Source organism: Triturus cristatus, chromosome 9, assembly GCF_964204655.1.
Source record: "Triturus cristatus chromosome 9, aTriCri1.1, whole genome shotgun sequence".
NCBI lineage: Eukaryota > Metazoa > Chordata > Amphibia > Caudata > Salamandridae > Triturus > Triturus cristatus.
Window position 1 is genome coordinate 1,038,781,803 of NC_140592.1, and position 906,139 is coordinate 1,039,687,941.

At 45.5% G+C, this 906,139-nt stretch overlaps 4 protein-coding genes and 1 pseudogene across 10 annotated transcripts in view; 1 reads left to right on the forward strand and 4 right to left on the reverse strand.

Moving 5' to 3' along the window:
- The window catches only part of FERMT2 (FERM domain containing kindlin 2), a 601,536-nt gene extending 577,666 nt beyond the window's left edge, over nucleotides 1–23,870 (reverse strand). For 2 of the 4 annotated variants that reach the window (XM_085626843.1, XM_085626841.1), the window contains exons 1-2: nucleotides 23,474–23,870; nucleotides 22,405–22,570 (exon numbers count right to left, since the gene is read on the reverse strand). In XM_085626843.1, coding sequence (XP_085482969.1) covers nucleotides 22,405–22,561 — 157 coding nt within the window. In that variant the 5' untranslated portion in view covers nucleotides 22,562–22,570; nucleotides 23,474–23,870. The other 2 variants (XM_085626844.1, XM_085626842.1) reach the window with 1 other exon arrangement.
- A 327,530-nt stretch (nucleotides 23,871–351,400) lies between these two features.
- SPINT1 (serine peptidase inhibitor, Kunitz type 1) lies at nucleotides 351,401–574,978 on the reverse strand. Its single transcript, XM_085626845.1, has 10 exons — nucleotides 573,931–574,978; nucleotides 464,015–464,166; nucleotides 456,801–456,936; nucleotides 439,832–440,002; nucleotides 428,054–428,089; nucleotides 427,328–427,453; nucleotides 409,631–409,681; nucleotides 401,044–401,214; nucleotides 375,503–375,562; nucleotides 351,401–354,484 (listed from the first exon to the last, which is right to left on the reverse strand). The coding sequence occupies exons 1-10, from the start codon at nucleotides 574,361–574,363 to the stop codon at nucleotides 354,294–354,296; spliced, it is 1,527 nt and encodes a 508-aa protein (XP_085482971.1). The 5' UTR covers nucleotides 574,364–574,978; the 3' UTR covers nucleotides 351,401–354,293.
- An 8,032-nt stretch (nucleotides 574,979–583,010) lies between these two features.
- On the forward strand, nucleotides 583,011–864,734 carry RMDN3 (regulator of microtubule dynamics 3). Of its 4 annotated transcripts, none has more exons than XM_085626847.1 (6): nucleotides 583,011–583,460; nucleotides 739,938–740,163; nucleotides 783,264–783,438; nucleotides 786,973–787,116; nucleotides 801,627–801,901; nucleotides 861,615–864,734. In XM_085626847.1, exons 1-5 carry the CDS (start codon nucleotides 583,386–583,388, stop codon nucleotides 801,880–801,882), a joined length of 876 nt encoding a protein of 291 aa, XP_085482973.1. In that variant the 5' UTR covers nucleotides 583,011–583,385; the 3' UTR covers nucleotides 801,883–801,901; nucleotides 861,615–864,734. The 4 variants fall into 4 exon arrangements, with proteins under 4 accessions (XP_085482973.1, XP_085482972.1, XP_085482974.1 ...); XM_085626846.1 differs by having other exon boundaries at nucleotides 583,014–583,460; nucleotides 801,627–801,878; nucleotides 861,615–864,730; XM_085626848.1 differs by lacking the exon at nucleotides 583,011–583,460 and adding an exon at nucleotides 699,504–699,798 and having other exon boundaries at nucleotides 801,627–801,878; nucleotides 861,615–863,324.
- Nucleotides 602,142–699,510, reverse strand: GCHFR (GTP cyclohydrolase I feedback regulator). The gene is made up of 3 exons (XM_085626850.1): nucleotides 699,325–699,510; nucleotides 641,981–642,075; nucleotides 602,142–603,442 (listed from the first exon to the last, which is right to left on the reverse strand). Exons 1-3 carry the CDS (start codon nucleotides 699,358–699,360, stop codon nucleotides 603,316–603,318), a joined length of 258 nt encoding a protein of 85 aa, XP_085482976.1. The 5' UTR covers nucleotides 699,361–699,510; the 3' UTR covers nucleotides 602,142–603,315.
- Nucleotides 657,215–657,638, reverse strand: LOC146799308 (membrane protein BRI3-like; annotated as a pseudogene).
- Nucleotides 864,735–906,139: the final 41,405 nt, after the last annotated feature.

Here is a 906,139-nt window from a genome sequence, read left to right on the forward strand (position 1 = left end):
CCCCGCGCCCACGATACATGCCCATGTGGGAAGACATGATACAGCGTCCCATTTCTGAAGAGGAGTAGATGCACTTATGGTCTGATATTACACGTTTTGATCACTCGCCGGAACTTAGGTAGGCACACTTGAAAACCATGATGGATTGGTACCTGCACCCCGCCAAGTTACGTCGAATCTTTCCTGCCTCTTCTGATAGGTGTTGGAGGGGTTGCGGGCTGCTAGGAGACTTTCAACACATATGGTGGGATTGCCCATCCATCCGCCCCCTTTGGGAGGAAATTCTGGCACACAAAAGATATACTGGGATATCCCATCCCCACTACCATGGCAAACATACTTCTGGGGCTTCGTGACCCCTCACTGGAACACCAGACCCGAGCCGACAAAATGATCATGTGGCTATGTATTGGAGCAGCTAAGATTACCTTGGCGGCCGCTTGGAAGAGAAAGGAGGCACCGGCTATTTCCCTTTGGCACTCCCGCCTTTGGAAACTGCTCAGTTTGGAGCGTATGTCTGACCTTTTTCGAGATAACTACAAGAACTTTGAGTTTAAATGGGGCCCCCTGGTCGCCTTCCTTTCACAAGGCCTTCCATCCGCTGTCTGTCCTGCCTCCATAAGAGCTCTTCACCTCTTTCAATTTTGATCAAAGTTCCAATGTCATGTGACTTTTTCACTGAATGATTGTTGCCGCCACCACGGGGAGGGTGGGGGGGTGGGATTAAGGGAGGGGTGTTTGTCTTTTTTCTTCTCAGTTTTTCTTTTTACATCGGAGGGACAGTGTTAAAGGCCTAATACTCATTACGTGTTATTGATATGATGAGTTGTTGTAGTAAAGAGTAGATGACAAATGCTGGCTCTCGATTTGAATCAGAAAGGACTACTTTCAAGCTCCACAATGTTTACAATCTGTACCCTTGATTTGGGTCACTTCATTAGGATGGAGCTTGATTTATACTGGTCACTGTACTTCTTTCGGCCTTTATCCTGTTACTGCACTACTTGACCCCCTGCGTGGGATGCGACACCGATACTATCTCAGATGTATGTTGTAAAACTTTAATAAAAATATCTTTGACAAATATCTTTGACAAAAAAAAAAAAGAAGAACTGGACAGTAACCTGTTGCAGCGGGCATAGAGAGTAAATGCTTAGTGTCAAGTCAAACAAACTGGACAGGGGTGAGAGTGCCGCCAGATATGGATTATTACTCAAAGGAACAGCTGGACAACAAACTGAGGCCTAATTTTGGGGGCTAGATTTGCACAACTCCCTCTGTGAGATGGAGATCCCACTTTCTACTCCACTATGTCTAAGAAGCATAATCAACACATACTGATAATTTGTGCCATGAAAACTATCAAATACAAAAAGTCATGCATCACGAGTAAACACTATTTGTATTCCAAACATGAAATATTAATGCCCGCTTCAATATTTTTGGCCTAGTTTCATGATGCAGATGAACAAATTGGACTGAAGCAGTAAAAATCTAAAAGTTATTGAAAGTCTTTAACCAAAAACCAAGTTCATTTTCGACTTCAACATGATACAGAAGTAGGAGGTACCACTTACCTGAACCCAAAATTCTTACTGGCTGTTTTACAACGAACACAACTGTGTAAGGTACATACAAATTTTGAAAATGGTGTTTAAGTGGTTTAGTAGGTTTGTAAATTGGCAGAATAATAATACAGATTCTTTGAAGTAGAAGTTATATGTGCTAACTTCATTAAACCAGCTGGCATGACCAACTATCTTTAAAGATTTAAGAGAGCTATAGAAACAGCGCACATTTTCAATGCGTCTGCTCCCATCCGTGACCCAACCGCGACCAGCGCCAGGGACCCTGGGTCTCCCTCTATACATCGCTACGAGCCAGCCACTCTTCACACTCAACCCCGGAAGAAACAACAACTGCCAGCAGGCCACACCCAACACGACCCACGGCCAGTTCTCCTGCCGCCAGACCTTCACCACCGCTCCGGCCGCCAACACACACGACGCCCTAAGATGCATCCTCCTCAGCGTGTGCTCCTTGCACTGACATGCCGTGGAAATCTGGAACCTCCTACACTCGCTCTCACCCATCGCCTTCTTCACGGAAACCTGGACCAGCGCATCCTTGGCCACTGACATCACCATCGCCATTCGGGTCGGGTACAAGATCCAGACGAAGGACTGCCTCAACCACCCAGGAGGAGGCATCGCCATAGCGCACAAAAACTCCCTCCGCCTCACCACCTCCAGCGAAAACTTCCACGCCGCCGTGCACCTGCACTTCCAGCTCCAGCCCAGCCCAGCCCTAACTTCACATTCCGCAGCACCCTCGCCTACAAATCCCACGGCCCCCGATCACTCTTCGCCGACACCATCACCGACCTAATCGCCCTGCACGCCATCGCGGACTACATCTCATCGGAGGCCTGAACTTCCACCTCGACAACCTTAAAGACCCCAACACCGCCTCCCTCCACGACAACCTTGCCAACATCGGACCAAAACAACTCGTCACCATACCGACCCACAAGGCAGGACACACTCTCGCCCCCATCTTCGCTGGAGGCAACAGCGTCCACTTCAGCCACACCACACCACACAGCCCCCCTGGACCGACCACCACTGCGTACACTTCCTCTTCAACAAACCCAAGCCACCCCAACCTGCTCCGCGCATCTACGTAGGAACCTATGCGACAAACTTGGATCCTACTTCCACCTGAACATAAAGAACTTCTACGACAACTTCAACTACCACACGCCTGACCCTGCGATCAGCCCGCCCATCGACAACGCCGGCCAAACAACCATCTCCGCCTGGAAACCAATCACGACAGAGGAGACCACTGCAACCATGAAAGGCACCCACTCCGGGGTCCCCACAGACCCCTGCCCACCCCACATATATCACAGAGTCGCCACCACCACTGCACCCGTGTTGTTGATGGTGCGTCACACCACCTTCCAGACCGGCTCCTTCCCCGACAACTGGAAGCCCTCAGCAGACCCGACTGACCTCAGAACTCAAGAACTACCGGCCCATCTTGCACCTCCCTTTTGCAGCTAAAGTTGCCGAGAAGACAGTCAACGCAGAACTAACAAGGTTCATTGAAGACAACGCCATCCTCGACCCCTCTCAATCCGGATTCCGAAGCAACCACAGCATCGAGACCGTCCTACTCGCCGCCACAGGCGACATTCGCACCCTCCTCAACCAAGGCTACACCGCAGCCCTGATTATACTCGACCTATCAGCAGCTTTCGACACCATCTCCCACCGCACACTCACAGCTAGACTACATGACGCTGGCATACAAGGCACTGCCCTCGACTGGATCAGATCGTTCCTCACGGGCAGGAGCCAAAGGATCAGACTGCCACCCTTCCTCTCCGAACCCACAGAAATCAACTGCAGAGTCCCACCAGTTTCAACATCTACAATCCCCTTGCCGCGATTGTCTGACAGCACAGCCTCAGCATAGTCTCCTACGCAGACGACACCCAGCTCATCCTCTCCCTCATCAAGGACCCCACCACCACCAGACTCAACTTCCAGGAAGGAATGCAGGAAGTCACAGCCCGGATGAGAAACAGTTGCCTAAAACTCAACTCAGACAAGACGAAGTCCTCGGAACCACAACAGCATGGAACAACTCCTGGTGGCCCACCCCACCCCCACGGACCACACCAAGAACCTTGGCATCATACTCGACTCCTGCCTCTCCATGAATCGACAGATCAACGCCGTCACCTCCATCTGTTTCAACATCCTCCACATCCTCCGTAAGACCTTCAAATGTATCCCCCCCCCACCCTGAGGCAAAGAAAACAGTCACCCATGCACTTATCACCAGCAGGCTGGACTACGGAAATGCCCTCTATGCCAGCATCAACAAGTCTCTACTCCAGAAGCTCCAGACAATACAGAACACCACCGCCAGACTCGCCCTCGGGGTCCTGCGACACAAACACATCAGCCAACACCTACGCAAGCTCCACAGGCTGCCCGTCGAAAAGAGTCACCTTCAAGGTACTCACCTACGCAACACCGGACCTCAACGACAGAGTCACCCTCCATGTACCCAAACAAAACCTCCGCTCCACCAACCTCCTCGACGAAATCCAGCGCATCCTCAGAGCCAGAAAGGGGGGGGGGGGGGGGGGGGGAAGATCCATCTCCTACATAGCAGCCAAGACCTGGAACGAGCTACCCACCGACATCAGACGTGCCCCCTCCCTGAACACTTTCAGGAAGGCTCTGAATACCTGGTTCTTAGACTGATAGAGTTGCTGACACACAAATTTACCACCATTTTTCCAAGGGCAGTCCATTTTTCCTATTTTTGAGGTTTCAACCCACTTACTGTTTGCGGTGGAAACCGGTTTGAATCTCAAGGGTAAACCTAGAAAGATATACATTTCAGAAAACTAAACAAATTCTGCATTCAGTAATGGGTGATTCATATAAAATCACAAATGGTTTTCTCCAAAGAAACTTATCATTGAAGTACAAAATATCATATATAAAAAAAAAAAGCATTGAAATAGCTGAGAAAGTTCTCATCTGTAATTTTTGTCTCAACGGCACCTTTAGAAAGTAATGTATCATTAGATCTATCAGAACCTTCGAGTTGCAGGGATATATAGAGTTTGCTGGTTTTTCCAAAAAACAATGCCCAGAGCCATCCATTGAGCTGCAAATTAGGATTTTTCAGTGTACAGTCCATGCAGCAATTCATGTGGTGAAACCTTATGAATGAAAAAAGGGTACGAAGGAAACCTCTATTTTTAAAGTGTGAGTAATTTACAGAGTTTTGGACTAGTTATACTCTGAATATGGTGTTACCCATACCATCATGTGTTTGAGGGCATTTTGCAACACATGCTCTTTCTTGCACATTGGCTTTCATTTGGAAATCGAAAATGGAAAGACATCCAATTGATAATAGCAAATGTTCTACTACCAAGTTTCCATACTTCTTCCGATTAACAGTATCCCCACTCATGCAGCTGATGACAGGCAAGGCACCAAAATGCAAAGTGAAGACTCCACATCCTGGTCATGAAAAATGACCATTTTTGCAATGTGGGTAGCTGAGAAATTTGAACAAGAGCTTGGTAACTAACATGGGAAACCTACCAAACACAGACAGTTCTAAAAACCAGAAACAGAGGAGTGAAAGTTAGAGTGACTTATGTATGTCCCACTAAGTTTTTAGGCAAAATCCCCTGCAATTGAGCAACCCTTCGTAAAGTTTCTCATGTTTGTGAGGAAAAGGTTTCCGAAGGTGAGTGGTGGGATTACCAAATTCTTTCCACCCAGCCTTCTCTTGATAAAAAGGTAGCCCACTTGTTTGGCTTGACTTTGCGACCGAAACTGAACAATATAATATAATATAAATATATATATTACCTACTGGCGGTCGCCAGTAGGTAGTTATAGTTAGGACCCTGTTTCCGTAGGAAAACCGCAACATTCTATTTGGAATAACTTTGGCGCCGGTCAACGAATCCTCGCGAAATTTTCAAAACTAATGGGGCGCTACGCTCCGCTCCTACCCTGAAAGTCTCAGGGGGATTCGTCAAGCGGGGGCTGAGATAAAAGGGGGGTCCCAAAACGCGTTTTTCCCATGCATTTTTCCATAGGACCTTTAGACACAGCTACAGCCCGAACGGCTGAACAGAGTTCCTTGAAATTTGGCAGAGAGGTAGTCTACAGGTCAAGGAAGTGCCTTTTGTAGGTTTGGTGTAAATCTGTTCAGTAGATTCTGAGAAAATAGCCTTTAAATCAATATATATATATCTGAGCCAGCTTACGGTGCGCTTACGGGGCGCTTACCGTACGCGCACGCCGCCGTGCGCGAGCGCGATTCTGATTGGCTGTTAGATCTTAGTAAACATTCGAATCGGTCGAAACCAGGAAGCGGCGGCCGCCATTTTCTCTCTCGCAGTCTGAGAGGGGGTAAAAAAACAAAGGCCTAAAACATGTAAAGGGGCTGTTTAGACAGCTCCTAAGCACCTAGCCATGTTGAGGGAGTCCTCAAAGATCCCCCAAGGCCAAAAAAGGAATTTTAATTTTTTCGATAATTTCGCCGATTACGCTTACCGTACGCGTACGGTAAAAAATAATAAAAACAAAAAAAATATCCACACTCTCCCCACCCCATGTGCAAATGGTGCCCGAAGGGCACCATTTTTGCATGGCATATTAAAATATTGAAAAATTCAAATATTACCTTTCACAACGAAGCGCATCATAGGTCGTCCATGTGCGCACGGTGCGCCAAGCGCATCGTGCGTACATGGCCCATCTAGCGTAACGTGAGCACGCGGTGCGCGTAGCGCACCGCGTGCCCACCGTGCGTGCACGGCACTAACTGCGTAAAGTGGGCGCGCGGTGCGCGAAGCGCACCGTGCGCGCACGGAACGAACTGCGTTAAGTGGGCGCGCACGCCACGAATGGCGTAAAGTAACTTAGCATTTAAAAAACCGTACAAATTGACTGAAAAAAACCATAGGTTTCACACATGTTATAGTTAGCTGGACATTTCACTCGTAAAAAACCAATGAAATTCCCCGTTATAGTTAGTGCAGGCAACTATAACTCACGCGACCGCAATCTTCTGCTGATGCTAATACTGTATTTAGACACTTATTTGCCCATGTCTTCTTCCATTAAATTTTAGCTATACATATATTACAAATATTTTTTTTTCATAAAGACACATATGTCATCAGCAGAGGATTGCGGTCGCGTGAGTTATAGTTGCCTGCACTAACTATAACGGGGGAATTTCATTTGTTTTTTTACGAGTGAAATGTCCAGCTAACTGTAACATGTGTGAAACCTATGGTTTTTTCAGTGAAAATATATATCTTTTTTTTTCTTTTTTTTTTTTTTTTTTTTAAAGAGTTTTATATAGCGCAAACTAGACCCGAAGAATCGGGTATCAGAGCGCTTTACATGATCACCAATTTCGTTACAGATGAACACATTAATTTGTTAGGCATGGGGAGATTAAGTGATTTTTCCAGAATCACAGGATGTGTAGCGTTGTTGCAGAGACTCCAACCCAGTTCCCCAGGTCCGAGGTCGACCGCTCAAGCCGCAAGACTACATCCTCTCCCCAGTCTTGAGGCTCTTACGGTCGTTGATGGCTGCAAGTTCTGCGTGCAGGGCTGGGATCAGAAACTTTAATCTGGCTGGTAGTGCAGATGCTGGTGCTTAATAGCACGATGGGTGGATCTTCCATCCTTGAGCTGTTAGCTTGCTCTATCTGGGGGGGGGGGGGGGGGGGGGGCACTCGAGCTATCATTTGACATTTCACCTTTCCGGGCTGCTTGCCAAGGAAAGACTGATCAGGAGTTGTTATACCCGTCTCTTACATGCCACTCTGGGTAGTGGGAGGGTGTTGAGTTGAGGGGCCCTCAATGCCCCGCACTGCTACTAATGCAGTCTAAGTAGCTCCTTCCATTGTTCTCTTATTGTGGGTTATAGTATGGGCTATGGTGTGCTCCGATGCTCCTCTTTTCCATGCTTGCTGCTGTTTCTCTAATAACTATGTACTCTGGAGTGGAAAATGTAGAGGAAGGAGTGCACAGCCCAAAATCCCCTCCATAGAGAAGTCAATAACTTCAGGAGGTAGAGCTGATGGAAGGCCTTTCATCCCGTTGCTGCTAGAATATATCTCTGAGCCGGCATCCTTTAAAAAAACGAAAGATGTGGGGGCGTGGTTTGGACGCCGGGGAAGATGGCGGCTTAGTGCGCTGCTCCTCCCGTGGTCGTGTAATCCGAAGCAGCTGACGGAGTCAAATGCGAGTCATGCGAGCGGAAAACGACTGATATGGCGATCGGAGTGCGAGGCCCGACTCTGGTCCAAATTTGAGACGCCTGGGCAGTCGCGTTGGAGAGGTATCGCCGAATCCCCTGGAGGCGGATGCCGAGCGAGATATGAGGCAGTGAGACCTTGTCGAGCGGAAAGCGGAGGCCAGCGTTAAAGATATCATCGCAACGAGTAACGGTCCGCCGTGGAAGGTCGTGAGATACACATGATGTAATACGTGTATGTGGACACTTCCAGGTTGGACCGCGGTGGCGTTCCCCGTCAGGAGAGAAAACGCGGACGCGCAAGATGGCGGCGGTGGGGGTCCCTGAATCCCGGTCTCGGTGAGCGACTTGACGGTTATATGAGGAAGGTCAGTGGGGGATACGCTACTGGATCGAGGCTGGCGCTTACGCACACGAACGGGGAGTGCTTTTGGAGATGTGGCTCTCACCGCCATGGGCTGGGTCAGCAGTGAATTACTGAGGCTCGGATACACACAAAATGGCGGCGGCGGTGACGGCTAAGTTCCCCGGAGCGCCAGCGAATTCCTGAAACAGATGGAGTATTGTATTCGAGCGAGGTCACTGGGGGCCGCTGATGCAATTTGGATGCAAACTGGATGGAAACTGGATGGTGGCTCACGGCGACCTGGATGGAGGAAGTAAGGCTGCGCGTTGCGCATACGAGTGCATAGAAGTGCAAGTGCATCAGAAGTGCATAAGAAATGCGAGTCAGCCGCGTTGGGTGTGTGAATGGCCATAAATGATCACAATGAAGCTTAGGATCCCTAACGAAGGCAATGAACCTGAATGAGACGGTGGGCAGAGGATCTGTAGATGTATGCCGACTTCAGAAGTACGGAAAATAATGCTAAACTCTAATGAAGGACGTGAGTACTGAGGATGCTGGGGGCTTCCTGTTTACATTACATGTACACCAACAGTGTAGCTGATGTCTGAGTGACGCATGGAAGACGAAGTCAGCTAAACAACAGTGAGTTTGTCCTGGAGCTGTGACAACATTGAGGTGCCCTTGCTGGGGTGACTGTCTTGAGATTTGTGATTGTGCCTGATAGCCTCTGAGTGCGTTTCCAAGATGGGGGACAAAGAGGCAAATAAAGATACCAAGAATTTAAAAAGACTCAAGGCAGAGCCACCCACTCCGATCTCACCGGTCAAGGGTAAGAAGGATGTAACGGACACAATGGACATAATATTAAATAGATTAGAAGAGGTCAGAGAGATTGCGAAATCTACAAAAGAAGAAATCGTAGCAATTCGCAAAGATATCAGGGACACCAATGCCAGATTGACGGAGTCGGAATCAAGAATTAGCCGCCTGGAGGATATGGAATCCAAAACATGTAGCTCGTTGAAACAACTGCATATTTCCACTGAGCAAATGTCGCGGAAGCTGTCGGAATTGGAAGACAGAAATCGGAGGGGGAACCTACGCATTTTTGGGATTCCGGAGGGGTCAGAAGAAACGTATGGGTCCTGTGTCTCATTTCTAGAAACATGGTTTTCGCAGGCGACTAATCTTAGCTTCCATCACCCACTGGAATTTGACAGAGCGCATAGAGTTCCAGGCAGGATCTTGCCGGGTCAAAGAGGGCCGCGACCAATTGTCTGCAAACCATTGCGATACCAGCATGTGGAACAGATACTATCATTTGTACGCAAAAATAACCATGTGCTATGGAAATCTAGTAAGGTGTTTATATCACAGGACTACAGTAAGGAGACTGTTGACACGAGGAAGGCTTTTCTTGCTTTGCGACCACAGTTGAAGTCGCTGGGTTACCAGTTTGGTTTTGTAGGACCAGCAAAGTTCCGCGTCTTCATCAAAGGATCCCCGCAGGTTTTCACGGACCCGGTGAAACTTAGGCAATGTATGGAGGGAGGTGATGAGCTACATATGGACACGTCAACGGTGGCTTCCACTTCATCATCTAAGTAGAACTCCCTGAATCCATAGCAGACTATCATTCCACGGGTCATATGGGGCTATATAATGCTGGTCTCTGATGTTCTGGTCTGTTGTTCCGCTGTAGTGGTGGATTATTTCCAAGGAATAGAGAGGGGGGGAATCTTCTCCTTTGTGTTCTAGGATGACTTGTGCTCTACTCGAGTGTTGGTTACTAACCATGCCTTGCTATATATATCTATTACTTGCTCATTGTTATGACCGAAAGTGCCTTTTGTTAGTATGGTTAAGGTCAGGGAAAGTGAGTATTGCAGATTATTACGGTTACTGGTTACTGATAACTTAGGATTTAGTGTTGCCTAAATAGGCTCGGTTATCTAATTGTGGTGTTTGGAGGTTGGGTCAATCTCCGGTTTGCCTGCACGACTACGTTTTGTGACCATGGGAGGAACACTAGTCTTTCCGTGTCACCATGCCTACTAGTTTAAATCGGGGTGGAGGGGTGGGAGAGGGTGTTTGGGTGGGTGAGGGGGAGGTGGGAGGATGGGAGAGGGAGAGTGGGGGGGATGTGTATTTCTTTTTTGTGTTATTTTGTATTTATGTTATTGCTTATGTTACCATCTACGTCATGTTCCAGCACGCGCCAGGTCCATTTTATTGCCAATGCCTATGTCGATTACACTATCACGATCCTACCTATGCCTATGTCATTTCCAAATGTACCCCAAAATCAGTCTCTTCATATTGCCAGCATCCACGTCGGGGTGGTTGTCACGATCTTGATACTGCGTGTGTCCAGTCGCTATACACTCCTGTTCTAGGATGGTTCCCTTGGTGTTGCCCTTGTAGAATGTACAGGCTGTTTTCAATCCACCATGTTGGCCTTGAGTAGTCATGTCATTATCTGCTATTGATACTCCTATAGGCGTGACGAGAGTGAATAAATTGAAATTGCTTTCTTTCAATGTCAAGGGCCTGAACCAGCCAGTCAAGCGCCAAAAGATTCTAGAATATTTACGTAGGCAAAAGGGTGACATTGTGATGCTGCAGGAAACTAAGCTTGGGGCCTCACAATTTCATACCCTTAGGAATAAATTTTTTGTCGAGGTCGCAGGGTCGGAGGCGATAGGGAAGAAAAATGGGGTCCTGACACTGATCGCGAAAAAGTCTAACGTGGACTTACTCTCCTTTGAGTCGGACTCAAAGGGGCGGTGGGTTACGTCCAAGTTGTCGAAGGACGACACTGAATTCTATGTGACAAATGTTTATGCCCCTAATACCTGTGATCTCACGTTCTGGTCGGATCTGGCTAAACAACTAGAGAATATCCCGGATTCAGCCATTCACATTATGGCAGGGGACTTTAATCTCCCATTTGACCCGGTGTTAGACAGGGATTCTAGATGCTCCTTTCGTAGCAATAAATCTCATAAGGCCTTCACTAACCTGTGCACTCGATTCCAACTGGTAGATACATGGAGGTTACAGAACCCGGATGGGAGGGATTATACCTTTTACTCTCCACCACATGACTCATTCTCCAGGATAGATTATATATTTATAACAAAGAATGGCATTCCTAGAATGGAGGAAACATCTATAGAGCCCAAGGTCTTATCCGACCACTCATGTATCTCCCTGTCCATTTCCAATGTTAAATCTTCCGTCAGACAATCAATCTGGAGGTTTAATGAGGAGGTCCTTGATAAAGAACAATATAGGGTGGAGATAGAGTCCGCGATTAGTGACTACCTAGAGCATAATGGTAGGGGGGACACTTCGGATCTGATTCGGTGGGAGGCGCTAAAGAGTACGATAAGGGGAGTAGTTATTAAAATAAAATCGGTTATCAATAAGGAACACAATAAAGCTCTGGAGGCCTTGGAAAGAGAAATAGCAGCGTTGGAAAGGAAACACCTGTCAGACAGGAAAGAGGACACACTGAATAAACTAGCTAATAAAAAGTATGAATATAACAAAATTGTCAGCGAGAGAGCAGGAACTTGGTTGACTAAGAGGAAACAATTCAAGCTCTGTGCGTCAAACAAGGCAGGGAAAAGCCTCGCGGCATACCTCAAGTTTAAAGTCCAAAAGAATACGATAATTTCCATCAAAGACCAAGGGGGGACGACACACTCTGACCCAGTGGAGATAGCGGAAGTATTCAAGCAATTTTATGAGCAACTTTATGCCAAGAACAAGGAGGTAGTTGATTCCAAAATAGACGGCTACTTGGAGGGCTGCAAACTCCCATCCCTGTCCAATATAGATCGTGATGGCCTTAACGAACCCATCACTCTTCAGGAAGTAGAGACAGTCATTAAAGCGCTAAAATGTGGTAAGGCACCCGGTCCAGATGGGTTCACCGCTAGGTTTTACAAGAGCTTTTCCGCACTTCTATCACAACCACTTTTACATCTATTCCAAGAAATCAGTGATGAGGGAGAGGTGAGGGGAACGTTATCGGAAGCCATCATTGCAGTACTGCCGAAAGAAGGGAAAGATCCGGCACTGCCAAAGAACTATAGGCCTATCTCCCTCATTAATCTCGATTGTAAACTTCTAGCCATGATTTTGGCCAATCGGCTTCAAAAGGTCCTACCCAAATTGATACACGCCTCACAGGCGGGATTTTTGAAACATAGATTGTCGAGCGACAATACTAGAATATTGGCGCATGTCCTTGAAAGGGCAAGACTGTTACCTACACCCACGGTTGCTATCACGCTTGACGCAGAGAAGGCGTTCGATAGGGTGGATTGGAACTATCTGCAGGCAGTCCTAAATAAATTCAATTTGGGTCAAACTTTTACAAAGATGGTGATGTCTTTGTACTCTTGTCCCTCGGCGAGAGTTAGGGCTGGCGGATCATTTTCCTCCTCGTTTGATTTACACCAAGGTACTAGACAGGGTTGTCCTCTCTCGCCATCTCTGTTCCTATTGGCCATTGAACCCTTTCTCTATCGATTGAGAAATAACGATGGTATTGCTGGTATCCCATTTGAAGAATGTACAATAAAGTTGACGGCATATGCGGATGATGTCTTAATAGTTTCGGAAAGAGCGGAAGAGGCTATACCGGCTCTTCTTTCTACCATTGACGATTTCTCCAAGGTATCAGGATACAAGTTAAATAAGGATAAAACAGAGGTGAAATTGTTAAATAATTTTGGTAATAAGGAGATCATGGGGGACTCAGGATTGACGTGGCAGCCAGGCTGCTTTAAATACTTGGGACTGGAATTTGAGAAAGATCTAGTCACAACGTTAGGGGTGAACGAAACCTTGATTCTGAAGAAAATTTCTAAATTACTGGAAGGATGGTCTCCAAAATTCCTTTCATGGTGGGGTAGGGTGGAAACCCTAAAAATGATGGTGACACCACTGGTAAATTATCTGGCGTCCATGTTACCAATGACGTTCTCGGAAGCCTTCTTGACAAAGGTTGATGGGTTGTTTGGTGGGTTCCTGTGGCAGGGGAAGAAACCCAGGATATCTATGAAGAAGCTACAGCTATCAAAAGAGAAGGGCGGCCTGGGCCTTCCTAGCTTTAGGAATTACCAGACGGCATTTCTGTGTAAACAGGGTGCACAGTGGTTGTGTGGAGATGCGGAATATACCCCCTTGTGGATTGAGATTGAAAAATCTCTGGCTGGTGATGCCCCCCTAACAACATTCCTTTCAATGGATTTGGCACATCTGCCCCATTCCAAGTATATATTACTGAATACGAGAAGAGCGCTTCTGAGACTAGATCAGACTCATAAAACAGGTTTGTTATGGAGGAAGTCTACTATGGGATCGTTATGGCATAATCCGTTGTTTAAAATGGAAGGGAGGCCTTTGCAGTGGGAAGAATGGTCTAGGAAAGGCATTAATCTGGTTAAGGACTTGTTTGAGGATAAACAACCACTACCGTTCTCCTCGCTTCAGGCTCGTCACAACCTGTCTCCAATGGATTTTTATGACTTTTTGAAACTTAAGGTTGTTTTGTCTAATCGCTCTCTAAACCCTAGTGACCCTTGGCTTCTGACCCAGGTTCCACGATTCTTGAGGGCAGGTCACTTTGTCTCTAAAATCTATAAATTACTCCTTCCCATCCCAAGGAAGGCATACAAGAAGAATGAATCCAGATGGGAATCTGAGTCTAACTCTACTGGTTTGGTATTTGATTGGGACTTGATCCATACTGCTGCTCTGACGAATAAGATCTCCCCGATTCTGGCCCAAACCAAATACATGCTCCTTAACAGGACATATTGGACGCCCGAGAAACTCCATCGATTGCATCTGAGGGACAGCCCCCTATGTTGGAACTGTAATATAGCGGTTGGTGACTTGGCCCATATGCTTTTTGGATGTTCTGCACTAGGTCTGTTTTGGGGGAAAGTGTTCGACTGCATTGACCATACTTTTAAGATCAAATCTAAGAGGGAGTTTGTATATGTTCTGTTGGGGGTGTTGGATAATGACCTTCCTAATAACAATGACCGTCAGCTGTTAGACATCATGCTTACTTTAGCATGCAAAGTGGTGTTATGTAAATGGAAGAGCGCCTCTGAGGTCTCATTCAGGGTGTGGCAGGACTGGCTTTCGTTCCTGAGAGGGGCTGACAATCCAGCGCTACACTCCTCCCCGTGGCGCGCTCCCAATAGGAGGCTCTGGAAATCCCTGGACAGCTCATCGTTCTCGTTTGACCCGCCCTGAGGGGAAGAGACGTGTTATGCCCTTTAGATCATGGAGTACAGGGTGTGGCGGCTGTTGTGGTACACGTATGATATAAGGCATGGGCTGATAAGATGCTTCCTCACCATAAGGCAAGCGGAGTGTTTGGTGCGGGTTGGAGTTCGTGACGTCCTTCGACTACTTATTTATTTCATTTCATTTCGTTCAATTTCACTTAGGGGTTTTATTTAATTCATTTAATTTAATTTAATTAAATTACTTCATGTAATTAACTGATGTAATTCATCTCATCTAACTCGTATACTTCATTCAATTCATCTAGCCCCAGTTTCAGTATCTCCAAATTCAGTTTCATCACTAGCCTCACTATAGGACTACTCATGTTATTCGGATGCAAGTTTAGAACTATAGTCCTGATGAGAATTTTGTGTACTGTTTTTATTGCTATGTATTCAGGACTATAATCCATGTTAGTCTGTGAAGGGGCGAGTCCCCTAGCGATTCACCAGTTCGATTTGTCAGTGCTCTGGGGCTCTGGATTGCATATGTCATTATTGTCATTTATAGTTTTTATTGTCATTATTGTTTTTATTGTATGTCCTTGATTTCTTTCTCAATAAAAAAGATTTGAAATTAAAAAAAAAAACGAAAGATGTGTATATTTTTGATTGGTAATTGCATGGCCTTTCCTTAGCTGTGTTCCCTTCTGTGCTGGTTGAGCCTACTCTTCTTTGTGCCTCTAACTCCTGTATGGTTACAACGAGGGGATCTTCCCCTTTTGGGGCCTCTTTGCGCTGGTGCTCTGTTCACTTCTTTTCCTTTTACTGGTTGCAGTGGAGATTGGAACGCTCTCCTTGCCCGACCTCAGGACTAGGTTATATCAGAGTTTCTGAGCTTTCTGGTCCCCTGCTCGGTGGAGAACTGCCATCACTGTGTTTTGACTGTGACGTAGCTGGTTCAATCAGCCAAGGAAATGCAGGAGCAGCAGACCACCAACCGACAAGCAAGTCGGCTACTTCTGCTGAGTAGCTAGCCCTCTAACGGCGTCCGATATCTAGTGCGCCGGCTGGTGTCTGCAGTGCACAAGCAGGTTGCCTAATATCGGTTATCTGTTGTGAACACTGGCAGAAGGCCTAGTGGGGCACAAGCACGCATGTCTTAGCAGTCAGAGAGAGGGAGTGAGAGCTTCAGTAGTCGAACCAGGAGGGTGCGGGGACTGCAGACAGCACCAAGCCTTAGCTTGCGTCATCACCAACGACTTGTACTGTCAACTATAGAGCAAGCTCCATTCCAGAACAGGATGTCCATCAATGAAGAATGACACCAACTTGGCGGGCCCCTAGAGGAAGAATTAGTAATAAGACACACTCACCAGAGACTCTACCTCTAGCTTCCCCCAACAACTGCCCAGATGTGGTCGCTGGCTGACTTACACACAATGGCATTCACACCAAGAAGACCTACCATTGACTGCACAGGCTGAAGATGTTCACCCATCAACAGCAACTCACAGACCCACTGGGATATGCAGTTCATCCATTTACATACACTTGATTCACCATGGAAGAAGCACCACAGATCCATGGGCAATCTGCCACGAAGTTACAAGTTGACATTTTAACCATTCCTGCTAAAGTTTGCAACTTGCATCTAATCTAGGACTTTACTACCATGGGTCTCATCCAGTGAACGAGTCCTGTCATCAACTTTATACAAATTCAGACATCTGTGGCATGAAATGGAGACAACACAATCCGCTCAGTTAATCCCAGGAATTAATCAATACTATAGCACCAACAGCAACTCACAATTTAAATACCGCCAATACCACACCAAAGGCCTAGAATAGTCTGTGACAGTCTGAAGCAACAGCTAAATATCAGCTTTGATTAGACCATGATTTGACCATAACGCACCTCTCCCAAAGTGTGATCCAGAAGACTTGGCAGTGGCTCATTGGTGGGCCACATATGGCCCATACATGCAAACCCAACACAGCTCCATCGTAACATGTCCAAGGCACCTCCATGAGTAAGCGTTGGACTCGGCATTGCCCAACTCAAGTTGGAATTGGCATGGAACCCTCAAAAGCAGACACTGACGAGTCAAGCAATACAGGTACTGGAAAGCAAGCTTCACATTTGACTCATTAATCCTGAAGTGCTCATTCCCCGATGCACCATTTGCATTTTTGGACAACAGCCACAGACTCTCTAAAGTGGCTGCAGGGAGGACCAACTCCAGACTCTTCAAGCATCATCCTGCCATGTATGACATCAAAGGTCATGGATCCATCTACATCAGTGTTCATGCCAGTGGCCCTCGCCCTGGTTCAATGAGACTCGATTGAGGTAAGCCCCATACCAAGCATTCGAAATACCTGGTAGTTTCCATGGCCTCGGTATCCTTTATCTAACGCCCTATTCCGTCTCCACAGCTCCATATACACCAACAGCCATTGTCTGCTGTTAAACTGTCCTTGTAATCTCCTGCGGACGTCCTGCCCAGCCGTACACCAGGAATTGATCCTTTTTCCTCAGACAACGGCCAAACACCCTTTTCCAAGGTACCCCGCCTCCTGCATCCTCTTTCCCTTGACGCTTCCTACGCAACGGCTCACACTTCTCGTTCCGTTTCTCCCAGGTATTTTAACGCAATTCTACAGGCCACCTCCCTGGTTCTGGCACACCATGATCCAATCATAAGGTTAGCTACTACCGGCAGTGAATACTCCTACAACACCTTCACCACGACGCTCTGCAACCTATTGATCCACAACCCTTAATCACTACAACTAGATCGCTTATTTCCTAAACAATTGCGCCGCCACCCGCGTTAACACATGAGATCGTGAGTCTTCCTCACTCGCTGTTTTATCGTTTAAGCCTCTTAAGACATGTTTTCACTTGATACGAGGACCTATTCAACAACGTATCCTCAATGCTTGACCATTCCGCTTCGTGCACACTAAACGCGATAGCTGGATGTTGCCATTTTTCACCCTGTTGTCTGTCACTGTTAACCCGTCACCATGGCCTAGCCCGTTGCTAGAGCTGTGGTTTTTGGTCACTCACGTGCTTAAGGCTCTTCACCTTGCTTGTTCACCGATGCATTTTATGCACTTAATTGCCACTACATGTGCTACTGAGCCTTGTTCTTATTCTCATTCACAGATAATACACATGTTGCTTACAAGTTCTCATGTTGCGGATACATTACCACGATGATATTAATGGTGGACCTTATTTTTTTTCTTTTTTCCCCGTTTTAAAACCCACAGGCGTCATTAATTTAATCAGGCAATAGTTTATTGTGTAGTCCCGAGGATGATCTCATTGCATTAGGAGCTAGGGATCAAAACGTCGACTTTTCAAACAGTACCGCGATTTATCCACTGTGAAAATTGTATTGTGGTTACTGCTGGTTAGAGCTTACGAGTTTTTACTGTATTGTAAGCCACCACTTGCTCCCTAAGTTTTTGCCTGCTATTCTTGCTTTCTTTTCATTTCTCTTCTGTTAAAGCTCGGTACAGGATTATGCCCTTGTTTTATTTTCCCCGTGGTTTTCATTCTGTTATATTCCTTGTGTATTGTTCGAAATAAAGGTTCCTCTATCCAGCTGGACATTGCAAGACTGTCCATAGTTCTCATTAAAGTCTATGTCGAAGTGTCTCTATTATCTATCATTAAGCTAAGGACCTTTGTTCTTTAAAATTTAGTGGCGATGTTCTTAGCATGGTCAATATACGGGGTCCATTTCATATAGCTTACGAAGCAACACTGATAATATAATAAATAAAGAGGTCTAAGCTTACATCGCCTTGCTAGGATCACAACAACTGATCACGGGAACTATCCAGTTTGTTTAAAACATGCTCGGGTTTTCCGACACGTCCAACACACAACACTATAGCTTCCGGTAACCTAAAAACACACCACGCCTAGATGGAGGTGCCATCTGGACCCGTAGGGGAGGTCCTCTAACAGTCCGCTTTCTATAACAATCAGCAACGCCTAGTTAACAGCTCTTCCAGATACACTGCGATCGAGCACTGCGCACACGACCAGGGAGAACACCACGGACAACAATCGTGCCAGTAAGGAGAATTTTGACGACATGTGGGGCTTAATAGCAATCTGGACAAACAGAGAGGGCTACTACAGGGAATATTATTCTCCTTTTATTCAAGGATGGGGCATCAGAGTGCAGCACTAACAACTGTATACGAACAGAACAGGAGAGAACTTCTATATTAATGACCACACTCTTGGCATTAAACGGAATATAAAAATAGCAAGCAGAAACCTTTTCGGGTTGGAAGTATCATCGAAAATAAGGTAGGAAATAAACGCAGACATTTCCCCAGACACTATAGCGCTTACAAGTCACTAAGTAAATATGCTGACACTAAACTTTCCTTGCACCTAGAAACCTTGAGATAAAGACCATAGGTATCGTATTTTATTTTACTAGAATGGAATGTCCTTACAATGGAAATACATCCCCTATTCACATATCAGCACATGGTCTTGACAACATGAGGGTCCACTTGAAGGACTCTTAACAAGCACAATTAGGATATACGCATGACGACAAATGCACCTTGTTCACCCAAAGCGACCTTTGGCGATAAAATAGGAAAGTAATTATGATTGTAAGCAATATCTTGATGATTAAAGAGCAGAGAAATATAAATGGGGCATTTCCCCATGGCTAAAATGTTTGACACCAAATAGAAATTATTATCACTCGCTCTATGACAATCTTTGCATGGGTTTCCACAAACAAACACCTTAGTGATCCAAGGCCTGCTCATGGCACCTGACTCACTATGTTAATGTACCGAAAAAATTAACAAATTACCTATGTACATAACCAACAAGCGTTCTTGTATATTTCCTTAGCCCTGAAGAAGTTATGGGTAATCCCATGTAAAATCGACGAAACACATGTTGGCTAGGAACCAGAAAAAGTTTAGTGCAAAATGGACTTCGCTTACAGAACATCATAAACAACCTTGGAATGCAAAAGAAACACGAATTGTGATTTATAAATATACCATTTATGCCTGTAATTATCATACATGTGCAGAGGATTAGCATTTACTATACAGAAGAACTGTCTAAAGAACTACCAATACAAACAAAAGCAGTGTTTAAAGCGTGGAGGGATTTGTACAAAACCCTGGGATGAAAGGGAGACCTGATGTAGGAAACGCTACTTTGGGACAGTGATGCATTAGTAAAGGTGAGAATGTTGTCAGGGTTCCGAAGTGGGATCACATAAGAATAAGTCAATTAGGCTACCTCTGGAAGAGTGGAGAACCCATTCTGTTTTCACATCAGCCAGCTGGCAGAACCGGAAGATTATAGGTAAATTCAAGTCAGGTATGAGCTAACCTCTCACAACATGATGGGTTCGGTCATAGAGGACTCTTCCCATTGGAAGTCAGTGGCCTCTCTGAACCTCTTCCACAAAAGGCTTTCTCACTGATCTACAAGAGATAGTCAACAACACCCTGAACCCTTTGAAGAAGTTGAAAAGTAACTGGTAGAGAGATCTAGATGAATTGGAGGAGGAAGAAAGGATGAAGCTTTGAGAGCTCAGAGGGAGGTGACAATCAGAGCAGCATTCTGACTCGTACACTTGCAGATCCTGCATAGATCATATTAAACAGGGGAAACTATTGAAAATAGGGAAGGTGGCACAGATAGATGCACAAGAGGTTGCAGCCACAGAGGCACCTTCTCTCTCACACACACACATTATGGTCTTGTCCTCTGGTAAAGCACTTCTGGAAGGGGGTATATGAAAGCTTGAGGCGAGAGTCACTGGTGTGCAAGTAGATGGAGCAGGTAAGTTATTACTACTCAATGTACGGGGTCCAACCAAAACAAACCAGACCACTATGCAGCCTTGGATTAATCGTGGCAAGAAGAAACATGGTCATAAAGTGATGCGCAAGTGATCCGCAAGAGCTGGGTAGCTGGAAGCAAGATATGGAGCGGTGTATGCTGGTTGAAAAGTAAGTATGAAAGTAGGGGGGGGGGGGGGTCACCAAAAATAAATAATATGGTAATTATGGTAGCACTACAGAAGGAGGTTATTATTCATGGTGTAAGAGGATACTTCCCAACACTGGTGAGGTCTGAGTTTGTGCCGTTATATTTTTGAGCAGGGGCTAGGGAAGACAGCTAAAATATGTACAAACCGGAATAAGATTTGTCACTTGCCCCCAGTGATAGTCAATAGGTGATCAAATGGTGAATGTGTTGCTTTTTCAATTTAAAATTTACATTAAAAAAATGCATTCTTTGCAAGTCCATTGTACTTTGAGTTCTCCTGTAGGTGGTATAACACTTAATACAGTGGAGCAAACCATCCTCTTGACCGAGTTTACAAAACTACACTAGTCATTACACTTAAGCCATACATTTTCTAATTTTCAAAAGCTTGAATTGACAACTCCAATTTGTTATGGTAAAGGAATGCCATAACCATGCTGGTATAAATATCAATCAAATGGTATAGACACCATTCAGCTCTTTGACACACTGTATCCAGACAGGTTTGGTAACATGGTGGGGAAAAAAAATCCCATTCGCTGAACCGTTTTAATCACCTCTAAACTTCATTTTCCAGATGTGTGTTAGTTCCATTTTTTAATGATAAATTCTTAAATGATTCCCTTCATATATATATATTTTTCTCTTTCACACCTCTAGCTTTTCTGGGTTTTTTTCTCAAAATGTCTAATTGGTTTCCTTTACATTAAGATTTCAGCAAACCGCTCTGGATTTCTCCGAGTAGTCTTCACAAACTAAACTGGGAGTGTATTTGTCAAGATAATCCACCAACCTACCAACTAACAAAGTTGTAGTTCACCAAGACAGCCAAAACGTTTTTAGTACTTTGGACACTAGGAACTCCTGCCATCTCCTGAAATTGTATTAGACCGTTTATTGAGACTTTACATGCAAATGCTCTCAAGCAGTGCTAGCAGCTGTTGGGTCCAACCCGTTCCTCCCCTTTAATCCGCAACCAAGAAGAAGCACAAAACAGCTTAGAAACTTATCAATCATCTGTTTTCACAAACAAGACTCCTATATTACACTATCGCAAACTAAAATTTGGAAATAACATTGAAAAACAATATTTGTACCAATTTAAAGCACATTAGCCCTACTGCACTACTTTACAAAGACTAACACCACATGGGACATAGCAGTGGCTGGGCGACTATGAAAACAAAGCAATGACAACTAACTTCTTCTAATCAGCTCTAGAGCTAAAGCAGTATAACCCGCGTGTCCACCCTTTTTAACACTAGTGTTTGGCTCTTAATGACCATACAAGAGTGTTTCCTATTAATGAAAGTAGTTTCCTCAGACATAAATGTTCAGTTCAAGGACAGCATGTTGCACGGTTTGAATAGGACAGTCACATTTTACTTGTCACCCAACATTACCAGGCTATAGTTTTCCAACAACCTTAGATGTTCACTCGCCATCCCTAAAAGGAACTATAATTCTGCCTCTGGGATATATACCATGGGGCGTTACACACCCAACATTTTTCAATCAAAAATAATTAAACCTATTGTGCGATGTAAGGTTTAAATGCATCTTAGAAGACAAACCACTTCTCAAACGAAAAATGCTTAAATATTTCAGGGGGAAAAAATCTTTTACTAAAGGTATGCCGAGAAAAAAAAATCATAACGCAACATATATCAAAACTTGAGAAATTAAAGGTATATTTCGCGCCATTTACTGCATGGAGAAAATGTTCACACAGACGACGGCCCGATGCCATAAAGAAAGGCAAATAAACACGTTAACACAAGTCACACGTGCGCTGAGCGAAAGGGGCTTTAACTCAAACTCGTTGCACAGAAGGTTTTTAAAAACGAAAACAACATTAAGAGACTTGGCAAGGACCACGCCCTAACCAAATGAAACTTACCAAGTTTTTCCACCAGCTTCAGCATCACTCCCCCGATGTGCACCTCCCCCGTGACCCTGAGGGTGACATCCCGATTGAGGTCCGTCACCAGGACACTTAACTCCCACGTCCCATCCGCATAGCAGCCATCTGGCATCCTTATGCCGTCCAGGGCCATGATTCCTTCCTGTCAGTGGGGCAGAGGAAATGGCATTAGCTGCAGCGCATGCTCCGCTCCAGGACTGTACAGACACACACAGAGGCCCCCTCAAGCACAGTATTTACAACTCCCGAGCCTAGATCCCAGCACGTTCAGATGTAATCGATGCCTGTTCCGTTATACGAAGCACGCAGATGCGGCTGGCCCAAACAGACGCAACATGCAGCGCTCAGCAAAATCAGCCGATTGCAATCGAGCAAATGGCATTAATGCAGTGCAGGCTGGAGGGAGAGTCGCGTGGGCTTAATTTATGTAAGGGGCGTGTCCCTGTGATGGCTGATGTCATAATTACTCAAGTGCAAACAGGATTTGGGGCAGGTCGTTAAACTTGCTAGGGATTTTGTTAAACTATATGTGCTTTTCAATTACAATAAAAGTAGTTGAGCAAATACCGCTGTGCGCAAATATTTTAAAACTAGCCAAGTGGGTGGGGAAAGTGTGACCAAATAATCATGGGCTTGATTAAACACAGCACACACTATGCAATTATTTACTATACCAAAAGAGCAACTTTTTGCCCAAATAAAATGCAGGTCTAGGACACGTGTCCTGACAGCACCGCTCCTCGCGTCCTGCCACTAAGGACACCCGAAGCTGATTGGCAGGGTACAGGGAGGAGAAACCGCCCTTTAGCGGCAACCTTCACTTTCGTTAAATAAAAACCGTTGTTCACCTGTTCCAGTGCCAAACAAAGCCGCCCGACAGGTTTTACTCAGAGAAAACGAGACCTGGAATTAAAGGAAAACTTCCCAGCTGGAGCAAGTGCGCACTCTCGGGGCTAGCAGCTGGAAACCCCCCCCAAACCCCCCCAGCCTGAGCGGACCCCAAGGGACGCCCGGCCTCTGGCGCCGGCCCCAGCCTTGGACTCACCTTCAGCGGGGCGAGTCCGTCAGCGACAAGCGGACCCCAATATGGAACCGTCCGTCAAGGGGGGGAGAAAGGGATCAACTGCCTCAACGCTCCGCACTTGAAGCCGCCCGGCCCGGCTCGCACACCCCTCAGAGGTGACTCTTTCCTTCGGCTGGCGTTAATGGAGTCCCGGGCACCCCTTCTCACAGGCGATAACGTCACGCTCTCGGCTCGCTCAATCTGGCTTCCCTTTCATGGACAGTCGAGTCACCACTCCCCCTCTCCTCCTCCCCCCGTGCTTCCCAACTCTCCCTGGCTGCCTCCCTCCCTCTCCCTGCGTCCGCAGGGCCCAAGGCGGCAGCAGGAGAGAGAGCGAAAAAAACACAGAACTACTGCTGCCGAGCGGAGTTACAAATCCGCTAGGCCGCGGGACGGGGTGGGCGTTCGGGGACCCGAGGGGTTAGGAAGAGCGCTGGCAACAATAAAAAGCCCCGAGGAGCCGCCAAGTGCCCTTTTATGGAAGTGAATAAGAGTGAGGATTGCATCCAACATCCGGGGCCTGGAGCAGCGCGAGGGATAACGCAGGACAGGGGAGATGCAGAGCAGGCGGGATGCCTGACAGGCCAGAGCCGTCCCGTTACTTTTTGGCACAGTTAAGAAAAACAGCACGATTTGTCAGCCATGGTATGGAAAAAAACGTATTATACGTGACAGCTGCGCATTAACTCTCCTTTGTAACTAAGACCCGCTGAGCGGTAAAACCAATAAGAACTTTTTGGGGAGAGATGAGGGAGGCGTGGCTGTTAAAGAATGCGAAGTGATTGCTTCAGATTTACTGCCCTGAAGTGTACGTGGACAAATTCAAGTGAGGTAGCAATCGAGTCAAGCGTTTCCTTGATCTGTTTTGTGCAGGCGGGAGCCCCCTCCCCTCCCAAACCATCGGTCTCTGTTTTTTTCCCAAGATTTTTGAGGGAGACTGCAAATTATAGCCTCAATATTTTATTTCGCAACATTTTGTTTATTAGGCAATATTTACTTTCCCCTGATGAAAGATCACTCCCTCCAGCGTAAATTAGTTGGAAAAATAACACCCCCTTCCAAATGCCATAAAAAGTCCTTGTGCTTAAGACTTTGGTGTTTACTAATAATAAAACGCCCTTTAAATCTGATTCGTTACTCTTACAGGCATTTATGACTTCTTTCAGCTTCTCTTAATAATGACGAGTGGCGTTTCAAGCAATGCAACATTTCTAATGTTTCCCTTAGTAAACAGATTATTTGTAGCATTTTACTGCAGTGTTTAGGACACACCCTTTTGTGTTAATCTAAATTGTGGAAGAATTGCACTCCACGGTTCAACGTTGTAAAGGAGCCATATCGCGCTGTTTCTTTTTATTTTTTAATGTAGGGTAGAGATTGTGGTAAGTTGTAAAAGTTGTAAAAAGAAACCTATTTTAATATTAATACTGCAGACCGTATACAGCTCTTTTACAGGTGTAAACCGTCCGGAAAAGTAAACCAGAACTGTGCCTCCAGCTATCAGAGTCTCTTCAGTGTGCTGGGTCCAAAGGCCCCTTTGCAAATCCATACAGGATTGGCGAGGAGGAGCTGTATGGAGCCTGGATCCACTAGAGTTTTGTGAAATAGGAAATTATGTTGTCAAGATTTATATAGCGCACTTCTATCCCGCGCCTACACACCGTAGGCGCTCTGAGAGAACCCGCTAAGTCTATTTTTATGGCTAGAATGAGGCATGTGCCAGCAGGACCGAGCAGGATTGAGAGTAATTTGTATGGTCCCCATAAGAGTTCTAATGTGTGTGATCCCCATAAGAGTTCTAATTGTTATGTGGGACTCTGCAGCCCTGATAGCTATGGTCAGTCCCATTTATCTAAGTCTATTGATTTCTCTGTAGTCAGTGACAACCTGTTGTGTGTCCGGACTGTACCAAGGGTACATCCCATAAGAGAGTAAAGAGTAGGATATAATAAACTGTGTGTAAGTTTTTGTTCTGTACCCATTTGCCATTCCTAGACAAAGTGCCAGAGAGAGACACAAACATAGTAAGTTATGTACTTTTGTGACTGAACCTTAACACACACGCCCCACACACTCTGGGTTGGGGTCCATGTATCATAAATAAAGGGCTACAGTGCCATTCAGATACCTGCTGCATGGGAATAAATGAATATGCAACAGTCATGAACTATGCGCATGCATATCATAACTTACTCATTGCGCAATTTACACATCCAATTATATATATTTGTGTCATCCTCCAAATTCCTAAGCAATGGATGTATGACACCAAACTTTGGAGAACAGTCTCAGCCCCAGGGTAGGTCGCTCCCCTGCCCTCGCGGCGCCACCAGATCCTCTGTGCCTGCCTTCTGCTCTGTTGTTGTGCCGACTGTCCCCCAGAGTGTCTGCCTTTTTCCCCTGTGTATTGTGGTAAATATTTCGTTACCGGTACTATTTTTTATGCGGTAAAGTCTATTAAGAATAACTCAGTAAAATGAGAGGCAGAATCCGTGGTATTAGAGGTTTAAAACGGCTTTATTCCTATACAAAGGAATACAATTCGAATTGTAGGCGTTCTATTCCATCACCACGAAAGTTCAGGAAGGAAGGGCATATATTATTGACAGGTAATCATTTTTATAGAAAAGGCATTACAGTAAAACAAATGCAGTAGGCGTAACAACTGATAAGACAAAATAAAATATGCATGCGTAACTAGAATAGGCGTAACTAGAAAACGTCATTATACATGATGTCACAAGTGGGTGGATCCATAAGAGAATCCTGCAATGTCAGCAGAAATATTTGGCAGAGATGCGTGCGCAGCCGCATGACGTGTGATTGACGTGCAACTAGAGGGAGAAAGGGACTTGACATTTAGCTCTACATGTGGAGACAGAAGTCTGGGGTTATGTCAACCTAATCCCAAATCATATCTAATATCCTATGTGTAAAGAACTGTGTTATCCAAAAAGAGAGGTCTCTTAGGATAGAATCTTATTCTATACTGACTATACTGACTGTTAGTGCGTGTACAAGCGTCTAAGTGTCTACACTAGATGCGAGGGGGTAGGAATATTCCATGGTAACAGGGCTATGAATTACTTGCATGAGGACAGCGAGGCCTGGCCCTTTGCACGGTAGCTGGAGGAATGTTTACCTAAACTGCTAGACAGGAATGCATCGGATGAGGGGCGGAGGAGATAATCTTGAAGGTGAAATACAGTTTTTGGCAGGCGACGGGCTGGATCAGGCACCGTTAGCCGCGCAGGGAGTAAGACAAAGTTCATGGTCACAGATGCAGGCTCAGACTGGAGCTTTCAGAGGCAGAAGGCAGGAAAAGGCTTGATGACAGAATTCGGGCCTATTCGCCTGAATCTGCAAAATGTGGAAAGTGAACCACATAAAGTCGGTGGCCTTTCATACTTAGGAATGGAATATCTGACCCATTCATGACGGATCTGAAAGAGGACATGTTGACGGTGGACGCACATATATTTGCGTCTTCAAAACTGGAGCAGGAGGGAACATACATGTACTTATAGCATGTACATGGAGCCGTTGGGGTCTACGATAGGGGACATAACTGATCACAAAATTCATATTTCCTCATTCCCTCCTTGTCCCCTTCGGACCCTTAGGAGATATCGATCTTCATCAATCCATCGATCTGTTCATATAGCATCATTTGCTCTTCTTTCTTCTTCCGGGATCTCGAACGAAAACTTGGATGTGGGATACACGAGGTGGCACACAGACCACAAATCGCTGGCCCACATTGTAAACATAAGCAGCAACTGAATAGTAAGAGAAAGCCAATACCTAGGAAGGAGAGCATTCTCCATCCCCAGGCTGACAACACGCCCCAGAACCAACCGGACCAAGTCCAGGTGCCTGGACTCTGGTGTATCTGGCTTACAATCTTATGAAGGCGAGTTATGGCTTTATATACTGACGGCGAATTTTCTGGTATGAAAATGCAGCAACTTGATCCGATGACCCTACAAGCTCCGCCCCTATCGGCCAGGATGACGTCAAGGACAAGACGATTTTGAAGCACAACAATCCGCATAGCAGACTGCTCTTCTGTTAAATTGCCTAAGGCGGAAATAGTTTCATTCACTACTGCTTCAAGGGTTCTGGTTAATCTACGTATCAGTTTACTATTAGTGACTGTACCTATATAGGGAAAGAAACCTTTATTGAAATCTGTGTATTTTTCCCATGCTGTTTCAGTGTAATCGACAATTGGGAGATCTCTCTGCTGTCTATTGTGTACTAAATGAGTATTTCTATGATAATCAGGAGGAGCTAGGAAAACAGGTGGTAGAAGGAAAGCTATGTAACAGGTACCATCCCAATCTAAAGGTAGGCGTATATATGCGGTCTGGCCACATATAAAGTAGGAATGACGAGAAGCTCTAAATGTAGACTTGCCTTGATCACTGAATTTTATTACAGTGGTACATTTACTATGGCCCATGTGTATGGAGCCATTCTTTCTTATACATAGTTCCCCTTTTACTGGGAATACGGACATGGCGGGCAAGATTGGTGTAGCCTTTGATTCAACGTTCAGGATCATAAGGTTAAGTGTAAAATTACCTAATCCATATACTTCATTTTCTAAATCAGTTCCTGTTCTTTTGGGAAGTCCCTCCTTGTTAGGGTAGCAGACTTTAAGCAAAACTAAGTTCAGGTTTCCCCATACCCAGTTGTCTTGATAAACTGCGGAATTCGAATCTAGGGAATTAATCAAACTAAACCATGCTCCACAGGAGCCATTGTGTGTGAACGGATAGGGAAAGAGGGGCAAAACTCCCTTATAGTTCTGATAGGGAGGGAGTCGGCCACATATCCAACAATTTGTGGCATTGCTGGTTTGATGGGAATGATGTAGCATACTAATGAAAGTGTTATTGCGCAGCGCAAATCTATAGGACAATTCATGTGGAGGTAATTCACTAAAAGAATGTTCTGCAGTTATATTATAAGCACGCTTAGGAATAGGATAATACATGTGCAATAGGATGCTGACAATGATGATCAGAAGACTTAGAAAAAACAAAATTAATAATGTTACTGTGCAGTGACTACGAAATGATTTACAATACGCATGCTTCTTGAGCAGCATTTGATTATTTCTTTCTCTATTCCGGTCCAGAGGATACATGTCAGAGACAAATTCAACCGATTCACCTTGGAGAGGACTTAAACAATCAAATTGTCTGACTTACTGGACCTCAAGTTTAGTTTATACAGTTCTGGTTTTGTTAATTCAGCCAAGGGGAGCTTTGAGTCTGTTTGTGAGGGAATACAGGGTTGAGTCTCTACGCTGGATGGTAGTCCATAAAATTTCTTGATATGACTCGAGTGCAACCACCCTTTCCTTCCCTCGATCTTCACAGCTGTCCTTGTGGTGAGTAGAACCAACTTCGGTGACTTCCACCTAGGATCCAGTTGGGTCTTCCGGTCAAAATTCCTGACCAACACCAAGTCCCCAGGAACCACGTCATGGGGTTTTACCTCAGTATTGTCGGGAAAAGCTGCGGATACCTGTGAACGACAAGATTGTAGTGCAGACATCAAGGAAGCCAGGTAATCTGTCAGCATATTACAGTCAACATCAGTGATTTTACGAGGTATAGGCGTCCCCCACATATTTGGTGGTCTACCGAAGATCACCTCATACGGGGATAGCCCTGTTCGAGAATGTGCTACCATTCTCATGTAAAAGAGCGCAACTGGTAAGGCTACTATCCAATCGACTCCTTTCTCTCTACATATTTTGGACAATCTAATTTTCAGAGTTTGATTATGGCGTTACACGAGACCTGCCGCCTCGGGATGTCGGACACAGTGGAATTTCCATTGGTATCCTAATAGAAGTTAAACGTGTTTCATTAGTTCGGATGAGAACGGCTGGCCGTTCTCTGAGTAGACAACACGTGGTAAACCGTACCGTGGGAAGAATTCTCGAACTAACTGTTTGGCAGTAGTCGGGGCAGTGTAATCTGAAACCGGGTAGGCTTCGGTCCAACGGGAAAGAGCACAGACAACTACGAGAACATATTTGAATCCTCGACATCGTTCCATCTGGATATAATCCATCTGGAGGACTTCAAAAGCATGATCGGGAGTTTGAAATCCACCCTGCTCTACGGGGATGCTTTTACCTGGATTAAACTGACAACATATCATACAGGTACGAACTTTTTGTTTAGCTGCGGCTCGCAAGTGTTTGTTGAACCAAATGTGTTGAATGCTGTCTAGCATAGCTTTTTCTCCTAGGTGTGCTGGACTATGTATTGTGTTAATGATGACTTGGACCATTGAGTCGGGAAGAAACCATATAGATTTTTCCTTCGTCATCCATCCTTGATCTGTTTGGATCCCTCCTAATTCAGTCCATTTCTTTATTTCGTCTGGTGTAGCATGTGTCTGTATGTCAATTACATCAAGGGCGGGATCCTTAACTGTCATGCAATGTGTTGGTGTCAGGACTATTGTCTTTGTCATGTCAGTTGTGAGAGTCTGATTCTGAGCAGTCTGTTTAGCTGTTCTGTCAGCTAGGTCATTACCCTGAGAAATGATATCGGTAACCTTTGTGTGGGCTTTGCATTTCATAATCGATATTGCAGTAGGTAGATGAATCGCGTCTAGTAGGGCTTGAATGAGGGGTCCGTGTTGGATGTGGGCACCGTGAGAAGTTAAATAACCTCTCTCTCGCCACAGTACGCCGAAGTCATGGACGACTCCGAATGCATAACGTGAATCTGTGTATATGTTGACTTTTTTATTTGTGGCTTGAATACAGGCTTGTGTCAGAGCGGTGAGCTCTGCTGCTTGAGCTGACAAAGTGTTAATACAATTTGTTTCAATGACTTCAGTGTCTGTTGTGACTGCGTAAGCGGCCACTAACTCTCCTGTACTTGTTCTCATACATGACCCATCTACATACAATGTCAAGTCTGGATCTGACAAAGGGATATCTGTCAAGTCTTGTCTGGGTTTCGTCGTGATAGTAATGACTTCGACACAATCATGTGCCAATGGATCTGTTCCGCCTACTGGTAACAGTGTGGCAGGATTTAACGTATTACAACGTCTGATTTCTATGTGTGGCTGAAACAATGTCAATTCGTAACCGGTGAGTCTCGCTATAGTCAAATGTTGTGTTTGTGTGCGGTTCAAGAGAACCTCTACTGCGTGTGGTACTTGTACTGTCAATTGATGTCCTAGCACTATGGCATCGCTTTGTCTGATTGCTAAAGCTGTTGCTGCCACCGATTTCAGGCACGCTGGAAGTGCCTGAGCTACTGGATCTAATGTACTAGAGAAATAAGCACATGGTTTGTGTGATCCTGCTTGTTCCTGAGTGAGTACTGACAAAGCAGTACCTTCGCGTTCTGTAACAAAGAGAGTAAACTGTTTACTGTAACATGGTGTTGCTAGGACAGGTGCTTGGCATAAAGCTTTCTTTAAGCTTTCAAAGGCATGTGTATGTTCTGGAGTCCAAGGGAGGACAGTCGATGTGGCTGCCTCCTGTGTTGTCAACTGGATGAGTGGTTTTGCTAGAAATGCATATTGAGGGATCCACTGCCTACAGTATGAAGTGAGGCCTATAAAAGCCCGCACCTCCTTTTGTGTCTTGGGTGGTGGCATGTTAGCAATTAACTGGATGCGATCGGGTGTAAGCTGCCTTCCCTCCTTGGACAGCGAGTGCCCAAGGTAAACAACTCGCGGGACACAGAATTGCAGCTTGGAAGGGGACACCTTGTGCCCCTTGTCGGCCAGAAATTTTAAAACCGTCAGTGACGCTTTTTCACATTCAGGTTCGCTTCGGGCGGTGATCAGCAGATCATCGACATATTGAAGCAAGGCAGTGTTAACTGGCATGTGGATACTGTCAAGTTCTCGTTTCAGTGCTTGGCTATAGATGCTGGGGCTTTCTGTAAATCCTTGAGGTGCGCGTGTGAATTTAAAACTTCGTCCATTTAAACTAAAACCGAAAAGATATTGACTTTCCGGATCAATTGGGACACTAAAAAAAGCATTCTTGAGATCAATTACAGTGAAAAACGTTGCTTCTGAGTCAATGGCTGTCAATAATGAAGAGATGTCTGGGACCACAGGGTATTGTGGTACAATGCATTTATTTAATTCGCGCAGATCAATAACTAATCGATATACTGGTGGTGCTTTTGGATCCGTTCTTTTAAGGATCGGAATTATCGGGGAATTACATACATTGGAGTCGGTTTCGACAACCACTCCTTGTGCAATGAGCTCGTCAATGATTTGCAGTAAAGCCACTACAGCATCTGGTGGTAACTTGTATTGTCGCATTCGTGGTAGTACCACTCCTGTCTTTAGTGTGACTCGATATGGTGTAATGTTCATGCAACCAACGTCAGTGGGGCCTTGTGCCCATAAATGTGTAGGTAAATTCTGCAGTCGATAATCCATGTCTCTGGATACGTAGTGACCTTTAAAGTCACGTAAAAATAGTCGTACTCCTTCCGGAGAACAACATATTATGGCTCCTAGAGCTTTCAATGTTTTTATACCTAACAAGTTTTCTGGACATGATTTAGTAAGCAATAAATCTGTAGTACGTGTTAATGGACCGACTGTAAGTGGAAGAGGTTGTGTTACGTCATTTATTATAGGTTTTCCTGAGAATCCAAGGGAAATATTTTGTGAGCCTGAGAGGGGTGCCCCTGGAACTTCACTGCGTCTTATAGTTGTTCTGCTTGCCCCTGTATCAAGTAAAAACTTTCTGTCTTCCCCTAATAGTTCACTATGTACATAAGGTCCCTCTTGGTCTACAGGAACCTCTATAAGGGGTAAGCCAACTTCCCTCTCTAGGCTATCTCATGAGTATCGTTGATAATCGGGATAATCTGTTTGTGCGTACTGATACATCTGTTGTGTTGTTGCTTGAGTTGCAGCGACAGGCTGCGCTTGTGGTGGTGCTACGATCTGTTGTGGAGCTGCCTGTTGTGGAGCTAATTGTTGCGGAGCTAACCTAGGTTGTGCCTGCTGAGGCAGTTGCTGTTGATTCTGATCCTGTCTAGGTGGACGTGGTGTCTCATGTGTTCTACCTGTGGCAATATTATGTTTCAGGACTGGACAATCGTGTATATAATGACCTTGTTGTTTACAATAGTTGCATGTCCCTTTCGTAGGACCTGCGGAATCACCCTTTTGATGACTATCGGCTGGAACTGACTGTGCAACAAGCATTTTCATTTTTGTATCTTTCATACGTCTTTGTTCGTGTTCTTGTTCTTCTCTAATTCTATTGTGGTGATATTGTAACATCTGTAGCATCTGTGATGGGGTATTACCTTGCCAGGTACTTTCGAATTTCAATACTCTATTCTTGACTTGTAGCAGAGAATTTTCAACTAATTTTGTCACAAACAGATGTGGATATGACTCACTACTGGCTTTTATGCCACTATTTATACTAAAACATTTTTCAAATCGGGAATAGAAATCACTAGTGTCTTCGTCTGGCTTTTGTTTACAGGCTGAGATTGCACCCCAGTCTTCCTTTTTCGTAGTTAATAAACGTGGCAATACCTGGATAAGTAATCCTGCTAGTGCTGTAGTCTTTTCCCCAAGCCCTGCTCCTGCAGCTCGGGCCTTCTCTTCGTTTTCTAATGCTGTCCAATCTATCTTTTGGTCTCCCACCTCCCATTCCTTTTCTTTGAGTTTCTCATAAACACCGGCGGGTAATAGGACTTTCAATATTTTCATAATGTCGGGGTAGGTATACTCTCCCATGAGTAACATGTCTTTTATCTCACGGTGGAAACCTGCTGGGTCCTTGTCATGGCTTGGTACTACTTTCTTCATTTCTAATAATTCTAGTTTAGTTATAGGCGTGTATACAAACACGCGTGTAAAATTATCACCGGCACCTCTGATTGGGTGCACTTCGCGTAACGGATTCTGTCTATCTATGTGATACATTTTTCTTCCCATAATGGGAACTGGAACGTGTTCTGGGCATACGAAATTTAAATATTGGTTTCGGGATTCTAGAATTTCCTTAATCAAATCAGTACCTGACCCTCTCCATATATTCGTGAGTAGTTCTGTCAATATGTCAGGTAAGGGTCCTGGATCGGAGTGTTGGCCTTTATATAATATAAGGAGGTGTTGAATCATGTATATACTAGCTAAACGCTGTTCATATGGGTCTAGATTCAAAAACGTGTGTGCAAGTACATCATCATTGTATTCGCCGGGACTGTCAGCCCATTGTACTGCGGACCTGGCTAATTCTTGTTCATCCATGGAATCAAGCACGTGGTATCCCCTTCGATCTCGGAGTAATTTATCAGCGGCTTGGAATAAGTGTTCAGGGGATTTCGTTTTTAGCATAGGGTTTGGAAGATGTCTATTACATTCTGGACGTATTGGACGTATTGGGTCGTTAAAACCTCTGGTATTATTATGGGATCTTCCTCTACCTACATAAGCTATTGTATCTAATTGCTCTGGTTCTTGCTCCTCCTCCTCTCTGTTTAGGTCAGCGGCGTCTATCTCTAATCTTTCTTCGTGTATTCGTTCTACTTCTTTGCGGATCTTTCGGTACATAGCTACTATACATAACTGTTTATCATGTCTCCCTTCTGATATATTCTGGCCCCAAGTGACAAGTTTTTGCATTTCTTCCGGATTTACCCCAGGCCGGTCTTGATTTCTGATTACACAGTTTATAAGGAAACGTAACAGTTGTCCCTGTACCTCCGCTTTCTGGTACTCCATGGCTCTGCTAATACTTTCAGGACCTCGTCCTGACTGGACAAAGTGATATATATTTTCTAAATGTGTAGCCATTCCTGGTAGCTTCGTTAAATATATTGCAGCTCGTCGAATACGTAATGATGACAGCAGCATTTCGTCCCGTTTACCGGGTACAGGATCATATCTACAATCTACTAGAAGTTCCTTGAGCATGTCGGGAGTTGCTAGTTTGGGCGTACGTTGGTGTGCTAATTCTCTAAGGGAAAAATTTATTTCCTCTGGGTGGCGTAGAAAAAATGTCTGTCGTACCTCCTGTAGCACCGTCTGGGGTGCTGGACGTGAAGGGATTTGTTGAAGGTGAGACAGCAACCGTCGTTGCGGGAAAAGCGGTAGAAACAGATGTGCTTGTCGGAATGTGTGTCGGAGCTTGTTGTTGTGGAGGTACAGACGGAGAATCTTGACGATGAGCATCATCGGCAAGCGGTCTAGGTGGTGCGGTATTTGCATACTCGGGAGCTGCGTCATCTAAATAAGAGGAAAGGAAAACATCTTCTGCGGTTCTAGGATGCCCCTTGGGATGTGCTTTTATCGGAAACAATGGAGGTGGCAAGTCTTTTGGTATTTCCGGAGTAGCCTTAGGTAACCCTTCGGCCAGGAGTGGATACATACCATTCATAAGGGCGTTTCTTTGTCTGTCTACTTGTTCTGATTTTACTCGGGTACCTTCCTCAAGTAATAGATTTTCTCGGGTTTTATTTGAATTCTCTCTACCTTTCTCTTCCTGTCTGAGTGCTTTTTCTGTACGTCTATATGATTCTTTACGCCATAATTCAATGGCATCTTTCTGTGACTGTCTGGCTTTCTTTTTCCATAATTCTTCTTCTACTCTCATGATGCAATCTGCATCCCAGGTCCCCGCTGCGGGCCATCTCTGACTCTCTGGTAATTCTTTGGTGTAGTCCACCCATAAATCAAGAAATAATACGGCATCTAGGCCATGCTTATGATACATAAAGTACCCTGGAGTGTCCCTAGGTGGGATGGGAACAGCTTCTTCGAGTACACCTTTTCTAGTTTTGATCTGTCTTAGTTTCGAAAAGAGTGGCATTTTTAGACCTTATTACTAGAACACACTTTATAAAAACACAATAATGAACAGTCATTCACACCACAGTATATAGAACGTATGTCAAAACATTTAACACTTAACAGTTTTACGAACAATAATAACTAATAGAAAACTAGTTACTGACATAATACTGACACTAGATAATACTTATTTATATTTATTTATATGCAAAACATACTTTATATACTGCTAAACAGTACAGATACACTGCTAAAACAGTGCAGACCGGATTTGTGTACCCAAACCCGTCTTGACCGGCACAGACTATGTGCACGTTAAATGCCTCCCCGGTAATGGTACTCACCGGGTAGCTCGGAACGGAAGGCCTCGGAACGGAACTGAAACTGGACTGGACCGGACTGGACTCGGAACTTCGGAACCTGGCGGGTCTCTGTATACCTCGGATCTTGCTCTCTCAGCTAGGCTCTGGTCGGGATACTTCGCACTTCTCACCGCCTCGTCTGGGTGTTGATCGCAGCCTCAGTCGTCCCCGCTTGGCCGGAGGGAGATACAGGAAATCCTGCAGATACGCGTTTTTGTCCGTTCAGCTGTGGCAGGAGACCGGGCCTGCAACGCACCGCCGGCGCGTGAGATGAGAAAGTGTCCCTGTTCGGGCGCCAATTTATGTGGTAAATATTTCGTTACCGGTACTATTTTTTATGCGGTAAAGTCTATTAAGAATAACTCAGTAAAATGAGAGGCAGAATCCGTGGTATTAGAGGTTTAAAAAGGCTTTATTCCTATACAAAGGAATACAATTCGAATTGTAGGCGTTCTATTCCATCACCACGAAAGTTCAGGAAGGAAGGGCATATATTATTGACAGGTAATCATTTTTATAGAAAAGGCATTACAGTAAAACAAATGCAGTAGGCGTAACAACTGATAAGACAAAATAAAATATGCATGCGTAACTAGAATAGGCGTAACTAGAAAACGTCATTATACATGATGTCACAAGTGGGTGGATCCATAAGAGAATCCTGCAATGTCAGCAGAAATATTTGGCAGAGATGCGTGCGCAGCCGCATGACGTGTGATTGACGTGCAACTAGAGGGAGAAAGGGACTTGACATTTAGCTCTACATGTGGAGACAGAAGTCTGGGGTTATGTCAACCTAATCCCAAATCATATCTAATATCCTATGTTTAAAGAACTGTGTTATCCAAAAAGAGAGGTCTCTTAGGATAGAATCTTATTCTATACTGACTATACTAACTGTTAGTGCGTGTACAAGCGTCTAAGTGTCTACACTAGATGCGAGGGGGTAGGAATATTCCATGGTAACAGGGCTATGAATTACTTGCATGAGGACAGCGAGGCCTGGCCCTTTGCACGGTAGCTGGAGGAATGTTTACCTAAACTGCTAGACAGGAATGCATCGGATGAGGGGCGGAGGAGATAATCTTGAAGGTGAAATACAGTTTTTGGCAGGCGACGGGCTGGATCAGGCACCGTTAGCCGCGCAGGGAGTAAGACAAAGTTCATGGTCACAGATGCAGGCTCAGACTGGAGCTTTCAGAGGCAGAAGGCAGGAAAAGGCTTGATGACAGAATTCGGGCCTACTCGCCTGAATCTGCAAAATGTGGAAAGTGAACCACATAAAGTCGGTGGCCTTTCATACTTAGGAATGGAATATCTGACCCATTCATGACGGATCTGAAAGAGGACATGTTGACGGTGGACGCACATATATTTGCGTCTTCAAAACTGGAGCAGGAGGGAACATACATGTACTTATAGCATGTACATGGAGCCGTTGGGGTCTACGATAGGGGACATAACTGATCACAAAATTCATATTTCCTCAGTATGATCGCGTCCCCTTTTGCTTTTTTGTATCCCAGAGTGCCTGCTTTCCCCGTGTGATCGCGCTCCCCTTGCTTTCTGTATCCCTGAGTGCCTGCTTTCCCCGTTGTGATCGCGCTCCCCTTGCTTTTTGTATCCCTGAGTGCCTGCTGCCCCTCGTGCCCCCGCCGCCCCCCTCCGTCCTTCCGCCGCTTTTTGTCGTTTTTTTCTCGCTTTTCCGGCTTTTTTACCCCTTCTAGGTACTTTTCCGCTTTTTCGGGCCTCCTCACCTCCCCGAGGCCCTTCGCTGCTTTTCCCGCTCTTTTTCCCCCCACCCGCCCTCCTCCCGCCTCCCAGCTGTCCCCGCCTCCCCGGCTACCCCTTATATGGCGGCCGCTGTGAGGCCGCGCAGCGGACGCGCGCAGCGGGCGCGCCGAAGGCGCGCAGCGGGCGCGCCTAAGGCAAGCCCGTCTGCGCCCGTCTGCGCCCGTCTGCGCCTGGACCGCGCCCAGCACCCGAACCTCTGGCCCCCGCCTGACCTACGACTCCGCCTTCCTCGCCAACCTCAACCCCAGCCGCACGCCGTGCTGCTACTGCGCCACCCCGAAACGTACCCACGGACCCTTCACCTGCAGCAACTGCCGCTTCACCTGCCTCCGAACCCACTCCGCTCCCGCCAAGAACTACTCCCCCGGAAACAACCTCCACTGCATCCTGGTCAACACCCGATCCATCCACAGGCATGCCATCGAACTGTGGAACCTCATCAACTCTACGAACCCGGACATCGCCTTCCTCACCGAGACCTGGATGAACCCCTCCTCGGCACCCAACATCGCCATAGCCATCCCCGACGGCTACAAAATCATCCGGAAAGACCGCACCAACCGCATCGGAGGAGGCATCGCCATCGCACACAAAAACTCCATCCGCATCTCGACCGACACCGACAACTCACTCCCCGACGCCGAACACCTCCACTTCATGATCCACAGCGACCCCAAAACCACCCTCAGAGGCACCCTCATGTACAGACCACCAGGACCTCGCACCAAGTTCAGCGAAGACATCGCAGACTTCGTCAACCCTCACGCACTCTCATCCACCGACTACATCCTCCTAGGAGACCTCAACTTTCACCTGGAGAACCTCACCGACAACAACACCACCGCCTTACTGGACAACCTCGCCAACCTGGGACTGAATCAGCTAGTCAACACCCCCACCCACGACGCCGGACACACGCTCGACCCCATCTTCTCCTCCAGCAAACACATCACCTTCAGCCACACCACCGAACTCACCTGGTCGGACCACAGCTGCGTCCACTTCATCTTCAAGAAGACCACCGTGCCCCACCACACCCAGCAACCACCAAGAAGACACTGGAATCGTATCACCACGGAACAGCTCGCATCAACCCTCTCCCAGAACCAACCCACTAGCACCACCGACCCCAACGTAGCCGCCAACAACCTCACAAACTGGATCTCCGACTGCGCCAACCTCCTGGCCCCCCTGAAGACTCAAGCCAGCACCAACAACCACAAGGAAAACTCCTGGTTCACCCCCGACCTCAAGAACTCCAAGAAAGAATGCCGCGCCCGCGAGAAGACGTGGCGCCTTAACCAGACCGAAGAGAACATGTCAGCTCTCAAGGACGCCACCCGCCAACACCACCAACACCTCCGCGCCGCACGAAAAACAGCCTACCGGAACAGACTTGACAACAACGCCCACAACAGCAAGGAACTATTTGGCATCGTCAAAGAGCTCTCCAACCCGGAAGCAGAAAACAACTCCATCCCTCCCTCACAGGACCTCTGCGACTCCCTCGCAACCTTCTTCCACCACAAGATCACCGACATATACAACAGCTTCCCGACCGCCGACGCGAGCCCCCCTCCGGAACCCGCCACCGACACCACCACCATCCTCACCTGGAACCCTACCACCACCGAGGAGACCACCCGCATAATGAACTCGATCCACTCCGGATCCCCATCGGACCCCTGCCCGCACCACATCTACAACAAGGCCGACGACATCATCGCACCGCACCTCCGAGACGTCATCAACGCCTCCCTCACCGCCGCCACCTTCCCGGAGAGCTGGAAACACGCAGAGCTCAACGCCCTCTTAAAGAAATCTACAGCAGACCCCACCGAACTCAAAAACTTCCGGCCCATCTCTCTCCTGTCGTTCCCCGCCAAAGTGATTGAGAAAATCGTCAACGCTCAACTCACCAACGCCCTGGAAACCAACGACTCCCTCGACCCCACACAGTTCGGTTTCAGGGCCAACCACAGCACCGAAACCGCCCTGATCGCAGCAACGGACGACATCAGAGCCCTGACCGACAAGGGAGAGACCGTGGCCCTCATACTCCTGGACCTCTCTGAAGCCTTCGACACGGTCTGCCACCGCACCCTGATACGCCGCCTCAGCAACGCCGGCATCAGAAGCAAGGCCCTGGAATGGATCGTCTCCTTCCTCTCCGGAAGGACTCAGAGAGTCCGCCTTCCCCCCTTCAGATCCACAGCCACGGAGATCATCTGCGGCGTACCTCAAGGATCCTCCCTCAGCCCCACTCTCTTCAACGTCTACATGACCCCCCTGGCGAACCTCGCACGCAAACACGGACTCGACCTTATATCATACGCCGACGACACCCAGCTCATCTTATCCCTCACTAACAACCCCACATCAGCTAGGACCAGACTACATGAAGGAATGAAGGAAGTGGCGAACTGGATGACAGACAGCCGTCTGAAACTGAACACAGACATAACGGAGGTCCTCATCCTCGGCCCCACTCCCACCGCATGGGATGACTCCTGGTGCCCCCCGCCCTAGGCAGCACTCCCCAACCCACCGACCACGCGCGCAACCTCGGCTTCATGCTGGACTCTTCCCTCACCATGACCAGACAGGTGAACTCGGTGACCTCGGCATGTTTCAACACCCTCCGCATGCTCCGCAAGATCTTCCGCTGGATCCCCACCGACACCAGGAAGACTGTCACCCACGCCCTCGTCACCAGCCGATTGGACTACGGGAACACCCTGTACGCCGGCATCACCACCAAGCTGCAGAGGAAACTCCAACGGATCCAGAACGCTGCCGCAAGACTCATCCTGGACATCCCTCGCCACCACCACATCTCCGGACACCTGAAAAAACTCCATTGGCTACCCGTCAACAAGCGGATCACCTTCCGACTACTCACCCACGCACACAAAGCCCTTCACAACCTCGGACCCAAACTCATCAACAACCGCGTCTCCTTCTACACTCCCCCGCGCACTCTGCGCTCCACCGGACAGGCCCTGGCAGCCGTACCCCGCATCCGCAAAGCCACCGCCGGAGGAAGATCCTTCTCTTTTCTAGCAGCGAAGACCTGGAACTCTCTGCCCAGCCACCTTCGCGCCATACCTGACCACCTCTCCTTCAGAAGGCAGCTCAAGACCTGGCTCTTCGAGCACTGACCCCCCCCCCCCCTCCCAGCGCCTTGAGACCCTTGATGGGTGAGTAGCGCGCTTTATAAATGCGATTGATTGATTGATTGAGTTTTGAGAAGGCTGGCTGTCTCGTATCACAGGAAGCCCACAGTTCTACAATGCTGTACCAATGATAGATGATTGATTTATTGCTACTGATTTATTGGTTGATATGTTTTTACAGCACATGTATGCCACGCCAGTAATTTAATGGCACTAACAGTGCCCAGTCAAAAGTCGAAAATCAATAGAGAAAAGGCACCATTTAACCTGATGCAGATACAGAGATTAGCAGAAAATGAGCTTTCACAGCATTCCTAAAAGTACGAACGCCCGGCAGTTGCTGAAGATAACCAAAAAGATCGTCCCAGTCCTTGAGGCTTAAGTTCTGCCAGCGCAGTGGGGGTGTTTAACTTGAAAGGTGGGGCTGGGGGAATTAAGTAAGAGCCAGGAGTTAGAAAGAAGAGACTCATGCATTCTTTATTCATCATCTTCAAATAATCTTTATTTAGTCAAAAGGACCATAAAGCACAAGATAAAAACAAGATACAAACAGATCACACACAATAAAATCACAAAGGTATTCTTTATTCAGAAAACATTTTGCCAGAAAGGAATGCCTCTGATTATAGAATGCTCCATAAATCATAGTCATTTAAACCCAACTCGTTGAATAGGGAGGAAGGGCAAGGATCTTCGGGCATCCAACAGACTCAAATCTCTTGAGCTATATTTATGGAGAGAACATAACATAAATGTTGATTATCACACATGCACTTCAAAGTTTTCCAATGAAACTGTTGATTGTTTGGCAGAAAAAACAATATATTGGGTGAGGTCTAGGCACAAAGAGTGAACACTTATAGAAGTTTAACTCCGAGCTCCCTGGATTTTGTCTTTATTTCCGAAATGAGCCATAAGACCACATATTTCAACTTGGAGGGATGACCTCTCCTTTGGCAGTGTATCACTTGTTCACAAAGGGACACCCTTCGATTGTGTACCCTAACAGGCTACTTTACATACTCAAAAGCCAGCCTTGAACCCAGTGTGACATGTTGCACAATATTAATTTTCACTAATTTCAAAAAAATACAGAATAATTATGCCCAGCCTAATTTCAAAGAGGATTGGCTAAATCAGTTAATTCAATTACAACGTTAAATGAAGACTTTAGCATCTTCATTGCATAGAAAAGTTCTTAGGAGGTTCTGAATTCGTAAGTTCTTGGTTCCCCCCAAGGCTATTTTGGGTATCCAATACCTTTTTCTGTGAAAATCAATCTTATTCCGTTGGGAGAATTTTATCCATGTTGGAAATTGACTTCTATGCATTTCGGCTGTAGGCATTGCTCTTAAGCTTTTTTGTTTTTGCTCTTTTTGAGTTGATTCAAACACATCAAGCAATCAACAACACTGTGGTGTATATTTCACTGCTCATAGCATAGACGTTTATCCATATAGTACAGGCCAATAGCCGGGAGGACAAGGCAGCACTGACACCAAGAACAATAGCAAGACTTAAATAAATGCAGGTGCAATCCCCTGGAGGGACTGCTATACGGTCATGATCATATCATAATGGTGTAATCTACTCAGCAGGGATTCTGTATGTGTGACTTAGAAGCAAGACAGGGTGGAATGGTTGATGCATGATATCATGTTATGTGTTAGCATACAGATTTGTACCCTGGGTATTTTTATGGTGGTATGTAATCAGATTTGGGTGTGAGCTGCAGCAGAATAGTGTCCTAATCCGACACAGCATTGGTTCTCCCAGCCTTAAATCTAATGTGGTGCCATCCTGAGCCTGTTCCCATTTGTATATTTCTGACTTCTATGCCTCGGTCGACAAAAGGAAGGGGAATTTGGAGATTTCAATATGATTGCGATGGCTCTTTACACGAGGTCCATCTCTAAATCTATAATTTTACTGTTAGATTTGTTGGTATTAGGCCTAGATATCAACCTCTGGATATAGGTTTTCATGGTTCGAATGTGTTGCTTGTGGGTAAGTATCATTACCTGACCACATACTCTATCTCAGAAAGTCTAGATCACAGTGCAGGCCTAGGTTATGAGTTCGAAGTCATCGTTGTCGATGTTACATATGAAGAACCCTTGTGAAACATCAGGAAAGACTGAGTGTAGTGTAGCAGGGGTAAAGGTATGCATTATGCACACATTTTAATTACAGTAACTTGAGGTTGTGTGTTCCAGGATATCTTTGAGACATTACAGAGAATCACTGACCAATCACCATCAGCAAGTTCCAGTTCAAACTCCCTTCACCATTTATTTCTAAAGGGTGTTATATCTGCCTTTAGTTTTTCCCTAAATGCCTTGTATATGTGTGTTTTGTGTATGGCAGTGGGTGCCCCATGTCAGCAATATCTGTACAGCTATTTCAGTTTTGAGTTTGCTATTGGAGTTGTTTAATGTAGTGAGCACGACTTTGTAAAGGGCTTTGTGTGTTAGGAACTGCCCAGTAGGCAAATTGTTTTGCACCCTAATTTCTGCAAACTTCCTACACTCTCAAAACCACTTACCAGTGAGCGGAGATACTTTTAACGGGCCTTCGTGCTAATAGGCAAATATGACCATATCTATAACAAAATGTGTTGAAATGTGACATCAATACACACATGTCACCAGAACATGGGTGTTGTACCTACCCCTAGGAGGTGCTTTATTGATACTTGTTTTATGATATGGACAGAGACCACACAAAGACTGTAGGAATTTTGTGATTATGTCAACAAAAATAATTCAAGCATCCGATTCACACATCAATATAGCAGGGAGAACATTGTCTTTTTGGACGTAGAATTGTTTATTCAGGACAACACCATACATAGCAGATTATACCGCAAACCGACATTATGTAATTCCATTTTAGATGCATCCAGTGCGCACTCTAAGCACCAAATCAGAGCAATCCATTATGAAGAGATGATGGTGCAAGACGCAATTGCAGTTATGAATTGGACTTTCAGGAATGCATACGTGACATGGAGTTGCACTTCACACAAAGAGGATATGGAACACAGACCATTAGACCAGCACGAAATAAGATTCTCAAGGTGATTTAAAAGTGACACATTGAGATGGATGACACAAAAGAAAGACAAACCGGAAGAGGTCCGATTAGTCACAGACTTTATCTGGATGTCAAATCTGTCACGAAAAAGCATGCAAAAACACGGCTACATTTTACGTGTTGATAGGATACTGGATGACTTTACCTCGCTTAGACCTGACATCACTTTTCGTAGGGGTAGATCTCTGAGTGCCTTACGGAGCCCCAGCTATCCCATATCAAAACCATAATATTATTGGATGAATCATCACACTCTAGGTTTCTTCAAATGTGGCCATTGTGGGATGTGTAAATGGGAATGTGATAAGACAAAGAGGCTTGTAAAGGAAAAAATAAATTAAAGGTGATGAAATTCGTTCCAATATCAATTGCAACACAATGTTTGTAATGTATTTCATTGTGCGCAAATGCAATCACATTTACGGAGGAAGTACCATTAGAGTAGTAAAAGAGAGGGTGAGCAAACGCATGAGGGCACTGAAACAAGGGAATAAGAGATAGCCTATACCAGTTCACGCCATGGATTGTACCTCATAGGGGCAACATAAAAGTTTTAGATTTTATGAGATTGATTGAGTGTTGAGAGACACTTAGGGGGAAATAGAGGTTGAAGGCTATGTGGATTATGCGATTGAGTGCGGTTGAAGAGGGTATAAATATTGACCACTTTTAGAACTGGGGGTCACTAGTTGGCTGAGGTAGGTACCTTAGTCCAAATAGGGACCCTTGCTTCTAGTCAGGGAAAGGAGGGACACACTCTCAGATAACCCCTGCTCATTCCCCGGTAGCTTGGCACGAGCAGCCAGGCTTCCCTCCAAGGCAATGTGTAAAGTATTTGCAACCACACTCCCAGTAACACAGTGATAACACCACCAATGGACACCACACTGGTTTTATAAAAATAGGGGTATCTTTATCAAAAGGAATACGATGAGACCAAACAATAGAAATCCAACATATGCATATTCGTAATATTTCACTTTGCGGGTTATTAGGCCAGCAATCATTTGTAGGTTCTTGCGATATGAATGAGCAGTTCACGATGATCTAATGCAGTCCCAATGCAATGCTATGCAGTTCGTAATGTAGTAATCAGACAGTCCTTAATGCACGTACTAATGCAGTTCGTAATGCAGGAATAATGCAGATCGTAATGCAAGAATAAGGCAGTTCATAATGCAAGAATAAGGCAGTTCGTAATGCAAGAATAATGCGGTTCGTAATGCAAGAATCAGGCAGTTCGTGATGCAAAAATAATGCGGTTCATAATGCAAGAATAAGGCAGTTCGTAATGCAAGAATAAGGCAGTTTGTAATGCAAGGAATAATGCTATAAGCCAATCTGCGCAGTGAACTCGGGCACCACTAGGCCCCAAAAACAGAGACACCGGTCGTAAGCTTAAAGGGGCAGCCCAGGTACTGCTACCGGGCAGGTACGGGCCGCTCGGGAGAGAGATCGGAGCACTCCTGTACTCCTCCTGCACGCCCCCCCAGGCCACACACGCTTGCGGCTCCCGACCGGAGTCCAAGCGTTACCTGGGGGGTGCGCTGCCTCACTCTCTCTCTCTCTCCCTGCTCGTCGGACGTCCTGCTGGGCTGCCCCGATGACGTTGCAGCTCCGTTGTTAGGCGACGCTGTAGCCGGAAGGGTTACGGCGCTGCCTTCACCTTCGTTGACGTTCTTGGGCAGATTCCTCTTTGCGAACAAAGATCACGATCCCTTTCACCTTGCAGCTTCCTTAGCTTCAAGAAATCCTTTAGCACCTTGCGGCTCAGGCCGGCGGCGGCGATCCTTACTACCAGCCTCAGTTACGATGACGGCTTGGGCCACAAACAGCAATGCAGCAACGTGGATGATGTTTCACGCTGCGGTGGCAATGCGGTCACGGGGCACCTCATTGACAGCACCACAGACCACACAGCAGTCTCAGGCGTGCAAAAGCACACGCACCAAGCGTTGCTGAGACACGGTTGGAAACTTTGATGTTCCTGAGTTTCCACAATAGGAGACCAGCTCTCCTCGGGCCCTGGGAGACAAGTTACTTCAGGACACAGCACAGCAAAGTCCTCTCAAGCAGGGGGACACAGCACACAGCAAAGTCCCTTGTCCTCTCCTTAGTCAAATTAGCAAACTGCAGGCCAGCCCCAGAAAACACAGCAAGGGCAGTCCTTCTCTTCAGTCTCTTCAGCTGTTCTTCTTTGGCAGAGGTTCCTCTTGATCACAAAGTAGTTTCAATCCTTTTTCAGTCTGGACTTCAGTCTCGAGTTCAGGGGTTTCAGCTCTCACATTTATACCCCTAAATGCCTTTGAAGTCTTTGTGTCCAGGGGGCTCTGAAACCAGTCCAAACCAGACCTGGGTGTCTTCCTGCCAGTGCATACCCTCTTCCTTTGATAGTTAGGGTTCAGGCCCCAGACGCTACGCAGGAGGTGGAGCCATTCTTTGGTGGCAGCAACACAGCCCTCTTCAGATCCAGGGGGCTACTCCTCCCCCCCACATCAAATGCAGGCCAGCCTGTTGCTGTCTCACCTACTCCTCCCTGGTGTCAGGACACTTCCCAGACCCTGTCACATTCAAACCCAGACAGTCAATTCACAACCAGGCAGAGGCACGCAGGATGGTTAGGACAAGAAACCAGCCACTTCTAAAAGTCAGGGGTAACCACGCCAAGAAATGCCAGGTCTAACACGTTTCCCCCCCCAGCTGAAAAGTGGGGAGAACTACCCACCCTCATGGGAGTTCGCATCACTAAGGCGGATAAATCTAATTTATTTACAAATGTGAAATTAAATTAACATAGGTATGTGATTCGTGTAGAAAGTAGAAGTACATTGCATGTATTTCGTTTGTAGTAAAATTATATTGTGGCAAAGACTGCAGATGGTAAGTAAAATGGCTTTAAATGTCGCTTATGCAAGGTAACACCTAAAATGGGTCATTACAATGGTGGGTGGTAAACAGAAGGGCTTATTTTCTATGTCTAATTTCTGCTATGTTGTTTTCTTATTAGTTCCGTTCGGGCCTGCTAGGCCTCGCCTGAAAATGGCTACTGTAGAGAGACGTGATTGTGTACGCAGAATAAAGATGGCCTCCGCGCATGAGCAGAGTGGAAGTTCCAGTCACGAGTGTGTGGCCTATGCCCGGAGTAAGAGACGTCCAGGCCAGTCTGACCTAAAAACAAGAGTTGTGCCAAGAGTTCAGCATGAATGCATGGGAACGGATGGGAGACTCGAACTCCAGAAGATGAACTAATTCATGACTGTCGAATAATGTTGCAAATATATTAGCAAAGTTAAAATACATTTGGACTTGATGAATCACGAGAACTATTGAATGTATTGATTGTTTGCAGAACCGGTTCGAGCAAGGAGGATAATGAGGTGACCATCACCACCCCTCCAATTGACCAAGCAGAATGAATGTAGCCCCTAAAAAGGTTTCAATTTAGGTATAGCAAGTTAGTGTAAAGGGTATAAAAGGGCTTGTGCTTACAATGATGTGTTTGTGCGCTCTCATTCTACATCGATCTATTCAACACGACACGCTGTCTGTTGAGACGATTTTCCCTTCTGATGCGGAAAAAGACTTTGTTAATTATGGACTTTGATGGGGGATTCTATCTCGGGAGGGAATACGTCCAAGGAGGTTAGAGGGACAGTCAGTCAGTATTGGGAACCTATCCTGTAATCTTCGGTTCATGTTCTGATGAACCATTTCCGTCATCGCCCTAAGGCCAAGGGTAATGAGTATTTTCCGTTTCTATTTCAATCTTTACTTAAATGCTTATGTAATAATGTCTAGAATATTTGTCTAATAAAACTTTATTCATTCAATTTATTTTAATGACTAGATAAAATGTCATGCTAACTCAAAACTGAGTCTGTGGTTATTAGAATTAAAGTTATGATTGATCAATAATTGTTAAAAGGTTTTAAATTGTGATTGAGCTGGACTTAATGGCCATCAACTTATTCCTACTAGTTGGTCCATCGACCGAAATAGCGGAGTACCTTGATATTTAGAACCAACAATTCCAAAATCAAATGTATATAATGTGTATAGTTATTATTTAGGTAAAAGTATTAACAGGGTACCCCGTATGCCTTACAGCTCGTCTACTTATCGCTGATCCAGAAAACTGAGTGAATGTGTGTTTTCGGTGTCATGGGCCCCACCGATGAACAAATGGCTTAAGGGTTTTTCTGGGTTGGTGTCGTAAGGAAAGGTTTTTTATAATAGCCGCGCTGCATCAGTTTTCTTGGTAGCAGAGTTATGGTTTCTATAGGTCAGTTAAGGGGATTATTGATTATTAATTTCTAAGTTTAACACTCCATGTTGAGTTTTTGTTACATTATATGTAGTCGGAATTTTGAAGCTTCCGGGAAGTAGGAAGTGGATATGTGTGACAAGAGAAGTCACATGGAATTGTGCATTGTCTGATTTCAATTTGGTGATAACACAGGCCTGTTTTATGTTAGGGAAATTCATGTGTGAATTTCGTTGAGTGAAATAGCAACAGGTTTTCTTGTGAAACTTTGGCCTTAATTCTCAGGAGCAGTATAGTCTCCACATGTGTTTATCCCCAGAGAAACGGGTTTACCTGTTGCTTGAGAGAAGGGTAAGGTAGAGGGAAGTGCTACACTTATCGAACGAAACAGTATTCTTGAATGTTTGAATAAACTATCTCTTTTGTTTAGAGAAACAGACAATGTCGTAATTAACCGATTTTGTCAAATCAACGAGTTATAAAGCAGTGCCGATAATTTTGTAAAGGAGGAGTCAGCAGAAGCAGGAGTACGGCTGACGTTAACAAGAACCTCCCTGAGATTGGTCAGTTGCGGAAGTACGAAGAGCTTTTTGATTGGTACATTGGTGTGAGTCGCGCTGGGATTGGTCAGTTGCGGAAGTACAAGGAGCTTTCTGATTGGTGCGTTAGTGTAATTTGCGCTGGAATAGGTCAGTGTGAGAGTAACCTAAAGCTTTCCGATTGGTGTGTTAGTGTGATTCGCGCTGGGATAAGACAGAATAGTCAAGCAGATTAAATGAGAGTTGTGTGAATTAGCTTCGGCAAATAATTGTGAAATATGGCTTATTACGATGGACGAGTGATAGAGAAACCTTCATGGTTTACGAAATTCAAGAATCTTTTTAAGAAAGATAAAAGGATTGTAACGAGAGAGGGAGAAGTGCTTCCTCCACCGAAAACACCAGCATCTTACATGCTAACGAAATATGGTTATCATACTTGTATTTGGTTGGAAAATTGGGCAAAATATACTCAAAATGATGGAGTATTGGCTTTTCCAGAAACCGGTTTGTTTAGCACAGCTATACTACGAAATTTTAGAAACAAAATGATGAAACTTGAACCGAGACCTAGACTGACTCAGTTTGAAGCCCTAGGTGAATGGGAAGATGAGATTATGAAAGAGAGAGACACAGAGGTATAAGGGATGATAGTTATGTTCATGGAAGAGTATGGGGTTTGAGTCATGAAGACAGGATGAGACGATGGACGTACGCTAATATGACGGATGGTATGTTTCCTGCTAGAACAACTGAAGAAGTAGTAAGGGAAAAGTGTACAGAGAAAAAGAAGCATCCAGTACCAGAAAGATGTGGGTATGGAACCAGTGATACAGATGATGAGTTGCTGGACGACATATTAAATAGAAGATCCCCTCCATATCAACAGGCTTCTGTGGTGGTGACACCAAATGCACCGCCAATGGAAACTGTGATGAATCAAAACCCAGAACGATTTTCTGAAATAAATAGTCCATTTAATAGACAGAAAATACCACAGACTGTAGAACCTGATATTCATAATACGTCTGAACTTGCAAGAACAACAAAAGAATTGGCTGAAAAGATAAAAGAATTTAAAGAGAATGTAGAAGCTGTAACTGTGCCAGTAACTATAGGTCCAGTGATACCAGTATTTGAAATCAAAAGATAGATACACATTCCTTAACGATTCCCTTAAATTTTAGTATGCAAAAAGTACTAGAAAAAAATTATCCTGAAGTTAGGGAGATGAAAGATTTGGTCAGATTAACTCCACCTATGGATTTGACAATAAATCAGAGTCTAATAAATAAAATTCCTATGGGAGCTGAATCAGCAACTGAAACACCAGAGAAAAGTGTGAATAGAGTAGATTTAAATACGACCCCTGTGGGTCCAACTGCGGAAGAATTAAATGAGTGGGTCAAGAATTTGCAGAAGAGAGATACAGAGAAGAGAGATACAGAACCACAACCTTTGGATGTGATTAGATTAAAAATAGACATGGAAGAACTGATTCTAGGGACTATTGGTACAGATCGGTTGAAAACATATCAGGATGATGAATTAATATTTATGTGTAAAAGTATTACTTAGAGAGCTAAGAATTTGCATGAAAAATTGGAAGAAACAGCAAATGAATTGGGAGTAGATTTTGCAAAAGTTAGAGGATTACAGAAACCTTACAGAGTAGATTTTAGTGAGAAAGATATAGGAAATCTGAACACTTCAGGACGGTTAACACAGATAAAAGAACTAATTGTGTTACTGAGAAAATGGGGAGATGTAGATAGATGGAGAAGTAGGTGGATAAGGAGAAAAGAAGGTACGGCTGAAAAAGCAACATTAGCTTTCCCAGTAAAAGAAAAGGAACCAACAATAGTAGAATGTCCGATGAGAGAAATTCCAGGAGGAGGTTATGTACATGTCCCATGGTCCAGACAGGATATGTTGTCATTTACAAATGATTTTCCAAGATTGAGAGAAAAGCCTGTAGAATGGTATAGACAAGTGGAAAGGTTCATAAAGGTTTCAAAGGTATTGTGGGAAGATTTGGATGGATTGTTTGAGATTGTTGTACCTGCTGATTTATGGACAGAATGTAAAATCACAATTGATTGGCCAAAGGAAGAATATCCTAGAGACACAAAAACAGAAGCCCCAGGTCCAGAAGTAATGAAAAAATATGAGCAGGAAATCACATTTTTGAAAAATAAGATTTCTCCGAAAAAAACAGATTGGGTAAAGATCGATAGAACAACTCAGGAACCTAAAGAGCCTGTGCACGCTTATTATGAAAGGTTGCTTCTAGTTTTTAAGCAGTACAGTGGATATGAGAATCTGAGTGAAAAAGACATGAGTCACTTTGTATATCGATTTGTGTATGGTTTGAGACCTGAGATAAGTGAAATGATTAAGCAGCATATGTTGTGTTGGCAGTCTAGTACAGTGGATGAGGTACTAAGATATGCAAAATGTTGTAGTGATGACATTGAGGCCAGACAACGTAAGCTCAAAGAAAAGGCAATGTGGGCACAGGTGAAGGTTGCAGAACAACAAGAAGCCCAGATAATTAACCAGATTAACCCTTTCGCTGCGGCGGGAATTCCGCCGCTGCGCTGGGGGGGTTTGGGGGCAGCGCGGTGGCGCGGTGCTCATGACGGAACCACTCCGTCATGAGCCGCGGTTGAGCTGTGCTCATGACGGAGTGGTTCCGTCATGACTCCGCCCACTGCGCTAATCGCCCGCACAGGCGGGGAATTAGCGCCGCATGGGCGGCGCGGCCGCCAACGGCCGCAGCATGACGGAACCACTCCGTCATGAGCACACGGCGACCGTGGCTCATGACAGAGTGGTTCCGTCATGAGTGGGGAAGGGGTTAATGAAGCAGGTCAGACCAAAATGAAAACAAACATTGGTAAAGGAAAAGGTCAGATAAATATAGAAGAAGCCAAAAAGAAATGGCCATGTCATAATTGTGGAAAATTAGGGCATTGGAAAAACGAGTGTAAATTACCTCCAAAAGGTAATAACGAGAATAAATCATTAAATCCACAGGTGCAGAATGAGGTGGGTTATCAACAACCGCCACAGCAACAGGTAGTTACTCAGCAGAGTCAGGTGCCGCAGCCACCTCTCCCAAAGAGTGTAAATCTTCAAAGATATAGTGTAGAGGCAGGATTCTACGGCGGAGAGCAGGTAATGAAATTGCCGCGCACAGCTGCTTTTTCACAGTATTGGCTACAGCCGGATGGAAATGAATCGGATGAAAGCTTATGACGGTGCCTAGGAGAGGAAGAGGAGTGCATGCTTGGCGCAACTCTAGAGGTAGATCAGTTCGGTCCATTTGTGGATGGAAAGGTGAATGGTGTAAATGTTACTTTCCTTGTGGACACTGGTGCTACCCGTTCTACTGTAAGATCAGTTGAAATTCCAAACATTCCTCTCTTAGGAGAATTCATCCAAGTCGTAGGTGTCTCCAACAGACAAATTAAAACCCCTCTTACAAAACCAGTAGAGGTGGAAATTGGTCCCTTTAAAGATATTCACCATTTGTATTGTAGTGTGCGATTGCAGTCCCGTAAATTTATTTGGACTCGATATACTTTGTAAAATGAACTGTACCATCTACTGTACCCCCGATGGTATTGCTTTTCAGACATCAGATGATGATGTTCTGTATAAAATGACTATGACAGCACTTGAACCAGAAAAATGTGATAAGTTCCCTGTGTTTGATGCAGAGAAAATCCCTACTGAATTGAAAGGAATAGTGAAGACTGATGTATGGGATTTCACAGGTGAAGATATAGGTCTAATGAAAGGAATTGATCCTGTAAAAATTACTGTAAAAGAAGAAGCAATTTACACAAATACTTCACAGTACAAATTAACGCCAGAAATTATTGAAGGAATAATACCAGTGCTTGATAAGATGATTGAACAAGGGATTCTGAGAGAAATAATGAGTAGCCCATGTAATTCACCTATAATGGGATTGAAAAAGCCTAATGGAACCTATAGGATAGTACAGGATTTGAGAAAGGTGAATAAAATTGTTGTTCCCTGTTGTCCAATTGTACTAAACCCTGCTGTAATATTGTATCAAATTCCTCATGATGCAGAATGGTACACAGTTATTGATTTGTGCCATGCATTCTTTTCCATTCCATTACACCCTGACAGCCAGCCATTATTTGCCTTCCGGTTTGGTGAGCGTATTTTGGCATGGTGCCGACTTCCTCAAGGGTATACTGAAAGCTCTTCCATTTTTAATCAGATTCTGACGAAATCTCTAGAAAGTTTGAAAATGCCTGAGAAATCTGTTATGGTCCAGTATATTGATGACCTATTGGTGGCATCAAGGACAAAAGAGGCATGTATTACTGACACAATCGCATTATTGAATCATTTGGCTGAAGGAGGACATAAGGTGTCCCCATCTAAGCTGCAGTTCTGTCAACAAGAAGTACAGGTCATAAGATTGAAAAAAGTAACTGAAAAAAGTAATTGAGAAAAGTAACAACAGAAAGAATAAGGATTATTAAAGGAATGAGAGCCCCAATGACCCAGAGAGAGGTGAGAATGTTTCTCGGAATGGTTGGTTATTGCCGACAGTGGAAAAAGGGATTTTCATTGATTGCAAAATCTTTACAGCGATTAACAAAAAGTGATGTAAAAGATCCAATTGCGTTGAATGAGGCAGAAGCTTTCGAGCAACTGAGAAACAGATTGTGTGCAGCCCCAGCATTGGGAATGCCAGATTATGAGAAAGAATTTGAGTTATACTGTAGTGAAAGAGACGGATGTGCACTTTCAGTACTCGTACAAAGGCATGGAAGAATGAGACGGCCAATAGCATATTTTTCAGCTGTTTTGGACCCAGTAGCAAAAGCACTACCTGGATGTCTAAAAGCAGTAGCAGCTACTTGTGTGAGTCTGGAACAGAGTGAAGGCATTGTGATGGGATATCCTTTAAAGGTATATGTCCCACATTCAATTCAAATCCTTCTGACCAGAACAAAGACCCAATTCATGACACATAGTCAATTAACCAGATATGAGAAGGTGATTTTGGGTGCCGACAATGTAACGATTGTGAGATGCATAAGTGTGAATCCTTCCACTTTATTGCCTGATGCAGTAAATGCATAGGTCAAAGATGACGTTGATCACAATTGCTTGGATGTACTTGAATTTTGCACAAAGCCCCGCCCTGACATCATAGATGAACCTCTAGAAGAGTCAGATTATGGGATGTTTGTGGATGGATCGTGCTTGAGAACGAAAGAAGGAATTTTAAGTGCTGCGTATGGTGTATGTACAGTGGCAGACATAATGGAAGCATCTTGTTTCAGAGGAATACGTTCAGCCCAAGTTGCTGAGCTGATTGCTCTGATTCGAGCTTGCAAACTGGGAAGAAATTTACGAACCACTGTGATCACGAATAGCCAGTATGGCTTCGGACTGGTACGTGATTTCGGACAGATCTGGTCCCAAAGGGGATTCATGACTTCTTCGGGATCTCCAATTAGAAATGGTGAGTTTGTGAAAATGTTGCTTGAAGCAATACAGCTGTCTAAACAGATTGCGGTAGTAAAATGTGCTGCACACAAGAATGGAGATGACTACATTACAGAGGGCAACACATTTGCTGATGAAATAGCTCACTATTATGCCAGACATATGATGTCAATGAATTGGAGGAAGGAAAAAGAACATGTTTCATGTCCTTTGATGTTTACTGACACAATTGAAACGTGGGAAGAGGTGAGACAATTGCAGGAAGAAGCAAGTAATGAGGAAAAAGACATATGGATAAAATCAGGCTGTAGACGAAGAGAGGAAGATGAAGATTGGGTTTACAGGGATGAAAGACCAGTTATGCCTGATAGCATGATCTCTAACATGGCACGGATGTACCATGGACAGGCACACATAGGTAGAGATGCAATGATCAGACTTTTTAAACAGACTTGATACCATCCAAAATTTAGGGCTATAGCTGAAAGCCTTTGTCAAAGATGTCTTATATTTCAACAGTTGAATCCTGGAAGGAAAACAGTAGTGAGTTTGGGAACAATAGGACGAGAAGGAGGTCCTTTTACCAGAATGCAACTAGATTTCATTGAAATGCCCCCAAGTAAAAGACTGAGGTATGTCCTGGTGGTTGTCTGTTTGTTTTCTCGTTGGCTGGAAGCATATCCGACAAGAAGGAATGATGGAGTTACTGTAGCAAAACTTCTACTGAGAGAATTCATTCCTAGATATGGCTTTCCGGTAACAATAGAAAAAGATAGAGGAAGTCATTTAAAAAATGAAGTTATCCAGCTGATATGTGATGCATTAGACATTCAACAAAAGCTACATTGTGCCTACAGACCAGATGCTTCTGGGGTGGTTGAGCAAGTACATGGCACAATCAAAAATAGGCTAGGAAAAATGTGTCTAGCCACAGGACTCAAATGACCAGATGCCCTACCACTTGTGCTCATGAGCATAAGGAGCGTACAAGACAGAATAACAGGTTTGAGTCCTCATGAAATAATAATGGGACGAGTATTGAGACAAGCATTCGTACCTGTCAACAAACTGCTGACTATAACTGATGATCTTATTCTGGACTATTGAAAAGGATTGGCTGATGTGGTGCATTCTGTGTTTCATCAGGTTGGACCGGATGCGATCATTCTTGAGAGAAACCCAGCTCATGATCTGAGTCCGGGAGACTGGGTTCGCATAAAAGTCCACAGAAGAAGAAATTGGCTGGTTCCTCGCTGGGATAAACCACGTCAGGTGATCTTGGTGACTACCACAGCAGTAAAGTGTGCAGGTGTGAAAAATTGGATTCATGTCAGTTATACAATCAAAGTTCCAGATCCTGAAGATCGACCTGTAAGTCGACATCTGGAAATATCAGACACCAGTTTGACATCTAAAGCAGAACAATCTGAATCTGGTGAAAGACAAACAGAGTACATTGAAAAGCAAACAGAAGATTTTGAAAGACAGACAATTGATATTGAGACAGGAGAGACAGAAATAATTCACAGTGATGTTGAACAACCAAGTACAAGTTTTGAGGAAATCCCTTCAGAAGTAATTGAAACAACAGAAGAAAATTTAAAATCAGATGGCGAATCAGAGATCATAAAGGTCAAAGTTAAAGAAGGTGAAGTGAGATCTGAAACAGAATCGGAAGAAAGTGAAGAAGAAATAAGACAAAGGAGAGGACCAGAAAAGAGAGCTTGGAAAGTGGAACGAAAAGAAACAGAAACTGAACTAAAAAGGCCAAGAAAAGGAGACTATTGGCCCGACGAGAGTAAAAGACTGAGATATAAAATAATACATTTGAACAAAAACCAGGAAGAACAAGTGAATGAAATAACTAGTCAATCAATCAATCAATCAACAAAGCTTTATTCGATTAAAAAATAATCATAAAAGCACAAATTCAGTTAATTACAATCAAAAATAAAAAGCATAAAAATCTAAAAAGATAAGGAAGACTAGCCCCAAAGATCTGAGTAGATTTTTACAATACAGTTACTTAGCCATGAGCACCGCGTCATCCGCATACATTAACACGGGACGAGGGCTATTCCCTACCCCCGGCAGGTCCTTGCACTCCTTTTGCAGAGTCAAATTTAAGTTATTAATATATAAAATAAAAAGGAGGGGTGCCAGGACGCAACCCTGCCTCACTCCTTTCCCCACAGTAAAAGGATCAGAGCACTCTCCCTCAGTACCAAAGCGCACCCTGGCAGTCGCCTCAATATAAAATTCACGCATTAGGAAGATCAAAGGTAATTCTAATCCTAACTTCTCTAAAATCAACCATAACTGGTTGTCAATGACACAATCAAAAGCCGTGGACAAGTCCACGAAAGCTAAATAAAGAGCACCCCTTTTGGCCTTACTATATTTGTTAATAATTAATTCCAAATTTAGGCACTGGTCTATTGTACCCAGGCCCTGCCGAAAGCCATATTGAATATTGCTAATAATGGAATGCTCATCTGCCCACAGCTGTATTCTGGATAAGATTACTCTCCCGATTATTTTAACCGTGGAGTCCAAGAGCGAGATAGGACGGTAACATGCAGGTTTATGTCTGTCCCCCTTTTTAAAAATCGGGACCAAGATCGATTCTCTCCAAGTAGCAATAAGGCCCGACGATATGCACACATTGATGACATGGGTTAACATAGGTCCCCAGAAGGCTATGTTATATTTAAAAAGATCCACGGGGATGCCGTCTGGCCCTGGGGCTTTGTCGCTCTTGCTAGAACTGATTGCCGCCTCAATCTCTTTCAGTTCCAGTTTAAGCTGTGAATGGAGATTAGCAGTCTGAAATTCTATCCTGTCACCCTCCAAGTCGCTAATACTTGATTCAGGGAAAGGAGTAGAATATAATTTAGAATAATGATCCACCCATTTCTTTCCAGTAACAGCTATCTCTATACTTGCTCTCCCTGTATCTGCTAAAAACGGGGCATTAACTGCTTTCCAGAAAGCTGAAGAATCTTTCAGTTCGGATGCGGTTCTAAGATTGTTCCATGCCTCCTCCCTAAGACTATTTTTTCTTGCTTTCAGGGTATTTCGGTATGCCCTTCTTGCTTCTTTTATTCTATCATTATTAGGAGGCCTACTGTGAAGGGCAAGTTTAAGATTAGAATGTGCTTTACTACAGCTGTGGTCAAACCATCCATTCTTTACAGTAGGTTTCCTGTTGGAGTTTACATATAAATAGTTTCCTATAGATTTAGATAGGTCAAGAAACCCCTCCACTATCTCAGAAGCTATGTGACCATCCCCAGTGCATTTATTAATGGATTCACTACAGTTACATAAAATCATATTCATAAGTGAGTCTGGATCGATTTTTTTTCCAGCTCAGTGAATAGCCATTTTGTCTCGTCAGGGTGATATCATTTACACGATGAGTGGAAGAATCCTTGCCTGTGACTAATTTATGACTTAACTTGAATCTAATACTTTGTGAGAAATGATCACTGATGGCGATGCCATGGGTTTGAAAATTAGTAAATCTAGAGGCATGTCTTGCTGAGATTAAAATAAAATCAATGGTAGAAGAAAGCCCACGACCGTTAAAAGTTGGGCTGAAAGGGGCAGGGAAGGTACATAAAGTGTTTGCAAATCCCAAGTCGCCAGTGAGCATAATATCGTTTAGGGTCTCGCCTGTACCAGAATGGTTAAAATGGGGGTGGCTAGACTCATCATTATAACCAAGGCCGCAAACTCTGGTATCCCAATGCTGACAGAGACTAATATTAAAGTCTCCACCCCAAATTATAAGGAGATCTTTACACGAGGCCTCCTGGAACTTATTGACGTGTAAGGATATTACCCTCAGCAATTCAGCCTGATCTTTACGCAAAGCGTTATTATAAAAATTCACAATCAATATGCTAGTAGAACTATCCAGGTCGGCCCCTATAATTAAACAGTGACAATCAGTAACCAGTGTTGCTATATTTGACAGGTTTGCATGGTAGGCTATATGGATGGAGAGACCTCCCATTGCTCTTCCACGCGTAGATGCGACTGCGGGAGAATAAAATGTCTTAAACCCATTTAGGTGAATCGTGTCTTCGGACCATGTTTCCTGAAAACATAGTATGTCATACCTAAATACAAAATCTATCCACTGAGGATTCGCAATCTTAGGCTTCCAGCCTGCAATGTTCCAAAATAATATGTTGCAGATATAATCTACAGGTTTCTCCTTTGCCATGCTTTTACTTGGTTCTGCTGTAATAACATGACCCATAATAGGGGATACTATTAAACCATTTTCCGAACTAGGAACAGGGTTAATCACCATACTAGGGTCATTATCAACTGAATCCAAGGCTAATTTAATTAGGGCTGAAGGGGGTACTTCATTGACATTCTTCTGAATAGCTAACTCTGTGATTATATATGTATTCGCCATGTCATTAATGGAACCTAAAGCATTTTGTCCCTGTGCAAACGGGCTCATGTCTGTGGTAATTACGAAGTTCTGCAGATTCAACCTCTCTCTTTTCTTAGGGCGTCAATCCACCTGGTCCAGGTGAGAAAAAAGGTCATAGCGATTCTGGACTGGAATGTTATAGGATGTATGCCTTATAGGATATTCCCTTTCCTGTCTATATGAATGTGCAAAATTCAAAGGCTGGTAAAAAAAGCCCAACGGGACCACATTAATATCGTGCAAAGAAGTAGTGAGCGGGCCCGCCCTTGACAAAATGTAATGGACCAAATCTATTGATTTGAAAGTTAGAATAACGCAGTCCCCTGGCATAGACTTCTTTCCATTCCCTAGCCAGCTAACTCTTCTAACCATTTTAAAATTACAAAACAAATTATCTGAGGAGCCGATTTTAGAACCTAGCCAAAACAGTGATTTGTTCCTTAATGTGTCCCAATGTTCTGTGGTCCCAGCACATAATTGCGGGACATTAGTCAGGATCACGGTATATGGAGCCACCGCCGGAGGGAGGTCCAAGACTGTCTTAGATTCTACACAGACGTTGTAATTGGGTACTGAGACATTTGACACAGGACGGTTGTATGTTCCTGGATGATATTTCTGTTGCTGGTCTGGCCTAGGGGCGACATCAGGGCAGAAGAGGGTGCCAGTGTTTATTAGATTTGGCGCTTGAATTAAAGACCTCTCTGAAGAATCTGTGGAGGGGACCATTGGGTTAATACCAACCTCGGTGCCAGCCTCAGTATTAGTAATTGGCTGGAATTGTCTTCTTGGAATAACACTAGTGCTAGGTGTGCAAGTTACGTTTACCAACGTATTGTTTTTTTGTCCCCCCAAAGCAGGCACCACGCCAAGAGATACTTTAGGTCTCAGAATAGTCGACTGGCAAACCTCGGGATGACTTAAAAGTATAGCTTCCATAGTGCCTACTCTTTTGGCCAGGTCTGATAATGTTTCTCTCAAATAGGAATCCAAAGTGTCAAATTTGTTATTTAAGGTCACCAATTCCTTTGAAGTGTTATGCGGTGGACCTTTATTGGTGTTGTTCCTACGATTCCGCAAATCTGTTACTGATTTTGTCTTTTTAAAATTTCTGATCCCCGTATTACTAGAAGGATTGTAGTTAGCGGCAGCTCTATCATCTTGTTGTTTGTGGGGGGAATTAGTTAAGTTGGTTTCATGATTGTTGGTGTTTCGCATTCGTTTAGTTGGAGGTTGGGAACCACTGTCTAATTCTGAGTCATGTATAGTAATGTGCTCAGAGGAGTTAGCGATGCACCCATTGATGGTTACACTAGGTTCCAGGGTTTCAGGAATAACTAATGGAGGGATGGAGGACTCCTCCCCCGTACCTCCCGCCACAGCCGGCTCAGATCTTTCGATGTTTATGGCCTCCTCTACAGATGATATTTGCTGTTCTATGGCCCCCATCGCTCCGGACAGATATTTTAAGAGAGTCTGGTGGCTCCCCCCCCCCTCCGCCTTCCTTATGGGGGTTTTTGGGGCACATGGTTTTCCTCTTCCCCATATCTCAAAATATACAGCCAAAGGGATCAGTACCAGTCAGGTTGTTGCAAGTTTAGGTGGACTAAAGGCCAGATGATTCAAAACTTACCCACTCCCTTTTATAAGGTGCAATACCTTTATAAGTCTCAGCGCTCCTCCGCGATACGACCAAGAGCTATGGCCCAGCCCAGCCTACGTCGGCCTATGACGGGCTAAGACGGGCCCGTCTTGGCCCGGTCTTCGCCCGGGCCGCGCCAGGGCGCACCCCGCGCGCATCCCGCGCTGCGGGACCTCTCCCCGGTTTTTCTCATCCCTCCAGAGACTAACTGTAAAGTGCGGTGCATCGTGGGAGCCAGGGGCCGTGTGCAAATGGCAAGAGCAGCAAGGTCGTTCTCCCGCGCTGCGGGACCTCTCCCCGGTTTTTCTCGTCCCTCCACGGACTAACTGTAAAGTGCGGTGCGTCGTGGGGGCCAGGGGCCGTGTGCAAATGGCAAGAGCAGCAAGGTCGTTCTCCCACGCTGCGGGACCCCTCCCCGGTTTTTCTCGTCCCTCCAGGGACTAACTGTAAAGTGCGGTGCGTCGTGGGGGCCAGGGGCCGTGTGCAAATGGCAGGAGCAGCAAGGTCGTTCTCCCGCGCTGCGGGACCTCTCCCCGGTTTTTCTCGTCCCTCCACGGACTAACTGTAAAGTGCGGTGCGTCGTGGGGGCCAGGGGCCGTGTGCAAATGGCAAGAGCAGCAAGGTCGTTCTCCCGCGCTGCCGGACCTCTCCCCGGTTTTTCTCGTCCCTCCAGGGACTAACTGTAAATAACTATTCAAATAAATCAAATAAATCTGAATAAAGGACAATTGCAAAGACCGAAAAGAGTAAAAAGACCTAATCTGAAATACAAATCACCTGAATGGACTTACATAGCACTGCCTGACATCGAAGAGGTGGATAGCAGTCAAGAGAATCCAAACGAAAATTGTGAGCAGGAGGGTGAAAGTGAACTGTGCCCATCCTGAAGAGACTGAAGAAACCAGAATAAAGACAAACTGACAAAATCAAGGACAAATTTGAAGGACCAAACAGTACGCTAAGGGCAGTTGGTTCGAAGGCCATATTTTCGAGTGTGGAGAGATACATTTTTCTGTACACATCTTAAGATTATAGTTTACCATGGCAGAGAATGAAAATAGAAGATCTAGGTGTAGGTTTCTACACAGATGGTGGAGAATGTGTTTTTACTGTACAGGTTTACTGATGCTTATTTGGTTCATTCTAGCAATAATTATTACACTTAGATTAACTGCAGAAAATACATCTGGGATGAACGATAAAACAAATAGTGATAAGGCACATAACACAAAGGATACTGCAACACTGACAGATAATACTGAGTCTCATAGAGATAGGTCCATAAATGATTTTTCAAAGAATGTTTTTACAAATCTTTTATATGAATATGAGGAGACAATGGATGTTAGGGATTGTTATGTCTGTATGCAGTTACCTGCGTCTGTGCAGAGGGTGTAACATATCATCACCGTCCTTTGAAGTATGGAATAACTTGCAGTGAGTTGGCTAGCTTATTTTATAAGACAGGCAAATTAGAATATTATTATACTGATATGGATGCTATTTTTGCTAAAGTTTCTGTAGTTTCTGAACGAAACAAGGTGAAGCCTGGTAAAGTTCTTGGAGAATTTTTCTTAGAAACACAAGAATTAACATTAGACTACGCATTTAGACACAATCTTACTTGTAGATTAAGGAAAGAAGAAAAAGTATTTTTAGACATGGTAGAGGATAGAAGAGTTAAGTATCAAAGAAAAGTAACAGGAGAAAAGATGAAAACACCGCCTTGGGGTTTTGAGGAAGGAAGTTCTGATAAGAGTGAAACTAATGTAGCAATAGGGTTAGATTTGCCACAACAAGGAAAATTGTGCATTCGTAGAGATAACACTATGTATGACAACTATTTTGTGGGTGCTGGTGAATGCCGAGAAACGTACAGAATTATAGGGGGATGGGGATTCAAAGGAGGAAAAGATCCAGTATTCCCAGGGATCTATTTTATTTGTGGGAACAAAGCTTATAATAGGTTGCCGGACCATTGTTACGGAACATGTTATCTAGGCCTGGTCTTTCCAAAGATATTTCATGTAGATAGGGGAACTAAAGGAACTCACGAGATAGGTAAACCACAGACATGTAGAAGAAGGCAGAGTTTCTCAGAGATAATAGGTGACATTTTTGGAGCATTGATACCAGCAGTGGGTATATCTTTTAATACATATAAGATTCGGAAATTGTCAACAATAGTAGACCGTTTATCAACGAATACTGCTGGAGGGTTCTTAATGGTGAATACCGAGATGGTTGCCATGAGAGCTATGGTGATGCAAAATCGACTTGCCCTTGATATTCTTTTGGCAAAAGAGGGAGGAGTCTGTGGAATGCTGAAGGTACAACATTGTTGCACTTACATTCCTGATAAGTCAGAATATACAAAGATATATAAAGAATATTACTGAATTGCACAAAGAAATTATCCCACTGGAGGTTGATGGTGCTTTGGAGAAACTTGGTAAGAGTTCTTCCTCAGTAAAGAAATGGTTTGCAGAAATAGGTAGTTCATTAGTTGGTAAAATACTAATACCAGTGACAATAGTAATATTAATGATATTGATGTTGAGATTAGCATGTGTATGTATTAGAAAAAGAAAAGAAGAAAATAAAGTAAAAAGACAAAATGAGCAAAATAAACAAAGAGAACGAGAAATGGGAGGGATTGAATTAGAAGAATTTAAAGAGAAAATGTACAACAAGTCTAAGAGACAGAATGTGAAGAATACAATTGTTTGAGCTAACAAATGAAAAAGGACAAGAAACATGCTTTCTGATAAATTGGTAGATATGTTTTTTGTAGTGATATTGAAAATCACCAAAGGGGGGAATTGATGGAGCAGGAGAAATACAAACATTGTTGTACCCCTTTCGAAATTAATGACCTCATAACTTTAAAAATACTAACTGTTTGAATGCATGTATTAATCAACAAATGCACCTTTAATTAGACACTACACGCGGGAAACTAACCGACATTACAAAAATCTAATTTATTCACAAATGTGAAATTAAATTAACATAGGTATGTGATTCGTGTAGAAAGTAGAAGTAAATTGCATGTATTTGGTTTGTAGTAAAATTATATTGTGGCAAAGAATGCAGATTGTAAGTAAAATGGCTTTAAATGTCGCTTATGCTAGGTAACACCTAAAACGGGTCATTAGAATGGTGGGTGGTAAACCGAAGGGCTTATTTTCTATGTCTAATTTCTGCTATGTTGTTTTCACATTAGTTCCGTTCGGGCCTGCTAGGCCTCGCCTGAAAATGGCTGCTGTAGAGAGACGTGATTACGTGCACAGAATAAAGATGGCCTCCGCGCATGGGCAGAGTGAAAGTTCCAGTCACGAGTGTGTGGCCTATGCCCCGGAGTAAGAGATGTCAAGGCCAGGCTGACCTTAAAACAAGAGTTGTGCCAAGAGTTCAGCATGAGTGCATGGGAACGGATGGGAGACTCGAACTCCAAAAGATGAACTAATTCATGTCCCACTTGATCCTTTTCACTTTAACACCAAGCTTGTATACCAGTACGATCTCATTGGTCCATACCTATACTATTAGAATTGCATTTTAAATGTTATTAACTCTGAATACTTATTGGCGTAATATGACCAGAACACCATCAATGTATTGACTGTCGCCACCGTGATGTTAAGTTGACAATGTACATATACTCAGATGATTTTTTTTTTTTTTTAAAGAAACCTTTATTGGACTTCAATGAGTTACAAACATGGGCCTACAACCCTTTGGGCCGGCCGCTAGGTAGCATGAAACTTATCATTCACCGTTATACAAATTGATCAATCCGGGTAGCCCGTCGGTCCATCATCTCACCCAATGAAGGCGAAAGCAACAGTTGAGTGACAGTATTAAATACGGTTTCAGTTTTCAATTTAAAATTAAGAAACATTACACACAAACAAGGCAATAGACAGTGTAAATAGCAGGACGCGCTCCCCGGGGTAGGGAACCAATGATCAGCAGCAGAGAAGGGAGGGGGGCACGGGAGCAGAGGAAAAAACAAACTGTAACACACTCATAACTGAACAGACGAGGAATGCTCGGCTAGGGGGACGAAGAGGCATCCAGCCCAACAGCCAGTGGAGGGGCACAGATGTCTCCGCGATAGGCGTTCCACGGACCCCACACCCCAGTCCATTTCTGCGGCTTGCCTCTCGCTACATACACCGTCTTTTCTCTAAACATGCACCAATCCATATTCTCCTTCCACACCGAGACCGTGGGCGGCCTCTGGGAACCCCATAACTGGGCGATGTTACGTTTGGCCACCATATTTCCCATATTTCCCAAAGTCGCCCACCGCGTCTGTGCCACATTATAATCGTTTGGCTCCCACACGTTCAGCAGGCACCTCCTAGCTTCTGGAAGCAGCGCAACATGAGTGACCTCCTCCATTACCGCATGCACCCGACGCCAAAAGAACGCAATCTCAGGGCATTCCCATATAATGTGAAGGAAAGTACCCAGCGAACCACACCCACGCTTACACATCCCATCCACGGAGAAACATATACGCATCAGGTGGGGACCAGTAACGTACACTCTATGGAGTATCTTTAGTTGTACGAACCGAAGGCGGGCCGGAATTGCCACCTCCCGCGGGGAGGCTATTGCCGAGACCCAGTCCTCGTCATCTAATTCCAAACCGTCAGCCACCCAGATCTCCCTCAAGCGGGTCAACAGATCCGCCCGATCGTTGATAAGCTTTTTATAGATCAAGGAGATTGTGCTGTCAGGCACGTAGCCATCAAGCACCCTATCCTCCAGCGGGGAATTTTCCGGGATAGCGGTGGCATCAGGGAAAACCGAGCGCAACGCATGACGGACCTGGGCATATTGGAAATACTCTCTATCGTTTAGCTTATATTCCGCTTTCAACATTTCAAACGTTTTAAACTCCCCTTTCACCCAGAGGTCACTCACCTTACATATGCCAATCATATCCCATTTCTCAAACCCTTTGGTTTTCCACAAACAGCCCAGCCTATCCGAAGCATACAGTGGAGTCGCTCGAGTCAGGCGGCCCTTCCAACCCATCGCAGCATTAGCAGCATGCCACACACGTACCGCTATCTTTGTTGGGCCTGTCAACTGCACACCAGGAGACCTCGAATACAGTGCTCTATTATAATCCCCCCCCAGGCAATAGCATTTTATCCATCTCGAACGCCGGGTTCAGGGCCGGCCCGTACATCCCGTGGTTCACCGCCGCCAATTGGGACGCCCAATAATATCGCTTGATATCGGGGAGTGCAATACCCCCGTCATACCAAGGGAGTGTCAATTTTGTGAGAGCGATTCGGGATCGCCCGTCCCAAAACAACCGCCTCTGCAAACTCTCAACCTCACGGAAATAGCGGGCCGGTATGACGTCGAGTGTATTTTGCAGTGCATACAGGAATCGTGGCAGCGACATCATTTTAAACAACGCTGCGCGTCCGAGCGGCGAAAGCGGAAGCTGTCGCCACCTCGAGACGTCGGCCCTCAGTCGTTGGAGTGGGGGGAGTAGGTTCCGTTCATAACGGGCCACAGGGTCCAAAGTTATGTACACTCCCAGGTATTTGAACCCTGACAGCGCAATCTGAATAGGGCAGCCACGCGGAAGGAGAGGAGCGTCCCCAGAGAGAACATAGACGCATGACTTGGCCCAGTTAATGACCAAGCCGGAGTTGCGACCAAATGAGTTGAGAACATCGACCAGTACTATCAAAGACTGCCGGGGAGATGTGAGGTACAGGAGAATGTCGTCCGCATAAAGAGAAATGCGGTCCTCAAATTCAGGCGTCCATCTAATGCCGCGCAATGAGGGCTCCCATCGTAACCAGGCAGCCAGAGGTTCCAAGGCAAGCGCAAAAAGGAGAGGTGACAGCGGGCAACCCTGCCGCGTGCCTCTTCCCAACCCGAAGGGAGCCGACACTCTGCCATTCACAACTACCTGGGCCAACGGTTCCTCATACAGCAACCTCACCCAACCGATAAACCCGGGGCCAAAACCAAATTTCGCAAGCGCCGCCCAAAGATATGGCCATTCTAGGGTATCGAACGCCATAGTGGCATCCAGGGACGCCAAAACGGCCGGTTCACGTATGTACTCCGCTCTGGCGAGCACTCCATGAAGACGCCTCAGGTTCAGGGCCGTATTACGGTGAGGAATGAAACCGGACTGATCCGGATGGATCAAGTCGCCGACGACCCCAACCAGACGGTTAGCTAAAACCTTAGCAAGAATTTAAGGCTCAGCATTTAATAAGGAGATGGGCCTGTAAGAAATACACCGATCCCGCGGCTTCCCCTCCTTGTGAATCACAACTATCGTAGCGAGACGCTGATCATAGGGGAGGGAGCCCACGTCACGTGCCTCAAGAAACATGTCGCGGAGATGAGGCGCCATCTTGTCCGGGCGCAATTTATACAGTTCAATGGGAAGGCCATTGGGACCCATGGCCTTGCCGGAAGCGATCGAGCGAATGGCCAAAGCAATCTCGTCAGGCGACAACGTCGCATCCATCAGTGCCCTATCCGCCTCAGACAAAGACGGCAACACTATATCTCTCAGCAACAGATGAGAGTCATCCTCAAGACCATTCGAGACTGGAGAATAGACGTCACGGAAATAAGTCGCGAAACATTCAACAATTTCCACAGGGTCAGTCACACGCACGCCATCCGCTCTCTCAATAACCGGCACCACTCGACTCGCTCTCTCCTTCTTGTCCAACCATGCAATCAATTTACCAGCCTTGTCCCCCACATCGTATAAGCGCCCCTGTTGCTCTCTACTCATCACTTTGGCTGCGTCAGTAACCAACGCTCTATAGTCGAGCTGCTTAAGACTGAGAACATGCAACGCCTCTTTCGTAACACCCAGTTCCAGGTCCCCCTCCAACTTGGCTATGTCGTTTTCAAGGCAAACCACCTCTTCATTCTTGCTTTTCTTGGAGTGGGAAATGAGAGAAAGAGCCTGCCCACGGAGCACTGTTTTGAAGGCTTCCCGAGACAGCAGAGGATACTGACCCCACGTTTTCAGTGAAATAGCGGTCAATAGACTTGACCAGGTCCGCCCGGATTTTAGGATCACGCAGGTACCAGGGGTTTATCGGTGCCACCCTCCCTTCAGCCCCGTGTGTGACCTCAAGGTGCAACAGTAGTGGGGAGTGATCGGAAATACCCCGGGCCAGATGTCTTACTTCTCTAATCATCCCAGCTTGGGCCGCCGGCATAAGGACATAATCAAGTCTCGACAAACTCCCATGGGCTCCTGAGTGAAAAGTGTATTGCGCCTGCCCTGGGTGCATTAGTCTCCAGCAGTCTATCAGTCCGAGGGTATCTATAAATTCACTCAGCCAGGCCTGTGCCCCCGGGAGATCCCTGGGAGGGTGACGATCCGCCCCGCCAGATACGACAGAGTTAAAATCGCCCCCCACCACCAGAACCCCCCCCCGGGAGTCCCAGGACCATGCGCCCCAAATCAGCGAAAGTTACGGTCTGTAATCCTGGCGGGACATAGACAGAAACAAGCGAGATGGTTCTGCCCTCCCATCGGCCTACAAGTGCAGCATACCGCCCCCTATCATCAAGGATCACATCGTCCACCTCCAACGGGAGAGAGGCTCTGATCAGGATGCCCGCCCCGCGTGAGCCAGAAGTGAAACCAGAGTGCGCAACAAGACGATATCCCCTCCTATTCATAGCATGGCAAGAATTCCCAATTAGATGCGTTTCCTGCAGAAAGACAATATCTGGCGACAGTCGTTTCAAAAACTGCAGCACTACTCCGCGTTTAATCCTATCTCCCAAGCCATTCACATTCCACGAGAGTATCCTCACTCCCCTTCCCCTACCCCCATCCCATCCCAGCGCACAATCCCCCCCCCAGAGAACACGATCCCGACCACCAATAGTATAGCGTGAAGTTGCCTTGTAGAACATTCAAACATTCCCCAACTCCCCCCCTCCCCCCCAACCTTCCTGTTACAACTCCCCCCACCCTGCACCCCTGCGTGAGCCCATGTAGCCCCCCCAACTTGCAGTGTGCCTGTCGCCCTAACATAAACTACGCTACAAAAAGAGACCCCAGAGGAGGAAAGAGCCCCACTGAGCACCCCACAACCCCCGGGCATTGAATAGAAACACCAAACCAAAATATGGAAGTGTCATCACAGTAGTCAGTCACCGGGAACCAAAAGTCTAATCCTGTCCATCCAAGCCCGCTCCGTTCCCTTCGGTCTGTCCCTCTCGACGTCGGTGCTGAGGCAGGGTATCAAGCCAATCTCCAGCCTCCTCCGGCCGATCAAAGAAGTGCGTCCGATCCTCAAACTCAACACGCAACCTGGCCGGAAAGAGCATCGCATATTTCAGGTCCATGTCTCTCAGCCGCCGTTTAATGCCCATGAACTCCTGTCGCTGCTTTTGGACCAATTGTGTAAAGTCCGGGTAGAAGCTGATATGAGTGTTCTCGAACTTCGTCGGCCCACTCACCCTCGAGGCCTGCAGTATAGCATCCCTGTCCCTGAAATGAAAAATTCTGGCGATGATGGGCCGTGGGGGAGCGCCCGGTTTGGGCTTACCACCCGGAACTCTATGGGCCCGCTCAACTGCAAAGAATTTACTCAAGCCTTTGGGTGCGAGATGGTTGATCACAAGGTCTTCCACGAAGAGGTCAGCCGCAGGGGCCTCCGATTTCTCCGGTAGCCCGATTATGCGCACATTATTCCGCCGAGCCCTACTTTCAAAATCCTCCAGTCGACGGACAGACAAAGCGGTGGACGCCCGCAGATTACGGACCTCCGCTTGCAGGTCAGAAACGTCTGTTACCAGACTCGACGTCGTCAGGCCCAAGGATTTGACCTTTTCATTTGTTTGTGAAAGGTCCGCTCTGACTAGTTTAACGTCGATCAAGACCGCGTACAATTTATGGGCCAATGTGTCGAATTGCTGACCGACCGCCACTTTCATCTCATCGATGGCACCCATGACGTCCTGCAATATTAACTCCGTCGACGATCCCGGGCCATCCTTGCGTCTCTCCGGTGACTTATGAGAGCCACCAGGGGAACCTCTCGACTGGGTATAGCGATCCATGCTGTTAGCTTGAGTATGAGCTCCCCGCCTAGTCGTCTTGGATTTTTGCTTATCCCCGTCCAGTCTAGCCGCCATTGTCAGATGGTCGCCAAGGGTGTCGGCCACCAACACGATGAGCAATCCCCAGAGAGCCAATCTAGGGAGCCTCAGTGATCCCGAAAGGTAGCCCAGGCTAGTGTCCAAGAGCAGGCAGGATACTCAGTCGTCTCACTATAAATCTGTGCTGACAATCCAGGGCCCCTCAGTTTCAGCGAGGAGACCCGAAACCGAAAGTGAAAGTAGGGGGTGCGCACCGGTCCAAGTCCCGCATGCCGTTGTTGTTCACTTTCTGCCCGGGCACCATGCCAACTCGAGTCCGGGGCAAGGTCCAGAGTAGGCCGCCAACTTGGAATCGATGCTATTCCGGTTCCCGATGTCCGATTCAAATTTGGACAACAAGTATCACCTCCGCGTAGGTTCGCCCGTAGAAGCCCGTCGATGGAATCAGGATAAATTCAGGATAGACGTGGGAAGTTGTGGAGGCCCGCGGGAGCCCTGTGCCTACGCGGCCATCTTGGTTGCGCGCTAGGCTCCTCCCCTACTCAGATGATTTTAATTTAATTTTGTGATGGTTTGTTATTGCACTGTCATATCTTGCACCGGGTTTATGGTGTCACAACCCAGGTTGCACTATCCTTAAATAGGTTCTTTTTTCATCTTTTTCTAATTTTTTTCCATGGGACCGATTTCTACATCTCATGGGTGATACAGTGTGTGCTTTCACAGTCACAGTGTCCTATGTTTGCACATTGTGAACTAATATTGAAGGTTTACAGTATGTATCTCTACACTGTATCCTTATATGTCTTTGTAGCCCTGAAGAAGTCGTGGGTTCACACCCGGACGAAACACGTGTTAGCTGGGCAACGGATCTATATTAAAACAAGAAAGATACACCTAATTGTACTCATTAAGTGTTGTTTTTTGAAGTCTTGTTCTCTCTAATACTGTCTGTATTTATACAGTGATATTTGCTTACGTGTGCATAGGCATCCTATGTTTAACTGTTTGAGACCTCGGTCTACGTGGGGGGTTTAGGGTTTGTTTTTCCTCCCGTCCTATTTGCACCGTTTGATTTCCATCCTTAGACTCCTACGTACACAATAGTGGGCGCCATCGCATATCGCAAATCTTAAAAACCCTTCACAAGTATTTCTCCATGAACTAATTCATGACTGTCGAATAATGTTGCGAATATATTAACAAAGTTAAAGTACATTTGGACTTGATGAATCTCGAGAACTATTGAATGTATTGATTGTTTGCGGAACCGGTTCGAGCAAGGAAGACAATGAGGTGACCATCACCACCCTTCCAATGGACCAATCAGAATGAATGTAGCCCCTAAAAAGGTTTCAATTTGGGTATAGCAAGTTAGTGTAAAGGGTATAAAAGGACTTGTGCTTACAATGATGTGTTCGTACGCGCTCATTCTACATCGATCTATTCAACATGACACTCTGTCTGTTGAGATGATTTTTCCTTCTGATGCTGAAAAAGAGTTTGTTAATTATGGACTTCGAACGTTGATGGGGAAAAGTAACGAGACCGTCGCGGGATTCTATCTCAGGAGGAAATACGTCAGAGGAGGTTAGAGGGGCAGTCAGTCAGTATTGGGAACCTATCCTATGATCTTCGGTTCATGTTCTGGTGAACCTTTTTCGTCATCGCCCTAAGGCCAAGGGTAATGAGTTTTTTCTGTTTCTATTTCAATCTTTACTTTAATGCTTATGTAATAATGTCTAGAATATTTGTCTAATAAAACTTTATTCATTCAATTTATTCAATGAACAGATAAAATGTCATGCTAACTCAAAACTGAGTCTGTGGTTATTAGAATTAAAGTTATGATCAATAATTGTTAAAAGGTTTTAAATTGTGATTGAGCTGGACTTAATCGCCATCAACTGATTCCTACTAGTTGGTCCATCGACTGAAATAGCGGAGTACCTTGATGTTTAGAACCGACAATTCCAAAATCAAATGTATATAATGTGTATAGTTATTATTTAGGTAAAAATATTAACAAGGTACCCCATATGTCTTGCAACTGGTCTACTTATCACTGATCCAGAAAACTGATTGAATGTGTGTTTTCGGTGTCATGGGCCCCACCGATGAACAAATAGTGTAAGGGTTTTTCTGGGTTGGTGCGAGGAGGTGCGAAGGTGAGAGGTGCAAGGGGGGAAAACTGTGAACACGGGTTGTGGCCCCTGACGCTTGGTGCCAACTCCTCTTTGCTTCTTGCTTCTCTTGCTTTGCCCGGTCTGGACTGGACTGGACTGACTGAGTCTGAGTCGAAGATACAAGCCCGAGGGTTGACCCGTGTACGCTTGTCCTGGGTTGTGTTGTGCTGTGCTGTGCTCTGTGCCCTGCGTTGCGTCCTCTGTGAGAGCTGTGCTGAGTCGCGACCAACAGCTGAGCCAGACAGAGCTGTCGTTCTAAAGGGACTCAGAGGCAGCAATGCACCGAGGACTGAGGCATTGAGGTATTGAGTAACAGCGGAAACACAGAGGAGGGGGTTGACTAGAGCCCTTCAACGCCTTGCCTTGCTGGACTTACACAATCTTCCGTTGCTGGTTTGATGGTTTTATGCTGCATCGACGGTAGCAGCCAACGCAAAGAAGGCAGAGGAACTTGATGAATCCTCTCTACCTGTACGGTCTCTAAAAACACTACACTCTAAAACCACTACGGAGTAAAATCAACAGCAACAAGAAATAACAAAGACCAAGGACTTAGGACCAAGGACCAATGACTAAGGACTAAGGACCGAGGAACGGTCTGGGGCAGGGAAGCAAGGGTACTAAAACCAAGTTAAAAACGAGAAGCACAGCCACCACTAGGGCACACAGAGAGATCCCTGTAGCTCTAAGAAGCATCCCCTTGATAACATCTGTTTAACACCGCAAAGCTTCGCTCAACACACATTCAAATTCATAAAGAAGAGCAATAAAGAACAGCAAAGAATGAGGTCAGGGAGCGAAAGGCGGTCACTCTCCACTGTCATCTCGAATAGGAAAATAAAGAGCGAAATTCTGGTTGAGTCTGGTAAAGGATTAACCTTGGCAGGACCTCATACCCCTCATACCTCTCTGGCACACAACACACTGGTGGCAATTAAAGGAGTTCTCACCAGGAAAGATACCCAATACCAGCTTCCAGCCCAAAATATATACGAAATTCTCATTCTTAAAAGACGTGGGGGCATATTAAACAGCAACAACTGTGAATCAAAAGGGCTTCCTTCGCCATTGCACCCAGTGGTCTTACCCCTGACAGACATAGTACTACCACCACTACCATCACCACCACCATCACCACCTGCTCTGTCGAACAAAGCTCAACATCCAAAGCAAGCCAAGGACAGAAGAGCAGGAGACGTAAGAGACATAAGAGACGCAGAGCGCTATAAAGCTGTTGTAACCCAAGAACAACTAGCACAAGAACAAGAACATGTAAAAGATAATAGGGCTGAACAGCAACAGGAGGAAAGAAAGGAGGCCCATAAGCAGGAGCTGGCGACAAGCACTGACAATGGGGGCGGACCTAAAGGAATAAAAGTATGGAGCCCATGGGCAAGCATGCTAACACTACCACTCATTAGCGATCAGGAAGGCGACCACCTAAAAATCAAATCCCCCAGCAACCAGGACAAGTGGAACATTCCATTAGAGCCAAATATCCTGATTGCTCCGAACCCAAACTCAAGTCTGAACTCATATTGGCTAGAGGATCTACAGAATTTGCAGAGTCAAAAGGTTAGCAAAAAGGGTGATCACCACCCGCCCACTCGCTCTACGCAAAAATCTTTCCAAATGAACAATGAAACAGCAGGGCATCAGTCGAAGTGCACGGAGGAAGGAAAGCCAAGAAAAATGTTTAATCCCACTGGGTCACCAGTAACAGGGGCTCATCGACCAAATACGCGAGAAGAACAGGCCAATAGTCTGGAGAATAACCCAGACCCAGGAAGTCACAAAGATGACAAAAACGAAACGCCCTACCTCACTGCTGAGGAATGGGCAAAGCTGGTAGCCTCTTACCTACCCGACGTACCTCAGGCCGAACCAATCATAACCCAGACAGATTCCCCAACTGAGGAACACTCAACGAGTCCAAAGAATCTATGGGGATCACTCCTCAACACAATGCAGCTCTCACTTAAGGCCATGCAATATCTCTCAGACAAAATGGACATTCAGCTATCTCTCCTAAATTTCCTGGTGGTCCATGTCTCAAACGTTGACAACAGATTGACAGAAATGAGCAATCTCATCAAGAGAGTACAAGATGACACCCAAATTGCACACTCAAGCTGCTCTTGCCCCGCCATTATAGACAAACTTGAAACCTTACCGACCCTTATGGGGGAGCTCCTTAGCGACCTAAAGGAGACAAAAAGAACTGCAGTCCTAACAAATACCACAACTCACGTTGACATTATGGAGAGATATAACCCAGCAATATCATTGCAGCAAGAATTACCGCAAGGAGCCATGAGCTCCTTGCACAAAATGCAAGGGCCCCAGACACAAATCAACTCGAGGGAGGCGAAGCCTGACATACATGGAGAAAAGGGGGCCGAACAGTACTATGGGACAAGTTCGTAAACCTCTCATGACGTTGGACGGGGAATGGACCCCTCTCATAACGAGTTAATAAACTCCCAACATCGAGAAATAATGATGGCGCAAGAAGGCACCGCTGACCATGCTAGTGTTTGCCTGGAGGGTTGTGTTCAATACCCTCCAGGTGCGTGTGTGAGCTGATCGCTGTGTGACTGGCTGGTGGTGAAGTTCACGGTAATTTTTAAAACTGTCAGAACTTTAGCTTGCTATTTTGCACATTGCTAATCGGCCTCATTTTAACCATTTTAATCAGTTTCATTTGGATATTGTATTGCAAAGATCTTACCCCTGAGCTTGCTGCAGAAGCCGGGTTCATCTGTTCGTACCGCCAACGGACCCGGTGAGCGGCGGCCATTACAGAGTCAGCGCTCTAGTGGCTGCATGGTATTTAAACACGCCCTGACGCGACCGTGCAGCAGTGTTTGCCTGGAGGGTTGTGTTCAATGCCCTCCAGGTGGGTGTGTAAGCTGATCGCTGTGTGACTGGCTGGTGGTGAAGTTCACGGTAATTTTTAAAACTGTCAGAACTTTAGCTTGCTATTTTGCACATTGCTAATCGGCCTCATTTTAACCATTTTAATCAGTTTAATTTGGATATTGTATTGCAAAGATCTTACCCCTGAGCTTGCTGCAGAAGCCAGGTTCGTCTGTTCGTACCGCCAACGGACGCGGTGAGCGGCGGCCATTACAGAGTCAGCGCTCTAGTGGCTGCATGGTATTTAAACACGCCCTGACGCGACCGCGCAGTAGTGTTTGCCTGGAGGGTTGTGTTCAGTACCCTCCAGGTGCGTGTGTGAGCTGATCGCTGTGTGACTGGCTGGTGGTGAAGTTCACGGTAATTTTTTAAAACTGTCAGAACTTTAGCTTGCTATTTTGCACATTGGCAATCGGCCTCATTTTAACCATTTTAATCAGTTTCATTTGGATATTGTATTGCAAAGATCTTACCCCTGAGCTTGCTGCAGAAGCCGGGTTCGTCTGTTCGTACCGCCAACGGACCCGGTGAGCGGCGGCCATTACAGAGTCAGCGCTCTAGTGGCTGCATAGTATTTAAACACGCCCTGACGCGACCGCGCAGTGGGCGCGGCCAAGGCAAGCCCGTCCGCGCTCCGGCCGGGCTCAGGGCGATGAACTCTGCCTCTCCATTAGGAATCTACAGATCTTACGCTAGGGAGACCCTCCTGCTACTCAATCCTGCTGCCGACATTCCACCCTGCCCTAGATTTCACCCTTCTATACCACCCAATACTATGCCCGCATTTTGCGGAGGCTGCTCGGGCCCACTCCCTTTAATACTGGCCGCTCCAATCAAAACTCTGTCACCAGGCTGCATGAGAGCCGAGTCACCTAAGATGGCGTCTCCATTCAAATGCCTCTTGGTCAACGCTCTGTCGCTAGTGAAGCATAGACAAGAATGCTCCCTCCTGATTGAAGATGAAGACATTAAGATGGCCTTTATTACCGAATCGTGGACAGACAATGCTTCTGGACCAGATTTGGTTAAGGCCGCCCCCCCGACTTTCTTAGTTACAGCCTAGACCGCCCACTAAGGAGAGGCGGGGGTCTGGCAGTGATTTATCACAAAAGCCTCAGTCCCATTTTTGAGGACGCTTCTAATAGCTCATGTGAAGCACTATCTATCAATGTGCGGTTCGGCCCTCATGACACACTTAAGGTGATGCTTATCTATTGTCCCCCAGGCCCTAAAATGGGTTTTCTCGACTCAATTTGTCTACTACTAGAAGATGGTCTTAGTGCTAAATCTTTTACTGCCTTAGGCGATTTTAACTTTCATTTAAATGACATCTCAGACCCCGAAACTGCCCGATTGATTGACATTATGAGTGCCGTTGATCTTCGGCAACAGGTAGCTGGACCTACTCATAGGGCCGGCCGTACCCTGGATGGGATTTTTACCAACTCTCCCTCCCTGTCAATCGTGGGCAATATACCTTTACCATGGACAGACCATTCGGCAATACTCTTTGAGATTGCCCACTCAGCCTCTTCTCCAGTCCACTTAAATAAAAGGGACGGGTTATCCACCCGGGCCTGGAAAAATATTAATTCATTCAACCTTAGCAAAGCATTGACTATCTCAGTCCCTGACTTACCTCCTAACATAGAGGAAGCCTCTGCAGCCTATGATGACTGGATTAATTCGGCCTGTTGCACACTCGCCCCTGTCAAATGGTGCTTCCCCAAACGTAGAACTCCCTCTGCCCCTTGGTTTTCGCAGGTTCTCCAAGAGTTGAAATCAGAATGTAAGCGTTTGGAGCGGTTATGGAGGAACAGCTATAGCGCTATCAACAAAGATAGGTACAGATCCCGCCTCCTAGATTATAAGAACTTGCTGCTAACCGAGAAAAAGGCCTACTTTAAAAAAAAATCATTGAAGCTAAATCGTCTGCTAAAGAACTTTTTAAAACGGTTACTGCCCTTCTTACCCCCCCCAAACCCACCCCGCACAGCAGCTCTGAGTTCTGCAACACTCTTGCACATTTTTTTCTGTCTAAACTAGATGCCATTTTCTCATCCTTTATCAACGTCTCAGGACCCCCCTCTGATACAAGTTCTGACCTGATGCCTTCCAACAACTTCCCCACCTTTGATAGTTTCTCGCTTTGTCCTCTCAATTGGTGGCCAACCTTCTGCTGGGCTGCAATTCTGGTTCTCCGAAAGACCCTTGTCCGGCCTCAATAATCAAACTGTCCCCTGATATCATCACTAATACCCTTACTCCTCTTCTCAATCAGATAATGGTATCAGGGCACTACCCCATGTCCGGGAAAACCGCCTCGATCCTACCTCTCTTAAAAAAAGCCAACCTCGATCCTAAAGATCCCAACAGTTATAGGCCCATCTCCCGTCTTCCCTTACCGGCCAAAATCCTGGAGAAGGCGATGAATTCGCAACTCAGCCTTTTTCTGCATACAAACACTCTGTTGGACCAATCTCAATATGGGTTCCGGGCCGGGCACAGCACCGAATCGGCCCTGTTGAAAGCCACGGAAGAGATCAGGGAAGCCGTCGACCAGGGAGGCTCAGCTATCCTGATTCTGCTGGACCTGTCGACGGCCTTTGATACTGTACATCACAATATTCTTACAGAACGACTATCAAAGGCCGGGATACAGGGCTCTGCCTTGGCCCTCCTTAAGTCCTTCTTGACCAACAGATCCCAAAACGTGGACATGGGATCTTTTTCCTCCAAGTCATTTGTTCTTCCCTGTGGAGTGCCGCAGGGGTCCTCTTTGAGCCCTACGCTTTTTAATGTCTACGTTAAACCTCTTGCTCCCCTTATACGATCTTATGGCCTTAGGTTAACTTCTTATGCCGACGATACACAGATCGTTATTTCCCTAAACAAAGGGTCTGAAGCAACCGAAGCCTCTACCTGCCAGGAATGTATGGCCGCCATCACTAGCTGGATGGCAGCCAACTGTTTGAAATTAAACGCTGGCAAAACAGAGGTTATTCTGTTCGGGAATAATCCCTGCCTTTGGTCCCCAGCCTGGTGGCCCAGCGATCTGGGCTCCCCCTCACCCCCCGCTATGAAAGTAAAAGACTTGGGGGTGATTATGGACAACAGGCTCTCTTTTGAGAATCAGGTTAATAAAGTGGTATCCACTTGCTTTTTAACCATTAGGACATTGAGGAAAATAAAGCCTTACTTAACGACTGACAGCTTCAGGTCTGTTGTGTCCGCCCTAGTTCTGACCCATCTGGACTATTGCAATAGCCTTTACCTCACGGTTCATAATAAACATCTAAGCAGACCCCAGATGGCTCAGAATGCAGCTGCTAGGCTGCTAACAAATACTCCCAAATTTGTGTCCGTTAGCAAAGAACTTCGTGATTTGCACTGGTTACCCATGAAACATAGGGTTCTTTTTAAAGCCCTTTGTATAGCCCACAAATCTCTACACGGAGCTGGACCGCAAGACCTCAGAGATCGCTTCCAGTGGTATCTTCCGGGGAGGGCGCTTCGCTCTAGTGATGCCAAACTGGCTGCTATCACCTGAGCAAAAAAGGCTAACTGGGGTGGCAAGAGTTTTGTGCGCAAGGCCTCCTATGCCTGGAATAATCTTCCTTTTCCTCTCAGGTCCACCTCTGATCTCCTCTCCTTTAGAAGAGGTCTGAAGACCTGGTTGTTCTCAGTCTAGGCACTCACTTCGCCCCTGTTTTTGAGTTGTTGCTCATTGCCTCTTCAGACACTCTGCTATAGCGCCAGGACACCTTCGGGTAATAGAGCGCTCTATTAACTGATATAACATAACATAACATAACACCAGGACAAGTCCATGGCACTGAGATGACAGAAAAAACAAGGTCCGGGCAGAAAAACCGCCAGAAGCAGAAAAGAAAGGGGAGAAATAAGTTAATCACCACCAAAAACCCATTAAATCGTACTTTCTGGCACCAGCCAGAACCCAAAGAGGAGACCAATCTTTGCCAAGCTCAAACAGGGCATTGGCATCCCCACAGTCCACCCAAGGAAATGGCTCGAATGAGGAGAATACACTGAAACCAAGCATGGAGGAAGTGCCGATACCACAGACAATGACCTCCTCAGCTACTCACACAGACCTGTTGCGTAACAAGAACGCAAGGAGTTTCAATCCAAGCACTATGACGGATAACCAGCCCACTGTTAGCAGTGGATCCTCTGTATCATTTAATATATTAAATGCCGCTGCTAGGCCAATGACGGAGGAATCGGCACTAATGGCTCTGACAAATCCTGGGACCACCGAAGAGCCGCAAGAAGCAGGGACTGCCCACAGGTACCTACGACAGGAGGAGTCAAAGATAATTTTGTTCATTCCGGAATATAAATGAAAAGGTAGAGGGGATATCCTGAACAGAGGAAATATTCTGCGACTACTAACTAGCATTAGCAACTTAACGGGAGTAACCTCAAGCGACCTGGCATCCGTAGAATTTGTCTGCCAAAAACATCTGGCACACCAAGAAATATCTAAAACAACCTGGGCAACACATGTCGTAGCAGAAAGAATAATGAGGGAAGAACAACAACTACATGCTAGGGGGATTAGATTGAAACATCAGAAAGAAATAGGTTACCCAGAACCTCTGCTACATGAGCTGCAGCCATGTGCCAGCCTCAAGTCTGAGAATATGGGCGCCACGAGACAAGCTCACTCAGTACTTAAAGATGCTCGTAGCGCAGAAACAAACACCTGGAACCCTAGTTTAATAGGTGACAAGAAAGTGCATCAATTAAGGCTCTGCTCATGGAATGTTAATGGACTGGGGTCCAAAGCCACGGATAAAGACGTTCTACTTTATTTTCAAGACTTCGACCTCATCTTACTGCAAGAGACCTGGCTGGGTGAGCCTCTCCAAATCCAAGGGTACAAGTCCTGTCGCCTTCCGGCATGCAAGGAAGCTACGTTTGGTCACCCAAAGGGTGGTCTCGTAATCTTCACTTCCATTAAAACAATATCTACTGCTAGGGAACTACCTAACACGGCAACAACAAGTTACGGCATACAAGCAATCAAGCTGGAACTAACATGTCTCGCAGACAATCAGCAGCTAATACTCGGCAATACTTACCTTCACCCATGGGACAAAATAAACTAGTGCCAAACTGCTGGTTTCTGACTTATCAAGACTACTTGAAGAAGAAACTACCCCAAATTTTTAGTATCAGGAGACTTCAACATGCTTCTAACAGGGCCCTACGAAAGAGACGAAATAGTTGAAGAGCAGTCCTCGATCTGGGGGATCCCACACCAAGAAGCAAGTAAGTGGGGCAAGCAAACCAGCACAGCTAAGACGCTTCTCAGGGACCTGGAAAATTTGAGTCTGGTTGCGCTGAATGGGCGCTTCTGGGGAGATCGCCCGCCGGCAGCTAAGTACTACAGGGCCCTTGCAAATACAACAATTGACTATACCTTCACGTCATACTCCCTTTTTAATAAAATAATCGACTTTTAGGATAGGAAGCTCAGACTACAGCGACCACCTACCAAAAGACATTACTCTGGATGCTTACGGCACCGCATCTACTGAGTACACGACAAACCTGAGAAGAAATAAATGCATAATTTCTAACTTGGAGAACTTCCTGCTCGAGGCAAAGACTCTCTGGGAGGACAAAAAGAAGGGTAACATGAATGTAACTGCATCTTGGGGTACATTTATTGAAACACTTGGCACATTACACACAAATGAAGAAGGGAGGGACGTAACTAGAGCGGTTGCGGCCTGACAAAGGTCCCACTCTCCACCACTGAGCATGCAAGACTGTCTCCTGAGAGGAAAGCAATCAAAGGAATTAAAACAAATGAAGAAAGGAATAAATAAAACAACACGAGAACTTCACCGGGCAGGGCCAGATGCTAACCTCTTAGCTAAGCTCAGATCACTAAAAACAGCAAGAAAAAACTTATCTGGGAAGCTCGCCGCGAAAGCATAGAAACAGCATGGGCCAAAATCCTCTAAGATACGAAAGCAAAAAACAGCGCTAGGTTTTGGCACACACTGAAGAGATTACAGAACCCAAGGGCACTTGAAACAAACTCTCACATTAAAGAAAAGGACTGGTTTAAATACCTTTGGGATCACTTCAATAGCGGCCCATCAACTAACACACAAGAACCCATGGAGCACAGCAGGGCCGGCTCAGACCCGTGTATGCAAGAAGAAGAGCCCAAACAGGTCTTTACATTAAAACAAATTAAGAGCAGAATTGCAAAGGGCAGAACCGAGGGCGCACCAGGCCCGAACGGTATACCACCGATCCTATATAAACGAGACCCAGACTACTGGGCATCTGAACTCCTACCACTCTACTTGCATATCATGGAAACCGAGAAAATAACGGAATCATGGAAAGGATCCATTATCTCTCCGATACATAAGAAAGGCAGCAAAAACATCGCAGAAAACTATAGACTGGTTGCACTAATAGATAATGATGTCAAATACTACAGAGGGTTGCTGCTGGAAGAACTCACAGAATGGGCATCGGAAACGGCATCTATTCCTATCAATCAATCAGTCTTTCAGAAAAGCATGGGCACATCGACAAATATATTGGCATTATCGCTCCTAATAGACGATACCAAACTTATCAAAAAAACGTTATATCTGTGCTTTATAGATTACTCTGCTACCTTCGACAGCATTGCTAGGAATAAACTCTGGGCAAAACTCTCCAAAATGAAAATTAAGAGCAAACTTCTGAACCAGTTGATTCTACTACATAGTGATACCTGGATTCAAATCAAGTTGGGGGCTAGAGAAAGTATATCATGGAGAATCCCGACAACTAAGGGTCTGAAGCAGGGGTGCGTGCTGGCGCCAATCCTGTTCAACCTGTTCTTGGCAGATCTCTCGCCAGAACTGTATAAGTGCAACCATCACGCCCCGAACTTCGGTGGCTTCCCTCTATCGAACTTACTCTACGCAGACGACCTGGTTCTGATTAGCTGCACCCCAATTGGCTTACAACACCTGTTAAATACCACGAGCAACTTCTCCAACAGAAATGGACTACGAATAAACCTGAGCAAAACTAAAGTGATGGTTATTAATTGGAAAAATAAACCACACCACTTCCAATGGGTTCAGGGAGGGAAGAAACTCGACATTGTCAGTGAATTTAAATACTTGGGCATAATTTTGGACACTAAAGGCACGTTCCTCCCGCAAAAAGCATCTATAAAAGGCAAAGGAATCCTGTTGGCAGTCGCACTAAAAAACAATAAACAAAAAATAAGCGGTCCAAGTTTCACCCCCTTGCTACAGGTAATTCAAGCAAAACTCCTCCCAACCATCACTTACAGAAGCGAGGGCCTCAAAGGGAGAGATGCCGACACCCTAGACAGGACAGTAACAAAGGCAATGAGAATCATTTTTAACCTCCCACGCTATACGTCACCAGCCCAAATCAGGCTAGAGTTCGGCCTTTCTAAACAACTGACTGCATGAAAGGAAGCCTATTTGAAATGCTGGCACAAAATAAAAGGAGCAGAATCAGGCTCACTAAATGAATTTTTATGGAATTAACTTAATTGGAAAAAAGACTGTGCAGCTCTGAGTTACTTAAAAGACTCCTTGGCCAGCTTGGCTTTAGAATCTCACTGGGGCACAATTGGGGTCCATAAAACCTTCAAGGAGCTTGTCAACAAAACAGTAAAAATTGTATCCAATCTCGAGGACAAAGCCTCCCTTTCTGAAAGAGCACATGGATGGTTCGCTATTCAGAGCTATAGCAGCTGCTCCTCACAAGCCTATCTAGGGACTGGATTCACCAGGACCAAAAAATAAAAATTTCTGCACTTCAGGATGGGTATTCTACCAATACTGCCGCATTTACCGCTATGGAAACGGCCACAATCTAAAACACCATGCAGACTGTGTGCCGAGGCAAAGGAAGATAATCTACACATTGTCTGCACATGCAAACATTTAGACAGGGTAAGTAGATCCATATTAAAACCTGCCTTGAACAGACTATGCATTAGAACCTGCAGACAGGCAGTTAAGGCCTGCTTTGACGGAGAGGACATCCGGCTGGCCTGCTGTCTAGTTCGCTTCCTGGATGTGGCGAGAAAGAAACTAAAGGCGACAGCAAAGGAATATAACATCGAAATAAAGGGCAGCAACTTATAACCTCCTGTGCACTTTTATATATATTTTAAAAATGGTTTTAACTGAAAAGTGCTAACTGATTGTTTTAATATTTTAACCTGACGGTCATAAGTGCAAAGTCCTTCGCCCACTGTAAATTTGAATTGAAACAAATTGTGCACAAGATAAAAATAATGCCACCAGAGACTGTGATTATAGATACACAGAACTGTTATAAGAGACTTGACTTTATAGATCCGGAATGAAGACAATTTACAGACGCCCTCAGTATCTTACGTGAACGATATAATGATGTGACAACGCTGTCTGTTTTATTTAGTTATATACACATTTTTTGCTCTATTTTTAATGTTCTTTTTTATACAATGGTTTTTATTAACTAAGCATATAATAAAATATTCCTATTAATTCCAATCTGGCACTTACTTGCCTTGATAGTGAGGCCTGCCCTCTGCAGGGCCTTCAACACTTTGCAGAGGTGTGGCAAATGTTCCTCCCAACTGTAGCTGAACACAGCAATGTCATCCAGGTAGGCGGCCCTGAATTCCTCCAGCCCACACAGCACCTGGTTAACCAGTCTCTGGAAGGTGGCAGGGGCGTTCTTCAACCCATAGGGCATAACCCTGATTTGGTAGTGCCCATCTGGCATTGAGAACGCTGACCTCTCTTTGGCCCCCTTGGTCAAGGCAATCTGCCAGTACCCATACGTCAAGTCAAACGTACTGAGGTACCGTGCAGCGCCCAGCCGATCCACGAGCTCATCAGCTCTGGGGATGGGGTGGGCGTCAGTCTTGGTGACCGCATTGAGCCCACGGTAATCCACACAGAAGCGTAGTTCTGGGGTGGCACCAGGCGCAGCAGCTTTTGGCACAAGGACCACTGGGTTACCCCGGGGCTGCTGGATGGCTCAATTACCCCTAGCGCCAGCATCTTGGAAACTTCCTCCTTGATGCTGGCTCCGACCTTATCAGCTACTCTGTAAAATGTTTGTTTTACATGCAGGCTGTCTCCAGTGTCCACATCATGGACACACTAATGGGTGACTCCTTGGGTCAGGGAAAACAGGGAGGCAAACTGACTCAACACCTGGCGACAGTCCCTCTGCTGTTCTGGGGTCAGGGTAGGCGAGAGGTTCACCCCATCCACTGACCCATCCTTTTCTCTGGCTGACAGGAGGTCAGGAAGAGGTTCAGTCTTCTCTTCTGCCCCATCATCTGTAGCCAAGAGAATGGTCACATCAGACCTCTCAAAGTGGGGTTTGAGACGGTTCACATGGAGGACCCTCAGAGGGTTCCTAGGAGACTGTGAGTCAACCAGGTAGGTCACTTCGCTCTTGCGCTCCACCACCTCATAAGGCCCAGTCCACTTATCCTGGAGCGCGCAAGGCTCCACTGGTACCATCACCCACACTTTTTGCCCAGGTTGAAACTCGACCAGAGTGGCATTCTGGTCGTACCACCATTTCACTTCTTCCTGGCTGGCTTCCAGATTAGCCTGAGCGAGTTGCCTGAAACGCCTAGTTTGGTTCCTGAAGGCCAGCATGTAGCTATATACATCCTGGGGGGTTTACTAGGAGCCTTCTCCTAGCCCTCTTTCACCAAACTCAATGTTCCTCTTACATGGTGTCCATACAGGAGCTCAAAGGGACTGAACCCTAGGCACTTCTGTGGCACCTCTCTGTAAGCAAACAATAGGCATGGTAAGATAACGTCCATATTATGCCTCATGGGTTCCTCAAGACCCATAATCATGCCCTTTAGGGTCCGGTTAAATCTCTCAACCAGCCCGTTACCTTGGGGGTGGTAAGGCGTGGTGAACTTTTAGGTTACACCGCACTCCTTCCACAGAGATTTCATATACCTAGATATAAAATTAGTACCAGGGTCAGACACCACATCTCTGCGGAACCCCACGTGGGTGCAAATCCCCATCAGTTCACGGCCCACCACGGGCGCTGTCACCATACGGAGAGGGATGGCTTCCGGGTACCGGGTGGCATGGTCCACCAAGACCAGGATGAACCTGTTGCCCATGGCTGTCTTGGGATCCAGAGGCCCCACGATATCAATGCCCACCCTCTTAAAGGGGATGCTGACTACAGGGAAAGGTTGGAGGGGAGCCATGTGCTTCCTCCCACTCTTACCACTTGCCTGGCAAGTCTGACAGGTCCTGCAATGAGTATCAGAACTATTGCGCATTTGAGGCCAGTAGAAGTGGGTCACAAGCCTCTCAAAGGTCTTGTCCTGCCCCGAATGTCCTGCTAAAGGTACATCATGAGCCAACCCCAGTAGGTAGGTTCTGAAGCGCTGGGGTACCACCAGCACACGGGCTGACCCAGGCTCAGCAACCTTAGGCTCGCTATATAGGAGATCATTCTCCTAGTAAATCAAAAGTGACCCGGACTGATCATCTGCTGCCTGGTTTGCTGCCTGTTGCCGGAAACCTACAAGAGATTGGCACTTTTTCTGCTCCTCACAGAATTCCTCCCTGGGGGGCCCTCCCTCCTGCTGCCATTGGGTCAGCTCAGGTAGGTCCCCCAGTTCAGCTACTTGCTCCCCCGTAGGCTCCAGGGCATCTCCCTCAAAGTTTGCCTCCTCCTGGGCTGTGGGAACTTTGGGGGCTGGTTTCCCGCGTCCCCTGCCTCCTCTCTTTAAGGCAGGCACCAGGTCCACTGTTTCAGGCTGCAGGTCCTGTTGAACACCTTTACTGGCTGCCATAGACCGAGTGGCAGACCCAACATCTCCAAATGTGCCTGGCGCTCCACCTCCTTCCAGGGAGAACTCTCCAGGTCATTCCCTAGCAGACAGTCTACAGGCATGGAAGGACTTACAACGACCTTCACGGAACCTGAGACTCCCCCTCTCAAAGGGAACTAGCGCCACCTTGCTGAGGCGCACAGAGTTGTCTGCTGCAACTACAGGGAGAAGTACATTGGGAATTACCTGCTCCTCAGACACCCACTGACACCTGACAGATGTCACACTGGCTCCTGTGTCTCTCAGAGCCTCTACCCTCCTTCCATTGATGGTCACCCACTGCCTGTACTTCCTAGTGTTCTCAGGCAGAGAGGCTTCTTGGACCATCTCTCGATCTCCTAATGAGACCAGGGTCATAACTGCTTGCTCCTCCCCATTCCAAGGACTCAATTCCTCCCCCGATGCTACACTCACTAAGCCCGTTGTTGGAGCACCTGTAGGTGCAGGTGGTTTCTGTGGGCATTTAGGGGCAATGCGACCCACCTCTTTACAGAAATAACAAGTAGGAGGACATCTGTGGTCCCGCTTGCCCTTAGGAGGCCAGGACCTCTTAGCCTTCGGGGACTGGGACCCTTCTACCTGGAAACTACTTTGGGGCCCTTTAGAGAACTCCTTGTGGTTACCCTTGTCCTCCCCCATCTACTGCTGAAGACCCTGTACACCTTTGGCAGTGGTACCCCCAATCCCCCTGTGGACCCTGGTGCTGGCCCAGCGGTCCGCCTCCTCAGCAAGCTTACCGGGATCAGTCTGCTTACTGTCTAAAAGATGCTGGCGCAGCTCTGGAACACACAGACTACTCAAGTGCTCCCAACTAATCAAATTGCATAAGCCCTTAATATCGGTTACCTTGCTGCCCGTCATCCAACCATCCAGTGCACGAGCGTACGTATTCACACATTCCACTCAAGTACTGGATTCCAGTTTCTTGAAGTTCCTGAATTTCTGCCTGTACTGTTCAGGAGTGAGCCCATACCTGAGGCATAAAGCCTCCTTCATGTTGGCGTAGGTCAGGGCTCCCGCCCTCTCTAAAGGTGGTAAAACATTCCTCCCAGAAGCCTCAAAGTGTTTCCATTGGACCGCCCCCCCAATGCTTCTCAGGCACCTCATTCATCCTCAGTGCGATCTCATATGCCGTGAACCATGCATAAATATCATCAACCCTTTGGTAATCTTGCACTAAGTCTTTGGAAATGTACACCTTACCATCTGGCACTGGCTGTGCGCTGCCACCATTCGAACTGGACTCCACCTGTTTAGCCTTAATGTCCAGTTCCCTCATGTTTAACACATGAGCTAAGAGAATCTTCTTCTCTTCCAAGGCGAGAGCGTTCTTGCTCTCCTCTGCTCGCTTTTCACTTTCAATGAGCAGCTTTTTCTCCTCTGCTTGAGCCTTAAGATTTAAAACCTACAACTCATGCTCTCTGACCCTTTGGTTTTCCTCCAGCTCCTTTGGGGAAAAGCTCCTCCCTGAATGGTTACTACCAGCCCCTGAGGCTGGTCCTCCCACCGGCAAATCCTGTGGACCAAATCCATTCCCTGGGTCCTCCTCATCCTCCTCAGCATCACCTGTCTCCTGAGCCCGTTTGGCTTCCCACCAGGCCCTCAAGGCCTTTTATAGCACCTTCTTCTTGGCACTACTTTTCATGGGGCATCCCAAAGCTCTGCAGAATTGCCTCAATTGATCAACTTTGTAGGTAAGCAATGCCTCAATGTCGAATTCCAATTCTGCAACCTCACTGACTACTTGACTCCTTTGAGACATGATGTGTGGCTTAAAGGTCACTCAAAAATAGAACCAAAAATCGAAAAAACACATATGTGGTTGCGTTGTGGTCTGCGCTAAAACTAGTGATGTACACCAATCACTGTGAGTCAGTTGCAAATACAACTTCAAATCCCACTGCTGCCACCAATGTTAGAACTGGGGGTCTCTAGTTGGCTGAGGTAGGTACCTTAGTCCAAATAGAGACTCTTGCTTCTAGTCAGGGAAAGGAGGGACACACTCTGAGATAACCCCTGCTCACTCCCCGTAGATTGGCACGAGCAGCCAGGCTTTGCTCTAAGGCAATATGTAAAGTATTTGCAGCCACACTCCCAGTAACACAGTGATAACACCAAAAATGGACACCACACTGGTTTTGTAAAAATATCAGTATTTTTATCAAAAGGAATACGATGAGACCAAACAATAGATATCCAATATATGCGTATTCGTAATATTTCTCTTTGCCGGTTATTAGGCCAGCAATCACCTGTAGGTTCTTGTGGTATTAATGAGCAGTTCACGATGATCTAATGCAGTCCTGATGCAATGCTATGCAGTTCGTAATGCAGTTCGTAATGTAGTTCGTAATGTAGTAATCAGACAGTCCTTAATGCACGTACTAATGCAGTTCGTAACGCAGGAATAATGCAGGTCGTAATGCAAGAATAATGCGGTTCGTAATGCAAGAATAAGCCAGTTCGTAATGCAAGATTAATGCGGTTCGTAATGCAAGAATTAGGCAGTTCGTAATGCAAGAATAATGCGGTTCATCATGCAAGAATAAGGCAGTTTGTAATGCAAGAATAAGGCAGTTTGTAATGCAAGAATAATGCGGTTCGTAATGCAAGAATCAGGCAGTTCGTAATGCAAGGAATAATGCTATAAGCCAATCTGTGCGGTCAACTCGGGCACACTAGGCTCCAACAGCAGAGACAACGGTCGTAAGCTTAAAGGGGCGACCCCGGTACTGCTGGGCAGGTACGGGCCGCTCAGGGACTAAGCGCGTCTAACGCGGGGCAGCGGGAGAGTGATCGGAGCACTCCTGTACTCCTCCTGCACGCCTCCCCAGGCCACACACGCTTGTGGCTCCCGACTGGAGTCCAAGCCTTACCTGGGGGCTGCGCTGCCTTGCTCTCTCTCTCTCCTCACTTGTCGGACGTCCTGCTGGGCAGATGACGTTGCAGCTCAGTTGTTAGGCGACGCTGTAGCCAGACGGGTTACGGCACTGCCTTCTCCTTCGTTGACGATCTTGGGCAGACTCCTTTTCACGATACCTTTCACCTTGCAGCTTCCTTAGCTTCAAGAAGTCTTTTAGCATGTTGCGGCTCGGGCCGGCGATCCTTACTCACAGCCTCAGTTACGATGACGGCTCGGGCCACAAACAGCAATGCAGCAGCGTGGTCAATGTTTCACACTGTTGGGACAATGCGGTCATGGGGCACCTCGTAAACAGCACCACAGACCGCACTCCAGTCTCAGACGTGCAAAAGCACACGCACCAAGCGTCGCTGAGACACGGTTGGAAACTTTGATGTTCCTGAGTTTCCACAACAGGGGACCAGCTCTCCTCGGGCCCTTGGAGACAAGTTACTTCAGGACACAGCACACAGCAGTCCATTCAAGCAGGGGGACACAGCACACAGCAAAGTCCCATATCCTCTCCTTAGTCAAATCAGCAAACTGCAGGCCAGCCCCAGAACACACAGCAAGGGCAGTACTTCTCTTCAGTCTCTTCAGCTGTTCTTCTTTGGCAGAGGTTCCTCTTGATCACAAAGTAGTTTCAATCCTTTTTTAGTCTGGACTTCAGTCTGGACTTCAGGGGTTTCAGCTCTCACATTTATACCCCTAAATGCCTTTGAAGTCTTTGTGTTCAGGGGGGCTCTGAGCCTCTAAACTGTCTTCCTTTGAATTTAAAAACAAACCAATGATAACCAAGAAGATCTATGGTTTCTCCACCACAGCCTTCAGGGTGAATGTCAGGTTCCAATAACTGATCACCAACTTTTTGTATAAAAGAAGATTTCCAAAGTTCCTCATTGATAATAGTGTAAAGTGAACCAGAATCTGCATACAATCTGACTTCTACACCCCCAATATCCATTAAGCAAATTGGTTTGTTTACACATGTTTCATCACGAATAATTAACACCAATTTATCATGTAAATTCATTACTAAACCAACATCATCCCCCGTATTATCATCAGTATCATCAGTACTTTGAACATTTTCCTCCACATTGTTCACAAATCTAACACTATTCCTTCGTCTCCTACAAGCTTTGGCAAAATGACCTTTGAGTCCACAATTGGTACATTTGAACTTAAGTGCTGGACAACTTTTACTATCGGCTAAGCGCTCTAAACTTTTACATTTGTAGCATTTAGGTTTAGATCCTGTAGTAGGCCAATATTTGGTATAAGTGGTTTTAGCATTAGCACTATCTTTAAATTACATTGGTGCTTTCTTTTTGTCATTTACATTCACCTTACTCACAACTTCACTAGTAATGTTGTCCTGTTTAAGAATACTGGCACATCTGCCTGAAATTTCTGCCTTACGCACGATAGCAAGGATGTCATCCAGAGGGGCACTGCCATTTATCCATAGTCTGTCTTGTATGGCGGGGTTGTAGGAATGCATAACTATTTGGTCTCTTATCAGATCATCTTGTAGAACACCAAATTTGCAATCTAACACCAACTTTTTGAGATCAGCAAGGTAATGGTCAATACTTTCATCCTTGTTTTGTTTCCTAGAAAATAATTTATACCTTGTTACCCCAATACAAACTTTGGGTGCAAAATATGTATCAAGATGAAGTAAGGCCAATGCATATACATTTAGGTCCCCTTGGAAACATGGTTTTGTCATGCCTTCATACACTTTTAACCCCACCGGACCTAACGCATGCAAAAGCAACCTTTTCTTTTGTGCATGTGACGTTTTTCCATCTTCGTCTAAAGCATCTATATTATTAGAGAAATAAGGTTTCCATTCCAACCATTTCAATGGAGGTTCCGTTCCAGAAATCCAAAAAGCTTGGGGTGGATTGATGTTGTAACTTTGTTGGCTCATAATGTACACAAATATTTATATCCAGCAGTATAGGTCCACCTTGAATTTGCTCAAGTAAAAGTAAAAGTTGAACGTACCTAGAAGAACTTTAAGTACCTGAATAACCTTTAAGTAAGAATAAACGCGGTAGAATAAAACCCAAAATTCTACCTCTTTGTGAATAACGTGAGAATAAGTAAGGGATAGTACATACGCTGTTTCATGCCGGTGGAAAGGTTAACGATTCCCAGTGGTTCCGCTAAATTTAATTCGAAATTCTCCTTAAATCCAACGAGTTATGCAAAGATGAAATTGTCCGATAACTAAGTGGGATCGTAAAGTTATTAAAAAAATAAAAATATGGCCGCTACGTCGGGTCACGCAACGTGACCTACGTGTGTACGTACGCGTATCACTTGCGTAATCAACAAGCAAGCAGGACGCCCAAGGAATGGTTGCCAAGCAGCCGTAGAATTTGATCTCGTGTGCAGTCGTTGGCAGGAGCGCTCAAGCAAGCAACTGGTAGCGCGAGGGCAAATGAAGGTAGGATCGTTTTAATTACAAAACGATAAAATCACCCCAAAAATTGCTTCCCAGTACTCACTTGAAGAGTCTAGTCTCCTACATCAAATCCAATATCGTCGAAGCACTTCTATTAAAGCGCGTCTCCCGATTAGAAGTAGATTCCATTTAATTGTTTCCGCTGAAATCATAAATGCTGATAAGCGTAGCTTTGTGTGGGTTGTTCCGCTCTTCGACAGCCCGTCGCCTGTGTAATAAAGGATACTCGATCATCAGTATATAAGTTCTCATTTAATGAAGTCGAAGAGCAGAACCGGCATTCGTTCAGCTTCAGTCCCAAACAGTAACTGCCCAACTTACAAAAAATACATTCTATAATGACACTATAACATTCCAACGTGACATATAAAAATTCTGTATAAACTTACATCATAGGGAATGTTCAGAAGAATGAGAACACAACAACCTATAGAGTGAGATACGAGGTTCGGGGGTACCAGCTGTAATATGGATAATATATGTTTACTTTATAGGGAGGACTTTCCCATTACCCACAGAGAATCGGCATTGGAATGATAACATTAAGGTGGACCGAAGAGTCAATTGCATACTAAGTCGACACATTTTTTCAGTTATTAGATGGATGGATACAATGGGAATAAGGCATACAACATGGGACCTAATTGCGATTATTTGTATTTATCCAAGTTAGGACTGTGGATATTGACATAAATTACTACGGGTCAAAAGTACAACCGGAAGTTGAGGTAGGGAGGTGACTGGGCGGCGATGTTAGATATGTGATAGACACTTGACTGGGCGGCGATGTTAGATATGTGATAGACACTTTGACCTAATATGGGGACTAATTATTTTCTCCTTACAGGAGAAACCTAGGAAACACACAGGTACCGTTATGTTGGTTTCTTGGTTGACGACACGGGTTGTTAATTGCACGTCCAAATGCTATGAATGCACTTGTTAGGTTTTTGGGCCACGCTTCACAAGGGTTCGATGTGGGGTATCTTTAAAATGATTATTTTTGCCACACAACTATGATGGATTAATTTGTGCATGATAGTTTGTGCTAAAGTGTTTTACTTTGCACTTGTAATATTGGTTGACTTGTGAATTGGAACATTATGTTTTTGACATTGGTACAATGTACTGTGAACAACATTTGGGTATTATAACAGTGTTTAATTGAGCCAACTGACTGATTATAAATTGTACCATCATTTAAATTGCTGATGGTGCTCTAGGCTTTATAATTATTCCTTCAATCATTTAATTGATTCTGGGGGAGTGGGGTGAATCTTCCCCCCCCTTTTAAAGCACCGCAGTTGAGAGACAAAACTGGTTTTGATTTTTTTTAGGGCTTGGGCAGGGGGGAAACAGGATAGTTTTTAGTGCTTAGGGGAGGGTGGGGTCATTTTTAGGGCTTGTGGGGCAGGAAGGTTTTTAGGGCTCGAGGGGAGAGAGGGCAGGGTTTGGTGGGGCAGAACTTACCTGAAAAGTCCTAATCACGCATATGTCTTTACCAGACATGCCTTAACAAGGCATATTTCATTGTGAAGGCATACCTGATAAAGGAATATGCGTGGTTAAGACTTGCGTGTTTCAGACCACTTGGAACCAGCATGCATGGTACACACATGCAGGGTTCTGTTACACAACGAGCCAGTATATGCAGACACACATACTTACTGGGGCATGCTGTGTGTGGACCCTCACCTAGAGTTATTGTTTGTAGTTCTTTTTGTTCACCTGCCAACCTGCATGTGGGGCTGTGAAAAGAGGAAATATTGTGAAACATCACATTGTGAGAGGCCTTCAGTTTGCTCTGAGGAGTTTGAGACTTGAATCGTAACCTTTGATAGCCACGGTATCCACCAATTTGTCGCACTCCCATATGGATGTCAGCCTATACAGGTCATGAGCGTTTCCTGGGCAGTCATTGCCCCCTACAGATCCAACCTGCTTTACGCCCTGCCTCATCATAGCAGAATGGATATGCCTTTCTCCTCCCTTTTATTGTGTTTTTGCTCCCGCAGGCTCCAGTCCAGTAACTCCCAGACCTGCACTCTCTAGCCTTCAGAACATCCTATAGCCTTTTTCTGTCAAGTGAACTCCATCATTTCTATTTTTACCCTCCATGTCAAAGCGTAAGTTGTTGTTATAGATAGAGCCCATGTTGTGGTTTCTGAGGAATGCAGAAACTGTTTTATTGACATGTTTCCTGGCTTTGTCTATCTGTGGACTGAATCGTTTGACCACTTCCATTTCTGCCTTTGGCAAATGTTAGAGAACACTAAGGCAGTGTGAGGAAAAAGTGCCAATAATTAACAAAATGTATCCTTCATTAGGATTTCCAGCCCTATCCCAGTAAGTGTACCTAGGTCATTGCCACCACAGTGCACAATCATGAGGTCTGGATGTCCACAATGCCTTCAACGATAGGCAGCAATTGATGTCACTTTAACCCTCTCTGGTCAACCCAAGTAATGTCCCCATTAGGCAAACTCAAGTCCCTGTCAATGCCACTCTGTCTAGCATACTCTGTAGCCCAAAACACAAAGCTATGACCCACAATCCACACTCTAACCAATTCGAAGGAAAAGAGGAGTAGCGCACAGGAGAAGGCTGGTGCTGAATGAGAAAGTTTTCAAAATGAAAGGCAATTAAAATGGAGGATAGCACCTAATAAAAAAACAAATCTGATTGGATGGTGTAAATATGTAGGTAGCTAAAATTAGGCAGTGATTTTGAGAAAAAAGTGACTAGATTTGTGATTGGTTCTGGAAAAATTTAAATAAATATTATGCTATTTGGGATATGCTTATATTTCCAACAGTCAACCACTCCTACTATAGTTGAATTTGATGCTAGTATGCTGCTGACAGAAAGTGTTGTAAACTTTTGACCTACTGGTATAAGAGAGTGTTCCAAGGGCAGTTGCTATATAAAGTGAGCTAAAGCAGAAGCAGTGTGGAGGAAGGGTTCTGAATACACTGCACTTTCAAATGTAAAAGTAGAGTGGTTTAGACACATTCCTTACTATGGAGGAGTTATTTTCTAAATAAGCACTATCTTATAAAGTTATATGTAGATGCAAATTTATAGTAGATTAATATTAAATGGTTTAACAGACTCCCGCATAGATTTGCGAATCCACTGCGAAGTTACACTGGGAGGATGGCGTGTTTGGCGTCGCAGAAGATTCAGGGGAAAAAAACAATAAAAAAACAATCAAATTGGGCTTCTTCGCAGGAAACATGGAAAGGGTTAACAAACATCTGGCCATTTAGAAGTGGTAAAACAAAAAAGAAAGATGAAAGGAAGTCTGTGATTTGTTAACTAGAGCAGCATGAGTTATAGCACATGGTGATGGGTAGCCATTCTACCTGCTTTTCTACTGGGATAGGAGGTAGTTTACACGAGTTCTGACTGGAGATTTCAGATGAAAACAGATGTTACCAGACATAGAAATACAACTGATAGAACAGCAAATAACTTTTACAGGTATGTAACGTTTGTTGTAGAATATACAAGTATATTTAGAACAAAAATAAAGAGTGTATGTAAGGTGAAAAAAATGTGTAGCATCTTGACACTATACTAAAAGGGAAAATAGAAGGGTGTTTACAAGAGAACATTAACTAAAAATACAGTGAGCAGGAAAAGAGAAAGAGGAGTTGGTATACTGAATGAATATTAATTGTGTTAGGCCAGTGTAAATGAATGTATTTGAAATTAGATGTAGGTGCTCGCTAATATCATACAATTTTAATAGTATCTAATTTGCATATGCTCATACAGTGAGGCATGCACTTACAGACCCAGTTACACTCCTACAAAAGCACTTATGTATCCATCACACATATAGCCAGAGAGTGACTGCCACACTCACTCACACACCCATAAGACCCTTCACACACCATTTACTCACTTGTACGTCCAAGCTTGAGTACTAGTTTCCCCTTAGAGCCTGGAAGAATATCTGCAGAACGCAATCTGAACCACAGGAAGAGTTTTAAGAGGAGTACTTCAGCCCTCTTGAGAAGAGAGAATCCTGTTTGTAGTTGACCTTAGATTCGGGGCCCTGAGGGTAGTGACGCAGAAAAATGACTGGCAAAGGCTCCACAGGAGAGAGGGGACCCCCCACAGAGAGAGAGTTACATATTGGATTCAATACAGGAAGTAGTGTCTCCTCCCAAACTCAGTCCCCTGAGGAGCTCAAGGACAGACAGGCTTAGAGGGACCTATGGCTGCAGCTGGCCCAGGCTACAGAGGAGAGAAAAGCTGAGGCTGAGAGAGCCTTGGAGAAGAAAAGGGTCTTGTTGGCTCATGAAGTGACTGTCAAAAAAATGCTCCCACAGAGGATATTTTTATGGTGACAAGCATGTGGCATTTCACACAGTTTGTAAGCATTTCACTTAAATCTTTGAAGGTAGGTGGTTTTAAAATGACTGCAGCTGATGGTGGTTCTCCCAAGGGTGCTGTACAGGTGGTCTGTTTTTAAGTGCTTCCTCATGGAAGTTGTCCCATGTAAAGAATGTTTTCTAGTGCCCCTGGACAACTGCTTGCTACAAGTATTGCAGGACAGATATTTATCTGTAACCTTCTTTTCCCTTGACGGTATTGTAAGATGCTTCAAAACATCATTTTGTTTTGTGCTTCCTGAAGCACTTGTGCACATTTGTAAATAGTTAATTAAGTTATGTTTTGTGTATTTGTTAATTGTTTGGTTTAAATAGTTTTGTAATGTGTTCATAAAATGCATTTGTAAAATTAGAAAAATGTATATTACTAATTTAACTTATGGGTCACAAACACACCCATACAGGTACTTATACATTAACTCACCCACCTATAAAGTTATGTACACAGGTACTCACACACCCACACATACACTCATACAATCATACAATCACTAAAGATGCTATACAGTCAGTCACACACCCATTTACACATGCAAACAGCTACTTGCATAGACCGATACATCCTACTTGCATAGAACTCATACAACCAGTTATTCACTGATACACCCACTCACAAACATACACCAATATAGCTATTCACATGCCCAGCCATACACTGATAAAACTACACAGAGACTGACACATGCACGCACAGACCAATGCAGCACTGACACACCCAAACACTCACTGATACAGCTACTGACAAACCCAGGCTCACACTAATACAACTTCTGACACACCCAGGGACACACTAATACAGCTACTGACATACCCAGACATACACTGATACAACTACTGATATACCCAGCCGCACTCTGATACAGAAACTGACAAACCCAGGCACAGGCTGTCACATATTTCTACAGCCACCTAGACATTCAGCCAAACACTGATACAGCGTCTCAAACACCCATATACATACTGATGCAGCCAGTTACACACCCAACCATACACTAATACAGACAATCACACAGCCAGCCAAATACTCATGCATCCAGTAATACACACATGCACACAGTTATGCATACATTGACACACTCAGGCATACACCAAAGCAGACACTGACACAGCCAGCCAAACATTAATGCATCCAACAATACACCCCGGCACATACTAATACAGACACTGAGACAGCCAGGCACACATTAATGCATATGATCACACACCCAGGAGTGGCGATGGAGGCATGCTTCTCTTCCAGCTACGAGTGTCTCCACGTTGGCTGGTGGGAGGAGCATGTCCTCAAAAACCACCACAAAAACATCTTTGATGCACATGTCCTCCACTGGTGGAGGTTCATAGATGATGTTTGTGTGATATGGAAAGGGTCTGCAGAAACTGCTGCAACATTTGTCAATGCGATCAATAACAATGTGTTAAATCTGAATTTGACTGCAGAGATCAGTAATAAATGTGTGCAATTTTTAGATGTGGAATTATATATTGAAGGTAATTCAGCATGCACTAAACTACATAGGAAGAGTACTGCCGGCAATTTTATCTTGCACGCAAGTAGCTCTCCTCCTGGTCATCTAATCCGGAGCATCCCCTACGGAGAATTTTTGAGGATCCGGCGAATATGTAGTTCAGAAAAAGATTTAAATGAATGTCAGACTTAATCTATGCAGTGTTTCACAAAACGGGGTTACAAAATCAAAGAGTTGCAATCAGCCTGGGATAAGGCAAATAGCCTCAGCAGGGAATCTTGCCTTCAACAAAAAACTACTAGCATGAGTTCCACATCTGATACTTCCACTCAAAATACCATTTCACTAGAGGCCGTTCGGCTAATAACGACCTACAGTCATCAAGAGAAACAGATTAGGAATATTCTAAACTCCAACTGGCCTATAGTTTTGACAGCTATAACTCTGTCTCAACACTTGCCCCAATTTCCTGCCCTGACTTTCAGGCGTGCACCTTCAATGCGGGACGCTTTGGTTAAAAGCAGTCCAGAAGTCAGTTCCACATCTACGTGGTTATCTTCCAAGACAGGTTTTTTCAAATGCTCTTTCTGTCGAGCGTGTAAATTTGGGGTGAACACCACAGAATATACCACAGCTTTTAACCCTATTCCTGTTAAGATCCAGAGTTTTGTTCACCTGTAGGACTGATTATGCAGTCTATATTTGGGAATGTACCTGTAAATTGAGGTATGTTGGGAGCACTAAGCTCCAAGTGTACAACAGGATTCTCCATCATTTTACAAGCTGTGTTTAATTTGGACCCAAATTACCCTGTGGCACGCTATTTGAAACTTGTCCACCACAAAAATTTGAATGATCTCAGATATTATGTGATCGGTTCAGTGAACAAATCTATCTGTGGTGGTAACAGGGAGAAACAACTGTGTCAACTCGAATCCCTGTTCATCCTTCAATTGGATACTAGAATACCAAATGGTTTAAACAATTTTGTATACGTCAGGCAATTTTGGGGTATACATGACTGAGAGTGTCTAAAGTTTTTTAGTATTCTCCTTTTGCATTCTGTTTAGCCAACTGAAAACTGTTTTCTTGTATAGTGTTAGTTTTTTGCGTCTTTTGCACACAGTCATATGTTTACATAATATTGCATCAGCAATATATTGTAGAAAGGGCTTTTCCGCTAGCCTCAAATCATGGACATATTTAAAAAGATTTTTTTTTTGTTGTTTGCACATTTTTTGCGCTTGTATTTTATCGTATGACACTGGTTTAGGATACATGCAGTAAGGATATTAGAGTGTTGGAGATACTCTCTGAGAATAGAACACGAGTAGCATAAACGGATATAACTGTTTTTTTACCAAGGTAAAGGCATATTTTATCACTATGATTAAATTGATTGAATACATTTTGTACCAATATGCCTTTTTATCTAGAGTTACAGTTTTACAGTGATTTTACATTCATGTATTTATACTAAATATACTAGTTATTTATTTATTTATTTATTTACATATGCTCGTATTTATTATATTCATTAAGCAGAGTTTATTCACTGACAAGTCTTTCTTCTCTTTTTACTGCAAGGAGGTGTGGTTGAGCATTATCAACTATGAGTGTGGTTACTATTTAAACGGATGTTACTGATCCAGCGCATCATGTGATCAAGACCGTGGAAACGCGGTCGAAATGAGTCATGCTGGGCACTTGCTTTTCATTATATTGGATGCTATGAAATTCTTGAGTTCCTGCAAATAAAGCATGAAGATTTCACCATTCACGTTGTGGTCCGTACCTGTTCTTTGCCGTGCTGTTGCTGGAGGTGAACCAGGATTGTGTGTCTCTTTCTCTCTCTCTCTCTCTCTCTCTCTCTCTATATATATATATATATATATATAGGTTTTTTAAATGCTAATTCCTAACTATAACGTGTGTGAAACCTATGGTTTTTTCGGTGAATTTGTACGGTTTTTTAAATGCTAAGTTATGTATTTATCAAGGCTCGTTGGGGTGACCAAAGGGCAAGCAGCACTCGAACACGACACTCTTTTCCCCAGTAAAAGCATTTATTTGGTATGCTCAGCTTCGCTTCTCAGTCTATTAGCATACGACTGCCACCTGACGCGTTTCGTAATTCACTTCCTCAGAGGCACCGCAGTCGAAGGAAGCAAGCCGGGCCACATCCTCCTTTTTAATCCAATCGTCCGCTGATGTCGTATGCTAATAGACTGAGAAGCGAAGCTGAGCATACCAAATAAATGCTTTTACTGGGGAAAAGAGGGTCGTGTTCGAGTGCTGCTTGCCCTTTGGTCACCCCAACGAGCCTTGATGTAAAAAGCGGCAGACCAGCCGCTGAGCGAGCACCACCCCATGTGAAGGGGGCCACGAGTTCCGAAGCACGGGGCTCAATGTGGAGCACGGCGCATGGATTGAGCGCGGCTTCACTCCTTGGGGCTCAATGTAGAGCTATGAACTTGGCAATTATTAAGGAAGCAACCATCTATGGATAAGTAATTACGGACTACATCTCCCATTAATCATTGCGTTTTGTCTCATCCAGAGCAGCTGCATATCAGCGGACGATTGGATTAAAAAGGAGGATGTGGCCCGGCTTGCTTCCTTCGACTGCGGTGCCTCTGAGGAAGTGAACTACGAAACGCGTCAGGTGGCAGTCGTATGCTAATAGACTGAGAAGCGAAGCTGAGCATACCAAATAAATGCTTTTACTGGGGAAAAGAGTGTCGTGTTCGAGTGCTGCTTGCCCTTTGGTCACCCCAACGAGCCTTGATATATATATATATATATATCTACGCTCCACTCGCACCGTGCCAGAGTCACTCGCGGTCGGGTGCTTTTGTTACGGCGGTGCTGTCCGCAATTATTAAAGCTCAAATATTCCTTACATTAAAGAAAATATAAGCACTCACAGGTAATGTGTTGACGGGTCTTTTATTGCCAGAACAAACACGTTTCGGCGGTCTGCCTTCTTCGGTGTTACCGACACACCACAAGCAGCCGTCATTTAAACACACCCATGTGAATGAACATAAACAATGGACAACTACAACAATACAAAAGCGATAGCGCCATCTTGTAATGTGTAAACTTTGTTACTCGTATGCTAACTCATTAAAAACAAAGAAATGCAAATGCATATTTTTTCAGTTCATTAACTAGCAGTGAAAGCATACATTAAACAATTTTCAATAATTCTCCATGATTTCATGCCCCATTTTCGGTAGAATTTCTACCTACTATTATCTTGGCATCATATTCATAACATCTCGCCGTGAATCGGCAACTTTCCATTACACATTACCTAATTGTGTGAAAAAATGAACAAGGACCATTTCCTAGCACAGCAGTACCATTTCATACACAAAACATTGTTACATACAAGTGAATCCATTATTGTAACCATGTACTCATAAAAATTCATAAAAATTCAAGTACCCAAGTGTGACGCTAACTCCTCATTACTGTTCAAACCTTTGGGGAACTTAGTTTGTAAATCAATTATATATCGTGATTCCAACCTCCGCAATTTCTTAAGGCGATCTCCCCCTCTGATGTTTTCTGGAACATGATCAAGGCCAAAATATTGTAGCACATTTCTATTGCCAGAAAGTTTTTCATCATAGTGCCTTGCTACAGGATATGATGCATCACTTTTTGCAATTGCCCTCCTATGTTCAAGTATCCTGATTTTCAAAGGATGAATAGTGCTGCCTATATGGTAAAGGCCACAAGGGCATACCAAGCAGTAAACAGCATAAGAAGTGCTGCAAGTCAGAAATTTCTTAATTGGTCTTTTTAGATTAATATCTGGTACTAAATACGTCAAAACTCTTTTGCTATTTGAGCAGGCTTTGCACTTACCACATGGGTCAAAGCCTTGCATATCTTTCAGGGTTCCCATCGCTAGAGGTTCCTTAGTCAAATGATTGCTTACTAACCTATCTTTTAAGGATCTCGCCTTCTTAAAAGTTACCAGCGGATAAGTTGGAATGTCCTCACTTATGACATTGTCCGTTCTCAAAATGTGCCAATTCTTTCTAAGCATATGTTTCAGAAAGTTGGCTTCTGCAGAGTATGTTGTAATCATCCTGAACTTGCCTCCATGTGGGTCATCTGAATCTTGCCTTACTTTTTTGCTATCTTCTAACAGGTGTTGTCTGGGGATCCCCCTAACCTTCTGCAGTGTTTTCTCTAATTGGACCGGTTCACATCCCCTTACTTGAAATCTAGCTACACAATCCTTGGCAGCTGCTTCGAAATCACATGCTCTAGAGCTGTTCCTTTTTAATCTTAAGAGTTCCCCATAAGGAATACTTTGTATCAATTTAGGCGGATGATTACTGGTCGCAAACAGAGTTGAATTACCAGCAGTACTTTTGCGGTAAAGGGCTGTTTCTAACCTGCCTTCTGATACAAACACTTTCAGGTCAAGATAGTCCACTGCCACTGGACTTACTGTGCCCGAAAAGTGCAGATTCAGATTGTTCTTATTTAGGTCCTCAATATAACCCATTGCAGACTCAGACGTTTCCTCCCACACAATGAAAAGGTCGTCGATATATCGATGCCATGTTGCCACTCTACCTTTAGTGGCACCCTTTTCATAGGTTCTGGACACCTGCTCCTCCCACCAGCCAATAAATACATTTGCATAGCTGGGAGCGAAGCAGGTGCCCATCGCTGTACCTGAAATCTGTTTGAAATACTTATCCTCAAAAACAAAGATATTGTTTGTGAGGCAAAATCTTGTGAATTCAATCAGCATCGAATTATGTTCTGCAAAACGCAATTGCCTTTTGTTCAAATAGAACTGTACAGCTTTCACACCATCATCATGATTAATGCAGGTGTACAGACTAGTAATATCCAATACTACTAGTCGGTACGCAGGATCCCAAGTCAAACTCGTAATCTTACTCAAAAAATCTTTAGTGTCTTTCACATACGATTCGAGTTCAATCCCAAATGGAGACAGATAATAATCAATGAACATGGACATGTGCTCAGTTAAGCTGCCCTGTGAGGACACTATTGGCCTGCCTGGCGGTCGTAAGTTGTCCTTGTGAAGTTTTGGGATATGGTAAAAAGTTGCCACAACTGGAGTAGTATTTCATAAAAATAGATGTTCTTCCGTCCCCAACATTGATCTATTGTACCATTTCTTAATTAAGATCTCATAACTATACACGCTTTCTTGATAAATCACTCGTGTAGTCTTCAAATAATATTTGCTGTCTGCAGGGGCGGCTGGTGCTAAGGGGCGAGATGGGCGTCGCCCTGCCACTCTGGGGGCTTAAAAAAATTGAAGATGGAACACCGAGCAGCTAACAATAAATTGTGCTGGCTCCTCGGTGAATAAATATGTGTAAATCCGGGTATTTTCTTCGAGCAGGCGGGGGAGGATGGCCCTTGGCTCTGCTGTGCATGCTTTTCTGGCTGGGCGAAGATTACTTCGACCTTCAGCCGGAAAGCATGCCAGTGACGACACACAGGTGGGCGCGCTCTATTTTTCGCTGCCAAAATAGGGTTTAATTTTGGGCGTTATTCACACGGCCCAGGGAGGAGTCAGAAGCCCTCCATTTATTTCAATGGCCGGGGGCGGGGCAGTCCGGTTAAGAAATGTAGACGTGGGGGAGTGTCAGTCACTTCTGTCTCTTCCAGTTGCTAATGTTTTTAAATGATTGGTGGGCTGGAGTCTGGGGAGGAGTCCAAATCCAGCATTTTCCAGTTCCGGGCCCGGCTTGCAGACACGAGGAGCCCAGGCGCGAGAACGTTCCATCGGTGAGTTAGTTATAATACTTTTATTTAAAATCGTCTTTCTGATTTTTATTATAAGCCTTCGAGAGTAATAATGACTGAGCACTCTCAAAAGGCTTTTATTCTCCAACTGCTCTTTATGTTTTCGGAGCGGAGGCCGGAGGGGAAGGTAATTTCGATTTTGTTAAGACGAGTGTGTGTGAGCGTGTGTGTGTGTGTGTGTGTGTGTGTGTGTGTGTGTGTCTGTCTGTGTGTGTAATTCCTTTTGCTCGCAGTGCGGGTGTATTATTACAAAGATTGTGGCTGGTTACCTTGGGCGGACACTGTGGCCTCTGTAATTACTTAGCTCGCAGTCATTTTGAAGATGGAGTTATATTAGATAAGAAACGTTTGATGTTTGTTTATATCATAATAGCAGTGCTGAATAATTGGTATGATAAATTATTCTTTTAGATGGCCGTGTATATTAAATTCCTTCTTGGAAAGTGGTGCCTTATTTGCATGCTGTTGTTACGTCTAAAGAGGGTGACGTCACATCGTGCATAGCCAGCGACTCTTCTGCCTCGCCCGTGCGCTGCAATTGAGCGAAAGAATAGTACAGCCTTGCAATGTTCCCTTGAGACGTCTTATAAAAGAATTCCCTGTTGTTCTATGCTACATAACATAGCTATCTGAAAAGCCATTCTAACTGGCCCAGATTGAAACACGGCTGATGACTATTATGGATCCCCACTACATCCTCAAACGCTGGAGCAAAGGGAGCTGAAGGAAGATTTTGCATTTGCTCATTAACAATACTTTCCAAGGCATGTTAATGCTTATAATAATTAATTATTTTAAGAACACACATGATTTTTCAATTTTATCTTATGTTTCTTCACAGTTCAAAGAATAAAGCTTGATATCTCTTTGATAATATTGGCTATCAAATAATGTTGGCTTTATTTATGTTAAGCAAAAATTACAAAGTAGAACAAGCGTTTGCAATGCAATAGGTGTCGCATTTTCGAGAGTTTAAGCCATTGGCATTGTCAATGACAATGCCTTTTATTAATCTTTTTAGAAAACTAACACATAAATAAAAGACATTGTTATTTAGAATGCCAATAGCTTAGACTCTCGACCTCGGAGGGATGGGGGGGGAAAGTGGGAATGGGTGAGATTGTGTTGGGCACGGTCCGGAAGATCCGGGAGTACGGCGTATTAGCCAATGAAGGCCGCACGTCTTTATGTGCAAAATGTGCGCCTTCCCACTCTTGTTGTGTGTCCGCCATTGGCTAGATGACTGAAATATTTAAACACCTTCTTGCCGTTCCATCAAAACGTAATTACGTAATTAAAAATGTGCCAGAATTTGGGCTAAAATGCCTTGTGTCGATATTACCTTAACCATTTGATGCACTGCACCTTAAACAACTGCTGACGGTAGTTAGGACATTGTAATATTTATTTTAATTTTCTGTCTTTTTTGTGTGGGCATAATTATATGTATGTAGTGTTGTGTTATTTATGAGCATGTAGGAGATAGACGTGTTACGTCACTTTTATGCATTATAAATGAAATAAATACAAGTAAGGGTGGCTGTCACGGAATACTGATACGTCACCCTGCAGAACTCAGTCACAGCCCAGTTTTATTTTTGACATAACGCACTGCAATTGTACAATAGCTCTGATGGTGTTTACTCGCACCGAAGTGAATAGCGCAGAGACTCGAGGGCTGGCTTTATAAATCCGGTTTACCAACACCGCCATCTCGAGACTCTAATACTCAGCTTAGCATGAAACGGGCAAACCCACAGGTAGCGAATGTGGTTTGAAATGAACATGAAATGTCAGCATGCAAGTGAACTTGTGGTTCCTATCTCTATTGTAATCCAGCTCTTTGATCTGTTTTAATACCTTTTAGTCAAAGACGCTTGTTTGCCAAGCAATTTCAAAGTTCACAACTTTTCGAATCATAGTGCATGCCTGAATTTATTTACAAAGGTCAGCAATACTTTGAAGTCTCATGCTGTGCTGCAAGGCGTATTGTTTGCGATTCAGTGGGCTGTAAGAAGCATTGCTAAGTATGCACTTCGCCGTGCACCTTACACTGTAATGACCATGTTGTTTATGCAAAGGAGTAAAGCCCCGAAGAACTTTGATCAGGACTGGGGCCTGGAATGGCTTTTTTCTTTTTATTATACCTGAGATATTACCTCTGTCCTGGCTGGATAGAACTCATACTTCCTTCATGTTACATGTGGAAGGAGTTTTCTCTAGTGGAACTGTTGACTCATGGAAAGGTAGCGCAGAAGGTTAATGTGCCTGCTGCAAGGAACAAAAGGATCTCTGACAAAAGCAGGGTCTCACTTTAGATCATGTGCATTTTGTGATCATCATCAGGTACATGTTCTTTGCAGCAGGCACATTAACCTGTTTTGTTACTTGCAGTTTGTAAGTTAAAATCCTAACATACAACAGTGAGCTATTAACTGTCATCTAAGAGCTGCATGCAAACTGCATTAATGTAATAACTGCACTTTCACAATTGCTTTAACATTCCTTTTTTCTCAAATTTGCTTGAAAATGCACCATTTTTCCACTCTTTTTTCAAAATGTTCTCCCCCCCCCCCCGAAACCCCCTTAGGTTATTCGAGCTCGGTCGGGTACAGTATGACCAGCATTTTACGCCCCGCCACTTTCAAATGGCACGATCCGCCACTGGCTGTCTGACAACTGTCTCAAAGCTTCTTCACAGTATTGTTCCCTGGTTTGCAACACTATGTTTCCGCCTTTGTCTGAAGGCTTGATTATAATTGATGTGTCGTGAAGTAAATCATCGAGAGCTTGCTTCTCATCCTTCATCAAATTATTGCAGTTATGACTCCTCTGGTTGTTACATCTGAATTTCAATAAATCACTGACCATCGCATCAGAAAAAACATCAATGGCATCGAAAGGCATTTGTGGTACAAACGTTGATTTTGGTTTAAATGGACTTTCATCAAATTCTTGGTCAATGCCCACATCTCTGACTCTCTGGACCATATCGTCCATGATGTTTGATTGAGCATCCACATCCCTATGTCGGTTATGTAGGAGTTCCACTCCTGGTAAATCATTACAGGTGAGTAGATCTGTTACTGTCATTCTTACCCCTGACATTTTAGTTCTGTTTATTGTAGGTCTTAGTTTAAAGTACTTGTGTAGCTTTAATTTCCGTATGAAATTGTAAAGGTCAATCCTAGTCTGTGTGAACTCTAGTTGACTTGTTGGACAAAAGGTTAGTCCCAGAGTAAGTACTTTGACTTCATTGACAGACAGCTGTTTGGAAGTGAGATTGACCACTGTTAAATTTGTATCATCTATTGGCGCTTGTTGTTTCTCTTCTTGCTTGACAACCACGCGGGTGCTTTTCCTCTGCTTCTTCCGGCCCCACCCTGATTGGCGTGTTCTCCGGATGGTTGTTCGGGTGGTTTGTTCTTGCCGCCCGTAGCCATGATTGTCTTATTATTTGGAACTCGTCATCAAAAGGGGTCATCGTTCTTACTCCTCCCAATGTCGCCACAGCATGTTCATCTCCTGACTCATTTTCAGGTAAATCAGATTCTGATGTTTCTACTCGTAAACTTGCTGTTTTTGTTATTCTTTGCGTTAATTCCTTCCTTGGACCATCAAACCTCCGTGCAAATGTAAGCACTCTCCCTTGTAAGTAGTCCTTCTCATCGCGCTCAAATTTTTCTTGTTTTCTTAACTTTATTTTGTTTTCATACTTCAACAACTGTACTTTCATCTGTCCCAATAATTCATCTACTTTATTCTTATCCTCTTCTTTGGATAATAACTCCTCCAAGTCCTTGATTTCCACTAATGCCTTCTCTCGGTCACTCCAAGCATATTTAACTAAAATGCCTAGAGTGCCCTGACAATACTGTGCAGTATGATCTGCCCATTCTGATAAGAAGTTGGGATCCGGATTGTCATACGATGGAACAGTGTATACCCTCAGGCCCCTGGGAACCCTGTTTGTTTTCACATAATTTTGAAGGGAAGTGGCTTCCCACCACTTTCTTGTCTCACGTTCATATAATCTTTCCAGTTTGATTAAAGTAGTGTTGAGATTGCTGGTAGGTTGCAATAATTCTGCTGCTGTGATGCGTTCAGTCCCTTTTTGCTTTTTAAACATATCGTTAGCCGCTTCGCGATTCACTGAACATGATGTTTCAGCTCTGTTCAGTGAGTAATCCTGGAAACTGACCCGCAACACGTAACCCTCGACCTGCCGCTTCCTGCAATGCTCGCACTGATATTCACGTGTGCTTCCCCAACAAGGTTACCTCAAGTCGCGCCTTTCATCCGCTTAGCGGAAACTTGGTCAAACCCTGCCAGTGTAATGCTTCTTTACTTCGTATGCATGCGGCGGTGCCTCCTGGTTTATCACATCTACGCTCCACTCACACCGTGCCAGAGTCACTCAGGGTCGGGTGCTTTTGTTACGGCGGTGCTGTCCGCAATTATTAAAGCTCAAATATTCCTCACATTAAAGGAAATATAAGCACTCACGGGTAACGTGTTGACGGGTCTTTTATTGCAACAACAAACGCGTTTCGGCGGTCTGCCTTCTTGGGTGTTACCGACACACCGCAAGCAGCCGCCATTTAAACACACCCATGTGTAATGAACATAAACAATGGACAACTACAACAATACAAAAGCGATAGCGCCATATGGTAATGTGTAAACATTGTTACTCGTATGCTAACGCATTAAAAACAAAGCAATGCAAATGCATATTGTTTCAGTTCAATAACTAGCAGTGAAAGCATACATTCAACAATTTTCAATAATTCTCCATATGCCTTTTGCATAAATGGTGTAAATCCGTTCAGTAGTTCCTGAGAAAATCAAAATCAAAATCACATATATATCTGGGCGGAGCCTAACCTCACATCTCATCGTGAGATCTGATTGGCTGTCAGCACTTCATCCAAGAAGTGTTGGCAGCCATCTTGGGACCAATATACATGATAGCACCTCATTAAAAAGCATTGCAGTTCATAGAAGGTTTTAAGACTTTAGTTATATTATAAATCATTTGTTGATGGTACCATACTCATTTTAGGAATTGTGGTGTGTTCTAAGGTGATTTTACCATGTGAAAAAGCCTTTTTCTGTGATATCATGAATCATGTTTGAGAGAAAACCATTTTCTCATTCTTTTCCCACAGAGGTTTGGAAAGTGATCTATAAGCTAAACTGAGAGCATATTTTCTGTAAATTCACATTATCTTTCTCAGTCATGTGAGAATGAAGTCTGACATTCTCAGTAAAACATGTACATCCAACAAGGGCAGAGACTGTCAGTTGATTCCTTTGTGTTCTACTGCAGCTTCCCAGAGTGTTCTAAAGAACAACTAGAGCGCTAACAGTCCTACTTATGACAAACGTATTGCACACCTGAAGCCATCTTGAATGGAATAAAGTGGTAACTCTTAAAATATTTAATTTAAAAAGGAACACAATGAGGGGGTTCATTTTACCATAGAAAGTATGATTAGTGCTGCAGAAAGAAAAATTAGGGCACATTTTGAGTGACTTCTCAAATCCTCTTCTATTTCATAAAAAAATTCTGACATGCAGACTGAAACATGCACTTTCAATACCAGCAGCAGACTTCCCTGGTGAGCAGTAGCTTTACAATAGTGATCTAATAAGCAACTAGAGTGCTAACATTCTGAATTTATGGCAAATGTGTGACACATCTGAATGCCTTCTTGATGGCATCAATGTAAAAAACTGAAAGTATTTCCTACTGAGGAGACTGTAGTAAACGAGGAAATTAGGAAACTTCATAACAAATAAGTCTCCCAAAATGGCCACCAGAGACAAAACAGCCCAAATGTAGCCCAAATATCACCCAGATGTAGCCCAATTATAGCCCAATGACAGAATGTCCCAGAGTGTTCTAACGAACAACTAGAGCGCTAACAGTCTTACTTATGACAAAAGTATGGCACATCTGACGCCATCTTGATTGGAATAAAGTGGTAACACTTAAAACATTTAATTTACAAAGGAACAAAATGAGGGGGTTCATTTGGCCATAGAAATTATGATTAGTGCTGCAGAAAGAAAAATTAGGGCACATTTTGACTTCTCAAATTCTCTTCCATTTCATAAAAAAATTCTGATATGCAGACTGAAACACGCACTTTTAATACCAGCAGCAGACTTCCGTGGTGAGCAGTAGCTTTACTACAGTGATCTAATGAGCAACTAGAGTGCTAACATTTAGAATTTATGGCAAATGTGTGACATATCTGAATACCTTCTTGATGGAATCAAAGTAAAAAACTGAAAGCATTTCCTACTGAGGAGACTGCAGTAAATGAGGAAATTAGGAAACTTCATAACAAATAAATCTCCCAAGATGGCCACCAGAGACAAAAGAGCCCAAATGCAGCACAGATATCACCCAGATGTAGCCCACGTGTAGCCCAATGACAGAAGTGTGCAAAACACTTATTTTTTGTGTATTTGCAGTTTTTTATAGTGCAGACTTGTCAGGTATTGGAGTGCTTTACATGAGCATTGGTTACATCACACAAGATCAAATTAATTTTGGTTGTAGACATGGGGAGATTAAGTGATTTGACCAGAATCACAGAATGTTGAGCTGAAGCAGAAACTCCAACCTGGTTCCCCAGTTGCAAAGTCTGCAGCTCTGGAAGTAACACCACATCCTCTCCCCTAGGTGCAACATTTAATCAAGTGGTCAACCGGATAAAAAAAATAAAGATTACAAATAATTTAAAAGTTCTTTGTCGCTATTTGAAAACTCAGAAAATATGTCCTCATTTTAGTTTTTTAGAGCACTAACCATAATTTTGATGCAAAAAAGACCCTCTCATATATGTAATTTCTAAAGGAAATGCTCTAGGTATTACAGTTTTGATTACATCAAGATGACGTCAGGCGTTCCACACTTTTGTAATAAATATAGAATGTTAGCAATCTAGTTGTTCATTGGGATACTGTTGAGAGGCAGAGGCCAGGGGCACGGACTCTGAAAATTGAAGGCAGGTAGGAGAGTGCAGAGGCAACAATTTGACCACACTGGGCAGGCAGGAAGGGCAGTGGCAGCACAACAGACTATGGAGGGCAGTGGAAAGGGGGGCAGGGGCAACAAATCAACAATAAAGGACTGGCAAGAGAGGCAGTGGCAATATAATAGACCATTGTGGGCAGAAGGAAGAGGCAGTGGTAGTACAACCATACATGCCAACAGACCCGTTTCAGCCAGGAAACGTCCAATGTTTTTAAGCTCAAATGGGCTTTATTTGATCTGTCTCCTGTCTACAATCTCCTCTTTTTCAATGTAACTCAAAGGGGAAAATCAATACCTCAGTTTTTTTTCAAAATCTCCCTTTTACCAAGTTCAAAATGTTCGCAAGTATGGTACATTGGATCATGGTAGGCAGGAGGAATTGGGGTAGGGACATGGACTCGGATAACAGAGGACAGGAGGGACATGGAGAGGTGCACCAAACTGACCCTACAGGGCAGGCATCAGGGTTTGCAGCAGCACAATACACCACAACGGGCATGCGGGACGGGAGTGCAGCACAACACTCCATAGAAAGCAATAGGGAGGGGACACGACCATGCACATGGACAACAGAGAACAGAGGGGAAAGAGGCAATGGTAGCTAGCTGACCATAATGGACAGACAGGAGAGAAAGCTGCAGTATAACAGACCATAAAGGGCAGGAGGGATAGATCAGGGGCATTACAATGGAACAGACAAGCCAGGAGGGAGGGAATAGGGGTCTGCACATGGAAACAGAGGGCTGGGGGCAAGGGGGCAGGGCAGGAGCAGCAAGATGACCATGGAGGTCAGGCAGGACGGGCACTAGAAACAAGACACACCATGGAGAGCAACAATGAGACTATGATGGCAGACACACAGACCATGGAGGGAAGGTGGGAGGGGGTCAGGGGCAGCTAGCTGACCACACAGGGAAGGTGGGAGGGGCCATGGCAGCACAGAAGGCCATGCATGGCAAGCGGGAGGGTTAGTGGCAGCACAATGGCTATGATGGGCAAGAAGGAGAGCGCAGGGGCATGCAAAAAGGACCATGGAGGATAGAATGGAGGGTCAGGACCTGGGCACAGACAAGAGAGTTCAGGGGAAGGGGCCTCACAACAGACCGCGCGGGGCAGGCAGGAGGAGCAGTTGCAGCACAACAGACCAGGGAGGGCAGAAGGGTGTGGCAGTAAAATGGACCATGGAGGACAGGAGGAAGGGGATAGGGGCATGGCATGTGGACAGGCAGGGTGGAGGTGGCAGGGACAGGTTGCAGTCATCTGACAATGCTAGGCAGGTGGAAGGGGAGTGGCAGCTCAACAGAACACTCAGAGTAGATAGGAGTGGCAAGTCCATGGAACATGGTGGGCAAAAAGGATGGAGCAGGAGCATGCACAAAAACATTGGAGGGCAGGGGGAAGGACAATAGGGGCAGCAAGCTAAGCAAAGAGGCTAAGCAGGAGGTCAATGATGGGCCATAGAATTTGGCAATGGAGGGCAGGAGGAGTGGACTGGTACATCATGCTAAATGGAGGGCAGTGGCAGCACATCAGACCATGCATGGCAGGAGGGAGGAGGCTAGTCCATGGATTCAGGCAAAAGAGGATAGGGAGGAGGTGGATGGGGCAGCAAGCTAACTGTTCAGAGAAGGTGGGTAGTAGGAACTTTATTGTTTTTAAAATGTGTGTCTGTGCGAACTACTTAAAATATGAACAAGTATGCAGCATAATCTCACTTTTATTCAGGAAGAAGAGGATGTTTTTGACTGTGACTCTGGGCTCACTTGGCAGAAACACCCCCTGACCCTCCACCCCCCATCGCAAAATGTAATGCCCGTGAAAAGGGTAGGTGGACGCAGTGTTATATAGAACATAGACCTGAGAGCACGATTGAAAATGAAAACTAGATATAGTATATGGTATAAACTATGCACCAAAAAGTGTGATATAAAATGAACCGGGGTGTGAAATATAATATGCAATACATTGTGCGCAATGACAGATTAATTGGAGAGCGCAAGATAGCACGGGCACTAGCGTGTGCTATGCGTTATGCGCCTTGGAGTGTAATATGCACAGGGCAGTGTAGTGTAACCTAATTAGTCTCTAAAGTTGTAATATAGAATAGGTGCTGGGGAGTGTAACATTGCATATGGACTGTGACAAAGATATGGATCCCAGATTGTAATGTGTATGACATAGCGCTGTGCGTTATAACATAGGCATCGAGGAAGGCACGTTAGATGGGGCAATATAACCCGTGAGAAGGCAAGTGTTGCATGACATATTCACGGGGTGGTGTTACAGTGCACATGGGCTAGAGAGTGTCATAGCATACGCACTAGCTGGTGGAATACAACACAGAGGTGTGTGGCACTCGGCGGGCACTGGTGGGTGTAACACAGCATTGGGCTCAGCCAGGAGCACGCTGTGACTCTCAAGTGAGGTTTGTCTCCTTTCCAGAGAGTAAAATAAAAAGTATTACACAATCGGCAGTGGATGTGTGTTTTATTAACCGTGAGGGTTTTTTTTTGCATAGTTTGGTCGAATTTTTGTCGAATCCCCTTTGAATGGCTTGGTGTGCGTGTGTATTAAATGTGCCCGTCAATAGCTACCCATGTTTGTATAAATAAACGACAAGGGTGTCTACTTGGAGAGTACCCATCGGCGGGGGTGCCGGGATAAGGCACGGTAGGGCGTCAGACACGTCAGAGCTTCACTAGCGGTGTAATTACATTCCACGTGGATTCATTGTATGCATAGCCGCCTTTTAATGAATATCACTCAAATCGTCATGGTGATAGGTACATACGGTTTGTCCAGCAGATCCTAGGTGTTTCTATAAATATATTTTAAAAAATTAAAATAAAAAACAAAGGCCGGCCCCAGGGGATGGGGTCCCCGGGGCCATAAGTGGCCTGAGGAGGGGGGCAACGCAGCCCCCCTCCTAAAGATTTTTTTTTAAAAAGGCCATGACCCGGGGGTTGGGGTCCCCGGGGCCGATTAAGGCCTTGGGAGGGCCAAATGTATTTTTTTCAACAAAAAAAATTAGGGTGCAGGCCCTGGGGGATGGGGTCCCCAGGGCCAATAAATTAGAAAAAGAAGGGGGGCCACACAGCCCTCCTTCTTAAAAAAATAAAATAAATAAAAGACCGGCATCGCGCCGGAGGCCACGCCCCCTCCTTGCAGCACTCTGCAAACGCGCCCCCTGACCAGTTGTAAGTTGGGGAATTAATTCCCCTTCAATATTGAGGGTCCCTGAGGGCCAACTAGCCCAACAGGTATCTCCAGTATGCGCCAGGGAGCTGCGTTGCAGACAGGTGTTCTGAGGCCATGCCCCTTTTTACACCTCTATGCAACGCAGCTCTGTGGCGCTTGCTGGAGGTACCTAGTGGGCTAGTTTGACCCTAGGGACCCTTAGGACTCAAGGGGACTTAATCTCTCAACTTAGAACGGCCACAGGGCGCGTTTACACAGTGGTGAAGGGAGGGGACGGGGCCTGAGGTGACGTGTGCAAACACGCCCTGTGGCGCGTTTTAAGTTGGGGAAATAATTCCCTTTCAATCCTGAGGGACCCTGGGGGCCAACTAGCCCACCAGGTGCTTCCAGTAAGCGCCACTGCTCTGCGTTGCAGAGAGGTGGTGCAGGCCGTGCCCCTTTTTACACCTCTCTGCAATGGCGCTTACTGGACGTACCTAGTGGGCTATTTTGCCCCTAGGGACCCTCAGGATTCAAGGGGACTTAATCTCCCAACTTAAAAAACGGCCACAGGGCGTGTTTACACAGTGGGGAAGGGAGGGGACGGGGCCAGAGGTGACGTGTGGAAACACGCCCTATGGCGCGTTTTAAGTTGGGGAAATAATTCCCCCTCAATCCTGAGGGCCCCTGGGGGCTAACTAGCCCACCAGGGGCTTCCAGTAAGCGCCACTGAGCTGCGTTGCAGAGAGGTGGTGCAGGCCGTGCCACTTTTTACACCTCTCTGCAATGGTGCTTACTGGACGTACCTAGTGGGCTATTTTGCCCCTAGGGACCCTCAGGATTCAAGGGGACTTAATCTCCCAACTTACAAAAACGGCCACAGGGCGTGTTTACACAGTGGGGAAGGGAGGGGACGGGGCCTGAGTTAATGTGTGCAAACAAGCCCTGTGGCGCGTTTTAAGTTGGGGAAATAATTCCCCTTCAATCCTGAGGGAGCCTGGGGGCCAACTAGCCCACCAGGTGCTTCCAGTAAGCGCCGCTGCTTTGCAGAGAGATGGTCTAGGCCGTGCCCCTTTTTACATCTCTCTGCAACGCAGCTCTGTGGCGCTTGCTGGAGGTACCTAGTGGTCTAGTTGGACCCTAGGGACCCTCAGGATTCAAGGGGACTTAATCTCCCAACTTAAAATGGCCATAGGGCGTGTTTACACAGTGGGGAAGGGAGGGGACGGGGCCTGAGGTGACGTGTGCAAACACGCCCTGTGGCGCGTTTTAAGAGGTAGTTTTAATCCCCTGCCCTATTATATACTAGGGGCTTACAGAGGAGGTCTTGCTAATCACAGGGGGACCCCAACGCATAGTGTTCTCTTGTGTATGTAGATGTTTTCACTGTATTCTGAGTGTCTTTTAACATAGCACTGGCTCTAGGACTGGTTAGTCAGACTCAGTTACCACCAGTATCCGTCTGAAAAAGTTGAGGGTACAGGATGATTTTGCAACAAGGCTTCTTTCTGCTCTTCTGTTTGTTCTTTCTGCATGTTATCCTTCTTCCTGCACTTTTTCGTCTTTGAGGACTTCTGTTGCTTCTTTCTGAATTTCTTTTTTTTATTTCTGTGCGTTTTTTCTTCTTTCTTCACATGTCCTATCTCTGTAGGCATAGTTTGAAATTAGCATTTAAAAAACCTTTGAAATTCACTGAAAAACCATAGGTTTCAGGCACGGTATAGTTAGGAATTAGCATTTAAAAAACCTTAGAAATTCACTGAAAAAACCATAGGTTTCAGGGGCGTTATAGTTAGCTGGACTTTTCACTCGTACAAAACCATTGAAATTCCCCCGTTATAGTTAGTTCAGCTAACTATAACTCGCGCGCCCGCAATGCAATGCTGATGACGTCACATATTACATCACTCATGACATAGTCAGTGACATCACTGATGACATCACTGATGACATCTCAAATGACATCACTGATGACATCGCTGATGACATCATCCAGTGAATTTGTGTTTTTCTGAAAATTACATATGTTTTATACACTGATGACATCATCAAAACCAACTAATAACCTATATAGACACTCATGTAGGTACTCACCAACCCATGCAGCCACTTATACACAAAGTGAGAGACTGATACAGATATTTACATATTTAAACATTACTCACTAAGCCATGTATTCACTAAGATACACTTAATAAGTCAGTTATACAATCAATTTTTCAAAAACAAATCATCCATTTAGACACTTATATACCCATTTATTCTTCCATCGACCTTGAGATATACATATATAAAACATATGTAATTTTCAGAAAAACACACATTCACTGGATGATGTCATCAGCGATGTCATCAGTGATGTCATTTGAGATGTCATGAGTGATGTCATGAGTGATGTCACTGACCATGTCATGAGTGATGTAATATGTGACGTCATCAGCAGTGCATTGCGGGCGCGCGAGTTATAGTTAGCTGAACTAACTATAACGGGGGAATTTCAATGGTTTTGTACGAGTGAAAAGTCCAGCTAACTATAACGCCCCTGAAACCTATGGTTTTTTCAGTGAATTTCTAAGGTTTTTTAAATGCTAATTCCTAACTATACCGTGCCTGAAACCTATGGTTTTTTCAGTGAATATATATATATATATAGGTATATATATGTATATATATATATATATATATATATATATATATACATATATTCTGCTCCAAAGTTGTCCTCCTGTAAGTAGCACTCGACCAGCAGCTTGATTTATGTGTAGGTAGGGACGGGGATCCGCTTGTAGGAGCCGCTCCGTAGTGGATTTGCCTGACGCGTTTCGAAGCTCCATATGCTTCTCTTCAGAGGCTTTAACGGAAACATTGTGCATAACCGCTAACCCACTTCGCCATTTAATAAATGACACACCCACCAATGGGAGGCTCAAATGAGACTGTGCATTATGGGAAGTGTAGTGCGGAAAGCACATAATCAAGTCCTATATGGACCCTGCAAGTGGGCCTGTCCTCGATCCTATGTACGGCTGCTGTTCCACTTTCGTGGCCCCCAAGACTTCCGGGGTGGTGCATACTACGCGGCTGGACGGCCGCGTGTTATATTCTGCTCCAAAGTTGTCCACCTGTAAGTAGCACTCGACCAGCAGCTTGATTTATGTGTAGGTAGGGACGGGGATCCGCTTGTAGGAGCCGCTCCGTAGTGGATTTGCCTGACGCGTTTCGAAGCTCCATATGCTTCTCTTCAGAGGCTTTAACGGAAACGGTGTGCATAACCGCTAACCCACTTCGCCATTTAATATATGACACACCCACCAATGGGAGGCTCAAATGAGACTGTGCATTATGGGAAGTGTAGTGCGGAAAGCACATAATCAAGTCCTATATGGACCCTGCAAGTGGGCCCGTCCTCGATCCTATGTACGGCTGCTGTTCCACTTTCGTGGCCCCCAAGGCTTCCGGGGTGGTGCATACTCCGCGGCTGGACGGCCGCGTGTTATATTCTGCTCCAAACTTGTCCACCTGTAAGTAGCACTCGACCAGCAGCTTGATTTATGTGTAGGTAGGGACGGGGATCCGCTTGTAGGACCCGCTCCGTAGTGGATTTGCCTGACGCGTTTCGAAGCTCCATATGCTTCTCTTCAGAGGCTTTAACGGAAACGGTGTGCATAACCGCTAACCCACTTCGCCATTTAATATATGACACACCCACCAATGGGAGGCTCAAATGAGACTGTGCATTATGGGAAGTGTAGTGCGGAAAGCACATAATCAAGTCCTATATGGACCCTGCAAGTGGGCCCGTCCTCGATCCTATGTACGGCTGCTGTTCCACTTTCGTGGCCCCCAAGACTTCCGGGGTGGTGCATACTCCGCGGCTGGACGGCCGCGTGTTATATTCTGCTCCAAAGTTGTCCACCTGTAAGTAGCACTCGACCAGCAGCTTGATTTATGTGTAGGTAGGGACGGGGATCCGCTTGTAGGAGCCGCTCCGTAGTGGATTTGCCTGACGCGTTTCGAAGCTCCATATGCTTCTCTTCAGAGGCTTTAACGGAAACGGTGTGCATAACCGCTAACCCACTTCGCCATTTAATATATGACACACCCACCAATGGGAGGCTCAAATGAGACTGTGCATTATGGGAAGTGTAGTGCGGAAAGCACATAATCAAGTCCTATATGGACCCTGCAAGTGGGCCCGTCCTCGATCCTATGTACGGCTGCTGTTCCACTTTCGTGGCCCCCAAGACTTCCGGGGTGGTGCATACTCCGCGGCTGGGGGCCATGAAAGTGGAACAGCAGCCGTACATAGGATCGAGGACGGGCCCACTTGCAGGGTCCATATAGGACTTGATTATGTGCTTTCCGCACTACACTTCCCATAATGCACAGTCTCATTTGAGCCTCCCATTGGTGGGTGTGTCATATATTAAATGGCGAAGTGGGTTAGCGGTTATGCACACCGTTTCCGTTAAAACCTCTGAAGAGAAGCATATGGAGCTTCGAAACGCGTCAGGCAAATCCACTACGGAGCGCCTCCTACAAGCGGATCCCCGTCCCTACCTACACATAAATCAAGCTGCTGGTCGAGTGCTACTTACAGGTGGACAACTTTGGAGCAGAATACAACACGCGGCCGTCCAGCCGCGGAGTATGCACCACCCCGGAAGTCTTGGGGGCCACGAAAGTGGAATAGCAGCCGTACATAGGATCGAGGACGGGCCCACTTGCAGGGTCCATATAGGACTTGATTATGTGCTTTCCGCACTACACTTCCCATAATGCACAGTCTCATTTGAGCCTCCCATTGGTGGGTGTGTCATATATTAAATGGCGAAGTGGGTTAGCGGTTATGCACACCGTTTCCGTTAAAGCCTCTGAAGAGAAGCATATGGAGCTTCGAAACGCGTCAGGCAAATCCACTACGGAGCGGCTCCTACAAGCGGATCCCCGTCCCTACCTACACATAAATCAAGCTGCTGGTCGAGTGCTACTTACGGGTGGACAACTATGGAGCAGAATATAACACGCGGCCGTCCAGCCGCGGAGTATGCACCACCCCGGAAGTCTTGGGGGCCACGAAAGTGGAACAGCAGCCGTACATAGGATCGAGGACGGGCCCACTTGCAGGGTCCATATAGGACTTGATTATGTGCTTTCCGCACTACACTTCCCATAATGCACAGTCTCATTTGAGCCTCCCATTGGTGGGTGTGTCATATATTAAATGGCGAAGTGGGTTAGCGGTTATGCACACCGTTTCCGTTAAAGCCTCTGAAGAGAAGCATATGGAGCTTCGAAACGCGTCAGGCAAATCCACTACGGAGCGGCTCCTACAAGCGGATCCCCGTCCCTACCTACACATAAATCAAGCTGCTGGTCGATTGCTACTTACAGGTGGACTACTTTGGAGCAGAATATAACACGCGGCCGTCCAGCTGCGGAGTATGCACCACCCCGGAAGTCTTGGGGGCCACGAAAGTGGAACAGCAGCCGTACATAGGATCGAGGACGGGCCCACTTGCAGGGTCCATATAGGACTTGTGTAACGCCCTGAACGTCTCAGGATCGTTTAACAGACACGACAATGAGGACGCAACCACTTGTGAAGGGTTAGTTCTTTTAATGAAGGCAAATAAAATACAAAGAACAAACAAAAGTTATAGTCACTGGAATCCTCCAGGCTAAGTACGTTACCAGCCCACAGCACGGATGGTCCTAACCGTCCTCTGCATATACGCCGATCCCGGCGTATGCCAACAGAGGGCAGAAATGAAATGGCCGACAATGCCAATCGGTAGGCTGTGAGGGGCACGAAGAGTGTTGGGGAGAATCGAGGAGTCAGGGAAACACCAAGCCGGGGTCTCTACCTGAAGGGAGCAGCCGCTCAACCTCTTCCTCAGACTGCACCGGGACGCGGAGTCACCTCCTGGTGATGCGTCACCGATACCCCAATCACAAGCAAGAAGACTGAACCGAGAGCAGCCGCTCGATCGATCCTGTGGACTTCCGAGTCTGTAACGCGGCAAACACCTCCTGGTGTGCGTTACAGCTGGCAGTCTCTGGTCGGGCTGGGAGTTACGACTCCAACCAGCAAAAGCGCCACTGCGCTTGGACTCAGCCGAGTCAAAAAGCGAAGCTCAATGGTTGACCGGTAGAGCTTCCGGGTCCTTCACAGGTGACGATGGGGCAAGACACGGCCCAGGGAGTAACGACTCGACCTACCTCCGTTCTTGCCTTACTGGAGCACCACTCCGGAACACTGCTCTTCACGAAGCAGGTACGTCGGTGTAAACACAATATCCGACAGCCTTGTACCTCCCGGTTCCTCCCTTTATAGGGCGTGTTTTCCTTGAGTTATGTAACAGCTCTCCTGTTTACATAAGGGCGTGTTTCCCTTGAGTTATGTAACAGCTCTCCTGTTTACATAAGGGCGTGTTTCCCTTGAGTTATGTAACAGCTCTCCTGTTTACATAAGGGCGTGTTTCCCTTGAGTTATGTAACAGCTCTCCTGTTTACATAAGGGCGTGTTTCCCTTGAGTTATGTAACAGCTCTCCTGTTTACATAAGGGCGTGTTTCCCTTGTATGACAGGAATTCTTGACAGTACATCCTCCCTCTCAGCGGCTCCCCACGGGTCCAGCGCTGGCAGGAAAACTGTCTATGTGGTGGTAGCACTTCCGCCTTCACCTCATCAAATACATCCTCAAAACTGTGATAAGCCTGGGGGAGAGCCACATCTTTTTCTGCCGCTGTAGCCACCGTCTGACTCCCGCTCTCATCTGCGTCAAGGGATTCCGTTCTTATTCCACAATGCAGGATGCAATACGGTGACGTCATTTCGATGCGATGTGTTGGCCAATCCACAAAGGGGTTGTGTTTCTGTAGCCACGGCAATCCCAATATGACGCCATATTGGGGCGCTCGGATGATGTTAAAATCGATTTGTTCCAAATGGTTCCTCCCATATCTCATCGGAAGGACCCCCGTGTGCTGTCCGATGGGCCCCGTCACCAATCGCCTTCCGTCTACCGCATAGACGTCTTCGGGTACTGCTTTGGGAAGAAGCACTAGCCCTAGCCTGCATGCCTCGTTGTGGTCCATAAACATGCCAGTGGCCCCTGAATCCACCATGGCCACAACGGGTATCCACTGGTCATGCACTCCCACGTGTACCGTGATAAACAGGTGTCGTTGTCCCTTAGTGACCGAGTTGGAAAGTGAAGGGATAGATGAGTGACTCCGAGATGCCCCTTCTCTGGTCTTGGAGTCCTCTAGTTTTCCGCCGGTATGTCCACCACGGCTGTTACCGACCGGTTGGCCCGATAACGTGACGTCTTCGGTTTGGCAGGGCATTCACGTACGTAGTGGCCTTTTTTGCCACAATATAGGCACAATCCTTGTTTACGGCGTGACTCTTTCTCCGTGGCTGTGAGGCTCGCTCGTATTGCGCTGATGTCCATGGGTTCTCCCTTGGATGCGGTGGAAGTTTCAGGACTTCCCACCGTCACATAGGATGGAAGGGATTTTCCTTTTCTCCCATGATCCCCCTTTCTTTCACTTAGCCTATGTTCCAGCCGTAATACCAGGTTGATAAGGCCCTCACATGTCTTGGGTTGAGGGTCAATATGAGCCACGGCGTCCTTGAGCTCATCGCACAGCCCTTGATGGAAGAGCGCCGTCTGTTTAGCAACAGGCCACTTGGTTTCCGCAACCAGCCTTCGGAACGCGTTGAGATACTGCACCAGGTCGTTGGATCCCTGTCTCAACTCAAGCATTTCACGGTCCGCCATGTACGAGTCAGCCCTTCTGTCGAATACCTTCAGGAATTCCTCGCGAAAAGCACCCCAATCACATAAGAGGGGGTCGTCCCTGCTCACCAAAGGTACGGCCCATTGTGCCGCGTTTCCAGCCAAATAGGATATAAGGAAAGCCACACGAGCCTGACTCGTGGGGAACGCCTTTGGTTTGCACGATAAATGTAGCGCCACTTGTGTGAGGAATACCTGCACTGTGTTAGGATCCCCACTGTACCTCTCTGGTGTTGCCAAGGGGATGGCTACCGGCATTTCCACTACTACCGCAGGGGTCTGGTTCGTGAGGGAGGTGCTGGGCGTGAGCGGGTCCAATTGGATAGCATCCAGTCTGGCTTTTACATCGGCTGTTTCTTGCCTAGAGGCAGCCACTTCAACTTGCATGGCCGCTAAAGCAGCCAGCACATCATCAAGTGTTGCCATGTCTGTTATCGACCGGGAGACAGTTAGTGTTATTAAGGTCGGATATTTTGTAACGCCCTGAACGTCTCAGGATCGTTTAACAGACACGACAATGAGGACGCAACCACTTGTGAAGGGTTAGTTCTTTTAATGAAGGCAAATAAAATACAAAGAACAAACAAAAGTTATAGTCACTGGAATCCTCCAGGCTAAGTACGTTACCAGCCCACAGCACGGATGGTCCTAACCGTCCTCTGCATATACGCCGATCCCGGCGTATGCCAACAGAGGGCAGAAATGAAATGGCCGACAATGCCAATCGGTAGGCTGTGAGGGGCACGAAGAGTGTTGGGGAGAATCGAGGAGTCAGGGAAACACCAAGCCGGGGTCTCTACCTGAAGGGAGCAGCCGCTCAACCTCTTCCTCAGACTGCACCGGGACGCGGAGTCACCTCCTGGTGATGCGTCACCGATACCCCAATCACAAGCAAGAAGACTGAACCGAGAGCAGCCGCTCGATCGATCCTGTGGACTTCCGAGTCTGTAACGCGGCAAACACCTCCTGGTGTGCGTTACAGCTGGCAGTCCCTGTGTCTCTGGTCGGGCTGGGAGTTACGACTCCAACCAGCAAAAGCGCCACTGCGCTTGGACTCAGCCGAGTCAAAAAGCGAAGCTCAATGGTTGACCGGTAGAGCTTCCGGGTCCTTCACAGGTGACGATGGGGCAAGACACGGCCCAGGGAGTAACGACTCGACCTACCTCCGTTCTTGCCTTACTGGAGCACCACTCCGGAACACTGCTCTTCACGAAGCAGGTACGTCGGTGTAAACACAATATCCGACAGCCTTGTACCTCCCGGTTCCTCCCTTTATAGGGCGTGTTTTCCTTGAGTTATGTAACAGCTCTCCTGTTTACATAAGGGCGTGTTTCCCTTGAGTTATGTAACAGCTCTCCTGTTTACATAAGGGCGTGTTTCCCTTGAGTTATGTAACAGCTCTCCTGTTTACATAAGGGCGTGTTTCCCTTGAGTTATGTAACAGCTCTCCTGTTTACATAAGGGCGTGTTTCCCTTGTATGACAGGAATTCTTGACAACTTGATTATGTGCTTTCCGCACTACACTTCCCATAATGCACAGTCTCATTTGAGCCTCCCATTGGTGGGTGTGTCATATATTAAATGGCGAAGTGGGTTAGCGGTTATGCACACCGTTTCCGTTAAAGCCTCTGAAGAGAAGCATATGGAGCTTCGAAACGCGTCAGGCAAATCCACTACGGAGCGGCTCCTACAAGCGGATCCCCGTCCCTACCTACACATAAATCAAGCTGCTGGTCGAGTGCTACTTACAGGTGGACAACTTTGGAGCAGAATATATATATATATATATATATATATATATATATATATATATATATATATATAATATTTTTTTCATCAAAGAAAGGATTACTTGCACTCCAGGAGGTTGGTTTACCAGGCTTATTTAATCCAGTGTGTTACAGCCAACACCATCAAGTTCTCACAAACCAACCCGTTTCAACCAGATTGGTCTTGATCACGGTTAGCGGTGATCCACCTTTTGTGTCTATTTATACTCAATTACCCAATAAACCATTCTGATGCATTATGGGAAATGTGGTTTACATTAACAAGTGATATAATGCACAGTGCATGTCATTCCATATACAATACTTCTTGTGACCCCTTTCGTCATTGTTCTCTCTTTTGCATTAGTATATTGTTTATATCTTTAGAACAATTGGCACAAGGTCTCTTTCAGACGATTGATTGCATAAAGGCTAAGTGCCTTGGAATCAGTAAATTTGACCCCATCTTGACGATTCTTACGCTCTTACAATTGGGTAATTGGGAATAAATAGACACAAAAGGTGGATCACCACTAACCATGATCAAGACCAATCTGGTCGAAACGCGTTGGTTTGTGAGAACTTGATGGTGTTGGCTGTTAAACACTGGATTAAATAAGCCTGGTAAATCAACCTCCTGGAGTGCGAGTAATCTTTTCTTTGATGAAAATACGTAATGCGGATCTCTATTTACTGTTCTTCACTACTCGCACCGATCGTTAGCGCGCTAATTCAGAGGAATCGTTTGGTGAAATATATATATATATGCGCAGGCAATCCGTCGCAGTACTTCACTTCCCAGGCGCTGCATAAAAGATGGTACGGACACAGATTTAAGTGCTCGTTATTTTATTTTCTGTAAACCGGCACTGTCGCCATGACGCGTTTCGGCTTCAAAGAAGCCTTGATCACATGACGCCCAGAGGAGTGACCATAGAATTTAAAGTGCCAGTGCAACAACCATGTGATTATGGGTCCATGGAAATCGACAAAGTACTTCACAGTTTAACACATGTGCAAAATACTAATATTCTTTGTTCAAAATTGCATACATTGTCATAAGATGCCTACAGATCTAAATTATACGTCTATAGACATAAACAATATAAATTGCTAGTGCATATATTGTTTTGTAAATGTGCAAAATGCTGCTCTTTTTTATGTGCAAATTCGCAATGGTTAAAAATACATGTCTATTAACATCATAAACACGTTAAAACCAGAACATCAGAAGCCTAATCTTATACATATTGCTGTTATTTGTCCTGAATAAGCTAGATATACGTGCAAAATGACTGCGAGTAATGAGGAAAGTTGCAAAAAATTAATTAAAACAATGTCTATTAAAATTCATAAACACGTTAATCTCAGTTCTTTGTCGTCATTGAAAGTTAAGATTACGTCCACATTGCTAAATCAATCATCCATGGGATGCATATAAAACCATAAATGCATAATACCATACAAAAAATATATCAATCATGTCGATTCATACTGTATTGTATCACCATGGCTGATAGGTAAGTTAATCTTTGTGGACAATCCGGTGAAGTGGACACCTCCAAATTTGTGAAGATGCCTGAATTTGATATTACTACATTTGGCCCATGTGGGCTGTCATACAATTCGCACGTGCCCAATATCCATGTATTGGGAAATGCCTTTCACCTGGACGTCCCTATTCTAATGCAACATATATGTGGTACCCGTATATTCTATACAGTGGTACTGAATAGAATATGTGTTTTCATATTATTCAGAAATTGTGATATAAAATTAAGCTCTTCATTTAATAGCTCGTTGTCGATGGACCCATAATTTCAAAAAAGAAAAAATTTGCAAAAAGTCTAATAATGAAGATTTTTAAAAAAAGAGAATTTTTTATGCGATAGCTCATTTTCTACATGGAAAACATACTGTTAAAAATTTGAATTGCAGAGGAGGTGGTTGAAACTCAGCTAGAAAATTATTATTGTTCAATCCAACAACCAAATTACACAGAAAGCATGTGTGTTTCCTTTATAAGCAAGTGTAGAAATCATCACTGGAATTGAGCCCATTGGGCACTTTAGAATCCACCTCCAGGATGTATTTGGTCTCCAGTTTTCTAAGTAATGCTTCTCGGTTGCCCCCTCGTCTGAGTGATGGCACCGTATCAATCACATAATAACTGAGATGATCAAGACAGTTATTGTGGCATTCTTTGAAATGGCGCGCAACAGGATATGCCGCGTCATTGTTGTTAATAGCCCTTATGTGCTGGAGTATCCGTTTGTGAACCTGCAACTTGGTACTACCCACATATTGCAGGCCACATGGACACTCCAGCACATAGACGGCATATTCTGTTTTACAGGTTTTTCTCTTCAAAATGGTGGTAGGTGTCTCACTAAATGGGTTAGAAAAAGTAGTCTTGTTTTGGCCATATTTACAAGCTTTGCATGAGGCACACTTACGAAAGCCTTTTATATCCTGTAGCCATGTTTTAGAAGTTATTATTTCAGGGCTACTCTTAACCAACATGTTGCTCATAGAGCGTGCCTTGCTAAATGTGATGGCCGGTTTTTTAGGACATAATTCACCTATAATTGGGTCATTGCGTACAACACCCCAGATCTTGTTGATTAACCTACGCAAGCCAAATGTTGCCTATTGTAGGTCAAAATCAACCTAGGTGAATCATTGTTGGTCTTGCAACTGTCATTGGGTTGATTAGGTATTTTGGGCGCAAGGGCTTCTGTTCTGGAAATTGATTTTGTCTTGTTCATTGCCCTATCAAGAATATTTCTAGAATATCCCCTGATCAGGAATCTTTTCCTGCTCTCTATTTGAGCCAGTGTACATTCTGATTCAACACTACAAATCCTTCTGATTCGCAGCATTTCCCCATATGGAATGCTGCGAATCAAATGTTCAGGGTGATGACTGGATGCATGTAGTATTGTGTTGCCTGCTGTTGGCTTGCGATGTAGAGTAGTCTCCAAATTACCATGTTTGATATATACCTCTACGTCAAGGAAGTTGACTCTTTCCTTGCTCACATGTGCAACAAAATGCAGATTAAGCTCATTGTCATTGATACCATCTATAAAGGTCAAGGCATCTTGTGTGTTGCCATTCCAAACACGGAACAAATCTCATCAATGTAACGGATCCATCTAATTACATTGTTGGCCATAACATTTGCAAATTTGTTGCCGAGGACTTGCTCCTCCCAGAGGCCCATATGCAAACAGGCATAGCTTGGGGAGAAGCAAGCCCCCATCGCAACTCCTCTCATTTGTTGGTAAAAGCTGATTATTGAATAAGAAATAATTGTTAGTCAGACAAAATAAAATCATGTTCAATAACATCTTGTTGTGATTAAGCATGCATAATGGTCTCTTGCTTAGGAAAAAGTCAACTGCCTTAATGCCATCACGGTGGTGAATTCTGGAATACAACGAGCTGACATCCAGAGTGATAAGAAGATAGTTGTCCTGCCATACAATGTCATGAACCTTACGCAAGAAATCACTTGTATCTTGTACATATGATGCCAAATGTTTGACATGCTCTTGCAGGAAAAAATCGACATATCTGGATGTGTTCTCTAGGATGCTGTTACGGGCTGAAATTATCGGCCGCCCAGGTGGTTTGTTGACATCCTTGTGTATCTTGGGGATGAAGTAGATGACCGGGATCACTGGATAATCATTTTTTAAGAACTTAAATTCATCCCCACTGAGTAGACCAGCACTTTTCCATCCTACCAGTTTGATATAAAATTCACTCCAAGCCAGCTTGACTGTTTTCATGTCACTGATTCTGTAGCAGTCTCTGTCTCTTAGTTGGCAATAGGCTTCCTCCATGTACATCTCGCGTGGCCATAGGACCACATTGCCTCCTTTATCAGCCTGTCTGACAATTATGTTGTCTTTAGATTGTAATTTTCTTACCAATTGACCATAACAATTATTGCCTCTTGATATTATGCGTCGTGATTTCAGCGTAGAGATATGCAGTTTTTTTAATTGATTGGTCAATAATTCATTAAAGACATCTAAATTATCATGTAACATAATTGGATTGAATGTCGACTTGGCCTTAAAGTGTGTTAAACCTGCAATGCCAGTATTTGATGTCATGGGGTTGCCACTGGCTTGGGAACACTGTGAACTGCTGCCTTCTTCACGTAGTTCCTGCAAGTCTCGTAAGAGCTCCATATCCTTGCCTGTGAGCATTGATGGACTAATTGCTTCAAAGGCCATCGTAGTTTGTTTATTTGGTTGACCCTTCTTTTGCAAAAGATGAAATTTGCGTAATTTTAATTTCCTTGTAAATTTATAAATGTCAATGCGCGTCTGCACATAGTTAAAATCGCTGGCAGGGCTATGAGACAGACCTAATGCTAGGATATTCCGTTCATTGTCATTCAATTTCATGTCAGTTAGATTGATTACTGACAATTGGTTATTTTCCATGGTTGCATTTACTTGCGGTTCAATTTTTTGTAGGGTTTTCTGTTGTTTGATTTCACTCCATTTGCTGCTTCTGTGGCTTTGTCGTCGTTCTTTGCATTTGTGGTTGCGTCTTTGCCGTCTTTGTATATTTTCCGCAATCTTGGTCTCAGGGTCTGCCTTCTGTCCTGGCACAGGCAATCCACTTCCTGTGCCAAGGACCGCTTTGTAAACCCCAAATTAGCTGATGTTGTTGCCTGTTCTCCCTCAGATTCACTCCCAGGGACAGAGCTAAGATCGGATATGGAAGTAGACGATTGAGTCTGGTCAGTGGCTCTGCTAGTACTGCCCAATTGTCCCTTTGCCACCTTAAATGATTGAAATTTTTTCGCAAAGGTAAAGACCTGCCCGTTCTGATAGTCAAGCTTGTCCCTGTGGAATTTGAAGGCCTTCCGTTTTTTGATTATGTCTTCTTCCTTCTTTAAACGGATTATCATTTCATCACCCAGTTTCTTTTCAATATCCGAAGGTCCTAAGCTGTTTATTTCGACATTGAGATCGTCTATTTTACCTTGTAGGACCAAACGGTCTCTCTCCGCATATTTAACTAGAATTTTGACAAGTTTGCATGAGGATTCCAAATTGCATTACGCCCACTCGGATAACATCCTGGGGTCTGGATTTTCGAAGCTAGGGGCCAGCATAATGCGCAGCCCCCGCGGAATACGCCCAACCTCCAAGTATCGAGACAAAGATCGGTGCTCCCACCACTTTGACTGTTCACTGCGCATAGCCTTTTCAAGTTTCTTAAATGTTTCCCGGAGATTATTGCTTTCTGCGGGTTGATTGATTGGATTTACTGATGTTAAAGTCTCGCTTTATATGGTTATGCACTGAGAAAACACAAACTTTGCATCTTAAGTGTCCATGCAAATTCTTTATTTTGTCCGTCCTTATTTGGACACTTGAAACAGGTTATCTTCAACTTGAGTAGAGATCACATTCGAAGTACATCATATGCTTGATTACAAAGTTTTCTTTACAAAGTAGTAGTATAGACAGTCCAGCCAAGCCAACACACGTTTTGCGAAATTGTTTCGCTTATTCAGGGTTTAAGAGATTCAGTTCCTTAAAGCTAAAAATTCTTCCCACACTCTTGACAAAGGGATCCCAATGGTCATCATGGCAATGTGTTGTATCTAGTATAGACTTCAAATAGCAGAAATACGGCTGTAGCCTCCCATCATTACAAGCACCATCATGTCACTGAATCTGTGTGTGTTTTCTCAGTGTATAACCCGATGTAAGGAAAACAGGGAACTGGGAATTAGCTCCGGGCATTTCTCAAAATTTCCTTTGTTGTTTATTTTATATATATATATATTCACTGAAAAAAACATAGGTTTCACACATGTTATAGTTAGCGGAAATTTTACTGATAAAAAACCAATGAAATTCCCCCGTTATAGTTAGTGCAGGCAACTATAACTCACGCGACCGCAATCCTCTGCTGATGCTAATACTGTATTTAGACACTTATTTGCCCATGTCTTCTTCCATACATTTTTAGCTATACATATTTAACAAATATTTTTTTTTCATAAAGACACATATGTCATCAGCAGAAGATTGCGGTCGCGTGAGTTATAGTTGCCTGCACTAACTATAACGGGGGAATTTCATTGGTTTTTTATCAGTAAAATTTCCGCTAACTATAACATGTGTGAAACCTATGGTTTTTTCAGTGAATTTGCAAGGTTTTTTAAATGCTAATTCCTAACTATAACGTGTGTGAAACCTATGGTTTTTTCAGTGAATTTGTACGGTTTTTTAAATGCTAAGTTACTTTACGCCATTCGTGGCGTGCGCGCCCACTTAACGCAGTTCGTTCCGTGCGCGCACAGGGAGCACGCGGTGCGCTTCGCGCACCGCGCGCCCACTTTACGCAGTTAGTGCCGTACACGCACGGTAGGCACGCGGTGCGCGTAGCGCACCGCGTGCCCACGTTACGCTAGATGGGCCATGTACGCACGATGCGCTTCGCGCACCGTGCGCACATGGAGGACATATGATGCACTTCGTTTTGAAAGGTAATATTGTAATTTTTCGTATATTTTATAAGCCATGCACAAATGGTGCCCTTCGGGCACCATTTGCACACGGGGTGGAGAGAGTGTGGATAATTTATTTTTTAATTATTTTTTTTTAAATATTTTAGTTTATCTCATGTGTAATAAGCCATGCACAATTGGTGCCCTTCGGGAACCAATTGCACACGGGGTGGAGAGAGTGTGGATAATTTTTTTTTTTTTAAATTTTTTACCGTACGCGTACGGTAAGCGTAATCGGTGAAATTACCGAAAAAATAAAAATTCCGTTTTTGGCCTTGGGGGATCTTTGGGGACTCCCTCAATAATAATAATAATAATATAATATGAAATTTGTAATGCGCTCAGCTTACCCAGGGGCGTCCCGGCGCAACAGACCAGAAGGGGAGACTCAGCTAGTCACTACTGAGGAAACAGGTAGGTCTTAAGAAGTTTCCTAAATGGTAGGATCTTGGGCTCTGAGCGAATCCTGATGGGCAGAGAGTTCCAAAGAGAAGCCACCTGCACCGAGAAACGCCTACCCCCAGAACGAGCTTTTCTTACTCTGGCTGACTGCAGAAGGTGTTTTTGGTCCGAGCGCAGCAGACGTGGAGGTTTATAGGGACGGGCCATATGCGCAAGGATAGGGGGGCCTTTGCCATGTAGAATTTTGTGGGCAGTACATAGCGCCTTAAATTTCACCCGCTCCTTCACGGGGAGCCAGTGAAGCGCTCTGAGAGCAGGAGCAGCAGACTGCCTTCTGGAAACATCCATAAGGATTCTCGCAGCTGCGTTTTGCACCTGTTGGAGAGTTTTAAAGGTCGCTTCGGGGGCACCGAGAAACAGCGCATTCCCATAATCGAGCCTCGATAGAATTAGGCCACGTATCAACAGCTTCCTTGCTGGATCAGGAAGCAAAGGTAGCACCTTTCGGGCTGATTTCAGTAAGCCAAAGCAAACCCCTGCGGTCTTCCTGGCATGAGTCCGGAAGGACAGATCTTCTTCCAACCATACTCCCAAGGACTTGATCTCCTTCTTGGGGGATGGTGGGTCACCAAGAGACCGGGGCCAACAGGTCGCAATAATGGAGGGACTGGTATTGCCCAGGAGCATCAGCTCGGTTTTACCTCCATTGAGCTTTAAGGCAGAGATGGACATCCAACGATAAACATTGGCGAGGCAGTCGTGTAAAACCTCAGGTTGTTCCGCCAGCTGAGTGAGGCCGACCACCAGCTGAGTATCATCAGCATAGCTGATGATCTTCACCCCCGAGGGGGCGACCACTCTTTCAAGTGGAGTCATATATATATTAAATAAAGTAGGGCTCAGCGATGAGCCCTGCGGGACTCCACATTGAAGAGGGATTAGGGCAGATTGCTCTGACCCCTCCCAGACTTGGTAGAAACGGTCAGATAAAAAAGATCCCAACCATTTCAGGGCCGACCCTGAGACACCTACCTCTGACAGACGTTGGAGGAGCACTTGATGACTCACAGTGTCAAAGGCAGCACTCAAGTCCAGGAGGATCACTGCCACTGACCCTCCTGTATCTAGAGTGCTCCTTGCCTCCTCCACTACTGCCAGCAAGGCAGTGTCTGTTCCATGGCCGGGACGGAAACCAGTCTGGGAGTCTCCTAGCAGGTGGTTAGACTCAAGATGGTGAGAGAGCTGACGGTTAACCAGCTTCTCTGCAATTTTTGAGAAACCAGGCAAAAGTGAAATTGGCCTAAAGTTGGTCAAGTTGGATGAGTCCATTCCTGGCTTTTTTAATAAGGCCTTCACCACGGCCTTTTTCCATCTCTGGGGCACTATGCCCTGCGTGAGTGAAAGGTTCAAGAGGTCAGTCAGAGGAGTTGACAAGGTGTTAGCCACGAGTTTGAGATGTTTTATGGGGACTGGGTCACTCGGGGAGCCACTCTTCATCTCTAACAGGACTTTTATGACCTCCTCTTCCGAAAAGGGGCCAAAAGATGCTAGCTCAATCAGGCAACTTGTAGGACTAGCAACCGATTCATCGCTTTGAGGGATAGTAGGTAAGGAGGATAATATTTTCTCTATTTTAGAGTGGAAGAAGCTGGCCAGTTCCTCACATTTTTCTTTGGGATTATCATGCAACACTGGAGGGACCGGAGCTTTCAGAAGTTCCTTGAAGATTTTAAACGATTCTCCTGAAGAATTGCTTGCTCTCTCAATCCGGTCGCTAAAGAAAGTCTTTTTAGCGTCCTTCAGTGCGCTTTTATATTTCCTAAGTTCCCTTTTATAATTGGCCCGGCTATCTTCCGTCCACTCTCTCCTCCAGGCACGTTCAAGCCTTTTACAAGAGGTTCTGATGCACCCCAGTTCGGGGGTATACCAGGGGGCAGAGCCAATCCTTCTCTCCCTGACAAGCCTTCTTTTATTAGGGATCAGTAAGTCCAGAGAGTTGGTAAGCCATTTGCCCAAGAGCTGGTCAGCAGTGTTGGGGTCATCTGTGAAGTGAGGACAGGTTCTAGATAGCTCTTCCGCCCAACTGTCCACCGGGAGCTTCGACCAAAGTCGATCCACAGTATGTTGTCTAGGAGCGGGGTCTCTGCGGTTCCCCAGCAGCCAGCTAAACGGAACAAGATGGTGATCAGTCCAGGGGAGAGCCAACATATGAAGAGCCTGCAAGTTCACGGAGTTAGCAAAAACTGCATCAAGCTGATGGCCTCTGTTATGGGTAACTCCCATATTAACAAGATGAAGGTCCAGTGCACCAAGCGAGCTTACAAGCTCCCTTGCCACTACATCATTGGGGTCGTCAAAATGAAAATTGAAGTCCCCAAGGGTGACGAAGTGGGACGAGGCAGCAGCCAATGGGATGACAGCCTCCATGAAGGAATCCACGAAATTCCCTAGAGTAGCGGGCGGCCGATACACAAGGAGGCCAGAGATAGAGACAGTTGAGGAGATGCAAAGGGTAAACTGACAACTTTCAGCGTTGTTAATGCCACAGTCGACTGCTTTGCATACAAATGTGTCTCTGTAAACAATGGCCACTCCACCCCCTCTCCCATCCGGCCTATCAAGATGGAACATAAGATACCCCGAGGGAAGAGCGTTGACGATGTCGGGGTCGGAACCTGTAGTCAGCCACGTTTCCGTCAGAAATAAAACATCCAGACCATGGTCCAGAAGGAGGGAATGAACTTCGGTAGTATGACAAGGCAATGATCTACAGTTGAGCAGTGCCATAGTAAGAGAGTTAGGGTGCTTACAAGTATTGTACGGGCGACAGTCAAGACAATGATTGAAAACGGAGCCCTCAGCCCAATAATAGCAGCAGCTGGGGTGTCTGGGCGTGCGTAAAGCAAGCAGTGTGTCCCGTGAGTACCTGTAACAGGGGATCTGAGGGCAAGAGGTGTTTAGCAGAGTGGTGTGCCCTGGGCCCGTCTGGGCCCGGACGGGCACAGACGGGCTTGACTCTGGCGAAACTCCGGCGATAGTCCGGCGATGACGCTGCGTGATGACGCTGCACGTCAGCATGGGTAGCTTTATGCACACCGAGCGCGGGACACTAGAGACACTAGCGCGCTACCTGCGCCTCCTGCAATGTCCCCCCTCCCAAGATGGCCACCAGCACGAGACAGTGGGCAGGGACCCGCTAAAACGCGGTGCTTTGACCAAATTAAGGTGAGAGTAAGGTGGCAGCAATGCAGGTATGCGAGTGGATTTAATTTAAAAACAGGGGAAAAACGAATAACTAAAATTAAAATAAAACACAAAAACGGGACGTTTTAAAAATGAATTACAGCAGCAGCCAGCAGCAGAATAGCGGTGAGTGCGAGGCTATCCTAACGCTAGTGGTCAAGATGTTAAGGGTGCTCACCTGAGATTTGCCTGGCTTTATGCACACCGAGCGCGGGACACTAGAGACACTAGCGCGCTACCTGCGCCTCCTGCAATGTCCCCCCTCCCAAGATGGCCACCAGCACGAGACAGTGGGCAGGGACCCGCTAAAACGCGGTGCTTTGACCAAATTAAGGTGAGAGTAAGGTGGCAGCAATGCAGGTATGCGAGTGGATTTAATTTAAAAACAGGGGAAAAACGAATAACTAAAATTAAAATAAAACACAAAAACGGGACGTTTTAAAAATGAATTACAGCAGCAGCCAGCAGCAGAATAGCGGTGAGTGCGAGGCTATCCTAACGCTAGTGGTCAAGATGTTAAGGGTGCTCACCTGAGATTTGCCTGGCTTTATGCACACCGAGCGCGGGACACTAGAGACACTAGCGCGCTACCTGCGCCTCCTGCAATGTCCCCCCTCCCAAGATGGCCACCAGCACGAGACAGTGGGCAGGGACCCGCTAAAACGCGGTGCTTTGACCAAATTAAGGTGAGAGTAAGGTGGCAGCAATGCAGGTATGCGAGTGGATTTAATTTAAAAACAGGGGAAAAACGAATAACTAAAATTAAAATAAAACACAAAAACGGGACGTTTTAAAAATGAATTACAGCAGCAGCCAGCAGCAGAATAGCGGTGAGTGCGAGGCTATCCTAACGCTAGTGGTCAAGATGTTAAGGGTGCTCACCTGAGATTTGCCTGGCTTTATGCACACCGAGCGCGGGACACTAGAGACACTAGCGCGCTACCTGCGCCTCCTGCAATGTCCCCCCTCCCAAGATGGCCACCAGCACGAGACAGTGGGCAGGGACCCGCTAAAACGCGGTGCTTTGACCAAATTAAGGTGAGAGTAAGGTGGCAGCAATGCAGGTATGCGAGTGGATTTAATTTAAAAACAGGGGAAAAACGAATAACTCAACTCAACATGGCTATGTGTGTGGGAGCTGTCTAAACAGCCCCTTTACATGTTTTTGGGCTTTATATTTTAAAAATCACTCTCAGTGCGAGAGAGAAATGGCGGCCGCCGCTTCCTGGTTTCGGCCGATTCGAATGTTTACTTAGATCTAAGAGCCAATCAGAATCGCGCTCGCGCACGCCACCGTACGCGTACGGTAAGCGTACCGTAAGCGCACCGTAAGCTGGCTCAGATATATATATTGATTTAAAGGCTATTTTCTCAGAATCTACTGAACAGATTTACACCAAACCTACAAAAGGCACTTCCTTGACCTGAGGACTACCTCTCTGCCAAATTTCTAGTAATTCTGTTCAGCCGTTCGGGCTGTAGCCCTGTCTAAAGGTCCTATGGAAAAATGCATGGGAAAAACGCGTTTTGGGACCCCCCTTTTATCTCAGCCCCCGCTTGACGAATCCCCCCGAGACTTTCAGGGTAGGAGCAGAGCGTAGCGCCCCACCTATTTTGAAAAATTCGCGAGGATTCGTCGACCGGCGCCAAAGTTATTCAAAATAGAATGTTGCGGATTTCCTATGGAAACGTGGTCCTAACTATAACTACCTACTGGCGACCGCCAGTAGGTGATATATATATATATATAGAAACACACCTGGTCCTTAGTAGACTTACAGCTTGCTTTTTCGCCGACCCAGTCACCAAGGAATCACGAACCACGGATTTAAAGCAGCAATAAGTTTATTTAAGCTGTAGAATCCTTTGAAGACGCGTTTCGGGCGTCACTCGCCCTTGATCACATCAACCAAAAGAGGTAAACTTGCCATTTTTAAATTGTGATGCTACACCCATGTGACCACACATCGTGAATAAACATAAACAAAATACTTTACACATTTAGATGTCAGGTATATATCTAAAAGGATATCATGGTCTTTTTGCAATGTTAATATTGATTTACATTTCAAAAACATGTCCCTTAATTCAATACTATTGCTGTATTGAATTAACCTCTTATTCTAGTTGGGGTGAAAACCAAATTGATGCATGTAAAATATAATATGCAAAACAAAGTCCTTAAGAGATCATATTGGATTTCCTCAAATGACCGGAAACATCAGATCCTGAGATAAATCTCATGGTGTGCAGTAGTGAGGATGGTACATTGCAATCATTCAAAATTAATTTCATCTGAAAAAATGGAAATATAAAATATATAAATATATAAATATATTAAGAATATTAAAATATTATACAATAATATTATTAATAATATTTGTGTGCAAAATCGCCATCCTTTCAATCTGCAACTCTTAGATAAGGATCCTAAAATGCTAATAATACTGCATAAATGCCAGTATATGACCATCATATGATAGCCATGCCAATTACTGTACTTCTAGACCCAAAGTACGGGCAAAACTTGCTTTTCTAATTAAAAGGCCATATCCTCAGCATAAAACACCTAAAATGTAACTGTAATGTGCAAAGTATAGTAAAAGTGTAACTGTGTAAATTACAGTGGTGTAATACCCATGGTACATGTATCCCTAAAAACATTTCAGCCACAAATAACAATAAAATATATTTCAATTTAATTATATTTCACTAGGCAAATATGTATGTGGCAATAGTAAATATACATGTATCATATCTAAAAATATATATATAGACATAAGGATAAGATACATAAAAAGAACCAGACTTAAAACAGATTTGAAAGATCTAATTTAATGATGCTAGTTTATAAGAAGTTATAAAGTTATATATATCTCTCACACCCCCGCAATGCACTGCTTCTGTCCTCGCATATTACAACACTCATAACATGGTCATTGACATCTCTGAACTCCATGGGCCACAAAGTATAGTCTGTGGTGTGACCAAGGGCCACACTGATGCCAGCAGGGTGGCGGTGGAGGGGTCTGGATGATTCAGGGATTGTGTAAGGAGATTTAAAAAAAGTTAAATAAACTGACAAGCATTTATTGGCAGTTTAACTAAAGTTAAGTAATGCAGGACACCACCGTAGTTACTTCAGAACTTAATTTAACCTGCAAATAAATGGTTTCCTGTTTCTTTAACATTTTTTCTAAATAGTAGTGCTCAGCAAGTGAACAGCAGCTTGTGGGGGGGCCGCATGTAAAGGTCAAGAGACCTGCAAGCACCTCCTGGACCATACTTTGACTATCACTGCTGACCTTTGGATTTTCCAGTGACTTTCTAAGGTTTTTTAATTTCTATTTCCTAACTTTAATCTGCAATCTTTCAGAGTGGGTGTGTGAATGACTGTATAGGTCAGAGAGAGGGTGTGTGAGTGGCTGTATGGGTCTGTGAGTAGTTTTGAGGGTTTGTGAGTGGCTGTATGGATCTGTGAGTGGGTGTGTGAGTGGCTATATGGGTCTGTGAGTGGGTGTGTGAGTGGCTGTATGGATCTGAAAGAGGGTGTGTGTGAGTGACTGAGTCTGTGTGTGGTTTTGTGGGTGTATGAGTCTAAGTTGATGTGTGAGGGGATATGTGGGTGTGTGAGTAACTGTATGGGTCTAGGAGTGGGTGTGTGAGTGGTTTTATGGGTGTGGGAGTAGCTGTATGGGTGTGCAAGTGGATGTGTGGGTCTCGGAGTAGCAGTGAGAATGGCAGAATGGGTGTGTGAGTGTGTGTCTGAGTGTCTGTGTGGGTATGTCAATAGCAATGCAAGTGACTGGACCATAACAGAAACTCAACTGCCCCTTTATCCAACAAGAGTTCACAGTTTTGCACAAAATATTGACCTAACTGGCGTGCTTTCTAGCCTTTAATTATTAAGTTATAATTTGTTGGGTAAATGTCCAGTGTGTATTCTACACTACATCTGCATTATGAACTATGAGGAAATGTCTCCAGTGACATTGTGTACGTTTCGGCAATGTGATTGTTCCTTGTGTGTCTTTATCCAGAAATCTGTGATAACATGACTCATGCTAGAGAGAAGACAACAAAACTACAAAGAGGTAAATCTCCACCAAACAAGATTACTTCCTCTTACCTATACGAAGTAAGAGCTACTTTGTTTGGTGGAGATATCCTCATATTCTTCAGTATCAAGAATGCGTCACCAAAATCGGCAAGAAAAGCGCTGAGGGGCCTTTTGGTAACCCGTTCATCAACGTGAGAAAAGGCAGGAAGACCTTTACATGCTACTAAGGAGAAAAGGGTGGGGCCAAATGGGCAGACGTTGCGGATGATTTTGGGCATTTGCATACTCAGTGTAATTAAAAGGTAGAACAATGGACTCTACCCTCAAGACAAGAAAGAAACCACTCATCACAGTCACTACATATCAGATTGTGCCCTAATAGATTCACGATGCATTCATCTCCATTAAGGATTTCAGAATGTTTTTCAACGTGGAATACGAGAGGAATCACTCCTGCTTTGCCTTTGCCAAGCCCCAGAAGTTAGGATCATTTGTGTTTTACAGAAGTAGAGCTTCAACTGGAGCACCTGCAGTGTTTATATTTGTAAGTGCTTCCCGTTTAGGTTTCATTTCTGTGAAATGAGCATCAGGGCAGTAATGGAACCTAATTTTTCCAAGAAGTGTCCACAGTTTTTCCAAAAATGTCTACCCAACTGGAGTACCTTCTACTGGTTAATTAGTAAGTGCTACCTCGTTGGATTAATGTCTTGTGCATATTTTACACTACAACTGCTTAAAGGATTACAAGGTAATGTCTCCAGTGACCTTGTGTGCATGTAATCACGGCAATGTGATTGTTCCTTGGGTGTCTTCACCTACAAATCTGTGATAATATGAATTCTCATCAAGAGAAAGCGATAAGACTACAAAGAGGTGAATCTCCACCAAAGATGGGTACCTCCTCTTAAATATATAAATTTAAGGGAAAGGGGTCCACGCAGCCCCCTTCCCGGGCTGATTTTTGCCTCGGGAACCCCATCCCCCAGGACCCCACCTCTTGATACAGGGTACCCAGAAAACACACCTAGGGCACCCAGTGTGCAATCTGTTTTCCTGCCCGCTTGACAGTGGGCATGAAAACATATAAAAAGTTCACTCCCAAGGAGCGGGAGTAGTTTTCCTGCTTACAGTTTACTCTCGCTTGTCGGGAGCTGTCAAAGCACACTGCTATTTCCCAAGGATGGGCACCTCGAGAGATAGGGAGACAGCCATGGGGTCCCCTCTCCCTATATTTAGATTTGTTATTTCAGGGAGGTGGTGGTCCCGGGTGCTACAGGGAGGAGTGGGTCCCGCATAGCCCCCCTCCAATTTAGTTTCTAAGTCAGAGGAGCGGGATCCATGCAGCCCCCATCCAAAATATTTGTTAATGCCTAGAGAGGTGGTGGTCTCCAGGGCTCTAAGGAGCACAAGGAGGAGGGTCCACGCTGCCTCTCACTTTTTTAAATAAAGCCCCAGGGAAGTGGGGGTCCCCAGAGTTTAAACGAGCCTTAGGAGGGGGGCCGCATGCGCCCCCTCCCACTTCCTATTAAACTTAATGCACTCAGGACCTGGCCCACCCGAGGGCTAATCTTTAAACAATATTTTGTGGGGATTTGCAAATTTTCAAGATTTTCCCTGCATAAATACATTTAAAAAACGTTTTGGCCCTGACGGGGTCCCTGGGAGACCCCACCACCAGGCCTAGGGGGTCAGGGTATTCCTACCCTGTCCCCTTCTCTTATTCATTTTACATTTTTCTTTGGGACTTGGCTTAAACTGAGATCTAAGATGGATGCCAACACTTTCTGGTTGAAGTGCTGGCAGCCAATCAGAGCTCTGCATTACCCTGCACAAGCTCGTCTGTTTTCACGAAGTGACGGCCACAGATATCACTAACTTTTTTTTTAAAATTTCTCAACAACTACTGAATGGATTTACACCAAATAACTGAAAGCGTGATCTGCGTAATCAAATCTATCTTTTTGCCAAATTAACTGTAATTCCGCCCAGTGCTTCGGGCTGCAGATTTACTCGGCCCCCATTTGAGGGATCACCCTGAAACTTTCCATGCGCAACAAGAATAACGGGTGCACTTTTTTGGGGCAAAATTCGTCCTTTGGAAAAAGCAATCTTGGGTCTCGGCTTCAGCCAAGTCACAAAAAACAAATGTAAAAAAAAAAGGAAAGCAGGCATGGTAGGAATACCCTGACCCCATAAAGTTGGTCCTGGGATTCCAGAGGGACCCCAACAGGCAAAATAAGCATTTAAAAAAGCATACCGCAAAATCACGGTAAAAATTTAAAAAACAAGCGCGCGCTCCTGCGCTTGTTTTGAATTAACTCTGAGGTGGGTCAGGTCCTGGGGGCATACCGTAAAAATAGAAGGGGATGCACGGAGTCCCCCCCCTAGGGCTTATCAAAGCCCCCAGGACCACCACCTCCCTGAGGCATTAATTTTTATGTATGCAGGGGTCTTCCACGTGGGCCACCCCCCACATCCCCAGGGACCGCCATCTCCCCGGGACACTTAACAATATGTATGTGGGTGGGCTCAGCCCGCACTCCAGGGACTGCCACCTCACCGGGGCTAATGTTTATTAAGAAATGTGGCCCTTGTGGCCCCCCGCAGTCCCGGGGACCACCAGCTCCCCAGTGCTAAACGTAACATTAATGCGGGGGCTGTACGGCCTTCCCTGCAACCCCGGGGAATGCCATCTCTCAAGGGCTAATTATTAAATGAATGGCGACCCCGCGCAGCACCCGCAGTCCCAGGGACCATCCTCTCCCCGGAGCAATTTATCAAAATTTAGGGAGGCCATGCGCCCCCCCAGACCCAGGGAATGCCACCTCTGTGTGGCTGACATTCATTAATGTAGGGGGTCCGCTGCTTATCCCTGGCCCCAGGGACCACCACCTCCCCGGGGCTTTCTTGTATCTTGGAGGGGGGCCACCATGAGCCCCCCCGTGGAGTCATGGATGGCCCTGGGGACCATCACCCAGGAATGGCTCATCCTACCTCCCGAGGTGCTTGCTTTTGCTTCGAGGGAGCTGACAGCACCCACCAAGCAAAAGCAAACATAACTCCGCTTTCTGCAAGCAGGAGCTGTCAAACAGCTCCAGCTTGCAGAAAGCAGAGCATTCACCTGCTTCTCTGCATGGAAATATGTGTACAGAGAAACAGATAAAAACATTGCTCTGACAAACAGATTTCTGCATTTCAGCAGCCCCCTGTCTGTCACCGCAATCCCAGCTCCTGCAGGAGGTGGGTTGTCATCAGAGACCACGGGGACCTTGAGGCTCCCCTCTGGTCCCCAACATAGGTCAGTGGGTTACCTAGGAGCACCCAGAATAGAGAGGCCAGGCCCCGGGGCTTGGACTCTCCGGGGCTGAAAACAGCCAGGGGAGTAGGGAGCCCACAGCTCACCTCCTCATAGTGTAATGGCAAGCCCGTAGGAATGAGATCCCCGGGACCAAAATTGGCCCAGGTAGGGGGCTGTGTGGCCCCTCCTCCAATTAAAATAAATAAATATATATATAAAAATAAAGCTGGTCCCCGGGGCCGAAATCAGCCCAGGTAGGGGGTTTGTGCGTTCCCCTGCCCCATCAATCCTTATTTTATGAAAAAGGCCAGGCCTCTGGGGATGGGGTCCCCTGGGCCAAAATCAGTCAAGGGATGGGGCCACTCAGCTCCCTCCCTCAATACAAAAATTATTTCAAATTTTTAAAAAAAAAACACTGCCCATGTGAAGTTGCCATCAAGCCCTCCTGTTACCTCTAGTAAGTCCCTCACAGCAGAATTGCTGAGAGCTCATCCAAGGCCCTGCTCCCTTTCTTCACCACTCTGCACACACGCCTCCTGGAGCACTACTAATTGAGGGATGAAGTCCCCTTGGATGCTGAGGGTCCTTGGGGGCTGAGAACACCTCATGTTACCTCCTGTAAGTCCCACACAAAGGGATTGCTGAGAGTACATTGGAGGCCCCGCCCCCGTTTTCCACTAATTAGTAAATAGAATTCTTTAGAAATTCATTGAAAAAAACAAAGGTTACAGGAATGTTATGGTTAGGAAATAGAATTAAAAAACCTTAGAAATACACTGAAAAAAACAAAGGTTACAGGGACGATATAGTTAGGCTCACATTTCACTCGAATAAAACCAGAGAAATTCAGCAGTTATAGTTAGCTGAGCTAACTATAACTTACGTCGCCTCAATGCACTGCTTATGACCTCACATATTACATCACTCATTGCATGGTCAGTGACATCACTCATGACATCACTGATGACATCTGAAATGACATCACTGTTGACAAAGTGAAAAAAAAGAAAAGGGGGCAGAGTAGGAATACCCTGACCCCCCTAGCTCTGATCTTGGGGTCCCAGAGGGACCCCATCAGGGCAAAGAAGCACTTTTAAAAAACTATTTTGCCGCAAGATCGTAGCAAAGTTGAGACTCCCCAGCTAAAAAAACCTAATCAAGTGGGGGCTCTCATTCTTGGTTTGAAAAGATCCCCCGGGTGGGCCAGGTCCCAAGGACATTTTTTTTTAAAAAGGAAAGGGGCACCCGGGGTCCCCCTTCTAAGGCCCTTTGAGCCCAGGGGACCACCACCACCCCGGGGCTTTATGTAAATATTAGAGGGGGGCCCCCGTGGACTCCACTCCATGGGCTTATTGAAGCCCTGGCACCCACCTCCTCCCTGGGGCTTTATTGTTAACAGTGGAACTAAAAGTAGGACCCTGCACTAGAAGAGAAAAGGTGTCACCTGCTTATGTTTATAGCTGAGCACAAAGTGTCTCTAAATTACTAAAGGCAAATATTTCAAAGGAGGAGCAGAATCGATGATAAAGCCAGCACCTGAGAATGCACCTATATGAAGAAACATCCATAATAGATAATATAAAAATATTTTATTCAAAATGATACAATTTCTTTTTAATATACATATGTACTGGAACAAAACAATTGACATAATAATATAAATATATCCTATCCAAATATATCCACACGAAAAAATATAATAATGTGGCCCGTGGCGTGTCCCCCAAAATGAATCAATCATGGCAGAAAAACCATAAAAACATTCTCATATCAGATGTATCCTAACACAATCTTGACAGTCAAGCATATCGTGTTCACATCCACGCTTCTATCTCACTAACACAACGGCACATTAAAAAAATTGCATATACATAGACAGGAGCATCAAATGAAAAGAGCATTGGTATCATGCACAATCTTGAAGCTGAGTCAAAAGAGAGCAACACATTAAGATAATGAGAAATCAAGTGTTAGCTAGGATATCATAATCAGAGAACTAATACCCAGAGAATGTCGTATACATTTATCATTGGTTCAAAGGCATTGATTTTGCTATGTCCATATAGTAGTGAAAAAAAGGCACATTAGAACACAATGTCCTCTTTAACTCTTTTACATATACCACTGTGTTTACTGTCAAGCACGGTGCCAACGCGCTTTTCGGTGAAGGGCTAAAGTCTAGCCGTCACCTTCTTCAGGGCACAAACAAGATGCAATCCAAGGTGTATGCTGCAGTGGTATGGGGGGGGGGAGATAGTGTATCTAGTAAGAAATAAGATCCAGGGCACCGTTCTATAAAGCAAAACACAGATATATCAGAGAAATAGCACATTGACCCTCCCCGCAGCGAGACTCAAGTACATCAAAGATAAAAACTGATGAACATCTCCAGTACCTGGACCTGTGCCTTGGAAACGTGAAAAATAAGAAAAAGGATAAAAGGAAACTGTTGCAAAAGAAGCAACCACAGTAGAAATTGGGAAATATAAAATACCCGAAAGAATGTGATAGGGTATATAGAAAGATTACTACCTTCACCGTGTTCCAAAAGATTCTGTAGAAAGCTGAAAAGACGTGCTAGGAAAGTAAATGTGTCGAAAGGCAAGCCACTTACAAGAGATAGCGTAGATACTTAGGTCCCCATTACAATTAGGATGCGACCACCACCCTGGCAGTCGCATCCCGCATCTTCAACATTGTGGCGGGCGGTGCTGTAAGCAGCACCCGCCGCAATGTTGAATTTGCATGCAGTGCCTGCTACCTTGTGCGTGGCAATGAAGGGGGTACCATAGGTACTCCCCAAGTGCACCCACCCAAATCGGGGGTCCGCAACGGGCCCCCAAAGTCATTTACCGTATGCCTTACCATGGCGGAGTCTCTGCCATGGAAAGGCATACCCACGCAGGCATACTAATATCACCGCCACCATATTGTGGGCCTTTTCTGCCCGCAATCCGGCCGGCGTAAAAGCGGCGGACGGAATTTCCATCCGCGGCGGTACCCCTCACCATAGTAGTATGGCGGGGGGTAAATTGTGTTGTGATGGCATGCGGATCGCGGCCGGACGGTGGCGATCCGCACGACATCATAATGGCCCCCTTAGTCCGTACTGACTCCAATTGTCAGCGTCTGGTATGAATTCACGTCAATGAATAAACTGATGAGGAAAAGAAACAACATCACGATAATGAGAAAAAGCAACAAGCTATTCTGTGGTTAACAGGATGCCAGATGAGGCAAGCATCATCAAATAATATATTTCCTCCTAGGCAATTCCTCAAAGAAAGAATGAGGTCCCCGCATCAAAGTCAGGGGAAGATAACCCTACGGCAGGGCTTACGAGAATTCAGCTCAGGGCCAGGAGAATGTTTGACCCGGCAAAAATAAGTCACAGGGGTCCAGAAGCAGAATGCAAGGCCTTAAAGAAGAAAAATAAATAAATAAATGATGCTGGGTCAAACTCCCGACAGGCTTGATTGAACTAACAAACAAAGGGAGACCCCTCCTTGGGCTGCTTCACGCCCCAGGGACTGCCATCTCCCCAGAGCAAAAAAAAACAACATTTATAGGGGGGCCACGTGGATCCCTCGGTCCCCAGGGACCACCATCTCCCGGGCCCAAATTAAGTTTTTGAAATGGGAGGGGCATCGGGGCATCGGGGTCCCCCAGGCCATATATGGCCCCGGGGACCACCACCTCCCTGAGGCCAGCCCAGCACAAAAAAGCGCCCCCTCCCCTCCTGGAATCACTAATGCCCCGGGGACTGCCACCCTCCAGGGCAGGCTCCTGATATCTCCTAAGGTGCTCACCCTCAGGAGATAGCTGTTTACTCTGACAAGGCAGAAGCTTCAACAGCTCCCCACAAGTCAGAGCTTGCTGTGAGCGGAGCTTTTGTCTGTTTTCCTGACCGCTGTGAAGTATGCAGGGAACAGGGAGCTGCATGTTTATACAGCTATCTGTGTGTGAAAGCAATGCTGGCTCCCGCTGGAGGTGGGGAGCCAACAGGGTCCGTGAGGCATTCAGGCTCCCCCATGTGCCCCAACGGTGCTGACTGGGTGCCATGTGTGGGGTCCAGGCAAGACTTCATGGGATGGGGTCTTCAGGCTGAAATTAGCCAGTCAAGTGGGAGCCACGCAGCCCCCTCCCCATTGATTTGTGGCCAGGCCCCAAGGGATGGGGTCCCTGGGGCTGAAAAAGGCCCGGGAAGGGGGCCCGCACTGCCACCCTTCCCCATTGAATTGGCAGGGCCACTGTGGATGGTTCCTGTCATGTCCCAGGTGAGGAGAAGCGCTAGAGGGGGCACAGAGTAGCGTGTGAATGCGGTAGTGGGACTCTGAACTACATCTCCCATGTCGCGGAGGAAAAGAACTACCGCTCCCACAATCCCAGAGCAAGACGCGAGTGGCTTACTTAAGCTCCGCCCACCAGGAACGCGGGGCTTGCCACTCGGAACTCTTCCGGGTTTCCCCGCGGAACGAATCTTGCCAACGACGAGTACGTTACTCGTGTAAGCGGACCGTCAGCAGTCGACGGAATTCCCACCGGGTGCCTGGCCCATTCTTAAATAAACCTTTGCTGCGGAAGCGCGTTGCGCTACAGGGACCCCTGTGGACGCCTGCGCCCTTGCCGCTCCGGTTCCAAATGCCGGGCGCGTGGCCCGTGTTCCATCGCCTTTCTCTGGGGTAGCGCGTTGCTCTACGTGAGCTGCGTTGGGCGCCTGCACCCTGGACCAACAAAAACGAGGACTGGAAGCTAGTCAGCGGCTCACCGTAATCGTTACTCGCAGCGCGTCGTTTGACGCGAAGACTCGACCCTGCTGAGAGCGCGCCGGCTCTCTGTCTACCTGAACCATAGCACGTTTCCTGGCGCTTGCAGTCTAGAGCAAGGGTGACTTCAGTGCCTGCTCCCCACGGACAACCGGGAGAGGCCTGAAGCTGCGGTTACAGGGCCTCTCCGAACCTGTTCCTTGGTGAGGTAACCAAGTGAGGACAACAGGCGTGGATCCAGTCCCTGCCCTCTAGACTCTACAACCTTGGAGATAAGCACTTTCTCGATACTACTACAGACTATATTAAACCTATTGACTCTTTGTTATGTTTTATAACATGCCTGCTGGACAGAGGAGGATAAGCCTGTTTCTGTAAGTGTGCGATTCTGAGGAGCGCGGGGAGAGGGGAGGTGTGTGCTGAGGGCGCACCTGATGCATTGTGTGTTTATGTCTCACTTACAGGGCCTCTGGGGTGGAGCCTAGCGAGAGACTGTCTATCTAGTGAGGACTTCCCGTGCCAGAGTATACCAGCAGTAGATTATTTCGTTTTGGTTTCTTTGTCCCTTTTTTCCCTTTCCCCTAGAGGGGTGGTATACGTGTTCTGTTTATTGAGCACGCATGGGTGTCACCCTTAGGGGGAGAGGGTCATTTAGCTGCGCATTGTTCCCGCTGTACCCGGCTGCAAGGTGAGTCCTGTCTCCCTCTACGTGATAGAGTGGCAAGCCCACGGTGACATACAGCCTGAACGATGGACACCAACACTGTGCTTAGTTCGGTGTTGGAAACGCTAACAGCCTTACGAATAGAAGTAGAAACCTTTTGTGGCGAGAACTTAGAGCTCCACAATGAAATGAGTACGATGAGACGGGAGGTTGCAGGGTTATCCCGCCCGGGGTCTAGCGAGGTGCGGGGAGCCCAATATATAAAACCTTGGACGCTACCACCGCCCAACCATCAGGGGGTAGGAGGAGGACAGGTAGCGCAGGCGACAGGGGGTGGTTCGAGCCCCTCAACCATCCAGGTTATCCAACCCCCACACCTGCCTTTAGCGCCACCCGAAAGGTATTACGGCGACCCAAAGAAGTTCGGTATATTCTTGGGGCAGTGCAAGCTGCACTTCATGTGTAAGCCCGAAGTATTCCATAACGATCAGACAAAGACAGCATTTGTCATGTCCTATCTGGGTGGGAATGCGGCTAGTTGGTCCTTTCCCCTCATTGAAAGGGATGATCCAACCCTGCGAGATTTCGACACTTTCTGTGACGAGATGCGCAAATTATTCGATAGGAAGGCGCACCTCCTTTCCTTGGACAGGGAACTGCTCACCTTGAAACAAGGTAGTCAGGACTTACTTACATATATAACTACCTTCAATAGACTCGTTTCCGAAAAAGATTGGCCCATGGAAAAAAGATCCTCCCTGTACTACCAAGGATTGAGAAGCGAGCTTAAAGACGTCTTGGCCCAAGTGGTACATCTGCATCAGCCTGTGATGAGCTAATAGATCTCACGGTCCAACTCGATAATAGACTACAGGAGAGGAAAGGAGATAAACCTCGTACTGAAGTTCGATACACTCTGCCTCGCTCCCGAACGGCCAACGAGAGCTCTACCCCTAGCGCAGAAGGAAGCGAACCCATGCAGATAGGGGGTATCAGAGGACCTTTGACCCCAGAGGAGAGAGAGAAAAGAAGAAAACAACGTCTGTGTTTATATTATGGGAAGTCTGGTCACTTCATTAAGGAATGCAAAGCAAAAACCCGACTTCCGTATCGAGACAGCAAGGGAGAGCAGAAAGTACCTGCGATGGGATACTCCCCCAAAGTATCGGAAAACTAGATTGCCCAAACACGATTCAGACCCCTTGTTTGAGGCCACGAGAGGATGAGGTCTGCCATGCAGCGGTTAACACCGTCCAGCACGCTGTTGCCCATCTCAACGTCTACGTTACCTTGGATGTACCGGAAGTAGGCCTGAGATCGGTGCATGCGTTATTGGACTCTGGAGCAACAGGCAATTTTATCGATCAAACATATGCACGAGACATCGGCTTGCAAAGCGTTAAGAAGAAAATACCAGAGATGGTTAAAGCTGTGGACGGCTCAGAGTTAACAACAGGGACCATAAGATATCATACTCTCGTGGTTCAGATGAGAATAGGAGCACACCACAGGGAATTCATACAATTCGATTTAAATGACGCCACCCAGTTTATACTGATATTAGGCATGCCATAGCTCACGCTCCACGACCCTTTAGTGCAGTGGACAGCAAGGACAGTTACGTTGAACTCTCCCTATTGTATGGAGCATTGTAATTCCGAGACAGTACAGACACAGCCAAAGACTACCAACCCCGCGGGGTTTCTAGCCAACAGTAATGTACCCGCCAGCGTGAATTGTACCACGATTCTACCTAACGAATACCTGAAATACCAGAATGTGTTCAATGAACAGGAGGCTAGCAATCTACCCCCTCATCGGGAATATGACTGTGTCATTGACATCGAACCTGGAGCCAGTATCCCGTGCAGTCGCATATACGCCCTCACCGAAGCAGAAACGAAGTATCTGCAACAATATCTGAGTACACTCTTGGCCAATGGATTCATACGTCACTCTACCTCTCCAGCGTCATCCCCTCTTTTTTTCATTCCGAAGCGAGAGGGAGGCTTAAGGGCATGTATAGATTATAGAGCCCTCAACCGCATTACAAAGAAGAACAGGTATCCTCTCCCCTTAATTCCCGTACTATTAGACCAATTAAAAGGGGCCACGGTGTTTACGAAATTGGATCTCAGGGGAGCTTATCATTTAGTACGAGTGTGGCGGGGGGATGAATGGAAGACGGCCTTCAGAACCAAGTTTGGCCTCTATGAATATCAGGTAATGCCGTTTGGTCTCTGCAACGCCCCCGCCGCCTTCCAGTATTTTATGGATGAGGTGCTGAGAGGCTTATTGGATGTCTCCTGTATCGTCTATATTGACAACATTCTAGTGTATTCCTCCTCCATGGCCGACCACGTTAGGCATGTCTCTGCTGTATTGGAAAGGCTCCAAAGGCATTTTCTCTATGCGAAACTCGAAAAATGCCTTTTTCATAACCCTGAAGTGGAATTCCTGGGGTATGTCATAGGTCCAAAGGGACTCTGTATGGATACGAAAAAGACATTGGCCATTCGGGAGTGGGTATCTCCTTCCTGTGTAAAGGCCCTGCAAAGCTTCCTGGGGTTTGCGAATTTTTATCGAAGATTTATTCAAGACTTCTCGAAAATCATTCAGCCCATGACGCAGCTCTTGAGAAAAGGGGCGGTTTTCCACTGGTCACCACTAGCCGAAGACGCCTTTCAAAACCTCAAACAGCGTTTTGTGTGCGCCCCTATCTTACGACATCCGGATGCATCACAACCCTTTATCCTAGAGACGGATGCTTCATATTATACAGTGGGAGGAATACTGTCACAACGCCACCCAAAGACCGGTCAACTACATCCGGTCGCCTTCTATTCAAAAAAGTTAACCCCTTGTGAAATTAACTATACTATTTCCGACAAGGAGCTGTTGGCCATCAAAAGAGCCTGCGAGGAATGGCGACACCATTTGTTGGGAGCCAAGCACACCGTAGAGATATATGCTGACCACTGAAACCTGTTATTTTTGAAAAGTGCCCGAGCCCTGACACCTCGACAACTTCGATGGTCGCTATTTTTTGCGGACTTTGATTTCGTCATCAAGTACAGACCAGGCCCCCAGAATGGAAAGGCAGATGCGCTGTCTCGACCCCCTTCTGCCGGAACCATGGTGCCCAAGGAAGAAGAACCTCCCGTGATCATGCCGAGGGCGTCCTTTCCGATAGAGACGGTGGCAATACTTTCCTCTCACGACTTTCGTACTGAAATAAAAGAACACTCCTCCTTAGTCAATCAGACATCCTGGATACAGGAAGCCCCCCAACAACGACATGAGAAAGATGGATTCCTATACCATGAAAACAAACTCCTTCTGCCTACAAGGACTCTCCAACAACAGGCCTTACAATGGATTCATGACTCCACCTTGGGGGGACATCCCGAAATTCATAAAACGGGACTTGCCCTATCCCGATATTTTTGGTGGGAATCTCTACATAAGGATGTGGCCACATATGTGTCGGGATGTTCCATTTGTTCCCAAGCCAAGGCACAACATCAACGACCTAGTGGGTTACTCAGACCAATTCCCACACCACCAGCCCCGTGGCACACAGTCTCAATGGACTTTATAGTAGAAATGCTGCGGAGCCATGGGTATGACACCATTCTAGTGGTAATCGACCATCTAACCAAGATGGGGCACTTCCTAGCCCTTACCAAGTTACCCACTTCCAGTTCCACAGCCTCTGTCTTTCTACAAAACATCGTTAAATTACACGGAGTGCCATCAGTCATCATCACCGATAGGGGAACCCAGTTCACGTCCAAGTTTTGGAAAGACCTGTGTGACATCATGAAAATCGACGCCCGTCTCTCTACCAGCTATCATCCCCAAACTGATGGGAAAACCGAAAGGCTTAACCAGCCTCTCGAGCAATACCTTCGTTGTATCACACTTCAACACCAGGAAGAATGGAGCGGATTACTATGGTCCGCTGAATTTGCGTACAATAACACTTCCCATTCATCCCTGGGATGTTCACCGTTCTATTGCCTCCAAGGGTTTCATCCCAACATGCTACCTTTTGAACATCCTGTAGTCTCCACGCATCCTTCTATACAGGAACACCATGCACACCTCAAACAGACATTAGACACGGCCAAAAGACACTTAGAAGAGGCTCATGCTAGAGACAAGAAACAGGCAGATAGAAAGAGAACGCCTGAACCAGCTTATCAAGTAGGAGATCGGTGTGGCTTAGTACCAAACATTTAAAACTCAAAGGGAATACTCGCTTACAGCCCAAATACATAGGACCCTACCTAATCGCCAAAGCCATCAATCCTGTTGCCATGAAACGAACACTGCCACTACAGTGGCGACTCCACCCGGTATTCCATGTCTCCCTACTCAAACCATGTCACCCAGGGACACGGGTACCAATCCGACCCTCAGTCATAGAGGTAGAAGGAAAAGAGGAGTACGAAGTGCAGAGCATCCTAGATTCCAAGGTTGTCAGAGGACGAGTACATTACCTAGTTGATTGGAAGGGGTACTGTCCGGAGGACCGGTCATGGGAACCCAAAACCAATCTCCATTGTCCCCTATTGGTACGGCGTTTTCATTCCCGTTACCCCATGAAACCAGGCAATCCGTCGAGACGCCAGACATGGAGAGGGGGTACTGTCATGTCCCAGGTGAGGAGAAGCGCTAGAGGGGGCACAGAGTAGCGTGTGAATGCGGTAGTGGGACTCTAAACTACATCTCCCATGTCGCGGAGGAAAAGAACTACCGCTCCCACAATCCCAGAGCAAGACGCGAGTGGCTTACTTAAGCTCCGCCCACCAGGAACTCGGGGCTTGCCACTCGGAACTCTTCTGGGTTTCCCCGCGGAACGAATCTTGCCAACGACGAGTACGTTACTCGTGTAAGCGGACCGTCAGCAGTCGACGGAATTCCCACCGGGCGCCTGGCCCGTTCTTAAATAAACCTTTGCTGCGGAAGCGCGTTGCGCTACAGGGACCCCTGTGGACGCCTGCGCCCTTGCCGCTCCGGTTCCAAACGCCGGGCGCGTGGCCCGTGTTCCATCGCCTTTCTCTGGGGTAGCGCGTTGCTCTACGTGAGCTGTGTTCGGCGCCTGCACCCTGGACCAACAAAAACGAGGACTGGAAGCTAGTCAGCGGCTCCCCGTAATCGTTACTCGCAGCGCGTCGTTTGATGCGAAGACTCGACCCTGCTGAGAGCGCGCCGGCTCTCTGTCTACCTGAACCATAGCACGTTTCCTGGCGCTTGCAGTCTAGAGCGAGGGTGACTTCAGTGCCTGCTCCCCACGGACACCCGGGAGAGGCCTAAAGCTGCGGTTACAGGGCCTTGCCGAACCTGTTCCTTGGTGAGGTAACCAAGTGAGGACAACAGGCGTGGATCCAGTCCCTGCCCTCTAGACTCTACAACCTTGGAGATAAGTACTTTCTCGATACTACTACAGACTATATTAAACCTATTGACTCTCTGTTATGTTTTATAACATGCCTGCTGGACAGAGGAGGATAAGCCTGTTTCTGTAAGTGTGCGATTCTGAGGAGCGCGGGGAGAGGGGAGGTGTGTGCTGAGGGCGCGCCTGATGCATTGTGTGTTTATGTCTCACTTACAGGGCCTCTGGGGTGGAGCCTATTGAGAGACTGTCTATCTAGCGAGGATTTCCCGTGCCAGAGTATACCAGCAGTAGATTATTTTGTTTTGGTTCCTTTGTCCCTTTTTTCCCTTTCCCCTAGAGGGGTGGTATACGTGTTGTGTTTATTGAGCACGCATGGGTGTCACCCTTAGGGGGAGAGGGTCATTTAGCTGTGCATCATTCCCGCTGTACCCGGCTGCAAGGTGAGTCCTGTCTCCCTCTACGTAATAGTTCCCCAGGGCATAAATCAGCTGGGGTAGGGGGCCATCCCCCTCTCCCATTACGTTTTGGCAGGTCGTTTTGGCCTTAAAGCTCATTTCACAAAAATTAAACCTCAACAGAAGTCACTTACAAATATAAACATAGCAGGAGCCCCAATTAAAACTCCACTTCTGTAAATGGCAAATGATCCTAACTCCTTGGCTTGGCAAAGGCAAAGCAAGTGTGCTTTCTTGGCTATTCCATATTGAAAAACAGTATAAAATGCTTCGTGGATGTGAATGCTTCATTGATCTATTTCAAGCGCAATCTGTAGTGACTGTGACAAGTGAGTTTATTCTTTTCTTTCCTGGTTCTCCCTTTATATTACTATGAGTTTGCAAATTGCAAATCCTTTCGAAACTTTGCCTGTGTGGCCCGCCCACCTTAGTAGTATGCAAAGGTCTTACTGCTTTTTGCCAGGATGATGGACAGCTTAACAAGCGCCCCCCCAGCACGTTTCTCACCGGTTTTAGTGAGGAGTTCTTGATGCTGAGGAATATGAGGACATCTTCACCAAACAGAGAAGCACTTACTTCATATAGTTAAGAGGAAAGAACCTTGTTTGATGGACATTTACCTCTTTGTAGTCTTGTTGTCTTCTCTATAGGAGGATTCATGTTAGCACATATTTCTGGATGAAGACGCACCAGGAACAATCATATTGCCTAAACACACACAAGGCTACTGGTGACATTTCCTCTTGCTCCATTACCCCGCTGTAGTGAAGAATACGTACTGGACATTTACTTAAGGAGGTAGTACTTAGTATTTCACCAGTAGAAAGTACTCCACTTGGGTAAATATTTTTAGCAAAACTATGGACTCTTGTTAGAAGAAAGGGCAGGTACAGTTCCTTTCTGGCTGAGTCACTCACACAGCTATTGACATACCCACACAAACACTTAAACACCCATTCACACACTCAGGCACTCACACACCCACTAACAGACCCACTCTGTCACTGATGTACCCACTTGAAGACCCTTTCAGACACTCACACACCCACTCAGACACTCATGCAACCACTCACAGACACATGCAGGCACTCACAGAACCACTCAGAGACACAGACCCACTCAGAAACTAACAACCCCCTTACAGACCCACTCAGACACTCATTCACTCACTCACAGACTGACTCACACATTCACAGATCCACTGAGACACTCTCTCAGACACCCATGCAGAAACTCATGCACCCACTCACAGACCCACTCGGACACTCATACACACCCACAGACACCCAGTGAGACACTTATGCTGCCAATTCCATACCGATATAGACATCACACACCCACTCACATAGGGACACTCACTCACTCACACACCCACTGAGACATTCAGGCACTGACTCACACACTCACTCTCAAAGGTTAGAGGTTACAGTTAGGAAATAAAATTTAAAAAACCTTAGAAATACACTTTAAGAAGCGAAGGTTACAGGAACAGTATAGTTAGGAACCATGATTAAAAAAACCTTTGAAATTCATTGAAAAAAATGAAGGTTACAGGAACATTATAGTTAGGCTCAAATTTCACTTGTACAAAACAGTGAAATACCCCCCCGCAATGCACTGCTTATGACCTCACATTTCACATCACTGATGACAGGGTCGGTGACATCACTGATGACATAACTGATGATATCTCAAATGACAGCACTGATGACTTCATTCACAGAACCACTCACACACCCCTTACACCCATACACAACCTCTCATATACCCACAAACCTACCTATGCAACCACTCACACATCTACTTGCTCATACACAAAGCCACTATAACACACACACAGCCACTCACAGAGCCACTCAGTTTACAATACACCTAACCACACAGCCACCCATTCACCCCTACACAGCCACTCACTCACCTATACAGCTACTCCCACTTATTCACCCATACAGCCACTCACACACCCAGTCACTCACCCATACCGCCTCTCAACAGAGCCACTCACATACCCACAGAACCACTTACATACCCATTCACACATCCATACAATCACTCAGACATCTACTCACTCACCCATACAGCCACTCATACAGCCACTTTCCAATACAGTCACTCCCACACCCACTCAGTTAACCAAACACCCACTGAAACAGGTACTCACTCACCCATACAGCCATTTACACGTCCAGTCACTCACCTATACAGTCACTCACACAGCCACTCAGGCACCCATACAGCTACTGACAAACCCACTTATTCACCCATACAGTCACTCACACACTCACTCACACACCCATTCACACATTGATACAATCACACAACCACTCAGATGACATATGTTACAAATGTTATGTTATGTTAATTTGCTCTTGTATAGCGCGTGTACACCGTCAGGTCTCTTAGCTCTTTGGAAGAAGTAAAACACAGTCAAAGGCGGGAATTGTCTCAATGGTACTGAAAGGTCTCAGGCTGTATCTAATGCTTCCCTAAAAAGAATAGTTTTTAGCTGTTTCCGAAAGGGGAGAAGACCGGGTTCTTTACGGAGAGTAACAGGCAACTGGTTCCAAAGTTGTGGCAGAAGGACCGAGAACGCTCGTCCCTCGTTGGATGTGGTGTTACATCGTGGGCAGGTCAGCCGGCCGGCTTCTGCTGAACGCAGCGCGCACCCTGGCACATATTTGAATAGGCGTTCTTTTATGTACCATGGAGCGTGACCGTGTAGAGCAAATAGTATCTTAGTATATATCATTAAGTCACAGAAACATTTACAAAACACATACTTACTGGATGATGTCATCAATGATGTCCTTTGAGATGCCATCAGCGATTTCCTCAGTGATGTCACTGACCATGGCATGAGTGATGTAATATGTGAGGTCATAAGCAGTGCATTGCAGGGCGTAAGTTATAGATAGCTCAGGTAACTATAACTGAAGAAGTTCATTCGATTTGTACGAGTGAAATTTGAGCCTAACCATAACGTCCTTGTAACCTTTGTTTTTCTCAGTGAAAAAAAAAATATATATATCTAAATTAATTTGTGTATATATATATTGCACTATCACTTTAAAAGGCTATGCATGCCCCCTTAATGTGTCATGTGATCAAGGCCCCACGCGGGCTGAAACGCGTTATGGCTGGGTGCACGGGACGAAAATAAATTAATTGCACCATACCTGGGTTCGCTTTGTCTTTTCCTGACCGAGAAGGTTTATATATATATATATATATATATATATATATATATAAGAAGCCGCAAGTACCGGTAAAGGGATCCTTCTGTCACGGGCGGTCCGAGTCAGGAAACCGGAATTCCTAATATTTGAGAACCACCACTCTCGTAATCACGAAAATAGACTCGGACTCCGATGCTGCATGCAAATATTTAATATCCAAGTGCAAGAACGACGCGTTTCACCAATACGGCTTGTTCACGCTCGAAAATGCAAACCAACCACCATGTTTAAATACACAGGTTCATTGAATGACGGGTTTACACGTGGTATCAGAAAGAATGTGAATTGGGCGGCCATCTTGTAACGGTGTATAATACATTGTATACCTATTACTGTTAGCATAATTATTTGCAAAATACAGATAAGTGCATATTAACACCAATAAAATATTCATTGTATTTGATAATTATACAAAGGCAAACATTACATAACTCAAATAGATGTAAATGCGTGATGATAACGCAATTGAAACTCGTTACATAATGCGTAATTGAATATCCACAATGATATTGTTGTATCTACCAACACCATATTACTGTGATTTGGGCATGCTAATGTGATGTACGACCCCCAAACCGGTACATTCTATTACGTGAATAACGATGTCACTCGCGTACCAAGCGCCCAAGTGGGCGGAACCAAAAAAAGTCAGCCAATCAGTAAATGTAAATGAACTGGTTGCTGAATGTACCCAATCAGGTCGTACACCAAGCAAACAGCACTCCCCAAATAGTAAATGGCTATGTAAAGACTGTGTCCAGTGACAATACATTATCATTAGCGTCCAATCGCCCAAGTGGGCAGGACTGAAAGTCATCTTAAAAGGTATAGAGATCAAGCCAACTATGCAATCTTTATGCCAATGAATATAAGATGGTACACATACCTCACTGTGTGAATGCGATATAATTATATACATTGTTCTTCCCCAAGTGGGGTTAAGGCAAAGAATAGTCCGCCAAGAATACAAAATGATAAGGTCCCTGATAGCAACTAATAAAAGTACGACTAAGTGCATATCATCATTACAATAAGTATGACCACCTTCCTCAATGTTCCTGACACACCGTCTGACAAATAAACAGATATGAATATAAAATATTAAAATGAGTCTACAACAGCTTAGGATAAACTTTCATTGATGCTTATTCATGCAGATGAACAGATAATTCTTCGCTCATATTTAATCCTTTAGGAGCGAGACTTTCAAAATCCACAATATAACGGGATTCTAATTTCCTCAACAGTAGTTCTCGGTTACCACCTCTCATTCCCAGATCCACAGAATCAATAACAACCATGCGTAACCTGGTCTCGTCTTGGAAATGTTGATCAAAAAAGTGTCTGGCTATAGGATATGCTCGGTTGTTATTTCGTATAGCCCGTAAGTGCTCTAACACACGTTTCTTTGCTGCATGTTTGGTACTGCCGATGTACCATTTGGCACATGGGCAGATCAACACATACACGCAATGGTTGGAATTGCATGTGAGTTTCTTTTTTATAATAAATTCTCTTTTGGAATTAGGTATCTGTAACTTGGCACAATCAGTGCTGTTTTTGCACGCTTTACATTTCTGACAACATTTGAAACCCCCTTCCCTGTTCCTGGGATCATTTTCATTGCTTGTGATGTAACTGCAACTTAATTCATCCGCCAGACAACGACTCTTTCTGAATGTGATCTGTGGATTGCTACTCAGATCTTGTTTAAGATGTTCATCCGTGAGTAGCACATGCCAATGTTTATTAAAAACTCTGCGTATTTCAGCAGCTTGGCCTGAGAAAGTGGTGATAAATCTAATTTTATCTTCTTTGGTTTCTTTCTGTTTGGGATAAATAAGTTCATCCCGTGTTTTCGTTTCTACCCTAGAAATTGCATCTTTCACAGTTCTGGCACTGTAGCCTCTTTCCCTGAATCTCTGGCACATAATGTCCCTCTCTTTTTCATATGCCACTTTCGTACTACAATTTCTTTTGGCCCGGAGCAGTTCCCCATAGGGGATGCTCCGTATCAAATTGCCTGGATGGCTGCTCTTGGCATTCAAGATGCTGTTACCCGCCGTATCCTTGCGGAATAATTTTGAAGTCAACTGATTGTTAGTGACTTCCAGGCGGACATCCAGAAATTCCATTGAGTTTTTGCTGATGTTTTCAGTGAACTGTAGATTGCAAGTGTTCTGATTTAATTTGTCAATAAAGATTCGAGCAGAATCTTCATCACCACACCAGATGAAAAAAATGTCGACAATGTAACGCAGCCACAGGGCAACGTTGTTAAATTCCAGCATATTGGCGACCACCTGCTCCTCCCACCAGCCCATGAACAAATTCGCATAGCTGGGGGCGAAGCAGGTTCCCATCGCTGTGCCCTGTGACTGCTTGTAGATAACATCATTGAAAATGAAAAAATTATTTTTGAGACAAATCTCAATCATTTCCAATAACATCTGAGAGTGATGTAATAAAGAGATGGATCTGGTTTTAAAGAAGTGTTGGATAGCCAATAAGCCTTGTTCATGTTGGATGCTAGTGTATAAGCTGCTAACATCCAAAGAAACCAGAGTGTACTCTGCCTCCCAATGTATGCCCTCAATGATGGTTAGAAAATGCGTTGTATCCCTAAGATATGAGGGCAGGGCAACCACATATGGCCTCAAGAAGTAGTCGATAAACCTAGAGGTATTCTCATACAATGACCCAATGGAAGACACTATGGGTCGACCCGGAGGATTTTGCAAATCCTTATGTATCTTTGGCAGTAGATACAGGATTGGTATTCTAGGATGTGCACAATACAGGTAACTGAATTCTTCCTGTTCTAACAGACCCCTGTCTTTCCATCCCACCAGGATCTCTCTATATGTGATCTTAGATTTGAGTACCTCAGCCATATCTGTTTTGCAATAACAGTTAACATCCTCCAACTGTCTCAATCCTTCAGATAGATATTTGTGCTTGTCCAAGACAACCACGTTGCCACCCTTATCTGACTGGCGGATCACAATATTGTGATCCGCTTTCAGCTCATCGATGGATGTGATTTGTCTAGCTGACAGATTTTTCCGTCTCCCTGATATTTTGTTATATCTCATTTTCTGTAGGTCATACAACACACCCTTTTCAAAGATGTCAATTGCTTCACATTGTACATTAGGGAGAAATACAGATTTGGGTTTAAATTTACTCCCTGGATTGTTATCCAAATTCTCGCCCCATGTATCCCATTCAGGTATGGACTGACCAACATCAACGTTCTCTGTCATCTCATATAATGCATGCATAAGTTCAACATCCAAAACATTCAGATTACTCTCTCTTTGATTGACACTTACAGTTTCTTGTTGTTGGGGTTTTGTGTTAAACCATTTCTTGAGTTTAAGTTTTCTTGAAAACAGGAATAGATCAATACGAGTCTGAGTGTAGTTCATATTTGAAGTGGGGCAGAAGGTGAGTCCAAGTGACAAAGTCTCAATTTCCTCACAGGAAAGAGACCGCTGAGATAGGTTCACAACTGTCATATTTGTTGCTGTTTCTTGCCCCTTGTTTCCATTCCCATCGGGCTTCTTTCTGCGTTGTTTCCTCCTCTTCTTTGCCAGTTGGTTCCTCTTGTTCTTCCTCTGTTTCCTCGTCCTCGTCCTCGTCCCCTCTGTGACCCACTGTCCTGTTGATGTTCCGTCCTGTTTTGATTTAACAACTGGAACTGTAATAAAAAATTGCTGCCTTTTCTCTGTGTGTCATTGTTGGCTTCTTGATTCATGCCAGAAGCGGACACATCAGAGACATTGCCATCAGAAACATCACTTTCGACCAATTCCTCCGTTGTACCTGCAGGCCTAGGAGGAACTATCATCATGCCTGTCTTCTTTTCAAAAAGATGGTCATATTTCCTCTGGAAGGTTAGTGTTCTACCAGCCTGGTAATCCTTGTAGTCCCGAAGAAATTTACGCTGTTTTTTAGCTGTTATTTCTTCTTCTAATTTGTCCATCTTTTTGTGTAAGTTTTCCATGTGGTCGTCTAGCGCTTCTTTGGTCATGATTTTACTAATTTCAGTGAGTAATTTCTCGATTTCCGATAGCAATTTGGCACGATCCTTTAGAGCATATTTGACTAATATGCGCATCATGGTCATTGAACATACCGCCGAATTGTTGGTCCATTCCTCTAGCATGTCAGTGTCTGGATCCTCATAGGTCGGAACGGTGAAAATCCTCAGTCCTCTAGGGACTCTTTTTACCTCAATGTACCGTTGTAAGGACTCCGCTTCCCACCACTTTGCCAGTTCTTTCCTGTGTAATTTTTCTAGATTACTTAATAATGTTTGTAAGTTGATTTCTTCAAGGATGTTAGTGGAAGGATTCACTCCACTGTTTACAGAGCCAGTTTGTGTAAAGAAAAGCCTATCCGCTGTTTGTTTCCTCCGAGCCTCCAAAGCACTTGCCATGATGTTTTCTTAATTATCAACATGCAGCTCCTGCGTGTCTTACCGGCAACGTAGTCTGTAGCCTAAACACGCTCCCTTGCCCTTCAAAATTTGTATTCTCAGTTGGTGGCACTCCAGTGCTGAACACAATCCTCTGTTACGGAATGAGCCCGCACACAACCGTGCACGAGCACCGCCTTCCCAGAAGATCTTCAATCCAAGCACCTGTGCGTCTAAATGCTGGCTGTTTACACCGTTCCGTGTGATAAAAAACTCCCCAGCCACCGAAATCAGACTGTGGATCCGATGGCGTCAGGTCATTGAAGGGGTCAGATCGTTCCCATTAAAGTCAATAAGAAGCCGCAAGTACCGGTAAAGGGATCCTTCTGTCACGGGCGGTCCGAGTCAGGAAACCGGAATTCCTAATATTTGAGAACCACCACTCTCGTAATCACGAAAATAGACTCGGACTCCGATGCTGCATGCAAATATTTAATATCCAAGTGCAAGAACGACGCGTTTCACATTCTTTCTGATACCACGTGTAAACCCGTCATTCAATGAACCTGTGTATTTAAACATGGTGGTTGGTTTGCATTTTCGAGCGTGAACAAGCCGTATTGGTGAAACGCGTCGTTCTTGCACTTGGATATTAAATATTTGCATGCAGCATTCATATATATATATATATATATATATATATATATATATATATATATATATATATTCACTGAAAAAACCATAGGTTTCACACATGTTATAGTTAGCGGAAATTTTACTGATAAAAAACCAGTGAAATTGCCCCGTTATAGTTACTGCTGGCAACTATAACTCACGCGACCGCAATCCTCTACTGATGCTAATACTGTATTTAGACACTTATTTGCCCATGTCTTCTTCCATACATTTTTAGCTATACATATATTACAAATATTTTTTTTTCATAAAGACACATATGTCATCAGCAGAGGATTGCGGTCGCGTGAGTTATAGTTGCCAGCAGTAACTATAACGGGGCAATTTCACTGGTTTTTTATCAGTAAAATTTCCGCTAACTATAACATGTGTGAAACCTATGGTTTTTTCAGTGAATTTGCAAGGTTTTTTAAATGCTAATTCCTAACTATAACGTGTGTGAAACCTATGGTTTTTTCAGTGAATTTGCAAGGTTTTTTAAATGCTAATTCCTAACTATAATATGTTTGATACCTATGGTTTTTCCAGTGTCTTTGCAAGATTTTTAAATTTCTAACTATAATGTGTGTGATTCCCAAATTCAGTGAATTTGTATTGTTTTTTAAATGCAAATTTTTTTTCTGTCATTTTTTGTAAGCCTTTTTATATAATAATATATGTACTATATCCTGCATTATGGAAAGGTTTTTTTTTTTAATGCATTTTTTTCCGTGCGCGTACGGTAAGCTGACGCTACGCGCTTGTAGGATACGCGTACGGTAAGCTGACGCTACGCGCTCTGGACGTCATTAGTGCTGCGCGCCTACGTGATACGTGCGTGCCGTACGCGTATACCCGGAAGCAACGTCGCGGTTACGCTGGGGCGTGTAATGCGCATGCGCGATACGTGATACGTGCGTGCCGTACGCGTATACCCGGAAGCAACGTCGCGGTTACGCAGGGGCGTGTAATGCGCATGCGCGAAAGTGACGTAAGCGCTGCGTAAGCGCACCGTAAGCGTCACGTGCGCGCACGGCAGGTCATGTGACTTACAAAGATCACTTTTTATTGGTTGAAATTACTTTCACTTCCAGAAACTTCCCACACCACACCCATTCCCCTCATTACTGCTTGAAAGAACACTTTTCATTGGTTGAAACTACTTTCAGTTCCAGATTCTTCCCACACCACACCCATTCCCCTCATTTCTGCTTGTGATTCTCTAGGAGCAGGAGCTGGATTGACATTGGGATACAATGGCAGAACAGCAGACCTCTTCTGAGAGTGAGGCCAGCAGCACCACCATGATCCAGAGAAGGAGGAAACAAAAGACTTCTTTTGTATGGGAGTATTTCACTTTTCCAGAGGGGGAGAAAAAGGTGAATGCTCAATTGGTCACTTGCACACTTTGTGGTCGTGTTTTATCAAGAGGAAATCCAAGGAGGAAATATTCCTTTGGAAATCACTCTATGATGAGACACCTCCAGGACAGACACCCAAGGACCTTTGCTCGACATACTGGAGAAAACTCTTCAGTAAGTCACCAGAGCCCAGCCTCAGATGCTCAGCCGAGTACATCACCGGCAGCTCAGCTGAGCCCTTCCTCTGTTGTTGGAGCATCACCTTCTTCTTTTCCTTTGGACATCAACCCTCGATTTGGGAGTGTTGAAATGAGGTGTACAAAATGTGGTGGTCTTATTGTTTTTGGGGAGGTCAGTCTTCCCCTTATTAACAATAAGATAGACCAGCATGTTTGTAGACGCTCATAATACTCCCATTCTTTCTTTCCTCCATCCCTGTATGAACCCAACGGCTCTTATAAGAGCCAACCTTACCTCACAATTTTTTTTTTTTTTTTAAGCTTTCCTTTTTGCACATTTTTTTTCGCCGTGCGCGCACGGTACGCGTAATTCCGCGAATTTCGCGGAATTCCGCAGGTCACCGTGCGCGTACGCTACGCGCATACGGCGATTTTTCGAAAAAATTTTTTTTTTTATTTTTGCCCTTGAGGGTCCTTCTGGGACCCCCTGACCAAGGCTAGGGGGTCAGGAACTGTCGAGCCTGCCCCCTTTTCACATTATCCACCTTTTTTATTCACCCCCCTGACAGTTCGAGAGAGAAAATGGCGGCCGCCGCTTCCTGGTTTCGACCGATTCGAATGTTTACTATGATCTAACAGCCAATCAGAATCGCGCTCGCGCACGCCACCGTACGCGTACCGTAAGCTTACCGTAAGCTTACCGTAAGCGCACGGTAAGCGCACCGTAAGCTGCCACAGATATATATATTGATTTAAAGGCTATTTTCTCAGGATCTACTGAACAGATTTACACCAAACCTACAAAAGGCACTTCCTTGACCTGAGGACTACCTCTCTGCCAAATTTCTAGTAATTCTGTTCAGCCGTTCGGGCTGTAGCCCTGTCTAAAGGTCCTATGGAAAAATGCATGGGAAAAACGTGTTTTGGGACCCCCCTTTTATCTCAGCCCCCGCTTGACGAATCCCCCCGAGACTTTCAGGGTAGGAGCGGAGCGTAGCGCCCCACCTGTTTTGAGAAATTCGCGAGGATTCGTCGACCGGCGCCAAAGTTATTCAAAATAGAATGTTGAGGTTTTCCTATGGAAAAGGGGTCCTAACTATAACTACCTACTGGCGACCGCCAGTAGGTAATATATATATATATATATATATATATATATATATATATATATATATATTATCTACTGGCGGTCGCCTGTAGATAGTTATAGTTACAACCTAGTTTCCATAGGAAATCTCAAAATTCTATTTTGAATAACTTTGGCGCCGGTTGACGAATCCTCGCGAAATTTTCAAAACTAATGGGGCGCTCCGCTCAGCTCCTACCCTGAAAGTCTCGGGGTGATTCGTCAAGCGGGGGCCGAGAAAAAGGGGGGGTCCCAAAACGCGTTTTCCCCATGCATTTTTCCATAGGACCTTTAGTCGCAGCTACAGCTCGAACGGCGAACAGAATTACGTGAAATTTGGCAGAGAGGTAGCCATAAGGTCAAAGAAGTGCCTTTTGCAGGTCTGGTGTAAATCTGTTCAGTATTTCTTGAGGAAATAGCATTTAAAAGCATATCAATATCTATTCGCGCGCACCGTGCGCGCACTGTGCGCGCACTGTGCGCGCACCCTGCCGTGCGCGAGCGCAATTCTGATTGGTTGTTAGATGTCGGTAAACATTCGAATCGGTCGAAACCAGGAAGTATCGGCCGCCATTTTGTCTCTCGCAGTCTGAGGGGGTGAAAAAAAAAGGTGGAGAACGTGAAAAGGGGGCAGAGTGGACAGTTCCTGACCCCCTAGCCTTGGTCAGGGGGTCACAGAAGGACCCCCAAGGGAGAAAAAAACAAAAAAAAAATTCTTTAAAAAAGTCGCGTGGTGCGCGCACGGCACGCACTGCGAACCGCGCGCGAAGCGCACCGTGCGCGCACGGTGCGTGCACCTCGCAATTTTACAAAAAAAATAAAAATTCACGGTGCGCGCACGGTGAAAAACCTGGAAAAAAAATAATTAATAAATACATAACTTAGCATTTAAAAAACCGTACAAATTCACTGAAAAAACCATAGGTTTCACACACGTTATAGTTACGAATTAGCATTTAAAAAACCTTGCAAATTCACTTAAAAAACCATAGGTTTCACACATGTTATAGTTAGCTGGACATTTCACTCGTAAAAAAACAATGAAATTCCCCCGTTATAGTTAGTGCAGGCAACTATAACTCACGCGACCGCAATCCTCTGCTGATGACGTCAGATATTACATCACTGATGACATATGTGTCTTTATGAAAAATAAATATTTGTAATATATGTATAGCTAAAGATTAATGGAAGAAGACATGGGTAAATAAGTGTCTAAATACAGTGATGTAATATCTGACGTCATCAGCAGAGGATTGCGGTCGCGTGAGTTATAGTTGCCTGCACTAACTATAACGGGGGAATTTCATTGGTTTTTTACGAGTGAAATGTCCAGCTAACTATAACATGTGTGAAACCTATGGTTTTTTAAGTGAATATATATATGTATATATATGTGCGTGTGTGTGTGTGTGTACCAGGTTCCACCTAGATCCCCGAACTCAGGACAAGTGCCTCCATCATGTGGGGGTGGAACCACTATACATCATAAGAATTCCCAAAGGGCAAGGATGGAGCAGTTACAGAGTTGATTATATCCTTTTTTATTGCAAGTTGGACGTGTTTCGGCTTTCTGCATTTTTCAATACTTGAAATAATGAAATTACACGATGATGGTAACAATTTAAATGCAACTGGTGTGCTCTGGTGCGCTCTCATAGAGGGAATAATGGTGAAGAGCGAAAAAGGACTGCTGCCATTCTGGTTCGAATACAATGACTCCGGCACCCATGTCACAATGGTTAACATCAGTATGTTCACAGATAATTGCACCCTCAATCTGCCACTCCTTTCATTGTGCAGTCCAGATTTCCAAATACACGATCTAACCTTATATAGGCACAGCAGCATTGGGGTGCTTGTTATCCATTTACCACAGGCATGACAGTAATTAGCGCAGCTTTTTCCTCCAAGATATTTCCACCATTATCTTCATAGTCTGTCATTTCAAAATCCCCTCACCCTATATAAATATAGTGGGGAGTGGTCACAGAATGTTTTAAAGATCTCCTTGTGCAATTGAACCTTACCTATGACTCCGGCACTGATGAAAGCCGTCATGGCCAGAAACGTGTCTGCCTCAGCGATTCATGGACATCCTGTGTGTGCATCAACTGCTTCAATAAAGCCACTTTTTAATCCCTGGAGCTGTGTCCTGCCTACTTCGTACAAGGGAGTGAGCATTTGGAGGTGTATGCTTAGCCGGTACTGTCGACACCGGCAAAGGACACGCCCTCTCGTTCTGGCGCTCTGCTGGAGTCGACAACTTTTGTTTGGCGCAATGACATTGCATCGCAGAGCCCCGCCCAAGCGGGTAATTGCCATTCAGGTATTACTTTTCTGCATGGGGAGAGAGGAGGAGTAATCTTACTGCCTGAGAAAGGGGACACGAGTGGAATGAACCGGACAATCCCACCTCGGCAAGCTGCAGCGGAATATGGTGCATTTCGCCAAGTTTGGGGGCAACATTGTTTGCTTTGGATTCGCTTCATCACTTGATGAGATTTCCACGGAAAAACAACATGTTCCAGCATGCAACCTGCCAGGAAACGCTGTGTGAGGAGGTACTCACCTGGTACATAAGGAGGAGCCAAGTAACTGCTACACTGGGAGTGGTCACAGAATGTTTTAAAGATCTCCTTGTGCAATTGAACCTTACCTATGACTCCGGCACTGATGAAAGCCGTCATGGCCAGAAACGCGTCTGCCTCAGCAATTCATGGACATCCTGTGTGTGCATCAACTGCTTCAATAAAGCCACTTTTTAATCCCTGGAGCTGTGTCCTGCCTACTTCGTACAAGGGAGTGAGCATTTGGAGGTGTATGTTTAGCCGGTACTGTCGACACCGGCAAAGGACACGCCCTCTCGTTCTGGCATTCTGCTGGAGTCGACAACTTTTGTTTGGCGCAATGACATTGCATCGCAGAGCCCCGCCCAAGCGGGTAATTGCCATTCAGGTATTACTTTTCTGCATGGGGGAGAGAGGAGGAGTAATCTTACTGCCTGAGAAAGGGGACACGAGTGGAATGAACCGGACAATCCCACCTCGGCAAGCTGCGGCGGAATATGGTGCATTTCGCCAAGTTTGGGGGCAACATTGTTTGCTTTGGATTCGCTTCATCACTTGATGAGATTTCCACGGAAAAACAACATGTTCCAGCATGCAACCTGCCAGGAAACGCTGCGTGAGGAGGTACTCACCTGGTACATAAGGAGGAGCCAAGTAACTGCTACACTGGGAGTGGTCACAGAATGTTTTAAAGATCTCCTTGTGCAATTGAACCTTACCTATGACTCCGGCACTGATGAAAGCCGTCATGGCCAGAAACGCGTCTTCCTCAGCGATTCATGGACATCCTGTGTGTGCATCAACTGCTTCAATAAAGCCACTTTTTAATCCCTGGAGCTGTGTCCTGCCTACTTCGTACAAGGGAGTGAGCATTTGGAGGTGTATGTTTAGCCGGTACTGTCGACACCGGCAAAGGACACGCCCTCTCGTTCTGGCGCTCTGCTGGAGTCGACAACTTTTGTTTGGCGCAATGACATTGCATCGCAGAGCCCCACCCAAGCGGGTAATTGCCATTCAGGTATTACTTTTCTGCATGGGGGAGAGAGGAGGAGTAATCTTACTGCCTGAGAAAGGGGACACGAGTGGAATGAACCGGACAATCCCACCTCGGCAAGCTGCGGCGGAATATGGTGCATTTCACCAAGTTTGGGGGCAACATTGTTTGCTTTGGATTCGCTTCATCACTTGATGAGATTTCCACGGAAAAACAACATGTTCCAGCATGCAACCTGCCAGGAAACGCTGCGTGAGGAGGTACTCACCTGGTACATAAGGAGGAGCCAAGTAACTGCTACACTGGGTGTGGTCACAGAATGTTTTAAAGATCTCCTTGTGCAATTGAACCTTACCTATGACTCCGGCACTGATGAAAGCCGTCATGGCCAGAAACGCGTCTGCCTCAGCGATTCATGGACATCCTGTGTGTGCATCAACTGCTTCAATAAAGCCACTTTTTAATCCCTGGAGCTGTGTCCTGCCTACTTCGTACAAGGGAGTGAGCATTTGGAGGTGTATGTTTAGCCGGTACTGTCGACACCGGCAAAGGACACGCCCTCTCGTTCTGGCGCTCTGCTGGAGTCGACAACTTTTGTTTGGCGCAATGACATTGCATCGCAGAGCCCCGCCCAAGCGGGTAATTGCCATTCAGGTATTACTTTTCTGCATGGGGGAGAGAGGAGGAGTAATCTTACTGCCTGAGAAAGGGGACACGAGTGGAATGAACCGGACAATCCCACCTCGGCAAGCTGCGGCGGAATATGGTGCATTTCGCCAAGTTTGGGGGCAACATTGTTTGCTTTGGATTCGCTTCATCACTTGATGAGATTTCCACGGAAAAACAACATGTTCCAGCATGCAACCTGCCAGGAAACGCTGCGTGAGGAGGTACTCACCTGGTACATAAGGAGGAGCCAAGTAACTGCTACACTGGGAGTGGTCACAGAATGTTTTAAAGATCTCCTTGTGCAATTGAACCTTACCTATGACTCCGGCACTGATGAAAGCCGTCATGGCCAGAAACGCGTCTGCCTCAGCGATTCATGGACATCCTGTGTGTGCATCAACTGCTTCAATAAAGCCACTTTTTAATCCCTGGAGCTGTGTCCTGCCTACTTCGTACAAGGGAGTGAGCATTTGGAGGTGTATGTTTAGCCGGTACTGTCGACACCGGCAAAGGACACGCCCTCTCGTTCTGGCGCTCTGCTGGAGTCGACAACTTTTGTTTGGCGCAATGACATTGCATCGCAGAGCCCCGCCCAAGCGGGTAATTGCCATTCAGGTATTACTTTTCTGCATGGGGAGAGAGGAGGAGTAATCTTACTGCCTGAGAAAGGGGACACGAGTGGAATGAACCGGACAATCCCACCTCGGCAAGCTGCAGCGGAATATGGTGCATTTCGCCAAGTTTGGGGGCAACATTGTTTGCTTTGGATTCGCTTCATCACTTGATGAGATTTCCACGGAAAAACAACATGTTCCAGCATGCAACCTGCCAGGAAACGCTGCGTGAGGAGGTACTCACCTGGTACATAAGGAGGAGCCAAGTAACTGCTACACTGGGAGTGGTCACAGAATGTTTTAAAGATCTCCTTGTGCAATTGAACCTTACCTATGACTCCGGCACTGATGAAAGCCGTCATGGCCAGAAACGCGTCTGCCTCAGCGATTCATGGACATCCTGTGTGTGCATCAACTGCTTCAATAAAGCCACTTTTTAATCCCTGGAGCTGTGTCCTGCCTACTTCGTACAAGGGAGTGAGCATTTGGAGGTGTATATATATATATATATATATATATATATATATATATATATATATATATATATATATATAATCTACTGGCGTCGCCAGTAGATAGTTATAGTTAGGACCTATTTTCCAAAGGAAATCCGCAACATTCTATTCCCAATAAGTCTGGCGCCGGTTGATGAATCCTCGCGAAAATTTCCAAACTTTTGGAGAGCTCCGCTCCGCTCCCACCCTGAAAGTTTCACGGTGATCCGTCAAGCGGGGGCCGAGAAAAAGGGGGGTCCCAAAACGCGTTTTCCCCATGCAATTTTCCATAGGATCTGTTGTCGCAGCTACAGCCCGAACCGCTGAACGGAATGACACCAAATTTGGCAAAGAGGTAGTCCTCAGTTCAGACTCGTGCCTTTTGCATAAATGGTGTGAATCCGTTCAGTAGTTCCTGAGAAAATTAGAGTTAAAAGTACATATATATCTATGGCCGGGGAGGATCCGCGCACCCTACCCGCACCATAAGCGCACCCTCCTCGAACCGAGCGCGCACCCTCCCGATCGCGCGCTGAATGCTAATTGGCTGTCGAGTGTCTGTCTGGATTCGAAACCAGGAACTGTTGGCTGCCATTTTCTGCCTCGGTAGAAGCGAGGCTGAAGAAGCAAGGGGAATAAGTGTGTAAAACATATAAAGGGGGCAGAGTGGGGCCCCTTTTTTTTTTATACGGCGAAATGCACGCACGGTGCGCGCATCCTATCGCTTTGGGTGCACGGATTCTCTCGCATTGGGTGCGCGGATCCAAGGGAAAAAAAATTGAAAAAAGACAAGAAATCATTGGTTGTATGACAACTTTCTACACTGAAAGGTAGGGTGTATATTTCTGTTTTTTAAAGGCATGATTCTTATTGGTTAACAAAAACTGATTATAAGGAACATTATATATGATAAGCTGATATGTTGAAAAGTCAAGCACACTTGCTGTCTTGTTTAGCAACATTGTGTGCTGAACTTGTGACCTGTGTGCTCAGTGTAGTGTTCCATGACCTGTTTCTATGGTAACAGGCAGAAAGAAGATTGGGGGAAGGGTTGAAATGTATTTAATTTGGAAAGGGTTGAAATGTTTAACCAATAGAAATGTGTGTTTGCTTTTGAATTTATGTGTGAAGGATTGTGATTTGATGTTTACATGTATATGTGTGGAAAATGAAAGGGAAACTTTTCCATTCTTTGTTTTTGCTGAGAGTTGCACAGTGCAGAGATTCTGTAAAAGAAAATCTGGTGTGTGACTGGTATACTTCTTAATCTACAAAACAACTTGAAAGGTGAGTTACTTAATTGTGAGGGGATGTATGTAGACTATTTTGATCTTAATCAGACTAATGTATTTCTCCTGCTTAAGTGTAGGGAGTACTTTTTTTCTCTACAATCTTATTGACAGTGTGTGTGCATGTAGAAACCATTCTGTGATAAGCATTTGTGTTTTTCATGTGTTTGCAGACAGATAACTGTGCTGTTTTTATATTTTGGTAGAATTAGAAACCAGTCATTGTTTATGAATTTGTGAAATGAGTTATGTTTCTATACTAAAATGTAGTACTCCTTCTGGATGAAGAAATGTGTTTTGGTAAGCTACTAGGGATAGTGTTGCTTGTCTAGAATCACACTGTGAGTCTGTGTGCATTTGGGAACCACTGTGAGAGAAGCATTTGGTAACATCGTGTATTTGCTGACAGATAACTGTTTTGAAATCTGTCTTGTTGTCAAGTTTTAGTAGCATTAGAAGGCAGTTTTTGCTTATGCTTTGATTAAATGAGTCAGGGTTTGACACAAAAGTGCAGTCCTGAAATATGTAGATTGTGTGCAGTTCCCTTACCACTTCCACTGTAGTGAATGAGTTTTGGTTAACTCCTAGGGATAGTGGTGCTTGTCTAGAATCACACTGTGAGTCTGTGTGCATTTGGGAACCACTGTGAGAGAAGCATTTGGTAACATTGTGTATTTAGTGACAGATAACTGTTTTAAAACCTGTCATGTTGTCAAGTTTTAGTAGCATTAGAAGCCAGTCTTTGCTTATGCATTGATAAAATGATTCATGCTTTGACACTAATGTGCTGTACTTTAATATGTAGATTGTGTGTAGTCTCCTTACCCCTTGCACAGTAGTGAATGAGTTTTGGTAAGCTGCTAGGGATAGTGTTGCTTGTCTAGAATCACACTGTGAGTCTGTGTGCATTTGGGAACCACTGTGAGAGAAGCATTTGGTAACATCGTGTATTTGTTGACAGATAATTGTTTTAAAACCTGTCTTGTTGTCAAGTTTTAGTAGCATTAGAAGCCAGTTTTCTTACTTATGCTTTGATGAAATGAGTCAGGCTTTGACACAAAAGTGCAGTCCTGAAATATGTAGATTGTGTGCAGTTCCCTTATCACTTCCACAGTAGTGAATGATTTTTGGTAAACTCCTAGGTAGAGTGGTTGTTGTCTAGAATCACACTGTGAGTCTGTGTGCATTTGGGAACCACTGTGAGAGAAGCATTTGGTAACATCGTGTATTTTCTGGTAGATAACTCTTTTAAAACCTGTCATGTTGTCAAGTTTTAGTAGCGTTAGATGCCAGTCTTTGCTTATGCTTTGATTAAATGAGTCATGCTTTGACACTAATCTGCTGTACTTAAATATGTAGATTGTGTGCAGTACCCTTACCTCTTCTAGACTAGTGAATGAGTTTTGGTAAACTCCTAGGATAGTGTTGCTTGTCTAAAATCACACTGTGAGTCTGTGTGCATTTGGGTAAGGATTGTGAGAGAAGCATTTGCTAACATCGTGTATTTGCTGACAGATAACTGTTTTAAAACCTGTCATGTTGTCAAGTTTTAGTAGCTTTAGAAGCTATTCTTTGCTTATGCATTGATAAAATGAGTCAGGATTTGACACTAAAGTGCAGTACCATGTACTATTATCTTCACTGTGCCAGAACTGAAAATTTAAAAGTTTTACCCAGGCACTGTCCTAGCAGTAGTCTGATGATTTAGTCAGTTTCCAAGTACTCATGTTGTGAACCATACATTACCACATAGACTGCTTCAAATGTCTATGCAGTATGCATGCAGTTTTCTAACATACTATACACTTGTCTTTCACATCTTCAATTCCCTAGTCAGTATCCATACAGTCCAGCAAACATCCTGTCACTCCCTTTGCACTCCTTTAGTGACCCATTCAGTACCAAGTACTAATCCATTCACTGTGTCAAAAGCCAACCACTTATAACTTCACCCAGGCACTCTCTTTGCTGTACTGTAATCATTCCGTCAGTTCCCAAGTACTCATGCAGTGAGCCAGGCCTTAGCACATAGACTGCTTCAAATGCCTATTCACTATGCATGCAGGCCTCTAACCACCTATACAGTTGTCTTTCACACCTTCAATTCCCAAGTCAGTATTCATACACTTCTAGCAAACACCCTGTTACTCACCCAGTGTCTCTCTTTATAGTAGTGTATTATTCAGTCAGTTATCATGTAGTCTTTTAGTGAGGTAGGCTTTAGGGCATGAACTGCTTCAAGGTAGTCTGCACTATGCATGTAGTGTTTTAACCATCGTCACACTTGTGGTTCAGGGTTATAGTTTCTTAGTCAGTTTTTATATAAAATGTGTTTGTACAGTAATGGAATAGTATAAATTTGAAAGTTATTAAAATACGTTTATTTGTGATTCTTTTTTACAGATACAGAATAGGAGTGTTTCTCATCCGTTTGCACTCTTCTCGTGCAAGATTGTTTGGATGAAGGGTCCTTCGGTGTTTCATAATACTTGCCGTGCCGTACGAGTATTTCTTGTTAGGATCCCCTCGCAACAGAGCTCTTTTGCAAATCTTGCAAGTGACCAAGGTGGCATTGATCTTTGTTTGCCCCTCGGGAAAAGCAAAAAATTTCCACAGCACTGAAGAAAAACGTTGTGGGCGTGGTGCCTCCTCCAAAAATTCATCCTTAGATTCGGTGAATATTTTAAAGCGACAACATTTACAGTTTTTGTGAGTTAAACTCATAAAATTTTGTTAGCCGTAAGCATTTTATATATCTGTGATTTGTAACTTGTAGTATTTTGGTAAGAATAGCATGTTGGTTTTTTTTTAACAATCTTTCTGATTGTTTTTTTTTGCCCGCTGTTAAGTGATGAGTATGATTGAAATCACTATTTTTAGTGAAATTCAATATATTCTGAGAACAGCAAAAAAGGCAAACAAATTACTTTGTGGAAATTATGCTGTGTTGTAAAAAATGTATTATTACGTTATACTTTTTTTTCCCTTTTCTTTCACAGATCCAAATTTAAAAATAAGCAATTGATATGAATTTTGATTGCAATGAAAATCTGAATAAAATGTATACCATTTTTTATTCCTATTACTGTGAAGGTAAGTTTAACTAAGTCTCAATATGCAGAATGAGGAGGTCTGCAAGAAGCTACAAAGTTGAAACATGTTTCTAAAAACACTCTGTTTATACCTATGTAGTTTTTAAATCTGACAATAATCAGATATCATGTGAACTTCAAAAAAAGAGATTTGAGTGGTTCATAATATTTCCCATTGTAGCTATTGAAGGATCGCAATCATTTCAATCATTCTTCTTTGAATATCTTTGCAGACAAAACTCTGTGCTTACCTTCTATCATTCGCAAAAGAATTTTAAAACTGGAAATATGTAACTTTTTGTAACATAGTTATTGCGCAAGACACTCTTTCATATTTACAAAGAGAGGACACTGGGCATCAGTATGGGAGCCGCTTGTGCTCCTAATGTGGCCAACCTGTATATGGGGGTTTTTGAGAATAGGTTTATATATAATGAGGTAGCACCTTTCTCTGAGAATATCACCCATTATTATAGGTTTATTGATGACATCTTTATTTGGAGAGGGCTGGAGGAACAACTCTCTGAATTTATTCTTTGGATTAATCTTTGCGATTCGCATTTGAAATTCACCTCCAAAACGAGCAAAAAAAAATTGAGTTTCTGGATATTTGGATAGAGGCCATTGTAGATCATATTGAAGTATCATTATACACTAAACCGACGGCCCGCAATACCCTCCTCCAATACCATAGCTTCCACCCACGCAGTCAAAAAGACAGCATCCCCTTTAGTCAGTTCCTGCGTCTCCGCAGGAACTGCACTTGTATACAATCCTTTGAAGATCATGCTGAGACCCTCAAAAGCAAGTTGCGGAATAGAGGGTACCCTAATAGGATAATTAAGGATTCATACAAAAGTGCCAAATATTACAATCGAGATACCCTGCTGACCCCCAAAAGTAGAAATACACAGGAGAAACTGGTTTGTGTTACTAAGCACTCCATTTTTAACAATAAACTTCGCCAAGCGATCAATTCCTCATGGCATATCTTGAATTCTGGTAACCAACAGAAAGACCTGCCCAAACCTATTTTTGCCTTCCGCAGAAATAGAAATTTGAGAAATGTTTTGGTTAAATCTATTATGCCAAGTGAAAACCTTATGGTCCAGCGCTCCATCACGGGTGCCTTACCTATCTTCGGCACACATAAGTGCGGCGGATGCCAGGCATGTGCTTTTGTGAAAACCTCTCCGACCCTTAAATGGGGTAAAAAGACCTTTTCTTTTACTGAAATGTCGAACTGCAGGACGACAAATGTGATTTATTTAATCTTGTGCCCTTGTGGCAAAGGCTATGTGGGTGAGACTAGCAGAGAGATGCGTGTTCGTTTTTGCGAACATAAATCTTCCATTAATAACAAATGTTCAGGAGCTCCTCTAGTCAAACATTGGCTTGAGAAACAGCACTTGATTAAAGATCTTGAATGGCTAATTTTGGAACGCGTAAAAATACCCAAAGATCATAATACTGAAGCCTTCAGAAAAAAAAGAGAAGTTTTCTGGATATTTACTCTTCAGACCTTTGATAATGGACTTAATGAATCCCTCCCCTGGGAAAACGCGATTTGCTGATATCCAGATGTTTATTAGTACCTTATTCAAACTATTTTCTGATCTAACCTTCATATCTTCTGTAGACATGTAACTCCAACTTTGGTCGTTACCCTCTATTTTTTTGGGGAAGCGCACCATCCGTGCGTATCTGTAATTCATCTATGTTGATTGATTGTTATTTTATGACGATCTATGCATGCTCATATATACATCCGCTTTGGCTATTAACTGCCCTGATATCGGGTTCTTATTTAGGCTTTGTTTACCTATTGCCGGTACCTAGTCATGATACTCTTCCCGTTATAAGATGGCGCCTTTGTTCTATTTCGGACCATCCTGATCCTCTTAATGCCCCACGGGAGTCTGGGTGATTTTCATCTATCCCCTCCTTAGTTTCGCGGCTCTTATTTCGATCACCCGCTTTAAGATGGCGGCCGTTTTTGCACGTTGTTACGAGGCAGGAAAATTAATTATCCCGGAGTCTTGTAATCTTTATCAGGTGAGACTTGCTAGTTTTCCCCTCCCCCACGATCTCACTCATCAGTACTTAAGCAGTACGCACACTAGTGACTCGCTAACCCAGCGGTGGGGAGACCGAGAGGCCATTACATTAGAACCCAGTATATGCGATTGGACTTCATGTTGTGAAGTAAGTTTTTGTGAGTATCCCTGCTGTTCCTTAGCCTGTGAATTTTACGAGCTGACAGCTAGCGTAGGCTTTATTTAGGAGTACTTGTTATTCTATATTCCCCCATTTTATGAGCTGTTGCAAGCATAAATCAAGATAGGTACAATGTAGGCTGTTCCTATTTTTGGATTGCCGATTTGGCCCTAGATTCTATTTAGCATATAAAAGGATTCTTGTTCTGAGTTCCTATCTTAGTAATATGGTGGGCTGTAACTCTTTGGCCATAGCGATATACATCCTGTATAAACTGGATGTACTATAGGCCTCCCTATCGCATTGGGGTCCTTTATGCATGAGCTGCCCAGTTCTTTATGGTGTTAGTCTGTTGATATTACTAGGTGAAACGTAATTTTTGCTTGCGTAAATAACTCGCCCTCCGTTTTAGTTTTGGGTTATTAGTTCTTTCTGTCCCTTTAAGGAGTACTGTCTCGTTTTTTCTATAGATCTTTTTGAATACAGATTGACCTCTGGTTAGACTTACAGCGAGACGGCTTTTGCTTATGCCACAAGAATTTTGACTCTGGGAGCATGAGTCTTTACCGTCACTAGAACTACATCAGTGAACCATGTAAGTTTTATGTATCTGTTTAAATTTTATCATATGTTTTGCACTAATAGGCTAGTTTGACTGGGTTATACCTTTAGTTTTAGTTTTAATTATTTACTAATGGCTTCCTAGGCTTATTGATGTTTCTTCTTCACAGCCTCTTGAGACACATTGTTGAACAGGAACTAGATCTGGGATATCAAAGCTTCTTATTTTGTACTTGAGTGTACTCTGATTTCGGGAATTTCTTCGCCTGCTCCCCATCCCTCGGTCATTTTGATCGTGAGACTTCTTTTGACGATAACAAGTGTGTATTATGCCTACATAATTCACTTTCTTTTAGGGGGCACACTTTAAGGTGTTTTATTTTTATTTTTATTTTCTCTTTTACTTTTTCTTAATTTTTTCACTAATGGTTTATGAGTCTTCAATTTTTTCCATTTACCCGCCATCACCTCTTATTCTCATTTTCATTTTATTTTTATTTCTCTTGTTCTCCAACTCTCCTTATATTTCAGCACCCCTGAAGTACTATGTCTTTATTTTATTATGTATTCTATAATTAGATAACCTAGTTATCTCTTTTTCCACAGATAAGACTGACGAGGCATAAAAGTTAACTTATGTTAGTCATTGTTGATCTATTTGTTGGTTTATCGTATCACATTGTACCTTGTTTCTCCGCCTTTTGAAATGCCATCAACGCCCTGAGGAAGGAAGACTCAGAAACGCGCGTCGGCGCATTTGTGTGTTTTTTATGTCTTTGTATTGTATTGTTTACATATCTGTATGTGATTATTTTGTATACACTGCATTGATTGTTATTGTTTATATGTTATTTTGTTTTTGTAATTTGTATTGCTTCGTCGATTCTAGCCTGATGAATAGCTGGCTATTTGTGAATACTTTTGAACAAAAAATGAAATGATTTATTCGAAAAAAGAAAAATTGATTAATAATTCTATATTTTTATAATAAAAAACAAAAGAATGTTATAAATTACTGTTTCTTTTCTGTGGTCTTGAGAGGTTATCTTTCTAATAGGGGTTCTTCTCTTGTATTTTGAATTGTGTATTCCCTGCTACTTTACCCCGCTATTCTTTAGTACAGGGACCCTCTGATGTTCTCATTGCACATGGGATCCGCGCACCCTGCGCTTACGCAGCACGCACCCAGTGCGCATCCGCAAATTTAAATTAAAACAAATTATAGGATTAGATGTAAAGATATATTAGTTTTAAGACTAGTTTAGAGTTTGTCTTCAATTAATATTCACATGAAATACATATATATATGTTTTTTTAAATGTTAAATATTTCGCGGGAGTCATAGATGCAGATGACGCATCGCGGAAGCGCGTAAACGTCGTGTTACGTACATCGAACGTGTCGCGTATAGGCTGGGAGTCGCGTACCAGTCGCATTGCAATCGCGCACTAAACACGTACCCAACGCATACCGTACGCGGATGCTTCCGCGTAGGGATCGAGAACGGTGCGCAAAGGGTGCGCGGATCCAAAAACATTGAAAAAATATATATAAAATAAAGTTTTGAACATATAGTTAAAGAAATATTTTTAAAAATATAAAAAATATGTTTGAAAAACCCAATAAAAACAAATAATATTTTTTATTTTTTAATAGAATTACTTAAATAAATAAATTTTAAAAATGGTGATAAAAAAGAATTTCAAAATAACATAATTAATGAAATTGACACACTGAAATTGAAAAATATAGGAATCCAATGAAAATCATTAAACATGATATCTTTAGAGATAAGTTATAGTTAGGAATTAGCATTTAAATAACCTTTGAAATTCATTGAAAAAACAATAGGTTTCATGCACGTTATAGTTAGGAATTGGCATTTAAAAAACCTTTGAAATTCACTGAAAAAACCAAAGGTTTCAGGGGCGTTATAGTTAGGAACTGGCATTTAAAAAACCTTAGAAATTCACAAAAAAAAACATAGGTTTCAGGGGCGTTATAGTTAGCTGGACATTTCCCTCGTACAAAACCCTAGAAATTCCCCTGTTATAGTTAGTTCAGCTAACTATAACTCGCGCCCCCGCAATGCACTGCTGAGGACGTCACATATTACATCACTCATGACATGGTCAGTGACATCACTGATGACATCACTGATGACATCTCAAATGACATCACTGATAACATCACTGATGACGTCATCCATGTGATAAATTAGTGCATCTTGTCACACCCTAAAATAACCTTTGATACACCGACTCAAAATTTCAGACGGCCATTTTGAAAACCATAGATACTCCAATACCAATAACTACATACCCACTCATTGACTCTTAGGTCTACATACACCTCCACTCACTCACCTGTACAGTCACTCATACTTACAGTCACTCAGTACAGGACAATCATATGCATTTATACACCAATATAAACACTCACACACCGCCAATCATCCATTGAGGTACTGACACACCTAGTCAGTCATGCAAATAATTTATTACAGTCCAATTTACTCACCTATACAGTTAAATACACTCAAGTTCACTTACTCATAAAAATACTAACAAATGATGACGCTCTTATACAATTACTGATACAAGCACACACTCATCCATACAGCCACTCCCAAAATCACACACTCTCACATATAAATAGTTATATACTCTTACACACATATACACTGTGTTTCACATATGTAGTTACTGACACATGTACAACTGAGATATACATTCAATCACTAACACACCCTTACATACAGTCACCCAACCATACAGTCCATCACACATGCACTCTTAAAACCATGCACCCACTGAATCACCCACTCAGACATCTATGCACAGAGTCACACACACCCTACCCACACAAATACTCAGGCACCCATACAGATACTCAGACAACCAATCAATAACCCATATAGACACTCATATAGCTATTCACAAAACCATGCAGCCACTTATAAACCAACACACAGACACATACAGCCATTCACACAGTTTAGTCACTAGTCTGCAGTAAGATACATTTAATGACTCACTTATAGAGTCAGTTACGCACCTAGAAAATCACCCATTCACACACTTATACACCCACTCTTTCTTCCATAGGCCTTTCACTATAAATAAATAAAACGTATTTAAACTCTTCAGAAAAACACACATTCACTGGATGATGTCATCAGTGATGTCATCAGTGATTTCATTTGAGATGTCATCAGTGATGTCATCAGTGATGTCACTGACCATGTCATGAGTGATGTAATATGTGACGTCATCAGCAGTGCATTGCGGGGGCGCGAGTTATAGTTAGCTGAACTAACTATAACAGGGGAATTTCTAGGGTTTTGTACGAGGGAAATGTCCAGCTAACTATAACGCCCCTGAAACCTATGTTTTTTTTAGTGAATATATATATATATATATATATTCCTCTCTAAAGTCACACACTCTCAGAACTCTCACATTTGACTAAGGCTGCCGCGCAGCCGGAACGCGTAATGAAAAAATAAATTGATTCTTGCATCTATCTTGCCTGGTTCTGCGAGTGTGTGATTTACGTCTTTGGAGGGGAATACTGTTACTGTTGGTGCGCGCTGCCGGCATGCGCACCACTTCCCACGGGTCCTTCGGTTCTGGAAGGAGCTTTCTCTGTGGGATATATATATATCCCAGCCGGAAGGATGCACCACCATTTGAATGAAATTAATGGGTCCTAGTGGTGTGCATTGGAGCTGCCACAAAAAGGAAGATTCAGTGATGCAGAAAAATACTTGCAAGCCCAGTATGTTTGTTTAGGCTGACCCACTGAAGGGTGAAAAGTGTATTGTGCAGAAGTATTTGTCCTAGGATGCACGATAAATATAAAACCCATTTGGGAGGCCCACCAGAGGGCACAACAAATTGGTATGCTTAGGGGAAAAAATATGCAACAATGTTTCAGCCTGCCGAACATTTCTCCTGCTTGAATCCTGTGAACAAGAACTTCGTTTAGTTCGAAACGTGTAAAGAAAAGTATGAATAAATTCCTGAATCAGGAGTGCTCCTCTTTCTTGGGACAAAATATATATATCTCTTTAGGAACTGACCTCTCCTGAAGCAGTGATCCCTAAGGTGATTTCCTCTCAGGAATTCTGTGATACATTTAAATTATTGTTTATTGAAAAAATACAAATGATTAAAGATAGCATTTCCTCTGCCTACTTGAGTTTTGGGGAACCATATAGTGAAAAAAACATTTGATGAAAAAAACAACAAATGGATGTTCTCCTTACCAAAGTTAAATCAGGTTCCCCAAAGGACCCCTGTTCTCCATTCTTTTTGGAAGAATTCATGGCTGTAATTCCTTCCCTGTTACTGACATTACCTAACAATTAATAGTGCCTCCCACATTTAACCATGCAGAAGTTACCCCCTTGTTGAAAAAACAAGGGGCCGATCCAATGGTCTTAAACATTATAGACCAATTTCACAGCTTCCTTTTATTGCAAAATTGTTTGAGGCCCATGTAGCCCAAGAACTGTGTAGTCATCTACAGTACACATCCTTCCTTCATCCAGCTCAAGCTGGTTTTCACACCCAACACAGCACAGAGTCGGTAATTGTGACCGAGTTGGATAAATTTAAAGGGAAATAAAATGATCTGGGGTAAGATGTTTTAACGGTCCTGCTGGACTTGTCTGCGGGCCTTTGACAAGGTTGATCACAAAATCCTGAGTGACCCTGTAGAGGCGGTGGACTGCATGGTATAGCTCTGCAATGGATCATACCCTTCCTAGAAGTCGAACGCAGTCCATTATACTTAAAAGCAGTTTTCATCGAAACCTAAGAAGTTATGATGCGGGGTCCCTCAGGTATTCCTGCATCTTTTTAACCTTTACACTGGACCTCGTCTACTGGAGCTAGCCGCTAGGTGCTATGGTGTGTAAAATTACACCGATGACTCTTATTGTTCCATCTAGATGCCACTCAAATCTTCTTACGAATATTTTCAAAACACAATGAGAAATGTTACCAGTTGGCTAGTAATTAGCCAACTGAAATTGAACACAGACAAAAGGGAGCTAGTTCTGCTGAACAACAGGAACTATGTCTGGAACCATCTTTATCGGCCAAATGAATTGAGCCCACCTTTGACTTCATCTACCTCGGCTAAAAGTTTAGGGATGGTGTTTGATGGAAATATTTCAATATTCCTTTTGCCTAGATATAAACACGCGACTCGTCTTTTACAGAAATGTCATTGGCTTGTTGTATGATGTTTAAAAACATGAACAGACAAGCTCCCGCTTTTATGACTGACAGGATTAAGACATGTATTCCTGCACGTAACTTGAGATCCTTTTATGCTAATCAGTTAGTAGAACCTAGATTTCGTTAGAGAATATATGGGAGATGGAGCTTTTTGGTAATAGCTCCTACCATGTGGAACTCAATTCCAGTGATGGTTCATCAGGCGACGGACTTTTCGGAAATGTCTAAAGACCTGGCTCTTTAAACAGGCATACAGGAATTAGATGGTTAAATAATGACCCCATCAGGCATATATTTACTAGCTCCAAGAGACTGTTGGTGAACATGTGCTTTTTAAGTATACTTTAAAATAACATGACATAAAAAAATACATATATATATATTTACTTTTAATTTCACTTATTAAAACCAATTATTTAAAATATACTATTATTTAGTACTTTAATATTTTAAATACATTAGTTATGCCATACATAATATTAAATCGATATTCTTATATTTGTTTGATTATATTCTGTCCCTCAATTTATCTGACAATATTTTGATAGTTTACATACAAAATAAGTGAACTCAATATTTTTGTAAACTATTTTTTGAAGCAACATCTGTGTCATTCGATATTATTCTCGTTATTTTATCATACAACCTTGTCTATAGTGGAATATATTTAGAAGCTTAACAGGACAATAAAAATCACCATAAACATGCTACACTTACTATGGGACATATAGAGACTACACAAAACATGCAATCCTCTCAAGGGCAATTGTTAGTTTCACAAAGGTGTCCTTAGCCTCCCCTTTGGCCTCTTTATTTGTGGTTCAGAAGCCTTTCCTAAATTCTAATGAGGTTTATTGTTTATCTTGTGGGTTTTTGACTACAGTGTCTCCAGGCTGTGTTTTGATATCTTGGCCCGTGCGACTGAGATTATGAATATTGTGTGACTCACTCATCCGTGTCAGATGTGAGTGCACTATATATTAACAGCAGTCTAGACCAGTGAGGGCTGCTGTCCATACCACATGTGTTAGGTGGCAGCAGAACCACACACTCTAGTCTCTGCCCTTGTGAGTGCTGGAGAGACTGGGCTTCGGAGACCAAAGCACGCTGGAAGGACATCTTTAGCAGCATCAGCGCCATACATGATCTGAAGTTTATCTTCTGGTTGTTTTACCTGAGTTTGTATTGTAAGAAATCTGTTTCCATCCCATGTATTGCCCGATGTGCAATCCAAAGGACTTTAAAAGATATTATTCTTGTGACTGGTAACCACTAAACATCTTTGTGAGCTGGAGTAATGTGGTGCCATCTATTTAAATTAAGAGCTTGCCTGGCAGTCACATTCTGGATTTTTGGTAGCTTGCCTATTATTTTTCTAGGGAGTCCAATGAAGAGTCCATTTTGCATAGTCCAGGCAGAATATCACTAGGGCCAAAGATGCTTATATCTTGAGCAAGACGCCTGGGCATGGAAAGATTCCATGGCCACGCCAAACTTTTTTACTGTACTTCACGTCGTCATCGGCTGTCCCATTTTAAGGGGCCAGAAGGGTGTAGGGTTATCGTCCTGCCAGGATTCACAGGTGAGCATTTCTGTTTTTGGGCAGTTAAGTTTGAGGTGATTCTTCAGCATACGTTTTTAACTGTTTGCTGAGTCATGTTTACAGTGTCTAGGCAAAGCAAGCCGAACACTTGCTCTATCTCCAGAGTGTGCCACACAACGTTAGGTTATGTGTGGTTCATTATCTGTGGGTAGAGAGTTTAGATTGAGAGGAGCAGGCCAGTTGAGTCCTTTCTGAAAGATATTTGCATTCCTGCCATCTCCCAATATGGCATGATGGTCGTATTAGATCATACAAGAGGCAAGGTTGGATGCCTTCGGATTTGGGGTGCAGTCGGTAAAAGGTGCCATAGTAGTACCATTGCCTTCTACATTAAAGATACATGGACGGCTGTATGAAAGCAGCTAATGTGACTCCTAAATCGACTTTTAGGAAGTTGTATGTTGAACTGGTGGTAAACATGACTTTGTTGACTATTAATAAGCAAAAACCCTTGCCTTCAACCCTGACATGGAATAAGAAATTTCCTAGTTGTCGTCATGGCCGGCTTTAGCGCTGGTGGCGCCCGGTGCAACAATGTTTGTTGGTGCCCCCCAATGACCACCTCGGCCACGGATTCCCTCACTACCACCCTTTGACAGTGCCCCTCAAGTCTCCATAACCACTCTCTATCAGATGCATTTTATTCGTTTTATAGCACCACTCATACCAGTGTGGGATGTCGGAGCACTTTAAATCACACACACATTACACAGAGACAATCAATTATATGTGTGTGTAAATCAGTGTATAGGAAATGTTACATAAGATAGAGGACTACAAAGTGGAGGAGTCACATGTCATCAATACTGGTAGGCAGTATAGTTTAAGTGTGGCTGATCTGGAGAAGCACAAACTCAGAATTGAAAATGTAACACCATGGTTGTGGGTTTTATTTAATACTTGATGTTTACCCAAATTAGGATAATGAAAGACTGGGGAAAAATCATAACACTTTATACCTTACAGTTTGCATGCAGCCCTTTGAGGGCAGTTTTTTTTATTTAAACAAACTTTATTGGTTTCCACAAGATTACAACTTCCGTCATCATTAGTATACTGCATAACATAGCAATATCGACAGATGCATCAAAGAGGCTCCAACATAGAAAGCCGTGAGACAGATATCTATAAGTTACCAATGGACAAATCTAACACGTGTCACCTGGAAGTGTTCCGGTTATTGCATCATCCATAATCCTGTTATTAGGTCGTTATCAATCTTGCCTCACACCTCTCAACCAGCAGTTCCATAGGTAGTCCACCTCTGCGGAGGCGAGGAACCGCACAGTACTAATATTGAAGAACAACAATGTGTAAGTTCAACACCTTGGAGAGTCCATTATCTTCAATGCTTTACAATCGATGTCTCAGTGAATTCGCTTCCCTTTGAGGACAGTTAATAGCTCACTGTTCTGTATTATGATTTTATCTTATAAACTGCAAGTAACAAAAAGCTCTCTCTGACAAAAGCAGTATGCCACTGACCTATTTACATTATATGCACTTTGTGGTCAGCCTTGTACACGTTCTTTGCAGCAGGCATATTAACCCTCTGTGCTACCATACCATGAGTCAAAACTTCCACTAGACAAAACTCCAATTTCTCTCCAGGAAGAACATTAATCAACAGAGTTATCTTGACATTTTTATTGTTGCCTGAAAATTGCTGGAGACAAGCAACGTGGCAGCAGGTGATTTGAAAACCTTAATATACTTGCAAACACAGCACCCCCACCTGATGTCAGTGCTCAGTGCGGTGGCACCGGTCACACCACCCTAGAGCCAGCCCTGGCTGTCCTATAGGAACGTTTCATGAAAGAAACGGAGGCAAAGATCATACCGCTCGGATGTAGTGAACAGTTTTGAGGTCATACACTAGTGAATACGGCTATCCTATACAAGTAGGCTACATATATTTGTAAATGTAAGAGTTGAAATATGGGGCCAGATGTACATAGAGGAACCCTGTGATTTACACAATCTCAGGGTTTGCGATCTCAAGATGCCTTTTAGGTATGTATTAAATATGTTTTGAAAGTTGAAAAGCCTTTTCAACTCATAAAATGGGTTTAGGGGTGGGAAATGAGCGTCCCCTCCTAATTGCATTTCAGTTTGGCATGTATCAGTGGTTTGCGACTGTAATTGCAGTTGCAGTAAATGAATCTGTTACTGACCTCTGAGGTGTGGTGTTAACTGATTCATGAAGGAGAAGGTGCCCCTTGGTACACCTTGCCCCATGTGAAGGGACATATTCACGTTTGTGAATAGTCAGGTGACGGGGGGGGGGGTATGACTTTTTTCAATAACACATTTTATTGGGTTTTTCGACCAAACATAGGTCATGTATGAACTCATGTGGGCTAAAGGCCTTACATTCAAAAGCTCAGTAGTCAGCACCAACAATACAGTGTTGCTTACATAAATAGTAATGCCATCAGGACAAAGATCATCTCTCTCCACTACCATTATATTTGCCATCAGAGCTGGCTCACTGCAAAATGGCTCCATGGTGTCCATATCTTCGCATATTTCTGGGGTATTCCACAGGCATTATATACCAATTTTTCCATTGCTGCACACTGGTCCATGCCCCTGATCCACTCATGCAGTAAGGTGCCCGCTTCCACCTCCAGTGCCTTAGCCCCCAGGGAGGCAATTCTATAAACAAGCAAGAGGTTTGAGATCCCTCGCCCTCCGGTATCCATAATACCCAATAGTGTTGGCTTGGGGTCCAGGATTATCGCCTTCCCAACAAGTTTATTTACCTCACCCCAGTATGCCAGCGAGGCTGGACACTCTCAGATCACGTGATGGAAGGAGCCCGGGCCTAAGCCGCACTTGAAACACTCGGGCCCTGGGCTCTTCCCATGCACCACAACTGAGCAGAAGAGTAATACATTAGATGGAGGTACTTGAATTGTATTAGGCGAAAGTGCATGGTGATAGCCAATTGTCTGGACGCCATCTTAGCCTCAAACCTCTACTTATCGTTGAAAAAGTCCACATCTGCCTCCCACCTTGTCCTAAGGCTCGTCAGGGGATAAGGGGTGTTGGTGACTAGTGATTTGTATAATCGCGATATACCTCCCCGTCTCACTGCATTTGTTATCAATTTGCATTATAACGGATTATAATCAGGGAGTGATCATAACTGCTCCTTTTTACCTTCCATGGTGCGCCTAAGTTGGAGATAGCAATAGAACTGGGAGGAATGAAGGTTGAACTCAGTCCCCAGCTTCTGGAAGGACTTCATATGCCTATCTCCCTAGATGTCCCCCAGAGTGGCAATTCCAATGAGGTCACAACTGCGGAACCTCCCTAAACATGTCATCTTAGACAGCCATCCCCCCTGCCATGGGGGAGGGGGGGGGGCGTTCTGGTGACTGTGCCAAACCACTTTTTTTTTAAACATATTTTTATTGACATTTTATATTTAAGACATGTGTACATACCAATTATTCAGGTAGTAACTGTACCGTCCATAATTAGTGCTGAAGCATTACCCAAACATGACAGTCATGGATTACACCGCTGCACCCACCGTTATCATTCCAGGTGTGTTCCACCCCCTCAGACTCATTTCTACCCGTCAGTGTTTATTGCATCCAGTTTTCCCATAACAATTATCTACCGCAATTGTACGGTCCCATCTCAGTAGGTGGCTCCAGCCACAGACGGCGCTTGGCCACGTCGTCATCATCAACAACTCTTATTTTGAAACATTCAAACAAATAACAAAACTGTGTGCAGAGGCGGGTCTTGAAGCATTTCATTCCAGGGAAGTCATTGGTCAATAACAACGTCGAGCTACAAACTTCAAAATGTACCTACTTCCCCCATTGACCTCCAACTGGTTCCATTTTCGCCACTCAACCAGGGGTCTATATATACTCTCTTTGGCATGTATATGTGCGTGTCTGTCCCTACCGGGGTGGGGGCCTGCTCATTAAAGTACAGCATGGGTCACACACTGTCCTCCTCAGTGTCCCCTCCGATATCCTGCTCATGCTCTGGGTTGTCCCAGATGGTCAGGGCCTCCCTCCAAAAGGTTCGCTATGGGTCGCTTACGAATGTTTCTTGATTCCTCCCAGCTTAAGGCTCTAACCTCTGCTCCGGCCCACCCAATGACTTCCCGATTCCAGCTGGCCAGGTGCGGCCCAGAGGCGGATTTCCACTCTAGAGCTATTCTGCGTTTGGCCAATCCCAGTGCCAGATCAATTAATTTATTCCCCACCTTCTTTTTAGCCGGTTACGGTAAAAGGCCAAGTAAGCAGACTTCTATCGTGGGGGCTAAGTCCCTCCCCAGCACCACCTTAATCTTGGCTAGTATCCCCTCCCAATAGGCACGAAGGATATCGCAGCTCCAAGTCATGTGCAAAAATCCCTCATCTGCCTGCTTACACCTCGGGCAGCCCCTCACCTCTCCCGCATAAATAACGTTGAGTCAGTGTGAAGTCATATAGACCATGTGTATGTAATTAAATTGTGTATACTTGAGCCTAGTGTTCATAGATATCTTCTTGGGGGACCGAAGAACCTTACCCCATTCTGCGTCAGAAAACTCTCTGTCCATCACCCTCTCCCACCCCCATGAGCTCTCCCAATGGAGCAATGGACGCAGAGACCAAGGCCTCATAATGCCACTTTACCTGGTGCCTCGAAGTACCCAAGGTAATCAGCGCATGCAGCACCGGGTGGCTCTCGGGCTCATCCCTACCCTTGCCCCACAGCTGTTCAAAGGTACAAACCAATGCCTCATAATTCAGTAACTGTCCCGGGGGAAGACCGCAATTGTCCATCAGGTCAGCAAACGGGACCAGGGAGCTGTCTTGATAGCAGTCGCCCACTGTGTCCAGTCCTGCCTCCATCAAAGGTGTCAGTTGCTCAGCTGTGAACGTCGTCACAGGAGTCCCATGTGGGAGCCCAACCAAGGGAAGTGAGGGAGTGTATCAAGGGGACCCCCCCCCAGTCTACGCACGCAGCGCTTCCAAGTTTGCAGGGCCGTAAGCTGTAACACAGACCGGTAGGGAGCGACCACTGCCGGTCTCAGCAACTTTGCCATCAATACGTCAGATTTATTGTTTTGTTCCATCAACCATGTGCCCTCAGCATTCACCCCCTCCACCCACTGTGCCAGCCATTGTAACTGGGCAGCTAGCATATACAGCTCAAAACCAGGCACTCCCAGTCTACCTTCTGTCATGGGACGCTATAACGTCCTAATAGAGACTCTTCGTCTATCATCCCCCCATATTAGATCTCGCAGCAGTGCATTCACTGGACCAAACCATCCTCGGGGCATCAAGATTGGCAAATTCACAAAGAAATACAATAATCTTGGCAACATGATCATCTTGGTTAAGGAGATCCATGCCATAATGGGCAGCTGTAGGGTGCGCCAGAAAGACACGCCAGCCCGGAGGGACCTCAGCGCCCTTCCCAAATTCCCTTCTTTCAGGTCCTCTATAGAATGGAAGACATGTATTCCTAGATATTTAAATGAATATGGGGCCCAATTAATATCTGCCAATAGCCCTGCCGGATGAGGGGTCTGCCCCACCAATGGAAAAAGATAAGTCTTCTTCTTATTGACTCGCAGGCCTGATAGAGTCTCAAACTGCTCCAACAGTGAAAGGGCAGTTACAGTGCCCGTTACCTCCTTCCCCAAATAAACCAACAAATCATCAGCATACAAGGAGATGGTGTGCCACCGTCCCCCCAGTCGGAGACCAATCCTCTTCCCACCTTTCCGGAACAGTGCTGCAAGAGGCTCAATCACCACAGTGAACAATAAAGGCAAGAGAGGACACCCCTGTTGGGTTCCTCGTTGGACAGAGTACTGACAGGATACAGTCTTCCCAGTTCTAACCCTTGCTGTGGGAGCTGAGTAAAGGAGTGCCACCCATTTCGCCCAACCCTCCCCTAGACCTAGTCGACTCATCACCTCAAAAAGGTAGTTCCACCCGACCGTATCAAAGGTGTTCTCCAAGTCGACCGAAAGCACTGCAGCCGAGGCATGGACCTTGTGTCGCCATGAAGAAGGACCGAGAACAGCCTGCGTAGATTGTATGATGTATTCCGGGAGGAGATAAAACCATTTTGGTCAGAATGGATGATGGAGTGCATATGCGGAAGAAGCCGGAGCACTAATATTTTGCTAAGAATCTTAAAATCAACATTAAGCATAGACAGAGGTCTATAATCTGTAACTAGGGCACTGCTTTCGTTAGTCTTGGCGAGGGGGATCACCAGCGCACTCTGGGTGGATCCATGGAGGGCACCCAGTCGTAAAGACTCCACGTACAATGTCACCATATGTGGCGCCAGTTGGTCCACATATCTCGCATAAAATTCTGCTGGTAGGCCATCAGGCCCCGGTATTTTCCCAGTCGCCGTCTCCGCTATGGCTGCTCTGACCTCATGTAACGTCACAGGACCCCCAGGTCACTCTGCACTTCTTCGTCCAGCGTCTGGAGTGGTAACGGGTCCAGGAAATCTCGGATGGTGGGGCGAGAGGCCGACACAGGAGCAGTATACAACCGTTCATAATATTCTCGAAACAGGTTATTGATAGCATCAGGGTCATATACCAATTCACCAGTATCCCTCTGAATCTGCATAATCGGTGCCCCCCTGCTCTCAGGCTTAATCAACCATGCCAACAGGCGACCAGCCCTCCCCTCCTCCCTCTGTACTCTGTCTAAATATTCCTTATAACTGTAGCACCTCATCCTTTCCAAGATATCATTATAGCTCACATGAGCTTCCCGTAACTGCAGTGGACGTGGCACCGCTTCCCTGAGCGTTGTCTAACTGTCTAATCTTGGCTCTAGGTCCATTAGCTCCTGTCTGATTCTCCTCTGAGCTTCAATCGACTGGCCTAGGCAGTGCCCTCTAACTACCACCTTGAATGCCTCCCATTCCACTAACACAGAGAACGCAGAGTTGTCATTAATTGGGAAGTATGTGTCTATAAGGGTCCCGAGAGAGTCCCGGAAAGGCACGTCCTCCAATGTCTGGGGGTTCAATCTCCACAGAAGGATCGGAGAACGGTTCCCTAATGGCTGTTTCGTTACAAGTAGGGGACTGTGGTCTGAAATGGTCCTACCCAAATACTCCGTATGAGTGACAGAGGGGGTAAAGTCTGGCGAACACAAGAAAGTATCTAACCTAGTGTGGACCTGGTGCATCGGAGAAAGGAATGAGTATTCTTTGTCAATCGCGTGTTGTACCCTCCAAATGTCTACTAAACTCCAAAGTACTATCCAACTCCTAAACCCCGCTGCTACACGATGGGCTTGTGCCCCCGGGAGAGGCAGATGGGAGTGGTCTGCCGTAATATCCGCAACACAGTTAAAATCACTCCCAATTGCTGTGTAGCCCCCCACACAACCAGCCATCCGAGTCGAGAGGGCATTAAGGAACATCACCTGTTCTGTGTTGGGTGTGTACACACTGCCCAGCATCACCTTCCTCCCCAATAGCCTCTCAGTTACTAATACATATCTGCCCTCACTGTCAATATGGGTGCTGGTGTGTTCAGAGGGGACCCCAGATCTCACCCATATCATTGCCCCTCTGGCATACGCCAAAAAGGTGGTAGCATATATTCGACCCCTCCACCTCCTGCGCAACTTCACTAGCTCACTACCAATCAAATGAGTCTCCTGCAAAAGGGCCACATGAACATCCCTTCTCTTTAAGTACGCATACACTTTATGTCGTTTAGTCATGGATTCCATCCCCCTTATATTCCAGGTAAGGAACTTTAGGGCAGTAAGAGAAGACAACATATCATCAGCGTACCCCCCCTTGTCCATTTCCACTACCAACCCAGTTGTTAGCTTTCTCAGAGACATCTTCCCTCCCTCCTCTGCACTGATAACACAAAAAAAACCAACAAAAACCCCCCATAAGACAACACCCAGTACCCAGAACGGTCTGACAACAGCCATCCGCCCAATCCGCAGATAGGACTGCATCAACTGGTAAAGGCCCAAAGCAGCTAGCGTAAGAACCTAAAGGGAGCGTGGCAATCACCCCAACTTAAGCAATACAAGACAAGTAAATCAGAAGTGCGGCACCGCAGCCAGAAGCGGACGATCCGGCCAGCCCCAGGGGCACACCCAGCCACCCTCCACCTTCTCAATACCCCAAAACCTGAGGAGGAGAGGCAATACCTTGAAGAAAAGAGAAAAAGAAACAGAAAAACCCATAACAGGGGACAGCTTAGATAATCTCATTGGCAGTTCCTGGGGTCACTTTCGGTAGTTTGATACCACTACTGTGTGATGAGTCTGAGTCTGAACCAGCAGTCCCTTTCCCGGATCCGAAACCCTTCTCCGAAGATGATCTCCTGCCCTGCATCAAGGCTGCCACTGCCTGCAGTGCCTCAGCTTGTTCTTTCTCCATCTGCATGGGGCTTGGTTTCCTTGAGAGACCCCGCCGTTGTCTTCTCCTGAGTCATTTCCCAGGTTCTCCCTCCCTGGCAAATGCCGCAGTCTTTTGGGTTGCAGCCGGGCCTTCTTTTCTGTAGGACTCAATCCAGTCCCATGCAGCCTTGGGATCTTCGCAGAAGTGCGTCTTCCCATCCAACTGGACACGCAGCCGGGCTGGGAACATCAGTGAGTACTGAATCCCTTCTTCCCGCAGGGCTCTCTTAACTTCCAGGAAAGAGGTGCGACGTCTCTGGACCTCTAGAGTGTAGTTCGGAAAGAGCAAAACTTTACTATTTTCCACTACGTAGGGCTCCTCAGTTCGAGCCCTTTGCAAGAGGGTGTCTCTTGTCTCTGAAGTGGAGGAGCCTGGCCACCACCGGCCTTGGTGGCCGCCTCGGGGCCGGCTGTCTGGCTGGTACCCGATGTGCTCTCTCTAAGGTATAGAAAGAGGATAGTCCCTCCGGCGCAACCACGTGACGGAGCCATGTCTCTAGATACTTTAGCATGTCCCCCCTCCACTCCTTCCGGCAGACCCAAGACCCTCATTTTATTCCATCTGTTCCACCCTCCTGCATCTTCCGCTCTCCTTTCCAAGGTGCGGACCCTGCTAGATAGGTCCCCTACTTGAAGTGTCAGTGCCTGGTGCGCCGGTTTAATATCCGCCAGGAAGGATTCATTCAGCTTTACTCTGTCAGCCAGTTTGGCATGTTCCGCCCTTAGGAGGCCCAGGCCCACTGCCAAGGTGCTAATGTCCTGATGCAGTGTTGCTTTAGTGTCTGCAATAGCATCTAGTATCTTGGATAATTGCTGCTGAACTGGGTTATCTGAGGGCTCTGGCCCAGTTTCTTTCTGCGTGACTTCATGTGCGACCTCCTCTTGTTCCTGGGGAGGGCCCAGTTGTTTCCCTCTGGGTTTTCCCATCTTTAAGGTAGACGTGATCGCCAGTCAAAGATCCGACCTGCACCTCCCAGGTCTACCGGCTCAGCGCCCTCCTTCAATGCACTGTCCCCGTAATATTGGCCGTAGTTCACTCCCCAGATATATACAACAGACTCCAATCTCACTAGGGGCTACCACCTCAAGACACAGAATCCACCGCAGGCCGGGCGCGCCCAGGTGTGTACCAGCACCCCGCAGGCACGGTGTTACCCGCCCGGGTTGCCGCCCCTCAAAGCAGGGCCCCCTCAGCCAAGTTCACCGTCCTGGTACTGCCTGTGTCTTTTCCCCAGGTGCACTCCACGACCAGCCCGGGCCTCCTCACCAGCTTCTAGGCCCACGCAGCCCTATAAGTGCACAGGTCGAATACTCCACTAGGTTCCACTAGCACTCCTGCTAGGATCACCTCAGGCTCTGGCTGCAAAGTTCCCCCACAGTGGCACAGTGGATCCTCAACAAGCGCCATTTCCGCAGGTCTCGCGGAGTGCAGCCCTTCCAGCGGCCCAAGTGACTACCAGCAGCACCTGGCGAATCCTCCCGGCAGCGTCCTGGGACACAGGTCCAATCTCCTCCCGTGCCAAGACTCTTCCTCCGATAGTAGATTCCAAAAATTGGGGGTATACCCATCAATCACCCTCCCATACCTGGGTAAGGAAAACACAATAGAGAAAAAACAGTATGGAGGAACCAATAAAGCGAAGTTATTTGCAGAAGGACACTTTTAATTATCCTTTCGTGTGTATATAAATTCACATCTCATTTTGTCATTTTTTTGCTGGGCGTATGCAACAAACATATATTTACACAACACAACCTATGTACATAAAATGAAAATACGCTACTGTCCAAAAACAGATTTTTTGTTTAGGGTTCCACCTTTCAATAGTGTGGACATCCAGAGGGTATATACATTGCATAGGAAAAAAACATATCTCCACAAATTCAAAAGCAATGCCAAGTTAAAAAAATCCCAACACATTCCAATTTTTTAGGGGCCCTCTATGAAACCAAACTGTCAACGCGGTCGCGTTTCAGCCAATAAATTCCTTTTGGCCTCTTCAGGACAAGGAAAGCAGCGGCAATCTACTTAAAAAGAAGCACACTCAAATAACATATACATTACACAAAACCTCTACGCTCGCCTTACACTGTACAGGTCCTTCACCTCCAACGTGAAACGCAGACAAAAAAGTGCCACCACAGATGTAGAGGAAAAGAGAAAACACCAATAATCGTGACAAGGAATATCTTTGCTAATACAATACTACCTACAGCTTATTAAATGTATTTATGTGCTTGTAGGTCCCAAGGCTACTATCTCCATCATTAGAAAGGGTGATTTTAGACACCTCCACCGGACTAATTTACATATAAGTACTATAAATACAATTGCTCAGGGAAAAGTTGAATGCCGGAATATGGGGGAGCCTCTCTTGGGGGATGACCTCTCATAGGGAATGACCAGTGTAATGGACTGACCTTAAATCGAACAATCCGCTCATCGAATTAAATATACTTGAGGGGAGAGGGTGAAGGGAGTCCAACCCATTCTCTACCAATTCTGTAGAGCCAATAGTCCAACCGCCAATTCTATGGAAACAATAGAGCAATGGCTTAACCCATTTCTCCCGTAACTCAAAATAGTGCCTCTAACTTATTTCTAAATACCTTAATTGGGTGGCAACGAAGCCCCCTGTCCGAGTTCTGAATTTTACAGGGAGCCGTCCGACGTAGTAACTATCTGTTACAAAGGAAACGAACAAGCGGAGACGATATTAGAGTCCAGGGGGACTACTTACTTCAAGCTATTCTTTAAAGAAAGCGTCTCATGGTCAAGTGCGCTTACATTGTTATTCTACCATCTCCCGAGGAAATACATCGTGTACATCCGTGTGAACTTTCACACAGCGCAAGTGAAGATGCGGGGAAGGGCTGTCAGGGTCTTATTTCCTGGTGTAGACAGAAACGGAGGACTAAAAACCTCCAGATAAGACGAGGCAACGAATCGGCCATATTGGAAGGGAGCTTTAAAGAGAACGAAATATTTACAGGCTCCTCTCATGTATCCATGCGGAATCCGCTATTTATCTAATACTAATGGTGCTTTTCCAAACTGAATCTAATGTGCAAAACTTGCTAAAATTACTAATAAACGGCCAAAATTAAATATCACTAAATCTTATAGTGAGAATTAAAGAAGAGAACGCATGGTTAACCAAAGTGAAGGGGAAAAAAACCAAAAAAGTTTCAATGTGCAAACAGACATAGTAAAGAGACCTGTAAACTTCAAGGCTCACATTCTAAAAATACATATTTTTATACACATATATACATATATACATACAACGTGACTGTACATGTAGAGCACTCTTCTGACAAAATTAAAGGCATTTATCGAATCCTGCGTTCAGGGTCTTAATTTGTTAATGAAACTCTTATTGTATCAATGCCCAAATTTCATCTTTATCATTTAGGCCATCTATTGCTGTCCGATATTTTTCAATAAACCTCGCCTCCTGACGATTCAGGGTACTTTGCAAGATGATTTTATTCATAGGACGCATAACTGTCAAGACAGTCCATTTCAATTCGTCCTCATTATGACCAATTTCGACAAAGTGCTGGACCAACGGAGCACCTAGAGTTTTACACCGAATCCGTGATTTATGTTGCTGAATACGGAGTTTCACAGCTTGGGTAGTTTGACCAATGTATGTTTTTTTACACGGACATTCAATTGAATATATTACATTTTTCGAATTACAATTCGAAAAACCCAATTGAATATGTTTTTGATCACCAATAGTTGTGAATTTGGAGTCACTTGTTTGGGCACATACCACACAATTCTGACATCTAAAATGTCCCTGTACTGGTGACAGTCCCATCATGGTTCTTACATCATTTTTAGGTGCTAATGGTCTAGAGGCCTTAACCAGATGTTCTCTCAAGGATGATCTGCCTCACTTTGTTTGCTTTGGGATGTTAACTTACAATCCCAAAGCAAATAAAGTGAGGCAGATCATCCAAAGAAATTGGCGGTTGATCGATCAGTTGGGGTTGGCTACACCGCTTTTTTCCTTCCATAAAGGAAAAAACTTGAGAGAACATCTGGTTAAGGCCTCTAGACCATTAGCACCTAAAAATGATGTAAGAACCATGGCAAAGTGAGACAATCCTTGGTATACTTTCTGTTGTGTTTTTTTGATTTAATCGGTTGTGAGTATAATTTTTACTCTGTATTGATAAATGTACTAATCAATTAAGTTCCTTGTGGACCTTTTCTTGTTTAATACAAATACCCAGTTGACAAGGACATATGGGTGGCTCTTGTTCCTTATAAATAAATGGTGCATACGCCCAGCAAAAAATGAAAAAATGAGATGTGAATTTATATACACACGAAAGGATAATTAAAAGTGTCCTTCTGCAAATAACTTCGCTTTATTGGTTCCTCCATACTGTTTTTTCTCTATTGTGTCTTCCTCCGATAGTGGCGTGCTTCTGACAGACCCCAGGGCCAGCAAAGCAGAGGAACCACGTGTGCCAACCACAGCCTCAGGCACAGTAACAGATGGGAATTAAATCACTGTGAGTAGTAAGAACATGGACCCATTAGGTGTTGTTAAAAGACCCCTCACACACCAACCTGGTTGGTGTCATGCTTCATCATTGGGGTCCCAACTGGGCGGCCGAGTGCCCCCTGTTGTGCTACGACGCCTGATTACAGCAGAGCAGGTGTTGTGCATAAATGTGGTGTGAGGTGAATTATTTACAGTAAAAAATATCTCTGAGGATCCTTGCCTATGACTTTAATAATGGCGGCTCAGGATATGGTTAAAAACAATATGTGTAGTGCAACTAATCTGGGATTATTACCATGAGTTGACTATGTGTGGCGGTCTACATGTTTCAGCCCGTTAAAAAAAAAAAGTGAAAAGGGCTTTCTTCAGGACCAGGTGAGTGAATAGTGAGTGGCAAAGGTGAATAGTGCCACTATTCACCTTTGCCACTCACTATTCACTCACCTATGAGTAGACCGCCACACATAGTCAACTCATGGTATGAAGCCATTCTGATCTGCGTGTATCACAGAGAAAAGCACCTTGCTGAGGCGTGTTGCCCGCACCTTGGACAGTCTTTTGGCTTCCATATTGATGAGGGAGATGGGACAGTAGAAGCTGCATTCCTCCAGAGGCTTGTTTAGTTTTAGGTGTACTGTGATTGTGGCCCCACGCAAACCATGGTGCGGTGCCCTCTTTTCAAATGCGTCCTCATTCAGATTCTGGAGGTGTGGAATTAATAGAGAGGAATACCTTTCACAAAGCTTGAGCGGGAACCCATTCAAGCCCTAGGTCTTCCCCAAGGGCATGGACGAGATTGCAAACTCAATGTTTTCCTCTGTGATGGGAAGGTCCAGATCTCTGCTCTCTGCCACCAACAGATATGTTATGGGCAGGTCCCTGATAAAGGGATTTTCTTGTTTGGATGTAGGAGGATTCCTCCAAGCAGGACCGGACTGGCCGTTGCGGGCATTTGGCGTTTCCTCGGGAGCCCGGAAGGGTGGGGGCCTGTTTTGAAGCTGTAGGAGCCAGTTTTGTTACTGGGGGCCAGTTTTGCAGTGGTGCTGCACTATGAGCCCCCAGTAATAAAAGCAGCAGTGCACCCTCATCCCCCCGCCCAGCGGGGAGGGCTGGTGCAACAAAATTGCCGCGGCTGCTTTGGGTTCCCAGTCCGCCCCTGCCTCGCAGCATACAGCACTGTGAAGGGGAGAAGGTGTGGCTTAACGGCTAGGGCGGCCGACTTTGAAGCTGGGGAACTGGGTTTGAGTCTGGAGGGAGGCCCAAACATCCTCTGATTCCGGGCAGATCACTTAATCTCCCCAGTGCCCACAAATGAATGTATCCTCTGTAATGCAAGGGGTGATCATGTAAAGCACTCTGATACCTTCGGGTCGGGTTTGCGCTATATCATACTACAACAACAAAAAAATGTGCCGCAAATTCTTTCACAAGGCGGTCCGCTCCTCGAATCGTTGTCCAAGTCAAGGTACGCAGCTGGCCACCCAGCCACTAGGATGGTTGGAAGTCGTGAGCCAGAAGAATAATTTGTCTGCTTTGTCTCCCTGTGCTTCCAACCTACCCTTGGAGTGGAGCCCGCTGAGGTGGGCTGTTTCAAGGAACCTCTGTCTAAGAGCAAAACGGGCCACGTCAAGTCTGCGTTGTGTGCCCAATGCAGGAGAGGCCTGCAGCAACTGTCCGAGCTGAGTGATTTAATTCTCGTGGTGGAGCACCTCACTACACTTCGTCTTCCTACGAACTCTAAGGGCTGTTTTAAAGGCCTCCAATAGTGTGGTTGGTGAGGAAGCTGACCCTGCATTGAGGTGAAAGTAATTGGATATCAGGGCGGAGAGCTGTTTTGCAAATTTGCCATCTGAGACCCACCATTCATTCAGCCGCCCTGGCCCACGCTCCCCCACTGGCCCACCAGCACTGTCATCAGCACCGAGGAGTGATCTGAGAGTCCCCTAGGAAGGATACTAGTCCATGTGATGTGTCTCAAGCCCGAAGAGGGGACCAGAAAATAGTCTAAGCAGCATGAGGTTCCATGGGAAGGGGAATAGTATGGTGCACTCGCCAGACATACACCACACCCAACGCATCGGCCATATGTCCGAAGGCGTGTGGATCTGGGCCCCCATGTAGTGGGGTTTCTGTCATGCAAGGGTTGGGAGTCACTTCTATTTTTTTTTTAATGCCGCACCAATTTTTTTAAGGAATAGGGGAGGTTGTAAGAAAAATTATGTTTTCTGTTTGGGAAGCAAACACAGGCAAGGCTGTCTGCTGTTCCTTGTGTGTTTACAGTCCAGCACAGGGGTTTGCAAATAACAACCTGCCTAATTAATGTTATTGGGCAGGTCATTCTGATACTCCCTATGACTAGAGATTTTGCGTTACTACCTATTAGTACACAGGTTTCATTGCAAAATCACATAAAAGATGCAAAAGGTTGGTGCTCAAACTCTCAGTAGGCACAATTGTTTAAACTGAGCTTGATTGTTCATCAGATCTTTTGATTGTGAGGAAAGTAAATTATTCTTCTACTCTTATCTGTCTTTCTTCCGTAGTTACTATGTTTCCTTTCCTAGTCGCCTACTCGCAGATGTTTACATTAACCTGATTGTTTGCAGTTCCTTTCACTATCAGGAGACAGTACTTTCTGCTAACTTTTCTGTTTGTTCATTAATGTTCATTCAGTAAATGTTTCCTACTCTCTAGTGCATAATGTATGACCTTTCTTTATAATTCACTCTTTGTACATGGCCCTAAAGGCCTAGATTTAATTCTTGTAGACTTTGATATCCAGTTTGCTTTTTAGCTCCTGTGAGTGACTGCTCGCACTTTGTGAACAGGCTACAGGAAGATAGGTAGCATTTGAGGAAATCATCTTTCTGAAAGGCTGCTGGTAATCTGTTAACAGTCTTTGTGTGTGTTTGTGAGAGAGGTTATTTGGGAGAATGTTCTTGCCAGATCCATAAGAGCAGAGCATTGTCAGTGTAGGATCTGAAAATAAGCTTCCATTGTGTGTCATTGTTTGGGATTTTCTGGCTAGTCAGTATCCTCAATAAAGTAGCACATCAACAAGAATGTATATTTATTCACAGAGTGTACATATTAATGAATGATGAACTGCAGATGTACACAAAATACACAGCTGTTATCTAATACAATTTGTTGATTTTAGGTTGAATGCAAATGTATTCATGCAGGAAAAAATGTGAGGTTGGTATCAGCAAGCTAAGTAATATTAAATATGTGGTTTAAAAATAATCACACAAATTCTGCATTTAACTATATCAAACACAAGGATTTCTCGAACACCCTGTTAATAACCCCCTTAAAAATGTAAACCCTTTGTTACAGAAAGGGCGGTAGCTCCAACACAGTATTGGTCAGGGCTTCCACTGGGTGGAAGCTACTTCCACATCACACCCAGAGTGACAGGTGGGAAATGCACATGAATAGGAAACCCCTGACACCATGAGCCTTCTCCCATCACGCTGGTTAGCAGGGATGCTGGGCCTACATGTGCTTGGAGCCAGTCAGCAAGTGAATGTGTTCCAGTGCACATCGGCAACAAATAGACCAGCATTAATTAGAAATGTACAGTCAGGAGATATATATATTTTTTACCACTCAGACTGGAAAGAATTTCTCTCTATGGTCCTCACAGTACCACACAGCAGAAAGCAATACTGTTCATCCTGCCAGACAATATTTTTTATGAAATAAGGTCAGCCTGCAACTTCACAGGATTAAACTAATTTGAACCACAATTAAGTGAGTGGTCCCAACAAGGCATTCATGCCGTAGTTATTGTCCAAACAATAGTTTCCACCTTTCATCTTACATTTACAGCCTTGAAATCCAAGTAGTAGTGTTGTCTTATCCCAGCCCAGCGTAAATTCATACTATAATCAAAGTTAACTAGAGTCTTTCTTTATTTTAAGTTAGTGGAGGTCAAAAAACAGGTACATGTATATGGTTAATACACACGCCACCGTTCAAAATGTCCAAATCCAAGGTGAAAATGTCCGTGTGATGCTGCCTAGCTGGCAAATATCCACATTAATTTACAACAGAAGTATCAAGGAAGTTACAGAGAGTAATTATTTATAGATGATCTTGCTTAAGGATCAGAAGAGAATATTTTGGAATAGGTTAGATCAGTGTTTCCCAAATTTGGGTCGCAACTCACTAGTGGGCCTCAAGCGATTTCTGGTCGGGCACGAAAGTCCAAGAAATAAATAAAGTTGACTTTAAATTCCATATTTATCTTGTCACATTTGCTGCAGTTCAAAGCCAGAGGTCAAATATTAGGCTACGTCTTCTGACAAATTGCTGCTTATTGTTTGGACGTGGGAATTGGTGTTTACATACCCATCTAACTTTGCAGTCCAAAATAAAAGTAAAGTGCATTATGTGACAATCTTGCAGAAGTACAGAGAGTGTGGAAGCAAAGGCTGTACGATGTAATTTTTGTAACACACAACAAACTGTAAATGCATGCAAATGAACTATATACATTCAGCAGTCAGGAAAACAAAAATGATTCACTTTTTTGTAAATCTGAAGTGTGATGAAAGCAGAGATTTTAATAATATCAAAAGACACTTTAGTTGATGATTCACAAATGATATTCACTGAAACACGATTTCATTTGTGTACAATATCATTTTATCAATAAAAAACGTTTGCTCAAATTTAGTGGCTATTTCAATGTAAACTGTGATGTCTGTAAGTGACAGTGTACTGCCACACAGGGCTTTAGTTACATTAAAAAATTGTCTGTCTCATGTCTATTGAAGCTAGGTGGGTCAAAAATGTTTGTCATTCTAAAAAATGGATCGTTGGACTAAACATTTTGGGAAGCACTGGGTTAGATGAAGTACAGTTAGATTTGATCTGATTATCATTTGTATTGTAGAAATACCAACGAAACCAGACTTCAATTTAGACCAAACTCAGGAAAAACTTTTGCATTGTATTCGAAAAGTGTGTTGCCCACGCAATGGCCTCAGCATCTAACAGAATGTATCTTTTTAAGTGCAAGCGATAATAAACAAGATCATGTTATCGATTTCTTTACAACAGCAGAATCTTTTTTATAGAGGACTAAGTACTATCTTAAATCACAAAAAGCAAAAATATACAAAATGTACAAAGATAGGGAGAAATAATGAAATACCAATGTTAGCAATTTGAAGTTAGGAGAAAAAAATAACTCACAAAATTAAACTTAAACATTGTTGAAAATATACGTATTTACAGTTACAGTACTCATATCAAAAATATGTATCATGGCAAACTGTAAAAGAAATCTTGGTCTGGAGACCTATCACAGCATTAAGTGAGGTTGGAGCAAAAGACAGGAATTAACTAACCTTGTAGCCATTGGAATAGAATTGTAAACTTTGTGCATGCCCCAGAGAAGGACTTCTTAAATGTTCTTACACACAACATAGTTATATTCAATTAAATTATAGCTTTGATTACAATAGGGTCTGCAAGTAAACAAAGGCTGATAGAATGTATCATCCAAAATCATAGTTGTCGAGATAAATATGAACACGTGAATGAAAAGTAAAATTAGCTGCGAATAGGTTTTAAATGAAGTTAAAACAATGTTTATGCCTTCTAAACAAATTAAACAATCCTAATGTATATCCTAGCAACCTGGGGTTCTGTAAATACTACTATGAAACGTAAGGGGTGTAGCCCTCACAGTCTATAGACTGTGGCACTCAACACCCACATTCTGCAGCTAATGAGCGATGGACTCCAGCTGCAGGAAATGGGATAATTCCACAGGAGTTTTCATATGAATTTCCTGGCTTATTTCCAAAGATGTTACAACAGCTAATTATGCAAAGATCCCCGTAGGCGGTTATGGAAAGTGCTTGTGAAAGAATGGACCATTATAGTACGCATATTACAAAATAGTTTAAAAGCTAAATGAAAGAATGGGCATGAAAGAAATATTCTTCTCTGGGATTCCTGATTCAGGGCCCACTTTTAATTTTGTGGAATGAGTATTTCCTAAAGAAAAGTGGGAAGATTGGTTAGTATATCTGCAAATCTTGCATCAGTGTAACTGTTTTACAATTTTCTGTTAAATATTTGGTTTTGTTTGAAAGTTCAATGCTCCATTGCCATTTAGGGTACGGCTTTTTAAGTTACCACACAAGGTCTGATTTACCAATAAATTTGCGTAACTACATTTAACTTAAGGGAGCAAATAGCTTGAATCAGAAGCACAAATTATTGTTTGTAGTTAAAAAAAATGGGAGCTTACATTCATAAATCAACTTACTTTCACCTAATACCCTATCAGTGATATTGCTGGCAGAATAGATCTGCTCTCAGTAGTGTGAAGATGACATACTGGGACGGGATTGTCTTGCAAAATAGGTGCACCCACAAACTAATACATGGCTATTTACAAATGTGTGTTTATAACACACATTGACTGCTAGATATGACTGTAGGTTTATTCCTGTCAAGAGAAAGGGTAAATATGTATACAGGGTGACCATAGGGAGAAATCTTCCCAAATATTGGTGGTGGCAGTGCTTAATTTTGTAATAGAATGAGTACTGGTGCCAAAGTCACTGCTCAGATCCCGCGGCCAGAGTTTTTAAACATTGGTGCACCAAATAGCAAGACTGCATAGTCCTGAATCGACCTCATGGATTCTCCACAGTGGCGGCTCCTCCGCTAATGCAGAGGAACGTTACCCCACTGCGTTCAGCAATGGAAATAAAGGAAAAATAAAATGATAATAAACTGGTTATTATAATTTTATTTGTTCCTGCTGCGGCAGCTTTGTGGGGCGGTGCGGGGCTGCTCTGCTCTCGGAGCAGGGAGAGGAGTGGCAGGGAGAGGAGTGGTGGGCACTCTAAGTGCCTCATGCATGTTTGGCCGGCCCTCCTGGGCTGGCCATACTGTCATGCGCACTTTGCATGTTCTCCACCCAGGCTGCATTACAGCCTGGGTGGAGAACAAGCCAAGGCTCCCATTCACTGGATGAGTTCCGAACCACGGTACTCAGACCAATCACAATGCTGCATTGCAGTGTTGTGATTGGCTTAAGGGAGCCTGGGGGCTTCCTGTTCTGGTGGAGCGGAGGGACGACGAGGAGAGACACGGCAAGGATGTAGATTACATTTATTTTTTCTTTACCTCTTGCCCTCATGCCACCGCCCTCCACACCGCAACCCCTGATCCGTGCCAGCCACCACTGCTCCTCCATCTACTATCAGACACTTCCTGCCCCTTTATCTCACTTGTGCAGACTCTTGCTTTCTCCCTTTGTAAAGGTTTTCTAACCGTTTGTTTCTACTTCTTTCCCCTTAGTGTGTTTTTATTCCTTTTGCTCGCTGTCAGTGTCTGATGAGGAAAAATAAGTGCCAGTCCAAAATACTGAATGCCAGTGTCCCCACCAGCTACCACCAGCTCAAAATAAGCACTGGGTTGAGGTCTAGGTGAAGGGATTTGTGTAAGGGGAAAAATATTTTGCAATCACGAAAAAGTTAGCATGTGCAAATGTACTTTTGCTACGCCTTTACACATACATAAATGTACTTTACATACATTCACACATGTAAACACTAACACACAGATACTCTTGAAACAACTATGCTTGTCTCAGCTTCCTAAGAGTAATCCTGGATTTTTTTGGCGAATTCTAAAAAACATGTACATTTATTCCAACCTTAAACATATTTATGTTATGCAGATTTGCACTTTTTTTAAATCTTGAGCTAAAAGAGAAAGTTTAACCTACCACTATTTTTGTTTCTACACCAGGGTGAACTTCTCAGGAGAAATGGTTCTTTCTTGTGGTGGGCCTTTGTCCTGCCATTGTTGTAGACAATTTTTGCAGTGCATCATTTCAAAGCCTCCGATGGTTTTCTGATCAAGTTTCAAATAACATTTCATGTGGTGATACTGGCTAATCCTATCCTTGTCACTGCCAGTAAATCATACAGCAGAACTTGTTGGAAAAGATGGCAGTTCCCAAGCCCCACACAGCTCAAATGTGACCTTTTAAGCACTCACAGGTATTATTTTTTGCCCACAGTGAAAGCTCCGTTTCGGACATATACATTTTTATTTTACTTAGAAGTGATCATTATCCGGATCTAGATTTTGGTATGTTTCATTTTTTTCCCATTTCTCGAAAATGTAAAAATATGTCTAAAACCTGTGGCAGAAGCATATTTTTTTTCTGTAAACGCTACCAATCATAGCTTTATATTTTGCACAACAAGTGGGGATTAAAATCGTTTTCACATACATTTCGAATTTTCTAACACTGCATGGAAAAAAGAAAACAATTTGGAAATCTAGACATCTATGCATTTCTAAAAATTAGAGGATTGATTATGAATCCATTGTTAAGAATAGTGGTGGTACTTTAGCAGTAATAGCAATACTTGCAGTTATATTGTAGAGTCCAAAGCAATGAGCTGCAAAAGCACGAGTTTATTCCAACACTGAAACACCAGCAAACAGCAATTAGCTTCTCAGGATCTTCCAGTCAACTGTCGCCCAAATTTCCAGTCTCTAAGCATTGACAGCTTCAAATTTTAAGAACACAACAATAGCATACAATGTTAAAATATAATTCCTCTTTATCAAAAAAAAATTTAAAAGCTAAATTCTGTATATAACAAAATACAATGAAATGCAATACCGTATACAATAAAATGTATAGGAATATACAGGAAAATGAACAAAATGAAATATACACGACAATGAACAATAAATGAACAATTACATGCAAACCATATACAAAGTATTAAAGGAATACAAGGTACACATATATTAAAAATATATACAAAATTGCAAGGAATTCATGATTTATGACGTTCAACACCTCCGTTTCCACAAATATAGTCTGCCAGCCATTCTGGCGTGCATCTCGGTTTTTTGTAGCTATCTTCCTTATCTTTGTCTTTCTTAATACACTTATCTTGTGCTTCAAACACCTGAAAAGCCTCTTCTATATTTTGTTCATTACACAACGGAGGAGCTTCTTCAACGTTATGTTTATCACACTCCTGGGAAACCTCAAATTGAAATTCCCCACCAGAGTCCTTCCTCAATTCCTCATTCCTTTCACCCCCTTGATGCATCTGTGGTTCAATCCTCTCTGGCTCCTTCCAATCCATAAGTGTTCTACCTGTGCTTTCCTTTCTATTCACTACGGTTTCACCTTTTAAGATTGCTATCCTTTTCAAATTCCATACCTTCCCATCACTTGACTGGACAGCATTACAAATAACGCTAATTATTTTCAAAGGAGCAGAATATTGACTTTCCCCCTTCCGTACCTTCCATAGCTTCTTCACTTTTACCCACATTCCTACTTCCATATCAGCCGTTGTAGAGCTGCTCCGATAATCATATTGTCCCTTATAGTTACTGTGATTCCTTTTCCTTACCTCTTCCATAGCTACCTGGTGATTAATTGAGTCTGTCAGCCAATCAGGATTATTCTTAGTCCTAGCACTTCTAACACACGACTTTAAAAGGAGTAGCCCCCAATACACTGGTCCTCTAAGTCCATACTGTTTCTTTACTCTTAGTTCCCAATCCTCTTCTTTACTATTAGCCAATTAAATGGGTCCTTTGAGCATTCTAATAAATCGCTCAATTATGCCATTGCCACTGGGATTATAAAGGGATGTGGTGCGGTAGAGAATGCCTATTCTTGAAATAATACTTAGCTTTAATTAAAGTGAACTGTGCTCCATTATCAGTTATTATCTGTAAAGGTAAACCCTCATCAACAAACACTCCATCAATGAAGTTTAAGACTGAATCAGTATCGACTTTACTTACAGGCCATCTTTGAAAAAACATCTATTGAGGCAATTGTATACTTTGATTGAACTCCTATTGGGCCTGTGATGTCAATCCACAGTATCCCATGGTTTCTTAGGAACGATGGGTTCACACATATTTGGTCTCTAAGTGGAGAAAGATTCATCAGCATTAGCCCACGCAGTACCATTTTTTACCAACCTTTCAATACTCACATCAATTCAAGGCCACCAAAACCTTTTCTTTGCATCTTGTTTTGTTTTAAAAATACCATAAAGGCCTTCATGACACAACTTAATGATGTTCATCACCAAGGCATCTGGAGGTATTACTATGTCACCTCTTTTAAGCCAAAACTAATTCACTGTTAATTCATTCCTCACTTCCCACATGTGTTTCAAGGCAGGAGTTAAAGCACATCTATTTGGCCAGCCATTCAATACATAGCTGATAGTTTCCCTAAAATGGAAACCTTTGTACATTTTTACTTCCTTTCTTCTTCCTTAATGGCAGGCATACCCTGATCATGTTTTAAGGCAATATGGAAATCTTCACATTCATCAGCTAGAGGTTCTTTAATTTCCGAGGGCATCCTAGCCTAAAAATCTGTTGTCGCATTTTTCTTTCGAGGAATATACTTTAAAGATACAATCTTGCAATCTCATGGACATTCTAGCAGTTCTAGATGAAGCTTTTTTTTGATAATCAACTTTATTGAGTTTTGAGAAACAGAGAAAGAAATATTGGCACTTACAGCACAGTATGCAGGTTTGCATTCATGACATTATAAAGTATCAGTTGTGAATTAATCCAGTGAGCACAGTAAGCAAGCATTTACATGATGAGCAGGGGGTAAAGTGATGAGAACAAAAGTCCTTCCTCCCGACCCTTTAACCCATTTGGTCTGTCCATTTACCCCACATCCTTTGGTACTTGGTTGGGCAGCCCCATGCCTCATATAAGGGTTTCTCCCGGGCTGCGCACCAGTCCCCCCCTCGGCGCCATTTAGCAATCGTGGGGGGGACGGATTGCGTCCAGGCCATGGCACTATTTTGTTTAGCCACCATGATGGCTGTCCCCAAGAAGTTTGTCTGTGCGGGACCCATCTATACCATCCATAACGCCCATTTTGGCCCAATATTTTGCGAGGTGGGGGCAGGACCAGACCATATGGTAGAAGTCAGCTGGGTGTTGTCTGCAACATGTGCATTCAGGTGAGGTATGCAGCCCTACTCTATGCAGTTGCTCTGGGGTAAGATATGCAGTATGAAGGTAATAGATCTGGACGAGACGGAGTCTGGCTGAGGCGGTGATCGGTTTGGGGGCCATAAGGGCATTCTGCGAGTCCTCGTCCTCAAAGGGACCCAGCCAACCCTCCCAATGGACTCTAAGCGGGTCTAGAGATGTGGGGCTGTTGTTTGTGAGGGTGCGATATATGCTTGATATGGCGTCCCATCATGACTTGCGCTTCTGGTGGACTAAATTCAAGGAGCGTGGTACCCGTCGAGATATGTGTACTTAGGGCGTGTCAAATCTGTAAATATCTGTAGAATTGAGAGGCATGTAGAGAGAAGCAACCTTGTAGGTCCTGAAAGGTCCGTATATGGTCTCCTGTCCATATGTCACCCAGTTGGGAGATTCCAATATGGTCCCATCGTGTAAGCCCCTGCAGCGCAGCCACTTCGCCGAGCCACGTGCCCTGACAGAGCGGTGTTTGTTGGGTCAATTTGGCTTCCCATAGAGTTTGACGTAAGGCCGAGCGCCATGTTAGGAAAACTGTGCAAGTCACCGCTGGGAGCGTTTTGGGGATGGGGGCCTGTACAAGAGGACTTGGATACAAGGGAAGTCCACGTCTCGGAGTTCAGTTTGGTAGGCCGGATCGGACCATCTCCCCGTGAACCAATTATGGAGGACAAGCAACCTTGTGGCCAGATAGTATAAATACAGGTCCGTCATGCCCATGCCTCCAACGAAGGACGGAATGCTGCAGCGGGCAAGAGACATCCGGGGTCTTCCCGCTCCCCACAAGAATCGCACGATCTTTATGTCGATCTCATGGAACCAGCTTCGGGAATAGTAAAAGGGGGTATTCTGAATAATATACAAGAATCGAGGGAGGACCATCGTTTTAAACAGGGCCACCCTGCCGAGTGGGTTAAGTGGTAAGGTTTGCCAGCGAGTGAGATCCTTCCTGGTCCTTTTGATAAGTGGGGTGGTATTCAATACCCATTCTAATTCAGGAGTGGAGCAATCCATATGCCCAGATATTTGAACAACTGGCGCTTGATAGGTATAGTTTGCCAGTCAAAACATTCCCTAGAGGGATGGAGAGGCACTAGAGTTGATTCGGCCAGGTTCAGCCGCAGGCCAGAAACCCTCTCAAAGCCATGAAGGGCTCGAAGACATCTGGGGCCGGAGAAAAGGAAAAGCAAGATGTTGTCCTTTGGTTGAAGCTTTAACCATACCTTCAGTGGTCAGGAACTTCACCAAAGGTTTGTGGTCTGAGCATAGTACACATTGTTAACCCCAGATAAATCGTCTGAAATGTTCTAAAGCCCACATGCAAGCCCATGTCTCCCTCTCAATTTCAGCATTTCTCTAAATCGAAGTCAAGACATGTTATGCAAATGCTATGCTCAATTCTTTCCCATCAATGTTTTGTTGTATGAGGACACCCCCCAAACCCTTATTACTGGCAGTGACAATGCTGCTTAACAACTCAGGAGTTAAACTATTCAAGATTGGGGTAGCTATAGCCTTTTTTATGTCCCAAAAATCATTCTGGGACTCTGCATTCCAAACAAATTTAGATTTGTTCCTTAATAGTTGTCTGTTCTTGAAGATATGTGCACAATTCTTAACAAACTTGGCATAATACTCAGATATCCCCCTAAAAGATCTTATCTCATCCTTGTTTAAAGGTGCAGGTGCTTTGAGTATTGCTTCCACTGAGGATGGTTTAGGCTTGAGACCTTCCTCACATAGCACTTGTCCAAAACAAGGGACAGATTGTACAGCAAACGTACATTTGGAATATTCAACAGTCAGCTCCTTGTTCTCTAGGGTACTCAATACTTTCTGTAACATATCATCATGCTCTTCCTTATCTTTCCCAAAAATCAAGATATCATCCTGAAAACAATTAGCATTCTTCATTTTACCAAATCGATGGAACATTAGCCTGTGGAGAACTGCACTGATGCCAAGCCAAACAGCATCCTTTTGTATTGATAGCTTCCTATAGAAGTGATAAAAGATGTATAATGTTTACTACTTTCATGCAGTGATATCTGATGTTAAACTGCAGAGAGATCTAATGTAGTAAACCATTTAGCTCCATTCACTATGGCTAACATTTCAGAAATTTTAGGGAGCGGAAATGTATCAACCACAATGTTATTATTCAGGTGCTGTAAGTCTATGCACAGCCTTATTTCACCATTTCTATGCCTTGCCACCACCACAGGGGATATCCACTCTGAAGATTCTATGGTTTCCATTATATCCACGTTAACAAAATCCTCCAGTTCCATTTCTACTTCCTCCCTCAAAAAAATGGGAACATGTCTTACCTTGTAAACCTTAGGAACGGCTTCCTCCTTTAAGACAATTTTGTGTTGAAAATCACATAAATGACCAGTCTTTCTACAGAAAACCTTTGGAGATTTTTTTAAGCATGCTGTTACCGGTACATTCACTCTCATCCACAATCATGACTGGATCCTGACTGTTTGGGTTCAACACTATGGGGCTGACTACAATGCTGCCCGTAAAGGCTCCGACCAATGGTCATAGCCTTCCAGACCACATTGTAATCGGCCACTCAGTTTACTCTCCGACCGCCACATTACAATGCTGGGGGTCGGAAACTAAACCGAATGATCATTCCGGCTGGCTTCCGACTGGCTCAAGGAGCCCGTTGGCCAGTTGGAAGAAGCTTGTAATCCCAAAGGGTGGGCTTTCCGTGCCTTGGGATCCTGATGTACGGTTTCCGGCATGGTTTCCAATCCGGCCTGTCCGAGATGGAAACCATGTCGCAAAGTTTGTTTGCGGGCCCCAAGCAGGGCCCCCTTGGGTGCGCGGGCTCCAGCTGGTAGCCAAGGGAGCTGATCCCCCTGTACCCTGTGGCAGGCACCCTGAGGTGCCTGCCACGGGGTGCAGGGATGAACTGCACCTCCCATTTCCCTATGGGAGCATGTATTATAGCCGATTTATGGCCTAATCAGGCAGTCGCCAACCTAAAACTGAAGGGCCTTTCCTAGCAACATATAACTTGTCTACGGCTTCGTGGTTCTTGAATCTGAAAATAACTGTCCTATACCCTAGTAATTCTATTCTTTCTCCTGTAAGAATTTCAGGGTTAAAATCAGGAGTATTCCACTTTTCAACCAACTTATTTATAAAGATGTTATGTCAAACTTCTTCATTAATAATTGTATAAGGAGATCTGGAATCAGCACCTGTGCTAATATTGACTCCGCCTACACTCATGGCACATTATGGTTTCAGCCTTTCAATATCCTGGTCACTTACATTTAGTACAAAAGAGTCCTTACCATCAGTGATATTACGTATGTGAATGTTCTCCTCATCCTCATTAGGACTACCATTATCAGTACATTTTACTTTAGGTTTATTTTTTTTTCTACATACTTTAGGATAATGTCCTGTTAAGCCGCAAAAGGAAAATTTCTACTTTAAAGCTGTACATGTCCTATCAGAAGATAAATGGCATTTATTGCCACAACGGTCGCATATTAGATTTTCTCTCACCCTATCTTGTTCCTTAGATCTAATTACACGCTTCTGGAATTTGATAAGGTTTTGATCTTTTCCATTCTTCCCTTTCACTCACACTTCTGCTAAACATTTCAGCCTTTCTCACAATAGCAACTTCTGCTAGACATTTTAGCCTTTCTCACAATAGCAAAGACTTCTTTAAATTCTTAATCCCCACTAACACATACTTTTTCTTGGATAGTCTGATCCACAGAGTGCAAGACATTTTGATCTCTGATGATATCTTGTAAATTGCCAAACTTACAATCTATGTAGTCAATCAATTGTGAGGGAGATAGAAGGAAACGTGATCCATTCACCTTCCAGTCAGTAGTTTGTAATCAAAATAGAATGGATCACTTGTACCTAACAGGAAGACAGCGTCAGCACAAGTCGTGTACACAGCAAAAATCGCTTAAGCCGCATTCAAACCCTTCCGTTGAAGCCTACAACTGGAGCGCTTTAAGGTAATAACCTTCTTTTAGGAGTTCAGCGAATTGTCATCTGAACTCCTCTTTCACCTAAATAGTGGGCAATACCCCTATTTATCATCACTATATACTTTTAAGGTCCTGATGAAAGCCCCCATGACCCTGCGGGGCAAATAAGGGGCTGAAACATGTCGACCCACTTTTTGGACTGATTGTGCAGCGGACACATTACACGCCCATCCTGCACAACTTCCTCCCATTTTATTATTTTCCCATGCACCAGACAAAAATAAAAATTATAGTCTAGGTAGCACGAGGAAATATCTTTTCCCCCTTTTTAACACACTGATTCACTGGACACGAGCACTTCATCCTATATTTTTTGATCTCTGATCACTACTGCAAATATCCAGTGGTTCCCTCCGGGTGGAGGAAGCATAAACTAAACCCAATGATGATGCTGTCACGTTATTTAGGCGGAGAATCAAGATATACCGCCATCCAAACCATCTAAACGTGAATGAGGGTTTTTTAAGGAACAGTTGAAAAAACATATAACCCTGGATAACAGGTACAAGTGATCCAAACTTACAATCTAGGCATGATTTGTTTTAAGAGCAGCACCATACTCATCATTTTCTCATAAGCTTTTAACCCCTTGGTACCTACTGAATGTATAAATATTCTCTTCTTTTAATTAGCTGACATTTTACCATCTTCAATTGTCTCCAATTAATTTAGAAAGTATGACTTTCATTCAGCCCATTTCATACATGGTTCACACCCAGCAGGGTAAAAAGGTAGAGGCGACCTGAGAGAAAAGGATGAAAGAAAGAAATAAATTAAATAAAGCACAACAGTGGTCTAGTACTAAATAAAACATAACAATATTCTAGTTCAGTGTCCAAACTTCACCTCAAGGGACTAGTTCACTGTTCACACGTCACCACTGAACAGAAAACTGCTATATTCTCCAAGTATAGTATGCAACTGGTATCCTGTATTCCACCTCTCAACTATGACAAACAAGTCAAAATATCCAGAAGAATGGCAGTTAAATATTCCCATAGACTGACCTGCAATAATAAAGAATTGTAGAAGTATAATGCGAATAGGATGCAAATCCTGGAAGATTATTGCTCCTCACGTAACGCTTTGAATTAGCCAGCATGGCGTATTCCCCAAAAGAAAATGGCAGCACGTAGTGTAATGTCTTTCCACACTCATGTCACACGAAGACTTGCACTTTTCCCAAAGAAAAATGGTGGCACATATAATAAATTGAAGTATGCAGCGTACAACACATCACACGTCCAGCTCCCAAGTGAAGGCAATGAAGAAGCAGACAGAGCTGCATGCGAATACGGAGCTTGATGTGGCATGAGACTAGCTCGATGAATGCTACTTTCCGGAATGCTCATAACTGCATATATACAGGGACCAGAGGGGAATGTTGAAAAGATGCAGGTAAGTCTTTCCCAAGTTTCAGCCTTAACACGTACCATAAGTCACTCGAAAAAAAGCTAGTAAGCCTACTGCCTGAAGTGCACTATGTGCCCCGGCGTCTTCTTACCAAAAGATAGTGCAGCCCATCTTCTTACTATATCGGGGAATAAATTCAGCAGAATCTGGTAGAATTGTTGAATCTTCGCGTAGGTTCTTGTAAGTGTTTCAGTAATCGTCAACAGAAATGTAAAGTCCAAAGCAATGAGTTGTAAAACAAGTTTATTCCAACACTGAAACACAAGAGAACAGCAGTGCAGCTAGCTACTCAGAATCCTCAAGTCAACTGTCCCCAAGTTTCAACCTCTAATTGTTGACAGCTTAACGTTCTAAGAACACAACAATAACATGCAAGGTTGAAAAAAACATATGACATATATATATATATTAAGCACACTAAAGGTGATGGGAGAATGCCTGCAATAAGTCTAACCACTGGCAAGTGCTTGGGGTAGAATACCAACCCACAGTAGCGGCCGGCACGTATCAGGAGTGGTGGGCGGGCAAGGTGATGTTAAAAAAAAAGAAAAGTAAAAAATGTACCTACTCGCCACTCTCCCGCTCGTCATCTCAGTCTCTCCTACCCGGGGCTACAATAGGAAGCAGCCAGGCTCCTTCCCCTAAGACGGTCACAATGCTGCAATGCAGCGTTATGATTGGTTTGAACGCCGTGGATCGGCGCTCAGCCAGAGAATGGGGCATGTGCATTTCCTTGAAGCAGGCTGTAATGCATCCTGAATGGAGAACATGTAAAGTGCGCATGACTGTTTTGGACGGCCCCAGAGGGCTGGCCAAACAGTGTTTGCGCACTTGGAGTCGCCAAACCACTCCTCCCCTGCTCTGAGAGCAAAGCAGCCTGCCAGCCCCTCTTTGAGCAGCAGGAACAAATACAATGATAATAAACTCAAGTAATTATCATTGCATTTGTTTTCTTTCACTGCTTTGCAGCTCTGGGGCGACACTCCTCTGCCTTAGCGTAGGAGCCGCCACTGCCAACCCACCATTTGTTTGCCCACAATGCCACCTCAGATTAGACCCAGCCATATGCAAGTCAGTCTTGACCTTGCTGCAATAGGAACAGTCCAGTCTAAACTGCCAAAACAGGTCCTCGTTAAACCAGAACACAAGCAACCCAAGACCGGTTTTGCCCTTATTTTTTTTTTTTTTTGGTAAAAGATTTTATTAATTTTTCACACCCAGGGTCCTGAAGACCAACATTACATATATGACCAGCAGACGAAGAATCCCCCCTCAAACTACACATCAGGAGAAATCCGTTCCACTGCATTCCTACCCTACATCCCCCACCCACCGCCCCCTCTACCCCCACCCCCCCCAGTCAGTGTGCCCGCAGCAATTCCTCATCAGCCACCTTCCATCTGGCCCTATGGCCTGAGACGTCCCAGCTCTGGGCAAACGGGCAAACCCCTGCTAGTATTGAGCCCGAGAGAGAGGGCCCCGCCGTGACCTTCCTCCGCAGCCCTGTTCCCACCTATGCTCTTCAACCGCTGCCCAGGTAGAGTGCAGATAGCAAGTCCTCCATGAGTGTAACTAATTGACCCCGTCCTGCATGTACTCCCCCGTGGCCCCCACCGACCCCGTCCCAGGTGCCACTCCCCCACCCACGTCTACAGAATCCCCATCCTCCACAGCCTCCACATTCCTCGTCTCCCAGGAGCGCAGCTCTTCCACCAACACCCCCCACGCCCTCGCCACATCCAGCGCCTTCTCATTAGCGGTCCGCCTGGCGATCTGAAGCCGAAGCGTCCCTTCGCTTCCCGCCCAGGCCAGGAAGCTCCCCCTCCATCTCCGAAAACTCGGGCCGGGCTTGGCCTTCCAATGCAGAGTGAGCTCCCGCTTCGCTAGTATCAGCCCCAAATCGCAAAACTTGCTTGTGACCTTGGTGTGGGGGGTGTGCGGAAACCACAACAAAAGGCAAGTCCCCATCTCCACCTCCAACTCACGGTCAGTCACCTGATTCAGACACGCCACCACATCCGGCCAGTACGAGCCCAGGCCCCGGCAGGACCAGAACATGTGACCAAAATCAGCCCCTTCTACTCCGCATCGCGGGCATGGCGACTGAGAGCCTCCAAAATACCGCAGAATTTTGACCGGAGTGAGGTAAGCCCTATGAAGGGTGTAAAATTGGATCAACTGGAATCTAGCATTGCGCGTGCCCTTCCAGGCCCGCCGTAAAAGCTGTGCCAAAGTCGTCTCAGGAATGGGCCTGCCAAGATCCCCCTCCCATTTACCCCGCAAGACTTCCAAGGGTGCCAGCCTCTCCGTGGACAACCGTCTATACAGACAAGTAATGGCCTTAACCGTACCCGCCGCCATAGTGACGTATTGACATCCCTGGGAAATTGGGGGTTCCGACAGCCCCATCCTCCAGTGCTTCTGGATCCCACGCACCAAGGCAGCATGCAAAAGGTAGTCCCCCCGTGGTAGGTCATATGCCCCCTGCAGATCCTGGAACGACAGCAAAACGCCATCTCCGTATAAGTCCCCAACCATGTGCACCCCACACTCCTCCCAGTGAGCCAGGGCCGACCAATCCCCGCCGTGCGGGAGAGCCGTGCACATGCCCAACGGTATCTCCAGGGCATACGGCCGAGCAAACCCTGCCCTTTTCTGACTACGGATCCAGCACAGCCGAAGCGTGCGTTCCTCGAGGGTAAGCTGATCCAATCTGAGCCTTTGCCGGAGCACAATGAACGACAACACATGGCGCGGAATGACCCTATCCTGCGGACCCTCTGGGCCCCGAAACTCACGTGCCACGGCCTGCGTCAGCCACTGCAGCTGCGCCGCCAAATAGTACCATTCAAAATCGGGGGCTGCCAGCCCTCCCGCCTCCCGTGGCCTCAACAGCGTCGACATCGCCACTCGTCGCCTCCCAGTTCCCCAAATGAACCCTGTCATTAAGGACCGAAGCGTCTGGAAAAAGGCGGCCGGAATCCAGATTGGCAAAGTACGGAAATAATAGAGCAGGCGCGGTAGCGCTATCATCTTCAACAGCGCCACTCGTCCAGCAACCGAGAGAGGAAGGGTGCGCCAGAACGCCATACTACCCCTAAGCCCCCTCAGCGCGCCCCCCACATTCCCCTCAAAAAGGTCATTGGGGGTGTGGAATATACGAACGCCCAGGTACGGCAAACAGCCAGGCTCCCACCGCAGGTCAGCCAGCCCCAGGGGCTGTCGCGCTCCCAGCGACAGAGGAAACAGGCAGGTCTTAGTCCAATTCACCCGCAACCCTGACAAGCGACCAAATTCCTCTAGCAAAGTCCGAGCACCCCGGAGGGAATCCCCCGTATCAGCCAGATACAACAGGAGGTCATCCGCATACAACGATATGTGTTGCAGTTCCTCGCGCCACCAAACCCCCCCGTAATACTGCCCTTGCCGGGCGAGGGCCGCCAAAGGCTCCACAGCCAGTGCGAACAACAGCGGGGAGAGAGAGCAACCCTGGCGTGTGCCCCTCCCCACCAAGCACGCTGCCGAAATAGTAGGTCCCGTACGGACCCTAGCCGTAGCGGAGCTATAGAGCAGCTCGGTCCAGCGCACAAAATTATCACCGAGGCCAAATTCCCGCAGAACCCGGCACAAGTACGGCCACTCCACACTATCGAACGCCTTTTCAATGTCGACCGACAACACCGCGGCATCCGATCTCCCCTCCCCCTCGTCTCCCATTATCCGCACCAACCGCCGAATGCACGTCGCAGTGTTCCTAGTCGGGATGAACCCCGATTGATCCGAATGAACCAAGGAGCGCATATGACCCAACAATCGCGTGGCCAAGATTTTACTAAGAATCTTGTAGTCAACCGAGAGCATGGAAAGCGGCCGGTATGCCGCCATGGAGGTAGGAACCCCACCCTTCTTCAACAATGGGACTATGATCGCCTCTCTCACGGTGGCCGGAAGTCGTCCCAGACCCCACGCCTCCCGATATACCGCCTGTAGCCGCGGCGCCAGAGTGTCCAAATACGCAGCGTAGAACTCCACCGGGAGGCCGTCAGCCCCAGGAGTCTTCTTCCGCGCCATATGCTTGACCGCCGCTCTAATTTCGCCCAGAGAGATCTCCGACCCCAGAGCAGAACCCTGTTCCGGGTCCAGGCGGGGCAACCCCGCAGCCTCCAAGTAATCGTCTAGCCCATCCGGCAGACCCTGCATCCTACTCTGGTACAGCAGGGAACCGGTTTTGCCCTTATTGGAGCTCTTCAGTCAAGTGTAGCGTAGTTTCAGCCATCATTTATATTACACTGTGTTTAACCCCTTGAGTGCCCATGACGAGATAGTCTCGTCATGGGCCGCGGTTGCGCTGTGCCCATGACGAGACTATCTCGTCATGAACCCCGCCCGCTAATTCAACGCCCGGCACAGGGCGGGGAAAGGGCGGGGCACACAAGGGGTTAAAGCCGCTGAGTAGTTTTAGTAAGGTCAGAGTTTTCATAGGAAAGGCATTTTTGTTTCTGTAATAACTGTGGCACCTTTTGACAAATCTGCACAAAACTTTCCAATAAAAAGCTCATCCACTTTGGCTCTTCCATAGAAAGTTTTGCGCTAATCCGTCCAGCAGGAACTAAGAATGGGTCTCGAAAGTGCGATTTACCATGCTTTTTCCCGCAGGAAACTTTGCTTTTCAATAAAGAAAAACATCTGAAAGGAATAGCACCAAATATGACAAAAAGTTAGAATGTCCCTCAAAAAGCGTGCTTTTCTGTTAATTGCTGTAAATCTATTCACCCACTTCTTGTTAAATTGTGCTTAGTGGGCTTGAGGAGGCAAGGGGAACCACAAACGTGTTCCTAAATGTTTGTGGGGCTGCCAGGGGTGCCACGGACCCAACAGCAGCCCCACTAAATCTTTTTTAAAGGCCATCCTAGTCTCCTAGGGGTTAATGTGGGTGACCCCCAGAAGAGGTTTTAGACAATGTCATGCACTTCTAGAACTTGAGCTTTTGCTTAGAGGCTCTGGGTTGGGGAGGCTTCTCTTGGTGAGTCCTTAGACTGCATTTACAGCATGTTGAAAGCAAAAAAGACTCATGCTCATATTATCTTGAAATTGTAGCGCTTTACTGGCATTGACAAAATTGATAATGATGACTCATATGTCTTAATGAAAGTCATGGGAACGTTTTATTGATTATCACCAGGTTAGCAGTGAGTCATTATAAGTCCTACTAAATATGATTGAAAGGTGGTATCATCCTTTTCAATTTTAATGGAGTTATAATATGTTTCTGCTGATATGAATGTAGTGACACCCTGACCAAGACAGTAGGCCTGCCTTTTGATAACTTATATTTAGTTTAATATAAGTGGTGGGTATCACAATAGATATTTCCATAGATATGTATTCATTTGTAAATTAACACATGGGGTCGATTCCGATCCGGGTCGGACAGCTCTCCGAGAGCTGTTCGTAGCCTTACCTTGCGACCGACTCGTACCCGGAGTCGGTCCGTCCGGGCGATGAAGTACGATGTGCATAACTGACAAAAATCCGACCGACACGTAGGCTGTGATTCAAACTTCATTCTCCGTCCGAGCCGTACCTCCGAACGCCGAACCGAGTTGCCCGGAAGCAGTATCCACAGCAGTTTCCGGTCAGACAAGTATGATGCGCAAATCATACGTGCCGGATGGGTCGCCACGTACAGCACGTCACAGTATCCGGAAAAGAAGCATATCAGGTACGGTTCGCGCCAGAAAACTGTCCACGGCCACGAGACGGACCAGCTTGCAACGGGTACGAGACGGAGCAACAAGCAGCGTGTATGAGACGAACACATCATGAATCCCATCACGCAGGTCATACCAGTACTGTACATCTATGACCGGATCAGGAACAGACGCGGACGGCGCAGATGGTAAGTCAGACACCCACCACACAAACAAACGACACGTACCCGCAAAATGTTACACACACACAGGGTATCCATATCCTGGCCACTAGCAACAGGCCAACATAGGGGTTGCATGGCCAGCACCACTACCACCCCCACTCATAGGGCTTATGTTGCCCATCACTACTGCCACCCCCACCCATTGGGGACCTGTTGCCCATCACTCCTGCCACCCCCACCCATAGGGCTTATATTGCCGATCACTCCTGCCACCCCCACCCATAGGGGACCTGTTGATCACTTTTGCCATCCCCACCCATAGGGCTTATGTTGCCCATCACTCCTGCCACCCCCACCCATAGGGCTTATGTTGCCCAGCACTCCTTCCACCCCCACACATAGGGGACCTGTTGCCCATCACTCCTGCCACCCCCCCGCATAGGGCTTATGTTGTCCATCACTCCTGCCACCCCCACTCATAGGGCTTATGTTGCCCATCACTCCTGCCACCCCCACTCATAGGGCTTATGTTGCACATCACTCCTGCCACCCCCACCCATAGGGCACCTGTTGCCCATCACTCCTGCCACCCCCACTCATAGGGGAGCTGTTGCCCATCACTCCTGCCACCCCCACTCATAGGGCTTATGTTGCCCATCACTCCTGCCACCCCCACTCATAGGGCTTATGTTGCTCATCACTCCTGCCACCCCCACTCATAGGGCTTATGTTGCCCATCACTCCTGCCACTCCCACTCATATGGCTTATGTTGCCCATCACTACTGCCACCCCCACTCATAGGGCTTATGTTGCCCATCACTCATGCCACCCCCACCCATAGGGGACCTGTTGCCCATCACTCCTGCCACCCCCACCCATAGGGCTTATGTTGCCCATCACTCCTGCCACCCCCACCCATAGGGGACCTGTTGCCCATCACTCCTGGCACCCCCACCCATAGGGCTTATGTTGCCCATCACTCCTGCCACCCCCACCCATAGGGCCTATGTTGCCCAGCACCCCTGCCACCCCCACCCATATGGCACCTGTTGTCCATCACTCCTGCCACTCCCACCCTTAGGGGACCTGTTGCCAAGCACTACCTTCACCCCCACTCATAGGGGACCTGTTGCCCAGCACTCCTGCCACCCCCACCCACAGGGCCTATGTTGCCCATCACTCCTGCCACCCCCACCCATAGGGACTATGTTGCCCATCACTACTGCCACTCCCACTTATAGGGCTTATGTTGCTCATCACCCCTGCCACCCCCACCCATAGGATGGGTGATGAGCCACACATCCATCATACACCAACATTAGGTATGTCAGCAAAATACATCCCCCCTAACATCATGACAACAGTGTGTAGTCTGTGACAAATGCCCACAACAGTGATCATGACTTCGAACATACAATGTAATTACCATCACCAGTGTGACCAAAAACATAGTGTGGCCTACACAAGGCAAGCATCACTTAAGCACTGTGTCAATGTAAAACTAACATCCTCTCACTGTGTAGAACGAAAGTTAAGTGTGGGGTTCCAAACTGCAGCAAATTGTGGTGATGGGGTCCACAACACCCCTCATCACAGTGACCAAAAGGTAAGTGTCATCATGGTCAAAGCTGCAAATGCCAAACAGCATGTATGATTCCTGGTCCCAACACACGAAACACTTTTGGGGCAAAGTAGTGGTTGTGTCCCATACCCACAGAGATGTGGTGAGGCTAACAGTGCTGTGAAACCCTAACATACTCTCGGCCATGTGCAGACAAGCACCACCCATGGGGGCTGACAATGCATACAGTCTACAATGACACAAAAGCAAATCCCTGAAGGGGTGTGTGTAGTCTATACACTCCATAAAACAATTAATACACATGATTCATTAGCCGGTAAAAGACTAGTCTACAATAAGACATATACTCAATGCGTTATAAGTCAATATATTAACAAAGTTAATAAGTCAAAGTATGCTGATTGGTCACTCAACCGGATGTGAGCCCTGGTACAAGAAAGGGGAAGTGACGATAGATACACAGTGAGCGAAGGAGAAGAGGGAAAGAAAGAATATGTGTGACAGATGTAGTCTTATTGATGCTAAACCGTCACAAACACGGGCAAAAAAGACAAAACAGAGACTTCTTACCTATAGGGCTGATGGAAAAAGGCAGAGTAATCTGTAATTATAAAACGTAAGGGAACCTAGTCAGCAAGCACACTAACTAGAGAACCGTAAATAACATAACAAACAGCTCAAGTGAAGACCAGCTCACCTCTCCACCGGTTGTAATTCCGTCCTGGCTGTACGGGATAGGTGACTGTGAATGGAACGGTTGCTTTAAGAAAGAGGTGAGTACCACATCAGAGTGTCTACCTACAAATGGACAGAACAATACAGATAAGGACGGTGGATCAACGTACGTAGCACTTGAAGAGTACTCAAAGCCACAGTGGCGCACATTGTAAACTAAAAGAATCGTAAAATGGGGGGAGGAGAATAGCCACTAGAATAGTATCATCACAAGTAATACAAAGGTATCTCTACGGTTTCAAAAGGGTGCCCATAACAAATTATTTAACCGAAATATGGTAGATATTAGCCCTCTGGAATGCCATAACAACACTCAAATGCGAGAACAATAATTGCGCCGCAATACCACAAACTAAAATGGATAGATGCAGCCTGCACAATGCCCGTCTAAATGCAAAACCATAGCTAGTATTGCGTGGCGAGTAATATTTCAACACAACAGTTCTATAACAAAGACTAAAAGTATTTACTGCATATTAATTAGACCAAAATAAAATACAAAATCTGTGAACCAAGAAATACCTTGCAGGCGTGTACGCCATGGAGTAGCGAGTACGCTGTGACAACCTTAGCGGACCGGAAGTGAAAGGCCACTGTCAGTCTGGTCTACAAATACCCGTGACGTGAGAGCTAGACCGTAAAGTGTAATTCCGGTGAGCGTCCCGGAAGTGAGTGAGCGGACAGAGAAAGAAAGTGTATCTTGATTGAGTAGAACCCGAGAGACTTTAAACCACAAAATTGCAATAGCTGCCATTTCGCCAAAAATATGCCGTAAGGAAAACGTGTGGAGGACGGGACCCTTTTTTTTTTGTTGAAACATTTTTTATTGTTTTCATAGCAACAGCGCAGTACAAACCCGCTTCCTCCACGGCCAAAGAAAGTTTTACACACATAAAGTTACCAGCCAACAACCGGGAGAATGAGCTTCCAGCTCATACCGGCCCTCCCCCCTCCCTCCCCACCCCATGTCAGTGTGCCTCCTGTCTTTCGCCTCACTCCCGATGTGCCCCCTCCCTGCCATAAATCAGACATGGGTACTCGCCCTCCACTAGAGATCCATGACTTTCCCTTGCGCTTAGCCACAGCCTCGTTTCCAGCGATCACTACTACTCCCCTTCTACTCCCCATTCACCACCTCCTCCTGCCCGCCAGATGCGTCCCCCTCTGCCCCGTTGTCAGCCATCAGCCCCTGAAGTTCCACCACCAGCGCCTCCCACGCCCGGGCCGTCGCCAACGCCTTTTCGTCATCCCGCCGAAGAGCTAATTGCAACCGGAGCGCACCCTCAGCCCCCGCCCAACGTACAAAGGCCGCCCTCCGTCGCAAGAAGCTAGGCCCCGTCCTGGACTTCCAGTGCATAGTCAGTTCCCTCTTGGCCATTATCAATCCTAAGTCGTAAAACTTGCTAGTGACCTTCGTCCGGCGGGTGTGCGGGAACCAAAGCAGTAAACAGGCCCCCAGGTCCGGGTCAATTACACGGTCCGTCACCTGATTTAGGCAATCCATGACCTCTGCCCAGTAATCACCCAGCTGAACGCAGGACGAAAACATGTGACGAAAATCAGCGCCCTCTCTTCCGCACCGCGGGCACTGCGAGTGTGCACCCCCAAAAAATTGCAATATTTTAACCGGCGTCAAATATGCCCTGTGCAACGTGAAAAATTGCACCAACTGGAACCGGGCATTGCGCGTTCCCTTCCAGGCCCGCCGCACCAGCGTGGTCCAGGTAGTCTCGGGGATCGGTTTCTCAAGGTCCAATTCCCACTTGCCCCTCAAGGCGGCAAGGGGCGGCAAGCCTTCCGTCGACAGCCTGCGGTATAGGCAAGTAATGGCCTTGGACGTCCCCGCCGCCATCACTACATATTGGCAACCCGCAGCGACCGGTGGCTCCGAGAGCCCCGCATTCCAGTGCCGCTGAAGGCTCGCTACCAGGGCCGTGTGAAGTAAGAAGTCCCCACGTGGGAGCCCATAGGAGTCCTGCAACTCCTGGAACGGCAGCAGCACCCCCTCCCGGAATAGGTCGCCCACCATCTGCACGCCCAACTCCTCCCAAACAGCCAGCCCAGACCAATCGCCTCCATGCGGGAACGCCGTACACATCCCCAAAGGAATCTCCGGGGCGTAGGGGCGAGTTATCGCCGCCCTCCTCTGGCATCGGTTCCAACACAGCCGGAGTGTACGCTCTTCCAACGTGAGCAGGTCAAGGTCCAGCCTCTGCTGCAAGACAATGAAGGCTAGCACATGTCGCGGAATCAACCTGCCCTGTGGGCCCTCCGGGCCCCGGTATTCCCTGGCAACCGCCTGCGTAAGCCACTGGAGTTGGGCCGCCAGATAGTACCACTCGAAGTCCGGGACTGCCAGGCCCCCTTCTGCCCTCGGCCGCCGCAGGGTGGTCAACGCCACCCGCCTTCTCCCGGAGCCCCAAATGAAGCCCGTGGACATCGCCCTAAGCCGTTGGAAGTACGACGCAGGAACCCATATAGGTAGGGTGCGAAAGTAATAGAGGAGTCGTGGCAACGCCACCATCTTCAACAGCGCCACCCTCCCGGCACACGAAAGCGGGAGCGTACTCCAGAAACTCATGCTGCCCCGCAATCCGCGAATGGCTCTGCCAATATTCCCCTCCAGCAAGTCCTGCTGGGTGTGGTAGATATTAACCCCCAAATACTGCAGGCAGCTCCCCTCCCATCGGACCAGTCCCAGTGACTGGGGGGCCCGGCCGCCCGGTCCCAGCGGGAACAAGCATGTCTTGCCCCAGTTGACCTTGAGTCCTGATAGGCGTCCAAAGGCCTCCAACAAGGCAGTCGCCCCACTCAGTGCTCCCTCGGCATCCGCCAGAAACATCAGCAGATCGTCAGCATACAGAGAGATATAGTGAACATCCCTCCTCAAGGGAACTCCTGCATAGGAACGCCCCAGTCGGGCATGCGCCGCCAACGGTTCAATCGCCAGGGCGAACAACAAGGGGGAGAGCGAGCAACCCTGCCTCGTTCCCCTCCGCACCGGGTAGGAGGCCGAAAAAGTAACCCCCGTCTTTACCCGGGCCGTGGCCTCGTTATAGAGCAAGGTGGTCCAGCGCACAAAGCCGTCCCCCAGGCCAAAAGCCCGCAGCACTCGGTATAAATAGGGCCACTCCACACTATCGAAGGCCTTTTCAATATCGACCGACAGTGTGCAGGCTTCCGGATATATGTCCCGGTCCAGCTCCATCACCCGTAACAAACGTCGCACCGACGTGGCCGTGTTACGTCGGGGGATAAAGCCCGCCTGATCCGGATGGATCAAGGCGGTCATATGAGTCAACAGGCGCGACGCCAGGATTTTGCTCAGGATTTTGTAGTCCACAGTCAACATGGAGAGCGGGCGGTACGCCGTGCGCGCGCCAGCCTCCCCTCCCGGCTTCAACGGGGGCACCACAATAGCCTCTAGAGCGGAGGCCGGTAAGCGCCCAAGTCGCCAAGCCTCTCCGTAAAGGACTTGCAGCTGTGGCGCTAGCAAATCTGGGCAAGCCGCATAGAACTCGATGGGCAATCCGTCCACCCCCGGGGTCTTTCGCCTGGCCATTTGCTTAATTGCTGCACGAATCTCGCCCAGGGTGATAGCACCCCCGAGGTCCTTCTCGCTCTCCGGGTCCAGCCGGGGTAGGCGAGCCGCCACCAGAAACTCAGCCAAACCTTCAGGTTCTCCCTGCATGGTGCTGTCATACAGCCGTGCGTAATAACTGGCAAACTGCCTATTAATCTCCGCCTGAGAATAGACTGGGACCCCCCCTGCCTCGACCAGAGACAGTATAGGCGTACCGCGGGCCGTCGGGGACGCCAACCATGCCAAAAGAGACCCCACCTTATCCCGTTCCGCATGCGCCCGGGTAAGGTAGTCCTTATGATCAAAGCAGCGAAGCTTCTCTACACACACGCCACGCCCTCCCGTGCCTCCACGACCGCAGGTAGCTCGCCCTCCCCCGCCTGATGCGCGCGCTCAGCCATCCGCAGTTGGGCCTCCGCCCCCGCTACCTCCTTCAGCAAGGTCTTCCGCACGCCAGCGGTGGATGATATACAAACTCCCCGGACCACTGCCTTGAACGCATCCCATTCCGTCGCCCGGGTCGACGCCGTATCCGCGTTAGTCCTAAAGTACTGCTCTATGCAGCCGCTAACCTCAGCCCGGAAAACCGGGTCCTCCAGCAACAAGGGGTTTAAGCGCCATGTGGGTATCGCCTGCCGCTGTCTAGACCACTGCAGCACCCCCATGCAAGGGTTATGGTCCGAGATGGTTTTAGCCAAGTACTCACTGTGTCGCATCAGAGTCTGGGCATCCGGGGAACACAATATACTGTCCAAGCGGGCATACAACTCGTGGGGGGCTGAGTAGAAGGAGTAATCCCTATCCCTCGGGTGATGCGTCCGCCATGTGTCTACCAACCCCCATGTGTCCTGCCAAGCGCGCCTGCTATTAGCCACCCTACGGACCACCGATTGTGCCAGGGGCGGGTGTGACCTATCCAGCTCAACATCAGCCACTGAATTAAAATCCCCCCCCAACACCACCGTCCCCGTCAAATAGGCCGCGAGCTGCCCCGACAGTCTGGAAAAGAAGGCGGCCTGTTCTACATTAGGGGCATACACACTACATAAGGCCATGTCCCTCCCATCTAGTCGCCCCTGCACTGCTACAAACCTGCCCTCCGGGTCCACCAGTGTCGCCAGCGGCTGGAAAGGGACTCCCGCCCTAACCCATATCAGGGCCCCTCGGGCAAACTTTGAGAAGGTAGTATAGAATAGTTGGCCTCGCCAGCGCCGCTGCAACGCCTTCCCCTCCTCACGATCTAAATGGGTTTCTTGGAGGAAGGCTACCTGGATCCCTCTCCGCACCAGGTAGGCGTGGACTTTGTATCTCCTCCCCATAGAGGTGAGCCCCCTCACATTCCAGGTCAGGACTCGCAGTTCAGGTGGGGTCCCCATCCCATCGCCTTACCAACCACTCTTCTCCAACCCTCCGAGGCACACTGACATTCCCCTGAAACCCCCCAACTCCCCAACTCCCCACACGCCCTCCCCTCCCCAGAACAGGTGCTAAACTGCAGTTACCCATCCAAATACCACCCCAAACAATATCTAACACTCTGGTAGCCACCAGCGTCTCACAATGTCCGTGAGGGTGAGGTGGTGGCTCTGCACCGGATGGGCCGGTCGACTTTCCCCTGCTGTGCATCCCCGCCCAGTCTCTGCAAATCCCCCCCCGGTGTTCCTCGCCCCCTCAAATCTCCCGCTCTCCAGCTCCCCACCCCGGGGCCCCCCCAGCAGCTATCCCCGGACCGCAAGGCATCAGCAATTACCGATCACACTCCCAACCCCGCAAAGCCAGGTCAGGGCCCTCCACCCCGCATACACACAGCTCCTGCTCTGCGCCTCTTACTGCACCCGGGGAAGTCCCAGTTCCTTCAAGCGTCCAGCAGTTCATCTGCCGTCCCTGGGGTCACATCCGGCAGCAGCTCCGCATCCTCTCTGGGGCCATCCGACAGGGAGGCCTCCGAGCCCCTCTTGGAGCCCGAGTCCTCACTGGGCTGGGAGGCCGCGGCCCCCGAAATCACAGAGACCGCCTGCAACGCGGCCCGCCGCTCCAGCGCCGTCTGAGACGCTCCTGGTGATCGGACCCCTGTTGTCCGTGTCCTGTTGCGCCTGCTGCGGCGGGCCCTCGCTCGGGTCCCCGACGGTCCCTCCTCGTCCACATGCGCCGCTGCTCCCGTTCGGGCCGATTCGAACCAGCTCCAGGCCGCCGCGGGGTCCGTAAAGAAGGATGTCTTGCCGTCCAGCACCACTCTGAGGCGAGCCGGGAACAGTAAGGAGTACTGCAGGCCCTCGTCCCGTAACGCCTTTTTCACCGCCTGAAAGGAGGAGCGCCTGCGCTGGACCTCCATGGGATAATCCGGATAGATTGATACCGGGACATTCTCCACTTGATAGGGGCCCATGGATCTCGCCTTCTGGAGAATGATATCGCGGTCCCTGTAGTGCAGCAGCCGAGCCACCACCGGCCTGGGAGGTCGGCCCGGATCCGGGGGCCGGGCCGGGACCCTGTGCGCCCTCTCCAGGGTGTAAAACTGTGTCAGTCCTCCCGGCGCCACCACCTCCTTCAGCCAGGTCTCCAGATAAGCCAGCATGTCCCCTCCTTCAATCTTTTCAGGTAGGCCCACCACACGGATGTTGTTGCGGCGATTGCGTCCCTCCGCGTCCTCTGCCCTCTTCTCTAGGACCGCCACCCTTCTGAGAAGGTCCGCCGACTGGGCCTCCAATGCCTTCTGCGCCGGAGCTGCCAAATCCAACGCGTCCTCCGTCTGCTTGACCCTATCCACCAGTTTCCTGTGGTCCGTGCGCAGAAGTCCCAGATCAGAGGACACCTGCGCAATGTCCGTCTGCAGCGCCGTCCGGGTATCTGCTATGGCCTGCAGGATTTGTTCCATCTGACGCTGCTGGAGCCCCACCGCAGGGTCTACGTGAGTCCCGCCATCCCGGCCACCAGCCGGGTCGCCCACGGAGTCCGCCGGATTCGCTCCCGGCTTGGACCGCGGTTTGCCCATGTTCCCAGGTCAGGGAGCCCACCAGGGGGCCGCGAGGCTATCACCAAGTAGAGCAAGGCCTTAGCCCAGTGGTCACGGCAGGTCTCTTCTCCGACTACGAGGCGCCACACCCTCCTGCCCCGAACCGCCAATGTCCTGCTCCCTGAGGGGCCGCTCCACTCCTCCAAGCCTGTCGTCCCCGCAGCGCGGCGCGATAGCCGAAGGCACCCCCGTCGGCCGCAGTCTTATCTCCCCACTGCGCCCCCGAGGCAAAGTCCGCCCAGCCGTTCGGCCCGGTCGGCAGTCCAAGACCCGGCCGGCCACCTCCACAATGACCTGCGTGGCGCCGGTCCTTCCTCTCCTGACCAGCTATCAGCGCTTCCGGGGATTCTACAGCCCCGCCGTCACCAGGGTCACCGCCCCACTGCAGGCCGCACTCCGCTCCTCGGGGCACCCCACCTCCGTCAGGCCGCACTCAGCACTTCGGAGCACATCTCCTCCTCCAGGTAGCCGTCGCGTCCGATCCAGCGCTGCAAGGGCCAGCAGCGGCTGGGCCCCTCCCTCGGGTAGGTTCCGACCCGGTCCGGCCTCCGCTTCGCCGAGGCCGCCACTTCCGGTGTCCTCGGCCGGCCGCGCCTCACTTCCGGGCGGGTCCCACGAAAGTGTGGGCCCCGGCTGTTCCGCTGCCCTCAGGCCGTCCAAGATGGCCGGCGGCTGCCCGCGGCCGTCGCTACTCCCAGCGCGGCGCCAGCCCTTAGCGCCGCGCTCCGCTCCGCCGCGCTGCGGTCAGGGACCGGAGCACTCAAGGCTGCCCTCCAGGCGTCTGGAACACCGGGGCTGCAGGTTAGACAGGATTATTGGCTGGGCTGGATGCGGAGCTCTCTGCTCACACGTCCATGCCCGTCGGCAGCCAAGCCACGCCCCCGTGGAGGACGGGACCCTTATTATTAAAAACAAAAGATTCGATGGTTCAGTCACCCACGAATAAAGTGAGTGCATATGAAAAAAGATCTAATCAGGACTAGTCTAGTCTTTTTAGACGTAGAGCTGTATTTCATTGAAGGTTCAATACATAGCAAACTACACCGCATGCCCACTGCATGCAATGCTGTATTGCATGCTACCAGTGCACATCCTAAGCATCAGATCAGGGCCATTCCGTTTGGAGAATTTACAAGAGCAAGACGAATTTGCAGTGAGGACAAATAATTTCACTCCTGCATGCACATGATGAAAAATAGGTTTAAGGCTCGTGGCTACCAACAGACCACCCTAGACAGGGCAGCAAAACGCATCTCGGGTCTACCACGTAGAGAGACACTGAGGACAAGAGGACCCTCTGACACATTAACTCAACCTATTAGACTCATTACCAACCATAATCATAAGGCTGAGGTTCTGACTAAGAGTATGCACAAGCATTGGAACACCCTAAGAGCAGACAAAACCATAGAAACCTTCACATCCTACAGACCACTTGTCACCTATAGGAGAGACATGTGGGTGACTGAACCATCGAATCTTTTGTTTTTAATAATAAGGGTCCCGTCCTCCACACATTTTCCTTACGGCATATTTTTGGCTAAATGGCAGATATTGCAATTTTGTGGTTTAAAGTCTCTCGGGTTCTACTCAATCAAGATACACTTTCTTTCTCTGTCCGCTTACTCACTTCCGGGACGCTCACCGGAATTACAATTTACGGTCTAGCTCTCGCGTCACGGGTATTTCTAGACCAGAACGACAGCGGCCTTTCACTTCCGGTCCGCTAAGGTTGTCACAGCGTACTCGCTACTCCATGGCATACACGCCTGCAAGGTATTTCTTGGTTCACAGATTTTGTATTTTATTTTGGTCTAATTAATATGCAGTACATACTTTTAGTCTTTGTTATGGAACTGTTGTGTTGAAATATTACTCGCCACGCAATACTAGCTATGGTTTTGCATTTAGACGGGCATTGTGCAGGCTTCATATATCCATTTTAGTTTGTGGTATTGCGGCGCAATTATTGTTCTTGCATTTGAGTGTTGTTATGGCATTCCAGAGGGCTAATATCTACCATATTTCGGTTAAATAATTTGTTATGGGCACCCTTTTGAAACCGTAGAGACACCTTTGTATTACTTGTGATGATACTATTCTAGTGGCGATTCTCCTCCCCCCATTTTACGATTCTTTTAGTTCACAATGTGCGCCACTGTGGCTTTGAGAACTCTTCAAGTGCTACGTACGTTGATCCACCGTCCTTATCTGTATTGTTCTGTCCATTTGTAGGTATACACTCTGATGTGGTACTCACCTCTTTCTTAAAGCAACCGTTCCATTCACAGTCACCTATCCCGTACAGCTGGGACGGAATTACAACCGGCAGAGAGGTGAGCCGGTCTTCACTTGAGCTGTTTGTTACGTTATTTACGGTTCTCTACTTAGTGTGCTTGCTGACTAGGTTCCCTTACGTTTTATAATTACAGATTACTCTGCCTTTTTCCATCAGCCCTATAGGTAAGAAGTCTCTGTTTTGTCTTTTTTGCCCGTGTTTGTGACGGTTTAGCATCAATAAGACTACATCTGTCACACATATTCTTTCTTTCCCTCTTCTCCTTCACTCACTGTTTATCTATCTTCACTTCCCCTTTCTTGTACCAGGGCTCACATCCGGTTGAGTGACCAATCAGCATACTTTGACTTATTAACTTTGTTAATATATTGACTTATAACACATTGAGTATATGTCTTATTGTAGACAAGTCGTTTACCGGCTAATGAATCATGTGTATTAATTGTTTTGTGGAGTGTATAGACTACACACACCCCTTCAGTGATTTGGTGACTTATCTTTATTTAGATTATATGTAATCTTAACAAGTATTTTCATTTCACAAATGACTTGGCACCGACACTGTGGTGTCTTTCCTTGTTTTCTGCTATTAAATGTGCCTTTTGTTCCATACTGTGAATGGTCATGTCACATGGGAATTGGTACACTTTTGTCACAGTTTCGGTCCGTTATGATCTATATTGTGAATTTCGATGATTTTGAAATAGTGTTTTACACATTGTTATTACACGTTTCTGTAGCCCTGAAGAAGTCGTGGGTTCATACCCTGACGAAGCACGTGTTGGCTGGGCAACGGATCTGTATTAAATCAAGAAAGATACGTCATACTGGACCTTGCTTACTGTTTTTATGATTTTATTGTTCTCTCCATTACGTGCTGTACCTATGCTGTAATACATGGACTACGTGTGCACAGGCCACCTGCCTATAAACTGCAGTAGAGCTGACTGAAGTAGTGGGTGCAGTCACAACTGTGGGACACAAGTCAGATGGGGTGGGTGCCGGCACAACTGCAGTGGGCAGGTCAGATGGAGTGGACTGGGTCCCCACTGCAGTGCCCAAGTCAGATGGGGTGGTCGTGAACTCCACGGCAGTGCCCAACTCATTGGGAGCAGAATGGGGTTCAGGTGAGGTCGGCAGGACAGAGGGGGGGGACACAAACTGTCTGACCGGGGATGGTGGGGGTGGAAGAGCAAGTGGTAGGGGGGAGGGCCTCAGCATTTTGGGGATGGTGTATCTGTGGGTGGGGCAACCTAGGGCAACCTAGGGCAGGGTGTGGCGGGGGAACCTGTGGAGTGGTGGCCTGGGGGATGGAGGACAGAGACTTCGTTGTGGAGGTGCAGGGCGGGGGTGGGGTCTTGCTCCTCTGACTCCGGGGCGATTTGCGGGTGGGGGCCTCAGTCTGACTGCGCCTGGGGGAGGGTGTCCGGGTGTGAGGGGCACCCTCCTCTGTGTGTGGGGACTTCCTCTTCCCCTTGTAAGCTGGATCTGCTGGGTTGGTGGGAAAGAGGCCAAGGTCACAGAGGAAGAGCTTCTGGGGAGATGGGGTTGCAGGTGAGGCAAGGGAAGGGGTCTGGGAACGAGGGGTTTGGAGGACTGCAGAGTGGTTGTGAATGACTGTGTGTGTGTGTCTGAAAACCATCCCCTGTGAGTGTGGTATCAGTCCCCTGAGGTTGCTTGTGTGCACGTCTAGCCCTTGGTTTGGGTGTTTGTGTGCTGCCCGTGTCTGTGGTTTTGTGAGAATGTGCTGGTGTGTGTGTGCTTGGGACAGGTAGGGTGCTAGGAATCATGGGTGGTGCAGGGGTAGGAGGGGTGCGGGACTGTTGGAGGGGGGACACTGCTGCCATCAGGGAGGAGGCCACCGACTGATTGGTCCGCTGTAGGGCAGACATGCCCGATGAAATGCCCTCCATGCACGACACCAGTTGTGTCAACAGACTGGTGTGTGCATGGAGGACACTCAGCATTGATGTCTGCCCTACATGGATCTGTTGAAGCAAGTCCACAGACTCTTCACTCATTGCAGCAGGGGACACAGAGGCAGGGGGTGCGGTGCCTGGCACAAAGGAGACATGCCCCCAAACACGGGAGCCTCCACGGACCTTTGGGATGGGAGCCAATGGGAGGGTGGTGATGGTGGTGAGGGCGGTGGCAGGGACGGCCACACTAGCTGGGGTTTGGTGGCTGCTGACACCCGCCTCCACAGGGAGACATCCTCCGAGCTGCTGTGGTCCTCAGCTGGGGTGGTTGTTGCTGAGGACTCCTCGGTGTGGCTCCACTCGCCCTCTGTGCCACTGGGTCCCTCCGACTCCTCGCCTTCTGTCCCAGTCAGGCTCGGTGGCTCCTCTTGGTCCGTGGAGCTGTCCCCTCCTGTGGCCGGGGATGTATCTGGATAGAATTATGAAAAAAGAGAACAACACCAGTCACCTGCACTGACTGCACACACCACAGTGAGTACAGCACATCACAGGGCAAGCCCTGGCATCATCAGCTGAACACTGCTCAAAGTGCTCACACTGTTTAGAATAAGCCAATTGTCAGTCTCACCATCAACCATGGCACTCATATCCCTCCTGGACTTGCACCCATATGTCTGTTGCATGTTGGATGCTAATACCCCAACATGCCAACATGCACCACCTACACATTTATTTGGACATGCAAGTGAACATGTAGGAGTATGTCACTATACACACATCACATCTCTTGCCACTGACTCAGTACAGGTGTCATGAAGAAGGGATGGCCAGAGTCTCATTTCACATGCTTGTGATGCATGCCAGCAACACACACTAGGATGTTCTCATGTCCTGATAGTCAATGCCACAAAGGGGTGCATAGAGCACATTTGACCACAATGCAGGATCACTCATAGCAAGTTAAATGCCATGGCACTGGCATGCCTGGAAAGTCAATCAACACTGTCTCCTGTCACAGGGCCAGGGCATCCAGACAACAACAGTATGCACTGTGTCACAATCATAGCTCATGGGGAAAGCAAACTCTGCAGCTGACAAGTGCACTTGCCCATCCCCTGCAAACAACATATCCCGGACCCAGAAGACCCTACATCATACAAAACAGACATATGAGTCTCTGCGAACACAACTCCCTGTACATGAGCACATCACAGTCTGCTGTGCATGAAACACAGCTGCCTCAAGTGCACAGTTGCATACACCATTGTGCACTGTCAAGTGATCACACACCTTAATGTCACAAAGGTATTGTCTCTCATAGTCACATCTCAGATGTCCTGCTGATCCTCAAACTCATGAACACCCCAGTTGTACGGAAAAGGAAGCCACACCACAATGACAGAGAGGCAGACACCTGAAGGCACAGGTCACTAAGCACAACCTGTAAGTTGATACACAGTAGTGGGATTACAGAGTGTTTCTAAATGCCCTTGAGTAGGCATGACTGCCCAGGTCTACGTGAAACAGTGTTTAGCCCTAGACAGTAGTCATACTCCTGAGGCACACAAATTGGAGTCCCCTGCTGCATGGGTTTGTTTGAAATACCCCAGCCACATGTGGCGAATCAGACCAGCAATTGTAACTCATATCAAGGGCACACACAGATCACATGTCAGATCTCAGGCATTGTGTAAACAATTGACCCACCCATGAAACCTACAACAGAGTCACGGTAACAGATGCTGTACGGAAGCTGAAGCTTAGCTGACTGCAGGGACACAGTGCCCTAGTGACACAAGCAACAGACTGTAGGGTCCACACCTGTGGATCAGATGAGGAGGGTGCATCACACAATTGAGGGACATGAGTATTGGACTACAAGACCTACGTAATGTGGAAGTGTGACCAGGCCAAAAGACTGCAATTAGCATGTCAGACAGTACACAGATTAGGCATGGACTTACCCCCTCCTTGCTGGTGTCTGGCCTTCAGCTGCCCATCCAGGTCCGGGAAGACCACAGCCAGGATCCTGAGCATGTGGGGGGGTCAGGGTCCAGTGTCTGCCCCTCCTGCGAGGAGGCGATAGCTTCAGCTGGACCCTTGCGATCCTCCGGGTCCAGCCCGAAGGTCCTGCCACCTCTTCTGGAAGTTGCGGGTCCGGCACTTGTAGACCCCCACCGATCGAACTGCCCGGGCGATGGTCAGCCATATCTCCTGCTTCTGGTGGGCATCAACCTGTGAGGATGACAAAGTTAAAAGTCCATTAACACACATGGCCCATATTTGTGCTGCACACAGTTGGATATACATGTCATCATCACAAAGGAAAATGAGTTACACAGGTAGTGCACCCATGGAAAAGGACAAATGCCCAGCATGTCTGACATGTTAACAATGCCTGGGAAGTTTAAGATTGCACAAATGCACTTTAGCTGCAGAACAACTGTTGATTACATGTACCTACACACTTTGGGGGATGAAAGTACTCAGTGAGTACGCTTGCCACTGATGTATAGAAAAACCACAGGAGTGTAACCCATAAACCCAACTGAGATCAGGGTAAATGCAAAATACTTATAACAATGTCTCAGCAGGAATTATTGGATTCTTTGCAATTGTATGCACAAAACATTACAAACCACAAAGCAAGTAAAAAGAGGCTTCAAACAATTTGATTAATGCGTCCTTAGACGTCATGTATTTGGAGAAGATTAATGAAAAATATATACAAATTGCAACAGCACTATTTGGTATAGATACCGAAAACAACCCTAAAGAAGAAAGTGTACAATGTGCTCGTGACAATGGAGTGACGGCGCAAGTGACAACGTGAAAGAAACCATAGCAAAATGGCGCAAAACAGTAATTACAAGATATGTACAAGATGAAAGGTTCAAAACATCCAGTTTTTCAAATTGTTCTTTTGATATTTTTCAGAATTATTTCAGAGAACCAAAAATTAGAGGGCGCCAGAAGGAGTTTAAGGCTGATGGGCACAGGTCAACGATGTTTCGATCCTATTCAATTTAGGATCATCCTCAGGACCAGGGTCGCAAATTTCAGGGAGTGCTGCATGAAAAGAGGGGGGGAAAAAGTATCAGAGCGGTGGAGTGCCGGATCACGGGGAGGAAAGGAGGTCTGTGCTAGTTTGGTGATGTGATGATGGGAGCAAACGACTAGAGCGTACCTGAGGCATGGGAAGGAAAGGCTCGATTGTAGGAGGAACCGGTGAGTGGATCATGTACCGTCCCGGTAGTGAAACAGTGGACGCACAATTGAATGTAGCATGTCTACTGGGTGCAGATGAGCCGAGAACACGACCTCCGCGAGGGTAGGGGAGTTGGCGTCACTGGAGGATAAGAAGGAAAAGTCAGAATCAGGGAGGGAAGGGGGGGGGGTGGTTGGGGGGAGGGAAGGGGAGAGGAACACAAGTGTTAGCATGGCAAACTTACCGCTAACAGGAGCGGAGCAGGGGAGCCAGGGAAGGACGCGAAGGACTGCTTCAATATTATCTATGAGGACGAGGATAAAAAGTACGAGTAAGGAGGAATTCGAAAAAACGATTTCGAAGGGACACTGAAAACTAGCAGCGGGAGCGCGGACTTACTTGATGAGCAGGTCAGGGGAGTCAGGGTCCAAAGACTAAGACGGAGGTACACCAAGCCGCCACGGACGTGTGCGGTACTCGAACGCTGCCAGAAATGAAAAGCCGAGTCATCCTCTATATGAAGGGAGCTTCAGCGTCAAGGAGGCGGGAATGGATTGGGCAGTGAAGCGGGGGGTGGAGCTGTAACTAGGGACGCCGGGAGAGCAGCCAATGGGAAGGCATAGAAGGGTGACAGAAGGCCATGACAGGGTCCTGGTGAAGGGGTCCGTAGCGGTTGCTAAGGACGCCTCGGGAACGTAAAAACAATGGAAACAAAGAAGTTCTATGGATCCGGGAGAAGACGGGACACAGTGTGGACTCGGGGGAAAAAGGGGGGGGGGGCGAATTCAGGCAGGGCAAGCATGGAAGTCTGGGAAGCAGTCCCACTGAGCAGTGAGAAATTCGAGATGAAACCATAATGTGTTAGGAATCAGAGGGTACCGCCATTGTTGCAAGAATAGGGTCAAGCACAATACATGCAGAAAAACAAGGACAAATTAATGGCAGTGTATACAATTTAGAAAAACTTGACATTGAATCAGGGGAATGATAAATATAAAAGGGGGGCATCTAAAGTTTTCAGACAGTGAGTGGGATGCCCAACCAGCTAGGATATGGAGAGAAACTGGAGCCAGTGTATTGGGAAGATCAGGGTGGGAACTGAATCGTGCTGTTCCACTCATCGATAGTGTTAAGTCCCTGGTTCACGGAGTTACAGCGTGTAATCCATTTACATTCGCATTTGTTCAAGAGCAGTTGTAAATTGCCACCTCTGGGTGGAAGCCGCGGTTGGTCTATAACTTGCCACTTCATGTCAAGTGCGTCATGGTTCTTTTCCAGATAGTGTGATACCAGTGGGGCTGTGACGATCTTGCAGTGTATTCTGCTTTTATGCTGGATAATCCTTTGTTTCACCATTTGGGTTGTCTGTCCAATGTAAAGAAGATGGCACGGGCATTCAATGGAATAGATCACATTTTGGGACCGACAGTTGGTCAACGTTTTCAAGGAGTGCTTTTGATTGTCGAATTCGAATTCCTTTGTATTGATGGTGAGATCGCAGACACTGCATGACTGGCATTTGTAGTGGCCCAGTACGGGCGGTAGTCCCCATGTGGTAGTGATGGTATTAGAATGGGCGGGTTTGATAGGCCAAGTGATGGCATGAACCAAATGGTTAGAGAGGTTATCGCCTCGTTTGAATGAAAAAAGGGGGGGCTCTTGGAAAGATTTATTCGTTCTCAGAAGTGTCCAGTTTTTTGAGATAATCTTCTTGACTTGGTTGCTGCAGGGACTGAATTTGGAAACAAAAGGAATACGGGAGTTGGTCTTTTTGGGTTGTGGTGTCAGGAGAAGATCACGATGGCAGTACCACGCTCTTTTGCGGGCGCGTGAAGTCAATCTACGAGGATAACCCCTGTCTATGAGTTTTTGCAGTAAGACTTCGGATTCCCTGAAATAGTCTTTGCGCCATTTGCAATTCCTCCGGATGCGGAGGAACTGACCATAGGGTAAGCCATCTTTGAGCCCACGCGGATGGTAGCTGGAATAGTGTAACAGGGTGTTCCTCTCTGTTGGTTTACGATAGAGTGATGTTCCTATTATTCCTTCCTCCGCATGTATGTTCAGATCAAGGAAGGGGAGGTCATTGTTTTTGTATTCAAAGGTAAATTTCAAATGTGGTTGGGAGTAGTTCAGCCATTCTACAAAGGATGTTAAAGTGTCGGCATCACCTTTCCAAAACAAAAGAACATCATCTATATATCGTCGCCATAAGGAAATTTGAGGTCTGAATGGATTGTTAGGGTTGAGTATGAGGCATGTTTCCAGTTTGTGAACGAACAGGATAGAAAAATTAGGGGCAAAGCAAGCTCCCATTGAGACACCTTTGATCTGCAGGTAAAAATCTTCACGGTACAAAAAATAGTTGTTCTCTAAGGCAATACGTAAAAGGCTCATGATGAAATCTGTAGGAATGCGGGTGGGCCTCGGTCTGTTTTCCAATAGTTCGTGGATGGCTAGAATGGCTAGAATACCCTCGTCATGTGGGATATTTGTGTAAAGCGATTCGATGTCAAGACCAGCCATCAGTTCGGTCTCTGGATCAAACGGTCTATCTAACCTGTGAGGATGACAAAGTTAAAAGTCCATTAACACACATGGCCCATATTTGTGCTGCACACAGTTGGATATACATGTCATCATCACAAAGGAAAATGAGTTACACAGGTAGTGCACCCATGGAAAAGGACAAATGCCCAGCATGTCTGACATGTTAACAATGCCTGGGAAGTTTAAGTTTGCACAAATGCACTTTAGCTGCAGAACAACTGTTGATTACATGTACCTACACACTTTGGGGGATGAAAGTACTCAGTGAGTACGCTTGCCACTGATGTACACACTGCTAGTACTGCTAATCAGACAACATGCACAATTAGGAAGGCAGTGGACTGCACACTCACCTGCTCCCCTGGTTTCATACAGCTTGCTGTACTGTGGAAGGAGCCCGTCCAGCAGGGCCTGGTTCTCCTCCTCAGTGAAGGCTGGGGCCCTCTCCAGAGTATGTGCCATAGCAGTAGCCAGAGGATGCATAGACAGCAGCAGTGGTAGCAGGGATGTGGTCCAGTGGCATGTAGTGCAGGCAAGTGAGCTCCCTGGGGGCCAGCCATCCTTACATCTGTGCTGCAGAGGCAGAATCTGTGCCATGTGTCCCAAGTGATAGGTCCAACACGGTTGCATTCTATGAATCTGGCCAATCCATGGAATTGTACGACTCGTACACGTCTTCCGCATCGTTCAAATCTTCACCTTCATAAAACCCTAGGAATTGCAACATTGTTGTAGGCATCCAACTGAATTTCCAGCGCACGACTCGTACAAGTTTTGAATCCGCATCCGTCTCCATGACAGTCCAGAGCCAATGGGTGCGCACGGCTCGGTCAACTGACTGTACAGCGCGTAGTTTGAAAATACACACGCACCCGTCTCCATACGATTCAATGGCCAAGGCGTATGCCAGTCTCGGTCCATGCCTGCCCGACACGTATGCATGATAGTCACCCGCGACAGTCCTCATTGCAGTCAATGGCGAAGCGTACGCACGGCTCGGTCCTGAACTGTGCAATGCGTACGAATAGTCACCCGCATCAGTACTCATTGCAGTCAATCGCTAAGCGTACGCACGGCTCGGTCCATAACTGTGCAATGCGTACACATAGTCACCCTCGTCGGTCCTCATTGCAGTCAATGGCTAAGCGTACGCACGGCTCGGTCCTAAACTGTGCAATGCGTACGCATAGTCACCCGCGTCGGTCCTCATTGCAGTCAATGGCTAAGCGTACGCACAGCTCGGTTCTGAACTGTTCAATGCGTACGCATAGTTACCCGCGTCGGTCCTCATTGCAGTCAATGGCTAAGCGTACGCACGGCTCGGTCCTGAACTGTGCAATGCGTACGCATAGTCACCCGCGTAGGTCCTCATTGCAGTCAATGGCTAAGCGTACGCACGGCTCGGTCCTGAACTGTGCTATGCGTATGCATAGTCACACGCGTCAGTCCTCATTGCAGTCAATGGCTAAGCATACGCACAGCTCGGTCCTGAACTGTGCAATGCGTACGCATCGTCACCCGCGTCGGTCCTCATTGCAGTCAATGCCTAAGCGTGCGCACGGCTCGGTCCTGAACTGTGCAATGCGTACGCATAGTCACCCACGTCGGTTCTCATTGGTGTGACATTTTGACGGCTTCCACACACAATTACTTGCCAGGGACTTCGGTGCACACCTACCACACTACAGAATGTGCCACACTGTCCCATGGCATGTAAGGCGCCATTCCCTGTGTGTTTGGGGGGGCAACATTTGGTTTGTTGTGTGGCACTTTTTTGCAGCCACTACCAGGCTGTGCACATGTTCATGGGGACAGAATCCTTTGTGTGTTGTGCACATTACCACTGTGATGGGCAACTGAACAGTTATGGGCATGAGTCATGGACACAGTTTCAGATTGGATATGTTTAGGACATGTCACATACACCCTGAGTCCTGGGGGTGATGGTATGTACGTCACAGTGAGACCTATAGCCCCAATTCTGATTTACACCCACAGTCTGTGTGCATGTTGTGTCTCAGATGTGGCTGATCAAATGTGCCCAATGGGAGACAGTCTCCACATCCATGTGGTTTGTGCATCAACATTGATGTTGTGTGTGTGTCTAAGAGACGTACATGTAGGGCCTGTAGACAACAGTGGCCACTACCTGTGGGACTCACGGTTGTCTTGTGGCGTGTACATGATACGCCATGTCATGCCAGTCTCCATGTGGCAATACAGGGACCGTGGGTATCTGCATGGCAAAGATCTGTGATGCCTAGGAGACATCTGGCCTCACTTGTCACTGTGGTGTGTGTTTGTAATGTGACAGCAGTTCATAGGTAGTGTGACCTAGCAGAATGATTGGCCAGTGCACTACATGGGACTTATGTAGACATGTGGACTTGAGATGTGAGGTGATGGGCATGTAGGTGACATATGTGTTCATGCCCAACAGCACACACCTCAGTACATTGCGTTTTGTCATGATGTATCATGTGATATTTTGCTTGGTCATAGCCACATGGGTGGATGAATCGACAATCTTCCTTTGTTCATCTCTGTACTGCAGGGCACCAGCTGTCCATAGACTGTTCCCAGACCTTGAAACCATGCAGGAACGCGACTGCATCCGACGGTACCGCTTCACCAGGCCACTGATTGAGGAGTTGGCGGAGCAGTTGGTGCCACATCTGCTACCTGGCCAGACATACCCTACAACAGTGACCCCAGAGGTGAAGTTGATGGCTGCCCTGCACTTCTTTGCTACTGGTACCTTCCAGTACACTGTGGCTACTGCTGGTGGTATGTCGCAATCTATGTTCAGTCGTGTGCTACGCGATGTCTTGGAGGGGATGTTGCATTTTCTTGACCTGTACATCAAGTTTCCTAACCCAGGTCAACTCACTGAAATAAAGAATGCTTTTTATACACTGGGGAGGGTGCCGAACGTCATCTGATCTATTGACGGTACACATGTGGCCTTGGTACCACCACAGGCACATGAGCAGGCATACCGGAACAGGAAACATTTCCACTCCATCAATGCTCTGGTGGTATGTCTTCCAGACATGTGCATCACACATATGTGTGCACGTTTCCCCGGTTCTGCGAATGATGCCTACATCATGAGGAGTAGTCGCATTGCAACGCTGATGTCACAGATGCCAGACCAGCGTGCCTGGCATGTCGGTGTGTACTGACTGTTTACCATTGTGTGTGTTTGGCAATGTTGTATTCCACCCTCTTTCAAAACTCTGCTAATTGTTCAATTGTTTGTATGTAGGTGACTCTGGATACCCCAACATGCCGTGGTTGCTGACACCCCTCAGAAACCCTGTGACACCAGCCGAGATACGCTACAATGAGGCACATGGTCGGAGCAGGAGGGTGATTGAGCGGACATTTGGTCTCCTGAAAAGCCGCTTCCGCTGCCTGGACAAGACCGGAGGGGCCCTCCCATATGACCCTGCAAAGGTGTGCAAAATTATCCTTGTATGCTGCATGCTACACAACATGGCAGTGCGGAAGAAGTTGCCTCTCATCCAGGATGACCATGACCTACCTCCGCCACCTGTGGAGGATCCAGGCCTGGGCCACGATGCCAGTGATGATGATGATGAGGGTGACGTCCGCACACAGCTCATCAACAACTTCTTCACCTGAATGTGACTTTACAGGGTTGTTATGTCAATGTATTGAGTTAGCCTGAAATGTGTTGGGGCTGCTCTGTTGCTGTTTGAGTGTGTCTGTGTGCAACTTGACTGGATGCGTGCAGTGATGTGTCCTTTCAGGTGGTCTGTATTCCACAATAGTGTTGAACTGCTAACTTGTTTCTGTGTAGGTTTCTTTTGACATGTTTTATGCATGTGTATTGCATTTCTCTCCTGTTCTGCTGTGCTTTTGACTGTGTCTTGTGTCTGTCCTTCCCAGGGTACTTTGCCTGTTCTTTGGTCAACACTGACCCCCAACACCCAGAATCCAACAACAGTGTGGAAGTTGTCAATTCCCATTAAGTGATGTGCCACACACCCCTGGACTTCAATTCTCCGACACTTTGTGACCGTGTGTCCACTGTAACGTACAATTACCTTGCAACTATTGTGGAATAAACATGTTGATGTGTAATGAACCTGTGCTACACTTTGTTAGGTGCGTTGTCTGTCTTTCCACATCTGACTGACATTTGCTTACCTCACCTGTGGGCTTCTTACCAGTGACTGTGGATAGGTGTGGTGTCTGTGCATACCAATGTATTTCAGGTCAACATCATTGTGTGGGATGAGTAACATGGACATAGTGAGTATGTGTTGTGGTGCCATAGTGGTGTGTCTGCCGCACATGTGTCACATCACCATGACTCACATAACGGTGGTCACATTGTTGTAGTATTTGGCATGCACTGTGTTGTTTAGCAGATCAACATCTCCATGACACATGACAAGTTAGAATCACAACAGAGGCAAGTATGGTGTACTGGTGAGTTTATTTACAAACATGTGTAAGGATACTGCAGAGGATGGTGTGTGCTGTACATTGGGTTTTGAATCCAAAGTTCACAGTAGAGTTGGAAGTGTTGGTAGCTGAAATGTCCAGAGTAAAGTCCACAGTCATCTGCTACATTGGACCAACATGAACCCTCCATGTCATGTAGGCGAGTTGTGTCAGATACGACAAGGTGAACGGGTTGCGCACAAAGAACATTGTCCAGAACAGGTTTAGAGGCCCTGGGGGATGTGCAGGGACATCTGCATCTCACTTGTCCTTCTTCGGACGACCCCTCTTCTTCTTCGGGGGGGGGGGGATCCTCAGGTGCAGGCGTCTGCGGTGCAGGGGACTCTCAGCCAGAGTCATCCTCCTTCCCTGTGGCACTGGCAGATGGTGTGGCAACAGATGTTGTGGCCACACAGGGAGGTGTGGACATGTTTGTGCTTATCTGGCGGAGGCATTGGAGTATGTCCCGATGCACCGCATTAAATGCATCCCACTTTGCCTTCATGCGGGCATGGTGGGCAGCCTGCTCCTGTTGAATGTCCTTGAGGATCCCCACTACCTGGCCGAATCCTCCGGTGCTATCCTGGTATGCATTTATGATGCGTGCCAGTTGGGGGTCATCATGCAGTCCAGACCCCTCTGCAAGGCGCACCCTCTGCCTACCACCCCTATCCACATGGGCAGGACCTGCGGTGGCATGCACAGGTGACACTGTGCCCCCTTGGGTGTTTTTGCTGGTGGTGTTGTCCGTTGCTTCCTGGGGGTCCTGTGTCCCTGTGTTGTTGGTGTTCTGTGGCCTTGGTCTGTCCGTGTTGGCGGGGGTGCCCTGTCTGTTGCCAGATGCTGGAGGCATGAGTACAGGGGGTGCAGATGTTGTTACTGCTGGTGCTGCATGATGACTCACACCGGAGGTGCCAGGTTGTTCGTCATCATCCGAAGAGGACAGAGACAGATCCACACCAGAGAGCTGAGGGTCCACCAGAGTCTGGGACAGGGACTCCTCTTCATTTGGTGCTGTGTCCCCAGCACCACCTGTGTTTGGAAGAGACACACAATGTAAGTTATGTTTCTACGGGCATCAATGGTTCACATAGATGACATTTTCTACTGTACGTTAGGATGCGTGCCTATACACTGCTTTGTCCAAGGTTGTCACGGACAGAGATTGATATTGTTGTGGCACATTGCCCAGCCAAAATGAAACATTTCAATGTGTATGTCGAAGTGTGTGCATGCCCAGCTCATGTATAGATTTGTCTGTACATGGCCATTACTACTCAATGGCCATCACGTTGCTGACACCGGTGTGTCATCCCTGTACACATTTGAGCTTTAACAAGGACATACCTGAAATTCCACTGAGGATAAGTTGTAAGATTGGGGCATGTGTGGTAGCAGATTTTGCTAGTCTTTGTGTGTCACATTGGTGTATTGGTACGACATGGTCACAGTCCGGTATGCCTGGGATCTCTTTGGAGAAAGGGTATTTTTACAGTGTTCCTAGTTCCAATCTCATTTCATACAAGTGATGATGTCACCATCGTTAATGAGTCTAGTGCTGAGTTTTGTACGTGCATATGTGATTTGACTTGTTAATGTTCTCCATGGTGACATGGATTGGGCAAGGTAGCACTCTGGCTTTTCAATGCTCATGACAGTGAGAGCCTGTGGTGTGTGTGTTGCAGTTTGGCTGCTGTGAGTAGCATGTCTCCTCCAATGCAGTCCAGGTTAGACCTTGTGTCTACAGTGTCTATGTCAGTGAGTAGTGTGTTGTGTGAAGGATGCATATGTTGCAGCACGATGTAGGAGTGGAATGTAGCTCACAACAGCACCGAGTGTGAATGAGACCATGCTATGGTGTCGGCTATATTGGTGTGTCCATTCCATTCACTGTCAGATGTCCCCTGTCAATGATGTATATATGAGTTCCTGTGTGTTTTGTGCAATGTACTATATATGGCTCTCCACACTTGTCATCTGCAAGACACACCTCCCCAGCCAGGCCAGGGGGCACCCCTGGACACTGCATCCCCAGACAGTGAGTTTGAACATATGGTTGCAATGGCTGCGTGTGCGACCATGTTTTCAGCCATATCATTTCTCAGGCCCACGTGTCAGACATCTTGCCCGGGCACCATCTTTGTGAGTGACTGGTACCACGTGTGCAATGTGTTTTAGCATAGAAGGTGTGTGTATGGCCAGCATCGGTGTTATTTGTTTTCAAGTCAGGCCTCCTTCTCACCCAGGCCAGTTATCCCATCATGAAGCGTGCCACCATTGCAGTGGGTGTAGGTTAACTTTCAGGATGTCAGTGAGTGCAGTCCTGGTGTTTGTTGTTGCCCAGTTTCCAGCACGGCCTTGTGCTCCCCACAACAGAGCCCAGTGTCAGACATCTTGTCAATCCATTCCCACTCCCTGTGAGGCGAGCATGGTTCAGTGTGATCTTGCTGGGTCATGTGGGTGGGTGGGGATTGTCTGTGACTGCAACTCCCATCATGCTCTTGGCTACACCCCCCCTTCCCAGCATGCCCATACTTCCTTCCTTTTGACTCTGCTTCCCTGTGAGGAGGTGTGACAGCAATGGCAAGATGGCTGACTGTGAAGTCCTGGGGTTTGTTTGGCTACAAGTCCAAAGAGAGACCCTGTGCTTCACACAACAGCACCCAGTGCGGTGTATCTTTGGGTGATATTTCACTACAGTGTGAGTCAATGCATTCTACCCGGTGAGTTGTGTGGAGTTTGTGTTGAGGGGTGTGTGTGTCTCCACATGCTGGTAAGTATGGTCAGAGTTGTCAGTCCTCCTTCCCATCCGGCCAGACATCCCACCATGAAACGTGCTTCCATTGGAGGGCGTGCAAGTTGTCTTTCAGGATGTCAGTCAGTGGTGTCCTGCTTCTGATTTACGCACAACCCCTACCAGGGCCTTGTGCTCCCCACAGCAGGACCCAGTGTCAGCCATCTTGTCAGTCATTTTCTACTTCGTGTGATGTGGGCATGGTTCAGAGAGGCCTTGATGGGCCAATTTGGAGGGGGAGCATTATCTGTGTCTACAAACCCCATCATGCTTTTGGATACACTCACTCCACCTGCATACCCACTATTCCTTCCTGTCAGTCAGCTGCACTGTGAGGTAGTGTGTTTGTGGTGGCAAACTGTCTGACAGTGTTTATTTGGCTTTGTGCCACTGCCTTGCTCTATTTGTTGGTAGGTTTGTATATGTCATTGAACAGTTACAAGTCACTATGAGATGGCAGGTATTGTATTTGTCTGACTAGCATACACATCTTGGGATGATTATCTATTGGTTACTGTGGCTTTGCTAACGGTGCATGGTTTCACTGTCCCCTTGCCACACAATATTGAGTATGTTGGTTGTGTACTCACCAGGCTCTGGTATGTCTGCTAGACCATTGGATGCTCTCTGGTGGTAGGATGTCCCGCACCTTCTCCTCCCAGGACCTGAAGTATACTGGTTTGGCAGAAGGGCCACCGCCAGTGCGCTGACTCAAGGCGTGATCTTTCTCGATGAGTTTCTTGACCCTCCTGCGCACGTCATACCACCAGGATATCGTCCTTTGTGCGCAACGTTGGTGCTTGTGCGTTCACCTTGTCCACAATCCTCGCCCACATCTTTGTTTTCTGTAACATGGGGGTCCTTTGGACCAATGTACCAAACAAATGTGGCTCTACTCTGATGATCTTATCTACCAGCACTTCTAACTCACTATCTGTTAACTTTGGATTCTTCTTTGGGGGCATGGTGATGGGTGGTGGTGGTGAGTGATGTGAGGGTGCAAGTGAGGATGGGTGAGTGTCGGTTTTGCTAGCTGTATGTGTGGGTGCTTTTGGTGAGGTGCTAATGGTGTGAAAGTTGTGTGATGGGTGAGTTGTGAGTGTGTCCGTGGTTGCTGTGTGATGGTGTTTTCTGCTGGCTGTTGTCTTCTATTTGCAAAGGATCATGGTAGTGATTGATGTCCTTTATATAGGTGGAGTTGTGGGTGTGTCTTTGTTCCAAGTTTTTTAAAAAATATTTATTGGCTTTGTATTTTTTCCTTTGGGTTTTCTAGGCATGAAGGAGACGTTCTTCTGACCGAGAAGGACGCTGATGTTGGCTCGTGCGGGCTTCTCCGGCTCGTTCACGCTGACTTTCTTCTGTGTTTCATACGCGTCGGTCGCGGAGATCTCTATTGCTTCCGGTCCCTGTTTTCTGTGCGTGTCGGTCATGCGGCTTGGGCTCCGTGCGAGTCGGTCTGGGTTTACACGCATTGCATCGTACTGCACGGATCGGCCATGGCGGGTACGTGTCGGTCGGGTTCATTCCTGGTACGTGTCGGTCGGTGCTACTCGCGTCCGTTTTATGGGCGAATCAATGTTTTCCCTATGCCTCGGTCGTACGGCTTGTATTCCGTACGTGTCGGTTGTAATTCACACGCGTTGCATTGTACTACACGGGTCGTACGACGCCGGTCTGTGTTGGTAGGTCTCCGTTCCGGGTCCGTGTCGGTCGGTACATTTTGCGGCCGGAATCGGCCCCATAATGTTATGTAGTGTATGCATAATAAAACACCTTTCTATAACTAGAAGCACTAGGTGGACAATGATTTATTGTGTAATGTTTGTTACTTACCTGTAAGATGATGCACTAGTCTATACCGCCTACTCTGAGTATGCCTTGGACTGCTCTATCTCTCTACAGAGAGAGTTAAGTGCTACAATGGGGTACTAGGTTCCCAGTAGATGGAAGGTTGCAGACTTATTACTTGAGAAGGACTCACATCCTTCCCGACACCCTTTCTTACATTGGTGGGGGCTCGGTTCATAGCCTGGACAGAGGTCAGACCCTGCGTCCACCTTTTGCTGTGTGCCGCCAAAGTCCATGTGCAGAAGGAGGATGGGAATAGGGTCTGGCTTTTGGCTAGGCACTGAGAGTAATTGAGTGCCAGCAGGGGTGCCCAACCTGCCCTCCTGAAATATACAAAAAGTGATGGATCTAATCACGCCAGCTGCATCCCAGTCCATCATTATTTTGCACTCCATGCCTTCTCAGTTTGGACCCAGCCATATGCAAATCAGTCTTGACTCTGCTCTAATTGGAATAGTCCAGCCCAAACTGCCATGACAGGTCCTCCCTGAACCAAAACACAAGCAATTCGGGACCAGATTGCCCTTCTCATGGTCTCATTAGCCGGGTATAACTTGGTTCCAGTGACACAGTGAGCCTTCTTATGAGCTCATCAACCTGTCCTACTGTGCGCAGCCGGAGGCCATACACAGTTCAGGGTTGGTCACAGGTTGCCCTAAAGTGGTGGGCATTTGATTAAAAAAACTACAAATTCACTGCAAAAAAATAAAGTTAAAGTGACATTATAGTTAAGTAAGGTAATAAGATCTTGCAGAAATTCAAGTGGTAAAGTGTTATTATTACGTGTTGAAATGCGATAAGAACTAGCATTTAAAAACTGAAAAATCACTTAAATTCACCAATTATAGTTTAGTGAAGTAAATAAAACTTCTGCCCCCTTCATACATTACTTATGACCTTATATATTACGTTGCTTACCGAAGGCCAGGCACTGCAACACAGTGGAAGTTGATGAAGCGATCACAGACAGGGTGCTCTTCTGACCTCATCAGTGTGATGTCAGCAGACAGTAGTAGTTTGTTATGTACAGCCTATCTCATGAACATTGAAGCGGCAGATAGGATTACAAGCCACTACGATTCAGTATTTTGTGAACCAACCTATTCCTATGTAAGTTGGTCTGCAAAATGTCATTAGATTTCCAAAGTCAATACCCATATTACAACCCCTTTTTGCAAATCTACTATTACTAGTTCTTGACCCATGTCCATACAAGCATACTTTGACAGTTAGGGATGGACATGACAAACACCATGATTTTTTTCAATTTTCAAGCCAATATAGGTGGTTCTAAAAACAATTATTAAAAAAAAACTATTTAAAATATATTGTAAATTTCTTTATTTAAGGATTAAACAAAAAATAACTGGAAAACAGGGTGTCCAAACTTGTGAAGAGAAAAAAAACATTTTACAAGTGGGCTGATTATCTACCACCTAGTTGTTTCGAGCAGAGGCCAATAGATATAACTGATGGAGCAAGGATTCGAGGATAAGAAACTTGCTTGAATCAACCTCTCGTTAACAGGTACTAACAAATAGAAATAATAGATAAAAGAAAAATTTACATACACACGACATTCATACATGGGGAAAAGACTTTATGCTTGCTTAAATAACAGAATAATTTGCTACGTAACTGAAATCCCGCTTTAAACCGAAAACCGTCTTGCGCATGTGTGAACCAGTACCGCGCAAATAACCATGTGATTTACCCATGTGAGAGGGAAACACTCATGCATGCGCAAAGAGTTACTAACTGTAGGTCTCAAGGCACCGCGTGCCTGGCATATGCTTGCCTGGATTTAAAAAGAGCTGTCACTGTTAATGCTTTTGCTTAACAAAGAAGAAAATAACATGGGAAAGAGTAGAAGCGGGTGGTGAACAGTGATAATAACATATTTGAGAAATTAACATCTGTTTATGATTCCTTTTTCAATAGTGTGCGTTTGGGCCTGAATGTGCTAAGCCAAGGGAAAAGATGGCAGTTGAAACGTAACACAAGTTGAGTCTGCGCACTGAAGTTTTGAAATGACCTACTGACCGGATCATTGACAGGCTGCCAAGAACCAAGGACAGATGCCTGGGAAAGCTCTTCAACTGTAGAAATATATAAAATATATAAAATTTGTATCTAATCTGTTTTATGAATGTGTGTGAAAGGAAATGTTTCTGAAAAATGAATACATTAAATGGGAAGGGTTTACTAAACAAAGAATTAGTTAAGAAATCAAGAATGACAGCATGAGGTGATGACAACTCCTCTGCCCCTGCCCAATCACAGTCCATGATTCACGGGTACTTGCAACGTTTGAGGGTGGGACATGCAGAATTAAAGAGTCTAACTAGAGTATCTAAAGGTTAAGGGAGAGACTACGTCGATGAGGAGTGGGCGAGAGCTGCTGCTGAAGAAGAACAGACTGGCAGACTGGGAAGATTCAGTACTGAAAGATAGCCTGATTAGATTGAAGATTTGCGGTAGAATATCGAGGAGGGAGAGAGTGAAAGAGAGGGATGCGCTCCGGTGCGTCGGGTTCTAGAGAAGTGTAGTAAGTATAACTCTATCCTATCAGGTGACCTCCACCAATCCTTTTGGCCAGGGGTTGGGTTTCCCCATTCGGTAAATATATTTCTGTCTTGAATTTGGATATCTTTTGCAAAGTATAAGTTATTGTGTCTATTGTCTCTTCATCTATCACTCCTAACGAATTAAGGTTGTTGAATGCATCTGTGTATTTTGAATGCAATTTGATGAATTAATTTTTCTCTCCCATGAAAGTTGATGGAGTTTGCACTGTGAATCTTTACAAATGAGCATTCGTTTTGAATAAGTGATTTAGATACATTTTATTGAATCTTACTTGGAGTCTGTGATTATTTTATTGAAAGTTATAAGATAGGTTAATGAATTTGTTAATATCACCATCAACTACTCGACTAATGGTCCTTTGACCAAAGGAAGAGTGTTGATCTGTGAAGATTAGTTAGACATTGACTAATTCAGTTCAAAGCGAAATAAAACTTGACCCCCAGCGAAACAGTCAGGAAACTTGAATGTGTATATGGGCCCATTTAGAGTAATTGGTTGATTGTGAAATGTTCATCCTGGCCTTTCGCTGGATCAGTTTTTCTGGTAGCAGAGTGTTGGTTATTATCGATTAGTTTGGTGATTATTGATCATTGATTATTGACCATTGTTCTGACTAATTGACTATATGTTTAACACTAAGAGTTAATGTTGCGTTTTATGTTGTCTGGAGGCACAGGTACAGAGATACCTAGGAATCCCGGGAATGGAATTTAGAAGAGTGTGGTAAATGGAAATCACACTGCAGAAGGTTACTCTTCTGTTGTCATAATACTGAGAATCCACGCAGGGCTGGCAGTATTATATTAGGGACTATATCGTATAAGAATAGAGTGTGAATGACAGCAGAGGGCCCACCTGTGAAACTTTGGCCTTACCCAAAGGAGGAGTATCACTAGAGGAGTAGCAGGCCCTCCCTGAGCTTAAATGAAGGGTAAACAGTGGTTTTTACTCGCAGTGACAGGAAGGAATTTTTCTCTTTGTAGCGCGTGGGGAAACTATCTTTGGTTTAGTAGAGCAGACAGAGTAGCGCTGTTTTTACGTTGTTACTAACAAGAATTTTATAACGGAAGAGACATTGTTGTATTACCTTGTGAAGGGAGGGTCAGTAGTAGGAGCCGTACTGACGTTACGGAGAGCGGCGCTGGTATTGGTTGAAGCAGCTGGCGTGAGAAAAACTGCAGATTGTAAAGGGAGGGTCAGTAGAAGTAGTAATCCTGACGTTACAAGAGCCGTTCTGGCATTGGACAGACAAGTGGGTGTGTTGAAAGGTCTGATTGGTCAATAGACCAGTAGCGTGCTGATATTAGGTGAAGAAGGAAATACGTAATAAGCTCTGATTGGTTTGTTGGAGTCGTGCAGGCATTGGACGTGTGTTGGATAATAGGTTTAGTGAAAACATGGAAGAGTTTTGGATGCTGCCGAGTGAATTAAATAAGAGAACGAGAAAAATGAAGTTGATTAACAAGATCAAGAATTTCTCTAAGAAGGACAAGCGCATAATAACTAGGGAGGGAATTCTTATGCCACCTCCTAATACCCCGGCTTCCTATATGATGATGGAAAGGGGATATCATACGTGTGTAGGGTTGGAAAAGTGGGTGGAGTATACTAGAGATGATGGTGTCTTAGCTTTCCCTGAACATGGTACATTTAATGTAAGGATTCTTCAGAATTTGAGAAACAGGATGAATACATTAGAACCAAATCCTAGGTTAACACAGTATGAGGCTTTGGAAGAATGGGAAGTTGAGGCATTTGAGCGTGAGAAATACAGAGGAGACATGAGAATTAATAGAGGAATTTTACCAAGATACCCAGTTGACGCACGAGGAGATCAAAGGAAAAGATGGAGAAGGGCGGTAGTAACTGAGGGTTTGTATCCAGTATTGGTGGCTAATGATCAAGGAGGAAGTAAATTTAAGGAGAAAACAAAACACATAGGTGCGTCAGGGATAGGGTGTGATGAATCTGATGATGAGTTATTAGAAGACATTTTGATAAAGACAAAATGCTAGAGATACAACTCCAAGTGCCCCCATGATGGGAACTCCATTGGTTCCACAAGTTCTATATGATCCAACTGTCATTCGAGCATCACAGGAAAAAGAAAGGGATGCATTGAACAAAACCAAGGAAGAGATCATTCAGAAAATAAATCAGTTAGGCTTAAATGCGGAAGCATTGACAGTACCAGTAACGATCGGTCCTGTTATTCCATTGTATGGTGATAAACGAGGTACACCAAATCACAAAATGTGGTAGCTTCACAGAATAGTGCTAGAAAGGAGATAGTCATGGTAGACGATCAAGTTAGTGAGTGTGAGTCGAATGTTTCATTAATGGATCTCCCAGATATTGAGGCTGTGACTGAAACCCCGAAGTAAATTTCACCCATGATTGCGAGAACAAAAGTACCAGCTGTCACTCCAGTGGCAGGAGGTTCTGCAGGATTTTCTCCTGAAGATCTGGAGGAATGGGCCAAAGGATTAGAAAAGAAGAAACCCAAAAATATAGATGTAAGTAAGTTAAGGGTGGATTTAGAAGAAATGGTCATTGGTACAATAAGTCTTGATAGACTAGGTTCATATGAAGATGAAGAGTTGTTGTTTCTGTGCAAAAGTATAACCTGGAGGACAAAGAATTTGCATGAGAAAATAGCAGAAGTAGCATTAGAATTTGGAATAGATATAGAAAAGTCAAAGGCACTACAAAAACACTAAGGAGCAGAATTTACTGAAAGGGAATTAGAAAGCTTGAATGCGTCAGGAAGGAGATTGCAAATAAAGGAGTTGATATACCTTTGGAAGAAATGGGGAGATATAGATCGATGGAGAAGTAGATAGACAAAGAAAAGAGAGGAGGAAGTTGCCAAAGAGGTATCTACATTTTCGTTGAGCAAAGTAGAAAAGGTTGAAAAGATGTGTCCGATGAGAGAAGCTCCAGGTGGTGGATAGGTTCATGTTCCGTGGAGCAGGCAGGATATTTTGTCTTTTACAAATGATTTCCCTAGGTTGAGAGAGAAACCCATTGAATGGTACAAGCAGGTGGAGAGATTTGTCATGGTCTCAAAGGTTTTGTTGAAGGATTTGGATGGTCTGTTTGATATAGTGGTACCAACAGATTTGTGGACAGAATGTAAGATTACAGTTGATTGGCCCACCGTAGAATAACCTAGAGATGCAAGAACTGGTGCACCTTCAGAGGAGGTAATGAAGAAATAAAATCAGGTGATTACTTTTCTGAAAGGGAAAATTCCCCTCAAAGAAACAGATTGGGGTAAGATAGACAGAACAACTCAAGAACCCAAGGAGTCAGTGCATGCATTCTATGATAGGCTGCTGCAGGTGTTTAAACAGTATAGTGGGTTTGAGAACATTGCTGATATAGATTTGTCTATGGGCTAAGATCAGAATTTAGCCAGATGATTCAGCAGCATATGTTTTGATGGCAAAGCAAGCCGATCGATGATATTCTGAAGTATGCAAAATACTGCAGTGATGACATTGATGCAAAGCATATAAAGTTAAAAGAGAAAATGATGTCGGCACAAGTGAAAATAGCAGAACACCAAGAAGCAAATTCAGGTTCTCAAGTTGATAATCAAATGAATGGACAGAATCAGAATAGTCAAGTTTTGAATGAAAGCAAAGGAAAAGGAAGAATGAGTTGAGCAGAAGCGAGAAAGGAATATCCTTGTTATGGGTGTGGAAAGTTTGGACATTGGGAGAACGAGTGTAGAAACATTCAACAGAACAGACCGATTTTCAGGCTACCTCTCCCAGCAAAAATTATCAAAAGCAATCTGAACATCCAACTCAATAAATTTCTGCAGGACTCCCATGCCTTAGATCCAACTCAGTATGGGTTCAGAGAGGGTCACAGTACTGAAACGGCACTACTGAAATCTACTGAGGAAATCAGGACCATTCTGGACCAAGGCGGAAAGGCAGAACTGATTATGTTGAATCTTTCTGCGGCCTTCGAAATGGTCCATCACGTATTGCTGATGGACCATTTGGAAGAGAAAGGAGTTAAGGGTAAGGCGTGGAAGCTTATTAAATCATTCCTCTCTGACAGAATTCAAACAAAGGCATTGGAGGAATTTGAAAATGAATCTTTCTCCTTACCCTGCGGGGTGCCGCAAGGCTCCTCGCTGAGCCCAACTTTATTCAATGTCTATGTGTCGTCACTAGCACCCCTAATTCAGACCTTCGGATTCACTCTAACGTCCTACACGGACGATACCCAAATAGTGGTGCTACTACTTCTACTTCCAGGGGGCACTCATTATACCGCGTCAAGGTTGCAGGATTACATGAATGCAGTGGGGGTTTAGATGGCCCAAAACTGCTTGAAACTTAACTCTGGCAAAACGGAGGTGGTGTTGTTTGGTAACAACCCTACTTTCTGGACTTCTAAGTGCTGGCCGGAGGACATGGGCCCTCTACCCATGCCAATCAAGAAGGTGAAGAACCTGGGAGTTCTAATTGACGATAAATTAAATTTCAGAGACCAGGTAAACCAGGTTGCATCCGTCACATCGTTTATCCTCAAATCATGCAAAAAAATAATGCCTCTCCTCCCGATAGACGCACAACAAACTGTAGTGACAGCACTTATAATGTCCAGATTAGATTACTGCAATAGTTTATACCTATCCATCCACAAGGGGTCGATGAATAAAGTACAGATGTTGCAGAATGCTGCGGCCAGACTCGTAACCGCCACACCTAAGTATGAGTCAATATCAGCCAAAATAAAAAAGCTTCACTGGTTAACAGTCAGAAAAAGAACTCAATTTAAGTCCCTTTGCCTGGTGTTCAAAGCACTTCATGGAATCTGCCCAGACTTCCTCACACACCATTTCCACTGGTAATTTCCAAAGCGAACACTGAGGTCGTCCGACGCAAAACGCGTAAAGGTCCCGCGGGTAAAAAAAGTCAACTGGGGCGGTAGAAGTTTTACCGTTAACGCAGCTAAATCTTGGAATGCTCTTCTTCTAGATCTTAGAAATATGACCAATCTTCGGCCATTTAGGAAAGCATTAAAACAATGGCTTTTTGAAAACTGATCCGGTGTATCTTCTTCTCTCTCTCCAGCCCCAGCTGTTTCTTCACATAGCGCCAGGACACCTCCGGGTATCAGTTTGCACTCTATAAGCACTCATAACATTAACAGTACATTGATGACCTATTGGTGGCATCAAAGACAAGAGAAGCTTGTGTCACTGACACAATAGCTTTACTGAACCATTTGGCAGAAGTAGGACACAAGGTGTCCCCAGAGAAATTACAGTTTTGTAAACAAGAAGTTCAATATCTTGGACATAAGATAGAGAAAGGAGTCAGAAAGGTGACACCAGAAAGAATAAAGGCGATTCGACAAATGAGTAAGCCTAAAACTAAAAAGGAAGTGTGAATATTTTTGGGAGTGGTTGGATATTGTCGTCAATGGATACGTGGATTTTCACTGCTGGCAAAACCTTTAATAAGGTTAACACGAAAAGAAATGACGGATCCGATTGAGTGAGATTATGAAAGTGAGGAAGCATTCATAAAACTGAAAAGTTGTTTGTGTCAGGACCTAGCCTTAGGAATGCCAGACTATACGAACAAATGTGCGTTGTTCTGTTGTGAAAGAGAAGGGTGTGCACTTTTGGTGTTAACACAGAGACATGGATTGTCTCGACGTCCCAAAGCATACTTTTCTGCTACTCTTGATCCAGTGGTTGCATTATTACCTTGCTGCTTAAAAGCAGCAGCTGCTACTTGTGTGAGTCTGGAGCAGAGTGAATCAATTGTGATGGGACATCCTGTCAAAGTGTATGTGCCACATTCAGTTGAGATCCTTTTAACAAGAACTCGTACTCAACATTTGACCCATAGTCGACTGAATAAGTATGAAAGAGTAATCTTGAGTGCAGAAAATGTAAATGTGACAAAATGTACCATGGTGAATCCAGCAACCTTGTTGCCCGATTTCTATTGTGAGGAAGTGAAAGAGGAAGTTGATCATGATTGTTTGGATGTGACAGAAATGTGTACAAAGCCGAAGCTTGACCTCCTTGACGTTCCACTAGAAGAGTCAGATTTTGTACTGTTTGTTGATGGGTCATGTTTGAGAAGGGAGAATGGAGAACTGATGTCTGGCTATGCTGTATGTACTGTGTCAGGTATCATAGAAGCTTCCTTTCTAAGAGGAGTCAAGTCGGCCCAAATACCTGAATTGTTTGCATTAACGAGGGCTTGTAAATTTGTGAAAAAATTGAGAGTAACCATATTTATGGACAGTCAATGTGGTTTCAGGGTTGTGCATTATTTTGGACAATTGTGGCTACAGAGGGGATTTCTGACTTCAGGATCTCCCATAAGAAATGGCAAACATGTTAAAGAACTATTGGAAGAATTACAATTGCCAAGAGAAATTGCAGTGGTCAAATGTGCCGCACATAAGTCAGGAAATGATTATGTGACATTGGGTAATCAGTATGCAGACCAAATGGCACACTTTTTTGCAAGAAATACAATGTCTTTGAACAGAGGGATGAAAACAACAAATGTTTTTCTCTGCTTTTGAAACATGGGATGAAGTTAGGGAATTACAGGATGAGGCAGACATGGAAGAAAAGGAACACTGGATCAAAACAGGTTGCACAAGAAGGGCTGACGATGAAGTGTTGTCACAAATAGCTAGTGTATCATGGAATTGCACACGTTGGGAGGGATGCCATGATCAGACATTTCAGACAGATGTGGTTTAATCCCAAGTTCAGGGTTGTTGCAGAGAGCCTCTGCCAAAGACGTTTGACCTGCCAACTGCAAACCCCGGGAAGGAAAACAGTGGTTAGTTGGGGAAAAATTGGAAAAGCAGAGATACCAATCACAAGATTGCAACTAGACTTCATTGAGTTGCCACCGAGCAACGGTTTGAAGTATGTCCTTGTCATTGTTTGTCTGTTTTCTCGATGGGTAGAAGCATATCCCACGAGATAAACTACTGTTAAGAGAGCTTATTCCGAGATTTGGATTTCCAGTCACTTTGGAATCAGATAGAGGACCTCATTTTAATAATGAGATAATTAAACTAATTTGTGAAGCTTTCAAAATTGAACAGAAGTTGCATTGTGCCTACCGACCAGAAGCCTATGGAGTGGTTGAGTAACTCAATGGCACAATAAAATCCAGGTTAGGAAAGGTGTGTGCATCCACTTCACTGAAATGGCCTGCTGCTTTGCCTATTGTATTCATGAGCCTTAGAAACATTCCTGATAGAAGAACAGGATTAAGTCCACATGAAATCCTCATGGGAAGAGCAATGAGACAAGCATTTGTACCTGGAAACAAATTGATGAATATAACTGATAATTTAATATTGGACTATTGCAAAGGGCTGGCTGATCTGGTACGTTCTGTGTCTCACCAGGTTGGAGAAGATCCAAACGCAGCACAGCCAAATCAAGCTCATGATTTGTGTCCTAGAGACTGGGTTGTGATAAAGAAGCATACGAGGAAGTCGTGCTTGGAACCCAGGTGGAAAGGACCTCATCAAGTCATATTGGTCATGACAACAGCAGTGAAGTGTGCTGGGATTCCGAATTGGATCCACGCCAGTCATACTCAAAGAGTCCCAAGTCCACCTGATCGACCAAAGCAGCAACTGGTAGAACAAACAAATGAACCAGAAGCTGAGAGTTGTGAAGTCGAAGAAATCAGAGAAACAGACTCTGAAGAACGTATTAATGTTGAACAACCAAGTACAAGTCAAGTTGAGTGGGCACCGGTTACTGGGACTGAAGAGACTGCTGTAAAGACCAGAGGAGAGCTTGAACTTGAAAGACCAGAACAAAATAAGAAAAATCCAAAAGAACCTGTTACAGAAATCCCATATTCAGTCCGGTCAGAAATAGAAGAAGAACTCATTGCAGAAAAATCAGATCAAATTCAATTACAAGAAGAAAAGGAAGGGAAGTCTTATGCTAAAATTTCAAATCCAGCTCAGATAGAAAAAGGGAAAGAATCAGCTGAAGAAAATTCAGATCAGAGGCAGTCAAAAGAAGAGAAGAAAAGAGTAGAAAGTCAGGAACGAAAACAACTGAAGAAGAAGTAGGGAATTCAGAACAGAACCAACAAAAGGAAAGAGAAAATAAAAGGACACTTGAGATAGGTGAAGAAGGTGAAAAGGCAGTACAGACGAAAAGAGTTAGAAAGGAAGATCGCTGGTCAAGTGGAGTGAAAAAACTGAGATACATTCTAAGAAGAAAAACAGGGAAAGAACTAGAGCAAGTAGATGAGGTATCAAGTCAGTCTGAACAAGAACAAACAAGAAAAAGATCATTAAGGTCGTCAAAAAATGGACGATTTTTGGTTAAATGGCTTTACCGGGGCCTCCGGGAGCACACTCAGGTTTCTGTAACTGCTCTGCGGACGCAGTGGGAAACGGATTTATCACGGACTTTAAGTGATAAAGAGTGGGCGCTCGTCTTGGCATACCCTAGAAAAGTATCCCGTAACTGTCGATTAAAAACTATACAACTATTTGTCCTTCACAAGGCCTACCTTACTCCTCATAAGCTGGGTAAGATGTACAATACGGCGGATGCAAACTGCCCCCGCTGCGTGGCGCCGGATGCGGACCTGGTACACATGCTATGGGTTTGCCCGAGGTTGCGGGTGTATTGGGGTGGGATAGCGCACGTCTTGAGCACGGTTGCTGAACGTCCCTCCTGGGACACGGCAGAAGCTTGCTTACTGGGGCTTTTACCGCTCCCCTTGAAGGCGAAGCTGCTACGCCGCTTCGCTAACCTGGCATTAATGCTGGCAAAGCGCCTGATAACACAACGGTGGAAATCCCGCAGGCCGCCACGTGTTGAGACTTGGGGAGAAGAAGTGTTACGTTGGGCGGTGGAGGAACGCGAGGCGCTGCATCGTGAGGAGAGTCGAGGGCTGCGTAAGCGGCCTATCTCACTGGAGTGGGCGCAACTGACTGAATCATTCAAGAGTGAGATGGAGGAGGCGGAGGGAGGAGCTACGGTACCCACCCCCCCGGATTCCCCCGCATCAGTGGTGGTGCTCGTTGATAGAGGTGGATCGGTGGGAGTGAGAGGGGGTGCCTGACTCCGGGTGTTGTGCGGTGGGGTGTATGGTGTGATCGGGGCCCCTCTGTCGGGATACATGGATTGGCCTATGTTCGCCCTCATACAGGTGCTTGGGATGGGGTTGCCCTCTGCCCCGGCTGGTGGTCCCTTCCTGTCCCCCCCCCCCCAAGTGAATGCTTTGAGGCCCCCAGACTGTGACTGTTTACTTTGTGGTGTGGGTGGGTATGGAGGGTGGGTTTTGGGTGGGTTTGGGGTTTGTGAATAGTTGAGCGGTTCCCGCTCCTCCTGACCACATTCGTTCAAAAGCTGGGTATGGAGAGCATAATACTGAGACGTACAGGTGACCCTCCTAGCGGGATTGGGACGTTGTCGTGTTCTTTTGTGGACAACAGCGCAACTTGAAAGGATAATATACAAAACCTGAATTGTATCCTGTGTTTCCGGAAAACAAATTACCTGTGCACTGTGAGGTGTAATTTGTAATACCTGCATATGAAAATCACAATAAAGTTTGTTTTAAAAAAAAAAGGTCGTCAAAAATAGTGAAGGTTCCAAATAGAAAGTATAAGACTCCGGAGTGGACATACATCATCCTTGTGGATTTTGAAAATCTTGATCTAAATGAAGAATCAAAAAGTGACACTTTTGAAGGGTCTGATGAAAGGGAATTGAAACCACCTTAAAGAAAGACTTTTCCTTTTGTTTTGCATAAAGGGAGGATTCTATTGTAAAGATATTGAAACAAGGACCCTAAAAGAAAGGCTAACTAAAGTGGAAAAGCTTTTGAAGTGTGGGATCACACAAAAATTTACATATTTTATTTTTAGAAAGAAACTAAATTTAGAAAAAAAACGGCAGAAGTAAAAGTGAGTGAACATCCAGAATCTAACTTAAAACGACGATGTGTTAAATTTTGTCTATGAAGTATTACAATATTAATCTTGATGTGGTTATTATTAACACTTGTGATACCTGTCCTAATGGTAACTAATAATCAGAATAACACAAATATGAGTGAAAGAGTGAGTGTGGTTACTAAGAGAACTACTACTACAGAATTAACACAAGCGGATAAAAGCATATATTATCATGATAAATCAAATAGTGATTTGTCATTAAATGTATTCGCTAAACTCCTTTATCATTATGTGGAGACAAGGGATGTGAGTGACTCTTATGTTTGCATGAAACTACCTACTTCCGTCTCGGAGGGTGTGACATATTACCATCTTCCATTAACTTATGGTGTGTCTTGTAGTGTTGTAACTAGTATGTTTTATGTTACTAGTAAGTTGCAATTCTACTATAGTAACATAGATTTAGTATTTTCAGAAATTCCTATCAGAAGAAATATGAATCCCGTACTTCGTGCTAGAAATGCGGAGTTCATGGAAGAATTCTTTCTAACAACGAATCCTATAGACATAACACACTCTCATAGATAAAATCTAACATGCCTTTTGCGTGATGAAGAGAAATATTTCTTTAATTTAGTAGAAGAAAGAAGGCAGGATTTTCAAAAGAAAGCAGTTGAGCAAAAGTCCCATATACCTCCATGGGCTGCTTTAGAAGGGGAGTATACCAAAGGCGACACTCATGCTGCAATGTCCCTGGACTTGTCAAAATTGGGGAAATTCTGTCTTCATAGATTAAAAAACGAGTATAATAGTATATTCATTGGTACTAGCGAATGTAAACATACCTTCCTAATAATGGGGGGATGAGGATTGAAAGGAGGAACTGATCCTGTATTTCCGGGAATTTATTATGTGTGTGGTAAAAATGCCTATTATAGGTTACCTGCACAGTGGTATGGCAGTTGTTACTTTGCCATTGTATTTCCGAAGATAGATCACATTACTAAGAACAATGAAATTAATGACATAAGTAAAGGACTAACAAGAAATAGAAGGGCAAATTTTACAGAAATAGTAGGTGATATATTTGGTGCATTGATACCGTCAGTTGGAGTCACATTAAATTCTCATAAGATACGTCTATTGTCCACCGTAGATGACCGTTTATCAATAGATACTGCTGGAGGATTCTTAATGATCAATAATGATCAATACTGCGATCAGATGTATGGTTTTGCAAAATAGACTTGTCCTTGATATCCTTTTGGCAAAAGATGGTGGAGTCTGTGGCATGTTGAAAGTTCAACACTGCTTTTAATATTTCCCGGATAAAAGTAAAAATATTGTGGGATATATCAAGAATATTACGAAGATTCATAATGACTTGACCCAACTGGAGGTTGATGGTGCATGGGAAACATTTTGTAAACGTCTTTTTAAAATAGGTAACTGGTTTTCCACTTTTGGAAGTAGTCTTTTAGGAAAATAGTAATCCCTATGATTTCGATAGCATTAGTAATATTAATGATAGTAATGACCTATAAATGTTGTAAGGGAAAAACGAGAACAAGGTCAATGATTGAAATGAAGAACAAAAGAGTGGGGAAAAAGAGAAAATGGGAGGAGATAGAGTTAGAGGAAAGGAGAGGAGAGGAGAGACAATCTGTATGATAAAATGAAAGAAATTAACATAAAGGAGAAAAATAAAGAATGTGTAAAAACAAACGTAGACACTAAGGTTTAATGATAAAATTGGCAATTGGTAATGATGTGTATTTTATGATGGCTCTAAAATGCCATCAGAGGGGGGATTGATGGAGCAAGGATTAGAGGAAAAGAAACTTGCTCGAATCAACCTCTCGTTAACAGGTACTAACAAATAGAAATAATAGAGAAAAGAAAAATTAACATACACACGACATTCATACATGGGGAATAGACTTTATGCCTGCTTAAATAACAAAGAGTAATTTGCTATGTAACTGAAATCCCGCTTGAAACCGAAAATCGTCTTGCGCATGTGCGAACCAATGCCGCGCAAATAACCATGTGATTAACCCATGTGAGAGGGAAACTCTCACGCATGCGCAAAGAGTTACTAACTGTAGGTCTCGAGGCACCGCGTGCCTGGCATATGCTTGCCTTGATTTAAAAAGAGCTGTCGCTGCTAATGCTTTTGCTTAACAAAGAAGAAAATAGCATGGGATAGAGTAAGAAGCGGGTGGTGAACAGTGATAACATATTTGAAAAATTAACATCTGTTTATGATTCCTTTATCAATAGTGTGCGTTTGGGCCTGAATGTGCTAAGCCAAGGGAAAAGATGGCAGTTGAAACGTAACACAAGTTGAGTCTACGCACTGAAGTTTTGAAGTGACCTGCTGACCAGATCATTGACAGGCTGCCAAGAACCAAGGACAGATGCCTGGGAAAGCTCCTCAACTATAGAATTATATAAAATTTGTATCTAATCTGTTTTGTGAATGTGTGTGAAAGGAAATGTGAAAGGAAATGTTTCTGAAAAATGAATAAATTAAATGGGAAGGTTTACTAAAATAATTAGTTAAGAAGTCAAGAATGACAGCATGAGGTGATGACAACTCCTCGGCCCCTGACCAATCACAGTCCATGATTCATGGATACTTGCAACGAGTGAAAGAGAGGGATGCGCTCCGGTGCGTCGGGTTCTAGAGAAGTTTAGTAAGTATAATTCTATCCTGCACCTGTCCTATAGTCTTTGTCTCCTGACTCTTTATCAGGTGACCTCCACCAATCCTTTTGGTCAGGGATTGGGTTTCCCCATTTCACCATCCGGTAAATATATTTCTGTCTTGAATTTGCATATCTTTTGCAAAGTATGAGTTATCGTGTCTATCGTCTCTTCATCTATCACTCCTAATGCATTAAGGTTGTTGAATGCATCTGTGTATTTTGAATGTAATTTGATTAATTATTTTTTCTCTCCCATGAGAGTTGATGGTGTTTGCCCTGTGAATCTGTACAAATGAGCGTTCATTTTGAATGAGTGGTTTAGATACATTTTATTGAATCTTACTTGGAGTCTGTGATTGTTTTATTGAAAGTTATAAGATAGGTTAATGAATTTGTTAATATCACCATCAACTACTCGACGAATGGTCCATTGACCAAAGGAAGAGTGTTGATCTATGAAGATTAGTTAGACATTGACTAATTCAGATCAAAGAGAAATAAAACTTGACCCCCAGCGGAACAGTCAGGAAACTTGAATGTGTATATGAGCCCATTTTGAGTAATTGGTTGATTGTGAAATGTTCATCCTGGCCTTTCGCTGGATCATAACTTTGCTGCACAAGGTGTGAACCAAGGGATAATCAAGTCCCTAGTGCATGAAATGCGTCTGAAACTACTTAAAATTGCCCGAACCAGCCACTTCAATTAATCAGATGTGGTTTTACTGGGAATCATTGGTACCATTTTTGGGTACCACAACAGGTAAAGCCTCAGAAGTGAGGAACTTCGATTTCTGATCACGATCGAATCGACCGCCATTTTGTGCTCCACCGCCATTTTGTGTTGCCATCACTCAGGCAGCACGGCGAACAAAGTCTATTCTGCTTTTTCTGCAGCCTGGTGTCGAAATACGCTTTCCGCCTCTGTTTGCAAAGTTGATGTTAGGACTAGCCGAGTACACTAATCCCTGTCTGGCTTTTCTAATCCCCGTCTCAACTATCTGTTGGTTCACACTATTCTTTCCTGACTTTATCTTATCGTCTGGCCTTCACTGTCTTCTGCTAGCATTCTCTCGTTTCACAACTGACCTCCAACACACACAAACGTATCTCGCCACCTGCAAGTTAGTTATGAATCTTTTAATGAATTAGCTTGAGGGAGGGGTGACAAACATAGTTGGAGGAGAGGTCTCTTCGAGTCATCTGACACTTTGTTTTCCAATCTCTCCTATTGGTTCTGTCCTGTTTTCCAACTTTTCTTATTGGCTCTTTCTTGTATGTTCTGGGAGTGTGTTTTGGTTAATGTACATGTTACCTATATAGTATATAAACCTGTGCGCCACAGAGTGAAGTGGCAGTCTCCTGAGAACATACCTTGTGTACTTCTGGGATAACTGTACTAGCTGCAGCTAATAGATCTGATCTTCTAACGCCGACAGAGTGTCCCGTGTCTCTGTGTAGCTGAGCAGGAGAACTCCGGAGACTAGGGCGTACCCTGCGCTGCCAGGCCCAAAAGGTTCTGGTTCTTCAACTGGCGCCCAACGTGGGGTGGCTTCAGTGGTACCGGTTCTGCCCGAAGGTCGTGAGGAACCCCGCAAGAAAATTCCGGAGGGTTCGCGAGCCACATTAAGCGACCCCTGTATGTCGAAAGTGGTCCGACATACAGGGGTCGCGGTTACTCCTTCCTGACGGTTACTGACGACCGCTGCCCTGACTGCCGCCCTGCTTTGGCCCTTCCTTTGATGATGTATGGTAAGGTGAGACGATAGACGGGCTTCTGTTGGTGGGAGAAGACGTCCTTAGTTAAGTATTTTCGTGGGTCGCGCCCACAATTTTTGTTTGGTTTTCTTGGTATTTTGTAGTCCTTAGATTTGACTATTGCAATAGCCAAAGCCGAGGGTAAGTGCATTTGTGCTGCGTAAACTGAGTTTTACCCCCTTGAAGTTTGTGAACAGTCTGGTGATATCACGAGATGCCTGGTCTGACTAAGTTTAGAAGAATTTGTTGCTTTGGTTGTAATAGGGATTCCCGACTTGAGGACTCTTGTCCGATTCCTTCGGTTGGAACTCCCACATATGAACTCTATTCAAAACAAGGTATTGGCCCCATTGCCTTTAACGGGACATGGACCCGATACACGAAGAAAGATGGTGTTCTAAAATGGCCAGAAAATGGTAGTTTTGATCCTGATGTGCTAGACAATTTGGAAGCAGTTTTCTTCAAAAGAAAAGCCCGGCCGGCAATGTTTGACTCTTTCCGCCTTTGGCGTAAGGAAGCCAAACAGAAAGAAATTAAACAAGCAAAACGAGATAGGAAAGCACAGGGTATGACAATTATACAGGCTGCCCAACAGTTTAAAAACAAAGAAATTGATAATGCGACTGAAATCGCAGAAAGACAGCATCGTATGGCGATAGATAAATGCTATCCGGTGTTGTCTGTTTCCCCTTCTGATAATAAGAAAGATATAGAAGAAGATCCCCTAATGTCCCACTTATTAAGGTTGCCTCCGCCCTATGCACAAAGTGCCAATGCACCTCAGCCGTTACAGCCTGTTCAGCCGCCAGCGGTACCTCCGCCTGTTCCGGCTCTTCCGCATTTGCCCCCTCCAGTATTACCGCCCTTGCCGGTTTTACCATTAACTTTGACTTCTTTGCCCTCATCTCCTGATCTTAGATCTCCTTTGCCTTCTGCTCCTCCTGCAATTATTGGTTCTTTTCCTGTCAGTCCTCCTAATACTTTGTCTCCAATTCTTATGTCTAATTCTCCGTCTGTGCGTAAGCGTCTTACAGACACAGTCACTGGTATTCTATCTCCTTTCTTTGAAACTTTAAATATGTCTCCGGCTTTTGCTCGAAGACAATCTCATAGTCAGTTCCCAGATTTTGAAGAACGAGAAAAGTTGGACTCTCTTGCACGAAAATGGATTAAAAAGGGTCTTCAATACAGTGTGCTTGATATTATGCCTACTTTCTCGCAATGGAACGCGCCTACGCAAAGATATGTTTTTAATGTAATGTGCGATACACTTATTAAAGAATGGGAAGATGTGAGTTCGAGTCCGATCCCACAAGATCTGGTAGACGTTCAGACTGATTTTGATAAAGGACTAGTTGTGGGTTCTAAGGTTGAGAGAGCTGTAAGGACACTTATTTCTTATAGATCCTTATTGTCCTCTCAGGCTTTCCCTGATTCCGATCCGTCGGTTAGACTGACGTTGAAAAATTATCCTATGAGACAGATTCCTCCAGTATGGAAGGAAGAGGTTTCAGCAGCAGGTAACATACCACGTATTCCTGCTCATTTCCAACGTATATGGGTACATGTCCCTTGGAAGAGATCTGAAGTTTTAGCCCTTAAGCAGACTCTACCGGATCCTCGTAAAAACCCTGCAGGTTATTATAAAGAATTATCACAGACAGTTGATGCTTGCATTATGAACCTAGCAGACATCGATATGTTGATGGGAAATGTAGTCCCACAGACAATATGGGCTAAGATTCGTAGAGAGGATCACGCGCAGGAATTAGGTGCTACTTGGGATGTTATAACTACCACAGATAGGGATCAAGTGGGTGGTGCAAAGCCTGACGCTTTGATCTCAGAACTCCCTGGTAGAATTATTACATTGATGAAAACTATGATGCCCGCATTGAGAGTAAATTGGGATAAACTAGCAGCATGCAAACAAAAGAATGATGAAAGTGTCTCTGATTTCTTTACTCGTTTTGAGGAGACCTTTATTGATCACAGTGGTCAAGACATGGCTACAGAAGGTGGACAGCGACTATTTGTGGACAAATTCGTATTTAATTTGCTCCCCGAGCTGTCACACAAATTAAAAGATTCAGAAAGTTCATGGGCTGTTTCTTCTTCTGCCCAGATATTGGCTACTGCACAATATTATGAAAATAGGGACAAAGAAGAAAAAGAAAAGCAAGAGAAAAAGACGAAAGAATTAAAAACGAAGGTTCTCTTGCAACAAGCCTATCCTCCACGTTATGTTCAGCCTCAATTTCAACAGCCTCCGCAGTTTCAGAGGTTGTATCAAAAATCTGAGCCATACATTCCGCGGCCTTTGTTAGGACCTAATCAATGTGCCTATTGTAGAGAGGAAGGTCATTTTAAGAATAGTTGTCCGGTTTTATTGCAACGCAACGGAGCATTATCTGCTCCACGAGGTCGTGCTGGCCTTCAGTCAGCAAACAGAGGTAGAGGTCGGGGTGTGTTGACTCAAGAACAGCGTGCCCTTCCTTCTCCCAATTCCATGAACTACTTTGATCAGCAAAATGTTAGGTCTGCACAGTATTACAATGAAGACCATTATATTGAAGGCGAGAATGAAAGTCTTCATGCTAACTAGGACAGCCATGGACAAAGTAAGGGAGTTGTGTCGATCCCAGTAGATCAAAATGGACCTTATGTTAACGTCACTACAATGGGTGTTTCAGAGCCATTTCTTTTAGATACTGGGGCAATGAGAAGTTCTATCATTCATTCTAAACTCCCTGGGGCACCTTTGTCTGGCTTAACAAATGTTTCTGTAGGATTTTCTGGCGCCCCTGTTCGTAATCCAGTTTCTTGCCCTTTGCCTATTTCGGTTGGTCCTTATGATTTGGAAGCTCCACTTCTGTTGACGAATGGTTGCGGTGAAAATCTGTTGGGTCTAGACCTATTGAAAAGAATGCATGCTACAATATATTGTTCTCCTTCTGGTGTACATCTTACTTTAGGACAGAAATTGATCTCTCAAATGTATTTGTCCAAAGATCAGTTCCCACCTGAATTGCTTTCCCTTCCGGTAACGCTTTAGGCCACGGGTCCGAATGATGTGGGCTGGCTTGAGATTCCACCTTATGTTGTCACTCTCAAGCCCAATGTTGAATTACCACGCATCCCGCAGTATAGAATTTTTGCTGAAGGTGAAAAAGCGCTTTTGGAAATCATTCATGACTTAATTCAGAAGGGTGTGGTTGAAGAAACAAGAGGTAACACATGCAATAGTCCTATTCTTCCTGTTCTTAAATGCACTGATCCTTCTCAGCCTCCTGTATGTCGTTTCGTAATTGATTTGCGGGAGGTAAACAAAATTGTTGTACCGCAATTCCCTGTTGTTCCAGATATCACTGCTCTGTTGACCTTCCACAGCGACTTGGTCTAGTCACGTACACAATTAAACTATGTAATACCCTGGAGAAATGAACAAATCCCAAAATGCGCAGACAATGTAGTGAAACATTGTATTATTTGTTTAATGTACAACCCGGGAAAGGGAACCCCAACTCCAGCAGGTCACTTTGCTCCCCCAACATATCCATTTGAGGTGTTGCAAATCGATTATATTCATATGGAACGATGCAACAACCTTAAATACGTTCTGGTGGTAATATGTGCCTTTTCAAGATGGATAGAAGCATACCCTCTAAAGGATAGCACAGCCTTATCCACAGCTAAAATCCTACTAAAAGAATTTTTCCCCAGGTTTGGATTGCCGCACATTGTCTGGAGTGACAATGGAAGCGAATTTGTTGGCCAAGTCATGCAAAAAGTTTGTGCGGGTCTTGGTATCAAGCAAAAGTTCCATGCGGCAAATCATCCACAGTCAGCGGGTTTAGTAGAATGTTACAACGGAACCTTAAAATTAAAACTAGCAAAGGTTCAAGCAAGTACAGGACTCAATTGGCCCGATGCTTTGCCATTAGCTCTGCTGTCCACCAGAACTGCTGTACACTCTCGTTTGGGACTTAGCCCTTACGAAGTGGTTCTTGGACGCCCGGCTAACGTATGGGGAGTCCCTCGCCCTAAGAAATACTCAGACTTGCCATATCCAATGTTGATTGACTACCTGCATGATCTTACAACTAAATTGCGTGTTCTCCATCAACAGGTTCAGAGTGCTCTGCCGGAGGCCTCCACAGACCCAGGTCATTCCATCCGACCAGGTGACTGGGTGTGTACCAAAAACTTCCAGAGGACGAGAAATTTGGAACCCAGATGGAGAGAGCCCCGGATGGTTTTGCTCACTACGAGAACAGCAGTTAAAGTCGAAGGAAAGAAAAATTGGATTCACGGTGTGCATTGTAAAAAAGTGCCTTTGCCTTTACCCTACGATCAATGGGTACGCAGGGGTATTTGCAAAGACTTTGAAAGTGAGAAGGTTCCACGACTCGTACCCTTTAGTGATGCACACCTAAATGGAACACTGTCTGAGAAAGAGGACGACGACATTCTGCAGGAAGCCATACAATCACATCGTCGCCTAGATACGACTAATCCACGAACATTGTTTCAAGATCAGAACACTCCTGGGAAGGAACGATACAATTTGAGACCTAGACCAAAGAACACTTAAAATTTCTCTCTTGTGTAGTATTCTGTCCCGGTTGCAGGGTCACGGTAGGAGTCTAAATTGCGACCTGAGTAGTGGCAATAGGCCTGCAGGACTTGCAGTGTCATAGGACGGCAGACAATCGTGATTGAGTGATCGAGGAAGATTGCCGTGAGCATCCATTAGCAAGATGGAAACTACACTAGGCAAAAGAGAGATAAAAGATGAAATGAAGAAAGGATCCTGTAAAATAATGTACAGTCGTTTCAGTATAACTTTATGTATTATTATATCATTGTGTATTGCTTTGGCGTTTATAGGTTGGATTATTTATGCTCTGCAGCAAAAAGTTGTCTCTCCTTCTTCCTCTTCGTCCTCTTCTACTGTCTCTCCACATCTCTTTCATACTCTTCCTCCACATGAACTCAGCACCAGTTAGTGGTCAATACAACTGACTGTTGGGTGTGTGGACTTATGCCACATACCACGGAGGAAGGAATGCCATATTTAGTTCTCCCGTTTTCTTATGAGGGTTCTGCTTGGGCTTATTTTGTCATCTTCTCCAATGCTTATCAAAGCAAATTCAGACGATCTGTTACTTCACATGTTAGCGATCCGGATTTTAGTCATAGTTTTTTGATTAAGGGAATGGTAGCTATGGCTAAAATCATGGAAAACAGTAAAATCTCCATTGACGAAAGAAAGGCGTACACTAACTGGAACGTCACCCAATATATGTCTAGTCTTAGTGACAAAGCTAAGAAAGGAAAGTCTTCACCGATTTGGACTATACCACATCAGGGCAATTTCTGCTTACAGGTAAACGATCGCTCTTCTGACACCATACAAAGGAATAACTGCTCCCACACGTACGTTTATTCCTCTCAGAACTCGCCTCCTCTAGTGCCGTCTCAAGGCACCTATTTCATTTGCTATAATAGGGCTTATACGTGGTTACCAATGGGTTTCTCTGGTACTTGTTATATAGCCTTCCTTCTTCCCCCTACTTACACCGCTTCCGCAAACCATCATCGAAACAGATACGGCAGAGGGATTATTGATTCGAAGGACACAGCAGGACAAGAGGGAGGAGATTTCCTTAAAGGATTTCTTCCTTTTTGGGGTCCAATGGCCAACAGCAGAAATATAAGGCAACTGGTCCGTGTCGTAGAGACCACAATAGACATCACTGTAGGAGCCGTAAGTAATATCACGGCAGAACTACAGGCGGACTGTCTTATGACATTACAAAATCGAGTTGCCTTAGATTTTGTTCTTGCAGATCGTGGTGGAGTGTGCAAACTGATCGGATCAAGTAGCTGTATTTTCATACCTAATGACGCTCCGACAGTATACCAAGCTATCTCCAAGTTGCACATAATCTCTGAGTCTATTCACCAAGACGAAGGAGATTGGTCTTTTACGGAATGGTTTTGGGGACTACTGTCCAAATGGGGTTGGAAAGCATTGACATTTCTTGGAATAATTCTAACCATTATTTTCTCCTGTTGCCTTTGTATGCACTGTGGTCCCGCTATCTGTGACCTCTGTGCATCCCAAAACCCAAACCACAAGTTACAGAAAACATAAGGATGATGTTACAGCAACAACTCGATGATCTCATGGCTATCGACATTGACTCAGATTAGCACGAGTCTATCTTGCCTGAGTTCTGGCAAAAGGAGGGTCTGAGGAACTTCGATTTCTGATCGCAATCGAATCGACCCGCCATTTTGTGCTCCACCGCCATTTTGTGTTGCCATCACTCAGGCAGCATGGCGAACAAAGTCTATTCTGCTTTTTCTGCAGCCTGGTGTCGAAATACGCTTTCCGCCTCTGTTTGCAAAGCTGATGTTAGGACTAGCCGAGTACACTAATCCCTGTCTGGCTTTTCTAATCCCCGTCTCAACTATCTATTGGTTCAAACTATTCTTTCCTGACTTTATCTTATCGTCTGGCCTTCACTGTCTTCTGCTAGCATTCTCTCGTTTCACAACTGTCCTCCAACACACACAAACGTATCTCGCCACCTGCAAGTTAGTTATGAATCTGTTAATGAATTAGCTTGAGGGAGGGGTGACAAACATAGTTGGAGGAAAGGTCTCTTCGAGTCATCTGACACTTTGTTTTCCAATCTCTCCTATTGGTTCTGTCCTGTTTTCCAACTTTCTTATTGGCTCTTTCTTGTATGTTCTGGGAGTGTGTTTTGGTTAATGTACATGTTACCTATATAGTATATAAACCTGTGCGCCACAGAGTGAAGTGGCAGTCTCCTGAGAACCTACCTTGTGTACTTCTGGGATAACTGTACTAGCTGCAGCTAATAAATCTGATCTTCTAACGCCGACAGAGTGTCCCGTGTCTCTGTGTAGCTGAGCAGGAGAACTCCGGAGACTAGGGCGTACCCTGCGCCGCCAGGCCCAAAAGGTTCTGGTTCTTCAGAAGTTTCAATAAAAACGAGATTTCTCTCTTATTTGAGCGGTCAGGGAACCCCTAGACTCAAAACTGACCCCTTCATAGTAAACCTAACTTTATTTAAAACTTTTCAGTCCAGCTGTACTTTGTTGGTTCTACAGACCCCAGAAAAGAAACAAGAGCCTTGTGAGAGTCATTAAAACAATAAATAGCTTTCATTAAAACTTTTCAGTCCAGCTGTACTTTGTTGGTACTAAAGAACCTGGAAAAGAAAACAAGAGCCCTGTAAGAGTCATTAAAACAATAAAATTAAAACTGCCATCTGATTGGCTATTCTTGGTACACTACTAAAAACAATCACAGGCTTCAGAAAAGAAACCTAAAGCAAATTCATGCTATTTTGCAGAGGGTGATTGCTGCCCAGAAAATTAAACTCCATCTTAGCCTCAGGACAAACTCCAGAGCAACAATCTCCTACTCCACCCACAGGCCCTCCTGTGCTGGAACTTCACGATGATGATATGATAATGCTGCCATAAACATGGAAAAGGAACTGGTGGCGAGGACATTTTTTATTTATTTATTTACATAATTTATAAAGCGCAACTAATGCCGATAGGTGTCTTGGCGCTGTAGGAAAAAATAAAATTGCTACAGTAAATGTCCGAAGCAGTTTACAATTCCCGCTGGTCAAAAGAAAAGTGTAACATGCACACAGGGCCGGACTGGGAATGCACACTGGCCCTGGCAATTGAGTCGGACCTGCCTTGGGGGGGGTGGGCATGCGTGCATTGAAAACACTGCAGCTGCTTTTGTTACAAGGGGGCCAATTTTGCAGCTTTTCTGCAAAACCGGCCCCTGTTAACAAATCGCCCCCCCCAGGAATTCAAAACCGGCCCCCACCCTGGCGGCCCACCGGTGAAGCACCCAGTGCCCGCTACAGCCAGTCCGGTCCTACAGGCAGATGCTGCACAGGCTCCAACATGGGCAGTATTCTATGGGTACAAATGGCATGAGGAAGCACTTGTGAGCTATACCTCTCAACCACATATCTCAGGTTGAGAATGAAAAGAGGACATCAGCAAGCAGAAGGGGTTTAAACTGCACCACTTTAAATGCAGAGGCTACAAGAAGAGGAAGACGACAATAACGTGCAGCATTTTGTTACATACTACAAGCAATGCAAATCGTAGTTTACAAGACAAAGAAAAAAACTTTTGCAAAAGCAATGCATGACCATCCGGAACACAAAGACATGTTCAATAAACATAAGAAATAAAAAAGGTTCATTACAAAAAAAAACATCAACAAGAAATATTATATACAAATTTTAAAAAGGTCATCATTGGTAAAATAAAAATTAGCTTCGAACGGATCTGAGATACGCCAACTGGAAGTGATCATCCTTGGTGACAATTTGGAGTTTTGAACAAGGGTTGCTAATTTTGCAGATATAACAGAGTTCAAAGAAATAAACAAACAAGTCCTGGGAATCTTTTACAATAAAGTATCTAAAGAGGGGCAAGTCTGCCAGGGACACTGGAGTGATTTTAGGGACTTGCCATGAAACTATTCTGTTTCGTATCTGTAATAGTATATAACCATTGCCTACTCTCTTGTTTCTACTGGCCATTCACTCTTTCCATGGTCTGTCTATTTTCACTAAAGCTTTGGGGGCCCTTACTCTATGAACCATTGACATCTTACTTTGTGCAATCCTTTGCAGATGATAGCAAGATATAATACATGAGGTTCTGCTATCCCTGTATAAAAAATCATCTGTAACGTCTTCATAATAGGCAACTTATGATGCACCCAATCACCTACTATAAAGAAATGATGTAGCCGCTTAATCGTAATAACTTGTTACAGTTGAGTTCTGACATCACAATACCTGCTGCCAGAGTTAAAACAGCAATTGAAAGAACAAAAAAAACCATGGCTTTTCTTTTGTCCGTTTTTTTAGCTGTACAGTGACAATTAGACAGAGATATCAAAGGCAATGTGTTTAATTCTGCACTCCTTAGGTAATTATAGGAAAGATAAAATCTTTCTGCTTGTTTCTACACATTCAGAGCTACAGCGACTTTTTTTGTTTTAGAAAACTGACTTGTATTAAACTGATTATAGTAACGATTTTGCAACAAATATCTAACAGGTGTTTTGATGTGTTTCATTTTGCAATAAAGAATCAATTTTCATTCAGTGGTGTATGAAAATAGTAGTGGTGTGGCCACGTATTATAAGAAATAAAGAACCACCTGAGGTACGCAATAAGGATACTGCAACTCACCTTGGAGTTCCATAATCTTATAAAGAAACTCTGCCTCATTCCTCAGCCACAGAACTCCTCAATTAAAGCCATATACATTTTTTCTAAATCTTTGTAGTCAATACCGCAAATTTCTTTCATTACAGGGATATCCATGTGAATAGTGTGGCTCTAAATGTTTGTGGAGTAGAGTATACATGATGGTATGATTAATATTTACTGAGAGGAACATTTGTTGATCTGGTTAATCAAGGTATCACCACAATAACAAAAGCATAGATTTGTTGTCATGAAAACCTCTCATGATAGTTACCTCTTACTATGGAATTCATTAATACATGGAGTAATTGTAACGCCCTGAACGTCTCAGGATCGTTTAACAGACACGACAATGAGGACGCAACCACTTGTGAAGGGTTAGTTCTTTTAATGAAGGCAAATAAAATACAAAGAACAAACAAAAGTTATAGTCACTGGAATCCTCCAGGCTAAGTACGTTACCAGCCCACAGCACGGATGGTCCTAACCGTCCTCTGCATATACGCCGATCCCGGCGTATGCCAACAGAGGGCAGAAATGAAATGGCCGACAATGCCAATCGGTAGGCTGTGAGGGGCACGAAGAGTGTTGGGGAGAATCGAGGAGTCAGGGAAACACCCAGCCGGGGTCTCTACCTGAAGGGAGCAGCCGCTCAACCTCTTTCTCAGACTGCACCGGGACGCGGAGTCACCTCCTGGTGATGCGTCACCGATACCCCAATCACAAGCAAGAAGACTGAACCGAGAGCAGCCGCTCGATCGATCCTGTGGACTTCCGAGTCTGTAACGCGGCAAACACCTCCTGGTGTGCGTTACAGCTGGCAGTCCCTGTGTCTCTGGTCGGGCTGGGAGTTACGACTCCAACCAGCAAAAGCGCCACTGCGCTTGGACTCAGCCGAGTCAAAAAGCGAAGCTCAATGGTTGACCGGTAGAGCTTCCGGGTCCTTCACAGGTGACGATGGGGCAAGACACGGCCCAGGGAGTAACGACTCGACCTACCTCCGTTCTTGCCTTACTGGAGCACCACTCCGGAACACTGCTCTTCACGAAGCAGGTACGTCGGTGTAAACACAATATCCGACAGCCTTGTACCTCCCGGTTCCTCCCTTTATAGGGCGTGTTTTCCTTGAGTTATGTAACAGCTCTCCTGTTTACATAAGGGCGTGTTTCCCTTGAGTTATGTAACAGCTCTCCTGTTTACATAAGGGCGTGTTTCCCTTGAGTTATGTAACAGCTCTCCTGTTTACATAAGGGCGTGTTTCCCTTGAGTTATGTAACAGCTCTCCTGTTTACATAACCTCTCAACCGCTAAGCATCCTGGGAGATGTAGTCCGTTTTCGCTGGTTACCGTTTTCCTCCCCTCGTATGACAGGAGTTCTTGACAGTACATCCTCCCTCTCAGCGGCTCCCCACGGGTCCAGCGCTGGCAGGAAAACGCCGATGGAACAAGGAGACCAAGCGCGGAGCATGAACCCCTTCAGCCGGTTCCCATGAATGCTCCTCCGGGCCATAGCCTTTCCACGCAACCAGGTACCACAGCTTCCCCCTGCGCCATTTGGACGCCCGTATGCCCGACACTTCATACTCCACCTCCGACTCCACGCATACCGGCCTAGGTGTCCCAGACGGCTTGGAGGGTGCTGGTTTGAGCAATGATACATGAAAGACAGGGTGTATCCGCAATGACTGGGGCAAGCACACCTTCACGTTCACGGGACCCATACACTTGGTAATTCGATAGGGGCCCATGTACTTGGGATGGAACACACTGTTCTTTCGAAACCTCATGTTTCTTGTGGATATCCAGACGTAGTCTCCAGTGCGGTACAGTGGCCCGGGCCTTCTCTTCCTATCTGCCGCAGCCTTGTATCTTCTCTTGGCCTCTATTAGGACAGCCCTTGAGCGCATCAACGTGTCTTTTATGTGTGCCACCCTGTCCGCTGTGGCGGGAATCCTGTCCTCTCTGAACGGATGTAGAAATGGCAAGAACCTGGGATGTTGGCCATAGTTGCTATAGAACGGAGATGACTGTGTGGAGCTGTGAGTGGCGTTGTTATAGGCTATCTCTGCAACCCATAGCAAGTCGACCCATTCTTCCCTGCCCTGGTCCACAAAACATCGCAGATACTGTTTGAGCGTTTGGTTCAGGCGCTCGGTTTGGCCGTCCGTTTGAGGGTGGTAGCTGGTGGACAGGGCGGTCTTAACATGCAGCGCAGTGCACCAAGTCTTCCAGAATTGCGCAGTAAACTGCGACCCCCGGTCCGACACGATCACCCCAGGTAACCCATGCAGTCGTACCACATTCTTTAGGAGTAGTGACGCCAATTCCCCGGCCGTAGGGACTCTCTTGCAGGGGATGAAGTGCCCCATTTTCGTCAAGTAATCCACCACCACCAGTATTGCCGTCATCCCCTGGTCTACCGGTAGGCCCACCACGAAGTCCAGTGATATGCTATCCCATGGTCTATCCGGGGTCGGAAGTGGATGTAAGAGCCCTTGGGTTCGGCCATGGTCGGCCTTCATGGTAGCACACGTAGGACACTCCTGTCCCCACCTCCTGACATCCACTCTCATGGTTGGCCACCAGAAATGCCGTCCCATGCTAGCCACCGTTTTTTCAAAGCCCAAATGACCTGCGCATGGAGAGTCATGGCACCAGATGAATGCTTGTTTCCTTAGCCTAGGCGTGGGTATCAATAGGCACCTGCCCTTCAGGGGTATCCCGTCCTTCAGCTGCCATTCACTGTGACTGAGGAGCCACCTCCGCCATGCGAATGACCTGATACCTCTCTTTATTCCCCTCAGGAAAGTATCCGGTTGGATAACCCCCAATACCATCCTCGGGGAAATGATGGAACGCTCGGTTGCAGGCAATGGTTCCTTAACTGCAGATTGACGGGACAGGGCGTCCGCCTTCCGGTTTTCCGTCCCCGGCCGATATGTGATGCGGAAGTTGAACCCCGCAAAGAAGATCATCCACCGCAGCTGCCTGGGAGAAAGGTGTCTAGTGGCCGTCATGAACTGTAGGTTCCGATGGTCCGTGTACACCGATACCACATGTCTTGCCCCCATCAACCAATGCCTCCATTCGGTGAAGGCGTCCTTGATTGCGAGAAGCTCCTTCGCCGCAATATGGTAGTTGCGTTCGGCGTCGTTGAGTTTGCGGGACATGTACGCAACGGGATGAAGCACCCCTGTGTCGTGGTTGCGTTGGGACAAGATAGCCCCCAGCGCCACATCCGACGCGTCCGCTTCCACCACGTAGGGGAGATCCGGATCGGGGTGAGCCAACACCGGAGCCTTACCAAAGGCGCTTTTCAGGGCCTCAAAGGCTTTGTTCGCTTCAGGGGACCAGACAAACTCCTTGGACTTCCTCAGCAGCTGTGTGATTGGGGCCACCACTCCTGAAAATCCATCTATAAACCGCCTGTAAAAGTTGGCGAAGCCAATGAAACTTTGGACGTCCTTCACGCTTTGGGGCACCGGCCATTCTTTCACCGCCTTGATCTTTCGTTCTGCCATCTCCTGTCCCTCTGGACTCAGCATCACTCCGAGGAATTCCACGGATGTGACGTGGAAGTCACACTTGCTGAGTTTACAAAACAGCATGTTTTCCCTCAGCTTTTGGAGCACAGCTTTGACGTGGTGTACGTGCTCCTCCACACTGGACGAATAGATGAGGATGTCGTCGATATATACGACCACGTAGATATCCAACTCCTCTCTGAATACCTCATTCAAAAAGTACTGAAAGGCTGCCGGGGCGTTGCACAGACCGAACGGCATGACGAGGTACTCAAAAAGGCCGAACCTGGTCTTAAAAGCGGTCTTCCACTCGTCTCCGTCCCTCATGCGCACCAGATGGTATGCCCCTCTCAAATCCAGCTTGGTGTAGATACGAGCTTTCTTGACCTGTTCCAGAAGTACACTGATGAGAGGCAAGGGGTACCGATTTTTTATGGTTATCGCATTCAATGCCCTAAAGTCCACACAGGCTCTCAGCTCCCCATTAGCCTTCGGGATGAAGAAGAGTGGCGAGGCGGCCGGAGACTTGGACGGGCGGATGAATCCTAGCTTGAGGAGTTTATCCAGGTACCCCCGGAGATGCACGTTTTCAGGCTCCGTCAGGGCATACAGCCTGCCGCTGGGAACGCTGGCCCCTGGCACCAGGTCGATCTGGCAGTCAAACTGTCTATGTGGTGGTAGCACTTCCGCCTTCACCTCATAAAATACATCCTCAAAACTGTGATAAGCCTGGGGGAGAGCCACATCTTTTTCTGCCGCTGTAGCCACCGTCTGACTCCCGCTCTCATCTGCGTCAAGGGATTCCGTTCTTATTCCACAATGCAGGATGCAATACGGTGACGTCATTTCGATGCGATGTGTTGGCCAATCCACAAAGGGGTTGTGTTTCTGTAGCCACGGCAATCCCAATATGACGCCATATTGGGGCGCTCGGATGATGTTAAAATCGATTTGTTCCAAATGGTTCCTCCCATATCTCATCGGAAGGACCCCCGTGTGCTGTCCGATGGGCCCCGTCACCAATCGCCTTCCGTCTACCGCATAGACGTCTTCGGGTACTGCTTTGGGAAGAAGCACTAGCCCTAGCCTGCATGCCTCGTTGTGGTCCATAAACATGCCAGTGGCCCCTGAATCCACCATGGCCACAACGGGTATCCACTGGTCATGCACTCCCACGTGCACCGTGATAAACAGGTGTCGTTGTCCCTTAGTGACCGAGTTGGAAAGTGAAGGGATGGATGAGTGACTCCGAGACGCCCCTTCTCTGGTCTTGGAGTCCTCTAGTTTTCCGCCGGTATGTCCACCACGGCTGTTACCGACCGGTTGGCCTTTTTTGCCACAATATAGGCACAATCCTTGTTTACGGCGTGACTCTTTCTCCGTGGCTGTGAGGCTCGCTCGTATCGCGCTGATGTCCATGGGTTCTCCCTTGGATGCGGTGGAAGTTTCAGGACTTCCCACCGTCACATAGGATGGAAGGGATTTTCCTTTTCTCCCATGATCCCCCTTTCTTTCACTTAGCCTATGTTCCAGCCGTAATACCAGGTTGATAAGGCCCTCACATGTCTTGGGTTGAGGGTCAATATGAGCCACGGCGTCCTTGAGCTCATCGCACAGCCCTTGATGGAAGAGCGCCGTCTGTTTAGCAACAGGCCACTTGGTTTCCGCAACCAGCCTTCGGAACGCGTTGAGATACTGCACCAGGTCGTTGGATCCCTGTCTCAACTCAAGCATTTCACGGTCCGCCGTGTACGAGTCAGCCCTTCTGTCGAATACCTTCAGGAATTCCTCGCGAAAAGCACCCCAATCACATAAGAGGGGGTCGTCCCTGCTCACCAGAGGTACGGCCCATTGTGCCGCGTTTCCAGCCAAATAGGATATAAGGAAAGCCACTCGAGCCTGACTCGTGGGGAACGCCTTTGGTTTGCACGATAAATGTAGCGCCACTTGTGTGAGGAATACCTGCACTGTGTTAGGATCCCCACTGTACCTCTCTGGTGTTGCCAAGGGGATGGCTACCGGCATTTCCACTACTACCGCAGGGGTCTGGTTCGTGAGGGAGGTGCTGGGCGTGAGCGGGTCCAATTGGATAGCATCCAGTCTGGCTTTTACATCGGCTGTTTCTTGCCTAGAGGCAGCCACTTCAACTTGCATGGCCGCTAAAGCAGCCAGCACATCATCAAGTGTTGCCATGTCTGTTATCGACCGGGAGACAGTTAGTGTTATTAAGTTCGGATATTTTGTAACGCCCTGAACGTCTCAGGATCGTTTAACAGACACGACAATGAGGACGCAACCACTTGTGAAGGGTTAGTTCTTTTAATGAAGGCAAATAAAATACAAAGAACAAACAAAAGTTATAGTCACTGGAATCCTCCAGGCTAAGTACGTTACCAGCCCACAGCACGGATGGTCCTAACCGTCCTCTGCATATACGCCGATCCCGGCGTATGCCAACAGAGGGCAGAAATGAAATGGCCGACAATGCCAATCGGTAGGCTGTGAGGGGCACGAAGAGTGTTGGGGAGAATCGAGGAGTCAGGGAAACACCCAGCCGGGGTCTCTACCTGAAGGGAGCAGCCGCTCAACCTCTTCCTCAGACTGCACCGGGACGCGGAGTCACCTCCTGGTGATGCGTCACCGATACCCCAATCACAAGCAAGAAGACTGAACCGAGAGCAGCCGCTCGATCGATCCTGTGGACTTCCGAGTCTGTAACGCGGCAAACACCTCCTGGTGTGCGTTACAGCTGGCAGTCCCTGTGTCTCTGGTCGGGCTGGGAGTTACGACTCCAACCAGCAAAAGCGCCACTGCGCTTGGACTCAGCCGAGTCAAAAAGCGAAGCTCAATGGTTGACCGGTAGAGCTTCCGGGTCCTTCACAGGTGACGATGGGGCAAGACACGGCCCAGGGAGTAACGACTCGACCTACCTCCGTTCTTGCCTTACTGGAGCACCACTCCGGAACACTGCTCTTCACGAAGCAGGTACGTCGGTGTAAACACAATATCCGACAGCCTTGTACCTCCCGGTTCCTCCCTTTATAGGGCGTGTTTTCCTTGAGTTATGTAACAGCTCTCCTGTTTACATAAGGGCGTGTTTCCCTTGAGTTATGTAACAGCTCTCCTGTTTACATAAGGGCGTGTTTCCCTTGAGTTATGTAACAGCTCTCCTGTTTACATAAGGGCGTGTTTCCCTTGAGTTATGTAACAGCTCTCCTGTTTACATAACCTCTCAACCGCTAAGCATCCTGGGAGATGTAGTCCGTTTTCGCTGGTTACCGTTTTCCTCCCCTCGTATGACAGGAATTCTTGACAGTAATTCACTGTTAATTTTAGCATTAATAATAGAGCATCAGGAGCACTGCAATTAATGTTTTAGTTATATCGCTTAGCTGTCACTTGGTGTAAATTACATGTATACATGTGATAAAGTGCCCCCTAGCATACAATGTAAGGATGTGTGCATTGTATGACAGGGGGCACCTTATCACATATATACGTGTAATTTACATTGGCTGGCATATGAGTAGTGCCAGTGGTATAAAAGACAACAGTCACATGACAAGTTGATTTGCCGGTTACACCAATGAATAAGGTCAGGTGACCGAAACGCGTCGGGGAGACACTCTTTGTGTTATGTCCTGGTGAAAATAAACGGATTGGATACTTGCAGTTGTGTGCCTCTCTTCTTCTCTGTGGGTATTGGAGAACTAAACTATCTTTGACGGCGTAGCCTGATGCCAGTACGGGATGGCATCACTTCGCTAATGTCAGCACCGTGTCGCCTGGAGGATTAGAGTTCGCTTGTGCTGCCGCAGATTCTACCTCGTAGAGGGCCCGTGTTTGCCTTTGAAGTGGGGCTATACATGTTACAGCAAGCAAAGTGATTGTTTTATGGACATGACCAAAGGGAATTGACTGAAATTAATTACAAGAACTGTGATATTTATACAAAAGATATATTCCAGTCGGATTGCTAAAACACAATAGTTCTGATTTTCTATTTTAGACTATAATAACCACAATGTATCATTGCAACTCCGATTGGCTGGCATATCAGAAGTGCCATTGGTCTAAAGGACAACAGTCACATGAAAAGTTGATTTGCCGGTTACACCCATGAATAAGGTCTGGTGACCGAAACGCCTCGGGGAGGCATTCTTTGTGTTATGTCCTGGTGAAAATAAACGGATTGGATGCTTGCTGTCATGTGCCTCTCTGTGGGTATTGGAGAACTAAACTATATTATATATATATATATGAAAGAGACTCTCTCTCTCTCTATATATATATATATATATATATATATATATATATATTTATATATACAGAGAGATCTCTCTCTTTGGGTAGATGTTGTGTTATAGGTGTGGTTTCCTTGGGGACCATACATCTATAAAAAAAAAAATGCCTCCACAGGGGGTAGGCTAATGAGCAGGAGAGCCAACCCCTGTCAATTTAGCCGCCATTTGTTTTTGTTTTTTAACTCCATGGGAGGCAATCACGCCCTCCCTGGGATAACCAACCTTTTAAAAAATATATATATACATGCCGCTGGGGGGCGGCCCATTCCCATGAAGGCCGACCCCCCCACGACATCCCTGGTGTCTAGTGGGGTTTCCTGGCCGTTGTTTGCAGCGCTGCCGCAATCTACGGCTAGGAAACCCTTTCAGGAAGGCCTTGTTTGAAAGGGGAGACTCTCCCCTTTCAAACAAGGCCTCCCTGAAAGCTGGAGAGGCCTTTTTAGGCTCCAGTAGGTAAAACTGTGACGTCAGAGCGCCTTGCTCCGTGGTGTCGGCCAATGGACGTGCGCCGCACCAGGGAGGTAATGCTTGCGCAGACTTATGGCTGACGCAAGCACCAAACGGGTTAGAACAATTGCACTGTGTACAGTGTTGGTAATAATAAAATCTATATTTTTAGAAGCACCTTTTTACCTTAGACATTTTTGCATATTTTGTAGCAGCCTATCTTATACTATGTGTAATGCACCTTTAAAATAATGGCTTACATATTCACAGTGCTTTCTATCGCAGACTGGAACCTCATCGCACTAAAAGTACACAAGTCATTATTCTACACTGACCTAACCAAGTTTCAATTCTGAGGCTCTCTGGTTACACAGACACACTTCTGTAGTGTATTAGCTGATAGAGGTTTCATAATGTACTATGTAATGTATTTCCCACTGTTAACTGGTATTTATTTTTCATTTAAGCTGCACTTTATTTTATATGTAGTTTCATCAAGGTGAAAGACACAAAAAAGTACCGAATATTTTATTTTTTTAACCACAACTTTCACCCCGTTTCCAGGCTCAGTGAACCCGCCCCCATTGCATGAAACATCACAGTTCCCATACTTTTTAGGTCATAGCTTACCAGAATGCTGCACTGTCCGGTTTGCTAAATACATCTTGGGGACATTGCTCACTTTATTTGTTTTAAGCTGTCCAGCTTGACATCTTTCCTCCCGTCACTCGAACAGTTGTATACTGTATTTTTCCACAAACTCTATTTCTGTTAACAGGCCTTCAGATGTGGTTTTATTTTTGTCACATTTGCTGTGCATTCAAAGACAAGTCAAATGTCAAGCTGCTTTCTGAGGGAACTTGGAGTTTACTTTTCTTTCTCGGACTTCAAAGTGAGAGAATTTATGTGACAATCCTGCTGAGTATCCATGTAAGAGAAGAGTGTGTAGGATGTTTTGTTTTCTATTACACAACAAAAAATAATGAACCGTGCTAATGTTTCAGAATATATCAGAATTAGTACAAATTAAACACATTTTTTGTAATTCTGAAGTTTGGTGGTGAAAACAAATCCTTGAATATGATCAAAACACATTAATACACTAGGAGATGACATTTGCACACGTTATCATTTGTGTGCAGTAAAACCGTATTTTGGTGCAAATGTAAAGGGCATTTCAATTTAAAATGTGTTGTGTGTACTAGCAGTGCACTATCACACTGTGCATACTCACACTATGCCACTCCAATATATGCCCTTCCCCTCTATGCCATGCCACTCCATTCTACACCACTCTACAACATTCCACTCCACTCTGCACCCCACTACTTTGACTCTATGCCACACCACTCCAATCTATGCCACTCACTCTACGACACACTCCACTCCACTCCACACCATATACCCCACTACAATCTATCCAACTCCACTCCAATCTACCCAAATCTACTCCACTCCAATGTACCCCGCTCCAATCCACTCAATCTACCCAACTCCACTTCACCCAATATACATCACTCCACTCCAATCTACCCCACCCCAATTTATCTCATCCCACTGCAATCTACCTCACTTTACCCCACTCCATTTCAATCTACCCTGATCCACTCCATTATGATCCAATCTACCCCACTGCAATCTACTCCATTCCACTCTACTCCAGTTTTCTTCACTCTGCTCCAATCTACCCCAGTCTACCCCACCCCACTCCAATGCACACCAATCCAACCCACTCCACTCCAATATACCAGACTCCACTCCTCTCCAATCTAATCTACCCCACTGCATCACGGTCTATCCCACTCCACCACAGTCTACCCTACTCCAATCTACCCCACTCCACTACAATCTACTACACTCCAATCCACCCAATCTGCCCGCTCCACTCGACCCCACTTCACTCTACTACACTCCACTCTACCACACTCCTCAAATCTACCCCATTCCACTCCAATTTAACCCACTACACCTCAATCCGCCCCACTTCAGTCTACCCCACCCTAATCTACCCCACTCCAATCTACCCCAATCTACTCAACTGCAATCTACCCCATTCCACTCAAATCTACCCCACGCCAATCATCCCTCTGCAATCTACCCCACCCCAGTCCAATCTACGCTAATCCACCCTATCTACCCCACTTCATCCTAATCTACCACACTACCCTACACTCCAATCTACCCCACTACACTATTCCCCAATCTATCTCACTTCACTCCAATCTCAATTCCGCTCCAATCTATCCAACTCCACTCCAATCTAACACACTTCAATCTACTCACTTCAATCCACCCCACTCCACTCTATCCCAATCTACCACACTCCATTTCACTCTAATCTACCACACACCACTCAAATCTAACCCACCCCACTCAAATCTAACCCAGTCAACCCCAATCTAACTCACCCCATCCCACTCTATCCCAAACTACCCTGCTCCAATCTACTCCAACCAATCTGCCACACTCCAATCTACCCCACTCCAGTCTACACTAATATGCCCTAATCCAAACTACCCCAACTCCATTCCATTCTACCCTACTATAATCAGCCCAATCTCCCCACTCCAGTCTGCCCGAATCCACTCCAATCTATCCAACTCCAATCTACTCCTCTTCACTCTTCCCCAATCTATCCCACTCCACTCCACCCTAATATATCCCACTCCACTGTACTCCAATCTACCCTCCTCCTATCTACCCCACGCTACTCCACTCCAGACTACCCCATTCCACCCCAATCTACCCCATTCCAATCTAACCCACACCACTCCAATCTACGTCAATCTATCCCACTCTACCCCAATCTACCTCATTCCACTCCACCACAATCTGCCCCACTCCAATCTACCCCATCCCACTCCACCACAATCTGCCCCACTCTAATCTACCCCATCTCACTCCACTCACTTTTATCCATGCTGAACAGCAGCCACACATGGCTAAAAAACCCTTGCCAAAGCCAATAGCTCCTGCATAGACACGACCTATTGGCTTTGTCAATGCTTGTTTTAATGCACTTGGACCACTGGGTGGGTATGACTTTTTATTTGCAGTAAGTCAAAGGTATAACAGTGCTTCCTGGCTGTCAAGTCGGCTGTCCTCCTCGGACCCGGCAAGGCCGCAGTGAGAGACTGGGTGGGTCCTGTGTCTCTCGCACTAACAGCTATTTTCAATCATAATGATAAATCACAAATTGTGCGCGGCATTAACAAATACATTAAGGAAGAAAACACACCACTTAGTTTAACAGAATGTTAGCATGTAAACATTTTTATTTTCGGTACCAATGTTGACTTTTTTTTATCTAGCTCCTTACAATTTCTTTAAGGCAAGTAAATATCTCGTACAGCAGTGTTGTGGGAGAGAACACCGCAGATTAGGGTGACCAACCGTCCGTAAATTTCACGGACAGTCCGTAAATTGGACCTCACGTCCGTTGTCCGTGAGGATCCTTTTTACGGACGCCTTTTGTCCGTAATTTTAGGCATGTTAGGGAACAGAGCTGTTCCCCTGCGAGAACCCTCAGCTCCGTGATGGGGCCGCCTCGCACTCCTCTGAGCACAAGAGCAGCCGCACACCGCCCATTGTCATTCTGTGTGCGGCTGATGATTGCCACATACAGAATGACAATGGGTCAGTCTGGGCTGGCACAGCATGCGGTGGCCTCCTCCAGCCTTGCTCCAGGGCAGGGCTTTCTGTCAGATGGGAGTGCAAAAACGCCCATGCTGCTGCTAGGTGAGAATCCAGTTAATCGAAGGAAGGCGGTAAAAGAAGTTCAAAGGAAAGGATTATAGTTATAGTATAGCAGCCATGGTTCCTGCTTTTTTCTTTTATGCATCTAACAACCATTGACAGAGCCAATAGTTCTGGCTTGTTGTAGGTGTAACGTTACTTGTTCCAAGTGTAACGTTACTTGTTGTATTATATATCTGGTTGCAATGACAGAAGCAACAAAAATACCAGTCTGGCGGCACATTATATTGAGCACAGATTTTTAGCTTATGTGTTTTAAGCCACGCATTTTATTACATTAAACACCCTTTTGGAGAGACCCCCCTAGTTTTTACATCCCACTTAAAGCTCTGGAAACAAAACCATGTCACAGTCACCCCACGTCCAGGCACTGTGCATCAGGCATGACTCATGCCTTCCACTTTTTCAGATTGCCTAAGTGCAGGGGCATAGTGAACCCTGCCCCACCCCACCCCTTGCTTTAGGAACTACAGCGAGGGTGGAGTTCTTGATGGGTCTCATAATTAATGTGAAAAGGTGAGTGAGTAAGTAAGTGAAGGGATGGGTGGATGGATGGCTGGATGGATGGATGAATGAAATGATGGATGGATGGATGGATGGATGGATGGATGGATGGATGGATGAGTGAAAGGGTGGATGATGGGTGAGTGAATGGGTGGATGGATGAGTGAAATAATGGATGGATTGATGAATTGAGTGAAAGGGAGGATTGATGAATTGATAAGTGAAAGGGTGAATAGATGGACAGATGAGTGAAAGGGTGGATGTAAGCCTGGATGAATGAGTGAAAGGGAGGGTAGATGGACAAAAGGATAGATAGCTGCGTGAAGGAGTGAAAGAGTGGATGGATGAGAGAAAGGATGGATGGATGAGTGAAAGGTTGGATGAATGATAGGTTCAATGGATGGATTCATGAGTGGATGAGTAGGTGGATGGGTGGGTGGATGGAAGGGTGGATGGCTAAGTGAAAGGGGAATTGAAAGAGAAAGGGGGATGGGTAAATGGATGACTGAACAGGTGAATGGGTAGAAGGACGAGTGACTGGATGGATGAATGAGTAAGTGAAAGGATGGCTGGATTGGTTAATGGCTGGATGGATGAGTGAATGGATGGATGGGTGGAAGAGTGGATGGATGAGTGTACGGATGGATAGGGTGAAAGGGTGGATGGATGAATGGATGATGGAGGACTAAAAGGGTGGATTGAGGGATGGATGAGTGAAATGATGGAGGATACGTGATGGATAGGTTTGTAAATGGTTGAATATGGACATGGATGGGCACACAGATGGAAGGACAGAATGAATGGTGAAAGACTGAATGATGGATGAAAGTATTATTACACCTTGTAACCCCCATTATTTAAAGAAACAATTCTTATACATTGAATATCACTTTTATATGAGGGATTGTCTCTATATAATATGTGTGTGTTGTAACGCACTCCAACACTCTGCCCCACATACTTGGGATGAGTAGCACTATAGAAGAAATTAAATACACATGAGAGAGGGTCTATGTGAAGATGAGGGGCACCATTGGAGGTTGGTATCAAGACCGGACTGGCCGGACCGGGCATATGGCGATTTCTCTGGGAGCTGGAAAGGTGGGGGCGGTTTTGTTACCACAAAAAGACCTGCACATTTGCTTAAAGCTGCGCGCACACTGACAAACCATGAAGTGCACAATTGTCTCAACCTAATATAAATTTATTTTCACTTGTACTTTAGTAGTTGTCTATTTACTTACTTATAAACTATTGCGCAACCTTCTCTGATGTGTCTGTAAAATGTACCTTTTGTCCTGAATTTTGACCTCCTGTCCTGAATTTTTGTCCTGAATTTTGACCCCTTGTCCTGAATTTTTAAACTCACTGTCCTGAATTTGCACCCATGTCAGTTGGTCACCCTACCGCAGATGTTAACCAACACATACTTATGTGAAAACAACACCAGTTGTAGTTCAAAAGGCAGAGAAAGCCACAAACAGAGAAATGCAGCAAGAGAAGCAAAATATATGGAATTACTAGGATAAAACGAATTATTTAAGGTAGTAAAACTAAGCATCTTCCATGCACCCTGAGAGCATCCGGGTCCACTCCGGCGTATACTGCCCCCAGTGGTAGTATGTCACAAGAGTATTTCAACAAGCTTAAACCATCGTGGCAATCTGCGTATCCCCAGCCGCACCCCATCCCCGCCACCTCCAACCCACTTAGGGTCTCACTCAGCACGTCACTCACTGAACCGAACTCCGCGCAGGAATGTGCGCTCGTGCGGATTCACCGAAGCCTCGAGCTTGGATTATGTGGATTCACGTAGTGGCAATCCTACAAGGAAAGCTATAATTGTGGTATTTGGCAGTCCCTTCATGTGGTTCGCTCACTGTACCCCCGCGGACTAATTTCAAGTACCGGAATCAGAGGAGGCGATCGCGCATGAGCGGATTTCTAGCACGCGGCCCGGCGAGTGTGGCCCCACCCTCTCTCACCTGTTCTCAAGGTGGGATTCTGTGGAAAAAAGTGTACGCAACACGCCAGGTCGCTGGTGTCAGAAGGGCAACTATGGAGCCAAGGGGGTGGGGGGGTGGGGGGGGGGGGGGGGGGGGAAGGAGGGGGAGGGTACTAAAAATTCTTCCAGTAATACAGTGGAGATTTAGGGCCTCTAAGAAGGGGCGAAAAAACAACAAGCCTCGTTAGCAAGTAAATGATCTTTTAAAGACCTGTGAAGTACTCACTGTGTGTGCGCCGCGGACGCTGTCACAGCCCGTGCTGACACTCACGAGGTGGGGGAAAGGGTTGGGGCTCACCGGCTTTAGCGCTGGTGGCGCCCTGGGCGATAAGGTTTGTTGGCGCCCCCCAATGACCACCTTTGTCAGGGATTCCCTCACTACCACTCTTCAACAGTGCCCCTCAACTCTCCATAACTACTCTCTCACACATGCATTACATTTGTTTTATACCGCCACTCATACCAGTTTAGGGTGTCAGACCCTTTTACATCACAAATATTACACTGAGACAATCAATCCAGTGTCGTAGCTCGCCCTTTGGCAGCCCGTGGCGGTCAGTGCATTTGCTACACTGCGGGGGCCGATTGAAGAGTGGGGGAGATTTCCGCACCGAGATGACAGGTAAGAGTGGGGGGAGGCCGCTGCCACCAAAACTCATGCTGCCTGGGGTGGAGCGCCCCCACCTCCCCCCCTTGCTACACCACTGCATCAATTATGTGTGTAAATCAGTGTATGGGAAACATTGCATAAGACAGAGGACTTCAAAGGAGTCATGTCATCCATACTCGTAGGCAGTATAGTTTAAGAGTGCTTGGTCTGGAGACGCAGAAACTTCGAATATAAAACTTAACACCGTGATTGGGAGTTCTCTTTAATAATAAGAATTGATTTTTGCCCAAATGAACCCATTTTGCAACATTAGGATAATGAAAGACCAGGGAAAAATCATAACGCGGCAATCTATACCTTGTGGTTTGCATGCAGCTGTTTGATGAGAGGTAATAGCTCCCTCTTCTACAATAGGATCTCTTTGACAAAAGCAGTAACCTACTGACTTATTTACATTATAGGCTCTTTGTGATGTGCATGGTACATGTTATTTGCAGCAGGCATCTTAACACTCTGTTCTACCTTACGATGAATCAAAACTTCCACTTAACAAAGCTCCAATGTCTCTCGCTCCAGAAAGAATATTAATCACTGGAGTTATTGTGAAATGTTTATTGTTGCACGAAAATTGCTGGAAGAAAAGAATGCAGCAGCAGGTGCTTTTAAAACCATAATATATGTTGCACCGCCACAGAGCCGGCCCTGCCTTAAAGTTACATGTTTTAATTTAGACATACTGATAGTGAAAGTAGAGAGCGGAGCTCGGCTCTATGAGCCTAGATCAATTAAATAAAAGACCCCGAACGTTCATGCAAAACCTTTTATTTTATTTTATGATTCTTAAGCAAAGCAAATCTTTAACTGCAGCGTATGGGTGGGCATAAAAGCATGCCTCCTGATCTGTTTAACACCGTTTTCTCTCTTCTATTTCAACGAATTTTAACATCGTGGAAAAGAAAGAGAGACAACAGTGTTCGACAGTGCAGGCTTTTGGCCAATGCGACTGGTGCCGATTTCAGAGCACGAATGGCGCCCCCCTGACCTTGGCACCCGGTGCGGTGGCACCGCTCGCACCGCCCAAAAGCCGGCACTGGGGGCTGAAGCCCTTTGAGCCCTTTGGGTACATTTTGTTAGACCGGGTCCCGTAGGTTGCGTAGCGAGCGCAGCCGACCACTACGGGTAGGGTTTGGGGGGTTCTCCCCCTAAGAAAATTTGGGGGGAAATAGAAAAAATTGGTGCAGTCTACAACACATTTTTCAATATTTATTCTGTTGTATTCGTTTTTAAAGCATAGAAAGAGAATGGTTTACAGCGCACTAGGATGCTACAATCTTTATTTGGGCCCTTCAATGGTTCCATCACTATCACCCTTGGACAGTGCCCCTCATCTCTCCATAGCCCCTCTTTGATGTATTTCTAGTGTTTTATAGCCCTTTTCATACCAGATTATGGTGTCAGAGCACTTTACATCAAACTCACATAGAGACAATGAATAATACATGTGTAAGACAGTGTATAGAAAATGTCACATAGGAACAAGGGCACTGCGAGGTGTAGACATTTTCTAAGAGTGCTTGGGCTGGAGAAGCACAAACTTTGGATTCAAAACATATGGGTTACTGTTGTGTGCAGATTTAGATTCCGTATATAGGTTTCCCGATTTATGCCCTTATATAGGTACAATTCACATTGCCTTTATTTGGACATACAAATCCGGCCCTTATTTAGACATTGTCCGTACAAACCAAATACAGGCATGGCCACCTACATCCGTCCATCCACGTCACAACGAATTCTTGGAAAACCAGACCCTTAAGCCTTTAGGAAGTTCCCTCAGCTTGAATATTGATTTATCCAAGAACTCATTAAGTATGCATGAACATCTATTCCTTAGGGGTTCATTCATGACGTTCCTCTGCCCGACCTTTACGTCAATACTGGCATTCCTAGACACCTTCAAGGTATAAATATACCAGCACTTGCCCTGGCAAATTGCGGTTCCCGGAGGATTCGATCCAACCCAGACTACACGGTTCGCCACGGCAAGTTCGGAAGGAGATCGAGTTCCAGCCTGATGCACTGACTTGACGCTGCCATCCTCCTCGCAGAGAATCCAGCTCCAGTGCTCTCTGACTTCTCTTGCGGGGGTTAGACTATCGAGTCCAGAAAAGAGATTCCAACCTCTCTCATTCTAAGGTATGGAGCTGACTAGAACTTAGAGAAACTTTTGGCAACTCTTGGCTAAACTAAAATATAGCTAGCTATACTTTAGAAATAGCACCTACTTCAAACCTCGTACTGCACTTAGGTTAGGTACACTGGGGTAGAACAATTTAGAAGCATCAGATGAGTATCACATTTTAGCATTATGTTATTTATGTATGTATTTTGATTAATATATGTTATAGCTACAAACCATGCTATTGCAGTATTATTTTATCTTACTGCTAACCTCGTACATATTGTACTTCGCAGTCTGTCTTACGATTGTAGCAATTCATATCTCTTGCATGAGAAATGAGACTGTTCAATAAACCCTTTTATTGAAACGCCCGTCTCTCTATTTCTGTGCAACTCTGTAGAAACGAAGCATGCACGATTGACTGAGTGAAACTGTTATCTATTGTTTCCACGATTCTGATATTGTTCCGATTCTAAAGGGAAACAAAGTCATCATGTTTATGCGGTTGTCAGAGACTAATCCCTTCTTGTATATTCAAGAAGTTTCTAGTGACCTCTGAGTTAGCTGGCGCACACACAAGTAATTCAGTTTAATATACTCAATAGAGACATACTGACCATAGTCCTATGTCAAATCTATAGTGTATGGTATTCCAATGCGCAGAGCCTATCAGGGATACAGGAACTACACTACATGGCGCCCAATGGTTTGGTAAGGCACTAATTTAACGCTAGATACTGCAGTAACTCAGTCATGCTTTTCTCAGAGACCCTCTACTCATAAAACTCCATAAGACGTCTGGAGTGGGTAGGGATAATATCTGCCATAGCTGAGTAGGGCGAAAGTCCTATGTATTAGCTGTTTGGTTTTGTTCAACGTTGAAGGATACAGTGTTCCAAAATATTGTGCACCTTATCTTTGTTCCCTTGAAACTGGCTCTGCATTTTTCATTTCAACATGTCCGAAAATGGCACAAACACTGATACTGGTGGAGCTGCAGCTGACCAAGTCGCAGCAGCTTTTAATCGTACAGGTTTTCAAGAAACCGACGAGGATGCTGTAATCATCCATCCAAATTTAAGGAGAGCCATCACTCTAAAACTTATAAAACATGGTCTAACACCAAGAGGTGGTAGAGCAGTTTTCGTGATAGAGGCACATGAATCTCACCAGACAGAGGTATTCTATTCATGGATAGTATTCCCAGAATCAAATCCAGTGACACACTTGTTTCACTTCTACAAAGAAGATGAACCACCAGAGGAATATATTCCTTTCGAGGATATTGAAATTCCACTCACATACCAGGAGCATGAGCTCTGGTTTAAAGACTCCCTAAAACATTACAATCACATTACCAGGCTCGGTCCACTAGGTAGACCAGGAGCAACATGGCCGATTTTAGCTGGCTACACACCTCATACTGACATTGAAGAAATGTCAGATGTGGATCTACTAGCTCAACTCAAGAAGCTAATCAAAATTTATAGACAATTGCTTCAATATGTCATGCGAACTTTCACAGTCCAACCACCATTAACCATTCAAAATCCAACCCCTCATCAGAGGAATACATTAAAAATCACTCCACAGACTTTACAAGCAGTCATGGGTAAAATGCCCACAAAACGTGAACAAATTCCATTCTGGATAGCTCAAAAAATGACTCAAATCGAAGCAGTATTTCCTAATCCCAGCCCATATGAGAAACACAGAATTCTAATAATCTGTTTACCAATGGGGATCACACCACATCTGGAAGACTGCACCTCTTGGTGCACAGTCTGTTGCAATCTACACAAAAACACATGGTGTTCCGTCTACGGCGGTAATACCTGACGTCCTGAAACAGATTCAAAACAAATACGGGGAAGAGCCTGCTCTGAATTTAGGTATGAAGTTACTGAAAAATTTCAACCAGGTCTCAACAATAATATTATCTAATATTAAAGGAGAAGCAGCATCAGTGGCGATCCACTAGAAACTAAGGGAATTTGATGTAACAGAACAACCTCAAGAACTAGCCAGAATAATTGAAAAATCCCATGAGGAATTAGGCAGAGACAGTCTGGGAGGGAAACCAGTAAAACCACAACTGTCAAAGTCCTTATAAGGTATTTCCTAAAAACACTCCTACCTTTTCTAAAAAGAAGTGGGAAAATAGTAAACAGAATTCCAAAGAGAAGCGTTCTCATTCCGGAGGCAGGTCTCCTCCACAGAAGGAGCCCTCTGAAAGGAGGTACAACCTCAGGAATAGGGATAATTTGAGAAAACCTGACAGATATCAAGATAAAGAAGAGGATGGTCAGAAAACAAGGAAGAACGCGTGAAGTCCAAAGACAAACAACACGTGCAGAAAAATAAAGCAAAACCTGAATTCTCCAAGAAAAAGGTAGCAGGTCTGAAGATTAGACATGCCGAGAATACTGAGAACCCAACTCAGGAACGAAGAATGGGCCCAGACCATGCTGGATAGTGCAGCAGAAGTTACAATAGCTCACCAGAACCTGAAGGGACTTCTGGAGACAGTGGATTTTAATGAAGACATACAAGTTGAGACTGTAGAGACCAGGGTTAGTTCTCCATATAGGTTATATGAAATAACACTCCAAATGGAGGGAGACATACCAAGAAAAGTGAAAGGACTCTTTTGGGAGCATCTTTCAAAGGGTTATGATATACTTCTAGCAGAACAGGACTGGCCACCAGAGTTTGTCAGGGAGTGCCCACATGGCGAGGCCATCATTATGCCTGCCTTCTCTAACCATATTCCAGTTCATTTAAAATATACATTAGCCAGGAAATGGGCAGTAGCCCAAGCCCCAGCACTGTATAAAATCATGTAGGATGGGATGAGGACTCACCTCACCATAAAATCCAGTTAAAAAATCAACCAACTGCAGAAAGGCAGTACCCAGTTAAGCAAGAAGCTAAAAAACAGGTCAGGGAGATTTTAGATCAACTTGAATATCAAGGGGTGATTGAAACATGGGGAGAGGAGTTGGCCTAACGGTTAGGGCGCTCGACCTCGGACCTGGGGGAACTGGGTTCGAGTCTCGGTAACGACACTAAACCTCCTGTGATTCTGGGCAAAACCTCCTGTGATTCTGGGCAAATCACTTAATCTCCCCATGCCTAACAAAAAAACACACAAAAAAAATTAATGTGTGTCCTCATGTAACGTAACTGGTGCTATGTAAAGCGCTCTGATACCTGATTGGATTCAGGTCAAGTTCGCGCTCTATAAAACTCTGCTAAAAAAAAAACCATGCACCTCATCAATGAACAATCCTTTGTTTCCTGTCTCCAAACCAGGCAATACATATAGTCTAGGTTTGGATTACAGAAGACACTTAAATTCTTGTTGCAAAACATTTGCAGTGCAAAATGCACATAGTACAGCATTAATGAATAACATTGTGCGTAAAAAATATAAAACCACATTAGACATTTCAAATGGTTTCTTTTGTCAAAATATTGCACCAGAAAGCAGATATTTGACCGCTTTCTCAATAATGGGGACACAGCGTCAATTTTGTTGACTGCCCCAGGGATTCAAAAACAGCCTGGGGTTATTCTCAGCAAGGGTTACAGAGTTACTACAAACGAGGCATTGTCATATGTCGATGATATATATCTGACAGACGATGATCTGGATAGGCACTTCAACAGGGTGAGTACCATAATATTGGGCTTCGCCTCAGACGGTTACAAATTCAACTTTAAGAAGTCAAGAATTGCTCACCTCAACGTCCTTTTCCTAGGATATGAACTATCAAGCGAAGGCAAAAGCCTGGCAGCCAGCTTTTTAGAAAAATGTGCGCTGCTCCAACCTCCAAAACCGCTGAACAATTTATAGTCGATTTTAGGTTTCCTGAATTTTGGAAGAACTTACATTTTAAATTACGCAGAAAGGGTTAAACCTCTCTACGAATTAATCAAACCTGATTTTAAAATCACACATTGGACACAAAAACACACAGAAATTTTGCGTTCACTGCAAACAGACATATTAGCAACGAAACACTTGCAAACACGTGTAAACGTATGCAACTTAGTGATCCGAATAATTCCGGGTCAATGCGGATTCACCTAGTTAACTTTTAACGAAGGTGAAAAAGTACCAATTGCATACAAATCCCACTTGTATCACAAGCAGAAATGAAATTCACTTCTACAGAGAAAATTCTGACAGCAGTTCAAACCGCTGTAGCAAAAGAAAGAGCCCTAGCATAGGGGAAACACATTATGGTTGTGACTCCTGTACCAGCCCTAGAGGCAGTTACAAAGGCTAGCATTCCAAATGCAAAAGCTTTACATCCGAGATGGATACAATGGGTTAATTCTCTTGCTGCAACTGATGTTAAATACATTTTTGATCCATATTTAAAAACACAAGCATTCCTGCAATATGAACACGAATGTCCTCTGCCTACTGAAATTCTCCCTCGTGACCAGTACGAATTTATAATTTATAGTGACGGATCTGCACAGCCCGCTACGGAGAGTAAACAAGCTTACAGTGCAGCGTGTGCTATTGTTAAAGGTTGCTTGCGAGATGGCAAATTCAGACCAATGGTTACAAAAACCCAATCTTTAGGAGATTGTACAGCTCAGCGAGCTGAACTACAAGCATTTAAGATGGCACTTGAAATACAGATCGCGAATTCCCCACACTCATAGTGTGCAATTCTTTTTACTGTGTTCAATCTTACAATGAATATTTACAGAGTTGGATTCAAAATGGTTTCAAAGATGCAAAAGGTGGCACAATCAAGCACAAATTGCTTTGGGAACACGTAGTTCAATTGCGAAACGGACTACAGAACACTCACGTGATACACACGCAGAATCACCAACGTGATGGCGTTCACGTTGAAGGGAATTCATTGGCAGATGAAGCCGCGAAGGCGGCTGTGCAAACGACTTCCGTAGCTGCAATCACTCGTTCAAAAACGAAAATGGACAGCAAAATAATGCTGGCTGTCAATGCATCAAGCAAAGGCAGTGGTGCGGCATTACCTAAAAAGTTTCCACTCAAATACTCATATATAATTGATGCGAACAATTTTCCGTTTGCTCAAATCCCTGGAGTGGGGTATAGAGTAATTCCAAACAGGGAACATAGACTAGGCCTAACCCTATCAGCACATGAAGGGCTTGCCTCTGCCCCTGCAGGTGTTTCCGCCACAGTAGCATTATTAAAACAAAGGTACTCGTGGCCCGGCATTAGAACACAGACTAGGAATTATGTTTTGGACTGTGAGATATGCCAGAAGATGAAAGTCTCTAATGTGAAACGTCCTGTGCAGACGCCCCAGTTAATTTCAGATAAACCATTAGCTTGTATTTACCTGGACCACTGCGGTCCCTTACAAAGGGATGGGAACTATAAATATATCATGGTCGCAGTGGATTCGTGCTCTAGGTTCCTTTGGATGTGGCCTCAGAGCTCGGCTGACGCTCAAACTGTTATAAAAGATTTGCGAGTCTTTATCGGCACATACGCAATAGGCACACTACATTCTGACCAGGGTCCTGCGTTTAGCTCTAGGGCTTACAAAGAAGCCATGGCCAGTCTGGGCGTAGCATTGCGGTATTCTTCTCCATTCCAATACTGAGGAAAATTCTGTTGTGGAAAGAAAAAAACGGGACATAAAACAGTCTATAACTGCTAGGTTCGGGTGATGGGTGGGTCAAACATTTATATGGGGTCCAGCACGCACTTAACAACTTGCCAAGAAGTTCTCTAGGGGTTGTCACTCCATATGAGGTCCTTTTTGGGACTAGAACGTTGGTTCCGGACTTAGATATGAAAGGCACAGTGGTGGAAAACAAACAATTTGATATCAAAGATCATTTGGCTGTTTTACAGGACTTAAATGAACTTAGAAAGCAACAAAGCAACGTGATCCTAAAGCCAACCACCACTTAGAAACATCCGGCCGTCCCAGCAAGGCCTGTCTGGATCCCAAAGCTTGGCGATCTAGTCAGAGAAAAGATCGCAGACAAGAAGGAATTTGGGCCTTCTTACAGACAACCAGTACCTGTCCTAGCAATCCACGGATCAAGAACAATACTTTTGCTACACCTTTGCTGGTAAAAAGGAGAAAAGATTTGTGTCCATTGACCTGATCAAACCACACTATGTGGCTGATACTGAACAGTAGGCTAAGTGGACTCCGCCAATGTAGCAGACGCACTCCTCTAGCTACAATCCAAGAGGTCCAAACTGAGAGACTCATCACCTTTGAAGATTCGACAGTAAGAAATAGAGGACTAAGCAACAATGCTATGGACCTTGTACCTCTTGAGACCCAATAACAGTTCGTCCAGATACACCTATTTACAGCGAAGTAACAAGTGATCAACTGGTTCCAGCAATTTCATCAAATATGGATGCAATTCCAACCATTGACAGAACTGCTTCTGGCTATTTCATGAACTTTGATACGTTTTCTGAGGATGCCAGCAAGCCTGAAACAACGCCAGTACAAATAACTTTCAAAGAACAAGCAACAAACTTTTTTCTTCTACTGAAAAAGACTTATCTGGTTTCACCATGGATTGAACTTTGGATTGTTTTGGGAATATTCTTCTTTCTACTTTGTTTAGCTCTGGTAATAACTCTGGGTATGCTGATTAATGGAAAATATATTCAATTGGACACAGCAAGTAAAAGAGTGAACTTACTTCTCCAGCCACACAAATCATCCCATCGTGAAGCGAGAGACTTGTCAGCAGTGAACATCACAGTGATTCCTATACCAGATGGTATAGTTTGGGACAAAACCGAATGTGTCATTTTTGGTCCGTCGGAGCTTTTGAAGATTCCACATTTATTTGAAATTTCATTAAGTGACTTTATTACCTCCAGTACCTTTTCTGATGATTGGGACTTCGAGACTGTTAATAATATGATGTCTGATCTAGAGATGTCAACTGCATTCACTAATAATGAATATTTACAAGGTTCATCAGACTATGAACAACTGTATTGTTATAACCACTATGGTCATCATTTCTTGCATAAATCTGCAACACCTAGAAATGTATTTATGTATAACCAATGGGAACATTGCCCTACGCCACCAAAGGGAAGCTCAAAAACATTTGCAATGAAATTTCCATATTTTTCAGGGTTCAATATCTCGAATGCAGAGACATTTTACTTTAAGAATGTCAATAAGACAGGAATGAAAAGTATGTTGACAAATACCAAACAGATTTATTCTGCAGCCTTTATTGCCCAACTGTCTAGACAGGGATACGACTTTTGGAAATACAACATTGAGACAAAAACTGTCTGGGGTACTAAAGATTGGCAAGTACAGGGAATAGAAGCTTTGTTTAGAGCCTGTATCATCCCTGAGCAAATTATGTTTTTGAACGACACTGTCCAACAAACATCATGCCTTGGAATAGCCAAGATAAAAGACATGAATCCTCCGTCTATACCTGCACCTACAAGTGAAAGCACTACACAGGGGGAGGTCGACGTACATACTATTTTGAAAAATATCAGATCAGATCCTGAATGGAAAAAATGGTTGCTCTGGCCCTTAGATGCAAACAACTGTCAAGATAGATTCCTGAACAAGACACAAGGTTTTACCTTTCATAGGCCAGACCCACATTATGTCCAAAGACAGCATCCATGGGTAGTAACAACTTACAGTGTAGGGAAACTTTGCCTTGATTGACTACAGAAAGCTACACTAGAGGATGTAAAACAACACTTAACTTTACTTCAAGAAGGCGCAGACCTTAGGGAATTCTTGCTAGGTCCAAGAAAACCGCGTCAAAAATGTTTCATATATGCCGGTATCTACGCTGCTTATAATGAAGCATGGAAGGTCACCCAAGCAGAGACTGCAGATCGAATACGAGAAATTGATCGTATTAATTTAGAGAAATCTCTCTCTGTAGTAGACAATGGGTTAACGACTCTATCGTCCTTGATATATTCTTTGGACAGCATTGTATCCTCTGTCATAGACATTATGGAACAAGACTTGGTCATATTGCAACATGGTCAGTCACAGCTACGTTCTATCATGCTATTAGGCTGGACGCTTCAAAACCTGCGTTCTGGCTATGTGCCTTGGCATTTAATCAATACTACATCACTGTTTGCAGAATTCAATCTCACTGATAGACAGATCAAAATGGCACAAAGGGGAGCAGACTATACGGTGCTGAGCATTGAAAAACTGGAGAAATTACCATTCACAGTGGCAGAAAAACCAGTTACTGAGTGGATCATACATGGTAAGATTACTCTGCCTGTTACGACTTTACATTTTCAGTATTGCCTAAAAAATATACCAGCAGGCAAATATGAAAGGTTGGGTAAAGAATACATCAAGACATCCGATTTACCTTACACACACAGATGTTGGAGTGGGGGACGTGAAGTGTTTCTTAGCAGTGAAAACTGTGAACACGCACTAAGCGATTCTCTCCTTTGTCAGGGTATTAACTTACACGGGGCCTGTGACGGTTCCACTACAAACTTATCCTGCCACATGCACGGTTCACCGGCAGCAGTGATTAATCCAAGCTTTGATCAACTTTCAAATGGGAGTTACATTATGTTGAATGATCACAGCTGTTATGGCATGCAGCAAGGTATCCCTTATCTAGTAACGGTTACATCCAGGGTCACTTGCTGTATGCAAGTCTTGTTTCCTCAAATAGACACAGTCAGGGAGTCGCCTTTATGGCCTTCACTGAATATCTCTTCTATACGAATTGATACTCTAAGCAGAATGAAAGCCATTCTTTTGCAAAAAACTGTGCCTTTGACCTCTGCCAAAGAAACCTATGATCTCCAAGTCGCAAGGACTTCTGCAGAGATACATACCCTTTTGTATACAAACTGCCCTGTGCATTTCTCGGAAATGTTAGGTTGTAACTTAAACATGTCTGATACGAGCGGTATTTTACATGTATTGAAGAACGTGTGTGTAGGACTGTTAGCACCTTTTCAAGCAGTCCTCGAAATTTTTCCAAACTTCGCACACTCTGTGTTTGGCGGATTGCCGCTCCTTTTAGCACTCGTTGCAGGGATACTATTTTTCCTCCTACTGCTACGATATGGCAAGCCAAATCACCAGCGACACCCAGTTCACCATGGAAAGAACTCTATTGGAGATGAAGTGTTGTGAGCGCATCGTCCAAATTCTGGGTTTACCTTGTCTACGAGAATTAAACACCACTTGGTTTCTGTCATTCAGACCAATTTGGCAAGATTGCATCTTACCTGTTCTACGCTGTCTGCTATGCGGTGAAGAATGCGTGCTGGACATTTGTCTGACACTCCCATCAGTCATGCCTACGGATATCGATACTTTGCTGGACCCGATAACGGCCCATGCTATGTGTTGTCCCCAGCGGCTACCAATCCTGATGGCGGCATTCATTGAGATCTCACAGACACAACATGCTACTGCTGAGGTACGAGAGAAAACACCAGGCGCGCAGGTAACATCTAATTCGGACATTGCTGATGCTTCCCATGCTAAAGGCGATAGTTTGCATCTATGTGCTGTTGATCTTCTACACGAGGTATTCCAACTGTCACCCACAACGGTAGACGACTTGTTGTCTACAGGATTAGAAAATGTTATGTTTTCTCCATCCCCACACATTGACTTGATTCAAGCACACAGTGTTCTGGAGAGACTCTGAATTTGGCCTTCATTCTTTTTCAAACGAAATACTGATTTTGGAACTTTTTCTACGATTAGATTTTTTTTTCCTCTCTTCCCGTCTCAAAATTGTATTTTTCATTTTTTGGCACAGTAATCTGCTTATAGTAGAACTATTCATAGAGAACCGAATTCTTTGATAACGCTTCCAGGGACAGTATGCCACCTTGTCATGAATAACAATTTGACTTATGTAACCGGATATGAAATGATTTCGGCCCCTTTTTCTTCTGTATTTACGGGCCATTTCATCACATGTATATATTTTGGTTCATTCATTTAGCATTCCAATGTGATCCTATGCTTAGAATGGAACATTGCCTTTAATATGTACAACACTTTATGCATAGCAATGGTTTTGTAATGTATTTTTAGAACATATATTTTTAGCTTGTTTTAGCAAACCCATGCGATACTCTGTTTTAAGATATGTTTAGAACTTTTAGGATTTAGTAACGCCGTTCATACGAAACTGGAGTGGTTGTTGTGTGCAGATTTAGATTCCGTATACAGGTTTCCTGATTTATGCCCTTATAAAGGTACAATTCACATTGCCCTTATTTGGACATAGAACTCCGGCCCTTATTTAGACATTGTCCGTGCAAACCAAATACAGGCATGGCCACCTACATCCGTCCATCCACGTCACAACAAATTCTTGGAAAACCAGACCTTTAAGCCTCTAGGAATTTCCCTCAGCTTGAATATTGATTTCGCCAAGAACTCATTAAGTATGCATGAACATCTATTCCTTAGGGGTTCATTCATGACGTTCCTCTACCCGACTTTTACATCAATACTGGCATTCCTAGACACCTTCAAGGTTTAAATATACCAGTACTTGCCCTGGCATATTGCGGTTCCCGGAGGATTCGATCCAACCCAGACTACGCGGTTCCCCACGGCAAGTTCGGAAGGAGATCGAGTTCCAGCCTAATGCACTGACCTGACGCTGCCATCCTCCTTGCAGAGAATCCAGCTCCAGTGCTCTCTGACTTCCCTTGCGGGGGGTTAGACTATAGAGTCCAGAAAAGAGATTCCAACCTCTCTCATTCTAAGTTATGGAGCTGACTAGAACTTAGAGAAACTTTTGGCACTCTTGGCTAAACTAAAATATAGCTAGCTATACTTTAGAAATAGCACCTACTTCAAACCTCGTATTGCACTTAGGTTAGGTACACTGGGGTAGAACAATTTAGAAGCATCAGATGAGTATCACATTTTAGCATTATGTCATTTATGTATGTATTTTGATTAATATATGTCATAGCTACAAACCATGCTATTGTAGTATTATTTTATCTTACTGCTAACCTCGTACATATTGTATTTCGCAGTCTATCTACGATTGTAGCAATTCATATATTTTGCATGAGAAATAAGACTGTTCAATAAACCCTTTTATTGAAATGCCCGTCTCTCTATTTCTGTGCAACTCTGTAGAAATGAAGCATGCACGATTGACTGAGTGAAACTGTTATCTATTGTTTCCATGATTCTGAGATTGTTCCGATTCTAAAGGGAAACAAAGTTGTCATGTTTATGCGGTTGTCAGAGACTAATCCCTTGTTGTATATTCAAGAAGTTCCTAGTGACCTCTGAGTTAGCTGGCACACACAAGTAATTAAGTTTAATATACTCGATAGAGACATACTGACTTTAGTCCTATGTCAAATCTATAGTGTATGTTATTCCAATGCGCAGAGCCTATCAGGGATATAGGAACTACACTACTACACTACTTCCTAATAAGAATTTATTTCTACGTAAACTAACCCTTTTTAGCAACATTAGGATAATGAAAGGCTGGAAAAGACATAACTTTCTAAGCTGTACCATGTAGTTTGCATGCAGCTCTTTGATGGTAGTTCATAGCTCACAGTGTTAGATTACAACTGTAATATAAGAACTGCACGGTAACTAAAGGTTCTTTTGTGACAAAAGTAATAACCCACAGAGCTATGCACATAAAATACATTTATGTGATCTGCGTGGTACACATTCTTTGCAGCAGGCATATTAACCCTCTGCGCTACCTTATGGATGAGTTAAAACTGCCACTAGACAAAACTCCAGCACACTCCAGCAGGAATATTAATCTCGAGTGATATCTTGACACATTTATTGTTGCTTGATATATAAAGAAGTCTGCAACCACTGCTTTAAAACACAGGGAAGCTGAAAACGAAAGTAAGTGCTGTGTTAGTTATGCTGGTCTGCTGATTTTGTTACCGGGGAACCGAAAGAGCAGTACTGCAAAACCAGCCCCCCAGTAACAAAACCGCCACCCCCTCCACCCCCTTTCAGCCAGCCGGAGAAATGCCCGGTATGGCCAGTCTGGCCTAGTTTTTTGGCCTATTCCACAAACATAACTTGTAGTAAGGTTGAGTATCTAATTGTTCTCTTGTATTTCCACAAAACCACTGCACATTTGTCCCTGGATTTGTGTGAGGGTGCACGTTTGGCTCATTGGGCCGGACATCTTGTTTTCGTTACTATATTTGAGTATATTGTGACTTCCTTGAAGGCAGAGAAGGCTCAGTGGTTTGCTCATGGAGAAGTTTAGGTTTTACTAGATTTAGCTAAAGGGCAGGTGCAAAATCATTCATACTTTTTAATGGCAGGACACGTGGATCGTCAAACTTGATGCCGGGTCCTTGCACTCTCCTTTAATCTAACTTCAAGGATATTGCTCAAGGTCCTCTTTTAGGTCAAAGTCTTTGCTGAAGACATCTCCGGGACATTTGGAAATCTTCAATATTGCTGACCATTGGCTTTGTGGTTTGTAACTCACATTTGATTGCTTTCTATTTGACATCTTTATTTGTTTTAGACTGTCCGACAAGTCTTTTTCCATCATGTGGGGCATCGCCTGTTTACCATTGCTCCTTGTATTCTTCCACGAGTGCTCACTTTCTGCAAAGTCCTTTAATTCTTGTTCTTATCCTATCACATTTGCTGTGCATTCAAAGACACAGGTCAAATATCAGACTCTGTCTTCCAAGGGAGCTTGGTGTTTACTTTTCCTTCCCAGACTTCAAAGTGAGAGGAATTATGTGACAATCTTGCTGTGAAAGGAAAGGCGTTTTTTTCAAGCACAAAACAAAATTTTAAAAAAAATTGTAAATGAACTGTGCAGATATTTCACAATGTATCAGAATTAGAAGACAATGAAGCACATTTTTGTGTAATTTTGAAGTGTGGGAGAAACCAATATTTTGATATGATCACTCAATACACTAGGTAATGACAGTCCAAAACATTGTTTGTGCACTGTATACTTTTATCAGTAAAACTATGTCTGTGCAAATGTAATGGTCATTTCAATTGAAGATGTGTTGTCTGTAATGGCAGTGTGCTACTACACAATACATTTTCCACTCTAAGGCATTCCACTCTACTCTACTCTGCATTGTGTCGCTGCACTCTATTCGGCACCACTCCACTCTACGCCACTTCACACTATGCCTCTCTACTCTACGCCAATGCACTTTATTTCACAATAATCTACACCACTCCACAACACTGCACGCTATGCCACGGAACTCTATCCCAATGCATGCTACTCTGTACCACTACACTCTACGCCAGTGCACTCTATGCCAATATACTCTAATCATCTCTACACCACTCTACCTTAAATCACTGTACTCTACCATGCACCCCTCCATTGTACTCAAACAATCTACTCTATGCCTCTGCATTCAGCATCATTTTACTCAGTGCCACTCAACTCTACACCACTGTACTCTATCCCAATGCACTAAACACCACTTTACTCAAAATCAATACACTCTACATCAACTACTGTGCATCACTACGCTCTATGCCAGTATACTCTACAACACTCTATTCCACTGCACACTAAGCCACTCTATTCTACTCTGTGCCACTCTACTCCACATTACTGCACACTATGACATTCTCCTGTCCAAGACTGCGCTCCACTACTGAACTCAACACCACTGTACTCTATTCCACTGCACTCTAAGCCACTACGCACTACTCCACCCTACACGTTTGTGCTCTGTCTCACTGCACTCTATTCTACTCTGTGCCATTGCACTCTACGCCACTGCCCTCTGTGCCACTCTGCACTGCTCTACTCTGCAAGACTGCACTCTCCACGACCGAACCCAATGCCACTCTTCTCTGCACCACCGCACTCTAAGCCACTGCACGCTACGCCACTCTACAATATTGTACCCTATGTCCCTGCACTTTATGGCACTCTATTCTACTCTGCACCACTGTCCTCTACGCCACTGCTCTTGGCACCACTCTACGTCAATGCACTTTACTCTGTACCACTCAACTCTATGCCCCTCTTTTGTATTCTATGCCAATGCACTCTATGCCACTACACTCTTCATCAATCCACGCCACTCTAATATATTTTGCACCACTGCACTCTACACCACTCTACTCTATGGCACTCCTAACCTCTGCATTCTACTCTCACCACTCCACTCTATGCCACTTCACTCTTCAATAAAATAATCTACTCTACTCTATGTCACTGTACTCTGCACCACTGTACTCTGCACCAATGCACTCTACACCACTTTACTCAAAATCAATGCACTCTACACCACTGCACTCTACGCCAATTCACTCAAAACCAATGCACTTTATGCCAATCAACTCTGCACCACTGTACTTTACGCCACTTCACTCTAGACCATTCAATTACACTACACTCTATGACTCTATTCCATTAAACTCCATTCCAGTCTGACACTCCACTCTACAACACTCAACTCCACTCTACAATGCTCTATGCAACTCCATCCAAGCCACTCTAAGCCACTTTACTCCACTCTATTCTAAGACACACTACTCCACTCTGTGCCACTCTACAGCACTGCACTCTATGCCATTCTACTCTCCTACACTCAATCAATCAATCATAGCATTTGTAGAGCGCACTACTTACCCGTGAGGGTCTCAAGGCGCTGGGGGGGACGGGAGGGGGGGAATGCTGCTACTGCTCAAAAAGCCAGGTCTTGAGGAGTCTTCTGAAGGTCAGCAGGTCTTGGGTCTGCGGTAGGTGGATCGGGAGGGTGTTCCAGGTCTTGGCGGCGAGGTGGGAGAATGACCTGCCGCCGGAGGTCGTTCTTCAGATGCGGGGGACTGTGGCGAGGGCAAGGTCGGCAGAGCGAAGCTGGAGGGTGGGGGTGTAGAAGCTGAGTCGTCTGTTGAGGTACGCTGGTACACTGGTACACTACTCCATTCTATGTCGCTCCTCTCTCCCACCCCTCCCAAACCCCCCAACCCCTGTCCCAATGGCAGGTTCATACTGACATAGTTTTCTTTTGAGGGGTGGGGTATTATTTTTCATGAATTTTCATATTTTTCATGAATTAAAACAAACATTTGGCGAGAACTTGTGAGCAGATGCACACTTGGTAGTTGCAATATGAAAACATTTGCAAAGGTGCATAGTGCCATATACAGCGCTGTACAGGGTCTGAGTGAGCACCGTATACATGATCACTACATGTGGATCCCCATATCCATGAACCCAAGAAAGCATTTATTGATCCTCATCATCGTCAGGGAAATCATTAAAACATTTTTCCCAGCAGTCTCAGATCATGTCACGTTTAAGAGGGTAACCTCGGGTCTTGTTGATCGCCACCTTCGAGGACTCACCATCATCTGCCTCGTTTTTATTTCACCAAGCTAGCAGAGGGTCGCCTTCCTCCAATTTTGGGTGATATCCCTTTTTTTCCCCAGTGTTTACCCTATTTATAGGAATGTCTTTTCGGCATTTGTGTAGCTGTCATTTTCTAAATATATTTAGGGGTATGACTTTTTGAGTGAAATCTACTGGCCCCCGCAGTACAGCGCTAAATCCCTGAAAAATCCTCTCCAAGAAGGGCCTCAGCCTCGGACATAATCCTATTGTGTGGATAAAATCTCCCATCTCTGCTCGTCGTCTTAGGCCCTCAGACCTGTGGCCTTCTTGAGAGTGCTAGAAATGTGCAGGGGTCAGGTAAATTCTATGTAAATAGTTGAACTGTATAAGGTGTAGCCTGTTTGTACTTGCTGCCTTTTTGGGAGCCATAAAGCAGTGGTGGCTCCTCCGCTAAGGCAGAGAAGCATCGCCACACTGCTTTGCAGCAGTGAAATAAAGGAAATATACAATGATAATAACAAGGTTATTATCATTTTATTTTTTTCCTGCTGTGGCAGCTATGTTGGCGGGGCTGCTCTCCTGACAGAGCAGGGGAGGAGTGTTTTACACTCCTTAAGTGTGCATAAATGTTTGGCCAGCTGTCTTGGGCGGCCAAGCATTCATGCGCACTTTGCATGTTGTCCACCCAGGCGGCATTACAGCCTGGGTGGAGAATATGCCCATGCTCCCATTTCCTGGCTGAGCGCCGAACCATGGTGCTCAGACAAATCACAGCGTTGTCATTGGCTCAGGGTAATCTCAGCCTGGGTGCTTCCTGTTCCTGGAACACCGGGCAGGCCCTTTCTCCCCACCCTCACCCACATCCCTGATCCATGCCAGCCGCTCCTGCCATAAGGGCAAACATCGATTCCTTGTCCTCAGCCTATGTGAAAAATAGCTTTCTTAAATATCTATGTATTTATGTGCATTTGTGATTTGAAGATCTTAAAATAATTCTTAATTTTGGTGGTTACAATATCATCGAGGGTCTCTGATTCCCCCTATACCTGAGTAGAGAATTTTAACATGGTGTTCTTTGTGGACGACAGAGCATTCATTTCAAATACTCACATGGGCCTTGCAAAGTTGTTGGAGTAATTTTCAGATTTTTTTTAAGGATCAAGGTTTTACCCTAAATAGAATTCAAATTAAATATATGGAGTTACACACATATATATCTGTTAAGAATTCTTTTACAGGTATCATTGGAAAAAGGTAGCTGGTTTTAAAAAGGGAGGGGTCACCACCAGGGATGAAGCAAGACTGCATATGCAAAACTTTACCCTGGTATTCTACTGTATGGCGACAGTTCCATAGCGCTTACTACCCCCATACAGGACACACAAGTGCTTGCCAACACATGCAGCAAGCTCTGACTTGCAGGGTGTGTGGGTGGAAGGGTGTCTTTTTTAAAAATTATTGATCTTATGTGGATAATGTTTCCATGTTCTGCATGATGACCACGAGGTGCAGTTATCCTGATATGGGATGCAACACTTAGCAATGTGGGGGGTGAAGAGGTGTGAGAAATGACCATGCAGTGTATGGTTTTCAGTAAGGTGGCAGCCTTGAGCAGCTGTGCAGGTTCCTTTACGGTATTTCTTATTATCATAGTCTTCTTAGCTGGTTGCTGCACTTGGTTGTCCAACCTAATATTTTGTTTAATGCTTATTTTGGTTCCAATCAGGCATGGTTGGAGAGGGAAGTAATTGGGAGATCTGGCAGGGTGGACTTTTTTACTAATACCTAAATATCATTGGGAGATGTAAAGAAGTGGTCTTAGTGTGTAGCTAGTTAAGACCTGCAGTGGACTGGATTAGAGTCATCTGATTAGCCGGCAATACATGGCAGTTCTCTACAGTAAGTCCATGCTTCTTCAGTTGGTAATAGCTGGTTTATTGGCTTGTACAGTATTGGGTGGGTGATGGACAAGACCTGTGGCAGACATGTTATGGTAGTAAGAGGATTAGGCTACAATTGGATGCAGACCGGTGAGTGTTATGGTATTAGTGTGGGCCACAAGGGTTCTATATAAATCTACATTAATTTACAATACTGAGGCTAACCACAGGTCAGCCCTTCCTAGCTTGCATGGATATAGAAAAGTGAATTGGTTGGGTTGTTTCATATCTGTATGCTGTAAACCGAAGGTTGCTCTTGGAAGGTATGGTTACCTTTCCGGGGCTGTGGGATGAATCCTTGAAATCTTTGATGATAGAGAGTTTCGGAGCTTGGTGGCTTGTACTGAGAAAGCAGTATGCTCCTTCTTATGGTAAGGCGGTATGATGACCTGTTGTACACAGGTAGAGCACAGTGTCCTGTTTTGTTTACTTTGCTTGAATATAACTTGTAGATATAGTGGTTGTTTTGCTTGAGTGCCTTGAACATTGCCCTTCATGCAATAGATAGCCAGTCAACTGATTGTATAACTGGAGTCATGTGTAGTAGCGGCTGCCATAAAATTAAAGTTGGGGGGGACGGGCGGGAGACGGACGTACAGGGCAGGAGGGGAGGGAAATAATATTTTTTTTAAACATACCTTTCTTTTCGCTACCGCTACCTCCAACGCCCGCCTTGGTGCTCTCCCAGCAGTCTCTGGGAAATAAGGCTCCCCACCCATTCCAGACGCTGCTCTCATGCTAGGACAGCAGCACCAGGATTGGTCTGAGCAGCCTGCTCTGCCACTCAGACAGTCTCTGAGATCCTGCAGCTGTTAACACAGTTGGGTTGGAGAAATAGAAGTGCGCATGTCGGTTTGGTCAGCCTAGGACATCCCGCCAAACTTACATGCACACTTCTAGGTGCCCACTACTACTCCTTGCCCTGCCCCACATTACACACGTGTAAGGCAGTCAAAGAAAAATAAAATGTTTTATTATCATTTTATTTTTCTGTGACGGACGAGTGGGGCAACGCTCCTCTGCCATTATGGAGGAGCCGCCCCATGTCATGTGTTCTCTTGGGTGAAGACAGAGAAGGAGTCTTGCAGCACCATTTTCAATTAGTTTTATTTCGCTTTTGATGTATCTAGATGAACCAAGGTACAGGCTCTTGGCATAGTCGTACTTCCTGAGGCGGAAGCCGGGAGGTGTTCATTTTTAAAATTTGTTGTCACGCTATTTGTCTGCAATATTATTTTCTTGCACCTTATTTTTAAAACTTAACCTGCTTCTTGCCACTACCCTTACCTGTGCCTTCGTGCCCGCCTCGCTACCATCGTTGCTGCCTTGTCCGGACCCGTCGCGTTCTCGCTGGCGGTAGGACTTGGCAAACACCAGCGGGGCCGCCATCTTGGGTGAGGGGGCTAACTCGCGCTCTAGACACCGCGAGCCAGTGGCCATAAATTCTCGAAGCCAGCGCAAGCGCGCAGTGGACGCGCGCAGCGGGCGCGCCGACAGCGCACCGAAGGCGCGCTAAAGGCAAGCCCGTCTGCGCCCGTCCGCGACCGCCCGGGACCAGGGCCAGGTCATGCCGCCCATTTTTTAAAATATTCCTCCAGGGAGTTATGCACTCTCCGCTATCCTTGGCCCATCATGCCACGATTAACACAAAAGCTTTCCTCCTGTGGAATTCTGTCCTCCGGTCCTCTCTTGCCTGCACCCCCTCCTCCATTGTTTAGGAAAGATCTTTCTGTCTCCCCGTCTAATACCCCTAACCCTCCCTGCCCCACCAAACAGTCACTGAAATTTTATTATTTAAACACGCGGTCTCTTCCAAAACACCAATTAGAAATTTTCTATCTTCTTGACACTTTAAAACCTGATGTTCTCCTTCTCTCTGAAACCTGGCTCACGGATGATTCTCTCACAGATATCCTGGCCGCCATTCCCACGGGGTATTATATTCTACAGACCAATAGACCCGCTGGGCAATCCGGAGGTGGTGTGGCAGCCATTATTCACCATCAGCTACAGTTCACTGCTCTAACTGCCACCGCTATTCCCTCTGTTGAGAGCCTTATTATTAAACTCGAGTCCCCTTCAGCCTCTTTCGTTTGTGCCCTGTTTTATCGGCCTCCTCATTCTATGCCCTCTTTTCCTCAGTTAGTTGGAGATCTCATCTCTCAACTTATAATAAACAATTCTAAATTAATGATAATTGGTGATTTCAACTATTGGCCTTCTGACCCTAACGAAACACCTCATTCCCGAGAATTCACTGACCTTCTCGGGGGCCTCAATTGCACTCAGCACGTCCGCACTGCCACTCACATTAAAGAACACCTCCTGGACCAGCTATGGACAGTTCACCTGTCCATCTCTTCTTTATCCATCTCTCCTTGTCCTTGGTCTGATCATTATTCTATCCAATTTTCCTTGGACCTGCCTCGACCAGTTAAAACCTTAACCCCGGAAAAAATCTTAACCAGGAACTGGAGCCGAGCAAATAAAGAGGAGTTCTGTTCCTTACTTTCCACCTCTCTGCCTATGGATACTGACTGTCTTAATGCTCAAGAAACTGCCATCCATAACTGGCTATGTGCAGCCAGTAATATTGTTGCCCCTTGTAAATTTTCCATAATCAGGCGGCCTCATGACGCCCAGCGGTGGTTCACAGAGGATCTCAAACTAAAGAAGCTTCTCCTCAGACAAGCAGAACGCAGGTGGAGACGTAGCTATTCCACTAATACAAAAGACATTTTCACTAAGCTGCTAACTGATTACAAAAAAGCCATTTTCGCAGCTAAATCCTCGTATTTCTCACAAAAAATTACGAACTCGTCTACCAAAACCAAAGATATTTTCTCTATTGTCAACGAACTATCCTTACCTGACAGAGTAACTATCAAACCAGCACCCACCCAGGATTTCTGTGATGCTCTCAATAACTTCTTCATTCAGAAAATCTCCACCATCAAAAAGAGTATTCCTCCGACCCCCCTCCGTTCAGTTTTTGGGACTTCACCCAAAAACACCCAGTTTCTTGATCAAATTCCTCTGATCTCCAAAGAAGACTTTTCTATACTTCTAAAAAAGGTCAGCTCGGGTTCCCCCTCAGATCCCTGCCCTTCCCTATTCCTCCAAGAAGCCTTTCTCTCTTGCCCCGGCCCCCCGCTTGCGTTCCTCAATAACTGACTAAAAACAGGGGTCGTCCCAGCCTCCTTCAAAGTAGCAGAGGTTGTTCCCATCTTGAAGAAGCCTCATGCCGATCCCACCAATCTTACCAACTATCGTCCCATCTCCCTCCTTCCCTACTTGAGCAAGATCTTGGAAGCCCATGTCACACAATGCCTTAGCTCCTTTATTGAACGCTCGTCTTTTCTTGATCCCCACCAGGCCGGTTTTAGGCCTGCACACTCTACTGAGCAGGTCATACTCGCTGTGATGAATGAGCTTCTCAGGGGGGCTGATAATCTCTCTCAAGCCCTTGTTCTTCTAGACCTCTCGGCCGCCTTTGACACGGTCGATCGCAAACTCTTGATCGACCGTGTCAGAGATGCAGGCATTCAGGGCACGGCCCTAAAATGGATTTCCTCTTTCTTGGGGGACCGCTCGCAGGCCGTCCGCCTTGCCGCGTTCTCCGCCAAAAAGACCACCCTAACCTGCGGTGTGCCACAGGGCTCATCTCTTTCTCCCCTACTATTTAACCTATATATGGTCCCTTTAATCTACTCACTTCGCAACTTTGAAGTAGTCTGCTTCAACTATGCGGACGATCTTCAACTTGTGTTCAACATTAACTCCACTACCGCGTCCATCTCCAGCTTTCAGGCTACTCTATGTTTCATCAGGGATTGGATGAACACCAGCCAACTTAAGCTCAACCCTGATAAGACCGAGCTGGTGTTGACTGGTTCTTCAAATTCCTGGAACAACAATTTTTGGCCCTCCTCCTATACCCTCTAAATCAGTTAAAAGCCTTGGAGTAATAATCAGCAATGACCTGTCCATGAAGCCTCAGATCGGTGCAGTTACATCCTCATGCTTTTTCCATCTACGCAGAATTCGGAAGATCGCAAGATTCTTCACCACCGAGGCCCTCACTGTGATACTCATGGCCTTAGTCATTTCACGGATAGACTGCCAACTCTCTTTATGTTGGGATCCCTGTCTATCAACTCCATCGCCTTCAGCTGGTTCAGAACCAGGCCGCACGCCTCATAACTCATCAACCACGCACCCAACATGTCCGCCCCTTGCTGAAACTTCTTCACTGGCTCCCAGTAGCCAAACGTTGTCTGTTAAAACTGGGTTGTACTATTTTTAAAGCCCTAATTGGTAGGGGGCCTGCTTTCATCTCCTCCTTAATCTCTCGTTATTCCCCCACTCGTGTACTTCGTTCGTCGCATGCCAATTTTCTCACCCCCTCTCGTTTTAATCGGAAAAAACACGGTGGACTCAGTTTCTCCTTTCTGGCACCTCAGACGTGGAATTCCCTTCCTTTGGAACTCAGACTCGAAATATCTCTGCCACACTTCAGATCCCTCCTCAAAACTTTCTTATTCATTCAAGCCTACCAGTAACCTCCTGATTTAGTACGTCACTGCCATAGTGCCACGAAACCTTTGGGTGTACGTGCGCTCTAGAAATAAATTTAACATAACATAGTAAAGCTTGGAGATTATGAGTGGGAGGATAGTTTGTAGTTTTTGTTGGTATCCAATATGTAGGAAGATGTGACAGTGTTTTCATTCTTTATAAGGCACTGTTGAGATTTAGTGTCAATGATGGGTCTGAATTCATGGTTATTCCAAAGTTTCTGACTTATCTTGATGTTATTGGAACAACCTAGACTTCTTTGGGCTATAGGTTATTTTTGCCATTGTCTACACGTAATGGGCTCTGGGTCGCATGGTTGAGCTTTCGGTGTTTACTCATCACCCATGTGATTATTGCACAAAGTAAGGTATCAGGTGTTGAGCTGAAGAGGTCTTCGGGCCATCCAATTTTAGAATGATTTGCATATCATCTACATAGTTGCAAAAGGTGAGGTTGAATGATTTAATCCGGTCTGGTAAGCACTGGTTCAAATGGTGGACTCATATGATCTAGACAGTACAAACTCCTAGGCTAGGAAAGATGTCCTGGACGGGAAAGGATCCTCTTATTACCGTTTCAAAAAGCCTGAGTCTGTGATATTGGGAAGGGCGATCCACTCTGCACAACAGCCTTGTGTAACATTTACACACACAACCACTAGAGGGCAAAATAATGCACCACTTGTGAATCTTGAATAGAGACATACTACAAAATGTTATCACCTAGAGTTAAAACTTCAGTGGGAGAGAAGTTTCACTAACAATCAAAGTCTTATGAGCAAAAGTGATTGCTGCACCACCTTAGACGGCAAGGCGTGTGGCCAAACCAATGATTCAAAGGTACACTGGAATGAAAGTGGATTCTTGAAATCGTTTGTGTGACTTCCCTCAGAACAATCCTTTGGTTCCTCTTCAATCTGATCTGTCCCTTGACTGGATTGGAACTAAAGGCCCAATGTGTTTTCAATAACCTACTTTGGTTCTCAGAGATCTGGCTCCTTGTAATGCAGCAATAAAGTGTTTATGAAGATCATCGGTCAAAGGCTTTAAAAACTTTAGCCAATCTTCAACCCGCTACATATTCGGGACCAAGTCCTCCCTATACATCTCCTCAAAGTATCTATAAAAGGCCTCCACAATATCTTTAGTTTCTATAATAGTGTTTCCTGTATCACCCACCTTTACTTCCTTGATTGTGTTCCTTATCCGATCTTTTCTAGCTTTCCAAGCTAATAATTTACTTGTGCCCTCCCCATATTCAAAATGGGCCAATCTACTGGCCTCCCATTTTTCTTTTACACGTTTATCAACTACAGTAGCTAATTTCTCTTTCAATTCCAACAAATTTTTGACTGTCTCTTCCTTCGGGGCTCTCGCACTATTTACAATAGCTGCTTCTCCCTTCCTAATCTCAAGTTCTAGGCATTTTACTTCGTTAAAATAATCCCTTCTTTTACTTGCCCCCATCGCGCCTAATCTACTGCGGAGGAAAGCCTTTGCCGTCTCCCATACAATATCTAACCTGGCCGAACCCACATTATGCTCAATAAATACTATAAGTTCCTGCTGTAAAGACTGCATTGCCTCATGGTCATACAAAATCGTGCGATCCAATCGCCATACTGAGTCCATATCGTGGATCCCCACCGAGAGTACCAAACTAACGGCTGAATGGTCAGATAGATGTACTCCCACATGCATAATACGTTTTACTTTATTCACTAATCTGACATCTGCTAGGAAATAATCAATTCTGTATTTGTGGCGATATATTTTATTATAAAAGGTATAGCCTTCAACCTTACCAGCCCTCTGCCTCCAGACATCACACAATCCAAACTGATCCATCAAACCCCTTACTCTAGATGCCATTTTGCTATTAACCTGAGATCTGCTGCCCGAAGATCTATCTAGCATAGGGTCCAAAACTGTATTGAAATCTCCAGCAAGAACTATAAACCCCGTGAGACCCATCATCTCTTTAGCTAGTTCATCCAACGGGCCCACGTCATCCTGATTTGGGCCATAATAACCTATAACATTATACATAAGGCCACCTATCTTCAAATTCACTATTAACCATCTACCCTTTGTATCTGCCTTCTTACCTTCAACCGAACAGTCTAAACCTTTCTTGACCAACAAAGCAATGCCTTTTGTTACCAGCGTCTGTGGCGTAAAATACGCAAAATTTAACCACCGGCATGAACCTATAAAATTCTTGCTCTCATTCTCAGTTAAATGTGACTCTTGAAGAATCATGATACTCGCTGGGTGATCTCTCAAATATTTTAAGATCCTATCTCTCCTTGCTTTAACCCTTAAACCATTTACATTCCAGGACAGCCAAGTCACCGTTAACACCCTACCCTCCATCATCACCAACCCATTTCGCTCTACCTACCACCCAGGTGAAAAAATAGCCCATGAGAATCTTTTTAATATTTTCTTGCCCTCGTCCCTCCCTAAACCCTACCAACCCAAACCCCCCACCCTTTCTTGCCCCTCCCCCCTCCCGGGAAAACCCAACCAATAACATTAGGCCCAACCAAGGCCTGTCGAGTGTCGGTTCCGGTGAGCGTGCTGATTCTACCTTAATCCTCTTTTTTTTTTAATATATTTTTTTTTTTCCTTTTCCTAATATACCCCGTGAAGCCACCAAGTATGTACTAAATACTATACACCTCCATCACGACAATACTCCAAAAAACTATCAACATCTTCCACCGCTCTAAAAGTGTGCATTTTATTATTCCACATTACTTTTAGAAACGCTGGAAATTTCAACTGAACTGTGGCTCCCAGCCTTCTCAGTGGTTCAATTCTTTTACCCATCTCCCACTGTCTATTGGCAGTTACCACAGAAAGATCTGACCTAACCTCAATTCTCGCTTCACCTACATTCAACAAACCCTTCTTTAATGCAGCCGCTAAAATTTTCTCTTTTAAACCGTATGATAAAAAATTTATCAAAATCCTTCTGGGCTTCAAGCGGTTTGGGTTCAATTTAAAAGGGTCACGATGTATCCTCTGAATATCTGCAAGAATCTCCTCATTTGTTTCTTCTAACTGTAGCTCAGATTTTAGTAAGTGAACAATAAAACCCTTTAAATCATCCCCTTCCTTCCCCTCTGGAAGTTTCAAAATTTTTAAATTATTCCTCCGCTGCATATTTTCTAATTTTTCCAGGCGTTCCTCATAGACCTTCTCCCTTGATCTAACCTGCTCTAGCTCCTTGCTGTTATCATCAACCTTGCCTTGAATTGCTTTAACCTCCGACTCAAGTGGTTCTGTGCGTAAATTTAACTCATCCAATTTAGCTTCCAATAGCCCTACTGCCTCTCTAATTCCATCTTCAGAATCTTTTGGACCAAGAGATTACACAGGGAGAAATAGAGGAAACTATCAGACAAGTCAAGATAGGTAAGGCTCCAGGCCCAGATGGCCTCCCTGTAGAAGTGTATAAAACTTTGTCTGAGTGCCTGTCACCACTATTAGTTAAGGTGTTTAATGGAGTTCTTTTTGGCACCATAGAACTTCCTACATCCTGGAACCAGGCGAATATAATTGTTATCCCAAAACCTGGGAAATCACCTAAAAATATGGAGTCCTATAGGCCTATCTCACTTTTAAATAGTGACTATAAATTGTTTGCAAAGATCATGGCAGATAGGCTGGCTAAGGTGATTCCCTGTATTATCCATGAGGACCAAAAGGGCTTTATTAAAGGCAGGCATCTAAAGGAATTAACGTTTACCATGATAGCTAGCATCGATGTTGCAGTAGATCAGAAATTGCCTCTCGCAGTGGTTGCTCTTGATGCCGCCAAGGCTTTCGATCGTGTAAATTGGGTCTTTTTGAAAGCTTTAATAATGCATTTACAATTGGGAAGGAATTACTGTCAAGCTTTAATATCACTTTATCAGTCTCCCACTTCTCGAGTATTAGTTAATGGAGTTTTAACCAAGCATATAAAGATAATGAGAGGTACCAGGCAGGGATGCCCTTTATCCCCGCTTTTATTCGATCTTTATATCGAACCATTGGCCTGCAGGATTAGACAGGCGGATTCTATTCCTCCTTTTCGATTTCAGGGTTGGAGCAGAAAGATAGGTCTCTACGCAGATGATATAGTCATTTTTTCATCGGACTTGGATCAAACACTGGTTGCGATAAACATTATTACCAAAAGTTTCGGCGAAGTCTCAGGGTATTGTTTAAACTCGGACAAAACTGAAATTATGTCTTGGAACTTGGCAACAGAGGTTGCAACGCTTAAAAAACATATCAGGTATTTGGGTGTCCAAATTACTCAAGATATAAAGCAACTTGTTACAATTAATTTTGTCAAAATCAGGAAAGAGATCTCTATGTTAATGAGGGGTTGGAGTCATCTTCCTTTAACTATTTTTGGCCGTGTTAATTTGGTAAAGATGATGGTGTTGCCGAAGTTAACTTTTTTATTTGACTCTATCCCTCTTATGTTCGACAAGGAAGGCCTGGCAAAGTTGCAGAGTGAGATAGGCTCATTCATTTGGTCATCCAAGGGTTCACGACTATCTTGGAAAAAAATCAGGAGAAAATGTATCAAGGGAGGTCTCGCCGCCCCGGATTTTCAGATCTATTCTTGGTCTTTTTTGCTTAAAAACTGCAGAATGCTTTTAGGTACTCCAGGAGATTCGGTTATTGGGCAATTATTCTCGGCCTTGTTGAGAATTGAGAAGATTAAACAGGCGGGCTTTTTGTATAAGTTCGCGGACCCAAAATACTTTAAAAAAGTAAGACTTAAAGTTTTAAGAGATTTAGCTACGGTTTGGTATCGGGTAAGGAGGGCCATAAAAATTCCATATTTCAGTGCTGGAGCACCAATATGGGAAACTCCCGGCGCCCCAAATTGGTCGGAAGATGCTTTAGCAAAGGCATTAAAATCGGAGGGCCCTCAGAAATGGGGCGAGCTATTTGTAGATGGAAGTTTACTTCCGTGGTCTGTTTGCGAGCTAAATTGGGGTGAGAAGTTTTCCAAATTCAAATATTTTCAGATTCAGAGCTGGGCAGTCGGGAAAGAACATCTGATTGGGCGGCATAATGACTTTGAGGAAAAACTGGCATCAGATGTTAATATGAAGAAAGAGGTGGCGTTGTGGTATTGGGTTATCATTGAGATGGAAGATGGCCTTTTTCAACTGCCAGAGACCTTGTGGGGAGAGTGCTTGCCGAGGATTGCGACAGAAGAACAATGGCAAGTAACTATGTTGATTCTATATAAGGTGGTTAAATCAGCTAACTTAAGAAGGAATCAATTATTCACTCTCCACAGGGCCTATTGGACTCCAAAGAGGCTGGCTAAATTTAAAGACGGCGGAATTGTAAGATGTCCTAAATGCAACAGCCTAAATGAGGATGATATCCATATGTTTGTTACTTGCCCGGCTATCAAGGTCTTCTGGGATGCTGTAAGTAATTGTCTGTCAGTGGTGCTAAAGCGGAGTATTAAGGTAAGCCCTGAAGCGATTATTACAGGCAGACTGGACTTACAAGGTAAGGGCCTGGACGATGTTACGAAGTTGTTTTTTATGCTATTTTGTTGGCCCGAAGGGAAATTTGTAAACTTTGGGTTTCTCCTGATCCTCCGACTGATCTGTCTTGGATTAGAACAATGAGAACTATAGGCAAACTGGACATGGCAGGTCACTGTAAAAAGAAGCATGGATTTTGGACTTTATTTTTGAAGCACTATGGGTGATGGGCAGGGATATAAGTAATTTAAAACGGGGGATAAAGCTAAGGTCCTATGATTAAGCTGCTTTGAATCTCTTGGAGAAAAATAGCTCTGGAAGGATTGGCTAGGGCGCCATTACCTTTATTCCTTTGTTTCCAGTAAGCAAGAATTTCTCTATATAAATGAGATGATCACACCCTAGGGCGCTACAAAGAAGGAAAGGGTGAAGAAGTGGCAGATGAGGACAAAAAAAATAAATAAAAAATAAATAAATAAATAAAGTGTTTATGGTTTGGCTAATAGGTAGCTAATTCACCTTGTTCTTATATTATACTCTATAAATTTGAGTATGAGGATTTGTAGGTTAAACTAAAGGTCCAAAAGCACAATTCCAATGTTAAAAGAACATGTTCTACTTCAGAATCAATCTGGGTTCCCCTAGTTTATAGAACTCTAGTGCTTCATTTTTTCTAAAGTAACAACTCATGGGGCTTGGAGTATTATGAGTCCCAACTTTTCTATTCATGAAATGCTGTTTTGGTACCCTCCTATTAGCTAGTTTTACATCCCATTTGGGCAACAGGGAGAATTAGTCAGGTCATTAATTGTTCTTTCATGACATTCAGGGAACTGAAATGTATTTTATTCTTTTTCGCCCTGCTTATACTCCTAGTAGAAGGCCTTGGATCTTGTAGTTTTACTTGGATAACATTTAGGGGGTTATTCAGAGATTGACGCAGAGTACACTGTCCACCAAACTGTCAGTTTGCCCGCTCAATTTAGTCAGGAAACCCTTCAGGTTTCTTCCAGCGGAACTGCAGCTGGCTTTGCTGGCGGGAGGCTTACACCGGCAGCCCCATGACATCTGGGCATCAGTCTCCCCGCCCCATTTAGAGGAGACTTTGACTGTTCAGCAGGGGGTGGGTAATTTATATTGCCTGACACTAAAGCCATGTTGGATTCAGACACTGGACATGAAGTCTTAAAGTGTAGTTAGTCCCACAGGCAACTAGACATGAACCAATTCCATCGGGGTAATTGCTTGAAGGATGGTTACAGGCTAGAGGTTCATGACTATTTTCATACCAGGGATTGGCTGGAGAGAACATGCGCCCTGTCCCAATAAACCAGGTGGGCTCACAGGGACCACTTAGCAGTAATTCGGTGTTGTAACGGACGCATAACCCCTCCCCCCGGTAGCATTCTGCTCCAGAAATGCACCATGTACATCCTCTGGCCAGAAGCTATATGATAATCGGGCAGATACCATTTGTGGTCTTCCAGCCCACATTAAGTTTCCAGTGTGTGTGTCCTTTCTTTATGCATTGCCGTACTTCGCCGCAGCATGTTGGGCACCGGTGATCCACCATCATGGCCCCCACCACACTGGTAACAAGTGTCCACCACACCTGCTACACCACATTATCCATACTCGCAATACCGGGAGGAGCGTGCCTCTGCAAGTTTTGCCGCTGCAAACCGCAACATGCCGGCACCGGCCTGCACTGCCCTACTTCTGGCACATTGGCCTGCGGCACCCAAGTACCCCACTTTTTTTTTTTTGTGCACATTTATATAGCGCAAACTCGACCCGAAGGTATTGGAGCGCTTTACCTGAGCACCGTATTTACATTACACATTCAGGCACGGGGAGATTGGGGGCTGGGGGGGCAGCCGAGCATGGCGAGGTCTGCCCCACCCCCTGCTCCCCACCCCGGCAGATTGGGAGGGGTGGGGATGGCCGGAGAGCAGCCATTTTGTAGGTTTTTGGGCTACATTTGGGACTAGCTCAATTGTAGCCCAATATTTGAAATATAGCCCAAGGGGTATATAGGGTTTTTTCACGCCTCCCCAGCCTGGGAGCGCTGTCATAGCTTAGGTTTTTTGTCTGTGGGACTTTTGTCGGTTGCTGCATTAAGTGGTGGTCATGGCTGGCGGTGACGTTTGTGTTCAAGAAGCGCTGCGGCTTCTGCGAGAGGCGGGCGGATGGATCTCCTGATCCCCGCGATGTCCGCGCCCGGTGAGGCGCGCGTCGGCCAGGGTGGCGTCTGCCATCGCGGCCTGCTCGCCCCCTCGCAAGGCCGAAAAAGCGAAGGTGAGCGGGGGGGGCCGCGCAGTGGCTAGGAGCGTGGCCCCGATTGTGAAGGCGGTGGCGGGTGAGAGCGCGGGAGGGGCGAAGGGAGTAGTGGCGATTGCGGCAGTGAGGCGGGGGAGCATGTCGCGCGTCTCCCCGCTGGGCCGGCAGTTCGTTGGAGGCTGCTCCGATGCCAGTGGACCGGCCCCAGGGGGGAATCAGTCTTGTGTGGCAGTCGGGCAAGGGCCGCGCGTGCAGGGGAGCGGCCCCGCCTGACAAGGTGGACTTGGTAAGCATGGGCAGCGTGCAAAATGTGCGCGCTGCCCGGAATTCGAGGCAGAAGAGCAAGGGCCGCTCAGGTAATGAAGCGGCCCGCTTGATGACACACCTAGTGGGCAATTAGGCGGCGCGTGCGATGAGCGCAGTGCCAAGAGCTATGTGAGGAGGCAGGGCTTAGGGGATTCTGCCGTCACGCTGCAAAGTGCAGCCAACAACGTTTTAAGGAGGCGGGGCGGGATTCTGCCGCGAGTGTCCAAAGTGGGGGTCAGCAGCAGAATCGGAGGCGGAGCGCGTCGCGGGGCTCCCCTCCGAGCTCACAATATGAGAGGGGCCGCTCTTATGTGAGAAGAGCGGCCCCGGTTGGGGCAACAGGTGGAGGGTTTGGGATGGAGGCCTGGGAAGGTGCAGGGAGCCCAGTTATGGTACAGGAACAGTTGGCGGCAGGGGGAGAGGGGGGGGGGGGGGGGAGACAGCATTTGTCTATGGCGACGAGGGGTGGGGCCCCAGGGTTAGGGGCGCAGGCCCACTTGGCAGGCGAAGCGGGGGTGCAGGGGAAGGTAGGCCTGGGAGGGGAGATGGGGGTTTCTAGGGGTGTGGTCGGGGGGGAAGTCACCCCTTCTCAGAGTCGGACTGGAGCAAATGGGATTGGGGGGGTTTGGACGTATTTCCATCGTGGGTGGAAGGGGTTTCTGGGACCCAAGGGGCGGGGGAGCAGGGCGAGTTGCGTTTGGGGGTAGGTCCCAAGGTTTCTGGTAGGGGGGGAAGGCTTTGCGGCGCGGTTGGGGATATAGAGGAAAGGGGTCTGGGCCAAGCGGGCGGGGGGGTCTGGGGCAAGGGGTTTGGTGTGGAGTGGCGGGGAGGAAGACGGGGGGACGAGGAGGGGGTAGTAGACCTCAGTGTGGTTGGGCGGGCATAGGTGGCAAGCACTTTGGGGGCTGCGAGTAAGAGGGGTTGGGATGGGAGAGAGAAGAGAGGTAGGCCCAGCACACAAGACCATACATTTTTCTTGCAGGCGGTAGAGCGGTGACCAGACCATCGCAGGGTGCCAGACTTGGTAGGGCAGGGAGTGGCCCCTTGGCACCAAGGAGAAGGGAGGCTGGAGCCTCGGGCAGCGTACCCTGTACCAGCGGGGGATGCCAGTGTGGCTGGCATAAGTAGGCCCAGAACGGGCTCACCGGCCCCGACACCCACGGGGTCACAGTGCCCCGGGGACAACGCGGACGACGGAGCAACGCTAGAGAGAAATTTTGTTTTTCTCGAAGGGTTCATTCTGCACCACCAGTGGGGAGCGCTGGGGGCGTGAGGCAGGAGGAGTTAGATTATGAGGAGGATAGTATGGAAGAAGGAGGTGCGAGATGTTGATACGGAGGGAGAGGGGGGGGGCCAAGTAATGTTGTGGCTAGTATTTTCCAGGTGTCACGATGCCCGGCGCTGCCCACGGGTCGGACATCGCGATGGGAGGACAGCTCGGCCCCTCAGCCAGGACGCAGGGTGGAACGGAGGATGCAGTCCTTGGCGCTAGGTAAACTATCTTTGCTCGGGCGTCCTGTGATGGTGTCCGTGGGCGTGGGTGGGGCTGAAAGTGAAGGGGGAGGGGGGGTAGGTTGAATAAAGGTGCTTACGTGGTGGATGTGGGGGTAGGAACCGAGGATGCAGGTGAGGGTGCGGTCGAAGGGTCAGGTAAGACGCTCAGAGATGTGGAGAGCATGACGGACAAGGTGGTGATGGGGGAGGTTCGGACAGGGGAAGGGGAGACCAAGTTGGAGAGTAAGGAGGTGAAAATAAAACGGTTGCCATACATGGGGGTTACTAAACCTTTGGGTGCGCATCTGATGTTATCCACCAAAGAAAAGATCTGGAAAGGGGAATATGTGGAGATGCTCAAACTCCTCCATAGGGAGGTGAGGGCAAAGGAGGGTTCCAAAGAGGAGGAATTCGAGTTGGCTAAAAGGCCCAAGGTGCCGTGGACAATAGAAAATTGTTTCTCATATACGCTAGCGTATATTGCAAAAAATTCCCGGACAGGTCGGTGGCCATGTTTAAATACATGGATGTCATTAGGAAGGCTCAAATTACGGGTGGTGGCTATGCCTGGGCACAGTATGATGAGGAATTCCGGGCACGCATGGCGTGAGACCCGGAGGCAAAATGGGGAGAGCTGGATTTGGATTTGTGGCAACATACGATGGGGCTAACGGGGTCTGTTAAAAACTATTTTTACGGCCAGCGGGCTCCCGCTCGTGTATCGGCCCTTTTGAGGAGGCCCCACCCGTGGGGGTGTGGGGGGAGCAGGCAGGGGACAGCCGGGGGGGGGAAAGGGGCTTGCTGGGATTATAACAAAGGGTTGTGCACCAGGGAGTTTTGCCGTTTCCGGCACGATTGCTCCGGGTGTGGAGGAAGACATGCTTTGGTCAACTGTTGGGGCGGCCAGGGGCAGGCGCAGGGCTCACAGCAGTGGCAGACGGGAGGTTTTAAGGCAGGGGGTCAGCAGCAGCAGATGGGAGGGGGAGAGGGGCTAAGGGGCCTGGGCCCAAGGGCTCGTACTCCAGTTAATGTGGAGAACTTGTTGGCAGCCTTGCAGGGGTATCCGGAGAGGGAGGCTACGGAGCGGTTGCAACTGGGGTTTCAGGAGGGTTTCAGATTGGGGTACGAGGGGACAAGGGTGAGGAGATGGTCTGACAATCTAAAATCAGCAAGAGAGCACTCTCAGGTAGTGCAGGACAAGCTTGATAAGGAAGTGCGTGAGGGCCACATGGCGGGTCCCTTTCACGACTGGCCTTTACCTAATTTGATTGTATCACCCATTGGTGTGGTGCCTAAAAAAGAGCAAGGTCAGTTTCGGCTCATTCAACATTTGTCGTGGCCTGAAGGAGTTTCAGTGAACAATTTCATAGACGAGCGGGAGGCCGCTGGTTGTGACCGCGGGCGCAACAGCAAGGATGGCAAAGTGCGACAAAGTCGTCTTTCCAGCTGCTTCCAGTTCACCCGGATGACTGGGATCTTTTATGCATCCAGTTTGGCAGTCACTGGTACGTGGACAAAGCATTGCCGATGGGCTGCTCTAGGTCATGCGCGCTTTTTGAGTGTTTCAGCACGTTCCTACAATGGTTGTTTACGGAATGGACAGGTCACCAAGAAGTTGCGCACTACCTGGATGACTTCTTTTTTGTAGACCCCTCAGGCTCCACGGACTGCCAGACAGCTCTGGACAGTTTCAATGAGATCATGAGGGAACTAGGCGTGCCGTTGGCACCTGAGAAGACGATGGGACCCAGCACGGCCCTTTCCTTTTTGGGAATTGAATTGGATTCACGGTTGTTGGAGGCACGCCTGCCTGTAGACAAAAAGCAGCAAATGTTGGGGCTGCTGGCAATCATGGTGGCAAACAAAAGGTCACGGTGAAGGACATACAAGTACTGCTGGGTCACCTCAATTTTGCCTGTCGGGTGGTCAGAGTAGGGCAGACTTTTTGTAGGCGACTGTGTAGAGCACTGGCGGGGCAGAGGCCTCCGCATCATCATGTAAGACTGTCAGCGGGAGTGCGGGAGGACTTGAGGATGTGGCAGTTTTTCTTGCGACATTTCAATGGCATTCCTTTGATGAGGGAGGCTTACATGCTGTGGGATGTTCAATTTTTTTCGGATGCGGCAGGGAATACTGAATTTGGTTTGTACTGGAAAGGGAGGTGGTGTGCCGAGCAGTGGCCTGAGGAGTGGTTGGAAGGGGGCAGGAGCATTGCTTTCTTGGAATTTTTTCCTCTGGTGGTGGCAATCACACTTTGGGGGGAACTCTTGGCGCACAAGAAAGTCACTTTCCGAATTGATAATATGGCAGTGGTGCACATTGTAAATCGCCAGTCTGCCCGAGATAAGTATAAGTATAAAAAAGCTTATAAAGCGCTCGAATGCCAGAAACGGCGTCTTGGCGCTGGAGTGTGCATGATCAGCAGCAGGTTACTGGTGTGCTGGTGGATTACTGGTGGATCTGAAATAAAAGATACTTCAGAGTCTTTCTGAAAAGTGCATGACTCGGTTGAAGTCGCATCTCCACTGTTAGCTGATTCCACAGCTTGGCTGCACAGGTGGCAAAAGAGCGCCCGCCCCATCTAGCTAATCTGAATCTAGAAGTACAAATAAGGCCAAGATTAGCCGACCGCAGTGCACGAGGAGGGATATAATGCTTAAACCTGTCTGTACCATCATTAGCACCCCCACCAAAGCGGGCCCGATGAACCAGACAGAGCGCCTTGAACTCGATTATCTGCTGAACCGGAAGCCAATGTAGTGATTTCCTACCCATAGAAGTGGGTTGACCCCTAGGTAGGTTGAGAATAACACGGACCGCAGCATTCTGTAAAGACTGGATCTTACCAATCTGATATTTATCAATACCCAAAAACATGGCATTGCAATAGTCCAGTCTGGACATAAATAAAGCGGCCATCACCGTTCTTTGTAACGTCCAAGGGATGTATGGTAAGATTTTCCGCAGCGTTTTTAACAAAAGGAAACAGGAGGAGGTTAGACTATTGACCTGGGCTGACATGTTCAGCTTGTCATCAAGGATAGCCCCCAGGAGATGAGCAGGTTCTGAAGTTGTTGAGGGTCTTCGTGCTGGGCTGTTTGATGCATGATATTGCTTTGCGCGCGGTGCATGTTCCAGGGGTGGACAATGAAATTGCGGATGCTTTGTCTCGTTCGCAATGGGCTCGCCAAGTACGCGGACAGGACGCCGACCAGAATGCCGCACCAGCTGTGGTACGTAGGCAACACAGGATGTTGCAATTGGTTCTAGGTTCCCTAGCCCACTCCACGAAAGCCACGTATCGGGCAGCATGGGAGGATTTCTTACATTCTGGTGCACGGCGGCAGGCCTCGTTGGCGGCTAGGCAGGAAGATGTTATCCAGTTTATCTTGGACTTGGTGGAGAAGGGTCTTACGAAAGTGACGATAGCGGGCAAGCTAGCGGGAATTGCTTTCGTTGGGAAGCTATTGTGGGGCTACGCCCCCTCCACGGGGGAACTTGGGGCACATATTTTTTTGTTATGACATGAGGGAGGTGATACTTTTCTCCACACTGATGTCCTGGATGTTTTTCGGGGCTTTTCGGGTCTCGGAGTTGTTGGGGGCCAAAGCGGATCGAGGGTTGTCCTGGAGGGAGGTTTCTTTTAGTGCCGACAGCATTCACATATGGCTGAGGAAGGCTAAGACGGATCAGAGGGGCAGAGGAAAATGGGTTTCTTTGCAAAAGGGGCTGGCTCCGCAGGTTTGTCCTTTTCAGTGGGGTTTGAGGTGGAGGTCTTTTTCTGGGGCTTTTGGGGGTTTGGTCTTTGGACATGGGGATGGGCGGTGTGTCAAGGCTCCACAGCTTTTAGCGGTACTGCAGAAAGCTTTTGGCAGGCTGGAGATCGACGGGAAGGATTTTGGGACGCATTAGTTTTGGATTGGTGCAGCTCCAGAAGCGCACTCTAGAGGCTGGGAGCAAGGGAACATTATGAGGTTGGGCAGGTGGTCTTCGGACAGTTATCAACGTTATGTGCGCAGCGTACCTGGGGGGTTATAGCGCTTTGTTCTTCCTTTTTCCTGCTTTTCCACTCATGTTTCTCTTTGCAGGTTCGGTGATGGGTCCCCTCACCAGGGACATGTCCATTTGGATTGTCAGACATTCTTTTGTAAAACGGGCGCAGTTCCAGGCCTGCTCAAGCTATTTTGGGGAGAATTTGGGGTTTAATAAAGATATTTTTTCTGTGGGTTGGCGTGGCAGGGGTGGTATGCGGTGGAATGGGCTATTACAGGTTCAGCGGAATTCTGGTGGCTGGTAGGTGCCCAGATGTGGTGGTACTTCACTTAGGCGAAAACTACATTGTTAGGGAGACGGGCTTGGCACTTATGCGTTGCATGAAGAGGGATTTGGCTTTAACGCTCGGTGGGCTGGTTTTTCTATTGTATGGACAGAGTTTGTTCCTCGCAGGGTTTGGAGGGGGCCGTTAACCCAGGTGCGGTGGATAAGGCCAGGTGTAAGTTGAATACGGAAACGGTGAGGTTTTGTCGGCAGTCGGGATTTGCAGGATTGCGCATAAAGATATTAGACATGACACGCCGGAATTCTTCAGAGATGACGGGGTCCATGTATCACGGCTGGGGATGGATTTGTACCTATTGGAACTGAGGGAGGTATTGGCCAGGTTACTGGGTGTTTATAGGCGGTGAGAAGGGAGTTGGTTTGGTGTTGTGGGGGGCAGAAAAAGGGGGAGGCGGCGTCTCCGCCTACACTCCCGCCTTTTTCTGGGTGGCGGGGTGGTTGACAGTTGGCCGGGAATGGCTGTTATTTTTTGTTATATGTTGGTAGTTTGTGAGCAGGAGCAGGGAAAGGGTAACCAGGTAGAATAAGTTTAGATTAGAGGGTGGTTAGTTACATTAGCACAAAGGCAGGTAGGGATTAGGGTCAGGGGAGTTTAGGATTTGGAAATGCTACATTGTGTAGGATTGGGTAAGAGTAGGGTTATGGAATGTTATGTTGTATTTCGTGGGGTGGGGGGATCTGATGTGGGGATTGTAGGGGTGGGTGGGAGGAACAAGGGATCAGGAAATTCTTGTATAGTGAGGTTCTTAGTTTTGGAAGGCAGTTGCCAAGGGTTGGAAATTGTGCTATGCACCGGTTTGAATAAAGCGGCCTTTTTCACACACAGAAAGTGGTCTGGTGTCAGCTTGTTCCCCCCCCCCCCTTTATCTCCCAATAAGTGATTTGCCCAGAATCACAGGATGTGGACGCGACCTAGAGGCTCGAACCCTGGTTTTCTGCACCAAAGTCGGCAGTTTAAGCCGACGGACCACATCCTCTCCTCATCCACACCACTGCCCGCCTGTGTCCGTGAATCGGACGGCTCTCTACATTGCTGGCCTTCAGTGTGTGATGCACCTGAGCTGCACAGGCCTCTCTCGTTCCCCCTGCACGCCCCGATGGATATGCCCACGCAGTAGCAGCATGGTGAGTGGCCCAGTGAGGACCCGAACAACTCGTTCTACCTGCTCAGCTGTGATTGCTGCACTGTGAGACTGGGGTGTCACGGTGGAGTCTAGAGCCCTTGGGCCTGAAATTTTCCCAGAAACAAAAAAACAGAAGCACAATAAAGAGCCAAAGTACGTGATAAGTACAAGAGACCACAAAGCACCCCAGGGCATCTCAATAACCTCATTAAATAGCGTAAAAATCGGCCACCCCAGCAGCATACGCCCTGCGCAGAGATAGAGCTAAATGAATCAACCTCTGCTCGCTATGGCTGATGATGCTAATGCCACAGCCCACAGGTTTTGTAGGCGTACTGCAACTATTTACCAAGCACACCGATCCAACCACCGCATCACCACGTTGGAAGACATGGGTTGGAAGGCTGGAAAATGAATGTTGTAACCTGCAAAACTGAAGGGGCTATCAAACGTTCTCTCCTGCTTCACTATGCAGGTGAAGAAATCTACCAACTACTTATACACGTACCAAATACAAGCGCAGCCATTTACTACGATGCTGATGTGTGCGCTTCGATCCACAACTAAACCAAGACTTTGAATCCTTCAATCTTCGCCAAGCCGACAGCGAGAAGAGACAATCATAGACACATTCTATGCATGTCTCCACGCACTTGCCAGCTTATGCACTGCAGGTGACCAGGCCAAAGAAATAAGAGAGCAAATTACTCAAGGCTGAAGGACTAAGACTCTAAGAGGCCTTATTTTGAGGCAGCCCAACATCAGCCTCGATAACCTCCTCATTATGGCTCGATCTCATGCTCTTTTCACAGTATGAGCAGCCGAGATGGAGGTCACCATCAGACAGCATCCTGAAAAGACCCCCACAGTGAGGATAGAGCGTGCGGATGCCATCCACACAAAGGGACAGATGAACAAACCCAGGTCTCCGTCCACCACTCAGCAAGGACATCGCTGCAGATAATGTGGGCGTAACAAGCACCCCGTGGAAGAACGTCTGGCGTGGGCCACATGTGCTCAAACTGTGGGAAGTTAAATCAATTTGCCACAGCATGCAGAGGAGGACACAAAGGAAGTGGCACAAAAGGCAGGCAAACCACTATCAAGGCTATATGGCAACTGGTGCTCGACGACTGACTCACAGAGCAACACCATGTCATCCCAATGATACAAACATCATCTGGAGGACTCATCACCTGATGATGACGAAGAGGAAGCCTCAGTCACCAATTATCTGAAACGACATAAGCAGCCACAACCCACATTTGTGGTCCAAATCGCTGGATCTGATGTTATGGCTTTCATCAACAGGCGCCTCTGTGATCGTGTTGAGCATCCAGCAATACCAACACCTCCGACCAAGACCATCTCTTTTCCCGACAAAAACAAGGATCTTCACCTATGGAAGCCAGTACCCACTACCCTTTAAGGGGAAAATGATAATCCAAAAAAGGTCAGGAAATCACAACACATTCCATGTGGTCTACAAGGAGGCCGATACCCTATTCGGCAGCCACACAGCAGAGGATCTAGACCATGTGCGCTTCACAAGAAACGTGATAGCATGCCAAGTCGATGAGCCCCTGAGCCAATTCCCTGAACTCTTTAAAGAACTAGGGTGCCTGAAGGTCCCTCCGATCAGACTACACATCGATAAGTCTTTCAAATCAGTTGCCCTTCGACACCGGGGAGTACCATTTCACCTACGACCACTGGTTAAAAAAAGAGATATACAAGCTTGAGAGTCAAGGTGTCATCAAAAATGTATCTGGGTCAACACCATAGATGTCCTCCAAGGTGATCGCAGAAAACCCGCCAGGAAAATAAGTCTCTGCATCGACATGCCCTTCCCCAACCAGACTATCAAGCGGGAGAGGTACACAACGCCTACAATGGACGACATCATAGCCAACCCCAATCGGTCGAGATGGCCCATACTGGACCTCAACGCAGGATATCGCCAACTGCTCCTCTCCGAAGAAAAGCAGATATATGACCACGTTCTCAACGCACCTGGAGTTGCACCGGTACAAAAGACTGAACTATGACATTTCTTCTGCAGCAGAAGTGTTTCAAGATGCTATCAGACACTATTCGGCCTCCAAGGTGTCATGAATGTAAGTGACGACATCTTAATATATTCTGCAACTGCAGAGGAGCATCACAAATACCTCTAAACCACACAAACACCAATAGGAGCATGGCATCACCCTGCACCAAGAGAAATGTTCTTTTACAGAACTGCATTGAGTTATTCGGCTGTGTGTTCAATCCGGATGGGGTGCAGGTTGACCGCCAAAAGTCACAAGCTATACAGTACCCCTCAGCCTTGACAATCATCTCAGAGGTCTGTAGCTTTCTAAGAATGGCCACCTACTTTGGCAGGTTTATCCACAACTTAACTACCATTGTTAAACCCCTGCGGGCACTCTCCAAACCCAACATCCCCAGGAGATGGGGTGCTGCCAAAGAAAGTACTTTCCAGATGGTGAAGGCCACTCTACTAAGCAAAACCACCATGCCCTACTTCGATCCAAAGAAGAATACCGAACTTCTGGTCAATGCCAGCCCTGTTGGCCTAGTGGCCATGCTCACCCAAGAAGTGGAACCAGGAAGGTGGGCACCTCTGGCTTTTGCCAGCAAAGCATTGACGCCAACATAGGCACTTTACTCCCAAATTGAGAGTGAGGCATTGGCTATCAAGTGAGCCTCTGGACACTTTCACCTGTACCTATGTGGAAGCCCATTCAGAGAAGTCACTGACCACCATCCTCTTGTCCCTCTCTTCCCGGGCTCTACCACATACCCATCGGTCATACAATTAGGGCACTGCCACATGGAGGTTATTTACCGACAGGGGACCAAGAACCCTGCAGACTTCCTCTCGCGCCACCCACCAGCTCTGGCAGGTGAAATTAAAGATAACAGATGCCACAGAAGCATATGTCAACCTGGAATGAAAGGGAGCCTTGCCATCAAGCCTCCAAGAATTCAGAGGCACCACCTTAACAAACCCGTTGCTGGAATAAGTAATGAACGCTCTACAAAGCAGCTTGTGGCACAACTTCCTAAACAACGTTAACGTGTGCCAAGGCCAGGAAAGGGAAAAGCTCATAAAGATGTGGCGAGTGCGCAATGAGCTAAGCACCACAACAAATGGACTGGTTCTCAGAAGACCGCGCCTGGTAATCCCAGTGAGACTGCAACACTGAGTGACAGAAATAGCTCAAGGCAGGGGTCAATAAACAGCGAAAATGAAGTCCTTCATGAGGGAGAATGTCTGGTTCCCGGGCCTCGAAGCCATGGTCAACGAAATGGTGATGGAAGTGCCACTCAGCCAGCTTACCAGTTCTCAAGAAGCACCCACACCTATCGTGATTGAAGAACTATGTACCATGCCGTGGTCCAAAGTGAGCCTCGACCTAGGGAGCTTCCCTGACGGAAAAACAACTGTGTTCATGGTCGACGGTTACTCAAAATACCCTCTCGGTGAGGTTGTTGAGTCCACGGCATTCAACAACATGGCCCTGGCGTTAGAAAGAATATTCATGATTTCTGGCCTTTCGGAAGAAGTAAAGACAGACAATGGACCGCCATTCCAGGATGTCTAAATCCCAAGACTTACTGAAGCATCTAGGTATACGCAGTCACCGAATCATGCCCCAATGGCCGCAAGTGAATGGAGAGGCAGAGATATTCATGCGGGCGCTGAACAAGACCCTCAGAATCGCTGTAACCAAGGGTATCAATCCTGAAGTCAGCCTTAAAAAATTAGAGTATTGAGGAACGCCGGATTGCACCACTCAATGCTGTCCTTGGTCTCTAATGCTCATCGGCAAGACACAATCCCTGTCCATCCCAAATGGTCCTCACCACATTATGACCCAATGAGCACCCAGACCAACGCGCACATAAGCGTCAAGCTGCCCCACGAGTGATCTCGTGGAGGGACAAGGCACTGATCAAAGAACCCAGACCAGGATGGAAATTCCAAACACCTTTTGAGCCAGGGTTGTGGACTGTCACTCAGGCGAATTGGACCCTTATCACCGTCTGCAAAGGTAATGGACTGGTCACCAGTAACACATCATGGTTCCAGATAGTGGACTTCCGCAACTCGTCTGAACTGGAAGAAGGGCAAGACGATGTAATGTGGAAGTCAAGAGGAGGAAGAAGTTGAGCCCAATGACAGTTCTCCCGAACAAGCTAGAACCAAGGCCGGTGCTGTGGTCCACCCCCAAGATGGCCAGATACTGCAGAGGCGAGAGGGCATTCCCAGCAAGAGCTCTATAACCTCAGACCCAACCTGCCGCCGAGCCAGAGGCTCAGGGACTTTGTATGCTGAGTTCCTTACCAAGTTGAGAAGGGATGTAATGGATGCATAAACCCCACCCGCTGTAGCAATCTGCTCTGGAAATGCACCATGTACATCCTCTGGCCAGAGGCTAATAAATGGGCGTAGACGCCTAGTGGTCTTTCGGCCGAAACTTTAGTAACCAGTGTGTGTGTGTCCTTTCTTTATGTATTGCTTTACTTAGGCCACAGGACGTGCGCTACGCCACTGTGTGTGAGACCCGCTTCATCTTCTCCAGGTTGCAAGACCTATTCCCAGCACAACAATCTTACCTTGGATAGATTGTCACTGATGCAACCCCTCTGTTGTAATCTAGGAAGTTTATAATGCATCTACTCTCTGTTGCTGTCCTTGCCTTGCTGCTCAGTCTGTGTGATGTCATCGGAATGTTGAGTGGGTTTGAGTGGAAGCAAATTGCAATTAAAGAAAGCTAGGTAGTCCATAGATGTGGTCCAAGATCTTAGCTTTATTCTTCAAGCAGGATCCACAACAAGTTCATGCTAGGCCTTAATCAGTGTCCAGCAATACCCCACCAGGAGCAGCCTCCCTGCTGCTCAGCCCATCTCACCAACTGATCTTTGCTTCCACTCAAACCCACTCAACATTCCGATGACATCACACAGACTGAGCAGCAAGGCAAGGACAGCAACAGAGAGTAGATGCATTATAAACTTCCTAGATTACAACACATCCCCCCTCATCAAATTAGTGAAAATATGAACATGCAAAAACAATGTACTTTTGTGCAAATTGTGAAGATAGTAAAATGCAAAAACAAAGTACATTATGCAACAAGTCCAAATAAATAAACTGTGCGAAGATAGAAAAACACACATCCCAAAAACCAATGAGCTTCAAGTAAAAACTTGAAAAGGGTAACATTGGATCCCCTGACAAACAAATCAAGATGATAAAAAGATAAACAATTTCTACGCGTGCGCTCCCATGACGCACAGACCAACCATTCTCACCAAGTAACCTATTAAAGGGTACAACCAGACATACGTCTGAGAAGGCTCACATTAGGAGTCTTCTAACGTGCATATTGATAACACGCAGACCAACACCTCACACGAGGTACCACTAACCCAAAGGTAAAACCAGACAGTAAAGTCTGAGAAGCCTTGACAAAGGTCTTCTAATGTGCGCACCCACCACGCACAGGCCAACACTTCACACAAATAACCAACACTCATGGGTAAAACCAGACAGGTAAGTCTGAGAAGCCTTAGTAAGGATCTTCTTACGTGCGCACCCATAACACACAGACCGAGACCTCACTCGAGGTAACCACTAACAAATGGTAAAACCAGACAGGTAAGTCTGAGAAGACTCACATTAAGAATCTTCTAACGTGTGTACTCATACACACAGACCAACACCTCACACATGGCAAAGTTAACAAAACATACACTAACACAACCAAAAGACACTATACTCACTCTTTCCCTCTTATTCACGCAAAGACAAAACAAAGACACTACACAACTCTCGTGAGAGAAACTAAACATTCATGACAACCACCCTACAGGGTGTCAAACCTAATTAAACCCACAACAAAGAACAGCGACAGGACTAGGGATAAAATATACTCCCCCTACTGCATACTCTTGAGACACAACAGCACTCTCCCTCTTCTGTATAAGCTTGCACAACAAGATACAGAAAGGGAATTTTGTAAACCGGGTTCAAACACATTAAAAAGAAAAATAAACAAAAACATACTAAGGTTCCAAACCCCACACAACAGTCACCCTGTAAATCCACCAGTGAGCCAACCCCATAAACAGCGACCACCCCACCAACAGTAAACTAGTAATAAAAAGGAAGTCTCTTGCGCCGGTGAGCGATCACTCACCCGAATTCTCTGTCCCAAAATACTTCCACTTCAGCAGTTCACCAGCAAACAGAGCGATCAACTTCGCACACGAAAACAGGAGGATCCTTGATAAACCAACAAAATCTCCACTTCAAAAGGATTCGAAGTTGACAAAAACGTGCTGACAGGCAATGCGCAGATGAAAGACCTGACGTGGTTGGCAAAGCAGAAGAAATACACGATAATCCGCCAATCGTAAAATGGCGGCACGTAGCGTTAGTTAAACGCAAGCCAGCGTCACGAACACCGCAGACGTTATCATACTGTTTGAGGAACTCCAAGCAACGCTACACTCAGGTAAGATATGCACGCGTTCAGGAGAAGAATGTTACGGTTTCAAAATGAAGCGCATAGCAACGGTCGCAGGCAACCCAAGCCACGCAGTAGAGCGACCCATACTGTTTTGCAGTCTCACCCAAATGCTCTGGGCTCCGTATGCTACGGTTTAAAAATGAAGCGCACAGCAACGGCAGGCAGAGCAGCCAACACCTTATTCCACCCTGTAATGCGATCGCCTCACATATACTCCGGGGCTCGATCTCTGCCCCCGATGATCACAAGTGACGGTCCGATCATACCATCGAAAACAAAGCTACACGGCAGACTTGAGAATTACACTTTGCCGGTTAACAGCACAAGCACCATGCAAAAATCGTGCTACATGTCATCCGATGATCTCGTCGCGTTGGGGCCAAGCACAAATGTCACCACTGGGGCCCGAAAAAAAAAAAAAAATACTCTCAAACACCACACCAAGACCGTGGTGGTTCCAGATCCAAATCAGCTAACTGCTTAGGGTGTCATCTTTTCCAATACACATTACAGGAAGACAGTCTTAAACAAACTGGCACTTACTGGTTGGGGCGACCGATGGAATGGTCACTGGTGGGGCATTTGGGTGCCAGGTTTGTCCACAAATCGTAGTTCCTTCAGTTTCTCCACAGATGATTCACTAACAGTGATTTCTTCACTTTTAAAAGTCCAATCAGCACGCAGGTTCTTCTAACTCGTCGCCAGTGTTGCAATTAAAGAAAGCTAGGTAGTCCATAGATGTGGTCCAAGATCTTAGCTTTATTCTTCAAGCAGGATCCACAACAAGTTCATGCTAGGCCTTAATCGGTGTCCAGCAATACCCCACCAGGAGCAGCCTCCCTGCTGCTCAGCCCATCTCACCAACTGATCTTTGCTTCCACTCAAACCCACTCAACATTCCGATGACATCACACAGACTGAGCAGCAAGGCAAGGACAGCAACAGAGAGTAGATGCATTATAAACTTCCTAGATTACAACACCCTCCTCTCGCCATCTGGTCTCCAATGGCGGCCCCCTGACCTCATCCAATCAATAGCCCATTGTTTTAGCCATGACTGGTCTACATAACTTCCCAACTCTTTTTAATGCATCGCTACACACCCTGAACCTGCTTACGCTTAATTCCCTTTGCGCTTGTCCACACGTTCCGTGGAGTTGCCTCTGCACTGCCCCCCATGTAGAGGTGGGGGAGCCAAGGGAATCTTGAGCCGGGGGTCTGGCTCCAAGTCTTGTTCAAACACTGAGCCCGAACTCAACACAGATTTGATGGGAGGTGGTGCGGCCTAGTGGCTACAGCTGCCAGCCATGTAACATGAGATAACAGGTTTGAATCCCAGCTTCTGCTGAGCATCCTGTGAATATCGGCAAACCTCCCTGTGCAGAAAATAAATGAAATGTCTGTGTTTGTTGCTGAGAGCTTTTACGTCATTGGGCAAGGTTCACGCTATGTAAAACTGCCAAAAGTAAAATATAAATACTGCCTGTCCCCACCTATAATCCTATCTGCCAAGAATTAAAAACTAAGCATAAACCTTTGATGTTATTAAGAAATACACAGAATTGCAGGGTGAAACTAAAAATCTAGGATCAATCCCAGCTTCTCTAGTTGACCAAATTGTGTGATCCTAGACAATCTTATTTCACTGTCCCCCCCTTTTTGTTCCGCTCTAGAGTGACACCTCGCTTCAAAATCCCAAGTTACAAGAAAAAAACCATGGGTGGCACATCCTTCTCTGTACAAGCAGCCAAACTATGGAACTCTTTACCCCTCCCCCACATAAGATCCACGGATAACCACCTTATCTTCAGAAAACTACTCAAGAATTTGCTCTTCCCAGATAAGCACCATATGCAAACAGAAATATACAGCATATTCCTCTGTATATAAGCATTTATGTACAATAGATATGTACCTATGTATGTGTATTGCTCTGTATAAACGTGTAGAATTGTTAAAAATATATATATATTCATTAGCTTTGCGAAACAAATGTACATATTACATTATTCTATGTTTTTATCATGTATATAAGTGTATGCATAGATAAGTGATTTCTTTTAGCATAACTATTTATCTACAATTGCTTCACTATTAAATTACAAAAAATATATAAACAAATAAAATGTATTTTAAGTACAACACTACTTGAAAGCCGGAGTTTATTTAATGCATCTTTAATCTACATATACTTACTATTTTTATGCATCTATATACCTTCCATGTACCTATGGATCTATATATGTATTACTTTTCTTTGAATTCAGCATGTCCAATGCACTACCCTATTTCTCACCCTATACCTTTATCAATATATCCTCTACCTCCGCTCTCTCATTCATCACAAACCCCATACCACTACTATGATCCCCAAAATAACCCTTCCTAAACTCTTCCCTACTCTACCCCTCCTTGCATCATTTCACTCCTCTTTTACTATTCCGATCCCCCAAAACAAGCCTTTCTAAAGCCTTCCCCCTCCACAACTCTTTTACGCATCCCAAGCCTCCTCCTACTTCTTTGACCTCCAAAAAAACAAAAAAGTCTAAATCCTTCACTTTTATATCCCTCCACTATCCTTTCCATCCAAATAACATACTAACATGTCCACCTCTCAAATTCATTTCATATTTCACTATACTAATTCACTACTAATCCTTTATGGGTTCCGGAGTAGTGTGCTACTCATCGAAAAAGTACTTCAACACCCCATCCGGGGTAGCAAGCGTTATATAAATGCAAACATTTTCCCTCTTCTATCCCTCTACTATCCTTCTGAATCCAAATAACTGACTAACCTAGCCACCACTCAAATTACTTTCATATTTCACTATACTAATTCAACACTAATCCTTTATGGGTTCCGTAGTAGTGTGCTACTCGCCGAAAAAGTGCTTAGACGTCTCGTCAGGGGTAGTAAGCGCTATATAAATGCAATTACAACACAATTATCACAGAGCAACTTCAAATATGTGAGTTCAGGATGCGCAGTGTACAAAACCTCTGTTTGATTTACAAGCCTATATTGTTCCATCCACAATAAGATTCTAAGCACCATGGAGTACACATTATCACTGACTCACCTCTTCGTTCACTAACAGTATTTTCACCAGGATGGGGACAGAAATGTTGAGTTCACGTGTAAAATTCACTTTATTAGCTACTTCTCAAATAATCAGTACAAAGGTGAAACGCTTCCGCGTGTTAAAGAAATGCAGTTTCTTGAATATCGAAGACACCATATCATATTCCAACATGGCCTTTGTTGCATGATTGACATGCCAAATATTTTCAAGGCCTGGCTCGTGCACTGGCTCCCAGAGCCGAACCTTGGCTCGGCTCTCCCTGTCAATTTGTGGGCTCGTCTGCAGCATGTCCTTCCTCTATGTGGCTTGAACGTCAAGTCTACCCAGCCGCCCCTGAACTTTACCCTCTCAGTTTTCATCTCTGGGACTAGGCAAAAGGTGCAGTCATTACAACAGTGTTTGCTATGGCAAAGGTCTGCTGCAGACATACACTTGGGCCTGCCAGGCAGGAGGCCTTTCAAGCAGAGGAACATCCGTGTGCATGTTTTTAATGTGCCTCTGCGGATGTTGTGCCTGCAGGTTGGATATGTGTGCATGAGAGAAGAAGGGAGAGAGACTATCTCTTTGCAGGGTGCCCATCTTTGCTAATGTTCTTGCTGCTTCTGGGCCAGTCCTCTCTGTACAGGGATCTTTGGGATCATCAGCTCAGAAGCAGATCCTCTTGAAGTTATTCTGCCCTGCTTGTAACTTTAACAGCAAGGCAAGAACAAGATGAGAGTGGACAAAGCAAGAGGCCGGAAAAGAGAATTAAGAGCTGTACTGACAGAACAATGTGAAGAGTAAATAAAATAATAAATACAAGCCAAATGATGAAAGAAATAAGTCCGTTGGCGAGAGAACCAGAGCTGCAAAAAAGGGCAGGATAGGGAAAAGAATGACTATTTATAATTTGCAAGAAGTTGATGTGCATGTTGTATGTTGAAAATGTGAGTTATGTGCTACATGAATGTGACTTCAAGGAGGTACAGGTGTAATTTGTCGTTGTGTGTTACCAAGACTTTAACTAACTTTAGAGATCGAGGTTTATGTTTTAATCCCAGCCACAAAACTGTAAATAAACCTATTGGACGGATTCCTGTTTTCCTGCCAGCCACAGATTTCACCTCTTGTGAGATAGCTTTGGGGGTTAATGCGCCAAATGCAGAGAATGTTTGCAATTTTTGTGGTACCTAGGTTCCAACCATCCTCCTGTACAAAGGGTTGATACACATTCTGCATGGATCTGTTTTACCTTTATATCACAAGTACCAATCCTAATAAAAATAAGCTGAAATTTACTCCTAACTTGCACCAATTTCACATCCAAGACCACCTCAAGGTACCCCATCTCTAGCTATTAAAACGAGCATTGGCATAGCCAATAGGTCTCGCCTTTGGGACCTTATAAGTGTTTAGCCATGCAACAGTTGCATAACTAAATACTTATAAGGTCCCAAAAGCGAGACCTATTGGCTATGCAAAGCGGCCGTGCGGCCGCGAAAGTGAAAGCGATCGCGATCACGAACAAACATCAAAGCGAAAGTAAAAGTAATCACTGTAAAGCGCGGCACGCGCGCCTGCCCACATGCACTGTAGCTCTAGGCTGGCCTGGTAGCACTTTTTGGAGCCCTCTCAATAAGTCTCGCCAGACCAGCGCATGCGCTGGGTCATGCAAGACCTAAACAGCTATGAATGGGTCAGTTTTGGTCCATCTAAGTGGAATTCTCTAAAGGTCAAGTACATTCCTGTTGCATTCTGCCATTTGGACAAGTAGATATTAAAAAAATAACCCCTGGATCAGACCACCAGGTGAAGCCTGGCAGTCGCAAACAGAAAAAAATAAAAATAACACCCACACCCTGGGAGAAAACCTCTAGGTGTGGTATCTGCATCTATGCCATGCATTCTCCCCTTAGTGTTTTGTCCCCTGCTGCTAGGCCAGAGTGACTGTGATATAATTAAAATGCAGGTACGTGCATGGCTGGAGAGAGTGTCAGTTGAGTGCTTGGGCTGAGCAGCAAGGATGCGCCTCTAGGTGGCGCTTCCCTCACACCCACTTTACCTGTAACCTGAGACTCCTACCTTACGAATAAACCTTGATCCAGTTTCACCTTACTACTGGCTACCCTGCATCTTCATTTACCACAATGGCAACAAGGGTGGGATGGCCCCAGTGTGAAGAAAAGGCTACTGCTGGAACAGGAGATGAATACCAATTGAAACTGAATAATAAACTGAACCTAACAAAAAGTGAATCTAAAGGTAATAGAAATTGCAGCCCTAAGTAAGAGGAACGCCCTGGCAGCCCCGCCAGTGTCTCTTTACATCTGACAGTCTGCAGTTTATTCAAGTTAGAAGGGCGTGCCTGCTTACCTTATTGGACCGGTTTCAACTGAACGCTGCATTTACATGTAATGCCTGGCTAGCACCAAAGAATTGGCCTGCTGAACTTTATTTGAACACATTTGAGCCCTGAAGTCCTCTGCAGCGCTTCTCAAGGGGATATCCTGCGAAATTAAAGCGGACCGATTTGGCCGTTTACACTTTAACCATGAAAATAGATATTCTTAATTTTCTTTTCTCAACAGGGTACTGAGTTCGTGTACCGGCGTTTTCTGCATGATCTGTTTTGTTTCCATAAAACTGTGGGCCTATTGTGTACATGTCTACCATTTATATGTGCATGGGGATAATGGTTTGAGATCCAATCCTTTCTTTTTAAGCATTGAAGCGTTCTTTAAGGATTATGACATTTATTTCTGCCATATTTAATTCTACTGCTGTCTAGGTCCTATTATTATTTGCGTTCACCGCATGCTTAGATTGCTAGTATCGGTAGGAGTCTAATGTGGTGCTTTATTGTGTCTTTGCCATGCTTACTTGTCAACTCTTTACAGAGTATGGAGTGGACCCCTGTGTGCAGCATGTGCGTTTCCCCATATGCCAATGTCACTCATTGTTACTTGTGGTGAGGGTTATGTTTTGTACCCATACATTATTTACTTTTACTTGAGCTGGGGCATGTTTATTGCTTCCCAATACATTCTTACAGTTCTTGGTGATGTGGCAGGGATTCTGTAACCAGGGCCGGACTGGGAAACAAAACCGGCCCTGGCAAAGTGCTTGCCCCCCCTCCTTCCTGGGGGGCGGGAGGGGGGGAGTGGGGGGTGGGGGGGTGGGGTTGGGGTTGCCGCCAAGCTCTTTGCTAGGGCCGGTTTTCGGCCGATTTTGTTACAGGGCCGATTTTGCAGCTATGCTGCAAAACTCGGCCCTGTAACAAAACCGGCCCCCACCCGTGCGGCGCACCTGGGGATTGCCCGGTGCCCGCTACGGCCAGTCCGGCCCGGTCTGTAACCCTAACTGTACTTTCTTACTGTTGCTGGTGATGGGAATTTGCATTTCGTCCAAACAATACTTTCCTTTACTTTCACAGGGTTACACCCAGGCATTACTTATTATTGCACAAATGATGGGGCATCTGTTTTGTGCCCAAACCATACATGCTTTTATGTTGCTGGTGATCAGCATTTTTACGTTTTTCTCCCCTACTTCCCATTAAGCTGGGTCGTGTTTAGTGCATCCCGGTCAGTTCTTACAGTTTTAATGATAGGGCAGGGCAGTGGCGTAGCTAGGGGGGGGCGGTGGGGGCGGTCCGCCCCAGGCGGCACTATTTTGGGGGCGGCGGCCTTTGCAGTTTACTTGGGGACACTCACTGACACTACTGTCAGTCAGTGTAGCTATGCCTCTGGCTTTACTGCAGCTAAACAGGAAATTAATTTGAAATAATAATGAAGGAATGCGGATTAATACATTATTTTCCATCCATGCCTTCCTGCCTCCCCGAGCGCCTGACAATATTGAAAAGACAGGAACTCAGCGATGCAGCGGTCTCTCGGGCGTGCAGGAGGCAGCCACGCTTTAATGCAGCAGCAAACTACACCGCAGTGGAGGCTGCGCAAAAGGCCTGCGCGGGAAAGTGCAGCGGGAGCGGTATTATGTGCAGGAAGGTCGACTTTATTTTACACTGTGCATACTGTAAATGGCGGCAGGAGCGGCATTCGGAAGCATAGCTTCTGGCTTCCTTCCCAGCATGTCGCTGTAGGCACAAGCTTGGTGTGAGTTTTCTGAATCAAGTGCGTGTTATTTTTCACAACAGTTCCATGATGTATGCCAGCTCTGCTGCTCCCCGCAGTAAATTAAGATTTAAATATGTGCCCTCTGCGCTGGAGCAGGCTGAGTGTGCTACAATGTAGCAAATATGCCCGGGACCATATTTCCTGCGGCCTGCGGCGCCGCGCGGCTTTCAGACGCACTACCACACTGAGACTGACTAGGGGGCCCGGGATAACAATCCGGATGTGACCGCCGTAGTGCCTCGTCAAGACCTGAAGGAAGAGGAAGTGAGGTAGGTCAGATTCGGTGGGGAACTTAAATCTGAGTCTGAGTCAACTCAAGTGACAGTCCTCGGTGCGCTGCTGACTGCACAATAGAATACATTTATGAAACCCCCCGGCGCTGCCAGAAGGGCGACCAGATCAAGACCAGTGTCAGTGACTGATTCATTTCTGTCACAGAGACACTCACGGCCGCCGCGCATCAGTGGCATCAACATCGTGGTGATGATGATCGCGGGCACAAAGTGGTGCGGCCAGGTGGGGGACGGGCAGGCGCGCAACACCCATTGGACTCACAGGGCTTCAGCCCCCCCCCCCCCCGTCGTGTGTGGCAGCCCGGGATGAGACACCTTCCCGGGCAAAAAAAGCAGCCGCACCCGAGCACTTCACAGGTCTTTAAAAGACCATTTGCATGTTAATGAGGCCTTGCGGTTGTTTCACCCCTTCTAAGCGCCCCTGCAGCTCCACTCTGCCTATTGCTTAAAGTTCAGCCCCCCCCGAAATTTTTGCTCAGCCCCCCCCCCCGAAATTTTTGCTCAGCCCCCCCCGAAATTTGGCTCTAGTTGCGCCTCTGGGGACGGGTCAGTGACTCAGTCTGGGAGAAGACTGGCGAGTGCATTATTCAGTGTGCTGCAGCTGTGCAGCCACTATTCGAAGCCCTGTGCGGCAAGCAGACAGTCTGAACAGTTCATTAAGTGTGTGTTACTTTGGCCAATGCGTGCAGAGCCGTTACTGACTTTGCTGTACACAGTTTATTATAACTTGTGTCAGCGCCGCTGCGAGGGGCACGCACAGTGTCTGATCTGATAACATTGGGCTGGTGCTAGTGACTCGCTCCACGTCTCTTATTTATATGCCATTCTTTGCGGTTTTTATATGTTTCAGACGCATGTTTTAAACATGCTAATTATGTGATTGGCAAATGTCAGCCACATGTTCCAGAGACTAGTAACGACATATATAATATATACACAAAAAGCAAGCCCTGCACATGATAGTGATGTAGTGATGTACTGAACAGTACAGGTGCCATCAGCATATTGCACTGATGCTAGTGAAGTATTGTGCACTACATGCGTTAGTGATGTGCTCTCCAGACACTAGTGCTGTACTGCACTCGGCAGATACCAGCATGGTGCTGTGGGGTGTCAGTAACAATTTTAGCTCATTCTAGTTATATACCTTATGGATGCTAGTGACGAACCAGGCCTGGCTTGATTTCACACAGACTACATTGGGCTGGCTGGACTGAGCTGAGCACCAGATACCAATGTTGCAGGCCATCAGCAGTCTGTGCTGCGCACTCTGACGCCTCTGCCCCAGGGTCAAGAGAGCCTCTCCCTGTAGCACCACTGAGGCCACTAACTTGGGAAAAACTTGACCAATGTCTGCCTTGCGGCTGGTCGCCTTGCGACTGCCTTGTGCCCCGAGAGAGAGCCCCTTCCGGTGCCCCTGCCTTGCTATTGACGCCAGCAGCACTACATTGAGAAAACACGGAGAGCAGCACTGGAGCCATTCTGGCACATTCAGCGTTTCCCACTCTCTGGTAAGGTTGCTAAATACTGCCATACTGGTAATTTGTTTATGTTGATTTAAAGCTCAAGCATGACAAAATTATAAAAAAAAACATTGTCTTCATAAAGTTTATACATGTTACTATGGGCTTTGTCTTTATTTACTTTAATTATGAGACAGTTCTGTTTAACTTCGCAGCTTCAAAACACTTAAAAGTATGCACTGATGAGGGAAAAAATCTCGGCTTTTTGTATGACCCCGAGCCAGGACAATACAATACGGATCATGCCAGTAAAAACAACAGATTAGTGGTAACTCTATAGTGACTGGTACAGTAGGACCTACCTGGGATCTACTGCAGTAACAGTGAGCAATAGTGAAGGCAATAATCCAAACAGGCCAGTCCAACCCTGGTCAGGCTCAGGTTCTTCTTAATGGCAGGAGGGTGAATGTGCACACTGAGCAGCATTTGCTGCTGCTTTTGGGCCAGTCCAAGCCTGGTTGGAGCTTCTTATTATTGTGGTGGGGAGAAGGCTTTAAATTACATTTTTGTCAGAGGGTGTCTCTGAATGTCACTTAACACCAAGTACGATAATGTGGCCCATCCATAGCTGCTTCCTGTTGTGTGTTTCATGTGAATTGTAACACTGTGAAACCTGACTTGTTAATCCTAAACACTTTGCATGCTGAGATTAATAGTTTTGTCTTTTCCTATCAGAATGAATGCACATACAATATCCACAGTACAAAATGCACCTAGTTATGGAAAGCAGATGCGCTGTGATCAATAGGAAGTGCACTGCAGAAGTTTAAAGATCTTTTTCGAGTTTCTCACAGCTCAAAAGGGTATAATTTGTATTGTTTATTCATTTCCATGGACTTCATTGCTAGGTTTTGCTCACGAAAAATTGTCACTCATAGTGGTTGAAATGTCACTCATAATTGCACTGCAATTAAAAAAATGTCACACAGCAATCTGAAACCTTAGCTGCTATGCCGGCGTGGCTGCCACGCAGTGACACACTTGCTGGGATAGCGGAGCAGTTGAGACTCAGACCGATGTGTGGGAAGGGGACACATTGCATTGGGTGTGTTGAATGCTGTGGTGAGCAGGATTTGAGCGTGGCTGTGCCCACCTGTGGAATTGTTCTGTGTGGATGGTGGGGTGAGACATAGGCTGTTCGGCACATGGGTCGGGGCGGTGAGAGATGAGCCCAGACTGTGGCGGGATGTGGGAGTCCCTGGCACGGATCTCGATTACCTTGGGCCTATACTGTGGATTCATTGGAGTCAGCTGACGTTGCTGGGCAGGCCTCGGGAGAGCCTGTGGGACGCGCGTGCCGATCACAGTCAGGTAGGCTGACGGATATGTTTGGAGGTATTAGGAAGAATCACACCGGTATGGTTGGGCGAGTGACCCCGGAGTGCTATGCGCGGCCCTCTGCGGCTGCGAGTTCAGATGGTTGACACTTGCTTGCACTGGTTGGTGGACTGGTGTGGAGCCGGCATTCCGTTGATACATGTGAGAAATATTTGTGCCTGAGGTTTGACAGTGGGGTGAGATTCGAAATTCGAGTCGAGACTTGGCCTCGCACGGTCATGGGGCTGCGGATGCCATGGGCGGCAGTCTGTGGGATGGCCCCGGGCGCCACGGGCTCTAGCTACGCCCCTGGGCAGGGATCCTGCAAACAAAACTGTACTGAGATTTACGTTTCATGGTGGTGGGCATTTGCATTCCGCTCAAACCATTCTTACATTTACCTGTTGTGCGGTATATAGTTTGTAACCCCAAACTGTACTTGCATGTCATGATGGTGGGCATTTGTGTTACGCTCAACCTATTCTTACATTTACCTGTTGTACGGTATATAGTTTGTAACCCCAAACTGTACTTTCGATTCCTGGTGGTGGGCATTTGTGCCTTGCTCAAACCATTCTTACATTTACCTGTTGTGCGGTATATAGTTTGTAACCCCAAACTGTACTTGCATGTCATGATGGTGGGCATTTGTGTTACGCTCAACCTATTCTTACATTTACCTGTTGTGGGGTATATTGTTTGTAACCCCAAACTGTACTTACATTTCATGGTGGTGGGCAAATGCATCACACTCAAACAGTGTTTACAGTTACATTTTGGGGCATATATTTTGCACTTTAATTGGGCAGATGTATGGCATCTGTAGGGGCACACGTATTACACTCTTTTGAATGGGGCATATGTTTACCACCTGCAGACATATGTTTTGCACTTTAATATTGGGCAGGTGTATGGCACCCGTTGGGGCACATGTATTGCACCCTTGTACCTTGCTGCAGAGTTTCTGAATCTATTGTGAGGTGTCACTTTTGTTCTGCCTTCACATTTTATGGTCTGCGGAGGGGGGGGGGGGGGGGGGAAGTGGCGGTGTCTCTCCCGAGTGATGCATGTATGTGTTCTTAACTTTGAATCATTATTTTCTCCTCTGGTCCTTTTATTTTTATGATTTGTATGATTGCACTTGTACTCTCTTGCTTCTTTCCCATCTTTGTTGATGTTGTAGAGGACTGCTTTTCTTGGATTTATTATTTCAATTTTTTCCAGGAGTACGCTATATACTGTTTTATATAGTTGCATATAAACATTGTTTTAGCAAGATGGTGGAGCAATTTATTTTGTTCACTGTCCTTATACTGCTAATTAATGTTATCTGCTTCCATCTATTGATCATTGCAGTACATATATCCTATAAAAGAACAACAATCGTTCAATAAATATAAAAAACTTGAAAATGCCCCTCTGTGTATTCCTGTAAATTCCTGCAAGAGAGCACAAGTGACTGAGTGAAAGGGTTCTAGATATGTTACCACAATTCCTGGGGGAGTCAGGGTTGTCATGTTCTGTGGTTGCCCAACCCATTTGCTACCTGTCTAGGTTTAGGGGTGCTAATGGTGGCACTGTAAGCTAGCTGGTCTATAGAACAACATATCCTGAGTGGGTGCTCGTAATCAGTCTGGCGCCATCCCGTCTATGTTGTCAAACAAACATGCGGTACCTGCTGGAAAGTGGAAATGCACGACAAGGCATAGAGTTGGAGAGTCCTGGAAACTCATGTTTGGTGAAAGGCTTAAGGAGGCTGTGGTATCAGAGCCTTACAGGGAGTTCGCTGGGCCAGAGGTGTGAAACCTCAAAATTCAGCAGCCTGTCCCGAGTGAGGGTCTTGTAAAGGTCACCGTAAACTCAAGTCCATGAAAATCTCTGCCTTGGTTGAGGGGAAAATTGTAACCGGACAGGAAACTTGACACCCTTTTGCCACTTCATTTATTGATAATGGTGGAGCTCACCTTCCTGGTGTGTGAATCAAGAGTGATTGAACAGCAACTGCAGGCCATCATGAACAGGTACACTACAAATTGACAAGCCAACAAGTAAGCCACCCCTGCTTAGCGGTTGAGAAGGACTTAAAACTGGAAAAAGTCCACTGGTCACTGTCTCAGAACAATGCATTCCAGTAGAATTAGGCAAAGAAGTCCCTGTACTATGCCCGGTAGACTTGGGTTGTGAGGGCACTTCCTCTGAGACAATGTTTTTTTCTCTCCACGGATACCTCAGATAGTGCTAAAGGTGTTTGATGTATGACATCTTAGTGTTCCCCTGGTGTTACCGGTATCAACCTGCTTACGACCAAATGGACTCTCTGGATGTTAATGCCAGGGAAAGAAAAGTCTCTATGTTGAGGCTTATGGAAATAAATGGCTTTTCTTCTGAGACCACAGTGCCATGTCTGGCTTACCACCTATGAACTCTTCAATGATTCAAGGATTGCTAAATCCTTAACTGAAAGTCCACAAGTGGAAACAACTTAAAAGTGCACTGAAACAAAAATTCAGATGGATCTATAGGCTTAAGACCAGCAATTCTTCATCTTAGAAAGGGATCAACTGTGAACACCATTATTTAAAATCTGTTCACCTATGGCATAGAAGGCAGGAAGCTATCAAGGCAGGTCATAACAGTGGGCCTATGCCAAAGAAGACAGTAAAAATTCAAAGAGAACTGCAAAGTTTTGGACCCCCATCAATTCGCCTCACCGGGATGAAAAGGATTGATGTGTGAGAGGGGTAAACATGTGAGGATGCACAGGCTGCTGTGTACATACTTGCAAAATTTGTTCTCCAACTGTACTACCTTCTGGTGCTTCAGCTGTGGCTCAGCAGATCCCTTGAGTGGCATCCCTTACCCGAAAGAAGGTAAAAGTAGAACACAGGGTCTGAGTGTAAGGGATTTCAGGAAGATAGGAGCCTCAGTACCAGCTGAAGAAGCAGGAACGACCCAACAGTGATAGCAGAAACCCATACCATAAATGAAACAGGTTAGCGATGACCTCTTCAAAAACATATACGAAAAAACAGATGTTGCAGTAGCCAGTGGAACAACACAGATGCCTCTGCAGGCGGTGGGGAGGAGGGGCTTTTACAGCTATTACCTTGGGTTCACTTTTTTATTTTTTTAGACAGAATTGGGGGCCTGCTACTGCAGAGTACATATTCTTATGATGTGGCTTTATGAAAAAACATTTTATAATACCAAAAAGATAGGTGTACAAATTAAGGTATAGAAAAAACAGCAATTAGTAGAGAACAATAAAAATACTGAAGGAATAAAACACAAGCTCCTTTAATAGATATAAAAAAGTAAAAACTTGTGTATTGGCGATTTCAAAAGTCAGTGTTACATGTGCACTTTAACAATTTGGCTGTCACAACTGGACTTTCAGAAGTATTCACATATAAGCCCAATAAGAAATAAAAGTAAAACATTTTAACACAAGAACTGTCTACTGTTAAAACACTGATAAGCAAACCTAGCTTACCAACTATCCTAACCATGCATTCTCTCTCGTTGGTTAATGAATAAAGCATTACTTTCCTTCTCCAAAAAACATTCTTTAGTTTCGGTAAAAAGAAGGAAATTATGAAGTCTCCATTTCGTAGAAGTAACGCAACAGTAATTTGTGTACTAATTGTAAAGCTCAGAATCTATAGTGATCCTCGGAAGGGAGCTCAACTGAAACAAAACTCAGTACATTCAGAAGTCTCAGATTTGGTAGAAAGACTGAAAATAAGTAAACATTTTGCTAATATCGAAATAGACATCAATGAGCAATAAAAACCTGCTCACTGGTGGTCTCTCTTTCAGTTAGAGCTGGTAGGTGGGTCTGCCGTGGTGATAAATTGTTGGTTTTCTATTTAGCAGGCTGAGCCACCCTAAAGTGACATTAGAGCCCAAAGACGGTGGGCATAATGGAAAAGATGGACCAAGAGAAAGGAAGGGGGGGGGGGGATACAAGGTATAGGCAATGAAGAAAAATTGTTGAGGAAAGAGTGGGTTTTTCCCAAAGTGCTGAGTAGCAGGTAAAGCGGGAGCAAAGGGAGGTAAAGGGGAGGTAAAGGGGATGCCGGAGAAAATAGGAGGGAAGGAAATATGTTGGGAGGAAAGGGGGATACTAAGGCCTAATAGAATTAAAAATCATGTTACAGTGTTAGAGATGTACTCGTACAGGCCATAGAAACTGGGAGGCAGAAGACATCTTGCTCCTCACTTTCTCTACAATGTCTATTGCAAGACCTTCACATGGTCTCTCCATAAAAGATACATTTACCCGTAGACCAAGGCTGATGAAAGGGTTCAAGTGAGGATGAACAGGGTGCTCAGGCTTTAGGGAGGACAAAGAAATCAATCAGCCTTTGAAGAGAAACCTTCAACGGCGTCCTCAAATCTTGGCCATAGCACCTGTATAAGCCTAATGCGGACTGGACAGCAATCTTGCAGCACATTACACTCCCCTAGATTACAGTTGTAACTTAATGCACACTGCTCAGTGTTCCAAGACCCTGCTGCTTAGTCAGTGTGTGAGGTCATCTAGAACGTAGAGTGTTTGTGGGATTGGAGTGTCAGCTGGAGATATGGGCCGAGCAGCAGGATGCCGCTCCTAGTGGGGCTTAGCTATCTTCTTGAAACTAAGATCTAATAAATCTTCTTATAAACTACACTACAGTCTCTGAACTTTGAGTACAACAGTTACCTACAGTCCCCTGTCCTATTTGTGGCCCACGTCCCTCAAGTACTAGTAATCTAGCTGGCTGTGGAATAATGGAACTGGGGCCCTTTTGACAGACAGAAGTGCTAGGGTTGAAAAAAAGCTCCTGAATGAAGAATTTACAGGTGAAGTTTTGATTTATTATTATTATTTCTTTATACAACACTGGTCTTCTAACAAAGTAGCAGTCCAAACGATATCAACATCTAGAATAGATTTGTATACCAGACTTGCAGTACACAGGTTACACAATGTGTAATAAATCATCCTAAGGTGTTGTACTAATAATAATAATAATCTTTATTTAGATATAACACAGATATCTTTAAAAGCATTTACAAAATTCAGTTAAAAAGAGCACCTACTAGTTTAAAATACGATACACTGTTATATATTACGCTAACTGTAAAAGTACAACATGCATATTAAAAACAAGGCAGTGTTCTGTGGAATGGGATTGGGAGTATTGAACTATCAATTTGCAGAGCATGGTAAACATTTCATTTCTTCTCTAAAATTTTTATTAACAAGTCCTGTTTTGCATAAAATAACGATATGCTTGTTGAATAAAAGTTATTAGACCCAAATTTAAGTCTTTATTTTCAGGGTTCAGGGCCTCTATAATGGCTTGCCTACATGTCCGAACACCCATCCTATTCCACTCTACTTTAAGTTTGCACTTGCGTTGGGGATTAGAAGCTGGGCAAAGACAAACTACATGTAGCAGGGTTTCGGCTGTCTTGCCGCACCCTCTGCAAATTACATTTTCCGCCATACGCCGCCAGGGGGGCAGATCTTGCAAAAAGCGCCAGTCACCCATCCTGATTGCCATGAAGCTACGTTTTAAATACAGTGAGTATGTGCAAGACAGATAAGTTGCAGGGGCTAGCCGTCTGTAAGAATTTACAAGAGCCCAAGCAGGACTACGTTTGGTAAAGAGTGCCTTATCCATTGTGAGGGAACTCATTCTCACACATTTTTTGATGGCAGTTTTGAATGCTGCTCGGCTGGGGTTGAGGGCCCATAGCTCACTCGCCGACATTTGATGTATATAGTCCTTGAAGAGACAGCCAAACGTACCTCCAGGGTTTTTCTGGCTGATTTCCAGCCAGACCAAAGATTCTAGCGTGCCTGAGTCCGCTTGTCTCAGTTTGTGGCAAAGATTTAGATATGTGCCAATGTTAGAAACATTATAATTCAATATCCCCAGCTCAAGTCTTACCTGAGCTAGAGATGCGGAGTTTGGCAAGTGGAGTACCTTTTTGTAAATTTTGGTTGTATGTTGATTTAGGACAGTGTTCAGCTTGCCCCTGAATATCTCTATGCCATATGATAGGGTGGGGCCGATTTTTGCTCTCAAAACTTCTAAAAGTGGTAAAAGAGTTGGACCAGAGATATTTTTTGAGAGTTTTGCTAGTGATACAGCAAGGGTTATGGCTTTTACTGTGAGCTCGTTGCGGTGTTAAGTAAGATTACCCCTAGAGTCCAAGTGGACACCTAGGTACTTATATGAATGACCTTGACGAGGCTTGTATTATTGTATGACCACCCTCCAACAATGCGCCGTTTCCGACCAAATGGAACTACTTGTGTTTTCTTTAAATTGACCTCTAGTTGGTTCATGGTCGTATAGGTGTACAGTTTGTCAAGGAGCCTTTGCAGCCCGACCCTAGTGAGGCTAAAGAGAACCAGGTCGTCGGCATATAAGAGATTACTTAATGCCATTCCTCCTACCTTTGGGGGGTGGCTATTAGTATCGTCCAGTGAGGTTGACAAATCCGCTATAAACAGATTGAAAAGCATGGGGGCCAGCACGCATCCCTGCTTCACACCTCTTGATGTCCAGATTTTCCGAGAGAGATGCGTGCCGGACCCCAACTTCACCCTAACCCAGGTTCTGGAGTAAAGTTGTATGATAGCCTCCAGAAGTTTGTCCGGGATCCCCCATTTCCTCAGCTTTTCCCATAAAGCAGCCCTCGGAACCCTATCAAACGCTGCTTTAAAGTCGACAAAGCAACAGAACACCGATCTAGATGTGAAGAGTGCTTTATCGACAATAGTTGACAGTGCTAATAGGTTGGTCATTGTCCCAGAATTGGCGATAAAGCCTGTTTGGCTAATTGGTATCAATTTGTGTGCCTTTGCCCATATCCTCAACTCCTCCAGCAGGAGACCCGCATAATGTTTCGCCTCTATGTCCAGGAGTGCAATAAGTCTATAATTGCTGGGGGAGGCACGGGAACCAGATTTATAGATAGGTTGAATTATTGCGCCCTGCCATGAGTCTGGGATTGTTGCAGTTCTCAGGGCAAAGTTAAAGAGATTTGACAATGGGCCTGACCAGAAAGCCACGTCTGATTTAAACAAATTCTGTGGGAGGCCATTTGGGCCCGGCGCTCCATCCGATCTGGCTTTTGACACAGCCGTGGCGACCCTTTCTTGTGACAACTGGAGATCCTCGTTATCTATGAGGTTGCTCTGCTTTATGTTGTAATCTGTTGCTTTCTCTCTTGCGGGACTTTCTCCTGTTGCTCCCGAGCATTCTGGGTGACTAAAATGGTCAGTAAGGAAGGTGACCCAGTCTGATTCTTGAATGTTGGCAGATCCAAAACCCAATATACTTGAATTGGACTGGTTGATTAGGGTCCAAAATTTTCGTGAGTTTCGGCTCTTGCTTTCATACACTAACTTACACCAAAATTGATTGTCATGTGTCCGTTTATCTTTTGTGGTCGCCAACCTAAATGACTTTTGAGCTACTTGGTACTGTTTTAAGCATTCGCTGTTCCCTGGAGCTTTTGCCAGCAGTCGTAAGGCTTTATTTCTAGCTTTCTTAAGTTGCTTCGACTGATGTGAAAGCACGAACTGGCGCGGGAGAGATCTCCTTGAGGATTGATGTTTTTTTGGAAAAAGGTTAATCAGATGAACGCAGAGCTTCGACCATGTCACTATCGGGGAGGCTTCCTGGCCGCATCCGCCTCTTATCAGCTCCATGCTTACTTGAAGGATCTGCGGGCTGATGTCTTCGCTCCATCTGAGGCGCTTAAGGTTTTCGGAGTATATTCCCCTGCTAGTTGAAGGTGCAGGTTTATGCTTCACCGGATTTGTTTTGAAGGTTATGACCTGAGGCCGATGATCGCTTTCAGTTCGTGGGTGAATGCAAAAGCTGACCAAACATTGGAGCAGAGCTGAATTGCAGATGGAATAATCCAGATAGGAACATTTATTTCCATTTGTCCAGGTCCAGTTGGGGGGCGTATCACTCTCTGATCTTCCGTTTATAACCAGGTAGCCTGCGCTGTAAAAACGCATCGCACAGAGATGTCCCAAGCCACAATAGGCTTGATTTGCCGGTTTGATTTGTGACTCTGCCTCGTTCAGGGAGAATAGAAAGGGCCCCTCAATTTCTGCTAATTGCCCCTGAAATAGATTGGTGTTAAAATCCCCAGTTACAATACAGTCCGAATGAGGGTGCTCCACAGCTAGGTCGCTCATAATTTCCGTTAGTTGTACCAGGTGTGATTTTTTTGTGCGTGTATTTGGGTTGATATACACGTTTAAGAGGATGAGTGAGCGTTGTTCCCGCCAAGAATTGATCTTAACCCCAAGCAGCCAGTCTTCTTCCAATTTAAATTGTGTTATTGGGCCTTTTAGATTAATTGATATATATATTGACATACCACCTTTTGAGTGACCATACCTGCTGTCCCTCAGTGCTGGTTTCCATAGCTCGATATAACCTGTGATGGGGTAGCCTTGTGAGGCCCAAGTTTCCTGCAGAGCTATTACATGTACTATAATATTGAAGTTTTAATAGCCATCTAATACACATATTGACTTAAGTAGAACTACCAACATATTGTAAAAGGTAAGTACACATGGAGCTCGAACAATAAAGCTACACATTCCCATGTATTTTTACCTTGATATGCTGGTAGTCAATATTGTGGCGTCGAGATATGTAGGTCACAATTATTGTATCTTCTGTACATCTTCTCAAAACGTCCTTGCTCAAAGTTTCCCAGTGGCAAAAAAAACACAAAAGACCTACACATTTTGCAGACAATCAAATTGGACATTTCATACAGTAAATATCCTCCTTGCCAGTACTGAGAAAGGAAAACACCTCTCACTGTTGCCTACTGCTGTAGTAACATAGCTGGAAAGCAGGGTATGGATAAATGTGTGTTGCATACAAAATCTCACACCCAAGAGCACGGTCTATCCCTCTTGCATTGATAATGGCTAGAATGTATCACAGTACAGTATTCCTTTATCTCTGCAAGGTGCAGCACCCTTTAAGTGACTGCATATATTCATACATTAAGAAGTACATTAAATAACACAGGTTACGTTATGATTTTTAAGAAATCTTTTCCTTAACCAAGACGAGGGCTCGGTCTCGAGAGGACTGGTAAGCATCTCTTGCTTGTAGTTACCCCCAGAATAACAATATTGCTACAAAGTAAATGCTCCTCCAAAGGGGACTCAATGCTTCAGGAGATTGACGAGTCAAGGTCAGAATGTTGCATAGTTTTTAATCACACATTTAAAAAATAAAGAATCCCAAACTATTAAAAACTGTAATTCTAGCTTTTGACTCAAATGTTCTCATTTAATAAGGCAGACAATATCATGTTATGCTTACTAAGTCATCTGTACAGTACAAGCCTGTGGAATACAAGTAACTTTGCAAATTGGAACAGCTACCTCCATTTTACCAACGTCCGTCCTGGAAACATTCATTAAATAAGCGACGGGTATGAAATAAACATGTGGAAAGAAACAACGAACATCTAAATAGTTTGTATACACATTGTTACAATGGCTTTTCTCACGCCACAGTACAAATTATTGGAAGACGCAGCGGCTAAAACATTAAAAACTGCAAGGAGTCACATGATCTTACAAATGGTTTTAAAAATATAACACACAGACGTAATGATCCAACAAATTTATACAAAAATGAAATATCCAGCATTGTTGCTGCTGTGCTCATACCACATCACAGAGGCTTGGGGGTTTTCTCCCAGATACACCCAGAGTTCAATGTTTACCATATTTCCATCCAAGGTTTGACGTTCAGCCCATTATGCAAAGAACATAGGTGTCTTGGCCCTAGCACTTGCCTGGCAAATATAAAAATTTCATCTCACTACTTTTTACAACGTGAAAAAATCCCAATCTTCTGAGAGGGTGTGAGTTTATCCAATCCCACTAAGATGTTAGGAGTTCAACGCACAGCAAGCAGAAGTTAATGGTTAAACCAACTACTCCTAGGAGTTTATTGTTCATTCAAATGTGCTTAGACCTGGGACTGTATTACACAGGGTGCTCACTTCCCCAGTGTGTATAATGGCACATCTTTACCTGGATGCTCCGGGAGTAGGCGGGACAGTGCACCCTAAGAGAAGAAAAGTGCTGTTCTCACTTCAGGCGTGAACTGGCACCCCCACTTGGAATGGGGCATTAGTTAAAACCAGACTAGATGCTGGAGGCAATCGGTCTGCCTTTCAGTGCAGGCAGCGGACATAGCCAGACTTTTCAGTAGGAGGCAGGAGACCCCCGTGTGGGTGGGTGTAGTATGACTGTACTCACCAGGGGAGCAATGCCTAGGGTGTCATTCTGGCTCCCACCCAAGGGCACCCTGGGGGCACAGTGACTGTATGCCACCTCAGATGTGACACAAAGTAGGTCTGTGACAGGTTTCCTGCCTCTGTATGTCACGGGGGCAAAGGGATCCCATATTTGCATGGGGCTGCTCCCCCAGGCAAATGATCGAACGCTCATATGTTTTCTCACGGGTGCACCTTTTGCACTAGAGTAATATGTAGTACAAAGGCAATTTGCACAAGCATCTGTGGCCCCTTCTTTAATACCAAAGTGCTCCAGGACAGCAAAAAGCAGGCATAACGTCTGTTACACTCCAGGGTACTTTGCATAATTCATCCTCTGTAATTCAATTCACTACAAGCACGGTCTATGATTTTATCCCGCTATTGTGAGTTTTTGAATGAATTCCTCATAGGCAGAGTTTAGGAATTCACATCAATAAATGTAGAGGTTAAAGGGTTATACCGCAGTGCATAATATTAGATTAGGAGTTCCTCTCCCTACACGCAGAGGTTAGGAGTGTAAAAGCAGGCACTGGTTAGTTGCGATTAAAATCATAACCACACAAAGTTAGGAGTGAATTGTGGCAATAACCTCATACTGAACTTACAGAAACTGTCACACAAAATTAAAGTGCACATGGTGGGGCGTTCTATACTGTATTCGTGGACCAGTACTTTAAATATGCCATACTGGATTATTTTGCACCAGTGGTCGGGGGTGGAGGACAAAGGCTAGCAAAATATTCTGTGCAAATCAGGGCAATCACTTTGCAGTTTTGCACTGCTTATCCAAAAGACAACGACCAGAGGATACTGGTTGTTGGATGTTTTTGCTGAAGAATGTTTTCTTTCTGTCTGAGCAAAAATATATTTAGTAAGTGAGCTACAATGGACAAAACACAACGAATCGTGGTAGGTGGATTCACAAACAATAACAAATCTGTTGCAAGAAAAATATAAAACTACAAACTAAACTCTGAATAATATACAAACCATCCCTACGACTTAACACTTCCCACACACCATTTTCCATCATGTCATAGTCCTCAAAATCAAAGTCTGGCAATAATATTGGGCGAACTGATATTCTCAAGGTCGGCTAGAACGGTTTCTAAAAGTGAGGATGACCAGTTATTCTAAGTAGTTGCGAGAAGAAGAATTTAGGTGGCTTCTGTTCTGACTGTAAAGGTACTGTTCAGACAGGAAAACTAACACTTAAAACCTTTTAACATCTCCCTGATAATGGCATAATCTCTCGGACTTCACACAAACAAAGTAAGGCGCTTGTGAAAATAAATTATAACACACTCCATCAACTTAATAGGGAAGGTAATGTACAAATGGTGGTAAAGGAACATAATATTAGGTAGAACTAACTAGTATACCTAGAGAAGGGACAGACTTCACAAGAGGCAGAAATTAAAACAAAGCCGAAACATATGCAAGATGCTAGATCCAAATTGAGCCCCGTTTAAGAAATAGGCTATTTGCTTACTGGGATCTGAATCCTTCAAAGTCGTCCAGATAGGTCAAAATAGCTATCCATCTTAGAAACAAGCAAGGGCAAAACCAGATATAATAACTCGATATACTTTCGAGCACTGCAGATGTTCATGGGCAAGAATATAAGGAACCTTTGTAATAAAAACAAATAACAACGGCGACCGCACCTTTGATGTTGACAAGACAGACAACATATTAAGGAGAAGGGAGACATAATAGGAAATCTGCAGAAACAGTACATGGAACAAATGTCTTTTCTGTGGATATGTTTAAGAGGTCTGACGTCTCTTTTCTGGTCAGACAGGCTTTGTGGTTGCATTGTAGACCAGATGTTCTGTATCCTCTGTGGTAGACAGTGTAGAGCTGTTGGTCATAGGCTGATGCCTTCGGCTGCTGTTCCTCTTCTTCATGAAACAGTAACCAAGTATTGCCAGGACGATTAGGATACAGATGCCAAGTAACACCGCAACAGCTACTTCGACTGAACCTACGACAAAAATATACAGTTAGTAGCGCATAAAACTGTATCACGATTACAATATATTACACCCCCCAGTTCACAGCTCCCTCATTTATAAGGGTTAAAAATAAAAACTCATTATTGAAAGTGAGCAAGTTTCCTAAAACTACTAATTAAGAAATTACAGTTGGTTCCACCTATTTTCTCCTATAGGCATATGTTGTCTCTAAGGCTATTCTGTAACTATGCAAATGAAGAGGGTATAGAGTTGTACATTAACAGTATTACATTTATTGACATCAGATTTGAATATTTATATGCAGCTGTTGAGACAGAAAAGACCCCTGCATGGTTAAGGAAGTCCCCCCCCTTGCCCTGAGTGCCCCAGCTGCATGTATGTCTGGATCCCCAGTACCGATTTTTGGTCATAGGTAAACAAGGATAATGCTGCTGCGCCCTAATCTAGGCAAGTGTCACAGTGATGTGGTCTTGCTAGAACAAGACCATGCAATGCCCCCATAACGGTAGAGGGCTACTGCCCTTACCAGGTGTTAAGTAACACTAGCGTGGTAGTAGTAGCATACCTGTTTTTGTGTTTAGTAGTGATCAGTAGCATTTTTTTTCTGTGTCACAGGAGTGATGCCTGGTCCTGCTCATGTAAAGTTCCACTACTGTGTACTTAACTCACTCTTGGCCTAGATGGTGTTTGTGTGTAGCGCCATACGGTGTGTGATACTTGCATGTGCATGCTGGGATGTATGTATGCCCTTGCACGGTAAAGAACATGGAGGCCTGTGGGTTCTATTTTGGAAGCCCACGGACTGGAAAGACTAATGAAGGTAAGGACTGCAACCCCAGACAGAAGATGTGGATTGCTGAGATTCCGGAGGGAAACACACTGCTGGAAGGAAAGCAGAGCATCCTCTCTGCACATCAAAGGTTTCATTGAATCCAGAAAGAGTTACTGTTCAGTGGGGCATGGGCTTATTGTCATGAAGTTGGTGGGTCTGATAAGGTTGGCACTGTAGGACCCGGGAATCATGAAGGAGGGGGAAGGATCAGACCTTTTAACCCTTGAGAGGCATTGTAGGAAAGTACAGGTTTTTGACATGGTCACCCCAAGTGTTTGCATGGTACATGATGTGATTTTGCCTGGAAGTGCACGGGGTTCCTGCTAGCCAGGTCCCCTGTGCCAGAGCTCTTTCCCAAAATTGTACAATAGTTTGCCCAGTCGGCAAAACCTTTAGCTCTCTCTGTAAGTCTCTAGTAAATGGTACCCCTGGTATCTAGGGAAAGGAGGCTAAAGAGGGTCCTTAAGAGCTGCAGCACAAATTGTGCCACCCTAAGTGACACCTCACAATTCACGTACAGACTGCTACTGCAGGCTGCGTGTCTTGGCGCAGACAAAGGTGAAAAACACAACCTAGCAGACATCCCTGTGTGTCAGGCTAAAAGGCACTGCACGCAGTATAGATAAGTCACTCCAACAGCAGGCTCTACAGCCTTAAAGTAGGGTGCACTATGCTACATGTGTGGACATATCTGCATGAGCAGATATTCACCTGCGCTAGTCAGGTCCATTACTGCCAGTACAAGGGACTAGGGAAGCCAATTTAAGTGCATGAGCTGGACACTGTTGAAAAAGAGTTCCCCAGCTATATGATGGCTTCACTGAAACCAGAGATGTTTAGTATCAAACATCTCATATTAATAAGCCCATAATGATTCCAGTCTTGGATTTAATAATTAATACATGCATCCAGAGGATACTTTAGAGGTGCCCCCTGAAAACCTACCAGACACTAGACTATAAATCCCTAGTAAATGGTACCCCTGGCACCTAGGTCCTGAGGTACTATAGAGGGTACCCCAAGGGCTGCAGTCTGAATTGTGCCACCATAAGGGACCCCTTACCAAACTCATGCAGGAATGTTATCAAAAGCTGCATGTTTTGATGCAGACACAAATGAAAACATAACATGAGACACATCCCTGTGTGCCAGGTCCCCTAACACTGCATGCAGTACTTGCACATTACCCCTACAGTATGCCTTACAGCCCTAAAGCAGGGTGCTTCATGTTACATGTAAGGATATACCTGCATGAGCAGATATGTGCCTGTGCTGGTCAGTTCCATTACTGCCAGTGCAAGTGAACAGGGAAGCCATTTTAGAACATGCACTGGACAATGGTGAAAATGAGTTGCCCAGCTACATGATGGCTCTACTGAAAATAGGGACGTTTGATATCAAACATCTTGTATTTACAAGCCCATTCTGATTCCAGTGTTGGATTTATAAATACATGCAAACAGAGACCATCTTAAATGCCCCCTGAAAAAACCCTACCAGGCTCTTAAGTTTTGGCTGACTGGTCTCTTCCAGCCTGCCACACGAGACAAACTTCTGACCTCCTAGGGTGAGGGCCTTTGCTCTCAGGATATCAGAAACCAAGCCAGCACGGAAAAAGGGTGTTCACACCGCCTCCCTCAGGATGACCTACTGATTAGCACTCCTAGGCCGGTGAGCTTCAAAGAAGCTCATGCTTTTGAAATGCAAATCTGGCTCCCCTCACAGGAGAGGAGGTCAAACCCCCTTTGTCCAGGGCCCTTTGGCATCTGGGCAGGTGGGAAATTAGCTAGTCAGGTAGGCAAGCCCATCCCCAGGCTAGTAGCACCCCTAAGGTGGACTAACCTGATCTGGGTATGAGTTTTCAGAAGTGGCCATCTTTAAGTTGTCACACTCAGGAACTCTGGGACAGGAGTATGCCCACTTCCCACAGGAAGTGGTCATATAGGGGGTGTAGTAACCTGAAGGGTAAGTAGCCCATTGACTCCTACCCTACACTCCCCTAACGCTCCTAAATTCAGAATTTAGGGATCCCCAGGCACCAGGAAATCAGATCTTGCTGACCTGAAAGACTAAGGATGTGAAGAGTAGCATCCTGCAAGAACTGAAGACCCAGCAACTCACCTGGCACCAGGCCTGATGACTTTGATAATTGCAGCAAAAGTCGACTTATCCAGCAGCTGTTGAGTCCCCAAAGCCCGGGAGATCTGTCAGCACTTCACCCAAGAACCAAGACATCCTGAGAAGTAGCAGACAAGGCTTCCCTGCAGCCAACCAAAGACTCCTGTGACGACTTTGTGACTGCAAAACCCCAACGCCTGAAGACATCACTGCATCCGTCTCTCCGAGCCTGAGTTGAAGTGGGCTAATGGTGTCATAGTGTTTCCCCAGCCCTCCAGAGACCAAGCCCACCATGGTTGTGCCTGCAGTGAACTCCCAAACGTTGCCCCCAGCCTCTGCACGTAGGCCCCACTCTATCGCGACTGCTCCTGGTAAGAAAAAACAGACACCTCTGCACCAGTCGACCCTGGGTCGTGGATAAGAGGATCAAAGGGGTCGCTAAGTAACAGAGCATCATGAGGCCTGAATCCCCCTGTTGGTTCAGCCTGACTGGCCTCCCAGTCTGAGCCTGCAGCCACTTTACGCTAAGACCGATACCCATAGAGTAGCATTGGGCACCCAAAGCTGTTTTGCCCCTCTGCACTTGGCCACCCCAGTGCCGCTGGTGGTGTTCTGCTGGTGCTACCTTGTATCTTGCCAACCACTCACCTTAACTCCTGGAGATTGGTCCCATAGATCACCATACTGTACCTGAATGCCGCACTGACTTTTCCTCCCATAGGGTAACATTGCAGCTTCAAAAATGTGTTGACGCTTTGAACTGAAAAGAATTCCTATATAAAAACGTACTTACCTGAACAAATTGCTTCTGGCGCATAAGCATATATAAAGATACGTGTTATTTTTATAAATTAGTGTGGCTCTCCTTCTCGAGTCGTGTTTCGCAATAATTGACCAGTGTGTCTTGCACTCCTCTGTGAAAAGCCTAAGGCTGCTCGACAAACCGTGAAGTCAAGGTTGTCTTCTTGGACTTTCGTGCCAAGGTTGCTGTGAAGAACGCTTACCAATTGCCACAAGAGCTAAGAAAGGACACTGGAAACTGACACAGGGCACACGAAAAATGAGGAGGCCAAACGCTTCATCAGGGAAAGACAGCAAGAGGTGATGGACCCTCAGCATCGATGTGCCCTGGTCTTCCGATAACTCGCCAGCTGCCATCTGGTTGGTAATATTGTTAAACGCTGTCAGGCCTGCTGGGGATTTGCACAAACTAAGCACCTAGCGCTGCCAACACAGACTCTTAAGGCCATACTTGGACTCTGTCGTGTGCGGGCTACTGTTAGAAGTCGCCTCTATTATTAAATGTGGAATAACCAACCCCACCAGAAAGAAAAAAGGACTCTGGGATAGCACACCAATTTTAGTGTCGGGACGGGACACTCTGAGGGGAGAGCACGGACATCTATCGAGTTACAGAATCGTGTACAGTGCTCTTATCAAGGTGGCACTGGGAGCACAATTAGGACTATTTACTTGGAAAATACGACGCTTTTATTACTGCTCCTCTCGAGACGGATATTTGTTTGCATAGACGGTGGTCATACTTTGGAATATATCCGCAATCTCACATATGCCCTGACTAAGTTCAATTTGAACGAAACGCGTTGGCTGAGACTATGGTTGGACAATTAAATTAAAATAAAGATTTTTTCAAGTACAAACAACTGACCACTTGGTGTGATGTATTAACAAGTAAATTGGTGGTGCACCGCTCCAAACCCCTTCTGAAAACTTCATTGATCTGCTTGGCAGTTTGCATCTATTAGCGGCGGATGCAGGGGCGTTCGCATGCACACCATCATTAACTATACCTTTTGATTACATACTATGGGAACAAAGTAAGGAGGTGCAGCCGTTGGAGTCCGCCGTTAACCCTCTTTTCTCTAATACCAACTCTGTGTGGTCTCTGTTCAGGCAAGGGTTCTGAATATGGTACGGCTCGGACTATGCTAGCACCTACTATGCGGAGTATGCTAACTTTGTCACCTCACTGTACGGCACCAAGTGGGACAAGGTTTTTTTTTTTCCTTTTATAGAACAAGTATAGATTAACAATTTTTTTTAGAACTTCCCACCCTGATGACTCTGCTTTTCATCTCCTTTTCTTTGTTAACCCTGCACAACTCCATTTCTGCCAGTTTTTTTTGTTAGAAACTCCTGTGCTTACTCTTCTAAATCCAAAATTCCCTATCTTGCACTGCAGTGTCACAGATTCACTACTGCAGCCTTCCAAGATCTTATTTCTCGCATGCCCATCTCACCATTACCGCATCAGCAAAGAATTGGTGTCATCTTTGACTCCAAAATCTCTTCCACACAGCACATATTGATTATCTACCAATATTGCCATTTGGAGCACTTTAAAGCACATCAAATTCTATCTTAGTTGGTACTCAAAATTCTTACCCTCCCAATAATCTTTTCTTGTTTATTACTCCTCATTACTTATTAGTGTTCCTATTCACAAATTGGAATGGGCTCCTCTAAAATCTGTTTTTAATTCAGCTTTTGTTCTCCCCACTGAATTCTTGTCTTTACGTCTTATTTCTTTACACTAAATTCCTTTCACATAAATCCTTCATGATTGTTTCCCATTTATAGTCAACAAAATGTGTTCAAGGTCTGTCCCATATATCTTTAATCTCTTGATTAGCTCCATACACCCTATCATCCTCTTCGTTCTGCTTCCCAAATTGGTCTGCTTTCCACCTACACCTCCTTGTGCCCCACTTCATCATCACTCATTTCTATCCTCTGGTCAGTTTAACTGCCATTTACATTGTGCTGCCACCCAGTGGATCAGTCCAATTCAGTCATTGGTTCTCCTGCACTATGGGTGACAACATTTTACCTGATCATATGGGCACATCTGATAATATAATTAATGCACATCTATGCCAGGGCTGGTGGGACAATACTTTGTCCATACTTTTGAATCCAGTCTTTGCCTTTTTTTAAAAAAATGTTGGCATCATTCTGTGTTTAAGTTAGGGCTTCAGGTTCAGATTACAGCAACTCAAAGCCAATAGTGCCTTTTCTTTGCACCAGTAAAAATTATAGTAAGTCATATTTTTCTGTGCAGTGCATTAAAATTAAAGAGTTTCTATTTTGGCTGTCTCTGCACCTACCTGCTAAAAGGCAAACATATGGCTCTATTAATATTACTTGCAATAGTTATTTTATTTTTTGTAATTAATTTGTTTTAATTTAAAGTCTTAGGCTGCCACAATTGGGTTGCTGCATATTTTTATATCTGTGTCATGTGCTTGTAATAAAAGTAAAAAATAACCATAGCATGCCAAGGCCAGACGTTTTGGCTTTACCAATGCTTGTCTCTTCTTGCTCCCAATCTCTTAAATTCTTTCCCACAATGAGTTGTTCTTCAACTTTGGCTATTTTCCATATTTCCCTATAAAGGTACCCCTTCCATAAGGCATTCCCAGCATCTGCCCAGGAGCGTAACGCAGGGGGGCCACAACCCTCATAGGCCCCCCTTTCAGGCCAAGGCTAATGGATATCAGAGGTATGAGGCCCTCGTCACATTCTGCAGGCTTCCCTCATCATTTAATGTTACACCCCTGCTTCAGCCTCTCACATCCCTAGCACTTTCATATTTGAATATCCTTGTGCATGATTATCAGTGTTCTCTACTGTAAACTCCTCAGATTGCTTGTTCTCTTATGGCGCCTAGGCGTAAGCAGCATAAAAAATAAATGCGGCTCAGTGGAAGCCCATGACATTTCCTGTATTACGCACCTGTCACACAACAGTGAGAATACATAGAATACTGTTGGCCTACTACTAAAGGCTTGAGACTAGTGGAAAGTGTAATGGCTCACTTGCTAACCTTACAGATTCTGGTGGTTAGCTACCACTTTTCCAGCAGTCCTACCGTCTCTGATCCTCCAGCTTTTCAGGAGACCTCTACAATTCATTGGTCCTCCCCCAATGAAACAATTAAAACTGCACCCAGGGAATTAGCGGTTAATGTCTTCATATTTGAGACGAAAGCAGTGAAGTGAAGGACAGCTTTGGAGTGAAAAATATAGCTTTTTTCATGCCTGTATCTAAATCGCTTGGGATTGTTTGAAAGAAAGGCAAAATGGCTGGATAAAGTGCTTTAGGTTTAATCTTTACAACAGGCACTGCGTCAGTAGTGCATTAAAAATGTATGCAAATTTTTCTTGCGAACAGATGACTGATCGCAATAATCAACAATAACCACCAGATTAACCATTAACCTGGAATAGTGTGCTACTCGCAGTAAAGCGCTTCAATGCCTCAACAGGCGAAGTAAGCACTATTTAAATACAATTAAGTGAGGTAATACGTTTGGAGGTCAGTAAAAGGGGCTTGGCCTAAGAGGCATAACTAAGAATCCTTTCCATGAGGTGTGGCCTATGTAATCGAGGACATGGCTTAAGATATGTAATTTAAAATCCTATGCTTCACATGGTATGCCACCTGGTCAAAAAAGTGGGCGTCTCTCCAAGTTTTATGTTATTACATCAAGACATATCACACAACAACCAGACATACTGGCTTTACCAGTGCTTGTTAGATGTAGTTGATAAATGATTAACGATTTTGTTTTGGATAATTAGAATCCACATGTTTAAATTCTGAAAATATGAGACTGTCACTTGAACAATTAAGGTTATTGCAATTCTTGCAACATTGTTTCTGTGTACTGTACCTTACTATAACTGATGTAACTTTTAACGCAATGATCCTAAGCTCCGATACCCTCTTGGGTCAAGTTCACGCTATATAAAACTTTATAAATAAATAAAATAAATAAATAATGGAAGAGGTAGTGTAGTGCCTTTGAGGTGTCTCGGACACTCCTGTTCTCCTATTCACATCCCTTTCATCTGCAGCCTCACTCTGTTGGACACTTAGGCCCTTTTGCTCCCCACAAATTTCTGAAATCCTCCATCTGCACACCTCACACATCAATACTTTCCTCTTCAACACAGTCTTTTCACTTTCTCCTTCTGCCCATACGCTCTTACATCTTTTCCACTTCATCATACCCACCCCCCACTCAACACTGCTTTTCCGTTTCCTTTGTCGCTGTCCATATTTTTACATCTGTAGCCTTCCTTCAAGCACTTTCGCACAACTACAATTAGCAAAGATACGAACACGGTGAGTCCATGAATTGGATGTGCTGTACTGTCAGCACACCCTTATGACCCACTGTCAGACACTGTGAGGACTGGCTTTCAGCCTCAACTTCAGATGTCTCAATCGTGCGCCTTCTTAAACACTCACCCAAAACCTGAAGTTACCAAGACTCCTGGTGTTGAGTCAACTCAAAGAATACACAACAGAAGAGCCAAGTTGCATGAAACAAATACAGAAATACATAATCTCGAAAAAAACAAATACTCTTAAAGATTGCAATGAAGTAAAACGTGAAAAGGAAAGAGGGACTAATAAGAAGTGATTTAACATGACTATTCTGTGCTAGGATACATTGCTTCCCGTCACATCCATCCATTGTAAGGTCTTTAAACATAATCAACAAAATGTGTTGGTAAAAAAAAAAAAAGTAAAGAGGGACGGTATCTTTGGCATGGAATATCTTTATTTTTTACACTCATTGTTGAGAAATGTAAAAACTATTTTTGCCAGTAATTAAGGACATGAATATACAGCATGGCACGGCTCTATATAACCGTTTTAAAGTCGTTTTATGAATTATTACTTGATATGAGACCTGGCAGGACCCATCCCACTTGAAGGAACAGTACAATATGCTCTATTTTGACCTCATGAACAGAAGTACTGTAAAACATTAAGTTGTTACCTACTAGACCCCTCGACTCAAGGAGTTTTTTGAAAAACGAAGATAAATTATCCAGTACAGAAGAAGGGGAGTTGCCAAGAATGCTCCTCCAATGGCGTTTGTCACCAACAACTGACTTTGACATTCAAAAGTAACATTCCAAATGACATTCTAACCAATTGTGATGTCATACATGAATCCAGATTACTACATTACATGTTCCCTTAACAATAAAAATACAATATACGAAATGAATTAAAAACACCTTAACTATAAAAACAATAAGCCTATCAAAACCTCCATGGAAGACACCTCACCCTGGTACTCCTGTGAACAGGAACAAACAATACCGGAGTGAACATAAGAGTCTGACACATCATGGTCAATTGTGTAATCACCTTGGTCAGAACGAACATCAACCCCTGAATGTCCAGCTTGAACATCCATATGACAAAATATCACCACTCTTTCCACTTTCCACCAATAACTACTGTTGACCCTTTTCGCATAACCATACATACTGTCAATAATCATTCTGTCTCCTAACTTGTCCTCACCTTTCTTTACAGAACAACCTTTCTAGATAAAAACATCATACCCAACCTTGAAAACATAAGCCTTCAAATTCTTCTTCTACATTAGCAGCAGGCTTCCGTCCTCTGAGCAATTCAAATGGTGACACCTTACTGGTAAAATGTGGACTGGTGCGATAAAACTTAGGCATTTACAATGCAGCACTGGATACCGCACACTAATTAGAAACCGCCCATTGCACACACTATATCAACACTCAATGTATGTGCTCAACTAACCTACTGGTAACCCCTACCTCCATAAGAAATAGGGGGCCTGAACAGGAGGCTCTAACTCTCTCTTTCCCGCTCTCTGGCAACACTTAATCAAATAATTCCTTGATAATCATAGTTCTTCTGGCCACTGAATCAACCAACAGCATCAAAATTGTATCCCCAACCTGAATCTCAATATAGAGATCAACGTACTCATAAGGCTCACCTGCCACAACTACATCATCTTGGACAACTAGTACCACATCCTGAAGTCAACACATTGTCTCCTTCCTCAGAAACCTCAGTAGCAACATTAAACACCCTTCCCTGTTTTCTTAGAGCCTGACATACTTTCGCAAAATGACCAACCTTACTGCAGTTCCTGCAAGTCACAAACTTGGCTGAACACCCTTTTCCCCCATATATCATGAGTTGGGTTCCCACACCAGAAACATAATGGTTATTTACCAGTAGGAGTGGTTTTGTAGCGTGAAAAATTTTCTGGATTCACATGCTGCGTATTATTCTGCCATCTTTTGCTCTTTTTTATGTATTTTCTTTTGTTGCTGGTGTCAGACACCCTCCACGGAAGTCTCACTCTTAGTCGCCATCTTCAATTTTGTTTTTGTGAGCTTCATGTTAGTATTCTGTATGATTGCCCTCGGTTTACTCTGGTCATCTCATTTATTGAGGAGGTGGGTGGGCCGCCTATGAATCTAAAACATTTTTCAAGCTGCATAACTACTCCTCCCGTTAAGTAACTACTCCTCCCGGCAAGTAACCATTTAGTTTTGCAGCATGAACCTTTTCTTGATTCACATGCTGTGCATTGATTTGTAGCGGTTTTATTCATTGTGGTGGTTGGGTTCAATATGAGGTTGAGTTTGTAAACAGATGTTTCAGCACCTTGTGTCCCACCAGTGCCTCTCTGTTTACCTGATCAGCAATGCAATAGTGTTTTGTAAATATGTGTATTTATGACCTTGCGGCTGCCATGCAAATGTCATTAAATGGAACATCAGCTAGAAAGGCTATTGTTGTTCCTTTCTTACTTGTGGAGTGTGCTTTTGGTTTTTCTTCTAGTTGAATATTAGTTTTTTTGTGACATATTTCAATTGTTTGTGTTATCCACCTTGCAATGGTGTTCTTTGTAACTGTTTCTCATGTATTGTTGTTTGCGAATGATATAAAGAGTTGTTTTACTTTCCTGATGGTCGTTGTTTTTTCTATGCAATACGTTATTGCCCTGCGAGCATCCAGAATATGTTACGTTTTTGCAGTTTAAGTCTTTGGATCTTGTAAAAAATGTGGAACGCATAGATGGTGCTATTCCTTTAGCTCCTTCCAGAAATCTTTTGATTACTGGGACAGAGAACCAACTTCTTCCTATGTAGCCCTTTGTGTAGGCTACTATCTCTGACAGATGTACTTTTAGAGAAGAATAGGCCTTCTCCTAACAAATGTGTCAGGTGTCCGATTACCGTAGTTTCACGTCTTATTTTGAAGCAATTGTTTCTTTGGCAACAATATGTGAATCTTTCCTATTTTGCGGTGTAACATTTTCTGGTTGTTGGTTTTCTTTAACACTGACAGCTTATCCACTTCTTTTGCCATCTCCATTAGGTCGGAGTACCAAGTCGGTCTTGCCCACTGTGAAGTTATGAGTATGAGTGCCATACATTGATCGTCTGCATTTGTTGCTTTCTCTTGAGAGCAGTGGTATTGCGGAAAAGCATAATCAAATTTCCTTGACCGGTTTATTGACAGAGCATTCCCTATGGACGGAGTATGTATGTCTGGATGCGGAGTACTGGTATTTTGCGATAGGTGGTGCTGTAAACAAGTCTATTTTTAGAGTTTCCCATTTTGGAATAATTTATCAATGTTTGGTTTGTTCCCACTCGTGAGATGGATGCTTGTCTGCTACCACGTTGTGCATCACGGTTATTGTTATCGGCCTTTAAATGGCTCAATTCCATATCTGCTGTGCCTACTTTGACAGGGAAAATTATTTTGTCCCCCTTGTTTTCCGAGGTAAAGCGTTGTTGTATTGTCTGTTGGCATTTGCATTGATTTGTCCTACAATTGCTGTTGAAAGGATTTTAAGGGTAGGAACACTGTTTTCAACTTCAGACCTATATGTTGGACGGATTCTTGTGGTTTCCATATTCCTCGGATTTCAAGTTTCCCCATACAAGCTCCCCATCCAATATTTGAGGAGTCTTTAGTGATGGTCACTGTTGGAGCTGTAGTCCTAAAAGGGTCTTCCTGCTGTAATATTTGTCTTGTTCCACCAATTCATTTCCTCCTGTATTTTCTGCGTGAAAACCACTAGATCCTCCCGGTTCCCCGTCGCTTGTGACTATTGGCTCTGTATCCATTCTTGGATCGGTGTCATGTGAAGCCTCGCATGTGGTATTAATGGTATGCAATGAACCATAATTCTTAACAATTTACCCACAGTCCTCCATGCCAGAGACGGACACTTTAGGAACCAGAGAGCTTCTTGTGTTATGGCTTGGACTCTTTTCTCGCATGGAAAAGCTTTTGCCTGAATTGTGTTTATTTTAGCTCCCCGAGAAGACTTTCTGTTGTTCTGGTGTGGTTGAAGACTTCTCCGTATTTACTGTGAATCCCAGTTTGTGCAGTGCTGTCGTCACTGTGTGTATGTAGTCTCTCCACTTGTGTGCTAAGCTTGCTCTTACCTCCAAGTCGTCCAAGTATGGGTAAACATATATTCCCTTTCTTCACCGATGCATGGCTACAGCCACCAGAAACTTTGTTAATACCCTTGATGCTGATTTAATGCCAAGGAGAAGTACTTTGAATTGGTAATTGTGTCATGTTTATAATGAACCTTTAACATTTCTTGTGTCTTGGATTCATTGGAATGTGTAGATAGACATCCTTTAGGTCCATGGTTGCCATGAAATTCCCCTGTTGGAGTTGAGGGATGACTTCCTATAATGTTGCATGTTCAACTTTTGTTTACTTGTAAACTTGTTTAAGAAACGGAAGTCTAGTTTCAGCCCCAATGTCTTGTCTGGTTTTAAAACTGGAAGTGTGTTGAATAGACTCCTTGATTTTTCTCCTTCTGGGGTACTTTTTCTGCTGCTTGTTTTTGTAGTAGTTCCTTTTGAAGATGCATTATCTCTTCCTTTGTCTGTGTTTTTCATCTTGAGCAGCATTTTGGTGTTTTTTTTCATCTACTATTGGGCAGCCATGTTGAATTATACCGAGAACTCATTTGTCTGATGTCACCTTCCTCCATTCCTGGAGAAAGTCTTATTCTTTCCCCCAGAGGTGTTGTGCGTGGGTGGAAATCCACTTTTAGTGAGTCTCTGTTGTTGTTGCCACCCCTCTTGACGGCAGGCTTATTCCTCTTGTTCGACCACGAAAGGTATGTCTTTGTGGCGTTTGGAATTGTCATTGATGTGATGTCGACTGTGCCTGTGGCTGACTCGTGCTTAGAAAACTTTGATGAGATGTCCCGGTTTGAAATCTACCTCTTCCTGCAGGCCTTCTAGTGGCAGCGTTTCCCCTTCTTGTCTGACCCCTAAACTGTAGGGCCCCCATTGACTTGGCCATATCATCTTTTTTTAATCTTTCGCAGCAGGTCTGCTGTTTTCCCAAACAAGCGTTCACCATCGAATGGGCTGTTGACTATGTTCGCTTGTTCATCATTCTTGAAGCGTGATATCCCTAGCCATGCATAGTGTCTTAATGTTGTTCCCGTCACCAAATGTCTTGTTGCTGTATCTGCAGTGTCCAATGCGGACTTTAAGCATGTGTTGGTGTTACCTTTTCCAACTTCAGCTAGGGATTTAACTTTTTTCTTTTTTTTTTTTTATTGCTCGGGAAGCTGCTACATTAACGCTGCCATCTCTTCCCAGTTTTGATGGGCAAATTTATTTAGCAATGTTTCGAGTTTACTATTCTCCACTGAGTTGCTGCTCCTCTTAAATTTTCCTTCCACCATTTATATCTTCTTGCTTTCTCTATTTGGAGAAGGTCCAGAGGTGGTCGGAGTATTTGCTCGGTTTCTGGCTGTGGCTACGATGATGGAGTCAGTCACCACATTACCCCGGATGTATGGAAGGTCTTTAGAGGAGTGTTTATATTCTTCTCCACTTTGGGAGTCACTGCCCTGCAGGTTGCTGGCTCCTTAAATGCCTCTCTGCCCTGAACTTTGATGCTTGGGAGCATTGGAAGGAATTTTTTTTTGTTTTGTTAAGGTATCCGTGTCTCTAGTAAGTAACAGGTTTGAGCCTTTTCTTTTCTTTGTCCAGTTGTACTCTATACTGTTCCGCTGCCTTTTTGACCATTGTGACATCATCAGGAGGCAATGGCCTTGAAGGGTATGTGTCAATGGCTTCTTCGGGGAGTCTGCTTCAAGATCCTGTCATAGATCTTCAACACCTAATTCTTCGACGTCCTGGTACAGCCTCTGTCCTTTGGTCTCTTCTTCATAGACAAGTTCGTGTTCCTTTTCTTGCTGTGGCTCGGGAGTTAGTGGGGATGCTAAGTCCCCTGAATCATTCTCTCATGATCCTTCAGCGATGGTTACAATTGAATCCTAAAAGACCTTTTTCGTTTGAAGGATAGCCGCCATTTCAGCCTTGAGCCATCTTTACTTGCGCTCTATTTCGAGGGCGCATTCCTCGTTGTTGAGGGTAGTTGCTCTCTTTTCTGATGTCGAAGGTTTGTTTGCTGTTGGTATAGCTTCTGTTTTTTTTCTCATTGTCTCGGCTTCGATTGTCTTTCGACGTCAATGTTTTTTCAGCAGTTTCCCACCTGCGGTATCCTTTGTGCCTTGCCTTCAGTCTGACTTTTTCAGTGCAGAGGCAGACTTATGTTTTGGCTTTTGGCTTGACCGCTATTATCTTTTTCGGGTTAACCGGTCAGTGTTTTTCTTTCGACTTCCTATTTTGTTTTTTCAATGTCTATGTTCTTTTCGATGTTAGTTTCTTTATCTGCTTCTTTGGCGGCGTTGTCTTATTTACTCAACAAAACCAAATCACTGAGTGAGGTTGCTTCCTGCATAGCATAATCTGAGTGCCTTTGTTTCTCTTGAGCTTTCAGTGTCTTCACCTTAAACTACACACAGACCTCACAGGATTCTGACTTGTGGTCGACTGGCAAGCAAAGACTGCAGACATGGCTGTACCTTTGTGCGAGTTTATGGTGGCACTAGGCAAAAACGAAACAATGTCTTCTCCATTTAATGACTAGCACGATTGCCCCCCGTCTGCACATTCTCCCTCGATGAAAAAACTCCTCTTTCTTCGATTTTTGCTTGGAGTTCGCAGAGATCTTCCTAGAACACTTCTTTCGATATCCCAAAGTTTTTCTTATTATTATTCCTCCTGTAGCTTGGAGATCTTACGATATTTCCAGACCCAACAGCAGAAGAAAAGAATCTGAGGATGGCAAGAAAGGCATGAAACTTCAGGGGAAGTTGTCCGACATCAGGAGAGAATGGAACAATGGTGGGGACTGTTGATGCCCAGCAACAAGAAAAAAAAAAAAAAAGAGAAACGGGACTACTATATACAAGTTCTGGACCCAGCCACTAAATGGCAGAATAATGCACATAATGTGAATCCTTAAAAGATTCACACTGCAAAACAAATGTTAGTTGAGTTGGAAAACGAGTTAGAAACCCCAAGACCATCTTCTGATGCGTTTATCTCGTTTGCACCTTTAAAATCTTTAGAGCGTATACTATTTACTGAATCAATATATTTGTCCTCCAACTCTCCTCCAGAAATTTTTTGCAGACTCACTACTTTGAGCAGTTCTTAAAGTTTTTTTAGTGATGTATTTCAGTTTCAAAATGTGAAAAAAATATTTTTTGTCACAGAATGTCAGCAAGTAAGTAATAGTGCACCTAGTGTCATGGCAAGGTTTTAGTTTTTGCACTAACAGGGCCCATTTAACAACTATGGGCTCTGCTGAAATTCAATTAATTTCAGTCAGAGATAATCTGTTTTTAGAAAAAACAAAACAAAAAAAACATTTTTATAAACAAAGTAACGGTTAAGGCTGATAAAATGTTTAACACAGAGGGCATAGTACCTTCTTCTGGGCTAGATATGACCTCAAAGAGTCTAGAATATTAGAACTGTGCAGCTGGCAAGCTAAGTTGTCACTTTTCTTATTGTATTCCAATGGACCATAAATGCAGCCTCATAGGCTCCAGATCGCCTAGGTTCACACCAAGACTTCAGACAGTACAAGTTAATTCAGCAAACACAATAAGATGATGGACTTAGTGCTGAAACAGACACTCAACCCCAGTCACTACTAGATCTTGGTTGAATCCATCATAGTTCTTTAGCTCACTTTGCCACCCCAGTTCAGACCCAGCCATATGCGAAAGTTAGTTGCCACTATAAGCAAGGTAGGGCAGTGTTATGCATCAATTCCTGTCTTTGTCCCAGTTTCCAAGCAGTGATTAATTTGAGCAATGGGTTGTAGGGGTGGTCCCACTGGCACTAATTTTTGGGCACTGGGACTTATTCTAATTCATCAAACTTTGACCCAGAACAAAAGCGAGAAAGGAAAAAAGGGTGATGGGGAAGGGAAAGATGGGGATACAGTGTCAAATGGAGAAAGCAGGGATGAAAAAGAACCTACAAGAACGGTATTAAGTGACAGAGTGTATGGGGGTGAATGAACAAGGTACACGGTGGTATTCTGCAATCCAGACATTATGGAGCGCCAACAGGCTTCTTAGACAAGCTTTGAACCACTGACACTTATTCGTATACAAATTAAGCATTTGTTTGAAGACACTAGTGAGAGGAAGATAGAAAGGAGGACGACACAGGAAAAGAGGGAGCAACTGAAGATATAAAATTAATGAAATGAAGGATAATCTGGAGAAGAATTAAGGAAAACAAATGAGGGAGCGGAACTACATATGAAGTGCTTGCCCACTGCACATATCTAGCACTGTCTTCACTTCCCCTCATTTAAATTCTGCAGAGGAAGTAGGCAAGATGTCACTTATCCCATCTTACGCATTCTACTACTTGTACCATAGATCAACCTAATACCAATGAACAGCCTCGTTAAACGTAGCCAAACAAAGAAACAAATCTTCAAAGTTGCAGCTTGCGCATACGACAACAGTTCTGCTATCCATGTCTGTTCCCTAATCTTCATGAGTAGGTGCAGCCCTTTCAGGTTACAAACTAAACCTGGACATAACAAAATGTTACATTCGCTGAATAGAGGACGTACAATGCTTTAGTCAGATTCTGTTACTGGACATTTTTGGGCATCCCAGATTGAACCGCTTTAAAGTTCATTAACTATGCTCCTCTGGGAGTTACTGCTATACCAAGTCAATAGGAAGAATGAGTAATAGTCATGTGGCTTCTGGAATTCTCTTGTGTTGAATAAATTGATTACAATCAAAATGTTCATGTGTTTGTCTCTTGATTTGCTGTTATTTCAGCAAATCTTTACAATTCAGCTGGCACGTGTTTCACCCAAGAGAATAATAATAGGGGTTTATCAAGGCTGCATATAAACGTAATGAAAAAAGTGGTTAAACCCAAAAGCATTTCCAGCATTGTGGAGAGTTGGAGGTGAAATACACAGAAATAAAGGTAGTCAAAGTTTGGAATGTAACAACTGCAAAAGCGTGCCATACACACAATCCCAATCTTGCCATCTATACAATTTAGAGGCTTTGCTGTCCTATGATATCACTTAGAATTATGTTAATCAATACAAAAGAGAGAATAAAGCAGTTTCTTCCATTCAAGATTTATAAGGAGCATTTACACAGTTCCAGTTATAGTTAGGTCTGCTTTTCCCTAGACAGAGTGTTTTTTGGTTTGCTAATAATTTTTGGCCCTATTTGACGAATTTTCACGAACGTTCCCAAAAGAAAGTTCATCCACTTCAGCTCCTTCGTGGAAAGATTTGGTATTATCTGTCAAGCGGGGGCTGAGAAAAAAAGGGGTGTCCCAATAAATATAATCTTCATGCATTTTTCATAGATTTCAAGAAAAGGTTTTAGCAAAAACTACTGAACAGAATTACACCAAATTTGGCAGAAAGCCAGATCTTGGTCTGAAGATTGTGCTTTTTGTGACTTAGTGTAAATCCATTCAGTAGCTTTAGAGGTATTAAGGCTAAAATAAATACTTTAATATTTTGCCATTTAGGCTCGAGAGAATCCCGCAGGCGTCCCAAGACAGCACTAAATAAAAAATTGGAGCACTGTGATTAGTCGAGAGGCCAATTTTTCCCATGAGCCTTCACGCTCTTGCAGGAACGAGAAGCTCCTGCGAGTCCTGTGAGAGTGAGCCCTCTAACTGGCTGGCTATTGGAATGTTAGAATTTAAATGCCCGCTGTTACTGTTTACTGTGAAAAATTGGAGGTGTTGTGGAAATGAAGTAAAAAAGTTATATCAGAGGGCAACAGAAAAGCACGCTGTCCCCCTAGATTTAGAGAGGAGGTGTCTAAGGGATAACTGCTGTGAAGATAATACATGTGGGGCTCTCAAGGGATCGTGAATAGTAAAAAGAAGCAGATGTGTTCTCAATACACTATATTAGTAGGAATATATTGTGGTCTTTGTTTTTGAGAGGAAGCATGCAAGAGAAGTACTGTGATGATGAGAAGGTAAATTATTATAATTGTTTTAAATGTTACAGTCTGGCGAGACTGGCATAATCATGAAAAGTAGGAAGGAGTAGGTACACTCTGCTATGCCCACTTATTACTGTATGAAGGAGTCTTACTGGAGATAGTGTTTATCAGACTCTACTATTTATGGTCGCTGGTTTGAGAAGAGTTGTGAGTAGAGTTAACACCCTACTATGCGCACCAGTTATCTGGTCTGAAGGGAAAGACTAGTCTCTCTTCACACCCTCTACCTCGCTATACTCTCCACACCCTACACCGTACACCCATCATTACAGAGCGGTATCAGCAGAGGGGCCAGTCCTTCTACAAACCCTACTATGCACACCCGTCACTGCGAGAGCTATGAGGTATCAGCAGAGAGGCCCATCTCTCCACACCCCCTACTAGGCACACCCATCATTTTGAGAGAGAGGTCTGAAAGGAGAGCCCAGTCCCTACCCTATCATTACAGAGATAGGTCTCAGTGGAGAGGCCAGTCCCCCTACACACCCCACTACGCACATCCTTCAACTGGGCGAGGTCTAAAAGGAGAGGGCTCTCCCTCTCCACACCTTACTACACACACTGGTCATCTGAGAGAGATGCCTGAAAGGAGAGGCCACTCCCTCCACAGACCCTACTACGCACACCCGTCATCTGAGAGGTCTGAAAGAAGAGGCCTTCACTCTCCACACCCTACCACTCATACCTATCATTACAGAGAGAGGCCCGTCTCTTTCCACACCCTACTACGCACACCCATAATTACAGAGAGAAGTCTCACAAAAGGCCAGTCCCTCCCTACACCGTACTACACACAGCTGTCATCTTAGAGGGGTCTGAATAGAAAGTCCAGTCCCTCCGCACACCCTACTACGCACACCTATTTCAGAGAGAGGTCTCACCAGAGAGGACAGTCTCTCCCCACACCCTACTACGCATACCTATCATTAAAGAGGTCTCAGCAGAGAGGCCATCCATTTACACACCTTACTACGCACACCTGTCCTTTGAGAGAGAGGTCTGAAAGGAGAGCTCAGTCCCTCCCCACACCCTACTATGCACACTTATAATTACAGAGAGAGGTTTCAGCATAGAGGCCAGTCCTTCCACACACTCTACGCACACACGTCATCTGAGAGACAGGTCTGGAAGGAGAGGCCAGTCCCTCTCCACATCCTACTGCGCACATCCATCATTACAAAGAGAGGTCTCAGCAGAGGGGCCAGTCCTTCCACACACCCTACTATGCACACCCATCATTGTGAGAGTAATGACATCTCAAAAAAGGTTTGCAGGTGCCATGTTGTGATATCAAGTTTACAATTACTGAGCAAATAAACTATTAAATATTTATCTGTTTAGTACTCACACACATTTTACAAAGATTTTGCAAACTGTGAACCATATGCTGTTTTGTTACAATAAAAATAAAATCTTTTGCTTCAATAACAGAACAACATCAATTTTAAAGTCAATCTACCATACATACACTTACAAAAATAATTAATTTACTTTAAAAAAAACAACAACCTGTAATTCACCAAAAAATAAGGGTTAAAGTAACGTAACAGTTCAGTGTAATAAACCCCCATCTAGGATGGAAATTGGGCCAGTTTGTGGGAGGTGGCATCCAAAATTTCCTGCAATGATTGCTTTAAGCTACTTTTTATGTCCTTCGCCTTCGAAGCTTAGCGTATATTTTCCCTCAGCCTCGCCTGACTGCCCACACTGCCGAGTTACTACATGGGACATCCTCCATATGTAGTGGGGATGCACCCAATTAACCCACTATTGGTGTGAAGTGGTGCGTGTATTAGCATGGGCCACTGTACGTGCCCCTGTTTGCCCCGATTTTGTCCTCTAGGTATCTATCCACACCCTGCTAAATAAAGAGTCACTAGCTGCTTCATCGACCTGGCCTTGGTGCTGGCTAAGCGTAAAATCATTATCATATGGAAGAACACGGAGGTTCCTTGAATTGACAGTTGGCAGGCAGAAGTAATATGATAGGATTATGGGAGGTTACCGATCTACTTTGTGAAGCACACCAAGGCAGGCACCCCTCAGAATATGCGAGGGCATGGAATGCGATTTTTGCCGATTTTTGGGGAGATGAGCCTGGGAGTGCGGATGAAACCTCTGACTAGATGTCCCCTTGGCTGCGCTCTCCCTTCCAAGTTATCCATGGCCCGATGCTGGAGCTCCCAGATGTGCTTGTGATCCCCTCTGCACCATTACCGCATTTCAATATTGGGCCCCACTTAGAATATTCTTTTTCAGGAATGCCTGCTTTTGTCAGTGTTATCCGATTCTTTTTTGGGGAGAGTAGAGGGAAGGATGGGAATGCCGCAGGGTGGGAGTTGGGTCTTGAGTGATGTAATATGTGAGGTCATGAGTGATGTAATATGTGAGGTCATAAGTAGTGCATTACAGGGGCGTAAGTTATAGTTAGCTCAGGTAACTACAACTGCTGAATTTCTATGGTTTTGGCCGTCTGAAATCTGAGCCCAACTAGAAGACCCTGTAACCTTTTTTTTCCAGTGAATTTCTATTTTTTAAAATTCCATTTCCTAACAATAACGCCCCTGTAACCTTTGTTTTATAGTGAAAAAAACCTATATATACACACACACACATATATATATATATATACACACACACACATATATATAACTGGAGTCCTTACAGTTAAAGAACTGTGTTCCGCTAAGATATTAGAATTTAAGACAGTAGAATGTAAAGAAGGAATCCTTATCAACCTGCAATGCAACACTACAGACATTCTTGCACTTTGTAGCTGAAAACTACAAATCTATAGCTTAGCCATACAATAAATCATCTTACCAGATCCTTGTGATGCTTGTTTATCAAGAGATCCAACTCTTCTCCCGAAGACATCATTTTCTGTTTGGGGGAAATGAATAGGCAGTGAGCAATTTTCAAAGGAAACACTGTGCTGAACACCATTTTATAACATACTGAGGACGGAAATTCATTGGAAGGGGGAGGGGGGCTTTAGGCTGGATCTGCACTTCAAATAAGATAGAAGACTTCAGAAAAGGTCAGAGATGCCTCCAGTTTTCACCCAGTTACCCTTCCACAAACAGAAGTAGCTAGGAGTGCTCAGGTTTTAGATTCACCCACGCGCCCTGTATGGCGAAGGCTTGGCAGATCAGTGGCCATCATCTGCCAAACAATTAGCTTTAGTTGCCTTGCTGGCTGCCTTCAACCAGCTCTCCAGGATTTAAAAAACTCTGGGGATTACAGCTTCTCCAGATCCATCTCAACAGCAGTAAACACTTTCATCTGAACAAAGCACACGCACAACATTAAAGCAACATAGGCTGTGCCAGCAAGTCGCCATAGAGGAGTGAGAAAGACTCCTACACTTTCAAAGCAGATAACTGCAGCTTGCAGCAAGCTATCTTGCCCTGACACTATCTATGAACAGGAAGCAGAAAACACGATCTGTCATGTAATAAAAGCAATATCTATTGCGTAGGCACAGCTAATAACTTCCCTTGCTATACCAATCGTATGGCTGCATTGGACAGTAAACAGGTGTTGATATTGCACAATTAAAAAATACTAATTTTATTGAACTCTGAGGAATGACAATGAGGTGAGCTCTCAGATGTTTGAGCATGTAACTGAATATGTACACAAATTTGGGCCTTTGATGAGGAGATTAATCCACAGATCTATAGGTCTTTATTGCTGCAGAGCCAGTGGCGTAACATAGGCCCCCACATTCCCCGAGCTCCATGATGTCCCCTCAGCACAGTGCCCTGGCCTGAGAGCTCCTGACTGACTCCAGAGGGACCCCCATGTACTTTGCAGGGGGGCCCCCCTCAACTTTTGTTACGCCACTGCGCAGAGCTATCACTGCCAAGACTAAACGCGTTGGGGCCCATTCGCAACCTTATTGTCTGGCAGAAAGTGGCTGTATGCTAAAAATCTTTTAAATAGATTTATATTAAATGTGCTTGATTACCAAAAGACAAAACAGAGCGACTGCCTCTGGATTGAACTTGTTGTAGCGTACTGTCCTGGCCCTGCCTGCAGGCGTACCCCGGGGGACCTTTTAGACCGGCTCTTTGTTATAGAGTTTGTTGACGAGGATGAATGACCTGGCGCTCATGGACAGCTTGATGGTGCAGGGCTTGCACCTGATACTGCTCATCTGCAGCAAGATTTCAGAGTCCCAGTGGACATTCTCAGACCTAATGACTACATTCGAACCGGATTCAAAGCGTGCCTGCCATTTTATCTGCTGTTCATGCAATATGCATGACACTGCCCATATAGAAACCAAACTCTGACAGCAGAAGCTTGTGGATGCTGCTCTTTAGTCCTACTCTAATGAAAAGATGATTGTAGGACCTTATAGAGGTGGAAACACTATTCAGTCTTCTGGAATCATCGTATGGTTTCTCAATAACAGCTTCAGGGGACGTTTGAGACAATTAGCAACCATATGCCATAATTTCTCATAAAAGAACAGTTTCAAAGTGGCCACTCCCACGAGCTCGCCGTAAGCCTTTAGTAATGAATACAGTGACGCACTCTATAAAGAATAGAAAGGGGACAGGAAACAAATTTGGAGAGCTTGTGTAAGAAAACAGCTTTGTGAAGCAACCAAGTGCCATTTTATTATGAAAATGCTCCTGAACAATATTGAAACGGTTTCTGCAGAACTGAAACAAAACCACTAAGGAAAACTTGTAACTTTAAATAAAGAAGAAAGGAAAAAGTTATATAACTCCAGTAACCACATTTCTTATGGCTATTGCATCATCTTTTGAATCTCCTCTAGGTGCCTGACTTGATCTGGAAAAGTTGCAATAGCTCTCCTGGACCAGCAGGTGATGCTATGGTTCCGACTTGATTCTGGTGTCTCCCATGATTTGACACACAGGAAATATATGTAGGCTATCTTGTTTTAGGTTTAAACCTATAATAACAGCTAAAACCCCACCGAAAGGGAAATAGTCCTCACCAGTGTAAACATATAAACACTTGCTCAACCACAAACTAAATGCCATTCAAAGAAAGGAAAGAAAAGGAGAGTGAAAGACTCTTTTTTTCTTTCTGAAGGGGCCAATGCAATGTAACTTTGTTATACAAGGTAGCAGCAAGAAAGACTGGGCTAACATTATTCTGCTTGAGTTTGGTGTTTAGGGATGTCACTAAAATATTGTTTCTTTAAGTTTTGTGGTCTTTGGACTAAAGATGCAGGATTTAGAAGCATGCATTAGGTATTATTTAATTATTTTATAAACTGTAGAGAATCAGGAAATATCAAAATCATATTTGATATTTTGTCTATGTTTAATTCTTTCACTGATAAGTAAAATGGCTAGTTTCATAAGAATCTTTCCCAATTTCTACCATCCCATTTGCCCATGGGTAAAGGCCCTTGATACATCAGCCTCCTTTTATAGCAAGTCAGTATTGATAGTAGGTGAATTGCCAAACACCCCAGGCTTTAAACATTCAATGCAAGGTGTAGTGACGGGTATATGTGAAAAGAGTGCTGTCCTCAAGGATCTGGGATAGTGGTGAAAACAGGACACCAGACTTTTGGAAAACATGGAACGCAGTGTCACTTGGAATGCGGACGCAAAATGTTCTTACCAAGTTCAACAAAGATTGGAGTGACATTGTTTGCATCTGCAGTGATTCAGCTACATTTATGGAAAAAGTGTGCGATGAACGGTCAAAATCAATACCCGAGGTGAAGTGCTTCCCAGTAAGAGATCCTTGCCACTTTCTAGATGGTAAGCTGAAAGCATCTTTACAATCTTCAGAATTAATCAAGAATGCTATTGACTTTTTAGTCCATTCTGGTGCACTGTTTTGTATGCTTGGTAACTAAAACGCAAATATTTCTAATTTTGTGCTTTGTGTGGCATCAAAGAAAGAGTTATCCCAACTGTGTTATTTAGCTGGTGGTTCTCAGTCCTAGAGGTCGTGAATGCTATATTATCCATGGGGCAACTGTTTACTCAATTTTTGCTGAGTGATGATGCCAAAGGCAAGAAATGTGAGTATCTTCGGTTGCATATTGATAGTTATGAGAAAAAAAGTTCTCTAATGCATTCTTAGATTTTTACATGAAAACAGGACTAGAGTACGAAAACACCCTTGTGTACCAAGTGTTCAGCATAATTGGTATAGATGTGAAACATTTCCTTGAGTAAAGGCTGGGTAACATGTTTAGTCACTTTGCCACTGCAACATGTTCCATGTTAGAGTGCTTGCCACTAGGTAAGCAAAGAAATGTTGAGAAGCAATTCAGGAAATGTTCTTTTACAACAGCGGCAGCTCCTCCTCATTGGCCGAGGAGCATCGCCCCACTGTCTGGCTCAGAGCCAGCTAATAAAAAATAAAACAATGTTCTAGCATTGTTTTATTTTTCATTTGCTGGCTGTGAGTCAGTGCTTTAGGGAGGAGTGGGCTGAGGCATGGGAGGGGGAAGGAGGAGTGTTATGTGAACTCCCTAAGTGTGCATATCTGTGTTGGCCGGCTGTCTCAGGCAGCCAAACACACATGGTTTCTCCAGCCAGGATGCATTGAACAGCCGGGCTGAAGAAACCCCACAGACTCCCTGGTCTTAGCGTAGGGTCTTTCCAGCCAACTCAGGCCAATCCCTGTCCTGCTCTGCAGCACAGGGATTGGATGGGAGTCTGTCCAAGGGGCTGCAGGGACCAGGAAGAGGAAAGGAGATGGGGGAGTCAGCCGGCAGCTTCAGGTAAGTTCTTTAAAAAAACAAAATAAAAAAAATTAAAAAATTATATATATATATATATATATATATATATATATATATATATATATATATATATATATATATATATATATATGCCAATCGTAGATACCCGAAGTATGAAGGCGCCACACCCAGCGTAGTTTCAATCTTTATTTCTGGAAGACAGCAGCACACACAGCGAGGCCCTCGCAGCTTAATCCTTCGTGCCATACGCGTTTCAGGAGCAATCTCCCTTGTTCACTGGCTTTCGTCGAGGAGGAAACAGCTGTGCTAGTTTGAATCGCACTCGCGATCTTTTGAAGTGAATCAGGCCCCAATGGGCGTGTCTTTGCAAGGTGTTCTGGTCATTGTGGTACAGGTAAGTTCTTATATCCCAAGTGGATATTGCCGTTCACTTCCCTGAAGTATTTGAAATCCGATTAGGTCGCTGGTTAAAGTCTGGCTGGGCTGCTGCTCGTTCATGTCTCACCAGAGAAAACGCCGTTCCATTCGCGCTCTTTAAATTCACAGGCGCGTGGACCTGCTGGGGTACGCAGTGGGGCAACCTTCGTGGCCAGGGCAGACCACATATATGCCAATCGTAGATACCCGAAGTATGAAGGCACCACACCCAGCGTAGTTTCAATCTTTATTTCTGGAAGACAGCAGCACACACAGCGAGGCCCTCGCAGCTTAATCCTTCGTGCCATACGCGTTTCAGGAGCAATCTCCCTTGTTCACTGGCTTTCGTCGAGGAGGAAACAGCTGTGCTAGTTTGAATCGCACTCGCGATCTTTTGAAGTGAATCAGGCCCCAATGGGCGTGTCTTTGCAAGGTGTTCTGGTCATTGTGGTACAGGTAAGTTCTTATATCCCAAGTGGATATTGCCGTTCACTTCCCTGAAGTATTTGAAATCCGATTAGGTCGCTGGTTAAAGTCTGGCTGGGCTGCTGCTCGTTCATGTCTCACCAGAGAAAACGCCGTTCCATTCGCGCTCTTTAAATTCACAGGCGCGTGGACCTGCTGGGGTACGCAGTGGGGCAACCTTCGTGGCCAGGGCAGACCACATATATGCCAATCGTAGATACCCGAAGTATGAAGGCGCCACACCCAGCGTAGTTTCAATCTTTATTTCTGGAAGACAGCAGCACACACAGCGAGGCCCTCGCAGCTTAATCCTTCGTGCCATACGCGTTTCAGGAGCAATCTCCCTTGTTCACTGGCTTTCGTCGAGGAGGAAACAGCTGTGCTAGTTTGAATCGCACTCGCGATCTTTTGAAGTGAATCAGGCCCCAATGGGCGTGTCTTTGCAAGGTGTTCTGGTCATTGTGGTACAGGTAAGTTCTTATATCCCAAGTGGATATTGCCGTTCACTTCCCTGAAGTATTTGAAATCCGATTAGGTCGCTGGTTAAAGTCTGGCTGGGCTGCTGCTCGTTCATGTCTCACCAGAGAAAACGCCGTTCCATTCGCGCTCTTTAAATTCACAGGCGCGTGGACCTGCTGGGGTACGCAGTGGGGCAACCTTCGTGGCCAGGGCAGACCACATATATGCCAATCGTAGATACCCGAAGTATGAAGGCGCCACACCCAGCGTAGTTTCAATCTTTATTTCTGGAAGACAGCAGCACACACAGCGAGGCCCTCGCAGCTTAATCCTTCGTGCCATACGCGTTTCAGGAGCAATCTCCCTTGTTCACTGGCTTTCGTCGAGGAGGAAACAGCTGTGCTAGTTTGAATCGCACTCGCGATCTTTTGAAGTGAATCAGGCCCCAATGGGCGTGTCTTTGCAAGGTGTTCTGGTCATTGTGGTACAGGTAAGTTCTTATATCCCAAGTGGATATTGCCGTTCACTTCCCTGAAGTATTTGAAATCCGATTAGGTCGCTGGTTAAAGTCTGGCTGGGCTGCTGCTCGTTCATGTCTCACCAGAGAAAACGCCGTTCCATTCGCGCTCTTTAAATTCACAGGCGCGTGGACCTGCTGGGGTACGCAGTGGGGCAACCTTCGTGGCCAGGGCAGACCACATATATGCCAATCGTAGATACCCGAAGTATGAAGGCGCCACACCCAGCGTAGTTTCAATCTTTATTTCTGGAAGACAGCAGCACACACAGCGAGGCCCTCGCAGCTTAATCCTTCGTGCCATACGCGTTTCAGGAGCAATCTCCCTTGTTCACTGGCTTTCGTCGAGGAGGAAACAGCTGTGCTAGTTTGAATCGCACTCGCGATCTTTTGAAGTGAATCAGGCCCCAATGGGCGTGTCTTTGCAAGGTGTTCTGGTCATTGTGGTACAGGTAAGTTCTTATATCCCAAGTGGATATTGCCGTTCACTTCCCTGAAGTATTTGAAATCCGATTAGGTCGCTGGTTAAAGTCTGGCTGGGCTGCTGCTCGTTCATGTCTCACCAGAGAAAACGCCGTTCCATTCGCGCTCTTTAAATTCACAGGCGCGTGGACCTGCTGGGGTACGCAGTGGGGCAACCTTCGTGGCCAGGGCAGACCACATATATGCCAATCGTAGATACCCGAAGTATGAAGGCGCCACACCCAGCGTAGTTTCAATCTTTATTTCTGGAAGACAGCAGCACACACAGCGAGGCCCTCGCAGCTTAATCCTTCGTGCCATACGCGTTTCAGGAGCAATCTCCCTTGTTCACTGGCTTTCGTCGAGGAGGAAACAGCTGTGCTAGTTTGAATCGCACTCGCGATCTTTTGAAGTGAATCAGGCCCCAATGGGCGTGTCTTTGCAAGGTGTTCTGGTCATTGTGGTACAGGTAAGTTCTTATATCCCAAGTGGATATTGCCGTTCACTTCCCTGAAGTATTTGAAATCCGATTAGGTCGCTGGTTAAAGTCTGGCTGGGCTGCTGCTCGTTCATGTCTCACCAGAGAAAACGCCGTTCCATTCGCGCTCTTTAAATTCACAGGCGCGTGGACCTGCTGGGGTACGCAGTGGGGCAACCTTCGTGGCCAGGGCAGACCACATATATGCCAATCGTAGATACCCGAAGTATGAAGGCGCCACACCCAGCGTAGTTTCAATCTTTATTTCTGGAAGACAGCAGCACACACAGCGAGGCCCTCGCAGCTTAATCCTTCGTGCCATACGCGTTTCAGGAGCAATCTCCCTTGTTCACTGGCTTTCGTCGAGGAGGAAACAGCTGTGCTAGTTTGAATCGCACTCGCGATCTTTTGAAGTGAATCAGGCCCCAATGGGCGTGTCTTTGCAAGGTGTTCTGGTCATTGTGGTACAGGTAAGTTCTTATATCCCAAGTGGATATTGCCGTTCTCTTCCCTGAAGTATTTGAAATCCGATTAGGTCGCTGGTTAAAGCCTGATTCACTTCAAAAGATCGCGAGTGCGATTCAAACTAGCACAGCTGTTTCCTCCTCGACGAAAGCCAGTGAACAAGGGAGATTGCTCCTGAAACGCGTATGGCACGAAGGATTAAGCTGCGAGGGCCTCGCTGTGTGTGCTGCTGTCTTCCAGAAATAAAGATTGAAACTACGCTGGGTGTGGCGCCTTCATACTTCGGGTATCTACGATTGGCATATATGTGGTCTGCCCTGGCCACGAAGGTTGCCCCACTGCGTACCCCAGCAGGTCCACGTGCCTGTGAATTCAAAGAGCGCGAATGGAACGGCGTTTTCTCTGGTGAGACATGAACGAGCAGCAGCCCAGCCAGACTTTAACCAGCGACCTAATCGGATTTCAAATACTTCAGGGAAGTGAACGGCAATATCCACTTGGGATACAAGAACTTACCTGTACCACAATGACCAGAACACCTTGCAAAGACACGCCCATTGGGGCCTGATTCACTTCAAAAGATCGCGAGTGCGATTCAAACTAGCACAGCTGTTTCCTCCTCGACGAAAGCCAGTGAACAAGGGAGATTGCTCCTGAAACGCGTATGGCACGAAGGATTAAGCTGCGAGGGCCTCGCTGTGTGTGCTGCTGTCTTCCAGAAATAAAGATTGAAACTACGCTGGGTGTGGCGCCTTCATACTTCGGGTATCTACGATTGGCATATATGTGGTCTGCCCTGGCCACGAAGGTTGCCCCACTGCGTACCCCAGCAGGTCCACGCGCCTGTGAATTCAAAGAGCGCGAATGGAACGGCGTTTTCTCTGGTGAGACATGAACGAGCAGCAGCCCAGCCAGACTTTAACCAGCGACCTAATCGGATTTCAAATACTTCAGGGAAGTGAACGGCAATATCCACTTGGGATACAAGAACTTACCTGTACCACAATGACCAGAACACCTTGCAAAGACACGCCCATTGGGGCCTGATTCACTTCAAAAGATCGCGAGTGCGATTCAAACTAGCACAGCTGTTTCCTCCTCGACGAAAGCCAGTGAACAAGGGAGATTGCTCCTGAAACGCGTATGGCACGAAGGATTAAGCTGCGAGGGCCTCGCTGTGTGTGCTGCTGTCTTCCAGAAATAAAGATTGAAACTACGCTGGGTGTGGCGCCTTCATACTTCGGGTATCTACGATTGGCATATATGTGGTCTGCCCTGGCCACGAAGGTTGCCCCACTGCGTACCCCAGCAGGTCCACGCGCCTGTGAATTCAAAGAGCGCGAATGGAACGGCGTTTTCTCTGGTGAGACATGAACGAGCAGCAGCCCAGCCAGACTTTAACCAGCGACCTAATCGGATTTCAAATACTTCAGGGAAGTGAACGGCAATATCCACTTGGGATACAAGAACTTACCTGTACCACAATGACCAGAACACCTTGCAAAGACACGCCCATTGGGGCCTGATTCACTTCAAAAGATCGCGAGTGCGATTCAAACTAGCACAGCTGTTTCCTCCTCGACGAAAGCCAGTGAACAAGGGAGATTGCTCCTGAAACGCGTATGGCACGAAGGATTAAGCTGCGAGGGCCTCGCTGTGTGTGCTGCTGTCTTCCAGAAATAAAGATTGAAACTACGCTGGGTGTGGCGCCTTCATACTTCGGGTATCTACGATTGGCATATATGTGGTCTGCCCTGGCCACGAAGGTTGCCCCACTGCGTACCCCAGCAGGTCCACGCGCCTGTGAATTCAAAGAGCGCGAATGGAACGGCGTTTTCTCTGGTGAGACATGAACGAGCAGCAGCCCAGCCAGACTTTAACCAGCGACCTAATCGGATTTCAAATACTTCAGGGAAGTGAACGGCAATATCCACTTGGGATACAAGAACTTACCTGTACCACAATGACCAGAACACCTTGCAAAGACACGCCCATTGGGGCCTGATTCACTTCAAAAGATCGCGAGTGCGATTCAAACTAGCACAGCTGTTTCCTCCTCGACGAAAGCCAGTGAACAAGGGAGATTGCTCCTGAAACGCGTATGGCACGAAGGATTAAGCTGCGAGGGCCTCGCTGTGTGTGCTGCTGTCTTCCAGAAATAAAGATTGAAACTACGCTGGGTGTGGCGCCTTCATACTTCGGGTATCTACGATTGGCATATATGTGGTCTGCCCTGGCCACGAAGGTTGCCCCACTGCGTACCCCAGCAGGTCCACGCGCCTGTGAATTCAAAGAGCGCGAATGGAACGGCGTTTTCTCTGGTGAGACATGAACGAGCAGCAGCCCAGCCAGACTTTAACCAGCGACCTAATCGGATTTCAAATACTTCAGGGAAGTGAACGGCAATATCCACTTGGGATACAAGAACTTACCTGTACCACAATGACCAGAACACCTTGCAAAGACACGCCCATTGGGGCCTGATTCACTTCAAAAGATCGCGAGTGCGATTCAAACTAGCACAGCTGTTTCCTCCTCGACGAAAGCCAGTGAACAAGGGAGATTGCTCCTGAAACGCGTATGGCACGAAGGATTAAGCTGCGAGGGCCTCGCTGTGTGTGCTGCTGTCTTCCAGAAATAAAGATTGAAACTACGCTGGGTGTGGCGCCTTCATACTTCGGGTATCTACGATTGGCATATATGTGGTCTGCCCTGGCCACGAAGGTTGCCCCACTGCGTACCCCAGCAGGTCCACGCGCCTGTGAATTTAAAGAGCGCGAATGGAACGGCGTTTTCTCTGGTGAGACATGAACGAGCAGCAGCCCAGCCAGACTTTAACCAGCGACCTAATCGGATTTCAAATACTTCAGGGAAGTGAACGGCAATATCCACTTGGGATATAAGAACTTACCTGTACCACAATGACCAGAACACCTTGCAAAGACACGCCCATTGGGGCCTGATTCACTTCAAAAGATCGCGAGTGCGATTCAAACTAGCACAGCTGTTTCCTCCTCGACGAAAGCCAGTGAACAAGGGAGATTGCTCCTGAAACGCGTATGGCACGAAGGATTAAGCTGCGAGGGCCTCGCTGTGTGTGCTGCTGTCTTCCAGAAATAAAGATTGAAACTACGCTGGGTGTGGCGCCTTCATACTTCGGGTATCTACGATTGGCATATATGTGGTCTGCCCTGGCCACGAAGGTTGCCCCACTGCGTACCCCAGCAGGTCCACGCGCCTGTGAATTTAAAGAGCGCGAATGGAACGGCGTTTTCTCTGGTGAGACATGAACGAGCAGCAGCCCAGCCAGACTTTAACCAGCGACCTAATCGGATTTCAAATACTTCAGGGAAGTGAACGGCAATATCCACTTGGGATATAAGAACTTACCTGTACCACAATGACCAGAACACCTTGCAAAGACACGCCCATTGGGGCCTGATTCACTTCAAAAGATCGCGAGTGCGATTCAAACTAGCACAGCTGTTTCCTCCTCGACGAAAGCCAGTGAACAAGGGAGATTGCTCCTGAAACGCGTATGGCACGAAGGATTAAGCTGCGAGGGCCTCGCTGTGTGTGCTGCTGTCTTCCAGAAATAAAGATTGAAACTACGCTGGGTGTGGTGCCTTCATACTTCGGGTATCTACGATTGGCATATATATATATATATATATATATATATATATATCTCATAACTAACACCCCCCTGCACTCCCCCTCCCGCGTTCCCTCCACCCACCTCACCACCCTTTGTTTGTGGCCCACTGTTTTACAATGTATGAGATATGGCTTGAAATGATGCATAGAAATGTCCCTTCACGAACCATGGCATTTGAAATCTATGAAGCCTCACTGTGGAACTCTGCACAAGTTCTAGATCCCTTCCCTAAAGGAGAATTTTCTCCGGACTTTCAAAAGTGCGGCTTCATTTTTGACTGCTTCGGTAACTTTAAGGGCATACGCACCTAGTTCAACGCATTTGTTGCAGAACCTGTCCCAGAGAATTGCAATCTTCAGGAGCACCAGTAGTCTCATAGAAAGCTATGTCAAAGACTCACTAAATAAGTATTGTATGGTGTTCTACAATAAGTTTGGGTTGTAAAAATATATTGGAACTTTTATACACAGTATGTACACTGTGTATATACCATGCACTGTCAGAGCAGATATCAATCAATAATAAAAGCAAAACGTTCCATAAACACTGGAAAAACACAGCTTCAGTTTTTAATGGTGCGAAAATGTGTAACCACTGTTTTCTTTAAGGTACTGAATCACTTGAAAACACTGAACCCCCACTAGAATTTACCAAAAATAGAAACTGAAAACAGGAAAGCCTAGATGTATGGTACCAGCTGGTGCTCTGACAGACAAGGCTGACCAATTTGAAGGGAAAGCAGCACATGGAACCGAGGGGATATCCTATCAATAATGGTTTCCAACTACTACAGGGAACAGATACGTGGATGGGTCAGTGAGAAATAGGATGATACAGCATCCATCAGAAAGGTAGCTACTGAAGATAATTCACTTTTCCTTTTGATGGACACTTCTACCTGCAGATTACTTTCCTCTTGAATCAATACAAACGCAGTACACAGTGGAGGTGGGTCCAAGGAAGGAGGCAGCTGATTGTCTTGCAACACAGTAGATAAAGTTAGACCATCTCCAAAAACCTATTGGTCCAAAAACAACCTGAAAACGCAGGTGGGTGAACAATGTAACAGTGCTACTTGCAATGTCTACATCATATTGTTTAGCAGTAGCCCAGTCAGAAAGGGCATAACCAAGATAGGTACTGGTGACAGCAGGGCTTTAACAGAATCTGTCTGCTACATCTCCTTCCGGGTATGCGAGGATGGTATGCCCACTCCCAAGACAATGCCAGTTTTGTCAGTTCTTATCCTTATGTACCTTCAATATGTGTCACGGGCATGGTCCTGGATACTACTGGCCTTGGGAACATCTGGACAATTCCCAATAGACTGGGGCAGAGTTTATGTATTTTTAATATGCTTTTTATTTTCATTTTATATTAGCAAGCATATAGTCAATAAGACAAAGCAGATGGTGGAGAAGACAAAGAAGCTAGACTGTGCAAGTTCAAGAGATAAAACGAAAGCACTGCACAAGTCAGGACTTGTGCAGCTGTTGGGTTGTAGAATAGGGCATTGTTAGATTCTGTCGCAGAAATTCACTGATATTTCTCCTTATGTTTGTCATCTTACAGTCAATGGGGGCGGGGTATGGGGATTAGCATACATATGCCGTCTCAAAGCATGAGCCTTTGAAATTAGTAAACCAAGCAAATGTGAAACTTTTGGCTTAACCAATATAGAAGTGAGAAGTTTAAACATTGTGAAACTCATCAATCTAGGTAGGTATCTACAGCTTACATAGGAGCCAAGCTGCCAATGATGCAAATTCATGTCTTCGGGGATCCTAAGGCAGTAAAACCATTTCACCTGGGCACAGGAGTTGTTCGAGTGGATACCCATGGTGTTGAAAACAGCAGCCTGCAAAAGGCTGAATTTGTGGGCATTCCCATAGTATGTGAAGGAAGATGCCAACCAAAGTGGATCACTGAAGACATCTTTCTGGTTTTCCAGGGGCTAGGACATTTAAATTCTCTAGTATGAGGTATGCCTGATGAGGACAAAGTTAAATGAGCTTGATTTACAGGATGCATTAATTCTATTTTTGCCAGGGTCCACCTCTCCCTCCCATTTAGTTTGTATCAGGCGCAGCACTCCATGAACTTCCACTAATACAGTACTTTACAGATTTGTAATCATTTAGAAAACCTACATTTCGCTGGAAGACCAAACTTGTGGAAAGACTGGGTGAAAAAAGGGTAACAGGCATCAGGCATGCTCCAGTGTTTCCCAAATGATTGCTAGAGATGTGCTTAAGCCAGGTATTGTGAGGATGTTACATCACATTCCACAGTAAGGAATGCAAATGGTTTAATATGGAGTTAAGTACAAATAGTGGATCAGGTCACATACAACACTTGTCCACAGTGCTGTCATATATTGCCAGAGGTGGGAAACTCAGGACACTTGTTTTCCTACCAGATCTACGCATCTGAAAGTTTGAATAGGAGAAAGAAACCCACAGGCCATTCAAGGACAAGACTTGCTGCTTAAACAGATCTACTTTTTTTTTTTCTGGAGTTTTATATAGCGCAAACTAGACCCAAAGGTAATGGGTATTGTTTCAGGGCATGGGGTTATACGATGCTTTGCAGCATCCAGACATGTATATGTTGCGTGGTAGTGCCATACTAGTGAACATCAACTGTAAGTGGTATTGCTGGAGCACAAATGTATCTTGCATAGTAAATCGGCATGTAGTCACACGACTGGAATTTAATCTGCTATTCTTGTTTTCTTTTGGCCTAGCACACACAAAATCTGTGTGGGTTGGGAGACGTAGAAGTGAAATTAAATTAAGCACAAGACCTCGACTCGGATGTCAATAAGAAGCACCAAAAGCGTACTAAATTTACATACTGTTTGTTAATCAACAGTGTTTGGACTGGCTTTTTTACATGAGAGAGTGAAATGCCCTCAGGCCTGATCGTGTTAAGTTCCGCTTGTGTGTCATAGCTGAACCTGTGCTGACATCCCCCATGTACACTGTAGCTAGTGGAATGCTCCACTGCCTGGGACAACACCTGGTGGCTGCCCGCTCTCGGGACCCCACCCACCTCCACCGACCACACCCGAAACCACTGCATCATCCTCGACTCCTCCCTCTGCATGAACCACCAGATCAACGCCGTCGCCTCCACCAGTTTCAACTGCCTTCGGATCCTCCGTAAGACCTTCAAATGGATCCCCTCCGACTGCAGAATGACGGTCACCCACGCACTCATAACCAGCAGACTTGACTACGGCTACGCCCTCTACGCTGGAATCAACAAAACTCTCCTACACAGACTCCAAACCATCCAGAACGCCGCAGCCAGACTGGTACTCGGAACTCCACAGCACGAACACATGAGCCCAACACCTGTGCGGCCTTCACTGGCTCCCCATTGAGAAGAGAGTCACTTTCAAGCTCCTCACCCATGCCTACAAAGCCCTCAACAACATTGGACCCAAATACCTCAACGAGAGTCTCCTACCACGCACCCAAGAGAAGCCTTCGCTCCGCCGACCTCGCCCTGGCAGAGGTTCCCCGCATCCGCAGAAATAAAGCCAGAGAAAGAGCCTTCTCTCACATCGCAGCCAAGACCTTGAACGAGCTCCCAGTGAACATCAGACGCTCCCCGTCCCTACACACGTTCAGGAAGGACCTCAAGACCTGGCTCTTTGACTGATCCGGAGCAGTCTTCTCCCCCCCCCCCCCCCCCCCCCAAGCACCTTGAGACCCTCACGGGTGAGTTGCGCGCTCAATAAATCCCTGATTGATTGATAGAATCCCTTTTGTATTGCCTCAGATCTTGACATGGCACTAGAAGTAGGTTGAGAAACCGCCTACACAGACAGTGGAGCTGTGCTGCCTGCATTCCTGAGCTGGAGGCTGTATCTCTTTCCACTTGAGTGGAGGGAATGAGACAGGCCTGACTTAGGGAATTCTATGGGGCTTATTTAGCAAGAGATTGTGTATTACAGATTAGTCCTTCCAGAACACTGCTGTTTAGTTCATGGTAGGTAATGGAGGCGAGTCAACAGGTTCACTCCGAGCAGGAGCAGTTTTAAGCGGGCCTGGGCAGTGATAATTTGTAAAAAAATATATACAAGTTTCAGAGCCTCGTCAGGAGGCATCCCCAGTTTGCAGCACCCATTGCCCCAGCCATGCTGCCAATGACAGTGCTTACAAAAGTACTAGCCATCACACTGCTACAAGTGTGACTATTCAGACTGTTCGAGGCCTCCCCCAAAGCTGTAAGAATGGCTTGGGAAGCAGGTATTAGTTGTTTGAATGTCTATTTGCTTAACAACTGTTATTGTGATCCTTTCTATATTACACAAACAGTGCTACCATGGGGTAGCTGTCGTAAGTCCCGATGTTGTCAATTAAGTGCCGGTGCTGATCACCGTAAACCACAGGCTCAAATTAAGCACTGGGCCTTGCCCGTTTGGAAGCCCTTGAGTGGTCTGTCCTCGGGGAAGAGGCACAAGAAGAAGTTCAAGCGGACTTTATCTTCACCTCAACTGTCTGGCCACGAATTTGAGTGGGCCGACCCCTCTGGTGAGCCTATGGACCCCGTGGGGTTGGAAGGGGTCCCGTCGGATTTGATGCCGTTGGCTCCTGCGCTTTTGGGGCCTCAGAGATTCAATCTTGGATCGGGGTCGATGCCAGTCGTGCCACCCCAACCTCCCCCGGCGTCAGGCCTTCGGCGCCGCCGGTGCCCATCGGCGGTGCCAGCCCCATCCTTATCCCAGACGACACGGAGTCGGAAAACAGATTTCAACGTCGATTGAACCTAGGGTTTCTATGTTGTCCGCTGAACACTTTGTGGACATTTTAGGCTTGGGAGAGGAATGGAAGCAGTCTATGGCCCCCTGCAACACCAGGATGACTCTGCAAAGCAGTTGGACTGGTACGGGAAACTTGGGGAAGCCAGTGGACTGGATACTTCTCCAGATACTGCCATGCTCTCTCCACCAACTTCGGCTATGGAGGAGGGAGCATTTTATGCCATGGTGGTTAAGAAGGCAGCCGAGATCCTTGGACTGGAGCTGCCCTCAGTGGAGATCAGGAGTAATTTCCTTACTGAAGTGCTTCAGCCTGGGGGCTTCCACCTCAGAACCCCTTTTGCCCTTTAATGAAGCACTTACTGATGTCCTTCTAGGCACATGGTCCAAGCCTAGCACAGTGCATCCTGTGAATAGGACAATTGCACGCCACCATCGCCCAGCTCGGGACGACCCAAAGTTCCACAGCCAACACCCCACCCCAGAAAGTTTGGTGGTGCAGGTCTGCACGTCACATGGTGCGTTCCCTTCCGCTCCTCCGGATAGGGAAACCAAGAGGCTGGATTCATTTGTGAAGAAAATGTTTTCTTCTTCCAGCCCCGCATTGCGGTCGGTGAATACTGCGTGCTTATTGGGCTGTTTCTCCCACTTCCTTTGGTAAACTGTTGCACAAGTGCTGCCACAAGTATCGGAGGAGGCCCAGGCTATGCTCTCTCATGCAGGTAAGGATGGGAGGGATGCAGCAAAATTCACCATAAGGTATGGTCTTGATATAAAGGATTTGCTGGGCAGATCCATTTCAACGACAGTGGCATTGAGACGCCACACCTAGCTTAGGACTACTGGCTTCTCGGATGATGTCCAGGCAATTCTGATGGACTTTGCCTTTGATGGAACCTGCCTTTTTGGGGAAAAGGCAGAATTTGCCCTAGTGAGGTTCAAGGATTCTCAAGCTACGGCGATATCCTTGGGCCTCTCTTCCACTTGTCGTGGCCAGTCTACCTTTTGCCCCTTTTGTGGCAACGGAGGGGGTTTCAAACCACCTCAGCCCTATCCAAGCCACCGTCCTGCGCAGGCTTCCCAAGCCGTGTAGGGATGTGGACACGGTTCCCTCTAACCTAGGAATGGAACCCAGAAGTCGTCGGCCACCCTGCCCTCGGCAGCTGCAGCCTCCAAAAAACAGTGTTTAAAAAGAGCAGAAAAGCTTACTTTCGACAGATTAAACTGGCAAAAAAAAAGAATATTTTACTAATAAAATAAATGCAGCTAAGGAAGATCAGAAAACCATCTTTTCAATAGTGAAGTCATATACAAATCCCAAAGTGGAACAGAAAGAACTTCCGGCCTCGCAGAAACTGTGTGATTGAATTTTTTCCTCCAAGAATAGTGAAATACTAAGAGATTTTCCGGTCTCCCCCATCTATAATCAGGATTCTGCTTTTGATCCTCTTTCGGTGAAAAGCTCTGTCTCTATTTGTACTTTTGAATCAGTCCCATTGGAGCAGACTCTTGCGGCAATAGTAAGGTGTAAATCAGGCTCGCCATTGGATGCCTGCCCCCGATGATTCTTCATAAAATTCTAGAGACAGTGAATTCTATCATTAATCATATAATTAACTCCTCCCTAAGGACAGGCATTGTACCAGACGAGTGGAAGCTCAGGTTGGTAAAATCGTTAAAAAAGAAACAAAATATTGACCCGTTGGTACTGTCAAACCTTCGTCCGATTTCTCTCCTTCCCCTGTTAGGAAAAATAACAGAGAAATTTGTCCATAAGGAACTAACTAAGTTCATTGAAGAGCAACAAATCCTTCATCCACAACAATCTGGATTTCGCCCAAAACACTCTACAGAATCGGCTCTCTTGGAAATATCTGATATTCTTAAAATAATTGCCGATAAAGGTAAGAAAGCGGTCCTGATTCTTTTGGACTTGTCGGCTGCATTCGACACCATCTCCCACAATATCCTTCTGAAGCGTCTCGAATGCAACGTAACCTAACGACAGGGGTTCCTCAAGGGTCTTCTTTAAGCCCCTTATCATTCAATATATACATGACCCCACTTATCTCTTTGATTGGATCATTTGGGATAGAGGTCACCTCATATGCAGATGACACCCAGATGATCCTCTCAATAGATAATGGTACCGTCTATGCCGAGACTAATTTTAAAAGTTGTCTGACTGCTGTTCTTTGGTGGATGAGGAATAATCAGCTAAAATGCAACACGGACAAAACTGAAATTCTGCAGATAGGGAAAGATGTCCTCTTCCAGCCTTCCAAATGGTGGCCTGAAGGCGCGACTCCTCCGTCAGATGTGGTAGAAGTTGCCAAGAACTTGGGGTACAATTTGACACCTCACTCTCCTTCTTACCCCATGCTAAGACAGTGGCAGGAACCTGCGTCAGCCTGATTAAATCTTTAAAAAAAAAAAATCAAATTCCTCCCTTTGGCAGCAAGGAAATCAGTGGCTGTGGCTTTGATACTCTCGCACCTAGATTATTGTAACAGTCTCCTTTTAGGAGTTAATAAAGCCATTTTAAAGAAATTACAGGTTGTGCAGCATGCAGCAGCACGGCTAGTGCTTAAACTTCCAAGAAGATCTTCAGCCTCGGCTGCTTTGAATAGTTTGCATTGGCTCCCGGTGCATAAAAGAATCCTTTTTAAGATTCTCTTGATCACTTTTAGAGCCAAGCTTGATGTGGGACCCAAATACCTTGTAGCACGTTTTGTCCCATATACTACAATAAGACCTCTTAGGTCTTCCTCAGCAAATTTGCTTAAACTCCCCAAATTTAGATACAAATTGAAAGGAGGTAAGACTGCGGCTTATCTGGGTGCCAAAGCCTGGAATCTGCTCCCTTCCCATCTTAGGCTATGCAATACTGAATCTGTATTTAGGAAGGCTTTGAAAATCTGGGTTTTCAGTGCCTCTGATGAATTCTGTCTAGCTTTGATCTAATTTCATATACGGTTCATCCTCAGCGCCAGGATACTCCTTACGGAGTGACAGTTGCACTTTACAAGTACTTCTTCAATTCAATTCAATTCAAGCCCTCCTAGTCTGACTCTTCAAGACCACAACACTCCAGTTGGTGGGAGAATTCATCGTCATCATCTCCCCCACTGGAGGTCCATAACATCGGACAAGTGGGTCTTGCTGATCATTCAGGAGGGCTATACTCTTCCTTTCCTTTCTTTTCCTTCTCCCATTCTGCCAAATCAGGAATGGCTGACGGAGGATCATTTACAATTGCTCCAGGAGGAAGTTACAGCTCTCTTGGCCAAGGGAGCTATAGAAAGGGTCCCGGGTTCAGAATTAGGCAGTGGCTGTTATTCCTGCTACTTTCTGATTCCGAAGAACAACTAAGGTCTGCGGCCCATTTTAGATCTTCGAACTGTCAATTTCTTCCTCAAGAAGGAGAAATTCAAGATGCTCACAAGATGCTCACTCAGGTCTTATGTGCCCTAGACCAAGACAACTGATGGCAGCGTTGGACCTGCAGGATGCGTATTTTCACATCCCCATCCTGCTGGGTCACAGGCGTTACCTGCGGTTCAAGGTAGGCAGCGAGGACTTTCAGGTTACCGTATTACCAGTGCCCCTCTGGTGTTCACCAAGGAGATGGCGGTGGTCGTCACTCATCTGCGCAGGTTGGGGGTGTCAGTCTTCCCCCTTCCTCGACAACTGGCTGTTGAAGCCATCCTCACCCCAGGCTGTTGTCTCCCACCTTCAGACTACAACAGACCTCCTGCATTCCCTGAGGTGCTCTATAAATGTGGCAAAGTCACACCTGACTCCTCAGATGCTCCCTTTCATCCGAGCGGTTCTAGACAGTGCAGTTTTGGGTCTATCCTTCTGAGCAGTGAGTCCAGTATATTCAGGTTATGATTCTGATGTTTCGGCCTCTTTTCTGAATTTGGTGAGACTGAATCAGAGGCAGTTGCGCCGCATGGTCTCCTGCATCCGGTTTATAAAGCATGCCAGGTGGGGTATGCAGGCTCTGTAGTAGGACTTGAAGTTCCAGGGGGCACAGCATCAGGGAAATCTCCTCTAACGTGATCCAGATTTTGGAAGGAACTGCGAGGGATCTGCAGTGGTGGTTGACGAACTACGATTGGGTCAACGGCAGACCCCTCCCCCATCCCAACCAGATCTCACAGTTGTGACAGATGCGTCACTTCTGGGATGGGGCAGCCATGTGGGAGAGATGGAGATCAGGGGGCACTGGTCTCGGGAGGAGTCAGGGGCTCCACAAACATGGGTTGGAGCTCAGAGCGATTCAATTGGCACTAAAAGCATTTCTTCCCTCTGTCAAGGGGAAGCTAATGCAGATGTTCATGGACACCACCGCCAAGCAGGGCGGGGTCGTGGAACCTTTGTCGAGAGGCCCTGCATCTCTAGACATGGCTGGAACAGCAGGGCATAACCCTGGTGGATCAACCCCAGGCAGGTTCTCTCAACGCCAGGGCGGACAAACTCAGCCGTCGATGCCTAGCGGATCACAAATGGTGTCTCCAGTAGGAGGCGGGGCAAGGCCTCTCATCAGTGGGGAGAACCTTGGTTAGATGTGTTTGCCTCCAAAGAGAACGTGCAGTGTCAGCAATACTGAGCACTGAATTTTCTACGCCGGCTATCGCTTGGCGACACCTTTCGTCGAGAGTGGAGCTTAGGCCTGCTTTATGCCTTTCCACCCGTACCGCTCCTGCCCAGGGTTCTGAAGAAGATCAGGAGCAACCGGGCCCAAGTCATTGTTGTGGCTCCGGACTGGGCAAGGAGTGTCTGGTATCCAGAGCTTCTGAAGATGAGCATCGATCTTTCTTCTGATCAGGTTGCCCCTTTGGGAGGATCATCGGTCACAGCAGCAGGGGGGGGTTCTCCACCCGAACCGGTCAACTCTGCGTCGCCATACATGGAGATTGAGCGGCGGCAGTGGATGGATTTTGATCTTCCTCCCAAAGTATGTAACATTCTTTTGGTGGCCAGGCGGCCGTCCACTAAGACGGTATACACCTGCCGTTGGCAGAAATTTGTATTGTACTGTACAGAAAGGTCTATTGACCCTCTTTCTGCTTCTCTTTCCACTGTTCTTTTATTCATTCTGACCCTTTTCAAGCAGGGCTCTGCTTTGGGAACTCTCAAGGGTTACCTTTCTGCTCTGTCTGCTTTTCTGCGGCTACCAGACCAGCTTTTTCTCTTTAAGTCTCCAATCATACATAGGTTTCTAAAAGGGTTGACTCACTTGTTTCCACCTACACCCTTTGTTATGCCACAGGGGGACCTTAATTTGGTCCTCAACTACCTAATGCTCCCTTCAAGCCTTTACATAACTGTCCCCTCCGGCAGTTGGCCATCAAAACAGCCTTTTAGTGGTGATTACTTCTGCAAGGAGGGTGAGTGAGTTGCAGGCGTTATCTTGCATGCCTCCCTATCTGATGTCTTATCCAGACAAAGTGGTGCTTGGCACCCAGGCATCCTATTTACCAAAGGTCGTGACCCCATTCCATCTGGGTCAATTCATCATGTTGCCCACCTTCTTTGCTCCTCCGCATCCCTCTAAAGAGAAGCTTCTCCACCGACTGGACCCGGGAAGAGCATTGTCGTTCTACCTTGAATGTACAAAAGAGTACCAGGTGGAGTATGTGGGAGCTAAGAAGGGAAGGGCACTGCAGAAAAGGGCCATCTCTCGCCGGGTCATTTTTTGCATTAAGATCTGCTATGCACTGGCAAAGAATCAGCTCCTTGAGGGATTAAGGGCCCATTCCACCAGATGGAAGGCTGTGACTACGGCCTGGCTTGGGGTGTCTCAGTCCAGGACATCTTTGCACACATTTGCCAAACACTACTGCTTGTACAGTCAGGTCCGCAGGGACGGGCATTTTGCCAGTTGAGTCCTGCAGGACTTTATAGTTTGAGGTATTAGTCCGCAAACCACCAGGATGTTATGGCTTGGGTATCTAATTCAAAGTTAAGGAATCTGCAGCTAGAAATCTCTATCAGATGAACAAGTTACTTACCTTTAGTAACTCATTATCTGGGAGAGACTATCTAGGTTGCAGATTCCTTACAGCCCCACCCATGTCTCCCCAGTTTGTGGACTAATTTTGTAGGGCTAGGGTAACTCCCCTTTTCAGCGCCCTAGTTTTACACACGACTACATCAGTTATTTCGTGGCTCTGTGTTTCTGGCGTGGAAAAAACAAAAAGTACTGATGTCCATGGGCGGCACCTATTCAGGTACCGCAACATCATAATCGACGCTAACGAGGCGGACTACATTACGCGGAGCTAAATGGAGCCACCCTACGGCACGCGCAAGGGGTATTGCTGAGCAAAAGTTTCCAGATCCAGCCTGCGGCCAGGGAAATTCAAAGGCAAGAAATCTGCAGCTAGAGTCTCTACCAGATAATGCGTTACCAAAGGTAAGTAACTTGTTCATCAAGTATAAAAATAAAGGTGGGACCTACATTTTCCCACTTGTTTATAGGTCCAAGCTGCTTCACTGACCAACGATGGGGGAACTCGCAGTGAACTTGAAGTGCTGCTGTGATCCACAGCTGGTGTCAGCCCGACAACCAGTCTTCCAGGAGGTGAGGGGACATCACCTGAAGTCTGCACTTCTTGCTGAAGAAGCTGTGTGCTTGCCTGACACTGGGGAGAGTGTGTCTGCTAAGAGGGAAAGGGGGAGCACCTTGTCCCACAGCTATCTACTTAAGGAGAATCCCACAGCCTGAGAGGGGCAGCCCATGAGAAGCAGATTGCCAAGGAAGTGTGCCCAGAGCCAACCTGTGTTAACCACGGCTTACCTGCCTGACCAAAGATTAAGTTCATATTCCTGATGATCCACCACAGTGCTTGCTTCAGCAGCCATCACAGAGGAGCAATGCCGAGTCGGTCACTGCACTCAGCGCCATGGACCAGAGAATAGAATCCTCCTATTATGAAAGCTGGACTCACCTGTCAGGACTGTCTTCCCTGAGCTGCTGCAGTCTTCAATAGCATTACCGTGAGAAGAAAGGGGGGCACTTGAATATGCTCCGGTGCATGCATGCTTGCCCAATTATAAATAAAGGCTGCACATCTGTGATTCAAAAGTGAAGTCAACATCAGGTACCTGATAGATATTGACTTTTAAGATTGCTAAACAGATTTTGGGGGAAATTTTTTAAGATAACTGCAAACCACATACAAGAACTGCATATACAAAGATTACAAACAGACATATGGGTTACAAAATACAGGAAAGTTGATCCCCTCATCATTGTGAGCCTGCAATTTCGATCAATTTTAAGACATTCACTGTGTAGTGGACTCTGAAGATCCTGCAGGGTCCATCCCGATAGCACCTTTTCTCTATGCAACGTAATATGTTTTGGTGTGACTAAAGTACTTTTCTTAAAAGGCTAGTCATTCACTTTTTGCATCTATTGTTTGACTGCTTGGGTTCAGAGCATCTCCTACCACCACACTCCACTGCACCTCTCACAGATGCCTTTAACTACTCATCATCGCTATGCTGACAGGTGCTGAAGGCGTGTACCTGGCCCAGTTTACAGCAGGATGGATCCCAGGACACCAGTGATAAATAGCCCCAACCTCCACAATTGAGGCCCACTAATATCTGGTTGCCCACCCTGCAAACTGGTTCTAACTGTAAAGCTCAACAATAATATTTGAGCTCCCCTCCGACAACTGAGAGATCAATATATTTCACTCATGAGGATTAACATATTTCTTTATGCAACCTTGCTGAAGACTGGAGTACCTTTATATGCCCTTTTTCCTCTCCACCTTTCACAGCTATCCAGAATTCACAATACAGCAGCTGTGGTGCCTTTATGCAGGAAGGTCTAAGGCAGTAAGAATGGTTAATGGAAGGTTGAAATGTGCATGCACCTCTTTTGGTGGTGGACTTTCATCATTTGTTTACAACTAAGTACGGACATTGACCAGGTGGACTCTCGAAAAGAGGTCAGCGTCTGGCCTCATCTCGCTACTACTCGCTACTACTTAGTTGTTTCAAACTCTCACTGCAGGATGTACTGTATTAGCATTTAAGATTCAAAACTTTTTTCGTTTTCAGAACAATAGAGGCAATAGAACATTAAAAAACCTGTCTCACCCAAACCTTCTAACACATACTCAGTCCAATCCCGCAGATGGTCCATCACCATTCACCCTTCCCCACTCCACACGGACATCAGCAACAACTTGGCATTGCCAGAGTCTATTTCTCTGAGAGCATTTGTAGATGTTATTTTCAAATCACAACATTACTTGTTACAGCAAGGAAGCACTAGGTGCCAGCTAACTAGCTGCTGGTAATTTTCAACACTAAGTCTCCACAGACACGTGCATTAATTGCTCAGCAATAGCATTCCCATTCCCAAAAACTTTTTGCGTTCCCTCGATACTGTACACTAAGTTCTCCAGGGCAGACCGGTACCAGAGCCTTTGTTGTCAGTCCATGTCTGTGGGGCATCTGCTGGTTTCCCACAACCTGCAAATCATACGCTTAGCAGCCAGACTCACTTAGGATGAACATTTACCCATGTTGGTCTTCAATTGGTACACCCCCTAGAGTAATTAACCCAGCAGAACGGCCACTGTCAGTAGAGGCACCACAGTCCCCAGGGAATGATGCATCTCTTCCATTATCATGTGCCAGAAACCTCTCAGGACAGGAAATCACCAACAGTGTAGTATGTGCAAAATGTTTCCCTTATAAACCAATGCCTCCATATATACTTCTTATATATGCCAACTTTTCAAAGGCTATGAGGTTACTCATAGTCTCTTATTTGCTCAGTGCACCTGGTGTCTCTTTAGGCTATATTTGAATTTTGCATATTCCGTTAGGCCAAAATCCAATTCACCTTTAAAGATAACATTCCCAATGTTAGCAAACAGTACTTTTTTCTAACCCACATACTCTCCGTTGTGCAACACTGATGCACATTCTGCATTAAAGGCAAGAGGAAGCTTGTCAACTCCACACTGAACCCCAGTTTGTCACAAATCTAGAAAGTGGCTCTTTTTCAAAGTGTGACACTCAAATGCAACAGGTAGGTCCAGACATAGGTCTCATGCTCACTACGGCATGGGACTCAAGCTGCATCTCGTGGATGAGGCTCATCAAGGATGAAACTCATCGGAGGTTGCTTATCTTTTCATTCAGAAGGGACGTGGCCTCCCAGTTGGGGCTTGAGTGTTCCAATTGGAGGAGGATCAAGACTGATTTGAATATTGTTCTATACCTCATATGGAGTGGCGCAGCGAGCAATAACTAGCAATGGAACATAATGAAGCCCACAATAATTATTAGAGGCTGAGATGGTTTCAAGGATTTTACCCATCACTTTAGTTTTTTCCGCTCAGTGTGGGTATGCCCAGACAAGGGTGCTGTAGCGCACAGTCTTCAGTTTCTAGCTGCACCTCACTCCTGTGGCTCTAAAAGGCTACAACTGGTCTAATGTTGCTTGCCCTCCTGTTCAGAGGGGATGGGTCTAAGCAGTACTGGCTGGATTGCTCCTACTGAAGCATGACCAAAGCCGATTTGTATATGGTTGCCCTGTATGTGTAGTGGCACAATCAGCAACAAAGTGATTGAATGGAAATAATAGAATTTCAAGAGGTTGAAATAATTCATGCATTCCACCCAAAATTTGTCATTTCTCCCTGTTAATTAATCTCATTGGAATGATAACAGAAGCAAGCTAAGATACTTTGGCCCTCAAAGAGCCTCACTCATGAGTTGCAGCTGCTTGATCGACAAGGGTCAAAGAGCCTGCGACTCACTTTTACAGAGAAAAGTTCAACCTGTAGTCACCAGTAACTGATCACTGCCTTCTGAGTTATGAAATGTGCTTTAGTTGTAACCTGCCTCAAGAAAAAGGCACCAATGAAGTGGAAGCAATGGTGAACATTTTTAGGATGATGAGATGCGTACGCTTACCTGAGACCCCGTTACATGTGGCAAGGCACTCGTCCTCCTTTATAAAGTTATTGCCATTGCCACTACATCCTCCAAATGTAAAGGTGAAGCACTTCTGCTTGAATGGGTCGTAGTACCAACGAGTGAAACTGGCACGGCACGGCCCAGTGTGTGGAAAATCAACACATACCACTACCAAGAGAATAAAAACAAAATACAAATTACAACTTCATACTAAATTACTGTACATGTAAACATAACTTCACAATTAAATACATACAAAACAGTACAATTCACTGTAGGTCATGCTTGCATGGTGACTGAACCAGGGAGAGGGGATGGGTGGTGAACAGAGCTAGATCCAGGAAACAGTCCCTTCGGTAGAGGTTACAGCATTAATGTGAGGCTTTATAAATCTAGAAATGAGCATTGAACATACACTTTGACCCACTTGTAGGCATCTTAGGTGCAACTGCATACATTTAAACAAGTTCTGATGCAACCCGTGTATGCAGCCGTGCAATTCACAAATGTGTGCTGCAAGGAGGTGCTGTAAACCAGAAGGCAGGTGTGCACCAACTGAACAGGTCACCGTAAAGAGGAGGGCTGGGCTAAAATATGGCAATAGTTCAGCGTCGTACAACAACTGGTCAACATATGTATCACAACTCAGACCTAGAAGGCATAATTGTCGATTCAAAAACTAATATTACGAAAAACAAAATGAATGAGATATCTGCATGTAATGAGTCCCAATGGGCAGTGCATGGTAGTTGCAAGAGTTGGGGGTACACTGTTATGGTTATGTTGGACAGGTACAAAGGTTAGAGAATGTATGCAGGGAGGTACTGAGCTGGTCAGAGGATAAAATGGAGCAAGCATGTAAGAGAAGACAAAGGGGAGGATAAAATGCAAGAAACTCTACAGCGTAGGGCAAATTTTCTAAATCTAGTTGGTTGTTTTAAACATGAATACTTTCACCAGTCTTATGTATATGTTGTATCAGTTTAGACACATCAAAGTCCAAGAAGGATTAAAGGTGCAGAAACGACCACAAACACAGACAGGCCCATTATATCTACGACACTCCCTTCTAGGGACACAATGCACCACTCCTCTCAAAGTGAATATTCTAACTACAGATATCAATTACACTGGTTATCTTCTAATCTGACCACAATTCAAGAACAACTTTGCCATACTCTAGTTTGATTTACCACTGTAACATGTACAAACATGCCAGACTCTATGGAAGAACCCCACATATGTAATCATCACGTCTCTTCAGAAGTCTGAAGGCCTCTTCATTAGCCTGCCCACTGACTAATTGCTACATCAGAGGGCTCTCCACACCTCCTCAAAATCAACAATGAGGTTATAAAGCCCACTTCTGCTCCGTCGGATGGCCTTAACCGTGTTAGATGGGCAACAGCAGCGTAATAATCTCCCATCCAGACCCAGAGGAAATTCTCATACACTGAACCTCAAAACACTTCATCAATGAGAATAAAAAAGTCATCAAACCTCCACACCATACTCGCTAAGCAACTACCTTGTTATCAGTCCAATCTTTCCAAAGGGTTGAAGGACCAACAATGTATCCTCATCAACACAAGATCTATACCCAAAAATAGACATTACAAAAACAACCTACATATGGACAAGAAAGTGGGCTGGATATTCGTAAACAGAAAACTGACTAGTGGAAGACTCTGCTCCAAACCTGCAAAAAAGAAACTCTACACACTTTTCACTTAATTTCTCAGCATCTGAATGAGCATCCCTCCTCTTTAAACATAGCCCAGCACCCAATGTCTCAATCTCCATTCTACTGATAAATCGTCCTGCCTATTTTGCAACAATCGTCGTTTTTAGGTCGAGCCTGGGAGGCATTCACTGCTCTGCGGCATGCTGTATAAAGGTATGACATACAAGCTCTGCCAATTTCCCCCCCATTTTTTTTAATTGGCTCCTGTCACTGTCCTTACTAAAGGGTTGCTTTACATTTGTGAATAGACTTGTTAGTCCCTCCTTGGTACTGCCTTGTCTGCATTTGTTACCTCCAATAATGACTGGACCATTTACTGATGTTGTAACACGCTCTTCTTCATAAATCGGTGAGCACTATTTTCTTTAATGCTCTTCCCCTATTCCACCCACGACATCACAGCACCCGCTCGCTTTTATTTTAACAGTAATGTATTTATTCCAAATTACAGCGCGGTCCGCTTTAACAATAGTGGCCATGCTTATTTAATTATATTAATATACAGGGCGGTACTCTCACTTTAGCGGTTGCACTACGGAACCTTTTGAAATGATTTTTTTTCTTCACTTTGGGTGAAAGCGCCATAGTGCTTTCACTTTAATGTTGGCAGCGCCCCTTTGTTTAGACGCTGCTCACTTTAACCTGAATATGCGAGCAGCATCTTAAAAAAAGGAGCGCGGCCACCATTAAAGTGGTCTTGCATTTGCGAGAGTTTCAGCTCTTGGCATTAAAAATAACAATGCCTTTTATATATGTGTTTCTTTTTAAAACACAAATAAAAGGTGTTGTCATTTACAATGCCAATAGCTTAAACGCTCGCAAATACGAGACCTATTGCATTGAAAATGCTTGTTTCACTCATACTCTCAATTATTGCAGCCTCGTCATTTGGGGTGATTTTGACACATGGGCTGAGAAACCATGTATACCATCAATAAAACCTCACACAACTTATCATGATCTCATGCCCTCTACAAGACACACCTCCTGAGCTGAATCTTTGCCATAACCATCAATATAAAAATGTTCAACCATGCAACCTAATTAGGACTCGCTTTGCCATTCAGTTCACCAACACAGCACCAAAAAGCCCAAACCCCTACTTCCTTAGCTAAGATAACTCAGTCAAGATTGAATATGGAAGGCAGCGAATATGGTAAATTCGAAAAGAATCAAGACCAATTCAAGCTCAGCACCTGAGGCTTTCAGCTGCTTGGCATCAGCTAATCTGAAATGCAATGAATGAATATCAAAAGAACTTGTCACAATCATCCTACAAAAACAAATGCTTAACAGTGGCTCTGACTCATTCGTTCAAATGGTCCAGTAAGAGGCGCTCGCCCATCAAAACCATGAACAGAGCACTTGAATGCTAAACAGAGAAAAACACGACAGCAGACAAACGCACATCCACAAAGCAACTGTCAGAGAAGCAGAAAGAAGTATTGATTCACTCGCCTCTCCTTTGTATCAATTACAGCACGGGGGCTTTTGATGATTATTTCAGTATTCAAGAACTCATTGGATTGCTCAGACTCAACTACATGGTCACGATAGTCATGTGTTATCATAGCCTCCCATTTCTTGACAAATTCCAAAGCGCTGCACATATTTTTAGTTCAAGATACTTTTAAACAACTCAGTAGGGCAGCTCAAAAAACTATATTAAACAAAACGGCCACCCCAGTGATCTTCACTCATCTCTTCAAAAATCATTTGAAGCAAGTATCTCAATGCAAACTATGCCCTCCGGCAATTTTCAAGGAAATCCTTTGCCTGACCCAAACTGCAGAAGCAGCACAGATGAATGAGGTCTCCTTCAATACAGGCTGGTTCTTCTCTCGCAGAGGAACCCTAGTTTCAACTATAAATTTGCATAAGCATTGAATCTGTTAGACTGCCCTGTGGTTTAGACACACACCAACACTCAACACTGTTGACTAATTACCAGAATGTGGCTATCCATGGTAAAGCTTTAGATTGGATAGGTTTTGTCCAAGGCAACAACGCCTATATCAGATCCATTCCTTTATACGCCTCTGCTCTGTAAGACTCAGGGTTTCGCAGAGTGCAAAAGTCTTTACCCTCCTTTTCCTCACAAAGTATACACTTCCAAAGCCTCAAAAACCCATCAACACAATGCTTGCACCGTGCTTAATCACTGTTAGCAACCGGATGGCGGCTAACCTGCTTAAATTCAATCTTAACAAAAAAGTTAGAACACTAAATTAGACATCATCGTGAAATCTTCTATCAATGTGCACAAACTCTTAAGAAAGATTTTACTACACTAAGGCTTTCCCCAGAAAGTACAAGCTACACCTGCCATCATAGTCCTGTGGATAATCTATGTGTATTAGATTTACCAAGGTGTATCATAATACCTTCTAAATCAATTACAACAGGTTCAAATTTCAGCAGCCAAACTTATTTTACATTGTAAACCCTAGGATGATATCACTCCAGCCCTTGTGACATTTCACTGCCTTCCAGTTTCATGGCATATTATTCACTATGCATAACTCACCAAACGACTCAAAGGAATTGGACCAGGGTTCTGCCAATAAATCCTAAACACCTTTTGAATCCCAACGCAGCTGCTGCACTAATACTTGGCTACAAACTAAAGTGCCATGCTTCAAAAAGTTGCCACTCGTGGGGGAGGATCTTCCTTAACTCAAGTCAGCAAACTTTGTCCTACCATGTAAGGAACACACTAAATTACACTTGCCTTCTGGAAAGCAATACAAACCTGTCCCTCAAGCTGTAGAACTCTGCATAAGCCTCCACTTCCTACAGTAGTTCACACAGCACAACTATATAGCCTTATGCAAACAATGACTACTTTCCTAATGCTTGAAGACACCCAAACTATTCTGGACTTTTTGCACCAAGACTTTGATTGAAACAATCGGGTATTATGTCCATCATGCTATAGTTCCTCAACACGGTACATAGAAAAATCATGCAAGAGGCATACACTATCTTATTTTGCACATCTTTATAATATTGGCATTGCATACTTACAGCAGCAAGTTCAGCACAACACAATCATCTAATGTGCCAGAACTTCAAGCATCTCACCATGCTCTTCCTGCACTCATTCAACCAAACATACCATCCACCTGTATTTGCTTCAGAAGGTTTAACTGCTATTATGCCACATACATTTGCAGCAACTGTACACTAATGCTAGCTAAGACGAGGTCCTACATTAAAGGCTCCTTTTGAAGTTAATTACACAGACTATATAATGAGTGCCAAAAGCCTCAGAAGTGAGACTACGGGCCCTGGAAGCAAACCACTGGCACTAGTATCACACTGAAAGCTCATTGCACCATCCACTAGTCTTAAAGAAGCAAAAGACTATTTTGCCACCTTTGTATCAGAAAACTCCTGAAAGAGAACACTTCAGGATAGTGTTTGACAGATTGCAAGGTGCAGGTCCATATCTGCTCCTGGTTGAGCACTGCAGGACTTCTTGCTACCCTTGAACCTTGTTTTCAGATGTCGCACAATTTGGTGTTATTGCCATGCTGTGTTGCTGTAAGGTAACATATGCACACTTAACGAAAATGAAAAACAAAAAACATGTTACCTATGAACATCACCATTTGTGAAAGCACTCAAACAGTGGGCCTTATATGGCCAATCTCTACCAGGATTTCGTCTTCTATCACAAGTAATGTTATAACAGTAGGTTGTAGATCTTGAATTACAGATGTAACATTACTTTGGGAGGAGTCAAAACTGCCAAAAGACAAAATTCTGATCACTCTAACATGAATTACCAGAGTTGGCTAACCTTTATATTGTGGTCTGAAAACTGCCGGACACACAAGGAACTCTGCAGCAAGTGCTTTTAAACCCATAAGTTATTTCTAAACAGAACGTCCCCCATAGCCACTCTCCACGCCACCCCTCAACGAGCTTAGCACCTGGTGTGGCTGCACCGGTTGCACCACCCTTAAGCTCGCCCTGCCCAGTACTGCCTAGGTCGGATTTGGGTTTTAATATCTGGTGCATTGAAGCATTGCAAGGCAAAGAGTGAAACCTCATCTTAATTAAGTTACTGCTGATGGAATCCCCAAACCGTTACATTACCCTTTGAAGTGTATCTGTATGTCACTCAAGTAGTTAGTTTTGGCTTGAGGAGTACTGTAAAATCCTTAGGCATCCGGAACCATTTCGGCAGTCATATGTTCCATAGGGGGCACAGCAAACTGATTTCTTACACTTGGGGGCTACAATAGCTTTGGGGTGTCTTCTAGGAGACTGAAGTTCTCCTCTTAAAAAAAGATTTGACTAAGCATTGACATGATTACCTGTTACGATTGTGGTGAAATTATGGCGAGCCTTTCGCTTCTAGACCCCATTAGCCTGGAAGAGTCAAACTGCTAAATAGGAATACCTGGTCATTCAAATGGAGTGAAAACTTATTGGTAAACAACATCTGTTACAATTCATGCTAAATAAGCTCTGATAAGATTGGACTTGTCTGGCACTCCTAGAAAAGTCCTTACATTGAGGTTTTCATAAACAGAAATGAATTTATTCTCAGTAAAGGCAATCATGATGTACGATTGTCTTTACCGGGTTTTTAAGATACACTGTACCCGGCCACATCCCACCCAAACCCTTCTGCTGTGCAAAAATGTAGGCCATGTGATGTGAGCTCTGGTGGGCAGTGATTTTTGTCCATGACCAGGTCCTATGCTCTTGCCTGTTCCACCAAATTAGCTGCACATTGCCTTTGACGTGCACCAAGGATCCAGATCTACAAATCCATGATTTGTATGACAAAAAGAGGGGATTTAAAAAATAAATGTCTGGTGGGTGGGAGTATCTGCCCCTTTGCCATATTCTGCATTACCCCCACAGGTGTGCCGAGAATAGTCTTTCAAGGCTACAGTCTTTGGTGCCTCCTATCTTGTAAGGGCATCCACGCAACAACATTTTGCAGTTGTGGCCCGCCAGTCAGGTTAATTTGCATTTATGAAATAGTCCTTCAATCATAACAACACATTTATTTTTTAATTTTTGACAACCACAGACACGGCAACTCCATGACATAGTCCCATGCATCACAACAGCTTCTCTTTTTGACCATGAAAACCTGTCCAGCGATTATTGCTGTACATGGAACAGTTTTTCCTCAAAATTACTATAAGACTTAGCCATTTTGAGCTAGTTGATGTGGATGAATCAAACCTTAGGAATGTTTTGTTAACTTTCATCAAATAGCGCCAAACTAATCAGATATTCAAAGAAAAATGCTACGATGAGACTGGTGGGGAGTGCTGTGGAAAGCGTTTCTCAAAGAAGAATAGAACGTAACCAAGAGGCGCACGATTACAGCTCAGTCATACGGACATTCTATGTGGGAGGAATGCATTGTGGGAATGAATGAAAGGGAGATATGGATTAGTTGCAGTTATGTTTTCGAATTCATGACTTGTGTTGTTTATGTTCATGCAGGTAATCACAGTTTTGGCTCAAGGCTGTGAAAATATAAATAACTTGTTTAAAGATATTTAATATTTAATTTTCAAGCAAAAATAACTTTTCTGTACATAACCATATTTGTTTAAATAAGGGGGAAATTAATGACGTTTTAACAAGTGTCTGGTGCAGATATAATACATAACTGTTGAAGTCAAAATATACAGAACATGGTAAAATAATTTACCAATCATCGATTGATTAGGAATTTGTCTAATTTGTAACGAGATCAGACTTATCAACTTCAGTAACATTCTTGCCATGTGAGAAAAGAGGTGGCAGAGGCTTGAGTGGGAGGTGGATATGTGAGATCTTCACAGCCATGCGGGACATTGGACAGGTCGCGACCTTATGAGGAGGGTGGGATTTTATGCCTTGCCAAAGTTACAAAAGATTTATGAAGCTGCCTCTCCTAACTAAGGGAGGCTTCAAAATCCGTTCTGTATTTCTGAAGTGCAGAGCCTTCATAAGTGAGCGAAAACCATACTTTGTGTAGTCATTTCCAGCTCACTGCGTGCTCACCATGTAATAGATAATCGTGTGACGTAGCCGATATCGTGTGACCCATGATGACATCTGAGATGGCAGTTCTGTCGAATTTAAAGACCACTTTAATTCTACAACAGCCAGGGGAGTTTCTTTAAGTATGTTCTCTTGCAATATATATTTTTATTTGGCCTGTATTGCTCAATAAGTCAAAACTATAAATGAAATACTTCAATAGAATTATTAAATGACTTACTGGTCATCTATTTTGATACTCTTTCTATAGTTTTACGGGTCTATCTGCCTCCTTGTCTACAGAAGCAAAGGCACGAATAAGGTGGATAAGCTACTAAATGCATTTACATTAAAAATGCTATGTAGAATTGACCTTCAATTACCAGTCGGAGGAAGGGAATATTCAAAAGAAGTAAATCTATGGAAAAGCTAGATCTCCACAAATAATGTTCCTATTAATTACAATTAATCAACAAGGCCAAGAAAACTAAGTAGATGGTTGTTGAATGTGAAAATGTAGCAGAATTGTGAAGAAAAAGATTCAATTGGATGTTTAGTAGCAGGCATCAGAAGCCAGAATAATGCACTACTAAAAGGAGAAGGTATGGCACTGTGGCTTAACTACAAATAGGCGAAATATTGTGTCACATCATGTATTGCAAAGTATAAAGTTGGCTACTAACTGGCTCTTGGAAAGACAATGTGCTAATTGCAAGTAGAAACAAAATTACAACAATGTATTACACACATCAGGGCACAAATATTCACTTTCTCAGTGTGTTTTTTCTTAACACAATTTTAATTTCATATTGCTTTAGAGAGATCTTTTAATCTTACTTTTATCTGTCTCAATGTCCAGAGATTGTAGCTTTACAAATCCTTTATCATCTGTAAGAATAAAACAAGTAGACGTGTAAGAAATACAATTAGAAGCAGAAGAAAACCCTGTAAATAATATTTTTTAAAAGAAAGAACGAAACTGGCATCAGCTGTTAAAAGGTAATTCTATTCACGATGAGCACCAAGTAAGCATGCACTAGGCTAAACCAGCACTTTCATGATAAACATTATTACACAATATATTTTTGCTGTATAGTGAACATACCCTTCATCAATGATAGTTATGTGCCCACAAAGTGGTGATCAAAGTGACTGCTTATGCGAGTAAAGAAAAGACAGAATTAAGAAACATCTAGTGTTGTTGAAAGAGCACAATATCATTTATGTTTCTCTTTTATGATTTACCCCTGCTAAATAATTGGTATCAAAGTTTTTTTTAAATCAAGTTTATGACAAAAAAAGATATTGTGTCACACGTTTTTATAAACTATTGTATTTCTTAATCTTCAAGGTGGTCTACATCAAATGTCTTATGATGATGTGCATATTTTAGTTACATGTATACTCATAATATCCTGGTGCTAATAAACTAGGTAACAAATTATTTGAATAATCTATAAAGGTGATTAATTCACACGCAAAAACTACAACATATCCGTGATTGGTTTCCATAAACCACATATTGTACTGATGACGATAAAGGGGTGTTGTCGATACATTTATGGTACGTAGCAGAGGCCAAGTCAGGACCAGGACTTGACAGGGGTACAAAGAAAGAAAATAGACTGTGGAAACGAACAGAAAAACGAAAATGTTAAAGTTATCCAGTGTTTAATTTGAAGCGGGGTTGACCGGTGCGTAACACTGGGATTAATGATGGAGACCTGGGGTTTATTTGCGGTGCTGCATCATCACTGTTCGAATATGCACACATTTTTTGCATTTTGCATAGCGGCAGTGTTCTGATGCCACATCATTACCAATTTGCGAGATTTTTTAAATACTATTCTTTAATATCACTTTTGGAAATGCATAACCACAGCTGCAGACATTTTGGGAAAGGTGCTGCCTGTCTCCCTCCCTCGCAAGGAAAGCAGCTGAACCCCCCCCCCCCCCCCCTTCCATTGGTGGATTCAGATGTAGGGCTGCCCCTGCTGCACTCTCCATCATGGGCACTCTTGCTGTCAACCACTCACAGTATGGGATTAGATGACTGGTCCTGGTGCTCGGCAGTCCACAGCTGAGCAACAGGTCCGGCTGAGCAGCATCACTAGACATATGCCTTCCACTGACCGCCTCTACACACAGTGCGTTCTTGAGGAATCAGCACCTCTACAGTAGACTGTGTGTTGTGTGCATTATGCGTCGCCACCACCACCCATGCACCTGGGCCATGTGCCAGCCATGACTGTTTAAAGAGCAGAAGACAGGCAGTCAGAAGTCAATGTCAAAAACATTACAAATGCAGCGCCTCGTCATCTCTCCAGTGAAATCACCATTTAAAAGTGTGTGTATAACCCTTGATGGGCTAACAATTAGAGGTGGGTGAGCCAAGCAAGGATGCAGTTGAATACCTGGCACTGGTTCGGCCCAAGTTCCATGAAGCCAAAATAGACCAAGCCAAGCATCCAATGCACAAACCTTATTCGTCCATCTACAGTTTAATTTGCTAGTGATCGCTGGGTGCTCGCTGTCAAGGCCCAGGAGATGGCACATAGGCGTGCACACTTGAATGCCAACTTCTATGTATGACAGCAATATTGGTCAGTCACAATCAGGAGACGCCTGCAACATGTGAGTTGCCCCTTCAGGACAACTCACCAAGCACCCCAGTCCAACCTCAGCGCAGCCTCACATACCTGTCGGATAAGCAAGCCACCATCTTTGGCTCAAGTACACACACAGACCCTGGTCAAAATCCTCTGCTGACCACTGAGGCACATGTTCCCTTTTTCCATCAGGCCACTGCCACAAGGTCATTGGTGCTGGGCTCAGACACGAGGACCTGGACTCCTGCATGCCTAGGTGGTGGAAGGCGTGGTCTTCGAGCATTTGGCTACCATCACTCTTTATTTTTCAGGCCACACACCAACTCCACGGCCAACCTTGCCCCATACTCCAGCTTAGTCTGGCTCTGCTTCACCCCGAGGTACTATGAAACTCTCAGGCCAAAAACAAGCCAAGCTTTGATGTGAATTATGCTGGACTGGCAATTTCTGACATTGGAATGGATAGAAGCAGGTTTCTTAAGCAGGACTGTTGCAGTCATTCTCCAAACATCCTGGACGTTGTCCTTCATGCATCAGCATGGCAGATGCCAGGGCCACCATGTGTCATGTTGTTAATACCACAAGATGGAACATCAGATAGTGCTTCATCAGGGAGATATTCTCTGAGGATGCAGCTTCTGACCTAAGCACTATGAAGAATGGACAGGTGAAAGAAGTTCTTCATCAGTTTCAACTTTCCAGGAACTTTGGCCACTTTGCTGTAAGTGCCCCCAGAGCTAGTTCCATTTTATATCTCTCCTGTTGGCTCCTGGAATTCCTAGGAATACAGTAGCTGCTACATGTTTACGGACTCAGTTGCTTGGGAACGACAACTCTCCCTGTCTGCTCGTGTCCATAGGGGTTTCAGCCTACAACAAGGGACTTCACCAAGGAGGACAATGAAGGAACATCTTTCTCTTTATAGAGAAATGGTTGGCCTTCACCAAAAATGAGTCAGCACCTAACTTTTACTCTGGTACTCTGCTTACTCCAGATCAACATCTTAGCAATTTGGTACTTGAGTGCTCCTCAGAGTCCCATCCAAATATGGTGTGAGGCATTTATGCAGACTACATGACAATGTCCCATAGCTTCTGCTGCAGAGAAGACTACTCAATGATCTTAACCAGTCCAAGTTTTTTTTCTTAGCATTCTGGGATTTGTAGCCCTGTTGAGCTCATGGTAAAATCAGGAATACAAGTTCCAGAATGCAAAGAGTAATCCTCGATGGGGTGAGGTACTCCCGTATGGACCTAGAAAACTTGTAGTGTGTACCACAGAAAGCCTTGCAGAGCTCGCAAATACACACAGGTGGATGAAAAGAGCTATGCAAGTAGTAGTGGCAGGTGATATGCTCTTGCTTCAGGACTGTCACTGTAAAGTGTGTACACATGTGTTTCCACAACCACATGTCTGGTGGAGAACTGTGACCGAAGAACATCAATTGTGGGTCACTTGGTCTGCTAATCTTTTTATTTGCCATCATAAAAATGTTGAGCAGCTTCTGAAAATAGGGTAAGCGAGAGATGCGAACATAAAAAATGCAACAACTTCTCCTACTTAAAACACTATGCTTTTTTCCAGAACGATTTTTCTGGCATACATAGCTACCTTCCAGCGGTTTCAATGTTAAAATTGTACTTATTGAACATAATGCACTTGTATTAATTTAGCTCATGATGATACCACTGAAAACAAAACATTGCCCTTTGCTCCATCCAGAGCATATATTGCAGAGTAATAACAGACATCTGAGCTCAAATACCATGTTATCCCTTCTCTAAACTATCAGATCTTAGACCTTTATTTCACAGTGTCTCGTTTTCCTGGAGTGATCCATCTGAGAGCACTTTGAAGTAATTGAATTCAAGTGTGCACTATACAAAATGCCACAAAAATGGTTTAATAGGCAATAATATTGTTTCACATATAACAAGATAGGCCATATATACAGTGTGCTATTATTATAACAGCTTGCCCACCTCTGCTTTTCAAATACTCCCAAAACAAATCCATGTCAGTGGGCCAGCAATCCCCTGCATCGCTTCCCTGTGTAACTGTTGTCATTCAGGTATTACCGCTCTCAATATTTACTGTATGATAAGTAAAGGGACGGCGGTGAAATTAATATTGATATAAAAATAGCCCCCCATCTTCCCTTGTGCTTAAGAAAGGCAGCCTGACAATAAAAATAGATATAGATTGTGTCAGGTTGAATAACCAGATAATACCTTGGTTTATTGAAAATAGTGTGCTAATTTAGTTCATGAAATAATTCACTCTTTGTGCAACACTGCTAAAGTGGAATTTGTGAACAATACTATAATAAATGCACAAAATAATTCCAAAACTTTATTTAAAGATGTCAGAAATCTGACTGGCACTGACAACCTTCCTAGTCCTCCTACTCTTACTGAAACTCAATGCGAGAATTTGGCTGTATTTTTTCCCTTGACAAAATAGAAAAAATCTATTCTGCTTTTAAGACGAAACAAGATGTTTCCCCAGTGTCAGATAACTATGTTTCCCTGACATCTAATTCGGCGGAACAGTTGAAGGGCTCTCTACTTGATAATTGGGCACTTCTTGATGATGTTATCACTTTTAAGCAAATTTTAAACAGTCTCAGATCTGGTTCACCAAACGACTTATTTCCTGTTCCAGTGATGCAAAAACTGGATGCACCTACACTGAGTGTGATCATGGAGCTACTGAATGCTTCATTCGTGAATTTACTATACCTGCTGAGTGGAAGCATGCCATGGTTCTCCCGCTTTTAAAAAAAAGCTAATGCTGATCAAGAGCAGTTATCTAACTTCCGCCCTATCTCTCTGCTTTCAGTATATTCCAAAATCTTGGGAAAACACATTAATATTCAGCTAACTTAATTTGTCGCCACCCAAAATTTCTTACACCCTGCGCAGTCAGGTTTACGGGAAGGCTTCTCGACCGAGACAGCGCTTTTGTGGGGTCACAGAGAAATTACGTGGACATCTGGACGCTGGGGAGACAGCGGCGCTTATTTTACTTGACTTAAGCGCCGCCTTTGACAGGGTGTCTCATCCAGTGTTATTGATGGCTTTGCGTTCATTGGGGATAGCTGGCCCAGCACTTAGCTGGCTTAGTGACTTCTTGACCAACCAAACTTTTCAGGTTTTTTCATCTGAGGCAGCGTTGAAAACTCATCCATCTCCCTATGATGTTCCCCAAGGCTCTATTTTGAGTCCGTTATTATTTAATATTTATGTTAAGCCACTAGCAGTGATTGAAGAAGAAGTAGGGCTGTCTATTTTCTCCTATGCCGACGACACCCAAATAATTTTTTCTTTGTCGGCAAATAGGTTTTCGGAATCATCTTCTCTTCAGAATGGGCTTAGGAAAATTGCTGATTGGATGGCGGTTAACTCATTGAAGCTCAATGGGGAGAAGACCGATGTTCTTATTTTGGGTAAGAATGTAGACCTCTGAGGTCCCCAGCACTGGCCACCTGAAATGGGGACTCTCCCTACACCTGCCTCCCAAGTTCGCAATCTGGGTGTGATTATTGATAACCAACTTTCAATGAAGCAGCAAGTGGCAAAGGTAGCTTCTGTCTGCTTCACAATCCTGAAATGGTTCAGGAAGATCCTTTGGATGTTGCCTGGTCCATATCAAAAGACGGTAATTCAAGCACTTATTACATCTAGATTGGACTATGGCAACATCCTATATTTGGGAGCCAATAAGGAGGTGAACCGCATACTGCAATTGGTATGGAATGCAGCGGCTAGGCTGCTATGCCAGATTCCGCAAATGACTCCTGTCTCCAGCTCTCTTCGTGAACTCCATTGGCTCAGGGTCGAGAGCCGTGTAAAGTTCAAGACCCTGAACTATATTGTTCAAGGTGAAGTCTGGTAGTGCCCCTCAATATCTAAAGGCCATTGTTCACTCGTATCTTCCTACGCGGTCCCTCCGTTCTGCTACCCAGGCCAAGTTTGTAGTACCTAGGATCAAACGTTCCCGTTTGGGTGTTCGATCCTTTGCTTATCTAGGTCCTCTTCTTTGGAATGCTCTTCCTTTATTCCTTAGGAAAGAAACTGTTTTCAGTAACTTTCGCAGACACCTAAAGGCATGGTTGTTCGATCAATAGGTTCGTGACAGTTTGATTAATTGTACTTTTTTTTCCTGTACAGTGGCGCTGGGAAACCTTTTTGGTAGCTATGCGCCTTATAAAATCAATAACAATAATATAATAATAATAATTCAACAGAAAGCCTTCTCATTGGTGGTAAAAATCAGAGCGAGAAGGAGATATTAATCCACTGAATGAATTGCACAATGTATTAGCAGGAACGTTTGGTTCAGATTTTATCTTCATACTTAGCCAAATTGTATGATCCTGGCCAAATCGTTTTACTTTACCATGCCCAGTTTTGATGGGCTTTCATATCTGAGAGCATCATGTTGTGATCCGTTTTAAGAGTGCACTTTATAAAAGCATCGCTTGTGTATGGCTTAAAATACAATAATGGTGCTCCACATACAATAACAATATTGGTAACTTAAAATTGCCAATAAAACTACTGATATCTCTCCTTTCATTCAAGGCATCATCATCAACGCATTTGTGCTGACACATTCTTTCTTATTTATAATCTATTTTTGCAATTTTTCACCCAATATATAAACAACAAAACAAGGATGACAACTGGAATAAGACATAAATGAGGGCACTGTTCACATGGATATCCCAGTAAAAATAGATCTATTTTTGGTGAATTGCCAATTTTGGGTTGCCTGTGTAACGATGCAGCAGGTCACAGCTGTTATTAGGGACAAGTGGTGGAGTCAACATTAGGATCACCTCGATTCATAAAAGTTGGAAGAACTATACCAAAGTGTTGCCACAAAGTAACCTCAGCTCTTCCAGTGTTGGCCAGGACACTCCCATATCTGATAGACAGGTGCTGCAATCAAAGAACCACTGTCCAGGCCTCTGAGCCTTTCCTGCAGGTGGGAGTGCTGGGAAATTCTTAACTGTTTTTAGCTTTATGCTTAAAATGATCACATTCAATATGAATACTGTAATATAATGCTAAGCACTGGAGTAAAACATAAGCATCAAGGATATAACCTCTCCTTTATTCTGAACGTCACAGATCATATTTTGACATGAGTCTGTTGTATCATTTATGCCAAACTTTTTATGTCAATTGTTTTTAGCTTATTTGTAATATAATCAGGACCCAACGGCAGTAAGAAGGCTTTATGAACAATAAGGAATGGTGCCTCCTGCCCATGCGTATTAAAAAAAATACTAGGGAATGAATGCATGTATTCCGTTATTTTTAACAAATTAAGCACTGAAGTTATGTCCGAGTACATAGGCGCAGAGGTTAGTTATGCAGGTAGTGGGATAGAAGGTACCAACACATGTACAATCAGTGACTCAATGAGTGTAAAGGAGAGCCAATATCTAAATGTAATAAGCAAATAATAGAATACAAATATTAGTCGATATGGACTTGTGAAGGGTCAAGATAAAACTAGAAAGAAATCTATGGCACCGTGCCTCTTGTGAACTTAAGATAGCAGATATCAGAATGTTCTTGTATGTTTTTCACTAGTAAAACTTTAAGTTAGGAAAACTCTCAAGAAAGTCTTATCTTCAGTTGTGAGGAAGAAGGCAGCAACAGCAACCAGGAATAAGTCAATGCCAGGAGCAAGTTCCTTTGTAGGTAGATATGCTGAGCAGACCGACTTAATAAAAAAAAAAAAACACATGAGGAAGGGAAATCTGGATGGCTAATGAAAGAGTGAGCAAAATACCAGTAATGCATACTATAGAAACTATAAACAGTCTCCACTGTCAGATAACCCACAAGCAACTTTGATATGAGCACTGGCGTGACAAACGCTAACTTGGGTACGCAGTGTTTACAATGTGGTGTTTACCACGATGAACGTTACAAAGCAAACCTTTACAATAGAGGCAAGTACAACAAGGCCCCCTTTTAAACGTTTGACAACGTACACCTTTACAACACTTGAGTTTTTTTTTTTTAATGATGTCATTTTTATGTCACTTAAAAAACAGAAGGGTTAAGGGATGGAGTTTTAGGGTTCAAGAATGGGTAGAGGTAAATGAAGGTAAGGGCTTTTTAGGGTAAGGGAAGTAAAGGTTTCTCAAGGGGTCAGGGCGAGTATAGGTTAAAAGAGGTAAGGATTTTGGGGGCGTTCAGGGGCAGGTAGAGTTTAAGGGGTAAGGAGTGTTTAGGGTTCAGTGGCAGGTAAATGTATGTAAAGGTTTTCTAAGGCTTAAATATATGGTGTACACTGGGGTACAGTCAAAGAGACACATTCTGTTAGCGCTTACGAAGGGCGCATGAGCAAATCACAGTAGCTCATAGCCAGGGTTCTGTCTAAGGTGTGTGCCTTAGCAGCTGCACATCCAATCACTGACCTCAGCACAGGGGCCCTACAACAGCGCACACAAAAAAGGCTATCCCTAATGAACTGGTGCAAAGGCCAATAAGACCTGTGAAGAAAACAAGAGATGGATCGAAAGCAATACAAAAAGCAATCACTTCCTCCTGCGCGAGGTGGTGACATTTTTACACAGCGCAGGGATTTTCTTTGACTTTCAATAGGCTGGCAATTAAAGTGAGGAATTTTCGGGAAGGCCTATCTGTCTACATAGCTGACAAAAAATTTCCTAATGGCTTTTGATATCAACACGCTTACCATGCCTGAGACGTCTGTTTTCACTTACATTCTTACTTAGGATGTGTACAATGTAACCCCATACAAACTTTTGCTAACCTATATGTGATATACAATTCAATAAAACAAAATGCATCCCCAGCCTAACTACTTTGTAAATATTGCATATATTTTTTTTTCTCTTGCTTCTCTTTTTACCTGTACTTTATTAATCTTTTTCACCGTATTTTTAGTAGTAGTCATTTTCTTATCTCTATCTAAAGCACTCCGGTGCTACTTGTACACACTACCTAAAACCACACATTTTTTAAATAAAATCATTCACTTGTTTCAATCCTACTAGCTTCCAAACCAAACTAGATTCAGGGACGTAGCTTACGTTGGTGCAGCAGGTGCAGTGGTACTGAAGCGCAGAGGTACGAGGGGTACATTTAACCCTAATTATTGCTGTATTTTACAATTTGAACAGCAGATGGGGGACCCATTTCCTTCCTTGCACTAAGACCCCAGGTTACACTGGCTACGCCATCGACTAAGTTTTGTTAATTTGCCTATTAAAAGCTATGTTTGGTAAGTGTGGAGGGCAGATTTAGAATTTAGGTCTGGTACTGGCCAATCCATTTTGATTTGATTACATTTATATATAATATATTTATAGGTAGCTTTCAGTCAGCCCTCTCATCCACTGGTCTGTGCTGCGTCATTTATATTTTTCTTCTGTCCACTACATTATGGGGTACTGGGTCAGCTCACTTAAGCCATTGGCTAAATACACTGCAAATTGCAGCATTCTGCTCTTTCACAAGGCGCAAATTCACACACAAAGTAGCTCACTTAGGTGCTAGGGCCTACTATAGCAATGAGTGCTATAGGAGACCCCAAAATAGGTTTGCTTTGAACTAAAAGTTTATACCGTTGCCAATTATTGTTCATTGCTGTATTTCCCCCCCCCCCCCCCCCTCCCCCTTTATTTTGCTGGTTTTTCTCCTATATCATTTAAGAGGGGCAGGGCGCACAAACGGTTATATGTAAGTAGTAAGTGCATTGCAGAAACTGACGTTAGTATAGCTCCACAGTTAATTTTGGTGGCCCTAGGTATGACTTTCCATCTCAGATAGGTGTGTGCTTCGGTTTTGTGTGGGTTTGCCTTCAGTAGGGTGTGGCCGACAGTTTTAATAAATTGTGAACTTTAGTGAGTGAGTAAGACTAAAGTCTTTATGTGATTGCTTCTGTATTTACTTTTTTGGTATGGATGCCCATTTCTCAGCAAATGGATGTGTGCTACGTAGCTGACATAACAAGCATCTACAATGAAATAGGTCATGCATTTATGCAAGTTTGAGCTATTGGCATTGTAAATGGCAATGCCTTTTATTTATTTTGGGGGTTTTAAAACAAATAAAAAGCATGGTCATTCACAATGCCAATAGCTTAAACTCTCGCAAATACAAAACCAATTGCATTCCAAATGCTTGAAGGTATTTCTGAGTTGCCCCCTTCTGTCTCCCATGGCCCATGAAGAGCGCCCCGTTTGCTACAAGTTAAATAAACAAGCCGGTGGTCACAATTGTGCATGAGAGACTCTCTTTCTCTCCTGCAGTAAGAGAAACTCATTAAAGAAAATAGCACTTACAGACTAAAGAAGACGTACAGTGTAACAACCGAAGTAAAAGCGCCAGTCCTCATGGGAGGTTACAAATGAAGACAAGGCAGTACTAAGGAGGGACTAACAAGCCGCATAACAATTCAGAAGCCAGCTTTTAATAAGGTCAATGACACAAGCCAATGAAATGTAGGCGGGGCTTCAATTACTTACTCCAATACAGCACGGCTCACAGAGCAGCGCATGCGCTGCCCAGGTTCGGCCTAAAAAGTGCTGTTGAACAAAGGGCACATTGTTTGTGAATAAAACAGAAAGTTTAGAAAAACAAGAAGAGTGAAGACCCTATTACAACTCAAGTGCTAATTTGGGTTCAAATTATGCACCCATTAACTACCATTTGCCTGGGGTGCAGTAAAGCTATCAGAATGTGGAATACATGCCAACTGCATGTTTTCACTGAGTCACATCTGTGCAAGCCGACCATTAGTACTATTTGACAACTCCCATCCCCCAATTGGCAGCTGATTTTACTTTGCGAAAATTCAGAGGGAATATCGACACAAGGAAATTTGCAGCTAGATTGTGAGTCCCCTTTTTAGACACCTACAGCAGTTTGCGCTTTAAATGGGAAAGTGGATCAATCGTAATCTGATCCTCTGGGAATAAAAAAGTGAATAAAAAGGATAAGCGTGAAAGTATATGTCTTTTAGGGATTTATCAAAAAAGCGAACAAGACAGACTCTTAGAATGAGTACGTCTTAGGGAGTACGTGAGAAGGAGAAAATGTCTGAGAAAGTGTACCAGTGGAATACAAACATCAATTTAGGGCTTTGTCAAGAATGGTGGCCATGGCTGCCCTGGGGAAATCGTTTGGAGAGGGAGGACGTTAGGAAGGATCTGAACGTGTGCAAAAGAGGATGAGCCTGCACTCTGTAAATGTCTGCAAGTAGAGTCCCGGGGCAAGGTATAGTGCATAGAGTCAGCAGTCTTATCTTAAATCAAACTTCTCCTCAGAACTTTTATTAGACTGTCAGACTAGGCCGTGTACAGCAGTTTCTATTAACGACCCACCAGTAACTCATATTATACAAGTACAGCATGAAATTTAGTGCTTCAAATGTTTGTTCGATATTTTTCATAATTCTGTTAACAGCAAGCTGTTTCTCTACACCATGGGTACTCACAAACATTTCCCTGGGGCCACAAAGTTTGGTTGGCGATGTGATGGAGGGCAGCATTGATGCCAGCAGAGTGGCGGTCCAAGGGGAGATGGGGCGGTAAGGTGGGTATAGGGGGAAGCAAAGCATATACATCTAGTCGATGCATTGCACAATGTGAAACCAGAAATCCTAGGATTAATCCCAGCACCCCCACTTTACCGAGGCAATTGTTTCTTTCCCTCCTTTTTGTCATTATCACATATAAGAGGTGCTCGAAATACATGACTTCAGGATGTGGATTGTACAAAACCTTTAATGTTGTTCATGTATAATACGAACCCAGATCATCGTAAGAGTGCGCATAGTAACTGACTTGCCTCTTAGTCCACTATTAGTATTATGGTCAGTTTGGGGGGGGGGGGGGGGGGGAATAAATGCTTCTAAATTCATATTTGGAAACTATCACTTCAAAAAAATACTTCTCAATGCACTGATATAATCTAATATGATACAGTGAAGTGGTTCTGCATGTTATGTGAATACACCTTGTTTTGAGAGACCTTATCATATTTTTACACTTTTGCTGCAAAATGGCTTTGAAAATGAAGGTGGCTCCTAAAGTTAAGTGATGCAGGACAACTTAGTTTCTTCCTTTCTTTAACTTAAATTAACCTTTTAATATGGGCTTGCCTGTTTATTTAACATATTTTTAATGCTAGTGCTGAGTCAGGTGAACAGCAGCCCAGAGCTGCTGTTGAAACAAAAAGAATAGGGAGAGCCCTTATACCTCTAGAGCCTACACCACTAAACAAGAGACAAAAAATAATTAGCACTAGCAGGATAGATATAGTACCTTTCAAAAGGAGGCAGACTTATTATTTGTAGCCTCACTATGACTGAACTCACACTTTAAGAATGAATCCTATATATACACAAATGCAAAATGCAATCATTATGAGAGGCACTGCTGCGCTACAATCAGGAGAGGCAATAACACCACACTTGCATTCATATAACCATGTTTACTTGTTCAATATAACTTGCATACTTTACAAAAAACATTCAAAATGTGTTACTGCTATACATGAAAGAAGAGAAATGTCAAAGAAAACATTTGGACTTAAGTGTGCATTAGGACCGTGATGACGGACAATACACCATTAGAAGGCGGCAAAAAAATGCTGTCTCCAAGTAAATATGCCAGTAATAATAGACCTGCTCAAATAGTGCACAAATCAATTGCGTACAACTAGAACTCAAACGCTGATCTACAACAAAATTTAAAAATCTCTGCTGTTTCTTCTTGCTTGGCGTAGATCCTAGGGGGTGTAGGTCGATGTGTTCCGGCCTTATAATTATAGGCCTCTTCAGGACTAAGTGGAACAAATGTCAGCCCAGTACTTGATTTCTACAGCAAAGCAAATGACAGTGCTCCGTTAATGAGACCGAGTTAGCAATTTGCAGTTGGCGCTCCTAAAGGGAAGCTGTAAAATCCTCTTTTGCAATCAATGTCGTCCCTTCTTTGAAGTCCACAGCCTGCGTGAGACCGTGTTCTCTGGCATAGTACCTGTAGTACCCATTATATGCTCTGCTCTAGCAGGTATGATGGATATTTCTCTAGATTTTAGTCATTGCCCGATTTCCCAGATACACGTTTTCTCCTGTGCCATATCCTTGGTCTACCATGCATCCGAGCAGCATCTTGTGCTCTACAAATAATCAAGGAGTACCTAAATAAATGTTCTGCCTCAGAGCAATATTCCTTTTGGGTGTGATGGCAAATCTTGAAGCACTGGATAATTTATTTTATTAGACCCAACTCTCTAAAACGTTTTGCCATTAGAGATTAAATGATATTTACAAACGTATCTTTTAGCCATTACTTAAGGAAACACAGCTTTCCTTACAATCATGCCTTGAGGAGATCGTATGCTTGTTCACATAGTGACTCCAGTTTTGTATTATTTGCGCACAAAGCTCAGAAAGTACACACACAGACAGTGCTGCATACCAAGAAAAAAACCTAGACTGAACATTTCTCATTGCCCATTGACATCAACGACACGAGGGATGATTACAATACCCACGATCGAGGAGAAGTATGGCCAATAAGTGGGATGTCACAGAGGCACTTTTCCTGTGACGCGAGACCTGTAATTTGTGAAAGAAGGAAAACATGGGAACATGGCAGCACTGTGAGAAGTGAGCACACGTGTGGCAACTTCGGAATACAGAGGTTGCCTTTTCAGTGATAACTGCAGGAAAAGAGTATTGTAGCGTATGACTCATACAAGTTAACATCCGTGTGTAGAATCAAGAACAGAGCATCAAAAAAAGAGGTCAGAACTCATGATTTGAAGCGTAAGGCTTCTCAACTCCTCTGTGGACTTGAGCAGTGATGTAGCCTTTTGTGCTTGAGTTCTGCAGAATAGCAGTGCCTCCCCTTTCCGCGGGACAGTGAAGCAGGACTAAGAGGAGACGATAGTAAAAAGGAAAGAAGACTTTTTTTGTAGTTCTTTGTCCTAAGACTGTCTTTAAAGTGGGTGTTCAGCACGATAAGACAGTGGCACTAGAAAATACAGTTGCAAGTAGCACTATTTGACAAATTCAAGGGAAATGGAGCAGTTTACAGAGCAAACATAGGCAGAATAGGATATCTGGATAATGTTAGGTACTGTTAAGATTAAACTAACTAATTTCTAGGAAATGTGCCTTTTAATGGGTGGAAAAATCATATTTATCTATGGGTAGGCAAGCAACACAAGGGAGAGTTGGAGGAGGAAAGTTGGGGCATGGACGGTGGGAGGAGAAACGGCGATCGCAAGCAAAATGACAGACCGTACCTGCCTGCATGAGTTTGCGGCTAGTGGGAGGACACTAACCGCAGACTGGAAGGCTTCACGCTAGGGACACACTTGAAGCCCCAGAAGGGAGCAGGAGATGCTGACCAATAAGAAGCAATGAAACAAGAGGGATGTTGAAGCCAACCAATGCTAAGTTATACGCAGGCTTGAAGTCCTTTTTCTTTTAATTTAAAAAAGGATTTCGCCAATAGTGCATGTGCTGTCTCAGGCAAAACCTAAAAATGAGTCCCTGTATGATGGCAGTGGAAGGAAAGAAGGCAACCAATCAAAAGGATGATACAGAAATTATGCTCCAGGGGAGAGACAAACACAAGCAGATGGAAAGTCAATGAAAAAAAGAAGCATGCAAATGAGTAACAAAATAGCCAACCAATGGTAAGAGAAAGGGCTGACCCAAAGCCCACCCTTCATTTTAGTATTATTCATAACAGGTCTTTGGCATAGCCAGCCGAAAGGGATCTAGAGGCAAAACCTACATAGGGCCCTGCCAGAAATATTCAAAAAAGTACTTGGTGGCCATTTAAAGCTGAGAAGGTAAGTGGAGCCAGAGTACTAACATTACATGCTGGGAAACAACAAGAGGTTCAATGAAGCAAGAGAACTGTCAGGAATATCTGGAAAAGCTCAGTGATGCACGGTGGTTGCAAGCAAAAGATGAAAAGCACCCTTACGCTAGTAGCTGTTATTAAAAGCTGAACATCTCTTGGAAGTTAGCAAGCTGGGTGGGAAAACAAAGAAACGTTTTCAACATCCTTATCCTGCAGGCACACCACCATTAGTAGTACCCAGAGCATGATCATGCACTGGATGACTATTTCCCCAGGAGAACACACAGATATTAGGTGAGCCAGAAGCTCCAAAGAGCAGGTAACACAATGTGCATTTAAGAAAGCGTTGTAACATTAGCAGAGGAATGGGAACTGGGCTAGAAGCAGGTGCGGGAATTGGGGCTCATATGGCCCTATTTTCCCACTTCTAATTTTGTATCTAGCATCATTAAAAATAAAATAAAGTGACAGCCATAAAAAGATCATGACTGGTTTTTAACATGTTGCATAGAGACCAGGGACAGGCACAAGACAGACTTCTCATGTGCCAAAGTATATATGCCAGACAACTTGTGCCATTCAACATTTACTGGATTGATGATTTCACAGCCTTGAGACTTGTGAGATCAGCAGCCTAGCAAGCCCTCATTTGAGAGACAGCTCAGGGCGCTTCTGGCTTAAGGAATGGAGAGCCAGAAGCTGTATGCAAGTTTTACTAACCCCCAACCCCCTCCTTGATGAGATAAAAAAAGAGATACAAAGGTGAGCAGTCTGTGCAATGCATAAGAATGAGTTGTGCTGACCCACTGCTCAAACACCAGCTCTCAGCTTCATGTGCCGTGCTTCTGAGTCAGTGAGCAGACATGACTAACTTAGATGCGCTAACCGCGCTACATTTTTTTATACCAAGGCTATTTATTTGCGGTTTAATTCCTTTAGTGCAGATAATGTGATGTTCACGCCCTGTACACTACTTCTTAAGTGTGGAGGTCATGAACATCATATCCTTGCAGGAGAACCTGTTTGCCTCAGTCAGGAACACCACCTACACCAGCACGCTATATATGGCATAACGTACCTTCTGCTGTACATTATAAGGATATTGCAAGTCACCGAGGAGTTTTTGGACCAAATAGAGGAATGAGGTCAAAGGCAGAGTTCCAATAAAAGGTCACTGAATTCTGAATTGAAATTCAATATCCTTGTAATGTATATAATACATGGCCACACCATCATTCTTCCTCCAAGCTGCTTTAATACTTAAGAGTCTTGCTTTTTCATATGAAAGAGATATTATGATTGCAAAAATGAGTGGTTCAAAGTTAAATACACCAAAAACCAAATATTAATATTTTGCAAAAAGATATTAAACTCACTTTAAGTCAGATATTTTTTTTAAAAGCTGTAGCTTTGAATGCAGAGACATGCTATGTTTTCTGTACTGACATGTAGCATGTAAAAAATAATGTTTCCATAAATAAATATCTTCTGCTGATCTCTGTTCATTTTAGAAAAATATATTAGAAGAATGAAAAGCCAGTTTTAATTCTTTTTGCTTAATCTGCAGCTGTAATTATGTTCCTTGAGCCATTTCTCGCCTTGGTTGCTGACAACTGTAATACATTATTAACTTACTTCCACTATGGTGTTGCTTGCCGATTACGTAGTTGAATTTGTGACCCTTGTATTTCGTCCTTCCCAACAGTACCCATTACAACAGGAAATAATGTACACTGTACCTGACCTAGTGTAGTGCTATCAAGGATTCTCCTCTTGAGTCCACTGCATACTTACTGTGTTCCAAGCCTTCACTTAACATTGCTCCACTGCACCCCATTCCCTTATTGGTGAATTCCAGAGGACTGTTTTCTTCCAGTGAAACTTTTCTGTATTATCCTCTCTTACCCCACCACCCCGGCAGCAGCAAAGGCAAGATAAGTGTGCAACCTTGCGGCAGATATTTAACCTTCGTTTTCCATGCAAATGCAGGGTGAAATCTTTCAAAAGCATCATATGTGTATCCTTATATAATTAAAGCTCAAAAAATGAAGAGTCCTCTTTAGACACCTAATAGGTTTCCCTTCAATGAGAAAAGTATTGAAGGGCTGATGTAACAAGACTGCCTGCCATGATAGTTACGATATTCTTGCGGGTTCGTTCTACTCCTGCATCAAAAACAGCGGAGTTCCTAAGCAACTCAAATGTCACTTGGATTTTGAATAGATCGTTGCCGTCATTAAGGCCTTCTGGTGCTGTGGGTAGCCACTGATGAGCGGATAAGTTCAGGCCCTAAGTTATGGTTTAAAAATGTACAATTTGCCATATACAGCTGTCTTTCCAGCCCCCCTGAATTTCATCCACTTTCTCCTGGGCATGTGATTGTGGAACACAAGAGGGGTGTGGGAGTGGGCACTTGAGAACCACAGGAGAAAACACGTGACACCAATGTAGGGAGTGGGTAAGAATCACATGAGGGCTAGAACACTGAGCCTGAAGGGATGGCAGAGACAGAGGTACACAAGAGAGAGAAAGAGCAGGCAGTGGGGCATTTGGGGAAGGACACAGGACAGAAGGATAGCTGGAAAACACATGCACTCTCATGGAGTTCTTAGCCAAAAATACAAAGAGGTGCCTTTAAATGAGAGTAGAGGAAGGAAAGAAACTTTCTAGTCGGAGAGATTGTAAAGAGGCTATATTCCAGAGGAATGTACAAACACAAGCCTGACAAGGTGGGACAAAGAAAGTAATTGAATACTGAGCAGTCAATAAAAGTGACAATAAAGCCAACAAATGGTAAACAATGGGAGGTCTGTATGCACTTTTAAATTCTTGTTAAGCACACAATAGGTATTTCGCACCTAAACTGCTTGCGCTATCTGGGAAGTTCGTCGACATAAAAACGTCAAGGTATACCTCATTCTGCGAAACTGTAAATGGCTCCATGGCCTGTCAACAGATAGATGTGCACTTCTTTATCTTAAGCCAAAAGCTTTATCACATCAAACACTTCTTTGTCTAATCAATTGGATACAAAGTCTGAATACATACACTTGTCACAAGAAGACTCATCCGATCCATCCTTGCAGTCTGCATTGCCGTCACACTCGTGGTTACCTTCAATGCAACATCCATCTCCGCAGTGGAACTGGGACGGGAGGCAATGTCCATTGCACACTGCAGAAAAGTAAGCATTTTATTGGACTGCACTTCAGAACATGGAAAGAGACATGAATCATAAGGCAGAAGAGTTGTGACTCCTAAGTGACCTCTTCGATAGAGACACCATTATCTGTGTGCATGAAAAGTCAAGTAAAAACACCGCAAGATCAGGGATTTGTAAAACCAGGCACGCCAGGTTGTGAAATTGTGTCTTCCACTATATGGCAGGACATGACAAAAAGTAATTTGTCAACCTACTATGTATGAAGTACAATAAAAAAAATGATATTTACCACAGGGTTCATCTTTCTGAAGTTACAACATTCCTTATTGTAAAAACCTCACTTACCAACCCCAAAACATGCACAAGGAGCATTATGGTATTTATAGAATGGTTATTGTGAGTTAACAGAAATTAGATTATTCTGAACTTCACTGAGCATGAGAGCACAAACAGCAACACAGCATACTACTACTCACACTAAGCACAAAGCACAGGTATCGGTGCAAGCTTCACCAAACAAAGAACAGTCCCACTCCAAATAATTATTAGCTTAGAAATCTGCCTGCAATCACTGAAGTGTGTGGAATGTGGGAGGTCATTGTGATACGTACCTGGGTTCAATCTCCTGCCAGCAGGTCGAGAGTGACCTAGAAAAAAAAAAAACAATAGTAAAGTTTAACAAAACAATTACCTATCGCTACATCCCAATAGTTCCATGTGTTCATCAAAAGGCCAGTTTCACACAAACTAGCAAATTAAACTTTCCATCAAGACCTCCAATACCCATACATTTTTCATACACCTTTCCATAAACATTGACAAAAAATTCTAGGCCATACGATTGAGAGTATTATTGACAAAAGGGACACCCACTTCTGATAGTTTGCTTGCCAATGAACTCCACCTCTGCATGAATTTGGTGAGATGGTGTCACATTTGCTCCTGTTAATTGGTGGATATCCATGGATGCCAGTTAGTAGCTGCTACCCAGTTATCCCTGGCTTCATTTTGTTCATCAATGCTTCCCAAAGTGTTGGAATTGGTAGAGAATTAATACACAGGTGGTACTGAAACTCTGCTGCAGTGAATGCATGTTACTTTCAGGGCTCATTACCCAGAGGAAACAGGGAAAAAGGACATGAATGATGGGATTTAAAATACTTCATAAAATCCATGGAAAACAACCAGCAGAGCTAGTTAAGATTACATAAGCAGAGTACCAAGAAAGGCAGCTCAGGCCACATTATTATAATTGTGGTACTGTAAAAAGAACTTGGTGGTTTGCTGCATGGCAGGCTGAAATCAAAAACGTAATGTTCTTTGCTCTCGGTTTACAAATTCTGTCAACATAGAAGCTTTCATCAGGTCTGCATCTCAGCGAGAGGGCCGCGTTGCTCTAAAGGCACCCATCCTACTAGTGAACTTCAAAAGGCCTTGACTGGCCAGACCTGGCTGGCTAAAGTCGTGTGAGCTTGAGGTGCACTGAAGCAATGTTTTGCCTGAGGCTATAAAAGGATATTTTAGGGGTAGGTGCAGGACACAGCGCGCTGGACAGCACATCCTGGTCTTATCTCCGGTGTGGTTGTCTGGTTGTGAAGGTAGTCAAAATGACCTGAGCGGCTGGCAGCATGAATGAATTAATGAATTGTACACTTGTATAGCGTACTGCCACTTGTGAGGAGCATCCTGGCACTGCAAGTTTTTAACTGATAACCCAGAAGCGCTGACTAGATGTGGCAGGGTGTATCGGCAGGTACAAAAAGTCAGCTCTTTACCTGCTTTTTAAATAGGGCTTCGGATTCTATAACCCGAAAAGGACTGGGGAGCTGATTCCATGCATTGGACCCCAGCACTGAAAAGGATTTGCCCCCTCGGGTTTTAAGTCTGAATGATGGGAGCTTGAGAAGGTTATTGCGCAAGGATCTGAGGGTCATCAAGTATTTGGGACTGGCGCTTTGAATGCTCTGAAAACCAGTACCAGGATCTTAAAGATAATTCTTTTGTGTATTGGAATCCAATGTAGAGTTTTCAAAACTGTGTAAGCCGAAGGTTGTCTGGAGAGTTTCAGCACGAGTCTGGCTGCTCCATGTTGCACCAACTGATTTGTGGAGTATGTATTTGAAGGAGCCTGCATAAAGACTATTGTAGTAATCCAATCTGAAGGCAATGAGGGAAAAGGCAACAGTTTACCAGGCGGCTAATGGGAGGAAGGGAAAAATACTTCCTTAAAGATTTGATTAAATTCAAACAAGTCCCGGCCACAGGGATAGCCAGCTGGCGGAAGAAGAGCGAGGTTTCAAATTTTACTCCCAAGATTTCTTGCTACTTCCACTGTTACAAGAATTGGGATACCAAGTTTGGCCACCACTGCGATTGTGAAAAGCAGGTTGATTTGTCAAACAGAGGGATCTCCATTTTGTCTGTGTTGCATTTTAGATGGTTCTTGTGCTTCCACAAGACAACTTCGGTCAAACATTTTTAAAAGTTTAGTTCTGATCCAAAAGACCCTTTGTCCAATAAAAGAATCAGCATATGATGTTGTCGCAATTCCAAAGGATGCTATCAGGGAAATAAGAGGGCATATATATGTCGAATAACGCAGGGCTGAGAGATGAGCTGAGGAACTCCTTATGTTACTGGTCTTTCTGCAGATGAGAATGTTCCTAGAGAGACTGCTTGTCTCTTACCTGTTAGAAAGGATTTGATCCAGGCCTTTGTGGGAGATGCCACAGTCCCCGAGTCGTTAGAGGAGTATGTGGTGTGAGATGGTATTGAACATGGTGGAGAGATCCAGTAGGACCAAGACTGCATTATTCCCCATGTCTAGGGTGAGTTTTATGGTATCAGAGGCTTCAAACAATACCAATTCTGTAGAATGTTTGGGTCGGGAGCCCGATTGCTAAGGATGAGGTACATTAAAACTCTCGAGGAAGGATGTTAATAGGCTATTGATCAATTTTGCAAGTATCTTGTTGAGTGTCAGAAGGAGTGAGATGGGGCACAGATTGAACAAAGTAGCCAGATCCCCAGGAGATTTATTTTGCAGGGGTTTTACCACCGCCAGTTTTCAGTCTGAGGAGAAGTCAGCGGTGGATAAAATTTGGAATTGATGATTTTATTGATAAGTGGGTTTACTGTATCAATGGCCTTGTGGAGAATGGCGAGGGGCAAGGGTCCCTGGGGGAGCCCGATTTACACAAGAGGATGCCCTGCCACGATTGTGAAAGTGAAATTTCTTTAAAAGCTGTCAGGGTTGTGGTCCCATCTTTTGAGGTGACCTCTAGTAGCTCATCATTGGTGGGGACATGTGGGCAGCCCATGGGACTGTTCTAGAAGAACAAACATACTTCCTAAATGCTGGGAATTGCAGTAAATGGGCATTGCCCCTCTCTGGTGACACTTTGGATACAGTGTGACCGCACACTGAAAATCAGTTTTACGATGATCTGTTCCTGTCCACATTAAGCCCGGGTACAAAGCACAAACACATTGTTGTGTTTGTTTTTATTTTTTAAAATATTTTTATTGGAACGTAAACAATGATCAGTAAATACATGTTTTTTAAGGTTGAAAGATGGTTAATTTAGTCCCATTGATTTTGGGACACAGAAAAAAACACATCACAACAGGGCACTGGTCCGAGGTATGTGCACAACTGACAGCACTAGGTTTATCTTATAAAGTGTTCTGGGGCATTTGAGATTCGCATAAGAGCACGCTCTGGTAATGCACTACTTAATTTTACTTGATTTGGTTAAATGGGGCCAGCAAGATAGGTCTACAACTAAAGAAGTGATATGCAGCCGTTTCTTGGGAGATTTAACATGATACAGATGTGCAAAAGCCTAAAAGCAAGAAAGGTGTAACAAGATGGACGCAGAAGGAATTACAAATTATAGGGGGATTTGCAAGTGTGCACCAGTTAAGCAGGCAGTGCTTGAGACGGAGGTGCCAGATGTGGACATTTGCAAAGGGCTTGTAGACTAGAAGTCCCATCCAATAAGGTGCAAAAATAGCTCGTATCACTGGGGGGAAAATTAACAAAAAGACAGCTGTTTGATCACAAAACTTTTCATTAATAAGGAAAGATTTGTTCAAACTATGTCAGCTGCAAACAGAAATAGAACGAAAATCCCCAGTGGTGGAGGACAGAACTGCAGAGCATTCAAGAGAAATAGTGGAACTGCAGTCACCAACCACAAAACGGATACATATTTTGAGGAGTGTTGTCAATAGTCCCATGTGCGATTAATATGGTTTGGGAAAGGAACGAAGATTGAGAATATAGAATAGTTTCGAGAGAAATATGTTGCTGCCCTTTTGGAAAACCCTGAAAAGCTCCAAGATATTGTCGCCATTAGAGCCCATCATTTCGTACACTATGCTACAGAGCTGTGGTCAGAACTGAATGTCATCAAGAACAACAGGATGACCTTTTTGACTACTGTGGGGAGACAGGAAAAACCGCGAGGACCACTGACGTAGTAAAGAAAGTTCCATAGTGAGGACCAGTACATAACCACCGGCCAAACTGGAAAGTCAAAATCCGCATTACTCTAAACCTGTAACCTCATGGTTGGCAGGAGCGGACATGAATAGTAAGTTAATGCAGCTAGATGAAACAGAACATTTCAAAAGGATTATTTTATGGAATATAGAAAATACTTTTTTGGCACAACATGCCATAGATGCTACTTTTCAAACTTGGCCGTTCAGGCTGGTCTTCAAGTTCATATTGTTATTATGTGGAAAGGTCAGGACAGTGGAGCATCCAAGGACGCTTCTGACATTTTGTAATTTCAGTTATGACTTACTAGCGAGCGAAGGCATGACTGAAAATGAAAACTGCAGCAATAAAAAAAAAAAGGGAGTATGGATTCAGTGAACCAAGACGGCATCTTGAAACGCTACTAAAGCTGACCCACTTCAATTATGCGCAAGTTTAGTTTACTAGTACTCCTGATGCAATGTGCTTGCAGTTTTATTAGCTATGTAGTGAGGTTTTCTGTAGTAACCGTTTTGATACTGCACACAAGATTGTAATTTTCACATTTATGGGTCTCACCACAAAAATCATGGTTCCTTACATGGTTTTGGACTGTGTACTTTGGTGTCAGAATTTCTCTTGGTGGAAACTACTTTGGTTATGAAGAGGATGCCTTTGGTTTGATTAAAGCTGGAAGTCGTAGGAAAGGATGTGGGGATCATGGCCTTGTATGCATAACTAACATTTATGTAGTAAGTCAATATTTAGTTGCATCTTGCTTGCCTTTCTCTGGCAAAACATTACTCAGGGTTCAAGAAATTGCTTGATGTCAATACTCTCTTTGTGCTACTGAAGGAAACACAATTAGTGAAGGGTAATGAGAACAGGTCAGTATGTATATTGTTTCCCATGCAATATTTTTCCTCACTTACGTCCAAAAAGGGATTGGTGGTCATCTAGGTTAGAGTGAATCTGCAGTTCCGAACAATCTTTAGGAGGGGGGAAGGTGGATTGGAAGCCATTGGTTGACTGGCAAGCAGGAACTAAAGACCTGTTAATTCCCTGCTACAGATTGAACTCAAGAAAATGTGCATTATCATTTTTTTTTTTTATAGCTGAATTTGCAAATGGAACATTTTCTTTGAGAGAAGACATTTTTAAGGGAGAAGATTTGAACAATGAGAAGAGTACTGATCACTCAGGGATATGAGGGGTGTTGGGACTTCTTAAAACTGCATGACAAGTGTAGCTGCAGATGTGAAAACTCTATGATATGAATAGTTCCGACATTAGAGGAGCACAATGTGCATGTCAGTAGATAATCTGATAGATAAAATATTGTCAACACCAACATCTACGAAAACTAGAAAACACGGACAGGTGCAAATTAGAACAGTCCAAAAAAAAGGAGATGGAAATGAAGGTAAGTTAGAGAGAGAGAAAAAAGATAAGGTACAAATTCTACTTTTAGAATGAAATACACAGGTTTGGCATTTAAGTTCTCTGGTCGGGAAATCAGAAAAGGTAATGGGAAAACTAAAATAAGCATTGGTAATGCCAATAGGTCAGACTTTAAAGGAATTTTGTATGGTAATGTGAAGCATTACAAGTAAACAGCAATGCAAACAATCAAAATCCACACTGACCAGTGTAACACTGAAAGGAATATGCTACTTACCAGTATGCATCTGTTCTTGGCATGTAGAGCTGCAGAGCCACACACTTAGGATAAGATCGCCATCTGGTGTTGGGCTCGGATGATTGCAGGTTGTTGTTGTCTTCGGAAGAAGCCTTTGGTCACGAGATAGGTGACTCCTCCTCTGGACAACAGTGCGCATGGGCATCCACTCCATCCTCAGATTGTTTTTCGAAATGATGGAGTGTATAAGAAATAAAGAGAAAGGATGTCCATGTGTAGTGTCTAATTAAGACAATGCTGGAACAGATACAGGTCCCGGGGAGGCGGGTGGGCGTGTGTGGCTCTGCAGCTCTACATGCCAAGAACAGATGCATACTGGTAAGTAGCATATTCTGTTCGAGGCATATGAGCTGCAGATCACACACTTAGGATAGACTATATAGCAGTGTCTCCCCTAGCGGTGGTCCCCTGTATCCGTTGCAGCAGTTTGGAATAGAGTTTTTATGACAGCTTGGCCTACTGAAGCTTGTTGTTTGGATTGCACATCAACACAGTAATGTTTAGTGAAGGTGTGTGTGGTAGACCATGTGGCTGCTTTGCAAATATCTTCTAAGGGAATGTTCCCTAAGAATGCCATGGCGGCCCCTATTTTACGTGTGGAGTGCGCTCTAGGGGGAACTGTAAGAGTGCGTTTAGCTTTTTGGTAACATATTTGGATACATTTAACTATCCACCTGGCTATACCTGATTTGGAAATGGGGTTGCCTTTATGTGGTGGAGCGAAAGCAACAAACAGCTGTTTTGTTTTGCGAAAAGGTTTGGTTCTGTCAATGTAATAAAGCAAGGCTCTTTTAACATCTAAGGTATGAAGGGCTCTCTCAGCTACTGAGTCTGGATTAGGGAAGAAGACTGGTAGCTCGACTGATTGGTTAAGATGAAAAGGGGAAATGACTTTAGGGTGGAATTTCGGGTTTGTCCTAAGAACCACTTTGTTACGATGTAGTTGTAAGAATGGTTCTTCAAGAGTTAAGACTTGTATCTCACTTACTCTCCGTAGGGATGTGATTGCGATAAGGAAAGCCACTTTCCATGTTAGGAACTGTAGTTCGCATTTATGCATAGGTTCAAATGGAGGACCCATGAGCCTTGTGAGAACAATATTGAGATTCCACACTGGGGAAGGTGGTAATCTTGGAGGAATAATCCTTTTAAGACCCTCCATAAATGCTTTGATGGCTGGTACCTTAAAGAGGGACAGGTGTTGTTTATTTTGCAAGTAGGCTGCTAAGGCCGCTAGGTGTAGACGTATGGAGGAATACGCTAAATTGCATCTTTGCAAGTGTAGTAAATAGCAAATAATGTTTTGGATAGAAGCATCTAGTGGACGTATGTCATTGTTAGCGCAGTAAATGGCGAATCTTTTCCATTTTGCTGCATAACACGCCCTAGTAGTAGGTCTTCTAGCTTCTTTTATGATATTCATACAGTCCGGTGGGAGGTTGAGGTAACCGAACTCTAAGACTTCAGAAGCCAGATTGCCAAGTTCAGTGTCTGAGGATCTGGGTGTCTGATTTCTCCATGGTTCTGGGTTAATAGAGCCGGGGAGAGGCACAATTTTTGATGTGGAACTAGCGATAGTTCTAGAAGTGTGGTGAACCAGGGTTGACGTGCCCAAGTGGGAGCTACTAGGATCAGTTTTAGCGACTGTTTCAGCTTGCGTACCACAAATGGAATGAGTGGGAGAGGCGGAAAAGCGTACGCAAATCTGCCTGACCAGTTCATCCATATTGCATTGCCCTTCGACTGTGGGTGTGGAAACCTGGCGGCGAAGGGTGGGCATTTTGTGTTTTCATGAGTGGCGAACAGATCTATGTCTGGTTGGCCCCATTTTTGGAAGAATGGGAATAGGACTTTGGGGTGTAATTCCCATTCGTGGATTTGCTGTGTCTGGCGACTTAGGAGATCGGCAACCTGGTTGTGAACGCCTGGAAGGTGTTGCGCTAGCAGGTAGATGTTTTGGGGAATTGCCCATCTCCAGATTTGCTGTGCAAGTCGGGACAGTTGGAGAGAATGTGTCCCCCCCCTGTTTCTGTATGTAATACATTGTCGTCATATTGTCTGTGCGGATGAGGACAGTTTTGTTCTTAGGATGTACTTGAAAGGATTTCAGTGCTAGGAACACCGCTAGAAGTTCGAGGTGATTGATATGGAGCAGTTTGTGTTGAGTGGTCCATCTGCCCTAAGTGGTGTATTGAAGGAGGTGGGCTCCCCACCCCGTGAGAGATGCGTCGGTGGTCAGCACTACTTGTGGAAGAGGCTCTAAGAACGGCCGCCCTTTGGACAGGTTGATGGTGTTCCACCATTTTAGTGAACGAAGTGAGCGACTGTCCACCAACACCAGATCGGTAAGTTGTCCGTGAGCCTGGTTCCACTGTTGTGCTAGACATTCTTGCAAGGGCTGCATTTGAAGTCGTGTGTGGGGTACGATGGAGATGCATGACGCCATCATGCCTAACAGTTGCATAAACACTCTTGCTGGAAGAGAGTGTTGCGTTCGAAATTTTGAGATGAGATTTTGGATGTTGGCTATCCTGGCTGTGCTGGGATAAGCTATGGCCTTGGATGTATTTATGGTGGCTCCCAGATATTGATGTATGTGGAAGGGTTGCAGTTGAGATTTGGGATAGTTGATGGTAAATCCCAAGTCGTGTAGGGTTTGAATAGTGCGGTGTGTGTGGAGAACGCATTTGTCGAGAGTATTGGCTTTTATGAGCCAATCGTCGAGATAGGGGAAGACATGGATTTGTTGTCTCCTGAGATGCGCTGCCACAACTGCTAAGCATTTGGTGAATACCCTGGGTGCGGTTGTCACTCCGAATGGGAGAACTGTGAACTGATAGTGTTGCCCGTCTACCACAAATCGTAGATATTTCCTGTGAGCGGGATGCATAGGGATGTGAAAGTATGCGTCCTTGAGGTCCAATGTGGCAAGGAAGTCGCCCTGTTGAAGTAGTGGGAGGACTTGTTGGAGAGTGATCATATGGAAGTGATCTGATTGTATGTATTGGTTTAGTAGCCTGAGGTCCAGTATGATGTTGGAGTGGAACTGGTTCTATTGAGTGTTTTTGAAGCAAAGACAGAATTTCCTGTTTGAGGAGCGTGAGATGGTGTGGTGACATTGGACGATGTTTGGGTGGTATGTATGGGGGGGTGTTTGTGAGTCCGAGGCAGGAGCCAAACTGGATAATTTGTCTTACCCACTTGTCTATTGTGATGGAATCCCAGACAGGTAGGAACTGTTGGAGTCTTTCCCCGACCGGAGTGGAATGATCTGGGGGGGAGTGGAGGCAAGTCACTGTTTAGTGGCTGGAGAGGTGCGGGTGTTGGTGTTGCCCCGTCCTCGGCCCTTGGTATGGTTTCCCCTATATCCTCCTCTAAAATATCCTCTGTTAGGGGATGTTTGTCCGGAGGTTTTGAAAGTGGAAGAGGAGTCTGTTCGCACATTTTTGGAGGCTCCCCTGTAAAAGGATCGTCGAAAGGAGCCTTGGGGTTGTGTAGACTGTAATGCTCCCATTGATTTGGCAGTCTCATTATCTTTCTTCATCTTTTCTAGTGCAGTGTCGACTGCGGGTCCAAATAGTTGCTCCTGATTAAAGGGTTGAGCAAGGATGGTTGATTGTACTTCCGGCTTAAAGCCGGAAATACGTAGCCATGCGTGGCGTCTAAGTAACACGCTTGTGTTGACTGCCCTAGAGGCGGTGTCCGCTGCGTCTAGTGCACATTTGATTGAGGCATTTGATATTAGCTTTCCCTCTTGAATGAGGTCATTGGCCTGGGATTTGTACTGATCAGGCAGGTGTTGCAAAAGATCCTCTAGCTGGTCATAATGAGCCCTATCATATCGAGCCATTAGGGCTTGTGTGTTGGCAATACGCCAGTGGTTAGCAGCTTTTGCGGCAACCCTTTTTCCCCCGAGGCCTCTAAGAGCTTAGACTCTTTGTCTGGGGGCGGTGTGTCTCCTGTTGTTTGGGAGTTAGCCCGCTTTCTTGCATTTGACACGACTAAAGAGTCTAGAGGGAGCTGCGCTTTGATGTAAGCGGGATCCTGTAGGGCCGGTCTATATTTTTTTTCTATTCGGGGGTTAAGAACCCTAGCTCTAACAGGGTCCTTAAAAACCTCAGTGGCGTGCTTTATCACTCCCTTAATCATGGGCAAGATTTGAACAGATTTTTGCGACTGCTCAAATGTGTTGAGGAGAAAGTCCTCTTCAGGTGTATCTGTGTGCATGGTAACGCCATGGAACAGTGCCGCCCTGTTTATGAGTTGTCCAAACCCTAAATGGTCATCAGGAGGGGAGGGTTTGGAAGGGTATGTAGTGGGATCAGGAAGGTCAGGTAAAGAGAAAGCCCAGTCGTCTAAGGGTGCCGTGTCCAGGAGTGTAAAAGGATCATGAGGATCAGTGGGATCATCTGGGTCTCCCCCTCCCCCTAAATCATCATCCTGTGGAGGTGGTGTATGTGAAGGAGATGGTAGAGGGGAAGGAGGTGGGGGCAGGGGGGGGTGGGATGAGAGATAATATAGGAGAGGAAGGACGAATGGGTGAGGTGGCAAAGTCCTTCTTTACGGTAGCTGGAGGAGGTGTTGTGTCCAGCTTCCTTTTCTTGTATGGCACAGCTGTGACATGTCCGGTTTTTGGATTGATATAAATCCTTTTTTGCGTGGGATCCGGGCGAAAAAAGTTCCTCATTGTCCGAAAGTGGCTTTGGCGCAGACTTTTTCGGCTCCGATCTGTGTTTTGGGAGATAGGTAGAGTCTTTGTGGACTTTTTTCGGTACAGAGGATGATTTTGGTGTCGAAGAACTTTTCGGTGGCGGCGGAGATTTAGGCGCCGAGGACCCTTTCGGTGCCGGTGGTGACTTCGGTGCCGAAGAACGTTTTGGTGCCGATGGAGATTTCGGCCTCGGAGCCTGCTTCGGTGCCGACAGGGATGTCTTCGTTGCCGAGGGTATTGTGGGCACAGTAATAGGAGGTGTACTCGAGCCCCAGCCACCTGCAGGCTTATATTTCTTCGGAGCCGGGCCCGAGGGCGGGGCCTCTGAAGATGATTTTCGGTCGCGACTGGGGCCAGCTGGCAGAGTCTTAACCAATGTCTTTTTTGGTGGGGTTGGGGTAGGGGCACTGGTACTCACACGCTGCCCCGGAGTTATGAGGTCATCAGAATCGTCAGCCTCGGATACGATTTGGAGGCCTTCGGAGTCGTCGTCAGGGACATCATGGGGAAAGATGTCGTCTGGTTCTGGAGCCGGCCTGGCCATGATATGGCGTCGAGCTCTTCGGTCCCGGATGGTTTTCTTCGAACGGAATGCGGCGCAGGCTGGACAGCTGGATTCGTTGTGGTCCGGCGAGAGGCACAGGTTACAGACCTCGTGGTGGTCACTGTGGGGGAACTTTGCTCCACATTGGGGGCATTTTTTAAATGGTGTCCTTTCCATGAGCCGCGTCCGGAACCGGTCCGAGTATTTCGACGTCGAGTTGTAAAATTTTCGAAGGTTGTTTGATAGTTAGAAGTTTTCAGCTGGAGCGGAAAAAAAAGTTCATCCGAACCCAATGGCGGAAAAAAACAATCGGAGGATGGAGTGGATGCCCATGCGAAACTATTGTCCAGAGGAGGAGTCCCCTATCTCGTGACCAAAGGCTTCTTCCGAAGACAACAACAACCTGCAATCATCCGAGCCCAACACCAGATGGCGATCTTATCCTAAGTGTGTGATCTGCAGCTCATATGCCTCGAACAAAAAGTTACGGTTTGCTAAATGTAAGCTCTGTCCAAAATGTGGGTTGGACAACTGTTGCCATGAAGGTTAGTCTTGGAGAACAGTCAAGGCAGAAAAAAGCAAACAAAAATGGCTCACTACATCTTACATGGGGAAACACCACAATCCAGAACACACCAAGACACAGTATTCCAGTGAGAAGTGCATGAGTCTGCTTTTTATGTAAGCTTTTTATCCTAAACACATATAAAGATAGATTGGAAAACTGCATAACATAACTGTAACAAGGCTACAGCAGCATAAATAGAGTAAATGTGTATTCTTGAAGAAAAATGTAATAACGCATGAAGAAATAAATCAAATTATTTTCAGAGAGGTGTACCAAGGCCTGGCTTGGAAAATGGTAGCAATTCATCTCGCAGATAGGGAAATTATATATTTGCTTACCCTAAAAAGAGCAACAGCTAATAACAACAAAATAGTTACCCACCTTCAATGTTCTTGCAGGCCTGATGACATTGCTCCACTTTCACATAATTATTTTTATTTCCTCTACAGCCTCCGAAGATGAACCGTTCACACTGCTGAGAGTCAGGATTATAATGCCAGCGTGGGAATGAGCCACGACATCTACCTATCTGTATTGGAGCAAAACAGTGATCTAAAACAAAAACATAAGAGACATGGGTTTAGTTAAGTATCCGAGGAATCTCAAAAGGAAAACACTGTCACATTATCACACATTTACTACTGCTAGAACACAGTCACATAAAGGTTTAAGAGACCGGTTACAATAATTGTCAAGCATGGATGTTTTCTTTTGAGCATTGACCAAAGAAGTAGGATCTCAAAATGCTTCTTTTTTACTCTAATAAACATCTGCAGTGTATCTACACTTAGATGGACATCTACAGTCGGAATCACTTTGATAACATGCAGATGCTAAGAGGCGATTCTAACATCTTGTCTCATTTTAGCAAACCGGATGCAGGAATCCAAACTTCTTGTTTCCTAAAGGGATAACGTAAAGTCAAACCGCACTATTTGTAATACGCCCACTTTAGAGAACCCCACTTACTGTCCAAATACTCACTTTCCTCAAGCACTAGGTCACCTGATTCTTTGCTACTGTATACTTAACCTCAATTTGAAGGATTTTAAAGTGCTCTTTGCTACCATGGAAACCGGCCACAGCATCAGAAAATAAGGGAACAATGGGTAAATACAGAGTTGTAATTTTGTGTGGAGCCTTTTGGTCTAGTTACATATGGCTGATGGTGATGTCAAGCAGAAATTGTTCAGTTTAAGTTCAGAATGAATACTTCTCAAGCATGAGATCTTCTATCATCACATGTCCAGGAAGGCTCGACCCATGTTAAATTAACAGACTATCCAATTTAAGATAAAGTCTGATAGATACTACTACCTGGAGGTTCCTCATGTCATGAATCTCCGCAGGTGACAGACTGAACTTGTATGAATCCTGAGCATACCTCCAGGTCTGCTTACTGTGATGGCTTCATGTATTCGGGGACAGGGAGAGAACTTCTTTCATGTCTCTAGGCCATAATGACCAACAGAGTCACTGCCTCTTCAGATCGCATTCTCAAGACACGTACAGAAGGAAGGCTTTTTCCGCGAGAAGTCCTAATGCACCAAGTTTTAGAAATTAGACCCTGGCGACCGTTTTACCATAGTCTTGGGCACAGTGGCACAAATTACGATTGGGTGTGTTTATGCCCCCCTCCCCTCCGTTAGGCCAAACATTTGCAGACAAAATTACACAACTATGGGACGACCTTCCTGGCGGCTTGACGATTCTGGGTGGTAACTGGAACGATACCATGGCCCCCCCCAAGATAGATGGCGAGCGGCGCAGCCTGACAGACCCCCTTCTACTTCCAAGCTGAATATACTTGCGCACACTTTGGGATGGTCCGACACGTGGCTTGCACTTCACCCTACAGAGGCGGGGTTTTCGTATGCATCGGCCGTCCATCATACACTCTTGCGGCTAGATTACATATTTCTTCCGCACAGTTATTCACACAGACTAGCGCAGGCCTCTATCTTGGCTAGAGGACTCTCGGATCACTCGCCCGTTCAAATTAAGCTGCCCCAACAGGCCCCATGGACCTCGTGCAGGTGGCACATGTCCCCATGGCTCCTTCGGGATGCTAAGTATCAGGAGACTATGTATCGCCATTGTAGAATATCTCCGGTTTAACGTGGCTGCCTCTCTATCGCCAGCAACATTATGGTAGGCTCCCAAGCCGACGATTAGGGGGACTGACATCAGCTTTCGTACGGGGAGGAACGTAAGCGCCTGGCACAGGTGCTGGAATTAGAAGACCGCCAAAGCCTGTTGGAGTCGCAAATCTTAGAAGGGTTGGACTCCAGCTCACGACGTAATCTGCTACATGTTCAACAACAAATTTGTCAGCTCCTAACTGACGAGGCCAAGGAGGCGTGGCTGGCAACCCAGCACAGGATTTATCAAAGGGGCGATAAGTCCAGCCAAATGCTTCATCGGCTATGCCAGGCTGGATCAGCCCCGGTACAGGTTCCTCTCTTGAGGGCCTTGGATGGCACACTATGCACCTCCCCCGAAGCGGTTGTCCAAGCGTTTGCCTCCTTTTATTCCGCTCTTTACCGGGAGCGTGAGTTGATAGCGGAGCCTCTCATAGAGGACTTTCTCTCAGATATCCCCCCAGCAGGCTGTCTGATCAAATGCACAACCAGCTGGATGGCCCCATATTGGTTGATAACCTACAGGCGGCATTGGCAAGTATCCACCCGGGTAATGCCCCGGGCCCAAATGGCTTTCCCAGTGACTTTTTGCATCCTTATATGGCGACCCTGGGCCCCCACTTAATAGAGGCCCTGCAACAGCCCATCTTGCCAACGGACTGGCGTCACGCCGAGATCGTGGTATTCCTAAAGCCCGGTTGTCCCCCAGAAGACCCAGCCTCCTATCGGCCTATCTCATTGCTGAACTTCGAGCCTAAGCCCCTGGGGAAGGTCCTGGCGGACCGCCTCCGGTCTTGCATCCACGACCTTGTACACCTTGACCTGGCGGGCTTTATGCCGCATCGCTCCACCAGGCACAACATCAGGCACATCCACAATGCCATCCCGGGAGCGCCCAGCTTGGGTTGCCCGGTGGCTGTCTTACTCGCAGATATTGACAAGGCGTTCAACTCCCTGAGTTGGACCTACCTCTTCAAGCACCTAGAGGATGTGAATCTGGGCCCTTGGTTTATAGCCTATACTCGGCTGCTGTATACAGACCTCACCGCGTCGGTTCGCGCTGCGGGACATAGTTCTGCCCCCTTTCCCATCCGTCGGGGCACGAGGCAGGGTTGCCCCCTGTCCTCTCTCCTGTTCGCCCTTGCGATAGAGCCCTTGGCGGCATGGGTGCGCCAGGACCCGCTGATTCAGGGGATGGATTGGACACAGGAGCACTCCGATAGAATTGCACTTTACGCGGATGACACTCTCTTAATGTCGGACCCATGGTTCTCGGGGCCACGCGTCCTCCAAATCCTTCGAGTTTTTGGTGAAACCACTGGGTTGTGCACCAGTCCATCCAAATCCACACTTTTTCCTATTTACGGGGACCACAGGAGTCAAGCCTGGGCCTCAGAACTGCACATTACTGATACTGGCTTCAAGTACCTGGGTTTTTTTTGTTTCGCAGTGTCCCACAGTCTCCTGGACACACAATATCACTCCACTGCTCCCTGCTGGCTGTAACAAGGCGACGGTCTGGTCCTAGCTACCTCTGTCTCTATACGGAAGGTCCGCCATTTTCAAGATGATATCCTTACCATGCCTACTATATCTTTTCCAAAACTATCCATACTCCATCCCTCTATCGGGGTTTACACAGCCTAATGCACTACTGAACAAGTCCTTATGGCAGGGGGGTGCGATTCGGCTAGCGCTCTCCACGTGTACGCAATCTACGTATTGCGGGGGCATTGCAGCGGCGGATGTCCAAGCGTATTTTTCCGCCTCACACCTCTTAGTAATAAATGAGTGGTGGTATGGGCCCCAGTCGGACCCGACCTACACAGCTGAGTGGATCGCCAGGTCCGGCACCCCCTTGTTACACCTCTTGTATAGTAATGCATCTATAGATACTTTACCTCCGGCTTGCCGGACAGTCATACAAATCTGGAGGCGGGCGATTCGGTCGATGGGATGGTGTAGACTGACTTGCTCCACTCCCCTATGGCATGGTACCTTTCTGCGGCCTGTCTCGGCGCTCGGCGGATTCCGTAAATGTGACCTCATCGGGATTTCCACGCTGGGGGATGTCATGCGGGGCACCACCCTTAAATCCTTTCAAAGGCTGCAGCCAGATTATGACCTCCATAAATCACAGTTCCACCACTACCTGTAGCTTCGACATTCCTTGGACCCCCAGAAACGCCAACTAGAGGCTCTGCCCGAGTTCCACCCGTTAGAGGGCCGCCTACTTAAGGGGGACATTGGGGATCACAAAATTAGGCAAATATACCAGACACTCAACACACACGCTAAGACAACTATCCATAAAACCAGAGAGGCATGAGCTGCGAATCTACCGGCCCTCACAGACGATGACTGGGCCGAAGCCTTGGCCAGCCCTCGGTATTCAGCAGTGTCTGCTAGATACAGGCTCATCCAGTTTAAGTACCTCCACCGAGTGTATTACACTCGCCATCGGTTGTTGAAAATGGTTGAATTCAGTCCCCTATGTGCCGCCGCTGCTGCTCTGAGGATGGTTCCTTTTTGTATACTGTGTGGAGCTGTGTGGCGATTCAGACGTTCTGGACCAGTGTGGTGTCTTGCCTGGGTCAGGTCTTGGCGTGGACAATTCTGCTCGACCCCAGACTGGTGCTTCTACATGGCACAGATGACATTGGGGGGGAAAATCGCTATAAACAGCATCTTTTATTTCTTGACCTCACTATAGCCAAAAGGGACATGGCGCAGCACTGGAAAGACTCCTCCGCGCCCAGTGCGACTAAATAGAAAAAGGCTTTGGACAGCTGCAAGACGGCCGAAATTGTGGTGTTTCAGGTGAGAGGGTGCCCACAGAAGCACGGGAAGATTTGGGCCCACTGGGCCACATACAGAGGTATAGATCTGCCCCCAATGTCCGTCTGCCTCCCATGACCCCATTGAACAATTGGTGGTTAGCAACTCACCTGCGTAGTGCACCGATCTTGTATTTCTGTGGTTGGGAATGGATATATATTGTATATGTAATACTTCATAAGGGTGTTTGGTGCTGTTTAAATGTGTTTAGTCTTTTGTTCTGCAGACCATGCGGGTTTTATCTACGTACTTTATCACATGCACACTGTATGTATTATCCCCGCTGGGCTTCGTCTATTTGGTACAATGGAAAATCAATAAAAATGTATCGTTATGATAGAGCGTCATGAGATTCTGAAATTTGTAGGGGTGCATCATATTCACCGTTAGTCAGCACCCGCATATTAATCGATGAATGTTTAGAAGTGCCATAAAAATGTATTGCTGTAATCGTTTAACATAGAGGTGATTAGAAACGTAATAACACTTTTGTGAAGATCAACGTTGTAAGTTATTGTGAATGTATTCAGTAAACGCATAATGATTAGTTTGTGTAATACAATGTATTAGGTTAAACGTGTGCCATGTTAAAGTTATACATGTAGATTGCTTATTCACGCACATGAGAATAATGAACTAATGCTTAGAGTGTGATTTAATAGTGAGTTTCATTTTGTAGAGGCCTGATCAAATATACGCTAGAAGAGAAGGCCTGTTCATCTCCTTATGTTAGCTAATGTTGTAGGCCGAAAATGATTCCCTTGGTAAAGGCTTTGGGTTGCAGGGAAATGTAAAATCTTAAGGATGTGAAATGGTTTCTCGTTCCCATGTTTTTGTTGCAGGTGCAAGGACATTTAGCTTGTTAGAGAGACTAGGTCTTTGTTTTAGGAGTTAGGATGTTGTGAGAAGCCAACAGGGAGTGCATTGGAATGTGGAGATGATACTTTCAGCGGGGAAGGTGCCTGAGACCCAAGGTCAAGCTAACCGTCGTTGGACGCCGGACAAATTCGTGGAAAACTACCGAGAGAAGACCTGGCTGAAGAGGTGTGCCGAAGGGCGTGTTCTATGATTTTGGGGTTTTGTATTAGGGACAGTGCCCCGTGGGTTGAGCAGATGAGGTTGAGACGGGAAGCTAGAAGGAGCATCTTAGGTCGAGCTCTGACAAAGTGAATGTACTTCTTAGGAAGTCTTCACTTCTGACACCTTTTTTCTGGATTCTCTTGCCTGGGATGGGAATGCTAAGTAGGGATGTCACCTTAGAGCAGAGGTCTTCAAACTTTTGGATGCCGAGACCCCCCTGTCAACATTTTAAGGCGTAAGGACCCCCTCCTGACAAAAATGTCTAAACCTGTTGACTAAATTGCGTGGGATGAAAATGTAAATGAGGTTATGTGATGCCGCGTATTTTGGGATAGCATTGCTTTATTATTTTGATATTTGTTACACACAGTAACGCTGAGGAAAGATTTCACCCAATCAGTACCCATTTATAACCAAAATACAGCAATTATCATCAGAAAGATTTCAAGTCAACCTTTGTGAAGGGCCTTCCACTCTGCAGCAATACGTGCTGCCACATTAGAAGCTCACCTGGCCCTGACCGGAAGAAGCAGGGGTCCCTTAAAACCCTGGCGGTTTTGTGTAGAGTTAAGCCGTTTACCCATGCAGCTTTCCTCTCACCCACTCCCTTCAATCCCTCTCTTCTCTCATAACCCCGGATCCCTCTCTCACTTTGCAGGTCATTTTCTTTCACCCCTTTTTACAACTTCTGAACTCTCCCCATTCAACCTCTCACTTCACCTTTAATCACCTCTTGCCATTCTGTCCTTTCACTGCCCTCATCTCTAACAGTCTCTCACATTTATCTCATGGCCTCTCTGGCCCTGTCACCTCCCGTGCCCCTCAGCACTTCTCATTCACCTCGTCTCTTCATTCAAATTTTTGCCTATTTGTATCTTACACCTCTCCAGTCCCCCATTCCTCTTTCACATCTCCCCTTTGTTCTAACAGAAGCCCTCACCTTTGGATCACACTCACTTCTTGCGTGTCCACACTTCTCTTCGGCAATTCACATTTCTCCTCATCCCTGACCTCTTCAATCAAATTCTCTCACTCCCTTGCTGTCCTCTCTCATTTTGGGTGCGGATGCAAGTTCAGAATGGGATGAATGAATGTATGATTACTGATGGGCTTGTTTGAGTGAGTTGCATATTGAGTAGTGAGGGGGACAGGTGAGTGAAGTGTCACATGAGTGCAGGATGAGTAGTGTACTCGTGTGACTGCAGGTTGAGGTATAGTATGAGCAGGACAAGTGCATTTTGAGTGCAGAGTGATCACTGTGAGTGCAAGGCGAGCGGGTGAATGGTGCAAGTGCATGGTGATCAGTGTGAGTGCATTGTGATCACTGTGAGTGCAAGGTGAGCGTGACAATAAAGGGCGAGAATGAGGAATGAGTTGTCTGAATGCAGGGTGCATTCCCAGACCCATGAAGTAACTCAGCATGTTATTGACGGGGCGTAGACTTTAAGATCTAAGTTAAACTATTGCGGCATTAATCGGGGATCGAGGGTGAAGGAAATAAATAATGTGCTGATCCTGCAACAAACTTCCAGTCCTATGGTTAGGGTTACCAGCAGATTATTTTGATGGCCCAGTCGGTACAAAAAAAGCAGTCACCTAAAGCGGTATTTTCAGCGCTTATCTGTGCATACTTCCCAGGGCCGGCTTTAGTGCTGGTGGTGCCCTGTGCGACAATGTTTGTTGGTGCCCCCCCAATGACCACCCCCACCACGGATTCTCTCACTAGCACCCTTTAACAGTGACCAAGTCTCCATAACCCCACACTCTCAGATGCATTGAATTAGTTATATAGTGCCACTCATACCAGTGTAGGGTGTCCGAGCACTTTGAATCACACACACATTACACAGAGACAATCAATCATAAGTGTTTAAATCAGTGTATAGGAAATGTTACATAAGCCAAAGGACTAAAAGTATAGGAGTCACATGTCATCCATACTGGTAGGCAGTATAGTTCAAGAGTGCTTGGTGTGGAGAAGCACAAACTCAGAGTCGAAAAAGAAACAGCATAGTTGGGAGATTCCTTTAATAATAAGAATTGATTTCTAGCCAAATTAACCTTTTTTGCAACATTAATCAATGGTCTAATAATGTACTCTTTGTAGTGTGCATGCTGTTCTAGGATGAAAGTTAATAGCTCACTATTCTATATTAGGACTTTAAGTTATAAATTGCAAGTAACAAAAGGATGTCGCTTTTGAAAGCAGTAACCTGCTGATCTCTTCACATCATACGCACTCTGTAATCTACTTGGTACACGTTCTTTGCAGCAGGCATATTAACCCTCTGCACTAACTTCACCTAAGTCAAAACCTCAACTATACAAAATTCTGATCTCTCCCCAGGAAGATAATTAATTAAACAGGAGTTATCTTGACATTTATGTGAGGCCTGGTAATTGCCGGGGAAAGAAACGCTGCAGCAGGTGCTTCAAAAGCACAATAAACTTTCACACACGGCGCCCCCAGAAAGCCAACTTTGTATTCCTTTCCATGAAATGCATTCTCACACTATGGCAGTGAATGTAAAATCCAAATGTAAGGAATAGGCACAGTGGGGACCCAGGGGGTACTGGAACCAGCAAAAAAACCTAAGCCTCTGTAACCAGTTTACAAAGGCATGTTAAAATGCAAATGGTCTTTAAAGACCTGTGAAAAAACACGGGGGGTGCCGGAGATAGGAATCCAGACACTGCCCAGCTGAGCCCCCAGCAGCTCAAGTTTCACTGCAGCAGCCCGGGCTGAGACACAGGACGGGGAAAGTGTGGGGGGGGGCTGAAGCCCTTGGGCCTGGGCAGAAGTGTGACTGGGAAGGCGCGACCCCCTTTGCATCACAGTTTGAAGACCCCTGCCTTAGAGACAGTGTAGGGATAGAAATGGTTTTCCTTTGACTAATGATTCCTAAAATAGATATTAGTTTAACTATCGTTTTCTTGATGATTTTGGAATCCGTAATTCTTTTTGTTTTGAGCCGAATGAGAATCTTGCGCAGACTTGCTTTTGTTTTAGTGCCCATTTACCTTTTACACCTTGTATTGAGGTGTTTGTATATTCAACTGTTTTTGATTGTAATAAAATCGTACAAATTTTAGATTTGGAGTCAGTGGTCGTTTCCAAATGAAATCTAACTTTGGTAAATATATTTTGATAATTGTATTCATCCCCTCTACGCTATTTGGCAAATAAAAAGATCCTGGTGACCTGTGAGGATTCTTGGAGATAACCAGGTAGGCAAGAATCTGGTCATATCAGTTAAAAAAATAAAACATTAAATGACTGCAGGATCGACATAAAATGAGTGGAATGCAAGCTAAAGAGACTACGACTGCACAGGGGTGTCTACACCTTGTCAAGGGATAAATATGTTGTATTTTAGATTATTTGTGTGACTTTATAACCACTTAATGATATATTGTTCAACTATGACTCTTATGAATCACATACCATGCAAAGCGCTCGGATACCTTCGGGTCTAGCTAGCGCTATATGAAACTCAAAATAATAGGAACTGCTGACAAAGTGAGTGCTGAATACTGAAAGGAAATAGCCGTATGAAGTACAAACAAAATCTGTGTGCTTCAACAGTTTTGGTGTTCCCAAAGCAATGGTGAGACAGCATCAGAAGCTAGAACTTCAGAAGGTCATTGGTTTTACAGGTTGCCAGTGGCGGAGATATCGACCGATGGATATGGCATCTGATGTTTCAAATAGAATTTATATGCGAAGGTAAATAAGGAAAGCACCGATGAGTGGATTGCCATTTTACCTACAGATTGCTAACATTATTGGCAACAAACAGCATTGTTGCCAGTTGGTAATGGTCGACACTGCAGCAATTGTAAAAAAAAAAAAATACAGTGGAGGTGCTGCAGTTTACATAATGTCAAAAATGCATTTAAATGATCTTGTCCTGGGAAGTGGATCAGTTTGCATTATTTTATGGTTTATTTATTCTACGCAAGCTGCAAGCTATGTTCACCAGTGTGCTCTTGGACAATGAGGTGAGTGGGGGCTCGAATTTCAGGACTAGTGCAGTGGGGACAAGTCATGCGACTTCAGGAGTGCATGGGTGATAGCAAATGAACGTATGACAGAACGGGTGCGTAGTGCCAGTCTATTCAGCATCAGGGATTCTGCTACGTGAGTGTTCGTGAGAGAACCATTGGGGGACTTTACGTGCCTGTGTGCAACACAAGCAGGGACTCAGCATTTCAGGTAGGTGCCGTCATTTATGACAACCACTGAACTCTGTGTTGGGATGTTTGGCAAAAGACATGCTTGCAATGACTGCATTGCGCTAATAAAAAACTCACAAGCTCGCTTCCTAGAGTTGCAATATCACTATTATTATTGCTAATCTCATGAGACTTCGGGGACGCCATCTTGGGGCCAGGTCAACCAGATGTTCTAATGTGAAATGCTAAAAGAGGTCAGATTACAAAGAGATGGACAAAAGCATTTTAAAAAACGTGTTTCAGGTAAAAAAAAATAATGTTTTCTGTATGCAATACATGACAAAGCATTGAATCTGATCAAAAGTGTTATTACCGGCCTAGCGCGCAACCAAGATGGCCGCGTAGGTGCGAGGCTCCCGAGGACCTCCGCAACCTCCTACATTTATCCTGAATTCATCCTGCCTCGATTGAGGGGACTGTGTTGGTGAGCCTGAGCTGAGGTGGTACCCGTTTTCCGTTCTTGAATCGGACCTCGGGTGCTGGAGTGAGCACCGATTGAAGTTTGCGGCCTTCTTCTCGCCGAACCCCGGATTTGCGTTGGGGGGTGACCCAGTGGCAAAGTGAACAACAACGGCGGGCCGGGCCTGGCGAGTCGCGTACCCCGCACTTTCGCTTTCGCTTTTGCACCGTCTCTGCAAGTGAGATCGCGGAGCCTTTTGTGTTGGTGTGGCCTCGCTGGGGGACCCTGCCTGCCTGCCGGCTGTGACCCACCCCGCCGATCTGGGGTGGCCCCCCCGGAGCTCGTGGCCCTGATTGCCTGCCCTCTACGGCGTTGCTGGTGCGATTGTGGGACCAGCGGCGATGGCCACGAAACAAGAGGGGGATCGGTCAAAGACCAAGTCGACCCGGCGTGGCACCGTCCATCAGGCCAACAGCATGGACCGCTATACCCTCCAGAGGGGATCTCCCGGCGGACCGCACAAGTCCCCTGAGGGCCCTTCTGATGCCCCGGACTTGCCCACAGATCTGACTCTCCACGACGTCATGGGCGCCATTTCCGAGATGAAGGCCTCGGTGGACCAGCGGTTCGACACCCTGGCACAGAAGATCGACGCGGTCCTTGTGGATGTTGGCCTGGTGAGGGCCGATCTTTCCAAGACCAACGAGCGAGTTGATTCTTTGGCCCAAACCGCATCGGGCCTTACGACTGAGGTGGCGGCACTACAACTGGAGGTACGCCGGCTAAGTCAGGCGAGCGCACTTATGGATCGGCGCCTTGAGGATTCCGAGAGTCGGGCCCGGAGGAATAACATCCGCATCATCGGAGTACCCGAGGGACGGGAGGAAGCGGCGGCGGATCTATTTGTGGAGGACCTGATCACTACCCATCTCCAGCCTCGGGGACTGAGTAAATTTTTTGCCGTGGAGAGGGCCCACAGGGTTCCCGGGGGAAGGCCGAAGGTCGGAGCCCCTCCGCGACCTCTCATTGCCCGGATTTTTAACTTTCGGGACAGAGACGCGATCCTGCAAGCTTCCAGACTACAAGGGCCGGTTAAGCTGGAAAATATGGAGGTGAACTTTTACCCTGATTTCACCCAAGCGGTCCAGAAGCACAGACTGAGCTTCCTGGGCGTCAAACGCCGACTCCGGGACCTGAATTTAAAGTACGCCATGCTCTTCCCGGCCAAGCTGCGAGTGGAGGTGGATGGTCGCACGCACTTTTTTGATCGTCCCGAAGCTGCCAGGGACTGGCTGGACACTCGGTCTAGGGATCGTGATCGAGATGGCGGGGGGGGGGGGGGCGGCGGGAGGAGACGGCCCACTGGATCGGGACTGAGGGGTCAATATTGGGCCTCACTCTGGACGAATACGATGCTCCTTTCGATCAAGCGTCTGTCTTTGTACATTCCCCTCCCATGGAGGTTGTGTGGGGTCTAGAAGGGGTACTCTTTCCTCCTCTAGGGGGTCTAGCTAGTTTCATTCTATAGGGGCGACAGGCACACTGCAAGTTGGGGGGCTGTCCGGGCTCATGCAGGGGTGCAGGGAGGGGGGAGTTTTGTTGGAGTGGGTGGGTTGGGGTGGGGTGTTGTTCGTTTACACCACAAGGCAAACGTATCATTGTGTTATCTCTACAGTGCTCTCTGGGGGACGAGTGATGACTTCTGTTTATGATGGGGGGTAGGGGACTGAGTTTGTTGTCCTGGAATGTTAATGGACTGGGGGACAGGATAAAACGAGGTGTGGTCCTGCAGTTCTTGAAGCGAATTTCGCCCGATATAGTTTTTCTGCAGGAGACGCACCTCATTGGCAACTCCTTTTGCGCTATGAATCGACGGGGCTACCGCCTTGTGGCCCATTCGGGCTTCACGTCTGGTTCAAGGGGTGTGGGCATTATGGTTAAAAACTCGCTCCCGTTGGAGATTGATGAGGTGCGCCATGACGATAGGGGACGTTACACGGTTTTGGTGGGCAGAATGGAGGGCAGAGTGGTCGTTTTTGTGTCAGTATATGTCCCACCGGGGCTGCAGACGACCACCTTTGCGGACCTGGGGCGCCTCCTCCTTGGCCTTCCGGAGGGGATTCTAGTGGTGGGGGGGGATTTTAATGCTGTAGCTTCCGGAACTGTGGATCGTCACCCCCCTAGGGATCTCCCCCGGGCCCAAGCGTGGTTATCTGGCCTCTTGGATACCCTGGGGCTGGTGGATTGTTGGCGTTTACAGCATCCCACGCAGCTACAGTACACCTTCCATTCAGGGGCTCATGGTAGTCTCTCACGGCTAGATTATGTCCTGGTCCCAGCGGCTTATGTGGGGAGGGTGGGAGAGGTGCGCCAGTTGGCACGGGATATTTCGGACCACTCCCCACTCTTGTTGCACTTTGATATTTTGCCGAGGGGAGAGGGTAGAGTGGTCCCGATCAATCCCTGGTACCTGCGTGACCCCACCATTCGCGCAGAGCTGATTAAATCCCTTAAGCGCTATTTTGACGAGAATGTGGGGTCTGTGTCATCGGCGGTCTCACTGTGGGAGGCGTTCAAGACAGTACTCCGAGGAGAGGCCCTGTCCCTTATTTCCCACTCCCGGAGGCGCGAGCGGGAGGAGGTGACCCGTGTTGAAGCTGAGATAACCGAGTTGGAGGGTGATCTAGAATGTGGGGTGACGGATGACAAATTACATGTTCTCCAACTCAAGCAAGCGGCCTATAAGGCCCTCGTCACGGAGGCGGCCAGGGGCCTCAGTAGAGAGCAACAGGGGAGACTGTATGATGTGGGTGATAAGGCTGGTAAATTGATTGCGTGGCTGGATAAAAAAGAGAGAGCGAGTCGAGTTGTCCCGTTGATTGAGAAAACGAATGGTGTGTGTGTCACTGAACCGGAGGAAATTGTCTCCTGCATCGCGGACTATTTCCGTGGGGTGTATTCCCCAGTGTCTTCCCGCTCAGAAGAGGATTCCCATGCTCTGCTCAGAGATATCGCGCTGCCTTCCCTTTCGGAGGAGGACAGAGTGTTGGACGCCGCTCCAACCTCCGAAGAAATTGCCCTCGCCATACGCTCGGTCGCTTCCGGCAAGGCCATGGGTCCTAATGGTCTTCCCGTCGAGTTGTATAAACTGCGACTGGATACGCTGGCGCCGCATCTCCGTGCTATGTTCCTTGCGGCCCACTCGGTGGGTTCCCTCCCGCTAGACCAGCGTCTGGCTACCATCGTGGTTATCCACAAGGAGGGGAGGCCACGGGACCGGGTCACATCCTATCGACCCATTTCGTTATTGAATGCGGAGCCCAAAATTCTCGCCAAGGTGTTGGCTAATCGGCTGGTCGGCGTGCTGTGTGACTTGGTCCACCAGGACCAGTCCGGCTTTATTCCCCATCGTAACACAGCGCTTAACCTGCGGCGTTTGCATGGGGTGCTCGCACGTGTCCCGTTCATACGGGAGCCGGCCATCTTGGCATCCTTGGACGCCACTATGGCGTTTGACACACTTGAATGGCCATATATTTGGGCGACGCTCGAGAAATTTGGGTTTGGCCCAGGGTTTATCAGCTGGGTTAAATTGTTGTACTCTGGCCCACTGGCGCAGGTGGTTGTGAACGGTAGAGTGTCGGCTCCGTTTGAGTTGGGCAGGGGCACGCGGCAGGGCTGCCCGTTATCGCCGCTCCTTTTTGCGCTTGCCTTGGAGCCCCTGGCGGAGTGGCTGCGGTGGGAACCTTCTATTCGTGGTCTCCGCTGGACCCCCGAGTATGAGGACCGCGTATCTCTATACGCTGACTATATTCTCCTGTACCTGGCTTCCCCACGTAAATCACTGATAGTACTGGTTGATGTATTGCATTCATTCGGTCGTAACTCCGGCCTGGTCATCAACTGGGCTAAATCGTGCGTGTATGTTCTCTCTGGGGAGGCTCCTATCCTTCCGCGGGGCTGTCCTATCCAGATCGCCCCGCAGGGATTTAGGTACCTGGGTATCTTCATCACCCTGGACGCGGAGGCTCGGTATGATCGAAACCTGCTTCCCCCCCTCCAGCGCCTGAAGGAGGATGTCGCGCGTTGGCGGCGTTTGCCGCTCTCGCCGCTCGGCCGGGCGGCATTGTTTAAGATGATGTCGCTGCCGCGTTTCCTGTACGCTCTGCAGAATACAATGGACCTCGTCCCGGCGCGCTACTTCCGCGAGGTGGAGAGTTTGCAACGCCGCCTGTTCTGGGACGGGAGACCGCGTATCGCCCTGGCGAAGCTGACGCTCCCGTGGTATGACGGGGGGATTGCCCTCCCGGATATTAAACGGTATTATTGGGCCTCCCAGCTGGCTGCGATTAATCACGGCCTATACGGGCCCGCCCTAAACCCGGCCTTTGAAATGGATAAGATGCTACTGCCGGGTGGTGACTATAATCGAGCGCTCTACTCCAGCTCGCTCGACACACGTCTGACGGGCCCCACGCGTGTCATGGTACGAGTGTGGCACGCGGCTAATGTAGCGATGGGGTGGAAGGATCGTTTGACCCGGGCGTCACCACTGTACGCATCTGAGCAGTTGGGCTCCCTGTGGACCTCGAAGGGCTTCGAGAAGTGGGACATGATAGGCATCAGCAGGGTGGGGGATCTCTGGACGAGGGGGGGATTCAAAACGTTCGAGATGCTGCAGACGGAATTCCAGTTGCAAGACAGGGAGTACTTTCGGTATATGCAGATCCGTCATCCACTATGCTCCGCCTTCCCGGACGTCGCCTCCATCCCGGAGTACTCCCCTCTGGAGGATAGAGTGCTGGATGGACATGTACCGGAAAGCACGATCTCGTTAATCTATAAAAAACTGATTAATGACCGCTCGGGATTGCTGATTGATCTTCGCGAGGCTTGGGTTGCCGATGGATTGGAGCTGGACGACGAGGACTGGGTCTCTGCGGTGGCCTCCCCGAAAGAGGTGGCCATACCGGCCCGCCTTCGCTTCGTCCAGCTCAACATACTCCATAGGGTTTACATAACGGGGCCAAGGCTATTGCGTATGGGCTATGCTGTGGACGGGTTGTGTAAGCGTGGGTGTGGTTCTTTGGGGACCTTTCTTCATATTTTGTGGGAATGCCCAGAGGTGGAGCGATTCTGGCGTGGTGTGCATGAGGTCCTGCGGGTGGTTACGCGTGTGCCGCTGCTGCCCGAAGCGAGGAGATGCCTGTTGAACGTGTGGGAACCAACCGACTATTCGGCGCCACAGACGTGGTGGGTGACTCTGGGATATATGGTGGCCAAGCGCGATATTGCTCAACTGTGGGGTTCCCAGAGGTCCCAGACTGTTTCGGCCTGGAAGGAAAATATGGACTGGTGCATGTTTCGGGAAAAGGTGGTGTATGTAGCGAGAGGTAAGCCTGGGACATGGGTGAAAGTATGGGGCCCCTGGAACGCCTACCGCGGGGGAATCTGTGCCCCGCCGTTATTGCCCGATCCATCTCCTGCCCCGTCCCCTTAGCCGGTTTAGCTCTCCGGTACCGGACACTGAGTCCACCCAGTCCCTGTTCTGACCTTCTCCCCCTCCTTGATACTCCTATGGATTGGTAGGGTCCCCCTTCTAGGGGAGCACATGCCGCTGTTTTTGATTGTGGGTTGCCTTGTGGTTTGATTTTGTTTGTTGTTATTTATGTTAAAAAGAAACCGTCATGTGGGGTCCGGATGGTGTGGCCATCAACGCGGCTAACTCCTGTACGTTTCCCTTTGCCGCAGCATGTGTTCTACTGTGTGTATCATATGCTCCTCTTGTTTGCTAGCGGCCGGCCTGAAGGTTGTAGGCCCATCTTTGTATATTCTTTGAACTTTGTAATAAACGGTTTGAAAAAAAAAAAAAAAAAAAAAAGTGTTATTACCCAATGTACTTTTTAATGTAAAATAGTCCCTCATGCATTGTGATGGTGGTCCCGCCAAAATGATGGAATGATACACTACCAACCAATAGCACGATGGTAAGATTAAAATACTCCTCTGGGCGGAGCAAAAATCTGATTGACGCAGTCTCAAAGCAATGACTGAAAGAGATGACCCAAACAAGCCAGTGGCTTGCAGCGGCCTCACTCAACACACACCCTGTGCATAATGTAAGCAATAGGTTATAAATGCTGCACTCTCAAGTCAGACACTGCTCCAACCCCCAGAAATGATGGCACCTACAAGGAAGCAGTAAGGGAGCTACACACAAGACAGACATGGAAATGAGCACGCATACAGCCCACAGTACAACAGGTGAGAGGGGTACACAGATATGGAATTACAACGTATGTGCCAAAGGAATAAGACCAGTACAAAACATTACATTTCAGCAATCGCTACGATTACCATTTTTAGCACGCTATTCTACTGCTCCTTCAATAGGCCAGAAAAGTAGCCAAAACATCACTGAAAAACAGCCCCCATTACAGATAAGGTATAGTTGATTTCCACTTGTTCATTGCAGAACAAATCTGAAACAAAATCATGTAGAGAACAAAAAATAAAACAAACATGCAATACAGAATGAAAGTAATATTACAATACAGAATTATAAAAAGAAAAAAAAATCCATGCAGCTTGACAGAGCTGTGCCTTGATTTCATATCGGGGCACAGACTCTAGACAGCCCATTTGGTGTACGCACCAGCAGTTTCTTCCTCCGACAGGACTGTGATAGTGACTCTATCAGTGTCCGTTTGCCCAGCCGCGTCGGTGACCGTAAGCTGGAAAACATACTGCCCCACTTGCAAGTTGGACAACTCTAGGTCCTGCTCTTTCGTCTGTGTAACAAAAATATAAGGAAAGAAACGATTAGAATATCCATGGAAAAAACATTCGTTCAAGAACATATTTAAGTTAAAAGTGAAAGAAGTTTCTGAATTTGCATTTTATCCCTCAACACTACATCTTGTAAGTTATCTGAGTGGGTGGGCATACAATAGTCAGAAACTGAAGATGGGCAGATTACTAAGGGGGTTAAAGGAGTCCAGGGCAAAGCTGACAAGGTGGTATGCAGGTAAGGGCAATAAAAGACTAAAATATCAGAGAACAGAAGTCAAAACTTTTTTTCCAACGTCGGGTAGACCTTCAGCTTTATTGTTATTTAATATTTTACGTGCACATTGTCAGAATCCCAATCACAGACACATTACATTCGTTGTTAGTTACATAAGAAGCGATGTATCCGTTTAAGTGGCTGGCACGTACAATGCTCCTCCACACGTTTGCTGCTATAGCCGCCAGTTAGCTAGTCACAAATTGGAAACCATTTTCAACTAGGCAAGCACTACTGATTGTCCAATATTCTCCAAATGTTCTCTACATTAATACGCTATTCACGTGACAGTGTGAACTTAATTCAACCCATGCCAAAAAACTGTACAGCAACAAAACAACATTAACATTGAACTATTCAACACAGTGTCATGTTATAATGTGCATCATGAAAGCACATCCCTGGATGAGGAAATAATATATTCAGGGAGTAAAGGTTGATTATCAATAATCCTTAGGGGGTGGTGGCAGTTGATCATTCTTTATCATTTAATCCTGTGGTCTTACAAGCTGTATGTCAACCCTGTTCCCAACAATTCTTTAAGAGTGACCCATGCCTTATATAGGTCCGGATCAGAAATTCTGGGACTCTGGATGTGGATCATCTGGTACGGGTGGTGTGTCACTGCCAACCCGCTCTGACAAAGGAGAACGCATCGTCCAATGCAGCACCTTCAGGCTTTTTGCATATGTTCCCATTCTCTTCTATATGCAATGGCAGGCTTTCCACCTACCTTAATATCTACCCACAGTGCAGCCATCTTTTGAGTGGTTGGTTGGGGAGGGCAGTCATAGACTTCAGAAGTGTTACGATTACTCTCTTGACTAATACAAAAGCTAAATCTAGAAATGTAGTACCCACTTTTTTTTAAATTTTAGTCATGGTAACAGACCAAATGAAAAACTGCGGCAGTTCAAACCCTCTACCTGCAGCAACCGTCAACCTATCCAACACCTTCCCAGAAATTCCTCAGGTTTGGACATTTCTATACGTGCCTAAAACCCACTTCAGACACTGTACATCTTGGTCTACAGCAGTATCTATCCCAAATATTTTCTTAGTTTACCTACAAGTTAAATAAGTCCGCTATATACAATTATACTGAGAAAATTGAAATCTGGTATTTCTAGTTATTGTGAGTGCAAGGACAAGGAACCGGCTGCATTCATTATCCTCTAATCCCCCTAGACCAGCCTCCCCCTTAGTATTTGATTAATTCAAGCCTGTTTTTGCAACACCGAGCAGTGACCGATAGAACCACATCACTAAGTAATTACCGTCACCAATTATTTACAGAACCTGTGAGACCCAGTGTGTCTGGATCTGTCTCGGTTATGCTTCACAGCTTATATATTGTGCCCGTTACTGCCTCATAACATATGAACTGCCCAGCACAGAGTCCTCCCCTTCCATCAGATCCTGGACCAATAATAAAGGGCTCTGGGAGTGGCAATCCCAACACTAACTGCTGTCCAGACATGCCCAAGGGCCTAGGCAAGTCCACAAGTGGAATCACTGGGCCCCAAGAAAGGATTTGAGGAGTCCTCTGTAGGTCTCTTCACAAGCTTCTCAGAGCGCTTTGCAGGAGCTTGGGATGTGCCCTGTGAATCAGGCCCTTCTTAATAATCAAGTTGTTTAATAAGCCCTTGAGAGGAGCTCCTGGTTTTGGTTGCCAATTTCAACTACATGAGCCCTGTATGACAATCTCGTCACCCACTGCAATTGCGAAGCAAGATAGTATACTTCGAAGTAGAGTCCCTAGGCTGCATTCATAAACAGACATACAGCAGCACGATGACTCTCAGTCAGTACCACAGATTAAGGTTGTCAATAGTTTGTCCAGGTCCCTGAATACTTTCTGTGGTATTAGGATTGGCAAGTTTATGAAGTGATATATTGACCATAAGAGCATTAGCATCTTGAAAACAGCAAAGAGCCTGACACTGCAAGGTGCAACGTTTGCCAAAATATCATGCACCCTTTAAGAGCAGTTAAATTCTTGCCTAGGTCCCCCTCTAGTAGATCAGAGTCTGAGTGGTAGATCTGTATCCCCAAATGTCTAAAGGTGTGTAGCTCCCAACGTATTAAAATTAATGTTCCAGTCCTGGATTAACCACTTCCCGCTTTTATCCGGAATGCAGAGGTCTTAGATCAGTTTACTTTAAGGGCAGAGATCCCACCAGAGAACATGAGGGCCTCAACTGAATCCTCAAGCCCAGTGGGCCCATCCCACAGAAATTAAATTTTATCTGCATAGCAAAATGATATGTATATGGCTTTTCCATGGTATACTCCTCTCCCTGCCTTTCGCTCTCATAACGCCAGCCAGTGGTGCTTTTGCTTATGGAAACTGCATTGGAGATAGGGGAATTCCCTGGTGAGATCTCTTATATATCCTGAATGCAGATTAAGTCACAATCCCCTTTTTAGACCCTGGCTGTATTGCTAGTATATAGTAGCGAAATCGAATATATCGCTGTCAAAAAGCTTTTTATTTTTGCATCGCCATAATGTATTGCAAGTTTAGTGTATCAAAGCTCTTTTCAGGGTCAATCAGTAGAATCTGTGTTATACTTTGAAATAAATCGGTTTTGGGTGGAACAATATGGGTAACTAGACATATAATCTTCTAGACAGGAATTTATTTAATATTTATACTCAGAGTTTAGCTTAGAAAAAGGTCTATAGAAACCAACATTGCCTCCTTTGTTGGATTTGGAACGGTCCCCTGCAGCACCTTTGCATGCATCTTGGTTGGTGCTGTACTCAAGCTTCAATGCATCCCATCCTCCCCCTCTAATCCTTAACTAAACAATTGTGGATGCTCTCTGTTCAGACTTTGTTCGCCATGTCAGAAGTCATTGTGCCTTGTCCCCTTCAACGTGCGTTCTGGCTATTTATTTCTTATAATGGAGACCTCGAGGGGATGTTCAGATTGTGACCCAACTCGCTGTGAATTGTAGGGTCCTGTATTAAGACTGAGTTCAAAAGGCAGAGATATATCTAATGTATTGAAGTTTGCTGCCAGCGTTGTACAGAGTCCTGTAACTACGTTTTTGCAATGTCCCCTTAACACTTTAAACATCCCCTATTCCCAAAGACTGAACCTGTGTTTCCTTTTCCTTAAAGTGGTTATAAACGGCCTCCTTAAGGTTGTCTCTAAATGTCCTATCCTGTTGCTATCCTATAAGAGAGCACCGTGTAGTTGCCCCTACTGAAATTTGACCTGTGCCTTGTGGTTGGACAGGGCTATGCCCAAACATTAAGGGTGAGGAACAGAGCCTAGCAGAAAGGTGAAGCAGAGCACTTGATCCCATCTATGAGGGAGAGCATACATTGGGGAGTAAAAGGAGCATTCTTGGGTATCCAGAAATTGCTCCTGCCATGCATCAGCCAGATTTCAGCCCATCCGGCAATTGTTTAATGTTCCAATTATTTTTTCAATCACATTATCTGCTAAAGACGGCTGAGAGTTGTCCAAGTCCATGCCTAGAATACTAGTGTAGCCACCTCCCTGCAACAATGGGGTGTTTGGCAACCTGCCTAGGTGTTCCGATGTAAAAATCCTACTGATCTAGGTTTGATGCTTATATATACTAGGTTTAAGTCATCCAGCCTCCCACATATCTCTGTATGTCTATGCAGGGTTCTAAGGAAACAAAGAGGAACCCATAGCAAGTCCATAACTAGGCACACCTGGCACAGGAGGAATAATCTGTTGCAAACAGTTGCGCTATCCTCCTGCATTTTGTTTATTTCTTGTGCTGCTAAGCAGGTTTCTTGAAGAAATGCTGCCTGCACCCAAGATATGATCGAACCTTAAAATGTTTTGTGATTGCACTCATTCTCCACACATTCCATATAATCAGATTGAATATGTGTTGAGTTGTCATCCTATGTTTCTGCTGCTAAGCAACACCAGCTAATTCGCTGTAGCCACACACAGAATGTTCCATTCATGACCACACATCATAAAATCATGGTTTGCCCTCCATGTTGGCTCTTGTATTTGTAATGGGCTGCAAAGGCATCATTGTTTTGCCCACACTGCAACAAAGTCCCCACTCCGTATTTCCAAAGACAGAAGTAATAATGCTCCATTCAGCAATTACAAAAAATTAGGTCAGCTCCACAACACAGGAAGTATGCACTGTGAGGAGGTTTGTAGAACAAACGAGGCTCTTACACACTGGCTGCTCTGTTGCATTTCCCTTCAGAATCTGTCTGGAACAAAACTCCAGTGTAGAGCTCAGGCCGCACCTGCAAGAGGGCCGTCCGTTGCAGGCTACAGAATATTAGGATTTTAGTTTTCAACGGTCATCAATTGATCTCAGTGTGACATGGGATGGCCCTTCACCTCCTATTTGCGAGCGGTCTGTTCCAGATTATGTGCCAGATAAGTGCGTTGTGGCATCTAATGCAATAGCAGGTGATATTGTAGTTAGTAGCGAGCCCGAGGATGCTAAGTCAGCTTCAATTGTGGCTCATGCCAGTCTTCTCATAGGTCCTTTGCACCCTTGTAGTTTCAGTTTTCTTTCCCTGGCATTTCAACAGTGGCGCAGTGTTTCACGATCTCCTTGCTAGATTCTCCTATGTTCCATCTATTCTGCTACCACCTTTGTATCTTGTGAAGAAGACTAATTTGCCGTCATCATCAGTTTGGGAGGAAATAGCAGCACAGATCTCAGTCCTGTAGCTCACAGCTGCCTTTTGACTTTCAAAAGTGAACCACAGCTCTGCTGGGTGGCAGTTGTGTAATCCAGGAAAATCCAAACTGCATTTAGCAAGAATGTGGGATTTTCTCAGAATATCATCCTTGGCATGGTAGTGCAGGAGCTGGGCTTCAGCCAGTCTAGAAGGTGCCCCTCGAAGGCTTTTTCACAGGGACTCTGTGCGCCCTCTTAACAGCGGAAACATGTATTGGGCTCTTTGGGACAACCTATTTTTTCTAACCACTCTACCAGGAAAGCCAACAGCATTGACTTCTAGAACGTCTGGTAGACCTAGTACGCGTATATTGTTACGTCTTGAGCAGACCGCAGCATCTTCTGCTCTATATTCAAGGTGTTGGATCATTTTGCTGCATTCCAGTACTCTAATTTCCCGATTATCTTTAGCGGGTTTTAGCTGTTGTAACTCCCAGTTTGTGTGACCCTATTGGACAATTTCTTGTGATAGGTCTAGGTCAAGGATTACCATATACATTTTAATATACATTTTTCTCCCTATTGGTCAATTCCTTGTGGACTTCTCCGTTTTCCTGGGTGGCTTAGACTGCTTTTAGTATTGTGTCCAATTTTTCAGGCTCTATACATTGCGGTTAAGATTTGCCCTTATCTGCACTACTAACAGACGTCTGTAGGCCTGAGATTCGAAGTGGGAGGGTAGGGATAGCCATTGTTTCATCAAAGGACTTGATTTATCAATGCTTCAGCCCGGTTTAATAAGAGTTCGTACCTACTTTCCTCTTTCACCCCTTATTAGTAGAAAACAGTTGATGAAAAGTAGGGGAGGGTTAAGTATCCGTGTTTGGTGTTCGCTACTGGCTTCTTTTCCCACCCCCGTTCAGGTGCTACCTTCCACTTGCTTTCTCCTTGTGGCATGGGGTACACTGACCTTCATTTTTATATCAATGCTGTAGTTAAAAGGCCAACAGATTCCCTGGTTTGTTTACTTTGCTCTTTTTTATTTGCAAATTCACCTTTTCCTATTTTGCACTTAGTTTTGTTATTATAAGTAATCTGCACTTTGTGTTATCAAGGGAGTATTACTCTTACAAACTTCTTATTATAAGGTCGGTTGCCCTCTACACGTCATAGGTTTTACTAACGTGGTGGTTGCACCAGTTGACACTGCAAAGAGAAGAAAGGGAGCATAGTAGGAGTCAGTCGAGGCTAGAATTGTATTTTTCCATAATGAGGCGGAAATTACTCCTTCAGGGTTCTTAGCTCACTCCCACACTTGCTGGAATCCTCAACTAAGCTTTATCTCTGCCAAAGAGATCTGGGTGCTCCCCGCCGCGAATTGTGTCTGGTCCTTTTAGCTCTTGCAGGCCTGGGAAATTAGGCCACCTCACATTTGTGCTGGGACCAATACCCGCTCCAATTGGTGCCAGGGGGGTTTAGCCTCCTGGCATGCTGCTTGGAGTAGCCCCTCCTTTCAGCATCATAAGCTCTTATCGGGTCTCCAGTCCTATAGCAGGGGGCCAGCATTATTCACCTGTGGCGCTGCAGTGGAAGTCACTTTAGCACAGAGTGAGAGGGCAGCGGCTGCCATATTGTGCCAGGTAGCTAATTTCACATGGGCAGGTCCCGGCTCATTTGTGTGTGTCAGTGGGGTCTGCCTGCTGCTGCTGCTGCATCCCTATTCTACTGTGGGGTGGGATTCTTCAGATCATTGTGCCAGATATAAAATTTTAATCCACCAAATGCTGGAATGATGAACGATTTAGGTGGCTGGCTGAAGAGCTCAGGGAAACGCGTTACTCCATTCAGCAGTCTGCCACATCCATCATATATGGCATAAAAACTAACAAAAGAATGCCTACACCCTTAGCCATGCAAACTGTGTGCAGCTCTGCTTCACCATCCTTAGTTTATCACGTTTTTATTAGAAAAAGCCCAGAAGAACATTAAGGTAGGGCAAACTTTAACTAAAGAGCTGGTCTTGCAACAGAACTAGCATAGTGGTAGACAAACTGCCTCTTCATTCTGACTCGACCCTAACCAGTGTTGAGTGGCATAACCACAGTCTTGATAGGTACACTCCTCTGAGCATCAATCACTAGTGTCAACTGTACTTACCACCATCTCCACAGAGGGATCGCCAGAGACCTGCTCCCATTCATAACTGATAATCCCTTCTTTATCCCAGCTGTCTATTCCACTGAGGGTAACGGGCTCCATGGGTTGCACCTTCATGTCCATTCCAGCTCGGGCAACAGGAACGTCGTCGCCTGAAGACCGAAACCAACAAGATGTTATTGGGTGTAAGAAAATATAATAGTTTGTGAGATGTGTGCTTTTCTGCTCATACTGAAGTGCTGAAATAGTTCATATCATTGCTCCCAATTAGTGACCGGAAAACTATTAAACTAAATATTTGCACTTTAATTCCAACAACATTATTAATGATGTCCAATGCTTAAACACATGCAATCTCTCTAGATTTCTAAAAACAGACCTGTTTTGCAATCTCATATCGAACCAATGATTTGTCTCTTAATTCCATTCAAAGCACTGCATTGATGGATAAAATAAGTATTGATGAAAAGGAATTCAGGCACAGTATTGCGGTATTTCACTTGTCTACCTTCACATAATAGACTTCAAATGGGCAAGGAGATGCCAAAGCAGACTGCAGTTCATTCAAATATATGAAAAAAACCTCAACAAGCCTGGTCTCTACATAACAGAGAAAAATGCAAGAAAAATCAAACAAGATGATCAAGCATTTGAAGGATTTGCATTCCATTATCAACAAGCCATTGCCTCAAGTGTAGCCCAACTAAAGACCTGAAACATTACAGAATCTGGAAAATACTTTGTAGTACCTGAAGAAATGTACCAAGTATAAATCATGTAATGACCTGGTTTTGTCAAATGAAAAACAAATTCTGAATAAAAAGATTACAAAACAAATTAAAAAAAAATCTGTATTTAGGAAACATAAATGTGCCTTCAAATGTATGAAAAAAATACATACAAAATAATGAATAGCATTCAAAGAAGATTAGTCTTGTAGTGACCCGCTGGTTGATTATTTGGCGTGCACCTTAGGCACGAGAGTGAGTGCCAAACCACTACCTCTTTACACAACAATGTGCAAACTCCAAGTAAAGTAGAATACCCTTGATCAGGACAAGTGCCATCTGTCTGGGTATTTGAGCACAAGAGTTTCCAATGAGTTTCATTTGACGTTACAAAGACTACTCGCATTACAGTCAATCTTGTTGCAATACTCTTCAGTATTGGAACATGAATTAGTGCTTCAACCCCAAAATGGGTACTTCCCTAACCAGCTATCTGGTACGCGAGACCTAAAAAAAAAAAATTAAAAAATCAAAAAAAAAAAAAAAAAGGACCTTGAACAACCTCTGATGCTATGGTCCAACCACTTCCTCAAACTACACAAAGAAAATACCAAATTCCTATTCATTACCATGAACCCAACTAGCACTACAACCTACTATGGGTTTCTGAACACAAATAAACATGGGCCTCACCCAGAATTGTATAAACAAAGCCTTTCATACTGGACTAAAACTCTCCCATTAAAGGCCTAAATGTAACTACAACCATACATAGTCTAAATCACCTGGTATTAAGAGATGTTTGGACTGTTTTCCAAACTCTAGACTAGCATGAGATTGCTTTATTAACAAGCCAGCCGAAATCCAGCTCGACACTACGGAAGCCAGCCCTGAATGAAGTATCACAACTAATCTCCAAAACTGAAAGGAGACATCAGAACTTACCCCTATTTTTAGATTTTATTCTGCTTATATATAAAACGACCTAGAAAGTAACATCAGAACTGGTAACATAGATGCACCAATAGTAGGTACCAGGTCTTTACCGGCCCTACTATACGCTAATGGTTGTGTTTTAATGTCGAGAACTGGGGTGGGATTACAAAGGCTTTTAACTGGTTTTAACGATTTTATGAGTGATCTTGGCCTAAAAACCAATGTTGAACAAGCATTTGCAATGCATTAGGTCTCGCATTTACGCGAGTTTGAGCTATTGACATTGCAAATAACAATGCCTATTGGCATTGTCATTTACAATGCGAATAGCTTTAACTCGTGTAACTGCGAGACCTATTGCATTGCAAATGCTTGTTGTTAACGGCTTCCCTCACAATGCTTTGTAGGTGACTCGTGCTTCCCGCACTCGGTAGATAATTACTGTGCAAGTTCCGGGCTCTGCAGGAGGCACAGAGATTAGAGCTGCCTTGAAAGTTTCCAGAGGCGTCAGAAGCAGACCTGCTTACTGAGACCCTCTTGGTTACTTAGCGAGTCTGTTTCATTTTTGCAACATTTTGTCTTTCAGCCTGTTAATTCGTAAATGCATGAAGACAAGGGGGGAGGTAAGATTCTTCTTGTTTCTATTACCGTGGCCGGTTCTAACCCTCCCCCTCCTCCAATGTCCGGCCCATGGCTTACAAGAGAAACAGAAAGAATCTTACCTTCCCCCTGTCTTCATGCATTTACAAATTAACAGGCTGGCGGAAGAAATGTTTCAAAAATGAAACCGACTCGCTGAGTAACCAAGAGGCTCTCAGCCAGCAGGTCTGCTTCTGACACCTAGAAAAAATGTACAGGACGGGGCTGCTTTCAGCTGCATGAAATCTCACAGAACAAAAGCCGCAAAGAACATTAAATACTATCCTCACTCCTGTTTTCCATTTCTTTGCGGCTCTGGCAGTTCACATGCTAAAGTCTACGCACTCAAATATTTATTTACCAGTAGTGACTGAGCATTTACAAACTGAAGATTGATTGGAACCACAGGGCCTCGAACCAGTGACCTTAGGGTAGTACATTGGGCCGCCAATTTGGTCCATGCTCCCCAAAAACATCCACATAAGCCCAAACTAGTATGAGTAGGACAGTGGTCTCCATAAATGATAAATGTCTTAGCAGAACTTGCTCTCACCAATCACCTTTCACTTCTCAGGGCCTAAGGACCTTTGAGGGTACAAATAGCATATGCGAAGTGCCTTAGCGGAACATTTAGGTCTTAAAAATTGTATGAAAATTATTATTGGTGCATACTTAAGAGCCGCGCGAACATACATTTTTGATTATTTTTTCCCTTCTCCACAGGCACACGCAAGCACCATCTTTCCCAGATTAAACAGTGGGCGGGCCAATAGTTAAGTAGTCCGGAATTGGAGTTTACCATTCCAGCATGGTCCCTTACTTGCCAACTGATGGAGAATTGTTGGATGGTCTTACTTACTACACCTACTATTTTAACAGATTTGTCATTATTTCACAAACACTTAACAAACGGGCACTCATTAAACCACAAAAGCGCATGGCAGCAGACCGGGCATGTCTTACTGTTATTGAAGCCTGCAGAGGCAGTGGGGGAGGGGGGGCGGGAAGGGGTAGTGGAGCGCTCAGTATTGTTGAGATCTGGATTCGCAAAATACAAGCGCTTTTCTTTATAGGTGCTCCGTTTAAGTGCTCGAACAAACAAAGTAGTCCTGAAATCCCATGTTCTTGTAAAAGCGGCCTGAAACCTAAATAACGCATGGCGCCCGGGACCAGCGTGGGCTGCGGGCAGCAGGCGCCATTGTTGTGGATGTGCCATGTTGTTAAACCAAAAAAAAAACCACAAGCACTGACTGAGCAGTGGGACGGCCCGAGGGAGTTACAACAAATAAATAGTGTCCATATGCCCGCCCTCTCCCTGTAGCACTGCTCAAACAGCAGGTGCATGAAATGAAAAAGGCGTGCCTGATGTTTAACGAATATATTAAAATATATTAAAAAAACTAAGTTTGTTGAGGCGCTCATACCACAATCAAAGTACGCGGCACCAGATCTTGACACGACAAACAATTCTGCACATGTCTCTCCACTGGAGGTAAACGCACAGGGAGCCTGCGATGGGGGATCGGGTGTTGTGCTCCCAGGGAAGGGTTATCTTTAAAGAAGCGTGCTTTCTCTATAAAGATTTAACAGGCAGCAAAAGCATGCGGCTGCCAAAGATGAAGCCTGGCCCTAGTCGGGCTGATTAAAAGTTTTAAAAAATGCATGTGCAGTCCCCATTTTTGTATGCAGCTGAAGCTGCCCCAAAAAACTAGCCTGGGAAGTGACATGCAAGGAGCCCCTGTAATTTGAACAAAGAGGAACTCCAAGTTTGCTGAGGAGATAGGGAGGGGTGATTTGTAAACAAGAAGGGACGTGCCGCGCTGATCACAATGGACCGAATATCCACTGGGAAGCAAACAGGAAAGCGCTGACAGCTCTGATGGAAAGAAAAATGTAACTCACTGTGAAAGAGTTCGCCCGAGTGATTTCATTTTAGTGTGCTGGAATTAAGGCAAAACTATGTGTGAAAAAATCAGTAGGGGGGGTCAGATGAGCAATGCGCTCGCTGGGGAAAAGGAAGGCTCAGTTTGGAATAACGCTCTACCGTGATAGGCTGTTTGGAAAGTTGAATGTAAACAAAAGTACGTCGTGCCTGCAGTAGAAACAAGCAATACTGTGATCCTGACAAGCGATAACATTTCTGATGAAGAAGCGAGATCAGCCTGCAAGATCCAGCCGGTCTGAGGAGCAAAGGGTGGGGGGGGGGGGGGGGGGGGGTGGAAGCAGTCGCGGCCGAATAACAACAAGAGCGCATTGAAGCTGACGAGGAGGGAGTGGGAGGGGGGAGTGGGGGCGGGCACAGTGGTGCGGGCCGCAGTTGTAAAAGGCAGGGAGAGGGTGAGATTGAGAAAGGGAAAGATAGGGATCAAAGGAAACAACAAGCAAGAAGGGGGTGGCAAATGGTGTGCACTTTGATGTCCTCAGTGGCCGCGCGGCTCACTGAGGACATCAATCGGCCGTGAAAGTGATCAGGCAGTGCTTTTCAGGCTGCCAAATGGTGCGCGCGCCCGGCGCACATGCACTGTATTTGGAGGCCTGAAAAGCCACTGTTTGCACTTCCAAAACTCGCTTACTATAAGTCTCGCCAGAGCAGCGCTAAAGCGCTGTCTCAGGCGAGACCTAAAAATCACATGTAATGGTAATAGGTAAATCTCCAACAAAAACTTTATATAAATAATGAAACACTGTCCCGGGTATCAATTTTTTCTTACTTAGGCATACTTTTTAATGAAAAAAATTCATGGACACATCTAGTAGATGCAAGGATTGGAAGCTTTAATAGAAACGCCGAGGCCATCTTCAGATTCACAAAAAAAATAGGCTCTCGCCCAATCAAAGCCATAATAGACATTTACAAAGCACGGACATGTGCCGTTGCTTTGTATGGTGCTGGAGTATGGGGCTTCACCAAAACTTTGGGGCTTCAGAGAGCGGAAAATATGATGTTAAAACGCATATTGACATTACCGAAAAGCACTCCAGCCACTATGTGTCACAACGAACTAGGTGTAACACCGCTGACTTTTTATGCGCAATTAGCTCCTCTGAAGCTCTGGCACATCATTTGGACTAAGGGTGCACCAGTCCTGAACCGTGATATCATTTTAGATTGTTTGAAACTAGACTCTATAAAAGAAATTCCCTGGTTATCTTATATGAACAACTAGGGAAGCTGGGACTGTTTCAGCACACCGGATGATATTTCTGCAATCTCAAAAAATAATCTGAAAAAGGATTTTCTCTTTTACTGGAAACAAGTAAGAGATAGCAAAGAGAAGGCAAAAAAAAGGGTTGTAGAGCACTCCCTATTAGTTAGCTCCCCAAAAATCGAACTGTAGCTCTCCTTCTATTTTAATCAGGCCAAGATGTTTTATCCGATTAGATTCAGGATGGGTATTGCTCATCTCCTGGTGTCGTATCCATGTGATGTATACTGTGATACTAAGCTAGAAATGTGTCCATGTGATTCCCTTTCTGCACAGAGCACTTTACATTTCATGTTTTTTTGCAAATTTTATTCTGGCCCGAGACGTACCTTTTTAAAACCATTATTAAGATTTTTGAATATTAGAAAGTGCCAACCTGCTCTACGCCATTTACTTCTCCTAAACGATGAATGTATTTGTTTAATGATTTGTAGGTTTATTTCCTCTGCAGTTCGGCTTCGTAACATTGTAAAAAAAGGATTCCTGTGTTTTGATTTTGTCAAAGATTAATTTTGCTATGTATATTTATGTAATTCAAATGTTTTTTTACTGCTCTTTAATGGCTAATTTAGCCGAATAAAGATCTTTGACTGACTGACTTACCCCTATGAAAAGCACTAAACTGGCTTCCAATGGATAGCATCTGTAGATTATGAACAGTTACTAAATATCCTTCCATCAATCATTATCAGGTCTAGCACAAGGGATATATAACAAGAGCCCTTCAGCACTCAGGGCAGCTGTGTGTTCTACACTTTTTCCAAAAGAGAGGTGAAATAGTACAAAATAAACAGACACCAAAAGACATCCGAAAAGCTCCTACAATAGCTAACCTGCAGCATTCAATCCCAAACAAACCCTATGAGCATCATGTCGCAAGAGGCTGCTCATGAAACATTTGATAATTCCATGTACCTCCATTCCATAGAGGGGATTAACTAAAGGGTGTAGCAGAACTTTACACCCTTTAGTCAACTATTTAAAGATGCACATTTAGACATTCTAAAAACTCCTCTTACGCTTACCGCCTCGAGTAATAATTTGTTGAAGCATATACAGATCTGTTGAGTTCTATCACAGTTTTGTATTGGCTGTTCTAATGTGTAAAGTTTTCTGGCTTTGAAAGACACCTGCTTCATGCTATAGAAAAAACACACCACAGTTTTTTTTTTAATACAACCTATCTTAACACTTTATCAGGATTACTCCCATAGCTTTGAAGATGTATGGCTGCTTATTTCAAATAAATCTGCAGAGCAATGATGTTTCATCTAAAGGTACTGTATAACAAGACTCCAAATATGCCAGCATAGGCACCTGTTTCTTCCACCTGTACATGTAGGGCATCTAGATTATCATCCCAAAACAGGCGGGTAGCACAGAACTGCCAACCATGTTCACTTAGGAATATGCTACTTACCAGTATGCATCTGTTCTTGGCATGTAGAGCTGCAGATCTACACACTTTTGCATAGATCGCCATCAGGTGTTGGGCCTGGATGTTTGCAGTTTGTTTTTCCTCTTGGAAAGTCTTTGGAAGTCACGAGGTCGGTGACTCCTCCTTTGGTTCGTATTGCGCATGGGCTTCGGCTCTATCCTCAGATTGTTTTTCGCCAGCAGGGAAAGATGGGGCGTAGTAATAATAGTAAAGAAACCCATGTGTGTTGTATCTAAATAAGATAGACTGGAACGGATACAGGTAGCCGGGGAGGCGGGTGGGCGTATGTAGATCTGCAGCTCTACATGCCAAGAACAGATGCATACTGGTAAGTAGCATATTCCGTTCAAAGCATATGAGCTGCAGATTACACACTTTTGCATAGACTATATAGCAGTACCCAACCCTAGCGGCGACCACCGGTATCCGTTGCAGTGGTTTGGAATAGTGTTTTTAGTACAGCCTGGCCCACACTAGCTTGGTTTGCACATCTACACAGTAATGTTTTGTGAAAGTGTGCGGTGTTGACCATGTCGCTGCTTTGCAGATATCCTCTAATGGGATGTTCCCTAGAAAAGCCATAGAAGCCCCTATCTTCCGTGTAGAGTGGGCTTTAGGGGGAACAGATAGCGTTCGTTTTGCTTTGTGGTAGCAAATCTGTATGCATTTTACAATCCACCTAGCTATCCCTGATTTAGAGATGGGGTTGCCTTTATGTGGTGGAGAGAAAGAGACAAATAGTTGTTTGGTCTTTCTGAAAGGTTGTGTTCTCTGGATATAGTAAAGTAATGCCCTTTCAACATCTAGTGTGTGTAGAGCCCTTTCTGCAACAGTTTGAGGTTGCGAGAAAAAAAACGGTAATTCTACCGATTGGCTTAGATGGAAGGGGGAAATTACTTTGGGTAGGAATTTTGGGTTGGTGCGGAGGACAACCTTGTTCTGGTGCATTTGGAGAAAAGGTTCCTGTATAGTGAGTGCTTGTATCTCACTGACCCTTCTAAGGGAAGTGATGGCCACCAGAAAAGCTGTTTTCCATGTGAGAAATTGCAGTTCACATTTATGCAAAGGTTCGAAAGGCGGTCCCATTAGCCTTGTGAGAACTATATTTAAGTTCCACACAGGTGAGGGTGGTACTCTGGGTGGAATTACTCTTTTGAGGCCTTCCATGAAGGCTTTGATGGCAGGCACCCTGAAAAGTGATAGGTGCTGTCTGTTTTGTAGGTAAGCAGCAATTGCTGCGAGGTGTAACCGAATGGATGTATATGCTAGGTTACACCTTTGTAGATGGAGCAAGTAACATATGATGTGCTGTATAGATACATCTACAAGGTTGATTGTGTTGTTATGGCAGTAAACAACAAATCTTTTCCATTTTGCAGCGTAGCAGGCCCTAGTAGTAGGGCGTCTAGCTTCTCTGATAATGTTCATGCAATCAGGGGGAAGGTTAAGGTATCCGAATTCTAGGATCTCAGGAGCCAGATCGCAAGGTTGAGCAGAGCTGGGTCCGGGGGCCTGATCTCTCCATGGTTCTGGGTTAGGAGGCATGGTGAGAGGTGTACCTTTTGGAGTGGCACTACCGAGAGTTCCAGCAGCGTGGTGTACCACGGTTGTCTGGCCCATGTTGGAGCTACTAGGATGAGCGTGAGGGAGTGCTGTTGTAGCTTTCGCATTTCAGTGGAAAAGGCGTACGCAAATTTGCCTGACCAGTTCATCCATATCGCATTGCCTTTGGACAATGGGTGTGGGTATCTGGCGGCGAAGCTTGGGCATTTTTTGTTTTCGTGGGTGGCGAAGAGGTCTATCTGAGGATACCCCCACTTCTGAAAGAACGGGTGAAGAACCTGTGGGTGAAGTTCCCACTCGTGGATCTGCTGCGTTTGTCTGCTGAGCAGATCTGCCATGGTGTTTTGGACTCCTGGGACATGTTGGGCTAGGAGAAAGATTTTGTGTGGAATTGCCCATCTCCATATGCTCTGTGCTAGTTGAGAGCTGTGGAGAGCGTGTGCCCCCCTGTTTTTGAATGTAGTACATGGCAGTCATGTTGTCTGTGCGAATGAGGACTGCCTTGCCTGAAATCTGCGTCTGAAAGGATTTTAGGGCTAGAAAGATTGCCAGTAACTCCAGATGGTTGATGTGGTGTAACGTTTGTTGCGGCGTCCATGTGCCCTGCACTGTGAGGTGTAACAGATGAGCTCCCCAGCCGGAGAGCGATGCGTCTGTTAGGATTATTTGTGGAACCGGGTCCAGGAATGGTCGACCTCTGGAAAGATTTGTGGTGTTCCACCACTGCAGAGAGAGATGGGTGCGACCGTCTACCAACACCAGATCTGTCAGTTGCCCCTGGGCCTGGTTCCACTGGTGTGCTAAGCACTCCTGGAGTGGACGCATCTGAAGTCTTGCATGAGGTACTATGAAAATGCAAGAGGCCATCATCCCTATTAGTTGCATAAACACTCTTGCTGGGAGAGAGTGTTGAGGTATGAATTTTTGATGCAAAGCCTGGATGCTTGCAATCCTGGCAGGATTGGGATAGGCTATGGCTTTTGAGGTGTCTATGGTGGCACCGAGGTATTGCTTTGTGTGGGATGGTATCAGCTGGGACTTTTGGTGGTTCACCGTGAAACCTAGCTGGTGAAGTAGTTAGATTGTAGCGGCGGTGTGGTGTACACATTGGTTGTAGGACGTGGCTTTTATTAGCCAGTCGTCCAAATATGGGAAGACGTGAATGTGCTGTCTTCTGAGGTGTGCCGCCACTACTGCTAGGCACTTGGTGAATACCCTTGGTGCTGTTGTGACCCCGAACGGGAGCTCCTTGAACTGGTAGTGTTGCCCGTCCACTACAAATCTGAGGTACTTTCTGTGAGCATGGTGTACCGGAATGTAAAAGTATGCGTCTTTCAAGTCCAGTGTGGTGAGAAAGTCGTTCTGGGAGAGGAGCGGAAGAACCTGTTGAAGGGTTACCATGTGAAAATGGTCCGAATGTATGTAAGTGTTTAGAGGCCTGAGATATAAAATAGGTCGTAGAGTCTCGTCTCTTTTTGGTATCAGAAAGTACAGGGAGTAGACCCCTAAATTTTGCTGATTGGCGGGGACTTGTTCTATGGCATGTTTTTGGAGGAGGGAGATTACCTGGGTGGAATGTTTGGGGGTAGATGTTAATTCTAGGCAGTACCCTGAATGAATAATTTGGGTCACCCATCTGTCTGAGGTGATGGTCTCCCAGACGTGAAGGAAATTTTGTAGCCTGCCCCCGACCGGAGTGGGATGGTCTGGAGGGAGCAGGGGGAAGTCATTGGGTAGGCGGTGTGGCAGAGCGGGCGGTATTTGTTTTGCCTCTGCCTTTATTGTTATTACCGCTATAGCCGCCTCTTTGATAACCCCTTGTGAAGGTGGACTGAGGAGGGGATTTGTAGGACGTGGACGCGCTGAGGAGTAGCCTCTGCCCGTGCCCCGAAAGGAAGAACGGCGAAAGGAGCGCCTAGGAGGGTGCGACTGTAGGGCTCCCATAGATTTCGCTGTATCTGTGTCTTTCTTCATCTTCTCGAGGGCCTCGTCTACCTTTGGACCAAATAAATGTTCTTGATCAAATGGATGGTTTAATATGGAGGCTTGTACCTCAGGTTTAAAGCCTGAAACTCTTAGCCAAGCGTGGCGACGGAGGAGGACACTAGTGTTGATGGCCCTGGAGGCTGTGTCTGCCGCGTCTAAGGCACAGCGTATAGAGGTATTAGTTATGGTTTTACCCTCTTGAATCAATTCATTGGCCCTATTTTTGTACTTTTCTGGGAGATGGTGCATGATGGTTTCTAGTTCATCATAATGCGCTCTGTCGTATCTGGCCAATAGCGCTTGAGTGTTGGCGATACGCCATATATTGGGTGCCTGTGACGCAGTGCGTTTTCCTGACGCGTCCAGGAGCTTGGACTCTGTCAGGCGGTGGTGCTTCGCCTGACGCCTGGGAATTAGATCCCTTCCTGGCTGTGGATACCACTAGGGAATCCAGTGGTGCTGGCCCTTTGATGTAGGCAGGATCTGTGGGGGCAGCTTTATACTTTCTCTATGCGTGGGTTTAGGACCCTAGCCCTGACTGGGTCTTTAAAAACATCTGGCGCATGTTTTATTACCCCTTTGAGCATAGGTAGTATTGCAGTAGACCTATGTGCAGTATCAAAGGTGTCTAGGAGGAAATCTTCCTCTACTGGGTCAGTATGTAGCTCTACCCCGTGATAATGTGCCGCCCTCTGAAGTAGGTGGTGAAAACCTAACGAGTCTTCTGGTGGGGATGACCTGGATGGATAAAGGTCATCTTGTGGGACATCTGGGATGTCTGGATTATTATAATCATCCCATGGGTCTGGGGATCCTGTAGGGGTGGGGTCTTGTGGCACATCTGCTGGGTCGTAGTATGGGTCCCCCTGACCATCATGGTCTGGAGACGGGGTCGGAGAGCGATGAGGCAGGTGTGGAGAAGGTGGAGGGGGCGGAGGTGGAGAGGGTGGAGGAGGTGGAGGAGGTGGGGAAGGCACTCTGAAAGGGGAGGTAGCACAGTCCTTCCTCTTTGGAGGTGGAGCTGGTTTGTCCAAATGTCTCTTTTTAGAAGACAGTGCCAAATGTCCAGTTTTTGGATCCTTGGTAAGTGTCTTTTGCAAAGGATCCGGTGTGAATAGTTCTTGCGACACTGGTTGTTCAGTCGGCGCCAACGTCTTCGGGGCCGATGGCTTTTTAGGCTTGTCTGTGCCGTGCTTTTTTGGAACCTCTGATTTTTTGTTCGCTGCCGAGACAGGCTTCGGCGCGGGAGTGTCGGTGCCGAGGGCCTTATGATGTTATGATGTTTGGTCGGTTCCGAGAGGCCGGGTTTCGACACCGAGGGCTTTGGTGCGGAGCTCGGTGTGGAGGTAGAGGCCGATCTCTTCTTTGGTGCCGAAGGGTGTTTTTCGGCACCGCTGGCAGGCTGGCTCGAGCCCGAGCCGCCGGAAGGCTTATTAGGCTTCTTTACCCAGCCCGAAGTTGGGGTGTTGGAAGCAGTGTCTTTGGTTTTGCCTAGGCCCGGAGGTGAAGGCGTGACCGAAGCCTTTTTGGGTGTCGGCGCAGGTGTGGCAGGGGGTATAGTACTCACGACCCTCTGCACCGGGGTGATGTCCTCCACATCGGAGTCGTCGGCTTCGGAAGCACTGACGAGGTCGTCTTCTTCTGTGTGCTGCTGTCCCGGAGCTTCGACGTCGTCCCCGAAGAGGTCGACTGGGGCGGAGGTCGAGGAGTGCGCCATGTTGCGTCTGGCCCTTCGATCTAGAATAGTCTTTTTCGATCTAAAAGACTTGCAGGCGGGACAGTCTCGAGCCTCGTGTTCAGGGGAGAGGCATAGGTTGCACACCTCATGAAGATCAGTGTGGGGGAATTTGGACCCACATCGAGGGTACTTCTTGAAGGGAGTTCTTTCCATCAGCCGAGACCAGAGCCGGGATAGGCCCGAAGGCCGCCGTCGACGACTGGAATCGAAGAAGTGTCGAAGAAAAGGTGATTAAGAAGATCTGGATCTGAAGAATATCGATGAGCGAGGATTTTGCGTCGATCGTTGAACTGGAAAAGTTCGGAACCGGAGCGCGAAGTATTACATCCGAGTAGAATGGCGGAAAAAAACAATCTGAGAATGGAGCCGAAGCCCATGCGCAATACGAATCAAAGGAGGAGTCACCGACCTCGTGACTTCCAAAGACTTTCCAAGAGGAAAAACAAACTGCAAACATCCAGGCCCAACACCAGATGGCGATCTATGCAAAAGTGTGTAATCTGCAGCTCATATGCCTCGAACAGTAATATTAGGATCATCTGCTTTCCTCTTGCATATTCTTGTAAAGTGTCCACTTCCTGCTCACCAGAACTTGGGAGGACATGTTTCATGAGAACCCAGGCGAGACTGATCCCCATACCTAGAACAATCCAGATCTCTGAACTTAAAGATCTCCCAGGCATCCTTAATTGCCATTTTGCATCCCTGGACATTCCTGAAAATAGTTGTCCTGTGATTATAACTCCTGTACATTTTGTCCACCATGAATATTCAATGTCAGTTCTCCTAACCCCCGGACATATCTTCTAGCCTATGAAGTATTTCTACAGCTTTTTTCCACAGTTAACCCTCCAGATAGAAAACAGATGTTCTACGCTCGCTTGTAATGAGTTCTCGGGACTAATGATTCACATATCAGTCCATCATTAAACTTGTGAAAGTTACATGTGCCAAGGGCACTTTGGCTGGCACTTGGCATTTAACTGGTTCCACACAACACTGTTTTTCTATACCATCTCTTTCCTTCTTCCAATATTTTTATCTGGCATTATCATGGCTATGTTCAACTCATCCAAATCATCCTCTTTTTCTCCTCCCACTAGAGGTAGTGACAAATGCTTCAATACCCGCTTTTCTCTACACCAAAGCAATGCTTTAGGATCCACAATTTACATTTTATTGTGAATGCAAACCTTCCATTAGCTTCCACTTCAGCATCAAGTCTTTTCCTCCACGGCTCTCATTCTAAACCTAATTCCCGTACCATTTGCAAGAATATAGGTGATACCCATTGAAGAATGTCTTCAAATAGATCAGAACAATTTCCCTTTTTGATTAATATGTATGCCACTATAGTAAAGGGTGCACGCATTGAGTCAATTCCGAGAAATAAAAGAGAAATATTCACGTTTATCGTTATAATGCAGCTAACACACAGTTTACATTCCAATGCTGTTGACAGCTCTGTTCCAGATGTGCCCTGCAGGTCGGACTTCCAATGCTGCTCACTTACTGCAGATATTTCCATTCACTACAGTTTTCATCCTCATAATACGTGCAATACCCTGCAAATCACACTTAACCACTAGGCACGACAAAGATCACCGGACGCTTACTTCATATAAATGGCTCTAAAACAAGATGGCAGCACTTATGCCCACGAATTACGTCTTGTAAGCAGGCACTGATACACTCATCAGCTGATTAAACGGAGTTGCTAATACTTGGAGTTTAAAGAAAATATGTACTAGGAACATTTGTGATGTGGCTACTTTAAACAATTTTGTACCGCAATAGAAACCATAGACTTTTATGCTATGCTTGTTGCTTCAATTAATGGTTTCCCCATGAACCGTTGCCTCAACACGTGACGCAGAGTAAGTTCATGGTTTTTTCAGCACTGAAATATAGGAACGGACCAGTGTGTGTGCAATCAATGTGTTGGCTTAACAGATCCTTCTATCACCCTCTTTGCACGTGAAGGACAGCCCTTGCATTTACCATTTTTGTGCCTGTAGCAGGTCACACACTAGGTTTTAGCTGCGACCAGCAGTGCATGTGTTGGTAAGCAATGTTTGTTAAACAGCCAACAAAGGTGTGGATGACCTATTTTTATGACGGGTCTAGTCACTGCTCTCCAGCATAGATTCCGGAGGCTCATGACAATCCAACCTCTTCATTACATTTGCTAGCAAAGAGTAACATAGTGCACATTATAATGGTATGTCATATCTGGCATCTGTGAAAGACATGTTTGAGCATTTTGACACCAACAACAAACTGGTGAATGTACCAAAGTGCACTTTCCCGATATTTGTTTTGTTAGTTTATAATGAACTAAAGTAGGGATTAGGCCCCCGAGCAGTACATCCATGGTGTGCATGCTTTGCTAAAATTCCCCACAATTACACGTTTAACAAGGTTTACAGGCCTCTGTTTTGAGTCATACCGTTTGCTACACACAGAGAAGAACGGCTGGAACATTTTCCCCCAATAACCTAATGTACAGTCTTTTGCAACCTCGGGAAAGTTAAGGAGGACAGGGTTCCATTCAATTTTTTGGGTTTCATTTTTTTTTTGTCATAAACCTTAAATCCCTAATAGCACGAGGTTTATGGTCTGGTGCTTTTATCTAGACCTTGAATTAGCAAAGCTCGAGCTTTCCCAGTGAAGCAGAAAAATATTCACAATGGAGCCAAGGCCAGAAGGGAATTATGCCCCAATCTGAGAACATTCCTCAAGAGTGCAAACTATTATGTGAGCATGCTGGGCTGAATCAATACCCTTGTGCTTACGGATACCTAGGCCAACACTACCAAATGTAGTGAAATAAAACCCTATGTCAATATGGCTCTAGGCCCATCCACGGTGAGGTGAGGACAGTTCTATCTGGTCGCCTGCAAATGAGGGATTCATCCTGGTGGGGTTGTTGTTGGCAGCTGGGACTAAGATCAACCAGTGAAAAGTGTGGCTGTGCTGTATTGTTGATTAGCCCTAGAGAGTGGCTGTTCTCCAGGCCTGTGATCTGAAGACAGAGAACTCAAACTAAAATACAGCATTAGAGGGCTATCAAAGAATCATCAAATGAGACCTACAATGGTGTGGAACACAAGGTTTCATTAATCGTTTTTTTTAGAAAATGTCAATGCATTCATTGTTTTGATGTATCAGGAGGTTTTAATTAATAAACTGTAGGGACAGTGGACAGAATTTCGTAATTGCCCCTAAAATGCATTTTTAAAGACAAGTAATTATCGAAGCAAAGAAATAAAACCTCGAGTTCTCTGGACAGTCAAGTGTTATTATAACTGAACCAGAACAGCGTCTAATCCCACAATCACTGGCTCTCCATTGAATGTTTTAAAATATACATGCTGGCAACACTCGCATTAGAGTAGCTGAATCAACATTTCTCTCGGGAGATAACGTTTCAGTGGTAGGATGTGGACTTCTCGGAGGGACGGGAGGTTGCCTGAAATATGTGTTTTTAATTAGACAAGAATTTCAAGGGAGTTGACATTGTAAGAGATTAAACAGAACGAACAACTAGTGGGAGGGCTGCTGCAAGCCAATGAAAAGATTGCTGAGTTGGAGGATAAGCTAGGGAAAACATCAGAACCCAACAGACTTGTACCATTTACACAAACATGCGCATCTTATGCCCAGCAAGAAGTATCAGATAGCGCTGAAAGATTCAGCGGAAGACAAGATGCAGCCCCCGGTGAGGTTTCAGATGACCCAAAAGAGGTGTCCTTAATTTCAAAGCCTCAGGGAGTGACCAGTCTGGTGTATGGACCCAGGGATCAGCTGACCCATGAACCAGTTGAAAATCTCAAACCAATGCAGGAAATTGTTCCTCTAAAAGAGACACCGTCAATCTGCGCTGAAAGAGACGGAGACAGTGACAGGAATGTTATTGAAAAACTGTATAAAGTCAGATTGGAAGAGGAAGACCCTGGACCACATCCCAGGTCTACAGAAGCCATCATTAAAGAACAGCTGGAATGCCAAAGGGCAGGTCATTCATCTATGTGTGCGCTTAGAGCTGGAGACAAGTAAGTCGACTCAGTATTCACAATGGGAACCGGAACCTCGAGGCAGAGAGTCTGGGGACAGGCAGAAAGAAGCACAGAATCTGAAGATTTCAGCCATCCCAATCACAATACTGCCTTGACGTCGCCAAAGTAGTTACAAATACAAGGCACATTTTTACACCCTACACACCCAACTTTCCACATCCAGTTGCAGAGCATCTAGACATGTATGAGAGTTAAGGCGACCGTAGGGTTCCCAAGAGCAGACGATAGCGTGAGATTTGCTACTTGGGTATTTGCAAAAGAATGTGCAGGGATATTTCTTCCCTGGCAGACCGCCTCTTAGAAAACGGACATGACTTCAAACTTGACATCATATGCAGGGCCTAGCCACTAAAGCCCAGAGCAGGCTCAGAAAATAGTGCACTCTATGCACCGTCAACCAGATCAAGGCCTAGGATCATTGTTACTTTTATGGGCTACAGAATGAATACCCCAAGTAAGCTGTCCTTGGTTCTTTTCGGTCTTCTTCACACGAACCCTACTGTGGAGTACCCCAAGCATCGTTTCTTACCTCTTCTTTTTAATCTTCATCTTAGGGCACTGGCTACTCTCGCTCTTATAACTTCACATCTTAGTGCTATGCTGGCCACACTCGCATCCACAATGGACTGGCAGTCGTTTTTCGGACAATCTATTACTTCAAAGCCTCCTTTCCAAAGTGTGCTCCTGGATGGGTCACTACAGGTTAAAATTAAACACTGAGCAGACTTGGATCCATCAGTCCAATCCATGGACGTTTTCTATTTGACCTTTAGATTTCAGCCCTTACCCTTTTAATTCTGAGTTCATGAAGACTCTTGCCATCAGATTTTTTGCCTCATTGTCCGTTTTCTTCCGTGATCTGTTTGTTCATTTTTATTAAGAGAAAGATTTGCCCTCTTCTCTCCTATGATGCCCGTAGCACCGCCAAGTCACTCATCAGGTTCATACTGGACTAGAGGAGACGTTGATGAACGGTTAAAAATGAAGGAGGGTATTAATGAAGTAGTGATAGAGTAAGAGAGATAATAGAAAGTGAGGAGAGAGCGGGGTAAGATTGTAGCCACCCAAGAAAAGAGGGTTATTTATTTAATAATATTTGATAACATATTGGTGATCACTGAAATAGATAAACTGTGTACTTTAAAGTTAATGAGAATGTGAAACTGTATGTATACACATTTGTTTATTTAAAAGCATGTCTGATTGTTTACAGTTACCCCTGATGAAGGACCCGTGGGGTCTGAAATGCATTGGGTTACAATAAACTGCACACAATGAACTTGGCTTCAGTACGTGTTATTGGGATGAGGTTCGGATGGCCCGCCATAACATGAGAAACTCGGGAAATTGCACGACCTTGCAGGAGGAGTTGACTGTTTGGAATAGAGCATGAAGGATGGGTTATAAAAGGATTGTAAAAAAGGTTGAAAAGAAAAATGGTTTAATGAACAGATGCAAAAGCAGATCATTTAAAAAAACTGGCTGTCGCCACTGGTTTGGGGCTAAAAGTAACCCCAAGTTATGATGTCGTTTGGTTCAACACGTGCTGTTTGGGCTTGGCACGTCAACAGTGAGCACGCAATAAGACAAAACTGCAAGATTAGATTTGGAAGATTTGGAAGAATTCTTGGAGAGCATCGGTGTGCAACTCGCCCAGAGATGATCATACTGGACTATTGTCATGGTGCATCTACCGTGGCGTACACTCCTGGCTACCACACAGATGGTAAGCAACAGAAGCAGGCAGCGTACCCCTGGTACCCTGCTTTATTGGCTCTCTGACTATTTTGAAATCTTTGTACTGGTTTCTTTCAAAATCCTTTACATTGCTCAACATTACACCTGTAGTTCCTCTACTGATTGTATCGCCCCTTGCCTGTCCAGATATAAACCAACAGACTTCTTCACACTGCCCTGTAACTTCTCTCTGTTGGCTGGTTTCAGAGAGCTCACTTTAGAGGTTGCTAATTTTCTGGGTTGATTCTGCTCCTCTGGAGCTCTTAGCCTTTGAAGGTACACCACCACTACTATTCGATTCAGGCAAAAGAACCTCAAAACCTCAAATTTCAATAAAGTTTTCACATGATCACTCTTTCCTAGCCATGCTCCAATTCCTATACTCAGTATCAAGAGATCCTGTGTGGTAGTGCACAATATAAATAATCCATAAGTTAAAGTAACATACAACCAAAGTCAACTAATTCGAAACTTTTAAGGCGGAAAGACATGGAGATGGCTTATTGACCAAGCCATGTCATTGTATGAACTGCAGCACCAACAAAGCACGCTGGCAGGACCAAAGCCAGAAAAAATGAAAACAAGCATTTGCAATGCAATAGGTCTCGCATTTGTAAGAGTTAGAGCTATTGGCATTGTAAATGATAATGTCTTTTACCTATGTGTTTTGGAGTGTAGTGAATGTAAGTGGTGTGGAGTGGAATTATGTGAGTTGTATTGGAATTGTTAGTTGTGGTATGATGTGTACATCTGTGGTGTGTATTGGAGGTATGTGGTGTGTATTGGAATTGTGTTGTGTATTTGAAATATGTGGTCTGGTGTGTAATTATGTGGTGTGTATTGGAAGTGTGTGGATTTGAATTGTATGGTGTGGAACTGCGTGGCATTGAGCGAAAATATGCTTATTGAAATTATGTGTTATGGTGTGGACTGCATTTATGTGGATTGCTTGTATGTGGCATAGAGTGCATTTATGTGGGGTGTATTTATGTTGTATTGAGTAGAGTAATTATGTGTAGCGTGAAAATGTGGCGCTGAGTGCTATTATGTGGAGTGTTATTATGTTGTGTTATGCAGAATTGTGTGGCATTGAATTGTGTAATGTGTTGAATTATGTGACATGATTTGTAGTGGTATTATGTGGCATGTTGTGAAGATTAATTTTTTTGTGGAGTGTAATTATGTGTTTTGGAATTAAGTGGATGTGTGCAGGGTAAATATATCAGATACGCACTTAAAAAAAAGCCCACTGAATCTGCACAAAAGAGCCCTAACCCTACATTTCCTAAGTGAAGGGTGCAGTAGTTTCAGGAGCACTAGTTAGCTCCCGCTTTGATTACGTCCAGCGTCATTTGCAATCTTGCCATATAACAGGTCCAAAAACTGCAGAGGGCTCAAAATGCAGACAGCCGTCGCACTCATCTTTTGACCAAAAAAAACAAATATGTGACATCCCAACTAAAGAGCATATATTTGGGGGACAAATTGGTGACACATGGAGGTGAACAGTTTTGGTAAGTGTTGTTAAGGTTGTTGGTTGTTTTTGGTGCTTTCTCAGTGTCTGCAGCTAGACAAAATAGATCAGAGAAGGATGTGCTGCTGTCGGGACGAGCAGAAATGGTTTGTCCCAGCACCACTCAGACGGATCACCCAGGGAAAGGAGAGGTAGTCAAGGTACAGGAGTGTTGTGATTGTGTTGTGTTTCCACTGGCAGCTCAGCCTTTAAGATTATGCAGAAGGATATCAACACACAAACAAACACAGCTCTTCAAATTCAAGATCAATTGAGTAAAGAGGGATCTGACATAAACAGAACAAATGGGCAAGCACGAGAAAAGCATGGATGGCACTGAGGCTGAGAGAGTGATAAAGCTGGCAGCTATAAACAGTGCCCTTTTTTCTATCCATAGCAATCAAAATCTGATAAGCAGATGTTTGCAGACTTGCTTATTGACCCGCTTCTGCTTCCCATTTTTTTTTTTAAAAAGTCACTCGGGTCTACATGAAGTCTAAGAGAGTGTGGTCTGTAAGGCCAGAGGGTGAGGGTTGGTATGTTTAAACGGAGATAAGGACGGTATAGGAATTAAGGTTTATTATTTTCGTTTTTACACCATGTTTAAATTTGAAAGGTATGAAACAGACGGTGCAGAAAATAAGCTCTTTCTCCATCATTGATTAAATGCGACTTTTACACACAAAAAAAAAAAATCGAAACGACTATCGATATTTGTGTGGAGTTGTATTTTCAAGGAGAACAAGGAACTGAAGGTAAAAAACTTTTAGGTACCGTCAGCAATGGGGTTCTAACGACCCTGTTTTGGGTTGTAAAAGCACTGCAGCTGAAATAGAAACAGAATGCTTTTGCCACTTTTTCTGTAATTACCACATAGCGGCAGGAGTAAAGTAAGGACTATGTTCGGCTTGGTTGCTTAAAACAAAGTAAACTGGGAGAGAGGGGCTAGAGTAGGGGCGAGGATCGGCTGAATACACAAGCTAAAAGTGCTTTTGTTTTCAGCCGATCCTTGACCGCTGAAAACAGAAGCCCTATTTAAATAAACACACACCTTTTCCCCTGCGAGAGTGAAAGTGGTGAAGGCGGGGCTGGGGCAGTTGCAGGAGCACTGAATGCAACCAGAGGAGACGCAGCATAGTGTGTGCTGCAGAGGCGGGGACGGAGTACGGGAGGGGAGGGCATCGCCACTATGGGAAAATAAAATCAAAAGGCAAACACCATGAAGCAGACATGCCACACACAGCTAAGAAAATGAAGCACGGCAACGGAAACAAGGAGAACTAGTACCTGCATTAAAGCAACAGAAGCGGATGGCAAGACGAGCAGTGACAGGACAAAAGGAACATTAAATAAGCGATGCCATGGTCGAACATATAGCGCACGCGGTGCCCTGTATATTAGATTAAGTCGGCACCGTGCTACAACACTAAGTGCAGCTTCCATGCGGCTTAAATTTACACGCACCAGGCGCCATGATTATAAAGCAAGAGCGGGGCTCCCAGGCCAAAGTACATCTACCCAGGTGGCTTGTAGGAGGAAAATGTCAGTCTCAGAACCGCTGGCGTATCCTCAGACCAAAGGCGCGAATAGCTGCGTGGCGATTCAGTAGGCTGCGATGCATTCCCTCACTGCATACAACAAACCCTTGTGACGTAGCTCGTAAGTATCGAGTGCGCCCGCCGTAAGGCGTGCCTTGCTCAGCGTGTGGCGCATGCGTGGTATGGGTGTTTGGGTACGCAGCTGATAGCTGGGGCAGGTTCAGAGACCCGACTACAGCGGACCTAACGCTAGGGTGCAGGCCGGAGCAGTGGAGAGGGCTTGGGAGCAGTAACGGGGCACGTCAGATCGCCGTATTGGATCGAAGGAGGTAGCACTTGGGAAGTCTTCACAGCAGCGAGAAAAAGCAGACGCACTACCGCCGCCATGTACGGGCACTTGGGACCGCAGCGCTCCCCGTCCCGGGATTTTAACAGCATCGTCCAGATCTGCAGCGCACATGTTCAAAGGATCAGTGGCAACAGTGAGTATGATGGCACAAAGTTGCTGACTTGCCTCGGAAGTGGGACAGGAGATGTGCACGTCGCGTGTCTGTACGTGCGTGTTCACGTGCGCGTACACAGGCTCAAATCCGCCAAAAGCCTTGCGCGTGCCCATCTCCTGTCCCACTTCCGAGGCAAGTCAGCAACAATAGATGTCGCTGGCGACAGCGCTTTCGCGCTGCGTTCGCCAGGCGAGACCTAAAAATAAGATTACACAAGCTAGGAATGTGGCTGTAGCACAAGTGACCCCCGAACTCCAACCAGAGTCAAGTGGGGCTAAATGTTATGTATAGGTACTTCAGACCAGAGAGCAGAAAACTCAGTATGTACAAAACATGGCACATCAAAACCATCCCAAAAATAAGGATAATTTCAAAACACCCATCCTGTAATACGCATTTATATTGTACCTAACTACCAGGTTAACATTCCTAAAATAGGGCACCAAAATGTTCTCCCAAATCAGAGTATTCGATTCTGCCCCCAGGAGGGCATACTTCAATGTGGGCTCCTGTTCCCCCTGGTCCAACTTACTCTCAGTCTAATATTCTCACAGAAATACAGAGTAGCCAATATCAGGAAAGTCAAAACCAGAACCAAAAATAGAACAGTAATATGCCATCAAACCAATATCCACCAAGAATGAATTAAGAGGATGACCGATTAAATGCAACGGAAAGATAGATTTAAATCCTCATATAAAATATACACCCACTCGAGGCACAATCAAACGTTGTCCTTGACAGAGCTTAGTAGGCGTGGAACAGGGATAGTGCCAACTCAAATAAGCCAAACGCCTGTGACCAGAGTCAAAACTACCAGCCATAATGAAAGCTAAAATTGAACGATACAGTGTGGGCAGATTTCTAAACGATGGAGCCATGACAATGCATAAAAAGTAAACAACGAAAGTCATAGTTCAAACGTCCCAAATGCAAACAGATACAGAGCTTAGCATGACTCTCTGGAATGAGCATATTCGCATGGCAAACTGAGTCAGAAGTCCAAAGCACCTAGTGAAGCAAACCCTACCAGTCACAAGAGGGCATCCCTGGAAATCTTGACCAGGAAAGACCAACACACTAGAAAATGGAACTGAGGCCCCCAGTAAAAGTGGCATGCGGTAGCCGGTTAGCTTCATTAGGGAAAACGTGTTCAGGTGAAAATAACCAATGTTATTAACACATCCTTCTTCCTCTTCAGAAATGAGTTTAGAGAACAGTCTTCCTAATGAAGGAGATCCTAAACCACCTTTAGGTGCAGATTCAGGTGACCCACAAAGTGAAACTGATTCCCACAATATCAAGCGAGCAAAGGTCAACCAGAGTCATGATTCGGTCTTGATAATGTTACTCGAAAACCAAAACAAACAATGGCAGCTTCCACTGAAGTCCATGGCACAATTGTACTCATCACAGACCCCAAAAGCATAAAGGGGATCCACCTGAACCTTATTTCAACACCACTAATTTCTGGGGTACCCTTGAGAATGCTTGGGAGATCCATAGCATATCCGCTCCGTGAACCTGAAGAAAGAAGCATTCAAATATACTGTAATGCAACACGAGATACAGCCTTTATTAATAAGCCAATTCAACCAGTGGATTCTCCTGTGAATCCAAAAGCCTCCATGGAAACTGCAGGGAATCAGATCACCCCAGCTGAGTGAGATAGGAACCCACGGGGGGACTATATCAAGGTAATCTAGAAATCACTGGTGTACAAGTGATAGGAAAAATACAGGAAAACAGCAACTGGGCTAAGGGAATACAAATGAAACCGTTTTTTGTGTGTCAACACTGTAACCCCTGAACTGCAACCAACATCATCAAAACCCCAGAAAGTCAGACCCCATAGAGGGCTGCTTTCAGGTAATTTTACATTTAGGGAGCCGACTGCTAAAATGAAACCCCAGAATGGCAATGAATCAAATAACCCAACCAGGAATTGGCCCGAAGAGGCACACAATCAAACAAGATGGGAAGTGAAGATAATCTGGAAGGTTCAGGCTTTGCAGATCTAGAACAGGTCTTGTATCCTGAGCTCCAAGTCAAATTAGAAGACATAATACCTTTGGCATCGCAACATAAAACTGGGTGGGTCTGAATTGATTAAGAGGACTAAGTCATTAGGGAAATTCCACAAGCGATGGGGCAATTCCATCACCATGCCTAATCTTAGAAATGACTAGTCCAGAAAGGAGATGGTTCAAAGTGATTTTTTGGAGAGAGTCCAAAGGCAAGTAAAGCTGTACTGGAAGCCGACATAAGGGCTGTAGTAGACTTCATTAACACCACCCTTGAACATGAATTGAGACGTTTAGCCCATTCCTAGAAACATGGGTCAAAGCTCCAGCTTGCAATATCAACTGTGATGAAACGCCAGAATCAGAGAACTGATCCGATTGGGCACAAGATCTATATAAATTCTTCAGAATCCCTCAAAACATTTAATCCCGGAGGAGGAGCCAAGATGGCGACCGGGACGGCAGCGTAGGCTCCCGGCTCCGCGACCCTCCGCATCCCGCACAGATATCCTGCATTAGATCCTTAGCCTGCGCTATGTGCCCGTGTTGGTGAATGAGAGCGGCAACCGATCGTGTGACTCCGAAGTTTCTGGCGGCGGTATCGCCGGAGAAATATCCATTTGAAGCTTGCGGCCTGTGCAACCCTGGAACCGGGACCTCGAGTGGATAACATGGCCGGGCGGCAGTTCAACAACAGCGGCCTTTGGTGACTGGGTGGAGTCGGACTAACCGGAGCGGTGCGATTATCGGCCTACATTTCGCCGTGGTCGTTCCTACCACTAAGCGTAGCGGAACGAGTGCACGCCCGAGGTGGCTAATCCAAGATTCCCCGGTGATTGCCTCAGCCTTCGCCGGTGAGCTGCCCGGCCGCCGCCCGTAACTCGCCCTGATTCTTGCGGACTGCTCCCGGATTTTCGCGGGCGCAGATCCGTGGTGGGGATGACTGTTGCCCGTGATCACACATCGGATATATTTTTTGCCTGCCCCCGAAACCCTGATTCCAGTGACATGGAACCTGAGGCGCTTGTCCCTGAGTCCTGGTCCCAATCTGGGTTGGACCTACCCGGCGGCCATCTTGACAGGACGAAGTCTACCATCCTGTACACTGGGTCGCAGCACGATTGGAAGTGTGCGACTATGAGGAGCGTAGCGGAGTGAGCGCCGAGAGCTGTGCTGGGGTATGGTGATCTTCTCGAGGCTCTCGGCGCCCTTCACTCCACCTTGGTTCACGGCGCCTGGGTCTTGGGGAGTAAGCTTGATGGGGTGGCATCAGCGTCGGAACAGTTGCTGCCTGCCTGTCCCCAGGTACACGGGGACTTCCTACACTGCACACAGGAGGACAGTGTCGTGGCCGCCCCTGTGGATAGTGACCAGCTGGAAACTCCGGACAGTATACAAACGTGTGATCGGTTGGCTGTGGGTCTGGTCTGTTCCGGAGGTCTTGGACCTGAGTGGGGGGTGGTGGCCTTGTCCCGTGCGCGGCCTCCGGCGACCCAGGCAATATTCACGCAACGGTCGCCTGCTCTGGCTGATTTCGCCTTCTTGGACCTTGTGTGCAGTGCAGATCCTGGAGCAGCACTGGGAAAGATGACTCTCCATACTGCTGACTGTGTTGGGATTCAGAGACTTCCACCCTACCTGTGTGTGTCGCTTCAAGTTCTTTTTTGGGCGCTCCTCTTCTTTGTAACATTGGACATGGCACTGGGTCGATGGGTATGCATGGGTAGATTCGCAAAGAGTGGCCAAGGATAAGGCTGATCCTTCAGAGGTGGTCATCTAATAAGCGGGCGGGCTCTGGGGTTGCGTGCTCTCACGGCATAACTGTTAGTGTACTAGGCGCATAATGCTCCCCATTCTTCTTTGACATGGTCGATTCGGTGTTGCTTATTGTTTGCTTTGGGAGAAAACATATTGTGCGGGAGGGAGAAGCCGGGGGCATGTTTTGAAGGCCCTCCTCCAGTTTATTAATATTCTCTCTACCCCCCGGTCTGGTGGGGTTTCTTTTCTTACTCCTCTTTCTCGGTTTCTTCTATATTTCGGGTCTGGTTCCGGGGCGACAGGCACACTGCTGGGGGGGGGGGGGGGCCGTACTCATCTGCAGAGGTGCATGGTGGGGGGTTGGGGGAGGGGATCCTTTAGTCTTTCACCCTTTTTTTCCATGGCCTCCTTTTTCTTCTCTTATTCTTCTTTGTCTTTCTTTTCTGGGATCAGCATGGTAGAACTCCTTCGTTGTTAATCGTTGCGTTTTTCATGTGTGCCACAATTTCCGTGGTGTTTTCTGGGTTTTAGGGCAGGGGACTGCAGGCGCAAATGGCCGTGATATTCCTCCACATCCTGAACTTCCTGTTTCAGCGCCATTGACTAGATAAATTGCTGTTTATCGTTGACGTTTATTATTCTGCCTGCCATTTCTTGCTGCTGGGAAACTGTTTGGCACCTGATCCTTCCATCCTCTTTTATTATAAAATGAAAACCTTTTGTATCCTGGTCTCCTACTTGGGCTGGCCAGTGGCCGAGAGTATACTAGCATGGAGATTCTGCCCCCCCGAGGTGCTGCCTGTGATAAATATTGATTTTTGTTACTCTGACTGCTTAGCGGCCGGCCCCGGGGGTTGTAGGCCCATACTTGTTATTGGTTGAAATGTCAATAAAGGTTTTTAAAAAAAAAAAAAAAAAAAAAAAAAACATTTAATCCCATCGAACATTCTGGAAACAGTTTATGAGTGAGATGTTCTAATCAGTCCTGAAGAATCGATGGAGAGATTCCAGTAGTAAGATCTGGAAAATGAGGAGGAAGCGAAAGTGAATCTGAAGGTAAAAATCTCAGACCCCTGTGATTCTAGTCGTTTTTCTCAACCTCCATAAATGAGGATCCGCAGGTGGCAATTTTGACCAATTCTGACTTTCTATGTAGATTAACAAACAAAGGAAATGCATATTAAGCTTCGGTGAAGTAAGGAGCCAAATAAATACCAGGGGAGGCTATAATTTATTCTGGGAGTGAATCTACCCTAATCTCTGTGAGGACATTTCATGAACTAAACCTTAAAATGCAGGTGGAGCATGCCCTACTATGCACAGAGGTGAAAGGAACTAGAACGAATTATGAGGGTAAAATCATATCAGTTGTTGGGGCAAACCAGATCCCTTTAAAGAGTGGTAAATTTACCCTAAATAATGTTGAGATTATAGTCCAATGAATTGATTGTGAACTCCTGTCTGGATAAGATGTTCTGATACAAGCCCTACTGAATTTGGGAACTTATTCCTTGATCCAACACAAAAGTGCCCATTGCTAAGAAGCAGTAATGAAGATTTAAAGACCAGCATCACAAATGTAAGGCAGAGGCAAGATAAACGGACACCACTGAGTTTCAGTTAAGGAATAGGACAGATCCTGAGATTACTGAGATTGCCTAGAATGATCATTTCAACCAGAAAGTAGCTGCTGTTTGACACATTATAGTCAAAACAAACAAGTCTGAAAAATCAACAGCTGAGATGACAGAAGATATTTTGAGGTTTTAAAAAATGAAAGATAACCCTGAAAAGACAAAGGTAGAGAAATTGAGAAGTCAGGAATCACACGATGTGAAATTATATAAAATAGTGAAGAGGGTGCTAAACAGTTTGCTCAATTGAGAATGCAGAAAGGAGTCACAACTTTGGCGGTTCCTACTGACTTAGCGATGGAAAGGAGTTTCATCACTTAAGCTCTATGCAAGAGCTAAGCAGGTTAATTGAATTCAATCCATACCCTGTTAAAAGAAAATGCTATAAATCTATCTTCCTAAGGAAGCCACAAGAAGACGCTATTTGGGCATGACAACTGAATATAAAACAGCTCATGTATTTTTGTTTGTAGGTAATCGTAACATTAACGGTCTCTTCGGTGCAATGTCTTAACCAGACTAGCAGGGACTCTGAATTTAGTGAATCTGTATATATGGACTCCCAAACGTCTACTTTACCCAGTGTAGTAAAGGTAATCCTGGCTGATGACGGTACTAATACCCGAGGCTGCCCTAAAGATTCTGATACTTAATAAACTGGTGAAAGGGCCCAACTGATTGTCTGCCACAAACTGCTTCCCTGAGGATCTTGGAGGATTTGGGAGGCAACTGCAGGTAGATTACACTAGCAGGTGTGGGCACCATAGTGGTGGAGCAGGATATTTCCAAGTTCTGGACGTCCAAAACAGCACCTCCATTTACCGACATGCTGAAAGATGTGCAAAATCTACCAGGCTAGAGCGTGCCCTCTTAATCATGGAAAGATTTGGGAAAAGTGGAGTAAACAGTACGGCATTTAACAAGGATGCGCCTGGGACCATTCGGATAGGAGTTATTTGAAATGCGACGTAGGCGCTGTACTGTGTGTGAGATTGAACTTATACAGTTCCCTTGGACTACTTATGTTAAAGCAATAAAATATGTCTTATGAAAAACTGGGGAAAGGGAACACTACACCCGAACAAGAGTAGTGCCTTTTTTTTTTTATATAATGTATTGGAGATTGTAGTGATACCTGACCTTTACTGTCGGGGGAAGGACCTTAACTTTAGTCTGGACTCCACCCTAGACTGGACAAAAGTAAATATATTTTATTGTACTGTATTGTAATTGCATTTATATCGCGATTACTACCCCTTACGAGAAGTCGAAGCACTTTTTCGGCGAGCAGCACGCTACTCCGGAACCCATAAAGGATTAGTGTTGAATTAGAAATTGTGTGTAAAATACCATCCTCCACGGTAGTTAAAATGCTAGCCTTACTAGACCTTCACAGACTGGTAGATATTTGAAGGGATTAACAACCAAAGAAAACCCTGGACTACACCCATTATTCGGTCATCCACTGTATCTCGTCCTGCATAGAATGTTACATTGGCATGAAATGTGCCTGCACATGGTTTCAATAAGCTGCGCATATTCTGAGAACTCCCCTGTCAATCTCCACATTTGGCTACTTGACTTAACTATTTGATCGCAGGTTGGTGCTTCCCATTCCGTAACCCAGTCTTTTTTTCAGTACTCAAGGAGGCTACAGTGGAAAACTTCAAACTAAATGAAGAGTTGGAAGATAGTCCAGGTATTTTGTGGGAAGTGTTTAAGGTGGTTATTCGTGTGGTGTGTCTTGCAAAGCAGCCAGGTGTCCAGCATGCAATACGCTCTTGCCTCCTTGGGTTGGAAGACGGACTTGAATTCTTGAATCTAAACATGCTTTCTCAGGAGGGGCTACGCTGTTGGCAGAGCTCAACACACTGCTACTGGGATATAGGAAGGAGTCAGAATGCACCGGCTTGCTCATCTCGACTTGTAATGGCGCACACTAACATTGTGACCTGGAACATACGGGGCATGCACACACCGTCCAAGCGCTACGCCATCTTCTCCTATCTGCAGCGACACTCAGTCGGGATTGCCCTCCTACAGGAGACGCACATGTCCTCGACGGAACTGGGCAGGCTCTCTAGGCACTGGAGGGACATACGTACGGCACTGTTTATTTGGCGCACGCGCGGGGCACGCTCATCTGGGTGCGAGCAGGTGTTCCTTTCGTCTGCACGGAGGTGGTAGTGGACCGGGAGGGGAGGTACACCTTAGTGCGGGGGAAGCTGAACGGCCAAGAGCTGTTGCTGGGCTCGCTGTATGCGCCCAACGTGGACCAGGCCTCTTTTTTGGCGCGATTGACGCAGCTCCTACACCCTTATGCTGGGCTCCCCTGGCTGCTGGGAGGGGATTTTAACATGGTACTGGACGTCCAGTTGGACAGATCCTTCCCACCCCTCCGCGCCACGGCGGTGGAATCTAATGCCCGGGCGCTGGGAGATTGTCTCACGCACTGGTCGCTGCAGGACTTGTGGCGTACACTTCACCCGACGGACTGGCTATATTCCTACTACTCGGCGGTCCATGATCTCCATGTACGGCTGGACAGGATAGTGGGGACCCAATCGTTGCTCCCGCTTATCGAACAGTCGGAATATCTGGGGCGGACGCATTCCGACCACAACCCCTTATGGCTTCGGATTTGCTGGGTGGCGGACCGCTCGCCGGTGCCCACCTGGCGACTTCAGCCGAGCGCTCTGGAGGACCCGGAGTTCCGTTCCTCCCTTGGTACGGCCGTCCTGGCCTATTTTGACACCAACGAGGGGACGGCGAGCAGTGCCTTGGTGGAGTGGGACACCCACAAGGTGGCCATCCGAGGGCACTGCCTGGGGGCCCAGTGGAACATACGAAAGGCCCTATCGGACTCCCTGGTACGCCTCGAAAACGACCTCCTGCAATATGAGAGGGAAGGAGAAGGAGGGGGCAGGCACTCGCGCAGCCTGGAGGATCTCCGCGGGCAACACGCGGAGCTCCTGGAGCGGCTCCGCTGCCACAATTATGCGGCGCACACCGCCAGAACGCACGCCAGGGCGGATAGGGCAGGCCGCCTGCTGGCCTGGCTAATCCGGCAGGAGGATCGCAGGACCCCGATCGGAGCAATCTGCGGGGAGGACGGAGTGATGGTACACACACAGCGGGAAATACATCGGGCCTTCGTAGGCCACTACAAACGCTTGTACGCGGCTCAGGGGACGGGCCCCCGGCAACTTCTTGGGAAGTTCCTCGCTTCCATTCACCTACCTGCGGCTACCAGGGAGCATAACGCGGCACTCAGTGGCCCCCTTTCCCTAAAGGAAATCGGGGAGGCGATCCAATCGTTGGCGACTGGCAAAACTCCGGGGCCGGACGGATTGCCCGCGGAGTACTATAAGGCATACCGCGAGACCCTGGTGCCGCTGCTGCGCGAGCTTTACAGCAAGTCGCTGGAAGAGGGGTCGCTCCCACCCTCCATGCGGGAGGCGTTCCTGGTCTCTCTACCTAAGCCGGACCGCGACCCCACGGCCCTGGGCTCCTACCGCCCTTTGGCGATGCTCAACGTCGACTACAAAATACTGGCGAAGGCCCTAGCGGAGCGGTTAGCACCGGTGGTCCCGCACCTGGTGCACTCTGACCAGAATGGGTTTGTCCCCGCGAGGTCCACGTCGCTCAATCTCAGACGATACTTTAGGGTGGCCGGTGAGGCAGTGCACAGATGGCTCAGAGCGGGGTGCCTCCTCCTCGACTTGGAGAAGGCGTTTGATTGCTTGGAGTGGGGATACCTGTCCACGGTGCTGTTGCAGTACGGACTGGATGGGGACTTCCTCCGGATGGTTGATCTAATCTACAGGAACCCCACGGTCCGTGTTCGGTTGGGCCCTCATGTCTCGGAGGCGGTGCCGGTGGGCCGGGGCACCCGACAGGGATGTCCCTTGTCCCCGCTGCTGTTCGCCCTGGCGATGGAGCCCCTGGCGGAGGCTCTGCGGACGACCCTGGGTGATGGTATACCACTGGGAGACGCGGTTCATCAGGTGTCGCTTTACGCGGACGACCTGCTGGTGTACGTTAGAGACGTAGGTAGTATGCCGGAGCGACTGGCCCCATTGCTGCGGTCCTTTGCCACTGTTTCGGGGCTTCGCGTGAACGCGGGTAAATCTTGTCTGTACGCTTTCAGCGAGGAGACTGCGGACCCGGGTTACAGCCTGAATGGCACGCCGGTACAGTGGAGGGGCGGTACCTTCCGATACCTGGGGATACACATTTACCGATGCCCAACTGACTTGTTTGATGGCAACTTGGGGAGGGCGGTCACGGCGCTTGGGTCGCAGGTGGCCTTCTGGAATACGCTCCCGCTAACAACCACGGGCAGGGTGGCACTCGCCAAAATGGTCATGCTCCCCCGTCTACTGTACTACTTTGTCAACCTGCCACTGTACGTCCCACCTGCCTTTTTTGGCAGGCTCAACCGGATGCTGCGGGATTTTGTCTGGGGCAACGCCAGGCACAGGTTGGCGCTAGCAAAGCTTTTCCTCCCGACGGACAGGGGTGGGCTGGCGGCGCCCTGCTTTGAGCATTACTACCTGGCGGCACAGCTGCAATGGATCGCCCGCTGGTTGGCAGACAGGGGCAGGGATGACACAGCCACGGAGGCTGCCCCCTACTCGCTAGAGCGTGTGACCGGGCTTTTCCACCCCTTGGCCGCGGTGGCGGGACCGATGCCGCTCCTCCTGGCTGTGGCGCACAGGTGCTTTAAGAGGGCCTTTTACCTCACGCGTGCAGTAGTACCATACGCGCCGGCGATACCCCTAGAGGGTTCTCCTGGAGGAGGGGGGGTGCTCGCGGCCCCCGTGCTGACGGGCTGGTGGGCGGCAGACGTGCACACGCTGGGGGACCTGTACAGGGATGGTGAGCTGATACCGTACGAGACCTTGGTGTCGGAGGACGGGCTCCCACCCGGCGGATTCCTCTTGCACCGCTCACTATTGGCGAGCCTGACCGCCAAATGGGGGAGCATGGCCACAGAACCTGCCCAACATCTGACCATGCAATATCTGCATGTCATGGGAAGGGGCGGGCACTTGGTCCGCTGGTTCGCCGCCTCGTTGCGAGAGCACACGGCGGTTGATCTAGGCCCACTCCGTGGCAAGTGGGAGCTGGACCTGGGGACGCCGCTGACGGACAGGGAGTGGGAGAGGGTGCTCAAGAGCCCAGTGCGTATCCCCCGCAACCTGCGGTTTCGTCAAATCCAGCTGTTCATAGTCCACAGGGCCTACCTCACACCTGAGCTGATTAACAGGTACTTCCACCGCGCGGATGCGCTCTGCCCTCGGTGCCGCGAGCTGGGGGCGGGGTTGCTACACATGCTGTGGGGCTGCCCTGTGCTGCACGCCTATTGGAGGGCGGTTAGTGGGCAGCTGCAGGGGAGTGTGGGGCGCAGCGTTCCCTTTGACTGGCCCGAACACATCTTGCACCAATTTACCAGATCGCCCAAAGACAAGGTAGTGTCCAGATTCCTGGACCTAGGGCTCGTGGTGGCGAAGCGCCTCATTACCAGGAGATGGAAGGCGCCCGACCCGCCGCACGCGAGGGCCTGGAGTTCATCGTTTCAGGCATGGGCCAGAGCGGAGGGGACGGCCATTCGCAGGGAGGATACACTGGGGCTGCGGAGGGAGCCCATGGCGGACCGCTGGGAACAGTTGCTTGCTGAGTTTCGGCGCTCGGTGGGGGAGGGTACCACAGGCGGCACGGGTGAGGCCAGGCAGGATGGCAATGGCGCAAGCGGCGGCGCAGTGTAGGCAGTCTCGCTGGCGAAACAGTATAGCCCCCATTATCATTGGTCCACAGATGAGGCGTTTGGGAACACTTGGGGTATCTGCGCCCATTAGGGCTTGGAGGGGTGCTCCTGGAGTTAGAGGGGGGGGTCGGGTGGGCAGGGGGTAGGAGCACACCATACACGTCAATGTACACGCTGCCTTTGTTATGGGTTCTCTCCTTTGTATTGCATGTAACCTTTTCGACTTTACTGACGCCTCAGTTGCGTAGGCGAGCTTAGTTTCCTTGTACGGCTCAATGGCTGGTGGGCGGTGGGGTTGGCCCCTTCCCACGAGATGACATCTGAACTACTACGGGTGAAGCGACTGGATCTCAGGAGGGCGGCGGTGGGCGCGCTAACAGACACTAGGTTGTCCCCCCCTCTTGACAGTTGGCATGATTTACTAGCCTGTATAAGTTTCTGACCCAATGTATGTGAAATGTGATGCCGTACGATATGCTCCTGTACTACAACCTAAACTTAATAAAAATAGATTTGCAAAAAAAAAAAAGGAAGGAGTCAGAATGCAAAGTTAAATTTATAGGTAAATATGCGACTGCTGGATCCTACATTGAAAGTGGGCGCCTGCGGAAAACACTTGTGAACCAGATAAGGCGCCCAAGGGCCGCAAGCAACATCAGAATATAGGAAAATATTAGCAAAATTGGCGATGCACGCAAGAAATATTCTGCAGAAATTGACCAGTGTCTTTGCTAGCATGTGTGCCTTCCAACTGCGTGATGCTCCTGATGAAACTCAGTTTTAATTGGAAGAGGTCGTTCTAGCCAGGACCGCTCCCTAGCAGTTACTGAAGATTAAGGCTGAAGTCTGAGCTATGCAAAGTGGCAATGCTCCTGGCAGGGAGGGCCTCTCTGTTGAATTTTATAATGAATAGATACATACTTGTGCCACACTTACCTGCAATGTTCCCAGCTCCGCATGAAACCCCAGTAATATTGTTATTCCTGCCAGACAAACCACCCACACAATGCGGCTCCTACAGGTTTCCATCCTTCATTAACACAGATGATAAAATATTGGCCAGAACCCCAGCAAACAGACTGTTTTGGCAGGGCCAATCCTGGCAATAGCACAAACAGCCTTCATACCAAGTCTACCCACTTCTCCCAATCGGTGAACGGTATTTGCATTTATAGACCTACTGCAAACAGTGCTGCGTGTGGTCGCAGTCTTCCATGGCACCTCCATGGGTTCAAGTCTCTGGAATGGAAACTCATGCTGCTGCTGGAAATAATGCCAAGGAAGAGACTGCATTGACTGGATTAGACCTTTGCCCTGTGTTACAATGAACGGCATAGTGTCTGCACCTATAACAATCTCTAGTGGGCAGAGACAGGGGTCCCCTCTGTCACCAGTCTTATTTACAATCCCTGTTGAGCCACTGGCATGCAATCTTCATCAGCATCATAACGCCAAGGTCTTGCGCTTCACAGCCTGTAGGATACTACTATCCATTTACGTGGACGCGTGCAGCTCTTCGTTTGACATCCATCGTCCAATTTAGCTCCCATTATTCACGAAATATTTTGTTTCAGCAGGCTGTCAGGCACATCGATAAACTTTGTGAAAGCAGTAATAATTCTCCTAACTTCTGTCACATCAATGTGCGACACAGAATTCCCATTTCATTGGAATGCATAATCTGTTAAATTCCTAGGTGTCCATATTCACCGAGACGTGGGTGAGGCGGCTAAGGAGAATTGTGGTGAGACATATACTCAACTAGCGGAGACAGTGGCATATTGTATTCACCTCCCTCCCTCTGTCGCTGGCACGTCGAATAACTGATGAAAATGGTGGCATTTAGCAAGCTCCATTACTAGTTTCTCGATGTCTCATACCTACTAAATGGTCCATTTTTCACCGACCTGAAACTTATGATTAATCTCGCCTGGGCAGGAGAAGCAATTCTGTATTCAATTGGAGACAATGCCATTACCATACACCTACTTTCAAACTATACTATATGTCCACAGGCACATTACATTCCCTACTGGTACCACTGCTCAGTTTCTTCCTAGACAAAGATACTGCACATCCTTGCCCCTTGCCCTCAATTCTGTCAAGCCGAAAGAGACCAAGAACACAGTGGGTATCATATGCTCCTGACCTGCTATTGTTGGATAAAGCTCTGATAACGCCCCGTCTAGAAACAAGGGCCAGATTTCAGCGGGCGATGCTACACTACAGCTTAGTACCATGTGGGACCTATTTCCTGATGAGAATCGTCTACCTTTGCACGCGATTGTGCTGCACCGCACCCCGCTAGATACTTTCCTTTATTTCTGCCTACGTGCCAGCACTCGACAATCTCACAGCTCTCACTCTCTCAACACTAACAATAACCCCAGACTGCCCAAGGTCCACACTTCATCAGTACATGCGAAGCGAAATCAATCCGGCCGCGCAGTTACTGAAGGGAAACTGAGGAATGGCTATTGGCACACCAGTCACAGGGGAGCACTGTTGCTCTCATGCCGAGGGGGTCTCCTCCAATAACAGGCACCATCTTAGAAGTTAAACATTTGTATACACAGTCTAATATGCTCCAAAAGCCTTAGCTAGGAGAAATCACAGTGAAGACTGGATGCTGGCCCTGTCGCACACTGGAAGCAGTTTTCTACCACCTGCGGTAGCAAAATACTGATCTGATGTATTTCAATCACCATCACGTACTACATCCCACCACAATGTTGAGGGTATACATCCCTCACTGCAAGATTGGAACCAAGGATTGCCAGAACATTGTATTGTATTGTATTGTAATGGCATTTATATAGCGCTTACTACCCCTGACGAGGTGTCAAAGCGCTTTTCGGCGAGTAGCACGCTACTCCGGAACCCATAAAGGATTAGTGGTGAATTAGTATAGTGGAATATGAAAGTAATTTGAGTGGTGGATATGTTAGTCAGTTATTTGGATTGAGGAGGATAGTGGAGTGACAGAAGTGGGAAAAAGGTATGCATTGATACAGCACTTGCTACCCTTGATGGGGTGTTGAAGCACTTGTTCTGCGAGTTGCACGCTACTTCGGAACCCATAAAGGATTAGTGGTGAATTAGTATAGTGAAAATATGAAAGCAATTTGAGTGGTGCACACTACTCTGGAACCCATACAGTGTTAGTGGTGAATTAGTATAGTGAAATATGAAAGTAATTTGAGTGGAACATGATGAACTTTGACTGGTTATCTATCATTTGGGTACAATGATCCAAAAGGTGCATTTGGAGCTTAAAATGGGGTACCGCCATTAAGCTGTAGCCTCAGAAGCCTCTAGCTTCATCAGGCTGTCACTGTCTTGTGAGTAAGTGGTGATCCACATTCATGCTTATGTCCATTATCCACTCTAACAGAGGGAGAGCTGCAGTCCACACCAAGCCCTAGGAACTCAATCCAAAAGACGTACTATGAACCGAATCCTTTTGGCCGGCAACCAGCAGCATTTGTGGAAATGCACTAAGAATTGTACTTTGTATGCAAACAATCGTCTACGTAGGGAGAGCGATGGAACTTATGGCGCCAGAGAGATTCTGCCACAAGAGTCAGGATGTTGGTTATGAGACATGGGCCGGTGCAGTGACCCAATGACAGTATCTTGCTGCTCTAGTGTGACTATGGTACCTTGCGTCCTACTAAACCTGGAACGTGGCATTAGGTATCAAAGATCCACCGTGCACAGCCCTTCACCGGTCTGGCAAGTGCCAACGCCTCAGCCAAAGTCTGCACCTCGAGCTTACCCAGAGAGGTCTGCACTGCGAGGATTGGTGCCTCTCGATGCTTCTGCTCTTTCTTGCGCCATCAATGTTTCAGATGAAGACATGGTGTGCTCAAACAACGCACTCATCCCCTCACTCCTTGCTCACTCTGTGGTGCCTTCCTTCTCCAGTGCTACACACAACAGCCTAAGACCGGAGCTCAAGTGCAAGAGCGATGGAGCAGTGGAAGTATGAAGAGGGCGCCCACTGAAGAACTTAGTCCCACTCATCACAACACGTGTCCACCAAAGCAAACGGTGCTTCTGGCCCCGGATGCAAACCCAGCGAGGAAGCCTTTCTTGATCCTGCAGAGCTGGGCTCCACTCAACAATACACTACAGTCACATGAGCAGAAGAGACTCTGGTACCCAAGGTACGCCTGCTCCTGAAAACTTCACACCCAGGCACCTAACCAGCTTGAGAACACTGCTAACACCAGAAAAGGATGCTACTAAATAGATTTCCCTCTCTTATGAACAGCAACACCAAAACATCAGCTACAATGTTAGTAGCTAGATTTCTCCCTTGTATGAATGGACACCAGGAGCCGGCGCCATTTATTCCCGGAAGCTTGACGTCCAACAATATATGAACAACCTTTGCCGTGAGGAATCGCCTGCGGCCGGACTGGGAGGTAGGGGTCATTTTTCTAAATACCCAATAGAGCATCTGATGGGGATGGCCATCTCTATTAATGGTGCTACAGAGGCTTGGCCTTGGGAGGTGTAGGACCATGCTGCTGTACACATCCTGGCACTAGAGTCAACAGGTTGATATCCCACCCCTTGGATACTGAAAGGGGCCCCAGCAATGAGTTCTGCTTCTGTAGTTCTTGTTTGCCCTGGCGCTAGGACCTCCGGCTTGTGTTAGGAGGGAAAGCTACCCAGACAGTGTCCTACTGTTCGGTGCCAATCTCTATCCATCAGAGAAAGGATTAAGTTTGGTGGGCGTCAGGTTATGCATTAATTGGAACAAACCAAAGATGATGGCTCGAACTCTGGAAGCTTCGCGCCTTGACCAGGGTCGGACTGGCCTACAGGGCACTCGGGCAGTGCCCGATGGGCTGCTTTCACAGATCAGTGTGGGGCGTTTTTAAGCAGTTTGGGGGCCCGTTTTATGGCTGGTGGAAGTTTAAAACTGCCCCGATTTGCAGATGGAGGCCATTATTTTTAGCCATCTGGTTTGCTAACAGGGGTCACTTTAATTTATTGCCAGGCCTACTTTTGTCCCAGCCCGGCCCGGCTCTTGTCTTGGAATTCTCGCAGCAGTGGAGGAACAGAGCGGAGGGATTTCTGGGTACCAGAGACGATGTGGCATTACGGCCGGAGCCGCTGACTTTGGAGCGGGGAACCAGCCTGGAATCCCGGCCTCGGCTCAACATCCTGTGATTCTAGGCAAATCACAATCTCTCTGTGCCGTAAAAATGTGAAATGCTATCTGGGTCGGTGATGCCGGAGCCGCTGACTTTGGAGCGGGGAACCAGCCTGGAATCCCGGCCTCGGCTCAACATCCTGTGATTCTAGGCAAATCACAATCTCTCTGTGCCGTAAAAATGTGAAATGCTATCTGGGTCGGTGATGCCGGCCAATGACGGGCCACACGACACTCCTCAAAATAGTACTGCAGCCTCAGCTTGTGTGCATGTTTATCGACATTCCAATACTGCTGACACGCGCATGCTTTGGGCAGCTAATAAAGTTAATGTAAACAAGGGAGAGAGTGAGCTGGGGACACACTTAGAGTGCCTCCCCACAGGGTTTGGGGCGGGACAGTGTTATTTTTGGTGTCATTCTGCTGTTCCGGGCCGCTGCTGCTCGCGGAGGAGGGCAGACAGCAGCGAATATTACAGCCTCGTCTCGCCCCCTTCCCAGACCGTCAGCATATAAATACAGCAGCATGCAGCAAGTAGGCCTGACACCGCTTGTCGTCGGAGGTGCACAGACCTGCACGCCCCAGAGCAGCGCTTGTGTAACAGCGCCTACGTGCCCCGACGGCAGAACACACGGCGCAGCCGCAGCAGATGAAACCAGACCTCCCCGCGAGTGTACTGTTGCTGCAGAAAAACAAGGAATTGGGTAACAAACTCTAGACAGAGGAAGATGCGGTGAGCCGCCCCCGAGTCGGCCAGAGCTGCCCACTTTAGAAATGGGGAACCAGGGCCGGATCTCGGCGCCGGCTCAACATCCTGTGGTTCTGGGCAAATCACTTAATTGCCCAAGCTGTTTAAAATGGATGCGACCTTTTGTAATGTACCTGGTGCTCATGTAATGCGCTCCAATATTTTCGAGACGATTTCGCGCTATATAAAACCGTTAAAAAAAAAGGGACGCAATTCACATCCCATTTTTTTTTTGCATATTTATATAGCGCGAACTCGACCCGAAGGTATCTGAGCGCTTTACATGAGCACCGTATTTACATTACACATTCAGGCACGGGGAGATTACGTGATTTGCCCAGAATCACAGGATGTGGAGGCGACCTCGAGGCTCGAACCCTGGTTTCTTGCACCAGAGGCGGCAGCGCAGCCGACTGACCACATCCTCTCCCTTCCATCCCCGCAACCTGTGGCATTGAAAGAGCAACAGCCAACCAATGCGTTTCTCACCAATCTCCTCAAAACGTCTGTCCATCAAAATGTACGAACATGGACCGGCGGAAATGATGGAGGAAGCACTGGCACCCACCTCACCTCTGGCACCATGAGGGCATGTGAGGGGTCTGAGATGGCCAAGTGTAGGGATGCTGGGAGACTGGGCCTATCCCCGCAGAGAGAGTGGCTGGAGGACTTTACTACTCCCATGATGCACCAGGTCACTTTGTGATGATTCTGCTCCCCAGACCCCTTTAGGGTGAAGGATGAAAAAGAGCAGAGAAGCAGGCAGTGAGTGCCCTCAATAGAGATGGAGGCCGGGGCTGCAGAGGGCTAACCTGACTGCGGCATCGACTAGCCACCACTGGCGAGGCAGACTATAGAGACAGAGAAACTCCATGTACGACCACCCCCACCGCCAGGTTCTCGAATCATAGACAAGCTTCACGTATATATGAATTGTTGTTAATGTAGGTGTTGTGGCGAAGTAATGTGTAGTGCTAGATTTTGATAATACTGCACCCCAGGTACATCATATATGCATGCCTTTCACACAGTTGTTAGGACTGTTGAAGGTGTATAAAAGGTTGCAAAAGTCACACACTTTGTGCAAAACAAGCGCCACCTTCAAGCAACTTAGGGGGCTTGCGTGTGGTTAAATATCCCCCGAGCAATCCTGGTGTGTTCCGTGAGCTGTGCTCCGGCTCTAGTCTGATCTTCATCACCCTGCTATTGGCTTCAGGATCGGAGGGAGCGGGCCGCATGCGCGGCGCGTTAAAAGTCTGGAGCACTCGAGAATAAAGTTTTCTTTAGTATAAAGTGCACTTGTACAGTTGGATAAAGTTTTATACAAAATCAGAAACTCCAATTTACCAAAAATGTGCACAAATGACTTACACGTGGTCCAAAATGCGCCCCAAATTAGGAGCACACAGTATTGAGTCTTGTGGAAATCCGGGAAATGTGAGGAAGAGCATCATGGGGATGAGCGACGCCCAAGCGGGAAAACGAAACGCAAGGTAAGGAGTTTGGTGGATGGAGAAGCCCACGAGCGCAAGCTTGAAAAAGGAGTTCAGACAAAGGTAAGCTCACAACAGGTCTTTTGCAACCAGACAGACTGCGCTGCCTGGAAGACTCAACCTAAAAAGGTTGATAGTGAATATTTGAATTGGAATAGTGAAATGTAACTGAAAACCCAGAGAATCGAACAAAAAGTTAATGTCTAGAGTGCCTCAGAGGGCGTCAACCTTACTGAAAGTTAACATTAATCCCTCCCGAAAACCAACCACAATTTTAAGTAACCGTGAGTGACAGAGGCAACAGCCAAAGGTAAATAAGATGAGCAGTCAACTGTAGGAGGGCGTTGCAGCTAGTGTTCGTTACATTTAAATTGACCGCATCATTCTTTTCAGTTCAGGTAAGCTTTCCTGTATCACTTTCTCTGCTACCGTGACAAGAGGTATGTGTTAAGCATGTCGCAGGGTGGCCTGATCAGGTTTTGCAAGGTCGTTGCGAGTTACTGCATGTTACTTGGGGGCAGTAAACACTTCCCCTAAGGAGGGTGATGCAGAAAAAGTACGAAGTCTTTGCTTTTTTTTTTTTTTTTTACATTTCTCTAGTTGGATTGTGTTGAACCTGGCCCTTTTTGCAGGGTTCTCCCCAAACTTTGGCCTTCCTTTTTGCTGGTTTTAGGACTCTGGGCACTTTACCACTGCTGACCAGTGCTAAAGTGCAAGTGCTCCCTGTGTAAAATGTAATGATAATTGATTCCTCCTTGATTGGCCTATTTGATTTACTAGTAAGACCCTAGTACAGTGCACGAGGTGTGCCCAGGGCCTGTAAATCAAATGCTAATTGTGGGCCTGCAGTACTGATTATGCCACTCACATGAGTAGCCCTGCAAACATTCCTCGGGCCTGCCACTGCAGTGTCTGTGCGCAGTTTTAAACTGTGATTTCGGCCTGGCAACTGCACCAACTTGCCAGGCCCAAACCTTCCCCTTTTATTACATGTTAGGCACCCCCCCTAAGGTAGGCCCAAGGGCAAGGTGAAGTGTATTTAAAAGGTAGGTCACGTACTGTTGTGTTTTACATGTCCTGGTAGTGAAATACTGCTTTTTTCGTTCTACACTACACTAAGGCCTATCTCTCTCATATGTTAGCATTGGAGCTAACATTTAACATCTTACAAGTGTAACTGCCAATTGGGAGCTGCTACAAAAATGCATCTTTTGGTGAAGTTGGCTTTTAAATTGCAGGTCTGAAAATGAAGCTTTTAGAAAGTTGGCATTTTCTTACTTTAACCAGTGGTGGCTCCTCTGCTAAGGCGGAGTGAGCAATTTAAAATGGAAAAATAAAAACAATCTCTTATTATTATCATTTTATTTAAACGTACTGGCTCAGTTTGTTGAGGGTAGGGGCTGGGCTGTTTAAAGATTGGGAGTTGAGTGTTAAGTCTCTGTCCGTCCAAAATGTAAGGCGCACTTTACATGTTCTCCACCCAGGCTGCATTACAGCCTGGTTGGAGAACATGCCCAGGGTCTTATTGCCTGTCTGAGCATTGAAACACAACGCTCAGACCAATCACAATGCTGCATGCATCGTTGTGATTGGCTCAGGGGAACCTGGGTGCTTCCGGCCGCATCCAGGTAAGATGTCTTTTTTAAAATTTATTTTAATTCCCTCCCCCCTCCACTCACCCCCTGCCTCCCCACACCTGTTCGATAACAGCCGCTACTGACTTTAACCATTCTGTGCGTCTGCCTGTCTCTGAATACATGTCTGGGTCAGGATGACAGTTGGTCTGTTGAGCATTCACTCTAGACAGTCACACAAAGGGAGCTGTGGTGTGCCCTGCATATCCGAATGGCCCATTACCAGAATGATAGGTCTTCCTGAGCTAGAGTGGTGGGAGGAGTTGACACCGACACCTGAATAGGGCTGTGCCTGTTCTCACACAAATAAGTCTCCACCCCCTGTAGTGTGTCTGGAGCCAGGGAAAGGCAGGGTCTTGTGCACTACAAAGACTTTCCTTTTAAGTTTACCAACTTCAAAGGCTGAAATGGGTAGAAGTACTGGACCTGATACACCATATACTCAAAACACTTCTGGGTTAGGGACATTCTGCCAGGAGACGAATAAGCTGTCAGAAGGGACTGACACTTTGCTGTTTGCTTTGCTGTGTTGGGCTGCTGCTTCTGTCCTGGGAGTGAAAGGACTGGACTTTGCTTTCTACATCCTGCTTCCACCGTTCTCCAAGGGCTCGAGTTGAGCTTGCCTCCTGTTAAAAAGTCTCAAAGAGTTTACATGGGCTCTTCTGCTGAGAGTCCTGTCTTGCCAAGTGGTGCCAAATCCAGTTCCTGGGCCCTTGGAAGTGAGTTCTGGTGATCTCAAAAAGAAAAATCGACACACCGACTCCCAGAGTCGGTTCAAATCGGCGCATCACTGAAGAACTTGACGCATCGCCGCTGCCTGCACCAGAGAGTGGTCCCCGCTTGACGAATCAACCGCGGCTTACAACACAGGGCCCAGCTTTTTGTCACAGCGTGTCAAAAGAACCGCTGATGTGCGATTTTCTAACACCGCACCACTGAAGTCCATGATGCACAGCTCTGACTCAGACGCAGCGCAGCGCTTGTTTCATCGCTGTGGAATCGACGCAGCGTGACTTGCCTTTCGACATCATCCCTGGGTGCAGATTTCTTCATCAACACTGAACCACAGTAAGGAACCGAAGCATCGTGACCGCAACCGATGCATTACCTTCCCTGCAACAGTAAGGAACCGACGCATCACCTCACCTGCCTAGCAGTAAGGAACCGACACATCAAACCATTGCCAACTAGAGACCCCATCCCAACAAATTGCGATGTCGTTTGGGGGGTTTGTTCAAAGAACTTGTGCAATGGAAGAAGATACCTTTACAGGAATTCGATGCATTGTTTGAATTCGTTCACCAGATTTGGAGTGTGTGCCTTTCGCTTAGGAGAGAGCTGCCAGATGGTGAGCAATTTTAAAAGTGAAACTACAGTCCCAGAATTCCTCTGTTAGCTAATAAGGTTGAACTTTTTAAATGGTGGTGTGCATCCTTACCTTGATTGCCAGTGTTCGGTACAATTTCGAGGTGAGTCAGTGCTGCAGTACCACAACCGGCCCGCATGAGCCTGCCTGTTAGTCTTTTCAGGCTCTCAGATTCCTTCTGTCAGTGGTGTGTTTTGGATACCAAGGCTGTAGCCTCATTACTCCATATTCATTTTGAATTTTCAACTTGCTATTTTGTTTTTGTACTGATCTCTGACACTTTGTCGCAGGTGAAGTTGGTTCACATGGTCTGCACTGTGATGGGCCGCGGATAAAAGGTTTTGCAGAAATGTCAGCAAGTTTCTTGATCAGTGCGTTTTCCTTTTGAACTAATCCTTTGTAGAATTTCTGATTGAGTTTGTGGAGGAGACTAACTGACTTTACCCAATCCCTGCAATGCCACACCCATCGTTCTGGATGAAGCTGGTGCAATGTCTCATGGCTCTTCCCCCTCAACACGTGTGTCACAGGACACACTACATTCCTCTAAATCTTTTCTTTTGACCAAACAAACACAGTTGAAACAAACACTACATATATTAATGAGCTTACTAATGCAGCAATAATCAGCTCATGGAGGCGGAGCTTTTTGACATGATAAACTGTCACAGACATGGTCTCTGTGGGTGACGGATGTGAGGTCGGAGGTGGTAGGCAGGTCTCTCAGCTAAAGTGCGGGGTTCCTGACTGGATATGATTTCAGTCTGGGGTGGACCAGGTCGCTCACTGTCCAGGGGTTCACACATCTCACTCATTTCATCATCTAACTCATTACACCCTTCGACGGAGCTAAGCTGGTCACCGGGATCCTTGCCAGCAGATCGCCACTCCCTGAATACAAACACATTCCTACTTACTCAATCATTTTCTTTCTCTGATGTTATCATAGTGGCTTCTCATTGGGTGGCCACCAGTGGTTGCCTTTCAAAAGGAAGACAGAACTTTCCCCCTCCATGGTGTTCATGAATTAACACTCAGTTACCAATACCAATGCTCAACTCTTACTCACCTCAGGGGTGGCCCTGCCACTGGTCTGCCTCCTTAATGCTTGTCTGAATGTGGGATCCACTGGTAGAGGCTGTCATGTGGGCGCATGGTAAACAACATCCAGTATGGCTTGCCCGAACAGGACTTCGGCCAGGGATCTCTTGGTGGTGGAATGAGGTGTGCACTGATAAGCCCCAAATAAATCATTAAGTCCTCGATATCTTGATATTGCTCCAGACCAATTCTGATATCCGTATTTATGGTGTTCATTAGACTCTCGAGCCCCCACTGGTCTGCGGCCAGCATGGCGTTACTTTTTGATGAGTGGTGTTACAAGCCACCAAGTAGCACTTAAAGTCAGCACCCTGGAATGGGGCACCATTGTCCATCTTTATGGACCTGAGAGCCCCGATCATGGCAAAAGAGGTTTTCCCCGGTGCTTAGGAAATTGTTGGACTACAGGATCTCTACCATGGAAATTTAGAATACACATTTACCAAAAGAATGTGGCACCCCTACGGGAGTGATCCAGATCGATACTGAGGACTTGTCAGAGTCCCTCACTGTGGTTATCCATCAGAACAGGTGGCGGCTGGTCAAGCATACTAGTCACTAGGCACCCTGGGCACCGTGAGACCAAATCATCAACACTACTGTCCAGGACAGGAAACCATGCTTCTTGATGTCATGAGTGGGCCAGGCACAGAGTCAGCTGACGAAGAACACGGTCAATGAAGAGCCAATGCCCTCAAAGGAGAATACCATCATATATGATAATAGGTTCGTCCCTCACTCTCCAGAGAGCCATGAGTTCCTTCTTGTTGGTGGAGCCATAGTCACTCACATGTCTTAGAAAGACTTTCCTTTGATGAGATTCGAGAGTGAGGGGGGGACGTATAAGACACAAGTCAGCTTGAGTGGAGTCTGCTATCTCCTACTAACTGAGCAACTGAGGGCAACTCACGCCTGCAACCCATTCCAGTCATATGCAACCTTGCATATGTGATACTCCTCTCTGAAGGTGCGGAACAGATTGTATGCCGGGTTAGTGCACCCTGGCTTGTAACTGGGTGTGAACTGATACTTTTATAACTCTAAATTCTGGGAGGCAAGTGGGGCATCGATACAGCAAACAGGGGAATCAGACACTTGTGAGCTGTGGTTACATTCAAAGTGTCCATTTAGATAAAGGTGATGGCTAGTGCTTTTTCAACAGGAACGTAGCGTTTCTCTGTGTTGCAGAGAGTGCTCTACTAGCAAAAGCTACGGGTTGTGAATGTCTTAACGCTGGGAAACCCCCGTTGGGAGTAGCTGCGCGCTCTATAAAATCCTGAATAAATAAATAAATGATTGTTGACTGGCGTCAATAATTAGTTCCGAGTCTTTGGCCAGGTCAAATTACACCATAGTTGTGTCCTGCAGAAAAGCCTCTTTTATGCCACATGCTGCCTGCTCTTTCTTTCTCTCTCCATTGCGATGTTCGTGACATCTTAGTGAGTTCCCTTAGTGGGCCAGTGAGGGTGGCCAGTTTCAGGATGACTCTCCCACAGTAGGTGGCAAGGCGAAGGAAACGTCTCACTTTTGCTGGTGTTGTAGTGGGGGAAGGGTCTGCTTCTCCGATGTCAATTACTTTGTCAGGGTCAACCTGGATACCATCCCTGAAAATATGTAAGAATAGAACTTCACCTCTTGCTCTAGGAAATGACATCTGGCCTTGTTGAGTGACCGATCCAGGTCTGTGATCTGCTGAAGCGTGGTGCTGAGCCAGTGATGTTCTTCGACGGAGGATGCATGGACCAGAATGTCATCGCCGACATTTAAGACTCCATCACAGTCTGACAACACCTCTAGCACTGGGTTCTCGAATATTTCTGCAGACAATGAAATTTTGCTGTTAAGACGACTGTATTGCCGCTGCATTGATAAGCTTGTGATGTAGCAACTGTCTTCATTGATCTCCAGTTGGTGATAGTGGCGTGCAGGTAGTGAACCAGCGGGCACCATTATTATCGTGAATTAGGTAATCAATTTTCGGCGTGATAGGTCTTTCCTGCTGAATAACCTTGTTCGACAGGATCATATCAATGCAGATGTGAATGCAGCCTATTTATGCTTGCGAACTACCACCATTAGTGAGACCCAGGGCAAGGAGCCCGATACCTTCTTGATGACTCCAAGGTTGTTCAATTTCTGCAGCTCAGCTTTCACCGCCAGGCAGAGGTGGAATAGTATTCTCAGGTGTTTGAGTGCAGCAGGGCATATGAACTGGTCGTTAAGCAGTAGTGCTTGAATCTTTCCTAGAAGTTTGAACTGTTACGGGAACTGCACTAGCACGCAGTTGATATCCCCGTCATGAATCGCTGTGGCAAAGTAAATAAGTATGAGATTTTCTCAGTAGAGCAACTGAAGAGTTTCAATGATGCTCGAGGCAACAGAGATCTTCGTATTGTATGAGTTTTTGGCTCTGGAGATAGAACAGTCAAATGTCCCCTCTGGTGGAATGGGTGATCCGTCGCCCGTATTCAAATATCTTGGCTTTAGTTGGACAAAGGTGCGGCGCGGCTGCCAGGCATTGAATGGTTTCTTGCTCAGAATGTCGACAGACGTTCCCGTGTCGAGAAGGGACGTGACAGGTATGCCATCCATCAAGACGCAGCAAGGTGGTCTAGGGAGCCTGTGCAGGTCATGCCTCCCTGTCATGCATGAGCCAATGAACACTTTGTCTTCGTTGTCCAGATCTGGACAGTCAGGGGGAACTGGGTCGTCCCATTCAGCTGATGCGGGAGCAAGCATGGATGACACAGATTGAAATCCCTGGTGTGTGGCGGGGCGTGGTCTGATCCTATGCCATCAGTCGGGGTACGACTGGGCAGTGAATGTGGAGCCAGTGACAGGTAGTGGCGTAATGAGGACTCTGGGCTGGCACATCAAGGACCGCACTGGGTCATATGTGAACAGGTGAATGTCTTTACTAATGGACGATAGCTAGGCTTGTAGGCCGATTCAGTCACAAGCCGTTTCAGCAAAGCTTGCTGTGTGGTGGCTGCAGAAGCACGGAATGGATGCGTCGCTCCAACTGCACTCAGGGTGTCACTTTTGCTTGGCGGGGTTCGTTACAAAGAGGTCCGTCTGGACTGAGGGCCATCCTCGTAGCCAGTGTGCAGCCTCATCTCGCTTGCGCAGACCGCCAGTGCTTGGTATAAAATGGAGGCAGAGCAGAGCTTCAGTAACAAGCGGCCCGCACAAGCGCAGAGCCCGACTGACTATTTAACCCCCACCATGCCACGTTGCTTTGTGAAAGCGTGCGTCTGTGGCCCGTCCCCCTCAACAAGTGGGTGTGTCACCTGACTATAGGGGCACATCGCAAGGAACCGAAAAGACCAGCACCCATTCTTAGTGAAAGTGATTTTGCCTAGTTAGAGTGGGACAGGTTCCTATTCGCCACAGAGAAACTAATGAGGACGAAAATCTATGCAATCAATAAAGATTTAGAGTATCTGGTTTTTGAATAAAATGGCTACGTGTGAGTTTCTCTGTTCCAAGAAGCAGCGCCCTATACTTGCTTCGATCCTCTGTAGGCCCCTAGTAGCCAGGACTCCTTTAATCGACCCCCTTAATCTTTTAAAGGGGCCATTTAATGGGGCCGGGGAATAGTAGTTTAGTTTATCAAACAGCATTAAAAGAAGTACTTTTATTTCACATAGAAAGAGAGGCAGGGTTTCACGGGCAAGAGAGCAACAGGAGCAGGAAGGGGGGGTGGGGGAGTACACAAGGGAGTCAGCAGGAGAACACATGCAATTGTGGAGTGTACAAAAAGAAACATGAGAAAGGTGAGAAAATTAGACAGCGAGGGGGGGGGCAACATGGAGTGGGATGGTGAGGAAGCAGCACACAGGTGAGAGAATTGGAAAACATGCACTCTTGTGCAAAAGAAACACGCATTGGCATAGCCAATAGGTCTCACCGGTGTGGCGTTTAAGTGTTTAGACAGAGCTATTGGCTTTGTTAACGCTTTTAATATGTGTTGGAGAGCATTGTGAATGGATGGATGTAAAGACTCAATGATGGAGAGATGGATAGAAGAGTGTGAAGGGATGAATGCAAAACCGGAGAGTGGGAGACAATGAGGGTTAGAGGGCAGGAGTGATGGATGGTGGAAAGATGGAGGGAAGAAAAGGTGAATATTTAAGGAAGGACATAACGAGAAGGTAATATGTTTAGCCTGCTACAAACATAAAATACAAAACAGTTGTGGGAGTAAATTGGTTGATAAATGGAGCGTTGTAATGGGAGGACCAGATGGTTGTATGACAGGATAGACGGATGAATGGAAATGGAAGAGAAGGAGTGTGAGGAGGGTGTGACTGATGGGCGGGGAAAGGCGGAATGGAAGTAACTGCAAGATAAATAATGGGGTTGTGGCTGGATGACTGAATGAATTGACAGATGGATGGATAACATAAGGGCTGGATGGAGTGCGAGTGGTGTGATTAATGCAAAAATGGAGAGAGGGAGACAATGAGGGCGAGATGGATGGAAATTGGGTGGATGGATGGCTCGCAGTCAGTATATTTATTCAAATGTCAAATTTTCATTACGGAAAATATAAAACACAAAGATAGTTAGAAGCAGAAGTCAAAGTTGTTAATAAATATAGTAAGCAATATGCCTTTAATAAATGAAATAGCCGCAGCTGCAGCACACATGACAATAGTCAAATTAACAATAACAAGCCCATATACAAAAGGACCACACAGCAAATAGCCCTCTCTTGTGAATGAATGAAAAGAGTTAAAACGATAATCATGTGAGCAATGCTGCTCTAAGATAGAACAGGACTTTCAAAACGTGGCGTGTGCCTCATTTATAGGACGGAGGTGCCACAGTCTTTTTTCTCTGGAGGTACCTCCTGTACTATTCATCCAGGTGATGTCTTAAGGGGTGGGGGAGATAAGTACCAACTGCAGTATCTGTCAGTAATACATTTTCCGTTGCAGCCACCACCGGAAGGGCCTCTGCCACACCGGAGGTTCGGTGGTTAGGCCACCAAAATAAAGTAGGCCATAAATCACCAAAGTAATACAACCATTCGAAAATGCAAAGCGAGCGAGTTCTTGGAGATTACTGATTATATCTTAAACTTCTACTGTACCAGACATGCCTTGAAACATGCGTGGGCATGAGCCACATACCTCCCTAATAACATACATGCAGGACCTTCTAGCATCCTGTTTGGTGAGTTTTGCTCTATACAATGTTGTGTTTGCACGGGAAACAAATTAACCCTTTCGATGCGCATGACGGAGCGGTTCCGTCATGCGCGTCTGTTGCGCTGTGCGCATGACGGAACCGCTCCGTCATGGCCCCGCCCGCGCACAGAACCGTCAGTACAGCGCGGAAATCCGCGCCGCGCTGAAGGGGATAAACTCGGCAAAAGCGTGTTTAAGGGTTCAATTTCCACGGGCTCTCTTTTTCAATAAAGGGAATTTATTTCCTAATGAAACGCGCCCTGGCTTCAGAAAACGAGGGTGAGACAGGCAGGGGAGCGAGAGTAGAGCAATATAAACAAGTACGCACGGCCACATTAATTACAAACAGATGGCCCCTGCTCGCTCCCGCAAGGTGGATGCCACCACAAGCACGAGTGCATGTAAAGAGCTGACCGATTTCTAAAGGTCACTCCTAGAGGAGCGCTGCGCGCTGCCTAGGCTCGACCTAAAAAGTAGGTTCCTGAAAGTAGTTTTCTAAAAGTGCGCAATGGAAGGCCACAAGCAAAGAGGCCATGCTAAGGGGGAGGAGAAAATAGAAGCTAGACTAGTGAAATCATCGAATCAAAAGTAATCAAATAAGAGTGACAACAAAGCATACCAATGGTATGCAATTGGTGGACTTTCACTCCGCTGCAATATCTTGGTAAGCTGACAACAGGTCTTTTTCTTACCAGACAGCGCACAGTGTCTGGTAGGCTCAACCTAAAAACTGTGAAACGCCAACAATCTTTAAAAAAATTAAAGTACAGGACACCACAGTGTAGATCTAAGACGTTTAGTGAATAATGGTTTATTATATAGCACTTCATATTGTAGTTTTGCAAATGTTACACACTGTAAATAAGTTGTACGGTTACTTAATTTAATGGCCACTACATTTGATGACCCAGAAAATCTGAACCCAGAGTGGTCCATGCCTTGGCAGGATTCAACCTTGTGACTTGGAGGTCACAGAATATATCAGCGACTCGCATTTCACTCGCTGAGCCAACATGCTGGCAAAATAGGAGTGCAGGTGGATCCAGTAAGGATTATACTGTTGGAGTGTTGAGGTTGGTGTAGAAATGGACATAGGTTCACAGGGGTCCCTCCTCTTTACAATTAGAATTCCCTAATTTGGGAGGAACACTGTATGTTCGGGCTACACTGCAGTGAAGTCTCAAAGGTCTTTGAGAAAGAACATCAGAAACAATACAAATTCACCTGACTTATGTAACCAATGAATACAGAAGTGAAGTGTTTCTTCTGCCCAGAGGTCAAGATGAGTCTGCACAACAGATTCCTGGCTTAATGTATATGGCCTGGCTTGTTTCAGCGTCAACATACACCGTGGACTTAATCGCGTTAATTGAACAGGTACCACGCCACCCGTAGGGTGTTCGTGTCTGAAGAACTTTCTGCTTGGCGCTGTATGTAGGATGCTATGGAATGCTATTTGATATGTAATGGATTGATACATTGATCTTTTTGTTCAGAGAACTCTCTGCTGTATGATACGGAGCACTATATGTTATGTAACGGTACTCTCTCAGTGCAGTGTTTCGATACCTTTGGGTCACGTTTGCGCTCTATAAAACACTAAATAAAATAGTATCGCTCCACCGAGGTGCAGAGGGAACCTTTGAATGTGCTGTACCATGCCCTCCTTCCAGATGGTATTCTTGAACTAAAAATGCACTTTTGAAAAGAAAGGCATTTTTCTATGTTACACTGGTTGAATATTTGTTCTCCCAAACCAAACAGATTAGCCACTCAAGTCAACGCATTTCCAGAGTAAGTCACCAAAGTGTATATTTATTCGAAGGCTGACAGCACGTCAGTATATGGTCAAGTCGATTAGATAGTAAAGTAACAGTTTTAAAAAGTTCTCATATTCTTTGGAGCCTTTTGGAGTCTGTGGACACGTGCTTTTGTAAAATCCATCGCGTTGCACGATCCTTTCAGGTCCACAAAGGCATAGATTTAACCGCAGGTGTCCAGGAAGTATGACGTCTCTCAAACTATCTGTCAACACTTCTTCATTTTCTGACCAAGATCTGTCAAAACAGCGTTTCCACCAACAATCTCTGTAAAACACACGAGCCTCTGATCTGGATTTGAAAGAACGACTTATGCGGTTATTAATAACCAAATCACAGAGTGTTTCCCATGGTCCTGGTTTCAGGACGCTCCCGACACAGCCTGCTGTCGGAAACCGTGAAGGGCTGCTCTGTAAGTTGGTGAACGTGACGTCAGAGCTATTAAAGGGACCCGAGTCTCCACCCTTGGCTTTGTTCAGGGTGCGGTTTCTTAGGCAGACAGGTAGATGTCGCCCCTGTAGTCGCACCTCTGTGAATGTAGAGGTAGAAAGTGGAAATGCAGCAGAGACCCCTCCGGTCTATGATTGCAAATTTGGGGATTTCCTGCTTGAAATGGTTTGGTCGGAATATTATACTCACTGCTCCAAGGGTACCATATTGCTGTCACACCTACTAGGGCCCCGCTGTCCTCCTGCAAACACAAGCCATGTTCATCATTTATATCGATTCACGGTTTCCAACAGCATGCTAAATCTATATGGTTTTCAATGTACTTGTCTGTGATTTATCAGTGTACTGACAATCTAACCGGCTTCTTAGGCATTAATAGCCTGCTGTGAGCAGGGCTTGTACGCTTTACATTGTGTTTTAAATGGGTTAACAGCTGTGAAAATAATTGGTTGCACCTATGCTGATCCAATATGGTTTTTAAATAAACCCATGTCTTCCATTCTGCTTCTTTCTTCTAGGCACTAGTGTGTGCAATATTTCCATGGCAAAGTAACACTGCATGTTTTTCTAGGTTGTATGTTGCCCATACAAATTCCCCTACTGATTGGGACAGGACACAACATTATTATCTAGTGATGGTCATACAATCCTCCTGATGAAAGCCTGGGACCCACAAAGGTCACTAAAGAGGCTGCCGAAACATGTTAACAGTAAAAAGGGTGCAAGGGTAATAGTTACCAAAAACACCCATTTAATTTTTTTAGCCATACTTACTTAGGACAAGCGACGGCTCTAGGGCGGTGCGATCGGTGTCACCGCAACGGGCGCGGACTTCAGGGGGCGCTGTGTTGTCAAATATATTGTGAATTTTAATGCACCTGCTGCAACGTTCCTTGCCTCCAGCAGTTTTCAGGCAACAATAAAAATGTCAAGATTTAGCTCTGATGTTTAATGTTCCTGCTGGAGAGAGATGAGTTTTGCCCAATGGAAGTTTTGACTCATCATAGAGTAGCGCTGAGGGTTAATAGGCCTTTTGCAAAGCACGTGTAGCAGGTAGATCACAGAAGTGCATTTAAAATAAATAGTTTAGTGGGTGCCTGCTTTTGTCAGAAAGATCCTTTTGTTACTTGCAATTAACGAATTAAAATCGTTATATACAACAGCGAGCTATTAACTGTCATCAAAGAACAGCATGGAAACTGAAAAGTATAGATTAGAGCATTGTGATTTTTTTCCCCAGTCTTTCATTATTCTAATGTTACTAAAAAGGGTTTGTTGGGTAGAAATCAATTCCTAATAGAAAAGACAATCCCCAACCATGGTGGCATGTTTTAAACTCGGAGGTTGTGCTTCTCTAGACCAAGCACTCTTAAAGTATACGGTCTACCATTATGGAGAACATGTGACTTCTATAGCTTGCAGTCCTCTTTCTGATGTAACATTTCCTATACACTGATTGACACACGTATGTTTCATTGCCTCTGTGTAACTTGTGTGTGATGTAAAGTGCTCCGACACCCTATACTTATATGAGTAGCGATATAAACCAAAAGAAAAGCATGTGAGAGAGAGAGTGGTTATGGAGATGTGAGGATCACTGTTGAAGGGTGGCAGTGAGGGAATTCATGGAGGAGGTCATGGGGAAGCCAACAAACCGTCGCACTAGGCACCACCAGCGCTAAAGCCGGCCCGGCTTAGGACACCCAATATTAAAGGGAAACTCGGACGTCTCTGAGGTATTGATCTAAAGATCCCCATCCAACAATATTTGCAGCATTATCGCGACGTTCTTTATTGGGAATACATCGATCAATAAAGTTTGCTTTTGCCTGGATTGGTTTACAGTAAGGACTTCTCCTGGTAAACACAGCGAGTTGTCAGTCTGCCCCTACAATTTGTACGAAAATCAAACTTGTATCTCCAGAGGAGCATTTCTCCCTTCTGGATGCCCTGATGAAGCCCGCCACGGGTGAAACGCGTTGGCTGTATTTGCTTTTCGCTCAAACATTTTAAATAAAGGATCAAAAAATCAAAGACTTCCTCTCGTTCAAAGTGCTTGTGTTTGGCATTTGTGCTGTATATACTCTGATTGCTTGTTTATGTTGACTCTTAGAGCCTTCTGTTTAATATCTGAAGGGCTACCTGTAATATGATAGCGCCTACCCTGGTTTATATGGACCAGGATGAGACCCAATGAGGAAGTATGTCAGTAATAGAGTAGGTGAGGGTCTTTAATACAAAGCTTAATTATCCTCCCAAAGGCCACTCCACCTTGCTTCAGAGGCACAGGACATAGACTGGTATAGGACAGTGGGTCCCAAACTTCTTAAAACCACGACCCACTTTTTAGAATGACAAATTTGTGTGACCCACCTGAATAAAGGACATGAAGCAGGTGATGTTTGAATGTAACTAAAGCGTTGTGTGGAAGCACACTGTCATTTACTGACAGCATATTATTCATTTAAATGGCCACTAGATTTGCACAGACATACAGTTTTATTGGTAAAACGATATTGTACACAAATGATAATGTGTGGAAATCTGGCTTCAGCAAATATTTATCAACTGTGCACCACCAAGTAAAGGGTCTTGATTTGTTGCGATCCTATTAAAAACCTCGTTTCCATAAGAATTACCCAAACATATGGCCTTCATTTTTGCTTTCCTATCTGCTGAATGTGTACAGTTCATTTACAGGTATATCCATTTTGTTGTGCTTTCCAAAAAATTACTTCCTATAGCTTTTCTTTTCAAGCACCTGTACAGCAGTAAGTCTGTCACAGAATTCACTTTACTTTTCTTTCTCTGACTGCAAAGTGAGATGAGTTTGTAAACACTATATTACATGTTTAAAAAAAAAGCCACACTTTGTCATAAGACATAGCCTGACATTTGACTGTGGGAAAATCGCTCATGCACCAGAGAGGGGGCAGATTCCAAGCTTCAGCATTCTAAGGGGTAGGGAGCTGCCGACGACAGCAGTCTGCGCCTGGAGGCGTTCATTAAAATCAGCCTATGAGTCCCACAGTGCGGGGAACTCGGCCAAACACCAGAGAGAGGGCAGACTCCAAGCTCCAGCATTCTAAGCGGCAGGGAACCACCGATGCCAGCAGTCTGCACCCGGAGGCGCTCATGAAAATCAGCCCGGGGGTCTCACAGCACAAGAAGTGCGTGTGTCATGCTCGGGCATGGCTTGGGCCAACAGCGGGCCCATTTGCTCCCGGATAAGGCTGGGCCACCCCATTGTTTTTTTTCAAGAAGTGTTTAATTGCAAAAATAAAGAGGAATTTAAATGGAATGAGGACAGCAACCGCCTTTTGAACCACTGGCTGCAGTGTATTTCATCCAAGGTGCCCTCAAGGAAAAGGGACATCGGCAGTGTTTGGCGCAAGTCCAGCATTACTAGGCTTTATAATACGCGTTAAAGTCCGTTAAAATGGAAAACAAGCATTTGCAATGCAATAGGTCTCGCATTTACGCGAGTTTGAGCTATTAACATTGCAAATACCAATGCCTTTTATTTTTAAAAAATAAATAAATGGCATTGGCATTTACAATGCCAATAGCTTAAACTCGGGTAAATGCCAGGCCTATTGCATTGCAAACGCTTGTCCTTTATGGGTTCTTGTCCTGCCTTTGTAATGGCATAAACCTCTATTCATCAGACAGCTGATCGGAAGATATGTTCCCTCACGGAACCTAAGATCTGCCCACAAAGACCTTCTTGAAGTACCTCGCTTTAAGAAAAAACGACAAGGCGGCAGCAGCTTCCATTTCCTAGCAGCTACCCTATGGAATTCTCTGCCACTAGCCCTCAGACAGAGTAAAGACCTCCTTGCCTTCAGAAAGGCATTCAAGACTCTCCTCTTCACAAAAGCTTACTTGAAATAACGCTTCCGGTAGACTCACCCTTTGTTATGTTTTTTTTTTTTTATCTTTCCAGCGCCAAGAAGCCCTCGGGCGTACGTGCGCTTTATAAATTTTTAATAACATAACATAACATAACATAAACAGGACTGCAATTCCAAACACCTAAACAGAAATCTGAACTCGATGCACACACGAATCTGGTTAGGGAGCTGCGCCATTACCAGTTTCAGTAACGACCTCCTGAGGAGGTGTACAAATCATGCATTCCATACTATGGGATAATTGTACCTAGTAAAATATGAAAATAAAAAAAAGAGTTATGACAAGTTTAATAATTTTCAATAGTCCATAACATTTGTTGGAGCGAATACAAAACTTTTGCCCTGTTTAGCATAGCCCCATTATCTTCTAAAAGGCTGGGCTCCTGTAGTGTCAGAAGGGGGGAGATGCTGCCAGAGCATAAGTTACTTTCGTGTGCTCATTTATTCGGCTGGCTTTATTGAAGACCTCGGATGCTAAAGCCAAGGACCTTTTAAACTAAAATCGTATGATTTTGGACAAATCACTTTATATGCGTGCGGCTCAAACTATAAATGTGTGCAGAAATGCAACTGTGTAACGAAAAAAAATGTTTCATGCTAGTAACTCAAACCTGATTTGATGTGTATACATTTGAATGGTTTCCCAACTGCCCATTGAGCAGTCTGTTGCTTGCTAGGTAGCGTTAAGCTGCATAAATACGAATATATACTCAAACATGCATTCTTTGATGTCATTGCTGCCCACACCCCCAAGCTATCGAGACCGGATTGGAGCTCTATTTACGAGCAGCTCTGCAGAACATAATAGAAACAGTTTAATAATTAAACTGCAACTCTGCATGCCACTGCTTCTGCACTCTCCCTGTGACCCGCCATCGGCCATGACTGCAAGGTCCTGCGTTGTTCCTTTACCCACATGTTTAGATTAACCGGGTCAAACATGTTAAGCATGGCAGATTAAAAGGGATTTAAACGAGCGGCCGGAGATGCAAAATGTGGTGGGGGAGAAGTGGGAGTTGTGTGTGCGCGTGCGTCATCGCGATCGCTCTGAAAGCGAAAGTGATCGCGATGATGCACACGAGTTTTCAAAGTGCTGCTGGCGGCCGGCTGCGCGCGTTCACGATCGCGTGAACGCAAGCGTTAGGCCAGCCAGCAGCACTTTGAAAATCCCACATACAAAATGTCTCTTCGAGCCAGCGCAAGCGCTGGGGTTCAACGAGACCTAAAAAGAAAGCTATTAACACCAAGGCCAACACAGGAGGCAATCCCACTAAAACGGACTACTTTCTGGCAAGAGCAGTGAGCGCCGTCTCCAAGGAAACTGATTTAGCAGAGAGACGTCTGTCACTGGGGAGGCGCGGGTGTGACCCTCCTTTGATCGTGGTTCACGAGACAGGATAGACACAAGGAATGAACAACAAGAGGAGGATAGGTCAGGCTCCAAGAGCCCAGCTCAGAGGAACTGCCCAGGGGAATCGGCACCCCTAAATCTAGCTAGGTTATTTCAGTCTTCTCGCCACCAGTAAATCCGCCGACAACTAAGCGCAAGCAAAAATCCAGGCAACTGGCAAACTCAGTATGCCATCTTTTACTCCAAAGTCAGGCTTGGGTGTTATACATCATACGGGAGATATGCAAATCTCGATATGGGACACATGTTGTGTAAACTTACCTCAATTTTAGATGATTGTTTGAAGACTTTAAGTGAAAGGCTAGACAGTTTGGATTCAATATCTGGGAAATTATTATATGCAAGTCAGGAGCAACAAAAAGCCCTCCAGAAGTCTCTGACCTTGTGTAAGAATGTTAACAAAGCGGATGTGTCAGCTCAGAGTTATCCCCCCCCCTTTAGAGAAGGACTGTATTCAAGTACCGACAAAGGCTAATGTTTGTCAGAGATCCGTATTGCAGATGCAGTCTAAGTCCCTAGTCACTCCAGCTCAAGTCTCTAGCACCCCAAATTCTGCTGCCCCTATTAGAGTATTGACTAACACATCTAGGGTTTTACAGTCTGTGAGAAGGCATTCTCAATTACCGACGATCAATTTGCCACCTGCATGTTGTCCATATGCTGCTGTTTTAGCAGGTGTACCCCCTGCGTCAAATTCTTCTCATGAGTCCCCCACTGTGCTCCACGATAAGGTCTGTCATTTGTTGGTTAAAAATTCACAGTTTAGTGTACAGGACCATAAAAATATTTTAATGACACGCTAACGTGCTTGGGTTGGTCCTTCTCACAAGAGTATTCAAGGAGATTGTCATCATGAACTTTAGACACCCAATGATTGCAGGGAGAATTCTATCTTGGCACTTTCAGCCCCTGGGTGTGAATAGTGATATTCGCAATTTTCCTCTGGTTTTGTTTTTTTACACCCCCCCAATATTTTGAGTCGCACTCAGAGCTGTCCCAAGGTCCACTGTCGCACTCAATTAATGACAATTTTATTATTGCGTGCACTAATCGATTTTCACCCTTAGCGAATCTATTAGGATGGACATCTTATGCGTCCCCAGATTAGGACCCCCTGTGTCAATGTTTGTAAAGCGCCGCTGGGAATCGATGGAACAGCTGCTCTGCAAAAGAGCAATGATGGATCCGTTCATGTCCTTGGTATTATGCCTAATGTAACCAATTCTCAGATTAGGATCTCGTGTGTCAATACCTGTAAACTGCCTAATGGATTTAATGTAATAGTTGCTCAGCAAAAGAGCTATGATGGAATTATCCCTGTCCCAGATACTACTGCAGACACTCAGTGCAGGACCCTTTGTGCCAATACCTGTAAATTGTCTATTGGATGCAACGGAATGGCTGCTCTGCAAAAGTGTGTTGATGAAATGGTCTCTGTCCCAAATATTCTGGTCAATTTAACGAACACTAGACCAATTAATTCATTTTCAGTAAAGGAGCTGCAGGGAGAAGAACTAGGTGTGTTCAATAGTTTTGCTCTGATTAGGTGGAATGTGGCTGGGCTTAAAGGTAACATCATTAACCCGGATTGGCTTGCCTTTATAAATTATGATTTTATCGTTTTTCAGGAGACTTGGGCTTTAAAACCTACAATATGTAATGGTTTTTCATGCTACACTTTGTCGGCTGTCACTTCCCCAATGGGAGAGCTAGAAGTCTCGCCATCTGGGCCAAGCTTAATCTACGTCTTAAAGTGTCTATAATAAACACAGGTAACCCTGCGTTCCAGATTTTGTTAATTAAAGATATTAGAAGTTTCTTTAGGTTCTATTTGGTTAATGTTTATATTATTTGATTTTATTGCGGCTTTAAAACCACAGGGAATATAAAATGTGTCTCGGCCAAGGATTTGAATTTTTTTAATGGGCTCCATGAAAATTTGAGTGTGAAGGTCCGGTATGGTCAATCAGGTGAACTTCCCGTTACTTTGTCCCTAGCCAGTGGAGTGCGCCAGGGGTGCGTTAGCACAGTTACTTTTAATTTGATATAATAATGATTTGGATGTATCTATTAGACTCGACTAAGGATGTACCAATAATAGGCAATTTAGATGACCCGGCTTTATTATATGCCGTCGACACTGTGTTGCTGGCTAGAACCCCCCCCAACTCTTTCCCCCCCCCCCCGCGCCCTTCGTAATCTGTTGGAACAGAGTTCATTTAAAATCTAAACTTGAACTGGCGGAGGAGCGAGGACAGCTTCCTATTGTCACACATTCGTCAATGTGAGCTGTGGCCGTAATACTGGTCTCTCACAGCGCCGTGCCCTCGCTCCCCCGCCAGTTCAAGTTTAGATTTTAAATGAACTCTGTTCCTCTTGGAGAGCAAGTCGCTCTACCACATTTTATCTGAGCAGTAACTCAGAAGAGTGTCTTCCCTCTACCCTTGGATCGAAGGATATAGAGTTAGTACCCATGGGATCATTTCTATGTGAGTCCTGATATCATTTCTATGTGAGTCCTGATGAAAACCGGGGTATTTAATTTTGCCGGCTGAAACATGTCGACGGTTTTGCAGAGTGGAAGGGTTGGCGACTCATTATACGTTACCCATACCACCATCCACTGGTCTTGTAGTGACCATTTTACTCTGGACAGAGTTCCCAATATTAACATTGTAATAGGGATTCCCTGTGACCAGTTTTGATCACTGTTTCTGCGCCTATGTTCAATTGTGATCCCATTCCATTTGCACTTACGTGTTGTATTGCCTTCCCCCTCCCTATTGCTCCACCTCCTGCGCTGGTCTGCGCGGTGGTGTGTTAGCAGCCCTATGAGGAAGCAGGACACAGTTTGCTGTGTGTGAGGGCAGTTTTAACACCCTTGTGTGTTTCCCCCTACCTTTGATCACAGCAATTATGAGTACACAGTCCCTCTTCAATGTTGTGGGAATATAGTTGTTGCAGGAGGTCGAAGCGGGATGAATTCCTCCTACCCCTCACTTTTTGTGCGAGTTAATGTGACAATATCAGCCCTGTACTTCCTGTGGCTGCCTGTCAATTCCAAGCAGCCTCTCACCACCCCTCCCTTTGAAAGGGAGTGGTTTCAGCCTTTGGAATAGTGCCCGACGTCACAGAGTCAGGAGACTCAAGTCATGACTGTGAGGCCCTGGCCCCTGTCACGTGCTGCGCGCTGTGAACAGATACACTGTGCGTGCTTCGGTTCCTCGTGTATCTGTTTAGAGCATTGCAGCAACTGCCACTAGTTTATCTGATATAGAGACAAAAAAAAACACCAAGTAAAGTGTTAAACTGGGCGACGCGGTCTGGTGCCAGTTTACAACAGGCAACAATCATTTTCCGGTTATCAGGGAACGTGAGCGAAGATGAGAGAAGTACTCGGATACGCCATGGCAGTTCAAATGGACAGCTGGAAAGTAAATACAGCACCAACAAGCCTGACTCGCCTTGGGCTTTTTTCCAGAGCAAGGACTGTAAACTCTGCGTGATTATTTCCTCTTTAAATACCAGCCTCTCAAGTCACCGCTCCGTATGCGTAGCTCAGGCTGCGATGTCAATTACCTGTGTCTGCATCACTCGCACAGCAGTAGCACTGACTTCCACAAACCGTCCTCACGTGCACCACTTTCATTTTACTAAGTACACGGGGGAACGCAATGGTGAGTAGCTGCTGTTTCTTGGAGACTCGGGCCGGTGTAGGTAGGGTAGTGAAATATCTGGTGTCCTGGCCAATCTCTGTCTCCTCTGCCCTTAGGTTGTCTTTGGGCCTTCTCCCTCACAATAGTCTTTGCTAAATCAGCGCCGCTGCTCGCCAGTGACTGAGCGCTTTCCTAGCCCCTGCCGCTCACTGACCAGGGTGTTTTAACCCACACTCCTCGGAATTAACCAGAGTCAGTTGCTTTCAGTGTGCATGAATCTCTAATTAACTTAAATAATCACTTTAGGATCTGTAGCAGGGAAGCACCAAGATTCCACATCTGTGAAAAAAGCTGTTTATTCTGCACTCTCCAGCTTCTGTAAAGCTGTTTCTACAGCCTGGGTACAAAAAAACCAACCACAAAAACCAACAGATCGAAGGGCTGCTTAAGAGCAACTGTATGACTTAAAATGAAGGAGTTCCGTGAGGCTTAATGACGAGTTATTCTTTTTCAGATGTACTGTAAGACTTTTACCAGCAGAGTTATGGTGTTTGCCCTTTTAATAGAAACTTATAAAAAAAAGTGTTGCACTCGATTACTCTCTGATATCAATATAGCAGTTGAAAACATTTGTTTCATTTTGAACACTGCAGCTATTTGCGGCAGCCTATTTTATACAGTGTGTGATATAATATTAAAATAATGACTTGAATATTTACAGTCCTTATGTTCAGAGGCAGGGACTTTGTAGCTTTATAAGTACACATTTTGCTATTTCCCACTTCACCAACAGGTTCAATCCTGCGACTGGTTACACACCAACATCTGCACTGATTGCATTAACAAACTGACTTTCCATGACATAACACTACATTTTTCACCAGTTTCTTTAATTTGCATTTACTTTTCATTTAAGGGTGTGTGTCTGTGTGTCTGTCTATCTGTATCGGAAGCGAGTGTTTTCCTCTCGTCTTTTCAGCCTCTCTGCAGAGCGCATAGAGCAATGGTCACGTATTCCAGTTGTGATTCTGTGCAGATGTGTGAAGGAGGTATACAGTTGACAACATTACGACAAGGCAAAAGTCAAAGAGAATGCGGTCCCTACAGATAAGTTTGTGCATAGTGTTTTTAGGCCTGGTGAAGTGAAGGAGATACGAGGAAGTGCATTCACAAGATGTGGAGAGAAAAAGGGCACCAAAATCGCTCCAAAATACACCAATTGTTAAACGTTTTCCTGGGGGGGGGTGGGGGGAGGGGACCCAAGCCCCCTTATAAACGTGAGCCTCCATATAAACGTTGGGTTTGCTCACTCACACGAAAAAATGAATTAATTGCTATTACCCCCATCACTTTTAAATTTCACCAATCGCCACTGGTCCTGATATCGGTTTTAATGTATGTTGCTTTCTCAAAATGGCCATCCGAAGTGATCTATTTATTGTACTACTATGAGATTGGAAGTCTGTGACCATACATTTTTGTATGTATATTTTATTATTATATCATTTTAATCTTGTGCTTTTATGATCTTTTAATGAAGAAGAATTGAATTGACTGATATCTTTAAAGCGCAGCAAATGTGATAAGATAAATAGAGTTCAAAGGCATCTTTATTCAGTGTTTGAGCTTTCATGAAGCACCCAAAACCGGCTTGCGACTTCAGTTTGGGAAACACTCATGTAGTATAGATGTTTGTATTGTGATATACTAGGAAGAACGTATCCAGTTACCCATAAAAAAGTTTTACAAAATTTAAAGCCTCCTTCCCTCCAGGGCAGTGATCGGGTCACCTGGGAAAAAGACGTGCACAGAAGCCAGCTATACAACAGTCAGCATGGCATAGAAGCTAGCTATACAACAGTCAGCATGGCATAGAAGCCAGCTATACAACAGTCAGCATGGCATAGAAGCCAGCTATACAACAGTCAGCATGGCATAGAAGCTAGCTATACAACAGTCAGCATGGCATAGAAGCCAGCTATACAACAGTCAGCATGGCATAGAAGCCAGCTATACAACAGTCAGCATGGCATAGAAGCCAGCTATACAACAGTCAGCATGGCATAGAAGCCAGCTATACAACAGTCAGCATGGCATAGAAGCCAGCTATACAACAGTCAGCATGGCATAGAAGCCAGCTATACAACAGTCAGCATGGCATAGAAGCTAGCTATACAACAGTTAGCATGGAAGTCACACACAAAATATCTGAAACAAGCCTTGGATCTCGGGACGGTTGTGTCAATGTGGCAAGACAGAGCCAACATTGCAAAATTTCCTGTAGACGCTTATTTACCAACTACTCTGAACAAGTTCTTGATGTCTGAGTGGCTTAAACAACAACATATTTTTTTACATGTGTATACTGCCAATCTACTGATAATTCCCCGACTGTTAATTTCTTTCAGGTCAGAGGAATGGGCATGCATTAGGACTACCTGTAGGCTGGTGTGAGGAACAGAAACATGTTTACCAAATATGATTCTTACAAAATTAAATTGGGAGTGGCACAATACAAAACAACTGTATTATGTTGAGAACAGTACAGTTGGTTTTAGCCATCTAGCCCCATTGCAGCTTAAATAGATCAAGGTCTTTCGATCTACACGGTTAATCGCACTTTCATTCTTTCAACATACAAGAAACAGTAATCTGTATAGTTCTCCAATTCAACTGTGGACATTCTTAAACATGCCCTTCAACAATGCATGGTGGAATTTAAAAGACCAGGTGCACGGTCAAACAAGAAAACGACTTACAATTAACAACAGATCTTAGTTAAGCCAATAAGTCGGTCAATGTTTCTCACTGGTTTGAGTTGTCCACACCCGTTCTGTTGTGGCTTTTGTAAAACTTTATTTTTTGAGGTGCTGCAGTGCTCTCAACAATTAAAGAAAACTTCTTTTGGGGGCTCAAAAAGCAAACAATGCCATAGTAATCCTGTGCATTAATGCAAACTACTTTGTGTCTGGCTGTGTTCTCTATGAAAGCTAAATACAGTCCCCGAGAGTGAATTTAGGCAATGGATAAAGTGAGCTGACCTACTGCCTCATGCTGCAAGGTGTAGTGGGTGGTGGGAAAATCTGACTGGCACAACAGCTGACCAATAGAAGTAGAGGGATGGTTGAAAAGCTTCTGCAAGTAAACAGAATTTATATATAATGGTAAAAACAAAAGGTTCTTGACTAACACCAGGCTTTAAAAGATTGCTACAGGATCAGCAGCAGATCTGTTTGGATTAAAGGAACAGCGGGTTCGGCTCAAGCCTCCATTATCCCCCTTCAAGAAATTCTAAATACTGCTATATTGCTTTTGAAACATAGTTGATAAATGAAATATCAACTATGTAAACTATGTGGACTAGCCCATCAGAAAGGTGAACACAAGAATAACAGGAATTATTCTTTTGAGCCCAACATTTTGGTCCAACACTTATCCACCTGTAAATATCCCATGTTTAAAATTTTATTTTGAGGCACTGAACACGTTTCACAAAATTATGTCGACACAGGCAGAAAATAAACAACACAGGAGTGGGTGGATAAGTCAGTACTCTTACTCCTCAATGTTTTAAACTGACACTAGACATAATCAGCTTGTGTAGAGCGGTGACACCATTTGCACAGTCTGGTTATGGGACTTAAATGTAAATTTCTTTTTGAAGCTTTGCCAATGGATATTCAGTTTAATACCCTCTCTGAGTATAAACCAATTTCTTCTAGCTGGAACTGCACACCTTAGATTACCTTTTTCCTTATCACTTTAGGCTGCTGTTAGAGTTGTATGACTAAAAAGCCAATAATTTTGTTTTAAACTGCGCACCTTAGAAGTTGCCCCACCTATCAAATTCTAATTCCTTAGAAGGACCTTTTAACTCCCTTTAGAATTGTAAGACACATATAGGACACCTGCAAGAAGGCTTTTGAATAATATGAAATGCCACAGATGTAGTTAGATAGCAAAGAGAAGGGAAGATTAGGCTGGATGCCCACAAGGTTAGTGGCATTGCACTACAGACAGGATCCATCCACAGCACAAGCCCTCAACAAAACATCAAGATTTGACACTAAATTTGAGAACTCATTCATGCAGTTAAAAGCATCTGAGAAAGAGGAGTCCAGATGGCAGCTATTTCACATTAATTTTATAATGAGAAATTTGACACTCCAAAAAGTATGGGTGAGGAGTCAACAGTGGGTATCTCCTCCCTTAATTGGGCAAGAATTATTTGATTATTACTACCCCACACCCAGGTACACACATGTAAACATTGTAGCAGTACTAGGTTTCTTGGCAATGTATTTGATTCTTTTTTTTTCACATTTCTTTGTGTTTTATTCGAAAACAATACAGAAGTGTTGTGGTGAACCAACCAAACAGCTGACAGATTGTAGCAGCAAACAAGGTGTAATAAAATATTTCCCACTGATAGATTCTCAGATGCCTCGACAGAAAAGCTTTGTGAACTGGGGTTTACCAACAGTGACGTCCGCTCCACCAGCTTAAGCGGGGGCCGGAGAGCTTCTACTGAGCCCTCTAACCTAGTGACATGCAAAAAGGACGGGGTGGAGAACAAGAATCTTCAGAGGGCCCTTTAATGTTTCTTTTATGAGTGGAGTGTGCTGCAGGGCCACACTCTTGCTGCCACCTTACATGCCACTCAACACTAGAATTACGCACCACCCATTTGTCAAACGTTTTGTCGAATGTTTTCTCTCTGGTGTATATATTAAAATTAAAACAAAATAAATGGAATGGAATAAATATACAGTTACTGCCACAAATTTACAGTTACTAGGACAAATTACACTGAAATATTAATGTTTCTTCTTCCGCGATTTGGCAGGACAAGTTGAACGCATAAGAGAATTAAAATATGCCCAGCAGATCGTTGAGCTTTGCTGAGCCAGCCTGTCACCTAAAAGCAAGATCGTTTTTGAATGCTTGAATTCCTCAAACGATGCAGCATTGAATGATGGAAGATATGCATCTTCAGAGATTATCGTTATTACCCACAGTATTTAGTTACAGATAAGTAACGAATAAATAATTTCAAATGCACTACCTGCTGCATTTCAAACTTGAGTAAGCATTGGCAATGCAATTGTTTTGGCTTATGAATATTCTATCAAGCCAGTCCTAAAACTAACAAGCATTGGCATAGCCAATAGGTCTCGCTTTTGGGACCTTCTAAGTATTTAGTTATGCAGCACAATATCCTTGGTGCCACAACATTAACTGTTGCATGGTTAAATACTTATAAGGGCCCAAAGGCGAGACCTATAGGCTATGCCAATGCTTGTTTAAACGTGCCATCTGGTGAACGTTAGGCCTCTCACCTCTGACAGATTCCAGTCTATCGACAGTGCAGCTGCGCTGCGCAGATCACACATGCTTAAAGCTCCCTTCCTGTTCTACCAGGGTACCTCAGCTCTGAGCATCATTTGGCATTTGTGCGACTTCGATAGTTAGTGGGGTCTGATAGGAATTGCACTGAAGTGAGATGTCTGACAGGAAGTGCATTGAAGTGGGATGTCTGAAAAGGAAATGTGCTGAAGTGAGATGTCTGACAGAAAGTGCGTTGAAGTGAAAAGTCTGACAGAAGTGCGTTGAAAATAAATGTCTGACTGGAAGTGCGCTGAAGTGAGATGTCTGACAGGAAGTGAACTGAAGTGAGATATCTGACAGGAAGTGAACTGAAGTGAGATATCTGACAGGAAGTGAACTGAAGTGAGATAGCTGACAGGAAGTGAGATGTCTGACAGGAAGTGCACTGAAGTGAAATTGTTGACAGGAAGTGCGTTGAAAAGAAATGTCTGACCAGAAGTGCGCTTAAGTGAGAAGACTGAAAGGAAGTGCACTGAAGTGAGATGTCTGACCGGAAGTGCATTGAACAGAGGTGTCTGACAGGAGGTGCACTGAAGTGAGATATCTGACAGGAAGTGTGTTGCAATGAGATGTCTGACAGGGAGTTTACTGTAGTCAGATGCCTGAATGCTTGTGCACAGAAGTCAGATGTCTGACAGAAAGTGCGTTGAATTGAGATGTGTGACAGGAAGCGCACTGAAGTGGGATGCCTGACAAGAAGTGCACTGAATTGAGGTGTCTGACAGGAAGTGCATTTAAGTGAGATGTCGGATAGGAACTTCACTGAAGGAAGATGTCCGACAGGAATTGCGTTGAAGTAAGATATCTGGCAGGAAGTGCAAGGAAGTCAGATGTCTGACGGAATGTACTGAAGTCAGATGTCTGACTGGCTGCGCACGGAGGTCAGGTGTGACAGGAAGTGCACTAAAATCAGATCAATATACATGTTCTCATCAGTGAATCTGGAAAAATTACCTTTCGGTAGCAAAGCATACAGGGTAAAAGAGAGGGGAGAATTTTTCAAGAAAGGGGCCAGGTCTCTGTGCTTTTATGTGTTCATTAATACATTGATCACACATGTATTAATGCTTGAGGCTAAGGGGTGGGGGGCAGGGGAGGTGGGTGATGTAGAGGGGGGCACGGAGAGACCTCTCTGGGGCTTTCTGATAACCCTTCGTTCTGAGCCTGTGAAGTGGTCCCTAGTAACGGGTCCTGACACTGGCAGTCGCCTTCTTAGCTCCTGTTATCGATAACAGATCGATAACACATGCATCACTTTCTGACGGCACTGTACTTCAGGGTCTCATATCGAAACATTTGCAGGGGGATTGCCACGGCTTGCACCACTTGGTGTGCACGGGTGCACGTCTCTCAGACCCCTGGGGTCAGCGTAGGTCACTACATTTCAAAGCGTCCACCAGGGCTTCTGGGGTGGGGATATTGTGAAATCATAGCGTCCGTCTCTCAAAAGCCATGCTTCCAAGCGTGTCGTGCATCAGACATAGGAGCACGGACTCAGGCTGCAATAAAGAGCTCAGATAAATTAAAATGCAGAATTCTGAATAAAAGTGTAGAAATCAGAAATAACGGGCCATGAACTATAACAACGAATGACTGACTGTTTAAGTAATGTATGCGACATTGTGAAATAAAGTGCGCAGGATTCTAAATAAAGCCTGCTTGATGGAGTGCGTAACGCTAAAGTAAAATGCAAAAATCTGAAATAAAGTGCAGAATTCTAATATACAGCGCAGACACTCCAAAGTGTGGGGAATTCTGAAGAAAGGATAAATAAACTACGCAGAATTCTGGAAACAAGCCCGGCTTCAAAAGTGGTGCGCGCGAAAATGAAAGCAGCGCGTTTGCACATATGTTGACAATTAGCGCGAGACACAGCGGGGGAGGGGCAGAGGACCGTTGAAAGAGCAAGCCAGAGGAAAGCCAGATGGCGCCTGACCGGGCACTGAAAACTGGCAGCTACACGCGCGTAACCGCACGCTGGTGGCCGGCAAAAGCCTTTGGTAGCACTTTAAAAACCCGCTTACTAAATGTCTCGCCTGAGCAACGCATGTGCTGGCTCAGGCGAGACCTGAAAAATTCATGTACGTTAATTTCTGCACTCCACTCATCTGTGTTGCTGCCAGAGAAAAACGCTACAAGTTATCAAGAACATGTTAATAGTATTATAACAGCATGCGTTTGCCTCTGAACAGTCAAGCTCAAGCAGCTTGTGGAGGACAATTTTTTTGTGGAAGCGCACAACTTCTGCCCAATCAAAACATGAACTCCTGGCTCCCAACATGTGGGCGGAGCCAAAACCCCTCTCCTGGTAATTCTGACATAATTTTCTGGTGACAGCAGCACTGTTAAAGCAGATCCTAGAAACAGAAAGGCGACTACGGTCGTGAAGGATCGCAAACTAGCCGAATATTCAGTGGGGTCTGGGTAAATTACTTGGTCACAATTGGATGGATTGAAGCTATAGGAATCATTGTTTTCTCGAACGGTCCCCACAAAAAACTCGTTGGAAGGTCAGTTCTCAGTAAGTAGATGCTTTTTAGCACTCAAGAAATGACTGGAAAACGGGAAGCTCTTTTGCTAGATTCTTCAGTAATTGTACTGTACAAAACTCACTCCCTAGAACTCCCCTGCGGAAATTTCGGCTTGTACACATTGCATGTCCACTCACAACAAACCGTGACTCAAAGTGGGGGGTTATTTTTTTCCTGACCAATCCCTTGTTTACCAAGAACCAGTAGAGGGTTTAAGCTGCATGTAGATATCAGTTAAGGGGTGATTTGGGAAGTGGTAGGGAAGGAGGCAGCAGGGGCCAGGTAGAGGTTCAGAAGAGCGGGTAGGCAAACAGAGAGAAACACACAGTGGAACAGCAGCGAGAGGACTGCTTCATAGGAGAGTTTTCTTTAAGACCAGTAATTGGGGGTGTCACAAGTGGCACCCCACTTGGTAAGGCACACTAGGCCAGTTTTTAATGTATCCGTGCCTGGTGGGGTTTCCAGGTACAACTGTGGGGCATAACCGTAGCTGAGATTCTTGGGTTCTGGAAAGTCCATCTCTCCCGAAAGTGATCCATTCATTTGTTCAGCCTGGCAGTTGTATTTGCGAGATGCTGTCTTGTACATCTCCTGGAGCCAGGTGTCTGGGGAGTGGATGGGCAGGCACTTGTATACCAGAGCTTCAGGATCTCATTTATAACACAAGACTACTATGATCCCAAAGAAGTCATCATTCTTTCAAATCATGCATTAAAGGGAAAGGGAATTTACAAACTAGCTTGAAAAAGGGCCTCGCCAGAGGCACAAAACATACGTCAAAGACCATGGGTTTTACCGGTTTCAACTCCCCTGCACTTCCACCAAGTATAAATGAGTATAGTTAAGTGAGCTGTAGGACATTCTATGAAATGTAAAAAAAAAAATTTGAAATATAAAACAACATTAAGTAAAGTACTGATCTTTTAGATCTATCTTCAACCATGTGAATTCAAGTGACTTCAAGGGAATAGTAGTCGGTTTTCTTTACTCCAGCAGGGTGAGCATTTCCCAGACCCCACCACATGTTCATAATTTCTCCCCTTGATTTGGCCAGGTAATGGAGAAGCCTTCCAGAAGACGCCCAAACTTACATAAGAACAATGCACTCTTCAGAGGTCCGCAATCAACCAGGCAGCAGCAACAGGCAACGATGACAATCAGTGCTTATCTCTAAGGCCACCATTAAAAGTTCAGGGGAAGGGGGTGTGGAGGTAATCCTGCACAAGGAAGTATGATATTGCAAGTATCAGTATTTATGGTTTGCGGAATACCAAGCTATTACAAGATACTGTCTGAGAAATGATAAATAACATGCCGGATTCGTTTTTCCTGACACACAGTCCCATAGGCTATTCCTCATCTGGCGGCCATTTTCTTTCAGACATTTTGCCTTTGATGAGAATATTTAGCTTTCTTTTGACTACAAACTCTACTTATAGACGTGGAAGACCATAAAAGGTTCCAAATTAGTACTCACATATGCAAATATGTTTATGTAACAAATGGAAAGGCATCGGATCTGTCATTATAAGGCACTTGAGTACCACATAATCTCTCATTTGGTACAAAGAGGAAATCATCAAAACTGCATACAAATATACAGATAAAACAGACAGAAACACACTTCTCTATCAAAACACCAAAAATAATGGCTTTCGCATAAGGATTGGCAATGCCAACATGTCTTGCTTTAAAGGAATGTTGCATGGTAATGTTAAGCATTACAAATAAATAGCATGCGCATAGATATGTATTTGTGGGGAAGCAAAGAACAGCAGCATAATATTAGTGTAGGTTGATATTATATTAGTAATATATATTAATAATATTAGTGTATCTGATGACGGTTGAACTATCAAGCCAGGCATAGAAATCCATGTAGGAATAATGGATGCCCTCCTCCAACCTGACCTGCCACCATAGAAAAACAACAAATTATCTAGTCATCTAAGACACTTCAATAGCATTCCAAACTCATGTATGTGCCTTTGAAAGTTCAAGCTTAGGCAGCTTGATAAATACTATTATCATAGGTGTTTGGAGGGTAGGCACCTTTGTTGTGGCAGCACACAACTTATGTCTAATCTGGATCCCAACTTGTGGGCAGAGGCAAAGTCGCTCTCTAGTGATGCTCACATAATTGTCTGGTGACAGCTGCACTGTCAAGCCAGATTATTAAGAAGGGAAAGCTGATAACCAGTTGTGTGTGTATATATATTATATATATATATATTCACTGAAAAAACCATAGGTTTCAGACATGTTATAGTTAGCGGAAATTTTACTGATAAAAAACCAATGAAATTCCCCCCGTTATAGTTAGTGCAGGCAACTATAACTCACGCGACCGCAATCCTCTGCTGATGCTAATACTGTATTTAGACACTTATTTGCCCATGTCTTCTTCCATAAATTTTTAGCTATACATATATTACAAATATTTTTTTTTCATAAAGACACATATGTCATCAGCAGAAGATTGCGGTCGCGTGAGTTATAGTTGCCTGCACTAACTATAACGGGGGAATTTCATGGGTTTTTTATCAGTAAAATTTCCGCTAACTAAAACATGTCTGAAACCTATGGTTTTTTCAGTGAATTTGCAAGGTTTTTTAAATGCTAATTCCTAACTATAACGTGTGTGAAACCTATGGTTTTTTCAGTGAATTTGTACGGTTTTTTAAATGCTAAGTTACTTTACGCCATTCGTGGCGTGCACGCCCACTTAACGCAGTTCGTGCCGTGCGCGCACGGTGCGCTTCGCGCACCGTGCGCGCACAGTGAGCACGCGGTGCGCTTCGCGCACCGCGCGCCCACTTTACGCAGTTAGTGCCGTACACGCAAGGTGGGCACGCAGTGCGCTACGCGCACCGCGTGCCCACGTTACGCACCGTGCGCACATGGAGGACATATTATGCGCTTCCTTGTGATAGGTAATCTGTTAAATTTAATTTGTAAGTGATGACAATAATATGCCATGCACAGAGAGTGTTTTTTTTTTTATTAAAATTTTTAGCGTAAGCGCACCGTACGCGTACGGTAAGCGTAATCGGCGAAATTTTAAACAAAAAAAATTTACCGTTTTTGGCCTTGGGGGATCTTTGAGGACTCAACTAACATGGCTATGTGCATGGGCGCTGTCTAAACAGCCCCTTTATATGTTTTTTGCCTTTGTTTACAGCCCCCCCCCCTCAGAGTGCGAGAGAGAAAATGGCGGCCGCCGCTTCCTGGTTTCGACCGATTCGAATGTTTACTTAGATGTAACAGCCAATCAGAATCGCGCTCGCGCACGCCACCGTACGCGTACGGTAAGCGTACCGTAAGCTGGCTCAGATATAGATATTGATTTAAAGGCTATTTTCTCAGAATCTACTGAACAGATTTACACCAAACCTTCCTTGACCTGAGGACTACCTCTCTGCCAAATTTCTAGTAATTCTGTTCAGCCGTTCGGGCTGTAGCCCTGTCTAAAGGTCCTATGGAAAAATGCATGGGAAAAACGCGTTTTGGGACCCCCCTTTTATCTCAGCCCCCGCTTGACGAATCCCCCCGAGACTTTCAGGGTAGGAGCGGAGCGCCCCACCTATTTTGAGAAATTCGCGAGGATTCGTCGACCGGCGCCAAAGTTATTCAAAATAGAATGTTGCGGATTTCCTATGGAAACAGGGTCCTAACTATAACTACCTACTGGCGACCGCCAGTAGGAAGGATATAGATATATAGATATATATATATATATATATCTTGTCTTTATTGACTGCTTTTCCGCACTGACGGCAAGAGCCAGAAACGCGTCTGCGGATGTTTTATAGCCGACACATACCCCGTGAGTGCACCGGACCTTGGGAGTACCATGAACTCCTTGTTTTTCTGTGTAATAAGTGGTTTCCACCACCACTTCCCGGTTGCACCCGCTGCGAGTTCGGCTGGCCCCAGGTGGAATACTGTGTTTTGGATTCAATTTGGGCTGCTGAACCGCCGCTTACGGACCTATTCAGGTTGTGGCTTATACAAAGCTAGAGTGCTTCACCATATGTGGGACACTCACAGAGTTTGTTCTAACAGCGGCAGGCGAGGGGATGTCTTTATTGACGGCTTTTCCGCACTGATGACGGCAAGAGCCAGAAACGCGTCTGCGGATGTTTTATAGCCGACACATACCCCGTGAGTGCACCGGACCTTGGGAGTACCATGAACTCCTTGTTTTTATATATATATATATACATACATACACAGAAGTTCGTGAAACCGGCACTGAAGAGAGCCATTGGAGGCTTGAAACGCGTCTGCCTGAGCGTTCCAGGAACTTTGAGCACTACGCGCCTTTGAAAATAAAGCCTTTGTCAATTTTACCCCGGAGCTGTATTGCGCTTTTTCTTCATGGGAGGAAGCTTAGACTTACATACATATACATATATACATACACATACACACACACACGTAGCGTGGATAGCGACCAAACGGAAAATAACTGTGGAATGCAAATCCCTTCACACATCTCCATTTGAAATACTGTTGCAAGAGTTGCATATGTGGGTGGAAGTGGAGACTGACGCATTATTGACCATGGACAAAGAGGCCCAGCAGTCGACTGAGGCAATGGTAAAGGACCAATGACTCAGTCGAATGCTGGGACTCCAACCAAGTGCTTTCCAAAGAAGTGGGTATGTATTTTTCCCTAGAAATGGCATCAATGAAAGATTTTCTGTGCTACAACCACCACCTCCCCTGCTTTTGGGAACATACAGAGCTGTAGCGAAAAGAAAAAAAATATATATTTTAACTAGTGTTGACATTTTTCTAAGAGGTACGCTATTTTTCCAAATTTTTGTGCTTTCAGTCTATTTCCAGTTTATGGGAAAACAGGTGTAAAATCCATGGATGATACCAGAAAGCTATGCATTTCTGAAAAGTAGAAAGATTTTGAAATCAGCAAGCGGTAATTTGCGTAGATCCCTCTAGGCTTTCCAAAAGAAACTAACTATTGAGAAAAAAAAAAAAAAAAAAAAAATTATATATATATATATATATATATATATATATATATATATATATATATATATACATACATACATACATACATACATACAAAAACATAGGTTTCAGGGGTGTTCTAGTTAGCTGGACATTTCACTCGTACAGAACCATTGAAATTCCTTTGTTATAGTTAGTTCTACTAACTATAACACGCACGCCCGCAATCCACTGCTGATGATGTCACATATTACATCATTCATGATATGGTCAATGACATCACTGATGACATCTCAAATGACCTATGGTTTTTTCAGTGAATTTCAAAGGTTTTTTAAATGCTAATTGCTAACTATAACATGTCTGAAACCTATGTTTATTCCAGTGAATTTCAATGATTTCTTAAATGTAATAGTTACATTTATTTTTTTGATACTGATTTTCTACATTTTTTTAAAAACTATTTTTACATATTTTATTTTTTAAATGACATATTTTTAATATAAATGGGGGGGAAATTAAATATTGAAACTAATGTTTTTCTTGTTATATATATATTTTAATATATTTATATTATTTTCTTTCTGAAATTTTTTCCCCCCACATTTTTTTGGGGGAGTCGCGCACCCAAAGTGTACCTTTCTCGATCACTGCGCGGAACCTAGCCGCCATTTTAGGATTGTTGTGCAGGATCCGCGTAGGATGTGCGATGGGTGCGTATTTTCGTGCGCGATCGCTATGCGACCAGTACGCGACTCCAAGCGCATACGCGACCCATACGTATTACTTTACACAACGCTTGCGCGTGAAAAGCCCCAGTGGGTGGCGGGCCCCGGAGCTGCGGGGGGGGCCCCCGATGTGGCGGTGCCCGGGAGGGCCTTTAAGCCCCCCCCACCCATGAACTATTGAAGCCCCGGGGTGGCGGTCCCCGGGGCTGGGGGGGGTGGGCTGTGAGCCCCCCGTACATAATTTTATAAAGTCCTAGGGGGTGGCGGTCCCCGGGGCTGGGGTGCCCCTCTGGGCCCCCCTTTCACATAATATTGCCCCCGGGACTTGGCCCCCCCGGTGGCTAATTTTAAAGGAAAAAAAAAAAACATCGGGAGGATCCGTTTAAAAAATAAATAAATATTTTTTGGGGTCCTTGTGGGACCCCCTAAGCAGGCCGAGGGGGTCAGGGTGTTTCTACCCTGCCCCCTTTTTGCGTTTTGCGCACTTTTTTCAAGGATTTCTTGTGCCTCAATTCTACTGAGGCACAAAATGGCTGCCAACACTTCCTGGTTTAGAGTGTAGACAGCAAGTTGACAGCCAATTAACATGTAGCTCGTGATCGGGACGGTGTGCGCAGGGTGCGCTCAGGGTGCGCGGATCCACCGCGCCCAGAACCAAGGACTACCTTTTTGCCAAATTTGGTGTAATTCCATTCAGCAGTTCGGGCTGTAGCTGCGACTAAAGGTTCCTATGGAAAATTGCATGGGAAAAACACGTTTTGGGACCCCCCTTTTTTCCTCAGCCCCCGCTTGATGAATCACCCCAAGACTTTCAGGATAGGAGCGGACCAGAGCTGGCTAAAAGTTTAGAAAATTTCGCGAAGATTTGTCAACCGGCGCCAAATTTATTGGGAATAGAATGTTGCGGATTTCCTATGGAAAATAGGTCCTAACTATAACTACCTACTGGCGATCGTCAGAAGGTAAAATAAATATATATATTGGAAATTAGTAGGAAAAATAGCCATTTGTGTCAACGGTTTCATCTGTAACTTCTTGTAACAATGGACGATTTACAAAGGCAATACACCAGCATGCCTGGCACACCATTGTTGTTGCAGGATATATAGGGTTTATAGGTTCTCCAAGAATCAGAGGTACCCAGAGCCAAAATGTGAGCTGCACCTTACAATGGTTTTCATTTTGTACCGAATATGGAGCAATTCATATGGCAAAATATAAAAAGTGAAAAAGGATATGAAGGAAACCTATGTATTTCAGAAATGTACACCAGAGGCTGAGTGTAGGAGAGGTAGTTCTCAGTACATCTCTGAATTTGTAGGTACCCATTCTAGCATGGGATTTAGAGGGCAGTTTGCAAAATATCTTATTCCTTACATACTGGCACTCATTTTGAAGGAACAAATGCAGACAAATTCAATTAGTAATGTTCTACTATTCGGTGCTCCCACACGCCTTCCAATAATAAGCATTTACAATGCAATAGGTCTCGCAATGAAAATATTTGGAGCTATTGACATTGTAAATGGCAATGCTTTTAAAAAGTTTAAAAGGCATTGTTATTTACAATACCCAAAGCAACACCTATTGCATTGCATAGTGCGGTGTCGTGAAGACAGCGCTGCGCTTATTAAAGTAAAAAAAAAAAAAACGGCGTGGGGGGTGGCAGAGCCCTGGGGTGACTCACTGGAGAGCGCCTTGAGATGCTGCGTCCAGCTCGGCAGTGCCAATGCCGCCCTGCCAGTGTTGATAAAATGCTCGAACAGCCATGGGCAGCTGGAGAGAATGGTACAGGTGGGGGCCGCCACGAGCTTCAGAAACCAGCATCCCGTAAAAAATAGATTTTCCGATGTTATCATTTGTGCTCCGAGTTATGTAGATGTATCTGTAAAACTGCATGTTTGACAGAAACTTAGTAGCCATTAAAGGGGCAGTTTCAATGAAAAATGTGCGCTCTATAAATAGCAGTCACCACCACACCGTGGGTTAGTCATATTTCTGGAAATGTGCTCTAAAATGCATTACCAGCTAATTAGTGCACCCATACCACTCTTCTGCTGAATGGGTGTGGCTCGTTAGCTGCTCTTGTTCTTTGTGTGGGGCTTGGAAAGTTGTTCCAGTAACTCAGCTGAGGAGGTGTGGGGGGGTATTAAGGACTGCAGGTAATTAACACAAGTGGACAGGAGGATACATTCATAATCATAATGCAATTGCTGGACCCAGTTCATCAGGTGTGTAGATCTATTTGCTGACACTAAGAAATCCATACTATGACATTTCTCACGTGGTTCAATTTAAGTCCTATGTTAAAACTAGGCCTGGGCAAAAATTTCGTTCCGTTCGCGGAAATTGCGATAATTTGACATTTTTGCGTTCCGCGGAGAGCACGAAAATGTCAAAAATTCCGGTTTCCGCAGCTTGGCGATAATTTGTTTCTTGCTCGCGCTGTAAAATGATACATTCTCGCGCGCGCGCGATCGCCTTACCTGAATCCCTGCGTTCGCCGACAAGTTTTCTTGATCCGGTCGCGTTCTCCATGAGATGTTGTATTGTTTTTAGCCATTTGCGCTGTCTCGCGACAGTTCGCGCCCGCAGTGACGTCATGCGTCGCGCGATCACGTCTTTCTTCTCGCGATCATGCACCGCGAGAACAACTCAAAACAAGATGGCCGCGCCCGCAAGCAACCACATGGGTAAGTTGGCGACCCGCAACCATGCAGAAAATCTCGCGAACATGCCGGAAAAAAACTTCCGCATCTTTGCGATATTTCTGCTTGTTTGCGATAATTTTAAACATTCTCGCGATAATTTGCGAAGGTTAATTCCGCAAATTCCGCCCACCCCTAGTTAAAACAGAACGGAAACGTGACGTCACCCTGGTTCGCTGTAGGTCGGATCGAATAGCCATGCCCGTAAGCTGTAAAGATATTGCGAGTCACCAAGAAGAGCTCCTAACATATGGACTGCAGAGGTGTCTGAGGGAGACCCAGGGGGGGCTGAACCAATGCCAGATTTTTAAGGTTGCCAGAAAGATATTTATGCGTAATCCATTACAAGGCTTTAGTGTGTACATCCATAGAATGAATGTGGCAATGATGATGTGGAAAGGGCCAAGCAAAGTGTAATTGGGATTTGTGGCAAGCACAAGTTGGTATTCAAATGTTAGAAACAAACTTCTTTAGGTTTGTTTTATCCTACTTAAGGAGCGCTGAATGCGACTACCAGGCAGCTTCAGGACGCTCAGGCACAGTACGTAGAACACCAGGATACATACAAACAATAAAACGCAGGCATGCAAACTTCATATTTACCGTGCAGGGCTCCATTAAAACCCAGCTCGAAGTTGTAAAATGTTTTTGGGGGAGAGGGTTAACGAGAAGGGCAAACTTCATGCATTCATGTCCTAAATCACAGAAGTAAAGCTCTAGAAAATCTAGTTTCCATAATCGTTTCCAGACGACTTAACGAAAAGGTGGTCTGACATTAAAATCTACATTTAATTTCGAAACTATCCCTATATGTTTTAAGCCATGTTCTAACGTCAGCAGTACTGTTTATACAGCGGCGGGGTGGGGGTAAATGTGCCTTCAGACCCCCCCACCTCTTACCCCCTTCCAGCTTGCGACCTGCTAATTAATATGCTGGCGGGCCGCAAACCTAATCATTGTCACTGAGGAGGCTTTCAGGGTGCTCTTCAGCATTGGGGTGTCTCTCAAGCGGTTTGTGAGTGTGCTTGCTGGGGTATGTAAAGAATGGGCTTTACAGTCTCAATGGTTCCGCCACAAGCCTCCAGAGGTTCCGGCATAACCGATTATTTCAGTAGGCGTGGGGAAACGGCTGGAGTTGCCCCCGGCGCATTCCTGCACTCGCTCCTCTGCAGGACTGCTTGCGCAAGGGGCGGCACGTAGTTCTCCAGCGATCTCTGTAGACCCACTCACCTCTGTTTCCCACAGGCGCACACCACTTCAGCCCCCACTGCTGTGTCCCACTCATCAGGTGGGGGCTATGAGGTCACTCTCCATGGCGGTGCTCTGCTGCGCCACTCCCAAACGGACTTCCGTGCACCCACCCAGTCAGCGCACCTACGATCCTCCTCCTATCAAATATTTCAGGCATTACACATCGCTCAGGGGTCCCGCAGCACAGAATATTCAGAGAGAAGCTGCCAGCCGCTCCAGTTTCAAGCGTATTCAGTCTGATTTAATGCTGGGCCGGCAGAGCAGTCCGCGGGGACCACTTGTGACAACTCACAATGTTCAGCCACGGCCAAGCGCTCTAGCCGGCGATCAAAGCTGTCGCCATTGTGAACAAGCTGTCGCCACGTCATTGCCGGAAACATGATACACCACTACACGGCCCCTATAGATAAGACCGCCACTACACGCCCCCTATAGATAAGAAATTGCTTCATGACAGTCCGGATGGGCCGAACGAAAAGGAGAAAGGGCGGTAATGAAAAAGCATCCTCGTCAATGGGAAGCCAGCGTTTAGTATAAACGCGGACGCGACCCAATAAAAAGGATGGGTGGGGCTTCAAGTCCCCTTCTGAAATCTCCTCATAAACAATATCTCTCGCAGAGTGAGCAGCGCATTCGCGCTGCAATGCTAGGCGAGTCCTAAAAATGGTACCTATTTCTGTAGCTCGGCCTAGCACCTGCAACACAGTGCACCCTAAAACGCAAACTGCAGGCATCATATTTTACCTAGCAGGATACATGCTTTTTATTTTTATTTTACAACATTGCTAACTGGGGATTTTAGGCCCTAACTCAACCGCCACCAAGGAAAACCTATCATGCCCACACATTTCTAAAAACCAGGCACCCAGGGGGAAGTCTAAGGTGACATGACTTGCATGGCTCTCGCCACATTTTTTATTTTTTTTACTCAGAAGCCCCTGGAAACCTCAAAATTTGGCTACAAACACACATTTTCCACACATTTCTATGATGTAAAGCTCTGTAATCAGAGGGGAGCAACACGTTTCCTACCACCCAGCATTCTCCCAAAAGGTACCTCACTTGTATGGTTGGGTCGAGCCCCCACCACAGAAAAGGGCCCAAAACGCATCATGGAGATGTCAACTTTTTCCACTCTATACCACCCTTAATGTTGCCATTTCTTTAGCTGTGGATTTTTGGGCCCTAGCTCAGAAGAAAATCTACTAAACCCGCATATTTTCTGAAAATTAGACACCCGGGGGAGCCCAGAGGGTGTCTCTCATATGGATCCTACAACGCCCTGCAAACCTTAAACTTTGGCTTAAACTATTTTCCTTACATTTCTGTGAGGGCAAATTCTGGAATCTGCAGTTTCCCCTACCAGCCAGTATTCTCCCTCATCTCCAGATTAAATTGGTACCTCACTTGTGTGGGTGTGTCTTATACATTCGACAGGAAGGGGGCCCAAAACACAACGTGGAGCCATCAACATTTCCTGTCAAAAACAGGAGCTGATTTGGCCTATAACCTTTCCAATGTAGCGCTCAAACTATTCATCCACTTTCAGCTAATGTACCATATGCATTACGTATTGCTACCCATATTATGTTTTAAAGATGCTGCTAGGGACCTAAATACACACAACTTCCCAGCAGGACAGGACTAAAACCCTTCTCCAATTTGAACCAGTTGCAATATCGGGAGGCTCCATTAGTTTTACAAGCATCAGTCATGACGTTTCTGGCATTTTTCAACTATTCTAGCACGCATGTCTTTCTTTGCAGCAGTGACATTACTACCATTGGAACTAAATATATATTCACAAAAGGTAAACATTCTGCACATGGTAGAATGAACTCGCTCACTGCAAACCTGCAATTTACCCTCTTAAACCAAACTGAACAACTCAGTTGTTAATATTGCCAGAGCTAAATGGACTGTATGTAGCTATCGAATGTTGCAGGTCAAACTTTACTCCCTCCCACAAAACAATTCATCATTTTTTTTTGTTGCAAAGTCACCAACTGACCTGCCAACTCATATGGTGCTGTCATGCGTCAATCGATACCAGCTCCCTTCACAAGGTCACCTGTGAGAAGTGGATATCACATGGTTGCAGGGAAAATAAACTGGAAACCTCTGCACAGAGTGGATTACCAGCCCGCCTTTCGAGGCTTTGAACAGACTTATGTTTATTAAGGTGTGACATTAGCGACAGCCTCAATAAGCTTGCTTTTCATTTTTGGAGGAAGGGGTTTAATTTGGGTGGGGGGGCGGATGCGGGGGGGGGTAGAAGGCAAAAGCACCTCTTAGGTACTTCTCGGCACGAGGCCACGATCTCCTCAAGGCCGCACTACTCCCCCCACCCCATATGGTAATTGTTTTTTAGTTGGCAAGTCTGCAGAAATCACTGAAGAGTTTGTAAATGCGCTTACTTAATAGTCAAATAATTAGTTGACTTGGTTTTTGTTAATTTGCGTCCCTTACCCCCATCCACTATAAAAAGAAAAATTCCATTAGCTTCCATTATCTCTGCCCACTATACCTGGCCAGAAGATGCTTATATGAAACATTCACTGAAAAATAGTTTTTCCACATCGCAAAATAATGTGCATTACCACATTTCTCAAAGAAACCACAGTTGAAGAGGCTTTATAGTATTAGATGTTAAAATGCCTCAAGATAACTCCCAATAAGACCCCTACCACCTAATGTCCCCGGACTGCCACACATGCGGCCCACACCAATGTTGAGTGCCCACTGGTTCTCACAGCGATGATATCCGGGCATAAACACCTCTGAGGGTGTTGGAAAAGGCACCCCTTACTGGTGCAACTGCATCGCATTGTGCAAGACTTGGATGGTGCCAGATGACATGAGATATCCTGGCACCAGACGGGAGCGCTAGGAAAGTCTCTCCACCATCTTCGGCGGTTAACCACCCCCCTGGAAGGGTATGCCCAGATGTGGGTCCCTTGCACACTGTCACTAGAACCAAGCTATACCGGGTTGATGGACCCCTAACAAAGGCAAAACAGGTCCTGGGTTGCTTGTGTTCCGCTTCAGGGAGGACCTTGGCAGTTTGGGATGGACTGTTCCCATTGGAGCCGGGTCAAGACTGATTTGCATATAGCTGGGTCTAAACTGAGGTGGCATGATGAGCAAAATAAGGATGGACTGGGATGCGGCCCGACTGATTACCAGTTGCTGAGATTAATTCAAGCATTCCATCTATCACTTTTTGTATACTTTGCTGTATCCAATGAGCAATAGCAGAATTTAAATATTCATATTTGATTGTATTAGAAAAATATGACGAACAGTACTCCATTTAGTGACAATTCATTGAGGGCCACTATCTGGACAAAAAAAAAATAATATTTCATAAACTCAGTAGAATGCCCACTTCAACTGCTGTTGCACATAGCAAGAAGCCCAAACAAGCATTGGCATAGCCAATAGGTCTCACCTTTGGGACCTTATCAGTGTTTAGCCATGCCGCGCTCAGTACTGGCTTACTCTTGGGTCTTGTAGTCCTGGTGCATCACAGGGAGCCCATGGTAACGGAGCGCCCCACATTTAAGCATGTGTCCCTAGTGAGGCGCATGGTGATTGCCCTTTCCCTTGCCATCCTCACTGTTTGTGAGATGTACATGCCCCAAATGACGTCAAAAATAGCCAGTACAGTGTATTGGTCTCTTTGACCTAACAAGCTGTGAAAGTTGTGTGAGTGCCACTATGATGTCACAAACAATGTAATGCAATGTTTTGTCTGGGTAATACCCAACTGCCGGTACAATACACCATGCGCCTCCTCTGACATCTCCAACAGCAATGGAGGGCATCGTTCTAAGCTTATGACATCAAAAACAGGCGTGGTAATTACGCAGTCTAAGCTTGGGACATCACAAGCACCAGTTGGAATGGAGCATGTTAATATCGTGACATCACAAACAAGCATTACAATAAAGCGTGCAAAGCTAATGACATCACAAACAGCCGGTGATATGCACTGTTCTAAGCTCATGACATCACAAACAACCATTACATTTAAGCGTTCTAATATGAAGACATCACAAGCTGCCGATGGAACGATTCATTCTAAGCTCATCAAATCACAAACAACTGTTGGAAGGGAGCGCTCTAAGCCTATGACATCACAGCCAGTGGGCAGTACGTTGTAAGTCTGACATCACAAAGCCAGTGTAATGCAGGGTTGTGAGCTATGACATTACGTCAATGGAATGTAGCGTTCTAAGCCTATGACATCAGTCATTAGAATGTAGCGTGAGGAATGCTAGAAATGAGGAGCGAGCGGGGGGGGGGGGGTAAGAGAGAGAAAGGGAACGAGAGAGTGAGAAAGGGAAAGAGCGACAGAGACAGAGAGAGAGCCCGGGAGTGCTGCGGGCGTGCGCAGTCTGCTCATTTTCAAGCACTGCACTCATGCTTGTGGCGCGGCTGCGAGCTCCCACAAGGTGGGTGCCGCCACAAGCATGAGTGTGTGCTTGAAAATGACCAGAGCGACAGCTAAAGGTCCTCCTATGCAGCGCATGCGCGCTGTGTAGGCGAGACCTAAAAAGGATTCTGTGATCTCTCACCAGAACCTGCGTTTCGGACATAAAAGTGTAAAGTTGCTTCAATAATGTTCCTATCCATTATATAAGGGTGAGCAGCTGAATCGAACAGAGTGCAAAGTCTCACAATGATTATTCGACTTGAAAAAATCCACCCCTCATGCTTTAACCGGTCGGAGATTGGTATAGTGGTTACTGAGATACTAGCAGAACATGTTTACCATTCTTGGCCAGACAGTTATGAGAATATTTCTAGGAGATTAGGATAAATAGACATTGTTCTACTTCACTATTTGACAAATATAATTTAAATGAATAGCCTTTGCAAGGATTCAACTTTATGTTAAAAGGAGAAAGGTCAAACTCACATAAAGAACTCGTATTATAAGTAGGGTTCCCGGTTTTCCGTTTTTACGGATTTTTACATATAAATACAGACGAAATCTACATTTCCTTTGTCTGTATTTATATTTAGAAAAGGAAAAATATGAGAAAATGTTGCCTCGCTGCCGTGCTCAAATCCAGCCACGCCCCCTTCCTGCTGCTTGAAATTCCTTCCCGGGCACGCACACAGCCGCACCACAGTACTTCACAGGTCTTTTGAAAGACCATTTACTTGTTGTCGAGGCTTTATTGTTCTTTCACCTCATGCCGTAGCCTCCCCCAACGCCCCCGACTCCTCCTGTCCCAGGCCCCATACAGTGCACGTTTTAAGCACTTCACAGTGCTGCAGCAGGAGAAAAATGAATATTTTCCACTGTGACAATCGGCATGCCCTGAGGTCTTGATTGGGAGATTTCATCCCAGAACCGAGGCTGCGGTGTGTGATAATTTCCTCTCTGTTACTGTCTGTTTACCGGCTCTTTCTTGGCCTGTTTGAGGCTCCTGGTGTTACGTATTAGCAGCTCCTGTCCTGGAAGGAAGACCCGCTGTCGAGAGCCTGCTGCCTGGCAGCCTGTAGCAGAGGGAGCTGCTGGCTTTCAACTACTGCCTAACCTAATCATCCCGCAAACCGAGCAAGTGAATCAATGCTGACTGTGGGTGACGTAGATTTGAGGTGAGCGCTGGCATGTTCATCATGTTATTTTTGATGCACAATAAGCAAAGATCAAAACTTGTGATTAATCAAGCCCCCCGTTGGGCTGGCCGCCCCACACGCTTTCCTCATGTGCTCTTCAACATATGAAAGAAAACAACATGATCCGGCGATCAGTATCCGAACGGGGCACTGGCTGCAGCGTCACACAGATCTGATAGTGCCTCGCTTTCTGTTTTAAATGCTGGCAAGGCACACCAGACAGTCACTTCTATGCACTAGTAGTGTAGAGATTCCAGGCGGAAACGGGCAGTTTGGTTCTTTTAAACTGAGCTGCCCTAGGCTGTCCCTGCCTCTTAACTTAAGTGGTATTGGCAGGATGTTTTTCCTCCTGTGTTGCAATTACCGAAGGGTCATCTGGCAGTCAGTGGAGCCCCTCCTCCCCCCAAACATAATGTTGGTCCCAGGCAGCCGGTCTGATTCAGAGAGCAGATCGTTGTCCACCGAGGCCAGTCTCCTCTGCAGCAAAACCAGCAGAGCGGACTGGCAAGAAGCTGAAGTTCTCAAGGAGTACTAAACGATTGCTGAAGAATAACTAAAGACCCTATTCACATTTCACACGTTTTATTCCATATTGCATTCCCGAATACTATTTTCTTTTACTAACTGTTTTGTAGATTTTAACAACACTGACATGACGTGCTTATGAACAATTTCAGAGAGACGTTGTAAGAGAAAGAACGAAAGTGTTTAAAGAGTGAAAAAATGCAAAGGACAGTATGAATGGAAAGACGTGATAGATTTAAGCACTCTAAAGACTGCCTCCCTTCCACATACCTTAGTAATACTTAAATCATAGTCTAATATTTCCAGAATTGCATGATTTTAAACCCTAATTCACAACAAAAAACATTATTAATTACTCGTTCATCTGATACTGCTAACAAGCATTAGTTACACCAACAGGTCTTGTCTTGTTTTAGGGTATGTTAGTTATTGTGTTATATATCTGGCGATCGTAATTTCTTATATTTATATGTTCCTCTAATCTTCTTTGCTTGATTTTGCTTGTGAGAATGTGTTACTCAGTCGTTGAAATGTCACTCATAATTACACCGAAATTATGAAAATGTCACACATAGCAATGTGAAACCTTAGCAGCTATGAGCAGAGAAGGAGCCGACGCTCCCCTCCCGGGGTATTGAAAAGAGCTTTTGGCAGCAGAGAGCTCCCAAGCTACATGCCATGTCCTTAATTGTTATGTATACATATATAATATGTATCAAAAGGACGTGGCGTGTAGCTTGGGATCGATCTGTCTGTCTGTCTATCTACACACAAACACACCACCACCAATATAGGTAATCCTACGTACTTTGTGTGAAAACCATAGACATTTGAAGGCAGATTTGTAGCTGGCTTTAGATGAAAATACAGAAGCGCTGGCACATGTTTGCTCCTGATAAGTGCTTGTACTCTATCCTAAAGTGTTTTTATAGCAGAACTGAGAAGCACAGGTACTCTCCTTTTCAAATTACTCAGTACCAGACCATTTAAAGCACTGCTAAAGCCACAACAAATCGCTAGTTTAACCCCTTGCGTGCGGGTTTATTTTTCCCGCTGTGCGGCAGAAATAAACGGCGTTCGGGAACACGACGGCTCCCGTCCGTCGTGCGCACACGTCCACCGTAATGCACGACGGCCAGGAGACGTCGTGCGCACGCAAGGGGTTAAGTGAGCGCGTATGTGCATTGTCAATTTAAATAAATGTGGAAAGATACTGGCTGTAGAGTCGTCTTTTACTTGGGGCAAAAGTAAAGGTGGATAAATACAGACGGAAATGGCATAAAAATAAATACCATAAAACCGGGAGCCGTAATTATAAGCTTTGAATACGATAATGATTCATTGACTACACTGAAGTCATGCAAAGTTATAACTCCGATACAGTAATCTAGGAATGAAAAGAATATTTAGTGAATCCATTAGGCCCAATCGCTTGATCTGGGTTCACGTACCTCTGATTCAGGTACATAATCATATGAGAGTTTACTAATAGTTGAAAGTATTGACAGCAGTGATAATAGCTGTAGCCAACTTGTTTAGAAATGGAAAATCTATCCTATATTAGATGTTTGCTTCCCAAACTTGAACTACTGTCGCCCGTAGTGCATACTATTTGATAACATTTTGATTATGGGTACCACAAATGGAAGGTACACGTGTTGTCCATTTTAATAAACTAACTGTAAAGCATTTGCTGCATTCCATCCATGCCCACGATAAATAGCGACGATTTCTTGGGAAACGTTTTGCTTCAGAATGTGTCTATTGATTCACATTAGCTGCTGACCAATCAATATTTTAGATTCTGTAACGGAGTGACCAGCAAATTATTTTAGGGCGACAGTTGATTATGATAGCTTTTATTGATACATTATGCGTGGGATAATTTGTTAAATTGAACTTTGTATGGATTTGGAAAGAATGCATTTGAGTATTTTGTTTTAGTGCAGCAAACTACACTGTAAATTATTAATCTGTCTAATATTTTAAATAGATAACAGTGGCAATTGAAATTCCACTCAAAAAAGGTATTAGGTTTAGAACATCAACAATAAGAAGTTGAACAGATTAATGTAGACTTGTGACTACAAAAGAATATGTATTACACTATCCAGCACCATCACATGCATATGAACAAAATCTATAGGAAGGCAATTACATTAAGAATTCCATGTGCAGTACTTAACAATTAATTGCTAGGTCTACAATAGTATAGCATCTTGTCATGTGTTAGGAATGAGAATACCAGAACTTAAATAAACCCATATTCGTTCAGAAAGATTACATTTTATACAGCCATACCATAACTGCATGTTTTGGACTCTCGACGACTTAAGACTTACATTTTTAATGAAACTTAATGTTCTAGGTATACTGACTAAAAAAACAATACTAAAAATAATACTTAAAACATACTCAAAGCATGTGTTAGAGTCTATGTTAAATACCAAAAGTCTGCAATGTTGTCAAATGCAGTTAAGGTACCAAATAACTGCTCTGAAGTTCGGAAAAGGCTACAGCGTATCAATCTGCAGAGCAACAAAATGACCCAATACAACTTGCATTCACTTTTGGTAAATAAACACCACAGGACGCAACAGAAACAATACACTGAAGAGGGTGAATTACATTTTTTGCTGCATTTGCTCTTTTTCAGGGCCTTCTGATGTAGGATTGTGTGGCCTTCGAAGGATTAATTAGGCACCTTAAACTAAGCAATTCATGACGTTTGCTATGCTTGTGACGGAGCGGTTCCGTCACGTGCGTCGGTTGCGCTGTGCGCATGACGGAACCGCTCCGTCATGGCCCCGCCCACGCACGGAATCTTCAGCGCGGCGCGCTGAAGGGGTTAATAAGGTATCAGACAGAATGCACCGGCTTCCCTAATTTTGAGATCAGATCTCGTGAATAACATTGGATTGAAAAGATCAGCGACTCACAAACCAAAAACTAGGCACCAATCCAATTTTTTTAGGATACATCAATGTCAGGAATTAAATGATTAAAATAACCTTACAAATTAAAGTAAAATAACTGCATGCATTAAGAGAGCAACAGAAGCAGGTCTGAGCTGACTTTTGTTGTCTGCTCAGCTGAATTTTAAGACCGGAACTCACTGATCAACCATAATCTTAGTGATTTGTGGATATTTCCCTGCGGGGCAAACACCAATGCACTTTAGGTTTGCCCCGTGGTGATTATTACCCCATGTAATTTATTTATTTTTATGGACAGTGCCCCACGCTCCCTTTATCTACCCTGCTGATGGGCATTTTCCCACCTACATCTCCAGCTTTGTCAGTAGGAAAGACGCGCTACAAAGGCTGCATACCAATATTGGCACCCCCATCAACCTGCCGATCGGTTCTTCCACCCCACCCAGCAATCCATTCAACCCCTTATCTGCATCATCAACCACATTCTCATTCTCTCATCCTATCACTGACTATCCCCGTCAGCTATTTCAACCTTCTCCTCTCATGCCTTATCCCAATCACTGTCACGCATCAGCCTCTTACGCATCACATCCACTCTATTGTCCATTATCCATTCTCATGCCCCACATAACCATTTTTTCACTCCCTCCCTATTTGACATATAAACAACTGCATTTTTCTCAAATAAAACAAATACTAGGTCTTTTGAAGCAATGCTTTGTTACAATTCAGATTTTCCCATTCAGATTAAAGAACTGAATGGGACAGCGCGGATCCCTCTGTGAAACTGGAAAGTTATTTTATTTATTTATTCACTGTTTTTAGTTAATTTAACTTTCTGAAATGTATGCAGTGCTTTGGTATGCTAGCTGACTGCTTCAGGGTACTATGAAAGGTTTGGGTCACACATTTTCACTTCCGAATTCACTTGGAATGGTACCAGAAGATTAAAGAACTGAGGTGGCCCAAATACAAATCTAGAGGTTTCATAACAGTCTAGAGCATCTTAAATGTAAGTAAGGCTGTGCTGTACGTAATGTATTGAGCTCTACCTGCCATCCGTTGCCTGACGATGCCTAGGCCATTTAACCTCTGGAGAATTTAGGGAGGGAGGTCGATGCCAAATTGCAAGCCTCCCTCCCATACTTTTCAAGTTGACTGCTGGGCATCATCCACTCTGAAGACGCTCCACCAGCTCAATCAGCATCCACAAAAATGTTCTAATTTCCTGCAACAATCCACCCTCCTTACCCCTCGAGTGAATTCTGGTATAGTAGCCATGTAAACAGCCCCATAAAACCATCAGATTAAATGTTAGTTAAAATGTCCTGGTACTATATACCCTGCTGTGAATGACGTGACCATCGGAAGAGGTGTGGCGCCGCAGCCAGGACGACTGACTCCGGAATCTGGGGATCACGGTTTGATCCCCGGCGCCAGATTAGCCCAGAACCATGTGACTCTGGGCAATAGCTTGCTTAATCTTCCCGACGGCCCCCAGCGCCTAGAGACCCTTACGGGTGATTATTTGTGCTTTACAAATGTGGATTATTATTATTATTTTGGCACCACTGGAGTCTTCATTCTGAGGCGATGGTAAAATGGTGGTCATGAGTTCTAAACAGTGGATGGATCAGCCACCTTTTCTAGTGATTTTTCCTTCTTGTGAGGTCCATGCTGCACCAGGGCTGTCACGCTTTGTCCAGCATGGTCTCATGTGTCATGGACACTACATTGCTCCAATATACCCCCTTTTTGTGCGGTTATTCATTGCATCTTGGGTGGGTGGTGGTGAGGGGAGGCCGCTTCTCAGGGCATAGTTTATCTACCTTGATTAGCTTTCTAATTTCAGATCCATTATTTGGACTTTTACCTCTTTTCCTATGTCTCTTTACAACAGTATATTTCTGCATCTTTCTGCATTTGATTTATGGATGATCTTGCATTTTCTCAAACTTAACGTAAATAAAATAGACTTTTTCCCCTACTAATTCTTTTTCACCTGTCCCTTCATTTTTAGGTCGAACCTAGAGCAGCGCGCATGCGCTGCATGCTCAACGTTTAGTAAGGGCTTCAGAAAGCTCCCCAAGCTCACTACACGCTCGTGCATGCGTTTTTTTTCCCTCACAGGCTAATGGGCTTTGTGTGAGTCTTTCAAATAAAGACAGCACGCAACTGGGCAAAGGCGGGTGCATGTCCCGCCTTTGCTCCACCCATGGCCTATTGCTTGCGGTTACCCGCACAGGCCACATCTGTTTTCAATTATCGTGCCCAGACACGGGCGTGATAATTGAAAACAGATCGCTCGCTGTGGCGCACGCGCACCACTCGCGGCCTTGTTATTATTACTTGAGTGTGGGGACCGCGGACCCAACGACATCTCAACACCTCTCTCTTTGATACAGCACGCATGGGCAGTGCTCGGTTACATAATAAATGCCCTTTAACAAAAACTGCACCAACAAGTGTGCTCCGCTAGAACAGATGCGGCCGCCAATGGACGGATTCGTGCTCCTTTGTGTCATTTTACGAGCACTCGTGTAGCGCCTTTCTGCTGTTTGCACAGGCTTGCAGCACTCCAAAATTCCGACTGCAGACCTGGCGGTAGGGGTATCACGGAGTATAGTACGTGTGTGGAGCGATGTGTTGAGTGAAGTGCGGTGTGGCAGCTCATTGTTTCAAATTAACACCCATGTCTAAGCAGAGTTTAAGGTGTGTGTGTGTGTCAGGGCGAGAGAGTAAACAGACACTAAAGGGCATCTCGATTCGTGCCGGGGGGGTTGGAGGTTGGCCCAATGTCTACCCGGTTGGTTTGGGTCGCGTACCTGAAAAAAATGTATCAACATTGGAAGGCGCAAAGGCACTGCTGTGCGGCAAACGTGTCAAACCTACAGCACACACACTCCAGATAACTAGCAGCAAGCGTGGTAACCCATTGCGCTATATCAGCAACAAGTGAAAAGTGAGCCACTCTCGCGCCTGTGCGGATGGGGGGGGCGGTTTCAGTGGTAACCCTGAACCCCAACCTTGTGCGAACTTGGACGACCCATGGTCTCCCAGCTCTCCAGTTTCCTAATCTTCCCCCAAATTAACTGGATGTGCTTAGAAGCGGGCTCAACGCAACATTGCGCTTGATATTTTAAAAACTGGAATATACATAGCCGCTCACCGACAAGACTGCCTCTTCCTCGCTGTGAGCACAAGTAGTGAATCACTTTACAAGCAGCGATTGTCAGGAACTATATTAACGGGTCGATACGAGCACTGCTGCAAGCCTGTATGGGATGAAATTAAGTGCTCCAGACAAGAGCCACAAACCGAGAAAGAGGCTAAAAATCCATGAATCTAGTACACACACCTCCGCAACTGTAAACGCACTGCACAACTCACTTCCACAGAATAAGCGCCAACCAAAGCAGTGACAATCAGAGGCTGCACGTGGACCAGGTCTAGCGCTGAAAAGGTGGAATCTGGAACCCAACTAGGGATCAGATCTTAGCTCCCTCTTACTGTGCGATCTTGGGCAGACTGTTCATCTCTCCGTACCCATGGCTCCTTAGGTGGAAGCACTGGAAAGGTCCAGTAATGTATTTAACGACCTACTGATCACCTCTTTAAAACAAAAACTGGAGGTTTACCTAACATTTGTACACAGAATAATATGCGGAGGGCATTGCTAAATGGTAAGAGTGACGTATTGAAAAAAGTGTACCATATGCATACACAATCTTTACTTTCAGAACACGAAACACACCTTTAGTTGATTGATCATGTAAGCGTAGCAGAGTCAATACAAGGTGTTTAATTCTAAAGGGTACATGTGTTTCATCTTTTCAAGAAAGAAAACGGCAGGTGACGGCTTGGTTAAACGCACTGCTTTTTGCAGCGAGACTTTCGCTACGTTTTCCTCATCTACACATCTCGCTTGTATTTCGGGGTTTATTCACCCCAGTTTTGTATAGCGCTGCGACCACCCTCGCCAGAGGACGCGAATCTCTTCCGCTCGTGCGAGCACACGACTCGAAATAATTCGCTAATGAAGTCCTGGGATTTGCAATGTAAAGGCAGCTCGGATCAGACAGACCGAGGGCCACCGTTCTGTGACCTATGCATATATCGCAGCACTTAACCGCAAGTATTTCGGCGACATTAAATCATGCACAGACCACCTAGCAACCATAGGCAACATTATATCGCGCATGCTTTACAACGAAAGACTTGCCCACATTCTGCACAGTCCTCATTACGACAGTGTTGGCGACATCACATTGCACGGGCATTATATCGAAAAGAACGCGATTATATCAGCGCCACAGTGTCGGCGACATGATATCGCGCCCCGGCCCACGGGTACCTTTGGCGAGCTTCCGCAGGATCTGGCAGTGGCACTTGAAGGAGACGACGATCATACCTGCGGGCGGCGGTCCCGCACGAAATTGGGCAAAGGCGGGTGCCTGTCCCGCCTTATCTCCGCCCACGGCCTATTGCTTGCGATTACCCGCACAGGTCACATCTGTTTTCAATTATCGTGCCCAGACACGGGCGCTATAATTAAAAACAGATCGCTCGCTGTGGCGCGCGCACCACTTGCGGGCTTATTCTGATGTGAACTTGTTTACTAAGTGAAGGTTTGCGTGAACTTAAAAGTGCATTTTACCATGACGTTCATCTATGAACAAAGCACCGGCCCTCCCGTATTTTACCGCACTAAAAAGAGAAGAAAGCAGCAAAAGACAATGAATACAAAAGCCTTCTGTTAGTGACTGCCTGCACTGTATAACTTGGATTGGCTCAGTCATTTCTGCCTGTTAATGTCTGTCCTTCCGTGACAAGTTCGGTCTCTGTCTAGCACTGCCATGGCTCAAAATCCACCCTGCCTGTGCCCGCGACCGTCTCTTTTGGTGCTATCACCCGTTTTCATTGTGCGGCTGTCTCCTGCTTAGATAGCCTGCCACTGCGCGCTCCTTGAGCTCTCCTGCTGCTGGTGTGTCGCACTCGCGTCCCTCTCTAGCAGCTGACCTAGTGCTGTGTGTGGTCTGTGCTACTTCAGTCCCTCTCACACTCTGGTTGATGACACCTGCTCCCTGTCTCATGACAGCTGGGCCTGCCCTCGCACTCGGAGCAGGTATCCTGCACTCAGCTTTCAATCATTCAGCTTCTTCCTAGGAGCCAACTGCCATCGTATTGTCAAAGTAGGAGTCAAATGTCTGAGTGCAATCCGGGAGACAGGGGCGGGTGAGGGTGTAGCAAAGTGTACCTAGCTAACGTGTTCAACACTGACACTATTTGCTTAGCCTGGCTTCTCTCCCACACCACGAATTTAGCTCCACCCAACACAGATTATAGTAAGTACACATCACTGCAATTTTATGCATAACTTGTTTACACATGTGACTGACTAGTCACTGCAGGCTCATACTGCCGCTTTAATGTTTCCCATTTTTTAATGACTCGGTGCACATGTTCCGGTTGACACTTTCCTTACTAAATACTTATAAGGTCCCAAATGCAAGACCTATTGGCAATGCCAATGCTTGTTTCTTTTTCTTCCAGTGTAGTTGAGCTTGGTTTTCCATCGTCCACTCGTATTTTGACTTTGCCCCATTTCTGTGGCAACCAAATCTTGTTGATTCTACTTGTATATTAGAAAAATCATACTTTTGTGTTCTTTCCTGCTTTTAAACTACATTTAAAGTTTTTTGTTCTCAGGCATCTTAACTATTGCTTCTCTATGTGGGGCTTCCCAAGTACCTCACTAATTCACTCCAACCCATCTAAAATCCCTATATCTATTTTTCCAGTCCCACTCCAAGCTGAATGACGACCTTTCCATACTCAGCTTGACTGACTTCACTTTAGTGTATAATGTATATTTGGATTAGTGTGTACTGTTTTTAAATGTCATTTCCTAGATATGCCTTATTTATGTTCGCTTGTCTCTCTTCATTCCCAGTCTTATTCTGTTGGCTTTACCTCAATGCATCCTCTTACTGTACCTAATCCCTGTTCTTCATCTCGATTTCTCCCTTTGATATTTCTGGCTTCCTAACTATGAAATAAACTACCAGGGCATATTAGATCATCATTTTGAATTTCTAATTTTAAATCCTGTTGATAGAGCATGTGCTATCTTCATGTAATTCAGTCTCATCCTCTATACTAATTGAATTAGCATCCTTTGTATTGGTTAGAAACTGTAAGGCGCATTGGGTAAAACCGAAAAAATAAATAAAGTTGGAGTGCCATTGTTCGCTGTCTGTACGGGCAATGGGCCTCTCCATTTTTTTGTCCTTCTCAGGAGGAGGTCAGCAGTTTCATGTGCGATGCTGAGCTACACTTCTTCCCTGGTTTGATTTCTGGTGGGTTGTTAGTTGTGCCTTGAATTTGTGGACTGGGATTGGCTTGTGGAGTGCAGCACTAGACCAATGACAGGTGGGTGCAGAGTCAGCTCTCATCGACATTTATTCTTCCTTCATTGGTTCCCCTTCTCGTCCAAACGCCAGGGTGCAAATTTCCAGTGTGCTACTTTGCAGCCCGTCAAAAGGGAGGGGGTTTAGAGCAGAGAGGTCCCTAGTTTCCAGTTCCTGCGCTCTTTCAAAGCCTCACACAAACTATGTATTTATATTTTTTAACACAAGCTACTATTCTTTAAGAATGACAAGGCAGCTAACACCGCTAACATGACAAATGGGCATTAGATGCTAGCTGTGCCAGGTTTTGCTTTCTCTTAAGATTATTATTATTTTTTTTTTTTATTTTTTTTTGAAAACCTTTATTGACAGTTCAATAGAGAACAAGTATGGGCCTACAACCCCCCGGGCCGGCCGCTAAGCAATCAGAGCAAAAACAGGCAAGTATAAACACAGGCAGCACATCGGGGAGCAGAATCGTGATGCTAATACTGTGAACAGCGTAGGTAGGGCACCAGGAGAAAAAGGTTTTCGTTTTATAATGAAACAAGGCAGAAGGATCAGGTGCCAGACAATTTTCAAACAGCAATTACAGGTATGCAGAGTAATAGACGTAAACGATTTACAGCAATCTATTAGGTCAATGGCGCAAACACAAGAACATCAGGATGAGGAAGAGTATCATAAGCAGTTGCGCCTGCAGTCCCCCGCCAGAACTCCCGGAGAGCACCCCGGAAATTGTGGTACACATGGAGCGGCAACGAGTCATAGCAAAGGAGGTGTATCACACTGATCCCAGAAAAAGAAAAACAAAAAGAATCAGAGAAGAAAAAGGAGGCCATGGAAAAAGAGATAAAAGACGAAAGAATCCCCTCCCCCAACCCCCCACCCTGCACCTCTGCAGATGAGTACGGCCCCCCCCCCAGCAGTGTGCCTGTCGCCCTGGAACCAGACCCGAAATATAGGAGAAGAGGGAAAAAGAAGTAGGAAAAGAACCCCACCAGACGGGGGGGTGGAGAAAGTATTAATAAACTGGAGGAGGGCCTTCAAAACATACCCCCGGCTTCTCCCTCCCGCACGGTAAGTTTCCCCCAAAGTGAACAATAAACAGCACAAAAGCGATCTTCTCAAACAAAGATGGGGAGCACTATGCACCTATTATGCTGTTAGCTATACCAGGAGAGCACGCAACCCCTGAGCCCGCCCGTCCACTAGATGACCACCCCTGAAGGATCAGCCTTATCCCTGACCACTCTTTGGAATTCTGCCCATGCCCACCCCTCGACCCAGCACCATATCCGACGTTCCAAGGTAGAGGATTGTCCAAAAACGTCCGAGAAGCGACGCACACAGGTGGGGTGGAAGTCTCTGAGCATCAACACAGTCCGCAGCGTGGAGAAACAGGCTTCCCAGTGCTGCCCCAGGATATGCACTGCACTCAAGGTCCAGGAAGGCAGAAGCAGCCAAAGCAGACAATAGTTGCTGGAGTTGTCCCTGGGTCGCAGGAGGGCACGTACGGGACGAGGCTACCCCACCCCACTTAGGTCCAATGCCTCCGGGACAGATCAGGCCCTCAGCTGGACGAACACACTGTAGCATACTGACCTGAGTGTCCAGCCGTGCACTAACCTCAGGGGTGGCCGCCAAAGTGTCCTCCTGTGCGCAGTGTGGGTAGTCCCTATGTACGTGCGGACAGGCGGGCCGCCATTGCCCCAACGCCGACGCCACACCGTCGAGCTTACTCCCCAAGACCCCGACACCATGAATCAAGGAGGAGTGAAGAGCACCAAGGGCCTCGAGGAGGTCGCCGTACCCCAGCACAGCTCTCTGCGATCGCGCCGCCACACTCCCAAAAGTCGCACTCTCACAAGCCCGCTGCGACCCAGCGGACAGGATGGTAGGCGTCATCGCAACAAGATGGCCGCCAAGTATGCCCGACCCTCACCGGGGCCGGGACCCTGGGACAAGCGTCTCGATGGCCACGTCGCTGGTGACCGGGTTCCGGGGGCAGGCGAAAAGTTATCCGTTGCGTGGTCACGGGCAACAGTCGTCCCCACTACGGACCCGCTCCCGTAAAAAGCCGGGGGCGGCCCGCAATGATCAGGGCAGGATACGGGCGGCAGCCGGGCAGCTCACCATCAAAGGCAGGGGCAGCCACCGGAGGATCTGAGAATTGCACCCACGGGCATGCACTCGGACCGCTACACTTGACAGTAGAAACGACCACGACGAAATGTAGGCCGAGTTTGGCACCGCTCCGGTGGACCGCCTCCGCCCAGTCACAACAGGCCGCTGTTGTTGAACTGCCACCCGGCCACGGCGTCCACTTGAGGTCCCGGCTCCAGGGCCGCACAGGCCGCAAAGTTCAAATGCTCGTTTCTCCGGCGATACCGCAGCCAGAAACCTCGGAGTCACACAGTCGGGTGCCACTCTCCTTCAGAAACACGACCGCGTAGCACAGGTTGAGGATCTCGTGCAGGATATCCGTGCGGGATGCGGAGGTTCACGGAGCCGGGAGTCTACGCTGCCGTCCCGGTCGCCATCTTGGCTCCTCCCTCAAGATTATTATTTTTAATGTTGACAATTTGTTTACTACAGGTCACGCAAAAGTTCAGAACATGCTTACTCCTCCCCTGTATGTCTGTGTCCCAAACTACAGGGACATGATACCACAGCTTCTCAATCTCTTGTGCTTCCCTGTATTCCCTGCTGGCGCTTTCCCTCCTTCCTCTCCTATTGCTACCAGTGCTCAAGCAGTGGGTGAAGAGCAGAATAGGTTCTCTTCTCCAGAGTCCAATTTCCAGAAACGTAATAGGGTGTTGGACAGAGATGCATGGTCTAGAATGCTACACCCTTGGTGGAATTAGGGGTGCAGTGAAACTTCTATATAGTGGCGCTGGAACAATTTTCAGTGAGAGGGTGCTGCCAATATATATCAATGAACTCAGATTGTGAAAAATCGAAACTGACACAAAGAACTACTGTAGCAGGGGAGCCACACCCATTCGACCACAGTGGTAAAGGGCGTAGTATGTAGCTGGTGGTGCTTATCGGAGGACAATGTCACAAATATATTACTAAAGCATGCTGTGGTGGTGCACTGTCATTTACAGACAGCACATTCTTTATTGAAATGGCCACTAATTTTGCACAAACAGCTTCACTGATAAAACTATGTAATGCACAAGTGATAATGTGTGGAAAATGGATTTCAATTAATATTTGCCTTGTGCATACCACCAAGCAAAGTTTCTTGGAAATTACATGAGGCAACCTTTGAATGATCTACTCTTTAGGATAATCCTTCCAACTGAGAACCCTACTCATGACATGTTCGTACATAGCTCGGTTTATGATGATGTCCTGAACTGCCCAGAGCTATGAATGTGGTTACTGTATGTGTTGGTCTTTTAAGAGCACACTGGTGGGATTTCTGAAGAGGTGGGCACAGTCCTTAGTCCTCAGGTTGTTTGGCTTACCAGAGGAGTGGAAAGAGGTGAATGAAGATGGAGTGGTGGTGATCCTTTACCTTCTGGCCGTCCTATGCCAGGAAGGAGGGGCCACAGCTAAGCTCTCAATTTAAATGTAAACACAATCCCAGTTGTCAACACTACACATGTGGCCATAAGGACCCAGTGTGTCCCAACCTGATAACCAGTCTTCGTCAAAATGCCGAACACAACTTCTTTGCACCTGCTCCCTCCGTCAGTCGACTAAAAGCACGAGAGCTTGCAAATATTAACAGCCCCCTCCAGAGTAGCAATAGTCACCAATTTCTCCCCAACTAGAGACTGCACTGGGAGAGCTGGAGGTACGGTTGTAATGTAAAGAGGGAAGCAGCACACTGGAAAGACAAATAGAATTAGAGAACACACCCCTCCCAATGGGGTGCTAAAACAAAAACAAAAGGGGTCAGCACAATGCAAGGCTTTTCTTCAAAAGACTAGCAAACAAGCTATGCTCCATGGGAGGGATAAGAAGAAAAACAAGCATTAAAAATGCAATAGGTCTCGCATTTACAAGAGTTTGAGCTATTAACATTGCAAATGGCAATGCCTTTTATTTTTGTTTTTAAAAGATAAATAAAAGGCATTGTCATTTACAATGCCAATAGTTTAAACTTGCGTAAATGCGAGGCCTATTGCACTACAAATGCTTGTCTCATGCTGGAACCGTAATCCTGCCTTCCTGTCCCTGCCTAGAGGGCAGCTAAGGAATGAGCTTCCCGGAGATAAGACCTGATTTATTATGAGGTCTGTGAGCTCGACATGAAGGCCCCGTGATGTATACAATCCCCGGGGGTGGGGGGTTTATGGCCTTCACAGACGCCTGCCAGAAGCTTTTTAAATGTTAGCTGTATTTGGGTCCGTGTTGTAATTGTGTGTGCTGCATGCAAAAAAAGGGTGGCAGCTGCTAGCGGCAGCCATTCAAAGCGTGGCTGTAAACAAAAATAAAATAAGCAAAAACAAGAGAGAGCAAAGGGGGTGGGGGAAGCAGGCCTCAGCTTCAGTGCTTAAAGGAGACACCACGAATGGGGGGCGATGTCCCCTCCACTGCCTGAGACACCACCCAGGACTGCGAATGATGGAGGTGATGGTGACCACAGGACTGGGCTGATGGGAGCGGTGTGACACCGTCCCTGTGACCAGCATCCGAGGCGCAGGAGGGTTTCCGCTGCAAGGATGGCTCTCCTCCAGTTAACCACCTGCAGGCAGGCTCTGGGGGTGGTGGTGGGGCGGGGGTTCTGCTGGCGGCTGTGCTCGGAGGTGAGAAGTTAGCCGGCACGTTTCCTTTGAGACACACAACACGGTCTCTTCCTTTGCAGAGGTCCTAACATTAGAATGAATACTGAAGTGTCTAAACACGGATAAAGCTGTCCCTATGTACATACAAGAAGGCTAACAAATGTGTGATGACTCTTAAAACATTAAGGTGCAAAACAGTACATGTGTAACTAAGGTGGAAAAGCTTACAGGAATATCTGCTAAAGTGCTTCATTCATGCTAAACGTTGCATGGACAAGCGTAATTTATTTAAAAAGAATTAAGATTAGAGTCTGTAAATAAAAGAAAAATAGTCACTAAATAAAAAGGTACTATGGTACCATGTAAAGTGATTGAACAGCACTTTTTGCTTGCTTGCGTGAGGAAGAGAAGTAAGAGGGGAACTTAGCATCTCACAAAACTCTTCCGTGCAGTAAGGAAGGGGGAGGAGCGGGTGAGAGAGGGGGAGCAAAGCCGGCCATGCGAGGAAAGGAATGCTAGAAACCAGGATAGCAGCTGTGCGCGTGCACGACATCGCAAACGCAAGCTGGAGGCCTGAAAAAAGCCACCAGGTTAGCACTTCCAAAACCCGCTTAATAAAACTCTCGCCAGAGCAGCGCTATAAGCGCTGGCTTAGGCGAGACCTAAAAAGGAGGAAACCTGCTCAATAAGAAATAACCTAGGAGTTAGAGAAGAAAAACAGCCAATTATGAGCAGTGGGCTGACTAAGTATTGGTGTTGTACACAAGGAGTCTTTCGACAACAATAGTTTAAAGCCGTCTGCAGGAGAGATCAAAAAGATGAAAACGCTAACTGCAGCCATGACAGTACATGTAGAAGAAACAAAATCGAAATCCATGCACATATGCACAATCATGTCTCTAAAGTGAATGGTGAAACTTTGCTGTTTATAGTGATAAGAATTAAACAACAGGTTGCAAGTGATTTACAGTTCAGACTGTGCCCCTTTTATTTAGAAGTACTGTCATAAAATAAAAACAAAATGTTTTTAAAAAAACAGGAACAAAATATGGAAACTGAACTAAAGAATGTAAAAATCTTAACAGAAGGCAACTGTTCTTAAGAGGACTCTGAATACATACCAATTTAGCTAGCCTGACACTCATTTTTCATTTAGAAGGCAGAAACATCACTATTCTAACAAAATCCTCCTAGTCGCCTAATCCCAACACGCTAGAATAAAAAAGACACACTGATCCAGAATTTCCAGACCTTTCATCATTATCAAATGAATGAAAGAGGGGTGGAGCTCAACTCTTTGAGGCATTCATTTTTAGGGAGGAGAAATTAATGTAACAATACTGCACTTGTCTCATTCTCAAAATTAGTTCACGTTAAAAAGGTCATTCGCTCAATTTTGACACCACGAGTCTGCTTTAAGAAACTTTAGCAATCTAGTGGTTTTAATTAGAATATGCACCAGTGATCAGTGCCACTTGACATTTACTATCGCTTTTACATGGGGAGGTTCATGATTCACTAGAGGAATCCGGGTCTTATAAACAAAGAAGGCCCTTCCCCCATCAATGAGGAAGAATGACAAATGGCATGCTTGTTGCACTGCTCACTGGCAAGAAACATATATGGTGTGTCAGAACTGGGTCAACATGGCAGGTGTTTACAGGCTCTTGACCTTCTACGTACCATAAACAATGTGACACACAAAAATCGATTATGGCCCTGCTAGAAACAAAAAAAAACAACTATCACGCAAGCAACACCCCACCCTTGTATTGGGTCCAATAAGGGTCCACAAAAACCAAAACACATACAACAAAATATACCACATCTGTATGTTTCAACTTGAATCTCATTTCAAGAACGTGCAGGCAGCTTCTGGGTCAATAGGCTTTATTTTCTGGCTCAAATGTTTAATTGCTTATTTACTATATTTCACCACTCCGTTCTTTCTTTGAGCACTGTAAACTAATGTATAAACCTACAACTAGATTTTTTTAATGTCATATAGATTGAATTAACTGCTCGTTTTGTGCAATAGGTTCAATTCGGAGTGATAAACCAGTCTGTCAGTTGGCTAAGACTACAACCCCCCCCCCATTAACTGCACATTTTAGGATGGCTGAAATTCAGAGGTTCCCAATTATGTTCACAAATGTAACAAATTTGTACAGACAATAAAGAACTTTGAGTTATATTCTCAGGGGTGACTCCAAGGGATATCGCTTTTGATCTTAGATTTCCTTCTTGGCCATACTGTGTGCCCCTAAGGAGATCAGTCCATCAGCTGTTAACTCCGCAATTTAGCTATCAAAATTGTGAGTTCCTAGAAATTTGCTAATCATAGGTATTAGGCGCTACTATAGCAAGTGAGCACATTAATGTCGTTTTTTGGGTGTATATACTTTCCATAAAACCTACGTGGACCTTAAAAAAAAAAAAAAAAAAAAAAAAAAAAAAAATCACATTAACAGGACCATTCACTGCACATGATTTTAAATCAGTAGATCCTCAACTTTCGTTGTTCCAGAGTTAACACCAACTTCAAATGCAAGTATTTGGCCCTCCATCTGAATTAATCCTCAAGCAAAATTGTTACATTCCAAGGCCAATACGGCATTCTTAAAATATAAATAAAAATTAAAAAACTATCCTCATAGTGAGTGCAATCCCTTACCCTCTTTATAAATGTCTGGGCTATATGTTCAGAACTCTTACAACAGATACATCTTAAAACAGATACATCCATAATAATGGCATCATCAACAAAAATCCCACCTTTCACACTTTAGCTTGATGTTCTAATAACAAATTAGGTCACACTTAATTTTTCTCCTTCTACGCCTCTAACGTCATCTCCCTCACTTACAATGATTCTCTTCACCAATCCTCATCACTTTCCCTTCACCAATATGCCACAACCCCATTCTCCATCTATATTCATCCTTCACCCTACCCTCACCCCATTATCGTCTCTCACAACCGTCTCCACAACTTTCTCGGCATTAACCTCCTTCTCCCACTTCACTCATTATCATTCTTCTAAAATTGTCCAATGCCTCCTCCCTCCCACTTCCTCATTATGTATGTGTCTCTCAGATTAATTTCATACTCACTTGTAATTGTCTTTTTCCTATAACACCTAGTTGTCTCCTTCGCTCACACATATATCTGTACTTGTATTTTCAGATACAAACAGTAAAACATCCTCGTTCTCCCACCCTAGTTTGATCGTACCAAACCACCCCTCTCCTATCCTACTGCTCCCATTCCTGTCCTATCTACAGCCTCTATATCCTCCAGCTATCATACCCTCTGAATCACAACAGGTCTGACATTGACGCAATCGGTGTTTCCTTTCCTCGAATTGAACCTACTCCCTTAGCCTCTACTCATGCCTACCTACCTTTATAATCTAGGCAACTCGCGTCTCCAACGCAAGATCAATGAACAAGAACGGTTTGAACATCTATAAATTAATAAACTATTTGCATACTGTTCATCAAAGAAGTCTGGCTAAGCGATCAAGTGGCATAAATTCTAAATGGAGCAATACCTTCAGGTTAAAAGAAACACCTTATAAATAGTTCCACTAAGAAGGTCTATGCCACGGCCGATAAATTCTCTGCTTAGCAAACGTGTCAACAATCCTGATTATGAATACCTACTAGTTCAATGCTCGATGTGTCCAACCTTCTGGAGGACCGCCTTATACTTGACCCCATGCATAACAAGCATTGGCATAGCCAATAGGTCTCGCTTTTGGGACCTTATAAGTATTTAGTTATGCAGCACAATATCCTTGGTGCAACAACAACTGCTGCATGGCTAAACACTGATATGGTCCCAAAACCGAGAACTATTGGTTATGCCAATGCTTGTTTAAACGTTTTGACGGCAACGTCTCCGGGGACCTAAAAGGGCCAGGCTCACCAAGCCCAAAAAACAAATATAAGAATTTAAAAAATCATGACGGTTACGGGCCAGCAAAGGAACTAGATTGTAGAAGCAGAAACAAAAGAAGAATTGGAGACACTTAAGAAGGTACACAGGGTTGAGTGAGGAAAAGCATAGTATGTGATGTCATTTGCATTTGTATAGCGCTGCCCACCATTGTTATAGCATCTCAGCACTTTAACCGTTTGGACACTCTAAGGATCTGGAAGTCCATCACTTGAGCTGCAAGAACCATTGTGTGAGGTTTTGTTGGCGTTTGGTTGCACATAGCTCCGGGATGTAGTTGAAGGAGAACAGTGTACAGAATAGGGGCGTTTGGGCAGAATGAAGAGGCAGGACAAAATTGACGGGGTGAAAGTGAAGAGAGGGCAAAGAAGGGAGAATGGATTGAGATGCAGATAGAGAACAGAATAAGGAGGGTGAAAAGAAGGAGAGAAGTAATCCGAATAGGTAGCGGGGGAAGAATAAGAGAAAGAGATAGGTTGGGTGGAGGAGATTCAATAGAAAACCCGGGAAAACAAAGAGGGCAGAGTTAGGGGAGAAGGCAAAAATGAAACAGAAGAGAAGAGGAAGCCTAACCGAATGGGAGAAGGAATCTGAATAGAGAGCTAAGGCAGAATTCGAATTGGGGTCAGAAAGAAATGGCAGCAATTAAAGAGACAGAATACATGGCAAGTGGTGGAAACAGAATGGAGAACTGGGGAGACATTAGGCCTCGAGGCCACAGAAGACAAAAGAAGAGATGGCAGAAATACGAACTGGGCCAGAATGGAGAGGAAAGGTAGAATGAGAAGGGGAAGAAAGGCTGGGTGGAGGGGTCAGATTGGAAAGAATGGGGGGAGAGAGGCAGGAGGTAGAGAAGGGAGACAGACAGGAGCAAGAGGGGAGAGACGGCAACAACGACGGCAACAACGACGTAGAAAATAGGGACAGCTGGCAGTATACGAGTTGAGGTAGGAAGGGGATAATGCAGTGGAAAGAGAGAGACTGCGGGGCAAAGACAGAGAGGGAGGGGCAAAGACAGAGAGGGAGGAGTAAAGATAGAGAGGGGAGAGAAAAGACAGAGAGGAGAGGGAAGAGCAAGAAAGGGAGAAAAGGGCCAGAGAAGACAAAGAGACAGACGGGTGAGGTAGCAGAATACGAGCTAGGGTCAGAGTAGAGTCAAAGGGCCGGATGAGAGGAAGAGAATTCAAGTTGGATGGAGGGAACAGAATGGGTAAATGACAGCAAGGAAGTAAAGCAGTGATTTAAATGGGCAGGCACTGTCCGGTACTCAGTACCCGCACTTCTTTAATTTGAAAGAAGTGCAAGTACTGCATTTCTCAGCACTGCTGCAATACATTTGACGGGAAAGTACCAGCCCTTCTCTGGAGCAAACAGGTATTTTAAATCACAGGTATTTTAAATCGCGAGTACCTGCACGTCTGTATTTCCATTTTAAGCACTGGAGTAAAGGAAGGCTGGAAAGAAGTGGCAGGCAGATAAACAAGGGAGCGGCTGCATATACTATGGTGAAGACTTGGTACACTGTGAGATTCTGAAGCATCACAAAATAGCAAGAGCATGAACATCTCTGAAAAGGCGCGGGGGAAGGACATGAGCGGTGGTGCCAAGAGCAACAGAGCAGACAACTGCCCGCCGAGCTGTGACCCGCAGCAACCCGGGCAGGGAGCGACAGCCCCGTAGTCGGAATCCACACTAACTGGTTCCTGTTTATTTTACAAACACTACATTTGTGCCACAAGGTGTGTGCAGCATCGTGGGAACGGTCACCTGAGGGGCCTCGATTGTGCCGCACTACTTTGTAAGTTGGAAGGCGAAGGGCAGGAGGAGGGACGGGCAGGGATGAGAAAGGAGCGGCTGTAAGGATCTGAGGGGAGAGGAAAAGAGTTGGAGAGGGGGGGTTAGAGTAGAGACACAAGGGAAGGGGCCAAGGAGCAGGATGGGTAGCAAGGGAAGAGGGACAGCAAATTAACTATGGAGAAGGGGCTGCGGGGCACCTAAAAGTGAGGATAGGGGAAGGGAGAGAGAATAAAGATGAAAGGAGCTGGACAAGTAGGAGCGAGAAAGCCAGTGTGAGAGTTAGAATAGGCAAGACCTGGTTAGGCAGGAAAGGTGCAGGACGAGGGGAGAGAGCAAGCTAGGGAGACACAGGGTAGGAGAGAGAAGGGGAAACATGCGTGTGCGCCTCGCGCTGCAAGTAAAAAAAAAAATGTTTTTTAAAGGAGGCACGTCTGGCGAGTGGTGTGAGTGCACCATGACGAGAGAGGAAAGCCAGATGGTGCCTCTGCTAGTCATTGTGCGCGTAACTGCACGCTCTATGCCACCCTAAAAGCTGTGGTCGGCTTTTAAACGCCCACTAACTAAATGTCTCGCCAGACCAGCGCCTGCGCTGGCTCAGGCGAGACCTAAAAAGGCCATATCTCTCACATACAAAAAACTAATTAACAACCGCCCAGACCCCCTAAGGCGTCTACGGCAACTCTAGGAGGCGGACCTGGGAGACCTGGAGGATGAAGACTGGCGCGAAGCCCTAGCCTCTACTAAGGATGTGGTTATTCCTATGCGCTTGCGTCTAGTTCAATTAAAGATCCTGCACCGTGTGTATCTAGACGCTAAGATATTGGTCAAGATGGGAAGGAGGGCTGACCCCCTATGCCTCCGGCACGGTCAACAACCTGGAACTTTCCTCCATGTTCTCTGGGACTGCCCGATGGTGCAACAATACTGGAGCATGGCCACGCAGCAATTGGAGAGGGCGGGTGCTAAATTCATCGGGGCCTCCCCCCACGTATGCCTCCTTAATATCTGGGATGCTACCGATCTAACGCAAATAGAACAAACATGGGATTTCCCTCGGGTGGGCTATCGCAAAACGCAACATTGCCCAAAAATGGGGCGTGGGTATGGTTCCGACCCCGAGCGACTGGGCGGCAGACATGGATAGGGCAAGGCTCGCCGAAAAAGAGGTCTTCAAACACAGGGGCTGCCCCAAGAAATGGGACCACAAATGGGGGAGGTGGAACAGATACAGGGGTACCATTTGCTTATCTCCCACTATAAAACTGCAACGTCAAAGAGATAGACTGCTGGAGAGCTCTGGAGTGGAAGGCATGCCTCCTCCTAACAGCGAATAAAGTGGTTACCTGCATGCAGAGTGTCGGAGAGTAAACATCTTGGTTTGGGGTGTTTATTACATATGGTGCTATCTACATACTGTAATATGTTGGCATATCTAGATTCGATGGTCGATTGGGATTTCTCCTGTGTCTCCCCGGTGTCAAATGCAATGAAACATGATGCATATATGCCATACTGTCACTTTGCTGCCATTTGTTCTCTCTTTTTTTTTTCAATAAAAACGTTTAACAAACAAAAAAAACAAATAAGGTCAAGTCCAAAATCATGTGTCTGAATAACCTCTGTACTAGCGACCTTTTCAAAACCACACGACTGTCCTGGAAACCCCACTTCATGAAATATTTAGGCCTAGAATTTAACTCAGATCTATTAGAGTCGCTCCACCCTAACAAAAACGTACCACTGTAGATAATGGAGACCCGACTGGATGGATGGAACCCCAAATTCCTCACCTGGTGGGGTCGCATCGAGATCAAGATGGTGGTCACCCCAATAGTTAATTACCTCACAAGAATGTTACCTTTAGTATTATCCGATGAATTCCATCATAAACCAGCCAAGCTGCTAACAAAGTTTATTTGGCAGAATAAACGACCTAGAATCTCCATCAAAAAACTATGCCAGCCTGTATAGCTGGGAGGACTTAACCTAGCAGATTAAAAAAATTAACAAACATCTTTCTTAGCCAGAAAAGACTCCCTTTGTTTGTTTCTCCTAACCCCAGGACTATTCCCCCACAAGAGTACTATTTGAGGAGATCTGCTCCCCATATCGCTGCTATCAAGACAAAATCCCCCTTGTTGGCCAAATATATCCTCCTGAGAATTGATAGACTTCTAGAGACCCCAATCGCCAATTCTAAAATAAAATCACTCTGGCACAACCCTAAAATCAGAATTCCTGGGGAACCTATAATTTGGGGCTCATGGGCATCTAAAGACATTTATTTTCTAAAGCAACTGGGCTCTCAACAAGCGTCTTCCCTTTAGAGAAGTTAAACGACAATATAATCTGCTTGATATAGACTTCTATGACTTTCTCAAGCTACAATTCAGTCTGTCTAAAATTAAGTACCCTGAAAGATTTCTCCTTTCTCAAGACCATACTTTCTTTCAGTAAGACTGCCCATCAACCCTCCAAGTTTTACCACCTTTTAAAGCCAAAATCTACATCCCTTACCTTGAAGTTTTAGAGGAAATGGCATACCCTAGACACCTGGGATCTTATCTGGAAATCAATAGTAACCTATAAAGTCCCCCCTTCTCTCTCCCAAACGAAGTACTGACTCCTACATAGGATATTCTGGACCCTTGCACGACTTCACAAGCTGTCTCAATATGATGAACTGTAATGAAGCCACTGGTGACTTCCCCAACCTACGTTTCTACTGTAGAGCTATCTCGCCCTCCTGGGATCGCATATTACATTTTAGCTGCACTCTTTTTGGGGTCCAGCTGAAAAAGGACTTTTTCCCCCCAATACAGGGATTCCTAGATCCACAACTCTAGTCACATAGTGATAGTCTTCTGGTAGATATATTATTATTAGGGCTCCCAGTTTTCAGTTTTTACTGATTTTTACAGATAAATACAGACTGAAAACCATGTGTTTCCTTTTTGTATTTATTTTTCAAAGCAGAAAAACACTGAAAATTGAGCTTTTGTGAAAGATTGTCTTTCATAAATTCCAGGCAATAACTGAGTAGATAGACTTCATAGGGAGTTAAAAACACAGGATGAGATTTCCTTAAATATAGGCACATTTTCACATATAATTTATAGCATAACACTAATATGTACCTGTGAGTGTAGTGTTTTGCTATATGTGGCTGCTTAATTTGCTAAAAAAAGGACAGGCATCCACATATGAGTGCACGTCCCAGAGTTAAATAAACGTGGAAAGGTATCATTTTACAACTCCATTTATACTTAAAACACAAAATAAGTATGGATAAATACAGACGGAAATGTGGAGATAAAAAATTACCATAAAACCAGAATCCCTGATTATTATCTGCGGCCTGCAAGTCTGTTCTTGCTAACCGGAAGAACACGGCTGCTACCTTGTTCCGATCCTGGCTGAATTTGGTTATGTACTCAAGGGGGGCCAACCACATCGCTTTTCAAAACTCCTCCTGGGAACCACTGTTTGGAAGACACTCGACAACTATTTTGCCACTACCAAACCTCCATAAGTACCCTAACAAGTTATAACCTGACATTTTAACCACTACCTATACTGAAATCCATACATATATATCGCCAGATTGTTGTCTTCTAAAAAGCATGTGTGTTAATAGTATGTACTATGGGATATATAGTTCGAAAATATTTACTCTACATGATATGTACTTTAACCATGTATTTCACTAGGTACGTTACTATGCCTATATCGCAGGTTTGTCATGCCCGCTACTACAACACTTGTGACTGTTTCTCCTTAAGTTTTATTTTGCATTAGGTCTTGCTTTTACTTCTTGTATGATTTGCCCCTTTTGTTCCTTTATAGTTCACTGTCTTTCAACTAATCCTGCATATGAGATTTGTTACCGTACCTGCACATCTTGCCATGTATTTAGATTACTGTTTTCTTTTGTTCCTTTTACATGAAATCCAATAAAATTCTTTGAAATTAAAAAGAAATCTAGGTATGATTAACAGATATCAAATCCACCCGTCTAGTGCAAATAATGTCATTTTTCAATCATTTAATGCCGGTGTCGAGTTTTCCTTTGCCTACATTTCCCTCAAAAACGTCACTTCACCATTGCCTTAGTGATTTCCTACCTTGACTGCGCCAACACACTACATCTTGGAGCCTCTCCTAGACAAATTTGCAAGTTACAGTCTCCAAAGCACAACTTCCAGATATCTCCTCAATCTACCTACACGAACTCTCACCTCAACAGCCCTCAAACCCTCATACTGGCAGCCAGTGCCAACCAAACCCAATTAAGCTGCCAACCTAACCCAATTAAAGCACTGTGCATAGCACATCGATTAACCCACAACAACTAACCACCCTTCATTCAACATAACCTCGAACTATCGCCAAACAAGCTCACTGTGTTCTCCAGTGGCCTCACTCCTGACCATTCCTGCCTTCCAAACATCTTGCACTAGCAGAAGAGGGGGCATAGCTTAGTGAGATTCGAGGGGGGGGGGGGGGGGGGTGTAAATCATACATTTCTCAGAATAAAAATCAGTATGCCGAATGGTGACCAAGATTTGGGATACACTGTTCCCATGAGGAACAAATTCAAGGCCGATTTGCAGTAGATGGGCCCCTGTCTAAGTTTGTGATGAAAAGAAAATCAACAAGTTGAAACCTTTTAGTCAAACAATAACAAACAAAACCATAGTAGACCCAACTCAGGCCCCCAGACCCAACTCTCAAGCCAAGAATGCATTTATTGGGGGGGGGGTGTCAAACCCTAAACACTCCCCCCTGAAGCTAAAGCTAGCAGTAGCTCTCTCAATGTTCAGATGACTAAGCCTGGAACCAAATTCCTGCAACAATATGAATCGACAATCACCTACAATTGTATATTCTGCTAAAAAACCCAGCTCATTCCATTCACACAACCGCATGATACAGACCTCTCCAAAATATAAATTAATGTAAAGTGCCCGCATATAAGTAACTAGATCTGTCGTCACAACGACTCATGATTATGCGGGGCTGTCAGTTTGCAACAACGGGTGTTACATTGGGTTTATTCGATTCTGCAGGTGCTGCGTTTCTGTATAATTATAGATTTGCCGACGTTGCCACCTAATTCATCTGTTGCATAATCTGTAGATTTCAACAAAAATAAAGTTGTTTCTAGCTCAAAGTCTGAAAATAAATCAAAAGTAACTAAATATACTGCAACTTCTGTTGCAGCACAGTGCAAGGCCCTTTTCAAAGGTCACCTTTCTGTTGCCTATTTCTGTATATGGGTGTCAGAACTAATGACGTGAATCACTTGCCCAAAGAGTATTGAACAGGTATAACATTGCCAAAATAATGAGGCAATATTAATACAAGAAGTGCCGCGTTGTTTGCCTTCTCCTGACACACAATTTAGTCAAGCCTGACGAATGATTTAGTCAACGCTGCCGCATAATTCCAGTGTCCCCGGGCACAAGACACGTCTCCGTGCCTCATACAATACCTGTATATAGGCCACCACTTAGTGCTATATAATCTCCAACAACAACACAGAGGAAACACCTGAGCAAACAAGGGCACCTTCGAGTCTCACCTTCCATGTGCTCTCTTTTGGCCACATATGAATCATACACTTCCTGCTCGACGTAGTTGAGATATCCCTCCTTCCTCGCAAATTTACACACAAAATCCTCTGCATAGAGGCAGTTGATGAGAAAGCAGGCCTTGATGACGTCCTCGTCGCCGCCGGGCTCCTGCTGCACCAGGGCCAGGTTGCAGCCGGGGGTCTTGCAGCACTCCCTGACGCAGTCCCTGCCGCGGTGCAGGGCGGGGTAGGACGACAGGTAGGTGGTCCCGTTGATGATAGAGTCGTCCAGGTCCAGCGCGAAGCCCGTGATGCCCTTGGTGAACTTGTTCAGACAGGTTTCCCCGAAGGACTCCTGCGCCCGGGCAGGGGAGAGGAGGAGGAAGGGCAGCGCGGCTAGGATAAGGGGCACCATGGCGCTCCTAGACCCCGGGGGCACCATGGCTTCAGCGGCGCAGCGCTCCCTGGAAGTAGGGGGGTAAAGGAAGCTGTCGCTGAAATATAGCGCCTTTGGACCAGACGTCCCCCCGCGAACAAGTACACTCTTCCGATCCTGACTGGAAGATGCTCGCTGACCCAAATAGATTCGGTTACTGGTGCCAGAGGTGCGCCTCCTCCGTCACTTGATTAACTTACTCCGGAGCGATCCGCGGAGCCCGGTCTGTTCTTTTTGTTTCGATGTTTTTTCTCCTTTTCACCCCGAGTTCCCGCTGCGAGGAGTTCCGCGCCCGTGAGACCTGCCGCCGCCACCACCACCACCACCGTGAAACACCGGAGTTTTTCCGTCGGTCCCTGCTCGGGAGGTTTCGGACGAAACTGCGTCTGGTGGCGCACAGGGTGTTTCCTCTGCCGTGCGCTCTATGATCACCTGTAACCCCTCCCCTCAGGTGTCTCCGGCACAGGGACCGGGGCAGGAAGTGAAACCCAACTCCTTGCAGGAGGCAGGCACCTCAAGGCTCCACACGCACGCGTGAATCATGTGTCATGAGGCCGAGGGAAGGGATGGCTCGCGGAGTCTTGTCTGGGTGCAAACGACGCGCATCCTCGCCAAGGAACTGAAAGAGACAGGGCTTAAGAGGAAGCGCGGTGGACCACAATCAACAAAGCGAAAGCCTACATCTTGCTACATACTTTCAGCAGCTCTCCCGGTTTGGCGCTAAACTAACTCTCTGTCCCAGCCATGGTCGTGGTTAGTTGTGGCCTCGTGGTCAAGGGGGTTTAGTTTTTGCAAACCTCTCACTTAGGGGGTTTACGAAGGCTAAAACCCTTTTTCAAATGTGTTAAACCCATTAAGGATTTGGAAAAGGTTTGCCGAATCACCCATACTTTCCGAATTGTTAAATGAGTTTAGGAAACCCAACCGAATCAGTATTTGGAACGAGAGCATATCCAATTTATTTGAAAAGTTTTATATAGCGCTGGCTAAACTAGGAGGTGTCGGAGCGCTTTACATGAGAACAAGTTGCACAAAGTTACATTCGTTACCATAGCATAAAATAAAAACATATAGATAAAGATGTACCTTACACATACTGATTTCGTATCAAGTGAATTAATGTATTGCGACTGAAATCCGCCTAAATCCGATTTGACCAAATAATCAAAGGAGGTGGTAACCCATTTGCAAACAGGAAGGAGTCTGCCCCTCCAAGGGACCCTTTACCCTTTGTGTTTTATTGACTAAAACATTTTTTTAAGAGTAGGCAGTTCTCCAAAAGTTTATAAAACTTTTTTTTTGTAATCTTGTTTTCTTTAATGTCTTGACTGGTGTCGATTCTAACAGTAGAGTGAGACATGCATACCCCACGAGCAAAGAGAATACCAACTAGAGTCTCCCAATATCATTTATGGGGATTCTATCCCCATTCACATTTCTGATGAACAATAGGGCCAAATGGTGATATAAAATCACAATCCTCAAAATATATTTGTAAAATAACTGTAGATTTTTTAATTACAGAGGGGAATGTTCTTCCAGTTTTTACATAACAACATTTGCCTGATAACTGCCCTCAGAGCTCCAGGGCGTTCTATAGCTGTGCCTTGGCCCTCCACCATCCACTCGTCAGTTGGGTGGGTAATGTTTATGCTCCCTGGGGGAGTGTCGCCCTCTTCCAACCGAAACTGAGTGAATACAAATGTGTCACGGCTTATCTCGGGGGAGGTGTTTCACAGTGGAGATTTCGGTTTTACAAAACCTGTGTCTATCTCAAGTCAGCTAGGGTAGTGATATCCCTGGATTTCTGGGTCAAGTTGGACCTCTTTGTGAACAGATGGATGAGTATCTTTCTGTAGGGACTGGTGGAGGTCTGTTAGTGTAGTCATAGTTTGGAGTTTGGACTTCTGAGTGGTTTGTTCGTGAACCTTAGTCGAGAAAATGAGGCAGGATTATAAATCCTGAATGTGGAAGGACTGAGTGGTCTGCTTACAGTCATTGTAGAAATTAGGTTATTATTTGGGGTGGATGACTACACACCTCAAGGAATAATTGTATTCCTTGTCAGGGTGAATTCTCCACGTCACTAAATAAAACTGAGCTCAACCCCCGGTAGCTATGGCACAGAGCAGACAGGCATAACATACTGCAGGTAGCAAAACAGTAATTAAGTGAAAATGCAGAACAATAAAAATCCAAAACCAAACTAGAAGAATAGAGTAAAATGTAAAAAACAAGATTACACCAAAGTGAAAAAAATCCAACAAGGTTAGCCGGATATATGATTAAAAAAAATGTTTAAAGTAAAAATAGCACCAAAAAGCACAAATGACAGTCAATGTTCACAGTAGGCGGGGACCTAGGCAGCATGTGAGGCCAACCATGATGCAGCATGGGTCAGATAGAGTAACCAGGTTTGTCGTGCTCAAAGAGTTTACCTTATAACTTAGTTTTTTAACTTCAACCAAGCACAGGAGTACACTTCTAGGCCCCCAGGATATCCTGGGAGGCACTTAGAGACTCACAGTGCATATGGGGAGGGGCCAGCAGAAGGGTCAAGTACAGGTTCAGTTGCCACTGGTCAACTGGGCACTTCAGGAAAAGGCCTCTTGCAGCTGGTTGTCTCCCTGTAGGCACATTGGCAGTCAGCCAACTGACCCTTGGAGTCCACGTCTTTGTCCTCGGTGCATGAGGGAGCAGGTCCAGTCTCTCAGGGCTCCTCTCAGGTCACAGACAGCAGGGCCAGTCTTCTTCTGACTTTACCCGGTTCCATAAAGTGTTAAAGAATGGGTGCCTGGAGGTGCCACATCTATGCTTTGCACTAGCTAGTTAGTGGGAATGACTGCTGGACATGCCATAACCAATCGGGCCAGCTTTACCCACTTTTTCTGTAGTTTCTGTTTGCCTTACTGCAAACAGGCTTAAAATAACACGTGTCAGGGCATTTTCAAGAAGGCAAACGTCTTCGGACCACACTAAACTTGGGTTGTGAGGCAGGGGGTGTGAGTGGGAAGTGTAACTCAGGTATTCCTAGTGTCCTCCTACATCTAACACTAAAATACAGTTTGAAACAGGCCCTGTACCCAAAACAAACCCAGAGCCAGATGTCAGGTAGGAAAAAGCAGGGTCCTTCAGCAACCAATCAGGGGATCTACAAGAATTGTTTTGGGATCCTCTCCCTTTCACGTGTGTCCCAAGTGGTACTCGTGGCTTAACAGACCTGTTGAGCAGGATTTAACATTATGCTGTCAAAAGGAAGCCCATAGCCCCCACCCTGTATATCCTGTTGAGCTCAGAGAATTAATCATTGCCTATTCAGGTCAGCCTACTGTTTGCTTCTGGGAGGCAATTCACACTTCATTCACATATTTTCAAGGCTGGGAGATGCTTGAGAGCTAATGCAAATTAGCCATCGGGACCTTCAGGCATGGAAAAAGTGACTTCTAAAAGTTACTTTTTCTTAATATTTATTAAAAATCAAACTTCACAACTGATTTGGATTTTAATAACTATCAAAAAAGGTTGTATATTTATTTTTCTCGCTAGTGCCATTCCCCAGATAAAATATGAGTATTTAATATCTCTTCCCTGTGTTTCTGTATGGGCCAGCTAGCCTTCCTACAATGAAAATATCCTCTGGGTGCTAGTCACTGTAAGAATATGTTAATTTTAAATTTCAACATGTCCTTCTTTTAAATACCATGCACCCTAATATGGAGATTCCCATGCTTACATATAGGTGGCTTATTCATATTTAAAAGGCAGGGTTTTACCTGTCAAAAAGGATTACTTTAACAGGTGGCACAGCAGGTTTAAACTGCAGCAGCCAGGCTACACAGGATAGGCCCAAAGCCATGTTTGCACTACCAGTATAGTGGATGGAAAAATAAGTGTCGCAGTCCACACGTGGTATTTAACTTCCTTGCTCTGGGTGCACTTTCTACACCACTAGCACTCGCAGGCAAGTTAAATGTGCCAATCAGGAAGCACTTTCATGCACGTTAAATGTGTCAATCAGGAATACGTCAGTTTTACTATGTTTAAAGGGGGAGCACTGGCACTTTACAAATGGTTAGAAGGGGTAAAATGCACAGGGTTCAAAACCAGCAAAAATATAGGGTCCAGCAAAAAAGTGAAAAATTCAGGTTGACCAAGCAGGGAATGCAGCAGTCCTACAGTCATATTCTGATTGTTTATTATAAATTGTTCCTCGTTCATAGGTATGAAACTTCCAGTTTATTGATGTTCAGATGGTGCCACAATCTTTACCATTACCCATTGTCTGTGCCTCTAATAGCCATAAAACTTCCAAATTTGTGTTCTTAGAAATTCACACCCCAAACTTGGTGGATTCAGGAGGCTTGCTTGTGTCTTTTGGCCATGAAAGTTCAGTGATTTCTTGAACAGAGTTCTTGTGCCCAACTAATCCTACATTCTAGAAGGGAAAGACACCTAGATGCTCGAGAAACCACCAAAAATCAAAGTTTCTCCTTTTTTTTATTTGACCCTCGCACTTTGTCCACTCTATAATTACCAACTTTGTGTACCTTGGAAGATCAGTTTTGTACTATGCCTCTGAGCATTTCTGGCTGAATTCCAGTATGGCAGGAGATAACGGCATCTTAATTGGAGGAGATCTGGGCTACAACTTAGACAAAGATTGGAACAGTCAGGTGAAGGTGAGGAAATGAGTCGACTGTAGATGGACACGGAGGGGTGACGGGGGGGGAATAGGGAAAAAGCTATAGGAGGACTGGTGTGTGCATGTGTGGTAGTGGTTAATCTGGAGGGACCTGGTGAAGAATGTTAAATGAATTGAGTCGGATTGCAGTGTGTAGTAACTCTAGGTTCATTCTCTGTTTTAGAATCTTCTACAAGGTGCCATGGAATCTTGGTGTGAGATCTGTGCTGGAGAGACAGTCGGAAGGTACTCGGTCACCTGTGAACATACTAATGGCTTGCTGGAGCTTCATATTTGTGGTCTTCAAATAAACTGCATTTCCTCAACCCGCTTCTGTGTTTCCATGGTGAGGATCACTACAGGAGCGTGCCACCTGCGGATGGCTACCACGACTGGAGCAGTGCTGCCATCTGTGTTACTTAAATATTAGCCATGTTTTGTACGGACAGTGTTAAAAGCACCCACTCAAAGACATAGTGTTTCTGAGAAGTTATGCTTATTGCATCAGTGATGGCTTTTACAATTGAGGAATGGCAGAAACCCATCCACCTTAATGCAAGAGCCCCTCCTCAGTTTACGGTGTATGCTAAGTTTGTTTTTCGTCTGATCTATTGGTCTGTTAGCCCTCGCCTTACAGAATTCCTAGCTCTAGGTCATTTTAGTCCAAATACAGATGTTTCTCCCAGGCATGTCTGATCCTTGCTACTGCTAACCAGATGACTCTCCCTCTCTAGGGATACAATATTACAGCTGGTTTACCATCTCTACCCCTTTGTAATCTACACCCAGTATCATAGCCAGCGGTCATGGGCCCTAATGTCATGAAGGAAGTGTCTCCACCCCTCGGCTGACGTATGAATAATAAAGTACAGCAATGGCACGGGTTCAGTGGGACCTCTGGGCCCCGGTGCCACTGCACCTGCTGCACCAACTAAAGCTACGTCCCTATCTACACCTTCACAGTGCATTTGAATAATTCCAGGACTACAACTCGCACTTAAATAATGCCAATAGGTTGTAACACGGTGCCCATTTTAAACCGGATTATTTGGTAAACGTATACCACAATGTTAGATATACCCACCCTAATGCAAAATGACTTAGGGGCCACTTCGTTTTGTCTTGCAGGGATGTTCCAGCCATAGAGGTGAGGAGAATTTTTCAGCAAAGCCACTCGAGGACTCAGAAGGGAGTAACAGTTAAAAAGAGAGTTCAACAGTTCAGATTACTGCTCATCATGTATTCATGCTCCAATCTATTGTGGGGCAAGTACTGCTCATTTCCGGAAGCGCCATTCAGGGGGTTGGCCAGGTTCTCAGAACTGTCGAGTATGTTTGTTTTGCTGCAAACATGGCGCTTTGTAGCAGGGCACTTTCAAACACGGAAACAGTAGCTAATTGTAAAAGAACAAAACAGTTGGCCATAAAAATGCACTGATGTCAAAGTCCATATTCTATATCTGGGCGGGTGAAGTACATGTAGAGGTGGGAAAGGGACACGGTATGTGACACCAGCCGGTGCAGTTGGTCTTGTCCTGTAGGAATGGCGGCCCCTCCCCCGCCCCCCCCAGGCCAAGCACTGCTTCCAACACTACCCTAATGCTTTATCTTGTGCTTGATTCAGATTACACAGGGTGCTGACGGCCTTGAGTTCAGGCCCTTTCTCCACCTGGAGCGAGTGGAATGTTTAATTCGAGTGACGTCTCTTTTCCATGTTCAGCCTCAGTCTCGGGGCCTGTTATCGGTGCACGAGATGAATGCTGGCGTAGGTGGGCAGGAGCTTTCCCCCCTTAAACCCCGCGCCCCTCAGCGTCACCAGTACAGGGAGAGGGGTGGGTAGGCGGCATGAGGCATTTTTTGAAAGCCTCTTCTTACCTAACGTAAGGACCCGGACATTATTTCAGAATTAATCTCCGTTACTAGAAACAATGGCAGTATTGCGCATTAATATAACAAGCATTGGCAAAGCCAATAGGTCTCGCCTTTGGGACATTATAAGTGTTTAGCCATGCAACAGGTGAGGTTGTTGCACCAAGGATATTGTGCTGGATAACTAAACACTTATAAGGTCCCACAGGCGAGACCTATTGGCAATGCAAATGCTTGTTTTCTCTCTGGGGCTCCACACACACACACACACACACACACACACACACACACGTAGCCTTCCCTGTAGATGTATATGGAGATCCCATGGATGTATTTGCCACACACAAAGCTCTCAAGTTTTCCATGTCCAGCCATGCCCGAGTAGCTCTTCCAGTGCATGTGTTTTACTCTGGGACTTGTAGCCCTGAATTTATAATTGGGTAAACAGTTCTACAGTTTACCCAATTAAACAGTTTCCTGGGCTGGATGAGATACGCACACACCTAGGAAAGTTGATAGTTCTGCACACAGGATGAAAAAAATGATAGGAAACAGTGAGAAAGAGACAACGAAGGGATGAAAAAGAACCCGCAAGACTGAGGTTCAGCAACAGGTAGTGAGGGGAGGAGAAGGCCATGGATGGAATCCGGATGGGGACCTTACTGTTGCGGAATTTGGCTGTTTCAGTGGCCTCCTAACAAAACGTTTGAGCTCCTGCACTTATTCATAATGAATAACTAGGATTATTACTGTAAAAAACCTAAGCTCCAACAGTGACTGATGTGTGACACTTACATCCACTCCTGGCTTTTTAGACAGACACCACGCGCAGTTTACGCTTCCCATTCAAAAGTGTGACGTCACACGCTGCACAGCGTTTCTGTCTAAAAATGCAGGTCGTACCGAAGGAGCACATTTTACAGGAGTCACCTGACAGGTTTTTGGATAACACCATGGACCTCGTTCAGTGTTTGTAACACTTCCGGTTGATGCAGAAATTAAACTCCTGACCACTTATACAGCCCACACCACAAATACATCTTCTTTTAGTTTAAAATAAAATTTATGTTTTACCTTATTTAAGGGGCACGGATTTTAGCAACCTTGGCTGGATGAACGCCCGATTTACAAATTATACACTGACCTCTGCAGTAGCCGATCAACCCACTGAGCTGCTATACGGCTCACAGTGGTTTAATCAAAGCTTTCTTAAATTCACCAAGCTCTTTTGAAATAGATAAAACTGAAGGGGTCACATGTAGAGTATTGGAGGCACCCCGCAAGAACCACAGCTGCCAGTGCCCCCGCCCACGTCAAGAGTGAGACCTGTAGCCAGTCCTAGGTTTTTGGCCCTCTGCAATTTGATTCTGGGACTTGTAGTTTGCTTTTCTCATCATGAGCGTGGACCTAAATATCCTAGAATAAACACTACTCCTGTTGGATTTGAAAGCGGGACTAGTTGAAGATGTCGAATGACACACGTGTCCACTGGGCAGCTATGAAGATCTAGGGAAGTCCCTGTATCACAGAAAGAAATTGGGTCGGGACGCCGTCATCTCGTACTGGATGACACACAGGTCTGGACTGCCATGCCCCAGGTTTGGCCCTACCCTGCTCAGCTATGTTGACTCCACGTTTCATGGCTGTCAGCTGATCGCGTAGGTCACGGTGGCTGATTGTTTCACGGCGACTGCTTCACTAACAGAGGTGAGAACGAACGGAAGGGCAGGGTTACTCATGCTGCCTTATTTAAATATATATTTCATTTTTTAATCTTTTGTAGCGACTGGTAAAGGATTTCAAAGTTCTATGAAGGCGGTACTGCCACCGGTGTTTTTTCGGGCACAGCTTAGGCATTTTTATTGTATTTACCCTCTATCGCGCTGCGCAAGTAGTTCGGGGGCTGGCTCATCGATCTGCACGCATGTAGCTCTCTTAGCTGCTAGAATGTATAAAGCGCAGTACAGCATCCAACACCACGTGGCACACATTCACTAACTGACGTCAGAAGACAGAGCCGGGGCTGCCCACTGGCTACTTCCGCTCCCAGCATTCACAGTGTGAACGAATCGGCTGCGGAGCGAACGGGCGGCATTTTATTACATTTGCATTTAGTTAATGGGTGCTATTAGAGGCCGTTGTTCTGTAAGTTACTTAACACCAGGTTCTGTTGCCTACACATGGATTAGCTCTCATCCTGGAGTGCGAAGCAAATTGAAACAACCGACTAACAAGGAAGGGCATGAAGCAAAAGTGGGAACTCCTTTTAAGCGTGATGATCCCGATCTATCATCTTTCCAGGGGCAGACTTGTGAAAGTAAATTCTGCTGCCAACCTGGTTCCGTTTAGGATTGACGCGTCCCACCTGGCACCGGTGCGGTGGCCAGGCTGAGTGTGAAGTTTGAACCACGGGCCCGGCGGCAGCAGGAGTGGTTGCCCTCAGCTCCACGCACTGTCACCATTCAGGGTGAGAGCCAGAATGTGTTGTGGCATTGGTTGCCACAGGAGTCAACACGTGTGGGCGGCAGTGGGGCCCGCTTGTTGCCCCAAAAAAGTAAGTTCAGTTGCTATGTCTAATTCTCCTAATTGCACTTAGTTCACTTTGCTTTTAAAAGCGCGGTCATCTGGAGCAGCCTGTGGACGTGTTACCTAGTCTGCCGTGCTCCCGTCCGTAGTTCACCGCCAAGGTGCGCAAGAGTCCGGCACGGTCAGCGGGCTCAAGCTTTTGGTAACGGGATATGAAATCCTGGTTTTGCAGTTCAGGGAGTGGCGGATTCCGTCCCCGAGCTTTGTAGAGGGGCAGATGAGGCACACAGCGGCTCAGAAGTTCATCCATGGTCAGGGAGCGACAGTAGAGTAACGTGCCCAAGAGCCGACAAGCGCTGCGGAGCAAGTTCATGGCTTACGCGGTCTATAGCAGATCAGTTGTGTACCATATGACTTTCGGCATAGTAGCTCCCCATCCAATTTCACTTACCGACAAGCACACGAATGATGCGTGCGCGCTGTGCCACAGCGAGCCATCTGTTTTGATTCATCGCACACGCGTCTGGGCACGATAATTCTAAACAGATGGTGCCCGTGCGGGTAACTGCAAGCCTTAGGCCGTGGGCGGTTACACTGGCTGGGAAAGGCGGGACATGCACCCGCCTTTACCCACTTGCGTGCTGTCTTTTAAGGAAGACGCACGCAAAGGCCAATGGAATGTCAGGACTTCGAGCACGAGCTTGCTCTCTCGTGCGCGAAGTGCTGGTCAGCTCCAAGAGGCCGTATCCTTAGCGCAGCGCATGCGTGCTGCGCTAAGGCTCGACCTAAAAATTACACAAATACCTGTAAGTGCGTGTGGCATGTAATGTAAGAGATAACAATGATGAAACCACGTGCATGCATGCTCAAAACCACGGTTTATCAGGGGAATGTGATGTTTGTGGCAGCTACTGCTGATTACTATTAAAAAGAGCTTTAAGAAGCAGGCAGCGGCAGAGGGGCTTACACTGCACCTGCCCGGTGATTTGCTGTTCAAGTTTTTGATTGAGCAAACGGTGTGTGCGCCTGTGATGGAAAAAAAAGAGCTTGTATTGTACCTTTTGCTTTGTGACAAGGTTTACGCTCAATGTAGCAGGCTTGCATTGGTTATGGTAACAAGGCAGTGATCAGGGTTATACGCCTCATTGATTAATTAAGAAAAGTTATATTTCATACCAATAAATGGCCTGACCTGTTTGTTATGAAAAATGCCTATGTTAAGCCTTTGAGGGCGGCTTGTCTTTACACAATGTTAAACCCTGCAGGTAGGTATATTGTTTTTGGTGCTGGTCACCCCTTTGACAATTGCTGGAGGTAGAAGATCTGCACTGGCTTAATTTTTGTTATGCCCCCCTAGGAGGGGCTGTATATTGTTTTCCCAACTGTAATTTTGTAAATATCTGTAATTATGTGATGACTGTAACACCTAATGGCTGGCTTTTGGAAAAACGTTTGCTCAATACAGTAAGGCTGAATCGGTTATGGTGACACAGCGATGATAAAAGCTATAAGGCTGAATGGTTTGGTGGGAAAAGTTATGTCAGATCCCATAGGTCTGCTCAGTTGTTAATTAAAAGTTGAAGCAAAGTCAGCAGGACTGACATATGTCAAAGATAGGAGACCATCTAAGGGTGGATTGCTATACTGTGTTTAAGCCTCACGCAACAATGATATTCTGTGCACAATATTACTGCAAGATGGCTGCTCAGTGCAATGCTGACTGCGCAGAAGGGCTTTAAGTGGAGGAGGTGATTCTGGCTCTTTGACCCAGCTGTAATAAAAACTGACTTTGAAACGGGGCCTCATCGGGCCCTTTATTAATGTCCTTATCTTTGCAGGTGATGGAGCAAGTAGAACAACATTTTGTATACCTCCTCTATTTTGCATGAAAAGACTAACTAAATAACTTACTGATTATAATTTTACTAACGCTGTGGTGTGTGATACAAATGTAACCTTTTGCATACACAAATTACACTTGAGAAATTGCTATTTGCATGGAAAAATAACTCTAATGATTAAAATACGTACGCATATTAATAGTAGTACATGTGGTAATAGATTTCTCATGATTTATGGTGCTTATGTGATGTTTGCATTCCTGATTGGATCTTAAAGGTGAATATTATCGTTTTAAATGTCGCTATATGCTAGGAAAATACTAATACATAAAGGGATAAGTGAGGGTATAACATTAGAATCATCATTTCTTTGTATTAATTATTCTTTTGTGTTTGTTTCGCTTAAGTTAGCATTTGGGCCTACCAAAACATGGCGTCCGAAAATCGAGTTCAGAAGTGGCCACCGTCTCGTGAGCCAGATACCTACTGCGCAGACTCGGATGGCTCCGTGAACTTCCTGACAACCCCTGTGCATCATGTCCTCGGTCAAGGATAGGATCTTGGTGGACTGCCAAAATACGGACAGTAAAAAACGGTTTAAAATGAACAGTTGGATCATGCAAGTAAACCCAAAACATTGTAACATAAGGACTATGTCATCTGCGGAAGTGAACCAGCAAAATCCATGAGAACTTAAATAAGTAAAAATCTGACATTTTCGATCAGCCAATCACAGACTTTCTCCGCCTAAAAATGTTTCATGTTATCCTGAAATTCATTATAAAAAGAGTAGTAGAATAGGGAGGAGTCTGGCTTGTCCTGGGTTCCTGTTGTTGATCCGGATCGTTCCAATTTCCGGACGTCTATGCTGGCAATGACAGATTCTTGCACAATTTCTGGTCCTATGGAGATCTTTGGGACTGTAAAGTGCTGAGCAAAGAACTTTGAGCTTTGGCCTGCTTTATTGGGACAATTTAACGGCTAATTCGGTTATGCAGAGCCAATGAATTATTTATTTATTTTTTTAGTTTTATAAAGCGCAACAGCTACCCAAAAGGGTTTCCCGGCGCTAGAAGACAGAGGAACTAAATAAACACCAGAAGGAGTTATTGGTCGAAGAGCCAGGTCTTGATGGCGCGACGAAAGCGGGCATGACAGTTCTCGCTACGAATCTCAAGGGGGAGTGAGTTCCAAAGTCGCGGTCCCAGGTTAGCAAAGGCGGCACCTCCTTTTTTAGAAAGCCTGTACCTAGGTACAGAGAATAGATGCTGAGAGGAGGAGCGAAGGGAGCGCGAGGGAGTATAGTGTTTGACAAGAGACTGAAGGTACGCAGGAGCGACCCCAGTTCTGATCCTATGCATGAAGCTTAGTGCCTTGAACTTCACGCGGCTCTCGACTCTAAGCCAGTGGAGTTCCCGAAGTCGAGGGGTGATGTGGTCAGATCTCCGACAGCCACAGAGAAGGCGGGCGGCTGCATTTTGCACTAGTTGGAGTCTGCGAGTGACTGCCCTGGAAGCCCCCAGGTAGAGAATGTTACCATGATCCAACCTAGAGGTCACCAGGGCACTCACAACGGACTTCTGCACGTCAGTAGGTAACATCCAGAAAATTTTCAGGAGCCACCGCAAGATGGTGAAGCAGGTAGCCGCAACTTTGTTTACTTGATGTTTCATGGACAAGGTGTTATCAATCGTGACACCTAAATTCCGTACGTGCTCTGAGGGAGTGGGGAGAGGGCCCATCACAGCTGGCCAATGCCTTGGGTTCCAAAGTTCTGGTTTGTTGCCAAGCACCAGAACCTCAGTCTTCTCTCCCTTAAGTTTGAGTAGGTTGAGGCACATCCAATCAGATATCTCACTGAGACCTGCCTGTAAGGGAGAAGGCAGAGTTGGGTCCACTTGAGAAAGGGAAAAAACAATTTGGGAATCATCAGCATAAGTGAAAAAATTTAATCCGGAACGTTGTGCAACAAGGGCTAAAGGGGCAACATAAAGGTTAAAAAGGAGAGGACTAAGGATAGAACCATGGGGAAACCCGTGAGGTGAAGGATAAATTTTGGATTTCGATGGATGCGATGAAATTTGGAAAGTTCGGTCCGAAAGGAAGGATGTTAGCCATTTCAAGGCTTTCCCGCCAATCCCCAAAGTTGCGAGGGATCCGAGAAGTATCTTATGTGACACAGGGTCGAATGCCGCACTGAGATCCAGCAGCACTAGAGCCACTGTGTCACCACGGTCCAGCAAGCAACAAAGGTTTTCTGTGACTCCCAGAAGGGTGGTCTCGGTCGAGAAGCCGGAGCGGAGCGGAAGCCGGATTGAGAAGTGTGTAGGAGATTATGAGTGGTCACAAATTGAGACAAGTGCTGGTGAATGTGCCTCTCCAAAATTTTAGAGAACACGGGTAATAAGGATATGGGACGAAAAAAGAATTAGAGAAAATCCAGATAGCAAGAATAGGTAAATATAATGTCCGGTGATTTGAATTAATTGATCTAGAAATTCTAAAACGTTTGATGAAACAAATGCTAATATTAATGGCAACGAAATTTAGATAAACAAATATTGATTAACAGAAATTAGGAGTTTGTGGTTTTTCGTTAAAGAGAATAAAGGATTCTGAGTCTTAAAATGTGTTTTAGCTGGTTCTAAATCACCATCAACCAATCCAACTATTTGGTCCGTCGACCAAGTGGGTGGAGTGCCTTGATGTTTGGGATTAGGAATCTATAGGTGGCGAACGTTAATGTATATTCTGTAAAATAACTTTTTCTTCCCTATAGGTTATAAGGTACCCCCCCACATGTCCAGCGCGATATCATCATCCCTCCTGTGTGCAGACTCGTGAGTCAGAGACTTGTTAGTGTTGGTGTTATGGGCCCCACCGATGACTGCATGTGTGAATGAGCTAGTGCGAAGTTGGGTCTGCGACGCAGGGAGGATAGTTGTGTATATATGATTTCCTCCTTTTTCTCCGGTCTCGCGCTGGATCACAGGGAAACACTGATCGATTGATCTCTCAAAAATAACTGTAAAAACATTAAGGTAATCAATGTCAGAAATACAGTCCCTATTTACATTTCACATGTTTACTTAAACTTGCATTTCATTAGAGTGTTTGCTGTTTCCAGGATGTCCTGTTCCTGTTTTTTTGTTCATGCAGCATATGACTCTTGTGTAGCATATGACTCTTGTACAATGCATACTGTGAATGGAGTCACCTCTCTTTGTCTGGGTCTCAGGTTGTGAGTGGGTGTCTATAATGGGCCCAGTTGAGAGTTCTGCGGGCGGTGAGACTGAAGGCAGTGCAAGTATCTCACAGGCCCTGTCAGCAGGTCATTAAGGTATTCACAATATATCTTATTAAATCCTTGACGTCTGCAGAGCACACAGAGCAATGGTTACATGTCCCAGATGGTATTGTGATTTTATGGGACAGTATATGAATGAGATAGAAAGCTCAAAGAATATTGTACGGGTGAACGTAAAAGAAAATGCAGTACTTATGGGTAGGTGCATGTGGGGGGGTCGGGTGTGTGCGTGTGTTTGGGGGGTGAAGTGAGGGAAATGCAAGGAAGTATGTGTAGGAGAGAGTTAAAAAGGGCGCTGAAGAGGACACAGATGCGGTATGAGGTATACAAATGGAGGATTTTAGAAAGATGTGGGGGGAAAAAAAGAGTATAATTGACACTGCAGATGAAAGTGTAGCGTAGGGAAGGACAGGAATGAATGAATACCTTCTTATATAGCGCATGGCTACCCTAGAGCATCCCAGCGCTGTCAAGACCAAGGACATTATCAAGCATTAGGGGATGTTATTAAACAAGAATGTCTTTAGTTGCTTCCTGAAGGCAATGTGATTTAATTAATGCCTGATGTTGTCAGGGAGTTTATTCCATTCTTTAGCTGCTAGGACCGAGAGTCGGTGGCCGCCCATGCGGGCCAGCCTGACCTTTGGCACAACAAGCAGATTGCGTTGGTTAGATCTAAGAGATCTAACCGAATGATAACGACAAAAGAAAGGATCTAGAATGGAAGGGCCAAGGTTGTGAATGGACTTATGTGCCAAACACATAGTCTTAAACACAGTCCTTTCATGGATTGGAAGCCAATGAAGCAATCGAATTGAGGGCTTTGCTGATGACCGTTTGGGGACTTTCATGAGTAAGCGAGCTGCACAGTTCTGTACAGCTTGCAAAGTTTTTATTGTAGTTGCTGAGGTCCCCAGATAGATAACATTAGCATAGTCCAGTCGCGAGAGAACCAGCGACTGGACTAATATACGCCTGGCTTCAAAAGGAAGCAGGTCTAGGACTTTTTTAAGAACTCTCATAAGCCCATAACAGGTCGCGGCTACTTTGTTAGCTGATGCTGGAAGTTCAGGGCAGAGTCCAGCCAGACCCCCAAACTTTTTATTTTGGTCTTAGGCTTCGGAGGGGGTCCAAGACACTGCGGCCACCACGGGTCCAAATTGATTGATGCTTTATAGCCCAGCAGCATAATGTACGTTTTGGCTCCATTTAGCTTTAAGCAGGACGAGGTCATCCAGTCAAGGACATTGGAGAGACAAGGGGTGAGATTGTTAATCCCCTGATGTAAAGTATCGTCTCTCACAAGGGAAACAACCAGCTGCGTGTCATCGGCGTAGGTGACAAGCTGAATTCCCCAAGGAAGCACCACCTCAGCCAGAGGTCTCATATAGATATTAAACAAAGTGGGGCTGAGGGATGATCCCTGGGGAACGAGCGACTGAGACACTCCAAAGACCTCTATTGCCACCACAGATATTAGTAATGTTTAATTCACTGTCTCATATTTTCAGGATTAATTATTCACAACAAAACTATTGTTGTTTCCTAATTATCTGATACTGCTAACAAGCACTGGCAAAGGTCTGACTTGTTTCAGGCATATGTTTGTTAGTGTGTGATATGTCTGGATCCAATAACATAAAGCTCACAGAGAGGCACCAAAATACCGGTTTGGTGGCACATAGTGGGAAGCACAGGATTTTAACTTACATGTTTTAATCCACTCCCTTAATTACATAAGACATTCCTCTTGTTAAGAATTCCTAATGCTTCATTGGTGTGACCCTTTTAGAGACTCCCCACCTTTTTAATCTCACTTTAAAGCCTTACTGGGCAGCCAACTTGGAACAACATTTGCATAGGGAATCACCAGTTTGCCAGATGGTTGACAGGCTGCTTCAAAATATGGCAGCCATGTTGGAATTTTACAACACTAATCCGGAATGCACAATTATATAATTCCAAGATGGTCATTCGCTGCTATGTCTCATTTGCACATATTTTTCAAAGCAAACCTATGTCCTGCCACATTTAGGAAATGGCATGTTTTATTTATTGTATTTTTATTCATTAAATCGTTTTCTTGCATATGCTTATTGGGTTTGTGTGTATGTAATGTTGTGTCTGGAGAATGTAAGAATAAGTCAATGTTTGGATGACTGGATACATAAATGCAAGGGTCGGTAACAAAGAGCATGTATGATGAATTATTGAGTGTCTAAACTCACGTATGACTGAAGAGGCAGATTCAGTTTTAAGCCAGTCCTATTGGCATTGCCAATGCTTGTCTTATTTTGGCTTGTAAATTGCATCAGCAGCAGAAAACTGTATACATGCTTCTGATAAAAAGGCACCACATGTTCATAAAAAACAGATGGCAGCATTACTCAGTGTAAGAAATCTATGTGTGCGTGTGTGGGGGGGGGGGGGGGGAGTGCAGGGCAGTCAACGAGGTGTCGGTTGAACCCATGCAGATTTGTCCACCATATTTTTCCTCTACCGGAAGACGGCCAATCCCCTCCAAACTGATAATTGTCTGCGAAGGGTTAGGCCAGGAGAGTAAGTAACTTGGCCAAGCAGGGTAGCTCAAGCCTGAATCTCATTAAGGGCTGACGCAGGGCGATACAGAAAAACTCAAAGTATAGGAAGGAGTTCAAATATGGCCAAATTACTATTATATCTGTGCCTCAGACATTTTAAACACTAAGGAAGTGGCTGAACATTTCTCTATGTTGACCCAGTGCAAAGATATTTTAGAGCAGCTTTCACCTGAAGAGTGAATACAGTAAAGCATCACAGACTTATAGTAAAGAACTACAGACACACACTAGTCAACAGAAGTAGGGATTTAATTTTTTTTGTGGGGGGGAGATACCCAATTGAATTATAAGTTCTGCACCGGCCAAAACCAATTTATTTATGGTCCTATCTGAGACAGGCTGCCTTTGCGCTGATACTGTGCTGAGTTGGACAATAGTCCTACTTGCTCAGCCACACTCATGGGTACATACATGTGCACAGATGTTCACATGTAACTAGGACAGAGCCTCCTATTGTAGCTGCAGAGCAGCAGGTCTTATTTAATGATGCTTTCCACTTAATACAATTTCACAGAAATTTACAGTGAGCATGACTCACTCCCACACGACCTAAAAACCAGGTGTTCCAAAATCAAAATTTCCAAGGGGGGCTTAAAAAAGGCCAGTTCCTATTCTCACACATGCCTGTACTAGCTGACATTAGGGGAGTAATCTAGCCGTTACCTTGGGTTTTGTTTTCTAGCAAGCCGTCACAAGTGGGAATAGGTTCTAACTATGCTTACCACTTGATGGCTCTGCACATCTACAGGTATTCTTATGTGACCTACTTACATTATTGACCAATCACCAGGCCTAACCATAAGGATACTTATCCCCCAGGAACGTAGATTACACTAGGAACAGGCTTTTTTTTAATGAGATGCATCTACAACTCCTTCATAGTCTGACCAAGTCCAGGTCCACCCTTGCCAATGGTCTCGCAACCCTGCACAACCCACATCTCTTTGTGGCAAGGATCTAATGCCAATGCACTGATAGTGTCAACTTGACAGGTGTTAAACTTGTTAGAATGGCATGGTCTGCTCTCCCCTTGGAGAATAAACAGCACCAGTACCCTCACTAGGGCCAACAGGATCCCTGTGGGGCAGCAACAGGCACCTTTAGACCCATAGGGTGCTCAGACACTGGACAGGCCCTTTAAGCTGACTCACCACCCTCGGGGCGAATCTCGCTGCCCAATCTGGCTTTATGATGCAAAGAAGAATGTATACAGCCTAAGCACCCTCCATCCGTACTCTGCACCATGTTAGAATAGTTCTCACGGGCGCTTACAGCCCTCATTGAGTGGAACAATTCACTCTCCACTTCACTCTCCAGGGTATTACACCCGAAAACTTCAGTTGCAGTTCCCTTGCAGGACGTCAGGCGCACATAGGCTTGGGCTAAGGTCTATAGCTCCCACTGGTCTTGTGGGGTGTCTGGACCTCTCTGCGGGAAGAATAGCCCTCTCAGAATTCCGAATACTCTCTTGACATTGGTCATCCCTGGGCCCTCACCTGTTTCCCCTCTAGTACACCAGAGTCCAACACCCTGACCACTGCCTTCAGGCCAAAGTTACCCACCTCCGCATCAGTGGTGATGTGAGTGCTGTTTGCCTTCTGGAGATCATCAAGCGCAGTCTTGTAGACAGTCCTACCCACTGGAACCACCCCAGGAAACGTACTTACCGGTTCTCTGCAAGAACAGGGTCCAGATCCCCCAACCTTGAACTCAGAAGACCCCCAAGTCTACTGGAAGTGCCTCTGGGTCTTCTCAAGGCATGCCTGACACACACTCAACATCAGAGAACTCCTGGTCTTCAGGCAGTCAAGCTGGAGGCCAACTAGGAACTCAACATGTTCCTCCATGAATTTTGACAGCTCAAACTGAGAGCACACACTGGCAGCTTCCACCTCACTCTGCTCAGAGGCAGATTCTGCAAGCTGAACCAGAGCCTCGTAAACCGGAACTTCCGAGGAGGCATCACAGCATTTTGCCTTAAGGGTGGCACACTTGTAGTTGTGCAAGAGGCAGGAGTTTTCCAAGACTGAGTTCTCAACAGTATGTCCTTCCGACTTCCTGGAGCAACAATCCATAACAGAGATGTCTAGTTCTAGTACAATCTGATGCACAGGGTCCACTCCTTTTGGCCTGGAGCGGGTACCATCTGCCACCTGCATGTGCTGCTGCAGGCTTCACCCACTCCCACCGCCTAGTCATGATGGGCCTTTGCCCCTTGACCTTAGGGTTGACTTATTAGGACCTACCTAAGTGGTCACCCAGCTGTGTACGTACACATCAATCACATCAGGATCTGGAAAGACAGTCGAAAGGATGACATCCTTCACTGAAAAGGGCAGCTTCCTACCCTACCCTACCCTGAGCTTCAGGGTTCACCACCTCGCCATTCCAGGAACCTAGGGAGTCTGCCACCCCTCTCTGATCTTCGCAAGGTCAGTCACCAGCCCACCTGGGACAACTAGAACACTTATTAGCATCTCTTCTGCCTAACCAGGTACAACCACTAAACCTATCACTGCCTCAGAGACCATCCTCCAAGTGATGTGTCTCCATGGGATAGCTTCCCTAGATAGCAGCTGACTTTTGGGGACCTGGAGTAGTGTTGGTAGAATGCCTGAAGGATCTCGTCTTGGGATTGCACCAGGGAGCCTTGGGGGCTTAGAATTGCAGTGATGGGCCGGACCTCAGTGTCTTGTTTGGCGAGCCATGCCAGGAGTGTGCCTGTTTTATCGCGGTCCTTGTGCATGCAGGTAGCATAAGTCCGGAAGTTGTGACGTCGTAGATCTATGCACGCCGCTTGATATGCTGATTTGGCTTGGGTGACTTTGGTCGCCTTCGCTACCGACTGGTCTGCGGCTTTGGTAGCCGTGGCCAGTCGCTGTTCCGCCATCTCTAGGGCTTGTTCTAATGTGTGTCTCACCCGATCCTCTGTTTAATACATTCCCCATGGGCTACCACCTTGAAGCCGTCCCACTCTACCAGGGTCGACGATGCAGTCCCCGTATTATGAGTAAAGTAATCTGAAATGCTTTGTTGGTGTTCGTGTGTGAAGACCTGGTCTGTGAGGCATTCCCGTGAGAGTCGCCATGTGGGGACAGGGGGGTGCGGGGGTTTCCATTGGAGGCCAAGAAGGTGTGCATCGTGATCGGAAACGACTCTGCCGAGATAGTCCGAGTGGCATACTTGCGGGAAAAGCGTTGCGGAGCATAGGAATCGGTCATGCCGAACTCGTAGGTTGTGTGGGATGGAGTGGAAAGAATAAATGCGGGCCTGAGGGTGGTGTAGTCTCAATGCGTCTGTGAGCGACCAGTGCGCGACCCATGCTTTAAATCGTTCGATTTGTCTGTGGGTGGGGGAGTGCGGGTGTGGGGGATGCGAGCGGTCCAGTCTCGGGTCCAGGAAACAGTTATAGTCCCCGCCTAAGATCCAGGGTACATGGGTGAATTGGGCTAGAGAGTTTGTAAGTCGGTCCCAGAATTTATCCTGATCTACGTTCGGGGCGTATATACTTCCCAAGAGGATAGCCCTGCCATCCAAAAGTCCCTCCAGTAAGGCGAATCTGCCTTCAGCGTCCACCACCCGTCTAAGTTCCCGGAATGGGGTCCCTGGGCGAATCCATATCAGTACCCCCCGAGCAAACGAGGAGTAGGTCGTGGCGCAGATAAGTCTGCGCCATTTTACTCGCAGTTTGCCCACTTCAGTTGAGTTAAGGTGGGTTTCCTGTAGGCAAAGGATGGATGCTTTCTGTCGCTTCGCGTAGGCGTATATCGCATAGCGCTTACGTGGGGTGTGTAGACCGCATGTATTGAGCATGAGTATGTTTATGTCTGCGGTGTTCGTCAGCTGCGCCATGAGTAGTCGGGTCTGTGTGCGGGTCGGGTGAGGTGCCCGTTAGGTAGATTATTTTGTAGTCTCCTAGGGATGCGCCGCGCCTGTGGGGAGTAGGTAGGTGGGAAGCCTGTCCGAGCGGAGAGTCTGTGACATGGAGCCCCATGGCAGGGTGGGACATGTTTGAACCGGGGTACTAACAACGTGTGGGGGTGCGGGAAACTGTCCCAATACAGAAGACTCATCGTTTAGGAAACGGTGCGTCCAAACTTCCTCCCGTGACACGAGGAGGGATAACTGCTCTATATGAAAGGGGGTGACGGTATGCATGTGCGAGGCCACCCGTTGAGTGGGCATGTAGAAGGAGCAATGCGCGTCGTGTGCAGGGTGTCAGCCCCTGTGTTTGAGATCATGAGCATGAGGCAGACATACATATAAGGATACAGTGCGTCAGTCTGTATGCCTGAGTTGCCTCAGGACGAAGCAGGAGAGGTCAGTCCGTCCAGCAGCCCATCTGCAGTTTGCGGAGTGGCGTGGGGAAGCGCCGCCAGGTCCACCCCCGAGACGGCGCCCTCACTGTCGTTTTCGCCTTCTGACGAAAACTGGTGCGGGGGTCGATCTATGAGTTCCGAGGGCGGCGTGGAGCGCAGATCGATTGCTGCTTGCAGAGCCCCGCGTCTCACACGCATAATCTGCTCGAGGTCGGGTGAATCGTGAGAGCTACTTGTGGGCCTGGACTCGATGTGGTGGAGCTTCTTGGGGCGTTTCCGGGTGCGGAAGGTCTTGAGAGGCGAGCCCCTTTGGGGATGAGGATTGGGTGCCTGTGAACAGTGCTGATCTGCCCAGTCCTGTGCAGCTTCCACAGATGTAAAAAAGAGGGAGGACCCGTTATGGATGATCTTTAGGCGGGCGGGGAAGAGTAAGGCGTATTGAATCTTATTGTCTCGCAGTCTCCGCTTTACGTCTAAGAAGGAGGATCTCTGCTGTTGTACTGCTCGGGCATAATCCGGAAAGATCATTATTTGGTTGTTTTCCACCCGTAGTGGCGCCGCCAATCTCGCCGCCCAGAGCACCGCATCCCGATCCCGGAAGTGGAGGAACTTTGCCAGAAGTGGCCGGGGCACCGCGCCGGGCGGGGGTCTCTGGGCCGGCACCCGGTGAGCCCGCTCGATGGAGAAGAAAACTGTACGGTCTGAGGGCGGGGTAAAGGATTTCAGCCATGTGTCCATATAGTCTATGGGATATCCTCCCTCAATGCCCTCCGGAAGCCCCAGCACTCGGATATTGCAGCGTCTCGAGCGACCTTCCAAGTCGGTAGCTCGCTCATCCACCACGGTTAGACGGGTGAGGACCCCCTAGAGTGTCGTCTGGTGTTCTTTCAGCTTTGGCTGTATTTCCGCCATCGTCCGTTCCTCTGTGTGCACCTGGTCAGCCAGTTTCGGGTGGTCATCGCGGAGAAGGTTGACATCTGTCGCTAGGGTACCAAGCCGTTCCTCCATTGACAGACGGGATAGTTCGATGGCGGCCAGGACCTTGTCCAGCTTGTCCGAGATTGATAGGTCCGTGGAGGACGCCGTGCTCGGGGACCAGGTCGAGGTTTTTGGCATGTTCTCCAGGGCTGTCTCCGGGACCGCCTGGTGTGGCGCGGGCTTTGATTTCCCCATCCTGACCCCACCGGGGGTGGAAAGGCCGGCGCCGCTGGTCAGGCCTCGAGAGTTTGCCGCGGTGCCAGGGGTCCGTGAGGGGAGGAAGGCGCGGTGATGAAGGACAACGAAAGAGCGGCGCTGGGGAGCAGCAGCCCGAGCCGGTATTCTGGGACTCCCTCCACAGGTAGGGCGCCGGAGCCCCCGGTGTCAGACCGCAGTAACCCCCCGTATAGCGCTTCCAATTGCCGACCACCTATACAGGGAGCTCGCCTGCGTCCGATGTTTTGGGTGGGAGATCACTTGCGACGTCCTCGAGAATTGGCCGCGCACTCCACAGGATTCTAGGGCGATCCTCGCGGCATCCGCGCTGACCAAGTCCCGTCCAGAAGCCCACAACAGAGGCGAGACCCCGGCAGCACTTCAGGGAGTAGTCGGCGAGGCCTGGCCGTGAGTGGCGGGGGGAGCTTGGACGGTACCAGGCATCCGGGGCGCCCCCTGCAGGGTTTCGGGCTTGTCGCCGCCTCGTGCCGGTGCGGCCTGTTGCGCCGGTCCCCTCCGATCTCTAGGGCCCTCCGGGGCACCAGGGGGCTCTTAGGTGGTCTGCGTTGGGTAGATGGCGTATGGGCCGACCGGGAGCGCACCACCCTCCCCGGATGCCGCCGAGGAGGCCGTCGCTGTGACAGTCACTGAGGTAGAGGCCTCACCGGTGGTGCAGGAGAGATTCCAGTGTCCCCTTAGCGGCCATGTTGAGGTCAGGCAGGCATCGTGTGAGAGGGTCAAGAAATCCCCAGGTCGTGCCGCTCCCGCCGGATCCCACCGCCCCAGGAGTCCGGTATGGGGGGTACCTGGGGCCCTCGGTGGCGACGCCAATGTCCACTCCCGGATCACTGCGGGCTCTCGGTATCCAAGATGGCGGGTCTGTGTGAGGCGGCGATGCTCATCTGCCTCAGGGCGTTCCGTTCCGAAGTCCTTGGATTTGCTTTTGGCTCCTCTCGTCCAGGGAGCCGTGCGGGGAAAGCGCAGTGCGCCGCTGCCCGCCGGTGTCTCTCCCCGCTCCTTCCTCGTCTCCGTCAAGGAAGCCCCGGCGCCATCTTAGGTCACGGGCTGCGGCGCTAGCGGCTCCGTCCGGGGGAAGCCTCGGTACTACGGCTCCAGACGCGTTCGGGCACCCATCGGGATTGCTCCGCCATGTAGGTACATTCCGGAGGTCCCTGGGCCGCCGAACACCCGTTTCAACGCTCCGAAATGCTGCGAATAGGCGCCCGGTCACGGAGCCTCAGCACTGCATGACCGCCATCGTGGCTGGCTTGGCCACGCCCCCCATGAATTGCATTGTCTCATGGGAGACGTGGTAACGTGATTGGGAGTAGCGGTGGCTAACATACTCGCTGGTTCTTTATATGGAGGCATACGCAGAAAAATCCGGATCGGCGGAGGACGTTTGTGGGGACATCGGAGACAGTGTCTCTTTGGAGTAGTGAGTAGATGTGTTGTGTGTAGATGAAAAGAATTTTGGGCACATTTACAGGATCGTTGTATCCGGTGTGCTGACATCTTGAGATTAAGAGACCCTGTAACTGAATAAGAGAGAACGAACTTTGTGTGGGAAAATGATAAAAGCTGACATTTTGTAGTGAAAGAGAGATGTGAGAAGCGTGTGTAGGCAACAAATATATGAGAAATACTTTATTAATATCTTTACCATGTTTCTTTTGTCTTGTTCTCTCTGGCACTCGATGGATCACTCGATTCTAGAGTGTGACGACAAGAGCACCATCCCCCAAGGTCCCGGGTTTAGAATAATATTCGTAAACTCTTGTAAGTAAAACGGAACTATAAGGATAGCGGTTTAGATAAGTGATGTGATTGCGAGGGGGTGATGGTCACTGATATTACTCACCTGACAACATGAGAAACATCTAGCTTGGTAGACCCTCGCTGAAAAAAGCATATGGATTATGATATTTTCAAATATACGAGCGGATTTTATTCTAGATTTTGAACCCACGTCACCTTTAGTGGTGTCTGTGTTTACACGTGGTGTGGTGATCTCACTAAATAGGGAATAAGGTGTGTGTGAAAAAATGGGTTGCGTTGAGATTAAGAAGTTGCTTAAATGACACATGGGAAATTCAGAAATGGATAATGAGAAAAACGATGAGCATGGGAATTACGGACTGTTTTCCTTCCTCTTTTTGTGTTTTTTCTTGTTGTAGAAATTTGATTCCTCTTGGAAATTTCCAGAAAGAGCGACGTTGGGGCAGTGCCTAACACACAAAGTAATAAGGTAATAAACACCTGAATAGGGGTAAAGACCAGAAAATAGGGACAAACACCCTGACGAATGCCAGAGCGACCTGGTTAGGCGCGAAAAAAAGCTGGCAGAAACATGTTGGTATTTGCAGTGGGGATAGAAGGGCCGTTACCTTCCCTTAATACCCCATATTGTTGATTTTAATCCTGCCAGAGGCTAACAAAGAATACAAAATTGAGAGTTAACCACTAGGTAGTTTTAAATATATGTATCTGCACCTCTCTTGGTCCCTTCTTCAAGGGGAAGATTTGTTTTCCTTTTGACTTGAGTTACACTTTTGTGTTTCGTTGTGTCTTTCTGTAGTCACTTTACCCTCACCACTACTCTTCATATCTTTACAAAAAAAACAAACAAATGTTGCGCTCCATTCAGTGGGTTGGTCTGCACCTGGATGTATGATGCGGCCCAATGATGAAGCATGACACTGTTAAGTGTGTGAGGGCAGTACTAAGACATTTTTTGTCTTCCCATAACTAGTGTTTGGTAGGGTTACATGTAAAACACACTACCACTTTGAGGGTAGGTAGAGAATTTTGTGTTTCATCCTGCTCCCCAGTTTGGTGAACAGAATAACCCCTTTTTTAGATAGTCTTTCTCTGTTGTGTGAGTTCTGATTATTGGTAAGGGAGTCAGAGAAGACTCAACCCCTTGTCTCTTCTATTTTGTGATATTCACATGTAATAGTGCCAGGATTGTACGCCTGTGTAAATGCAAATCCCTGTCTTGTGGGAAATATTAAAGGAGCTTTGAAGAATTCTTTAATCTTACTATTAGGCTCAGATACTGCAGACGAATTCTGAGCCTTTACTGGACTACGACAAACTCACTTCCAATTATCATCCAGATATTTTAGTTGCACCCTTCTCTCCTCTAAGGAGGGAGAGGCAAAAGATGTCTCCTGAGCTCTCCGTAAGTTTTAACCAGTCACACCAGAGTCCTCTTCTATGGCACTCAACTATCTACAAAGGGATTCTAGGCACAGCACCAGTCTACGCGTCTCACCCCATGAAGTAGCAGGATGATTCAGCACCATGGGGGCAGAGCAGAGATTGCCCTTCTTATCCTTGAAATCCTTCTGGTAAGCAAGCAAGTTTCACTGCAGGGAGTCACAAGTGAGGAAGATATAATGCTGGAGTGCCACTGATCAGCACTTTTTGGCTTCTGAATATTTGGCTAGTGGAGGTCCCTAATTGGCTGATGGTAGATGTCCTATCCATCCAGTTTTTCTACGCTGTGGCATTAACACGAATTTGACCGGTTTCAATCCAGATTAATAAGGAAGGTCGAGAGCATTTCAGTACCAAATGGAGCTCTCTCAACCAAACAAAGGGCACACACACCAGTATCAAGTGCAGAGCTCTTCTTCCTGAAATAGTACATTACTACTCACTTACTTCTTATGACTTACTATCCATCGTTAACGAATTTCGCATTGCTATCAAGAGCGCTACCCTTTTCACTGGAGAAATGTCAGTCAGAGCAAAGGCCCACGTTTTCTCCACACACAAATATCGCACTACCCCTCTGCACCAGGCAAATATTACACTCCTAGCTTGTGCAATATCTATCCTCTTGACAAACACAATTATTACAAATTCGCCCAAAAAGCTTCTTTTTTTTTTTTTTAAAACTCCGCAGATGAAATGCTGGTGCACCGAACATCTGTCAATAGAACAGCTAGACCAGTTGCCGCGGTCAACTCTTGATTATTGGAGTTGTTTAATTATTTAATTGTATTTGCACTTTAGATTAAAACAAATTTATTTAGGTATCCAAACCTCCTATATTAGGAAAACAGGTGTGATAAGTTTGGCACCATTAAGAACAAAGACTTTTTATACTGCCAGGCATAGGACTAACAGCGGAACCTGGGCTAAAACTGCTCTTCATTTCTGACGAGATAAGGTTTATCCAATTGCCCAACCTGATCACTATTCTTTAGTGTAAGACCACTTTAGCCAGTCTGCTTATGAACTCACGTAGAAGCTAATTATGTTCTTGAGCATTTCCGTTCATGTACTAGAATATCATCCTGAAAGAATGACACACTGTACATTCCTTCCAACAACTTTTGCATAAACCTTTGAAAAACTGCCACTATGCATGCCAAGATAAAAAGCGCTCCCGAGTTTCCCAAATCCATGCCCGAATAGTGCATCCAATCCAGGCTTTTCTGAAGTCCTGCTTAATCCATTGGTAAACTGGAACTACAGGACCCAGATTTAAAAGGAAATACCTGGCCTGGGTGAACTACTCATGCACTAAATAGGGAACATGAGAGAGCTTTGTGGAAGCTCCCAGAAGCCTTACAATTCAGGAAGGACCTCAAGAGCTTGCTCTTCGACTGATCCTCCATCCAGTGCGACCAGCAGCCCCCTCCCCCAGCACCTTGAGACCCTCGCAGGTGAGCAGCAAGACCCTGATTGATTGATTGACAATAGGTCAGTGGTTTCCATTCTGGGTGACTCTTGATTTGGTGAGGAGCTGATGTTGAGTTTACTATACCAAATTCAAAAACATCTCACAAACGCAGTCGAGGAACAGAAAATAGTAATCGCGTGAACTTTCTTTACGTCCTTTAGATCTGGTTTGTGTACGTGGTCACCTGACTTTACTGGTTCTGACAGTGCTACCGTTTTACTTACGTTAAATCAGACTAAATATTTTACTTTCAATTGTACGAGGTCTTCTTCACACGCATCCATGACGAAAGCATAAGACAAGAAAGTCTCTGTAGAATTACCAGTAGCCAGGTCCCGATTGAATGGTATTTTTCATCTCTTCTGTGGAATACATTTTATGACGCCATAACATTTAACATTTCAATATACAAACACAAATACTTTATTAAAGCATTTAATTTTTAGAACTATTTGTATAATCAATATGGAGCTCACTGTCTCATCACTTATGGCACTGCCCCTTTGTACTTTGTGTTCTAACAATGATGTAGAAAAATGTGGTTTGACATGATGGCCTTCACTGACCACAGTTTGCAGTGCTTAGTCGATCTGGTCATTGCTCTGGTCTGTTGTTCCTGGCATATTCAGGAATGTATTTGTTATTTAAATAGGAATTTCAGGCCTGTGTATGGATAACTCTTTCGAAACTAGGCCATCGCCCCTTTAAACTTAATTAAAAAAAATAATAATAAGGACACAGTAAGAAAAATATCAAATTACATATAAAGTTTATTAAAATAGTAAAAATCATTGTTTTCTCATCTTTAGAAATCACACCAAGTTTTGTGGCCTTCATAACATGCTTTCATTCTCCTGGCTTCTTCGCCCATTGGCTGTATCAGAATGTCCGAAACTGTCTTTGGCGGTTTTAGACCAATTCTGCTGCAATGCCACTACATCTCATGCTAATTGGAATGTATTAAGTTTGGGTTCTTGTGCAGCGCAGGTATGAAGATTTTTCAATCTTGCGAAAATGAAGACATTGTTTTAGTCTTAGGCAAGTCTTCATGAACTCCACTATGAACTTGGGTACTAGATAAGCTCTTATTAAGAGGACGATAGCTTAATTGGTTTTAACCCCCGGCATTCTGTTTTGATCTATTAGTTTTCTGTTTGTTGCACGTTTACTTCTCTTTGTCCAAGAGTTAGGCATATCAGGTTGCATTGGTTTTAATGATATCAACAAGACGTTTTTCAGCTAAACCATCAAACCCAAACTGAGTTGAGCATCAGATACGGGAAGTGACCAAAGACCTTCTTCGCCTCCTGGTGGTTTTACTGTGGTGGCAGTAGAGTAGTTTGACTTGTGAAGTCTACTGAACAGCCATAGGCAAGCCTGTTAACACTAAGTGAGCTATCGAGCCTTCTGGGTACCTTAGGGCAGTCTGGAAAGTAATGCCAGTAGGGTGGGATACTATCACCTCTAAGTAATGGAATTCTAAATAATTAGAGGATTTTTGGAATAGCACCGTTCTCTTTAGGTTAACATGTCTGACCTTTATAAGAATGCGATAATAGGCCTGCTTAATAGTTCCTCAAGGCAATAATATGGAAAGCGTATGTTGAGCTTCAGAATACAATGGATGATATATTTCCTTTCTAATGCCCATATCCCACCTGCTGTGAGACAATCATTAATGTTTGGTCTCCTCTTCGCTTGCCCTACAAAAACAGCTGTTATTTTAAGAACTGTTAATAACCTTAGTTGTTGAGCACCTATACTCATTATAAAGGCATGCCCTCTTGACCATAATTCTCTCCTCCGTTTTATAATTCGATTATTGGTTGAACCTCGGACACGATAAACAGCAAATCCAGCAGCTTCAATGTAGTCCTGGTTCATTGATAACCAAACAGAAGAGATGCGAATGAAGGTTAATGTTGACTAATCTTGCTTATGGAGACACCAAACCAGTGTTTGTCCAACTCCTGTCATGCTAACCACTCGATAACCTAGTATTTCCAGCTTGTTCAGGACAACGCGAGGAGGATCGTCTACATACCACTCTGAGCTAAAGAGAAAGAGAGAAAATAATATGTAAGGCAAAAGATAGGACCAGACTTTTAAATTTCACACACAATTTGTAAACAATGGCCTGAGGGTCTGGCTGCAGGCAAGGCACTGCACCCCCTCCCCCGGCAGTGCATCGCCATAGGCTGTGAGCGGTTTGGGATTGGTCGCTCGGAGGGGAGATTGGGTGTAGGCCCCGACCACAAGCCAGGTCCTGCGTCTAGCTCCCTACTGTGCACAGTCAAAACCTATGGGCAGTGAGGGAGTTGGGTAAATATGATCAACTAACCCCAGAAATTCACAGAAAAAAACAAAGGTTAAAGTGACATAGTTGGGTATAGTAATAAGATATTACTTCTTACTTTATGTTGAAAACATGCTAGAAATTCACTGAAAGAAACAATGTTTACAGTGACGTTATAGTTAGGTGGTGGAATGAGACATGAGCTATTGTTAAAAATTCCCAAAACCACGTTAATATGCCCATGATAGTGTTGTGAACTAATTATAGCTTGGCCCACTTCAGGTACACTTATAACCTCACATATTAGATCACTGATGACATGTTAAAAGACATTTCTGATGAAATCTCAAATTACATAAACCTTTGTTTTGTTCAGTGAACATCCATATTACTATCTTTGCTAATATGCTTGTCTTATGCACTGTATTTTGATCATCCAGAAGTCATATTACTCACCCATTGCATTTCCATGATCCAGTAGTGTGGACATGTGAGAGTGTGATACGGTCTCCCCTTATAATTCGTTATACAGGTCACGTACATGCGATATGTTTTTGCTTGTCCAATGTATTACTTTGGTTTATAGTATCATTCCTGGAGGTCAGTTATTATCTTTATTGGCTAGTCATGTCAGTAATATGTCCCAGTCAGAGAAATGTCCTCGGCGACTGTTCTGATACTGGAGCTCCCATAAAGTTGTCATCCGTGCCTTTGCGCATTTCATCAGTTCTCCCTTCCATATCAATAATAGTGATGCACTGTTACTCTTCCACTGTATTGGTATCACGTATTCAGCTGGTCTCAATGCTAAATCTATTAATTTGTACGTTGATTTGTTTTGCTTAAAATGATATTACCCAGTGCAAAAGTGCATCATCAGCCTATGCATGCTGGCTAGAAACATCACTGCCAAAGAACAAATCTCCTAAAAGCTCCAAATAGAAATTAAAAACAATTGATAAGATGATGGAAGACAGACAGCGAGGATCTAAACCACCCTAATGCAATGAACATAGAATAGGAAGGACTGCCTAATTGTTGTTGCTGCTCCTAGGTAACGGATTCAGCATTTTCTCGCTGTTACAGAAAAATTGTTTTAAAAACTATTTTAAAACTTTTAACATTTTCTTACCTCATTGCGTATTTGCACACTGCCTTACCTTCCCTGGTGTTAGTTCAGCCCCAGGCACCCCGGTCCGTCACGGCAAGTGCCGATTGAACGGAGGGTGCAGAGGAGGCGAGAGCGGACACACTTCCGGGCTGGGGGCCTTTCCGGCGCTGAGCGGTCTAGTTGCTCAACACCCATTACCTATATAACCACATGAATTTTCGAATGCGCAGCGGACGCGCACAGCGGGTGCGCCGCCGGCGCGCCAAAGGCAAGCCCGTCTCCGCCCGTCTGCACCTCGACCGGGCCCAGGGCCACCCCCTATACTCAAACCAGGTTAGGCCGCGAGAGCATAAGCTATACAACCCGGGAGTTGCTCTCGCTCAGGCCTAAAGCCTGTTGTCGCACACTAATTCTATTGAGCGAAACCAAGCAATGCCCACGATGCCAACTCCCCTTCGAATTTGCGCAAATTAGAAAGCTAACTCCTCTCCAGAACGGTCCCACTAAACCAACTTGTCAAACCGTTAAGGCTGCACTAATCAACGTACGTTCCTTAGTTAAGCATAATACAGAAACAGCTAATCTCATAGATTCCCAACATTTAGACATGATCTTTATTACTGAAACCTGGGCTGATGACGCCTCTGATATAGATTTATCACTAGCCATCCCAGAGGGATACTCTATCATTAGGTCCGACAGGAAGGGTAAGAAGGGTGGAGGTCTGGCCATTATCTATAGAAATGAATTAAGGACAAAGGGCTCAGACCAGGGCAGTAACCCAGACTGCGAAACCCTCTTCTTCCAGTCGAACATCACAAAAAATTACACATTTAAAGGCCTTTTGATCTATAGGCCACCTAGGGCAAGAACACCGCTGTTACAACTGATCAGCCCATTTCTGGAATCCAGTGTGAAAGGCCCCGATTTTTCCGTTCTGGGAGATTTCAATATACATCTTGAAAATAGCTCTGATGTAACCTCAGCTACGCTGTGCGACGCGCTGGCCAACTTAGATATGGTCCAGATCGTCAATCAAAGCACCCACGCAGCTGGGCATACTCTTGACGGGATTTTTACTTCTAATCCCGACATTAAACTCTTAGACATCCTACCAGTTCCCTGGTCGGACCATAAGGCCATTATCTTCACTATCAATACTATTGATTCCCGAAATACAGCTGTCATTCCTTCCAATAGGGCATCTTATTCCGACTGGGCCAAACTAGACGCCACCAAACTAAATGAACAGCTCACTCTCTCCATCCCTGAATTAGCACCTGACAGTAACACCGCCACACGTCAAATATCCAGCTGGATAAAGGCAGCCATTCATGAACTAGTACCTTTAAAAAAGATTACTTCCAAGAGAAAAACCCCCTCTCAACCTTGGTTCTCGGATGCCCTAAAACTACAAAAACAATTTTGCAGAAGGGCGGAGAGAAGATGGAGGACCAATTATGATCTCCTGCTGAAAGATGTTTATAAAACCTCCTTGGCCTCCTACAAAAAACTAATATTGGATGAAAAAAGCAAATACTTTGTCAGAAAAATTAACGAGGCAAAGAATTCCAGTAAAGAACTCTTTGCCACTGTGAAAAAACTGACAAAAATTGATAGCGACAAACAAGCAGCAATAAGCACTGAATTTAGTAACACTTTGGGCCAATTCTTCGTAGACAAAGTGACCACAGTCTATGAATCTTTCAAACTATCGGACGAGGTCAAATCCATACAGCTGCATACTATTCCCAAAGATGTCCCACAACTATCAGAGCATAGCACTCGATTCCATTTTTCACCACCTTCAGTGGATCAAATTCTCCAAACCGTTAAGACTACGAAGTCAGGGAGTCTAACTGATCCTTGCCCTCCCAAGGTTATGCATCTTTTCCCAGAGCTTATGAGTGAGCAACTAGGCAGTTTATTCTCTCACATAATAAACTCCTGCCAATACCCTGATCTCTGGAAAATCACCTCTGTATTGCCTCTCCTAAAAAAACCAAATCTGGACCCACAAATCCCAGCGAACTACAGACCGATTGCAAGAATTCCTTTTGCAGCTAAGGTTCTTGAGAAAATACTAAACAAGTAACTGTCCACGTTCCTCTCTGACACCCTTGCCCTAGACCACTCACAATTTGGCTTCCGAGAGGGTCATGGGACTGAAACGGCACTAATTACGGCAGTTGAGGAACTCAGGAACATCTTAGACGCCGGAGGGAAGGCCGCCTTGATCCTACTGGATCTCTCGGCGGCGTTTGACACGGTCAACCACGGTACCCTTCTTACCAGTCTAGCTGAAGCCGGAGTGCACTCGTCAGCTCGATCATTGCTTGCCTTCTACCTGTCTAACAGAACGTTTACAGTAGAGCTGGGGGAAGTAAAATCGCAATCTTTCAGCTCTCCATGTGGTGTGCCTCAGGGGTCTTCCCTGAGCCCCACTCTTTTTAATCTGTACGTTAAGCCCCTTGCTGTTATTGTTAGAAAATGTGGATTTCTGCTAGTCTCTTATGCTGACGACACCCAAATAGTGGTATCAATTCAAAATAACATCAGGGAAACAGCAGAAAAATTTCAAGATTGCATGACACAGGTCAATCAATGGATGCAGAGGAATTGTTTAAAGCTGAACGGAGATAAAAGTGAAGTTATGATACTAGGCACAGACATGGAAACTTGGTCCCCGGAATGGTGGCCGAATAACCTAGGCCATTGCCCACGTCCAGTAAATAAAGTGAAAAATCTTGGCTTTATACTGGACAACAAGCTGACTTTTGACGCCCAGGTCAATAAACTTGCATCTACCATGTGGTACGTTTTGAAACTAATAAGGAAACTCCTGCCTTTTATCCCTTTAGCTTCCCGTAAAACGGTGGTAACTGCCCTGGCCTTGTCAAGGCTCGACTATGGGAATGCTCTGTTTGCTGGGATTCAGGCTCAACACCTAGCTAAACTGCAACACCTGCAAAATGCAGCGGCAAGATTGGTCCTTGACATTCCCAGATTTGAGCCAATTACATATAAACTGAGATCTTTACATTGGCTACCAATAGACAAAAGAATAAAGTTTAAATCAGTCTGCCTGACCTACAAGGCTTTACATGGGATTGGATCTAAGTTTTTGAAAGATCATCTGCAATTGTACGAGCCCCCTAGGACCCTTCGCTCAAGTCAATCTAAACTTATCCAGACTGCTAGATACAAGCAGGTCAGATGGGGGGGGAAAGCTTTCTGTTACACGCAGCAAGGGCCTGGAATCTCCTCCCTATTACAATCAAAAACAGTCCCTCCATCCTGTCATTCAGGAGAGAGGTAAAAACTTGGCTGTTTTCCTCCTTGTAGACCAGGCCGTGTCATTTTTACCAGGTAGTTTTTGTCTCTGCTTAGCGCCAAGACGCCCACGGGCACACGTGCGCTCTATAAATTCTTAATCAAATCAAATCAAATCTAATGGTCCACCATATCAAAATCACTGATTAATACAAAAAAACACGTTAGCAGGTGAGTCCACTATCAAAAACCAGAAGTACCTCATTGGTCACCAGGAGAGTATCTGTTGCCATACTGCGATGAGGTTGAAAACCAGACTAATGACTGCCGAAGATCACATTGATCAATATGTACCTGAAAATGAAATGCACTTGCTTTTCCGGATCAATCTGTTGGCATCCAATATACTCTTTTAGATGGTCTGCCCACAACACATCATATCACTGGATTTCTTCAGGAAATTGCTGGAGTCTCTCTGTTTCTGGGATGAATACCTTAATATTCCAATTCAGGTGCCCCAGAGCTTCCTGTGGTTCATGGTGTTCCTACATTATAACCAGTTTTTTGCCCTCCCTTTTAGACAAAATCAATTCTGAGTTTTCACTAAGATCATGATATCTCTGGTAGAGATTTTCCAAACTTATATGCATGACTTTATGCTCCACACACTCATCAGTGAGCAGGCCAAAAGTGGATCTTCTGTAGAAGCAGTGTTATTGTATGAACCTATAAAAGTCATATCGGGAACACTCCTGGCATAGAGTGGCCAGGAGTCCTAGATTTGCTGGGATGGTCCCAGTGTTTCCATCATGTGTGCTGGCAGATTTCCCTCTTTTCAGAAAGGGTGGACTGAACCTTGAGGGAGGCAAATTTTTAATACCCCCTCATACGATCCTCCTAGTCCCAATCATAACGTCATGAGGGCGATCCCACCCTCGACAGAAACCTACCAAGCATAGCCCTTTATGTCCATGAAATCGACAAAAGCTCAGCCCTCCCCTTCCTTCTCCTGTTTTCGTTTCTGTTGCCTTGACAGGTAAGGCCACGCTTATATTATTTATATTTTGTTTAGACTAGCATGCTGTGTTGTGGGCACATGTTAGACTTACAGGGATGTTGGAAGTTGTTCTGCAGCTGCCGGTGTCATGCCTTTTTGGCTGTCCAGTATTTGCTCTGCTCTTACCTGGTTCCTGCTTTGTGTGCTCTGCATTTGTACTCCACTCGTGGTGTGCTCCCTACCCATGTGCTGGGCTAGGGCAGGGAGTTGACTTCACCCCATGAAACAGCCGACTGGCTCCCAGGGTTGCTGGCGGTCTCTGGGGCTTCCTCGGCAGCGCTCCTACGCTGGCCTGTGTGGACACAGCTAGTGTTTATGCATCCAAGTCTCCTTGGTGAGACTTGGTTGCTAGGCAACTAGTATATATAGAAAGTGGTGTTGTTAGCACTGTTACTTCCTGGGTTGGTGGTTTTCATTTGCTGTGATGGAGCCCACTGATTGTGTTGGTGGCAAATGCACGCAGAAAGCCGATAACATTTAGGTGATGGAGGGAGGCGACATCCTCCAGATTTTTAAAGCCCAATAACAGCGGATGATTGAACTAGGCTGTGTAGGTGAAACGTCTCAGGATTGAGGTGAATTGAGAGGTGGATACCTCCCCTAAAGGTAAATATTTTCAGGGAAAGACTTTTCATGACATGATGGTTAATATAAAAGAAGTTCTGGGTTCGATCAGAAGTCTTCCTCTAATGACGGAGTTTATGCTCGGTATAGTTGTACCTCTCCTGATGATTAGCAACTCCATGAGGTCATTGAAAATATTATCCTGAAGGAATGGAAAGAGGTGGATAAACAGAATGTTCCACAAACACTATATCCTGGAGAGTTTTGAGGAGGTTTTTCCTTCCATTGCCTAAGTTAATGCCATTCTTACCTCCATGTTTTCTGGTTCCACCTTGTCTTCTGAAGAGGTCGTTCTGTCAGACCCGGTGGATTGGAAGTGCCTTGAAGCATTCTTATGCTTCAGTGAACTTGGGACTCCGGGCTGGTACTTATGCTGCTTACGTTTCACAGGTCCTGCTGAAGGATTTCGAGAGACTGTATGATGCCATCTAGGCTCATGTGGATCTCACATCTAGTCTGGCACACATGGAGGTCCTGTCACAGTTACTATCCAATGCCACCTTTGATAATTTATGGACGTCAGCTTCCTCTGCTGGGGCTGCAATGGCAGATCGCCGGGCAATGTTGCTCAATCGTTGGAGATTGGAGGCTACTCAGAAAAGAATGGTTCAGAAATTGCCTTACCTGGGTGCTAAACTCTTTGGTGAGTAACTGACTGATAGGGTGCAGAATTCTGCCTATGAGAAGAAGATGCTTCAGCCTTTCAGATTCAATCCTGTAAAGAAATCTTTTTTTCAGAAGCAGACTTTTCACAGTGATGGGCTGTTCAAAATTCCGCCCATCCAGCCAATCTGGTAACCCTGCGGGCCAGCATTCTTCTCAGTGGCAATCTAGTGGGAAGGGACTATATGGAAGTGGGGGCTCGTTTGACTCTGTTTCGCGAGCAATGGAGGCAGTTTGTTTCAGATTAATGGGTGCTGTCCATCGCATTAAAGAGATACTGGATTCCTTTTCAACTTCATCCTCCTCCTAAGATGTTCCATTATACCCCATTATCAGAAAATCCCGTTAAAAAGACTGCTTTTCTGGATGGTGTGGAAAAATTGGTCCAGAAAAAGGAAGTGGGCAAGGTTCCTTCAGGCCAGGAGGTCTCGACCTCTATTCCATTCTGTTTTTAGTTTAAAAATGTGGATGGCTCATTCCAGCCTGTCTGGACCTCAAATTCTTGAACAAATTTGTTCAATTGGACTCATTCTGAATGATTTCTCTGCAGGGGATTATTCCTCTGATTCACTAGGGAGATTTCCTGGCGACGGTAGACTTGGAGGATGCCTATTTCCATGTTACCATCCATCCCCTCAGTCAACAGTTTCTCTGATTTGGGGTGCAGGGGAGGCACATCCAGTTCCAGGAGTCGCTATTTGTTCTGCCGAAGGCGCCTCAAGCCTTCACCAAGATACTGGCCCCTGTAGTGGCCTGTGTTGCAGCTTAAGGGATTTTCTTTACGCTCTTATACGGATGCTTGGTTAATCTGTGGATCTTCTATTCTGAAGGATCAGGAAGCGGTGTCAGCAACAACGTTGTTCCTCCAGTCTCTGGGTTTCAAGATGAACTTCTGCAAGTCCCATCTGATGCCTTCTCAACAGAGACTGTTTATTGACACCCTGTTCGACATGCAGCAGGCCAAAGTGTTTCCTCCTGCGGACAGGATTTGAGCTCTGCAGTCCGCTGTCTGGACAATGGTGTCCTGTCATCTGCTCCAGCTCGTTTCTGGCTCTGTGTACAAGGGCTGATGGCGGCAACCACTGCTGTGGTTCTGTGGGCTCGGTTTCATTTAAAATCCACTGAGAATCATTGGAGCCCGCAATCGGGCCAGTACAATTTTCTAGTACCTTCCTCGCTGGGGATGGCGAAGGCCCTGGAATGGTGGCTTAATTTTGAAAATTTGACAAGAGGGATACCATGCCAGCTTCCTCTTTCTCTGTTACTCACGACGAATGCCACTCTGTGGGGATGAGGTGTGACTCTTGGGGTAGAGGGAGGCTCAGGGACCATGATCCAGGGAAGTCAATTGCCAGTCTTCCAGTTGGAGGGAATTGGCTGCAGAGTGGCAGGCGATCCAATCCTTTCAGCTCCTCCTTCAGAACCAGTGTCATGTAGTGTGCACAGACAGGTGGCACGTGGTTACCTCCAATTAATAGGGGGACCAGGTCAGTTCAGTTGAATTCCTTGGCATCTCGGATCTTTGCATGTGCGGAATCCCATCTAGTGTCCTTGAGTGCAGTATACATACAGGGGAAGCTCAACTTGCATGCAAATCGTCTGAGCCGCAATATATTCTCATCTGTCTACTTCCATCTGTTAATGACTCAGATACATCTGAGCTGGGATACCTCATGATTGGATCTGTTCATCAACTGCTCTAATGCATTGCTTACCCTGTTCTGCTCTGATCAGATCAACCAGGGAGCGTGGGTGGTGGATGCCATATCGTTCCTTGGCTGAAGGGTCAGCTTTATGCTTTTCACCTGATTCCCCTCCTTCCAAGGGTGCTGCCGAAGATTCGGGAGGTGAGGTTATCGGTGATTCTGACTGCCCCCTCTTGGCCACCTTGCCGCTGGTTTCAGTTGCTCCGGAAATTGTCAGGGACTCAGTTTTGCAAACTCCCTTTGGTCCTATCTCTTCTGCAGTCTCCTCGCCTGTCGCTCAGTCAGCTCCACAGTCTGCAGTTGACAGCTTGGTTCTTGAACGGCAGTCCTTAGAGAGACTGAGTTGTTCTAGTGGGGTGGCGGCTGACATTCAGTCTTCTAGGAAGCCGTCTACCATTTCGTCTTATCCTAAGAATTGGGGTTCCTTCTGTTCATGATTATGTTCTGGTGTCAGGTGAACCTTTTCATATTCTTGATTTTCTCTGGGAAGGGCTCCTTAAGAATTTGCTTCTTTCTACACTGGCTGCTCAGTGGAGCTTTTGTCCATTTCATGGACATAAAGTACTATGCATGGTAGGTGCCTGTCTAGGGCGGAACTGTCCTCATGACGTCATGACTGGGATGAGGAGAACCTCACCGGGGTAATGAAGATTACAGTAAGTAAAATAAGTCATTTGTTGCTGTGCTGTGTTAGTTAACAGCCCACAGCAGAAAGCAGTTTAATTAATAGAGATAACTGTGTTTATAGTTGCATTTGATTCCCCTTAGTGTGACACCGTGTGGGTTCACACTGCCAGTTAAGTCATTCTATACTCCTTAATTGATGCAAAATTGTTGTCCTAAATTCTTGGATTGTATAATGTACTTGTTTTTAAGCTTTGAAATCTGGTCACCATATACAAGTACCTGGAGCTCACTGGATCAGATTCAGTGCTGGCTATTCTGCTAGACCATCACTCCAAGCAAAGATCTTCAAGCAAACACCAGGTCAGAGGAGAGGCAAGGTAGAAGTGGTTGCCTGCATGCACTCTTACCGGGATAATTAATTCCCACTTTGCACTTGCCCCTCCCACCATCTTGCCAGATTGTTCAAGGCTCCCCAATTCTCACCGTAGGCCATCTCTCTGCTGCCGCTGCCTTTATAGTTCTATGTTAGAATACACCTTCTGCAGCTGGTCAAAACCACTGATACTTCACCACCCAGTTCTGAGTGGCGTCATCAGCTTCTCAACGGGATGGGGATCAAGGGAAAAATGCATGCTACAGTTTAATGCTGTCTGTTGCCACAGTATCCTTTCAGTTTTAGTCTCATTGTTTTATGAAGCAAAGCTAAACTGATGCAAGATATTGGTGGAATTCATTTTGCTAGGATTCTGGACGAGACTGGCCCGTGACAAATGCCACTGCACTATGTTTAAAACCCAACAGGAAAGTTCAGAATCTGAATTAAACACTAAAGGACTCCATAAACATTGCTCTAATAACAAAGAAAATTAAAAAATGACAAAAGTTATTGAAGGGTGAAAAGTGATAAACTAGAAATACTCAGTGTAGAAAATCCACCTTTTCTGAGTGGTCACCCTGAATTTTTCACCTTCTGCTGAACCCTACATATTGCTGGCTTTAGAACTCTGTGCACTTTACCCCTGCTAATCACTAGTAAAGTACTTGTGCTCCCCCTTAAAAGATGGTTGAACTGGCATACACCTAATTTACATATTTACCTTGCCTACAAGTCCCTAATATATGGTATAAAGTGTACCCAGGGCCTGGGAGTTAAATGCCACTAGTGGGGTGAAGCGCCTATTGTGTCATCTACTACGTGGCAGTGCAAACATGGCTTCAGCAAATCGACCTGTCAAAATAAACCTATTGACATATCAAAGCCAACCTCCATTTTAAATATTAATAATTCACCCCAATGTAGGCCTTGAGGTCCACAAGGCAGGGTGCATGGTGTTTAAAAGTAGGACATGAAGCAATGTAATGTTAACATGTCCTTACAGCAAATATCACCCAAAAGACATTTTTAACTGTAGGAAGGCTGGTTGGCCCATAGACAAACACTGGGAAACAATAATTAATATCAATACTTCATCTGACGAATGGGACCAGCTAGAAAATTAATAAAACTACAATTTTAATAGTAGTTAAAAATCCCATTCAATAGATTTTTAATAATTTACTTTTAGAAAGTAACTTATTCCCTGCCTGAAGTTCCTGGATGCTAATTTGCATTGGCTCCTCAGCTTCTCCCAAAAGGTGAATAGCCTTTAATAGGTGTGAAAAAGGTATGAAATGGTTCACAGGAGCAAACAATAGGCGGACCAGAATAGGCAAAGATGAATGCTCTATAACCTTTTTAAAAAAAAAATATTTTTATTAGAAACCGTAGGTACACCATAAAATACAGACAAGGGCCTACAACCACCAGGGCCGGCCGCTATAGAGCCTGAGGGCCCGCAGTGCAACGCCACACATTCAAATGAACCAGAGGCAAAGCTCCCGGCAGTTCGTGAGCACATGCAACAGGCTGTGGCCATAGGCCAGGAGCAATCGGAAAAAACAGTTTCATTTTCTATTAAATATAAAACACACTCAAGGCAATGAGAGTCCGAAATAGCAGCGTGCCCTTCCCAGGACGGGGAGCAACGTACAGTGTCCAAAGCAGTTCTTGTCTGGAAGCGGTAATGGGGGGCAACGGGAAGACAAAGCATGGAACACACCTCACACCATCCCGCAGAATGCGTGGCTAGGGGGACAAAGCAATATCGACCTCTAATGGCAGAGGCGGGGTGCAGATACGTCCACGATATAAATTCCATGGACCCCATACCTTAGTCCATTTCCCTGGCTTGCCTCTCGCCACATACACCGTCTTTTCCCTAAACATACACCAGTCCATATTCTCCTTCCATACCTCGATCGTGGGCGGCCTCGGGGAGCCCCATAGCTGTGCAATATTACGCTTAGCCACCATGTACCCCAGAGTCACCCACTGCGTCTGTGCCGCATTATAATCATTCGGTTCCCAGACATTCAACAAACACCTCCTAGCCTCTGGCAACAGAGCGACGTGCGTGACCTCCTCCATTACGGTGTGGATACCATTCCAGAATCGCACAACCTCCGAACACTCCCATAAGATATGAAGAAAGGTACCTGGCAGGTCACATCCACGCTTACACAGTCCATCCATCGAGTAACCCATACGCAGCAGACCGGGCCCCGTGACATACACTCTATGAAGGATCTTCAGCTGTACGAATCGTAAGCGGGCCGGGATCGCCACCTCTTTCGGGGAGGCCACCGCCGAAACCCAGTCCTCATCGTCCAGTTCCAAGCCATCGCCCGTCCATGCCTCCCGCAGATGGAGCAGCAAGTCCGCGTGATCATTTATGAGTTTCTTATAAATCAGAGAAATAGTGCTGTCGGGCACGTAGCCATCCAACACTCTATCCTCCAGTGGGGAATACTCGGGGATAGCAGCAACGTCCGGAAAAACCGAACACAGTGCATGGTAAACTTGCGCATACCGGAAGTACTCTCTATCGTTTAATTTATATTCAGTTTTAAGCATTTCAAACGTTTTGAGAGACCCCTTCGCCCAAAGATCACCCACCTTACATATACCAATCATATCCCATTTCTCAAAGCCTTTCGATCTCCACAAACAGCCCAGCCGCCCGGAGGCATACAACGGCGTCGCCCGAGTCAAGCGATCCCTCCACCCCATTGCAGCATTCGCCGCGTGCCACACACGTACCGCAACCTGCGTGGGTCCTGTCAACCGCGTGTCCGGGGTCACCGAGTACAGCGCCCTATTATAATCCCCACCCGGGAGCAGAAATTTATCCATCTCGAAGGCCGGATTCAAGGCAGGACCGTATATCCCGTGGTTCACCGCCGCCAACTGAGACGCCCAATAGTATCGTTTAATATCGGGGAGGGCGACCCCCCCATCGTACCAAGGGAGCGTCAACTTGGCGAGAGCAATCCGCGGCCGCCCGTCCCAAAACAGTTGGCGCTGAAGACCCTCCACCTCCCGGAAATAATGGGCCGGCACGACATCTAGAGTATTTTGCAAAGCATACAAGAAGCGAGGTAGCGACATCATTTTAAACAATGCCGCCCGTCCGAGCGGCGAGAGCGGAAGTTGTCGCCACCTCGCGACGTCGGCCTTTAATCGCTGGAGGGGAGGGAGAAGGTTTCGCTCATAGCGGACCGCGGGATCCAGAGAGATAAAGATTCCCAAATATTTGAACCCCAGTGTAGCAATCTGGATGGGGCAATCCCGTGGCAGGAGGGGGGCCTCGCCCGAGAGGACGTAAACACATGACTTGGCCCAGTTAATGACCAGGCCAGAGTTGCGACCAAAGGAATTCAGTACGTCCACCAATACAATTAGCGACTGTCGGGGAGAGGTGAGATACAGAAGGATGTCATCCGCGTAAAGGGAGACACGGTCTTCAAACTCCGGCGTCCATCTAATGCCTCGCAGCGACGGCTCCCAACGCAACCAGGCGGCGAGAGGCTCCAAAGAAAGTGCAAAGAGAAGGGGTGACAACGGACATCCCTGCCGCGTACCTCTCCCCAGTGCGAAGGGAGCCGACACCCTACCATTCACCACCACCTGAGCCAGTGGGTCAGCATATAATAATTTTACCCAACCAATAAACTCAGGGCCGAACCCAAATTTCGCCAACACGGCCCAAATATACGACCACTCCAAAGTGTCAAACGCCATAGTGGCATCTAAAGATGCCAAGATGGCCGGCTCACGTATAAACTCCGCTCTAGCAAGCACGCCGTGCAACCGCCTCAAATTCAGAGCGGTATTCCGATGGGGTATGAAACCGGACTGATCCTGATGAATCAAGTCGCCCACGACCCGAACCAGTCGATTAGCCAATACCTTAGCCAGAATTTTGGGTTCTGCGTTCAACAGCGAAATGGGCCGATAGGAGGCGCAGCGATCTCGCGGCTTCCCCTCTTTGTGTATCACAACTATGTTGGCGAGGCGTTGGTCAGGGGGGAGGAAGCCCGCCGCACGTGCCGCGAAAAACATGTCCCGAAGATACGGCGCTATCTTATCGGGACGCAACTTATATAGTTCGATGGGAAGACCATTAGGACCCACAGCCTTACCCGATGCGATCGAGCGAGTGGCCAGAGCGATCTCATCTGACGACAACTTCGCCTCCATCAATACTGCATCAGCCTCCGATAGGGTTGGCAATGCAATATCTCTAAGCAACAGATGAGAATCCTCCTCCGAACGCACAGAAACCGGAGAGTATACCCCGCGGAAATAATCCGCGAAGCAGTCAACGATCTCCACCGGGTCAGTCACACGCACTCCATCCCTTCTCTCCACAACAGGCACCACCCTGCTCGCTCTCTCCTTCTTATCCAACCAAGCAATCAACTTTCCGGCCTTATCCCCCACATCATACAGTCGTCCTTGCTGCTCTCTACTCATCCCTTTAGCGGCTTCCGTGACTAGCGCTCTATAATCTGATTGTTTGAGGCTGTAAACGTGCAATTTCTCATCAGTAACTCCCCGTTCCAAGTCCTCCTCCATTTCAGCTATTTCAGTTTCCAGGCGAACCACCTCTGCTCTCTCGCACCTCTTAGCATGGGAGACAAGGGACAAGGCCTGCCCCCTGATCACCACTTCATAAGCCTCCCACAGGGAGACGGCCGACGACACAGACCCCACATTATCATTGAAGTAGTGATCAGTGGACTTGACCAGTTCCACGCGGATCTTAGGGTTACGTATATACCAAGGGCTAACGGGTGCTACTCTCCCCTCTGCCCCAGGGACAACCTTCAGTTGCAACCATATAGGGGAATGGTCAGAAATACCACGGGCTAAATGACGCACCTCCCCAATCATACCAGCTTGGATCGCCGGCATGAGCATATAATCAAGTCTCGAGAGACTCCCATGGGCCCCCGAGTGAAAGGTATATTGCGCCTGTCCCGGGTGCATCAATCTCCAGCAATCTACAAGTCCCAAGGTGTCCAAAAAGCCACTCAACCAGGCCTGAGCCCTAGGGAGATCCCTGGGGGGGTGACGGTCCTCCAACCCAGAGACAACAGCATTAAAGTCACCCCCCAACACCAGAACCCCCCCAGGGAGTCCCAGGACCAAACGCCCCAGATCAGCAAATGTAGCCGTCTGTAACACCGGAGGCACATACACAGCAACGAGCGAAACAGTCCTACCCTCCCATCTCCCCACCAGTGCCACATAGCGTCCCCTATCATCGTGAAGCACCTCGTCCACCTCCAATGGGAGAGAGGCCCTAACCAAAATGCCCACTCCCCTAGAGCCAGAAGTGAAACCAGAGTGAGCGGCAAGGCGATAGCCCCTCCTATTTAGGGCATGGAAGGAGTTCCCAATCAAATGTGTCTCCTGCAGGAAAACAATGTCGGGCGAAGTCCGTTTCAAAAACTGCAACACCACCCCACGCTTGATCCTGTCTCCCAGTCCATTTACATTCCACGAAAGGATTCTCAATCCCCTATCCCCCATCCCACTCCCGTGCATGATACCCACATCCCGGAAAGCACAAACCGGATAAGTCAGCAGAGAACTTCACATTGCCTTGCGAAACAAACAAACAATCCCCAACAACCCCCCTCCCCCACAATCCCCAAACCACAACTCCCCCCTCCCTGCACCCCTGCTTGAGCCCAAACAGCCCCCCCAACTCGCAGTGTGCCTGTCGCCCTAACATATACCACAAAAAGAACCCCAGAAGGAGGAAAGGACCCCAATAAGCTCCCCACAACCCCCAGGCATTTGGAGGGCATATTGTGCCAAACTAGGGTCCAGTTGAGCCAAGGTACAAAACGTCACCAGTCCAGTCCATCACCAGGAACCAAGTTCTAGGCCTGCTCCACCAAATCCTGTCCGCGCTCCGCCGTCCGACTGTCTCGATCCTGTCCCCGAGGCAGGGCATCCAACCAGTCTCCAACCGCCTCCGGACGGTCGAAAAAGTGTGAGCGACCCCGGAACTCAACCCGCAGCCTAGCCGGGAATAACATCGCATACTTCAGCTCCATGTCCCTCAGGCGCCGTTTGACGCCCAAAAATCCCAGCCGTTGTTTTTGGACCGCTTGCGTGAAGTCCGGGTAAAAGCTAACATTAGAGTTCTCAAACTTCAGCGGCCCGGCCACCCTCGACGCCTGAAGGATAGCATCCCTATCCCGAAAGTTAAAGAGTCGGGCGATTATAGGCCGCGGGGGAGCACCCACTTTGGGCGCACCACCCGGAATCCTGTGGGCCCGCTCCACCGCAAAGAACTTGCTCAGTCCCTTGGGCGCGAGACGATTGATCACCAGATCCTCCACAAAAAGATCCGCAGCAGAGTCCTCCGACCTTTCCTGCACTCCAATGATACGAACATTGTTCCGTCTAGCCCTGCTCTCGGAGTCCTCAAGTCGACGGTCCGTCAGATCACTGGCTAGCCGCAACCTACGGACCTCCGTCTGCAGGGCGGCCACGTCAACAGTTAGACTCGACGCCGCTTGACTCAAGGAGTCGACACGCTCGTTAGTTTTGGACAGGTCTGCCCTGACCAAATTCACATCGATCAGGACCGCGTCCAATTTATGAGCCAAGGTATCAAACTGCTGACCCAAAGCGGTCTTCATCTCCTCAATGGCGCCCATAACGTCCAGCAAAGGCAATTCTGACGATGGGTCTGAGATGTCTTTAGACCTCACAGGCGATTTATACGAGCTACCAGGGGATCCCTTTGCCTGCGCATATCGATCCATATTATTGACCTGGGTATAGGCACCCCTCCGAGTTGACTTGGGTTTCGACTTGTCTCCGTCTAGTCTCGCCGCCATCGTCCGGAGGCCACCAAGGTTGGCACCCGCCCGCACCAGGAAAAAGAGACCGGGTAGCTAATTCAATTGAACACAGCCGTCGCCGACAGTAAGCCCATGTATAGTCCGAGAGTCAGGCCAGACACTCCGCCGTCCGCGCCCCCCTGAAACACCAAAGTCTCTCAGCCGATATCAGAAAACGAGCTTGAAAACGAAAGTGAAAGTGCGGGGTCCGTGACAGGTCGAGCCCAACCAGCCGCTGTTGTTCACTTCGTACCCGGGCACTTCACCAGCTCGAGATCGGGACCAAGGCGAGAGCAGGCCGCAAACTTCGGAGTGCAACCATTCCGGTTCCCGGCGTCCGATCCGGATTTGGAAAACTGGTGGCACCTCAGCGCAAGTTCATCTGCAAACGCCCGTCGAATAAACCAGGATTAAGTCAGGATAGACGTGGGAGGTTGCGGGGGCCCTCGAGAGCCGTAAGCCTACGCGGCCATCTTGGTTGCGCGCTAGGCTCCTCCTCCTCTATAACCTTTTTGACAGTGATTGACAGGTCTGCTTAGCCACTTGTAACACTTGGGGAACTCTTGAAAGGAAGAGAATATTATGTCAAGACAATTCTTTTTTTTCCCCTCTTTTTTTTATTTAAGCAGTACAAACAACGAAACAGAACATAGCGGTGTTAAATACCTCAGCACCCCTACCCTCCTCATGGTTCAGACAACAAATATATTAGCCACTTAAGGAAAACGAGTAGAGAAATAATTCATGTACATCATAAGCACAATCATGATTTTTAAGCCATTGCTTATTCACCAATTTGAAACATATGTATAAGGCTCGTTCCTAAGTTAGGATAAATGCAAGAGTGCAAGTACTTCAATTGTGAGCCCATAGTCGTGAAACGCAGCATGCGTAGAAAGCAGCAGTTGAAACGACCTGTGCTCACAGTGTAAAATTAAGCAAGATAGATCAGACAGCCCAACCATCCAGATTTATCATTAGATTAAAGAGACCTTAGCCAGTTACGGCCAGGTAGTAGACAATGCGGATCTTTATCCATATTATAATATCCTACTCTCAAAAAGCAAATATGTACAAAAAAGTTGATATAGTGAGTAACAGTGACCCATCTAGATGGCCAATTAATATTAGCGTTATCCAAGCAGAGAGCATCATCATTATTTATTTATTTACTTATTTGAAAGGTTTTATATAGCGCTGTCTATACCCGGAGGTATCAGAGCGCTTTACATGAGAATCACACCATAGTTGCAGGTTACATCGTTACAAAGGTTACACAGTTATTAGAGCATAACTACATAGTTACATGTTAGGTTGACACAAACAATAAGGACATATACGTAAGGGAAAAAGCAGCCAAGGGGAGGGATTCAAGGGGAGGGGGGTAGGAGCAGGGGAAGTAGACAGAGAATGACGGGAGGAAAGAGGAGGGGGGAGGGTGAAAGACAGCAAGAAAGAAAATGGGGAGGGTGACGGGGGCACAAACCGGTAGACGCGTAATAGCTGCATCCAAAGTCCAGAAACCGTGATCCAAGGGGAAGTGGCATCATTCCTCCATCTCCGTTGCGAGAGGCTCCCTATTACGCAGTGGACTCTCTCAGAGGGGTCTCTGAGACTCCAAGGCCTACCTACTGGATCCTTCCCCCAAAAGGGGAGAGGGAGTGCTTTGGCAAGGGGCGCCATACCAAACCTCAACTGTGAGTGGCTCTCTTAGCACTGTGGACTCTCTCAGAGGGAACACTGAGACTCCACAGTATAAATATTGGATCTTTCCCCAACAAGGGGAGAAGGAGTGCTTAGTTATGTTATGTTAATGAAGCTTATAAAGCGCACTGTTACCATAAGGTGTCCTGGCGCTGAAACGTTGCCTACGGGGTCAAAAAAGAAGTTCAAATTAAGAAAAAAGCCAAGTTTTCAAGCCCCTTCTAAACTCTAGGAGCCCGACTGCTCCTCTAAGCTGCAGGGGGAGGCCATTCCAGGCCTTTGCGGCGCAACAGAAAAAGCTCCTGCCCCCCCAACTAGCAGTTTTAACGCGTGGAACTTTTACCAACTTTGCCTTGGTTGACCGTAAGGCCCTGGGTGGGGTATACCATTGCAAATGTTGTCTCATAAAGGCAGGGCCATGCCCCTCAAGGGTTTTAAAAACCAGGCATAAAGCCTTAAATTCTATACGTTGTTTCATTGGGAGCCAATGAAGGTCAGGGAGTCCCTTCCTTACAGAGACAAACCTAGGGATACCCATAAGGACCCTAGCGACTGCATTTTGCGCTACTTGCAATCGATTGAGCTGCCTTTTGTGGATGTTGAGGTATAGGGAATTGCAATAGTCTAGGCGAGACAGAATAAGCGCAGTTATTACTGTCCTAAGGCTATCATCCGGGAGAAAACGCTTGATTTTCCTCATAATCCTAAGGAGATGAAAACAGGAGGATACCACTCTGCCAATCTGGTCCCCATAAGACAGTCTAGAGTCCACCATCTCTCCCAAATTTTTTGCCTTACCAGTGGGGGCTGGGGGTGAACTCTGGCCACCAGTCGGTTGTCCAGAGATTTGAGGGAGTACCAAAAATAATCACCTCAGTCTTCCCTGCATTCAGCTTGAGGCAACTTAGTCAGAGGGCACAAGGGACAGGGGGCAAGGCGGCGTAGCAGGCAGGGCGAGAGATTCAGGGGAGAGGGGATAGGAGCAGAGGAACTAGACAAAGAATGAAAGAGGGAAAGCGGTGGGGGAAGGTGAGAGACAGACCATGAAAGGGGGGGGGTGAAGGGGGTACAAACCGGTAGACGAGTAAGAGCCACGTCCAAGGTCCGGTAAGCTGTGCTCCCAGGGGAAATGGTATCAATCCCACATCTCCGCTGCGTGAGGCTCCCTTAACGCAGTTGTCTCTCTCAGAGGGGTCTCTGAGACTCCAAGGCCTACCTACTGCATCCTTCCCCAACAAGGGGAGGGGGGAGTGCTTTGGTAAGGGGCGCCATACCATACATCAACATTGCGTGGCTCCCTTGACACTGTGGACTCTCTCAGAGTGGTCACTGAGACTCCAGAGCATGAATATTGGATCTTTGGGCAACAAGGGACAGGGGGCTAGGAGGCGGTTCGGAACTGGCAGGTCAAACAGAGGGGGAACAGACGGCAAAAGAAAAAAAATCACATTAATTACAAAAGATAACAAATTCAATACCAGGGTAAATTAGTGATCCAGAAAAAGACAGGATCCACAAAAGGCAGGGGTCAGGGAGGACAAAGGGAGGGAGACAGCGAGTTGAAGAGTCCCAGAAAAGAGATACAGATAGCAGAAAAGGAAATGTATATTTTGTAGAGTCACTTAGGAGAGAGATGCAAACGGGAAAGCTCAGAATCACATAATAGTGATATTAAGTACCAAGAACCACTACGTATACTAGTGGTTAGAATTGTAACTATGCAAATAGTAAATTCACTCAGAGTTCCATTTTCACATCGATCAGGCTAAAAACGATTGAATATTACTGATCTACAGGGTGAACAGAGAAATAAGACATCCAAGGGGGTAGGGAGAGGGAGGGGAGAGAAATGAGATAGGTGATAGGAGAGACGGGGCCTTACTTGTGGCAATAAGACGGGTTAGCCATTGAGAAAATGATGGAGGATTTGGGTCAATCCATGCGGACGCAATACATAGCCTATAAATTGTCATGGCTACAAATATCAAAGCCCCGCCATTCTTTCTATCAACAGTGTCCTGAATACCCAACAAGATGGTTGTAGGTGACAGCGGAATATCTTGTTTTAGGACCTTTTAAAAAAATAGTCCTGTATTTGATTGATCAAAGGCCCCAATTGTGCGCAAGAGGCGAACATATGTATAGAGTCTGCTTCAGATTCCGCACATCTGGGGCACAGCAATCCCCGGCCTGTCCCCCACTTTGCGATTCTACTTGGTGTAAGCTAAAGAAAAAAAAAACGGTTTTAAAAAACAGCCTGAAGCTTGGCTGAGAGGAGGTCACTCAGAACAGCACGTAGCGCCAGACTAAAAACATTGTCAGTAGTGTAATTGTTGCTGCCATTTAAAAGAGACTCTGGCCAGGTCATCAGGCATAAGGTTATTCAAGGTTGACTAGATATATCCGATGCGAGGCATGGGGGATCCACATAGTTTGTTAACTAAGTCATTTGAAATAAACCCCGAGGGCCCGCCGGTCTCACGAGTTAGGAAATCCTTAATTGCGAGATATTTGAAGGCCTCCATATGGCTCAAGTTGTATTGTGTTTTAAGAGCATCAAAGGGGAAAATACCTTTGGTTGAGAAGAAAGCCTCTAATTTAAGAATGGCAGAATTAAGCCAGTTTTGAAAGTAAGATCTCCCAAAAATAGTGGAAAGATTAGGGTTATGGTTGATGGGGGTATAACAATTCAGCCTACCTAGGCCTAAAAGTCTCCAAACAGAGGAAAAAACCTTAAATGTTTTACAATAGCCATATTTCACCTGATGCCACAAGCATCCCCAGGCCTCGGCCCCAAGCAATAATTCAAATGGAGACGGGAGTGGCATTGTTGAGGTCAAGGGTTGTTCTTGTATCAATATAGAACAGTTTTGCTAAACTGTAGCCCAATAATATAATCTTATGTTAGGGAGTGCCCAACCCCCTCTGTCTCGAGGAAGGGATAAAAACCTAAACGCTCTTCTGGGTTGAGAGTATGCCCATATAAATTGAGAATAGACACGTTCAAATTTCTGCAGTAGTGCGTTTGAAAACTCCAAAGGAATGGCTCTAAAAAAATTAAGTAACTTTGCAAAGAATATAATTTTTAACACGTTGCAACGTCCTACTATGGTCAGATGCAAGTTGTTCAAAGCTCTTTTTGTTTCTGCAGCCAAGGGGATCAAATTTCCTGAGACAAGTGAATCTATGTCAGCAGATACACTTACACCCAGATATTTTGCCCTGCCAACAACTCTCTTGTTGGTCCATTTAATTTTCTTGTTAACTATAACCTGGGTTTTGTCTTTGTTTAGGGCATAACCAGATATCTTTCCAAATTCTTGAGCTTCTAATTCAATAGTTGTTATGGCTTTTTCCGGACCAGAAGTTACCAGGGCCTGATCATTCGCATAAGCCATAATTTTTGTTTCTAAGCCGAATCTATTGATAGCCCTGATATCTGGGTTGTTTTGGAGTCGTTTTATTAAGGGCTCTATATATATGGCAAAAAGCAACGGGGAGCAGGGACAACCCTGCCTCGTCGCTCATGAAATTACTATCTGCTCGGTAGCCTGCCCATTGATCGACAGACTAGCTATAGGGCTATAGTAAAGGATTTTTATTGTTTGAATAGCTTTAGACCCAAAGTGCATCTTTCCCATAACCCTCCACAGAAACTCCCAGGAGACCTGATCTAATGCTTTTTCAGCATCAAGCAGTATTAACGTGATCGGTTCTCCTGTAGTCTGAGCTGCGTCGAGCAAAGTAATGGTTCGACGAATATGATCGATAGTGCCTCTCTCAGGGAGGAACCCATGCTGCCATTTAGAGACTAGGTGTTCGATGATAGAGGATAATCTAGTCGATAAGATCTTAGCATACATTTTGGAATCCCCATTAATGATAGTGATTGGGCAATAAGAGCCCATTTTTAAGGGTGATTTATCTTTTCTTGGGAAAAATAACAATTTTCGCTATTGCCCAGGAGAAATCTTTTAATTATGGAAAAAAGATCTTATAAAACTCCATAGGGATACAGTCAGGCCCGGCCGCATTGCCATTAGGCAGCTTAAATAAAGCTGTGGTAACTTCTTCTGGTGAAGGAGGTTCTTCTAATAAGTCATGATCCTCGGGACTAAGTTATGTTAGAGAAACCATATCTAGGTAATTATCCATTTTTTCCCTCATCGGTTCTTGCAATCCAACAGCATCTTCGGAGTATAGTTTCTGATAGAATTCGTGAAAGCGTAATTGCATTTTATTGGGGTCGCTCGTAATTTCCCCTGAGGACATCTGTATTGTCTGTATTGCATTAAGGGTTACTTCTTGCCTTGTTGTAACGGCTAATTGATGGCCGATAAGCTCACTACATTCATACGTTTTTTCTCTTGTAGCGGCCCATTTAGCCGCGGCTTTCTTGGCCAAAATCGTACCAATTTTAGCCCTAAATGCTTCTAGTTGTGCCGGTTCTATATCATCCCCCTTTTGGAATGCTTCAGTTAACTTCTTTTCAGCATTGGCGAGCTTTCCCTGGAGCTCCAAAATCCGTTTTTTTTTCCTGTTTGTTTTTCTTTGCAGAAAATTGTAGGGTTTCCCCTCTGACACATGCTTTTAGTGTGTCCCAGACAACCATTATGGGGGCAGACCCAATATTTTCAGCCATTCATTTCTCAATCCATCCTCTCATATAAATCTGTTACCCATTGTCATTAAGAAGCGCTCGCTCAAAGCTCCAAGACGGAACTTCTTTGCGAGAAGCTAGCCCTGTTATATTTAAAATAAGAGGGTTGTGATCTGACAAAAAGCGAGGAGCAATATCAATATCACATTTGCCTATCAGAGAAGATGAAACAAAAAAATGATCTAGCCTAGCTAGAGAACTATGTGGGGCAGAGTAGTAGGTATAACCAGGCTGGCTTGGTTTCAAAGAGGCCCAGACATCAATGAGCCCATGTGTATCCATTGGATTCATAATAGCTTGAAATACCTTGGGTTTTCGGCCTGTGTATTTCCACTGATTACTCCCCCCCTCCAAGTCACTGGGTAAGTTGATATTCAAATCTCCATTCAGAATCACAGGAAGGGGCCAATGAGCTAGTTCGTTGTAAAGCAGTTGAATACTTCAGGATCATCCACAGTACACCTATAAACGGAGCATAAGGTGAATGATAAACCTGAGGATAGACAAAACCCATCTTCCACGGGGATCGGCCTTGGTACGAATGGGCTGTAGTAAAAAACTGTTCTGTACCAAGACCCCCACCCCTCTCACCCGTGCCCCTTGGGATGTCCCTGCAACTAATTTATATCCAAGTGTGTCTAGAAGATATAACTGTGAGCCCTCAATATGCGTTTCCTGGAGGCAGACAACGTCGGCCCCCAGCAGACGCAGCCCCTGAGTCACCTTCTATCTCTTCCGGGCATCCTTTAAGCCACAAATATTTACACTGATACATCTGAAATTAGATGCCATGGTCAAGGAAAGGTTTTATGCGTAAATTATTCCTCAGCATATCTGAATTTACTATATAAGGCTGCATTAATTATCAACAACACTTGGCTATCTTTGTCCACTCCACCGTGGAGTGGCAGAAATCGGGCTTTGCAAAAAAAGTCACCCCTTCAAAGCATTTAAGAGAGTTAGGTCCGGCCTGATTATAGACTAATTGTCTTAATAGAAAGTTTCCAAAAAACACAAGGAAGTCCCTGGGTTTTTCTCCACTGTTATTACTACTCTCGTATCGTTTTTTCAAGTTAAGAGGGAAGCGATGAGCGCGCTGTACTTTATGGTCCCAGTTCCATTCAGGATAATCTGGAAATGCCCCCCGGAGTAGCTTCACAATATAGCGCCGCGGATCATTCCTTTTGGGAATCCCTAGGAGGCGGAGATTATTCAGACGCTGACAGTTCTCCTGATCTTCCAGCTTCCACATTACGTCCATCAAAAGGGTGCTTTGTGATGAGCCAAGTTCTTTCAAGGCAACAACCTCTGTTTCCAGGCTTACCGTGCGTCTTTCGATCTGGGTAATCCGATCCCATATGTCCGAGCAAACTTTACTCAGCTTCCTCATGCCTCCCTGTAGCTTCTTGGCAGCCCCCTTAGCAAGCCGGCTATCGGATCTAACCTCCTCTTGAAATTGTTTGATTGAGGCTAGTATGGCCATCAGCGAGGGTTCTTCGATTGTACCACCAGTGGGGCATACGGGAACTCCTGATTGTTCGGGATTTATAGCGGGTTCCTCCCCAAAGGACAGAGCAACGTGAGAATCAGAATAGGCCCATTTCAGCTGGCTACGCCGTTTCGCATTACTACACCCGCCTTTCGGCCGCTGCACAGTCCCGGTTTCATTAGGAAGATTTGTACCATTAAAGTCCAAAAGTGCCCCATCAGCTGAGCTGGAGGAGCATTCTTCCTCCTCTGAGATTGAGCCATCGGAGACCGAGAAAACGGGATATCCAATAGAGTCAGGAGAATGGGGGAGTAGTGTTACCGGAAAGCTATTGACATCTAGGATAGAATTTATCGTGCCGATGGTCCCCCCCTGAGTTTTCGAGGGACAAGTCTCCTGTAGTTATAGACGTGGTGGGCATTAAGTTACCCGCTGTGAGAGCTTGAGAGGGAGTTTCGGAGTTCCAAGAATTAGTAAAAAACTCTAATCCCTCCGTTTCCAATAACTGCCCGTTAGGGGTAATCACTTGAGTCCCTTGTGCAGCGTTTACTTCTGGTTGTATAGGAATATCACTGCCTGTAGAAATGAAAATGAAATGAAATGAAATGAAAATAAATTTATAACGCGCAAACTCAGCCCAAAGGGCATCAAGGCGCCTAACATAATATAATTGAATCACCGTGCACAGCTTAGTAATAGGCTTTCCCGAAAAACCAGGTCTTAAGAGCTCTCTTAAAGAGGGGCAAGGATGATAGAGCCTTGAGTTCAGAAGGAAGAACATTCCATAGTCGGGGGGGCACTGAAGCAAAGGCTCTACCTCCCCATCTTGTCTTCTTAATGAAGGGGATAACAAGGAGGTTCTGTTGAGAAGATCTAAGACATCTGCTGGGTGCATACTTAAAGAGTAAAGATCCCAGTCCATCGGCCGATCCTGCTGTAAGGGCCTTATGGACTAGGCATATGATTTTAAAAGAGATACGTTGCTCAATAGGCAGCCAATGGAGATTCTTCCTTGCTAATGTGGCAGAGGCAGAACAGGGAAGGTCCAGAACAAATCTCTCTGCTGCATTCTGTGTTACCTGCAAACGAAGTAACAATCCCTTGTTAATCTCAGTATATAGAGCATTACAATAATCTAGGCGAGATCCAACCAATGCTACGACTGTTTGTTTTCTTGCCTGTGGTGATAAGTAATGAGCTATTCTACGAAGGATTTTTAGGACTCCCCAGCAGGTAGCTACCGTTCTGTTAATCTGTAGATTCATGGCCAGCTCAACATCAAAGATGACCCCCAAGAGGAGGAGCCTAGCGCGCAACCAAGATGGCCGCGTAGGTGCGAGGCTCCCGAGGACCTCCGCGACCTCCTATCACTATCCTGAACATATCCTGTCCCAGATGAGGGGACTGTGTTGGTGAGCCCGAGCTGAGGTGGCGCCCGTTTTCCGCTTCCAAATCGGACCTCGGACACCGACTTTACCACCGATTGAGGTTTGCGGCCTTCTCCTAGCCGAACCCCGGATTTGCGTTGTGGGGCGATCCAGTGACGGAGTGAATAACAGCGGCGGGCAGGGCTTGGTGGCTTGCGGAACCCGCACTTTCACTTTCGCACCCTCCTTGCTGTCTATGCGAGGTTGGGTCACGGGGCTTTGTGTGTTGGTGTGGCCTCTCTGGGGGACCCCGCCTGCCCGCCGGCTGTGATCCGCCCCGCAGATCTGGGGTGGCACCCCCCCGGAGCCCGTGGACCGGCTTGCCTGCCCTTCACGACGTGGCTGGTGCGATCGGGAGACTGGGACCATGGCCACGAAACAAGATGGCGATCGGGCAAAGGTAAAATCGACCCGGCGTGGCGCAGCCCAACAGTCCAACAGCATGGATCGCTATACCCTCCAGAAGGGATCTCCTGAGGTGCCCCGCAAGTCCCCTGAGGGCCCTACTGATGCCCCCGATCTGCCCCCGGATCTGACTCTGCGGGATGTCATGGGCGCCATCGCCGAGATGAAGGCCTCTGTGGGCCAGCGTTTTGACACACTGGCGCAGAAGATCGACTCGGTCCTCGTAGATGTTGGCCTGATAAGGGCCGATCTCTCCAAGACCAACGACCGAGTTGATTCTTTGGCCCACACCGCATCGGGCCTTACGACAGATGTGGCGGCCCTGCAAACGGAGGTGCGCCGGCTTGCTCGGGCGAGTGCGCTGATGGATCGCCGCCTGGAGGACTCCGAGAGTCGGGCCCGGCGTAACAACATCCGTATCATCGGGGTGCCTGAGGGACGTGAGGAAGCGGCGGCGGACCTTTTCGTGGAAGACCTGATCGTCAACCATCTCCAGCCATGGGGGCTGAGTAAATTCTTTGCTGTGGAGAGAGCCCACAGGGTTCCCGGGGGAAGGCCTAAGGTCGGAGCCGCTCAGAGACCTCTCATCGCCCGGATTTTTAATTTTCGGGACAGAGACGCTATCCTGCAATCCTCCAGACTACAGGGACCGATTAGACTTGATAATATGGATATTAATTTTTATCCTGATTTCACACCTGCGGTCCAGAAGCAGAGACTGAGCTTCCTTGGTGTCAAGCGCCGTCTTCGGGACCTAAACATCAAGTACGCCATGCTCTTCCCAGCTAAGCTGCGAGTGGAGGTGGAAGGTCGCACACACTTTTTTGATCGTCCCGAGGCGGCCGGGGACTGGCTGGATACTCTGTCTGGAGATCGGGATCGGGGTGGCGGGGGGGGAGCGGCCGGGGGAGAGGGCTCGCCGGATCAAGACTGAGGGACTAATATTAGGCCTCGCTCGGGACAAAAAGGATGCCACTTTTGACTATACGTCGGATTGCTTAATTTCCCCTCCTATGGAGGTTGTGTGAGGTCTCTTGGGGGTTCTCCCTCCTCCTCTGGGGGTCTAGTTAGTTTAACTATCTATGGGGCGACAGGCACACTGCACATTGGAGGGCTGTCTGGGCTCATGCAGGGGTGCAGGGAGGGGGGAGTTTTGTTGGGGTGGGTGGGCAGGGATGGGGCGTTGTTTGTTATTTTCACAAGGCAACCCTTTTTTTGTGTAGGCTCTACTGTGCTCTCGGGGGGACGAATGATGGTCTTTGTGTATGATGGGGGGTAGGGAATTGACTTTGTTGTCTTGGAACGTTAATGGACTGGGGGACAGGATCAAACGAGGTGTGGTCCTACAATATCTGAAGCGACTCTCGCCTGATGTGGTCTTCCTGCAGGAGACACACCTTATTGGCAATTCCTTCTGCGCCATGAATCGGCGTGGCTACCGCCTTGTGGCCCACTCGGGCTTCACGTCAGGCTCGAGGGGTGTGGGTATCATGGTAAAGAACTCGCTCCCGTTAGAAATTGATGAGGTGCTCCATGATGACAGGGGACGTTACACTGTCTTGGTGGGGAGAATGGAGGGCAAAGTGGTTGTCTTTGTGTCAGTGTACGTCCCGCCGGGGTTGCAATCGACCACCTTCGCAGATCTGGGGCGCCTCCTCCTTGGCCTTCCGGGGGGGCTTCTGGTGGTGGGGGGGGATTTCAACGCAGTGGTTTCTGGAACTGTGGATCGTCACCCCCCTAGGGACCTCCCCCGGGCACAGGCGTGGCTATCCGGCCTCTTGGATACACTGGGATTGGTGGACTGCTGGCGCTTAAAACATCCCACACAGTTGCAATACACTTTCCACTCGGGGGCCCATGGTAGTCTCTCACGGCTTGATTATGTCCTTGTCCTGGCGGCCCATGTCGGGAGGGTGGGGGAGGTGCGCCATTTAGCATGGGGTATCTCGGACCACTCCCCGCTATTGTTGCATGTTGATGTCTTTCCGAGGGCTGAGAGCAGGGTGGTCCCAATCAATTCCTGGTACCTGCGCGACCCCACCATCCGCGCTGACTTGATTAAATCCCTCCAGCGCTATTTTGAGGAGAACGTGGGGTCAGTGTCTTCAGCTATCTCCCTGTGGGAGGCCTTCAAAACAGTACTTAGAGGGGAGGCCCTATCCCTTATTTCCCACGCCCGGAGGCGCGAGCGGGAGGAGGTGACCCGGGTGGAGGCTGAAATAGCGGAGCTGGAGGGTAATCTAGAAGATGGGGTGACGGACGCTGCACTACATGTCCTCCAGCTCAAGCAGGCGGCTTATAGGGCCCTCGTTACGGAGGCGGCCAGGGGCCTTAGTAGAGAGCAACAGGGGCGGCTGTATGATGTGGGTGATAAGGCTGGTAAACTGATAGCGTGGTTGGATAAAAAGGAAAGAGCGAATCGTGTGGTCCCGCTGATTGAGAAAACGAATGGTGTGTGTGTGTAACTGAACCAGAAGAAATTGTCTCCTGCTTCGCGGAGTATTTCCGCGAGGTGTATTCCCCGGTCTCTTCTTGCTCGGAAGAGGACTCCCGTGCCCTGCTCAGAGATATCGCACTGCCTTCCCTGTCCGGGGAGGACAGGGTGTCGCTGGACGCCGCTCCCACCTCCGACGAAATCGCCCTCGCCATACGCTCGGTCGCTTCTGGCAAGGCCATGGGCCCGAATGGTATCCCTATCGAGCTGTATAAGCTGCGACCGGATACATTGGCGCCTCACCTCCGCGCAATGTTCCTTGCGGCCCACTCAGTGGGCTCCCTCCCGCTTGACCAGCGTCTGGCTACAATCGTGGTGATCCACAAGGAAGGGAGGCCTCGGGATCGGGTTACTTCTTATCGGCCTATCTCACTACTGAATGCGGAGCCCAAAATTCTCGCTAAGGTACTCGCCAATCGGCTGGTCGGTGTGGTGGGAGATCTGGTTCATCAGGACCAGTCTGGCTTCATTCCCCATCGCAATACAGCCCTTAATCTGCGGCGTTTGCATGGGGTGCTTGCGCGCGTCCCATTCATAAGGGAACCGGCCATTTTGGCGTCCTTAGACGCCACCATGGCGTTTGATACGCTTGAGTGGCCATACATCTGGGCGATGCTCGCTAAGTTCGGGTTTGGCCCAGGATTCATCAGTTGGGTCAAATTGCTGTATGCGGGCCCATTGGCACAGGTGGTCGTGAACGGAAGAGTATCGGCCCCGTTCGAGCTGGGCAGGGGCACGCGGCAGGGCTGTCCCCTGTCGCCGCTTCTTTTTGCGCTTGCCTTGGAACCCCTGGCAGAGTGGCTGCGGTGGGAGCCTTCCATCCGTGGTCTCCGTTGGACCCCCGAGTATGAGGATCGCGTATCCCTATACGCTGATGACATCCTTCTGTACCTAGCCTCCCCTCGCAAATCACTTATAGTCCTAGTTGATGTTTTACACTCGTTTGGTCGTAACTCTGGTCTCGTCATCAATTGGGCTAAATCGTGTGTGTATGTTCTCTCTGGGGAGGCTCCTATTCTCCCGCGGGGCTGTCCGATCCAGATCGCCCCGCAGGGATTTCGGTACCTGGGTGTCTTCATTACTCTGGACCCGGAGGCCCGGTATGTACGGAATCTGCTTCCCCCCCTCCAGCGTCTGCGGGTAGATGTCGCGCGCTGGCGGCGCCTGCCGCTTTCGCCGCTCGGCCGGGCGGCATTGTTCAAGAAGATGTCTCTGCCGCGTTTTCTGTACGCTTTGCAGAACACTATGGACTTGGTCCCGGCGCGCTACTTCCGTGAGGTAGAGAGTCTGCAACGCCGCCTGTTCTGGGACGGGAGGCCGCGCATTGCCCTGGCTAAGCTGACGCTCCCATGGTTTGACGGGGGGATCGCCCTCCCGGATATTAAACGGTACTATTGGGCCTCCCAGCTCGCTGCCATTAACCATGGCCTCTACGGGCCCGCCTTAAACCCGGCTTTTGAAATGGACAAGATGCTCCTGCCAGGTGGCGACTACAATCGAGCGCTCTATTCTAGCGCGCCCGACGCTCGTCTGACGGGCCCCACGCGTGTCATGGTGCAAGTCTGGCACGCGGCCAATGCAGCTATGGGGTGGAAGGACCGTTTGACCCGGGCATCACCACTATACGCGTCTGAGCGGTTAGGTTCCCTGTGGACCTCTAAGGGCTTTGAGAAGTGGGACATAATAGGTATCAGTAAAGTGGGGGATCTTTGGACGAGGGGAGGATTTAAAACGTTCGATATGCTGCAGACGGAATTTCAGTTGCAGGGCAGTGAATACTTCCGGTATTTGCAGGTCCGTCATGCGCTGGGTTCCGTCTTCACGGACGTTGCCTCCATCCCGGAATATTCCCCCCTGGAAGATAGAGTGCTGGATGGGCACGTCCCGGACAGCACGATCTCACTCATATACAAAAAGCTGATAAACGACCGCTCGGGCCTGTTGACTGCCCTTCGTGCGGCTTGGGTTGCCGACGGGCTGGAGTTGGACGACGAGGACTGGACCTCCGCGGTGGCCTCCCCGAAGGAGGTGGCCATACCGGCTCGCCTTCGCTTCGTCCAGCTCAAGATCCTCCACCGGGTCTACATGACGGGGCCAAAGCTTCTGCGTATGGGCTATGCCGGGGATGGGTTATGTAAGCGTGGGTGTGGTGCTTTGGGGACCGTTTTGCATATTTTGTAGGAGTGCCCGGAGGTAGAGGGGTTCTGGCGTGGTGTACATGAGGTGCTGCGTCTGGTTACGCATGTGGCGCTGTTGCCTGAAGCGAGAAGATGCCTGTTGAATGTGTGGGAACCGACTGATTACTCAGCGCCGCAGACGTGGTGGGTGACTCTGGGATATATGGTAGCCAAGCGTGATATTGCTCAACTGTGGGGATCCCAGAGGCCCCCGACGGTCTCGGCCTGGAAAGAACACATGGACTGGTGCATGTTTCGCGAAAAAGTGGTGTATGTGGCGAGGGGTAAGCCTGGGACATGGGTGAAAGTATGGGGCCCCTGGAACGCCTACCGAGGGGGTATCTGCGCGCCACCGCTGCTGCCTGATCCCTCGCCAGCCCCATCCCCTTAGCCGACTCATTCCCCCGCTGCCGGGCATTGGGTTCCCCCAGTCCTCGCTTTGCTCTCTTCCCCCTCTTCACACTTCTGTGTATAGTTGGGATCCCCCCTCTTGGGGAGCACGTGCTGCTATTTTTGATTGTGGGTTGCCTTGTGGGTGTGGTTTTAATTTTTGTTGTTCTTAATTTAAAATGAAACCGCATAATGGGGCCTGGATGATGTGGTTTTCGACATTGTTATCTATTGAGAAATGCTCCTCCTGTAATACCACGTGTTCCATGAATATATGTCGTATGTTCCTACTATTGCTAGCGGCCGGCCGGAAGGTTGTGGGCCCATACTTGTATACTTTTAAGACCTGTAATAAACGGTTTCAAAAAAAAAAAAAAAAAAAAAAAAAAAAAAAGACCCCCAAATTTCTTGCCGACTGTGAAGGGATCGGACAGGTCCCCAGTGATGTCGGCCACCATTCACTCGACCAGGCGTCCCTGTCCTTTCCGAAAATCAGCACCTCGGTCTTATCGCCATTCAGCTTCAGGGAATTGAGGGTCATCCAGTCGGCAACCGATTGCATACAATTCCTGAAACTGAACGATGTGGTGCTGACAGACCGTGACAGGGACACCATGATCTGAGTGTCATCTGCATACGACACTACCTCCATCCCCTGAGATCTTACTAGTCTAGCAAGTGGGGCCACATAGATGTTGAATAGGGTCGGACTTAGGGCCGACCCTTGTGGCACCCCAAATTGCAAAGACTTTACAGGGGAGAGGTATTTACCCATTTTGATCCTCTGTTCCCTGAGCTCTAAAAAGGAGGATAGAAGGTCAAGGGCGGGCCCCTCCACCCCCAGCTCCCTCAGTCGAGATGTTAAGACTGAGGGAGAAAGAGTGTCGAATGCAGCGGTCAGATCCAGTAAGACCAGCATCGTGGTCTGTCCTTTATCTACATTCATCCTAATATTGTTGGTCACAACAATGAGTGCAGACTCCGTGCTGTGAAGTTTTTTAAAACCATGTTGAGTCTGATCAAGGAAACCAGAGGAGTCCAAGAATGCAGACAGATGATGGTTCAGATGCATCTCAAACATTTTGGCTGGGGCAGGTAGAAGGGAAATTGGTCTAAAGTTTTTTAACACTTCTGGATCCAAAGAGGGTTTCTTCAATAGTGGCCTGACAATGGCCCTCTTCCAAGCCGAGGGAAATACACCGTGCTGTAGAGCACTATTCATAACCTCCAAGATGTAGGGAAGAAAGGTGTCCCTACATTCCTTCAGAGTTTTGAGCGGACATGGGTCCAAGGGAGAGGAGGACTTCGTCCTATTCAAAAGGAGGTTAAGATTTTCCAAAGTGACAGGAGGGAAATTATTAAAAGTCTTATCAGGATCCTTTGACCATGTTTCTAGAATTGACAGATCCATGGCTATATGTGGTCCCAGCCGCTTCATCTGTATTTCCAATTGCATGGAAATGTCTACAATTTTCGTATGGAAAAAGCTGGAAATATTATCACAGAGCTCCTGGGAGCCTATAACCGGATCAGGTGTCTGTAGTGAGCAGAGGGAATCCACAATTTTGAAGAGTTCCCTCGATGATGTCAAGGATGTAGTAATGTTGGAGAAGTGATCTTGTTTAGTTTTGATAACTGAGGTTTTATAAATTTTTAGGGAACTTTTATACAGCTGTCTATCCTTAGTATCCCATGTCCTCCTCCACTGTCTTTCCGGTCTTCTACATCCTTGTCTCATGAGCCTAAGTTGATCCCCAAACCACGGAGCAGAGGGTTTGCGCCTCGCATCATACCTAGGGGTAGCCGGAGCTAAAGCATCCACGGCCCCCTGTGTGCAACTGGCTAGTTCTGTGGCTGCCTTTTCTGGATCAGAAGTCAGAGAAAAGGTTCCGAAAAACGCGGCCAGGGATTCATTAGAAATATTTTTATAGTTTCGTTTACATTCTCTTGAAGGGGCCTCCCTCCTAGGGAGCTGTTTACTAGAGATAGTAAGTACAATAGGTACTGCTAGGTGATCAGTCCAGACTAGCTGCTCCGGTGGACCTGTCATAATCCGGGAGTCATTGGTAAAAATTGCGTCCAGCGTATGACCTGCTCTATGTGTGGGTTCCCTGACCAACTGGGTAAAACCGCAAAACTCTAGAGGATCTATCAAAGATATAGTATCTTTAGATGTAATATCGTCTAGATGAAAGTTGAAGTCCCCTAATATGGTGAAATGCGGTTTGCCTGCGTAAGGTTCCAATAATCTAAACAGGTCATTGCTGAACTGTGATCTCTGCCCAGGGGGCCTATACATCAATATCCCAGAAAAAGATGAGGATGATGATAAAGAAATACAAAAATGAAGGGCCTCAAAGGGATCTGAAGTTTTTGACAGAGCATTAATTCTACACGTGAGATGAGAACGTTAAAGAATAGCTAGACCACCGCCTCTACGTTTACCTCTGTCTAATCTCTGTAAGGCATAGTTTTCTGGGATGGCTAGGAGGAGATCGTGTCCCGATGTATCTGTAGCCCAGGTCTCCGTAATGAACACCCATGCTGGCTTCCTAACAGTCACGAAATCGTGAAAGTAAATGTTGTTTTTAATAACGGAACGGGCGTTGATCAAATAGCCTTTCTCAGCAGAGTCCTCATTGAGCAAATGGCCAGGAGTCTGAGCACTACTAATAAAGTCAAGGATAGTAGGTGGATTGAGCCTACATAGACCACATAAATGTCCTTCCCGGAGAATTTCCGGGGTATATCTATGATGGCAAGAGAGCGAGCTAGGTTTCATAGCTAGCAAGTCCTTCATGGAATATGAGTGACTTACCTTCAAAGGGAGCACTGATTTTCCCTGGCTCAGCCCATCCTGCAGCCCGTCCTCAGCGCGGACAGGCGCAGACGGGCTTTCCTCTGGCGCTCCTCCGGCGCGACGCTGCGCGCGTACGCTGCGCGCTCGCATGCTGGTCCCTAAATAGTATATGGCAGTAGCCCGGCGTCAACACTAGAACGCTACCCTCAATGGCGTCTAAGGAGCGAATCCACAACCAAGATGGCGGTCGGGGGAGAAAGCAGCACGAAATCACCCAAATGGTGAGTTTTGTGTATCTCGATTTTTAAGGTGCGAGCAGTGCGGACATAAAGGGGGGAGAGGACAGAGTACAAATAGCAGTGCAACAGTACAATATGGTCACAGCAATGTTTAAAAGCAAAAAGTTTAAAAACATTTAAAAAGTACAATGCTCTAACACAGGTTAAAACTTTCACTAAAGAGCGAGCAGCAATAATACTAGAGCAGCATCAACGGTATAATGATTCTATCAATTGTCCCAGCGCCGATAGCTAGTTCCCTAAATAGTGTTTGCCAGAAACCCGGCACCGCATTTTTCCCCTACTGAGGTTGTAAGTATGGTTTGGCTTTTAGGGGCTGGGGGATTGGTAATAGCAAACATTTTAGCAATTGAGGGCTGTGGATTTAAACTCTCCTTAAGGACACCGTTTCCTCCTAGTCTCCCCGTATTTTTTTTAGTAGTGCCCGTCTCCCTTTTACCTTTTGGAGCTGGCTCCTGTGCTGGTCCTTCTGCGCCTCCGTGACCGGCGATGTGGAGCGTTGATGTTGCCAGCAGTAGTTTTTGGCTTAGCTCCTCATACTCCACGAGAGGTCATCTTCGAGTTATGGCGGAGTTGAGTTGCAGCAAAACCCGGAACAACTAAGCTTGCAGCCAGCAATGAAAAGTTCATAAAAAGAACGGATACAGCCAGCAGTCCAAGTGAGTCACAGGGTCTCCGTAACGATAATCGGGTTCGCGACCAACACCTGGAGTTGTCAGTAGCGAAAAGCTCGGAGGGATAGCAGCGGCGTCCTCCGGCCAATTTCGTAGCCGTATGAAACTGCCCGCAAGATCCAGGCAGCATAGTTGAGGGCCGATTTCCCTTGCGGCGTGAGCGGCGGTATGGCTGAGAATTACACGAGCGCCATCTTGCTCAGAGTCCCTATGTCAAGAAAATTCTTGTGTATCCACTAATTGCTAGAGGACCCTGCTCTTGTCCTTCCATACATCTGAATTTGCTGTGGGCAGAGTGCCTGCCTCAAACTAGATGTTAGTGTTAAATGTGGGAGGTCATTCGGATTACCACAGTACACTCCCCATCCCTTAGATCCCATGTTTAGTGTGCCCAAAGTCTTTTGCCATCTTGAAAATGCCCTGGCACATGGCATTAGGCATTTAGGGTCTGTTTGAGATAAAGCAAACAGCATCTACTGACAAAAGTGGGCAGGTTGGCCCCAGGGAACTTTTACCCTGTTGGTTAGGATATGCACAGGTGTCATTCTCACCCACTACCTAGTGCCAGTCATAGGTGTGGCACCTCCAGCATCCACTTCAGAACATTTTCTGGACCTGCAAAAGATCAGAAGAGGACTGGACTAGCTGTGCAGTCTGCGACCTGAAGGATTGGACCGGTTACTTCTTGTGGCCAGGACAAAGAAGTGGACTCCAAAGGTTTGTTGGCTGGCCTACTGTGTGGCTTGCAGCTAGACAACAAGCTTCAAGGTCCCTTCTTCTGGAAGTATCCAGCTGACCAGTGGTAGTCTTGAAATATTAAACACATTAAAAACTGTCCCATATCTTACTGCATTAATATGTTCAACAGTTACAGCAATGTGCAAATTGTACAAGGAGAGAAGTTCAGGCCCAGTGTGTGCTTGCCCAGTGTCTTGCTCTGCATGAGACCTCAACTTTGAAAGAAAATGCTCTAACCCGGCTATGGGAAGCACCTACAGCTGCTGGCTGCTATCCATCATATAGAAATATGTGGGATGAAAAAAGTGGGGACTCTCTTAAAGGGAACATGTAAAATACATTTTTGCGATTCCTACAGTGTGCCACCCAACCGGTATTTTGGTTTCTCTCCGGGATGTTATTGCATCCAGATATATAACACTACAACTGACATACACCTAAAATTTGCCAGTACTGTTGGCTTTGTCAATGGTTATTAGCGGTTTAAGATAAAGGAGTAACAACAATGATTTGTATTGAATAACTAACATTGGAAATATTTCAATTTAGAAATTGTGAGACTGTGAATTAAATATAATTGAGACCTCTGGAAGAAGTATTAGCCTTCAGTTATGTGCGCTTTATGTTAGCTATGTATGCCCTTTTGCTCTGCACATCCTGTCCATCTGCACATCTTCAACCTCATCTCTTTCCTCTTCAGCACTATTACCCGAATGCACTTCCTTACATCTCCATCACTTTATCGCCCTCAAGCGAACACTGCACTCTCATATTTAAGCACTTTATTTTCTTTTACTTTTGCATTTTAATATTTTGACATTGTTGTACCACATTCACACACATTTAAACAGAATTTCAATTGCAACTGGAATACATGACCATTGTTCTGTGTGCTCTGCAGATAGACCAACCCACTGACAGGCACTTTGCTTTGCCTTCAGCGCCAGAGCTTGCAATCAAAGCCCCTCATGAACACCTGGCATGATTCAAAGTATGCACTGTACAAGAGTAATATGATGCACACAAAAAAAATACAGAAACACATAATGAAATAGCTAACACTGTTGGGAAATGCAAGATCAAGTAAAACGTGAGAAATAAAAAAGGAACTAAATCACCTACATGCATTACCTTAATGTTTTTAACATTCATTGTTCGTAAATCAATCTATGTTTTTGGCATTAATGTTAAGGGCATGAAGATGGGGCCAGTTTTTACTGTGTAACTGTCTTTACCATCAGCCAATATTTCTCCCTTTGCACTTGACTCAGCTATTTGGATCCAGTTTGCAAGGGCACAAAAACCCCACTCGTCTTTTGGATCAAGTTCATGGGGGGAAGAAATAAAAGCAGCTCACCTTCTAAAGGGGCAAACGACCTGCACCTAAGGTGTCACAGTGGGGAGGTTAGCGTGACCAGGGGTCTCAGCACAATATACATTAACACAAGATTAGCATTTTACCACTTACCATTACCGAGGACAAGACACCAAATTACACGTGCTTGCATTCAACCCTACCGTGTGACGAATGGGAAAGAGTGGGATCTATGCCTGTGAAAGATGGACGTCTGGCCTCAGGCAGGGAAGCAGACTCCAACGCCCAAAACTGTAACACAGTGTACCTTGCCTACAGTGGATACCACCAGAGAGTACAATGGCAATGAAGGGCTTTAGAAAAGTATGCCATTGCAGAAAGTTGATTTACTGCCTGGCTTCCGTAACCTGCTTCAAATCGAGGGGGGGCCAGGGGGGGGGCAAGCAACGTGGGACAGACAGCCCAGACTTAAATACATCAATTTGTGTAGAGATACATTCGTATCTCAAATTAAACCGATCTATTTAATATTTTCCGAGGTAAACATGTAGTAATCTCAGAGGGGTGTGGCCCTGGAGAATTAAAGGAGAAACCGCCCATGCAGTGCAGCAATGCTAAGGAATATCTGTGGATATATACAGTGGTTAGTATTTTTGTGTATGCAGCAGAAAATTAGAACAGTGAGTAGGGGTGTTAAATCAGCGGTTGCACCACTGCTCCACTGACTCCTGGGGCTAAACGTGCAAATGTATGCAAAATGCAAAAACACCCTTAAATATCTCATGGGGTATAGGTGGAGGGGAAAAAACTTTCCAAATGGAGCAAGGAAAGGAGAAACTGTTAAAGGGCATTTATGTCCTAACTATAACCTTTTTATTTATTTTTTAACCACTGGTAAAAGTCCACCAATTTTGGATTCGATATATGTTCGTGCTTGTGTTTTTGGAATTTTTTTGTGAGTAACGTTTAAAGTTCATGCATTTTCTAGCTCCATAATGTGGATATGTCTCTATAGCTCAGCTACAACTCCGCCGCTACTACTCTAGGGTGAAAGTAAGTCAGCGCACCTCTACTCCCACTGAAGATGCAGGAAAACTGAAAGGGCTTACTTTTCCTTTGCCCCATTTATCTGTAGCTCCAAACACATTTTTCAGTAAGTGACATAGTGGAAGTTGTTTGGGTGTGTCCAACTGCACAAACATATATGTTGGCGTGTCTAAAGAACTGGAAGAGACGGCCTCTTTGGAAAACAGTGAACATCAACTCAAAATTCTAGTTGACCAGATTTCTACTTGTCCGAGTTACAATGGATATGGGTTTTCAGTCATCTAATAAACTGTTGTCATCTTGGAACATGCGGTTATCATGCGATACTTCTGTGAAATAGCACCAAAAAAAAACCTGTTTGCATACTTACAAATTGTTTCCCAGCACCGTCCTCTTATTGGCTGCCAGTCGGGCCATTAGTGTGTAGTCGGATGACTCATCTCCTACCACGGTAGGGCCAGTCTCCTGAAGCAGGAAATGCAACAGATGAAGACCTTGACGGCAGTAACACTAATGGTATTTAGCTGCTGATTATTTACAGGCGGCATTCATCACTGTTGCTGCAGTCGCATGCCAGCAACGCTTTTATCAGACGTACTTATCTCAACGGCCATTAACGCATTCTTACATCTGCCTCGCGCACCCGCCTCGCGCTTCTGCCTGACGCAGCCATCACGCCCACTGAGAAGTAGGGTATTTATTGTGCGATTCCACATGGAGAAGGGCGGCTCGCGAGCCAGAAAATGAACATAGAGAGCCGAGCATGAGCGGACCTTTGAAAATATGTACCATGTAAAAATATAATAAAGCGTCTTTAATGTTCGAAAAAGTGTATTTCTTTAACATGCGGGAATTTTTCACTTTTGTACATTGGATTACATTAAATCAATAAATTCCTTTTATTAGAAGGGATAGTTTCTAAATATGAACTTACACACGTTCATGCAATCTCCCCACTACTAACATAGACACATTCATGTAACCCCTCCACTAGTATGCGGCCTACTTTGTTTTTATAGATGGCTAGATTGAGCGACAATGTGGTCTTGTAACCCATATGCAAGAGATGTTACTCAAAGTGGTCTGAAATGCAACGATTAAAGCAAAGGAGGCACGTTGAAATAAAGGGACTGCCAAGGATCACACAATTAGATCAAGCGGAGAACTCGGGGTTCCATTAGGTTCCATAATTTCCTTCTTGCTCATTACACAACAGCTGGGGAGTGAGTGGTTCCGATGGTGAGACTCGCGGGACTGCTCTCACCAAAGATATGCATGCCACTGTGTTATGGAGCCAGCCCAGACTCTAAAAACAGACTTCATAACCACCATATTTTGGCAAAGAGATAAAGGCAGGGTTAAACAGCAAGTATCCTAGTGTCATGGCTAAAACTTTCCCATTGTCCCATGTCTAGTGGTGGAGGTTGGGTGTTTGCCAACCTTAATGAATTACAAACCTTGTTTGGTGGGGGGGGGGGGAGGCGGGGGGACGGGGGAGGGAAGTCTTCGTAAAGGATTATTTTTATAGCACTCGCACTCATAACTGAGCCGGTTTCTATGCACTTCTAATGTTTACAGATATAAGTAGATTGTGAGACAAGATTCTATTTAATTCCAATTCAATAATCAAGTCACTTCCTTTGTACAAGTGACTCACAGAAAATAGCGATGCAAGCAGAGAAGGCTTATCTCAGGGTGCAGTGTACAGGGATGGAAACGCAGATACAGCATAACACAGTATTGTCAAATCTATGGCTTCTAGGGACTCTGGGCTTAATCTAGAGGAAGTATCGAATGTAACCCTCGACATAACACCAAAACTCACTGTCTGCACCATGTACATGGGCTTCTCTTACACCCACCCTACACCCCTGACCCCACCCTCTTGGTATCAACATTGCCCTCGGTCACACCATAGACCATACTTTTGGTTCTTGGGAAAATGTTTGCAAGTATTCATGGTTTAGTCTTATGGAGTATTTCGTTTTACATGACAATGTAAATACACATTGTAAGAAAGTGGCTCTGTATATACTGTTCCCAAATAGGTACCGTGTGCACAGAGTCCACAGTCCCCAGAGGTTTGGCAGAAGCTAAAGTTAGATATAACCTTACTCTCTAAAGTGGTAGCTTGGTCGATCAGTAAGGCAATATCAGAGGACAGTGTAAAGCATTTGCTGTACACACTCAGTCAGCAAATGGTCTCACACACTCAATAATTGAACTCTAGGCCAATGGTTTTGTATCTAAATATATAATTGTTTTATTTTAGAACCAACAATAGGTATCAAAATATACTTTCTCAGAATTAGATGCTTTAGATAAATACTTTCAATAGACATAGACTTTTGAATGCAATAGATACAGTTGTTGTAATTGACAACACAATTTCAAACACAATTATACATTGAGCTCAATGGGAATTTCTAGTTAAATGCAATTGATTACTTTTTGGATTACTTTTCTTACCACAGGACTGGATCCTAGATTCAGTCCTGGGACATCTCCTGTAAACAGTTGAGTAAAAACGATTTGGTTACAGTTATGATTTTTAAGGAATATGATTGTATTTTAAAAGTTGACACAAAAACTTTTTTACATAGAATCACCAATGTTATCCTATGGGAGGAAATTCTCTTAGCAGGTACGTAGGGTTAACATTACTTTTTCTTACTCAGTGTTGGATCCTGGATCCAGCACTGGTGCATCTCCTGTAAACAGTTGAAAGAATGCGTTTTTGTTATACAGGCGATTTTTAATGAATATTTGTAAGTTTGCAAAATCGACACAGAAGAATTTCTGGCAAAAACCAGGAAATGTTATCCTATGGAGGAAAATCAAGTTAGCGGTAAGTACGGTTGTAATTACTTTGCAGGGTCAGTGCTGGGTACCAAGATCCAGCACTGGGATCTCTCCTGATAACAGGTGAGTAAATTCATTTTCGTAATTCGGCTGATTTTAGGTGAATATTTTAAAGTTTCAAAACTCGATTCAAAAGAATTTCCAAGTGAAACCAGTCAATGTTACCCTATGGAAGAAAAGTGAATTATCAGCTTTTGGGTAAGCACTCAACAAGCAGAGTTAAGGTTCTGGGCATAGACTCAGGGTTCTCCCAGGGTCAGGTAGGTACAGTTGTTACACCCTCAGCGGTACAGGGGCAGCCTTTGGTTGGTGGCTGCTGGCTATGCAGCTGTGGGAGCTGGGCTCCTGGTCACTTGCTCAGGGCAAATGAGGAAGTAGAGTAGAGTAGAGATTGCACTGCCAGGGGCACTCGAGCGGCTGGGTGCAGGGTGCTTTTGAGCCGTGGGGCGCTCAATGGATTTCAATGGAGAAGCTCAGTGACGAACAAAGGCTGCAAGCTCGGGGACGACTATTCTTCAGGTGTGACCACCACTTCGAGAGGTAAGTTGGGTAGTTGGAGGATAGGTAGGCACCCAGGAGTTAGGCACAGGGGGCCGCACGGCGCCTTGTGCAGGGGTGCCTTTTGGGGTCGGGAAATCTTACCCTCTGCTGGTCGCAGTTGGAGGGGTCCCTGGTTCTGAGGTTGCAGGCGTCGTCAGGAGCTTCGAGGCGGGTCCTTGGGTGCTGGATTCGGGGTCACAGTCGCCGGGGGGATGTCTTCGTGGTCTTTGTCCACTCCAGCACAGGCCAGGCTTGGTGGGTGCAGTGTGTGCAGGAGTCGCGGTTCCTGTCTGATGCTCATGGGAGTCCCAGTTAGTTAGAGTCACAAGGCAGTCAGGTCCTCCTGGGTTTTTGAGGTTGCTGACCACTGGAGACGCTGGGGTTTAACAGGAGCAGGTTCAAGGGTTGACAGGCCTGTAGGGCTGGGGCCAAATCAGTTGGTGTCTTCGTCTTGTTAGCAGCTGCACGGCAGGTCTTGTTTCTTGATCTTCTTGCTTGTTTCGGAATCTGGATCGGCGGAAGGAGGGTTCAGGGTGCCCCTAAATACTAAATGTAGGGGTGTTACAGGTAGGTAAGGGCAGGGACCAATGGGTCCCATCCTTTGGGTGGGTACACCCCCTATCCTGCCACTCTCCTGTGGGAGGGAGGCAGTAGCCTAATCCTGACTGAGCAGGGCTCCCCACCTTCAAAATGGCGAGAGCCCGGAGATGTGCTTCACCTCGCCTCCCCCACCTGAGGGGTGGGGTTGGCAGAGGCTGGCACACCCCCTTTCCTTCCTTGGGTTTCCCGAGAGTCTTCCAGCCAGAGTGGGGGTCAGAACCGGTGGGGGCCAGTTGCTGAGTACAGCAAGTGGCCTGGAGAAGCTCACAAAAGCAGCATGCCTTTGAAGCTTCCCCTGCCCATCCTGGGGGAGGAGACCTAGCACCTCGCCCAGGATGTGCATTGTTGCAGGCCCAGGAGAGCGGATGGCTCTCTACCCAGGGGTCCAGCAACATGTCTGCTGTGTGGCAGCCTAGGCAGCCCCTCAGACACGACGTGGATTGTAGGTTAGGTTCAGGGGGCAACTCTAAGTTGCCCTCTGTCGTGCATTGTACATTAAATCCCTCACTGGCATCAGTGCGGGATTAATGTGCTGAGAAGTTTGATACCAAACTTCTCAGTCTTCAGTGTTGCCATCATGGTGCTGTGGAGTTCGTGTTGACGACCTCCCAGCACCATATACTCTTAATGGCAGCACTGCACTTACAGTGCCCAGGAATGGACCTGTAGTGGCACAGAGCTCATGCACCTGTACCCACACCACTGGCATAGGGCACCCAGCTAGAGGGGTGACTGAGGTAGGCCAGGGCAGTGTGTGTTGTGGGCATGGCACACAGGGATTTGTGCCATGTCGATTCTCTGATTAGTTCTGCACCAAGACACTCAGCCTGCAAAGGCAGTGTGTGTGTGTCAGGGTACAGGGCCTCTAAGGGTGGCACAATAAGTGCTGCAGACCTTAGGGGCCTTCTCTGGTCACAAGGCCCTGGGTACCTAGCGTACTATTTACCAGGGGCTGACATGTGGCCAGAGATGCCAATTGGGTTTAGGCTTCAACACAGTTTTAGGGAAGGAAAATACGCCCTGGGTACCTGATTGGCAGGAGCCCAGGGCACACTCAAAGTAAATCAGCAATTCAGCAAAAAGGGGGGGCATACCATGCAAGAAAGATGGCACTCTCTCACACACATCAATTCAGTATACGTCACATGCTAAGTAGGTCTGTCCCCAAAACACCCAGTGCAGAAACAGCTATTTCTAATTCTTAAATTTCTACTTTATAAAGCGGTCTGCGTTTACCCTGGGGTTTCACACATTTTCCCTAACAAACTGCAAGTACATGGAAAACCAAAAAGATAGGAAACATGAAAAACTGTGTTTAAAAAACACAAACATTTTTGTTAACAACTCTGCCTGTTCTGGAAAGCTGACAAAGGTTGGTTTTAGCACAGCAAACCTTTTGTTGATGCAATTTTTAGGGAAAAAACATACTTTCTTGCACAGCACTTTTTCCAATTTTTTTCAAGAAAACCCCCAGAATGTTATATAGTAGCTACTTCCTTGGTTCCCTCCTAGGAAATTGTCAAATCTTGGCTAACTTTAGAACCTCCAATATGTGGGGAGGAAAAGGAACCAAATTTGAAGTGGATATCTTTTGTGGAAAACAAGTTATGACTGACCTAAATATAGATTTTAAAAAAAGGAACTGGGGAAAAGCCTTAGTACTTACTAATGGATTAAAGCGACCATTCATTGCTCTCAAGAGGATGGCACAGCACACATTTAGGGAAAAAATATAAAAAAGAACAATGACCTCATTCTTTATTTTGTACTCAACACCAGGATCCCTTATGGCTTAACAGGGGTTCCTAGTCTTTCTATCTAACATTTTAGCTGGAATCTTAAACCAAGTTGCCATATGCAGCATTTGTGCTGCCCAGTAGTCGAGAAGTGCTCCCTCCCTTGTTTTTAGGTCTCGCCTGGGTCAGCGCATGCGCTGCTCTGCGAGACATTTAGTAGGTGGGTTTTCAAAGTGCTACCCCACGCTTTGGCTGGCCTAGCGCTTGCGTTCATGCGAGCGTGCACGCGCGCAACCGCCAGCTTTCAGCGCCCGATCAGGTGCTATCTGTATTTCCTCTCGCTTGCTCTCTGAACGCTCCTCCGCCCCTCCCCCGCCGAGTCTCACGTTAATTCGCGCTGCTTTCACTTTCGCCACACACTAAACAGAGCCTTGATGAATGCAGTGACTCGCTCAGGCTTTCGACCGGCTTCAACTTTTCAGGTACTTTCTTTCTCAGCATATACTTGTTTATAAATATTTGCTTTTCTCCAAGTTTTGATCTTTTATTTCTTAGAACCGTTAACATTTGTCAGAAATGTCATGCGTCTGGGAAATAGGAAGATGACAGAATTAAACTGGGGAAATATGAAATGTGTTTGTGAGCAAACGACTGTACACAGAGTCGCAAACACCTGCACACTCTTGAGGACGCCCCTTTACACAACTCCTCGAGCCCTTCAGCCCCAAATACACAGTTTTGAGTACACAGTTACACTCGCCCCAAAAAACACTCTGAAGCCCATGACTGTTACCACAACTTGCAAAAACACACGATTTGAGCATGTGAGCCGTTGGTGTCCCCACATGCACTTAAAGCTTGGATTGTTACACACCACTACCAAACTTGCATGCATACACTCGCACTCTACAGGATTGATCTGTACACTCTACATAACAAACACACCCGGGCATAATTACACATGCACATATTTGAGCATCCGTCTGGACACACTGCTAACAATCACGCATGCAATCTTCATCTTGGGTCCTTGTAGCGCCTTCAGCAGCCAACATCTCTGCTTGTGTTTCTATAGGTTCTGTGCTTTAGGGAATTTGGAGGTAGGGGTTCCACTCTGTAAGTTTCACCTGGTCTGTGGGTGGATGAAAGGATTGCAGAAAAAATTGTAGGGACTTGGTGCTGAGTTGACCACCCACAAGACAAAAGACACACATCGTGCTCTTGCAATCAGTGTCAGTTGCAAAGAATGTGAACAATAAACAGGTTTTGTAAATGCCTATGAACCAATAGCGTAATACGTGTGACCTAATTTGCAATATACAGATGCTCTGTAGGAGTATCAGATAAGTATGGAATGGACCAATCGCGTACTAGTTGCTGTTTGCAGAATCACCTGAGTGCACTTGTTTTTCCAGTGTCAGGCTCACTGGCATGCAGTGCTGTAGAAATAGAAATAGAAGCTGTACTATAATGCCCTGGAACCCCAGCTGCAGATACTCGTTGAAGAACACTGCAGTGAGGGTGGGGGTCACCTTGCAGGCATAGCACTCAGGTGGTAGAAGAACTGTTCAACAAATTAACCTTCTCCTGAAGACCAACTGAACAGGTTGGTGGTAAAGTTTGTGATTTTGGGGCTCAAGATACACTTGTGCATGTTTCTTTGGATTGGAAAAGGGGCAACCCTCCTGGTAAACATACATTTGAGTTAAGCTAATACACCACATAAGGAGGAAAAAATGCTCTTCATAGGAAACGTTTTCCAGTAATGCAGAACTCACTTTATACACCGAGCCAGGATCCTCTTTGGTATTAAAAGTGACTTGATCAACTCGAATAAAGCTTGTGGACAGGGAAGCGCCCAAGTAACACATTAAATCTCATTAGACAACTTTGTTAACCTCTCTGAGGGTTGATGGTCTTTATCCCTGTCCGTTTTCCTTCTCCAGGGCTTCTGTTGTTTTGGTGCGTCCTTCTAAGTCAAAAGCAGGCAAAGCATAATCGCCACAGTTTAAGATCTGCTGCATGGATGTCAGTAGTACAGCAGGTGCAGTCGCACCAGGTACCAATGTTTTGAGGATCCAGTGCAACCCGAATTATAGCTGTCTTTACTAATGGACTGTGGTAGAGGGACCCATTTTCCTTGGCTTTGTTAGGACCTAGGACATGCTTGCTGCGCCAGTGCTTCAGACGCTCCGTGGTTACCGGGCAGTATCGTGTGTGTTCTGCTGTTTTCATCTGGTGGCTCTGAACCATCAGTGCTACTACACTTACTACTCAAGTTACTCCCCTTGGTTACTAGATTCTCTCGAAGTAGAGAAGGTGAGTATTCAAGGAGTTGTATCAGTAATAAACTCCAATACAGTGTGATGCAGCCAATAATGCTCAATAACCTCAATGTCCACACAAAGCCTCAACTTTTAAAACAAGCATTAGCATAGCCAATAGGTCTCGCCTTTGGGACCTTATAAGTGTTTAGCCATGCAACCGTTGATGTTGTTGCACCAAGGATATTGTGGATTGACAAGCTCTTTGAGAAGTACATGCAGTCTGGGAGTGCTACAGAACTTAGTGAGCAGCATTTTTACTACAGATAACTATAACAGGTAAACAAAACATAAGCGACAATGTAACGTTTTAAATGTAGTAAACCACGTTAATTTAACCTTTATTTTTTCAATTAATGTCTAAAGTTTTTTTAAATGTAAAGTAAGATACAATTATAATTCCCAACTATACAGTTACTTTAACATTTTTTTTGTTCTGTGAAGATATACACACACGATAATCCACATGGCGGCAATTGCCAGAATGCATCCAAATCACAGCACGTGCTGAAACACATGGGCGTGCCCACCTGCGTTCAGCGTTTAAAAATGGTCTTTACAGTCTGCTCCAGTTTGCTCAGACTATAGGAGCAGAAACCAGCACCATGAGATGGACATGTCCCATTTATTCAGTATATAAATTTTACAGCCAAAACGCGTTGTCTTGGAAAGAGTGTGGGGAAAGCTGGAGTGCCAGTTTCTACTTATGTATTCTTAGCAGACTGTACAGACAACACATATATATGTATGTACACGACAAGACTTCACAGTAAACCTATGGCTGCAGATTTTCTGTAATATGGACACGATGGGTTAGAAGAAATAGGTGTACGTCGGGAGAACTAATAAAAACTGTAGTTTCCCCGAGCCCAGGCCTGGAGCTTTTTTGTGAATTTGATTTCCAACTAATTTAGAAGTCAGGTGCAGAGTTTCTCATATCAGGTCAATTGCTGGAGCTCTTCCCACGTGGTGGTAACAGAGTAAATAAATCTATTACCAAATCGAACCGTACAGAACAAGTTAACCTCTCTAGCGTCGAGACGAATTAATAACTTATTGGAACTGGGCTGCTTCATCTGACATATATGTCTGATTCGTCTTTAATCTTATTGTTTGGAATCAATTTACGATTTTGAACATTATTGAAATGTTTATCAAACATTCTTTCAAAATTCGACATTTATAACACAACTAAGTAAAACAGTTGTGGTGATTAAAAAATAAAAGTGCAAGCTCACATTCATTGAATAGTTTTATGAAATGATTACTGCTTCTAAATTTCGTGGGCAGTCAACAATATTAGAATATCATTTTGGATGCTACTGAATTTTATTTGCCCCATCTGCTATTGGCTCTCACTAGAGTCACATTTGGTGATCGCTCCCCCCAGATTGGCCAAGTGCAAGGGCATAAGAAACAGTCTCGAAATGCAGAAATAGAAATAAAATATTCCTATTTAACACATCCTATTTCATAGGCAGGCCGTGAAACCCGTAACACCAGTTTTAGTTAGTTAATACTTTATTCGAATCCAAAATTCATGAAGTCATAAAAGCAACAGGTTCATACAAAGACAAAAGTAAACCACAATAAAAGATTGTTAAATAGGACATACAATGATTACCTAAAAATTAATTAAACTTTTCCTTTTCCTTAAAATACTTTTTAAAAAGCCCAGCATAATCGACACACAATATTCATCCTGTAAAGAGACTAAAAACAATAAAGCAGGGCGACAATGTCTCCATGAACCATGTTTTTTTGAAAATGGCTTGATCCATCTTGATCTTTCCTTCGAATAAAATTTACAAAAACAAATTACATGCAGGGTTGATTGGGTAGACAGATTATCACACGGACAATTACAAAGATTTCTCGCCCAATCATTAACTGCGGGAAAGGAGACTAAACGGAAAAAGACATCGAACCTAAGTCTAGTTAATAAAAGTCGGTCAAAGGCCACCTGACACCAGGTTAAGTAAGGCTGAATATTATAGGAGACCAGTGTACGTTGGTGTTGCAAAACAAGATTCTTATTAAATTCAACGCCTAGTCTAAGTGAATCAACGTGAGACCAACATAGCTCCTTCAAGTCCTTTCTTGTTATCCTGCGCAATGACTCTGGTTGATGATAAAACTCGGGTCTGCCAAGATCCCTAGTGAAATTGCAAATATACTGCAACCAGGGTATCCTGAGGGCCCTATCCAAGCCCATGCAATCCTTGAGGATATTTCTATTTAACGTTAGGTCCGGCGAGGTCCATACTCTATACCATAGCAAAACTGGTTGTATGCTGATCAGGTCACTTACATAACACACACCTAACTCAGCATGACAGTTAAAGACAGGGGAACTAACAGGGGTTGCCAGAATAAATCTCAAAAATGCATTCTCAACTTTTTGTATAGAGGAAGAATTACAAATCCCCCAAATACCTGCCCCATATGTGGCTATACTGATGCACTTGGCTTGATAAATTTTTAGCAGAATCACAGGTGGTCTCTTCCCCAGCTTTTTCGAGAAAGTCATAAGTGCAGCAGTGGCTTTCTTAAATGACAATGTCCTGTTTCTGATGGCTGGCCCCCAGGACCCCTTTTCCTCAAGGACTATACCCAGGTATGAGAAACTTCTTGTTGTGGCCAATTCCTCCATCCCAACAAACAGGCGGCACACTCTTTTCTTACTACTGCCACAGGACATTACAAATGACTTGGATACGTTGAGTTTTAACCCCCTGTTGTCCATAAAGTTTAAGTAAGTGTCCATAGCAGTTTGGAGACCTCTTTGAGTCCGGGACATGATCACTGCATCATCAGCATATAAGAGGGACGCAATTTGGTGCTGATTGACCTGAGGGGAGTCGCGTGCTGCAGCAACTAGAACTTTTTCTAGGTCATTAATGTACAAGTTGAACAAAAGTGGGGCGAGTACGCACCCTTGTCTCACTCCCCTCTTTACATAAAAAGGCTTGGTACATTCACCATTGATGCCGTACCTAACTTTCGCCCTGGCACCGGCGTACAACTGTCTTAGGAAGGAAATAAGTACTTCATCTACCTTCATGTCACTCAGGATCTGCCACAATCGATTGTGAATAACACAATCGAAAGCAGCGCTTAGGTCAACAAACACTACAAAAAGTTTACCTTCTTTAGCCTGGGTATATTTACCCAATAGTGATGTAAAATTAAGGACCTGTTCCACGGTACCGCAGCCCTTACGAAAGCCATATTGAACCGGCGACAAAATATTGGCCTCAGCAGCCCATAATTGTAAGCGATTCAAGATAACTCGCCCGGTGACTTTCATAAAGGAATCCAGGAGGGATATGGGTCGATAACAAGAGGGTTTATCCCGGTCCCCTTTTTTAAATATAGGTATGATTATGGAGTCTGCCCAGGTGTCAATAAAGCCCCGCGCACAACTAGCCTCCAATACACGCGTGAGTAGGGGCGACCAGAGCTCAGGCTGATATTTGAATAGATCTATGCGGACACCATCTGCGCCTGGCGCTTTGTTACCTTTGCTCTGGGTGATTGCATCTGAGATTTCATTTACAGTAACATCTAACTTGATCGGAGTAAAATCGCCCACCTTTTGACCCTGGGTAACAATCATGTCAACCAATTTATCTTTCCCTCCTGGGTTATAAACCTCGGCGAAGAAATCTATCCATGAATCTTCTGTGATAGCCACTTCCATCCTATCAATTTCCCCTGTAGTAAAGAAAGGTGCCTTGACAGCTAACCAAAAGGCAGAGCAATCCTTTTCCAAGGACGCGTTGTATAAACATTCCCAAGCATCATTCTTAATTGCGCATTTACGTGACTTCCTAGCCTGATTGTACACACGTCTAAGGTATATAATTTCAGATTGATTCCTCGGGTTATTCCTTAAAGCATTCTTTAAGGCGGTGTGGGCCTTAGTACAGGCTGAGTCGAACCACCCTTTTCTGGCTACATTCCCCTCTTTAATTGGACGTTGTAGGTCCTCTTTGATTGTCTTTGTAATTATTGCAAAAGAGTCCAGGATGTCTGAATATAATGCTTCGTCCTGAAGGCAAACATTGATGGAAGTTAACGCTTTTTTAATTATGCTCCTGTTCATGACCTCTTGGTTACACTTTGACCATCTAAGGGCATACCCGTTCATTCTATTTAGGGTGCAGTTACTTGTCCAGGCCAATTTCTCCACCGCAATGCAGTCTGATTTGCAGGGGAGCTGTATACAAAAGCTTAGTGGGAGATGGTCACTCACCCCAAGTGTATGTGTAGCAAAATCGGTTAACCAACAGGAGTGGGAGTTGGTAACGGTAATAAAGTCGATCAGCGTACTAAACCCTCTCCCCACATACGTCAAGCTAAACTCCACAGGGGGCCTGCAGAGCAGATTAACAAAGCCCAGGTCGAATTATGCCATCATGTCATTAAATGAGTCGCCCCCACTATTATGTGCAAAATGTGGTTGATATTCAGATTTATATTTTTCCTGATCACCACAGCCACTCAAATAATGTTTACAGAGGTAGTGGTTGAAGTTGCCTCCCCAAATGATAATTGAATCCCTTGGAGATGTATCTACTATAGCCCTTAGATCCTTAATAAGAGTATTTATCATACCGTTAACTAAACCCTTCTCGATACTATTATACATGTTAACGATAAACATCTCCACCTTGGGAGTCACCCGGATTAGGATTATTTGATAGTGGTTGCATAAGCCCACCATTTTTACTGACAGAAACTCCATCAAGTTGGATAAATAAATAATCAGGCCGCCCTTGTTTCTCCCGGATGTGGAGGGACTAGCAGGTTGATGGAAAGTTCTATAACCGGTGATATGGATGGCGTCCAGAGACCAAGTCTCTTGCAGACATAATATATCTATGTCCTTAATATAATCAATCCATATGGGATTATCAATCTTGGAACGGAGACCTGCTACGTTCCAGAAGGCAATCCTGGTTCCTTTATTATTAACAGCCCCTAATTGATCAGGCAATAAAGTTGCCTTCAGTTGATCGCCTGCACAGGCTATCACTGTTAGTTCTTTCAAATCAGTTGTGGCAGAGTTGACGACAGCCTCAGTAGTTGGGCGTCAGTCGACTCCTTCAAGTCCGCTCAAAACTGAGAAGCGATTGACCCCTTCTAGGCTATGATATTGGCCAACATTCCTACACCACATCTGATTAGGGAACGTTTTCCTGGGGTATTCCCAAGCCGGGTTAAGTGGGGTGCGAGTACTCTTCCTACCACCAAGCTCAGAGACCTTACTATGGTTTGGTCTGTTCAGCTCCCTGTAAAAGTAATCCAGTGGGAGGATCTCAATACCCGTCAATTGTGGCTTAGCATTGAATATGGACTCATCGATGATTCGTCTAACCAAGAAGGGATTATTGAAATTAAGTATAATACAATCCCCAACTTTAGTCTTCCTGGTTCTACCAATCCAGGACACTCTACGAACCATTATTAAATCATTCCAAATGTTGTTACCCGCCGATGTATTCTTTGTAACCCAGTGGAGCACCTTATTTTTTAGCTGCCCAAAGTCCTCTCTAACGCCCTTATTTAATACAGGGACATTTGCGAGCACTACTACTAGGGGTGAACATGCTGGGGGAAGATTAATAACTGGTGGGGAGACCCGTTCGACCTGTTCAACCAACTTTGTCGCCCCCATACAATTATCACTGGTTTGTGAGGATGTAATAATAGATGATGTAGATTCAGCTATTTTGGCAATTTTAGTTGGAGGGAGTATCAGAGGTAAAGTAGTGGTTCTGTTTCCGCCAGTAAGAGTTGCAACTACAGGAATGGATGGTCCTTGAGGGGCTAAGTTATTGCTAACCGCTATCTCAGTACAAGTGTTCGACTTGGGAAGTGTTATATTATCGAGCCTACATGTGTTAACATTGACAAGGTCACCCAAGGCGTCTAACTTCCCGTTAATGATTTTCAATCTCTCGATTATTGGAAGGGTAAAGGATCGCAATAGGTGGGTTAGATTAGAAAATGATACTACTGCGTCCTCATCCCTACCACTAAATATGGCTCTATAATTTAACTCAGGAGGCTGCGGAACCGGATCTAACGGGGCTTGGGTATTCCTCTTAGATTTTTTAGTGACTTTCTTAGGGCGCGTTACACTCTGTGTACCAGACAGCTTTAGAATTTTAGGTTTCCTGCCTGTTTGGCAACTCCCGCCCCTTTTCCTTTTCCCTTTCCTATCAGTGCTAGGTGGGGCCACTACCGAAATGGCTTCGAGGTCAACAAGATCTGCTGGCTGTAAACTTTTCCTGGGCTCAATCGGATAAAAGCCCTCAGATGAATCGAGACTACTGAAAGAGTTATTACTCTTGGACACAACTTCCTCTCCAGGCGGGTAGTCAGAATGAATTGGGCTGCGAGGGCAAATAGAAATCAGGTCAGCCCTTGCCGGTGACACCACATTACTTAAGTCTCCTAAGGAAGAGCGTCTGACATTCAGAAGTTCCATTGACAATCGCTTTTCAGTCCGGGCAATCTCCCTGCCTACGACGTCGGCTGCTCTCAGGAAAAAGTCATCAAGAGTGCCAGTAAGTCTTCCACCGGCAGCGGCTGGTGTAAGGCGGCGTTTCCCCTCATTTTCGGAAGTGAGTGACATAATCACGTACAAGGTCAAATAGTCATAAAGATCTTACCGGGGGGAGTAAACCTCAGGGACGTGGCCCAGCCCAGCCTCTGCCGGCCTCGGACGGCCCGCCCTTTGCCCGGGCACGCCCCGCGCGCGTCCCCGCGCTGCGGGACCGCTGTTCAGGTTTTGGGCGTCCTCCAGGGACCAGGGGAAAAGTGCAGCAGTGCTTGGCAACTCCAGGGGCAGGTAACAAGTTTCCGGCTCTGATTCACGGTCTCCCGCGCTGGGGGACCGCTGTTCAGGTTTTGGGCGTCCTCCAGGGACCAGGGGAAAAGTGCAGCAGTGCTTGGAAACTCCAGGGGCAGGTAACAAGTTTCCGGCTCTGATTCACGGTCTCCCCAGTTACCAATCAACAATTTCTTTTTCCTCAACTTAAGTCAAATCACAGTGAACATAAACATACATTAATATCGAAATATCATTAACATCTGAAAAAGGATTGCTTCGTAAAAAAATCATACTGCACATTTTATCCATGTTGTAAAGGGACTTCAATCATGCAAACTTACAATTTTGAAAACCCCATCAAAGAGAAATGCCACCATTTATTTCTAAAAACTGTCCTATGGAAATTCAGGGGGCTGAGCTGCAATCATCAGCAGACGCAGCTTTTTACCCACCCTCCTTTCCCCCACAAGCCATGTGAAAGGCACAATTTATATGTGGTAGCACCAGCGTTGCTTGTACGTGTCACAACTGCTCTGGTGAAACAAATGGATTTGCATACATTAATGATCAAATCAAACTTTCCAATAGAAATATATTTAATCAATTAATAGTGTACACAGAACTGGACATTTATATCGGATGGGGAAAAAAAGTACACCAGCAGTAATGGCCGCAGAGATCTGGTCTGTCCACACTCCCTACCCAAAGATTGCACCACAGTTGGGGCATCTTCTCTGCTTTAACGCGAGGCAAAAGAGAATCCCAATAGGGAAGAATATTAATCGCACACAGGATCCCGCAGCAGGTGAAGTCATCCTCCAAAATGCCAACCCTGCATGCAGGGCATCCGCCAACCAAAACAACGGAGGTGGTAGTAGTCAGCTGCTGGATGATCGTATATGTGCTTGGATCTGGCGGGTGTGGGAGTGGAGTAGCATACCCTGAAGCCGCGGTGTTGGGGTAGGGGTACGGAGGAGGCGGCTGGAAGCCCGGCTGGACTGGGGGCAGCTGAAAGCCAGGCGGCGGCTGGTTAATGGTCCCGTAGCTGTGCTGCCCATAACCCTCCTCCACTGCAAGGCTGTAGGCAGGTGGTCACTGCTCCAGCAGGGGCATGTTATCCATGCTCCTCCCAGCACCACCGTCCTGCTGCCTCCCCGAGCACTACCTGCTGATCCTGTTGCTCCCTGCCTGGCTCCACGGTAGCCACAAACTCCCAACAGCGGAGAACATTATTATTTAAAGTTATTTTACTGTCATTTCTAGTATACTCAGAGAAGTTTGTATTGTATCATACATGAGCCATGTGAAGACATGCCAATGGTGTGCCTAATCAATGAGAAACATCATATGGAGCTTAATAATGCATATTTCTATTAGCTGTACATAACAAGTGCTACTATTTCTCAATCAAATACTGCTAAATTTAGAGACTTAAGAATGCTACCAGGCTACGCTTGGCCTAGCTGGATTTAGAGCTTGTGACATGCAGGCCACACAAAGAAGTTAGAAGGAAGCACTTAACTCCTGGCACCATATTGGTGAATGGAGATATCCCCAGATTGGTCTTGATGTTTATAGTACAGAAGTACAGTATTCAAAGTCTGACTTTTAGATTACGCCAATCCAGAATCAGAAGCTCTCATACACATACCTTGGCTAAAATCAGATCAAATTTCATCTTCAATTTAATTGGCACAATCTCTTGAATGTTCTCTGGAATTATTGGAACCTTCCATCCAGGAGTGAAGTTGATCTCAGATCCCTTTCCCGGGTGAAGATATTGCATTATAAAGGCAAAAATGGGTGCTGGGCCCTTAGCTCATATCTACCTGACTATTTTAAATTTCTCTATGTTGTACTTTAGGAGAAAGATTTTCCCAGACATCTTGTTTTGGTGCAACCAATTTTCCGAATTACAACATTAGCATCACTCCTTGATTTCACCGAAGGTACCTGGGCGGACATTTAAAGGCGATTAATGAAATTCAGAATAGGATGAGGAGCACATTATTTCAACATGCATTACAGGATTGCTACTGAAAATGCAATGAATGCATTTAATGTCAAGCCTATCAAAAGAAAACTCGATGTAAGGTTTGTTTGTGAAATTATTGCAAAACTATTCTTAAACTCCGTTAATTTGTGTGTTTATACGAGTCCAACAATGACTTACATTCAGGGTGGGGCGGTGGGGATATTAACTGACATAGGCAATGCACAATGCTTCATGTAGAGTGATGACACAGGAAATGTCACAACCTCGTTTTAACCCTCACTTTAATGGGAATGGGTCTACTTATGAGTCAAATCTAAGATCTAAACTACACTTTGTGTTTAGTATCAATGTAAACTTGCATACAATATATGTATCCATATGTAAACCACAATTTCACTGTAAAGCCCCGATAACAAATGGGCCAGACAGGGGTGAGGTATTTATATGGTGAAGTAAATACCTCCTATTTCTTTTTTAGGTCTCGCCTGGCGTTAGCAGCGCCCATGCGTTGCTCTTGCCATGCGAGGGCTTCTTGTAATCAATACGGTTTCAGAAGGGGACTTGAAGCTCCGCCCCCTCTTCCCATTGGCTTGCGTCATAGCTTAGGCTAAACACTGGAATTTTATTGTTAAGGAGGCTTTTTAGTCCCTCCTTGTTGCCGCCCTGTCCACTTTGGGCCCCGCCCACCCAGACTGGATCTTTTACTGGAGGCAGTACACAGACTCTTTTAATTATTAGCTGAGCACTTTTTTTCCCATTCGTGTAATGTGTTGCAATAACAAGCGGCCGTGCTTGTTTTGCCTCCGCTCGCGTTGCCCTCCCCCCACTACCATCAGCCCGTCTCTACCTTTCATGCTCATGTCCGCACCCATTGCTGGCCTGCGCGCATCAGTGGGAATAATGAGGGAAAGAGTAACCAGTGTCACTTGTTTCTTTCTTTAAATTGCTCCCACCCCTGTACACATTAATTGCCATTACCAGCGTCCTCTAACGTGGCAGCGGACGGACGTTTTCAAAGGGGCCTCCATAACGGTAAGCGCTCTGCTTTATGCGCTTTAAACACGCAGCGCTCTGCACCCATGTTCCACAGTTCGTTGTAGTCCAATACCGCAATGGCTGCCCCCACTACGTTTCACTTTCCTGATGCTGTTTACATCCCTGCGCCCTCCCTCGTTGCTGCATCACCCATCCTCCCCCGCCATTGCGTTTTTTTCTTCCATGAAGAAAAGGTTGCAAACCTACTCCAGCACCTCCAAATAAACATTTTTTCATAGCTCCTCCCACACAGTTTGACTGCGCGTGCTATGTCCTACAACTATCAAAGCGGTAATTAAGAGTTAGCCATTGGCTATGTGGCCCCAGTGACTCTTTCCCCTGCACTGTCGTCCCAGCCACACCCCCCACTAAGAGAGGGCTTCCCGCACCGTGCACTGCCCCCGGGGCCCCCTCCTCGGGCGGCAGAGCCCCGCTAGGCCTCGTCTGAAACCCCCTTGCAGGCTTGGCTTTTCTGATAGTCTTGCAGGCCACTGCATAATGGAAGCCTGGCCCCTCCTCGCCTCTGCAGAAATCTGCTTACAGGCTTCCTCCTTTATTCCCCCTCTACTTCCTTCGTGTGCCTTTGTTTTGTTTTTTAACCGACTCAACATTTGTGAATTTTTTTAATTACGGGAAGAAATAATGAAGCGAAAACCAACGCAGGAGTAAAAATGTATACATTAAGCCTTTGTGCCTTGTTTGTTATTCACACTGATGCGCTGCTGCTTTATTTTGTCCTATTTATTTGTAACTTTAATACTGAGCGCATGCCCACTTCAGGGACACCGCGCACTTTCTTTTTTTAAAGTATTGTAAATGCTATCAGCGTCTGGCAGTCGAGCCGGCGGCACAATGGCAGCCTGGCCCCTCCTACCCTCTGCAGAAAATCTTCCATTATCTCGAACAGGAAACTTATAAATGTGCCCCCTGCGTCTCCGCTCCATACTGACATACCTGGGCTCCGGCTGCCCGACCTGGAGGTGGGGGCAAAAGAAGAGAGGGCAGTGGAATGCGGGGTTTGGGCAGATACGGGGTCTTTTTTCTGGAGGTGTAACCTTGAGGGACCGGGCTTTCAGACTCGAACGCTGTCCGAATATGGCAGAGAGGAAAGGGAGATGGAGGCTGAGAGCGAGGAAGGGAGAGGAGGAGGCAGGGAGAAAAGAGGCAGAGGGGGATGCGGGTAGGAGTGAGGCTGAAAGGGGCAGACAGGTAGGACAGAAAGGCGGGAACGCTTTCATCAGTACGTTTTCAGTATTCGATCACACATGCAACTGCTTAAACAAGCATTAAAAATACAATAGGTCTCGCCTTTCACTAAGTTAATGCCATTGGCTTTGCTATACAATACCATCAGCAAAGCAAATGGCTTTAACTTAATCAAAGGTGAGACTTATTGCATTTTCATTGCTTGTTTCACTTGCAAATGAGGCAGAACATACATAATCAGTATTTAAAGCACCGAATTCCACAGTGTTTGCCTTTTATTGGTTTTTATTCCAACAAATTTCAGCAGGTTTGAAATATGACAAAAGAAAACAGTGGAAGTGTGTAGTTATCACACAACTCAGAATTTCGATCCATGCGCCAACTTCTGTTTGTATCAGAATCGGACATTAACCCCTAGCTTGTAATCCAAATTGTGTACATAGGCATTTAATTAATATGCAAATATCAAATGACAACAATATATTCATAGAACATACAAACGGCCACCACTGCGAGGCCCACCTTGATGCCTGAAAATTCTGTCAACCTTGAAGGTTACACTGTAATCCACCTTCCAGGCATTTCATGTTTCAAACGGATCTAAGAAGGGGAACTGCAAATATAAAAGGGGTGGGGGGTACCATTTTTGATCTGCTAGTAACTTTGGCAGCATTTGCTCTAGGCCCTAGGCTCTAGGCCCATAAAATTTGGCAGAGATTTGCCGCATATATCTTATCCTTGGTTTTTTCAATTCTGACAGGTCCATCTAGTCAGGGCACATTAAAAGGAGGGGATCAACAATGTGTTCAAATGCTAATAACTTTAGCCCCATTTCATGAACCCCCATAGAATTTGGCAGCCTTTTAAGGGACTCCGCTTTCAGTGGGTATGTCAAGTATTGAGTAAACCTGTTAGTGGCAGGAGGAGGAAATATATATATGGCAATAAATGTTCATTCACTAATAACTTTGTCCCTCTTTGATGTATTAGCACGACATTTAGTAGACAGAAAATTAAGTTGTCGCATATCAGACAAGGGCAGGGCAATGTTAAGGGAGAGGGTCAAGAAAAGTGGCCTGGCTCTCAATTTATAGAAGGTTGGGTGCAGGGCCCTGGCTTAAGCCAGCCCTATGCGGCCAAATCCATGTTGAGTACAAAACAAACTGTGTGCAATGCCATGGGAATTGGGTGCAGGGCCTGGGGACAACTTCTGGTACAGGTTGTGTGCAGCTTGGAGTAAGACATGGCAGGTGAAAGCAGTAAATCATGAAAAACTCACACATGCACTGAAAAACACGAGTTAAAGGTTAGTTATAGATCAGCAAATAAAAACCTGACAAACCTGTGAAATTCGCCAGTGAGTAAAACATGGCAGGTGAAAGCAGTAAATCATGAAAAACTCACACATGCACTGAAAAACACGAGTTAAAGGTTAGTTATAGATCAGCAAATAAAAACCTGACAAACCTGTGAAATTCGCCAGTTATAGTATGGAATTCAAACAATGCTCAGTATAATTCATGACGCTAAATATACCACTTTGCTTATGGCATGTGAAAAGTAAATCGTTCATCAAAAGCAACAATTGGCGGATGGTGAAAGTTATGGTGCGCCCTACATATTATGAACGGCAAAATGTCTGGTTTTTTTTTTCTCGATGGATCATAATTAACCTGTAACTGGGACATTGCTAGTGAATATATTGTACATGACTATCCACTTTAAATATATATTGAAAGGTTATGTTTTCTTAATTTAAGTCCATTGGAATTCTGCTTGTGTGTACAGCGAACACTGCTGGATGTATTATTTATGTCAAATTTGGAATGAAAGAAGAGCTTTACTTAGAAAGCATGCTTTCAATCGTTTTGTGTACATCTGGTAAAAAGTTTTAGAGGTCTAAATCAGGTTTTTTTCTCCTAAGTTAGTCCTGGAAGGCCAGATACATGCCAGAATTTTTCAATATTCCCATTTAGATAAATGTAGTTAAAATCTGCGATGGATCTGGCCCATCAGGACCTACTTTGGAGAACCCTGGTTGGGCTGAAAGGGTTAACCATTCTGTATATCTCTGCTGCTTAACATAATGAATTAAAAATTGCAGCTACATTTAAATGTTTAACAAATGTGATTGTTTCAAGAAGGGATGAGAATATTTTCTTCTTTTTTAAGAATTATGAGTTTTTGCGCTGTAGAAAAAAAATCTCCACAGCCATGAGGTGTTCCATGAGAGATGTCAGGGACCAAGAAAGTGCTAGGGGTTCCCATAGGTATGAAAAAATGCACTACAAACAACCTTTTAAAAAACAGGTTTATGTCACAAAAATCCCAATTTTAATGGAACTTGTGATTCAGTGGCTGCCATTTTGTGAAAATTGCGATTTTAACTAAAATCATGAGCTTTTACCAAACATAAAAAAGGGAAAATATTAGACAAAAAAAGCTCTACTTAAAAATAAAGTAAAAACAGTAGTATACAGCAAACATAGAATGTGTGCAGGGGTGACTGGCACCTGGCAGCAGGCCAGGTTCTCTGGCCAACCCTCACTGGGCATGGCCTTTCGGATATGCATGGTGGGGTTAGACAGCCTGCGGTGAGTTGAGGGCAGGGCAGGGGTTACCCGGATGTGGCTTTAGCGGGTGTTGACTGCCACAGAGGGTTGGACTTGGGGCCTAGACGCAAACCCAGCCCTGCAGGGAATCCCCTTTGCACACGGCTGAAAGCCATGTTCAGAGGAAATATGGAGTGGATGGCCATCCTTGGCATATTAAGTGGTGGGCCTGACCGCCGGTCAGGACTTGCGGCCAACACCCACTGCATATGGCTGAAGGTTAGGCGTTAGCTTAAGTTGGAGCACAAGCCTCTCAAAGCCAATTTTAAAAATAGAGCCTTCCGATTGGCCCATGGGGCTTTTGTTTCCCCTTAGGCCAATCTGGGCCCCAGGTCTGGTGTCCCCAGGGCCAAAGAAGGGTTAGGGAGGGGGAGCTGCACGCCCCTTCCCCTTAATTATGGAATTTAACTCCAGGGCCTAATAAGTCTTGGGGAGTGAGGCCGAGGAGCCCCCTCCCCTTTTTTATTGGTTTTGGCCCTAGGGGGATGGGGTCTCTGTGGCCTAATAAGACTCGAGGGAGGGGCCGTGCGGCCCCCTTTCCTTTTTAATTGCATGTGGCCCAGAGGTGAGGTACTTAGGGCCTAATAGGGCTTGGAGAGAGGGGGCATGTGGCACCCTTCATCCTTTTATGACATTTTGCCCTGGGCGATGGAGTCCTCTGGTCCACAATAGGCTCTGGGAGGAGAGGGATGAGTCCCCCCCCCTTAATTATGGTAATGGCAATGGGGGGGTCGGATCACTGGGACCTTTTAAGGTCCAGGTAGACGGGCCATGCCCCCCCACTCCTATTTAATTAAAATATGGCCGTGGGGGATGGGGTCCCCTGAGCCCACTTGGGCTTGAGGACTGGAGTCATATGCGCCCTCCCCTATTGTAAAAGTATTTGGCCCTGGAGGATGGGTACCTTGGGGCCTCCTAATGTTTGGGGAGGAGGGCCACGTGCCTCCCTCTTCTATAATTGAACTATTGCCCCTGAAGATTAGGTTCCGAGGGGCATCTTAAGGCTTGGGGAGGGGGTGCCCTCCTCCCCTATAATTAAAATATGGCTCTGGGCAATAGGGACCTCAGGGCCCGCTTGGGGATGGGGGCTCACACGTACCACTCCCCTATAAGTGAAGTATGACCTTGAGGAATGGGACCCACAAGGCCCATTTGGGCCAGAGGATGAGGGCTCAATGCCCCTGCTCTAACGTTAACGTTTTTAGCCCTGGGGATGGTTTCTCAGGGGCCTGTTAAGGCTCAGGGAGGGGGACCACGTCTCACCCTAATAACTAGGAGTGTGGGGGTCCGTGGGAGCAATAATGGCTTAGGGGTGGGGCTGCGAGCAATTTTTTTTTAATTAAAAAAAAATAGGCCCAGGGGCCAATAGTGGCTTGGGGAGGGGCTGGAATGATTCCCTTCCCAGGCAGGGGGTTGGCTGCTTGCAGGGTGGGGTCAGATGCAGGGCCTAACCCCAGACAATCCCATGCAGTGCATGGCTGCAACAGGTTGGATGCAGAGTCTGACAGGAGGCCATGCCGTACAACCGACACCCTGTCACACAAAGCCAAGAGCTTTACGTTAAATAAGCTCTAGAAAGTTACTGGGAAAAAACAAATGTTGAAGTGAAGTTATAGTTAGGTGAACATGTCAGTGCCAACATAAACTAAAACAAAACACAGAAATTCACCAGTTAGAGTTGGCAGAGCTAAGTATGACTTGCTTACCCACCATGCACTGCTTATGACCACACATATTACATCACTCATGACATATTCTATGACATTACTGATTAAATCATCCAATGAGGGTGTTAGTTTGGTTTATAGTTTACATAGCGGTGGGTAAGTGCCACATTACTTCTCTTCCTAATTTAATGCAGCCTGTGTCGAGCTAATGGGTGTAAGTGTTTACAAAACACATGTGATCATAATGTATCATAGGTGTGTAGAGGTATTAAATACGTTGCAAATCTTTGCATTCAGGAGTAACTCTGTGTAGCTGACAGTTGAGGACTTGTGTCCAGTATGTTTGATACACGCTTTTTAGTTCTGCAGAAGAAGTTTCCAACGGGGCAAAGATTCTATGTAGTAGATAGTAAGTATTGTAAGCAGCCGTGAGTATTTTCACAGAATCCTCTCAGCATTACAATTTCTGCATCCTGCAAAATTCGAGAAGATAGGGGAAGGGCTTCCCTAGAACAGTTAGCCTACCGTTGACCAGTAATTTGGCTAGTTTGTACTGCAAAGACATGAGTCACTTCTCTGAAGAACAAGAGGCAGGATACATCTCACAGTCTGAAGACAGAAGGTTCAGAACATCCTGCAGTAGACGAATGGGAGATGCAAATTGAAGCTCACACCTTCTACCTAATCTTGGCTCAACCAAGCAAATTTCCTCCTCATCTCTCTCTACTGTGCAGTAAGCCCTTCACGCTGGTCTAGCAGATGGGTCTCTGCCAGTCATGCTGCATTTCTTAATTGATCAGCTTACATGGGTGACTTAGCCTTTAATTAACCAAGACGGGATTAAATAGAACAAACCTGAATTTGCTCTTAATCTACCCTGACTGGATAAAGTATAAAAAACGTGAACCTGTTGCACTAAAATACTAATTAGTGATAGAGAGAATAAGGGCACGGACTGATGAGGGGTAGGGATCGCCATCATTTACTCACATACTCCCTTCTGCGATCGCTCACTCTTTTACCTATTTCTCCATCCAGATCACTCTACACTTGTGTTTAAAGAGGGACAGCTTGTTAGTCTGTTAGGAGGCACTTGAGTTCTGTCTCCTCTTTGATAATCCCCTGTTGGGAAGACTACATGATTATAAGACTGCATTCTGTGTCGTCGCATTTACATAATATACAGAGAGAAAAGTGATGTTGACCAATTGCCGGCTTTTGACCCCTTTATTCTATCCATGTCCCACTACGCTATCTTTCCACTTCCCCCTTTTCTGCCCCTCCCCCACTACCTCACTCTTCCTGACCACTCCCTTCATTGTTAATGCGGCACTTGAGATTTTTGATTTTTTTCTGTATCCGTCAGCCCTACTGGGGTTTATTCTACTGTATCCCTTTAGACATCTTCCAAATATGGTTTGGAATGATGGTGAAAAACATGACTCCCTCAAAATATTTTAACCGTATGGATATCATTAAAATCTGAATTCATATTTTACCTATGTTACCAAAACCCTTTTAAATGTTACATTCGAACTCCCCGCTAACCAAATATAAACTTTAAAGGACAAACTGCAATAAAAGATAGATTAGGTAAGGAGGCTGCTGTTTACATAACCTTATGTGTAACAGTGGCCAGATAAGATGTATTTGGCAGTGGGAAAAATATTCCTAGTGCACAACAAGTGTCAACACACGGCAACGATGCACAGCATTGGCCCTGTACTTTACAGTACGCAAGTGGCCCACAGGAGTGGTTCTGGTCATTACATTCATTTCGTAGTGCACTGGCTGTTAATGTTTCACAAGTTCTAGTGTCAGTCTTGCAATCTGTCAAATATAGTCAGACCGGTCCCATGTTAACATGGGCTGCACTTGGAGTAAGGGGAGCGCCATTTTAAAGAGAAGATGCAGTGGTTGAAGCCATGTCAGTGGACGTCAGAACACAGCAGAGGTCAAAAGCCAGAGTGTCCATAAATCAAAAGTCTGGAGGAGATCAGCGCAGATACATATGGGAGTTCATACAGTAGGGGATAATGTTAACAACCAAAATGAGCAGATCTGAAAAGGAGCGGGGATTCTCCAGATTGGAGAGAACTCGAAGATAATAACAAGGCACGCTATCCCCCGCTTCGAGATATCTCGGTTTGCTAGGGTGCCACCATTAAGTCTAATTTAAAAACAAAAATCCCCCCTACCAGAGATGTTTTACAGTTACATGATGCAGGTTTATTTTTCAAAATTGTTATTTCTAGGTATCATATTATTACTGTAAGCAATGTATTTTCAAGTGTTTCCTAAATATTCAATAAAACATCAGCATCACGAGATTTATCTTATTAATACATTATTTAGATGACTTATTTGGCAGTGTTTGTTTGCGATGCCATAATCTTAAGCCATCACATGCATTATTAATGCCACATTTCTGCAGCTGGTGGAAATGATGATCTATTGTAATTACTTAAAATCGACCAGGGCTGTTTTTGGAAGAGACTGGCCTTCTGCGTCAACACGCTCAGGCTATAACTCGTAATGTACCATCAATCAGAGCAATGGCAGTCCTTGAAGAAAGGTCCTTCAGCATGAAACATAACGTGTGGAAATGAATCTCTGAAGTGGTTGATGGAGCCTTTGTGCATACTGTCGTAAATGTATTTAAATGGCAGTCTTTAGGGGAATCTTCCAGAATTCTACTGTGCTCTCAAACATATTTTTTCATCCGATGACTTGCTGCACTTTTTCTTAAAATGGAAGCTCTCAACTAAGCAGTGGAATTAAATGCTTCTCGAAGAGGTGGGCAATGGCCAAGTGTTAGCCCAACAATAATTTCCATCCATTACTTTTTGGTCTCATTCAGTGATCTACAGTTTCTGTATTTCCCCATACAATGGAATCTCAAGGCTTCTCTTTTGCAAAGTGGTCCACTCTCCTGCCTCATCCTTATCCAACGCGAGAGGTAAGGATATGGAACCTACTAATGGCCCGTGAGTTAATTGCTTCCTGCTCTTCCATCCACTACTGCACTGAAAAGAAATGGGACTGCTTTCCTCCCAGTTTCCCGCATGAAGAAGGTATCCATCAATGCACTCGAGGCTGTGGGCTTGGGTGTGCAGAGACTCAAAAGGAGCAAGGATGGCAAGCTTTAATTTGTAAAATACTATTTCATCAAAGGGACTTTTTACCTCACAATTACAGCAAATAGAAACTGGCAAGTTTAAGTACCAATTTTTGTTTATTAGCCAAAAGCCAGCTGGTTACATGGTGATCTTTTGTAGGATCTATGATAGAACATTGGCAATAATTCCTTTCTCTCAACAGAGGCGTATAAGATTTAGAAGGGTCAGCACATTACTGCTGCAAACCTATTCAAAGGTAAAGAAAGTACGCAATGTCTGACTGGCAGTAGCTTCGGATTTTATTTGCGTTTCTCATGGAAGACTGCAGATAACACAAGTAAAACATGTTGATGGCCATGGTGTACAGCTCAGATCTGGACTTCTGCCGTCCGGCTTGCAAACATAGACAACTTTTAGATGTTCTATAGTTGCTTTTGCTTCTAAACACCTATAGTTGCAACCATGTTACAAGGAGAAGACCAGGCGAATGCCACAGGATTGAATACAGAAGCAAGGGTCAGAAACGCCAACAGAGCTATGGTGGAATCCATAGTAGGCCCTTTGCAGTTAGACTGGTAGGGTTGAGTCAGTGACTTAAGTAAGTGTAGAGCTGCAATGTTGTTAGTTAGATATTAACATCAACTCAATTCACAGCTACTGAAATAAGCGTGTCCTTTTATTCACAGTATCCATGTGCCTGCTTCTGCTCTGCAATACAAATGCTATCTAAGGTGTACTTCACACAACTTTCTGCAACCTGAAATCAATGATTCAAATCCAAGTGAGGGCTGGCACAACCTTTTATTCTACTAAATTGGAGACAAATAGTACCTATAGCAATAACTGACAATAGGGTAGTCAGATAGGCACCGCAAGAGACCAGAAACCAAGTTGTAAGGGTGGAGGATATGGACAGAGTGACAACCACATTGAACAGTGATCGCCGGTATGGGGGTAAAATTCAGCCAGAATGGGAGGCGGGTTGTGGAGTTTACAGCCATGCCTCGTGTCTTACTGTGTGTTCATTCAAAATGGAAACAAAGTCATGTGAGTGTTTGCCAGACGCCAAGAAACACTACAAACATGTTGGAAGAAATAAGCTGAAGTATTCAAGGCTGAATTATATTGTATATCACATGCCCACTCCCTCGTAGCTCAATGCTTCTTTTTTGAGGTCGTCAGAACCACCCAGTGCAGATGCTTCAGGGGACTTCTGTGCTTGGTGTTATTGCTCTCCTTCCAAGTCTTGTTACCATCTCAGAAATGCATGCCTTTATGTAAATGCATGCTGTGTTTATTTCAGCGCCTTCAGAATGTATCTTTTTAACTACTTTTTTTGCGTTTCCTTCTGTTTTTAATCTCTTAGAGGCACTTGTACTCCCTGTATTTCTTCATTCTTTTTTTTTCTTAACTTTCCGTTTCCTCCTTCATGCGGGTAACCTCCTGAATCCTTTTTTTATCGCTCCCAGTCTTGTTTTTATTCCTATCCTTTTCTCCTACTGTTTTAAAGCTTTAATTTTTTTATTTTTATTTTCCAATATTCCTTTTTAGGTCTCGCCTGACCCAGCGCTTGCGCTGGTCTGGCGAGACTTTAAGTAAGGGCTTCAAAAAATGCTACCGCCGGCTACAGCTTGCAGTGCATGTGCGCGGGCTTATGAGCAGAGGCGCCATATGGCGTTCCTCATGCTCATTAAGCGCATCGCTCGCTGCGCGCTTGATCGCGATCACTTTCACTTTCACGGCCGCGCGCGCACTACTCACTTGATACTCTCCCTTGTTTGTATTTTATCTCAAAACGTACAGTATATGCTTAAACGTCTAGAGAAATAGCTTTATTATGGGTGCCAGGAAGGCCTATCTAACTATAAGACCGTCTGAGTTTTGCTCTGCTATTTCCGTATTATTTATTACAAAACTGTGTGGGGAGGGGGACATGTAGCTGGCAATACATCCACCGTTTCCGACTGCGCCTTTATGGGGAGCATAGCTTAATTTCGAAACTGGCGGCTACTTGGCAGAGTTTGTCTTATTTTTTTCTTTTTAGACGTGTAGGCTGTGCTGCCCAGAAAAAACACCAGTACATTTTCAGAAATGCTCCTCTATCCACGTTTGTTACAGGGTGCCACATGCAGGGCCGCTTGGAGGGAGATCCCTCCTATTATAAGGAGAGTTTGGTGTCTTTTATTCCATTTTGTGACTTTGATACAGTAAATAAAGGCATTTCTTTGGACAATGTAGAGGCCAGCAGTGGGGTCTGCTTTGTATTACTGTAATAGAACACTTATCCGGGGCTACATTATCTTAGAAAGAGGTTCTCATTGTCATTTACATGACTCCATCATAAATACACATTGGCCAGTAAGATGTAAGTGGTACTTCATGTGTTTTCAGTAAGTAGGAGAGGAATCTCACATGGATACTGTTGTAAACATTTATCATCCTTTATTGTACTTACCTTACTTTGTGTTATGTATAAGCCCTTCCTTTGTGTCCTTTCCCTGTTCTGTCCTTGGAACACTTGTGGTGTTCTAAGCGCTAGCGTGTAACTACAGAGGGGATTCGAGCTGAGGCAGTTGGTGTCCGGTCAGCTGGTGTGGTGTACGCTTTATCCATGCTCTGAGAATAAACATCCTGTTCATCACGAAGAGACTCCTGTATTATTTCCACAAACCATCTACATCAATTTGGCGACTAGGATGGGATACGAACCCACGCGTGCAAAGCACAATGGATTAGCAGAGTCAAGTTCATCTTAATAATGGCTCTCATCAATCTGATGAGACTAGAGTTGTAAGATCTCGCAGACCTCCGGCTTATCTGAATGACTATTTATGTTAATGTGATTGACTTGATCTTTCTTTAGGTTAGTGTAATTGTTTTAGTTTTTAGGGAAGAAGATGAGTTGTAAACATTTATCATCCTTTATTGTACTTACCTTACTTCGTGTTCTGTATAAGCCCTTCCTTTGTGTCCTTTCCCTGTTCTGTCCTTGGAACACTTGTGGTGTTCTAAGCGCTAGCGTGTAACTACAGAGGGGATTCCAGCTGAGGCAGTTGGTGTCCGGTCAGCTGGTGTGGTGTACGCTTTATCCATGCTCTGAGAATAAACATCCTGTTCATCACGAAGAGACTCCTGTATTATTTCCACAAACCATCTACATCAGATACTCTAGCCTCCCTTGTACCTCTGACACATAACTGCAATGCCCACAGCAGCTCGTCCATGAACTTGGGTTTCTACATTTTCTGGACAGACTTGGTTTTAACGTTTTGATATATTGTTGAAGAGCAGTTAGCACTGGGTACGTGGCAGAGCGGGTGTGGTTGGTGTTTTTTTTATGGTAGGTGGTGAGAAGCATCGTCTGTGGACATGCACCTTCTGTATCAACTTAAAGGCAGTACTTGTCTAAAGAACATGTAGGATGAATTTGCCAGTGTACCACGCTAAGACCATGCAAGAGCTATGATTTGCTTTTCCTAAACCACCACACTTTCACTTTCTTTTTGTAAATGGGTGCTGAATATAATTTGATTTTCTTCTGACGTAGATGCTTTTAAACATATTGTTGGGACAGGACGGGTATTCTTTTCTTTAGAGTTTGATTTCACGATGCTTACCCTCCCATCGACGAACATGTTCGTTCTCGTGTAGTATTTTTTTTCTATCCACCCTTTGGGTTATGGCTAATTGATTGCAGCACTGCAGTAAACTGCCAGCTGTATTGTTTTGAAGTACCCACACCTTGCGTGCCCGATTCCTGGTGCTCAGATGCTGTCATCCCCCAAGGAGAACAACAGCGTACATCTGTTTGACTAGACTCTTTAATTAGATTCTTAATGGTGGCTATTATGACGGGAAGAAATTTGCAATACTTGTCTCTCGTGAGTGTTATTTATTTATTTATTTATTTTGACACCAGCGTGTCTATGTAATGTTCTAATTTAAAAAGACAAATATTAGAATGTTGTAGCAGAAGAATTATACCAGCCATAATAATCCCTGAGCCACTTTATTTTCTTTATTGTACACAAGAGAGTTAAATCTCCTGTTAAAGGCTTACCATGTCTTTTTTTGCATTACACACTTCTGACACATGGCTCACTCGGCCTCCTGCCTTTTCTCGCCATCTGTAAGTGAGATGACCAGCTTGAAACCCGTCTACAAGGTTCTGCTTTACATTTATTTTCCTGAGACTTTTGCCATCCTTTCAGCTAGAATCACATTTCTAAATGAAAGTAAGCATTGGCAAAGCCAATGGGGCTAGATATTATGCGCTAATGGGTTATATGTAAGTTACCACCTGACCCCATGTCATAATTATGACTTTAAGCCAGTCCTTGGTTTTGCAAGAACAACACTGAGCTGGGTGAGATTTGCAGTCCAGTTGTTAAAATGAAAAAAAGCACAGGTTTATTATACTTATTGCAGCCGATCACAAAGGCCTTACTGAAACTCACCTTTATCAGCCATTAGATACCTTTGCTAATTTTAATTGAACAATTGAATGCTTTAATTTTGTAACTACATAGGAAAATTGAACCCCAAATTCCAATATCTCACTTCTATTTTTTTAAATTTGAAAGCTTCTAGCTAAGTCACGGCTGTGCGTGTTCCACATCGAGCCCTGAGGCTAGATAGGTGTACAGTTCAATTTGTGCTTTGCAGTCAGAGAAAATAACACAGTGGGAACAAGAGCAAAAGCCAGATAAGCCACAGTGGCACTTAAGAACAAGCATTGGCATAGCCAATAGGTCTTGCCTCTGGGACCTTATAAGTGTTTAGTTATCCAGCACAATATCCTAGGTGCAACAACATCAACTGTTGCATGGCTAAACACTTATAAGGTCCCAACGGCGAGACATTTTGGCTATGCCAATGCTTGTTTAGGTCGAGCCTAGATCAGCGCATGCGCTGTTGCTCGACTTTTAGTAAGGGGATTTTCAAAGTGCTGCCAGCCGCTGGCCTCAAGCTTGCGTGCATGTGTGCGTGAACGCACGCAGCCGCCATCTGTCTTTTCTCCGTCACGGGTAATGCTTTTCGTTTTTTTTTTTAATTCACACATCCTTACTAAAGAACTAACTTGCATTCCCTTTCTATTCGATCGCTTTACCTTTTCAGGCCAGCAGAGAGCGCTATCGGCCCAGCTCCTCAAGAACGCAAGCATGCCTAATGTTTAGAAGCACCACTTGTTTTTGTTTCCATATTATTTTCAGTTATGAGGACTGGCTGTATTATGCTGTTCTCTGTTATGCTGCAAATACCACTTTGCGTGTCATTGGTGCCGAAATGGTATTCTTAAACTAATCATTTAGGGCAGGCCAAGATCAATGCTAATAGGTTTATGAAAGTGCGAGCTCTCGGTCATATTGATTGCTTCCTTTTCATTTTTGGTGGCCATAAATAACTGCTTCTATTGCACAATACCCTTATAGTACAGTTTATGTTCAGGGTCAGGGGAACGACTCATTGCATACTGAGATACAAAGATTTTTCAACTCCCCAAGTAAAATAATTTGCTGGCAATAAGATACATATTGTAAGAGAAATGTGAAAATTGGCATTTTATTATTCCCATCTAAAAAAATGTGTCCTAATTGTTGCCAGTTTTATAACACTGGCAAAGCTAGCTTTTTAAAATTTGCAAAAAATCCGAGGTAACTTTTTGCTGAAGGAAAATAAATGAATACTCAAAACTGTAACTTCCAGTTCATCTTTGTAATAATTTAGCAAGAAATCTCTGAAAAAAACTGTATTTTCTGAGCTTTAGCTGCTAAACACATTCTGTAGCTCACTCTTACAACGAAAAAATATCTGAAATGGTATGTTTTTGCAGGAGTTTATACTACCAAAACAAATACAGAGGGCAAGTTCGCCGTTGGAATGATAGACTGTAATAACTATTAAGAATTCGGAACTCCATTTAAAAAAGCATATTTAACACCCAAATATAAATTTGGCAGGGGAAAAACGCTCTTTGAAAATGTAAATGTGCAACTGTGGGTCCGAATACAAAAAGGCATAGGAAAATTTGAAAACTGCTTCCACTTTTCAAGCAAAATTCTAACTTTCAAATTGTTTATGGCTTCACAAAAGCACCCAAAGCTTGTCCTGAAATTTATGACTGTCACAGGCTTTCTGTAGTATTGCGGAGTATAATTTTAATCCTGGAAAATTGCCACTAGGTGAAAAAAGTTGCATTTGAAAATCTAACGCAAATGCACCTTTGCACATGTATTTTTTTTTTGGTTTGTTTCTCTCACAGGGAACATATTTGTTTGCTGGACAGAAACTCATTGCATATGCCCACGGGAAATATTTTCTTTTGACAGGAAATTTCTATAGTGGGAAACAATAAGTAAGATGTGTGTGACTACCCACAAACTCAGACCTATGTGAGTTTTCTTACCAACTTTTGAAGTGTAGCTTTCTAAAATGCCCAAATCCCAGCACTTATCTATTAGCTAGTGATTGTGGCTATACAGTCATACTGTAGAATTTCATATTCATAATGGTACTTTGTGAATGTAAAAGTTCACCATTCTGGATTGTTTGAATCGTGATTTAGAATTTACAATTTCAAAATATTTCATTTTCTGCCCTTAGGTTATACTAAGGTGCTGCGGGTGCCGAGTGGTCCTGTGTTTGTGTCACTCCGTTAGAGTGTCCTGGATTTTTGGCCAATAGCACTGTGCATTATGGAACATGGAGTTGGATTTTTTACATTATACCTATGGGCTATAAACGTCCAGCTTGCAAAATATAATTGGCTTAAAAATCAGTACTAGCTGAGGGTGTCACACTTGTTATTGTGCCACTTGGCAGCGAGGTGATGTGCACAACGCTGTGTGAGTTGGTCCTTTTGTGAATTGAACCATTTTTGGTATCTTAAAATGAAAAATGACTAATTTTACAAAATTCCATCTCTATAAATAAAATTTCTCCTAGGTGTACATAATTTGGAAGCATATTTTCTAAAATGTTCCAAAGGAAATTAAAAGACAATGCATGCAAAAGTACAGAGATTACAGAGGCAGCTCAACCCACTCACTGTGGTGGTGCCTGTGCTGTGGAGCAAAGTAATCGCACTCGGACACATGCATGAACTTGGGGAGGAGGCAGCGGGTAGGTTTAGGCATCTACGTGACCCACCTACCAGTATAGTAAAGTACCCTCTGTTTGTCCACTATATACATTTCCTTGTGAAGTTTGTGTTTGTCCATCACATGCATTTGCTTATGAAGTTTGTGTTTGTCCACCATATGCATTTCCTTGTGAAGTTCTTTGCCACTGGTGCTGGATTGGTAATCCTGAATGTGCAGATGGCCGTGGACCTTACCTAAGCTCATGGTGCCCATCGCCATGATTATGAGGGAACGTCTTATCACTAATTGCTGTCGAAAACAGGAGGTCATGGGGATGTATAAGCCTAAAGATGACTTAAATTGGTAACACATAAGGAGTGAAGAGAAAATGTTCTGTATTGTGTCCTAAACATGTCCAATTATCCCCCGCACCTGATAGAGAGCATGGCTTTAACAGAGGGAGTTGCTGACCAGTTTGAGATTTCTCAGTTGACCAGCGATCTCATATGAAGGCTGCGGATGTGTGTTAATTGTGGGGAGCTTTTGGAACGCCTTCCATGTGGATTGGGTTCACCACGATGAGTCTGCATCGATCCACCTTAAAATGTCTTTTAGTAAAACACACTGGAAAAATCCTCCCAACATTATCCGGAAAGGAACATTGCACATCAATCCAACTGTTGACTTTACCCTACCCCGCCTGTCTCTGTGAGGGCTGATGCTCACCAGTGAATCCACTTGGAGCACTGCTGCCTTCTAATGGCTACTTTTTTACCTGACCATTCGGATTGTTGGCCTTCGACATTTTTTATATTTTTAATTCAAACCTTATTTACGATCTCCATTTCCATTTTTCCCTTAAGCATTTTCTTCATTTTGTCTTATTTTCACAATGAAGATATTATCGAACCACTTAAACCTGGTTTGGACTTTAAATCATTAATTTCTTTAGCTGTCTTGTTGGTTGGTGAGAAATTAAATCTCACACACGTTTTCTGGGGAACACCTTGCAAGTTGGGCTGATGCTCCAATTAGTGAAACTAGCTTGTCTATGTTGCTCCTTCCATTTATGCAGTACAGGAGTTCAGTCAGAGCTCTTATCGGGACTGTGACCTCTGTCTTGCTAAACTGAAGTTTCATTCTCTACACTTATACTGGTTTTTCTTTTATGTACATTAAATAGAACATTTTATTTTCACCCAATAAGCAAGCTCATAACTTTTATTATTGTTTGTCTGAATGAACAGTGTTACCAATATCAGCCTTCTCTAATGGCCTATAATACGGATGGCGGTCCTAATAACATATGAATCCCATTCTTGGCAGAGCTACATCTGCTAGATACATTCCAAAAAGAATGCATATTTCCATTTACTATTGACCACAGTGGGTGCCCCCATTATTGCATGTGCAAGGCTTTTAAAATCCTTACCCAAACACAAACACAGCACATAAATGTGACATTCTAGAGTATTTTTGGTTGGCTTGAAATCAACAATTACTAGTGGAAAGTGTGTTTAAAGATTTAGAAACACTTCACTCATGTCATCCAAAGAATGGTATTTTATAACTAAAAGCTGTGTAATCTTATGGACACGTCATTAGTTAAATTCTAGTAAATGTCGAACTGATGGTTCCAATCATAATGTGGCGAGTTTAGACATCCTGGGCTTTCAAAACATGCAAATAGTACAGAACCTAAAATGTTTGCCTCACTACAGTGACTTCCAGAAGTTAAAGTTTGTTTTTTGAATTTCATGGCTACCATCAAAAGTATTACAATTATATGGCCACATAGAATGTGCACCCCTGTGCCAATGTTAAACAAGCATTGGCATAGCCAATAGGTCTTGCTTTTGGGACCTTATAAGTATTTAGTTGTGCAGCACAATATCCTTACTGCAATAACATTAACTGTTGCATGGCTAAACACTTATAAGGTCCCAAAGGCGAGACCTATTGGCTATGCCAATGCTTGTTTTATTAGGCGAGAAATCCCATACCCCTCTTCCTTCCCCTCTTTTTACCCTGTCGCCTGTTTTCCTAATCACTGTGCTCCCAATCTTTCCTTTATTAATTGTACATTTTGAATATATCAAATTTTTTTAAAGTAAAATTTTGAAAGTGTTGTATAGAGAAGTATTAATTTAGAAGTGTTGAGGTTATACCACAAAAGCCACCCTCTCTATACTTTACCCTACTCACATGGAGCAAATTTCATGTAATAAGCAACTAGCTAACCATAAACATCATCTTCTGAATTCAAATGTCTGAATATGTATTCAGACAAGTAGTTTCAAGGTATCTCAGTGAGTTAAGCATTCACAGCTGAGATCTATATGTGACCAGCATTAGGTAGGCGCAAATAAATCCTGCCACTGCTGAATGGGTGGTTCTGAATAGCAGTTAGAGTAGATTAAGTACCACCAATATGGAGAAGAGTACTCTTTAAACGACACCTCTGCAAAATTGCTCAAGTGTTGTATCACGCACTATTTAAAACACAAATCACTATTTTTTTTAAATGGGACCAACAGTAGTTAAGTAAATTATGTGCTCTCCCAACGTCATCATAGGTGTCCACCTTGCCCCATAAGAATGCCCGCCATATTATTTCCATGCACGTGCACTGGCCTGTTGATAAGTGTCATGCATGCTGTTCTTTTCAGGTGAGTGTCTGCCTACTGACAGTGACTGGGGCACATAAGACTTTTATAAATGAAACAAAGTGAGCGACTGAAAGCTAGACAGCTGGATAGATGTAGGAACCCTACCGTGAAGACCAATGGCGTTTTATTGTTATCAGAAACGAACGCAGTTTGTGACATCTGTTTTATATTAAGCCTCAGCTAAGCCAGTTGTGAATTCTATATTGAACAGCTGCTGGCATCAGACATTCCTGGCTCACCAGGGAAAACAATGGCTCATATTTTTACGGTAAATTCTGGGAGCTCCGGCTGCTGGTATGCTTTTTGCTTTAATAACCAAGCATATTTATATGTAGAAGACTTGTAGGGCCTTTCTTAAAAGGTATCAATATTCCTGCTTTGTGAGGATTCTTCAGTCCATCCAAAGTATAGAACACGTAGCCTGGGTGGGATGAAACATGTAGTGATGATTTTGAACTTTTTCTCTCTCTCTCTCTCCCTCCTGCCCACTCTGTACTGGGATGGTGATCAACTGGTCTTCTAACAGCTGTTGTGGGCAATGCAACAGGCATACAACCTATTGAGATTTTTTTTTTAAAGCTGTGTGTAAAGTTTCCCACTAGATGTTTCTTCTGCTGGCCTTGTCCGTCGTAAGGTTGAATTTCCAAAATATTTTTTACAGCAGATATTTAAGTGATAAATCATTTGGTGCTGGGTAGACTCATTACTGTTGTTACCTTGGAGTAGTGAGCATTGCTGCCGTGAAGTACCCATTTAAAGAGATTCAGAATTGACAAAGACTTTTTTACAGTACTGGTGGCAACGCTGCCTGATGCACGGAGTGATCACTGTGGTAATTCTGCATGGGATGACCAATAACGGGGAAGTTCTACAGTTTGCTGTGCTGTTACCTGGAAGGAGGATTCGCTGCTGCAGAAGGGAGGACCCAGTCAACACCTCGCGGAACCCGCTTCGCGGGTCCCGCATCGCCAAGGTCGCCCAGCCGAGTGTTGTTACCTGCAGGGTGTGTGCGCGAGTGACAGGGCTGCGAGCGCTGGGAACCGGGACTCACTCTCCCAGGAGCCCAGGCGATCCCGAGGCCAAGTCACCTGGCCCGCTCTCCCTGACCGCCCCGCCCTGCAAATCAGCTGAAAAGGAGCCCGCCCAAGCGGGAAACCGGGAAGTTCTACAGTTTGCTGTGCTGTTACCTGGAAGGAGGATTCGCTGCTGCAGAAGGGAGGACCCAGTCAACACCTCGCGGAACCCGCTTCGCGGGTCCCGCATCGCCAAGGTCGCCCAGCCGAGTGTTGTTACCTGCAGGGTGTGTGCGCGAGTGACAGGGCTGCGAGCGCTGGGAACCGGGACTCACTCTCCCAGGAGCCCCGGCGATCCCGAGGCCAAGTCACCTGGCCCGCTCTCCCTGACCGCCCCGCCCTGCAAATCAGCTGAAAAGGAGCCCGCTCAAGCGGGAAACCGGGAAGTTCTACAGTTTGCTGTGCTGTTACCTGGAAGGAGGATTCGCTGCTGCAGAAGGGAGGACCCAGTCAACACCTCGCGGAACCCGCTTCGCGGGTCCCGCATCGCCAAGGTCGCCCAGCCGAGTGTTGTTACCTGCAGGGTGTGTGCGCGAGTGACAGGGCTGCGAGCGCTGGGAACCGGGACTCACTCTCCCAGGAGCCCCGGCGATCCCGAGGCCAAGTCACCTGGCCCGCTCTCCCTGACCGCCCCGCCCCTCATGTTCCTCCTAACCAACGCCTACAAGAAGTGACGTGCCTCGCTGCGTGGGAGCGCGCGGGAGTGCCCGGGGCTAAGCCCGGGCAAAGGGCGGGCCCTCTGTGGCCCTCAGAGGCACGAGAAGGCGAGGCGAGGCCACCCCCCTAAGGTTCGCCGTCTGGGATTAGTAAGGTACAGAACTCTATTAACCCTCATTACCCCCAGGTCTTCTGCCATCTGCCTGTGGATCCTGACACATACCTTGGTCAATTGGCTCGGTCGTTTGTAAGAGGTAGGCATTATGGTAAGGAAAAAGCCCGCATCTGCTGCGACGGAGGCCCTCAACACAATGCTCTCATATGTGGTTCAAAAAGTCAATAAGATCAACAATGAGAGGAGGCAATCGCTAGGCTTGAGCCAATCGCCAGTTCTTCCGTTAGAAAGCCCGCCCGCAAGGGCATCTGCTACAGAGTTACTGACCACACCGCCAGATCTTCCCCAGTCGAATAGCCTAGTTCATATCCCACAAGACTTGGCCAGCGATGCAGAAGATCCTCATGTTTTGGTTAACTCGTCGGCCAATAACGGCAATACCTCAGAGCATAATCACCAGTCATTTTCCATCGAGGAAGTACCGTTACCGGGGCAGCCCGTTCCACGGCCAGTGAGAACCTGTAGAAAATCTCACTCAAAGAGAGGGGGGAAACAACAAGGCAGGAGAAAGGCAGCTACACCACCCCCAAGACGTGAAGGGCAACAAATTGACTTTGATGCCGATGCAGAATCCAGACGTATTGTTGATGATGAACTCTTTAATCGGATCCAAGATATGATTGATATAAAAATTAGGACAATCATCAAGCCCTTGATTGGTAAACTGGATAAATTAACTTCGGAGGTTAAGAAGGCGGGGGGTGCACAAAGTAATCTGGTGGTAGAGGTGGCCAATCTATCTGCTCTTGTCACAAGATTGGCATCGGGAGCCGTAGAGGCTCTACCAAATGAGAGTGTCCCACAGCCTACACTGCCAGAGGGGCCCTTAGCAGTAGCTTCAACTCTATTAACGGCTCCCAGTCAGGACCTAGCAGGCGGAGCCGCGCCGACATCATCATCAGGGGACATAATTGGGACAATACATGAGGATATATCAGCCCAATTTATTTTGGAAGCCTCCCCAGTTGTGCTAGTACTAGCAAATGTCCCAGTCTTAGCACAAAACAAAATAGAATCGAAACAGGACTTGAAGGATAAAGCTCTTCATTGGCTTACTACAAACATGACCATGGCCCCCCAAGGGATGGATAGTTTAGCAAGGGATATTGTTATGACCAGGAGGGTACCTTGGATTGGGTCCAATCCCAAAAAATTTAAGGGGGACTGTGTGATTATAAACTTTGCCAACACAGAAGTCCTCCCAAAAATTTTGAATAACATCTTCCCACCCCAAAGGCGAAGCGGCTCTATAGTCCCGCTCACCCTAAAATTCTTCTATAGTGAGGCTCAGCTCCCTACCTTTTCTAACCCTACTAGAGTTAGGAGAGCGAATAACGCCCCAAACTGGGAAGGCGGTTTTAGACATAGATTCCCCAACGAGCGCCCTGGGCCTATATTTAACTTTGGGCACGGAAGATCTAACCACGCGCATGAGTCAAATTTGTGGCCTCCCATGCCACCAGACCCTGCCGTTAATGGTTGGGGCCCGGGTTGGATGGGCCAAGATCCCATTGGGCGAATCAATAGGTTCGTACCATGGGCGAGAAACGATTACTTTCCGATACGCCCAAATACCCCTTTACCTATGTGGAACACCGCAGCTATGGGTCAAGGTCAGGCAGCTACCCCTTTTGATTGGGGGGGGGGATTGGGGAATAGGTATGCTCCCTTAGCGGATCTAAACAACTGCGATTGACTTAAACCTTGCAATGTCCGAGCAAGTGAGTCCATAACTAGACCCGAAATAAACCTTAGCCAGTGTTACACCAATGACGGTCTCCGCCTGCTTACATTTTATGAAACACTTGAGAGTTATGTCCCGTTGGACAACCCTGGGCTATCATACCAGGGGGAGGGTTGCATAGCGTCAACCCTGAACATCGTTCCAACACAGAACGCACCTGAGGTAGCTCAGAACAAGGCGGTCAGATCCTTAAGCTTAGCTGAGGGGTGTTTGTTGGGGGAAAAAAGAGCTGAGGTTACCTACCAACGCCTGTAAAATTATAACATGGAACATAGCTGGCTCATCTGCAAAACGACAGGACAAAGCATGTGTGAGCTTTATTTCTAAGCAACATATAATTGCCCTGCAAGAAACGTGGGACATATCGGCTAATTTCTGGTGGGATGGATTCACCTGCTTCTCTATCCCTGCAGTCCCTAGCCGCATGGGCAGAGCTAAAGGAGGTTTGGCCATTATGTTTTCTCTAGATCTGAAGGGCACCTATAGGCAGATAAATACAGATTCCGTAAACATCCTAATGGTTGAAAGGACGACTAGTAACAATTGCAGGACGATATATATTAATTTTTACAACTCTAGGAACAGCGAACACAGTGGGAGTAATGTCGCTAACCTAGATAATATCTTAAATAAAGTGTCTCAGAATATCTATTTAGTTTATGAGTTTATCCTATTAGGAGATTTTAATATTCATCTATGTAATCTGGGTTGTATGGGAAGAGGTGACAATGTAACTGAGGGGGGCGAGGAGGCCCCTCGGGGCCCCCACTTTGAACACTCCACAGAGGGGCTTGAGTTAGAAGAATTATTAGCAAACCATGACCTTTATGAACCCGATAAGGGCGTTAGGGCGCCAACCTACATTGGCAGTCACCATGGCTCAGTGATAGACTACATCTTTGTTTCACAAGGTATTTTAAACCGGTCTATGGTCTATTGTACAGTCATAATACCCTACAGTGACCACAACCCTGTACTACTTGAAGTGGCCTGGGGTGGCCAGATGGGAGCACCGCCAAAAGCACTTAAACCAGCACACCCCCTGAAACCCTGCGACCAAGACAGACGACTGAAATGGGCCAAAGTGATCCCGGATAATTTCTATGAAATAAATTTTCCAAAAATAAAGGACAAAGTGGCCATCTGTAAAAAATCGGGGGCGCAAGGTAAAGAAATTATAGAGGCTTTTGAGGAAATTTGTGGCCAGGTGGCTAAGGATCTTTTAGTCAAGCCAAAAAAAGGATTTTCTGGAACAAAACGTTGGTTTGATTCTGCTTGTTCAAAAGCGCACAGAGCATTGTTGACAGCGTTAAAAACCTCTCCCAGGGCTGGGGAGGATATTGTTAGATTAAGGAAACGCTACAAGGTTGCCATTAAGAACCGCAAAGAATCCCTTAAACGCGAAGCATGGGAAAATCTTCTCTCAGCTGCAGTACTGAAGGACAGTAAAAGATTCTGGGAGATCATTAGACAACCGTTATTTTCTGAAAACAATAATGCTCTTATGGACTGTGTGATCACCGACGACAAATGGCTAAACCACTTCAAAAATGTATATGAGGGTGGGTCCAAAGGAACTGCAGATGTTTCAGTACCTGCTATAGTGGCAGACCCGTTGGTCTTCAACCCCGAAGAAGTAGAAAAAGCCCTGATGGCCACAACAAGACATAAAGCTCCCGGCCCTGACGGTGTTCCCGCTGATTTTTTCATGTACTCTCCCAAATTGTGGTCGGCGGTATTGTCGAAAGTGTTTAACGCAGCCAACAACCATGTACCCAGTTCTTGGGCCACATCCACCATAGTCCCTATCTATAAAAATAAAGGCCAGCAAGATGATCCCGCCTCCTATAGGCCCATATCTCTTTTGGACTCAACGGTAAAAATATTAGGCAGAGTTCTTCTAGCCAGACTTAATGACAACGTTGAGAGCCGTGGAGGGTTGTCTGAACTACAATATGGATTCAGAGAAAAAAAGGGGACGATCGAACAATGTATAAACTTACATCTATTAATTTCTAAATATACAGTGGCAAAGGAGGGCTCCATGTTCCTTGCATTTATGGACCTCTCCTCTGCCTTTGATCTGGTGAATAGGTCGAAATTGTGGCAGTTATTGTTGGAGATGGGCATTGATGAGTCTTTGGTTGTGTTTATGGCTAAACTGCACCAGGAGCTTTTTGCAGCTGTCCGAGTCACAAATGATGGCAGACGTACCCCCCTGTTTAAATCCCTTAAGGGGGTGCGGCAAGGCTGTATTCTAGCCCCTGTATTATTCACCATCTACATCAACAGGCTGGGCAGTCACCTGCAGGGACAGGCAGCCGACGTTCCGCATGCAGGAGATGTCAAAATTCCAGCGCTCCTGTATGCGGACGATGCAGTGCTGATAGCCCCACTGGGGTAGGCCTACAGCATCTCCTGGACGCTTTTGGTAGCTTCATGGAGACGCTGGACCTTAAGGTCAATGCCTCTAAATCACACACGATGGCCATGGGGCGTGAATGCAACAAAAAAAGACACAAAACATTTTTTTGCAGGGGAGTCCCTGTCACCAACGTGTCCACATTCCCATATTTGGGGGTAATATTTGACCAGAAAGGAACTTGGGGCCCTCAGATAAGAGCAAAAAGATTGGCGGTAATAAGATCCTCCTCAGCGGTTTTGGGCTTTGCTGGGAAGCTAGGGGCTAGGCCCATGCAAGCCCTTCTGAAAATCTACAAGAGCAAACCAGTGGCCATAGCGGCCTATGGTTCCCAACTGTGGGGTTACGTAAACCTGGATCCAATTCAGAGAGCAGAAAATAGATTCATTAGATCCTTGCTCTCAGTCCCGCAATCCACCCCAACGTATTCCATCCATAAGGAGGTGGGTCTGCCCTATCTGTCTGATACCCTGAGCCTTGCTCCGCTAACTTTGTGGCTGAAATTGTGGACAAATGATGACCTACCTCTGAACCACAAGATTTTGCACGATGTCTTATCCTTGGATAAATACACCAGTATCCCTTGGTTGGCATATGTAGCTAAAACCCTTGCAGATCTGGGTCGCCCAGATCTTTTTTCATCTCCGGAAAATATTAGGAGACAGGACATAGTAACCATCAAAGAGTTATTTAGGGATAGGCAGGAAGCACGGAGGGAGGATCTCGAAGTGTTGAAACCCGCAGTAAGGGCACATAACCTCCTGGTTTGTACATCCTCACTCGCCCCCTACTTGAACTTTGTCACATTCCCATATCACAGGTTTTTATTATCAAAGTTCCGATTTAATTTGACACATTTTTATCTAGGTTCATTTAAGACCTGGCAGAAGCCTGAGCAGGCCCCACCGTGCTGCTGCGACAATTTTTCGGTGCAGGATACTCTGCACTTTGTTATGTTTTGTAGTATATACCATGAGCAGAGAAAGAAATATTTGTTGCCTATTTTGAAAAAAGCTGGTTTTGTCCTAGTAAGACCAGCCCAGCTCTTTCTACAACTACTACCTAACATACATGTTACTTTTTGTATGGCAAACTTTCTGGTAGCCGCAATGCGGGCGAAACCTGTTAGCCATAGCTTACTTTAAAACTTCTCTTGTTGTTTGAGCATGTTTACGTGATAGATTTGTATAGAAATATTTTATCCATGTCTAAAATTTTTCTTCTGTTTGTTTATTAGGTTTTTTTGTGTGGGAAATGTAAATAAATGTATAGTAGGCATTGCATTGCAAAGTAATAAATTTTTTTTTTTTGTTCTTTGTATGACTTGTAATAAGTCGAATAAAGATATTCTGACTGAATAACGGAATATTTTTTGACGTGGTCACTATTACAACAATAATACTATATGTAGCTCAGAATACTTTTCATTGAACATAAGTAGCTCCTATAACAGCAAAGGTTGGAGACCCCTGACCTTTAGCAACCAACCCCAGTCGAAAAGGAAAGAAAGAACACAACACGCCTAATATGGCGTCAATCTCTGTCCTTGGCCGTAACCAGGCGGCTGATAGCATTAGCATGATTTGAGACATCCACAATTTCAGGTTTAACTGCAGTTCAACAATAGATGCAGGACTCGTAAACAAGGGAGCTGTTAAACAGAACCACTGGAAAGTCGCAGTCTCTTATCTTGAGCCTAAATGTTGCATTTTGATTAGAAGAACAAAATAGGCATGTGAATATTTCCAAAGAACGTCGTAATTCAGGCAAGAATTCTGCATTCACCTGGCATCATCTTCATTTACCAAGCAATTGACTCCATCCCATGTAAAAGTTCCATCAGCTCATGATGCTTTTATAAGCAATGCGCTTTTCCGTGGATAAATCATTCATGGGCAAGATGCACAGTGTAATCTATCAATCAATCCAGGGATGTACCTAACGTCCCTTTCACACCAGTTTAAATTCTGGGATTTAGGAAACAATAACACATGCTGTGAAAATATCACAAACACACACACACGCACAAAGTCGCAGACATACCCATGCAGTCCCATGCATGCATAGATATACACAGTCCCAAGTGCTGTAACACACGCACACCAAATTGAAAAGGCTGCTGATAACAAAGCTTGCCTGAACTCAAGCAGCCCTTTTCAACATGACCTTCTAATCTCTTCAGGATACCCGAGTCCTGTCTTCAGCATGCACCACGAGCAGTCTTCAACCCAATCAGAAGCCGGAATCGGGTTGAAGGTATTTGTGTTTGGATTGTGGTTCGTGGTTTCCGGGCTGCCGTGCAACGAGACGTGAGGCGATGCGAGGTGAAACGCGTCATTTCCGGATTCGCGGTCCGGGGAGGAGCAGAGTTGGCACGGAGCGCGAAGAAATCTGAGGCCGTACAGAGGCCATAGAGCTAGAAAATAAGCTCGATTACGGAGCGGATACGGCGACTCAGTAATTAGAGACTTGAGGCATGGAGCACGGAGCGAGTGCTCAGAAAGGAAAAAAAGAAAGTGCAGAAGAGCTTGCAAAGTGGGGAGCGGAGCCTGAATTTTGCATTTTGGCTTGAATTGCCAACAGACTAGTGCAGCCCCAGAGGGGAGGGGGGGCAGAGGCCAAACATTTTTTGGAAGAAGTGAATGATATGAGGGTACAAAATAAAGTATTAATGAAGAAAAATACGCCAAATATGCCGAATACATCACATGTGAGCACGAAAGGAAGCATCACAGTATCTAGATCAATAAAAGATTTTGTTGGAAAACACTTCATCAAGAAACCTACGCCTAAAAAAACTCAAGATTTAGAGAAGGATTTAATTTTAATCCAGGAAATAAACGATCAATGTGCTGAGTGTATAGAAGACTCACTCTCCAATCATTGTGATCTAAGTCAAATAAACATCAATTTGGAACCAAGACTTTCATCATCACCCAGGATCTTCTCCAAGCAAGATACCGGAGATGGAGAGTATGAGGAAAGTCTTCAAAAGAGCAGCAAGCTCAGAATGATAGCAATGCCCGGGAGGAAAGAGCAAATGCGGATAAATGTCTGAGTCAATGGGCAAATGGTGTCTCCAAGTCTATGGAAGATATGCTACGTAATAGCACCGAGAACTTAGACTTGTCTGCAACTCCATCGGCTTCAATGCTGGAGATTATTTTAATGCTACAAAAGATCTTGCAAGGCCTGTTAGAAGTCACACTCTTAAATAATAAAATACTAAAGGCACAAGAAATGAGCCTAAAGCTCACTGTGTGTGAACTACAGGGCATTAGGGTTTAATGACGTCGGTGGTTAGACCTGTGTTGGACACTTCCACTGGAGGGGGCACAGGAGACACCGAGGCATTAGATCCATTGAATCATGTTCATGATGTGTACATATCGAAACAACCTATGTTAATTAGGAGAAGAAATGAACAGTGGAGTCATAGGTGGCAAAAGTTTAGATTCCCGTCAAGGAAACTCACCCAGTACTCAGGAAAGCTTAAAGGGAAACAAACAGGCAGTAAAAAAGTAAAGTGTAAAGAAGATAAACCACTTATATCACATGTAAACACAGTAAGAAGAGACTCCTCTATAGTTACTTAGAAGGAAAGGAAGAAGAAGCAAGAAAGTTTCCAAGATGCAAGTTCGAAGGAAATAAGAGAAAAAAGGTTCCAACAAAAAAAATAAAACGGGAGTAAGTAAGGGAGAAGAAATGGCCTGAAAAAAGGGTAAACTTAAGGGGTGTGAAAAGCAACCCAAAAAGTATAGGGAAAGGGGGTGGTAAGATAAATGGCCCAAATAGAAAAAGAGACAAAAGTGAAGAAAAGATTAGAAATCAGGGAGTTACACAGCCAAGAGATAAAAAGTGGTTATACTTTGAACCCCCGGATGTACCGAAGGGCAGGAAAAAGCTAAAGAAAATTATACCGTTAAATCGCTCACAACTTTTATTTTCCTTCTCAAAATGTCCAAGCCTATGTAAAATTGAATCAAAGGATTTAAGGCAGGTTGGATTTTTACCAAGTAGCAAAGGGAAGGAACTGACAAAAGTTGAAGTATATTCAGGGATGATTAAATCTGCAATTGTAAATGCCGAAAAAGAGATTCTAAAGGAAGGAATAAGATGAATCACAGAGGCGGAAATAGAAAATGTAAGTCAGCCAGATAGTAGTTTTTTGAATTGTCGTGCAGGCTTGGGGAAAAGACAAGCTAGACTAATAACAGGGGCATGTGGAGCAAGAGAAAATTAAAATTATTGTTGAAAACCACGAGCTGGATAAGAACTGGGGAAATTGGAGCATTGAGGACAGAGACTTAAATGCATCTTGGTGGGCAGTAAATGAGTCTGGTCATCTTAGCTAAATAGATTAGGGAAATGGGTCGTCGCATAGACTAAGAATAATCTCGTGGAACATTAATGGATTAAAAGAGCAAATAAAGATGGATTGTGTAAAAAATGTTTCACGTCAGGCAGACATCATCTGTCTGCAAGAGACTTGGCTATGCAACAGTACCTCTGTAGCTGAAGGCTTTACTCAGATTTACAAAGCGGCTACGATAGCCAGATTTGGTCGCCCATCTGGCAGGATCATGACACTAATCTCCACAAAAACAATAAACAAGGTGTCTTTGATAAATACCTCTTGTAAATGGATGTTGGCCAGTGAGGTACGCCTACACGACCAGGGTAGGCAAAATTATTATGTGATTGTGATTAACATATATGTGCAGTGGTGTACCCAAGAAGAATATGTAAAAGAAATGGGGCTCTTTAAAGTAGATTTGATATCGTTAAACGATAAATATGGTAAGGATTTTTTTATTATTACGGGAGATTTTAATCATAAATTAGATCCCGAAAAGTTGGACCCTTGGATGAAGGAAATCTTAGACGCAGATGAGATAATGCCAGCCCTTTTTCCCATTGGGAAAATGAATAAGCAAGACGAAGAGCTAGGTAAATTCCTAGGGTCACATGGACTAGTTAGTTTAAATAGTAGATCGGAATTCGATAGACCAGCAGAGCAAACATTTAGAAGGGGCAATCAATTGTGCCCTATAGACTATCTCTTTGCACATGCCTGGAATTTTGTCTCAGTAAAAAAGTTTAAGGTAATTAAACGCAAAGAAAGTGACCACTATCCGCTGTATTGTGAAATAGTGAGAGCTCCCCCAAGAGTTTGTGAAAAAGTTCTACCACAACCTATGGATTATCAAAAAGACTGTCCACGAAATTGACTGAGGAATATATTACAAAATGATCTAGCCTTCAACAAAATCTAGCCTCTGAGATAGCATGGAGCCCGAGTGTTGGATGGTTTGAAGAAAAAAATCAAGCAGGCAGTACTATGCTTATCTGTCAATTTAAAGAAAACAATAAAAGGGGGCAAAACTCTGCAACGGGGTCGTAGACAGCAAATGGGCTGGTTTGACTCCGTATGTAGAGAAAAAAAAAAAAGCTACTGAGGAAAGAAGAAAGAAAGTTGAAGTTAAGATACGATCAGGAGGGCTAAAATAATGTACTAAAATCGAGGAAGGAATATAAAATGTTAGTGAGAATTAAGAAAAGAAGCTTTAAAGAAAAATGCTGTATCTCTCTACTGGAAACCATAGAAAGTACAACTACTAAAGGTTTCTGGAGGTTGATCCAAGATGCAGCAGGTCGATCTCCGGGAACCATGAGCTGTGAAGTCGACGAAACTTCCTGGGAGGAGCACCTAAATCAATTATACAAGTCTAGCAATGGGCCAGAAATTAGTGGGGAGAAAACCTGGAGGCAACATGTAGTAAGAAATCTAATCCCTTTATACTTGTTTGAAAATGTAAAGAACACTATTAAGAGGTTAAATCTAAACTGTGCGGCAGGGCCTGATGATTTACCTGCAGTAATAATTAAAACAGAATTAAATTGGTGGGCCCAATTTTACTCAAAAATGTTTACAGCAGTATTAAACTCAGGTACAATTCCAAAATCTTGGAGGGGGGCCGTAATTAGGCCATTGCATAAAAAAGGGGATAGAAAGGACCCAAAGAATGATAGATTAATGAATCTATTAGATATCTGTGTGAAAGTGTTCTCCAAAATAATCTTGGGAAAACTGAAGGAATGGGTCGAATTAAACGCGATTGTCCCGGTAGAACAAGGAGGGTTCAAAGAGGGGCACTCAACACTCAATCATTGTTTTACCCTGTGGGCTGTGGCTCGGAAGTCAGTGGAACAGCAGGGTAGATTATACTGCTGCTTTGTTGACTTCCGGGCAGCATTTGATTTAGGAGATAGAGAGTGCTTATGGGTGACGCTAAAAAGATATAATATCCCCGAGGACCTCTTAGAAGTTATTCAAGGGCTGCACAGCGAAAATTGGGCACAAGTTATTAAAGATACAGCAGGAGGTTTGACTCAAGAGATAGAAATCAATAATGGTTTAAGACAGGGCTGTGTATTGGCCCCTCTTCTATTTTTCTTGCTGATTTACCGAATGTATTAATAACTGAAAGAGGAGCAAGCCCAAAGGTAAATGTAAAGAATCTGTCTTGCCTACTATACGCAGATGACCTAGTTATCTTTGATCAAACGGAATTAGAACTGTAAAGAAAGCTAAATGCATTTGAGACGTATTGTTTATCCAAACATCTAATAGTAAATATGGAAAAATCAAAAATATTGTGTTTTGGAAAGAAAAATCATAAATATAGCTGGTTCCTGGGTCAGACAAAATTGGAAGTCATTAATGAATATAAATATTTGGGAGCATGGTTCGATAGAGCCTTAAACTGGGGCATGCACTTACAGGCCCAGAAAACAAAAGGCCTAGCAGGAATCTGTGGGATAAAAACATTTTATAGTAATTACGGAGACATGTAACATCGACCCGTGTTGAAAGCATTTAAGGCTACGATCCCCCCGCAGATGCAGTATGGGGCCGAAATCTTGTGTGGGGGGGGGGGGGGAAATGTTCATGGGATAAGGAGGAAGGGAAATGTTTGAAAACTCTTCTTTCTTTACCCAGCTCCTCAATGTTACAGGCCATTGGGTTAGAACTAGATTGGCCAGCATGGACCATACAAGTCCAGGTAAATCTGTGTAGATTTTGGAAACGGCTGGGATCAGGAGAGGAGGAGAAAATGTCTTGTTGGTGAAGGAGGGAGATCTAACAGAGTGAATTGAAGTGGGCAAAAGCCACCAGAAAAAAACTCCACTCCATTTGTGAATCTTTAAAGTAAAAATAGACCCAGAGTCATTATGTATTGAAGAACGGAAGTGTGTTCTAAAAATCTTTGGAAAAATCTAGACAAATTGACATGGATTACCTGAAACAAAAAGAATCTGTGCATTTTATGTTAAATACCTGGAGCAATGGTAATTGGTATCCGTATTTAGATACTGTACCGAATCACTGGATAAGATTGGAATTATTAAAGATGAGAATAGGCATCAACCCCGCTCGTTCAAATGAAAAAATAAAAAACAAATGAATGGATGATTTTTGTAAATGTACATGCGGGATAGGCTTAAAATGTACTTGTGTTAATTTTGTAATGGATTGCCAAAAATTGCTATCTGTACGGCGATTGCTTTTAATGCCAATTTTTTTTAAATATGTAATAAGGTCAATAACGCAAGCGATCAAGCTCCTTACTGACATGCAGTTTTTTGACATTGCAATTGCATTGGCGAAGTTTCTCCAAGCAGCTAAAAGGCTTCTCATGAAATGAGGAAATGGAAAGAGTGGTCCAAGGAGGGATAAACAGAGTCAAATTGAATGTCTGTAATTATTTTATGTATTTTTGAAATATTGAACTTTTAGGCATTTGGTCTTGGCATACAGCATGATACTGCAAAAACAAGTTTTTAAGAGATATAATGAAATTTGGTTTTAGGTCCTTTTAAAAATTTTAATAATTGTACTTTTAGTTTTGGTATGATGGTATATGTAGTTTAAAGACCAACTGGTCATAATAAACTTATTTTTGATTGATTGATATTGAGGTAGGTCTTTTTTCCTATTCCGACTTCTGATAGGTCATAAGGATGCATGATTGACAGCCCTGAAGCTCCATTATATGACATGCTACACTGCCTGAAGGTAACGCAGCATGTCAAATAATGTCAGATATGTATTGCGACTGTGAAAGGCTGGGCTGTAACAGCCCCCGCCTGACACATGCGCAATACAGCTAGTGTAGTCGTCTGTCTGCTGGTGCCAACATAACATCACAGCTTTTATATGCAAACAAATGAGTCATAAGATCATTTGCTTTCATGTAAAACCTGTAATAACTCACTCAGTTAGTTGCAGAGCGAGGCTGTGGGGTGGCACTCTGGCGCCCCCTACGGACAAGTCACCTAAATTGTGCGTGGGTTTGTCACAGAATTTAGCCAAGCAGAAGTCAGTTAGGAAGTTTTTGAGACTTAACCGCCTGGTCATGTGGGTCATTCCGATAGAGACTGAAGTCACCAAGGAAGATCTGGGGGCACTGCTGTCCCTGATTGGAGGATATGGTTTCCATAGTTTGCTCAGTTAGAGGGAGGTTCTCTCCCGGAGGGTTGTAGAAGATGTGCAGGCTGCATAAGGGACTGTGATTGCTAGTGATGTCTATGCATAAATATTCGCAGGATGAGAGATTTGCCTAAGGGGATTGTTTTTCTGAGAGAGAGTTGTGGTAGATACAGGCTATGCCACCACCCGTTCTCTTTACTCGATCGAGTCTGATAATGTTGTGTCTTGGAGGGACTAGAATGTCAAGGATGGAACCTGAGGAGTCAGTGAGCCAAGTTTCGGTGAGGATAAGGAGGTCTAGATCCTGGGCAAGGATGAGATCTGCAAGGTCTGTGGCATGTTTCGCCGCTGATCTACAGTTGAGTAACATGCATTTCAGGTGTGATTTGTGGTCAGTGAGTGAGCGCTGTGTAATAGGGATCTGCATGAAGTTATTAATGTTTAAGAATGTTTATGATGCAGAAGGTTACTCTTCAAAGTTTGATCAATGGTACCAATAATGTTCCCTGTCACCCTAAAGAACAAAAGTGCCCACCCTTTCTTGAAGAGGGCTCTGCTCTGGTGGTGTCAGGGTTCTGGGTACGGGTGCCTGATGTCTAAACACGGTTACTGGGGTCCCACTAGTCCAGAAGCCATAGGCTAGCTGTAGCAGGGTAATGGCTGGTCAACGTTCCAGTACACCCTGATACCCTCCGATTACATAAAAAGGGGTGTAGACCTGTACCTCAGAGCTCACTAATCACAATCTAGAATTTCCAATAGCAGGGTACCCACCAGGGGCAGTTTGGTTGGCTGCTGGTGCACAACAAGCAACGGCAAAGGCACTGGCTGTACCTTCAGATAAGTGGGCAGAATTTCTTTCAATCTTCACTTGTGTCTCATGTTAGAGATTCTGATGCTTGAGACAGCTCTTCAGTAGTCAGGCAAGGAATCGTGGAAGGCCAAAAGAGTTCCACATGTTGAGGACAGTACTAGTCCTGCAGATGAAACTCAAGGTCAAATGCAGCTCCAATTAGATGATGTGCTTTATTCAAAAACTATCCAGAGGGCCAAAAGGCCATTAAACTGTCAAAGATGTTTAGTTTACACACTGGAAACCAAACTCTGCTGGATATGGATGTTGACGATAGCTTTTAAGCTGTAGAAGTTACTCTTTCTGCTCCCTTAAGTAGCCTGACCAAGCATAAGCTTCAACCTGAAAACTGACGTGGAGGTTTCAGGAAACAACAACCACAATGGAAAACAAAAAGTTGTGCTGCACCACCTAAGACTGGTCAGTCATCACTCCTTCTGTGACAGAGAAGAAGTGACGAGAGTGTTCCCCAGCCTAGCATCTATAGCGTAACATTAGTAAGTGCACCTGCACAACCCATAGGCCCAGTTTTATAAGTGCCATTATCCTCCGATTGCAAGACTGACAGCCTGACAAGCATGGGCCTGACATTTCGGTAAGTAAACTCCAGCACATTCAGTAGGATCCTTGTTTATGTAAAACAAACTAATTTTACAAAAGTTTCTAAAGGACCTCCCACTGACAAGCACCACAGTGGAGGTCAGGCTCACCCGGTAAACCAGGAATTCTCTGAAATATTTTATGAGTCTTCCTTTAGAAATGCATGTAACCTATTGCTTTTTGGTCAATTTATATGGAAAATTCACCTTATTACGTTTTTTTTTAAATGAAATTCTCACTGGCAAAATCTACAGGAAACATCCTTTAGGACACTTATGTTGTGCTCTCTCGCTATGCACGCCTGCGGTGGAACTTTCAGGATTTGGTCTTCTGCCCAACCACTTTCAAAGTTCACCAGCCGCCACTGCTATCACACCAACCTGCTATCCTGTCAGGTTACACGCAGCTCACCAAATTCACTTCAGTTCTCCAAGTTATTCCATCACCAAGTCATAAACAAAGGGGTCTCCCAATGCACCTCACTTGCAGTGACCTTTGCAATCTTTTTGAATGACAGACAATTATGCCAATACCCATTAGCACTGACTTGCATTTGTCACAGCTCTTTCTATCCCCACATACACACACCTTATCTATGTTGCACACGTTTTCCTGGTTAACACACACAGTTCTATTGATGCACACATCCGACATGCAGCTTCCCCTGCAACTCAGTGAAAGACCACAAATCTCTGCTAGCGCAACCACTTCCAAACCTAAAATGCTCCATTTCACGAAGTCCTTTGTGTAGGACAAGTTGCTTATTTACTAAGTGCAAAGTATAAAGGGTTTGTCACTATAACTCCACAGAACTTGGGCTATAACTATAGGAAATAATAGAGCAGAAAACATTGGGGAAAAATTGAGAGACGTTATCTTTTTCCTCAATGACACAAAATAATTATCACTGTGTGTTCAATATTTTCATAACAAATTATTCTTATAAATATATTACACAATGCCTGCACTTCTGTAACCATCCAAAAACAAGATCATGAATGAACATTTCTGGACCAAAAAAAACCTTAAAAAACAGAACACAGTTATTATATGTTACATCTTTTGCCGCCTGTCCAACAATGCCAAAAACGTGAAGTTAAGTCAGTTCCTTGTTGCTACCCCTCAGTTCTAAGAAAACTGAGGTGATTATTCAAGCTTCTACAGCGTACAATTCACCTGAAGGTAGCCCTGTCCACTTTATTTTTTCCTGTACCTGCTAAGTGCAGCAAACCCATCTCTCATCTTTCACCCTCTCTTACTCCAGACATAGAGAAATTCAATGCCCTGCTAATATACTTATGTCTGACCACTAGCAGTCATCACAGCACTTTTGGTCATGACCTGTCAAGTGCATTGACTCCTCCAGTATTGAGTGCCAAACAGAGCTTCCACTTTGAAAAACTTGACAGGTCATGGCTTGACTAGCTTCTCTAGTCTAGGACTTTTATTTATATTCTGGGAATTGTAATCTTGTTCATCCTATTATAAAACCGTGACTGCTTGTCCCAGAATGCCAAAAAACAAAACCTGAACAATAGCAACGGCCAATCATACATGGACACGGGAAACTTGGCAACTCGAGCTTTGATAATGCAGTTGGTCCACAACTCCAGCCACTGCTATTCCAACTCTATCTCTCTTTCTGTGCCTATCTGTATTTTCTTTAAAGCCAGATCTATTGGCTTTGCCAGTAGTTTCCCCTGAGAAACAAAGCACTGCTGGAGCTTCAAGAGTGTCCACTAACCTGCGAGCACCAACATTCTGGAAGATGGTAACAAGTGAGTCCTGTATCTGGTGTTTATCTCTGACCCACAGAAAATAAATGACCAAAGCCTTATTGGAAAGGTGTCTTTTCTTACTAAAGCAACATACACCACATAATAAACAAATGCTTCCAGGAAATAATAAGATGTTCGTGGGAGTATCTCCCAAAAAGCACAAGTAAGAGCTCCTAGAGACATAGAGAAATAGAGCTTTATATTAATACCATGAAAAGTGTGGCGCATGTAAATGGATAAACAAAATTATGGGGGACTTCTGTCTGGCTGTCACACAATGAGTATGGTTCATCAAGAGCTCAAATGGTTGAGGCATTTACAGAGCGGAATAAGAGGAATACCTATTCACAATGTAAAATCATTTATGTGCTGATATTTGTATAGCACAGATCTAACAGCAGAACAAAGGAGACTTGTACTTTATGGGGAGTGATCCCAAGTGGGGGCTAAAATCTTTGAATTACACTTGTATACACTAGCATCTCACATATTTAACGTTTAGGCACAGTTCGACCGAGTGGTTTCCCAGAACTACACACTTTTCTTTCAAGTGCCAAGCTGGATTAATACCCAGGTCCCCAGGTGTTGGTGTCCAAAATGCTTCTGTGGACATTGGTATCTTCAACATCCACAGCCAGCACATGCATTGCCCACTGACAAGGGGACAAGCAGACTACCTGTGAAGAATGGAGCAAAAGGAATGGGTCAAATGTCCTGTACAGTTTGCCTGAGCATCATTGTTGTGCTACTTATTCGCACATCACTCTCTCTGTTACCTCCCAATTCAAACTCCTTCTGTCTTTCTTTCCCATCTCAGTCTCATTCTCCTCTAATTTCTTTCTCCTCTTTCCGCTCCATATTCTCTCTCACACTTTCGCCCTCTTCTTTTTCATGGTTATCTATCGTATCACTTTACCTCGCTCTCCAAGATTTCTTCTCAGTGCCTTCTCTCTCACTCCCACCTTCTACTCCTCAAATTATATCAGAGACAGGCCATGTTGGAGACTAGTCGTAGCGGGTAGTAGCTCCAAAATATATGAGCTGGTGTCAACTGTCTCACTACCTACCCCCAAAGAGAATCAGCTTTTACATTTTTGGAATTAATACTTTAAAAAACTCATCTCAGCCTGTGAAATGGCTCACCTCAGTGACTGTCTGTGCAGGAGCTAATGTCTATGTATACAGGGAATCAGCTCTGGTTCAGTGCAAGAAACCAGCTGTCTATAAAGGAGCCCAACAGTATATGGTATGAGCTAAACTCTATCTGCGCTTGCACTCTGCTCTATCTGTGCAGGGCTTCAGCACTATGTATGCACTCTTTCTGCGTATGCAGTAACCAATTTGAACAGTGCAGGAACTCATTTATATCTTCTAGGTGTTTAGATCTATCTTCAAACAAGTAATCAACTTTATGTTTTGGATTCCGCTTCTTAATAAAACAGGCACCAAAATAGGCTTCTCAATCCCAAGCAGCCCTAACCCTTTGATCAGTATGTTGAGCAGCAACACATTAGACATGTTGAACCTCTCATCTCAATTTACCTTGTCTTCTAATCTACTCTCTACTGCACACTCTATTCCTCCCAAGTCTTCTTCACCATCTATGCTTTGTTGTGAATGTCTTCATGACAGTCATTGCTTTTAGGTCATTTTGATATTCTTTTTGGTCTACATTTGTAATGGGGATATTTATACCGAGTAGGGAAGTAGAGGCAAAAGGAAGACTACAATGGTAAATAAGAAAAGAAAATTGAAATGTGAATAGTGGCAGGTGGAGAAATATTAAAAGGGAGGAAGACAGGGAGCAGAGAGGAGGCAGCGGCACAGAGGGCAGGATGAACAGAGCTGAGGCCCAGTTGACAGCCTACGGGTGATGTGATAGTAGTCAAAATACACTAAAGGACATGTTAAGGAAAGAGCGGGCTTGGACAAAAAGCAAAAGGCAAAGAACAAACATATAACATTTTAACTCTTGTCTCTGGGCACCAAGTTTGATTTTAAAATCCAGTCTTCATGCGCTCATTAAAAAAAACAGGGAGGTGTATGGACTGTCTCAGCAGCATGTGTGTTAACCCACAGGTCTACTCTTGCTGAAATTGACTTGGGGTAAAAGAAGGTGAGGCAGGCACTAGCTGATGGTAAAATGGGGTAGTTTGAGCTCCAGCAACTCTGCAGCTAGTATGCGTTTTAATTGAGTCTTTGAAATGTGTGTGTGTGTCTCAGATCTAGAGCATGGCACCCTTTTTCTCCCTCCAGTTTGAAGTTTTCCCAGCACCAACTGCCACTTGCAGAAATTATAAAGAGGACCAAGTGGTAGACCACACGAGTGCTGAGCCGTCTGTGGCATACTATGCTGCTGTAGCAGAAAGCTTTGGAGAACACAGTGCAGGTGCTGTCCATGCACAGTGCCATGCAGATCTGCTCTCTTCAATCTATTGAGGGTCTGTCCACCAAACACACAGCAAGACAGGCACACAAAGGCCTTCTGAGAGTTGGACTGTGAGAGGTTAGAACCTAGCAGCCCTCAACAAGGCACAGGGGGATATTGTACCTCTTGTGTGTCCCTGCTGTGGTGATCATGTCCTGCCCTAGCCAAACTGAGTCACAGAGCAAGTATGAGGGAGAGGAGCACAGTTATGGGCTGTTTGCACAGCTGCCTATATATCGACTGTTGGAAAAACGGTGTGACATGTTATTGCCAAGCCATCACCCTACAGCCAATATTGCCTGACAGGCTCACAGGCAACATCAATGCTTGGACCTTAGCTGGTCTTCCTTTTGGGATAAAACAGACAATCAGGGAGATTTTACTCAGAAGGCCTGGACTGCTGCCTTACAGGGCCATATTTTAAAAGACCCTGTCCCAACTATTAAGCAGGACCACTGGAATTATGGAATTCTGCAGCTGCCGCATTTTTTGCATCATTATGGATTTGCCACATATTCCATCATCTTTTATGTCATTTGCAGATTTTAATATACCAAAATGTGCTTATAGTATAGCTTACTAAAATGTAGCAGCCCATGTGTTGTTGCACAGTGGAAGGTATTACACAACAGTTGACCGGCCACCTTTAGTTGCGTATTGCTTGCTGTATGGGAGTATCGAACTAGTGTGGGGAAACCTTAGCCCAGACGTGTAAAAATGACAAAATAACGAAGTTATACTATCACAAAATGTAACGCATTACGCCTCATAATTTCCCAGTGCTAATAGGCAATTATTCTCTCTCCTTTAAAACAACAGTGCACAACGAAAGCGCCAGCAATGAGCTAAGCGTTTGTGAATCACGGGTAACCGTTACCCCCTCCTATGAAAACATGGTGCAATAGCAGCAAGAGAAGCTGAACTTGTCGCGCTAAAAAAAATGTTTGCTCCGATGCCCGTTTCCCGAACAGTGCTTTGACCAGGTTTATCCTGCGCGAAGCACCTCAAAGCTGCAGCCCATGCTATTGCATACGGGGGGTTGGGAGAGGCACAACGCTCTTTTACAAGTAACTGTAAATCCGATCTTACTAGTGTAACAGCATCTTCCAGCGTGTGTTCAAGCCAAAATCAACAAAGGGAGATTCCTGCGCTTAACTGGAGACTTCTCACCTCAGCCTGTTATGCGCACCGTACTCACCATGCGGATCTGCGTGCTAATGAGGACATACGGCATGCTTGCAGCTTAGAATGTTAGCACTTCTCCGAGGCGCTTCAGCAGCTCTGCTTCTAAAGTGCCAATGTAGAACTGTCATGCGACAGGAAACGTCAAGGGCTGACGTTTTCTGGCACTTTGTGACGGACCTCACGAGCGCATGCGTAAAGAACGCCTCTCGTTATCAGCACGTTCAATGAACGGTGGGTTTCGGTGACCCTACTAACGATTGGTGGACATTGAACTGGGCGGGTCCAAACATGTGAGCGCCCGGGAGAAGAGCTTGAAGCACATCAGGCTGTGAAGTGCAGACTTTGGCGAATAAAAATCAAGGAGGGTCAGTGTTTTCTGAATAACGAGGAGCCCCGCCACCGTGCGCATGCGCGCACTTGCGTTTTGTAGTAGTTCAGCCAGCCAGTTTAGCTGTGGGAAACTGAACTCACATCAGCCGGTAACAAGGTGAGTCTGCTACTTTAGGTTCAGGGTCCGAAGCTACGGGTGTCGGTTTAGTGTGACGTGCGTGTTTACATATGATTTGATCTGCAACTCAGAGAAAGCCGTGTTGGGGCTGAATAAGTGCGCAGCAGCTTCACCCTGGGTGATCCTCGTGGCGCAGTAGGGCACATGGTTTACCCTACGTGCTGTAGTAGCGGTCGGCCGGGTCTTTAAAGGAGGCGTGGCGTACTAACTCTTCAAAAGGGCCCCAGGTCACGCCAGTGTTACCAAGGCAAACGTTTAAAGCATCTGGGCTAGAATGTAATTCGTGTTATATAAAACAAGCATTGGCATAGCCAATAGGTCTCGCTTTTGGGACCTTATAAGTATTTAGTTTTGCAGCACAATATCCTTGGTGCAACAACATCAGCTGTTGCATGGCTAAACCTTGTACCTTATAAGTGTTTAGCCATGCAACAGTTGATGTTGTTGCAACAAGGATATTATGCTGGATAACTAAACACTTAATGTCCCACAGGCGAGAGCTATTGGCTATGCCAATGCTTGTTTAGTGATGTTGTGCAGCATGGATAAAGAAGAACCCCCAATAAAAAAAAAAAAAAATGCTATTCTGCAGTCGCAGCAGTTGTGTCATTTTGTAGGTAAAAGCACAACACATGAACGCACCTACACCGTGCGTGTGAAGTTTTATTTTTTTATTTTTATTTACTGATTCAAGTTGTACTGGTAAATAAAGCAGTGCCTAAGCTTTTTATTTTTTTAAGGCGGGTGTAGGGAAATAACGAAAGCAGGGCTCAGAAGCAACACCGAGAGTACTGGTGCAGGAAAGATTACAGAGGATGGGGTCAGAAGCAACACGGATGGCGGCTGGACAAGCGGGGAGAAAGAGAGCAACGTGGAGCACATGAGAACAGAAGCACACTGGATAAAGAGAGCGACGTGGAACGGGTAGAAGCACACAGGGGAAAAAACTACAGTACAGTACTACTACAGTAGTGCTAGGCCCTAAACTGGCATGCCAAGCAGAGCGAACATGCAGGACTTACGAATATATTGTGACTATTCACAGCAGTGTTTCGGTACTCCAAGAGACAGCAGTGAAGGTGTTCAGATTAGGCACTGCCACGCTCGCGAATGCCGTGCATAGCAGAAGTCAAAAGTGCTTCGGTACTGCACACTGCCACCACCACGCCACCAGTGCTGGAGGCCTGAAAGGGAGCAAAGGGGTCCTTGTATCACACCACAGTTAAGCTAAAAGCACCAGTGAAGGTCTTACTGTAAACAGCAGGAGTCAATGGTGCTTTGGCACTGCACACCACGCACTACCTCCACCACGCCACCAGTGCTGGAGGCCTGGCAGGGAGCAAGGGGACCTTGTATCATAATAAAAGCACCAATGAATGACTTACCGTGCGTAGCTGGAATTAATGGTGCTTCGGCACTACACACCAAAGAAAGAGAGAGAATGTGTGTGTGTGTGTGAGAGAGAGGGAGGGAGAGAGAAAGAGCGTGCACGGGGGTATGTGTGTGTGGGAGAGAGCGTGCATGTGTGCGTGCATGCGTGTGCGAGAGCGTGCATGTGTGCGTGAGAGCACGCATGTGTCCGTGGGTGTGTGTGAGAGAAAGAGTGTGCATGTGTTTGTGTGTGTGAGTGTGTGAGTGAGAGAATGTGCATGTGTGCGTGCCTGTGTGTGTGTGAGAGAGCTGATGCTGCATGGCAGTGCATGTTGGGGATCCCACAGCAACCCTCAAACCCCTCTAGGCATGTGTTTCGTGGAAAACATGAATATGACTCCAACTCGAGGTTTGTTGGCGTGTGTAGGGCACTCTGCCATCCCAGAACAGTAGACTGGGTGTTAACTCTGCTAATTACAAACACAATTAATACAATACACACATTGAAGCACGGAGGTTTCGAATCAGATGAAGGTCTACGTTGGTTTTGATTAGATGAATCGGGTGGCTCTGTATCATAGGTTATTAGACTTGGATTCCTGTACTGGCTTAATGTATTGAACTTTTATGAAGCTGTCTTGTTACGCATGATTTAATTACGAGATGTAAATATGCACACTAGTTAATTACAATCTTAACTTTAGTAATATTAAACTGTTTAGCACATTGGGGGTTGTCATGGCTTGACAAAGGGATTGGTTTCCGAGAAGAATCCGATCTGCTCATAGTTATTGTAAAATGTTTATTATTGCATAATATCAATGTTTATTATTGCATAATATCACTGAATTACACAACCGGTATCTGCAAGCCTTTAAATACAGGAGATGCCGTTGCTATTTAAGGCCACGGGGTGGCAGTGGTAGTCTCTCGAGTGGTGCGCGAGCGGCCGTCGCGCAAAGTGAAAGTGATCGCGATCAAACGCGTGGCGAGCGTTGCGCTTAATGAGCATGAGGAATGCCATATGGCGCCTCTGCTGAAGCCTAATATAAACCTCTGCTTACATTACAGCTGCAAATACTTTTGACCTATTAACGCTTGCGTCTTTTTGACTGTTATGCGTACATGTTCGAAAAAGCCGAGCGCGTATAGTAATAATGTAAATAAGCTAAACATTTGCTATAGTTTCTGTAAAAAAAAGGATTGTTACTTTAGAGTTAATCTGCAGTCCATAGGCAAGTAATTGCTAAAAGTATTCATATAGCGTACTGTAAAGGAATATAAACTATACGTTGGCAGTTATTAGCTATACTAACCAACATATTAAGCAAGCATGATCGTAAAGCATTAATATATAGTATACTGCAATTAAATATAATGAGAGCAAAGCACAAAAAGCTGAGCTGAAATATAGTAAATGGTATTTCTAATAGGCTTATAGACAAAAAGACAATTAACCAATAAGGCTTCTATATTCGGTGAAGGCAGCTTTAAAATATTATGTTTACCGGTGCGAAAAATCAATGTAATAAAATCAGTGCGTCAGTGCGCATTTCAGAAGGCCGTGAAGTGCGTACGTTTAGTCCAAAAAGTGTAGGTACCTGAAGGTTACTGTAGTGAACTGCAGGCAAAATGCACTCATAATGAACAAAGAAGAGATGTGTACTGAGAACATTATAAATTAGCCACAAAGATTGAAGCGCTCCTGAATTAGTGCAAGTTCTATGTCATATATGTTATGCAGGTTGTTGCGATTAGACTTGCTTGGCTGTAAAAGGTTCTTATAAAACTCTCCTTTTACCCTGTGCGGCAAAGTAATGTAATAAATAATAATTATGTCTGGGCGTATATTAGTGATTCGTGAAGTACACACGATTGCACTGTATTATAAATTGCATATTCTGGAAGCACACTTAAGTGAACTGTAAGCGAGATGCACTGATAGTAATGATGAAGGAGAGATGCACACTGGTAATACCAAAGACGCAGCCACAGAGATTGCAGTGGTTGAATGGTGCCAGTTTTGTGTAACACATGTTACGCACGTTAGTGCGATAAAGCTTGCATGTTTGGAGAAGGCGGATGTAAAATGCTTTTATTTCAGTGTGGCAAAACAACCTAATAAATAAAAAAAAGTGCGCTTGGCCTTTTAAATAAAGCTGTACAGTACATATAGCGTACTTTGAAGGAATATGAGCTATACATTGGTAGTTATTAGCTCTACTAAGCAACATATAAGCAAGCATGAACGTAAAGCAAGAATATACAGTTTTCTGCAATTATGTATTATGAGAGCAAAGCACAAAAAGCTGAGCTGAAATATAGTAAAAGGTATTTCTATGGTTAAAGGCTGCGAAGTATGTTGGATTATAGTACACCAAAAAGTGTACATACAGGAAGCGCCCCTAAGTGAATTTGCAGGCAAGGTGTTTTCACAATTAATGAGGGAGAGAGAAACGCTGTGAACAGTAAAAACCGGCTATAGACATTGGCGCACGACTTGAAGGTAACAGTTCTGTGTAACATATGTTATGCAGAGTGTGATAAGGCTTGCATGTCCTGAGTATGTGGCTCTAAAACATTCCCTTCCCCACGTGTCAGAAACTAATTTAATATAAAAAAAATGAGTCCGGGTACACATTAGGAGTTCCTAGAATACGTAGCATTATAGTACAGTAAAAAGTCCGCATACAGGGAACACACTTAAGTGAACTGCAGGGATTTGCACCCATAGTTAACAAGAGGAAAGAAGCACACTAGAAACGGTACAGACCGCTCACAGACATTGCAGCGTGCCTGGGATGGTGCTAATTATGCGTAACAGAAGGTACGCAGGTTTGTGTGATATGACTCGCATACCAGTAGAAGGCGGATGTATAACGTTCTGTTTGTTTTCCGTGTAAATATTAGCAATAAGTAAGTACGGCCGTGCGCATGTAAGAATGCCGCGAATTGAGCAGGATTGGATATCAGTAAAAAGAGCACAGAGAGCAAGCAGACTTAAGTGAACTGCAGGCGAGGTGCACCTACAGTTCATGGAGGAGATATGCCCAGTGAGAACAGCGGAGACGCCCCTATAGACATTGCAGTGCACCTAAATGTTGCCAGTTATGTTCTAAAACATGTTGCATAGGGTGATGCAACAGCTTGCATGTTAGGAGTTTGCGGTTGTAAAAGACTCCGTTATTGATGCGCGCTTAATTAATGTAATAAGTAAGTATGTCTGAGCTGTAATTGAATTGCGCTTTTACCACGTTTTGCCACAGGTGGCAGTATCTCGAGCGGTGCGCGCGCGGACGTGAAAGTGATCGCAATCAAGCGAGCGATGTGCTTAATGAGCATGAGGAATGCCATATGGCGCCTCTGCTGAAGCGCGCATATGCACTGCAAGCTGTAGCCGGCGGTAGCATTTTTTGAAGCCCTTACTTAAAGTCTCGCCAGACCAGCGCAAGCGCTGGGTCAGGCGAGACCTAAAAACAACTAAACGTTACCTACGTGTGTTCAGCATCCCATTGCGCACATGTTCCCAGTCCACTCATTCTTCCTCTTTCCGCCGCCTATGTTTTAAAGTTGTAAAAACACCCCAATAGACGGCGCAGGGCGTTCTTCGCCTCATATATATGCATTCGAATACATTTTTTGTTTTTATTTAAAGGCACTAGAGACATTTGCCGGCATATGTTTGTAAAATACCCCATTTTGCACATTAGAGGATGCTTTATGTAGGTGGATCACCCAAAACAATTTGTTGGATTTAGATACATTTTTTGGTTCCCTCGTTCGTTTTTGCACCACTACAAACGACTTTTTAGTGACAGCTGGGCTTTTGGACAAAATGACCTATGTGGCATGTATGTTGACTGAAGATGGTGTAGCGTCTTGTAGATATGAGTAGCAGGACTCTTCTGGTCCCTGACGGATTTCGTAGGAGAATGACATAATTGTTTGGGTGTGGTTAATTAAAAGTTCATGACGCAGTGCGTGCAGTTAACGGTTGCACTCTGAAGAATAGAGGCGTGCACTACAGAGCTCCATGTGTGGTGTGGCCATTTGCCAGCTACCGAGCTTCGGGAGGGATGCTGCAATAGGCGATGAGTTAGGGGAGCTGTAGCCCGAAGTAACAAGAGTGCTGTTCCTGAGAGTTTGCTGCAGGAACAAAGAACAAGGTATTCGACGTAGAGTTCTGGCTGGGGACCGGCACATTCAAAGTAGCAAGTAGTATCCACGACGATCCAAATGCATGCATGGGGGTTGTGCTTACTGAGCCGTTGGTACCTGAATCGCCAACCACCAAAGACGCAGGTTGTGCTCAGTGCAATGCAAAAAGTCTGGAACATTTAAAATGTTCCAATAGCTGCAGAGACTAGTGTCAAATATGGCGCCGTAGCTTTCTTGAAACCACTTCTTCTCATCAATACTGCCTAAAACAGAATATTGGCGGCAGATTTACTGCCTGGATTGAAACATTCAATGATTTCATCAACGTGCTAGAAGAAACAGATAACAAACAAGATCATCAAATAATTAAAGGACCTTGCAAGTGACAGAGTGAAAGAGTGATAAAGAAAATACCACAAGCTGATGAAATAGCTTACCGTCAGACTAAGGTGGCATTAGAAATAAAGTTCAATCCAGTGCCTAACGTCAGCTATGAAAGGTACATCTTCAACCAAGCCAGACAGTAAACTGGAGAAACAGTGGATGAGTTTGCTGAAAGACTTGAGGTCCTCATTAAGCATTGCTAATTCACTGATCAAGAAGCGATCCCTCTCAGTTATCAATGGTTGTCTTTGACTCGTTCAGATGACGCATGCTGCGCAAGACGCTCAGTCTGGAGATAGCGCAGGCCTCATGTCCAAAAATTTCTTCCGCCGGTCTGCAGTTGCTTTTGCATAGTCTTGAGCAAAAAATAGATTACCTTGCCAAGATATTCTTCCTTTACTTTCGGCCGCATGAAGAACTTTAAGTAGGTCAGTGTATTCTAGAAAATATAGAATAACACCACGCGGCTTGGAAGTAGAAGAGGCAAATTTAGGATTTTGGCCTAGTCGGTGAGCTCTCTGGATGTTCAATTTTGGAGATTCAGGAAGATCCAATAGAGTTGGTAGAAATGATTGAAAGAAAGAAGGCGCATCCGACCCTTCAATTCCTTCCACAAGGCCGTAAATGCGTAGATTATTGCGCCTATTACGGTTCTCCAAATTTTCAATCTGATTTTTGAGATGCGCGACCTCTAATTGCAACGGAGGGATTTGAGAGGTGACATTTTGAATGGAATCAACGCATTGAGAGAGTTGTAAGGACTGTTGTTCCATTTATCTTCGAGATTCTGGAGACAAATGTTGGTCTCCTCCATATGAGGTTTAAGCTCGCGAATTTCTTGAAGGAGAAGCTCCATAGATAATATCGCTGTAGAGCCTGTTGGAGACGGTGGGTCTTTTTTGACACGCTTGGTAGAAGTAGAAGATGGAGTTTTAGGTATTGGCTTAGAATTACCACGAGGCAAGGTGGTCTGTGTAGTAGTGGCAGTGAACTGCGCAGATTCAGAGTCCTCCATATTCTCCTGTAATACACTGAAAGGATTAGGATCACTCACCGTAACGTTGTCACCCAGAGCAGAACCATTACGAAGTGCACGGGCTTTTGTCATGGCAAAACACACAACAAAATGCAGAACATATGGAGAAAATGGAGACAAGCAAATCTTTGAAGTAAGGACAAATATCCAGTGAAGAGCAACGAAAGTCCATGAAAAAAGGGAAGAGATGAGGCAAAAATCACTCAAAGAAATATGTTCCACAGGTTGTTTGTAGAAAACGAAAAAGGAATCTTCAGAAAGACAAAAAGAGCGACAATAATTAAGTAGGGAGCAAAAACGCCATATTCCTGAGCCAAAACTGAGGAGATGTCATTCTATTTGCTGCATTGCGGTAAAAAACAAAATGGCGGCCGCAAAAACGAGCGCAAACGAAAGTGCGCTAAAAAATTGTGAAGTAGCTCACCCTGGAGGTCGAAAATGGGTTCAGTAGATAGCGCTATGCTTCATAACATGTTGACAACGTCAGCATTGTCCCAAAGGCCAAGAAAGGTGCCTGGTGTAAGCTCCGGTCCTCACGTCAGCACGGAGCTCCGCGATCCGGTGGCCATCTTCTTTGGCTCCCAAGCCACGCCCCCCCTTGATTGCACATCTTAATGGTGCCAAAATCTTTTCAACTTGATCTGAACAAGGGGTATCGTCAACTTGAACTGAAGGAAAACTGCAGGTACATAACCACCTTTTCGACCAATGTTGTTAAATGTTCAGATATAAAAGACTACGTTTTAGGGTGTTGTCAGCTGCAGAACCTTTTTAGGCTGTCATTTGCTGCATAATACAGCCTGTGACACATTCTTTTAATTAAAGTGATGATATACTGATGTTTGGGGCCACTCAAAAGGAACATAACAAAGCACTTACACGAATATGCTGATTGCTGGCTGACGCCTGTCTCACTTTGAACGCAGAAAAGTGTGAGTTTCACCAAACAAAACTCCAATTCTTTGGGCTTATTTTCTCTGAAAAGGGGGCAACACCAGATCTGGCGAAACTACAAGCCTTGTTGCACACTACTCCACCACAAGATGTGACCAAACCGCGATCTTTCCCTTTCATGGCCAGTTACAATAGTGATTTTGTCACAGTCCGTGCCTCGTTAAGAGATTTGACAAAAAAGAATGCTGTGGTTGCCTAAAAGCAATAAAAGCTTTGTGAAAATCAAACATGCAGTTGAGAATACTACTGTAATGGCCTATTCTGAACCCAAACTTCATACTGAGATTGAAGTAGATGACGGGCCCATGGTTTGGGTGTGATCCCTGCCCAGCACAGTGTCCATGACAACGCTCAAAGGTACAATGTGGCTTATGTGAACAGGAGTCTGTCACAGACCAAATGTGCTTATTCCCAACCTGAGTTGGAAAGTCTAGCTGTTGTGTGGGCTTGTGCAAATTTCCATGTGTTTTCTATATGGCAAATACTTCACCCTTGTCACTGACCGCCAGGCGTTTATCCCCATTTTTGGGAATTCAGAAGCCAAGTTGCCCCTTCACATCGAGCGATTGGGGGGGGGGGTTGAGATTGCAAGAATTTGATTACACTATTGTGCACAGGTCATGGAAAGATCAAAATCCCGCTGACTTCTCCCTAGTGGCAGAGCCGTGTACCACAGCAATGATCAAAGCGGCTGAGGCCTTCGTTAACTTTTTAGTCCAGTCAAGCATAACCGCAGCTCTTTCGGTGGAACAAATACTTGCTGCGACCAATACAGCTGGAGATCTGTGTGTTCTCAAAGACATTATTGCGCTGCAATCATGGAAGAAACACAACCGACCTCTTACGGATTACTTTGAATACCATAAGTACAAAAATGTGAGAGAGGAACTCTGTCACTGAAGAAGGCAGTATATTAAAAGAGTCTAGAATTGTCATTCCAGAGAGTCTACAACAAAAAAATCATTGAATTAGCCCATGAGGGTTATTTTAGCTTTGTAGCCACCAGAGTGTGGTTTCCTCGCCTTAATGAAATAGTTGAAAGACAATTAAAAGTCTGTAATTTGTGCAACTATTTGTCGCCCAAAACAACGCAATATCCATTAGTTTTGTCTGACATCCAGAAGCAAGTGTGGGACAGAATACCAGTTGTTTTCTTTGGACCTCTTAACAATGGACATCATCTAATGGTAGTTGTTGATGAGTACTCACAATATCCTCTTGTGGAAGACCTGTCGTCAACCACACATGGCAAAGTCATTAGGACATTCAATTACATTTTTGCAACATAGGGGGTCTCCTCTGTTCTCAAGTCCGACAATGGGCCACTGTTCAACAGCCGAGAGTTTTAAAGATTTTCTCAGTAACATGAATGTCAAGCTTCAGAAGAGTATCTCTCTCTGGCCACAGGCCAATGGTGTTGTTGAACCTTTCTTGGGCACCCTAAAGAGTTGTTCAGCGTGCTGCGCTAAAAAGAAACTATCTCAAATCGACTGTGCTCAGCCCTTTGTGCTTATAGATCGACTCCCCATTCAGCTAAAGGTGAAAGCCCTCTCACCTTGATGTTGGGAGAGCCATGGGAACAAAACTGCCACAATGGACCTCATGTTGGTTGACCGATGGGGATGAGGCCCGTATGACAGACTCCTTGCCCAAGTCCAAAATGAAAATCTATGGTGAAAAACACCCATGTGCCCCCAAAATGCTTTTCACGGATGGAGATCAGGTTCTAGTAAAAAACAAAGTGGAAACGCAAGTTTGATGTAACTTTTGATGCTGAACCCCTGAGGGTTGTGAAGAGCAAACAAAATAAGGTGATTGCTCAACGTCCCGGGAAGTCCATCACAATAGATTCGTCACACTTCAAGCTCCTACCCCAATTTTCGTTGGCTCTAGATATCAGAAGTGAGATCTGTCCACCTGAAAGTCTGGAGAGCCCACGTTCTACGCCTACCTCTGCATCCCTGGTGCCTGAGGCAGGCTTTGTTCCTCCACTTCATCAACCTCACAAGACTAGCACAGGATCCAACTGTATGACCAAGACTGGTTCATGCACCTTGATGACTCATTGAGGAACTATGGCGTATATATTGTAATGTGCGTACTTTTAATTTAACAGAGGAGGGGGATGTACTGTCTTGTACATATGAATAGCGGGACCATTCTGGTCCTTGACTGGACTGCGTAGGAGAATGACGCAATCACTTGGGTGTGTCTCCGTGTGGTTAATAAAGTTCGCTACAGAATGCGTGCAGTTAACATTTGCACTCTGAAAAATAAGGCATGCACTTAGAGCTCCGAGTGTGGCATGGCCATTTGCCTGCTACCAGGCTGGGGAGGATGCTACAGATGAGGTACTTTCTTATGGATTGCTGGAATAATGTTGAAACTAGGTGGATTCTGTTTTTTTCTCAATTTTCTGCTAATGTGCTGGAACTGGCTTCCAGACTCACCCAGCAATTAATCCTCACTGAGTTACTTGAAATAACTAAAACTGTTGAATTTAATTGGTTTTGTTAATTTAAAATGGTATGTTTTAAAAGACATTTGCACCTAACTATAACGTCCCTTCAACATTTTTTTTGTTTTCCCAGTCAATTTCTATGTTTTCGTTTTTAAGTAAAGTAATATGTATATCTCCACTTCGCTGTTCACAGCTGACTGCCATGTAACAGTATAAAGGGTGTCATTTTAAGTAAGGCAGACCTACTGGCTTCGTCAAAAGGTCCGTACACCAAAACCTGACAAGCATTGGCAAAACTTGTATGTCTCGCCTATGCAAGAGCTATTGGCTTTGCCAATGTGTTTTAGCCACGTTGTACACCAGTGTGACTGCTGTTCAGCATGGCTAAAATTTATGGTCATAGAATGGAGGGTTGTAGAGTGTCATATTGTGTTGTGGAGGGGCGCATCTAAGAGTATTATAGGGTGGAGTAGAGTGTGTGTTGTAGTGTAGTGTAGTGTGGCGTGGAGTGTCGTAGAGTGGAGGGTTGTAGAATAGCATAGAGTGGGGTATGCATGGTGTCGTAGTGCACTGCCATTACAAACACATTATCAATTGAAATTACCATTACATTTGAAGATATACAGTTTTACTGATAAAATTATACAGCACACAAACGATAATGTTTGGCAAGGGCATCACCTATTATATATATATATATATATATATATATCCAAACATCATATTTCCGTACGAAATAAATGGCACGCACTCACAGGCTCTGTGATTTCAATCCCCAAAGTTCTTTATTCAGCTTGTTCTGCTTCAGCAATGAGGGACAAACCAACGCGTTTCGCTATCAGCCGATAGCTTGATCACGGTATCGGCTGATAGCGAAACGCGTTGGTTTGTCCCTCATTGCTGAAGCAGAACAAGCTGAATAAAGAACTTTGGGGATTGAAATCACAGAGCCTGTGAGTGCATGCCATTTATTTCGTACGGAAATATGATGTTTGGAATTATGACGGCGTGGCTCTGCTGAGGCATCGCACCGGATGATAGAAGCGCCAGGGGTCCACAACACGGAGCCAGATTCTGTGGATATATATATATATATATATATATATATATATATATATATATTCACAGAAAAAAACATAGGTTTCACACACGTTATAGTTAGGAATTAGCATTTAAAAAACCTTGCAAATTCACTTAAAAAACCATAGGTTTCACACATGTTATAGTTAGCTGGGCATTTCACTCGTGAAAAACCAATGAAATTCCTCCGTTATAGTTAGAGTGGCGGTCGCGCGAGTTATAGTTATCTGACCTAACTATAACGGGGGAATTTCATTGGTTTTTCACGAGTGAAATGCCCAGCTAACTATAACATGTGTGAAACCTATGGTTTTTTAAGTGAATTTGCAAGGTTTTTTAAATGCTAATTCCTAACTATAACGTGTGTGAAACATATGGTTTTTTCAGTGAATTTGTACGGTTTTTTAAATGCAAATTTTTGTATTTATTTATTTATTTTTTTAACGTTTTTTTCACCGTGCGCGTACCGTGCGCGCACGGTGCGCTTCGCGCGCCCACGTTACGTAGTTCGCGGAATTTTTCTGTTTCTACCGTGCGCGTACGCTACGCGCACTCCGCGATTTTTCGTAAAAAAATTAAAATACATTTTTGCCCGTGGGGGTCCTTCTGGGACCCCCTGACCAAGGCTAGGGGGGTCAGGAACTGTCCAGCCTGCCCCCTTTTCACGTTATCCACCTTTGTTTTTCACCCCCTCAGACTGCGAGAGACAAAATGGCGGCCGACACTTCCTGGTTTCGACTGATTCGAATGTTTACTAACATCTAACAACCAATCAGAATCGCGCTCGCGCACGGCAGCGTGCGCGTACGGTAAGCTTACGGTACTCGCTCGGAGCGCGCCTATATATATATATATATATATATATATATATATATATATATATATATATATATATATATATATATTGATTTAAATGCTATTTTCTCAGGAAATACTGAACAGATTTACACCAGACCTGCAAAAGGCACATCTCTGACCTGAGGACTACCTCTCTGCCAAATTTCAAGTAATTCTGTTCAGCCGTTCGGGCTGCAGCTTGGACTAAAGGTCCTATGGAAAAATGCATAGGGAAAACGCGTTTTGGGACCCCCCCTTTTTCTCAGCCCCCGCTTGACGAATCCCCCCAAGACTTTCAGGGAAGGAGCGGAGCGCCCCACCTATTTTGAAAATTTCGCGAGGATTCGTCAATCGGCGCCAAAGTTATTCAAAATAGAATGTTGCGGATTTCCTATGGAAACACGGTCCTAACTATAACTATCTACTGGCGACCGCCAGTAGATAATAAATAAATATATATATATATTTTGTTTTTAAATCCTATTCAAATATTTCTTTCCAGCATACTTCTTTCCAGCATACTTCAGAATTACAAAAAATGTGCTTCATTTGTGCTTTCCTAATTCTTAAATATTTGCCCAGTTCAGTTGCAGACATTTACATTTTGTTGTGTGCTAGAAAAAAAGCATTTCCCTTCACACGTTCAGTGTTCGATAAATCCTCTCACTCTTAAGGTAGAGAAAGAAGAGTAAACTTCAAGCTCCCTCGGAAGACAGAACCTGACATTTGACCTGAATGTACAGCAAATGTGACAAGATAAGAACAACATTTATAGGCCTGTTTACAGAAAGCAAGCACTCATGGAATAATACAGTAAACAGGCTATGCTCCACGGGCGGGACTAACTCAAGCTGGAGAGCCTAAAACATATAAAGGCAGCAAATAGAGAGCAAGAAACTGTGAGTTACAAAGCCAATGGTAGGCAATGTGCGGAATGCATTCACAGGGAAGATTTCAGAATGTCCCCAAGAAATCTTAAGCAAACCTGGTAGGCTTCAACCTAAAAAGCTTCTGGCCTATTAGCTTCACGGTGTCAGGCAATCAACACATATAAAGTAGACCTATTGACATTGTCAAAATGTTACCAATAACTATAACCCAATGTATATTTGATAAATTCACACATTGCAAATTTTAATAATCTTGATTGTCAAAAAATATTTTTAATAAAGCATTTTATTTTCATTTAAAAATGTTTATTGATTTTAGGTAAGCAAACAAAGCAAGTAAACAAGTTGCATAGATCATGGGGTGCCAGGGAGTTACATAGAAAATTCACAGCATCCTTCCTTTGTGTGTTAGTTATATGCACCAACAGAACAATTTAAATTTGAACCACCCTTCGAGCTTTTCTCACCCTTGCTCTCCGCCACCTCACCACCTTGATTTATGGTAATGTTAGAAGGTTGTGTGACCGTGGTTGGGGTTATCCTCTAAGTGGTTAAGACAGCAATAGATTAGAGTCAATTCTCGCAGATCCGGTTTCTGGTGCCTTTTTTTAGATTTAAGAATCTTAGATATTTTGGGCACGCAAGTTCTCTATTCAAGGGATATAAAGCTGATGCACAAGCCCCACTTCTTCTCAAACTGTTGTTTCTGCTTCTACATCTTGGTTAAATATGCTAGGCTTACCATAAGGTGTGGTATGGATACTATGGACGCTGTGGGTCGCGCCATGGCATCAACAGTGACTTTAAGGCGTCATGCATGGTTGGCAACTTCGGGTTTCTCAGATGCTGTCCAGTTGACTTTGGTCGACATGCCATTTGATGGTGCCCATCTTTTTGGGCGTACAGCTGATGCAGCGTTAAGACGCTTCCGCGATAGACAGAGTTCTTCAGAGTCCTAGTTTTTCATTTTCTGTTACTGGTGTGACTTGTCTCTATGTTTGAGATGCAGGCTATTTCTTTATAAGAGTAAGCTTTGTTAGGGCATTCTACATGTCTGTTTTTAGTTAGATTACTTGGTGTTCCTGCGAGGGCAGTTGTTTTATTCTCAGTACCATTATCCCTTTTTAGGTCTCGCCTGAGCCAGCGCATGCGATGCTATGGCGAAACATTTAGTGAGTGGGCTCTAAAAAGCCGACCACAGCTTTTTGTGTGACATAGAGCGTGCGGTTACGTGCACAATTACGAGTAGTGGCACCATCTGGCTTTCCTCTCTCGTCATAGTGCGCGCACAGCGCACACCACTCGCCAGACGTGACACTGCAGCTGCTTTCACTTTTGCCGTCGCGCGCGTGCACACCACTCGCGTGCTCATTTAACATTTTCTTTTAGCATGCGTGCGCGCACACAACCTAACTTTTTTCTCAAACCCCTGCTCCTCTCGCTTCTGCTCCTGTCTGTCCTGTTCTATTTTCGCGCGGTAAACAGCCGTCGCCTTAGAGCCCCCCACCCTTCGATGAACAGGGCACCAACACGGTCTCCCTTACCTCTGTCTCATCGCAGCCATCTGTGTTCTCCCCTCTCCACGTACAAAGCGGCAACTGAAGCAGTTTCTTTAATACTCCAAACGTGGCCGCACTTGTTCTAATTATACTTGTCCTTTTCACTGCTCCCTGCCTTGTGAATGACGTGCGCGCACCCGCTTGTTATATCTTGCTGACTCAGACTCTTGTGAGTTTATTTCACTTTCCTGTTGAAATAATGTGATGTTTAAGTAGAGGTGATCAGCTGTGAGATAATAAGAGCATCTGAAATTTACAAACAAAAGGAATCATAACAATGAAGACATCCTCGCTCCTGCATGTTGTCAGAGTGGCAAGTCCCTGGTTCCCTCGGATTCTGACTACATAACATTGTTTCTCTTAAAATTTGTGTGAGTAGGTGGTATAGCCCTCTGACCTTCGACTCTTCACTTGTGAGCACATGCAGGAGGTTTCCACGGCACCTTAAGTGCTAGGAATGTCGGTCTTAGATCTTGCTTGTTGGCTGCTGCTCGCCATTTCCCAAGCCATTGTTGTCAATTTACAAAGCACTCTTCCTGATGGAGACCAGAAGCGACCCTTGCACAACGCAGTAATTAGGCATTGTTTTCAGTTTGAAGTTGATGCCAAGTTCTCAGCGTGGTAAGGTTAATGTTTTTGTAATGCATTCGAACACACATCTACAAAGCAAAATGTTTTGTTTTTTGTGTGTTTAGAAATGTTTCCGTAGCATTAGCAAGGATTAAAAGACTGAAAAAAATGCCCAGCAGCAGCAGCCAATTTCTTTGCAAACAAATCCTTCCTTAAACAGTTTTGCCCAGAGTATGACAAGACACATTTTACATAGAGTTTACGGAGCAGCAGCGCAATTTCGATTTGCACATAGGAAAAAGGCACCAAGCTAGTAGCAACAGTGTATCTGTCTTCATACAGATAACATAGGAACTGCACAGCACGACCAAGTGCTTGTTACTCACCCAGCCCGTCCGATCACTATTTACATTTCTAACTGTCCTGCTATCTGCAAGGCTTCTAAAACATACAGCGCCCACAACAAAAAGGAATGAGGTAAAACTGATGGTTCTTCGTAGAAGCTCCAGACTGCAGCAACCTGCGTGAACACCTAGAATCCCTCCGTAAACCCAGGCCCTGAAATATTCCTCCGCTCTGACTCCCAGGCACTGACCGGACACTCATATCAAACAAAGGCACGACAGAACCATTCATAAATGTGTTCTTAATAAATACACTAATGCATTGTTTAGCTCCCTCGCCTCTCCCACGGTGTTCTGCTTCCAGAGACGCAGCCCACGTGATGTATGTCTTTTCGTAGGCAGCCCGAGCTCCTGTCAGCAGTCTGCTGGCTCATGTTCGGCTGCTTTGTTGTTCATGTGGCTCGCTTTTTCATATTAGAAACATTCCACAGTACTTCACTGCCTGTGCTTCGGGACTTAGGTCCCTGCCGTGGAGATCTGTAGAATGCAAATGGGCATTACCGGTACAGCAGTTGCGTTAATTTAATTTGAAATGCGGTTACCAGAGGATGCATTGCTTTTGCTGCAACGAGGGTACGTGAATGACCGGAGGAACAAGTATTTGCAATGCAATAGGTCTCGCAGTTACGTGAGTTTGAGCTATTGAAATTGCAAATAACAATGCCTTTTAATTTAGTTTTCATTTTAAAATCCTAAATAAAAGGCATTGTCATTTACAATGCCAATAGCTTAAACGTGCGTAACTGCGAGACCTATTGCATTGCAAATGCTTGTTTAAGTTGGTATTGATTTAGATGACCCAGGGAGGTTTCCATTTGTCGCTTGGCCCCTGAAGATCCGGTTTCTGCTCAAGAGGCAATTGTCAAGAGTTGTCTTCTTTTTTGGAAGATTTACTGGCACAGGCTTCTTTGAGGCAGTTCAGTATGCTAAAATGTGCATGGTTTTAAACTTTTGTTGTCTCTCATAGGGACATGTTGGTATGCCTGTGGTAAGACTTGTATTTAGGGGCCTACGGCCATACCACCCTGAAAGCACCTGATCTTGTCTGATCTCAGAAGTTAAGCAGGGTCGGGCCTGGTTAGTACCTGGATGGGAGACAGCCAGATTCTTTAGACTTTACGTTCTGGTCTTTACTCTTTAGAGTAATCAGCATAGTATGACCTCACTTCTCTAGTGGTGTGCATATTTATTATGACGTTAGTGGATTCAGAGCCTATGCTTTGTATTCCTTTGAATACATGCTCTTGTGGTTCATCCTTCGTTAAAGTTCTTTTGGCTATGTGTTTGGTTCAGGTTGTTTTCTCTTTCTGAGGGGACTGCAAATCTGCATATTTATTATAAGTGCTTCAATTTTTGAAGAGTTGTGCGAGTAAGTTTAGAGTTTATGGGGTGAACTCTGTATCTTACGCTGTGTGATAGGCAGTGTCGGAAACCATCTGATAGAGACTTCTAGCTGCAGGATCTGTTTTCGGTCATGCAGTTCGTGGTAGGAGTTGTTACGCTTTATAGGAAGCTCTTCTTCTTCTTATCCTCCTACAATGCTTTTTGCATCTGTCTGGAGGTTATATATTACCTTTCCTCATGGGTATGTACCTTTTTAGGTCTCGCCTGGCGTTAGCAGCGCGCCAGCGCTGCTCTCGCCATGCGAGGGCCTTTTGGAATCAATACGGATTCCAGATGTGCACGCAGACGAACAGAAGATGTGCACGCGGGGACTGGATGCTTTACTCGCGGCGTGAGATGGACGCACTATTTTTCACACTGGCGGCGCTTTCACTTGTTCGTATTTGTCTTCCTTTTTTTCTTCCCGTTTTTGTCCCCTCCCTCCGCATTCCTCCTTCTTTTTCTCCCTACCGTTTTTTAATGCGCATTGGAAAAATGCAAAGTAGTTATCAGTTTGTTACAGTCTTTTCTGTCTTAACGGCATAGAATGTCTCCTTGCACGTATCTGCAGTTGAAGGATGGTTGATTAGCTAAGAATTTTAGGACACACGTGAATGTTTCTCAGGCTTTGGATAAGTAGACTGACCTCCGGCCGTCTCAAATTTGCAGTTTTTCAATGCAATCTCACCTATGAAAATAGGAAAGTTTATTAACATGTCTGAGGTTTTGATTGTTGCTGAAGGTGGCAGTGCGTGAAGGGGCTGGCAGGTGGCGCGATTGTGCAGTGACAGCAACAGGTCCCGGTGCCTTCCTTTCTTCCCTGGGGACATAGCCTATACTGCAGGCAGCATCATGTGGAAAAACGGTGAACACTGAGGGAGGCGCAGACACCAGCTCCTCGCCGGCAGCTAGGACCGCACTGCAGGAAGCCTTCAGACGCCAGATGCGAACTGGTGAGGAGCAAACAAAATTAGGGTTTTTACCTTTGTAGTTGTTCTCCATACCGCCCAGCTGCCCCTTGTTAGCAAATGGATAGTCCCTTTTTGTGACGAAAATAAACGGCAAAATTGTATTTCCTTTCGGTGTTATACATCCATTGTGCACATTTTCTGCTGGTAGTTGGTGATTGCCTTTCGTGTAACTCCCAAAAAGTTAATTCGCTCTTTTTTTTTTTTTAGAGATGCTTAATAGTATGTAATGAATAATGGAAACTGCAAAATACAAATGGGTAATCATTAAAGGGGCATCGAAAGTAGCATTTCTTTATACAGGGCGCCACCTTACAAGTCCTTGTTTTGTAGCCATTATCACACTACAACTACAAATATTGGCTCCAAAATCCTATTGTACTAGACCTGCTGGATTATGACACGTGGTACCTTGGCAGCTAGACCAGCAGGGCGGGCGGTCATCGGGACATGGACAGGTGTCAAGCAGAGCTGCAAGTCTTGCGGTGTCACCGGAGGTGGCATCGGTGTATTTTTGCTACAGGCTTTTAGGCGCCACTATTTTAGAGGAACCTTTTTAATAATAGGTGGGTTAGTAAGTTATGGTAACCAAATGATTCTACCTTCCCGATGCTTTGTTTCAGTGCAGTTTCTCCTTCTTCGAGTTGGCAGGCATGCCTACTGTAGATCAATTTTCCCGTGTGAGGAGGGAGCAAGGATTCGTGCCGAAAAGTAACTAGGAGTCATTTTTGAACCCCATCCCGCCTCCTCCTCCCCTCCAAAAATGCTTCTTGGTGCCAATGTCCAGGGTTTTTTTTAAACACCTTAATGGACGTCGGCATTTCACAGCCTTGGAAAACCACTATTCACAGTGGTTTTCAGCTCGTTTCCCCCACCGTGTGATATTGGCTCTTCACCGGGATACCGTGTGATGGGAGCCGATATTGTGTCACACGCACCATGTGAGTTGGCAGGTATGAGCAGAGCTCTCGTGCTTCCTAAACCCATGCGTCAGTGGCTCGTCCACAGTAGGGTAACCTTCGCCTTTTGGGACATGCAGTTATGTGTGTACAATTCTAAGATCAGGATTACAAGCACCAAAATGGAAAATCAAAAACCTGGCAGGCGAAGTAAATGGGGAAAATAAAGAGTTCTGCTACAGACTACTGTGATTCGGGACTCTCTGCAGCACGTACTACATCTCCCAGAATACTTTGTGTCCAAGGCAAGGAAGGCACAATATTGTAGAGTAATCTGGTGGTAACTTTGAATAAATTCACTGCTTCCGCGCTTAAAATGATGCCCTCCTATTGACGCTGGTCTGAAAGGTTCTAGTTGTAACACGTAGGAAGCGGAAATTAAACTGCAAATGCACTCTTCCTCGGACTAATATCCGTATGTGACCTCTCACAGGCCGTTGTCCTTGGGTCAGCTGCTTCTGCACGTTAAAGTGGGATTCACGGGGAATCCCCGAGGGACAGCAAGGCACACAACCTATTTGAAGAGTTCTGGACTGACCAATGAACCCCTTCAGAAAGCGCTTTTTTTCAGTCAGTTTGATATATGTGCACCCGTGCGTCACCGAGCTTCTTATACAGTAACATTCGCAAATTGCTTTTAGAGCCCTTTTCTCATATCCCCTCAGATAAGTGTGTCTGAAGAGAGCTGCGCCTGCTTTCCTGTTTATGCCCACGTTTTGTCGATATCAGCATATTTTCCATTCACGATAATGACTTTAAAAAGAGGAGAGGACAAGGAAAAGTTTGTTGTGTACTGTGGTGATGGACATAAGATGGAACGGCCGTATAAAGCATACCTTTCAACGTGACATTTTCCCACTCTCGCACAAATGTGCAATGGAAGAGAGAAAGGCCTAGGGAATGATTCCAGATCATTCATATCTGTTTTTGTAAATGTAACCGCCTATTGTGTGTATTTCTTGCCATTGAATGCTTGCATGCCGATAGCAGCATACCACCCAGGGCAAGCATTTATTTGCAGGCTGGTACTGTTAATCCTGCGTTTGTAGCAGGACAAGCAGGAATGAATGTACCAATAACTTGTTTTCCTACGTAGCGATTCACAACACTTATGCTATTTATGTTGTAAATAACAACTGTTACTATTACACCAAGTAAACTGAGTGCCACAAGTTTGGCTTGTCGCCAGGGACATCTTAAGTATTTTTGGGGCCCTGGGCCAAACGTAGTTCGGGGCACCCTGCTCCAAACACCCCTGACATTTTTATGCATTTTTAGCTCATTCGCGCTGTCAGTGACATTGGTCGCCGTCATTGCCAATGCTCTTCCTTGGCGAGCCTACATCTTGGCGCGACCATGGAGCAAACATTCTCTCCCTGGCTGGCCAGCACCAGAGAAACAGAAAGACTAATCGCCTGCTCAAGCTCGCCATACGTGGTACAGTGGACTGGTGTCTCACCTTTTGGGCCTCTGCAAACAGAGGTTGTTGTTTTTAGGTTTCAACTGCACAGTGCTTGTGAAATCTTTTGTATTTAATATATCTTGAAGGGGGCTCTTATCAGTTCCTGTAGTCGAATTACTGTGTCCATCTGCTCTTGTGTGGATTTTTTTTTTTACATTCCCTGGCTGCACCCATTGAAACAGCTGTGTTACATTCCTGATCTTTTCTATTTGACACCACCAAGGAATATTCATTTGATTTCACTCTACATTTTATGTGGGCTTATGTTCTTAAACTCGATTTTATTACTTTGTGTTGGCCAGTTCTATTAATATGCCTGCATACGCCAGTGTGAAGATCTCACACCATTTGCTTCCCATTTTTAAAAAACATCTTTATTTCCATTTTGTCAAACATATAGTTTCCAATGGACATATATGAGAAAGTGGGAAGGAAGAGGGGAGGGGAAAGGGGAAATAGGTGATCAATCAGATACGGATGAGACATTGGATAAACAATCAGTACAGATACAGGAGAGGGCCAGCGGTCTTATCTGGTGCAGTCTCAGACTGTGACGTATCTTAAGTCCATGTGGCTAGTGACTGACTTTAAATAGCATGTTTAATATACCAACAATCCCAAGGACCACTTTTAAATATCCATCCAAATCTAAGAAAATTGTTCAACCTATCTCCAATTTACTCATCCATGTCTGTACCTGACTATACGGTTCAGAGCCAGTTTGTGGCAGAATCAGATACAATTTGTTATTTTTATAAATCTACAATTAAACAGAACACGCATTGGCATAGCCAATAGGTCTCACTTTTGGGACCTTATAAGTATTTAGTTATGCAGCACAATCTCCTTGGTGCAACAACATCAACTGTTGCATGGCTAAACACTTACAAGGTCCCAAAGGTGAGACCTATTGGCTATGTCAATGCTTGTTTCTCTGTGTTTTACAAGTCCTTGGGAAATCATGGCTGTTACTTCTTGAGACTGACTTGCAATCAAATTTGTTTTGTATCACAAGTGATGTTGCATGCGCTTGTTGCAAACCCTAAGGATTCGTTTTATATATCATTTCCTTGTAATGTTTCGAATTTTCCTTCCGTTATGTTCTGGTACTGCACTAATAGGTGCGGTCCCTTTTGCAATCTACATATTTGGCCTTCGGTTAAAAAAAAAAAGAGAGAGAGCACTGAAAGAGGTTTTAATGTGAGTTGTGGTTGCTTCTCTTTTTTTTTGCTTGCCTTGGTACTTTGAGCGTGCTCACGGCTCGGAGTCATGTTCAGACTGTTGGACCATGACACTGAAGGTCATGCGGGGGCAAGCTTTGTAGATACTTGCAGTCCAGCAGTACATTTTGGCCAGCAAAACTCTGAGTTCTGACACCATTTTATATATATTATGTTTTATGTCCAGATAATACATCTTGTATCAAAAAAATGTATACAACTCGCATAATTAATGAATATCTATATTGGATTCAAATCTATCTTTTTAGTTTCTTTACAGTGCATTATGTAACTTTTGAGTAGTCATTGGGTTAAAAAAAATCTTTATATCATGGAGGTATTATTGCTTATCTTTCTTTTGGTGTTCATTCATCTTGATATAATGGAATGAGTTTGGCGAGTCCTTCTTAGTATTTTATCAGGACATTTATTCTCCCTGATCTCTCTTTAGTGTTGTAAAGAATTCAGATTGCATGTCCTTTGTTTTGCATTCCGGTCTTTTGGCCATCAAGTTTTCTTTACCCTTGGGGGATAGAGGATAATGTTTGATAACTGACAGATGGTTCCTTTTTTTCCCCCCCCCCCTCCTTTTCCTTCAAGGGCTGATCCTCTAGGGCCTGTAGGATTGTTTTTAGGTCCGCGCTGCTGCCTCTGCGAGGCATGCTGTATTAGGGTATGTACTAGAAGCCCTGCCCACTCTCCACCTATATTTTTAATTGCCTTTTGTCATTGTACTACATGAATGCTGGCTTCTGAATCATTATGAGGCTTGTTAGTCCCTCCTATGTACCGCCTTGTCTCCTTTAGTTACCGCCCATAAGGACTGGACCTTTTACTAGTGTGGTTACATGCTCCGCTTTATAAGTTGGTGAGCACTATTTTCCTTAATGCTCTTGCCCTGTTCCACACACTACATCCAGCACGCCTGCTACTGTATTTATTTAAATTACTACGCGTGGTCCGCTTTAACTATAGCGGGCGCACTTATTCACTTATTTAATTTATGGCGCGGTCCGCTTTCAGTTTAGCGGCCGTGCCTATTTAATTAATTATTTTACAGGCATCCACTTTCACATTAGCGGCCGCACTTATTTTTTTTATTTTTTAATGGCGCGGGCACTTTCACTTAAGCGGCTGCGCTCAATGTTTCTTAATGAATTAATTTTAACTTTGTGTGAAAGCGCACTATATGCGCTTTCCCTTTAATATTATCTGTGCCCCTTTAATATTATCCGTGCCCCTTTGTTTAGACGCTGCTCATAACATGAATACCATGAGCAGCGTCTAAATAAATGGGCGTGGCCAACATTAAGTTGTTTCACATGCTCCTGTGCGATGTATGTTGTGTGAAGGCAGTAACAATAGCCACTTTTTATATTATTTTCACCTATCGCTTGTTACTGTCGTTTAGCTGCTTCCTAAAAACTGCAACATGTTACTTGTAGTTCTAATTCTTACCTGAACTTTCGCTGAAAACTCGGAATATGCATTTACTTTTAGTAAAAATATCGGAACGTCGGGAGAGGAGTTGAACAACTGGGACTGTCCAGGGAAATCCGAGACTTCCGGTCCTCCCTAGTTTTATATTCAAAAGAGGAGGCCTAATACCGCTTGTCACCATAGACGGCACTATAAAATAGAGTAAACATGTTGCACATGCCTTCATTTGGGCATAGTTTAAGAAAGAAATCGGTGGATTTACATGTACCGTATAGGACACAGCTGAGCCAGAGTAGGAGGTGTTAAATCAGAGCAGTTAAACTTCAGTACACATGAGAGATTGGCGTGTTGAAAAAGTCTTCTTTTATGATAACTGCAGCGAGTCCCGACTTGGGATCTGACATGATCCAGTGACTTGTTTGCTCTGCTCTGACCTGGGTTTTACTATATTCCTCCCCTCACTTGTCCACATGGCATGATCCTCTGCCGTTAACTCTACCTTTCTGGGCCACATTTCTGTCATCGATCTGGATTGGAAGGGTTTAGACATTATTTAAATGCCAGGATTAAGGCCCTGATGACAAATTCAGGTTTAATTCCGCGATCAGGAGTTTGCGCAGGGATGGTATTGCATAGCTGTGCGATTGATCCCACTCCAGATGTTTTACCCTGGCAGATTTCAGCATGTCTAATCTGATGGAATTTAACTGGGGAAAAGGCCTAGAAAAAAATACAAAGCATATGGAATTTCGCACTTTAAACACCGATTCTGAGTGTGAAGACTCCTTTCCAAATCAAAAACTTGGAATAGGAGGTTTTAATCATACCCGATGCATACCTCAGCCCGGGCAGTGTTTTTTTTTACTGGGGAGGTAAATACGGTACGGCCCACTTTTATTAAGGTTGTGAGTGTCTTCAAAGTCAAACTTTTGACTTATTTTACTTTCTGAGCTTTCTCCTCTTACACTAAGTTTAGTGCAGCTAACTGTCCGCAGACAGATTCCAAAACGAAATGACTATGCGTGGCTCCAAAGCCTTTTTTTGCATGCGTCTTCTCTTTGTGTAGTTCGTTGGAAAGCAGATTTATGGCTCGTTTCCTAGTCCACATCTTCCGCTGTAGTAGTTAATCTGATAAACTAAAATATTTTTTGGTTGGCTATATCTTTTATTAACAAAACAAATCAGGGGACTATCAGCCGGAAGCAAAAACCTGACAAGGGCTCTCCTCCTCCACCCCTCTCCTCCAGTTCCTCTTAACTTCAAGCTTGAGCTGGTGCAATCTGCCCCCCCCCCCACACTTTAAGCGGTAAATGGAGGGGAGGTTCATAAGCAGGTGTAAGCAGAGGCCCGGTTGCAAATATAGCTTGTTTTGTTAAGATTATTGGTCTCTGGTGATTGGTAACTATACTGTGGCATTTAGGTGGTGAACAACGTAAAATGGAAGCAGATGAACTAACGCACAACTTGTGAGTTTGCTTCAGTCCCTGAACCTAAAACTGTAGCCTCAGTGGCGATCTTCCCCCTCACCACACCACCACCACAGAATGTGCTGAGGCGACCCAGAGTATCCCATATCTCACAGGTATTCATTGGCATTAGGCACCCTGATGGGTGTGGGCCCTCTCAAGGGTTAATACAGCCCCCCTTCCAAGCTGTAGGGGCTCTTAGTTGAGGTTCTCCATTGCGGTTAACACTTTTTAGGCCGAGCCTAGCGGCAGCACGCATGCGCTGCTTGCTCTGCAAGGCATGCTGTATTAGGGTATGCGCTAGAAGCCTCGCCCATTCTCCGCCCATAGTTTTAAATGGCTTGTGCCATTGTCCTTCGTGAACGCTGGCTTCAGATTAATTATGAGGCTCGTTAGTCCCTCCCATGTACCGCCTTGTCTCCTTTAGTTACCACCCATAAGGACTGGACCTTTTACAGGTGTGGTTACATGCTCTGCTTTATAAGTTGGTGAGCACTATTTCCTTAATGCTCTTTCCCTGTTCCACACAACATCCAGCATCTTGCTACTGTATTTATTTAAATTACTATGCGCGGTCCGCTTTAACTATAGCGGCCACACTTATTCACTTATTCAATTTACGGCGAGGTCCGCTTTCAGTTTAGCGTCCTTGCTTATTTAATTATTTTACAGGCGGCCGCTTTCACATTAGTGGCCACGCTTATATATTTTATTAATTAATAGCGTGGGCCACTTTCACTTCAGCGGCCGCGTGCAATGTTTCTTAATGAATTAATTTTAACTTGGTGTGAAAGCGCACCATATGCGCTTTCACTTTAATATTGTCTGTGCCCCTTTGTTTAGACGCTGCTCATAACGTGAATACCATGAGCAGTGTCTAAATAAATGGGCTTGTCCAACATTAAAGTGCTCTTGCATTTGCGAGAGTTTGAGCTATTGGCATTAAAAATAACTATGCCTTTTATATATGTGTTTGCTTTAAAACACATAAATAAAAGGCATTTTCATTTACAATGCCAATCGCTTAAACGCTCGCAAAAGCCAGACCTATTGCATTTAAAATGCTTGTTAAAGATACTCATGCGTCACGTTTTTTTTAGCGGTAGGCGCTGTGGTGTCTCCGCAATAAAGGTAGCACGTCATGTGACGTGTTGGTGAAGCGGTCACATCAGTGAATCTAGAGCAGAGCGCCAAATTCCATGCGCTAGACAAAGAGCAGCCAGTATTATCCAGTATTTTTATTCAGGTTTTCATACCAGAAATCATTAACGTGTCTCTCGGGCTCTCATTATTGCCAGATATGGAAACTGCGACATAAGGTAACAACAGTGCTGTAACCAAGATCACACCGTTTTCAGGGAGGTTTGCTCATTGTGCAGTCAGCAATGTAGCCAGATGGTCACATTTCTTCCTTTTCCAAGTATTAAAGGGAAATGTAGGAACTAACAAAACTAGCCAAAAACATGTGAAACAATAAAAATGCACACCCCGGCCAATAAAAATGCCAACTTCATTGAAAAAGAAATATGCAAAAGAAGACGTAACACCTGTTATGTGGGAACAGCCTGTTTGTGCGCACATACATATATATACACACAAACAGGCTCCTGAAAACTACAGGTTCTGTAATTAAATTCTACGTTTTTAATTTCGAATTAAATCAGCTGATCTCGGTAATTCACTTCAACCGCCGTGGATTGGTTGCCGGCCCGTATCCACTCATAAAATTGCACCCATGACGAGCTAAACCCCTCTAAATGGTGAATAACTGTGTGGACATGGTATTACCAGGGTTTAATGCACATATTTACCGTCTGGTCTGAGCATGCGGTGTATATGCGCGGGTGCTTCTGTTTTGGGCATGGGTGGGGCAGGGAGGAAAGGAGAAAGGTAGTTTTTGTGCAGGGGGAAAGGGGTCATGCATGCGAGAGGAAAGGCAGTGACTGAAGAACTAGGCTTGGCCACTGTTATAACAAAATTAAAGAAAGGTGCACGAATCTGAAGATCAGTCACCTTAACCTCCATCACAGGACAAGTCCATAAAAAAATTTAGAAGATGTATGAGCCAGATCTCAAAAGTTATCTTTTATTTATACTAACAGCATGTGACTAAATCGTACAATAACTTCAGAATTAAGTCAAACAGAACCACATAATGCCATGACTCGTTGAGTTGTTTTTCTTTTAAACATTAATTTCTTTGTTCATAATCTTCTTTTAAAAAGTATTTTTTCCGTAGCCATAGCCAACGGAATTCGTCCCATCCAGGACTTCTTCAGGGCTGTTTCTTTGATCTTTGTATAAGTAGTATCAACTAAAGTTGTCTTTCCCACTTGAAAACTTGAAAGATGTCATTAAGTCTGATTCCTTATGTATATTTCTTTACAAGATCTAGGTCTACAGTCTTTTCATCCTATGTAGGATGTGGCCCTTTACAGTCCTTGAATTGCTCAAGCACAGCGTTTCGTGTAGTATCTGCTGTATTTTGAACCTTACAAACTGTGAATCTAAGTGCCTTCAACTTATCTATCCTACCACAGAGTGCAAAACAAGATTCAAAATTCTTCCTATCCTTTTCTTTTTTTTTTTTTTTAGAGTTTTATATATCGCGAACTAGACCCAGATCGGGTATCAGATCATTTTACACTAGCACCAGTTTTGTTACAGAAGGACACTACTAAACAACTAAATGCCTAAAATCAGTCTGCGAGAACCAACTAGCCCTCAGCTGGACTAAATGCAAACAGTATAGTCCCTCACCCCTTTTAATATTAGGCCCCTAACTCTAAAAGTCCCTCTACACCCATCATCGAAGACTTAAAGATGACTTTCAAATGCTTTCAAAGGAGATGAAAACCTTCTGAACCACCTCACCTTACGACATTACAGGACCAAAGTGACATTTTGCCTTCACCTCACAACATTAAACTCAAGACTTGAGTGTTATCCCAGTCTTTAGTTGAAGGACAAATGCTTCGGGGAGAAGACAGAGCACCTCTATCTTCTCTCTGGACATGACAGATGGCTCTGTGAGATTGCTGTAGTAGAGTATGGGAGAAAGGCTGCGCCCACTCTCCTCCCATATTTTTCATTGGCTTGTGTCATTGTCTTTCGTAAATGCTGCCTTCGGATTCGTTAATAGGCTTGTCCGTCTCTCCTTAGTACTGCCTTGTCTACATTTGCACCCTCCTATGGCGACTGGCCCTCTTCAGTTGTTACACGGGACCTGTTAATTATTCTGTAAAGACTATTTACTTTATTGAGTTTCTCTTCCTGCAGGCCAGACATGCCTTGCTTCAGCTGAAACCGCTTTTGCTTTATTAAGCAGCATGGCCACCCCTGTAACACGGGCACCTGCTTTCAATCACTTTAACCCTGCATTATCTCATGTCTGTTTTAACCCCCCCAAGTAAAATGGATTTAGAAATGATTAGCGAATTAAGTCATGTGAATTCCAAGTAGCACATAATCCTGTGCAAATGGAATGAAGCTGACAACAGCACATCTGTTACATGTCATCTGTACTAAAGCCACCTGATGGGTTGTTTTCAAAAGCCTGTTTTATTAACAATACCACCACCTCCACCAATACCACCACCTGCACCAATACCACCACCTGCACCAATACCACCGCCAACACCATCACCGCCAACACCACCAACACCAATACCACCACCACCACCTCTACCACCCCCTCCACTACCACCACCAATACCGCCACCACTGATACTACTACCACCACCACCAATACCACCACCACCACCAATACCAACACCTTAGCGCCTCTTGCAGGGGCACTGCACGAGGCCGGAGCTGCAGCCGAGACCATCCCTCCCTCTGTGCCTGCCATAAAGCACAGCCCGCTCTGCACCAGAAGGTGAAGCTAGGGCCCTACTACAGCTGGAGTGTTTTTTATTAGGCCAAAGATAGCAATGACATTACACAATGCCACACTGCACTCTCAAATCACGGAGAGGGCAGGAAATACCCCCGCCTCCTGCTCTTCCTCCTGAACCGCGACAGTGTAATCAGAGTGAAAGGTGTTGTTGCACTTTGTTCGTGTTTATAGCTCCGATCATATGTAACTCTCACTTCACACTTTGTGTCTGTGTAATGTACAACACTTACACATCTTCACTGCACTATTTATCACTACTTAGAAGACGTCGCAGGACGGTCTCTTCCTCTGATATTTACAATCTAGCAAGCGGCGAGAAGGCCATTTATTGCAATGCAATAGGTCTCGCATTTGCGAGAGTTTAAGAGTTTAAGTTTTAGTGATCATGGATTCCATTAAGAGCCAAGTTCTTGTTCTGCTATTCCTACATACATTTGGTCGGTTGTTAGTTTTGACCGGCTGGTTCTCTTTGAGAACTTGTGTAGGATTACTCCAGGGAGTATAGCTGTGGTATTTAATTCAAAAGTTAAGGAATCTGCAGTTAGATGTCTCTATCGGATGTAAAAGTTACTTACCTTTGGTAACATATATCTGGTAGACACACAGTCTAGATGCAGATTCATTAACGCCCTGCCCATCCTCACCGCTCTGTGAAAAACCTCTGAGGTAAGGGTTATACCCTTTTTCAGTACTGTTTTATATACTGGTGATCACTATCTCAACTTATGTGGGGATTCAACAGACCACTCGACACGGCCACATACGTTTTGTTTAGAAGTTGCCATAACATCCACTTCCAAATGTGTGTAGTCGATAGGGTGGGGGGTGTTTTCTTTTCTTTTTCACACTGGATTAGACATCGGTGGGCAGTTTTGATGTATTTGTTCTTCCTTTGGAAGTCTTTGTTTGGTATCTGCATACCTTGTATTGGCACTATCAATATGTCACATAATGGTGTGATTCAACAAACAACTTGGGGTTGTTTTTATAGATTTTGTTTTTGCCCTTACCATGCCATTTGTTACCATTGAGGAATGGACTGTAGAGTGTAAGGTTTTCTTCCCTTATATGAGAGTTATTCAACAGGGCACAGGGTTTCACTTAGCTTGTGTTGCGTTGATTCTTTTGGGGTTTTCTTTCAAATCTGTGTCTGGTATTAACATACAATTTGATGTTTCTTCTTAATTAATGTTTCAAAGATTTTTGATCTTTTTGGCACACTATTTCCACAACCAGTTATTATCGTGGCTCCGTGTTCTGGTGCGGAAGGTTTCACAGAAGAAACTGACGTCTGCGTGCCTGAGGGGACTTTCATGGCTCCACTGACGTTATGACCAGAGTCGACGTCATCACAGAGCCGTATGACGCTGTGTCCCGGCGCGCAAAGGTACTGCTGAAACATTTGCAGATCCAGACTGGCTCCTGGGTAGAATTCAAAAGTTAATGAATCTGCGGCTAGACTGTGTCTCTACCAGATATTACGTTACCGAAGGTAAGTAACTTTTACATCTGGGGAAGTTATGACCTGTGAGAGCGCAGTTTTGAGGAAAATTTCTTAGTTATCGTTAGAGGCGTACACAGTGCCTAGGGTTATGGTGCAGGTACCAAGTGATATGTGGACTATTAAGAAACGGCCCTGTATTTCAGCATGTGTAGCTAATATTTTCCCTTTAAATTTGTAAAGAGGATGATGGCTACTCACCCTTCTTTGTGGGAAACATCTGCCTGGTCAGGCGCATATGCTCTGTGGCAGTAACTCTGTTACCACAGTATGTTTGGTTTGAATCAAGTATTCGCTCCCCTCCCCCAACAACAATATAATATAACAAGCCCTCTTCCCCCCCTGCCCACCCATTCGTGGAGTATCCGTGTTGCTGGTAAAGGCAATCCGTCCAGCTGGTCCATTTGCATGTCCATCCGCATCCAAATAACACCTTTCACCCTGTCCGCTTCCATCTGCCACCCTGCAGTCCATATAGCTTCCCCTCAGCCCCTCACTTGCGGTGCACAATTAATTCAATGAGGCACCATTAGCTATTATGACAATCTTAATTCTCTCCAGAAGCATGGAAGTCTGTCTTTATCAGTCTCCCTCGGATCGTGGCCCACCTTCCCCGTCTGTGTATCACAGTACTGTTGCATGGGCAGGTAGGAATCTTTGTGCGTACCACATGGGTGGCGCCAGTGCACGTGAAGTTCAAGCTAAAGGGGCTTATCCTGGCTTCCATCTGGCCTACCACATGGACACACGGATCCAGGTGCCTTGGTAGCTATGACAAGGATAAATGACGAAGGCACTGCCTAGCCCAGCAGTACAGTGATTTGTTTGCCACACTTGCTTACTGAATCTCTATCGGACAGTAACAACAATCCCCTCTGTGATCTGCTCCTCATCTAGAGTTGGAGCTTTCTTTCCTTGCTCGCAGGCAGGATGTCTTGGCACTCAGGACAGTCCAGTAATTCCTCCTTCAGATCAGACTCCATGCGATGTTCCTTTGCCTCCTGGGAGTTGACTGTCAATGCAACTCCAATCCTTGGCTGTGTTGTAGTCCCCTGGGAACTCTATGGCGTTAAAGTTCCTCTGTAGAAGTGAACACAACAACAGGACTTGGGCTCCCATCTTTATACCGATTTTGCAGACGGAGGATGCGTATTCAGGTCTGCTTCTTTGGAACTTGTATGGGTTGATTCCCCTTTCATGTGTCCTGGCCAAACCACCTTCATCGCCTGGCCTTTTGTCTGCCAGGATGCTCTGCCTAGCAGAACAGTCTCCAGGTGGAGTGCCCACTGTAGAAGATCAAAGCGGTGTAAGCAGGCTGCACCTAGCTAGTTACCATCCCGCCTCACAGAGATCAGGAAGAGCGAAAAGAATCTGTGCCCCACCAAATGACTCTGTAATGACTGATTTCCTGGGTGCTGGCCGACACTAGGCCAAAACACTGCGTTCACCGCCGTGGAAACTGAGAAGATTATTGTACGCACGGTTTGTATGGTATTATCTCCCAGTCTGCCCAACAAGGGTGCAAAAAATATTCATGGGCCCGAGTTGAGGGGAGCTGGCCGATACCAGGATAGACCTTCTCCACCCCTACTGTTATGTGTATTTGTGAAGCGCAATATCACTCATGAGGGTATCCTGGCACTGAGTGTGTGTGCGCCTAGCCTTGCCTATGGTAGGGTGGTTTATTGAACAGCAGTGGCGACTTCTCCGCTAAGGCGGAGAGCCGTCGCCCTACTGCTCAAAGAGAAAAATAAAATGACAACGGATCATTATTATCATTTTATTTTTCTTATTGCAGTCAGTGGCCTTGTTCAATGTGGGCAGGGCTGGCCAGAGCAAGGGAGGAGTGGTTTGCACGCTTTAATTGTGCATGAATGTTGGGCCGGCCTTCTTGGACTCGCCAAACACTTCATGCGCACTTTGCATGTTCACTACCAGGCTGTAATGCACAGCCTGGTGGAGAACATGCATAGGTTCCCTTTTCCCATCTAAGCGCCAAACCACGGCACTCGGACCAATCACAACGCTGCATTGCAGCGTTGTGGTTGGCTTATGGGAGCTTGGGAGCCCGGGTGCTTCCTGCTGCCGGTACTGGAGACAGAAAGATAACTGGGAGAGGCAGCGGGCGGCTGTTCCGAGGTAAGTGTTTTTTCCTAATTACGTCCGTCCAACCACCACCCCCGTCCGGTAGCCGGTGCTACTGTTAAAAAGCCAGGTCTTCATCATCTTGTGGAATTCAAGAAAAGAGGTGGAGGCTCTAATGTGAAGTGGGGGCCATTCCATGCTTTAGGAGCGATGTAAGTGAACACCAGTCTTCCTGATCTGGGTCTGTTTATGCCTGGGATGTGTGCGATAAGGAGTCCTGTGGAGCGGAGGTGTCTGGTTGGTTGGTGGAAGGAGATACAACTGAGAATGAGTCTGGCTGCCGAGTTCTGGATGGTTTGTAGTCTTCTGGTGAATTGCTTAGTGATCCCGGTGTAGAGTGTGTACCCGAATTACAACTTTCTGGCGACGCGGGCGTGAGTGACCGTTTTTCTAATGTTGCTTGGGAGCCATTTGAAGTATGGTAAGGGTGTAGAAGCATGATCCAGTGACTGCGTTGTTTTGGGCAGTCCTGTCCAGTGTGCTGTTGATTATTCTGAGGTTCCTGGTGTGAGTGCTGGGTGTGGGTCCCAGTTCTGCAGCCACCAGTTGGATTATCATGGTGATATGTTCTCACTGAAGATCACTACTTCTATTTTGTCGGTGTTGAGCTTGAGACAGCTGGCTTTCATCCAGTTAGCTAGTGTAAAAAAAACGGGACCCCCCCCCGCAATATGTGGTTAGTAACTTTGGTCATGCAGGGGGCGAACTAGTTTCTTGTGTTGGACAATCTTATCTGAGAGGAGAGTATGAGTTGTGTGTCATCGACATCGGAAAGGTTGTTGTGTGCGCAGATGCTGTTGGTCAGAGGGGATCATGTATTTGTTGAGTAGGGTGGGGCTGAGTGATGATCCTTGAGGTACTTCACAGATGACTTTGCTGGCTTCCGAGGAGTAAGGTGCCAGACTGACAGTTTGTGTTCTATCCTTTAAGAAGGAGTAAATTTAACGTAGAGCGGGTCCTTGGATGCCAGTGCCATGCATGCTCCTAATGATGGGGTGTGAGACAGTGTCAAATGCTGCAACGAGGTCCAGGAGAATGGGGTCTGTCATGTCTCCTTTGTCAAGGATCGCACACATGTCATCTGTGGCGGCGATGAGTTTTGTTTCTGTACTGTGCTTGGGCCCAACTCTGGGCTGCATGACTTCGAGTAGCTGGTGGTAGCTGAAGTGGTCATTGCGGCGTCTGTTGATTCGTTTCATTAAGATCTTTGCCGGCGATGGGTCTGTAGTTAGAAAGCGTCGCTGGGTTAGCGTATGTTTTTTTTTTTTTTAGCAGGGGCAAGAAGGTGACATGTTTCCAGTTGTCTGAAAATGTGGCTCTGAGTTGATGGACTCATTGAGTATGGGTGTTAGTGCTCGTGGATTAGTAGGAGTCATTTCGTGAAGGTGTTGTGGTGGTAAGTGTCAGATGAAGCCCACAAGTGGATGGTCTTCATGATAAATGCAATTTTGACGGTGGTGACAGCAGGCTCGGAGGTCTGGATTTATTATTCGTCCCTGATGGGAAGTTGAGCTTTGACTGTGTCCAGTTTAGGGTCGAAGATGTTGTATATGGAGGTGATTTTGTTGCAGAAAAATTCTGAGAGCTTGTTGCAAAGGTCTTGTGAGGGTGTTATGTGGCTGGAGGCAGCAGGAGGCTTGGTGAAATCTTTGATGGCCAAGATTTCCTTGCTGCTGTTAGTGCTAGCATTTATTCTGCAAGAGCTGTGCGCTTGGTGTTCTGTATCTGCTGGTGGTAGTCCCTTCGTGCTGATTTGAAGATATCTTTATCTGTGGTGTGTTGACTTGTTCACCATTTGAGGGGAGCCAGGATATCAGTGCATGCGGTGATCCTGCTGTTGATATTTTTTATGACTTTTGGCAAGTTGCCAGTGTGCTCTGGCCTGCACAGGAAAGGGCAGAAGCCCATACCTGTTCTGTGATGCTTTTCCAGCTGCAGCTGGGCTTTCTAGTAGTGGTAGGTCTGTGGTGGTGCGGAATTGGTATGCTGAAACTGACAAGGGTGTGGTTGGTCCAAGCTAAAGCTGTCTTGTTGACTGTGATATTGCTGGTTGAAGAGTAAAATCTGGTCCAACAGGCGTTGAGCCGCCGTGTGGATGGGTTCGGTAAAGTGCTGGGTGAAGCCAAGGTTTCTGAATGTCTTGGTGTTTAGTGGGCTTTCTGTCCCCCCTTGGGCCAGAAAAATTGTGTTTGCGCTGGGGTGATAGGTGGAACACGTCGGGCCCCCCAATGTCTGGCCCCCACCCTAGTGATTTTTATATACTTACTTCATGGTGTCTAGTAGGCTTTCAGCCTCCCTAATCCTTGAAATCTGCTCTCTCCACAATGAGGCAAAACTGGCCCGGGGAGATGTGGCCCGATGCCAGAACAGGCCAGCTCCACCCAATCCATATTCACTTGTAATTGTTAAGACTCCCCTAAGACAGTGCATGCCCTCTGTTGTGCAACATATTATTAGCTTACAGTGTGCTGGAGTCCGCCCATTGATTACCGATAGTTTGGTTTATTGTCTCACATTTGTTTGCTTCTTATTCATCAGTTTTCTTGGACTTTCCTTCTACTGGTGTTTGTCCTTCTCCTGGAGCACGAATCCTTACACAGCTCCCTTTTCAGGTGCTACTTTTTTCTTGTAGTTTAAGCATTCTACGAGAGTGTATGTGTTTTCCAGATGTCTCCCTTGTGTACTTCAGGTTTGTCTTACTCGCTTGTATGTTTCTTCCCATGCTCTATCTCCCTCAGTTGGTGTTCTTCCTTCCTCCCCACCTGCCCACCATCCATTATCGTTTTTGCTTCCCCTCCTCCCTCAATTGTCCATGTTCTTATGCATCCCTGCCAGCTTTCTGGGGTCCGTGTGCTACTCGATACCTGCCCTCTATCATCCGTGTGCTTTCCCATCTCTACCCACTGTCTGTGCTTCCCCATTAACTTTACGCCCACCTTCCGCTGTCCGTTCGCATCTCCATCCCCTCCATCCATTCTCCATGTGCTTTCCCGCCTGCCTTCACTCCGTTGTCCATGTGCTCCCCGCCCTCTGTTGTCTGTGTGCTTCCCTGTTCGCCGTCTGTGCTCTGTGTGCTCACCTGCATGCCCACCTTTGTCTGTGCCTTCCTGCCCAACCACCCTCCCTCCATTGCCAGCATATTTCCCTGATTGCCGTCCCTTCCCCATTGTTGCCTCTCGCATGTCCTTCTCTCCTCTACCAGTGTCCTTCTCTCCTGCCCTCACTCCCTCAGTGTTCCCTTGTCCGTTCTCTTCCCCAAACCACTCCCCTGTTTGTTTAATAAACAAAACAAAAAAACTCATTATCTACATTAAAGTATTAAAGTGCGTTTCGCTTAACTATTTATTTACTAATCCATTGCTGCTGGTAAAGAAAACAAAAAAAAATGCTTGCCTCATTTTGTAGACCTGCACATCTGTTTTTTACGCATGTCTAAAAAATGACGCAACTGCTGCATCATAGTACATTTTTTTGTGTGTGCATTTACAGCCATGCTGCACAGCAGCTACATTGCTGTGCAGCATGTCTAAAAATCATTGCAAAAGCCAATAGGTCTCATTGACAAGACCATTTGATTTCTAGAAGCAGTACCCACAAAATGCCCACCTTGTGGCAGCACCGACTCTGCGTTCTATATTCCAGGGGTTCAGAGTGGCAAGATGAAAAGAAGGGAATTTAGGAGAATACTGCAGGGAAGGGGACCTGGAACAAGATGATGCCTTCTGTTAATATTGTCAATGCCAAGGAACTAGGATACTTTTCACAATATGGCACAATACTCTCTTACTTTATGCAATGAACGACCCCTTATCTTGCCTGTAAAGAAAAAGCGACTAGAACCTTTTTTGAACTCTTTCAGTGGTTGTTTCAGCCTTAGTCTATATGATCTGTCCAATAAAGGTCAAGGTTTCTTTCTCTAGAAAAATGCAAATGTTTTAATGCAATAGTATTTGGATTTTATTAATTGCTTCCCAATTAGTTTTCTTATAATCCTAGAAAGGGTGTTGATCCAGTCTAATATCTTAGATGCTTTAACAACAGTTACCTATAATTTCCCTTTTGGTAATTGTGTAGACACCAGGATTCAGTGATAATGCAAATAATTACCTTCCCGGGATAACGAAGAATAATCAGGGATCGGTTTACCTTGTGGGAAGTTTCGAGATTCTCAGCAATTCGGTGATAAGGATTTACCAGGTAGATCCAACTCTGGCTTATGCTTTACAAAAGTTTTAAATACTTAGGCATGCTTTGAGGGGCGTGGTTGTCTTAAATAAGTGAGCATCCAAAATGGCAACCCCAGATTTCAATCAGTGTCATGAGATCTTGTCACTACTGGGAATTATGCGAAATGTCACTAGAGCCTGCATTTCTGTGCAGTACAAAGGAAATGTTAAGACCAAAATTTCTAGTTCACGGCCATGGCTAGAAGACTATACCTTGCTGCACGTATGATCACTTGTTGCATTCTAGAATGCTCTTCAAACCAATTAACACCATAGGACCAGTAAGAGTGTCTTGCTTAAAAACCCATTATTAATATAAGAACGCCTGCAGTGTCTAGTTTGGGTAGGCATATTACAGGTAAGCAAAAGCGCAAGATAGCAAAGTCATTAAAGGAAACCTAACAGAAATGAAAGGAAACATGATAACATAAGGACAGTGGAAAGCAAACCAGAACCTAATATGACATGCAAAGGCAAGATAAAAAATGGGCTTTTCCTATACCATATGATAGATGGATCTGATACCACATGGTGACGACACCTGATGCTGCTTGTTACTTGTGCAATTCCTGGTGTCTAGTGGGTCCCCACCGGGATGGGCAGTTTATTGGTAAACCCCTGCATCACCTCCAAAGAGAGAGAGCGAGACTGGCTAGGCCCCAGGGATGAGTGTGTGTGGGCCACTGCTAGGACGTGCTGGCCTCTTACCCTATTGAATATTAATCAATTACTCCTTGGTGTCTAGTATGCTTTATGCCCTCTCGGGTGGATGACTTGGGGGTTAACCCATAGCCCCCAATCTCCCCACACTGGGGAGGCAGAAAGATGTCTTAGTCTCTGGTGTGGGGAGGTGTAGCTGTGTGTCACGACAGGCCTGCCCCACAACACATTGATTGTGGTGTGGAGCAGATTAATTAATAACCTGCTGGTGCAGGGATCACCACTTTGCCACGGGTTCTTATCAAGTAAGGAGGAATCGACAGGAGAGCAAAGTCAAACCATGGATAGTTTATTCAACCATTCATGAATGGGTTTTCATCCAACAAGTACCATCAAGAATCCCAAGGATAGAACACACTGAACAATGGTTACATGGGTTTATGTAGGGAAAATCACAGACTAGGAACGCCCAGAGGTAAATAGAGCTTTGGGAAGAACACACAAATGAGACCATCGGTAAGAATCAACAACCTTAGTGCCTTGTGTAACTGTCGCGTCTTGAAGCTGCATAACAAGATAGGCTTATCTGAACAAACTTTGTCTAAGGCTTTATCATTGTTTAAAATACACACAAAACTCAGTGTAGACATCAGCTGTTCTTTTGTGCTGACTTTGCATGTTTACGCAGCCTACAATGTCTCAACTTAGATTTGTGACCTAATGTTTAGGCAAGTGTGGTGTCAAGGATAGAGTCAGGCTGAAAACGGGTCAAAGGTGAGCATGAATGAAGCACAGCTAAATTAGAAAATGAGAGATTCAGATTTTAAGGTTTCACAGTGGGGCGGTTGGCTGGCTGAGCGGTGCCCCCCAAACACCGAACCGAGGGAAAGGAGCTGAAAGGCTCATTCTAATTTCACTTTTATCAGTGAGGTTGTCAGCACATCATAATCAGCGGTCTAATCGTCATTCACAAGGGGACAAAAGTACGACTGCAGGGGCAGATATGGTCCCAGCAGACATTGTTCGGGGTTCTGTACCATAAAGGGAACCTTACCGGTGCGAACACTAGAAAGTTGCTCAGTTTTTGCTGCCAGAATGAAATGATATCAACCACAGCACATTCTGGGCAGCACTGAGGACCAGATATTCTCGTTCAAAGCAGTGTAGCAGTTAATGCTAGAGCAGAATCTTGTCTGATTTGCATGTGTTTGGTCCATGTCGCAGTGGCACTGAGTAAAAACATGATGGACTGGAAAGCAGCCCGGAATAATTACCATTGGCAGAGATTACGTTCTATATTCCACTTATTGCTTATTTATTTTTTATTTTTTTGGGAAAGATCAAACTTGTGCGCTCTCCTGTTTTCTCTACCTCTCTGAGAGATGATGTTGTCTCTGTTGTGGTGGCAGGTGTTGTTATTATTGCTGTGGTTACAATAGTGCGCAGTGTTGTTGTCCATGTCTTGGTGGCAGCTGTGTTCTCTACTGGCTCCTGACTAATGCAATTAGGTCATCAGTGGTAACTGCTGTTGCTGCTGCCTCTTGGGGTAATAGATATGGTGGCCATTTTGGTCACTGCATTGCTAGCGGATGCTTTTGCTGCTGGTATGCCATGTGTGGTGGCCGCTGTTGTTTTTGCTGTAGATACATCTATGGTCGCTGCCTTTTTACCCTGTTGTAATGCCAACTGCGATAGCTATTTCAGTCGCTGCTGCAGTTATAGCTCTACTGAAAGCTGTTGGTACTACTGTTGTCCTTGCTGTGCTTGCAACTATTATTGCTGTGTTGGTGACCGCTGTCGCAGCTTTTGCTGCTGTTGTGGTGGGGGCATGTGTAGCTGCTATTGCTACAACTGTGGAGGCATATCTGGTGGATGCTGTAACCAGCTCTGGTTGCTTATGTGACCCCGCTAGTGGCTTTGGTTGCAGCTATTGCAGCTAGTGTTGTGGCTTCTCTTACTGCTGTTAAAGTGTTGTTCGTCCCTGCTGTGGGTCCTGCTGAGGTTGCTGTTGTGGCTACAGATATGGCCACTGATGTTGTCCCTTACATGGTAGCAGCTATGTGTACTACCTTGGTTACTGCAGTGATTGGTGCTATTTTCCCTGACATGATGGCAGCTGTGGATGCTGCTTATGTCTCAGCTGTTGTAGCAGCTGCAGTTGATGGTATTATAAATCTGTTGTTGCTGCTGTTTTTCCTGTGGTATTGGTAGATATGATTGCTGCTGTTGTCATGTGCCATGGTGGCAATTTTGATCTTTTTTATATTAAAGGTTTAGTTACTGCTATTGTCATGTTGTGCTAGCAGTAGTGACTACTGCTGTGGTTATAGCTGTGATGGAAGCTGTTTTGAGGCCCCTGCATTGCTTGCAACTGTGGTTGCAAATGCTGCTACTACTGTAGTGGCTCTTATCGCAGCTATCTTGGCTACAGTTGTTGCTTCTCTTGTTGCTGCTGTGGTCTGTGCTTTGGTTGGAGCTACTATGGCTGGTTTTGTAGCTGCTGTTGCATGAGCTCTGTTTGATGATTTGGTCCCTTCTTGGGTCCCTGCATGGGTACAACTATGGGCACTTTTTTCCCCTTACTCTCATTCCACCCACAATCACTACAGTTGAAACAGCAGTTGTTGCTGTTCTAAATAATTGTGGTTTCTGTCGTGGCCTAATCCCTTCTGTGGGTATGTATGCCAACCTCTCAAAGAGTAGGAGGGATTTGTCAGGGAAGCTCCTTAGTTAGACAGTGGCGAGGGACTACATTTTTAGTCCTTAAACCACTGCTAAAATACAATCTTAAATGTGTAACTCCTCAGATCAACACTGAAAGCTTCTGTCTGTATTTTTTTTTTTTACCATGAATTGTGGCAAAATCTAAAGCTTTCACAAGCTAGACCTAAAACATTCTTAATAATAAACTTAAAACCAAAATATGAAGAATAGTTAAAATAACAGATAAACAAACAGGAAAAGTATGTGTTAATTTGAGCTACCTCTCTGGCTAAATTAATATTATTCTCTCGCCCTTGCTTCCTCAGGAAAGTGACGTGTTTCAAACTGGGTATGTTAAATAACTGTTTATTGCTTCTGTTTAGGAACAAAGGAGAGTTGTCATGTCTGATGCTAGAACTTGGAGTTACCGTACAGGCTTCGGGTTGGCTCTAGGGACGGCAGCGGGCATTGTTTTGTATGTTGCATACAAAGAGCAGTGGAGAAAAAGATGGCGGATACAGACATTCACTGATCATGAAAATGTGTGTAACCAGCACAGTACTCCCTTGCATCACGGATTCAGGGATTCACCTCTACAGCAGTATCCAGGTAAACATGCTTTGTTACCACATTGTTCCTAATTTTTCATTTAAAAATCTGAAAGTGTACATTTTTAACCTATATATCCCCATCCCCTTGAAGAGTACCAGCTGCGAACTTCACATCTGTTGCCATTAGGATTGTGCAGAGTCGTTCATCCAGGATCAACAACCGTTATCAAAGGGTAAAATAGAATAAACTTTATAGGATGTTTGCCACAGCAGTGATTGTGGGCTGCAGTTAATATATGAAATGGGTACAAGGGATGGCAGGCAAAATTGTGGCATGTCAACAAAACATGGTTTTGTGTTTTAAACTTTCAGTTAACAGATTATTCGGTCCAGGGTTGGTTTTTATCATTATACCTGTCAAACGGACCTATTGTTAGCAATATACTTGGAGCGGGCTTTAAATTCACTCCTTTCAACCATTGGCTTTCTTCCATTGGCTTGACACATTGCTAATCACATCCTGGCTCCACCCAATGAAGTATTCATATCTTACCTAATGCCATTATCTATTTGAGTGTATCCGTCTGCCTCCACTTGAGTGCTTGCAAGGTACTCCATGAGAGACTACTTTACAGCTATAGCTCTCTTTGCTGTCTCCATCCTGTCTGTCTCACGTTAATGTGCTAATACCTTTCAAACCCAGACCTGTTGGTTTTCTCAATGCTTTTTGTGTTAAGGTGCAAATACAGGTAGTTCACCTGAAAACCTAGGACTGGAAAAGTGGTTCTCCTCGGCATAAGGTACTTCGGGTCAATTATCTCTACTTAAGTCAAAAAGCTGGATTTTCTTCCTGGACCAGACACATCTTTTTACAACTCAAGCCGCTCGCAGGCTTTCAGTTTGACTGTTACCGGCTGGGCTCTTATCTCGCAGAGGATCTTTACCGCAGCTGCTGCTGCTGAGGACGCCACTTTGCTCCTGGGGGTAACACTGAGGAAAAGCACTTTTAACTTTGAACCTATCACCATCGGGACTGCGAGGACCAGGGTGCCTTTCGTGATACTAACCTGCTGCACCTGGTTCCTCTTCCCGACTCCTCCCCCGTCTATTTAACTCACACGAAGTCTCGCGTAAGCGGGACGCGTGCGGGGCTTAGACCGGGGCGAAGCCTGGGCAAAGGGCGGGCCCGTCTGAGCCCGTCAGAGTACGGCAGAGGACGGGACGGGGCACTACTCTTGGCTGTTTGGTTTCGTGGGACCTTGTCTGGTGCATTTTGCTACTGAAAGATCGCCTCAGAGTGTACCACTTATAGTAACTGCGTGTACGGCCGCCAGGCATATTTTGTGTGTCTATTTGTCCACACCATAGTAATACTGGATATGGCTACTGCAGGCTTGGGGAAGGGGAGGAAGTCCCTTACTGGGTCAGGAGTCGCTGGTACATTGGACAATTTTATAATTAGGGCCACCTCTGTCCTTCAGAGGGAAATTGAGCTAACGGAAAGAAGGCTCTCGCTCGACCAAGAATTTACAAAACGGTCCTCATTGGGCAATATTGCTTTGGCGAAGTCACCTGTAAATTATTGCATTGCCAGTTCAGCCCTAGTCCCTAATTCCCATTCTGGCTGGGCTGAAGGTAACCTACCCATAGTTGCAAATCCCATTCCCCGCTGTTCACTTGGGCATAGTGACCCTATTGGTCAAGATCCCTCCATACCCGTAACCAATGTGGGAACAACTAGATCTGGTTTGCCAATCCGCATAGAGGAATCTAACGCCAAAATGACAGAGCGGGTTGTTAGACGCAAGCGGAGAGGCACTGCCTTGCCCAATAAAAGATCTAAAATACCAAAACGGCCAAAACCAGGAAGTTCAGATTCTGCAGTGAATACAGACCCAGTTCACCTGGTGACACAAAGTACTGAGTGTGCAATGGGTATGGAAATCGGAGGAGAATTTTGGACCAAAATGGAACAGTTACTTACTGCGACTTGCCTCCCTATGTGTAACAGACTTCATTCAATTGAAAAAAGACTCTCTAATTTTGAATTACAGTTTGCTGCTCTACCGGGGGTCAATGAGACAAGTGATGGGGAGGGTCCTAATGTTGATTGTGTCTTACTTGTTGCAGATTCAGTAGGGTCAAATGGCACTGCCCCCAAATCAACTAACACACGGACAGTTTTAATAGACCAACACACTCTGCAGCGGGACAGATCAGGAATTACTGCCCAAATAGCACCAAATGGCCCAACTCCACTGGCTTTGCCAGGGAATACAAGGAGTAAGGTGAAACATGTAACTGTTAATCTTCCAGTAGATTCAAGGAACCTTGACTCCTCCCATAACTTTCCCAGACAACCAAACACAGAGACTTTAGCTATATCTAAGTTACCTTGTCTGGACTTGCCTCCTGAATCAGCTCCATATGTGGTGGTCCTAACGGGGGTTCCTACTTTAAATCCTGGATTAAGGGAAGATTTTAGTAAACTCAAAAATAAGTGTATGCATTGGCTGAATTGCTATAAACCCCTTCCCAATCAGTGTAGGAGTGAAATACTGTTTGTAAGACGGTTAGATTGGGTAGGACCTAGAACTAAGGACATACAGGGTGACTGCGTTGTAATTAATTTTAGAGATCCTAGAATAGTTAGATATATCTGTACTATGCAGTCACGTAGTTTTGGTGGTCCTGAACCAACTATAAAAGCTCTTCCACTCACTTATTTTTACTCGGGTCCCTCCATTCATGGGTGTGAAGCCCCCTGGGGGGGTTGGGCGGATGGCTTGGGAAAGACTCAGGATGGTCTTCCTCTTTATCCATCTAATGGAACTCAAGTCCATAATCAATTTTGCCCACCCCTTCTTGAAACATTTCACCACAACAACAGATACAGTGTTCTGGACCAGGTGGATTGACATTTGGGTTCTAGTGTCGTTACCATCTTGACCGGAGACCAGAAAGGGCCACATAATATCAAGGTTGGTCCTAAGGATAGGGGGTATAATCTCTCACAGTTTGTGCCACCTGATCCACTGTCCAGTCCAAATGTCATAGAAGACTTACCATTGAAATATTCCAGTGTATCATTGGAAGAACCACCTGCATTGACACTGTTGGGTGGGATGGAGTTTGAACATGACCAGGAAAGTTTGGGTAGGGAAAGCATTTCCCCAAGTGACATGACTACTAAAGGAGAGCCTAAGACTGATATCAATCTGCTTTCCTGGAATGTAGCGGGTTTAAAGAATAAGTTGATTTGTGAAGAGTGGGGCAACTTTATAGATACCTTCGATATTTGTTTATTGCAAGAGACATGGGCTCTGGAAAATCATCAAAGGGCGGGTTTTGTTTCGTATGACACTCTTGCACTATCAAGTGGTAGGGGGAGACCTTCTGGAGGCCTTAGCACCTGGGTGTTACAGCAAGGCAGCTCCAAACGGGCTCAGACGATATCCAATGTGTTCTACTCGATCTGCCCGGAAACAAACATCTAGCTCTCTTGAATGTCTATTCTAGGCCCTCACCGAGTGGACGGGAATCCAAGGTCATACTACATTTGAATGATTATATTTTGACTTTGAATCCCGAATATTCTGTGATAGTGGGTGGCGACTTTAACTGCCAATATGAGCCACTAAGCCTGCTGGATTTAGAAGACCTAGCGGCGGAAGACACACAATGGAATATCCCTGAGCCCTTGATTCCTATGGTTAAAGCTTGGACCCCATTAGTGCTTCAAATCCTCGCTCTTACTCTTTCTCTTTCCTTGAGGGCTTGCAACGGCAGATTTAAATCTGACCGTCCAGGACAAGCCACTTTTAACAGAGCGGGACAAATGTCGACTCTAGACTATATCCTCATTGAAACAAGATCCTGGGACAAGTTACTTGACTTTAGGGTGATAGTTCGAGATGATAGTGATCATAATGCTCTTACTATGAAAATAAAATCAGGAAGTTGGGGATTTACAAGCTATGACATTGTGGTGTCTACATCTCCTCAACCCCTTATTCTGCATAATAATAGACGCAGAGTTAGGTGGCCCTGTATCTCTGCTTGCCCGAATAAACTGGCAGAAACTTACAGACTGGCTCTGCCCTGTCTTAATGATATGGCTGAAGCGGCGTTTAACTGCATCTCTATTGAGAGAACATCTAGGCCTGTTAAAATCCATAGCCAGTTAGCAACCCAACTCTTGGATGTCTTCTCTCGGGTTGGGACTAGGAGGGTCCACTCAGTCAATAGACAATTGTGGTACACTCCCGAGTGTAGGAAATTAAAGAGCGAATTGATCCTGGCAATTAAAGCCAAGGACAAAATCAGGACCAAATTACTACGGGCACAGTACAAGCTAATGATCCAAAGGGCAAGGAAGTCTTGGGAAGATGATAAGTGGGAGGAGTTAAGACTAGCTCTGCAGAATAAAGACTTTAAAATCTTCTGGGCCATTGTTAGTAATGGTAAGAAAGAACCTGACACTATTACTTGTTCTAACATAGCCCCTGCAGCCTGGGAAGAACATTTTGGGGGTTTATATTCAGATATAAGCCGTAATACACCCACTTTAACTGCTTTCCCTCCTAACATAGATTGCCGAGCCGAGGATATCCCGACAATCACGATTAAGGAGGTTGAAAATGCCATCCAATTGCTCATACCTAACAAAGCACCGGGCCTGGACAAAATTCCAGGAGACCTTTTTAGGTCGGAACCAAAGGTATGGGCCCCGTATCTGTGTTTTGTTTAACTCCATTTTGTTTGGCGCAGAACCACCAGAAACCTGGCGAGGTGCTGAGATTGTGCCAATACACAAAAAAGGCTGCCCACTTCAGCCCTCGAATTACAGGCCGATTAGTCTAATTGATACGACCCAAAAGTTATTTGGGCGCATAGTCCTGGATAGATTGCAGCTGTGGGAGGCGGAAAACAATATTCTAAGTACCCTACAGGCGGGCTTCAGAAAGGGTATCTCAACCCTTGATCAGATCTTTCGTCTCCAGGTTATATACTGGAAGACTGTGAGTGTGGAGGGTGGCAGCCTCTACCTAATTTTTGTCGACCTAAGATCCGCATTTGATCTGGTTCCTCGCGAAAACCTGTGGAGAGTTCTTCAAACACTCAATGTCCCCACTTATCTTTTGAATGTCCTGAAGAGCCTCCACACGGGTAACTTCGCACAGGTCAGATGCGGGAAATATGGAGAATTATCTGAACGTTTTCCTGTTAATCGAGGAGTCCGCCAAGGATGTGTACTAGCGCCCACGCTGTTCTGCTTATATATCAATGGGCTTATAAAACATCTTGAAGGCATAAAGGATACTGACATCCCTAGATTAGCCTCGGGTAAGGTACCATCACTAATGTTTGCTGACGATACCCTGTTGTTGTCGCGCACCCCCATGGGAATCCAGCGTATCTTAGATGGTTTTGTAGACTTCTGTGGGGAAAGGGGTCTTGAGATTAATTTATCAAAAACGAAATTTATGATCCTTAATCCTCCCAAACATACACACCCGAATCCAGCATTGAATGGTATCCCCCTTGAACTGGTAAAGACGTTTGGATACCTGGGGATTACACTCCAAGAAGATCTAGGATGGGGGGGTCAAGTTGCTAATTCCACTCTAAAGTTGACCCAAATCACAGGAGGAATGGCTAGATTGTTTAAAGGATCGGTCTGTAAACCTGCTACACCAGTAATTGAAATTTTTAAATTACAAGCAAGAGCTGCTACTACCTATGGAGCAGAACTTTGGGGCCACTCTAAAATCGACAGTTTATCAAGGATTGAAAATTCCTTTATAAGGAACTTGTTGAATTTACCATCTAGTTCCCCGTTGGTCCCTATCAGGTTTGACTTGGGTCTACTCCCTATGGAAGAGGTGGTGGCCGTGCGGCCGGTGTATTACTGGAAGAGACTCTGGTCTAACCCGGACTTGGAATCCTATAGAGATTAATTTATGGGGGTTTGGCCTATAATTAAAAATAAGAACATCCCTTGGTTAATGTATGTCAGGGACACTTGTGTCAAGATTGGCTTTCCTGAACTATGGGGTACCCCGGAAAGCTCATGCTTGGCTGTTTCTAAAGCCAGTCTGGTAGAACAGTTCAGATACTTTCACCTTTTGCGCTTGCACACGAACCCAAATGTTGGTAGGTTGACTGCCCAGTTTCTCCAGATTAAACCGAATTACGGGAGGGAGACATTTTTAGATCTGATCCTCCCCCCTGTTGCTAGGAAGCTGTATTTTCAGCTGAGAACGGGCACTTTACCGCTTAGGTCCTTTACTTCAAGATGGGACCCTAACAAAAACATTACGTGCCCCGCATGTGGTTACAAAATGGAGGATGAAAATCATGTTTTCTTTTTTTGTCCAACGTATCATCTGCAAAGAAAACGCTGGGTAAAACCTATCTGCAGAAATCTTGGTTTTAGAGAGTGCGATAAAGCCCTGTGAGTCTTGAAATATGACACCCATCCCCCATTGTTTTTACAGTTTCACGTTTTTTAAATGCTATGTGGTTGAAACGTAGGAAATTCTGCACTAACTATTAACTATTTGGCTTATGCTTAATTTTATTTCTGGTAGTTTTATATTTGTGATCTGATTTTGATGTTGTTTTCTTTTTTTATCAACAATGTCTGTAAAATGCTGTCACTTTTATGGCCCTAGCGGCCGAAATAAAGTTATGATGATGATGATTTAAAAAAGCTAGAGGATTATGGTGACATAGAAACGTCAGGGTCACTGCAGAACTAGTAGGGGGAGGATGGGTTTTTAGCAGACTTTGGAAAGGCTGCAGACTTTGTAATAATTCTGAACAGAAGAGTTCCTGAAGCTATCCAGTATTGGATCTTTCATAGATTCACATGCTTGAATCGTTCCCCGTCGTCGAAGTGGGAGTCCCTCGGTACCATAATAAAGCCGTATGTATCCCTATCATAGGCTATAATGGGAATAAAAAAGCCAGTTTAAAATCCTATCTACGTCCTTATTTTTTTCTCTGTCAAAGAGGACTAAACTTGAACTATAACCATTCGGGCGACTGTACTCTCTAGGACCTTCCCAACAGAGGCTGAGTCCCTCAGATTTTCTACCGCACGTCGTGTGCAGGGGGTCTCCCTGAGCTTTGCTCAGTTCTCTACCAATGAGTATGGGAAAATATTATTCTTATCATTGCTACCAGGAACGCCTATAAAGGGCTCTTTAGACCCTATGGCTGTTGTGGGAGGAGATATCTTTATTCAGATAATCCCCACAGAGATTACATTTATTGCTGTGGCCCTCCACTTGGAGTAAAGCATTGGTTGTATGGCTTCTAAAGCCCCTGCGCAAGGATGTCAAAAAGCTCTACAATCTTCGACCTCCAAAAAGGTCACATAAAGGGAGCAAGGCAACCAAGATACTCCCAGGTCGTCCTTAACAAAGACTCACTCGGAGTCCAGAAGGGACACTTCAAAAGAAGAAACACTACTCTCCACAGGAACTTTTATATTCCATTCTAGAATGCCTCCAGCAGAATATTTACTGTACTGGTCGATATCAGAGGCTTCAGAGATATTGCAGTCTCCAGTGTCCTCGCCAGGATATAAAGCATTGACCACCTCGTCATTGACATTTCCTTTGTGGACAAGGATGGCTGTTGCTGGGATGTCAACAGCATCGGCTACATCACCATTGTCAACGCTGTCTACACTGTCAACGGCGCCCATGAGCACTTGTCTCCATTGGTATCATCGAGACCCCGTCAACATCGCGCCGTCAACGAGAGTGGCCCTCCGTTGGTGAGTACCTGCCGTTGTGTCATTGACGACAGTCGTCAGCGGCATCATCATCATCGCCCGTGGTAGTCCATGGCACCTGTCTGCAGCAGCCATCGACGATGGCAGTCATCGAGGCAGTGATGGACTATGGATGCCTCCATCAGAAATTTAATTCCCCACCTGCAGTTTCTATAGAAGGTATCCTTTTTGACAAGGGTCTGAATCGCACCTTGAAACAATTGTTTCTTTTGGGTGGTTGGTATGCTTCTCAATTCCATAGCATATGAGCCTGTGGATGGTCCAGAGTCCCTCTGTATAACATATGCCAAACATTTGTAGCATTGCTTACCGAGCAGGACTATCATCACAGTAGGGAGGCTAAGATCATCCATTGCTCTTCGGATCCACTCAAACCCCTGAGACGTCCCCAAATGCAACATAATCATCAGCATAATTGCTAGTAGTGGGGCACTACATTCGCGCTTTCCCCTAGGACAGCTCTTCTACAGGCATTATTCTACATCTAACTATACAAACCATTCTGCTCAACTAGCATAAAAGTTTACAGCAGCCACTTGTGCTGAGGCATCTTTCCAAACAACAAGGGGACCCAAGTAAAGTCAGCCAGGAACCTCGGGGAATCAATTATTTTGTGCTACAAAGGTCCCTAGGGAGGTAGGGATAGGAAGTAACAAATAAATACAGACCCAATCAGTGTTGTATTGGTTAACTTATCCAGCCGGACAGAGGTTCAATATTTAATTTATCAGCAAGGCGTGTGCTCGGACGGCGTAATTACCAATAGTCGATGAATGCGCCGTGCTACTCAGGGGGTCAGCATCCGGGATAGATATGTGTGCTCGGACATTATGCCGTCCGAGCACACGCCTGTGGCTCCACTCCTGTGAATCCCTCCAATTTCTTTACTTGAGGCCATCGCGCTGCCATCGCGAAGTCGTATTACACGCAGCCCCTCCTGAAGTGTTCCCTGAAGTGCCCCTTGATCCTCGACCTGCCAGTACCGCATATCTGCGACGGCCGGAGCCCCTACCAAGCCCGGACGTTCCCGCATCAGGTGTTGTCACATCCACAGTCTTCGGACTTCCCCAATTATCTTAGGCACTTATATACAGGCATGCTAATATAATGTCCTGAAGATGATCCACGCATTGCTCACTTGGATCGAAATGCTGTCGACACCTTAAAACGCCTCATGCACTAAATGTGATGTCATTATTAACTGTGTAGAGACGTTACTTGCGATTTGTTTCTTAAAATTCATACTAACTGTCAAAACAAACCGTAAGCGTTGCCTGAGCCTCGCCTAAATGTTCTCCCTATTTTATGTTTGTGTAGTAGGATGCAGGCTTGTGTCCCGCTTTTCAGTATTTGTGGTTGTTTATATCCCAAAAACTTGCTGATAAATTAAATATTGAACCTCTGTCCGGCTGGATAAGTTAACCAATACAGCACTGATTGGGTCTGTATTCATTTGTTACTTCCTATCCCTACCTCCCTAGGGACCATTGTAGCACAAAATAACTTCTGCTGAGGCAAGCAGTGTTCTGCCACTGCATCATCTACAACTCTAACATCTCAACACTTTTAATTTCGGCATTCACACCATCTCAGATTGCACACTCTGCATGACATGATCTCGCGTCATCTTACGATGCTCACAAGAGTGGTGCAAAACATTGTTTCTTAGATAACTGCTAACAGCAATACCAGCGTGTATTATTCCGAGTGGTTTAAGTTTGATGAGAATATGATCTGGCATATGGCGAACTCCTGCCTGGGTTGGGCGCAAACCCTCACCAAGGCTACGCCCTTGTGGTGTACTCAGAGATTGGGGCTGCTTGGCCGCCATCCCGGGTTCGACAAATGGGACGTAATAGGGATCTCGACGATAGGGGACTTGGTCAAAAAGGGTGTCCTTCCCAAATTTGACGAATTGCAGAGGGCGTATGAATTGGCCCAAGGAGAGGTGTTTAGATACTTACAAATCAGGCATGCCCTCACTACAGCTATTCCGGACATGACCGATATCCCAGACTCTTCCCCGCTAGAGGACAGGCTTCTCGACGGACCATTGCTTACCAAGGCCATATCCCTCACATATAGGAAACTTTTGTAATAATCTACCTGATACCTTTCGCAAACTGCGGGAGCGTTGGTAGACGGACGTAGGACCTATTGACGAAGACCACTGGCAGGCGGCGCTGATGTCCCCCCGTGAGGCAGCCATAACACTTCGGTATCGCCTTATTCAACTGAAAATCATACATAGGTCTTACTTGACGGGCATCACCCTTGCGAGGATAGGCTCGAGGTCAAGTGCACAATGCCTTAGAGGGTGCCAACAAGAGACCTCTTTTTACCACATGATATGGGAATGCCCGGGGTGCGACCCATATGGGAGGAATCCACGGAGCACATTCTCGAAGCCTTGGGGAAACAACACACCCTTACACCTCAGCTAGGTCTCTTAAATATATTGGAGCCAACAGACCTTACGGAAATTGAACAACAGTTTATGACACTCTGCTACACATTGGTCAAGAGAGAGAGAGCGCCGACGAGATCGCCCTCGCCATACGCTCGGTCGCTTCCGGCAAGGCCATGGGTCCGAATGGTCTCCCTATCGAGTTGTACAAGTTGCGACCGGATACGCTGGCACCCCACCTCCGGGCTATGTTCCTGGCGGCACACTCGGTGGGCTCCCTCCCGCTGGACCAGCGTCTGGCTACAATCGTGGTCATCCACAAGGAAGGGAGACCGCGGGACCGGGTTACATCCTATCGGCCCATTTCGCTACTGAATGCGGAGCCCAAGATTCTCGCCAAGGTACTGGCCAATCGGCTGGTCGGTGTGGTGGGCGATTTGGTTCATCAGGACCAATCTGGCTTTATTCCCCATCGCAACACAGCCCTTAATCTGCGGCGTTTGCACGGTGTGCTCGCACGTGCCCCGTTCATGCGGGAGCCGGCCATTTTGGCGTCCTTAGACGCCACCATGGCGTTTGACACGCTTGAGTGGCCATATATCTGGGCGATGCTTGCGAAGTTTGGATTCGGCCCAGGGTTCATCAGTTGGGTCAAATTGCTGTATTCGGGCCCATTGGCGCAGGTGGTGGTGAACGGAAGAGTGTCAGCTCCGTTCGGGCTGGGCCGGGGCACACGGCAGGGCTGCCCCTTATCGCCGCTCCTCTTTGCACTTGCCTTGGAGCCCCTGGCGGAGTGGCTGCGGTGGGAGCCTTCCATCCGTGGTCTCCGCTGGACCCCTGAGTATGAGGACCGCGTATCCCTATACGCTGATGACATCCTCTTGTACCTAGCTTCCCCACGTAAATCACTCATAGTACTGGTTGATGTTTTGCATTCATTCGGTCGTAACTCCGGTCTGGTCATCAACTGGGCTAAATCGTGTGTGTATGTTCTCTCCGGGGAGGCTCCTATCCTCCCGCGGGGCTGTCCGATCCAGGTCGCCCCGCAGGGATTTAGGTACCTGGGTGTCTTCATTACTCTGGACCTGGAGGCTCGGTATGATCGGAACTTGCTTTCCCCCCCCTCCAGCGTCTGAAAGAGGATGTCGCGCGCTGGCGGCGTTTGCCGCTTTCGCCGCTCGGCCGGGCGGCATTGTTTAAAATGATGTCGCTGCCGCGTTTCCTGTACGCGTTACAGAACACTATGGACCTCGTCCCGGCGCGCTACTTCCGCGAAGTGGAGAGTTTGCAGCGCCGCCTGTTCTGGGACGGGAGGCCACGTATTGCCCTGGCTAAGCTGACGCTCCCATGGTATGACGGGGGGATAGCCCTCCCGGATATTAAACGGTATTATTGGGCCTCCCAGCTAGCTGCGATTAATCAGGGCCTATATGGGCCAGCCTTAAACCCGGCGTTTGAAATGGATCGGATGCTACTTCCAGGTGGTGACCATAATCGAGCGCTCTATTCTAGCGCGCCCGACGCTCGCCTAACGGGCCCCACGCGTGTCATGGTGCGAGTGTGGCACGCGGCCAATGCAGCTATGGGGTGGAAGGACCGTCTGACCCGGGCGTCACCACTATATGCGTCTGAGCGGTTGGGCTCCTTGTGGACCTCGAAGGGCTTTGAGCGGTGGGACTTAATAGGCATTAGCAAAGTGGGGGATCTCTGGACGAGGGGAGGATTTAAAACGTTTGAGATGCTGCAGACGGAATTTCAGTTGCAGGGCAGCGAGTACTTTCGGTATTTGCAGGTCCGGCATGCGCTGGGCTCCGTCTTTCCGGACGTTGTCTCCATCCCGGAGTGTTCCCCCCTGGAGGATAGAGTGCTGGACGGACACGTCCCAGACAGCACGATCTCACTGATCTACAAAAAACTGATCAACGACCGCTCAGACTTGTTGATTGCCCTTCGTGAGGCTTGGGTAGCCGATGGGCTGGAGCTGGACGACGAGGACTGGATCTCCGCGGTGGCCTCCCCGAAAGAGGTGGCCATACCGGCTCGCCTTCGCTTCGTCCAGCTCAAGATACTCCACAGGGTCTACATGACGGGGCCAAAGCTCCTGCGTATGGGCTACGCTGAGGACGGTTTGTGTAAGCGTGGGTGTGGTGCGCTGGGGACTTTTCTGCATATCTTGTGGGAGTGCCCGGAGGTGGCGGGGTTCTGGCGTGGTGTGCATGAGGTGCTGCGAGTGGTCACGCATGTGGCGCTGTTGCCCGAAGCGAGGAGATGCCTGTTGAATGTGTGGGAGCCTACCGATTACTCGGTGCCGCAGACGTGGTGGGCGACTCTGGGGTATATGGTTGCCAAGCGTGATATTGCCCGGCTGTGGGGATCCCAGAGGCCCCCGACTGTCTCGGCCTGGAAGGAACATATGGATTGGTGCATGTTTCGGGAAAAGGTGGTGTATGTGGCGAGAGGTAAGCCTGCGACATGGGTGAAAGTGTGGGGCCCCTGGAACGCCTACCGCGGGGGAATCTGTGCTCCACCGTTATTGCCCGATCCGTCGCCGGCCCCGTCCCCTTAGCCAACTCATCCCCCCGGTACCTGGGCATTAGGTGTACCCAGCCCTAGTTCTGATCTCTCCCCCCTCGGGAGATTCCTATGGATGGCTAGGATCCCCCTCCAGGGGAGCACGTGTTGCTATTTCCGATTGAGGATTGCCTTGTGGGTTTGTTTGTATTTGTTGTTCTTTAAGTTTAAAATGGAACCGTATAGTGGGGTCTGGACAGTGTGGCTCGCAACGATGTTACCTCCTGTGCATGCTCGGCCGCAGCACCATGTGTTTTATAAATGTATATCGTATGCTCCTTTCACTGCTAGCGGCCGGCCGGAAGGTTGTAGGCCCATATTTGTATATTTTTGAGTCTTGTAATAAACGGTTTCAAAAAAACAAAAAAAAAAAAAGAGAGAGAGAGCGAGGAAGTGGGGATTGGCGGATAGGCCTTCGCTCCGAGTGTGGGTCATGGAGTGCGACAAGTGCATGATTGCAGAAAAAGAGGTTTTCAAAGCACGGGGAGCCCGAAGAAGTGGGATGAAAAGTGGGGCAAGTGGAACGCTCACCAAGGAGATCTATGTGTGTCCCCAACAGTAGAACTCGAAATGCAACGGACTGAACGGAGTCGTAACAATGTACTCTGATAGTGATAATTGTCTAATATGCTGGATATATTGTCATGATGTAATGTGCCACATGTCTCATGCTCACCTACGTGACTTGTTGTTTAAACCAATAAATTTTTTTTTTTTTTAAAGTTTTATGAGAAAGCGTATTAATAATGTGGAACCCAGCCACAGTGTTAGCTACATTGCTGTGCATATATTTGCCACGTATATATATTATGACGTTTTCTGTGGTGCATCACTCTATGCCAGAATGTCTACTTACCCAGGCGAGTCAACTAGTCATCTATATAATGTGTGCAAATTGTTCTCCGCTATGTAGCAGAACAGATGGCATAGTGGTAGTTATCATGGGCTGTTGATGACTTTTACGACTATTACCTTTACTTTTGTTATTTCTCTTTCCCATTTGAGTCTGTATTACCAACTATTGAAGGATTGCACGAGTTCTCTAACAGATTTGGTACAAGATTCTGTCAGTTGGTACAGTCACCAATCTGGGGACGGCAGACTGGGTCAACGATCAGCGGCAAAAATTATTTCGAAAACATATTGCCTTAGCTCATTGTGTATAAGATAGCCATCACTTACACTTAAAGAAAATCTTTACACCATTAAGCGTGCTCTAAGATCCTGGGAATAACTTACCAAATATTATGCGGTATACAAGGTAACAGACAAGGCCACTTCCCTTGGTTGGCTCCTTTAATGTCAAAGGTTGCCCTTTCCTGGGGCACCAGCATTACCATTCTCATCAATTAGGGGATCGTTTTTTCAGATCCCAAGAGCTCCTTCCCTGCCAGGCACAACACAGTCCTACTTTCTAGAAACAACAAGATCGCCTACTGCCTGGAAAAAAAGGCTGCTCAGCCTGTAAGAGGGCTTGACCCATAACCTAGAGGTTGATAAATAGCTACCATCCTCTGCTAAATGTCTCCCAGAATTACAGAAACAGCTCGAAAATAGGCAGCACCTGAGTGAGGTTTCGATCACCAATCCCAACTCCTCCCGTTGGTGTGAATGTGTCTGACTACCTGCCCCATTCAGAAAGGAGAACTTCAGCCAGATAGTTATTGAATTGGTCACCTGGGCCATTCCCTGGAGTTTGATTAAAGACCAATACCGCAAAAAATATTGAAGAAAGAATCCCTCCTCCTGTTTGACAAGGAACAGTCGACAGACTTCCGTATTCCCAAAAAGCTGTGAATTTCTCTTCCGCTTCTTTCCAAAGAAAAACAAGCATTTGCAATGCAACAGGTCTCGCATTTGCGAGAGTTTGTGCTATTGGCATTGTACATGACATTGCCTTTTATCTATATGTTTTAAAACCTGCAAGTGTTTTTATAGTCCTTGCTTACAAGAAGCAAGGCTGGCAGTAAACGAGGCGCAGTTACTGCCATCCTTGCTTCTCGTATGTAACGACAATAAGTACAAAGTGCGTGTTTACGCATTGCTTGCAGGTTTTCAAAACACATAAATAAAAGGCATTGTCATTTACAATGCCAATAGCTCAAACTCTTGTTATACGTATTACTATTAATATAGTGCCAAAAAAATTCGCCTAATAACTAACAATAAATATTTTTTAGGGATGCAAAAAATTAGACAACTATTCACATACCCAATATGTCTCACCTTCATATTTTTAAAACTATTTGCATAACTTTTACAGTATTAAAATTAACAACTAACTACATTTTATTTCATATCATCTGCATAGCCTGCTCTATCTTTTTGCATTTCTGTCAATTATTAATAGGTTACTTTGCTTATAAGGAGTCTATTTATTATTGCAAATACAAATGAAAAATTAAAGAACATAGTCATTTTCAATGCAAACAGCTCCAACTTTAACAAATGCGAGACCTATTGCATTGCAAATGCTTGTCTGTTCAGGGCACACCCTGAACTCATGTATTTGAAGGTGCTCTCATATACAAAAAAGGAACAAAAAGGAAGTTTTGTGAAATAAGGTATTTGCTGAGGAAACGCCCAGTTTGGTCAAGCAGGGAAATTGGGATTGAGCCCAGATTTTCCAGTTTCATTTTTTTTTTTTGTTTAAATTTGTTCATTGCATTTTTTAAATTTGCAGGCATTTAGACAGGTACCATTGATAATCAGGCGTATGTTAACATTGACAAGAGGATTCACGAAGCGGATATTAACATACAAGCATTACACAGGTACCTTTTGCATACATGTAACATTTTGGAGTGCCAGGTATAACAGGATATTAACACTGACAAATGAAGCATAAGGGTAAAGTCCCATTGATTCAACATAATAGGCGAACAGCATATACCCGTTGCAATGTAACGCTGCCTTCCCCGATACATCCCACTCCCATAACTGCACCTTAATCATACACTGAGAATGTATGATGCCAACCATTGTTGTCTGAATAATCATGTGTTAACTTGGACATGTGTATGAGGCGCACAGTGTTTGGGGCTTTGTAGGTTTCCCGGGCTGAGACCGCCTTTTCATGATGCTCAAGTCACTCTGTACCAATGGTTTGCTCACGCACCTCATCTGCCCCTGAGGGGTCTTCTGTGCTCTCGGATTCACCTGCCAGGAGCTGCGGAAATCTCCAGAGTTTGCAGTTTCACGCTATGCAGTACAGACGATCAGTGCCCAATCTGAGGCCGAGGTTTCCGGCGCTCAGTACCGGCACTTAATTATCAACACCGACACTTATGGCAGTCTGCCACATAGTGGCACTCCTTTAGAGAAGAGCTTAACAACAGTTGCAGTGGCGTAACGATAATTGAGGGGGTCCCCCTGCAAGGTATGTGGAGGGGCCCCCTCCGGACTCTATCAGGAGCTGCTCGGCAGAAGTGCAGTGCTGAGGGGGCCCCCTGGAGCTTGGGGGCCCCCCGCACTGCGGATGATGCGGGGGCCTATGTTACGCCCCTGAGCAGTTGTTTATTAATGGTAATGACTGATTCCTGCTACCCAAGCAATTCTCATAGATTTGGGGGCCTGTAATAGTCCTACTTGTAGGAGTGTGATGGCTAGTAGTTGTGTTGGTACGGTCACTAGCGCACTGGCAGAGGCAAAAGGTGGTTCAAGCTACAATGGCCGCCTGATGAGGGCACTGGCGCTTATTATTTTACAATTTAACCACAGCAAACACTAGATGGGTATTTATTTCTGACATCTATGGTGTTTTATTCTTGGCATATGAGATTAGAACATGGTAAACTAAAATCGGCATTTTTTATTAACAGATTTGCATAGCATGAATCTTGCCCAGAGCTGGGAGGCGCACTGGCAGGAAGAATACCGCGTGTCTAGGCTCAGAGAAAGGAAGAGAAGTGAGAGGAGGCAGCAGAGGGTAGGGAACTGGAGAATAATCCGAAGGGTCAGTGGTGTGGGGCAAGGAGAACCGCTCGGGCGCTAAACGGCAGAGAAACTTACTGGCAATGTGTGAAGTGTGGCCGGGACTGGGTGGTCTGAGATAAAGGGAGGAGGAGAACGGGCTGCGGGCGAAGGAACCAAGGTAAGGCAATGGGCAGCGTGGACAGTGGGGAGCAGGGTGGAAGCTGCTAATCAATTCGGTCACTTACTGTCAGTGCACTGATTTGGTTCCCTGGATGTGATAGGTCCAGGTGGGAAAAACTGCGATAAGAGCAGAGATTTGATAGGAAGCGTCAGGGTATGTCCATCTGTAAAAAGGAACGGAGGTGAAAGGGGACACCAGTGTCCCCAAGTAAACTAATTGGGAGGCAAATGGCGTGGGAACTTACTGGAAGATTGAGTTCTCCTGACATGAGGGTCCGGTTACTGCAGGCCAAACTGGGCGCATGGAGTAAGGTCCTCAAGGGGGAGGAGCTGCAGATGAAGCAGCGGTAGATACCAAGGCGTCAGGGCGCGTCTTTCTACAATGAGGAGTGAAGGAAAGGGGGGGTCAGCGAGGTCAAAACCATAACTGCGCAGGCAGTGGCTGGAAAGTGGACGGCGCTGGGAGACTTACTCAGCTGATTGTGGGCGCCGAAATAGCGGTGGTCCAGTTGCTGCGGGCAATTCAAGCACGTGGAATGAATCCAGGTGAGGTGACGGGTGCAGGCGGTGCTAGTCTGGCACGTGCAGGGAACACAGAAATAAGGGAAGGGATAAGGCCGCCCGGTGGCATTTACGTGTGAACGTGAAGCGCAAGCAAGCAAAACAAGCCCGGCGGTCGCCGGAGCGTGGCGCGCGCGCGCTTGGGGGCGTGTGCGTCTGCGCAAGCGCTTCTCAGAAGCGCGTCCACAGACCCCGATTGCTGCGCGTGCCCCGGTCTGTCTCCCTTGAGAGGCATCACGGTAACAATAGTTCTCGTTGGCGGCAGCGCTTCGCGCTGCAACGCCAGCGAGACCTAAAAAACAAAAGCGGGAGGGGGGAATTAGGAGAATGTGGACTCCTCCTCTTCCCAGACGGTTCCTCTTACACATCGGTTCTTTTCAATCAGCGCAGGCTATGCCACATAGCTGGACTTTCAAGACCACTAAGCCTACATTCTCACCAAGTGTGCCATTACCTTAGATGCTACAGCGCTTGCTTAGCATGCAAGACGCAGGGGGGTCGATGCCTGCATTCTCCAAAGTTCTAAGCTGCTTGGCTTCAGTACCAGCTACTCTCATACATTAAAGTTATCAAGTATTTCTCAACCATGCATGACTGCCTGCTGAAGCTCCAACGCTGTCGGAAACATCCGAGGTTGCAAACCACGTCTTACATTATTCAACAAGCATGATCAATCTGTTAATGTTCGGATGTCTGTTACAGTTTCAACACATACTAAAACCAGTGCTTTAAATGGTGGAAAAAAAAGTGCAGGTACTCATCAAATTGAGCTGTAACCTGGGGGCTTGGCAAGGAGGCGGGACAATGGGGCGGGGCTAATGACACTTTAAAGGGTGCAAGAATTTTTTGGGGTGCGAATAATGACAAATTGCTTCAATCTGTAATATATTTTTGATACTCTTGCATGTATTAAAGATACTTTTAACATTCTCATTCAAATGTTGCATATGAAATTGCCGGTGCACAAATGGCACATGAATCACATTTATTATGTACAGATTTAGCGACAATCACCATTGAGTATCCAACTAAAAAGGAGAGGCGGTGGACAAAGGTATTAATTTAAAGGGCATACAGATGAAACCAAGGTGGGGTGGGGCGTGGTGAAATGGTTGAAGATGCCAATCCCATGCCAAGAAACCCCATTCCTTGCACTATAGTAAATGGACCCTTACGTAGTAGCAAAGCAAGTGGAGGAGGTCTGAATTAAAGAAAGGGGTTCCAATATGATCAGTGGCAATTGGCAGTAGAACCACACACACACACACACACAAGGAGAAAATGTTGGATGAGAGCTAATTAGTAAAGTGTACATTTATCCCTGGAGGTATTTTGGTGCATTCTGAAAGATGTATATTGCCCAAGTCAATGTTACTCATTTTAACGACCTCAGAAGGATGAAAGGCTGAGTGAACCTCTTATGATTTAAAGCTGAGACCAAGAGGTCAGACACACATTTTTTAAGTGGATGCATTAGGCCACTGAGTAACCACAACACTAACCCCCACCCTACTCCTTGAACATCTACCAAGTACCAGCTAAACCTGGGGCAGGCCTGCTTTCATTGCTCTACCTTGCTTCTAACAGTGCTGCTCTAATAGCCACAGTTGCCCATTCGGGTGGTGGGGGCGGGTAGAGGAGAATCAGTATAGCTATGAAGCACATTTAACCTAACTTGTTTGACACTGACTATCTCTGCCTGCATCAGTGTCTTTCCTGAGTCCTGACACGAGAAGTACCACTGTGAAAAGAGTCTGCTATCTGCACAGCTCTAACAGTGTGAGATGAGGCAAGTGCCTACGGCACATGACTGACCCACAAAAGAGTTTGCTGTAGGCTAAAAATGCCATGTTTAGGGCCACTAGTATCCCCGTCTTTAGTATACTTTATCTTTCTGGTTATGGACTATACAGCACTGACCTTGACGTGTGGCCCCAGATCAACAGCAGCATTAGGCTGCACCCTACTCGACTAAGAACTGACCTTAAAAAGATGTTAAATAAACATGCAAGCAGTTATTTAAAGGTTAAGTGAAGTTAAAAAAAAGTAACTAGGGTGTCTTGCACCTCTTAACTTTTAAACACATCTTGCAGCAAGAGTGTAAACAATATATAAAGTCTCTCCCCAATTAAAAAAATGTTATTTTATCAACATGCAGAACCGATTATCCTTATTACATCAGATTATACCAGTGAGTTGATAAGCATTTTTTCGTTTAAAGTGATAGTTTTCAAACGTGAATTTAAAAACATGAATTCTTCCCTCCACCCTCACAACAATGCCAATATTGAATTTATGTTCATCCTCTTGAGCAGCCTGGGTTCCTATTATACATGATCACTATAATTTATCAATCAAACACCGGGGAGGATTTTGTAAAGTGCACATCCTGAAGTAATATTGCGAGGTTCTCCTACATGTGATAATGAAGTAAAAGGAGGGAAAGTATAAAGAATTTCATAGGATCACACAATTTGTTAAAGTGGGGAAGCCAGGATTAAGCCCAGATTTTCTGCTTTCTGGTCAACTGCACAATGTGAAACCAGAAAACCTGGTATTAAGCCTGGTTTCCCCACTTTACCAAATTGTGTGATCCTAGGCAAACAAAAATGTTGGTGAGAACCCATGATATTCACTAATACGCTTGTTAGGTACAAATCTAAACACCACTTCTGGTGTAAATTGGAGAGTTGTATAAAGGACAACAGCCATAAAAACGGCAAAATACTGAAGACCAAAACAGTGTATAGCACTCCAGGGGCCATCAGAAAGGAAAACTCAACGTCTGTAATTTTTAAAAGGCCTGCTAGCCCAGATACCAGTTGCTGCTGCCCAAACATTTTAATTGTACCAACTAACTGGCCTAAATAAATGCCATAGAACTGGACCAAATACGCAGTATAATTTGGTTGGGGGGGGGTGTCACCCCAAACAAACCCACCTGAAGAGCCGGGCCAGGAGAGGCAGAAACGGCAGGAAAGGAATTTATTAGATTCCTTTTGTTTTGTTCCTGCCTCTGCTGGAACGCAGAATTTGATGGGACCCTTGGGGAGATGTAAAAGCAGGGCACCGGTGTGAAGTGCTGCAGCCGCCCCTGCATTACACAAGCACACTAATTAAACAAATTAGTGTGCTTGTGTAATGCAGGGGCGGCTGCAGCGCTTCACACCGGTGCCCTGCTTTTACATCTATCCAAGGGGCCCATCAAATCCTGCGTCCAGCAGAGGCAGGAACAAAACAAAAGCTGTGCAGGGTACTAACCTATGTACCGGAGGAGTTGATGAAGGGGGTTCCTCGCTGGGTCTGACTGGCGATGGCAAACGCCTTGAGGATTGTGCTCTTCTTCTGTGCTGGAAAGTGGTGATCCTGTGGCTCTGCTTTCCGTCCTGTGCTGGGAAACCGAAATGGGAAAACCAACCTAAACTGGCCTTTTCAAAGGGCTTCCTAACCTTCCAGCCTTACAACTACCTGGCGGGTGACGTCAGACGTTGCTTGGCTGTGCCACGTCACTACCGGTGTGAGATGGCAATCGTGTGCATGTGTCAGTCTAAAAATGTGATGCATGCTCACTAGACCTGAAACGGCCCATTTAAAGCACTGACTAAAACCAAAACAATCTCAATCACTCTTTCTCCCCCCCCCCCCGCGTCCCCCCCCCCCTAGACACTAAGACATTTCTCGATCAGTTTCTCCAAAGTAAGGTCCGTTTCAGTACATGTTGTTGCTGGGCATTATATCCTTCGCAGTCCATCCACTCCCTCTTGCGTGCCTCAGGATGAGACCATAATAAGAGGAGCTGCAAAGACAATCGATACAAACAGGCAGATCGTTCGAGCACATTCTAAGCATCGCCCTAAGAAGGATGAAAATGATTCAGTAGTGGTCTCCATTCTCTCAGTCCTCAGAAGGCTTTGAGTTCTTCCCCAGTTCCCCAATGTTATAAATGCAGAAATGTCTCTAGAGGACTGAGCGCCCATCTTTGAGACCTGTGAATTCTATGAGCAAGGTCTGCAATGCGGGAAACTTGTACACATCAAAGCTGGAAGTTTAGACCAATCTTCACCCGCAGGCTTTTCTTCCGAGAATAGCACATTGTTCAAAGATACTACGTACAGACAAGACAAACAGCATGCATTGTATCAACAAATGAAAAAGTGCTTGATCACATACACTTTCCCCAAGAAGCTAAACACCTGTAAGACTAGCTTGCAACCCGCAAGATATCACTCCTACCCGAACATATCTTCGACCTAAACAATATTTCAGAATAGGCTCTCGGCACATGCTCTCTGCACATCCAAGAGCAGCTGCCAAGAGTGGGAAGCGGATCCATCGGAACTATACAGGCCATTTGCGCCTTGGGGATGGAACCACTGCGGGATCTCTTCTTCCGGTCGAGAACAATAAAGAGCAGTTCTGTTTTAGTCAGTACGCGCTCCCAAGGTCGTAGGGGAAAACGTCTTTGACCAAATGAGCAGGGATTTATACATACTTTTTTCCCCCCTTCTCGCTCATACTGAAGGTTCCCACAAAAAGAGAAACGGGCTAAAGTCACCACATCCTCAATGCTCCTGGGTCGCCAACACCAGGTTACGGAGCTACTTCTGTTCTCAGACTCCAATCCATCCATCTTTCGGGCACGCTGACACTATTGTCCAAGAACCAAGGCCAGATCCTGTACCAGGACTCTCTCCTTTTCTAAGTATTGTAACTATATTCCACAAGTTCAAGGTCGTAGATTTTCCTCTGTACTGCACGCATACCCTATCCAGGGCGCGAGTGGAAACCATGCACAAAACATCCAATTTTAAAATTACAAGCACTTCCGCTTATGGTATCACTGGTTGGAAGCTTCTCAAGAATGGATTCTGTATTTTTCCCTCCATCGCTCACAAAGTAATTATAAGTGCTTATGTCTAACGTTCACCTTCCAGCTACAGCTTGATACCAGTATTCATCCTCCCTCTCTCCCTCTTTTTCTGTTCCATAACTGTAATTAAGCAATCCATTTTGCAGTTCATATAGCCATTCCTCCTGTAAAAGCTCTGCCTCCAGAATAGCATTTCAATATGGTTCTCTCCATCTCTTTAAACTAACATTTGAACCGGTTCACAAACTGTTGTTCAAATCTCGGAGGGGGAAGGTCACATTCCTGGGGAGTACATAAATACAGCCTTTGTTTCCCTAACGACTAGCTGTTTCCCACAACAAATGCTAACTTATTTCAAAGTTTCAACACATTTTTATCTCTAATAAGCCTTTCATAATTTATACCTTTTTTGCCCAACTCCAACATCACCAGCTAAAAATAATCTCCATTCCTTTGACATCTGATATGGCAAGCAGATCAGCTTTTTATTTCCCAAGGGTGATCTACACAAAGGACTTCAGTGACACGCATCTATTGCACAATGATTTTCTGCGTCTGTTCAGCTTTGCCACTCCAACCCTAGCAAACCTCTACCATTTAAGGAAATGGCATATTCGCCAAATGTAAGATACACTTTGGCTAACTGTGTTGGCAGAGGTTCCTTTGGAAAGAATCTGCACTTCTGCAATGTGAAACCGCATCCGCACGTGCGCACAATGCTACAGTCTGGACTCATCACACTACAGCGATGCAGAGGTAAGGCAGATGGGTTAGGGCATCTGTTCTGGTAAGGAGAGACTCCATTTATGAGGTATTTGTTTCGAGTTATTGATCGTTATATTCCCATTCATATTATATTGCTCTGTGAAGCATACTTGTTCATCATACTTGCAATGTTTATACAATTCAAACTATGCATTGTTATTTATGCTTGTGGTTTTAATGTGTGTGGGTATATATATCCTATCTTTTCTTTACTGGTCTTTATCTAAGGTTTATAGATAGGAATGCCTCAATTTCTAAATCTATGGTTTATGTTTATATAGTTGTATATATGTATATATATATCCAAAGCAACAAACCAGTCCATATCGTACGCTCTCAGGATAAGAGGCAGGACAAAAGTGTATAGAATCCAAGTTTAATCCACCAAGCGTTTCGACTGCTAACAGCCTTGATCACGTGATTTGTTGTTTTGGATTTCGTTTGCCGGCACGCTCTGCCGGTGTGTACGCCACCCTCCTATGGGTCCCAGCACTTCAGAGGAGCTCTTGTACTTTCAGGATATATATATATATATATATATATATATATATATATATATATATATATATATATAGTTTATATGTATGTTTTTTAATTTTTTATTTGAACCTCCTCAATGGTATATTGCCTTTTACCTACCATCCTCTAAGGGTATTTAACTTACTGACAACAAGCATGTGAATCTATGGAAGATCCAATACTGGATAAGAAAATAAGTTACTTACCTGTAGCTGTAGTTATCCTGTATTGGTATCTTTCATAGATTCACATGTAACCCACCGCCTTCCCTCAGAGGCTCCCCTTATAGTTTGGGATTATTATTATTCCCACTTGTGCTTGACAATCTGACGGACTCAGTCTCTGTTGGGAAGGTTCTAAAGAGTGCTGTCATCTGATTGGTTATAGTTCAAGTTTAGTCCTTTAAAAAGTTTTTTAAAAGGACGTACCTAGGCTATTAAACTGTTTTTGTTTTTTTTTGTGGGTTTTTTTCAGTCCCATTATAGCCTATGATAGTGATACATACTGCTTTATTATGGTGCCGTGGGTCTCCCACTTTGACAACCGGGAATGATTCAAACATGTGAATCAATGAAAGATAGCAATACTGGATAACTACAGTTACAAGTAAGTAAATTATTATCTTCTTTCACCATCTCACTCACTCATTATTTCGTACACTCTTCCCCCCCCCCCCCCCCCCCCCCTCACGGAGACATCTCTCTCTCCTCTCTCCTCTCTCCTCTCCCCCTCCCCTCTCCTCTCCCCCTCCCCTCCCTCGAATACCTGAATGACAAATGAGCTTTCTTTCAGGCTGTGGTTGGGGATTGCTGTCAAAGCAGTGGCTTAAAAAGGGTAGATCCAAGTTGTTGATATATTGGAGTTGGGGAAATATTTAAATAAATCTTTACCCAAGATGGCACTTGGGCTTTTGTCACTTTAACCAGCTTATGGGAAGTTTAAAAACGTTTTATCGAGGGACATGGCGAAGATGGGAAATTGAGAGGAAATATTGTGGATAAGTTCCACCAAAGGAAGAACATTTAGTCCTTTTCTCCTGTTTTCTAGAGTAGCATATAAACGTTTTTCAGGTACATAAGACCTGCTTCTCCAAAGTCAGTATTTCTTATATCACCTGCTGCAGAAAATATTCCCAGAAGAAGCATAGGGAAAATGACCCACTCCCTGCCACAGAGACCCTTAAATATGCTGATACTCCAGGTGTATCAGGATATTAAGGGCACTGTGCGTCAAGAACAATCCTTAGCCGTGTTAGCCGGAGAAACGCATCAGATTCAGCAGCCCTGCTGCTTGAAGAGGGAGTCTTAGAGTTTCAGGCTCTTAGTCTGATTCTTGACTCCCTCACTTGTGCAGATTCAGCCTGGGAGCGATTGCAGACTGTCATCCCGATTGGGAAGAACAAAGGCCCTACATATGACAATTGACCTTGCTGGTGACCACGTGGAGGGTGACTGTCTAGGACCTGCAATGTTTTTGAAAAGGACGGTGACCCTTGTGGAAGCAAATAAAAGGAGGAAGCACAGCCCCTAATGCTGGCCCTCTTTTACCAACGAGACATGAAGTGGGATACAGCCTATTAGTGATGCATGCCAAGAAGATATTTAGAGGCCTTCGTGAACTGCCCAAGAGAATTTCATAGCTTTCAAATAAGAGGGAGTACTTAGCACAAAGCAGATATTGGAGGCCACCAGAATGCCTCCATTTGACAGTGCACTATCTGGATATGAAATGGGGAACTAAGAGTGTGACTCAGAGACCTGTACCAAGAGACGAACCCTGATCAGAGAGAGACTTTCTTCTCTCCTGTTCACTGGTCGTTCTTGAGAAAAGACTACCTAGTGCTTTCAGAGAATATTTAAGAAGCAAGCATATATTCCATTATAACCTAACTTGGATGGTTTTCTAGATCAGTTTTGGGATAGGATGTGGGGGGCTTGTGTTATAAAGGGCATGTTAGCATGCAGCTGGTGACAAACTGGGCTAAGCATGGAGTATAGCAAGGCGGTTGGTGGCCTGGATGTCTGACGTTGAGTTCGGTGGCAGGTAGGGTGTCAACTGGCCCGTTGTAAATAGGTGGCCATGGATTTGGGAGGGGAGGGTTGAAAATGGTGTGAAGAACTGGAATGAGTATAGGGGAGCCAACGAAGGGGGCTGGTATTGCATTGGGAGTTTTAAGCTCATAGGAGAGGAGTACGGTTTTGGCTAGGAGGAAGGTTAGTGAGGTTTGGAATCGCTGTCAAATAGGTCCCTCAGTGTGTGGCTATATTAGGGGTTTGGATGCTACCAAAAAAGGACTGATGTCTGGAAACATGCAAAGCATGCTTCGATTACGGAGGGATTTGTTAGGCATGAATGGACCAAGGGACCAACTAATTACTTTTCTCATTATTGCATAAAGAACATTTTAACTAATGGAGTGATTAACCCTGATTCTGATTTTGTTGTTTTCATAGTTGGCAACTTGACAGGTATAAACGGTTTGTTCAAATTCCAGTAGAGTTGTCATTTTTATTAATTATTTGCGACATTTATTACTCAATCCAAGGTTTAATGTGGTCAATGGGTGCTTTCACTGTGTGATATCTTGATTGCTTTTTACCATGTTGCAATATAGACTGGATGACGAAATCCAAAAGTAAAATACGTGTGGGTGTGTCTTCCTCCAAATCGGCCTTCGCTTTTCACAGCCCTGATGCTCTTCATCCATATACCTATAGACTGCTTGTTCCTACATCCCTAACATCTTAAAATGCATGAAGGGTCATAATGTTGCAGCATGAAAACTACTTTATGCACTTACTCCCCAAAATGTTCCTCTTCCTAACCCTTACATTTAGGATGTAAATAAAGTTTATTAACCGTTCGATTAATTAAAATCACTATAGTAAAATATACTTTTCGCACCCTCCAATCCCCTCTGAATATCAGAGCTACTGAGTCTCACGGCTCACATTTGCTCTTAACTCCTTGTAAATTACATTTTTTTAAAGTAAAGAAGCATCAGAATGTGTTGTGATGTGTGACCCTTCGTAGAAAATATCCAATTCTAGAATCCTTTTTAAAGTAAAAAAAAAATCCAGAATTAATTAGACTGGGTGCAGGTAGTTGTGCATTCCTCCTACACATGATAAAACCTACTTGACAGCTACTTGGTTAGATAAAATGTAAAGTGCAGTATTAAAGTGCAATGTACTATCCCATCAGACCTGGTTTTGAACCTTAGCTGCTCAACGACTGCGAACCTGTACGATTAAAGATTCAAAATCTAGTATTCTTATACTACTGGTGGGTGGCCCTTACTGTGCTCCTCTCCTGGACATAATACAAAAGTGCTCTACTTCCACCTTAGGGAGATTGAAGTGTGTTATGCGAGTTAAACATGCATATGTTGTCTTGATGGGACTTGGGTTAGTTCCAGGAGGCTCATTGTTAGCCTACAGGTTAAAGTGCGCCGTGCAGGTCATAATGTGCTGTGTCTTAGCCTGTCGTGGGGCTAAAATAATCTATGGTGACTCTTCGAGTGCTAATCTGATAAAATGCATATACTTGCCAGTTTTCCTAGCTATGTTCTCTTGGGGCTCCCCAACGCGTTGACATATCCCCTCACTTGGGGGGGGGAGGGGGGGGTGCCATAACCCTAGCATTGTGTGCGGCGAAGCAAGCCTTACTTTCACGCTGGGGGACTGATGTTCTACTCACACATTTAGACTTACATAAACTCTAGGACTTATTGAGTATGGAGAAACTATCCGCTGTTGTAGATTGCACACTCCCTAAATGTGAAGACACGGGCCCCTTGCCTTAAATACTTGTCCGACATATTTCGAGAACTTACATGCCCAAGATATTTTAACCTGACTCTTAAATAATGCAGGGGAGGAAGCTGGATCACATTGACGCAATTACAGAACAGAAGGGCCGGGTATGGATGGAATCCTAAAATGCATATACTTCACCACTCTTGCTTGAGTACAAACCTTGGTTTCAGTATAGCACAAGTCCGAGGCCTCCTTGCAAGTCCTCGCACCCTTAGCCCTAAAAATAGGGCGGAGCAAATGGCGGTGATATTCAGCCAGTTTGGGACAGCAACACAGCAGGTGCAAGCAGGATTCGTTGCGGTATGAGCAAAACCCGCAAAAGTCTGCTTCTCCCTTACGTGGCCAAGCTGGGTTAAAATCTTTTCATTCTTAGCACAATGAGTCTCATGTAGAGTATTTTTCTGCAGGACTGAGCTAACAGTGCGTCACGTCGAAAAGGTTGAACTTTCCCCAAGGTATATGACTTATCCAGTGCCGTGGTAATGGGGCTGAGGCGAACAGCTGCCAAGTTCTTTTCAGACAAAGTTACCAGTACCTGCTTCTTCACCGCATTTTTCCAAGCAGAAAATGGGGTGTCGGACGAGTGCAGGCTTTCTGCTTTGATCTTCAAGCTGCTGATTGCGTGCCCCAGCCTGGAGTGCCAGGGAGAGCCCTTCTCCTCAAAAATAATTCTAAGTTGGTGTTTGAGTGCATATTCTGGGGCTCTCAGGACCCTCATGAAGAACTTGATTAGGTCCTTCTGTACGCCAAATCGAGACTGAGCTCTAGCCTTAGCCCTGCTTTTCTGGCTTGCTGCAGATCTAGCAGCACTAATTTGTAGGCTTTGGCCTGTGCAGCTATTGTGAACTTATCCAGGGTGCCCGGGAAGGCCAGGTGTCTTGTAGTTAATGGCCAGTATCAATTTAGCTTTCAGGACTGTCAGCATTGGCTTGGCAGTTGGGCTTATCAGGCATTGGCTTAGTCGCTTCAATGTGTGGAAGACTCGATCTGCCTTTGCACTGTGGTGTTTTAGGTTGGTGGCTGGTTTTGCTTTCTCAGAGAGCCAGACCCCAAGGTAGTTGTAGGCTGTTGTTGTCTCTATTTGATATTCTCCCAATTGCCAGTGGGCTTGCCTTTTTTGTGGATATTTTCCAAACACAACTATCTTGGTTTTGCTCTGGTTGACCAGCAGATGGCGATCCTGGTTATAGCAGTGGAGTGCTTTGAAGGCTCTCTAAAGCCCCATACTAGTATGGTCCATTATTGCTGTGTCATCTGCATATTGTAAGATGAGGAGTCTCTCCCTACCCAACCTTGGAGCGACTAAGCTGGCTGTTTGCAAGGCGGCCACCAGATCTGTAGCATAAAGATTGAAAAGTAAGGGGTCAATACACAGCCCTGTTTGAGCCCGTTGTTTGTGGCGACACTTGATGTTACTGTGGTAGGGCTTGTTTTGACCTGAACCCATGTTCGTGTTACAAGGATATAATTGCCTTCTGGAGCTTGGACGGGATCCCCCTGGCTGTCGATTTCCCCCATAATCTGCCACGATCCACCCCATCAAATGCAGTGCTTTAATTTATGAAACCGCAGATAAAGGGCTAGTGCTTTTTCATTACTGCTTGTATGGAAAGGTATGCCAGTGCAATGATGTTGTCTATGGTTGAACTGTGTGCCTAAATCTGCACTGATAAAATGGGAGGATTCCTTTTTAGGTCTCGCCTAGCGATGCAGCGCATGTGCTGCTTGCCTTGGCGAGACTTATTGTCGTTGGTTTCTCTGCCGAAGAGGCACAGGAGATGTGCACGCGTATGGACAGGAGATGTGCACTCCGTACGCGTGCACATCTCCTGTACCATGAGCTGTTGTAGACACCTTGGGAAGACTGGCACATGCTCTAGAAATGTTGAGGCTCCATCTGTGGTGTTCAGAAGTAGCAGAGGTTCGAGGCTTAGCACTACTTAATGGAAGATCATGCAGTCTGGTAATAATCAACAATATGAGACCCTGCACATGAATCATTTTAGGGTTCTAGTGTTTTTATGTACTCCAGAGTTAATATTAGGGATTAAATACATCCGATAGACCAATGTTCATCCCAGAACAAGCATTTGCAATACAATAGGTCTCGCATTGGCGAGAGTTGGAGCTATTGCAATTATAAATTACAATGCCTTTTATTTATGTGTTTTGAAAGCCCGCCAGTGGTGCGCAAACACGCACTTTGTACTTCTAGTCATTTCTTATGAGAAGCAATGCTGCCAGTAACTGCGCCTCTACAGCAACAACATAGACATACAAAAAAAGAGTAATAATAAACTAAAATATCTAATACAATTCGTACAAAATCATTATCATATTCATTCCAATAGAAAAGAAAATAGTCATATTCTTATAAACTTAAAAGGAGGGGGGTAAGGGAAACATCTAATAACAAATTATTGAGTAAGCAATAAATAGAGCTACTATGACATATTAAATAATATAAAAATCGTAAAAAGCAGTACAATACATAAACATACCCCTAAGATGCAAAATAGATATCAACAGGAATCCAAAAAGAGTGATAGGAAATAGGATTATGATTAACCCCAGACAAAGATAATTGAGCACCTCTTCTTGTAAAGATAACCCAAGACCACCAAGCATGAACTGATAACTTAGAAACATCTTTCCAACAAAAGGTAATAGATTTTAACGCAGCAGAAATCAAAAAGCCTACATTCAAGAGTACTTAGAGATTGTGATAATGTAACTGATTTGCAAATTAACATTTTATATGATAAGTCTTCATGTATATTTAACAACTTCTTAATAAAATCCCAAACTTCTGTCCAGAATTTTGCAATTAAAGGACAATCAAAAAGCATATGTCGTAACGAACCAGGATGCAATTTACAATGCCAACAAGTGTCAGACTGAAGGAGTTTAGCCTGGAATAAACGTAATGGAGTCCATAAAGAATTAAATAAAATATAGGAATTGGTTTGATAAAGTGAGACAGGTAACCAACCAGAAATATTTCTAATCCATATAATTTCCCATGAATCATTAGACAATGTAAGTGAAAGTTCATTATTCCAGAAGGTTGCAATCATCGTTATGCTACTTCCTAAAGTGTTAGATAATTTTTTATATAAAATGGAAACACCATTAGCTTTCAGCGATATAGTTTGAATATATACGGATAGATCAGCTGTAACACTAGTCGGAATAGCTTGCGGAAAGGAATCTAAAATGGAATTAATTAAATATTCATATTTAATACGATCAGATTGAGTTAAACCAAACCTTGTTTGTAGATCCTCAAACGGTATAAAGGTATTGTTGGAATAAACGTCTTTAAGATAAAAAATACCCGCTTTAATCCACGAAAACCAAAATCTAATGTTCCTATTTAGTTTAATGATATTGCTATACCATAATGATAATTCAACAGTGTTGTACATGGGGTATAGAAAAATGGAATCTAGATCATTAAAAACCATTTTAGTGGATTTGAGAATGAAAAAGATAAAACTCAAATCACTTCTATTCACGGATCCAATGGTAAAATTGCTTTATCTCATAAAGATATTGTGAATGAATTTTTGGATTTTTACTCTAAGTTATATGATAAACCTGTTTTTCATAATGAATCTTTAGTTGATTCTTTTTTATCTTCATGTGGTCTACCTAAAATTTCTCCATCAGATAAAATGGGGCTTGACTCTCCAATTACTAAGGATGAAATTTTAGCCGCTATAAAATCTCTTTAAAAAAATAAATCTCCGGGTCCTGATGGTATCCCGGTGGAGTTTTATAAAGAGTTTCAATCCCATCTTTTACCCTTATTATTTTAACTTTTCACAACGTTTGGCTCTACGGGAATTACTTCAGGATCCTTTACTGAAGCTTTAATTATCGTCCTTCCCAAACCTGATAAAGACCCCACCCTTGTATCTAATTATCGCCCTATCTCTTTAATTAATCAAGATTGTAAACTATATGCCAAAATATTACCCACACGATTATCCCCTGTACTAGATTCTATTATACATTCAGATCAATCTGGTTTTATGAAAAATAGACACTCTGCAAATAATACAAGAACTTTATTACATGTCATTGAACAGGGTCATACGTTAACTACTCCTTCAGGAATTATGGCTCTGGATGCTGAAAAAGCCTTTGATAAATTGCATTGGCAATTTTTATTCCATGCTTTATCATCATTTAACTTTGGCGATAATTTTATTCGTATGATTTCAGCTCTATATTGTGCTCCTACTGCTCGTCTATTTATTAATGGTCAAGTTTCAAATCAATTTTCCCTTTTTAGAGGTACTAGACAAGGATGTCCCCTTTCCCCGCTATTGTTTTTAATTGGCATTGAACCTTTCCTTACATCTATAAGAAAATGTGATAACATTAAAGGAATTATTATTAATGAGATTATTATTAAAACTTTAGCGTATGCTGATGATGTACTTTTATTTATTAGTGACCCCTTATCCTCATTTCCTTCCTTATTAGAGATTATAACAAAATATTCTATGGTGTCTGGCTACAAATTAAACACTAATAAAACTGATTTTTTCCCTTTAAACATTTATTGTACTCCTGATATGATACCTATGAATGAAATTGTTTGGCAAAAGACTAAATTAAAATATCTTGGTATTTTATTTTCCTCATCTATAAAATCTACAATGACTTTAAACTGTAATTTTGTCTTGGATTATATTAAAGATAAAACGTCTAAATGGGCATCACTGCATCTTTCATGGTGGGGTAGACTGGAATCTATTAAAATGAATATTGCTCCAAAAATATTTTATACTCTTTCCAGGATTCCTACTCAGTTCCCATTAAAATTTTATAAAGATATTGATAAACTTCTCTCCAAATTTCTTTGGAATAACAAATCACCTCGCATTAGTTATAAAAAATTAAAAATGTCTAAATTTAATGCTGGATTTGGTATCCCAGATTTTTTTCTTTATCACAAAGCTTTTATTTTAAAACAAAGTGCCATATGGTTTATTCATTCCCCTTTACATAATCCACCTTCTTGGCTCCAAATTGAGAAATCTATTGTGAAGCCGTTCCCATTGCCAACTCTGTTAACTATGTCTAACAACTCATAATTTTTTCATAAATCTATCGTTCTCAAATCCACTAAAATGGTTTTTAATGATCTAGATTCCATTTGTCTCTATCTGTTTCTGCCAAGACGTAGATGCTCCACAGAAACACCTGGAGTATGGAAGCCAAGAACGTGGCTGTTTCTGTGTTGAATTTCTTGAAATATCGATCGTAAGTTGAAAGCGCAGAATGTAAATGAGTAAGATTTGCAATTATGAAAGTTACCTATAGGTATGTGAGACAGAAATTAATAATTTCATTGTCAACCACAAGGTATAAACCAAAATGCTTGGCGTTCTCCAAGTGTACAGTTAATCGTTCATCTGATGTCAGCTCCTTAAAAGACTGAATTATTATATTTTAGAAGTTCTTCACAACAAATAATCGAAAAGAATTATATACGTAACTAACTGTCCCGAACTAACATACTTCATCTTAAATAACTAACAGATGGCTTGGATTGATGACTTCTAACTGGTGGGATATTTCTCAACTTGCCAGAGGCACACTGAATCTGGAATACAGGCTTTGCCGAGACCTCGTTTAGAATCGCTGACTCCAAACTGCAAAGTTGGACCTTCCAGTAGCTGTTCCAGAAAGCGGATGACTTGACTTGACGTTTCTCTATAGACAATGTCTGACATTTGTGAGACATGTTCCGAGATGTTGTTTTTCCTGGTGCATTCAGATTGCTTGTAGACAGAGCCAGCATAAATTACTGCCAGAAATTTTGTAGGCCCCTTCCAAAGTCATAATTAAAAAAAATATATATTTTTATTATTTTGAAATGTTGTATCAACAACACAGAAGACATTACTTTAAAATGACATTACCTTGGTGATTACAGTTAGCCAGTTTACCGCCTCCGTGTTTTGCAGTTCTTATGCTCGTTCGTTCTTTATTGTAGCCAGTTACACCTCCGAGATTCACTATTAACAGACTCCTAATCTTATATCTCATGTTATCGAATGAACACAACACTCCAAGGCATGAATTTGATCTACCCTTGGGTCAGGTCAGCCAGTGGACTCTGCCTCCTGGCACTGCAGCCAATCAGCTGGCCAGTTCAGATTTTCAGTCTGCAGACTGTGCACCCAGTGTAATATATACGTCTTGTTTACCCAAACTTTTTCTAAAATAAATAAATAAAACACAACTAGTTGACACCAAACTAAAAAAAAGAATTCTTATTCTTTCTTGATGGTCTCTTCGTATCCATGATAGTTATGCAGTTTGATTGGATTCAAATAAAAGTTCCATAGTTAGTTGATGTTGGAGTACATCCACAAAACTGGTACAAAATTGACCCACACACTGCTTTTAAGTGTACCAAAAAGATATCTTGCATATCTTGTGGTTTGTTGTAGTTGTTCCTGCAACGGCTCGCAATGCTTACTTAAAGAGTCCACTTTTATTATTGCTCGTCTGAGTTTTTATAGATGCACATAATATTCCTCATCGAAGTTCATTGCTTTTGGGATCTTGGTACGAAGCCTGATAATGTATTTTGATTCAAGCTGTCTCAATTTCTTTTTTCGGGCACCCAGTCTTTCACTTATCTCCACAGTGTCTATATCAAAGAAACTCCTATTTCACCAGTCCCCATTTTAATGAATGAACTTCGATGAGGAATATTATGTGCATCTATAAAAACTCAGACGAGCAATAATAAAACTGGAATCTTTAAGTAAGCATTGCGAACCGTTGCAGGAACAACTACAACAAACCACAAGGAACATCAGTGGTATTGAGCGATAAAACTATCACAATATGGGGTACTAAACCCAATACATTGTAAAACTGATAACTTGTTACATAAAAGAGCATCAAGTGACAATTTAATATTTTTGCTACTATAGCTAAAACTTCTTCACTTTATATAGAAATTGAGATTGTTGCAAAACAAATGTTTAGTAAGGTTTGCGCTATAAATCAATGTTTGTGTAAAATGGGTCTGTCAAAAGAGGTTCAGCATTGTTTTCAATTAAACTATAACTCCCAGAAGTCTACGGGATGGCTATTCACAGGAAATTATATAAATGCAGAGATGAGTGTAGTGCCCCCTACCGTGAGAAAGGCCGGGTTGGCCGAAACGCGTCGGTGTGACAGACTGACTCTGTATCAGCAATAAAAGATCACAGTGCACTATTCCAGAGGGCGGCGTCCTTTGTGTTCAAATTTTGAAATTGGCAATTGGTTCGGCCCAACGCCTGCACCTGCTGCTGCGCGCTCCAACTGGAACCACATTGAGGAAAATATATATATAGATAATGCACCTATAAGCTTATGATAAGTTACTTCAAGTAGACATGTCATTTTATACAAAAATCATTCATTGGAATGATGAGGCTTGTGGACAGAAGTGTTACCTTGCACGGTTTGTTCTGTGGATAGAGTTTCCTTGTTTTGTGGAAACAACAAAACAAGAAAATACCTTGTACCTTAGGTGAGCTCTTCATTTGCATTTTGGTGTCTTTTTTTTTTGTTTGTTTCATATTTACTTTTTCAATCCCCTACTTGACACTTTCATTATCGCAGGCTTCTTGGAAAGGTAATGGTTGGATCGTGAAGGATATCACTTTTTGTTGCCTCAGGACAACAACTGAATCGAATACTATTCTGTTCACAAGACTCATTTTTGGATGAGCAGTGTTAAGAGCTTGTGTGACTTACCTAGGTGTTTAAACAGCCTGTTTCCTTTAACTAAGATGGACCAGAAGGTGAAAGACTTGGTACAAACCCTTCTGTTTATACTTTATAGTGATGTTCTGTAACAGATAGAGAAGGCTGTCATATGTTCCTGTGCTGTACGTTTATGAGTTCCAAAAGTGAGCACCAATGTTGCACTTGTGAGCTTAGTTTTTGTGTTAGGCCCAGAGTGTGATTGGCGGACAGGCTGGTACGTCTTATTTGTTATAATGCAACTTTTAAAATATTGATATACTCAAAGGATAGCGAAATGGGTGAGTTAACTGTCCAATATTTGGGTTATACTTTGAAAACCCATGATCTAAAGCAATTGCGATGCTTTTTTTTGTTGCATCCTTAAACTTCTATCTAGGGATAATCCTGCAAATAATCAGTAGCTGACAAAGTTCTGGAAAAGAAGGAAGACTGCACGGATTAGGAAAAATAGGAAGATATGAAATTCTATTAAGAATTTTAAATAGTTGAATTGCTAATAGATAACTTGAGTAACCTATAATTAATAATGTATAAGAAACTTGAGTCCTTAGTACTTCGGCAGTTGTGAAAGACCCTGCATGGCCAAAAAAAAGTGTTTGCTCGCTGGATGAAGAGTGTTCTGCCTTTGTCAGTATGTATGTATGAGTGTGTGTGTGTGTATGTATGTATACATATATAATCTCTGAATGAAAATATAATCTCCCAGTGGCAGTTGCCACTGGGTAGTTGTAGTGAAGATTGTGTCTCCATAGGAAATGCATTTTTTGTGTTACTAATAACTTTGGTGCCGTTTGAGGAATTCCACTAAACTTTCCAAAAACGTACAACTTTATGACTAGTTTGCGCATGGAAAGCTTTGGGGTGATCCGTTAGGTGGGGGCCGAGAAAAGGGGGGGCTCAAACACATTTTCCCCATCTATTTTCCCATAGAAACTTTAGATACAGCTACAGCTCAAACCGCTGATTGGATTTTCACCAATTTTGTCAGAAAGCTAGATTTTGGTCCAGAAAGAGTGTTGTATTAGGTGTTGGTTAGACCGCATATGTGCTGTCTCTTTAAGACATGTTGTTTACAGTTAGTGGGCTACAGCCCTTCGTTGCATTTTGCCATGGCATGCATGCCTTTTGTGTTTGGCCCTCCCTTAGAGGATAGACCAAGTACTTGTGTCCGTCCACTGCTCCCTGTTTTTTAGAGATACTTTTTAAATTGATCACGCACTCCAAACAAGTGCGTATGTTTTCCCTCGCTCCTTTACCCATTTGTGTTGCTTCTTTTATGTCTCAGCCCCCTGCCCCTGTCTGTGTTTTCTTTAACTCCCTCACCCTGCTGCCCTTTTAATTGTGTTTAAACACTCCATACCAGTGCTTGCTACTTAAGTTCTGTACCCATTTATTTCACAGTAACAAACGAGCAAATGTCACTGCGTCCCTCCTCCCTGAGCCTCTAAAGGCTCCGTGACCCCACCCTCCGGGCCTCCTAAACTCCTTAAAAGTGAGGCAGAGGCCGAGCCTTGTATGGCCCCACAGACCCCATTCCCCGAAGCCGGCTCACTAGCTCTGGAGGCCAGCCCTGGGAAACAGCAGTTTTCCTGCCTGCACTGGCAGGGAAATATTTTGATCTCCCGCAACACAAAGTCTGCTCCCTGTAGGCAGGAGCTTTAAAAATGCTTCCTCCAGCTGGGATCATACTTTTGATTTATTTCCATTCCCACACTGATGTGGGCAGGGGAACAGATCAAGAGATTGCTCCCACCTAGAGGGGGCAGCAGAAATAACTTCTCCATGCAGGCGACCGCAAAGAGGTCTCCTCAAGCATGTGTGAAGCCGGCGGGGGCCCGTGGTCTTCCCCCAACGTTGTGTATGGTGGGTGGTCTGGGTGGGCACCCTGGGCACCCACCTTGAAATTATATGGGCCTGGAGGATAGGGTCCCCAGGGACGAAAACGGCATAGGTAGGCGGCCTTCCTCCCATCTAGAAAAAAAACAAATGTTCCTGGGGGATGGGGTCCACAGGGCCTAATAATGCTCGAGGAGGGGGGGCCACGCAGCCTCCATCACCTTTAATTAAAAAAAGGCCCTGGGGGATGGGTCCCCTAGGCCTCAAGAGACTTTGGACGGGGGTGGCTTTCGTTTTAGGTTTCACCTGCACAGAGAAAATCTATTGCTGTAATATCAATCTTAAAAGGGGCTTTTATTAGTTTGTGTGCTTGCCACTTACTTTTCCTCCATTTCTATTGGTTGTAGCATACCATTTCCTGTTGTTCTCCGTGTCTTCTTCTTATCAGTGTCCCAAGTCCAAACTACTCCTTTCCACCCACTTGAACTTCTGTGTTATTTTAATTACAAGCAAGCACGCTGCTTTTTGATCCAACTCTTGGTGACTGTGCTGCTTACTGAATTTAAATTTAACATTTCTTTTATTTGGTGCGAGTTCTTCGCATATTTTTCTATTTGTAGTTAGGGGAAGATTGAGCGATTTGCTTACAGGATGTTGAGCCAATGCCGAGACTCGAACCTGGTTCCCCAAGTCAGCAGCTCTTGCCTCAACGCCACATCCTCTCCCCTCTCTCCGAGCCTTGCTTTATTCAGCTGTTTGAATGGAAGGTACTTTAAGCAAATCAAGCAGAGACATCACAAGGATGTCCTATAACAAAATACACTCCGTTCCACTGCATCAAAGGATGCCCATTCGTTTTAGTGGATTTTCAAATTACCAAACCAATTTCCTAACAAGTAAACATTATTTTATGTTCAATTACTCTAAGGCGATTTATAACGTCTATCCCCAAGACAAGACTTCTACAATGGCTTCTAGAATGGCTACAGCTGGCGACTTCTAGAACTTGAAAACAACTTGGAGTTTTTGCATCATGTGAATTGAGAAAATGAGTTACAGCTTTGTCCCCTCTGAAATGCACTTTATGTGAGCAGCATCCATCAGCAGTGGCTTTTTCTTCATGCTTCCCCGTTGTCTTTGCTTCCTCATCGTTGGTGCTTGCACTTTTTTCACCCTGACCCCTCCATGACCTTCACTCCAACTCCTTCCAAGGCGGAACTCAACCCTTTTGGCAGATTTGCTTTCAGTAGCCGCAGGTTCTTGCTGCTAGTGCCAAGAAAGGCTGCTTTACACCTTGATTATGTAGCTCTACTTGCAACCAAATAACACCTCTGTCATACTGTTTACTCAGTCTACCCGAGCTGTTGCACAGCGCTAAAAACCAAGAGATACCGCTGCAGAACTCCTGTCGTTGTTTAAAAAAACACACTTTACATTCTGCAGCAAGTAGTTTGATTTCACCATGTTTTCTGTGGTTTCTCGTGTTAGGGAGTGGTAATTGTTATCCTTTTATCAGTTAAATTCTCATTGTGCTGCTTGTTTGCATTTCCTAACAAGCACTCCTTATAAGTACATCTGCAGGCCGTCTCTCTCATCCCCGTGTCTTGCAGCATCCTCCTGGGTCACACCCTGTTGCTTCCCCCCTCATTTTATTTATTTCTGTTTCCACAGATGCAGCTCCTATCTTTTTGACATCATTTACCCCAATCTAATAAACTAATCTCTGGGTCTTTGAAATAGTTTCCCTTCAGACTACAGGGATGAACATTAAATCCTATGTGCAGAGGCACACAAGGGACTCCCGTGGCATGACTCAGCATTTTTCGGTGCAAGATGTCTTTCCACTCAGAGCAAGGGGCAACCAGCAACCTGTGGCGCAATCTCACCTAATCTCGGCCCCTGGCCTCATCTGCATTCGCACTGTACTTATCAGGTACATTTTTTTTTTTTTACCTCCCCCATTTACCTTATCTCCCCGCTTTATAATACCACCAGTAACTGCACAATATATTGCCTTTCTCAATACACAAGTCATAACACTTCACCAGAGTTTCAATAACTTACATTGCACAACTACTCACCAAGCTACAACTTACAACAAAAAACAGCTTATTAATAATCACATAGGTGAAACCTATTGCATTTACCAATGTTTGTTTGTAAGTTTCGCCCCCCCCCCCCTCGCGGTGGGCTCCCCAGGGCCTATTATAGCTCGGGAAAGGGGGCCTGCCACCCCTTTTTCTTTTAATAGGGCCCTGGGTGATGGCATACCCTGGACCTAAAGAGGTTCGGGAAGGAAAGTCAAGCGGCCCTCCTCCACTTTAAAATATACATGGCCCTGGGGGATGAGGTCCCTAGGTCCATAATCTGCTCGAGTATCTGGGCCACGTGGGCCCCCTCCTGTTCAAAATACATAAAACGGACCCTGGGAGATGGGGAGGGGTCCCACGGGGCCCCCTCCCCTTTGAAATATATATGGCCATGGGGTATAGGGTCCCCAGGGCCATAATAGGCTCAGGGTATGGGGCCACATAGTCCCTCTCCTTTATAATAAAACAACTGCCCTCTGGGATGTGTTTCCCAGGGGCTTAGGGAGGGGTCCCACAGAGCCCCCTCCCCTTAAAAACAAATATATGGCCCAGGGGGATGAGGCCCCTCAAAAAAATGCAGCCCTGGGTTAAGAAGTCCACAGGGCTTATTAAGATTTGGGGAGGGAGGGGCCGCGTGGTCCCCTTACTTTTAATGTGCAGAAGGCCTTGGGGATGGGTTTCCAACTGCCTAATGAGGCTTGGGGGAAGAGGGGGCACACAGCCCTATTTTTTCTATTTGGCCCTGGATAGGGTCCCCGGGGCCCGAAGGCCAGCCTTCTGCTGTGCACAGCAAAGGCTGTCCGCAATGTGGGTTTGGCTGCCTGCTGGGTATTTGGCCATAGGTCCTGCAGCGAACCCCCCTGCTGCGCACGGCCAGCTTTACATACATGTCAATGACAACATTAACGTTTTGGAACTAAAAAAAAAAAGACATTCATCTGTTTTAGTTAGCAGAGCTAACTATATCTTGAGCTCCCCATGCACTGTTTATGACCTCCCATATTACATCATTCACAACATGTTTTATGACCTCATTTTATGACATTGATGACATCTCAAATGACATCCCTGATGACATCATCCAAGTTTCTTTTGCACACATTTCTCTAGAAACTAGTATGGCATTAGAGGCCTGAAAGTAAGTACAAAATAACTCCGAATAATATGAAGCATCATTAAAGACCACGCAAGTAGATGATCGACGGAGCGCTGAAACTTTTCAGACACTCACCCCCAGTCTCGTATCTGGGTTGAATCCATCATCATTCTTTAGCTCACTTTGCCACCTCAGTTGAGACCCAGCTATATATGCAAATCAGTCTTGACCCTGTGCCACATGGGAACAGTCCAGCCCGAACTGCCAAGCCAAGTCTTCTCTGAACCGGAAACCAGCATCCTGGGACCGGTTCCGGGGTAACACATATACAAATCCCACGGGTGTAGCAAGCATGGGTTATGTGCAACATTAACCGTATACTATACACTTCACGGATAGCCTAGTTCACATTAACAATCAACCACAGATATATGGGAAATCTTTATTGTTCACTCTGTATATGAGTGTTCAGAGAAAGACAAATCCCTCAAGATACTCAATGCCGCTTCCAAAATGGACTTACTTCGGACTGTCTTTATCTGCCTTAGTTGTCTCACAGTCCCCAAACCTACATTGAGACATTAAGTGGATATGAGTAGAAACGTGGGTACTGTAAACACTGTTTTCTCTATGGAGAGAGTTTACTCCGTACCATATACTGTTTGCAGACTCTGAAACTCTCATGAGAAATGCACCACAGAGTATTAAAAATTATCTACTAAGAACAGTGGACACTATGCAAAATGTGTCAAAAGAAACACTATTCCCTTAAAATATTCAAGGTCTGAAGGTGCTAAAGATCCTCCTACCTACAGCCTCCATACTGTGGTGAAAACGTTCCAGATAGCTGATCTCCTGAAGCAAAGCAAGCACATGTACATAGGTTAGTACCTGATGCACACAGTCTTCTATGTTTTGTAGAAATAGACCCGCTGAGATGATTCTGCCTAATTACTCAAGACAATACTTAGTATCTACTACCTAAAATCTTTGCTGTATTGAAAACTTTTTCTGCAGAGCCCAAAAACTTGTGTGAAACATACTGGACAGAACTCTTTAACTGTCATCTGTACACACAGTTACACTTCATAACAAAGACTTATAACATATTCAACACCTCTACACATCTATGATACATTAGAAACACATCTGTTTTGTAAACTTACACCCAGTACTTGGAGACAGGCTGTGCACAATTAGGTAGAAAAGTAATACAGTAGCTACCTTCCACTATGTAAACTATAAAACAAACTAGCACACTCATCGGATGATGTCATCAGTGATGTCATAGAACATGTCAGGCGTGATGTAAGCAGTACATTGCGAGGGTGTAAGTTATAGTTAGCGCTGCTAACTAAAGCTGTGTTTACATTTATTTTGTTCAAAATGTTTATGTTGTCACTGACTTATTCATCTAACTATACCGTTACTTCAACCTTTAGGACTTTGCCACAAGTTAGTAATAAGACTAGATGCTTGTTGGAGTGGATAACCCACTGACTTGTGAAGAGTGATTTACAAAGAGATCAGAGTGACATGAGCTACTAATAGCAGCGGCACTACTACATTACTCTACTATTGAGACATAAGGCAACCAACGGACCGAGGGAGGGAATTTAGTGGGGGGGTTACTTAAACAGTCCGCTCATGTGAAAATTCTACCTGAAATGTTTAACCGCCTCCATTAAAGGAACTGCTGCTCACGTTCAGATTTTTAGTTCTGTGCTAAAAACAGAAAAATAAATACCGCTCGCGTAAAAAGAATTGCCCAAATAGTACACCACGTGTTGAAATTTCTCCCCAAAATTACACAATGTGTTCTATTCTTTATCTCATTGCGTGAAATTGCCTAGCTTACAGATCAATGTCGTTGTGCAGCCGTAACCCTTTTATGATGGTGTGTTTAATTTCCTTAATCATTCTGCGCCTGCTTAATAGTTAAAGCAGGATAATGCAGAGCCTCATTTTAAAAATATTGTAGACATGTAAATTAAGGTTTATATTAGGTTTCTAATACATTTCATTTGCAAGGTCAAAATCCTATTCAGATTCATAAAATCAGGCATTAGTTATTTTCAGTCAGCAGTGATGATATTTGACCTCTCCAAAATACATTTTCTCACATGTGGTAGGAAATCTACAATGCACAAATATTTTGCAGGCACTTCCAACACGAAGTCGATTAGTAAGTGTAATTCTGTGACAGGTTGGGTTGAATTTATTTTTTCTTCTTTTTTGTAAATGTAGGTGATGGTTTTTCCACTGGGCACATATTTCCAAAAGTAGACTTACCTGAGGATTACAAATAAAAACAAGCGGAAATAAGCGTCAACCTGCTGAAATGTATCTTTTGTAATTTTTAATATGCAGAAAACATTTTGGAATTGAGTACTCCTTTTATAGAATCCTAGGAGTACTCCTGGAATTCTTTGTGAATTTTATGAATCTGGCCAGCCTAGTAAACTTTTTATTAATACATTTTCCAAATGTAAATATATTAAGAGCTATATGTGATCATTGAATTTATAATTTTGGAACTCTGGTACATGATCTTTTTTAGAGTTATTTCTGACCCTATATCTTTTTTTATGATAAAAAAATTAACAAATCGGAATTATTGTAATGGAGATGAGATTTTTGATCAGTGTTATTTTTGTTTTGTCTTATTTTCATTCTGGCATAAGCAAGGAACCTTGATCTCATGTAGATTCATTCCATCTTGCTTATAAGTTTACCACATTCAAAACTTGTTTCAATGCACACATTTCTGTGTGGAAAATGTTTTGCAGTGCGCCTATTCTGTCTTTTAAAGGTTCTGTTCTTTTGTATTTAGTGATTTTTTTTTTTTGTTGATTTTTTTTGATTTTTTTTTTAACATTCAAGATTTTCGTTTTTTTTCCCCAGTGTCTCACTTTGTCTTATTTCTGTTTAGTTTCATTTGAAAGACCTATGGAAGCTGGTGATGCATGTTCTGCTCGTATCGAAGATCCTGTCATTCTGCAACGTCTAGACTGCATTTATCAGAGCATTACAGAACTGAGACAAGAAGTGAAAGAACTGCGTAATAGCCTTCAGGATTTAGCAACGAACATTATTGTGCAATTTAAGTAAGTACAAATGTTGTTAGTGGGAGTAAAGAGTTATTTAATGTTAACTTGTGATCTCAAATGCACTGGTTCCTCCAAGACTTGATGTTATAGTCTAATGTTGCCTTTAAACTGGGTGATATGTATGTTAGAGAATGTAACTTCTAAATGGTATTCACGCTGCTACTTGTTGTAGTCTGAACATGCATATTTCACAGTTCTTCTTTGATTATTAAATTGGAATATTAAGGCAGAGCAACGTAGTGTGTGGCTTAAATGCGGTCAGACCAAACTATATCACCTGCTGTAATACCATATAATGCACACACATACATTGAAGCTTAAGGGTTTTGTGTTGAATTCTAAGCCATTGGAGTAGCAGGTATGTCTATGAGCTGAGCAGAATAAATGTTTTTCTTGTTTAGAGGAAAGCCACAAAGCTTATCTATGTACAGAGCATGAGGAGGTTATAGTAGTGTTTGGTTAAAGACATGTCTGTGGGTTATTGCCTAGGGCAATTATAATAAGGCACCCTAGGATTGCTGTACGTATGTTAGGCAAGCCATCTGACCTAGATTGTGTCTGCAAGACATTCTTTGGTATTTTCTGTGTGCCATACTATAAACAGTGTTTATTGTCACAGCACCTGCATATGTAAACAAGTGTCAAGAGAAATATGTTGGCACTCTGGCAGAGCTTGGTCTTGCTATGACCTTGGCTTCAATTACTCAAACACAATAAATAAATACAATAAAACTGATGCTTCCATCTCACGGATGGATAATACATAAGAAATTACATTTCCTATGCTGTGCCACTCTGGCAAAACGGTCCACTGTATCGAATGTGGCAGAAGGTTCCAAAAGGATCACTTAATTTACATCACACATATTCTTAATTGATCTCCAATCTTCCATTGCCATTTCTGTCTCTTTCTAGAGTTGAAACCTAAATGCTGCCTTTCAAGGGGGTCGGACTTCCCCAGGAATTGTTGCTATTTTGCCCCCAGTCTCTCTAAGGTTTTAGCTATGGCTGTATTAAGTGTAATTAGCTACCAGTTTGATACATTGTGAGAATACAGAGTAGTTATTTACATAGTGGATACTCAACTCCATGCTTCCATTTGGCAGGTACCTTCCAGTGGCCAGTGAGGTGTTAATTAACAATGCCTGTGCCTGCAGAAGTGAGTAGTTTTCAATTGCTACAGGACACTGGTCACCCAAAGAGCCTGAGTTAATGCTCTTGATAGACACTTCACCTATTTTCTGGTTGTTGGTATTTAGGTGGTCCAGCATGGCCTAGACCACACTTTGGGTCCTTGATTCAGACACATCTCGTTGTGACTATGAGCAGTTCATATCTCTTCTTTAATGCCTTGGATTTTCTTGGGAGGAAAAATATAGCTAGCTCCTCACAGAAAATGTGTGAGGGTTGCACAATCTGGACTGAAAACTGGAAATTCCAAAGGATTTGAACATCTGAACGGCTGTATAGGTGAATTATTTTGCACTTCTGGTATGCTTGTGCCAAGATAGTGTGCTTTGGCAAGGTTCAAGTCCTAGTGTTTATGCCATCAGTGAAAGATCGTAAATGCGTCTTTCATTTTACTTCCTAATCAAATGGGAGGGCTAAACTGCTTGTTGCATGCTTTCCTATTTACGGCATGATTAATGTGAACATAATTCAGATAGTGGCCCTTCCATCTAAGGAAAAGAACTTCTGACACCTGTAATTCAGGCTTGTACAAGCGGGAACCTAACATTACATCCAGTGTATGGCCTGCCTTCTGTGTGCCTCTTGGTAACAATTGTTTCACATTGAAGCATTCCAAAAAAATAAGATGTCTGAAGCTCTGGAGTCGAAATGGCGTCCTCTACATGCTGTTAGAAATAATCCAATACATTAGTTTGTGTGTGTGACCGGGAGACCTGACAGATGACATAAGTGAAGGGAGTAAGTACTTCGAATGCCATACTTGGGGGAGATGGTAAGCCGCTAGGAAAGAGCACGCTGAAAAAATAAGGGGTCAAGATGTTTGTGCACAGGCCATCCCAGCTAGTATTCTATTTACAAGTAATACAGTAACTGAAAATCAAAGCGACCACACTTAACATGGGTCAACTCCCTACAATGGAACAAGATCTTATGGCCCTCCTCCATGCTTTGGTGAGTTTGGGAAAGACGTTTTCCAGCAGCCATATGTCTGTTAAAAAACAGAATGTCACAGATATGAGGTTTTACAAAGTCCACGCTTTTAACCTGTGTTTAACCAGTGAGCTATAATTAAACAAGGCACATCAGGTGTATTTCATACTGCATTCACACTTCACAGTTGTTTTACAGTTCATTGTGGCTGAGATAGCCCTGGTCCCATGCTGACTTCAAATCAAAAGGGTTGCAGGCGAAGGGGCTTACTCACAAAAGGCAAATGATAGTATTAAAAAGAGCGCTGCTGTTGTACTCTTCTATCTACTCTTATCATGCTTTTGCGACTCGCCCCCAAAACGTAGAAACTATTTGGGTCATAATCATATAGAGTTGATGCAAATAGAAAGAACTCTTTGCACTTGTATAGGGAGCTGGACGTGTCCGTGCCAGTTCACAAAGGCATGTATGAGTATGTAAAAGATACTCCTGTGGGTACCCCTTACATACTCCTATATGTGTTTGTGAATCAGTCCCATAGTCTACATTTCTATTTTGAGAATTGAGAAAGTAAATAAATGTAGTTGATATGGTTAGTTACACAAAACCAAAGGGCTCTCCTGCAATTCCATCTGTTTCCAGAGCAGGAATTTATGCTAATAATAGATGAAGTATTGAAAAAGAAATTAGGAGAGTCAAGAACTTAATCTTGTGGGATGCCATCTGGTAATAGAGTTGGTTGTGAGAACGATGAGCACCAAGAAATAAAAGGCTTGACCACAAAGGCAGGAGGATAGCCATTCAGGTACTTCATCAGTGATGTCAAGGGTGAGGAGGTTAGATAATTGGGGGAAGTGGTTGTCAGCGCTCAATGCGGACGAAAGTTTGTGTAGTATGACGATCTAGACGCAAGGTAGTTATGGTGGGCCGAAGTAACAAAGTTAGCAACCTCGAGAGGGCAGTTTCAGATTATTTCTTGAAACTGGAAGGGAAGACTTTAATGTTAAAATGATAGATCTTTTACATTGTGAGCCATACTGCAAGATCTTGTTCACTAGTCACTAGTCACTCACCGCTCCTTAACTCTGAATTACTAAAAGTATAACTTCGCTTAGAAAGAAATTGCAGAAAGATACATCTGAAATATAATTAGCATGTATCACTTTAAAGGGCATTTATCACCTTTATATGGATTACATTAGTGATTAACTGCAAATGATGTGCTTTTCGTTTAAATGATTAATGGAAAATTGCACATAAGAGCTGCATTCCCCAAACAGGATGGACTCAGACTACAGTGATGAAGAGACAATATGAGATAGTTTTACGTAGGGAAATCTTGCTAGATATGTTGGTTGGTTAGTGATTTTTTTTTTTTAAACTAACATGTTTATATCTGCCTTCCTTCAGGTCCCACGTTACAGAAGGCCAGAAAGCGACTCGTCGGCGAAGATTTGTGTTGCATAGAGAGCGGAGTGATTCCACAGGGTCTAGCTCTGTCTACTTCACTGCAACCTCAGGAACAGCATATACAGATAGAGAAAGTGAAGGAGGGTAAGCAGTGTTTGAGCCGTGCAACTTTCTAATTGGGCTTTAATGTAGGTAACTAGGATTGTCATCCTTTAGTTTTGTCCATTGGGACTTTTTACTAACTTGGTACAGTCTAGTGAATGAATTCTCCCCTTTAGTCCAGTGAATTGGGTACAGGATAGATTGGACATGTTTGTTCTAACACCAGATAGGTGTCCCACCTCTGTTTTTTTTAAAACATATTTTTATTGACATTTTGTATTTACTGTGACATTTTGTATCATGTAACAGGTTATCAAACTGCATATCCTGAGCATTAAAACAAAATGCGATGTTCGTCGTACAGTTTTTAGTCCAATGTTTTGTCATTGTGGACGTGGTTGTATATAAAATTTCTGAACAGAACTGGGTTGGAGAAGAACTGGGGGGGGTGTTCATGGAATTTTGGGTACGGGTATCGTCTGAAGTCACAGGGTGGCATATGCCCTGGTGGATGGTGGGTCCACATACTTCTAGGGGCAGAAAGCTGGGGGATGGGTGGGGTCATGGTTGATCCGGCACCGAGGTCCGACTGTCCATTGAGGCATATAACATAGTGCTTAAGAGCTAATGGCTTTCTATTTGTGTTGCGGGAGGGGATCTGGCGTCCATGTTCTCGGTCTGTATCTGCGGTTGTGTCTTGCGGTGTGTGAGGGCCGTCTGCCGGGTCATCATGGGTCAGTGATTGTTTGAAGTGGTTCAGTAGGATAGCCCAGTCCATTGATATGGGATGTTTGCGCATCCCTTTTACCTTTTCTTCCCGTAGTGTCTCTTCCTCCGCTAATGCCCATTTTTGAACCGCCCCCACCAAGGCAGCGACCGGGGGGCCTGTGGGAGACCGCCAGTGCATGGCAATGTTGCGTTTGGCTAGTAAAATGGCCAGTGAGGCAAATCTGAGGGGTACTTTGTGTTGTTTTCTTTTCTGATAGATACCCAGTGCACATCCTTCCCATGTATTCAAATATGTGAGTCCAGTAAGATCCACAAGGGACTTATGGACGTGTTGCCAGTATGAGTGTAGTGTGGGGCAGCTCCAGAACATGTGCTGAAAGTCTACCGCTTGTGAGCGACATCTGGGGCAGAGGAACTGGGTGTCGGGATAGAAGCATTGGAGGCGTGCTGGTGTCAAATACGCTCTATGTAGGATGTAGAATTGCATATTCTTGTAACGCGCATTTCGAGACACCTTCTTGGGGTGTTCAAGAGCTTTTTCCCATTCCTTCTCATGTAGTGAGCGGCCTAATTCGTCTTCCCAGGTGGCCCGTAGGGTCTCTAGTGGTTTGTACCTGAGTTCCCTGATAGCTTTGTAGAGCCATGTAACCAAGTGACGTCCTGTTCCCATGTGTAAGAGTGCGTGTATGACCGGGTGTATAGTTGGTTCCCCTGTCGAAAGGTCACGGTACTGTCTGTAATGTGCGAGGAGTTCGCGATGGAGTAAGAACTGGCCGGCGGGAAGGTCATGATCCTCTATTAGCTGTTGGAAAGGCTTGAGCTGGCCGTCCTCGTATAGACCCTCGGCTTCAGTGACACCGCAGTCTGTCCAGATGGGGAGCATGTTAGGTGTATAGTAGTGTTCCTGCATGGGCCATCCGACCAGCAGAAGAAGGGGAGAGTATGGGGGTTCGCGGACGACATACGGTGTATCCTCTGCATGCACTGACGTGCAACCGCCACCTGTAGGGGGTATGTACGTCTAGGTTTAGTGCCAGGTAATAGTAATCGGTGACTTCTGACTTGCTCGCAGGCCGAGCCGCCTCCCCGACCGCCACTCAGCTCCACCTGCTGACGCCTCCCCGCTGCTGCCTCCCAGCGCGAGCCCGCGCCCGTGGAGACCGCTGCTGCCGCTCTTCTGCCGCTTCTCAAGTAAACCCCCTGATGGTGCTGTGCTGTTTATTGTATCTTTCTGTCTTTTTTCCCGTGTTAATTTACGTTTTTCGCTAGCCCTACTCACCCCCACCACCCCTTTTTTTTCTTCTGTATCCCTGGTCTTTTTCCCGCCACCTCGTCCTGAGGCCACGCCGCCCCGCTCCCTCCTCCCAGCTGCTCCACCCTCCCGCCTCAAAAGGTGCCTGCTGGCGAGCGATTGGGGTGACTTCTGACCTGCTTGTAGGCCGAGCCGCCTCCCCAACCGCCACTCAGCTCCACCTGCTGACGCCGCGCCGCTGCTGCCTCCCAGCGCGAGTCCGCGCCCGTGGAGACCGCTTCTGCCGCTCTTCTGCCGCTTCTCAAGTAAACCCCCTGATTGTGCTGTGCTGTTTATTGTATCTTTCTGTCTTTTTTCCTGTGTTAATTTACGTTTTTCGCTAGCCCTACTCGCCCCCACCCCCCCTTTTTTTTCTTCTGTATCCCTGGTCTTTTTCCCGCCACCTCGGCCTGAGGCCACGTCCCCCGCCGGCCTGCTCCCGCCTCCCAGCTGCTCCTCCCTCCCGCCTCAAAAGGTGCCTGCTGGTGAGCGATCGAGGTGACTTCTGACCTGCTCGCAGGCCGAGCCGCCTCCCCGACCACCACTCAGCTCCACCTGCTGACGCCTCGCCGCTGCTGCCTCCCAGCAACGCAAGCCCGTCTGCGCCCGTCCGCGCCTGGACCGTGCCCAACGCCGGAACCCCTGGACCCCACGCCCCCCACAACGCCAGACTCCGATACGACGCCACCTCTCAACACCGTCCGAGACCACCGCTGCTTCCAGGCCGCCCCGAAACGCACCCACGGACCCTTCTCCTGCCACGTCTGCAACTTCACCTGCGACAGAACCACCAAGCCGCCAAGGACTGGACCCAACCACCTTCGATGCATACTCCTCAACACCCGCACCGCACGCAAACACGCCGTCGAGCTCTGGGACCTGCTCGACACCTCCTCCCCAGACGTTGCCTTCCTGACCGAGACCTGGTGGAACGACTCCTCGGCACCGGACATCACCATAGCCATCCCGGATGGCTACATGGTCTCCCGCAAAGACCGCACCAATGGAATCGGAGGAGGAATAGCCATCGTCCACAAGTCCACCCTCCAGGTCCACACCCTCGCAGACAACTCCCTCAACTCCGCCGAACACCTCCACTTCCGAATCCAAACCGCTCCCAACACCACCCTCAGAGGAACACTCGTCTACAGACCCCCCCGGACTCCGGGCTCAGTTCAGCGACTCCATCGCCGACCTCGCCAGCACCCACGCACTCGCCTCCACGGACTACATCCTCCTCGGGGACCTGAACTTCCACCTCGAGAACAAAAACAATGCCAACTCTGCCACCCTGATCGACAACCTCGGCCTCCGACATCTCGTCACTGAACCCACCCACGCCGCCGGCCACACACTCGACCCCCATCTTCTCCTCAAGCACCCAAGTCACCTTCAACAACATCACCGAACTCCACTGGACCGACCATCGCTGCATCCACTTCACCTTCAAGAAACCAACCACACACCACCGCACCCAACAGCTGCCTCGCCGCTGCTGGAGCAAAGTCACCAAGGACCAGCTGACCTCCACCCTCGCCAGAACCCACCCACCAACCCAGACACCGACATCCATGACAGTTTCAACACCCCATCCGCTCGGACCCCGACAGACCTCACCCCGAACGCCACCTGCACCAACCAGCTGCCCTCGCAAGGTCATGAACTCCATCCACTCAGGCTCTCCGTCAGACCCCTGCCTGCACCATGTCCTCAACAAAGCAGACACAACCATCGCACCCAAACTACGGAAGGTCATCAACATCTCCTTCGACACAGCGACATTCCCAGAAAGCTGGAAGCACGCCGAAATCAACGCCCTCCTCAAGAAGCCCAAGGCGGACCCCAAGGACCTCAAGAACTTCCGGCCCATCTCCCTGCTCCCTTTCCCGGCGAAGGTCATCGAGAAAATCGCCAACATACAGCTAACCCGCCACCTCGAGGACAACAACATCCTAGACCCATCCCAATCCGGATTCAGACGAAACCACAGCACCGAGACAGCCCTCATCGCCGCCACAGACGACATCAGGCGCCAACTAGACAACGGCGAAACCTCAGCCCTCATCCTCCTGGACCTGTCAGCCGCCTTCGACATGGTCTGCCACCGCACACTAAGAACACGCCTCCAAGAAGCCGGAATCCAAGAGAAGGCCCTGGACTGGACCACGTTCTTCCTCTCCGGCAGAACCCAGAGAGTCCGCCTCCCACCCTTCCGAACCGTGGCCACTGACCTCATCTGCAGCGTACCACAGGGCTCATCCCTCAACCCGACCCTGTTCAACGTCTACATGGCCCCCCTCGCACGAGTGGCCCGCCAACAGGACCTGAACATCATCTCCTACGCCGACGACACCCAGATCATCTTCTCCCTCACCAAGGACCCGCACACCGCCAAAACCAACCTCCACGAGGGAATGAAGGCCGTCGCCGAATGGATGAGGAGCAGCCGCCTGAAACTGAACTCGGACAAGACGGAAGTCCTCATCCTCGGCGCCACCCCATCTGCCTGGGACGACTTCATGTGGCCGACCACACTGGGAACAGCACCGACACCCACGGACCACGCACGCAACCTAGGATTCATCCTCGACTCCTCCCTCTCCATGTCGAAGCAGGTCAACGACGTCTCCTCCTCCTGCTACAACATCCTCCGAATGCTCCGCAGGATCTACAAGTGGATCCCGACCGAAACAAGAAGAACGGTGACCCAAGCCCTCGTCAGCAGCAGGCTGGACTACGGCAACGCACTCTACGCAGGAATCCTGGCCAAACACCTACAACGGCTGCAACGCATCCAGTACACCTCCACCCGCCTGATCCTCATCATCCCTCGACGCAGCCACATCACCTCCCACCTAAGAGACCTGCACTGGCTCCCCGTCAACAAGAGGATCACCTTCAAGCTTCTCAGCCACGCACACAAAGCACTCCACGACACCGGACCAGCCTACCTGAACAACAGACTCAACTTTTACACCCCCGCCCGCCAGCTCAGCTCCGCCAGCCTCGCCTTCACCGCCGTCCCACGCATCCAACGAACTACCTCCGGCGGCAGATTCTTCTCCTTCCACGCCGCAAAGACCTGGAACACCCTCCCCACCCACCTGCGGCAGACCCCGGACCTGCTCACTTTCAGGAAGCTCTTCAAGACCTGGTTCTTCGAGCAGTAGCAGCACCCCCTCCCATCAGCACCTTGGGACCCTCATGGGTAAGTAGCGCGCTCTACAAATTCACTGATTGATTGAATCGGTGGATTTCTGGTATGGGCACTGGGCCGTTCGTACTGTGTCTCTGCTACATGTCTGCCTGCTGTCCAATAGGATAGCCACTGTAACTGTGCGGCTAAGAAATAGGATTCGAAGGATGGAGCGGCCAATCCCCCTTGTGTGGTGGGTAGCTGTAGCTTCGCCAATGGTATCCTATGTCTGCTCGCACCCCATATCAGCGAGCCGAGGAGTGCGTCTAAATCGCGGAAAAAGGTTCTGGGTGGGATTATTGACAAATTTGTGAAGTAGTATAATAGCTGCGGAACGATTATCGTTTTGGTGATGGCCACCCGGCCAATCGGGGCAAACAGGAGGTTTTTCCAGAACCCCACCGAGGACCTGATACCAGCCAGTGCCTTACGGTGGTTACCGTTATAAAGATCAGTCGGGGTCTGATAAAGGCGAACCCCGAGGTATCGGGGAGCCTCTGCGCTCCAGGCAATGTCCTGATCACCCAGCCTGACCATCCGGGGAGGGGGGAGGAGGTTTGGATGCAGTGGGTACACTGTGGATTTCTCCCATTTTTACTCTTAGCCCCGAGACCTCCACAAATTCTGTTAGCCTGACCCAGATAGGCGTTAAGTCTTCGGTGATGTCTCTGATGTATATAAGATCATCGGCATACATAGAGACACTGTGCATGGCCTTATCTATTGGAATGCCCCAGTGGTCTCCCTCTAGTCGCAACCGTATTGCTAGCAGTTCCACTGCTAGGGCGAAAAGCAGAGGCGAGAGCGGGCAGCCCTGCCTCGTTCCGCGTTGCACCGCGAATGCTGGTGAGATGTATCGCCCTATACGAACGCGTGAGGTGAGTTTAGTGTAGAAGAGCTTTGTATACGCCAAGAGAGTGGGGCTGAGTCCTATTCGTTGTAACACCGAGAAGAGATACTGCCATGTGAGGGTGTCAAAGGCCTTTTCGACATCTAGTATAAGGCAGGCAGCCCAGAGATGAGTGCCACCTACTTGATCTTGGACATGGAATAGGCGGCGGATATTCTGGGATGTGTTTCTGCCCGGGACAAAACCGCATTGATCGGGGTGTACCAGAGGCCGTATGATTTGCGTGTATCTGTCCGCTAGTATCTTACCTAGGATCTTGCAATCGGTGGAAAGGAGCGTGCTGGGTTGATAGGATGCCATCAATTGTGGATCACGGTTAGGTTTCAGAAAGGTCATGATAACCGATTCCCGGAGGGATTCCGGTAACTCCCCTGTATCTAATGTTGTGGTGTACATCGCCGCCAATCGAGGGACCAGTAGGAGGGAAAAGGACTTGTAGTATTCTAAGGGGAACCCGTCTTGTCCCAGTGCTTTGTTGCGAGCTAAGGTGCGTAAGGCATGGGTAATGTTTGTGGTTTGTATCTTCGCCTCTAATGACGTACAGTCGTCTTCTGTAATTGCGGGAATCGTTAAGGGGTCGAGAAAGTGATCTATACCGTCTTGCTCGTCTGAGGTGGGGTGTCGGTAGACCTCTGAGTAGTGCTGATGGAATGCTGTAAGAATCTGGTCTTGGGATCGAACTAGATTACCGTGGGGATCTATGATCTCACTTATGGGTTTCATGTCATTGTCTTGTTTGGCTAACCAAGCTAGTAAGGTACCAGTTTTATCACGCTCCTTGTGCATTCGGTTTGCATACATCCTGAAATTGTATCGTCGGAGGTCGACACAATGTCCCACCTCTGTTAATGTACCGTTCTGTGTTGGGTCATGTCTCCAAGGAATTGTGAATCATTAGTAAAATATTGTCCGCATAGAGTGTAATTAAGGCATGTTTGTCCTGCAAGGATATACTGCTCCCCATTTGTCTCCGTTGCACCAGTTGTGATTAAAGTTCAATCGTGAGAAGATCAGTGGTAATAGAGGGCACCCTTGTTTTTTTCCCTTTTGAATTGCCAACTACCTGACCGTCGACTGCCTATCTTCACCCACATTGTGCTCTACTCATAAAGGAGGAAGTTCAGATTTATCATTGAAAGTGGTCTGTAAGACTCTCAATCCAGTGGATCTTTCCCCGATTTTGGGAAGGCTACTATTTGTGCTTCTCGCAACATGGCAGGGAGCTTTCCCATTGCTGTGGCTTCATTATACATGTATAACAGTGGGCCAGTAAGGAGGTCTTCATACTCCTGGTAAAACTGTGCTGGTAAGGCGCCTGCCACCAGTTCCCCCAAACCCCAGCCTTTGGGGTTTTCCTGGTGCCCATGTTTTGGATTGCCCACTGAGTGTTCTCCTTTGTCATTGGAGAACACAGCATCTTTTTGAGTTCAGGAGCCATCTGAGGTAAACTGGCTTCTTCTAATAATAGTCTTATGGCTTCCTGATTCACCCTAGCCGATCGTTGTATAATGATGCATAAAATTCCTCCACTCTATGGATAACTAATTTCTGATCTGTAACCACCTGACCCATATTGTTGAACATTGCTACAATTCTTCTGTTACCTTTCTCTCAATTAACCAACCATTCCAATAATCTACTGGGCATGTCTCCTAGGTCAAGACTGAGCTTGCAGTATGTTTTGTAATCATGTATACCTAATTGCTCCCTGGCTTCTTCCAGTTTAAGAACATCATTTTGATTTTCCTAGTCCGCTGACCCCAGTGCTGTTTGTTGTTTTAAGAGTGCTATGCATTCATCATGTGTTTCTATCATGCCAGCAGTGATTTCCTGACTTCATACGTTAAAGTTCTACATTTCCCTATTTGGTGGCCTTGAAGAAGAATAATAATAATACTGCCATTTGTAGAGCGCGAACAGCTACCTCCAAAGAGGTGTCACGGCGCTAATAATATTCCCTCCCATAATATTCCCACGGAGTACACGAAATCTGTATTAACCTGGAAATATTCTTGTATGGCACTCCTGATTTTGATTTGATCCCTGTATTGTGGGTGGATCTTGTAATGCCAGAAAAGGGAATTTACAATGAGGTTACGGCTGGGTGAACTTCCAACTAGTAAACTCTATCAGCAGTAGTATGTGGTCTGACAAGGTACAGTCCAAGTATCGGATCGTTCCAACATCTGATATATATTTCCAGGTGCAATAATGTGAAGTCAATGCGTGAAAATGTATTGTGTGGAGGCGAGTAGCAGAAATAGCCTCTTTTCTCCGTGTTTGGTGTGCCAGACCTCTGTCAGATAGTGTCTCCATAGATTCCTGCAACGCTATTTAAGACTTGCCCAGCTGCCGCGGAGAGATCAGTGACTTGTTGAAGTATCTACTTAATTTGCAGTTAAAATCACCCATCCATAGTATTCTACGTTTTAGCATATGGGGGTCAGCAATGTCATAATTTCCTCCAAAAAAGTGAGTGTCAACGGTTAGGAGCATATGTTGTCAGTAAGACTATTGATACCTTATGCAGTCCTCCTTTCTCTCCTGGGCTGCATGTCATGTCTGTCTTGTGTCATGTGTACTATTTACAGCAATACATGTTCCCACCTCAGTCTTTAAATCACAATCACCCTATATATGCAGCCCAGGGACCTGCTTCGAGCTGCAATCACAAACAAACAATACATTTCTCAGGTGGGCCTCCACATTCAAAGAACTGGATCGCCTCCTCTGGTTTCTCAAGTGTTTCTTGCCATGCTCATCTATTTTGTCGAGCCGATGGAAGCAGAGCATATTGCAAGTTCATGTCCCCCAATTTGTGCTTCCCTCCTCGAATGTGCATACTCTTTTCTGGGTCACAAATCCATAGTTCGGTAGAAGGAGACCCGGTTAACTTTTGTATTTGACTCCCCCCTTGCTTACGCACCTCCATGAGGATGTGCACCTTGTTCTGATGCCACTGTATTCCCGCCATAATCATTCTGGGTGGCGCTCCTGGTGTGGACCTCCTGCCAGGCATTCTTTGTGACCGGTCCACTTCAATGGCCGGATGTCCTTTCATAGCAGGTGTGAGCTGGGGCATTAAAGTTTCTATGAATGCCTACATTGGTTGAGATTCTGCCCACCTCCAGTATACCTATTATGTGAACATTGTTCCTCCTCGACCTGTCCTCCATGTCTGTGATCTTGTCCCCCTGTGATTTTAGTTTTATTTCCATATCTCATATAAAGCTGGTGTGGCCCTCCATGAGGTCCTCTACTGTCCTCACCCTATGTTTGACTTTGATCCTCCTCTCTCTGTCCATATCGTTTTGCATGAGTGTCACAGATGTATGCACTTCACTTTTTTTTTCCTTTTCTTTTTTCTCTCCCTGTAATGATCATATTACCATGCACTATTAGTTGTTTCAAGTGAGCCGTGGGAGGAGGGGGAGATTCCTACATTTGCCACTCATCTTGATCTTTTGTATTCCGGTTTTGCACCATTTTCTCCAGCCCTTCTTCAATTTAATGTTTATTTCGTTTGTGCTGCTACACTTCACCTCTGTGTCGTTGCAGCATTGGGCCCTTGTGGCTCCGCTGAGGGCACCCCCAACACTTCGTGTGCCAGCTGCCCTGTACCTAACTTATGGCCAGTGCCCAGCTCCATCTCTCTTGGGGCCCCGGTGAAATAACAGAGATAAATGTCAAGTGAATGCATACGGCCTAGTGAGGTTAGTACCTTACCCTAGCAGGGTCACTCCCACTCCAGGATTCCAGCGACATGCCCCAAACAGGCCACCACTAACAATATCGCCACTGCTCATGCGGTTTCAGTGGAGCATGTGCTAACTCTTTGCACTGGGCCAACAGTCGTCGCCCAGTCCAGTCGCTTGTGTGGCCACACATGGGTGAAAGTAACAAAGGTTCAGCGGGTTCTTACAGCCTAGAGAGTCTAGTGGAGTCCTGTGTCTCACCCTGGAGGGTCACCCCAGCGTAAGCTTTCCACAGGGACCAAGGTCCTCAGGAACCGGGCAACCCAACCCACCCCACCCCACCCCTCCCCTCCCACCTGGTAGAAGCCCGCTTGGGAGCGAGACAACCTCCAGGACCAGCCTCACATCTCAGGTTCCCAGTGGCACATTTTTCGCCGCTCAAGCGGTTTCAGTGGAGCTGCACTGCAGCCCGTTCAGCTCATCCCAGTAGCCCAGCCCATATGGGTGGAGAGAGAAAAGATACAAGTGGAAGGCGAGTTCAGTCTGCTAACTTGACCCCTCCCCAAACTTTAATATATCTGTTTTTTCCAGTGAAGTTGTAGTTTTTTTTTTTTTTTTACATCAAGTAAGGTGTGTTTTTAAAAAAAAAGGTTTTAACCACACCTAACTATAACATCACTTTAACCTTTGATTTTTCAATTTTTTTTTCTTTTCAGTAATTTTTATTTCTTTTAAAACTTTTTTTTAATCATATTTACCCAACTCCCTTACTGAGCACAGCTTTTGAAAATGCGCAGGAGCAGATTAGACTAAGGCCAGGCCCAGCGTCCAAGCCTTGTGAGTGAGGCTGTGCGTCCAACCCACTGCGGGCAGTCAATGCCATGCTGCTGGCTAACCCCGTCCATTGTTGTGCAACACTCCATGGACACCCACCCACATTTTCATGTTTTTTTGTCTTTCTCCTTGGTACTTCAGTACTCCAGCAGTATCATTGCACAAATGTCACTCCAAGTTAAAGCGGGGCTGTGCAAGTTTTGCTTTTTAATGCTTGTACCGTCCCGCAAGGCCACATGGAGGGTGACCGCGCTGATTCCCGTGGGTCCTCACAAGAGGCATGGGCGCATTTTATTTATTATTTGTTTACTTTTACTCTGGCCGAGTGGAGGGGTCCTTCTAGGACCACTCCTCAAGGGCCAATAAACCCCGACCTTGCACCCTTAAATCTATATATTTTTTAACTCTGGAGAAATGGACAGAGTCCTTGAACCCTAAAATGGCGGCAGCAACATTTCTGTTGATGTGACCAGCTAATCAGATTGCTTGGTACCCGGCACCGATCCCGCTGTACCGAAATGTCTGACCGGGGGAAAGAAAGATCTCTTGGGCATTTAGATCATTCTGTCTTTTTAGTTTGCAGTACTGCTGGACCAACTGTACAGATATCACTATATTTTGAAGCTTAATTTCTCAAAAATGGCTGGACAGATGTATACCAAATCACACAAAAAATGCTTGTGTAAAAATCTAGCTTTCTGCCAAATTTGGTGTAATTCTGTTGAGATGTTTTTTCTATATTGCTTCCTAAAACGTTTATGGGAATTTGCATGGGGGAAACATGTTTTGGGACCCCTCCTTTTTCTCATGCCCGAAACTTTCCAGGAAGGAGCTGAGGTTGATGAACTACTTCTTGGAAAGTTTTGTGGAGATTTGTCAAACTGCGCCGAATTTATTGGCAAAACAAAACACTCTTCTAAAGGAACTATATATGGAACTAACCATAAATACAAAGTGGCGACTGCCATTGTGTTATATATACTTATATTTTTTTTATGCTTTTGGATCCCTTGTACGGGCAGGACAGTTACGTGCTCATGACTTTGATGAGGATTCCCCAGTAGAACTAGAATTACAGTAAGTAACTTTTCCTTCCTGTCGTTGTGATCAGTAAAGAGACCCAGTCTGTTGACAGTAGCAGGCTACATTTGGATGTTTTCAAATGCTGTTGTATTTTTCTGCTGTCAGGTGGTTAGGTCTGGAAATCATGCAAATGTAATATAATATTGGCGGTGCTGATTGTGGCGACTGAATTGGTGTTCCCGGGACAAGCAGAGTTTACTGGGACAATTGGAGTCTTTTTTCTTCTGATGTGCTGGAACCATACCTGCTATTGGACTGCAAAAAGAGAATGCCAGGTACATTCCGGGTACTGCACTAGAGCAGTCAAGGCTTACTCAGGAAGGTGATGTAGGGTTAGAGATGCAAAACTTAACATACCGTAAATAAATCTAGTAATAAATCAGTGACCAATCATAGCTTTGTCTCATAAAAAGATAATTTACTTTATTCTATTGACAATTAAATACACAGTTTTCATAACACAGACAAAAGTATCAGGACAATTTATTCAGGACATTCAGAAGTCTTTAGATAACACTACAGAAGCAATTCTGATAGTTTATAGGTTATATCTGACTCTGTGTGACATGCCCCAATTGCACAGTATCTTCCTGCTCGTATTGGAACTGCTGCATGCACACTCTAAAACTTATAGTTCAGACATTTTCCCCTACAGCAGTCGCAGCCCCTTCCTATATTAGCCCACCCCAAGAGATTTTGATGTCTAAATGCCCTCTGTGATGTTTAGTGTTTGTCAAGGTATTTGATGTTTCTAATTCAGTATTACCCTTCGTGTTGGTCTTGATGGTTTGGATGTGTGACTGTTCTGCTCATTGGGCTTTGATGCTCTCTAATTTACATAGGCTGTGGTCTCCAGTACAAGGTGGCCAGCACTGGGGAGCAGAGTACATGGGCAGCTCCAGTGATGGTGGGGAATCTTGCAGCCATGATCCTCTTCTGCCTTGGGGAACAGCTGCTGTAGATGTTTTTGTGTGGCCTACTGGGAGGTCATACAGGCCCAAAAGCTTCCTACCCAAAATGGGACTGTAGAACCCACACAAGTCGAGTCCACATTTTGGAACACTTTATGGAGCTCTGTGAATGTCCAATGGGGAACTAGAGCTGATTCCTAGTGCCTGCCACAAGAATTATACCTGGGTTGTAAATGGCATGTCATTGAGCAGATCACAACTTGGTGGTTAAAGTTGCTTAAAGTTGCAATTCTTAGCAACAAAGCCACAGTTCACATGACTGTCCAAGACCCTGGTACTGGGTGAGTGTGTCCATGGGTATGGAGCGTGCCTCCGTCTGGCCTCTTTTGAGCAGTGGTCTCTATTTTTCCCCAGTCATTAAAAGGTAGCCCTGGGGATGACCGATAGAAACAGCCAGTGGTTGCACTAGCATTGAGAAGACAAGGGTCTGTAATGGATTGCCACTGCACCAGGCACATCTGTTTTCCAACGTCTTACTCTATGCTCGCACTAATATTTACTAATTTGTCTCCTGGCAACTGGTCTGTTAGGATTCTTCTGTTTTGTGCCCCACTGTAGGATTTTTTCTGGCAACTGGTCTCCAAAATCCCTTCTCAGTGATTAATATTTTTCTTTGAGCCTTCCCAAACAGAACTTCAGATCAATTGCTGAACTGACCAGGAGAATTGGCTGTCAAAGACACCAGTCCTGAAACTCAAATCTTCCCCAGCGCATGGGTGTGCAACGTGCATACTGGTCGCGGAGATAATCTAGAACACTTGGGGATTCTACCCCATACATGTACCTGGCTAGTAAACTAAAATGCCCATTCCCAAGGTCTGGTAAATTTTGGGTTGTGTCTGATTTCTGGAGAGCTGGTTTCTGTTTACTCTAGCTGCTCAGCTATTTTTGTTCTGCAGATTTGACAGGAAGTGGGTTGGAGCAGGGTACCCCTTTGAGATATTAGTACAAATGTAGCTGGGTCTTCCCACCTCTCTATTCCACAAAAGCCACCCTAGTACACCTCTGGGTAAGAATGTAGGAGGAAGGGGACAGAGACTGTCTCTCCACTTTCAAAAAAGAGTATCTTCCTCATTTCCTTCAGGGAATCATAGTCCATTTCGAAAGACCCAAGAATGTCCTGGGACTTTCCTACAAGTTATCCTCAATTCCCTTTCTGACGTGTTCTCTCCATTCTCCATCTTGGGAACTAGTCAGATCAATGTTGTGTCTCTCTGCGGCCAAACCTAGGGGACACACTCCATGCTCACTCTTACTCATAAACATATATGCCTCATCCATATCCGATGAAGATGGAGTTAAGGACTGAGTTGAAAGGAACTGATGGACCTTTTAAAACAGGAATTCCAAGTAATCCCCTCTCCTTCTTAAGGTAACGAGTGAAAGGTCGCTACTTTGTTTTGAAACATTTGTTGCCATCATTGCCAGTTCTTCCTAGCCCTTTGAGCCGACTTATCATTTCCAGATAAAGGAGGGGAGAACTTGGCGTGTCACTCCATACCATAAAGGCATGCTGTGGGTCTCAGTCAGTTTCCTACAGGCCCTCAACACACACACTCATCATTTTCAGCCGGTCTGAGGCAAAGAAATTAAAATACACCGAAACTTGCTATTATGAGCATCCTGGGCAGGAGACCGTGCTCCACAGAACCATACAAGGAGCAATCTTGTCCCAGCAAGGATTAAATAACCTCTTTGCTTCTCCATCCATTTACCTTTGGTATTCTTAAGGTTTCTTTTAATGGCTTTTGATTTTATTTTCTGACATCCGCATAGCTGCATGTTGTTACTGCTTTTTATTTGTGGTAATTCATCACAACACCCAAATATGTTTTTCTTCAAGATACACCACAGCAAATCCTGAATCTGATTATGACCGCGAAAGTGGCAGAGAAAGTGACGAAGATGATGCAAGTTGTGAAACCGTTAAAACTGTACGCAGGGATTCCATGGACCTTGTAAATGAGGAAGACGCAACCCTGACCTTTGATTCGCTAGAGGAGGAGGATCTTGTTCTTTTGCACCACATGGTTAAAGAAAAGGGTGATGACGAAGCTAAAGATGGGTCCGACGGAAGCCAGCAACATCTCGACCAGTAAGAAATGCATTCCAACATTGGTAATTTTACTGATCCCACTACAGCTGCCTTTAGATGGCTCATGTTAAGAACTGTTTGAGAACCAAGTCTGGGAAATGTACCCACAACTCTTTAAAATAAAGTATTTTAGTATAAACATGCACATAGGCAACTCTCCCACATGACCTTTTTCCTACACTCACATTATCCGCTTTGCGTCTCCATAGGTTTTTGCTGTTTACTTACCTTCGAGGATGGAGCTTGAAAACACTGACACTAGTTAGAATTCAAAGGGACAGTTTTAACCAGCTGAAAGAGGGAAGTCCTGTAATATTGCTGCATCCAGGTGTAATGGTCAAGTTTTAAGAAGATGGCATAATGATTACATGCTACATATTAGCAGCCTAAATAGTGATTTGATAATGTTTCTTTTTACAAAGACACATCAAAATACATTTTCAACATTGATAAGTGAACATCTGATAAACATGTAAGATATATAGGTTCACCAACATTGTATTTTACTTTATATTCATAAACAATAGAATATCTTTGCCTAGGTTTCGGGTCGCGGAACACATTTTAAATACCTTTTTATTTAAAAAAATATATATATATAATATATATATATATAATATATATATATATCTATATATATATATATATATATATATATATATCTGTAGGAATCAACACTTCCCAACTTTTTTTTTGTTTAATAAAAGTAAATTAGACTGAAATATGATCATTATGAAATATGCTTGAAGGATGAGTTACATTGAGATTTTATTTTATTTTGTAAAGCGCGACGAATGCCCAAGGGCGTCTTAATGCTACCATCAGCAAGGATAAAACTACTGTAAGGGACATAAACCAATTTTTTTTTATAAAGGCAGAGAAAAGAGCCATGTTTCTAGATGGTTTCTAAAAATCCACTGGTTAGTTGGCATCTTAGATGCATAGGCATTTGATTCCAAATCAAAGCAGTGGCATGAACAAAACTTCCGCCACCCCAAGAACTTTTATAGATTCTAGGTAAAATCAGCCTTTAGACGTGGATGACCAGAGGCATCTTCTGGGTGAATACCACAAAATGTTTACTTCAGGTATTCTCGACCTGTACAGTGGAGAGCTTTATGTGCAAAACAGAGCGCTTTAAAAGCCACTCTTTTTTTTCATGGGGAGCCAAAGTAGGTCCCTTAGTGACTGATTTGAATTTTTAAAAATATTTTTAAGAAGACGTACTGTTGTAAACTGCAGCCTTTGGAGTTTCTTTAAGAGGCCTTGCTGCATGCCCAAATATAGAGCATTGCAGTAGTCTAACCTCGAAAAAAACTAAAGAGACAGCAACTGTTGTCTGAAGAGATGTAGGGCAAGATTTTTTCAATATCTTTAGGAGGTAAAAACAGGAGGAAATCGGGCGATTCGTCTGGTCAGAGAAAGTGAGTTTTGAATCAAAAACCACTCTTAGGTTTTTCACTTTTGTGACCAGTGTGGGCAAGGGGCCAAGAGACGAGGGCCACCAAGAAGCATTCCAAAAAGATGCATCTGACCCAAAAAGGAGCACCTCCATTTTGTCAGAGTTTAATTTCATACACTGGCTATTCATCGAGTTAACAATTGCTCTCATGCAGTTGTTCAAACGGAGGGCTACCTCCTCTACGTTACTGGAAATTGACCCTACTATTTGTGTCATCCGCGTAGGACATTGTAGTAAATCCAAAGTATCTGATTAGTTTAGCAAGTGGGACCACATAATTGTTGTACAATGGGGAGAATCCAATCATTTGATGTCTGCAAGAGATCATTTGGGGTGAAAGTGAAAGAAATATTACGTTCCTACTAGATCCAGCATTGGGTTAATAGGAACAGTAGCGAGAATAGAACTCCAAAAACATCTATAAATCAGAACTTACGAGGGAACAAAAATGTTAATAGCGCAACTATAATAATACAGACCACCGATGGAGAGCTTTAAAGTGAAAGTACATTGCACAGTGAGAAGAGCTTGGTAATTGAATTTGGTTCCTTCCAGGGAAGCCTTTTCTATTTTGGAAGTATGCATTGTGTTCTCCTATAAGGATGCATATAGTCTAGGATTGAAATAAAAAAGGATTATTTCTGTCTTTAGGTGAGAGGCCATCAGAGATTTTGAAATATAATGCACTATTGTTTGGAATGTCTCAAATTGCAGACACAGCAATTTTTCATTTCATTTAATCTTTAAAGCATAAAGCCTAAAATATGTTGATATTTCTGGAAAGAGTAAGCAAAACCAGCATTGCTGTCTTAGGTCAGCCAATCAATGTCGCCATTGGCAAAGGAAGTAGGTCACTGGAATGAAGCCTGTTGACATTGCCAATGCTTTATTAGTGTTAGTAACCCTGAATGTATGTGCATCTACAACTGACATCTTTAAATAGGTTTGTAAAACAAAGCAAAGATCTTTCGAAGATGGCCGCCAATAAGGAGTACACATCAGTAACTCCTATTCTTGAATGAGTTTTGTTTTATTTTAGCAAAACCTGTTCAAAAATGGCTAACAAGTATCTTTGAATGGGGTTTGGTTAAAAATAAAAGCCATTCAGCTATTCCTCCTGCTTATAAGTGCAGATGCACTGTTGCTCTTAGGGGCAAAAAAGTGCTGAGTATGCAGAGAAAAAAGGGCGAGGAAGTGCCGGGAGTAGAGGTAGTGGGGCATCATGAGAGCGAAGGAGAAGTAATAGTCCCTTCTAGCCACTGACATGTGGCGTCGGAAGTGGAAGGATGCATACATTATCCATTCAAAACAGTGAGACCAAAATGCTTCTGGATTGGACAGATCCAAAAATAGAGAGGAAATCTGTTGAGTTAGGAGCTGAGAAGGGCAACCAAGCCACCCAGTCATAAGCAAGCCTGTCCCAAGAATATGATTTTTATTGGACACAGTAGGTCTTGCAAACTGACAATTAAAGCTGTCCGTCCGAGATGTAAAAAGTAAATAGTTTTGAAGGCTTTGTGCAACTGATGAGCTAAGGTGTGTTCAAATCGGTTCAGGGAGGAGCTACATCCCTTTATGGAGGATGAAAAAGTAATAAAAAACGAATCAATAAAAATAACTCTCACAGTAATGTTCTTTAGTGAAAATGTGTCATTTTGGTTTAGTTAGGGCTTCTCCAAGTGCAGAATGATAACACTTACAAGAAAATTAAAATGTTGCTACCTACTATGCAAGCGGTGGAGAACGGTATCATTTAACAAGATTCAAAATCCTCTCCAATGCCCCATTGAAGAATTTAAGCCCAAGTCATAAGGGGGATTGGCACTGCAAATCTTGATATATACTATCAAGCAATGCAATAATAAAATGGCCCCAAACTAAAATGGATATATTTTGTGGGGAAATGGCAGTGATGAGGATGTTCTCGTGGGACAGAATTTGGGTGAGGAAAATCATAACATTTCAGAATGCATAACTCAACACACTGATCCACATGACATATATGGGACAATATAGGGAAGAAAGAGAACCACACTTCATTCTCAATACACACAATCCACCTTAATCCCAATTGTATGCTGGCTCTTCAGTATAGCCTATTTGTCAGTTTGAGGAATGGTGGTTGCAGATGTCTCTCAGGTCTGCTGAAAAAAAGGTAATGTAAAATTGGTTGTTTTGTGCAGTTTTGGAATTCTGGCTTGATGGATCTGAACGTTTACACTATGACCAGGTTTGCATACCATGATAAGAGAACCTGAAACTAGAGAGAAAATCAATTTTGAAAACCTTTTTGTCACATTATCTAGTCTAGGGATCATTTCTAAAATATATTCGATAATGATAAAATCTAGACCTCACCGACTGGTATAACACAGCAGTTGGTGGGAGCACAACCCAAAGGATGAAATTACAAACCCAGAAGGGTAAACCGCATAGAATGATATACATAAGGTAACCATCTGCACACGCAACAGGGAAGTTCAGTATAAACTAATATATAGCTGGTATTGTACACCTGATGTACTACGCTATATGTTTGCCGATGTCACAACCATGGAGAGCACACTCTAATATTTGGTGGCATTGCCCAGCAGTGGCTACGTCATTGAAATATGTGTTGATACAATTAAAGAAATAATAGGTTCTCTCCTATGGGAAGATCCCAATTTTACTTGGTTTGAGTCTGCTGGGCTGTCTGGCATTAGACACCCAGATTAAAAACTCTTCAGACAGTGCTTTGTGCAGCAAAACTTTCAACCCCCAGAAACCACACCTAAAGAGACAGCAAGACCAGGCAGAAACCCGAATGGCCAGACACACTCCAACCCCTCTATGGGAGAACCAGCACAGGACCATACTGGCTCCAGAGAAAAGGGTGGGTCACAGCCAAGCCCAGGAATGCAAGGTGAAGCACCACTGTTAACCAAATGACTGCAAAGTAAGCATCTACAATCGAAAGAGCCCAGATGGAACCAGAAGATGCAATAGAGGTGCCACAAGAAGGACTCCTGAATGAGAAGCCGCTAATAGGCACTTTGAGCCAGTCGACAACAGAAGTAAACAAGCCTATTCCAAAGAGACCCCGAGGCAGAGATGCCCCTATGACAGAACCGCACAAATAAAACACAAGGTCACAGTATCTCAAATGGGCCTCCATGGACTTTACATGTCAGTGTATGGGAAAACGCCTGCAGAGAGAAGTCTTCCAAAGAGATAGAGAAACTACCACAGAGTTACTGGAAACAAAAATGTCCGACCAAACTTAATCAGTAAGCAGGGAAACACTAACACTACCAGGCAAACCAAAGAGATGCAACCAACAGTGCACCAACTGTAGGGAAGGAAGGGCTCATACAGGAACTGAGCCCCGCCAGCCCACTGGTAGAACAGGACTGGTTGATCAAAGGCCCAAGGATTGACTTCCTGCAGTAGAGTACACAGCACAGAACCCTATTACCAACGTTTTTCAAAATGACATGAGGCACTAATGACAGGACATCAAGCCAAAACCCACATAACACACAGCAAAGGATACCCAGACGTGGACCTAAAGATATGTCCAATTAGGGGAAAACTCTATAATCAGTACAATGAACCCCAGGCAAATGTCACGACCGAACAGAACGAAGACCAGACCACAGCATTGATGCATCTGAGAGTAGTAGGGATGACCATAAATGAACACTTGTATGAAAGACCCAAATGGGACAGAGCACAGAAACGCCTAGTGCAAGAACAGATGAGTAGGATACTACTAACACGAGCTCAGCACAGACTCCCTACAATGGGATTCCACATGTTCCACAGAGCCTCTCCTGCCTCTAAAGATGTCCTGTCTCTGCAGCACACAAAATGGAACAGTTGGAGAAGCCTTCTGTGGAATATCGTCCTGCCACAGTGTGCCTGGAAGCAAGAAAATGAAAGAGAAAACTCCAAAAGCTGCTTAGCCTGTAAAACCGGAAAAGAGAAAATTGTGACTTGAAGTGAAACTCGCTACAGGTCCTGAACAAGCATGGTGTACGTAGATTGGGGAAGCATGTCTCCAAATGGAGAAAGGTAAAACAAACTATCATGGACGTTTATGGGTAGATTGGTGGAAGGAGCCAAAGACAGTTATAAAGTAATGGGTATTTCCAAGTTTTAGAAGAATGTAATTCTAAAATGTACACGCTGTAGGTTACGTTGAGGACATTAGTATTGTCTGACCCACCTGTGAAGGCTAGCAGTTAGGAATGATGAGGAAAACTAAACAAAGTGGTAATGTCCTGTGTTTCTTTAGTAGTAGTCCGCATCCTCCTTTCTTATACCAGTGTTCTTAAGTTTACCTCAAAAGTTTGCTACAGGGACACAACGTGTTCGACTCAACTCTAGTAGTCTTGAAGTATATATTTTAATTCGATCTTTAACAAATGCTTAAAAAGCAAAATCAGTCGGTTCCAAGTAGTCTTGAATCGTCATAGTGGTCTCTTTGACTCCTCGCTATTCTTAAGGTCTGTATTCATCACATTACTATCAGAAACATTGTGAATAATTAGTATTTTTTGGCATCCCATTTTTAAAGAAATGGTGTAAATGTCTCATGTTCGGGTGGAGCTTAGACCCAGCTTCTTGTCATACTTTCTTTACTAGTCTAGATCCAGTTTTGTGATACTTGTACCTACATTATGCATCTGTCATTCTTTTTAGAGTTGATGAAACTGTTTAGTTTATGTATCGATCTATTGATACTATCATCCTGCAGTGTAATTGTAAGCTACAATTTTTGTACATCTTGGCAAGATATGATTTCAACAAAATCTAATTGTTACTAGTGGTCTTACCCCTGTTGCACTGCTTTGTCCCAACTTGCAGTGAACATCGAGGTATACTACATAATTTGTATATTTAACAATTTGCACTACATGCCAAATGGAGCAGATACAAGCATTACAACATCTTGATTTGAATGTACCATATCTCTGTATTTATAAAACAATACATTGTGTACAGTGCATTTTATTACTGCACTTGTTTATGTAAGGCTTACTTTTGAATTGGACCATTACAGAATTGCTCTAGCTCAGCTTTGCTGCCTCCTGAATTTTAGTGGTTGTGTTTAGCTGGACCTCCAAACCCATCATCTTGTTCAGTATCCTGTCCTAAAGCTTGTAATACTGCATCTGCAAATTGTGCAGCTTCCTCCAACTTGGCAGAATTATTTTACTCCAAGCGTAGGTTAGCGAGACACATTCTGATATCCCCCGATAATACCAATATTTTGAAAACAAAACTAAAGTTTGGAACTAGGAAAATCAAAATTGTGTGTAAACCCATTACGGGTTTACGGCTACCTGATGACCCAATCTGCCACGGATAGGTACAGTTTTAATGATAGTAGATGTGTGGTCATGGAGAAAAAAGTAGCGGGGTAGTAAGCAGTGCAAAAAAGATTTTCTTACATATGTTCACTTACAAAGCACTGCTGAAGCAAGCTCACTTCCAACGGTGAGTGTTTTATATCCCTCCACTTATACTTTTCCCAGAAAAAAATACCACACACCTGGGTTGAAATGCAATGTGAATTTGGAATGGCTGTGATTGCAGTGGAGACAAACCCGGGAGAGTTAACTAAAATGTTTGTATGTAGAATGCTTGATAGAGTTAGGAACCAAAATGAAGCTAGCAAATTAGAAGTAGCCTTGTGTCTAGAACAATAGCTATCCATTATTGAACCTTTCATAATTGTACATGCTTGAACCATCCCAGTCATTGAGCTGGGAGTCCCATGGTAGTCCTGGAGAGCACTGTCGTGTCAGACGTAGCCTGGAAGGCTCAAAATATGGCTACATTAGTCGCCCATTTTACATTATTCAAAAAGACCAAAACATAAACTAGTCAGGTGAAGGCACAGTGAAAACCACTTCAACAGAGGCCACTTTACCTCAGATTTCTACTGCAGGTTGTGTGTGAAGGGATTCCTTGAACTATGATGCGATTCTTATAAAGTGGACCCTTAATACATGGAGCAACCAATGGTCAAGGTACCTGAATCATTTGTGAAACATCTTCAACTGATTCTTACTGACTATTCAAGATTTTCAGAGCCGTCAGCATCTAACTATGCAAGCAATCTTCCAGATCACCATCAGCCCCTCGCCCAAATCCTCAAACTCTGCTTTTAACTCATGCACTGCTGTTCATTTTTCGCTCAAGACTCTGGCAATCACCTATTCCAAGATGGCCTGCGACTCCATGAGAATACATATTCTGATGTAGGACAGGAGGAAGGAAATCTCGAGGTAGTAACTCCACAATAAACTGTCTAAAATGGGAGGATTAGGTTGCTCCAACACCTGGAATTTCTACTCCTCATCCTTTAGACTCTCCTCCAGATGACGTAGGAGCTTTCCATTCACAAACTGAATCATTAAAAGAGCATCAAAAAGGTGTAATGTGCCTATTCTAACTAAAGAGGCAGGCTCTTTCTTATATGATTTTAGATTTTGAAGAACCTATCTGCAACGCTGTGGAGGTGATCACATCCGGTCTTAAGATCAATAGAAATCAATCTACTGCTGCAGCTGTCATTTCCAAGCTAGACAAAATAAAGCACTTGAGAACAATCCTGCATGTTTGACTGAGTATCCTTGTACTGAATCTATCTTAAGTTAGCCAGCTCAAACAAAATCTAGAAATCCAACTTCAGTGGCAGTTCTTAGCAGGGAGAGCGGGCAGATGGGGTCGACATATGATGGCTATACCTACATCTGCTCTATCTGATGGTAAAAAGGCTCAAGTTAAAATTATCCTACATGAAGGACAAAGAATATCTTCAACAGTTATTGATGCCACAATGGACATTGCCACACCTGGCTTTAGACAGCCTGCAGGAGCAGCTGTTTTCTGCGGGCAGGTATCGCTGCATTCTATCATTTATACCAGGGATCCAAGCAGCATCCTAATTGTGCTCTGTGGCATGAAATCATCTTGGTAGGCATGTTGACAATGCTCTCTAGCCCAACAAGAGACAGATGCTGCAGGGTCGCTAGGAGTTCTTCAGTAGAGGCTGCTGCAGCCCATTTGTGGAGCTGGGGGGTAGAAACCTATATTCCTACAGAGGCGGGTGATATAGATATACAGGAGCTGCTTTCCAATTAAACTTGAGAACTACCCAGAGTTCTCTGCTTCTTTTTTGCATAATTTATGCATCACTCTATGCCTGAAAGGGTATTGTTTTGAGATATATATATATATATATATATATATATATATATATATCTCAACCATACCGGCTGCCTCCCCCAGCAGCTTACTAAAAATAAACACCACCCTGGAAAAGTAGCATCAGAAAGTTTCAGATTACAATGACGACTTTTCAGGGGCCAGTCTCTCAGCAAGTATTCCTTCATCTTTAGTCAGCCTCGTAGGAAGGAAGATTTCCTGTTACTTAAAATGGACTAATATAACAACAGATTGTTGGGTCCTACACCCTGTGAAATTTGGCTGCAATATATCCAGAAACGTCTAACTGGGCCGCCACACAAAAGGTCCCATCAACCTCTTCATTGTTTACAAGCCGAAATACTCATGATATTAAAATTGGAGCATTAGAACTAGCCCCAAGATCCTAGTGAAATGAAAGTTTGTATTCCCGTTTTTCAAGCATCCGTAATAAATCTGGTGAGTGAAAACTGATGCTAGACCTACAACATCTAAACTAGTTTCTCAAAAAATCATTTTTCATGTTTCTGCTACAAGAAGTCCTTCATCTGCTAAAATAAGGATATTACATGATATCCTTAGACCTACAGGATGCACCACATCCCATTCAACCCCACCCATCGAAAATATCTGCAAATGGAAATGACTGGTCGCCATTTTCAATTAAAAGTGCCCCCAGGGGCGGCTGGTGACATTTTAAAGTGGTGGGGCGTAAAATGATTGGTATACTTCACCGTAGCGAGCGAGCGTAGCGAGCGAGCCCGAACCCCTATAAGGAGGGTTCGGGGGGGTTCTCCCCCCGAGAAAATTTTGAAAAAAGAGAAGAGAAATGGTGCATTTTCAAGCAAATTTGAGAAAGCAGGAAGGTTAATAAAGCAATTGTGAAAGTGCAGTTATAACATTAATAAAGAGATGTCATATAACATAGGTAGCTGCTTATTCAGTGTATAACCACAGAGCTTCATAACAGACTTCGAGATACAATGCATTTCTGAGTACCTCACTCACAGATGTTTTTTATTTAACAAACTAAACTGGTTGCAAAGTAGCAGCATTCAACATTGTTTACTTTTTGTAAATGAAATCAGCACGTCTCTCTCTAAGAGCAGCAAACTTTTCAATAACTTTAGTGTTAAAGTCCGGGATTTTCTGAACTAGCTTGCTCTCTACAGAGAGCATTGCCAAAGCATTGAGTCTTTCCTCAAGCATGGTGTTTCTCAGGAATGTCTTAATCCTCTTTAAGGCTGAAAAACATCGTTCTGCCTCGACTGTTGTCATAGGAGTGGTTATGACAATTTTAAGTAAAGCCACTGTCTCTCCAAGTGACTTTTCCATGTTAAGTTTATGGATTAAAGCCAGCAAAGACAAGGCACTTGTGGCCTTCCGGTACACAGGCATTCCGTACAGTACAGTCAACTCAGTTCTCAGCTCTTCTTTATTGAGCATAGGATAAGCTCCCACAGCCTCATTCAGAGCACGCTCCGGGAAGGATTCATCATATTTGGCAAACTGTTGACTTTGCAATAATGTGGCACTCACCAAATGTTTAGTGAAAGAAAAACGCTCTCGTGCCTGCACAATTACAATGTCACAGATCTCCTTTGCAATTCGGACCATAGTGGTGATGTTTTTCCTGTGGTTTGTGAAAAAAGATTTCTCTGGCAGTTTGCTGTCTAAATTGTCAACCCCATCTCTCACTTTGCTTATGCTTTGTACAAACATAGTAGTATATACTTGCACTTTGACAGTATCTATCTCTCGTGCTTGTAACTGATTGTATAACAGGTCGACAGCTAGCATTATATCATGAAATAAATACAGTAAGAACTGAAACTCTCTGTCTTGTAGTGTTCTACCAAAGCCATGGGCTTCAATCTGACTTTTGTAATCAAACTCATCATTGGCTTCTATGGCTTCAAAACATTTCAGAAGGTCCTCTCTATGTTCATAGATTAGGTTGACTGTACGGATGTTAAAGTTCCAACGAGTTGAGGATCCCCTTGGAACGCTTTTGTCTACAATGTCATGAAGTGCTTCTGTTCTTTTGGGGGAACGCGAGAAGAATGCTGCCATGCCTCCTATATCCTGAAAGAAAATCCGTGTCTCGGTGATCTTTGATACTGCCTGTTGCATAATAAGATTAAGTTGGTGAGCGTAACAGTGCACATAATGAGCATTAGGGTACACATCTCGAATTCTCTTTTGTACTCCACTAAGGCTTCCACTCATTACGGACGCACCATCATAGCTTTGCGCAATAAGTTTTTTTTTTTGAGGCAGCTCTGGAAAAATTAAGCTCAGTTGACGCAGTATAGCTGCAGTAATGGTTTCTGCACTAGAGTCTCTTAAATGTGTGAAACCATAGAACCTCTCCACAACTTGTCTGTCATTGTCAATGTATCGAAACACTAATACGGACTGTGTTTTAGTGGCCACATCAGTGGTGTCATCAGCCTGAATAGCCACAAAGTCTGTGTTTTGCAATTCTTGCACAATATGGCTTCTCATAATTTCGAGCATACACTCAAGAAGTTCATTTTGTATTGTTTTAGAGGTGCCCTTAAAGACTGTAGCACGTGCTAAATGTGCTTCCATATCCTTGTCTATGCTTGCTATTAAATCCACAAGGCCTTTGAATATTCCAGGATTTGGGGAACCTTCCGATTCATCATGGCCTCGCAATGCCAGTTCAAAAGCACCACAGAAACGAATGCAATCAATTATTTTGGATAGAATCTGTCTGTTCCTATCAACTGTTTCATTGTGTTTCTGTATTGCTTTGCGGTATGCATCACTTATCTGCTGCTCAATCGGAGCATCTTCCCCCAACATTCCCAGTCTAGTCAGGTTTTCCATATGCTTTCTTGTGCGTGAATGCTTCTTTATTTTTTCAGACAAATGCTTCAAGTCGGTTACTCCTTGATTTGTCCAAGAAAACTCACCACCAAACAGCAAGCAGGGGAAGCAGAACAGAGAATTTCTTAAAGGGCACCCTGTAAGCCAATCAGCTTTTGTGTACCAGGCGTTTGAGAATGTACGTGTGGACATTTTTCCTCTGTCCTGGGAAGTTTGCTGTAGTTTTAGGTCAGGCCGATGAGGTCCCAATTGCTTTAAATCTATTTTCTCTTGAAGTGGCCGTGCCTGGAATGACCTTGTAATCAGCTCTTGTACTGTATTCATGATGACGATGCTGGCCTTACCAATATATATTAAAGAAACCTGCCAATAATCAAAGTACAACATATAAGGTGCGGTGCAATAATATAAAATTGCAGTATAAATACATATATCTTGTGCAGTATCGCAATAAATCTCCAACAGCTCCCCTTTGCACAACATGACTGCTAAAAATACAGCCTTACTGTCTGCTGCCTCTGTGTGCCATAGTGGTTGCTGAAGGCACTGAAACAGACACTGCTTGAGGGCTTTGAACAAGGCAAGGGATAGATAGTGCTGTTAACAACCGTTATTGCCCAAATCACAGGGCTAAGGGTGTTAGTAAATTCCATCCACTGAGGGTACAATGTTCAGAATGTGTGCCTACCCCAACCACCATGTACAGTGACCACACACATACCTCTAACTCCAATCTAAAAAAAAAATAGCATCAGTTTCCTTACCTTTAGCTCTGGTGTTTGCTGGGTCGTAGCCGGGGTGAAAGAGCAGCAAAGGAGGTCTTGTTTTTCGCCGGAAATATGACCAAAAATTTGGTAAGGGTTGTCAAGCTTTAGAAGGTGCTGAAAATAAAAATAACGTGCTGTAACTAGACAAGCATTGCTTTTAAAATACAAGTAATCCCAATGAATTTTACCAGCGTCAGTTCTTCAAGTTAACATAAAATAACTACAGTGTTCTTAAAATATTTATTTTGTTTGATGTTCGGGGAAACCAGACTTTTTTTAGTCTGCTACGTTAAAATTATCCATTGGAACCTGCTTACATTTAAATGTAATAATGATATGATTTTTAGCTTTCAGTATCTTTATGGAATATAATAGATCAAAATTTTAAATTCAAACGTTTCTACTAAAGACACGTTTAGAAGCGCAAGCGTTATCTCAGCACAACTCTTGCATCCCCCTCTCTCTCTGCCTGCCATTGCGCTCCATGTTTCTGAAAGGTGATAAAAAAAACACGTGAACTTGCGTTTCAAATGTCCAATCCTGCTGCAGCACACTTACAAAGCCCACACATGACAGTAACCCGATTCAAGGCCCCATTCTCCCGATTTTTTTTTTACAATCTCCCACTTTGCTCTTCTCAAATGTTGGCATGTACGAAAACCAAACGTGCATTTGCGTTTCAAATGTCCGATCCTGCGCAGCACAATTACAAAGCCCTTAGCCCACACATGATGACAGTAACCCGATTAATACTATGCCCACTTGAAATGTGTCCGATCCGATCCTGCTGCAGCAGTGCACACTTACAAAGAAAGCCCACACACACATCACAGTCAGTAACCCTAACCCGATTCAAGGCCCCAATCTCCCGCTTTTCTTTTTAAAATCTCCCACTTTGCTCTTAATGCTGGCATTGGCAAGGCATGTATATGGGAATCGGGAATGGGCCAGATCGGATCATCGGAATGCCTACGAGTACGTACTCAAAAAAGGGGGAATTACAGTAACGCCTGACACGTCAAAGGATGCGCGTGAATCGGATGCGCTGGAGGCCCCATTCACAAAAGCTGTCACTTCACATCCTGGCCCTCCTCTCTTCTTATGAACAGTAAATACATTTGCCGATACAGCCAGCCTCAACATGACAGTACATTAACAATAGACCAGACGGGGTGTTACTAACAACGCGCACGTGGCCTGAAAAACAAACAAACAGCCCCATCCCGCCCGGTCATGTGTCTGGTAAAGTGCACTGATTACTGTTAACGCGTCGTAGATAAGTGTACTTGTTTCACACACAAGGCGACCTTTGCACGAATCATGCATTTGTGTATATATTGTATGAACGTACTATATAAGGAAGATTTCTAAATGAAAGAACCGATTTATGGAATCCGTCAATCATACAGGTTAGGGCTGAGGAATTGAACCAAGAGCGTTCTGAAGGGAGAGGTTGGAGCGCTCAAAATGCCACGTATAGAAGGAATCCATATGCTATTAGTAGGGTGACCAGGCACCCGAAGGCTGTTTATATACACTCGGGGACTACCCGCGGAAGAATGCAGGGTTCGGTTGACTCTGTGTAGACCGTGTAAGTTATTAGATGACGCTTGCAAGGATCAAAATGTCACATTTATATACGACCTGCGTTATATTCAAGAGACAGCAGTGCTCACACGGCCATATAGATTACATATCATGCAAGACTTCTTGGGACCCAGGCATCTGAAGGTTGTGTTCTGATGCCAGGTGAGGAAAAGTGCAGGATTCAAAATGCTACACATAGAATCCATAATCTATATAATGGGAGGCGCCGGACTCACGAGGCGTTGCTTATATAGGGTGCACGTTCTATCTACGGAAGGCCGCGGGATTCAGAAGACGATGTCTAGAATCAATAAGGTTTCAGAGCGGGGGTGCAGGAGTAAAAAGGCTGTTTATGTGGAACCCACGTGCTATCTAAACGTCACTGTGGGATTCAGAAGGTGATGTACAGAATCCATAGGGTGTCACAGTGAAGGTGCAAGAATGAAAGAGCTTTTGTGGAGTAGCGCCCACCTACGCTCCGAGGAAGACTATAGGTTTCGTAAAGTTGTGTAAAGAATCCATAAGGCAACAGAAGGCGAAGAAATGTGACAGCCCACGGGCTCTCCGAGGACGACTGCTTGATTTTTAAACTATGGACAGAGTCCATAGGATCACACCGAGAGTGTGGGAGTAGGAAGGCTGTGCTTACACGGGGTCCACTGTCTCTGCCGAAGACTGCGGCTGGACTCAGAAGATGTACAGGATTAGGAAGTGTGACAAAACACGGCCTGCCACTGTCTGACAACCCCGGGCTCATTGACAATGAATATTCAACATTTTAGAGGGAAGGGAGGTGCGAAATGTGGAGGAGATTGTAGGAAGCCACGCTCGGGTCATCCCTGGGGGCCATGTCTGCACCTCTGGTGCTTACAAGCCAGGGGCAGGCTGGGGCAGGGGTGCGACTTTTCAATACAGGGCGCTAAAACAGGGAAGGGGCTGCCTCCTCCAAAATCAATGATAATGAGCTGTGCAGTCGCAGACTGCAGTACTCACCACAATGGACAAGTCAGGGACAACAGAGTAGTAGAGTAGAGTACTGAGTACACAAGAATTGTCTCGACAGCACACGAGTCACACAACGGGTCCTGTACGCACCGCCGCCACGAGGTTATGCAGACAGTGTGGCACCACCGCGTGCGTGATGACGCGACACAGACTGCAGAGTGCGCACCTCATGGCCAATCACTGTCACTGTGTTCAGACATAAGCCACAGTGATTGGCCATAGTTGCGCGGCACCCAATGCAGTTACTCGTAGGGGGTCTGAGAGGCTGTATCAGGCTCTCAGCCAATCCAGAGACGCTGCATTAGCAGCGCCTGCCCTGGATTGGCGAAAGAGCACGGATAGGGCTCGCCCAGATACCGAGAGACGGGGCTGCTGTATGATGCAACCCTCGGCCTCTCGGCCCCCTCCTTTCAGTAGTACTCAGTGGCAGACAGTGCGGCGAATGCGCATGCTCGTGCTTGTCGTGAGACAAACTCGAGCATGCGCAAATAAATTGCGAGCCGGCTGTCTGTCAACTGTGTCAGTGCTCGCCCCCGGCCCCACCCCCTTCATCATGTCCGAGTCCGACGCAAGCCAATAAATAATATCATTGCATTGCAATTTGCTTTTTGCGTGCGTGCGTTCGCCGCGTATAAGTGGGGCTCCGCCCCTGCGCCCCAATGGACGCACCGCTGCTGAGTGCCCCCATTCGGCCTCAAATTTGCCTCAAGAATATTTATGAAGTGTGCTGGCTCCAGAGGCAGCTTACCTTAAGAGGCTAGTCCTTCACGTATTTCCCAAGCTGGAGAGGTGGCTGGTGAAGGGAAATTCATTCCCGACAACCAGAAACTCTACCAAATCTTGACTTTGGTTTTTCAACCAATTAGGCCTTACTCTAAACTAGGACAAGTTGTCACTGAAGCCTTGCAAAAACACAGATTTTAGGGGCTGGCCTGGATACACTAATGAAGCCTTTCCTTCCAAAGAAAGTCTGTCGTGGCTGATTGACCTAGCCGAAGAATTGCAAACGAAACAAACCATTTTCTTGTGCCTCTTCAGTCACTTTTAGGGATTAAGTCATCCGGCATTCCTTTAATTCCCCTTTGCCATCTGAAATTAGGTATGTTTTGGTAGTGTACAGCAGGGGCACTATAAGAAAAAGTTTCTTTACCACACCAGTCATCCAAAGATTCCTCTAAGGGGTAAAGAGAATTGCAACACAGAGGTCATCAGCTTGAAACATTATCCTAGTGCTAGCCCAATTGATGATGTCACTATTCTCGCCCATGCACAAGGCAGGGCTCCAATTTCTGACAATAAAAACAGCCTCTTGATTGCCGTTATATTACTACATCCTGGACCACAAAGCCAAGCTCTACTTCACCGACCACTGTTGTAAGGTGCTTAAGGGCCAGTTCCAGTCGAGGTCATGGACCCTTTCCCATTAGCGAAGGCCAATCCTGTGAAAGATCCTCCTCACACTCTTAAGTCTTCAGGGAAATCCAACTCTAAACAGAAACACGAACTCAAAGCAGGATTCTCTCATATCCTACCACTTTCAACCAGAGAAGACCCAGGGTTGTCAAGGTGCCACTTGTAATCTTAACAAGGAACCGATCCCACAGCTTATCTCTATGCACCCCGAGTTTTTGGGTCCATCGGCAAAACCAGAATAAGTAGGGGCTTTCAAGGAAACTATACTATGCATCTTCGGCACCCTTCTTACTTCCTGTGGCACGCCTTCGGGCACCAAAGATCTGAGGAGGCCTCCGGTTGCAGTACAGTTGGCTTCAAAGCTGTCTGCCCTTATTTCGGTGCCAATGCTCAACCCAAATTCAAACCTGGCGCCACAATCCACGCTTGTCACTGCTTTGTCTACGCCAGCACTGCAGACGCAGGAGGAGCAACCTATTATTTTATCTGACTCTGAGGGAACCCAACACAACCACAACCGAAGTCACACCTTGTACAACCATTAGCGCAGCTATTTTCTCCAGATTCTGACTCTTGACAGAACATTTCCACAAATGCTTCATATTCCTTTTGATTCAGACCCTGATTCAAGTCAACATAGTCGGGTGAGACTGGAAATGGCTGGGATGATCCATCCTATTTCTCTGACCATGGCAATTTCTATATGAACCTCAAGAAGCCAGTGTGCTAGATGTCTGACTGGACCCTGGGTGGAATTCCTCCTCCTGGTCCTTCTGCAGAGAAATCAGCCCCATTTGCAATGGTTTTTCTGCGGGCTGCTGAAGTTTTAAACCTTCAGTTCCTGCCCGTTGAGGTCAAAATCAATGTCCTGAACCGCTTCTTCCTTTCAATGAAGCCCTGACTGGCACTTTAATGGCACGTGGGCCGAACATTACTCTTGCCTGTTGGTAAATTAGCAAGTTGCCAGAAGACACAACCCTGCCCTTGGTGACAGTGTTTCTCACACAACACCTTACACATGGAGTTTGGTAGTCCAGTCATTCATGCATATGCTAAACGCAAATTCATTCCCTGCTGCGCCTCCTGACAGAGAATCAAGACCTATAGAGGCGCTCAAGATGAGAATGTTTTTTTTCCATGGCCAGTCTCGCACTTCATTTTGTAAATGCCAGCTGCCTCATGGGACGATACTCGCGTGCATTATTAGATCTGGTCAGCGACAGTCCATGAGGTGAATACTGCGCCAACCTTGCACAAATCCTTCAAGATGGTAAGGACGTAGCATAGTTTGTCATTTGCTCTGGGTTGGACTCCATTGACTGCTTGAACAGGGCAGTTCGTGTCAGTGTTGCTCTGGCGGCACATGTTGAGATCCATGGGTTTCTCGGGTGATGTTCAGGCAATACTGATGGAGATACAATTTGACAGCACCTGTTTCTTCAGAGAGGAGTTAGACTCTGCCCTGGGCCACCTCAAGGAAAGCAAAGCCACAGCACACTCCCTTGGTCTTTCTCCACCAGTGAAGCAGTATCCCCAATAGTTTTGCCCCCTTTGAGTTTCATAATGGGATTGGTTCAGAGACGGCGCCAAGTACAGCAAACTACCCCCAACCCTTTCCCCACCAGTCCTTTCAAGATCAGGGATTAAGCCAACTGGCCCTTGGGGACCGCACACTGCTCACTCCCCATCCCTCCGCTACCGCCACCAAACTGCATTAGCTTGGCGTCAGCATCACATGGCCACCCTTTTGCAGCAGAATAAGGTATTGCCTCCAAGGGTAACAGAGCATTACGTCCGGCAAATGGGTCCATTGTCCAGCAAGGATATGCCCTATCATTCCTATTCAAACTGCTGCATATTCCACCTACATCAGAGTGGCTGTCTGACTGAGGACCATTTATCCATTTTGTGGCAGAAAGTCCAGGCTCTTAAGGACAAAAAAGCCATAGAAAGTATCCAAGCATCACAAATACCGACTGGATGTTAGACTCGTTATTTCCTGGTGACAAAAAAGGACAGAGGCCTTTGCCCTATTTTAGATCTTCACCATCTCAGTCTCTTCTCAAAAAGCACAAGTTCAGGATGCTCATGCTAGCCAAAGTTCGATCTCCCTTGGATCCAGGAGATGTGATGGTAGCACTTGAAATGCAGGACTCCAGTTTTTACCTTCTGGTACTGCAGTCCCACAGGCGTTACCTGCAGTTCAAGGTGGCCAAGTTGCATTTTCAGTTTTCTGTGCTCCCCTTCAGCTTTACTAGTGCCCGTCAGGTGTTTGTGAAGGTGACTGCAGTGGTTGCAGTACATCTTGGAAAGTTGGGGATACCAGTCTTTCCCTACCTTGAAGACTGGCTGTTGAAGGCAGACTCACCTCAGTCAGTTGTAAACTACCCCCAGACAGTTGTGAACCTCCTAACATCTTTTTGGTTCCCAATCAGTGTAGTGAAGTCACACCTAACTCCAGCTTAGAGGCTCCTGTTCATCAGAGCCACTCTGGATATGTTGCAGTTTCAAGCCTTCCTCCTGGTACGAGTCCAGGATATTAGGGTTGTGATGCTGATGTTTCAGCCTAAGTGCCTCAGTGCGAGTGGCTCTGAAACCTCTTAGCCTTGTGCTTGCCAGCTGGCATATGCTGGCTCTGCAGTAGGATCTGAAGTCTGTGAGCTCTGCATCAAGGGAATCTGTCAGACTCCATCTAGGGTTCGGGGTGCACTCCAAAGCACCAGTGGTGACTGCTTGATTGCAGTTGGATCGGCAACAAACTTCTCTCCCCACTCTACCGAGAGTGGCATGTGGTGACTGACATGTTGAGGAGGTCATCTGGGACAAATGGAGGTCGAGGAGCACTCTGGTGAAAACCTGCCTTCACATCAATCTGATGGAGTTGCTGGCCTTTCGCTTGGTTTTGAAAGCCTTCCTGCCGTCCATGGCCAACACCACTGCAATGTGATACTGCAACAAGTAGGACAAAAGAGTCTTGAGCCCTGTGCCTGGAGGCTCTGCATCTCTGGGACTGATTGAGTTGGTAGGGCATCTCCCTAGTCGTGAACAACCTGTCCGGATCTTTAAATGCCAGAGTGGATGAACTTAGGCATTGAAGTGTCATGGATCACAAATGCCATTTACACCAGGAGATGGCGCAGAGTGTCTTCTAGCAATGGTGAGAACCCTTGCTTGATCTATTTGCTACCTCTGAGAATGCAAAGTGTCAATATTTTTGCTCGCTAGAGTTTGCCAAAAGTCTTTTTTTCCCTAGAGACTTAAAAGACCTAGCGAGAAGCTTGGACACCTGTATGCCTTCCTGCCTCTACCTCTCCTGACCAGAGTTCTGAAGAACATCTAGAGCAACAGAGCCCAGTTCATCCCAGTGGATCCAGTTTGGGGCAGGAGCGTGTTGTACCAAGTACGTCTGGGCTTCCATTTCAGGAGGATCTTCTGTTGCAGCAGGAAGACAGGGTCCTACACCCGAGCCTGTGTAGTCTACAGCCCTATGTGTGGAGATTGAAGGGCAAGAGTTGACTGCTTATGATCTTGTTCCTGAAGTAATGGATGTCATTTTAGCTGCCAGGCTTCCATCTACGAAAATAGTAAAAACCGGATTCTGAGATAGATTTGTGCCTTGGTGTAAATCCTGCCATACACATCCATTGCAAGCAAAGGTGTTGGATGTTTTTCTTTTTATGCTGTCTTTAGCCCAACAAGGACATGCAGTGGGCATTGTTAAAGGTTATTTGTTGGCCCTTTTAGCATTTGTGCATTTACTGGACCAACTGTACTTATGTAAATCACCTGTTGTGATAACTTTTCTGGTTCACAGTTTTTCACCCATGTCTTTTGGGATGCCGCAATGGGATCTTAATTAGGTCTTCACTTTTTTCATGTGTACCCCAGTTGAGCAGATGCACAGCTGCCCTTTGTGCTACTGACTTTCAAAATGGTCTTTTTCATAGCGATAACTGCAGCTTATCCATAAGTGATCTACAGGCTCTGTCCATTCACCCACCGTACACCTCCTTTTCCCTGGACAAACTCCTGTTGCAAACAATTAGCTGCATTCCTACCTAAGGGTGTGATGCCTTTTTATGTTGGACAATCCATCACTCTTCTGACAGTCTTTGATCCACCACACTTCTTGAAAGATTAGGAGAGGCTTCGGCGCTTTGACACCGAAAGAGCTTTGAGCTTTTACATGGATCGTACCAAGGACCATTGAGTGGATGATCAGCTTTTTGTGGGGTACGCTGGAGCAGAGAAGGGTAAGGATGCAGAAAAGGACCATATCTAAGTGGATGGTCCTCTGTGATAAGATCTTCCAAGCATTGGACAAGAAGCAGCCTCTGAAAGGTCTAAACTCTCATTCGGTCAGAGACAGGGCTGCTCCCACTGCATTGGCAGATGGAGTATCTTGTTTCGGACAACTGTCAAGATGCAAAATGGGCATCCATTCATACTTTCACAAAGCAGTACTGCCTTGATAGCCATGTACAGTGCCAGGGGCACTTTGCTCGTTGGGCCAGCAGTACTTCTAGTTTGAGCCACGTCACAATCCCTCCACCTTTCGTATCTAGTCTAATGGTGAGGAATCGGTGATTAGAAGTATCTATCAGAAGAGCAAATTATTTACCTTCTGCAATGCTCTTTCTGGTGGGTACTCTATCTAAGCAGATTCCTCACTGCCCTCCAACCTCCCCGTTTTGTGGAGTGGGCTCTTTTTAGCATCGGAAAATGTCCCAAATTAGAGATCTGCACACTAGTACCTCTAATTGTTTTGTGCTTCAAGTCTTGAGTGTGCCGAAAGGCTAAGCCCAAAACTCAGTTGAGCAGGGGTGGTGCTTATATTCTGTTTCTGCTCCATTTCATTCCTTCTGAGGCAGAACGAAGCCAACGCAGAGCTGAATAACGCCTGCTAGCAGTGCACAAAAATACTCCTGTGAAGAGTTTCCAGCTCCAATCTGGGGAACATTCCAAAAGGGAGGAATCTGCAGCTTGATAGAGTACCCACCAGAAAGAACGTTCTCAATGGCAAGTAACTTGTTCCTTCAATGCATTATTGGACATAAATAGGAAGATCAATTAACAAATCATTTCACAACCGAACCTCGGTTCTTAAAATTGTTGATGCTCTGGTTGCTTGAATTTTTATCAGGGTACTACCTCCCAGTGACCTTTGCCTGAGAAGTCAGTGTGAACACTAGACTGCAAGTAGCATTTGTCCCTTTTGTACATACAATATCCTGGACTATATCAACACTGTGCATACAGGTGATCAGTGAGAGAGTGTTGGGACTTCTTTTACTCCAAGTAAGCAAGAGCACGTGCTACAGCAGCAAAGGGTCAATTGACGCTACAATTTTCCAGGTCCATTCTGAAAGGTCTCAATGGATCTCACTGTGGATAAATGAGAACTTTCCTCTCCTAGTGCTTGCACAGAAAACTAGGAGTCTTAAGGGATTAAAACTCTGGTCCTTGCTTTATACCCAACTCTTGAGTCCTGTTAGCATGGAAATGCCAGTTGGTCTCTGCTTTTCAGGACTCCCATTAGAAAGACTTTGCAACACACTCAGGGGGGCCCAGCTTATGCTAACTTCCTTTGAGCTTTCCTGGGTCTTCAAATGTCTGAGCCATTTGAGAATGGTGCTGCATAGTCTTGATGCTGTTCTGTGAGCTGAATTTCCTATGCTTTAATTACCTCTTTATTGGAGACTAGAGAAAGATGTTGTAGAAGCTCAGATAATGGCCAGTTTTGCCAAGGTCATGACATCTGAGCCCAGAGCAATTTAATTACGATCTTGTTGCCCAGATGTTTCCTGGATTCTTCTTAGTTTCCCGCTGCTCTAATATTGGCTGGCCAGATTCCATCTGGACTCCTGGCATAACACTGCCCACTGTTACGCCACTGCTTCTCCACTCTCTAACTACTCTTCATATCTTTCTGTCCTCTGCAGTTACTTTCTTTAAATCCCATTGCCTCAGGCCCTCTCACTGCGGTTCCTCCCACTTGCTGATTTACTGCTTCTTTTCTCAATCCTCTTCAACTTTGAAACCCTGTCACAAGACTTTATAGCAATTCATGGAATTTGATTTTGTCAGAATGTTGCACAAGGATTTAATTTCACATTTTCTATAGCAATTTGTTATTCTGTACACTTTCTGAGAATAACTTCCTCTTTATTGTTTGTACTTTAAATGTTTTGTTTTGCAGATTTTATTTTTTATGTAGTTAATTGTTTTAGCAATCTGGGTCTTATTATAATGGGGTGTCCCTCTTAACTACTGTGCTGGCACTTAATGATTGCTTCCCATCTGCAGTGTAGTATTGCTATACTTAATCAACTACTCTTTTCAAGGCCTATGTACTGCATTTTTTTCAATTAAACATTTTTGGGGAGGTGAAGGAACTCTACATACTCTGTGTTCTCTCCATATGTCTTGTTTAAAGTGCCTTGTGTTTTACTTGCCTATACATTTCCCTGCTGCACTGTTTTCCTGTTTCCTGGTCTCTCTGTTTGCCTGTTTTCCCGGAGTTGTGCTTGTATTTCAGCCTATTTTCATTACTCTAGTCAGTCTGCATCTGATGCAGTTGAACAAATTACCTTTGGTAACAATCATTCTGCAGATTACTCCTCTTTGGAGTATCTCCAGGTTGCCAGACTGCTGCCAGAATTTTTGCATGGGCTCTCCTTGCCGGTGGGTGCTGTTTAGCTCCATCTCGATGTATCTCAGAGCCATGTAGTGTGACCCCATTGCATGGACATCAGTTGTTGGGACTCACATTCTGACACCACACACGCTGTTGCTGCTAGGGATATCGTTTACTATAAGGGGCTTGGAGCCTGCCCATTAGTTGGCTACATTTTCACTTCTTTGTTGCCTTCTAATTGGTCAGTGCATGCCGGCTTCACTTCTCTTCTTTCATGTGGCTCATGGACCAGCTATTGATTGAGTTAGCTGGATTAGTGTACTTCCTCTGCAAATCCTCTGCTCGCACTGTGATCAGGTACTATTTTCTTTATTTGCTTCTTCACCTTCCACCTCCCACCCGTTACAATGTTGCTTCTTCCCTTCTAAACCCACCCTTGTCTTATGCTTCTTCCCCTCCCAGCCCCACCCTTGTCTGTATTGCTTCTTCCCCACCCACCTGCTCCATATTGCTTCTTCCCCGCCCACTCCGTGTTGCTTCTTCTCCATGTTGCTTCTTACCCGCCCGCTCTGTGTTGCTGCTTCGTCACCCGCCCACCCACCCGCTCCGTGTTGCTTCTTCAGCTCCATGTTGCTTCTCCCCCGCCCACCCGCCCATTCTGTGTTGCTTCTCCACCACCCACCCGCCCGCTCCGTGTTGCTTCTCCCCCACCCACCTGCCCGCTCTGTGTTGCTTCTTCAGGTCCGTGTTGCTTCTCCCCGCCCACCCGCCCGTTCCGTGTTACTTCTCCCCCACCCACCCGCCCGCTCCGTGTTGCTTCTCCCCCGCCCACCTGCCCGTTCCGTGTTGCTTCTCCCCCACCCGCCCGCTCCGTGTTGCTTCTCCCCCACCCACCCGCCCGCTCCGTGTTGCTTCTCCCCCACCCACCCGCCCGCTCCGTGTTGCTTCTCCCCCACCCACCCGCCCGCTCCGTGTTGCTTCTCCCCCACCCACCCGCCCGCTCCGTGTTGCTTCTCCCCCACCCACCCACCCGCCCGTGTTGCTTCTCCCCCACCCACCCACCCGCTCCGTGTTGCTTCTCCCCCACCCACCCACCCGCTCCGTGTTGCTTCTTCAGGTCCGTGTTGCTTCTCCCCCACCCACCCACCCGTTCCGTGTTGCTTCTCCCCCGCCCACCCGCCCGTTCCGTGTTGCTTCTCCCCCGCCCACCCGCCCGTTCGGTGTTGCTTCTCCCCCACCCACCCACCTGCCCGCTTAGTGTTGCTTCTCCCCCGCCCGTTCCGTGTTGCTTCTCCCCCACCCACCCGGTGTTGCTTCGCCCCTACCCACCCGCCCGCTCCATGTTGCTTCTTCAGGTCCGTGTTGCTTCTCCCCCACCCGCCCGCTCCCTGTTGCTTCTCCCCCACCCACCCGCTCCATGTTGCTTCTCCCCCCGCCCACCCGCCCGCTGTGTTGCTTCTTCCCCGCCCACCCGCCCGCTCCGTGTTGCTTCTTTCCCGCCCACCCGCCCGCTCTGTTGCTTCTCCCCCACCCGCTCCGTGTTGCTTCTCCCTTGCCCACCCGCCCGGTGTTGCTTCTCCCCCGCCCACCCACCCGCTCCATGTTCCTTCTTCCCCGCCCACCCACCCGCTCCGTGTTGCTTCTCACCCACCCGCCCGCTCCGTGTTGCTTCTCCCCCACCCGCCCGCCCGCTCTGTGTTGCTTCTCCCCCACCCACCCGCTCCGTGTTGCTTCTTCAGGTCCGTGTTGCTTCTCCCCCGCCCACCCGCCCGCTCTGTTGCTTCTCCCCCACCCGCTCCGTGTTGCTTCTCCCCTGCCCACCTGCCCGGTGTTGCTTCTCCCCCGCCCACCCACCTGCTCCGTGTTGCTTCTCCCCCGCCCACCCACCCGCTCCGTGTTGCTTCTCCCCCACCCGCCCGCTCCGTGTTGCTTCTCCCCCGCCCACCTGCCCGTTCCGTGTTACTTCTCCCCCACCCACCCGCCCGCTTTGTGTTGCTTCGCCCCGCCCACCTGCCCGTTCCGTTGCTTCGCCCCGCCCACCTGCCCGTTCCGTTGCTTCTCCCCCACCCACCCGCCCGCTCTGTGTTGCTTCTTGAGGTCCGTGTTGCTTCTCCCCCACCCACCCGCCCGCTCCGTGTTGCTTCTCCCCCGCCCACCCACCCGTTCCAAGTTGCTCCTCCCCCATCCACCCGGTGTTGCTTCGCCCCTACCCACCCACCCGCTCCATGTTGCTTCTTCAGGTCCGTGTTGCTTCTCCCCCACCCGCCCGCTCCGTGTTGCTTCTCCCCTGCCCGCTCCGTGTTGCTTCTCCCTCGCCCACCCGCCCACTCCGTGTTGCTTCTCCCCCGCACACCCGCCCGGTGTTGCTTCTTCCCCGCCCACACACCCGGTCCGTGTTGCTTCTTCCCCGCCCACCAACCCTCTCCGTGTTGCCTCTCCCCCGCCCACCCACCCGCTCCGTGTTGCTTCTCCCCCGCCCGCCCACCCGCCCGCTCCGTGTTGCTTCTCCCCCGCCCGCCCACCCGCTCCGTGTTGCTTCTCCCCCGCCCGCCCACCCGCTCCGTGTTGCTTCTCCCCCGCCCGCCCACCCGCGCCGTGATGCTTCTCCCCCGCCCGCCCACCCACGCCGTGTTGCTTCTCCCCCACCCACCCACCCGCTCCGTGTTGCTTCTCCCCCACCCACCCACCCGCTCCGTGTTGCTTCTCCCCCACCCACCCGCTCCGTGTTGCTTCTCCCCCACCCACCCACCCGCTCCGTGTTGCTTCTCCCCCACCCACCCACCCGCTCCGTGATGCTTCTCCCCCACCCACCCACCCGCTCCGTGATGCTTCTCCCCCACCCACCCACCCGCTCTGTGATGCTTCTCCCCCACCCACCCACCCGCTCTGTGATGCTTCTCCCCCACCCACCCACCCGCTCCGTGATGCTTCTCCCCCACCCACCCACCCGCTCCGTGATGCTTCTCCCCCACCCACCCACCCGCTCCGTGATGCTTCTCCCCCACCCACCCACCCGCTCCGTGATGCTTCTCCCCCACCCACCCACCCGCTCCGTGATGCTTCTCCCCCACCCACCCACCCGCTCCGTGATGCTTCTCCCCCACCCACCCACCCGCTCCGTGATGCTTCTCCCCCACCCACCCACCCGCTCCGTGATGCTTCTCCCCCACCCACCCACCCGCTCCGTGATGCTTCTCCCCCACCCACCCACCCGCTCCGTGATGCTTCTCCCCCACCCACCCACCCGCTCCGTGATGCTTCTCCCCCGCCCACCCACCCGCTCCGTGTTGCTTCTCCCCCGCCCACCCACCCGCTCCGTGTTGCTTCTCCCCCGCCCACCCACCCGCTCCGTGTTGCTTCTCCCCCGCCCACCCACCCGCTCCGTGTTGCTTCTCCCCCACCCACCCGCTCCGTGTTGCTTCTCCCCCACCCACCCGCTCCGTGTTGCTTCTTTCACACCCACCCACCCCGTGTTGCTTCTGAACGTGTTGCTTCTTGACCACCCACCCACCCGCTCCGTGTTGCTTCTTTCACTCCGTGTTGCTTCTTTCCCACCCGCCCACCCGCTCCGTGTTGCTTCTTTCGCTCCGTGTTGCTTCTTTCCCACCCACCCGCTCCGTGTTGCTTCTTCCCCACTCACCCGCCCGCTCCGTGTCGCTTCTTCCCCACTCACCCGCCCGCTCCGTGTCGCTTCTTCCCCACCCAACCGCCCGCTCCGTGTCGCTTCTTCCCCACCCACCCGCCCAGTGTCGCTTCTTCCCCACCCACCCGCCCAGTGTCGCTTCTTCCCCACCCACCCGCCCAGTGTCGCTTCTTCCCCACCCACCCGCCCAGTGTCGCTTCTTCCCCACCCACCCGCCCAGTGTCGCTTCTTCCCCGCCCACCCGCCCAGTGTCGCTTCTTCCCCGCCCACCCGCCCATTGTCGCTTCTTCCCCGCCCGCTCCGTGTCGCTTCTTCCCCGCCCGCTCCGTGTCACTTCTTCCCTGCCCACCCGCTCTGTGTCACTTCTTCCACGCCCACCCGCTCCATGTCGCTTCTTCCCCGCCCACCTGCCCGCTCCTTGTTGCTTCTTCCCGCACCCAAGCCCCATGTTGCTTCTTTCCTGCTCACCCGCCTGCTCCGTGTTGCTTCTTCCCCGCCCACCTGCCCGCTCCGTGTTGCTTCTTACCTGCCCGTTCCGTGTTGCTTCTTACCCGCCCGCTCCGTGTTGCTTCTTCCCCGCCCACCTGCCCGCTCCGTGTTGCTTCTTCCCCGCCCACATGCCCACTCCGTGTTGCTTCTTCCCCGCCCACCTGCCCGCTCCGTGTTGCTTCTTCCCCGCCCACCCCGTGTTGCTTCTTCCCCGCCCACCCGCCCGCTCCGTGTTGCTTCTTCACCGCCCACCCACCCGCTTCATGTTGCGTCTTCCCCACCCACCCCCTGTTGCTTTCTCCCCGCCTGCCAGCTAGCTGTTGCTTTTTCCCCGCCTGCCAGCTAGCTGTTGCTTTTTCCCCTCCTGCCTGCCAGCTAGCTGTTGCTTTTTCCCCGTCTGCCAGCTAGCTGTTGCTTTTCCCCCACCTGCCAGCTAGCTGTTGCCTGCCAGCTAGCTGTTGCTTCTTCCCTGCCCACCAGCCCCGTGTTGCTTCTTCCCCGCCCACCCACCCGCTCCTTGTTGCTTCTTCCCCGCCCACCCACCCGCTCCTTGTTGCTTCTTCCCCGCCCACCCACCCGCTCCTTGTTGCTTCTTCCCCGCCCACCCACCCGCTCCTTGTTGCTTCTTCCCCGCCCACCCACCCGCTCCTTGTTGCTTCTTCCCCGCCCACCCACCCGCTCCTTGTTGCTTCTTCCCCGCCCACCCACCCGCTCCTTGTTGCTTCTTCCCCGCCCACCCACCCGCTCCTTGTTGCTTCTTCCCCGCCCACCCACCCGCTCCTTGTTGCTTCTTCCCCGCCCACCCGCCCGCTCCGTGTCGCTTCTTCCCCACTCACCCGCCCGCTCCGTGTCGCTTCTTCCCCACCCAACCGCCCGCTCCGTGTCGCTTCTTCCCCACCCACCCGCCCAGTGTCGCTTCTTCCCCACCCACCCGCCCAGTGTCGCTTCTTCCCCACCCACCCGCCCAGTGTCGCTTCTTCCCCACCCACCCGCCCAGTGTCGCTTCTTCCCCGCCCACCCGCCCAGTGTCGCTTCTTCCCCGCCCACCCGCCCATTGTCGCTTCTTCCCCGCCCGCTCCGTGTCGCTTCTTCCCCGCCCGCTCCGTGTCACTTCTTCCCTGCCCACCCGCTCTGTGTCACTTCTTCCACGCCCACCCGCTCCATGTCGCTTCTTCCCCGCCCACCTGCCCGCTCCTTGTTGCTTCTTCCCGCACCCAAGCCCCATGTTGCTTCTTTCCTGCTCACCCGCCTGCTCCGTGTTGCTTCTTCCCCGCCCACCTGCCCGCTCCGTGTTGCTTCTTACCTGCCCGTTCCGTGTTGCTTCTTACCCGCCCGCTCCGTGTTGCTTCTTCCCCGCCCACCTGCCCGCTCCGTGTTGCTTCTTCCCCGCCCACATGCCCACTCCGTGTTGCTTCTTCCCCGCCCACCTGCCCGCTCCGTGTTGCTTCTTCCCCGCCCACCCCGTGTTGCTTCTTCCCCGCCCACCCGCCCGCTCCGTGTTGCTTCTTCACCGCCCACCCACCCGCTTCATGTTGCGTCTTCCCCACCCACCCCCTGTTGCTTTCTCCCCGCCTGCCAGCTAGCTGTTGCTTTTTCCCCGCCTGCCAGCTAGCTGTTGCTTTTTCCCCTCCTGCCTGCCAGCTAGCTGTTGCTTTTTCCCCGTCTGCCAGCTAGCTGTTGCTTTTCCCCCACCTGCCAGCTAGCTGTTGCCTGCCAGCTAGCTGTTGCTTCTTCCCTGCCCACCAGCCCCGTGTTGCTTCTTCCCCGCCCACCCACCCGCTCCTTGTTGCTTCTTCCCCGCCCACCCACCCGCTCCTTGTTGCTTCTTCCCCGCCCACCCACCCGCTCCTTGTTGCTTCTTCCCCGCCCACCCACCCGCTCCTTGTTGCTTCTTCCCCGCCCACCCACCCGCTCCTTGTTGCTTCTTCCCCGCCCACCCACCCGCTCCTTGTTGCTTCTTCCCCGCCCACCCACCCGCTCCTTGTTGCTTCTTCCCCGCCCACCCACCCGCTCCTTGTTGCTTCTTCCCCGCCCACCCACCCGCTCCTTGTTGCTTCTTCCCCGCCCACCCACCCGCTCCTTGTTGCTTCTTCCCCGCCCACCCACCCGCTCCTTGTTGCTTCTTCCCCGCCCACCCACCCGCTCCTTGTTGCTTCTTCCCCGCCCACCCACCCGCTCCTTGTTGCTTCTTCCCCGCCCACCCACCCGCTCCTTGTTGCTTCTTCCCCGCCCGCCCACCCACCCGCTCCTTGTTGCTTCTTCCCCACCCACCCGCCCGCTCCTTGTTGCTTCTTCCCCGCCCACCCGCCCGCTCCTTGTTGCTTCTTCCCCGCCCACCCGCCCGCTCCTTGTTGCTTCTTCCCCGCCCACCCGCCCGCTCCTTGTTGCTTCTTCCCCGCCCACCCGCCCGCTCCTTGTTGCTTCTTCCCCGCCCACCCGCCCGCTCCTTGTTGCTTCTTCCCCGCCCACCCGCCCGCTCCTTGTTGCTTCTTCCCCGCCCACCCGCCCGCTCCTTGTTGCTTCTTCCCCGCCCGCCCGCCCGCTCCGTGTTGCTCCTTCCCCGCCCGCCCGCCCGCTCAGTGTTGCTCCTTCCCCGCCCGCCCGCCCGCTCAGTGTTGCTCCTTCCCCGTCCGCCCACACGCTCAGTGTTGCTCCTTCCCCGTCCGCCCACCCGCTCAGTGTTGCTCCTTCCCCGTCCGCCCACCCGCTCAGTGTTGCTCCTTCCCCGTCCGCCCACCCGCTCCGTGTTGCTTCTTTCCCGCCCACCCCCTGTTGCTTTTTCCCCGCCTGTCAGCTAGCTGTTGCTTTTTCCCCCACCTGACAGATAGCTGTTGCCTGCCAGCTAGGTGTTGCTTCTTCTTCGCCTGCCAGCTAGGTGTTGCTTCTTCCTAGCCTGCCAGCTAGGTGTTGCTTCTTCCCCGCCTGCCAGCTAGGTGTTGCTTCTTCCCCGCCTGCCAGCTAGGTGTTGCTTCTTCCCCGCCTGCCAGCTAGGTGTTGCTTCTTCCCCGCCTGCCAGCTAGGTGTTGCTTCTTCCCCGCCCACCAGCTAGGTGTTGCTTCTTCTCCGCCCGCCAGCTAGGTGTTGCTTCTTCTTCGCCCGCCCGCTAGGTGTTGTTTCATCCCCGCCCGCCCGCCAGCTAGGTGTTGCTTCAACCCCGCCCGCCAGCTAGGTGTTGCTTCAACCCCGCCCGCCAGCTAGGTGTTGCTTTATCCCCGTCCGCCAGCTAGGTGTTGCTTTATCCCCGCCCGCCAGCTAGGTGTTGCTTTATCCCCGCCCGCCAGCTAGGTGTTGCTTTATCCCCGCCCGCCAGCTAGGTGTTGCTTCTTCCCCGCCCACCAGCTAGGAGTTGCTTCTTCCCCGCCCACCACTTAGCTACTTATGCATTCATATGCATCAATTCCCACTTCACCACTTGGCATATGTCTGGGATAGGCATGCCCCTGGATAAGGCTGTTTAGCTCGCCTTTTCTCTGGTAGAGTGAGCCCTTCTACCGTCTGGTAGAGTGAGCCCTTCTACCGTCTGACAGTCCCTTTTTGGCAAAAAGTTTGCAGATTTTAATACAAAGCACTGTACGAAGTCCTGGTCTGGACAGCCTTGCACTTTTGCCTGCATGTCTGGAGAAAAAAATGATCAGATTGAAATTCTTTAGTTCTGCTGACATAGCAATTGACCACTGTACAAGGTTCCAGCATATGTAGCCACTCGTCCTTCTTGGGATGGGCCAAAGGATAAAACGAGAGAAGAGCGATGTACGGACTGACTGACAGACATAGAGTTAGCACCTCCTGGAGAAAGGACTCCTTAGATAGATATATATATACTGGGACTCAAACACAGATAGTTGGTCCTGTAAACCAATGAAAACTGACAATGCTGGAACTTATGTAATGAAACTTCAAAACAGATGTATGCACCTCCAGCGGTAGATGTAAACTGCTCCGATGCGCCCGCTCAGTCTCCATACATATAGATGGTGGGCTCTTGTGTTTGGGGTGCGAAATCTGCTTCTCCTTATGGGAGAGAAGGCCTGTCCTGAGTGGGAGCTGAAGGGGGGCGCAGAACCAGCGCCCTTAGCACTCAAGAAATCGGGGTATATGAGGGGAAATTGTAGAGCAGGGGAAAATCCCATGTGAGGCAAAAAGCATCCACCAAAGCTCTTTACAGTTGAAACTGGAAAAAACAGAACAGTGGGCAACATGTATCTTCTAAGTTGTCAGCGATCCACTGAAGGGGTGCCACACGGGGCAGTGATGGCCAGTAGCACCTCTTGGTGCTGATGTGATGCAGACTCGGGTTTCAATCTCTTGTGTTCGAAATAAAAACCCATTCTGTTTACCTCCCCCATAATAATACCTTGTATTATTTATTACCTAGCAAAAGCTATTAATTTAAAGCAAGTTTTTTATTATTTGTGCACAACATGCAAAAATTTGCAATGTACAACATAGCATAAAACATGCACCAGTGTACATTTTCAAAGCACAAGCAGTTAATTCATACTACAGCAACATGCTCTAATGTTTTAGATAGCTTTTTCATGCAAAATGCTTTAGCCCTTGTGTAGTGTTGGTGCATGGTTAATTTAATACACATTATAAAAAGATGTGTTATGAACTGAATATGTATTTGTCTAAATATGCAACAAAGCCAAAGTCTCTTGAGACAGGGAACAGGGAGTGTAATTTATAAGGGAAAGGAGCTGGGAAGAGAGAACACACATTCTATGATTATCATCAAAGCTAAAAAAGGCCACTGAAATCACGAGTTTTCTCTACACTGCAAAAACACATGTTAATTCAGCACAAGCATTTCAGACTGCAAGCATTGTGACCAGGCCTCATTTTATGTCTTTCAATTTGCTTTGCACCAAAAGTGCCACTTTTAATAAGCATTTGACTAGGCCTTATTCCATGTTTCATGTGCCATGTGTTTTCCACTTGCACCAAAATCTGCGTCATTTAAAATGCAGTCTGTGTGAAGCACAAAAATAAAGCAATGCCTGACTCCAGATGAAATGTGAGCTACATCACTGTAAAGGTCTGTTAGTCTGACATCATCTATAGCAAGCCCACCTTGAGCAGCCAATCATCCAAGTACAGGACACTTCAATACATGAACTGCATGGATGTCCCGCAACCACCGCCATCACCTTAGTGAAAACTGGATGCTGATTTCAGCCCAAGTGGGAGGACCATGGCACTGTGTGGAGCCAACCACGAAACAAAAGTACTTCCTTTTCAACTGCTGGATTAGTACATGGAAATGTATGTCCTGCAAATTGAGAGAAACCATCCAGTCTCTCAGTTTCAGTGCCAGAAGTACCTAAGCGAGGGACTGTAGCTTGAATTTCTCCTTGCGGGGGAAGTAATTAAGGACTCTGAGATCCATAACACAACTAATTCGAACACACTTTTTGGCAATAAGGCCATGACCTACTGTTAGATAGTGTGAATGGGAGAAGAGAACGGCAAAATGGGGGGGGGGGGGGAGTGTTTGTAAAGGAAGGGCATAGCCACTTATGTGGTTTGCGGGACTCACTGGTCCTTTTTCATAGCCTGCCAGGCCTTTATCTAGTTCAACAACCTTACCCCCAGTATGTGATCCCTGGAGGGGAAAACTAAAATGGTTTTTGGATGATGCTGAAGAAGTTGAGGAGGAAGACTGTTGGGCTTGCCTGCTCTTAGATCCTCCGTGGACTATATATGAATGCAGGAACTGGTTTGGTTGCTGGACTGGGTGGGATGGTTGGCATTGATGAAAGGGCATGTAATGTAAAGAAAAAGGGAGTGACCCACTGACCAAGAGACAGGGTACCAAAGGTAATCAATATAAAGGAAATTCTCTTGGATTCAAAAAGATTTTTCATACATCAACCATCACCCATCACCCGTCAAATCACTCCAATATCTATTAATAATCACAGATATGGACCCCAAAATCCAATTCTAAGCACATGGATAGAGACTAATCCGGATATCAAAAAATAGTTTTATTTAAAATTTCCAATTATTCTTAATAAAAATCCTATATAGAACAATGACACAAAGGCAGTTGTTTGCAGTATGTGTTAACAAATTGCACTAAAATACATGGAAGACAAAAAACATGTGAAACATTAAAAACATCATAATTTGGTTACTTCAAATGAATCAATAAACTTGGTTGGAGTCCATCGATACTTGTTTGATTGGACTAAAGAAAGTTCCTCGACTATAACCCTATGAACAAAGAGCGTTGACACGTTTCGGTGGTTGTAAATTATTTGAAAACCACCTTCATCAGGACAAGAGTGATAATTGTCTCTCCTATTAATTATACAAATTCAGGTGTGCATAATTAAAACCAAATTAAAAAGTCACAACAATATACTGTTAAATCAATAAAAATACATATTATCACAGTACAACTTAATTAAGACTAAAGCTAGTATGAGGAATAACCCCCAAATATATTCATCCTATGCCTTCTCGTATAGAGGATGCATATTATCAATGTGATTTTACAGTTGTTTCTGAGGGTCCCAAACTATTACTTCATTTATAACACATTAAAACTACTGAATAAGAAACACACCTATCATGCCGCCAAACCAAACTGTACTCAAAGGGTTAAGTTCTATATTCATATTGGGGATTGCTCCATATCTCAAAAAGGGTAGTACTAATGTCACATATTCCCTTTGGCGACAGTCAAGAGGAATACCTCACAGATTCTTTTTTTATTATCGAGGATAACTTAATATACTAAATGCTAGATTAAATTTAGCATATCATCCATGATTTAGGGAATATGACGTAGTAATCCAAGTCTACCACACTCGTGGATTTAATTCTATAAAACTATTGTATATTGCACCCACCTTTGAGTCAAATATAAAATGTCGGGGCACACTCCTAACACGATATGTAGTTGCACCAATATTAAAATTCTCTAAATTCAGTGGGATATGATGATCCTACAAGAGAAGTAAACCTGTATATATAATAAACGGTATTGACCAACAGTTCAGTCCAATATGTCCTCACTGGTGGTGGCTATATAATAGTACACCTACCACTAGTTATGCTTTTCCACACAAAGACTGAATATTTCTTGAGTCTTACTTGGGGGCCGATACGCCATTCACCTCAATCGTGATCCAGAGTTAATCCCCTGTTATATCAGTAGTATCCGGGATAAGAGACATATAGAGATGGATAACTATGGGTATTTGCATTTGGAGCTATACTCGCGCATACCCCTGTCGCATCAAGACATGATGCCATAATAATGCACCTAAAGCAAAGCGGCATTTCGCATACCTTTTTGTTATGCGAAGTTCTACACCCATTCAAAAGATTTTATGTGTTGAAATTTGTCAGAAAATACCGGGAAACGATTTCTCTCTTTGTCACTGTGGCAGATTCCCTCTATGTGTTTATATTTTGAAATAATATATAGTTGCATCTCAATTAAAAGGTGTATGATGACAAAAAACCGGCACTGCCGATAAAAGGTAATTAAACTGGGTCAATTAATTAATGAAAAGCCTTTTCCATCCTCCCAAAATGGGCGAGTTTTACTTTCCCCATAACACGCAGAGCCGAGTCCCTTCATCAGAAATAAAAATACACAGACTCCGCTCTGTATAGTTTCCAGAAATTTTGAGCTCGTGCCCACAATATACATATATTAGTTGTGGCACCGACAGCGGAGTAATTAACAACTACATATTTCGCTCAATACCGTGCCAAGTCTGTACTCGTCTACCTATTCTCTGACCGGTATAAGAGGTTAAAGGGTCGCATACTCCGCCGTTTCGTACCGCTCCACAGTAGGACAGCGGTAGACCCGTGCCGCACCTGATGCACATACTATGCGTCATCAAGCGGGGACTCAAATCACATATGACATACTTCTTAAAGCGGCAATCTATCCAAATCCTTTATGTGGGCCCCACATCATCTCCCGAACTGCTAAAATTCAAGAAATAAAGGACGTGCCACATAAAGAAATCTTTCTAATAGACCTATTCCCTATTCTCCTCCAGTAAATATACAAATATAAAAAATAAAGTTTTAAAAACGATCCACTTGAGTGCTCTAGCCTATCATATATTATGTGTTTTCTCTAATCTTCAAATATTGTGTTAACTCTAATCTTCAAATCACACATTTGAATAAAAACTGAGATTATAATACTAGTATATTATAGGGGTCTCCTGTTCGTGAACCATACACAAATCGTACAATGGAACACGGCCGGGTCATGTGCATTCATCGGCCTGAGGAGCTCTACGGAAACAACGTCCCCGAATGAATGTTCCCTGCTATATTTAATACTATGATGTCTCATTACCCAATTAATCTCATCCAATCTTCCTTGGAATTTAACCCTGTTCTGATAGTGTTTAAAACCGAAATATACCATTGATGAAAGGGCAAATATTCCAGGTAGCAGACAAAGTTGTGATACTGCCTATTACATTGGCAGGTATGAGACACCAACTATAACGAAAAGCTCTCCTATACCACTGTTATATCTTGACATCTTGCAGCCTGTTATGTTGTTTTAGCAACAGGGTCTGCATTCTTCTAATAGTATCCATGGTGTTAGAATTCTGAGCATGCCAGGACAGGAGTGCTGGCGGTTACAGGCAGAGGATGTATCTGGGGGTTGTTCCTGTTAACTTACAATAAAGACTCTCTCAATTAATCAAGTCTGCGCGTCTTAAAAGTGGCGACGAGGATGGGATGTATTTCTTTTAAAGCAGACTGAACCAAGAAGAATTCTTGAACCATCAACCCCCAGATGAACTGAAAGCAACAGATTGATTAGCATTGCGTTTCCCTGCTACCAAGTTTTTGAAGACGTCTTAAAGGTGAGAACATCTTCAAATGAGACTGGAATTACCGTGCTATATAAGACTATAGACTAAATTGCACTTGTGAAGTGTTGAGCATTGCGCTTGTTGGAAGGAAAGAAGTCTGCCCTGACAAGGCAACTCTGCAGATTTTCATTGTATAATCAATGAGAGAGCCGAATAAATGGTGAAAGCGACATACAGCAAGTACAGATCTAGCTAAATTAATGAACTGTGCAAGGAATATACAATTTTAAACAACGCGCATTCAAGCAGTATAAATTTAAAGCGAGACTGTATACTGGACTGTGGAAGACACGTTGTGAAGCGGCACGTTGGTTTTGGATGGCAGCGTCTACACTTTGAATCACAGCGTAGGGCATCTTGTGAAGGTATATTTTGTTTTGGAAGAGGTGTATGTGTTTCGGAATGCGCAGTGATTGACGTCGCACTTGCCATTTCACAAAGGAAACCGAAAATCTGGTGTCAGCCAAATCACGGAAGCGTTACTATTTAAAACTCAATAGTGAACGCTACTCGTGCTCACCTTCAAACGTAATCATTTGGCCACGATCTTAGATTGCTGCCGTGGATACACGTCACGGGGGATCTGCAGCGCCGGCTTTGTTGTTTGTTCCTCGTTCCCTACGTCTAATGCGCGCAATGCAGTGTGGGAGCTGCAACGCGTCATGACGTATGAGTCATCGAACGCTCAGTAAACACAACGCGAGGTTGCCATAACAACCAGCATACACGCTGCAGCGCAATTACGGAGGCAAGGCAAAGTGAAAGAGAACATTAAAAAATATATATATATATATATATATATATATATATATATATACACGCGAGGAATACATGGCAAAAATTGTGACATTAGACAGAAATACGCTAGTGGATACATCACAAGGCAAAATCAAACCACAACTCAACTGTCTACACTTTAACAGCTTGAAGGAAGGTACTATTTGTGGACTACGGTGACTACGTCAATTTTGTTAGTTTATTGTTTTATTAATCATATTACATTATTTAACTTGCTTACTAAACTTGTGACTTAAATTTTTATTTTATTTTACATTAGTTAATTTCAACTAAAGTTATAAGGAGTATACTTATACTTAAGAATACTAAATAAGAAGTGAATGTAAAATATAAATTATAGGTTGATCACGTAACCAAGTTGCTTGTTATTATAAATATCAACACAGGCAACATGGAAATGTCATCTATTGTAGCTCCGCCCAAATTTTTACAAAACCCTGGAGAACCCACTTTACCTTGAGAGGATTGGATAGAATCCTTCGAAACTTACCTAGAAGCTATTGGTGGTGAGGATTTCCTAGCGTCCCGAAAAGTGGCACTATTAAAACAATTTAGGTATAGAAGGTAGGAAAGTTTTAAAAACATTACCCATTGGTATAATTCCAAGGCAAATCGTTATTGAAGAGAAAACCAATGATGGCGAAAATAAAGAGGAAAGTGATGTAATAGAGATACAGTACGAGGAAACAAGTCTCCGTGATGAATATATCAATATAAAAAATGCATTGGAAGAAAAGTTTGGTAAAAAAACCAGCATAGTAGTGGAAAGGCACAAGTACTTTTCTCGATCTCAACAACCGGGAGAGACTGTAGAACAATATATTTCTGTTCTAAGGACACTTGCAGCTACATGTAGATTTAGAGATCTTCACGAAGAAATTATAAGGGATCAATTTATAAATAGAACCAGTAACATAAAAATTCAAGAGAGACTACTAGATATGAATGACCCAACCCTTAAAAAAAACTATAGAAACAGCAAGAAGAATTGAAAACACTTCCAAATATGTTAAAGAATTAAGTTCAGATAAATCGGGCACAGCCAAAGTGTGTGCGGTAGAAAAAACAAAACAACAACAAAGTAATAAGAAAGAAAACAGTAGCAACAAAATACACATTACTCAGAAATATAACAAATTAGGTTACAGATGTGGTAGCACAAGACACACCGCAGATTCTGAAAAATGCTATGCAGTCAAAGAGAAATGTTATAAATGCAAAAAAGTGGGTCACTTAGCACGCATGTGTAAAGCTGGATCCGTATTCAACTCAAAATGGAAGCACCCTGTGAATGCTATAGATGAGAATGTTGAGAATGATAGCTCTGAAAATGAAGGAGAGGTAGAAATAATGGTCATACAATGTTATAAATGAAGTATCTGAAACTTACAATCCGCCCAAATGCGATTTAGGAATTGATGGCACCAGAATAACTGTGTGGGCTGATTCGTGCTCTCCATACACTATTATAGACAAAAACGCATGGGAGAAGGTAGGAAGTCACAAATTAAAAATTCCTGATGCTGAACCAGTAGGATACTGTGGAGTTAAACTTCCACTGTTAGGTTATTTTGAATGTACCTTATCTCACAAAGGTAGGACAGCCACTAGCAAAGTATATGTGGTGGAAAGGTGAAGAGCATTGTTGGGGTGGTGCGAACAAAAAAAATTGGGTATCACCTTAAATCCCAACCACCCACAACAAGTTTTAACCACTGAGGATGCTGAAACTATCAAATGGTGTACTAAATTCCCAAAATTGTTTAGTGAGAATTTAGGTTGTTTACAAAAATTTGAACACCGCATTATACTTAAAGCACACAATGTACCATGTGTTCATAAAGTAAGGAGTGTACCTTTCACCCTGAGGGAAAAACTAAAATTAGAATTGCAAAGATTATGTGAGGCCCAGGTTATAGAACCAATAGAGTCATCGGAATGGCTTAGTCCAATAGTTTTGGCGCAGAAACGGGATGGAAATTTGCGCATGTGTGTTGATTTGAGAGATTTAAATCGCAATATCCTTATTGATCGATACCCACTACCCCACATAAACGAAATGGTGTCTTCAGTAAATAATGTGACATACTTTTCATTGATTGACTTATCTAATGCATATCATCAGATCAAATTAAATCCATCTTCTAAACATCTCACGTCTTTTATCACACCGGAGGGGGCTTTCCAATTCATAAGAATGCCGTTTGGATTAGGATCTGCATCAGTGGTTTTTCAGAGGGTAATGTAAAATTTTTTGACAGGATTACATTGAGTATTGGTGTTCCAGGATGATGTGTTAGTCTGGGGTGCCAATCGTTCAGAACATGATGCAACATTAACTAAATCTTTAGAGAAATTACAACAAGCAGGTCTAACAGTGGGAATTAAAAAGTGCAAATTTGGTGTCCAAGAAATTGAATACTTGGGACATACTCTATCCAGAGATGGAGTCAAGCCGAAGAAGAAGTTATTAGATGCAATCACAAATGCACCACCACCTCAAGACAAGGATCAATTACGTTCCTTTCTGGGTCTTGCGGAATTTTATTCCAAATTTGTCCGACACTTTGCTGATAAAGTCCACAGACTCAGATTATTAATGAAGAAGGGAGCAAAATTTAATTGGACAGATGAGTGTCAGAACGATTTTACTTTCATCAAAGAACAAATCGTTAAGTCGGTTTATTTGAAACCATTCAATCCCTCACATCAAAGTATGATTGTAGTAGACGCTAGTGCTTATGGTCTGGGTGCTGTGCTCATGCAAAAACACTTGGATCAAGAACGGGTAGTAGCATTTGCATCACGCACTTTGAAAGGTGCAGAAGCTACTTACTCGGTAATTGAGAAGGAAGCACTTGCATGTTGGTGGGGTGTAACATATTTTAGAAATTACATATGGGGCACACGTTTTTAAATTAGATCAGACCACAAACCACTTATAGAGTTGTTTACTACCAAAGGAGCTGCAAAAGCAACTCCCAGGATAGCCAAATGGTTATACAGATTGCAGGGATATAATTTTTCCCTACAATATGTACCAGGGAATCGCAACGTCAATGCTGACTGCCTATCACGAATACCATTGGAATGTGATGACAATGACATAGACTCCAATGATGACTGTGTGGTAGCGGAGGTTGTTGGGTCATGTAAAGGAGCTATATCTTGTGATGAATGGAAGGAGGCAATAACCAATGATAACATTTTTACAGAATTAATGGTTGAATTATCAAACCCATCTGTCCCCAATCCTATACTTAAGAAAAAATTGAGAGTTTTGGACAGAACTTTCTGTTGTGGAAGGAGTACTAAGTAGGAATGGCAGATTGGTAGTTCCGGGAAGTTTACAGAATAGATTACTCAAATTACTACATGAAGGTCATAGTGGCATGTCTGGAATGAAGAGGAAAGCAAGAGAGACATTTTGGTGGCCTGGTATGGACAAAAATATAGAGGAATACGTACGTGATTGCATGGAGTGCATGTGTAGTGACAAAACCCACAGGGTAGAGGAGTCACCTATTTCTTCAACGCACTTTCCCAGCAGACCATGGGAAAAGGTCGCAATGGACATTTGTGGTCCATTTTCATCCAAGGGAATAACTAACAAATTTGCATTAGTGCTAATTGACTACTGTTTCAAATGGCCAGAGTTGGCATTTACCAGTGACGTTAAAGCATGCAATATCATAAATTCTGCGACCAGATCTATCGCAGAGAGGGATGTCCGGATAAATTAATCACGGACAATGGCCCACAATTAGTATCAAGTGAATTCAACTCCTATCTTGACAATATGGGCATCACTCATCACACTACAGCTGTTTACAATCCGAGAGAAAATGGTCTTGTAGAGAGATTTAATAGGGTGTTGAAAGAATGTATACAATTAGCTGAGGAAAGTGGTGGAGATTGTAAGGCGGCTGTAAAAGAAATGTTATGGAACTACCGTACCACACCCCACTCAGTAACCAATGAATCACCTTTCAAACTTCTTAAAGGTAGACAACCAGGCACAAAGGTTACTCCAGGATGGATGTTTAAGGAGTAAAGAAACAACAAGATAAGTATGTACAAAGACACAATGAAAAACTAAAAAGAAATGTGCGCAATTTTACCATTGGTGACTGGGTAAGAACAAATAGTGTGGGGCCACAAAGGAGGGGCCTATCAAAATGGTCTGTACCTAAACGAATAACCAAGGTTTGTGGTAACAGTGTGTGGCTAAGCGATGGCAAGGTGTGGAATACTCGAAGTGTTACATTATGCAATAAATTGGAAGTAAAAACCTGCTCATCAAAGGATAGTGACCACAATCTAATCAAGGGACACGATGAAACATGTAAGGACAAACCTGCCCGGATGACTCCAAGATGGCTTAGTGATTGTGACTCATTGAGTATTCATTGTTCTTTATTAGAATGTATATTATAATTATGGGTCTGCATTCTTCTAATAGTATCCATGGTGTTAGAATTCTGAGCATGCCTGGGCAGGAGTGCTGGCGGTTACAGGCAGAGGATGTATCTGGGGGTTGTTCCTGTTAACTTACAATAAAGACTCTCTCAATTAATCAAGTCTGCACGTCTTAAAAACCACCACCAGGGAGGCATCTAGGGTGCTTGTGTTTTGGCTGGGCAAATAATCTGCTTGTCTGTACTGGTAGGGGCAGTAAATATGGCTGCATCACCGCTGTCATCCGCTTGGTCTGAACCGGTCATGCTGTCTGGGTTACTTCTATGATCAGCATTCCAATTCTAGGTATGCCTAAGGTGCGTCACAGTGAGACCCGGAATAAAATTCCTTAAGTGATTAAAGCGATACAGGGATATTGGACGGGTGCCCCTAATGATCACACTTACAGCCCAGCTAAATTGTATCCTACTAAATTGCAGCTCAGTTAATAAACATGCAGACGAAATTGCTTTTCTCCTAGAATAAAAAATGTTTCACATTTTGTGCCTGACTGAGATCCAACTAAAAGACTCCTTGGGCCTGACCCCTCTACAGTAGTTGCTTACGGGTATGATTTGATCAGAAGGATGGAGATACTAGAGTAGGCGGGGGTCTGGCGGTGATTTTTCTTTTTCCTACACTTCCAAATCAAGATCAGGGAGGCGCCTGATTTACCTCTAGCAGAAACTTTGGTTTTCATTCTTAATATTGCTCTGAAGACGACAAAGATCACCCTATTATTGTATCGTATGCCAGAATATTGTGCCAACCTCGGTCCTTACTCCTTACCTAATTAATTATTTTAATTTCTGTCTAAAAGGGTATTTTAATATATGGTTCGATGACAAAACAAACTGATTCCAAGGATTTACATCATCCCTTGGTGGCTCTAAACCTGCAACAACTACTTTCTCCCACGCAGTGGTGTCTGGCACGTTTCGGTGGAGGAGGGACGGGGATGTAGGAAAATAAAAAGAAACTTACCTCACCACTGCGTCACTCCTCCGTAGTATCTTTGCGTCCGGCCAGATGGAAGCAGGAAGCACCCAGGCTCCCATAAGCCAATCATGACGCTGTAGTCCGCAGCGTCATGATTGGTCTGAACATCGTGGTTCAGCGCTCAGACAGGTACTAAGGGCCTATGCATGTACCCCACCCAGGCTATAATACAGCCTGGCGGAGAACATGCTAAGTGCGCATGACTGTTTTGATGGCCATCCAAACTGTCATGCACACTTACTGAGTGCCCACCACTCCTCCCCCTGCTCGTCTGTGAGCAGAACAGCCTGCCAGCAAAACTGCCTCAGCAGGGAAAAATTAAATGATAATAACATTGAGGTATTTTATTTTTCCTTTTTTTACACTGCTGAAAAGCATTGAGGCAACGCTCCTCCGTCTTAGCAGAGGAGCCATGCATGAGAGAGACCACTTGAGTTACCTGTCAGTCAGTCAATTACTTTTATTCGATTAGTAAAAATCAAAAAAAGACGCAACAAACAGATAGTCACATGAAATACAGGGCAAAAGTTCATCAATTACACTAATGGTTATAAATAGCATTGTCAAAGTTAAAAATAAACATATTTCATAAATTCAGTTCAAGGTTAAAAAATAAATATAATACATTGGTATATTTACAATATAGAAAAGTCTGATAAAAAATATAAATTACCTCCAAAAATAAAAACCCCCAGCCCATCTCACCAAATCAAATCATAATGGGGCTTAGCCGTTGTTGGAAACTGCCCACTCCCACTCCGCAGGGTGGTGGTGGACCTTCCCGACACAATGGGGTAGCTTGGCTCGAGTGGTCAGGAAACAGGCGCAGTGCTAAGCATACAATATACCCATACAATAACCATGCGTGCATCCGTTCCAAAAACGACTCTACACCGTAAAAATTATGAAAATATCCTTTCTTTATCTTTTTCTCTTAGTTGCTGATTGGGAAAATAAATAACAATCACAATATACAAATTCTTAAATAGAGCAGGTCAAATAAATATTTGCTGTTTGCTGAAATAAATAGGGGTGATCATAAATAACAGGGCATAAATACAAGTGCAATATATACAGACAATTAAATACTTTGAGGTAATAAATACTGTACCAATAAATACTGTACCAATAAATACTGTACACCAACAAGTCCTGTGGACCTATAAATACAGTGCAGCATTAAATAGATAAGAACTTAATAAATACAGTTTCCTCAATAAATAATTAGAAGTATACAGTAGCACTCATGAATCAGATGACACTTCAATACTTAAGGGCTGATTTGGCCCAGGCCCAGCTTGTAGGGTGTGGAAGGCTTGGGGGGTCCTACTCCCTGGCTGAGGCAAAGGCTGAAGCCTAAACTGAGGTAGATCAAAGGGGGGAATTCCAATGCCCTGGCTTTCCTCTCCACACAACCTCTCTAGGTTAGTCCCAGTTCACCCCAGGCACAGTCAGGTGGGTTTCAGCACCTCCCTAGCCCCTTAGAGCAGTCTCTCAGGTCTCCACAGGGCCTTAGGCGCCCTCTACTCCACTTACTGCCCTTTTTCTGATGTTCCGACGCCGCTGGAGTCGTGTCGACGCCGTGAGGCGGTTCCGGTTCGGTCTCGGCGGCCTCGGCACAATGTCAGTTCTTTGACGACGCCGGCAGGCGGTTCCGGTCCGATGTCGGTGGCCTCGGTTCGATCTCGACCTCCGATTCGACGGCGTCGGGCAGTCTCTTCACGATGTCGACTTCGGGCGGCTCCGGTCCGATGGCGCTCTCGGCTCCGATGACGTCGGCCGGCCTGGCCTCGCTGTCGACTTCCGGCGACTCCGGGGTGCGATCCTCACCCCCGACCTCCGGTGTTCCTCCTCACAGGTTCCGGGCGACTCCGGAGTGCGATCCTCACTCCCGACCTCCGGTGCTCCTCTACCTCGGTCTCCGACGACTCCGGAGGGCGGACTTCACTCCTCCGATGACGCCGCTCGCTCGACCTCGGTTCACTTCCTTCTCGACCTTTGGTATTCCTCTCGACCTCCGCCGGCGCCCTCTTACGACCTCAGGCGGCTCCGGGTACGACGTCTGCTACCTCAGTCAGCGCCGCTTCTCCACCTCGGGCTCCAGGTCTTCGGCTACTCGACGCCAGGCTCCAGGGAAACCAGTTCTCAGGTCAGAATCTTGCTGCTTCTTGGTTCTAAGGCCTGTTCCTGCTGTCCAGGTCCTTAGGATGGTTTTCTTCTGACTTCTTCCCACACAGGGCTATAGGCTGGGATCCATCAGTAGGGACAAGTATCAAGGGTGGGTTTATGGACCCCACTCCAGGCACAAGTTTCCACCCCTGCTGCTTCACTCCTTCCTCCTTCACTGTTGTGCTCCTCTCTCTTCACCAGTCAGGTGCCAACTGCCAGCTCCAACTGCCAACTGCCTCTCTTATTCTCCCAACATTCTAAACGGTTTCCAACTGTCACACAGTTCTGGAATCTCCTGGAAGGTTCTGGAAGGTGCTGGTAGGTTCCAGTGGATGCTGGTGATGTCACAGGAGGCCACCATTTTGTGCTTCAGGCCCTCAGACAGAAGTTTCAGGGGTAGCTAAAATGGCTCCCTGAATCTGTAGCAACACTAAAAAGTCTGGTGGTTCCCAAAAAGGAAAAATTCAAACAGGGTTTGAGGCAAAAGTGGGACAAAATAAATAATGATGAGGAGGGACCACCCAAAGGGCTGACAGGTCTAACACGCGTCCCCCCCAGCTGAAAGTGGGGAGAGCTACCCAACCCCTTGGGAGTTCTCATCACTAAGGCGGAAATACCTTGAGAGACCGTCTGCATTGGCGTGGTCCACTCCAGGCCGATGTTCCACCTGAAAGTCCATCCCCTGTAGGGAAATAGACCACCTCAACAACTTGGGATTCTCCCCCTTCATTTGCATCAGCCAACGAAGGGGTCTGTGGTCGGTCTGAACCAGGAAGTGCGAGCCAAACAGGTATGGCCGCAACTTCTTCAGAGCCCATACCACTGCAAAGGCTTCACGCTCTATTGCACTCCACTTCTGTTCCCTGGGAAGTAGTCTCCGGGATAGGAAGACCACGGGTTGATCCAGACCCTCTTCGTTGAGTTGCGATAACACTGCCCCAATGCCATGTTCTGATGCATCTGTCTGGACAATGAACTTCTTGGAAAAGTCTGGGGCCCTTAAGACCGGGGCCTCGCACATGGCTTTCTTCAATCTCTCAAAGGCTTGCTGACAAGCCTCCGTCCAGACTACCCGTCGAGGTTGTTTCTTGGACGTGAGCTCCGTGAGGGGGGTTACGATGGTACCGTACCCCTTCACGAAGCGGCGATAGTATCCCGTGAGGCCCAAAAATGCTCGGACCTCAGTCTGTGTCTTGGGGGGTTCCCAGGCCATGATGGCCTCGATCTTCGCCTGGAGGGGTTGTACCGCTCCCCTACCCACCAAGTGTCCAAGGTACACTACCGACCCCTGCCCGATCTGGCACTTGCTGGCCTTGATCGTCAATCCAGCTTGTCTCAGGGCCTGGAGAACAGCTTGCAGGTGACGCAAGTGATCCTCCCAGCTGTTACTGAAGACGGCTATGTCATCCAGATAAGCAGCAGAGAAACTCTCCATTCCGGTGAGGATCTGGTTTACCAGGCGCTGAAACGTGGCAGGTGCGTTCTTGAGCCCAAAGGGCATCACACAGAACTGGTAGTGGCCATTGGGCGTGGAGAAGGCTGACCTTTCCCTTGCTCCATCAGTCAAAGAGATCTGCCAGTACCCCGAAGTAAGGTCAAAGGTACTTAGATATTGGGCAGCTCCCAGCCGGTCAATCAATTCATCCGCCCTAGGGATCGGATGAGCATCAGTTTTTGTCACTGAATTCAGTCCCCGATAGTCCACACAGAACCTCAGTTCTGGTTGGGCACCCGGTGGTGCAGCTTTCGGTACTAACACCACCGGACTAGACCAGGGGCTGCTAGAAGGTTCAATCACTCCTAGCTCCAGCATCTTAGTGACTTCACTATGAATGCTGGCCTTCACCTTGTCTGACATCCGGTAGATCTTGGACTTCACAGGTGGGCTGTCTCCTGTGTCCACGTCATGGACGCACAGGTGAGTCCTACCCGGGACAAGGGAGAACAACGAAGAGTACTGCCCCAGGACCTGGCGACAGTCCTCCTGCTGTTCAGGAGTTAGAGATGGGGAGAGAATCACTCCCTCCACCGACCCATCCTTTTCTTGAGACGCAAACAGATCAGGGAGAGGCTCGCTTTCCACGTCCTCTCCTCCGTCAGTCACCATCATCAAGATGACTTCGGGCCTCTCGTGGTGGGGTTTGAGGCGGTTGGCATGCAGCACCCGCAGGGGCTGACGAGGGGTCTTCAGGTCCACCAAGTAGGTAGCCTTACCCTTCTTCTCCAACACCTCAAAGGGTCCTGACCAGCGATCCTGGAGGGCACTAAGCTCTCCAGGTTCGATCACCCACACTTTCTGGCCAGGCTCCAACTCCACCGGGTGAGCATTGTGGTCATACCACGCCTTCATCACTGCTTGGCTGGCTTCCAAGTTGTCAGAAGCTTGCTTCCACAACTTAGCCATTTGGCTCCGGAAGGCCAGCATGTAGCTCACCACATCCTGGGGGAGCTTTCTGGGAGTTCTTTCCCATCCGTCTCTCACCAGGTTAAGAGGTCCACGTACAGGGTGCCCATACAGAAGCTCGAAGGGGCTGAAGCCCACTCCCTTCTGTGGCACTTCCCTGTAGGAAAAAAGTAAACAGGGTAGGAGGACGTCCCATTTCCTCCGCAGGCTTTCAGGCAGACTTCTGATCATGCCTTTCAAGGTTTTGTTAAACCTCTCCACCAGACCATTGGTCTGGGGGTGGTAAGGAGTGGTGAACCGGTAGGTCACTCCACACTCCTTCCACATTGCCCGCATATACGCTGACATGAAGTTGGTCCCCCTGTCGGACACAACTTCCTTGGGAAAACCCACTCGGGTAAAGATTCCCATCAGGGCCCTAGCCACAACAGGTGCTGTTATGGTCCTCAGAGGTATTGCCTCTGGGTACCGTGTGGCATGATCCACCAGAACCAGGATAAACCTGTGACCAGCTGTAGTTGGTGGATCTAACGGACCCACAATGTCGATGCCCACCCTTTCAAAGGGGGTGCTAACGACAGGAAGTGGTTCCAGGGGAGCTTTCAGCTTCACCCCTGTTTTCCCACTGGCTTGGCAAGACACACATGTCCGGCAGTAGGTATCGGACGATACTTTCATCTGAGGCCAATAAAAGTGTGGGACAAGACGGGCGAAGGTCTTGTCTTGCCCCAGGTGTCCTGCCAATGGTATCTCGTGAGCCAACTCTAAAAGGAAGGCTCGATAACGTTGAGGGACTACCAAGGCTCGTGACGATCCATGTAGGGGTGCCTTGGGTTCACTGTAGAGGAGGCCATCCTCCCAGTAAACACTGTAGTTCCCTTCAACGTTCCCTGCTGCCTGGGCTTCGGCCTGTCGCCTCAGCCCCTCAAGGGTAGGGCACTCCCTCTGGCCCTGGCAGAATTCCTCCCTGGACGGGCCTCCCTCCACGTGCCACTCGGCCGGGATGGGTAGGTCCTCCAGGTTGGTAACGTCCCCCTCCGCAGACTCCTGGTCCACCACCTCCGGTGGCCTATCCGTCCTACGGGGTGGAGACGCCGAGGCAGGCTCCTCCTGTCCTCGGTTCTTCCCTTGACTGGCAGCTGGCTGGGCCTTTGTTCCAGGCTCCAGCCGGAATGAACTCCCTCTTCGGGTAGTCCCGGACCTTGTGCTAACACAGGCCCAGTCAGGTGTACCCAGCATCTCGGTATGAGTCCGGTATTCCACCTCCTTCCAAGCGTTGTGCTCCATGTCATTGCCCAGCAGACAATCGACTGGCACGGCAGGGCTTACGGCAACTCGAAGTGAACCTGCAACCCCCCCCCATTCAAAGGGAACCTCAGCCACGGGATAGTGGCCGGTTCTGCCGTCAGCCATCGCGGCTGGGTGGAGTACATCGGGAATGACTTGCTCTGGAGACACCAGTTGGCTACGTACCATAGTCATACTGGCTCCTGTGTCTCTCAGAGCCTCCCCTCTTTGGCCATTGATGGTGATCCACTGCCCATACTTTGCAGTATTTGCGGGCACCTGGATCTTAGGAACCATCTCCCGTTCTCCCAGGGACACTAAAGTGACACCCGCCCACTCCCTTCCCTTAGTTAAGGGCATCTCCTCCCCGAGCACTACACTAGCTACTCCGGGGGGCTTTCCTCCAGTGGGAGGGGGTGATCGTTTCTGACACTTCGGATCTCCTTTATAGTGTCCAACGCCACCGCACTCGTAGCAATGGACAACCCTTGGCTGCTGACTCTGGCCAGGATTAGGGTTTCTGGGTGGGTTAGCCTTAGAGGTGAATCCTGTTCCCTTCCCTTGGAAGTTATTTTGGGGGCCTTTGGAGAACTCCTTTTTCTTTTCCCCTCCCTCTTTCTTCTGGGGGGCGCCCTGTCCGGCCTTTTGAGTATCCCCTCCAGTCCCCCTTGTGGACACCCGGGTACTAGCCCAAATGTCCGCCTCCTCAGCAAGCTTCCGGGGACTGGTCAGCTTGCTATCCACCAGGTGTTGCCGCAGTTCAGGGAAACATTTCTCGAGTAGGTGTTCCTTCAGTACCAGGTCAAACAGCTCCTCGTAGTTCCTTACTTCACTGCCCTGAATCCAACCTTCCAGTGCCTTCTTTGCATAGTCCAGGAAGTCCACCCAATTCTGTGTGCCCAGTTTGTGACTACCCCTGAACTTCTGTCTGTACTTTTCCGGAGTTAGTCCAAACTTCCTGATGAGCGCCAGTTTCATGGTGGGGTAGTGGGTTTGCTCTTCCTCTTCGAGGGCCAATAAAGCATCCCTACCAGCTGGAGGCATGTACTTATACAATCCCCCTCCCCAATACTTCGCTGGAACCCCATGGGCCCTCAATGAGACCTCATAGGCTGCTAGCCACTTGGCGATGTCGTCACCCGCCCCATAGCTCGCTACAATGTCCTTTGGCAGGTAAGGTTTGGATTCCCTGGTGGACTCTTGGTTTTGGCTGCCACCATTAGGAACAGGTTGTGCCCCGATTCTCAAAATCTGAAGATCTATTTCTTTCAGTCGCAATTCATGGGCCATCCTCTGCTCCTCTTTCTCCTTTTCCAGCCTTGCTAAGTCCCATGTGAGCTGTCTCTTCTCTCTCCGGTCTGCTAACTCCACTTCGGATAAGCCCCCACTAGAGACAGTGCTGCCCTTCCTAGAAAGTGTCCTGGGCCCTGCTGACAGGTTCCCCACCTCAGGTTGGTACATCTCAGCCCCCTCGGGGTCAGGCTCTCCATCCCTGTCCTCTTCCTCAGCCTTGCTTTCCCTGCGTGCCTCCCCCCAAGCCCTTAAGCTGGTTTGAAGTGCACCCTTCTTTGCTCCTGGGGGACAGTACACCCCCTCTCGCTGGCAAAACTCCCTGAGTTGGGCCACAGTGTACGTGTCTAGATTTTCAAGAACAAACTCCATCTTGCCCACTCAGGTTAGAGGACAGGTTTTGTGCAGTAACAATGCAGGGGGGTACCTTTAATAATACCTCCTCCCACCACCAGAGTAAATTTGGAAAAAAACAAAAACCCACAATTAGGAAGGCCGCTTTGAGAAAACTCCCGGTGTAGGCCTATGGACTACCCACAGTTATTGTTGAGTATACGTAGGCACAGCTCTATCCCACCACTGAACACCAATTTATGTTGGAAACTGCCCACTCCCACTCCGCAGGGTGGTGGTGGACCTTCCCGACACAATGGGGTAGCTTGGCTCGAGTGGTCAGGAAACAGGCGCAGTGCTAAGCATACAATATACCCATACAATAACCATGCGTGCATCCGTTCCAAAAACGACTCTACACCGTAAAAATTATGAAAATATCCTTTCTTTATCTTTTTCTCTTAGTTGCTGATTGGGAAAATAAATAACAATCACAATATACAAATTCTTAAATAGAGCAGGTCAAATAAATATTTGCTGTTTGCTGAAATAAATAGGGGTGATCATAAATAACAGGGCATAAATACAAGTGCAATATATACAGACAATTAAATACTTTGAGGTAATAAATACTGTACCAATAAATACTGTACCAATAAATACTGTACACCAACAAGTCCTGTGGACCTATAAATACAGTGCAGCATTAAATAGATAAGAACTTAATAAATACAGTTTCCTCAATAAATAATTAGAAGTATACAGTAGCACTCATGAATCAGATGACACTTCAATACTTAAGGGCTGATTTGGCCCAGGCCCAGCTTGTAGGGTGTGGAAGGCTTGGGGGGTCCTACTCCCTGGCTGAGGCAAAGGCTGAAGCCTAAACTGAGGTAGATCAAAGGGGGGAATTCCAATGCCCTGGCTTTCCTCTCCACACAACCTCTCTAGGTTAGTCCCAGTTCACCCCAGGCACAGTCAGGTGGGTTTCAGCACCTCCCTAGCCCCTTAGAGCAGTCTCTCAGGTCTCCACAGGGCCTTAGGCGCCCTCTACTCCACTTACTGCCCTTTTTCTGATGTTCCGACGCCGCTGGAGTCGTGTCGACGCCGTGAGGCGGTTCCGGTTCGGTCTCGGCGGCCTCGGCACAATGTCAGTTCTTTGACGACGCCGGCAGGCGGTTCCGGTCCGATGTCGGTGGCCTCGGTTCGATCTCGACCTCCGATTCGACGGCGTCGGGCAGTCTCTTCACGATGTCGACTTCGGGCGGCTCCGGTCCGATGGCGCTCTCGGCTCCGATGACGTCGGCCGGCCTGGCCTCGCTGTCGACTTCCGGCGACTCCGGGGTGCGATCCTCACCCCCGACCTCCGGTGTTCCTCCTCACAGGTTCCGGGCGACTCCGGAGTGCGATCCTCACTCCCGACCTCCGGTGCTCCTCTACCTCGGTCTCCGACGACTCCGGAGGGCGGACTTCACTCCTCCGATGACGCCGCTCGCTCGACCTCGGTTCACTTCCTTCTCGACCTTTGGTATTCCTCTCGACCTCCGCCGGCGCCCTCTTACGACCTCAGGCGGCTCCGGGTACGACGTCTGCTACCTCAGTCAGCGCCGCTTCTCCACCTCGGGCTCCAGGTCTTCGGCTACTCGACGCCAGGCTCCAGGGAAACCAGTTCTCAGGTCAGAATCTTGCTGCTTCTTGGTTCTAAGGCCTGTTCCTGCTGTCCAGGTCCTTAGGATGGTTTTCTTCTGACTTCTTCCCACACAGGGCTATAGGCTGGGATCCATCAGTAGGGACAAGTATCAAGGGTGGGTTTATGGACCCCACTCCAGGCACAAGTTTCCACCCCTGCTGCTTCACTCCTTCCTCCTTCACTGTTGTGCTCCTCTCTCTTCACCAGTCAGGTGCCAACTGCCAGCTCCAACTGCCAACTGCCTCTCTTATTCTCCCAACATTCTAAACGGTTTCCAACTGTCACACAGTTCTGGAATCTCCTGGAAGGTTCTGGAAGGTGCTGGTAGGTTCCAGTGGATGCTGGTGATGTCACAGGAGGCCACCATTTTGTGCTTCAGGCCCTCAGACAGAAGTTTCAGGGGTAGCTAAAATGGCTCCCTGAATCTGTAGCAACACTAAAAAGTCTGGTGGTTCCCAAAAAGGAAAAATTCAAACAGGGTTTGAGGCAAAAGTGGGACAAAATAAATAATGATGAGGAGGGACCACCCAAAGGGCTGACAGGTCTAACAGCCGTACATTGACACGCTTCTTGTTTATACGAACGCCCGCAACTAAAAAACTTGCTACATGAAATGCAATACTAATGCTGGGTAAGAGTTGCAAGAACAGGAGCGCTGGGCTAACTTGTAAAAAACCGGCCTCCTTCAGGATAGGTAACAAGTATTTTTTCCTAATCTGTGCGTAGTGTTCGCAGAACATAATAAAATGTACCGTGTCTTGGGTGGAAAAGTTATCACAATCACATGGGATTGCATTTTCTGGGGTAGCCCATGTGGGGTAGGAGCCAAGCAAAAAATGTATCAAATTAAAACGAAATTTAATTAAAAGAAACCGATGAAATGGTCTGGTTACAAAAGCCAAATAGGGTTCAAGACCGGGAATAGTTGTTAGTGCGTAGTTCCTTCTAACTAGTGGCTTTTTTATTTCTGAGTCCTCCTTCTCTGCCGTGAGTAGGGTAACTAATGCAGATTTAATCACCGTGACATCCTTTTTATTAATACAATTGGGGGAGTGAAATAACTCTGGTCGACCCACTATTGCAAGCGTCCGTTTGACGTAAACCAGCCATGGGATTCTATGGACTCTGTCCAAGGCAAGACAGTCTTTGAGAATCAGGTGGGTTAAAGAGATTTCCTGGTTAAGCCAGGTTTTTAGCCAACAAATTAAAGGGGCCGCTTTTATTAAATCTGTTACATACCCCACACCAAACTCTAAGTGTGTCGTAAAGGTGGGTGTGGACTGAGGGACGGACAACAGGGATCTTAAAAACATGTTCTCTGCCCTCTGGATGGTATCAGTATTTGTGTATCCCCAGATGGCAGAACCATAGGTGGCTATAGCCAAAGATTTGGCTTTATAAACCCTTAGCATAGCCTCCATTGGGCGTGCTCCCAACCTTTTGGCAAAACCTAATATAGCTGCCGCAGATCTTGCCACAGAATTGCCTTTTAGTTTTTGTTGGGGACCCCACGTTCCTTTCTCATCAAAGATGACCCCCAGGTAGGTAAAGATCGGGACCCTTTTTACCTCATTACCTAGGCAAAAAAATGTTTTGGATTTCTTTTTCCTACTGGCCAGACCAGTAATCATGACCTTGGACTTTTGGGTGTTAATTTTCAAATCCAATGAGGTCATGAATTCGCCAAAAGTGGCCAGTAGTCTATTAAGGGCCACACCTGAACGGGCCAGAAGAACGGCATCGTCAGCGTATAGGAGAACCGGAATCTTGGTCTCTCCTACACGCGGAACGTCCACCGCTGAGTTGGCCAAAGCTGGCTCCAGTGCATTTATATGTAGTGTGAAGAGGAGGGGGGCCAGGATGCACCCCTGCCTAACACCCCTCTCCGAATTAAAGCAACTGGTACACCTTCCTCCCTGGGTGACTCTCACCGAGGCTAATAAGCCGCAGTGTAGGTCCGCCAAAATACCAACCAGAGGGGGATCAACCCCCATATCCAGAAGGATCCTCCACAGCTTTGACCTATTGACAAGGTCAAAAGCTGAGGAGAGGTCCATAAATGCCATATACAGGGACCCCTCCTTCGCGATCGTATATTTACTAATAAGTAGATGGAGGTTTAGGCATTGATCCAGCGTACTCCTGTTGGCCCTAAAACCATACTGGGCATTAGACAGTATGCCTCTGCCCTCAAGCCACACAGTCAACCTGCCCAAAATGACTCTGCCTAAGATTTTAACGGCCGAGTCTATTAAGGAAATAGGCCTATAACAAGCCGGGTCGCCCCTCTGACCTTTTTTAAAAATTGGAATAATAGTAGACCTGGCCCAGGACTCGGGGATATTATTATCTCTAGAGAAATTAAAAACATTAGTCAATATTTTGGCCCAAAATTTGGGGGCGGACTTATATAAGTCTGCAGGGACCCCATCTGGGCCCGGAGCCTTATTTTTAATTGTCTCATAAATTGCTTTTTCCACATCCTCCTCCCTAAAGGCCAAGACTAAACCACACTGGTTAAAAGTTGGCGTCTCATCTGTGCACCCATGGGATTGCTGGCTATAAATACTTTCAAAATGAGCTAGCCACCGCTCGTCTGGAATACTACATTCCATGGCCTCGTTCTCGCTTCTGGAAAAGTATGGATGATTTATAACCCCCCAAAATTTGGAACTATCCCGCAAGACTTCAACTGACTGTAAATCGTTCCAAGCATCTTCCTTGATCTGAGTTTTACGAGCTAAGATGGCCTGTTTGTATTGTTTCCTCAAGGATACTATCAGTGCTCTATTTCTGGGTATATCTTTTAATGCTTTTAGGAGTGCAGAGTGAGCCTTGGTGCAGTTTGTGTCAAACCATCTTTTTCCTATTTGCCCGCCTGAGTTGGTTTTTACCAATAGGGCATTATTTACTTGTAGACAAATGGTGTTAAAAGCCTCAACTATCCTTGAGTTGGCGTTAGCATGATCTAGGCAAATGCCCACCTCCGTTTCAACCTTAGCCAGGACCTCTTGTAGGAAGGTGACCGGGGTCACTTTGGCCCATTTCAGTCTCCTGCCCTGATCCTTTAATAAAAGATCTGTGGCTCCTGAAGTTTTTGTATCTTTAAAAGCCAGTGATCCCCCCGGGACAGCCTCTACTATCACGGGATTATGATCACTGAAAGCAGAGTCTTCTACCCTATAGTTTAAAACCGTAGACAAGATCAAAGAAGATAAAAAAATGTAATCAATGACTGTTCCTGAATCTTTTCCTTTAAATGTAATAGTCCTCTGTCCATCCATACAACAGCCTGATTCAAAGAGGATTCAGGAGGCCAAAAGGCTCTCCAAAACCTCACCTTGTTTAGTATGTTCAAAGTGTGTGGATGATGAATAAGGTGGCCCCCCATCATCTTCCACAATACACTCCAGACTGCATGGGTGGATGTTAAAGTCACCCATCAGGATGACCTCGGGACTATTATGTGACACTCTGTACTTATCCAAAACCTCCCCAAGAGATTTCTAGATGCTGATTTGGACTGACACTATCTGGTGAATTATAAAAATTAATAAGTAACAGGGTGGGAGAATTTACTGCCGCCAGTTCTACAACAAGGCAGTTTTGGGAGCCTGACTCTAACTGAGTTACAGATCCTTTCAGGTTCAGTGAGACTAAGAGTGCAAGGCCACCCTTCGCCCTACCCGCCAAGCTTGGTTTAGCTGGGATATAAAAATGGGCATATCCATCCAGAGAAAAACTATTCGATGTATCCCAAGTTTCTTGTAGTGCTATAATGTCGTGGGATGTAACATAGCCTGCCCAAATCTCATCCTGACTTTTGGATCTGATACCCGCGATATTCCAACTTAAAATTTTACACGTAATCTTCTTGCATGACTTGTGCACAATTATGTCTTTTATGCATCGTGTGTTATCTAGTCAGTCAGAGTCCTGTAAATGGCGCAGGGGGGAAAAGTGGTTTGACAGAGCCAGTCCCCCACTGTGAGTACTTTCAGATACCTGAAGGGATGTGGGAAACGAATGAGAGTGTTGTGGTCGAATGTCAGGACTCAAGGAGGACATAGGGGACCTAGCAATATAGTGCGGTCTTAAGGTGGTAATGTCTCTGTTGGAGTATGAACCTGGGACAGGAGGGCGTGTTTTCCGAATGCCCCGAGGGGGATAGAAATAACCAAGTGGTAACGTTCTTATACAATTATTATTAAACAAATCAGACCCATCCCAGAATAACTTTTCAGCATCGTCTCTCCCACGGAAATTCACAACAATACAGTCCCCTTTAATTGACTTGGGACCCTGTCCCACCCCACCCTTCTAGCCATAATAATGGAAGATGATATATCACCCCCCCCCCAGTGGAATAGTGTCTACACCAATCCCTAGATTTACTTAGGAGGTCCTCCGTAGATTCACTCATGTTAGATTCAAGAGGCAGGACCCCTGTTAAGACTGCCACAAACGGCGCTGCATCTGGTGGGAGGTGCAACCTGTGACTGCAGGGTTTGGGATACATTACTGGGTTCTTGGACGTGTCCGATTTAAGAAAATGTGCTCTTGGGGGTATTAGAGGAACCTCCACCTTATTTGTTGTATCACCCAAATTTTTTACCACTAACGGTTGTGTGTGGGACGCATGAGGTTGCGAACTACCTAGAGGCACATGTGACTCCAGACATTCCATGGACTCTGGGCCTGCGTTATTGACAGATTTTTTGATATTTGCTGATTGCAATACATCATTACGATAATCCTTGATAAGAGTCAATTTTATCACATCTCGTTAGTACGCCAGTAACGCAAGTATTCAAAGAGTCTAAAATGTCTTTAACGATGCCCACCAACAAAGGTTCTATACGTGATTCAAACAATTCTTCCATCTTGTCTCCCAGGTTTGTGCCAGTAACGTAATCCTGTTCTCCCTGCAGGTGCTTGACTTTACGCACACATTTCTTAGCTTTTACTCTTACTGGAGATGTTATGCCCCCAGGGCTGCCTCCCCTTACAAGCGAGGACAGGGTAGTACTGGGAGCATTGGCCACAGTTGTACTCACTACGGAATTAAAGCGTTCGCCCTCTATGGGCCCGGATGGAGATGTAATAGAGGGTATTTTGTCCAAGCTTTCAGTTGCCCTTTCAAGTTCAAGCTCTTTTTCCGCGTTAGCGATTTTCTGGTCAATTGCCCCCACAGAGGAGGTCACATAAGAAATAATAATATCTGCCTTACGTGGCACTTTGGCGTTTTTATCCCCATCCCCCTCCGCTCCCAACTGTTTGCGCTTACCCATAGTTGCCTAATCTGCACTAGTATGAGTGAGTTAATTAAATCAAAGGATCTGAGTAGATTGTGGTAGTCAGATCATTATTGTTTTCCTTTTCAATTTCGAGGCAATAACCACGTGTTTGGCCCTTACAAAAGGGTGATCTTGGTCAAAAAACATGGTTGTTCCTTTAAAAAAAGCCACCTGTTTATTACCAACCCACGCTAGTGATTGTAGGAAGGATGTGAAGCAAATGTTCTCGGAGCTTTACCAGCTGTGTTTGCAGTGCTCTGGACTCAATTGTTCTTCTTAAATTAAAAGTATTAAAAGGAAAACTCCATCAGCCCCCCTGAGCTCAATGGGATATTGCGGTGGTGAAAATGCACAGCAGAGCACAGTATCACAAATGGAAGAGACATGCCTGATGAGGGCTTGTACAAACTATAATTAAAATCATATTAAAAATACTCTGTAGGGTAAAATATTTGTGCCTTTCCTCTTTTACACAAATGGGTTTGACTGGAACAGGAAAATGATGTGACTCCTTCTCGACCCTCTTCAATGGGAGGATACATATTTGCAGTCAGAATTTTCCATCTGGAGGTTCTGAGGATAAAGTAGCTCTAGACCCTCAGCTCCATTTGGTATGAAGCTAATGGGTTGCTGTCCTCTGTGTGATGGGGGCAGGGGTCATGTCGGGCCCCCTGACTGGATGGACTTCACGTTGCCAGCAGTTCCTTCTGAAAAAGTGACTGGCCATGTGGTTAACATTGTCCTGGCCCATTATCCATTTGTTTTCAGTGGCTGTTTGTCAGTCTGAGTTCCTGCGTGTACCAACTGGTATTGGTGGGAGGGTGGGGTGGTCTAGATCTTGCTGTGTTTGAGCGAGGCCGGGGAATAGGCACAGCAGGCGATCCAGTTACAATTCTTGGTGGTTTTGAGTCAGTGTTTGGTGAGAGCTGTGTTCTAGTCCTTGTCAGTGATGGTGCTCCAGTTGGTTTGGAGGTGGTGAATGTGCATTGGACAGGAATGCTGAACTTTATGTGGACGTGGTCTGTCCAGGAGACTGGTGTGGGCTTTTTGACTTGGCTGTGGCAGAAGGTGATGATAAATGGGGCTGGGGGGAATTTCATGTGCAGATGCAGGCTAGGTTTCTGTGAGGAAAAGTCGGTATGGGGCATTGTCCAGAAGCAGGCCACAATTCTCCATGGCATGTTTGGTGAGTGAGCAGGTATTGAGGAGCATGTATGTGAGTGCGGAGTGTTGTGTGGGCAGTGGCAGGACTCTGGGGTTTTGAGTGCAGAAGGTGTGGGTAAGTGCATGGAAACTTGTAGGAAACGCAGAACGCTTCCTTAGTGTTGTGTGGTGAGGCAACAGCATAGGGCGCGGCAGCCAGGGGTGAGGGCATGAAGAGTCATCGTGGCAGCAGGGCAGAGGACCAGGGTTCCTAGCCCTGGATAGGGTCAAGGCACAGATGGACTTGCCTTTGGCACAACAGCAGTTGCCATTAAATAGGTAATGTGAGGCGTGGTGTCACTTCTGTGCAGATGGATGATAGGAAATCCAGGCATGTCACTTGTGCATATGGATGATGGAAAAATCATCCAACAGCTCACTCAACACATGGTGGTTGGAGAATTGATAGATGAGAAGACCTACCAATAATTGTCATCTGTGCTCTGCTCTGGCCCTCGAGGCTGGAGCACTGTATGATGTCTATCTAGCAGTTTGCAAAGGTGCGATTTCTGCCTCCAATGACCACAGCAGGACACACATACCCAGAAATGTTATATTTATACCTATATGAAAACCTCAGGGAAGAGGTCTGAAGTAAGAATATGAAAACTAATGCACAAAGAATGTTTTCTTTGTAGCAAGTAAACTGTGGCAACAATACTTTGGTAAATACCAGCGGACAGATTTGTTAAAGTTTTGCATCGCCTTTGTTCCACGCAAGGGCGACGCAAAACCTAGGTGAGATTTATCGAGCCACGCAAAGTCAATTTGCATGGCCCTGTGTAGCTTTGTAAATCTGGTGTAATGCAAGGCAGTGCAAGTCACTGCCTTGCATTACTATATGTAGTGGGGGTGTTACATGGGTACAGCCTGGGTGTTGTCACAAATTCACCCCTGTATTCTGAGGCATTCCCAGATTTACCAACAGTGGTAGACCTAGGAATGGATCAGAATTGTACGCCCCCAAACCACCAGAGACGCAACGAGGAGAAATATCTTTATTTCTCCTCATTAGTTCCTCTTTCTAAGTGTGCTGCATTCTGCAGCACTCTTAGAGGAATACTTCTCTAAGGAATGATATTGTGCAGGAAGGTGAGCCTTCCTACAAAAAAACAATCCTGCCTGTAACACAGGCACCCTGGCACTATGGCGCAAGGGGGCCTGCGTTGGCACTAGGCTGCTAATTATGCACCAGCACAGGCAGAGGACAGGAATATGCCCTATCTTGCTGCATTGTACTGCGTGAAAGTTTGAGAACTCTGGCCCCTGATCTTCATTTTTAGTATGTTTATTTTTTTTCATGTAAATATTTTTGGGACGTTTTACTCTTTTTAATATTTAGACATTTTATCTTATTAGCAATCATACAGCACAGGATTTATTCGTATTCAAACTCTGCTTGCTATATCTTAATGATGCTGATTCTCATTGCTTTGCAGTGCACTGTGGCCCCACGTTTTCTTTGAAGACAGTGTTAATTCCTTTATTTTTGTTTATAATTTCATGCAATACATACGTTCTGTGAGAGGTTGTATAGTCTTGTTTACATAATTTCTTCGCACATAAACATGTTGAGTTGTACACTTGGTCTTTTAACGGTAAAGAACTTCAATTCGTTCCCCTTATAATTGGATTACTCTATTGCCTTTTTGTAGCTCTAACTTTCAGATGTGTACTTTCTCAAAGTTGTGTTTTACGGTCTCCATTTTAATTCCGCTTATTTCCCCCATATACCTCATTTCAAATAAAATACGCTCAATGACGATGCAAATAATTTTATTATTTAAAGCACATGCATATAGACAATCCTGTTTAGGTGTCACCTATTTCACTGTTTTAGTGAGAGCCCGTTAAATATTTTTTTACTTTAAATTTTCAGAAATTATAGAACTGATTTTGTCACAAATGGACAACTGGAAGATCATCCAGGAGAACTTGAGCACTAACAGCAAGCAATCTTTATAGTCTTTATGAAGGAAGCAGAACAAGCACAAGAGGTTTGACGACCGAGTGAGATTCTTCGTTGACAATGTTAAACTAAAATACAATTTTAAAACAGTGGACCACTACATTGTATGCAGTGTAAATGTACTGTGTTTATAACATGCAAATACAACTATTTAATTCTAAAATAAACATGAAAGGTTTACTGAAATTCTTACATAGTTTTGTCTGTTCAAGAAGTGTGAAAGAATATTAAGTAACCCAGTATTTATAAAAAAAAAAAAAAAGCTTGTTTTTATACCAAATGAAATGTGTTTCATGTTTCTATTGTTGATGTTTATCTTTATCCTGCGTTGTCTTCGACCATAATGTCACAAGTGAATGATTGTTTGTGTCTAAAGACCATTTCTAAAATAAATGTAAGTATCTATATTTAAAGTGTTTTTATTTTGCATTATCAACGCCCCAAAAAAAATACATCGGCAAAAATTCCAAACCTATCAGAGTGTTTTGTTAACTTGGCTGCCAATGGTGAAAAGTGCAAAGAAAAAAAAGAAAGTGAGAGATAAATTCTGAGATAATAGGTTCCCATATTATGATGTATAAAACTACCAGTAGCAAATAATACAAACAAGTACAGAAAAAAGCACAATGCCAAGTCAACCACAACATCATCTATCAATTGATACATGTGTTTGGAACAGTCATAGCTATAGCCTACACTGAAAATTGTGTCTTAAATCAATCCCAATCCCCACCTGTAAAATGCTTACTGATTAAAATACGAGCAAAATGTTAACACATTGTAGATAATACAATCTATGTGTCCAGTTATTTTTTTATTACATGCATAACTAATATATATCAAACGTCTGTGTTTCTTTTGTCACAATGAAACCTAAGACACACACATAATATGACTATCACAGATGTAAGCAGGCAGTGCTTTATAAAATAATAGGTATGCTGTGAGGAGAATATTTGACTGTATATTTTTTTTTAACACTTGACCTAGCACATAATAAAAGCCTAATTTTGGAATGACAACGTAAGGGACTGTTTATTGACGCAAATTGAGCAAGCTGCTGGTTTATCATTATCCTCCTCATTTTAGAAATAGGTAAGTTTATTGGTTTTGTGTAGCATCACTTAATTGCCTGCTACATTGATTTAGACCAATCAAGGATACAATCATTAAAGACCCTAGATTGGTTTTGCAGGCAACAGCACTGGAAAACAGAACATCTGCAAAATTGTATACAAAACACAGTTTATTTCACTGCAGCACATTTTTTAAATGTTTCTGTTAGGACTCCAGATGCAAGCCAGACATACTGGTTTTGCCAGTTCTTGTTGAAGCTATGTTGGCATTTGCCTTTGAACACATTTGCTAGCACATCCTTCAGCCTGTTAATATCATTTTGTCATGTTGGTGTTTTGTATAGCACATGTATACCCTAGGGGTTTCTTAGTTCTGAGAAACCGAAATAGACTGGTATAGGTTGAATGCTTTATCAGTAGAAAGGAACTGTCCTTGGAATTGTTCCATGTGCCTGTGGATTCCTCACTTTTTGAATTACCCCTTGTGCAGTATTCCACTGAAACTTTTTTCATAGCTCTCCCATGTCGACGAGGACATCACAGTGAAACGGTTCTGCTCGCGACTCCGCGTGACATCATTGGAGCCATAAAAAAGACCTTGTTGGCGTGCTGACGTCAGTTCCCTTTATACTGCCCTGCCGACTCTTAACGGTTTTTCTAGGACTCTCCATTTCTTAGTAGTTTAACATTGTTACAGTCATCTGTAATTGTGGCAGTGCAATGGCTGCTCAGAAGAAGTCTGGGTTTAAACTGTGTAGGGAATGTGGGGGTCATATGTTCATCACAGACCCCCAAGATGATTGTCTTTGGTGCCTGTCGTCTGACCACAACGTCGAGGGATTTTCTTTGTGTTGCCGTATGAACCCGAAGGCCCTCAAGGAGAGGGAAGCGAAACTGTTCATGGCCAGGGCGAAGAAGCAGAAGAGGGGCCGGAGAAGTACAAGGTCGAAGTCCACGCCACACATCTCGAAGTCGTCGAGGAAGCACAAGAAGAAGCGGTGCCATGGCTCCAGACGTCACTCTTCTAAGGACAAGTCACCGAAGTCGGTGTCCCCAGCTTTATGGTGTCACAGGAAGGATGAAGTCTTGCCTTCAACTTCACTACAGGTGACTCCGGCTCATTCTCCGACTCCGAGGGGATCTCCGCCCAGGGAAGCGACACCTTCACCTCCGACCACTCTGCCCCTGGCTCCAGTGTCTCCAGTGCCGCAGCCAGATCCACCCTTACGACCTCAGGCTGTTCCTGAGCAGGCACTACTGGATCCGTACCCACCTTTTCCGTCTCCAGGCACGGATCATTCTCATTTCTTAAATGCGATGTATGGCATGTTTGTCAGGGCGACTAACCCTTCCGGTGCGCCTGTTGGGCCAGTGGGACCGCTGTCATGCAACATGGGCTTACCTCCTCATTATGCCGAGGCACCTTTTATGCCGATGACCCCGAATTTGCCTCTCCCGACGACTGGGTTCTTGACGCCGATACCATCCCAGGAGGGATGGATGGATTATTCTCCGGCGCCATCGTGCTCCAGTCTGCCACCGTCTCGACTTCATGTGTCGTCTCTGGCTGTTCCTGAAGGGCCTCTATCAACGCCGGCTCCAAAGTCCCTGGCGCCGCCACCGCTGATACCCAAGATAAGGTCAAGGAGGAGGCACAAAGGCTTCTAGAGGAGGAAGAATTCCAGGTTGCTAGGGTGGCAACTAGGAGGCACGCCTGGCTGAGCGGGTCGGGTTTCTCTCCTGATGTTCAGGCTACTCTTTGGAATTTACCTTTTGATGGCTCTAGACTTTTCGGAACTAAGGCGGACTGGGCGCTACAGCGCTTTAAAGATCGTAGAGCCACCGCTAGATCCCTAGGCCTGCAGTCTCAAACTAGGGGCTTTGGTTACTAAAGATTTTGGGGTCTTGTAAAGGCTGCTCCATTTCAGGCCTGGCTGCAGCAGCATCAGGCGAACCCACTGTATAGAACATACAGAGGGAAAGGTAGAGGTCGCCTGCGTGGGTCAGCTCGCCAACAAGCCTCTTCCTCCTCTCCTGTTCACCCAACTGGCTTAACAGCGAAGCAGCTATAGATCCCCGTCTTAGAGCATGTTGGAACTGTGGAAGGTCAGGTGTCCCATTTTCTACGAAATTTGAAATCTGTTGCGTCATAGCTCTGGGTTTTGAATCTCATAGAAAATAGTTACGCCCTTCCTTTCTGGAGTTTCCCCCTCCTTTCCCCCCTTGTCAGGGTTGGTGTTTGGAGGACCATCTGTTGCTTCTACAGCAGTAGGTTTTATCTTTGCTACAGAAAGGTGCGATAGAGGTGATTCCAGAGCAGGAAAGGGGTCAGGAATGCTACTCCCGGTATATCCTGATCCCCAAAAAGGATGGGCGATTGAAACCAATCCTAGACCTCAGGATCTTGAATTTGTACCTCAAATAGGAAAAATTTAAGATGTTGACCCTAGCTCAGGTTCTTCTGGCGCTGCAGCAGGAAGACTAGATGGCGTTGATTGATTTACAGGATGCGTTTTTTCACATTCCCATCCTGAAGTCGCATCGGAAGTATCTCCGTTTTACAGTTGGATCTCAACATTACCAATTTGCAGTTCTTCCATTTGGTCTTAATCCGCACCACGGGTATTCACAAAGGTGATGGCGGTGTCTCAGGAGGTAGGGGATTCCTGTTTTCCCCAATCTGGACGACTGGCTGCTCAAAGCAAAGACGCCAGAGATGGTGCTGTGTCATCTGTAAGTGAAAATGCGGCTGATGTTCGACTTGGGTTTTTTGATAAATGTACCCAAATCTCACCTGGTGCCCTCTCAGCATAACCTGTTCATAGAGGCAGTACTGGACACTACTGTGAGTCATGCTTTCCCACCTCCTCAGAGGATTCTAGACATCCAGGCTATGATTCAAGTGTTTCAAGATGCCGCACTTGTTCCAGTCCTGAAGGTTCTACGCTTGCTCAGTCTGTTTGCTTCCTGCATACTGTTGGCCAACCATGCACGCTGGCATATGGGTGCACTCCAGTGGTGCCTTCGCAGGCAGTGGTTTCAACACAACGGGAATCTCAGGGAGGTAGTCAGAAATTCCAGAGATACTGCTGCGGAGCTGTAATGGTGTCGTTTTCCAGGCAACCTGTCTCAAGGGAAGCCATTTCAACCTTCTTCTCCGGTAGCCGCGGTGATCACGGATGCCTCCACTGTGGGAGATCTGGAGCTCAAGGGTCTTTGGTCTCCAGAAGAAAGATTGTTTCACATCAATCTTCTAGAATTGGGGACGATAAGCTTGGCTCTTAAGGCGTTTCTTCCCTCCCTTCGCGGTCAGTCAGTTCAGGTCCTAACGTACACTACAGCGATGTGGTACATCAACAAACAGGGAGGAGTAGGGTGATATCGTCTCTGTAGAGAGGCTCTGCGACTCTGGTCCTGGGCTCAGGACAGTCAGATTTGTGTAATTGCAAATCTGGCTGGAGTGCTGACTTTGCATGCAGACAGTCTGTCTGCAATCCTTGGCCAATCACGAGTGGTGTCTTCATCCGGAGGTGGTCCATCACATTTTCAGGATGGGGGGGGGGGGGGGTTCCTCAGGTGTACATTTTTGCCACTCACGAGAACGTGCACTGCCCATAATTCTGCAGTCTCTAGTATCCGATGCGGGGAGCGTTGGGAGACACGTTTCAGTTGGATCGGGGCCATCTGCTTCTCTGCGCTTTCCCTCCCTCACCCTTCCTTCCTCTGGTTCTGAGTAAGGTTCACCAAGACCAGGCCCAAGTCATATTGATCACCCCGTATTGGCCAAGAAGGGTGTGGTATACAGAACTACTTCACCACTCATCGCACCCTCCACTTAGTCTCCCTTTCAGGGCAGACCTCCTCTCTCAGGGGCAGGTTGTACACCGCCACCTCCAGAGCATGTAGCATGTACCTTCATACCTGGAGATTGAACGGGGCAACTAGAGTTCTTTCTCTCTCACTCCGGATGTGGTGGATGCTATATTATCGGCCAGGAGACACTCCACCTAATCTGTGTATTCTGGTAGGTGGACCTGGTTTGTTAAATGGTGTGGAGAGAGATAAATTGATCCTTTGCAGGCCCATTTATCTGATATTCTGAGTTTCGCTCTTTCCTTGGCCCAACAGAGTTGTGCAGTAGCAACTCTTAAAGGTTACTTGTCTGCCTTGTCAGCCTTTCTTTGCTTACCAGACCAGCCCACTTTGTTTCAGTCTCCCATAGTCATGAGTTTCACAAAGGGTCTCACTAACAGGTTTGCTCCCACTCCATTTATCATTCCTTAGTGGGATTTAAATGTACTTCTTGCTTTCCTGATGGTGCCCCCCTTTGAGCCTCTGCATAGTTGTCCGTTGAGACTTCTCTCATTCAAGACTATTATTCTGATAGGGATTACTTCTGCCAGGAGGGTTAGTGAGCTACAGTCTTAGTTCTAAGCCTCCTTTTACCTGTATTCATGCAGGTAAGATGGTTCTCAGGACCAGAGCTGATTTCCTGCCTAAGGTGATCACTTCCACCTAAAACAATCTATCACTTTACCCACTTTCTATCCTCCCCCTCACCCTTCTAAGTAGGAGGAGGGACTTCATCGTCTGGACCCTAAGAGGGTGGTCAGCTTTTACCTGGACAGGTATAAAGACTTCAGGCTGGACGACCAACTCTTCGTTTGTTACATGGGGGAAATGAAAGGCAAGGCTGTCCACAAGAGAACGCTGTCCATGTCGATCATCCTCTGCATCAAGATCTGCTACACCTTGGCCAAGAAGGAGCCTCCCGAAGGTATTCAAGCTCATTCCACCAAGTCTTCTTCTACGGCTTTGGCTAGAGGTGTCCCTGTTATAGACATCTGCAAGGTGGCAATCTTGGGTCTCCCTCCACACTTCTGTTGCAGGATTTTTTGGTCTAGGTAGGCGGGCACCCTCCTCTGGGAGCGGGACTGCTTGGGGATTCAATTCAAAAGGTGAGGAATCCACAGGCAGATGTATACATCAGAAGAACAAGTTACTTACCTTTTGGTAACGCTTTTTCTGGTGGATACAGTATATGCCTGTGGATTCCTCACTGACCCACCTCCCTCCCCTTTGCCTGCCTACGTATACTGAAAAGATTTTTGGTATGAAATTCTTGTATTTCATTGTTATTCAAGATGTTATGATGTTTATCACTAGGAAATGTCTATATTTGAGAATTTCCAGTTTTTCTTCTTTATATGGTATTCTATATATACTTGATGAAATGTTGTATACTTGTGAAAAGGTTTTTGGTTCACCCGTTTGCCTTGAAGGCACAGACAAAATAGGTGGAACTGACGTCCGCACGCCGACGAGGTCTTCATATGGCTCCGACGATGTCACGCGGAGTCGCGAGCGGGGCCGTTCCATTGTGACGTCCTCGTCGACGTGGGAGAGCTTTTAAAAATGTTTCCGTGAAATGCTGCGCAAGAAATAATGCAAAGGTGCGGAATCCACAGGCAGATGCTGTATCCACCAGAAAAAGCATTACTAAAGGTAATAACTTGTTCATCGCGAACATAAAAACCTGAACCTTGTCAAATATCTGCACCATTCTCATATTACTGGCAGGTTACCAAGATAGTTTGAACAGGACGTTTTCAGCAAAAATTAGAAAAAAAGCACCAGCTTGTCACTGCTTTGTTTAAGGAGCAGCCATAAATGTTGACGATTAGTGGAGAGTACATCTGACGTCTTAGACACATCATAGATGGTGAATATGGCAAATTACACATCACCCATACAAACAGTAGTAAACCTATTAGGAAGAGGGGAGCTAATCTATGCTCTTGCAGCTCTGCACTCTCTCCTGCTGCGTCTTTCTCCCCTGCTTTCCATAGAACCGTGTCAAGGACCTAGTGTTAGCAACCCGTCACCAGAGCGTGGGAGGAATGTAAATGGTGAAAAATTGAAGTTTCTACCTCTTTGTGCCCAAATGTATATATAATTTGGATCAGAGCAGGTGAGTAAGAAACAATCTTGGAGGAGCCAAGATGGCGACCGGGACGGCAGCGTAGACTCCCGGCTCCGTGAACCTCCGTATCCCGCACGGATATCCTGCATTAGATCCTCAGCCTGCGCTATGCGCCCGTGTTTGTGAATGAGAGCGGCAACCGATCGAGTGACTCCGAAGTTTCTGGCGGCTGTACCGCCGGAGAAACGGGTATTTGCAATTTGCGGCCTGTGCGGCCCTGGAGCCGGGACCTTGAGTGGACATCTTGGCCGGGTGGCAGTTTCACAACAGCGGCCTTTGGTGACTGGGTGGAGTCGGACTGCCGGATCGGTGCGACTATCGGCCTACATTTCGCCGTGGTCGCTTCCTACCATTAAGCGGAGCGGAACAAGTGCATGCCCGGGGTGGCAGTTCCACGACTCTCCGGTGATTGCCTCCGCCTTCGACGGTGAGCTGCCCGAACGCCGCCCGTAACTCGCCCTGATTCCTGCGGGCTGCTCCCGGATTTTCGCGGGCGCTGGTCCGTGGTGGGGACGACTGTTGCCCGTGACTACATAACGGATACATTTTTGGTCTGCCTCCGGAACCCTGTTTGCCAGCGACATGGACCTTGATGCGCTTGCCCCTGGGTCCCGGTCCCAATACGGGTTGGACCTACCCGGCGGCCATCTTGTCACGATGAAGTCTACCATCCTGTCCACCAGGTCACAGCAGGATCGGGAGTGTGCGACTCTGGGGAGCGTAGCGGAGCGATCGCAGAGAGCTGTGCTGGGGTACCGGGACCTTCTCGAGGCTCTCGGTGCCCTTCATTCCACCTTGCTTCATGGCGTTTGGGTATTGGGGAGTAGGCTTGATGGTGTGGCATCAGCGTTGGGACAGTTGCGGCCTGCCTGTCCTCCGATACACAGGGACTTCCTGCACTGCACTCAGGACGACAACGTCGGGGCCACCCCTGTGCCTAGTGACCAGCTGGAAACTCCGGACAGTCTACTATTGTGTGATCGGCTGGCTGTGGATCTGATCTGTCCCGGAGGTATTGGACCTGAGTGGGGGGGGGTGGCCTTGTCCGGTGTGCGGCCTCCGGCGACCCTGGGAAAACTCAAGCAACGGTTGTCTACTCTGGCTGATTCCGCCTTCCTGGACCTTGTGTGCAGTGCAGATCCTGGGGCAGCACTGGGAAAGACGTTCCTCCATAATGCTGACTGGGTTGGTACTCAGAGACTTCCACCCCACCGGGGTGCGTCGCTTCCTGGTCGTTTTTGGACGCTCCTTTACCGTGTAGCATTGGACATGGCGCCGGGTCGAGGGGTATGCATGGGCGGATTTGCCAAGAGTGGCCAAGGATAAGAATGCTCTTTCAGTGGTGGTCGGCTAATAGGCGGGCGGGCTCGGGGTTGCGTGCTCTCATGGTATAACTGTCGGTATAGTAGGTGCAAAATGCTCCCCATCTTTCCTTGACATGGTCGATTTTGTGTTGTTTACTGTTTGCTTTGGGGGACACATAATGTGCGGGAGGGAGACGCCGGGGGCATGTTTTGAAGGCCCTCCTCCAGTTTATTAATACTCTCTCTACCCCCCCTTCTGGTGGGGTTCTTTTCTTACTCCTTTTTCCCTGTTTCTTCTATATTTCGGGTCTGGTTCCAGGGCGACAGGCACACTGCTGGGGGGGGGGCCGTACTCATCTGCAGAGGTGCAGGGTGGGGGGTTGGGGGAGGGGATTCTTTTAGTCTTTAATCTCTTTTTTCCATGGCCTCCTTTTTCTTCTCTGATTCTTCTTGTTTTCTCTTTTCTGGGATCAGCGTGGTACATCTCCTTTGTTGTGAATCGTTGCCTTTTCATGTGTGCCACAATTTCCGGGGTGTTCTCTGGGCTTTAGGGCAGGGGACTGCAGGCGCAGCTGGGCATGATATTCTTCCCTATCCTGAATTTCCTGTGTCTGCGCCATTGATTCAATAGATTGCTGTTTATTGCTTACGTTTATCATTCTGCCTGCCTCTTATCGCTGTTGGGAAATTGTTCGGCACCTGATCCTTTTGTTTTTTTTCCATTATAAAATGAAAACCCTTTTTATCCTGGTGTCCTACCTGCGCTCTTCACTGGCCAGACTATATTAGCATGAAGATTCTGCTCCCCGAGGTGCTGCCTGTGTTAACATTTGATCTCTGTTGTTCTGACTGCTTAGCGGCCGGCCCCGGGGGGTTGTAGGCCCATACTTGTTATTGATTGAAATGTCAATAAAGGTTTTTCAAAAAAAAAAAAAAAAGAAACAATCTTGCTGTACTTGACTATTCCTTTTGTGCCCTAGTGAGCGTCTCCCAGATTAAGAGTAAGTTCCTTTGTGCCATATAAAAAAACAAAACTACGGGGATCAAGTGGGTATTTGGCAAACAAATCCTAACTTTACAGATTTGCATGCAATCTGTACTCTTTGTTTAAGGCTAGGAACATAGAACGAGTTGTCAGCTTGGAGACAGTTTCCATCATCGGGACACAGCATTGCATCAGAGCTGTATCACTAACACAGTGTTTTTTATTACATAAAGAGGACAATGACCCTTAGTGGGTCAGAGAGGGCACTCCAGCCACAATGGTCCTGGGACGAATGTTGTGTTCAACATGCATCTCTACCAATGCTGATCTTCCGTGCTGATCCTGAAGAGAGGGATTCCCAATCCAACTCCAAACCAAGTCACTCTGGTATAGGGGTCTCAGGCTAGCCTCTGAAATTGGACAGAGGGTACACCTTCTATGCTCTCAGAATAGGGGTAGCATTTGGTAGGAATATAGATATATGGAAATCAGACTGCCATGGTTGGACAGTTTATTCTTTTTAACATGTTCACAATACTGGTTACTTTGCTTTGTTTTATCTACATAATAATCACAGCACATTTTTCGATGCAAGACTGCAATTGTTTCAATAAATGTATTGAAAACGTATTTCATATCTTTAAAGTGTTTTACCTAGGGTATGCATGAGTAAGCAATGAAAGGGGTAAGATCTGTTTCCACAGTTCCCTTGGGTATTAGTGTCATGTACGAGGTTGCCAGAATCACTTACCACCCCCAGAAGGGTTAGGGATTTGTGTGAGAATCTGTGAGCTAGCTAAGAGTTGGACCAACAGTTTCTGATGATGTAGATGGACTCCGTCCCTGCATTCTGAAGTCCTGTTGTCCTAATACACAGTCCTACATTTTCTAGTGGGAATCGTATAACATGGTGCCATCAACATTCTTAGGCCAGGTACTTATTTAACAGGTCTCCCGAGTAGTTCTTGTGTGTACCCTGGATACCCCTAGTCACCTTTTAACAGAGAAGTCCCTGGTGTTGGGGACAAAGCCTCCTCAGCATAATAGGAAGCACCTATATTTGTCTGTAAGTTGCTCAAGCTTGAGCATTTAAAAGGATACCCCACTATAGTTATTCCCTCTGAATACCATTTGTTACAAAGGCGAACACTTTTATTTTCCTTTTAATTGCAGGCCAGCTGCTATAGGCACATTTCACATTACATGGGCTACATAATGAGGGGTGGAGATGTTACCTTCATGGCTGAGGCCCACAGTGCTTACAGAACTGAAGTATTCTACTCCTGGGTACTTTTTCGGCAGTAAATGCTAATACACAATTTGTTGTGATGAAGCCCCTTTATTAGGCTAATACAGACCTTAAAATGATTTAACATACCAAGAATATCAAAATTCGTTCCAAGGTGCCCTACCACATACATTAAACAACAAATGACTGGGTCCCCTCAGCAATGACTAGGCTACATGGCCAGCTACAAATCATTCCTAAATTTAGGACTGCTTAATGCTGGTGATCTACATACTCTCTATACTGGTCTAATTAGACTATATAGATGTTTAACACAATTTGTTATGCATACAATAACAACTGCCCGATCAAGGGCTGTTCAAGGTGTGCAGCCCCAGTTAGCTGTGCCTGCAATTAGTCCTGTAACTATTAATGCTATAATGGGAAAGGTTCCCACCAGACAGAAGGAAATTCCATTCAGGATGCAGGAAAAAAGAAATCAGCTTAAAGCAGTTTTTCTCCATACAAGACCCCACGATAAACATAGAATTCTCACAATGTGCATACCACTTGGGATGGTTCTCACCACAGACTACTGTGCCACTTAGGGTACAGTTTTTGCTGCAGTATATGGTACAGTTTATGCTGCAATATATATACCATAACTCATTGTACACCATCACTAGCTGTTTATCCAGAAATACTAAAACAAATTCAAAATGAATACGGGGTGGCCCCTAACTGCAAAGAAAAGGGGCCCCCTGGTACTAATGTGAAGTTCACCTAGACAGGGAAATACATACTGTAAATAATCTAGGGCAACATCATAACCAATAAAAATATTAGACCATGTCAAATAAAATTAGTGACACTAACATTTTAGAAAAATACAAAACAATGTATTGGTTATACAGAATGTTATTTTAAATATTAAAGCATAATAAATATAAATTTACAGAGACCTTCATTTGTGCAACATACTCACTGCATCCATCCATCACACATACACACCATAATCTGCTATTTGTTTCAATGTTCAATACAATTTATTAATAGGCCACATAAGGCATAACGGAGAATCTGTTGGAACACATGATTTTCGGGTGGTTTTCCAAGTTGTCTCTCAACGCGCGTTTCGCCAGAAAACTGCCATCCTCAGGAGTTCCACCTCCAACTAATACGCTCTGTAAAAAACAAATATCTCAACCAATTGTCACAACCGAATATAGAATATAGTGTCACTACTATGAATTGGAAAAAAGCTCACGTTATAACAGCTGAGGATACTAAAATGTTCAAATTTTTTTGTGTGTGTGTATATATATATATATGTATATATGCCTTTAATGGCAGATTGAAAATACTTAAAAGGATGCTGTACCAAAGTGAGTACAGAGATCGAAAGCTGATATAAAACAGGAAAAGAAATATATCTAAAAGGCATATCTGAAAAACTCCCTTTTATTCTCAAAGTACAGCCCACGATTTTCTAAAGTGCTTGATTACAAAATGTATGCGTCTATACGCAGCCCTCGGTTTGATTACTTACCCAATGGTAAGTATTTCAAGATGATGATGAAGCTCTGGAGTAATTAATATGAGTCACAGACTCAAACACAGGCAGCATATCCAGGTTAGAAAATTTCTGTAAGTATGAACACAACAGTATTCATATATGCTAAATTGATAAAGATTATGTTTCCTAAAAATGTTGAGAAACATTGCAAACTAGCGGTAATGTGGACCATATTGATGCTAAGAGGCTTACCAGTTTAGCATGAAGAGAAAGGTGGATGCACCAAAGTATTGAAGGACCCATAAACTAGGGGTCATATATAATTCCTTCTGCCTTAGATTTTATAACACACTGCAGCCAGATTACGGAATAAAAAAGGGGGGTGGGGGGACAAAAAAGAGGGAAAAGGTATTTATACACATCTATGATTAACTGTCTGCCTTTAAAAGGTACATCTGATATAGATGCATGATAGATAACAGTCAAAGGTAATACCTTATTGCAAGGATGGCTAGAACGATGAGGAAATTGAAATGCTGCTGGATGACTCGAAGTCCTATAAAACGCACCATAATTGTAAAAAATAACAAGCATTGGCATAGCCAATAGGTCTCGCCTTTGGGACCTTATAAGTGTTTAGCCATGCAACAGTTGCATAACTAAATACTTATAAGGTCCCAAAAGCGAGACCTATTGGCTATGCAAAGCGGCCGTGCGACCGCGAAAGTAAAAGTGATCGCGATCAAACATCAAAGCGGCCCTGCGGCCGCGAAATTGAAAGTCATCTCGGTAAAGCGCGGCCCGCGCGCATGCACTGTAGCTCTAGGCTGGCCTGGTAGCATTTTTTGGAGCCCTCTCAATAAGTCTCGCCAGCCAGCGCATGCGCTGGGTCAGGCGAGACCTAAAAAGGGGGGAAAGGGACATTATAGTTGGCCACATGGAAAACATTCAAAATAATAGTGCAATATTAGAGGTACCATAAAGAATGAATTAATACCTCACGGTAAATAATCCTGATCCAGTGGACAAGCTGCTAATCCACTAGGTGCCACAACGTGTTCATGGTGCTAGAAATAAACAAAAAATCCTGGAAATGTCAACCATAATCTGAGCGTGGTTCTTAAATCTCTTATGGGCAATGTTCCTGTAACTAGTGACGCTTTGCTACACCCAAAGAGATAATCACCTAAGTGCGAGTTACACACACACAGCTGTTGGATGACTAATGTATTGTATACGGGACATATTTGTTACAACGGGTAAATGGAAGCACTTTGGGGTGTTACAATGCATGACCCAATGAGATAATCGCCAAAGTACGAAGGGACAACTAATAGACACAAAAGATATACGTGCTACGTAATCAAGGGGCAGGCAATTTTGAGAAAGTGACAAACGTACATGGCCAGCTAACACAGTGGGTGAACAATAATCCCACCGAGAGGAGACTGCCACTAAAATGGCAGGAAATTAATATCTTGTAAAGGTTACGGCTTACCGTTCAGATACGGACCGATGCAGACAGCTCAGACCTGATGCTGATCATCGCAGATAAAGCTGCTTGTTCCGATATAGCTGAAAAAAATGGCGAACGCGCGCTCGGGATATTTAAAACACGCTCGCAAATTAATCACATGACAATCACGTGATCATAGCCGCTGAGAAGCTGGAAACAAGTTTTTAAAGGCAGACAGTTAATCATAGATGTGTATAAATACCGTTTTCCTTTTTTTTTTTGTCCCCCCTGTAGAGGTGCAGACCTGGGATCGCAGTTACTCAGGGGTGGGAGTAAAGGACACCACACGAATATAGTTTACTGGGCTACACCAAAGAGACCACGTGCGGCCTCGCCCACCTTTATTTATCCCCTCGGGGCGAGCCCGCCCCCAGGGGTGCGTGGATGCGTGAGTTAGCGCAACATTGTAGTGGAGAGCCCGAGTGGCTCTCTACATCCCTCCTTTGTTTTAGCTGTACAGCCCACGCACGATCCACCCTTTGGGGGCAAGTCTATACATAGTCTCTCAGTCTCTGACTAGGTGCCGGGTTAGGGCGCAGCCCGTACCGTGGGCATCTGGCATATGATTCACGTGCACAGTCCCGCACCAGAGTCCCAGAGTTATCCGCCCCACTCTCTTGACCCCCAGACCCCAGGCAGGCCTCCTCACCTGACTCAGACGCTTGGCCACCGGCCAGAGGGGAGGCCGTCCGGATGGGGGACGTTGGGGCCTCGCTATGGGACAGATCAGGATCTTCAGCTTCCGGGCCCGCTTCTGGCACCGCCTTAAAACTGGACACCTTCCTCGTGATGGCCTGCTGGCCTCGACGTGCCGTGATCATGGTCCCTTGCACCCCTGTCACGGTCCATTTTTCCGGTTCGTAGGGGGTCCGAAACTTCCAGCCGGTGTGTCGGTCTTTGATGACCACACTGTCTCCAACCTTGAGCTCAGAGTCCTGGGCACGGCGTGCTTCACTCGCCTTCCGGTTCGTCACCTCTCTCCTGGCATGAATGGCTGCTCCATCTCGCTCCGCGGGGGTCCAACCAGGGTCCGTTGGGATGCTATCCCTCGGTGCTCGTTTGAACAGGAGGTGCGCGGGCGCGCATTTCGTGGTGCTGTGGGGGGTCTGGCGATATACTCCCAAGAACTGACTTAGGGCTGCCTCTGGGTCCTCCCCGGCCTCCACGGCGATCCGCAGAGCACGGTTCAGTGTCCTCATCATCCGTTCCACCTCGCCATTTGCTTGCGGCCACAGAGGTGTGATTTTGCGGTGCCGGATGGCTTGACTCGTCAGGTATTCCTGAAATTCCCGCCCCTGGAACGGGGGCCCGTTGTCTGACTTAACCTCTTCGGGCAGTCCCAGCGTTGCAAACACTCGATCCAGGGCTTTCTTGACGTGAGGGAATGCGGTGGATGCAATGATTTCCACTATCGGGAACTTTGAAAAAAAGTCAATCAGGACCATCATTTGCCTTCCCTCCGGAAAGCGGCCAAAGTCTATGCTGAGATGTGTCCATGGCATCGTACTCGCTTCCTCGGTGATCACCCGGGCGGGTGCTGGATCTCCCCCGGTGATGGTGCAGGCATGGCACTGTCTGACCACCTCGTCGACCTTGGTATCCATCGCAGGGAACCACACCTTGTCTCTGAGTCGTGCTTTGGTCTTAGCTGAGCCCTGGTGACCTACGTGCGCAAGGGCCAGAACCTTTGGTTGGAGGCTCTCTGGGATCACAATCAGCCGCCCTGCAGGAGGACGGCCCCCAGGCCCACCGGGCTGGCATCCACTACCAGTTCTGTCTTTCTTCGCGGGTGAAAGTAGGCCATGATGGTCTTATCGAGGAGCCCTTCCTTGATGTCCTGGAACGCTTTGTGAGCCTCCGGGGTCCATTCCCATGGGCGATCTTGGCGCGTGAGGGCGCGCAGTGGTTCCGACATCGCGGCCAGTCGTGGAATGAATCTCCCGCAGTAAGTCGCCATTCCGAGGAAGCTACGAACTTCTGTCGGGCTCCGGGGGGTGGGTGCTGTTCTGATGGCTTCGGCTTTCTTCGGATCCACCAGTAGTCCGTCGCGTGTGAAGGTGTACCCGAAGAAGTCTACCCGGTCCTGATAGAACGAACATTTGGCCTTGTGCAGGGTCAACCCGCACTCCTCAAGCCGGCGGAGCGTAGCCCTCAGGTGAACATGGTGTTCCTCCAAGGTGGTGGAGTAGACGAGGATGTGGTCACTGAGGTTGATCACCCCTTGCAGGCCCGACAGTGACTCTCGAATCGCGTTCTGGAAGACTTCCGCCGCGGATGAGACGCCGAAACTTAACCTCTTGTACCTGCGAAGACCAACGTGTGTTGAGAAGGTCGTTATGTAGCGGCTGCTGGGATCCAGCTGGTGGTATCCTGCATTAAGATCCAGCTTCGAGAACCACTTGGCCCCGTTGAGATCTGCCACTATGTCGTCCATCGTGGGGGTTATTTGTCTTTCCCTTTTCACCGCGGTGTTGGGCAGCCGCATGTCGACACACAGCCGAATGGCTCCGGGCGGCTTGGGCGCCACGACCAGCCGGGATACCCAGGGCGTGGGGCCGGACACCTTCTCGATCACGTCCAACTCCTCGAGTTTCCTCAGTTCTGCTTCCACCTGCGGGCGCAGGTTGAACGGTACCCTCCGGTGTCTCAATGCTACTGGCCTCACGGTAGGGTCGATATGCAGTTTGAATCGTTTGCCCTTCAGTTTGCCCAGGCCGGTGAAGAGGGCTGGGAACTCTTGAAGTATGTCCTCCGCGTGTGTAGATGCGTGCCGTTGACGGCGCCAGCGGGGGCTTCGGGGAGAGGCGGTCATACTGGTCCGAGTCCATGACATTGACGGACGCCCCGGTGTCAATGAGGGCCTGGATCTCTGCACACCCCACAGAGACGGAGCACATGGGCGGCGGCCTCTGCCAGGAGCTGGTCCTGCTGACGAAAGATACTAAGAAGACTTCGTCGTCTTCGTCCTCATACACCGGGTCGGGTGTCTGGTGGTGGTGACTGCCGCTCGCCAGAGGCTCCTCGTGTTCAATCTGACGCACCCGTTGTTGTCCGAACTTCGACCTCGCGGACTGTTGCCTGAAGCGTCCACCGCGGCACACCTTGGCGTAGTGGTTCATCCTCCCGCAACGAGAGCATGTCTTGCCCTTTGCTCCGCAGACGGCCGTCACCGGGTGGTCCTCCCCACACGGGCCCGCCGTCGCGGGCTTGGGTGTCACGCGAGACGCGGGTGGCCGCCTTTGTATTGCCTCTACCCTCTCCTCCTTGATGGTCACGCTCTTGGGCCCTGGTCCCGCCACGACTGGAGTGTGGAGGGCGGCTTCCATTTCTTCCGCCCGGACATCAGAAAGTTCGTGGGAGCGGGCTAGGATGAGGATGTCGTCGAGCGCGATCCCTGGCTGCCGAAGGATCAGCTTCCGGAGGAGCTTGGAGCGGCATCCCAGGATGATTTGATCCCGTATCTCAGCCCTCTGGTCGGTGAACGGGCACGTGCTGGCCAGCCGGCGCAGCCGCGCGTAGAACATGTCCACAGATTCAGCGTCCATCTGACACGCCCTCCTGAACTTGAATTTTTCGAAGTCCGGGTTCAATTGGGGATCAAAGTGCTTGTTTAGCGCCGCAACCGCGGCGTCGTAGTCATCGTCGTTCCCAGTGTTAGGGAGGGTTTCGAATAGGTCGTAGATTTCCGCCCCTCTATAGTAGATCAGCAGCGACCTCTTCACCGCCCCGTCCGTCTCTCGGGTCCCTCGGAAGTAGTGATTCAGGCGACCCACCCATGCTTTCCAGCATGGGGCCGCGGTAGCCGGGTCCGATGCTTCGCTGAAAGGGGGTAAGGGTGCTACCGCTGTGTGTGAAACCACTGAAGGCGGCGGCGGAGCGTTGACCACGGCCGCGGCAGGGCCACCCCCTTGCGATGTGCTTGCGCCGGTTGCTGGCGGATTGGACATGCTGGGGCGTGGGGCAGTCTGTTTTGCACTCTTGGAGAGGTGTGTGTCCCCCTTGCGTCTTGACGTTACAGTTCGTGGGGCAGAGTGATGGTTTGAGTTCCCCTTGTTGTTTTAGATAGGAGCTAGTCCCAGGGGTTCCTGCAGTAGACTTTTGAATTGAGGAAGTGCCAGCTAATTTTATATTTAGTTAGTTTTTGTTTATGGTGCCGCCTGGAGTTGCAGGTGCCACAGGTGGATGGGAGACCTGGCGGTTGGAGGAGCCAAGGCTTGGTGGCAGCGAGCAGGGCCTCTGCACCGACTAATGCACGAGCTTTCTCCGGCAGGCAGTACACCGGGCAGCCGGCCGAGGACCCCTCGCCGGAGTCGGGGATCGTCGAGCGCGTGAGGCGCGCGTTGTCTGACACTCACCCGGCCAGCCACGAGAGGACACCAGCGGCACCGGTGAGCGCTCCAGCATGCGGGTGGGCACCGCCGACAGCAGGCTCCGATCGGATGCAGGCCGCCTCTCGCACCGCGTGGGTAGGCACCGCAGACGGTGGCTGAGGGAGCTGCGAAGGGGGGGGAGCGCGACCAGCGCAGGAGGGCCCCTCGGTCCAGCAGCAGCGTCGCACACACAGGTACGACCGGCCTCGTCGCCAATGTAGAGGTGCAGGCCTGGGATCGCAGTTACTCAGGGGTCCTCTGCTGATGATGATGTCAGACATTACATCACTGTATTTAGACACCTATTTACCCATGTCTTCTTCCATTAATCTTTAGCTATACATATATTACAAATATTTATTTTTCATAAAGACACATATGTCATCAGTGATGTAATATCTGACATCATCAGCAGAGGATTGCGGTCGCGTGAGTTATAGTTGCCTGCACTAACTATAACGGGGGAATTTCATTGGTTTTTTTACGAGTGAAATGTCCAGCTAACTATAACATGTGTGAAACCTATGGTTTTTTCAGTGAATTTGCAAGGTTTTTTAAATGCTAATTCCTAACTATAACGTGTGTGAAACCTATGGTTTTTTCAGTGAATTTGTACGGTTTTTTAAATGCAAATTTTTTTTTGAGATTTTTGGTAAACCTATGTATAAAATAATATATGTACTATATCCTGCATTATGGAATGGTTAATTTTTTTTTTTATGCATTTTTTTCCGTGCGCGTACGGTGAGCTGACGCTACGCGCTCCGTACGTCATAAGTACGGTGCGCTTACGTGATACGATGCGCGTACGGTAAGCTGACGCTACGCGCTCCGTACGTCATAAGTACAGCGCGCTTACGTGATACGTACGTGACGTACGCGTACATGCGGAAGCAACGTCGCGGTTACGCAGGGGCGTGTAATGCGCATGCGCGAGTGCGTCTTACGTACGCGCTCCGTAAGCGTCACGTTCGCGCATGCGTACTTGTTTCCGAGCGCGTACCGTAAGCTTACGGAGCGCGCATGGCAGGTCATGTGATCCACAAAGAACACTTTTCATTGGTTGAAACTACTTTCAGTTCCAGAAACTTCCCACACCACACCCATTCCCCTCATTACTGCTTGAGATCCCCTAGGAGAAGGAGCTGAATTGACATTGCGATACAATGGCAGAACAGCAGACCTCTTTTGAGAGTGAGGCTAGCAGCACCACCATCATCCAGAGAAGGAGGAAACAAAATAATTCTTTTGTATGGGAGTATTTTACTTTTCCAGAGGGGGAGAAAAAGGTCAATGCTCCATTGGTAACTTGCACACTTTGTGACCGTGTTTTATTTAGAGGAAATCCAAGGAAGAAGTATTCCTTTGGAAATCACTCTATGATGAGACACCTTAGGGATAAACATCCCAGGACCTTTGCTCGACATACTGGAGAAAACTCTTCAGTAAGTCACCAGAGCCCAACCTCAGAAGCTCAGCTGAGTACATCATCGGCAGCTCAGCTGAGCCCTTCCTCTGAGGTGGGAGCATCACCTTCTTCTGCTCCTCTGGACGTTAACCCTCGATTTGGGAAGGTTGCAATGAGGTGTACAACGTGTTGTGGTCTTATTGTTTTTGGGGAGACCAGTGTTTCCCTTATTAACAATAAGATAGACCAGCACGTTTGTAGACGCTCATAATATTCCCATTCTTTCTTTCCTCCATCCCTGTATTAACCCAACGGCTCTTTTAAGAGCCAACCTTACCTCACAATTTTTTTTATTTTTTTTTAAGCTTTCCTTTTTGTAAAATTTTTTTGCCGTGCGCGCACGGTACGCGTAATAGTTACGCGAAGTTCGCAGAATTCCTCCTCGCGGAATTTCTCCGTTTACGCCGTGCGCGTACGCTGCGCGCATTGGGCGATTTTTTTGAAAAAAAATTTAAATTAATTTTTGCCCTTGGGGGTCCTTCTGGGACCCCCTGACAAAGGCTAGGGGGTCAGGAACTGTCCAGCCTGCCCCCTTTTCATGTTATCCACCTTTGTTTTTCACCCCCTCAGACTGCGAGAGACAAAATGGCGGCCGACACTTCCTGGTTTCGACCGATTCGAATGTTTACTGAGATCTAACAACCAATCCGAATCGCGCTCGCGCACAGCAGCGTGCGCGTAACGTAAGCTTACGGTACGCGCTCGGAGCGCGCCCATAGATATATATATTGATTTAAATGCTATTTTCTCAGGAAATACTGAACAGATTTACACGAGACCTTCAAAAGGCACATCCCTGACCTGAGGGCTAACTCACTGCCAAATTTCAAGTAATTCTGTTCAGCCGTTCGGGCTGTAGCTCGGACTAACGGTCCTATGGAAAAATGCATGGGGAAAACGCGTTTTGGGACCCCCCCCTTTTTCTCAGCCCCCGCTTGACGAATCCCCCCGAGACTTTCAGGGTCGGAGCAGAGCGCCCCACCTATTTTGAGAATTTCGCGAGGATTCGTCAATCGGCGCCAAAGTTATTCCCAATAGAATGTTGCGGATTTCCTATGGAAACACGGTCCTAACTATAACTATCTACTGGCGACCGCCAGTAGATAATATATATATATATATTTATTTATTTAAAAAATTGAACATTTAGTATCCTCAGTTGTTATAACATGTGAGCTCCTTTCCTGTTCATAGTAGTGACTCTATATTCGGTTGTGACAATTGGTTGAGATATTTAATTGTTTTTACAGAGCATATTATTTGGAGGTGGAACTCCTGAGGAAGGCAGTTTTCTGCTGAAACGCACGTTGAGAGACCACTTGAAAAACCACCCGAAAATCATGTGTTTCAACAGATTCTCTGTTATGCCTCATATGGCCTATTAAAAAATTGTATTGAACATTGAAACAAATAACAGATTATGGTGTGTATGTGTGATGGATGGATGCAGTGAGTATGTTGCACAAATGAATGTCTCTGTAAATTTATATTTATTATGCTTTAATATTTAAAATAACATTCTATATAACAAATAAATTGTTTTGTATTTTTTCTAAAATGTTAGCGTCACTACTTTTATTTGACATGGTCTAATATTTTTATTGGTTATGAAGTTGCCCTAGATTATTTATAGTATGGGGCGGCCCCTGCCATAGATGTAGGGATGAAATTAATTGGCAACTTTGCCACAGTATCCTCAATTATATTAAGTAATATTAAAAAGGAAGAAGCAGTCTTGGCAATATGCCAAAGACTCGCACAGGTTGAAGTAGCGGCAGAGGAGCGTGAATTAGCAAAAAGTATTGCAGATACCTATACATCTATACGTCGAGATAACTTAGGAACCAAACCAAATAAGCCACAGCTTAAAGGTTGTTCTGAGAAAGACAATACCAAACAGGCAACAGACTCTTCTTTAAAAAAAAAAAAAAACTATGGGATACACAGAAAAATCAAGATAAAGCTAAATCACGGGGTGGATCTCTGCAACCGAAGACCTCTGATAAACCTTACAATTTACATAACTGTGATAACATTAAACAACCTGATGGGTATCAGTATACTGATACACGTCCTTCTCATTCCTTTCAGGGCTTATCAGACAGATGATCAGAGAGAGGGGGGCTATAACAGAGCAGACAAGAAGAGTATGTGAAACCGAAAAAGGACAACGCTCGTCTGACAATAGCATAATAATGCAATAGAAACTTCCACAACAAAAAACCTCAATTCAAAAAGAAGGTTTCGGGAATTTCGTCAAAATATGCCACACATATTGAGACCTCTCCTTCAGATCAAAACGTGGGCAGTGACTGCTAGACATCGTGGCAGAAGTCACAACAGTTCTCCAGAATCTTCTAGAGTTTCTGGATGCGAAAGCAACTGACAACTTTAGAGAAGTCAAAACCCCATATCAAAGTGTTAGCTCTTGGGACAAACTTTATAAATTAAATTGGACATGTAGCCCCGAACCTGCCCCCCTGCATGCACAGGCTGCGTGTGCTGGTTCGGCAGGGGGAGCAGGCCATGGTCCGGACCTGGCCAGGTGCAGGAAGCGCGGTAAGTGTGTCTCTGTATTGGGGTGTTGTCGCCACCAGGGCCACAGTATACAATGTTGCAATGAGGCATGTACCAGGAGGGCGGGCCCGCAGATACGGGGACATGTAGGAGCGCTAGAATGCTCGGGCTCTTGGCACATGCATGCCAGGTGTGATGTGTATCAGTATTGCGGATGCATAAGTCTGTTGCCTGTCCTCTTTCGCTGCGCGGTCCCGGCCAGCCATGGGCTGGACACCGGTGTCTGCCCTGTCCGGACCATTGGCCTATACCCAAGTGGGCACACACCTTCGAAGGCCAGCATCACGGTGTTGTTGGCATGGCGCTGGACATGCGCGGACAGGCATTGGAATGGTGTCCCGTATGAGTGCACATGATGCAAGCGTGCAGCGCACACAAGTGTGGGTGCCCGTGGCAGAGCGGAGCAGCTGTGTGGCAACGTGACACACAGTGAGTCAGCTCATGTGCATCGTGCTGGGCAAATCATCCATGATTCCCAGGGTCGCAGACGTCCCACCACACCCACAACCGGCCTCTGTACGTCTCCTGTATGCATGTAGCTGGCAAAGTTTACGTAGGGATGAAAGGTGCTTTGTCTGTACTATCAGGCGGTAGCACATCTGCAGCTCTGAGCACGAACTTGCATGTGCCCAGCACCCCCTGACAGGTACGAGGGCATTTGCTTGCGACTCCCACACTACGCACTGTCTGGTGTGAGACCGATGTCTACACATCCCACACGCAGTGGTCCTTGGTCGCAGTTGGCGTGCGTGATGTGGCCTTCGCATGTACTCCCACCCAAGGCCTGCACCCGTTGCACACAGACACTGCTCATTGCACCGAACTGTGCCATTTCACCCTCCGGACTGTCTCAGGGCAGGCCAGTCCCGCTTCAAGCAGAGCCACTGACGCAATGGCAGACCATCCCGGACACATGGTCTACTCCAGTCACGTGGAGCTGTACCGTGCACGTCTGCTGCATGTACTGGGGGCACTGCCGTTGGCAGTGCTGCAGATCAGTTACCGTCTGAGCTTCCACCTTGCGCACATCACCTGCGTGCAGCCTGTGTTGTATTGTCGCTCGTGCATATTCGAGTGGTCCATGGATGTCTGCCTCTCAAATGTAACGGTAGCTGACCTGTATTTCGACGTGTGTGTGCGCGCGCCCCCTGTAGGATCACGACCAGGGGTGTCACCAGGATGACCGCTTATGGCATGCATGGATGTTCGGCATGCAGGCTGGAAACTGGACCTGGGAGATTGCACGAATCGTCGTGTGCAGTGAGCACATTGAACTACTACCCGATTGGGCTTTGGTGTACATTGGGTCCAGTGGTTGGAGTCAGCACATCTGTCCTGGCCAGCTGATGGATTATGTCAAGGACATGTCGGATGTGGTGGCCGACGATCGCTCATTGGAGATGTTGGCCTACGCTGCTGCACTGTTCAGAAACTGAAGACCTCTGAGGCGGAAGCCGAAGGCGTTGTGACTCGCATTTTAAAATTGTATTTTGTGTTTGAATTCACTTTTTAAAAAACTTCTGTACCTCTAAACAGAGCTCCTCTCTGTATTCACCGCCTTGCAGGCTCCATACCAAACAGCGGATCTAACGCTGCACCGTAGGAAAGAACGATCACACGGACGCCCTCGCTGCTCAGCGCGAGGCCACGCCCACCCGTGAGGCCACGCCCACTTCCCACCTCCCAGCCTATGAATAGCGCTAGCTGACAGCGCGTGTGCCAGAAACTGAAGACCTCTGAGGCGGAAGCCGGAGGCGTTGTGACTCGCATTTTAAAATTGTATTTTGTGTTTGAATTCACTTTTTAAAAAACTTCTGTACCTCTAAACAGAGCTCCTCTCTGTATTCACCGCCTTGCAGGCTCCATACCAAACAGCGGATCTAACGCTGCACCGTAGGAAAGAACGATCACACGGACGCCCTCGCTGCTCAGCGCGAGGCCACGCCCACCCGTGAGGCCACGCCCACTTCCCACCTCCCAGCCTATGAATAGCGCTAGCTGACAGCGCGTGTGCCAGAAACTGAAGACCTCTGAGGCGGAAGCCGGAGGCGTTGTGACTCGCATTTTAAAATTGTATTTTGTGTTTGAATTCACTTTTTAAAAAACTTCTGTACCTCTAAACAGAGCTCCTCTCTGTATTCATCGCCTTGCAGGCTCCATACCAAACAGCGGATCTAACGCTGCACCGTAGGAAAGAACGATCACACGGACGCCCTCGCTGCTCAGCGCGAGGCCACGCCCACCCGTGAGGCCACGCCCACCTCCTCGCTCTTCAAATGTGCCTCCCTCGCAAGCGCAGCGGACGAGCGCAGCGGGAGCGCCGTTTGCGCGCCGAAGGCGCGCTTAAGGCAAGCCCGTCTGCACCCGTCCGCGACCGACCGGGACTAGGAGCCATACCCCCTTCAGGCTCCAGCTCATCCACGGCCAAACCCATCCGCTACACTCGCAATGATTTACTAGCTCTTAACAAAACCACCACGGTTGCTGGATCGCCTCCATGCATCCAAACTGGCCCTGGCCTATCTTATGGACCTATCTCTTGCCGCTCATGTCGATGGTCAAGCCTGGGTCAACTTCCAACTGATCATCACACACTCCCCACCAGCAATCAGCTGGAACTGAAATGCCTATACTTTAATGCCAGATCTCTTCCCAAACATGCATTAGACATCTGGGACATACTAACATTTAGGACCCCTGATCTGGTCTTTATTACCGAAACATGGTTATCTGACGCCAGTGCTCCAGACCTGGCCAACGCCCTTCCCCCCGAATACAAAATAATCACACATAATAGACAAAGCCAAAAAAAAGGAGGTGGAGTTGCTGTGATTTTCAGAGACCACCTAACATGTCTCATGGAAATAACACCTGTCTACCCCGAACATGAGATTCTTCCATTTAAAATCTTCGCGGAGAACCTCATCATACTAGCCGGTGCAGTTGTCTATAACCCGCCAGGACAACAAACCAGCATAGGCACCAAACTACTGAATCAATTGCTTCCATCCTGCCTGAAACACAAAAATTACATGGTCATTGGTGACTTCAATGTCCACTATGAAAATACTAATGCACCCGGATCGTCACAGTTGAAGTATGACATGGAAATACTGCAACTTAAGCAGTTGGTTGAGGGCCCCACACACTCAGCAGGACACACCCTGGATCTCCTTTTTACTAACATTGAGTCGACTACCATGAAGGAAATCCTCCCCCTGTCCTGGTCTGATCATTCCATGCTATCCTTCTCCTTTAAACTCCTCGGTAAATCCGCGAAGCCTAGATCCACCCCTCTCACCACCAACAGAGCTTGGAGACTAATCAATGACTCCAACTTTCAAAATCACTTTCTTGAGATAGATGTCATATTGCAGGATGACTCCTCCGTCTGTAATAACCTCACTTTGCTAGAAACCAGAATTCGCCAAACTTTAGATAAACTAGCACCCATGCGGGAACTAAGAAAAAAAACAACTACCAGGGAAAAATGGTACACCCCTCTCCTTAAAAGCCTCAAAAAGGAATGCCAGAAAACTGAACATCGATGGAGACAAACCAAAGATTCAGAAACCAGAGCAGACTATGTCACTAAGCGGAAACAATATATTCTTGCCATTCGAGATGCGAAAAAAGCATTCTTCACGCAACGAATCCATGAAAACCACAACTCCGCAAAAGAACTGTTCAAAATTGTAAAGGAGCTTAGTAATCCATCCAGCACCTCACAAACCCTCACCCCCTCAACTGAGGCCTGCGAACGTATTAGCACCTTCTTTGTCGAGAAGATTAATAAAATTTACTCCACCTTCACCCCTTCACATTCCTTTTCCCTGCCCGATAACCCCGATGAAAATTCGCCAATATCAGACAAAGATAATGTCCATCCGGACGCAGGCAATTCCCCACGTCTAACCAATTTTCAACCACTTTCTGAAAACGAGGTACTATCGGTTCTAAAGACAATTAAATCAGGCTCTCCTGCAGACCCATGTCCTCATTTTGTGTTTTCTGAAATTGCACTGACACTTTGCCCTTTCATCACCAAACTTTTTAACCAGTCCCTCACCACCGCGTCTTTTCCAGAAACCTGGAAGCACGCATCTGTAACCCCCCTCCTGAAGAAAGCCGGATCCGACATCCTCAACCCGGAGAATTACAGGCCAATTTCCCAGCTCCCTTACCTCTCCAAGGCTTTGGAAAAAATGGTTAATATACAACTTTCCAAATACCTGGAAGACAATTCACTTCTGGACCCCTCCCAGACCGGCTTTAGAGCCAATAACAGCACCGAGGCAACGTTGCTGGCAGTGTCGGACAGTGTCAGATGCATCACAGATCAAGGGGGATCTGTGGCTCTGATACTGCTAGACCTGTCAGCAGCGTTTGACACGGTATCACACGACTGCCTAATAAACATCCTCCTGAGCAATGGAGTGCAATCCACAGCGTTAAGATGGATTAAATCATTCCTTAGCAATCGCACCCAAGCTGTGCGCATGGGCCAATTTCACTCAAAACCCTGTCCCATCGGCTGTGGGGTCCCACAAGGGGCCTCACTAAGCCCCACTCTCTTTAATGTCTACGTTTCATCTCTGGCTGACATTGGAAGAAAGTGGGGCATCGGCATATGTTCCTATGCCGATGACACTCAGCTGATGGTGACAATGGAAGGGTCGGAAACAACTAAGAAAAAACTACACAGCTGTCTCTCCGAAATGGCAGAATGGATGCGCAACCACTGCCTAAAATTAAATGCCGGAAAATCGGAGATACTACTGTTCGGAGGAGCCAAACTCTCATGGAACGACACGTGGTGGCCACCGTCTCTGGGATCAGCCCCCGTCCCGAAACAGTATGCCAGAAATCTTGGCATCATGATGGACGACGCCCTGTCCATGAAAGACCACATCCGCATACTTTGGGGCAAAGGTTTTGCAATTCTCAAACTCTTGGCAAAAATTTTCTCCTGGATACCTTTGGACTGTCGCCAGGCCCTCCTGGTTAGCCGCCTAGATTACGGCAATGCCCTGTTCGACGGGATGAACGAGCAACTGTTCTCCCGCCTACAGGTCCTACAAAACCAGGCGGCTAAACTGGTCTGTAACAAAGGCAAGCGAGATTCGGCCTCTGTATGCCTAAAAAAACTTCACTGGCTACCAATGCGTCAGAGGGCCACCTTCAAATTACTTTGCCATGCGCACAGAGCCCTTCATAAAACAGGCCCCATTATCCTTCAAGAGAAAATTGAATTTTATATCCCCAACAGGAATTTAAGATCCAACAACTCAGCTCTGGCGAAACCCAAGCGCATTTACAAAGTAAGGACTGGTGGACGCGCCTTCTCATACTTGGCGGCTAAAAGATGGAATGAGTTACCTGTGGACCTCAGACATACCACTAACTACCTCCAATTCCGCCAAAAATTAAAAACTCACCTCTTTCCCAAAAACTAACCCCCCAGCACAGTTTCAGTAGTCTTCTTTTCTTACAGCGCCGTGATATCCCATGGGATGAGTGTTGCGCTTTATAAATACCAAAAATAAAAATAAATAAATGGACGAGTGACAAGGTACCTGCTGCCACAACTGGATGCGAGTCATTGCACTTGTCACAACACATGGTTGCATGTTGTGGATGTGGGCACCAGTCCAGAGAAGTCAGTGGACATGGCTACATTGGCCAGGACTCATGTTCCAGGAGCGGACAACCAACGCGGGTTGGCACTGACTTGTGTTGGTGAGGGACTCCCCCGAGATGGACATGGGCGCTTTCCTACGTTCCTCATTCGGACATGCTGCTGCATTGGTCTGCATGTCGTGGCACTTCTCTTGTCCATACTGACTAGCACTTGTTGATAAAGTTTCCGCACTTTCACTTGGCTCCAACTGTGTTGTGTCTTGATTTAAATGCCAATGTGTGTCACAGACTCTCTGGCTCCCTGCCGTATGTGCATTGCTATCCCATCTGGACTGTGTGTTTGTACATGTGCATTATCATGTCCCTGTTTCGTGTTTTGCCAGATGCGTATGGCCTTTTACTGGCCACAGGCGGGTGCACTTGTGTTCTGTGTTTGGTTGTGCGCAAGTTGGAGTTTGTACCACATGGTGTTGGGGTGCTCTGCTTCCTGTGTGTGTGTGTGTGTGTGCTGCATTGTGTGAGAGCTATCCCTTCAGCTCTGATTTGGCTCACCCTTCTCACTTTCATGCCGTGTTGTGTTCACTTTGGTGCCTGTTCAGTGGTGTGAAATTGCCGGGTTGTGTGACTTGTGCACCTGGTTGGTGTTGTTGCTCGTGGGCATGGTTTGTCTGCTGTTGTGCTGTGCTTAGTTGTGCATGTGTGCCATTGTGCCCATCTCCCCCCGTCCCTGCTGGTTCCTCTCTCTGTTGCTGTTGTCTGTTTGGTGCATCTTGCGGTCCCCGAGTCCTGCCACCATCTCCGGACTGATGTGGTGGACCCCATTTCCTCCATGTCATCAAGCTGCTGGTGTGGCGCTGGACTCCCACCTCCGGTGTGCATTGCTGCCTTCTTGTTGTTAGCTTGTTTCTGCTTGTTTGTGCCTTTCGCATCATTGCTAGAGTTCTGGTTTTGTGCTATTGACCTCCTCCGCTCTCAGGATGCATTCATCTTGTCCACATTGGGCTGCCATGTACAATGTTTTGTTGCCAATGGGTTTGGTGGGGTTGTCTGCTGGCTCGGGTTGCCTCCATTGTGGTTGGCTGTTTTCTGTTTTGTCTGTCTTACTTTTTCAGGCTTTGGTTGTGCTTATTCCCGCCTGCTGTGTGTTTCGCGGTCCTGGTGGTGCTTATCCCTACTTTCCTCCTCGTGGATGGGGTCGCAAGTTTCTTGGGGTTTGTGTTTTTATCTCCATCCGGGTGGTTGTATCGCGGACATTGGCCACGTTGTCGGCAGACTATCGCATGCTACCTCCATGTTGTGAATTCCCCGTTGACACCGGGTTATTTTGCCAATATGGGCTGTGATATTGAAAGTTGTGTTCCGCTACTCTTGCGGTAGTTATCACACGTTCTTGTGAATATCCCCCCAAATGTGTTTACTGAAAGTCTCTTACTAGAAGGAATATTACATCTGTATGCAAATGATTTTAATTGCATTTATATATTGGTGTTAAAGTGCTGTATGGCGAGTAGCATGCATCTCCAAAACCCAAGGTTAGTTTAATCCAATGATTATTAATTATTGGGATTAGTCATGTCAAGAAGAAGCAAAAAAACAAGCAGTTACTTTGTGCTAGCTTATATTAATACCACTTAGGGGTGATCATTAGTGCAGGGGGTTTCAGGTGAATGGTTGGTGAGATTGATAGGCAGAGATTAGATAGTGTTAGGTTGCCGGGATAGGGTTTTAAAGAGGGAGCAGTCGTGATCTATGAATGAGGTGTCACACATTGGCAGAATTACATTAAAAGAGATTTAGGCAGTCAGGCATGAGACTGAGAGGAGGCTAAACTCCAAAATAAATTGCATGTAGAGAATGGAAGGTAGAAGAGGGTAACTGAAGACAGGAGAGAAATCAAGCGGAGGAAAGTCAAGGTCAGTTTTTCATGCACAGTTTTATGGGCATTGTGGGAGGCTTTCTAAAATAGCCACCAATCTGAGGATGTAAGCTGTAGAAAGACATAACATACAGTTCGCCATGTTCAGCGCAGGCAGCTTAAATGTGAGTCCAAATGTGCACACATTTAAACATCAAGAGCCCGAGCTTGCTCTATGGCAAACCTAGTTCAAGAAAAAAACAGGGGAACCCGACTCACTAAGGAACCGGGGTAATAGTTATATAGGAAAAACAATGGTTCCTGTGGAATAATATACTATGAGGTTATGATACATAAGCACAATTGCGATATAGAGGGTTTAGATAATGGCAGAACACGAAGGAACCACTAACACACCGATTACAGGGAGCTTCGTCCTCTGTCATTGTATCCCTCAGGGAAAGAATAACCCTATCGTTGTAGGGTTTGAAGGAAAATCCTGGTTAATGGATATCTCTCTCGCGGTGCAGCCACCGCACTAAAAGTTCAAGAAAAAACAGGGGAACCCTACTCACTAAGGAACCAGGGTAATAGTTATATAGGAAAAACAATGGTTCCTGTGGAATAATATACTATGAGGTTTTGATACATAAGCACAATCGCGATATAGAGGGTTTAGATAATGGCAGAGCGCGAAGGAAACCTACGGCAGCCATTTAAAACATAGTCAGGATTATCCCAACATGGCACAAGGGGAGGTGGCACAGATGCCCTCTTTATGAAGTCTAATTTAATGATCTCCCCACAAAATTCTGTATTAAAGGGAGTTTCACTCATCTTTTCATCTGTCATCTTTTTGTGTTCCTAAAGTCACCCCAAGTTAGAAGGGTATGCCCAGATGTGGGTACCGTGCTCACCATACCTCTGGAGTCAAGCTATCCTGGCTGATAAGTGATACTCCAAAACCGGTCCTGGGATGCTTGTTTCCGGTCTGGGGAGGACCTGGCCTGGCAGGTCGGGCTGGACTGTTCCCATGGGAGCAGGGTCAAGACTGATTTGCATATGGCTGGGTCCAAACAGGAATGGCATGGTGAGCAAAACAAAATGGATTTAGACCCTGATCTCTGTACTGGGGCTGGACAATGTTCAGCATTCCGTCCATCATCTTTTTCTGTTGCAAACAATTTCTTATACCATGTAAGAGTTGTAGGACTCGCATTATATGGCTGAATTATCTGGTCATTCTAACCCACTCCACCCATGTACTTGTTAAAATCAGGTATACAGGTGGGTTCGTGAACTTTGGCCGACTGACTGCAAACCATGAGTGGAGAAGTGATGTCATCATGGATTGTAGTGAACATGTGCACATCCCCATCTATTGGAAAATTTGACAGCAAGTAGTTTGTTGGAACGCAGCACAGTGCTCTGGGATTTTTGGAGGTTCTTACAAACAAGCTACTACAGGAATCCTTTGTGGCAACATCGAATTGTATGGTATGTCACAGTACCATCTTTGTGCAGCTCACTGGACAGCTCTACTCTTGTTTAGAAGTTGCTCACATAAAGGTTATAACCTTTATGAAGGAGTGATTGGACAAACTCCCACACAAACTGCCATGATTCCTAGCATGAAAGGGCAACCTACAGATTCCTTCCCTGTATATGCTCTCAAGCTGTGCACACAACTAGCAGAACTCTCGTACAGCATGGACATTTAGATGCAATAACAAACTCTTCTGCTCACTATGTACTACCTAAACAGCAGCCACCCCTTGTACAGGATCAAGGACTAATCAATGGCTATATTCTTCCCAGGAGTATAAATCTCTGGAAACCATGCAAACAAATATTCCACAACAGGCCACATTTTGAACAACCTGTTGTGGTATGGATGATCCCCAGTCAATACAGCAAAATGATCACTGAAATGAAGCAACAAGCTATAATAGCAAAAAAACTGATCTCTGCTCATGACTGTGAACCGCTCTCTGCTTATGACCAAAGCGAAGCTGGGTGCTACCCAAATCGTGCAAGTAACCAGAAAGAATATACCTTTGGTTTATGCAATATCCCCATTTTGAGCTTAAGGCCCAGAAATGAATTAAATTCCCCCAAGTGAAGTGGAAGTCCACTGGTGTGCACTTAGCTTCTGGATTCTGCAATCTGAACAACTCCTGCAAAGAATTTCTCCAAATACGCTAAAGGAGACACATACCCACTACCACAGCATACTTCAAGGTATGATGTTATGTGTATTTGTAAAGCGCACTATTACCCATAAGGGCATTCCGGCACTGAGTAGGTGTGTGTGCCCTAGCCCTACCTATGGAAGGTTTGTTAATTGAAAAGCTAGGTCTTCAGCTACTTCCAGAATTCAAGAAGAGAGGAGGAGGCTCTTGCGTGGGAGGAAGGTTGTTCCATGCTTTAGGAGCGATGTAAGAACGCTCGTCCTCCTGATCTGGTTCTGTGTATGTGTGGGATGGTTGCATTGAGTAGGAGTCCTACAGAGCAGAATAGTCTGGATGGTTGGTAGAAGGGGATATGACTGTTCAGGTAGATGGGGCCTGAGTTGTGGAGGGCCTTGAATGTGTGTGCCTGTGAGGAGTTTGAATTGAGTACGTTTGTGTATTGGACACTAGTGTAGTTCCCTGAGGTGTTGTGTAAAAAGGGGAGTTCTGTGAGGGAGGTGGAGCAGGATGCAGTGACAGCAATGACTTATGCAGTCATGTCCAGTTTGCTGTTGATAATTATTTGGAGGTTCCTGGCGTGGGTCCAAGTTAGGCCAGCCACCAGTTGGAGTTCCATGGTGAAGTGTTCTTGCTGAAGTTCACTGCTTCTGTCTTGTCCGTGTTGAGCTTCAGATAGTTGACTTTCATCCAGTTATCTACTTTGGTCATACAAGTGAACTTGTTTCGAGGGTCTCGTCTGAGGGGGAGAGTTTGAGTTGCATATCATCGGAGCAGGAGAGAATGAGGCTTTGGAGAAAAAGGGTGCCAGACTGACAACTTGTATTCTAACCTTTAAGAAGGAGCAGATCCAGTGGAGAGTGGGCCCTTGGATGCCAATCTCGTGTAGGTGCCAGATGGGGTGTGAGTGTAAAATGCTACAGAGAGGTCCAGGAGAATGAGCGCTGCCATGTCTCCTCTGTCAAGGATCATGCAGATGTCACCTGTGATGGCAAGGAGACCTGTTTCTATACTATAATTGGGCCGAAATTCAGACTGCATGGCATCGAGGAGAGGGTGGTTGCAAAGGTGGTTGGTGAGGCGTCGGTTGATTAGTGTCTCCAAGACCTTTGCCGGGTATAGTAAGAGGGAGAACTGTTTATAGTTGGAAAGTGTAGCTGGGTCAGCAGATGGTCTCTTGAGTAGGGGCATGACAGTGGCATGTTTCCAGGTGTACATGAATGTGGCTGAGTAGATGGAGGCATTGTTGGGAGTGTTAGTGCTGCATTGATTGGTAGGAGTCCTTTGGTGAAGGTGTGGTGGGGGCAAGGGTCAGATGTACCCCCCAGGGGATGATCTTCATGGTAGATTTCGACAGTGGTGACAGCAGGCCACAAAGTCAGGGTTCGTTTATCAGCTGTGATGGGGTGCATGAGTAGTGGGTGTAGGGTGTGGGACAGTGTATGAGACCTTTTAGGAGGTGCAAGTAAACTTTGCTTCCGTGTTCTGTAGTGGGGTGTGGCAGCTGGGGTTAAGAGCATGGAAAGCCAGCAGGGTATCATGGGTAGGGGGCGAGCCAGGGTTCCTGGCGTGGATCTCAGTCCAGGTGACTGGCTTGTTTTTGGCCCATCCACACTGCAACCGCCTTTAAATAGGCCCACTGAGGAGGGAGAAATGCAGGGTGGGAAAACAGTGATGTCACATCCTGTGCAGATGGATGATGGGAAAATGATGATAGGTTAGCCCAATCCAGCCTCTGCTACATGTGAGAACCATAATAAATGAACAAAGACAATTTTAGGTGAGAGACAATAAGGCCATATAAGAGTCAGACAGGGCCAAAAACTATGTCCGGGCCCCACAATAAAGGTGTTGCCCATCAGCAAATCTGATAGCTAAACAACCATTTGTAAAACGAATAGGTCTGGCCCACACTGGCAGCCTTTTGGCTTTATCAGTGCTTGATTTCTTAAGGCTTTTGCAACACGTTATTGTTGGAGGATCAGCATGGCTGTTGCCAATATAAAAATAATTGCTTGAAGGTAAAAAAAAACTAGCTATGACCTCAAGAAGCACACATTCACAGAGGCGCCCCTGAAACAGAGGAGCGGTACTTTGTGTGTGGACATGCTCCTTGTTGTAATAGTTAGAAGAATGTGAACGGCACAACAGACCAGTAGATGAAAAAGGGTGGGGGGAGAGAGGGAGAGGGGGAGAGGGAGAGAGAGAGAGAGAGAGAGGGAGAGGGAGAGGGAGAGGGAGAGGGAGAGGGAGAGGGAGAGGGAGAGGGAGAGGGAGAGGGAGAGAGAGAGACACGCATTTCAGCAACAACAAAAAAAAACAGTCATTGCTATACCAGACCTAAAAAAGTAGCTCACATGCCAACACTGGTGCAGTTTCGAACATGTAGAGACAAGCTGTTTAGATTGATATTTAGCATGGTATGGAAGACCACATGCATTTGTGCTTGCTGCAGGCAAGGTTTGTTGCAATATCGGGGAAATCAACAGGAAAACCTACTACTAACCTGGGGGTCTGCACTTCTGAAATACAGGCTGACCTCCATGTTATAGGCATGTTTTTGTTTTGATTTACCTCGGATTACAGAAAACAAATGCTAATTTTCCCACAGGCAGGCGCGATTGCACCCACTAGGAGAAAGCATAGATTTATATAAAAATTAATTGCCTCCAGGGAGTCAGCACGTGTCAACATCTGTTCACCATTTTGTCTTCTTGGGGAGGGGTGCGATCACACCTCCCAAGGGAAAACACATCTATTCAAAAACAATTTCCCCTGTGGAGCTTGGCCCTCATGCCAGGGGGGCTATTGGCCCAAAAAAGCCAGAATCCCTGGTGTCTAGAGCTTCCTGCTCATGGATTGCGGCACGTCTGCTATCCACGAGCAGGAAGATTATTGAGGGAGGCATCGAAAGGGGATTCTCCCCTTTCCAACAATGCCCCCCAAATGTGGGGAGGCATCCTGGGCCCTGAAAATCTCACCTGAAGTGGGGGCAGCTTTCCTCTTTCCCGTGGGGGTTTGTGAAGTCAGTGCGAATGAGCTTGCTAATAGGTGTGGGCAGTGTTGCCAGATTTTGAGACCCGCCCCAAGCTGCTCATATATAAACCGAAATTTAGCCCTAAGCAGACCAGTGTCAGCCCAAAGTCGCAACTCTAAAATTATGCAGAAATAGTAATCAGAAACCATTTTGAGAATGAATCTAAATTCTATTCAATATACAGATAGCTGGAGGGGGTTGACTGGGCACCTGTGTTAATGCTATTCATTTTCAAGACCAGTTCTCACTGTGACTTTGCAACTTGTAACAAGCACTGCTAAAGGTACAATAGTAGAAAACACAGAGATAAAGAAAGGCAGCAATAGTATTATGTGCTAATTACTGCTTCCTCTAATTTGTATTTTAGGTAAATATGTAGAACTCAGTGCCTGAATTGTTCATTGCATTACACATTAAAAATGGAAATAGACATAGATAGAAAAAGGAAGCAATCTAACGTTATATTGGTATAAAACAAAGATGGCTGAATGGGCAGAAGTGCAGCAATCTGTGACGCGTTTGCCCAACCCCACTAACCTGAAGTGCCTGATAGAATACAAGTCAGTGATATGTTGCTTTTATGGTTTTTTCTATTTTGTAAAACCGAATAAAGAAATAATATATATATATATATATATATATATATATATACACACACACACACGTGAGTGTTCAGGAAAGGCACAGAAAATCTAAAAAAAAAAACCCTTAATATAAAGTCACATCAAAGCCTGCAGGTACTTCAAGGCTAAGTAGAGAAAACCGCGCAACAAAAAAGCAAATCAACCCTACTTAAAGATTAAAAAACGAAATCCTGTCCACTGCGTACCTTCCTGGACATTTTGTCAAGCTTCAGATTTCTAAGGGGGGGCAAATCTTATAATGACAGCAAGCACGAGCCAGGAGCTTTCATTAGGCCCCTCTAAGGCCGTCTGGCCACGTGTGCGCGCTCGCTGCCCTGACAGCCCACCCCGACTTACATCACATGTGGTTAGCCAGAGGGCTGGCATTTTTATAAACTAATTTTTCATAGTAAAAAATACATAAGTATATGGGCAGTTTGAAACTCTCCATGCTTGAGTGACCTTATTATGTGATCAGCATTTGAATAGCGTTTTTAATGGCGTCTGTCATAAACCTTATGAAATCGGACCCTACTTTCCAGAGGTTTCGTGTTTCTCATTTACAAAATCATGAGGTCTGTGGTCATGTAATACCGCTCTTTATCGTTTAGTAATGGTTCTTTAAAGGGGTGCAATGTGCGTTATTCGCACAAAGTATTTACCTATTTAGTGGCACTGCTGTCTGCCACCCAAAGTAAGAGACCCCGGAGTGAAGAGGATTGCTGTGGCCGTCCGTCTGCTCGGGCATACCTATAACTGCGGCCTGCTGCTGCTGCGGCTGTACCCCATTGCCCCTACCCAGCCCGGTGGAAGAACCTTCGGCCCAAGACTCCTCGCAGCTCCAGAGAGAGGGAGCCGTGCAGCGTGCCAGGCACAAACATGAGGCAGTATATTGATGGGTGTTATACTGGGCCCACTCCCATGTTTACATTCACTTCCAGCATTTGTGCTTCCACAGCTGACACCCTCCGAGTGACAGCGAAGTCGCGGCCCTGTCAGGATGCTGCGCTGGCCACACTCAGTCACTCACGACAAGAGGCAGCGCACTTGTTCTACACCAGTGATATTCAGAGTGCGGCCCTCCTGAGCTATATAGCGGGCCCTGGTCAATAGCAGCCCTGGGCTGCTGTTTACACACACAGCACTAACACTGAAAAATAAGTTAAATAAACAGGCAAACCTTTATTTAAAAGTTAATTGAAGTTAAAAAAAAAAGGAAGTAACTAGGTTATCCTGTACAGCCTCACTTTAGAAACACGTTTATTTTTAAAGACATCTTGCAGAAAAGTTTAGAAATATGATAATTTCTCTTTAAAATTCCAAAACTATTTTATTAATCTGCAGAGCAGTTTCACCTTAGTACATCACATTATACCAGTGCATTGAGAAGTTTTTTTTTTTTAAGCAATATTTTTCAAACATGAATTTACAGTCACTCTTTTCCCCACCCTAACAATAATGTCAATAGTGAACGAAGCAAACCAGTTATTAAATGCACTCTTTGGGCTGGGTTCCTTTTATACATAATAGTGCATGATTCCAACATTAAAAGCCACACTAAATGTCACAAGTAGGCCTGGCTAAGCATCACAAGCAAGCAACAATCTGCAATCACTGGCACACCAGACCGCCCGCTGAGCGTGGTGCCACCCTATGAGCATGTAGACGTACATGCACTAGCTGCACATGTGCAGACTCCTGCTGGATTGTGTAGCTACCCTGTGTAGTGTCCCGTCACCCAGTGTCTGGAGCAGGTGTATCCTCACCCCGGTCTGTGCTTCCACCTAACCCATACATCCCATTTTTTTAAAGCCAATTACAACTTTACCTCAGTTTTCTGAAAGTGAAAGCCACTGGGACAATTAATCATTAACGTTAATAATTTGTTTTTAATAGTAGTGCATTGACCAAACATTAAAGGCGTCTCTTACGCCGATGACACCCAGCTGATCCTCTTCCTCACCAAGGACCCCCTCACCGCCAAACCAACCTCCACGAAGGAATGAAAGCCGTCGCCGAGTGGATGAAGAACAGCCGTCTGAAGCTGAACTCTGATAAAACGGAGGTCCTCATCCTCGGCCCCACCCCCTCAGCCTGGGACGACTCCTGGTGGCCGACCGCACAGGGAGCAGCACCAACACCCACCGACCACGCACGCAACCTGGGGTTTATCCTAGACTCAATACTCTTCATGGCCAAGCAAGTCAACGCCGTCTCATGATAACAAGAAAGGGTCGTTACATAGTAGGGTGGAGAAGTTACCAGAGGGGCAGGATACTACCCATCGAAAAGAAAAAAGGAGACCAAATACCCTTTGCACAGCACACATGGTGAGGAAACATAGGGCGTAGGGCAGAGTCCTCCCGAGACACAAGCAACAAGGCCAAAGAGTCAAAGTCTAGGGAGGGCCCATACAAAGGGCCAAAATAAAGTTGCCCCTAAAGAGTCTGAACATCCAGTAAAAGGAAAGACGATACCGCTACTTAACTGGGCAAAAAGACTAAGTGATTAAAACTCCAATGTCCTGAGCGTTATCCCCACCCCATCAATGACTATATCACATTGCAGCAATAGGGAACATGCTATGTGACACAGAAAAAAAAAAAAAAAAAAGCCTAAATTAAAAACCAACATCAAGGGAAATACAGAGTGTGTAGGGGAAGAAGAAGGAAGAGCAAAGAGAGGAGAGAAGAAAATCAACAGAGAGGAAGGACAACCCTCTGTCCTGGGGGTGGTGGGAGAGAGTGAGAGAGTCAGGGGGGGGGGGGAAGCAAAGCCAGGTGCGCCATAGGGATCCAGAATGGGGTCTGTAGGTGCAGGAGTGGGGCGAATACACCTGTTAGGAGAGAATAGGGCGGCTCGGGGAGTCCGACTCCCGACCCACAGTAAAGGGCACCAGGGAGTCCTCAAAAAGTTGCAAGGTGCATAACCTGGGGGGCATTAGGCAGGAGTACTCAGTTTTAGTGAAGTGTCGAATAAGTGGCTGCCAAACACTGTCAAATCGGGTGTCTGTATGTCTGAGACGTGCTGTGAGAAGTTCGAGGGTCAAGACATCCCACAATCGCAGGAACCAGGCCGCTATGGAGGGAGGGTGGGGCTTCTTCCAGGTGGCTGCAATGGACTCCTAGCAAATGGAGGATCAGGTGCCATTTTGCTGCAGTCATAGCTCTAAGCACGCCTGGTTGAAGGCTCAGAATCGTTAAGGACTGTTCAGAAGGGATCGGGAACCCCACTACGTCTTGGATATGGCTTAGGACCTCCTTCCAAAACAGTGTGAGGCCTGGGCAGGACCATCAAATGTGTAGGAAGTCCCCCTCAGCACTCTGGCATCACCAGCAAAGCAAAGAGGAGTTCGGGAACATCCGATGTAAGCGAGTAGGTGTATAGTACCATCGTGTCATCAATTTGTACGCTGATTCATGTTGGGGATGTCCCTCCACAGGCGAGTCCACGCCTCCGGAGCAACCTCGATGGCCAGAGCAGACGCCCATCTCATCTGATATCCGTGAGGGGGAAGTTGTTGGCAGTTTTGCAGGACAGCATAGGTTCTGGAAATCAGCCCCCGTGAACTATCAAATCTGTGGACCAATGACTCGTAAGCTGGCGGGTTGCCTCCCGGGCGTAATCCAGTGAGCTAAGCCAGTGGCACAGCTGATAATACTGCATGCATGCGGCATCCGGAAGGCGAAAGGCCTGTCTACACTGCTCAAAGGTGCGGCGGTTCGGGCCCTGGAAGAAATCTTGGATGACACGGCGTTATTCCACCGTCCAAGCGGCAAAGGCAGTAGGCAGAAGGGCGGGAGGAAACAGAGGTTACGCGTTAGAGGCGTGTTCGGAGAGGGGAACGTCATCATGCCCCGGGAGACTGCCACCCTATCCCAGATTTCCAACACCGTTCTTGTTGGAGTGGCTATATAAGCGCTCCGGGGGCGGGCCTCTCGCGGAATCCAGGCATGGTCCCACAAGGGCCGACAGGCCACCGCCCGATCCATATGGAACCAGTGCTTCTCGCTCTCGGGGACAATCCATTCAGAAATAAACCGGAGGTGACAGGCCCAGTAATATTCCAGCAGGTTAGGGCAGGCAAGACCACCCCGAGACCTAGGAAGCATAAGAATTTTGTGAGAAGCGCGACCGTGATTTCTCCCAGATAAATCTAGTAAAATCTAGCTGAAGAGCTAGAATGTCCGACCGTGGTATAGAAGTGGGAAGAGATTGAAAAAGGTAAAGTATTTTGGGAAAAAGAGACATTTTAATGGTATTAAGGTGCCCCAACCACACCAAGGGAAGACCTTCCCATCAGCGCATCTCGTCCCGGATGGACTTTCTATATCTGGGCCAGTTAGCCAAAGTCTAAGACGCCAGCGTAGGGGTGAGGTCTAGACCGAGACAGCGAATTGAGAAATCAGTCCACTGGACCGGGAGAAGGTCCCGCAGTCCCTCAACAACCGGGGCCAGAAGCGTAAGATTAAGAGCATGGGATTTGGCTTGGTTAATTCGATATCCGGAGGCAGCCTCAAAGGTCCCCAGAAGGGTCGCCACCACTGGAAGAGACCGCGCCGGAGAAGACAAGGACAGTAGAAGGTCATCAGCAAAGAGGGAGGCTTTGTGCTCCGTGTCCGCCATGGGTATGCCCTGGATATCTTGGCTACAACGTATAGCAATGGCTAGGGGCTCAACCGCAAGGGCGAATAAGAGGGGGGGAGAGGGGACTCCCCTGTCTGGTACCCCAGTGAATAGGGATGGGGGTTGTTAAAGAGCCATTAAATTGAATACGCGTAACAGGCTTTGCATAGGGAGCCATCAATTTAGAGATCATCCCCGCCCCCAGGCCCACTTTCTGAAGAACCGCCCAAAAGAAACCCCAATCAACATGATCAAACGCCTTTTCGGCGTCCAAAGACACCAGACAGTCCGGAATGTTTCTGATGCGTACCTTCTCTACCAGGTGAGCTATCCGGCGAATGTTATCTGGTCCCTGGCGATGGCGAATAAAGCAGACTTGATCAGGGTCGATAAGACCCGGTAAGAGGGGCTCTAAGCGATTAGCTAGTATCTTCGTGTATAATTTGGCATCCGTATTGAGCAGTTCAATAGGACAGAAGGAAGCAGGCTGGGTCGGATCCTTGCCTGGCTTAGGCACAAGAACTATTTCCACCTCGTTCATCGTGGGGGAGAGGCCTGAGTGGTCAGAAAAGCTATTAAAAAGATGAAGCAAATGATCCCTCAATTGCAGATAAAAGACCCTATAAAAAGGTGACCGGAAGCCCATCAGGGCCCGGGGTTTTGCCCACTAGGAGCTGTTTCAGCGCTTTAGCGAGTTCGTCGGGGGAGATCGGGTCCTCAAGCAGCTTCGCGAAGTAGGGATCAATAGGGTCCCAAGGGCAAGAATTGAGAAAGGTCGCAACACATTCTGCAGGGCAAGGAGCCGGAGCATATAGGTCTCCATAGAAATCCTCGAGCGTATGGCCCTTGTCGGCTTCCGAGACGGCCCAGGAGTCGTCCAGCCTCTTAAGCTTGGCAATGTGGGATCGAGCAATCTGGGCCCAAAGGCGCCGGTCAAGACACGCCCAGACCTTATCGCCACCTGTATAAAACTTTTGTTTAAGGGTGACTAGAAGGCGCTCTGCCTTGTTAGTTCCTGAAGACGCAGCTGGCCGCGGAAGTCTGCAAGACGTCGCTTGTTGCTAAGGGATGGGTGGGTATGATCCCTACACTCCAGGTACTTAATGTCCCTGGAGAGGTTGGATTCGACCAAATGAGCCTCCCTGGATCGGGCTATAGATATGGAGGTAATAACCCCCCCCCCCGAATGGTGGCTTTCAAAGCGTCCCAACAGACGTCTTCAGGGGTGTCAGAGAGCAAGTTGGTAATGAAGAAGGCCTCAATTTCTTTGAGAACCTCCGCCACGTCAACAGGGTCTCGAAGGACCCGGGGAAGGGGGGGGGGGGGGGGGGAAGGGGCAGCTGCCACCGAGGCAGAGGTGCAGGCCGAGCGTCCGATGGTTGAAGCGTAAGCAAGACATGGGCGTGGTCCGAGATCGATATATCGGACATTTCAGCACCGCATAGCTGATGGATCAGGGGGAGCGATAAGAAAAAATAATCTATAGGTAAATAAAGAACGATGTACATGCGGGAAAAAAAGAGTAATCACGGGCGTCCGGATGTAGGTGTCTCCAAGCGTCCACAACGCCGAAGTCAGTGAGGGTGGCTCGCAGCGACGCTGACATCGCCCCGTTCGCATAGTAGGCCTGCGCAGTGCGGTCCCTCTCAGGGTCCCAAACCAAGTTAAAATCGCCGCCAAGGACAATAGGAATATTAAGGGGGCGGAGAAGGGCTCCCAAATGCAGATGAAGAAATGCGTCCTTTTTTTGATTGGGGGTATATACATTAATGAAAGTGTAAGAACCCCGCCCCGATCCATATGGACCATGAGAAACCTCCCCTCGGTTTCAGCTGTACCCTTGATGGACGTGTCTCGCCTGCCTGCCTTAAAGAAAATGGCCACACCACAAGTCTTGGAAGGAGAGCACGGCCAGTGTTGAATAGGATATCTACGATGGGACGTGAGGTGGGTGTCGGAAGAGAGCAGGTGGGTTTCCTGAAGGAAGACTACATCAGAATAGTGGTGAAGCAAATAACGCCAAATCTGGCGGCGCTTGTTAGGGCAGTTCAGCCCCTTCACATTTTTATTTATTTAACAGAGTTTTATATAGCGCAAACTTGACCCGAATTGGGTATCAGAGCGCTTTACATAGCACCAGTTGAATTACATTAGGACACCTTCATTTTTGTTAGGCACAGGCAGATAAAGTGATGTGCCCAGAATCACAGGATGTTCAGCGTCATTGCCAAGACTCAAACCCAGTTCCCCAAATTCGAGGTCCACCGCCCTAGCCCTAAGGCCAAATCCTCTCACAATGGCGTTGTTCTTATGAAGGAACAAGAAGAATGTTCATGTCAAGATAACAGTTACACACAATATAAGGGGTAAAGTACCCCCTGCCATTCATCACAAAGATATTGCAAATAATCAAAGAGTTCCATAACCACGTAGAGGAACAAGGCTGAAGGCCGAGTTCTTTCATAAGGTTATGGAACTCTGAGGTGACCCGCAATATACCTATAATGCATGCCAGGCGGCACTTTATCTAATATACTACATAATCATGCTATCACTATTACATTGAGGGGAAGGAATTTGACTGTGTCTGGCATATCCCAGAGAAAAGAGTAACTCGCATTGCCGTCACTCCGCTGGGAGCCAAATCAGTCCAGGCCGCACCTAGCGCCAAGTGCACCCCAACCCCCCCGGTAGTGTAATCTTAAGGACCGTGAAAGGGACAGCCCCCCATATACGTGCAGCGAAGAGAGGTATGACAGCAGGGGCCCAACCAGGCGCAGCAGTCCCTCCCCCCGTACCTGCGTTAGCGTGGCGGCAGGTCCCCAGGGGAGAAGTGCACCAGGCGGCCGGAAGGCCCAGAGTAGCGTCCAGGCAGCGCCAAGACTGGAGGGGGGCCCGGGTCGCTCACGAGGGCTCAGCCCGGCTCGTCTGCAGGCGCATTCAACTGCACGTCGATGAAGGCAGGGGACCCCAGTGCTCGAGTACCAGGCCGCCGTTCTCACCAGCAAACTCCGCTGCTGCCGTCCTCCAAGATGGCGCCCATGGGGAATGACGCCACAAGTCGCCAGGAGATCACCGCCTGTTAGGGGCTATCCAGCGGGTTCCTGCTGTTCCAGGCAGCTCAGTCGCACCACTGCAGCGGCACAACTCATCTGCGTTGAAGACAGGCCTGGTGGTTGGGATTGCAGCCAATTACAGGACGCCCCGGAGCGGAGAATTAGCAAAGCACATCTCGCTCCATGCGCGTCTTAGCCATGCCCCCCTTCAAAGTACTTTTGTGTATGATAATGAAGATAAAAGGAGGGAAAGTGAAAATTAACAATTAGCTAGGATCACACAGTCTGGTAAAGTGGGGAAGCTGGGATTAATCCCAGGTTTTCTGGTTTCACATTGTGCAAATCAGCCACTGGATGTATATGCTTCGCTTCCCCTACACTTACTTACTGGCACCGCAACCCCCTTAATTGTCACCCTGCAGTCATTAATGCGCTCAGTCACATAAAATGTTCTCGAGTACACATGTTCTAGAACCAGCCCCCCCCCTGCATGCATGAGATCCAGACCCCATGCTGTCACACCCCTTTCTTCGAGGCGCCTAGTGTGCCTGTGCTGGGGAAAGGGAGGAGGGTAGCCACCACCCAGAGGTGAGCTACGTCCTTTCTCTGATCACTATAAACAGTGAAATGACTGGTGTTGCCAAACCAACACACATCTCCCAGTCGGTGCCTCACTTGTCGACTAGTGTTGTCACAATCACATTATACATTATCATATGCTGTGCAGCCTGGCAGGTCAACTGAGAGTGGTGGCACTGGTCTGTATTCAGTCGCCCCGGACCCTGGGCCTGTGCTGCCAGGGGACAGGCTGCTGCATCATCTTATACAGTGGACCCATAGTGGCCGCAACAAGATGAACATAACAGCAGTTTGAGCTGCTGAGAACTTGATTGGTGATGGTCACCCAGTCACTCATTCACTTTCTGTATCTTTCTGTGACAAATCCAACAAGAGACAGACAGTAAGTGGCGCACGCAATGATGACAACAATTTTGCAAAATGCGTTGCAAATTTGGTGCCGATCACAGTCCGTGATCACTGCCCGAGACACTCCCTCAGTGTTGCCAGATTTTGAAACCCGTCCCAAGCCCAAAGCCGATCAAGTAAAAGCCCAAATTCAACCCAACGCAGACCAGTGTCAGCCCAAAAACCAGCCCAAAGTAGCAAGGATCACATTATACAGAAATAGTCATCAGTAACCATTTTAACGACAAATATACATTCCATTCAATATACAGATAGTGGGAGGGAGTTAACTGGGCACCTGTCTTAATGCTACTCATTTTAAAGACCAGTCCTCACTGTGAACAGCTTATTGATCACAGCAAAAATGAATACATCCTAATGGAATACTCATCATACTTACTCAACTTTCCATTTTGGACT

What these genes read in the sequence shown, in the direction of transcription:
- SPINT1 (XM_085626845.1), bottom strand. Translation starts at nt 574,363, where the DNA reads ATGGTGCCCCCGGGGTCTAGGAGCGCCATGGTGCCCCTTATCCTAGCC. An exon ending in GGCCTGCAAGAACATTGAAG is followed by an intron (nt 428,090 to 439,831) that starts GTGGGTAACTAT and finishes TTTTTTTTCTAG; the next exon opens with GTCACTCTCGACCTGCTGGC. An exon ending in TGGCAGGAGATTGAACCCAG is followed by an intron (nt 427,454 to 428,053) that starts GTACGTATCACA and finishes ACTTTTCTGCAG; the next exon opens with TGTGCAATGGACATTGCCTC.
- RMDN3 (XM_085626846.1), top strand. Translation starts at nt 583,386, where the DNA reads ATGTGTTGTGGCATTGGTTGCCACAGGAGTCAACACGTGTGGGCGGCA. An exon ending in CCGCTTGTTGCCCCAAAAAA is followed by an intron (nt 583,461 to 739,937) that starts GTAAGTTCAGTT and finishes GCTTCTGTTTAG; the next exon opens with GAACAAAGGAGAGTTGTCAT. An exon ending in GATAGAGAAAGTGAAGGAGG is followed by an intron (nt 787,117 to 801,626) that starts GTAAGCAGTGTT and finishes TTTTTCTTCAAG; the next exon opens with ATACACCACAGCAAATCCTG.
- GCHFR (XM_085626850.1), bottom strand. Translation starts at nt 699,360, where the DNA reads ATGCCGTATGTCCTCATTAGCACGCAGATCCGCATG. An exon ending in TTAGCACGCAGATCCGCATG is followed by an intron (nt 642,076 to 699,324) that starts GTGAGTACGGTG and finishes TTCCTGCTTCAG; the next exon opens with GAGACTGGCCCTACCGTGGT. An exon ending in ACGGTGCTGGGAAACAATTT is followed by an intron (nt 603,443 to 641,980) that starts GTAAGTATGCAA and finishes CTTTCTCTTTAG; the next exon opens with CTCAGAGTGGTATGTAGACG.